Here is a 1,046,007-nt window from a genome sequence, read left to right as displayed (position 1 = left end):
TAACTCCCTAACCCTAACCCTAACCCTAACCCCCTAACCCTAACCCTAACCCTAACCCTAACCCTAACCCTAACCTAACCCTACCCTAACCCTACCTACCCTAACCCTAACCCTAACCCTAACCCTAACCCTACCCTAACCCTAACCCTAACCCTAACCCTAACCCTAACCCTAACCCTACCCTAACCCTAACCCTAACCCTAACCCTAACCCTAACCCTAACCCTAACCCTAACCCTAACCCTAACCCTAACCCTAACCCTAACCCTAACCCTAACCCTAACCCTAACCCTAACCCTAACCCTAACCCTAACCCTACCCTAACCCTAACCCTACCCTAACCCTAACCCTAACCCTAACCCTAACCCTAACCCTAACCCTACCCTACCCTAACCCTAACCCTAACCCTAACCCTAACCCTAACCCTAACCCTAACCCTAACCCTAACCCTAACCCTAACCCTAACCCTAACCCTAACCCTAACCCTAACCCTAACCCTAACCCTAACCCTAACCCTAACCCTAACCTAACCCTAACCCTAACCCTAACCCTAACCCTAACCCTAACCCTAACCCTAACCCTAACCCTAACCCTAACCCTAACCCTAACCCTAACCCTAACCCTAACCCTAACCCTAACCCTAACCCTAACCCTAACCCTAACCCTAACCCTAACCCTAACCCTAACCTAACCCTAACCCTAACCCTAACCCTAACCCTAACCCTAACCCTAACCCTAACCCTAACCCTAACCCTAACCCTAACCCTAACCCTAACCCTAACCCTAACCCTAACCTAACCCTAACCCTAACCCTAACCCTAACCCTAACCCTAACCCTAACCCTAACCCTAACCCTAACCCTAACCCTACCCTAACCCTAACCCTAACCCTAACCCTAACCCTAACCCTAACCCTAACCCTAACCCTAACCCTAACCCTAACCCTAACCCTAACCCTAACCCTAACCCTAACCCTAACCCTAACCCTATAACCCTATAACCCTATAACCCTATAACCCTATAACCCTATAACCCTATAACCCTATAACCCTATAACCCTATAACCCTATAACCCTATAACCCTATAACCCTATAACCCTATAACCCTATAACCCTATAACCCTATAACCCTATAACCCTATAACCCTATAACCCTATAACCCTATAACCCTATAACCCTATAACCCTATAACCCTATAACCCTATAACCCTATAACCCTATAACCCTATAACCCTATAACCCTATAACCCTATAACCCTATAACCCTATAACCCTATAACCCTATAACCCTATAACCCTATAACCCTATAACCCTACTCACTCACAAGAACTTGTCCTTACAACCAAAGTTAAACAGGAACTCAACCAACTGCACTTATAACTCCACATCTCCAGGTACTGGACCAGCTACGCTCACAAACAACATTCAGCACAAAACTGAGCTACTCTGCCAAAGTTCACAGACGACATGGCCAACTACAACAACAAGGCAACCAGCTCCAACAAACTAAGTTCACCAACAACTTGCACGTCTACACTCACAAACTAAGTTCACCAACAACTTGCACGTCTACACTCACAAACTAAGTTCACCAACAACTTGCACATCTACACTCACAAACTAAGTTCACCAACAACTTGCACGTCTACACTCACAAACTAAGTTCACCAACAACTTGCACGTCTACACTCACAAAGTTCATCAACAACTGCACTGACCATGTGACCAACTACACGCACAATCTGACTTACTGCAGCTACAACCAAACTCAGAATCAACCTGAACAACTACAACAACTACATACACTGAACTAACAGCCCTTCTAGTGCTACCATGCCCCACTTACCTGTCACACTTACCTTAGATTCTGCTCCATCGCCTGCAGATGACAATTAACGACACACCACAACTGTTTCTTTATTACAGCTCCATCAACACAATATACAACTCATACAATAGTACAAACACAATACAGCAACAACATCATATTTACAAGCACAAAGTGGATACAGCAGTTCAGTACATGGCACAACATCCAGATATACAGTACAAATAGCACAAGATACAAGTCACAAGATCCCAGTATTGAGTACAAACATCAGCACAGTCGATACAGAGCACAACACAGTTTACAGGCGCAGCATTGATACATTGAGAACATGGCACAGCACAATGTTCAACCATCACATCAACACATAGAGCACATTGCACAATACATTTTACATGTACAACACATTTTACATGTACAACATCCATATACACAGCAAATTGTCCACCCCAGGTTACAGGCGCAGCATCCACATGTTGAGTACAGGGCACGGCGCAGTTGACAGATGCAGCATCCAAATATACAGTACATTGCATGGCACAAGGTACAATTACAGCAGCAGCACATTACATACACAGCAAGGCAAAATTGAAATCAATAATGCAAACATGAATGGACTCAGTATTAAAGCCAATTTGATTAACAATAATTGAATGCAAAGCTAAAGCCAATGTGGCACATTCAAAATAACAGCACAGCGCTGAAACCAGCGTAACTCAAAATGGCTGCAAATGGGCGCAAGTCAAAGAGTGGCCGCAAATGGGCACGAGTCAAAGAGTGGCCGGGAAGCAACTCAGCTCCCTCAGGCCATGAATGTTGGTTACGGGGCTGGGTTAGCCCAGATAGAAAAAAAAATGGGCTAGCCCAGCCCCGTAAGCAAGGATAAATAAAGCCAATTTGGCTAAAATAATTTGATTTCAAAAATAAAGCCAATTAATTTGAGTTAATTTGAGTTAATTTGAGTTAATTTGAGTTAATTTGAGTTAATTTGAGTTAATTTGAGTTAATTTGAGTTAATTTGAGTTAATTTGAGTTAATTTGAAGCCAAACTTAAAACCAATTTAGTTGATATTAATTGAATGCAAAACTTAAGCCAATTTGGATTAGAAATTTAGATTCCAAAGCTAAATCCAATTTGGTTGACAATGATTGAATAGAAAGCTGAAGCCAATCTGGGTTGAAATTAATTGACTCCAGAACAAAAGCCAATTTGGTTGACAAACAATAATTGCACACGCTGAAATCAGCGCAACTCTCATAATGGCCCCAAACGGGCGCAAGTCAAAGAGTGGCCGCAAATGGGCACAAGTCAAAGAGTGGCCGGGAAGCAACTCAGCTCCCTCAGGCCATGAATGTTGGTTACGGGGCTGGGTTAGCCCAGATAGAAAAAAAATGGGCTAGCCCAGCCCCGTAAGCAAGGATAAATAAAGCCAATTAGGCTGATATTAATTGAAATCAAACCTTAAACCAATTTGGTTAAGGTTAAATAATAGCAAAGTTAAAGCCAATTGGGTTAAAATTTAATGATTGCAAAGCTAAAGCCAATTCAATTAAGGTAGATAGACTGCAAAGCTACAGCCAATTAGATTAAACTTAAATGGTTGTAAAGCTACAACCAATTTAAGTAACATTAAATGATTGCAAAACTAAAGTCAATTTGGTTAAGGATAAATAATAGCAAAGTTAAAGCCAATTGGGTTAAGATCAATTGAATGCAAAGCTAAAGCCAATTCAATTAAGGTAGATAGATTGCAAAGCTACAGCCAACTAGATTAAACTTAAACAGCTGTAAAGCTACAACCAATTTAAGTAACATTAAAAAATTAGAAAACTAAAGCCAATTTAATTAAAAATAAAATGGCAAAACTAAAGCCAACTTGATTAACAATGACTGATTGAAAGCTAAAGCCAATTTTGTTAAAAGAATTAATTGAAAAGCTATAACCAATTTGATTAAGATTAATTGACAACAAATCAAAAACCAATTTAGTTGCAGTTAAATGATTACAAAACAAAACCCAATGTGGGTGAAGTTAATAGATTACTAAGCTAAAACCAATTTGTTTAAGTGTGATGTCAAATCTAAAACCAATTTGGGTAAGGTTAACTGAACGCAAACCTTAAACCAAATTGGTTAACAGAACTTAACTCAAAAGCTAATTCCAATTAAATGGAGGTTAATTGACTAATATGTAGCTGATGTGCTGTCGTGATGGATCGTCAGCCCCCCAAAGCTTTATTAAACGCCTGCATGGCAGCATGGAGCGCTGCATCAAAGGGGAACATCCATCAGCCAGGGAATATAAGGGCCCTAAGGAAGAAAAAGAGATAGTTAGATCAATGGGCTGAAGCCAGTGGGACATGAAAATGTAAAATAGTGGGCAAGGCCCAAAAATTTGCTACAATAAACACCAAAATGGAGCTAAAAGTACAAAAGAAGAACACAGAGAATGCCAAAATGAACAGCAAGGCCCAAAAGAGCAGCACAAAAAACATCAAAACAGAACATAATACAACACAAAACACTGCAGAGAACAGGAATAGGGACATAAAGGCACAACAAAATGATGCAGGCAACTGCAAAATGGAAGAAAGCACCCAAGAGAATATCAAAATATTGGGCAAGGCCCTTCAAAAGGATGCAGGGAACACTGAAAAGGAGGGCAAAGCCCAAGAGAACAAGAAAAGGAATGGCAAAATGGACTGAAAAGCCCAAAAGAATGATGCAATGGATGCCTAAATGGACAGCAAAGTCCAAAAGAATGATGCAATGGAAGCCTAAATGGACAGCAAAGTCCAAAAGAATGATGCAATGGATGCCTAAATGGACTGCAAAGCCCAAAAGAATGATGCAATGGATGCCTAAATGGACAGCAAAGTCCAAAAGAATGATGCAAGATACACCAAAATGGAGGGCAAAGCCGAAGAGAACAACGCAAGGAACGCCAAAATGGAGGGCAAGGCCCAAGAGAACGACGCAAGGAACGCCAAAATGGAGGGCAAGGCCTAAGAGAATGCCTCAAATCATGTCAAAATGGAGGGCAAGAAAAACACTGCAAGAAACAACTGAGCAACATCAAAGACCAAACACAAAGACAACACAGTAGGACAAGCACAGACAGCCCATAGGACACCACGGAGTGCAAAAAATGAGCTCAGAAACACTAACCTCGCATCTCAGTATGAAACAAGTAAAAACCAATTGCTATGTGCTGCCCTTACCTGCTGGGCTGAGAGTTACCATCAGCAAAGCTGGGTCCAGGCAATGCAGGTTTCTGTTCCTCGCTGCTCTCATCAGGAGCCGCACATCTCTGTGCTCTGCTGGAACCTGTTGGACAAAAAAAGGCAATGAAGGCACTGCCCACATCTGCAAGGTAGCACACTGCGATCATTACACTAACTGTGATGGAAGGGAGCAGTAGGATATAATTCATGCTACGAAGGATAGAATTAATGCGATGAGGGATATAATCAATGCTATGAGGGATATAATTAATGCTATTGATAAGTTAAAATTTGCAGTAAGTTTAACAATTGTATTCCACACTAGGATTATAATTGAAGTAACTTTCATAGAAAACACAGGGCATCAATTTTTAGAGCTACATTTACCATAGCAAAAATCTTAATGTTAGGTTAAGACTTATATGAACAAATACACTACAGGTTACAGTATTTATAACTACAGACCTCATTAAGTCAGAGGGGAGCAGATCAAGATCAACACAAACAAAACCTCCGAGCAAATCCCAAAGACAAGCAGAACAACCACAGAAAGACACTGCAAGAGAAAAGCAAAGCAAGCAGCCAAGGGTAAGACAAAGATAAAAGCAATAAGGAAAGCCAAGGGAAACCAAAGCAAAAGCAACACCAATAACAAAGGCCAAAGGGAAAACAGCGTTGTGAGCCAAGAGAACAACAAAGGGAACAATGAAACAGAGAGTAAGACCCAAAAGAATGCTGCATGGAACTGCAAGATAGAGCAAGGCCATAAAGAACACTGCAGGGAACATCAAGATGGAGAACAAGGCCCAAAAGGGCACATACAACTTCAAGATGTAGGGCAAGGCATAAAAGAACGCTGCATGGAACTGCAAAACAGAGGGCAAGGCCCAAAACAGCACTGCTGAAACATCAAGATGGAGGGCAAGGGCCAAAAAAAGATCACGTAAAGAATCAAGATGGATGGCAAGGCCAAAGAGAACATCACGCAGAACATCAAGATGAGGACAAGGCCCAAAAGAACACTGCAAGGAACATCAAGATGGAGGGCAAAGCTGAAGAGAAAACTGCAGCAAACACCAAGATGAATGTCTAGGCCCAAAAGGGCACTACAAGAAACATCAGGATGGGGGGCAAGGCCCAAAAAGGCACTACAAGAAACTTCAAGATGGGGGGCAAGGCCCAAAAGGGCGCTACAAGAAACATCAAGATGGAGGGCAAAGGCCCAAAAGGGCACTACAAGAGACATCAAGATGGAGGGCAAGGCAGCAGAGGAAACTGCTTGGAACTCCAACATGGAATGAAAGGCTGAAGGGAATGAAGCACCAAAATGAACAACAAGGCCCATAGAATGAACAGAACAGCAAAATGAGAACAAAGGAAACACTGCAGGAAATGCTGGAGAAACAGCAGAGAACAGAGGAAAAGAGAATGCAGAAGGATGAGAGCAGATATTATCATTATAATAATGGAACGTTACCTTCAATTTCAGTATGGAACAGGTAAAAAGCAATTGTGTGTGCTGCCCTTACCTGCTGGGCTGAGAGTTACCATCAGCAAAGCTGTTTCTGGAGCATTCCAGGCAATGCAGGTTTATGTTCCTCGCTGCTCTCATCAGTAGGATAGAATCCATGCTATTAGGAATAGAATAAATACTATTAGAAATAGAAGAAATGCTATTTCTAAGGTTAAAGGTGCAGTTACTTTAAAATGGTATTTGGCACTATGATTAGAATGAAGGTTACTTAAAAACAAAGAGCTAGGTTTACAGATACTCTACAGAAAACTGCAATTACCACTAAATTTCCCATTAAGGCCATAAAGTTCCTGCAATTATCCCATAAAGTTCCCTTAAGGTCAAGATTACCATGAATGCTGCCTCCCAGCAAACCCTATAGAGCAAAAGGCAGCAGAACAAGCACAGAAAGCCCCAACAAAAGAAAAGCAAAGCAAACACCAACAGTAAGGCAAGGGCAACAGTAAGAGAACAGCCAAGGGAAAGCACAAGGGAAAGCAACAGCAAGGAGAGTGGTATGAAACACCAAGAACAAAGGCCAAAGGAAAGGCAGTGTAGGAGGCCAAATTGAAACAGCAAAAGAACACTGCAGAAACAACAAAAAGGAGGACATGGCCCAAGAGAACATGGCAGGGAACATAAAGATGGAGAACAAGGCCCAAAAGGGCATTAAAAGAACATCAAGATGGAGAACAAGGCCCAAAAGGGCACATACAACATCAAGATGTAGGGCAAGGCATAAAAGAACGCTGCATGGAACTGCAAAACAGAGGGCAAGGCCCAAAACAGCACCGCTGAAACATCAAGATGGAGGGCAAGGGCCAAAAAAAGATCATGTAAAACATCAAGATGGGTGGCAAGGCCAAAGAGAACATCACGCAGAACATCAAGATGAGGACAAGGCCCAAAAGAACACTGCAAGGAACATCAAGATGGAGGGCAAAGCTGAAGAGAAAACTGCAGCAAACACCAAGATGGATGGCTAGGCCCAAAAGGGCACTACAAGAAACATCAAGATGGGGGGCAAGGCCCAAAAGGGCACTACAAGAAACATCAAGATGGGGGGCAAGGCCCAATAGAACATTGCAAAGATGATCAAGATGGAGGGCAAGGCAGCAGAGGAAACTGCTTGGAACTCCAACATGGAATGAAAGGCTGAAGGGAATGAAGCACCAAAATGAACAACAAGGCCCAAAGAATGAACAGAACAGCAAAATGAGAACAAAGGAAACACTGCAGGAAATGCTGGAGAAACAGCAGAGAACAGAGGAAAAGAGAAAGCAGACAGATGAGAGCAGACATTATCATTATAATAATGGAACGTTACCTTCAATTTCAGTATGGAACAGGTAAAAAGCAATTGCTATGTGCTGCCCTTACCTGCTGGGCTGAGAGTTACCATCAGCAAAGCTGGGTCCAGGCAATGCAGGTTTCTGTTCCTCGCTGCTCTCATCAGGAGCCACACATCTCTGTGCTCTGCTGGAACCTGTTGGACACAACACAACAATGAAGGCACTGCCCACATATGCAGGGCAGCTCATAGACACAGCACTCACCTTGGGGTTGGTAGGGAGGGATGTTGGAACCAATAGGGCCCCATGAGACCCCATTGAACCTTATAAGGTCAACAACCCAGTGCAAGACCAACCAAGGTCCTGAAATCAAACAGTCTATGAGTCCAGATGAGATGCATCGCAGACTGAGAAGTGGTGACAATGGGGTGCAGTCCAGTGAGCAGAAACACGGCCAACATGGCACTCCTTTGTAGGAAGGTAGAAGGGATGAGCCCAGGAACGGCTGAGCCGTCGGTCCCACTGCTGTGCTGGGAATGACCACAAAGCAGATCCTCATAGAAGGACCCAGGGCTCATGGAAGGCAGGAGGTGAAGATGGAGATCCTCATAGAAGGACCCAGGGCTCACAGAAGGCAGGAAGTGATGATGGAGATCTCATAGAAGGACCCAGGGCTCACAGAAGGCAGGAGGTGATGATGGAGATCTCATAGAAGAACCCAGGGCTCATGGAAGGCAGGAGGTGATGATGGAGAACCAGTGTGACTTCACCAAGGGCAAATCCTCATTGACTGACCTCATAGACTTCTATGATGGCACTGATACATCAGCAGACGAAGGAAGACCTGCTGTTATCATCTACTTAGACTTCAACAAGGCCTCTAATGCAGGACCCCACAGTGTCCTCATGTCCAAGTGATGAGGACACCAACTGGATGGGAAGATGATGAGATGGATGAAGAACTGGCTGTAGAACCAAGTCCAGAGAGCAGCAGCCAATGGCTCCGAATCCAGATGGAGATAATGATGAACAACGTCCCATAGCAGCCAGCACTGGGGCTGATACTCTGCAATATATGAACATAAAATCAAATGATGATCAGCACTGAGGACAAGAATGACCATTGCCATTCAGCCCTCCTGCTATGGGGACATCACCCAACCACTGCAACAAGGTCCCACAACCTCAAACACCTCTAGGGATGGAGCATCCCAAAGTGACTCATTCCACCCCCAAACCCTGCAATAAAGAAGGGACTGATCACCCCATAGTGAAGGCTGAGCCCTCCATCCAAAGGAAGGAGGCTCTAGATACAGCTCCTTCTCATACCGATCCATAAGTGCTGTTAGGAGCAATCAAAAGGAGAAGACATCAGTCCAGTAATAAAGAAGAAATTCCTTACCCCATTGCAAAGCCAAAGACTCACCACTGACCCCAAAGGAAAGGATCTCCAAGCAGAGTTGCATCCCATATGGTATCCAGAGCTCGAAAGCAGAAGGAAGGAGAATCCTCTCCCTCAATGCTCCTATAGGAGCACCAAGCTGGAACTGATGCTGCCCCCTGCCCTTCCCAGCCCTTAAATACCAGTCAAGGAGGGGAGGAGCCAGGCTCCAACCAATCACAATCCACCCCTCAACGGCCCCCACCTGTGCCCATGGGGTGGGCCCCTCTCCTCAGCAGGTGCCCAATCAGGATGTTACATAACAGCACCAACCAAGAACAAAGACAAAAACAAAGCAATAACAGGTGCTTATTTTTCTATCACAAATTAAGGTGATATAATAGAAATGCTTAGTCATGGTTGGAAGCCATGATGGGGCGGAGTCACAACAGTACAGCCCAAGTGCAGGCAATGCATCCGATTGGCTGAAGGGCTGGCTCCGCCCCCTCCTGGTGCTCATATAAGGGCTGGCACTGTGGGGCAGCAGTTATTTGCTGGAGCTCCTTGCTGAGGTCACATCTACCCACATGAAGAAGCTCTTCTGCTCTGTTGCTGCCTTGGACCAAGAAAACCAAAAAAAGACGGGTTAGAACGGAAGAAAACAAAGAAGAACAGTGTATAGCAGAAGAAAACCAAGAAAAACAATATATAGCAGAATAAAACCTAGAAAAGACAGGTTAGAGCGGATGAAAACCAAGTAAAGCAGGGTTAGAGCAGAAGAAAACCAAGAAAAGATGGTTTAGAACAGAAGAAAAGAAGGAAAACACGGGATAGAGCAAAAGAAAACCAAGAAAAGATGGGATATTGCGGAAGAAAACCAAGAAAAGCAGTTGTAGTGTGGAAGAAAACCAATAAAAACTGCATATAGCGGAATAAAACCAAGAAAAGCAGGGTTACAGCAGAAGAAAACCAAAAAAAAGACAGGTTTGAGAGGCAGGAATCCAAGAAAAGCAGTGTTAGAGTGGATGAAAACCAAGAAAAGCATGCATAGTGCGGAAGAAAACCAAAAAAAGCAGGGTTAGATCAGAAGAAAACCAAGAAAAGACTGGTTAGAGAGGAAGAAAACCAAGTAAAGCTTAGAGCAGAAGAAAACCAAGAAAAGCAGGGTTAGAGTTGGAAAAAAACAAGAAAAGCAGGGTTAGAGTGGAAGAAAATCAAGAAAAAACATGTTAGAGCAGAAGAAAACCAAGAAAAGCAGGGTTAGAGCAAAAGAAAACAAAGAAAAGCAGGGTTAGAGTGGAAGAATACCAAGAAAAGCGGGGTTGGAACGGAAGAAAAATAAGATGTGGTAAGGAGTGATATTGGGATCAGACATTAACAGTAACAGCTGAGAGGATCTGCTCCTTATAGGGTGATGGGGTGATATTGGGGATCAGACATAACAGTAACTGCTGGGAGGATCTGCTCCTTATGGGGTGATATTGGGTGTCGGGCAGTAACAGTAACTGCTGGGAGGATCTGCTCCCTGTTTATGGGATGCTGGGGAGTGAATTGGGGGGTAACATCAAGGGGTGACACTGCTGTGAGCAGTGAAGGTGTTGGTTAATGTTGGGGTAGTGCTGTGAAGGGATGTTGTGGTGATGTTGGGGTATCAGTGGGGGTGACATCAGGGAGTGGTGTTGAAGGAAGGCAGAGGGGTGACGTGGGGGGGAGGTGATGGGTGTGACAGCAGTGGATGGTGGTGGACAACGGTGATGAATGGGGGAGAGGTTCCAGTGGGGGGGGACAGTGGGGGGACAATGGTGGGGTAATGGGGGTGATGGTGATAATGGGGGTGATGGGGGTAATGGGGGTGATGGTGATAATGGTGCTGATGAGGTTGCTGATGGGGTTGATGAGGTTGATGGGGGTAATGGTGGGGGGCAGTGATGTGGGTGGTGTGAAGGGAATGATGGTGGTGACAGTGGAGGCCCCACACAGCCACACACAGCCACATAGAGACACATAGCGCCCCATAGAAGCCCTACAGAGTCCCATAGAAGCCCCATAGAGCCCCACAGTGCCCGATAGAAGCCCCACAGTGCCCCATAGAAGCCCCATAAAGCCCCACAGTGCCCCATAAAGTCCCACAGTGTCCCGGCACGTCGCGGGCGCCATTTTCATACTGAGGAATAGCGTCACTTCCGGCAAGGTGGATTGTGGGATATAACGCGGCATAACGCGGCATAACGAGGCATCTGGAGGTCGCCATTTTGATCATGCGCAGTAGCGTCGCTTCCGGTATGGTGCATTGTGGGATATAACGCGGCATAACGAGGCATCTGGAGATCGCCATTTTGAACATGCGCAGTAGAGTCGGTTCCGGTATGGTGCATTGTGGGATATAACATGGCATAACGAGGCATCTGGAGGTCGCCATTTTGATCATGCGCAGTAGTGTGGCTTCCGGTATGGTGCATTGTGGGATATAACGTGGCATAACGAGGCATCTGGAGGTCGCCATTTTGATCATGCGCAGTAGCGTCGTTCCGGTATGGTGCATTGTGGGATATAACGCGGCATAACGAGGCATCTGGAGGTCGCCATTTTGATCATGCGCAGTAGCGTCGTTCCGGTATGGTGCATTGTGGGATATAACGCGGCATAACGAGGCATCTGGAGGTCGCCATTTTGATCATGCGCAGTAGCGTCGCTTCCGGTATGGTGCATTGTGGGATATAACGCGGCATAAGGAGGCATCTGGAGGTCGCCATTTTGATCATGCGCAGTTGCGTCGCTTCCGGTATGGTGCATTGTGGGATATAACGCGGCATAACGAGGCATCTGGAGGTCGCCATTTTGATCATGCGCAACGCGTCACTTCCGGCATGTTGCATTGTGGGATATAACGGGGCACGTAGCGGTCGCCATTTTGATCATGCGCAGTCGCGTCACTTTTGGCATGGTGCATTGTGGGATATAATGCCTCATTTGGTGGGCGCCATTTTGTTCGCGAGCAATGGCGTCGCTTCCGGCGGAGGGAATTGTGGGATATCTCTGAGACCTCCTTCTTATTTCCAGTTCCGGCTGTGGGGGGGGTGCAGCTCGGTTTCCGGCTCTCCGTTTCCGGTGTTTTTGCCATGGTGCTGCGGGGGGTTCGGGGGTCCCGGTTGGAACCGGAACCGGCTGCTTATTTACAACGGGAGTCACAAGGAGATGGGGAGGAGCCAGAGGGACCCGGCGCTCCATAGAGACTCACTGAGCCCCATAGAGCCCCACAGTGAGGCTATAAGGGTACGCAGCTTCATTTTGGGGTCAAATCCAGGTATTTTGGGGCCAAATCCGGGTTTTTTTGGGGGGGTGACAATAGGGTGCTGTTGGGTGTGATGTTAGGAGATATGCGCCAGTTTTAGGTCGCGAGTGCGCACGCGCCAGTTTTAGGACGCCAGTGCGCACGCGCCAGTTTTAGGTCGCTAGTCCGCATGCGCCAGTTTTAGGACGCCAGTGCGCATGTGCCGTTTTTAGGTCGCCAGTGCGCAGGCGCCAGTTTTCGGACGGCAGTGCGCGTGCGCCTGTTTTAAAACGCCAGTACGCATGCGCCGGTTTTTGGACGCCAGTACGCATGCGCCAGTTCTGGCGCATGCGTCTTGTTCTTGCGTATCTTTCTCATGCGCATTGATGTGCGGAGTATGGCGCATGCGTACTACTGTTCTGGACTTGGTGCGGTTGCGGGCACTCTTTTTTTCTCATCGCTGTCCTGGCACATTCGCACTGATGTGCATTAATTGGCGCATGCGCGGTGCCGTTCCCGACCTGGCGCTTTCATATTTCAGATCGGAACATGCGAATCGCGTAATGTCGTTCCGGAACCTGCGCATGCGCATTGCTGTCCGCGATCTGGCTCACGTACCGTCTTTCCGGTCCCGGCACATCAACGCGCGTGCGCTTTTTCCCGAGCGACGTTACGCATGCGCTCTTTGTTGCGTGGCTTTGCGCATGCGCTTCTCTCTGCATAGCAATGCGCATGCGTCAGTCTCTCTTCTCGGCTGCGTTTCTCCGTTTGGCCGCTTGGTGGCAGCAGCGTCTGCGGAACGAACCGCTCCGGGTGCGGGACCGCCCGTTCTGTGCATAAAGAAATCATCATCGCATCGATGTTGTCACGCCTTTTTTTTTCTTTTTCATCTGAGATGATGAACAAAGCTGGTATCGATTGGACAGATTCATGCAGTGAAGCCAAGGATGGTTTGGAATGATTAGAAGAGCAACACAAAACAGCTGAGCAACTTACACCAAAGAGCAGTAACAGCTTCCACATCTGGCCTCACCGCGCTGGGTTCTGTCCAGTTCACCCAAGACTTGCAAATATCCTCTGGATCCGTTTGGTTATCAAGCGATTTGTCATCAGTTCTTTCATTTGCAACTGTTGCCGGCCCCCAACTTTGTCACTCATGTCCTCAGAATCTCCAGTGCCCCTGTTGTCCCCAGGGTCCCCATTATCCCCATGTCCTCCACTATCCCCAATGCTTCCAGTGTCTCTATCGTCCCCACTGCATACAGTGTCCCTATTGTCCCCCTCCAAAAATGCACTTTGCACCAGCCCCGTTGTCACCCCCCATGCTGTGACCCACATCCTGTATCACCATGGCTAGGAGGTGATGTGTATGTCACTCCCCCTCAGGGTGACTCATAGCTGCTGGGAACCTCACATATAATTTTTTTTAGAGGGGACAGGAAGTATCACCCCCAACTTGTGGAGCGGAGACATGTGAAGGGAGTAGGAGGTGTTGGAACACGCCCCACAGCTGGAGACACAGCGGAGAGGACAGGTGAGTGCCAGCATCCCCATGTTCCTATGTCCCCTTGTCCCCATATACTTATGTTTCTGTGTCCCTATATCCCCCTGTCTACATGTCCCCATATCCCCATGTCCCTATAGCCCTATATCCTCTTGTCCCATGTCCCTGTTTCCCCACATCTCCACGTGCCCATTTGCCTACAACCCTTTGTCACTATGTCCCTACGTCCCCGTGTTCCTGTGTACCCATGTCCACATCTCCATGTCACTGTCCCTATGTTCCCATCTCCATATCTCCATATTCCCAAGTCCCTGTGTTCCCATATCCCTGTATCCTCACCTCCTCCACCTCCCCCACTCTCTCCATGCCCACACCCCCATGACCTCACTGCATTTTCATTCCCCTGCAGCTGATCACCATGAAGACCACCCCCCACTGTCTTGCCTTCTCCACCCTCCTCCTCTTCAACCATCTCCCCACCATCTTCCCCCATTGCCACCGTGCCGTTGGCAAATCCTGCCACGTTCCCCCCGTCCCTGGCACCGACATTCTGGGTTCAGGTCTGGATGTCACCACCATGTCCCTCACTGAGGGCCAAGTGTTGGCCATCACCAAACCCCGCAGCAGGCACTGCACTGTCTGCGTGGACCGTCTCCATAAAGGACGGTCCCTTCTCCTCTACAATGGCATCAGCAAGTGGCGAGCAGGGAGTAAGTGCCAGCAGAGGTCCTTGCTGGCCACTGGCAGCCAGTCCATGAGGGATCTGGTGGCTCAGACAGAGAAGATAGCACAAAATTGGAAAGTGGGGCTGGGGGCAGCCCTCAGCCCGGGGGTGGGGGTCACCCTGGCCATGGCTGGGTCCCACTCACGGGTGGCAGAGTTCGGGATGCAGAAGGAGCAGGAGGACCACTACTCATTCTCCAGCACTGAGATGCGCTGCGTGCATTACTGGTAGGTATCCAGCTCCCTGATCCCTTCTCCTTGCTTCTCTATCTCCTCTCCTCCTCCATCTTCCCTAGCACTCCCATTTCTCATCCAGTTCTCCTCCTTCTCCTCTCTCTTCACCATGTCCTCCCCATGCTCCTTGTCTTCCATTTCTCCTCCATTTCTCTCCCCCTTGTCCTTCTTTCTCCTCCATCTCTCTTCTTTCTCCTTTCCTCCATCTCCTCATCCTCCATGTCTTCCTCCTTCTCCATCACCTCCACCATTGTTCCCTCTCCTCCATCTCCCCCTAGTCTTTCTTGTTCTCTGTCTTTTCCCCTTCTCCATCATCACCCTCATCATTTCCCTCTCTTCCCCCTCCTCCATGTTCTCCATCTCTCCTCCTTCTCTATCTCTGTCCCTCTACCTCCACCTCACAGACCCCCACACACCCCTCCAACACCCCCACAGCACCCCAAATTCCCCTAAAAAATCCCACATTCCACACAATCATCTCAGACCCCTCCAGCACCCCAAGACCCCCTCTTCCAATTCTTCCAATCACCCCATAGACTCTTGTCATCATCACATACGCAGCCCATACCCCCCCACTGATACTTTATAGACACCCCACAGACACACAGCCCCCCTCAAATCACCCTGGTAGCCTCCCCAGAGACTCTCAGACTGCCCCATAGACACTCCAGGGATATCCCAGAGAATCCTATAGAACTCCCCCACAGACCCCTTTAATTACCCCATCTACAGAGTGTCTTACATTTCATCATCACCATCCACTTTGCTTCACTGCACTGACACCCAAGAAGTGGCTGATTTTTGCGGTGCAGGAATGACCTCCATAGACACTCCATAGATCCCAGTCACCCCACACATGGCTCAAACACCCCATAGGCTCTTCGTAGACCCTCCTCCAGCACCCCATAGTCACTCCACAGGCTCCATAAAATCCCCCATAGACCCCTCCAGTCACCCCACGGCTTTCCTCCAACACCCCATAGACCCCTCAATCACCCCCATAGACACTATAGAGGCCACAGACCTTACCAATTACCCCATAGACACTTCAATTACCCCATAACTTCCCTGTAAATCCCCTCTAACCCCAAAGGCTCTGGAGAGCCCCAACGACTTTCTCTCTCTTCCCCCCCCCAACAGGATCTCAGCTTCACACAAACCCAGACCATCACCCCACTTCCTCCGTGCTGTTCGATCCCTCCCACCCCACTTCACCCCCACCACTGCCCCAGATTATGCTGACCTTTTGGCTGCGTATGGCACCCACTACATCCACTCAGCCCAGCTGGGTGGCCTCCTCCGCTCCATCACCGCCATCCGTTTGTGCCGCGCTGCCATGATGGGCGCCGGCACCCAAGAAGTGGCCGATTGTTTGCGTGCAGAAATGACTGCCAACATGAAGTCAGTCAAGCTCAGTGCCATGTCCAGCGCGTGTCGCAAAGCCAGATCCAACAATAGTGCCCACAGTGCCTTCAATCAGCTCTTCAATGAACGGATGGTGGAGGTGGAAGGTGGTGAGCAACACGGCGACCTCCTCTACGGTGCACCGGAGAACTATGCCACGTGGTTGAGCTCCCTGCAACGCCTGCCTGGGTTGGTTGCCTCCAGCGTCAGGCCCCTGCACACCTTGCTGCCCCGCCAGGATCCGCGCCAGGCAGCACTGAAGGCAGCCATTGGTCACTACATCGCATGGCGAGCACTGAGGGCAAACTGCAGCCAGCAGTGTGCTGGTCGTGGTACGATCGGGTTGTGTCAGTGCGGGTGTGCAGCTAACAATGTGGTCAATGCCGACTGCTGCTCCAAACACCGCGGGATGGCACATGTGACAGTGACAGTGTTGGAGGGCAGCGGGTGGCACGGTGACACTTTCACTGCAACTGATGCATATGTGCTGTTGTACTTCAATGGTCACCGTGTACAGACAGCAACAGTGTGGAACAACAATAAGCCCAAGTGGGGCGCACAGTTTGATTTGGGGTGGGTGATACTACACCCGCACCAAAAGATGAAGGTGGAGGTGTGGGATCAGGATAACGGGTGGGATGACGACCGCTTAGGAGTGTGCGAATTACCGGTGCAGGCCACAGGCAGACAGCAACGCAACGTTGTGTGTTTTCCGGGAGGTGGTCACCTGAAGTTCAGCTACAGTGCAATGTGTGGGCCAAGTCTGGGGGGTTCTCAATGTTCAGAGTACATTCCACAGCCCCCAAAAAGTCAGGGGGGGCTCTATAGGTTGTCACAGTGGCCACCGAAGTCTGGAGTTGGTGGCCCTGTGGCATGGCCACAGCATAAGGAGGGAGAGGAGGAGGAGGATGATGAAGAGAGTGAGGGGGAGAATTTTTGGGAGGCATCGGGGGTTTCTGAGGACAATTGGAAAATGGTTGAGGATGAGGACCACCAAAATCCATTACCAGGACTCCAAAATCCATCATTCAACCCTTGGAATCTATCAGTGGGTCTCAAGAAGGATCCAGATCCACAGATTCCATTTCCACACTATGGGGCAGCTCCTCCATCCCCATAACATCCACCCTTCATCTTGATGGTGGAGTCACACATGGAGGCCTTTGGTCCTCCTGCCCCAGCTCCTGCCCCGCAAGTTCTGGTGTCCCCCCCCTCCATTATAGTGTGATCCATTGGACTTATACATTTCCCTCATCTCCACAGCTACAGGCAGGATTAAATGCTTTTTGCTGCAGCATTATCCCCTCTGACTTGGTCTGGTTTCTTGGGGTATGTTATGGGTCTCCACGGGGCACTATAGGGCTCCTCTCCAGCAGGTCATCCCCTAACATATACTGATGTGTGTAGTTCTTCGTGCCAGTTCTGCAGACATTTCTATTTGTGCAACAACACAAACAGTGGGGTCCAGATACTACAGAGATACTGGCATAGCCTAATGTCTTTTATTTCCTTGGCGGGATCCCTGAGATCTTCTAAGGTGTTTCTTGCTCCTAGGAGAGGCCCGGAGGGACCCAGAGACATCCTCTTTACTCAAATACACCTCTGCGGGAACCTGCACTAGCTCAGGTACTGCTGCTTCCTGGAAAGGAGGCTCTAGGAACAGACATACAGCAGCATTAGGTATGAGGACAAAGGGGATGTGGGAAGATGGAGGGGATATGAGTGAGCAGAGATCAGACACTAAAGCTGGGGGTACATGCAAACAAGGCACAGAGGGTGACAGAAGCTACAGCTTGATACGAGTGGCAAGGAAGTGCTTGGGAGCAAAGGGCAGGAGGGCCAGATTAAGAACGTGGCACAGGGCACAGCAGAGACTGGGAACACAAGGGACATGTGTCACCAGGAACACAGCAAGACAAGAAGACAGGGTTCAAGACAAAGCTGCTGATGGACAAAAAAAGCCACAGAAGAACCACCGGAATGAAGCAATGTATAGGCTGCTCTTGGGAGTTCCCAAGGCCACCCATGGTCTAGATCTGCCTTCCAGACTTCACCCAGAACCTCACAACCCTAAGGACTCCCCTTGATCCTTCTGCATGCTGTGGTGCTTCACAAGGCCCTCATTGTAATCACAAGGTGCCCCTTTAATCCCACCAGACCATTGGGGCCACTGTGTGCCCCCAGGAAGCCATTGCCCTGACCATGATCTTCCAGCCCCCTGAGACCCTAGGGTGCTCCAGATATAAGGGTGCTCCTCCACAGTCCCTTTCATTACCCTGTACTTCCCTAAACTTAAAATCCCTCATAAACCCTCAGCCAGGGGGATCCCACCTGTGTTGGGATTCCCAGAAGTCTCTCCTTCTTCCTCGGGGAGAGTGGTAGGCACCTCTCCCTCTGGGCCATGCTCAGGACTATCCACATAAACCAGGGTCAAATCAAGGCAAACCTGGGCACAGGGACAGAAGACAGGCATCAGAATCAGGGCAGACCTCACCTCCATTGCCCATTTACTTTCAACAGCGTTGCGCTCACCTGAGGTGTAAGGACATAGGCATAAAGCTTGGCGTGCCGAAGGACAGTTCCAAAGAGGTGAGCTGCGATGCAGGCAACCTGGGTCAGCCCAAATACAGCCACACTGTCTGGAGGATGCTGCAGCGATGGCACCGTGGCAGCAGCAGGCAAGAGAAAGTCAGTGGCTGGGAAGCATGTAGTGGGTGTGGGAGAGAAGGGGAGGGTGTCAGGAGTCTGAGGGTGTAGAGCACAAGGAACATGCAGGTTCTGGTGAGGCTGCAGAAGTGCGCAAGAGTGTGCTGCGTCAATCAAGTACAAGGCAAAAGTTTGTAGAACATGAAGGCACCAACAGGAATGCCAGGAATGCTGGGGACATAAGTAAGCATGTGGAAAGTATGCAAGGAGCACAGGAAACCCTACAAGTGCATGGGGAGGATGTGAAGACCATGCAGGCTTCGGTAAGCATAGATGGAGTGTGCCAGTATCAATAACTTAATAACTTCATGAGACATATTTAGGTTGCTGTGAGGATGCTGGGGAGTGCATAGGGAGCACATTGGTACCACTGAGCATGCAGGGGTGAAAGGAGCACCTGGGGGCCAGTAAGTGTATGAGGGGTGAAGACTCACGTGCACAGCATGGCGCAGCAGCAGCTCACTGACATAGGCATAACACTCCTCCACATCAGGCAGGGGTGTCTCTGGGGTTGGGGCAGTCAGTGGTGAGACCTTTGCAGTTCTGTGTCCACTGCCACCCCCTCCTGGCCCTGCACTCACGGGCACACATGGAGATAGCACGACGCACAATGGCCAACAGGGCCGAGAGTGGCCCTGGGGACAGCCCTAACTCCTGGCCCAGTTCCACAGCTGCCTCATAGGCATCCAGAAGGACAGGGGGACCCGGCAGGACTTCAGCCAGTACACTGGAAGAACAAGCATACCATTAGAGGGCCCGACAGGGACACCAGGGGGAACATGGACATGAAAGGGACAACCTGGGACAACACAGCAGGGAAACCAAAAGGGATCAGAACATCGTTCAGAGATGCAGTGTGGACACTTTCAGGGAGAGGAACAGAGATACACTGAAACACTAAGAGGTAGGGTACAGTGGTAACAGCCTATGGGGAAAACATGGACACTCAGAGGGCTGCAAGGGAGAACAACACCGGTGAGAGATACAGGAGCATCTTAGGAAGCGACATATTCACTGCATTCTAAGTTGTCGTGAATGAGACACTGGGACTGACAGAGAACCAGCATACCACATGGATGACAGGAAGACTACAGGAATGTAACAGTGAATGGAGTTAACCAAGTGACATCCCTGGCTATCCTGAGGTGAGGTACCAGGGTTGTCTTAGTGGTCTCAGGCCTATTTATTTATTTTTTTTTAGGGATTCCCAAAGGCATTCTTCAGGTGTCTCCAGGGTGCCCTGTTCTTGTTTTGGTGGCTGAGCCCCCAGGTGTTTTTTCTCCTGGTTATCTCAAGTGACTCAGGGTAGCCCAGGGTGCTCTAGAGCGTCCTAAGTGTCCAAGATCCCTACAGACAACCCTGTCCCCTCACTTACTCACGTCGATCCTGCAGGGTTGGGGCTGCCTGAAGTCGCTCCATGGCCACTACATCCAGGTCTGTCCTGCAGAGACAGAGCTAAACTAGGGAACTGCAGTAGGGAGAGGACACGGGACATGGGGACAGATAAAGACAGTGGAATCTGAGGGAGAAGGAAGACAGCTGGGAATGTGGGCACCCAGATATGCAGATCCTGAGAAGAATAAGGGACAGAAAGGAGGAAGGGACAACTGTGGACAGCTGAGGAGACCTGAGCATGGCTGGGGACAAGAGGGTAAAGCAGAACCACGGTGGTTATTTCAGAATAGGGCCATACTCACCACTGACAGATCCCGGTTTCACAGCTGTCAGGCTTGGACAAAAGGAGCAGAGCTGTGAGCACAGCCACTGCCAAAGCCAGTGCCCAGCCCCAAGTCGAGGAATGAGGGAGCCCCCAGCACTACCCCCTGCACGGCCAGCACCATCCGCAGTGGGGATGGGTACATGACATCTGTGATCCAGCTGGCAGGGCTATACCAGCTGGCAGGGCTATATAAAGCTGGCAGGGCTATACCATTGGCAGGGCTATATAAAGCTGGCAGGGCTATATCAATGGCAGGGCTATATCAATGGCAGGGCTATACCATTGGCAGGGCTGTATCAGCCGGCAGCGCCATCTGTCACAGCGCTGGTAAGGGCACAGTCCCGCCGCTGGTCAGGGCCGCTCCCAGGCCCACATCAGGCTCAGGGCGCTTCAAACCTCAGCAAACCCGCCTCAGCCCCCGACCCCGGGGACACGGGAAACCAAACCGCTGGCGGGACCTTCTTGTCCGTCACCGCGAGCCCTTCCCCGCGGCCTGCGGGCCGCCACCGTAACACGGCACAGGCCGAAGCTGCAGACGGGGCGCGGCCACCGCCACCACCAGCCGCCCCCCGCGCTCCCACCTCCCCGCTGCCGGCCGTCGCCATGGCTGCCGCCGCACCACAGGAGGCAGCCAATCGGCAGGAGGGTTGCTGAAAGGCGCAGAAAGCGACGACCAATCAGAGAAGCTCTCACTGCTCCCCTACGGCCGGTGGAGAAAGAACGCCAGCCAATCCGCATCGCCGTCCTTGCGAGGCGGCAGGGCCGGAATCCCGTTAGAAAGGAACTGACGAATCAGCGCGTAGCGGTTATTTCATGGCTGTATTAAACAATAGAGCTTGTTTAGCAAATATACTTTACAATGTTATAGATAACATACGATGTACATATGTATATATACACATTTTAATGTATATTTATTTTTTAGATTATTATACGGTTTGATTGATAATTATTGTCATAGCTTGTAACACTTCAAATTATCATCATAAATATCTACTCTATGTTATTATTAGCTATAGAGAACACCGCGCTCTATGTAACAACCACACACAGCACGTTATAACACCTGGTTCCATTCCTTACAGGAACAGCTGTGACGTCACGTCCCAGTTCATCGTTACGTTTCCCTTTGCCCGGTGCCATAAATCAGCTGAAACTGCAGGAGACACCGAGACCTGAAATAGCGAATAGCTGAGGAGCAACAGAAGGTGCCTCCCAAGTAATGAAAGGAAAAAGCCTATTTCCAATGAGCATTTTTGGAGGCTGCCCCAGACAAATTGTAAGGACAAAGCAGCCCACAGATCTGAATGGATACAAAGAAAGAACACTGCATTTCCCAAGACAAATGTAAGTCATACCTGATAATATTTATAATAGACAAAGCACCACTTTCTCACAGCTGACGGTGCCCTGTCTTCACCAAGGTTTCATCCTGCTGGCTGTACTGACAGAGCATGAAGATGGTGCTGTGCTTCAGCACTCTGCACAGGATGAAATGGCCATGGAGCCAGGCAACAAAAGCACAACAGGTCCTTCTAGCAAAGATCTCCTTTGTCACCTGAGACTCAGCACGCGGCCAGATATCTTTTCCAAGAGAGTAGATGGGGCAGTCAGAAAGCCCAGCAGAAATGCAGCTCTGCATCCACCTATGGCTGCCCTCAGGATGCCAAGCAGATGCAGTCTCACAGCCATATGGATGCCAGCCAACAGAAAGTGTTATTCCCTGCTGTGAGCTGCATAACCCAGACCAGCTGCATCCAACTGCTGCCCTCTGCCTCCAGGGCAGCCTGCAGACCCTGGTGGCCCATGAGAGATGGTTCCCAGCTCGCAATGATCCTCACACCATGTCCAAGTGCTGGGGACAGTGCTGGTGGTCTGGGGCAAGCCCACAGCAGTGAGGGATCAACTGCTGCAGTGCTGGTGGTGGCTGGCTGCCCCTGAAGACACAAGGGTATATCAGCGCTGTTTCCACTGCCTTTGCGGTCCATTTCACTCCAAATCAAAAAGCAGGCACTCTGCCTTCCATCAAGTTAAAAAGCTTCCATCCTTTTTGGTCTCCTGCTTCCCAAGGCTTCACTCCTCCTACTGGCAGCATTTCCCAGCAGGAAGCTGTTTGCTGGTGTGTGTCTCTGCTGAGCAGGTTTCCTGTGCGCAACTGTCATAGCCGAGAGAAGCACAATGGTAGCTCTAGGGATAGAGGGTTCTCTGGACAAGTGGCTGAGCCAATGATCCTGGTGCCATTCAGTGTGTTTCATGTTCCTTATCATGAGGAATGTCTGCTGAAAACACTGCACTCCACCGCAACATCTGTCTTGGCACACTACCACTGCTCCTGTGTGTGGGTGCCAGGGCGCAGAGGCACTGGGTCACACACGACACCAAATTCTGCCCAAGAGCTCGAGATGAGGTCCACACATAGGTCTACAGTGCTATTTGCACACCTCATTATATAATCTACAAGTGCTTTTTAGTGCACAAAGGGCCCCTACTCCAAGAGGTTACAGTCAATAAGAAGAGATACAGCTCTCCACCACCATACAGCTGTCACACCTATTGACAACCATAGATATTTTGGTCCTAAGTAGAACATATCCCTCCCAGTGAGGCTGGGCAACCAAATGAACTGGAGACCAGTATCTGTGGGAGGATGAGAGGTGCATCCCTCTCATCTCCAGACCCTGACAGAGGGCTGTGGGAAGAAATCCAGATAGCTGCAGCACTAGGACAGAGCACAGCACCAGTTCTGAGTGGAGATATTGGTTGGTTGACTCACACCTTGGTGAGGCACACCACCCACACTGCTTCCCAAAACCTCGCCAGATGCTGGTGTGCCCCATGCACGTGTCAGGGGATCCCATCAGCATCGCTACAAAATGCAGGCATCCCTGCAAGGCCACCCAAGGAGGGTCTTAAGGCGTTGAAGTGTAAGGCAACTCTGAGGCTCTCTGTGTGCCCCAAAGCCCCCAGCTTTGTTCTAAAGGGATCCCAGTCCCCACAGATGTTCCCCAAGGACAGAAGGGACATGGAAGGGGAAGGCCTGAAGCCCAGAGAGCATGGGGAAGCAAGAGAGGGCTGCATTTCTGTAGGGGATTTGGAAAGCAACCTCAAAGGGAATCCAGGTCCCTGACCTGCCCTCCAGGATCATTTACTTTTATCAAGCTAACAAAAAAAGGCTGTTTGCTGTCTGAATTACATCCGTTAAAAGCCTCAGATAAGACCTTGATTAAGTCTCCTCTCCATTGGGTCACTTAGTTCTGTTCTCTACCTTCTTTCTTCACTTCTGACCTTCCATTTACAGTCCATCCACTGGGCTTCGCAGGGGGCCCACAGCTCAACTCAAAAGTGGATTGTCCCTCCTGGGCTCTAGGCTCTCTGCAATGTCTTCCAACTCATCCAGGATATCAGAGAAATATGGCCTCTTAATAGCTTCCACCTGGAATGAGAAGGGAGAACTGAAGAGGACATCCCAGACAGGTGGGTACAGTGCAGCAGCTCTCCCAGGTCCCCCATGGCCAAACAGCACTCACCCAGTGCCAGAACTGCCCAGACTTTGTGCACGTGCACAAAGAGCTTCCTGGCATCACACACTGAAAGCTGGCCTGACATCTCCTGACACCAGTGGGGTGTGAGAACTGCTCAGCCCAAAGGCAGCCTGAGCAGGACAGGATCAGGGGAAAAGCTAGAGGGGGCAGGGGGAGTTGTCCCCTCCCCTGTCCTCCCAGTGCCAGCGGGTGTCCCCAAAGCTGGGATTGATTCTTTTTCCTTTTGAAGGTCAAGATGCATTCCTTACAGGAGAAAACCCAGCAACATGGTGGGGGCACCCCTTAGTCCAGGTCACCCCACTATGCCACCCTGAGGCTGCCCATACCTGGCAGAGCCGCACCAGCCCGCACTCCAGCCTGGGCACAGAGCAGTCCCAGCAACACTATCAGAAGCTGTCACTGAACACCTCACTTCAGCAGATGTCTGTCAGAGGTACAACACCCACGCAGATCACAGCCAGTTGCTGTGTCACTCCATGAGTTATTCATGAGGAACAGGGAGGACTCACCCGACAGCAACAGGCAGCAAGGTCCAGCACCCGCCGGGGGCATCCACTGACCATCCTGCAGAAGGCAGTGACATCCAGGCCGTAGTCCTGAGGGAAGGGGAGAGTGTGGGGCAGTAGCCAGCTGGGCAGGGGGGGATGGAGCTTCCCCAGGAAAACTGGGAAAACAGGCTCTTCTCCTGTTCAAGCATGTCCCACCTAAACCCTCACTTATGGAGATGGGCCTTGCCTGGGTTTTATGCTCCTCTCAGCTGGAATGCCATCCTTTTACCTCCCAGCCACCAGGATAAAAGGCAGGGGGAAGTATCTAGATGACTTACTATGTTCACTGTATCTGTTTAAATTCCATGGAAACAAATAGGAGGTATTACTTTCAGATCAATCTACATACTCCTTCGATGACACTTGTGTTTCATTTTCTGCTTCAGTGTAGATGCTGAAATGCCAGTACCAAGTGGAGCATTTGGAATTAACACCTCTAAACAAAAGAGTCGCTTCTCGTTTTGTTGGTGCAACCAAAATTTTGATAAACAGATGATTCCATTTGTGTACTGAACATTTTGTCATCAGATTTTCTCATTATTAAAATTCTGGAGTGACACCTCAGTGTGCACACATATATGCATGCAACTCTGCATGGCCCAGAGAGAAGCTTCCATCCAGAATCATGGAGAAAATACTGTTAAATTTGGCTGTGGGAATTATTACCTGAGTTCTGGGAAGTACTTCAGGATCTGCTGGGATCCTCCCTAGGATTTCACAGAGCACAATGCCAAAGGAAAACACATCCACCTGCAAGAAGGGTGGGAGAGGTGGGCTCAGGCATGCACAGAAGGCAAACTACAGGAAAGAGGAGCACTAACATCAGCAGGTTCCTCCATTAGGGGATGCCCGCCATCTCGTGCGGGAGCTGCGCTGATGAGCCAGGAGCTGGAAGCAGTGCCATACCTTCCGGTCATAGGGCTCTCCCCGCAGCATCTCAGGAGCCATCCAGTAGGCAGAGCCCACCAGGGACAACTTCCTCTCTGCATACTGCACAGGCAGCTCCACCACTTCTCTGGCCAGCCCAAAGTCTGCAACTAGCGCCTCACGGCCACGTGATGTCACTCGAATGAGGCAGTTCTGAAAGGAGAACCACAGGGACATGGCATGGGATGTGGCAAGGAAGGGGACAGATGCTACAGAGCCCTACTGCCATGATAGGTTGCAACCTGGGCATGCAGCACAGGCCAGGGCTGGGTTGATCACACCTGAAGTCAGAAGTAGTGGGAAGGAGTTGTTCCTCAGCCCACCTCCATCAGCTCACTGCCCACAACACACACTCACAGTGCAATGAATACAGTGTCATGGCAGGTTTTACCAAGAAATTTTCCTTGCCCACAGGGCTATAAGCATGGAGCAGAGGACACATAAAACGAGGTCTCCAGGTCACTGCCCCATATAGCCTCTGTGGCGTCCCCAATACAGCTCCCTTCCAGCTGTGTACCTTAGAGTTGAGATCTCGGTGGTAGATGTTCTTGGAGTGCAGGTAGATCATGCCCCTGGTGATGTCAGAAGCTAAGTCCAGTTTCTCTTTCCATGACAAATCAATGTCTTTGCTGGCCAGGAGCTCCTCCAGGCAGCCCCCATTCACATACTGTGAACAGACAAAAGACGGCACCTGTGTAGCTGGACGTAGGGTCTCCTGGAGCCCCCCAGGTGTAGGAACAAAATCAGGTATCCCAGTGCCACCCCAGGCTTTCTTGTTCATCCACAACACTGTGTCAGAGTCACTTCAAAGGCACTGCCAGGCTGCATCCCTATACACTTGCTCCTCAAATCCTGTTCCTCTGCTCCCCCACACTGGCCTGTCCTGGTCCTGTGGTGGTACTGGGCCACCACAAAACCCTTTATGGCCACTCTGCCTGAACCTCACAGCCTTACAGTGCCTGTGCCCAGCTCCAGCCATGAGAGGCTGTGGAGCAGAGCGGAACAGAAGCCTCCCCAAGGCAGCCTGCTCATCCAGAGTCACTCACAGCTCCTTGCTTGCCCAAAGCACACTAAAGGCAATAACATTTTACCTCCAGAATGGGGTACAGCTTGTCATCCTTTACGCATATCCCAAGGTACCTAAGCAGGATGCACCAAAACAAAGAAAACAAGCCATCAAGGTTCCATTCAATCCCTCCCCACAGAACTGCCACAGAGACACTGAGACAGCTCCAGCCCCATATGTGCCCCCTCCCATGGCCAGAGGTCATGCCTACCTGACGATGTTGGGGTGGGAGAGCTTCTGCAGCAGGCTGATCTCACGCACTATCACCTCCTGGTCCACATCGTTCTTGTAGATCTTCACCACCATCACTTTACAAGCAGCAGCTTGGGTCACCTGGAGCAAAATATGTGTCAGCCTCCAGGTGCCTGCCATCCCCTCCAGACAGCTGCACCCCTTCCCAGCCAAAGCCTTGGCACCTGTTTCCCTGATGCCCAGAGCTTTGGACAGCCACCAGCACAAGTGCAAGGTGCTGTCCTTCCCACACCAGCTCCACTTTGCAATGCCTGACATGGTGACTGGGGGCAGCTAGCCCCCTCCTGTGCCAGCACACCAGGACACTCAGCCAAAATTTGAGTCACTTTGGCTGGAGCAGTTTCTCAGTCCAAACTGAGTTACCGAAGAGCTGACCTTCTCCCCTCCCCTTACTTCAGTGCCCCCATCTGTCCATATCCCCCTCTCCTTCCTGCCTGGATCTCATCACTGCTGCTCACACCACAAGTCCCTTCTGCCTCCCCCTCACTCCTCTGTGGTGCTTCCCAGTGGGAGCGCTGCTGCTCAGGGCTGAGAATGCCCAGCCCCAGAGGAACACCAGAAACCAGAGTGTCCAGCAGTGGTGACGCTCAAGTCCCAGAAAATGTCAAGTCCCAACAAAGGCCTTGCCTTGTTGCAAGTCTCCCTCCACTGTCTTCTACATGAGCCACAGCATTTCACTACAGCTTTACTTTCTGACATTTTCTTTTCACCTTCCACTGTAGAAAGTCATTGCATTTTCACTCAAAACCCGTACCCCCAGCTGCAGCTAGCCAAGGTAAAGGCACCAGTGCAGCCAGACCCAGCTTGTGTTCACAGGGTCTGCACCACAGCCCAGCAAACAAGCTCAGTGCCAGCAGCCACACTGGGGAGGAGGATGATGTGGGCAGACCTGGTGGCACTGCACTCTCTGAGATGCTGCCTCAGTTGCCAGGTCTTCTCTTCCTTCTGCTGCTCAAAGAGAAGACTGAGGGTTGCAGGGAAGGAGCTCAAAGCCCCATCATCCCCCCCAGAACAAGCAGTGGTGCAAATGCTACAGCACACCTGGGCTGAAGATCAGCAGTGGAGAGGGAGAGGAGAAAAGTAATTGGTACACTGGTTCTGTGCTTCCTGAGAGGGCTAAAAATGCTATCTGAATAAAGGATTTCCAGCTCAATCAAAAGCTTTTCACCTCAATCAGACCCGACTAGCTTAAAGCCATCCCCCCACTGTCCTGTCACTCCCAGACCACATGCAGTTGTTTTCCCCCCTTTCTGAGTTCCCCCAGAGCAGCCGCCTCACCGCTCAGGTTGGCCCCGGTGCTCTCACCTTGTACACCTTGGAGAAGAAGCCGCTGCCAACCAGCTCAGCACTGAAGCTCTCCCAGAACTCCAGCCTCCGGACGGCGGTGCGCAGCCTCTGCCAGCGGTCCATGCGGCAGCAGGTGTCCGAGGACTCGCCATAGTGCCGCGCTGCCTCAGAGGGCTCCGGTGCCAGCAGCCCGGCCTCGCACATCACGGAGCAGCAGCTGAAAGGTGCACTCGGCAGGGAGCAGACAGCAGCACGTGTGCTCCGACCCAACTCCCGCACTGGGGAGCAGAGGGAGAGCAGACACGCACCCCAGCGCACACGCTGTCTCTGTGCAGAGGTGCTCTGGGCTCAGGCCTGCCTCAGGTAGGTTGCATTCAGACTCCTTCAGAAGAGAATTTAAAGATGCTACATTAATATACATTCACCTACACTTCCTGCAGATCTAGGACAGGCAGAACGCATCACCTTCACTGCCTGACAGCGGAGCCCAAGGAAAACCCAGGGAACACGGCCTGATCTGACCACTCATACCGGGCTACAAGCCACCACATCAGAACTGTGCTCCTAACACAGGTCATGCAGCACTAACACCACGTTCATTACCGCAGACCTCCAGACAGGCCTTCTCCTGAGTGTGCCATGCAAAATGTGCCATCTTAAAAGGGTCTTGGCTCGGTGGGTGCCCTCTGTCCAATAGAAGACCTGAAGGGAAGACATAAGGGGAAAATGCCCCAGCAACTCCCTGCCTCTCTGTGTATCTCAAATCTGTCTCTAACTCCCCAAATCCTTCTATTAAATTGTCCCACTTCTCCACTGATAATATCTTGACAGCCCTCTCCCCCCAGACCCTTTCTGCCTTTGTTAGGACCATGTTCAAAATTCTCCAAAGAAGTGCTCCCCGCTACTTTCCCCCAGACACAGGGAAGGCAAATACAGGGGAAGTGGAAAATGGGATTCTGAGGCCGATGCCTGAGCAAACACTACTTCTAGGTACCTTGCAAGCCATCTGAGCATTTTCCCCTCTCAGACCATAACCAAAGAAGACAACAACTGGCAGAAGGGTGACTCTCCAAAGCTTCCAGCTGAAGCCAAAGAAGCTCTGCCCTCTCCAAGCTCCTGTCCCAGGTTTGCACACCACAACATTTGCACCAACCTCCCCACCCTCTGCAGCCAAGATGCAGGGGGAGAGCTGCCAAGAGAGCATGGGGGCAGGAACTCGCCCTGCCTGCCTGCAGGGTGCCCACACAGGCACGCACAGCTCCTCTCCAGCCAAGCAGGCTGCAGGGAGCTGCCCCTGCACAGGAATGGTGTCCTTTCCACAGCCCCCTCTGTTCCCTGCTTTTCCCACATACCATCTCCTCCTGCCATGACCCAATTCATCAATTGTCCCTTTGTCCACAGAAGAATCCCCACTATGCCCTCGGCACGCCAGGATGCCCTGAGCATTATACCAGCCTTTATTTTCTTCCCAGAAACGCATTTGTCCCCGGATGAGGGCTGACACACAGTAGGCAGGGGAAGAAAACGGCCTTCCAAAATGCCAAGACTTATGTCATGGCTTCTTTGGAGCCAGGGGAGAGGGGGACATGGAACACGGGTACTTCTCAGGGACTCCCCGGCTACAGGCAGCAGGGCTGAGCACATCCCCACAAGGCTTGGAGCACCTGAAGCTGCGTGCTGGTCTGAGTGGGCACTACACAGGCACAGCTGCTTGTATTTTGAAAAGCAAACCTGAGGCACAGCCCTCCTCTGGGACTTCTCCCACCAAGCATCCCAACAGATCCAGGCTGTCCTGCAACCTCCCAGCCTGTGGAGGTTTGAAGAATGAGAAATGTGACAAAAATCAAAGGAAAACATTCCCCAGGAAAGTCAGCTGCAAAGGCTTTGATTGGAGCTTGCTTTGCGAAATGGTGACTGATGAGGCACACAGATCCCTTTGAAACAGAAATAGCACAGAAGGAAGAAAAAATTCCGTAACACCTTAGCAGTCACAAGGCCAATCCCACATGACTCCCACTAAAAACACTGAACAGGACCACCACCAAACACTCTGCGCGTGCCCTGCCCAGGGTATGTTTAGGGGCTACAAACAGGGCTCTGCACTCTGGAAGCCGGGCGGGGAGTGACTCCATTTTACAGGTGGAAAGCCATCTGAAAAGGGCTTGGTGACAGAAGTAACCAAGGCACTGCTTTGGAAAGGTCCTGAGCCCTGTGCTCTACCTACATCTGTCCCTCCGAAGTGGAAGAACAAGGTGAGTGAAAAGACAGCCAACACAGACCCACATCTCACCAATTGCTGATCTCCTCTACCAGCAGGTGATGGAAGTGAAGGACCCTGTGAAGCCAACACAGCTGGAAACAGTGGACCATGGAAACTCAAGAAGAGAACAAACTTGTACCTGAGATGACCATTTTTGTAGCAACACAGTGAAGTAGCCTGAGTCCTGAGACAATGCCAGCTCCGCACAGATGGGAGCCCCAACCTTTCTTGCCCTGGTTTGCAAAGACCTTAATATTGCTATGAGATAGGAAAACTGAAGGTAAATCGTCCCAGGCAGACTCACAGCACACGGACTCTTCCCAGACTCACCCACTCATCACACCACACTGACACAGGTCAGAGCTGCCAGCGCACTTGGCATCGCGAGGCAGTGCAGGCAGTGACACCTCACTCCTTGCCCAGAGGTGTCCATCCATCACCTGTGGCCCTCTCAGCCACTATCAGACAGAGCAGGAGCCACAGAGCTGCTGCCCCAGAAAACCCAAACCCCACAGCCTTCCCCTGTACCAGCTTTCTTCCCCCAGCCTGCTTGTAAATGCACGGGGGGGCTGCAGCTGGGAATTGCAGCCCAGCTCAGCCCTGCCAGGGCCACGCACAAAGCGGGCTCTGGAACCCAGCACCAGCTCTGTCCCCTCCCGAGGCCGCCAGCCGACAAGGCTTCACAGACCAGCAGCCGCCCGCAGCAGGTGACGGCCGGCACTCACGCACTCTCGCACTCACCCGCTCGCCCCGCAGCTCCTCCGCACCCGTTTCCTCGGACCGAGCAGCCCGTGACACCGCCCCGCGCTGCCCGCGGCTCCTCCCTCCGTGGCCCCCGGAGGTGGAGAAGTTCCCCCCGCGCCGGGGCTGCGGGTCACCCCGAGACGAGGAGCGCGCAGCGGCAGCACAACCCCAGACAGTCTGTCTCACGAGGACGCTGTTGTCGGACCCCACCGGTACATGGAGACTGACCCTGTCACCGGGACGACCCGGCACTCACACGAAGCCAGAAACCACGGAACCCCAACCTGAGGAACGTGCTTTCTCTTCCCGTCTCTGGCAGCAGCTCATGTCCCCTCACCGGCTCTACCTCCTGTTCCAGCCTCGCAAGGATCCTGCTCTCCATGAACCCCCACAGAGAATTAGCAGAGCAACCCCCCTACTTGTGCAATGGGCGCTGCAAACCCAGCAGCCAGTGGGGTTATGCACTGAGGGCAAGCCAACCAAATCTGGGTCACATGCTAGATGGAGGCAGCTGGGACAGGGACGCAGCTGGTTGTAATGGGGGCAAGTACTGGCTCTGCATATGGACACGTGCAAAGGAACGTCTCGTGGCTACAGACATCAAGAGAGCACTGCCCAGCTCTCCCCAAACCCCAGCCACATCTTGCAGCCTCTTCTACCCCTATAAAACAATCCTTAACAAGGGGAGCAACAGAACTACTTTCCTGCAGGATGCCTCCAAGGGTCACACAGCCACGTGATTCTGCAGAACACACCACCGAAAGCTGCTGCCGAGCAAAGGGCAGCATTTAGATGTAACCGGTAATTGAGACTCTTGAAGGCTGCTGGATACCTGATCTGAAGAGGGTTTAAAGCCCGTTTCCTGCTGTCTTGCACACACGGTTGCTAAGCAACAGCTGTAAGTAACATCTCCAGCAGCGCCTCTGCTGCAGCAGCAGGGAGCGATCAGCCCTGCTGTCACAGAGAGTCAGGGCAGCAACAAAACCAGAACTGCCCAGTGTGACCATGCTCAGCCAAACCAGGCTACAGCTTCAGGATACACTGTTCCTACCAAGCAGGGACTGTTTGGTGTATACCTCCTTTCAGCCAGCAGCAGAAATGCAAGGGATGCGAAGAGTAACAAGAAGGGTTTCTGCAGGTGCATTAGCAAAAACAGGAAAGACAAAGAGTGCACCCCCTCTGATAAAGGAGAAAGGGGAAATGGTCCAGGCTGAGGCCAGTGATGGGTGGTGTTCCCAAGGGGGTCCGTCTTGGGACCAGTACTCTTGAACATCTTGGAGAAGAGAAGGCTCTGGGGAGACCTCATTGTGGCCTTTCAGTACTTGAATGGAGAGTATAAACAGGAGGGGAACAGCTGTTTACGAGGGACGGCAGTGATAGGACAAGGCAGAATGGTTTGAAACTGAGACAGGGCAGGTTCAGGTTGGATCTTAGGAGGAAGTTTTTCCCCCAGAGGGTGGTGACGCACTGTTCACAGGTTGCCCAAGGAGGCTGTGGATGCCCCATCCCTGCAGGCATTCAAGGCCAGGCTGGATGTGGCTCTGGGCAGCCTGGGCTGCTGGTTGGTGACCCTGCACACAGCAGGGGGTTGGAGCTTTATGAGCATTGGGGTCCTTTTCAACCCAGCCCATTCCGTGATTATTGGCTCCTTTCTGTCTCTCCGTGTCTCATTCAGTCTTTGGCCTTTTGCTCCACCCACGAGTAGAACCTTCGTTCTGCAGATGCGTTTTCACTGGGACTGAGCTGCACAAAAGGCCTCAATGAAGAAACCTCCCATTCACCGCAGGCAACTTCGTCCCTCAGCATCCCTGGGTGTCCCCACGCTCTTACAGCTCAGTAGGAACAAGTCAGCTCCTCTTCCTTTATGGCCCCGGACCTCCACGGTCCGTCCCGGCTGTGGCTCCTCCGCTCGCTGCGCACAGCGGGTCCCACTCGCCGGAGGAAACGCGCCGGAAGATGCCCCGGTACAAAGCATGGCGCCCGCGCGGTCACGTGAGGAAAGAGGTACTGTCACGTGCTGCTACTGGGGTCACGTGCGCAGCCACCGGTGGTCGTGTCCGCGTGCGGAGCGGGACGGTGCGATGGGGACGGGGCCGCCGCTGCTGCTGTTGCTGCTGCTCCTCTGCCTCCTCTCGTTTCTGCCGCCGGTCCGCGCTGTGCCCGGTGGGTGCTCGAGCCGGGACCCTTCGTTTCTCACAACCCCGGGCCCAGAGCTGCCCCCTCTAGGAGGGAGCCTTCAGTCGGACCGGGAGACACCGGGCGCTCCGGGCCGGGCCGTGCCGTGGGGCGGTGTCTGCGGGCGCTGCCGGTGTCCCGGTGTCCCGGTGCTGACTGCTCCTTCTGCAGCCGCCCGCCCGGCGGGGCCCGGCCTGGAGGAGCGGCGCTTCTTGCAGGTGCGGGACCACTTCCGCTTCGAGGCCGGCGGCAACGAGACGTTCCCGCAGCGGTTCCTGCTCTCAGGTGGGTCCCGAGCGCCGGGGCCGGGCGGGGCCGCGCGTTTTCCTCTGCTTGTCCCCGGCCCCACCGCAGCCCCCGGCCCCCTTCCCTTCCCTTCTCTTCTCTTCTCTTCCCTTCCGCTCCGGGTCCGTGCTTCCCATCGCCCGTAGCCCTGCAGCTGCAGCGCCGCCCGCTGTGCCGAGCAGCGGGGCTGAGGGACGGGCGGGTGGGCTTCCTGCCCGAGCAGTGATCTGCGGACAGAAGCCCTTGGGGATCAACCTATTTGCAGTGTTTCCTCATGAAGCTTCTGCCCAGACACACAAAACCGAGTCCTTTCGTGCTCTGACACATTTCTCACGTCTTCTGTCAATTGTCTCATTCAGCAAAGTTCTGGAAGAAAGGGTTTGGACCGATTTTTTTCTACACTGGCAATGAAGGTGACATCTGGACTTTTGCTGAGAACTCGGACTTCATATTTGAATTAGCAGAGCAGCAGCAAGCTCTTGTGATTTTTGCCGAGCATGTGAGTATGGCAGTCACTGTGCACACTGGAGTTGTGCTAACATTACCAACTTCAGCTTTCTACATGTCCAGAAGAATAGTAGCATCTCGCCATGAAGCTGGGGCATACCTGCCATAGGCTTTCTCATTATGGTAGCAGCTCTAGTTTTTTGTCTGATCTCTCTAGATTCCAGAGAATACATTCTCGAGGACTCTGTTTATCTCATATAAGGCAGCTTCAGGAGACAAGGCATTTGCTCAGTTATGAATGAATTAGTGGACGCTGTGTGCAGTTTCCACTTCCTGTCTGAGCACACTTATCCCAGTCCGGTAGTAAGGACACAGAGACACCATCATTTCTGCAGAATCTCTCTTTCCTTTCAGAGGTACTATGGAAAATCTCTTCCGTTTGGACTTGAGTCAATGCAGCTAAAGAATATTCATCTACTCACCGTGGAACAAGCCCTCGCTGACTACGCAGTGCTAATTACTGAGCTTAAGCAGCAGTATGGAGCTGTGGGCTGCCCTGTCATTGCTTTTGGAGGCAGGTAAAGGTTGTGTATAGTTGTACCCTTTTCTGTATCCTTTTCCAGCCACAGTTGTGTTATTCTCATAGGTCTACTTGCCTCCAGGTGGGTTTTGAATATCTCCAGAGAAGGAGACTCCACAGCCCCCCTGGGCAGCCTGTCCCAGTGCTCCATCACCCTCACCGTAAAGTCCTTGTGCACATTTGTGCAGAACTTCCTATGCTCCAGCTTCTGGAAGTTTCTGGGAAGAAAATCTCCCTTCAGTTGCTTATAGCTTTGCCAGACTTTAATCAGTGGAACTGAAATTTCTTGTCAGGTTTCAGCTAAAACCTGTTTCCAAGGGTTGGCTTAGAGAAGAATCCATTGCTTTGCACTCCTCAGCAGTTTGCATCTGAGTAATGTTTGTGCCCTTGGGTTTATCAAACAGTCTTGATACGTCTGCAGACCTGTGGCTGAAGCCCTTGAGGTGGCTTTAAGATTTCATGTGACCTCTGTTAATGTCTCTCATTCTCTGCTGTGCTGCTGCTACGTGGGCTGCCCAGGATGACCACCACCCTCCCCTCAGCACTGCAGTGTTGCCTGTTCTGTAGTGTTCATGGATGCCCTCTGCTCGATAGCCCTTGCTTATACAATCTTTATAGTCCTGTGTGGGAAATGTCTCTTTCCCCCATTAGGCAATGACACTTGACTTGAGCCCCAGCTGGCTCTGTGTTGAAACTGTCAGGTCTTGGAGTGCAGTGGTGTTGGATATTGGGGCAGCGTTTACCTTTATCTGCAGAAGCAAATTGGGCTGCTGTATTCCTGGAAGAACTGACCTGAGGGTCTAGGGGGCAGAGGGTAAGAACACAGTGTGCTGCTTATCAGCCATATCTGCTGCTTTTTTTGTTCTCCAAGTGAGGATGGGTTTCCCTAAGCTTCTTGTTGCTCTGGGTGTGGTGAGCTTGTGACTACTGGCCTGAACATCCAGCTTTACAACATCAACTGTCTGTTAAAGGAAATAACACTTTTCTCTCTCCTGTGCCAGCTATGGAGGAATGTTGAGTGCTTACATGAGGATGAAATACCCAAACGTTGTGGATGGGGCATTAGCTGCCAGTGCTCCTGTGCTGTCTGTGGCTGGGATTGGAGATCCTGCTCAGTTCTTCAGAGATGTAACAGCTGTAAGTGGTGGCTCTTTTCAGGAACATTATCCTTCTTCCTATAAGAAGCCAGGGTTTTTTCTTTTCAGTGCCTTCCACCAGACATGTACCTTCACAATGTGACTGCTTGGGCAGACCTGTAAGGAAGAACTGCAGCTGATGGCTGCTGTGTCTGTGGCAGCTCAGGACCCAAAAGCACTGCTCTCATGGGCAGCACAAATTTTCCCAGTACCTTTAGTATCAGTGACATGAATTTCTAGGTGTGGGTGGCACATCTAGAAAACAGGTGCCTACCTGTTATGAAACGTGGTCCTTGTGACCTTGTTGCATACACAAACTTAATTTTAATGCAAACATTTACAGCACAGACAGCATTACTGCTAAGTGTAAAGAAAGAAGAGTTTTGTTGAAATAAACTCAAGTACTTGAAACTTTTAAGTATTTAAAGAACAAAATACATCTTGCCTTAAAATTGCACATTTTAAAACAAAATATACAGTACTGCTCCATTATGTAATGGGCTCTGCAGTGGGAATTCTTCCCTAGAGGAAGGTAATTACTTTTCAGAAGCCCCATTCATCTGACAACTCTTGCTTCAGTTGTGAATGTGCTGTGAGTCACTACACCCCTGAAACTGGAGCCTTGACCTTTTTGTGTGGGGAAAACAATGTTTCTCGTTCATTTTAAAACATATTCTATGCAGTGGTAAGTCAGCCCCTGGGCTGGGATCATAAACAAGCTCTTCGTGCTGTTCTCAAAGTAATTCCTTCCACCTTCCATATGTTTCAATTGTAGCGATCTGTGCATCTGAAGGCTGAATTCTGCTCTTCTTGGTGAAAGAAGCAAACATGCGCCAGAGATGTTAATGCTAATCGAGGCACAGGGCTTTCATGAATCATTGCAGGAGCTCTCTTCTGCTCTCTGCTTCTGAGTCAGAGCACCTTGTTTCAAAACAACTTTCTCTGTGACTTTTATTGAGCACCTCCCGCACGTTTCATGATCCTACAGCTTGCTGGGGAGGGGGACTGAGCAAAGGGCATACGTGTTATTTTTTTTATGGCATTTACACAAGACCAGATTCTATGTGCCCACTGCCTTCCCTGCTGCCACAGCAAAGACGTGTGCAGCAGGGTGCTGCTAAGGGGCTGCAAAGGGCATGCCCACAAAAATTCCAAAGTGATTTTTGCAAGAGAAACTTTCAGACAAAGAAAGAGGAATCAAAGAGAGGGTCCCACATCTGTTTTCATTTGAGGCAATGTAATTTTGAGGAAAGTGCCTGGGTTACCTGCCATTGCTCTGGAGTGTGAGGGCACTGTGGGGGAGCCCTGCTAGTTCCTGTTGTTAAACTACAAAGTACACATTGCCAGCAGATGGCAAACCGCCTTACATGCTGATATAAGAGAAATAGTTTGGGTTGCTGGAGACTTCAGTGACAGGAACAGCTTGTTGCAGCAGCCACAGCCCTTCAGACATACCTTGACATGCTTTGTCAAGAGGACTAGCAATGGTTTTCCTAAGAAAAAGCAACATAGCTTTCTTGGCCATCTGGCTAGTTCTCAGCCCCATGTGGCTCCTGCTCATAGACATGGAACAGTGTGATGACAGTTGTGTTTTAAAGCAGCATCTCTGGGGCTGAGCAGCCTGGCAGCTGTTCTATGTCCCAGCTGAGGAATGTGTGATCTGATGGCTTCATGTTCAGTCTGATGGCTCCTCTGGGCGCACGAGGTTCTGTCTGACAGCACAGACCTGGTGCAGCAGCTGCTGCTTGCTCTGAGCTGTCCAGGTGTAGTTTGTGCTGGGATGTGCTGGCTGCCTGGAGCTGGAGGCAGAAGCACCGGTATCACTGCATCTGAAGGTGCAGGTGAGACTCTGTCCTCTCCAGGCTGGTAAGCTGCCACCTCCCAGTACAGCTGGTGTATCCTCTGTGCAGCTGTAACACCACGACTTTCCTGTCCCTTCAGGATTTTCAGAAGTCCATCCCAGGCTGTGTCACTGCTGTCCGAAGAGCCTTCCAGCAGATCAGGGATCTGTTCCTGAGTGGAGGTAAGGACAAACCACCACACGTGGCAGTCAGCAGGCAGGCCAGGGGTGGGAAATGAAGTTGGTTCTGTTTTATTTCTATTAGGTCTTAAACTGGTTTTGCTAAATCAGTGCAGATGCCCACCCGATCTTTCTGCTCATATAATTGATTTTTTGATTGAAACCAGCTTTTCTGCAGTTAAAAAAACAACAATCTTGCCAAGCAGGGTGCTGGGCAGGAAAGCCTTGTAGTGAGCTGCTTTGACTGCATCCATTTGGAACATTCTGCCTAGGAGCGTGCTGCTGCCACTGTATTCCCCACGGAGGTTTCTGTGGCTCAGCAAGGCGAGATGCAAGCAGTGGATCAGCACAGGGTCAGGAAGTCACAGGGGAAGACTGCTCCTGAACATTTGTGTTTGTAAACTTAGGTGTAACATATCCTCCCCGCTGGAAACCTCACCTATGTGTTCCAATATCACATGACTCCAAAGTGAAACAAGATGCTGAAGCCTGATCACAATTTACTCAGTTGAAGTTTGTACTTTTTATTTGCCTTCCTTCTGCAGCTTATGATGATATCAGCAGCAAAATGGCCACATGCAACAAGATTTCTAGCAAGGAGGATGTTTACCAGCTTTTTGGTTTTGCTAGAAATGCCTTCACCATGATTGCCATGATGAACTACCCCTACAAAACTGATTTTATGGGGCACCTCCCTGCTAATCCAGTGAAGGTGAGTACCAGGACACAGGTGAGAAATGCGGTGTGTGCAGAGAGGGTCATGAACCTCAGTGACCAGAGCTGGGGGCTGCAAGTGCCTCTGGCCTTGTGCCTAAGAGAACAGCTGGCATGTATGGTTCAAATCTCACCTGGAGCAAAATACATGCTTTCCAAGGGATCACACAGGCTGTGATGTGTGGGGGCACAGAAGAAGCTGTCCCTGGCCATGCAGTTCCTTTTTAGGGTCTGTTTAACAAATAGTAAAATAGAAGTAGTTCTAAGTTTGCTTGAGAAGGGCCTTAAAATACTTTGATTGGAGGAGGAAGGATTTGTTGGTTATCACTGGCCTCCAGACAGCTGCTTTCTCCCTTTGACTATGTATTTTTTTACTGGAGAGAGAGAAAATAAAAAGATAAATGTTGCTTTTGTCCATTGGAAAGATGTGCAAGCAATGCTTTTAACTTCCAGCTTAGCCCCTCTGCAGTGTAGACTGTTGTCTGTCCTGTGTGCAGTTTGCCTTTAACATGTCTCATGCAGGTTGGCTGTGAACAAATCCTTGCCCACACAGACCCAGTTCAAGGCCTGGCAGCTCTTGTTGGTGAGTTAATCGTATCAGATGGATCTTTTATTTACTATCTTATTCTCCAGATGCACCTGTATGTAGGGTTGTCTTACTGTTATGTGGGTTCCCATGCACGGTGCTGGGGCATTGTGCTGGAGGTGCAGGGGCTGACAGGTGGGTCACAGCGGTGAGCAGAGCCCCTGGGAGCTCGTTGCAGAGTGGGGTGTAATCCGCAGGCAGCAGCAAGATATGAAGCTGTGACTGTAACCTACAGCAGGTGCCTTGCTCTGCGCCTGCCACAACCCCAGCCACCCCCCAGCTGATCCTGGCCTGCACAGAGCCTGTGGATGAATCAGCAGAGAATACCACACCGATGAGTCTGTTTGTGCCCTTCCCACTTGGCAGGGGTGTTCTACAACTCCTCTGGCTCAGTGCAGTGCTATGATGTGTACCAGCTGTACCAGTTTTGTGCTGACCCCACGGGCTGCGGCACCGGTGCTGATGCTGAGGCCTGGGACTACCAGGTGAGGCACTGGGGATGCCAGCAGGCAGCAGCCATTGCACCACCAACTGCTCCTCCGTGCCAGCTCGGGTTCTGTTTCAGGTGTGTACGGAGATCAACTTAACTTTCAACAGCAACAACGTGACAGACATGTTCCCTGAGATGCCCTTCACAGAGGCCATGAGAGAGCAGTACTGTTGGAGCCGATGGCGCGTGAGGCCACGAGCACAGTGGCTGCAGATCAACTTCTGGGGAGGAGGTATGTCTGCTGAGAGGTGCTGCTTGCTCAGCCCTCTGTGCTGCTGTGCAGTTCTCTCCCTGTGTTCCACCGGGCTGAGACATACGTGAAAGTCACAGCTTGAGGTGGAAGTACTTATCTGTGTTTGCTGTTACTGTTTGCTGCGGCTGCTGGGCAGGGAGGAGGCTCTCACGTGTCATCTTTGAATTTCAGACCTGCAAAGTGCAAGCAACATCATCTTTTCAAATGGAGACTTGGACCCGTGGGCTGGAGGTGGGGTAAGTGCACACACTGCCGCCTCCAAGCACAGAGAGCTGCCTTTTGGGGCAAGCACTGCCCACAGCTCTTTCAGAGCAGCCCTGCTAGTCAGCGTTAGCCCTTGTGAATTTCTGCATGTGGCTGTTTTATGCTGCAGTCCCTGGGGACATTAATGACAGGCACTTGGAGTGGTGAGATGCCACAGTCAGGAACATTGCTCTGGCAACGGTAGCTTCATGAGCGGCAGGTTCAGCAGGATAGTCTGCCCCAACCCTGGGGGTACTCCGAGACAGGTCAGATGGGGCTCTGGGCAACTTGCTCTATGGAAGGTGCCCGTGGCTGCAGCAGGGCTTGGAACTGAGTGGGCTTTAAAGTCTCATCCAACCCAAACCTCTCCGTGATCCTATAATTCTGAAAACCTGTTGTAGTTCTGTTTTGAGACAGTCTCGGCATAGACAGCTCAGTGCTCTTTGATCTCTCCCTTCTCCACATACGTTGTGAGATCAGGCAGTTGCTGTAACCAGCAGCCAAAGCAAGAAGCACTTCAGTTTAGATTCAACAAAACTGAATTCTGGTTATAAAGGACCCAAAGCAGGATGCGGAGTTAGTTGAGCTCTTAGCACACTTTTCCCGTGTCCTTCCCAGCTCTTCATCCAGTTTTCAGAACTGATGTCCAGTTTTGCCTGTTCACTTGGTGAGTTTCTCTCTGCTGCTGTCATTCCAGATAAATAGCAGCCTGAGTCCTTCACTGACTGCCGTGACCATTCAGGGAGGTGCTCATCACCTGGATCTGCGGTGAGTATGTGTGCACTGACAGCTTCCAGGCAGTGATGTTTCCTTTGCCAAACTCCTCTCCTGGGCCAAGGACCTAGGAGATAATTATATTTAAGCAGAACTGGATACCATGTTGCTTAGCATCATTCAAAAAGAATCCTTTTTTAAACCTAATACAAAAGCTCTTAATGTTTCAAAGTCATTGAATCATAGAATAGCATGGGTTGAATAAGACCACAATACTTATCCAGTTCCAACTCCCTGCTATGTGCAGGGTCTCCAACCATCAGCCCAGGCTGCCCAGAGCCACATCCAGCCTGGCCTTGAACGCCTCCAGCAATGGAGCATCCACAGCCTCCTTGGGCAACCTGTTCCAGTGCATCACCACTTTCTGGGTGAAAAACTTCCTTCTAAGATCCAACCTAAACTTTCCCTGTGTCAGTCTGAAACCATTCCCCCTTGTCCTGTCACTATTAAGCCTCATAAACAGCCATTCCCCCTCCTGTTTATATGCTCCTTTCAAGTATTCTCTTCTCCAAGCTAAACAAGCCCAGTACCCTCAATCTTTCCTCATAGGAGAGGTACTCCAGTCCTCTGATCATCTTAGTGGTCCTCCTCTGGACCCACTCCAAGAGCTCTGTATCTTTCTTTTACTGGGGGACCCAGGCCTGGACACAGTACTGCACATGGGACCTCACAAGAGCTGAGCAGAGGCAGACAATCACCTCCCTCTCCCTGCTGGCCACCCATTTTTTAATGCAGCCCAGCATACAGTTGGCCTTCTGGGCTGCAGGCACACAGTGCTGGCTCGTGCCCAGTTTCTCATCCAGCAGGACCCCCACTGCCTTCTCCACAGGGCTGCTCTCAAGGAGATCTTCCCCCAGTCTGTATAAAAACCTGGGATTGCCCCAGCCAAGTGCAGCACCTTGCACTTGGCTTTGTTGAACCTCATTAGGTTCACATGGGTTCAATTCTCCAGCCTGTCTAGATCCCTCTGGATGGCTTCCTTTCCCTACAGCCTATTGACTGCACTGCTCAATTTGGTGTAATTTGTGAACTTTCTGAGGGTGCACTCAATTTTTCTGATGCTTCTCTGCTGTCCCCAGGGGACACAACCAGGCTGACCCCCCATCTGTCATAGAGGCACGCAAGTTAGAAGCAAGTATCATCAGCAACTGGGTGAAATCTGCAAGGGTGGAAAGAGCATGAGAGCAACACTCCGGAGCACCAGCAGGGGGCTGGCAGTGAGTGCACCCACGGGAGCCATGCTCAGGTGCTGCCAGACTGCCTGAGGCTGCAGAGCTGTGCTGCTGGAGGTGTTGAGTCCTCTGCAGTACTAATTCAAGCAGCAGAAGAAAACAAAAAGGCTAAATTACTGACTGAAGTAAAAACTGTTGTATGGGTTTCATGCTCACCTGCTCATCACAAGAAGGTACTTGGAATGGTGGAAAGAATAAAATTTTCCTGAAGGTCCAGGAGTCATTGATGTCCTGAACAATGTGTTGAGTAGGATGAAGGTCAGTTATTAGTCATCTCCTTTTTATTTTCTGTCTAGAGGGAAAGCAGAGGTATAGTCATTATACACATGGATTCACAGGTGACTAACTGCACAAATCACAGAATTACAGAATTGCAGGGGTTGGAAAGAACCTCTGAAGATTCCTGTTAGATCCTAAAGCAGGTTCATTTGAGCAGGCTGCAGTGGAAGACATCGAGGCAGGTTAGTTTGTGCCCATCACCTCTTGTCCTGTTGTTGGGCACCACTCAGCAGAGCCTGGCCCCATCCACTCGACTCCTGCCCATAAGACACTTAGAAGCATTGATCAGATTCCTCTCCCCTTCCCTCTTGCAGCTCAACAGCCCCAGGGCTCTCAGCCTTACCCCATCAAGCGGTGCTCCAGGCCCCCACCATCTCTGCACCCTGCGCTGGGCTCTGTGCAGCAGTTCTGTCTGCACAGTGCTCCAGTCCTCACATATTCAGCTCCAGCCAGGGCTGCGGGTTTCAGTGTTATCTTTTTCTGTTGTTTCTTAAGAGACACAAGAAAATAAGACATAAGAACTGATTTGCAGAAATCCTGTTTTGTCTCGCTGTCCCTCAGAAGCCACACATTAGCGAGGAAGAAAGCACATTTACACTTGAGGCAACATCAGCTCTTTAAAATAAATAACAAGTTTATTTAAGTGTATGACAATTTCATGGCTTGGTAAGTATAACCGAACACAACAAAAAAGGATTGCTTTGATTTTTCAAAGTGGAGCAAACTATCTCTGTACATTAACAGGTAAATTCTCACCTACTCGATGTACTCTGTATCAGTAAATACCAGCAGAACCATAAAAATACATGTTTTGGTCATCAGATGCCTCGTTTCATCAGCATACAATGCTTCTATGAGTTAGTGGAGAAGCCTCACGGCTCACCCCAGGCTTGCACTGCTTACAGTCACAGCATTGTTCCAACTTACATCACATGGCTTAAACACAAGTATTTGCACTACCAGGTCCTCCCTGCTGTCACAGTACACTGGTTCCCAGAGTTAGACTGTCAGTCACTGATGTTACTTCACAATACTCAGGTGCTGATAAAAAGTCTATGCTTTGTATCTGTTGCTTTTTTGCATATAGACCAACTTACCTCTTCCCTGTTCTTATGATCAAAAGGACAAAGCTTCTGCCTTGTGCTCCTCTTCGAGGGGTGCAGAGAGGAAGAACAGGACCAGATGGACTATTTATCAAATTATTCAAATATTTACAAATGAAGAGCAACATACGGAAGACCTGATTAGGCAAACTCTAGCCCCAAAGAGAGAGGCTTTAAGACTGTTAACTACAACCTCAGTGAAATCTTTTTTTTCCCTTTGCTGTAGGAATTCCTGCTACCTCTGCTAGGATCTGTCAGCATGCCTTTGGCTCACACTGAAGCCAGGCCTCAGGTTGTCTTGCTGAAACTATGGCTCAAACTGCTCTGCCACCTCCAGCCACACTGAGCTGGAGTCTGGCATTCTCCCTCCACGTGCACAGACCCCAGCTTCTGCACTGAGATCTGCTGTACCCTAGCAATTGTTCAGGATGAGCACCACATAAAATACACCTATAGCAGCGGGTGTCTATGCAGACACAGAGAATCACATCTTGCCTTTATTGCCTTTGTCCCTGTTTTGCTGCAGCTCCCAGCAAGCAGACACTCTAAACCAAGCCAGCAATGCATTACAGCAGCCAAGTTCAATATCAGTCATTTGGGTAGCAGTCTGCAATTTACCACCTTTGGACAGTTGCTTGCTTTGTGCCTCTCTATTAACAGGTCCCCAAGGTGTCTTCTGACCTTCCAGAGGGATACAAGTTCTTGAATTCTTACAATGGACTATACGAATCCTTTTAGTTTACTTCTGCAGACAGTACTTGCCCCAAAGGAATCCACAGTGTGAGGGATATACGTGAAGTGTAATATCAATAATTTTAAAAGTCTTCAAGAGCAGAACTGCCACAAGCTGTTTGAACATGGCAATTGCAAGAAATCCTTTATGCATCCTTTATCTCTGCAACATCACACTATAGAATAGGAAAGAAAGCTGACTGCTCATATTTGGAGATGCAAACACTGCTGAGTTTGAGCTTGGTACACAATGCTGAGAATCTCACAATCAGAAAGCAGTGTGAAACATGGAGGCTCCCTGTAAGCCAACACCACGGACTTTGCCAAACTGCCAGTTTCCATGCCTGGTATGGAAAGTTCTGTGCTCAAAAAAGTTGAACAGATTAGATGCTAAATGTGCCTGCATCCAGACACTGAATTTTCTTTGAACAAACAGGTTAAATCCCAAGCAGGATGCTGCCAGCCCTACACCTGAGGATCTTGATGGCTGTCTTACCCCATCCACTTCTCAGTGAATGGTATAGCTAGGAAGGGTTGGACTTTTTTGCTCTATTTTAATTAGACAAGGCACTCAAGCTCTTGGAGAGAAACCAAGGCAGCTCTCTGTGCAAAAGGAGAAAATCTTGGCTTGAAGTAATAACTTTTCCCTGACGTTCAACCTGATCACCAGAAGCACATCATGATGTCAAAACACCACAGTGGATTACATACCCCAGAGTTAAGGCTTTGGTTCAAAGAAGCGCAAAAATATAACCCCACACCACGGAGAAGAACAAAAAGGAATTTAAAGGTGTGCAAAGTTTCTGTTGGGCTTCAGGGAGAGTAGCAGGGAGATGTGTATAGGAGAAGGTAGAAGGACAAAGTTCATAGGCTGATCTGAAACACATTATGCTAAGGAAGCAAAAGTAAATAAGCAATTTAAATGACCTTTGCAAAAGAACAGGAAGAAGCAGATCAGCTCTTATCAGATTATTTAGGTTTCTGCCATTTCATACATGACAGAGATGTCAAACATTTGCTTTCTAAACTAAACAGAGCTAAGCAATCTTAACTTCACATTTAAGGGATGTGCACAGTAGAGACTCTTTGCAAAGACAACTAAGTTTCCCAGGAAGAATTAGGTAGAGCAGAAATGGAGTTGGACCGACAAGCTCAGTTATGAGACAAGAAGTGTGTTGGGAAAGTGCCTGTTTATTCTGCTTCCTTTCACTCACTCTGCAATGGATTAGCATCACCCTCATACAAGACAAAAGAAAATTACTTGTAGAGTTAACTACACTAAGATTAATACAAGACTCCACCAACTTATTTCTGGCAAGCTCTTCAACGTATTCCATATCGTAATAATTATCTTTATTTCCTCTGTGGGGTTTGCCCCATAGGTGAAATACCTGTTCTGGAATTTGTATCTTTCACTGCAAAATCCACAGTTCAGGGATTGCTATGAGCTGCAGCGGGAGGCACAAGGCCAAGCAACACCTTCCAAAGTTACTGCTGCCCTCGCAGCAGGAGGAACATGAATCTTCTGCACAGGTCTGTCCTGTATAGGAAAACTTGGGGTCCCTCTGCTGACAAAAAAAGGTGCATTTGTGTAATTTGCACCATTTCTGCACTCCCAAAAGCCATCGTTACTACATGGAATGATAAATGTTTTTTAAAGGACTTTAAGAGCGGTCCAAGGGGCAAGTTCTGAATCCAGTAAACAGAACTGATCAGCACAGAACAAAGCAGTATTTTACTTTACCAATCAAAGGTTACAGAGGCTGTAAAACACATATACCCAAACTGCTGGAAATTAACCATTGGAGTCAGATTAGATCTGTTTTAAAGCCCTCGATTATGAGGGGACTGTATCTCACCTCCACCCTCACATACCTGCATGCTTCCCACTGCTTCCATTAATTCATTAGAGAGAAAAAAGGACATTTTGGCAAGAACAATCTCTTTAAAAAAAATACAAACAAGCACATTTCTGAGATCGGTGAATATAAGACAGTCCATACAGTTACAAAATCAAAAGGTAGAAAGCTACAGAATGCTGAAACCGAAGAACGCTGATTTCCAAATTCATGGTTTAAAACCTATCTTGCACATGTAAAAACAAAAGGTCCGAAGGCTCCCATAGGATTCTTTAAGAAGCAAGCCTAGCTCTACTTCCTTTTCAAACTGAAAAGACTTCAGTAATTCTACTGGGTCCAGAAGCTGTCATAACACATGGAGACTGCCTGCTTGTAATGCTCCTCATGGAAATACTTCTATTAAAAATAAACAAAAACTGACAACTTCCCTACAGTCCAAAAACTGATGAATAACGTGAAGTTTGCTAAGCCTGCTGAGTCAACAAACACAATGCAAGATGTGAATAGGAAGGGATGGGAGGAGGCTGACATGGAAATACACCTAATGTGCTCACAAGCTTTCCCAGTGCCCAACCTCACAAAGCAGCTTTCAGTCAGAATACCTGAGTCTAACTGATGCAATTAATACACAAAATGCATGTGTATTCACTTTTTTTTCAACATTGTCTCCTGCATTCCTGCAGATAAGTTAAAAAAAAACCTGCAATGTCTATAAAATTATATACCATTTTGAGCCAAACCAGTACCAAATTCTCTTCCACCATTCATTTCAGCCACTGCTTGAACAGATTGTTCGAAGTGCTCTATAAAACTAAGACACTGTACAACAGACACTTTGCTGCCACTTCCTCCTTCTAACACAATGCAGCATAGCTTGGTTGTTTGGAATGAGATCTGACTATCAGTATCAACACTGACAGCTTTACTTCTACCTGGGACAACATTCGATGTTTATTCCGCTTACCATCTGAACCACCACAGGCACTTATGAAGAAGTGGTGCCATAACCAGGTGTTTCATATGTTGGGAATAAACCAGAAACCTGAAGTCTTATTCCTTCTCTCCAGTCACTCCTGTGCTTTAAGACAACTTTCTGCATTCCTGGTATTTAATTAGTGTTTAGTAAGACTGACAAAGGGAGTTCTGATTCACCAGAGCCCTGTGTCATGGTCCACACTATGATTATTCTCTGAACCTCACCATCAATACCAGGAAAAACAGCTTAATATTGCACAGTTTTTTCATCCCAGGTCCAAAGCACAGGGATTAGGTTTAAGACTGACATGACATCTCCAAATGAGAGATGCTTTCTCAAAGGTTTTGTTTAAGCCAGAAAAGGTGTCCTATAGCATCTCTCCATACACCCTGAAAAATAAAGTGACTCAAAGATAAAAACACCACCACTGGAAACCCCGCTGAGATCCAGTCTATGCTGGCACCCAGATGGGGAGTGGATGAGCTTCTGTGTTAAATACATATTTGTCAAGATTAATCAAGTCTATGTCATCTGAAAACAGTAGAAACATGTATTTGAGCGTTTCCCCAAGAAAGAAGCTCTCCATCTTATCTCGTGGCTCTGGGTTAATGGGGTTCTGAACGTTGTTAATAGAAGTATAACCACCTGTAGGAACCTGCAAAAAGACAAAAAAAGCACTTCATATATTTCTATTATCTAAAATATTGTTTTAACCTCTCAGCATGCAGATGCTTTTAGAGAAAAACAAGTACTAGTCAGCAAAATTAGTTCTTGTTTTTCATTTGTACATGAAAATCAATTACAAAAATTCTGTGCAATTCACTGAATTCTGTGCAAACCACTGAACACAGCACCAGAACAAAAAGAAGCAAAATGTCCATTTATGCTCATTTTGTAGAGTTAGAGCAAAGACCACACCACTGATGTTTGTGGACAAAGCTACAGGAAATCATGTGCACTTAGAGCTGGTCAGAGCACCACACTTATCTTTTAAGAAGAGGCCACAGATATTTAATCACCATTGCGTGTTTTTTCAGCGTATCAAAGTGGACTCTTCAAAGCACTCTCATTAGAATGAATACGCAAAAGACCTCTATTAAAGCATTAATGCACTTCCCATGGCAGTTTGTATCTGGCAACCAAAGTGTTGTTTCAGTCCAGTGAGATCCTTCTCAGCTTCTGAATATTAAAGATCACAGCACAGATTCTAACAGCTTCCAAGAAGACACAGATGTTTTGGTAGTCTGCACGGAGCTTCTTTCATTCACTTTCTAATCAGTGCAATAGTACATTCACTGAAATAACATGTACCAATTTTGTGCATCTCTGACTGTAATACACTGCACAAATTGACTTTGTTTTGCTCTTACGAGATTCCCTGCAGATCTTTGATGGCTTTGAGAGACAGAAGACAGCCTTCAGAAGCTCTTCTTAGAGAGCAAGTGAGCATAGTTCTCTAAGAATGAGAGCATTATGAGCCAACCTTACCCGTGTATATTTATTGAAGTTCTGCAAGATTTCCCAGCCCCAGTCTTGGTATTTCTTATCCCCGGTGAATCTGTACATATAAAAAAGGCTTTCCACAGTTTCTGGTCGCAATAGGTTGTGCCTGTCTGCAGGCTGCAAGAGAAAAATAATAAAGCCAAGAGGAATTCAGATAAGTAGTTCCTCCAAAAGCACATACACAGAGAGAGAAACAGCAACTCCCATCCCCATCTACTCCAAAAGAGTTTTCTACACATAATTTAGAAGCTAAATACTCTGCAGGTATAATTTTTAAAAAAGGACTAGTATACACTTGCAAAGCAATGAAGTAACAGAACAACCTGCTTTATGAAGTACTTCACCAATGTGTGGCCAAGATATTCAGCAGCAGAATAAGACATAAGAAGGGTCATCAAACTACAGTTGATGCCGGTTGGCTGCTCACCTTGATTTCTACGTCTTTGTGGCCATTTTGTGCATGGAGATTGAAGTGTACGATCTCTGGACTCAGGCCTGTCTCTACTTGTGCATACATCTGGTAACAGGTCTCTATCAGGGCTTCGGCCAGCTTCATATGATCAGCAGTCAATCCATTGTGAGCTCCCAGAGCTAAAGTCCCAGGCAGGAAACAAACCAAGTGATCCTGTAAGACAAAACAACTCTTACTAGGAAAAAAAGTCATAAATCAAGTGAAGTAGATTTCATATCACACTACTTCACAATACTGTGATATGAAAAAATTCTCATTTTTTAGTACTAACAGAGCAAGATGAGGTCAACAGCTTGTTTTCAAGGTTAATCTGAAAAGCCAGGTGTATTTTAAAATTTTTATATTTCTAAATTATGGAGAAGTAGTAATATACAAAACAGACATTGTCACAGAAGCTTCAGACACTGGGATTCTATGACAAAGGAGAGTGGGTTGTGGTGGTAGTTTTGCTCTTGTTTTCTTTTGTAATTATGTGCAGGTGTATTCTTACCATCTTAGCACTGAAATGACCATGAGCAAGCTCTCCTACAAAGGTAAGCTTCTTGGGTTGCGATCTCTGAAGAAGATGCTTTTTCACGCCTTCTATAGCTCTCATATAATCCTCCAACAGTCTGTAAATTAAAACCATTCCCAGTTGGCTCACATACACACAGAATCCATTTCATCACAGCTGATGATGTACATTTATTCTCCTGTCTGTAACATTCATCACATCTGATGTGATGATGAAAAAAAGTATTCTGAGGAGAAGACATTTTGAGATAAAGTCCAATTCTCAAGCTGTTTGAACTTCAATTTACCAGAAGTCATCACACACCTGCTTCTGAACGTGAGCTACTTTAAGCTGACTGTTATACATACACATTATATTTTTTTCAGCATTAAGCTACAACAGAAATGTTTACAACTTGTATCATTTTCATATCAGGTATGAGAAGCAGAAAAAACTTACTCGTTTTCTGTTTTCCCACCCTGAATCCACTGCTTGAGCAAATACTCATAGTAGCTGTCAGCCCTGGCTCCCAGAGTATAAACACCTAAGTGAGTGAACTGCCCGCTGTTGGTGTTTATGAACATAGGCACCAGTCCATCATTCTTCCCTGAAAGGGTGTGAACATGCTTCATCACCTCATCAACAGCTTTCTAGAAGAAAGAACAATATAAACATAAATTACAAACATACAAATGACAGACAGAAACTGTGGCCAGTAGCTTCTGGCCAGTAACAAATCTTTAGTTATCCTTCTGAAAACAAGCTCTGCTCATAGGGTGTAATAAACACAGCATTTCAAACTTTCTGACTATCAAAGCCTGATGTTCTCGGTATGATTAAGTACTCTGAAATAATTAAAATTCTTTCCTCCTCAAATACAAAACTCAAGTGTATTCCTGAGTGCAGAAAGTCCACTCAAAAATCAGTACTTTAGTGTGAGACTATGATCTGATTCACTCATACTTGCAAAATCCAGCTAAAACAACTGCATGAACCATGTTATCCCTAAAGAAATAACAGCACTATTCAAAACACAAGCTCCAGATATGGCTTCAAAACAACAGAATAACATTACCAAGAAACAACAGTGGAAATTATTATTTTCTATGGAATTATTTTTTGTTTTAAATAAATTCTTCTTATACTACGACACAGAATCTAATTTACTGTTATTTTAATCCCATGAAGGGCAACACAGTATTTTTTTCTTAGAATTTACATAATGACATGAAGAAGTCACATGCAGAACTCTAAGAACATTAAGCTACACACAGCTTCACAGCCCACACTTAATTTTTTTTCAAATCAGATAATGTAGCATCAAGCAGAAATAACGGTCCTAAGAGTGAAGGGACAGTTGTGAGGAGATGGTTGTCCTGTTTTTTAAAAATAAAAAGCTGTTCCTTAGGAAGAAAAATAATCATCTCCACCATTACCTTTTGGTATTTAAGAAAATAATTGGAATGACTGGAATTTTCCTTTCTTCACCTACAGTTTCATAACATTTAACATCAGGGAGACTAAAGTGCTGGTTGTGCTGTAGATAAGTACAAAGAAAAAAAAAAAGGAAAAAACAAACAAACAAACAAAAAAGAGTAGCATCATCTGGGCCTTCTATACCTGGTATTTTTCATCCCCAGTGAGTCGAGAAAGCTCTCTGAACTCCAGCTGAATACTGGTCACCTCTGCCACAGTGCTGTCAGACGTCCAGCGGGGCGGATGCGCAGTGCCCCGGCCAATGTTGACATCAGAGTATGGAATTTTGGAAGGAGTCTTGAATGCTGGCATGAGCCTGTTCCCAATGTCTTTCTAAAGAAAACAAGAGCACAGAATAAAAAATAAAAGTAAACACAAACACATGCAAACTTTAAGGTTTTCTTTCAACAACCAGATGAGGATGACAGCGATCTAGCTTTAGACTGTGAGAGAAAGACAAGAATTTATAATGGTCACAAGTTAAATGCCTCTCCCACCATTTTGATTATGAAACAGCAGCAAAATGCAACATTTAACTTCCTGATGAACCCTCCCCCAACTTTTTCAACTGTGAGATACTAATCCAGTTTAATTTCTGGAACTAATAACTTACAGCTTTTTCCAGGAAGAGGCTGTCTCCAGAGAGATGGTAGGTGCTCAGCAAGCCACCCAGGATACGAATAGTGCTCTCAAACAGGTTCACATCAACATTTTTATCAAAGGCTAAATCATTTGCTACCCATTTTCTTGCTTCTTCAAACTCTGCAAAGTATAAAATATAGCACAGTTATTAACCTCTGGTGTGCTCCAGCAACTGTCCCAGAGGCATTAGCATAGTACCTATCCTTAACCTTCCCTGGCACTGCTTGAGGCCATCACCTCTTGTCCTGTCACTGTCACCTGGGAGCAGAGGCCAACCCCACAAAGTGGCTACCACCCATTCCTCAGTTTCTAGCACACATATATCTTATTATACATAATAGTTGAATATTCTTATCCAGCATAAAATACTAAGCCAAGAGCAATGGCGTCTGTTCATAAAGGGCTGTGGGGTTTTATATGTATATACAAACATATTTACACACGTTGGTTTTTTGTGTGTACAATTTTATTTATACAAAATTAACATGAAAACTACTCCTTTCAGCCATACATAATAAACCTTCCCCACAAAGACCTCTAACCATACAGTGACTAAACAGAAAACAAAGAATTTCAGGGGTGAGAACAGAGAAGCAAAAAGAAATTACCTTCTCTCAGGCCTAAAATCCACATAGTATCCAAGGCATCAATTAATGTGAGCCCAAGGCCAAACCACTCACTGTAAGACTTGGACAGTGGCTTCAGTTCATCGTGGCCCCAGGCAAAATCTTTATATCCTTTCCAGGCGTGGCGGAATGCTTCTACCACAGCCATCTGACGTTCATTTATGGGCACTGCAAAAGGAAAAAAGCATCTTGCTCAAGAGTTCAGCAGCAATATCAAACGCTGTTTTACTAAATCATACCCACATAAACTTTATTCTAAAACTCTGTGAAATGTAAATGTGAGAAATACATTCAATAATAATAATTTCAAGAGTAAAAGTGAACAGGAATAAGGGTGCTCTATTTACCTGGTTCTTTCTGGCTCTCACTTTCCACAGACAAAGGCTTTTCTGGTTCCTTTATTCTACTAGATGGAGGTTCACTGCTTTGGTCAGGTTCAATCACTGCTCCTCTCCAGCTGCAAAAGCAAGAGGCTGACATCAATATTTCATATATTTCATATTTAATAACAATAATTTAAAAAAGAAAAAAGAAAAAAAAAAGAAAATTAAAAAAGAAAGCTTTAACTTGCTGGAAACCCTTCTACCTGATAACAGATTTCTCTGTTTTCCCCTGTTTATCAGCCTGGGCTGGCTCTTCTACTGCCTTGCTGGTGTCATGTCGGGTTTGCTGCCTCACATCCCCCCATGGGGGCTTGATCTGAAAATTGGAAGGATTCCGCCGACCATGTAGTAATTTTGGCTTCTTCTGAGAAAAAGAAAAAAAGTGTGCTCAATACTTCACACAAACAATAAAATTCAAACAATAAGTCAAAAGCATTAATTCTGATATAATACCAGCATGCAAAATCTGCCTTGAACGGAAGACATGTGGCAATGTGTTTGTGTTGGTGGTTGTGCTAGCTCTGGTTTGTTTCTTCATTTAACAATTCATGAGAAAAATACACGTAGAAAAACACAAGCGTATGTTCAGCAATAACAGTCCTCTGCTCTGCTAATCCAAACAGCCAATTCTTTTTTCTTTCTTGTCATGCTGCCTACAAATGTAACCCTTCAAAACCTACTGAACACCCGCTCTGTTCAATGCTATTTTTCAAGTTACCACAAAAGCTGTGCTAATTCAGTGTGACACTGACTGCACCCTATGTGTCATAGTCAGCCACCACACCATTCAGACACATCACAGCTGTGACAGTGACATCCAGAGCACTCCAGGTGCAAACAGATTTATTACAGCAGGTAGGTGAATCCTCAAGTAAGAGGTCAACGTGACAAAGTCCTATCACTCTGACATGTATCACTGATTACAAAAAAGTAAACTGAACACTTAAAAAGTTAAAGCCAGGACACAGATCATGCCAAGAGTGGTTCCTAAGATGACAGCACTGTGTCCACAGCAGGTCTGTATTGCAAGTTATAAAACTTCTTTCCATAACAACAGTTGGAAAATATCACTACTTGCATCCTCCACAAACTCTTCAGCAGGTCTGGAAATCCAATTTCTTCTCTTCATACCTGAGGTGAAAGCTCTGGGTAGTCTCCAGCGTTGGCATCTGCCTTCTGGGGTGCAGGTAGGACAGCTGGATTTGCCAGCTTTAATCCAGGTGCATCTGGTTCTGTTCCACGCTCATCCGCTGATTTGTTTGTTAAACCTGGACACACAAAGCTGCTCAGTAAAGGCAATCAACAACTTCGGTTCCAGCTAGGAAATCCTAACAGCCTGCATTCCCACAGGAGACCTCCTCCAAACAATGTTTCTGTTCATCAAACAGGGATGAACATGTTATAATTCTTAGATACAAAGTACCAAGTGGTATTAACAAATTCCTGAAGTCAAAGGAGGCTGCCGAAAGGCACATGCTTTCTAATTTCCATTATCCTTGCTTCAAAATACAGTCAAGAATATTAAATCAGAGGTAAATGTGCCTTTGTACAGTAGAAAACCTTAGAACTTCAAATCTTATAGACAATCAAAACTAAAAGAGGATCATCTTATCCTACTGCTTTGGTTTGAGTTACTAATACCTACATACAAGCATTATGAAAAGAACTTTCACAGCCTCCAAGCCTTCATCAACTAAAACAAAATGCTCTCCAGTCAAGATAACACAGAGGCATGAAAAATACTTCTGATTAAGCATACCCATTGAAACATGTCATAATGCTACTGTAATGGATGCAATCAGCCACTGTCAACAAAATAAACACTATTCAGAAGCATTACCAAAACCTCTTAAGTGTAACACTATGTTCAAGGAATTTAGAGCCATACAGAACACGTACTTTTCCAAGGTTCCCCCACGCTTGTATATGAAATTACTCCGCAGACTGTCAAGGCAGCAAACAGGAAGAGAATTATGCTCCGCTGTAGTCGAGACAGCTGCTTCCATTTCTTCCGGAGAGAAAATGAGAGGAAGAAAATTTAGCACTCCATCAAGAGCCCACTCCACCAAAATTAAATTCCTATCTGTTCATTCATAGCAAGGAACGCAAAACTAAGTTTAATTTCACCCTCTGTTTCCAACAGAGAAGTTCACTGCTTATTCCCTCCGATGACAGAGAAAACAGAAATACAACATGCTGCCCTAGGGCACAGCAGGCACGGTGACACATGAGAGCTGCTTGCTGCAAGAGCCCTGGAGAACATCACACGTTGAGACTGCCAGACAGCATCATGTGCAGCACGCTGCCTTCCAGAGCAGCCCTGCTTGGCTGACCTGCGCATCTGCCCAGATGTCAGATTGCAAACATGCCACAAATCTCTTCCCTTCCTGTCCAGAGCTTCTAAAGAACAGACGTGCAAAATGAAAGCAAGGAAAAAGCGGCAGGAAAACTAAACATATTACTGCAGCAAAGAAGAAAGGCTTTAAATGAGCTTCACATCAGCCACTGCCCAGGAAAAGTATGGCAAACTGCATCTGAAAAACACATCTGTAGGACTGCCATAGATAATGGTTTGTCACCGGAAAAAAAGCCACCAACCCATACAAAACAAAGCGAGCCAACAGTATAATGTACACAACAAAAACAGGACAAACAGCACTTACACCAAATCACTAAAAGCCAGACACCAAATGCCACATCAATCTAACAGAGAAGTCAGATCCAAGAACTCCAACCCATAGAGAAACAGGTCAAAGTTAAACATTAACAGTTCAGTTACCGATTTGTTGATTTTCTAAGAATAGAAGCAAAATGTATCAGAGCCGAAATTTGCTTCCAATGGTCGCCTTTGGCAAACGGGGCGTTCTGGCGTTAACGCCAGGCTCGGTAACACTGCAGCTTCCCACGAATCTCCCCGCACCTCCCAGCTCTTCCTACAGCTCAATAAGGGCCAGAGGCTGCGAACACCCCGACACGGACTATCCCGCCACGCGGTCCCGCCGCCGTCAGCTCCGCCACCCGCACAGCACAGAATGCAGCCGTGCCGCCCGCAGCTCCCGGTTCGACATCGCGGCTGCCACAGGCCGCCGGTACCGCGCGCCTCCAGCCCGGCACAGCGGCCCCGTTCCGACAGCCCGCAGCGCCCCGGGCCCTCCGCCCTCACCCGCCAGCAGGAGCGCCGCCTCCGGGCCTTGCTGTTGTTGTAGCCGCCGGCGCCCACCGCCTCCTCCGGGCTGAGGGTAACGGAGATGAAGTCCCGCCTGGGCGGCGAGGCGGCGACGGCGGCGGCGACGTACATGGCGGCAGCCTCAGAGGCCGCGGCCCGTCCGCCCCGCGCCCAGCCGCCCGCCCGGCCCCGCGCCCGCCGCCATTTCCCCGCGGCCTCCCCGCCCCGAGCAACGGCTGAGCGGACGCTTCGAGCGCCGCTCTCACCCCGCGGCGCTTCCGGGTGCCGCTCTCCAACCCCGCAGCACTTCCGGGTTGTACGGCACTTCCGGCTGCAGGCGCACTCGCCGTATGGCGGCGGGTCGGACTTCAATGGGAGCTGCGGGGCGGGGCGGGGATGTGCAAGGATCCTGCAATGGTCCCACAGCGCATCCTTGTTTCTAAACTGGAGAGATGTGGATCGAAGGCATTTCCCAAGGTCGCTGCAGCCCCAGCTGTGCTGTCAGTGCTGCCATGTCAGCGTCCTGCAGCCGTGTGACAGCACAGCGGTGGGTACGGACAAAACCACCGGCATTTCCTCACAAACAAGGGAGACAGGCAGACACATAGAGATCACAGCAACATCTTTATTATCAAAATGCTTAATTGTCCAAAAATCTCTGGAAAACAAAACAAAATACATAAGGCATTCAGCACCCTAATTCTTCTCAAAAACAATGTCTAAAGCATACCTGCAGTTCAGTGTTCACATGACTAAAACATGCACAAAATGAACTATAATTCAATTTTAAAAAGCATTTTAGAAATAACAGAAGAATATTTTTTCTTTATAGCACAGCACAATTTAAAACAACCTGAGCCTGAACTGATGAGAAATGCTCTCAAAGATACAATGAATCAGTTCTCAGATGCAAAACTCAACTGACAGGAATGGAAATGACCCATAAAAAATGCACAATAAAAAATACAGAACTGAGCGTCAAAGACAAATGCTCAATTTATACTAAAGATTCTACTCAAAATACTAGTTGCACACACAGCAAGAGGATTCAGAACTGTAGTGAGAGGGTCTGCACATAGAAAAGGCTAATTACATTGAGGATGTGAATGCTGAACTGCATCTCCTGAGCAGCAGAGGATTACAGAAAAAATTGCTTTTGGACAGAAAGGGTCCAGTACAAAAAGTCATCCCATACTGTACAGATTGGGGCATCATAATGATTCTTCTTCAGCTCTTCACAGTTTAATACAAACAAGCAAATATATATATAAACATATATATAATAACAACAGCACAAATAGGATTTAAAAAAAAAAAAAGGCACTGCAGAGATCTAATCTTCATGAATGCAAAGCTGATTGATCAGATTCCAGCTGGCTCTGTTATATGTTTGTATGCACTCGAGAAAGGAAATATAAAATCTGTCTGGTACCTGGAAAGTACTAATCATCATTCACATCACTGTCTACAAAACAGACCAGGGTAAAAGGCTCAGACTTCAGAGTCACCAGACAGATCTGGTGAGTAGGCACAGATGTGTATATACAACTTCTGCAAGGATTTGGCATCAACACGACACTGCAAAGCAAGTTTTCATAAGGCACTTCATATGACCTTTTAGGAGGGTCAGTTCTTAAAATGGCTCTGACAGACATGCATCTTATTTGAAGGGGAGGTCCTCCTTCCTCTTCAAGAACTTCCTAACATTGCTGCTTTGTCTTCATCGAGTATAAAGGGAGAACAGAAGTCTTTGTTCTTCATGTACCTCTCCAGACCCTGAGAACGCATGAAAATCATAAGGTTAGGTTGTAAACACATCAGATTGGTCACGTGTCCTTTTTTAAAGTCTCTGTAATGTTTACAAAGAATGACTGACTCCCCAAGTTAAAGGGCCACACAAAGGACAGACAATAGCAGCTGTTCCCCAGTGAGGGTAGAAAGCACTTCAGCCATATGACTAGAGTTTGTGAAAGAGAGGCACAGACAAACTGTAAAACAGTGGACTGTAGGAACAAGCCCTGCTGAGGAGGGTGAGGCATGGGGCAGGTGTGTTCTGAACTCATACTAGAACAGTCCTAGCAAAGAAAGTCACATTGTCTCACCTTTGTTTTATTCTTATAAGAAACCAATTGTGGTGAGCCAGCTACCTGCAGACAGAAACTTAGCAAAGATGTAAAGGTATTCATTCAGTTAATCTCAAAGTACCAATGACTCCTAATGAAACTTCACCATCTCATTACATATCTCATTTTAGAAATTCCTAAAACTGAGATATATGAAACATTCCTGAGCAAACTGCTCAAGAATAAGCCACGGTGAAACTACAAATATAACACAAACCCTAGCTCCCTTTACCTTACCATTTCTGAGCAAGCACAGGTTAAAGAAATCTCATTTCTGTAAAGAAATCAGATGTATTCCTGCATACTCTTAAAAATGTTACCTCCATAGATAATTATTCTCACCTCTCCAAAGTAAGATACTAATGGAGAAATCTCACACACAGCTGGAGGATCTTCAGTTCCTGAAAGACTGAACAACAGAACACTGGGTTAACTTCTTGCTATGCTTGCAAAACAGTGCGTTGTCTTTGAATGTTTTTCAAGAGTAAGACATCCAGAAGGAGACAACATTTGTTACATTCACATGCATCAAATACCACTTGAATATAAACTACGAAAGCAAAAGGGAATTAGCAGGTTCTCATCAAAACAATTACATGACTTTTTAAAAGGTGCTTCAAATAAAGCAAACAGCTTCTGGGTTTATTAAACTGGCAGTTGATGAAATAATTATTCCACATAGTAAAAGCGGCTTTACATTCAGTGTGATGCAGCAAGCATCTGAATTGGTAACTGCTGTAATATCCATCTGAGTCTCTTACTGGGTTTTAAAAATTGGGACCACAATCAGAAGAGGTAGGGATGACTACAAATTACAGTTCCTTGAGCTGGTTAGTGATAGAAAAATCTGCTTCTATCTAAGGCAGTTGTCTTACAGTGTTCAAGTTGCTATAGGAGGAGTCAACTTGTGACCTCCAAGGCAGGAATCGGCCAGAGTTAAACAAAGGGTACTGTGCACAAAGTACTCACAGTACTAATGGAGCAGTAGGTGTAAGATTTTCTTTTGGAAAAGGCCATCTGAACAGAACTCATACCAAGCGATCAGATAAATGCTCTGTTTTGTAGAGCACGCTGTGCATGCCATCACCCAGCCATCAGGCTTGGGAAGCCACGGGTAAAGAACCTGCAGAGAACATCACTGAGGTTCACACCTGAGCTTCTCTGGTATCGTGCAGCCATCTGCATCCAGAAATCTGGCCCCAGCCCTGAGAGCCCAGCGGTAATGCTGGGCCAGGAGGGACTGCCGAGCAGTGGTAGGATTGTCTTTCTCAGATGTGTCTGCATTTTTTAATGGTGAGAACTCCTCTTCTCTCAAAACTTCAAACGCCACAAAATTCCTATCAGCAAAGGGGAGAAAACAAGAATAATTAAAAACAAAGCTAGCCATCAACTTTGTTCTCAAGATGCAAAACCAACTTTCATGAGGAAGTGCTCATATATATTTTAGCAAGCAGTGATGTATACAGCCTGGGGCAGAGTCAAGCTAAGGAAAGTCCACCTCCCATCTGAGAAGCAAATAAGAACCAGGGCTGTATGACAGAAAACCAGAATGAGTTGCAACGCCTGAAGCTCAGATACATGGCAGTGCTGTGATTTTCACATCAGAGCTCAGCACCCCTGGCTCAAAGAAGCAGTTGCTCAGCATGGGAGCCTGAGGGCAAGGAGTGACTCAGGACTGCGGTTTCCAGGTATGAGTAGGCAGTACAGAAGGACATACAGTCAAATGTATGCACAGAAGTTTACCAGAAAAGGGAATGCAAATAAAACCACAGCAGCACCTTCATGTTTCTGTACTTCACACACAAAAAACATCTGCCAAGCAATTTGTTCCATATTATCAAAAAAGTACATGAAGTAATATTAAAAAAAAAAAACTTGAAGTAACTGCTTGCAGTTGTTTCAAAACCCATTGCTCTGCATTATTTCCACCACACTGACTTTGCTTTTAAGTATGTTTCCTTACAGACTGCATGTCAGGGACTAAAGACCAGGGTTCAAACCTTATCTCCTTCACCTACAGTAAATCTTCTTAAAACCACTACCTTCAAACAAGATATTTCAGTTTGCCTAAGGTCTCTTTGTTGTTGTTGTTGTTGTTGTTAATTTCAGCTTAGAGCAGAATCTTTGTTGCTGAATTCTAGGCTTTGGAAAAGAGGATTTATAAACTTATGATAAATTCCTAAATAATCAGAAGTCCACATTCGCTGAACACAAAGTGCTGTGATAGCACCACAGAGATAACACAGCTATCTCTGCTATGTGTTAGTGCTTGGCAAAGCCACGTTTACAGTTCTGACGGCAACCTATCCCCAGGGGGCTCTAGCAACTTGTTCTCTGAACACAAAGGGTGTGAACCGGCCTCAGCTTCTCATGCACCTAAAACCCAACAAAAGCTGCAGTTGCCATGGAAGCCACAATTGTGAAAGGCCAGATTTCTGAGAATCTGAACATTCCAACATGCCCGTATTGTACCAAATGCTGGCTATGCTCTATGTTTCCTGCCTTCTTTCTTTCCTAGGGCCAGCAGAGGGAGGGCCAACCAAACCATCCTCAGCAGAATGAACAATTCCCAGTGAATGATTCCCAAAGAACAGTCAGAGCAAGCCAGCTCTGCACACAAGGGCTCTGAACACACTGTCAGTGCCTGCAGAGTTACTGCCATACTGTACCTTGATATATACAACAGTCTCTCTAACACAAACTACACACGAGTTGTCAAGATCTTCTACAACTTACAATCATTCAAACAAATATTGAAAAGGGGGAAAAAAAGATCACTTCTGCCACTAACTTAGAGAACTGGAACACATCAAACACAAACTTCTCCAGCTTTATTCCATTCGGTTTTAGTGGCTTTACCAGATTTCCCTCCTCGTCAATGTAAGGCACCTTCTTTATGGCCACATGGTGCTTCAGCTGGGACTCGTGTTTTCTGCAAAAAGAAGGAAAAACAAGTTCATTTACTTCATGCCTACTCTGAAAAAAGAAGTACATTTCTGGGAAGCTGAAATGGCTTATTACTACTCCAGGTCATATCTCAACTGTTGTGGATGTTGACCTGAAGTCACACACAGGAAACACTTAACTGAGCAAAGCAGCCCAGACACCTGCATGGCAAGCAGCCAGGGCACTCCACTTCTAATGCACAGCGTGACATTATAGGGTAAAGCAGAAGGTAATGGAGTGCACAGCTGCAATCACAGACAGAGGGGAAAAAGGTAACCTGCATTGTTATTTGACCAGGACTAAAGTGGAACAGAACAGATCCTTTGCACAAAGGGATGAAGCTCTTCTGGAATACTGTCTGCCTCAGAATTAGACAGAAATGAAATTAGGTCTTCTTTAACTGCCCCCACACCTTTGAACTACATCATTTTCATATCCTCCCACAGGAACAAACCCCACAAGAAAACAGTACCTACAGTCCAGGGTGAGAACCATAACTAAGGGAAGAAAGCTGCTCACTGAATGCCCAGTATCACATTTCTGTTTCCCAACTCCAAGGTGAAGTCCTCTGCCAGCCTCACCCACTCCCCCACCCAATTGTCCAAAGGGGGATACAGCATGGCTGACATTTCTACTGAAAATCCTCAAAGTGTGTGGTATGGTCAGTGATGCAGCCCATGTGCCTGCTCATCCCTGCAGGCCCAGGAAGGTCAAAGAACTGGTTTGTCCCAGATGATTTAGCTATAGCAAAGTGTGCAGTACCTCCATTGGATAAGGCATAAAGACCATGCTGGGGTGACCAACAGCAGACACAGCTGTTTGAGACTTTCTGGAGGAGAGACAAAGTGAAGACCAGAGTAGGAAGTATCCATAACTACAACATGGGAAATAGGAACATTCACTGCGCACAGCTGCCTGGCAGGAACTTACTGGGCCACTGTCTGCAGAAACTCAACAGTGAAAAAATGGTTGCAGATATTGCCAACGCTGTACATCAGCCCTCCATCAGGTCTTCGCTGCTGCGCAGTCTCTGGGCTGATCTCACTGTACTCCACCACCACATGAGAGACCCCATCCATGCGGCACACCACCCCAATAGGCTCTGTGGGGTAGGCCTTCTCCACCACCTGCAGCCACAGGACAGAGGGCTTATCACAAAGGGGAAGAAAACACCAACAGTATTCAAACTCCTGTGCACTATTTGGCCTACAAGACATTGCTGTACACTGATCCTCCAGAGCCTCACAAACACAAGTAAGACAATACTGAGTACTCCAGTAGCATGGAGACATATTCTTCCCTGCAGCCTGGTACAAAAAGCAGTACATGACCAATTCATGGCACAGCTGCTCAGAAGACAGTCCACAGTTAAAAGAAAGCTGCCTCCAGTCAGCTGGCTGTAGCAGCACTCTGTGAGGCACTTATCCTATCAAAGTCTTTTAACTGGACTTGGCATTAAATGAAGAATGTTGAATCTATCAGCCTTTAGCTCCCTGCTTACATGAACAGTGTTGATTAAAGCAACAGAAACCTGTCCTCATGAACATCAGGGAACCTGTTGCTTTTGAGTCACAAAACCAAGCTCTCCTGGCTTTTGCCATCTTTCACAGTGGGATATAAGGAGTGCCTTGATTGGAATTAAAGGTGTGTTTACAAAATCAGCCCAGCATTAGCACCACCTCACCTTGGCACCGCAATCTGCTCCTTTGGAAACACAGAAACCTATGAAGACTGGATCTGCTATTTTGACAAGAATGTTGTCTACACAGTACACATGGACATAGTGGATACCACGCTGCTTCATGTCATCCAAGATCTTATTATCCACCAAAGCACGATATAAACCACCATTGCCATCTATAACACGGGAGAAAAGAGGAGGCCCTGGTTAATTAGTGATTTTGCAAGGTTTATCTGTGACTAACAGAGCAAAGGCTAAAAGTACTAAACAGATTTTCCTGAATAGCAAAGTAGAAAACATTTTCTCGCAGAGTCAGTGCCAGTGGGTTTCACTTCCAGCTCTGACGCAGGCTCAGTTCAGACAAGGCTGTCTCCCTCCACAGCCCAGTTCTCTCATCAGCCATATAAGTCACAATACTGCAGCACAGCCCCACAAGGACTGCCCTCACCAAGTCTCTTGCCATGTCCAGGTCCAGCGAAGAGGAGAGCTTTTCAACATGAAACATTTCCATCATTTTGGAAAGAGTTTGCCTTCTTACTCTGTGCTGTTTTTTCCCTCACTTCTCACTATCAGCCCTGAAAAGGAGCCTTCAGCCAGGTGGATTTTCTCCACAGCCTGACAGCACCACTTGTGAGCAGCAAGCAACTCCAGGTGGGTGCAGTGATGGGAAAGGAGCTGCTCAACTGACAGCTTCATCCTGGGAAGCAGCACCCCAGGAACAGCATCCTGGGGCCTCTTCATGTATACACACAGCCCTGCCCACGCAGGCTGGTCCAAAACTGCAGCAGACACACTCTTCCTAATCCTGCCAATTTTGCCAAACTTTCATTGAAAAGAAAAGAAAAAGAAAAAGAAAAAGAAAAAGAAAAAGAAAAAGAAAAAGAAAAAGAAAAAGAAAAAGAAAAAGAAAAAGAAAAAAAAAAAGAAAAAGAAAAAGAAAAAGAAAAAGAAAAAGAAAAAGAAAAAGAAAAAGAAAAAGAAAAAGAAAAAGAAAAAGAAAAAGGAAAAAGAAAAAGAAAAAGAAAAAGAAAAAGAAAAAGAAAAAGAAAAAGAAAAATAAGAAAGAAAGAAAGAAAACACACAACATGGACAAAAGTCCAGCAAGAACTAAACAGAGCTGTTCCTGATTACCATCCCAAAGCATCTAGTGGAACTCTCCATGCTAACTAGAGGCACTGACACTGATCTCCCAAGGCTGCTCCTGTGTGCCAACAATGGCTAACAGTATTTTCAACACAGGATACTGCATCAAATAAGGGCAAACAGCAAGGTACCTGGAGCCATAGCAATTTTCCCCTTCTCCTCCAAGATGGCCTTCCCATCAAAGGTGACAGCTGGCAGCATCCTCTGTTCAAACATGATTACATTGGATTTATCCAGGTTGAAGTAGCTGTGTTTTACAAAGAACTTCTCTGTTGGCCCCAGCGTGAACTCACTTGTCATGATGTACCTGGGTAGGAGCAGGTGCAGAGCAAAGAACAAGAAAAATAAAAAACTACCAGGTGGGACATGGAAGGGAGGAAACCTCAGGATGTTAAATGAGAGACAGTGGGGTATCTTGAGTTCTGCTGCTCAGCTACATGCCACTTCTCTGGAGCCCATCCTCCAGGAAGACTGTGCAAAAGGACTCAAAAGCAATCCAACCCACAGCCTTAGCTCCACCCAGAACAGAAAAGCACTTCCCTACATGTGCATAACATCTGCAAATACAAGTCAGCTCCAAAAGAGTGCAAAGAATGGCACAAAAGATTCATTCACTTCAGTCTGAAATGGAAGCCAAGGGACCTCAGCTGCTCCTCATACATCTTCCTTTCTAGACCCTCTCCCATCTCTGTTGCCCTCCAGTAGTTTTATGCCTTTATGCTGTGGCACCCAACACCTGCTCCAGGGGAGGCTGCGCCATTGCAAAGCAGAGAGCATCTGTCAAGCACTTCAACAGTTTGGTATAGGAGTATGGGATCCTCTGGTAGCACAATAGAGTATCCATAGTCTGCACAGGAGAGCCTAGACCTCACACACACACTGATTTACATATTTGCAGCACAGTAGACACTGTCCTCCCGGGTACTGCAGCAGCCAGCTGCCTCTTCAGCCCAAGGGAGATAAACTGTAACCACTATCAGCAGATGTTGCTGATGGCTTCCAGCAGCACCAGGGATGGATACATTTGCAATTCAGGTCATGTATATATAGCTTTAGAAAGAAACATACAATCTGGAGCTGAATCACCTTCAGTCTCCTTCTTGTAAAACAATGTGCCATTCTGAAGACCTAAGACATACAGGCTCCTTCGTACTTCCCACACCCTGCCCCAGACTAGACAGGGATTTTGGAATAGTATCTCTTTATAGGCTAAGGGTGAACACCCAGCAGAAAACATTCCCAGAGCCACACAGCAGTGCCTTTCTCTCACCCACCCCATCCCAGAGGGAATTGTCGTTCTGCACCTTGCCAAGCTCTGTGCAAACCTGGAGGCTTCTGAAAGCAATGGGCAGCCAGGAGAGAAAGCAGACAGCTGCAAACAACAGCAGGAGGTGGACTAAAAATGGAGCACAGCAAGCATTTACTATTGAGGAAGGGAAGAGCTTTATGTTGTGCCTGGAGAAAAACATAGAGCATCTTGGTATAGTGTTGTTTCTCTCTCCAGAGAGAAACCTTAGAAAGTACAGCACAAACGTACAAATCTCCCACAAAGGATCTGAAACAGGCATTGAAAAGTGCTGTTAAGTGTGTTGTAAGGTCTGCACTTGAAACACAGACACAGCACAGTGGTCAGTGATTCAAGGGCTGTGCTCACTGCAGGCACCAACGCTGTGTCACTGCCCACCCCTGCACACCTCTTCCAGCTGCTGGGATCGCACACACTGTCAAAGCTTTCCCCTGGTATGTCTCTGCATGGCACCTGTCAAGGCATTTCTAGAAGACAAGACAGGCAAGACTGCAAAGCAAAGACCCCCATATGGCAGCCCACCTACCAGGGGATGGTACACTTGCAGTGGTGCCTCTGGCCAGCGAGCTGCTCCACTTTGCGGATTCTTTCTGCTTGGATCTGATACAAGGTTTTGCCACTGGGTAATCCCACATTGTACATGCCCTTGGGGTAGCTCACTCCCAGGCGGGTTCCTTGTCCTCCAGCCAGCAGCAGCACTGCCACTTTGTTCTGTGAGATCTGGTGCAAACCTTGAACAGTAGAAAGAAACCAAAGAGAACATGAGAATTACATAGACAGTCCACATCCCATGCCCTTTCTACAGAGTTCAGGCAATAGCCAGAAGCTGTTCCATGCCAACTGCTGGTAGTTCAGAGAGCAAAATGGTGCTGTATGCCATATTAAAACAAATCACCTCTCTCTACGTTTCCTTATCTGAAGCAGCAGATTGCATAACAACAGGAAACATCTGTGAGTGCAGCTTAGCATGTTCACACTGGACATTAGAACAGAAATGATTTACTGGGAAAGTTGTGCATCCCTGGAAAAGACATGCAGAGAAGTGGGGGCAACTGTCCTAGCGGAAATCAAAAGAGGCCTGCAGGACAGATAGGGATCAGGGTGATCTGGATTTTAGGGTCAAGTGGCTTTTGTAGGGTGCTGGCAGACAGTCCCAGTCACATGGGGCGTTCCAAATTCCCACCAGTGAGAACTACTTACAGCAAGGAAGGCCAGCCCCATGGTTTGCCTTGCTCACTGCTGACACTGGCACAAGTCGGCTGGGCCAGCCCCTCTCTGGCCTGGAGCTGAAGATGAAGGACCTAGCTGTCTAGTTTAGTAAAGTAGTTAAATTAACTGTGAAGCTCTGACCTAGATCAATCCACCCCTAAAATTCATTGCTCCTCAATTTGACATCCTGAAGCCTGAGGCAGCAAGCACAATCCTCACAGGTCTGCTCCCAAGCCCTCCTTGGTACTCCTGTATGGCTGCTATGGGCCCAGACAGCAGCTGCCACTCTATTTGGATCAGGAAGGCTCTGTACAGGAAGGCCCAGTGGGATGTGTCAGCACCACCACTGGCTGGGAACAAATGTGACTGCTAACCAGGAGCCAGCCCAGAGAAGAGGCAGAACTGACGCTGGACTCCAAATAACTCTGCCCCAGCAGTGGGGCCGCTGCTTCATCACCACTTGGCCCCATCTGGGGAGTCTGACACATCAGAAAAGATCTGCCCTGGAACCTCATGACTTCTATTTCTGCATTTTTGTTTCCGTTTGGAAATTGTTAGTCCTGTGCTCCAGGCTCAGCAGCCACCAGAGATGATGCAGAAACTGCAACACACACAAAGTCAGAAGACACTGAGAGCAGAACTGTCCTCCAGTGTGTGCTCATCCGCCCTCCTCTCATCAACACTTTCCTGTCTCCTACACTACCTGCCACGTCAGCACTTCTCTGCTTTCAAACTCTCGTCTTCTCGTGCGTGCTCTGCTGCAGCTCTGGGCCCAGCAGCAATGCTCACTGTCTGTATTTTTGTAAACAGTGCCGTTCCACATCCCAACAACCTCATGCCTCTCCAGTCTGTGCAGCTGTGTTTAATTGTTTGAAGTGCCTCGGCAGTCCTTGTCCTGAGCTGGGGACCTGACCGCCCACCTTCAGAGCTGATCCTAGCAACTCCTCACGCCAATACAGCGGTCACCACGCCGCCAGCATCTTCCCGTCACTGCAGGTCAACACCACACGCTGTGTCAGTCACCACGGGTACAGAGGCAGCAGCGCTGAGCCGGGACCCGCCGGGTACCGCCGTCACGAGCAGCGCCGGGGATGGCAGCGCCCGGCTCGCGGGGGCAGCACGGGGCGGCTCACGGGCAGACGACGCTATTTGTGGCGTTCCGTCGTGCAAGAGCTGTGACCATGAGCACCCCCTGACAACACCTTCCTGCCAACCTCAGCAACAGCTGCGGCCTCGCAGCCTCACCAGAACCCGGCGTTTTTACAGACAGCGCTTCTTCGCCGGGCCGACCAGCACCGACGGGCACCGCGTGCAGTCGCTCCGAGCCCCGTGTCCGTTCCCCCCGGCGGCGATCACCCCCCCCCCCGCCCCGCGCTCACCTTCGTCCTCCCAGAGCTGCAGCGCGCCGGGGCCGCAGTGCCGGGCGCTGCCCAGGAGCGCGGCGGGGAGCGGCTCCACGCGGCCGTCCAGGCGCTCCAGCTGCTCCCACTGCCGGGCGCAGGCGGCCGCCAGCCGGCAGTGCTCCCCCAGCCAGGGCGGCAGCGCGGCCAGCAGCTCCGCGCGCTGAGCCGGGTCCAGCTCGGCCCAGAAGCGCAGGACGTGTCCCTGCCCGGCCCGCTCCAGCCGCGCCCGCACCTCCTCGGGCGGCTCCATCCTCGCAGCGCTGCCGCGCGGCGGCGACGATCCCGGGAGGCGGCTGGGCGGGGCCGGGAGGCGGCTGCCCGTCCCTGCTCGGCCCCGAGCCGCCTCTCCGTCTCCTTTTTCCTCTCCCTCTTCCTCTACTTCCTCCCCGCGCCTCCCTCCCGGCCCCGCAGGACACGTCGCTGGCGGCGTCTGCGCCTGCTGCAGAGAAAGGCGTTGTGCTGTTCGCGTGCATCCGCCGAGGATGCAAAAGGAGCCGGGAATTTCGTGCTCGGGAAACTGACCAGGATGACACCCCTTCTTGCATTTGCAGACGGAGCAGCAAGCTCCCAGCATTATTTCAGCACAGCACACGGCCTCATTTTTCGCTTTCTTATAAATGGGAGCAATGTTGCCCTCTTTTCCAGTCCCCGGCTTCACGAGATAGCCATGACTTCTCTAATGTGATGGAGAGTGGCTGAGCAACCACATCAGCCCGTTCTTTCAGACCCTGGAATGCGTAACATCCAGCCCCATAGACTTGTATACGGTCAGCCTCATCAGTCACTCTCGGACTAATCCTCCTGCAGGGTGCCCCTGTTTCCACACTCCATCGAACATATATGGGTTAAAATCTTCCTCTGTAAAGTGATAAAAATAGAAGCTCAGGTTGGATTGGTCACATCAGACAGGATAACTTGAGAAAGCAGGATGCAAGTGATTATGGGACAAACAAAATGTAAACATGCATGTGAAATGGAAAAATCATCATCAAAAAGCTCCAGGACCCCTAAAGAAGAGGGAAGGCAAATACTGCTCTGTGTGGTGCCAGGAGTGGGCTGGGGCAGAACATTTCAGGATATCTTACCCGGGGAATGACAGAGCTCCTTTGTTTTAGGACTCTGCTTCAGTAGGTAGGAATCCACCGATACGTGCTGCAGAGAAAAGCAAATTTACTTTTGCTACACAAGGCCTTCAGCTGCCTCTGTGCCTGCTAAACGGAATGGCTGCCATTTGCTGAAGTGTAGTAGCACCGGGTAACGGAGCCTGGTTAGCCCGGGGCCTGTCTGCGTGTCCACACTGCAACATGACACAGCACCTGGGGACGTGTTGTGCTCCCGGCTGGACATTCAACGTGTTCGGATCTCCCTGCTTCTAAAGAGACACATTTCACTTTCCACAAGGTTACAGTGTCTTTGATGTGGAAGAGGCAGACGTCCCAGGGAGTGAGCTGAGAAAGCTGCCCAGGAGAAGAACATGGGCTCACCAACCTCACTAAGGCTGTGCATCCCTAATCCTGTTCAGACAGGTGGGCATCCCAGCTTCAGAAACACACAGAGCCCAGTGGGCACACAGCCCTGTCCCTGCCAGAGGCTGACTGTCACCGTAAGGAGCAGGGAAAAGATGGAGTTTGAGCACAGGTAGCAGAGTCCTAGTTCTGCTGGGCAATAAGCAGATTTACAGCAACAGGAGCAGCAGGTGAAGGCCTGCGCTGTGAGAAAAGAGGATTTGTGCCTGTTAAAATAATAGCACTGCTCAAACCAGTGTTGCTTTTTATGGGTCTGTCTCCTGCAGGGAATGGCTGCAGGCTGAGGTCAACAAACCATCCCATAGGGCCCTTACACCACACGGCGGGGGACCAGCAGCTGCCAACACAGCACACGGCCAACCCAGCAGCCACGGGCAGACAGAGGGATGGGAGCAGGCAGCGTGAGACCCACGGGGATGTAAGAGCAGGGAAGGATTTCCAGAGCACCCGAAGAGGCCACGAAGATGGAGTCTGAGGGTGACGTGTGAGCAACGGCTGGGATCCCTTGGGCTGCCCGGCCCAGGGGAGGCTGAGGGACCTGCAGCTTCCCACGGGGCAGCGCCGATCTCTGCTCTATGGGGCTGGGGAACGACTGCGCCCCATAGAGCAGGGCACGGCACGGCACGGCACGGCACGGCTCAGCTCCCAGCGCAGCGGGACGGCCCCGAGCTGCCAGGGCTCAGGGCAGCGCTGTGACCCGCCGGGCTGGGGTCGGGGTCGGGGCTGGGGCTGGGGCTGGGGTTGAGGTTGGGTTAGAGTTGTTGTGCCGGTGCTGCGGGGCCGGGCTGTGCCGGTCGCTCGGTCCCTCCCGGCTGCGGGGAGGAGCGAACCCGGCGCGGAGCCGCCTCGTGCCGCGCGGAAACTCAAACCCGCGGCCGCCCCCGCAGCCAATGGGCCCGAGGCGCCGCCCGCCGCCAGCCAATGGGAGCGCGCCGTGGGGCGGGGCGGGGCGGCGCTGCGGGGCGGCGGTAACTCTCGGGGCCGCGGTCGCGATGGCTCCGGAGCGCGGGGCCCGTCCGTCCCCACCGGGACCGTCCGCCGGCGGCACCGAGGGGCTGCCCCGCGCCTTCCTGCAGAGCCTGCGCACCCTCTTCGACATCCTGGACGACCGGCGGCGGGGCTACGTGCACCTGCAGGAGATCGAGTCCCGCTGGCAGGGCGCCGAGGCCCGCGAGCTGCCCGCCGGCGTGTTGGACGGGCTGCGGCGGGCGGCGCCGCCCAGCGGGTATCTGACCTTCGAGCGCTTCGTGCTGGGGCTGCGCGCCGCGCTGCCGGGAACCGACGGCGGAGCCCCGGGAAAGGGCAGAGCCCCGGGGCGCGGGGAGCCGCGGGACAAGGAGCGGGGCCGCAGTAACGGCAGTAACGCCGTGAGCTCCGCGCGGAGCCTCGAGAAGCTGCCGAGCCCGCACGGCAACGAGGAGCGGCGCGGGCAGAGCGGCGGACACCGCGAGCAGGAGCCGGGGCAGGGGCTGCCCCGCGGCCGAGGTGAGCGGGACGGACCCACGGTCGGGCGGGGTTGGGCTCCCGGAGCGGCGGGGGTGGACGGGCCGGTTCCAGGCGGCACCGACCTGTTCTTCCTCTGGCATTTAAAACAACGGCAAATTCTTCCCCCGGGGCTGGAGTGGAACTCTAAGGAGTCGCCGCTGCTTTTTATTTCGGCTTCCGTGGGCTTTGTTTGAAGCTCCAGATAAACCGGAATGGAGAGCGTGCTGTTTGCAAATCCTGCTCTTTTCCCAGGCTCGTTCTTCCCTTTGCAGTTCTCCTCGTGTGGGTGCTTGTCTGTTTATAGTGGTGACAAGAAGAATTAAGGGCTTTGCAGTAACATGTCCGGAGTTGTCCTCTGGCACCGAGTCTGTAGGTGACCTCCATGTGGGGTGGATCTGATCGTCAGTAGGAGCTGCTGGGCACTGCGATGGAGAAGCAAACTGCTGCCAGCCCGGTGCTGCGGTCAGAGCAGAGCCCAGCAGCGCTCAGTGCTGCCCCCGGGCCCTTTCCCAGGATCCGAGGCCACTGTGCCGATCTGCTCCTGCTGTGTCTCCGTCAGCTGTCAGCAGGTCATGCTGTCTGTCCTGCGTGGCTGCAGGCTATTATGGAACCCACCGCGGGGTATCTGCCTCCTTCCTTGTCTTAGCACTGTGTCAGGGAGACTTGTGCTGAGAGCCGTTCAGCCATTTGGGTGGTTGGAGGGGAGAAGCATCTAAGGAGGTATGGGTTTTTTTGATAGCTTGACAATGGTTCAGTTTGACAGACCAGTGGGATTTGGGGGCTGACAAAGGCAGGAGAGGGAGAGCACTGCTCCCAGCACCTCTCCCCTCCATTGGGAAGACTCCTTCACTGACCTCTTGACTTGCTGCCAGTGTGAAGGAAATGCCATAAGGAATACAGGACCTCCAGGCTGCTACTGTGCACTTCTTTGAAATCTCCTGACACAGAGTTCTGTGTGAAAATTGGTGTTTTGCTGTTTCAACACTTGAGCACAGTACCTTCCTTTACCTCAAAAAGGTGCCCAAGCTGGTTTACCTTCACTTCCCCACCCTTTCCTTGCCAGTCCTTTCTGCAGGGTGGAGAAGAAATGTTAAATGTCCCAGAGATTCTCTGCTTCTCATTTTGCCCTCAGGTAAACCACAGGAGCTTCTCCCAGGGGAATGTTATTAAGCAGACTGGTTTTTGTTTGTTTTAGCATCAAGCATCTAAATCTGGAAAAACCTGGGGGGAAAGGTGGAATCCTCCATGATAAGTAATCATCAGTTTGAGAGCTCTTCACTAGCTGAGACTGAGCAGATGAGTGCTGCAGAGCACAAGTTTTGGGCTCCTGAGGATTGTTGCATTGTAGGCTGGTGCTGTGCTGATATCCTGAGGCTGCAGGTGGGTTTAATGCCTCAGCCTTTGCTGCCAGCTTTCCAAAAAGCAGGGCCTTGTTCTGGCAACAGTCTCAAGTTCCAGGTTGGTTCAGCAGCTCAGTGTCCCATTTTCCACTTCCCATTCCGGTTGTGCTGCAGGTTCAGGAGATCATGTATTCAGTTGTGCTGCTTATGCTGTCTTAGCTGTTCCTCCCAGGTAGATACTGGTGTCTGAAGCCAAAGGCATCTGGCAAAACAGATAAGTGAGTGATGTCAGACTTTGTGTTAAGTGATATACCAGAGACCTGTCTGTGCTGGAGCTCTTGATGGCAAGAGAAGCAGGATGCTATGATGAACCAGCAGCAGGACTTCTTGTGTGCCACCCCGGTACCTTTCTGAAGTAGCACAGTAATGGTTTAAGTGAGGTGAGTGTGCAGCTGTACTGCTGCTGATTTGTTGCTGGCTGCTGCTGTGAGTGCAGCACACTCCTGCTTCTGAACTGATAGATTCTGGCAGCACAGACACCCTTGCAGTTGTGCAGTTCTCCTATCGCTCTGCCTCTCAGCTCCCTCTTCCAGATGAGTGGTGACTCCTGCAGCATCAGCTCACTTCTCCTGCCCCATATTATGCAGCTTTGCATCTGTGTGCCCTGCTGACAACTGTACAGACCTCACACCCTGCTCAGTCCTTCTGTCTGTCCTGCCTGCACTACAGAGCATGCTGCGTGTCCCTGGCCGGCTGGAGGAGAGAACTGCAATGGGTGGGGGTGCCTGGGAGGTATGTGGGCAGCAGTCTCAGGGAGATGTGTTCTGCAGCTGTCTTACTGCCTGCTTTCCCTTGTCTACCTCCCTGCTACTATTTTCTGCTTCTTGTTTAGAATTCAGGGTAGGAAAGAAACTCTTCAGGAAAGCGAAAAGCTGTGGCCAGAGAGCAGAGGGAGCAGCAGGAGAGAGGGGATGAGCACAAGGCAGGCTCAGCAGGGGCCTGGAGTGAGAAGGGAGTGCAGCACGCCTGCTGCCCAGACACGTTAACAGAGGGTGCCACGGTGCTCAGCAGCAGGGTGGTGCTCCTACAGCATGTCCAGAAACACAGAGCTGAGCTGGCTTGGATGTGGCTGCAGGGCTGCCTTTCTGTCAGGGTGTGCAGCACAGGGGACGTGCAGACTTGGGCAGGTGCTCAGCCCATACCTGCTTCAGCACACAGTCACCCAGAGCTGGCAGGAGGCGTGTGATCCTGCTCAAAACCTGCCAGCATGAACTTAATCTGCAGAAGTAGGTTACGTGTGGATTTGAACTGGTGTTGTGTGTTTGTAGTAGATCTGCCTTTTGAGAAATAGGATGTTGGGATTTTAATAAAATCTTGGAAACCCTGGAGACAAATTTTCTGTGTTAAGACCACATGCATGGGGGCTTCTGGTGTGCATCACCTCCTTGGACAACAAACACAAATCTGAGTGGGGAAGGAAAGTGTTTGCTCTGAAATGAGCTGGTCTGCTCTTCATAGTCACCTCTAGAGCAAGCTCCTTGTGAGAGCTGCCGTGTGTCCAGAGATGGAGCCGACTCCTGATGTTCTCTGGTGCTGCCAGGCTGCTGCTGCTGATGCAAATGGGCCAAGGGAGCACTTGTGTGGCTGAGTCCATCACCATGCAGACTGCCTTCAGGAGGAGATGAGTGCCCTGCAGAGCCTGTGCTGCCTGAGTGGGAGCCAGGGGTCCTGTGAGGACAGAGCCAGGGCAGGCAGTGTTACTGGTGGTTTGGTTGTGCTGAGACTGAAGCAGCACTGCCTGGAGGCTGCCTGCTTTATTCAGAAGGTGACCACAGAAGGCACTTGCACGCCTGGCACAACCAAGTGAAATTACTGTGGTCTGTCTTGCCTGTACAAATATTTTTTAGCGGATGCCAGGGCTGGTGCTTGCTCAGCTGCTCCCTGCCTGGCCGGCTTGCAGGAGTGCCTTACAGACAGCCCCGCGGAGGGGCAGTGGCGAGGTTTCTGTTGCAAGCAGGTGCTGCCCTTATGCTTTCTTCTGTTACAGGTATTGATGTTAAGTCTGCTGGGCAGTCCCAGGGAGATGGTGGCCATGTTGGCCCTGGGGACATTCGGAGACATCAGAGGGGACGTGCAGAACACCGGAGACACACTATTGCCAATGGTGTGGACTTCGGCATGGTAAGAGAACAGCCCTGTCGTGTGCTCTTGCCCCAAGCGAGGATATTGCAGAGATCCCTCACTGCTGATATGAGTGCTATGGGCTGTTGCTCTCTCCTGCCCACCTTGCACATGGAAGCTGTAGGATCTTTGGATGTCAGGAAGATCCTGGTGTTTCTTTCTGTTACAAAGCTTCGTTAATGTATGTGATGGCCATGCAGTTATTTCCAAAGTATTTTGCTTCTTGAAACATTCAGGGGAAGGAGGAGGTACGTATTTCCAAGAGCCAGGTCTGTCAATGGAGTTGGCATGTGTGCTGTCAAACGCTTTCTCCATGGGCAAAAGTTTGGGGCAGGAAAGGGAAAAGTTTACCTTACAGTGTGAGGATGAGGCCCCAGTGCTGCAGTGGTCTCTGTAGATCAGTCTCTGGGCCTTTCAAGCACTCCAGCAGAAGTCACACATGCCTTGTGCTGGTGACTGTGGTGCTGAGGCATGCCGTGCTGCAGCCTGAGGACCCCAAGCAGCCAAAGCCAGCCCTGCAGGCTTCCCTTCTACCAGAAAGTGGACAGAGCACAAGGAAAGGGCCTTGTGTTGTGACTACTGCTAGATGACGTAGGTCTGGGCTCTAGCGTGCTGATCCTCATGGCTCCCGAGAGATTTTTTTGCAGAGAAATCTAAACTGAACTTGGCTGGGAAACCTGGAACCAAGTGATCTGCTTCTCTCTCTGTTGCTTAGTGGAGAGTCTTAGATCATGTTACCCAGACCAAGGGATCTGTTCCGCTCCCAAGCAGAATGCAGAAGCTGACTGGGTGTATTGCTCACAAGCTCAAGCAAAATTTAATTGGGATGAGAACCAGGACCTCGTCTGTAGGATGAGTGATCGTCCAACCTTCCTTGCTTTGTCTCATGGCTCTGGAGCTGCTGGCAAGGCTGCAACTCTCACGTCTGCACTTCCCCTTTTCACACCCTGGTGTCACTCGCTGCCTGTTCTGGGCCAGCCAGCAGGCTGCATGGCCTGTCCTTGTGCAGCATCGATTGCAGCACTGTGCTGGCTTTGGGAAATATAACATGCTCTGTTTCTTGGCCTGGTCTGACCTGCCTGGGAAGGGTTGGATTATGCACATGTGGGAAGAGGTCTGCTAGGCTTGATGCAATGCAGAGTGCTGGTTCTTTCGTTTCCTCTCAAACTGAGAGGGTCTCAGCTGAGTGGTGCTGGCAAAAGGCAGTAACTGTGGATGTGCCTGCCTGGGGTTGGGCTCCCTCTGCTCCTGGGGAAGGGGATGCCCTGTTAAGCTTGATCAGCAAGGTACAGGTTTGGAGGCTGTGCTGCAGCCCAGGGATGCTTTAAGATGGACAGCTGGTGTCTGCTCAGATGGTGTTTTGTTTGTTTTTTTGTTTTTTCACTGTCTATTGATTGGCCCCATTTCCCCATGGCCTTAGGGTAGTTGGGATGAGGCCTGTGAGAGGCTGGACACTTTAATTTGTGGGCAGCCCAGGGCATGGCACTCTCCCCTCCCATTCTACTGTCTCTATGCTGACCAGCAAGTCAGGTGGGATCAGGATGGAACAGGCAGTAGCAGGCTGCAGACAGAACTGGATGGGGGTCCTTGCCACATACAGCACCTTCTTCATGCCCCTCAGCAACAGCTTGTGCAGTACCAAGGCTCTGCAGTTCTTCCTGTGGGTATGTTCCTCTGTCTATCTGAGCCTGTGTGTGTGTTGTTGCATTCTGAGTTGCTGCTGCTTATAGGAGGTTGTAACATGCTGTCCTTAGCATGTGCTCAGATAAATGACAAAGCAGAGAAACCTGCTTCTGTAGTGAGAGCTGATGGGGAGCAGGCCTCGCTCTGTACATGGGAGAATAGAGATGACCTGATGGCCCTTTGACTGCTGCTGTTGCTCTCCCAAATTGGAGAACCTACCCTGAACAAGGATTAGCCAGTAGCCATCACCCAGCTCCTTGGGCTGGGCTGCAGAAAGGAGCCTGTGTTACATTGCTCCTGGGGGCCTTCAGATGGGAGCTGACCGGGCAGCGCTTCTCTGCCTATTTGGCTTGGACCTGGATAAGGAGAGAGTAACATGTCTGCACTCTGTCCTGCAGCTGAAGCATATGAAGGAGTTGGAACAGGAGAAGGATTTCCTGCTTCAGGGTCTGGAGATGGTTGAACGTGCCCGTGAGTGGTACCACCAGCACATCCACTTCATGCAAGAACGCCAGAGGCTCTTGGGGAAAAACAAAACCAACAGTGTGAGTCTGGGGCTTGTTCTGGGAATGCTCATCAGCTTGGGAGAATCTGTGGGCTTGAAGAACTAACTGGGCTGGGACATCTTGTTGCATGTGGCGTTGGCCTTGCTATGCTGTCTGTGTGTGCTTGCACTTTTGGCCTGGGGAACACAGATGGGTGGGGGGAATTGGAGCAGCCTCCCCCACACACAGCAGAAGAGGGGGAGAGGCAGCAAGCAGGGTTCCTCTGTTCTATGGGAGACATAGCTGCAAGGATGGGATCAGGCCTGGCCTCGTGACAATGGCTTTTCCAGGCAAAAATGACCTATGCAGAAAGGCTGACCCTTTCCACTGATTGGGATGTTCTGCTGCTAACGTGCCAGCCACGGGGCTCTCCCTTGGGCCTGCTGAGAGGGATCTGAGCCAGCATGCATCCTCAGCACAGCTGGCCAGCCCCACTCACAGGATCCTGCACACAGGATCAGGATCACAGCCCAACAGACAGACACAGCCTTGGCCCTCATGCTGGCTGTGCTGTGAGGCAGTATGCATCCCATGTCATCTAAACGCATGTGCATCTCATGGCTTGTGTGGGCTTTGTGCTGCTGAGGCTGAGGGGCTGGGATGTGGGAATGGAGGAGTGCCCTGGTGCTGGGAGGTGTGGGGAGAGCTACAGGATGGGCAGCCACTGAGCCTTCTCATTGGGCAGCATGGTTCCCTGGAAGCTGGCACTGAAGTAACATCTGGCCTCTTTCATCTTATTTTCCAGGACTTCCTCCCTGATGGCAGCCAGAGCCACCTGGGACGCCTGATCCCAAAGCTGCAGGAGGTGAACCGCTGCCTGGGTGACCTCCTGACAGCTGTGGGCAAGGTGAGAACAATGCCTTAGTGGCTTGCAGTCACTTGTGTGAGCTAGGTGCGTGCCCTTGTGCAGGCAGCTGAGCTGGCATATGGGCTATGAGAGCTTCCCCAGGCTATAGAGAGGTGACTTGGCTCTGTTGCCGAGATGGGTGAAGAAGGATGTTTAGCTCGGCTGGGCTGGAGAATGCTCAAGGCATCTGGAAACCTAAAGGAAATCCCCCTGAAGGTGTAGATCTTCGCATGTGAACAGTGAAAGTATCCTGCTGAGGTGCTGAGTTGGTCCCCTTAGAGCTGAGTGTCCTGGCTGCTGCATGGGCTCCTTGCAGGAGCAGGACACACTGCAAGGAGTGCTTCCATGTCTGTCTGGAATAGCCTTTCTAGAGACACTGCATTGGCCTGCACTGACTGTACTGGTGGATCTTAATCCTGTGCTGGGTTACTCTCAGCTCCCAACCCATTAGTTCCCCTTGTGCCACTGAAACAGCTTCTGGCTGCAGCAGCAGGTGGAGGAGAGCCACCAGAAGGTTCTTGTCTCATTCTTTCCCTTCATCCTCTCCACAGCCAGGGGACCCCAGCCCAGCACTGACCAGGCTGGCCCCCGCTGCCCCTGCAGCATCCCCTGCCTCAGCAGGCACTCAGCAGGCCATCAACATGCTGAAGGAGCAAAACCGGCTTCTCACCAAGGTGAGCAGGGATGGTGGGGAGGAGAACACTGAGAGGGAACCATCAGAGAAAGAATATGTGACCATGGAAAGTGATCCTTCAGCTTGGCCAACCGTGGTCATGCTCCATGGGCTGTGCTTCAAGCCTCTCCCTCTCAAAGCTGAATACCCCTCATGCGATGGGCTTGGGCTGTTTGCTGGGTATGGGACTGTGGATGTGGACCTCATTGGCCCTGCTGTAGAGAAAAGACTGTGACAAATGAAGACTACAAGAGGATGCAGATGCTAAGGATGCCTCTGCCTGGGTAGGCTCACTGCAGGGGTTTTAAGTTCTGACATCTGCAGATGGTGCATTTCGGTTGCAAGGAGTTCAGAGAATCTGAGCCTGGCCCAGATCACGGGGACCTTGGACACAGCACAGAGCTCTGAGCAGCATTTATCTCCTCTTTCCAATGCAGGAGGTCACTGACAAGAGTGAACGTATCACCCAGCTGGAACAGGAGAAATCTGCTTTGATCAAGCAGCTCTTTGAGGCACGTGCCCGCAGCAATCATGAAATGAGCCAGCTGGACTCCACCTTCATCTAGCACCTGTCTCCCAGCACTCCTGGCCCTGTACTGAGCTTCTCCAGGGGGTTGATGGGCTGGGGCTCTTGCTCTAAAACCATTCTGTTCAGGTGTTCATCTCAAGGCCCATGGAGGCCTGGAACTGCCCATAGTGTCTCTGTGGGAGGAAGCTGGGGACAGTGCTTCCCTGACCTTGCTTGGTCAGGCCTTGGCAGTCCCCTCCCTGCCATGCTGCTTCGTGTGGCTGGCAGTGTCTGTTCACAAGCTGCTCCTATTCTAAACTGACTGCAGTAGAATGCTCTCCCACCCCCTGACCCCCCAGTGTAATGTAAGGTAAGGCTGCTGCCCTTACTGTGTGAATGGGGAGAGGTGGGGGAGACCTGCTGTACCCTGAGCCTGACCTAGGCTGAATTTTGGCTGCTCTTAAAAAAAGATGCTGCATCTTTAACATTCCAGCTGGCATTCCCAGGCAAGCTTGGCCATTGAAGGGCATCCTTTCTGCTGCTTGTCCCTCTGTCAGAGGATGGGATTGAAAATGTGTAATGGGGTGTGCTTAGTTCCTCCCTGCTGCCTGTGTTCTGCCTGCCAGTGGAACCAGACTGGGCTAGGGCAGTGCCTGAACTGATGCTCCTCCTGGAATAATTCTTTCCAGTTTGCCATAGTGATGCCATAGTCGCTGTTTACACGTTTGTAGGCTCCTGTAGTTGATGAGCCGTAGACCTGGATTGGGTAACCTGTACCTCTGAGCTGCTCTTTCAGGCTGCTTGCAGATTGAGACAGGTACCTCTACCTCTCTTTATCTTCCTGACCTGGCAAACATTTCCTAATGACTGCCAGACTTATATTTTTTTTCATGATAACTTTAAAAGGAGAGGTTATGTCTTGCAGCATGAGCCTGATTTCTCAGTGGGGCTTTAGGACTTGTTTTCTTGTTTAAGTGAATTTGGGTGATGGAGAAGAGGCTGATGGTCTCTTTCTTTTGCACATCTCCTAGTGGAGAAATGGCAGCTTTGCTTGACCTGGTGGTATGTGCAGACCACCCATTCTGGGTGTGAGCTGCACCCTTCTCCAGCTCTTCTGGGGTGGTGGTATAAGCATGGGTCATGGCAGTGATGTGTCTTGGGATACCTCTTCCTTTCCATGCAGTCCAATGATGGGTCTTGACCTGAGTGATATTTTCCAGTGTGACTTTTTACTTTGTATCAATGGTACTTTTGTAGGTGATCAGTGGGGATCCCCACACAGCTCTGGCCCTTCAGCACTGTTTTGTGTTCAGACTTTTTCTGGCTCAGTGCAGTGGCACAGTGCACTGAGCTGGGCAAAAAGTGCTGGACCTGCCCTGCTGTGCCAGCTTCAGCTGCGTTAGGTTGGGAGCCGTGCAGACCAACTCCTTGCTCACTCCTGGGAAGATCCTTTTACCCGTCCAGTGTGGTTTGTACCACTCTGAGGCTGACCTTGACCTGATGCTCACTGCATGGTGCTCAGTCCCTGCTCATTTCTTGCACTTGCTGCCAGAGTGGGGATCAGCAGAGCACAAGGGAGAGGGGGGAAGATCAAGGCCAAGGCGAGTCACATCCCCTATCTGCCAAAGTAGGGTGTTAGTTATCCCCTGGGCATCAGTGCCTGCCATCCCTATCATGATGCCACCTCTGGTGTCTGGTACCTGTTTTATCTGAGGCTTAATGAAAAGTGACTCTCCTCGTAACCTGTCTTTAGGGATAATAAAGTGGAGTGGTCTATTTAATTTATCCTTCTGTCTCTGACTGAATCAATCATCAATTGCTGCAAGCCTTGTATTTCCTTCCTATCTTATCTGCAGGTGAGCAGAAGTTGCACAGCCATGAGAAGCCTGCTGGATCATGTTCCCACGCCCTTTTCCCTCTGGGCAACCTTGTGCTGTTGGGCTGGGGACACTCCTGGCCTTTCCTCACTGCTGTGCAGTGGGATTACAAATCACTCATACCCTGCAACCCTTGGAGCCTATGGCTGTGCATGAGGATCTGAGCCAGAGCCCTCCTGTGCTTGGGAGAGTGATCTTTGCAGCGGCTCTTTTCAAGTGGTGAGTGGGGCAGCCACAGGTCTCAGACAGGGCAAGGAGGGAGTGATAATTGCCATAAATGCCCTGGTTTTTGCTAAGATGTGAAGCCCAAAAGGTCTTTCAAAGCAAAGAGAGGATCATTGTCTCTGCTCAATGCCCCTCTGTGTGCAGAGCCAGGGCAGCTCTGCCCCTGTCCTGGTGCTGGGCCTGCCTGGGTGCATGGGAACATCCTGTACGCTGTCCAGGCAGTGCTGGCCCTGGGCCTGCTCAGTGCAGGGAAGCCCTGGGAAATAGGAAGCCCCTGTTGGGATCAAGGTCTCCCTGGGAGTGGGAGCCCCTGGCACTGGGCTGGCTGTGCTGCTGTGGGCTCCCTGGTGGGGCTGCTGTGTGCCTGTCCCTCATCTCCATGTCTGGCTATCCTGTTACCATGAGTATAGTGGTCCAGTGCGATGAGAGCTGGGTTTGTACCCAGGGTTGTGAGCCGTGCTGTGCGCATTTTCCCTTCTTGATGGGCTCTGATCAAACTGGGTTTGCACAGATCTGTGAATGCACAGCCAGGGGTGCTGCTCACAGCTGGAGGCTGCTATGCACAGTTGTAGCATAGCAGGTCTTGGCTATGTCCAGCCCAATAAGCTGCACTCAGCCCTGACCCTGAGATGGTCAGAAAGGTGCCGTTCCACCTGAGCACTCAGACTTCAAGTATCTATCACAGGTCCCAGAACTGCTGGTTCAAGAGCGAGGCAGCATAGGGGGTCCCCCATTGTAGGATCCTGACGTTGGGGCTGTTACTGGGCAACGGGAAGCCACAGGGAGGCCTGGGCTCAACCAGGAGTTGATCTGGCTCTGCCCTGACTGTGGCAGTCCAGCTTATTCCCAGGGGAAGGCAGTGCCCCTGAGGTGTTCATCAGCACAGCACTCCTGGCTGGTCCAGTGACTGCAGCATAACCCTGACCTGCCACATGTGCTCACTGCTGTCTGTACATCTGAGCCTCTTCCAAGGTACAGATTATTGAAGACAGATGCTCCCTCTGCAGGGAGACCTGGCAGGATGGGGATGGGGTGGAGGTGGGGCTCCCAAAATTCCTACTTCCTTCTGCAGCTGCGTTCCATGGGGACCAGACTTTACCCATTACATCAAACACAGCTGCTGTGGTGGATATCTGCCCTGCTTCCTCCCTGGGGGAGTGTCAGCCATTGGGGAGCACTGTGGTGCTGATGGGGCCTAGAGGTGCACAGGAGCAGTGCCACATGTCCCTGGGAGTGCTGCAGCTGTGGGGAGGGCTGAGAACGAGGTGTGCTGTGAGCAGCTGCACCCCTTAGGGCTGCTAACAGGCAGTTCCTGCACAGTGCTGGGCTAACTGGAAGAGGAATGTGCTTTCTCCTCCTATGGACTAAACAAAGCAACCCCAAAGGCATTGCCTCAGAACCAAAGTTTTGTTGAGCCCAAAATGCTTTGTATTTGTTTGAGTTCACTTTGGGCAGAAGTAGCTTCCTCCCCATGGCTTCCCCTGCTTTGCACCATCCCGCACACCTGGCAGTGCCTCTTCCTTCCTTCTCTGCCCAAACCTGGAGGCCTGTTTCCGACTCTGCTGCTTTTCGTGTTTCCCTGTGCTGAGCAGAGTCAGCTGCTGCACCATTGCCAACTCTCAGAAACCCATAAATCTCCTCAAACCTTCTGAAATGGTGAAATTAGCCAAAAAAAAAAAAAAAAAAAAATGGAGAGAGGGAAGGAAGGAGAAAGAAACCTTTGTCAATAATACATTCAGGAAAGAATATTTTTCCTCTCTGGGGGGTTCTATTCATCACTTTGTCTTCAAGATTCCCCCTGCAGCCAGTGGGGCTGGAAGTGTTGAGCCCAGACCCATGTAATCAGGAGAGCTGCGAAAACACAGAGTATTGCAAAACTACATGTGATTCAGAAGATGTGTGAAGCTGGTGGGCTGCTGCAGCCACCTGCGTTTTCCCAGATGCTGCGGCCTGGTGCTCATCATGGACACTTCTCCTCCCTGCAGGTCTCAGCCCTCCTGCCCCACACCCTTCTGGGCTGTCCCCCTGGCAGTCCCCAGCTCCATGTTTGGGGGGTGGGTTGCCATGTCCCCACATGGCAGTGTCTCTGTGTTCCAGCTGTGTGCACAGTGTATGCTGCCCTGGCCACACAAATGTGTGCTGGGGTGAAGCAATGCGAAGAGGCTGGACGGATGGACGCACACCATCCTGCAGGAGTCTGGGAATGACAAATCGGGCATAAAATTAGCTGCAACTTTTATTGCTGGATTTTATTTTTAAATGCAGTGGAAAATATGCTGCTGGAGGGAAGGTCAAAGGGGTCTGGGTTTGCACATACAGCCTGAGGGATCATGGTACCTTGTTCCCAGTGCGCATGCCCTGCTCATCCCCAGGCAGCATATGGAGCAGGAGCTGGAGGGGCTGCAGACCCATGTCCCTTATGGCATGTCCACAGGATGCACAGCCGGGCAGTCTGGAGACATGGGGCTGTCATGGAAAGCCCTGGGAGGGACAGAGCAATTGCTCTCCTGGTGCAAGAAGGAGATAAGTACATAGGAGCAATGCAACAAGAGCTATTGGGAGCTCGGTCTGAAGGGGGATGCTGATACTGGGGGTTTGTATGAGCCAAAGGGAGATTGAGGGCATGTCCAGAGAAGAGGAATCTGGAGGCTGTGAACCCAACCTGCACAGAATGGTTAGCTTTTAAATCAGTGCAACCCGTACCTGTAACGATCTATTTGGAAGCTGACACCCGCTTCCAAGGGCAGAAAACACCAGAATGCTGGATTTCCAGGTGAGCTCCTCAGCACCAGCTTCCCAGTCCCTCCCAGCAACTCCAGTTACCCAGATACACTATGCATGGCCACTCACACGGACGGCACCGCCATGCCCCATGGATTAGCAGGAGGGAACACCAGTGTGCTGCAGCTTGGACTGGGCTCGTGGTCACAGCCTCAGCCCCTACGGCTGTGGTAGCCCAGGCCAGCACCCAGCAGCCACTCAGCCGCAGCATTCGGGCTTTGTTTGTGGAAGTCCCTTTGTGGTCAGCCACCCACTCAACCGCAGCAGAGCTGAAATCAGGGATCTTAGGGTTTGCTTCCCAATAACAGCACTCGGTGGGACTTTGGGAAGGGAAGCTGAGTCATTTAGCCAGAACTCACATGGCTCCAGCCAGCACAGGGTGGGGGCAGAGTGGTGCAGCTCCCAACTGCTCCTGGGGACCTGGAGTGGGCACAGGGCTGGGAAAGCATCTCAGAACACAGCTGTTCCCCACCACCTTTCCCTCGCCCACCCCTCTGCTCCTGCTGAGGAACCAAGTTTTAGCGAGCATCACCCCGGCATCAGGCCCTGCTTGCTCTTCTGCTCCACAGTACAGAATTACAGGATCACAGACTGCCAATATTTCCTCCAACTGCAGCTGCCGGCATCGCGTGTTTCAGCTCAAAACTCCAGTTCCCACCAAAAAGCAAAAAAACCTCCAGTTCCACCATCGTGTTCAAAACCTGAAAACTGCAGCATTGTTCTGCAGCTCGTTAGCTGCCTCTCTCTTTCTTTTTCTGAATCTATTATTTAATTGTCATGATTTTGGAATATCCAACTCTCATTTTTGAGTTCTGAGTCATTTGAGAAACAAAGCCCAAGAAAGATTGGGCAGAACGGGGAGGCAGGAGCTGTGCAGGAGGACTCCTACCAAAGGTCCTGGCTTGGGCAGCCAGGAGGGGCAAATATGGAAACAAATGGCCTTAATCAGCCAATTGGAGTTGATTTGTCCCTGGCCTTGGTATGGGTCAGGTCGATAACCTGGCTTTGGTTAGGCGGTTTTGCAGCAGCTGCACAAAGCTTGCAGGTATTGCCCTGCACATCCCTGGGTTTGCTGGAGGAGCCGAGCCCAGATGCTGCCCATGAGGCTGCATGGAGGTAGATGTCAAGGCAGCGGCTTAAGGAGAGCATATTTCCAGAATCCTTTGCCCAGAGCAACAGCTGGGGAGTTTTCCTACCCAGTACCCAGATGTCCGCAAGCGTGGAGCCGCAATCCTGCATGTTTGGAAACAAAGATGGCTGTGACACAGCACAGAGCAGCCACCAAGCTCTGGAAGCTGAGATGGGGAAAGAAGGACACATGGCCAATCCTCATCCCGCCAGGCTTTGCTCCCCCATCCCTGTGCCCTGGGAAGCTCACTGTGCTCTCCCTGCAGTCTGTCCTGGGGGTGCCTTCATCTGCACTGCCCACTGCTCTGCTGAGCACCTGGGTTCTGCTGCCAGGAGTGACACCTCAAGGCAGGATGACTGCACGAAGGGTTCTGGATGGCCACAGACAGGCTTGGTGGGGAGAGGGTGGGAAAATGCCATTTGCACAAAGTGCTCCTTTCCTCATCACTGGGACAGGCCCCAGGGCGACAGCTCCAGAAAGGAAATGGCTCTCAGGGGGTTTTCTCCTTGTGTTCTGGGGTGTGGGAAGGACTGGAAACACGCCTGCTGGCTGAGGGAGCTCCTGTGGGGCCGTGTGCCTCTACGGAGGGACAAAAACCATCTATCAAAAGGAAACTCTGTTGCTAGGGTGAGAGACAACAATGCCAGCACACTTACACTGAGCCACAACCCCAGCGCTTCCCCTGTGGGACTGGCAGGATGTGGCAAGGAGAGGGCATGGGGTGGGGGGCTGCTCTGGGGGAGCTGGGGCATTCACTGCTTCATTTTGCTTCACTTGTAATTCTGTCTTACATAGTTTTCTTCCACTTTATCCTTATTCTGTACGAAGATGCCTTCATTCCTGAAAGGCTGATCGGGACTTAAAAAGTAAAACCATACAAACAAATAAACTGAAATAAAAAGCACCCAAATCATGAGGCTTACAAGCTGTGGGTGCCCATCCCTGGAGGGGATCCCCCAAGGCTGTGGGTGGGTCCTGGGCAGCCTAAGCTGGGGGGCAGCCGGCCCACGGCAGGGGTGGGGCTGTGGGGTCCCTCCAACCCAACTGTGCTGCAGTTCTGTGATGTTGACATCCCAGCAGGGCAGCTCCATCCAGGTGGCGCAGGGGCAGCTGGCAGTGCCCCCTGCAGAAACGACCCTATTTCCTGGCTCTTTGGGACTGGGAATGCTGCTCCCACAGCCAGGGACCCCTCTGTGAGCCTCTGGGCCAGTGTTGCCCTGGGAGATGAGAGCAGGAAAAGGTTTTAGAAAAGAAGGCGAGAATGGAGACTTGTGCTTGGGTTTGATCTTCGCTTCCAGGCAAGCAAACCTTGCCAGGAGCAGATTATAGTCTTGGAAAAGCGGCTGCATTGCTGGTGAGAGGAAAAGCTTTGGGCTCAGAGCTGAGGCTCGAGGCCATCGGGGTGAGCTCCCACCCTCAGGTGCTGCGGACATTGGCTCAGCAAGAGGTGTCCTCATTTGGTTTTGTTGCACCCCTTCATTTCTTCCTATCCCAATGGAAACTGAATCTGCAGCCTTGTTGTCCACAGACGGAACTCTGGACACTGCAGCTTCACATTTGTGTGCTGGTGTCTCAGTGCTGGAGGCTGGTGCATGCACTGAGGAGACATTCAGCACCAGCAGTTTGGGCAGCCCAGGTGCCCAAGTTGTCGGGCTCACGCAGAATTCAGAGCACTCACAGGTTCCTGGGGAGGATCCCCAGGTTCTCAGCAGGCCTGAGCTCAGTGTTGTGCTGCAGCAGCTCTTGAGCATGTTGTGAGGCAGTGTGAGCACTGCTGAGCTGTGCTGGTGGCTCATCTTATCCCAGCTCGTCCATATCTCTGGAAGCCGCTTTCACTCCTCTCCTTGGTGATATCTCCTTGTTTATTATTTTCTCACTGTTTGATCCCTCTGTGTAAGCAAGCTCAAAATGTCCTTCTCAGGCAGGGGCCCAGCCTTGCTTGGCTTGATGCTCCATTTGGAAATGCATTACATTATTCACTTGTGACCGTATTCAAAACAATCCCAGTATATGTGTGAGCTCCTCAGGGCTGTCATAAACTTGCAATGATTAAAAGCAGTAACGGGTTGGTAATGCTTAATCTTGGAAGGCGAGACTCCTCAGAGCTTTCCATAGCGTTCCTGGTGTTGCATACACTGAAACTCTCGGGGTGTGGGGACGAGAGGGTCCCCCTCTTTCCCAGAGCCCGGCTGGGGGTGGGGGCGCGGGGGCCTGAGCCCCACGGGAGGGTGATGCCCAGGGGCCGGGCAGGGTTTGCGCCCTGGGACAGGGACAATGACTGGAGCGGGGGGGGGGAGATGGAGAGTGGGGCGGTGGCCGAGATCCTGGGGCGGGGGTCGGCGTAGGGCCGAGCAGCACGGCGGGGCCCGGTGTCCCGCCCGGGTGGGCCGGGGCGGCGGTGACTCAGCCGGGAGAGGCGGGCGAGGAGGAGGAGGAGGAGGAGCAGCGGCCGCCGCAGAGCCGCTCACCTGCCCCCACCGAGCAGCAGCAGCGCCCGCCCGGCCCCGCCATGGTCCGCCGGGCCGCCGCCGTGCTGCTGCTGCTCGCCCTCGGCTGCCTCCTGGGCATCCTCCTGCTCTGCCTCGGCTCCGGGGACACGCGCGGTCCGCCGAGCTTCAAGGTGAGCGGGGAGGGACCGCGCTGCGGGGTGGGGGTCCCGGGAGCGTCCCGAGAGCCGGGCAGCCCCTGCGAGGCGGGGCGGCTCCGCGATGCGGGGCTTCCACTGCGGTACCCGAGCCGCTGCCGCTGCCGCGGGGTCGGGTCGGGCGACGGCGAGCCGGGCGCCTCCCGCTGCACTGCGGAGCGAGGAGGGATCTTGTCCATGAGAACGAGCTGCTCTTTTTTTTTTTTTTTTTTGCATTGTACTTTCAGGCACTGGAGGAAGTTTCCAACCTACTCCTGGCTGGGGAAGCGCTCCAGTTTACTCTTTTGTTTTAAAAAATCCCATGTCCTCCGGGGACAGACAGACAGTGCAGGCAGAGCAAGCTCCTGTCCTGCCAAGTGCTTCACCCCAAACCTCTTTCTCACCCCGAGCTTTCTGAGCGAGCACGGATGCCAGCTGTGTCTTCTCTCTGGGTTTGACCAATGCCATAAAGATTAGGTTGAGAAAATGAGCTGGCTTAGCTGGGGTGATAGTCCCCAGTTGTCAGTAGACTGTAATAATTAACTCTTTCCCTGTGACACATTGCTCTGCCGCGTACTGGGGCATTTAGGACTAGGTTTATAGCTGTTTTCCAGATGGATTTCTTCCCTTTGGACAGCGGGGAAACAGATGGACCCCTGCTGAGTCCCACCTGTGTTTGCAGTGCTTTTGTCACTGTTCAAAACCTGTTCTCCTGCAGTGGAAACCTGAAGCCAGCTGTGCTTTCCTCTTCTCCTTTTCTTTCCCTGCAGGGTAGGGCTGCGCCCAGGTTCCTAAGGCTGAGCCCAGGGACCCGAGCTTTGCCCCATCTCTGGATGGAGCAAGCATAGATACAATCCAGCACAGTGACCACAGTGGGGCCATTGCCACTGAGGTACCACCCCATAGCCACTCTTGAAAACAGGAACTGTGTCCACAGCCCTGCTTGGGGCAAGAGGAGGCTGAGGCAGTGAAGCAGGGGGTGCCAGCCCCACAACCACCCAGCAGCTTCCCAGCCTGTGTCACGCTGCTCTGGGTTGAAGGTGCCCTTGGGGGGCTGGGGTGTGAGCTCCTGCTGGCCTCAGGATCAGCCCTGGGGTCAGGTTGTGGGCAGTGGCAGGAGTTGTGCCATGGCCCTGCTCCATTGTGACTGTGACGGGGGGCTGCAGGCCCATCCCGCCCCCCTGCACATCAACATACTTGGTGGCTTGGTTCCTCATTAGCAGCAACTGCTGGATGGCAGCTTGGCTCACTGGCGAGATAAGGTTAACCCACAGCTCCACTTCTCCTTCCAGCTCCTCTGCTTGGAATATAGCCCTAAAAATACCCCAGATTATTTATTCTGCTGCCAGAGGGACTGATGTTGGGAGTGTGCTCTTCTTCCCTTCTGGGTACACAGCTGAACTTACAGCATCGCAGCCTTGCAGCTCTGAGCCATTTTCTGTCCTTCTGTGGGATCAGCGGATCCCGTGGATACACAGTTCAGCTGTCACAGTGCCACCACTGCAGTGCAAAGCTGTGCCATCTGGGGTGCTTGTGGCCAAGGCAGGGCACAGGGGCTGGCACCACGGCAGGACCTGTCCCCAAATGCCATACAGGAGCTGTTGGAGAATGAACCCTGGGTCTAGAGGGCTCTGCCCTGTGTGTGAGAAGAGGGTCTGCCCTCAGAGGCTCTTAGAGCAAAAGGTACAGGGACATGCCCACTGGGGGTGGGTTCTGCAAACCGCTCCGTGCTGTGACCCAGGTCTGATGCATCCCCCACACAGCAGCTCCAGGCTGCAGTTGGGCTGAGGCTGCACAGAAATGGGAGTTCAGTGTGTGTCCAGGTAGCACTGCTTCCCAGCTTCTGCTCAGGGAGTGCACAGAGGAAGTCAGCAGATGAAATGTGGTTGGGGGGGTGTAGGTAGGTTTTAGCCTCTGCCTCCTTCACCCCTGCAGAACTCAGGTCCTGCCCTTGGTATGGGGTCAGGGCTGCTGGCTCTGGGTTGTCCTGTGTGGCCGCAGGATCCTGCAGAGTGTGCCCAGATCTGTGCAGGCACCAGCAGGCAGCACAGCTGTCCCAGGCACACACATGTCCACTCTAGGACACACAAACACATATACATGCAAGCACCTAAATGCACATGCACACATCCACACAGGCACCCATGTGCACAGACACAAGCCTGCATGCTTGCATGCATTCTCATCCCTACATCTACATTTACAATAAACGTGCCTGCACATGCATCTACATGTACACATGCCCATGCCCATGTGCCCCCACCCGCATGCACCCCCCTGGGAGCAGGCAGACAGCTCAGCACCATCCTGCACTTTGTCCCTGCACATTTTCTCCTCCTAAAGGTGCACAGGGCTCCTACTGCCTGTCTGACCCAGTCATCCAGGGCAATACTGGGGATGGTGTGCAGGGCACTGGGCCCCTGGGCCACCTTCCTGCTGGCCGCAGGTCTGGTGGGCACACACATGGCACTGAGCAGCTGGGTGGTGGGGGGACCCCCCTGGGGACCCCCGCCTTCAGAGCCCTGTCCCCACCAGCAGCCCACGGGCAGGGCTGGGAGAGAAGCAGCCTGTCTGGGGGCCATGTGGGTGATAGAGGGCTTCATGCCATGCAGGTAAAGCCCTTCTCCAGGCCACGTTTAGGATGGAGGTGGTCTCACCCCAAGGAGATGCTCAGCTGGGGCGGGGTGCTTTCTGTCTCCTGCCAGAAGCAGCACAGCCGGGCACGGATGGATGCAGGATGCCCAGCAGTGCCATGTCCTTAGTGGGGTCTGGGGGCTGTGGGTGAGGTGGGAAGGGGTGGCTCCTCCTGGAGCCGAGTAACCGTGCTTGGCAGGAGGAGAGGGGTTATTTATAGCCGGAGAATGGCCGAGCCTTACAAGGGCAGGCAGGGATGAGGTGGCGGGCTGCCCTTCTTTGGAGCGCCGGGTCCCGGGGCAGCTCCCAGGTGCCCTCCCGCCCGGCGGGGCAGCACTGGGCGAGGGGAGCGCCTCCCCGTGTCCCCCCGCCCTGAGCAGCGCCTGTTCCGCTGCCCGCGGTGCCCCGGGCCGGGCCGGAGCGCGGTGCGCGTGGTGCGGACACGCTGGGCACAGCGCTGCCCGGCTGACCCTCACCTCTCCGCCTGCAGTATGGCATCGTGCTGGACGCCGGCTCCTCCCACACGGCCGTGTTCATTTACAAGTGGCCCGCGGACAAGGAGAACGACACTGGAGTGGTCAGCGAGCACAGCATGTGCGACGTGGAGGGTAAGGGCTGTCCCGGGCGCGGCGGTGGCACGTCCCCAGCTGGCACTGCCGCCTCCCCGTGCTCCGAGCGGGAGCGAGGAGGTGCGAGGAGGGGTCCTGCTCTGCTCCCTAAACCCTCCCCGCTCCCAGAGAAGATGTGCTTGGAACACACCAGCAGTTTCGCTGGCGGTTCACTGCCCAGCCCAGCGGGGAACGAGCTGTGGGCAGGGAGCTGCTGCTCAGCCCCATTCCACTGTCGCTGTGTCCGTCCACAACAACCCTCAGCCTTTCTGAGCACTCGGGGTGGGGGTGGGAGCAAAGCCTCTCCCCAGGCATCCTCCCCCCACCCCCATGGCTGCAGGGTGATGCAGTTTCCCTCTCTGCAGGTCCCGGCATCTCCAGCTACAGTTCCAAACCTCCGGATGCTGGGAAAAGCTTAGAGCATTGCCTGAGCCAGGCTATGAGAGATGTGCCCAAGGAGAAGCACGCAGGCACTCCACTCTACCTGGGTGCCACAGCTGGCATGCGCCTGCTCAGGTGAGAGTTAACCCTGCTGTGCTGCAGGGGTTTGGGGATGTCCCTGCAGGTATGCAACCCTTCCCCACCTGCCTGCAGCTCTTGCTCTGCTCCTTGCACTACCGTGTCTCCATCTCTCCTGCAGAATTGCAGACCCACAGTCCTCAGATGCTGTCCTCAGTGCAGTGATGGCCACACTCAAGTCATACCCCTTTGATTTTCGGGGAGCAAAGATCCTGTCGGGGGAAGAGGAGGGGGTGTTTGGCTGGGTCACAGCAAATTACCTCCTGGAGAACTTCATCAAGGTGAGCAGGGGCATGCAGCTGGGCCAGCAGGACAGCCAGGCTGCCCTGCAGCTCACCATGTCCTACACCCACCACTGTCTCCCTGCCTAGCGTGGTTGGCTTGGGGAATGGATCCAATCCAAGAAGAGGACGCTGGGGGCCATGGACTTCGGAGGTGCTTCCACGCAGATCACTTTTGAAACTAGTGATGCCATTGAAGATCCCAAAAATGAAGTGATGCTGAAGCTGTATGGCCAGCCATATAAGGTGTACACCCACAGCTTCCTCTGCTATGGAAGGGACCAAGTCCTCAAGAGGCTGCTCTCAAAGATCCTCCAGGTATTGGCACGTGCTCACCTGCCACCACCCCAGCATTCATACAGAGTGGGAGGTACCAGACTCCTTACAAGCACCATGCGTTGGACTTTTGACTGCCCCCCTGGGTTCAGCAGGGGGGGCTGGGGAGGGATGATTTGCAGAGACCCAAGGGTTGGCAGACCTCTTGCTTCCCCTGCAGGCATCTCGTAGCCCTGTTCACTAGGATGGGACAGCTGCACACATTTCCCAGCCAACTCAACTCAGTGCAACTCAGCTCAAAAGCCACCACTGGGTTTTGCCCCTTAAGCCTCTCCCACAGTCCCAGGGCTTCCTCCCCTCTCCCTAAGCCTGTGTCAATTATCTCCAGACACTGGTGGCAACTGCTGGCTTCTGTGCTCCTCTGCGTCCTGCTGCCCAGGCTCATCAGCACCTCCCAACCAGGAACTGGAGGCATCGCAGCACGGGCTGTGGCACAGGGGAGCTGGGATGATGTGTGTTGCTCCTCCGGCAGGCTGAGAACTACCAAGGAACTGTTGCCAATCCTTGCTGGCCCACGGGCTACCGCAAGAGTCTGTCACTGAGCAGCATCTATGACAGCCCCTGCACGGAGAAGGAGAAGCCTGGTCTTCCCCTCAACACCACCGTCATCATGTCTGGCACTGGGAATGGGAACCTCTGTGCTGTGCACGTCAGCAAGCTCTTCGACTTCACCAACTGCTCTTTCTCCCGCTGCTCCTTTGATGATGTTTTCCAGCCTGAGGTTTCAGGAAACTTCATTGTAAGTTCCAGCACAGAGCAGGGTGGTGGGCTGGCAGTGTGGAGGGCACAGGTGTCACGTGGCAGCAAAGCCAGACCACAGCTCTGCAAGGGTTTGCCACCAGCTTGTCATACAGCTGCTTCCATTCCTCCATTAGGCCTTCTCTGCCTTCTTCTACACGGTGGACTTCATTCAGACAGTGATGGAGAGACCTGTACACTTGCCCAGTGACCTGAAGGATGCTGCCGAGGCCATCTGTGCAACCAGCTGGAATGAGGTGGGCTCCCCAGGGAAGAGAGGGCAGCTTTGCATGGCTCACAACTCAGAGAGCATCCCTCAGAGGGGCCTGGGTGTCCTGGCACCCTCCCATCCCATGCAGCAGGGAGAGGGTTGATGATGGTTCCCACATGGGGCTAAGAGGGGCTCAGGGGGGTATGAGCAGCACCTGGTGAGCCAGGTGCAATCACCCAGAGCCTCAGGCTACAGAAACATCCTGGACCCTACTGGCTTGATCTCTTCTCTCTGTCCCTCCATGGTCCCATTCAGCTGTACCAGAAAGCTCCCAGGCTGGAGAAGAGGCTGCCCGATTACTGTGCTACCAGCGTGTTTGTTTATCTGCTCATCACAAAGGGCTACAACTTCAACAATCGTTCCTTCCCCAATATTGCCTTCCAGAAAAAGGTAGGTAACAGTGGGGCACACAGCCATCCCATGGTATTCATTCAGCACTGGGACAAAAAGTAAGGGAGATGAGCCCACACCAAGAGCTGGAAAATGTGCAAGGGAGGGTCCTTGGGAACAGGAGCAGGATGGGACTCCCAGTTTTGGGGTATATATTTTGGGAACAAATGAACTGAGTTAACTGTAGGGTGGTCACTGAGTCAGGAAATTCGAAGTCCACCAGTTTCTCCTTGTTCCTCCAAACAGTGGAGATCTCAAACAACACAGGCTTGTTGGGAAGTGAGTTCAGGGTGGGACCCCAGCTTTGCAGAGTCCCACCACGTACCTGGGGCATGGGAGGGGCAGGAAGGTCAGGACTGACCCAGGCACATAAAATCCTCTTCCCATCAAATGAGGCCAATTAAGAATATGGACACTGACCCACCAGGGTACTGTTTGTGCCTGGGCTGACCGGACCCACAGGTGAGCAGGGACTTGGTGCTGTGAGCTGCCCTCCATTGGGCTGACAGTGGAAGGTCCCCTGGAAGGCCTGCAGAGCTGGGCTGACCGGAACGGTGACCATGCTGTGCTGTTTCCAAAGGCAGGAGAAACATCCATCGGTTGGGCCCTCGGCTACATGCTGAACCTCACCAATATGATCCCAGCAGAGGAGCCTGCTTCCCACAGAAGCATGCTGTACAACTACTGGGTCATCCTCATCCTGCTCTTTGTGATCACCACCCTGACAACTCTGCTGACTGCTGTCTACCTGCTCCGGCACAGCAAGTCCAGCACAATCTAACCATGGGACAGGACAGGCCTTCTCTGCAGCACTCAGCACCGTCCTTCCTGCTGGAGTCTTCATGGCCTGAGTACTTGGGATGCAGCAAGTGCTCAGAGACACCCTCCCCGACACCTGATGCTGTCTGCCCCAGAAGGAAAGCTGCCCCTTTTTGCCCTCCCCTTGCTTTCAAGCTGCAGAAAGAGGGGGATAAAAGAGGAAGAGAATGTCTTAAGGGATTCCAAGTGCTACTCAGGGACAGATGCTGGAGCAGGCTTGAGGTCTGGACATTTGAACCTGGGGTATTTGTCTGCCTCTTGACCTTGGCTGGTCCGGGCCAGTAAGCCCAGACAACTGTATTCTCATATACATGGGGGAGGTGGGAAACATTACTCTAGTCCTTATAGATGATTCACTACCTGTCCCTGGAGAACCAGCCCAGCCATTCAGGGGAGCTCTGAGCATCACCCTGAACTTAACTGTCTTTCTGATTGATGCACAAACCCCACTGAACTCCCTGGGGCCAAATCCTCACCTGGACTTCCACCTGTCTCAGCTCAGGGCCACCGGGACGGGGCTTAGCAACAAGCAGAGCAGGCGGCTTCCCATGACCCCCAGCAATCAGATGCAGTGCCTTCCTCATTCCTGCGGTTCCTACACCAGTCAGCTCTGCCACAAGTGCTGCCTTGTGTTCCCAGGTGTGTGACTGCTTCAGCAGGGGCTTGGACTTGCTGCAGGAGCAGTGCTTTGTGTTGCTTGAGGGTTCGAGCCCTGTGTCACCCCAAGGCAGACAGCTGGGAGGATGTGCCTTTATTTCTGAATGAGTGAAGAAAAAAAACAGGGACATGGGAATGTGCAGGAAGGCTTGTGGGCTTTGTTTCCTTTTGTTTTGTTGGTTCTTTTTTTATAATCAGAAATAAATCTTTGTAACCACTCCTGCAGCTTTGTTGGTGTCACGGCAATGGGCTGACAAAGCCTGGCTGTGCTGCAGTAACGGGGGCACCAGTGGGCTTCTCTGGGACACAACTGCATGCCCAGCTTTACCCGAAGGACTCACTCCCTTTAAGTCTGCCTGGTGCTCAGACACAGCCATGGCTTTGTATGCACTCCCAGCCTGCAGAATCCCCAAAGAGAGGCCAGGCTGGACTTAAAGCCTGGGATCAGGCCCACCTGGAAATGGAAGTTTCAGCCAGCCTAGCTGAGAAGTTCAGGCTTTCCAAACACGGTCATCCCAAAGGTGCACGCTGGCAGCTCTGCTCTGTGCAGTCCCTGCACTCCGGGACACACAGGAAGGGCTCTGGTGGCCATGCAGGGCAGACACATAGTCTGCAGCACTCCAGTTTGTCAGGGCAGGCTGCTCTGAGCTGCCAGGCTTCCAGAACCACCCGGACAAATGCACGGAGTCCATCCCAGCTCCTCAGCCCCATCCGCTCACAGACTGCTGCCCAACCAAGTGCCTCAGGAGGGAAGCAGCTTCTCACTGCCCTCCTTGTTCTCACAGCACCATTTCTGCTCCACGGGTTTCCACACCGACTGACATCCTGCCCTGTTCTCATCGCGTTCCTGCAGCACCGTGCTCTGCTTAGTGCGTCCTTTTCTCATTTCATGTTCTGACATCTTCCCATCTCCGTATAGGAGCAAAGAGGATTCTGGCTCAGACGACGTTCCAACGTTTCCTCCCTCCTTTCCCTTTCCCAGCACAGCAGCTCCCTCCCGCGGCTCCGCTCGGGTTCTGTGCTCGGCTCTCAGGCGGAAGGAAGCGCTTCTGCTCCCCCCGAGAAGCCGAACTGCTGCCGCCCCGCTGTAAGGAGGAGCTTTGCTGCAGCTCCCAGGCTGGGCTCCTGTGGACTCAGAGACCCGATTTTTCTGCTTCTACATACAGCAGAGGGGACGCGTCCAGGTGATGTTTGTGACCTGCACTCCAGCTCCTTCCATTCCACTGCCAGACATTACTTCCACCACAGTGTGTGTTCAGCTCAGAACTTTTATTGGGTGCCCACACACAATTGCTGGGGACTCCTCTGAGCTCCCAGCACCACTGCAGAAGTCTTCCATGCTGCAGGGGCACACCAGGCAGACAGAAGGGCTGAGGGCAGGAGCAGCAGGATGTGGGCACAGCATGCTGTGCTCCTGGCTACTCCACGACGTCCCCATATTTGTTCCTCCTCACAGGGGGTGACTCTCTCTCTGCATCCTCTTGGCCAAGCAGATTGTCTGCAACAGACAAGAGCAAGCTCCTTGGACCCCAGATAATCCCAGCATATTTGGCAGGGGCAAGCAGAGAAGCACAGAGCCCTGTTGAAGTGCTTAAGACCTCTTCAGCTTTACTGAGCCTCTGTAGCACAATAATAACGGGGATAGCAAGAGGCAGACACAGGAACCCCCAGCGTGTCCACTCCATTGTGTTCTTTCCCAATGAGTGGTGGCTCTTGAGCACAGTTTGCCCTGGCCCTATTCCTCCTCCAGCAAACAAAAAGCCCCAGCTCTTGTGAATGTACAGAATAGTCAGACCAGCAGGCAGCAGCTGTGCTGGGAGCTGCTGAGCAGGACGTGGGCACAGAGTGCTGCAGGGCACTGGGGTGAGGGCGGGCAGGGTGCTCAGGCAGCCCTGAGCTGCTGCCACCCCAGGGAACTGCTGCAGTCCCGTGAGAGGGGGGTCCTCAACTGGAGGGTGCCACCATGGGACATGAGGGATTGTGACGAGGATGCAGACAGCAACCAGTTTAGTTATGAGAAGGAACAGCAAAGAGCCACAGCAGGGAAGAACTAAGTCAGTCCCAGGGAGAGCTGCGGGAGAGACACAAAACCCACCTGCGGGCTGAGGCACTCTGTCAGCCGTGCTGTGCTCCTGCGGGGACGTGCCCGTCTCCAAATAAATCCAGAAGTCCGAGCACTTCTGTGTCTCTGCTCTGGTCACCGTGTAGCTGGCCAAGGACCCCGCCGCTGGACAGACCAGCGTGCGAGTGTCCTCCCTCTATCGCGGGCTGTGCAGCCCCTGCGAGCAGCGCCCGATCCCTCCGGGCACTGGGGAGCGGGAGGGCGATCGGCCAACAACCACCAACGCGTCTCTGCTCCCTCCGGCCGGGCTGTGCTCCCCGCGGGGCCGGAGCCGTCACTGGGCAGTGGGGGGGGGTCGGCGCGGGGACTCACCCACAGACAGCAGCAGGTTCCACTGCAGCGCGTACGGCAGCCTCCTGTTCACCAGCTTCTGCACGGCAAACGCAGCGCCGCTGCCTGTCCCAACAGAAGCCGGGCGTCCTGACCAGGGCCATGGGGGGGCATGGGGGGGAGGGTGGCAGTTAGCACCGGGGGCAGCCCCTCCCGCCGCGTTCCTCCGCCCCGTACCTGCCACGAAGGTGCCGATGCCCTTCATGAAGGCGTGGGCCTGGCAAGCCGCGTACTGCTGCAGCGCCTGCGGAGACACCGTCAGCTCGGTGATACCGGCCCGGCCCGGCCCGCTCCCCCCGCTCCCATCCGCACCGGGTGTTTGGCGGCCACGCTGTCCTCCACCCGCCGCAGCCCGAGGTTCACCATCACGGGGCCGCCCGTTCCCGCAGCGCCGCCCGCACCGCCCCTTCCGGCGCTGCCATGGCGGAGCCGTCGGGGCCGCTCGGGGTGCTGCGGGACGGCGCGGACCGATACATCTGTTACTGCCGTCCCGCGCCCGACCCCGGTTCTGCCGCCACCGTCTAGTGAGTGCCGGGCGGGGCGGGGCGGGGCGGGGCGGGGGGCGACGGGGCCCGGCCTGAACCTCTGCCCCGCAGTGTGACCGACGCGCTGGAGGTGTGGGCCGGGCGGCTCGGCGGGGATCCCCAGGAGGACGGCGTCGCGGAGCTCAGGTGGGCGCCCGGCGGGGGAGGGAGCGGGACCCGGAACCTCCGTTAGTCCGTCCGTCCCCCGCCGGGCTGCGGGTCCCGGCTCACTGCGCTCCGTCCCGGCAGGGCAGCGCTGTGCCGCGGGGCCGCCTCGCTGGGGCTGCGGGACGGTGCGGCCGCGCTGCGGCTGCGGGAGGGGAACGAGGCGCTGCTGCTTCCCCGGCTGCCCGCTGCCGAGGCGCGGGCGCAGCTCCGGGCGCTGCTGTTCGCCATGGCCGCCCGCGTCATGGACCTGGAGGAGCGTCTGGAAGGTGCGGCCGCGGGACCGGGGGGAGAGGGGCGGGGGGGTCGCGAACGTCGGAGGGACCCGGCGGGAGGGGGGGGGTCTTTACTGCATCCGTCCTCTCCCGCTGCGGTTGCCGTGTGCCTCCGGGTGGGGCCGGCCGGGAGCGCCTCGCGCAGGATCCCCCGCGTGGAAGCCGCTCTCCGCGTGCGGCAGCACAGCCGTGTTCTCACGGCGTCTCCGTGTGCAGAGAACTGGGAACTGTTGGGCACAGAACTGCTGGGCAGGTGCTGGTGTGAGCTGTGACTCTTGCTCCTGTCACACAGTGCTGGGCGCGCTGAGCTACAGCCCTGAGAAGAGAATCCCCCAAAGCCAGAAGCCCGTCCTGCCAGGTGAGTGGTTCTGGGGGCTGCACTGCTCATTCGCTTCCTTACCCCAGGAGCCCCCCGGGGTGCTGAACCCCCTTCACCACGGCTGCTGCCCCAGCTGCTGTCAGTGCCCTCTGGTGCAAGGAGGGCCTGGCTCAGTGCTCCTGAGGCGTGCGGTGTGTCACGGGCAGGCAGTGAGCCCGTCTGCAGGGGAGGGCTGCTGTTGATGCTCCCCCAGACTGAAGGCCCTGGCAGCTCCCCTGGGCCTTCCTGCCTCACTATGGCCGCCCGAGGTGCTCCTAGGGCTCAGAAGGGCCTGCAGGGCTGCCAGAGCCCCCCGCTGACCTCTTGCTTTCCCTGTCCCTCCCCTCACACCTGAGGCAGATCCCAGCCCCAGAAAGAACAGGGCTGCTGGCTCCGCTTTGCCAGCAAAGAGGAAGATCCCGGGAGAGTCCCTCATTAACCCTGGCTTCAAAAGGTATGTGCTGCTCCACAGCCCAGTGCTGGGCCTGAGATCTGCTGGGCCATGCTTTGCAGGGTGCACAGCTCGGTCTGGCATGTGACTCCTTGTATCCTCTTCTAGCAAGTCTACTCCATCTGGAGTGGACTTTGAAGACTCGTGACTTGTGTTGTTCCACCTTTTCAACAGTAGCCGTGAGGTCTGCCTGCACCGTGCTGCTCTGCAGGTGTGATGCATGCAGGGCTGGGAGCTGTGTGGGGCAGGCAGGACCTGCAGGCAGCGCCAGGCAGACTCGATGGGCAGCAGCTCCTTGGCTGTGCTGGGCACAGCTCTGGGGCAGGTGAGCCAGCGGTGACAAGGTGGTGGCTTTTTGTCTTGCAGCTTTTCCCTGCTGACAGGTGCCACTCCTGTACCCCACTTGCTATGAGTTGCTGGGGTTTTTTAAAGAGCGTTGAGAGAGAATTTATAAAGGTTGTCTGTGCTTGTCTTATTGCCAGTAAAGATGGTACCCAGCCAGCATGACGGTGTGTGCATCGTTTCATTCTACACTTCCATTGCTCTGCAGCCAGTTTCAGCTCAATCTGGGAGCTCAAGGGCTCCAAGGAATGTACTGTCCCACCAGTTTTGTACCCGTGGGTGGGTGGGTGACTGGTGAGAGCCTCTCCAAGTCATATGCAGGGGGCAGCTACAGTGGCTGGTCACTCCAGACACTCTTGTCTTGCTTGCAAAGCCTTTATTGATTTCCAAATGCTCTGATACATACATGGCTTGGATTTTTCCCACTTCATCCCCATCCCTGTCCCAAATCTGCTCTAGAGAGCTTCCTAGCAGCAAGTCCTGGTGGGACGTTGCCCTCTGCTCCCCTGGGTGGGGCAGTGGTGACAGGGCAGGGTGCTGCAGTGTCCCCCCCAGCTCCATTCCCAGGGCTTTACTGTGACTGTGCCAGTTCCCCTCGCCCTGTGATGCTGTTTATGGACACCCTGCAGTGCCTGCTGTCCTGGCCACAGACACACTTAGGGCAGCTTGTGTGGTGGGAGGCTGCAGGGATTCCCACTGCAGTGTGCTGCCCTCCAAGCAGCTTTTCTTCCCTAGCCCCTGCTGTTCCCCTCAGCATTGCCCAGTTCTGTTACAAGCAGTGCCCATGCCTGTACCCATCCTTAATGCTTGAGGGACTGCAGAGCGGGTCAGGGGTATCCCGGCCAGGCAGGGAGGGTGACATGAGAAGCAAGAAAGTGTTGGCAGGCTTGACGCAAGGTACCTTGGGTGCCAGCTGGGAAAATCTGGGTGCTGATGCTCTGCCCTCCCAAGCACGTGTGGGCAGGATGGCGATGGGAGCAGCAGGACCAGGTGGTGCTGAGCTGCTGCCTGGCCCTGTGCCCGCCTGGGCATCTGCCCGGCTCACTGTGGGGACCGGACAACGGAGCGGTAGGCCTGCACAATCTCCTCACTGCTGGGACAGGTGTATTTGAACTCCTTGGTTTCAGCAGCATTATTAAGGTAGCGCCACACTGCATGCAGGTCCTTGGGGATGCCGAAGTGGCGGTAATGCTGGCAGACGATCTGTGGGCAGAAATAGCCCATTGCTGTGTGCCCATGGCATGCTCAGGGGGCCCTGCAGCTGGGAGCTGGTGGTGCTCACTGGTAGGAGCCAGGGAGGATGGCATGGGGCAAGAGGACATCGCTGGCATAGCACAGGATAGAGGGGGGTGTGGGCTGGAGCTGTGGGGTGCCAGGCAGCCACCTGAGGGGTACAGCGAGCCAGGGGATGGAACAGGGGAAAGGGAAGTTGCTGCAGGCAGGTGGCAGGTGAGCACCCAGGAGGAGGTGAGAGCGTGGGGCAGGCAGCACCAAGGAGGCAAGGCAAGGAAAGGCAGCGTGTGGTGGGGACAGCCATGCACCTGCACGATGTTGAGCTTGGGCAGCAGGTTGCAGTCAGCCGACGTGAGCTCGTTGCCATCGAGGAAGCGGCGCTGGGAGGTGCGGAGGTGGGGCTCACGGGCCAGCTCATGCTCCAGGGGTGTGCTCAGGTACTCATCCAGCTTCAGCAGGGCCTTCAGCAGGTTCCGCTGCAGCGCTGTGTAGGGCGGCAGCAGCGTGCAGTCAGGGCAGCAGGCAGCCCCCTGCCCCTGCTCTGCCTGCACTGTGCCTGCACCGTGCCTGCCTGGTCCAGGCTGGCGCTGCCTCTGCCCCCGCCCCCCACGGGGCGCGGCACGGCACAGCCTGCCCCTCAGCTCCTCACCCTCATCCTGAGCAGGTACCGGGTTCTTTATGTAGGTGGAGAACTTGTGGAAGATGTCGTTTCCAGCCAGCCTCGACTCCTTGTACCGCGGGACCAGGCTGGGGAACCTGCGGCGACATAAGCACAGCTGGGGAAGGAGACAGCAGGGCTGGGAGCTGCCCCTCCCTCCCCTTCCTCAGCTCCTCCACCCCTCCTTAGCCCCTCTCAGGGCAGCGCCGGCCACTGACGTGGGGGGGGCCAGCCTGGCCTCCAGGAAGTCCTCGATGGTGACTGTGTCGGTCTTGGAGTCTCCGTTGTAGAGCAGAACGGGCAGCTGAGCGCCGGGCGCAAAGTCCTTCAGCACATCCAGTGCCCTGCAGGAGAGAAGAAGCTGCTGATGCCCGCGTTGCTCGGGAATCTACAGCGCACCGGGACCCGGCGTGTCCTGGGCAAAAGGATGAGGTTCTCCGGGGGCTGTTCCTGCCCTGGGTTTGCCTATGGCGGCTCCTCCCAAGAAGTGACCGCCGCCCTTCCTTAGAGTAATGGTGGGCAGCCAGGGGGTACAGCAGGTGTCCTCGGCCCCTTTCCCACGTGGCGAGACCTCCCCGCACCCTCCGGGTGCCCACGGCAGGGCTGTCCCACCCCACGCCCCCAGACCGGCAGAGCGTCGCGGGGCACCGCTCACCTCTTGGTGTCCACGGTTGTGAGGGTGAAGGGAGCTCCTTTGAGCAGCAGCACCATGAAGAGCCGCTGGCAGAACGGGCAGTGCCCCACGCTCTCCCCGTCCTCGCTCGCCTGCGGGCAAAGTCAGAGCTCAACCGCCACGCTCCGGTGCAGCCCCCGCGGCGGCCGAGGCAGCGGTCGGACGCTGATGGCGATGCTGGCGGCCCCGGCATTCGCAGGCAGCGGCAGCCGCGACCCCTGGACCGGCCACCCCCGGCCCCGGCCGGGTCCTCACCTTGACGAAGAGCTGGATCTGGGGCTTCTCGTCCATGCTGGGCGGTGGCTGAGCGGTGACTGTGCAGTGAGTGCCCGTGCCGGAGCTGCGGCCCCTCCCAACCCACATTCCTCCCCGGGGTGCTCCCGCTCCCACCCACGCGTGGCCCCACGGCACAGAGGGGCCGCCCCGTCGCGGGGCCCCGCGACCGCAGCGGAGCGGCAAAGGGCGGCTCTGCCCGAGGTGTGTGTGTGTGTCAGGGGGTGCTGTGCCCCTCGGTGCTCCGTGCCCCCCCAACCCGCTGTTCCCGCACCGGCTCCAGGCGATGTCCGCGCCGTGCCCCTGCACCCCCCGCCCTGCCCTGGGCACTGTGAGCCGCTCCTTACCCCCTGCCCAGCCACCCCCCCCCGGCCCGTTCCGCAGAATTGGAATTCCCACTACCCAGCCTCGCTGGCTCCAGTTATTTTTTATTTAAAACAATCATTATTTTCACATTTCATTTTCTTTTTTTCTTTATGCTAGCAATGTACAGGCTCCTCCGGAGCACCCTCACCCACCGGGGTGCCTCACGCTCGGTGCCGTGCATAGCACAGGAGCTGCTCCTGCGGCGGTGCGGGGGGAGGCGAGCTGGGAAGCGGGGCCAAACTCAGGAAAGCAAACAGTGTTAAGGCAGCGGGCACCCCGCCCTGGGCAATGAATGTGCCGCTCCAGCCCGGCTGCCGTGGGGCACCTTTCTGCACGGCCCTCCCGCACCTGGAGCAGGGAGGGCACGCGGCCCCCAGGCTCTGCTGGGTTCTCTGCGAGGGGCACAACGGCTTTGCCGAGCACCCAAGGGCGGCGGGACGGCACCGGGTGGGAGCGCAGGTGTCTCCTTGCACGAGTAGCCCCACAGGTGCAGCAACAGGGCGGCTGTGGGACGAGCACACAGCCCTGAATGAAGCAGGGCAGGGGGCCGTGCCCACCTTTTGGTGCCCGGAGGGGGCTGAGCTGTCCCCACTCCCAGGCCACACCTGGATACCTACAGGCGACACGGTCCCTCCTTTCCCTGGTGGCAAAGGGCAAACCCAAAGCGCTCGCTCTTGCCCCCTGCACCACCCAGGGACTGGCTAGTTTCCAGCATGCCATAAAAAATATATGGTCTGAAAAATCTGAAAATAGAGCTTATCTCCCCCCCCCAGTTTTTCCCCTATTGAAAATACTGTATATTGTATCACAGTCTCTAGTAGGTGGCACACTGGACTGGCGGTCTGTGGGCGCAGCAGAGGGCAAGGTGGCATTGCTTCCACCCCAGGTCCATCCTCGAGCAGGGGCAGCAGCAGCCCCATCCCACACCCCCGCAGCACTGCCCCCACCACAGTGAGCCCGGGGTGCTGGAGCTGCCCCGTTGCACGCTGGGCGGGAGGTGGGCACAGGCAGCACAGTATGGGCAGCAGGGCATGGCCACCTCGGAGGGGGTGGGAGCCCTGTGGTGCAGGGGGTTGGCCAGGTTAGCAGTCCAGGCTCAGCAGTCACCCCTGTGATGTGGCTGTGAGCCGCTGAAAAGCTGCAGTCTGGAGGTGTCGGGCACAGCCCCCCATGGGTGAGCAGGTGGCAGGACCATTTGCAGAAAGGAGGGCTGCCGCCGTCCTGAGAGTGCCTGCCCTAGCCCAAGGTGATGCTGTACATGGACGGGCACAGCACCACTGCCAGCTGCTGTCCTTCCCTGCTTAACAGCTTGGGTACTGCTGCCAGGATAACCAGTGCCCTGGTGCGCTGCCCTGCCCTTACCCCTCGAGGTTGTTTCCAGGCTCAGAAACCATCCTGGGTGCAGCAGCTCCTTCTCAGTATCTCCAGTGAACCAACACTCCTGCACTGGGCCGTGGCCATGGAGAACAGGATGGGTGGCAGCAGAATGGTGGCACAGCTGCAGCACTGACCTGTGCCTGCTGTGGGGCACAGGAAGCAGGGGCTCGCGGCAGGCAGGGGGGCAGGGCAGGGACCTGGAGGACGTGGTTGGGGGCAGAGGGGAGAAACAGCTGGTGCCAGCGTGTGAAATACCCTGTGAAATACTCCCCTGCCCCACCATGTGCCTCTTGGTGCAGGTGGTGGTGCCCTGCCCCAGGGATGGCACCGAGTGCCCAGAGCAAGCCAGGGGAGTCAGGACAGAGCAGGCCCTGGGGCATGGCAGTGAGCAGGGGGCTCAGGGGGGTGAGGGCACAGCAAGGTCCTGGCAGCAGCACCAGCAGCAGCGATCAAACGAGGGTGAAGCACCAAAGCTCCAGCCCCTGCCGTGCTGGGCCACTGAGCCCCTGCGATACCATGGCCAGCATCAAGCCCAGCAAGAGATGGAAACCAGGAGAAAGCAGCAGTCCTTCCTCAGACCACACCAGGGCCAGGCCTGGGCTGGGACAGAACAGGGGCATTTCCATAGCCAGGAGTCCCTGGGGTGAGTGCAACGTGGCTGTCTGAAGGCACCACTCTCACTGGCCTCCCTCTCCACCCTGGGATGTGTGAGGCTGGTGGCACTGGCATTATATCCTTCTCTTCACAGTCTGTTCGTGGCATGAGTCAGCCCGATGAGCTGGTGAGGACGGCAACCCCGGGTATGGCACAGGGACACAGCCCCGGAGCTGAACGGGACAAGGCAGGCTGGGGTGGCAGCTTGCAGGGTCCATCAGGGCTGATGCTGCACCCACTGCATCCTCCTCAGCAGCAGGGCAGGAGGAGGAAACCATTCACATCCCCATGCCTGCTGCATCCACTTGATGGGGGCGAAAGGAGGGGAAAGGCAAAAGTGTTCAATGGCATCACAACCCGGGGATGTGGCTCCTCCTCAGCTCCTCAGCACAGCGTGTCCGTGTTAAATGACAGCTGAGCCTGGGGACACACAGATGACAGGGCTCAGGCCCCTCCTCCCCTGATGAGCACCCTCACGTCTAGCCCCATCTGGCCTTGATTTCCCAGGCATGATGCTAGGGCCCCATGACAAGGACAGAACTGAGAGTGGGGACACTGAGATGCTGGGACACCAGGATGCTGGGGTTGCCTCTCACCCTCTCCTCCTCAAAGCTGATGAGGCCTTCGTCATCCGTCTCCAGGTCCTCCTGCTCCTCCACCACCAGGGCCCGCAGCTCCGTGGGTGTAGCCCGCGGGCGCAGCAGGCTCAGCACGCGCTCCCAGGGGGACTGCAGGGCACAGCTGGGGCTCGTCTCTTGCTGCTCCAGGTTGTCGCTTTGCTTCTTGGCAAAATTCACAAACACCTGGAAGGAAAAAGGGATGAGAGCCCTGTCCTGGGGCTGCCCCTCACCTGGCATCTCTGTCGCTGTGATCCAGCTTCCATGTACCCCCACATTCTCAGCCCAGCACTTGCTCCTGTCCTGAAGGCTTCTGGCAGGCACATGGACACTGCCAGCCCCCTCAGCACGAACACCTGGCTGCTTGCATCATCCCCAGCCTCACATTGTCCAGAGTGGTCTGGCTGACAGAGTAGTCCTCAATGCCCAGCACATCCACCACCTGCTCCATCTTGCTGAAGACCTGTGCCAGTGAAATCTGGTCCGACTTGAGCTGATACTGCGCCTTAGTGTGGTGCCTCTCCTGCAAAGTCATCGAGGTCATGTTGGAGCACTCACTCCCCACACCACAACAGATCACCCACATCCCCCTAACTGAGGGGAAGATGAGGTCCCTTGGGGGATGAAGGCTGCTTCCACCACAGCATGGGTTGGCAGAGGCATCACTGCCCCTGTTGGGATGTTACCTTGAGGATGGCCTCAGGAAAGTTGCGGTTGAAGAACCTCACCACCTCCTTGACGTTGAGGCTGGACTTTGTGCGCACTGTGATCATGTAGCCATCACCAAACCTGCAAAGGGATGGTGTCCCCATGAGGCCCTACCTCCTCACCTGCATCTCTGTGGGGAAAGACCAACTGCACGGACACCTGCCTGCTAGGGATGTGCCCATCAGGACTGCCCCGGACCCCCTGCCCACCCTCTAAAGCACCTGCACAAAGAGCTGTAAGCTTGGGGTGGATGCCATGCCATCACTCTGCCACGTGGCACCTGGCAGCTCCTGGCAGGCTGCTGGATCCCCCCCAGGCTCTTACCTGTTCTTTAGGTGCTGGATGCTGCCGAGACATTTCAGCCGCCCATTCACCATGATGGCCAAGCGGGTACAGAGCGCCTCGCATTCCTCCATGCTGGGGACAGAGGGGAGGCCTGAGCCTGGGGACATGTGGCATAGGCAGCCAGAGAGGAGATGCAGGCTATGGCACATGGGGAGCTGAGCTTCCCAGGCCTTCACCTGGTACACCAGGGCCACCACCACTGCCACCAGTGATGGGAGACAGCAGCAGGCTGACCCAGGCTCCCTCCACTTCTGTTGCCTTTGCCATATGTTGTCCCCAGAGGCCACATAACCTCTCTCCCCCCTGCCCCATTCATCCTCAATGCATGAGGTGCCTGGAGGCACTGCAGGTGTAGCCTAAAGCCCCTCAGACCTGTGGGATGTGAGCACTACGGAGCGGCCCGTCTTGATGACATCCAGGATGAGGTTCCAGAGGAAGCGCCGTGCCTTGGGGTCCATCCCTGTAGTAGGCTCATCCTGTGGGACACAAGGCACCCTCAGACAAGCCAGCTCTTGGGGGGAACCCCACAACTCCATTCCCATTGCATGGGCACAGCTCTGCCTCCCTGCCCCCCCAGCTTGGAATGCTCATGGCAAAGCCCAGGGCGCACCAGGAAGATGAAGGCTGGGTATCCAATAAGAGCGATGGCTGTGGACAGCTTCCTCTTGTTGCCCCCGCTGTAGGTGCTGGCAGGCTTGTCAGCGTACTTGGTCAGTTCAAGCTTCTTCAGTGCCCACTTCACCACCTGCAAGGTGGAGAGGGCTGTGATCTCCCCCTGGGGACCCAAACACTGCTGGGCCAAGGATGTGAAGAGCTGGCAGAGAGCAATGGACAAATAGCCCCGTGGCAGCCCCTCACACAGCTCTGAGCACCACTGGGGCCTGTCTGCACCTATGCCCAGCCCTGGACGTGCAGCAGGAGCACTGCTGGGGCAGCACTACCCTGGGGCAGAAGAAGGCAGAGCCATGAGTGGGGCTGCACCCACTTTGGTGCCCGCCAGTGATACCCGAGATGCTGTTCCCAGAGCAGACTGTGGCACAGCACCAGCCCTCAGGCACTGCCAAACGCCCGTCCGAAACCCTACCCTCTCCTCGTCCTTCCAAGGGATGCCGCGCAGGCGCGTGTAGAGCTCCAGGTGCTCCTGGGCTGTCAGCTCATCAAAGAGCGCATCAAACTGGGGGCAGTAGCCCAAGCTCTGCTGGACCTGCAGGAGCTCTTTCAGGATGCTGTGAGAACGACAGAGAGGCCAAAGGGAGAAGGAATGCCAAGGTCACAGGCAGCACACAGGCAAAGGTGGTCCAGTAGGATGCAGAGCTGCACCACCAAGCCCCAGCGACAGGACAGGCTCATGCTGCTTTTTCACAGGAAGCTCCAAAGCAGTCCTCATCCCATCCACAAACAGGAGGGCAGCCCCCGCCAGCCCGTGCTCCCGTACCTGTGTCCATTAACGAAGGCCTCTCCTCCTGTCGTGCTCTCATCCCCTGTCAGCATCTTGAAGGTGGTCGTCTTCCCCGCACCATTGACACCCAGCAGCCCGAAGCACTCTCCTGGCCGCACACCCACACACAGCCGGTCCACAGCCAGGATGCGCCCAATTTTGCGGGACTTGTAAACCTGGCAGGGCAGGGTGCTTAGCCCAGCACCCCAGCCCAGCCTGCATCCCTTGAACGCCCCACAGCATGTGACTGTGTCACTCCCCGGGGCAGCTGTACCTTGGTGAGGTTTTCAATCTTCAGCATGTCGTTGTCAGCATCGCCGCGCAGGACGCGGTGCCGCTCATTGGCCACATCGATGTCATCTTCAATGGGTTTGGTGGAGACTGGGAGCCGCCTGCAGAGAAGGAAGCAAGGGGTGGGGTGGGGGGGAAGCTGTCTTCCCGCACGGCTCCAGGGGGCAGAGGCTGGGGACAGGTAGCAGGGGCAGCATCGAGCTGAGGGTCCTGCAGCAAAGCTTTGCCCCATTGCAAAGGGCTGGGGAGGCAGCAGCCAGAGGGAGCACAGCCCTGCAAGCCCTGCAGAGCCCTGCCACACTCACTGAGGCTTCCGGAAGAAGTTGTATTGGCACATGATGGTGATGAAGAAGCCCACAAAGCCTTCGATTGTCATGGCAACCAGCCCTCGCGTCACGATGTCCCATTCAAAGGGTGATTTCATTTTATCAAATTGCCCTGAGTGGGATGAAGAGCACAGAGCAGCTGGGGGCACCTTCCCAGGAGGACAGCCAGCCCATGTGCTGAACCAATAGCCCCTGTTCACAGCACAGTGACCTCCCCTGACCCACTGTGGAACAAGGGAGGGTGGGAGGAAGAGGCCATACCAATCTTGGCATAGTATTCATTGATGTATTCATTGTAGGCCATCTCCATCAAGCCATGGCCCAGGTTGTAGTTAGGGAATACAAGGAAGCAGCTCTTCAGGTAGCTGTTCACCAGCTTCAAATCCTGTGGAGAATTCAGCCATTAGAAACATCCGTGGGAACTGACAGCACCTGGTGGGATCAGGATGATCAGGATGTGAACAGGAGTTTGCAGCAGAGACCTCCTGAGGTCCCATCCTGCCTGGCACCACCCTGGCAGCAGCACCACCAGCTGCTGTGTGGGAGCCACAGGCTTTGTCACAGCGTTCTGGCTCCTTGTACCACGCCAGGGGCATCTCCCCTCTCAGCAAGTTGAGGGAGGCATCTCCTCCCTTCCTGGTGGCCGCCGCCTGAGCTGTGAAGCTCATACCTTGTCATGCTCAAATAGCTGCAGCAGGAACGTGGCAACAGTGGCTGTGATGCCAATGAAGAGGTTGATGACGATGAGGAAGACATAGGCGGAGCTGGGCACCTCAAACCAGAAGGAGGCAGGGTACATGATGGGAGTGATGGACCAGCTGGGGAGGCAAGCAGCAGGACTGCATGTGAGTGGGGCAGGAAAGGGACCATGGCAACAACCAGCGAGCTGTGGGATCTCCCAGAGCCCATCTCCAAGCCCCATCTCCCATGGGGTCTCCCAGCCCATGAGCTACAGAAACTGCAGAACAGACACACGAGGTGGCCCCAGACCTGGATCCTGGTGCAGCCACAGTGCGCATGGACACACCATGGCTCAGCCCCTGCCCTGCTCACCCCATCTCAGCAACATACCCATACAGCAGGAAGAGTGAGAGGACAGCAGGGAAGTTGGTGGGAGAGGTGTATGCTGGGAGGTCAAACACGAACAGGATTATGATACAGCACGTGGCCGGCACCAGGTAGTTCAGCTGGAGAAGACAGAAACCTCGGTGACTGCCTGCTCAGCCCAGAGTGATCAACAGCAAAGACATGTGCCCTGCTCACCATATCCCACACGTAGTTGGCCAGCCAGTAGATGACAGGGTCACAGCCACTCACAAACTGCAGGTGTTTGGCCTTGGTGGCCTTCTCAGCCACCAGGAACACCACAAAGCTGGCTGGCACAAAGGACATGGCCACGATGATGAAGATGGCAATCACCACATCTGTGCCTTGCAGGCTGCATCAGGAGCAAAGAGAAGAGCAGAGACACCATCATTCTCAGCTGCCCGCCCCACTGTGAGACAGCCCCTGTGCACAGAACAGGGACTCCCCATGTCACAGCCTCCAAGTCCCTCCCCATGGTGCATGCACAGCAGAACCCTCAGCTTTCCCCTGCAAACCACAGCAGGGAGCTCCTTCCCATTCTACATGATGGCCACCCTCCCATGAACCAGCTCCCCACACGTACAGATAATCCAGGGACAGGCTGGCGCTGGTCTTGTTCATAGGATGGTTGGTGACTGTGATGCCTGCAGGAAAAATAAATGTCAAAGTGTGAAAGGTGCCTTAGGGGAGAAAATGTTACTGCAGCCCCAGCCTGTGTGGTCCTGGCTTTCAGCAGGATGAGCTTCCCTCTTTGCAGCTCAGAAGCAAGGCAGCACTCTGAGGCCAAGCCCTCCCTCTCACCAGCTGGCAGATAACATCTTTCAGACAAGTCTGCAAACCCAGGAGGTATTGCCCCAGCCAGACCCTGCCTAGCCCAGACCCCAAGCCACATATAACCAAGGAGAGTGAGCCCTCTGCCCCAGCTGGGCATTAGCTCGCTTGGTCCAAGGGGGAACACTGCACTTTAGGGCCTGGTTGGGTCATGTCCTCAAGCTGTTCCTGCTGTGCTTCTGTTCTTAAAACTCCTTCAGGTTCTCACCATAGGCAGCAGGGTTGCCTTTGCTCTTGGGCAAGTTGGCTCTCAGGATGGCATTGTTGAGAGCGTTGAGGTAGGTGGGCATGCTGTGATAGCCCTTGTTGTTGTAGAAGACCTATAGGAGCAGAGAAGAGTGGTGGGAGGCAGGTGGTGCTGTGCTCCTCCTTCCCATCATGCTGGGGCTGCTGCCACTCGCTGACATCCTGTAGCTGCCTCAGGGCTCAGCATGTTCCTACCTGGGCTGTTCTCCGGACTGCAATCTTGCGCACTGTGGCAGGAGCTCTGGCCCCAAAGGAAGCTGGGATGGATTTCTGGACATTACCAAAGGTGAGTGCTCCATACCTGTGGAACAAAGCATGTCCAAAGAGTGACTACTGCCCCCTGTGCTCAGGAACGGGGCCACACTCGACTGCACCCCTGGCTCCTGTCAGTGCCCCTGAGGGCCCTGCTCCCATGCCATGGTGCTGGCTGGGACCCCCAGCCTCCCTCTTGCCTGTGCAGCCGGAAGCGGTCCGAGGTGTAGAGCAGGTACTCGGAGACGTTGCGCCCTGTGATGTCTGCCAGGATGTCCCCTGTCACCACCTTCATCTGTGGGGGGTGGCCCCCCACGCCACTGGGGCATGAGAAGCCAGTCCCCTGCATGGAGCACGTGCACTTGATGGGCTCATGGATGATGCGGGGCAGGGAGGGGGCAGAGGTGACAGTCTCTGTGGGGTAGAGGAGGCAGCTTGTAGCCAGGCTCCTGACAGCAGTGGCTGTGGGGTGGCATAGGGCAGCCAGGACAAGAGGAGCACATGGAGTAATGCCCTGCAGGCTCAGCCAAAGGAGCAAGCTGATCCTGACCAGCACTTGGATCTGCTCCTGCAGGAAGACACATTGCCCCACCTGCAGATAAATTCCCAGCCCAGACAGACCCGCACACCAGGTGATACCTTTGATGGTAGAGAAGGTTGTGGAGTTCCAGGCACGCAGCAGGTCCTCATCCATTGAGACAGGGTAGTCAGAAGGTGCTGGGGATGGAGGTGGTGGCACGAAGTTGGAGAGCGGCAGGCCCTGGGTGAAGGAGTCAATACACATAGCATCAAAGTACTTAGCTGCCAGCATCTTGGACTCGTTGCTGTTGAGGTTCAGGGTCTGCATGGGCTGGTCCAGTGTGTTGTTGAAGGCTGTCTTGAGCACGCAGGTGGCCCCTATGCCAGAGGGCAGGTGGAAGGTGTTCACCAGCTGCTGAGGGCTTGCATCAGGAGACAGTCTAAGGCTGCAGGGAATGGAGCATGTTAGGAGGAACGAGAAACAGAAGATGGGGGAGTTCCCACCTTGTCCATCTTTTTCTGGGCAAGCCCCTGCAGCGTCAGTACATGCAGCGGCTGAAGGGGCACAGGCACTGTGACTGTACAGCCCTGGGTACCCACACAGCCCAGGACTGGCAAGAGCCAAGCTGCTGCTCACTGTCAGCATCAGGGCTGGCACCTCTCCATAGGGGAGGATGGAGGACACTGTGCACGGGGACACTGTGTTGGCCAGGCTCTGCTCCGAGCCCAAGCCAGCTCCAGCACCAGACCTGCTGTGAGCTGCCCTCCCCTCACCCCATGGAGGTCCTGGGGACAGGGTTGGAGAAGAGGATGCAACTCTCACCGGTACTCACGCCGTTCCTCATTGGCATAAGGAATGAAATTGCCCTTGGGCTGGGTGTAGTTGTGGTACTGTGATGGGGAGAGGATGAGGGGCGGCAGGTCACCTGTGGAGATAAGGACAGAAATCTGCTTGTGGCCTCAGCACCCTGCCACGTGCCCCACACTCACAGGCCTGCTGGCCAAACACCTTCAGGCCTTGGCCTCGTCCCTTCTCTTCCCCCTCAGCATCACTGCTGGCCACACTAGGCAGGCAGGAAAGGGCAGGTCAGTGAGACCCAGCTGCTGCGGGGGCAGAGGAATGGGGCACGTACTCTCCCCCCAAGCTGCTGCCAATGCAGAGGAGGGTGAACACCCAGTCTGGGGCTGAGGCATGAGCCTGGGCCCTGGAAAGGGAATGGGACAAATACCCATGTCCTCCCAAACCCAATGGGACAAGGGCTCGCAGGTACCTATTTCAGGCACAGAGAGTGCCACAGTCATGGCCACGCAGACAAAGAAGGCAGGCAGGAGGATCTGAGAGAAGAGGGCCTTGGTGTTGCGCTTGGCACAGTGGAAGCGTTTGACAATTAGTCCATGGAACTGGCGCAGCTTCAGCCATGAGCCCTCCAGCTTGAAGCTCCCCTGCCCAGCCAGGTCGTGGTCCTCTGCCTCCACATCAGCCTCTTGGTCTGCAGTGAGGGGACAGCAAAGAGCAGAGTGTAAGCCCAGGGGTCTCACACCTGTGAGTTCAGTGCCCTGGCACAGCCAACCTGATGGGCCACTGAGCCATGGCACGACCATGGCACGAAGCAAGGTGGCTGGCTGGCGGGTTTTCTCTTGGCCCAAAATGGGAAACTGCAACAACAGTTTTTAAAGAACAAAAGTGGTGCTTTTTGGCAGAACACCCCCATCTTCCCACTGGCTGCAGTCAGCCCAAAATGGTTAGCATTGATCAGGTCACACATGGAGGGACCCAGCAAGCACGGAGCTGGGAAATGAGGAGCCCAGCTGCAGTGCCACACTGCTGCTGCTCTGCCTCCCGCTGACCCAAATTCAGCAATGCTCAGAGCAATCTGCAGCCCTGGCAGGCGAGGGAGAGTGTCACAGCAATTAATTAATCATGACAAGAACTGGTGGGATAACCCAGAAAAGGATTTGTAAATAAAACAGTTGCCTTCAGGCTTCTGTCTGCATGCTCTGTGCTTGTGCAATTTGAGCATCCGGGCAGGGATGGCCTTGAACCTGTGCCAGGGGCTGGAGGGCAAAGTCGCTCTCTGGAAGACAACTCCACACTGGAGGGCCAAGAGGAGAAACTCAGCAGCTCAGCCATGGGGTCAGCGTGCCCGGTGCCGGACAGTGCCGCCCCCCCAGCGGCCACCAGCGCAAGCAGCATGTTAGTGAGTGAGTGTGCAGGTCAGCACCCCGGGATTCGAGAGAGACAAAGGGAAGGGCTGATGTAGGTGTGCCTCCACCCGCCCGTCAGCCTGATGACTCTGTGTCTCAGCACGGGGTCCGCCAGCTCAGGGGCACAAACTCTGGCTAGAAGCATCAGTCTCCAGCCATCCCCCCCCAGCCATGTCCTCAGGCTGCAGACTCTGCACTTCCCCTTCTCTTTCTCTGCACAGGCTCCCTGGACACATCATCTGCTGGAACAGAGGCTCAGCCCCATGGGGCTCAGCTGAGCCAGCGTGGTCTCAATCCCCAGTGCACCAGGCACCACGTTCCTTGGGAGAGCCAGCTCTGCTCCTGCCCTGGAGCAGCCATGTTCCCCATCCCAGAGCACCTCCATTGTGGAGCACAAGCAGCACACCACTGCCTGGTACTACGAACCTTGCAGACTGATGTTATCAGGGTCCTGACGACTGTCAAACAATGGAGAGTAATCCCCAAAGAACTCGGAATAAGCCCCACCTTCATCACCCCGTATGGAGCCCACCGAGGAGGCCGAATGCAGGGATGCCTGTGACTGTGCTAGCTTGGAGCAGGTCACCAGGTTGCTGAGCTCCACTTCGGGCTTCTCAGGCTCATCCACCTCAGCCAGTGGCTCCCTGTTGGCCTCTGGCTTCGGGTCCAGCTCAGGGAGGGGCGGCTGCAGGGCATCCTTCTTGGACTCCTTCATGTCTGGAAGAAGGGGAGCTGCTGCTGGTTGTGGCAGCCTTTGCTATGCCTCACCCAGCAGATCTGCTTCACAGACAGCAGGCTGCCCCTAGCTGGGTCAGCCCGTGTGAAGGTGCACGATGCCTCCACCTCACTGCCGTGTCCCCCTGCCAGAAGCACCACCAGCTCCCCACAAGCCGTACCCACATCGCTGTTCTCCAGGGACTGGTCTTCCTCAGATACTTTCAGGAAGACCTCCTCAAGTGTGGTGTCCATCAGCCCAAAACTGGTGAGGTCCAGCTCCTCCAGGCTCTGCTCCAAGTGCTGTGGGAGGGAAAATGAGGAGGGCAGGAGGCTCCAGCACCACTGCAACTCCTCATGAGTGCTGGTGCCAGATGGGATCCCTGCCCCACACCAGCTGCTGTTGGCATGTACAGGTGATGCTCTTTGACAGAGCTGGCACAGGCCCAGTGCCATGTCCTGCCCCCCAAAGGTCCCCCCCCACACACACATGCTCACATGCACATTTTCCCCATATCTCACAGGGTGCTGCGCCCACTGGGCTCATGCCACCCCTCAGCACTGACTCTATCCTTGCACTGCCAGCAAGGCGGGCAGTGAGGCTGTGTGTGATGTGGGTACCTGGAAGAGCCTCTCGAAGCAGCCCTTCTTGACGGCCTCACTGGGCAAGATGTAGGAGAGCTCGGTGTTGGTATCTGAGATCAGGAGGCAGGAGGCCACGTACTTCTTGATGAACTGAGAGACGCGGGGCTCGGAGCAGGGGCTGATGGACGAGTGGCCTGGAGGACTGTGGGGCTGGCCGGGCTCTGTGGCAGAGAGGCAGCACTGGTCACTCCTCATCCGGCCTCCTACCAGGACCACCTCTCCCTTCCCATGCTATCTCCAGAGCCTTGGGGGATCCTTCTGCACTGATCACAGGGTGCTGTTGGCTTTCTGACTGCCCCAGCTGTGCCATCTTGTCCTGAGCCCCATGGGGCACCACTGCCCATGTTGGGCATCAGTAGGCAGCCCCTAGTCTGGACCAGGACCAGAACCTGGGGGCAGTGCCTCCATGCAGGGTCAAACTGGGGACCCAGTGGGAGAAACCAGGGCTGGGCACTGCCACCTTCTGCATCACTGTGCGGTCCCGCTGTGCCCTCCACATGGCCTATGGAGACTTGGGGTGGGAGCATTCAGGTTTTGAAGGACCTCTTGCTCCTTTCCTGGGCACAAAAAGGGCTGGTCCCATCTACTGATGCTCCAAACCATAGGTCCCGCTGGGCCCACAGACCTGCACTGTTCCTGGTGTCCGACTGCCTCTTTACCACAGTCAGCTTGTAGCCATCACCATAGGTGCTCTTGAGGAAGAGTGGGGAGCCGCAGCACTTGAGCTTGCCATGGGAGATGATGGCAATGCGGTCGCCCAGCAGGTCAGCCTCATCCATGTGATGGGTGGACAGCAGGATGGTCCTCCCTGTGACACAGAGTATAAAGAGAAGGTGTGAGGTTGTGTCAGGGCTGCTGTATACTCTGCCTGCCCTACCAGGCACTGCTTTGGCACAGCATGCTGTCAGGATATGTGGGTAACGAGGGCATGGAGCTGGCTGATCCTACAGGGATCTCACAGGGACCCCAGGCTCAGGTGCAGAGGAGTCTGACCACCATACACAGACAGATGTAGGGAGAGGTCATGCCACAGCTTGGGCTGGGAACCAGGAGAGGCACACCTGGTCCTTCTTAGGAGGACAGCGAGAGGTTCTCCCTCCACTCTTAAGCCCAGGCTCAGTTTTCTGCCCCATGCATGGCTCTACCCTTCCCTGCTCACCTGGCTTGTACTTGAGGATGAGGTCCCAGATGGCTCTGCGCGCATACGGGTCAACTCCGGCTGTGGGCTCATCCAGGATCACAGCCCGCGACCCACCCACAAAGGCAATGGCCACTGACAGTTTTCTCTTCATGCCCCCTGAGAGGGTCTGCACTAAGGAATGGCGTTTGTTGGAGAGCTCCAGATCCTCAATCATCCTGGGAACAGGGACAGAAGCAGCAGAATGCTGGGGCCAGCCTGTGCCTGCAGGGAGCAGGTCACCACTATTTCCCATGGCTCTTGGCAGTCAGGGCCGCCCAGCTACAACCAAGCTATGAAAGGAACTTATGCCAGCCCAATACCCCAGGTTTCCAAACACACTTGTTGGAGCTGCAGTAGGGGTGATCCCTGCTCCCAGACATCTCCCTGCAAACACAGCCAAGAGAGCAGGACCTGCTTCTGCAAAAGGTGCATATGTGGGCAAAAGGAGCTGGGGGTGCCTACTTGTCCATCTCCTTGCGGATCTCCTCCTCTGCCATGCTCTTGAGTTGTGAGTAGAACCAGAGGTGCTCCTCCACTGTCAGTCTGTCAAAGAGCACGTTGTGCTGCGGACACATGCCCAAGTTTTTCCGGATCTCATCCATCTCTGTCCGGATATCATGACCATAGATGGTAGCGGAGCCCGAGGTTGGTGGAAATAAGCCAGTCAGGATGGACCTGGATGGACGAAGAAAGGAACACAGTGAGGGACCTTGTGTACCTTCCTCTGTCTCCAGCCCCAATCATCAGAGTATCTGCTGGGCCCTGGCAGAGCAGTATCAGTGCAGAGCTTTGCGTTGGCCACTTCTTGCCCTTCTGCACCACTCTTATACCCACACCACCTCCCTCTGGGCACAGCATCAGACATGGAGCCCAGTGATTATGCCCATGTGACACCTTCCCAACTCATCACTGACCAGGACAAAGCCCATGGCTGGAACTCACATGGTGGTGGTCTTGCCTGCACCATTGTGCCCCAGGAAGGACACCACCTGGTTCTCATAGAGGTTGAGGCTCAGCTTGTTCAATGCCAGCTTCTTGTCGGTTTTGTAGACCTTGGTGAGCTTGTCAATGCAGACAACCAAGGGGAGGTGGGTCGGCTCCTCCTCGATGCCCCGTGTCTCCTCTGTCATAGAAGTGGGCCAGTGAGGGGTCAGAGATGCACAGTGCACAGGGTTCCTGGGCTGCCTGGCTGCCACCCCTGCCTGCCAGCTCACCCAGCCTCCTGCTCTCCATGGCACAGGCCTGATCCTCCTCCATGATGCTGAGGCGCGTGGTGCGGGACCAGGGCCATGTCCACTCCCAGGTCTCCACTCGCCCGTTGCCCAGCCAGTAGGACTTCTGGAAGGGGAAGTACCAGGGCCGCGGGAGGCCGAACATGCCTGCAAGCACAACCCTGTGTAGTCAGGGACACCTCTGCAGCATGTGCAAGCAGAAGCTGGCTGAGGGATGGAGCAGAGCTGGGTGCAGGCACAGGGATGAGCAGGGACATCTCTCTGGCTTAGGAACAGCCTTGCAGGATAGTCTGCTGGTGCTCAGGAAAATGCTGCTGGACTGTGCAGTGGAACAAAGCAAAACTGGGCCTTGTCTAATGTTTCAGCTTTACTAGAAAACCAGAGCAGCTAGGATTCCTTGTCAAATTGGCAATGAGAGGGAGTAATGCTCCAATTGTGTATGCCATATTTTGCTCCGGTTGGACAGTAAACTGAAACACATAGAACCACAGACTATCCTGAGTTGTAAGGGACCCACAAGGACCATTGAGTTCAACTCCTGGTTGCACTCAGGACCACACAAAACATAACTGAAGAGCTCCTAGCAAACTGTCAGGGACAAGGAAGTTCCCAGTGGGTGAGAGCAGGTGCCCCCAAGAAGACACAGACAGGGACCACAGAGGCACAATGTGCTGAATCTGGTTGTATCAGGGCTGAGCACAGGCAGGAAACAACAGCACTCCTAGTGCTCCAGTGATGCCCCTGCCCACACATACCTGGGTGCACAGCCTCAATGTACCACGTGAGCACCCCGTACACCACGGCATCAATGATCAGCATCATCATGGACAGCAGGAGGTTGAAGTCATCTCCTTCCACAGGTGACTGGCTGAAGGTGTGCCACTGGATGCCCACACCAGCCACCTCGTACAGCGCAAAGTACTTGGAGCCCAGCCCAAATGCTGTGGTGGACATGAGAGACTGCGGGGAGGAGGAAAGGGCACATCAGCAGGAGCCACATGCCAACTCTGGAGTGAATTCCCATCTGGCTTTGCCCCACCCAAGCCCATGGAGATGCTTCCCACCCTGGGAGTCACCAGACCTGGAGGTGCCTCCAAAGTCCCATGGAGAGACAGTTCACATGGGCACAGATCTGCCTAGGGGTTGGTGGCCCATCGGTGAGATGTGAGATGCCCAGGACCAGTAGCTATGCAGGGGACATAAGGTACCTATGGCAAAGCCTGGGCCAGGCACCTCCTGACAGCTGCACCCAACTCACCGCGATGCACTTCTCAAATGCTGTGATCTTATCATGAGCCACCTCCTCCCGGATGGCCACATACATGTAGGGCACGTAGCTGAGGAAATAGATGATGCCACCACAGGCAGAAGCCAGCTTGGCCTTGGAGTAGAGCACCGACACTAGGAAGCTACAGAGAGGACAGTGTCACATTGCCAGCCTCACTGCAAGGCAGAGGTGACCCTGCAACCCCAAGGAGTGGATTGGACCCAGCACCTCCCTATGATTAGTAATGAGAGGGCCAAGGGTGGAGGAACCCTCCGGCACCCAAACCAGGATCCTGCCCCACCAGGGTACTCCCCACACTGATTCTGTTGGTGTTGAGGTAATAAAGGCAACCCTCAAATTGCCTGGTTGGGGTGTCCCTCCACCAGCCCGTACCACAGGGCTCCCAGCACCCACACCCCAAGGCACAAGGACATTCCGCCAGGGACCTGGCACTGCTGGTGGACCCTGAGCCCAGTGAGGGAGCCTGGCAACTCACCAAAACATGATGGTTGCTACAGCATAGATGGCAAGAAAGAGCCAGATGATGAGGACGTCGCTGTGCATCAGGACCTTGCCATACTTCAGGATGGCGGTGAGTGCTGTGACTGAGATGGAGAGCTGGACAAAGCCGGTGATGAACCAAGCTACCCAATGCACCGCATTGTTCAAGCCCATCATCTTCATCACCTGCAAAGCCGACACTGCTTAGTGACGCTGTCCCCTATCCCACACATCCCCCAGCCCTTCACTCGCAGGGGCTAGGAGAGCTAATGGCAGCACTGAGGAGCCAGGGTCTGGAGGTTCCATTCCCTGCAGGGCTTCTTCCACGGACGCCCAGTAGAACCAGCTCTGCCCAGAGATGAACTGCAGCAGAGCAGGGAGGTGAGATGTGTGCCTGGGGCACCAGGAGTGCAGAGGGAGCTGGGGTCCTGCAAAGGGTAACCCTATCCCAACAGCACCAGGCTGAGTGCCTCAGCACATGGCAGGATGTGCCACAATGGGGCTGCAGGCTGAGCTGGGGTTGGCGCTCTCCTGCAGGCTGCCTTGGCTGCTGAGGGTGGTTCTCTGAGACACTGGCCAGCTCAGCCTGGCACTATGCCTAGCAGCACAATCTTGATGGCTGTAGAGCTCTCCCCTTATCAGGCAGAGCTCTAGGCTGCTGCTGTCTAGGAACTGCTGTTGGATAACATAGGGGGTAACTTGGCAGCAGAGCACAAGTTCCTGTGCCTGGGCTGCCCTGGGCAAACAGGCATGGAAGATAACTGCTCATCCCCAGGGCTCTCCCCCACCATCCCCACCTCTTTCAGGCGATGTTCCTTCTCTGTCACAATATGTTGGATCATCATGGCCACTGAGTAAACCCAGGAGATCACCATGCACAGAGGCATCATATGCTCGATGACGAAGAGAAAGCTGGTGGAGTGTAAGAAGAGAAGAGAGAACTGGAGCCTGGGAAGACCCTGAGGACAAGCTACCAGACAGTGGAGGGGCTCTCCTGCCACCCAGGGACTATTACAGCCCTCAGCAGCTCCTCAGTGACCTGCAAGAGCTACTGCTCCCATCACCATTCAATACGTGAGGAAACTGAGACACAGGAGGGGAAACGTTTCTCAGAGCTCCTCTAATGAGGAACACCTGTGCAGGCCCTCAGGTTCCAGCGGCTGAGCCTGCAGCACGGTGCAGACTGCCCCAGTGCCCTGCCTACCCTGGTGTGGACAGGGCCCCTAGCACCTTCCTGCCCTGCAGGTTTGGGACTTCTCAGTGCTTCATTTAGATCACTGTGCTCAATAACCACTGATAGACCTATGTGCCACCCATTTACCACACTTCTCTTTGTTCTTCCTGAGCATTGCAGCCTCTGAGATGCCCTGCAGCCATGAGTTCCTCATTTGAACTATGAACTGGGGAAAAAATATTTCCCCATTTGTTCGGCTTGGGAGTTCAAGTTACAGCGTAACTGGTTGCTCGCCATCCCCAAGGCATTCACCAGCCTTCCTCAGGCCCCCAGCCTTGTCTCTGTTTCCCAGATGTGTCCTGGCTGATTCAGACTGACTGATGGGAAGAGGGAAGGTCCTGCCCCTGCCCTTCCTTGCCCAGAGAAATGCTACTCACTCATCACGTGTGTAACATGGATATGGGAACATCTGCACATAGTTGCCTGGTTCCACCACATCATGGCCAACAAACGTGTTGATGAGGGCACGCTCCATCATATCTGGGGAGGAGGGGAGGCCAGGCTGAGTGGGCTGCACAGGCAGGGGCTGAGGAGCACGGGTAACCAGTCAGGCAGCTGGGACTCACCCTGGATCCAGACAAAGCCATAGAGGAAATAGAAGCGGCCCCCAGTGTTGGGACCAGGCCGCCAATATGCCCGTCGGATCTCATTGGTCTTCTCGGTGAAGCTGGAATTCTGCCGGATCTTATACATGACATGCGGGGGCAGTGAGCCATCCTTGTTGGTCTGGAAGATCACACCTGTGGGCAGCAGAGAGGCAGAGAGCCTGCTGGCACCAGCCAGCCTGCAGAGATGGGCAGGGACACAGTGGGAGTCAGGATTCAGGGCTCAGCATCTCTCTGCCCAGAGCAAGACAAGGGCTGTGATGGCTGAGGATGGCCCTGGCACAGGATGTGGGGCCACTCTGACTGCAAGCAACCACGGTGAGCCAGGACAGCGGCCAGGATCAAAGGACAGCACAGAGGGACAAAGAGCTGCCATGCTTGACACATTCATTCATCCAGCACACAAATTGAGGCAGCCAACATCCCAGAGCCAGGTCTGGGGCACAGCTTTGGATGTGGTTTCAGGGACCCCTGTATAGGAGCTGGTTCCCAGGGACGCACTGGCAAAGACCGTGACGTTGTCCTGGTAGGCCTGGTTCAGTGTGTAGTTGACGATGCTCTCCTCATCTGGGAAGCCCTTGAAGATATCCACGCTGACCTGGAGGGATGGGACAGCCAGTGAGATCCCGCTGCCTCTCATAGGTCTGGTGGTAGACCCCACACATATGCTATGTTATGCACCATAACAAACGCCTGCACAAGCTCCTTAACCCAAACAGATGGGCACCTGCCATTGAAATCTCCACCCCAAGTTCCTGACCACCATCCCCTCCAGTTCTCCCAGCCTGTAGCCTGAAGGAGGTCTGAGCTCTTGGGCTCCGTAGAGCACAGCGAGGGGTGACAGGTGCTGCTCCAAGTGCCCGTGTGTCCACGGATGGGTGCAGCCTCACCTTGGCCATGAAGTGGACCCAGCCACAGGCAGCATTATCAATGGTGTCCAGCTGCTGGAGCAGGACACTGGCATTGGGCAGGGAGAAGTTGCCATTGAGAAAGCTGTGCAGAAGGTCGTTGTCGGAGACGTTCAGGATTTCTGGGTGCTTGCGGAGGTCAGTGGTGAACTGGAACAGGGCAGAAGAGATGAGAGAGGGAGGTTGGAGCATCCCCCGCCATTCAGTGCTGCCCCCATTGTGGACACAGATGGAACCAACACTTTGCAGTGCTCCTGGAGACAGCAAGACAGCACCCAGTCTGAGCAGGGAGACAGCCTGGTCCTCACCAAGGCAGGCTGGGCACCCAGGAGCACCTCATAGACAGAAGTAGAGGGTACCTGAGGACACAACATCCCCTTTCTGCCCCTGGGACAAGTCAAGGCAGATTCAATCCCAGCAGCATCTACCTGCTGCAGCCAGCGGATGCGTCTCTGCAGCCTGCCCTCCTCCAGGTAGGTCCGGATCTCAGGGGAGATGTTCAGCCACACCTTGGCATAGTGGGTGACGTTACCAACAAAGGCAAAGGTCTCATTGGCCTGCGGGAGAGAGGTAATGCAGCTGGAGGAGGCAGGGCTGCTCACTGCCCTCACTGCTGCAGAGCACCCAGCAGCCATGAGGTCCCTGTCCACCCCACAGGCACTGCCTGACAGCTGCCAGCCTCCTCCTGCTCAGCCCTACCATCACACAGTGCCCGTCTCACTAAGCACATCGGGCAGGGCTGGCACATGGAGATGGACAGGCACCCACTCTGTGCCCTCACCTTCAGGATGACCTTGTCCACTTCAGTACCCACAGGCGCATACAGGATTTTGGGGTTGCTGGTCATAAGATGCACAAGGAGGCCCAGGTTTCGCTGCTCCTTGCTGGTGAAGCCCAGAGAGCTCATGTTGCCCTGCTTCAGTGCCTCAGGTTCAATGGTCCTGTGAACACAGCCCAGGCTGCAAACCCCACACCAGCCCCACACCCCTCACTGAGGGCAGTCCCTGTCCAGGGCTCCCCCAGAATTTCCCCCAGCCATGGCACAAGGACATGGTACAGCACCAACTCCTGCACGCTGTGAGGAGCACCTGGCCTAGGCTGTCCCCTGCTCCCATTCCAATCCCAGGCCTCCTACCGGTTGTTGCCACAGAGGATGGGCTGCAGCCCAGCCCAGAGCTGCACAAAGGCTGAGAACTGCCCCTGGGGGTTGTCACTGCCTGTCGGGTTCCCCCCGGCACCCTCCTCCTCCGTTGTGGTGTTGCTGGAAGTGGCATTTGCACTGGCCCAGCCAGTGCTGTTGGCTGTGGGCAGCGGAGCCTTGGTGGCACAGGCCCCCCTGGGCAGGAGCCTGGCCAGAGCTGAGAGGATGTCCATGTCACGGAGAACCTTCTCTATCTCTACGATGTCTTCCAGGAGCGTGCGGAGCCGGTGCTGGGCTGCTGTGCTGTTCACCTCATCCAGCTGCAGCTATGAGGACAAGCAGACAAGGGGTTACATGTGGCCGGGGCACTGAAGTGGCCCTGCTCACCTGCTGCCAGGGGAAGGGGGCCAAGCGGACCCCAAGTGATGCCATGTCCCCTTTCTTAATTACAGGTTTGAAGCTGCATCCAGGTCTCATCACAGCACATCTGCAGCAATCAGGCAGCAGGAACACAGCCAAATGCTGACAGGGTCTTGCACGGGGACATGTGAGATGTCCATCAAACAAGGATGGATGAGGAGGGGGACCCAGAGACAGCCTTGAGGAGTGCACAGCTCACTGATGGCACTGCCACTCCCAGGGAACCCTGGGTAGACTCTGCACGGACAAGCTGGGAGGATGCTGGGGACACCACGTCCAACAGACGGTGCCAAATTAGGTGCCAGTAAGGGGACATCAGCTGCAGTGCCCCTGGAGCTAGGAGGGCACTCCCAGCAGACCACGGGTCTGGGCAGGGGGTCCAACCCTGCAGGCTAAGGGGTGGCCAAGGCACATATTGAAGTACGTCTCAGAAACCTGGGTTGGCCACAGGTCCCCACACAGCCCCTGGTTAAGGATAAGCAGCTTGGAACAGCCCCGCCCCACCGCCCACCCCATGCCGTGGGGCCACGGATGCTGGGCCCGGCTGGCGCTCACCCTGCTGACAATCTTGGGGGTGTCCACCTGGTCCCGCAGCTCAGCAGCCAGCTGAGCAAAGCGCTCCTCGCGCGCTGCCCGGCTGCCGTTGCACACCAGCACTCGGTACGTCTGCAGCAGCGGCTGCTGGCCGGGAGCCACGCGCAGGAGGCGGCGCAGCATCCCTGATCTCTGCCCACAGGTCAGCTGCTCCAGGACCGGCGCCGTGAAGAGGATGCGCTGCAGAGGGAAGCGTGGCTGAGCTGCTCAGGGCGGTGGGAGCACCACGGCTGTGCCAGCACCACGGAGCGTGGCTGGCTGCGGCTGGCTGCTCACCTCCATCTCAGCAACAAAGGCCTGGGGACTGTAGGAGCCAGTGGGGGCTGCAGCGGCACTGGCGAGGCCCAGGGCCTGGGACAGCAGACGGAGCAATGCCGGCCGCTGCAAGGCTGCAGAGGGGTCACGCAGGGCCCTGTGGACCAGCCCCTCCCGCAGGCTCTTCCAGCCGCTGGGGAGGTTCTTCTGCAATAGGACCAATGGGGTAGAAGGGCACTCCCCAGTGCCCCCTCCATCCCGAGCACATGAAAGCCCCCGCAGCACATATGTCCACAGTGGGGACCATGGGAACATGCAGAACTGGGGGAGAGCCATCCTTGGTATGTCACAGGGCTTTCTCCCCACAGCCAAAGGCACTTGGGGTAATGATTTCCTCCTCCCTTCCTGACAGTGCCATCACCTTTTGCCACAGGACACTGAGGCACAGGTATGAGCCTGCCTTGAGGAATCAGTGGCAGCACCAGGATGGAACCCTGATGGCCCTACTGCCACTCTGGCCACCTGACGGTGCCCCTGCTCGGACAAATAACTTCACACAACCCTGCATGCAAAGCAGAAGGGATGGAGAAGATGAGCTTGTCTCTGCCACATCCCCACATGCTCCTCACCTCCAGCTGTGCCATCTTCTCACTGCGTCCAAACCGATCCCACAGGTCTCGCTCATAAGTGTCATCAGGTGCCAAAGGAGAGGTCCCAAACAGCAGGCGGTACACCTGAGCCAAGGACAGGAACAGGGCTGCTGAGTGTGCTGATAACAGAGAAACCCCACTGCCAGCAGTGCCCCAGCATTGGGTAAATGGGACCACAGGGCAGGACAGCAGGAGTCCCACAGGTCTGGCAGCCAGGGCTCAGTCTGGGCCAGGATGTGCCCACAGGCACTGCAGCACTGAGCTCAGCAAACCCCACACTGTCACTCACCTCCCGCAGGTCAACGCTGGAGCCCAGGAGCAGCTCAGCTGTGCCATTGGGGAGGGACAAGTTCTGTGTGAGAAAGCGGTGCAGCTCCCCCCGATCCTTAGCAGCCCACCCCAGTGTGAAACCAGATCCTGTCAAGGAGCAAAGCAGGGGCTGAGAGCAGTCCATGAGCAGCCAATACGTGGCCCAGCCCCACAAAGGGACATCTCAGAGCCAGCCCTGCCACAAGGGCCTGTGGCCAGGCACTGCCATATCGCTGGGTGCCCACTGCAGGGACTCCCTACTGACCTGCCTGGTTGCTGAAGTGGGTCTCCATGGAGCTGGGCTCACTGCTGCTGAGGGCCTCCAGGCGCCGGCGCAGGGATTCCAGCTCCTCCTCTAGACCTGGGTGCTCTGGGTCAAACAAGTTGCTCTGCTCCACCACCTCAGTGAGGTGCTCCAGGAGCTGTGTCACCCTGCAGGGAGCAGAGTACCATGAGCATCAGGTGTGGGATACGTGCAGCCTCAGGTGCACTGTGCAGCTGCACATCAAATCTGTGCACGTGCCAGGAATGCAGGGGACAGAGCCAGTAATCCCAGGTGTCCCCAGGGTCACCTCCTTCCTCCTCCCCAAATGCTGCCATTGGAAGTGCAGGGAAATGAATGGGCTTAGGTGTCCTCCAACCCCTGAGGACAAGGGACTCTGTACCCAAACACTTCTAAGGTTGTGCACTGCTGCAGCTTCTCGTGCAGAATGCAGTTCAATGTCACCAATGGGAGAACGGGTAAGCCATGCACAGGTGTGCACTCGAGTGTGTGTGTGCATGTGTGCATGTGCATGTACAGGACCAAGAAGAGCATGGCAATGCACGACTCACGTGGAGTTGGAGTACTGCAGGAAGCCAAACTCATCGCGCTGGCCGTCGGGACACAGGGACTGCATGACAGGCAGGATCCCGGCTGAGGTGAGCGGGGCCGCCGTGTAGAAAGCTGGAGCCAGTAAAAGTGTAGAAGAGGCAAGGGAAGGCAGGGGCAGGAAGGAGGAGAGGCAAGGGCAGGCAGGGGCCACCAGGGAGACAGACACTCAGTTCAGAAAGAAGCATACACTGCATCTGGTGAGGCCCAGGGGAAGATTGAGCAGCCAAGCTCAGAAGTCTGCAGCCCATGGATGCTGTCCCACCGGCAGCTCCCTGGGCTGGGGGCAGCTCCTTCCTGCCACCAGGGCCACCCAGCTCCCACCCAACAGCCCGTGCTCCCCTCTGAGTGGCAGTGGCCACCCGACCCCAAGACAACGCTGACTTCTGATGCTTGCTTAGCAGGGTGCTGCCAACCTCCCCCGGCCTCTCAGCTGCTCTTGTTAGTAACCTCAGAAGCACCGCTGGATTTCCAGAGGAAGAGAAGGAGGAAGAATACAACAGGAAAGAATTGACCCCCAGAGCTTCCCAGGTCCCACAGGCCCTCTTGAGACCGATCGTCCTCCCCACCCGGCTGCCCCGATGTGTGACTGCTGGAGATGAGAAATGGAGACACGGTAAAGGGGGAGATGGAGAAAACAAGGAGCAGCAAGGAGACAGCAAACAAGAACCCTGGCCAGGGCTGAGTTCTCACCAGCCACAGCCTTCCCCAGCCCCTCCTGAGGGGAACCCAGGGTGATCACTGGGCAGCACCTGGCAGGGACAGGGGTCATGCAAGAGGGGTGAGTCCCAGCCCCAGTGCCCCAGATAGAGGCAGATCAGTGTGGTTAGCACAGCCATGACAGGAGGGCTGGTGAAGATGGGCTTGTGTGCACGGACAGGGCCAGTTCAGGGCAAATGGGGCCGGGCAGAGCATGGAGCCACAGGCTGGATATGCCCCATGGTAGCAGCCATGCCACGGAGAGGTGACAACAGCATCACTCACGTGGCATCCCACTGTCCTTATGGCTCCTTCCAACAGTGCCATGTCCCAGCTCTATCTCAGAGCTTAGAGGCTGAAACAGGGACCTGGTGGCAGGGGACTACAGCTGCCTGCAGCCTGGATGCTTTGGGGGTGAGCACAGACACAGCTGAGCAACCAAAAGTTGCATTGGAGTCTGCAGGCAGCAGGGTTTGCCCAAAAAGAGATGGGGGAAGGATGTGCCTGGTCTGGGAAGCCCTGTGCAGCCCAGCCTACCAGGGTCACGGCTGCCAGTGGCCGCAAGTGCCCTCTGAACACAGCCTCAGTCTGGGCCAGTAACAAAAACCCACTGCAGGCAGCAGCAGAAGGGTTCTGGGCACAGCAGCTCAAGCTCATCTTTACCAGCCAGGGAAAGAAGGCAACAGGTTTATAGAGGTGCTATTAGACCAGAGTGAGCTGATCCTAATCGGGCCCTGTCTCCCCAAAACTCCTGGCTGGCAAAGGCAGGGGAGGGGTAGAGGCACCCACCCATCCAACCAACTTACAGACTGGAGCATGCAGCAGAGGCATGGAGGGCAGGCAGGCAGGGATGATGGTGGGAAAGAAAAAGAAAACATGAGAGAAAAAGAAAGAAAAAACGAACCAAAAAACACAACACAGAGTGCACATCAGCACTGGGGCAGGAACCAAGGCAGCACCCATCACTGCCCTCCACTGGGATTTCCCTTGCTGGCAGGTGCTGAAACAAAGGCTCACACTTGGTCATGCAGGAACACAGACACCAGCTCCTGGCACCTCCGCCTGGCCCCGCTGTGCCCCCCGGCAGCCAACTCCAAGCATCTTGCTGCCACACAGTCCTCCTCCTGGTGGCATGGCCCCATGACCTCCAGCTGCACACCTCCAGGGCACCTTGAGTTCCTGCCCCATCCATTGCTGGCTTTGCCTCAGCCTGGCAAGCCTCTGAACCTCCACAGCTGTGTGCAGGGCTACATGCAGAGCACAGCCCCTGCCCCCCCCCAGAATTCCCCCAGCTGCTCCCTCAGAACTCAGGGCACTGCAGCTGTCCTGGCACCACCCAGCTCCAGCACCCCTCTACCTGCAGAAGTGCCTCCAGGCAGAGACAAAAAAAGCCCTGCTCATGGCATCTGGAGGCTGCTTCACCCCCTGGTTGGGAATGCCTCTAATCCCACCATTCTGGTATGCAGCTCCTCCTCTACACTGCCCCCCCAAAAGTTTCAAGGGGTCCCTGCCAGCTGTCAGCATCCTCCTCAGAACAGCTCCCCAGTGTCCCCATCCTTCCCCCAGGTGTGGATGCTCTGGGCACCACCTGTTCACACGCACCTTCCTTCACAGGGATGGTCGGCTTCTTCTGCCTCAGCCCCAGAAGGATGAAGAAGAGCACCAGCGGGATGAAGATCTCGAAGGCCAGCACCCACTGCAGATGACACAAAGCAGGTGGACCGTGATGCTCATGGCCAGGACCCCATTGCCAGGGAGGAATATGGGCATCACCAGGTTGACAGTCCTGGGGACACCCCCTGCTTGTGCCCCAGTGCAGTACAGCACTATGCCCATGTCCTGCACCACAGCTCTGCCAGAGATGAACAGGGCTACACGCACCTGTACTTCTCCAACTGCCCACCCCATCCTGCCAGGGGCACCACAGGGTAGTAGCACATTGGGCTGGTGGGCCCCTGGTAGATGGAGCACAGACCCTGATGGGCGATCACAACTGGGAAGACAGCTCAGTACCTGTAAAGAGCCACAAACACCTTCCTGGCAATACCCTGCCAGCCAGCAGCTGGCATGACATGGCATCCTCACGTTCCTGCTGGGTCCCCTTGGATGACCTGGTGTGTCCAAAGTGCCCCTACCCCATACAATAGCTCTACCCATGGCCAGCTGGGTTCAATGGGGCCCCCAACCCCATCCCGGTGGCAGGACCAAGGCAGGGAACAGGCCTTGATGCTGTTGGGGTGAGGAGGCACCCAGTCAGGAGCTGCAACCATCTCCAGGTGTGACTGGGGCAGTGCAGGGGGTCCCCTCTGTGCCCTCGCAGAAGGCAACAGCTGGGCAGGATTTCCACCAGCAGCATATGGTGAATCACAGCAAATCCTCAGGAATCCCTGACCCCAATAGCACAAGCATCCCAGGCTGGGCTCTGTGCCCAGAGGCCCTGGGGAAAGGCACCAACACCTTCAGCTGTCCGCAGATGCAGGCACAGCTACTGCTGGTTTGCACCAGGAGTACTGAGACCACACCGCAGCACTACTGCTGCTCTGCACTGCAAGCACAACAGGAAACACCACATCTAAGGGAACTGAGACACAGCATGAGGTAAGCCAACCTCCACCTACTCCAGGACTGGACCAGACCCCAGGTGACCTATGCAGAAAGAGCAACCTCACATCATGACTTAGGGCTGGGGTCAGATTTGCTGGAGAGCAGCAAAGCCCTGCCATGCTCAGCCCTGGCCATGCCAGCTGGGTCACAGCCAGGGTCAGGGGATCCCTGTTTGTGCAGTAACCCTGGTCCCATGCACCATTCCTACTGTCACCGTCCCTGTGCTGGAGGCTGGCAGGGGCATCCTGACCTGCCCTGCCCATGGTCCAGCTGCCACAGGCTGCCTGCAGCCCTCCCTGCCTGTTGCCTGTTTACCAGGCACACAATGGCATCTCTGTGTGCAGATGGGTGCGGGTCCGTTCCTGCGCCGCCCCCCCAGCACCCTGCACTGGGCCCGTACCAGGCGGGGCTCCTTTGGAGACTGGTCCTTGTTGGCAAAAGGAGGGGCCTGTTTGTTGTGTGTTTTAAAGCAGGTCGTTGACCTCCTGCTCAGCTCCTTCCCTGGATCAAACCAGAAATGGGTCTGGGCAGCAAAGCCCACCCTCATCCCTGTCCCAGCAGCAGGCATTCACTCAGGGGGCAGGGGCCTGCTTACAGGAAGGGCACTGCTCCAGCACAGCCTCAGTCTGTGCTAAGGGGAGGCAGCCAGCAGGGCCACCTGCCACTGGTCACCACCTATGGGCATGGGACACTGCGGGGCAGAGGGAGAGCACATCATATGGGGACTGCCCAGGTGCTGGGCACCAGGGGAAAGGGTTTGCTTGACCTCTGCCCCGGGGAGCAGGAAGGCAGCAATGTCCTGCTGTCCAGCTTTTATGGCTGAAGAAAACATTTTGATGGCACCAAACTTTAATCACCATGTTGCCAAATGCTGACTGACTGCAAACACAATTATAGTTGACATCAAGATGTAATCCTTGTGAGATGGGTATCGCAGAGCTCAGCACCCCCAGGGCAAAACCACAGCCCCCAGGAGGGGGTGGTGACCCACAGGGATGCTGCCTGGCACTGCCGCGCCTACCCAGCACCAGCTGCAAACAAAAAGGGGGCAAAGAGCACCCTGCGTCAATGCAGGGCCCAGCCCAGTGATCCCTGGCCAGGGCTGATGTCAGCTCCCACCCAGTGCTGGGACGGCTTCTGGGAGCTGGTGGCAGAAGCAGGGTGCCATAGTCTGATAGAGCATTGTATCCTTTTTCTGAGGGCATCGAGGTCATCCTACTTGTTCACACACAGAAGGACTTTTCAGGACAATTCCCCTGTGCAGTGGGATGCTTCCCAGCCCTTCAGCAAGGAACAGAGAAGCACACACTCCCCAGGTCAGCTCTGCCCTGCACCCTGGGGACCCTGCTGACACTGGAGACAAGCTGCAGTGTCCAGAACCTCATCTTCTGTTCACCACTCCCCCAGGAGTCCTATGCAACCTGCGCTTTCAAATAAGATGTCAAATAATATCCAACAGAGCCCTCCATCACTGGCACTTCAAAGCCACTAACTCTTCTGGCAGCTGCATTCCTGTCCCAACCACATTTGCAGAAAGCAGCCAGGAAAGGCTGCCAATCACCCTCAGCTTTACCCTGGGTGTCCAGGGTAACTTGAGTTCACCTGTTCATTTTACACCCCATGTAGGTTTAATTAACCATTGAGAGTTATCTGAGAGCCCATCCCTCAACAAGATGCATGCAGCTCTGCTCCCCATTCCAGCAGAATGGAGGCACCTCTCCAGCCCGCACCGCCTGGGGCTGCTGAACCACCCCCTGCACTGCAGAATGGTGCCCACGCTGCGGGTCCAGATGTTACCAGAAAGGAGCAGGCACTGTACTTCAAGGCACACACAGCAGCAGGGCAGTGCCACGTACCAGCTGCCAGCAGGGCAAAGCCACTGGCATCATGCTGCCTTCATGAGAGCCGTGGGAGCCCAGCCACTCCCCCCTTTGTAGCCAGGGAGGGGTCCCGTTCTCAGCCCCATCCTGCTCCAACACCCTGCAGGGGCCACTCACCTCCACGTGACATCACAGGCTCAGTGCAGGGCACTCAGGAGGCTGGTAGCTCTGTGAGATGTCTGCTTCCAGACGGGGCCCAGACCCCAGCAGGGCATCTCAGCCAGGTGCCAGCTGCAGGCACCCGCAGACCTGCTGAGGTTATTGGCACAGGATGTAATGTTACCCCGGCCAACCAGCACCAGGCAGCCCTGCTCAATGCTGCACTCTTGCATTGCCAGCCTAGTTGGGGGGCTGCAGGGGCACAGGGATGCCCAAAGGGTGCACTTATCCTCAGACCATAAAACCTGGCAGCATGCAGGGCAGCCAGTGGGAGCTGAGTGCCCTGCAGCCCAGGCTATTACACACGGTGACCAGGTAGCCCCCAGCTGTGCGGGGCAAGGAGAGGGATGACTCAGCCATAGGACATCACCCTCAGCCACGCACAGGGCTGCCCAGGCAGACACCTGCAGGCAGCGCGGCCTCACCCGGCCCTGCCCACACGCACTGCCCTGCGGGTACCGGGATGGTTAAGGAGGCCAGCAGGATCGGCCTGCACGGCACTCGGCGTTCGGGAGGGAGGAAAAGTGAGCATTATCAGTCGAGAGCAGCAGTTCGCTACCCTCCCCCAGCCTCTAAAAATAACCGGCTCCCCGCACCCATCCCCGGCCAGCCCTGCATGCGCGCCGGGCCGCGGGGACCTCTGCACCGTGAGGAGCGAGCAGGGCTGGGGGAGGGAAGGGCTGTCCGCTGGCATCGCGCCTCCCCGCACACACGGAGCCCGACACCCCCTCCTCCCATCACGCCGTCCCCTGCACGCGCAGGCCGACGAGGCTACGGAAGGGTTAATCCGGTTCCCAGAGCCCGGCGCACTGCGCGCACCGCAATGGGTGGCTGGACGGACGGACGCCCGGCAGCGCGGTGCCGGTGACCCCCGGGGCAGGTAGCGAGGAATCCGCACCGCCCTGGGATACTGAGGAGGGCCCGAGGGGCCCGCAGAGCCCCGCGCCGCTCCGCCCGGTGCGGGCAGGGAAACCGCAGCCCCGACCCACGTACGGTTTGGGATCCTATTTATAGCGCTCGGAAAGGCGCTCAGCCCCGAGACGCGGCCCGGAGGCGCAGCCCGCGGGCGCCCAGCGCAGCCGGCACGGGCCGAGGTGGGGGCGGACGCTGCGCACGGTGGGACCCGGGGAGGGCCGAGCAGCCAACTGTTGCTGCTGAGCCGCGCCCCCGGGCTGCGGGTGCGAGGGACGAGCCTCGGCCGCACCGTTCGTACGCGGATGGCGTCCGCGCTCCTTTTTCTCCGGCCCCCGAGGCGAGCAGACGTCGCTAGATCTCCGCATCCAGCGCCCCATGAATTATTCATCTCCTGAGCCCGACCAAGAAGAAGAGAAGGTACCCCGAGGAGTCAAAGGGAGCGGCGAGCCCAGGACGGCCCTGCCCGCCGCACGGCCGGCACAGATGCGCAGCGACCCGCGGCACCGGGAGGGAATCCTCCGCCGGCGACGGGCTGCGCTCACCGCGCGGATCGACCCGCACGGCCCCGCTGCCCCGAGCCGGCCCGGGCGCATCCGCGGGGAGACCCTCCGGGCCGGGGGCCGCGGTTCTCCCCCGCCCGCTCCCGCAGCGGGCCCCGCCGCGCCGCACGGCCCCCGGCTCACCGGGCTGCGCCGCTTCAGCGTCACGTTCTTCCAGAGCAGGAGATGGAGCTGGTGCAGGAACCCCATGGCCGCGCTGGCCCCGCCGCGGAGGCAGCCCCGCTCCGCTCCGATCGGCGCCGCGGCTCAGCCACCCCCCACCGCCATGCCCGCCGCCTTTGTCCGCAGCAACCCAAGCTCGGTTCGGTTCGGCTGGCGGGGCTGGCAGCAGGCGCCCGTCCCCGCCGTCCCAGGCCCGGCCCCGCACGGCACCGCCTCCGACCTGCGCTGCCGCCCCTTAAAGGCACCGCCGGGACTCCGCTGCGGCGGCCGCGGGGCAGAGCTGCGCAGTGACGCACCTCGCGGCCGCGCTGCGGGATGCGCCGCCCCGGTACCGGCGTCCGCCCCGGAGGCGATGAGAGGCGTGCGGGCGCCAGCGGCCTCTGCTCCTCTCTCCGTCGGGGAGCACAGTTACAGCCCGGTTGTGTTGGAGGGACCTTAAAGCCCCCAACCCCACCCCTGCGGGGGCTGCCTGCCTCCCAGCTCAGGCTGCCCAGGGCTCATCCGCGGCCTTGGGCGCCTCCATCGGTGGGCACGCGCAGCTCTGGGCAGCGGTGGCGGTGGATCGTGGCACCGCAGACCCTGCTGAGCCCGTAGCAGTCACGGCACGCATCCTCACCCCGAGCAGTGCCCGGGACAGCGCTCTTCCTCGGTATAGCCCGGGAACCCGGTTATTGGCAGATTCACGTGGACCCGTCTCCTCCCGGTGGTTGCTTTTGTCTCACGGCAGCGACCCTCTTCCTTCCTCAGCCTCACTGCTCCCCCTCCATTCCCCTGCTCCCCTTCCCCTCTTGCCTTATGTCCCCCCATCCCGATCCCACGCTGCTGCCAGGGCCAAGGGCAGCGCAGTGAGTGCATCGCCTGCCCGCCTCCGAGTTGTGTTGCTAAGGGCAACGGTGTTGCAGGCTTTGCTCCGGAGCAGCTGCACCACAAAAGCTTCCCTTGTCCTGCCACAAAGTGCCATTATTCCAAAAACTTCTGGGCAAAACCTTTCTGGCATCTTTGCCAGGCAAGTGCCACCTCCCGTCGGGGCTCAGGTCGGGGCAGCCTCGGGCAGGCAGTGCCAAGTATCTGGGCTGGCAGTTAGGGAGGAGAAGAAACACAGAAAGGAGGGTTGACAAAGGTAGCAGGAAACAGGGTACGTGTCTGAGAGAGAAAAACACCCAACCCCAGTGCTGCAGTTGGCAACAGAGGTCTCTGAGGGCAGCACTGAAACCACAGAGCCCCGAAACGCCCCAGCACAGCCCTGTGCCCAGCCTGGTGCCAGCTGCTGCCTGCAGTGCCCTCTGGTGCTCCACCAACACTGTGGGTCTGGAAGGCAGCGCCACCAGCCCAGGGCTGGAAAGGAACAAAGGTACGATGGGGGCATCCCATTTTGGCCACAGGTGCCATGCCTGGCAGCAGAGAGGAGCTGCTGGTGCCACTTTAGCTGACAGTTTCAAAATGAGTCACTGTGAGCCAAAATCAGGCTGGCATCCTGTTTTCAACACAACTGCAGGGTGGCACACTGGGTTGGCTGAGGGCAGGGCCGCACCCAATCTCAGCACAGGCACAGACCCAGCGTTCACACCTGGGCTGCTTCTCAGCACTCACCAGGGGGGCATCAGCCCCGGCCTAACCAGGGTCTGGGTGGTCCTGCTTGCAGTGCCAGGCTGAGATGCTGCGGTCATTTGTGCCCCGCTCAGCTCTGCAGTGGGCTGAAGCAAACACAGAGGCAGCAGCAGGTTTCAGTCCAAGCTGAAGGAGCATCTCACTGTTTTGTCAGACCAGGCTGTGTGTGTCTCCCTGCTGTTGCCTCCTCAGTGTCACCTTATGCCCCCTCCCTGTCCCCTGGTGCCCCGCTGCTGTGGGGTGGGGGTAGAGGGCGTGCAAGGGGTGGGAGAGCTAGAGACCACAGGCTGTAGGCATGGAGCTCAACCCTGTCTGCTTGAAGGCACCCCTGGTGCAGGGACATGGGGACACTGTACAAACCCCAGATCAGGGACAGGTACAAGGGAAAGCTGAAGCTAATCCGGGGCTGACTAGCAGCAGGGATAGGAAAGGTGCTCAACAGAAGTATTCTTTGTTCTTAGCTTCAAGGCTGACTCATCAGAAACCACTTCGGAGAATTGAAACCCTATGAAGGGTCAAATGCCTCTTCTGCAAAGATCCCCTGGAGCCACAGCCGTGCCAAGGAGCCCAGGGGAAGCGGGAGGGCATGAGGCAGGACACCTGGGCACAGGGAGCTGTGAGCATCCACCAGGCTGCCAGCACAGCGCCTGGGGCAGAAGGATCCCGTCTGGCACAGGCACACATCTGGCCACGGGCATTCACTCATCCAAGGTTGATATTGCCACCCGTTCTGCATAGGGGAAGTGATCAGAGTTCTGACACCAGGAAGGATCTGCTGAGAGGCAGTTGCACAGCAAAACCACAGAAAAGAGGAAGCCCTCGAGTACTTCAGGCCAGAGCCAGCAGCTGCCCGCAGCACCCACACTGCTGTCACCCTCTACGCTGTGCCACGGTCCCTTCCATGGTAAGTCTGCAGACTTTTGATTTTTTGCATGAGGGACTTTTCCCTGGGGCAGGTGCTGTGGGCACACAGGGGTCAGGCTCACCGGGCTCCCAATACTCTGCTATGCTCAAACCCTACAGGGTTTGGGTGGAGGGAGCAAAGTCCTCCTCCAACCCTACCAGCCCCATGTCTCCCCTCTGCCTTGTGCCCCCCAGCTGGGTGGCTGAGCTGACAGCTCTCACAGGCCTCTTCTCTGTCCAGGGAGAGCATGTCCTGGGAGCTGCTGCTGCTGCTGCGGTGGATGTGGGGCCGGCCCAGTGTGAAAGCAGCAGTTACTGCAGGGCTGTTGGTCACTGCACTATGGCACCTGAAGTGCTTCATCCACTCATCCAGCAGCTCTGATGAAGCCTTCAAGCACATGAAGGCACTGACAGTCCTGGTGTGGGAGTGGCCCTCAAAGCAGGTCCCAGACTTCAGCAGGGATGTCTGTCTTGAGCAGTACGGCATTGCAGGCTGCAGGCTCAGCACAGAGCGGCGGCTCCTGAGCCAGGCTGACGTGGTGGTTTTCCTTCACACCACCCTCCCGCGGGGCCGGGACAAGCTGCCCCGAGACAGACCGCATGGGCAGAGCTGGGTCTGGGTGTCCCTGGAGTCCCCCACCAACACAAGAGCATTAGCAGGATGGAACCATACCTTCAACTGGGTGATGACCTACAGACGGGACTCGGACATCTTCATGCCCTATGGCAAGCTGGTGCCCAACCAGTCAGCCACTGTGAGCATCCCCACAAAGACTGACTTGGTGTCCTGGGTCATTAGCAACTATCACAGGACTCAGAAAAGAGCTGAGGTGTATAAGAACCTGTCCAGGTATCTCCACGTGAACATCTATGGGAAAGCAGCCAAGAAGCCGCTTTGCAAGGACTGCCTTTTGCCCACAACATCCAAGTCCAAGTTCTACCTGGCCTTTGAAAACTCCATCCACCAGGACTACATCACTGAGAAGCTCTGGAGGAACTCTCTGCTGGCCGGCACTGTGCCGGTGGTGCTGGGCCCCCCCCGGGCCAACTATGAGCAGTTCATCCCTGCAGACTCATTCATCCATGTCGATGACTTCAGTTCCCTGGCAGACTTGGCCACCTTCCTAAAGACCATGAACTCCAGCCGCTACCGGCAGTTCTTTGCGTGGCAGAAGGGGTACAGCGTGAAGCTCTACACAGACTGGAGGGAGCGCATCTGCACCATCTGTGCCACATACCCCCGCCTGCCCCAGGGCCGCCTCTATCCCAACCTGCAGGGCTGGTTCAACACCTAGCACAGGGCTGGTTCAACACCTAGCACAGGGCTGGTTCAACACCTAGCACAGGGCTGGTTCAACATCTAGCACAGTGCTGGCGCTGGGTGCATCTGGATGGCAGAGAGCAGTCCTAGAGTACAGGATGCCAGGCAGGGAGGATGTGGGACCTCTCATCCTGGCCCTGCCATTGCCACACTGTGACCTTGAGCAACACCGCGTGACTGAACTTCCTGCACACCACAACCACCCCCATACTGACCCACCTCGCCGCGGTGCTGCTGCAACCACAGGCTGCTTTGGAAATAAACAGCACAGATTTCCTGAGGCTCTGCCCATCTTTCAGGGCCTGGGCAGGGCTGAGGGCAGGCAGGGGCTCTAGGAGCCCCCAGACAGGGCTCCCCAGCCTCCCTTTCCCCCTATGCCCTGCAGTTGCTCTGTGCTCCCATTATCTGAGCATTGAGTCAACAGTGGCAGAAGCTCCGCGGTGTCACTTCTAGCTTGGTGGGGGAGCCTACCACTCCTGTCCATCGAGGCAAGAAGCCACAGCCTACTGGGGGCCCAGCACTCTGCAAACAGGGAGGGGACCTTGTTACTGTGCCCCACATTCTGCACTAGCACAGCCCCTCAAGTTCTTTTCCCACAAGGGTGAGCCAACAAGGGTGCTGCCTTGTGGGGCTGGCATGCAGCCTGGGATCCACACATATTCCTTAACACGCCTGCTTTAGCAGAGGAAAAGAACTAGGCTGAGTGCTCCCTCTGACCTGCAACCCAGCCCTGGAGCCACGCATGGTTTATTGGTTCCTCAGCACAGAGCTGGTCGCAGGGCAGGGCAGCCCCAGGGCCAGCACCCACCCACCCAAGCAGCCTGGGGCAGCATGAAGTGGCAGCTCTGCTGCAATTCAGGACGCTGCTGTTCAGCAGAGCTCCTGCCAGGACACGGGCATCAGCCCACCCACACCCCACACAGCTGGACCGGCCTGGCACGAGGTGCAAGGCAGGCAAAGAAAGAAGGGGCTGACTAGCTCTCGTGCCCCAAAAAACTGAGATTTATTTAATTGCCAGAGGGAATATGATTAAGGAAAAAAAATAAATCATCAACTACAGCAGGATCAAAGGCACGGGGTGCTAGCAGCATGGACAGGATGGTGTCAGCCCCCACAGGCCCCATGGTGACACAGTGGGGGGCTCACGGCCCTCCCTGCCCCCCACTCTGCCCACAGCGGATGCAGTGCAACCCCTTTCCTGTGCTGTGGGCAGGGGGGTTGGGGGCTACCGGGCTCCCCCAGCACTATCGCAGCCCTCAGCTCCCCCTGGCTGCCCAGACAGGCACAGAGCCTGCAGGAGACTCCCGCCCTGCAGCACCCCAGCCCTGCTCTACATGGTGGGGAGGGGGCAGCTGGGAAACTAGCCATCACTACAAAGATTTTTCACTTTTTAAAAACTAGAAATACAATCAAGACCATTAAAAAAACCCACCAAAACAAAAAACAACAAATCCCCTCCCCCCAGTCCCTCAAACAATTTAAGAAATGCTTTTTTCTGGTTCTCGCAGGAGAGCAGCTTGGCTGGGGCCTGGCACAGGCGGCTCCCCCTGGCCCGGGGCAGGTAACAGGGAGGGGGGGGTCAGAAGGGGCTGACCCCACACAGGTCTGCTGCTGGGACAGAGCTCACATGGCCGGGAAAGGTGGGGGGGGGACACTGCCCTCTGGACGGGTGCCCCGCTGCCTGCCCCCCTGGCTGCTGTTCAGTGGCTGCTGTTGTTCATGGAGATCCCGGGCTGCAGAGGTGGGGGAAACATCTCAGCCTTGTGGAAAGGTGGCATGTAGACAGGGGGGGACGGCGCCAGGCTGTAGCCCTGCGATGTCACTGGGATGGGCAGGCCAGGGGGCACCAGGGACTGGTTCATGTCGTACATCACCCCCTCTGACTCGTTGCCAAAGGGCAGCAGCAGCCGCTTGCCTTTCTGACGCCGGTTGCAGAACCAGACCCGGACAACCTGTGAGGGAGGGGAGAAGGGAGAGGGGCAAGGATGAGTGGGGCTCAGTGGCACTGTGCAGTGTGAGTGCCTGGGGGTGTCACCTAGCGCAGCTGCCCTCCCACCTCCTGGCACCAAAGCAGCTGTATGGGGTGCTCAGGAGCTGAAGCTTTTTGGAATCTCCCCCTCCCAGCCCTGCCAAACCTACGTCTTTGTCCAGGTTGAGGTCCTCAGCGATCTGGGAGATCTCCTGGGGACTGGGCTTCACACATTTGCGGAAGAAGCTCTCCAGCGTCCCTTTTACGTTGGTCTCAATGCTGGTCCTGCGTTTCCTCTTCCGGGCTTGAGCCAGCACTTGCTCTGCATTGCACATCTGGAAGTAAGAGACACCACACATGGTCACAGGATGGCCCATGGCCGTCCATGTCCCCCCCCAGACACACACAGCTGGCTGAAGGGCTTGGCAAGGGTCAGGCTTTCTCTCCATTACTGTGTCGGCACATCCTCAGAGACGCAGTAAAAGCTCAGAGTGCTGCTTCACCCCCTGCAGCCAACCCCACTCACAGCATCCCATCACTGACCCCCCACCCGCAGACGCAGGGGAGACAGATGCATTTCCTGCCATGTACCTCCTGCATGTTGTCCGTGTTCTCCGCCTCATTGAGCCAACGCTGCAGCAGCGGCTTCAGCTTGCACATGTTCTTAAAGCTGAGCTGGAGAGCTTCGAAGCGGCAGATGGTGGTCTGGCTGAACATCTTCCCTGCGTGAGGAGGTGGCACATCACGCACAGCTCCCCCCAAACCACAGGCCCAAGCTGTGCCCCCCCCCAGGAGTCCCATCCTCGAAGCATTGTTTCCAGCATGGTGCTCTTACAGCTGAGTCACCGGGTTCCCCTCTTACCATAGAGTGTGCCCAGAGCCAGCCCCACGTCAGCCTGCGTGAAGCCCAACATGATGCGCTTGTGCTTGAGGTCCTTAGCGAACTGCTCCAGCTCCTCTGAGGTCGGTGCATCCTGGCAGGGGCAGACACGCGGTGAGTGGTTCAAGGTACCGCGGGTGGTGACAACCGCGTGGTTCGCGCTGTTCCCCCAGCCAAGATCCGCACTTTGGGTCGGCCGCTCACCCGAGCGCATTGACCCGAGCCACCGCCACAGCCCCCAGAGCTGCCGTGGGCATTAACCCAGTTACGCACTCGCGGCAGGTTTTTGGCTTTTACATACGTGCCTCCTGCCGACGAGCGTCAGCCTCAGCCGCTCGTGTTCGCCGACCCCGGGGAGCCCCGGCGCATCCCTGACCATGTTCACCGGGCTCGGGACCCCCGCGGTACCGTGGCGGCTCACACAAAACCGGCCGGTCCACGCGGACAAAACACGCAGCAATTTTGAAGCGACCTCCATCCCCGGCGCTGCTGACCCCGGCGCGCACATCCCTGGGATGGACGCTACTAAGCGGTGCCGAGAAAAGACCTCAAACCAAAACCCCCAAAACACAACTGCCGGTCAGTCACCCGTGGTGTCCGTCCCCAGGGCGATGATAGGAGGCGGAGCTCAGAGCGCGGTCCGACGGGACCCACCGTCCGCAGGGGCAGAGCGCTCCAAAGATGTCCGAACATCTCCCTCCCTCCCCGGCAGAGAAATGCCCTGCTACGCTGCGGGCACGGCGGACGAAGGGCCCCTCGGGGTCTCCTCATACTACGGGCACGGGGCCGGGTTAAGGACTCCCACCGCAGCCCCGCAGGGTGCGGCCGGGGCTGTCCCCGCACGGTTATCCGGAGCCTTTACGGTTCTCCTTTCCTATGAACACTGAAAACTACAAAAGTGCTGCCAACCGCAGAGACGCGCGTGCTCACGCTTCGGAAGCGGCCGCGCTGCGCGAAGGAACGCCGCTGGGGCGAGGAAGCGTTGCCCGAGCAGCAGACGCGGGGCCCCGACGGCCAGGAAAGCCGTGAGCAGCCCGACCCCATTGCGGGCAGCGCTCACCGCGGCCTCACACGGAGTCGAACGGCTGCGGCGGGACCGACACGCGACGTCGCCGTGGTCGGGCACCGTCGGCGGGACCGGATCAGCCGTCGGGGGGGGCGGCGGCCGCGTCCCGGCGGTATCGGCCGCGAAGGGCGGGGGACAAACTCACCTCGTCTCCGCTGTCGCTGGAGTGGCCGCCCTCGCTGGCCGCGCCGCTGGAGCTGCCGCTGCTGCCCAGGTTGGCGAGGCCGCCGGAGCCCGGCTGCAGGGCGGCGGGGCACAGCGCGTGGCCGGGCGCGGCGGGGAAGGCGGCGGCCGCGGGGCCGGGAAAGGGCGGACCGGGCACGGCGGTGGCGGCGGGGGGCGCGGGCCCGGGCCAGGGCGGTGCGGCCCACGCGGGACCGCAGCAGGGCGTGGCGGGCGGCGCGGCGCGGGGCTCGGGGGAGCCTTGGCGGCACGGCCGAGCCGGGCGCGCCTCCGCCTTAGCGGGCGGCCCCGCGGGAGGGGGCAGCCAGGCGCGGGCCGTCGAGGCATCGCGGGCGCCGTCGGGCTCGGAAGCGAAGGGGAAGAAGAGCTGCTGCGCGGCCGCGCCGTCGTAACCTCCGCGAGGGAAGGGCGGGCCGCCGTCGGGCAGAAGGCCGAAGGGGGCGGCCGGCAGCCCCCCGTCCGGGCTGAACATGGTGGCCGAGGCTTAGGGCTCCATGCGGCGCCGACGGGGCTGCGGCTCGTTCCGGCCGCCGCGCTCAAGCCGGGCGCGGGGCGCCGAGAGGTGCCTCCATGCTGCCGCACCGCCGGGGCCACTGAGAGCCGCGGGGCCGAGCCGGGCCGGGCCGGACCGTATGGAAATGGGCCCCCGCCCCATTGGTCCCGGAGACGCGGCCCCGCCGGTGGGTCGGGCGTGAACTTGATCCCCTTTCTCTGGGGTGGGGGGTGGGGGGGGCAGGTTTCGCGTCGCGCTGCCCCCAGGGCCGTTGGGCGAAGGAGGTGGGGGGGGGGGGGGCACCGTCCTGCCCGTCAGCGGAGCTCTGCGCGCAGCATCTCCCACCCGGGGCGGTGATGGGGCATTGCACGGGAATGGCACGGGAGCAGCGGGAGCGGCCCCGACGCCTGGGAACGGTGGTGCCGTCTGTGTCCTCGCGGCCTTTGCGCGCTCCTCCGTCCGCGCACCGACGCGGCCCCGGGACGGCGCCCAGCGTCCCGCACTCTCCCGCAGAGGAGTGTTGCGGCGCGGGCTGTGCCGCTGTGCTGACCTCACCCCGCACCGATCGGCTCCCACGAGCCGTCCTGTCGCACAGTGCAGCTGTCAGGCCGCGGGTCGCGGCGTTTCCCCCGTCATTCCCTCCCCAGCGCTGCTCGGGGCCGGCCTCTGATCCGCGGCGTCGGACCGCGCCTTCTCGTGTTTATTAACCCGGATTACCGGGAGCCGCTGTTTGGCCTCTGCCGTCTCACACCTGAGATACGCCAAGGAGATACAGCCTCGTCAGGACGGCGCTGCTGCTGCTCCAGCAGCCGCCGTTGTGCGCCGCGATGGAACGGGAGAGGAGCGCGGGGGAGTGAAACTGCCCCCTGTACTGGACGTCAGACAGGGGAAGAGTGGTGGGGCGAGGGGGGTTGAGGCCTCCTCCGTCGTCCTGCTGCCCTCGGTGGGCCTTCACTCCGACCCCGTGGCTCTGAGGAGGGAGGGCAGCCCCAGTAGGATGGCCTGGGAAGGATGTGAAAAGCCGGTGGGGACGTGGGCAGTCCCAGCAGAACCCCACGTCTGTGCAAACTGCCTGGGACGGGACGGGAACTGCTTGGTGGGGGCCCTTCGCTCCACATCCCCAGGTACAGACACAGGTGCTGGTGTCAGCCAGGTCTGGGGCAGCATCAGGCAGAGGCGCAGCACCGCACCCCACAGCACAGCGCCCCAAAAGCTGCCCCGCCGCCTGCATAGTGCAATTGCATCCCAGCGGCGGAAGTGTCGCCGTGGGATTCCAATCGCAGCCATCAGCCCCGGCTCCTCCCGGGCTCCAGCTGCGGCCACGGGGTTTCAGAAGATGCCTCGGCTGGGCAGTAACCCCTCTCCCCTTTGATTTATTGTTCTTGGGCCGGGCCCCCTCCTCCTGCCAACCTGCTCTTTCTCTCCATCCCCCCAGGAAGCGGGACGGGCCGCCCGCCCGCCAGGGCCTCAAACGCATTCCTGCTCCCTTTCATATACAGGCAGAGGGGAAGGGAGACGTTGACTTTGAACTGTCCCTTTGTAGGAGCAGGGCCCATTGTGGCGGTGATGGTTTTAGCTGGGGGATGTGGAGTGAGTCAGTGGGGTTCCTCAACGTCCCCTGTACATTTCAATGGGGAGATCTCGGGCTGTACGAGGTGCCCGGCTATTCTGGGGGTCACTGTGCAGTGGTGACTGGGACTCACATCTCTCCCTTTGGGGTGGACATCCCAGGAGTTGCATGCCCGGGGCAGGAGGGATGCTGCAGGCAGGATGCCCTGGGCATCCCTCTGTACTTGGCCTCCAGCTGCAGTCCCTGCTGGCAGCCTGAGCCCTGTAACCCACCAAAGATCAGTGGGATCCTGTTGGAAAAAGTTGAGTGTAGTGAACTGTGCATACTCCCCAGGTCAGTAGGAAGGCAGCAAGCTGGGATGGCAGAAATGTGCAAACATTTGTCTCTTCTCTTTGCCAAGCGTTTTGGCTTGAGCTCCCTTGGAGAAGAAGGATACTAAGAGTGCGTGCTCAAAGGTGATGTTTTAGTAACTGCCAGTCAGTGCCACAGCCATCACTGCTGGATGCCACAGTTTCAGTTGGAGCAGCCCAGGCAGAGCCGTGCAGTGGGCTGCAGACCTGCACATGATGAGAACGGGGCCTGACTGGATCTCGTGTCCCCATCTGCACCTCAGGCCCATCTGAGGGGCTGAGCACTGGGTTCAGCCCCAGAGTCCCATCCCCAAAAGGAAAACTGCCGCTCCTCCATGGCACCATGGACTGCTTGGCTCTACCAGCAGAGCAGCCGGGGCTGAGTGTGCCAGGGCCTTTCTGAGCCATGGCTCTGTGCTCCCATGCCCCTCTGCTCAGCCCGTGTCCCCCTGCTCAGCCTGTGTCCTCCTGCTCCCTGGGCTCTGAGACCTGCTGTGGTGCTGAGGACAATGCAGGCGCTGAAGAGGGCTGGCAGGAGCTGAGCTGAGCATCCTGGAGGGTGCCCAGAGCCTTGTTCTTCTTGGAAAGGCCTCCCCAGTACAGATCCTGGGGTGTGATTTGGGAGTCACCCACACCACCACTGCACCTGAACCTAACAGCTCTTCCTTCTCTGCTGTCTTATAGATGGGGAAAGCTAAAAGCATGGGTGTGCTTTGAGAGGCTGTTGGGCTCCAGGAGCAAAGGAAAGACAGAACTTGGGACTTTGGGGACAGTGATTTTGTGAGAGCTGCATTTCCCCTGGGCAGTGCATAGCACAGCCCTGGTGATGCGAGGTGCGATGCTGCCTGCCCAGGACTGCAGCTGGAGATGGCAGAGTACCCCATAGAGAAGGTGGTGTCGTGGGGAGCCCAACACGGTGTTAGGGTGTGGGCAATGCCATACATGCTGGGGCCCCCAGCCCACCCCAGCCCCCCCCCCCCCCCCCCCCTCGATGGTACCCGGGTGCTTTGGAGATGAGTCAGCCAAGGACCCTTGGGGCTGCACAATAGCACCCGACCCTGCAGCGCCGAAACCCGGAGGAGACAAGATGGTATCAGCGTGAGGGGGGTGCCGTGATCAAAGGGCCGGGAGAGGAGCTTCAACGTCTACACAATGGTTGGCGGGAGGGGGCACCGATAGCTCTTATCTGCCAGCTCCGCCGAGGTGCGAAGGGCCCGGCCCCGGGGGGCTAGAGATTATCAGGGTGGGAGGGACCGCCCCGGGTGATTTAGGGCGGGGTGGGTGCGGACAGAGGCAGCCGGGGGCTCCCATCCAGTGCCTCTGCAGGGAAACCTGCCCCAGCCCAGGGGTTGTTTTGGCAAGCACCCTCATCTGAGAAGCAAGAAATGAAACCGTCTCTCATTACGTCTGGGAGAAGCACACTTTGAGAGCTCTGCAGCTGGAGCAGGAGGTCACCCTCACTCTCTCTTGGGTAAGGTTTTGGAATAGGGGAGCAGCAGCAGCTGTCCTGGCCCCTCACACCCCCAGCTTTCCCCAGCCCGAGGGCCCAGCAAAGCTTTTGCCACAGAGCAAAGCTGCGGCAGGGCACAGCACACACTCACATGGGTCTCAAACATGGTTGTTTAATAAAATCTCCTTTTAAAATAACTACAATCCATACAATAACAATGGTCTCAGGGAGAGAGGCAGTGACCCACGTGTAACAGCACGGCGAAGAGAAAGGATCTGTGCAGTGCTAACCGCTGCCATCCCCGCTGTGCTGCGCCTGCAATGGGCCTCCTGCATGCAGCAGGAACACCTGCAGCTGCAATGCCCGTGCCAGGTCTGGACATGAAACCACATCTGTGAAAAGTAACCCCAAACTCATCTCAGTCCCTGTGCCAGGGGCGTTGTGGCCGATGCAGTGCAGGCTTTGGGCTCAGGGATCTGTCAGCAGCAGATGGCAAGGGCACAAACCCTGGCTCCTGCATGATCCACCTGGACACAGACATGGGCAGAGTGCGGGTGGGGGCAGGAGCCCAGGATGGATGGGAGGAGGCTGACCCATGCCACAGAGAGATGCTTGGGGCAGGTCCACAGGGAGGCTGTGGAAGGTATGGGTCTGCCAGGCAGGGCCATGGGCACAGAGAAGGGCAGGGGATAGGGGAGATGGTGTGCGGGGGGTGCAGTCTGGCTGCCCCTGCTCAGCACTGGGCTCAGCCATGCTCACCCCGCGGGCACCGTGGAGCTCAGGGTGCAGAGCAGCACTGCAGAACAGCGAGTGCCCCTGGCCTGCAGCTCCTGTGCTCCTCTCTCCTTTCTCTCCCGTTGGTTTAAAACTGAAAAGCTTAAACCCTTCTGACTGCACGAGGCCTGGGGTGAGATCCCGGTGAGCTGCCAGGGCCTTGAGGATGACCTCCGCCTGCAGCGGGCCTACAGCATCCCCCTTCCCGGGAGCTCAGAGGCACCGGGACTGCACTCAGCTCTGGCCTGGGATGGGGCAGCTCAGGGCGCTGAGGATGCAGCACCAGGACACGAACATCCGCCCTCTGCAAAGCTCAGCACAGCGGGGATCCCAGGCCCCCTCAGACCTCGGGGTGCCCCTGAGCAGTGGGCGGGTGGCAGGGACGCGATCACAGCGGCAAAGAGGACAAGGACGCTTGAAGCAGAGCAGCCCCCGTCCCACGGCTGTTAGTGGGTGTTTATTGGGCAGGCGTCGAGCAGTCCGGCGGGGTGGGGGGCCGTGCCCTGCCCGGGTCGTGCGGTCCGCAGAGCTCGAGTGCGGAGTGTTAAGGGTGCACTTTGGGGTTCGGGGGGTGCAGGGAGGAGTCGTCGAACAGCGGGTTCCTCACTTCCATTTCTCCAGTCTGCAGAGCGAGATGGAGGGGAGAAGCGGCCGGTCAGGGCTTGCGGAGGAGCAGGTCACCCCCCCGTGCACAGCTCTGGGCCCGGAGCCCCTAAGGGGACACAGAGGCCGCGTCGGCAGCAGTGGGGTTCATCGCCCAGACTGCGCCAACTGCCCCTTAATGGGCCTGTAAAGACGTAATGATGACCCTTAATCTGAGCCCTGATGGTCGGGCTCCGCACCATTACCATGTGAAAGGCGCCTCTGAGACCGCTTTGTGCTCTTTGTAACCCAGGGCTGTCAGGAGCTGCCCTGCCCGGGGGTCCCTTCGAGCTGCAGGGCCAGAAGTGGCCTCTCCGGCCCCGGGAAGCGAGGAGCCGCGACCCTCCGTACACGCGGCCACCGGGACGGGACAAGACACCTGCCCCGCGCTCACGACCCGGACCCATCGAGGGGCACAGCTCGGGGCACAGCGGGAAGGCAGAGGGGCTCGGCCGCCTCGAGGTTTGGTGAAGGCTTCTCGCCAGTTGTGGGCACGGGGACCCGCCCCCACCCCCGAAGCCGCCTTACCGGAGCCAGCCCGGGGCACTCGTACACTGTGAAGTCTCCGTCCTCGTTCTCCTCATCGGATGAGGCAGAGTCTGGCACCTTGGGTTCTTCTTTATGTCTGTGGGGAGAGGATGGAGGGAATGGAGGAGGTCAACTCCAGGAGGTCCCAGTTCACGGGACAGCCACCCAGATGATGATGCCCGGGGGGAGGGGGGGGGAGGGGTGGTTCTGGAAGGACGGCGATCTGTCCTCGTGAGCTTTCGGGATATTCAGCCCTGGCACCTCTGTCAAAGGCGAGGCTACTTACTTCTCCATGGAAAGCATCTGCTGCTTTTGGTGCTGGTAGTGGTACATCTGGGCGCTCTGAGCCAGCGTCTTGTCCCCAGGCTGCAGAGAGAGCAGCGGCAGCGTGAGGGCAGCGCTGCATAGAGCAGAGTGCCCAGCCAGCAGGGCCCCGTGGAGGGGAGGGGGACGGGACTGGTTTCCCAGCCCACCGCAACAGCTCCTTACCGAGATCTTGTCATAGGGCAGAGGGCTGACCACTCTCTGTGCTGAGTAGTCCACTTTCTGTGCCAGCCTGACCTCCTTCTGCAGCCTGACAGGAAGAGAAGACAGCGCTGGCAGGAGCCCTTTCCACCTTGATCCCTGTTCTGTGCCATGGCCCAGGAAAAGTCACAGCCACCTCCATCCCACAGGCCGTGGCACACAGGGAGCTGGAGACGAGCCGCCAATGTGTGATGTTGGCACCCAGAGCTGCAGTGATGCCAGGAGCCTGGCACTGGGGTGACCCACAACTGTCCTGAAGCCCCAACTGCAGGGGACATGGACACTATTGTGTCTGCACTGGGATCATCAGTGACAGCTCTTGCCTTTCCTCCAAGCCCTCCCCAGGCCCTGGAGGTGAGTATGAGGAGAGCTCCCTGGGCACAGGGACACCGAGGGACACCAAGGGATTTGCTGTTACCAGTAGGCCCAGCTCACCTGCACCAGCAGACTGCGGCCACAATCAGAGCAGAGATCCCAGCCAGTGTGCACACCACGATCAGCCCTGCAGAGGGAATTGGGGGTGAGCCCCAGGGTGCAGTGACACCCCAGCACTGCAGAGCCAGCCCAGTCACCACCTGTGTCATCAGCCTTACCGAGCACCACATCATCATTAGAAGGGACGGGGGCTGCCTCCACAGGGTACTTGGGTGCAGTGGCAGTGGTAGAGGTGGGGAGGGTGGCTGCTGCCTTGCTGCCAGCTGGGACCCTCTGCAGAAGCTCCTGCCTCAGCCTGCTGGACACTCGCTGTTTCCCGGTGGGGGCTGGGGTGGCTGCAGGACAAAATCAGGTGTGAGCAGAGCAGTGTGCCCGATGTGTGACCATACAGTAGGGGCTGGTGTGGCACAAACCACCGCGGGTCAGGAACTGGGGAAGCAGGGGACACCTCAGCACTAGGGCAGGGCTGCATGGCCCTGAGCAGCCCCCAACTGCCACCACTGCCCCATCCCATTCAGGAGCTGACAGAAGCTGTGATGCAGTTCCCTGCCCCATTAGATCCCCACGAGAGGCCTGAGTGGGACTTCACCGAGCACAAGCAGCACTTACTTCTGGGCTTGCCATCTCGCAGGGCATGGGAACGGGTAGCATCTTGCCTGGCCAGCACTTCAGCCAGAAAATCAATTTCTTCCTCTACGTTGGGAACAGATGTCCTCCCTGCACCAAGAGAGACACGGCGTGAGGTGGGCACATGGGCCGGCTGCCAGGGGAGAACCCAGCCCGGGGCCAGAGCCAGCATCCCCCAGGGAAGGGACTCGCGCGGTGCTCTAGAGCTCAGCCTGCAGCCCCACAGCGTGGACACAGCCCAGGGGTGCCCTCCCGTGGGGCCGCAGAGCAGAGCGGCGCTGAGCCTCACTCATAGCGCCCACTGCTCACATATGCGGCTTTTAACAGGATTAAGCTCAACTTCAAAGTCAGAAGACCTCCGTGCTCCCTCTCAATTGCTGCATTAGGGCTGTCCCCAGTGGGAAGCCCTGGAGGGTAAATCAAGACATACAAAGGCAATGTGGTGCAGGCAGCTCAGTTCCAGGAAAATTCAAGGTTATAACAATTACAGCTCCTTCGGAATTTGTCATCACCTGGAGTGTTTGGAAATACACACCAATCCCTCCCAGCTGGGCACAGAGCCCCTCGGCCGCCTCCGCCTGTCCTTGTGACTCACAGCCACTGCCTGTCTGCCTAAGCCGAGCATCAGCCTGAATCGGGGACATGTGGGCTGGACCAGGAACCCAGGGCCGGGCTGGAGTGCAGCAGGACAGCAAGGTCACAGCTCAGCACCTATGCGACCCATCCCACCTTAGTTCAGCAGAGGGAGGCACAGCCCTTGTGGTTCCTGGAGTTGCTCCTGGTGCATCCCTGACTGCTGTCTTTTGGGATCACAGGCTTGGCTGAGAATCTCAGCCCCTGGCTTGAAATGTGTGCACACAAGGCTCCAGAATGAGCATGAAGAGCCATTGCTGCAACCCTAACCCTAAGTCTAACACCAAAATTAACCCCAACACTACCCTGAATCCCTGGGAGAACTGGGCTGTGTCTGTGCCTGTGGTGTTGGGGTGCAGGGCCCATGTCACAGCCGTGCCTTAGGCAGATGTTGCTGTAATTGCTGATGTTTCTGGAGCATTAATGCGATGTGCCCAAAAAAATCTAAAAAATGCAAAAAACCCACCCCAGCAGTGAGCAGACAGAAAGGGCGGATAACAGGGCGTGAGGGACGCAGCGCTCAGAGCTCTCCCAGCCTTTAAAGCAGCATTAGAACATTACAGCCATGTGCTCGCTTTCAGCAGAACCCAGACAAGTGACTCACCTGCATTAACCAGTTCATAATTCCATGTTCCCTTTCAGCTGCTAAAAATCTCTGCAGAATCAGATAAATAACTTCCCCCAGCGACCACCACGTTCCCGCCTGCAGTGCAGGGCAGGGGCACTGAGGAAGGAGCAGTGAAACACTGGCACACGGAGTGCAGCCCTGCACCAGGATGTGTGAGGGTGAAGGGCAGCGCAGGGGCACAGGGGGTGGCTGGCATGCGGGGGGCAGTGGGACAGCAGGGTGGGTGCCCTCTGAAGGCAGGTACCAGATCCCAGCCTCAGCACTCCCTGTCCACAGTCTCCTGGACTCAACCCCGCAGCACATGGGGTCCCACCAGGGGGCCCTGAGGAAGGCAGGAGCAGGGACACGTGCAGGCTGCTGTCCCAGGTTGCACTGACAGCTGGAATGACCAAATGCTGTGGGAAGGTGCGTCCCTGCTACAAATCCCCTCGCTCACACCATCCCGCCTCCGTGCCACCACTTCTGCCCTGCTCATCCCACAGCACGGGGGGCTCAGACCCCACCAGAAGCCTGAGGTGAGCTCACAGCAGGCGGGTGGGTCCCGCACAGCCCATCTCACCTCTGTGCTGGTGCTGCGCCAGGACCCCCATGCACGCTGTCACCAACGGGAGGAACACGCGGCTCACACGCATCATCTGCTCCAGACCCAAAGCAGCACTTCTCACCCTGCAGAGCTGAGCCAGCAGCACACGGCTCTGCTGCCCACACCGGTTAGAGGAACCCTTGGCTCCTGCCCACGCTGCTGCCGGGAGCCAATTGCAGGAGCAGCACCGCAGTGAGCAGCTGGGATCCCGGGATCGGCGTCACCAGCAATCACAAGCGTCTGAAGAATTCCTGACCCTTTAAAGGGGCTGTGTGGGCAGCACGGCTGTGTGGGCAGTCCCTTTAAAGAGTTAGGCATCCTTGAGGACATGGCAACCACTGTTTCCAAGCTGGCACTGCATCTTTCCCATCTCCACCCCCCCCGCCACCATGCAGCTATCGCAGCTCCCCTGCACCCCTGCAGAACCCTGCAGATGCATTGAGGCAGCCACGAGCCAGGCACTGCCTGAGCAAAACACAGGATCAGCACATAGGATGCAAAAGTACCCAGAGGGAAGTCAGTGCCTCCCTGCAAAGGGCACTGGGCAGCCTCAGAACGCCACTGGACTCCAGCATGTTAAAATATAGAATTCAGGAATCTCTGTTTTCTCCTACATAGACAGGGGCTGAAGGGGAGCCAGCCAGCAGCACGCTGCCTGAAGCCACAGCTGGGATGATGGTGGCTGTGGGGATGGGAGGGACAGCAGAGGGGGCACCCCCAGCAGAGGATGCTGCTTGCAGCCCCACATCTCCCTGCCACACTGACACAGAGCTGGGTTGCTATGGAGATGCAGGCACATGTGAAGCACTTCCAAGAGGAAAATTTGCTCCCAAGACTTCACAGAATAAACTCAACCCCTCCAGCAGAGCCCACAAGCAGGACGCCCACCCCTGCTTGCTGATGAATACCATGCACAGACCCTTCCCCAGCACCCATCCATCATCCCCCTCTGACTGACAGCACTGGGCTGCTTTGCTTCATGCTTCCCTCCTCCCATTTAGAGGTGCCCATCCAGCGGGAAGGACCGGCCCCAAGTCACACCCAGCACAGGCTCCTTGTTCCCTGGGATGGGTATGAGGGAGGGAGAAGGGTTGTGTCAGAGCTGATGCCACTGTGTTCCCAGCTTGGGGCCGCAGGCAGGGACAGGGGACTGTCCTCCCATGGGGTGCAGGGCTGAAGTACAGGTGGTGCACATACCGCTGGGGGAGCGCTTCTCCTGCAGGCAGTGCCCATGGCTGTCCTCCAGGAAGTTGGGCAGGCAGGGCCCGCAGCTGCTGGATCCCACTGGACAGAACTTCCGTCGCTGTAGGGCACAGTCCAGGCGCCGCGGACACGGCTCTGCTGCAGACAGGAGGAGAGGTGTCAGGCAAAGCAGAGGGGATGGGCGCTGCCTGGGAACCCAAACCCCAGGCCCCACCTCCCCTCGGTGCCTCCTGCACATCACCATCCCATGCAGAGGGCTCAGCCCCTGCCCACAGCATCTGCACAACACCGAGTGGCTGCAGCCAAAACCAAACCAACACGCAGCCGATGCTCACGCAGGAGCTGTCATCTAAAATAGTAAAAAAGCAAAAGCCTGTTCCTGAGCCTCAGCACTGCTCCTCATCACCACCAGCAACAACTTCAGTTCTTGCCCCTCTGAGAACAGGGAAGGGAAACTTGTGGGACCAAGACTCAGGTGTCAGGGTGTTGGGGAGTCAAGGTGTTGGGATGTCAGAGTGTCAGAGCAACAAGGTGTCGGGGTGTCAGGGTGCTGGGATGTCAGAACCCAGCCCAAGGCTGTCTGTTTGGAGTCAGTGTGGGGCTCAGCTGTTCAGAGCACTTGAAAGGTGAATTAATGCACAATGGGAAAATTACTGGGGGGTTAAGCACAGGACCTGGACTTCCTCTGCTTGCTGCTCACACACCCTGGTCTCTCACTCAAGGCCATGCTGATTTTGTTTAAAACTGCACCAAAACCTCAAACATGAGCTTCAGAGCAGAGAAGGTTCCATGGCAGCCGCAGGGCTGGGGACAACCAAGGACCCATGGGAGGAAGCGATGGACACACAGCCCTGGCGTGCTCAGCCAGTGCCCAGCAACCAGTTATATAAAGCAGCCTGCAATATATAATAGGTCGTTATCTCTGTTTGAGGAACGAGCTGTGCTTGTGCAGCTGTCACGGGTTGGGATTAGGAGCGAGACAGACGGGCACTGATCTAATTAAGCTCCCGATGTTTAATCAATCGGTGTTTAGCGAGCAGATATCACCACGGGGTGCGTTGCTGGGGCTCCCCGCTTCACCATGATGGCTCTGGGTCCTTCAGAGTCCTCCAAAGCCCCGCCTTGTGTCCCAGCAGCCAGGCCACGGGACCCAGCACCCAGCTGGGAATGGGATGATCCACCAGACCTCCTGCAGGTAGGCAGTGAGTGGCAAAGTGAGCCAAGGCAGTCTGGCACCAGGTTCTGGTGGGGACCTCCCAGCTCAGTGCCCCAAGGCCAGGCCCCAGCAGGAGGGCTGAGAGAGCTGAACACGTTGCAGTCAGCATGGAAAAACAAACAGTAGGGTGAGCCCAAGCCAAGGGCATGCAGGAGTGGATCCAGCTCTGAGCACAGGAGCTGCTCAGTGAGCTGCAAGGTGCACACACACACCCCAAAATGGGTGACCTGGGTCCCACGTGGGGATAGCAGGCACCAGGGCCACACGCCCGCTGGGAACACAGGAAACTCCCCTAGAGCATAAATGCAGTAGGTGAAAAGGTAAAAGTTAATGTAAGATGGAAATTAATCAGTGCAGGAGGTTGATACGAGCACTGCAGACAGGTAACACCCAGCTTCCGGGCTAACAGGGCCCCAAACCTGTTGCCAGTGCCAGTGGCACAAGCACACAGGCACCCAGTGGGGCACTCGGGAGCGTAGCAGTGCTCCTAGCAGTGCAGCAATGCACCCAGCAGGGCACTCAGCAGGGCAGCAGTGCACCCAGTGGGGCACCCAGCAATACAGCAGTGCTGTGATCCTGCCACTGAAATGCAGCATGGAGACCCCTCCTGCCTCCAGTGCTCCACAAGTGCTTTCCCCAGTGACTGGATATTGGGACAGGCACAAAGAACTGACATTTTGGCCCCTGCCCCTCGCTCTTGCACTTAGAAGCAGGCAGCAAAACCTGCTCCAGCCACATTGCACTGCTGCTCCTGGGAGCTGAGCACATGGCCACGGCTACGCAGACTGCACCCCGCACTGCTGCCATCCCCCCACCAGCTTCCCACGCAGCCTGCATCAGCGTTCCTGGGCAGCCGTGCCACGCTGAAGGCTACAAATAAATCACCCTGCAGCTTCGCCCACCTCCCGGTTTGGCAGGTTTGGTTAAACAACACCAGAACCTTCTCCAGCCCGTGCCTTGCAGTGTTCACCTTGTTTGGGTGCTGTGCTCGCCAGCCAGGTGGGCACAGGATTGTGGCACAGGCTGTCCCCAACACACCCTGTGCCACAGCCATGGCAGGATCTGAGCCAGGTTCAGAGACAAAGACCAAAGCTCGGACTGCCCCCCCAGGGTGGCACCAGACCGGGGACACACACAGGGGATGAGGTCACCACCACCTGCCTCACTGTTACGAAGAACACACAGGGGCCTCATGGCAGAAGAAATCTCTCCTGGAAAGTCCCTGCCCCATGCAAGCTGTAGGAGCAGGATTTCATTTAATTGCTCCTAGAACCCCTAGAAAAATTACCACACACCGCTTTGGCAATTTGCTGGGCACATTAAGGAAACAGGAGCAGGATTAATGGGCGCTGCAGGAATGGGAGATGGCAGTGGGACAGATGGAAATGGCTCCCGAGTGCTGCAAGTGCAGGCAACGCTGCTGGCAGGCTCAGAACCATAAGGGAGCTGGGGGGCAGCAGGGAACAGGGACAGGGCCCTGCAGGTGGGTTGGTGGCCACCATGATCACACTGTGCTTCTCTTGGGACCAGCTCTTGGTCAGCTTCAGAGGGAGGTTTTGGTGTCAGCTTTGCAGCAGCAGGACCAGCCTCCAGCCACGAGTCATTAGCTTCACATAATCAGGAAGAAATATAAAAAAGAATGAATGAAAAGAAAGAAAAGAGATAAGAGAGAAAAGAGAAAAGGAAGAAAAGAAAGAGGAGGAGAAACAGATGCTGCATGCAGTTTCCTTGGTGCAAACCAAGCAGTGCGTAGGCCTCTCCCTGGGCAGGCTGACAGGGCACTATGGGATGTGGATTGAGCTGGGGGAGAGATGAAGTGCCCCCACAGGGACCACAAAGCACCTTGCTGTCCTTGCAGCCTAACACACACCGTCCTTCTGGCTGCAGCAGGCAGGAACAGCTCATAGCAGAGACCCATGTCCCTGGAGCAGCAGAAATGTGCCTGCCAGGGCCAGATGCTCCCACAGCCACAGCCTTCCCACTCCTCGCTGGCAGCCCACACCTCCAGGAGACATGTGGAAGCCTTTAGTGAAAATGGATCGGGCACGATTTCGCTGACAAAACGCCCTTCGGCAGCTCAGAGGCAGCACAGCAGCGTGGGCTGTGGTGGTTCTGCTCATCCTGCCCACACTGCCCGACTATGCAGTGCCCCCAGGCACTGCGTGCCCAGGGACATGGGGAGCCCGCAGCTCCGGGCACAGAGGGCTCATACCCCTTGCAGCTCTCAGTGGGTGCACGGTGCAGCACGGCCACGTCTGGGGCCCCCAGGGAAGGGCTGCAGGTGGAGCAGCCGAGCAACTGCCCAGAAACGTCTTCTGTTTTTTTATCCCCCTCGAGAAGCAGCTGGTTCGAGCAAAGCTTCTCGTTTCCAGCCAGGAAGCCAAGAATTAGCGCTGCCGGCAGCGCGCCGCAGCCCAGCGCCGGGTCACATTACCGGCAGATTATCGGGGTCTCTCTCTGCCAGCTTAGCGGGCGGCTCGGAGATAATCCCCGGCAGCCTCACAGCATCCTCAGCAGCGGCACCGTCACCCCGCACGGAGCCGGACTCTGCCCCCACGCTGTGCCACCTCTGCCTCCTCCCCCAGGGAACCGAGGGCAGGAGCCGCGCCTGGCTCTGTCCGCAGGGGGAGAGCCCAGAAAGGAGCTGCCCGGGGCAGCACGGAGCCGGGCACAAAACCGAACAGCCGTGATTGCGGCGCTCTGCCGGCGGGAGGATGGATTGGAGGCTGCCTGCTCTGCCTGCGTTTTCTTCCTTGAATTCAAAACACACAATGAGAGGAAATGGAAATTGCCCGTATGGAAACAGGACTTGGTACAGTGTGCTCCAGCAGCCCATGTGAAGCGCTCAGAGTAGGGGGAACAAAATGCTTCGATCTGGGGCTGCCCGAGCCCCAACCTGCTGCAGCACAGGCAATGCCACCTCACCCTCCCAGGGGCTTCTGCCCAGCTCCAGGCACTTAACGGCCACTTTCTTCCCCTTGCAATTATCCTTAGTTCATGAAACGGCTAATCATAGGCCTGCTGCCTTCATTCAGTGCTCTTATTACCCTCACAACAGCTGCTGTAGATAAAACAAGCAGAGCACAGGCTGGAAGAGGAGATGAGGCCCCGGAGCTGGGCAGGTGGGAAGCAGAGCCCCACTAAAACACCCGGTGGGTGCACCATTGGGTGGGAGCCCGGGGCAGCCCTGTGCTGCAGGAGCAGAACCCAGGCCCAGAGTGGGGAACATAGCACCACATGCATGGTCCAGGCTGGGGTTAATGTACAGGACAGGAGCAATGGCTACCCCTGTGCCCACGGGAAGGGCCACCCCTCCCATCACCATCAGCCCCAACCCTGTGAACCATCTGTCCTGGTCAGCCCCCACCCCGTGACACCCCCATCCCCAGCCACGGAGCTGGTATTAAGCCGATTACATCCCTTAATACTGCGATGGCCCAGAAGGACTGTTTCAGGCAAATGCCTCAAACTCATCTGGGTGTGCTGGGGGGGGCAGCTCTACAGGGGCTGCAGCAGCACCAGAACCTCCTGTGGCAGAGCAGCTGTGGGGGGACCCTGTGGGGAAGGGACAGCTGTAGCCCTGGGAGGCATCACTCAGCACAGTAGCCCTGGCCAGCAGGGACAGTCAGTAGCCCCCTCTGCAGCGTAGGTTTGGGTGACATCCATCTGTCACACAGGCATGGAGAGGGATATTGACCATCGTGACCACGATGACTCAGATGATGCTCTGCGTCTCGAGAAAAAGCAGAGAAGCTCAGAAGCCTCTGTTCACTGCAGACTGACACAGCAACGCCACGACCTGCGTGGCATGGGGCTCTGAGACCACGATCTGCTGCCATCCCAGGTGGGAAATATTTTGATTATAAGAACAGATCAAATTTGGTGACCAAATTTCTCAAGAAGTGGTGAGAGTCTTGACTCTCACTGATGCTCTGGGAAATCCAGCCAGGAAACCAGAAGAGGCAAACACAAGTGCTGCTGGGATCCGTGCACATTGGGCAGACACGTGGGGAGCACCAAACCTCCAGCACTGGCTGCATCGCCGCCAGCTGTCACCCTCCTCTGTCCCAGAACAAGGCAAAGACATCCCCGTGCCATGTGCTGTCTGCGTCCCAGTGGACTGCTGAGACTCCTGGAAAGGAGAACCAGTGCTTCCCTTCCTGGCTGTGCAGCAGTGCCCCACTGGACAGCAGCTGTGCAGAGGGACAGGGCAGGGCAGCCCCAGAAGGCTCCTGGAGATACAGCCCATGGGTCGCTGTGTGCTCCGCAAAGCCAAGCTCCCGGCCTCAAGATGCTGCTGCAGTCTGCACCTCCAGGCTGCAGCATGTTGCCAGCCTCTGCCTGGGGGAAAGCCAACAGCAAGCAGAGCCTCTGCCTGAGCTGTGCTGCAAAGCTGCCGTGCAGCCATGGAGAAACCCAGGTCCCGCAGCCCAGGGCAGCCTGAGGACCCCTCAGCACAGCACAGGAATGGTTCCTCGGGTTGAAGAGCTGCCCTGAGCCCACAGTCCCAGGTGAACAACCCCAGCTCTGAGGTGGCCTTAAATTCAGAGCTAGCGGAGGCGAGGCTGAAGGGCTGGTGGCTGCCCAGCACATCTGCAGTGTGCGTCACAGTCCCTGGGTGGCTCTGCTGGCTGCTGTGCCCCTGCGGGGTGACATGGGGCTGCGCCCCTACTGCATGTGACCACACGGAAACCTGCCCACAGCCCCCTGGGGAGACGGCCAAACCTGTGTGCAGCCAGCACAGCGCCGGGCAGGCCGGGTGAACAATGCCCGCCTGCAAACAATGCTGGGAGCAGAGGGCAGCCCCGGCTCTGAGCAGCCAGTGAGGCAGAAAGCGCTGCCAAGAACCACGCAGGGACACCACCTCTGCAGCAGCACCCAGCAGATGGACACGGGATCACGGCCCTGCACACAGCCCTGGGCACGCACCAAGCCCTGTGGAGCTGCGCACTTGCAACCGGGCCTTCAAAACAAAGCGAAATCCCCTGAAGAAAAGAGAAAGCAGGCCATGCACAGAGCTGCTGGGAAGAGAAGAAGAAAGGAAAAGGAAATCAGGAGCAGCTCCTGCTAACACATCACCCAACGGGTGCCCCGCCAGCACAGCGCACAGCAGCGGGGGGGTGGCAGCGCCCTGCCCGGGCTGACGCATCCCCCGGGCAGCAGAGCAGCTCCATTTGTTTGTTCTCGCAGCGCAGCCACCGGAGCGTAGCGCACAGCCCCGCCGCGATCGCTCCCGGGCAGCCCGGCACCCCCCTCCCGGGACGCGGTGCGGGGCGCCCCGGACCCCGAAGGACGCGCGCTGCGGGGCAGGGGGCGGCGGCGCGGGGGGCACCGCACCGAGGGACGCGTCCCATCCCGGTCTCGGCCCATCGCGACGTGCCGCACTCAGGACCCCCCCAGCCGGGGAACCCCTCACCGAAGCGGAGCCGCTCCCTCGGCTCCACCCCCCGGGAGCCCCACGTCCCCGGCCCGGGGCAGCCCCTCCCCGCCGCACGGCCCGGCCCTGAGCCCGGCACGGCCCGACGGTGCCGCGGAGCCGCCGCCTTCCGGCCTCGAGGGGCGCCGGGTCCCGGGGCTGAGCCGCGGGTCCCCGGGGCGGGGCGGAGGCCGAGAGCGCGGCGCGCACTCACCGGTGCGGGCGGCGCGCGGGCGGCAGGTCCCGAGGGCGGCGAGCAGCAGCAGCAGCGCTCCGCGACGGGCGGCCAACACCATCCTCCAGCGGCGCGGACGGGCGCGGGGCCGCGGGGCTGCGGGCGGCGGCACCGGGCTCGGCGGGGCGGGGCGCAGTGGCCGCCCCCTGTCGGGGCGGTGCTCGCGGCGGGGCCGGACCCGCGGGGCCGCTGCTGCACCTGAGCGCAGTTCGCCTTTGCGCCGCCGCCGCTCTGCGTGCGGGCGTCTCTGCGTGCGCCGGCGGGCAGATAACGTCACTTCTCGGAACCAGAAATGCGGTGTTCGCCTCTGAGAGCGGCGCGGAGCGGAGATGATGCTGCGGAGCTGAGGGAAGAACCATGGAAAAGCGGAGCGAGGCTGCGGCTGGGAGGAACCTCTGGGTCCGTCTGTCCAACCCCTGACCCGGCAGGACGGTCAGTGCGGGGTACCTTCTCCTCGGAGACCCTGCAGCTCCTCTGGGCAGCTGCTCTGCCACCGTGCCTGCTGGGAGCTGTGCTACATGGCTGCGAGCTCTGCCTGTCTTCAGCTTCAGCTGCATGCAGGTCCCGTCAAGCACCACCTCATGCTTGTGCTTAGGCCTTTGGGCCATGCCCTGTCCCTGCTACACAAGGATTTCCCCATGCTGGTAGAGGATGCCAAGGCACACAGGTTTGCAGAACCCAGGCACACAATCTGCCTCCCCGGGTGCTGGGCACAGACCCAAGGCCTTGGCACCAGTGAGAAGAGCGGCACTTGACAGCCACACTGCTGAGATCCTGCTGGCTGGCATTTGCTGTGTTTTCAGCCCTTACCCTTGGAGGAGGGCTGCGTGCTCCTGCCGTGTGGCTGGGCTCAGCCCCAGCTGATGGACTCACTGTGGGAGCCCTGTTAGAGTGTCCACAGGTCCTGGCAGGTCCCGCTCCATTGCTTTCCAAGCTGCGCTGGGAGCGAGCAGGCAGGGATGCAACCAGACCACAAGATATGGCACCTGTGGCAGCAGCCCCAGACTATTGTTTTTTGTTCTTGACAACAGTTTACAGGCTGGTTCGGCCCGTATCCTGCACTGATATAGATCAAATCCAAAGGTGTTTCTGTCTCTTTTCCGACATTTACCAACACTTCTGCAGTCCCTGGCACAGCCTGGTAGTGGTGCAGAAACAATAATCCTAAATGGTTGCTCATGCTGCGCTCTTGAAGGTGCTTTACAAACACCCAATGGATGCGTCAAATCTCTGGCTCCACCTACAGCTGGAAGTAGAAAACCTTCCCTACCACACCAGAAGGTTTTCTTGCTCAGTTCCTTGCTGTAGCTCCCCCAGGCTGTACTTCAAGGCTGTACCCGCAGCAGAAGCAGCTGTGGGACAAGTCTTGCCTGTGCGGAGAGCACAGCAGCTCCCGCTCTCATCTCCTGAAGTCTCCAGCCACACAGCTGCTGTTCCCATCTCCACTGTATTTTCCTACTCCTGGTTGATCACTGTTCCAAGTTGGAGGCAGGTTCTTGGCTGCTCTGCTCCATGCACACCATCAGCACATTACCAGATCAAGAAGCAATGGCCTCCCCCAGGTCACCTATGTTTTATGAGGAACGGAAGATCTAATGGAACTGAAACAGGTCCTCACATAGTGACCAGCAATTATCGAACTGCCACAGCACCCTGTGCTAACACACTCTGGTCAGATCTGCTGTTATCTCAACCCTTCATGCCCCGTGTTGGGCACCAAATGGACCATTGTGGTGTCAGAGGATAAATCCTGGCAGGATAAATCACGTCATACCAAACACTGAAGAAAGCAATTCCATCCTACCTGAAACCAGGGCAATAAATTACACACATGTCCTGCTACTGCATACTATAAAACACATTAAAAGCAGCAATTTGAAAAGGATTAGATGAAGATGATGCTTTAAAACAGGATTAAAATATTTTATTTACTGGTGGTACAAAAAATATCTTCTTTCCACCCCCAGTGTAAAGTCTTGCACACTCACTGGGTGCACACACCCAACATTTGGGACCGTGGTTATAGAGAAAGCAGGTAAATCTTGCAAAAGGGAAACCTTTCTTTTATCTCTGGTGTCTGCTTTCTTTATGTTAAGCTCATTTTGTCCATTCCTGTCATATTGCCAAAGGAGCAGCCAATTCTGTAGCTGTCTTACAAACTGGGTTCCCGAATTGGCTCTGTCTTTCTGACATGCAATGGGAGTGTGTGCCACAGCTTCACTTCAACTGGATAAATCGTGCTGAGTTCCTACTGGGAAGCACTTCTTTCCAGCAGAGGAGGGGCTGCCTCCAATCACAGAGAACCAGTTCCTACAGTTTCTGCAGAATTGGAGCCTCTCGGAGCCTTGGTTACAAAGACAGCACAGCTCAGCATTCAGCTGAGGTCCAAGAAGGATCACTGCGCATATAGGCCTATCTTCTCATACACACTGAGATACAGTTGCAGGGTCTTTTCACTTCCCTTTATCTGCAACCACCAAACAATGTCTTTCCAGCTCTGTATGATGCCAAAAGCCCCATGTGCTCTTTCTGAAAACATCGCATGAGCCAGAATAATCTGCTCTCCCTGGGCATGCTCAGGTGCCACCTACACTCCTGCCTCGTCACCACCATTCTGCATGCAGAAGCAGATGTCTGCTCCCAGGGTTGGCTTTGATTCCTGAAACTGCAAAGATCAATCCCATGACAATGGTTTTCCTACTTATCCATATTTTATTGCATTAAGTGAAAGACATCCGGCTCTGCAAGTCCAGCCCAGACAAGATTATCCAGCACTTAGCAGGAGATGCTCACAGCACAGCATTACTACTGCACTTTGCATTATTTCACCTCAGAAAGAGCTTTGCTTAGGAATAAAAGCTCTTTCCAGAAAGCCTGAAAAAGCCCCAGTGCAGATAAATGATTAAAAAAACAGGTCTCACCAAGGGCACTGTCACAACACAGGCATCTCGTGGGCACTCAGTACAACTTCTTTACCTGAACAATACCTATTTCTAAGGAAAACAGGTCCCAGAATTATTTATTGGGAAACCTGTGGCCAAGGCATAGCAGTTTTATGGATCTACTCCTGCTCTACTCACATCCCCAGAGTTCACCCTTCTGCCTGTCACTGGTCTGAGGGTCCCAGCTCCCCCATCACATCACCTGCCGCATGGTGAGGGCAGAGGTTGCTCTGCCTTTGGGGGACCTTAGGAAAGCCCCTGCATAGGGCTTTCCTGATGGCCCCCTGGAACTCATTGTTTCTTAAGCTGTAAATGATGGGGTTCAGCATGGGGGTTACAATGGCGTACAGCAGGGCGAGGATCTTGTTCATCTTGGTGCTGCTGGATCGAGGCATCAGGTATGTAACAGCCCCAGTGCCAAAGAACAGAGTCACCACAATCAGGTGGGAAGTGCAGGTGGCAAAGGCCTTCTGCCTCCCTGCTCCCTTCCGCAGCACAACCTGGAGGATGTGAACATAGGATGCAAGAGTAAGGAGGAAAGAGCCCATGGCAATAGTCGCAGCCAAAGCATATGAGACAGCCTTGTTGAGAAGAATGTTATGGCTGCAGGACACTTCCAGCAAGAAGGGGATCTCGCAGAACAAGTGGTTGATCACAATGGGCCCACAGAAATGTAAGTGGGCTGCGAGGAGGGCCTGGATCAGAGACGAGAAGGAGCCACTCAGCCATGAGACAGCCACCAGGTAGCAGCAGATCTTCTTGCTCATGAGTGCTGTGTAGTGGAGGGGGCAGCAGATGGCCAGGTACCGATCATAGGCCATGGCAGCCAGGAGCACACATTCAGAGCCCCCAAAGCAAAGGAAGAAGTAGATCTGTGTGATGCAGCCTGCCAAGGAAATGGTCTTCTGTGCTGAGAAGGAATCTCTGAGGATCTTAGGGAGCGTGACAGAGGAGTAGCAGATGTCCAGGAAGGAGAGGTGGCCCAGGAAGTAGTACATGGGGGACTGCAGGTGAGTATTCAGCCAGACCAGGGTCACTACGAGTAGGTTCCCCAACACAGTCACCAGGTAAATGAGAGAGAAGCCCATGCAGAGGGATACCTGTGTTTTGTAGGCAGTAGAAAACCCCGAGAGAAGAAATGAGGTGGGGCTGCTGAGATTTCTCCTCTGCAGGGACTCGAAGTTCATCTGTGGGGAGAGCAAGAAGAGATACAGGGCAAGCAAAAGGAGGTGAAAACTTAGTCCTGCCATGGGACATCTCCAGCCCTCTGTTCTTCTGTGTCGTGGACTGAAGCTGTGCCACGGTCTCTGGTAGTTCTTACATCTCACAACTGGCTCAAAGGGCTCTGAGATGTAGAGATAATGGTAGCTGGGAAAGCAGCACAGCTAAACAAAAGGCTCATCTCTGGCTTAGGAAGAGCAGATGGCCTGTAGGAAATAACACTAATGGTTGTGGCTTCAGGCAAAGCCAGCATGGAGGAACTAAAACTACATGAAGTGTCTGAGAACAGCAGATATTCCTGGAGGTCAGAGAAATAGCTGCTGTAACCAGAGCAGACTGTGGAGAATCAGAGAATCGTAGAATGGCTGGAGTTGGAAGGAATCTCAAAGATCATCTAATTCTAGGAGAGTGCAAGAAAGGGAGATGGGGAAGGGGAACACAGCACAACACACTGAAAGACACGGTCCAAAAGACTTCCTGGATCCAAAATCATCTTGGGAAGGAGGGGAAGAAAGATCTGCCCAGAGCTCTCAGCCAGAACGCAGCAAGGACAAAGCCTTGGGAGCGAAACTCTGCCAGAAGAGTAACTCTTTGGAGGGGGGAGGCTATAAATCACTGCCTGGTGTATAAGAGGCATCTCAAATACCATTGGATGTGTCATCTCACACGTTTTTACCAGGTCACAGCACGAAGGGAGCTGATGGGGTTTTTGTTCTTGTTCCTGAAAAACAGGCTGCTTATAGAAAAGCTATTTGTAGAAAATAACTTCAGCTGGAGTAAGCATGAGTCAGTGTCATTCTGTGTAAATGGGAAGATCAATAAGAGCAGAAGCTGGACAGATTTGGGAATCCAAGCACGCAAACATAGAAAATGGACGCTCTGTGAAGCCAAAGGTAAAACCTGCCTAAAACTCCCTCCTGAGCTGGGGGAGAGGCTGGCAGAGCAGAACTGTTGGTCAAGATGATCTTCAGAAGTTCCTTCCAATTTCAACCATTCTGTGATTCAAGCAAGCAAGCAGCATACATGCACCAAGGACAATGTTTGGAACAAGTGGAACGCCTGCAAGGAAATAAAAGAAAAAGCCCTAAGAAAAATCTCCACTGATAGATGAAGGAATACAGGGAGATAATGAAAACTGTGTGAAGTCTTAAGAGATGGATGCTAATGGGAACTGGCAGTGCACAGGAGCAGGGAGACCAGAAGTGTGCCCACAGGGACCTCAGCCAGATACCCAGCAGTTCAGCCAGTCTTGGGTAATGACAAATCATGAGTGTGGAAGAGAAGCCAAACTGCCCTTGGCAACAGCAGGAATGGTTTGTAATCTATGTGAGAAAATACCGATACCAAAGTACATTAGTGAGACCTGCTGGGTGGTGCACAGGGAGTGAGGAGCCCGCTGGAGCAGGAGGGAGCTGCTTTGCTGTGGCACTGAGCCTGGCAAAGGGAGAGTCAATGGAGGGGGCATGGCATTACATAGTCATTCTAGAGAAGCAGAGCCCATGGGGCTCCTGCATGGGGAGCAGAGCCCTACGCCAGAGCATGGTGCTGTGAGCAAATGGCATACAAGTGGCACCTTCATTTCATTTTCCAATAACTATACAGGTTTGCAATTAAATCTGCAGTCATTGGAAATGTCTGTTTGCCTTTCTGCTAATTAAATTGCTTTTGATTTGCTACCCAACCTAACACGAGACAGGTGAGCTCAAGATAGAGTGTGGAGCAGCAGATCAGCACTCTGCTTCACAGAGCACATGCCCACACTGTGGTCTCACTAGGTTTGCAGAGCCACATCACGGCAAGGCTGGGAGCAGATGGCAAATGCTGCAGCCCACAAGCAAGCAACGTTTGTGCCTGCACACAGCAGTGTTTGCAGAAAGGGCAGGGCTCCTCTGGTGCTACAAACAGGCGAGCTGCAGATGGGTGAACTTTGAGATGTGCCCCAGGGCTGTGAGTATTCAACAGGCTTCCAAGTAGCACTGCAAATATACATATCTGACAGTTCTGGCCTTGCAGGACCATGTGTGGTGTGAATTCCTTCCCTCCTTGACCCTATAGATGTCCCATCCTCAAGCACTTGCATTGCTTGTTGGCTGGGGACACCTGATCATAGGATCATAGAATCATAGAATTGCTCAGGTTGGAAAAGACCTTAAAGATCAAGTCCAACTGCAACCTAACCATACTATCCTAACTCTAACAGCCCTAAATCATGTCCCTGAGCACCACATCTAGATGGTACTCAAACACATCCAGGGATGACCCAGTGCCCACAAGGCTTACCTGGAGCTGATGCTTCCTCTCTTCACACCAGGTGTATCTGGCAGCACCAGCAGTCTGGGTGAATTTGATATAACCCTCAAAGGCATGTGGGAAAAGATCCCCTGTTACAGCAGAGCGTGTAATTGCTCAGGCACAGCCACTTAGGTGGAGTGGATTGGGATGCTGTGGGAGCACACAGAGAGCAAAGGCAACAGAGTCCTGAGGATGCTGTGTCAGCACCCCTGCGAAGGGGCCTCAGCCCTCCAGAGGCTGGGACTTGGGCTGGTCTGAAGCTTCCTGAGCATCTTGTCAGCTGAACACACACAGCACTGATCCCACTGTAGAACTTGGGTAGTGCTGCACGCTCTGCAGCCCTATTGACTGAGAAACCCATGAGAAACAGCCTGAGTCTGGAAATATGTTGGAGTTAGGCTTTTCTGCCTGCACTCTCCTTTCCCAGCTTGTTTTCCTCATTTTTGTGATCAAGAATAGCTTTCTTTGATAACCCTGGTTTCTTCTAGGCAACTGGTCTGGATAGAAGAGTGACTTATGGAGTTCCAGCAAGTCAAGGTGCACTGCTTCTCTGCTTCTCTTGCATCTTCAAGTATAGGGATATATATATATCCTAATGCACTTTTGAAGACCTGATCCAGTGTGGGACCATCTTCATTACGAAAAACCATTTACTTTTGTCCAACAGAGATTTTCCATGTTACAGCTTGTGTCTGTTGCCCTTTGCCTTGCCATGCTGTACCCCAGGCAAAGCACCTTCTCCATGTTCTCCCTTTGAAGGACATGTTGGAGATAGCAGTCAGACATCTCTTCTGAAGGCCAACCCAGCCCAGCTCTCAGCCTCCCATCAGACACGCTGTGCTGCAGGCCCTGATCAGTTTAATACCCCTTTCTCCCTCCCTCCTCGCTATACTTGCTGCATTAGCAGTGGCCTTTCCTGCACTGTGGAGCCCCAGAGTGGGCCCTTCTTTCCAGGGGCACTTCCACAAGTGCTCCTTGAGCTGTAGCCACTCTTCATTGACTCAGACCAGGTTGCACTGGTTGCCTTGTTGCCCTCTGTGGCATGGGGTTAACCTTCCCAGGGGCAAGATTTTGCAACAGCTTTGGCTGAACATCAGGGGTTTGTACTTCCCTGTTTCTGTGGGCCACCAAAGCCTCTCTGAATGGCAGCAGTCTGCCAGCACATCCCAGAGCTTTGCTGTCCCCATGGGGCACATTGTCACCAATAGTGGGCACTGTAGGACTGGCACATCTTCATGTGTGTTGGGAGATGCTGGCGCTGACAGCCTGGGAAGTCCCCAGCCATGTTGTTTCACACCTTCAGGTCACTAGACATGTCCCATTGGCTGTGTTGGGTCAGCCGGTCATAGAGCCAAAGCATTAAACCACACCCTGTTGTGATCCAGGTTGAAAATAACCACATGACTTCAACAGAACCTCTGGAGGAAGCAGGAATGCCCAAAGCCTGTTGTGTCCCCAGTGCCAGTGTCTCATGAAGTAACGGCCCAAAGGGCACCTTGCTGCCCCAGCAACAGTCAGTTCTCAGTTGGCATCATTAAAAGTTTCTTAACTTCTGCAGCCTCAACTTCTGAAAAGGGCTTGTTGTGCCACTGCAGTGCCTGGAGACAGGAGCTATATTTGCCCCTGAACAAACTTGGGAAGAAAACTGTTTATTCCTATGTGGGGCTCAGGCCCAGCGCAGAGGTGTCAATAGACAGTAATTGGCAATTTAAGAGTAACTCACTCCTGACCCAGGAAAGTTCAGGTGGATTGTGCCTCTGCTGCAGTCATTGCCCACTGGCACAGGTCCCCACAGGGAGCAGATCCCAAGACAGATGGGCTGAGGGATGGCTCAGCTGGGCTGGCATAAGCCAGGTCCCATGTTCAGCAGCGCCTGGGGAAGCCCATGGTCTCATCCCATGTGATCCGAGATGGATGGATGAGATCTGACTCCTGCTGCAACGACCATCCCACCAGCCACAGACAGTGATGCCCAGCACACAAAATAGGGCATCCATGAGGTTCTAACATGTGGATGCTCCGTGTGGTTGGATATGCACCCATGAGACAAGCTGCAGAGGTTTTAGGGTGTGGAATGGCTAAGAGCCTCTGGGTTATGAGCCTCTGTCAGGGCTTGGTTCATAGGGCTGGAAGCAAAAGGTTGTTCTCATTACAGCCAGCACTGTGCTTAGTGCCAGAGATGCTCCAATACATCGTATTGTGAGAGGCAGATTGTGTTTTTGCAGTGGAAGTTTCCAGTATTTTTTTGTGTATAGCAAAGGATAAGGAACCTTCTACAAAGAAAACTCCTGAACAGAGTGAAGCTGATACTGGGGCGTTCTGACCTAGGTAAAACTGGCAGAGGAACTTGGGTAAAGGAGAGACAGAATGAGTGGAAATATTGTCTTCCTATCGCCACAGGAAGTCCAGAACTCACCCAAAAACAATGTTACAATGGTAAAAGACATGTAGCTATGGAAGCGTAATGTAGCCATGGAAGTGTAATGTAGCCATGGAACTGAAAAGTAGCAGTGTAAGTGTACCATAGCAATAGCATCTGAAGATTGTAAGCCAGAGATGTTCAAGCAATGAGAGCTGGGAAAGGCTTTCCCTGTACCAAACCCAGGGTGTGTAACGGGCTGGATTTCACTGACCAGTTGTGCAATTTCTCCCTTGTCAGTAGAGGGTGTGCAGCCCTTATTGCAACAGTGAATGAGCTGCTCTTCACAGAGATCTTGGCCTGGTTGGAAACTTCTGATCTTTTTATTTTTGAATGGGAAATAAAATAAAATAAAATAAAATAAAATAAAATAAAATAAAATAAAATAAAATAAAATAAAATAAAATAAAATAAAAAAGTCGGGAGGATTAAACACCACGTATGGCACAGAGACAGAGGCAACGAGCCTCGAGGCAAAGCCACGTGCGGGCCCAGCATTCTCGGGAGCACAGCAGGTTCTGAGCTGTTCCTGTCCAGATTGAGCAGGAGGGCAAATTCCTGCAGGAAGCACTGGGCTTCTTTCCAAAGCAGGCAGAGGTGATGCTGCCTCTGGAAGTCCCGGTGGGATCCCCTGCCCAGCCACTACTCGGATGTTTCCAGCTCCCACTTCTGCTCAGCACCAAGGCCGGGAGGGGAAATTTCTCACCCATATTTTCCCAGTCCCTGTGCTGGGGAAGGAGCAGCTGGGAAAATCCCGACGAGCTCCGTGCTGGGACAGACCCTGCCCACGTCCTCGCCAGCAGAGAGCAGCAGGGAGGCAGATCCGCTCACTGCCGGACCGCCCTGGGATGTTTTCTTTCCACCCGCAAACCCCAGGACAGCAGGCGGCAGCACCTACCCAGACTCCCCAGATTCTCCCCAGACGGTTACACCAGACCATTGGGAAAGTTTCTGTTTATTTAGGCAAAAGGGACGGACCGTGCTGGTGAAGCAGATGCCTCAGAGCCATGATATGGGTGGCAGAGCAGCAGCATGGAGCTTTGGCACATTAGTCTTGCTTTGTTTGGGAAGCAGCATCCATCAGCACCATCCATCCTGTGGAGAACAGCCAGGAGATGTGTGCTGAGTATTTGAGGTGGGAGGCCAACGGAGCTGGTATGGCCTTCCTCTGCTCTCTGGGCTTCAGCCATCTCCAGGGATGAGTTTCTAGCCTACCCGTATGACTAAATATGCACAGCCGTGATGGGAAATGAATGCTAGGGCTGCCCAGTGGGCTGAAAGCCAGCACTTATTTTTTGCATGGTGAGACACAAACCCCGATTTGCCAGCTTTACTGGTTCATTTCACTGCAGTCCCTTTGGTACAATTCAGTGCCCTGGCTCTTGCCACTGGATGGACTCAGCAGCCATTTCTCCACTTGGCAGGTTTTGGTTTGTGTGTCGCTGCCAACCAGCAGGCATCTGCATCTCCATTGCACCCCTGTGCTTCCCAATGCAGAGTAGCTCCATCCCACCTGTACGTGTGCTCCAGCACATCTTCAAACAACTTGGCCTCCAGAGAAATTCGAGGAACTCATGATGGCCCCGTGTTAGGGTACTAAAGGGGGAATTTCCAGATGAGGATATATTGCAAATACTGTATTGCACTGCAGCAACTCACCTACACTTCATCAACGGTGCATTCCTCTGTGGAAATAAAGAGCAAGGCTGAGTGCAGGGCTGTGGTCTTGCCAGTCCCATTTAGCACCCACAGCAGGAGGCAGACAGCCCAGGAACGTGAGCAAGACAGAAGTCACAGTGTGCCAAGCCCCTCATCGCCTCCTGGCTGGCCATCCTACCAACCAGTCCCTGCCAGCCCACTCAGCCTCGTGGCTCCAAACAGTGCTTGGCCACACTCACCCTGTCTGGGCAGCATGGCGACCATCTCATCCGTGTAGTTCCGCTCCCCAGCAAGCTTCCTGAAGATCGCTGTGGCTGCAGGGCTCACCTCAGGGCTTCTGCCTGAAGGCAAGGAAGGAATCAGCTGCTGGCTGGGTGGGACACGTGATGCCCTGGCACCAGGACCACCGAGCAGCCCAGTATCTCTTGGATCCCATCCCCACCCTTTCTGACCTCTCCTTGCAGCAGGACCCCAGCTCTTTGCTCTGTTTCACCAGATGACTTACCAAGGCCATGGATACTTGGCACAGTGCAGAAACCTGAGACCCAACCCTAAATTGCTGTTTCTTCCACTACCCCCTGCCTTGATCCACCCCCTAAACCAGAACTGGCACATGGGCACTTTCAGCACAAGATGTCTCCATGTCCCATCACCCCCTTGCCCCTCACGCCCACATCCCCAGCTTGGCCACGCACTGTAGAGCCTCATCATGTGCAGGGTCCTTCCGTCCTTCACCCTAGTTGCATAGATTACTGCATAGCTCTTGTAGTCAGTGTCCAGCACCTCCACCTTTTTCTTGGCTTCCTCTGAAAAAGGACATGGAGCAAAGTGAAAAATTTTCTATATTCTCCTGAGAGCTCCCATGCTGCAGAAGGACTAAAATGTCCATTCATTGATCCACCCAGCCCATATTTTTGCTGCATCCCCCCTCCTGGCTTTCCCTCTTGGTAAGGCTCCTCTAAAAGCCTGGGGAGCCCACAGATCATGGCACAGATCAGCAGAGCAACCGGGACCTCGAGTGCAGGAGGGGCTGGGGGTGGCCACTATGAGCAGTAGAACAGCCTGGGCCAGTTTGGGACTTGCACTTGGGTAGGGGATGGAGGAAAGCACTGCTGTTTTGTTCCCGCTGCAGAACAACTCTGCTTTGCCCACATTTAGGCTCAATTGGTATGAGGCTGTCCTCCTGCAAGAAGCTTCCCAGCAGGAGCCACTGCTGGTGGGGCATGGCCTTGGTGTGGACTGGTGTTGAGCGGGTGGTTGGGACCAGTGGTGGGGGATCTCCCAGGTCCCAGGGACAGTCAGTGTGTCCCTGATTCTGCCCACAACTCTGTCCCCACTCACCTGAGTAGTAGACTTCACCATCATCGCTGGTCTTCTTGAAGGTTGTCTCCCATTTTCTGCACCCATTTGGTCTGCAAGGCAAGGAAGAATCCCCTGTTATACATCCTCACGGTGTGCTCAGAGCCACCTGGTTTTGTCCCTGCTGCACTGCGGTTCCCCAGCCCAGGACACAAGCACTGCAGTTGGGGTCACACCTCCAAAACAGGAGATGCTGATAGAGGATGGTGTGTCCTGGGGAGAGCTGCCACTCATACAGCAATGGGTGCCAGAGCAGGACAGAGAGAGCAGAACCTGGCACTTATATGGGGCAGCCGAGGAGACCTTCAGCTGCTGACAGCTGGTGCCCCAATTCAGTCTCCCTCCAGGTTTGTGGGCATAATGGGTAGGGGCACCTGGGTGGGCACCCACTAACCAAAGCCCAGGGAGAGAAGCACTCAGCACTTACTTGGGGACTGCATAGGAGACCTTCAGCTCGTCCTCTCCTAGGAAAGAGATTCTGGCCATTGCCATCTTCATCTTGTCCTTCTCACGCAGGAAGAACTCGGTGTTGGAGGCCAGAGCAACAACATACCATTTCCCTGCAATCTGGCAGTGGGAATGGGCTGTGAGCCTGGAGGACCTGGCAGGATGTGTTCCTTTCTGGGCACCTGCATCCCATACAGGCATCTAAACCCCTTCTGCATCACTGTGCTGGGTGTGCAGTGCTTCCAGCGCTGGCTGCGGTGTCCCCAACTATCCCCAGCAACCACAAGGTCCTCCCATCCCCACCCTGGTGAGCAGAGCCCACAGTCCCTTCCCCATTACTCCGCAGGTCACCTCGCTCCTGTCCGGCACTGTGGCAGCAGCCTTTGCATGCAGCAAGCAGAGCAGGGCCAGCCCCAGGCTCAGTGCCAGCGTCCTCATCTCGTGCAGCCTCCGGCGTCACCGCGGGATGTGGACCGGTCCCGGTGCTGTTGGCTTTATAGGGCTGTGCTCCCCCCCTTCACCTCCCCCCCCCCCCATGCCCCCACACCGCGTGCTGTGCTGCACGGAGAGTGCTGCTATTGTTGGCATGGGGTGAGGTTGGCTGTGAGAGCTGAAACCATCCCATGGTAAACAGAGTCTTACGGAAAGAGGAAAGTGTTGCAAGGCCTGAGGAGGGGTCTGAGCAGTGGGGTTGCAGGGCTGCTATTGCACCACAGCTGGAAATGAAGATTTTCTTGTGTCAGAACAAAGGTACTTCTTGTTTCCCAGCTGAGAACTGCCGGGAAAATCAGGAAGGTAATTCCTGGCACAGCGTCCACGGGGCTGCCCCAGCACAACAGTGACCGACATCTGCCCCGAGGCCACTCCAGCTGTCAGCCCCACGCCTGGGTGGCAGTACAGGATTCCAGTGTGCTGCTGTCATGTGTGCCCACCTGGCCAGGATATGCTGCCCCTCTACCCTGGCTTCTATGGGCTCCAAAGTTCCAAAGGGCTCATGTTGCATCCTCACAATCCCCACACCCAGGAGTGTGCTGAGGGACCCAACTTCCTCAGCCACCATATGCTGAGTTATGCAGAGGGGATGGGAGCACACAGTCCTACTGCCCCCACAGCTCTTTGCCAGCGGGTAGATGGGGCGATGGGTGGCAGTAGATGTGGGGGTCATGATTAGACTTAGGGCAGCCCTTTGCCCACCCGTGCAGGGAGCTGGGTCTCATGGGGGCTGCCTGCTGCCCACTCTGCCCAGCTGGGCTCCCCACACTTGGGAGAGCTCTGCAAACCACACAGCAAAGGATCCCCCAGACTGCCCTGTGGTGTTGGAGGGATGGGTTTGGTGCAGGGCTGCTGGGAGCCCCCAGCCCTGACAACAAAAGCACTGAGCTCAGGGGCAGCTTCTGCACTTGTTTATTTTGATCAGAGAGGTGTGCTCCCAGCACGGAGCAGCAGGACTGGGAGGGTGGGGAGGGTCAGCATGGAGTGGGCACTGAGCACTGAGCCAGCTCCCAGGGACACAGCCTTGTGTCAGCCCCTCAGCTGCAGGGAAGCAGGACGGATGGACAGACAGACGGGGGTCAGGAGGCACTTGGAGGGGCTGCACGTCCTTGCTCATCCTGTGCTCACTTGCGAGTCTTGGTGCACCGATCTGCTCAGTGGGAGGAGAGGGGTGAGCATGGATCCACACTGTGTCCCCATGGAGTACCCCCACATAGAGTGGACATGAAGCCACCTCTCTCCTGGCACTCACCTGAGTGCGGCATCACGACCAGCATGTCCTCAGTCAGGCCCATGGAGTGGAAGAGCTCCTTGAACTTCTGCAGGAGATGCGAGCTCACGTCCTGATTCCTTGCTGCAGGTGGAGACCAAAGCAGGGGCTGTAAGCAAGGGGCCCTACAGCCAGCAGCGCACCTGGGGGTGGTCTCCCAGTGGGACCCCTAGGATGGGCAAAGCACTAGGGGATGAAGTGCAGGATGGGCACCAGTCACCTCTGTAGCCAGCAGAAAAGGATGGAGACCCACCCTGGTGTCTGTGCACCCCCCATACAGCCCCAGCAGCCCTGGGGGTCTGCAGCTCATGGCATGCTGCAGGTGGGGGTTTAGTTCAAAATGGTGCTAACTGGAGATATTGGTAACTGGGGATATTGCCAATGTCATGTTTTGTTCACTCCAAAATGGACTCTTTGGCATGGGTAGGTGCTGGCGCACCAGGTGCTGAAGCAGTGGCCCTGGGTGGCAATGGGGGTCCCAGCCCTGCAGCCCCCCATGGGATGGGTACTCACTGTAGAGCTGCAGCGCGGTGCTGGGCTTCTGGCTGTCTATCAGCTGGGAGTACACGATGGCGTAGTGCTCGTAGTCTGTGTCCATCACACGCAGATCCCTCTTCTCTCCCTTTTCTAAAAGATCCCAGAGTGCACCCAGTCAGGCCGTGGCTGCACCAGGATCTGGGATCCGCACAGAGCCAGCAGCCGTGTGCAGTCACCGGTGGAGGCAGAGGAGCCAACCCAGCCCCTGCTGCCCCTGGGCACAGCGGGCAGGTGCTGCCCACACATACCTGTGCTGATGTAGTGCCCCGCCTGCCCACTGCGCTGGAACAGCATTGAGATCTTTTTGCACTCTTCTGGCCTGGAAGGGGAAAATTGAAACAGCAAATGAGGCTGGGAGCCAGCGGATGGCATGACAGGCAGTGGGACATGCTGGGTTGTGCAGCCCACAGCCTGGGCAGTGCCTGGACTCACAGCGGGAGGACTGTCTCCATGGCCATGTGTCCCTCCGGAGTGAAGCTGATGGTGGATACAGATGATGTCATCTTGTCCTTCATGCTCAGGAACACGGGGCAGTTGGAAACAGCAGCCATGATGTGCCACATCCCTGCAAACTGCAACAAGCCATCACTGCCAGGTTTGGGGGAGATCTGGGGAGCTACTACCTGCCAGGGGGACCTGTACCCACCTGGGGTCCTGTCAGCCTGTGGTGGAAGACCTGCCACCCCAACATAGCGACCTGCTACCCACCACTGGGACCTGCCACCTGCCTGGGGGACCTGTACCCACCATAGGGCCCCATCAGCTGGTGGTAAGGGAATTGTCAGCTGCCACAGGGACTTTCCACCCCATTACTGGGACCTGTCATGTAACACAGGGACTTGCCACCTGCCCTGGGGGACCTGTCACACTGTCACATGCCATGGGGACCTGCTGTCCCACTGCGGTAACCTGCCACCTCTAATGGGGACCCACTGTTCTCTGCAGGGACCTGCCTCCTGCTGTAGGGACCAGCCAAACCTAGCATGGGGACCTGCCACCTCCCTGCATGCAGGATGCTCCTGCCCGGTACCATGGAGGTGAGCATGGGATTCAGCCCATGTTCCTTGGGGAAGCCCTGCAATCCCAGGGCCAGCATAGCCCCAGGGTGTGGTATTCCCACAGCAGGGCCAGCACAGTAGTCCAGCACTGGTCTGGTTGTGCATAGGTACCCACAGCCTCACAGCAAAGGCTCTGGAGAAGACTCAGAGCTGAGATCAGGGGGTGCCTGGGGATGCAGCTCTGCCACCCTGCCCCAGCCCAGGCACTCTGGCACCCCACGCCATTACCTTCTTGGGGTCAAAGTCCAGCTGCACAGGGACCTCGGCCCCTGCCCACATCAGGCAGAGCAGGGTCAGCACCAGGCTCGGCAGCACCGCTGTCATCCTCACTTCAGGGTCTGGATGCTGCAGGAGAGGCTGCATGGTGCTGCCTTTTCCCGCACCTACCTTTATAGCCCCCACTGCTGGCAGCACCCCCCACACCCCCCACTTTATGCAATAGGTTACACAAGAGCAGTGATAAGTTGTCCCCATATTAGGTGACAGCTTTGGCCCTTTCCCAGTCTAATTGCTCTGTCCCAAATGAATGCGGCGTTGTGTCAGACCCAGCACAGAGCATGCTGGGGACTGGCACCACCTGTGCCAAAGTGGGTCCAGGGAGGGGGCCGGGGGTGTAGAGGTGTCCCCTGGCTTCCCTCCAGCATCCGGCTGTGTCAGGATGGGGAGAGCAGTGCAGTGGGGCTTCAGTCTGGGGTCACTCTGCAACCTGCTGCCACTGGGTGCAGATCCCGCTCCAGGGCAGGGCTCAGGGTCACAGCACAGGGAGCACTGGGGCAGCTGGGACATCTGCTGCTCAGGGCCATCGCTCTTGTTTGTGTCCATCTTCCTGCCGTGGTTTTGGAGATCCCCCTGTGATCACTCACTGCCACATGCCCACACAACCAGCCTATTCTCCAGAGAGGAAGCAGAGGCAGGGAGGCTGGCGTGGCCAATGTGGCAGATGGGATCTGATCCCCTCGGCTGGTGTCAATCCTTTTCAGCCCTGGGACCACTTTGTCCCAGAATGGGCAGGTTTTATGGCCAGGCAGCACCATTGAGTGCATACAGGGTACAAACCCACCTCCTCCCCTGCGCTGCTGTGCCTCCCAAACTAAACTAGGCAGGACCCCAGGAAGGGCCACTGGGCCCCCACTCTACAATAACCAGACACAAGCAGGGAAACAGTGGTTTATATGGGCTTGAATAAGGATGGGGTAGATATGCAGGGTGCAAAGCCAGGAAGTAAAGGTGGATGTGGCACTGGGTCGGGATGGGATGGGATGGCTGTCGGCTCGTGGTGCCCCTGGAGCTCCATCCAGCAGCAGCCTGCATGGGAGAGAGGAGAGATGCTGCTGAGATGTTGGGGGTTGGGGGGTGCGTGAGGTGTCAGTACCTCTGCCAGCCCCACACCCCCCATGCAGGGCCACCCCAAAGGGAGATGGGTGATGCCCCAGAGAGAGCTGAGCATCTCCATAGGCTGAAGGCACCAGGGCTCTGCAGGGCGGAGACATCACTGGGAACCTCCGAGCACCCAGCAAGGGCAGGACTCACCTAGGCAGCATCTGCCATGCACTTGTCTGCAGAAAGAAGAAAAGCAGAGATCACTTCACCATGGGTACAGGCACTACTGGCCCGGGATCTGGTACAACTCCCCAAGGGTCTCCACCTCCTCCCTCCATTCCTATGGGCTGAGCGTGGCCAGGAGCCACTGTGAGCTGCCCACCCTTACCGGTCTGGGGCAGGATGAGGATCTCCTCATCTTTCAGGCCTTGCTCCTGGGAGAACTGCATGAACCTCTCCAGGCGCTGGGGTGCAAGCTCCTTGGTGCGGCCTGCGGTGAGAGCAGGGTGAGGGCAGCCCCGGGAGACAGGGGAGAGGGAGCCTGGAGGTGCTGTCCCACCACCCCCTGCCTGGGGATCTCAGCATAGGGAGGGCAGCGTGAGGACGTACTGTAGAGCAGCACCATGTTGGAGGAGCCGGTGCTCTTGGAGATCTGGGTGGCCACCAGGGCGTACTCATCATAGTTGGTCTCCACCACACGGATGTCATGTTTGCTGCCCCAGCCTGTGGGGATGGGGAAGGCACCACTCAGCCCAATGCTGAGCCTGGGCCCCCAGCCCTGAGGGCCACATCGCTGCCCCACTGCAGGGTTGGGACAAGGGCCCAGAGGCTCACGTGGGCTGGTGTAGCTGAACCGCCCGGGCTGCTCCGTCCGGATATAGAGACTGTTCCTCTTCTCACACTGATCACCCCTGCAGAGCAGCACGGGGCCATCAGCAGGACAATGGGGGGTTGGAGCTCAGCACCCCCAGCACCCACCCAGCAGCCCCCAGCCCCGCGCTGTGCTCCCGCAGCTCCGCGCCATACTTGGGGTAGGTGGAGGTGACCTCCATGTTGCCATCTGCAGTGACAGCGATGTCTGTGGTACACATCTTCATCAGGTGCTTCTTGTCCTTGAACCAGTTGGAGTTGGAGGCCAGGCCGATGCTGTACCATCTCCCTGCGAGCTGCACACAAACTGCTCAGCACTGGGCAGGAGGGCAGTGCCATGCGAACAGAGCACCTTGCTGCCCTCCCCATCACCCCCAGCCCTGCTGTGAGAACAGAGCTGCATTGCCATCTGCATCCATTCACGGCACTCAGAAGGGGCCAGAACAGCAGTTTAGCCCCGGCTGGGGCCGGCACAGACATGCTCCCTTCCCCACTTCCTCTCTGGGGCATCTGTGCCATCCAGACCATCCCAGAGGCTCCTTGTAGGACCCAGCAGTACAGCCCGTGCCCCAGCTTGGTGGGACTCCAGCTCTGGGCTGGACCCTGCTCCCTGCTCCCAGGGCAGTAGGACCTCCAGCCCACCAGTACCCCCAGTAGGATCCCCAGCCCACCAGTACCCCCCTGCTGTATATTTTTGGAGAGATGAGCACCCCACACGCCCCGGCCCCATGCAGGAAGGCTGGCCAGGCCCGATCACCTTGTCCTGCTGGAAGTCAGCTTGCACAGGAATGCTGTTCTGCGCGTGCAGAGCCCCAAGCAGGGCCAGCCCCAGGATGCTGATCAGTGTGGCTTGCATGTCCCCAGCTGAGCGGAGCTGAGCGGAGCGGGAGCTGCAGGCAGTGCTGGACGCAGAGCTGAGCCCCTATTTATGGACAGGCAGCGCAGCGGCCCCAGGGGGCCAGTGAGGCAGGCAGGCCAGCCCCGTCTCCCCCTGTGCCGTTATGCAAGCAGGAGCAGGGGCAACAGCTGAATCCAAAGGGCAGGCTGGGAACCTGCGAATTTTTCCTTCCTGTTGATATTACATGTTTGCCTTGGGGTGCCAAACTGCTCAGCAGCACAAACACAGCTGGCGGCCAGTTCACTGACTATCCCTGCCCCAGGGCTGCACAGCACGGGGACTGGGGGTAGAGAGGCTGCCATGGGCAGAGCATGGGGATACCAGGGGTGCACAGCACCAGGGATCAGGTCTTGCTGCCCTCCCCCATCTTGCAGAAAAACCGCATTCAGACCCAGAGAAGGGCCTAAGCACAGCACCAAGTACCTGCCAGGTCCTGATCTAATCCATGGGATCTGTGGGCACCTTTGGGTGCAGCCATGGGAACCCCCTGCCTTGTGCTGACCCCTTCCCTACGTAGCTCCCAGCCAACACCATGCAGTCAGACAGACTCCCTATGTTACCCCACACCCTGATCCAGGAGCAGCTGTCCCTTGGCTTGGGGCTGCAGCAGGGCGAGGGCTGGGGTGATCACTGCTGTTACCAGTGGCCCTGTGGGGCTGGGCAGGACTGCACGGAACAAAGCACCAGGCAGGTCGTGCTGCCCCGGGGCCGTGGCTCTGGCCGGTGCCCACTGCCAGCCCGCGGCTCTCCCTGCAGCACAGCCCTGCCAAGGCTCTTTACATAAGGAGCGTGTTTTCATAGCAGCTGTTTTTTTCCTCTCGGCAGCCCACCCTGCCCGGCTGCCTGAGTACATTCCCTTCTACGCATCCAGCTGCGAGCCAAGCCTGCGCTGCACAGCATGTGCTGGGGGCTGGGCTGGCTCTGCTGCTGCAGCTTTATTAAAACAAAACAAAAGCTGAGCTGGGCAGGACTGAGCAGCACGAAAGCACCCTGGGCCCCCGCGTGCCACTCAGCCCAGGGCTGAGCCCACCCTTGGTTGGTGTGGGTGCACACCATGGGCCCCTCACGGTGCGGGGTGATGGGGAGAGCTCTCTCCATTGGGAAATGGCAGAGATGCTGAGGATGCCACAGGGTCCCAAGGCGCTGATGCCAGATGGCTGCAGGCCAGGCTGGAAGAGCCCAATGCTCCCATTGCCAAGCCATGCTTCCACCATGGTGCTGCCACTTCTGTGCTGGGTGAAGTGAGCTGTACTGGGCGGCACAGGCCCATCGTGCCCTGACTCCAAGGCTTGGCGGGCGGCCTGGCGGCTTTGTGAGCGCGGCCAGACATGGCTGCCCCACACGTGGGCAGCGGGACAGCAGCTGGCTTTGGACGGGTCACGTGGCGGTTCCTTACATAAGGCCCTGATAAACAACATGTGTTACCAGTTTCCGCTAAGATTGCAAAACGTCGGTGCTGGGGCAGAGGGCTGCTCCCACCCCAGGGCTGCAGAGCAGCTTGTTGTGGGGGGACTGCGGGGAAGGAGCTTTACAGCCTCCTGCTGCCTCAGCAGAAACAGGTGGGGGCTCCTCTCGGGCTGTGCCCCTTCCCCTCCAACTCCAGCCTGCACTGGGTGTTTGGAACCAAAGCAGCCCTGCCAGGTGGAACATGTGTCAGGCTGTTGGGGGCCCTGAGCCCCCAGGGTTAACCCTACAGCCTCAGACTGTGTGGAGGACTCCAGGCATGTCCCCTGCCTGGCTGTGAGCTGGGCGCTGTCAGGGGTATGACCCAAGTGGCAACAGCCCCTTGGAGACCATGGAAGCAGGACAGCTACAAGGCTGCATTTTCCTCCCCTGAGGTCCCTGGTGGGAAGAGCTGACCCACTGTAGGTTCCCAGTGCACCCCAAGCCCACCAGCCCCAGGGCACCAAGTGCAGTGAGCTGCCCATGCCACACTGCCACAAGCCATCAGGCATTCTGCCTTGCCTGGACACAGAGTTTTTCCTCATGTTTATTGGGATGTTGCTGGTTTCTGCAGGGCATGGGACAAAGGGCACGAAGCTGTGGGGTGACACAGCCAGGAACAGGGGAGTCCAGGGTGTGCTCCAGCACTGCAGAGCAGCAGCAGGGTCTGGCCAAGCCCCAGCTCATCCCTGTGTGGTCCTGTCCACAGGCGTCTGCACGAGGTGAGAGATCAGTGCTGGGCACGTCCTGGAAGTACTGCCTCCATCTACAGCTCTGTTTCTGGAAGGGAAGGAGGGATGCTGAGGGGTTGGGGCAGAGCCCAGTGCCGGGGTTGGGACTCACCTCTGCCTCCCCAGGCACCACCAACAAATGGTGGAGCCATTCCAGGAACACCCATGTTGTCTCCATCCCAGGATGCCCCACCCCAGACCCTCGTCCCAGTGCAGACACCACTAAGCCCAGCTGGACCCACACAGGGGCCATCGGGGCTCTCCTTTGCCAGTGTGAGGGTGACAGCCATGCTGGGTGATGCTCTGCCACCTCCCAGCCCCACACTGGGTCACAGAGGGACCCCTGCCTTGTGCTGGGCAGCACTGCAGGGCAGGGCTGTGGCACTGTGGGGCCGTGCTCACCATCGAGGATGTGGAAATCATCAGCAGAGTCACAGAACCCTGTGAAAGAGAAAGAGCCCGGGGTGGTCACCTGCCCTTTGTAGGTCACGTGCCAACACCCTTGTGCCCTCCCCTTCCTGCCCTGCTGGTACCAGACCACAACCAGTACCAGACCGACACCGGTACCAGGCACCTCCGGCTGCCCCCACTCCTGGCAGCTGCGTGGACCCACCATATGTGGGGAAGTAGTGGGTCACATCCTCACTCAGGCCCACGGCTCTGGCACGCTGCTCAAACTTGTCCACTATGGTGTCACTGAGCTGAACGCTGCGACCTGCAGGGAAAAGCCACCATCCCAGCCCTGCTGCCAGCCCTGATCCTTGCAGCAGGCACGGTGTGGGGCACAGGCATCCACTGCCCCATGCCAACCCACCGTAGAGCTTGACAGAGAGGCCTTGGCTGTCCTGGTAGTAGATGATGGCGTAGCTGCGGGGGTCCACCTCTCCCACCACCACCTCCATCTTGCTGTTGTAGCCACGGCCTACGGGGGACATTGGGGCAGGTGTGGTTCAGTTGGGCACCATCCTGGTGCCTCGTGTCACCACCAGAGGGCACGAGGGGTGCGACTGGGCACCGAGGACCCACACGTCCCCATGGCATTGCTGATGGCAGCACAGCACAGAGATACAAGTGGACAGAGGTGGCACAGTGGGAAGACACTGGTGCCAAAGTCCCACGGGAACAGGAGGGTCCCACTCCACGTTGCCCACCCAGCCCCGTGCTCACTTCTCACACTGAAGTGCCCGTGGGCTCCTGCAGGGACGTAGCGCTGCTTGATCTCCCAGCACTGCCCATCCCTGTGCAGGGAGAGAAGCGCAGTGCAGGGCAGGCTGCAGCCGGCCCCCAGTTCTGCCCTTCCAGCTTGTACATGGAATGTGTTTCCTCAGGTTTACTCCACTCTCCCCCCTTGGAGCCCGCAGCAGGTGCTGGCCCTGCCCCAGCCCATCTGCAGTGTCCCGTCCCATCAGCAGCCAGCATCACTCACAGCTTCCTGAAGGTGCTGATGCTCAGGCTCTGCCCATCAGGGACGGTCACCGTCATCGCCGTGGGCTCCAGCCGGTGGCTGTTCTGTGCCAGGTATGTGCAGCGGGACGCCGTGCCGACCAGGAACCACCTGCCAGCCAACTGCACGGCACCGGGTGGGCACCGTCATCCCGGCCCTGGGATACCCCTGCCCAGGCTGCTGCCACCCTGCTGTGCTGAGCACCCACCCCGACACTGGGGGTACGCTATAGGGGTACGCTATGGGGGTACGCTATAGGGGTACGCTATGGGGGTACGCTATGGGGTACACTATAGGGGTTCGCTATGGGGAGCACAGCGCAGCCCCGCGCCGCTCGCCGTGCCCCGCCCGCGGAGTGACACCCGTCCTCACCTCGCTAAGGACGAGGTTCCCCCGGGTCCGCACTGTGCTCAGGGCGCTGCGCGCTGGGGGCGCCCGCTGCCCCCGTCCGTGCGGAGCGGCCAGGAGCAGCGAGAGCAGCAGGAGCGAGCGGGCGGACATCGGGACCGGGAACAGCCGGGAGGACACGGGGACATGGGACACACACGGGGTTATGGGACACGGGGTCATCGCACGTGGGGTCATGGGACGCGGGGCAGGGGAGCGGGATGTGGCTGCGTGGGGCCTCCATGAGAGCACGGGGTGTCACAGCGGGGCTCAGAGCTGTGGGGTCACAGCGGGGGCTGCTCAGGGAGGCGCCGTTGATCCCCGCCGGCCCCGCACCCGTACGACCCGCACGGCCACGGCACGGTCAGACCGCGCGGGGCGGGGCGACACGGAGCGATCGCTCTGCGCTCGACTCGTCGTGCCTGGAGGGCGGGGCGGCACCACCGAGACGGCGGATAGAGCGGCCAAAGCGGAAGTGCGGGAAGGCGAAGCCGGAAGTGCGGGGCGGGCCGGACGGTGCGTCCGGGCCGGGCCCGAGCCGAGCGCTGAGCGGAGCCGGGCTGAGCCGAGCTGAGCTGGGCGGCGGTCGCTCCCGGTAACGGCAGGATGCCACCATGGCCGCGGGCGGCCCCGCGCTCCCGGACAGCGCCCTGCTCCCGGACAGCGCCCTGCTCCCGGACAGCGCCCTGCTCCCGGACAGCGCCCTGCTCCCGGACAGCGTGCTGCTCGAGATCTTCCTGTACCTGGAGCACACGGACGTGTTGGCCGTGGGCCTCGTGTGCCGCCAGTGGCGAGACGTGGCCCGGGACGAGCTGCTGTGGAAGGAGCTGTTCTACCGGTACTACCGCGTGCAGCGCGACGTGCCGCGGCACCCGGGTGTGTAACGGGACCGGGGTGTGTGTGTGTGTCCGTGTGTGTATATGTGTGTGTATGTATGTGTATATGTATGTATGTGTGTGTGTGTGTGTGTATGTGTGTGTATGTGTATGTATGTGTATGTATGTATGTGTATGTATGTATGTGTGTGTCCGTGTGTGTGTGTGTATGTGTGTATATGTATGTGTATGTATGTGTGTGTGTATGTGTGTGTCCGTGTGTGTGTGTGTGTATGTGTATGTGTGTATGTGTATGTGTGTATGTGTATGTATGTGTGTGTATGTGTGTGTGTGTGTGTCCGGTCCGTGTCCGCAGGGGTCGGTTCCTCCCCGCTCCATCCGTCGTTTAATTCCCGCTCGCTCGGTCCCGTCCGGTCCCTCGTTCCGGTTCCATTTTGCTGCGGCCCGTCGGGCTCGGTCTCAGTCTCTGCAATAGGGAAATGATCCACGCACAGTGTTGGCTGCTCACCCCGCACGGCCCTTATCGAGCAGAGCTGTCCGCAGCCTCCGAGAGCGGCCTGAGCTGCTGCCGAGGAGCCGCCGTGCGGAGCCGTGTCCATAGCGGTAACGCGGTGCTGCCCCCTGAGCTGTAACTGGGCGCGCGGCCCCTTGTCACCGCTGCGTGTCTCTGAGCGGCAGCGATGAATTGGGGCCGGGGAAGCGCCGGGACTGTTTGACCACGTGGGATCCTGGGATCGTTCCTGGCTGTTTTCTGGCAGCTGGGCTGTGACCGAGGGCTTTGAGGGGGGGATGTCACAGCGCTCTGCTCACCGAGCGATGCTGGGGTTCCCTGGCAGCGAGCTGTGCCCTGCCGCAGGGGACGGGCCTCGTAGGCTACAGCGAGTTCCAAAAAGCCTCTGTCCTGCTCAGTGTAACTCGGAAAGTTGGCCGTTATCCATATAAACGTCTGATCCTCTTCCTTGGGATTTGCTGCCACAACAACTCTATGGGCACATCAAAAATTTTACTGTCAGTCAGTGTAACTCACAGTGTACTCCAGGCTTTCCTATTTGCAGGGCTCCTTGTTTGCCTTGACATCTTGTGTCCAGCTCCAGTTCTTCTGTTTCCTCTGTTTCTTGACTCGTGCAGATGCTTTTTCCTGATCTCAGACCCCTTCTGGAACCTTCTTAATTCTGTCAGACAAGACAATCAGAGTGGAGTGCAGTACCCTGAGGAACAGCTTCTGTTTCATTACGTGACAGATGTGATGTGCTGGAGCACGTCTGCAGTTCTGGCTTCTGTTTTGTCCCAAGCAAAGTTTTTGTTAGCTAGTGTCACGGGTCAGCTAGTAGCTGTTCTCTGGGTGTATCTTATAGTGGCTGCAATGTCTTAGAACGTAGTGATGTGGTGAGAAGTTGTGTGTTCCTGGGAAGAAAAGATTCCGTGTGTGTGTGGGAGTGGGAAAACGACTGAGAAAAATGTAAAGCCCTGCTAACACAGCTGAAGCTGCAGGGACTGTGGCCACAGCAGAGCTCCTGGCAGCACTGTGCTTTACTACAGGCTGATTTTGTGGCTCCAATGTTCACCTCAGGTCTGTCACTTCTCCCATGTACGTTCTTGTCATATGTCCCTGCTTGTGTTCCAGCTGCCGTATCCTGGTATGATGAGTTCCAGAGGCTCTATGACACTATCCCTTGCATTGAAGTGCAGGCCCTGAAGGAGCACAATGACCAGGTTTTGCACCTCAGCTTCTCTCACTCTGGCTGTTTGTTTGCATCGTGCTCCAAAGACTGTACTGTTAAGGTAATGAGAATTTGGGTCTTGAAGGCATTTAAGTAGGGTTTTCAGTATTTTTTTTTCCTTTGACTGGTGAGTGCTGACAGGGCAGGTGAAGTGGGACAGCCTTCAGGCTTCTTGCAGCTTCCTCACTGCTTGTCCATCTGCCTGTAGATCTGGAGCAACGAGCTGGACATCTCCCTGCAGCACAGCTCCAACATGAGGCCGTACAACTGGAGCTACACACAGTTCTCCCAGTTCAACTCCGATGACTCCCTCCTTCTGGTGTCAGGTGTCTTTGTGGGGCCTCACAACTCCTCATCAGGAGAGATTGCCGTAATCAGCATGGGTAAGTTTTGCCTTTGCCTTCACTGAGCCTTCCTGAGAGGGTTCTCTGTGCTACAACCAAGGAGTGTTGCTAAATGCACAGCTCTCCTGTTCAGAAGGGCTCCCATGGGGTGGGGGGCTGGGATCATGTGAAGATCTGTATGTGTTTGAGTTGTTCTTGTCTTTGGGGCATCTGCTTTGGGCCGTGCTTGGAGGAAGGCTGTGTAGCTCGGTTATATTCTGGACTGGTTCTGTCTGGCTGCCCTTATGTTTTGTTATCCATCTGCACGTACTTCCCACAGATCTCTGTAGAGGAGAGAAATGGTCTGTGTCTGCAGCCATGCCTTGGGGCTGGTCACTTGGTGGGCAGTGTCTGCTCAGCTTGCAGTGAAGGTGCTGTGTCAGTGCCTCCCCTGCTGTGGGCTGAGACCTAACTCCATTTCCCATTCCTTCTGCAATGGTTTCTCCAGATCCCCTGTCTGTCTCACGCTCCTGTTTCCCCTCTCTTCCAGAGAACTTCACATTGCTCTCCAGGGTGAGGAATAAACCTTATGATGTGTTTGGCTGTTGGCTGAATGAAACAAACTTGATATCTGGCAATCTGCATCGGATTGGGCGTATAACCTCCTGCTCTGTGCTGTGGCTGAACAACGCTTTCCAGGTGAGGTGTCTCTGTTCCAGCTCCTCGGGCAGTGCAGCTTCCTGCTGGTTCTCATGGGAAGAAAAGCTGTGGAGGAGATGTGAGAGGGAAACAGTGGCTCAGACCCTTGTCTGCCCTGTTTATCTCCTCTGACTCACCCTCTGGATATTGAGCTTGAGGCAACCCTGGCATGGAGTTTCTCCACCCTTGGTGTTATAGTACTCATTGCAATATCCTTATTCTACCCTTTGCTTCCATTATTATTATTATTATATTTGCTTTATTAATTGGGATGAGGAGTTGGTGCAGAGTTGTAGAGCAGGAGTTGCTGAATAGGAGGGCAGATGAACTGTGGTGGTGTTACTGATGTGAGGCTGGGCCTGGGATGGCTGCAGCCTGGCACGTGTTGAGCAGTGACTATTCTCCCACTTGGCAGCTCATTGCATTGTTCCTGGAGGTGGCTGGGTGGCTGGTTCTGTCCTGCCTGCCACTGCTGAGATGTGTGGGCCGGGTTCTGTCTTACACTGTGATGAGACCTACAGATGGAGTGTGTGATGGCCTTAGCCTCTGTGCTGCTTGTTTGCTCTCTGATACTTGTGCTTCTCAGACACGTTGCTCTTCCATGTCTTGCCTCTGTCCTGTTGTCACAGCTGCACATCCTGGTGTTTTGTGTCTTTGATTCAAACCTTTGATGCTGGCTCTATCTGGAGTTCCCTGTGGGGGCCGGGACCCTTCCAATAACCACATCTCTGTGTTGCACCTGACACTGCAGCATTAACTCGTGCATCTCCAGGAGGCACGGAATGACCTTGCCTGGTTTGTCAGAAATGTTGAAGTGTGGCTGCAGGCAGCCAAAGCAGGGGAGAGATTTGCAGCTTGTTTCGGGGAGCTGACAATGCAGCTGATTCTGCTGAGGGGCACGTGCAAGCTCCAGGAGCACTGAGTTCCTCTCCCTTTGCTTCACATAGGCTGGAGGGATTGTGCTTTGCACTTCACCTGTTTATGATGGGGGGCTGTTCCTGAAGTTCTCAGCAGTGCCAACTGGTGACCTCAGGCAGGAAGGTGGGAGCAAGGCTGCCCGGCCTCTGTGTTTCCAGCTCAGATGTTTTCCTTTAAAAGCCTGGCCCTGGCTTTTTGTCTCCTCACACCCACCTCCAGGATGGGAAGGAGTGTAACAAAGCTGGCTGGCATCCCTGGCAGGTCCTGATGGAAATGCCTAGAGATGCCTATAGAGCAATGCTGGGAGGTCGGTGTGTGACCAGAGCCAGCAGCATGGGCTCAGGCTGTGGGAGCAGCACTGTAGTGAGGGGATTCCTGCTCACTTTTCTTTTCTGCTCCCAGGGCATAGAGTCTGAGAATGTGAATGTAGTGAAGAGACTGTTCAAAATCCAGAATCTGAATGCCAGCACTATCCGGACCGTGATGGTGGCTGACTGCAGCCGGTACGATTCCCCAGACCTGCTCCTGGACTACGAGGAGCAGCTGGCTGCCTCTTCCACCTCCACCTGCCCAGTCTTTGATCTCGGCAGTGACAGCGAAGAAGAGGAGTCCAAGCCCAAGCAGACTCCAGAGCCAGCAGTACAGGAATTGCCGGATGACGGGGGTGTGCCAGCAGAGGATGAGCTGCAGCAGTTCTTTGATGATATCATGGGGGGCTGTGTGAGGCCTGCCATGACTGAGGCTGAGCTGGAGAACAAAGTGGCTGAGCTGTTCATACGCAACAGAACTAAACCGCCTGAGGTGAACCTGCTTTCCACGGACAGCAACAGCAAGACAAAATACTTAATTTTCACCACAGGGTGCCTCACCTACTCTCCGCACCAGATAGGTAAGGCTGTGGTTGAGCTCCAGGGCACGTCAGCCTTCTTAGGGGTGTGGGCTGCAGCTACGCTCTGGATGTTAATCTGGAGAAGACCTGTGTTGTTTGCTGATGTTTGTGGTGAGTTGCAGTTTTGCTCAAGCTGGGTTCTCTGTACAGGGCCAGAGGCTTTTGAGACTCCTCCACTAGCTGGAGGTGGTTTGCCTGCTGGCACTTGCCTCATGGTTTTGTTGCTACCAGGGCAGGATCTTCACAATTGGACACATAGAGGATGCTGAGTACAAGGCACTGCTAGCGAGAGCCTGGAAGCAGCTGGCAGGGACAGGAGCCCTGTGCCAGCCCTTATCTCAGCCCCTGACTGGAAACAAACCAGTCCTCCTTTCTTAGCAGTGCTGAGGGAAGTCCCTCCTTGAAGCCAATGGGCTTTAATCAGCCCTGCTGGTTTGTGGCAGAAGCCCATGGATGGCACGATCCTCCTTTCTGTTCCCAAGGGATTAAAAGGATCCTGCCCCACCAGATGACAACTGCTGGGCCAGTGCTTGGGGAGGAGAGACGTTCGGATGAGTTCTTTGACTCGCTGGATCACGTCATTGACATCCATGGGCACATAATTGGCATGGGTCTCTCCCCTGACCACCGGTGAGTATGACTGGAGGGGGGAGGAAGCTGCCTGCTGACCTCGGGCAGCAGAGAGTTTGGGTTACAGCTGTGCGGGGGTTTTGGAGTGAATGGGAGGAGAAATGACTTTCTGCCTCAAGGGAAAACCTCTCTGCATCAGGCTGGGGTGAGGCGCTCTGCATTAGGGCATGTGGCTGCCACTTTCTGCCTGTGTTTCAGAGCTGCAGATCTGCTAAGGACCAGCTGTGTGGTCCCTGCCCTGCCTGCCTGTGCAAGAGGGTTTTATACTGTGGCTCCATGAGTGCAGGGTAACCCCTCTGCTTTCCTCCCCAAGATACCTGTATGTGAACAGCCGTGCCTGGCCTCGGGACTGCGTCATCTCCGACCCCATGCAGCCACCCCCCATTGCTGAGGAGATCGATCTGCACGTGTTTGACTTGAAGACAATGAAGGAAGTGAAACGAGCCCTCCGTGCACATCGGGCCTACACACCCAACGAGGAGTGTTTCTTCATCTTCCTGGACGTCAGCAGGGACTTTGTGGCAAGGTGTGTGGCACTGGGCTGGGCAGGATGCTGCCCAGGTACGGGATGGCTTTGGGTGTTGAGCTGTGGGCTGTCGTGCTGCAGGTAGGGCTGGTCCGAGAGCGGGAGGCTGCTGTAAGCAGAGCAGGAAATGGGAGGCTTGTGTGGAGCAGTGATGGAGTCAGAGGGTGCTGCTGCAGGATGTCTGTTCTGGTCCTGTTGTGAAATCAGCAAGGAAAAAGGAAATGTGGGGCTGTGGCTTGTTTGTCAGCGGGTGGCAGTTGCCCTTCTTGAGGGCTGCAGGCTGCAGGTGTTACAGGGCAAGTTGGGGTAGCTGGAGCAGGCTCACTGCAGCCCAGAACAGGGCTGGTTTGCTGCAGGTGCCACAGCGTGAGTCTGGCTGCATTTCCAGAGCTTTAATTGATGCTGCTGTGAGGCCTCATTTCAGACTCCAGTTCTGGAAACCCACCTGTGTTTGTGGCAGGGCCTGGGTCACAAAGGGGGTTTGCCCCCTTAGGGTGGGTGTCTGTGGGTGATGGCACTGCAGATGGAGGCTGGGGCTCCTGGCTGGGTCAGGGCGCTGGGTGCAGAGGGCAGAGCCTGCCTGGCCGGTGTCCTCACTGCTGTCTTGTCTGCTGCAGCGGGGCAGAAGATCGCCATGGCTACATCTGGGACCGACACTATAACATCTGCCTGGCCAAGCTGCAGCACGACAACGTGGTCAACTCGGTGGCCTTCAGCCCAGTGGAGCAGGAGCTGCTGCTGACAGCCAGCGATGACACCACCATCAAGGTGTGGCGCTCCCCTCGCACCGTGCGAATCCAGCAGGCCAGGAAGCCCAGGCCCAGGAAACTGCTCTTCTCCTGGCTCATGAACCAGAAAAGCTGAACCCAGGTATAACAACTGCTCCTGCAGCTTCCTCACTGCGGCCACCTCTGGAGCTTGCGGTGCTTTGAGCCCTGCACAGCAGAGACGAGCTCTGAGCACACCAATCCTGTCAGCTGAGTTCGGAGGGACCCCGGCAGTGGTAATGGCTTCCTCCTTGGAGCGTCTGCTTCAAAGACAGAATGTAAGGGCTGAGGACCAGTTCCTGGGTCCGGTGGTCACTGCAGGGTAACCTCCCCACAGCTTATCACAAACGCTGCTACTTGGTCACAGCTCTCTGGGTGAGCTTTGGTCTCTGAGAACAGACTGAGGCGCGTCTCCAGGGTTTGTACTGTGTGGGCCTGGAACGTGGCTGACTTCACTGAGAGCTACTGGCTACAGAGCACCTGCACAAGCAGTGGTACAGTGCTGTGCTGCCTTACTGCGGGTCTCTTTTAATATAGTAGTTTTATTATTGTTTTGTTTGTCCCAAATCTCCATGGGCAACTTGTCTGGATGCTGGGTGCGCCCAGTGCCGCCCCACACAGTGTTTGGGCCACAAAGGGAGGGCAGGAAGGATCAGAGGCTGAAAAGGCAGCGGGGGAGGCAGTGCTGGGGCAGAGCTGGAGGGGCAGGGCTGCCCTGCCATTGCCTTCTCTTACAACTAAATCCTGATACCATCAGTTTACAAATCGGAGAGTGGGGAGAGCTGCTGGTAACGCCGATCTGGCTTTGCCCTTGTCTTCCCCTGTTCTGTAGCACCTGAATAAGCTATGGCATCGGTAACATATTTATTCCAGGGGCTCTGCTGTCCCTTCCAGGGGGTAAGCTGTGATGATGGGTCTCATGGTCACCTCCCTCCCTACTTGAGTTGTGGCACTTTAGGTTTTCTTGGTATGTTCTCTGTGAGCAGGTGAACAGGCAGAGGTGCAGCCATAAGTGTGAATAAACCTCCTTCCACCAGGGCTGACTCACCTGGGGGCTGGTGATCAGCTCCCTCTGAGGGCTCCTCTGATGGGGGAAGCCGGCTCACTTTATGAACTCAGTGTTGTTTACTCTGTATTTGTCCCTGAAGCTTTTCTCTTTCCAGCCTTCAGCCAACTGTTAGAGTCTAAAATTAAGCTCCTAATCTCCACTTGGCCCAGACAGCAGGAGCTGAAGCTCCCAGGCCAGCAGTGACCCCAGGGGCTGCACCTGCTGCTACGCTCTGGGCCCCCCAGCTCAGGAGCAGCAGGGCAGGTGTCTGTGCCACTCACAGCCTCAGGTTGCAAACAGGCTTCATGGAGACAGCGGCTGCTGTCTTAATATGCACTGATGGCTTTAACAGCTCCTCCAGCCCTCAGCAAGAGGGTTTCACACCCTTCTCTTGCTCTGCCCCAGCAGGTGCCCATGGCTTTATCCAGAACCCCTGTACTCAGGTTTTCTGTCATCACAGGACTTCTAGAAACAAGGGAGTCCTTTGTGTGTGTGTGTGTGTGTGTGTGTGTGTGTATATGGGTGTGCACTCAAGATCCTAGACCCAGCTCTTGGTCCCCTCACACAGCAACAGAACAGTCTCCACCTTCCTACATCTTCCCTCTTGCCCCAAGATAGCAAGTCCTGTTTGCCTCCCTTGGCGCGGTGCAGTAGTGAGCAAGGCACTGAGGGTTTATGTTTGTACCAAGTTTTGCTCTTCACCATGGCATTGAATAAATACTCTGCTAAAGCATCTTGGCAATGTAAGTTTGTTTTTCTTAGTACTATTTTTTCTACAGAAGCAAAACTGAAGCCAGAAGTTCAGTATTGCTCTACGTGCTGCAGCCCTTGCAGAAGAAGCTGCAGGACGGGATCTGGGCAGTGCTGCCTTGGTGTCCTTCCTTGCCCTGCCTGCAGGAAAGCAGCTGAGCTGGGGGGCAGCTCACCCCACAGGGGCACGGCCCCAGCCCTGGGCATGGGGCAGAGTGTGAGGACTGCAGTGTGGCAGCAGGAGACCAAGCACAGCCCTGCTGCTGTCCTGGCCCAGCACTGCCTCTTCAGCCCCACGCAGTGACGGAGCCTGTGAGTTACACAGCACAGCAGCTCCTCACGCTGCTTTTATTAGAGTTTTTCACCACACACCATCCTCAAGGAAAAGCTCCCTCACAGTGACAGGCTGAGGTGGGTGTTCCCTCGTAGCTGTGGTCAGATGGGGGAAATCAAGGAACAAAGGGGGAAAAAAAGAAACACTTTGCTGTGCTTTGTGCCAAATGTCCATCTTACAGCACAGCTTCAGCGCTGCGTCCAGGGGAGCAACTCACCCACCCTGCAGTGTGCAGCCACAAGGAACAAGGAGCACACACTGCCATTAACCCTCAGCCACGGGATGCTCAAAAGACAGAAGAGGACTCATCCCCCCCAGGACACCATTCCCAATTCTAAACTAGCGGAGCTGACACCCACTCAGGGCAGACATCAGCCAGGGTCCCTCCTTGGCAACTGCTTCCACAGAATGGGCTGCAGAACAGAACCCACCTTTTGCCAGGCTGTGTTCCCTCCTAAGGCACTGAGGTGAAGTGGAACTGCTGGGCCCAGCAGAGCCCTGGAGACAGGCTGGCACAGAGGGTCTGCGCAAAGCAGCAAGGCTGCAGGCAGGTGCAAGCAGCAAGGAGCATCCCAGCCCCACTCCACAGCCATCCCAGACAGGGAAGAATGCACAGCCCCCAGCCGAGCTGCAGCCTTCGCCTTTGCACAAAGTTGGACTGCAGCAAGGAACTGGGCACAGGACCCACACAGCACCCAGTGCCGCTCCGAGGGAGAGGGGACGCTGTGGGCACAGCTCCAGCCCCTCACCAGGCTTCAATACGTGCCTGCAGCAGATGCAGAGCAGCCTGGGGTCATCTTTCACTTGTAAGTCCCAGCTGCTCTCGCTGTGTTTCAGGCAGGGGCTGTGGAGCTCAGGGGCTCCTCCACGGAGCACACAGCAGCACAGCAGCACAGCAGCACAGCACCCACAGCAGCACAGCACCCACAGCAGCACAGCACCCACAGGGCTGGTGGCAGCAATTGCTGCCCCGAACCGAGGGAGATGCGCTCCCCTCACAGAGGCAGAAATTGCAGCCCTGAGCACTGAGGGGGGTGTGTGTGAGGGGGGGTCACCGCTCTCCAACCAGCAGCAGCAGCCTCTCTGCCTGTCCTCCAGGGCAAAGGAGCAGTGCTGGGGCTGGAGAGGACCCGGGCAGGGGTACGGGCTCAGCCCTCCCAGCTCACCAGTCCCACAGCTCTTGGGGCAGTGGGATGGGGGAGGAAAAGCACAAGGAGGAAAGTAAGCAAGATGTGAGGGGCCAGCGCGGCCAGTGGCCAGTCTGGTGTTACACGTGGCCACCACAAAACAACTCCAGAGGGACACACGGGCCGCGATGGAGGGATGTGACAGCAGGCTTTTCTCCACGAAATAGAGACCTTCTCGGGTACAGGTGCAGGGCACTTGCCCAAGAGGGCGCAGTGCAAGCAATCCAGAAACAGCAAGGGCGAAAGCAAGCTTCCCTCGGGGACTGCTCCAGCCCTGGTACCAAAGGCTCTCCAGGATGATGAGGGCTGGGCTTGAGGAGCTCAGGGACCAGGGAGGGCCCACCAAGTGATGCTGGAGAGCAGGGCACGGTGGGTCTGGGGCATGTTGGGGTGCCCACAGTGCTGCAACCATCCCTTGACCAGGGTTAATTCACATCTCAGGCCTCCTTCCAGCCACTGTTCTCCCAGCACTGCTGGAGCCAGCTGCTCTGGCTACGCAGACCCCTACGTGAGACCAGGTTTCAGGTGACAGACATTTCTGTCTTCCCCCACAGGCAGCCCTGCTGTGGCCCCATACGTCCCAGGCTGCCAGTGCTGCAGCCCAACCTGCCCTGAGCAAACCTGACCAAAAATGCAGCCACAGGGACACAGGGCTCCCCTGTGCCACCTTGTGCAGACAGCAGAGGCAGCAGGCCTGCAGCACAGCAGGCAGCTCCTGCACACAGCACAGCAAAGCACTGCACTGCACTGCACTGCACTGCACAGCACAGCACAGCACAGCAAAGCACTGCACTGCACAGCACAGCACTGCACAGCACTGCACAGCACTGCACAGCACAGCACTGCACAGCACTGCACAGCACTGCACAGCACAGCACTGCACAGCACTGCACAGCACTGCACTGCACAGCACAGCACTGCAGCTTCCCAGCTCCAAAGCTCCACATGGCCCAGGCTGGCAGTGCTCCTCGGGACAGCCCTGCTCCCAGCACACAGAGCAGCCCGCAGTGCTGGGGCAGGACAAAGCCCTGCTCACTACAAGGCTCCAAGGCCACACGCTGAAGCAGCTGGGCGAGCTGTGCTCACCGCCCCCAGGAAACTGGAGCAGGGCGGTTCAGACATCCAAGTCCTTGCAGGAATCCCTGCTCCATCAGCCTGCAATGTCCACCCCAACGTCTTCTCCAGAAAGGTCCCTCTGACGCTGGGGAAGAGGGCTCCCATCAGACACCGCGTTTCCATTCAGCACTGAGAAGGCCCCTTTTGGGAAGGGCCAGGTCCACGCTTCCACCCCTCCTTGCTCCGAGACCTTCCTGCAGGGCAGTGCCCGGGGGCCGGCTCTGCGTTCCCTGCTCTGTGCTGAGGGTTAAAGGCCTGAGAGGTCGACGATGGCTTTAATGAAGATGGCGTCATCACGGACGTAGGAGTTCTTGGCTTCCATCACGGAGACGGGGCAGAACAGTGGGCAGCCGCTGGCAATGTTCATCTCCGTGACCGGGCGCTGGAAGGAGGAGGAGGTCACGTCAGGTCGGAACGCATCAATGATGTGCTCCCGGTTGTTCTGATCCAAGAGCATCAGGGTCACCTGTGGGAGGTGTGAGAACACAAGAGCAGCTGAAGGAAGAGCACAGAGGAACCCATCGCGCTCACTGTGGCTGTGAAGCACATTCATCCAAATGTAACAATGAGCTTCTATGGATCAGAGCCACCCGCAGCCAGGGGAGCACAGAACATCAGCCCTCATCACTGGGCACCACGAGGTGGCAGAACAATCACAAACTGAGAATCCTACAGCAGACACAGAGCTCCTGCCTCCCACACAAATACCTCCGTACGTCCCAGGGAGCTCCCATCACACCAAAACTGCGGCAGTTCCCATCCCCACACCCCGCCTGCAGGACGGGATGCTTCCAGCCCTGGAGCAGCTGATGGCTGGGGGCTCCCACCCAAACTCACCTTCTGGTTGAAGGGCCAGCGCAGGAGCGCGTCGTTGGGTCCTTTCATCACCACGAAGAACAGGGACAGGTGGGTCCCACGCCCGGTGCCGTCCCCGTTCAGGTAAACCCGCAGACACATCTTGTAGCCGTACTTGCTTGTGTAGAAAGCTGTTAACAAACAAACACAGCGCGGGTCAGCAAGTGCAAAGCCTGGCACCAAGTGTCCTGTGAAGACAATACAGCTGGGACCTCAGAAGAAACCAGGCTGAGGTTTTACAGGGCTGTTGGGGGGGGGGGGTCACCAACACAGCTCTAACCAAACACTGCAGCCTCAGGAGGTGCTGAGGTCAAGAAACTGTGAGTGCTGGGCAGGGCGCAGGGGTTAAGGTCTCAGCTCTGAGCCAAACAAAACAGATCTGAACCCGACTCAGCTGCTCTGAGAAGGAAGGAAGTGACGCCCTTGTAGAACAGGACAGAGACCAGGGGTTTTCCACAGCTGTCACTGACTTTTAGAAGGAAATGCCAATTGCATGCACAGCTTCAGTGGCAGTTTAGTTCCCCTCAAGATGGAGTAATCCTTTTTGCCTTCAGGTTTCATAAGCAAAAGGACTCCAGACAGCCCTCACCCCCAGGGAACGGTTAAAAATAGTTTTAAACATGCCCCTTTTATCTCCTGGCCCAGCAACAATCTGGTTTTTCATTACACCAGGAAGCAGCGCAGCATTTACGCCCCCAGCTCACATGCAGCTCTGGCCAGTTTCAGAAAATGCCCCGAAGGGCAATTCCCGAACTAAGAGAGCTGCATTTTCCACTGAGAAATTACAATGTCTTCTACAAGGCAGAAAGCGCCTCCACCAGCACAGCTCCTTCATTCAGCCCAATGCTTCTTATGAATACAAAACAAACTAGAAGATTTCCCCGGGAAAGACGGAAGACCAGAAGCACAGCAGAGCAGCCACACATTCCACATGCCAAGGTCATCGTTACAAACCCCACAGCCAGATGAGGCACAAAAAGGCTTTATCCATTTTGGGGCAATAACCTGGAGAGAAGATGGCAGGAGAGCGGCCTGTGATCGCCTCCTGGCGCTTCCTGGCAAACTCTGTTATCTTCCAGATGAAAACACCGTCGTAGGTGGAAGCTTCCATGTTGCGGATCTTCTCCTCCATCTCAGCCATGGCCAAGTCCTTGAGCCCAATGCTCCTTTCCAGCTGCCGAACCTGCTCAGTGGGACAGAGGGCACAGCCTGGTCAGACGCTGCAGTGAGCAAAGGGCCAGGGGAAGAAACGCAGGAATGTACAGCAACCCACAACAACCTCCTTTGGAACCACATCCTTCTGCAGAACACACACTAATACAACTCAGTGCCTGAGCTGGAAACCTTCCTGCCATGAATGGAAAGCCTCTCTCCAGGAGCACTTTCATTGTGTTACAGAACAGGGATGAGGTTGGGGGAAAAATAAGTCACTTTTCTGACAAAAGTAGATTGAGAAACAGAAGGCCCCATACACAGCCAACCCAGTTCATTGCTGTGAGGCTGCAGGGTTACATCTGTATTGGCAGATCCCACACTGAGAGAGCACAGCAACTACAAAGTGCACAATTCCCAGGCCCCAAGACATAAGGGCACTGTGCCGGAACACAGAGCTGGGAGAGCTCCTTCCCTCCAGGCTGAGCCCCCACCATCACACTTCTCCAATGAGTGGCTGGGAATGCAAAGAGATTCAGTGCAACGCCGGCTCCTCCATCTCCAGTTGGAGGACTCCACCTAACAACATCTCAGTGCATCACTTCATTACTAACAGAAACCCTAAAGCATTTGCTTTAGGTCAATTCATTTTCCATCTGTTCCAGGAAGCTCTCAAGGTTGGGCACAGTCACAAATGGCATCTGAGTGCTACCTTCAGATTTACGGAGACAGGAGTGGATGCAGGTGGAGCTTTGCTAACAGCAGGGGAAGGAAGCTGACAGAAGGCTCAGAGCACGGGGAACCCAGGGCAGGCACTACACACCTTGTTACTCAGCGTCTCGATCTGCTCCTGGTCTAAGCGATGCTGCCGGCTGTACGCTTCAGCTGTCAGAGATACCCTTTCTACCTCCCTATTGAGCACGCAGACAATGTTCTCAAAGGTCACAGTTTTCTTCTCCAGAGCATCACACCTTCCCAAGAGCTCCAGGGACTTGAAGAGCTCTGACTCTGGGCAAAGGGAGTTTGCTGCCAGCAGTGGGGAGCTGCTCTGTGACGAGGGAAGGGCAGGAAGGTGCTTCAGGTCTCCGGATCCACTCTTGAGGCTGAGCACAAAACTCAGCAGCATGTACAGATGCTCTGCCAGGCACTTGCTTTCGTGTTCTGGTAGCTTTTCATTTTCCACCTACATGAAGAGAAATAAATCCCATTCAGGAAGCTCAAGCTGCCACCATCCACAGAAACATGGCCTCCTCTTGAGGCTACAATGTTAGCTTCAAATTATGAAGGGGGAAAAAAATCAAAGAAAAGCAGTTTAAAAAATGTGAATTTTGTTGGTGTTTTTGTTTTATCACAGAAAAGCTGTGATCATACCCTGTGATGGAGGCTTAACATTCCCTCAGCTGCACACACTGTTCTACTCTGCCCTCCTCCAGTCTGTTGCAAAGGGCTCTGTCAGACTGACTTAGCAGCACCAATGGGCAAAGCCTCACGTAATCCTCCTGAGAAGGGATTTACACCAACATCACCAGTCAGAGCTGAGAAACCCACGTCACATGGAGACGTACTGCCCTGCCCCAGCTCTAGCAGTGGAACAAGCTGTGGGATGCTCAGGTCCATGCTGACACTGTCGGCACCACAACCACCTGGAGCCCCAAAGCATTTGGTGCAGTTCTCACAATGTCCTTCTGCATCACTCATTCTCTGGTACCCAAAATCTGTGCAGGAGATAATGCAAAGTGGCATTTATAAAACACCACTCTGACGAAATAGCAGAGCACCAGGTTGGGCTACAGCCAGCTGCAGGTCACAGCTTACACTGGAACCGAAAACAAGACAGACGAGCAGATAACCCTTACCATCTCAGCACAGCCGACAACCTCGAATCTGCAAGGCACTTTACATTTGCCACAATTCTTCACGTGGTCCTGAAACTAGAACAGAAGAGAATGTTACATGGGTCTTATGTCACGCAGGTCGCTCCCTCTCCAGCTCACTGAGGTCTGGGAACCCAAAGACAAAGTGAAGAACAGCCTCAAACCAACACTAATGGCTGGCAGCTGCGCCGCACCTCAGCCTGCTCACAGCTGGCAGCTGCCCTGAACCATGGGGGCCATGGGGGCCAAGGCTGGAGCTCTGCAGGGCAGTGCTAATAACCCACCAGCCTCTGAGATGACTGGCTTGGATTCCCACACAGCATTCGATCAGTGCCAAGCAGCACTGGCACGCTGCCATCCTGTTTCTGCCATGCCTCCCACCATCAGGTATCAGTGGTCTGTTGTGATCAGCACAGTGCACACCCACATCTGCTGCAACAGATGTCAAAGTGGTTTTTAAACCGCCTTTAGAAAAGCTTCTGGGTGCAGTCCTGGTTTGCTCAGTCCCACTCTGCTCCGGGACGGTCTCAGCTCAGCCCAGCCCTGTGCTCCCTGGCAGCCTCATACCTTCTCTCTGGGGATCTTCTTCTTCCCGCAGCCATCACAAGTCAATGGGAATTTTGGGCAGACTTCATCGTGAGCCTGGAAAAGAACAGACAGAAGCTTTGGTGTGCTCAGAACAATTCGCACCGGCTCAGTTCTGTGACCTCCGGGCTGCCAGCACTTCGGGTGTGTATGCAGCCATCCAAGCCTCAGCCTTGATTTAAAGAGCTGCTATTAAAACATATTTTAAAATAAGAAAATAACAATAGTCAGATTACAGCATTGATGAATAACCAAGGGAAGCTCCATGCATGGCTTTGCCAGGAAAAGGCGCGTTGGGGCAGCACTGCAGCAAGGTCAGGGCTGTCGTTCTTTGTGATCAGTTCAGCAGAAAAGCATTTTTCAGCTTTCTGGCTGAAAATCATTTCAAAGCGCCCCAGATCTGCCACGTTGTGACAGGGATCACAGCAGCTCCACGCTCTGCCTGCAGCACACACTGCTCAGCGGGCACTGCTGGGCCCTGAGCCGCTTCCACACAGCTCAGACACATCTCCTTGTGCACCAACCACTGAAACAAACAATACTCGGCTTCTGTAATGAGGGATCCAGAAATCACCTCTTGCTTTTCTGTCCGAGGTTACCATGAGCTTAAATACACCACTGCAAATTCCATTAATAGGCAGATCAAAATTGAGACTAGAATAGAAGCGTGTTTAACAACACCCTTCTGCTGGTACAGAAGAAAATAATAATGACATATTTACAGAGCAGCTTTCTGAAACCAGATGCCTTGAAACCTGCTCACATTTATCTGTATTAAAACAAGTCACCGCCTCCGGAGGGGGGACACGTGTGAGCTGTTCTCTCCCCACATCACAAACTGGAGAGTGAAACCCACCAGTGGCTCAGGTTTGGCGTGCTGGGAACTCGCTCCTTTTCATACTTGAGATGAGCAGGCAGAGCAAAAGGCCCCTGAGCAGCTCCCGGTCCCCTCGGGCAGGGGCAGCCTGCACAAGGGCTGAGCCCTTCCCTCCAGCTGCTCCTGCTCTCTGGTTCTACAGCACCAGACAACACCTTCCCCACCACACACAGAACAGCGGCACAGCAGCAGACGCCGTGCTCTGGTTGAAGCAGGAGCCATTGCAGGTAGAGCCTCTTGAAAGAGGGGACTTTGCACTTCTCCTGCACCAGCTGTGATGAGTGAAATCACACCTGGTTGTTGGCAGCCTCCCAGCTCACAGCGCTCCTCTCTGTGCTGGCAGCTCCCCACAACACACAGCCCTGAGATGGGTGCCCAGCTCACAGCCAGAGCGCTGCAGAACAGCCCTGCACGGCTCCAAGTGCCGCTCAGCAACACGAGTCCAACCAGCACAGACCCAAAACGTTCACGGGACATTTTAACATTAACAACGTGGAGCTCCTCCATAACCCCGACTGCTGCCCCTGCCCACTCTGTGTGGGTGCCATTCGTGCAGGAATGCTGTCTGCCAAAACCCACCCTGCCCAGCAGCTGGGGCAGGCACTGCCTGATCTGCAGCACTCCACCACGCAGGGATGAGGCAATGCTCCTGCCAGAGCCCTCCCAAACCCACAGCTGCACAGACGGGCAGCTCTGATGCCCAGCACCAGCCACCAGCAGCATTGGAAAGCTATTGATGCCACTGTGCCAGGTAAGAGCAGGTCACCCTCCTGCTGTGAACCTGGTCAAAGTTAGATGGGGGGAGGAGACAGCAATAAAGGAACTGGAGCAGAGCTGGAAGAGCACAGCTCAACTCAGACCGTCCCCTGCTACCTCAGCACCTGCCTGCAGCAGGAGAAGAACAAACATGGGCAGAGCTCAGCCTCCACAGCAACATCTCCTGCCCACTCAGCAGCACCAAAGCCACCGGCTGATCTCACACACCGACAGCCCTAAAAACAAAGTGTTCCCATAAGCAGCCTTCCAGCAGATTCTGGGGTCAGAACAGCCCCACACTCATGGGCAACCACTGCAGCACAGCACAACGGGCCGCAGCGCAGGCACCCGGCACTCCTCCCTTCACCTCCAGGTCCCGCAATGCGCAGGATGGAACTCTCGTACCTTAATGTCAGGGAAGTAGAAAAGTGATTTGCAGTATTTGCAGTTGAGGGTTCTCTCGGGGCACTCCCGCTCAGAGTGGCGCTGCTTCTCATTCAGAGGGATCACACCCCTGCACGCCTTGCACTCAATCAGCAGGAATGGGCAGTTCCCCTCATGGCAGCTCTGTGACAGGGAGAGCAGCACAGTTCAGTACAGCCAGACAGAAAAGCAGACACACACACAGGCAGAGAAGCCGGGTTTAGCAACAGCAGCTGATCCCTGGAGCTGGAATGATCATCTGCTAAGGAATGCCAGGAGCTGCTCTGCCGGGCCTGCGTAAATGAGACAAAAGGGAAAACTGCAGTTTAATCCGATTGCTGCTCCAGGTCTCAAAAGCTCTGCTGAACTTGGCTTGAACTGCTGCACCCCACGTCACAGCGGTGGAACAGGATGTGTCCTTGCCCCCAGCTGCCCTGCTCCAAACATGGCACAAATGCACATCTGTTCTATGGGTGCTTCTCAACTGCACTGGAAAATCCATCAGCAAGACACAATAATGGGGATGTGGCAGCTGAGAACAGCCAGCAGCACTCTGCTGTGAGCCCTGGTTCTCTGCACACAGTGCAGGCTGGGCTGCACCCCGCAGTGCTCCACGCAGCATCACACAGGCACAGTTTGCTCCAGGAAAGCGCTCTGAGCATGGAAACAACAGGCAAAGACATGCACAGAGCCAAAGGGGGCGGCAGCAGGGAGAGAGCAGGTAAGAGGAAGGAAAACTTGCAGAGGAGAAACAGCTGGAAGGGGACTGGCTGGCACTGGGGCTCTTGCGACTCGTGGTGAAATGCTGCTCGATAAGCAGGGAGGTTCAAAGGAACTGCAAACACAGATAACACCATGGGTCCAGCTCCCAGGCAGCTACTGGGCAAAGCCCCAAGAGATGCTGCCCGTATTGACCAAGGTCACGGCCTCAGAACAGCCCTGTCACACTGCCCTGCCATTCCACAGCATGCAACTGAATTCAGCACTGAATGCAGCACTGCTGCACAGCCCTGACACCACCCGGCGCTACCAGCAGAACAACCTGCTCTGCTCCACACACAGCACTGACCACGCCAAGCAGCCTGCAGGGCCCGCGGCTCTGCACAGCTCTCCCTTCCTCTGAGCACATCCAGCACACAGCAGGGTTTTGTTGCTCTCCTCTTAACAACAAATATATTACAAATAAAAATGTTTTGTTACTTATGTTACCCATATTATGTACCTTACAGGGGCTGCTCTGCAAGTGCTGCCTCCTGTTGGCCCACAGCACCAGAAACAGACGTTGGTGGGATGGCAGCAGAGGCTGAACCTTCACACCAGTATCCCATTACGTCCCATTATGTCCCATTACGTCCCATTACGTGTTGCTGCTGCGTGACAGATGGCAGCAGAGGGGCAGTGTGACAGAATGGTGCATGACATGGGAGTGCATATGGAGCAAATATATGGCACTGAATTCCTCCATGCAGAAAAAATACCAACGAGTGCCCTACATTGATGCTTGTGAACGCTGATGGGGACCAAATAGTGGATGTGAGCACAGGGAGGGGAGGGTGGTGCATTTCAGCAGTGGTGACAGTGCCAGTCGTTATCTCAGCAGCTGTGGGTTTGTTCATCACTGATGGAAATGCAGAGCTAATGGCAGTGACTGTGTTGAAGAACAGCATTCTGTAGCTGAGAATTCGCTCCACCAAACAGCGTCACTGTGTTCACTGTCTTCACTGGGGTTTCCATGGGAACACAAAGGAGGCATTACTTCCAGAGCAACCTATAAATGTGCTGCCCAAGACAAGCTCCCTGCTCAGCACAGCCCAGCCACGCCAACAGGTCGGACAGCATTGCTCCAAGCAGCATCTCCAGCAGCACACACAGCTGGATCCACACACCATGAGCAGCCCTGGCTGAAACCTCAGTGACACCAACCAGACAACAAAGGCGCTGCTGGGGCAGGGGACGGGCAGGGGAGGGCAGGCTGTGCTGTGGCTGCAGCACAAGGCCAGGAACTGCACAGGAACGTGGAGAAGGGCAGATCACACAGAATGGAAAAGGCAAACCTGTGGTGAGCAGCTGGATCTCAAACCCAACCGCTTTGTTTTGTCCAAAGAGCTGATGGAATCCCTTTATCTTTTAAAGAAGGGTGTGTGTGATTGGGGCTCTGGCACTCGCCTGATCTCTGGAATCTGAGGAATTCCTGGCTGGCAGCGAAGTGCTGCCCCAAAAAGACAACAGCTGTGCACAGAGGCTTCCCGGGGCTTTTACACAGGCTTTAATGGGATGCATCTCTTGCATTGCTCCCCCAAGCTCCTGGACACCACAGGACTTTCTTAGTCCTTCCTTTTGCTTTCAGGTGACAGCTTTAGTTTCTCTGCCCCTGCTCAGATTTTCCGCCTGCACCCAAAGGCTCCTGCCCACAGCTCGCCTTCCTGTGTGTACGTTCAGACTGATTATCACCAAACCTAGATCTGAAAAGGGGGTGCAGATAAAAAGGAAAACCCCCGCCAGCCCCACCACAAAACACTTCATCTGAACACCACTAAATATTTACAACTGCATCCAACAGTCACAAAAATGCACTTATAAACCCAGGCATGTTGTGAGTGCCTGCACATTCCGTGCACTTTGCACAACTTTAAGCAGAACTGCAAGTCATGTCTGAGCAGATTTCACTCTTTCAGTTCTGTCTGTCCCTGTGAGACGTGAACTCCCGGGCCCTGAACAGAAAGCAAAACTGAGATTAACTCTGTCCTTGCTTTTCGTAGAGCTCTGCAGCTGCAAAACATTTTTTACTTGCTCGTACCCTGATAACATTAGTAAACCAAAAGTGACGGTATCTCGTGATTTCTAAGTGGACAGCAGCCAAATCAGTCTCTCGGTACCGACACTGAACAAGTCTTAAATGAGCAAACAATGAATTAGCTCGGAGGGACTTTCCATGTCCTGTCGGAAATAGCACAGCGAGGGACTTTCCATTGCAGGAGCACCGCTGCCACAGGACGTTACACACAGTTACTCACGCTGCTGCCTGCAATAAACCGTACAGCAGAGGGCAAACTGCAGAGCTGAGCTGTGCCACCACCGCCACGCTCAGCTGTGAGCCCGTGGGGCACTGCTGACAGCCAAACACGTGCACAGAGCACCAAGTTAACACTCAGACCATCTCTCCTTCCCCCAGGTGAGCCCTCAGCCCCATGCATTGCCTCCCAGCACATCATCACTCCAGGAGCTCTGGAAGCTGCGCACGAGAACCCAAAGTAGCGCAACGTGCACCCAAGGGAAGGGAGACCCACTGCAGGGCGGCCTGCTGCCCCACGCAGCTTCTCAGCCACACTGAGAGGACTTGGGCACGAGGCAGCTTGTGCTGAGCCCTGCAGGAGCCGCTCGTCAGGACTTCTTTAATCCCGGAGAAGGAGTTCAGAGTAGTGCCTGAGCCACAGCACCCTGACACGAGCACGGTAAGCTGCTGACAAACCTCATTTGGTTCAGACTGATGGAGATAAGCTTGCATTGGCATTCAGAGCACTGCAGAAGGCACGAAACCTCTGTGCCATAAGGAACAGGTCACCAGCACTAATCACAGTATGGGACAAGGCCTGTACACACAGCAGCACAACAGCCTGGATCACAGATCTCAGTAAAACACTGCATTCTCCAATGAGGCTCCCTGGCGGTCTGTGCTGTACTGGCATCAAGCTTTTAACTGCAGATTTTTCTAGGCACGTGCATCCACAGCACATGCAATTTAGAGATCTAAGAAGAGTTACGAAGCAAGAGAAGCATTCAGCATCCTACACCAACTTATCTTGCAGACTGTGCCGGTGCAAAGGAGCTGAAAGCTCCAGGCAGGAAGATGGGGCAGCAGCACAGCTGTGGGCAGGAGCTGAGCAGTGACCCATGGCCACGCTGTCTCTTCCTGCAGTGGCATTGCCACGAGAATCCACACCAAGCTGAAACTCCCTCCTGATACACATCTCAGCCTGGGAGCAATCAGGCAACAGCCTTTATCTAGGGATAGTGTTGGGGGAAGAAAGGTTTGTTCCCTTTGTTTTGGGCCCTCCATGTAATGGTTCATCCACTCTGGTATGGATGACAAAACGATCCTTCAGGAGCAGCAGAACTTCATGGGTGGGTAAACAGCTCCCAGCTGCCAACACAATTTAATGATGCTTTCTGTACAGCAGAGCTGACCTGTAGGAAGGCACAGGGAAGCAAGTTGCTCACTGCAGTCCCCAGAACACTTCACATGAAGCACGTTAGCTGTACACATGCTAAAGTCCAAAGGCCTGGATTAACGAGCAGGAAGGACAAATGAAAACCTTTCCAGAGACAAGCAGAAAACATCCTGGTGGCACAGAGGTGCTCAGAGCGGTGTGTGCTGAGCCTGCAGATGAGAGCCAGCCCCCCTGCCCTCCTTCTGCAGGTGCTACTTGGCCCTGCAGCCAGCTGGAAGCAGGACTCACAGCTCAGAAACAGACTGCAGGTTCACACAGCACAGTACACAACAGTCTGACTGTAAGGCACAGTTCCTTGACAGTTTCCTCATCTCTTCGGGCAGAAAGCACTTACAGGCAGAACAAGCGGCTCCTGTTGTGGAACTGAAGGGTTCAGACCCTGAGATGATAAGCAAACCTGAAATTCTTTCAGCACAGCGCATGCTGTCAGCAGGACGCACAAACCCAGCCCCATAAGATCTCTGCAGCTCCCTGATGGCTTTGCTTACAGCAAAACAGAGGTGAAAGCTCCCATCATCACCACCAGCTGCAGTAGAAAGCAACAAACCCCCAGACCTCCCCTGTCAGCGCAGAGGAAAGAAAGAGCGCGCAGACACCAAAAGTCCTGCTTTGAGATTTACCTCATACTCTTTAATAGTCCCTTTCCACGTGCAGCCCTCGTTGATACAGACAGCGGGCAGACTTTCCACCTCCCGACGAGCTGCGTTGTCTGGGAAAGCCTACAGCAGAAAAGGTGAATGAACACAGAGAGCACTGGGGGGGCACACACTGGGGGGGCACACACGGTCCGGCCTCATCGTTCCTTATTAACCATTCTCAACACAAACGTAACACATGAAGAAAGGACTCCTCCCCGTGACAGTTGCCACATCCTCAGAGATGTGCTAATGGCAAACAGGTCTTTATTACAGAACTTAAGTAGGTCACTGCTATATTCCCATGACCTGGATCTGACAAGCTGGGGAGTTCACCTTGTTAATTGTAACTCTCGCTGCTCAACAGAACATTTCCAAAGAGCAGACGGACCCCCAAAGTCCTGTGTTTTACAGGAAAACTCTGAGTTTAACAACAGGGATTTGTTTTTCTTTTTACTTACAGAGCTGGTTTCCAAAATAGAAACTCCCTCTTCATATATTCCCTCCTGGATGCAGCTCGCACACTTTTGGGGTCCAGAACTAGCAGACACAAAAGCAATAGTCAAACACCCAGTTGATGGTATGATTGGTTTCTAATACCACACGAGAGGATTTTGTTATCCTTTAAGCAATCTGCGGAGCCTTTGCTCAGGTGTACTTTGGGTTCCCATTTCTGCAATGAGGGGCTTTTGATTCACCCCGTGAGTCACTGTTCTCCTAATTGCTCCTTTGAGGGAACCCAAGTGAACTCCTCTGAACCATGTGCCCCACCATCAGGCACCCAGCAATCCAGAAACAAACTGAGGGAAGCCGCAGAGGAATAAAGGCACATCACACATCACACATCACACATCACCCATCACCCATCACACATCACCCATCACCCATCACACATCACACATCACACATCACACATCACACATCCCTGACGCTGACCCTCGGGGGTTGCACGCTGCTCCTTCCCTCAGACAGCATGACAGTCCTCCAGCCCTTCATCGCTTCTACTTACTTCTAAGTCTTGGTTTTAGGGGAAGGCACGAGAGTTACCTTATAATTTTCTTCAGGCAATATGAGCAGTAGCGATGCCCGCACTGCGCCTGGAAGGGCCGCCTCAATATGTTCCTGCAGTCGGAGCACAGGTACTTCACCTCCAGCTTCGTTCCCAGGATCTCCTTCGCAAACCCGGGCTGGTTCAGGTCCAGAGAGCCGGGAGGAGTCGAATTTGCTGCTGCCATGGGAACAAACAGTCCCGGCCGCGCACCCGGAGCCTGCGAACAAACGCACGTTACCGGCAGCACCGAGCGGACCCGGCAGCTCCAGGGACCGACCCGCACACGCCGCCCCGGCCCCGCGGCCCGGACCGGCCGCTCCAGGGCGGCAGCGACTCTCCGGGCCGGGCGGGGGGGGCGGAGCGCGTCCAACGGGGCACAGCCCGGCACAGCCCGTCCCGCCCCGCCCCGCCGCAGCCCCGCGTCCCGCCCCGAGCCCCCGCCGCTCCGCGCTCCGTCCGCCGGCAGCGCCGCACTCACCGGCCCGTCCGTCCGCGCCCCGCACCGGAAACGCGCGCAGGCCCCGCCCGACGGACACGTGGAGCGCGGCCCGCCCCGCACTGCGCCACCGCCCGGCAACGGGACGGAACGGGACGGAACCGAAAGGAACGAACGGGACGGAGCGACGGGCTGAGGGCGGGGCGGACACACCCGGCACGGACACACCCACGGACACACCGCCCCCCCCCCGCTGAAATCACCCCCCGCCCCCAGCCCAGCCCCATCCATCCGCACCTGCGTCCCACGGCACCGGGCAGCCCCGCTCCAGGGCCGGGCTCTGCGCTCCCGGTACCGCGGCACCAGGCACCGCCCCGGAGCCCAACGGGACCCTCCCGGCTCAGCCCCCTCACCCCGCTCCGTCCCCAGGTTAAAGCCCGGCCCGAACCTGCGCACACAGCGCCATGGCCGCGGGTACCGGCACCGAGAGCTGTGCACGGAGCGATGGGAACCACGAGCGGCGCCACGTGTCGGTGAGGTCACGGGACGGGATTTGTGACGGGACTCGGCGCTGCTGGAGATCACGGAGCCCCGGAACGAGCGCGGAGCTGACAACGGGACGTGGAACCGACACACGGCAACGAGCCGGGACACGGGGCGGGGCTGAACCGGGGGCGGCGGGACAGCGGGGATGGGCCGAACCACGGGGACAGATCCGGGCTGGGAACACGCGGAACGTGAGGAACCGTGTGAACGGCGGGGACACGGCGGGACGGGAGCGACACGTGGGCACCGAACGGAACCGGCGGCACCGACAGCAACGGGGGGAGCGGGGGGAGAGGAGGAGGATCGGGACACAGAGCGGCACGAACCGCCGGGACAAACTGACACACACGGCTGGGAACGGGACAACGGGCGGAACCGAGAGCGGGACCCGCCCCGGACCGCACCGACCGGCGGCGGAACCGAGACTGTAACGAGACTGTACTGAGGCTGCATTGGGGCTGTGTATCGGGGCTGTATTAGGGCTGTATACTGGGGCTGTATCGCGGCTGTGGGGCTTCCGCACCGAGATCCCGGTGGGCGGACAGAGCGAACGGGACCAGACGCCGCCGGGAACGTCCCGCTGCAGCGCCTCATTGGCCAGCGATCCTGACAGCCCCGCTCTTTAGACCAATCACTTCTCGGCGCGGAGTCATTGGCAGTTACAGCAGCCTATCAAAACGCAAAGATGTGTGCGCGCCCGCCTCCAGCGTGCCTCGCACACTGGCCAATGAGAGCCGGAGGCGGGTTGATTGTCAGCGCGCTGAGCCAATGGGGACGCAGCGCGTCACACCTGCCAAGGAATTCCTCGTTCTGCCAAAGTCCAGCGGGCAGCCCGTAGTCCCGCCTCCCGTCACGGATTGGCCGCCTTTCCTGACGGGCGTGAGCGCGAACCTATCGGACAGCGAGGCGGCCGGTGGGAGGGCGGCGAGTCCCGCCCGGCGTCCAATCAGCGGGCGGCGCTACCGGAACGGAGGGCGCGGCACCGAGGCGGGGGCGGGGCGAGCAGCGGCGGCATCATGGCGGAGAGCGACTGGGACACGGTGACGGTGCTGCGCAAGAAGGGGCCCAGCGCGGCACAGGCCAAGTCCAAGCAGGTCGGCGGGGCGGGAACGGGCGGCCGGGAGCGGGGCGAGGAGACGAGGGAGCGGGGCTGGAACGGGCGGGGCCGGGCGGCTGATGCAACGGGCGGGGCCGGGACTCGGGGCCCGCGAGCGGCTCCGTCCCGTGGCGGTGACGCGGCCGTTGGTCCCTTAGGCCGTGCTGGCGGCACAGCGACGGGGAGACGACGTGGAGACCTCCAAGAAGTGTGAGTACGGCGGGGGAACCGGGAACGGTACCGGTACCGGCGGGTGGTGGGTGGGCGCGGGGCTCACGGGCCGCCCCTCCGTCCCTCTGCTCCTCCAACGGGTCCCGTACGCCGCATCAGTTCCATATGGCCGTACCTGCTCCTCTTCCTGCGGGGCGGCCCCTCACAGCCCCTTATACAGCCCCTTATACAGCCCCTTACACAGCCCCTTATACAGCCCCTTATACAGCCCCTTATACAGCCCCTTTACCGCCCCTCACCGCCCCGTGTCCCGGCTGATCAGTCCCGGCTCCTGTCGCTCTGACCGTGAGGGCGGGGCGGCCCCGCAGCTCGTCAGGCACCGAGTGTCAGTGACGGTAGAGAAGGATCCGAACGGGAACAAACGAGAAACAAACAAATAGTGCGTGTGTGAGCTGCTGCCCTCAGTCCAGCTGCACCGTGTGGCTGCGTGATCCTCAGTGGTGCTGGAAACTCGGGGGGAAGCAGCCTTGTAAGTAAGCAAACAAGGCTCAGCCCAAGTGTTAAATCCCCTTGTGCTGTAGCAAAAACATGCACATGGAATGAAATTGGAATAGGAAATCCCCAAGTAACAGCAAAAACTTGCACGTATCCAGTGACACTTGGATGTGCAGCAAAGAGAAGGGGGGGCCTGGAATGGCTGTTAGATGTCAGCACTGAACAGGACTGAGGTGACACATCGCTGCCATTCAGCAGGCAGGATGCTGCTGAGCTCACTGCTGGTGTTGGCATGAATCCTTGAGAGCCCCGTGGGATTCTGGGCAGCTGAGGGTCAGGAAAACTGCTTTGATGCCTCTTGGTGCTGCTCTGAGCCTCGTTTTGTTTGTTCTTGTGTTGTTTTGTTCTTGCTTTGAATGACAGGGGCAGCAGGACAAAACAAACAACACTTCATCACAAAGAACACAGCCAAGCTCGACCGAGAGACAGAAGAGCTGCACCATGACAGAGTTCCCCTGGAGGTGGGCAAAGTCATCCAGCAGGGTCGGCAGAGCAAGGGCATGACACAGAAGGACTTGGCCACAGTAAGTATTGCCCTGTGCCCTCCGGCCTCTGCTCTCACTGTCTGGAGATGGATACGGGCACCTCATGGCAGCTGAAGTTGGACTTTTCTCCTGTTTCCATGTGGGTGTTATGAACAAGAAGTTTGGTGAATGCAGCATCGCTGATGTCTAATCTCCAGGGGAATTAGTTGTGTAGACTTAGGGGATTATTCCTGAAGCCTTTGGGCATCTGCTTAGAACCCAGGCAGTGTCACTGCTGATGAGCTGGAGGCTTCTCCCTGCTCCTCTTCCTATTGATAAGTTTTTTTGTACTGTCTGTGCCTGACACTGTGCTCAGGAGCCCATTGCTTGGTGCTTTTCCTCCTGGGATGCTAAGAAAAGTCTGTCCATGATGTGTCACTGTCACTGTGACACCTGGTTTGTGGAGGGAGGTATCGACTGACCACACTGCAAGCCTAGAAGTAGGCGCTGTGTCCTCTGATCCTAATCTAATTATCCTCTGGCGTAATTAGAGATTGTTACTTATCTGTATGAGTACCGGGAGTTCGGTTCTGAGTGTTCGCTTTGTATGGAGCCAATGTTTGAGGCATATCATCTCTTTTTAGAAAATCAATGAAAAACCACAAGTCATTGCTGACTACGAATCAGGAAGAGCAATCCCCAACAACCAGGTTATGGGCAAGATCGAAAGAGCCATTGGTAAGTGGAGGAAGTCGACTTCACAAACAACACTCCAGTGTCTAAGTGGTACTTTTAAATTATTCATACTTCCGTGTCAGCACCTGTTCCTGGCTGTGGGTTATTGAGGCCGTGGTGTCATTAAGCTGTGTGCTGATAAAGGCTTGTATCTGCTGACTGAAACAAGAATGCAAAGCTCTTATTCTCCTTTGCTCTCCAATATTATGTGTACACGTGCCCTCGGCACACACTGTATACGGCCCCTCTAAAAGTCCATGATATGCTGCGTTGCCTGAAGGTCTGATGCTTCTTTTCTGGACGCTCTCTCCTTTATAGCAAAGATTTTAAAGCTGTGAATGGTAGATTGCACAGCAGCTGATGGTCGTTTCCTTTGTCTTACTCCAGGCCTTAAACTGCGTGGAAAGGATATTGGAAAACCGCTGGAAACTGGCCCCAAAGGGAAATGACAACAAAGCCTCGAAATCAGTTTGCTCAGACTGATCTCGTCTGGCTGGTTCTCCTTAACCACCGGAATGTCTCTTCTCATTGCCAAGCTGAACAAGAGGGTTTCAGACTTGATTTGCGGGGGAAATCTGCGGAATCTGTACCTGCTGTAAAAAGACAACCTTAAAGAAGCGATTGTCCTGATTTTGTTTTTTCCTTCCTCCTTTCCAGAGATTGATGAACTAAACTTTCCCCCCCCCCCAAAAAAAAAAAATACTGCATCTAATTTGCCAGAAAACATGTGAGTCTTGGTGTTTAGAAGCAGTTGATGTTAACATGATGGTTGGGGTTGTCTGAAATGTGATCACTTGATTGGAGAGATTTTGGGGAAGGGTGAGATATATTATAAATAACTTGGGAGAGTCGGGGTTTGATCAGTGTCTGCATTTGAAATGATGACTCAGTCACTGCGTTGCAATGACATTTTTGTTCCTTCCAGCCTGTTTTAAAGAGATCTATAATAAAGTTTGATACCCTTCAGTTGCATAGGGTGGTTACTTCCCGTTTACCAGCTGGCTGTGAAGTTTTGTGGTTGGATGTCACTGGGGCTGTTAGCACCCTCACCCTTATGGGAGTGTTATGGATTTACCTGAAGCATGTAGGGTAACAGCTGGTGTTGTCACAGCATCTTCACTGCTCTGCTGCTTCCTCTGCCTATTAGCACTGCAGCTTTGGCTTACAGCCCAGAGATGAAAGCAATACTCTGTTTTTATCCTGTGCGGAGGTGTGTAGAGTCTTTGGCATTGTACAAATCAAGGCTGATGCAGAGGCACTGGGGCGTTTATGTGAAGCCAAAACCCTCCTTATGTCCTTAACCTTCCTTTTGTGCACAGCCAGAGTGGGAGCAGTGGTGGAGCTTTAATACCTGTGATTGATGTGACTGTGTGGCATATCCTAAGTGGAATAGAGCTGAAGGGAGAGTTGGCTGTAGCAGGACTAGGGAATAAGCAGGCTTATGTTGCAAAGCACAACAGTGGCGTGATGTGTTCCCTTCAGCCAAGCTGTGGAAGTTTCAGGAGAGCAGCCTTGTTAATGAGCCATTTGCCTCCACGGAGGCTGAACTGGTTTGTCTGCTGTTGCAGTTATACTGCAGGCTGGCCAAGGGCAAGGGGATGAAAGTGTTTTGAATGCTGTGGGGGAAAAACGTGTGGTCCTGGGCTTAAGAGTGTGCCAGGGCCTGGCTGCAGCAGTGGGTGATGTGGCCCTGAGCCCAGCCCGTGCCTGGGAGAGTTTTTCATTTCCCAGTGAAACTGAGATGTGAAGTCTGAAGAGTCCTTGGAACAAGTGCAGGCTGTCCTGTGCAGCTGGGTTGGGGCTGTTGGCTGCCAGCACTGTGCTGCACGGTGCTTCTGGTCCCACCACTTCCACCCCCCCAGCCCCACTCAGTCCTGCCGGGCTGCTCAGGCTGCCCTGTGCTCTGGGAGCTGCTGGGGATTAATCCTGGGAAACCTTTCCACCTGAGCAGTGGCAGCCAGCAGGACCCTGCTCATCGGGGAGGGCAGCTCTGCAAGAAGGCCCTGCTCCCCGAGTGTCAGTGCATGGACACATCACACCATCTCCATGTGGTGCAGAAAGTTCATATTACAAAAAACAGCAGTGCTATTTCCAGGGCTGTGGAGGTAGTGGTGGAAACGGCCACACTGTGCCCCCAGGGCCGGCACCTGCTGCAGCTCTGCAGTGAGATGTGGGGCAGTGAGCGCGCTGTGGGGCTGCAGCCGTGGGCTGGATGGAGTGCGAGGTGCTGCTGGAGGGATGCTCTACCCTGGGCACACCTCGTGGCCATCAGGAGGGTGGTGCTGGCTTAGCTCAGTCTTCATCCCGCTCTTTTGGCACTTGTTCTATAATGACCTTGTCCTGTAAAGAAGGGTCAGAATGAGTTGGTTGCAGTAAGCATAGACGGATAGGAAATATAAGGTCCTGGGGGGATGACCCATGTGCCGGCACAGGGGGCCCTGGCAGCCACGCTGCACTGTGAGGGCTCCATCCTTTGGGATCAACAGCAGGAGTTGATGGCTCTGCTGGGGGCTGTGTGGCACAATCCCCTCAAAGGAAACTGAATGTGGTTTCAGCTGCCTCTGCAGGTTTGAAGATGCTGGCTCGAGGAGAAGGAGCAATGTTTGCACAGCCCGCTGCCCAGCAGGGCTCTGGGGAGGAGGAGCGCAGCCTCAGCTGTTTCTGGAGCAAATGCCTGATCACAGCAGCTAAGTGTCCAGGTCAGACCCGCAGCCCTGGAGTCACTCATTTGCCAGCGCTCAGATAAGGGGCAGAGCCCTTTGCCCCTCTCTGACATGCTGGCAATCTGTGAGCCCACTGGGTGCCTTCTGGGATTTGCTGAGCTTTTAGAAAGCATTGTTTTGGTGCTGCTGGGGGCAGCTGAGCCAACAGGAGAGTCCTGCACATCCCCCAGCACCGGGGCTGCTGCTTACGTCTCGAAAAGTGATGTTGTCGAAGCCCTGGGGGGTGCTGCTCTCCATGGCCATCCCGCTGCCCTGCGCTCTCCTCTTCAGCCAGTACCGGCCACCAGCTGCTGCCAGCGCCAGCACAATGACGGCCAGCAGCAGCCCGAGCACCACTTCTGCCACAAAGGTACTGGAAGACTTCACTACAGAGGAAGAAAGATGCTGTCAGGCTTGCAGGGACCACGGTCACGAAGAATGTGTGATACCATTGTTGGGGATGACCCACACCTTTCCCTGGTTCCTCTGGGTTGGAGTCACAGCCTCCAGTGGCACTGTACTCAATATCATCCAGTGCCACGGTCCCCTCCATCGGCCACATCCACGAGGTGATCTCAAAGACGATCTGTGTTGGAAGGTGCAGTGCTGGACTCGGTGTGCAGGGAGGGCACCCAGCATCCCAGGAGGGCACCCGCTCACCTGGAACTCGCTGGGACTCTCCAGAGACACCCTGCTGCCCTCCCAGCCTTGGCTCCGCTGCCCTGCCATGCTCCATACTGTGCGCTGCCCCGCCGTGCTCTGCAGCTTCACCTGCAGCTCCCCACCCGCTGCAGCACAGGAGGGCAGCCATCAGTCCCTGCATCAGCAGCAGCTCAGAGCCCACGGGAGCAGCCGGGCCTTCCCTGGAACTGCAGTGCCTGGTAGAAGCCCAGCTGCCTGGCTAAGGCTGCACCAGGCGGCCCCCACAGCCCCCGCTGTACCAGCTGTACCCTGGCTCCTGCTGTTGAAGTTCCCTCCCATGGCAGCACTCCCTGTGCCCACCCCAGGGACGGCTCTCACCGAGGTGCTCCGGGATGTCCATGTGGTACCAGAAGCGCAGGCAGCCGGTGCTGGTGGCGGGGAGGTGCTGGCTCTGCAGCCGGACAGCGGTGCCCCCCGCGCCCAGCACACGGGTATCAAAGAACACGTAGTGACCTGGAGGGGCAGGGTGACATGTGGGGTGTCCTCTGTCCCACAGCCCTCCCTGCTCCTCACTGCCTTTGGGCACAGCCTGTGGGCCACCACACAGCCCAGTTGGCACAGTGTGTGCTGGGCTGGGGCTCAAAGCGGGGCCGTGATGGTGCCTGGGGGGCAACAGCCCTCATGGGGTCTGTCCTGTTTTACCACCCATACCTGGGGTTGGGACGGAGCCGACAAAGGCACCGATCTGTGTCCTAACCCTTTTAGGCCTGGGACACAGTGGAGGGGACATCCCTGGGTAACCCCATCTCTCCACAGCTCCTTCTCCCTCCAAACCACGCCAGGGCTCCCTGAGCTTCTCCTACCATCCTCTGTGCCCAGGGTGTGGTCCTGCTCAGGGCCGGGGTACTTGGCCAGGGGGATGCCGCTCTTCCAGCCCCAGGCGAAGCCGTGCAGGCGCTCATCTGAGGGGCTGCTCCATCCACACGTGTCCCACTCGAAGTCACAGGATGCTGGGTGGAAACAAAGCTTAAGACGCATGTTCTGCTGGGTGCTGGTGGTAGATGGAAGGGCTGTCTCCATCCCTGTGGCCACGTGTCCCCATGGGGTGCCCAGCACACAAGCTCCCACCTGGCTCAGGGCAGGCTCCATCTGACACGTGCAGGTCATCCAGTGCCATGTAGCTGTGCTCACTCCCAGCTCCCTCTGCCTCAAACACCACCTGTGGGGGGACACACTGAGGCTGGCAGCCATGTGGAGCAGGGGGGACGTCCATTGCCAGCACGGCCCCTCCTGGAGCCTCCATCCCACCAGGAGCTGCCCGGGGACCTCCCTCACCTTCCAGTCTGTGTCTGCCCGAACAGTGACGTGCCCACGGTGCCAGGTATCACCCTCCATCGTGCTGATGCTGAACAGCTTCCTCCGCTCACCATTCTCCTCCACAAGGACACAGAGAGTCCCTGCCCAGGGCAGGGTGATGCTGAACGGTGCTGTGCTGCACGTCCATGGCACAGGGCAGCCCTTGTCCCATGGCACCCAACCTGGGCTGAGGGGGCTCATGGCTCAGAGCATGCGATGCTCACCTGGGGCTGCAGCACTCAGCTGGTACCAGAAAGCCAGGCACTGGGCAGGAGCATAGCGCTGGTACAGCGCAGAGCTGAGCGCGGCCACGCGCCCCATGGGCAGCGAGTGCTGGCTGGTGTCCACCACCATGTAATGTCCTGGAAAGAAAAAGCCCCGATGCTGCGCCTGCCCCACGCCTGGCGCTCCCGGGGGGCACCGGTCTGACTGGGCAGCCCCCACGTGGCTGGGGGCCGTGGGCTGAGCGCTGCATGAGGGCAGGGCGGGCAGCAGAGCCCCGGTACCTGCGGTGGTGCCCGTGGTGTGATCGGCCGCGGGGCCGGTGGTGATGCCGGTGCCGCCGCTCTGCCGCCGCCACTGCCCGCTGCCCGACAGCCCGCAGGCGCCGGCCTCGAAGGAGCAGGAGGGTTCGGCTCCACAAACACCCGCCGTCAGCGCCACGTCGTCCAGCGCCATGTCACCCACGAAGCCGTCCCGCAGCGCCTCGAAGGACAGCTGCCACCGGGACACACGGACAGACGGACGGACGGACAGACGTACGGACAGCAGCTTCAGAGCAGCCCGGACTGTGCCCCCCCCCCCAGCACAGAGACCCGGCCCGGCGCAGCCCCATGTCACCGCACGCCCGTTCCTCACCCGGTAGCGCTGCTGCCCCGTGGCCGGGATCGTGGCCATCCCGCGGTGCCACACGCTGCCCCGGCCGCCCCGCTGGGTCCACAGCACCGCCTCCTCCGCTCCTTGCAGCTGCAGCTTGAGGCTCAGGGTGCCTGGGAGGAGGGAAGCGTCACATCCAGCCTCAATACGGAACCGCACAGTCCGGGGCTGCTGAGGGTGGAGAACCACGCACCGATCTGCGGCCCGGCCAGGCGGTACCAGAAGGAAAAGCAGCGCGGGGCAGCAGCGGGGTCCTGGCTGTAGGTGACGAGCTGTGCGCGCTGCCCACGGCTCCACGGTGCAGAGGGATCCACGGCCAGGAAGTATCCTGAGCATCGGGAACAACCGAGCTGTGCCCACGCATCCTCCTCTCATTGCCACGTCCCCAGCACTGCGACTGTTTGCCCCTGTGCTGCCCAGCTGAGCTCACCCCCCGCACCCCCAGAGCTGCCGAGGACACACGGGGCACATCCCACCCTGTGAACCGGGGCAGTGGGACACCCCACGAGAGGAGCCAGGCCCTTACCCGAGCCGGTGGTGTGGTCGGAGCCCTGCCCCTGCCCCGTGCTGCGGACCCACTGGAAGTCACTGCCCTGGTCCTGGTACCAGCCGCACAGATCCGCCTCGAAGTTGCATGACAGCTCTGCACAGAGAGAGGCCACAGTGAGGGTGGTGCACAATAGGGCACCCAGCACATCTCCCCGCCACCCGCTCGAGGCAGCAGTGAGTGTCAGGGTGTGCTCAGCCTGCCCCAGAGCCCGGCTGCAGGGCTGGGGGCACTGGGGGCACTGTGGGCACAGCGCAGCCCCTGCAGCTCAACACACCCACGTGCCCCCACACACCTGCAGCCCCCGGGGGCTCCACGTTGGGGTTGCACTGCACGAACGTCACGTTGTCGATGGCGATGTCCGCTGGGTCCTGCAGCTCTGCCATCCCCAGCAGCTCCACCTGGGGGGATGGTGGTGAGTCCTGGGGGTCACAGCCCTGCACCCAGCCGGGCCACCCCTCGGCCATACCTGGAAGGGCCGGCTCCTCTCCCCCAGCGGGACGTGGACGTGCTCCCAGGCCGTGCTGCCGTGTCCCCGCGTGTGCCAGACCAGCTGCGTCGTGTCCGTGGAATGCTCCGTGACAGCAACAGCCAGGAAACCTGGAATGAGAGATGGTGCTGGGACACGGGCAGCACTGCCCAGCACTGCCCAGCACTGCCCAGCACCGCCCAGCACCTCCCAGCATCTCCCAGCCTGCAGCCACGGGGCTGGCAGGGCGCAGCCAGGCTGGGATACCTCGGGGGCTGCTGTGCAGCCGGTAGCTCATCTCCATGGCGCAGGCCAGGCCGGAGGGACCCAGCAGAGGTGTGCTGGCTTTGGCGGGAGCCACCATTTGTCCTTCTCCTCTCTGAAGGGCCAAGAAAGCCCCTGGGCAAGGAAACAGCCTGAGAGGTGTGGGCAGAGCCACACACAGCATCCCTGCGAGAAGCACCCTGCTCCCATCACCCATAGCCCTCCCACGGGGATGTCCCTCTGCCCAAGCAGGAGCAGTCTCTGTGCCTGTAGTCCCGGGGACCAAGGAGCACAGTCTGGGTGGTGTGAACATACTCACCTGCTCCCATGAGGACAGTGTCCCCCTGCACAGCCCAGCGCAGTTGGCCCACGCTGGTGTCGTGCCAACCCCCAGCCCCTTCCTCAAATGTCGTGGCTCCTGCAACACCCACAGCTCAGTACAGCCATGGCATGGTGCTCCCGGGACCCCCTGCACTGCGGGGGCTGCAGGCAGGGTGAGCCGGCTGCCCCACATCCAGCGCTGGCTCTCACCACAGTGGTTCTCATCGGAGCCATCAGCACACGTCTTGTTGAAGTCACAGGCCAGCTCAGCGCTGATGCAGCCCCCGTCGTCGCAGGAGAACTGCTCGGCCATGCAGGGGCTGGCACGGGCCTGGCCCGGCAGTGCCATGGGAGCTGGCTCTGATGGCAAAAGCCCCACATTGGGGTGTGATACTGGCAGGTTATGAGGCCAAGCCCACTCCAGGCATCGCCCTGGCACGGCCTTTCCAGCCGTGGCCCCACCATGTGCCCCCGGCCCCAGCTCACCCTTCTGTTGCACACAGCCTGGAGACAGGATCAGGTCATCCACAGCCACGGAGCCCCCACTGCCCACCTCCCCCGTGATCAGCACCTGCAGGGAAGCACCGTGGTGGTGGTCAGCACACCCTGGGGAAGGGTCTGTGTGGGGATTAGGGCGATGCTGGGGCTGCAAGCAGTTTGGGTTTGGGGCAGTGGTGCTGCCTTTGTGCATATCCTTTGGGGCCAGGGCAGTGCCACCACCAGGTCCCGGGTTGGGGAGGGGCAGTGGGTACCCCACTCACCCAGCACAGCCCCAGCCCACCTTGAAGCTCTCTGTCAGGTTGAAGTCCACTCGCTCACGGACCCAGCAGCCGCCTGTGTCCCCTGTCCTCTCTCTCACCACGTGCTCAGTGGAGTTGGTCACATAGGAGATTCTGAGGCTGCTGGTGGCCAAGCCATGGAGATGGCAGTACAGCACGAGCTGGGGCCAGGCAATGACAGTGAGGGTTGAGCAGGGGCACAAAGCCCCCATGCCCCTTGAAGTGCTCACCCATGGGGCTGGAGAAGACACCAACCACCCCTAGACCCACCGTCCTCCCCAGGTAAAGAGCCACGGCAGCCCTGACCCCATGCAGGGATCCCTGCAAATGGGGATCCTGTCCCTCACCACCACCGTGCCCGTGGGGCTGCTCCCCCCTGTGCTGCACACAAGTGCCCATAGTGACTCACAGAGCAGGAGTTGGTGGCCTGGAAAGTGGGGCTGCTCAGCCTGGCCACATTGCCAGCCCCCCCAGCGATGGTGTGGAGGAAATAGCCTGAGGAGACACCAAGATGGCTCTAAGCAGGGCTGGGCATGCGGGCACAAAAGCAGGAGGAATAAGGATGGTGGGAAGCATGGGGGACCCACTGCAAGCACACACCTGTAGCGCTGTTGGTGCTGTGATCCCGAGTGGGAACACCAGAGGTGGTCCCCAGGCCCATGCTTGTGTTCCATCCCCATGTCAGCTGCCCAGCCTCCACTTCCCAGCTGCAAAGACCTTCCTCGAAGGAGCAGAAGGTGAAGGACCCTGTGGGGCAGTGAGAGCAGTGACACACGGATGAAGGTCAGCCCTCCCCAGGCAAGGTGCTGCACAACAGGCTGTGCAAAACCTGCTGGGTGTTTTTCTCCCTGCAGCTGCAAAGCTCTGGGACAGAGCTGGGATCACTCATGTCAACCACGTGCCACCCCATGGTCCCATGGGCTCAGACCCTCTGCCCATCTGTTTCCCCTGGCCCCAGGGCTGGAGATGCTCACGGCACTGCTCTGCATCTTCATCGGAGCCGTCCCCACAGTCATCGGTGCCATCACAGAAGCGGCCCAGGGCCAGGCAGGATCCTCTGCTGCAGCTGCTCTCCTCCGCCCCACAGCTCTGCTGCTCAGCCACTGGGTTGCGGGACACAGAGTCAGCACCACTCTGTGCCAGGCTCCCCACTCTGCCCCCCCAGGCTGCTCCCCCCAACCAAGGGATGGAATCTCTGCCCACTGTGCGCCCTGGCTGGGACAGGTGGCCCCAGGGCACCACGGGTGGTGGGAGAGCTTGCACAGAACACCAAGGTTCACTTCCCTGGGGTCCCAGCAGCCACAGCACTCACCTGGCAAGCCACAGTTCCCGAAGACAATGTCATCGAGTGCCAGCACTGCGCTGCATGTGGGCGGCTGTGTCAGGGCGAAGGTGAGCTGCAGTGAGAGGTGAAGGATGGGTGAGCCTCCCTGACAGCCCCTGCTCCCAGTGCAGCCCAGCATCCCCATCTCACCTGGAACTGCCCCTTGATCCGGCCGGGATACGCCATCAGCTGGTGCCAGCCCTCAGCACTGTGCTCAGGGCTCCGCCACAGCTCCACCACTGTGCTCCCAAATGCCACAGTCAGGCGCAACACGGGGCACTCGGTTTGGTTGAGCCCTGCAGAGAACCCACAGTGGGCACTGACACGAGTCTGTGCATTGGGGTGACTTGGCCCAGGGTGGGGGCACTTAGGTCCTGCCACCTCCATGTATGGAAGAGGTGAGCGAGACGAGAGGCCTATCTTGAGGTGTTCTGCCCCTTCCCATTGCCCCCATGTTGCCTCCTTGCCCCGGTACCCACTGCAGGATCCTGGGTGCACTCACTGCTTCCCGACAGGTGGTACGAAGCCCAGATCTCACACGCAGCGCTCGCCCCCTGCATGACGGGTGACTGGAGCCAGGCGGTGGCTGTGGCCTTTGTTGGTGGGGACACTGTCACCATGAACCACCCTGGGAAGGGCAGAGCAGAGCAGGAGCTGCACCCTGCAGCGGCACTGGCACTGCAGCCAGCACTGCTCCTGCACGCTGTGCCCCAGCACCCTGCCAGGACAGGACATTCAGTGCTCTCAAAGCACCCTGGACCAGAGGAGCGAGCCGACACTGCAGCCCCTGCTTACCCCGGTCTGTGCCCACGGTGTGGTCTGAGTGTGGCCCCGTGCCCCACGAGTCCAGGCTGGCCCAGCCCCGCACCCATCGGTAGGTGGAAGTGCTCACATCCCGCCAGCCACAGTCACCATCCTCGAAATCGCAGGTAAAGGGGGAGCCGAGCACGGACGAGATCCCCAGGTACCCTGGGGTGGGGGGGAACAGGTCAGGGCACAGCTGGGTCAGCCTGGGGAGCTGCGCTGCCCCCACTCCATCACCTGCTCACAGGCACCCACCGCACTGGTTCTCATCGGAGCAGTCACCGCAATGGCACACGAAGTCACAGCGGTGCTCAGCCTCACTGACACAGCTGTTGACAGCAGCAGCCCTGCTGCAGGGGATGGCCCTGGCTGCCAGAGAGAGGAAGGAGCTGAAAACCCCATGGAGGTGCTGGGCAAGGGGCCACCGTGGGTGACAGAGGGTACATGCATTCATGGATCTGTGTAACCCTACTTGGGACCCTGCACGGGGGAGCACTGTGATCTCAGCAGCATCATCCCTTAGACAGGACCTCCACCTCTACCCAATGGGCTGGTGCCAGGGTAGGGCCTGGAGTAAGGCCAAATCCTGCTGGCCTGGGGTCCTGCCCCATTCCTGCCCTCATGGATTTGCATCTCCCACCACAGGCAGCACCAGAGACCACCAGGGCAGTGGCACCAGCCCTGCCACTCTCACCCCATTAAATCACACCCCTGCTCCAAGCCCCAGCCACCATCTAGGGAAGAACTGGTATTTTGTGTATTTCCCCCCGTGCTGAGCAAAGCCATCGGTGCTGCCCAGCCTGACAGGGACTGTCCCTGGCATTTCCAGCACACACTCACCCCAGGGAATCCCCTTTGTGTCTGCACAAGAAGAGACCTGGTTGGGGGTGCAGTTTTCTGCCCCCCAAGCTGGGAAAGCTTCCACAGTGCTGTGAGGTACAGGAAGCCCCCAGTGGGGCAGGCCCTGTAGTATACACATATATAGCCCCTCTCACCCCCCAGCAAAACCCAAGACATAGCCCCAGCATGAGAAACAACTCACCCAGCAGCAGCAGGGCCAGGAGGAGTGTGAGATCCGACATCACAGGCAGAAGAGATGAGCAGAAGGGAGTCGAGAGAGGCAGCAGCCGGGGGAAGCTGTGCCACAAGCCCCAGGCTGGAATCTGCTCCCCAGGACCTGCTCTGGACTTCAGCCCCTGTGTTATCTGTGCTGCTGCGCAGTGATTGCAACAGGTGTAGTAAAAGACGGGGCCTGACTCCTGAGTGTGAGGGGACACGTGGAGGTGAAGAACCCTGTGCCCTCTCACAGAGGAATCTGGCTGGGGCACCCCATATGGCACCCCAGGGGGCACCACGCCCCAGGGCAGAGCTTCCCCTGTGGGGCCAATCCCACTGATCCACAACACTTCTCTCACCCCCCTGGGTTTGAGGTCTGATATCTGTTTGGATTCAGGGAATGGGACTCCTGACATCAGGAGGGAGTCAAGGCCTGAGCTGCTCTTCCAGGGCACCGTGCTGCAATGCTCTGGATCTCTATAGCAGACTTTCTTGCTCGCAGACGTGAGCTCTGTGCCTTGTCTCTCCAGGGTGGTTTGATCCCTCCCCAGTGAAGGTGACAAGATGCTGCCTCAGGGTGACACTCTATCAGGGAGTGTAGTGACAGGACACGAGGTAAGTGCTTGAAATTGAAAGAGATTTAGGCTAAATGTGGGGAATTCTTCACTCTGTGAGCAGCGAGGCCCTGGCACTGAGGCCCAGAGAAGCTGTGGGTGCTCCATCCCTGGAAGTGCCCAAGGCCAGGCAGGATGGGCCCATGGGCAGCCTGAGCTGCACCCAGCCCAAGGCAGGGAGTCAGAACAGTGATCTTATACAGCCCTTCCAGCCCAAACCATTCAGCAATCCTTATTCTTGCCCCTGTCAAACAGCTTCTCTGCCATCATGTGGCAGCAGCAGAGCAAACCCACACAGCCAGCCTGACGTGCAGCACCCTGGACTCTCCCTGCCACCCAAAGCTCCACAGCTTTCTCTGCTGCTTCACCCAGCCCCTCCTTCCCCCTGTCTCTCTTACCATGGAAGTGTAAGCAGAGAGCTCCCCTGGAAGAGCAAGGTAGGAAATACCAAAGCATGGAAGCCAGTGCTGGCTGTCCAGAGAGTCAGATTCAAGGAGGACTGAGCACACGCTTTGCCCTTCCCTTTGTCAGGCCATGGGACCCATCCCTTTCTTGCAGTTGTCTCCCAGCTCTGCCTGGTGCTCTCGGGGCTGCAGGACAGGCATTATGTTCACAGCCCACTCCACTCACTGCAGCTGCTCCCAAGGCTAATCCTGACTCACACTGTGCTGTCAGTTCCAAAGCACTGCCTATAACAGACGCCTGCAGAGCTGGAAGCCGGGGACCTGCTCCCACTGTAAGGAAACACCAAACCCAGCAGACAAGCAGGAAGGAGCTGAGCCATTAACACACAACCAAGCAGAGGCAGCGGCACTCCCCAACGTGTTTAATTCTCACATATACATGGACAAATCCTTGCCACAGGGGAAGCCGAGCACCCACCTGCTTCACCCAGGTAAGGACTTTGCCTGCAGGCTTTGCGGCTCCGTGGCAGGGAGACGGGAGGAGTCCATGGCACATGGGAAGTGTGGGGACAGCGGAGACGGGCGGGTTCCCCCAGGAGATGGAAGCTCATCAGTGCAGTGAGTTCAAGAGAGAAGTCCAGCGGAGCTCAGGGCGTCACTGAGCATGGAGACCCCGCGGCCATTTTGTGAGTGCTGGAAGCGATCCCACCAGCTCCGGGCTGGTGCTGCTGCCCTGCCAGGTCACATCAGTATCCCTCATCTGCCCAGGTGATCTCATAGTCTGGGTACTTGGCTTTCAGCTTCTCTGTAGTCACAGAGTGATTCGCTCGCCCGAAGCCCTGCAAGATGAAGGGGAATTCAGGAGTGAAGCAGATGCAGCTCCCACCTGCAGAAGAGCTCAGTGAGCTGCTGAGTCGGTCAAAGCATCAGACACCCTGAGAAAGAACAGGCCCGATGTCTGTGCAAACCGAATGGCTGCGACTGCAGCACAGCCCCATGTGAGCACAGACACCCAACAGAGAGAAACCCCAGGAGATGGGAACCGGGAGCAGAGCTGGTGTCACTGCCCTCAGAGCTCACCATGGGGGTGGGCAGCGGCTTCAGCACGGCACAGGGGCAGCAATGGGCTTCCAAAGGGTGTGGGGGGAAGCAGCTCCTGCCGGCACCCCCAGCACAGCACAGCACGGCACGGCACAGCACGGCACGGCACAGCACGGCACAGCACAGCTGGCTGCCAGCCACCCAACGAGGGGCGGCCCGGCCCCACCACGGGCAGGGACCCCCCCGCACCGCCGGTCGCCACTCACCACCGAGTACCCGTACACGTGGATCTTCTTCTCCTGGCTCCGGTGTGAGATCCGCCCGCCGCCCAGACACTCGCAGTCCAACCCCTGCGGCTCCAGCTCGGCCGCCGCCCGGTCGTAGATGTCGGCTGCGGGACGGCGGGTCAGGCGGCACCGGGACCCGACCCCGCGTCAGCCCCGACCCGCAGAGACCCGGAGCTCCGGGGGTTCGGGAAGGAGCCGCCGCCCGCAGCCCCGCCCGCCGCTCACCGTGATACTCGGCCCAGCCGTGCCCGCGCACCACGTCCTTCCCGGTGCCCGTGTCCCCGCGGGGCCGCACTCTCAGCAGCACGTACTTGAACACGCCGCCAGCGTCGATCTCCACGTCCGGTACCCGCTGCAGCGCCGCCGCCATCGCCCCAACCCGACAACGGCCCCGCCCCTTCCGGCACGTGCGGCGCAGCGGGACCAATCAGCGCCCGGACACGCCCCGCCGGTGCCGGTCCCGGTGCTGCCGGTGCCGGTTGCGGCGCAGCGCGATGGACGCGGAGCTGCCCCGGTTCGGTGCGTTGCGGTGCTGCACGTGGGACCGACCCTGCAGGCGCCGCGCTCCGGCCCCGCTCTGTTCCCCCTCCCCGCCCCGCACCCGCCCCGCCCCGGGCTCCTCCCGGCAGCAGACGGTGCCGTCCCATCCCATCCCATCCCATCCCATCCCATCCCATCCCGTCCCATCCCATCCCGTCCCGTCCCGTCCCGTCCGGTCCCGTCCCGCCGCGCAGTCCCGTTTCTCTAGCCGGGCCGCGCGGTCCGAGCGCCGCGTTCACATGATGTCGTCCAGGAGGTTGGGACTGGCCACCCAGTCCAGCGTGCGGGGCTCGGAGGCGGCCATGATCATGCACATGAACTGCTTGCCCGTCCTTTTGTCGATGGGGTAAATGGTGGTGGGGGTGAAGCGCTTGTTGCTCTCCACGAAGTCGCAGAGCTGCTCGTACACGGCCGGGAACTCGTGCCGCAGGAACACGCCGCGGATGCGCAGCTCCCGCTGGATGTTGATGAAACAAACCTCCCTCGCCTTGCGCCCCTCCTCGCCCTCCTTGTCGATGTCGGCCGTGCCCGGCGGCGGCGTCAGGATCAGCGTCTCCATATCCCGCTCCTTCTTCGGGATCTTCTTCTCGGGGCTGGAGGACGCTAAGGCCACCTTGGCGTATTTCCTGACCGTCGGCACCTGCACCTTTGGAGACGGCCTCTCCGGCACTTTTTGGGCCACGGCCACGGTTACATTCAAGAGGAAACATTCGTCGGGGTCGTACTGGTTGCCGGTCTCCCGCAGCTCCCGGGCGTACTCCCCCAGGTTGTCGGAGTAGCTCTCCAGCTCGCGCAGGGACAGGTACGTGGGGGACATCAAGAGACTCTCCAGCCCGAACTGCAGGAAGTTCTCGGCCGAGCCCGAGTTGGGGAAGCCCAGGAAAAGCACCCCACGGCCACGGGACAGGTACCCGACCTTGGCGATGCGCGAGAAGGCCTTGTGCACCTCGGCGTTCTCCCGGCAGAACTGCAGCACGTGGCGGCACACGCTGCCCACGCGGCCGTAGACGCAGCTCTCCTTGTGCGTGTCCCAGTCCTCGCGGCGGCAGTGCCGGGAGCAGTAATACGTGTAGCAGCTGTGGCACGACTTGAAGTACAGGCAGGCGTTGAACATGGTCTCCGTGCGCCGGCACTTGGCGTTGGAGCACATCATCATGTCGTCCTCCTCCGCGCTCAGGTCGGGGGAGCAGTTCTCCAGAGGCTTCTCGAAGCTGCCGCCGGCCGGCGGGGATGGATGCGGGCGGGGGGCGCTGCCGAAGGAACTGGGACCCGGCTGCTCCTTCGTGGGCCGGAAACTCTCCGGCACGTTGGGGGGCACCTTCCTTCCCTCCCCCCGCCGGGGCGGCCCGGGAGCGCTGCTGCTCAGGAGCTTCTTGAGCTGCTCAGCCAGGCTGCCCCTGTCCCCTGCACGGTGTCCCGGTGCCGGCTTGTAGTCGATGACGAGGTCGGTGATGAGCTCGTCCAGCTGCTCCAGGCTGCGCTGCCGTGCCGAGCCGCTCTCCTTGGGGACGGGCTGCGGGGCGTAGGGCGCAGCATACGGGGTCTGCTCCCGGCCTCCGTCCAGCACGTCCCAGCTGGCCGAGCGCCGCTCGCTGCGGCCCATCCCGTTGGCGCGGATGTCGTTGTCGGTGATGGTGATCTCCGGTGTGACGTACCACGAGCGGCCCAGGGCGCCACGGCCGCTGTCGCTGTGCACCCGCTCGAGGATGGAGCTCTCCGACAGGGACAGGGCTGCGTAGCGCTTGGGCGAGCTCGACAGGTTGATGACCACCGGCTGCCGGCGCTCGTCGGGGGATAAGGCACGATGCTGCTCCTGGACCAGCAGGTTCTCGTAGCTGCGCCCGCGCTGCAGGGCGTCCTCCCTGCGAGCCGCAGGGGCCAGGATGTTGTCCCAGGACTTGGAGTAGTGCTGGCTGTCCCGGCCCAGCCGCGGCGGGTTCGTGCTGTAGCTGGCGTGCCAGGAGGACAGCATGGCATCGCGCCCCGACGGCTGCGGGGCGAAGCGCGACACCTGCAGGCTCTGGTAGGGCAGCGTGCTCCGCTCGGGGCAGTACCAGTCACCGAAGTGCAGGGGCTGCGTGCTGCGGGGAGGGGGGCACGTTCGTGAGAGCAGCTCCCGCTCCCGGTACTTGCCGTAGTCCTCGGCGTAGAAGACCCTGGCGGAGGAGCCGAGTGCCGGGTACGTCCGGGCGTCCTCCGCGTACAGCGCCTTGACCGGGGTGCTGCGCGGGGTGTAGAACCGGGGCTCCTCCCGGTAGAACGCGTGGCCGGGCGGGTCCTGCACGGGGAAGCCCCGCGTCTCCTCCACGTACAACGTCCGCGGCGGCACCGTGTGCACGGCTGCCTTGGCCGGGTCCTCCACGTAGAAGCGCTGCGGGCCGTGGCGCACGGGGTACGGGTAACTGGCGTAGCCCACGCTCCGCAGCGGCACGGCGGGGCTGGGGCACCGCACCGGCTCCTCCGCGTAGAAATACTTGGCGGGGGCGCCGGCGGCCGAGAAGGTCATACAGCCCCTGTCGGGGAACTCCCTGAACTCCCTCGAGGCCGGAACCGGCACCGTCTGGTAGGACAGCGCGCGTGGATCCGCCTCGAAGTACTCGCCGGGGTAGGGCAGGAGCGGGGGGTCCCCGCTGTACGAGTCGCTGGGGGTGGGCGTGCGGGACACGGACACCTGCCGGCTGCCCGGTACCGCCAGGCTGCGGCCGGCCCCGGGGGCGCGGGGCCATTGCGGCGGCTCCGGCCGGTTGTGCGCGGCCCGCAGGCTGCGCGCTGCGTGCACCAGCACCGCCTCGTCCGGCTTGATGTCCACGCGGCACTTGACGTGGGGGCTGTTGCCCACCTTGGAGCCCGGCCCCTCCTCGAAGCAGTTGCTGCCCACGCAGAGCGGGGAGATGCGGCTGACGCTGCTGCGCTGCGGCTGCAGTTTGATGGGATGCACCTCGTTGGCCATCGCTCGCAGCGGCACGTGGCTCTCGCGGCGCGGCGACGGCTCGGCACGGAGCGGCCCCCGCTCCACCCGCAGCGCTTCGCGGCCGCGTCGGGCCGGGGGCGGCGACGCCGAGACGGGGATGGGCACCGGCGTGAAGCTGGGCTTCATCCGCGGCGCGCTCTTGGAGCGGGCCCGGCGCTTCGGCTCGTTCCGCGGAGCCTCCCTGGCCGCCGGCGGGGCCCGGCCGACGTACGGGTCCGGTCTGGGGGGCGCGCGCCGGCCCGGCGGCCCCGGGGTGGGCTCGGGGGAACCGGGCCGCGGGCACGGCCGCTCCATGGGCGGGGGAGCGACCGGCGGCTCGTCCAGAGACTCGAGGAAGTCGAAGCTCCGGCAGTGGCGTTTGTTGAAGGGCTGCGGGTCGCGGGGCAGGGAGGAGGACATGGGGGCGTCACATCGCGCCAGGGGCTGGCACACAATGGAATCCCCGGGGGCTGCGGCGGCCACCTTTATGTCTTGGTACACTGTAGACACCAGGATGTCAGGTGGGTCCGTTCGTGTCATCTTAAAAGTGACGCTTCTGTCGCCAGCTTCCTTCAGACGGCATCACGGGAAGGCGGCTGGCCCTGCAAGAGAACAGAAACGTCCCTAAATCCCGGCGAGGAGCTCGGGGTCACGGCGGCGTGGGATCAAACCCCGCACCCTCAGCTCAGGGGATCTTGGCCACCTCTTCAGAGCAGGGAGATCGGGGTGTCCCAGCCCTGATGCTGCTGTTCACACACTGCTCCCACCGGAGGAAAGTTCACCATCCAGAGGGCACATAAATGTCACAGCACCTGCGGGCACAGCTGGGAGCAGGGCAGCACGGCACCAAGGGCAGGAGGACACCAACTGCCGTGCCCAGCTGTGGGGAACAGGGCCAGGGACATGGAGACCATCCTGAAGTATCAGCATCTGAGAACAGGGCACGAGGGACTCAGCAAGGGAGGTTCTGTAGCTGGGGATGTTTCTGGCAGTGCACTGTGACCATCAGAGCAGCTGGGTGGGCTCCCAGGACCATGCATGCCATCGTGCCAATGTGTGCACCACTGGGAGCATCACTGGAGGATGGGCACTACGGGCACCCCCCGCAGTGGGCAGGGAAGCTCCCCACACCCACAGCCCATGAGCTCAGTGCAGTGCCAGCAGTCCTGGCTGCTCACAGCCACGGTGCTCCCTGAGCTCATGAAGACTGGCACAGGTGGCAGCAGGGCTGTCATGGGGGGGCCGTGGCTGTGCCCCCACCCAGAAGCCAGCAGCAGCTCATCAGGCACTTCCTCACCACCCGTGGCTGGGTGCCCCAGCACCAGAGGGGCTGTGCTTGCTCAGCACCTTCCAGCTTTGTCCTCTCCCACATCCTGTGCTGCCCTGCACCAGCACTGGTCTCCCTGGTGGGGCCACTGGCTGAAGTAGTGGGATGGGGGTCAGCAAGGGGATGGGCACACGGCAGGCACAGAGCTACCACTGCAGGACGACACTCCCAGTGCAGGGAGCAGAGCTCCTGGCTGCAGGTGGGACAGCTGGGTGGCAAGGAGACACTGCTTGCTGCTGGCCAAGGTGAGCGGGAGAGAAGGCAGGGAGGCTCAGCCGGGCACCTGGTGGGTTCTGCAGTCATCTCCAGTGGAAGTACATGGGGGAGCAGCTGCAGGCTGCAGTCAGTGCTGGGCACACACAGCCCGGTCTGTTGGTGGGTACGGCTGCCCAGCCCTAATGCAATATGTGGACACCTGACTGGGAGCATGGGGCTGCAGGGGACAAAAAGGTGCAATGCAAAGGGAGTCGGAATGCGTTTTGATTTAAACAGAAGCAGAGGACCACAGAGAATGCGTTTCAGGGAGAAAAGGAACAGACTTTATTTGGCAAGGTGTAGTGTTGACTGTGCAGGTGTGTGGCAGGGGGCCTTGCAGCCCTCGTTTCCCATCTGGATAAAGCCCTGTCTTGTCCTGAGACTGGGGGTCGGGGTGGACATAAGTGCTGGGGGGGGGGTGAAGGTGGGAGGGCAGTGGGAGGCAACAGGGAGTGTTTGGTGCCTGTCAGGAGGTGCCCACGGGAGCACCTGTGAGCACAGGAAGGAGGGCAGCAGCCCTGCACAGCGATGCCAGCAGTGGCACCAGGCAGCCCATCCCCACAGCATCGGGGCTGTTCACAGGCTGGGAACCGTGGCCCGTGGGCCAGGGTCCTACCTGGTCCAGCAGCAGCAGGGATGGGGCAGGTGGGCTGAGCTGTTCGAGGACCCTGTGGCGGCTCCATCCCAGCTCTGCAAAATAAAAGAGGTGTGTGAGGGTCCTGGCCGTGGGAGCAGGTGTCTGCCCGGGCCACGGGGCACAGCGAGCTCCAGGGCTGCAGGCTCTGCATCACACAGACACCCCCAGTGCCTGATGAGCTGCGCGAGGTCGCAGTGCCGGGGGAACCCGGGGACAGTGTGTGCATCCCCGTGTTGCCATGGTTTCCCCAAATTATTCCTCCTCTGCAAGGATGGCGTGGGTGCGTGGGGAGGCTGCGCGGCAGGGGCTGGGGGGGCTCTGCAGCAGCACAGGGAGCACCCACATGGGCACAGCAGGGACGGTCCCGCCGTGTTCATGGTAGGACAGACACCGTGTGACACAGCAGCCCCGTCTGGGCGCTCAGGCAGAACTCAGCAGGGCCCCAGGAGGAGGCTGAGTCCTGAGGGCTGCGAGGTGTGTGTGGGGGCTGTGTCTGTGCCTCAGGGTGCACTGTCACACTGCCACATGCCCCTGCACCACGTCCCCTCTGCAGGGAGAGGATTTTGCCCCCACCCACTCTCCTGCCTCCTGCCGGTAGGTGCCAGCAGCCCTGTTCTGTCCCCAGCCCTGCTGCATCCCCCAAGGATGCCACCATTAGCTGGCAGCATTTTGGAGCTGCAGATACTCTCTGCATGGGGCCTGTATGGGGCCCACAGCACCCTCTGGGGCACAGCAAACCTGCCACCTGCATCCCACTGCATCCTCTCCAAGGGAGAGCCCTGGTGGTTTGTCACAGACCCCAATATCGCTGCTGCTGGGAGGCAGCTCTGCCCTGTGTGTGCCACCAGCACTGTGCCCACAGCTGTGGCCCCACACGGCACCAAGGGGCCCAGCAGCGCCTTCCCAGCAGTGTGCAGGGAGCAGCACGAGGGCATTTGGGGCCAGCTGAGACCCCGGGCTGCAGGAGGGGCCCTGGGGAGGCTCCAGAAATTGGGTCACTCCTTGCACGTGGCACGGGCTGTTGGTTCAAGGGCTGCATGGTGCCACTGCCCCCAACCTGCTCTGCCCCCAACCTGTCCTGTGCCCACGCTGGGCTCGGCACTGAGCGCTGCCCTTCAGCCCACCCAGCTCAGCTGCGCGCTGCCCCCAGCACGCTGCCAGCCCATGGGCATTGCTGCACCCCGCGTCCATCACACCACGGGCGGCCCAGGCGTTCTGCCTGTAGTGCGCTGCCAGCACAGCCCCCGCCTGAGCCGCCCGCACGCTGCCTACATGCACCGCACCGAGCACGCTGCTGCTGCAGCACTGCACTCACAGCACAGTCACGCTGCCGCTGCATCCTGCACTGCACTGAGCCGGCTGCCACTGCACTGCCCTGCGGCCTTGGGCACGCTGCATGTGTGTGTGCCCTCTGCACTGCAAGCACCGTGCTTGTGCAAGGCGTGCTGCATGCTGCACTTGCAGCACAGGCCTGGGTGCTCTGTGCAGGGACCTGCCGGGTCATGATGGTGTCCCCTCCCCGTGTGCCCCGGCCCGTTCTCCCCTTTAAGGCCGGTGCTCGGGGTTCCCTGCCCCGAGGGGCACCTGCAGATGGACACAGACGGGCAGCCCGGTGCGGCAGGGCACCGTGCCGGGTGGCATCGCCAGGACTGCTGTCAGACCCCGTTACCTGCATGCATACCGGAATGCAGCGGGGCGAGGGGACACGGCCGGGAAAGCAGAGCTGCCGGTCCCGGGGCGGTGGCCCAGCGCTGCGCACCGGCACCGGGTGACACTGGGCCCGCTGGGCCGCGCCGGGTGCTGAGCCGGGCCCGGGGATAGATGGCACTGAGGAGCGGTGATGGAGGCACGGGAGTGGGATGGGATGGGGATGAGGATGAGATGAGGATGCAAATAGGGATAGGATGGGGATGGGATGGGGATGGGATGGGGTTGGGGATGGCCTGAGAGGGCGCCGGAGATACGATGGGATGAGGAGGGCAGGGCGCTGGGCTGGGGGGGGAAGGGATGGAGATGTGCGGTATGGAGGAAGCGTAGAGAGGATGCGATGGGAAGAGATGCGATGGGATTGGAAGGAATGGCCCGGCGCAGCTGCAGGGGGATGCAGGGGGATGCCCTGCCGGGGTCCCGGGGGTGCAGAAGGCCCCGACCACCCGCCCCGTTCCCCCCTTACCTGCTCCGCGCTCGCCGCCCAGGCGCCCCCCCCGCTGCATCCCCGCCGCCGCCGTTCTAGGCTCGGCCCGATGCCGCCCCGGTGCCCATGGCCCGGCCCGGCTCCGCCCGATACGGTGCGGCACGGCACGGCACGGCACGGCACGGCACGGCACGGCACGACGCTCCACCGCGGCCACCCGGCTCTGCCGCCGCTTGTTTTCTCATAAATACGGCAGGCGGAGTTACCAGCCGGGGCCGGGCCGGGCCGGACCGGGCCACCACCCCCGGCACCGCCTCCCGCTCCCCGCCCGGCCCCGGTTCGGCTCCGTTCGCCCCAGCCCGGCCCCCGCCGCTTCTCCCCCGCTCCCCCCCGGGACGCGCCGTGACGACGCGCGGACGCAGCGTCTCCGTGTCTCCGTGTCTCCGCGCACAGGGACGCGCTGGCGCTGAGCCCCGGAGCGCGGTGCGGGCGGGGACCGTCCGGCCCCATCTCGGGCAGCCCCCGGGGAGTCGGTGCTCGGCTCCAACCCCGGCGCTTCCATGTTCCTCCCTGCGGGACGCCGCGCTCATTCCGGCAGCCCCCGACCCCGCCGCGCTGCTCCATCTGCTCCCCGTCTGCTGCCGGCCCCGCGCCAGCACCGAGCCCCGACGCGGCTCATCGCACCGTGTCGATGGTGGCCGCGCTCCGGGCAGCGCTGGTCGCTCTGGGGGCAGAGCTCCGGGCAGAGCGGCCGGAGCCGGGCACGAAGCGAAGCCAAATCCGCGGATGTGGCCCAAACGATGCGGGATCCGCCCCGGCTCCGGGACGCGGCCAAACGGGGGGACGAGACCCGGAACGTGTCACGGGGCTGAGCCGCCCCCAGGAGCTGCCCCGCGGCCCCGGGACGAGGCGGAGGGAACCGACCCGCGGGATCGGGACCGGCCGTGGCAGCGAAGCAGCTGCCGGGTGGGACCAAGGAGACAAACATCGGCCCGGGGCTGCGCTCTGCTCCTGCCCCGCTGCACGTTTCGGGTCCGTGTTTCTCCGAGCCGCCCGCTCCGCCCCGGGCACCAGCACATCTACAGCCCGCGGTGCGGGAGGAGGCAGAACCGCGAGTTAAACGGGCTCGTCCACGTGTCCCGGTGTCTTTAAGCAGCGGATGGAGCCGGCTCTGGGTGAATGACACGACACCGGATGGCGGCTGTCGCTGGGTTACAGCCCGTCCTACCAAAAGGGGCGGTTGAAGGCTGGGTGAGCAGCAGGGCACAGTGCAACCCCACAGGAAGAACCTGTTCCAACAACCATTTCACACTCAGTGCCGGGGGAAGGAAGCAAATCCCCACCCCGGGCCTCGACGAGCCAAGGGAAAGTCTGACAGTCTGAGAGGAACAAGAGAAACGGGGCAGCTGAGCGCCCCGAAGTGCAGCATCACCAGCCCGTGCACTTGGGGCTCTTCATAACTCCGGGGAATGACCGAGAGCCGCCTGCAGCAACACACGGTAACACACGGCTGTGAGCAAGGCCAGCGACAGCCCGGGATGTGCAAGAGGTGCGTCACATGGGCAGCGTTAAACCAGCCCTGGCACCACCTCAAAAGGATGAACTCAAAGGGGAAGCGATGCCAAGGCCGCACAGCAAGGACAGCTCACACAGCACTGCACACGGGGCTGGGGCAGCAGCGCTGGCAAAGGGACGAGTGAGCATGAGCTGGCAAGAATAAGAGTGGGCAGCAATGATCAGACAGCTCTGCAGCCTGGAGGCAGTACAGTATCCTGCAAGGATGCCATAGCAGAGCTGGTCTGTAGGGACGGCAATGCCAGGAGCAGCCTGTCTGTCCTCGTGCTATTTTCCTACCTGGAGTTTTGGCAGTGAGGTGGAGGCACAGGTCAGGTACTGAGAGCCAGTCCGTCTGCTCAGCAGCACGGCTAAGCAGCCTGGTTCTCTTGTAGGGGTGAGTTCTGTGACAGCCACCAACAGATTAACAGCAGCGAGAGCTTTAGCAGCAGGGCCGGCCACCTGTGCTGAGCCTCAGGCCATCAGGACAATGCGGGCGTGCTGCCTTGGCCCAGGACTCTGCAGGGTTCAGTGCACGCACAGGGAGCAGTTACAGCAGGGGTCACAGGGCTGTAGGTGAGCTGTGCAGGTGAGCTGTGCAGGTGAGCTGTGCAGGTGAGCTGTGCAGAGCTGTGGGCTGCACACAGGGCAGGCTGTGAAGCCCACGGACACACACCCCTCAGATCAGCAGCTGTACCAGCCGCCCTTGGGAAGCTGGCCTGCAGCAGCAGCAGATGCAGCGCTGGATTTGCACTTCTCCCTCCTCTCAGCACCAAGACATTATACGACATGCAGCTCCCAGCAGCATCAAGCTGCAAGTGCAGCTCTACAGCCTCAAGGTCTCATTTTGTTGCTTTTTTTTTAAATAAACCCCAAAGTGAATGCACTGCTACCTCCAGAGATGCTCAGAGGATCTATATTTATCAGTGTGATCCTGCAGAAGCTTCCCCGCAGTGACAGGCACGTACACACACTTCTTATATTTAGCTTATTCCAAAGGCAGGGGATGGGTGAGACCAACTCAGACAAGGTCTGTTTCTTTCTCCCTTCACTCCCTGGATCTCACTGCTGTATCACAACCAGTTCAGCACCTCCTGAAAATGGGGGAAGCACAAGTCTGCAAAGTTCCTTTTTGCTCCTGTTCCCTTCCACTCCCACTTCACCCACTCCTGGGGCAGGGATGGCTCTGGCCTTGCTCCCACAGCCAAGGCTGCCACGTCCCCTCCCCGGTCTCTGCTGTAAGTAAAGAGAGCTCCCGCCTCTGCTTCTCTTTTAGGAGAGGGATTTAGAACACAGAGTGACTCATCTCTGCTTGGTGTTGTCTCAGCTCCCTGTGCTGACAATGAGCCTGAGCTGCAGGGAGCAGAGGCTCCTGCTGGGCAGCAAATCTGGCCCAGGTGAGAGAGAAACCCGTGCCAAGAGGAACACGGTGCCTGCACTGCTGCTGCTGAGCCCTGAGCTGCACTGGCAGGAGCTGGAGCTGAGCAGCACCGCCTTCCCCATAACACAGTGTGCAACAACAGCTCCCCCAGGACAGCCCTCCATTTTGGGGAAAACCTCGTGGTTTTTCAGTTCAACTTTTTCTCAATGATTTTTAATTCGGCACCAATTTCACCCACGTGTGAGACTGAAACAGAACCGTCCTGTGAAACAGACCCAGAGGACACACAGCTCACGAGCCCAGGCAGACACACGTGCAGTGGAGATGATGCACAGAGGCAGCTGTACAACAGAGCTTTATAGTCAGAATGGATTGTACCAGATTCTTCGATGCAGAATGGAACATGACCCGAAATCTTTACAGAACAGAAGCGCTTTCAGGATTGCAGGCAGCTGAAGCTCCGGCGCCCGCCTGCCGTATCCCAGGTGAGGCCACAGAACGGTTCCATCCCCGCCAACATTCCTCCCCACGTGCCAAAGGTTGAACTGTCCCATGTCACAAGAAATGCAGTGATGCTCAGAGAATCAGCAAGTGCTAACGGGAAACCGACCTGAACAACAGACTGCCCGTGCAGAAAAGCCCAGTGATTTGTGTAAGGAAATAGTTACAAGTGCAGTTTGAGGGGAGGGGAAAAAAACAGAGCCACAAATTGCCTGCTACTCTGAACAGCTCTGAAGAGGACAAGGAATCAGAAGAACACCTTGCCTTATGGGATGCAGCAGGAAATCCCCACTTGGATACCATGGTTGACAGTTTACAACAGAAACGGGAGAGGGAGAACAAAACCAAACCACAAATCAACCCGGGTGCAACAAGGTGATGTAACACACAGCACGTGCAGGGAGCTGCAGAAAGGACAGCAGAACCAAAAGAGAAGGGGATGTGGAGAACCGACAAGCTCCATCACACACAGTGGCAGCTTGTTGAGATGCAGAAGCACAAAGGGCTGCTCTGCAGCGCACACCCAGCTGCAACTGATGTTACTGAGGAGGCACTAATCCATGGGTCTATGTTCAAAGCAAAAAATCAAATGGTTTCCCCAACTCGTGGGGTAGGAGGAGGCTCTGCCTGGGGCAGGGAAGGGCAGCACACTGGGGGCTCTGCAGTACCGACTGGCTGGGCTGGGAAAGGCTGTCAGAGCTACAGCTGCTGTCCCTCTCAGTGCAGAGAGGCAGCCGGTGCTTTAAAGCGTGACTGTAAAATGCCTGAGAAGCAAATGCCTTGCCATGCTAACGCTGGTCTGAAGACAGTCCTGAAGCTCTGGGTATCTTCATTTCCATGAGAGTCATGTCCCTGAGAGGTACTGAAAGGAGGGGATTCTACTGTATGCAAATTCGAGGGTGGGAAATGCAGAAAAGCACTGATTTTTTCCTCTCTCTTTCTCAGGTTTGCTTTGCGCTTTGCATTGTTTTCCCAAACTGCATAGCAGCTTACATGTAGTGTCTGAGACACTGGGGCCACGGAAATCAATGGGGTTTCATGAATTCCACCAGCAGCACCAGTGAGTGCTAATTAAGCTGCTGTGCAGAAAGGTCCCTTTCGAAGGACTCCAAAATCACACGCACTCTCTTTCACTCTGGTCCTGCAGCTTCTGTACCATAACATGATTTAAAGCATCAACTGCTGACTGGAGCAATGGCCAATACCACCTTTCTCATTAAAAAATAGGAAGGATAAAAAGTTAAAGACTTGAGACAGGCGAGCACGATGCATTCATGCAGCACGGTTTGTTGTACTCCTCTTACTAAGACAGGAGCTTCAGGTGTGCAGGAGTGGCATACAGCAGGGGTGGAGCTGGAAGAGATCCCCTTCACCTCCTACACCCTGCCAGCAACCCGAAGGGGCATCTCTGGAAGGAGAAATCACAGCCTGGAAGTGGGCCTGAGAACCACGCTCTGAACCTTCCCCTTACTCACACACATCTCAGCTGGATTTTCTCTGTGTAACGAACCCACCAGCACAGCAATGCAGATGTAAAGCTTTTGTTCTGCCAGCTTTGTTTTGAGTGAATATACAGCAAAAAGCTTTACACATCTGCACCCGTCCTGGTGTGACTCGTACAAGAAGATGAAGACAGCCACGATAGAAGAGTCCGCTGCGTGTAAATGTGGGCAGCCTACAGCTCCTCGTAGTCCCCACCTCCTCGTGGCTTGCTCACACTGGCTCCTCCTCCTCCAAGGAAAGCCTCCAGTTCATCTATCTCACTGTTCTTCTCCTTGCTCCTCTTCTTCTTTTTCTTTTTGTCTTTCTCCTCTTTGCTCTCCTCTTTCTCTTTGACCTTCTTGTGTTTGCTCTTCTTTTTCACAGACTTCTCCTCTTCCTGCAGAACGAGAAAATGTTCATTAAGAAATGCTCTGAGCTTGCCAGTAACCCAGCACAGACCGCCCCGAAACCTGGCTCTGACAGGGACCTTACAGAGGGAGAAGCGTGCACCACTGAGGCTGGCTGGGCACCAATTCCAGAAGACCCCTCTGCGAGTTTGGACAGAAGAGAGGAAAGACCATCTGGTTTCCACATTGCAATGGTCTGTCAGGCAGTTTGTGCCCAACAATACCACTGCACCGGACAAGAAGAAATGTCAAAGAAGATGCCTCCTATAGACTTCCTTGCTGTCTCTGAGATTAGCTCCGTCTGGGACCTCCCTCTGCCTGGAAAAAGCCACGCTGCTATCATCAGATTCCATTCAGAAGACATGCACAGCTCTGTTTAATCCCACACTTCACAAACTCAGACATTCTTGAAACTCAGTTGTTCTGAAAGTTTACTTTTAAGCTGAAAAAGTGGTTAACAGTCCACAGACCCTGCGAAGCACAGCTCTGGCTGTAGGAAGCCAGAATGGAAGGCAGTGCACCAGGAGCACAGAACACTGTGGGCAGCCACCCTGCTCCCTGTCTGCCAGACAATACAGCACATCAGCTCCGATTAATTATATAGTACCTCTTTGCTTTTCTTCTTTTTCTTCTTTTTCTCCTTAGAAGCATGTTTATCTGTTCAAACAAACAGAAAAAAATGCCATTTAAAACAGCAAGCCATGCAATTCTGCCCTGCCTCTATTCCTCAGAACAAAATGCTGTCTGGGATGACTGGGTTGAAGGGCCCTTGCAGCCCCCAGTCCCATCCCTGCCCTAGGCAGGCTGCCCCCATCTCAGGCTGCCCAGGGCCCATCTATGGCCTGGGGCTCCCACAGCTCTGGGCAGCAGCGCTGGGGCCTCACCGCCCTCTGAGCCACAGGCTCATTTAACTATATAGATCCAGTTTAATTTTAACTATTATGCTGTCTGACATATTTGCAGGGGTGACTTTTACCTTCTTCGCTGCTCTCCTTGGGACCGGCTTCTTCCAAACCCAAACCAAAGAGGTCCGAGTCATTTTTCAGTTTAAAGGAGTGGACTGTGGATTTCACAGGCTGTGGTGGCTTTGCCAATGAGGTATCATCATCAGATATTTCAGAGAGATCTTCCCGGACAGGGAATTCATCCTAGAGATGAGAAAGGCAAAGTGTTCAGCCAAAATCTATAAACAACCACTGTATGGAGATATTAACTGGCAGCAGGTAAGGAAGGAGGAAGGAAATGGCAGCTGAACTGAGCTGCTGTTAGCTGGAAATCAGTGACCACGATACTATAAGCGCTCTGTATTTTTCACTATGGTAAAACAGCTAAGCAGCATTGGTCCTGGAAATCACACTTGGATGACTCAACATCCATGGTACCAAAATCAAATTCCTGATGTAAAGCAATTAAATGAGACCTTCAACTGTTTTAGCTCAACAGCAACAGGCTTTAATTGCCCTGGAGAGGCACTTCTTTTCTGGGGAAAATCAAATCTAACAAGCTGAAAATGCTTCCAGATCTGACAGACAAAACCTCTCCTGCACAGCTCTGTAGGTCCAGCACAGTGGAGGCAACATGCAGCAGGGCCAAGAAAGCAGCCTGCGTTTGCAGAATAAATCCCTTCATCAACTCAAAAGGGAATGTGCTCCCAGTGCAAATTTTCCCCTTTAATGTGGGCTAAAAACAGGATGCTGCAGAGACTGGCTATCCCCCAAAAATCCCCTGTCTCTCTGCACAATGGGAATGGAAATGAAGTTTAATAATCTTCTCTATGTGCCAACTGATCCTCTTCAGAATTTGTTAACCTCTTTTTCTTTATACCCTCCATTCTGACCATGCAGATCTCACTCTGCTGCTGATTTAGGCAATATCCCTCTCCTCCTTCCAAACGATGGTGTTCTACTGCTTAACCTGACCAGTAAACCTCGTACTTGAAAAGCACTCATAAGTGATGGGGCATTTCCCTGACATTGCTGCATCAGCTGGTTCCCTCACAAACCTCATTTCTCATCATCATTTACCATCACAGTTACAAAAAGTAAAGTCTTTCCAAATACCACTGCTTTTATATTCAGGTGCCAGGAAAAGCAGGTACTGAAACGCTAAATGAATGGAAAACTACTTAATAAACAACAGCATGACACACAGCCAAGGTCAGAGAAACTGGGACAACCATCCTCCTGCAGGTTTCTGGAATGGGGCAAACATATAAAACACTCTTGAACAATAGCTGACCTAGACACTGGGAGTACATCTGAACAGCAACTGCTCATCACAAATAATGATCTGCAGTTTCTACAGAGATTATTCTGCTGGTTACGAGTGTGGATCACTGAAATCAGGGTTACCTACATGCACAGCAGCAAGTTCCTACGAATGAACACTCTGAATTCACTAAGAACAAACAGCACGTTAAAGTCTGCAAGCACAAACCTTGCTGCCACACGGCTTCAGCAATCACAGCATTAGTGGGCTTGTGCTTAAATCAGCCTCTTCAGGTTGCTTAGCACCTGACTTGCTGTGACTGCTGCTGAGATACCAGAAGAGCAGATGAAAGCCCTGCTCACTGAGATGCCTCAACACTTCAAGCTCTGCTCTGCAGCAGTGCACAGCGATTCACTCATGCAATTTACCATTTTCTTCCTCTGGCTGTCAGATTCCTCACTTTCAAAGTCTGGGTCATCCATAACAAATGAGAGCATTTGAGTAGCTATTGGTCCCTCTTGATCACTGTCAGACTCCTCAGGCTTTTCCTCTTTGACCACTTTCTGTTTATGAGCATGTCCTTTGCTTTGGGAAGTGGTCTTTGGGGCCTGGACTGCCGCCGTGGCAGCAGCACCTGACAGACTAGCACCGAGCTTGCTGCTGCTGTTCCTTTCAGACCCAGAATGTGGAGGTAAACTGTCATGAGGCTTCAGGTCGGTTGTTTTGGTCAGAACTGCTTCACTTTGTGGTTTCACAGAATTTCTGGAAGACCTGGAGAGGAAAAAAAACAAAAGTGTCAGAGCCTGCGCACATCCACACTCTGCAATTGTGTGAAACAGAGCACAGTGACCAATTAACAGCTGAACTTGCCTCAAGGGCTTCAATGTGCATCTCAGCAGGAGATGTAAGAGACACAGCTCATCCCGGGGAAGTGTGTTCAAATGGAAACCACTCGGTATTTCTAGCAGTAAGTCAAAGGCTGAAAGTTTTTGCATTCCTGAGGATGCTGGTGCATAGGTGCCCACATCAGTTGGCCAAACCCAACCACATTACCCACAGGATACGGGATGTAGAGAACATGATTCCATTCACTGTTCTCCAGCACAAGGTGTGAAGAATGACTCCCACTGCAAGATCTGACTCCTCTGTCCTCACACTGCTATGAACAGACCTTCAGCAGCTTTTAAGCTGTGCCTCATACCTTTTTTTTTCACGTTCTGTGTCAATGCTTTCATCGGGTATGAGTGTGACTCTAGAGTCCTTAGCCTCTTCCTCCTCTTCCTCCTCACTGGACAGGGTAATGTTTTTGCTGGGCACTCGCTCTGTTGCCAGCACAGATCTGCTGGGGATTTTGTCATCCAGGTCAAGGTCATCTTGGAAACCTGCCACCATGGGGTTCCCCCCAGGTGTCTCTCCATCACTGCAAAGTAGACAATGATTAGACAACACCCTCAGACACACTAGGACAGACATGCCTCCCCTTGAAAGCAGAGTCCCGCTCACCAGGCATTTAGGGCCAACTTCAGGCTCACCTTCCCACCACATAGGGCAGCCACACCACTGGTCTCCCTGCTGCAGAGCAGCCTGTGTTTTCAGCAGGGCCTCTACCACAACATCTCTGGTCCAACATGAAAGGATGAGACAATTAAAGAGTGGGAACTGTCTGCCTTGATCTCCTTATCCTGTAATTAAGCTTGATCATATACTGCCACTTCTGCGGGGATTCATTTGCAGCCATTAGTATCTTAGAATTATTTTTGTTTCTCCAGTGCTCCCTGCAGCAGGAAGCTACTCAGGCACCATAACTATGCTTTAACATTCCCCAAATTGAATTAACCTAAGGACACACTTTTCGAGCTAAGAGTCTGCCAGGCTCCCTGTATGTAATACAGTTGTGCCTTCAGAGTGATCTTTAGATAGAGAGCTTCACGGCTGAAATTACCAGCTGAAGGATCCTTGTCTGCATTTCTGCAGGACTCAACAACCTTAATGCTTTCTGATGGATTTGCTCATGTCAGGGATACACATTTTTCATGGCCTCATGAACCTTTGAGTTACTTTCCCCAGTTCTATTTCCTTTCTCTGCAACAGACACTGGGCTGTTTCCTGGTAACCTGCCATGTATCATCCCCACAGTCCTTTAACGACTCAATGCAGACATTGCAGACTGCACAAACACAGCACTCGTTCTTAGGCAGAGACAAAAAAAAATAAGACTATAGCTTGGGACAGATTAGGTCTGAGAGGCACAAAAGGAACCACCAAAATCTGCAATCCTTAACCTGGAAGGAAGCAGTGCTCCTAGCAGGCAGCGTGGTGCAGCTGACTGCACAACTCACTGTGGCTCATCCTATGGCTAGTTGCTGCTTTACAAGTCAAGGAATTAACACATTTGCCAACAGACAGTGGAGCATTTGTGTTGTAAGGGAGACTACACTTATTAGGATTGGCATAGTACATTAAGAGCCACTACAATTAATACTTGTCTGGGTTATAGCAGGAGTAACATCTATTCCCTGCTGCCTTCCATGTGGAATCCTGAAAGACTCCTCCGATCTCAGGACTCAGAGTTCAGCTTCCAGCTTGGCAGGCGCAGGCTGCTCAAGAGCCCCTTCATAATGAACACTGCTGCTCTCATACTGAGCCAAAGTGCCTGACCCACACAAAGGAGAGGAAAACTGTGGCCCCAAGCAGCCTCCAAGTGCCGCACTGGCTGGAGGAATTAAAAGTGAGGGATTTCTGAGCGATGTGAAGTGCTTCCTCTTGAATTGTGCTGAAAAGAAAATGGAGTTGCATCCTAGAAAAAAAATGGCAGCATATCATCCTGACACTGCATTTCTTCACCATCTTACTGCTCTGCTAAGCATGGGAACTCTTCAGAGTGCTGCTACTGCCACTGTCCTGCCACCACACACCACATTAGACTTAGAGCCTCTAAGGCATTCCCAGCTTAAAGAGAACATCCACGTGTGTAACACAGACACACACACACAAAGTGGGTCAGCTCTCTTTGCAGTGAATGCACCACTTCCCTCTCTAACTGCCTCTCAGATCGCTGAATGACAGTTTAAAAGCAAAGCGAAGAAGTCAATATACATCAGGAAAAATCACTGCTGCAGTATAAACAAGCTCTGACAATGCAAAATTAGTATCAGCTCCTGGTCCTGAAATTCCAGCTGGAAGGGATTCAGAGCATGCAGCAACAAGCACATTGCAGCACTCTTGCCAACACTTCACACGCTGCCAAGCCTGCGTTAGTGTTGAGCCAACGAGTTTGCAGGCACAGGTACCCACCAGAAACGACTGTGCTCATGAGTTACTGACCAAAGAGCACAGCGGGGTTTCCTCAGAGTAACCCTCTGCCGTGTGCACAGAACAGCTTCTCATGGTGGAACAAATCCTGCTGCAGTCTGAGCATACACTCTCAGACCTGGCTTGACATTATCCCGCCAGCCCTGCCGAACAGCCAGGGGAGCCAGCCCCACCAGGAGCCAGCAGAATCCTCTTGCCACATCAATTTTTGGGGCTAGGGAAAGAGGAAAAACCCAAACTCTAATAAAGCAGCTAAGCTGAAGGAATCACGTGCCACAAGGTGAGCCTGCACGGTTACATTCTCGGAGATGGGAGTCTTCTAGTGTGCATCAAACTATGCCTTCAGGTTCCCTTGCTTCATCTAGCATAGCTGCATACCACTATATAAATAACACAGGTAATAAAGCAAAGAACCAGTTAGAAGCCTTTCAGATAGAAGGATGTGGAAATCTAACCAATGTTTATGATAGATGTCTAGTGTCATGGAGAAAACTCAACAAGAATCTTGTTAGCTTCAGCATAAGCCCACTTCCAATGGGACACCTGCAGCCCATACACAGAGGTGGGCAGCCTGGGCCAGCAGCAGGGGCCAAGGGAGTCTGGAGCCAGGCTGGCTTCTCTGGCATAGACACATGCACACTGCCCCTGGGCACCAGGATAAAGAACAGCACAGCGAGGTCTGAAACAGCAGACTGGAATAAATTGTCTTCCTATTCAGCGAGTAAGGGAATTGATTCAGGGAGTTCTTCCCACAGCCAGAACAGCAACTAAGGAGCTTTAAGAGCTGCACGCCCAGCAAACCCCAGGTAGGTTGGGTCTCCTGACATCTCTGCTAAACACAGAAGATTAACCCAGCCCATAGGCCAGCAAACTTCTAGCAACTACTACCTTTTCCTTCCTTCCTTTCCTTCTTTTTTTTTTTTCTTTTTTTTTTTTTTTTTTTTAATAAAAGCCATCCATGCATTCTGCTGCCACAAGGGATGATGATTCAGGCTGACCTGCATTAGACAGGCATTGAGCCTTGCATACAGCACTGATTTCTAGTTGTTGTGGTTGAACTAGAGAACACTGAATCATGGCAAAACTGTCAAAAGATGCAGAATCCACAACATTCACAGACAAGCCATATCAGTGTTTAATTACTCCCCTGGCTAATGCAGTGGTGATGACAAGAGACAATCAGTGTGGACTACTCCAAGCAGATGGATGAAAAGCCTGTGAGGACACTTAGGTCACCTCTCAAATGACAGCATGCTTTCAGACAGCCTTGCTGCACATCCTCTTGTCTGAGCAGCTCAATATACCACAATCTCTTGGTTTTTTTTGGATAAAAAGGCAAGGCCTGAGCAATTCTTCATACTGTGCTTCATAGTATGCCCCCATCTCACCTTCCTTCCATTCTCCTTCCCTTACCTTTCACTATCAACACGGTGCTTTGTCTGTGGTTTCCCCTTATCCTTCTGCGGGGCTGAGTCTTCCAAAAAGCTGTGATCCAGGCTGTCATCGGGAACAAAGTCCTCCACGCTCTGTACTTTTGCAGGGGCTGCAGGATGGGGAGGAGTAGCAGCAGCAGCATCTGCATTAGCAACAGCAGTTGTAAAACACAGCTCACCACAAATGGAACAGAAATTGGCTTTTTACAGATCTATCCTGCTCAAGGCATCTTCAGCACACAGATAACAGCCACCTCATATACACAGCAAAGGAAGAGGAAAGCCATATAACAGGATACTGAAGCCAGCCCAGAACCTCACAGGATGGCACTCACAGACCACACGTAGCCACTGTGGTTTACAAAGCTCAGGCCCCCAAACGAGTCTGAAAAGCCCTTGACCATGGTGGCTCTTTCTGTCCTGCAGTGAATACTGGCACTGACTGACTAGACCACAAACAGATTTTTATACCTATGCTGTGAGCATCACTTTGATGTGATATCCTTTCAATGTTCTTTCACCCTTTCCAGACTGTTCAGTACACTCATTCACTTCTTCTTGCTTTTTCAACTGTATCTGTGAAAGGCAGAATCATTCACACTGTGCTTTCAGGTTTCCTGTGTAACCAAATGCTCAAGACCTACTGCAAATGGAGACTCACTTTAATATAAGTTATTTGTAGAGACATCCTTGCCCGTCAAGGTATCGGGATGAACACTGGAAGCCTGAAGAGATTAACCTCTGCAGAATTTATGATGTTAAGCCTTTTTCTCCTGCCTGGATTTCAGTTCACATCTAGGCTATTTTCTTTTGGGTGAGCAAGCTTTCACTATGAATATAGGGTAGGGTTACTCTGAGTACTGTGTCACACCTGGTAACAGACCCAGGATGCAGAACATTGTGTATATGCCTAGAAGTGAAAGATTTCAAAGATTTCAACAGCTGAAACCCCAAGGCCCCTTCCCAGCACTCCCTCCTTTCTTTCTGTCGATGTTTCAAGAGAACTGTGAGCTCTGAGGACCGTCAGTTCGAAAGCAAAGGTATTTCCAAAGGGCGATTCAAACCATGTCACGCTTACGATTTTTATGCAGTGCCAGCTCTGCAGCTCCAGCTGGTTTCACAAACAAAGTGAATATGACAGACAAATTAAGGTCCAGATCAGTAAGAATGAATGCAACAAACCCCTCAATGCCTCTGCCCCGCAACTTCATCCAGCTGAGGTTCAGATTGAACACTGCGCTGCTCTGCTCTATTGTTCAGTGGCGTTATGGAAGAAGTGAAGACACGCTGCCCTCCTCCTCAGAACATCTCTGAAGGAGTTTATTTCCCCAGAGGGGAATCCGTTACAGAGCCTGGACTTACGTGATCATTTATGGTTGAATAACCTTTAAAACTAGCACTTTGCTATTCTCTGCTAACAAACAGGAGCCCCTTTGAGCTGTGAGACTTTTGTGAAGACAGCACTTCAAATAGCTTCTCTAATGACTTTTCTTGCTTTTCCAGAGGCACGTGTGCTCCCACTAAACAGATGACAGTTATTTTCTTAGTGTCCACCACGTGCCTCCCTCAGGGAGCACACTACAGCTCCCAGCCAGCTGGAAGGACACAGTCCCTGTCCAAGTCAGCACAGAGACAAACCAAAACGCCAACTGGGACAAAAGAAGAAAGCAAGCATGCAGCTTTACTGGACATGCTGCACACACACAGATCAAAGATTTGTTGGTGACCTGTCTGCCCAGCCTCTCATAAGGATTAAAAAAAAAAACCAACACAAAAAGGAAAACAGAAACACGTGCCCAGACCCACCTGGCTGGGGAGGAGAAGGGTCTGGTGCAGGAGATGTCCCAAAGAGCCGTGAGATGATGCTGCGCTTTGGAGGCAGGGCTGCTGAAGGAGGGGCTGGGGAAGCAGCAGCTGGTGGAGGTGCATGTGGTGACTGGGCCTCAGGTGCAGGCACTGGTGAGAAGGATGAAGGGGGTTCAGGAGAGATGGTGGAGCTTGTGGAAGGTGGCTGTGGGGGCTGCGGGGTGCCAGGGCTGGAGCTGCCCGTTGATGTGGAGCTCGGAGGTACTATGGGTGACTGGGAGCCGGAGGAAGGGCTTTGCCCATTAGTTGTCAGTGGTGATGCGTGTCCTCGACTTCGGGCTTCCATCATTTCAAGGAAGCTGCAGGGAAGAGAAAATGCAAATATAATCAGTAGAGAAAACATGCCCGGCGTATAGCGCTGCACTGCTTTAACTACGTGCTGAGCTGGGAGGGTATGGGCCTGTGACCCCCTGGGCTGTGCTCAGTATGGTTCACTCACATGAGCTAAACTCACACTGCTTACACTGAGGTGTGGAGAACCACAACCTGCCTTGTGCTGCAGGATGAAATCAGCATTTGCAGCATTGCTGGGAGCTCCCTGGACAGACAGATTGTAACAGTGTGCCAGGGCTTGAAACTCAACTTTATGTCAGTTGTTGGACGTACGTCTCTAAGGGAATAAGTGCTTCAGGGCTGGCACATTTCCTTATTCTGCAGAAGAGATCAAAGCATTCAGGAAAATTTGAACACTATAAAAACCTCTAATTTCAGCCAATAATGGATTTGTGAGGAGAATCCTTGAATGTCAAAAGAAAAGAGCTCACAGAGGGCTGACTGCAATTACCCTCACAACGAGCAGACATAAGTGTGGTCTCTCCCTGCACACACACACACTGTGTGTGGGAGCCAAGGGAGCCATGCAGCAGAAACTCAGAAACCTGCTGTGGTCCTGGCTGGATTCCTGACTCAGAGAGCACCAAAGCCTGCACCATCTGAACGGCAAAATGCTCTGTCCTTCTGAACGACACCGAGCCAGATCCTGCTGCAGCCCTTTTGCTTAGCAGTCATTTTACAAGCTTTTTGAAATGAAAAGGCTTTTACTAAGAAGTGGTCTCAAAATAAGATCTGCTACATGTAGCGCATGTGAGAGATACAAAAAGGATAGCAAAGCATATTGTGTATGAAGTCTAGCAAATGCCACAGTCTCAGCCCATTTCATTAAGCCCCATGAACTCATGTGCACAACAGCTCTGGGTTCAACTGCATCTGCTGTGCTCCAGGCAATGCAGTTGTTGGAATGGAAACCATTCTTCATTACTGAGCACCACCTTGGCCAGCACAGAGTTCAGACAACACCTTTTGTCTGAAATTGCACACTGCTCCCCTCCCAACAAATGGTCACAACTCACACAGCTCAGCATCCTGCAGGGCAGGCTACGCACCTCATCCGCGGTGAAGTAAAATAAGCCAAGGTTACCTGCAACGCAGCCCTGCTCAATGAAGTGAATGCTCTGAATCTACCCAACAGCTATGGCCTGAAAAGCCCTCCAAGACACTTGTCTCTGCACATGCAGAGAGGTTATGCAGCTCTGCACATCTACACCAAAAGCACCCAGGGCTGAATTCTGCCAGCCCTCACCTCTGGGCTCTGCACTGGCAAACTGAAGGCAGGGATGCTGGGCAGCTCTGCTTTGTAGGACTGATTCCTCCTCCTTGCTCAGAGTTAAAGACTCCTGCTTCCTAACTGTGAAGGAAAGTTAATCCATGCTGATCTGTATGCATCCCTATTCCTGTTTATAGCAACAGAGATTCTGGCTGGAAGGCCTGCAAGCTTGGTCACAGCTTCATCCAGCATTCCAATGCCAGCTCTGCTCACACTGGCTGAGCTTTCTGGCTGAGGGCAGCTCTGTGGGCACCCAACTTACCAGTGTTACACAAACAGAGAACTGAACAACTCCCAAGTTGCTGATCAGAAGGACAGCTGGGTGACCCAGGTAGGAAAAGATAACTGTATAGTGAAGACTAAGGGACCAGATCCTATATGAATTACATACAAGGAGCATCCAGAATCAGTTGAGGATAAAGCCTAAATCTCAAAGAGTATTCAAAGCTGGTACCAAAGAAGCACAGGACGCTTCATAAAATCAGGATATTTGAAGACTTACTGCCCATTTTGGAAACAACCTGCTTTGTTCTGGGCAAGCAGCCAGCTTCAGGAGGAGCGAGGGCTGTGACTACCACCTGTTTCTCCTGAAGAAATACACAAATTTTAAGAGCTGGAGGGTAAAAATCCTACATGATTGAAGTGTAAAGAGTGCCATTCCCCCGCCAGCTCAGCTAGTCTGGAGAGCAGCACACACACTGGCTCCCTTCTGCACCTGCTCCTATGCTTTGCTCATCTACATTAAACGAAGGGCATAAGAATAAGACACATTATTTTTAGTAGAAAGGTACAAGCGGTTATCTGGGGACAGCATGACACGGGCTCTTACTTCAGCTCAGCACCAAGGAGAGATCTGGCACGTGCACTTCACGTGACCTTCCTCATTTCCAACTACGCACGTGGACCAAGCTCTGTGTTGTGTGCCACGATGCTGAAGAAATAGCAATGCTCTGCTGCTGGTTTAACATGGGCTGGCTGCATAGGCTGTGCTGAGCTTTCATATTCATATCTTCTTCCTTGGAAGAGGTGGGTGGAAAAACAGCATACGTGAAAATGCTGCCAGCGAGCTCTCAGTAATTTCCAGGGCGGAGGTGTCCAAGCATCCTCCACACTTGAAAAATACTACATAATGCATGAATGCTTTCTCTGGCTTTACACACACTCTCCTGAGGCACTAGTGAGGCTGTTTTAGGAACACACCAGGTCACACCTGCCACGTGTCTGTTTTTCTCTCATTCTATGCAGTCTGGCCACTCTGCTCCTTGAACTTGGTTTTTTTGTTTTTTTTTGGGTTTTTTTTTGGCAGGCCTTTGTAAAAGGACTCACTCAGAATCTCACTGCCAAACAAGCAGTTTCACATTCACATTAGGTTTAATAGACAGCTGATGCACAAGACGAACTCATGCTGTGACCTGGGTACATTTGTTTGTTTTAGAGACAGCAAACATGACATGTAACCCCAGATGGGTTTCTGTCCACATCCACATGGGCAACTTGTTTGCATTTTAATCCTTCAATTTCAGGCTCAATAACAAGTTCGTATCCTCAGAACTCCTGGATAACTCACTGTGTGCTGGGCTGGCTCACAAAAGACCTCTATGCAATTTTAAAGATGAACATGCTCTGTGGGATCCAAAATTTATCAGGGCCTGAGGTGGCTATTGCCCTTTGTACAGAACAAACCTAAGAAGAATAAAGGATTCATTATCTTCACAGCCCTGAAATTATCAGTGTTGTGTTCATTTGCTATTGAAGATGGCAGCAGCCTGAAGCTTTTGGCTCCCGGTTCTAATGCACTGTGATCAATTTTTCAAATGTATTTCATGTGGCAAGAAATACTTCAGGTTATTTTATTAATTGTGAAAAGAGGATTAACAGACCTTATGACATCAATTTCATTAGGGTAATTGCACAGAGGGCTTGATTTCCTTGTTTGTTTTGGCCTCCTGAACCTGATACCCCCTTGAGCCCATGCTCCTGGATGTGAAATCAATCCTCTATCAGCAGAAGCTGGGCTGGAACTGGCTGCCTGGCCTCAGAGGGACCATCTCTGCCCAGCTGCTCCTCATGTTTTCCATCCGACACAAAACTGACGCAGCAGGACAATGGTCCCCCTACACCAGCCCATACATACCCCACTTCTTCCACTTCTCTAGCAAGATCAATGATGAGAGAATCAGTCACTGATTTATCACCTTCCCTACCTGGGCAGCAGTACCTGGCTACCCAGCATGACCTGGCAATGCAGATACCAGCTGTACAACAGTACTGAGAAAGTGTCCAGGAGTTCTAACACGTGGCAAACCTGGGAAGGACTCTGCTGCTGAAGCCATTTTCAGCATCATACAGTATCTCAGATAATCTGAAGACCAACTGCTCTGAATATATTTTTGCAAAGCCTGACTAACACTTTGCTTAAGAGCTTTTCAACAGAGTTCATGATGTGACAATTTGTTTCTAATGAACAATTCCTGTAAAAAGGATGGACTTCACGTGCTTACAAATCAAGCAATGACATAGTGGCTGATAGATGACAAGTTCCTGGCTTCCTCAAAAGTGACTGTCAAAGAAAATGAGAGTTCTCATTAAAAAAAAAAGACTTAAGCATTGAGTAACTTGCATTAACATCAAGGTGGGGGGAGGTAATTAAAAGAGAACTGAATTCTTGGAATTAAATTCCGCCTTTTGATAACGAAAGGTGGAAAAACGCACCAAAATAAACAGACACAATACATTAAAAGTTTTCCTTATGACATGTGGTAAGATGGACACAATTGAACATGGGAAAACTGAGCAAATTTCAAATTCAGAACAGTCAGAAAAGCAATTGCTTAATAAGAATTCTGCAACTGAAGAAGGACTGAGACATGACTTAGCAGCACTGAAAATGCAAAACCTGAGACAGGACAGGGCAGGTATCAGAGCAACAGGTGCAGCAGGCAGAGACCAGGCTCAAAGAAAGAGCTGGAAGCCTCCAAACACATCTTACACAGGCAAAGCCTGGCCAGCAGCTGCCAAGGGACTGCTTACATAAGCCAGATGAGGCAGAGTTGTGTGCCACCTCGTGTTTTCTTTGGGATGCACAATTTAGAGCAATGACGTTTTGTCCTCAGGTACCCAGCCACAGCAGGATGAAGAGTTCTTGTGCTCCTTTTGTTTTCACTGATCCAAATTTAGCATCAGTCATTCTGCCAGCAGCCAGACACGGGGTGAACGAAATAACTGAGCTGTCCCAGCATGGCCATCCTGCCTTGTTGCACTGCCTGACTGATGGCACTGTGAGCTGGAGAACACAAGGACAGTGGGAGCCACTAAAGAGCAGGTGATGCAGCACCCACGCCTGCAGACACCTTCTTGCAAGTACCACCTAAACCCAAGCAACCAACCAAGCCTCCAGTTCACCATGCTACAGATGCACTAGCTTTCCAGGGTTAACTGGCAAACGCTCATTTCAAGCAGCAAACAGATGAGGCATTGAAAAATGATAAGGCATCAGGAAACTAGTCCCTGCTTCAAACCAGAAATACTCTGAGGAGATTAAAAGTATTCAAAGGGAACAAAAGACAACCACGTTGTAGCTATCAGTTGCTGCCTTTCAGAAGACACACCATACTCAGGAATGCCACAGCTAGAAGAAAAGTAATCAACTTGCATGCTGAACACTACAGAGATGGAAAATATCCCCTTTCAGCATCAGAGGCTACAACATACTTATCTATAACCCCATTACCATGTACTGCTTCCAGGTGTACTGCTCAGCTCCACCTCCACTGCCCTCCCATAGGTCACATGTTTGTAGCTTGCAGATAACAGACCCTTTGACAGGGATCCCAGAGTACATTCTTCATGCTGTATTCTGGGATACATCACTTAAAGTGACGTTTCACAACTTGCAAAGAAACCCTAAATGTCACTCACTGGCTGCCTCAGCCTGGCCACAAGCCATAGCTGGGGCTGCACAACATTCGTATGATACCGAGTGCAACAAAACAGAAAAGACTGCTCAGTGACATACAGTTCGTAGTTTTGATCTTCTGTCTCTTGCTGCACTGACAGCTCCTCCAAAGTCGCATCAATATCCAGCTGATTTGTCTCCAGCTGCCGTAGTAACGTCTCCCTCTAAAGAAAGGAAAACAAGCCAGGTCTGAGCAGGAAGGGTCATCGTAACAGATCTCTGTGCACTCTCAGGGTGCACCAAGATCTGGTGTCACCACTCTACCCACAGCAATTAATTAAACAGGAGCTTTGGTCCATCTCATGGTGTTCAATTTAAATATTTCTGCACAACAGAATGCAGAAGTGGTAGCAAAAAAGCATATTAATCCAAACAATCAGGTTGTATGAAAGCAATCCGTTCCAATGGCCGTACAGGATCAAATCATCAACCAGTAATATGTGATTTCCAGAAATCAGCAGCACCAGCAGCTGCACCACCCCAAGGAGCTGCCCGTCCTCCTGCTGCAGGGCCAGCACAGGGATCCCTCCAGCAGCAGCAGCTCCAGCATCTCCCTGACAGGTGATTTGTATGGACTGATAACTGCAAAACACGTTAATCTGCTGAAAGACAAGGCCTTCCTCAACATTTCCATGATCATTTAACTCACTGCTTAGTAGATACTGACATTCTTAATTTGTATGCTTTGTTATTGTGTTAATCCATTTTCCTGCACCAGGTTCATTTCATTTTTCATATTCATAAACGCTGTGCAGATGGAAATGTGAACTCAATTAAAATGTATACAAAGAGTTATGAAACCATTAGTTAACCTGAATTCCCTTCAATGTGTTATACAAGGAAGTTTCAGCAAAACATGCTATAGATTTAAACCTGCTGCACTAAACAGAAGCACTGATCTGTACTAAGTGACTTTAAATACCAGCATCCAACATTTCAGAAGTAACAATTTCATCCTTTTTTATTATTCATAGACTGCAAGCACAAAATAAATAAATAAATAAAATAATCCACACAAAGGGAAGATCCCTGCTCCTTGAACTCTTCTTTTCCATAAATGAGTGAAGGAAATGCTGATCAAATTAGCTGAATAGACAGTCAAAGAGGACACTGCTCTCCAATGCTTACCTCAGGCACTTTGATAATGGCTTTTATTAAACAAGAGGTTTGCCAGGTTTCCCTTTCCTTATTCCTCCGCAATAAGACACGCACCTGAGGTTTTATTTATTTCTATTTTCCCAGTAAACTCAGAACTTGGATTTGATCAAGAAAAACTCATTACTAATAGTGGACTTCCAAACACATAAAAATAAATCCTATTTTACCGTGCTGGCATTAAAATATTAAAGCAGCAGCTTATTTTTAGCAATGACCCAAAAGAAGGGAATAAAGCACGTACTGCAGACCAGGGCTTTGGCTGAACGCCACTTTCAAGTGCTTTCTGGGAGAAGGCAATTTCAGCTGCCTGCAGAATTCTGCAGTGCTCTGAAGGCCCGGCTGACCCGATCCCATTAGCACACCATGCAGGCCACCGGCTGCACCCACGGCTAAACCATGTCCTCAGATCTGAGGCTCCTTCCCCTGCAAAGGAACTGATAAATAATTGAAGAGGCCAGGCTGCCAGGGGGAGCTTGCTCTGTACCGCGGGTATGGATTTCAGCCGCCACTTCCTTTATGAAAGATGCATGGGGAAGCTGAACACAGAGATGTGCAGCCCAAAAGCAGAGCGCTGAACCGGCTCCATGAAGGACACGGCAGAGCCACACATGCAGCCCAGCAGATCCTCTGCCCCCAGGGAACTGACTCTGAATTAGCATTTCACTTTGGATTGTGTGTGTAAAAACACACACAGATATTTCACTTACAAGCAAAAGAAAATCAAAACCAACTGTCTGATTTTTTTCATTTAAAAAAAAAAAAAAAAAAAAAAAGCACCTATGCAACATCATTTGCATCCCTAAAGGCATTAAGTACCACAGCTGAGAAATCCACCCTGCCAGGCCCATCCAGCCCTCACATTTTCTCTTAGTCAAGCCAAGATGGCTCAGTTATAACATAAATCAGATACTTGGGTCTTCTTGATGTAGGATCCAAGCAGATCAGGTACCATTCAGATTAGGACAATGACTTTCAGTAATCTGTTAATTCTGTGAACTAGATTCTTATGAAAACAAAAATCTATTTGGGATCCTCAATCAGCCATAACACAAAATCTCACATATAAAGTCAAATGTCCATGAACTCTGTCCTGCACATGTCATGGAAGCAGCATCTCTTACCTGCAGCTGCAAGAAGGGGATGTTGAAGAACTTATGCAGGTACTTGAGGCCAAAGCTGTTCTTCATGGAAGACTCAGCATAGCGAAAATATGAGGAGCCAGGAGGCCTGTCTCAACCAGAAAGGCAAAGAGAAAAAAAAACCATACAAAGGACATGCAATCACTCAGAAGAGACACCTGCTGAATTAAATTCCATGAACAATCCTCCAAAAGGAATGTCTCCCACTTATTTCCATGGAAACTCAACAGATACAAAGAGCATGATAACATTACTTGATAGAGCAAACGCTCAGATCCTCAATGATATTTTTCAAAAGTTACCACCATTAACTGACTTGTGTGGATGAGCTGATTGAGATGCTCTTTGTTTTGTGGTGCAATAACTGTCTGTGGCCAAATGGAACATGGCTTGTCTTTCATGTCGCTGTCGCCACTGCTAAAACACACCCCCACACCTCACTGTGCTGACACCGCTGTCTGGTTCCCATAAACATTCAGCAAGCAGCAAGAATGTCAATGTATACGTTTTTTTCTGCACGGAGGAATTCGACTCCACACTTTTACTCAGACTCTGTCCCTCCTGAAGGGCAGCAGAAAAAGTCGGAATGCTGCTGCTGGGGGGCTGCAGCGCCATGGCAGACTGAGAGATACTGCGTTAGGACATTGGGTCATTGGTTTACTAAACTGGGAGGGGGTTGAGGTTATATTTCACAAACAAGCAGCAGACACAGCTTGAGTCACCTACTCAAGCATCAGCACCATGCATTAAGCTCAGCTGAGTCACATACAGAGATATATTTGTAAAGAAATGATTACTGTACAGAATCGAGCCTCGATTCTGATACCACTGCTGTATGCATAACAGTCATAAAGACTGAGAAAATAAAAAATTGCCTTAAAAACACAAACCTGCACTGAAAGGTACTATCTATTGAATGCTGATCAGTAAGTAATATGTAACAGAGAGCCTCAGAGACCTCTAAGATGAAAAATCTTGCCTGTCTGGCAAAGGAGGAATATGATTTGGCTGTACCCAGAAAACACACTTTGGAGATGCCGAGGGCTGCAGGATAAACGTGATGCAGATTTGAAACACAGTGGCAACAGTTTTCTATGGATGATGACAGAGAACAGTGACAGTCTGCTCCCATGTCCACTGAGCTCGGTGCCACCCCCAGTTACCTGTTCAGATTGTCAATGAAGTCCCGCACGTCACCAGGCAGAATGACCCGGTGCTCCCCCATGTCTCGGTAGTTCCCAAGCACACACACTGGAACGTGGGTCGGCACTTTAGGAAGCTCCCTCAGAATATAGTTAAACGTCCTTCACCAAAGGAGAGACAGACACAGGCAAATGAGAGCGAACCATCATTCTGTAAGCAGTTGCACGTACAAACCACAGAAAAAAGACACAAAGTAAGAATTCTATCCAAAATCCCTTCTATGCTGTGGCCTCCCCCTCCCCCCTAATACATTCACTGTAAATACGTGTGTGTTGCTCTTTATTCAAAAATGCCAAGTTCAATAAAGCACTTCCAGCAGAGACCTCGCACCTCTTGCTGCAATCTCTCCCTCAGTCCTACAAAATTCTGTGAGGGAAGCAAAAGAATTCCCCCACGCATGGAGGCTCACTGAACCACATCAACCTGCATAACACAAGCTTAAATGCAAAGCAGAAACTCATACCATCTCCTCTTCCAATTCTTGCTCCCACACGACTCTTCCCCTCCTCCTCATACATGCAAAATGAACAGCTCGTTATTTCTGTGTATTAATGCAGCCTAAGCCATCTAAATAATCCTTACTGACACCTGTCTTCCTGGAAATTCCTCTCTAGCTTTCCCTTTCCCCTTGTGGTTCTGCACAGCAAGGCGTAACATGCCCACCATACTCTCTGCACCTGTGTCAGTGCTCATTACCAAGCCTCAGATAGCAGTATATCAGAAACTGCAGTCCACAAGTCCACAGGGAGATTGCTTGTACAAACCCAGGAGAGGACTATATTAAAAGACATGGCAGAAGATAAAGCTATTATTTCGAGGGATACAAGCTAGCTTTGACTCATTAGGCTGCTTATCAGCACCAGAGGCCACATGGGAATCAAGAGGTCCAGAAATCACTCGCTTTAACCAAGTGAGAATCATGTGATGTAATGCATGCTGCTGAAGATGTCTTACCACTGTTTGGTGATGTCAAACATCATCACTACACCATTGCAATTTTTATACACGTCCAGAAACTCTGCATCCAGAGCCATTTCTGACTCTGCCTGAGGAAAAAGAAGAAGAAAGAAAAGCAAAAGAGCAGTAAATAATTCAACTTCAGACAGAATACAACTGATATGGTGCTGAATAGGCAAACTGCCAAAAGCAACAGCCACTGTAAGAAGGACCTGTGGGGTTCACATTATCATCACTGAGAAAAGGTGCCTGGTGGGTCACAGCTCGCAGTGCCCACAGGACCAGCACCTGTATCACCTGGCAGCCTCTGAAAAAAAGGAAGCCATGGCTGGCAGGAAGTCCTAAAATGCACTCCTTCCTCTCTCCCTGTGCCCCCAGTTCCTGCATTAACAAGATAAATCTGTATAATCTACAAAGCAGAGTGCAGAGATCTTACCTCCTACATCTTTGCCAACACAAATATTGACTATATTTCTAATGCTTCAATGTGTACTGCTAGGATGTAGTTTCTACTGATTTTCTTCCACGCAGAGTTCAAAGTATGTATTAGCAGTCAGTTTGGTTTTCACTGCTTGGACTCTGCATAAAGATCAGTGCTGGTCACAACTGAAGCTGCAAGGCTCCTGCTGCAATTTGGTACCAACACAACAACTCTGACTCATTTTCCAAGAGTGAAGAATGTACACACAACTGTAAAGGAAGAAGCAGCTGCCACAACTGCTCTCATAGAGGCCTTTTCCCATAAGAAGAGAATATTTTTAAAGAAAATCCTTCAGATCTGATCACATGGATTGAGGAGGACTGCCACCCTCAGTGCCAGAAAACTCTTTACTGCCGTGACTCATCCCCATAACTGAGTACTCAGCAATCTGTGTATCAGTAACACCCCATTTTGCATCAATTTCTAGTGGTTTTCAAGAAGTTACTGAGCAAGTACCCAAACTCTACCTATGCACTGCAATCCAAAATGCAGTGACATGAACAGGAGGGATAAAGCTCTGCAGTAAATGCCATGCAATCAAGTGCCTTTAAAACTAACTTTTCCCGAGAATAAAATAGTGCAGCTTTTCAAAGAGATACTACAGAAATGCACTGGCAGCCCAAATGCAGTTTGAGGAACGTGAGATTAAGCTCTCCCATATGGCACTTCGTTCTACAAAAGTAGATCCAAAGGACACACATTTGTGCATGAGCCTGGAGGAAGCCACTATTTATGTTTACACTCTAGTGGCATTTCTATTGCCCCTGCCTACTCTACATTTCAAAGGGTGCTAAAAGGTAATTGCCAGACCACTTTTAAGGAGCAGCAAGGTGGCATTCAGCAATTTCTTCATTTTTTTCAGGAAGCCCATTACAAAAGGGCTTCCTGACACTCACTGTGTGCAAACAGGTACAAAGCTACAGCTAAACAGCTGGGGTGGGGTCATTCCCAAAAGACAAACAGCAGGAAAGTGGTGGCAGGGGCACAATCTGGGATAAAAAGCACAGGCAAAAGCACAGGGATCACTTATTCACGGTTTGGGTCAGCCTTACAGAAGAAACAAGTACAGCACTTACTCTCCATGGACCAAAGGTGGACAAGAGGCCTCCTGCTGAGAGGCAGCTATTGACATTCAAGGTGACTCACCTCCTGAGGGTCATTCTCCAGTTTCAAACCATCTCCTCGTTTTTTGCATTTTCCTTAAAAAGAATTGTAAAAAACAAATGCATTACACTGGGTAGAGAACTCCAAGATGGATCTGTGAATCCTTGGTCAGGACCACAGAATTTAGAACATGGCCTTAATGCAGATCCAAATTCTACTATAAGCCTTAGGAAAAGGGTGGGGTGGGACAGGCATGCCTTGCAGAAGGAAAGCAACAGCCCTGTTCAAGACTATCAGCTAGTCAGATTCGAAGATGAATACAAAAGAGGTTGACTTTTCTAAGAGTCTGCAACACGGGACAAAACCAGCTGATGAACATCAAGTGATTACTTGTGGAATTTGTGGTTCTGCACATGGCAACAGGGAAAAGAAAGTGTTTCATTCTTCCAGCAGGCAGGTCAAGGTTAGTTATGAAATACAAAGTTACTCCCGAGAGATTTATTTCTGAGGCGCTTCCCTACTTAAATGAAGAAAGGCTGCATTAGAGAAATCATCCACCTAACACTCTATGCATGTCATAGCAAACTACACATTTCTAAACCATTAGTCTCCCCAGAGTCATCTGACTTTTAATGTTTGAAGATAACAGAAGTATTCACCCCGATCTTTCCCCATTCTTACAACAAATCAATCTCTGAGAGGGAGAAGAATGACAGGAAAAGAAATCAATCTCCAATACAGTGGAAAGAGCTTATGCTATTCCAGGGGCCACAGAAAAACAATATATGACATGATCCCTTCAGTTTGTGTATGAAAAAGATGCAGGAACCTAACTAGCAAAAGATACGAGATCATCTGAATTTCAAGCAGCTTCTTTGCATTCAGGATCTGCTACAGCTCCACAACCTGCAGCAGTTACACAACATGCTGCAAAGCCAGAAAGATGAGTCAGGACTGTGACATCTGCTGATAGATATCTCTTCTATGTTCTTTTAGTTCAAGGGCAGCAAAGGAGGCTGTACTTAGTACACTATTAGATAAAATTCAATACAATCCATAGCTGGGGGCAAGCTTTACTTGCTAAGAGTTTAACAAATGGCATCATTACACAAAGGAGCTCTGAGCAGGCTCAGGGAAAACCCAGCAGGCTGCAGATAAACCCACTCCAGTGAGTCTGCAAGACGGAAAAAAAACATTCATGAGTCAAGAAAAAGGTAAGAGGGGCAGCAGTGTAACAGCTGCCATTCCCTCCTGCTCCCATGTACCAACCTGACTCAGGCTCCAAGCTTTCCCAGCAGCCCTTTCCCCCTTCCTTCCGAATTAACATCTTTATGCTAAACAAATGGCACCAATTCACCACTCATCAGTCAGGCAGGGCCAACAATGCTGCTTCCTGTCTAACTAACACAGTCTGGAGAGTAAAATCCAAGAGCACTGTTGAGCCAATAAGGACAGGGAGGCACAATTCTAAGTGCTAGGCAAAACACGACTTAGCCAAACCACATTAAACTCAGTGCAAAAATGTACAAGAAGCTTTCTGGGGTGCAGATTACTCTCCTGTGCATTTTCACACCAAGATACAAAGAATGGCAGTGCTGCATGACAGAGAAGTGGCTGAAGCTGCTTTAGAAGACTAAAGTTGAACACTGCAGTTCAACTCCACATCCTTTAGCAGCAACATACCCACATCTGTGGGTCCATTTTCAAGATGGGTTTTCTAAATTTAAACGGATCTCTTAATTTTCTCTAACAAGGAACAATTGTTCCACAACGGGAAACACTTGCTAAAGAAATTTAGCCTGGAAAACAGTGTACATCAATGTGCACGTTCAGAACACGCAATTCTGGCAGGTCCACATGCAGCCTGCTAAGAGCAGCATTCTGCACAACTCCAAACAGGCACAACAGCCAGGATCTGGTAGGTCGGGGAAAAAAAGGAGGAGGATCAGGTCTCATCAGCACTCTGCTGCAGCAGCACTGAATCCTTCACTACTTGAAGTCTACTGCCTACATTGGTGCCCCTCTCACCAAAAGCATCTCGCAGGAGGATTTTTTGTCCTAAGCAGGCAGAAGGAAGAACAAAATTGTCATGAAATAACGTTAACCTTAAAGATGATCGAGTTCATTTGCACACATTTTCCTAAAGTTGCATTTATCAAGAACGTGCAGTGCTGTGGCAGTGGGGAAGGATTTGTTTTTGTTAAATTGTAGTAAAGTGAATTTTTATACTACACTGATTGAATACATTTAACTACGCAAAAATACACATTAGTGGTCCATAAGTAGGGATCTTAACAGAATGAGTTTCACCTTGAATATAAAGTGGAGATAAAGCATCCCTTCAGATTTCTAATACATGTTCCACTGCCAGAAATGAAGGCAGTATCAGAAGAGCTGTTAATAACATCTGCTCATATCAGATCCAATCCATTTTGCCAAAAAAATGACAAGTCTCTAGTTTAGAAGACGACTGTGCTCAGAGAAGCTATTCACAGAAATAAATGGTGGAGCCACACGATTCCTGAGTTAAATGCCTATCTATTCATACCAAAGTTGGAAGGCAGAGAGAAAACAGATATTTTGCTCAGATTCTATATACATCTATATACATCGTAACGCTTCTGTTGGTAAGCACTTAGGAAAGATGGAAGTAAATGGCTTCTCTTTCAACCTTCCCTCCCGTGTGCGTTACTCCCATCAGGTAACATTTTACCATTTACCAATATCACTTCTTTGAAAAGCAGCTTGACAAATATTTTACAAACAGAATGCAGAGATTATATCTGTCTAAAAGTATAAAGGAGAGAAGATGAAGTTTATAGTAGAGTTCAGAGAAGCTGAATAACTCAGCAGCAGGCTCTCATCAGCTGCACAGGACATGAGACATCAGCTTCCAAACACCGGGACTGATGTCAAGATCAGACTGCACACAGTGGGCTCCAGCACACAAGACTCCCCTCTCCCTTCTACACTGTCCTAGGAAGTAACAGTCATGTAGCCGAATAAAATAAAAACATGCCTCTTTCTAAAGAAAAGTAAACAGGTTCATCTGATTCCAGGTAAGTTCTTAATTAAAGGGAAAAAAACAACAAGCCTGCAATATAAAGAACTTATAGAGCTTACCTTTGTCAACTACGTCCCACACTTCGACTTTAACAATATCGTCAGTGGCTAAAAGCACAAAAAGGAGACAGTGTCAGCAAAAGGGTTTCAGCAAAATGAACACTCCCAGCTCTCCCCACAGAGCCCAGCCTGGAGCCAAAGGTATTTTCAATCTTCAGCAACCAGTTCAGAAATACTTGTGAAATCCACCCCCCTTCCCAAAGACTATCAATTTCCAGCAAACATTTTACCAGAACCTTTTCCTTTCTCCCTCTGGTTACAATTACTTTGAGAAGACTCCAACTGCAAGAAACCTTATTTTAAAATAAGAATCGCTGCTTCATGGGTGGGATCATGTTTACCCTCATGCAAATATGTGACTCACTTCTTACCCTTCGGATCACAGAGCCGAGAACGCCACACACTGATCTATAAAGCACTCAAAGTGTTGGAACAAAAGCATTTGCTTTTTTTTTTTGTTCTGAGATTGCCAAAAGAAGAATAAAATTGATGACAACTAAAAACCAAAACAGTGCACATTAAAGTCAGAAACGGTAATTCCTTACTTGGGTACAAAAATTTCCATAATAAAACAACTGGGACTGAAAAGCAATTTGGTTCATTCTGAGTAGGAAGAAATAACTTCAGTTCTACTCTTACAAATTCCTCCAGTATAAAACTTTTGAAGATCTGACAGGGTGACGTGTTCCCTGCCTAAAAGGTAAACCTAATACAAGGCAACATATTGAATATTTGACTGCAATATTATTAACATCTGTAAATATTTACCGCCAGCTGCCTCATAATATTTATTCAAGGCGGCTTGAGAGCACAATCAGAGGAAAAACAAACTTAATTCTTCCTCTACAGATTAACTCCACGAACAGGGCAGAAATCAGCTCTGAGGCCATTTCTCACATTGCCTGTGGCAGATGGAAAGTTTTCTCAGCAGGAAACACACCTTGCAAGATTTGTAAAAAGGGAGTTATTACTGCAAGCTTTGAGGTCAGTGTAGAATTTCCTGTTGGAGATTATTAGTAAGGAAATAACAGGGTTTGATCAAGTGAAAGAAACACCAATGGAAACACTTCTCCCAGCAGCTTGGTGGTGCAGGGAGATGACGAGCAGATCTTTGTAGAGCAAGCTCATGCTGAGTCAGTAGTGCAGCCTGCAAGGCTGTGGCATTTTTTGTTCAGGAGCCCAAGAGCTGGACTTAATGCACTGCTTATACAATCACTGTGCCTACAGTGTCTTCTCTAGACTAGATCCAGGCTTTCAGAACCACTTGCTTTACACTGCCAGAGCAGATGGGAAAAATCACACCTCATCTCTCAAATTCAAACAAGCACTTAAAAAAAGCTACTTCTGTGCTTCAGTAACTCAGCCTGGAGTTATCAGTGCTACAACCATTTTTAAAGCATCCTCACCACCAGTTAGGGGATGCTCTTTACATCTTAATCAGTGAAAGAACAGTTTGCACCAAGCTTTTCACCTGCATGCAACACTGCAGTGCTGTGCAGAGACAGATTTTCATCACAAACCTGTTGGCATCAGCAAGTCAAGCACATCACACGTATTTTTCAGAATCTTTTGGATCATGAATTAAAACCCTTCCCTGAATTGCCATCACCAAAAGCTTATTTTTTAGCTATTACAGCATACATGTAAGTCACTCGGAAAGTAATACCTTCTATTTATTTCCAAGGAAATACAACAGATACAAAGAGCACAATAACACTGCTCGATAGAGCAAATTCTCAGCTACAAAGCATTATATTTCAGCATAGTCACCACCACTAGACCTGCATTTTTGCCAGCAATAAACAAGAGCCTGCATGTTACTTGTAGAGATCTGCACCAGTAGAGGTGACCACTGTCACCATGGCCACTGCTGAAACAAGCCCTCACTGTGCTCACATTCACTCTTTGGTTTCCATCAGTGTTACGGTGTGGATGAATATCAGTGAATGCCCTTTCTTCCACATGGAGGAATTCACTACCATCCCTTACTCCCATGTCAGGTGCCATTCTGCCACACCACCCCTCTGCTGCCATCTGTCACACAGCAGCAACATGTAATTGGATACTGGTGTGAAGGTTCGGCCTCTGCTGCCATCCCACCAACATCTGTTTCTGGTGCTGTGGGCCAGCATCATGAAACAGGAGGCAGCACTTGTAAAGCAGCCCTCATCATTTCTGAATAAAGTTACTAAAAATGTGACTGAGAAGCTGTGAACAATAAATTAAAACAAGAGTGATGATGGCCCATTTTATCTCCCAAGCAGACATGGAAGAAACAAATACAGATGCAGTGCACTTTCCACCTCAAGACACAGAGATGCGTGTCACTCCCTCCTCCCTCTTTCCCCTTACTTTTATAATTCCAGTGGATGCTGGTGACTTGGATCTCCTGAGTTGGAATGTACTCCTCAATGAATTTCTTTCCCTGTAGTCGGTGCCAGAGTGTGGTTTTCCCAGTGTTCCTGTCCCCTCGGATAACAATTTTCACTGCAGAAAAGAGCAACCAGATCAACAAAACTCATTGAAGACAAAGGAAAGAACGCTGTGAAAAGCACGTTAACTTTATGCAAGCACTATGCAGATGCAGTTTGATCTCCCATATTACATGGGCATGATGGGTTCTGTTGGAAAACATGAGCCTCAGTCATTACAATCAGTGCTCATTCAGCGACTCACACCAGCTCAGCAAAAAGAATCCACGTGAAGGCTGGATATTCAGAATGCTCGAGCATCCAGCTGTGCCTCTGCTCCTCACCCTGCAGCAAGCAGCGTGCAGGAAAAAGAGCATTCAAACCCATCCCAAGGAAAGAAGTGACCAAAACATCCTCATGAGGGGAAAACATCGGCTGTACAGCTGCCATTAACCATACGCAGCTCAGCAAAGTAAATTCTGCAGCAGTTAATAATGTGAGCATCCCAGAGCCTGCCTTAATGCTATCTTCTTTCTGAATACGATACGTGCTGCTTCCAAAATCTTCTGTTGCATTACGGGATTTTTGTTTTTCGTGCTCACCACGAGCTGCTGGCAGCCATCAGCTGACTTGCACCAAACCAGAATGTTTACGCTCGTATTTGATCCCTAAGAGCTGCTATAACGCACTAGAAAAATGGGCCACTCAGAGACATCTAATGGCAGATTCAGGTGATGAGCATTAGGTTGTGTATCATCCAAAGGCTGCCTCCTGTTGTAACACAGCAGTTACTGCAGTCAGTTCAGAGGAGAGCAGCGGTGCCTGGAGGAACCGCCAGCAGATGCCATGTCTGCAAAGGGCCCGTGCTGCAGTTCTGCTGGCAGCCATCGTGGTTGCTCTGCTCTCGCCCACTAAGAGGTATTGCTGTTTACTCCTTTACAAAGTTCCTCATTAAAAGGGTGATAAAGGCACGGATTAACTTAGTATTTATAAGCTGCCTTCATTTACAGGTACCAGAGCATCTCTGCAGAGACAGCAAACCATTTCCTACTGCCCTGCATGAGATCCTGTTTCCTGCTCACAGATGGAGAGAAAAAACAAAGGTGGATTGTCTTCGTTTCTCTTTATGAACGCAGCAGGTCTGTGACAGAAGAACAAGACCCTGTTTGTCCTCTTTAGAACCTGAATCTCTTGAAATGCTCTCACAGATCAGCTTAGAGAGACATGTCCAAATCCAGAGTCCTTCACCAAACGCTGTATGAGATACTGAAGCAGTTTGTGGCAGGGGCCCAGCAGACCCTGCAGTGGTCAGGCTGCTCTTGGGCTGCAGCTTCAGGATCACTCCAGGATGACTCAGCTGGGAGCTCTTCTCCACAAGGGACAGCCTCACCTCCCCCAGGTTTCCTGCTGCCAGCACCATCACTGACAGTCACTGCTGGGCTGCACCAAGGAACAGGAAGCCTGCTTGCAATGGGGGTAGACTCTAGATCTGGATCTCTACAGGTCCCTTCCTACCCCTACAGCTCCATGAAACAGGCTTCAGTTCACAATAATGGACTGTAAAAGCTCGGAAACGTTTCTGTAGAACCACTCATAATAGCACCCTTTGGGTTACAGTTACAGGGAAAAGTTGTAAAGATCTGTGTTAAAGATGGCTACAAAATGCATCCCACCACCCTCTGTTCATTTTCCTGTATTTCCTAATGAAGGAGCACTGACAGCACTGGGATGTGCAGCTCTGCCCTTCCCTTAGCAACTGCTTATCGTGCCAACCTTTGCCAGTCTCCACTCAGCTCAGAACCCACCCCATTTACCCAGTGCCACAGCTAGGAGAATGCTTCAGAACTCTTTCATAACCCTGCCTGCATCTCCTACAACCGTTATATAACAGTGATACTGGGAAGAGTTACTATGGAGATTGGAAAGCTTCCCTTATGGCAGGACAGAAAGATGCAGCTTTATTCCTGATATAACAGCAATAATTAGAACACAGATCCTGACAAGGCAGTGCTCAAAGCAGAAAGCTTCTCCAAAGGCTTTTGCTAATGAGACAAAAACAACAAAGCTCACCCGTTTGCAATTTTGGTCCTGCTGTATTAATGCCAAGCAGGTACACATGCACACAGGTTGGGTGACGACGCAGTTAGTCACCACACAACAAGGGGCTGTCCCCTTCTGCTGCTGTGCCAGCAGGATGCAGCTGATCTGTACAGCACACTCACTGTCTGGAACACCAGCTCCCTTCTCTTACATAATTCACAAGCTGATAGAAGCTACCTGAGCTCACCCATGTAACACTGAAGCACATGGATGCGCTCTGCCCTGTGGGCACTGCTACAACTCTGCAGCGATGGACAGAATTCATGCAGATCTGCAGGTGTGGGTCTGGTGCAGTGCTGTGTGTCAGGGAGCTACAGCTGCAGCCTCGCCACTCATCTGTCACTAGAAACAACGCGCTGCTGCTCATATTTATGACTGCTTGCTAAGTTGCTAATTGTCTAAATTCAACGCTGTCAGCATATCTAATATCCGGTAAACTCACCAAATGCTCTCCCCAGCAAAGCTGCAAGCTCCTAAAATCTCTCAGCTCAGAAACACACTCAAGGGCGACAACGCTAAAAAAAGAAAGCAAAAAAACCCCCTCAACCCAGCCCTGCCCTGCCAACCTCTGCCTTCACATCTCACACTCAAATACACTCATTCTGTTCCCCCTCTGTGTGTGGGGCCCTAACAGCATTTCTGCTCTATTTTCAGCTGGGATGGTGTGATTACTGACCCCATCTCACTATGGTTACTTGGAGCTGGATACACATACACATACTTGCAGTGCCTTCCTGAAATGTATTAAGAATAACCTTTATTGAGCCCCAGGGGGCAAAGCACAGCTCTGAGCCTCAATAGTGTAAGGCAAAAAGTATTCACTGCGAACAGACCAGCTGCATCAGGTCCAGAGCCAGACAACCAGGATAGCACTGCCTGCCAAGGACACAGCAAGGCACACGGCGCTCAGCCCCGGCAGGACACAGCCCTCATCACACACCCACGGGATGTGGAATAAGGACCCGGTGCTGCGGGACCCACCTGCCCCGAGGGTTTATTCCCCCACACGTGAAGCGACAACAATCCCCTACCAAACAACTGCCCGGTGCCGGCCCAGCACCTCCCGCACCGCGGCGATCCCGGGACTCACTGTTGTACTGGACTCCTTTGGCGAACCTCCTCTGCAGAGCTTGGTTCATGGACTGCAGCCCCGCGGGGATGTTCTTGTCCCGCCCCGCCTGCTCCGAGCCCACCAGCTTCTTCAGCGCCGAGAACATGGTGCCGCTCCCGCCCTGCGCCGCCGCCGTCGGGAAAAGGGCCGCGGCCGCCGCGGGCTCAGGAGAAGCGCGGCCCAAAGGGGAACAGCAGCATCGGGCCGGGAGCTCAGGGCCGGGCCATGGGGGGACGAGCGGGCGCGGCGCTGAAGGGGCTCGGCCGGGCCCGCTGTGTGCCGGGCGGGGCGCTAACCGGGCATGGCCCGCGACGGGCAGCTCCTGCGGGTGGCAGTGGTGCGGGCTCGGCTCGGCTCGGCTCGGCTCGGCTCGGCTCGGCTCGGTTCGGCTCGGCTCGGTTCGGCTCGGCTCAGCTCGGCTCGGTTCGGCTCAGCCCCGCCGGGCGCCGCTCAGGGCCGGACGCGCCGCTCCCGCCGCCATCTTGGCTCTTCCGCTTCGTCGCCAGAGACGGAGCGCGCGGCGCCGCTACGGGGAGCGGCAAGGTCCAAAAGACATCGGTGTGCGGAGCGGGGGGGGGCGCTCAGCGGTACGGGCAGTAGAGCGGCGGCACCGTCACGGCTCCTGCAGCCTCCAACACCGCGCCCTCCGTGACACCCCACGTACCTACAAGTTCCCTTCTGTGGCCCCCGAGCTCACGGCCCCGTTCTCGTGCACTTGTTGGTGTAAATCTCAGTGCTCCCCCATCAGCTGCCCCAGCACGTGGGAGCCGCCGTCCATCCATGGGGATGGCAGAGCCCTGAGCTGCCCCATAGGGACAACGTGCGGGTCAGCAGGGCTGAGATGGGGGCAGGGGCCCAGGACAGAAGGGACCCTGCTGGGGAGGCCAACAGGGACTCAACAGCCCCTCCTGCCCCTCCCGGAGCCCCCTGCCCAGCTCCCGACAGCTACGGGATGGACACTGGGATCACTGGTCACCTCAGAAACGTTTATTGTTGGAGATATCTCCTGCATTGGCAGGAGCTCCTGTGCAGCCCCAGCTCCAGTGCTCAGCGTTCGTCCTTCATCCTTGTCAGTTCGACAGATGCAGAAACTCCTCATCCTCTGCAAGCAGAACGCTGTGCAGTGTGACAGGCCCACAGGTGCCATCCTCACCCCTACTCACACCCCACAAACAGCTGATGGCTGATGCTTCCTGCTTTGACACCCCTGACACCTCCACTGCTCCCTGCTGTGCTCTGCCCTGCTCACAGCCTTTTCCCCTGTTATAATGAGCATTGTGGAGTACAGTCCTGGCCTTGGGGCATCTGTGGCTTAAACAGTTCCCACATATGATGCTGTTCATAGATGAATCTTTTTTCTCAACCCACCAGAGTCCCTGGCCCAGGATGGACCAATCCCAGTTGCAGGAAGACTCAGCACAGGGACACAGCCTCAAGCAGGATGGGATGCACAAGCAGTGCCTGACTGGTCCCCAATGCAGCAATAAGCCATACCTGCCTGTGGAGGAGCCCCACAGTACTCCTTGCACTCCTTCTCTGAGTAGAACTTGTTCCCGTTGCCCTTGCAGCCTCCATAGCTGAACTTGATGCACTTGCCCTGCGCCGCATCAAAGGCCCAGCGTACCACTGGTTTCTGGCAGGGTCCCTGGGCGATGGGCAGCCTGCAGGCAGCTGTGGGGAAAGGAGACTGGAGGACTGGCAGAACTGGGATCCTGTGCTGCACACTCAGGGCTTGGGGCCAGCCTCGGTTCCCTCTGTGTCCCCTCACCCGGTGTGGCCCCATTCCCACTCACCCTCGGTGCGGCAGGCCTGCAGGCACTCCTTCTCTGAGTAGAAGTTGTTGCCGTTGCCCAGGCAGCCACCATAGAGGAAAGTCTCGCAGGCCATGGAGGAGGTGTTGTAGAAGAAGCGGGAGAGCATCCCGCTGCAGGGCCCCGGGTCCCGGTTCAGCCGGCACGCATCTGCAGGTGAGTGCAATACAGGTTGGACTGGGTGACGGGGGCAGGGACACCCACTGCAGCCCCTCCACCAGGACCCACCTTCTTTGTTGCCAACGTATGAGGGCAGTGGGCCAGCAGCTGAACCCTCCTCAGGCGGCAGCACTGCTCTCCGTGTCCTCTGCTCCGGGAGGAAGCACAGAGCTGCCATCAGCCATGCCACCCCCCTCCAGACATCTGCCTGGGGTCAGCAGGCCATGCTCACTCCATGCCTCGTGCTGTTCCTAGCCTTGTATTCTTTCCAGGTGGGGGCTGGGATCACACATTTTGGATGAAGACACTCAAAGTGCACCAGCCATGCCCTGTGCTGAGCTGAGCATGCTTCTCTCGTCCCACTGATACATGGTAGTGCATCCTCCAGATATTATATCTGCCCTGAGCTGTGCTGTTTCTCTTATGAAATCCCATCTCCTCTTTAAAATCCTTCTTAAAGAAACTGGAACACGCTGGGTGATAGCAGCCAGAGCATCAGCAGGGCAATTAACTGCCTCCCCCCACCCACAGAGGGGGATCCTCAGCCCAGCTGGAGCACTCATGGACAGGCAAGGGGTAAGGAGACAACAGGCTCCCTGTGCAGGAATCTACCCCGTGAAATCAGAACAGGAAAGAGACATTGCCTTCTACTTGGAAGTGAGCCTTGGTGCTACCTGAAGCACTCAGGACTCTCATCCCCACAGCCTGTGTTCTGTCCTAGCTGGCAAACTCCATCCCCAGCCTTGATCCATCTCAGGAAGTTCTAGCTCAGTCACTTACCTCAGGGGCAGCAGCAGTCTCCTGTGGGATGCATTCACCTGGCCCAGATCACAAGAGAGACAGTCAGAAACTTGAGAGTGGTGGCTTTATAAAGAAGTCCTCTCACCATGGCCCTACACTGTGCTCTCACGGGTCCTTCAGGAAGGGGCTCCCTCCTAACTGTTCTGTACCTCTCAGAAGTACTGCCCTAAAATCCCCATGCCCATCTGCATCAAGCATTTGCTGCCACTCCTTGTTGAACAAGGCACTCATCACATACAGGGAGCAGCTGTGGGTGTTCCTGCAATGTTCTGCTCCAGATACAGCCATGTTGGGGCACCTCAACCTGACAGCACAGAAAGGATCCCACCAACTACCCTAGCTATTGCAGAAAACTGGTTGCTAGTGGAATCCTGGCTGATCTTTAGCCTCATCCCTTTTCTACCCCTTCCCAACAAAGCCTTAATTTCTCCTCCCTCCATTCTGTCAGTCCCTTCTCCTCAGTCCTGTGTACCAAGAAGGAACAGCCTCAGCACACCATCACACTGTGGGCACAGGCAGCAGGAGAGGTGTGTGCCTCCCATAGATTACCTTTGTTGGCCAGGATGAAGATGGAATCTGCAGGGATGCCCATCTCCAGAGCCAGCTGCTGGAAAGCCTCGGTGAGCTCTTCCCGCAGCTCTGGGCTTCTCCCTGGGTAACAGCAAGGAAAGGGCTGTCAGCTGGTGTCTGCTGCTCCCAGATCTGAGTTTCTCCCACACAGATCATGTTCATCTCAAATAACAGTGTTCTCAGTGTTCATTGTGTGTTACGGCTCTAAGCTGAGCCATCAAACTCAACCTCATTTGATGCCAAAGACAAGTTGACTGAAGGCACCATCTCTGGAGCCAAAGAGCAGTGCTACTGAGCCCACCCCAGAGCTTGTTGCCCACAGTGCCACAGCAGACATACCATACAGCTTCAGTGTGGTGGTTGGGCCAAAATTACTTGTCTTCTTCATCAGAATGACTGCGTATTCTTCATAGTTGGTGCGAAGCACGTAGGACTTGATAGACACATCCCACTCTGGGTGAGAAAGAGATACAAGGGAGATCATTCCTACCCTTAGGGAGGAACAGGGGTGGAGAAAGCAGCCTCAGAACAGGGGAGTGAAATCAGATTCAAGAAACTATCAGATCACTGGGAGGCAGCTACTGACCAGGACCCTCTTTCACATCACCAACCAGCCAGGGTTGGGAGGGATCTGCTGGAATACCTCACAGTGCTGTACCTACACAGGCAGTTCTGGAGCAGCCCCCCTGAGACACAGTTTTTTTGGCTGAAAATGACCTGAGCTATGGAGAGTCTTCCTTTTCCTTGAGCCCTGCTGCCCTGAACCGCTCTCCCAGCCACCAGCTGTATCATCTTCTGAGGTTCAGACCTGGTTCATACCCCCTGCAGCACAGTGGCTCTCAGGACACAGCAGGCCAGCAGCGAGCCCGACTTACTGGGGTTATAGTAGGTGTATTTGCCAGGGGTGTCGGTTTTCTGATACTCTCCTGAAACGCGTTTGCAGTCACCTTGCCTGGAGGGAGGAGGAAAACAATTGTCTCATTGAGATGAACTCTTTCATGTTTTTCGCATGAAAATCACATCTGGAGCATCAAAACTGGCCATGCCGTAGGATCCCTGAGATCCCTGAGCACCCACAGCAATGCCCATACCGCAGCCTGGTGCTGATGGTACTGATCTGGTCAGTGCTGGGGCCGGGGCCCAGCACCAGTGTGCCCATGCTGAACTTCTCCTTGTAGTTCTTCATCCATTTGCAGGTGGTGCCAACAGCTACATCATACCACTTCCCATACATCTGTGGGGGAAAAAAAGAGGCGTCTCCACCACGGGATCCCTCCACAGAGGCAGGGCATCCCATAGCTTTCTGCAGAGCTGACATCCTTGTGGCCAGGAGGTCAGTTGGTGAGCAGGGTGCCAGGGCCAGAGCTGCTGGAGGAAAGTGATCAGCACTCAGTAGGATTTCCAACTCCAACTTGACCTTCCAACTTTCTCACATGGCTTCCCATGCTTCTGAGCTTGGATCTAAACAGCCTGAGGAGCAAGCTGGACTCTTGTTCCCATGGATGCTCACACTAGCAGAATATTGTCTCTTTCTCCTGCTCTCAGCCTTGGCTTCTTGCAGGGGGGGTAAGCAGTCCTTTGGGAACCTAGAGGTGTTTCCAAGCTCAGGGCAGTGTCCCTGTGTCCTCTGCCCACCAGGCAGGGTCTCATACCTGCCGTGTGCCCCAGGAGAGCCCAGAGCCATGCTGCTGGGTGTGCAGAGCCAGGCAGGGTGCTGCCGGAGACCCACAGGCCCACTCCCAGGCAGGACACATCCTGCACACATCCTGCATCTCCCCACAGCTCGGGCTGGGCTGATGAACAGACTGGGATTCTTTGCCCTGCCCGCGTGTTTGCTGGGGTGAGGCCATCCCAAAGGCTTGCTCCCCATGACTGGCATCAAGGGAGGCCTGCCCCACACAGCCCATTATGGGAAATATCATCTTCCTTTTTGGAGGGAAGTGAATTAAATCTTCCCCCCGTCCCTTCTGCCCCCAAATGCCAGGAACCGCCAAGCTGCCATTACCCGCTCAGGCTCAAAATTCTCCTGCACTTGGATGTCCTCATCCTGGTCCCCAACAGGCGTCCCACTGACCACAGCGAAGAGGAGGAGGGAAAGAAGACCCCAAAACATCATGTCTGCCAACTTCAGAGTGCTGCTGAGCAGGACTGGGGACTCTGCACTGTCCCCACTGCGCAGCAGCGTGACCTTCAGACCACAGAGAGCAGAGCTGCTGGAACAGCCAACCTGGGGAGGGCCAGGCAGGGAGGTGCGGGGGCAGCTCCTGGTCCCACACGCCCGGCCACATGGCCTGGGTTCACCATGGCCTGTGGAGCTCCTTCTGAGCTCCTCTTTTCACCTGTCTCAGACCTGGGCCAGCACCTGCTGGTCTGCCTTACGCAATGCTGTGATTCACACTCCGTCCCTGGTATCCTACTGAGAGCCTTGTGCTGGAACAGCATTACCCTACAGGCAGCAGAGCGTCAAGAGACCCCCAGCATATAGTGGGGTGGGGGCTGAGCTCAGCAGAGCCCAGCTGCCAGCTCCCTCTTGGCAGCGGGTGAGACCCTCACGGAGGTACCAGGCACCTGGGCAGGCTGGGACACCCACCCTGAGGGGAAGTGTGGGTAGTGTGGGCACACCATCCCTCCTGCTGCTGTTTGCCTTCTCAAGATGATTAACTGAAACCAAACAGCTGGAGGAAACTGCAAACAGAGCAAAGGGCAGGAGCCTCTCTTCCAGCCGGGTTGTAACCCAATATTTGCAGAGCCGGCCCAGGCCGCTGACATGCTACAGGAGCCGGACGGACTTTCACCTCGCAGCGCCGTCGGGGCTATGCTCTGCCTGGTGGGCGGCGGGCAGAGCATCCAGCCCCGGCTGCCGCCCGCATCGTGCCCCGGCCCCCGCCCGGCAACACTAGGTGGCAGCCGGCGGCCAGGAATGTCCCACCGCGGCCTCGGGAAGCGGAGCGGGGCCGGGAGGAGCCGTGCGGGCAGCGACCCCGCCGGGCAGGGGCTGCGGGTCTCCGCTCCGCCCCGTGCGGGGGATACCGGGGCGCGGTGCAGCCCACCAGCCGCACGGGCGCTGCTGAGGACGCCCCCACCGGCCCCATCCCTGTGCCCGAGGCTCCCGGACCGCCGGGCGTCCCGTCACGGCACAGCGGTGGCAGCCCCTGCTCGGCTCGCAGCCCCCCGCAGCCCCGCTCGGTGCCCCACCCTTTCAGTGCCCCTTTGCAAACCTGTTGTCCCTAAACTCACCCGGTCTTTTTCTGGTCCTGACAGCAACAAGCTCAAAACTCTCCACATAATGAAATTATAGCTATTTTTTCCTGTTTTCAGCCTATTTCCTGCCAACACACCTAACTCCAAGGACTATGGGAGTATTACAGCCTCACACTCTGCGTTGCCCACCTCTCCCATGACTTCACAGTCATTACCTGCCCTCGTTCATCCCTGCTCCTAACAGGACGCTCTCAGCCTTTCTTGGCTCCTCTCATCATCAGGCACTTCATCTCATCAGTTACCACAGAGCAACTCTAAAGAAAGTTGATTCCTCATCTGTGTCCTGAGCTCAAGCACACAGAGCAGTGTTCAGGGCCGGGGAGGGAAGTGATTAATCTGACTGGGGTGGCAATGGGAACAAGCTCAGGATGGTGGCAAGACTGGGAGGTGTTTCAGCATCCTTGGGCCAGGGTGGCAACCTCGTGCTGTGCCACCCTGCGTGGGTGCCCAGCTGTTTCCAGCCAGAACCATCAGCCCAGGCACCTCCGTGCCCAGCAACGTGAGGACATCTGTCCGTCCTCCTGCGTGCATCTGTCTGCACGGGTCATTCCCCCGGGGCTGTCCCCTCCACCGCCCGGCCCTGGGGGTCTCCCACAGGCGGTAAATGCAGTAAAGCATCGCCGTCCCCGTCTCTGTCCTCGCCGCAGCGTGGCCCCAGCCGTGCAGATGGCTCCGGCACCGCGCCGGGTCGCAGCCTCCACCCTCACGTGCGGTGCTTTTTGTGTCCCCTTCTCTGCGTGCCGCCCTCACCCCACCCGTCCCTCCCCGCCACCGCCCGCGCCCCCCTCGCAGCCCCCACCAGAGGCAGCCACACACACAAGTGAACTTTTCTGCGTTTTCCAGCAATTAAAAAGAATAAAGCAACAGTTGTCTCCAGGCAGGGCATGGATCCTGGTGACCCTGATTTTCTGTGTGGCTGGGCAGGGTGAATGGGGCTATTGAGACCCCGATGACTGGCATCTCCACTCCAGGATTGTCTGCCCGTCCAAGTCCCCCTCCCCGCACTCTCCTCCTCCCCGCTTTTAATTTCCTTCCTGGAGAGAGCTGCTCATCCCCTTCCCATTGGCCGAGGGCCTGAAAGGGAATGGAGGAGACAAGGGAAGGATTAAAGACACTCTGCTTAGGAGCAAGCAGCCTGAATACGAGATGCACCGGCTGGGAAAGAATGGGGGCTTAGCGGGGCACCAGATCAGACCCGCCCCGCCGCATTCAGCCCGCTGCATTCCTGCATCTCTAAGCAGGGTTCTTTCTCCCTAGCCTGCCCAAGGAGACCGCTGGCCCCCCGTCCTACCTGCCCTGCAGGTAGGCCCTGCCCACCTGACTACCAGGTCCTGTCTCACTGGACCACCTTCAAGTGAAGGTGCACAAGACCAAGCTGGAAGGGGCCCTGGGCCCCCCCTGGTGGGGGGCATCCAGTCCACAGCAGGGAGTGGGGCTGAGGGGGCTTTCAGGACCCTTCCAAACCAGCCACGCTGTGATTCCATCCTTCACCTGCACTGTGCCACCCGTGTGTGTGTGATGAAGGACTCGTGTCAGGCAAGGAGCAGAAAGCAGCAGCTCCGTGCAAGTCACCTGGTCAAAGAGTGCAAGACTAGTGCACGCTGCCTCTGCCCAAGGCTGATGCAGTGATGGCAAAGCTGCAGCAGTACGTCCTGCCATGTGTTGCCACTGGGCTGGATTGCTGCTTGCACACAGATTCCCAGCAGAAGGTGTGGAAACACCCCTCTCCTCTGTTAATTGGGAATTTGAGGCTGACACTTTCTGTTTGGAGCTGTTTCCTTTGCAGGATGGGGGAGGCTGTTCTTGGAATCCTGTTGAGGTCCCTGCTGGCGCTCATCCCAGAGAGCTGTTTCCTGGGGGAACACATCCCCAGTGGAGCCCAGCAAGAGTTTACCAGGCCAAGAATCTGGAGGACTGCAGTGCAGGGCAGAGAGAGGGTGGATCAGCAAAGCCCAACAGCCCTAAAGCATCAGCTCTGAAAGCATGCAGGGATTTCATGCTTTTAGGAGCACCCTGGGAGCCCAGGTTCCCATGCAAGGACATATTTTGCTGTGCTAGACACACAGATTTGTGGCCTTCCGCAGCAAGGACAGAGGTCTGATCTCCCGTGTCCCTTACAGAAGTTAGTGTTGTTCTCTGAGGGCTGTCCCACCTGTCACTACCTCCCACCCTAAATATCTTGTTGTCCTATGCTATCTGATAGCAGAAAGGACCAGGCCCCCCCAGAGCCAAGCAGTGCTGTGATGGGCAGGATGGAGCCCTGGTGACCACAGTTGCAGGACCCAAGGTGGTACGTGGCCCAGCCTGTGAAAAGGCACATCATCATAATCTCAGTTGCCCTCCAGACTCTTGACTGTATTGATTTAGGCACTGAACTATGGACAGCTTGCTCCTCTTGAAGTGTCCTAGCATGCACATGGAAATGGGATGTCCTCTAGAGCCTGGGCAGAGACCAATTAGGATGCGAGAGGATACCGGAGGCAGCAGAAGGTACTCAGGTGTGAGCACCTCTGAGTAATCAATGAGCATACCAATGTTATAAATGGGAAATATATAGAAGAGTTAGGCTAAACAAGTTGTTATGTAAGAGAAGAATGGATGGAGCTTACCTGTATCCCAGACTTGCTGAAAGTCCCCACAAGGAACAATCTCCCAGAGAGACCCTTCCCCTGGGGCAATCAGCTCTTAAATGGGGTCTAGGAGAGGTGCAGCTGGGCTCCACCCCTTCTGGTAGCACAGGAGAATTGAATTATTGCTTGCCTCAGGTGGTCAGTCAAAGGTTCAGGCTGTGCTTCAGCACTTCCCATACAATCTCCATCACTCCCTGTCCCCATGGCCATGAGGAAACCCAGGCACCACCTCAGATGGCCTCCCCAGGGCTGAAGCTGAATCCCACGCTACTGACCATGCAGCATAGGCTGTGCCTGGTTATTGCTGCCAGCCCATAAACACACTTTTCAATATTATTAATATCCCCAGCTGCTGGAGCTTTAGGACCCTATCAGAAACTTGTTACTATGTAAGAACATGACCTGCTTCTAGAGCTGCATCTCTGTTTCCATCCTGGAAGGTATGGGAAGAAAATGTCCATGCTCATCCCTTCTCCTTCCCCAGAGAACAGCCACATGCCCATAGGTGTCCCACTGTGTGCCACATGGAGAGCAGAGGGGTCCCATCCTGGGCTGTGATGGGAGCACGAGGAGTGGCCTTCCCTTCCTCACCCACCCTCCAAGACCGGCTGCCCTGCAGGTGGGATCAGACACAAGGTGTCTCCCACCCCATCCCTGCTGTCACACCGCACACACTGGGGGTCCTCACCTCCTTATGCCTGAACCTCCCAGTTCCACCACCCAGGGTGAGCACAGCCCTGACAGGAGCCCAGCAGACCCAGGGACAAAAGATGTGGCACAGGTGGAAGGACACCGTCTCCTTGTGCGGTTCTGGGACTCTTTTGTCCCACGGCACCTCCTTGGTGCCCGGGCAGCACAACGGGTGTGAGCCCTTCCCTCCATGGCTGTGTGGAGAGGGACCACGGGGCTTTCTTTTTAATGCAATGCTATGAATACTCGGGGTCTTTCTGCTCGCTGTTTAATAGATTTGAATGTGAAAAGGTGGTGGAATTGGGAAGAAGGAAAAGGGGGGGGGGAGGCCAGGCCTCTTTGTTCGGGGATGCTGCTCCAGCCCGGGATTTATTTGGCATTTGGAGGGCTCGGGGTCTTTCTCTCCTCCCCAGCCACTGCAAAGGCTCTCTCCCTTTTCTGCCTCATGCTTATTAGCATAGCAGCTGCTCCCTGAGAGGGGCTAGTCAAGAGAAAAGGATAGAGGCGTCCGGGAAATGAATAGGAGGGAAAAAAATAGCTTAAAAGGACGGGAGCTTTGAATGGAGGGGGGGGAGTCGTGAGTGGCCGGGGGAAGGCTCGGAGTTGTCACCGTCACTGTGAATGTGAGCAGGGTGAAATGCATCGAGCTGTGGGGCCGGCAGCACGGTTGGGTGCTGTGCTGGGGGCGAGGACACATCCCGGTGCCACGTGCTGGGTGCTGGGTGCTGCTCCTCCTGCGGGCTGGTGGGTGCTGGGTTGGGCAGAGGCAAGAATGGAGTTGGTGGATGCTCAGCAAACAGCCAGTGCTCGTGTCTGTGACTCTCTGAGTTACCGTGTGATGCCAGAGCTGCTGCCCAGGTCAGGTGTGGTGCAGAAAGGGAAGTTCCCTCCTGGGAAGCTGCTTCCTTGAAAGCAGCAGCCCCAGAGCAGCATTAATTTGTTTTGGATTCAGGCTGAGCAAAGAGTTTCCAGTGCACCCAGTTGTCCCAGCACCTCCTTCCTGTCACCACCCAGCTGCCCAGCATCCCCTCTCCCTCCGTAGCCACACTCCCATTCCCCTTTCTTCCACCCCCCTCCATCCTCCATCTCTCCTTCCATTCCCATCAGTTTATTCATCCCTTCCCATGTATCCCTCCATCCCCATCTCATCTGCTGTCCCCAGATCCCCTCTGTAACCCCATTCCTCCACCCAGGCAGCTTTCCACACCTCCATACCCAACCCCCTGCCCTCCCCAGAGAAAACCAAACCAGGACAGTGCTGGGATCAGCAAAAGTGACCTCATAACACGAAGCAGCCAAGAACTGCCTTACAGCCCTATCTCTGCCTCCCACTCTTTGTGAGCTCCACTGGGGAGCAGTGATCTTAGGCTCCCAGGGATCATTCTGCAGGAGTGGGATGGCAGCCTCCAACCCAGCACAGGAGGGAGCTGAACCTTCTCAGCCAAAAGTGGCTCAGGCCCATGTCCAACACTGCAGTGTCTGGGACACAGCGAAATGGGATGAGATCAGAGTGTCCTGTGGGATGTGTCTGCAGGGCCTTGTGTAATGTGCTCTGGCCCTGAGATGGGCAGTGTGCCATGACAGCCCCACCACCCCATTACGTTCACATCACGGGTTGTCACCCCAGCAGTGGGCAGAGTGATTGAGAAGTGGCAAAGTGCTGATGCTGGGAAGGAGGAGAGCCGGGCCAGGCAGACTGAGCCGCCTCCTCCCCTGCACCCAACAGTGGGCAATTGTGGTCTTTAAAAAGGTAACTCCCATTCGGATCTCCAGGCTGTGGCATTATCATAGTCATACAAATGCCCGACAAAGCACCTATTTAAAATGTACTGAATTTTGATTACAGGCCGTCCCCTCTCTCTCGCTCGCTGTCTTTCTTTCTCATTCATTACTTACTGTGTTAAGCTCCCCGAAATTCAAATAAAATTCCCCCCCCCCCCCCCCGCATATGCCTTGTTCGATTCAGCTCTGATGTCTGGGTTTGACGAATGAAGGGGAATATAAGAGAAGACAAAGCTGTCAAACTTCTCGGGGCCGTGTTGACTTCCCATCACCCTGCAGACGGAGAAGAGGCCGATCCATCTGTTTTGGAGTCAGTAGCACAAACAAAAGCAAAAGACAATGGCAGGAAGCACTTGGAAGTTCAAATTCTTTCTTTGGTTTCTCTTGGAACAACAGAACCTACGTAATGCGGCCGGCGGACAATAACACGCAGCCTGGGACACACAAAAATGCCAGAAGAATGTGCTTACGACACAAAACGTTCCAGTATTTTTGTTTCATTGGAACAGAAATAGAAAAGGAAAAAAAGAAAAGCACGGAGGGAGCCGTTGGAGTTCCTAGAGTTCTTGGACTGGGTTTCTTTAGAGACGAGTGCTGCAAAGCGGGGTGGCTGTGGGCAGTGCAGTGGGGCTGGGGGCAGCTCGGGGCTGAGCACCACCAACCCCACACCGTCCCCATGCACACCCCCCAGCCTCACTGCTGGGGATGTAAGACTGGCACCCAGCAGCAGACCGAAATGCCTGCAGAGGCTCCTGGGCACCCTGACCTGCTTCTCCTTGGGAAACCTGCCCTTGAGCTCATGTCCTGTGCAGCCCCACCAGGGCAAGGCGTGTGATGGAAAGCCACGGGGTGAACTGAGCTCAGCCCCAGGTTTCTCCCTGCAGCAGTAAGAAGGGCACCTGGGTGTGCAGTGCTTTGTCCTGAACAGAGGTGGATGCTGCTGTGAGATGAGCACCGTGCCTTGTATGGGGCTGCAGCCCAGCACCAGGACAGGGGGAGGTGGGGTCGTCCCTGAACACAGCACGGGGCTGCACCCTCAGCCACACACCGAGGGATGGGGATACCCACAAAGCAGCCCACAAACCCCCCCAGCACCCTCAGGGGGGGCACAGCCCCACAGGAGCTCTGGGTCACAGCTGCCCTGGGGACACCAAGCAGAACACAGTGACCAAAATGAGGAGATGTGGAGCCGCAGCTCTCAGGCATTGGGAAAGAACACACAGCAGCCAGGGAGGAGGAGCTTTTTTTTTTTATAAAAAGATCAATGAAAAATTTATTTATAAATTTCGCACTCTGGGCTACACGTCTATATCATACACTCAGGAATATGCTGTACTGTACAGACTTTATCCAGTTAGAAATGATCATATAGTGACCCACATACAGCTTCAATATAAGCCTAAAAATTCTTAACATTAATTAACATAATTAAAAAAGGTATTTGCATCTAAAGAAAAACCTACAGAAAAACTCCTTTCTGGAGCAATCTGTGCATCAGCTTCAATGTCTGCTTATTCCACTGACATTATCAATATATTCTTCTTACAAAAATAATAATAATAATTAAGAAGACGACCGCCGTCAGGTGAGCAGCCACGCACGGAGGGCCCCCCCCGCCTGCCTGTCGTGTACCCCCCGTCTCGGCACGAGGGTCAGCAGCACTATGAGCCAATGCGGGGGACGGGGGAGCCCTCGTTTCTGTATCTGAATCGATCTGCATCCCTTTCACTTCTCAGGATGGAGAGAGGCGGGGGGCGCGGGGGTTGCATAGAACATTGGAACTGGAGGGACGAGGGAGGGCAGCAGCTTTTCAGTAAAATACACAGGGATGTAAAAATACATCAACTCACAATTTCAGAGCAACCCCCCACCCCCCCGGCGTACAGTTTCCAAAATCTCAGCGCATCCACAGCTCCAGGAACCTGGAAAGGAACGAACTTCCCTTCCTTCCCCTCACTCAGCGATTCACACGGGAGATTCACAGTCTCAATAGGCATTTTATAAAAATATAAATATGGGTTACATCACGTTGTCTTTACAACACTGGACAGAGCTCCCTTTAGACCGGGTTTATAACCAAGATTTCTTTTTAAAAATCCATCTAGAACTTGGCTTTAAAGTACACTTTCCTCCTTTAATACCATGCCATAAATGTTATGACATTTCCACCGTGGCAAATCCATTGAGGAAAAAAAAAAAAAAAGAAAGAAAAAGAAAAAAATATAAAAGAAGATAAAAGAAGATAAAAGAAGATGTGCAACCATCCGGTAACGACAACAACCTCACGGGGAAGGAGCTGTTCCCACCCCGGGGAGCGGAGCCGGCAGAGCCGCAGGATGTCGGTGCTTCTCCGCCTCCCGCCGGGTCTGCAGCGCTGCGCCTCCAACCACACGGACCGCAGGTGGAACCGCGAGGCCAAGCAGAACAGAACGCTCAGTGCAACGGGAAAAACAGCGGCAGAAACGAGCTGGGATCATGGTAAAACTGGGGGGATAAAAAGGGGGAAAAGAAGCGTGTTTCCCCCAGATCTGAACGGCTCACGGCCAGCATCCAACAGGAGCAGGGGCACAAACGTCACCCACAGACACACAGACAACATAAATAGTTTCAACACGGCCCCAAAACCAGCAGGTAACTAGTTGCTTTTTTTTTTTTTTTTTCCTTTTTCCTTTTTTTCCTCGTTAATCGTTACGGTCGGGGCCGGCAGTGGTCGTTTTAGTGCAGACGGACAGCAGAGGGACGGGGGGGCTCTGAAACGTTCCGCATTTTCCAATGGACGCTTTTGTGCCATAGCAATAAAAGCAGCATTTTGCCATTCTACGTGCAGTCACTTCACAACGCGATCGGGGCGGCTCGCTCCTCCCCCTCCCTTTCCTTTATAAATATATATATCTCGGTTCGGGCACATATATATATTTATATATATACACACCGTCTAAAGGCGGGCGGGCTCTACGCACAAAGGGATCGTCCCGCACTGAGAAGCGTGATCCAAGTTTCACCAAAGGGACGAAACCAAAGTTCCCCAACTATTGCTCAGTAGTTTTCAGGCACCTCTCGAGGCAGCAGAGAGCGCTCACGGCCCTCCTCTGTGCAAAGCAAATCCTCTGCCTCCTACAGTTCAGTTCACCTATTTCTTTTTTTTTTCCTTTTTAATATATATTTTTTAATTAAAAAATACGTTCCGGATTTGCTGACCCCCCCCTCCCCTCTCACACACACACGACGCCGGGAGGAAGGATTCAATGTCTTTTCCTGTGGTCTCACTTGTGCTAAATGGATTCAAGGAGCGGCTGAGGATGCAGCTTTCTTCAGACACCCCCAAAGAAACGAACAAAAAACCCAACGGAAAAAGGGCAGGGAAAAAACAAACCAGAAAGGAGGCAGGCAGCGCACGTGCACCATATCCAACGGAGTGACCAAAATCAACCCACAAACCGAGCAGGAGGGAGCAGCCCGGGAGCCGCCGGGCCGGGGCACCTGCACCGGGCACAGCGCAGCCCCGGGGGGACGGGGAGGGGGCGGGAGTGTTGAAATGAACTCGTTCTGCGGCAGAGTGCTTTAAAACCCAGGGACGGGCGAGGGGTCGGGGGGAGGATTAAATACCATCGGGAGCTGGGAGAGTTTTAAAGCATCTGAGCAGACGCCAAACTGAAACCGTGAATACTGTGAGTGCAGCCGAGGTAGATGGAAAAAAAAAAAATTACAGTAGGAAAACAACCCTCGGAAGGAAAAACCAAACCGGACCAAACAACGGACTCGGCAGCGGGGGAGCGGCGGGGGCGTCTCGGCGGAACCACGGAGCGCGCGGTCCGAGCGGCTTCCACGCGTCCGGGGGGGGGGGGTCGCAGGGTGGGGGCGGCCCCGCATCACCGCGCGCCGGCGGAGTATTTGGCCTTGGTGATCAGGTAGAGCACGATGTCCTGGTGGCCCCCGAAGGCGGCGATGTGCAGCGCGCTCCAGCCGTCGCGGTTGGCCAGGCGGATGTCGGCGCCGAACTTGACGAGCAGCTTGACGAGCTCCAGGTTGCCGTCGATGACGGACTGGTGCAGCGCCGTCTGCCCCTCCGGCCCGAAGGAGTTCACGTTGAACTCGCAGTTCGTCATGTTCTGCAGCAGCGACTGCAGCTCCTTGGTGTTGCCGCGCCGAACGGCCTCCTGGAAGACGCGCTGGCTGGGCGGCGCCGCGCACGGCGACACGTCGCTGTGGCTCATGTTGCCGCGGCCCCGCTGCGCTTCTCGCCCCGCATGGACGGCGCTCCCGCCGCCGCTACCCCGCGCGGCCGGGCATGAGCTGCGGGACGCGGGATGCGGGCGCACAGCGGCTCCCCGCCGCTCCCCGCCGCTCCCCGCCGCCCCCTCCGCCGCGCTCCGCCGCCGCGCCGCGCCCGGGCCTCTCTGGAGCGGAGCCGGCCCCGCGGAGCCGCTTTTACCCCGCTTTTATTTGCATAACAATTGCACGGCGTGACGGACGCCGCGGGGCGGGGCGCGACGCCGGGGGCCCATTGGAACGTCCCCCCGGTGGACGGGGCGAACGGAGGATCCGCCCCCGTGTGCGCGCCCCGACTCCGCCCCCGGCTGCGGAAGGTGGGGGCGGCGGGGGCTGCCCGGCCCGGAACGGCCCGAGACGGCTCCGCCGGGGGCAGCCGGGCTTCACCGGCTCGGCTCGGTTCGGTTCGGTTCGGCTCGGCTCGGTTCGGCTCGGCTCGGTTCGGCACGGCGTAGCCCTGTACGACGCCACCGGACTTCGCCCGGCTCGACCCTGCCCAGCGCCTCGGTGTTTCACCCGGCTCGGTTCGGCACGGTCCGATTCGGCCCGGCCCGGCCCGGCGGCCCAGCCCGGGGCTCGGTGTCCGTGCGCTGGGAGCGCTGTCCCGGGGCGGATTTGGGGCGGAGGGAGCGGTAACAGCGCAGCCAAAGTCTCGCGGCCACCGAACGTGCTGGGAAAGCCGAGGTGCCGCGGCCCCCCCGTGCCCGTTTGGCCCGGGGCAAATGGCAGAGGGCGGTGGGAAGCGGGGACCCCCCGGCCCGAGCGGGGTGTTGTGCGGGGAGGGGAAGGAGAGGCCGTAAAACCGGGGGGTGCTGCCAGTACCCCGCAGTTGTCACCTCGGACAGCCGCCCCCGGCCGTGTGCCGTGTCGGTCTGGGGATGGAACGGCGCCGATCAGCCAAACGCTGCGCTCTGCTGACACGGAGCAGCGGGTCCTGGGTGGGATCACTGCGAGCTCGGGGCCTGAGCCGCCCTGCTGGGTGCTCCCGGGGCTTTTCCCCATAGTGGGGGAAGGCTGAGCCCCACCGCAGTCCCCATCCATTCCCTGCCCATCTCATCCCGGTCTCCATCCACATCCACATGCACCCCATCTCTATCCCTATCCCATTCCTATCTCAACCAAATCCTCATTCCCAATCTCATCCCATCTTCGTTCTATGCCATCCACCTCCCGATCCCCATGTCGTCCCCACATCATCCCCAACTCAGTCCCTATCCCACTTCCATTTCCATTCCCGTCTCATTCCCATCTTCATCCCACTGCGCTCCCGTTGGGGCACCGGGTTGGAGCGCTCTGTGCTCACACTGCCAGACCGTCCTCACCCCACGGGGTCCCTCCCCACCACAAGCAGCAGCAGCTCGTTGCGGGGCCCCACTCGGCCCGTCTGCTCCCGAACGACCCGGGGAGCCGCTTTGGGGCAGGGGGCCGAACCCTGCGGGGTGTCAACAGCGAGTGGGAGAGTGGGAGCCGCCCGCATCCTCTGGCTGGGGTCGGACCAGGACAGCAACGAGCCAGCCATGCAAATATCCCTCGCTGGCAGGTGGGGGCGGGACCCCTCGCAGTGAACGGGGCCGGAGGGGCAGGAGAAATACAGAAAGAAAAAACAAAAACAAAACAAAAGAAATGGCAGTTTTGAATGCGCGAGTTTCAGCTCCGATCCGTGTTTCGGTTTTTAAACTGAGCCGCTGCGAGGACGGGACGGGACGGGACGGGTGGGCGAACCGCAGGCGGGCAGGGCCGGCTCCGCTGCGCTGTTAGCGGGGCTCGGGGCCGCTCCGCTCCCCGGGAGCACAACGGGCAGCGCTCGGTCCCGGCAGCGCTCGGGCTGCAGCGCCGGGAGCTCCGAGCGGGGAGCGGCGGGGGACGGAGCGGGGCGGGCGGCGAGGGGGCGTGCCCCCACTTAATTCATTAAAATGTGTCGGAGAGCGTGGGAAAGGCGGCGGCTTTTCTTCCCAGCGCACGGACCCGGACGAGGGCGCGCACGCGCGCTCCCGACGGGAACGGCCGCAGCTCGGAGGGGGCCGGGGGGCGGCGGGGGGACAGTCAGGGCGGAGGGGCCTCGGGGCGGTGGGCGCAGCGCGGGACGTGAAACCCTCGGGCCGGGCGCGTCCCTCCGTCCTGCCGCTGCCCACCCCCACCCCCACCCCGCGCGTTCGCCCCGCTCGGTGCCGGTCCGGTCCCGCAGCGCACGGCCCGTGTGTGACAGCGGGAAGCGCCGTCCATGCGGACAGCCGCGGGGTCTGACGCGCTCGGGGATGGAGAACTGCTGGCTGCTCAGTCCCCGGCCGCGTTCAGGGCTCCACGGCTGCGGAGCTTGGTTTGAGGCCACGCGTGTCGGGCTGGGCTCGGGGGGATGCAGCCGTGACCCTCTGCAGGACGCGCAGTGAGGAGCGACGTGAGAGGATGGAGCCGTGTTGGCCTGGGAGCCGTGCCCAGGTGTCGGCAGGTCGATGGGAAAGGAGCGGTCCCGGCCAGCAAACATCCTCCGGGCACTGATGTCCCCTCATGTGCCGCCCACACCTCCCTGCTGCCCCCGGCCCACAGCTCGAGGCCCGGAGCTCACAGCCAACCTCGGGGCTGGGCCAGTGCCCAGAAACTTGTCAGACTGTTTGGAAACGGCATCCGAGCAACTGGGAGCTCACGTGGAGCATCCAGAGCGTGCGGGGAGACGCGGGCCCCGGGCTGAGCCTGAGCCCGCCGGCCCCGAGTGAGCCACAAAGGCACCGGGAGCGGAGCCGCTTTCCTTGAGCCGGTCAAGTATGCGGCACGGCTTCCGATCCGGATTGCACGAGGAAGGAAGTTCGCTCGGAAGGGGATGGGGATAAGGTGGGGGAGAAGGGAGGGAAGCACATTCCTGCCTGATGAGGAACAATGTTGATAGATTCATTTGTAAACTAAAGCTGGCCTCAGTGCCAAACACCTTGTCCCCATCAAACTGCGAAGGATGTGCAAGAAATACACAAGGCGAGGAGAGGAACTGCCCGATATCCGATGTGGTGTGTGAGTTCTCAGGGCTCTGCAGGGCACCCCGGAGCCGCCCCAGAGCTGCACAGCAAAGCACCCGGTGCGTGGGGAGCCGGAGGTGCTGTGCAGGGTGAGCAGGATGTCCCCGGGCCCTGATGCTCGACACCCAGGAAACAGCTTTTTTTGCACTGTTCTCACCCAACCCAGCCCCTTCTCCCTCACCTTACCCCCATCCCTTCCTGAGCTCTCAGCTCAGGGTCCAAAGGTGAAGCCAAGTCGTGAGACTGGAGTGACCGGCTCCATTCCCTTCCCCTCCCTGCAGTCCCCACTGGCTGCTGCTTTCCTTCTCCTCCATCACTGTCCTATGGCAGCATCCCCAGCAGCAGGCAGAGGCAGAGCACTGCACTAAGTGGCACCCCGGGGATGGGGTGGCTCTGCGGGAGCTGCCCCGGCTGCCCTACAAACACACTATCAAACAGCCCCATAAAAGCACAAAGGGCCCCTTACTGCCCCCATAAACGTTAAACATTACTGCGGCGAAGGCAGTGGGGTCGGTTTGCTGATTTATTTATTTATTTATTTATTTCCAAAGAAGCCAGATAGGGAAACAATATTGCAGGCTGATTAAAAAGCCAGCTTCATTCTCTTTGATCCATCTCCACCATTGAAAACCGGACGATTTATTGCTTCCTGGATGCTGCTCAAGGCCGGCCCTGCTCGGCAGTTTGATGCTGGCCCTGCCTGGGGACGAACTCACTGCACCTCCACGTCCTCTGCCGCAGGGCACAGCGGGCAGCACCCCACACCCACCCAGCACAGCACGCGGGGTCACATCGTGCTGTGCCCTCACACTGCACATGGGCAGACTTGGTGCTGCACAGCTGCCTGTGCTCAGCCCGCGGTGCCCAACCCGACAGAGCGACGTCCTGCCGGCTGCTGTGCCACAACTGCTGCAAAGTGACCTTGGGGTAAAAGAGAAGAGGAAATTTCGATTCCAGCTGAAGAGAGAATTAAGAAAAAACATGTTAGCACCTAGAAAGAGAGTGCAGGGCTGGAAACCAGGAAATGAAACACAATTCCTTGAGGTTGTGCAAAGAAAGGAAATAAAAAATGCAGACAACGGAGTGGGAAGCTGTAAGAATCGATAGAAAAATGATGATGGCTGAGGGCAAGAGCAGAAGGTGTTTTAATCCCATTAGGAGAGAGAATCCCCAGCACATTCCATGGCTGGAGGTGACATGGCCCGTGTGGGGACTGTCCTTTGTGGCAGCGTCCAGCAGCCGTCCTGCCTGGCACAGCCCAGGGGAAGCAGCCAGAGCTCACATGGGGACATGCAGGTACCTGGGAAAACTGCTGCTAAAACAGAGCAGCTTCTGTTGGTGAGCCCCAGGGGAGCAGCCAGCAGCTCCCAGGTGTCCGAGGAGCATGGAGGGGCTGCGGGACCCTGGGGACACCTGGGGACGGGGAATTAAAGGAAACCAATGTGGCTGTGCAGGATGTGACCCTGTGTGGAGCACTGCCCTCCTTCACAGCTGGGAGAGGCAAAATGGTGACAGCAGCCAGGCATGGGCATCTCTGGCTGTGTGTCAGCAATGGGGCTTTGCCTTGTGACCCCCCAGAGACAGACTGGGAGGAGAAGTGAGCTTAGATCTTAGAGCCAATGTGCGTGCAGCCAGCACCAAAACACAACTGCTGCACCAGCTCACATGGCAGTGAATGGTGAGTGGGGCCAGGCGTCCATGGGCACAGTCCTGCAGGTGCTGCACTGACGGTGATGGGGACAGAGGGGTGGCACAGGTTGTGGTGGGGGTGTCCTGATCCTCTCTGCTCTCATTTGCTTGAAAATGATGTGAAACATTTTCACCATGACAAAGCAAAGCAGGGACTGCTGGGGAGGGCTGATGGGCACCTGCACTGACAGCACGGAGGAGAGGAAGGGAGCACAGTGTGTGAGGCTGTGGGAGCCACCTCGGTGCCCTTCTGACACAGGGACCACCGGGGGGGGGGGGGAGAGAAGCATTGGGTGTGATGTCCCTGAGGGGAAGGAGCCCTCAGCATTGCACGGCCATGAGCTTTTGGAGAGGGAGAGAGCATCAGCACTGCAGTGTAAGCTGCCCGTTTTGCTGGCCTATAAATGACACACTTAAGCCAAGAGCCCCTCGGGCCCTGTTAGCAATAACATCAGTGCCTGGCAGTTAACTGGGATTAGGGGAGGAATTTGCAAATGCTCCTCTGTTACAGGGTGGTGCTTTCAACCCATCCGGGATGCAGCAGCCAGCAGTGCCCAGAGCTGTGGGACACAGGGTGGCATCACCCTGATCGTGTCCCATACCCACAGAGCACACTGAGTGCTGGAGGTGCTTTCTTGGTCTTGGGGGCAGCAGCTGGAAGGGGGGACGGAGCAGAAACCTTCAGTGATCCTCCCATGGGGAGCAGAGGGGCTTTGCTGGACAGGGACACACCTCACCAGGGTGAGTGCTGGGCCCCAATGGGTGCCATGGGGTCAGCAGCACCTGGTGGCATTTTGGAGAGCTCTGCCATCCTCTTGCCGTGCCCAGCCTGGGGAAGGGCAGAAATAAAGCAACTGATCCGTTCCCCAGGTGCCTCTGATTTAATGTTCCCATGGAGGCCACGTTGCCAACCGTCACCACATCAGTGCAAATGTGAGAGCCTCCCACCCACAGACCCCAAAACATGAGCCCGCTTTCCACAAACCCACGCCCACTCCCCACAGATCTGCCCCAGCTCACAGGGTTGTGCATCCCTGCAGCCCCCATCCTGCTGCCATCCCATCCCATCCCATCCCCGTGCTGCCCTCAGTTCAGCTCGTAGATACGCTGCTCATCCCCCGTGGTAACAAGAATGTCCTGAAACTGTGAGACCACGCGTCCAAAATGAGACCCTTCCCAGAACACCTTCCCGCAGTGGGTGCAGCAGTAGAAGTCAGTGAGCTCAGCTTTGTCCAGCACCCCGGGGGGGATGGCGGCCACCTGCAGGGCCGTGCCCCCCACCAGCCCCACGTCTGCTCCCCACGGCCCCGTGCTCCCCGGTGCGGTGCTGCTGGGCTGAGCAGCGCTGCAGGTCCGGCCCGGCGGCTCCTGGTCCGATGTGGGGCAGCCTGCAGGGATGAGAAGCAGCAGAGAAACAGTCACCAGCGCGATGAGCCACGTCTGCGCTCAGCCATGGAACAGCCCACCCGACCCGGCCGCACCTTCGGGGGGAGCGTTTGGGAGGCGACCGCGGGGCGCTGCGGGACGCGTCCCATGCGCTGTCCCTGCACGACCCGGCTGTGTCCCCGCCGGGGCAGCGCATCGCTGCCATCGCAACCGAAGCGCCTCAAACCCCACATTGCTGCATTTTTGGCAGCTCGGGGCGGGCTCTCGCTGCTCGCGGCTTGTTGGATCCGGGCAGCGGAAGCTCGGGCCGAGCTGAGTGTCATCCATCAGGATGCCGGACGGCCGGGACACGGGGCGGGCTGCGCTCCACGCTACGGGATGACTCATTTCGGCGGGGGGGGGGGGAACTCATCCTGCCCAGCATCAATTAAGGCGACAAAAGGCACCTTGCGGCTCCCCGGCAGCATCTCTGGGGCTTCCAACCTGCCCCTTGCGAGGATCAGAGCGAGCTTTGTTGGGAGCCAGCAGTGCCGGAGGGGGCACCAACGCTCCGGACGGGCTCGTCCCTGCATCGGCACACCGGGAACTGCAGTGGGGAAAGCAAGGCTGAGGGCTGCTCTGTGTTCTGTGTCTGCCTGGGACGCTTCTGGGAACAAAAACAGCTCTTTTCCCTTTTTCACCAATTTCTGGCATCTGGTGAAGAAATGGGGTTCGCCTCAACCCCCTGAGGTGTCTGGAGTGGGAACAGCAGAGGGGAGGCTCTGATTCTGGGGGTTTCTCCAGGACAGAGTCCACCAGTGGGAGGACTAATCCTAACCCCAACCCCAACCCCAACCCCAACCCCAACCCCAACCCCAACCCCAACCCTAACCTGGCATCAGGCAGCCCCCTGCCTGGTGCACAGGGATGGGCCCCAGGACCCCAGCGTGATGGATTCAACCATCACCACAGTGACAGCAAAGACATTTCCTCACCGTGAACCCCCCTAAAAGCCCCTGCAGCATCCCAGCCCTACAATATCTCAGCCCCTCAGCATCCCAGCCCCACAGCGGGGCACTCACAACCCCATAACCCCACCAATTCGCTCTCCCTTTGTGCACATTCCATCCACCCACCAGGTGCCCACCTGGCTCTTGCCAAACAGGATCCCCCTCCTTCCCTGCCACACCTCCGACTCCCAACCACCCCGACCCCATCCCCCTGGTCAGTGTCTCGTGAGAAAGAGGCAGGGAGGAAAAGTTCATCTCTTAAAAGCCTGGGGAGAGAAAGGCAGTGACAGTCACCCAGTGTTATGCCTTTGGCCCGCACCAGCCCCCTCCCTAATTGTGGCGCTTCAAAGGGTTGAAAATGCTACATCACTTCAAAGTAACCATTTTTGAATGGGAGATTGTAAAAGCCCCCTCCCCCTCCCACCAAATTCTTCGCGGGGCTTTTGAAGATGGGCGCAGGGTGCCGGCTGGGCGCTATCAGCGGGGAACGCCACGCTGGGAAAAGGTCAGAGCCCCGGAACAGGGATGGTTTTCCTGGGGGAAAAAACTTTGGGAAGGAGGGATTTTTTCTCCCCTTGTCAATGTGCTGCAGTGTGGGCACCCAGTGACACCCCCAGGGGCGCTGGGCACAGCAGGATGCAGCACACAGTGCGGGGGGTGGGGGGTGGGGGGGTGAGGCTTTCTGGCACACCGTGGTTTTGAGATCTACAGTTTCAAGAGGTCTGTGATGCTTCGCACCAAAGGCTGCATTCCCACCGCAGCTCTGCAGAGCAGAAATGAAAGCAATTCCTTACCGAATCAATTCGAAACACCTCTTGGGAACTAATAATCCCATTATAAAACATCATGAAAATAAAAAGCCCTTTGGCCTCTCGCTCACCTCTCTCACTCTTGCCTGGGTCACCCAGGGACGATGGAACCAGGCTGGCTGTGCAGGGCTCACAGAGCAATGGGGCTGGGCACAGCACGGCTCCCAGGGCAGCGGGCACGGCCCTGAGCTGCTGGAGCTCAGGGAGCGCTGGGACACCACTCTCAGCTGTAGGGCTGGGGGTTGGGTGGTGCTGTGTGGGGCTGGGTTGGGCTCAGTGATCCCTGAGGGTCCGTTCCAGCTCGGGATGTTCTGTGGTTCTGTGATTCTGATGGTACCGTCACCACAGGGGATGCAGAGCCAGCAGCTGAGGAGGGGACACCATGCAGGGACCACCCTGCTCAGGTGCTGCATTGTGGGGTTGCTGCAGCCTTGTCCTGGGGGTCCCAGGAGAAACGTGGCCAGGAGCTGCAGCCGTGAGATTCTGGGCAGGAAGGGGGCAGGGGATGTGCACCCACAGCAGCAGCCCCCAGCACTGCAGGGCTACTCACAGTGCATCGTGAAGGACAGCAGCACTGGTGAGCTGCAGTCCCCACACCCTATTTATTCTGCAGAGCCCTGGTCAGTAGAATGGTTCAGGAAGGCCTCACTGTGGGATGGGGGCACAGGACAGACCGTGTTCCTATTGCCCTTTCTCAGACCGAACAACCCCTCCCCCACTCTGGGCACCCTGGAGGTTCAGTGCCAGGACATGGGTGAGTAACCCCGACATCCCTTAGTTATGTGCTGCTCTTTGTTCCCACAGCACATCCTGCCCCCAGGCCCCGCTTCCAGCCGGGTCTCCCTGTGCCCCCCAAGCTGATCCCTGCTGTGCTCTCCTGCCTGGCCCCAGAGGCTCCGGGCTTTGGCAGCCCTTGTGCAAGCTGAGCCCTTCCCACAGCCCCGCAGCCGCACCCAGCTGTCATCGCACACGGGAGACTCGTCCATAATTAGGCAATTAAGGATTGGGGTGTTTTGGAGAAAGCGCGCATCGTAAAGACTTTGCACAAGTCTGAAAGCAGACCTGGGAGCATTCTTGGAGTACAAAGGTGCATGGGAAACCTCAGCGTGGTGAAAGATTGAACTTGATAAGAGGAGTTACGAGCCTGAGAAACACTGGATTGCAGGGCGCTGAAGATGCCTGGTTATCTTTTCCTCCTCTCTAAGGCAGATAAGCCAAGGACAAAGGACTTGTGATTGTGCAACCTGGGCTGCAGCGGCCCGGCCACGTTCTTGAGACGTTCCCAGGGCGGTGCTGGGCGGAGGAGCTCAAGGCAAAGGGGCACCTCCAGCAGCTCCAGTCACTGTGCTGCCGTGAGAGCAAAGATCACAGCTTCTGCACACAGAGCTGGCAGCCAAGCAGGAGCAAAGCTTCATGTGGTCTCCATGTTTGCTCCTGCCACAACGCCTGCCCCCAGCCCTGAGCAGGAGCTCCTCAGTCCCATCCCATGCCCCACATGGAAACCCCCAGCAACCCCGCTCCACCCTGTGGGGTAGTTGCTTGGTTTGGGGCTGAAGGGGCTGCACCCCAGCTCTATGAGCGCAGCCTCTTGAGGTCTGATACGGGACCAGTCCCCTTCCCTGCCCGCAGAGCAGCCCAACATGTGCAGGGCTGTTGGCTGCCCCTGCACACTGGGGCTGTGTTCCAGCTGAGGTGGGGAGGAGGCCCAGGATGCTCCAGGGGTGTGAGAGCAGTTGTGGGATGGCACAGGGACCGAGTGCCCTTCCCATGTGCCAGTCAGACTGGTCTGATGCTCAGAGCAAAGCCACACACTGCAGATCATTGAAGGAGGGTAGGAAAAATATGCACCCATCCTCAAGGTTTTGGACACGTCCTGCTGTGGAGCACAGCCCCTGGCTGAGGAAAAGGCTCTGGACCCCATTGCCATGCCTGGGAACTGCTGTGCTCCCTGCCCACTCACTGCTGTCCTGAAACTTTTCCTTTGCCTGCCCACATTGGCAGAGCATCCACAAGAACCAGGGCACAATGCCAGCTGGTTTTACCACACTGACTAAGCAAGAAGCTTCCCTTGGCCAGACAAGAGCCTGTGACACAATCCATCCACCTGGGTCATCCAGGAGCCTGAACGCTGCCGATGGCCTCCAGCCACACTGCACCTTGCCTGGGCCATGTGGGACCCACAGCAGCGTCACCTCTCACCGCTCTGTCCCCAGCCTGAACTGGGCAAACAGCCCACCAGGAAAGCTGCTCTGAGCACCCCGATGGGACAAAGACATCATGAGGCAAAGCTGCCTGGGCTTGAAGTGACTTTCAGCACTTCCATCAGAGCCTCATGCAAGGAAAACGCAGCTGTGCCAGGGAAAACATTCCCTGCAAGGTAGGTGCGAGGCTTCTTGCCAAGGCTGGGTGCTGGGCAAGCATCTGCCCACAGTCCCAGGGATAAATCTGAGCTGATGAATTGCCTGCCTGGGCGAGCAGTGGGGCACTGAACCCCATGCTGTGTGTGGGGCAGAACTGCTCCCCTCTGCCCATCCTGCTTTGGCTCACACAGATGCTCTCGACCCCCTGGCAGCTCCCTGGGATCTGCAGCACAGGCAGAGCCCAGCTGGCACAAGTCAGCTTTTATTTTATGTCTCTGTGGCAGCAGAACACAATCCTGCTGAGGTGTTTGCTGCTGCTGGCTGCCCCGTGGTGAGGGATGCTCCCTGGCATGGCCATGGTCTGTGTGGGGCTCCTGCAGCCTTGAGTCCTTCCCCGCTGACCCCATCCCTCTGCAATAGGGGAAGCGGGGTTGTGGGGGATGTTTCCCAATGCACAAGAGGGTGTGAAGGCTGCAGCGGCTGAGGGTCCCCAGAGGGGCCGTGTAAAGAAGTGGTGGTGCCATGTGAGCCCCCACAGCTCCCTCACCCCTCCTGATGGGGGAAGGGGAAACTGCTCACACGGCTGAATGCAAACCACAGCATTGCTATTTCCCATACTCCAGAACTGGTGGAACAGGCTGGGCTGGTCCCTGGGTACACACAAACAGCAGTGCCCTCACCAGAGAAACCACCAGGAGGATGCCCTGGCCTTTTGGGAAGCTCAGTGCTCCCAGGCTGCTGGCACCATGGGAACAGTCACCACAGTCACTGTCCCCTGAGCCACACACGTGGCTCCCAGCAAAGCCACAGCTGGCCAGGAGCACACAGCACCCTGTGCCTTGCACTGCCCTGCCTGGGCAGATGGGCAAACTGAGGCGTGGGGAAAGGGCTGTGCTGGGACGTGCACGAGTGTAACGGGTGGGGGTGTATTGGAAAGGCTCAGCAGGTCTGCACCCAGCTGCAGCCCGGTGCTGAGGGTCTCCATTCCTCATCAGGGAGCGGTTCAGTGCACACAGCCCCGGGGCAGCAGTAGGACACAAATCGCTGCCCTCCCTCCCTCCGCTGCCCTCTCACCTGAGCTGCCGTCCCCCATTGAGCGCCTGCTTTCCTCCACCAGCTGCCTCATCCTCTCCTTCGGGACCTTCAGGTACTTGTCACAGTTGCACACCTGGGAAAAGAGTGGGGGGAGGTTTGAGACGGTGGCCGGGATGTCTGTAACCTCCAGCACCAGCCCCATCCCCGGCCTTCCCAGCTGCACACATGGGGACACTGAGGCACGTCCCACTGAGCTCAGGGTGCTGCCAGCAGCCAGGCACGCTCAGCCTCCCCTCGCCCTCCCTGAAGCATTGCAAGGTGCTGGAAAGCAGCAGGTTGATTGCCAGGATTTGCTTTGAGGGGCTGTTTTTTGCTTGCGGAGCACTTTGTGCAGACTGAATGGGAGGAAAGCAGTGAGACAGGTGCACGACTTCACCAACCAGAACAAGTTTCCTGCCTGGGGGTTTGCTCCAAAGCCTGTTGAAACCAGAAAGGTTTGCACTGCCCAATGGGCACCAATGAAGGCCCTCAGCGTGTTTGCAGCTGGAACGGCACCAGGTCACGGCAAGGTGCAAAGATGCCCTTTCTTCTCACACAGCTGCTTCAGCAAGGATCATTTGTTTGAGCACCAGCTCTGCCCCACAGCAGGAGGAGCAACTTCCATCCGCAGCCTCACAGTGTCTGCAAAAGCTGCACTGGATCCCCTGGGCAGGGGAGATGGACAGACCTGGTCCTGTGTATAGAAGAGGTGTCACCTGCTGCTCTGGGGCTGCACAGCCCTGCAGCTGCTGTGCAGTGGAACCAGATGCTGCGGCTCAAGGATGTCCCAGCCTGCAGAGCCCAGCCCCACGGCTGCCCTGCAGCCCTCACTTTGGGGCATTCTGGCCATGGTTCCCACCCGCTCCATGCCCTGCTCTGCTCTGCTTCATGCGGGGTAACCTCCAGAATATTCCTCTGCCTTGCTGGAATCCAGCACTGCTGTGACCTAGGGACGACACAGCCCCTGGGGCCACATACACCGTGGCCATGTGTATCCTATTGCCTGGGGCTCCCAAACACTGCGGGGAGGTTCTGAGCCCCCGCCACCTCCAGAGCCCTTGGGCCTTCCCCATCCTCAGCTCCCAAGCACAGGGCACACTCTGGAGCCAGATAAGCCACTTAGCAGCAGCAATTAGCTGTAATAAAAACTGCAATTCATTTTTTACTCGTAACGCTCTGCCAAAACAAGGCAGAAGGAACGAGGCGAGCAGGGCAGCCTGCCACCTCAGGGGGGTAGGGGGGCAGCCCCGGGATGCAGGAGAGCAGCGTCCAGCCCAAGGATGGATGTACTTTGTACGACTGGTTGCACGAGAGGACAGGGGACAGTGTCAGTGCTGTGGAGCGGGATGGGGCAGCTCCGTTGTGCTCCATCAGCGCCGCGCTCTGCGATACAGATGCTGTCTGTCCCCGTAGGTGCCCGGGGCCGCGGTCCCGGCGCAGCCCGCAAGCTGCACACCTCGGAGCGGGAGCAGCTCGTGCTTTCTCACGCTAGGGCAGCCCTCTGCCAGCACACGCTTAGTCACTGGTAAATCCCAGCCGAGATCTGCTCTGCCCGCTGTGAAACGGATCTTGGCTGCACCCCCGCTGAAGCAATCCCGGCGCTCGGGAGCCATGGCGGGTGCGCTTTCCCACGGCAGCCCGGCATCCAGCGCCCCGTGTGAATCAGCGCCGGGAGCGGGGCCGGCACCGAGCGCCCGGCGACGCACATGGGCACATGGACCCCGAGCTGCTGGCTGCCAGCCGGGCACAGCGGGCAGGGGGCTCCATCCCGAGCTGGGTGTGCGGAGCACCCACTGCACACACACAGACTCTGCTCCCAGGTGTCAGCAGTGCCAGCACCGGGACTTAATAGAAGGGGACAGAGCCCCAGACGGTGACAGCGCAGTGAGCCAGCACAGCCGGCACCCTGTGCTGGGACATCCCCAGCTCCAGCAATCGGAGCTGGCCCAGCTCTGCCTGCGCAGCACAAGGAGCTCAAGGCCCCCAGATTCCTTTTGCAGTGCTGGGCCTCTTTGTTTGGGACAGTGCTCCCTGCCTCTCCCAGCCCCCCGGGGGGAGCTGCACCGCAGTGACGCACAAACCTCCCAGGACTCGAGGGACTGGATGCACCAGCCTGGAGCTCCTGGCCATCTCAGCACCCCCACACAGCCCCAGGTTCAGCAGGTGTCAGTCCTGCTCCTTCCTACCCCAGAAAGCTGCTCCATCAAAGTGCTCCGGGGTCACTTTGGTGGTACAAGAGTTGGCTCCATAATAGTGCCCAGGAGTACGGACTTCTCCCATTCACTGCACCAACACACGACACCAGCATCACTCAGCAGTGCTGAAGGCTCTCCTTGGCAATGGCTGTGCTGGTGATACGTAACTCTCTGCCTGGAGAGCTTCTGGCTTAGGAAATCCTCAGTGTACCAACACTGGCTGTAAAGGCCAACATCAGTATTGCCTGCAGTGAACTCTGGGGCAGTTCAGGGCAGCTCATGTCAGGACAATTCCCTGGGCGTCTTCCGCTCGCCGTATCACAGGGCCACACAACTGCCACCTGCAGTGGTATCTCTTTCCTACTCACCGCCTACTGTCTTCCTTTCTTTCCCTCTCTCCGAGATGGGTATCATGTGGTGAAAGGGCCACTCCTCCGGATAGAGGTTGCAGCTCTCATCCTGGTTGTGAAACCACAGCTATCACAGCTCTTGAGCATCACAGAGTTTCTTTCGGGGACAGACTGAGACCGGAACGCTCACATTGCGATGCAGGGTGCTCAGGCCCAGCACAGGTTGCCCACATTTCTGGCCCATTGCACAGACAGGCCTGTCTCTGTGGGACCCCAAAGCAGGGAGGATCTAGGAGGGAAGGGGACTGTGGGGATGTCAATGACAAGAAAATCAGGTAACCACCACTGGCAAATTCCAATCACAAGTCAGGGTTTGATGCCTCATGCTCATCTGCTGCCTCCACGTGTGTGTTTTCTCATATTATTCCCAACTCTCTAGCTCCTTATTGCTGCAGTTACAGCTCTGACCTTCAAATGCTCTTCTCCTTCTCTAGCAAACATAGGTCTGGATTCCCCTCTATCCTACAGCAACTCTGAGCCCCATGCACAAAGTATCGACCCTGTGGGTACAAAGGCCACCTCCAGGCACAGCCCCTGGGACAGCCACACGTCCAAGGGAGTTCAGAAGGCAGTGGGTTGCCTGATCCCCTTCCCTGAAGAGCCAAGAGCTTGTTTCATCCACTGTCATTTCATCAGCACCTGCTGCTGCTCCTGCCTTGCTGCGTGTGGGCTGACACCTTGCCTTGGGTTCCCGCAGAAGCCATGCTGGGAAAGTGGGTGAAGGTGGCCACATGGGATGGCAATCTGAGCACAGTCTGCTGGTCCTGGCTGTGTAAGGGGCTCTGGTGTGTGTATGGCCACAAGGAGCCAATAATGTGGTGCTGGTGGGTTCCTGGGATCACGCAGGGCCATTCTGGTTCACAAAGAGGGAAGGGCTCTGTTTATTGACTCATTAACATCACTTCCCTCATCACCAGCCAGGTACTCTGAGAGGTCTCTTAGGCAAGTGCTGACCTAGCCCAACCCTGCTAAGCTGGTAAGATGACATGGGATCCCATGCCAGCCTGGTATGGCGTTCCCACTGCTTTCTCTGCTCCCGCTTTGCTATTAGTCATCTGTTTCTGGAAGGTTTCTCATGCATAATGAAGTGTTTCAACACTCGCATAAGCCAGCCCTTCTCATCAGGAGTGACCTGCTGCGTTTCCCAACGCTTTCCCTAGGCAGTCCTTCCGATTGCCATGAAATACGGAGTTAAAACATGAAGTTTTCTATCCCCCTCGGAGGCAAAAGGTGTGGGAAATTGAACAGATAAGAATGCCTTTAATTAGTATCATTTGCATAAGCTCTGGGAAAGGCTCACCTGACAGCTAGAAGGGCCTCATTTGTCTGGGAGCACGAAACAAGAACCACGGGCACGAAAACGGGCAGATTAGTGGAGCTGACAAGATTGGGGAGATAGTGGCAGCGAAGGTCAGCCCCGGGGAGCAGAAAAGTGGCCAGGGCTGCTGTAACCCCGGCGGGCAGCGCTCTGGCTCCAGGCCTCTCCTGAGTCTCCATCTTTGGGGCAACCAACTCTCAGCTGCCACGTGCCGGCACGCAGCTGCTCTGGGGAAGGAGAGGGGAAGGGTAGAGCACACAAGTCCCCAGGTGGCTTGGGAAGGCTGCCAGAGTGAGCTCAGCATCCAGCAGGGCTGGGGTTTGCCTTCCAGCTCTGCCCTGAGCTCCCAGGCCATCACGTCCTTCACATCTCCCTGTGCACGCTCACTCATTCCTCCACACACGCACATCATGCTCCTGGGACCCCAGCAGGTGGGTGTCTCCTCCACTGGGACACCACATGTGGGGCTGCCTTCCTGCTGGTGGCAGCTGTGCCATTAGTGCCATGCAGAGCTGTGCCATGCCGTGCTGTGTGTCCCATGCCATCCTGTGCTGTGCCATTAGTGCCATGCAGAGCCGTGCCATGCTGTGCTGCATTACACTGTGCTGTACCATACCATGCCATGCTGCACTGTGCTGTACCATGCCATACCAGGCTGCACCATGCCGTGCCATTCTGTGCCATGCCAGCTGCAGCAGCTGACTGCTGAATGTGCTCGCTCCTCTCCACACACACGTGCTCACAGCAGCAGGTCCCTAACCACAAACCCCGTCCTGCTGCGCTGCCTGGGGTAGTTGGCTGCACTGAGGGCGACTTAATTGTCAGTGACACCAAAAGCCCTTTTCTGTACCTCAAGGCCTTTTCAGTGATGAGAATCTCACCCGACATTGCACCTAAACCCACATGCAAAGCTGAATTTCCCAGGGGAAAAAAAGTAAGATGCTCAACCCCCCACTCCCACTGCTCACATGCACCCCCCACATCCCTCCATCTCCTACAGCCGTGTCTCAGCCTCACTCACTTGGACCAGCAGAGCTGGGCTACGAGCTGCAGATGTGGGGGCTGAGCCCCTCTGAAAGACTCAGTCTGCAGCAGCACCCCTGACCCAACCTTAACTGTAGCAGCAAGCCCTGTTTGTGCAGCACCCAGCACAATGCGGTGCTGCTCTGGGACAGGATCCTAGGGGTTACAACAAGTTTAATAACAAAGCCAGAACAATAATAACCGCTTTATAATCTTATAATGAGGTTGCTCAGCATCCCCAGTGCCTTTATTTCGGGGTGAGCTCCATGCCAGGAGCTCCAGGGCTGGCCCCTTCCCTCTCCTTGCCTGACCGCCTCTGCCTCTGCTCCTCCAGCCCTATGCTGATGCCCTGCTTTTTGCCTGCATAAATCAACCTCCCTGCTTTATATACACCTCTGAGCAAGGGTGAAACCTTCTGGGTGTGCATATGTGCATCCTGCAGCCATCGGCTCCAAGGAACACACCTCCCATGGGGGGCTGGTCCTGAGCCATCCCATCCCATCCCATCCCATCCCATCCCATCCCATCCCATCCCATCCCATCCCATCCCATCCCATCCCTCTGCACAGTGACAGGCACAGGGATAACTTGTCCAGATCTTCTCTGTACAGGGCAATCCTCCCCTCTGACCACTAGCATCCCACACAGCACTGCTGGGCATCACCAACACGTGCACCGGCCCCACTGGAGGTTGTTTTCTGCCTGATTCAGGTGCCATATGTATGTTGCTGTAAGCAGAGCCCTCGCTCTGCCCTCTCTCTGCACTCTCCTCCTGTGGTGGGGTCACACAGTTGCATATGAAACTACCCTTGAGGCTCCGTTCTCTTCTGCAGGTGCTAGGAAAGCATTAGGAAATTACATTTACAGCGTACTAAGCCAAATGCGACCCTTATTCTGGCTTCCCCTGGCTTCCTCTGGCAGCTGTCCCACTGGGCAGTTGGGGTACGGGGCCAGCTGTATAATATATGCCAGAGGGTTTCTCCCCTTGCCCAGCTCTGAGTCCTCCAAGTTTTCCCAGCCACCATCCATGTCCTGGAGCGGCTCTGATTTTCCCCACAGGAGCGTGCAGCCTTGTGCAAAGGGCCCAGGACACTCTATGCCAACTGCTCCATATGCCCTACAGCCAGCCCATGTCCTTGGCACCCCAACCTCCTGTGGAGCCCCAGGCAGGGGCACATGAGCAGAGGCTGAGCTGGGTGGTGACAGCAGTGGCCAGGGAGGCCGGGCTCACGTTTCAGCTTCTATTTTTATCTGGGAACCAAAGCCTGCCTGTGTTGCAATCTGGAGGCCCCCGGGGGACGCGCTGCCTCCCCAGCTGGAGCCAGATAGCATCAGCTCGATACCTGGCTTCCTTGTCAGCGTGCCAGACCTCCTGCGAGAGGGCAGCATCTTCCGAGGCACCCGGGCATCCCTGCCTGTGGTGTGCAGGGCAGGGGATGCTGCATGTCCTGCTCCTCATCACTTCCAACCACCCAACACCCAGCGTGCCACCAGCACTGCCAGCAGTGGGATGCACGTGTCCCCGTTCAACCTTGGCCCCAACCTTATGCCACAAACAAACCCAGGAGGACCAGGATTCACCTCTGGCCCCTGTGGTTGGAAGGCAGCAGGGTGAGCTTGGGCCGGAAAGGGGAGAGGGCACGGAAGTGGTGGCAGCACCACGGAGTGACAGCAGCCACCCTGAGCAGCCCGGCTGGTCACTGGCTCAGAGCCCATGGGTGGCTCCTGCCATCCCACTGCACGGCTCAGAACGTTGGTGTGGAGCCAGGACCTGCGATGGTGTCACCGTGTTGGATCTGCAGGATTTTGGTTAAAAAGCAACAAAATAGATTTAGTTGATAGGGGTGCAGCAAAATGGGAGCATCTAAAGCTCAGGGCGCTTGCTCAGCTTGCAGCAGTGCTGGGCAGGGACCCAAGCTGGGATTTTGCTCTCCCAGATGCAGGAACAGCATTTCAGAGCAACAACATCACAGGCAGCATCAGAGCACAGCCCGGAGCCTCTGAGATGGGCACCAGCACAGCTGAGTCCTCTCGGTCCCCTGGCCGGCAGCAGCGCCTGCTCCTTTAATTGGGGCGAGACCAGAAGCGGCAGCAGAAAACGGGAATTAAAAAAAAAAAAAAAAAAAGAAAGGAAAAAAAAAAAAAAAAAGCGTGAGAAAGGAAATCTGAGCGAGGCCTGGAGCGATCGAACCCATCCAGCGGAAACAATAGCCCAGGAAGAAAAACCAGTTCCTACACATAAGGTAGAATAGGCTGGGAACGGCTGAAGGAGGGGACGGGAAGGCCAACTCTGTGCTCGCAGCCTGCAAAACAGCCCCGCACTGGGCCGGGCTGCCCACCCCCCCATGCTGCCCACCCCCCCATGCTGCCCACCCCCCCCATGCTGCCCACCCCCCATGCTGCCCACCCCCCCATGCTGCCCACCCCCCATGCCCTTCCCGCAGTGCCCGGGCGCCACAGGGCAGCGGGCAGCTCAGCTCCTCGGGTTGGAGCTCTGCACCCACTTGTAACTCGGCTGAGATCAGCGCCCAGGCTGCCCTTAGCCCTGAGCGTGGGATGAGCCCTGAGCAAGGTTTGACCCCAGCCGTGGGTCTCATGGTGCCTCCAGGAGGGGAAAGCTGTTGGTGACAGCACAGCCTCGGCACCGCCACAGCCCCGTGGGTCAGGAGCATGGGCACAGCTCCCTCCCCACATCCCACAGTGGACAGTGGGCAAAGATGAGGGGCTTAAACCCTGCAGGGCTGCATTAGAGCGATGCAGATCAGAGCCGGGGCAGCCTGTCCATCCCGTCCTCCCTGCAGCCTGGCACACGCAGCAGGCAGGTATCGCAGTCCCACACTTTGCACCTCCACGTGCCAAGCTGTCCCAGCACCCCGGCACCCCCCCACGCTCTGGCAATGCTCTCCCTGCCTGCCCCAGGACTTGGCCTCGCCTGGCGTGTGCAGGAGGTGCCAAAGGGAGCGAGGGCAAAGCCGTTCCCAGCACATTTTTCTGCTTTGACACACTCGCCAGCCCGCTCAGGCTGCAGCTGGGTTCCCAGCACGCCTGGCCTTCCCAGCCCGCTCCCCTCAGCGAGCAGCGCGTGGGGCCCCGGATTCCCCAGCTATCTGGGAGCAGCACGGGACAACTGCGGCTGGCAGGGCAATGGTTGGAGCCCCAGGCATCGGGGTCCCTGTGTTAACCAGAGCCCACGGCTGGTTCAGGGCTGCGGGTCAGGATCCTGCAGAGCTCAGCTGCGGTGCTCTCAGTGCCCAGGACATGTGTGGAGACGGGGACACCCGACAGGCAGAGCCAGCCTGCAGTTCCATAAGGAAATAAAGATCCTAAGGCAGAGATACCGCATTTGCAACACTGTGGGGCCCCTTGGGCAGCTGCCAGCAGCACGGTGCAGGCACTTCTCTCATTTGGCGTGTTCCCACTCAAACATCCAGCAAGGCACAAACCTGCCCTGCTCAAACCCTGCCCTGCTCAAACCCTGCCCTGCTCAAACCCTGCCCTGCTCTCTGCTGGGCAGCCCGGAGCTGTGGGGCTGTGACCGCAGGGCAGTGATGCTGGGGCTCCAGTTGTGCCATACAGGTGGCACCACGAGAGAAGCAGCACTTCTCAACGCAGCCTTTGCCTCCTGGTCACAGCACCTCCCAGCTGAGCTCCACAGCCCAGATCCCCCCCAGCACCCCTCAGTGCTGCATGGCTGCATGGAGTGCCTGGACAGAGAGCACAGCAGGTCCCGGCAGCGTGGCAGAAAGCATACCCACATGAGGGTGGGAAATGGGTAGAGGAAAAGCAAACAGATGAAAGCAGGTTTGACGTTCTGCAGAACAGAAAGGGAAGGAGCGATGCTGGGATGGAGGGGAAATGAGCTCACGCTGTTCTCCCACTGAAGGAGGAGGTTTCTATTCCGACTCCCAGCTCTGTGAGCCATCTGACAGCTCAGCATGGGGGGGTCTGCCGCTGTCGTGCACCCCTGGACCCACCGTGACAGTGGCACGGCTCCGTGGGGACGTGGTGGCACTCGGTGCTGGGGGCTGGTGGGTGTGTGCAGCCACCAACAGCCAGGAGTCCCCTCAACTGTCACCCAGGGGTGAGGGTGGTGGCACCTCTGGAAAATTAAACCATGACCCTGTCCTGTGCACAGCCTGCCACAATGGGCGGCTTTCCTGGGTCAGCAGGTGGGAAGAAGGAGCAAATATTTGCCTTTGCAAACGCGATTGTTGCCATTACAGATATTGTGAAGCAGGAAGGTGCTATCTCTCACGTAATCTTTCAGAGCAGAGACATGGGCTGGCCCAGTGGATCCACTTCTCCCAAGGTCGCCATTTGTCACCCTATTGTCCTCCTGGTCTCTCTTTGTGCCTTTCTGTTTCCTGAGCCAGAATCTTCCATCAGCCAGGAGCTCAGGGTAAAGAAATGGGTTCCCCAAGACAGGTCCCCAAACCTGGACTGACATGGCTGCAGGACAGGAATAGACCTGTATGGGATGTGCTGCCTGAGGAGGAGCCTTTGGCAGAAGAAGAGAGGAATAAGAAGGGGATCCGGTGAGAAGCGGGATATTCCAAAAAGAGTTTCAGAAAGAAGCCCATGCAAAGTGAGAACTGGGAGCTGCAAGGGGAAAATGCACAAGAGATATTGGGGATGAGTGCTGCAGCACTGAATCTGCCAGGAGACCCCAGGAGATCACTGCAAGGAGATGCTACACTGATCCCCACCATCTCCAGCCCAACGCCTTCAGATGCAGAACTGTGACCCCAGTGTCAGTGGTGTGTGAGCACACCCTGCACACATGGGCACCAGGGAGCTCACACACCTCACCTTGTGTCACATACACATGGAAGGGTAACAACAGACCAACCTGCGGATTGTTCAGGCTTTCTCTGGTCTCGGGGTTTTGCTGTCTGTGGTTTCGGTAGCAAACTGGGGAGGGGGGCAGATGCAGAGAGGAGCAATGCAGCCCCATTGCATTGCCTGCTGCTGTTCTTTCCCGGAGCAGCACGGCATCAGCCAGCATCAGCAAAACCCGCATTTCACCTCTCAAAAACAAATAACACCTGTGAATGGAAAGTGCTGCCGGGCTCCTGCAGGTTGTGCTGGGGAAGGGAGGTGTGCACCCATCCCCTGCATTCTCCCATGGGATGGTGGCAGGGTCGCTGTGAACAGGACGAGGCTGGGCTGGGGGTGGGAGCGCAGCACTGTGGCCCTGCTGGCTCCATGCAGGGCTGGGCTCTGCTCCTCCCCGTGGGGCTGCCCCACTGTGGGCTGTGCTAACACACAAACCTCCCATCTATCTGAGCTGCTCTCAGCGTCACTCAGATGCACATTTCCCAATAACCAGCACTGCATCCCCAGGTGCCATCGCTCCACCTGCAGAGCCCCACGTCCTGCCACATGCACGGCCACAGCCCGGTGTCCCCACGGCCCCCAGCTTGCACACACACTGGATGCTCCAGAGCAGGAAACCACGGGCTCATGTGTCTGCCCAAGCCCAGCTGGAGGCACAGTGCCTCCTCCAGCACCAAAACACCGACTGGAAGCTGGGGTGCGGGGTGAGGCTGCAGGAGCTGTGGCCGCTCTGTGCTCCCATCCCCGTGCTGGCTCCCTCCCGGGCACATGAGCGAGGGCACAGTGCCAGCAGCTGATGGGAAAGTTCAGGGTCGGGGCGAGCTGTGGGGAGAGGCACATAAAGGACTTATTGTGCCGCGGGTCTCCCTCGGCTGTGCGTGTAGAGGGCGAGCAGTTAAAAAACAAAACGCAGCCCAGAAATATGACAAGACACCTTTTTCCCAGGCTGCTGTTAAACTCTAATTAAACATTTCAGCACACTCGAGCAAGGGAATGTCTGCTTCTCAGGCCCAGGCGATCTCAGCTGGAAAACATCTCCTCTGGTGTGAACAGCCTCGCACAGTGTGACCCAGAAAGACGCCCCTCAGCAATGCAATGCAAACGCACACGCAGGGTGGGAGACCTGCCTGCACCGCCTGAGCTGCGGGTCGGGGCTGCATCCTGAGGACACGGGGCAGTGAAACTGCACAGACCATGTTCTGAGTGTGTGGCTGCCCCGGGTGCAGCGCAGAGCCAGGCTCAGGGCTGCCCTGGGCACGGCCTCTAAGAGCCTCAGACTGCCCACTGTGAAGGGCTGTGAATCTGCCTCGCTGCCACCAGCTGCATCTGAGCTGATCTGAGCTGAGACATGGGAACCCTTCAAGCAGGGCTGCAATAAACCAGGCAAGGCCAGAGCTGGCATCGTGCTATTTCAGAGAGTGAAGAACAAACAAAACAGCACAAAAGAGCAGAGAAACAAAGCCAAGCTCTGCAGGGAGTGCCAGGACTCCTCAACCACAGCGAGTGAGCAGAGGGGCACAGGGTTTGATCTGCCCCTCTGCAGGTCCCTGCAATACCCAGCAATGTGGTGCCCGGTGCCAGGTGAGCAGCACAGGGGCCCTTCTGGCAGCACCCAGCCACCAGCCCTTGGCACTTTATCAGACACAGACTCAGAGAATCAGCTGCAAAAATCCCTCAGCACCTTGTTTGCACTCACAGACCACATATAGTGCATGGGATGGGCTGCCACAGGGGCTGCAAACCTACAGAGAAGCCTTTGGTGGAACAAGAGTGGAATAAAAAGGGGATCCAGTGAGAAGCAGGACGGCACCAGAAACCTTTGGAAGGTTTGAGTGATGTGATGCAATGGCTGCAGATGGACTCTGGCAACACTTGCAACACAGAGGATCTCATGGGGAGCACCACCTTTGAGGGAATGAGCACGTGCATCTCAGCTAAAGGGGCATCACCAGCTCTTGTGGGACTTCTCCAAGAGAATGTCCCAGAAAGAGCTTCAGAAAGAAGCCCGTGCAAAGTGAGTTACCACGAAAACCTGCAATTTCTGGAATTGCCAGATAGTGGGGAATGCTGTGCCCTGCACGGCTGGGATCGCAGCGACAGCCCGGCTGAGGACACTGTGATTTGGCATCCCGTGGAATTTGGCAGAACTGGTCTCTCCTGCTCTGAGGACATTCCAACGCCCTGTGCGGGCAGCCTGAGTTAAACTAACTGGATAAACACAGCAGCTGGGGGTCATCCATCTCAAGCCCCTTCACTTGGAAAGCACCAGTGCTGCTCCCTGCCCTGCAGGGACTGTCAGCCCAGGTTAGCAGTGGCCTTAAATGCTCTCAGCCAGGGAACCAGGCTGCACCGCAGTGGGCTGTGCAGGACACATCCATCCCCAGCTCCACCAAGGACATCCCGAGCTGTTCCAACAGTCCCAGCACACAGCAGGAGGTGATGGCTGCAGGGACCGCAGTGCCACGGGGCACATCCTGCCCTCCTGCCCTCCCGGGGGTGCTGTGACTGGGCAGTGAGGAGCACTGTGACACCAGCAGCTGGTGGTGTGGGTCAGTCCTGACCTGTTGGCCAGTTGTTTCCCAGGCTGCTCCCTCCGGAAGGAAGCGTGTGCGGCTGGGCTGGAGCACAGCGTGGGGATAAAGGCACTGCAGTGTGCTCCTCCTCCCCTCTCTGGGCAAGGAAGGGGGATGCCAGCTGGGGAGGGAAAAGGTTCCCAGGATGAAGGTGTTAAAAGCCCTTCTCCCGTGCTGCTGTCACCTCGCAGTCCCCGGGGTGTGAGAATCAGACTATTATCCCCTCATTAGGAACTAACATACTGTACTAACCTTTTCACATGAAAGCTACAGTCTGTTCACCAACAAAAGCTGACGGTTGGTTCCCAGGAGTGGAAAAAAAACAACCCAGCAAGCACTTAGCAGGGGCTGGGGGCCAGCCATCCTCCTGGTGCTGAGGGGACCATGGTGAGCCCCCGCCATGAGGGGGATGGGGCTTTGCGAGAAAGGGCAGCGGATGCCCCTGGGAACCCCTCGCCTGTTCCCCCCATTGTGGGACTGACGGGGCTGTGGGTATGGGGTCACTGCATTGAGCCCTGCTCCATCTGGGCACGCTGCCTGGACTGTCCCCACGGGAGGGGATGCCCGGCCGGCAGAGCCCTTCTGACCACTGGTGCCACCTTGGCTGCTCCAGGCTCCCCCTGTGCACCCTGCAGGGTCCTGTGCTGCTGAGCAAAGCACAGTGTGACCTGCATGGCCTGGAATCCCCACTCCCCTTCAGGTTCCCTCCTAGGAGCCACCACACTGCTCACCCCACCTGACCCCGGCAGCTGCTCAGCAGGGCTGGGAGAGCATCACAAGCCTGTGAGACCCACGGGAAAACCATCAGCAGGGTGAGAGAGGCTGCAGGCCAGCAAGATGAGCACAGCTACGCCTGCCTTGGATGCCGCAGGCACTGCCTGAGGATATGAACAGTTGGAGCAATGTCCTCCTTTCTCAGGCTGTTAGTTGAAGGAGAGCTGCTGAGGGCAGAAGCTCAGGTCACTGCAGGTCACTGCAGCTTCTTGATGCTGAGATAACAGAGACTAGAGCAGAGATCTGGAATGGAAAGGAGTTTCTCTTGTTTCTTTACGTGATCATCTGCCCCTTTTTGGGCTGGAGACCTTTGTCGGCTGGAGAAATTGGTCTTGGGAAACGCTCACAGCAAGTGCTGAATCCTTGAGCAGGCTTCAGCAGCACCTCATGAGGCTTTCACATCCCTGGACACACATCTGCCTTTCCTGTATCACTGGGAAACCCCCTGAGCTCCTGGTCCATTTGTAGCCCTGCAGCCTCAACCAGCCCAATGTGTCTGATGAGGAGAGCAGCAGGAAGGAGGGACACATGCCTGTTTTTATGCTATAATTTCACCACCTTATTGCTTCCTTCCCTGCCTGCTTCCCCCTGCACCCGCTCTGCAGCTGGCTGTGAAGGCAGCTCCCTCCCAGTTGTACACCATGGTTCCATTGCGGAGAGGCAGGTGGGATTGGCATCACACATTTATTAGATCCTGGCCAAGACCACAAAATCATTCCTCACAGGCTGCAGGCAAAACTCTTCCAGAGGCTTCGCTGCTGCCTCGTGATGCAGTGAGGGAGCTGCCGGGGCATCCTGCTTGGCACAGGCACTGAACTAAACCCAGTGGGATGTCTCTGTGTGTCCTGGCTGCTCTCTCTGCTCTGAGGCACCTGCAGCTGCTCTCCTGCACTGGTGGAGCTGCACTTTTAGGGAAGTCTCTTTTCTTTTCAGTCACTGCAGTCAGACTTGGGTCGTCAGGTTTGGCCTGAAGGTGTCAGAGGGCTGGAATTCAGAGGGAAGCAAAAGCACGATAAACGCAGGCTGTTCCCCGCTGCATCTCTGTGCTGGTTTCAAGCAGCTCTCAGCTCACTCGGTGCAAAGTGTGTGTGTTGTGGGCAGGCAGAGCTGTGATATGGGATGTTGGCTCACATGTGTCCCCAGTGGTTTGCAGCAGCAGGCGGCACCTTGCACAGAGCATGTTGTACAGAGTGTGGCAGCATCATGTCCAGGGAGCAGAGGTCAGCACTCAGACCAGCAGTCACCCATGGATGCAGTTCAGAAGCACTTTTGAGCCACGACTCGAAGCCAGTTCACAGGAGGGAAGTTTTGTGTGAGATGAGCTGCAATCCTCACCCAGCAGCTGGCACGGACAGGGCAGGAACTGGTGCAGAGAGGAGGTGCAGAGCTGAGCCAGGGGCACGGCCAGGAGCCCTGTCCTCCCAGCCATCGTCCCTGGGCTTCCCACTGGTGGCCAAATTGTGACGGCCCTGAAACCGCTGGTGCTCTGAATGGAGGCAGAGCAGAGGTGATCACACTGCTGCCACGAGAGAGGATGGGCCAGGAGGGCTCACACAGCACCTTCACCCCAGCTGGGCTCCCTGCTGCTCGTCCCCAGCACTGTGCTCGGGGCCTGCGTGGGTCCGGCGTGGGAAATGCATGGTGGCATCCACGGGAGCACACTTGTTCCTGGGCAGAGCTGTGGCCCCAAACCTGCTGGGAGACCTGGACTCCAGCCAGGAGACACAAATGGGGAAATCATTTTAGAGGTTGGCCCCAAATCTTCTGCCTGAATGAGGTTTCAAACAGGCTAAAAACAATGAAGCAACGAAAATTAACTACATATGCAACATTTTAAGTTTAAAAAAGTGAATGCCCCCCCACCCCCCACAAGTTTTTCAGTTCAGTCCATGCACCAATGAGCACATTACAGCCCTGGGCTTGCAAATCCCAATTCGGAGACTTCTTTGGCTCTATCATTATCACTGGTTTTCCTGATCTCCTTTGGGGATCTGCTGCCAGGACTTCAGCACAGAGCGTGACCCCGGTGCTCCCAAACTCAGCACATACTGCTGCAAATGGGCAGTCTCACCCCATAACGCTGGCTGTGCATCTCCGGCCAGTTCTGAATGGTGCAGAGGCACGTGTGAAATTTGGGGAGTCTCGGGGGGGTGGGGGAGTGTCAGGGCTGCTGGGCCCCCATGGCTCCAATCCCACGTTTCCTGCTGGCATCCCATCCAAAGCAGCACTCAGCCCCCCTGCCAAGTGTTGCCTGTTCTTTGGGAAAAGCAGCAAGATTTTCTCACCGTCAGCACAGAACCATAAATCACTACAAATTGCCCAGAAAACTCCACCTTGCCAAGGCTGGCTCGGTCCGTGGGGCGGCACACACCGCATGGAGCCTGGGGGCTGTCACCCTCTCCCACTGGTAGAAATCAAAGGAGCCAGGACCAAGCTGGTGCCTTCCCCTTCCCACTTCCAGCCTAATTTCAGCCTTTTGGAAGGGGACTTCCTGGACACACTGGAAGTGCTGTAGATATTCAGGATTCACACATTCCCCATTTCCTGGGCTTCACCATGAAGGCAAACAGAATTAGAGAAAAAAAATACTCCACCAGGAGGCTCGAGCCTCTGTTTGGCAGCTGCCAGTCGCTCTTGGAGCTGCAGAAGCCACAGCTGCATCCCAAAGCCCCGAGTGGAGCTGATGGGAGCAGAGCTTGGCATAGCACAGCACGGCATGGCACGGCACAGCATGGCTATGAGCTGCTTGGGGCTGCTCTTCCCTTTGCTTTGCCACCCACAGGCATGCCCAGCAGAGCAGCAACTCTTCCTGCTCCAAGCACATGAGGGTTAACAGCAAGAGCTGGGTGCAAAGCAGGGGGAACATGAGGGACTAAGTAGAAAACCACCTTTTTTTCTGTTAAGGCAAAACACAGGGCTGCTGCTGTGCGCCCTCCCCAAGGGCAGCAGCCCTGTTCCATCCACTGCTGCAGGGTGTCCCCATCACATCACCGGGGTGGTCACTGGTGTGGGTGAAATGGGGATGGGAGCAGCGTGGGGATGCTGCAACACGGGACTGTGAGCACCAGTGCCCGATGTGCCACCCCACTGCTTCCACACTGACACCAAGCCCTGTCCCACCGCGGCTGAACCCCCATCCACGGCCACGCAGCTCCGCATGGGAAAGCTCAGAGCGGAGATGACATGGGAGCCAACTGCTGGGCTGCCCCCCCCCCCGGCCTCTCCCTGCGGCTCTTTCATCTCCAGCCGTGCGGCTCTTTCATCTCGGTGGAGGTGTGAACAGTGTGGGGTCCCACCAGCACCGTGCCCAAATGGCCGCGGCCTGCCCGCCATCGCCGCCTGCCAGCACTGACAACAGGCCCCAGTCTGGGCTGGGGATGGCTGTTAAACCTATCCATCCCTATCACAGCGTCCATCAGGGTGTCTGGGCATGGGGGCATGGCTGGAGGACTGGAATTGTATTACAGCCCTGCTGAGACCCGAAGTTTGATGTACACCCAAATTTAAATTCACCCTGTAGAACAGTCCCTGGACTTGAAGAAATGCAGTCCATTGGGACACGGGCTGTTTGCCCTTGGCGCATCTGTGCCTTAATCCTGCAGCCCTCCCTGCCCCATCCTGGTGTCAGAGGGGACCCTGCAGAGCTGGGGGGCTGCAGGGCTGTGCCACCCCGTGCTGCTTCTCCCTGGAAATCCGGATCTCACCTATTTAAATAAACCCTCCGGGAGGTGCAGCAACGGGCCTGTTGTTGAGTGCACAGGAAACAGCTGCATTCGATTAGGCAGGGCTAATTTGGTGGCTCCGATAGCCTGGGAATAATAAAAAAAAATCCCCTCCTGTTGCAGCACTATTTATTTTCTATAGGAAAATCAAACAGAAAGTAAACAGCCCATCAGACGGCGGGAGGAGGCCGGCAGGGTCCTGTCAGCAGATCTGCAGGGGTGGGAGAGCTGGTGATAACACACGTGGATGGTTTATTCCAGCTCCCCACAGGTACCACCTGGGCTGGGGGTGTGTGGTGCTGAGCACAGGGCGCAGGTTGGTGTGTGTGGAAGATGCCTTTGCAGTAGATGGGGCACCCAGAGTGTCCTCACCCACAGCATCATCCCCAGGGGCACTGGGGGCTGCCTGAGCTCCAGTGGGGCAGGATGCAGCTCCCTCTGGCCCTTTGTGCCAGGGAATGTGAGGAGGTCGGGTCCACAGCAGCAGCCCAGGGAGAACAGCTGCCTTGGCCTGGGGCGAGAATGAGCTGAGCCCGGGGGACTGCGTGTCTGAAAGCATCCCGCCTGCTCTAAGCAGCTGAGGAGTACCACTGTCCCCATCCCATCCCATCCCATCCCATCCCATCCCATCCCATCCCATCCCATCCCATCCCATCCCATCCCATCCCATCCCATCCCATCCTCATTGTCACCCCGCAGCCACACACGCTCCCCATCTCACCAGGAACACCCTGCACTCGCCAAGTGCTGACTCAGCACCTGGGCACAGACCAGCAGTGCTATGCCATGCGGTGCCCTGGGACTTGGCCTCAGAAATGCAAAGGGCTGCGGCGGCATTTTGGGGAAGGGGACACAGATGCAGACAGGTGTTGACTCACTCCCCCCCCAGCAGAACCAAGGCAGCACATACTGCAGTCCAGCTTCTCAGAAGCTGTTTTCCATTTTTTTTCACGTCTCTTTGAAAAGAATTGGCTGTTGCCCAGCCCTAACTGAGCTCAGCTGCCCCTCCAGCTCCTAGACTCCCAAGCGGCCGCCAGGACTATTTATGCTGCTGCCCACACAGATTTCCCAGGGAGGGCAACGTGCAGCCCTGTTGCGGCGCACTGCAGCCGAGCGGTTCGGGCTTTCGGTAAGAGCCCACTCTCTGCTGTCCCACTCGTGCTGCCTCATTTCTCCAGGGTAATTCCAGTTCACAGAGCAGGCTTTTGTTTTTCATTCCTGAGATCTCCAACGTGGCAGAGCGCGGCCAGAGCACGGGCAAGCAGCAAGCACGGTCATTGCTCCCCCCTTCTGCCTCCCTGCTGGAAGCCTCAGCACAAAGCCTCAGGGTTGCGCTGGGACGTGGCTGTTCAGCCTGTTTGGCTGCAGCACTCGGGAGCTTTGGGGTGGCTTTGGAGCCGCACGTCCCCAGTGGGGACCATGAAGGATGCGGGGACAAAAGCCACAGCCAGCCACGCTGGCTCAGCACAAGCCCCAGGCACCCTGGGGGGACTCTTGGTGCTCAGCTTATTTTTGGACACGAGAGACGTGCAAAGCCCTGGACAGCAAAAGGCAGCTTGAAGGGTTTGAGGTCATCTGCAGCCCCTCACTGCCAGGTCACAGGGGAAAGCTGGAGGAGGGACGGAGGGATTTTCCCAGCAGGCTCCCGCCATGGCATGCTGCGCGGCTCCAGATGCTCCAAGATGCTGTAGCAAGCCTGGGCACCAGATGCAAAGCAGCTGAGCTTCATTAGGCCTCTCAGGGCAGCTTTACTGTACACTACACAGTGCTTCATCAGGGAAATTCCCCACCCGTTCCTTTCCCAAAATGAGGCCGGAGCAGGAGGCTCCATGGTGTGGGCTGGACCCAGCTCTGTGCTGCCCCAGGCCCTTCTCCCATCTCTGCTGAGGTGTCTGCATGCAGACTGCAACTGTGTCCCAGACAGGGGCTGGAGATGGATGGAAATGCTCCGACACCCAGAGAGCAGCACACAGACACTGCTGGATCTACAGGAGAAGGTGGCTGCTGGCAGCACACCCACCTCCAGCAGCAGTTTCCCGATGTGACTTTTGGCACAGCCCTGCCTCATCTTCTCCAGCTGGGAAATACACTGATAACACTGAGGCTGAGATAAAGCAAAACACCCTCCAAGCTCCCACCCCACAACCACTAAGTGTGCTGCCATCCCCTGCTCCAGCTCCAGGGCCACGAACCAGCCCGGGGTGCCCCATGCCCCGGCACCACCATTCCCACGTAACCCCCCATCACGGCAGCGAGCAGGGGGCCCTCGCACGCCTGACAATAGCGCTTTCCTTCCCCATCAATAGCGGCGAGATGCACGCTGGGCTGACACGGAACTGTGCACAACAAAAGCCAGTGTCCGAACAAATCTTCTCAGGCGCTGGGTCCCCCCGGTGACCCGGGGTTAGCCCGGACTTTTGCTCCTGCCCGGCCCTCCGGAGCAGGAATGTCCCTCTGCGCTGCGCCATGGCTGGTTCCCACGCTTCCAACCTGCTTTGCTATTTATCAGCACCGAGCCTCTAATCCCCTTTGTGAAGGTCTGATTCAAGCTCAACACAATGTGGCAAAAAGCAGAGGGGGGAGAGGAGGGGATGGGAGAGTGGGAGAGAGGGAGGGGAAACGGTCCCAAAGAATGAAAATCAAACCCTTTACCTTTCCCCCTCCGGTTCCCCGGGGACTCCCCAGCCCCTGACAGCAGCACAGGCTGCACGCACACACACAGGCCCCGGCAAAGCTGGGCTCCAGGGTTTGCTGCTCTGCTCCCTGCTCCCACTGCAGCTGCATCTGATGTGGGATGGAGGCTGGTGGTACCCATGGGAGCAGTGTGAACCAGCACAGCCCTGCTGGGCACACCTTGTCAGGGCAGAGTGACTCTGTGCCCCCAGTCACAGCAGAAGCCCCACGTTGGACCCTGTTCCATCCCCACACGGGCTGCTCCCCTGCTTGCTCTGGTGGAGGATCCATGAGCCCCTTCCCAAGACAGCTCAGGAACAAAACAGTTTCCAAAGGCTTCGCTACTTACAAATGAGGGTTTTCAAGCTTTTGTCCCAAATCCAATGCTGTTTTCTTAGCGAACGGCGGGGAAAAAAAGTAAAAGAAGAGACGACCTCCAATGCTAATCTTGTTAGGTTAAACTGTTCTCTAAACAGATGGAGGTGCGAGGCAATGGGATTTTTGTCTTTCCAAGGAAGGGGTTAGATCCGTAGGGCACCGGGGGTCACCCCGGGCAAACTGGCAGCTTTGGCCTTTGTGTCCCAGGAGTGAGCAGAGAGTGAAGTGGTAACAAACAGTCAGGGCTGTTTGAGGTGGGAGCAGGGAGCCGGGGGCTCCCCCTTCACAGCGCACAGCCTTGCTCCAGGCGCTGGTGCCAGTGAGGGCTGGAATGAGCCCGGCACCGTGAGCAGGGCATGTGGAGTGGGCAGGGACCTGCAGGCTGCTCCCCGCTGCAGCACACTGCATCCCCCAAGGAAGAACTCAAAGCTGCCCCGTGGCTCTGCTGGGACTCGTCTCGTCTGGGGACAATGCAGACCCCGGGCAGGACACGCAGCATCCATTGGGCCCTGATCCAAGCCTGACTTCATGCAAGCACTGCACGGCCCTGGTCTGCCAGGAGATTCTGTGCATGCAGCTGTGAAGGGGAGCAGTGCCCCACGCCCTCAGGGGATGTGACCCACAGCACGACGTGGGAGGCCCCGCGCTGAAGGATCAGCAGTGGAGAGCAGCACTGCTGCCTGGGGCTGGGGCTGGGAATGAGCTGCACGAGCCTTGCTGAGCTCGGGGGACGTGTTTAGGATTAACCCAAGTTGTGTCCACACTGGCACCATCCCCAGCTGTGGACAAGGGCTGGCAGAGCCCCCAGGGAGCCAAAAAGGGAAACGAAAAGATGCAGCAGCCAACACATACCCTAATCCATACCCACACCTATATCCAATGCATACCTATACCTATACCCACACTACACCCAACCCATACCTGTACCTAATGCCTGCCCATACCCCAGTGCACGCACCTCCTGCTCTCGGCTGCCTTTATTCCCAAGCATATTCTCCCAGTCACAGACATTCTGCAGCCACTCTGAAGCTGGAACACGCTCAGGTGGCAAAGGGGAGAGCTCTGCATGATGAGATGCAGAGCAGCCTTCAAAGCTCCCTGTATTTAAGGGATGATCCAGCTGAGGGACCAGGGTCTGATCCCCACAGCAGGAGCCAGGCAGACACTGAGAGGCCCCTGGGGCACAGGGCTCATGCTGAGCCCATCTCTGCCCTGAAGGAAGCGCTGGGAGTTCCAGATCCTCAGTGTGGGCTGTCAGAGGGTTTGCAGGTGACAGGTTGGTGAGCAAACCAGGTGTGGCTGCATCCATGCATTAAACATCCACCCCATCCATTACCTGCAGCAAACAGCACTGACTGCTCCCCTGACTCAAATAAGAAAAAATAAATAAAGTGTCCTTTAAAATTTATTAGTTTCTGTTTTATGAACGTTTTCCCAGAGGAGAAAGCAGAAGTGACAAACCTCCCATGCCAGCCCACACCATAAACATCTCCTGCACCTTTGTAATGCCAGGGAGGAAAATGCCATCACACGACCCACTGGGAACACCGCACATCTCGGCACCAGCCTGACTTTGCACTGCAGCCCCTGAGTGTCCTCATGGCCTCCTCTGACCCTCCAGCAGCCCCGTGTCTTGCTGGGGCCCCAGGCCTGGACTCATTACTCCAGATGGGGCCTCACGAGGGCAGAGCAGAGGGGACAATCCCCCCTGTGCCCACTGCCAGCCCTCTGTGGGTGCAGCCCAGGGCGCTGGTGGCCTTTGGGGCTGTAAGCTCACACTGCTGCTCATGTCCAGCTCCTTGTCCAGCAGGACCCCGAGTCCTTCACAGGGCTGCACAGAGTCCCCTTAGGAGAGTCCCAGTCCCCACATGGGATGCCCTGTTTGCTCCCACACACACCTACCAGCCCTCAGTTACAGCTGTCAGGCAGGAGGAAGCTGTCTGGGTGGGAAAGTGTTCTGCTGTCAAACGAGGAGCGAAGCAGTGGCAAGAGCTTCCTTAAGCCAGAAATCAATCTGGTGACAACCGCAAACTTCTCAGCTGGGTTAACAAACAGAACAGCCACGTTATGTACTGCGCCCGCACAGAACAAAGCCCAGACTGCACAGTTCCCCTCTGAGGAGGAGGAAGGTCCCTTCTGTGCTCTGTGCTGGTGCCTGCAGTCCTGCTGCTCACCAATACCAACAAAGGTCCCCGGACCCTGCAGGGCTCAGCCTCCGAGGGGAGACCCCATGCAAAGCAGAACAAATAAGAACCCAACCAGGCAATAACGTGTGCTCTGCTTCTGCCGCTTCCATCGGGCACAGCGGAGCTGTTGGGGTGGCAGCCCCGTGCCGGGATCAGGGCACCGCGGAGCCGAAAACAAACAAACAGCTTGAGTTAATGGGGCGGCAGTTATTTTTGGCCTGGAGGGAGTTCACACAGTGCGTGTTGTTGTAGTAAATAACTGCGAACGGAGCCGGCAGTGTGGGGATGGGATGGGATGGGATGGGATGGGATGGGATGGGGTGGGATGGGGTGGGATGGACTGCACCGCACCGCTGTGCCAACAGGAAGGGTGCTGGTAATTCATAGCCCCAAAAAACGGTTAAGGAGGAACAGGACTATGGGAAGAGCCAAATCCTGAGCAGGTGGTGCTGGAAGGAACCAGCCCCAGGTTCTCCCTGCAGGTGCTGCCTGCTGTGCAGGAATGGGGCCACAGCACCCTCCTGTAGACCCGGGAGCTGCTGGCATTGATGGGTCATCCTGCATTGTGGGAATCAGCCGGGCTGGCCCTGTGTTGGTTGTGTGCCGGGCTGCAGATAAGAGGCCCGGGGCGCTGTGGGAAACAGGAAGAGCTTATCTCCCACCCCGAGCTGCTCCTCCCACCGCAGCCTCACTTTCTTCTCGCTGCTTTCCCAATCCTACATGATGTGGGGCTGCAGAATGTGCTTTGTGCTTTGCTGTGTGTGTGAGCCCTGGGCCTGGATCTCATCAGGAGATGAAGTTTAGCACCAGGACAAACCCACGGACGTGGCCATGGGTCAGGGCCATGCCACATGAGGAAGTGCAGACTTGTCCTCCCACTGCCCCACAGCTCTTTGGGATGCTCCACACGGGCTCTGGGAGCTGATGGCAGCACCAAGTGGCGGCTCCGAGACACCAGAAAGCAGCAGGACACTGTGGTGTGCGGGGCTGGACACATCCCTGCTCAGATTCACCATCAACACTGGGATGGGGCTGACGGGGCACACAAGAAAACACCCCGACCCCGGCGAGGAGAGGTGAAGGGGATTAAAGGGAAGGATTAGCAGAGAAAACTGAAGGTCGTCCGCAGTGAGAAAGAAAGGAGGCAGAGGCAGTGGGGCCGGCTCTGCCCCACACTCTGGCTCCCAGCAGCTCCTTTGTGCCTCCACTGACCCAAGGATTATGAGTGTGGGAACGGGGTCTGCCAGGGAACCCCAGTGCTCACAGAGGCGAGACGGGTGGGGGAGAGGTTTGGAGAGATGTGCTGCCACTGCAGCTCTGCACTGGGGCTGGCAGTGGTGCTACGGCTCTGCCAACCAGTGGGAGCTTTGATATCGGCAGGTGGGTGTATTCAGGTTCCCTGGAAACCTCAAAGACACTCAGTGTCCTCCCAAACACCCTCCTTTCCTCCTCTTATCCTCACATCTGACCAAGGTGCACTTCCAGCTACTGCTGTCCATGAGGATGAGCCCAACTGGAATCCCCATCACCACCAGCTCTCCTCTGTAGCCCAGCAAGGCTGCAAAAAACCACCAGAAACCTCCCAGTAAAAAAACAAAACCCCAAATGCAGCCACCTGACGGGACTCGAGCCCTTCAATCAGCACAGTGATTTATTGTGAAACGGGAGTCAGAGGTGAGACCTGCGCTGGAATCAGTGCCCAGGTGGGTATTTGTTGGACACGGTGCTGCAGACAGATGGGATCACAGCTTATCAGTTATGAGCATATCAGACAAACACGGAGCAGATTCTGCGATAAGAAACAAAATCTCAAATGCATCAGAATTTGCCTAGAAAGCAATGCGGGATGCACGGCGCCACTGTGCCAAACAGGCCTTATTCCAATCCGGCTCCAAAGCCATTAGTGTGCACACTCCAGCTTTCAAATAACCCCCATTAACTCCAGGAGATCAGTCCGAAGGATTAGTAAATAGATCAGCTGACGGGGCTGTGCTCTGCAAATGGAAAGTGCTCTGTAACTGCTCTGTGCTGTTACAGGATCATCGCAGGGATCCTCCACTGAGCAGTGGGACTCCACTCACTGCCGAGCACCTCCCGGCTGTGACAGCAGCCACAGCACTTTTTCTCTTCCTATTTTTCAGGCAGTGGGTGAGCACCGACACAGCCATGTAAGCACAAATGGAAGGAACTGGTATTGCCCTTTGTTAGGTGTACTGGGAGACCGAGCAGGCAGAAAGAATGTGCACGGTGCAGCCGGCACAGACACCTGTGACAGCCACAGCCCCCACAGCCCCCACAGCACATGGATCCAGGACCTGGTGCTCAGGGAAAACCCAGTTTGGCATTTGCTGGCACTGAGAGCTGGTGCTCAGCTCCTCCTCCTCCCCTCACCTGCCCACAGGAGCACATCAAGCCCGTACCTGGGTGATGCCCTCAGCACAGGCTCCTTGGGTTCACTAAGTGCATATTAAAACCAAATCAGAACAGAACAACCGAGCAATGAATGCGCAGCACCAGCCTTCCCATGTCCCAGCACCCGCTGGATCATCCTGTATGTCAGTGACCACAAAGAGCCCCACTGTCCCATCAGCCCTTCCCAGTGCCAGGCCCCATTGGTCCCGGTGCCGTCCCTGGCACCAGCCCTGGTGCTGCCAGCCCCCATCACAGCTCCCATCTCTGCTGGGGGTTGCACCGACTCTGGGAAGCCTCGTGTGCCCCTCTTACTTCATCTCATGCAGTGAGTAATTCCACCATACAGAGCCTTGACGATGATGGAAACAAGCGGAACGATCAGGAAGGAAATAAAAATAGCCCTCACGTGGCCCTGTGTCAAACTCATGTTTAGATTTTAATTTTATTTTTTGATTCCCAGTTTCTTTGATAAAATATTTTCCCATGCTGACTCCACGCAGAACATCCCCCCATTCCTGATGGATGAGCTGGGCTGCATCGGTCCCATGTCGGGAGCTCTGCAGTTCTCCCACATCCCCACCTATGGGACCCAGAGGCCTCTCAGCATCGCACACCAGCCTGGAGGTCAGGGCTTCACCTTCTGTCACTGATCCCAAAGCACACAGGATGGGAAGAGCAGCCCTGCCAACAGCAGCACTTGGGCAGGGGCAGCACCCAGGCTGTGAAGCCCCTGGTCACCAGGCAGGAATGCTCCCAACAGACTTCCCCAGTGTTCCAAATTCAGCATTGTTTGCAAATCCTCTCCTCTCCTCTTTGAAACCTCAGATGTAAATCAAAGATTCACGTTGCCTTACCCATCAGGAGCAGCTATTTGCGTTTGGGTTTTATTTCAACCATTATTCTGTACTTTTTCCTTTTCAGACACCTTTACCACAGGAGCAGGCACCAAGCACGAACCGCCAACGTTTCATTATGAAAAATCACTGAGCTGCAGAAATAGGAAGCGACGCTCCTTCCTCGGGCTCCCACCATTCATTCACCACCAGCAAGGAAGCACAAACATGTGCAGCCCCTCTTTTTAGGAGGATGTACTGAAACGCTGTGTCTTAAATACGCAGCGGCAGTGTGCTGGAGGTTGGGTTCTGGTGGGCAAATTGCATGGAGTAGAGATGTTTTGTTCCCAGTGGGATGGGGGCTATGGTGGCCACATACGCCAAAGGCAGCTTAAATGTTCTCATACATAGGATCACAAAATACCTCCAAATGGAAGGGACCCATGAGTCCCTGAATTAGTTTGGATGTTGACTTTGGAGTTCCAGGAGGGGCCTTTTCTCCCTGTGCGTTACAGACAAGCACAAGCAACACATTCTCATGGAGACTTCTCCACCAAGAACGGCTGAAGTGAAGCCAGAAGACCTCCAGCCCAGCTCTTCTGGCCACACCACTGATCCCCCTTCAATACCATCTCCATACTCATAATCAATTCTCACATCCATACTCAGCTCCAGACTGCACAGAGCTGTAGGTGCCCCAGTGCTGGAGGTGCTCAAGACCATGGATGGGCACTGGGTGTGCTGAGTTAGTGGGGGTGAAGCAGCCCATGGCAGGGCTGGGGCTGGGGGGCTGTAAGGTCCCTTCCAACCCAACCACGCTGTGATTTGAGGACATTGCCCATCCACAAGACCTATTTCCTCCCACCAGAGGAGGCCCATCATGTCTTGGCCTGGGCTGCTTCCTCCACAGGTAGAGTCAGCTTTGCCCTTCCTTCCATCAGAGGTATCTCTGAATGATGGCAGCTTGGCCCCAGGCACCAGCCCTGGGGAAGGACTCTCCCTTTAAGGAGAAAGGCAAAGCACTTTGTGCATGGATCTGTGCTTGTTTTGTCATGGGACACATTACCATGAACCCAAAAGAGGAAGGAAAAAGGGGGGGGGGGAGCTTTTGCCTTTCTGGTGGGAACAGCATTTGAGCTAACTTTGTTTCCCTTGGGGAAAGGCACCAAAATAACAGAGGAAGGGGGGTGTGTTGGGGGGGAATGAAGCTAAAACGGCGATGTAATCTGCCTGGGAAAAAAAGCTCTCCCAGCATCTCTGGTGAGCCCGGCCGCCAGCCCATCGCTGCACAGGGAGGCATGGGAAGAGGGCAGGGCATTGCCACTGTGTGCTGCTGGGGGCACCCAGCCTGCAAGTGGGGACAGCCACCTGCCCCAGCAAAGTGCCTCACATCTCTCCGCAGAGCCAGACCCCCAGTGACCGTGCCATTTATTCTCACTGTGCTCTGACTTTCCTTGAGCAACGTGGGCCATGAGCCTGCAGGACGCGTGCCAAGCTGGGCCATGTCTGGCATTCCCATGTAGGATGGAGGTTCCCACCTCCTGATGCTGATCCCAGCATCCTGCAGCCTGCAGGCAGCAGCCGAATGCTGCTGAGCATCCTGCAGCCTGCGGCACAGAGCAAAACCCAGCTGCAAAATGCACAACCTGCCCCCGAGGTGACCATAGCAAAGATGAGCCAACAGCGCAACAAGCCCAGGGAGCAGAGCAGCCGTTGGCTTGGGGCATGCAGCCCTGCAATGCGTGGATAAAGTCTCCTTGTCAGAACGCACTGCATGTTTCTGTGTGCTCCATGGGTTGGGGGGGCAGATCCCATTTCTCTTTGAGCAATGTCCCCATCTCCCTATTCTGTCTCTCCATGGGGGCTGCTTTTTCAAGCTGTTTGCTCAGGTGATTTACTCTGACTGGGAGCTCCTGCCTCCCCAAACCTCACCTTACATTTTGCTTCCCAACTTATCTGCATCTCCTTACTGGCTTTCCTGCCAGTAAGGACAGAACACTGCGTGTTCTGCCTGCAGAGTGCTGTGCTGGATGAGTGCAGAGGGGCAGCAGGAGGCTCTCATTGTCCCCGTGCTGAGCATAACCAGATCAATTTTATTATTAACACAGAATTTAACAACAGTTACATCAATGGAAGTAAACATAAAACCAAACAGCTTCAGGACGCAGCGCTCTCTGCCTCTGCCCTGTAGGGAGCTCAGGAGCCTCTCTATGAATTCAGGTGGGGAGCAGTCCTGGCCAGCAGATCAGCTCCTCTTCAGAACTGAAATGAGACACAAACCAACTGGTCACTGCAGAACTGGAGCATTGGAGCTTCTGCCTTTTCCTCCCCTTACCCAGCAGGGCTCTTATGGCACTGAGAAACAGACCAGACATTTGCTCTTGGCCAGCCCAGAGTGCCTGGCTCCTATCACCACATTGATTTTTGGGTACTTACAAATGGATTTTTTAATGACCCAGCCACCTCATTCTGGGTATGGAATTAGGACTCAGCATTTTGCCAGAGCTTTGCATGAATTGACTGCTGAGATTTGACTTCTGCCCTCGCTGAAGCCCTTAAGCAGCTGTTTCAAAATGATTCCCTAAAAAGCAAATGAAATATCTGCCCAGTTGCCTCCCTGTGCACGTGGCTGTGTGAGCTGCCTGACTTTTGTTCCCGCTCACATCCCTCAGTCCAGCCCATAATTACAGGGCCACGCAGGTGCGTGGTTATGGCTGGATGTCGGCACCTAAATGGGAATAGCAAGAAAGCACCCTCTGGCTTTGGGAGGTGCTGGGAGGCAGCAGGAGAGACAGGGCCTGGCCGTGCAATGGGGAGAGTCCCAGCCCTGCAGGGCTGCAGCAGCACAGCCCAGTGCTGCTCTTTGCATCCAGCAGTGAGCACAGCACAGCCCAGAAGCGACGAGCTGGGAATGGACAGGGAATGGCTGCTCACCTCCCTGCCCCGTGCTCTGCACTGCCCGCTGCCACATGTCAAAGGAGCTCGAGTGGAGCCGGATGCGCCCTGCACACCCCCTGCCCACAGGACCCCCCCAGCGCAGCCCCACGCTGAGATATGGAGTTCAGGCGCTCTTGGAGGCGGTTCTGTGAGAACATTTCTCAGAGGGCAGTGCACTTTTATCCCAAATAATTTTCCATTCCATTTATATCTATATAATAGGAGGTGGCGCTGGGGTCCGAGTTTTCCATGGCCCTGGCCCTCATTTCCCCGGCCGGGCTGACCCCAGCGCTGCTTCCCCAAGAATAACAGATAAAAGTTCAATGGGACGGAAGGAGCCGCGGCTCTGAGCTCCCACTGCTGCTGTGGGCACATGGACAGGGCAGCTCATGGACCAGAATCCACACAGTGAAACACCTGGGGGAAGAGCTGCACCCGGGAGAGGTTTCCAAGTGAACAGAGCTGGGGAGGGCACAGCTGGAGCACGGTGCAGTGTTGGGATCTCCAGCTCCAGGCAGACAGAACTGCACAGAGCACAGAGCATAGAGCACAGCGCTTTCCTGATGGGGAGATGCTGGGAGCCCCAGGGCTGTCGGGGGAGAGAGAATCTGACCATCCCTGCAGGCAATCAAGGCCAGGCTGGTCTGGTGGTTGGTGACCCCGCACATGGCAGGGGCTTGGAACTGGATGATCATTGTGGTCCTTTGCAACCCAGGCCATCCTGTGATTCTACGACCAATGCTTATAAATATCCAAAGGGAGTGAGGAGTGCCCTGACCCCACCTCCACAGCTCTCTATGGCAGAGCAGTGAGCCCTGAGCTGCGCTGTTCTGAGCCCACACTCCCCACGCCACGATCCTCAAGTTGGCAGCAGCATAATGAGCACTCCTCCAAACTTCCTAAATGTCAAGAAAATATTTACAGGGCCCACTTCTGCAAAGCGTGCACGCCAGCCCAAAGGGCACACACGCACACTTTGCTGGGTGCTGCCTGGCATGCTTTGCACAGTGATATTTATTAAACATTTGCGGTTTTCCTACTGAAAAACCCAGTAAGAGATGAATGCCAAGAAGTGGCTCCTCTGGGGCTGAGCTGTCCGGGAGCCAGGACACGGAGCGGCTGCTCTGTCCGCAGCACAGGAGCGTTGCTGGGGGATTCCGTGCTGTGCTGAGTGCTGTCAGTGCCATGCAGAGCCAGAGCAGGCTCTAACCCTAACCCCAGCCCTGACTCTAACCCCAGCATCAACCCTAATAGGGGTATTGATGGAGATTCTAACCCTAACCCCAACCCTAACAGGGGTTTGATGGAGATCCTAACCCCAACCCTAAATCTAACCCAAAACCCAACCCCAACTCCAGCCCTCACCAGCGGGTCAATTCACATCCCTATTTCTCACTCACACCAGCTGCTGTGGTGTGTGTCACTGCAGTGGGCTGAGCACAGCCCTGTCCCAGCTCTGGGTGTGCACGGACGGCAGAGGGGGCTCAGTCCCCCAGGTGAGCCCTGAGGGCAGCACTGCACCACAGTTTGATCCCGAGCTGATCTCCAGCTTCCATGACAGCGCTTAATTGAAAGTTTTCTAATGAGCTGTTTAAATAGTAATTAGAGGCCAGCGCTGAAGAGGGAGATAAGTCGTGTGGGTATCTCGCCCTGCAAGAAAGGACCTGATAAGAAAGAACTGAAAGATTTTCTTCTGGGATCAATTCCAAAGAGCAATTACCCCCCTGATACCACGCTGCTTAAACAGGAATGGATTGAAAAAACACTTTGCCAGAGCTGGTGGTGAATGGGCCGCGTTCCCAGCGCCACACAGGGGGGGCTGGAGGCTTCCTGCCAGCACCTGAGATAGGAGAGGATCCAAGCGGTTTCGAAACCGCCTCGTGTTGACATAAAATAATCATCAATTTCTGTAAAAGCTCCGTGCAGATGGGAGCAGCACCAGCAAGACGAGCTCTGCTTCCTGATGGGCTCCATCTCAGTCGTCAGCTCACAATCCCGGGTGCTGTGAGGGACACTCACCAGTCACCCCCAGCGCTGCCTGAGTATTCAGCAAGCTCAGACTTTGTAACAGGTTTATTTTCTTCCCATTCTACCACCTTCCGTGCCACAATGCAAAATAGCATCCCATGGGGCTATTAAAAAAACAGAGGGCTGCGCTCAGACCTTATCACACTGCCAGCACCAGTACCTGGAATGGACTCCACAGCCAACGGCACAGAAACAACAGGACTATGGAGGTGGTGGAGAGAGCGAAAATCCAGGAGGGATGTTTTAGACCGGAGTATTTCTCTCATCCTGAAGGGCATCCGGCTCTTTATGCGCAATTTCCCCCAGCTCCTTTGTTTTGATGATTCCCAATTATGGGTAATTACCGAATTTCATTAGCGATTTCTACAGCTTGTGCCAAAGCTATTTAGGAAAAATATGAATCGTTTCCACAGGTGATTTTTGAGAACCCCCCCAGCACAGCCCTCACGGCCCAGCACCTTCTTGCTCCTGTGCGGAAGCCCAGACAACCTGTGCAGATCCCGTCTGCTCCATCAAGAAGTTCAGGTTTCTTTTTATCTACCCTGGCATCACTTACTTTCAGAAAACCCATCTCTCATCCATTTTCCATGCTTAATTATTTTCTATTTTAATGTTCATTCTAAAGCTTTGCATACTAAAAGATTCAGACTAATAGACTCCTACGTGCAGAGTGCACATTCTCCTTACCCCAATTAACAGCCCTCTATTTGCTGTTCTCCAGCCAAACCATCAGCCCCTGTGGTTTGACAGATTTATAGCAAACCCTTCTTCCGTGACTCCAGCTTTGTGCCGCTGCTTTCCCACTTCTGCAGAAGCTCCCTGCTCCCACCTGCCTGCATGGAGGGCTCTCAAATGCTGCTTCCATTTGGTTCTGGTGTTTCCCATCCCCAGGCACATGAGTCACCTCCTCCCAGCCAACATCTTCATCGCTACCAAAAACCGGGGCAAAGTGCTCATTTTGTCTCAGGACTATACTTAGATCACCTTTCATCTCCGTCCCATCCTCGGCACATACCAGCCCCACTTCTTCTTTCCGGCTTCCCTTCCCATTTATATGGCTGGACGCTTTCCAAGAGTTGTACAAGGCACCGTTTGCCATTTCCTTTAATAACCTTGACAAGGTTGTGCTCAGCCTGACGTTCAGCCCTGCAGCCCCCAGCCCTGCGGGAAGCTGGTAGGGCTTTCTATCAGCAGGAGGGAGCTGCTGCTGACTCACAGCCTTCCTGGCTGCAAGGCCAGGGGCCATCCTGTTTGCATTCGGCCAGGGGATGGGGCGGTTAACCCTGCCATGGACCTGCTGGGTGAGGATGTCCAGGAGCAGCACCTGAACTGCATTGCTTACCCCAAGCCTCATGCCCTGCTGCCCGGCCAGGCCCATACTAGGCACGAGAGGAGCAATGTGGACAGGTGTCTGCACTCACTGCAGCCTGAGGGGCCACAGGAAATTCTTGGCATCACGCAGAGCTCGCTCATGATGGCTTTTATTTTTAGATCTCTCCTTTCAGAAGCTCCCCAAAACCATTAAAGGCTCTACTGAGCCATGCAGCACAGAGCACCTTCAGTGTAAACCCACAAATATCCACAGAATTAGAGGAGAGAGGTAGGTGGGAGGAGGGAAGCAGCAGGAACTTGTCTTGGGAAACAGCTCTACATGAGCACACCTTGCTGCAGGCAGGAGGACACGCACTGTGGTCCTGCTGCACTCCAGCTCACAGATGCACAAACCCCAGCGCAGGACTCCAGCTCTGCAGCCCTGCATGGAGCCTGCTGCCAGGTGCTCTGCACCAGCCGGGCCTGCCCTGTGGCAGGAGGAGATGCGGGAGCCTGCTGGTCAGCTGCGTGCCCTGCCTGCAGGCTGCTCCTGCAGCAGCCCTGGGGCACTGCCACCTTGCAGGGTCTGTACTGAGAGGAGCAAAGCTCTTCAAAAGAAAATGAGAAACACTGCAGTTCTTGGAAGGGCTCCAGCCTTGGCTGGGACGTTGAGACATGCCTTGGAGGGGATGGGAGTCCCCTTGGAAGATAATCAGAGATTTCAAGTCTCTCCTACTTCCTCCTATTTACAAAGTCAGTGAAGACAGAAAGCTGGTTCTCCATCCCCCACCCCACACACAACAACCTCTGCTCACAGCAGCACGGGGACACCTCCATGCCAGGTGACCACGAGGTCCTGGCAGCCTCAATGCTCATCACCCACAGAAAGGCGGTGTCGTGCTGTGGGATGGGCACCAAGCCCCAGGAGCAGAGCAATGAGATGAATGCTGGAGGGGCTGCGCTTCCTGCCCGCTGGTCCCCAGAGGCAGACACAGGTCCCAGCAGCCCCAGGTCCTGGGGATCTGCCAGCCCTCACAGCATCAGCAAGTACAGCTCTGCACACCTCTGCTCCAACAGGAATGTGAACGGGGCCGGTCCAACACTCTGCTCCCAGACATGGCAGAGCTGAGCACCACAGCAATGTGCGTGGCCTTGCACCATCTGTGCTGACCTGCAGTCACAGCAACATCCTCTGCAACACGCACAGCGAGGCCAGGAAGGGCTCCCAGATGGAGAAACCACAGCAAAACCTCCAAAGCAGCTGAGGGACCCATGGTTTGGATGGAGGCTGCTCCTGGGTCAACATCATGCCTTAACCTGGAGCTCACCCTATTGCTGCAGGAAGCTGAACTCCTCTGTTCAGAAAGTCCCGTGGCCTCTGGGCTCTCCTGGCACTGGGAAGAAAAGCAGAACCAGATTCCTCAGCTGCTCTGCAGCACTGAGATGTCGGACGCGTGTTGAGGGAATTACGGCGCCTGGTGATGCACTGCAATCACGGTGATGTTTACACAAAGCAGGAAAGGTCGCGCACTGACTAAACAGCTCGGCTCTAATGGTGAGGGGCAGCCAAGAGACACTGTGTGTCCCTGGCACCTCAGGAATCCCCTTCCACGTGCTGTGGGCTCCCCAGCTCTACCAGCACAGACTCAGCCTTGGGGCAGAGCTGGGGAACCACAGACCGGCTGCTCCCACACACATGGGTGCCTGCCCCACCATTATGGCAATGAGATGCATCACAGCACCAGCACATCACTGGGCAGGATGGGAATTCCTCAGCAGCCAGGGCACTGTGTGACCTCCTGTCAGCCCTGGAGTTTGTGTGCTTATATATGCCCCAAACCAGGGAGAAGACATGGGATAAACTGCTTCTCATTAGCAAAAAGAAAGAGGAAAACCTGGAAGAGGTGAAGGGACTGCAGGGAAGTGCACAGTGCTGTGACCATCATCTGTCCAAGTAAATGTGAACACCCTGCATGGGCGGCTGAGCTGCTGCTGTCCCAGACTGAGCACTTGAGGGACAGGGTCCTGCTCTCACTGCTGAAGTAGCCATGGGAGAGTCACGTCCTATTATGACTCAGCCTTGCGCTGTTCAGAAAGATGATGCCTTCCTATCCGACCCCAGGGACCTAGAAACACATTTCTTCCATTCAGTCTAGGAAACCTCAGGTCTTGTTCAAAGGAGAAAAGTGAAAGCTCCGAAATTAGGAATTTAGCAGCCCCAAATGGCACTGCCACCGTATGGCCAGGGTGAACAGCCTGAGAGCAAGGAGAGGCCATGGCAGCAGGTCCCTGTGACCCAGCTCTGCACTGAGGGCAGGATGGTGAGAACAACTGACCCAACACAGATCCATCTTATTTTTGAGTTAATACAGACTGGGATCTTCCATGGGGCCACGTGGAGCTGGCACACAAAGCCCACTGACCCCTCCAGCCCAATGCATTCACATAACTGGAAGCCCCACAAGAGGCAGAGTCAGGGATGGGTTGGTGGCCATGGAGCTGAGCACCGTGCCTGCAGGAAGCCATTTGTCTGCAAGGCGAGGAAGCAATGAGGAGGTTCTGGGGACGGCAATCCCATGCAGCTCCTCGCTGGTTTTCCCAGCTACCGATCCAAGAGTGCCTGTGTTTACTTCCAGCCTTCCTCTCTGCTCCGCTGCCAAGCAGCCCTAATGACCGGACGCAAAGCGCTCCACCAGGAAACGAGCTGGACTGTAGCAGACAAAAAAGCCTGCTGCACAGGGACGCTCCCCACGTTAACCCCGCTCTACCTGGGCTGCAGCAAGGTGGGAAAGGTTACTGGGGGGCAAGTGAGCCCCAGCACCCAGCCCTGCAGAGTCCTGTTCCATTGGCTTCTGCTGCCTGAGTTCTGCACCACAGGCTGCTCTGCGATGCCATGGAGTGTCACACCAAGACGATGCTGAGGAGCTGACAAGAGGAAGGACATGCTGAGCAACCGAGACACAGCTCTAGGTTCAAACCGACATGCAGTGAAGGCAATGGCAGCACACTGCTGTGCACCAGGAGTTGTGCCAGACAAGCAGCCACAGATAAATAATTCTGCGCACATTAAGAACTGCTCCATCTCACCTGTGTCCAAAGCTGCATTAAAGCAGTTACCAACCAACCCTACATAAGACATAGCACTGTTGCTACCCTGCCTTGCCAGTGCAGCAGCTGATCTGATTTTGCTCCGACTTCTTACCAAGGATCAAACATTGCTTCAAGCCAGAGCATCCAACAGGCAAATGCCTGGGCTCAAGGACATGAACCATTTGGGCCCTCACCATTTGGCTGCCCACACAATGGGCCGAGCAGAGGCCCCTGCCTCCCTTTTTGTCTCCTTGATAAACCAGCCCATCTCCCCACACCCCATCACAGCCAGACCCCTGGCAGGGCAGAACCCAGCACCTGGTGTGGCAGGGCACAGTGCTGGGCTGCGATGCTGCGTGACACAGAGCTGGGCTGCATCTGGCAGCTCTCACGCATGCTGGCCTGAGGCCAGGCGGCAGAAAGACGCAACCTTGGGCCAGCTGAGCCCTGCCTTTCCCAGCCATTGAAAAGGGACAGGGGCTGAGGCAGGAAGAGCAAGGAGGCAGCTTTTCCCTTTCTTCCTGCAGCAGCTCCCCACCCTGCCAGGCCTGCCCCATACACGCACTCCACACCCAGTACCAGGATGGATGTGATACCTCACCTTACTCGTTACATTATTGAAATAATCATGATAAGGGTGTCTGAACTTGAATGTATACAAAAAAGGTGTATTTCAGCCTTTGCAGTGATGCTTTCCCTACCAAGCAGTCCAGTTGCTGAATCCTGATCTGAACCTATGCTGCTACCTCTCAGCACCTCGCTAGAAACTAGTGCAATTGCAAAACAATGGTCGGGAGATGCTCAGTCCCAAAGGAGTTATCTGAGAATGAAAAAGCAATGCCAAAACATTGAATTAAAGAGCGAAAAGGACCCCATAATAAATGAAAAGGGAGCACAGAACAGAATGAAGAGCCCTGCAGGGTCCTGCTGGGTTCACGATCAGACTCTGCATTAGTAGCACACACGACCTGCTTCTCATTCCGTATCAGAGAGCAGTGGAAAAGCAGCGGGCAGGACTGTGCCGGGCTGGCTTTGTCCCTGGGAAATCCGGTGCTGCCCCCCAGGACGACGCTGCTTCGCTCTCAGGTGCGGAAGCGCCGCGGGTGGGAACGGGAGTCCCGGGAGTGTCAGCTGGGGAAGGAAGCAGCAGCCCGGGATGAGACAGGAAGGGATTACACACATCCCACCGCCCCGAGCCCGCGGCCCCTCCAACAAAACCATTCCTGCCTGTGTGCGCATGGGCTCTGGGAACTCCACCGATCACTTTCCTTTCCCACTGTCAGCACCTGCTTAGAGGTTACTGCCTATGACCTCCATGGTAACCCCGTACCAAGGTTTTACTGCCCTGAGAAAGAGATGGGGATGATAAACCAGGGCGAAGATGCTGAGCCCTCCCCCCCCCGTGATCCTACGGCCCCAGCGGACACACAGCCCTGCTCAGCGATGGGTATTTGCAGCAGAGCCGGGTCCCCTGAGGGCAGCCTGCATGCACTCTCTCCCATCAAGCTGGAGACCAAGGCAGGAATAATATGAACATATATTTTTAGCAGCAGCGAATTATTTCTCTTACAGAAGGAATATTTCCATGCTGGGCTCTTTCCCTTCCCTTATCACAGACTGTATATTTAGAGCGTGAGAACTCTACCTCGCACAAACAAACGCTGCCAGGCCACCACGCTCAGCACGGAGCTGCTCCGGCCTTTCCCGCAGGCCCCTTTTTCGGACAAACCCCAATTTGTGCTCCATAAGTGGGAAATGTCAAAGGCAGCGCCAAAGCTTGGGACAAACTGCACAGGAAAAGGAAAACACACTGCAGAGTTATTGATCAGTGAGTCAGCAAAACGAACTGCACAGAGAGGAGCTGCACGGAGCCCTGAGCAGACCCTGAGCCCTGCTGCAGTGACAAGCAGCTCCTCTGGCACGGCAGAGCAGGCTTCACTGCTTCCCCCTTAGCTGCAGGTGCACGTAGGAATCCCATGGGATGGATGGAACGAGCGGGGACATCCCTGCGGCTGCCTGGCTGCTAAAGCACTTCATACTTGCCAGCAGAGACTCTCATCAAGACAGTGGCTTTATGGCCTGTGCTGCTCGTGACTGAACTGCTGAAACTCCTTTCCACCAAGCATGCAAGTGCTGGGCTAACAGAGAAGTGACACGCTGCTCCATCACCCGGCTCCCACCAACCGCCCCACTCCCTGTCCAGTCCTACCTTCATCACCCTGCCCCATTACCTTGTCCCACCACCCTGTTCCATCACCCACCACCACTGCGCTGCCGCATCCCCCAGCTCCAGGGTGCTGCTCTCCAGCAGGGAACCTGCAGCAGGCAGAGCAGCCCTGGCTCACAACTACAGAGGCCTCTCATTCCTAGAGAGGAGGCTGATTTCACAGGCTGGCCGTGGCAAACATCCCTCCGATTTTAACCGCTTGTCATGGATGAGCTGGGGAGAAAACATCACACATGGTGGTGAGCACAGGGGGAGCAGTGACAGGCTCACTCCCGGCTGATGGGGCCCAGAGCACTCCCTGTGGCATCCCTAACTCAGATTTTACGCATTTCAAACAAAAATGCATCAAATGCTGTATTTCAACATTGAACGTGGGGATTTCACGGCCTGTGTGACTTTCTTGACATTGAGATTGATATGGGCTCTTAATCATAGGTAACAGTTGTGAGATGGAGCTGCAGGGTGAGGCCTCGGTGTGTCAGAGGCCAGCCTGCATTCTCTGCTCTCAGCTTTGCTGTTTATTTTCCCCACACCTCTGCTCAGCTATCAGCCCTCCCAGCGAGAGCAGAACAGCAAGTCACTGCTGAGCACATCACGGCACTGCACCAAGATACCTACAAGAGCAGCATGGGAACGGAAACGAATCTGACCGCCCAAACACTTGCAATTTGTGGTTGGAGGCAGCGCCTCGTAGCAGCGAGCTGCTCACACATCCTCACCTGTCAACTGCTTTCAACTGCTTCCCATACCGAGTGCTCCTTAGCTCAGTGCATACTTTAAGTCCAGGACAGAAATGACGTGCCTTGGCCCTTTACCATTCCCTTTCTTAATCCTCTTGATCCAACTGTAACAGGGATTTTCCCAGCCGTGAGTTACACCATCGCAGTTGGGAGCAGCTGCAGATGCAGCACATCCAAACTCAGACCCTGACCCTGCATGTCCTCCACTCGCGATGGCTGCGGAGCATCCCAGCCTCCTGCAGGCCCAGGGAAGGCAGCACAGGGCTCCGGACTGCCCCCTGCATTGCAGTTCTCAAACCCGGTCTCCTATCAGCCATGTTATTGCTGTCAGTGGCATACAGGTGCAGCAGAGGCTGTTAGAGCAGTTTCCAGGGTTGGCAGATGGGCTGGAGCCATGGAAAGGCTCAGATTCTCACTATAGACCTGGAGCAGGGGAAGAGCAAGCCGCAGGACTAGGGCCAGCTATGTGCTCCTCTCATCGTGCCCAGCACATGGAGGCAAGCACTTCATCAGTTAAAGGGCTGCAGTGGGGACCAGGGATGGGTATGGGGGTGCTCCAGAATCAGCACAGAGTGGGAGTGGGTCCCTATTGCAGCCCCACAGGAGCACACTGCAGGCAGGAACAGAACAGCAGAGCAGAGCACAGTGCTCTGCCAAGCCTCGTTTCTCCCATGCATGGGGCCAAGATTGGTTGCAGAGATATCAGCCCCACATGCAGTTTGCAGTTGGCTGGTTTCTCCAGGACACAACCTCTCTGGCACGGAATGAGGCTGAACCCAGAAGCTGAGCTACACTATGTGAACTGCTACCGATAGAAACGAAATCCCATTGAATACTGGAGAGCATTCAACACAGTGTGAAGAGCACAGACCCCCCCTGAACCAAGATGGCGGCCAGAGAACTAACACTGGTGTCTCCCACCCACTCAGCAGGAAAAGAGGGAAGACCACGAGGAGCCCTGCCATGGGAAATCCCACTGCCAGGGAGCCCACGGCATGTGGGGGGCAGATGGACACTGCTGAGGGACTGAGGTCAACAGGGGAAATAAAAGCCAGGAAAACTGGAAAGGATTCACACACATTTCTCATGATGCAGATTTCTGAGTAGCGGGTTGTGGTGAGGAGCAAGCAGCTGAAATGCTGCACTCCTCCTGGCTGGGAGGTGGAGATGGTTCGGGCCAGATGTGGGACCATGGGCATAGGAGGGGGGGCTGGCAGAGCAGAACATGCACACAGCAACTGAGGGACCCCGGCTGCTCCTTCCTGTCCACCTTAGTCCTGAAAAATACTTCAAACGGGGAAAAAAGCAAGAAGTAAAAGCCAAGAAAAAAGGAAGGGAAAGCAGATGCAAGTTTGGGGCAGCATTTGAATTGAAAACACAGGCAGTGGGAGTGTGAAAATGAGATCTCCAGACAGACGCCTTCTCTTCTGTGTGACCTGATGACTGGCTGCAGGAACAAACCATCTGACACTGAAGATACACGGCCACACACATCTCTCACTGGGTATTTCCAAGACTGCTTTCTGCTCAGTCCCTGCGTGAAGGGACAGTCCATTGCACAGCACTGCTCTTCCTTTATTCCCTGCTTATTATGCTGCTGCCACCCCAAATAGAGGCCTGGGGAAAAGCAACCTCTGGACACATGCTCTAAGACCCAGCAGGAACAAACAGTCCACCACCGGGGTCATGCACAGGTGCTGCAGCAGTCACTGCAAAGAGATGTTCATGAGTATACTCCCACAGAGTATGGGGAGATGGGAAGGGAGCTCCCTCTGTGCTGGGAGCTCAGAAGGGATTGAGACAGAGAAGTGAAGGCAGAAGTAATGGGAGATAAATGCTGCCTGGAAAAGCAGCTCCCAGCCGGTACGTGGTGTCAGCCTCTGCCGCCCAGTCTGCAGGGAGCTGTGGGCAGCTCGGGCTTAATTCAACCCAAAGCAAACAGCTGCATTCAGAAGCACCTCTGGATCTGCATGGAACTGGTGACTGTTCATACGCTGTGCAATAGCTCTGCATGTAGATGATCTTTCCATGCTCAGTGTCTGTTGTTTCACCTGTCCCATGATGGCAGCGGTTTGATGGATGAATTTAAGGGTCATATCCAGTAGTTTCACTGCGGGGTCTCCCTGCTGCACTGCTCGATCCTCCGCCTTCATGCAAGTTAGCAAAATCCCATGCAGTCCTCAGCACGGGGAAGGCCACTGAGGGACTATTCTGTTTCTTAAAGGATGAGAAACTCATTACCACTGCAGATGGCCTGGCTCTTCCAGGCTTCTTGCCTAAAATGTGTGTCCAGCAGAGGCCACAGACTTTACAAGATTACTGCTACGTAGAGTTTATGAGGTTACATAAAACATTTACGGCGGAGGCATTAGTAACACAGGGGACCATATTTATGGCCAGTGCATGCTCGCTGCAAAGCAGGGGCTGCCCCAGGGCTGAGCTCCAGCCCATGTGCTGGTATTTGGATCCCTTCCACCAGCGTTAGCAGCTGGGCTCCAAGGAGGGGCTGGGGGCAGCTCAGATGTCACCTCCCTGCTCCAACACCCACCCACGGGCTGTGGCAATGTGCCAAAGGGCCCCTGCACCCCCAGCACCTGGTCAGCACAGCCACCGTGTCTGTGCCTCCCCATAGGAGCTGAGACCGAGCTGGTCAGGGCGGCCCACAGCAGGGCAAAGAGCTCCCTTCTAACTACAGAGCCCAGCACTGTGCTGCTCTCCTCCATCACCCTGCATTCAAATGGCGCCCATTTACTCAGAAGCAAAATTAAAGATGAAGGAGAGGCAGCCCACAAGGCGAAGACTGGCTGGCACAGCTGGGACAGGGTGCAGAGCCTGCACGGGATGCTGAGCCCCCTGAACACAGAGGGGTCGGGTGTCTGCGGGGCTCCCCCCATCGCTCAGGAAGGAGGAACAACAGGAAGGGAACTTGCTCAGACCAAAGATAAACAAAACAGCCAGATAGTGAAGCCAGGAGCTAATTAACCTCAAATTGCTTTGGAAAGGGCTGAGTGGAGCGTTTCCTTCTGAAGAGTGAGAAGACGGAACTGTCCCAAGACGGCAGCTGCTGCTGCAGCCACATTGCACAGCCCCAGCTGGGCTCCTGCTGTGGCCTGGCTGTCCTAGGTGTGAAAGCAGGAGCAAGCAACCTGGAAAGGAATCACACTGTGCTCTTCACTCAGCCTAAACCTTGCTTTGGTTCAACTGCAATGGGCTCCCACAGTAACTGTGCAGAGCAAGGCGGGTGCATGCAAACAAAGCCCGGAGCTGCAGAGCGCCCAGAGCAAACCTGAGCTGCAGCGTCATGGAACCCAGCAGCAACACGGCTCGTAAATAAAGCCCTTGCCCTTGCTGAGTGCATTTGGCGTGCTGTATGATAAGGAGATTTACAGGAGGGGGCTGAGGCACAGCTCCCTTAGGCACAGAAATAAATGAGAGAGAAAAATTAAACTGATTGCTCAAACCCGAGGGCCAGTCAGGAACAATCTGGGCTCCTCAGAGCAGGAAATGACACTCAGCTGAGCATCTGTGTGCATGTCAGGACGGATTAGGAGCCTGTTAGGAACTCGACATCAGCTTTACAAGATGATTATGTGAGAGGGCTGCGGAGGCTCCGGACACCAGAAGCACTGCAGCCCCACAGCATCTCGGAGCAGCCGCTCTCTTGCAATACACTATTTCTGTCTCCCCTCCCTTTTGAACAGCCTTAAAAAATGACACCTGGCTGAGAAGCAGAGCTGAGAGATGTAGCTGTTAGCAAGGACAGGTTCCAAGGGCAGGATGCAGAGGGATTCAACACCCCCACTCTGCCCATGTGCTGCTGGAGGGGTGCAGGGCAATTCCAGGCCTGCATTTGTCATAGAGAGGTTCCGACATCAGTTTGAAAGGAAGTAAGCCTGTTTCTAGCACCTCCCTAGCTGGGTGGCCTATATGAGCAAACATTAATATTCTGCATTGTCTCAATATTTCTGGATTAGTAAAGGCTGTGAATAAAGCCCACAGATGGGCAGCTCAGCCCTCAGATCTCACCTTGCACACACAGAGGGCTGTAGGAAGGTAACACATCCCAAAACATTGCCATCACCCTGTGCTGTGACCACGTGGGCTCTCTTCTCTGCTGGGATGGGATGCTCTGCTGGGATGGGTGGAGGGCTACAAAGTCTGTCTGTGAGGAGATGTACAACTGGCTGTGCCAGCCCTGGAACAAGACTTGGGCACTTTTGGTGGCCATTGAGCTGTGAGCACAACGTGCACATAAACGCGACTGAACAGCAGAACTATTTGCATTTCTATAATAAAAGACACCAGATTTTAAGCCCATCAGATTCTAAATGCTCTAAAGACATTCTGGAAGCTCACTGCCATAAACATTCACCATGAAACACCCAGATCCTGCGCCAACTTCCCTTTCCCACTGAGGGGATGGCACTCATAAACCCATTCTCCATGACTGAGCCATAGGCACATGATGCTGAGAATTTATGGTGGGAGGTTTCTAGAAGTTCCCCATCCCTTTCCCATGGGATGCACTGCAACACTGGTGAAATACCATCCAACATTTTATAATCTTGCAATTAAAAACAAGTGCTCACTGACTGATAAGGAAGGATCCCAGCATCTGCCACGCAGCAGTAACTGACTGTGCCACCTATGGCTGAAGGTTGGTACGAGCATTTGGGCACCGGCAGCTACGGAAGAGAACAATGTGGATGAGAACAGTCCCACTGGCTGAGAAAATTCTCACGACTAAACAAGGATGGGAAAAAGACCCAGTGCCACACACAGCCTTATTGCTGCTTTTACTGCTCAATTTTACTACGAAAAATAAGCCAGAAATTACAGCAAACAAACAAAGGCAGCAAACAATCTTTGTCTCACAAAAATCCCAACCTCGTGATAAACTGAGATAAGAAATGGTGGAAAAGTTATTGTGCTGTTGTTGATGAGGGCCCCTATGTGCTAAACTGCAAGAAAAACAAGTGCCTCCCCCTCAGATGGAAGAGAATGTTTCTTTTCAGTCGGAGAAAGAAAAACATAAAGTGGCTCAACTGCATCCCTCAGATTGTGCAATTTACTTTGCATATTTGGCAGCAAAAGTAGAAGAAGCAGTTTGTAACTTGGGGTTTTCAGGCAAATGACAGGTTCTCGGTTCTCTGAGGAGCAGTTTGCTTTGGTATGCTTTTCTAATTAACACTCTAATAGCATGTTAGAATTAAAGGGACACCAGCAGCTTAAAAATCATCTGGCTGTTTGAGCACTCTTAATGAGTGGTGTCACTGCTGTCCTTAAAAGGGCTGCAATTGGAGCAGTGAGCCTGTTCCTATTGAGGTTCATACGTACAACCAAAGCATTTCCAGCACTGATTTTCCCTGCATGTTTGCTGTGCAGCTCCCCAAGTCGTGTCCTTCAAGCAGCCAGAAGAGCAAAGACTCAAAGAGAAACTCCAAAGCTGTGGGTATGTAAGGAGTGCTGCAGTAGTAAGGGTTTGTCCCTCTGTAACCATTTCTTTATAAAGAGGCAAACTGATGTTCATTTCACTGCTTTTAAATGTCGATCTACACTGACTGCAGGTGGGTGCCTAACCGAGGTGAGAGCTGTGTGTACAACAACCTGCAGGCTCTTCTTTTTGCCTCCAGCAGTTAATTCTGTATCTGAAGACACCGACCAGCTGATGTGAAACACATCTGGAGAGAAGGAGGGCACAGCGTGACTGCAGGAACTGCAGAGACTCCTCCGATGACAGTCCCGTGTTGGAACTGATCCCCAGGCAGCTATCAGGGCAGCAGAGGGAACCAACAACGCTGCTGCCTCCAAAAAGGAAGGAAAAGAACAGCAGGGAAGTGAAACTGTGACAATTCATTGGGTTCATCAGACTGAGTCCTATGACTGGGCACGGTCCCGTCACATGAAAGGTGTGGGAAAATGCTGAATGCTCGGTTACACTTGCATTTCTAGCTACAAATATAGCCTGAGAACCACACCACAACCACAGCTGGGGCAGCTCGCAGCACGGCTGTCCATCCCGGCACAGCCCAGTGGGCACTGGCCCTCCCAGCACCTGGGAAGGGCAGGAAAACCACAACGTCTCTGTTGGATGGATGTCCTCCCCCTGCTGCGCTGTGCCCGGCATCTCCTGCTTGTGCTATTCAAAAGGTGCTGGGCCTCAAAGGGCTGAGGCACCACCAGCTTTTAGTACCACAGCAAGGTGATGTGGACAAAGGGATGCTGGGGCAGTAGCAGCTGTACCCGGGGCACTCTGCTCCCTGCAGGCACATGTTCACATCAGCCCTTGTCACATCAGCCCTCATCCCCTTTTCTTGTCAGCTCGGGCTGTTCCACCCCGCTCTGCACGCACAGCTCCCAGCACATACTGACACAACTGTTTGCTGGCTGATGCGGTAAACCAAACCCGTCAACTCATTTGTGCTGCACGTAACCTGCAAAAAGCAATCAGTGGTGCTCCATCTCTTTGTTTGCTTTTAATTTTTCCCCTGAATTTTTTGCATGCTTTATGTTGCATTTTGCCCTCGTTTCATTGCTTCTGCTGTCCGGTGGTGGTAACAAACACTAATTAAACACCATATTCCAATCTGGGTTTCTAAAAGAGACTTTGAAAAATGAAAGCCTTAACAGCTCCAAAAAAGGAAACAGCATTTCCCCTTCAGCACAGCAAAGTAATAACAGCAACAACGCCTGCTGCTAGAGCGGGGCTGGGGAGCACGGGCAGCACTGATGCTGCCCAGGAACCCAAAGAACAGCTGAGCTGGCAATGCTCAGCAAGCAGCAGGATCTCACCTGCTCTCACAGCACACGCATGTGGCCAAGTCCAGGTATTTGTAACCCACATTTGGAAGTGGCAGAGCAGAGAGCACTAAGCACCAATAAGCTGTAACTGTAACGGATGGGTTTGACACCTCCACCCCCAAAGCTGTGGGTTCCTGGAGCTCAGGAGCTGGATTGTGCATATTTTCCATCTCTCTGCAGCCTGAATGCAGGGAGCCCTCCTGTTCCACTGCAGCTCTGCAGTTCAGGGGTCCCCTTATCCTTCTCTATCTCTGGATCTTGCTTTCCCTAGACAGCCACGCTCTGATCTAATCACTGCATGATGTTTAACACATACAGAATGAGGAAGGGTGATGAGCAGTGGGTAACTCTTTTTCCAGTGATCTCATCACTGTGGTTAAAAAGGGGAACTCAGATAAGCTTTGTGGTCTAATACATAGAAATACCTATGTTCCTCAGAAACAGTTTCAAAATCTATGTGCAGTGGTGCACATAATTTACACAAACAGCTGCCACGACTTGTTGCTCAAATCAGGTCCCTGCATTCAGAATTCTCTGCTCATCCCGATGTCTGCTCCTTCGTCTATTCAAATTCCTGCTGCATGTTTGCACTTGTTACGATAACGACATGCAGGAATCAGGCACACCTTGTTTGCACATTTTCACCCAGACAGTTGCATACCTGGCACGACAGGGCAGCCCAGACCGCGTTTATGGATGGTAAAGTCACCGGGCAGAATCAGACACATGGGGAGAGCGCAGCGAAGCAGCAGCTCTGCTTTCTGCCACTTGGCATTGACAGTGGGAGGGACTGACACCTGCCCACTCTGCCCAGCACACACTGCTCAGCCTTTGTCCCTACAGAGGCTGAAGGTTCTGCCACCAGCCGGGAGCTGCCAGAACACAGCGCTGCAGTGCAGGAGTTCGGTGGGGAGCCATGTGCGTGCACTGACAGAACTGGCCCCATTTACACTGTCTTTGTGAGTCCTGGAACTCACCATTGCTGTAATCATTTCCGTGTCCCTTCCTCCTTCCAGCAGGCTGCTACTTTCCTTGACCCAATGATGCTGCTCAGAGTCATGCACTGATATTCCAGATCACTCAGTTTCAAAACCACTTATATATTAATTAAAGGAACTTCTACAACCATTCCCTTTGTTGGATGCAGAGGAATGATCTGCAGTTCATCTCTGCTGGTGCCCCAGAAGAGGCTTTGAAGGACTTCCTAATGGGAAGAATGTTTCATCACAGACAACTTTGCCTTTTTCTCCCTCTTTTTATGCAGAGAAGATGCTGTCGTGGTTTTATGAACACACAACTTTCCGCTGTGAGCGTAGGTGAACTCAGAGTTTATTTCCAGCTCCAACATCAGATTGGAGGCTTGCAAAATTTCAGTTAACTGCTGGTGAAACTTCCTGTGGTGATGCAGCAACTGTGGCTTAAGAGCTGCAGGTGAAAGAGGAGGAGTGCAGGCTGCATTACAGCTCAATGGAAACCAGGGACCCATTCATCGTCCCACTAAGGCCAGTAGCAAATCTGACGTGACCTCAGAGAGAGCAAAATATTTCTATCAGCCCAGCATCCATAAGAGCCAGATTTCCAGAAGCACCCAGGAAAGCTTTACGATCCAGGGGGGCTGAGCTAAACCCACCATCCTGCAGCTCGTTGCCCTGCCACATCTCTTCCAAACGAGTGGATTGATTGGGCAAGTGCCACGGGCAGAGCTGGGGTGTGTTGCTGCAGCGGTGGTGGCTTCCAGCTCCTCACCTGCAGAAGGGCAGCACTGTCAGTAGGGGCAAAGCTGCAGGTTTCTGGGCAGCAGCTCCTGCATCCCTGTCCGAAAACTCTGCGTAATGCAGCTGGGTCTCACTTCTAAATCCCCCGGGTGTGCAGGCAATTTTATTACTTGGGGGCAAAAGTCTGGGGATTATTTAACTCAGACGATCAAATGCACCTCACGGAGTATTTCCATTCATTCCCCATGTGAATCCTCCTGCTTTGCAATTTGGCAATCGCCAGCAGACAGCGTCTGGGAAACAGATTTGAAGTCCAAAGCTAAAAAACAAGGTAATTTGGATCAGCACTGAAATCAGAGCTTTGCAATGTAGCAGGCCAGGTATTTGTTTCACCCTGTTTTTATATTAGCACAGCAGCAAGCTCTGCTACAGAGCCATCCCTGAGTTGTGCTAGAAGAGCAAAAGCCCAATACTTGTACATGTAGGCAACAGCATCAGATTTTCTCCATAAAACAGAATGCTGCTGTCACGTGCCTCAGCCTGCACGCTGGTTTTTCTGAATGATTTGCAGTCCTCTTTCCTATTCTGATAAAAGAAAGTTACTTTCAAAAGTAAAGGCTTATCATTTCTGGTGATCTAAACAGATGTGACTTGACAAAGGAGGCCATTGTAGGGCCATGTTAGTGCTTTATTTTTAACGATGAAGGCTTTGGTTGTTTGTTATGGTGAGAAATAGTTTCCCCTCCATGCAGCCCCTTGAGAAATTCATGAGAGAAAATCCAGACTGTGAAAAGTCCGGCTTGTCAGGAATCTGAACCAACATGACGGGAAGCAAATCATCACGAAAATCCTATTACAGCAGAGCTCACCAGCACCTCCAGTCCCGGTGCGTCCCCCCCAGCCCCAGGTGAGCAGCCTGCACACAAATACCTGCTGCAGTCAGGAGCAGCCCTCGGTCCCTGTGCTGGGCTGCTGCCGGAGCATGGGGTGCTGCCATGAGCACACCTGGGGATGGCAGCTTCCAGCCAGGGACAAAGCACACGAGTGAGCGAAGCAACGGGTCAAGGTAAGGAGTTAAGAACTGGCAAGGAGAAAGCTCGCAGTTTCACAATTCAGCTAATCAGGCACAGACACAGATGCAAACCTCCCGTGAACACTTAGGAGAAGTTTACATTACAGCTGGGTTTCACAGCTGCGCTGCGACTGCCTCGCATGCAAGGCTGATTTCTCCAGGGTCCGGCTCCAAAGGGGTGAGCGATCGGTGCCTCTGAGCAGCTCCAGTTTCGGAGACGTTGTCAGTTTTTTTCCCCTTCCTCCCAGGCACGTTTCCACGCACATGTTAAAGTGCTCTGCTACACTGTCATGAAATATAGCTCAATAAGCTTCAGTTCTCATTTAAGACTTCATTCTTTCAGGTAGCAGCATAGTTTGGGTTCATGTCAGAACAGCTTTACGGCCTCCAGCCCTAAGTCTAAAAATACCAGCTTTTCAGAAAGGAGATGAGGGATGCCAAGAGATTTCACACACGCACAAACAGTTGGGAGATTGGGCTTCAAGCTCAGCTTGCATTTTTTCCATGGTTACCTAATGCTGGACACAGCCATTCAATCCGGATCCCCTCTAGGTTCTCCTGCAGTGCTCTCCCCAAAGCGCGGTCTCAGCATCACTCACTCACATCATCACATGTTTCCTTTCCTGCTGAAGGAGGCGATAACAACTGCACACAACCAGCACCCTGCACTGCAGCCTCTGCCTTTTGCACAGCTCCTTCCAAGAGCTGACCCGTGGGCACAGCCGGGCACAGCTTCTGCTCTTCCCCAGTAGAGACGACCTCGACACACAGCAATGGAGATGAGTGTCAGCACAGGGAGTCCACAGAACAGGCAGCATGCAGGAAATGGGTCAGTTACCCAGCCCTGACTTTTAGCAGGAACTGTACAAAGGGATCTTTATAAGGGAGGAGATAACTGGGGAGGAAGGAGAGAGGCGAAGATCAGGGGAATGAACGGCACTGCAAAGTGTGATGGAATATTTATGGCCATCCTTGGAGAGGCTGTTCCTAGTCCAGCTTAGGATGAGTGATTTTTCTAGTAACAATTCCTCAGAAAACCTTGCTGAAATAAGCACGAGGAGCAATGCTAAAGCACAGCAAGCAGCATTGCCAGAAGATTCCCTAAGGGGAAGAACTTCCAGGGACACCTCACTGCATCCTTCCAGTACTTACAGGGAATGGGTAAACAGGAGGGAGAGTGACTTTCTGTGCGGTCTGATAGTGACAGGTCCAAGAGGAATGGCTTTAAACTAAAAGGGGAGATTCAGGTTGGATGTTAGGAAAAAGCTCTTTCCTCAGAGGGCAGTGAGGCCCCAGCACTGCTGCCCAGAGCTGTGGGTGCCCCAGGCTGTGGATGGGCCCTGAACAGCCTGAGCTGGGGGGCAGCCAGCCCAGGGCAGGGGTGGGAGTGGGGGCTGCGAGGGCCCTTCCAGCCTAACCACGCTGTGACTCTGTGGTTCTGTAAGATAAGAACCTGCATCCTTCCCAGCTGTCCCTCTTGCACATCCCTGTAGCCACAGGATGAGAAGCAGCAGCATTGTGCTCATCACCTGAGCACCGACTTGTCCTTTGGGCCAATGGCAACCAGAGAACAGGATGCTCCAAGTCCATCAAACCTCAGCAGAATAACTTAAATTGGAGCAAGATGCATCAAAATAATAAGAAATGCATGGAGAGGAGACCGCCAAACCTCCACAGCCAGCAAAGACGGCCCGGCTGCACGCAGACAGGCCCTAATTACACACTGCTTGGCTAAAGAATTATCAGACAATATCCACTGAAAAATTCCTTTTTCTGTCCGATACTGTAAACACAAGTTCAGCACAGGAGACTCCACAGGATAAGATGGTTTTGATGACTTCCAGCAACTTACACACTACACAGAGCTGCTTTCCAAGAAGGCCATTATCACTGCGCAGGCAGCTCATTTATTTGCTGAGAATTCTAATTTAAAAAACTAATCAGTCAAGATTTATTGCCCTCTGATAAGGCACAGGAGGGCACTGCTGAGGTTCTGGCTTCTGCCACTTGTCAGGCCTCCTGTCTAGTGGTTCACATCAAGCCAACACCACAGCACGGCTCTGATGCATCCCCCCTGCCCGCAGTGTGCCCTGGGCTATCTCTGGGAAGTGGGGCTTTGCCACATCGCTCCCACAGGCCACCTAATCATCTTAATGCCTTGGTTCCTCCAGGAGCAAACATGGGAGCTGTCAGTCACTGTTCATAAGCACCCAAAAGCAGCTGCCTGCAGAAGTGCTGAGAACTGCCTGAGCCTTTATGGAATGCGGCACCAGGTGTGCCCTGAGCACCTGAAGCTGCTGGACAAAGGGGAGGTGAGGACAGACGTCCACCCAGCCCAAAGCTGCTTCTTTCCCATCCAGGTGCTGCTGCGGACGCAGGACCAGCCCCGATCCCTGCTGGGTGCAGCACTGAGCAGACACAGCCCCCCGCGCTGCCCCCCCGATGCTCCCGGCTTCCCAAAGCGCTGAGATTATCATTGGCAGATGTACCTTCCCCAGGGCTCCAAAAGCTCTGTCAGCAAGCAGAAAGCAACTGGAAGGGGGAAAAAAGAAGAAAAGAATGCCTGTATTTGAAATATGCTTTGTTTTCTTTTAAAAAATCCAGGATCCCGTCCAGTTTGAAAGTGGAGGCAAGAACTGAAACGAGCTCTTTGTTTTTCGCATTAGTTCAAGAAGAAAACATCCCCCTCCCCCCATCCAAATATTCCTCTGAGGTTTAAATAATGCCTCTGGCCCCACATTGGGCTTGTGGGGAGCACAGGTACTGCTCCCACATCCCTGGCATCATCAGAGCGGCCTCCAACCCCACAGCCCCCATATCCCACAGGGCACCAGGCACCACAGCTGCCAGGCAGCACCATGACCGGGGCACTTGGCCTCACACGGCTCCACTCCCACCTGCACAACACCCAGAACGATGCTGTCACAGCCCTGCCTGCTCTATGGACCTGCACACAGGGCTGCACCCAGCACCCAACACACTGTGCTGGTGCCGGCTGAGGGCACGGCCCTGCTCCCTGTTTTCTCCTGGCTGCACCGTTGGCCATTGAGTGCCAAGTGATTCGGGTGCAGAGATGTTTGTCACGAAGGGCTCTTGTTTTTTCGTGGCTTAGAAACTAACAGCCGCCTTCCCCAAGTCCTTTGGGCTGAGATTTGTTGTGCCTGTCCTTAACCCAGAGGAGAATTTCTTCTGGAAGTTCAATAGCATAAGTAGAGGCAATCACTCATCTGCCTTTCATCATGGAAGATAACAAACGTCTGCACAACACTGCAGTCTGTGCAGGACAGGGCTCCTGCCCCACAGCACGACCCACGCTCAGGGCTGGAGGCTCAGTTCTGGAGTGAGCAGGGCAGCACCTCCCGCAGCCAGGCACTAACTAACACCCCTATGAGCCAAAGCTCTTCATGCAGCCCCTCACAGCTGCTTTTCAGAGAGCTGAGCATGAAAACGTGATGTTTATCGTTGGTTAATTAGGACATTTTCCAGATGCATCCCATGTGCATCTGTAAGGTCTGAAACCTGCTTATAAAACAATGAGACCTAAACCTTCAGACTTGAGGAGGAGCGTCCTCAGTGCGACACCGAGCTCTGGGACTGCACCAGGAAACACAATGCAGGGCAGGGGCAGGCAGTGATGGGACAAGGAGTGGTTTGAAACTCAAAGAGGGGAGACTGAAGTTAGATGTGAGGAGACCTTTCTACTCAGAGGGCAGTGAGGCGCTGCTGGGCCATTACAGTCCCTTCCAACCAAGCCATGGTTCTGTGACCACAGCACCATCCTGTCTTCACACCGAGAGCTGCCAGGAGCACACACTCACCTGCACTTATTGATGCCCATCCACTGCACAGACCACCTCGAGCTGAGCAGGAAGGGGCTTCATTAGCTGCTATGGCAAACAAAGCTTAAACGCCCTAATTTTGTTTAGCTAATCTTTACCATAATATTTGTATTAGTGCTATTTATTATAGTTTATTTGCACTTAAACTCACACACAAGAAACATAACGCTGTGCCGAGCTGTTTTAAAGACAAAAAACACAGGCCAGATAAGATGGACAGAAAACATCTTTCATGCAGAGAGCTGGCGGTGGGTCAGTGCACCGACACAAGGAACTGCAATTTGCTCCTACACCAAAGGAGCAACATCTGCATTTAAACACTCAGAGCAGGAGCGACCTTCCGCAGCAGCACAAAGAAGAATGCAGCAGTGGCTGCGCACCTTTCCTGCCACAAACACATCCCTGCCTTGAAATAAAATGGTTCTTCTCTCACAAAGCAGGAAAAACCAGAGGAATGCCAAAGCTACGCTCCCTCCTCAATGGAGGTCACCGCATTTTTCACTTTTCCTCACCATTTTTCACTGTTTAGTGTTAACTGCTGGGGCAGCTTTTCAGACATCACCCTCAGGAGCAGAGCAGGACGAAGTGCATCGTGTGTGAGAGGAAACAAAACGGCCAGTTAAAGACTTGCAGCCACTCCAGATAAAAGAGGGATGCTTTAATTGGAGTGGCCTTTCTACACATCACATCCAAACCACATCAAATACGAACAAACGCCGAGTGCAGGAAATTAAAGCTGGAGAGGTAAAGATACGAATAAAACAAGGAATTCTCATGCTTAACTTTGTCCTCTGGCTCCCAAGATCTCCTTTTCTCAGCCGCTTTCCTGACATGAACAGAAAGTTGGTCCATCTGCCACAACCCGCTCTGTTCTCAGAGCTGTACAAAATATCCAGGGGTAAAGAACAGTGTGAAACAAACCACATAATGTGAACAAACCAAACAGAGAATTAAAAGCAGCACTTCAGCTGGAGTAACCTGCACCAGTCACTGATATGGTCAGATGGCATTTCCACAAGGAAGAGGCAAAGGATGAAAATGGGAAGGATGTCAAGTGAAAGCCAGGCAGAATCACATGGCTTGGGGTAATAACTGTGTTTCATAAGGAGATACCAACAGCCGCCCTTCTTATCTTTGCTGCGCACAAAGGAGAGGTTCCAGCCTAGCTGATGATCATAGACTTGCATCCACACAATAGAACAGGCACTGCTTGCTCTTCCAAGGGTGAGATAAACTGTCAAGTGAATTGGAGATTAACTATCCAGATGTAAATGAATTCATTGCTATGCAACTGATAGGGCTCAGGCCCGGTTTAGTGCAGGATGGAGTCAGGTTTGGAGAGCTCTCTCAATGGCCAAAGAATTTATAACCTGTATTCATGGCACTCTCTGTAAAAGGCCGCCTAACAATGCAGAAGCCCACAATCATTGTTCCTTTTGAAGGGCTCGCCACTCCACCCCCACTCCTCTGCCCCCAGTTTACTCCCCTCCTCCCTGGATTCCCCAATAGACCCACTCAGCACCCTTCCACCCTGCCCGTCCTCTGATCACACAGGAAGAAAGCTGGGGGGAGGTGACCTCCGCAGCAGAATTTGCTATTCATGTTCCGTTCCCCCTCACAAATCCTTAACTTCTTGTCTCTTTTTAATCTTTTTTCTCTTGAGAAAGAAAAGATCAAAGGGTCGGGGCTGATGCTTTCTGAACTAGGCACTTCGTGCCATGGGAAAACAGCGACGGGGAAGGGCTATACAAAGATGCTTGTGACTGGGGGTGGGAGGGGAGATGATGGGACAGGACTTTCTTCCATGGAAATGCTTTCTAAAAGCCTTTACCAAGCATCCCTGCGAACAGGACGCATCCACCCGGCACCCACCCCAGCCTGCTGGGACACCACAGCAGTAGCACTGAGAGCACGTTGTGCTCCATGGGCCACACATGAACAGCTTTAACATCTTCCAGCTCCAGAGAGAAAGGCAGAGTCCAGGTGCACCACGGGGCGAATGGCCACCAGCAGCAGGTCTGCCTGCAGCACGGCCCAGAGGCCGCTCATTCCTCCTGGGTGCCTTGGGAATGCATTTCCAAGAGAACAGATGCACTCACATGGCTGCTCCAAGCACATCATCGTTTCTTTTACACGCTCATTGCTGCAGAGAACAGACAACCAAAGCGAGTGCGTGCAGAGCAGTCCCGCATGCCCTGAGCTCCCCATGTGCACACAGCAGAGCTTCTTCCCTTCACATCTGCAGCTGCAGCCTGATCCGGGGCTGCCAATCCTGTGCAGGGCTAAACCCCAGGGCTGCAGTTCAAAGCTTTACTTGAAATACTCCCTAATTGCAAAAGGACAAAGGATTTCTGACGCACGTTATGATGTTACGCGTCTCCAAATGACCCATATTTGATACGAAGGAGAGTTAAGAGCTTCTATATTCAAACAGAAAGAAGGGGAAGAAGCGTAGATTTGCAGCAAAGCATTGATATCCAATAATTCAGGGGGAAAAAACCAGCTCTTGGCCCAAAGGTTTGTGCAAGTTTCCAGCTGGAGATGGAACTTCAAAGCAGAGGCTCAAATCTCTGATGAGGGAGCGGGCCTGCTGGGAAACGTTTCATCACTGTCACTTGGACAAGCAACACACAAATAATCCCCCTGCCAGAGGTGCTGTGCTCCTGGGAAGGGGCTGTTTTGCACTTCCATGTATTGGAAAAAAGTTACCTGGGCTCGAAGGACTTACCTGAGTCACATTTTTCACTTTAAACCTGAAATGAAAGCTTGCTGGCACAGATGGGAGGTCTGTGAAGCTTATTCGAGAAGCTGGTCCACATTCAGCCCCACCATCTCTTTCTCCCCACACTGCCCCCCCTGGAGCCCTGCAGCCCACCAGCATCAAGCAGCCAACACTGGGACACACAGGAGAGGGCAGGAGCTGAGCTTTACTTCACACATTTCATGCTCAAATACTTTAGGAACAATCTCATTTGTATTGCACTGGAAAAAGCCCCAGTCTGCCAGGCACAGCTCTGTGCACCAGCAACCACACGGCACCGCCAGCCCTTCTCATGCAGCAGCTTCTGATTCAGAGCAAAACCTGCCTGCAGTGCTGCAGCGTGGATCCCACGGCGACACACTGTGACCTGCAGCACCCGCTGTGCTGTAACAAATCGCAGGTCGCGCAGGAACACTGCAAATTCACACGGCTTTTCTGCCTTAGGAGCCGGTTTCCTGACACAGACTTTAAGAATGTGTTTCCTCTGCAGGCTCAACAAATGCCTGAGACGTGCTGGAGAGCCAAGGAGAACAGCTGCCTCCCTTCAGAGTTGAACTACTTTCACCACCACCCCCAAACCCGGGCGCAGGAGCTTTCTCATTACTGGACAGGGTGAGCATTTGTGCTGAAAGGAAAATGTAAATTGTTCTAAAGGAGATGCCAAATGAGCACAAGTGACCCACGACCAGCAGCACACAACTTCTCTAGAGGAGATCTCAGCGCAGTTGAATGCCTCAGCAAATTTGCTCCGAGGCTGCCACGATGACAAACCTCCTCCTGCACTCCGCTACGATCACCAGAACACAGTTGGCCTTTCTAAGCGTTTCTGATTCATTTTTGCTCTACCACCGGGGGGAAAAAAATGCAAACTGTCACCATCATAAAACTGCCAGATGGTAAATCACACCGAAATTTCTCCCCCGTCCTCCCAGCTTTGCCAAGTGCATTTCAAACCTTGGCTTTTACTTCTGTCGAGCCTGAAGAATAATCCCACTGAACTCAGGCATGGGGATTTCTTCAAATGGACAGGTGCCCACAGAGGGGAGCAAGCAGGTCACCAGTCCATACGCCATCATAAGGACCATTCAGGCACCAGCTCCTCCCATCTCTGCTCAGTGAGGACTCGCTGTTTGTCTCCCCAGGAAAGAGCCCCAGCAGGCCAGCAGTGCTTCTGATGGGATACCATAGACCTAAAGCACTCAAATAGTAGTTTGTCATGGGATTTAAGCACAAAAAGCACTGTGTCTATTTGATAAGGAAACTGTAGTAACATAGAATCACAGAACCACAGAATGCTTTGGATGGAAAGAACCTTAAAGATCATCCATTTCCAACGCCCTGATGTAAGCAGGGACATCTCCCAGCAGACCAGGTTGCTCACAGCCCCATCCAGCCTGGCCTTGAATGCTTCCAGGAAGGGGCATCCACAGCCTCACTGGGCAGCCCATTCCAATGTCTCATGGTGCTCACAATAAAGAATTTCTTCCCAATATCTAAATCTACCTCTTCTGGTTTGGAGCCATTTCCCTTGCCATATCACTATACACCATACAACAACATGGGCTGCACAAAGAGAAACCCCCTTGGTAGCACCGACTACAACATCTTGGGAGTGTTTTGGGAATGTCTCTTTCAGCTTATGGGGCTGAAAAACTACAGTGTTGCCATTATTAAATTTTCCCTATAAGGAGAAGAGCAGGGCCAGTGCTCCAAGGAGCCTTTCTAAAAATGAATCCTGATGAATATACGACCTTTTCCTGACTCCTTCCCTACTAACAAACCAGCCTAACAGAGAATGGGAATTCACATTTCAAGCACATTTTGGTGCAATCTGAACAGTGAAGATATCTGCACCAGGAAACTGAAAGTATTGGTTGCTCCCATCTGAACAGATGACGCAGATAAAACAAATGATGAATTCAACCTTTCCAACTCCCAAAGCCTCCAGTGAACATCAGGTCCTCAGGTCACTGCCACCAATTGAAGAAGGTTTCTGGCTCTCAGGGACAAACCCTTGAGGCCGCCCCACAGCAGCCTGCACATGGGAAGGGTGCAGTGGCCCCAGGAGGAAAGCCAGTCCCCATTTGGTTTACCTGGCCTGCAGCGAAGCAGCGAACGTCTTTTCCTCCAGCTTTCTCCCCGTCTCATCTGTATTTTCTCATTACCTGTTGAGGGATGCTTTTATGGCAGCATCCATCAGCACCGCATCTGAGCGTGCTGCAGGAAGACATAAAGCCCCCAAAGGCCTAATTTGCTCCCCAGCTTTGTCATTTTGCTTTTGAATTTCAATTATTTGTATAAAAACAAGGCTGCAAAGCCGTCAAGATTGTTGTAGCAGGCAACGAGCAGGGAAGGGAGCTGCTGCTGCAAGCACATGCTTTTCTCTAATGGTAACTTGGAAAAGAATCACATTTCTCGTCCAAATGTGCTCTGCTCTGCAGTCCTCCATTAAGTGGTGAGTAAATCGTTTCCCATAAAGGCCCAAGGGCCCATGAAAGAGTCTAACAGAATCCGATTCCCTCTCTAACTTTCAAAACCCATTAATTTCCCCCTCTTTACAGCTGCCCTGGCTGGTGGTGGTTTCTGGAATTGCCCCTTGGCAGCAGAGCTGCTCATGCTGGTGCTGCTCAGTGCAGGGACCCCCGGCAGGTGGGAGCGGGGCTGATCCACAGAGCTGGATGTGCAGCACTCAGGACTCCCTTGGCTGCAATTCCTCCATCTCACAGCACCTCCAGAAAATCACGTCATGAAAACAATCATTTTCCACCCCCTCCCATCCTTTTCTTGCTTTTTTCCTTTTTTTTTCTTTTTTTTTTTTTTCCCCACTGCTCATTTTATTTTACTGAGCTACTGCACACGGAGCCCAATCTTTATTTTGGCTCATGTCCTCCTGCAATATCATTACCCTCGCGCAAAGGAAAAGCCCTCTGGAGATTTCCAATCCAAACAGGCCCTTGTTTTATCTACAACTATTTGAGTACATGACCTCAGATAACCCCGTGGCCAACTGTGTGCCAAATTCAAACTGCAGCCATGGGAACTTTAAACACAAGGATGGTTTTCCAGCTTCCCTCCAAAGGGAACACGCCGGGCTTCTGGCTGTGCCGGGCTCTGCCATGGCAGCACAGCCCCATGCCGTGCTGGCACTGCTGCCACCAAACCAGCTCTATGGCTGCACCGAGGGCACCGCTGGCCTCATGGCCGTCCCCGCTGCCACCACCCCCTGTGCTTCCCAGGGCACCGCGCTGGCTTCGGATTACTGAAAAGACAAACAGCTGCACTTGGGCCAACAGAGCGATCTGTAAGGCTGTGTTTGGATTACTCCGGACAGGGGAGGTTTTTCATCTTCATTAGCCTGCTGTTCAGAGCCACATCCGCAGTTTCTCACTGGGTCAGAGCCTCCCGCTCTCCACTGCTGTTTATGAATCTAAGTAAATCAATTAATCTGGAATTTCGAATGATGCTCAGGAGACTTCAGCAGCCGGAGCCGCACAGATGTTCGCTGCATCTGGGCACCTCAATGTGCAAATGCTGCAAAATAGCAGCTCGGAGAAGCCAAGAGCTCCGGGATCAGACCCAGTGATAAGCAGCTGTCAGTACACGACGGCGCTATCACAAATCCATTAGTGTGAAAGAGGAGAATGAATCCTAGAGCTGAATGTGAGCGCAGAGGACAAAATCTCAAGCTCTAGAAATAGCACAGGAATTCGGTCTTGACAGTCTCTGCATCAGTTTCTGACACCGTCACACTGAACATATGCCCACACGGCCTCACGTCGGGAACCAGCCCCAGAGAGAAGGGCACAGCTCGGCGACCCCTCCTGCTGCTCTGCTTCTGCTCAGGGGCTGCTGTCCCCGTGCAGCACAGCCGCCTCAAGGAGCCGGGCAAACACATGGCCACGTGCAGGACTGCGTGCTGCCAGCACCCGAGGGCACCCTGAGCAGAAACACACGGGATTCTACAGGCATTAAAGTAGAGGCACCTTTGGCACAGGGATGGAGGCAGAGCACAGCTGATGAGACAAGTGGGCATTGGCACCGCAGCACGAGCAGGAGCAGCACCTGTGAGCTGGGCTGCTCACATGGAGCCGGGGGAGCCTTCAGCCCTGGGTATCTCTACGCTCACATGCATTATCCAGAGGCTTTTGCATTTCTAGGCTGGCCTTATTTGGATCTTCACCCTCCTGACAAGATGAGTGAAGTCTCATCAGTAGGAATTTCCATGAGGTCACTCCGAGGCTTCGTGCATTTCCTCTGGTTCAGGTCTCAGCACTCTCAGTGTTCCCCCGCTTCATTTATACCCTCCTTGCTGCAGGGCATGCCAAGTAAATCATCCACTACCAGTTTCCTCTCTTCAGCAACACACATTACGTTTTTCATTCAGGCTAAATGAAGCTTCAACCATTCTGTGTAACAGCAGCTCACTTAAAGGCACAGCATCACTGAGAGATGAGGCTGCTCCGCCAGTGAAAAAACCCAAAGACTATTTTAATACAAAACAGAAAGCATTAATTTTGATTATTTTAGAAAGGGAAAAGGTTTCACTGTATTTGGTAGCACCAGTGCAAGGAAAGATCCAATTCCAGCAGCCTCAGCAGAGAATTCATTTGTGAATCTCTGAGAAAAGCCTTTTGCACTGAATTAATGGGGCAGCTCAGTGTTGGCTGCTGCTGTGCCAGCCTGCGCCGACCCAACGCTCCTGAGATCGCAGGCAGAAGGGTCTGGGCTGGGATGTGATCCCTGCTGGGCCCTCACTGCTCCTCGGGTGTTCTTCTGTCCCTTCGGAAAACAGCATGCAGGTGCTCAGTGCATTCAGACATCATCCCCATCCCCACATTTCTCCCATTAAAATCACTGTCTCACACTTTCCAAAGCCTTTCAGCCCGTGCTGTGTGCAGTGATGGAGCTGAGGATGCCCCCGTTCACTGCAGGCAGTGGGACTGGATGCCCTTTAAGGTCCCTTCCAACTGAAACGGCTCGTTCTATAATTCTAGATTTTTCTGCTGCTTTCAAACAAAGGCTTTTCCAGTGCTAAAATGCAGTAACACCTCCACCAGCGGGTACTTTTTCCTCTGGAGGTTTGGCCTTTTTATTCCACGTCCTCCACTGACACAGCCATCCCTCCTCTGCTAAGCAACCGGCTCAGTACGCATGGATGAGTCTTTGCAACTGCAAAAACAAGCGGGCTGCTGCAGCTTAGGTAGGAGACTCTGCCGGCGTGCATTCCTCCTGCGCTGGCCCCAGGGAAAGGACACCCTGCCACTGCCAAACCTGGGAGGTCTTTGAGAGCCTGGCAGGGCTCCCCCGGGAGGTCCGTCATTAGCCATTTAGAGCTGCCTGAGCGCGGGGCTGAATCGCAGCGCTCCACAAAGCCCCCACGGAGATATCTGTCAGGAAAGGCTCCCGGTACTGGCAGGGGCTGTTAACAGTAACAATGATGACAGTATAGGGGGGATTTTCAGGGGTGGGGACTTCAAAGAAACCCTAAAGAGGTATTTTTCATTAAGAAATAAGAAAGCAGCCGAGTATTGCTTTTGGCACCAAGGCTGAATATGAATGATACCGCGGTAAGTCTCAGAGCAGCAGCAGCATAAATTGATGCTGATTTCAATATACATGTGCTGCCGGCACAGCTGGGTTACACAGTGTCTGCAGTACCCGGACAAGGCAGCAGCCCTCGGACCATCCCTCGTGCTTACAGTGTGCAAGGGGCCATCAGCCCTGACACCCACCAGCCCAAAGCTGGGCCATGGCATCCCTCTGGGCAGCAGCACCCACAGCTGGGATGCACGGGGAGGGGCTGCCCATGGGGACATTCCTGCTCCTGATCACGCACTGCAACCCCAAATCTGTGGGGCGCTGGGCAGACAAGGAATGTGATGATGCAAAGAGATGAACATCACCACACATTCCTGCTGCAGGAAGGCCTCCTCCTGGCGATGGGAGCTTCCTAAGCACGCTGTTGCTTAATGCATGGGATGCAATGATGGGTCATTGCAGCCCTTGTGGATACAGCCCACTGCATGCAGGCCCTGCTCCTCATCCCCAAACACCTGTGTTCCTTTGAAGGGAACTCGGGGCTTTTCTCTTATGACAGCAGAACCCCAGAGGGATCCTCCAGAGCCAGCGCAGAGAAAGTGCCCTCAGGGTTTGCAGAGCAGATTGACTTTCACACCTCGCTGGCCGCACAGAAGAAACCCAATCTAAACAGCGTAACTTTGCATAACCGATTATTTTCACTGGGGTAATCTGAGCTCTCCAGTAAATGCCACAAAATGCTGCTGATCCCAGGCAGCCCCGCTCCGGAGAAGGCAGCCAGGGTGAGCAGAGCCCGGGGATGGGCTCAGTCCTGAGAGCAGGGGATCAGCTCCGTGTCAGCTCGAAGGGACCCATGATCACCATCAAGTGCCCAACGCACACACCGCAGTGTGCAAGGTAAGCCAAGAGCAGCAAGTTAATTGGAGCTGTGAGCCAGGCTGGTGTGCAAGAAGTGCTTTGGCTTCACTTGATGTCTTTTTAACTTTCTTGTCTACTGTGTCCTACACATTCCGCGAGGCTTCAGCTTTCATGCTGACTCCCTGGTGACCCATTATCCTTGCACATCGATCACTCTGTCCTGTCACCAAGCAGCCATTCACATGACCCTGTTAGTAGGGAACCATGTTCCTCATCTGACTCCTCTGTCACCAGCTTCCTCTTTCCAGCCACCAGCTCATTTCCTCCTGCGTGACCCAGCTCCACCATCTCCCCTTTTTTAAAGTCCATGAATTTAGACAGTTAAATTAAAAACTGAATAGCTGCAGACATTAGTGGTCTGTCCATGCCGCTTCAGTGCTATGCCTTGGGCTATAGCAGGGGCACAGCACAAGGAACTGGCTGCCAGGGATGGAGGGATCCATGCTGGTGGTACACCAGAGCCAGAACCTGCTCCTTGTGCCTAACTGAGCTTCAGATGGACCCTCATCCCATCTCAGCTGGATGGTTCTCAGTGCCTGGCTCCCCACATGCTCCTTCCACAAGCAGGAGCTGCAAACACAAAAGAAAAGTGCACAGGGACCAAGTGATGCTGGGCCACTCTCCTGGCAGTAAGGCAGCCTGGGGCTGGGCTCACCTGCTATCACCACAGCCACTGTAAGAGGAATAAACCCAGCTGTGCTCACCATATGACATTCTCTTGACTGACAAAGTGAAAATAAAGCCCTGGAGGCCTTCTGGATGAGTTCAAATCAATCCACTTCACCCAAACCACTAATGAAGCTGGTTACTCCACTGTGAAAACAAGAACTTTGACATTATCTCACTTTTAAGGTATGAGATATCTCAAACCACAAGACCCATTAATTGTGCTGCTGGTCTACATGTAGGATCGTTATCCTGAGAACCCAGCAGTATAAATATACAGCCGTTCAAACAGCAAGAGCTGGACACCCAATCCTTACCACGACACACAAACAACGAGCATGATAAGGGCACCCATGTCAGAAAGGAGGAGAAACTCCACAGTGTATAAAACATGGGAATTTTGACTTCTTGACACAGTCAATACACTGAACTCTGACCTCAGGAAGCACAGGGGACTGGAAACCAACAGAACTTAAATTGGCTACAAATCTCTTGTTTTCTCATGACATTTGAGAGAAAGCATGGGGACGGTTTCTTTGGGACGCCTGGGAGTTGTAGCTGTGTCAGTGCCTTCTCCAGAGTCCTGAGCTCTCCCTGCAGTCACTCCATCACTGCCACCACTGACCTCCCATTGCTTCCTCCCATTGCTTCCTCCCATTGCTTCCTCCCATTGCTTCCTCCCATTGCTTCCTCCCATTGCTTCCAGTGCCACCAGCAGCACTGCTGACTGATGCACTTCCCGATCCATCCAAATCCACAAGAGGAAGAAAAAGCCTCACACAGAACTGCAGGAAGGGGCGTTTGCTCTGCACTGCATCGTTCCTTCTTTTCTTTGCTAGCCTAAATACAAGTGCTGTTTTCACTGCCAGTCCTTGTTTGCTTGTTCTGCTTCTGCCAGCTACAACCAGCACTATTTCTGCTGGTGTTGCCCTCCAGGAAAAAACAGACATTTGTGTCTTTCTTGCATTTAGCACAGGAGAACGGAGCTGGTTCCCAGAACAAGGCTGATTTCCTCAAAAGAAAACATCCACTGTCAGCTGAGGTTTGACCTCTAATAGCTCTCCTGGCATCATCGTTTTGAGCAGCATAAAACATAACACCATGAAAAATTAACAGCTCGCTTCCCCATGAAGTTTAACATTCACCTGCAGCTTTACAAGCAAAAAGAGGGAAAGGAAATAAATACACAGCCCCAAACCTTGGGTGCAGCCTCACATACATCCACAAAAAGCCTGCAGACAAAGATCCGTAAAGGAAATTTCACTGGAAATCAAACCTTTGCAGACACTGAGAAAGCAAGTCTGCAACACGAGACCGTCTTCCTTGAAGAAACACAGCTGATCTGCTGCATTCCCATATCTGACTTCCACTGGTCTGTGTAAAACATAAACTTTCACGCTAACCCTATGAAAACAGTCAACATGCGAGAGAGACAACAGTCTGCTCCGAGCTGCTGAAAGGGGAAAAAAGTCTCAGGCTGTCATTCTTCCCTCGCTGTGACCTTCATGCTCCGCTGAATTTCTGAAGATACTGAAATCTTGGCAGGGAAGTGTACAGTCTGTGGGAACCAGGCGCTGCTGTCCAGGCTCGCTGCAGAATCAGGCCCAGCCGAGCTTTGCTTTCAGGGAGCTCTGAGCTTTACACATGAGAACACAGAGCTGGGCAAGCCCCAGGCTGGGAGTTGTGCAGGACTCGTGCTGCTGCACTTGTGTGCTATCTCAAGGAGTGCAGGTTCCTCACCCTGCTTTGCACAGTGTTCATCCCCTGCCACTTGCTCTGCACAACCCCCTTCTATCATCAGCACAGCATGGCTACATCCATCCCTTCCCCCCAAAGCTGCATAAATCCTGGCACTGAAGGCTGGGGGGGCTGCTGGTATCTGCAGGTCGGGGGCATGCGGGGTGAGCATCTGGCCCTGCTGAGCCCACCCTGTCCTGCCTGCAGTGCCGTCTGCTTGCTGCAGCTCTCACTATCAGTTATGAAGCAAATAAAAATCTCGAGGCTCGCAAGGAGCACAAGGAGCAACAACAAATTATCGCCAGCCCCGGTGCCACTGAACAGCCGTCACGTAGAGCCTCTCCAAACAGAAAGAGCCACATCCGTCTGAGTGCAGCGCTGCTGTCACTGGGTGCATTCACCGCTGAGTGCTGCAGTCAGACAGGCCCAGGGACAAGAACCTTTTGAGATCAATTCACTCCTTCAACAATGTCTGTAGAGGCAGAATAATACCAGCTGTGCTTCCTGGCCAGAATCTAAGCAGCACAAGTCGCAGATTACATCTAAATTGCCAAGCCCAGGATAAACAAAAAGATTAAGAGGGCCTCACCCTTTGTGTTGAACAATCACACTCTGAACCAAGAAATCACAGCCATGTTGTGGGTAGCACAGGGCTGAGCTTTTGTTTCAGGTTAAGGGCTGGGGAGCAGCTCACACATCTGGGAGCCCACAGGTGCTGTTAATCACGGCTCCTCCTGACCTGTAGGTGCTGACAAATCGCATCCTAGGGATGAACCTTCTATTAAACCACAGTGTGTTTAGGAACTATATTCTCTTCCTCAGCATTCCCAAGCCTACAGAATGCAGTGCATGGAGTTCTTCACTCCAATGGCAACGCACCCCTTTCCAAGGAGATGTCGGGGTGGACAGGAAGCCAGCAGGGACAGCACTTCTGTCAGCAAAGGGCATCTCAGAGCCCAAAGGTGGGATCTGAGCATTCTCAAAATTCCTTGAGGACACCTCGGTCCCATTTCAGCTGCGGATGCTTTTTGTCCTGAGCAACTCCTGACAAATCTCTTACTGTCTTTTAGGGCAGAGAGTTTTTGAAACATGTAGCCTTTAAGTTCTGTTCCCCTGGTGCAGGGGAAGCACAACTGTAACATTTAGAAGAATGAAATGACTGTTGTCCGGGCCAAGAAAGGTGACCACAAAGCAAAACTGCCCCGGACCCACTTCCACAGCATGACAGAGCAGGGAGATGGCTGCTGGCTCACAAGTTAGTGAGAAAGATGATGTCTGGGAGTTCTCATCATCATCTGGACCGACAGAGCAACCCACATAAAAGGAACAAAAAAGCCTGCTGATCAGATTGGTGTGACAGAGGCTCATAAGAGACGTGCACATTTTCAACCTAAACAACAGCTTGAGGGATCTATATTACTAATTATCGGCTAATATTGCCAGCGTTCCCAGGCTGGCTTCAAAGGTTCTCGCAAAGTGCCCCAAGCACCGAGTTCTTCATCTAATCATAAGGACTTTCTCTTTGTCCCTGCTAGACGGATTGCTCCGTATGAGGCTCTCTGCGTAAATCAGTTTGCACATGATGAGCTTTGCAGCACTGAAATTCGTTACCTTAACCACAAAAAACAGCAACCTTTGCTGGAACTGTTATAACACTTTTGCACCTCGTTTGAAAAAAAATAAATGGTGGTTTCCTCTCTCCCCCCCCAACGCCCACTGCTGATCCCATGCAAACACCTCTCCAAAGGGATGGGGTGAGCAGGGAAGGGGGGAGAGAGAAAACATATCAGATCTCCAGACAATGAAATAAAGCAGTTATCTCTCACATCCTGTGGGCTGAGGTCATAAGTTAAACAGGACATCAGGACAGGTGATGTCATTTGCTTATTTAGGATCAGAGCATTCAGTGAAGTGAAAGAGACGAACCTGTTTGAATTTGCAGCTAATCGGATAACAAACGCAGGGCTGCCCAGTTGCTGAAATGGCACTTGGAGCCTGAAGTGTTCTGTTCCCTCACTTGTTTTTGCAGGGGATACAATGGCAATCACTTCTGCTTGCAGGAAAGCCTCAAGACCCCACTGCACTGTAGGTGCAGATCCAATTGCACTGGGCATCATTGCATGGAGGGGCCCCTGCTCTGGAGTAGGAGTAGCCGTAGGGTCAGCCCAAAGGCAACCCTGCTGCTCCCATGTGTAAGGGATGAGCTCAGCAGAATCCCCCCAAACTCAGTTATGTAGCTGCTACACCCCCAGGTTGATGGAAGGCAGACGGGCCCTCCTGGCTCAGAATCTCCCTTTGGTGCCATGAACCAGCAAGGACTGCAGCAGTTATAAACCTTTAACCATGGGCTCTTCTGTACCAGGAAGGATTTATCGGCCTGTCCAACACTGCACGCACTGATTTCTCCTTGAACCTCTGTGACAAACTCTGGTGATATAAAGAATTACAGCCAACAACTCACACTGTTTATCGCTCCTGAGATAAACAGCTCTAACCTGACTTCAGCCTGCACGGAGCAGCACTGCTCACTGCTCCCAGCCCCTCCAGATCCGTGCTGTTCTTGCAGAGCTGTGCCAAACCTCAGCCCAAGGAAACAAACCCTTCGGTGGCTGCGGCTCACTGTGAGGTGGGGCAGCAAACAGGCACTGCCCACATTCAAGCTCAGCAGATGCAGCCTGCCCTGCTCACGGAGACAGCACAGAGAGCAAGATGGAAGAAGGCGAGTCAATGATGCAGGACATGTCTGCAGACAGCAGGTTTGTTTCCAAGAGCCTGAGCACAGACAGACCAGTGAGAGCACCAGACGTCAAACCCCAGGTAAAACAACCCAGCTGTCCCGTCTGCACCCAGAACAGCCGTCCTCACTGACACCTTCGTTAGCAGACACTGATCTTCTCTCAAAGCAGGATGCCCTAGAACCTCCTCTGAGCCGCCAAGGGCTGACCCTCCACTCGAGGCCGTTTGGCAGATGCCCTCTGTGTATCTGCACAATGGACATCGTCCATCCCCACGGAGGGACCTGACACAGGAAATATATTTTACAGCAATCCTAGCTACAGCTTTGAATTGAGACCTATTTTTACCATCCGCGCTGCACTACATGCACTAATAGTAACAGCTATAACATTTGCTGACATATTCATTCCAATCATTTGCAGGAGAAGCTCAAGAGACAAAACAAGCCCTTGCTCCACAAGACAGTGAGAGGCAGGCAGGATGCCACACTGCTTCCTGTGACACATGCAAACCCTGATCTATGTGAGGTGACTGCAGCTGTTAATGGACCTGCAGCACTGCTGAGCAGAGCTGTGCTACCCCTGGGCCATGAGCCTTGGCCCAGGCACCTCGTGCTCAGTGTTCCTGCAGGGCAGCCCTGCTCGCTGCCCTCCCCTGCCCCAGGGACAGCCCCAGGTCCCAGTCAGCCATTAGCAATGCACATCTCTGAGAGGTGGCAGAACTCAAGCCCTGAGGTCTGTAACCTGGTTAGAGACCAGAACAGGGACTGTGGGGGAGGAACAGGAGCCCATACCCTAATTTCAAAAAGCAGAAACCTGCCATTTGTTCAGGCAGCAATTAGGCAGCAGCACCATGATCCCGCTCAGCCCCCTGACCCCAGCTCTCCCCGCACACCGCACAGCGCTGGTGTCTGCATGGAGACAGCTGTGCACCACAGGACTCACCCCCAGGGCAACAGCATCACGGCAATGAAACCTGCACAGTCTGCAGAGGACAGCTGAACAAAATCAGCTCTGAAACGCCAAAGCCTTAAATGCAGGCAAATACATGATTCAGAACACAGCACAGTCTGACAAATAATAGCATCTTCCCATGCCTAGCAGTATAAAACATGCAGCTGTTCTACCACCACCATTTACAAGGAAGGCATTTCTCCTGGAAGTAAGAGAACACTCCGTATATATTCCTAGCCAGATTGATTACCCCTATTTATATTGTAAACTAAGACAGCACGTACTGAAAACGCTGCACAGTTAAGCGGTTCCAGACTCCAGACCATGCACAAGGGGTTGGATTCAGACTGGATGCTGCGCAGCTTTCTGCATTTATTACAGACATCGCAGTTTTCTGCAGCGGATTTTTGTGTGTGCTCCTACACGTGGTGCTTCCACAGCCCCCAGGAAGAGCCCTCACACGTCACGGGAGCCCAGAGTCACAGAATCCATACACTAAACAGCAAAAAAGCCAGCAGGTCTCTACGTAACAACTGAGATTTGTTCCCAGAGCAATAAAACCACACGACTGCATGCACTGACATCTGAGCACACACATTTATCTTGCAGCAGGATCAGCCCATCAGCCCACGTTGTGTTGATCCCATCTACGTGCTGTTCCATCATTCTCTCTTACAGACAACCTGCACAGGTGGCCAACTCTCACTTTTGCTGCAGGGCACAGATGTGGTTTCAGCGACCAGCACCAGGTACGTGCACAGTTCTAGATGTTGCTCTCTGCCCAGCAGTCACTGCTGCTCCTACAGAACACGTGCACTGTGCTGGGTCGGGAGACCCTGACCCTGCTGGTGTGACTGGAAGGCCCAGAGCCAGGATTTACTGACTTATTCACTCCTAGCAGAGAGCTTTGCAGATTCCTCTTTTTCTCTCTCTGGATGCTTATAAGGTGAGAGATGGTGAGGTCGCGATTTGGTTTACATGACAGGTTTTGAAGGGATGGGTTGCAGCGTGTTACTGTAACAAATACAAGAGGGAAACTGGAAGGGATGGAGATCTGAGCTAACTCAATTAAAATTTCTTAAAAACAACCTGCAGATATTCGGTGCCAAACGCAATCTGGAGTCATCAACCAGCATGGACATGAATTAACCTAATCGCTTCTGAAATAAAAGGGCCCTAAAAAAAGTCCTTCTATTAAAGTAATTAAGTGTTATCAGGATCACAGAGCCATAATTAAACACCATTTATAATTAAAACAGCGTGTGTCCAAGACAGAGAACATGGGAACAAAGAGAACGTAACTGTGACAGCCAATGGCAGAACGCATGCCAAGCACCGAGAACTGGAAAGCAGCAGTCTGCAGTGAGGTGCAGTGCCGCTGCCCTTCTGACCTCACAGCACCTCTGCTGGACGGCAGCGGGCTCCAAACTCACAGCTCTACAACGTTCCAAAGTTTATCAGCCTTGGGAACCAGCAGCCACCAGCGCAACCCCCCAGTGCAGAGTGACGCCCGCTGGGTGAGCGCGGCCGTGCTGGGCAGCACACACATACCTGGCAGCGGCTGAAGATGTCCGCCAGCGTCACACGGACGTTGAAGTGTCTCAGCACCTGCAGCGCCTGCTCCTTCGCCTTCCCCGAGCAGTTCACCGAGAAGCACCTTCCTTCCCCAACCTGGGACTGCAGCTGGAGACACAAGGCACAGACCAAAAGCAATGAGGCACTCTGTGCATCCCAGTCTGTTGGGTGTTTTGTTTCCTCATACGCTCAGTTTGGTTTTAATTACAAATGACATTGGAAGCTGAGTTTGATCACATGTGAAACAGGGCTGGATCACACGCTGTAGGTAAAGGCACAGCGGTGCTGTCTGATGACAGCGTTGTCACTGAGCTCACTGATGGCCAAAGAGTTGGCTCATCCCACACCATGCAACAGCACAACACCATAGGAATGCCCAAAGCTCTGAACACTTACAGTCTGATATGGGAGTCCAGAGGTTAAAATGACCCTTCCCTCCTGTCTGGCAATCTGAAAAAAAACACAACAGTACAAATCATAAGGAATGTGGACTGAAGCTGACACTGGACTCAGTCAAAACAGAGAGAACAGCAACTGGTGACGTGGGCTCTTCACTGCACGTGGCCGTGCACCCGGCCAAGAGGATCTGGGTTCAGTTCAGCGAGATGCTTCTGACAACAGCAGCAGCTCCAGGTACGGCTGCTCAGTGCACGTCCCCTCCCTGCCAACCCCGCCTGTCTCACATGTGCTGGAACAGCTCCTTGTCCATCTGCATTGCAGATGGTGCAGGAACGGATCCACCTTGAAATAATCCTATCAAAATGTTTTTCCCTCTTTTTCTTTTTCTTTACTGCCTTCACCATTCCTGTTTCCCAGTGTGGCTCACACAGAAGCAATCAGTTCTGCTCCCATACAAACATACAGGAGAGAAAGAAAGACAGTCTCTGCAGGTGATCCCAGCAAAAACACCCCAATCCCACTGTATGCATCTGAGATCTTCACTGACATCCACAGCACTGCACTGCACCCCTCACAGATCAGATGGTGCTGTTCTCCCAGCAGCCCTCGGGCAGACATACAGCAACTCTGCATCCTATTGAGGTGATCAAGAACATCCCCGTGAGATCTCGTCCCTTCCTGGTTGCAATGCTGTGCTTTTCTCAGAGCCCTGGTCCTTCAGGGGCAAACCCTGCACTGAGTGGCCAGGGGTCTCATTATCCACACTCACAACCTTGGCAATAGAGTAAGAAGAAGGTTCAGATTGTTCAGTGCCAAGAACTGGAACTGCAGTTCTTCACAGAGATGAAAGTGCAGCTGATCCTTGTATGATCAAACGACATTGCCCCCTCCCACCCTTTCGTCCTCTCCTCTAACAGAGGAATCACTTCACCTCCATAGGAGCAGAAGGGTTCCCATGTGAACCAGCGCTTCTGCTCTGCTGGTGCTGACAAGAGATTGGCCCTTGGAGGTAGGCACGAGGTCTTCTCTCCTCTGGCTCCCATTCTGCTGGAAGCCCTCATGTTTTTACTATTTCCAGATGTGTGTCACGGAGGTCTCCCTTCTGGATCTGCCTCAGAAGCTCTCTGGATCACTGTGTAACCCTGGCAGAGGGATGCCGTGGGGATCTGAGCCTTGGTGCTCTTCCCAGGGAGCCTGACAGCACCGAGTACAGCCAGGGAACGCCGACAAATAACAGACTGAGGTTTTACAAACTCTGCCTTGGACAGCTCATCTCTTAAGGGCCACCTGACCCACAGCAACACGAAACCAGGGCGAGATGCTCCCAAGGCACAAACTCTTCTTGCAGTAAAAGCAGCAGCCATTTTGTTCCCATCCTGACCTTTCAGGTAGCCTCTTTCCTCCTTTCTTATATGAAGTCACTGCATTGGCTGCTGATTCTGCACTGAGAAAACAATTGGCAGCAACTTCTAAAGCATCTTCCTACAGGCAAAATTACTGTATTTCTTTCAAAATCAGCCCTCTCTCACAAGTAAAGGAAAAAAAACCTCTAGGAACAGGAACCTTGGAGCAGGGACAGCCCTTGCAGCACACAATGCTGCTACAAGCAGCCCAGCTTACAGAACAGCCCTGCCAACAAATCGCCCTCAAGGCACATCAGCAAGAGAAGTCCAGTGAGGCAAAGGCAAAACTCCAGCACAGTGAGTTGCCAACACGGGAAGGGAGACATGAAATTCCTTCAGAGCCGTGTGAGCTTCAGGACAAGTCTGAGGATTTCACAGCTGAATGCTCCATTCTGACTTCCTGCATCCAGGGTTAATTAGTTCAAGCTTGATAAATCCCCTTATCTTAATGGCTCTGCAGAGATCAGCAAAGAACACCAAATAAAAAGGAGAAAAGCAGCGACTCTTCCAGCACGCTTTTCTGCTTCTGGAACAATCAGTGGGAGAAGCAGACAGAGCCAGAAAGTGCACGTGAGAGCACAGACCTGACTGCGACCCACAGGAGATACAGGATGGAGGAAAGAGCACAACTTCTTCTCTTCCCCTGAAAGAAATAATGACGTTCAGCACTGGGACCGTCTGGGAGATGGATGCCTGCAGCCACAGGCAGAGGAGCAGAAGGATCTGAGCTGTGTGCTGGGGTCTGTGTCAGGGGCTGTGCCAGGAGCTGCAGAAAGGGTGCTGGCCATCCAGGCAGATCACTCCAAAAGTAAGGCTGCCTATGGATTTTCATGGAAGATACAGCAGATACAAAGAGCACAATAACACCACTCAACACAGCAAATTCTCAGCTACAAAACCTATTTTTGACAACCACCATTAGCTCCACATTCTCACCAGAGGTGAACAAGAGCCTGTATGCCACATTCAGAGAACCACGTGCCAGTGGAGGTGACCCACTGCCACTGCCTTGAAATGCAGCACCCAGCCCTCACTGCGCTCACATCCACTGTTTGGTTCCCATCACTGCTCACAAGCTCTGATAATGTCAATGGGTGCCATTTTTTCCACGGGGAGGAACTCAATTCCACACCTTTGCTCCACATGCGCTTCTATGTTAGACAACAGCTTTTCAGACTTACCCCTCTGCTCCGTTATGGGAACAACATGGAGCAGATGTCAGGCTGTTCAGCAGGGCTTGGTGCAAGGAGATGTGTAACGTGGCTGATAAATCTTTCATGAAACGACCTCAATGAAGAACAAAGACCAACCCTACACACACTTGTGTTCCCTGCAGCACTACTTAGAGACAGTGCAGGACAATACCCAAACTGCCCATCCTGTGTCTGGTGACCAGAATCCAAGCTTATATTCCGTCCTCTGCAAAAACATTTGCTGCTTTTTGAGCGTACAGTGGTCAGCACGCACCATTTATTAACCCAAGACTGCTAGATATAAAGCAGGATGGGAGGAGCCTATTTTATCTTTGATTATCCAAGCACAGATCAAAGGCTCTGCAGTACGGTAACACTCCAAGGGCTTTTGATAGTGACAGGATGTTTGTGTGGTCACCATAGAGAAAGCAATGTAAAACATCCTGTCCGTAGCACGATAAGGTATCAGGATGAGAAGCGGAGACGGGGCTCTGGGGGCAGGCAGTGAGAACCAGTTTGTTTAAACTTGTGCAATTTTGGCAGAGACAAGATATTAATTATTTCTGCAGAAGTTAGAGCTTGCCCAGTATTCAGGCCAAAAGACGTCTGAAGAGGAAACATCCTGTGCACCAGGCCGGGTGATCAGCACACATTTGATAGCAGCACACTGTGTGGGCTGGATATCTCCATTTCTGGCACAGTAGAAATATGCCTGAAATGAAGAAGAAGGCGTCTCTGCTCTGGAAGGCAGAGGGTCAAAGTAGTTACGGGAGCCCAGATCAATGTTCCTTGTCCCCACGCACGTTAGAGACTCTTCCTTACCCAAACACGTCACTGCAATTTGTGGCTGATCACCTCTGAGACATTTCACAACTGGCAGCCAGCTGGAAGTCACACTGTGCTCTAGTACAGAAACGTTTCCATTCACAATGAACACTCACCTTTTCATTGTGTTTCTTCTTGATCGACCCAGGCACAAGGCAGGCAAATACCTTCCCTGTAAGACTAATCTGGAGTCTTAGACTCGTAAAAGATCTGAGTTCACAGCACACTCTGCTTGCTTCCTTCCTCCTGGAAATGGAGCACCAAGCCCACATGGAGTGCCAAATCCCAGCTGCCACACAGTGCAGCTTCTAGGGCTGAACCAGAGAGCTGGGGCTCAGCAAATGCACTTGCAGCTCCTGAGACCGACTAAATGGTAATTCAGTGAGCTGCTCCAAGGAGCCAAGATGGGAGCTATAAACACACACGCACCACTGACCTCAGCAGCTTTCCTATGGTCATCCTCATTCTCCAGCATCCGGACGTCCACCCCAAGGCAGCGGAGATAGCGCCCAAGGCCCTGCAGCATGTTGTCACAGACCACGCTGAACTCTTTTGGGGAGATGGGAGCAGGGGGACGTGGGGTCTCTTTGTCAGATCCTTTGCATTGCTACAGAAAAGCAAGAGATCCGTAAGCAGCAGAGAAGGCTGATGGCCACCATGTCTGTTTTGCTTCCCTGCATCCTCCCACCATGACCAACCCAGCTGTCCCCTACCCTGTGTTACAGCTGCACCCACACCCTGCAGCACCCCCCAGCTGTACGTTCTTTCTTCAATGACCACCTACAGCCTGGGCAGGAGGAAGCACAGAGTGGGGCTAATTTGGAATTAGTCATCTACCCACAGACACCTGGCCACCCAAAGCAACCATCTGCAGCCTTTCCCTTGAGAAATGCTACCTTGGTCTCTATGCTTTACACAGACAGAAATATATCTTCCACACTGCTACCCCCCTATCAATATAGACTGCAATCAATATAGATGTGCCAAGGTTTTCTGTGGGAAGGGGATCTGACAGACAGGGGGAGAAACAGGTAGACAAAGCAGCCATGTCGGCCTTGTTATCTTTGGGAGTTTAAAAATAGGCAGTGCCTGAATTCTGTTTATTTGATTTCCAGTTGCCGCTGGGGGAGTTCCTGCACTTGGAGACTTTGTCTCTGGGAGGCTCCCGCTACAATGCACAGAGAAGGGAAGTTAATAAGGAGCCTCCAGGGTTCAGCACTGCCTTCAGGAACTTGAACCTGCTGGATGATGGAAGGGCACAACCACCAGCCACACACGGGGCTACAACTCTGTGCTACCCTTGCAGCATTTCACATTAGTTCTGCAGGAGCTGACTTGGGCCTGGAAATGCAGTGGAGCACCATTCAGACACACCTGGGATGACTCAGAACCAGTTCAGACCCCAGGGCTCAGTTTGTGTGATGCTGCACTCTCAGAAGCTTCACACACACTGAAGGCTCTGCAGCACCGTGTGGAGAGGCTGGGCTGCCCCCAGCTCCTGAAAGGACCCTGATGAACACAGACCAGCCCTGAGGACCAAGTTGTCCCTTCAGTGTGGAGGTAGTTGGAAAATACTTAAGCATGTGGTGCTGCCTCTCTTCCAACAGATGTAGAGGAGCAGCAGCTGGCTCTTAGCTGTGTTTATTCAATGGCTAACTATGCCATATGTAGCTTTTTTCTCATGTTTCATCCCAGCAGAATGCAAAAGGCTTCTGAAGGAGAACAGTGTCATTAGCCCCACTAATAGTGGATAGTGGATAAGGAAACACTGAGAAAGAGAGGTTGGAGTCAGGCAGGAGAAGTCTGCTTTTCTGAGTTCCAGTCCGGGTTTTACCAACTACCTCTTGGTTAATGAATCTGACTGTGCAGAATACAAAGATGATCCAGGAGTTCACAAGGTAATTCAAGCCTGAAGTACTTACTTTTCCCATCCCTGCAGCAGCCAGTCAGGTCTGTTGTAATGCACAATATTCCCATGAACACAGAGCCGAAGGAATTAGGAAACTACTGAGGAGCTTTGCACTTCACTATCTGCCTAATGGGATATTGCAGATTTACACATGTAATAGGGAGGATACTGGAAAGGTAGCTGTGATCAAGAGTATCTGATGCCATCTACCTGGATTCGCAAGGCCTTTGCTATAGTTCCACATCACATCCTTATCTTTAAACTGGAGAGAGATGAATTTGAATGGTGGACTAAGGAACTGGTTGGATGGTCGCAACCAGAGGGTTGTGGTCAACAGCTCTATGTCCAGGTGGAGGCCTGTGACGAGTGGTGACCCCAGGGGTCCATCCTTGGACCAGTGCTCTTCAACATCTTTATAATGACATTGACAGTGGGATTGAATGCACTCTCAGCAAGTTAGCAGGTGACACAAAGCTGAGTGATGCAGATGATATAACAGACAGAAGGGATGTCATCAGAGAGACCTGGACAAACCATCAGCAGAAAGACTTTTTGATGAATTGCTTTCAATTTAACAGACTTTTACTGCAGATGCAATGAAGGGGGCATTCCCACTATGAAACCAAAGTGCAGAAATTCAGTTAAAAGCAAAAGTAAGGAAGCCAGAGTTTTGAAACCTGATTAATGCAACACTTAGGCTACGGAATTCAAGCCCACACCAATGAGGAAACACAGAAGAAGCATTTCTACCATCAAGGTTAGCTGGATTATGCCACACAGATCTGCACCAACATTCTGCAAGGACAAATGAAGCTAAAACTGCAGGGAAAGCCAAACTGGGGCATGCAAAGGAGGAAATACATCTCAGCCGTAAAGGGGAGGAGCAAGGAAGATATTTGCTGCAATAGTCCTGAGAACTGACTACAACCAGGCATGCCAGGCATAGCTAATATTATGACTGAGAGACAAAGCAACATATGATTTACAGGGGTCTTGAGCAACGTGCAGCTCTTTGAAGCTGTTTACAAACCTGTCCAGAAGGTGACGGTACCTCCTGTTTATTCAGGTGCTTCTTTGCCCTGGGTTTTACACTTGGTTTTCCCACCAGACTCTCAGTCAGGTCTGAATTCAGACCAAAGCTTTCTGGGTCCTTACACAGTTTCTCGTAGACCTCCAGCAAGCAGTATGCATCTGAAGCTGAGAAAAGCAGAATATGAGCGTCAGCTGGAGTCACTCAAAGTCAAGCAGATTTCCCAATGCAAGGAAGAGACATCTTTGTAAACTCCACTGACTGCACATACCCTGTGAAGCTCCAGCCTACCAATATTACACCCTGAACTCTTTTACTGCACAATCACAAACTAAATGCAGAGCAACTGAAAAAGTGACAGGCCCTGTTTCCTCTGCTCCAATGTAATGCAAACTGTATTGTGCCTGTTTAGGCCACCAGGTACAACAGCTTCAGCCAAACCATTCTGCTCTCCATTGATCCTGAGCAGTGCTTTGCCCACGGTTTATTACTGCACCTCAGCTATGGGAAGGCAACTTCCCCATTAGATGCAATATCTTAAAAAGTAATAACTGAGTTGTTTGCAATCGCCTGCCCACACGCACTGCCATGCGGCCTCTGCTCCTTGCAATGGGAGCAAAGTCTCCAAGCCAGTTTTACAAGTCTTGGTGATTAACTCTTGTGGGAACTGTGTCAGCTTCAAGGATAGCTGAACTGAACAAAGGGCTGGTTCCTTCAGCAGGGACCTTTGATGCCTCAGGAAAAGACTGAGACTCAGACTTCTGACTCTGGGGTAATCAGCACTAAATGCCACCGTTGCCTCCACAGTAGATTCTGTACTACGGTCCCTGACACCATGTCTACCCACTTTTAACCCTACTCTAACAAGCACTTCACTATGACAAATGAACACAGTATTTGTTTCCCAGAAAGGCTGTGAAATGAGGCAGAAGGAAGTGGACTTTCTTCCTTTCATTTACTCAGAGGAGTTTCCACTGAGATGATGTTTCATCAGACAGAATCTGCAAAGTGCAGGAATTTTTTCATAAGGGAAATAATGAATCACTGGGCAGTTTAAACTTCAACCATCAAAACCGTGTCCACAAAAGGACAAACAGAACATGTGCCGGCTCCTCCACGCAGGAACGAACCTCCATGTGCCACTTAATGGTTTTACTGGTGACAGACAACAGACACACAAGGCCTCTAAGAGACAGACCTGCATAGAGGATCTGTTCCTCCCGCAGCGGCCGTTTCTCCCAGTTCGACATCTGCTCTGTTTTGTCCAGTGGTTTTCCCAGGACGTGTTGCACCAGGAGGCTCAGCCCTTTCTCCGGCTGCCTGAGCTCTCCATCCTCACAGCTCTGCTCTGGAGGCAGCACATCGACCCTCAGGCCGCCCTTCTTCCAGTCAATGGAGCTCTTCTGCAGCTGATGGAAAGAGAAGGAAACAAAACACGTGGTGATAAAACAAATCCTACAACACCTCCTGTGTCGGTGGGTGGGGACACGCAGAAACCCTGTCATTTTTATATCTTGCCTGGCACACCGAATCCTGTTGTTGCAGGCAAGAGCTGGGTTGGCATTAGATATACAAAGCAGCTGAATATTTGCTTAACAAACGCATTTGCTGGAAAGAAATCCTTCCTTTCTGAGAAGCAAAAAATGTGCATTGTCTGACAACACTGCACCCAGCAGCAGGGCTGTGACTGAGGCTCTTTGGAGGTTTGCAGGGTGCTCAGCCACACTAAAGGCTGCTGAACACCAACTCAATAAAAGCACAGCAGTGGTTCAGCACCTTTCCCCTCCTGCATCCAGAGGAAAGGTCTTCCTGCAACACAGCGGGGAACAGCCCTTCTGGAGCTGCCATTTCTCAGACAAAAATGGGCCAATGGTTTTTGCAGGTACTTCAGACACTGCTGCGCTTACCAGGTTAAGCTGCCCGCCCCAAATATCTGCATCCTCCCCAACCCGAATCCTTAAACATCCTCTGCAAATTTTACCCATTAAAGTGGTTGTCCTTAAGAAGTCTGCAGATTGCTAAGGACTGCTGTGTGCTGACCACAGACAAACCATGGACATCTGTATCTCAGCTGCACAGACATTCCTGTGCTGAACCCACCCGCAGCCTCGTGTTCAAAAACTTTCCCCAATTGAATGGAGCTCCGTCTCCATTTGGTTCCACTTTTTCATAGCTCACATGAAGTCCATGAAAGGTTATAAGTATATCAAGCACTAACTTTTCAGCTGATGAAAATGAAATGCTTCTGTGTTTTGCTACAGAATCAGATTTCCCTTGAAGGTCAGAAGCAGAAAAGGCCTATTCACTCACTCAGCCACCTCCCTGCCAATACAGGATACAAAAACACAGATGCCAGTTATCTACCAGCGCAGGCAGAAGACACAGTTTGCCACATTTTCATATGTTAATCCTTACTAGTTTGTCTATTGTGAGTAGGTCCACTACACTTTGTGACTGCTTATCCATGCCTTTCAAAGCAGAGCATGTGGCTGCAAGACTGCTGAGATCTCCAGACATCCCATAACCTGGAGAGACAAAAACCGAATCAGATGATTAGCAAAACTCAAATTATGGCCAAGACAAAATATTGGTGATATATTTATAAACTTTGGTAGGAAGTCTGTTCAGATAGAGAACAATGCAGACTTCCAGGCTCTGCTGTTCCTGAAATAGAACAAGTAGATGAAAAATGCTGAGTTTAAGCTCAATTTTGTTAAAATCTTCTAGGGAAAGGTGAACAGAACAAACTCCACAAGCCTCTAAAAACTTCAGTGGGAGGATCATGAATTAGCCTTGAACTCCTGTGCAAGAGCCTCCAAACAGAAGGTAAAGCCAGGTATGGTGAGCTGCAGGATGCTGGTGTCAAGCAGGGCTGCTTTGGGACAGGGCCAACCAATCCAGAAAGCTCCGGACAGCTTCCCTACACCACTGAAGGTTGGATGCAAGTTGGGGTTTGGTATGGAATGAACCAAGACAATCCCAGCCCTGAGGGGGGAGGCTAACTTGGAAACCTGCTCAAAAAAGGGAGACATCCACTATTACCAGCCATCCTGTTCAACCTGCTTCTTCACATAGGCAGCCTTTGAATACCCGGGGTACAAAACTTATCCCATGCTAACTGGACTGAGAGAATGACAACCCCAGCAGGACCCAGGCACTCCACACAGAGTTGAGCTGCCCTCAAGACCTGAGGCAGGGGAGAAGCACATTACCTAGTTTAGTGATGGTTGCATTTGAGTAGAGCATCTGGATGAAATGGGGAAGCTTCTCCTTCTCGTCCTTGAGTTCAGCTTGCTCAAGGAGCCGTGGCAAATCGAGCAGGAACACCTCATCCCTCACGGCGAGCTGAAGGAGGGAGACGCGGGGCTTCCCAACCATGCCAAACGAAGGCCTCCACTCCATGTCAATGCCAACAACCTGCCCAGGCTGCAACACAGACAAAAGCTTTCTGCACTTTGCCTGAACCAGACTGAAAAACAGTTTCTATCCAGGGTATCAGTATTGCTTTTACAACAACTGCATCTCTTTGCTGCTGTGCAAATGACACCAAGTGACTTTCACAGTGCCCTCAAACTACACCTGTGGGGCTTCCATGCCGCAGCAATTCCCAGCACACAGCCCTTGACTTGAGGAGGGAGATGTTAATGCAGTGACCCACGAGCACTCCCATGTACCAGACTCTTATGCAGTTTCTGCTCCCTGATATTGCAGCATACACACCACAGGAACACTCACCTTCAGCACCTTTTCCCAGCACTGCATCATCTCGTCCCAATTCTGCAATAAGTGAATATTTGCACGTGGAATAGGAAGCTGGTAATAATCCTTCTTCTTAACCTCTTTGTAATTCTCTTCTTTCGTTGTCTCTTCTACCCTGCACAGAAGCAGATACAACAGCTTTGGAGTATTCAGTGAGGGGAAATGCTGGTTTGGAGGAAAACTGGGGCGCCTTAATCCCCTTATTTAATTCTGGCTCTGCATTTCCCCATGACACTCCACTCTGTCTCTTACCTCTTCTTTCCTCACCATCCCTGTCATCTCATTCTCCTTCATCCCGACTCCTCTTTTCATTTCTATAAAACAACACTGAAATGGCGCTGAGACCCCACTGTGCTCATGCACTGCACCCACAGCAGAGAACAGTCAAACCAAAGCACCTGTGACAGGCCCAGTCCCTGTCCTCAGTGCTCTGCTCTCCTTCCCAGAACTGATGAAGTGTGGATGACAGCACTGGGCAGCTGTTTCCACGCTGACAGAGATAACACATTTTAGAGATACAGGCATTGGCCCCTGAGGTTAACACAGAAGTCCGTTAGCTCCTGTGGAGTAATGTATAACAGTCATCTCAGACCAGCACTGAATCCAAACAGGAGCTTCTCACTTCCCCACAGAATAAACTGGCTCAGAACAAGAACCTCAAGCTGCTCAGTGCTAGGATCGCTCCCGGAGGGAACAGGTGAGTCTGTCTCATTGCTTTTCTAGCAAAGGCTTCATGCATCGCCTGCTGCTCTCCAGCGTCTCCTTCTCCATCCCCTTCCCTGTAAAATGTCTACACAAGCAGAACAAGAACACGCTGCCAGCTGTGCCCTTGGTGTTCAGATGTGCCACAGAGAGAGATTCGGTGCCTACATTAACACTGTGGGACTGCTGCAGAAATGAGCCATCTGACTGCCCAGCAGGACCTTACACAGCACTGTGTCCTTACAGAACACAGCAGAGCCTCCTGGAACGGCCTCGTAGCTGAAGGTCAGCGAATTGCTGCGGCGTCTCAGCCAGATGATGCAATCAGAGGAAAGAAGCTAATAAAAATATCCAGCTATTTTGGCCGTGACACAAATCTCTGGATAGTCTCTTTCCCATAGAGACTTGAAATGGTTTATTATTTGAGAAAATATTTACTAACCTTATGTTTAGGGGACTGTGTGCCTAATTTTGCAGCAGAGCAGCTTTCACTGTACAAACACTCCTTTCCATGCATTTGTGTGCATGGGGAGGTCAATATTTGTGTAAAATATTTAATGAAGGTGTGCAGCCTCAGGTCTCCAGGAATATTCTCATCTGCAGAGCTGGGGAGGGACAAGTGCTGCGACCAGTGGAGAGATGATGTCAGTTATGTGCAGGTACCACCTTGTCCTCTATGGTGTGAACACCCTCAGTGGCATCCTGCTGCCTTTTGAGCTCAATACATAATAATGCAGACAGACTGTTTTATTAGGTTCTATGGCTCCACTGATCTTACAGTAGCTACTGCAGCAGGTATCACAACTGGATGAGCAAAACTGGGGCAGCAAAGGATTCTGCCTGTCTGCTACAGCCCCCATGAATGGCAGAGCACATGCTGTCAGCGTGCCTTCACTCCACATGCACAAGACGGAGGCTTCCTGGAGCAGAGGCACGCACTGGGATCCCCAACCTCTTTGGTTTTTATCTCCTGAGATGCAGTTTGTGGCTAGGTCACACTCCTGTTAACCACCCTTTGTGTTCTGAGGGATTACACCTCATGCAAAAACCTCCTGGCTTCCAACAGGCAGATGCTGCAGCTTCAGCACCTACTCAATAAAATAGATGCATTTGTGCTCAGATCCTACACACATCATTTCATTTGTGCTGGTAACCTGGCAGAGAGTCTGAAGATTCCTCCACAGAAAGAAACAACCTCATATAGCTTCTAAATTCTCACGGGTGAGCTCTGAGTGCACCTTAACAGACACTTCCAGGCACATAAAAAGTAAATGTGCCACGTTCATCGCCAAGGTGTGATCTCAGTAAATGGAGGAAGTTTTCGCAAAGCTATCTCACTAAGGAAGCATTATGGCAGAGAGTTTTAAGCAAATACACAGCCCTTGTTTGATAAGTGATCTACACTGAACAGGCACAGAACGGGGTATTTACCTCTCTTGCATCTCAAGCTTTTGAAGCTCATCAGCCACTTCAGAAGGCAGCATCTCCTCGGGCAGATTGCAGCGCTGTGCCCATCTTGCCGCTGTGCTCAAATCGCAGTGTCTGAGCAGCAGCTCCATCAGGTGCCCCTGCAGCCAGCGATTCTCCCCAACTGTGCTCTGGGAGGAATCAGAGGTGAAGAAAGATGTCAGCGCAACGTCCATCGCGGGTGTCTCTCACCCCTCCCAGGAGACAGTGTCCTCCCCAGGGCCAGGAACCAGTGCAGAAAGGGGCAGGAATCCCTGTGCTGCAGGACTTGCACTGCTCAAGCTCAGCACGTCTGCACTTCTTTCTGCCAGGAGACAGAGCACATCTGGCTGCAAAGAGCTCACCGGGCTCTTTGGATTCTTCAATAACAAGGCAGCTCTGAGCTGTATTTGTTCAGGGAATATCTGTCTGAAAGCCGTGGGTGCAGCAGAGAGAAGTGAGGGTAAAGCAACACCATGTAGCCTGCTGGTGGCTAGCACAGTTTGGTTGGTCTCAGACACGAACTATATTCAGCACCATCAGAACCCGTGACTGAGCAGCGAGTGCAGCTCTTTGGGCTCATCAGGCAGGTAACCATAGCAGACAATGGCTTTTGGGTTAATTTACATGCTTTGTGCACATGGCTCTGAAGGCACACTACCATGCTGGCATGATGGAGCAGCTATGAGCAGACAAATATGGCCCATAATAGTCTTCACTTTGACACTCAGATATACCAAGGCTCTGTTCTCTCATTCACCCCCCTGCTGGATGTTCTTTAGGGTGCTGCAACACAGCAGCTGCAATTGGAAATCAGAGTACGGGGATTCCAACAGCCAAGAGAGCTGCAGGGGGTGGCAGCAGCCCCTCCTGCCCAGCCAACCTGTGCCCAGACACTGCCCAGAGCACCGCAGCCAGACCCTCATTCCTCCATCCAGTCCTGGCGACTGGTTCACTCACTGATCCCCCTTAGAAATTAATCTTGTCAAGGAAACTTAATTGCTACAACAAGTCGAAACTACGCGGCAGATCAGGTTCTGCAGATACACAGCTACACTGCTGGGAGCACCACAACCCCTATTTTTTAGGGTAGCAAAAGGCCACAGGAATGAAGTGCCCAGGTGTGCGTGTTCCTGCCACTATTCCTTTGCAGCCCCACCAGGCTCCCGCAGCTCAGAGGCTGTTCCCAGGGTGTGGGCACCTTGCTTTTCCACCCCTGCATGTGCCAGCAGTGCTGGGTGTTACAGCGGGGCCACGGGGCCTCATTCCTCACATTCCTTCAGGAACTGAAAGGTGAGAAGTTTTCTTCACAGCAGACACCCTGAGCAGAGAGCAGGAAACAAACCTGGTGATGGCCTTGAGCTAAAGGGGAAGGAAAACAAACAAACAACAAGCAACAACAACAACAACCCAACTGCTGCTCCTCAGTTTTTGCCCTCCACGTTTTGAGACCCCTCTTTGCCCACACTGCTCACACACTGCACCCCACATCTCTGCTCCGTGCAGCTGAGCTCAGCCCAGCACCTGGGGCTTGAAGGGTGCATGGAGACCTGCCTGCTCTGCCGAGCAGCTTCTCACAGTCCTGCCCCCAAAGAACATATTTTCTGCTGAACATCACAGAGCAGTTCCCTCTCCTGGGTTCCCCTGTGTCCATCCCATTGTCTTTCTGCCTTTTTTTCCACAACACAAAGTCTTTGGGGTTGGATCTCTCTCTGGTTCAATTGTTAATAAATCTCTTCACGTCAGCTTTATTTCTGGAAATAATGAGGTGCAGATCTTGTTCTTTTTTTTTTTTTTTAATGATAACAGATTTATTCCTTCAACCACAAAAACAACTCTGGAAAGAAGGTTAATGTCTCCGGAGATATTCCATCTTGCAGAGAATAGCTTTGTTTGTTATTTGTTGTTGCTTTGAATTGCTACGAAGGGGAAAGGCCTCCACTGCAACAGCTCTGCAGGAATGTGGATGATGGTCCCACATGGCACAGGTCGGATGGAGGGACAAACACTGCACTCAGTGACATTTTGTGCCTTCTGCTTCCAGGACATGGACACGTGGAGAGGAAAGATGAGCAGTGGTTTGATGAGCATCAGCCACACATCTAATGAGAGGAGATGAGTGCACCGGAGCCTTGGTTACCTCCCCGGTTCTAGACGTACCATACGTTCTTTAATCCACAGGCACACATCCACCATCACCAAGCCATGATTAAAGCTTCCCCAAATGCCTGCTGCCCATTATCTACCCGTCAATCCAGTTCTTCCCCAGACAAACACAGCTCCCTGCAGTCAGCACAGAGCAAGCCCAGCAATGCCACAGGATCATGGCATGTCCCGATCTTAACCCACAGCAATTCCAAACGTCCTGTTAGCACAGAGAAAATGGCACGTGGGGTATTTTAGAGCCAGACACTAAAGGGGGAAAATGAAACCTGGGCTCGGAAGGACAAAACTGCTGTGAGGGATGGCGGAGGTGAGGAGCTCTCTTGGAGTCACTGCGGTGCTGCTGGTGCCTCCAGGTTCCCCCAGCATCCAGCCGTGCTCACACTGCTGCTCTATTAGTGATGGAGGTTTCTGGACCCTGACCCGCAGATCCCCCGAACCGACGGCTCTGGTTCAGAGGTGCAGCTCCGTCGCTCTGCATTGCGGCTCCTGGCAGCGCACAAAGGCAGCACCATGAGAAACCAGGACTTTCTCACCACTCGAGCTGCGCTCTCTCTCCCGGCGCTGGCTGCTCAGATGCACTAATTTAGGAACCCAAGAAGCACAAAATAGCCTCCATTCATATCCCCGAAGACTGACTTTCAGATAGCGATCAGTGCGTCATTGACAGAGCCACACTTCAGTGTTCTGGAGGCCATTACCACATCAATGACGGGGAAGTGGTCTTTCTTCTCCCTTTCAACACAGCTTTGGCAATGGGCTCCCTGGGGCATGTTCACACTACCTTTGTGAATCAGGAGCCTCGGCTTCCCAGCCATCAGCTGGTGAGACGGCTCTTGGAGAGGCCGTTCAGAGGAGCCTAACTCATCACTGCGCTCGGATCGAGGCGAAGGCAACGATGGAAGATGGAAGACAACGTGCCGGACTGCCCTGGGGGGCTGTGTGCTACTGTGTATTTATCCTCCCCTCCACTACTTGCTCAGGGAATGTTGCACACTTACGCCTTTATGAGCTGTAGAGTCAAACTAACCCTATTCAGACAAGAAATAATCACACGGCATCTTTAAAAATCCACAATGAATACAATTCCTTAACAAACAGACTAAAAATTGCTTTTCACTATTGCTGCAGAGGCATCTTCTGAATTCCAACATAACCCTGGCCCCAAATTGCTGAATATTGTTCATCACAGGGATCAGAAAAGGACCATGGACTTGCTCCGAACAAATAAGCCCCAGTTTTGATTTGCTTCCAGATTTCTCACACCTCGTGGTCCCACGATGGCAGGATGGAGATATTTTCTGGGAAGATTCCAGCACTTGGCAAGACTGAAGATGAATGAGGATGGGGAAATGGGCCAAGCTCTTTCAGAGCGCAAAGTAATATGTTACTTATCACAGTAGATGCTTTGTCTGAGACCAATAACAGCGCATTGAAGACAAACTGGCATCCCTTATCTTCCCAGTGTGTTCTGAAGTAGCGTTTATCTATCAGCCTTTTGTCATCCTGTCACACACACTCACGGACAAAGTGTCACAGTGGCAAACAGCCAATTGCTCCCAGTTTAAGGAACCCGGGGCTCCCTCCATACACTGCACACGAGGTGACCTGCGCTGCTACTGAAGTTCACCCAGCCTGATCTTCCTACAGTCCAACAACATTCCCCATTCCTTCAAGCCTAAGAAGGTTCGTGTGCTTGCCAAGCACTTCCATAAACTTGCTACAAATGTCACCATAACATAACTCTATTTTATTCTGTGTCTTCAGACATGAACTCGTGCACAAGGAAAATACGACGCTTCCTGTCAAAGTACGGCCTGGCAGAAGTCTGAGGCCGCCTGAAGGATTGCAATCAAAATGCAATTATTCCAAAATCCAACTCAGCAGAAGTGCATGACATCCACTCACACACAGCAGCTGTCTGCAGGAGCTCCACTCCAGCTATGAGAGCACAGCAAGGGACTGCAGTGACAGCCACAGGCTGCCAGACAACAGCGGTGCCGTGGGGGTGAGAACAGAGAGCAAAGCAGCGCTGCACTGCAGGACTGCGAGAGCTGCAGATGTGCAAAGAGGAAGAGCCTGCAGGAACAAAACCACCACCCCTGTGTGTCCTCTCTGTGAGGAGCAGGATTGCACTTCATCAGTTGATCAGGATACACAGGAACTGAAGCCACCATGACGCCTTCCCATTTGTCTTGGAAACCATAACATGAACCCTAACAAGCTAAACCAGTACACCAATTAACTTTACCAATCGCTCAATTAAATGTTCCCATACTCAGCCACATGCATAATGAGAATTCATAAACTCCTTTGTAAGGAGAGGTGGAATTCCAGCGCTGTTGGTCCCCATCAGGGCAGGAGGATTTACTGCTGGTGCCCAGGCTGTGTCAGCTCCACACAGACAGAGCAGAACCCATCAGAACCTGCTGGCAAGGGAAGAGCCTCGGAAACATCCTCACTCCTCCCATCACTGGCCTACGATAAACAGACACCCACAAGAAAAGTGTGGGCTACCACTCATGTTACCCATGGCAGTCCCCACCTGGCTCACAGCCATTGCAATAAAATAAAGGTATCTTTGTGGGAACGTCACCAAAAGGGAAGCTTGGCACAGGGATTTCCTCTCCTTTAATCTCTTTTGGTGCATTTACACTCCCGGTGATTTTTTGTTCTGAAGGAGAAATGCTTGGGAGGGTTGACTGAATGAACTCTGAAATTCACACCCCGGCAAACTGCACTGATTTCCTAAATCCATAATTCCAGCATTCCTCAGAGATACACATTCCTTCAGAGCGAACAAAGGAAGGTTGGTTTCCTGTTTCTTCCCATTTGCACGACTTCTCCATCCAGAGGAACGTTTTTCCTTCTCAAACAATGCTCTGTTTGAGCACAAAGCTCAGTGTCCCATCCTTTTCTTTGCCTGTTTCTGCTGCAGGATCAATCGCAAGCACTCCTCATCAAATCCCCTTTGCATTAGAGCAGAAAGAATATGGATACTTGTTTGCTTTAAGCTCTGGAGGAACAACACTGTACTTACTTTTTTCTATGTGGCACAAGTCCCTGTAGCTGATACTTGGTGTCAGTGACAGGCATCCTGGAAACCACCACAACAGAGTCCCAATGTAGCTTTTAAGGGCCTCGGACGTCCCACATACTCCTATAATGTTCTGAATGACGGTACTTCCTATATTACTCACAAAAGCAATGTTTTTCCAATTTGGTTGAACTAAGCATCCCGCCAGGGCATATCAGTTGAGTCTAACAGCCTGCTGAAGGCCTTACTCTTTAATCTAACGCTGACCTTTCAACCTACAGCCATAAGCCAATTACCCTCTTTTTTATACCATACCAAATCTCTTTCTGATGAAGCTGTGCTTTTCAATGAATGCATGCCAGTGACACAAATGTTATTATGCTGCTTAGCAGCGAGCCAGTGCTGTCTGACTGCAGGAGTTTTAAGGTCAGAAAGCATCTCTAACACAGTGAAACAATTCGAAGAATGATTTTTTTCCCCAGAGCGTTCTCTCCAGTTTCCTTCTCTTCAGTCTCTGGTTCCATGTGCTCATAAGGGCTATTTGGACAGAACTTTTACAGCGGAGCTGCTGAGCTCTCAGAACAATTCCTTCCCAACACCTGACTGAAGCAGGAGAAGGACACCCGGCTGAATCGCCATGATCAAGAATGGAAACGTCCCCACCACCACTGAGCTGGTGATCAGTGTCTGAGCAGGGGACAAATTGCAGGAAGAGGAATGGAGAGAGCAATGGGAGCAGCATGGGGAAAGAAATCCTGCTGGGTTTCAACAGATAAAAAGCTTCACTGCAAGGGACCCCAGTGGGATGGTGCCTGAGCCCAGCATGGGGCAGAGCACAGAGCAGTCAGTGCAGCCAGAGATTCCCCCTGTGGCTGTAAGGCCAGAAGGAACTAAACCAATCACCCCCCAGCTCTGCTCCTGCAGGAAGAGAGGCCGTATGTACTACTGAGAGCCTGGTTAAACTCCTTCTGGTTTCTACCTTCCCGGAAAACAGCCCGTCTAGATTTAACATCTGAGTGATGAAATCCATTACATCCCTGAATAAACAGTCCACTCAAAGAGAGTGAAAGGTAATTTGACAGGCAGACCTATACTGCAAAACACATCGTATATTAATCACCTCCTGAGCATAATTCCCATTTGCATTGCAGAGCTTTCCTAATTCCCTGCAGATATTAAGTTCCTTATGCTACGGGGACACCGCAGTGCTCAGAACAATCTCAAGCCAATTTAAAAGTTTGCCTCAGCTCGGGGCTCCGAGGGAAAGACACCAGATATGGCTATTTGCAAAGAGGCCTTTCTGACCTCTTCTTCTTATTAAAGATTCCCCAGAGGAGGATTATTGGCCAGGTGTTCTGGCCACAAGAACTTAAAAAGAAATAAAACAGTAATTGCATTCTGCCCTTTAAATATGCCTCAAAATCGCTTTCTTGAGGATGTAAGGACAGAGCACAATCCTGACAAGCAAAGACCCGATGGTATTGCTGGTCAGCAGCTGGGTATGAGCCAGCACTGTGCCCTCACAGCCCAGAGAGCCAAACCACACTGGGCTGCATCCAAAGCAACGTGCCAGCAGGGCTGGAAGGGGATGTGTGCCTCTGCTCTGTGCTGTGACCTCACCTGGAGCACTGCGCCCTGATGGGGAGTGCTGAGTGCAGGAGAGACACAGACCTGTGCGAGGAGGGACTGGACATAAGGGAGAAGCTTTTTACCCAATTCTACTAACCTTATGCAGCTGGTTAAGGCTATGAAAAACATTACACATGCAAAAATGGGAGCAGAAGGGCACACAGCAAAGCAGACAGCTGGCTCATGCCCTGCCTGTTTTTCTCCTGCATATCTACCATCAATATCCTACACGCCTTCCCCTCTGCTTGTGAGGACAGGCACTCTCCCTGTGTGTTTCCATGCAGCTCACAGGTTCAGTTATGCAGAGCGGCGCAGCTGGCACTGTGCAAGAAGTGCTCTTCCCCTCCCTGTGCCCCGAGGTATCTGTGCTTGGAGAAGACACACAAAGCGCAGCTCTCCTGGGCTGGCAGGGCTTGCCAACAGGCAGTTGATGAGGGCACTTTCCCTACGGGATGAAGATGTTTTGATCCTTTTGCTTTCCCTCCAGCCCCTGCCTGCCCACGGCTGCCATCCCTGCCTGCTCAGCCGCAGCCTGGCCAGCACAGCAGGCAGGAGAGAGCAAAACCAGTTTGCTACAGGGCTGAGAACAGGTTCTGTGGGCCCCGCAATTAACTACGGGGCTTCTGCCTTTTGTGGGAGCAGTCAGCATCACACCTCAACTCATCCCACAGGGCAGGAACGGGAAAATTCTGCACTTGTGCAGCTCTGGGTGAACCAAAAGTAACACCACACTCCCCATACTGACTGTGGTCAGCCCCTTTGGATAAGGGGCGCTGCACTCTGACCGGGGCTCTTGGTATCTGTATAATTTAAGACTTTTGTTATGGATGTAGCACAGAATTTAACAAAGAAAAACACACAAATGGGACACACACCAACAACCACAGCTATTTCTAGCCCTACTAGGCACTGCTTAATACACTTCTGTTGTTGTTTGGTCAAAACACGCCAAGTCACTGGTGAAATTCTGAGCAAGAAGTCCATTTTTTTCCCTCAGGTAAAGCCCAATCTTGCAAAAACAGTCACAGTCAGCCTTGGGTTTTGCAGTGGTAAACAAAGCAGGCCTGGAGACTTTCCTTTTCTTTTGCTGGGAGCAGCCATGCACTAAGCAGTGTGAAGCAGCAGCTCAGCTGCACATGCAGTTATTTCAGTTTCCTCCAGATGCTCAGGTACAGGTTCTGATTGCTTTAATGTGATGCCAAAGACAGTGATCTCTGATAGCACGAAGGGCTAGGACTGATAACAGGCAAGTTTAAGCACTACCCATGTGATAATTACACAGCTATCAAAACTGGGTAAGATGCAGCAATCAGGAAACGCAACGTTTGCATTAGTTGGAGAAAGCAGAGACGACCTCCTGCCACAGCCCATCATCAAGTGAGCTCCTGCCAGGCACCAAACCTTCCTGAGCATCAATTCCATCTCTACAAATGACTGACATGATCTGTAGTTGTGTGTTAATCAGGAGGCTTTGGGAGGTTTTTCCCACCATCCACACTATGGCACTGGCAGAAACCCCTTCATTGCATACACCAAAGCCATGGCAATGATGTCTGCTACACCCTCATGGTCAATCCACGGTCAGGTCTCAATCCAGCAAGAAGCTGGCACTTGTGTTGACTTTCAAGTCTGTGGAAATCAAAGGAGAACCACAAATATGCTTAAAAGATCACTGAGATCAAGAGACAAAACCAATTCTTCCCTCACAGTGTCTGGCCTCTTGCAGGGGCACAATACACTGCATGTGAAAGCTGAATATTCAGCTCAGAAAGACACAGAGTAGGTTTCACAGTTACCATGAAGGGATGCCGGCCACCTTATCAACCATCTGTCTTAAGAAACACTTCCTCATGAACTGGCACTCTCCCTTTTCCTTCTACCTCAAGGAAGGGAGAAGAAACATGTTGAAAGTGCAACCAAATCTGGTGTGTTCTCATGTTGTATCAGATGTCACTAATGGTTTGTCACCGTGCCATGTCTCAATATTTCACTGTCATATATGTACTTACTGTAGTATCAGGCCAAAACACAGCTGCCGGAGCTCTCCTATTATACACCCAGAAAAAGAAAATCTCTTCCTCCTCATAATTATGCAAAGATGTGAGAAAGTGCAAAACTGTGACAGCTGGGCTCCAATATTTGGTTGTCTGTTCTGAACACCTTAAAATAACCCCCAGCAAATAAAGCCTGAGAAAATGGGAGAGAGAAATCCGTACTCACCTGAACGTGATCTGCCCAGTTCTCCTGAGTCATGGTTTTCTGAAAAGACAAAATCACTCCTGAGCCATGGTACAAAGAGGAGAATGCAGCACACGAGATGAAATTCAACACACCATCTTAAGCACTGGCATCAACTGAGGAATGCATACAGGAATGCATGGGAAACCTGTGCTTCTCATACGTCACCAGCCAGAGAATGGTAAAAAACACAGCCTAGACCGTGTAATTTGGGCAGCTACAGCACACAGGAGAAAAGCCCCCATCTGACCACAGCACACGGGCAACACAGCTCCTCTTCCCACAGCACCTCAAACACTACCCAGAGCTGGGATCACTTATAAAAACAATCACGTTAACTTGAGTGGTGCTCCTGCAATGCCCAAAGCATCGCCGAGCACAGCTGAGATGGGCCTTGCTGTGGTGGGACACGTGGGTCTTTGCTGCTGCCTTCTCCTCAGGAGATCTGCGCTGTGTCCACAGACCGTTCCCCCCCATGGCACAGCCGGACAGAGAGCTGCCCCCATGGGCTCCTGCATAGAAGTGATCTCAGGGACTATCTGCAATGCTGAGCCTCCAGAGTATGAAAAGACAAACTCTTCTCCACAGCCAAGTCATGAAAAATCCTCTGAAATCATGAGGCCTGGGAAAGGAAACTGATAAGCTAAAATTCCCATTCAAATGTAATTCAGAGCCAACTTTGGGAGAGATCTGGGACAGGAGCTGTTCTCCACGCTGCCAAGAAAGCAGGCTGCAAGAGACTGATCTGCCATGGATGCCAGAGCCTCACTCCGGCTTCTGGCAGAGTAACAGTGACTACTAGTGCCACTTGTATGGAAAGGTACAACAGCAAACGGGGAGTAAGAGCCTCAGAGAAAACATCTTGGAGATGTACAAGCATGTAATCTAAATACGGCTGAGATAAAGGAGCCATTTGACCAGGCCTCATACACAGCTGAGAATGGTAAACACAGAACACCAAAGAGCTCTCAGAAGAAGGGATGGTGTCCAGAAACAGCTGCCAAATGTACCTTAATTGAAGTCACTGGCCAGCTTGGATACTTTAAATCAAGCATAAGTTGCAAAACAAAGGAAATGGAAGGCCAGGGAGAGCAGAACACGAGATAAAGAATCCATTCCACTCTGCTAAATAAATACACCTGGACAAATGCTTTCGTCTCTCTCACTGTGAATGCTCCCTAGAATGACATCATCCAACACTACAGCCTTGTGATGAAGGATGCGGGTCTGTGTCAGTGCTTCTGCTGGGCAGGAATGACAGCTCAGAGCCAGCACTGCTGGATCAGGAGGGCCTGAAACTGAACTGCCTGTGCCAGAGCAGTGTCACCAGATCACCATCCCTTAGCACCCATTGCTGCTGTTCACATGTCCCAGGACACTGCTGAGGACACAGGTGAATGAGGACCCAGATCTGTGTAATTACAACTACTGGTCATTGGGATATGAATGGACACTGCAGCCTTTCTCTAACAGAATATACAGGTCTGGCAGCACACCCAGCATGTCTGCATAATAACTACCACAAGAGCTTGTTCACATGCAGTCCATGTAATTCTGCAACGTCAGTTATTCAGAATGCAAAAACAAATAGAAACTCATTCACAGCCACAGCACACAGTATAGAAACACCACACAGCACAGATACCTACCTCCACAAACCTCTTGTAAAAGAGATAATTCAGAGTTCTCAAGTGCCGCTGATTTATGACATTAGGACAGAGAGCTAAAAGGAAAAAAAGACACGTGAGTGCACGACGTAACCAAACTTCCTATCAGCTTTACTGTCTAGACATGACATTTTTCCTTCCCCAGTTTCAAACTAAGTCAGAGGAAGGCAGGATGCCATCAGACTTGGAACAATGAGGGACAGGCACACAGCTTATCTCAACTATAAACTGTTATTTACACTTTCAGCCATGATTACCAATGCTAATCCTTGGCTACTGATACCTCTGCTTGCACCACCCCTGGTTGATAAGATCGCTTGCTGGTTCAATATCCTTCACAGTCAATGACTTCACACCTTTAATTATATTGCATCCTCTCACAAGTACCACCTCCAGTGTCTAAAGGTTGTATTTTGATGTGAATGGAAGTTGTGCTCTTGGCTCAATTAAGCAGTTCTGAACACGTTGCCCAGGATTTACACTTGTGGCCAAAGCTCATCCAATAAAACATATACCCAGGGAAGAGACTCCGTATCCATACAAAAGGGAAGTAACGACCATTTTGCTTGGGGATCAGGGCTGGGCTGTGCAGCACCAGTGGAACACAAACAGTGTAAGAGTAGGGAAGCACCTCCATGGCAGCGTCACAGCGGTGCTGCACAGAGGGACACAGCTGGGACCGACTCAGAAGCAAAAACTGCACTCTGCTCTGAGCCATTAGCAGTGAGTTAATGACTGAGCAACGGGGAGGAAGTAAAAATGAAATCTATTTGTCACATCGGATGTGAAACCACTAATACACACCTATTTCATTCATGTAACACCAACACATGGTGCAATGGATTTTTGGGCGTGTGGCTGTTGCTTCCAGGTCACAAATGACTCCTCCTGAGCTGGGATGGGGATGGGGTCCTCTCATTCCACGCAGTGCCTGACTCCGCTCACAATGGGACTCCTTTACTCTGCCCTGGCAGAACAGGAGGGCCCACACAAAGCAGACTTTGTTTTGGGACAAAGTAAAGCAGCCTTGGTTTAATAAAATCAGAGTACCTGAAATCCTAGAGGCTTTTACCCCGGTATTGCTAAGGACTGCTGGGGAACCTGATGAGGAGTGAGCTGTGCATTAATCACAGTATATTATGATGGGAGTATTCCCCGAGTGCAAATCAGTGGAGGGTAAGGCAAGACTCAAGAAAATCTCTTTCTGTTGTAGCCTCAAAGATGCATTGTGTCCTACAGTGTGCTCTGAGCCACTGCAGGTTGGACTGAGCACTCCTTGGAAGGGAAGGGGAGCAGAAGCCCCAGCCTGGCCCCAAACCCTCCAGCTCCCTGCTGGCTTTGCTGCCGGGAATGCTGGCTGACCCTGCACGCAGAGCGCAGCACATGGCTTTATTCAGTGCCTACAGGAACAAGTGCTGCAGTGTGGTCTGTCCACATGCAAAGACAGGATGAATCCAGGCTCAGAACACCAGGACTGGTGTGACATCTCCAAGGGACAGCATGGAGCTGATGGGCGCCTTGGCTCGCCTACAGCTGGTCATGTACCCTGTGTTTCAGCACAGAAAAACGCATTGGACAGGGTAAGGACCAAGGACGGAGCTGAGCCGCCCGTTCTCCAGCAGCCTGGCTGCATCCCAGCGGCAGGACCCGCCGGTGTGTACACATACAGTGCAATACCGGACCGAGCTGGCACAGCCACTGCAAGGCGAGGGAAAAGAATCACCTGGTCTTAACCAGCAAAGGGGGAAACGTTTGAAATCTCCCCCTGCCCGGAGCTGGCACAGCCCCCCCCCCCCATCCAGCGCATCACCTCCGGGCGGTGCCCGCTGCCGGGCGGCCCTCGCCCGCCCCCTGCTGCCCCGGGCACAGCCGCACTGCTTCACTGTCACACCAGCACACGGGAGGTGATGACGGCTGTACTCTGCAGTGATTCCCTTCCTATCTCACAAATGACGAACTGCTGCATCTAAAGCCACCGCTGAGCTGCTGGGGAAAAATCGGCTGTGTAAAAATACAGGCAGAAATAAAACTATTTATTGCAAACTCAGGGTCTGCTCCCCCATCTCAGAGAACTGCTCTGGACTAACAATTGGTTTGTAAATCTAACTCGACCTCAGAGAGTCTCCAAAGAGCATTAAGCAATTAGGCAGCAATAGCTACAAGGCTCGTTAAACCAGAGCACACTGACCCAGGTGTGAGAAAAGACTCTGTAAAACGCCATTTCCTCAATCACACGCCATTTCTGCAGACTTCTTCCTTCCCCAATAAAGCTAATTATATGGAATCCACACACAGTTTATGAGGACGCCTCTGGGACTCAGCAGAAAATCTTCCACTTGCCCTGCCCTGCTTTGTGTGCTAGCACTGCTGGGATACAGTGCAAGAAAGATGAGGTGGACTAACATGCCAATGATTTATTTGCTCTGTGGCTCCAGACCTGTTATTTTTATTGGGCGACCCCCTATCAGCCTCTGAAAGGTAAAACTGGCAGTTCCAAGGGGTGTTTCAAATCTCAGAGGCTGAACACAAAGTTCTACTTAGGTTCACCAACATCCTCTGAGTGGACCCAGTGAGCCCTTGGGTAGACAAAGAATGGAAGTGGATTTTGAACTACAATAACTGAGTCACGTACAAGCCTGCCTTCTCATACCAAGAAACCCCGTCCTCCAACAGCCTTTCTCACCAAAAGCCACTTCCCTCTGCTGCTGCTGCTGCTGCTCTCAGCCTCTTTCAGCAAGTGGGACTCATGAGAGGAGACAGCAGCAGCCGAAGACTGCGGCATCGAGCCAGCCCACAGCCAGGCTGGGTAACATGAAGTGCGAGTTTCACCTCACTGCTTGTTTCTGGTGGAGCTGATCAGGACAAGAGATCTCAGAACAAGGTTTTTGATCTGTCCATTCTACCAAGTTTGTTTCCTTCTTGCATTTTTTTACCACAGTTAAATTTATGTGCACTAAAGATGGGAAAGAGGAGTGGAGAAGAGGAGAGCAGCGTTATTCCAGCTGCCACCACTTCCAGTTCAGTGCAAGATCTAAACCAAGATTTCCCATGCACGAAGAATTTCTGAAGTACCTCAAAGGAGACCACAAGGCCCCTCGTTTAGCGAAGGGTGAAGTGCTGCTCTGAACTACACGTGATATTAGGTAAAAAAATGAAGATCCACTTTCACATACGAGTCTGCCCTTAGCACAGCAGCTCCAATTCATGGGACACTGTCACCAGGCTGAGACACGCTGCCACCCAATAGAGAGCACCTGACATAACAGCTCCACATCCTTCTTTCTCCTGGGATTTTTATTCTTGGTGTAATTTTACTGTCTCAGGATTTTGCAAGTGAACAATTATGGCATTTCACGCTTATAGTTAAGGGTGTATCTGTACATCTGTGGTGCATCTTTCATAAATAAAGGGGAACAGCTCATTGCCCTTCACAGATCACGAAGGACAATACAGCCCAGTGAATAATTAACCTCACAAAGATGGAAAAATTACTGATGACCAGTAAACTCCAGGGAAGGTTTTAGATGTTAAATAAATCACCCCCTTGTGCCTCAGATTCCACACCAGTGTGCTAAGCTTAATTATATTTACTTATCCTCCAGTGAGGGTCTGCAAGGATTATCTCATTAACTTCTGAGCAGCAGGTTGAAGATGTGAAGATTAATATGCAATATAGTGTTGCTGCCAGGCATAATAAGCCCACAATTTGTGGTTAGAAACCACTTTTCAGTCCAAGAAAAGAGAATTGCGTATCTTGTGGAGGTGATGGAGAGCTCCATAGAGTGAAACCTAACAGTGCACATAAAGGTTTCCAACGTGGTCCCAGAGAGTGGAAAAAAAATCAGCGGTGCTCACTAACAACAAAAAGCAAAAGAAAGCAGATTTTATTCGACAACTGGTGGTGAAGCAGATCTACTCAGTGATGTAAAATGTTTTACTTCACTCAGCAGACTGCAAGAGCCTTCAAGTTCCCTGCTGCCAACCCTGTTTTACAACAAGAATACAAAGGACTGCAAGGCTTCTGCTTCCGAAGGGTTATCTCTTTACAGCTGATGGACTCATAACTCAAGAAAACAGATCCCCAGATGAGTAACGACTTGCTTCTTATGAGAGCGGAATGGAGTCATAACTCAAAGCTGACCATCATGTGTTTACGTAGAGCCATTCTGAGGTCAAGATTTATTTCATATCGTGGAAGAAGCAGCCTATTAGTCACAAGCACTTCATTCTCCGACAGCACAAAGTGATAATTCCCATAACTTACCAGCTTTGTTTTGGAATACCATTAATTAAACTCTGAAACCACCCATGATAAATTACAGCACAGATTCCTTGCTGAACACGGAAGAAGACAAATTGGCTTCATCTGTTCTGTATTAGTGAGATAACTCCAGAACATGTTGCAGTATCACATACCTGGATCTACGTTAAATCGGTCCAGGAGTCTGAAGATCAGCTTGCTTAGCATTTTGCGGTTCAGTTTATCTGGCTTGTACCTGGACAGGCCTTGATATTGTCTGTAAGTAAACGAACAAATAAGTTCCACGCTTGTGGAACTGCTGATGGTTTTGCAGACGGTAGATACAAAGCAGTAGAGATATCAGGGTTTGGTAGGTGTTGGCAAGAACAGACCCCTGCTGATTTATATCCTGATTTATAGCAAAAAGCCAGCAATGCAGCCACAAATTTCCCAGTCGACGTCTGGGAAACAGAAAGACAGCAATTCCCTCCCATCTTCTCTCAAACCTATGACTGCAGCTATTGCATTTACACTGTGACTTTTACTGTACTGTTGGCTTTGTAACTGACAAGAGCTATTCTAGTGAGAGGCAACTTATAAATTAAAACACACACAACTATTTCACAACAACATGAAGGTTAACCACCTGTATCTCTTGTTTTTCTGCCCCTTCATCACAGTATTATCTTCCTGCCAAACCTGTACAACCGATACTGAAACTCAGCCTTGTCTCCAGCAAAGCACGAGACTGCGATTAGCACGACCTCCTGGAGGGAGCTTTCCTACTTGTCTATTGCTAAGATCGACTGCACTCTTTTCATTCTGCACTCCTCTCTCCTGACAGAAGTGAAACATCTGTCAATAGGAAAGATTTCTCTGCCTTACCAGCAAAGGGATTTGAAAAGACTCTGGCAGAGATACCAGAATTTCCCCATTCTCAGCTGAAAAGTAGACACATTGCACTCTGTTATGTGGAGAAAATGATCTTAGGTCGACAAGCAAAGAACATCCTGTCCTCTGACAGGCAGTCAGCCCCAGCTGCTTAGAAGTTCAACAAGCATTTCTACCTTGCTACGTCTCTGATATTAAAGTCAGGTTCACACCAGGTGTCCAGGATCTGTATGAGTCTGCACTGGAGCTCAGGATGTTCTCCCACATAGTCTTCAACCAGGTTAATTTTATCTTGAAACAGCAGCGGTGCACACATCTAGGAAAAGAAATTCGAGGGTATTTGCTCTAGATGTAAAGAATTATGCCCTGCCTTTGATCAGGATGGTCAGCAAACAGAAGGAATGGAAGAGGTCCAAGTCACCAGGCCATTGCTTAACCAACCTGTGCTGTCTAAATGACAGATGTTGCATTTTCAACACAACTATTCGCAAAAGTGGCAAAGCTTCGAAGCAGTAAAACCAATAAACTTGACCAAAACGATCATTTGTCCGGAACCCAGTTAGAATCTCTGATTATAATGGCTCTAAGTAAGAAAACAGTCCAGTAAGGGGTCTAACAAAACACACCCTGTCATTCCTCTAGAGGTAAAGGTGCCTTAGCCATGTAGCAGCGACTTCTTGCAAATGAGATCAAGCCTCAAGTGAAATGCATCACACCTCAGAGGGCTCTGATGGAATTCCTGCTTTACAAAAGGTGGATCTGAAGACAGAGAAATCTGCAGAGGAAATGACTCACCTTCTCCACATCTTGATCTGGCTGCAGTTTTAGCTTAATGCTCAGGATGGCTGCCTAGAAAACAATCATTATAAAGTGTATTTAGGAAAAGAACAACACGGGGGGTAAACAGGCATCATTTCACAGTGAAGCAGGTATGTGACTGCACAAAGCTTTAATGAGATAATTATTTCTGTTACGTTTTCAAGTACAAACATTTGTCCACATACAACCCATTTCAAAATGTACAGGAGCCCCCATGGCAGCACTGCATGTTGTGAGCAGCAGCACGTCCTGGTGTAAAGGTAAAGATCAGGTTGTCTGGCAGAACGAGAGAGAGAAAGTCAAGTGCCTGGCCAAGCCAAGGAGGATATTTTTAAGCAATACAGAGATTCAGATTCAGGCGGGTTTCTGATGCTGTTATTCATTTTGCTTTGAGAGAAAGATAATGAATATTATACATTCTTTCTTTTCATGGATGGCTTCCTTGAACTGCGACTTGTCACAATACGCAAACAAAGATATTACAGTAAAAATGCAAATGCAAACTTCACCTTTACACAAAACGGGTACAGAAAAACGTAACAAGTGGATAGGAGCACGCCTTGATATCTTCTCCTGTGGAGAACAACACCACTAATTGAAAGCACAGACGCTGCTCTAAGGTTGCATTCAGGCTGAGCTTTGCTACGTCTGCTCTGGATGCATGAAGAGCTCTGTGCCTCCTCAGCTCTAACAGTTGATTTCTTTCTTTTTATTCTTTCTGTCCCTCCCAGCCACCTTCACTGATGGAATAATAAAACCTCTAAAAATCTCACGTCACCATCTGTTATTAAACAAGTAATCTGTGAGCCTCAGCATGGAACCGTGCAGTGGTTTCTGTAATAGCTTTTTGATGCTGACACACGTGTTCAGATTAACCTAATTGCAGAACCGTTATCTAAATGGCATGGTGTTATCTCCACCTCCATTAAGAGCACAGGTGACTTAATGAGGTGAGCAGGCACTGTGTTAGCCTGGCTTCACCTCTTGCACTGGATCTGCGTCCAACCTGACGCACAGAGCAGTGACATCCAGCCAACATGGGAGATACCAGACTTCAAACCCTGCTGCAGCAGAGCCAGCTCCTGGCACTCAGAGGACGACGTGCTGCCATCAACACTCACCCACCCGGAGCAGTTCCATGTCACAGCCCTGCACACCGCTGTGCTGGATGGGGACGTGCAGCCCCGGCCTTAGGAACAAGCAGCTGGGCTGCAGGGTGCACTTACATGGGCTGGCTGGAAGGAGGAAAGCTTAGATAAAATCAGCGTGTTTACAATGGGAATAATAAGAGAAGAGATATGAGTAACTGTAATAAAGATGAAAGTGCTTGGCAGCTGTGCCTGTGGTCTCAACTTTAGGCTATTTTAAGATTCTGTTTTGCTATTATCGTGTTTTGAATCGTTTCGCTCCACAAACAAGTTTTGTGTAAAACGACCCTATTTTTAACAGTCTGTTTATAGGTGATAAGATCTCCAGAAAAGCAACACCTCACTTGCAGACTCATTTTGTAGTTAGAAAACAAACACGTTAATGAGGCAGACGGCATGCGGCAACTGAAATGGTGAGAATCCCCCTCCGCACCCCAACCAAGAACCAAGTGTTTCCCCATATGTGGCACTCAGCAAGACATGTGAGCAGACCAGCCAGGGGGCTGGAAGCCAGCAGTCATGTTTGTCTGGCTACAGATCCTCAGACTCGCGTTGGATCTGCAAGGCAATGAAAATCCTAAGCAGCAGATGCCTTCCCCACCTCACCAGCTGAGTGAACACCAGAAAGCTCTGCTGAACTCGAGTATGCTACAACTTACCATAGAATCATGGAATGGCCTGGGTTGCAAAGGCCCACAGTGCTCATCCAGCTCCAACCCCCTGCTGTGTGCAGGGTCACCAACCAGCAGCCCAGGCTGCCCAGAGCCACATCCAGCCTGGCCTTGAATGCCTGCAGGGATGGGGCATCCACAGCCTCCTTGGGCAACCTGTGAACAGTGCGTCACCACCCTCTGGGGGAAAAACTTCCTCCTCAGATCCAACCTGAACCTCCCATGTCTCAGTTTCAAACCATTCCACCCTGTCCTATCACTCTCCACCCTCGTAAACAGTCATAAGGGTTTGACCTACACTAAAACCCCAACTGCCCCAGCACTGCATGCCACTCTTGCCATTTGGGAACAGGAATGTGATGAAGCCACTGCTAAGTTCAGGATAAAAGGGCGATGAACCATCGTCTGACTCAGACCTTGTCAGAGTTTGTGAGGCTTCTGATTGTGTTCAGGGAGCTTTGGGCCACTCTTTAATTAACTATGGGGAAAGCAAAAGTCTTGTTTCAAAAATTAGCTGCCGTTTTGCATACTGAGGGTGAGCAGCTCCCAATAGAGGGGAAGGGCTGGATGAAGATGGGGAAGAATCTGAAGAATTTGAATACTGCTTTAATTTATATCTATGAAGCGTGGAGGTGCGCAGAGCTCAGCACGGGGGGAAGGGACACAGATTTGATGCATTCAGGCCAAGCCACGAGCACGAGGCGCTGCTGCTGCACAACCACCACTCCTTGAGTCATGCGACTGCAAGAAGAAGATCATGAGAAAATGGTGACAGTTTCTAAGTGAACACACACGCATCGATACCTGATCCTCTCCGCTTGTTTTGAATGCATTTGGCTCGGTCTCATCTAAAAATGACTGTTCTTTCCACATACAGTGCGAAGCGCAGGAAGCCACACGAGATCTTATCTGCAAGGCTGTGCGCACTGGGGCGGTGTCTGCGCTGACAATTTAGGCAATTTTCCCACGGTGGGGTTAGCACCAGAGGAATAACCTCTCGCTGGCAGCACTGCTTGGAGTGATGAAGGACAGACACAAACAGTGTGTGATGACTCCTGCGTTACTTAGTCCTGTTGTAAGCAAGTTGAGACAACACAAAGGTAAATACGCCCGTGCTTCACTTACTGCAGTGTTTCTGAACACACAGTGAAGGAATTTCTGAAAGCCCATCAAACAACCAAAGAACAGACTGAGATTTGCAGAGGAGGACACAGCGTCAGCTACGAAAAATCACAGAGATCAAAGGGGAGATAGATAACAATGGTAGAAATAACTGAGTAAAAGGCACACCAATTATTAATCATCAGGAACATCTGGTTTGTGTTTTTCACCATTGCTCATTTCAAACTTGTGGCTAATCAGCTCTGCACAAACTCTCAGAAAGCATCACTGCACAGCGCATGGCATCAAGTTATGTGTTTAATTACTTCCTGCTAACAGACCATACGATGTACACAGCTGTCTATAGGAAGACCTTCAGAAACACGAAAAACATGAGATTGACCAGGTCCACTCTGAAGAGAGACCAGCCATATTTTATAATGGGTGAGAGAGTCAAAAGAAGGTAGTGACGGGTTAGTCATATGCAAAGAATTTGAGGTAAAGAGGCAGAAGTTGAGGTTGGAATATGTGTGTGTACAGGTGAAGGGAAGAGGGAACTGAACATATGTATATATAATATACATATGAGATGTATTCCCCAGAACCACCATGAAGGAGGACTACAAGGAGTACCATCCCTGAAGCAGTGCTCCAAACATCACTACAGTCCAGAATCTAAGGGCAAGTTGCTGATTGAATTATGCTTGTCCAGATTTAGCATGTCTGTATTCCTTTAAGCTTAGACCTTTGGTCAACTTCTCTTCCTGGTGAGCTACCAAACAACCTGTGTATTACAATGTGCTGTTGACAGCAAACTATATTTTGTGTCTATGAAGCTTTTTCAGCAGGTATTCAAACTTCGTTTACAGCAACAACCAAATTTCAGTAAGGTGACCCACACCATTCTAATGGAAATAGCAAATATGAAGGGAACTCAATATACAGAATCAACCACCCCAGTTGTGGCATCAGTAGGAAAATACACTCAGCTTTAGAAAACAGAGAAACCTGAACAGACAACAGCAACTTGCTGGAAAGCAAACAGTGCCCATTGCACCAACAGCTTCGACCTGCGTTCCTGTTTAAGAAACAAACTGATGGAGGGGCAAAGCAACACGGCGCAGGGCAGTGGGACTGAGAGCTCTCTCAGGCCCAGGAATATTTCTGCTTGTCAGAGGCTAAAAAGATTATTTTTTGTTTCCTTCCTAAACCCAGCTCCGCTGCCACCTGTTCAGAATTTACTATAAAGCTGTTAAACAAGATGAGAACTTTGATGCTGACTGTGAAAACAAGTTTCACTGTATCTGACCCGAGCAGCACTTACTACTGATCCAGAAGCAAAGGAATTTGATTTTTTTAAGCACAGCTATCTTTTTACCTTTATAAGCTGTTTAAAAAAATGTAAATAAAATAACTCGGCGGACAATAGAGGGCATTCATCCCACAGAAAGACAGCCGCCACCCTAAGACATGAAATATCGCAGCACATTAAGTCATGAGACCCCGCTAATCAAAGCTGACAGGGCCCTGAATGTGATTTCTGCTGAGACTTAGCGATATCATGGGGCACTGAAGCATGCACAGCCTGCCAGACTGCCCCTGTTCATGTGACAATGGCTTTTATTCCCGAAAGGGGCCTGCGAGTGACAAGAGTCTCCTTTGTCTTTAGCCTCCCGCATTCGCAGTGCAAGAGAGGTTCATTCAACCAGCCCCAGACACTCTTTGAAAGGCTGAAGTGTAACATAAGATGATCATGAAACACTAGCTTGCCTTCTGCCTACCCCTCATTCTTCTCAAGCACAGCCTGGCCTATTCAGGGCCTCTTACAGACTCGCTCGCACTGCATTACCCCCGGTCTGCTGAATCCCCGCATTGTCCCGGCCCCACCAGCAGCCATCGGCCTTCCCACAAAGCCATCCACTGGCACCGGGGCCACGCGCCCGAGGAGCCGGCGATGAAAGGCTGCGGTGCCGCTGGCCGCCCCGGTCCCTCCTGATGTGCAGCGCCTCATGGCCAGCCCAGTCCCATGGACACACGGTGCCTCATGGCCATCCCAATCCCATGGACACACGGTGCTTCATTGCCATCCCAATCCCATAGACACACAGTGCCTCATAACCATGCTCACCCCATGGACACACGGTGCCTCATGGCCATCTTGGTCTCACAGACACATGGTGCCTCATAACCACGCTGGTCCCATAGACACATGATGCCTCATGGCCATCTTGGTCCCAGGAACACAAGGTGCTTCACAGCAGGCCCAGGAGGGGATGAAGCCGGGGACATCTCAGCTGGAGCCACCAGGGAGGGATGTTACAACCCGTCCATCTAGATCTTCCTCTGTAAGAGGAGCTTCCATCTTCTACAGGTCATGAGGAGCGAGCTTGGAAGCCCTCTTCCCTGCTCTTCCCCACAGGTAGCCCAGACTGCCTTCCTCCAGCAGCTGTGAACCTCATTCATAAAAGAATGGATAAAAACCCCAAACATGCCAGACATGCCAAAACACACTTCTATGTCCCTCTTGTTTCACTTCGGTTATCACTTTATCAGCTTGCTCTCTGCGTCATGGGAGCAATAGTGCCATCCACTGGCAGCTAACCTGTTACTCTCAGAGATAATTCTATTCACCCTTCTGGCAGTGAACCAGGACCAGAAGAAAGTTATGGCTGAGAATCATCACCAGTTGAGGCTTCCTGTTCTTCACACTTGGAATAACCACAGAAAAAATAATTCCACCAAAAAACAACCAGAGCTTTCCAAAAACCTGATCTAGAAAGATCTGCAATTCTACAAGAAAACAGCAACTATCTGTGAAGTCACGAGATTGAAAATCACAGTCAAATATACTCAAATAATACACTTTTGTTAAGATTTTCAAACACTCACGTTCAATGAGTGGTCAAACAAAAGAGTGAGTTCACGTAACTACCTGCAGACTTGTGACCAAATGTGGAACAGCCTTTTGTCTGTATTCACAGAACCAGCAAGGGTGGAATTCCATGACCACATGGGAGTTAGGCCTTACTGAAGAACAGGGCATAAAAATGCTCTTTCACTTTCTTCTATTGCTATGCAAGATCAGGATGCCTTCCATAGTCAAAGCAAACACCTTCCCTTTGAAAAAAACACCTATATCCTACATTTTTTTGCTTAAAAGAAAAGAAAAAGAAAGTATGAACAGGACTGTATTTTGCCCCTGAAAACAATCGCAAAGATATCAAGACATCACTGTGATACCAGAGATCTGCAAAAACTCAAAAATACAGGGTAAAGCACAACAAACTCTGCTTCTTTCTGAACTCCCGCCGGTCACTCAAATGAAAATACAGGCGTAATAACACACACACACTGAAGATATGATTCAACACTCAGAACCTCCTCAAGCCGAGAGCCCTTTGGCTGGGGTAGTCAGGGAGCAGAGGCTGTCCACCCCCTTGCAGATGCATGCAGACTGGAGATAGCATAGCAGATCTATGACCAACTACTGAAATCCCTTCTTCTCCTGCCAAGGACAAGAAAAACAAAAAAGAATGCAATCATCCTCTTAAATTCTCCAAATTAGACCCTATTAACCCATTGCTTTCAGAGGTCAGAAAAGCTCCGGGAGAAAGATTCACGGTCATTCTCTACTCAGCTATTATAAAAACTGAGCTTGAGCACAGTCTACTCATACACGAGAAGCCCATGCTAAGCTGTACCATTCACAGGGTGCAGCTGCTGTGGTGAAATGGAATTCACATTGAAATGCATCCAAAAAAAGAAAAAGACACAGACCTTAACAGAGCACCAGAGAACTGGGAAGGTGCATTTATTTGAAAGACATGACCCACCTCTTTGTAATCGCCCCTGTGATAAAGATGACTGACATGTCCAAGCAAATAGTTCCGGTCTGCTGTATGGAGCTGGTAAATGCTAATCAGAGGGTCAAGAAGATTAGCTGGGCACTGCTCTAGTATTCTGAATGCACGGGCCTGCAGCTTCTTCAGCTTCGTGCCAGACTGTTAAAAAAAAAAAATCAGACACAGATTTAGTAAAGATGGCTGCAGTTCAATGGCACTTGAAAATTCAGCTTGTTTAAACAGGGGAAGAAGCCAATTCCTTGGGAAGGGATTCTCCAATTTCCCCATGGAGTCTGCAAACAGAAATCAGAACAAGATGATATGCAGTTTCGTTCACAGCATCCAATTTACAAACATTAAATGTTTGCAGGATAATTCTGTAAGAGGCGCAGGGCCCTGTGCAAAAGTAAAGCAGGAGACTGGAAAAATGCTCTTTTACTAACGCAGCTATTTAGAAATTCTCCCTTCCAGTTCCCAGCAGAAAATCTTTGAGCACAGCAACACCTCTCAAGGGAGATCTCACCTATCAGGCACAGGAATTCAATCCTCATTCCCAGCCTGGCTCCTGGGTGCAAGAAGGGCAGGAAAAGCAGAAGCACTGCAGCAGGATGCACAGACACAAGCACTAACCCTTGTGGTTTTATATGATCACTCTCTTATGGCACAGGATTTTCAGTGTCGGCAGCACTTCTCTGCATTTTGCAATACTGGAAAGGCAACGCTCTCAGAGCATCTAAACAGAGCTGAATGTCTAAAGAGCCACTGGGAAAAATGGAGAATGAAACGATGTAGATATGAAAATATTTTACAGTTCAAAGGTAAAAGCACAGAAAGCAAGGAAAGCCCTGGGAGGTCAGAGTACACCATGGCATAAGGAATGGTAAACGTTGACCCAATGTTACAAAGTTAATCATTCATCCGAAAAGCCATACTGTTACCATTTTCTGCATTCCTAACGATAAAAGCTCCCCACCAGATGGTAGGAGTTAAGCAATCCTACAGTAACTGGCTCCTATTTGCAGATCTGGAAGAATATGCAGAGTAGATTACTGCGATTGGGTTTATCCTGACAGCAGTGATGGGAGCTCCAGCGGGAATGCCCCCAGCCAGCACAGGCTGTAAGATCCGTGCTTGATCAGAACAGCTTGATCTGGAAAGATGGAAATCGCAACTTGGAAGGGGAAACAGAGCTCTCAAATCACAGCTTCTACTGTTACTCCATTTGCAGACCAGCATCGCCAGATCACAACATGTCAGCAGGAGTTTTACACCTTGTCACACCGTGTCTGCATGTGGCCACAGAGGAGACCCAAGACTATGGAATGAAGTGAAACTGTGGCCATTTGAGGGACATCAAAATCAGCTGCCCTCTCCTTTGCCCAAGGTCTCTCGCTCCCTCCTTTTCTAACCTGTTGAACAGCAGGATGCTCTTTCATCCAAAGCTGCAGCTCACTGCTGATGTAATACCCGAGGGAATGCCCTTTCCCTTTCCAATCCCCGCTGCTCTCCAGCATGTCCAGCAGTCCTGCCAATGGGTCCTCCAGTCCTGCGAAGCCCCGCCTGATTTCTTCCTTGAGCTGCTGAGATACAAAAACACATTGTCACGTACAAAAAGATTAGTGAATCCTCCCTTCCCCCAGCCCAACACAAAGCTTTATTTTTTTTATTTAATCTATTCAGAGAGGTAACTGTTGCTATTCAGCCACCATCCGCGCCTCCAGTGACTTTTCATGTCATTACAGATTCCTTCATGGCTCACTGCACCTCAAACCCAATGGGAAAAGCAGCAATTGTCCACACTAATTATCCCATAAAGACAGAGAAGTTGTTCTGTGGGGCAGACAAAGGGGCTTGGGATTTGGGGGAGGGGGAGAAGAGAAGTGAGCAGGAGAAAGGGGCGTTATTAGGAAAATGGCAATAGGGAAGGTAGATAATTGGGCTCACAAACCTACTCATCTTCTGATAGACCGACAAGTAATAAAGCACATAAGCTCCTCCTCCCGTGCCACAGATTCTGTTTGACCTTATACTGACTTGAGCCACGATGGCGTAACGATGGGAGCATTGAAATGGTTTGGATTTTATGTACAGGAATGAAAAGAGAGATCCAAGTTCGCACCCTGTCCTGCTCTGCCATCCAAGAGACTGAAATCTGTCCTGCTGTGCTCCAAGGTCCTGAGCAAGGTTCCTGCTGCGGGCACTCAATGCAGCACAGCTAAAGGCTGTAGGAAGGGGCCTGGAACATGGGAAAATGCTGCACCATAAATCCTAAGGATCCCAGGGTGATGTGCTTAGAAATGTGAAGGAATTGGATGCTCACTTTGTGAATGTTAATAGGCTACTTACTACCCATCTGCTAGAAGTGATAAATTAGCAGCACCGAGCAATATCTTTATAATGTTGACATTAGAAGTAGTTTCCAAGGAGCTCGGAGGGTTGGCAGGGTGAAGAAGTGGCATCTCTCAGTACATCTCTCAGTACATCCCTCAGCACCACACTGCACCTTTCGCCGCGTGGTACATCTACTGGCGTGGAGCGAGGCAGACGCAGAGACAGAAAACAAGGAGTCACTCCGAGCAGCTGCTCTCTTTCTTTGCTGGCTAAAAAGCAGCATCCAAAAGGTGCTCATTGCCGCCTGCAGTCAGCAATTGTAGTTTGCTGTATAAGATGGCCCCAGTCATGGCTTCCAATGGAAACAACATCAAGTTCAAAGAATGGTATGGAAAACAACAGAAAATCTACAGAAATCCTGCCAATGAATTTGTTCTTTTTTATTCATCAACAGTGTTTACTGGAAGACAGTCATTTTCCATAGTGTCTTTCGTGTTGGGAAAAGCCACAAAACCTACCGTTTATGACAGAAACTGTTTCCTTCTCACTGGATTATCAGATGCAGCAAGAAAAAGCCGATGACTAACAGAGATGTGACTTCAGATAACAGTTTTCTCCCTGTGAGTATTTTTCCCTGTGGTAAGAATTTGCAGTGTTAAACACAGGGCTCCAGCTTCACTGTGAGACTCAGCAGAAGGAGCAGGCAAACCTTACCCGACCACAAATATCCAACACAACAGCCAAAGGAAAACAAAGCGACCGGCCAACTCGATTGCGCTGTTTATAGATGGCCTCTCTTTTTTTCTCTCCCCAAAGCCCCACTTCAGCACATTTAGATGGAACTAAAGCTTTCACCACACCACTCAGCTCCTCCTCCAGCTGCATCCTGAGCCTGGCCTTTGGCAGGGCAGTCGCCAGCAGACACCACGTCCTGCGAGAGCTGGAGCCTGCTTTCACACGCAGAGCATCTCCAAACACCTACACAACTGGCAGCTGTGCTGACAGCACGGCCAGGATGAGTCTCACACTGCGACTGGCTCCACTTTTAGAAGGGGGCAAAGCCTGCCCCAGATTTCTTGGCAATCCAAAGACTTCAACCATGGTGTGTGTTGTCTGAGGTGAAAAGATCAAAAAAAAAACCAAGAAAAAGCACGAGACACCTAAATCAGAGAGGAAAGAGTGCAGTGCTGCCTGGCTCTGCTCTGTGCCAGAGGATTCCTCTCAAACATGTAATTGCCATTTCCATTTCAATTGATTCCCATGGCAGGGAATGCTCCTTGGGGGATTTCTACAGCCCGACAGATCATGGGAATTGGAAAACTTTGCCGGTGCTCCAACAGCACAGTCCTCCATTCAGTTCTAGTCCCTTATTTCTCAGCTCAGGGCACTCTGCTGATGGATCTTTGTTACTGCAGAACTGACTTTATGTAGGAAACTATCGTGTTCTTTCACCACGTCCCAGCACTGACGTCACGCCAGGGACAGGTACACTCCTCTTGTTGATCTTCACTGATTGGAGCCTGATGGGCATCACCTAATAGGCAGGACTGATTCACACATCAGTTAGTAGCCAGTATTGACTTACACCCACACAGAGCATAAGGCAAAGTAGCTCCCTGCCATTTAAATGTCAATGCAGCACGCTGTGTTCCACTTTAGCCAAGCTCCCTCATTTATTTTAACTGGAATGTTGGATACTGGTGTGCTTAGGACATGAGCAGCACCAAGTGCTGAGCTGCGCTGCCCAAGGACACATCGATGGAGCCTTCGTCTTTTTCAGAGTATTTTTCTCCACAATCCACATGTATCCCAGGGTACACAGCATAGAGACTGATGATTATTCTTTCCTACTGCTGTTCTGTGGGATTTGCTGCCCTCAAAACCTAACAAACAATATTTTTTTTCCCTGCAACTCTAACAGAACTGGACAGAAAGCTCAAAGCTTCACAGTCGCTGAGCTCAAGTCTACAGTGGTGATGGGCCATTTGGAAAGGCACCTCATGCCGGGTCTCCAGTGCTTCAGTTACCCAGGCTGGAAACCACAGGCTGTCAGGAAGGGACCAGACAAGGACAGTGACCTGACACTCTGGTTCCTGGATGCTGTGTGTACCCTGGCGTGCTGAGCCACGGCTGCCACTTCACACAGCCCACACTGCACAGCTCTGCGGTGAGCTGCTGCCTTCGGAGTCCTTTGGAAAAGAGCATCTCAGCTATGGACCTGTCTGAGCAGCACAGGGTTCGACATGGGAAACTAACCACGGAGCGCATACATGCACTGTTTTTGTTAGCTTTGAGGCTCCCAAATTTAGATGGAGTATATTTTACTCCCTCTGAGAAATCTCCACGTAGAGCCCATAGGGTGCTGTATAAAAATACAGCACTAATTTTAGAGAAGCTGTGTAAATTGCATTCACCACTCTAAAAGGCAAAACCGAATCAAACAAAACAAAAGGGTAAAAATATCTCCAACACAAAGGATTTGATATCGTTCCACTTGGCAAAAAGCGCTTTTCTATTGACTTCAACCCTCATTTTTTCAGCTTCTCGGAGCATTCCTGCACTCCTCCCGAGGCGCTCAACGTAACGGACAAAAAAGTGTTTAAAAGAAAACAAAAGCAACTTGGAGGTTTTCTTCTCTGCTTGCAACTCAGCCCTGTAAACTTCAGCTCTTTCACAGCAGCCCCTTTGCTGCCTCCATCACACAGAGCTACCTTTTCTTTTCACTTTTAGGCGCGGGCTCGTTCCCTGTGTGCTGGGACTGAAAGCAGCCCTGAAGACTCGCAGGCTGACCCGCTCTGTGCCTGGACATGCTCTGCATGCAGCCACCGTCGGCAGCAAGGAGGGGAGGCCGCTACCCAGCCTTACCTTCTTCATCTCTTTCTTTGTCCAGAGAAGCTGGAGGGTTTTCAGCAATAGCAGCGGGTCTTGGCCTGGATTGGGGGGAAGAAAGGGAGAGAGGGAGAGAGAGAGAAGGGGGGGAAAAACAAAACAAAACAGATTTATTGGCTCTGTGAGGCAGCCTGGACACACTGGTGCATTGTTTCACTGAAGCAAAATCAGCTACTCCGTGCCACTGTGTTTGAAACCACCAACCTTCCAACTGCCAGTCAGGATTAACGCGCTAAAACCCCTCGCTCTGAGACCCTAACTAAATAACAGGCATCATCCATGCATGGCTTTAACTCAACACCCATGCGGGCTCGCAGGCTGAAAGGCCGTATCGGTGCATTTACAACTAAATCACACTGCTCTGCACCCAGCTCAACCACTGCGGTGCTCCCCAGCTCCCTCTGTTTAATATTAATTCAGAACTCTCCTAGAAGAGTCAGGCAGCCTGGAAGGGAGTTATCAGCATGCACAGATTTTAAGGGCACGGCTCTGAAGTGCTCATCTCAGCCACCCCATGAGAGCCTGGATGCTGTGGGATGTGGGTGAGAGGTGTGAGAGGAGGGAGAGCTGGACCGGCCCCATGGATGCTGCTGAGCCTATGGAGAAAGGCTGATCCACCATCCCAACAAAGGATATTTACAGTGATTCTTTTAGTTTTCACTGAGTTATTTGCAAACTTGCATCCAGCTGTTATGTAGTACCTAACACTGCTAATCACACCGATATCGTTCACCACACCACTGTGTCTGAACCAAATGTTTAGGAGTGTTTAGTTGTAAAAGCAGTAACGTTGTTAATATCTGCCTCCATTGAATTTATAGACATTCACTTACAAAACGTTGAGTCAAAGTGCTCTGAATGGAAATCTGCTGGGAGCAACCCTTAAAGATCTGCGTTAGTTCTCCCCATCGCTCCTCATCCACTCACTGCGCCTCTCCTGCTTCCACAGACTCCAAAGAAAAAATGCTCAGTTGAAAAGGAAACGTCTTGTTCAATCACCTCCTGCCTTCCACAGCCCCATTTCAGCCGTCTCAGGGCGCTCAGCTCGGTGTCCTGGCTCACTTCATATTTCAGGTTGCAAGAACCTCCAGTCCAGCTGTGTGGAGCTCACCCAGCTCAGCTCCCAGCACTGCACTTACAAAGCCTGTCAAGCCGTGGGCTGATGGCTGCCTGGGCTCTGAGTGAGGGCTTTCCCATTATCCACCATCCTTGGGGGCACAGCAGCCAAACGTAAAACACCATTTACAGTTCATAAGATAACATTTCTCTCATCTCTACTCGAGCTCTCCAAACAGTTCCAAGCTACTGTGTCTGCTCTGGGAAAAGAGAAGTCTCTTTTTACAACAGAACGGGAAAAGATCCAGATCCCCATTGCCCACAGCATTAGCAGCTAACAGTCAAACTCAGCCCATGTGTGTGTGCTGCTCCTCCTGCCCAGCTCCCAAAGAAACGCAGTACGTAACCAAATACACTGCAAAGCTGGACTGCAATGAATGCAGTGAATGAGCGAAATGATACAGAGATGAGAGCAGTTAGGGAAGCGGAGTTTCACTTCAGATGCAGCCAATAATTCAACTGGTTAAAAAGCTTTCTGAGCCTCAATCAACAAAAGAAGCCCAGATCTCATGTGATTTTTTCCTCCCTTACCTCCCCGGCACTGCAATCAGATCTCCCCCTTATTTCGATACATGGATGCATGAAAACCATCCCCCTGGTCAGTTTTAAACAACACAGTATGGTGCCAGCATGCCGCTGTGTGAGCACAGGTAAGGAGGAAATAGCATTCCCCTCGTCCCCTCCCTCTCTGAGCACTGCAGTGCAGGCACCCAGTGGGGTGACTTCCATGCAATGCAGCAGGACACAGCGGGATGTGTCCAGGTCCCACCCGGCTCCAGGGCCGGTGAGGCTGGGATGTGCCCCACAGCCGATCCCATTCAGATCCTAAATCAAGCTCCAAGACAAAGCCCATGGTCTGATCCTTTCTGCTCAGAGAAAGGGGGCTGCGGACCAACCACCTCATGCCCAGCAAAGCTTCCCCCATCAAGCTGACAGCAGCACGCTGCAGGCAGCAGGGGACACATCTGCACCCAAGTACAGGTCACAGGTGACTCAAGCACAGGTCACAGGTGACCCAGGCTCCTTCATTGCAGTTTCTCCAAATACGATCCTATTTTAAAGCCTAGGAACATATTTCAGTATTTTTCTTTTTAAAAAGAAACTTCCCGTGCCCTGAATGTGGTACCAAAACTGCAGGAGCTGGTAAATCAAATCTTCTCCAGTTCTCAATAGCTGCGGTTACATTTCAAAACCAGACAAACCACAAGGCCGATATTTTTGAGTTAGAAAAGTGTCTTTGAGGAAAGCCGTGAACTATTTGCTGCTCACTCTCTTTCTCCTTTGTGCAGAGCTCACTCAGACCCGCTGCGATCACAACAGGAGCGGAGCCTGCGGGCTGCTGAGGTAAAGCAGGGCAAAATCCTGCCGCATTATTCACCGATGCTGCTGAAATGCCCTGGCAGGAGAAACCCCCTTTGTGACAGAGGCTGCTTGTGTGTCTCCAATAGGGAAAGTGAGACATCAAACCCCAGAGGAGGAATTTACCAATGAAAAATCTCTCAACACTTTTTCTTTGTGTCAAAAGCCATTGAACGCCCCACGGCCTGAGATGGGGGAGAATGACAGTCAACTCATTAAGAGACACAGAATGCAATAAGGGGAGAAAAGAGAAACAAAAAGGGAAAGGAAAGAGAAAATGAAAAAGGCAAAGGAAAAGGGGATGATGTGACTGAAATGCAGCAGCACGTCAAGCATCAACTACAGCTGGACAGAAAAGGTCAGATGGTGAGAGGGGAAAGGGGAAGGAGAAAGAGAAGGGGAAAAGGAAACAGGGGAAGGAGAAATGGGAAACAGAAAAGGAGAAGGGGAGAGAAGGGGAAGGGGATCACCAGGGATCACCCCCACTGAGGATGCCCTGCTCTGCCCTGCCTGGAACAGCAGCCTCCAGCACCAAGGCAGCAGAGAAACCCCCAGCACTGAGCACAGCATCTCCCACTCAGATCTGCAAGTCCCTCTGAGTCAGGAGTGCTGACAGTGCCTGGTACCAGGGGAGCTTCCAGCCCTTCCCCTCCCCTGCATTGATTCAAAATGTGACTCTGCATTATCTCGGGCGCAGGGAGGTGTTGCAGAAGATCACCCACTGTTCCAGACTGCAGGTGCACCAAAGGGTTCAAAGGCTTCCCCGGGGCAGAGGCTCTAGCTTAGCAAGAAGCATCTGTTTCCAGGAACGAGAGCAGATCCCTTCCAAGAACACTGTGACTAAGGGATAACCGCGCGGTGATTCACCCCAACCCCACTGGCTGCCATCTCTGGATTCCCACTCAGAATGAAAGCAGCTCACAGCTCTTCGCTCGCAGGGAAAGGCCGGCACCATGTGGGCAGAGCAGCACTGCCAGCATCACGATCAATTTAAATGTTAATTACATCCCACCGCTGAATCCTCCAGTGCAAAATTTACAGGAGGATCAGATGTCACAAAACTATTCCATTTCAGAAGCAATAAATTGCGCTGCTTTAGCACAGCTCACTCAGCACACCCAGCCACCATTCCTTAAATGCTTCTCCCGCAAAAGACAAATATGCTTTTAAAATGTCTGACTGTGTTGGTTTAGCTGAACTCAAACAATAAGGCAAGGAGGTCCTTCCCAACAAGGTACGCTTGGCTCGCTCCAGCCTCAGTCTGTTTCCAGCCCCATCAGTGGCTTTCTGACCAGCAGGGCTTTGAATGCACCGCACAGAAGGCTTCAGATCTCGGAAGGGAAGCAACCACACGCAGCTCCCACAGCCCTAAAAGCTGCGCACCCCACACAGCTCCCCTGTAATTTTAGCATTGAAGATTCAGCCCCCTGGGAGGTCTCTGAGACTCGCTCAGCACAGGAGAATTTTCCCCCGTATCTCTGCCAATGCTCATCACAAACCAGCCGAGCATTCCAAGCAATGTCAGCTCTCCCATTTGGTTCTCCTAGAAGAACGCTGGGATTCCTCAGGTGCCATTAGTGAGTGCCCTCTTGTTGGGGTCACTGGGTAAGCCCCACCTCGGTCTTTGCTGCTGGCTGCAGCAAAAAGTGGAAAAGTCAATGTGGCCAGTGGAGGAGCTGCAAAGGCAGAACACCCCCAGAGAGAGGAGCTTGCATGTTGGAGAGAAGCAAAAGGGAAATGAAGAATAGCGGGTTGAGTAAAAGTTATTAAATGCAAGACAAGTTTTTTTCTAGAAGAAGAATCCGTTCTTTCTCAATGGCAGTAAAAGTCATTCTTTCACTGAAGGCAAAAAAAGATTGCTTCCATTCTGAGAAATGTGAGTTATGAAAACATCATAGGAAACCTCACGATTCTGCTAATACATGCTCTATTTCTCAGTGAGTCAGAAGTTCACATTCTTCTAATGCAACCTCCCAACTGAAAACAATCCCCACACTTCAAGCAGAAGAATAATAAAGCACACATGTGCTTCTTATAAAGCAATTCTTACAAATAACCATGGCTTTTGTTTGCATAATGGCTAAAATTCATCATACCCCCCCCCAAAAAATGCAGATCAAACAAAATGCACTCTCATTAAAATGAAAGGCTTGCTTGCCCAAGCTGAACAGCCAGCTATGTTTTCCTCTATCTACTGGTAACACCTGAGAGACCCAACCTGAGCCTGAGGAACACATCAGTCTTTGCACCAGCATTTCAGAAGCAGACTGAAACAGAACAGCACTTTGTTGATGCCTGTTACCAGCTGAAACCATTCAGATCACCAAAAGAAGTAACTGGTTTTAAGGAAGCTTTGCTCTAAAAGCATCCTAAGGAGACTGAAATTGTTTTTAAAAATAGAAGTAGACAGTTGGGCACACTGAGAGCTGATGTTAGCAGAGTACTTAGGCTGTGTGGTTAACACACAGGTAGAAACACCTGCTACACTTTGGTGCCCCAACACAAAGGCTCAGCTCTTAACTGAAGAAGTCAGTGTATTTTAATCTATCCCAACCAAATGGCATCAACACATTTCAGCTAGAGCTTTAAACCTAAACATCTGCAGGTTTAGAAATGTAAGAACACATCACACTTTGCCAGTTATTGCTTTTATTGGCTCTGAATCTCACAGCTTTCCACTTTCGGTGCAGTGGTTCCTCTTCCCCGCTCCATCCAACACACACTACAACACAAACCTCCCCTATTAGTTGAAAAATGAAACAGGGAAGAACGTGCAGCAGATCCCAGTGTCTTCTCCCCAAGGGCATTTCTACCCTTAACAAATCTGCTGTGAAACAAATGTCTCTCCAGTTGAGCAGCACCTTCCAGGAGCTTCACCTCACCCCGTGCTGCTCTCAGACCTCACGGCTGCCCCCGATCCAGAGCCAGAGCCACCCGGCGGTGCCAGGCACTCTCCCCATCCATCTGGAAGGTTCCCTTGGTGTGGGATCTGCTCCCTACACACAATGATCTGTCCCTGGTGAGGCTGCCATATGCAATTCAGTAACCCAGAGCTAGCCTCGAGTTTGCAGTGTTTCTAACAATAGGTATGAGGCAGAACAAAAGCCATCGTGGCTACTTCAGATAAAGGCAGGGATGGGCATTCATCTGCAGAATTTCCAAGTGTTCCCTCTTCAGTAAAAATAAAGTCATTGAGAGGTCCCAATATACACACAGCTTGCAAAGCTGCAGCTCTTGGGAGGTTAAATAGAACAGAAAGGATACCTGACAGCTCCCACCAGCATGTTTGAAGAGATCTGCTGGTTTCCATGTGAACGGGGAGGGCAGCGTGCCTGCCTGCTTACAATTCTGACTGACGCACATCTCAAACAATCGTTCTCTTCCTGTTCGTATGACATAAGAAAAACAGGATGCTGAGAGGTGTTTATCTGAATGCACGAGATAAGCGCGCTCAGCAACAGCTCTGAAAGTATAAGATTTAACTAACTCGATGCTAAAGATTTTCTATGGGAAAAAGGAACCCAAACGCTGAACTGCTGAATGTGATTCAATTATGCATGGAAAGATCCTTTCCCTGCTAACCCGCAGGAAACAGTGAAGGAGCTGTTATATGAGCCCTGCATACCAATGGAAAGTCTTTATAGCGTGAGGTACTGAGTTACACTGCTGAATCAAAACGGAGAAAAACAGCTCAGTCTGCAGCGTCCTGCAGCTCCCAAGGTCTGCATCCCCTGCAGGCACTGCTGCTGCTGGGACATCCCTCTGGGTTTCAGGAGGCGTTTGGCACATGTAAACCACTCACAATGGTTTATATGGAGTCAAACAGGAATTAAAGAGAAGCATAGCTTGATCCAGCCTGACTTCCTGAGGGTTCATTCCTCTTAAGGAACTGCCATGGACTAGAGTTCAAGTCTGCTCAGTCTTCAGCCCCACAGTAACAATTATACTGCCAAATTTTGGGGCTTGGGGTGTCCAAGAATCAGCTGAAGTTCAACAATCTTTCACATATTCATTTATTCATAGCTTTGCCTATTTAAGATGCACATTTAATGTGAAATATCATATTCATTAAGGCCTCCTGCATATTCCATGCAAGAACCAAACTGTGCGCATGAGTTTGTGAGCTGCAGTCACCTCAAGTATTTTCCAGCTGGTTCAACTCTTCCACCACTGTTTTTTTTAAAGACCTTTGAAATAAAGGTGTTTGAAACCTCCCTATCAGACCTGCAGGCAGCCAAGAGTTTATGTCTCTACTAATATCCTTTACAGTGCTTGCTGTGATCACTTGAACACACTCTTGCAAGGCCCACATCAGGCAGGCTGGAACTAGATGTTCTCCAAGGTCCTCTCCAACTGAAGCTACTCTCTGCTGCTACCAAGACACACCACACAGCAGCAGTGCTCAGTGACAGTGACAGAGCATCGCAATGACTGGCCAGAAATGTGTATTGCTTGGGAGACAGGAGACCTCAATGTTTGTGTTTTTCCTCTTCTACCTTCAGCAGGTGTCGGCCTCCTTAACCAGCCGCCCTGCAGCCCATACGTTACCATCGACAAGGCTGGTAGATGCTGTGTTTCCTGCACACACTCCTGGCTGCCCAACTCCCCTTGGAAGGCTCAGACCAGGGTTAGGGGCCATGGGGCTCCACGTCCCCCAGCCGCCATGCCTGGAGCTGTTACGTCTCTGTGGCCCCTCCGGCCCGCTGGGATTCCAGCTGCAGCAGCCCCGTCTCCTCACAGCTACCAAAGAAACAAAACCGAAAAGCACACGGCAGTCAGGAATTCACTCCATGACAAATCAGTTCTCTGAGAGCAGGGGAAGTCCTGCAGGAAAAAACAGATGAGTTTTACTACCTGTGAGAAGACGCGGTGCAGAACACTTCAGTGTGAGAAAGCGGATTCCTACTGACTTTTATGTAAATGTTGTTTGCCCATTTGGTTCACATATTTAAGTCAGTATCAAAGGAACAGAATGGGAACCCAATCATTGTCTCCGGCTTGGCTGGCGTACAGATCAGCTCCCAGCCTTTAATTCTAGGAAGTGAGCGACCGCGGAGGCTGCTGACAACCAAAGGCCCCCTCCTGCAACCCCATGTGCTGTTTGTCTTGGAAGCAGCCAGGTTAGTGCTGCCCCATTCAGCCTGTGAGGGAATGTGGGGCAGACAGAAAGACGGACAAAGACACACAGAGAGACACGGGAAAGGACGGAGGGACAAAGACGGGCGGCGGGATGAAAGCGTGGAGCGAAGGCAGGACCCAGCCAAGCCAAACAGCGTCTTCCTTGAGTGATTACATCTGCCGGAGAGTCCCCGGCCTGCACTCTCCTTGCTGAGAAATCCTTTAATCGGGTCTGGGACACTTTAAGGATCCCAGGAAAAGCTCTGCTGCAATCATGAAAGCTCTGAGCTGGGTGAACTTTTGCCGTGCTGAATGCTGACAGCGTGCTACATCTTGTTGCAGTAAAAGCTGCAATTTGCTCTGCAGAAGATTGTTCTGAGGTAGAACCGCAGAGATGGAAAGTGAGAACAGATCTTCCTTTTTTTTGCCAAGAAAAAAGCAAACAACCTTTGAAAAATTCTCCCCCCAAGGTTCAGCGTTAAAAGGCAATGGAAATCAGTGGTGTGCAGCTGGATCTGCAACCGTGTGTTCCACCCTGCCACCAGTGTGACACCACAGTGTGAAAGTGTGTCCTGGAGCAGCACCCATCAGCCACACAAAGGTGTGCTTTGCATTCACACACATCCTAAAGTATTTTGAACGTGTGTTTGCTTGCACCTCACTCAGCACACCTCGCACGAGCCGGTCCCACGAGGCTGCTGGCAGAAAGACAGCAGATAGCGGGACACTCTCCATTGACCTGCAGGGCAGGTAGATACCACGCTGAGGTTTGTGTTCTCTGCCATGCAAAAGGTGTGGTGGGAAGTTCAGACAACCCAGACACGGTCACAGCTGGAACCTCTGAACGCACAGCAGCACGTGGCCAGGCTGACACACTGCAGCACCGGCATCTGCCGCAGGAGCTGCAGGAGGGTGCCAGTGCACAGAGCTCAGGATCATCCAGGTTTATTTTCTAAACAGTCCGTGTTAGCAACTTGAAAGCACTTGTAAATAGCACCTGCGTCCTTAAAGCACGCAGCCTTCCCAGGCAGAAACATGTCCAGCCCCAAGCTCTGCTCCTCTCCTCCAGAAGCACAGCCAGGATCGTGCCTTCAGAAACTCCAGCTTGGTATCCACTGGACAACGTTTTAGCAGTGAGGATGAAGGGAGGTTCAACAGGTAGAAGCTCTAGAAGCTGTAAAGGAATGGGCAGCATTCATCATACCATGCTGCTAGACAGAAACCCATGAGGCAGGGAGCCTGACCTGATCCCGTGAGCCCACGGACCCACAGCTCTCTGGCCCCTAACCTCTACCAGAGGGCAAGGGGAGCACACAGTCCGATAGGCAAAGCCATATGAGAACATTAGCTGTAATCATCCCAATCCTCAGAACGGGGAAGAGTTTCCTGAAAACAAGCAGTCTGTCAGGGACAAGGTTGGGTTTTGTTTAATGCTCAGTTACCCACCAAGGCAAAAACAAGAGGCAACGTTCAGTTCCAGTAACTGTCGACCAAAGTGGAAAGGAGTATTTAACAATAAAGTGCAAGAGTCCACCATGAGTAATAGCGAGCCATGTGCTTTTATGAAACAATAACACACCAACATAAAATAAATCAGTGCTTTTTCATTTAACAATGTAAATTACCCTCCCACCTGCTGTGAATCTTGCAAGGAGAAAAGCAGGCTGCATATTTACCAAGCCGTCTATCCCCGTCTCAGTCTGCGCTGGCCTAATGCCCTGGGGTTAGACTGTAGGACTCTGTCATCTCTTGCACTCATATGACCTAAGAAAGGGAATGTGGCCTTTTTCCCACAAGCCCAGAGTGAGAACATCATAAAAGCTGAACTTTAGCCCCCTTTTTGGGCAGGCAGCACAATAGCAAGGAGGATGCTGTTACTCCCTGGAGGCTCTGCTGCTGAAAAACATCACCAAGCTCAAGTAAAAGGTCAGTAGTTAGGATTGCATCGCTTGTTTTCTTCAGTTTTCCTCCTCCGTCAAAGGCAGTTAAACATTCTTTGCACACCCCCCTCCCTCCTTCTGAGAAATGCAGGAAGGAAGTGCTTGCAAAATAGTTTAATTTAAAAGAATGCACAATCACACACACAGCAAACATGGCTTTGGTCTCAGAGCAGAACACTTCCATTGCCCCACAGTTCCCACTAAAACACAAACGAGTCCTGGCAGCACTGTGGCCATCCGTCCCTCCCTCCCCACACGAAGGGAGGCTGCGTTTTACTCCCATCCCCTTTTGTTTAGGGCAGACACCTTGTGTGTGCAGATGTGCAGCTGAGCGCCTGCTCCTGCTCCTGCAGGTTCTTTGGGACTTCTGCCCAGTGACTGAGGGCTGTGGAGATGGACAAAGCAGATGCAGAACGGCCTGGCAGCTCACGGTGCTGCAGTGGCAGCAGGTGGCAGGAGCGGGGACACAGCACACGGCCCTATAACTAATCACCTCTGATTCACCAGCACTCACAAGTGCCTCTTTGATTTCACAGCACATTTTTCTGCCAGGGTTTGTTACTCGCACCTGGCTGTGTGGGCTGCTGGCTTTAACTGCACCCTTTGCCTCTCCTGAATGCATCTGAAAGGGGCAGAGTGAGAAGATGCGGCTCTTACACTTCATCCCCTTCTGCAAATGGGAATGCAGACACCAGCAGGCGACCCGGGGAAAACTTCTTTGTTACCAATCACTCTATGCCCCACGACTCCGTGTCCAACCTAAACACAATTCTCAGTCACAACGGTACCTCTGGGCAAACAGCATTCGCCACCACAAGCCAATTCCTTTGACTTCTCAGAGTTCTGCAGTCAGGGTTGGCCTCCCTTGAGCACCCTAATGGCTTTATGACCCTCCCCCTGCTCTCCTTTTTGAGCAGCACCAGCATCCATGGCCACGGGCTCTGGAAACGAGCACCCCATCCCTCCCAGCCCCTCCGGTCACCACTTTGACTCTGTGGTTTGAGCCCGATCGTGTTACTGCCGCTCCGCGTGCCTTGCATTGCTGAGCTGGCATGCGGGGATTGATTTCAAGTTGGCCCTCCTGTACTTAGAGGGACGCTGTCAGCCCCGTCTCCTTTTCTTTTAACCCAGGACACGGCTGGGTGAGAAAGGTGGGAGACTGGTGAGTGCGGGAACCAGCAGCGCTGCCGCTGGAGGGGTCTCCTCCCTGCACAGCCAGAGGTGGGCTCACAGTAAATCACTTTCTACAAGGAAATGAAGGAATTCTGCATGCTGTCAATGCAAACGCTTTCCCAGGTCTAGTCAAAAAGCTTCCTAAAGGGGAAGAATAATACTGTTATCAAACGGTCTGTGGATGTGGCAGCCTCATTGCCCTGTCTGGGGACTTCATGCCTAAGGCAGGACCAGAAGTTTGGGTGCATGGTTTTGCTTTTAGCCTTTAAATGGTGGTACAGCTTCAAACTGCAGCACCTTCTCCCAGCCTCAACTGGGGGCAGATCTGACTTCTCATATGTCCAGCCCTTTGCCCTGATGGGGAATGGTTCTGTTTGCTTATTTCTACTATTGTTTCTACAAACACACAGCTATTACTGATCCCTACCATCCGCCCCAGGCCCAGCCCATTTTACCTCCTTTTTCAGTTGGTGTTATCCATGCCCATTTTAAATAGACTTAAAAATAAATGTTAGCATTTCAGAGATGCCTTCAGATCTCAAACAAGGACTGCACAGTGCTGCGGTCTGTAAAGACCTTACACAAGAAATAATTCCCATCCCACAGAGCATCTGAAGGCATGTGAGGAGCTCACTCCCCACCCACCCGCTACAAGCCCAGACGAAGGACAACAAAAGACAGAGTCAGAAGAAAGAGAACGGCTCAGCCCCAGCAAACACATCTGGCTGCATGGAAAGGTGCTCCTGCAGGTAGCCAGCACGGAGCTGGGCTGGTTTCTGACTCAAAAGGCTGTTAAGAATTACCCAGAGTTTTTACATAATACAACAAACTGCACTGCAAGGTGTTACCATCCAGCTGTCACGTAGGCCAGAACACAGAGAGGAAATCTCAGGGTGAGTTGTGGATTTACTATTAAGGTGGACTCTGAGCTGGATGTTACCCCTGCTCTCTAATTACACAGTGACACAAACGGGGAAACCTTGGAGGTGTACGAACACTTTGCTGTTGGATACCAACGCTGGGATGGGAGTTCTGGAGCACTTTGCACCAAAGAGCAACTGGATGGGTTGGAAAACATCAGTAGGAAGATGCAGGGTACGTGGTAATACAGCCAGAGCTCTGACCATGTGCCTGCCCACCTTTAGAAAGAATAACCCAGGTGTTCAGCCTTACACGTACATCATTCAGATGTATAGGGAAAACTGAACCTCAAATGTTGGAACTTTGCTTCCCAATCACGAATCACCAAGATTCAGTTCAGAACCCTTTGCTGGAGACAGGCAAGGAGCTGTGTTCAGATGAGGTGATTCATTTAAAGGTGAGGCTTCCGCCTTATTTATTTCCTCCTGCAAAGCATCTCAGACTAACTTTGCCTCATCACTGCCCTACCCTCTAGACTGACAGAAACCTCTGCCCCCATAATGCCAGACAACACTCACTTCCTTCCCCTGCGGCCAGACACATCACCCGGGGTGTTGTGGGACAGGGAGCATCCCTGCTCACCTCCTTGGCTTCAGGCTTCAGTCTGCCAACCCAGCAGCTTCTTTATCAAACATCAGCCCTTTTTTTCTTTTCCTTTGTTAATCTTATTCTAAAGGAGAATTTTGATTATTGTGATGCTTCACCAGGAAAGGAAGGGAAGAAAATCCCCAGCAGCCTGATGACAGACAAAGCTCCACAGATCAACCCGGGCTGCACATGAATTGCAGCGCTTTGCACTCAGGTTGCCTCCAAAATGTTTATGTGAGATGTGTGTTTTTCGCCCTGTACTGCTGTGATTGTTTGGCTGGGCTGGGTGATGGATGGCGGAGAAGGTTGTGTCTGGAAATGTGCTCTGAAGTCGACAGGAAGCTGGGGAGGCCCTTGCCAGCACTTCCTTCCTGCATACAAGGGGAGGACAGAATGGGAAAAGCCTTGGCTGTCTCCTACCCTGAGAAAAGTGCTACCCTTCCAGCTGGATTACAGTAAAAATATTTTAATCTTTCACAAGATTATAATATCCTTCCTCTCTAACTATAGCTACATTGCTAGCAAGGCTTAGATAATGAAATGAATTGACAATGGAAAAAGTAGGTGGCTACAGAAGCCTGGTGCTGGGAGCTGAGCACACAGACCCAAATGTGAAGATCCCCATCTTCAGCCAAGATACAAATCGTCAGTGGATCAGACCTGTGGAACCCAGAACTTGGACTGCAATCTGACAGGTACTGAGCACTACAGAAGGCGTAAAACACACTCAAGTATCAGGCTGGCGGTGTGTGCTCACTGACAGCTTCATCCTAGTGCCTGTTTCTATCAGAATAATGTTGCAATAAACAATCTATGAATATTCTGACCGGATGACCCACACCTCTTCCATGAGCGCCCAGGAAGGTCTGTGTTATGGAGTCACCCACAGAAGGCCTTTTTCCAAAGACCCTGCCTTGAGTCCTTCTGCGGATGAGTCATGGATGTGCGTGGCATCCTGATGTGCAATCCACATCTGTTCACAGCACTAAAAGCACAGGCAGAGTTCAAAAGAAGAGAGATTCTCTTCTGACCCCCATGGCCAAGTGCAGAAAGGAACCATGAAAGATCCCCTTGTCTTCCAAGCTACCAAAAGAATTGTTCAAAATATTTTCACCCTTGAATTCTCAGATTCAGTTCTACAGACAAGATCTTTAGTGTTCAGCATCCCAAACTCAACAGTGTGCTCTGCCTACACACATATGGATAGTGACAGCAAAACAGAATGGCAGAAGGGTGGCAACCAAGAGGACGGCTCTCCTTGCTGTACCTGCAAGGGGATATTCTAACAATCCCTCCAGGTAGATACAGTCTGGGTGGGTTTGCTTGGGCAAGTCTAAAAAAAGGAGGAGGAAGAAACCCTCTTGGCTAAGAAAGAAAGAAAGAAAGAAAGAAAAAGGCCCCCACACTTGTGAGCAGACAGCTCCCATAACAGCCTCTACTCTGAAAAAGGAATCAGACAAAAAGACCTCACCCATTAACAAAGAATGGGGAACAATGGAAACTGTCAAAAAATAGCCCTCACGTCAGAAACATGAATGCCCCTCCACACATCCAAAAAAGCACACAGCTGAGCCTGGAAGGCTGGCAGGAACAGCTTCTGCCTTACCCAGGCGGCTCTCCTTTGCAGAAACTGCCAGAAGAACCAGATGACACTGAATTCCAGTGACCAAAGATGGGGATGGAAGATGAGAGGGAATTTTTGGCAGGACTGAACCAGAGTAATAATGAATTCCTGCCCGTGCAGTCTCTGCACCAAGGGCCCCAACACCAAACCTTTGTGGGACATGACAACAGCATGAGTGTGCATCTTCCCCGGGTCTTACTTTATAAAGCAATTCATGAGAAACCCAAATTATAGATAAAATCTGATCTAGATAAAATCTGAGTGAGCTGTATAAAATGGTACATACTTCTGAACTCATGGGAAGTTACTGAAGCAATTGTTATAAACATTGTCAACCTGGAATACGAGTCCAAGAACACTGATATCCACCTGAGCACAAAACCTCAATGACCTGATCACCTTCGTGGCATGCAGTGTGGCACTATATTGAAAGCTTTTGCTCTACTTGTGACTCAGCATTCTCCTCCAATAGCAGCAAGCAAAATAAATGGGAAATAAATGATGCTGAATGACAAAAGGACAGGTAAATGTCGAGAGAAGCACCGAACTCACCAGCAGGACGATCACTTGAGTTGCCCTCTTGACTCATCCTCCCACAGCTGTCACCGAATTAGGATGCTGAGATGAATGGCCTACAGCTCGGAGTTGGTGGCCCAAGTTCTTGCTTCTGAAAAGAAGAAGGCAGTGTTATGATCAAAGTGTAGGGACTCAGTGCCATGTGGTGGAGGAAATATCACGTGTATGGTGCATAGCCTCTGTATGTAATCAAGGTAGTGGACAAACTATGTGAGTACATGGCTTCTCATAGAAATCATAGCATCCTGCCTGGAGCTGAATGAAGCGAGAAGGAAATTGGTAAAGTCAACTAAAAAACAGTGAACACCGGCATGTGAAACCTCATGGAAGTAATTACATAGAGTTAAAACTACATCTGGTTCCTGGAATAGTGCAAGATTGGATTTCAGTTTTCAGTTGCACCAACAGGAGCCTTTATCACTGTTTACTTGATTGAGACAAGCGAAAAGCAGACCTCAATGACCTCCAAAGGGGACTGTGAACATGAATGCATGTTTTTGCCACAGTCAAACAGCTCCTCCTCTTTGTTTGCTTGCCCTTCCACTCATCACATCTTGACTGTGGTTGAGTTGGGAACAGAACCCATGTCTCCCAAATCCCAATCCAGTGCCTTAACCACAACATCCTTCCTGCTGAATCACACTGCAGAATTGTTTATCAGGAAGGAAATTCCCCCTTGAGAGTCCTCACTCTGAGTGTGCTGGTGGAACACAAGTGCTTAGAAAAATACACATGTACCAGGAATAACAACAAGTGATTTAAGTCACTGTACAACAGGCTAAAGGTACATCAGCACTTTGGTTTTTGTTGTTAGCAGCAGTGTGAGGAAGGCACCATCCAGCAGGACATTGCACAGAGCAAGCAGTGAGTCCAGATGTCCTCAGAGTAACAGCCCCCTGCTCTTCAAAAGGTGACACGTAACTTCACAAACATCCATCCCACTTTGAGCGTTACGTACATGTCACTCTGAGGGGGGAAATCCAAAGGTTACCAGCCGCTGTGAAGGTCTCTTTCTGTAGCATTACACACTAAGCTGCTAAGTGCAAGCAGCTGTACAGTGTGATCTTAGGGTCAGAATTAACTTGTAACAGCAAAGGGCCTTCCCTTTCTGTAAGGTTTTCAGCCAAAAGTAAATGTACGGTGGAAGGAGATAGCAGAAGTGGAGCACATATATTTTAACCTAAGCACAGCTTTCCCCATCAGCCTCTTAGAAAACAGAAGGGTTGTGTTTTGTCTGCAGTCTGTCACAGTGCACAGCGCCCTGATACAGCAAGTTCAAGCTCCAGGATTCTGAAGAATTTGAAGCCTCACCAAAGCAAGCAGGAGGATTCAGTTCCGCCTGGCTATGGAAAACAATGCGAAAGTGTGAAGTGAGAGTAACTGAAAGTGTTAGAAACAAAGAGGACAGCGACCAGGAAGTGATGTTTATTTGTATTCTCCATGCTGGGATTGCTAAGTCTACTTCACATTCTTGCAACCTGGCTTTTATTGCTTTATTGTTATGCAATGTACAAGCGCACACAGCCAAAGGCACCAGCATCTAGAATCTAGAATCAGGAGTATGGGTAAGGGCAGCCCCAGAAGCCCTGCTGAAAGCCTTAGCCTAAGTCCATCGGGGTCTTTAACTGGCTTTTACAGACACTGGATCCTGTACTAAATCCAGCCCAGCAGTCCTGCAGCCAGACTTGGGTTTCCAGCTTCTATTGGTCACAAATTCAATCTGGTGAGGCCCTGGTGCTGCTGCCCAGAGCTGTGGGTGCCCATCCCTGGAGGTGCCCCAGGCTGTGGATGGGCCCTGGGCAGCCTGAGCTGGGGGGCAGCCAGCCCAGGGCAGGGATGGGGCTGGGGGCTGTGAGGGCCCTTCAACCTAAGCCGATCTGTGATTCTGAGATTACAGCCAGGAGATAGCGGGGGTGGGCAGAGATAACCCAACAGCACTTCCTGCAGTGATATGAAGCATCCTTTGCAAAGGAAAGGGAAAAATAATAATAATAAAAAATCACAGCTGAAATTTGAGTTCCTGAAAGCACAGAAGACCTTTAAATGTGATGCTTCAGTGCCTTCTGCCTCCAGACTCTCCCACTTGAGGTACACGGTGACTCCCAAGGCATGTGTGAGTCACAGGAAGGAGCCCAGGCACTCATCACCCACACAGGGTCCTGCTGCCGCCTGCCCCACGCAGATCCGTGCCCAGGCATTTCCCTATCAGAGCATGTGGTGAGAATAACGCCTGTCCTTTATTCCCGTAGATCTGAACACTCAGGACTATTGATGACAAAGTAAATACGTGATTCTTAACAATTCCTGCAGCCTCCAAAATCACCTGCGGGGCAGTTTGTTACGTGTCCTCCTAGAATTGAACTGCACCGAGAGGAAGAAATCTGCTGCCAGCTGCCCTGCAGAGCACGCTGCCTTGGAGTGTTGGACGGGCTCTGGAAATGTCACGCTGTAAACAAGCAGCACAACCCGACGAACCGCTGCATGGCAGGGCAGGGCTGCGGTGCTCAACCTGCAGCCCGAGGCAGCTCATTCCGCAGCGCGGTACCACGATGGATGCCGGCACTGCCCGGCGAGGTGCCGCACTGCGGCTCTGTGTGCTGGACTCGGGCACCCTCTGCTGGCAAAGCACCGCCGAGCTGCTCAGCGCAGCAGCGAGCACACGAGCTCCACGCTGGAACGGCCACATCCTCAGCTCCTCTAGAAGAGCATCTTGAGACGTAAAATTCCTTATCTCCTATTTGTTCATTCAGATATTCCTGCAAGACAATGCTGATCACAGGTTACCTCCTTATCTTGGTTTGCTGATTGCTGAGCTCGCAGCATAACAAAAGCCACCCTACTGTTGTATGTGTTACCTAAAACCATTTGTATTTCTCATCCTCTCCACCCACCAATGCCATCCACCAAAAGGCAGATATCAGGAACATGGCCTAAACTCCAGCACTAGTTTGGAAGACAACAAGGGAAAAACCCAAAGCACGTGGGTTGAACTCTGGCATCAGTGGGATTGGCAGCACCCAGACTGACAGTGGAATGAAGCTTCGCTACGCTGCCAGCTTGATGCACCCTGACCACATCAAGATTCCAGCTGAACAACGAGCACAAAGAACAGAGAATATTCTGTGTAAGGACAGCAGTGAAATAGAAACCCAGCCTGCTGAGAGGTGTTCACTCGAGAGGCTGATTTTCAGCCTCAGTCTTATCTGCATTTTTCTGCTGCTTGATTTTTCTGTATTCACATGAAGAAAAGGCCCAAAGAACAAGCTCTGCTTCCAGTCTGCTCATGCTGGTGAAGCAGAGCGCAGCTTTCCAGGCTAACCAGACATTTATGATGGTATTTTCTAACTGCTCTTCCAAGGACTTGGCGGTGGTACCAGCCCTACCCAGCACAGCACTGCGCTTCTTAACAAACACCTTTAAAACCTACACAAACTGGGGAAAAATGCAATGCAGAATTTCTAACCAGAATGAAGCTGAAATGAAAAGTTTTCAGGAGATAGAAGAACATGAAGGTGGCACAATTTCATCATTCCAAGCTGCTGAACGCAACCGACAATGACTGCATCAGACACAGTGTGGAGAAGAAGCTTTGCAAAGCCACGGGACTCAGTAATGTCAATGGCTGCAGTAGGAACATGTAACTCCTCCTTACTAGAAGGCACAGTGTAAAATACTGTAAATATTTACAATTCAGTAACTCAGTGCTCCCTCCCACCCTTCCCCCCTCTGTAATCTTCCTGTACTGTCTTATTTCCAATCAGAACCACCTCATGCTAACAGCACAACCAGAATAGCTCTGCAGACTCAATACGTGACTTCACCGCTTCCCAAAACAGAGCTGGAGCAGTTTCATTTTGACTTCTTCAGGCTCTTTGTCTGCTTCCCAGCAGTTTGATTTCAAGTTTCGGCACCACGATTAAGCAATGAAGCCAGCACTATCAACATCTGTCCAGCACTCTGTGACAGCACGTGAATGTTTTCTCCTGGACTGCAGAGGAAGCCTCACTATCCTGCACAAACCGATCTGTTATCTCTGATAACACAGGAACCATCCTCCTGAGTCCAACATTCCCAGCAGGCTCTGACCGAGGGGCTGTGGCAGCTGGGAGCCCACCTTCCCTGCCAGCAGAGGCTGCCTGGGAGCACAGCTGGCCCGAGCCTGCGCAGCACATGGCTCTGCTTTGCTTTCCGCTTTGGCACATTGATGTAAGCAGTGGGTGAAAGTATTTGTGCGAAACTGCTGTGCTCTGAGCTAGAGAAACTGAGATACGAGGACACGTTCCTTCTGCTGCACTAATAAACAGTGGGGGACAGTCATGTCCTAAATCGTTGCAGCTGTTTGGCCAGCAGACATGAGTCAGAACGCTAATATGGATCATCAATGCACGCAGGAGCACGATCTGAACTTTTACCTTCTGCTGAATGCTTCATTTTGGGGGTCAGTCCCAAAGGACCACACAAGAGAGAAGTCAGCCATATCTGCACAGCGTAGATTTGGAAGCACACATTGGTTAAGCTCGCGGTAGAAATCATCACTTCCCAACTCACGGATGCTCAAGCAAACTTCCAGACAGAACGGATGCAATTGGAGGAATGGGGTCCTTTAGGGAAGGTTTGTTTTTGAAGCTTTCCTTCTCCTGGGGGCTCTGCCCTGATGGCTGTAGCTACAGACACAACACTACACACATAAGACTTTACTGGATGAATGAGTAATCTCACCAATCCAGTACATTTTCTCCATCTTGATCTGCTTCCTTTGCTAATCTCCCTTTCTGTTCAATTCAGAGGAGCTTAAGCTATGCCATGCTGATTTCTTTTTGATAATATTCACTCCAGACCAGGTCTAAACACCACAATAATCCAAGGATTTCCTCTCAAATTAACATTTCCTCTGTTATCGCTGTCATGAGCAAATCCTTCAGATCCCAACCATCTGCAGCTCTGCATCTTCCCTCCTCGACTGTTCTCACCACTCAGCAAATGGATCTCACAGGTTTAGGAGAAGCAGAGCACTCAGCTTAAAGGCTCAGACCCAACAGTGCTGTGCTCAACGCTGCACGTGGTCACAGCCAAATGTCGTCTTAGCCAGGTCTGGGGTTGTCAGATATCCATACACAGCATCATTAACCTGAAAGGCATGTGCTTTTCTCAGTATGATTTATTAGCTGTACTTACAGTTGCAATAATGACGGTCTAATTTTTCACCAAGTACTACAGTTTATGCATAGTTTTAACCACCTTTTGAAAGACCTTTATGTAATGACGAATCAACTCATAAAACAATAAAAACGTCAGAACCAACATATTATTCTCCTTTAGGCACAGGCAGGAATATCTGATTTATGTCTGCCAAATGATTTGGCGTCTGAACAACTGGCAGCAAACTCAAAGTTAAATACCAAAGCTGTGGGCAACCGCTGGAAAGATCAGGATTCTTTCCCTTTTCATTTCTACATGAGATGTCTGCTCGGGGCTGATAGAATCGAATTCACTTGTTCACAGGGCAGCAAGTTACCTACTTCAAGCAAGTGTGACTACCCTGCTTTGCCATGAAGTGTGTCTTGTGAAGCTTTGTGTAAGCACAAGTCCACACTTGATCAAAATAACCACAGGAGAGATCCCACCCTGCACAGCTCGCCTGCAAAGCTCTCCACTCTGCAAGTGTGCAGATGCTGCTGTGCCACATCTGCTTGCCTTTAAACTGCCCACACTGCATCCCTTTACAACATGCTCTTACAGCTTGCTTGGAAGTTTTAATGGATGGTCCCAAATATCTCCTCTTCCTTCACCAATCCACCCAGTGGCCTCCCACACTGTGAAATTGGTCGTGATGCTATGTAACTATTTCTCCTGACTGCTTCAGAAGTGGACGGGGGGCTGTCAATCATGCATCAGCTCAGAGAAAAACTGCTCTTGGTCTCCTCCTCAGTGGAAAAGTAGCGTGAGGCACCAGCCCTGGGCTGCACAAAGTTCTGTGAGTGCTCTGCTGTGTGTGCTGCTGTGCTCAGCATCAAGCACTGAGGGGTCCCTGGGAGCAAAGCAGTGCCTGCCTCCAGAAAGGCTCCTCTAAGCACCAGGCTGCATCCATGTCCACGCATATTAATTAAGCCTCAGAAACGCCGTGAGAGCTCGTGCACTGAGGGCTGGGGCCCACTTGCAGCCCAGCCATTTTGAGACAGGAGCACTGAGAAAACAAGCACAGTGCGAGCCTGCAGCGTGCCTTACCTACACTTCTATTGGTGTTTGCAGCTTTGTTGTGGCTTTGCCCCTCTGCAACACGGATGCATTGTTTCTCCAGGCCCAGAGGAGGAAGGACGCTGACACTCAGCACAGCCTCCCCAATTGTCACCCTGAGCAGACATTTGTTTCTCAGATAGCACAAACTCCATCTGATATGCTCACAGCTCTGAGATTTGGAACAGAGCTCCTGGAGACCCCCAGGGCTCCCCCAGGAGGAAGGGCACTGGGTGAGCTGGGAGGACGTGCCTGCTGTACTGAACAGGCAGATGCCTTCAGAGCGCTGCATGCTCAGTCATCTCTTTATCAAACCCTTAACCAATTAAACAGTCCTCTCGTCAAGGAGGACAGTCATTGTCCGTGCAGCCGATGCCCCATTAACACAATGGGATGATCTGCCTTTCTCCCTTTTCTCCCCCCGCTGGGGATGCGCTGCCGGGAAGCTCCGCTCATCTGTCACCCTGCACGCAGCATCCCAAGCCACGCTGCGCACAGTGACGCCTCGCACGCAGCCACAACCAATGTGACGAGTCCCTGAGCCTCTGAAGGGCCGAGCGAACAATCAGCGGGGAGGCAGAAGCCATTCCTGGATAGAATTGACAATTACAACCGCATCGATCCGCAATCTGCAAAAGATGCTGAACCGAGAGCATTTCCAGCAGCCCCTTTTGACTTCAGCACCCAGGCAGACAGAGCTTGCAAGCGATGCAGCTGTTATCAGATGGCATCAGGCTCCTCATACATCTGCACACTGATGGCCGCAGAAGCTGCTGGCTGTCCGTTATCGGACACGAGCAAGAGCCCCAATGCTTTGTCATGCAGAACTGTCAGGCACTGCACAGTGCCCAGCACTCCGCTTTCTCTTCCTCTGAGCACTCGGATTTCCACCCGCACACTGAGGAAAGAATGGAGCCCTTCTGGAAAACAAACAAAACTAAACGAGATACTGATTTCCTCCTCTGAGTGTAACGATGTATCCATGGATCCATGCAAATCTTTCTTAACAAAGAGCTTCTGCCAGCTGCACCGCAGCCATCACACCGGCATAGGAACAAGTACCTGTTTTTCCTGACCTACATTTTCGGGCTGGCAGGGAATCAAAGCACACGTCAAATTACAACAGATTTTGAACGGACTTGCATGCTCCCTCCAATCCCAGCTATTCAGTCTGGTCGGGCCCCATCCGTTTGTTTCTGTAGGGATGGTACCTCTGTTTGAAATTGCACTGTGCAAAGCAATGGGCTTGTTGTTCTAATGCTGAAGAGAAGAATTGGTTTTCCATAGAATTCGGTTCAGTTAGAGACATGTTCCTCCCCTTGAACTGCTGTACGCTATCTGCTCTATTTATAATAAAAGCTGCATGTTCAAGCAGCCACAACCACAAACAGAAAACCAACCCAGCTTTGTCCTGAAGGCCTCAGGAATGAAAACCCTGCCCAGCTCATTGCAGCCCGTGTGGGACCTGCATGTGCATAAATGAGCAGCCGCCAACAAAAGGTATTTTCATAGCTGGATCCCCCCACAGCTGACAGGCAGAACACAGCACAGCATCAGTGCAAGGGGAGCATTTCCTGCCAGCCCCGAGACCCCCTGGCTGGAGGAAGGGATCTTCTGATCCCAGGAAACAGAGGATGGGAAGGAGCGGAGCATCACAGTCAGCTCTGGGCAGAAATCAATCAGTGCAGCTCCCCATGCTGCTGGCCGTGCAGCTCAGAGCCAAACACACTCTCCATCTTTGCTCCCCACAGTTTTATTTGAGCCCAAAGCCACGAACCGCTCCGCCCTGCTTTTGCCACTGTCTGGTTTACCATAAGGTTGCATAAGCTGTGTGTGAAGGGAATGCATTTTAAGTTTCCTTTCTTTTTGTGCCCATTTTCAGATCTCTGCAGTTTCACAATGGCCATATTTCACTAAAATTAAAATTGCCGCATTGCAAAACACATCCGAGAGCAGAACTTCTAATTAAGCTTTCTTTTAAAAAATGTTTTTCACAATCACAGCAAAAGTTCTTGAAAAATGCATCTTCCTCAGGCCAAGTGAAACGTGCTGCAATACAGTGAGTGCACATTTCCCACCCCTCCAAATCCGTGCAAACCAGAAAGCACTGACAAACAGCTACACTAACAGGAGGACTCACCTGCTGCTATCATTACTAACCAGACAGGGCTGAAAAGCTCATGGTACCCTGCCCAGTTCCAGCCTCTGACCGACATAAAGCATGGGGAGCCAGACAGCCATTAGCAGGAACCTGCACAGCCCTCTGCTTTGGGAACTGCTGCTTTTGCTTACCTTATACCTCAGAACTGCAAAACTAATAAGAGTCTAATGAAAAGTGGGACATGATTCACTTGTTTTCCCCTCAGGAGGTTCAGTGTGTTTGCAACAGGAGCGTTACTGATTAAAACAAGAGGTGATGGTTTTAAGAAGCCGGAACACAAACTTGTTCCCAAATGTGCATGTTCTAAAATGAGACACTGGTTTCTATAGTTTACAACTTCAAAAGTCTTCACTTCCATCAGGTAACTAATTTTTTTCCTAATATACATTCGTATGTTTTACTTGACACTGCACAACACGCATCCAACCCGTGTGTCTGGTAACTGCAATGAGATCTTGGGCCACCCCTTTGGTGATTTCCCTTCTTCCTGCTCCACACAGTCACTGAGATGCACTGCATGGACGTAAAGCATAAGACTGTAATTGGGTTAAAGACTGATAAGTACTTAGAACTGACAAACTAAATGCAAATTCAGGTGCACAGAACATTAAAAATACCCACCTATATAGCTCTCCTTGTAGAAAGAGCTGCAAATCCAGCCCAGGATGTCAGACAACTTTAAGAACACACACAGTAGGAATTAGCATTAGACTGAGTCAGAGTGAACATGTTCTGATCTCCAGCGTATTCCACATAATTTGTGTGCAACCAACAGTGCTTTACATTGCCTTCCTTCACACTTGGAATAGTTCAGATAGCACAGTACTCTTAGAACCTACTGTGTAACAACATGTAGGAAGGCTCTGATCTGAAACTCAATCCCTCAATACAATACGGTCACCAAGAGAAGAAACATTAAACCAGAGCTCTTAAATTGGCATTTAAATTAGGAAATTAGTTCTATAAACACAAAACATTTGAGCCGTCCATTTGTTATGGATAACGCAGTAGAGCCGCCAATTGCAAAAGCCATGGACTCCAATTTGGCAGCGCTCACTTTCCAATGTTACATCAAAACCTTGACTCCATCACACGGGAATTTAACTCCTCGAGGCACAAAACAGAAAAACACCAGCTACAAATTACACAGGGACAGTTTTCATGCTTTATTCATTGGAGGGCATTCAGTTCCTGCCTCATGGCTGCGTTGCACAACCCAAGTGTTAAAGATGTGGATTGCAGAGGGCAGCTCCTCTGCACAGTGTGGCTTTGCCCTCCCTCCTCTTCCTGTACTAAAGGACAGGGCACTAACAGTGTCCTTCTGCCAGCATTTCCCCCCCGGCAAAACAATCACCTGGTGCCTTTAGGGGAGTGTGGGGTCCAATCTCCCAAATACAAAATACTCTCTGATAAACAATTCAAAATCCACTGACGTGGAACGTCCCACAGAAAGCACAAGAAAGATAAGATGTTCCACCCAGCTGGAAAACGCTTCCTCGCAGTCACACCCTCCTCACATGAAAGCAGGAATCTTTCTAAGCTCGCACTGAACAGCCCTAGTGGAAGGTCACAAACAATAACAGTGGGTAATTAAAACAATAATTGGGCTTAATAAGACAAAAGTTGAAAGTAAATTGCTCCTCATTTTTTCCCCCAGCTGCCCAAGCCTCAGTAAGAACATGTTTGGGATAGAGGAGAAACTGAAATGACACGATTACAACGATCCGCTGTTCACAACAGAGCTCCTCCTGCCTCCCAGCCCTGCAGGATTCACTGCAGAGCACAGGGATTTCTGGGATGAAGGACAACAGAATGCAGCGGACATGCTGGAAAGGTATTGGGGAACCATCCGTGTTCTTACCCTGCTGGGAGATGGACCATCCCAAACCCAACAGGAATGAAAAACCAACACCAATAAGGAAATCAGTTCTTGCAGCAGCTAATGGAGTTTTTGCAACAGTTGTAGCAGCCTTAAATCTAAAAGATAGTCTGAACAATTGTTTTCAGTGTCCTCAGCTCCCGTGTATCTGCTTCTGTGCAAGACCTCTATGGAAGAAACAAAAATAGCAGCTGGTGCTCTGTAGGAATGCAGCTCGTCCTGCATGGCTGCATGGCTGCATGGCTGTCCCTCCAGCTGTGGGCACATGGCAGACAAGCACATGCTTAACTGTGTGCTCTGCAGCACATCCCTGCTCAGTACAGTGAAAAGCAGCAGTTCTCTGGGAAAAAAAAAAGTCAGTATGTGGTCATGTAATTAAAGACTGTCATAATTCACACCCACATTGCGGTAGGTTGGTGTTGCGCAGGCATCCTTAACTCCGGCATTTCCTCATTTCAGGCTACTTGTATTCGAAATGTAAGTGATGTTTTTACCACACCACACCATAAATTAAGTGCGCAGAAAAAGAAATGTCTGGAGAAAATAATTCTTCAGCAGGAAAACCCATCCAGCTCCCCTGCAGCCAACAGCCCCAGCTCCTCAGTGCGCTGCCGGCCCAGGGCGGACCTGCCCTGCAGGGAGCGAAGCACACGAGCACTGTCAGTGCAATGAGAATCACAGCCACGTAAAGCACCGCGTGCTCTGACATTGCAGAGGGGGCTGAGATGAAAGAGCAGAGACTGGAACGTCAGTGAGCTCAGAGGGGACGCGGGTTGACACGGCCAAGGCCACATGCGACATACTCCAGAACAACCTTCTGCTTTTCCGTTCTTAAGCCAAACAAACCAACCAAAGCATCCCAGCGCCGTGAGCAGCAGCAGGAGGAGGGAACAGCAGGAGGATGGAGCCGTGGGGATGGAGCCGACTTCCCGGCCACAGGAGCTCCTCGTGCAGCGACCTTCATACACAGCTCCTTCTTTCTAGGAATGCAGGGTGAGCTGCTCCCATCCTGCTTCCCACGGGCCGCCCGCACCGAGGCGCACTGAGCATCATCTGCTCCTGCGATCCGACAGATACGGGTGGAAGAAACACACCAGGAGCTAAAGCGAGTTTCCGAGAATGAAACCAGCTGGTACAGAAACAAAAGCCAAATACTCTCCTGGCTGCTGAATGCTCTATTATTATTATTATTATCATTATTATTATTTTAATGTAGCTTAAAACAAAATGAAAAAAATCTGCTTGGAACCCAAATAGTCTCTAGCTGAAAATGTGGTGTCTAGCCTGAAAAACAGAGGCTTCTGGACACAGTGCCAACGAGCGCAGGATTCCCATGGACCTGGTGTTTCTCAAGCCCTTAATGTGGTTCAACTTAGGCAAGTGGTTTTAGGATTCCCAGTTTAAAATCCACAGCGCACATCTGCGATTCATTTCAGTTTCTTATTTTATTTCTTACTTCTTCAACCAGCTCCAAATCATTTTACGAGCTCTTGCAATCCGGTACTAATCAGTTACTCATGCTGCAGGAGTTCCCGCTTCCTCAGCAGGGCTCCCTGTGCACACGAAGCCAAGCTGTGCATTTCATCAGCTGCATTTCACCAGGAACAGCAGTAACTACCTGCTGAACCAGGACGGCAGCGCTCAGGGATTGCAGGACATGAAACACTTCTGCCCCAACCTACAGCACAAACAACTTCCTGCTCCTTCCTTCTGCCATCACTGAATTAAATCAAACACGACTTCCCTACTAGCAATATCCTGACCTATTTCTGACTCAGGGGTTTGAGCGAGTGGCTCCAGGTTTAAGAACGAAGAAATTCCTGCATGAGAAACACAACGAGGTTAAAACTTCATGTAGGAGTGTGCCAAGAATTTGACTTTCAGTATCTGCCCTTCAAACAGCTAATCTGCCAGAAGAAATGCTGCGAAGACGTGCCAAGTAGGGCAGTTATTCTCAGAAGCACTTTTGAGTTGGTTAGAAATGCTACCACATGATGGAGCCTGGCTCCTCACTGCTCCTCCTGCTTAAAACACAGCTTGTCTGAAGGAGACTCCATCTTCCTCAGCAGCAAACAGCGAGGCACCCTGTGGGCAGAAGCACGGCTACACATTGTGCTGCAGCAGCAAACCCCACTCAAGATGCAGCTAATTAGATACAGGTGGATGAAGCAGACACGTCCTCTTCAGTACAATGCAAATGAAAGCTGTAGGTACAGGGTAATTATTGCTCTTGGCTTCCTCACTGACGTTCATTACACTAGCAATACAAAGATGCAGTCAGAGGAGAATAACACACTTTGCAGGAGTCCATCACCATGACACAGAAACCCACCCAACTCAGACAAGGAACCATAAGCCGGCCCTTACCCCATGAAGAACACCACTGTTAGACCCTGCTTGGCCACAAGGAAAACAAAGACTATTGCACGTGACAAGTACAGTTTCATTAGGGCATCTATTATTGTGTATTTGTTCGCTTCCCAATCACAGATCTGGCTTTGATGAAGAGATTCATCAGCCCAGCTGGTAGATAAAGCTCCTTTCCTCAGGGTTGAACCACTGGTTGCCTCTTTCAAGCTTCCAGAGCCCACAGGAATGATTCAGCTCAGGTCCTTGTTGGTGAAGGTCCTCCGAGGGAAGGCCCTGTGTGGTTCTCCCCATGGGAATGGCTACACAGCAGCCAGAGGGCAGATCTCTCCTCATTATCCCCCAGCTCCAGCACAGTATAACAATTAGCTGATAGCACTTCTCAGCTTTGAAGGACAGGCACTAGGGAAACATTCCTCTGATTTCCTGTTTGAACAATGCAATCCTCGCTGTCTGGATCTCGCAGTCAGGTCATGCTGTGTCTGGGCCAGCTTTACTACATCTTTCCTGCTCAGTGTTTATGTTTTGCCTTTCACCCTCCACATGTTTTCTGTCCAGCGCTCCTGAAGGTAAGACATGAGCATCAGCTATTGCACAATGCAACACCCCGGGGAGCTCCAGTATTCTGCAGATGGCTGCATGCACAGGACCCCCTCTGCCACCCCTGACCATCTCAAATGCTGATTAATCCATGTCTAACTATGCAGATATTGTTATTTACTCCAACTTCTTTAACTTCGCATGCTGGAAAAGATCAGAAAACTCCTGGCAGTGTGTTCATACTTAGTATACAAAATGTCACTCAATTTGCCTGGCAGCACTGCTGCAATGATCCATCCTCGGTCAGCTGCATTTGTGATGACAGTAATGAACACTATGAAGATGTTTTGCTGTAGAAGGGAATCAGAGTGCAGAGCTGGACCGGCCCCTCAGAGCTCATCCAGTCTCGCCCTTAGGCTTTAAGGCAGAATCAACTGTAGTTCCTCCATTTTCAACAATATTTGTCTGATCCACTCTTAAAACCTTTCCAAATTGGAGACCTGACAACTCACAAGGGATGAATTCCAGTCTTCCATTATTTCTGTTCAAAACATACAGGAAAAACAGCTCACTGCTCTTTAGCCTTTGGATTGCTAACAAGTGTTAGATCCTGCTGGTCCAAAGTGAATAACTCGCCTCCCGCCTTGTCTCAAATCGCATTTTCTGGACCTACCCATCCAGCCCTTCTCTCTAATTAGCAGCCCCCAGTTTTCCTCACATGCAGCAGTTCCTCCCCAGCTCTGCTCATCACCTCCCTCCCTACAGCAGATTCCCAGTTCTAGCGGACTTGTCCCTCTCTTACATGTCACACGTTCGCCTCCGTTTTCTAACCCCAAACAATTACACCCACACTTAATAAATACAGTGTGACAAAGCACAGTGATGCTGCATGCAGGCAGAGCAGGGAGGCACACACTCAATGACCGCATTCAACACAAAACCACACACATTTCCCAGCAGTTTATTCTAATTTTGATGATCTGTGGCCTTTTCTTTTAACCCGGTGAATTCTCGGAGTGTTAAGGAAGGAAGCCCAGGAGTGCACACAGTTTCAGGAACACCTCGGTGGGCATCTGCACTATTTCTGTCACCCTGCATGTTCTGCGAGCAGTGGTGTGTTAAATTAACTTCTAGTGTAATTCAGAGCAAACGTAACTGCAATTATTCTGCCTAATAAGAGGTTCTCATGGTTGGTGCCAAATTTTGCCATGGTATTTTATCACATGATAGCACTTAGCAAGCTGCACATGATTAAATTCGGTTACGTCAGCAAAGCACAGAACAGCTCCATCCAGCTGCCATCACACCAATATCTGGGCAATCCCTCCCATCTGCCAGCAACACAAAATGAAATAACTCCGATTCTTCAAGGTAATGTTTGCACTAAACAGCCATTCTCTCCAACAAAATAGTAGCAGAGTACTATGCTAAATAAAGCATGACTAAGAACCCACTTAATGTCATGTTAATAAGGGGGTAAGGAATAGAAAGAGAAGGATAAGATTAAAGAAAAGTCAGGAGAAGCAGAAACTGCAGCCAGCAGCAAACGAGCTCCCAGGGGACCGCCATGTGTAAAAGCATCACTGCTACAGTGGTTCTCTTTCGTTGCTAACTGGAATTGACTACATCAAATAATCATTCATAAAGGTCTATTCTGCTGCCTGTGCTTCTACTGGACCCTGTGATACCAACAGGGCAGCACAAGCAGCCAGCGAACTAAGGATCCAGCAAGGAATGGGAGCATGTGGTCAGCAGTGCCAGCTGTAAGAACACGACTGCACACAGTGAGTGCACTCAGAGCACAGCTCCACAGTCAAGACAAAACTCGGTCTCTTTCTGGAAGCCCAGCAGCGCTCACCAAGCACTGCAGCAAGCAGAGCAGCTGTTCTCCAAGCAGCCTTGCTCTAAAGAGAACATCATGTTCTATTCTGCATGAGCTCAGGGAAGCCAGGCTTTTTGCCCTTGCTCAAACCACATACATGGAGCCCCTTTCCAGGCTGCGATGCTTCACGTATCCTGAAATGACTTCCCGGAGCATTCCTTGGAAATCCTTCGGTTAACACAACGGCCCCAGCCAGGAGCGGACTGTTCTGGATCTCATTCACAGACTGTTACTAAAAACTGTACCGACTCATTTCTCTGGCCTCTGAGGATGCCGCATGCAATTGGCTTTTTTTCTTTAAGGATTTCACCCCGAGATCACTCCTACAAACTGTTTCCAGGCTTGCGAATAATTGCACATCTAACGCGTTTCCAAAAGCATCATTAGATTATCGCTGTGCCCAGTGAGCAAAAAACGGACACTGTTAGCAAAATACCCACAGAAACAAGCTTATGAGCACTAAGAGACTTTGTAGCTCCTGTTTTAAAGCGGCACTTAATGATGGCGCTATTGAAAGCTGCAGTTACTTGTTCAGGAATGTAGTGGAGACCTTCCAGCCCCTCCAGGTGGGAGCAGCCCCTTCCCCTGCTCGGCGCTCACTGCTGCGCCCCATCTGCCAGCAGCACATGGAGAACAATGGGCCGTGCTGGATGCTGAGGGCTCTGATGGTCTGGCACAGAAACAGTAAGGACTTGCATCACTCTTTTCAAACTGGGAACTTCAAAGTCACTTACATGACATAGGCTTTGTGTTCCCTTCCAAAGAAAAAGCATTTTCACCAAGCAAACATGCATTAGCTCTCCTGTGAGTGCAAACCCAGTGAGAACAAGCCGGGGGCAGCTTTCCTGCGTAGCAGCCCAGGCTTGGAGGTTCCCAGCACGGATCAGGGACAAACCTTGCTCCCCCACCAGCACTCATACCCACACCCCCCTTACAGAGTGTAACTGTTGAGCACAAGCTCTCAGGTGCTGAGCATCCTCACCACACTCTGTCCCAGGGCTCCCACAGACCCAGCTGCCTCGGTCACCCTCTGTCCTTGCAGGATCTTTTACAACAGCTGAATTCTCACCTTGCAGAGTTTGGTTCCTATGTGCCACACATAGGACAGGCAGATAATCTCAACTGTTAGCGCTCATTCAGAAAGGTGCATCTTATGTAGCAGAAATAAAACATACTAGTAAAATGAACAAAAGGGGAAGCGGAGATGACTCGGCTATGTGATCCCAGGTATGACACAGCAGTATTTCAATAGCTCAATGCTCTGGTTTGCTGCTGAGTTAAATACATTCATCATTTGTTTTCTAAAGTGATGGCAGAACCACAGCCAGGCTCAGAACACACCTTGCTGGACTAATGGGAGGATCTCATTTCCTTCTTCATGAGCATACAAAATTCAGGTTACATGACAGAAAAGCTCACAGCCATCATTTATTCATTTATTCAGACGCCTTTGGGAAGATCCTGTAGTTTGGCTCCACTTTTCTTACATAATTCTGAACAACTGGTAAGTGTGTTAAAAAACCGTGTGGATGATCCTTATTCAAATGTTTTGGCAGAAGGCAATAAAAGCAAAGAACCCTGTGTAACCTCGGGCTTACAAAGCAAAATAAAGGGAGCTGGAGGGGAAAAAAAGAAAATGTAATCTAAATGTATGATGGAAAAATGCACAGAAATAAATGGAAAAGAAAAAGCAAGAACGGCTCAGTGCATAAAGGCACGTGTGGCGCTTCGCAGCAGACAGCAATGCAGACATAGAAATGCCTGCTCTGCACAAGGATCTGCTTGAGAAGGTGTTAACTGCCTGCTGGGGAGAGCTGCCCTACGTGGTGACGCATCCTCGGTCATCTTGGTGCCTTCTTATCAGGGAAGCACCGTGCACAGGGTACTTGCAGCAGGGACAGAAAGCCCTTGGGTGCAGGTACGGAGCTGAGGTTGCAGGGTCTGGATCAGCCACAGCACTGGGAGAGCTGATTGAGTGGCACGAGGCTCAGCAGAGGAAGAACTGACTGAAACACCAAGGAGAACTCCAGGAGGCAAGCAAGGCCACAGCGAAATGCAGCAAGAGCAAAAGGTAGGCTCAGTGGCTGGGAAAAAACCTTCAAGAGAGAGAATCAATATAGGGAATTACCCCTAAGGGAATCGGTGGAAGCGCTTTTGCGTGGGTATTTTATGAGAGACTGGGCATACCACCAACAAATGTACTGCAGGAAAGAATCAGACAATGGCAAGGAAATGGATAAAACGTGTTACTAAGACAATTTCCAGATCCGATTTCTGTGAAGAGAAGTCCATGACCTCACCACTGGATCTGTGGTGCTGCCATTAAGCACTGCCCCATACAGGCCCCAAGTCCCTCACTAGCAGGGATATGGTCTGGAGACAGACCACACCAAAGACCAAAAGGGATCTGGGAGTGGCCCTTCATTGTTACTTTATTTTTGCATTAATGATGGGTCAATTTATGTCCACGGATTTTGTAAGGCAGAATTCACTGGGGATACTGAGGAGCAGAAAACTGAGACACAGAATAAAGCTTTTGGGGAAAACAAGAGGTCTGAACTTGATTAAAAGGAAAGAAAGAAAAAAGAAAAAAAGCCCCGAGAGGAACAGAACATTTGAAGACACACATGGAGAGAAGCGACTCTCTTCCAAGGACAGATGGTGGCAATGGAAACACTGAAAATGGCTGGTTGGCCAAAGTGCTTTTCTGTCCTTGCCGCGTCCTTTCCAGTTCACTCCAGTTCCCCGAAGTGCAGCAGAAGTGCCAGCAGCTTTTTCCTAAGGAAGATTCCCAAACTGTGAGCAGCACAGAAACGATGCGAGCACCTCCTGGACACCAGCAAGACCTGCCTTTGCAGTGTCACAAAGACTGGGCTCGCTGCCTACAGCTGCACCTCCAAAGGACTCAGACACGAATGCCAGCAGTTCTGGTGAAGGCTTTAAGAGCCGACAGAATCTCCTCTACATTCATTTCTGCAGTAGTTAAAGAGACAGTTGGGTAAATTCTGCTATCAGTAGGAAAGAAAGCACAGTAGCTGGTTGTTTATTTTAACATCTAACACTGAAAACCTCCAGGTCATCTGCTCAAGCAAATACAGAAGATATATGGAACAAGGCTTCAGTTAAATGAATCTGTGGAGTCCTGTATCCTTTGTACCATTATTATTAACCTACTGCCCAAAACAATGGAAAAGGAGCTCTCAGTCTCCTCCTCACAGAGGAAAATAATGATGCACATTCCTCTTAATTTAATGCTGCTGTTCCTAAAGGAGGTAGTAAATACAGAATGAATAGGAAAGCTGTGACTATGCCACCAGCATGGACTGTCATTTAAATCCTTTCCAATTATAAGAACAATGAAAATATATGCCTGGAAAGGACTTTGGGGAGCGATATACTTTTAGCCTCCCACAGCTGTTTGGTCGAGGGCTCCCCATGGAGCTGGGCAGCAGGGCACGCACCGTGATAAGCTGCTTGCTTCCAACACACCCTGCAGTTCAAGAGCAGACAAAGCTGCGCTAACAGCTGCACGGTGCACCCAGCTCTACTGAGCAAACGTTCGTGTGAATCAGGAATTGCAGACAACCCTTATTTCCAAAAATGTACTGACCTTCAGCACTGCAGAGCTAAGGAACGGAGGTTCTGATCTCCATTTCAGCCAACTGGTAAAACTGGACTGAGAAAATCAGAGCAGCTTTCAAGTTCTGCCTGCAAACCTGCCACTGAGCAAGAAAGGAAAGTGAAAGAGACATTTCATACAACCTTTGTGCTTTTGGTGTAACTGCGAAATTAAGTGACAGAAGAATTCAGGAGATCTGGTGTCTCTGCACTGGTGCAGCTGGATGCATCTCTAGGAGGCACAGTGCAACAACATTTAAATCATCCAGGGCCCAAGGAAGGAGGAACTCTCACAATTTTCATTGTTTTTACTCTTAAAATTCCTTTACAATTTAAAATATTCATGAATTTCCCATAAGACTGCATTGTATGAATCCCTCTGCACAACACAAACATTTCCTGATAACACGAAGAACCAGAACTGGGTCTGAGAGAATAGAATAAATCTATCTGCCACAAGGATGAAACACGGCTTCCTTCTACAGGTGGCTCAGTGGCACTAGGACACCCACCAAGCCATAAGAGGATCAATGAGTACAAATTATGCTCTGTGAGCACCAGTGTACAACTCCATATTCCACTCCCATTGGCAATGACGGGCCCAAAATCCTCTTCCAGATCTCAGCTCCACTAATAGCACTATTTTCAGTTCTTTTGAGCCATACTGATGTGTTCATGGTGTCTGGGAAAGGACGTCTTCTTCAGCTGAAAAAACACACTGAGCCCATTGGGGGATCCTGCATATGTATTTACTGAGCAGTTTTAGCAAAATTTTGGCTAAAAGTTAATGTATATTTAGTTAGCTGAAACAGATTGTAATCACGGCATTTTCAGCCTCCTGTTGTATTCTCCATAGTCTTCCACCCCTTCCTCAGGGCATCAGAGGCAGCAGGGATCTGGCCTCATTCCTGCTGCACAGGATTGTACAACTGTATCCCTGTGGGGTTTGTGTAAGCACAGACAGGAGACAGCAGAAGAAAACTGCTTCGCACACCATGCTGCTGCGGGGGGCTCTGGCAAATGTCGTTATACATATGGCAGACAAAGTTCAGCTTGTCCATAGTGAAATGTAGACAGCTCATTGTAAAGGGCTATAACAATGACACAGGAAATGGAAGCCAAGACAAAAACAAGAAAGAAAAGGGTGAAGCAGACTCAAGAACTTTGTTCCTGAAAGTAGTTTCACAACTGAGTACTCGATAGCAACATCTGAACAGGAACATCTCTGTCTGGTTGTGGACAGGCTCCCATTTGGGCAGGGCAAACACCTTGTTACCTTGTTTCCTCCCTATTTCCCTGGCATTTCTGTGAGGCTGTTCTCGGTCCGTTGGTAAACTCCAGAAAAGCCCTGGACTCTCTTTTGCAGCCTCAGCCATGGCTGTCACCAGAGAGTAACTGCTGCAAAAGAGATTTCCTGCAGCCAAGTTCCACAGCATGTGCCAAAATGCCTAAATTCCTGATTAGATACTGACCGTGGAACAAAGTTTGGAGCTCTTGGAGAACTCAGAGTTCGCTCTTACTGTTTTTTATAAAGACTGAACAGAGGCCAGGGCTGTAAACCTAAATCCGTGCTCCTTCTGCCCCCTCCTGCTCCCTTTGGCAATAGAGTTCTGTTTCCAGCTGTAAGTCGCTGTCAGCCAAGGGATGGAAAAGCATCATCCAGCTTCCTCCCCCCCCTTCTCACAAGCAGCACCTGTACCAGCAGCTCCTCTGTGCTACCTGAGCTTGCCTCCTGCAGCCCTGGAACAACAGCCATCCTTCCCATCCCACTGTACTACACTGTGCTCTTAGCACTATTTCCTTTGGGGAGGCTCTTCCAAGCCACCCAGACCCCCTTCCTTCTAAGCCTACTGAGTTCTAACAAACACTGCGCAGCTTCCCTTAACTGAAGTCACAAAAATAGTAAGTTACAAAATGGACCTGAATTCTCATCCTAATTTTTTATTTTGATGATTGCATTCTCTTTGTTTTCAGCCTAAGCAAAGCTACACATAATCCTGATGCACTATCACAGGGCGACCACACATCAGTAAAGCACATGCACTTCTAGAGCATCCCCAGTGCCTTCAGTGTTACGAGGTCTTGCCTCAATTCTTCTTCCTATACTTATTACAGAGATATTAAGGAGACATTGGCAGTCTTGGCCAGGAATAACCAACAGGCTCCAGCACCACAAATAACCTCACACATCCTGCAGGAGTCAAGGACAGATTTCTTCTTGTACATAAAGGCTACAGACTTTGCCCTGACCCTGAGCTCCTCAAACCTTGCCCCACTGTTCCTATTTCATTCATTTCCAGTGGTGACAGAAAAGCTGGGAGCCAGAAAACAGACCAAATTAGAGCAATTGCCAAAATGTTCATTTATGTGTGAGTATTTCTTCAAGCAGAAGGCAGGGAGATAACGCTCCACGTCAGGGCTCCCATTAACTTCTACCTTCAGTGATAAATGGTTCAATTCCACAAACAGAACCTGAGTTTTATGTGCTGAATGGGAACTGCTGGGAAGATTCAGGGGGTGATTCCAAAGACAGAGGTGAGCATTCGATCCTGCTGCTTACCCCTCTACCAACAAAGTTATGTCAAGTTTCCAAGTGACAAAATCAACATAGAACATCTCCTCTAACCTGGCTTCTTCAGCTTCAAATGTGAAATAAAAAAGCCCTATATATAAAAGCATACCATCTGTGCAACACAGCACATAGGAAACCAAACTTACACAGATGGGAAATATCACACGCTCCCTTATGTCTCTATCAACACACCAGCTTTGCAAATCTGCCCTAAATAAAAACAAAATTGACAACACATTATGTCTGAGGCCAACAGGGCTGCGTACGCCTCGCATGTACTTGGCAGAGCTGGGATTGTTCTCTCCACTTTTAACAAACAACTCACTTATAAATGAAAAAACTTGCTAATGTTCAAGTGTTCTTCTGTGTTCTAATGTCAGGAGGATTGTATTCAACTCATTTGCCATCAAATCCATAGAGACAAAGTAGTTGGTTGTTTAAAGCCCCACGGGACTTGACACAGCCTTCTTTTGAACCACAGCAGGGACAAATACAGATCTGGAACACTCTCTTGTTCTTTTAACTCCCTACCAATATGTGAAAGTATCATTTTAAACACATTTATTTCCACCAGTTACATTAGGTGAAGAATATAGCTGAGCACATATGGAAATGCTTACGAAGCGGCTCCATTTTCTGTCCAAGAAGTCTGTCGGCAAACACAATAACCTCAGTCACACTCATGGCAACTCAACATACTTCACAAAAACAACCAACACAAAAAAAACTTTGTTTCCTTGAAGACCGCACTTCCTTTATTGAGCAGGAGGAGTATCTGAGAGGAGAGGGATGAGCTGGAACAGACAGGTACAAATAGAGCCAAATATGATTAAAAGAAACAAGGAACCAAAGTCAAGCTCTGCCAACTCAGATTGCATCTCCATCCCTTCAGGATGACATCTTGCACAGTGCTTTGCAGCCCACAGTTTAAGTAGAGCGCTGGGCAGTTACATTGCCCAACACATCCCGAGAGTTTGCAACAAATTATGGCTTAAGATTTCCCTGTGCCAGGTCTTGACTTGAACTGAACTTTGTAGATCAGACTCCAAGAACGTGTCCAACACTTTCATGCAGACTCTCAGCACTGAGTCTTGCTTCAAAAGCTACTGCACTTCAGGCATCATGCAAACTATTTCTGTTTGCATCTTTGGAGCTTCCATCTGATGTACAGACTTTTTGTTATGGAATGAGAGGACTAAACAGCACGGGTGTCCTAAAGAATCCTGCAGGACTCTCATTGTAAACTCCCTACACTCTATCAACCACCACTGCTACATGTTTTCTCCTCTTTTTCATCAGTCAACTAAATACTGCTCTTTCTCACTCCATGAAAAACTGGTTTCTTTAGAAGTGGCGGCAAAGAACCCGGTCTGAAACTGACCATCTGAAGATACCATACGTACTGGCACCCCCTAATCCAGGTATTCAATTAGCTTTTCCAATCCTTTGATTTGTCAAACTCCTTTTACAAGAGACGTGTTGATTCCTTCATGCTGATAAAAGCTTTATCATAAGCCCAATAATTCTGATCTATATTATTGTTTGGATGAAACTGCCCACTAATAAGCTGCATTTCTCAGCATGCAGTTCCACAGTCTCCCTGAAGTCTTTTCCAAGCCGGCATCATACCAGCCCTATCTTTTGTTTGCTGAGGATGATTTCAGTGAAAGCGTTAATAACTCAGCAATTTCCCCTTGAATCTCCCCTGTGCTGTAACAACATCTGCTCCCCACAGCTCAGCATTTTTCACCACTTTCTTAAATCTTGCTGCGGTAGCTCAGTTGGAGCCTCGTTCTGCTGCAGAAACCACGAGGAACACAGATGCCACAGAACTGATTTCTCTTTCAATTCCACCTTCTCCAAGTAACTCGTTCACACACCAGTATTTAAAGGTCTAGGCAAACTTTTAGACAACCATCTTATTTCCAACACATTTGGAAAAGAACTGCTACTTTTTATACTAACTGAAAGCTGTTCCTCTAAGTTTTTGGCCTTTCAAAGTGTTTGTTCTTTTCTATCATTCTCACTTGGTCATGACTTCAGCTTTTGGAAGGATGCCTCAAACTAAAGCCTTTCTTCCCTGCTGTTTCACATCATGGTTTTTCTCCCTCTCTCAGCTTTTGGTAGGGCTGGGGCATTTGCTCTGCAGTAGAATGCTTTTAAATAATCTTCACACCACCTACAAACATTTCATCCTTTCCTCCACTCCTTTCAGTCTCTTTTTAACAAGCTTCCTTATTCTTGGCTTGGATTTCTTCCGCAAGGATGTACAAGTATGTCTGTGTTCACGCTTACGGGGGGTCACCAGTAGTAAAACTTTGCACCAAGTTCTGCACAAATCTCAGAAGAAAGTTGAAAGTGGATACAGGGTTTCAGAATATAATGCATTGCAATAAGGAAACAAAAAAAAAAGCAAGATCTCAGGCAAGGGAGGCTCACCATCCTCTGTGGCCTTTGCTATACAAAACTAGTCCTAAGACAGGGATTTTGTCACGTCCATGAGGTGTAGCTGCATGTAAAGGACATGAACTACCACTGAACCTCAGCACAGCCTTCTCTTATTAACAACTTCAGCTTTACGTTTTGTTTACATTTTTCATTTACAAAAGAAAAAAAAAGATCACCAGTCTAATAGCAAAAACAACCACTTAAAATGAAAAAACACTCAGGGAACCGTGAGAACAGGTTTAAGGGGGAGGGGAACGTTTACATCATCTTCTCGAGTTGAAGGAATTTTCAACGCTAGGGACAATACGGCCCAAGGGAAATGGTAATGGGAGAGAAATAAATTCTTTCACCTCTGGGTTGAAATCCAAGTCAGGCTGGTAGTAGCCAAAAACCATTAGCTTAACATCTGCTAGCTGTTTGGTAACCCATCTGAAATGAGTTATATTCCTCAGTGTCCACATCACAGTCCCACTAATTGGCACCATGTTGGCAATCTAAACAGAGAGGTTAAAGACTGAACACGCAGCAAGCATGAGCTACAAGATTAGTCAAATTCAGATTCGAGTACATATGTGAGAAATGACACGTTTGGTGTATGCAGCTCCATCCAATGGTCCCACCATCCTGCTCTGCCCTCTGAACAAAACAGTAAATCCAAGCAAGCCAACAAGCTGTCAGCATTCCTGTGTCAAGCGTTCAGTTTCAGAGCTACTAAGACACGTTATTAAGTTAACTACTACTCCAAGCAACTGCAAAATTTTAAGCAAAATATGGTACAGCAAAAATTTAATTACAACCTGAAGTGTTTGAATAATAGGTACCAATATCTATTTAAAAAATATTTTTCTTAACATCAGTTTTAACTAAAAAATGCAACAACCTTTCTCAAAAAAGCAGCAACAATGTAGTTTCATAAATCTCAAGTAGCAAGACTCATTTCTCTTTGTCTTCCCAACAAAGAAATAGAGCAAAGGCACAAAGCTGACCTTAGGACAAGATCCAGTAGCCTTAAGAAAATCACCCTTTGCTGTGCCCCACAGTAACACATTTGTGTCTGAGGAAAAAAAAATCAGGGGATCATTGTAATAAAAAACAATTAAAAAATGAATTTTTCATATCTGAATATGGCACAGTCTAAAAACAGCCTGAACTACGAAGGAAGGAAGGAAACTCGTGTTACACTTTGGAAACCATCCCCGATGTTTATGCAGCGCTTCAGTTTAAAGAACTGCTTATGATGAGAACATGATGAAAGCTGCTGAGCATGAAAGGAGATATAAGCAAAGCCAAAAGATGCATCTCTGCCAGAACTCTACCAGAGCACAGAATTACTGAGTAAATTCATCAGAGAGGGACCTCTGGAGGTTTCCAGGCCAATCCTCCGCTCAAAGAAGGCCAACTTCAAAGATGGATGAGGTTACCCAAGGATATTCTAGATGAAAGCACAACACAGTACAATGCCATGCAAAATCCACATATAAAGAAATTGTTCCTGCTAGCTGAATACCCCTTTCATTTACTACTGCTCTGGAAAGATTCAAGTTCTAAGTTGTTTAGAGAGCAGTAATAATGGCTTGCTGCTGTTAAGAACAGTGGTCAACTTCTATAACTTTTAGATGTAAAAAAGGACCATGCCACATTTTTCAGATGCCAGAGAAATTGCTTCCCATTGTAGTCATTACTTCTAGCTTCTTTTCATGTCACATCGCAGCAAATAATTATACAGACACTGAGGTGGGATTTGTTGTGCTGACATATGAAAGAGAATTAAGGGAGATGGTGAAGACTGCCAGGAACCTCGCCAAGCTGGAAGGAACGAGGCCAGCACCAAAGAGACAGAAGTTGCAACTGTTCTGCCTTTGGCTGCATTCAACCCACTGAGCTGCCAGGATGGACTCAAGTGAATCTTCAGAAGTAATTCATGATGCTGCATGATGTTAATTGCACAACAAGGTCCAAGCAAATGATATAGTGAAGAGCTTTATCGAACAGCTCCAGCATTCACTTCTGAACTCACATGCAGGTGCTACATGAGCTTTGTACTCAAATGAATGTTTCCTCATGAAACTCACTATATAAATAATAACAAACTCGTGAGTTTCCTGAGAGTAATTCTCCCCCACCTGAAAAACAGGAGGGGTCCAAGAAAGAAATTCTCTGCAGGGAGGGTGTCAGGAAGGAAGGAAGTGTGAATTACATAAACCTCTGGGTAAGTTCCCCTTTATAAAAAGGAAGGAAATTGGAGTTAGCTGAAGAGAGCATGTTTAGCATCGCTGCACAAGCTGGGAAAAAACTAGGAAATCCTGGGTACAGATAATGCTGCCTCCTCCTGTCACTGCTGGGCTTTCCATGGGGAGAGGTGAAAGGTTCGACTCGCACTCTTTCATTTGCAGCAACACTTTGAAGTTACCTACACATCACAGCCACCATTGATGGTCACCTCTCCCGTAAGTCCTCTTATGCTCTGTTGTAATAGATGTAATAGCGCTATCAAAAAACATGTGTTTTCACTTTTTTTTTTTTAATAAAAAAGACCAACTTATAACTGAGCGGAGACAAAGGCTCTGTTGATACAACATGTGGATTAAATCTGAAAGGAGAAAGAAAGCTGTTCTGTTGAGCTGACAATCCTGCACAGAGGGCTTATATCTAAATTGGTGCAATAAATCAATAGGAAAGATTTATTTGGCTGAAACAACCATTTACTTAGGCATGGAGCAAGAGTGTTTTTAAATCACTGCGGACACTGAACACAAAACAGCTTCTTTGGTTTTGTTCTTTTTTTGCCTTTTTTTTTTTTTTTAAAAGTATATCCCCAAAGTTTTGCATTTGCTTTGCTTAAGAATATTGACGTTTTGGCACTCAGAGCTCTGACCAGTCAAACACCACTGGGCTCAGAAAAGAAATAAATCGGTTGCTCCATTTACATGACTACATTAAACAGAGGAGTGGCCTAAACTTATGCTTTCTCCCCATTATGTTCTTCTCCTGTGTTTTATCAAGTGAATGTTCTACTTTTCTTAAATTCTATACAATTCTCACTCATATACAAGCAGGGAATGTGTCAGTTTTTGCTACCTAACAGTGTGTCAGACTGCAATGTCTCCTGCAGCACCTTCTGAGACCTACACAATAACTTGCTGAGAAACCTCACTCCTTAGATGGGCACTAATGAGAAGGAGGTGCTCAAGAAGCTGCAGTCACCATCCTCAGAACGCTGCCAGAAACACACATTTGGTCTCTGGATCCCCAAAGACAAGCTGTTGCTGAGGCACACTTAAAACAACGAGGATTTGGCAGAGTATTTTAAGTATGACACTGGTTGTAAGCGTAGATGGGACCATGAACAGCAGCCACCTCTTTAACTGAAATCAGATGGTACCTGGACCTGACTGCAGAGCATGAGCAGAGATGACGCTATAGCACCCACTAATGATTTTGTGCCTCATGCCACAAAGATGGCATTGACTAACCCATGCAAACATCACAAGCACGCAAGCACCACCTGCAAGTGCTTACACAGAACCCAGCTGGTAGCACTGTTGCTAAAACAGAAGAGGGAATTTACAGGCTAAGTAAAGCAATATATTAAAGCTGCTGAGGTTTCTGTACTGCAGGCATCATTCCTGCATAGGAAACGTGCACTTCAGACAGCCAAGCCTACCCAGAGCAGGTATGATTCAGAGCTAATTGCTCAGAAAAATGTTTCAAGTTACACCAGTTTGTTATGCTTTTATAAAAGCAAAACAAGGTATGTTTTGGGCAAAGCAAAGATTGTGTTTATGTTTACAGACAATCTGACTCCCACATATAAAGAGTGTTTCTCCCTGCACAAAAACAAAAAGCATCAAGAAAAGTCAAAATTAATGCAAATGATCTGCCTCTGTAATCTTGCCTGAACAGAAGAAGCACCAAAGCAGTTTTAGCAACCTTCAGTTCAACTTTCCAGACTCCTGCTTTGTTCAACACCTTAATTATACTTTAAAAATCTACAACACTTGAAATTTCAGGGCACATTTCTGTACACTGACTAATTCTCCCAAGGTAAAAATGATTATCCTCTCCATTACAGAAGGAAAGTGAAAGAAGACAATAAGCAATTTGTCAAAGGCACAGAAAGAACTCATGTAATGGCTGAGATCAAAATCCAAGACAGTCTGGAGAGTTTCTTATTGCTTCTAAGGCATTTTTTCTTAAAGATAACAGCAGAATACAAAAAAGTTCTCATAAGAACATCCATTAAGGATCAAGGAAGTTTATGGGGTATTATTTAAATAAATGAATCCACTGTTGGAAAACTACAGTGAATTATCTACTAGATTGCTGTTATCTCCTAAATACAGCTCTAGCTTTAAGTTAGCCCACAGCAGATCTTGCCTTTATCATAAGATAGGGAAATGTACAGGATAATCCATCTTGGGCTTCACGCTCTGTACTCCGGAGCAGCACGTCACATCTCCAGCAGGACTCCTTTTCCCAGCAGAGGATGTGCTGAGCGCTGCCCAGCAGCAGTATTGCCGTGTGTTATTCAAGAGTGCCCTCTAACGAAGCTCAGCCACGTTCCACAGCACGTACACAGGAGACCAGAAAAACCCCATGTGAGACTTTCCAGAAATTTCTCGTTAAACTCCAACCTTTGTTTTCCACTGAACAAAAGGGAAAACCAGACGATACACATTGACTGGTGACCGCGCCTGCACCGACGCTTTATGTTCCCTTCTATTGTGGAAGTCTTCGCTGGTAAATTTATCAGTGGGCAACAGGACAAAAGACAATAACGGATAAATTCAGAGTTCCCACTTTCTGAGAAAGGAATCTGAATGAGATGTGACACCAGGGCACTTAACTGAGTACAACTTAAAGATAAACTGAGTTCCACACAATCTATTTTATCTGTAAGGAACCGCTGGGTAGATTTTCATCACAGGGTACAGTTAAATTAACCTTTACAAAAACAACAATATCATGAAGTTCACAAATCAGAATTGAGTCCTCATAAATCCACTCCCCAATACACTGCAGCTTCATAGAACATCGCTTTTCTGAAGGGATGCCTTCATTCTGAGAGCAGCCATGGAAACACAGGAAAGAAATGATTTCCTACAAGTTTGTATTGTTTGTGAGTTTAGAAAAACATTCTGCAAACAAATGAATAAAATCAGACTCACCCAGAAGGATGGTGACACTGAGATCTCCAAGTGATGGCTGGGGGTTCCACTGCTCGTAGTCCTGCAAGGAACCAAACAGCCCATGGTTAGCACACACAGCTTTCTGTACACTCGCTAATAGGACACCTAGGTTAGTGTTATCTTGGGAAGAAAGCAATTCAAGCACACATGAAACATTTTCTTAGAATCACAGAATGACCAAGGTTGGAAAAGATCATCGCCCGGCCGTCCACCTACCAGGTGTATTTCCCCACTAAACCATGTCCATCAGTACAACATCTACACGTTTCCTGAACACCTCCAAGGATGGTGACTCCACCACCACCCTGGGCGGCCCATTCCAGTGCCTGCCCACTCTTTTGGAGAATAAATGTATCCTACCATCCAACCTGATCCTCCCATGGCACAACCTGAGGACATTCCCTCTAGTTCTATCACTAGTATGGCTACTAAAGACCAGCCTGACACAGTGCGGTGTGTATTCACAGCTTTACTCTGTAAAACAGGCTGGCACTCCCCATCTCCAAAAAAACAGACCAATTTCTCTTTAGTTTGTACCAGTGGGAGACTTCAGTCCCCCAGAAATACTTCCCAAAAACTTACAGGCAACTGTTTAACCTAAGAAAACCCATGTGAAGCAGCGTAATGCAGCAAGCACTTCCCAAGCAGAGCAAAGGTCCTCCTCCCACATCTTCACGCATTCCTCACAGCGCTGTTATGTTCCAGGCAACTCTTTTTCTGACATAACAGCTTATTCCTCGAGGAGGTTCAGGCAGAGTTTGACATTAAAAAGATCAGCAGTGGGCAGACGGTGTCCTGCATGTTTTGGAAAAGGGATCTTTCTTTCACTAACACAAAACCCAAACAAGGCTCAGGGAGTCTGCATGGAAATCAGGAGTGGCCACAGAATCCCTTTGGAACCACAAAACGGGAAGTTTCAGTGCAGAATGAGAACTGTAAGCACAAGAAATAACACAAACTGAAAGTTACAGTACTTTGCAACCTGAGCTGGAACTGGGTTGTTCTAAAGAACATCAGAGATGGCTTTTTCTTTTCTTTTCTTTTCTTTTCTTTTCTTACATAGAAATTTGTTCGACGGCAGCAATTGCTGTAACTCTCCAACAGGTCAACTGCAGCTTAGAGCCAGCACCAAGGACCGTACCCAAAGTGTCATCTCAAGCGAGTGGCAAAGAGAGGGTTTTAATTACGTTTGATCTTATCTGCAGACCATAAAGCATTCTTTGCCCTAATTCACCTCGCAAGGAATTCACACAGCTGGGAAAGAGCGCAGTGCTCCGGATCCCAAGCAGTTGGACAACACTCTCGACTTGCAGCCCAAGTCAATGCCATTTGGTGATGTTGCAACACTAAACCTGCATGTCTGTTCACAGGGGAAACAAGAGTTTCAACCCCTGGGAAAGGAGCTTCCCAGCCTTCTCTTCTGATACAAATCTAAGTGCAGTTTCTCTGCAGCCTTCCCTTATCCCAGGCATTCACACTCTCCTCTTTCATTGTTTCTCACAAGAATTGTTCAGGCTTTTATCACTGACTTCCACCACAGTTCTTCCCACACTGTATTAATTTACTAGACATTAATTCAATTAAAAGATGAAAATGGGAAATGGAAAGATGTTCAGCATTTAGCGTAACTCATTTCTGGTCATATAATTCCACTCCTCTCAGTTCCTTCATGGCCATCCCTTGCTCCACACACACCATCACAACACGGAGCTGCTTGAGTGGGCCACAGTTATTTGCCTGCACAGCTGACCCAGCTGGCTCTGCATTGTGCTCCCACCTGTAACCTAACAGAGCCAAGAGCTCACAGCACTGAGCGGACACACAGAGAACGCCCACTCCTCCCTTCCCTTCCATCTGCCTTTAGCTTTGCCAGCTCACTCCACTTTGTGTCTGAACCAACTGAGGTGCTGTGGTTTAGTCCTCCCAAACCTCCGTGAGCAGCGACGTCTGATTGCTCTGATGCAGCTTCACAAGAGCAGCTTCTTCAGCCCCAACAAAGCTGAGACACGTTTGCTGTCACTGCTGTCAGTGAGCACCGACAGGGCTCTGTGCACGTGAGCATCGTGATTACTCGTCATAGGCAGCAATCCTGCCTAAAAGATCCCGAATCAAAGTCTGCTGGCAGGTAGCTGCCATTGCAGGGTACGTGTTCTGCTGGTTCTGCTCCCCGTGCTGAAATTTCTGATTATTCCTGTTCAATTGTTTGCAATAAACAGTGAGAAAAAAAAACACGGAATCCAAAGTTACGGGAATTAGTGACATGGTGCCAAAAAGCTGCCACAGCCGTGAGCATATCGCCATAGGAAACCACAGAGCATCAAACACCCAGTGCTGCCTGAGACTGCCAGATCCATGGGAGCACGGGAAGGTTTTCACTTTATTAAACAAAACTTCATAATTTCAGTGAGTCAATAGATCCCGCAGGGCAGCATCGCTCGGGGGGGTTCACCAGCTTGGGAGCTCTGAGCCCATCACTCACTGTATCCCCCTCACTGTACCCTAATGCACCTCACTGTACCTCATTGTATCCCACTGTACCTCAATATACCTCACTGTACCTCACTGTACCTCACTGTACCCCCACTGTGCACTCAATGTACCCTAATGTACCCCAATGTACCTCCCTGTCCCTCTCCTCCCCCCTCACCCATCGCTTCCCGCCGTCCCGTCCCGTCCCGCCCCCCCTGCGGCCTCCCCCCGGTGCGGCCCTGTCAGCCGCTCATTCCGGCCCACTCTCTATCAGTGCCGCACACTCCGTACCCCCGAGCTGTCCGTCCCCCCGCCCCGTCCCGCCCCCCGTTGCTCTCTTCGGTTCCGGTTCCTGCGGCCCATTCCCGTTCCCGGAGCGCCCCGCGTGGCCAACGGCGGCTGCACTCACCTGGCGCCCGCCCGGAAGTGCCGTCGCCATTCGGTCCGTTCTCAAACCCTTCCCCGTGGCGGACGCCGCAGTTCCCGGAACGTCCCGTGCCGGCCCCGCGCGCAGCCGGACCCCCTTACCGACACGTGCCGGCAGGGGGCGCTATAGGCCGCAGTAACGCTGAGTGGGGGGGGCGGTACCGTATTGACCGCCCGCATACCGAAATTACCGTAATTACCGGACTTAATGCGCATGGCGATGCTGCTACATCCAAACCATCCCTTATCGCTGTGTCCACGGCCCCTTATCTCACTCCCTCCCCCGCAGTGTCCCCATGTCCCCGTGTTCCCACCCCCCCGTGCTGTTCTCCCCCTCCTCCCTCATTGCTGGGCCGGGTCCCGCTGCCGCCTCCCGCCCCGGGCAGGTCGGACGGGGCGCAGCCACTTCCTCGTATCCCGCATCCCGCCCCGCAGCGCCGAGCAGCTGCCGGTGCCGCTCCATGTCGTACCGGGAGCTGCTGAGGCGCTGGCACCGCGCGGTGCTGCTGGCGGATGGAGGGGACTGGGACGGGGCGCTGGAGACGTTGTGCGGCATCGAGGAGCCGCCGGGCAGGATCTGCTTCAACGTGGGCTGCGTGCACCTGCGGGCCGGGCGGCTGCGGGACGCGATGCGGGTGAGGGCGGTGCGGGGTGAGGGCTGAGCTCACACCGGAGTGGGACCGAAAAACGGCCCGGTGCTGCTCCGAGGAGCCCGGCTCATAAACCGGCTGATGTCCGTCGGTCCGTGCCCGGCACAGCTCCGGGATGGTGTAAAACATCTTTGTGTAGCACAACGGAGCACTTAAAGCAAGGAGAGCTGCCAGAGCCACGGGGGGAGCCAGACACCTCCAGCAAGGGGGAACAGGCAGCCGGGCACATGATGGGACAGTCCTCCCTCATCTCCAAGGTGTCTGTTTTTCTCCTTAGGCATTTGATCAAACAGTCACAAAGGACAACTCCCTCGCTGTCGGCTACTTCCAGAGAGGGTTTGTTTGCCTGCAGTTGGAAATGTAAGTGATATTCTCGCCTCTTCATTCTTTGTTGGTTTTGTTTGTTTGTTTTCTTACTGAACAGCTTCACCCCTAAAACTCGATCCTCCACCAATTTTAAGCATTTTGTAAGGTCTGGCTTGGCCTTGTAAACCATGTCACAGGTCAGCAAGTCTCATCTCCCTTTTACAGAGCAGAACTGAGAAGCTTCAGAACCCCAGCAGTGGCTGATATGTAGCATTATCATCCTGTGCACACAGGGAAAGAAGCCGCTCCTGTATGCAGGGCTTTGATCTTTGAGGTCTTTTCCAACCTGAGCAATTCTATGAGCAGTGCTGTGTCTGTCTGTAGCTGCTCACCATCAGCAGGTTTCCCAACCTTTCCTTCTTCTCTGAGATGTTGCCAGGGCAGAACTGCCAGCAACAAGCTGGGGAGGGAGCTGACAGCATTTGTAAACCATTGTTCTTTACGTTTCCTTGTTCTCAGAAATAGAGCTGTGCTGTGGGTATCACAGCCAATCTTTTATTCCAGATGGTAAAAGTGCAGATAATCCTGGAGGAGCAACTCACCAGATTCATCTTGCAATAAGTACAAGGATAGGACAGAGGATTTTCTGTGGTCATAAGTTGACACACATCTCTGGTGCAGCTCTGCTCACACAGACTATTAGGCAGAGTACGTGTTTTTGCTAGTTTACTCTGTAATTAGAGCCTTCAGCGTTTTTTAGGCTCAGCTTCACCTGTAATTTCTTCATTGCAGGTATGAAGAAGCTCTCTCTGACTATCAAATGGCCTTCAGTCATCTACGGAAAAACCCCTTCATCGATTACAAGCAGCTGGGGCTGAGGCACATTCTCTATGCATGGGAGGTAAGGGTCAGTCTGTCTCGTTGTCCTTCCCCTCTGCTGGGGCATTCGTCAGGTTTTCAGCAGCCAGCATAAGTAACCCAAGAGCTTTTCGAGACCCTTCATTGGGACAGTGGGAAAATTGCGTTACTGGGAGGGTTCACTTTGTGTTCCCAAATCCATCTACACAGACAGGGAAGCAGATACAGGAAGAAATATTTAATCCCTTACTTCCTCCAGAGCGAGGAGTCATTGTGCAACTCAAACCAAGCAGCCCAGGAACCTGCCATTCAGCCTTCTTCATTTACATCACATTGTACCTGGCAGGAAGAAGTTATTGGTGATACTTCCCAAACTTATTGTTTTTAACAGTTTCGGTGCCACAGTACTGCTTTATTTGAGCTCAAATGCACTTGGAAACAAAGGCTTCCTTTAAAATGCACGGAGCTCCAGGAGTGCCCAGTTCCATCTGGAGGAAGATGCGCTGGTTGTGTGATAAATATCCAGTCCCCCCCTCCATTCCAGTTAGGTTATTCCAAAGTGAAAGAGAATCAGAATAATTCTGCACAGCAAAAAATATTATTTTCACACAGAAAGAAACCCATAGTTTGCCTTACTTGCCTTTTAGACACGGGTAAATAAGATAAAAACCTGTTTGGTAACACAGCCTTCATCTGTTCTTCCCCATGCCTGCCCATGCTTTGAACAGAGCTGGCAGTGCCAGCTGAAAGCACAGCTTTGATCTCCTTCCACTCTGATTATGGAGTTTTCTCAGCAGTGCGATCAGTGGGGAGCAGGCTCTTGCTGCTGCCATGTTCATGGTGGTTCAGTGCCAGATCATCTTGCCTGGCTGAGCCCAGTCGGTAGCACTGGGTCTGTTCAACTGCTGCCTTACGAGCAGCAGGAAGACAGCTCTGCTCCCTCCTTGCTGGCTCAGGTGCTGTACAGCACTGCTGCCGTGCAGTGCCGGCTGCAGCAGTGGCAGGAGGCCAAAGACACCCTAGAGAAAGCCATCGTGTGGAGACCAGAAGGAAGATCAGCAACGCTGGCCCTGGCCCTCGAGCGAGTGCAGGTAAGACTGGATCTGTGGGTTCCTGGGGAATTGCTTTGGGCTCAAGCTGAGGAATCTGAGATAAGAATATGCAGAGTTTTATGTCTTTGGGTTTTCCCGTCTAACCGCCTGTTTGGTCACTGATGGCACTCTAAGCAATTTCTGTGTGATGCTCTACCCAGTTTCAGCTAACCTGGTACCTAATGGCTCTGTCACCTCCAGGAGATTCATAGCATAACACCAGAGCTGGGAATTCTGGGCTAACCTTTCAGGTTGCAGTCAGTGCTTTCCAGACCCTGCTGTTCAGGAGCTCAGCTATATTCATACTTGCACTGTGAAACAAGTTGCCTCATGCAGTGTTTAAATGCAGATTTGGAGAGTCTCACTTCTCACAAAGCTGGCAGACTCCTTTGAATCCCTTTGGCTTTGGTGACAATTGGTAGCAGCTCAGACGTTAATGGCAATCATGTTTAGAGCTTAAGTAAAGTGCAAACCTGTTTATGGAGGTGATTCTACATAATAGTTTCCTGTTAAGACTCTTTTATGATCAGGAACGACTCACAGGTATCTGATTTACTCTCCCTGGAGGGTTCATTATTTGTTGCCTCCATACTTCCTTGTTTCGTTTATCCCTGTTCTAAAGAGTTATCACTTCATTAATCTAATTATCTCCTCTAGCATCACATTTGTGCTTTACTTTCGGATATGATTTATATTCACTATTCACACTGAGCCGTTGCACCAACTGACCAAACAAAATAACTGAAAACAACAAGAGGAATGTAGAGATTGTTGAACAGACTTTACTGCACTGCCCTCCTCCCCAGCCCTGCTGTGCTGACACTCGGCCTTTGGCTCAATACTGGGCAGTGGCTGCTGGACTTTTATTTTTCATGTGCTTGTTGAAACTTAGTGACCTTCATCAAGTTCACAGCTTTATTTTTTGCCCCGATGTCTTCCTGATGATCTCCCTCACACACAGAAGCCATATTTGCTTTTCACTGCTGCCGTGTTTCATTTAATATTAACTGATGGCTTTTCCCTTATCTTCTTCCCACGCCCCAGAATCATCTATTTTTAGAGCCTATGCAGGTTCCCCCGGGGGAATTTTTCAGACCACGAAAGAAGGAAGTTGAACAGCTGGATTCAAAGGATTTCCTGGGTAAACCCAAGGTAACAGGCATGTGATGATTCAAATAAACAGCAAACGGATTAACACCCCACCTTCTGACATTATTGCTGGCTGCTGCACCAATCACTGCACTGCTCTCAGTCAAGGCATCTAGGGACATAAGCTAAAATCTGTTAGAAGTGACACCTCACCTGTCAGAAAATGACATTGCTGCTCAAATCCTTCCCAATCTTAATCACTTTCAACCGAAAAAAAAACAAACCCAACCACAACTGAGCAGGTGTTTACAAATCCCCACAGGTATCCTTTTGCTGACCACAGTGTTTTCAAAGGAGCACATTCCTCCTCATTAGTGCATTCCCAATGGGACAAACACGCATTTGGGAGAAAAATGCTTTGCCATGTACTTTAGTGCAAACCAGCAGAGAATTCTTCCGATCCTTCCCGTGTCCAGTTTAGTCAGCAGAAGCACCAGGTCGCTCCTGCATGAACAAGGGAAAGGGGAAATAATCCACTCATACTTTTGAAGGGCTTTGGGAAGATGGAAAATGCACGGACAAAAACTGCTGAAGCTGCATTTTCTACTAAATGCAGTGCTCTGCTTTAAGCCTGACTGCCCGAGGGGTCAGAAGGAAGTGGGTCTGAGTGACAGTCATTATTTTTCCCTCCCACAGGTGATCTCCTCCATCATTCCTAATGATGAGTACATTGGCTTTGAACCTCTCAGGCCACAGGTGAGCAGGACATTGCTGTGAGAAATGGAATGGAGCAGTCATGGAGCCCCATGTAGAGCGTCAGATCCTCACACCATTAGTGTAGGAGCATATTAATGAACAAACAGTGCTGTTTCTGTCTCTGAAGCCCAGTGCCAGACCAGATCCAAGGGGCCTTCAGAGCCAGCTGAAGTGCTTTGATGTAGACTGGAAAGGACTTGACAGAATGAGTCTCCAACCCTTGGATGATGTGGTTTTGTCTCTTTGCTGTGTCCAAAGAGCAGCGGGGACTTTGCTGCACTCAACACACATTTGTAAATGTACTGTGTAAATTTGTCAGCACAGGCGTAGCTGCTTGCACTGTGATGGTTTGTTATCCTGCTTGTGACGGGGAAAGAGGGAGAAGGAGAGGTGGCAGGTTCATCCTGGCAAGGTGTGGTGGAACAAATAGGGATTACAGAAAATACCATATGTGAAACTCCCTCCTATTCACAGGGACAGTATATAAGGTGATAATGTTTCTATATAACATACTGTTATAAATATATGCTGTTGTGCCCCCACAGAAACAGGGCTTTTATGAACCCAGTGCTGATGCTGTGAGGTACGTGTTCAGTTCTACCCTGGTCTAACTCTTCTCTTGCTATTTCTGTTCAAAAAATCATGTTTTGTTTCCCTATGTCTCTGCCTGAGGATTCCTTGTGATTCACACCCACCTGTCCCCGAGGGCAGAACGAATGCTGAATGCGTAAAGGCTTGTGTGGCTGCATGAAACACTGCACCTGGCAAGAGTGTGGCAGTTCAGTGGCAGCTCTTGTGCAGAGATATCAGGACAGATTGCAGGAATTGATTCCGTGATTTGGGGATATAGGCAAAGATCACATTCAGGCTGGGAATGGGGGCAGAGGGAGCCTGTAGGATCTGCCCAGGTCAGTGGCAGAGGGTGCTCAGCTGCCCAGATCTGGCTCTCAATACAGAGTTCCCAAACATTCACTAAGCAGTTCAAAAAACATGAAAATCAATTGTTCTGATGATAAAGTAGCAACAGAAATTGAAGGCTGAATTCAGTCACTGCTTTGATCTGGAAGATGTTTATCATTATTCTCATTCTTTCTTTCCAGAGACCGTGAATCCGGCTACTATCGAGTTTTGTCCCATTATTACCCTGAGGGTGCGGAGAAGTTGGCAGTGAAAGCCAGCAGCCTGGTCTTTGTGCTGGCAAGAGGAGCAGATGGCTGGGCTACAGCCATCCATGATGGGCAGGTAAAGGAAATTTACATCATCTGAACATCAGATGAATAGCAAAGAAAAGAGGAATTAAATAACAATGCTTTTGGAAGAAAAAGGTGCAAAAGGGCTGCTGGGTGTTTTTCAGCAATTTCTGAGAACAAACCCTTTTGTCCCACAGAAGCTGCACATACCGACCTCTCTCCTGGAGCCTGCCCCAAAGGTGGATAAATGGGTGAGTTAAGGCCCTGAAACCCAGGGGAACAGGAAAGGACTGAGAAATTCACATTCAGAACTTCTGTTTGTAAGATTACAGAGGGATAGAATGGTAGCAAAGGCAAGCACAGTGTTTGAGCTCAGACACCTGGGGCAAAGACTGAGTGCTCTTGAACAATAGAAGGGTTAATGCTGCTGTTTCTTCCAAGTGAATCCCTGGCCATAACACTCACTTGGGAAAATTTATGACGTGCTGCAGCCTCTGACCTGAACACTGGCCTTGCCCACTCTCTGGTGTCTTCTGCTCACTCCTTTCCAACACTGCTCTGTTGCAGAAGATCAGTGATGGGATTCCTCTCCCTCCTGCCCAGTTGCCTCCCAGCCGGCTCCATGTGAAGCAGATCCCAGGTACTCTCGTGGGCCAAGGACACCTGTGGGTGTTTTGTGAAGCTGCTGCTGTGCCCAGAGGGGCTCATTGTGCATGGGGAGGTTGCTGCCCTCTGAAGCAGTGGCTGCCTGTATGCAGGTGGGTTGCAGAATGGCTGTGGGACCTCTGCTGACTGCAGGTGCTGTTTTTGTGCTCTCATTCTGCAGAATCTCCTGGGGAAGAAAATGTTTCTGCGAATGATTCTGGATCCCAGGTGGATTTGGAGGTAAGGTGTTTAACAAACTGAAGCTGCCACAGCCTTAGGAAATGAAGGGTATAAACAGCACAGAGGGTCAGATTATGGCCAGCTGCTCCTAGGAGCCAAAAGCCCCAGGCACAGCAGTGCCCAGTTTGCAGCACATTTTGCCTTTGAACTACCTGCTGTCCCTTGTCCCCTCCTCCCGTGTAACATTTAGTGTCCTTGTCAGTCTGCTTATGATGATAATTCAAACATCCATACTAGGTTTCTTCTGGGATGATACCACCCAATGCAGCTCCATGTCATTGCCAGCCAATGTGTGGTAGAGCTGGAACTGCTTTCATGTCCACTTGGGGTCAGCACCTCTCTAGCAGTGCCAGCTGCAGATCAGCCCTTATCCCCTTGTCTTTGCCGTCCATGTCTGCAGGGATTTGGGGTCTTGTTTTGGAGCTGTACTTCTGACAGCAGGCAGCAGGACCTGGTGCACCTGGCTGCACCTCTCCAGCTGTGTGGAGGACCTGGGGCTCGGCTCATACAGGTTTACCTCTAAATAGAGCTTGTTTTCTTTTCTTATCTGAGCCGGAAACAGGCTTCCTGGGTCATGGCATTTAAGATTTAACCTAGGATTTGAACCCATATTTTCCCGCTCTAAAAGTCAAATCTTCATTTTGATGCTTCACTGTCACTACAGCAGCACTGAAATAGGATCCTGCATCTGCCAGCTTTAGTGACAAGAGCTGCCTTGAATAACCAGCTGTCTGTGTTGCCACATCTCTCTGCAGGTCCCCGTCACCCACAGAGAAGCTCCATCCAGCACGGACAGACCAGCTGTGCTGCGAGTGCGTTGTGAGTGCTCGCTGCTGGTGAGGGCAGGCGAGGTGCCGTCAGTGCCGGCGCTGCGGGCGCTGCTCCGGGAGAGCTTTGGCCAGCAGGCAGAGCGTGGGAGGCTGAGGTATGGTGTCCTGTGGCACTCACTGTGCACGCTGCCCTTGCAGTGTTTGGCAGTGATGATTTCCCTGAGGATGCAGGCATCTATCTGAGCCCGTCTGGTCCCCAGGGCCAAAGCAGTCTCATAGTTGGGGAGCAGTGTGTGATCCACAGGCTTTGGAGACCTGGAGGATCTTTGCAAGGACACTGTGCCATTGTCAAGAAGGAAAGGAACAGAAGGAAAGTGGGAGTTCAATGTGAGCTAGTCCTGGGGTGGGTATCCCTGAGCGTTACATCCCTGGGGACTCATAGTTGGTGCAGACATGAGAGATTCGGACCCTCCCCAACAGTGCCATTTGTGCCCATTGAGCATGCAGGGTGTCCCCTTGTCATTGCACGAGGTGACAAGCTTGGAGCTGGTTTACAAAGAGCTTTGCAGACTGAAGATTTAGAGGGCTAGAACTGCCTAAATGTTTGTCTTTAGATCATATGATTTGAGTCATGTTAATGAACCCTTACAGCTACAGGCATTTGGATGGCAAAGAACTGGGTGCAGTTTCAGGAGAGGAAGATCTAGGGAAGATGTGGCAGCAGCTGACAGATGGCAGGATCACACTCTGCTGCCAGGTACGTGGGCTGTGACAAGTGTCTCTGCTGTGCTGGGCTCTAATCTAGTCTCTGCTTTTCCTTGCAACCTTCATGCTGATTTTTTGCTGTAGGACTCGGACTCCCACTCAGGCAGACCCATCCTCTACCGGATGCTGGCCCAGCACTCATACCCTGCACAGGGACCAGGAGACCTGGAGTTCAGCAAGGGGGATGTGCTGGATATTCTCTCTGAAGGTATTTCTCCAGTCCTGTCTGCAGGCTCTCTGAAAGAGTCTGATGTAGGGAGTGACGGAGGAGTGGATGGCTTCTTCAGTGTTGTTTCAAGTTTATGACAACAGGAGGTGCAGACTTGCACTGGGTTTTGCCCATAGTTAACTCTGAGCCATGAAAACTCTCACTCACCTTGCTCCTATGAGCCAGAGCTTATCTTGATTCTTTTTGTTTTCTCAGTGAACGAAGACTGGCTTGAAGGACACTGCAATGGCAAGACCGGCATCTTCCCTAAATGTTTTGCAACCCAGACCAGCTGTGCTGCCTTCCCGTAGGGAACAGCAGCCTTCTGCCTGACTGCATGAGGAGCCCACTGCCATCAGTCCCATCTGCCTTTGGTTCTTTTCTCGAGCCCTTAGGCAGTCCTGCCTGGACTTTCCTACTTCTTGCTGTGTGGATGGGGGTCTTGCAGCAAACAGAGGCAGCTGTGGAGACACTCCTGCTCACACCAGCCTGGGGCTCTGGCAGGGGCTTGGAGGGTCAGTGCAGAGGACAGGCTGGGCACTGCAGTGCTGCCCTGGTGGCTGGAGCTGGAAGCACTGAAAGGGACTGTCTGGTTCCTGCAGCTGAGCTGTGCTGGGCTCTGCTGATGTAGATAAAACACTCAAGTGCCTGGAGCTGGAGCCTGCTATGGATTTAGTGTCTGTCAAAGCTGGAGTATATAACTTGAATATAAAATAAACACTGAGCCAAGTTGGCAGCTCTTAAATCAAGTTCCAATTGTATTTTTCTGCTGAGATATGCCAGTAAATATCTTAGCAGTCTGTCCTTGGAAAGATTTTCTACCACATACCACAAAAATCCTGCACATCTTGTACAAGACAGGATACAGAAAATGTCAGTCCTCCCCTCAGAGCGTAGGTGGCCACCACTGCTCTCCAGCACCCATTGCCTTCCACAGCTGCAGCTGGAGAGAACCAGCCCAGCAGGAGTGGAAGTGCCAAGGGATGGGAACTCTGCTAGGCTGGTTAATGACCTTTGTATTTGAAAAAGAAAAAGGGTTTTATTTCTGGCTTGGATTTATATGGCCGCCACGTCTCAGTTTGGCCTTTGTCAACCAGATCTAAGAGGTTTCTGGCATCTTTTCCTCATGGAGGTTTGTAGGGAGCTCAAGATGCCTTTGATGTCTTTACAGAGGTGGTTCAAGAAGACTTCATGAGCAGTGGAGGTGGGGCTTAATGCCTTCTTCCCTCTTTTGCTTCCACCTTTTCTTGCACCAGTTTCTCTGCCTGGTTTAGAAGGCAGGGTGCCCATAGGTTGATACCTGGAGCTACTTGGATTTCCAGAAACACTGGAGGAGAATTGCCACCAGGCCTGCAACTATGGCCAGCACAATGAAGGAGATGGCACCTGCCCACAGACTGGGCTGCTGCCCCTTGACGTGTTCCAGAGCCTCCGTGGGGATCATGTTGGTGAGGTTCAGCATGAAGCCCAGCGTCCAGCCGATGTCTGTGTTTCCTGCCTGAGGTGACAGAGCACAGGAGATCATCAGAAAGTGCCTCCCCTGGGCAGTGGTGGCTTTAGTGCAAGGGACTGCGGCAAACCTGGTCCTACCAGTACCAGTTACACAGACAGCTTTGCTGTCCCCTTTCCCAAGGGCTTAAAGAGCAGCTGCTGTTGTGCAAATGGCGCTCTGTGATCTGTGTCTTCCCTCAAAATCCTTCAGCTCTGATCACATTCTGGTTCACGTGGCTGATGGGGCCACCATCACTTCCCTGATGCTTGTGTGAATTCTGCCCAACGTTAGTGATCAAAACAGCTGAATCTTGCTCTACACTTCTTTCACCCCCTTAAAATGAGCTTATGTTTCCACCTGAGTACCTAAGAGCTGGGGTCAGGGGTTTGGGGGCAGGCAGGACTGAAGCTGCACTGGGATCCCCAGGTGACAGACACAAGGCAAGGACACATTTCTGGTGCAGGAGAGTGCAGGGATGGTGCTCCTGGACCACAGAAATGTAGGGATTGTAGAGATCCTTCAGTCCAGCCCCCTGCAAAGCACTGTGTCCTTGCGCCAGGGCAAGGACATGGCCACAGCTGCCTGTTCCCACTGCCCCGCAGGGCTTTATTTTACCTTCTGGCTGAAGTGGATGTTGCTCCACGTGTGTTCATCAAACTTATAGCCATCGACCAGCAGTGTCAAGATGTAAAGTCCCACCATGCAGTATGTGTGGAGGTGCTCCTTATTCTGCGGGAAGGTCTCCACCAGCTTCAGAGCCATCGGGGGACACAGTATAATGAGGAACAAAACCCTCCCTGGCCCAGAGAACAGCAGAGCATGTGCTTTCTGGGCAGGGATCTAGGAGAGGACAAGCAGGGGGCTCATTGGTGCCCTTTACAAGGCTCTCACCTTGGACCAGGTGTTGTTGCAGAAGTCCCAGACCGTGGCATTGACATGGCTTAGAGACTGCTGGCTGGTCAGGTTCAGGAAGGAGAAGGTGTAGTAGAACCCAGAAAAGGCCTGAGGAAGAAGGGGTGATGGTAAAAACTACATCTCCCTCCTCATGCAAAGTCCTCACAGCACCTCTGGGCTGGGAGTCAGCGCTGCTATCCCTGCCTTGGATGAGTGGAGCACCAGATCAGGAGGGCTGGCTGAGCTGTGTCAGAACATCTCACCGCAATCTCTTGGGCCAGATCTTAGAGTAAAGCCTGACCAAGTGGATCCTCTGCCACTCTACAAGACTTGGAGCTCATGGACAAGCCCTGGGGCTTCTGCTTGTACTTGGGAGCCCTGCCAAATCAGACCAGACTTGTTCCTCATGGACAAGATCTTCCTGTTTCCCTCAGGAGGGACTGGACCGCTGCATAAGGCAGAATCCACCTTCCAGCTTAGGGGCAGAGGTTTGCAGAAGGGACCAGCTTTGGAGTTCCCTCTCTTGCCTTCCCCTCTCACAACCAACAGTAGAGAAGACTCCCACTCTCCATCCCCACACCCTCAGCACCACCCCACGGTCGGAGGCTCCTTACAAAGAACTGTCCCCGTACGGGCGGCTGATAGACCCCGTCGAACCCACACGTCCTGTGGGCCCCGCAGGTGAAGTTGAAGAGCTTCAGGATGGCAGCGCGGCACGCTGCAGGGTTCCCTGTCCCTGTCACCGTGAGGACCTGTGCAGGGCTGAGCATGCTTGGAGTGGGGACACAGGGACTGTCATAGATCTCTGCTATGGTGATGTTCTCCTGGTATCCTTTGGGGTAGCAGGGCTGTGATATCTGCTGGGCATACAAGCTGTCCTGTTGAGAGAGAGGGAGCCATTAGCAGTATGTGATGTGGGATGCCAGCGAGACCCTACCCACAGCTCAGCCTCAGCTCTCACCCTCCCAGAAAGCAGGATCCAGACCCCAGGAGGATCTGGGATCCCAAACTCCCCACCCAATCTGCTCTCTTATGTAGGGACACACAATTTGGAGACTCGATAATTCTGGCCAGGAGGTGCCAGATGGTGCCTGTGGCTGACTGGACCTCGTGCCCTCTGCTAACTGGATGCTGCATCTACTGTCCAGAGAGGGACCTGCAAGTCACTTGAGATGCAATGAAGCTGAGACCTGGAAACCACTGGGGAGGAGAGCGCCCCGCAGAAGCCCACCACCACCTCCCACTCAAATGATAACATTTTTTTAGTCCAGTACATAAAGTATAAGCCTTTCTCAGGTTCTGCAATTTGTGAAACTTCCCTTGGACTTTTTCTACATACATTTACAGATTTTCTGGAAGACATTATTTGTGGCAATGGGAAACGGTTGAGCAGATTCTACTGCCCAGCGGCTGCGGTACCTGATGGAGGGCTGCCGTCAGCCTCTTCAAGGCCTGCATCTGCCCATAGCACAGGTAGCTGTGGGTGTAGAGCGAGTAGTTGGTGCCGTACAGCCTGAAGTGGACAGACGTGTTTTTATCTTCAATAGTGACTCCGGGCTGGAAGGTTATTTGTGTTGAGGCTCCTCCAAGGTCCAGAGCTCCCAGCACTTCAGTGTTCTGTGGATGTTCCCATTTTCCTGCGAAGGAAAACTGGCCCCATAAGGCAGACAGTGTTAGTCTGTCCCTTCCCTAAAGGTTCTGCGACCTCAAAAGCCCCTGGGAGACCTTCCACATCCTATGTCCCCATTTAACCCCTTTTTGCCCATATCCTCCTCAACCCACATAGATCTCTATGTAGTGCTGAGGTTTGGATCTTAATCACACCCATAGAGCCAAAGGTGCAGTTCACAACAACGTGCTGCAGTTGTTTGGGTGACTATCACTCTAAAATGACATTTCACTCTTGTGGGAATAAAAAAATCTGGTCTTGACTCAGACAGGAAGATACACACACTATGCATATCCCCAGCCCCCCCGTGCCCTCCCCTCTGGCCCAAACCTTGATAAGTGTCTCCAGCAGGTAGTTGACGGTGATCCAGCCAAAGGAGCCCTCCTCATTCCCAGTGAGGATCTGAGCTCCACGGAAGTCCACAGGGTACTCACGAATGGCCTTGCTGACCTCAGCAAAGACCTGATCAGCTTTTGTGCTGTTCTGCTCCCTGCAGAAGCAGACAAATCCCATGTGGTGGAAGAGGCAATTGCAGGGGAGCTTTCAGAGCAGGCTAATAGTAAAAGGCTGTGACCTGCAAAGCAGTGGGACTACACAGTGACAGCATACACCCCGTCCATCCATTGCTTTTCATCCTATAACATCCTTTCCAGCCCAAACCATTCTATGAATTCAAGTCTAGCAAAGTATGTTGTTCCTCTCCCAGGGTACTGCCAGGCAGGCACCAGTGTAGGCTGCGGAGTTTCCCCATGGAGCAGTGAGCTGGCTATGTTGGTCAGCCCCAGTGGGCTACAGAAATGGATGCTCAGCCCATTGCCATGGTCTGTCTGAGCAGCTGCCCCTCTGCCCCCAATCCCAGCCCCACACCCCTTCTAAGATGCTGAAGTGTGTGGTGGGGGCAGTGCCTGTACCTCAGCAGCCTCATGCCCGCTGTGGCCCCCAGGTAGGTGGGTGTCTGCCGCTGCTGCTCTGCAGGGATAGCTGTCATGGCCTTGTCCAGGCAGGGCTTCAGGCTGGCACCAGCTCCAGTGGGATCATCTGCATAGCTGGAGATGCCAGATCCTGCAACAGAGCACCTTGTGATGCCCAGGAGGAGCGGAACAGGATGACAGGAGACATGTCCACCCTAAAAGCCAGGAAGACCCCACAAGTTTTCCCCATGTGTCAAGATCAATCATACCCATCCAAGGGCATCTCCAGAAGGGCACTGCTCAGAGCTGGCTTGCCTGGAGGTGGGACATGCACACTGCAGGAGCAGACAGTGAGCTCCTGCCTCCAAGGAGTGGGGAGCTGCTGTGATGCTGTGTGTGCTTAATCCCCGTTGTCAGCAGCCAGTTGACAAACAGCAGGTTCCTCACTTCCCTGGCAAAGAGGGATTCTCTCATTTGCCCTTCAGAGGGGATGTGTGGATCCGATGCACACACTGAGGTGCTCCCTGTGCAGCTCAGCACAAACACGCTTTTACTTTCATAGGCTGGTGGTTGATCTGAGCTCCCAGTGTGGTCCTGCACTGGGTGGGGACAGCCAATGTCTTTATCTACCCTTCCCCCAAGCTCTGCGCTCCAGCCCTGCCACTAGCCCAAGTGCCCTCTCACTTACCCTTCGCCCTTCATCAGACCTTTGCTTTGGAGCACAGTTAACCAGTAACTGCCACACTGTGGCTGCAGAGCCTTGATTTGTCATCGGGGCCGGCTCTACAATCTCCCAGGCACTCTGCCCTGGGTCAGTGGCCTTTTGTCAGTCCCACTAAACTGACTCTGCCCAGAACAGCCTTCTAGGTTGAACAGAGGGTAGGGAGATGGATGGCCACGTGCCAGCACTCACCATTCACAGTGCAGGACTCCACCTGGGAGACGATGCCCGTGCCGTTCTCCTTGTCTGCCGGCCACTGGTAGACGTAGAGCGCTGTGTGCGTGGAGCCGGCGTCGAACACCAGCCCGAACTGCGGAGAGATGCCGATGGGATGCGGGGTGCCGGGAGGGACAGAGCAGATTTAGCTGGTGGCAGAGCTGGGAGAGCTCCAGGTGAGCGGGCAGAGCTCCCAGTGGGCAGGGAGTGGTTCACTTGACCCAGCCAACAGTGTCACCAGAGCAGGGAAAGCGTGACATTGCAGTCAGCAGTGCACTGGGGCCATGGCTCTGTGAGCTAATGGGGGAGTTCCCTGGGTGCCCTGCAGTGCAAAGGCTGTATGTGCTGTAAGCAAGAAAACTGTGACAGACCCACTTGATGTGCCAGCCTGCATGGCAGTTTGTCCCATCTTGGTGAATAACAGCACAGCCTAAAGCTGGGGAGATTCTCAGAATAGATGTAAGCCAACGGCCAAGTGAGAGAAGGTAGCAGTGCTTCTGCCAAAGGCCTCACCTTAGTGCCAGGAGGCAGAAACACGTCCTTCACATGTACAGCACTCAGTATGAGGGCAATGATGCTGAAGACACAGGTGGCTGTCAGCAGACCTGTGATGACCTTGGCTTTGTACTCCATTCCTCTTCCAGCCTGCAAAAACACCCCAACCCCAGCTTAGAGCTCACTGGGCTGTGCTGTTCTCCCAGGAATGCATAGAAAATACCCTTACCTTGTAGCCAGGCCAGGTCAGCATTAAATAGGAGAGGAAAGACCTCTGGCAAAGTCACAAAAGATGGTGATTCTTGCTTCTGTCAATATCTCCAGTGACAAATGAGGGTGGCCAGTGCCCTATAGGACATGCTATGCATAATGGATAATGTTCTCTTCTGTTGACTGTTCCACGTCATGGGACACGGGACATGGGACAGGAAACCTTTATCAGACCTTATCCTATGGCCAAGAGCCCTGCCCCATATGGTAATGAAGGGCAGAAGATATCATCTGCAAGGTGATGAACTCCTCTATTGTGCCATCTCCAGCCCTATTAGCCCTGCTGATCTGCACAGATGGAACCACATTGCTTAGAAGTGCTTGCCCTGCTCCTGGTTTAACAGCAAAGGAAAAGGTCCCGATACCAGCACACACCTCGGAAAAATCTGCCCCAGACAGGTGATAAATGGCACCACGAGTGAAACCACCTTCACCTGCCCTCAGTAAGGCCAAATTTCCATCTTATCTCAGCAGCAGGCAGCAAGGACAGGGGAGGAGAGTGGAGTGTGGGGAAGGAGCTCAGCAAGCAGAAAACAAAGAGGGAGGGGTGTGAAGCCAATAGATCTGCCCAGCATTTTGAGGCACTTCAGGTTGGTCAGCACGGTACGAGATACTGTGCCTGGCACAGTGCCCTTGTACAGCAGGTTTGGGGCACAAGCAGAAGGGACAGAAGGGTGGTGATACCCTCAGAGCTGAAGTGGAGCCACGCTGCTGTACGGCTCCACAAGGAGCAATGCCCAGGGGTTTCAGCATGCAGAAAGCTTGCAGCTGTGCACGCTGCGTGAGCTGCTCCTGCACTGGTTGGTCTGTGACCGGACACAGCGAAGTGCTGACAGCTGCTGACAGCCCCTCACAGCGTCCCCTGAGAGGATGGAGAGAAGCCTTAAAGTTCAGGCTCGCAGGCACTGCTGGCCATAAACCATGTGTTGCTTGGGAAGATGTGCTGCTGTGCACAAGAGGGATTTGGGGGTCAAAAAGCCTCTTAATGTTGTAAGAAAGGGGGGAATGTGCGTGCTAGGAGCATCCTTGCCAGGCAGAGCGGTGCCCAACCTCCCACCCTGCCATCAGCACGAGGTCCAGCACTGCCCCCTGCATTCCCTGCGTGCACCGAAGGCACCTGAGCCACAAACCACGGCACCCTCACCTGCCTTCATTCACACCCTCCTCCCTCTTTACCCCGCATCAATCCCCCCACAGCCAAGCCCCGCCGCTGTCACCCGTTGCTGTCCCCTGCCCATACTCACCTGTGCTGCTGCCAGCGGGGCCGGCTGCTGCTCACCGCAGTGTCAGCACGTACCTGGAGTGCGGCGCCTGCCTGGGACAAAGGCTGCCCAGGAGTCCCCTGCACGGCCCTCCCCTTGGCCCCAAACCAGCAACCTCCCCTGCAGGCAGCAGGGCCGGGGCTGGAATAGAGCCTGGTTAACCACCTCACTGCTGGGGGACAGGCTGTGCCCTGGGATCCCCAACTTCGGGGCTGTTTGGGGCTGCGTGGCAGTGCTCGCCTTGATGCTGACGGTATCCACGCCTCGAGGAAGCTGGTGAGTGGGCTGGGCTGGCATCGGGACAGAGCCTGAGATCGGGGAGAGGGGCTGCAGTCCATTGGTATCCCAGTCCCACAGCTGTAAGACAGGTAAAGCACGGCCAAGCCCGTCACCTGCGCCCCCCTGCCGCCCCCTGCTCTGATAGTGCTGCAGGCAGCGCCAGGGACAGAGAGATGCAGAGGTGCCCGGGACAGGAGGGACCCGGCAGGTGGGGACATCACATCTCACGGCCATGGACACATCGCAGCGAGAAACACACCCCAGGGACAGGGACAGGGACCTGCCACCCCGGGCAGGGCCCCATCTGTCCCCATGGTTTGGACCCCCCTGCCCCGCTCCCACCCGCACCGTCCCCACGGCCGAGCTCCTCCCGCAGCTCCATGCCGTCCCGCAGCGCTGACCCCGCTCAGGGCCGCGCTGAGCGCCCGCCCCGGGCCGGGCTGGGCGGGACCCGGACGTGGAGCCGGGCCGTGTTTCTATTTCGCTTTGCCCCGCGGGTTCCGCCGGAGGCGCCGCTCGGTGCCGGCCGAACGGGGCGTCCGACATGCGGCCCGTGCTGGCGGGGCTGGCCGTGCTGGCCGTGCTGGTGACCGCCGCGCTCCTCCTGGTGCTGACCGCGAAACGGGACCGTCCCGTCCGGAAGAAAGTAGGTGTCCGGGCCGGGGATGCCGCCCGCCCTTCCCGGTGCTGCTCGGCCGGCGGCGCTGCATGGACAGCCCGCACCCCGCGGTCCCGGGGCTCGGAGGGCGCTGCGGGACGGCCGTGATCCGCGCCCCGGCACCCCGCATCCCATCGGCATCTCTCCGCAGTTCGGGCTGGTGTTCGACGCCGGCTCCACGCACACGGCGCTCTACGTCTACCAGTGGCCGGCAGACAAGGAGAACGGCACGGGCATCGTCTCCCAGGTGGAGTCCTGCACTGTGAATGGTGAGTGCCGGCACGTGGCTGCTCCGGCTCCTGCAGCACAGAGGGGAACCTGAGCTCCTCAGCCTGTGCTGGGCAAAGCGGAGTCGGCCCCAAAGAGGTCGGGGGAGCCTGGCAGAGGAGCAGCTGTGGTTTAAGGGTCCCCATAATGCTGGGGGCTGTGCTGCCCGAAGGTGGGTCAGAAGCTCAGCCTGTAGTTAGCATGGCTCATGGACCCGGTGCCACTGTGCAGCCCACTGCTGTGCATCACTTTGTACCTTGGCCATTAGATGTGAAACTCTTGCAGCTTTGGCCATTAGATGTGAAACTCTTGCAGCCACTTCCTGGAACATCTCTTTACACTTCTTCTCACAGGGTCTGCAGGAAGCTCTGCAGAACTCACGAGATCTCACTGTGTCTCTGCTGGCTATTTTTGCCTGTGGCTCCTATCCGCACTGACTTAAAAACTGTCTTTTTCCATTTGTTCACACAGAGTTTTGGGCTTTTTCTGTGGCTTCTGGGCATTGCCTAAGAGGATGAGAGAGAGCGCTTGGCATGGGGTGGGAGGAGGTGCCCTCACTCTGCTGTTCTCCTGGGCTGGCTCCATTACAGGCTGTTCTGTTGCAGGATCTGGCATTTCCAGCTATGCAGATAACCCCGCTGAGGCTGGAGCCAGCCTGAAGCCCTGCCTGGCCAAGGCCATGACAATCATCCCTGCAGAGCAGCAGCGGGAGACACCCACCTACCTGGGGGCCACAGCGGGCATGAGACTGCTCAGGTACGGGCACTGCCTGCATCCCTGCACCCCACAGCCCTGAGCCCTCAGAGACTGCGCCCCAGTCACAGCTGCTGTGGGTCTGGGATGCTGGTGAGATTATATTGCGAGGTGAAGTGGCACTTTGCCGTCCTGGCTGGTATTTCTGATGCCTTTTGGGATGGGCAAACAGTGACTTTGTGGTTCTACACCACGTCTGCTGCCAGCACCACAATCCCTCCACCAGCATCTCCCTCCTTCCCTTGGCAGGGAGCAGAACAGCACAAAAGCTGATCAGGTCTTTGCTGAGGTCAGCAAGGCCATTCGTGAGTACCCTGTGGACTTCCGTGGAGCTCAGATCCTCACTGGGAATGAGGAGGGTGCCTTTGGTTGGATCACCGTCAACTACCTGATGGAGACACTTATCAAGGTGCGGGATGGTGGGAGGGCAGGTAGCAGGAGGGTCTCCCTGTACTGGGAGATCTTGCTGCATTAGAACCTCCCCAGTGCTACTGGGCATTGAGGCTGGGACCCCTTGGGAATCAGTCACTGCTTCATGGTGAAACAGGGGAACACGGAGGCCTTTCAGCCCCTGCAGTGTCTGGAGGAGCCCCAGAGGCTGTGGGGCCTGTGGATTGTGGTTCCCTCCTCCCTGTTGCACCACAGTTCATTCAGGGAAGCCAGTATCCCTGGGCTCACCCTGAATCAGGTCCATGCACTGTGAGTAACTCTCTGTGTGGGGCAGTACTCCTTTGCAGGTGAGTGGACCCACCCTCCAGTGGAGAATGTTGTCGGAGCTCTGGACCTTGGTGGGGCTTCAACCCAGATCACTTTTCTACCTGGGACCACAACTGATGACGAGAACACGAGAGCCCTCCTCAGGCTGTATGGGACCAACCATTCAGTTTACACCCACAGCTACCTCTGCTATGGACTAAAGGAAGTCCTGAAGAGGCTCTTGGCATCTTTACACCAGGTAATTGCCCTCAGTCTTGTGCTGCTCTGCTGCAGCCAAAGCCATGGTTTCACTGAGCCAGGCAGGCAGCACACGCTGGGTATCACAACCATGGGGCTGAGTGCTGCTGTGCAAGCACCAGTGAGGGCTGATATGGTGGGGCCACCCCAGGTATGGCCCAGCACTAGGGAAGGAATGAGCCAGGGTGAAATCAGGCTGCTGGCTGTCCTACAACTCTGTGCCTGCACCCCATAGCATGGTGTTGCTCTGGTGCAGATGTAACCCCGTGGGCAGTGGAGCCAGGGTGATGGCAGGGTGTCTGCATCCTGCGTCCAGTTGTTTGAATAGGCAGTGTCTGTGGGCTGCTTCTCTCCTTTCCATCCTCAGCCCTAGTGCCAGGGTGATGCTAACAGCTCCCTCTCTCTCAACAGGACAGCTTGTATGCCCAGCAGATATCACAGCCCTGCTACCCCAAAGGATACCAGGAGAACATCACCATAGCAGCGATCTATGACAGTCCCTGTGTCCCCATTCCAAGCCTGCTCAGCCCTGCACAGGTCCTCACGGTGACAGGGACAGGGAACCCTGCAGTGTGCCGCGCTGCCATCCTGAAGCTCTTCAACTTCACCTGCGGGGCCAACAGGACGTGTGGGTTCGACGGGGTCTATCAGCCGCCCGTACGGGGACAGTTCTTTGTAAGGAGCCTCCGACCGTGGGGTGGTGCTGGGGGTGTAAGGAAGCAGAGCACCCCAAGTGAGGGGTAGGAGGGTGCCAGGAGCCTGGGTGTGTCATTAACCTCCTCCTTTGGTTGTAAATACCCACAGGCTTTTTCAGCGTTTTATTACAACCTCCACTTCCTGAACCTGACTGAAGAGCCGTCCCTGAGTTCCGTTAATGACACTCTCTGGAAATTCTGCTCCAGAAATTGGATGACGGTGAGATCCTGCCCGGGAGCTGCTGATCCCTGCCCTTGTCTTGCTCAGCCTGGGCACCACGTGGCCTGTGGTTCTGTCTGCAGCCCGTCCTCTGCTGTGTGGAAGGGCTGCTGGGGGAGCTGGATGGAGCACAGCGGTCTCTGGGCTGGGTGGGAGAGCAGCCAGCATCCCCCCACCTGCTCCTTGCTCCGCAGGTCTTTGCTCTTGGCTGCACTTTCCCTATAATGTGGGTGCACCAAGCGTTGCTCTGTACATGCAGCCCCACCTTGCTCTTCCTCATCTACAGTTGCAGAAGGAGTTTCCCACCAGGAACAAGACCCACCTCCGTGACTCCTGTGCAGCCAGCTCCTACATCCTCACCCTCCTGCTGCAAGGCTACAAGTTCGACAACAGGACGTGGCACAACATCCACTTCCGAAAGCAGGTGAGAAGGCACCCGCAGCTTCACAGCTGCTTCACAAAGCCTGCGTGCTTGTGCCTGCCCTGCCCCTGTCCCTGGGGTGCGGGATGATGGCTTGGCAAGGTCCACCACCCATGTCTGTGCTTGTCTGTTACTTTGCAGCCCTTCACATCTCTCTTCCTTCTCTGTCTCCTCTTCTTCTCTGCACAGGTCTCAAATGTGGATGTTGGCTGGACTCTGGGCTATATGCTCAATCTCACCAACATGATTCCCTCAGAGACCCCCCAGAAAGTTGTATGGCTCCCCAAAAGCAGATGGATAGCAGCCACAGTCATACTTGCCATCACAGTCATTCTTATCTTCTGCCTGATCGCAGCCATATGCTACTGGAAGGACTCCTCTGGCTATGAGAGCCTCTAGCACTGCTGGCTTCAGAGGCTGCTGCAGCCGCCTGGTGCTGCTGGTGCCAAACTTGTGCAAGGAGCTGCTGTTGGGGGAAGCATCTCTGTGTCCTGGAGCTGCAAACTTGTAATGCAGGAACCTGCCTGGTGAGCTGGGAGCAGCACAGGCCTTAGAAAAACCTCCCTGTAACTGTGTGCTCTATGGTTTTCCTTTGCCCTCAGTGCTGGTTGGAGAAGCTAAAGACGGTGGGACCCAAGGGGCAGGAAAGAGATGTGTTTGGCAGCAACAGTATTGAACACTTCCCCATCGTTCTGTCCCCATCCCCCTGTGTCCCCATCATTACCAGCCCTTACCTCTGAGGTGGAAGCAATAAAATCTTATCAGCACAGAAACAAAATAACAAGCATTTCCATCTTCACTGCCTTTTCCAGTGTTTACTTCTGAATAACGAGAGCGGCTGGGTGCCTGCCTTTCTGCAACAACTGCAAAGGTCAGCTCCGTGCTGCCGGGAGGCAGACGTGCTCCCAGCAAATAACAAAGTGAATCATGCACAGGGCAGATAAGGAGTGAGCAGAACCAAAGGCAAAGGTAAGGGCACAGCCATGGGGAAGATCCAGCTCAGCAAGATCTGCAGCCAGCTGCACTTGCAGCCTGGCATCCATAGGGCACTGCGGAATAATGATCCCTCTGTCCTGCAAGAAAAGGAAGAGATAAGATGAAATGAGACGATGAGATGGACCTTTCTGGCTGTGGATGCTCAATTTGCATTTCAGTGCCTAGGCCAGCACCTGAGCCCAGGCAATGGGTTTGTAAGGAAAGCCAGGTGGGGCATCACAGAGCCTTCTGTGCCCTCAGACTGGCACAGCTGGCAGGGACCTTCCTGGCTTTCCAAGCTCCGTTCTCCAGCCAGTGGGGTGGAGGACAAATCTCTGACAGAATTAATGGAGGCGGATTGGCCTGGCTGTGGTGTGGAGGCTGATCCCTCCAGGGGATCCTCAGGAAACCTCCTGTGGTGCCTGCCTGGATATCTGGGGTTCTATGACAGTTCTATGAGCCAACCCTTGGTTCTTCAGTGCAGTAGAAGTTACCATTCCTACGTCCACAAAAGCACAACCAGAGCAACAAGCCCCAAAGCCAAGGTGAGGGTGATGAAGGCAACGGCTGCAGCCCACAGGGAGGGTGTGTGTCCCTTCACCCGCACTGGAGCCTCCGCTGGGATCATGTTGGTGAGGTTCAGCATGTAGCCAAGAGTCCAGCCCACGCTGGTGCTCCCCACCTGCCCAAGGAGAGGAGATGCTGAGTTAGCCCCGTGCTGCACGTTCCCACCTTCTGGCCAAGTTCCCTGCTGACCTTCATCTGGAAGAAGATGTTGTTCCAGCTGGTCTCATTGAACTTGTAGGCATCAAGGAGGAGTGTGAGGATGTAGTTGGCATTGGCGCAGTATTTAGGCAGTCGCTCAGGATTCTCCTCAGGGTAACTGGAAGACAGCTGGGAGGAGCGTGTTAGAGGAAGAAACAAAGGTATTTGTGGGCAATTTCCAGGTTAGTGAGCAGACACCAGTAGGGGTCTGCAGAGCTCCATTTTAGGACCATTGTCTTTAATGTTATGATTAATGACTTGGACACAAGGCATGGCACAGCTCCCAGGGCAGAGGGCACAACCCCAAGTGCTCAAGGGCACAGCTGTAGGGTTGGAGTCTCTTGGGATCTCAGCTCTTCCCCCACCCATTTGCTTTTCCCCACAGCTTCCCATAACAAGAAACATACATCCTCCCAGGTTCTTGCACAGAATCGCTCAATGGTGTCCCTGACGGTGGCCAGCGACTGTCCCTCGGTCAGGTTGAGAAACTTGAAGTTGTAGTAAAAAGCAGAAAAGGCCTGAAAAGCAAGAGGTAGAAATATCAGTGAGTTACAGTGAGGGCTGCCCTTCTCCCTCCAAGCAGGAAGGCCTGCTTGCATGGGTGGCTTTCACTGGGTCTTCCCCAGCTTTACCCAACCCCTGTTACACTATCTCTGTCACAGAAGAGATGATGGCTGGGGGTCTCACTAAGCATCTGTTTTATTAGAAGGGTCCCATTTTGAGAGCAGCCTGGAACCTCTGGTGCACCCTGGGGCACTGGCAGTATGGGTGCTGCTTGCCCCCGCTCTGCTGCAGGGAGGTGACAGTGGCACGGGGCTTAGCAGGACACCACAGCACCAGGGGGACACACAGAGCTGGGGGAAGGAGGACGGGGTTTGCCTTACAAAGAACTGCCCGCTGACGGGGGGCTGGTAGATGCCATCGAAGGAGCAGTCCTGGCTCTGTCCACATGCCGAGAAGTTGAAGAGCTTCTTGATGGCAACCAAACACCCGCTGCTGTTGCTCCTGCCCTCCAGGGTCACATTTCTGTCATCAAGAGGCAGGCGTGGGTCACTCTGGTTGGTGCAGGGGCTGGTGCGGAAGGAAGACAGCGAGATGGTTTCCTTGTAGTCTTTGGGGTAGCAAGGGTGTTCAACTAGTGTGCTGGAGGACGACTCCTGAGAACAGCAAAATCCAATGATTTGCAGGCTGCAGCCTCCAACAGACCTCAAGGAGACTCCAGTGGTGGAGACTGCACAGCATCTGTCCACCATTATTGGGAAGGAAGCTTCTCCCTGCACCTGGTCAAATGTTCTCATGTTCCTGCTTGTGGAAATGTCACTTTGCATCTCCATAAAGAGTCTGACCCTGACATTTCTGCACCCTCCCGTGAGACAGATGCACAAATCTGGACAAACCCTCACAAACCTTCACTTCTGATGCTTGCTGTGCTCCTCCCCACACCTGCCTGCCCACATCCAGGGAGCCTTTGCCAGCTCTCAGTCTCTATTGATGCCTCTCTGAATGAGCATTATCTGTTTATATTTTTACTACATTAACAAGAGAGTGTTTGGTATCACAAGAGTAGAATCCAATTCCCCCCTCCTGTTCTCCTCTCACCACAATTAACTCCTTTGCCAGGCGCTTCCACATCTCGTTCTGCCCATAGCAGATGTAGCTGTGAGTGTAGATGTTGTAGTTGTATCCATACAGCGTGAACGTGGAGGTTTCGTTCCATTTTATGACTGAACCTTTGGGGGCAAAGCTGATCTGAGTTGATGCTCCTCCAAGGTCCAGAGCCCCAAAACTGTTGGCTGCCTCTGGATGGACCCACGTGTGTGCTTTTGGGGAGTACTGCCAAGGCAAAGCAGGAGAGGAAGAGGACTGTGAGACAGCTGGGATTACTTGCTCTCAGCAAAATTTTCAGCCCATGTAAGTCAATGGGGGATTGTTATTTAGTTTGGTGGATTTAGGATCTTAGCTGGCTCTTCCTGTACATGAGGTCCCACTGTCCCACTGGGAGCAAGAGAGCAGGGTGTTTGGCTCCAGCTTCCTTGAGTGACATGTAGAACCCAAACTAAGGCCTCCCAGCACCACGTGGACGTGGACACAGACTTTCCCTGGACAGTGAGTCAAAGCAGGAGCAAACTGTCCTCATTGGGCTGCATGGTCCCTAAGAGGCTCCATGTCCACGTGGTGCAAAGAGGTGCCCCCATTTTTTAGCAGGAACACCCCCATTCCTGACTTCTCTCCTGTCTTTCACTATAAATAAGTCAGAGGATAACTGGCTGCTTCCCCCAGATCGTTGCTGAGAGACCCTTCCTTCTGTGCTGGCAAAGATTTGGGCATTTCACCCCTCCCACCTTGGTGAAGGACTCCAGCAGGTAGTTGATGGTGATCCAACCATAAGCTCCCTCCTCTTCTCCTGTAATGATCTGAGCCCCACAGAAAGCCACAGGATACTCTTGTATGGTTTTAGCGATTTCAGCCAGGACTTGGTCTGCAGCTGAGCTGTTCTGCTCCCTAAGAAGGATTCAAAGGTTTGGACCCATGATGAGACATTCACAGCTTCTCTGTCAGCCTCCAGTGCCTCACAGCTCTCATAGGGAAGAATTTGTGCCTTGTATCTAACTTAAACCTACCCCATTTAAAGCATCACTACATTCTATGGCAGAGTCCCTCCCCATTTTTCTGCATCCTGACCAGCTCCCTCTCAGTGGCAGCCCTCCTCTCCAGCACATGACTGCACCACTCAACTTCGTGCCATCCTCAAGTGTCCTGAGGGTCACAGGTGATCACACACCTATTGCTGGCTGCTGAGCTATGGGGTTCTGCCAGGACGGGGCCAGAGCAGCTTCAGACCTGAGTGGGGCAGAGCGTGTGGGGCTGTGGGCTGTGCTCACTCTCTGAAACAAGTAACCCTCAGGGTATGACCCAAAGGAGGGATTAGATTGCCAAGGCACTGAAATAATGTTAGAAATATGTAACCATAAAACCAAGAGCCATGAAATGAAGGCTGACATTTGAAGAGAGTTAATACCGGATGGGGAAAGGCCAGGTCCCACATCACCTCTTTGCCTCTTGCCTCTGCCCTGCCCTCCCACCATCACATCTGGGCAGACACAGGACCTTCCTGGGCTGTGGGGTCCCAGGATGCCCCTGGCAATCTCTGGGCAGCCTCTGTGACCCCAGAGCAGCTCAGCCACCCACGGGCCGGCTTTGTCCCCTGCCCAGAGTTGGCTCAGGGCAGCAAGAGAGCTGGGAGCACTTGACAGCTCAGCCCCACGCAGGATGTGGTGCCACTGCCCCACCGGCCCTGAGCCCCACAGCAGTACCTCAATAGCCTCATGCCAGCTGTCGCTCCAAAGTAAACTGAGACATCCCTCTGTTTTGCAGCAGGAATGACCTTCAGGGCTTCATCCAGGCACTCTCTTAGGGAAGCACCAGCTTTCGGGGGATCTTCGGCATAGCTTGATATGCCTGGCCCTGGAAGAGAGTCAAGCTGGGACAGGCTGATGAGGAACAGATGAAGGAGTGGGAGAACACAGGGCAGTGAGATCTGTCCCCTCCTGGCAAGAAAGGGTTCTTTATCAGGGTCCCCCGGTCCTGCAGGACCTGGCTCACAGATCTGTTGTGATCTCCACCTCTTAGGCTGGCCCACAGTACCTGCACTCCTAACTGAGCCCTGAGCAGGTGTGTAACACTTGTCCATGTTTCATCACTGGGATTAAAGGCTTTGCCCAGGCTTGCATCCTCTTTGGATGCCAGAACAGGAGCACAGAGAGCACAGAGGCAAAGCAGAGCCCAATAAGTGGAAAACAGAAGCAGTGGGACCTGCCATCTGCAAGCACTGCATGAGCCAATGCACCAACCAGAAAGGGCAAGAGCTACCTGAGGGTCCCCACCACAGCCCCCCAGATACACTGTGTCAGGATGAGACCTTCCCCCCTCAGGACAACTTGTGCAGTACAAAGTGGAGGGTGAAATCCAGAGGAAGACCAAGAACACTTCAGTCCCACCAAGTGGTTGGTTTTGTGTATCATGGGCAGGACAAGGAGGGGGAGGCCAGGTCAACCCACCCACCACGCAAGCCCTTGCCCAGGGAATACTGACCCTGGACATCACAGGACAAGGTCTGGCTGACCACACCGGTGTTGTTCTGCTTGTCCGAGTCCCACTCGTAGACAAACAGAGAGGTGTGGGATGAGCCTGCATCAAACACCATCCCGTACTGGAAGGAACAACCAAGACATCATGCCAGGTTCATCAGCCCAGGGCATGCCTCAAAAGCAGCTCTGTGAGGTCGGGCTGTGTGCACCAGGCAGAGCGCAGTGGCAATAGGACATATCCCATCCATGCACTTAGCACAGGCACTTATCACAGCAGCAGACACTTTTAGTTCCCCCTGCTGAGGTCCATTCAGTCATGCCAGCTCACACAAGCATTTGTTGGTTTCCTCATGCTTTCTTATTTTCTTTATTGGTTGAATACCTCTCGTGTCTACTTCAGCCCCACCCCTGGGCCAGCAGCTCCCCAGCTCAGCACTCCCTGCTCCCCAGCCCTATACAGCCTGAGAGCAGCCAGCTGCACCACCAGCCCCCCAAAGCCCAACACCTCCACCCAATGAGGGAACCCAGCCCTGGCTGCTCCCAGAAGTGAGGTGGGGAATCAGGAGGAGCTGCAGTGCAGTGCTGCTGTGTGAGCAGCTGGGATGGAGCCTGGGGAGCTGTGGGGACAAAGGCCACGTGGAGGTGCATCGCGCTGCATTGCTGCGCTGCGGGGCAGAGGGAGCGGGCAGAACTCTGCCCTACCCACGTGTGAGTGTGCAGGGGGTTTCAGAGGTGGCTTTTCTCTGCTGCCCAGGCTGTGTTAACTGGGAGTGAAACACCCACCCACCTGAGATACGGCAGGTCCCAGCAACATTGTCGGCCCTGACCCTCAGAGCCATTGGTTCTCACCTCCCCAGTGCTGCTCAGGGACCCTCTTTTGGCTCACCTGGATTGTGGGTGGCAGGGTGACATCTTCAACCCTCACCAGGCTGAGGATGAGGGCGATGATGGACAGTGTGACCAGCAGCCCGAGCAAGGCAGTGCTGAAGAGCTTCTTGTTAATGAACATCATGGGAAGGCACCTGCAAACCCAGAGAGGTACAAGGTGGGTGGCATGGCTAGATGGGAGCAGGAGCTGCAAAGAGAGCATCCCCAAAAGCTCTCCCCAGGCTGACACTGTCACAGGCACAAAGGTCCTCAGTGGATAATGAGATCTCCCAGGAGAGCAGCAGTATTAGGATAAAAGTGTGGGGCTGTGGATGGAGGGACAGGTCCCCAGCAGCCTGGCACAACTGCGGTGGGGTCACAGTGGTCCTCCATTCCCCACAGCCACTCCCACTCAGCTCATGGCTATGGGAAAGGATCAGGTCTGGGAGAAGCACAAAAACCCTGCACCAAACAGAGGGGGACATGGGAAATCACAACAAACCTCACTGGGGGACATTGCAGAAAGGGACAGTGATGCTATTTCACAATACATGTGCTCAGCTCACCTGCGGCTCCGGAGCTGCTGTGTGTCCTCACCACGGCTCAGGGCTCCTCTGCTGCCTGCAGTGAGCCCAGCTGGGGCTCCACTTTATGTCCTTTGGAAGTGGACAATGCTTGAAGGTCATCTCCCCATTATTTTACCTCAGACTTCATCAGAAAGTTAGAGAAAACTCTTGATTGATTAATGTGTGTATTTACAGCCCGGCTCCTTCTGCATTTTTCTGACACCTTACCCTTGCCCAGTAAGTTCCTCCTCCTCATTTGAATGGAATCATGTAGAAGAGTCCTTCAGCAGCTGGGTCACACCTTGTCTTTGACCATGGTTAACCCTTATTCCTCTGCTCTCCTCTCACACATACACTTCCGTTCTTTCTCCCCTCTCACCAATCCTAACACTTTCATTTTGAGCCTCAGCAGGGATAAGAGGTGAGAGTGATGTTTCCAGTCTGCAGTGCCCTGGGTCACACACTCTTGAAGGAACAGGAGGGTGGTCCTGCTGGGGGTCCCAGGATTGTTCCCTGGGGGCAGGGCAGGACATCAGCATGGCCCAGCTGGGGCACTCAGCCCTTCCCTGTGGGTGACTGGGCTGTCACGGGGCTCGTTAGGGTAAAAAGACGCACTTTCTGGGTGCCTTATCTCAGCTGAGTCAAACACAGAGGTGCTGGCTCTTGTTGCACTGTCCGACCTTCCCGGAGCACTCTGCCCTATGGCTATGTGCCCCAATGTAACACCCTGTGAAACTGGGGGCTCAGCCACCTCTGAGCTCTCTGTCTGCAGCACAGACAGCCCAGCCTGTCACCACGGTGTCCCTCACTGCCATGTGCTGCTGTGGGACACCCAGAGCTCAGACTGTGGCACCGCTCTGCTCTCATCCCCACCCATCACACAACCTTCGGACCCAGGTTGGTTGCTTCACTGGAAGAGAATGGATGAGTGTCCTCTCCCTTCCTGGGTCTGAAGATCTGCTGCTGTCCATGCAGCAGACAGGATGGGGCTTTCTGAGCAGCGGAGCCCCATCCCCAGGCAGGACAGGGGACAGTGACCAGCCCTGATCCCATTCACATCCACCTTTCCCCTAGGAGGAAATATGGATGAGTCTTGGGAGGAAACCTGGAGAAGCAAAGGCAGGAGAACCAGTTCCCCTGCACAGTCCCTGAGCAAACAGCCCGCCTGGTGCCGGGGGCTGGCAGGGCTGGGGCAGGGCTGCAGCGGGCACACAGCTCTGGGCAGGGACAGGGCAGGGCAGAGGCTTTGCTGGGAGTAGGAACGCTGTCATTAAATAGCTCAGTTAGAAAATCCTGAGGCAAGTCACAGGAAAGGGCTTAGTGATCTTGTTGACACAACTCTCCTTGCAGACACATCGGGAACAGGAGACTGTGGGGTGCGGGGCTGAACTGGGGGCCAAGTATAGAACCCTTCCCAAACTTGCATCATGTCCTTAGCGTGCAGCATGGCACATCCGTGCCTCCTTTCTTAGTGGGCTCACTTTCACCCTGGGTAATCAAATCACATCATTACTTCTAGGCTGAGCACCAGCCCCTTCTCTTTTCAGGAGGCACAAGGCTGGTTCCCCCAGCACCTGCCCATGGGCACCTTCTAATTGGTGTCACTGTCCCAGCCAGGGTCTGGGTGGTGACAACAGCCCTGACTCCATGCCAGAAAGTGATGCCACTTTGAGGGAGTGGTCTATAAAAGCATGGGCAGGGGCTGCCCGCTTAGCTCTATTTCCCTTACATGTGTGGAAGTGAATTGCTGAAAGAAAGAAATCACCCAGGCTTGCTGCCAGGGTTACTAACCCTCTGCACTGAGCATTGCAAAAAGCTGGTGAGGCAAGTACAGAGAGCAGCTGATGGAGATGAGTTAGTAAAGGCTTTGTCCCACCCACAAACCCCAGCCTCAGGGGTTCAAAGGGATGAGGCAGCCCAGACACCAGCCCTGGGTGGCAGCGCACACCGCAGCTGTGCCGCATGGCTTGGCACCATGGCTGCAGCCTGGCTGGGGGGCAGAAGATGCCAGAAGGGTGTGCTCAGCAGAGATGGAGTGCTGATATTTGAGATGGTTGTGCTCAGCCTCAAAACCCAACCAAAATTTGGCCCTTTGTTTCCCTTCCCTCAGCAAACACAGCAGACAGTGGCTGCCCCCAGTTAGTTCTTGCAAGACTTGGATTTATGTGGGGGCAGCTCCAGACATCCATGCATGACAGGATGGCTCTGGAAAACACAGCCCATACCCAGAGCCTGGGGCTCCCACCATGGCCATAGCACCAAAGGTGCCACCTGGTCCAGGAGCTCCACATCTCCCACACCATTCTCCTCATAGAGCCCATGTGTGGCTGCTCACATGGCACACCAGCTCCCACCAACCCTGGGCAAAGCAGGACGCTGTCCAAACCACAGCCCAAGCATCCCTCCAGAGGTGCAGCTCCAGCTCCTGATTCACACCACACTGCAATGTCAAAGCCACAGCCATGTTGAGAAGATTCCCAGGTGCTGCCCATATTGAGATGCAAATGGAGGCTGCTGGGGCAAACTCATCACAGCTGTCTCCTTTGGAATCCCTCATGTCCCTGTGGTATCTCAGGTCACACTGGACACTTGTTCCTCCCATATATGAAGTCTGGACAGGGTGTCCTTGCCTGGGCTATGCTCTGAAGGCACCATACAGACATGGCAGCATCAGCCTCATCTCCCTTTAGTGTGGTCATCCCCACACAAGGCTGTCTCTCCAGGAGCTGCTCCTGTTGCAGCTGGGACACAGAGAGGGGTGACAGCCAGGGCTGGGTTTGTCCCTGCCACAGGTTCAGCCCCAGCACAGGGGGATGCTCCCAGGAGCATTAATGGCTTGCTTCACCCCAACCACGTTGGCTCAAGGTCCTGAGAAGTTCTGCTGCAGGATTTGTATCCCTGAACATGAAGGGTGTTTCCTCTGACAAGGAGTGATTCCCAGGAAGCAGCCTGGCTGCTCCAGATGCCAGGCAAACCCCACGACCCCCGCACTGTGTATGCAGCCCTCTCGCCCTCACTGAGGGCAGCACCCACATCCCCATGCCATCCTCATGTCCCCAAACACACCTGAGAGCTTGCCTGGCTTTGGAGAGCAGAGCTGGGGGCGCATGAAGTGCAGGATGAGCCGCATGCAGGTAGATGTGGCATTGTCCCCTGTGTCACACCCCACAGCTTGGTGACACAGTCAGGTTGGGCCTGATGGGCCTGGGTGAGCCCCACCACAGCTCAGTGCCAGGAGCTGCCCCACGTCATGGCAGGGCTGTGGGATACCGTCATCCCTCTGATCTTTTTGTGGTGTGCCCCTTCCCTGCCTTAATTAGCTGGGTGGGTGGTGAGCTCTGGCATCCCAAAGGCATCCATCCATCCCCAAAGGACTCAGTGAGTGTCCTCATCTGACTCAGAGGTTCTTCCTGCTCCCCACTCCTCTCCATCCCCATGTCCCACCATCCCCATGTCCCACCATCCCCATGTCCCACCATCCCCATGTCCCACCATCCCCATGTCCCACCAGGCCCTTTCACACCCTTCAGCAGACCCTGGCAGTGCCACCACCTGCACCAGCCCCGTCCCACTCCCACCACACCACCCCCAGCCCTCACAGCAGCCCCGTATGAAGAAGTCAGTGAGGTGACACAGCACTTGTGGCTTTGTGGGCACAACCACAGCACGGGGACTCCAAGAGTGGGGATGAACTTGCTGTGCAAGCAGGGAGAGGACAAGAAATAGCTCCTGCTTTCTCCCAGGTGCCGTGACCTCGGTGCACCGTAGCGTGACGCAAGTGAGCAATAGCTGGCTCCAAGTGGACCAACTCCAGGCAAGCATGGGAACATTGTGGCCTCACCTGGTTGGCACCAAGCCCTGGAAAACCACTTCAAAGGAGATGCAGGAGCAGAGGAGCCAGCTCCCCACACCCGAGTCCTGGCGCCACCTAAGGGTTCAAAAGGACCAAGCTAAATGGGTGCTCCTGTCCTGTTTGCTGTGCTGGAGCCTGATCCCAGGCTAGTACAAGCCACTTAGAGTCACCAGGGACATCCAGTCCATAAGCAGGTCACACCACATGGCCCAGCCTGGGGTGCCAGAGGGATCCTGCTCAACTGACACTGGTTCTGCCACTGCCTCTGTGTAACAGCCTGGATGAACGAGCACCTGCACGCAGGGCCAACCTTCCTCACCAGTGGAAATTCCCTCCCTGTGCACAATTGCTCACTGGGAGAAAAGCAGCAGCAACTTGTCTCATTGCACTCATAGCACTTCCCAGGGCCAGGGATGTGCCTTGTACTCACAGGGGCACTGTCAATGTCCTGACAGGCAGCGGTTGCCTTTGACCATGCTCCAAACGCCAACCCCTGCCTGGAACCCTCAGCCTCACCTGGTCTAGGATTATTAAGATTATTAAGATTAATTAATTAGATTTATGCTCTTGGCCAGTACTTGCTTTCCTGGGCTATTCTTCCTAGTCCTGTGTCCCTACATCTGCCCTCATGGACCGCTCACAGCTCCACATATCTCAGCTTCCAGGCACGAGCAGCCCTCGGGAAGGGTGATTTATCACTGTCTGTTCCTCCAAGTTCTCCTGTGTGCAAATTCTCTCCTTGAAGGCCACAGCTTCTGCCATTAATCAAAGCAGTGATGTCTTGTGTGCTCCTTGTGCAGGCCTCAGAGGCAATCTGTAACAAAGCTCTTATAGCCTGAATGGAGCACCAGGCAATTTGCTGCGGAGAGCTTTTTCAGAAGGGAAGGTGATAAGGAACATCCCATGAGATCTAAATTCACACCATGAGTTTATGTAACCAGCAAACCAAACAAAGAAATTAACTCAGGAAATTGGTCCTTTCCTTCCTGCATGCTCCCAAATTGCTAAAAGCAAACACAGGTTGTGCAAGAGGCCAAACAATTACAGGGTTTCTAGAACTTGACGTCTCACAGACAGCTCAGGGGCAGATTCAGGTTCTTAACATGCTCCTGGTGGCTGGGACACTGGGACACAGAGGTGTCTGCTGCTGGCAGTTCCCTGTGGCACTGGCATTTAACATGTTGTTCCCTTGAAAGGCTGAGCTACCCCTGCCAGCACCCCAACCTGTAAGGAATGGATCTGCAACAGAAACCAAAAATACACATTTCTGTCCCAAATACACACATCAGCTCTCTGTCATTCAGAGTCCAGCCCCATAAAACCTGCCAGCGCACTAAAAATGTGAAGCACTGATCAGGGGAAAAACAGAGAGAAATGAGTATTGCTGCTTAAGACAATGGCTGGTTATGACTGTGGTCTCAGTGCACATGAGCTGGTGGCTGCAGAGCTCTTGGCCCTGAAGAAGCTGTTAATCTCCAGCTCCACGTGCTCTTCAGGCGGTGGTTATAGGAACAGAAACTTTCTGGGGAAGAAAGGAACAGAGGAATGAACCAGCTCATCCCATGCGCTTTTATTTTCAAATAACACACCCGGCATTTACAAAGTGCTGCACTGGAGACAGTTTGAGACTCACACCGTGGGCTGAGCGAGCCTGGAATGCAAAAGCATCTTGTGAGGAAGCACAAAGCACGGGCTGCTCCTCCCACCCCAACCCTGCGTCCGGCCCCATCGCACACACTGGGTCGGGATGGGCCCCACAGGCTCAGTTGACACGGCAGGCCCGGATCATGAGCAGCTGCAGGAGGATGAAGACGGGCGACATGATGAGCCCGTACCACAGCTCCCGGGAGCGCTCCACCAGCTTCTGGCACAGCAGCATCTCGAAGACGAACTTGAGGCTGAGGATGGTGAGGATCCAGAAGAGCCGCAGCACCGCCAGCCGCTTCTCGCCGTCCTGGAACAGCCGCACCGACACGATGGCGGTGAAATACGTGCTGAGCCCGTCGGCCACGAAGAACGGGACGAAAACGACCCACCAGGAGAGCGGGGAGGCCTCGCTGTCCAGCTTCAGCACCAGCAGCACCGAGAACACGAGCAGCGCCAGGCCGTGCAGGAAGATCTCGAACGTGGCGAATCCCAACCACTGCACCAGCTCCCGCAGCGAGAACAGCATCGTCCCGCCGCCCCACCGCCCCGCTCCGTCCCGCTCCTGTCGCTCCGTCCCGCCGCTCTCGGGGCCCGCGGCCACCGGGCCGAGCCCGGCCGCCCCGCCCCGCCCTGCGGCGCCTCGTGATGACGTTACGGAAGTGCTGCCGGGTCGGTGCATGGACTGAGCGTGATCCGGGCGCGCTGTTATCGCCGTCCCCGTCCCCGTCCGTGTCCTCCCGCATTGACTCGTTCCCCGTTGCCGTGAGCTGGGACCATCGCAGCCCATGGTACGTGCTGCGTTACGGGGCTCTGGGCTTGTCCCCATTATTGCTGCCTCCAGCTGCCGGCGCTGCTGTGTAGCTGGGTTTGGTTGTTGTTTGTAGCTGGGTTTGGTTGTTGTGATGCACAGCACGGAGCTGGTCTCACACCCCATGTGCTGCTGTTCTTTGGGTTGTTTTGCAGATGACAGAACGAAGGATCCTGGTGCTTTTTGGCAGCCAGACCGGCACTGCTCAGGACACGGCGGAGAGAATCGGCAGAGAAGCCAAACGGCGCCACTTGCAGTGCAGGGTGGAGGCTCTGGACAGCTACGATGTGGTGAGTGACTGGCCGGGCAGTGCTGGGATCGTCCCATCCGCACCAACACCATTGTGGGGCTTGGGCGTCTCCCACCCTCACTGTGAGATGTATTTCACCTGATCCCGGCTCTGTGCACTTCATGAGGGCAGTCTGTGCTTAATTCAGCTGAATGCATGAAAACTAAGCAGTGACTTGGGAGTCCATGTTAGGTAGCAGTTGCTCAGCCGTCCTTTATGTTCCTGCAATGTAGAGCACCAAGGAGCTGATGCACAGGCAGCAAATTGCCTGTAGAGGAGGCTGTGCTGGGTGGGACTGTGAGTTTTATACTGACTGGTCTGTGAGCCCAGTGCTGTGAGTGCAGCTGGGTCTGCACAGTGAGGCACAAATGTGAGCTGCTGTCCTTGAATGCACTTTTCCAAGCTTGTTTCTGCTTGCAGGCAAACCTCATCAATGAGCTGTTGGTGGTATTTGTGTGTGCAACCACTGGCCAGGGTGACCCACCTGACAACATGAAGGTAGGATACGTTCTGTCCTTGTTGCTTTTGTGTATCTGATCCACTGATCTCATTCATTCCTCCAAGTAATTTTAAGTGCTATTTTTTGGGGGCAGAGGACACTTTTGGGGCAGCGTGAAGCAGGTGTTGGCTTAGTCAGAATGGCCCATCAGAGACTGTCTTCAGCCATAGTCCCCTGCTGCCAACCTTTGTAGGGCTAAGGAGCATCTCATGTTACTGCTGGAATGCAGGCTGGTGAGATTTCAGCAGCTTTGGCAGCTGAGAGGGACCCTGATACTGTAATATTCTCAGGTCTGCAGAGAGCTCACAGAGCACCGTCTCCTTCCTGTTACCAGTATAGCTGCTTTCAGGAGTCACTTTTGCAGAAGGCTGCGCTCCCACCTCCGTCAGGACTCAGCAGAGGGGCTGAAGGAGCCCTGTGTGTCGGCAGGCAGGGAAGGTGTTTGTGCACAGCAGTGTGACTCCTGGCCCTGTTCTTTGCAGATGTTCTGGCGGTTTCTGTTCCGGAAGAACTTGCCTCCTACTTCCCTTTGCCAGATGGACTACGCTGTGCTGGGCCTTGGTGATTCCTCCTATCCCAAGTAGGCAGCTCCTGCACTCCTTGCCTGCTGTGACAGCTGCTCCTTGCAGCTTGGGTGAGAGGGTGGGGGACGGAGTGGGCAAGAAGAGTCAGGGAATGACACTAGAGCAGCAGTTCAGGCAAAACCTGAACCCAGAGTTGGGCACAGCCTGTGTGGCCTTTCAAGCAAACAGCTGCTGCATCTCCGAGCTGTCCCACAGTAAAGGGCTGAGCAAGGCTGTGTGCGCTGCTCTGATTGAACTTGCCTGTGTGCTGCTCTGGCATAGCCCTGGCAGCACATGTTAGCCTGTGTAGCCAATGTTTGCTGTCCTGCTGGACGAGCCCTGCTCTCCACAGCTATGATTATTCTCTGCCTAGGTTTAATTTTATTGCCAAGAAGCTGCACAAACGGGTTCTACAGCTTGGGGGCAACCCACTGCTGCCGGTTGCGTTGGGAGATGACCAGCATGACTTGGGGTAAGAGCCTCATGAAGGGGTGATGGGGTGGGGGGCTGTGTTGCACTACTGCTCCCACACTCCAGACATGGCCAGTGGCCTCCTGCTCTGTGTGAGCACGCTGGTCTCTGCTCAGGGCTCTCCTTTGCCAAGGCTGAGGTCATTTGTTTCACCGGGGTATCCCATGACCCCCAGCGTATGCCTAGGTCTTGTAGAACTGCAAGGGGTGAGTGCCTGTGCTGCAAAAAGGCATCAGAGATTGTGCCCCAGGACAGGTCCATCATCGGCCAAGAAATGTCAGACCCACCAAGGGGGGCAAAGCCACAGTTGTCCATGGCACTGCAGCCTCCCTGAGCTCTGACAGTAGTGTGTATGGTGGGGGTAACATTGCTGGGGCTTGGAAGGGTGATGAGGGAGGCAGAACTCTGTTGCAGCCTCAGTGTCTCACTTGCAGGCCAGATGCAGTGGTTGATCCATGGCTCCTAGCTTTATGGGACAAGATCCTTGCCCTGTATCCTCTCCCTCCTGGCCTTGAGGTCATCAGTCCTGATGTATGGTGAGTGTAGAGGCTTGCTGGAAATGGCTGGTGTGAAATGTCTTCTGTGGCTGTTCTCTGCTTCTAGGGTGGAGGCCAGGACACCTCCCCACAAAGCTACTGATGTCCCAAGCATCCCTAAGACCTAACTGCTTCCACTAGACGGGCTTTGCTCTGCTTGCTCCAACCTCTTTAACATCTCCTCCTGACAGTATTGCTGCATTATGATCTCTTACTGTGAGCCAGCTCCAAGGGACAGGGATGATGGGTGATGGATGTTGTAGGAGACTTCAGAGTGTCCCTGCCTCCCTGTAAAGCTAAGGCAGTGGATGAGCTGTGGAATGGAGATGCACTGACTGCACTGCTATTATTCCCACAGTCTGCCCCCTAGATACACCATGCACTACCTGGCTGAGGATTCCCTGCACTCTGACAGCAGCCTATTGCAGCCAACACCACACAGGGCTCTTCCTTCTGAGCTACATCCCTTTGCTGCCCGGATGGTGTCCAACCAGCGCGTCACAGCTGAATCCCATTTCCAGGATGTCCGGCTCATCGAGTTTGATGTCACAGGATCAGGGATCACGTGAGTGTTTTTCTGGCTCCCTCGAACTTTTTTTTGTGTGAGATCAGATGGCCATGCTCAGCAGGTCCTGCTGTATTTGCAGGTTCAGCGCAGGAGATGTGGTGATGATCCAGCCCCAGAACTGCCCTGAAGATGTGCAACAGTTCTGCCAGCTCCTTCGCCTGGATCCAGACAAATACTTTTTGCTGAAGCCCACAGAGCCTGGTAGGTGCTGCTGGCTACTCCTTTATCTCTCTGTCAGGCCCGGAGATCTGTTTTTCCTTTGCTTTAGATCCAGTAAATAAGGAAATACAGATTTGAGAGTGTCTGGCTGATACAGAACATCTGCCTGCCTTGCAGTGCTGGGGCTCTCCTTCTCTCCCAACTCTCTATGCATATAGGTCCATCATTAGGGCTGTCATGGCTCATGGGAGGGACACAGGGATACCAGTGCTGCCTTATGTCTTCAGCAGCTCAGAGCACAAAAGATCCTGCACACTCACCAGCCCAAGGCCCAAGTCAAGTTGCTCTCACTTCTGCCCCCATCCATGCCTATGATTCTTTGCTGGGGCATGCAGGTTTCCTGGCTCTACCTGTACCCCAGAGTCTTGATGGAGGTGCTTGTCCACACAGTGGTACCAACAACCAGGAAGTTCTCCTGGAGGCACCCACTCACCAGGCATTGCTGTGGCTCTGTGGTCTGCATAGTGCCAGGAGAAGTTTCTTTTCTTTCCTCTCCCATCACTTCCCTGGTCTGAGGGACTGAAGATGGCAGGAAGTCAATATAAGATCTATTGGAAAACATCACCGCAAGACCTTCCTTTGTGCTTTAAATTGTGTTTTGGTTTGCTCCTTTCTTTCCCAACTGCCTCCAAAGGTGAAAAAACCCAGTAGACATCTTCAGCATCACAGTCTTTTTACCCATACAGGGAGAGCACAGCCTGCCTGGTGTGGTCAGCAGCAGGAAGGGAGAAGTCCTGGACCTTAAAAAGGATGCAGAGCAATTGCCAGCCCCTCTGCTTGATGCCACCTGAAGCTAGACAGTGCTGTGAGGACCCTCTAATGGGCTTCTGTGGCCTAGGAAGTGTCCAAGCTACCATGGCAGGGAACAAGTGTTCTGTCTCCAAGGTGCCAGAACTCCATCCCTGCCATTTCTGAGCACTCTTGATCCTGATATGTCCTAGTGTTGGTCCCTGGCATTTCAGCCCACCTGCAGGGGTCTGCCTCTCGTGAAGAATCACAGATCCTGGTTGGTGTACTTGCAGGTCAGCATGTGAGCATCGCTGTCCTCTCAGTAGTCTGTTGTGCTGGGAAACACTTCAGTACCAGTTTGGCTTGATAGGTCAGATGCCAGATTTTGCAGAGCAGTTCTGGGGTCCTTTATTTAGGTAGGGATGGCTGGAACTCTTTCCATCTTTCCTTTTACCCCACCTGCTATTGCAGAGATGTTCTGAGTACCCACGGAGGTTGCAGTAGACCCCTACTTTTTAGCCAGTAATTGCTACTTCAAGACCACGTGTCTTGCCTTTCCCCCATTATCTCTTGACTCTCTGTCAGTGCTGGGATTTGGGCCTGGGAGGCAAACCCCAGAGAAATTGAAGCTGCTTCTTGCACCCCTGTAAGAGAAGGAGGAGACAAGGACAGGCCTAGCACGTGAGACACTGCTGGTTATTTCCATTGCAGTGTGTGGGCATGGTGGGAACCATATGGGTAAGGCATTGTCTGGGAGTACTTAGAAAAAGTAAGGGAGTGCTCAGAACCACTGATGTTCTCTGTTGCAAGCATGTGAGCTGGCAAAGCAAGCTGGGAAGAGCAGGATGGAGTGGGGGCAATGATGGTGGCTAAAGTCAGCTCTATTAGACCTTCCTGTAGCATGTGGGTGCCCTCATGCAGCAGGGCTGGGAAGTGCCGGAGCTGGCTCTGAGCTCTCTCTGGTGCCTCTCTTACAGGCACAGCCCTCCCTGCCCATTTGCTGCAGCCCTGCACCATCCGACACCTGGTCACCCACTACCTGGACATCTCCTGCGTGCCACGGCGCTCCTTCTTTGAGCTCTTGTCCCACTTCTCTACGAATGAGCTGGAGCGGGAGAAGCTGCAGGAGTTCAGCTCTGCACAGGGCCAGGAAGAGCTGTACAACTACTGCAACCGGCCTCGCAGGACCACCCTTGAGGTTGGCCTGGGGGAGCACAGCAGATCCATCCTTGAGGACTTTGCCATGGAAATAAAGCAGCCAGGGCAGAGGAGACAGATGATGAGCAGTAATTCATCGACTGAGGAATTTAATTCACTTTTTTCTCAAGTGTCCTTGGAATAAGCAGGCTAAGACCTGCCCCAAATTCTTGGGCTCTGTTGTGGATTCTGTGTTGCAACCTGGGGACAAGGGTAGGGCAGTGAGACAGGGAGATTGGTGCTCACAGAATCCCTGCTGTGGGGCTTTGGGTGAGGGTGGCAGTGTTACAGAACAACTTTTGCTGCCTCAGAAAAGCAGGCAGGCTGCCTTCTGAGCTGCACCAGCTTGGCTCTCCGTGGCTTTGCAGGCGCTCTGGGATTTCCCTCACACCACATCTGCCATTCCACCTGAATACCTGCTGGACCTCATCCCTCGCATCAGACCCCGCGCCTTCTCCATCGCTTCCTCCATGCTGGTAAGAGCTCAGCCTTTCTCAGCCTCATGTCAGGCACTGAGTTGAGTGCCAGGGCACTGCTGGTGCTGTGCACAGCACGGGTATTCAGGCTGCACTGCCTGACCCTGTGAATGTCCACAGCCCACCCGAACCCCTGCTGCAGGTTAAGGTGTTTGCAGGTGTTGGGGCTTGCTTAGTACAGGCTCTGCTGTCACAGGGAACACTGGGATGTGGTACTATGGAGGTTGGCAGGTGGGAAGGGTGTACTTCTGCTTCCTGCTGCTGCCAGGAGGTGGCGGTGGGATCCAGCCATGTGTCTTGGCAGATGTCAGCCCAAGCGCTGGTGGCATTTGCTTTCCATGGAGGGCTCTTGGCTTGAACTGTCTCTGTCACCATTGCCAGCTGCACAGAGCATTCCTATGGCTGTGCTGCAATAGGAAAACCCTGCTCTCTACTGTGTCTGAGCAGCTGTTTCAAGCTGGGATGAGTGTTGCCCTGGTATGAGCTGTTCCTGGTGGAGGCAGTGAACTGTGCTAGGTGTCTTGGTTCTCATGGCTCCTATCTGCACACAGGCTCACCCTGGCCGGATCCAGATCCTCGTGGCAGTAGTGCAGTACAAGACACGGCTCAGCAAGCCCCGCCGTGGTCTCTGCTCTACGTGGTTGGCATCTCTCAACCCAGAGCAAGGTAACTTTACTTGGACTATGTGAGGACCACACTATAAAACCTCATAAGCTGCGTCCTTCTGCAAATGTGACAGGCTCATGGGATTTCCCTGCTGCAGAGTGGTAGGTGATTGCTCTGACTCCAGGGCAGGTTTGGCTCTTCTTACAGTACCCAGATGGTGATTTAACACCAGAGGAGTCAAACTTAGCTCTCCTTACAGGACAGCCAGGTAGCTTTCTCTACTTGCCCCCACTGTTGCCTTCCCTTGCATATGCTGTATGAGGAAGAGGCTGTCCTGCAGCCTCTTTGCTGGGGGACTCTTTCTTTGCCCTGGGATTCACTCAGGTCCTTACAGAGACAGTCTTGAGATAGCTGAAGGTCTTTTCATGCATTCAATCTGCATGTGACACTGTGATACTGGGTGGTGGTCAGCCAGGCACAGTCCATATCTCTGGAGCATTGTGGAAGGAAGGGTTTGATGCTGTACCCCGTGTTGTGGGTGCAGTGATGTTGAACTGATGCTAACCAGTCTGTTCGCTTTGCAGGTGATGTCCGGGTACCTCTTTGGGTGAAGAAAGGAGGAATGAAGTTCCCAGCTGAACCTGGCACTCCTGTGATCATGATTGGCCCTGGCACAGGGGTGGCACCTTTCCGAGCAGCTGTACAGGAGCGAGTGGCACAAGGACAGAAGGGTGAGGGGTGGATGTGGGGTGCACCTTGGTGCTGGCAAGTCTATGTTCAGCAGATGGGAATGAGGAACTGGGTGCTCCTGTGGGCTTGGACAAGCTTGAGCTTTACTGTAGTTGGAAGGAAGCTGGGCTCTGAGGGAGGTCAGCACCAGAGAGAGCCTGATGTGTGCAAACTATGTGGTTATTCACAGGCTGGGCTGTCATGCTGCTTCTTGGGGCAGGGCAGGGCTCTGAAATTCCTCTTTCTTGGTTCTCTGTAAGTGGAGTTGGTTTGCTGAGATTTTCTGCTAGTGCACAAGCAGTTTTCCCTCTGCCCTTGTCATTGCCCTGGCCCACTTGTGCATCTCTGCAGAAGGCTGCTAATAAGCTCATGTCAGGGAGCTGGCAGCCCTGCAAGGGCTCATCCTGCCCTACTTGCCCACCACGCCCCAGATTTCCAGCCTCTGGGTGTCACAGGTCATGTGCATTCACACACAGTTCTTGAGTTGCATGGGTACTGATGGCCCTCGCAGGGCATTTGGTCTACCCAGCACAGCCCTTCTGATCTGCTCTCCACAGGGAACTGCTTGTTCTTTGGCTGCCGCCAGAAATCCAAGGACTTCTACTGCCAGGCAGAGTGGGAAGAGCTGGTGACAAAGGGCTTTCTGATGCTTTTCACAGCCTTCTCCAGGGACCAGGTTAGTTCTTGGAGGAGCAGGTTGTACAAGAAGCATCTTGGCAGTGCTGATGGGAGCCTGCTGGGGCTTTTGTCCCTGTGCCTATGAAGGACCTGGTGGGGTGGCATGGCAATCACCTTGCTCCCCTGCACCACCTGGTTGCTGGCCAAGATTACCACCAGCAGCACAGGAGCCAATCTGTGACACAACTGACTGTGCTGAGCTGGGAAGGTCACTGAGACGGAGCTGGCAAGTGTCACAGCAGATAAGGTGTTAGCCAGCTTTGTTTGTCTGGGCCACGTGAGTGGCTCCCAGGCGTCCTGGGTGGGGGGGGAGTCACCAAGCAATAACCTTCTTGGTTGAATGCCGCCATCCCCACTGTGTCCCTCTGATCACCAACTGAAGCTGAAGAGCTTGGCTTCCTGCCCTATTTTATGGTGCCCTTGTGCCAGCTCCCCAAAGCCTCAGCAGTGTAGGCAAAAGCTCCCAGGAGGGAAGGGCACCCCACACCTCCCTTATTTCCCAGCCAGTGCCTTTGGTGGGTGTCTCTCCCTCTGCCTCTCTCTGGGCTGCAAGGTTTTTAACTTGCAGAAGTGAGTCAGTGAGCTGGGACTGTGACTGCCTTGCCCGATGGTTTGATAGTATGAAAAGCTCAGCCTGGCTTTGAAACAGAGATATCTGATGAAAAGGGTCAGTGAGAATGGTATTCCTAGGTAGCTCAGCTGTGCAGGTCCTTTTCTCCTGGCTGTGTGTATGCACTGACATTAAGCCAGCATCTTTTATCTGGTCACTTGTAAAGCGTGAGTTGGATGCCCCTGTGAAAGCTTTCCAAATCTTTGATTAACAGGAGTGGCACAGCAGAGGCTTTTTGGATGAGAACCCTGCTTTTTTTTCTGTTGGCTTCCACAGTGGATGGGAGACGTACAGCTCCCCAAATCTGAAGGGCAGCCCCAGAGACTCTTCCTGCCCTCACAGACTCTGTAGGGCCAGGACTTACAGCAGTGTGTTCTTCTGGTTAACCCATTAAAAATGTCTTCATAAAGTGCCTGTCAGGAGCTGGGATGCTCCATAGCTGAGCAGGATCTCCCTCTTCTTCTGTGAGGTTCCCTCTGTAGTGACCTTCTGTCACATCGCTTCTGCCCTGCAGAGCAGATTGATCCCTTCCTAATGCGACTGTTGCTAATTCTCAGCAGGATGCCCTGGGCTTTAGTTGAGACGTTGTGACCTGAGTTTGTCACTTAGGTGCTCTGGTTTCTAGGTAGATGTAGGTCCATAAATGGCCTGCTCAGTGCCCTGGCCTCACTGATAGAGCCTCTATCAGCACTTAGCTGATTAACATTAATTATGCTGAAGTCGGGCTGCTGGCTGGCTGTGCTGGAGCTTGCAATGGGCTTACTTACCTCCTGCACCTCCTGTAGTGGGGTCAGAGCTGTGGAGCTGTGCCCAGAGATGAACTGACTCCTGTGCACTGCTGCTGCTGGCATCGTGCGGGACCTGAGTGCACTGTGACACCTCTTGGGATAAATGGGGCCAAAGCTGCTGGGGGTGCTCCCACGCACGTGTCTGGAGCCTGAAATGGGTCAGGATCCTCACTGCCTTGGGGCTGAATGGGAGGTGTGACAGTGCAGGGAGGAGGCTGTGTCTGTGCCTCACCTCGCCCCTTTGCAGGGCCCAGCATGGTGGGACATGCAGCACAGGCCTGGTCTGCATCACAGCGTCACCTTTGTCACGGAGGAGCTGCCTGGGCCAGCAGTGAGTTGAAGCACGTTGGCAATGGAGTTCCTTTTGGGCAGGTGCCAGAGCTGTAGGCAGGATGCATGAAGTGGTGAGGATTAACCCTTTAGGAACTCTGCTCTGCTGGTCTGTGCTGTGCCGTGAGCCTGTTAGATGTAGTCTGTGAGCACAGTGAAGGGGCAGGGGATGGGACTGACATGCACTGTCCTGCACTGACATGCACATGGAGTTCTGCCCTGCGCAAGAGTTGATCTGCTGTGATGAGCACCTCGTGCTCTCCATTCTCCAAAGGGAGAACTGCTCTGAGCTCTTAATGTGGACCCTGGGAGCAGTTTCTTAGTGTGGTGAGGGCCAGGTGGGTGTTGGTGCTGCTGTTGGCTGAGCACTGTTTCCTGCAGGAGGAGAAGGTGTATGTCCAGCACCGCATCCGGGAGAATGGACGGCTGCTGTGGGAGCTGCTGAACGGCCAGAGAGCTCACATCTACCTGGCTGGGTGAGTGAGGTTTCCCCATAGGGGTGAAGGGGAGCGGGGCCTTGCACTGCTGCTTCTCCAGCTCCATGGAGGCTTTCCCGTGGCTCAGCCACCAAAGCAGGTGCACCCTGCACCCAGCTCTTTGTGCTCCATGAGCAGACAAGAGAGAAGCCGTGGTGTTTGCCCTGCACCTGCATGACCTGGAAGGCAGGACACAAGCCCCACGACTGTGCCTTGCCGTTGACACGAGCAGTGATTGCAGGAGGCTCTTTCCTGCATGTCTCACACTTCCTGGTGCCTTGCAGGGTGAGACTGGCCTCACTGCATTCCTGGGGGAATGAGATTCGTGTTTACTATCCAGGAAGGGCCACTGGCTGCCTCATTGCTCCTGTGCTGGCAGTGCTGCCTGCTCTGCTGTGCCTCCCTGCCTTGCAGGGCTGTTTGGGACCTGTGACCCACAGGTGTGGGGCTCGGATCCGGTTTCTTTCCCAAAGTTGTACAACTTGGATAGAACGGAGCTTATGTAGCTCCCTGGTGTGGGATTTTGGAGAGGCCATGAGGGTGGATGTCAGGTTACTCTGGGACCTACTGACATAGATGGGCTTTGACTTATGGCTCAGCCCTGCGCGAGCAGCTGGGGACGCAGGGCTGTCCCTCCTTGCTGGCTGTGCCCAGCTTATCCAACGTGCTGAGGGTGCCTCTGCTCCTGCAGAAAACACACATTTGGCACATTCTCCATCAGAGCCACAGCTCCAGTATCTTGCAGTCACATATCAGCGCCTGACTCAGAAGCAGTACGACTTCTAAAAACAGAAGACCTCCTTTCTGTGTATTTTGAGACATTAATCGGCTTCAATGCGAGTCAGAATTCTCCCTGGTTCTTGGGAAACAGCAAGGACGTGTTTGTGCCCATTGGAGCTGCCTGGGGGTTTTGTTTTACTGAATGTTTTTGTCACACAGTTCATCAAATGAAACTCCCGGAAGAAGTCTGAATTCCTTCTTTCCCCTTAGAAATAATCACACTTGGGAGCGTTGGATCCTATTTGGGTATTTTTACACAGGAGCTTGTGTTTACATCACCGTTTCTCTTACTTTGAGGTTTGAACCGATTTCCATTGTCACTGCCACCCTCAAAACAAACGTTTTGGCTTCATTGGGAGGAGGCTGAGGTGGTGGTGCCTTTATCCTGCTCCCTGCAGCCATTGTCCTGCCCAGCTCAGGATCAGACACCTCTTCCACTGAATGCCTCTCTGAGATGAAAGGGTCATTTCCTGCCCTCCTGCAGTTAAATTATGACTTGAGACTGTTCCCTGTGCCTCTCTAACGATGCTGATGGGAAATACAGGAGGCAAAACTGGGAACACTGAGCTGTTCCCAGCTCCACAATGGGTGCTGAGGGCACATCTTTGCCTGCAGATGCCAGTGCTTAGATGCACTGTGTGGGTAATGGCACTGCTTTCTAGGGAGTGGTGCTGCTGTGTCCTGGAGCTGTCATTTATGGTGGCTGGGAGCCCGCACTGTGGGTGAGGCAGGTTCCCACTGCAGGCAGGTGATGTGCTGGGGCGCTGGGTCTGGCTGCTTCACTGGAGCAGGGGGAGCTGGATGTGCCTGTTTTCCTGCTCCCGCTCTGTCACACCACGTGCTCTCTCTTCCAGGAATGCCAAGCAGATGCCAGCAGCGGTGGCTGAAGCCCTGCAGTCAGTGCTGCAGACGGAAGGTGGCCTGTCTCCCTCCGAGGCAGAGGAGTATTTATCAGCCCTGGAACGGTCCCAGCGCTTCCAGTCTGAAACCTGGTCGTAAGCCTGGCTCCCTGCTCTGCCTGAGCTGTGCCTGAATAAAGGAGTCAGCAGAAAAATTTGCCTCTGGCAATGTCCTTGGGCTGGGGTTATCCAAGCTGGGGCAGAGGGCGTACGGTAACCCAGCCCCATTCCCAGGGAATGGCAGGGGAACCTCCTGGGGCTGTGGGTGAGGCCTGGCTCCCTTTACCCACTCTGCCCCAGGTTTGGGGCCGGGGGTCTCTGCAGTGGGAGGCTGCTGGCTGTCTCCTGCACAGCACTGAGTCACCCTCTTGGGTCCTCAGCTTACAGTGTCCCCACGCTGGGTCAGCAGCACCCATAGGCATTGCTGTAGCTATGGCTTTGGCTGTGGCCGTTGTTTGTGGTAGGACCTAAAGGAAGTGAGCTGTTGCATGGCAGCCTCCCCACCCGGCATTAGTCAGCAGCAGCAGAGCCTGCAGTGGGAGGCTGCCCTGGCAGACCTGTTTCCCCTGTCTCTGGTGGCCGAGGCCAGTGGGGACGGGCACCGAAGGTTCAGCCCTGAGCTCCTGGAGTGCCACCGATGGTTTCCCATTCCATGAACTGCTGGACCCATCCTCTGTCCCAGCCTGTGAGCTGCATCCAGCCAGGCCCCAGCAAGTCAGTGATCCCAGCCCTTCCCCTGGCATCCCTTGTGTCGCCAGCCCTGCTCGTGCCCCACTGGGACCAGAGCCACCATCTTCCTAACCCAGTTCCTTGAACTCCATGCCACAATGTAAATAGCAATTAGGGACCAGGCTGTGGTGACTCAGAGCCGGGGACAATCCCTGTGAGCAGACTGGGACAGGAAGGGACAGGGCTGCCACACCACACTGTGACCCGGCCACACTCCCACACATGGGACCATGGGGTCCAGCGCTGGTGTGTGGTGCTGGAGGGCATTGCTGGAGCTGTGCTGAGAGGAAGCAGGGTGGTTTTGGGGCTCCCCATTTCCTCTGTGCCCTGGGGATGGCTGGAGAGCTGCACTGAGCTGCTGCATGGCAGCCGTTGTGCTGGTGACAATGTTCTACACAGGCACTGTCCAGGCTGTGCTCTCCCCTCCAATACCTGCCCTGTTCTATCACAACAACCTGAAGGGCCTCGGCAGGGAGAGGCTCCCAACAAGGACCAGCCCAGGGGACAGGGCTGAACTAATCTCTCCTAATGGCAAAATCCTCCCGACCCTTATGCGGGCAGCGAGGGGTGATGGGGACGTGGATCCAGGTGTGGGCTGTGCAGCAGCGCTGTGCTGCGGGCTGTACTGGGGCAGTGCTGAGCCCATCCCATGTCAATGAAGCGTTGGCCACGGGGCTCCGTGGGTCCGTGGGGTGTGAATGGTGGGTGAGGGGAAGAGGCGGCCACGGGCCCAGCTCCTCCCTGGCTCCCCCCGAGCTGATTGGTGCAGCCACGGCTCCTGCCCCAGGCCGCCCGCATTTGAGCGGCTTCCAGAAGCCGACAAACCAGACGGGTGAGAGCCGGGCCGGTCCCAGCCCTGCGCCTTGGATTGCCCTGCACGGCGGTGGGTCGGCACCGCAGCAGCGCTGGGGAGGAGGAGGTGGATGGACGCTCCCGGTGATGCCCCTGTTGGGGTGCTCCGTCCCGGGGGGCGATGGGGACACAACGGGCTGCGGCTGCTCCTGAGCGTTTGACCTGGCACGTGGTCCCAGGCCGTGCTGGAGGGATGAGGGGATCCTGTGCTGCTGCCCCGACGCCCTCCTGGCAGCGGGGCTGAAGCTGTCCATGGAGCTGTTGGCAAGCGAGGAGCTGGGGCCTGGCCCTCCGTGTGCACAGACAGCTGCTGAAAGAAGCCCGGCTGGACAGCAGGATGAACCTGGGGGGCTGGGGGGACCCGAGGAGCCACCCCCACTCTGCAGTGAGGCACGCAGCACAGCCTGGGGCTGCTGGAGCCCGACGGGGGCTGAGGATGTGACAGAATCGCTCCTGCACTGCCACGATCCGCCTGGCTGCAGCGCTGCCCTGGCAGACGGACAGGGTCCCCCCACCGCCTCCAACCCTGTGCTGCCCTCGGAGGGGTCACCCAGCCCGGGGAGCTCCTCCAGCTCCACCCTGAGCCTCTCAGCTGAGGGCGGTGAGATGGTGAGCAGTGAGAGCACGGAGCCGGAGCTGTGCTGCGCGCCGCTGGGCAGCGAGGACGAGTGTCCCATCTGCACGGAGCCCTACGACAACGAGCGGCACAAAGCAGCCCTGCTCAACTGCAACCACGGGCTGTGCCACAGCTGCCTGCGGGCCATCATGGACACGGCCGACAGCGCCGAGTTTGGCCGTGTGCGCTGCCCCATCTGCCGCCAGAAGACCCCGATGCTGGAGTGGGAGATCTGCAAACTGCAGGAGGAGCTGCTGCTGCTGCACGCCGAGCCGGGCCCCCCCACTGCCCTGACAGCCGCCCGGCCCCCTGCGCTGCCGCCCCGCCGCCCAGGGCTGGCCGGTGCCCTGGAGCATCACTTCCAGGTGCGCTTCCACACCAGCCGCATGTTCGGGTGCCTGCCCTGCGTGCGGTACCCGCCCGGCCTCATCCGTGCGCTGGGGCGGCTGCAGGGCCGGTGCCGCTGCTGTTACCTCCTGCTGCTGGCACTGCTGCTGGCGGCCGAGCTGCTCAGCTTGCTGCTCATCTTCCTCCCCATCGTCCTGATGGTGCTGCTCTTCCTCATCCTCGATAAGTAGCGCTGGGGTTGTGCCCCTGGGGGCTGCGGGGCTGCCGGTGAGCCCTGAGCAGGTGAGGCGGCCCCAGAGCCAGGCATCGTGTCCTGCAGGGCACGGCGTGGTGTGATGCCGCAGCCACACGGGGATGGGTGCATGGGGGCAGGGGCTGCGCTCTGCCCACCCACAGTGAGGGCACGTCCCCAAAGGGGCTCTGCTGGCAGAGCAGGACTGAGCTGTGTGTGGGTGGGACAGATGGATTGGGGTTCCTCCAGCATGGACTGAAAATACAAACAGTGTTTGCACCACTATGAGGTCCAGCTGAGTTTGGTGCCTGGCAGGGTGGCATGGTGCTGGGTGCTGGATGGGGACGGCCATGGTGGGGGGTGCTGGGTGCTGAGTGCTGGCCCTGTGATATGGCATCCTGAGAGGGAATGTCAGGGCAGGGTCTGCATCCACCACATCACTCCTGGGGGCTGACCGGAGCCTCGAGGAGAGCACGGGGACACAGGGTGGTCTCCATTCCCCTGGCAGAGGGCACCTGCACCCCCAGCACCCCACAGCCTCCAGCCCCACTGCATGGTGCCAGCCAGCGCCAGTGCCTCTCTCACACCTCTCACCTCCCCCTGCATGGAGATAAGAGAGCAAACACCACTGTGCTCCCAGCAGCTGCATGTGGGCAATGCTGGGCAGGACACAGGGGACGGGGAGGGCAGCCCATAGTGCTGCTCTTGGGATGCACTGGCATCCCTCCTTGCTTCCCCACACTGTCCCCTCCTCTGCCCCCACCCTGCCACCCCCACAAAGGCTGACTGGCACCGCTGTGCCCTGTGGAGTTCTGAAAGCAGCCAAATGCCTCCACTTTGCTCTCCTTCCCTAGAAATGCACTGCAGGTCCCTGCAAAGGGCTGCAACCACGGGGACCACAGGGCACTGTCACTGCATCACTGCTTCCTCAGCACATGACAGCGCAGGAGGGAGAGGGGCATCCTGAAATGGCTCAGACAGAAGAGCAGAACCCCTGTCCCACAGCCCCATCACACTGAGGGACAATTATTTATACAATGTGGAGCAGCTCCATTAGGAGAAGTGCGAGCTTGGCCTGGCTGAGGGCATTTTTTGGGCCTGCAGGGAGGGGAGGACTTGCCGGGGGGGCCCTGTCACCATGTGGGACACCTGACACATGTCCCTGCTCTACATTACATTGTGGAGGGGACAGGTTTTTTGGGGCAAACCAGAACACAGCAGCTCCATGGGGGCAGCATGGGAGCACCACACTCAGTGCCATCCTCCAGCAATCTGCTCCCCCCTCTCCAGGCCATTTAGGGGCAGGAAGAGAGTGAATGCCCTCCAGGCCCCCAGAGATGAGGTTCTGGCTGTGGGGTGGTGGCTCTGGGGAGTGCAGGAAGGGCTGTCCCTCAGGAATGTGGTGTCCGTGTCTGCTCACAAGGACTGTGTTATATTTAGCACCAACAGCAGTGAGCTGAGGGCTGGGGGATGCTGCAGAGGGATGCAGGGCTGCTCCCATGTGCACAGTGCCCTGCTATGTCCCACAGCCTCATCTCCCCATGCACAACCCCTTTGGCCCCCAGAATCATGATGTGGGGCCAGTGCTGCCCCGGGATCTGTCCCAGCTGCTCAGGCTCTGTGCCACATCCCGTTATCTTCACATCTTGGGGTTGCACTCTGTTGTGCAAGGCTCCTGGAAGGAGCTGTTGCAAGCAGCTTCCTCCCTGCTCCCATGGCTGCCGCGTGCCCAGGTTCCCCATGCAGGCGGCACAGCAGCATTGTGCAACTCGGGCAGGATGGGGCAGAGCTCTCTGTTGTGTTTTCACAGCCAATGGAACTCAGTGTGCTTGGAATATACAACCTGGAGGCACATAGCTCTGCCCGGTCACAGCTGTGGGCGCCTGGTGGGGCTTGGGGTGCTGGGGAGCCTCCAGCAGGCTCCGAGTTCCCCCTGCAGCTGGCACTCAGGTCCTGTCCCCTAGCAGCATTCCTGGGCCCCAGCCCCAGCAAGTGCTTGTTTGAGGTTAATAGGTCTGGAGAAATGCTGGCACCCAGCACTCAGCCCTGAAAGGCCCCATTTCTTCCTTAATTGCAACTCAAAATCAAATTAGTGGCGTTAAATTTACTCTGTGCCCAAGAGGTACCACGGAGAGGGGAGGACGCGCTGTACCCTTCATCCTTATGTAAGAAACAGGGCAAATCCCTGCTTGGAGGGCAGAGCTGCCCCAGGGCTACGCATGTGGGGCTTCGCTCCCTTTGGGGCACTGAGGACAGCTGGAGGGCAATGCGGCATTCCCACCGGAGGGGGGTTGGGGCCATCCCACTACTGGGGCTGCTCATGTGTGTGCCAGGCTGCATGGCCCAGCTGCACATCTCCCCAGCAGCAGCCCCAGTGCTCACTTGGGATAGGTGCTGGGTGCTCCCTGCAGGTGCTGTTTGCTCAGGGTGCCGAACATCCTCCCTTGTGCCAACCCCACAGCCTGGCCCTGCTCTTGCAGCAGTGCTGCTCTGGGTGCCCCCGTGTCCCTCTGTGAGTGCCCACAAGGTTAGCAGTGCAGGGGCAGGGGATGAACCAGAGGGGGATGTGAGAGATCCTGCTTCTTTGGGAAGCCTTGGGGTCCATCCGCATCACCAGTGCCCCATGGAGCACATGGGAACAAGCTGTGGTGTCCCACTGGTACACAGCCCCACTGCCCCACAGCATCATGCCTTGATACACCCTCTTGCCCTTCGTTCCAATATAATCTTTATTGGGGAGACTGGTTGGGGTTGAACAAGGCCGGGTATAAAACATGGTCATCGTCACAACCAGCGGCGGGAGGCGTTGGCAGAGCAGAACAGAATCAGGATCGGCCCCCATTCCCTGTGCCCTCAGCTCCGGGCAGCGGGGCAGTGCCAGGGCATCACCTGCCCCACCGCTCCACGGGCCCCATCTGCAGTGTGTGTTGTGCTCTGGGGGCTGCTCCTGGCTCCAGACATGGAGGGTGGGAGGGGGCAGCTCAATGAGGGCCCTGGCTCCCCCAGCCCCAGTGTCCTGGGGGCCGTGCTGGGGCTCAGCCTCCTGCCCCGGTGCTGCAGTGCTCGGCCCTGAGGGAGCACCTGCAAATTATGGCTTTTTCTTTTTTCTTCTTCTTTTTTTTTTTAATTTTTTTTTTTTAGGTTTTTTTTTTTTTTTTTGCTCTTTTGGTAGCAAACTTCTCCATCCAGATGCTGTGGGGAAAGCAAGACAGTGCACAGGAGGCGCCGGGCGCAGGGTCCCTCGCAGCCCCGGGGGGTGGCCCACAGAGAACGGGTGCAGCTCAATGCCTTTGTGAACGCGTAGCGGCCTGGGACGGATGGGGAAAAATCCTCCAAAATGAGGATGAACAGGAGCTTTCCTCAAGGGCCGGCGGGGGGCACGGCCGCGTGTCTGCTCGGTGTGGCTGCGACTCGGGCGCACGGTGCGTGGCCGCTGAGACGAAAGCTTTGGCAAATAAATTACAGAGAGGGGGCGGTGGGGGCTGTCCTGGTGCCCAGCGCCGGGCACCGCATCTCCGGGGACCCAACAGCCACGGGGCGGTGAGATCAGTGCCACCGTCAGGACAGCATCCGCTCCGGAGAGAAGGAGCCCGAGGGGGATGCTCAGTGCCGGGGATGCGCAGGGATGTGCCGTGCTGCCTCGTCCCCCTGCCCAGCACCACAGGTTGCCGCTGGCTCTGTGCCTTGTCCCAGGGTGCAGCATCCCCATCGCCAGTCCGTGGCCGTGCTGAGGGTCGGCGCATCCCCACGTGCACGGAGCATCCCCCGCCGGGCGCTGCTGGCACAACGCGGTGCCGTCCTGTCCCTCGCGGGGCCGGGGCGCGGGGCTCACATGATGGTGCAGGAAGACAGCGGATTTCGGATGTGGCAGGTGCAGGCGGCCCCGCAGTACTGGCGGAAGGTCTGGTAGCAGCTGCGGTCGGTGTCGCTGCTCCACTGCACCGGGTTGGCAGCCAGGGCGTCAGCCGGCAGCCTGTTCAGGATACTGGTGTTGACGGCCAGCGCCGCCAGCCCGTAGTCGGTGAAGAGCACGGTCTCCCGCTTGCAGGTGGGGCAGGAGATGAACTTGTACTTGGGGCACGACTCGTAGAGGATCTGCAGGCACTCCTCGCACACCGAGTGCAGGCAGGACAGGATGCGCGGCCGCTTGTTGGTGAAGTTGTACATGTGGCCGCAGGTCGGGCACTCGAGCGGCTCGCAGGGCGTCGAGGGGTGCAGCACGTACTGGTTGACGATCACCTCGTCCGACGGCGGCTGCCGGTGGAAGCAAACCTCCGAGCTGCCCTTGCGCTGGGGCTGGTACCCGCGCTCACGCCGCGGCAGAGGGGGAGTCCGGGGCAGTGGCAGCGGCGCAGGGGCGGCATCGAGCGCCGGGATGTCCCTGCACGCCTGGTTGACGATGATCTCGGACTCGGAGGGCCACGCTCGTTTGGCCACCAGGGGCGGCTCCCGGCGCGGTGCGGGTGTGTAGCGCGGAGGTGCCGCCTGCAGCTCCGAGAACTTCTCCGGGTGGATGATCTTCATCGCCTCCATTTTAATGATGACCTGTTGCCCTTTCAGACACGACATGAGGATCGTTTTCACATTACCGTCCACCGCTCTGGGGTCTCCGAGGGACGCCTGCATGAGGCTACAACATGCCGGCAGCATGCAGCGCTTTCAGTCTTGTTCTGGAGCAGGAGCACGGTGGGCAGCCGGCGGTGTGCGAGCGCATCGTGGGGACGTGCGGGCGTCGTGTCCCTTCTCTGACCGCCCCAGGGTGCGGGCGGGTCGGCGCTGCTCACGGCCGCATCCTGCCCACGCCGCCTTTGAGGATCGCTCGGGCAGGCGATCAAAGCATCTGCTCCCCGCGGGATGTCAGAACGACATCGCTGCCAGCGGCGGTGTCACCCGCAGCTCCCCCTCGCCTCCGTGGCAGCCCCGCACGGGGAGGGTGAGAGGATGCCCGCGGTGCGGGGCAGTGCGGGAGGATGCAGGGCAGGGGGGCCCGGCCGGAGCGTGGGCAGCGCCCGCCTCCTCGCGGCTCGATTCCTGCGTTCGCTGTAGGGACCCTCGTGGCGTTGGTGCGGATTCCTCAGGGCTGATTCCCGTCTCTCCCACTCGCTGTTACCGTGGGCTCCCACAAGCTGCGGGGCTCATCCCGCCTGGAGCCGGGGCAGCCACGCGCCTTTTCGCTGCAGTCGGTGCCTCTGTTTCCAGCTCAGCTCTGCGCTCACTGCAAACGAAAAGCAAGAGGATGTTGGCTGCTGCGCTCCCCGGGGCTCTGCCCGCACGGTGCCGGCGATGGCTGCACGCCTCCATCCCGTAGTTTGCTCTCTCAGCACCGGCCCTACCGGTCCTTCCGTCTGCCCCACACATTTCCCCTGAGGCTCCTCTTGGGAACGGCCCCGCAGAGTCCTCTGTCCCGGGGGATGCGCCCCGCACCGCGGGGTCTGCGTACCCCCACCGGCACACGCAGCACCTTCCCGGGGGGGCTCCCGCCGGCCCTGCTCTGCTCAGGGCTCTCGCTCACGTTTAGCCCCTCCTCTGCTCTGTGGATCTATTTTTACCTCTATCGCGCGCTCCTGATCTGTCCCTGCTTCCATCGCTCCCTCCTCCTCTCCCCCCTTTGCCGCTCCCTGCTCTCGACTCTGGGTTCGGGGACAGAGGGGGAGACGGGCAGCACCCCGGGAACATTTTCTGCCTGGGACAACGCGGTGACAGCCCCCCTTCAACCCGGGAAGTGCGAAGGCGCTCTGCTGTGCTCTCCTCCATCATGCCGCAAATCCTGTTAGCAGGACGCCTGCTCCCTGCCAGGCCTGACGGAGGGGGCCGGGGGGGCCATCTGCTAGGGGAGGGGGCAGCGACGGGTTCAGCCTTGGATACCCGAGAGCTGCGGAGGATGGAGCCCGGCTGACCTCGAGGGATAACCCGGGGGGGGAGTTGCAGTGGGGCCCTGTGAGCATCCCGTCCCGCACCCCGCGGGCAGTTCCCCCCCCTCCCCCGTGCAGACTCCCGCGCCCGCAGCCCTCGCACTCACCCGCAGCAGCGCACGGACCCGGCCATGCGGGAGCGTCCGCCGTCACACCCCTCCGCGCACGAACCGCAGCGACACCGAACCCTCGGGGCGACGCAGCCCCCCGCCCCCCCCCAACCTCCCCGGCTCTCCGCACACCCGGCCCCTGCGCTCCGCTTCCAGCAAAGCCCCGCAAAGCCGCAGCCACGGCCGCAGTCCAGCTGTGCACGCACACATGTGCACATACACACGCACACACGTGCATATACATACATGTACACGTACATACATGCACACATATGTGCCTCGATATACACGCGCGCCTGCGCGCCCGCAGGGTGATGCTCCCGGCCCGAGCCGTCCTTACCTGCGGAGCTGCGGCTCTACGGTCGGTGCTCCGGTCGCGGGGTCCCGGTTCGGCCATGAGCCGCGTCCCGGCCCCGCTCGGTGCGAATAAAGGTTATCTGAAAGGCGCGGGGATGCGGCTCCGGCTCCGCGGGGATGCTGTCGGCTCCGCGTCGCCTCCCCCCGCTTCCCACGGCCCCGCCGCAGCCTCCGGCCGCTTCCCGGCTCCCGGGGTCGGTGGGGGAGAAACGATCCTTCGGACAAAGGCCCGGGGGGCACCGCAGAGCCCCGCAGCCCCGCAGCCCCCGTCCTCGGCCCCGCCGCCCCCCCGGCCGCCGCGCCGTGCCCCGCCGAGGGCTGATGCAAGCGGCCGCCGGGCTGAGGGGGGGGCTCGGCTGTGGGTTCGGCAGGTGCAGCCGGGCGGCTCCGCGCGGTGCCGGTTCCGTCCCCTCCGTCCCGCGGGGCTCAGAGCTGCCGGCGGCGCGGCCGCGCTCCCTGCGCGCTCCCGGCGCCCGCAGTGCCGCTGCAGTGGTGCAGCCGGCTCACATTTCTCTCGCTCAGCAGCGGCAGCTCGGGGCCCGTGGCCGCATCGCCCTCCGCCCCGCGCCCGCCCCCTCCGCACGCCGCCGCCCCCCCGGGGCTCAGCCCCGCTTCCTTCCTGCCCTCCCTCTCCCCAACGCGCTGCCCCCCGGGGGGTCCGCCTGCTCCGTGCCCTCCCCCGGCGCGGCTACAGCGTGTGTGTGGGGGGGCGCGGTGACTCAGCATTGCGCTGCTGGGGGGGGGAGTTCTGCAAGGGGGGGGTGAGGGAGGCAGCCCACGGGGATGTCGCTGTGTCCCACGCGGGATTCGGGGCTGGGGAATGGCCTGAGCCGCCCCCCCGGCCTTGCTTCTGTGCCTGCCCCGTGTAGCACACCTGCAACCCACGGCCCCACTGTCAGACCTGCGGCCCAGCTCTGCAGATGAACCCACACACACCCCTGAGGTTCAAATCCCACTGAGCATCATCCCGCACTCTGGGAACCCCTGGGCACAGAACCTGACTGCTGTGCCACGGCTTGGTGGGCTCAGCACAGTGTGTGGCTCTGGGCACCCAACTCAGCAGCAGGGCTGCTCCCTCGGGTTGGGTCAGGGTGCTCACTGTGCTCCTTTGGGTACTGCTGGGTTTCTGCAGACCTTTGGCATCTTCCTGCTCTCTGCCCTTTCCCCCTGGCCAGCTGGCCTCAGAATTTTGCCTGGTTCTGAGCTCCTTCTCCTCCCTGGCTGCAGTGCCCATTTCCAGCCATGGATCTCTGTACCAGGCCCCTGCTGAGCCCTCACCACTATGAAATCCCTGAGCTGTGGGGTCTGGGGCTGCCCTGGGACCAGAAATGGGCACTGTGACTTCGCACACCTGCTTTCACACTTGCAGAGCCCACACATCTTCAGCTTTGTGCCCCTGCTGCTGCTGTCCCTCACCTTCATGGTAAGAAACAGGGGATTCCCTTAATCTTCCCTGTCTTCCATGCCATTTTTGCCTGTTTTCCCGCTGGCACTTTTGGATGCAGATAGCAAGAACTGATGTGTTCTGCCTGAACTCACAGAGCAAAGGAAATTGCAGGAAGTGAGTGAGCGTGAGCCATTTTCTGTTATTAATTCCTGTGGCATCCCCGTGCTGACCCAGCCACGCAGCATTATTACACTGCTATTTGGCGAGTTAAGCAACAGCTCTATTTAAAAACAATCACAAATGCTATCAGGGATCCTTCCTGCTGAATAAGAGTGTGTTGGTGCCAAGGTGCCCATTGCTTCCCAGTCATACATCCATCATTTCCAAACCTTGATGTTACAAGATGTAGTGCAAGTTGTAGCACCAATGATGCAACCACAAAGATGTAAATTGTTATTCCAAACAATAACCTGACCTTACATTTCTTCCCCATTGGCCCCATCACCCCAGAACTGCTCAATCCGGTCACACACACAGCACTTTGTTGCACATCTGGACTAGCAGTGTGTGCAGTGATCTGCTCCAGCAGGATGGCTGCTCATCCAACAGGACAAGCACCAACAGCCCCAGCACTGCACGCTGCCCCAGCTCTGGGCTCCTGGTACACACTGCACTCTGCTGTGTCCCCGTGGCCACCTGCAGCACCTGCACTGCCAGTGATTCATGTCCTGTCTATTTGCTGCCTGCCACTCTTGTTATGGAGTTTGTTTGTCCTGGTCTTGTGCACATCAACAGCTCATTCCAAAATCCAGCCTGCAACTTGCAATGACCAGGTTGTGTACGGGTGAATCACTCGGTGTGCTGACAGTGCACCCAAAAATGAGCTCACCTCCAGCTTGGCAGAGAGCAGCTGTGCTCAGCAGGGCCGTACCAGGTACCTGGTTGTCCCTTCTGTGCAGTGTTGAGCAGCAGTGGGATCAGGATGGGACCACAGCTGCTCCCATATATTGCTGCAATGGCGCAGTGTGAGCCCCAGGCAGAGCAGGGTCAGGGCTGGGCTCCCACAGATGGGTGCTTGCCCAGGGTGAGCCAACACAGCTCTGAAGGAGGAATGCTGTTGGATCATTGGCCAAGGAGGAGGTGGAATTCTTGCTGTGAGTCGCTATTTCTGCCCTGGTTATGGCTGCAGCAGCAGCAGCGCGTGGGCTGGGGGCCATCGGGTCCTGACCATTTGTGCACTGTTTGCAGGGGGTTGGAAGTGGTGCTTTGTGGGCTTCCAGCCCTGCACACAGCCCTCAACATGAGAAATGGGATGCTCAGAACATCTGCAAAGTGCCCTGATGTCCATGGCTCAATGCTGTGCTGCCATGCACAGACCTGGGGGCTGCAGGGATGCGGAACTTGGCGCACACTCAGCCTCTGTGGGTTCCAAAAGCCCCACAGAGATCCCAGGAGTGATGAGCATTATTTTTACAATTAAATTACATCCACCACACAGCAGGGTCCCAAGGCTTTGCTTGGGTGCCCACCAGGGTGTGGGCACAGCCCCAGGCCTCCTGCTATAGCACCTGCCCAGCTTGGGCAGCCGGTGCCCACACGCACAGCTCTGCATCACATTTCCAGCTCACCTGGGGTGAAAGGGTTTTGCTTTACTCCCGTGGGAGCAGTGTGGGTGTGTAGCAGCCTGCCTGGCTCTGTGGCTGTAGGGGTGCGTGGGGCCCCGTGTGCCTGAGCCTTTGCTGTGGTTTGAGCAGGGCTGAGAGCAGCATGCAGCACACAGAGCTGCAGCACAGGGCTCAGCACAGGAAAAGTGCAGAGATGTGCAGAGCTGGGACTTGGCTGCTGGGGGAACCACCAAGGGCAGCACTATGCACAGACCTGCACCACCATGAGCTGACACTGTGTGTCAGGGGCATGCATGGATCTGTGGGGTGCAGGAAGCTGTGCAGAGCCCCAGGCACCACACAGCCTGCAGGATGCTGTGCCGTGTTCCTGTGTGAGGATGAGGAGTCCTGTGAGGATGAGTCCTGTGGATAAGGATGAAAATGCTGCTCTGGGTGCACACCTGAGGGCAAGTGCAGAGGAGGGCTCTGCTGATGTGTGATGGGGTCATGGGAGGACCCTGAGTGGTGCAGGAGGCTGCAGCAGCACGGGGCTGCCAGGCTGCATGAGCCCAGTGCTCACAAACACAGCAGACACAAATGGGAGCAGACAGGTCGACTCGAGTCGCCAAGCTCCAACCCTGGGAGCCCAGGGCTGCTGTCAGCACGAGACGGGGTGCTTGCAGCCATCCCAGCAGCACCGCACTGCCTGCTGATCCCTGCACTCAGTGCTGCGTCCTGGCATGACCGCAGTGAGGTCCTGCACAGGGGTCTCAGCCCCACGCTGCCACCGTGCAGTGGGGCTCTGCTCACCCTACAGCTCATGAGAAGAGGATGTGATGTTTGCCTGCCCATACATTTAGGTGATGCACGTTGCCAGGGTGCAGGAATAAATGCTCTGCCATGCCCTGCTCTGCCTGGGGGTGCTCCTGCTCAGGGACCCCCAGCACCACCCCAGGGCTCTGGAGGGGAAGATGGCCTTATTGCATGGAATGTCTGGGGGAAGCCACAGCACCAGCCTGTGTTTGTGAGTGGAAATTTAATGCACCCGCCCTGGGTGCTGTGAGGCCGGCAGCTGTGGGAGGAAGGTGACGGCTGTGGCATGTGGTGTAGAGAAAGGCACTGGGCTGCGCTCATACTGCCTGCCCCTGAGCTTGGGACAGGATGGAAACCAGTGTAATGTGGGGCTTCAGGGCTGGCAGCTGCAGGACCAGGCACTGCCGTGCTCATCCTCAGACTAAGGCATACAGGGAGTCACGGCCTCCAGACACTGGAATTTGGCACAGCTCCCCACGTCCCACCCCAAGCGAGCAGCTCCATCCCAGGTGCCCACGTCCCCATGGTGGTGACACAGGGGATGTCCCTGTGCGTGGAGCAGTGCTGATACCACCACGGAGAGGGAAGGACGGGGTCTGCGGCACAGCCCGCAGCGGGGAGGGGCACGGCTAATTGGGATAATTGCTACAGCAGGCGAGGGGTGAGCGAGAAGGGGGAATGCCGGTGAGCAGCAGCAAACAAGGGGCCCTTGTGCATAGGCAGCCCCGGCACGCGGCCCCGGCTCCAGCCGGCAGCGAGAGCCAAACAAACGGGGACTGTTCGAGCAGAGCGAGGACATGCGGGCGGCAGGACGGAAAGCAGAGCTCTGCTGAGAGCAACCCGGAGCCAAGGGCCTGGCTGGGAGCTGGGTGCTGAGTGGGCCCAGTGCTTCCCATGGGTACCGTGGCCCTGCTCCAGCCCAGCGCTTTGCTGGTGTCCCCATGCTGTCCCCAGGGCAGGGACTGGCGGAGCAAAGGCAAAGTTCTGAGAGGCACCGGGTTAGCACAGAGGTGGCAGCCATTCCCTTCCCACCGAGGCTGTCCCCAGCACGTGGAATTCCCCATCATGGAAAAAATAACAGGAAACAGCCTAAAAACGTCCCCGGTTGTAGCCGATGTGACATCTCCATGTGGTGTGGCACAGCTGAAGCACGAGGTCACAGCGTTGCTGTGCACAGCTGCTCACAGTGAAACCAAAAGTGGTTGAGCATGGCTGTGTGTCAGCGCTGCTGCCAGCATCTCGCCTGGCCCCTCTGTCTGCAGGAAGCGATTTCTCAGCTCAGAAGACCACTGACATTTGAGGCAGGAGTTCTGTGGCCGTGCACGTGAGCTGCTGGGCCAGGTGTCCCCAGCTGGGCTTCTCAGGGCCATTTCCCAGTGCACAAATGCTTCTTGGCAGCACTCCGGGCTGCTCCCAGCTTGGACTGAGGGATGGCAGCCACAGCCCAGGGACCCAAATCCCATCCTGTGTTGCTTCCCCAGGTGGGCTTTTGCCAAGAGTGCAGTTCTGTGGGGCCGCCCTGCAGCAGCCCCATCCCCACGTCCCCGTTAGGAATTCTGTGCACGGACAGAGCTGCTGGGACACCGTGTGGGTGCTGGAGTGTGATGCTGATCAAAGCACCTCAGCTCCATTTGCTGCCTCTGCGCAGCTTCTCAGCCCCAGCACTGGGCTGCAGGGAGGAGACGGGAAGGACTTGCTCCAGGCCAGGAAATCCTTGCTTTCTCCCACAGCCCGGCCACAGTGGGCAGCCACAATGCAAGTTTCCCTGTGCTGCTGCCAAGCCCCCATGTGAGCTGGGCCGGGAGCCACGGGGGAAAGGGACAGCACACGGGTGCAGGCAGTGATAAGGAAAACGGCTGCTGGCCTGGTTCCTGTGTGGGGACAGCCGGCAGATGGCCAGGTGGGGCTGACCCATGTGGTGCCGGTCCAAAGTGCTGAGCAGGTCTGATGGCTGTGAGAGCCCTGGGACGGGAGTGCTGTCTCCAGGGGAAGGATACCCAGTGGTGGGACTGCCTGTGGTGTTCTGGGGTTGACAGAGGGTTTGTGATGGTTCTCAGGGCTCAGGTGGGGTGAGGTGACCTGTGAGATCATTGTAGGTTTTGGTGTTTGTGAAAATAAGCTCCGAGTTGGTCACGCAGGGCCGTGCTGCAGTGTGAGAGCTGGCACACAACAAGCAGCATCCTGCAACCGATGGGGCTGCCTCGGGGTGGGTTGCTGTCCCCACAGCCATGTACTGCATGTCCCACCGCTGTGGTCAGCTCTGTCCCTGCAGCACTCACTGTGCCACAGACCTGCTGGGCGCTGCCTGCACTGGGGACACCAGGACCTGCAGGGAGCACAGTGCCTGGAGCCCTCCAGAGCTCTGCTCCTTAGGGCTTTTGTGCAGCCCCATATTCCTGCGTGCTGCCTCTGCCAGTGGGGCTTCTTCTCCCTCATGTCCATCAGAGAATGGATGCATGGAAACAGTGCACTCATGCTGTGGCCACAGAAGCCTCCTCTCCAGCACCTTGCCCAGGACCTGGGCTGGTTCCTGCCTTTCAGTTGCATTTTTTTTTTCTGCCAACAGCTGCAGAAAATGAGGCAGTTCTGCAGTGATCACACGCCTTATTTCTCCTCGGCCGTTTGCTTGCAGTGATTGTGCAGTTCCTAAGCAACCATCGGCTGCAGCAAGTCTGGTCCCAAATCACAGCAGTCCCAAACCACAGCCGGGTCCGGTGCTTGGAGCTCCTGCCCATAATTTCCATATGTGCAAAGTAAGTGCCAGGTGTGCGGCTGCAGCTCCCAGCTGGCAGTGTCTGTCCCTTGCACAGTGCTGGACAGACAGACACTGAAGGATTTTGCCTCGTGGCTGCCACAGGATGGATGATTTCTGGGTACAGGAGGAGGAGCGATGCTTTTGGATGCTGCCAAGGGCAGATCCAGGCTTTCTGCTCTGAATTGCCCTCCTAGGAAATGACGTGGTGGCCAAAGGAGTGATGTGCTTCCCACGGGGTCAAGGCTGGTGCCCACCTGCAGAGCCCCCCTCGTGCTCATGGCATTTATAGGGTCCCTCTGCCATGGAGATGCTTTGGGATGAGGGCTCTCCCCATTGTTCCCAGGATGGAGAGGGGTCATCACTGCCACCCCGTCTGTCCCCAGCAGCATGACCCTGTGGTTCTCAGCGTGTGAAAACCTCCACCTCCTCGTCCACCGGGTTCTCAGCATCTGCCAGAAGAAAGCAAGATCAGCTCTACTTCCTCCCATTTACACCCCAGCCTGCCCAGACAGAGTAAAGCCCTCATCTTGTCGGGCATCCTTGCAGGGATTAAAGACAGCGCTGGCACAAGACCAGATCACCCATTGGTAAATGGAGGCTGGGAAGCAGCAGGCCGCCAGGTCTGGAGCAGGAGAGCAGCAGACAGGGCTGAGATGGCTTCCGGAGGCTGCAAAGAGCCGAGCCGGCGCCGGAGGCTGCGTGCAACGAGATTATCCAGGAGAGCGTGGGCTGGGCCAGAGCATCCCCCGGAGCTGCCAGATGCCACGGAGGGACAAGGGGCGGGGGGGGCGGACTTCGGGTGAAGGCTGTGCTGACCGCAGAGGCTGCAGCGCTCTCCGAAGCGCCAGCAACGGGATCTTCGCTCTTGAGACCCCTGGGGAGAGAACGGGCAAAGGGGGACCCCCGCAGGTGGCGGTGAGCGGGGCGATGGATGGGGCAGAGCGCAGGGCAGCAGCTGCCGGGTCCCGCAGCGACACCGCCCGTGCGAGCAGCGACACAGCGGGCAGCGGGACGGCAGGCAGGACGGTGCGATGTGGGCTTTTAAGTCTATATCTCAAAAAGCGCAGGAGCCTTTCCATGAGGAGTCAGCTCCGCGTTGCCATCAGGAGCTGCGGGTTCTTCCCACCCAGCGCTGGGTGTCGCAGTGCCGGCAGCCTCCCGGTCCCCGCGCTGGGGGGAAACTGAGGCACGGAGCCGGGCGGGCTCTGCTGGAGCCCTGGAGAGTCCCGACCTCGCAGCTTTCCCAAAGCCCACCCCGGGCTCCGTATCCGGTCCCGCCGCTCCCGGATCCCCCCAGCCCCACTCACCCGGCGCTGTGGATCCCGGCGCTCTGCGCGCTGCTCCCCTCGGCGGGGCCAGCCGGGAAGCGTAGTTCTGTCCCGCAGAACCCGGAGGAGGGGGCAGTTCGCTTTGCAAAGTGCTGTGGGAAACGTAGTTCTGGTCTCGGAGGGGTCAGCACGCGGCTGGAGCTGGGGGACCTGCAGCGGCCCCGTGCTACCCCACAGCGTGTTTGGCCACTGACACAGAAGAAACCACGGAGCTGTGCCCATACCTGGGGATGGGACATCCGTCCCCAAGCACCTAACATGAGGATGTAGTCCATAGGAACACAGCCCAGAGTCCTGCAGCCTGCAGCAAAACGCCCACTCAGGACCCACGGGTGACGCACGGGGCATTGGAAATCAGCATCTCCTCTTGCAGCACTTTGGTCCAGAAGTCCCCAGCTTCACGCCAGCTGTGCCTCTCATCCACCCTCCCTGTGTGCTTCACTCTCTAAAGATGCCCTGAGGGCAGGCACAGGCTAAAGCCCCCCAAACTCATTGTGGAAAATGTTCAGTGGGTACCAGCTCATATGAAGCCAAGGTCTCACCACAGAACTGCCTGTATCCTGCCCAGTGTCCGTCTCTCTACAGCAGACAGTTCTGATCCAGCCTTTTTGGTTTGTGCCACTCTCACCGCGCTACCCACAGGGACAGGGACCTCAGTGGGGACCTGGCACTGGGGAGGGACACAGGCAGGCAGAGCGCAAGAGACCTCCGGGAGACGTTGCTCAGGGGGTTGGGAGCAGGAGGAGCGTGGAAGGGAGCTGCGGGGTGCGGAGGGTGCGGTGCGCGGTGCCCCTGCCCGCTGCCCGTGCCAGTGCCCAGCGCCCAGGGGCCGGGCGGGGCGGTCCGGGGCGGTCCGTGCTGTGCTGTGCTGTGCTGTGCTGTGCTGTGCCGCCGCAGGAGGAAGCGCAGCCCGGGGCAGAAGCGCCGCGCAGCCGGACGGAGCCGCTGGGCTCGGTGAGTTACCGGCAGCCCCCTGCCCCGCCTTCTCCGCCTGCCCCCCTCCCCGGCCCCCTGCCCCGTTTCCTTTCTTCCCACCCGTCCTGTGCCCTCCCTCCCCCGTCTGTCCTCCCTCTTTTCTAACTCCCCCCGTTCTCCCAGACTTGCTCTCCCGAAGCAGCCGCCCCACCTGCCCCCTCCTGGCCCCAGCACCCTGCCTGCCCCCATGGCTCTGCCCAGGTGTCCCCCTCGCCGCCCCCCAGCTCTGAGGGCCATACGGACGGGTTTTGGGTTCCTGTGGGGCTGTCGGGGAGATGGGAGCACTCTGCTCCCCACTGTCCCCGCAGGTACCTACCCCACGGTCCCCCCGTGCCCTGGCTTAATGGGTTCCCTGCCTTGCAGGTGGTGGGGACTGAGCGCTGCCATCAGGCAGAGACGGGGACATGGATCGTGGTGTTACCCTGGAGAACCCCTACGCCAGCGTGAACATCCCCCGGTCCCAGTTCCAGCAGAGCTTCATCACTCGCTACCTGGAGGATGAACCTGCATCACCCACCGTCATTGCCAACCCCGCCGTCGTGCCCGTGTACAGCACAGAGGAGCAGGCAGGCAGCTGGGATAAGCAGCCCATTTCCACAGAGAAGACCTGGTCCCGGCCTTACAATCCCTATGCCAGCATGAAGATGCCCAATGGGGAATCACCCAACTCCTTCTACACTGTCACCCTGGACAAGCCACCCAAGGGCCATGGGCACGAAGATGGTGGGAGAAGCGGCTGCCGCAGGTGCTGCCCCTGCTGCAGAAAGTGCTGCTGTGTTGTCTCCTAAGGGGACAGGTGGGACGTGCAGGGATGTGGCCACCTGGCCTGGGCACCCCAGTTTGCTGCCCCATCGCCTGCTCTGGCTGCTGGGAGGTGACACTGTCTGGTTTTCACCCATGAACTGTGCAGTCAAATGCATCGGTGATGGAAACCTGCAGCATCCTGAGAGCACAGAGTGGAGTGTGGGGGAGAAGGATGGATCTGCTGACCCAACAGAGACCAAGGGACCCTGGGGACAATGTGTGCCAACGTGGATGCCACTGAGAACTGCTCACACTGGGGATGGTGCTGAGCTGAGCTTCCCACTCTGCCCTGTCTGGGGACCAGTGCAGAGGGGTCAGGGATGAGTTCCTGGCTGGTTCTGGGACACCCTGCCCTCTCCCAGCAGCATCCCCATGCAGTGTCACAGAGTGCTGCACTGATGAGCTCAGGGGGTATCACCTCTCCTTACCGTGCTGCCTGCCTGACAGAGGGAAGGAGGCAGGAGAGACAGACAGACAAAGCACAGCTGAGTGCTGGCAGCACTCCGGAGCAGTGTTGGCACAGTGCAGTACTGGGGTGCCAGGATTCTTTGCTGTGCCATACAAAGCTGCCAGTGCACCATCCTCAGCCCTCTGCCACTGCTGAGCACTGAGAGCAGTGAGAGCGGGGCCCTCTGCCCTCCTTACAGCACACCAAGGCAGCTCAGCACTCAGGTCTGGGCTGGGGAACAAACCAGCCCTTGTCCTGGGGCAGCTGCGTAAGCGCTCATGGTGGCTGTGGGGATGGGGCAGGGGCCTGGAAAAAGCGCGGGTGTGAGCGGATGACTTCAGCGCAGCACAAATAAATGACAGCCACCTCCTGCCCTGCCAAGGTACGCCTCTTCCCTCTGCCCTTGCTTTTCCGGGATCCTCAAGTTACTTCTTGCTTCTCCAGCTGGGCCCTGCAGTGCAGTGCGGGGGGCACACAGTCCTCGCCTTTCCTCAAGCCTTAACTCCCTCACTGCTGGCTGAGCTCCCCATCTCACTGGTGCCAGCCCCCCTTCAGTGTCCCCCTACCTGGCAGCTTCCAGCACAGCCAGCTGCTGCCAGGATGGGGATGCTGCCCAGTGCTTGGCCTGGCTCTGTGTGTCATTTGGGCCCTTGGAAAGAGAGAATTCAGCTTTGTGGGGAATGGGAAAGGGCTGGGGTCCTGGCTGGGGCAGCTGGGGCCTGGGGACCTTCATGGCACTGCCTGGGCTGGCTGCTACTCCTGGGATGCAGCACTGGCAGCTCACCACCCCTCAGGTTCCCACTACCCCTTGTTTCCCACTACTCCTCTGTTCCCATCACCCCAAGACCTCTGGAGCTAGAGAGGCAGAGGACTTGGATGGTTTCTGCCAGCCTGGCTCTTCCACCTGGCCCACATCCCACGCTGATGGGTGCCAGAGGGTGTTGCCTCTCGCAGGACCATGCTGGCAGGGATGCGGTTCCACACACATCCTGCACAAGGAGCTCTTGTCTGTCCACTGGCAGTGCTGACAGGGAGACAAGCAGCGCTGACACAGAAACAAGCTGACCCTCCCACCCGTGTTTGCTTTGTGGGCTCCCTGTCCTGGCTGTCAGCCCTTCCCTACCCAGAGCCCACCCGCAGTGTGGAGGCGGTGGCGTGCTGGTGACACACAGTGCCGACATGTGGGGATGCGCCGTGGGGCAGAGCCCGGCTCCCACAGCAGCTCTGTGTAACTGCTGCCCTTCGCTCCGGGTAACCTTGGGCTGATGACAAACACGGCTGCAGGGCGCTGCCTGCCAGCCCCTGGGCAATGATTAAGCTGAAGGCAGAGGGAGGGCTGCGAGGAGTGGGATGGGCAGAGCAGGGCTTGGGGATGGGCGCTGGGATGGCCATGTGGGGCTTTGGGTGATGCTGGTAGTGGGGCCAATGGGTGCTGCCTGAGTTCATGGGATCATAAATTCCATAGAATCATAGAAACATACAACATAGAATCATAGAATCATAGGCTTCTTCCCAGGAGATCTCATCCAACAGCTCCTTACACAGCCTGAAGTTGGCCCTCCTGAATTTCAGGGTCCTGACCCCATTTTTTGCCAGGCCCACATTCCTTAAGATCATGAAGTCAATCAGGTCATGGCCGCTGCAGCCCAGGCTGCCTCCCATCTTTGTGTCTTCAGTGATCTCCGTGTTGGTGAGCACCAGGTCCAGCAATGCTTCACCTCTGGTCTTTCTGTCCAAGTTATCATCAAAGGATTCCAGGAGTCCCCTGGATCGCTTACAGCTTGCTGTGTTGTTTTCTCAGCAGAGATCCTTGTGGTTGAAATCCCCCATCAGGATGAGAGCCTGTGAGTATGGCACTTCTTGTTACTGAAACAAGAAAGTTTAGGCAATAAGTTCCCTATGATCACAGGGCCTGCAGCAGCCCCTGACCACCAGCTGTCCTTTACTCATCCCATCCCTAATCTTAACCCACACACTCTCCACCTGTTCCTGTCTGTTTCTCAGAGGCAGCTCCTTGCGGTCTATCCACTTTTTAACACAGAGGGCAACTCCCTCACTCCTCCCACCTCTCCTATCCCTTTACAAAGGCTTATAGCCCTCAACGGTGGCATTCCAGTGATGCGAACCATCCCACCATGTTTCCATGACAGCAATAAGGTCACAGTTTTCCAACTGCACCACGGTTCCCAACTCCTCTTACTTATTTCTTGTGCTCTGTGCTTTGGAATAGGGGCACTTCTCTATAGAGGTGGGTGTTGGCAGGGTGCTGGGTGCAGGGAGGGTGCTGCTGTCCCATTTGGGTGCGGTGTGGGTGGTGATGTGCAGCTCTGGCTCATCTGCACCAGACCTTTGCACTCTGCAGATGGGGCCTCTCCCTGTTCTGCAGTGCCAAAGGTCCCCACGGCTCCCGGGGACAGTTTGTGGCTGAGTGCTGGGAACAGATTGCTTTTCCCACCCACTGGTTGCTGCTCATTGCCCTGTGCCCGGGTTTGGGTGTCTCTGCAGGGCACACAGAGCTGAGCTGGTTTCAGGCAGCATGCCCAGCACCATGACCGGGTGGCTTCAGAGACTCCACAGCCCCTCTGTGCAGGCACTTACTGAAGGGATCCCCCTGAGCCAGCTCTCCTTGCCAGCTTTGGGACATGCAGGACATCCCCACGCTGCCGGGTGCCCAGCCGTCCCCAGGCAGATGGGTGTTGAATGACCCATCGCCCATCTGTACACCCAGCGCTGCCCTGGCTGCCAGCATGGGGGTGCCACCCCCCAGCCGGTCCCGGCAGTGGGAGCCCATCCAGTGGGTGCTGCTGGTGACACGTCAGGATACGGCCGCTCCGACCCCAAAGCTGCGGTGCTGTCCTGCTCCCGAGCACGGGGGTCAGAGTCGGGCTCTCCTTCAGAGCCCCATGAAGTTCTCGGTCTCCAGCTCTCTTAACCACCCTCCTCTATTCGCCCCACCCCGGCACTTGCAGCTATGGCAGCGTGGGTACGGGTTAGGAACCCATTCCTGCCTGCATTGCTGCCTGCTGCCCTCTCCTGCCCGCAGGCAGAAGTGCTGCGGGTTCCTGGCTGTGCTCTTCGGGATCCCGGATTCGCCTCTTCAATTCCTCCGCTCTCCTGCCCGACTGTGACACCGCTGTTGGCCCCGGTGCGGTGCAGGGGCTGTGGGACAGTGGCTGCCGCTACCCCTGGGCCAGGCACCGGCACGGACCTGGCAGGTGTCCCCGAGGGACCAGGGTCTCCCCACCAGGTCTGATGATGAGCATAATTCCCAGAAGAGCAGAGGACTCTGACACCGAAGCTGGCAGCCCCAGATGCAAGAGCAGGGACAGGGCAGCAGGGCATGGATGGGGCTTCAGTGGCTTTTCCAGGGAGCCGGCCTGCCAGCGTCCCCCTGCTCCTGGCCAACGCTGAGCATCTCTGAGCTGCTGCCACCAGCAGAGCTGTGCTGGGCCACCTGCCCCTCCACGGTCAGCAAGGACACTGGACACCCAGCACAGCTCAGGTGCCACACTCCTTCCCCACTCCTCTGCCAGTTCCTGCCCAATTCAGTCCTCCTCACCCCCCTGCTGACCTTCCTCTCGCAGCCATCACCTCCAGGCGCTGCACAGGCACTGTCTCCCTGTACTGCCCTGCACATGGAACCCACACGCCAAGCAGAAGCCGTGGTGCTCCCTGTAGCAGACCCAGCCCCCCAAGCCCAGCCCTTGTTGTCCTCACCCTTTGGTGACAGCTGTCCCATGCATGTCCCAGAGCATCCGCAGGGCAATGGGACTTCTGCTGGCTGACATCTGCCCAGATGTGCATGAGGATGGGGAAGACTCTGCTGCTGCTCAGGCACAGCCTATGTCCCTCAGTGTTTCCGCCTGTTCTCACAGGGGCAGTTACTCCTGCTAATGAGGTAGAGCAGGTGGCTAATAAATGCTCCCAGGAATAGAGGCAGGGCTTAGATTTCAGAGGGTTTTGTTATCTGGGTGCTTGTAACCCAATCTCCCAGGCTTGGCTTCCAGGAGCAGATCTGATACTCGTCTGCCCCTGAAAGGTGAGCTCCTTCACACCACACAGCCGCCCGTGGCTGCCAGACCCAATGCTGCTCCCAGGACGGCCACAGCCCCCCGGGGTGGTGCAGCCCCTCTACCACCTCCCCTGAGGACCTGGGGAGGAGAGCATCCAGGTAGGGATGGGGGACAGGAATGGGGGAAGAAGGGGTGCCCACGTGGATCAAAATGCCTCTTTAGAGAGGAAGTGGGATCCTGGTGGTCTCTGGGAGAGGGTTGCAAATGTGTTGAGATGATGTTGGACCCCCAGGTTCCTCCCCGTCAACCTGCATGTTCCCTGGTGCTGGTATCCATGGCACAGTGCTCCAGGGCTGGCATGGAGCAGGGCTGTGGCATGGCTTGGCCATCAGTACACAGCTCCCACCTCCTCCCCACTCCATGGTGCCCACTGACCCATAGCCCCATGCAGGCAACTGGGATCTGTCCACCCTCAGACCCTTTGGGAGGGAAGGGGCATTCAGCACAGCTCACAGCGGGGACACAGGGTGGCACAGGGATAGCACAGCCCCACACATGTGGGCACCCCAGAGCCCACCATAGGGCAGGGCCCCAGTAGCCCCAGGGACCTACAGTCACTCCAACTGCATGGAGCTGCTTCCTGCAGTTCACCTACATGCTGATGCCTTTTCCCCAGCTTTAGGACTGACACATTTTCATCCCCTCTCCCAGCATGTCCCAGGCTGGTGGCAGCCCCTGTGCAGAGGACAGGGGGCCAAGCGCCGAGGCTCACACGCGCACCCTGAGCCGGGGCAGCCAGAAGCTTGAGTGCATCATCTGCTACTCCTCGTATGACCCGTGTGTCCGGCTGCCACGCCGGCTCTACTGCGGCCATACGTTCTGCCAGACCTGCCTCAAGCGCCTGGACACCGTCGCCAACGAGCAGCGCTGGATCCCCTGCCCACAGTGCCGCCAAAATACGCCCACACCACGAGGCGGTGTCACCATGCTCGACCTTGACCTGGCCACTTTCCTCCTGGTCAAGGCTGACAAGGAGCATCCCCGGGCGGCCACACGCTCCCTGCAGGACGTGGCCACCAAGGGTTTGTGCAAGGAGCCTCCGGTCACACAGCAGCCGCTGGGGCTGTGCCAAGACACAGTGCCCCGGGCACCGTTCCCGCACCGTGGCTGCTGCCGGCCGTGTGTCTGCTGTGGGGTGACGGCAGCATTTGAGAGCTGAGCGTGGGGACATGAGGACAGCAGGGTTTGGTGGAGTGAAGCACAGCATCCTGTGCCCCCACACTGAGCTCCTGGGGTGCTGTCTGGGTCACACTGTGGGAATCCCCATGCCGTGCCCCAGGCTCACTGAGGATGGCAGTGGTGGGGTTGTTCTGGTGGCTTAGGAAAGGCTCCAGCTTGTCCATGGTCTGTTTCCCATCCTGCTGGGATTTGGGCTGCAGCAGGAGGGGATGAGCGTGATCCCATCCTTCATCCTGCCAACTGACCCCTCTGACAGCTCCAAACCTGCTACAGCCATCACAGATGCCCCTGGGCCTGGCGTCACAGCTTCTCTGTGCATGCAGCTCTATAATGGGGACACCTTCACCAGGACAGGGGGCGTGGGAGCCTGGCACAGCACAGTGACTCAGGGATGCTCCAGGGAGTGTCCCACACATGTCCCTATGTCCATTAAACGCCTCCTGAGCTGCACATCTTGGTCGTATTTGATGTTTATCTTCATGCTAACCCAGGGCAAGTGCACCAGGGTGATGCTGATGTAGCTCCTGGGGAGGGTTGGCCGGACCAGTTCCTGCTTCCATTTCCATGTGGCTGATGAGCTCTTGCAACATCTGAATGCCGGGCACTACGATGCCACATAGGCAGTCTCGGTGCTCAGCTTTGCTCTGCACCAGGTGCCAGGACTGCAGCTGCAAGACTCCAATGCCCTCACTATGCACAGCACCCACAGTGAGCACAGCACATTCACAATTCTGCCACTTGGTGTCACCTGTCATAGGAGAGTTGGAGCCCAGAGCTGTGCCCAGCGGAGTCCAGGCATCTGCATCTTCATCACTTCATTTTGGGAATGGTTTTGGCTGGGCACCCCATTTCAATCCCTTTGTACAGTGCCTTCAAGACCACTGCCAGCCAGCACGGCCCCAGCACTGCTGTAGCACAGGGATGCTCAGAGCCACACCTGGTGCTGGCCCTGGGGCTGGGCTGTGGAGCTCAAAATCTCTGAAGGAGGCACTGCCATGAGGTGCAGCCCTGGCTGGGAATGGGGACTTGCAGATGCCGTGTTCCCTGTCCAGAGAAGGAGTCAGTGAGAGGGACACAAAGGGCCACGCTGCTGTTGGTGCTGGGAACCTGGTGTCCTGCAGGGGGCTTACAGGGATAGTGAAGGGATGGTGGTGGTGCTGCTGGGGTGCAAGACCCGCTGCTGGAGATGTGTTTTGCCACTTGTCAGTGAGGTGTGCTGCTGAGTGGCAGTGGGAGGAGAGCTCTGAAATGCTTTGTATCTTCAATGGGGTCTTTGAGCACAAAAGCTGGAAACAACCTCTTAATCTTTTTCTTGATGATTTTCACTCCTTAGTGCATTGGGCAATGCACCCCTGAGTGCACTGCATCCCTGAAAACTCACATCTGCATCCATCCCAGGGTGCTGCACATGAGTGGGTGCTGCAGGGACCTGTGGAGCGTGGCTGTGCCCTAACCGGGCTGGGCTGGGCTGGAAGATTCCTCTGAATTATTTCCAGATGGGGATTAATGCAGCACACTGAGTTTGCTGCAGGGTAGATAAACAAACCAAAGCTCCTCTTGAGGCTATTAATAAACCGGTCTGCCTGCTGCTCCTGCCCCGGATCTGGGAACATCCTGAATCTGGCTGGGGATGCAGGTTCTGCAGGGTTGGCAGGAGGTCCCCTGGCTCTCCAATGCCAAAGAAGCCATGAGGATACCTCCAATCCATTGCTGAGATGGATGGCAGAAGATCCCGTAGTTCCCTGGGGTTCCCTGGGTCCTTGACAGGAACTGAGGCATGGGGAACTAGAACCTCCCTCCTCTGGCACCTGCTGTGGGGCTTTGAAACCAGAGTAGGTATAAACAGGGTGGGGGCAGACTTTGAGCCCTCCGGTGCCAGCACTGCCATGCCGAGGCCAGGATGAACATGTTCCAAGTGGCAGCAGCTTGGCACAGCTACCTCCTTTGTGCCAACACAGGTGGAAGTCACATCCCAGCTCTCCTCACCCTACCCCAACTGCCAGTCCCCTGCCAGGGGAAGCAGAGCCCAGCCAAAGGCTGCCCAGTGGGGACATCTGGCAGGTCCTCTGCTGATATGATTGATGCTTTGTCCCACCCTTGCCAGGTAAATTGCCCTGGGTCCTCTGTGCATCCTGTGTGCAGGACGGAGTCAGGAAGATCAATTTTCCCCCTCCCCAGCCTGCAGTGCACACAAGCTGTTAACCATGGACAGCACAGATCTGGCTGCTTACCTGGCTGGAGCAGTGCCTGGCAAGGGGAGGGGTGAGGGCACGGCCGCACCTTGCCAGGGCAAGCATCACTGCAAAAATATTTGCTAAGAAAAGTGCAGCTCCACCCCGAGGAGAGCACAGCGTGCAGTGGGGGATGCATGCAGCTATCGGGAGCCGGGCACATCCAGCTGCTCACTGCACCCAAAGGTGCCAGGCAGGGACGCGTGGCTGAGCAAGGTGAGGGGTGCCAGGCATCCTGCCCCGGGGCAACCCCGATGCCAGGGACCAGGGAGCCCTCACCGCGCGGGTGGGCAGCCATGGGCAGATGGAGGGGTCCCAGCATCCTGCTGGCTGTGCTCCTCCTCCTGTGCCCGCTGCCTGCTCCGGCGTGTCCCCACACCTGCTATTGCTGGGTAGGGGAGGTGGACTGCCGCCAGCGTGCCCTGCACGAGGTGCCGCCGTTCCTGCCCACCAATACAAGCACCCTCTGGCTCGGCTACAACCTCATCGTCGAGCTCGGGGCCCGTGCTTTCTCCTCCCTGCCGCTGCTGCTGCGGCTCAGCCTGACCCATAACCGCTTGGAGAAGATCCACCGGCAGGCGCTGCTGGGGCTCGAGGCGCTGCAGGAGCTGGACCTCAGTGATAACTACCTGTCTGTGCTGAGCCCTGAGACCTTCCTGCCCCTCACCAGCCTGTCTATACTCAACTTAGGCTACAACAGGCTGGAGGTGCTGGAGGCAGGGGTGCCGCGTGCCTTGCCCCAGCTCCAAGAGATCTTCCTGAATGGGAACCCCTGGATGTGCTCCTGCAGCATCCTGCCCCTCTGGCGCTGGCTGGGACACAACAGGGAGAAAGTGCCAGGTGAGTGCCCAGGGGAATGTGTCCCCACACCCCCACCTGCTCTATCCTTGCTGGGCTCCCCCATCAGCTGCCAAGCTGTAGGTGCAGGGTTTGGGGCTCATGGGGGAGCTGCAAGATTCCCAAGAGCCAGCCCCATTTGGGTGGATTTGTCCTCAGATCTGGATCCTGGTGGCTGCTCCTTGTTCACCAGCAGGGACTGCCCAGAGTGCTGGAGTGGGCATTGGCACCCAGCACTTACCCCTGTAGTCCTGCCAGAGGGAGGGCAAGGGTGGACAATGGGGTGGGCATCACACTTGGCTTGATCAAGGCTTTTAGCCTCTTCCCTATCACTTTCACAAGTCTGGGTCTGACCTGCTGGTGAGGTCTCTCCTCCCACTCCTTCCCATCCACCTCCACTGGTGCAGCTTTCTGTGCCATCCCCAGACTGCCTGCTCACTGCTGCCTCCAGGAAACCATTCCCCAACCTGCCTGACCCATCCTGCCCAGTTCTGTGCCCACCTCCCCATCCCATCCCACTCCCCAGGGTTTAGGATGAGTATGGGACCCTTCCCACTTCCCTTCTTTGAGCCCTGTTCTGTGCCACTTTGACCAGCCTGGCCCTGCAGTCCATCCTCCTGCCCTGTTCCCCTGTGTCCCACACAGTCCTGCTGTCCCACCTGCCTTGTCCCAGCAGCCTCATGTGCCCAATACCACCACTTCTCTCTTCCAGAGAGGAGTTCTCTCCTGTGCATGTTCCCAGAGTCGCTGAGCACGTACCCGATCATGGCCTTTGGGAACGATTCCTTCAAGCAGTGTCAGAAGGTCCCGCTGTCGGCCGAGCACTACACTGCCTTCCTGCTCATCGGGCCCTTCTCCTTCCTGGCCAGCATCTTCTGTTGCACCTTCATAGGCTCCATCGTGGTTGTTTACCAGCATCTACGCAAGGAACCCCAAACCTGGAAGAGACCCATCAGCAGGGGGGGTCACTGAGTCAGGGCCACTGGGGGCTGAGGGGGCCTTTTGCTGATCCTTTTCCTCCAGCTCACCCTCTCTTGCCCCTGTGCCTGCATTTCAGTGCACCCCATTTACCTCCTTGTGTCTTTTGGTGCCTTCAGCTCCACCTCTCCCAGTGGCCTCAACCCAGATTCCATCTGGATGGAGGTGGGTGCAAGCCAGCTTGCGTGGTGCTGGTGTTGGCTTCAGCCTGGATTTGTCCCTACAATCTCCATCCATACTGGCATCCCAGAGTAGGGACGCCTCACTCCTCCCAGTCCTTCCTGCAGCTCCTGGCCCTCTCCCTGCTCCATCCCTCCCTGTCCCCCCACCCTTTTGCCATGAGCCCTGAAGCAGTGCTGGGTGAGGCCCTGATTCAGCACAGGGCTTCTTGCCAGCTCTGCCGGGAGGCAGAAACAGACAGAGGCACACGGCGCAGCAATAAACCACTCCACAATCCAGTCTAGACTTTACTGAGCTCTTGCAAAAACTTGGTATCAATGTTACACTGACGTATAAAGTCAAATGGGCCTGATTTCTCAGCTGGAGTGAGATGAACTTGATGGAGCCACTGCAGTCAGTGGGATGATGCTCACAGACCCCAGCTGCCATCTGAAAATCTTGCCAGCCCCGTCTGCCACAACTGCTTGGCTGGGGCAAGGAGGAGGTGGTTCTCGCCATGGGGGCTGGTACCATCTTGCAGGTGGGTTTTCTGCCCTCGCTGCTCATGCACACTCTGCAGGCACTCATCCCCAACCTGGATAGTGTTTCCTGGGTGCTGGAGAGCCCATGGCCGCTTGATGCACCCACCTGTAGGAGCCTGGGGCATGGGGTGGGGTAGCTCTGAGCAGTCTCGTTTAGTCGCCCTCTGCTGAGCTGGCACTCAGTTTGCCTTGTTTGTCTCCTGGTCAGGTCAGCTACAGTGTGAGAGTTACGTGCTGGCCACAGCCAGGCCCTGGGGATGCCTTGTGTGCAGATATGGGAAGCCAGGATCTTGGCTGGGAGCTCCAGAGCATCACATGTGGTTGTACCATGGGCACTGAGCAGGGGCTGATGGAGAGAAATGCACCCATCCCCTGGCCACGAGAAGCATGCACATCTCCCAGCCCTGCTGTGTGGGTGGCAGATCACCGCATGGCAGCAGTCCCCAGCTGCTCCATGAGAACATCTCTGGGATCTGAGAGAACCCAGAGCCTGCAAAGCCAAGCACGTGGCTGCAGCCCAACACCAGCTCTTCCCTGTCACCGTGGGACAGCAGGCACCACGTGCCTTCCAAGTCCTTTCCCCTCGCACGCAGCCAGTCAGCGGCAATACTGATCAACAACAGCACTGGTTGGGAGCGGTTATCTCTGTACAGTGAAGTCCAAACCCTGTCCTGGTTCTGCTGTGCATTTTGGGGTGTGAGTATGGCAGCAGGCCGAGGGAGGGAGGGAGATATACAATGAAGTCACCGTGTATGGATGAAGGATGCTTTACTCCCATCTCACCCTGAAGAACCCATCAGTGTCCCTTGAGAGGCAGTCCTGGCTGTGCCTTCCTGCTGTACCGGGCAAGGACTGATGGTCCTCGGGGAGAAGGTCACACCACAGTGCTGACGGAGGGGTCAGAGAGGTTGAGCTGGCCGGTGATGTCAGTGGGATGGTATTGCTGCAACACACAAATACACAGACAGAGAGAGAGGAGTGTTAGGCAGTTCTGGCACTCGCCCCTGCATCTCCTCGCACCTCCTGTGTCCCTACGGGATATCTCTGGGGGTGATGCAATGGCCCCGCATCTGCTCGTGGCTGAGGTCCCCTGCCCACCACATTCCAGCCTTGTGCAGAGGTCCTTGCAGACGTTCTCCATGCACTCTATGGCCAGATGGGGAGGACACTGGGGCATGGCGTGGTGCCTGGCACCTGTGGAGCCAGCTCACCTCCACTTAGGGACTGCCACAAGAAAAAGCTGTGACCTGCCAGTCCAGCCCACAGCTGAGCGTGTGGCTGCAGGGCATGGCTGGTGGCAGCTCAAGCTGTGCTTTGAGGCCAGGGCAGTGCACCTCCTTGCCTAAGTGCCTCTGCTGTGCCTACCCTTCTATGCAGGTGAGGAGCTGTGCTGTGTGGTTGATTGGCGACAAGCTGTAGCGCCGCTTGCTAAGGTGAAAGTGCAGCCTGTGCAGGAGATGTGGCCTGGATTTGGGGTTCTGCACTCCTTGCAGTGGGGTGCTCAGCCAGCTCCCCTGGGAGAGACCTCCCCATCTGCATCCCCACCAGCAGGGAGAGCAAAAACACCCCTCCAACAGCAATAAAAAGAAAAAAAGGAAAAAAAAGCCTTCCTCCCCAGACAGAGGCTTTCAAACTGGCAGCTGATTCCTCCCTGCCTCCTTCATAGTCCTTCCTCTCCTTCTCCTAGCTGCTCCAAGCCCTGAGTGAGTGGGTGGCACCAATGCAGAGCGGTGACACTGACTTCTCCTTTATGCTGCTCTGGGGACCTAACATGATTCCAGGACAGGAGGAAGTGGTGGGTCTCATGTGCTGCTGTGTGAGCCCTCTCCATGGACGTTCACCACTAGGAGGGCTGCTGGTGTGCTGGGTTCCCAAGGGTTCCTTGGTCTTTATAAGGATTTCACAGGACATAATGCATCCTGTGTTTGTTGGCAGCAACCACGGCCCCTCTGCCTCTGCTGGTGGCTCTGGCACTGTGGCTACCCTGTGTGGGGAGGTCTGGTGGCCCCTTGAGCACAGCGTGGGCTGTTTGGGGTACCCCTGTTTTGTTTAGTGCTTCACAAGGACCCGAGTGGGGAGCTGCTGGGGTGGGGACCGAAGCCAACACGGTGCCATCCTCGAGGTGCACGTGGTGAGGAACATCTCTTGGGATGGCTCATCCACACAGGGCACCAACAGCTATCAAAATGGAGACTAAGAAATCCCTTGTTGCTCTGCCAAGTGACAACACCTTGGCTACCCCCTGGAGGTGCTGCTCTGCCATTCTGCTCTGTCACCCTGAGGAGTTTTCTGTGGCATTCTGCCTGTCTGCCAAAACCACACCTCTTCTAAAGGAGTACAGCCAAAACCTCAGCTGCCATAGCAAAGCTGATGGGATGGGGCTGGAGCCCCACCAGGAGGAAAAGGCTTGGAGAGGGGAGAGGCAGGGCGGGCACCCATAAGAGACGATGCCAGCTTCTGCCGGAGGAAGAGCTCCGGATAAAAAACCGTACAGGCAGAAGAAAAGGTCCTTTGTTCAACACCCTGACGCAACCAGGAAAAAAGCAGTGTGGGTGCAGATGTGTGTGCCTCAGTGCACGTGGACATGGGGCAGCAAGGGGGGGCCCAGCAGGGTGAGATGGGACGGGGTGCTCTGCCCTCTCTGCACAGCTCTGGGGGACCCTGACGTCACCAAGCAACCTGGGGAGCCTGGCAGGAGAACTGCGATACAGAGCGGGGCTTTGGGTTGAAAGCACATCTCCTCCAAGCACAGCGTTGTCACACGGTAACATTCGCGTTTACTTTTTGTTTTTTGTTTTTTTTTTTTGTAAAGTTAATGCATGCAGCTTTTAATATTAAAAAAGGAAAAAAAAAAAAAAAGGAAAAAAAAAGAAAAAGGCAAAAAAAAAAAAAGAAAAGCAAGAAAATCGTCATATCAAAACTATGTTAAAGTAGAAGTAATGCTAGAAGCACATATCAGTAATTTAGGGTAAATGATGTTACAGGGATGGTGCAATTATCCCCAAACCAAACATTATAAAGCCAAGAAATTAATTAATATTAACTGCAGAAGAGACTCAAACATGTTAAGGTATGGAAGTGAAGTGAAGGCACCAAAAACTTTAAATGACACCAGGAAGAAAATATAGACAAGAAATCAGCATGTCTGTAAAAATGACTTCCACCTAATCTGGGCTGTCATGGCAGACCCTGGCTGGTGGGAGATGTTCTGGAAGAATTCGGGGTTTCTCTCTTATTTTTTTTTCTTTTTTTTTTTTTTTTTGTTTTTCAATTAAAAATGAGGATTCCAGCTAAACGTAATCTTGCTGTAGAAAATGTCAACTTTCCTTTAGAAAAAAATAGTTGTCTTTGGCCTACGGATGGTTGTTCGGGGCCAAAAACTAGGTCCTGTGTCAGCCAAAAAGCACTTGGTTTTGGGATGGCTGATCTCTCATTGAAAAGGTGACCTTTTCCATGCACCCCCTCCATCCTCGACCAGTTCTGGCATCGTCCCCACGCTCGCGGGGCCCTCGCTTGGCGGTGGCGTGGGACGTGTGCTGTGCTGTGCCTGGGGGCCCGCGGGCTGGCAGTGGGGCTGTGGGGGCTGATGACGTCTGCAGTGTGGGCTAAGGGATCTGTGCGTCTCGGTACGTGTCTGTACGGAATGTGCCGGCTCGGAAGGTGTCTGTGTGGTTTATGCGTCTCACATGGCTTCTGTGGGGTTGCGGTAGCGTGGGTGGCTGCGATGGATGGCAGTACATCAGCTCTGCGAGTGCTATTCGAGTTGCAGGAGCTGCCTATGGGGAACACATGCATCTCCTCCTGGGGCGGTGGGGATGATGTGCCGCGGAGAGGCTGTGCAGCTCGGGTGATGGTGGGCGCTAGGACGTTCAGAGTGGGGTGGCAGCTTCCCGGGGCTGTCTTGGCTCCATGGTGCCAGCCTGTCTCTCTGGCACTCCTGAGGGACCATTCTGCAGGGCTGCAGAGCAGAATCCATTTTTAAAACTCCCGACAACGAAAAGGGAAGAAACAAGGCCGCCAGGTTTGCTCGCCAGGAGAGTCCATGGGGCCGGGGTCAGCCTGGCCTTCCAGCCCCATGGGCTCTCTGGCTTTGCCCAGCTGAGACCTGGTGTTGGGCCCGCGGCTCTGCCAAGCATCATCGTAGAGCACCTCACTGCTTTCTCATCTTTACAAGGACCCCAGGCAACGTGACCCCGCATGCTACGACCTCATGGGGCCTTCCACAGCAGGAGGGCTTTGGGGTCTCTGAGCCAGGGCTGCTGAGTGGAAGCTGGGGGCACCAGATGGCAGGCTGTGACACGAGCTGGTGACAGCACCCTCCTGCTGGTCGCTCACCAAATGGAGCACACCAGCGAGCCTGCCCAACATCACCACAAAGCTTGCTCTGCTGCTTCCTCCCTTGGGTCTGCTGGCCTCAGCCTTGGAACTTCTTGGTTCAGATCTTGGTCCTATTGACCCCTTGGTGGCCCAGCTACCCTGATGCCCTTGGGAACATGTCTTGGGGCCCCTGCCATGGCATGCCGTGGTGTGCAGATGGCTTTAATAGTCTTGCAGACAGCAGGGCCTCATTGCCTATAGCTGCCCCATAACTGCAGCTGTCATCAGAGTGGCAGCCATCATCTGGTGCTTCTGGTGTAGAGGCCCCAGGCCCTGGGCAGCTCAGGGTGCTCCCACCACAGATGTGCTAGGGTGGCATGGGGCTGTGAAAGCTGCACCATGAGCACTATCAGGCCCAGGATCATTGGGGAGGAAGTTGGGCAGTGGAGGAGATACTGGGGTGCCCCACTGATCGTGGGGGAATGGGCAGGCACCAGCCACTGGCACTTGGGGAATGGCATAACTGTTGCCAGGGCAAGGGATCACCCCTCCTGGCACTGGCCACATGCCTGCAGTGGACACAGGTCTCTCCAGGGTCCCATTTTGCTGTGATGTTTGTTGTTCTGGCTGCCCCAGGCCAGGACCCCTTGGCTTTCTACATCTTGGAGTCAACAAAACATGGCATTTGCTCCAGATACTCCAAGGGCTTCCCTGCATGTTTCTTTCCCCAACTGTCCCTTCTCTTGGCTCTTCTCACTGCCCTACTTCTCCTCACTGCATCACCCTCCCCATCTCTGCCTCCTGCCCGTGGTCAGGGTCCAGCTATCCACAGCCTAATCCAACTGTCCTCAGCCTGAGGATACACACAAGTATGTTTTTGGGGCACTAAGATGCTGGGGCAGCACCAGGACAAGGATCCACTCCAGGAGTGTGGTGAGTGAAGGAGGCGGCAGGGATGCTCCTCTTCCCCCTTGGGTATGGGGTATGGGGACAAGCAAGGAGAGCAAGGAGAGCACGAGTTCCCCAAGGAGTGCTTTGTGTGAGACGGTGGCAGCTGAGCCTGGCAGGGGGCTCAGCTGTCCCTGAGGCCATTTCCCAGGGTGCTGGGGACAGAACCTGCCCTGGTGCCAAATGCAGCCACTTCCATGCAGCGCCTTGGCCGGAGACCCCTGCGACATCGCACACCTCTCCCCCCGCCAGCCTGCTGCCATCCCCCCATCCCCACCGTGCACCGCGGGGACCCCACTAGCAGCAGCTGAGCGGCTCAGGGAGCAGATTTCGGGCAGCGCCCGCGTCCACACAAGACAACAGAGTAGCCACAGTGCAGAGTGTTGTACGACAGACGGCAACATGCAGAGGGACACTGGCTCAGTCCGACAGACCAACAGCCCAACCTGACGCTGGCGTGCCTGAAGCTCCAGCACGAGCAGACACGTTTGCACAGTGGGGAACGGCTGGCTTTAGAGGCAGCTATTTGGAAACGTTCTCTGGTTACGTGCGAGCAGCGGCACTGTGAGTTGGAAAGCCTGAGTTTGAAGCAGGCTGGGTCTGTAATGACCTCCCGTGCCTCCTCTTTGCTAGAGCGGCTTGGATGCTGCTGCTGATAACCAGAGAGAGCTGTCACTGCGCCGAGTGCTACGTCCCGAATGCTAATAGTCACAAACAAAAATCACATGTAGAGAATGTGACACGCATGGCTCTTGGTGAGGTGACATAGTGCCCAAATCAAATTGGGGTGATTGTTTTTAGGCATACAATGACAAACAGGTACAGGAACACTCAGGAACAGAAAAAAATAAAAAATAAAAATGTCACTGGTTTCAAGAGGTCAGCACCGGTATGGTGAGCAAAGCACAGAGAGGAACATCAGAAATCATCCAGGCAAAAAGGAAACGGAAACGAAACGAAAACTCGGTTGCATCTCCCAACTCATCACAGGACTCCAAAGCACCTCCTGCCTGCCCTCCAGGATCCCAGCATCCTCAAGGAACACGGGATGACTGACTGACTCACTGACTGACTGACTGGTGACGAACATGAGCTATGCATGTACACTGGCAGCTTCAGGATGAGTGTGTGGCAGTCGATGGGATGGCAGAAGAGAGAAAGAGAGAGAAAGAGAGAGGGCAGAATTGTTCTTCTTCCTCTTACCGTATCCTTGGAGGACCTACGTCTCTTGAAGCTGGAGGCCAGGGTGGAGGTGATGGACCTAAAAGTGGCTTTCTTTTTAGGGTCAGGTTCTGCTCTACCACTTTTTCTATCCTAAAATGAATATGTATAAGTGATTAGATCTCTAGTGTGCTGCTGGAAACACTAAATCTACTCGAATACTGCCCCGTGTCATGTCCTTCATTTGGGTGAGCACGCTACCAGAGATGGCACTCCCAGTCCTCCAAGGGCCTCTGTGACCCTCAGGCACAGCGTAGCCGCCTCGCTGCTACAGCTACGGGGCTGGCCTCGCATTCGCAGCGCTGGAAACCCCTCTGGGAGCAGCCCTGCATCTCCTGGGCGTCTGCCGGCAGCCTGCGGCGCTGACCTCGCTTCCTTGGGAGAGAACCTGGGGATGAGCTGCCTGGCCCTGCCCCTGGCCGCCACCGCCAGCCTGCCTACAGCGGGAGGTGGGATGCTGCTCCTGCACTACCAGCACCTGCTCTGAGGCTGAATCCTAGCGCCACAAGAGAGAGAGAGGACTGCATCGAAAGAGAAGTCATTGTATGGGTGTTCTGCAAAAAAAAGGGATTCCAAAATTTAAATGACGCGCTTGTGCAAAGCCAAACGTGGTTGTTGGTGGTGTTTGTGGTGGTGGTGTTTGGTTGGTTGGTTGTTTTCCAAAGTAAAACCAGCTAAAAAAAAAAAAAAAAGAAATACATAAAAGGAAACTGGAAGAAAAAGAAAAGAAAAAAACAAAAACCCAAAAGCAAAAAGAAGAAAAGGAAAAGAAAGGGAGGAAGCAAAGCATATTAGCGCTATGATGTCATCAGGGTCAGGATGAACTCAAAGAGAAACAGAACTGAAAAATGTAGCCATTGGAGTTAGCGAGTCGGACCTGGTTGGCGCAGGCTGGGAGCACCAGCCGCCACGGTGCGGGGGCAGCCAGCCGTGGGGACCGGCCGCGCTCGGCGGCGGGCGCTGACAACGATTCCTCCCCAATTGCTTTCGTGCCAATGAGTGTGACCTTGCCGACGGGGGACGGAGTGACCAGGTCTGGCTCTGCTACCGCACGGGGGTAACCAAAATGTATCCCGCTGGTGCGTAGAGCATGCTCGGGGATACATTTGCTCCTCCTTCTCAGTTCTCTCTTTTGCGGACATGCACAAACGGAAAGGAAAGCAAGATGAATGGAATGAAATGTCTTTTTCTTCCATGGCATCTTAGGAAATAGCCATGGCAAAACTGTGATCCCCAAAACCATTATTTTTGTTTGTTTGTTTTAACAAATAAATCTTTCCACTTGCCTACCTTCTAGCAATGTACCAGATACTAGTGCTCTGACGTTTCCTCCTGTGGAAAAGTCTTACAATGTCAAACGGCTCTTTACCATGAGGCTGTTTATCCCCACAGGGCAGCATGCTTTGCTCACAGTCCCACAGACTCTGCCCAAGGACCCAGTGCAGTATTTTCTAGAAGGTTGGCAAGTGAAAAATGGCAGTTCAACTAGTGTGCTCTGTCCCAGCAGCCTTAACCCCGTCGCTGCTGCTGCTTTTTGGAAGCAAAGGAAAAAAAAAATAAGAAGAAGAATAAATAATAATAAAAAAAGAAACGGCTCTTCCGAAACTCGTATCAGTGAACTGAACCCGGTGAGTTCTCAGGATGTAGCAGCCCAGCCTTGTGCTCCCCTTGCTGCCTTTGGGAAGATGACGTTCCTGAGCATCCCCTGCTGCTCTGTGGGGCACCCATTATTGGGGGCTGTGTGCCTTTTACCACCCAAAGGATGCCTGGTGCTCTAAATGCAGACTTGCTCCCCCAAAGCGGGGCACAGCCCAGAGGGTTCACAGAGAGAGAGCAGCCAGGTGGTCCTGGTGGTGAGAGCAGTGGAGGCTCGGGGACGTGCCCGGGGCTCAGTGCCAGCAGCAGGCACATGGCTGCCCCTGGGCTCCTCTCACCTGGGGTGCTACAGGGATGGGAGATTCTGGGGGCAGATATCCTTGTCCCCAGTGATAAGAGCATGCACTGCCTCTCTTTTGGAATCACTTTGGATGCGGCAGGGGTACCACAGCCCCAGTGCAGGGGAGGGAGGAGGGGATGATGGAAATCTCCATTCCTGGAGCATTTCTGCACATGGGCAGCATGAGACTGCAGGGATGGGCAGCATGGGACCACGGGGATGAGATGCTCAGGGACCCAGGGCAGGGATGCTAGAGGGCTTTGGGGCAGGGATGCTCGGGACCATGGGGAAGGGATGCTCAGGACTGCAGGGAAGGGATGCTTGGCAGCTGCAGGTGAACCCTTCCTTTCTCTGCTGGTGAGCGTGGCTGGAACATATCAGAGATTCTTCATGAGGAGCTGCCACAGATGCAGCTCTGACATATGGTCCCCAGCAGAGCAAGGTCTCTGTCCCCAGCACTGCCAAGGGCAAACCATGGCATCTGGACCAGGTCTCTGTCCTGGACAGAGCTGGGTACAACACCTCCCAGGGAGGTGGCATTGGCCATACGTGGCCCTGGGGACAAGCAGCCCAGTAACACCCAGGAGAGTTACTGGGGGTGGGATAGGGGACCCCATGCTAATCCACAGCTCTGCATTCACGGATTTGGTGAAGGAATGGAAGACGCACCTGTTGGAGATTTGCTCTAAAAACGGTTTGTCCTACCTGCAGGTTTTTCCTCCACACATTAACGGCCGCAAACGCCAGCTGCATCTGCTTCCTCCGCGCGTCCTTATGCCTTTTGTAAGCTATTTCTATGAATATTAAAAATATCCCGGCAACAATACCTCCAGCCACCAGCATAAACACACCTGAAATAAGCAGGAAAGTTACAGGAGGCAGTGGGAATCACACCATGACACTTCATTTTCTCTGCATCTCACTCAGCACAAGTGGCATTTACCAGCCCCAGCCTTCCCACCCCCCCCAAGTCCCAGAGGGGCACCCATGGATATGGGCATGGGGTGGCGGGTGTGGGGTGTCTGCAGGGGCTCCTTGCAGTCAAACACCAGCGCTGCTGTGGCAATGCTCAGGGTGGGTGTGTGTTGCTGGGGATGTGGACTGGGGCAGATCCTGTTCCCAAGGCTGTTTGCAGCAGAAAATCCCAGCTCTGGTGCTGCTGCTTGGTGTGTTGTGAAGCAAAGCATGCACTGAGTGGCCCTCAGCTTGCTGAGACAGGACAGGGATAATTGGAAATGACAAGGGGGGATAATACACTGAGACCCAAGGAGTAGAATAAAGTGTTCCATCCCACCCTTAGTGGTACCCAATGGGACACTCCTAATCTTCACCCCTCGCAGGGGGAAGAGAGCCCACCTGGGGGGTACCAAGCAGGCACAAGGAGAGGAAAACGTGGCATCAACCATCACACCAGCCCTCTGCCCCAGCATCTCCTTGGGGAGGTCCCACTGCAGACAACTCCCTTCTCACCCCATCCCAAGTGCTTCTCCCCTCCCTCTGCACCCACTGCACCCCAGCAGCTGCAGCTCAGCCAGACTGCAAGGAGGGGAGGGAAGGGAAAGGACAGTCACAGCGGCCACTGGGTTGAGGAGGCTGCCCAGGGCAGGTGGAGGAAGCTTTGCAGAGCTGTTTTGGATGAGGTGGGATGGGAGCCCACCACAGCAGCCTCCCAGCGCTAGGAAAGCACAAACCCAGAAGAAGCAGAGCTTTGGCCCAGGAGGAGAGCTCAGGAGAGGAGAATGTCTTGACTGAAAGCAGGCTACCCAGCGAAGAGGAAGAAAGAGGTTTGCAGAACAAACCTGCCATATTTTCAAAGGTGAGTGTTGCTGGGGCATTGCTACGGGAATCACACTCCTGATACCTCACCCAAGTCTTGTCCAAATCCTCCATGAAGCCGTTCTCGTGGGACCTGGAAGCACAAGGAGATGGGACAGTCACAGGAGACCTGGTGCAAGTGGCTGGGATACAAACCGGGACGCATACCCTCTGCACTAGGACCTTGTGCATAATTGCAGCCTGCTGGCAAGCTTATGGATATGTGTGCACAGAGTGTGTGCTTGTGTGTGCACATATGGATCTTGTGCAAGGGGATGGGTCCCTTCTGTGAGGCTGGATCCCAGCAAGATCCCCCCTGCGAGGGCTGGAGCAGCCCCACGGCACAGCACTGGGATGGAGACAGGATGGAGCCCACATCCCACCATGATGCTCCTGCCTCCTGTGCCTTTCCAGGCTTCACAGCCCTGTTCCACTTGTCTTGTTGCCATCCTTCAGCATGGCTCCCCTACAGGTGGGCTCTCAGGGCTTCTTATGTTACCCCAGTCCTGTAGGTAGTTTCACCTACACATCCTGAACAGCACCTTACATCTTCCCCTCCTTCCACTCTCTGGTTCCCATCTCCATCACCACACTCCCCTCTATTCATTGAATGTGACATTTCTAAACTAACACATAGAAATCCCTTTTTATCCACGAGACCAGGTGCCTTGTGGTACACTGTGCTGCAGGCTAATGCTGACAGTAGAGCTTTAGCTGAATTCCAGAGGGGACCTGCAGCATCTCTGCCTAGCAGGACCAGAGCAGAAAGAGCAGCCCTGGGAAGATGAAGCTGGGGGATGTGGGGAGAAATATCCCCCATGGGTGGGCAGCAGTGCCTGGCACAGGGCTACTTGCATGCTAGCACATGCAGCGTGAGGGCTGAGAGCTGTGTACGGACTTGAGGATGGCCAGCGAGACATTCTGCTTCCATGGGCTGTCCTTGCGCATCCCGATCCCGAAGCCAGAGCGGAAGAAAAGTTCCCCTGTCGTCACCAGGTCACACTTCTGTGAGGCTTCAAACTCCAGCACTGCCGAGTCCCAGATGAAGGCGTGGAGCTTACTGAACACCAAAGAGGACAGGCATTAGGGTGGGCAGCCCAGCTTGTCTGCAGTCACTGCAGGAGCAGCAAGGGGGCTACCAGCTCTAAGTGAAGCCCTACACATGGGGGTCAGCATCCTGCTTGCTCCCCCCAGACCCAGCCCAGCAAAGTGCAGGTGTCACTCACTTGTCTCTCACAGCCTGGATGGCTTCGGCTGCGCTCTCATAGTTGTGTTTCTCCATGTGCCGGTACATGGTGCTCAGCTCCACCTGCCGTCGGAAGTAGATGTCCACCGAGCTCTGCTTCACCGTGGCATAAATGAACTTATCGGAGGGGTTGCGCAGCTGAAAGACAATAACAGGTCTCCTATTTCTTTTGTCCTTCATCAACCAAACAGGCTCACCCCAAAGGTGTGTTTTACGCAGCCCATTCAGCAATCTGTTTCCCTGGGAAGATCTCAATCTCCTCAGTGGAGCTGCAGATGCCATAGGGCAGTGGATGCTGCAGAGCTTGGGATGGGACAGGGGGTGCTCTGGGGCCACAGTGATAGACAGATAACCCTGTGACAGGGACTCGTGGCACTGAGGATGCAGGAACCCCCCCTCTGAAATTGGACTGATGATGCTGAGGGCAGAGGATGCTGTGGGGTGTGGGATGCAGTGGGTTGGCACTGCTGTGGGGTGCAATCCTGGCTGCTCGAATTGATAGGCTGTGGCTGTGTCCTTGCCAGAGCAGGAAATGGGTTTGAGTCATGCCTGTATCTGCTGAGAGTATTGACTGCACCGCAGGGACAATTTCATTAGCTATAACTCATCCATAATGAATCGTTTCCTCGTTGGTTAGTGCAGGCTCTCCAGGAACTGGCAGCAGTTTGGCTGGCCTTGTACTGTTTCTGGACAAGCTTTTTCTCTGATGATTCCTGCCTGTGTATTCCTATCCCCACTCAGCACAGGGGCTCAGCCCCAAGCACAGACCCACATTAAATAGGGCTCTAACTGCTATCAGCCACCAAGCCAGGAGGTACCCACAGGAGGCATCTGCATCTCTGCCTGGAGATGGGCAGGGAAAGGGAAATGAAGCAAGGGATCATTACCCGGGGGTCATTGATGCCCGTAATTCTCTCCTCAGGACGGTCCAACACCAGGAAGGCAGCCAGGTTGGCAGTGTAAGAAGCCACAATGATCATAGCGAAGCCAGCCCACACCATGCCCAGAATACGAGCAGAGAAACTCCGGGGAGCACCTGGAAGGAGAGAGGAGAGCTCAGACTGGAACAACAAGGGCTTGACTTGGTCACCAAAGCTGTGACCACCTCCCACAAGATGAATAGCATCTTCAGATGTGCCCTATCTGTGTGAAGCTGTGTGAAGAGCTTTTGTGTTACAAAGAAAAGCACAGCTGCTGTGCATGATGCTCTGAACCCTGATGAATGAATAACACCAGGAAAGAGAGCCCATGACTGACAGTGAAGGCGGGCAGGATGGTCTGCAGCAGCTGTGCCATGAATGTGCTACCCCCAATACCCCTCCAAGGAAGTCTGAAGGGACAAGATCTGTACCATTCTCCACTGGTGACCCACGGCAAAGATAAGAGCATGTGGAAAGGGGCACAGGCCCCTCTTGGGACCCTGTGGGTCCATGACAGTGTTCTGGGCACAGCAGCACTGCTGCCTGCTGCAACACACCTTCTCCAATGCCGGAGTTCAGCAGGACTCCCCAGGAGAACCACATGGCTGAGGAGAGTGTCAGGGCATCTTCCTCCTCCTCCTCGCTGTTCACTTTGAACCGTCCAAATGGGCTGGAAAACAAGAGCAAGAGCTCTTCTGATGCCCCTTATCCTGCTTCTCTAGGCTTTCTGCCATGCCCTAAGCACTCTGATGCAGCCTTACAGCACTGAACCCTGGAGATCACACTTGTATTCCACACTGCTCTTCACCCCTGCCTGGCTGCACAGCCCATATGTCCCTCACACAGCCTTTCATGTCCCCTCTGCTGGCCTGCAATCATATCTACCTCATGCTGGTGCTGTTCCCATCACATTTGTCTGCAAAGAACATCTGTGTGACACCTCCCCTTCATCTGCAGCCCCTGGGTGACCCACAGAGCACTCACCTGAATCGATCTAGAAGGTATAGCATCACTGCCACCACATGCACAGACAGCCCCACCAGAAGCCACAGCGTACTCTGGAAGGGCTGCATGAACGAGTCCAGGGTGCTGCGGGGAATTTCCTAGCACAAAGGAGAGAGGTGAGACGAGCTGGCACCCACCAAAGCTGCACCCGGCCCACCCCACCCCTCCTACAAGCAGCTCAGCCCATAATACCTTCTTCACAAGGATGGTGAGACCCTGGTACTTGAAGGGCTTGGAGAACTCGATGTACTGTGCCCGCTCATTGTTGATGGTGAGGGGAGCCACAATCATATCAGCCTGGCCACTCAGCAGCTCCCCCATCATCCCATTCCACTCCTTCTTGTTGCTGTTGTTTACCTGCCAGACAGCCAGTGCAGGATCAGCTCCTGCCCCATTGCCCGTTACCACTGGCCAGCTCTGCTCTGGAGAATGGCTTGGCCAAGCTTTGACTCACAGTGTGAAAAAAGTGATACCCCAACTGCCGACACTCACCCGCTCTTGGGTACCAAATTTACCATCAGCCACCAGGTGAACCTCGTAGGTGAAGTTCATCACACCAGCCAGGCGGATGAGCAGGTCGATGCAGAAGCCATAGCAACACAGTGCCACGGTGGGCCGGCCTGTAGGCAAGAGAAAATGGGGGGGGACAAATGGAGGCAGCCCTCTGCCAGGGACCTCCTGCAGGACCCATGGTTCTCCCCAGGGAAAGCAGCCACCTGTGTGGCTTTAGTTTCAAACCACACTGAGGCAAAGGGAATGGGAGCGTGTCGGGAGGCAGCAACATGGGTGCAATCCCTCAAAGCAGCCCACACAGAAATGAGGCAGAAGGAAAGTCATTTGCTGGGGTCACAAATGTGCTGTGTGGGCGGGGGATGCTGCAGTGCTCACAGCCAGATGGAGTTACCTGGGATGGTCTCGTTGGGCCCTGTGCAAAAGACCTTTTTGACAGGGTCACCATTGATGGTGAATTCCTCCCTGCACGTCCCATCTGCTTGCGTGGGCTTCACATACACAAAGGGCTCTTGGTGAATTGTTACGATCTGTGGGGAAAGCACAAGCACCTTCCAGAGCTGTCCCCACCTGGATGGGGAGTGGTGGGGCTGTCCTCTCCATGCAGACATGGGCACAATGCCACAGTGCCATCTCCATGGACCATGCAGTCCTGCAGCAGGATCTGACTTTGGCATGGGGAGACATTCATTTGTCTTCAATCCAAGATGAGGATCAGACAAGCCAGCCCACCTACTCTGCTCTGAGCACTCCCTAGCACTTTGCTAAGTGTCTCTGCTATGGGCTCTCTGGAATGGAAGGTTCTGGCAGCTGCAGGGGCAGCAGCAGGATGTGGATGAAGTCACAGCACCTGCTGCCATTTGTTGTTACCTTCAGTTTGGTTGACATCTGATAGCCTTGAGGTTTCTCAGTTTCTCCCCCTGGCCAGATTATCTTCCGGTCGTTGGTCAAGACCTGCGATCAGTGCCAGAGGAAGGAGATAGACGTGAGGCCATGGGTAGACACACCAGCACACCTCAACCCACCTTCCTGTCCAGGCCTGTACGTACATTGCTACCATTGTAAATCCCAACCTGGACCAGTTTGCGGTTCTGCAGGTTCATGATGCTGTAATTGGCAAACTTCCTGTCCCCGTCCTCATTGAATTCTACCCGTCCGGTGACACCCTCCGAGTACTTGGAGGACATTAACACCCTACAACGAGAAACACAGTGGGCCAACCTAAAACACCTGCTGTGGCTATTGGGATAACTAAGAAGGGATCAGAAGTCTTTCTCTCAATTGCCTGAGATTTTCATATGCCCATTACCTTATATTATCTTTGATACCTATGACCCATTCATAGCTCCATGCCAGGCTGCATGCTGCAGAGAGCAACATGTATGCTCCAATCCTGCTCTATGTGCCCTGATCTGCTGCCAAAAACATGGATCCAGGATTTGTTACAGCAGAGAACAACCTGCTCAGTGGCCTTGTGCCCCCCCACTCTTCTGTGGCCCCATGTCTCTTTTCCTGTGCATCACCCCTAGCTGATCCCAGTTGTCCAAGCATTGCCAAGGAGATGACCCTGGGATGGCATGGACTGAACTTGTGCCAGACATTAATGGGCAAACCAATGGCCTGTGTATGAGCCGGTGCTCCCATCTTTTCAAGCCCCTTCCCCTTGGGAAAATGGCATCCACGCTTCCTCAGTTACCTCTTGAAAAGGGGCCCCGTCTTCCAGATGTTGGTGTTGCCCACACAGCCCCGTGGTGGGTCGGTGATGTTCTCCTTCTCAAACAAGTCGTGCACAGCCTGGGCCACCACCGCCACTGCATCGCTTATGTGGGCTGACTCATTTTTCCCATTGATGAGCTGTAAGCCGATGACTCCTGTAATGAGCAGAGGAACAGATCAGCCCCACTGGCCTCTGGTGTGGTTCCCACATGTAGGGTTTGGGGCAAGTGAGTGCACAGTCATGGGACTGGGGACCTTTAAGAGGCAGTGGGGGAGTTGCACGAGCGCTTCAGTGCAGGGCTGGCATCTTTCTGCCTGACAAAGGGTGATGGGATAGCAGTGTGAGCCACTGACATCAGTGCTCCATCCCCATCTCATTGCCCAAGCATTTCCTCATGTGACAATCAGCCTCAAAGCCCTGGACAGCTGGGTTTGGAGCATGGCAGCATGGCCAGAGCTCTTAGGCTGCTGCCACCCCATGCAGATCCAGGAGAGCACAGTGGGATTCAACACATGCTTGGGACCACCATGGCATGGTGTGCTCCTGGACCACTTGCCCCAGCCCCAGACAAGCTTCCATCCAGCAGCAGGGTGGGTGCCTCTGGTGGGTGCCTACCATCAGGGGCATAGCGCAGGGCATTGCCCGAAATCTCCCGTTCCCCCACCAGCCACACGTAGCCGGAGCCCGTCATATTGAGCATGGCTGCTGATCTGTACACCGTTGCCGCATCATCCTCACTGCAATGAGAAGAAGGGAATGGCAATGTGGCTCCAGGTGCCAGATGGACCCCTTCATCCTGCCTTGCATCCCTGGGAACCCTGGACATCTCTATGAGCCCCTCTGACAGTTGGTTCTCCTGTTCAATGGGTGACTCCAGGATGCACTGTGAAGACTTCTCCCAGCTTCCCCTAATCCCTCAGCATCCATCAAATCCAGCCCATTCCCTGTCACTCACCACCTATAAGAATGAGGCAATGAGACACCATTCCTTTGCACGGGGCTCAGGATACATCACTGATAACACCTCACTGACATTCAGCCACCTCTACCATAACCACGACTGCGATACGCAGCATCTCCCTGGGATGTGGGACTTTATGTGGATTTTCTCCCACGCTCCCTAAAAATGACAATGTGTCCCAAATCTGCGTGGACTCCAGTGCTGGGCAGAGCAGAAGGAAACTGGAGGTGTGAGGCCCCGCGGTCCTTACCTGGCGGAGAGGATGATGACACGGGCCTCCAGCTCTTTCGCCTCCAGCAGCAGCGATGTCACATTTTTGGTCCCGGGGTCAAACTGCAGCACTTTCTCAGCCTGTGATTAGTGTGAGCAAAGCTGGTTAGTGCGGGACACTGCAGACTGCTTGTGAGAGCCATGCTATCTAGAAAAGGGTCAAGAAAATTCATTAAACTGCACAAAAGTCTGCTAAATAAGGTTGGTTACAGCTAGGTTTTTTTCTTATTTTCTTTGCTTTTCTTTTCTTTCTTTTCTTTCTTTCCTTCCTTCCTTTCTCTTTTAAGGTTTTGGTTTCGGTTTTTTTTTTTTTGCTTTTTTTTTTGCTTTTTTTTTTTTTTTTTGCACTGTGCATGCAAACTGAAGTCAATCAAGACCCAAAAAGAGGCGTGCATTGTACAGGAAAGAGAAAAAGGCTTTGAAATGCAATTGAAAACTCAAACGAGTGTTGTTTTTCAAAAACATGGGAAATGAAAAAAAAAAAACATTGCACAGGGTTAACCTTTGGGAGTAAAAGTGGACGACTTACACCAAGGAACCGTTTCCTTTGGGGAGGAAAAGGGGGTTGGTTCAACTTTCCAAAGAAAAAAAAACAAAAATACTTGCAAGTTAATTACTGGTTCACATGCATGTCTCAAAAAGAAATCCTTCCAGGGTCAGCTGGCTGGGTTTCCATTCTCAAGTCCAAACCAAACTATCTCAACATAAAAACGTGCTACCAAGAAACATGGACATAGTCATGGACCTTTTTTCTTTCTTTCTCTTTTCTTTTTTCTCTTTCTTTTTTTTCTTTTTATTTTATTTTTTTTAATTTTTATTTTTTCTGGTGGCTGTGGCTATTTTTCATTTGCTAGTTAGGTTGGTGGGCGGCGTGCATTTCCATGCATATATACCTTGGGTCCTCGCTTGTTGTCATAGGAAAGTTGGTCGAGGTTTTCATAGTTCCTTTTTTTACTCTGATGAATAATGTGCACAGAGAAAATATGCAGACACAGAAGAATATTATAAACAGTTGAAAATGACGTGTAGTAAAGCAATCCAACATCCACCTCCTCCTCCACTGTTTGCTAAAGGGTCTCTATAACGCTGGAGCTCGCAAAAACCACTATCAGGAGAGATTGCCTCAGCTCTCGCGGGAGCGTCACGGTGCAAAGCAAGCCTGAGTGTCACAGCTGTCGCGATGCGGTCGCATTTCCCTTGTGGGACTGGGGGATTCTTCAGCAAGAAATTTTTATCTTAAGCTCAGAAACAATCTACGCATCTCTAAGGGCCTAAGTGGTGGGAATTCCATGGGGTTACTGTGGAAGTAAAGGACAAAATGTTGTGTACGGAAAGTGCTGGATAAATACAAGCTGTTACAATCAATTGCATTAGCATTGCTACCGTTACTATTACCATTACAATCCTGTTTGCCCTAAGACAGTTCACAGCAAGTGAGGAGCTCAGCTTCACCTCCTGCAAGGAGGGAGCAGCATTTTGGAGCTCAGTTGCCATCCAAAAGAGAGAGGAAAAAAAGCTCGCTAGGTCCTGTGCTGGCTCAAAGCATGGCAATATGAAGCAATGGTGACCATGGGATGACACTGTGGCTGTTACTTGGTGCTCAGGGGGCACCGGGTGGCTTTGCAGCACATGGGTGGCCTCAGGAGGTGCTGGGGATTGGGGACCTGTTCCCATGCAACACTTTGTGGTCCTGTCGGTGACAACCTGAGAGCAAACTGCAGGACAGCTCTTGGCAGCTTTTGATGGGACAGTCTGACCCCTTCTTCTTGGCCCCTTCCCACCCATCTGGGCACCCCTGACCTGCACGTATGGGACACAGCTCTACTCCAATCTCCATTATTTTGCAGCATCTTATGGCAACTGATTTCTGCCAGGAACCCAACCCTTTGCACCCCTGTAATGCCAGGGTTCCATTTCCCAGGTCTATCCTGAGGCAGCCATCGTCTGCTTCTGCATCTTGCTTTCCACACTAAACAGCTCTCTTCTTCCTGAGATCTGTGGCCAGTCTTCAGCTTTGCCAGCTCTCCTTGTCTGTGCAGCCGTGTGATTTTTCCATTCCTCTCCTTGGATACTTTTCACTGTTCTAAGAAGTCGGAATCTTGCAAGGAAAGTAATCTGAGGAGGAAAAATGTGTTCCAAGCCCAGCTCCACCTTCATTCTATGTGACATTCATGGTAGGAATTTCTGCAAGTGCTTCTTTGAGTGTGCTCAGAGTGCAGTGAGACTTGGAGGAGTAATGCCTCTGAGGAGAGCAGGGCTGCAGCAGGACAGCATGAACAATATCCATGGGAGAGACACTGGCTGTTTTCCTTCAGGCACCATCAGTTTGTCTGGAAACCTGGTCATCCATTCTGCAGCCTCCAGGTGTGACTGAGTTCCTGTGCCTGGGGTGTGCTGGCACCTCAACTGGAGCTGGTCAGCAAAGCGAAGCAGAGTCTTGGGCCCAACACAATTGGAACTAATGGCATCTGGTCACTTCTGTCCCCCCTGTCCCCATCTCTAATGTAGCGACATGCAATGGCAGAGTCTCTTTCCAGTGTCTGGTGTGGTTTCACAGCTGCTCCTCAGCCCATGATTTATTTAGGGACCCACAGTATCAAAATTAATTTATATGAAAATATCTCCACATTATCCAACATCATCTTAAAATTACTGCTTGTATGAACACCACAGTCTCATAGGAAGGGAGCTGCCACACCAGGGATCTGCCAACTCCGACCTGGACAGACAGATGTTCACAGCATCTTGTACCCAAGCTGAACCCAAGCAGTGGTGGAGGTCAGTAGGTATCTGAGCTGTACCACTAAGGATGAAGCAGCAGACCCGGGGAAGTTTCTGCAGACATCTCAGGCAAGTTTAGCACATGCAGAGTACCAGAGCTGGCCAGTGCTGGGCTCCAAGGTCCTGCTTGAGGTGTTAATCCATGTCTGAGGAACACCATGTCCTGACACTGACTCCACAAGACAAGTCATAGTAGGATCCAGGTAAAGCTCTGACCCACAGATCTCTCAGGTCCTTTGGATCCGTGACACACCTTGAAGAAGTCAGAGCTGCTCTCCTGCCTACTCCTCCCAGGGTACAAGGAGGTTAAAGAGGGACCTATGACATCACCTCACAGCATGAAGTGAGCACAACAGTGATAAGAATAGCAGTGAGGCAGCAGAAGAGACTGAGAAAGAAGGAAACGCCCTGATGGGAATAGCTACCACCTTTCAGAGCAGCCAGGCCAGCCAGATGATCACAGCAAGTTCTTTAAGGAAAAGAGAAATGAGAGTTTGTGGCAGACCACAAACAGAGCACAAGTCCCAGACTGGTGGATGGCCAGGACATCTGGAGTAGCTCCATGGCTGCTGAACAAGACATGTCATAGATTCAGATGCAGGGTAGGTCTGCCCTGCCTTTCAAACCAAGATCTCAAATGCTTTCCTGTTTGATGGTCAGGCAAAAGAGAAATTCACCTCATGACTGGAAGCACGGAACTGGGTGAGAAGAGTGCAGGCATCAGAGGGAGCAGAAAACGATGCATGGAAGCCACAGGAAAACAGCAGGTGGAAAGCAGAAGATGCAAGGTAAGGGTGAGCAGACTTACAACAGGAACGCTTCAACAGGTATCTCTTGGTCACTGCTGGGGAAAGAGGTGTTGGGGAGGAGCGTGGTCCTGCTGTGACCCAACAGAAAGATGCCTTTGGAGGCAGGAGGACGCCATGCCCAGTGGCACACCAGTACCCTGTGATTCCTCAGCCTGCAGGAAGGGTGAAACTTCTTGGAGTCAAGCGCCAAAAAGAAAAGCCTGTTGTTCAGCGTGGACCTCTGCACTGGTGGTTCCTTTAGTGGCTTGACAAGAGGTGGCTGCTCTCAACTCGGACACCAGCTCCAAGCACAAGATGCATCTACAACCACATCTCCTTGGCATCTGACTGCCCAATGCCCAGCAGTCACTGGCAGGAATGAAAAAGAGTGGACTGGGTCCCTGCCTGAGAGCCAGGAGGGAGATGGAAGGAATGGTGCCAGCCCTGCAGCTCCGGAAGGTGGGCTCCACCCAATAAGGACCTAGCACAGCTTTGAGCCAGATGATGTGCTGGGACTTCACCCCTCAGGGCAGGCTGCTCCTTGCTGTCCAGGTGAGTGGCCACCTTTGAACCACTGCAGCCAACCAGATCTCTGTGTTTTCCTTTCTTGCTCGACTTGAACGCTTGCTTGGTCCCATCACTCAGTTCTGTGGCCATAACTGCCAGATTTCTGGCAGGCTTGGGGTCCTCCCCTGCCTTCCTCCCTGCTCCCCGCATGCCCTGGGTGCAGGTGCCACACACCTCCTCCATAAAGCTGCTCCCGTGAGCCTCATCCACACCCTGGTGACAATATGGGGTGTCAGGAAAGCAGCGTTTAGCATGTGCTTCAATGGAGATGGGAACGGGCCCCATCCTAACACCTCAGAGCCAACAGCTTTATAGAGAGGGTGCGTGACACCTCTGCACATCAACGTGCTGGCCGCCCTCACCCCTCCTACAGCTAAGGTGAGCTCCAGATTGCCAATTCAGAAGCTGCTTTCTGGGTTGGTTTGGCACTGCTGGATGGGCTGTAAGTGGGGCAGGTGCTTCCCTAAGCTGAGCGAATGGTCCTCTCCTTAGGTGGGACTCTTGGGCGAGGCATTTGCAGAGCTCCAGGTTATCCTTCCCTTCATTTTGTAGTCGATTTACATGTAGGAGATTTTGACCATGGCAAAGCAAGTGAAATGAATAAAGTACAAAGTTCTGTCAGGTACTAGTCAGACACTGTTGATGCTTTAAGCATGTTAGCCATGTTACAATGGAAAGAAAGGGTGTTTTACATACAGAAATCTACATACATACAACAGCCCGAGACTTCTAGTTTTGTTGTTGTTGCTTAAACAAAGTTACAAGACAATGTTCAGGAACTGACCTTGGACTCTCTCTCCTCCAAGAGGGTCTCCAGCTTCTTTTGTGCAGCACGACCTTCGTGGTCGTCGCTGACTATCAGAATGACGTGATTCCAGTTGAAGACTCTCATCATCTCAAACCAGACGTTGGCCTGGTGAGAGTATGGTGGGACCGTGCGCAAAAAGGACAGGTGGATGCTCTGCAAGGAAGAACAAGAGCTAAACATAGACTGGTGTGGGTCAGCTGCTCGTGTGCATCTCGAGGTCCGGGTTTGCATGAACAGGGCTGGGAACACGAGGCCAAAGAGACAAAGCTCTGTGTAATCCTCTGGTTCCTGCACTCATTTCTTTCAGCTGAGAATCAAACCTTGGCTACGATTTTGTGCTTTTCTGTGGTCAGATCATTGCATGGGAGGGTGGGTTTTTTGCTTTTTTGCCCACAGACACATGGTGAAGAACAGCCTACCCAGGAACAAACTGTCAGAAACATTCAGTGCAAATATAGCCCTCCTTTTGCTTATCCAAAAATATTACAGAGCTGTGGGCACTAAAGGGAAAACTTTGCCTTCACAGCATGGTAAGGAGCAGCTGCAGGTACATGCAGGTATATGGCAGCCGTTTGTCAGAGGAAAGCTCAGAGAAGCAGTTTTATAACGTGCTGTTGGGCTGTTTCTAGGTCAGCTTGTTCTGCAGCAGCATGCAGGAGGAGGCAGCGCTGGACTGCAGCCCCAGCGAACCGATCTGATTTGGTTAAAGACATCCATTATGGTTGGCTGATTGAGCAATAGCGATTCCAGCTTAATTAAGTTCAGAGCTCTTTGGGGAGCAATTGGACCCAAAGCTGTAGCTAGAAGAGAGCTTTCAAAAAATGCAGCTTCTCCAAAAGGCCCTGGAGTCAGAAAATGGCAGTGCTTACACTCAGCATGGTCGCTGCTCAGCAAAGCAGCCCAGCGCAGGAGGGAGGCAGAGGACAGAAAGGATAGCACAGTAATGCTTGCTTTTAAGGGCTGAAAAGATCCCCAGGGCCAACCGGATCTTGTCCAGAGCTGCTCACTCAGCATGGGTCACAGATACCCAGATCAGTCTGGAAGGGAAAAGGTGTTGTACAACCATAGATCTCCATAGAAGGAGCAGCCAGAGCAGCCACTGCCTCTTCCCCATGCACAGCACAGGGACAAAGCCCAGTCAAACCAAGCAGCACACAGATAACAGGCACAGCTCCTGTTCTGGTCGTGTCTCCATGAGCAGGGACACATGAAGGACACTGGAGCTGCTCCACCAGCTGACCCAAAGAAAAGAAATGCACTGGTAAGCAGCAAAACACCAAAGCACTGCAAACATTCCCTAATTATGGGAAGCAGGGAAGAGCTGTGGCTGTTTTCTAGTGCCTCAACCAGCCACCCAAGTGCACTGGGAGTGATGCTGGTCACAAGGCTGGGGATGTGCTGGGAGCTGCACTGTGCTGGTGCTGGTGGCTTTGTTGGCATGAGACCGTGTGAAGAGAGCTGGGATTGCAGAGATGTGGGTTTGTCTGTACATGAGGCTGTGGGACCACTAAGTACTACAGGTGTGATCACACAGGGACCATGCACAGGTCCATGAGTAGGAGTCCTGTCTTTCATATCTTTCTGCCTGAGGTCTCACCACAGCTCCCTGCCCACGGCTGGTGCTGTAATTCTTCATACAGGATCAGTGCATCAATATTATGCTCTAGTGGGAATCATCACCTGCGCCCCTCAGCAACATGCCACAAAGCGTGGGAAATCTCAAGGAGACCTGACAGAAATCCCAACATAGGAAGTTTCTAATAATTACTCAAAACCCATCAGCCGATACCGAAAAGACTCAGTGTAAGGGCCCTGTGCTGCTGTGCTGCCCGCTCTGCTCAGCCTGCCCACCCCTCGGAGGCACTGCCGGTATGGGAGGAAGCTGAAAGAACTGCAGTAGCTCAGTTGTGTGCAGGGAGGTGGTTCAGTGGGGGCTGATGCACGAGTTCATTTGGTCTCCATTCACAGCGCTCAGCCCATATGGAGCATTGGGGAAGGAATGGGGAATGGTTTCATAAGATGTACCGAGGAGACCAAACAAAGGCTGCTGAGCTGGCTGCAAGCCCATTTCTGGAACAAACACTTCTTTGAATATTGGGAGCAAGAATATTGGCTCCCCTCAGGTATCTCCACAGAAAGACCGAGTGCCATGCTTGACTGGAGATGCTCAGGGCATCAAAAGGCTCCGGGAAACCTGTTTTGTGAGGCACACGCCTCCTCTCTCCAACAGTTTAACCTTGGGAGGACCATAATTAACTCTGAGTCTTCAAACCCCTGTGAAATTTAGCTAAAATTGGCTGATGCCTTCAAAACCAATCAGGGGCATGCACACAAAGTGATGGTACAAGTGTGTTTCCATAGAAACGAAGCCGAAAGCTATAATTTCCTGAATTAAAAAAATAAAATATCAGCATGCTGATGACTGCAAAGCCAAGAGGGAAGCAGCTGAGTGTCCCAGCGCTGCATGAGCCCATCCTGCAGAGCTGCGTACCACTTCATCCCATGCCCTCCCCTTTTGCTCTCCTGTTCTCTCCTCCCTCACACTTTTATGTTGCCTCCGGTCCATTATTCAACCTCCTTGTTCCTGTCTCCACCCAGCCCTTCCCTGTGCCCACATTACCACTGGCACCACAGCTCTGCAGGGAGTTCACACAGGCTCAAGAGGTGAGATGTGCTCACTGCAGCCCTGCATGAGCCCCACCATCCAGTGGGGAGCATTTCCATATCACTGCTGTGGGCTCCCCTCCAGCTTTGAGGCAGAAAGGAAAACATGGATGAGGCATGGGAAGCTCTCACCATCTCAGGGTGTGAGGTAAATTCAGCTCAAGGTCATCATCTGGAAATGGTAATCAGGGCTCTGCTGAGACCGAACAGGACCAGCAGCATGTGGGTCCCCACTCCCTGCACTGCATCTCTCTTGCTGGCACTGATGATCAAACCCAGCCCCATCCTGCAGCAGCACCAGCCCCATCTCTTCTCCCTGTCCTTGCCCTTTGCTCTCCTGGTCTGCCACTGAGCCCATCCCTGTCCCCCTCCTGCAGCACCACAACCCAACAGGGTGTGCACATCTCCAGCCCTTGTCTTTATCGTTGTCAGGGATTGCTGGCTGTCCTTCCATGGTTTCATCAAGCCCCACAGCTGCTCCTGCACATCAGCCCTGCTGGTTTCTCTCTCTGTAAGCCCCTGCTCCTCCTCTCCTGAAATTTAGCTTCATTTAGCATGTGGGCGGAGTGACTATTTTTGCACTGAACATTTGCATTTGTGAATATTCACATTTCCTAAGTAAAGGCTGTTGACTCGTGCTCCGACTCGTGCTCTGTAGCAGGCCTGCTGTCATGCACTGAGCTCATGCACCTGAACAAAACCCCACACTGGGGCTGTGACAGTATCTGGGCTGCCCAGCCCTGCTGCTTTTGCTCTCGCTGATCTCTCTGTGATGTGGGGCTGGGAGCTGAGGGCATGAAGCCAGAGATCTCTCAGCTGAGGGGGATGGTTTGAGACACTGGAATCTGAATCCATCTCGAATGTTCATGGAATGGATGGGTTGGAAGGGACCGTAAAGCTCATCCAGTCCCAACCCCTGCCACAGGTAGGGACACCAGCAGTAGCACAGGGTGTCCAAAGCCCCACCCAACACAGCTTTGAACACCCCCAGGAATGGGGCATCAGCTTCAGGATAACACGTTAGCCAATTCTGTTTGCTCCCCTATTAATGTCACATGAACCTCTTCCCCTCCACAGGTGCCCTGCACCCAGGGAGCACCCCCAGCCATGGGGGCAGGAGTGAGTGCGAGCACTTGGCTTGGCTGGAGAGCAGCGAGCCTGACAGCCCGGCAGGGAAATGCTGCAGAAATCATCCTGCACTATGTAGGTCAACACTGGCAGCTGTGAAAAAGGATGTTCCAGGGATGTGAGAGAGGGAGGGAGCTGCAGTTTGAACTGGAGAGGGTGGATGGACAGACAGACACATAGATAGCATTTAATGTCATCAACCCTCCTGATGGGCATTCTTGATTTACAGCACACGTACGAAGTACCAGACTAGAAACATGCATCAGTTACCTTATCAGAATATATAGACATGCGTGTTGTCAGACCAATGACAGGGATCCTGTAGAAGCCAGCTGTGTATGATACGGGTGTTGGTGTTAGGTGATCGTTGGGAGCAGGAGGGTGACTAACTAATATTGCATAGACCTGCAGGACAGGATACACGACACAAACATTATTTCACAGGAGCACATCGGCCATCAAGTGTGATTTTCCTTTTCTGCAATGTCAAAGAGCCCCAGTTAGCACAATAATAGCATTCAAACCACCATCAACAAAGCATCGACTGCACTGGGGGAGGGCGGTGTGAGCCCAGTGCTTAGAGAAGACGGGGCTGCCCAGGGTTGGACCTTCATGGAAGTGCCACGTCGAGCTGCTCGGCTAAACGAATAACTTCCATGGATTACCGATTAAAGGGAAGCATCTCCCTTACAGTCGCACTGTGTAATGCGATTTCTTTAACCACACATTTAATACTGGGTTGTAATTCCCCTCTGAGGGCTATTACATACAAAGTGGTCAGCTGGGAATCAGAGCTGGAGGAAGAACACTGAGCCATAGTGCACATAGGCCATCTGGCTCCGGGCACATGGGAATGCCGGGGGGGGGGAGCAGTGATCAGGCAAGGAACAGAAGCGTGCTGGGTGCTGGGTGCTGGGTGCTGGGTGCTGGGTGCTGGGTGCTGGGCTGTACCAAAGTGGGGAAGGAGGACGCCAGTGAGATCCTGCTGTGATGAGAGGGCTGGGATCCAGTAGGATCCTGGTTTCTGTCCAATGAAGTGGAAAGGAGCTGGGTAAACCCCGGGGAACCCTTTGTTTGAGGAGTGTCCTCTGCTGGCAGCAGGTCTCCTGATAGGGGTGAATCTGCACAAGGATTTCAATGCTCTGGAGATAACAGCACTTCTTCCCTCCTTTCAGCATCTGCCCCAGCACTGAGACCTGCTGCTCACCCTGCTGCTGGGCTGGATGGATGATGAGGAGCAGGAATAGCTGGGGACAGGGACTGGGGACAAGATGGCACGAGGTTTGGAGCCCCTACTATGGGAGAAGGGGGACATTACTGAGGGCAGCAGGTGTGGGTACAGGGAGGCAGGAAGGGGTGCCTGGTGCTCAGCTGACACAAGGGTTGTGAGGGGTTGTGCCAGCAGGGCTGGGAAGTGACTTGGGGATGGTTATTGGGTAGCAGTGGGAAGATGGAGAGGCGGGAGGCAAAGGCTGCACAAGCAGCACAGCAGCTGACCGAGAGGAGCCATTTTGTGGGGCCGGCACAGTGCCAGTGGCTGGGGTGGGAACAGCTGAGCCCCACAGCTCTGTGGAGGCAGGATTATGGCCATCAGGATGGCACAGCAACCCCAGCACCCTGACCCCCAGCGCTGCAGCCCTCTCTGCATTGCAACGGAGCAACAGCCCCCACATCCACTCAGCCCATGGGGTTTGCTCTGGGAACAAGGCTTGGAGGTGGCCTGAACATGGGCATCCATCAGCTGGGTTACAAAATGAATCTCATCCCTGCAAGGTACCCAACCAAGCTGCAAGAACCCCAGCAGCCTATGGTGTCCCTGGGGACGACTCCAGCCATCCCCACCCCCGGCTAAGGAAACTGCATCCCAGTCAGCTGCCACCTCCAGCTCCCTGCTCCCTCACTGCTGCCTGCATGCTGGGCATGCATGCACCCAGCATGACTGCGTGTGTGTGTGTCCATGGCTCAGGTGTTGCACGCTTTGTTGTGTACCCATGCACAGCTCTGCAAATGCCTTCTGCGTGTGCACAAGGTGGGCCAGGAGTCCACGTGGGGTCAAAGCACATGCATGGTGGTGTGTGCACGTGTGTATGTATGTGTGTGTGTGTGTGCTCCAGATATGTGCCCGTGTGTCCTATGTATGTGTGGCACTAGGGGAGCAGTGATGCTGCGTGGGTGATGGGGGTGTGTGAGCTGCTGTGCAGCCATTCAGATGTGTGCCCTGCAATGGGTGTGTGCATGCAGTATTGTGTGTGCGTGTGCTTGCAGGGCACAGTGGGGCATGCTTGGAGCAGTGTGCGTGTGCACTGGTGCAGTGTGCACACGGATGTGGCATACGAAGCATGTGCAAAGCAGTGCTGCATGCTGTCTTCATATGCAGTATTGTGACTGTGTGCCCATGTCTGCATGATGCACGCATGCACATGACGTGTGTGCACACAGCACATCCCGCGGGCGCTCCTGCAGCGCTCCAGGAGAGCACAGTGGGTGTGCATGCGTGGTGCTCCCGTGTCCGCACGCAGCGTGTCCATGCCCACGCGTGCACCCACCTCTTCGCACACCCACGGTGTGTGTGCGTGTAGCCGCGCGTGTGCCCGCGTGCAGTGGGTGCGTGCCCGCAGCGCCGCTCGCTTACATAAAGGCTGCAATGCGGGCAGCGGCGCCCCGAGGCGGCGGGGCAGGACCCCGATGGGCGGCTTTGCCTTCCCCGAGCCCCGGAGCGGGCAGCGCGGGGCGGGGGCGGCTCGGAGCCCCTCCGGGGACGGGGCGCGGGGCGCCGACGGTGGGGGCGCCGTCCCGGGGTACCTGGCTGGAGATGAGGTCCTCGCAGACGGAGAGAGCCATCTGAATGGCGTTGGGTTTGTGCGTGACCGAGGTGGCGTTGAGCTGCAGCTTCCAGGTGCCGTGCCGCTTGTTGGCCTGGTTCACCGCCTCGCGGAAGATCTGCTCGTGCTTCTTGGTGCTCAGCACCGCGCCGATATTGACGATCTTGGGGTCGCAGCCGGCGCGGGCGAAGGAGGATGAGAAGAGCAGAGCGAGCAGCAGCAGCCGCATGGCGCTCATCCACGGAGCCCAACGGGCCCCCCCGCCCCCCGCCCGCCGCCCCCCGGCTCAGCCGGACCCGCAGCTCGGCTCCATGCGGCCCGGCTCGGAGCGGGAGCTCTCCTTGGTGCTGAACCTCCCGCTCCGCTCCGCTCCGTTCCGCTCCGCCCGCCGCCGGCTCCTCCCGCTCCGCGGCCCCGCGCTGCCGCAGCGCCCTCCCCCGACCCGCCCCCGACCCCCACGGCAGCGGGAGGGACCCCGGGGCGGCCCCGGGCGCTGCGGCAGCGCCGCTTCGGGTGGGGTCGGTGTGGGACCCCCAGCTGCTGCGCTCTGACCCGCCTCGTCCTGCTCCCGCCGTGTGGGGTCGATAGGAACAGAGCAGAGCGCTGCTCCCTCCCGTGCCGGCCGCCTGGGAGCCCGAGGAAGAACGGAGGAGAAAAGGGATCCATCCCTGAGGAGGTCTCCGGGGAGCACGATCACACCCCGTGTGGGGTAAAACAAGGCCTCCTGGATTTGCTCTCCCCTGCAAATATTCCCAGTTACTCTGCACCTCTGACACACTTCCCCATCCCCATCCAGGGTGCACTGCCCATGATGTGAACGTCACCGTGAATTTTCACTCCAGAGCCAGATAATCTTGTCCAGCACATCTCTGGGGCACAATGCAGCACCCACCTGGTTCCTGTCTCTACTCTATCCAGGGAAAGCCACCATTCTTCCAGGAGGACCTCATGGAGAAACGAGGGCAGGCTTTCACCATTCAGTCCTGTCCATTACTCCTGGGCTACAACACAGAGATTCTTCCTGTGGTTCTCTCGACCCTCAGCTACCACTTGCCTCCCCCAGAGAACATGGGGCCATAGCAGCTGCTGGCCAACGTCTGGAGCTCCATGGTGAAAGACATTGGGTTTCATCTCTCCCCAGCTGCAGGAACATTGCACCCCAGAGCATTTGCTTTGGCCCTTTTGGAAACAAAAATCAAAGGGGCTGTGGTTAGCCACAGTGTGTTGCTTTGTAGCTGCATGGGACAAATGCCATCGGCTGTATGCCAGCCAAGGGAGCAGGCTGAGCACTGCAGAAGAAAAATCACCAGAGATATTTTTACATCAGCCATTTTGAGGGTATTGCCGCAGCCCACCTCTGCGCCTGCTTTGCAACGTGAGTGGAAGCAGAATTTTCTCCCCCAACGCAAATTTTCTCACTGGCATCTCTGAAGTGCAAGTTGCCATGGAAACCATTTTGCCTGGGTCCCACGTTGCCCACACGCGCTCGCATGAAGCTGCAGAAGCAAAATGGCCGTTGTGCAATCTGCAGGGTTGCAGTGTCGAGGGGCCGTTGTGCTTCACAGCTCCGTGCCAGCAAGGAGCCCCAGCAGAGAGCCCACAACTGCTGGGAGAGCAATGGAACCCATCGCAGCTACGATGCACTGGGTGAGAGAAGGAGCATGGCCCCACCTCACCTTAACTCTTGCAGTGCTCTGCATGCAGCTCCACGGCGATCCTGCTGTGCTCTCAGTGCAGACATCCAAGCAGGTCACCTTGTTCAGTGCTGCTGCATTGCTCCCTCTCCTCCACGCATGGAGCTGAGTGTCTTTCAGTGCTCATATGTGGCTTTGCCCACCCTGCAGGCTCTCTTGGAGGGATGGAGTGTGTGGTTAAGTAGAGGTGCATCCATGGACCTCATACATTTGATTTCATTTCCTCCTCTTGTCACCAGCTGGAATCACAGAACCACGGAACATCCCAAGCTGGAATGGACTCACGGGAATCATGGAGCCCAACCTGGCCTCACAAAGCACCACCCAAACCCAAACCCGACTGCTGACAGCCTTGTCCTAGCGCTCCCTGAGCTCCATCAACTCGGGGCTGTCCCCACTGCCCTCAGGGGCAGATCTTTGTCCTCATACCCAGCCTGGCCCTTCCCTGACAGCTCCATGCCCTTAGGAACCCAGTTCTAAGCACTGTGTCATCTCCATTCATTTTTCCCTCCAGAGGCTGTTGTTCCTGGCACAGGGAACAGCCCAGATCACAAGCTCCCACAGCTCAGCTCAGCCTGCACAGATGATCTCACTGCATGGCTTCCACTCGTGCTGTGTCCTCAGGCTCTTTGATCATCTGAAGGCAATGGGTGCATGCAGGGCTTTCGCAGGGTGAGAGCTGTGTAAATGGTGGGGACAAATGCATTCACCAGCTGATCTGTATGAGGCTCTGCAGCAAGCAACAGTCTTTGCTTTTCCTGTAGCTTCCTCCTGGCATGTCATGGAAACCTTCTTAATCATGGTTTGCTGCAAGCAATTAACAGTTGCCTGTTAGCAATTAGCACGTGCATAGTATGATGCTGCTTTTTACGTCTGGCACCTTCTGGATGCAGGAAAGTCAAGCTGCAAGATGGAGCCAATGCTTGTGTGCTGTCCCATTGCTTGGGAATGGTGTGAGCCATTTCCTGGGCACAGAAAAACACAGAACTGAGAGGCTTCAGGGGAGCAGCACTGAACTCAGATATGAGTTTCATCTGCCCCAGGGCAAAGCATCAGCCCAGTGGGGATAAAGACAATATGGGATCTCATAAATGAGGAAATCAAGCATTAGGAATATATGAGCCTTGCTAGTCATCATGGAGCTACTAAACAAGCTAAATTCCTCTTCTGAGAAAGTTAAAGTTGAATTGAAATCAGAAAATGCGTGGCTCTAACACAGGATCCAGTAATGCCTTTTCTGTACATCTCTAAGATGGAGCAGTGATAAAGTTGATACATGAAACCAAGCAAAGCACCTACTGAGTGCTGCCCATGGCAGAGCTCTGTGAGCTGTTGTCAGAGAAGAGCTGTAAGAGGAAAAACTGTTGTCAATGTGCAGAGATTAGACCAGGTCACCTTCAAAAGTCCCTTTGGATCACCCAAACCCTTCTATGATTCTATGTTCCTGTGACACGAATCTGCCTTTCACATCTCAGCACTCCTGGCTTCATAACACTGCTGGGATATTTTCGCATCTCTGTGAACTAGTTCCAGGGACTTTACAGCTCATGCAACTCCCATGTGCTCCTTACCTAAGGAGAAGAGAAAAATTAGGGGTTTTCTTTCCAACCTACTATATATGACATTTAAAGGCACCAGACGTCATAAATGTGAGGCACCCAGCCTCAGGAGTAGCTTTGGAGGATGCTGAGCAAGTCAGATGAAGCCAGAGTTGGCCCAGTTGTGCCAGTATGGCATGTGGAGGCAGAAGCTGATGGCACCAAACTTGGTGCTGCACTGGATGTACCTCACCCAGAGCCAGCTGGCAGGCTGGAGCACGGAGCCTGGGTGTACTCCTCTGCAGACCAGAACAGATAATTAGTGTATTAGGGCTCAGATGCAAAGCCCGGAGCACAGGAATGTGACAGCAGACATGCCCCTCTTGGGAGCTGTGCCCTCCTGTCATCTGTGATTGATATAAGCGAGGAGATCAAAACCTTGTTGCTGAGAACAAGAAGATTGATTGTGCATCTTGTTTGGTTATGAAACCAGCCTAAAAATAAAGAAAAACGTGATGAGACAAGGTTGAAGAACAGCGGTTTGGAAGAAGACTCTTTTCTTCCTCCAATTTTCCCACTAAGGTGCACTCACATAGTGCAGGCACACAGGGTCAGGGTGGGCTTCCTGGGAAGATGAACACACAGATAGGGTTACTGGTGGAAAGTGCCATTGAGAGGCTTTGTGGCCGATGGCTCAGCTCTCCAAGGCTTCATTCTCCTCCTGCAGTTCTGATTTCCAAGACTTCAGGTCTATAGGTTCTGCCCACGCCTCCCTTGGCTGCCATCCTCTGCTTCTGGTCACTTCCCTCCTTTCTCTGTGTCCCCTCTGGGTTCACCCCACACAGGATGAGGTGCCCACCATTACACACACCTCGCAGTTCACCAGATGTGCAGGAATTTTTTGCTCTGCTCCCAGTTCCATTCCTAACAGTTCTGTTCTGCTTGGAAGCTTGTCAACAATTTTTTCATCTCTATCAGCTCATCTAAAAGAAAATATTATTGTCCTCTACGGACCTTCCTTCTCTGATATGCTTAGATCATCCTGCCTACAAAAGCATTACCACTTATTATTCCTAACATCACTTCTGTCTTTTTGAGCAGTGTGGAACAGTGAATAGATACAGAGACCACGTCAAGCAACACTCGGCTCTCTTACTAAGTGCCAATTAACAGCTAACCCTCTCTGTGGGCCTTGGCCATGTGCGTTGCATTTCACTGCAGGCATTGCTGTTTGCCTGTCAGTCACTGAGAGATCTGCAAGGCTTCTTCAGTTGTTCTTCACAGTCAACTTTACTGTAGTGAATAATTTAGAACCATTTTCATCAGAAGATTTAATGTCTGTTTATTCCCTTTCCCACGTTCCTCATGGACAGGCAGATACAAAAGCCAGTCCTCATTCTCCAGCTGAGCACCTATTCCTTTTCCTGGCTCCCTATCTTCTCACCAATTGCATAAGCAAAGAGGATTCCCCTGCTTTTATTTCAGGCTTATTTAGGGCCTTTTTATATTCAACCTTAAAGGAAATGTCTTGAAAACCCAAGTGAACAAAGCATCAAGTGCTGCCCTCAGCCCAGCCCACCCAGCACCACCCCGCCCGGGGCCGCCCGCTTTATAAGGGACGGCGGCGCTGGGGCCGTGCGCGCTATGGGGTGGTGCGGCGCGGAGCTGCTGCCCGCGGGGCTGGGGGACGGGGCGCCGCTCTTCCTCCTTCTCCTCTTCCTCCTCCTCGTGCTGCTGCCCGGCTGCTGGCGGCCGCTGGAGCTGCGGCGCGGCCCGGGCCAGGTGGGCTACCTGCCGGGTGTCGGCCCGAATCGCCGACTCTCTGCCCGCCGCTCCCGTCGGCCCGGAGCTCTGCCGCCGCCCTTCCCCAACGGCTGGTACCGCGTCCTCGACTCCGCGCAGTTGCCCCGCGGCGCCGTCCGCAGCCTCGCTCTGCTCGGTGAGTGCGGGATCCCCGCCGGGCCCCGACGGAGGAGAGGGCGGCAGTGCGGGGCGGGGTGCGGGGCGGCCCCGACGGATCCCCGGGGTGTCTTTGCCTGGGCATCCTCGCCCGGGAATGGGGGCATCCCTGCCGAGGGCTCTGCCAGTGTGCGGGCACACCACAACCCGCAGCCCTGCCGGCCGTCCAGGACGACCCTTCCCCTGCGGGACGCTGGAGCCGGGTGCGGGCTGCCACCTGGCGGTGAGGTCTGGACAGGCTGATCCGTGGGCTGAGGCCGACGGGGTGAGCTTCGACGGGACTGAGCGCCGGGTGCTGGGCTCCGGTCACAACAGCCCCGTGCAGCGCTGCAGGACTGGGGCAGAGCGGCTGGCAAGATGCACGGAGGAAAAGGCTCCGTGAGTGTGAGCTGACAGCCAGCAGGACGAGCCAGCAGTGTGCTCAGGTGGCCAAGAAAGGCCCACAGCATCCTGGCTTGTGTCAGCAGCGGTGCAGCCAGCAGGAGCAGGAGGGGATTGTCCCTCTGTAGGGCGCTGCTGGGGCCGCACCTCAGTGCTGTGCTCAGTGCTGGGCCCCTGACTGCAGTGCAGACATGGAGACCCTGGAGTGTGTCCAGAGATGGGCGTGGAGCTGTGAGGGGTCTGGAGCACAAGTGTGATGGGGAGCTGGGGGAGCTGGGATTTGGGAGCTGGGATTTGGGAGCTGGGATGGGCATTGGCACAGGCTGCCCATGGTGAAGTCTCCACCTCTGGAGGTGTTAGAGAAGCACGGAGATGTGGCACTTGTGGACACGGTCAGTGGGCATGGAGGGGGTGGGCTGGCCGTTGGACTTCCTCATCTTAGCATTCTTTTCCAGCCTTAACGATTCTGAGGTTCATTCTGCTGCCCGCTTGGATGGCTCTGATCCATCCCTCCAGCCCCATCCCTTGCTCCCCGTTAGCAGCCGCTCTCATGGCCGTGTGTTCCCACAGGAGAACGTCTGGCCGCGTTCCGCACGCAGGACGGGCAGGCCCACGTGGTGGACGCCTACTGCCCACACCTCGGGGCTGACCTGGCTGCTGGTGGGCGCGTCGTGGGCAGCTGCATCGAGTGCCCCTTCCACGGCTGGCGCTTCCGAGGAGAAGATGGGAAATGCGCCCACATCCCGTATGCTGGAAAAGGTGAACCTCCCCCAGCTCTGCAGGGAGAACCCGCAGCGATGGCAGTGCCTGAAAGTGTAACTGGGAAAGGAAAGGCTGCCTCTGTCAGAGCTCAGCCCCGTGCTGCTCGCTCATTTACTGCAGCACACCGACTTCCTTGGGAAGGCCCAGCCAGGGCGCAGCGCTCTGATGGTCTGTCATACGCTGAATCACAGCTGGGACTTTCGCCCACTGGGTGTTATAAATTACTCTGCACTCTACACTGACAGCTTATAGCAATTCAGTGCTTAAATAACAGAGAAAATAATCTCTCTGTCACCTTTTTTCCCCCTCTTTTTAAGGCTTTAATGCTCAACTTTTGATACGATTTGCAGCAACCATGAGGTGACACTGAGAATGCTGGAAACACCACTTTTATCCAATCCTTTTCTTTTCCTCAGTGCCAGACTTTGCCAAGGTGAGGAGCTGGCCATGCTGTGAGGTCAATGGGATGCTGCTGCTCTGGTACCACTGCGACGGGACCGGCCCTGCATGGGCTGTGCCTGAGCAGCCAGAGATCATCACCGGGGATTGGGTGTTCCGGGGGCAGACGGAGCACTTTGTGGATGCACACATCCAGGTGGGAGCACAGCTGAGGTCCCCTCCTTCCGTGCTGACCCAACATTAAACCCAGCACCACTGCACAGAGCCTGGTCCTGGAAATGCATCACTGTGCCATGTGCAGAGGATGTGGCAGATGCTCCCTGAGCATGAACCACAGGCTGCTTGAGAGGGAGCAGATGTGCTGGGTGCTCACAGGGTGCTCAAAGTTCATTTGCTTTGACTTATAACTGATGCAGTCTAACAAAAGATCCTCCAGGAACTGCAGTGCTCAGTGTCAGCGGGAGATTCAACTCATTGATCACAGGATGGGAAAACACACCATTATTTTGCTATTAATCTTTATAACCACACTTGTTTGCTGGCAAATGTGGAACAAAACGCTGCTTCTGTCATCTCTTGGTGGAGCGGAGCTGGAGGAGGAGTGTTGTGTGGCACGAGCAGAGCTGTGCTGGGGTCAGTGCATGCAGTGTGCAGTGAGCTCTGATGCTACAATCCTGAGAATTCAGCTCTTGCCATCAATTGTTCCCCACGCAGGAGATCCCTGAGAACGCAGCTGACACAGCTCACCTGGCCTTCCTGCACGGCCCAGCCATTCTGAGCGGATCCGACCTGAGATACACCAAGTCCCGGCTCTGGGACTTCATGAAGCACATCTGGAAGGTAGCACCCTGGCTCCCCTCATGGCCACACATTGTTCAGAGCCCTCCTCACCAGGTCCCTTTTCTGCCTCTTTTCCTGATCCCTGCCATGTCCCCTCTTTTCTGCTCAGGTCTCTTCTGTATCTCTGAGCCTTCCAGCCACATCCCTCCCCCTGCTCTGCCCTTCTCAGCCCCTTCAGTCACCGTCTCACTGTTACCTCTCCTCCAGGCTGAGTGGCAGCCAGAGCCGGAGCCCCACGGGCACTGCTCCCGCATGCAGCTCCAGCACACAGCCACCATCTTTGGGAAGCACTTCCCCTTGCTGGACCTGTCGGTGTCAGCCCGGCAGGTACAGCCTTCACCCCCTGAGCTGATGAATGTCTTTGTTGGCCCAGAGGATGGGATTCCAGATGGCACCACGGGTCCCCATCCCTCAGGGTGCTCTGATCTCTGCAGGTGGGGCCAGGGCTGGTCTTCCTCATCTTCAAACACGAGTTCCTGGGCCATGGGATCATCCTGCAGACGGTGACGCCCCTGGAGCCTCTCCTGCAGAACGTGGTGCACAAGATCTATTACCAGAAGAACGTTCCGGCCATCATCCCCAAGTTCATCCTGAGGGCAGAGTGCATCCAGGTGAGGCTGCGAGGAGCTGGTGTCCCACGGCTGGGGATGCTGTGTGTGCAGCACACACGGGGCTGCAGGTGCGGTTTTCTCCCTGCAGTTTGAGAGAGATGTGACCATCTGGAACAACAAGCAGTACCTGCACAAGCCACTGCTGGTCTGTGAGGACGCCGGCATCCAGAAGCACCGGCGCTGGTTTGCACAGTTCTATAGTGAGAGGAGCACACGGCCATCAGTGCCCAAAGGGGACCTGGACTGGTGAGGGCTGTGGTGCTCTGCAGAGCTGAGCAAGGCAAGGAGTGTTGTGTGGGTACATGGAGCTCCATCACTCCTCTGTGCACCCGCTGTGCTCAAGGCACCGAAGCCCTAATGGTGTCTCATGCTTTCTGCTGTACCTCTGCTGTCATCTGTGAGCAGAGCACAAACTTAAGACCGACAGAACTCCCTCTTTGTCCCTCTCTGTGGGTGGGTAAATGAAATGCTTTCTGTGTGACCCTTTATTGCACCACGTTTCCCCTCCCAGCCGTGCTTGCTGCTGCTTCTGCACCATCCCCTCACCTTGGGCAGGCTCTGGCTCCCTGGGGAAGTCTTGGCCAACGTCTGTGTGGCACCAGAGGTTTGGCTGCAAAGCCCAAAGGCATCTGCCATCCTCCCGCACATGCTTAGAATAGAAAATTCCAGACACCTCCTTTTTTTTTTTCCTAAAGGTTGTTTTATTGTAAAACCATAAATACAACACTGACATGAAAATCCTCAAGCAACGGATGCTTTCTTACAGTTACAGTTTGTCTTCTGCCTTGGCATCAACTCTGAAAAGAATGTTGCAGAAACACGTCTCTAAGAGGTCTCCCACTCACCCAGCCCTGCCCGGAGCGCGCGGCTCCTTTGGCAGCACACTGGACCCATTCCTCTTGTGGGGAACGTTTCCATTCAGACAGTAACAGACTTGTAAAAACAGCAACATTTCAACACCCCCATTGTTTTTGTTTTTGTTTTTTTTTTCTTTAATAATCCTTTTCGTTTGACGTCAGTCCAAGTTTCAAACAGCACTGATTGATTCAGCTGTAAAAAACAGAAAGGAAAAAAAGGAAAAAAAACCCAAAATGAAACAAAATCCTTAAAAAAAAAAAAAAGGAAAAAAAAAAATAAAGAAATCAGGAGAACTTGAGTCAGCCTCAAGCGTTCATAAATCACAATGAAAATCAGCAACTCAACCCCGTGCAATATTGCTCTCTATTGAGTCATTTGATCCACACCAACAATACATGAGACTTCAAACAGGTTTCGTTTTGTTTATTAACACAGCAAGTGTGACATCAGATAACCTTTAAATACAGTACATGGTACGGCGCAGGGCCGGCTGCCCGCGCTTCCCGTTATGAAGACAAAGCCAGCGGTGGCGGTTTATAAAAATATTGTGTTGCTACAAAAGTATAAATTAATGCTACCGGTATTAAGAAATATTAAACACATAAAACTTATAAGGATTAAGAAAAATATTCATTAATACCTGTAGAAAACTCTGGCCTAAAAAAGATATTTTTTTGTATATTTTTTTTTGTATATTTTATTTTTTTTGTCTTTTTTTTGTTTTTTTTTTTTTTTCTTTAAGATGACATGAGATCCTTGCACTCGCAGGTAGAGACACACGCAGGTGTATCTGTGGTATTGCCTCGAACATCTGCATCGACAGAAAGGAAATGCGGCGGGGAGGGGGAGGAGGAGACACCCATCAGCTGCCAGCAGTCTGCAGAGCCCGAGGCAGGCAGGACCCTCCGGGCTCACAGCCTGCTTCGTCCGCATCCGTTTTCCTTTTAAATAACTTAATTAGAAAAAAAAAAAAAATTAACAATAAAAATAAAGGTCCCTGTGAGAGTGAAGGGACCGTGGCAAGCAGCTCTGCAGCTGGGACACGCGGAAAGGAAGAACATCCCCCCTCCCAACCCAGCCTGGCCGAACCCCCTCCCATGCACCAGAGTGCCACGAGAGCCCCAGAAGGTGGAGCACGAGCATTCGGGGCTGGTGAGAACGGAAGGGTCTTATTAAGGAACTTTGGTTGTAAAAAGCAAGGGTTGCACACGCCTGCACTCGTCTGCACTGCCAAACGCTCAGTCCTTAAGGCTGTGGTGCTCGCGGCATCGGGACACGCTTACACTGTTGGTGACACTGAGATGATGGGATGGAAGGGAGTCCTTCGGCCAGCAGTCGGTGCTGGGCAGGATGTTGGTGTGCCTCGCCTCCCAGGCTACCTTCAGACGCTCCAGCTCGTTAAAGGGGCTTCTGGACACACTGCTGTCTAACGTGAGCAAAACTCTTCTGCCAAGTCATAAAACAAAAGGTTCTACCAGGAGCAGCGAAACAACCCAACCAACAGCCAGACAACCCAAACAGAAAGCTAAATTCCAGGGCAATACACTCTCATTGGTTAACCATTTCTGGCCTAGTACATGCAAACTGTCCTGCAGCACCAGCAAAGTCTGCAGCCTGGGGCTGTGCCTGGCTTCACCTCCCCATGCTGTGGCTTTGCACCTCCCGAGGCCCAGGAAGGGACACAGGGTCACATGCACCATGTGTTGGGCCATACAGCTGTGGGGACACTTCTCCAGAAGGATTTGACAGCACCCCATGTCCCAGCCCAGTTGTTCTGGGTGTAACCAACGGATCCCATGGACACAAGATCACAGAAAATGCACAGCAGAAGAACATCACCTAACAGCCCCCAGCCCCAGTTCTATCCACGTGGCACTGTACATGGAGGGTTCTGCTTCCAAACCCTCCTATCCAGGCTGTGTTCTGGTTGAGTCCAAAGAATCACAGAACCACAGAAACTTCTGAGTTCGAAGGGACCTTCAGAAGTCACCTGTCCCACTCCCTGCAGAGCTCAGGGACACCCACAGCTCCATCAGTGCTCAGAGCTCCATGCCCTGCCCTTGGCTGTCTGCGGGGATGGGGCACTGCCACCCCTCTGTGCACACTGTGCAGTGCCTCACTGCTTATTGTCAAGAATTTCCACCTTATAACCAATCTACATTTCCCATCCTTTAGTTGGAAACCATTTTCCCTTGTCCTGTCATAACAGCCCCTTGCTGAAGGGTCTGTCCCCTCCCTTCTCACAGCCCTGTAGATACTGACAGGCTGCCCTCAGCTCTCCCCACAGCCTTCTCTTCTCCAGGCTGCACAGCCCCAGCTCTCAGCCTGCCCTCGCAGGGAGGTGTTCCATCCCTGGCATCATTTTTGTGGCCCTCCTCGCACAGGTCTGTGTCTCTCCTGCACTCAGCACTCCTCATCAGGACGCAGTGCTCCAGGTGAGGTCTCACAGCACAGAGCAGAGGCACACATCCCCTTCCAGCCCTGCTGGCACGTTGCTTTGGATGCAGCCCAGGGTACGGTTGGCTCTCTGGGCTGTGAGGACACAGTGCTGGCTGGTGACCAGCTGCCATTCACCAATAGCTTGCAGGTCCTTCTCAGCAGGGCTGTCATCCATAAAAACCCATCCCTGTGCCAATTTCCTCCTAGGCAGCTGATTTATCCTCCATTAAAAAAACAACCAAACAAATGAATGATTCCCAGAACCTGTTTTTAGTGTCTCTGTTGGCTGTTCACTCTCTCCTCACTACTCCTAATGACTGCAAGGAACAACCTGCCCCTCTAACAGCTCACAGAGCCTCTCCCTCAACCTCAATGCTGAGCTCAGCAGTCTCCAGAAGTGACTCCCAGCTCTTATGAGTGTGTCTGCCCCAACTCTCTGCAGGGTGAGCTGCCTCTGAGTGCATCCTGAATGCAGGGCAGAGCAGCACCACGCACAGCCAAACCAGTGGGTCACAGCTGTGCTTAAACCCATGTATCTCAGTGAGACTGCTTCAGCCAGCAACCAACAGACATCTGTACTGGGCAAAACCTGAGCCTGGGGTTGGCTGCCACAACATTTCTTGCAGATTTCACCAGTTCAAACCCAACCAAATCTGTTTTCTCACAACAGACAAAGCTTTGGTAAAAGAAGCGTTTCCTTCCAGCTGAAGGGACCCAGGAGCAACACAACACAGCAGCCCATCCTGCAAGCCAGAACAACCGCTGCCTACTGCCCGAGACAGCAGGCCCTGCAGCACAAATGCTTGATAATTAGCACACCTCCCACCTCTACCTGCTGGTTTTTTGTTCGTTTCAGTCTGAGGTTCAGGTTTTGTTTGCTACAGGTTTCTCCTGCAAAGTGCAGCTGGGCGAGCAGGAACTGTATGGGAGGAAACAAGTACAACCAGCAGGGAACAAAGCTGGCCTGCAACCTGCACTGCCATCTGCAAAAACCACTGCCAGAGATCGGGACCCCAGTAGCTCTGCTTTGGCTGCTCACCTTCATGCACGGCTCTCCCTGCAGTTACCAACAGGGTTGTGGACTTCATCACTGAAGTTACCCATATGCAAAACTCAGTTTAAGAGACAACTGTTTTTGCCCTGAGGCCACTAACAACGCCAAGAGGTGCTGCCAGCCCGAGGTCTGCGCTCAGGCTACAGTAAGTACTGCACGATGTGAGCTGAAAGGAACAAGTTGTTCTGAGGCAAGACACTCGGTACAAACACCATCCTTGATCTAGGGAAGGTCTCAATCATGCTCTTCAAAGGGCCCCACCACCTTTGATGGGTCCTACCACCACACTCAGACACCAGAGACAGCCCTGTGCTGTCCGAGGGCCCCAGCTTCCCACTGAGAACCCCAGCTGTGCTCCCACACCTCTGACATCAGCTGGAGGGCCTGCTTCAAAAACCAGAACTGGTTCCAACTGAGCTCTGAGGACACAAGTCCCAGCGATGGGAAATTTACTATTTGGCACCAGAAGTTGGGAATTGTCCAAGAGGCACCAAATGTGACGGCCTGCAGAGATCCCATCCACACCCATCTGCACTGACACAGCAGAGCACTGGCCTTAGGGAACGCAGCGATGGAGACGCTTCTGTGTCACGATGACCTCTAATTGCATTTGGGGTGAGCCAGTGAGTGCGAACATTTAAGGGCCTGAAGCCTTCCTAGCCAGAACGATTAAACAACATAACAAGTAGTGTAATGCACTGTAGGTATTAAAAAAGACATTCGTGCTACTAGAGGAAACCATTCCAAATAAAAGGGAAAGATATTCTTTGCACTCAATCAGGAGCACTTACATTCAGAAGGATCTTGGAGCTCATGCGCTTCTCTAAGCTTCCTTCAAACCCTACTTTGACAAAACTGATGATCTTTGTTCCCCTGAAAAATCATACACCTTGGTTTGTCCTTGGCCTTGAGAAGGCTATTTCGAGTGTGAGGACTGGAAGGTTTGCAAGAATTTTAGGTCTGAGGGTTCTCAATGGCAGATGGCAGACCCCAGCTTGCTGCTGGCCCACAGGCACTGCGTGGGCACCACTCGCCCGTCCTGGTCTCTAGCTCTTCAACTGCTGTGGCTCCCATAAGTACGTTATTTAATCACAAATGGGCTACTCTACAACAAGCCTGAGAACCCCTGATGCACAGAATTCACAGAGAAGCTAATTTACACTGGGAATTCAGAAAAGATGGTGTGGAAAAAAGCAAATCCAAGAAACGTAACAATTAGAGACATTTTCTGCCTTGAATCACTTCTCTTAGCTTTAACTCAAACTTATAAGCGCCAGTTAACACGTTAAACTCAAAACTGGGAGACAGAAGAGTAACTTTTGGTTTTGTTGGGTGCTTTTTTTTTTTTTTTTTTGGAGAAACCCTATATGAAGAAGTGAATAATAACAGTAAAAAATCAAAGTCTCCCTTCCTGATTTCTAAAGATATTGGTGTTTGTAAAACACAGCTGCCCTGATAACGTGCACCGTATGTCAAGAAGGCTGTAGACAAATGCCCTCAAGGTGTACAGTTATTCAAAGGAGCAAAGTCCAGTGCAGAACTGCTCTGTTCAATGTAGTCTGATTATCCATGGCAAGATGGCCCAGGGGACAAGAGGAAAGGTGGGGTGGAGGAGAAACAAAAGAAACTTCAAGTCACTTTAGATCTCAGCTGCCTGAAGACTTTAGAACATCAGCCTCCCATTGGTCTGCCCACTTGAAAACATTAGAAAGTCTGTCAAGTCCACACACTATCTATGGAAAGGAGCACGTTCCTGGCAGAGGGCTGTTCTCTCTCCCGTGCTCAGCTTTCCTCTCAAACTTAATTTTATATATATTTATATTTTTATATATATATAAAAAAGCACTTGGTTTCCAGGGGCATTCATAATGAGGTCCACAGTGTTTAGAACTTAAATTCTTTTTTTCTTTGTTTGGAACAGTGTTTTAAAGTTTTAATTAAAAGACAGTCTTAAAGCATGTTGGACTTCAAAAACATGAGTTTGTTCATGTCTTCTGGACTGAGTAGCCGCCTCCTTTTGATTAAGAGCGCCTGCTCACACATATTTACACATTCACTTCTGGCACCAACAGCAGGCACTGCTAAGAGCCAAAAGGCCAGCTTGGCTAGTTTTGTATGCTTTTGGGTAACACACGACCAGTACTGAAAGAGGTCAGGAGTGGCCTGGAAGAGAGGTTCCTGCAAGTAATCGTAGACTTCATTTTTCCCGAACCAATCTTCTTCCTGAGCTGCTGCGGTTTCCCCCGCTGCCCGCGGCTTCTTGGTTGAAGGTTCAAACTCTGTCTCTTCGGCCCAGGACTCTTTCACCTCGTTAATCAACTCACAGACCTTGCCAATGATCTCTTCGTGCTGGTACGGCGGGACAGGCCGCAGCTTCTGCTGTGGGTCTAAGATCATGGCTACCTTGTGTGCCGAGTGAACCTTGAAGTTCTCCTTCAGTGCCTCCAAGAAGAGGTGGCACAGTTTGCTGACCACGCCAGCATCGTTAGCTTTGGAAGTGAACAGTTTCTCCAGTTTAACGTAGGTGGGCAGTACCAGCTGCAAGGTGGGCCGGCTCTCGTTGCTCAACTCAATCACAGCCTGCTTCACCGGCGCCAAAATAGCCGCCAGGTTGCTGAGCAGGTGCTTGTTCAGGTTTTGGATGAGGTTCATCTTCTTGGCCCTGCTGTAAAACTCGCAGATCTGCTCGTAGCGCTCGTGCACCAGTAGGAGGGAGTCGGTGACCGAGTTCCAGCAGGGCGGGGGAGAAGTCTCCTCCAGGGAGCCAAAGGTCTCCTTTGAGAGGCCCGTGGATCCTGCCAGATCTTCACAGACATTCAGGAGCTCGATCACCTCGTGCATATTGCGAGCCTGTAGAGTTCGCTTATTCAGCACGCTCTGCACTACTGAGTTCAAGGCACAGGCAGAACAACGCAAGCACATGCCTGCCTTGGAGAACGCAGAGGAATTGACTTTGCAGTCTGTGACGTACACCGTCCTGATCTCTGACATCACAAACTCTGAGAGCACGTTCTGTACCCAGTGGTGGATAAAATCACCATTATCTCGAATATCTATGCCCTTAATTCCCAGGACGTAACTCTTGATGTGGTTGCCTTCCACCTGATAAGCTGTTAGGATGTAGCAAGAATCGGGGCCAATGCTCTGCGAGTGACAAGTGACCCCGATGCCCAGGCAGGCGTTGCTGCCCAGAGCACAGGTGACTTTCACCTTCACTTGGTTGTACATCCGAGGCAAATGCTTCAGAGCCAGTGTGTTGAAATTACCAAGGATCTCGGTGACTGAGAAGGCACCATAGCGAGCTCCGCTATCCACCAGGGTCTGTGCCAGCTTGATGAACTCCTTCCCGCTCACCACGCTGAGAGCCCCGAGGTCAGTGCACATCACCCTCAGGAGCCTCTCGGCGATGTTCTGCCGCTCCTTCTCCGGGATCGCGCTGTTCCCTAAGGAGCCGCTCGCAGAAGCTGCAGTGAAATACAAGGAAGGAGAGAAAGCACCAAATGAGATCTGCTCCTCTGCAACAGCAGGAAATGTCAATAAACAATCCTGAGATTGACTTAGGCCCATGATCAGACACGTTTTTCTCCCAAACGTTCCCAAATGCACCACCCCTACAACCAACCTCCCCAGAGTTCCCAATACTTTTTGCACACTATTGCTCTGCTCTGAAGGGTGGTACATGGACTACATATGAAATCAAGTGCAGGCAGGAGACAAGAGCCTTGTGTGCGTCCAAGTCACTGCTGCACACCTGACAGCCACTCTTAAAGCGAACAGGTAAGCCCAGGATGGAAGAGCAAACAGTGCTACGTACTGTTGTTAGCGTTATTTCTTTGGAGCTGTGGTTTCCACTTCTCTTCAACAACAGGTAGAGGTGATCTGGGCTGGCTAGAGGCAATATTGTTCTCGTTGTCAGCTGTGAGTGAGAGACACGGAGGTATTAGAAGCACAAGGTACTAATGCTTAAAACACAAAGGGGAAACAATACCCATCTGCTAAGCATTTACTTATGGGTCCATCACTAAGGTGACACCAATCTAGTGAGTTTTCTGTATCCAGTAAGTATTTTTCAGAGATGGCGCAGTACTGTCAATAACCTTAATAACTTTGGACTGGAACTCCATCACGTCCCAGCTGTGGCTGTAATGATGGCAGTTCTTCCTGTGCATCAGCACAACTTCAGAACTGTCTCAGTCAACTGGAGCTGCAGACTAGGAAGAATAGATGTTCCTTTTGCAGCCTGACCTGTGAATATGCTTGCTTTCAAAATGAAAGCAGGATTAGCAGACATTTACCTTTCTGTCTTATTGTCTGTCTTTCTGCAGAGCTAGAGGCTTCCCCTTTCTCTACTTTGTTACTTAAGCTATCTTTTGTATCTAAGGATATTACTATAAAACTCTCAGATGTTTGTCTTCCCACTGTAGAGAGATGCCAAACTCTCTTGGGCTGCTCACTGCTGCATTATACTGGAAACAAGAAGGAATAAAAAGTTTGTGGAGTGTGACTGTTCCTCCCCATGGCTGCCGAGATGATCTCCTGGGGGTCTGTATGTTACATTCCCATTTTCTCATATAGCTGGCTAAACATTTTGGCTGCCAGTTTGAAGGGATTTTTCCAGGAAATGCAGACAAGATCAGTAGGTTTCATATCATATCCATCATGTCCTTTCCTGTGCACCAAGAACTGCCCTCCCCAAGGAGTCTTCTAGTTGTTAGTATGCTTCACTATGAAGTTGTGCTCTGAAACAGTCTCTGGCGCTACGTTAAAGTGCATAATGAAGAGAGGTGGAAAAGGAAGGAGGAAGATGGGGAGACTGATGACCAAGCTGAACAGAAGGATGGAATTAAAAGAACAAAGAAGACAGAACCGATTCTTTCCTTATTGCAGCTAGACACATCTTGTCTGATTTTGCACGTCTCTGTTACATGTACCTCTCTTCAAGGCAACCCTCTCTGGGACTTCTTTTAGACTCAATAGTGTGACACAGGCTTATAGCTTGATCCATTCACGCAGAACAAGGTGCCTCCTGCAGGAGGATCCAACAGGCTCTGAACTCAACTGGAGTCAGTGAATTCTCCACTGATTTTAAAGCAAATTCAAGAAGACCAGCTCAGATGGCAACACCTGTCATCTACATAAACCAGCACGCAGCAAACTGAAGCCTGCCCCAGTGCTCCAGATGGCAGCATATGATTTAGAAGGATGCCTTATAACAGCATGCACAGGGATGTGGGCTTTGCTTTGCCACCAGTTTCACCTGGTGCTGCCACAGCAGCAGGATGCGCACCAGAATAAACAGGAGTGAGCCAAGGAGCTCTCCTTATGTGTGGCAATGGCCCAGCAGAGAAGGGAGTCTGGCAAGAACAGACAACGAAACTTCACTGTCCTCTTCTTTGCAAGCAAGTTCTGTCAAATCTGAGCAGCTCTGCAAGACAATTGCTGGGGCATTCACAAACCTTGCTGATGGTCAGTTATTATGAGCCCTGAACAGACCTAACAGCAATCCAGACTATGGCAGAACCAGAGCCTGACCAGGGCAGAATGTGGGGCTGCCCCAAGGAATGCACGTGCCCAGGGTGCTCACAGAATGCTGCGGCAGCTGCTGACTGGGGAGCATCACTGAGCTCAGCACTTGCAGCTACGGGTGGTCTTTGCATGTGTGGTAGAGACACAGTGAGCAGGAGGCAAATGCCAGCAATCAGGTACAACACACTGCTCTTCCTGCAGTGTTTGCTGACCCTGATGGCTCCTGACACCACATCACAAGTGGCTGCAACTCCACACATCAAGGAGATCAAGCAAAATGAAGAATGCTGGCTATTAACTTTGTTCACTGTTCGGGTCTACCAACATGAAGGCTTCCTCCCTCATCTTGGAGAGGAGGGGGGAGAAAACCTCTGAATTTACTCTCCCCAACTCTTCATCTATTTTACAATAATAAGGGGTTTATGATGTGTAAATATCCACTGGCATTCAGCGTGGTGTTAATGAGATTTGTACATTTTGGTCTCGCCTTCTTTATCGGGCAGTCAGTGAACTATGCAGACCATGGGTCTCCAATGTTTCTTCCCGCCTCCAATCCTTTAATCCAGATTCTGCCCAGTTGTCTTTTTATTCTTTTAGCTCTAGATGGAAGGAGGGGCATTATACAGTAGCACTCGACCTGAACAAAGTACCCTAAAGGGAGTCAAAGCTGTATATTGTACAGTGTAATTACAGAACAAATTCCTTCTCCTGATGTTCCACTGTTCTATTTCTGCCTTTCAGCCTCCAATTTACATTCTAATTACTTCTTCTCATTGTGTAGCTGCTTTATGGATCTATAATCTCTCCTTATTACCTTTTAGCCTCCAGGCTCAGCCCTCTCAATGACTCCAGAGCCAACATGTCCCAGCACTGGCTCCTTGAAGCCAGCAGCACATTCCCTGCTCTTTGACCACTTGCAACAGGGGCTCAGTGGACATGCTGCATTCAGCTGGAAGAGATGAGCCCTTTGCATTAGACACAGGAAGCCAAGCAGGACTCAAACACACCAGGTAAGGGAACATTTGACACCTCGATCTCTAAACCCATCATGAAATACATCATGAACACAGGCATATAAATGGTTACTATGCCAGTGTTCCCAGTATGGGGATCCTATGCCACCAGTTCTGCTAACCAGTAAGGTCTCTGCCTCCCCAGGTTGCAGATGTTGTGCTGATGCTGCTTCTTAGATTTGCCAATCCCCAAGTTCTCACAGACCACAACAAAACTCTGACCAGTAACTCCACACCGTGTCACCTTCACTGCTGCTCTGCTTGAATTCAGTTTCCAGAACCAGAGACACCAAAGCTGGCTGTACCTCTCATGCCCCTTCACTTTGTTTTTCATCTCTCACAGTAGCAAACACCCTGTGGTACAGACACACAGAGCTGGAGGAAAGGCTGCTGCCTCCCCAGGAGGACAAGGCATCCACCAGACAGCCCTTCTCACCCTCACATCTGGGCCTCAGTCCCTGCTTTGCAGCTCCTCGCTGTCACTTAGCACCGTAACTCAGCAGGAACCAGAAGGAGGATGACAGCCAGGGCACAGGAGGAAAGCAGGAACTGCCACCGATGAAGGGCAAGAACAGACCCAGCACCACAGAGCAGCACCAGCCCTGAGCACAGCTCTGCTGCTCAGCAGCACAACGCCAAGGTACTGCACACTGATCAGTTCATCCTCTAATAGAAAGTACCACCCAAAAAGCTCAGCTTCTGCTGTCTGACAACAAACCACCTTGAAAGTCTACACACAGCACTGCACAGATAATAAATAAAGTAGCTGCTGAACAACACACAGAGCCTGCACTGATACTTGCCAAGGGAACAGAACCTGAGGAAGCGCACACAGGGAGAACTCCAGGAACACTGCCATTAAAATCAGGACTAAAACTAAAATACAACAAAGTAGGAGCTTTGATTAAGATTGCTGGTGCAGAAAGGAATACATGCTTTTCCTTGAGCAACCTGTCCTACCCTGCCATTGCTCAGGGCTTACCTGCAATCTGAGCACAAATGAAGCACAGAATGTGCACTGCAGCACAGAGCACAGGTCTGCCAGAGGTGAACTGCTTTGTGAACCTGCATTAATTCACTTCAATTTTCAATCAAGGTAGAGAGAAAAAGAAATCTGCATATATCAAAAATATCCTCTTTTCTCTTTTTTTGAATATTCTGAATGCTGTCTTTGATACAACTTTGGCTTTGAAATGCTAAAATCTCCTTTTATGTACTGAGATAGAAAACAAAAAAGGTGGCTTAGAAATAAAGGAGCAGAATTACAACTCCTCAGCATTTTCTTTTGTAGAGAAGGAAACGAACACAACTGCTGAAATGGGGAACACTTCTGAGAGCACATCTCAGCCCTTTGCAGAACTCCAGGACACATAAGCAGAGAAAGGGACTCGTGTGGGCCAGGGCTCTGCTGCCCTGACAGCATTCTGCTTTGCCTGAACAGAACTGCCCTGTTTGAGGAGAGGCTTCTCTGCTGTAGGAGCAGTGCTTAGAACATCAGCACTCCCTGGGTATCTCTGGGTAAAGGGAAGAGCTGTGGGATGTGCTGGAATGGCAGAATTCCCCTCTTCCTAGGGAAGGGAGCAGACACATCCAGAGCCTCACACCGCTGCAACTGCTGTTTCAGCTTCCCAGGGTCTTTTTGCTGAAGGTGGCACTCCTGGGGCTTTGGAAGCTGTGAGCACGGGAAGCTCACGTGTTGTGATTCTATGAAGCTGCACTGACACACAGCAGGGCCAACACCAGGCATCAGAGCAGAACGTCATTCTCCGCTTTAAGCGAGTCAAGGTGCCCAGCTTACCTGCATGGGACTGCATGTGCTCCAGGAGATTGTTATAAAACTGGAACTGGATTCCACAAGCTCCACAGGTGTAAGGCTCTGTTTGGGAAAAATCAGTTCAGAAGAATTACACAGAGTATGTGGGGAAGCAGCACCCATGTGTACGTCAGTCTGTGCAGCAGTGGGGCAGCCCAAGGGCAGGGTGAGTATCACCACAGCCCTGTGTTTGTCACAGCAGCTCCATAGGGCTGGGACACGGCCACATGGCTCTCCAGGGCTGGGCATGTGTGTGTTGGGTTGCACAAAGCCCTGAGCTGTGCTCCAACTGGGCCTCGCTAGCTCACACATGGAGGAGCTCATCTTTGCTCGTTTTAAGCCTCAGAGCACAGTGAATTCATTTTACACCTGTTCATGTGAGATACCAGGCTCTGCTAAGGTATCAGGAGCACATAAGGACATAAGGAGCACTGGGATGTAAGAAACTTGTAACTCAGGAAGCTGGGATATGGAGAACTGCCACCTGGGGATGGGGATGCTTTATTTTCTGGTGGCTGCTGAGAAGTGCAGTGAGGTTGGGGCAGCTGGAAGGCTGCACAAAGACGGGGTGAGCGGAGCCGGGGGCAGGAAGAACAGAACCCAGAGCTGTGCAGGCAGTGCAGAGCAGAGCCACGTTCCAGAGCTGGAGCCAGAGGAGAGCTGGGGGCAGAGCTCCATCATGTGCCGAGAGATACGGTTAGTTCTGCTCTTACAAGTGTGGGGAAAATGCATTTCTTCCACTGAATTAACCTAGCAGCACATGTTTGCAGTTGCTTGGCTTAAACAGTTATTAGCTGAGTGCATTAGTTGACAGCTGTAACACCAACCTATGGGGCTGAGATACGTTAGCACTGAAGGCTGTTAGAAACCTCTGGATAAATCAGCACACTGCCACCATTCTATTGTGGAACAGGTGAGCGGACAGATGCAGCATTCAGCACATGAGCATCCTCACATACAAAGCCTGGCACACACAGAGTCTATCACTACAATATACCATAAACCTGTACCAACTTCTAAAAGGAAAAACGTATTTTTCTATCAATGAAACAAAGTAAATCTATTGCACGTAAGTATAAGCACTGGTATCCTGACTGGAAGAGCCAGAATATTGGAAAGCACGAGCCTGATTGGGCTCCATCTGTAAGATGTCTGTCTCAGGGAGCAGAACACTGAATTTATCAGATGGCAACAGGGAGCCGAGGGGGAAACCACAAAAGGAACCACAATACAACACTTATATGCTGTAAATTACACACTGCCAGGCCTTTCCCCCAAAACGCACAAATGCACAGCCCACTGAAATGAAGGCATCTCTTCTTGATGCCTTGTAGCTTCATTCACCCTTCTTAGCTCAAGGGTGGTGTTACCACAAACTCTTTGTTTTACCATAGAATCATCTACAAAGTCCAAGTCAGTGGATTAAAGCTGGATTGTGCTGTAACCTGAAATCAATGCCCTTGGAGGTTTTCTGAAGTCAGACAAGAAGTGAGACAGCAAGGACCCAGAAGTCTGGGCCATAACACACCCACGGTTACTCCGTGCCACTGCTGGAGCTGCACAGCCACAGCCAAACACTCAGCTGCTCCGCTGGGAGAGGGGAAGGCAGCAGCCTTCCCTGTTGAGCAGCAGATGGAAGGAGAGGGGAGGGTCTGTCCTGTCATTCTCTGCACACTGTTGCCAGCTGCTTCCCTGGCTGGAGCATAAGAGAAGACAAGCCAACGTTGCCAGAGCTATTCCAACAGTTCCCATCACACACATGAACACTGTGCCACATGGGGTTTGTTCCAGCCACCGAAACACAGCCATGGAAAGGAGCAAATGGGGATATAATGATATGGCAGCTCTTCAAAACTAAGTTACAGAGAGCTCTACAGAGAGCACATATATGCCCACAGAGCTTTCCACAGCCTCCATACAACAGTGCATAATGCCAGTGAGAACATTCAGATTCCTGAGAACACAAAGAAATAAGAGAGAGGAGATGGTTCGGTAGAAGAGCTGGAAAAGGGAACTAAATGAGACACAAAGGAAACAGCACAAAGATGGGATCACATGGAAGAGGATGTGGGAAAGGCAGAGGAAGGAGGGAAGGGGAAGAAGCTTATACATTGCCATGTACCAGTCTGCTTGTATGGAGCACATCAGCTACCTAAATCAGAAAGGAATGCTTCCAACCAGAGCTCAAATCCCCTCAAACCTGAGTAGCTGAGCCACTAAAGTAAACTGACCATACCCGTGGTGCAGGCAGAAACAATTCTTACAATGACAGAAGATGAGCAAATTGTAGTAAATCAAACGCACAACTTTTAAGAACTTCAAGTCTTTGTTGCTTTTGTTTTCATTATGAGCTTTAAGAGTTGCAGTAAACAGATAAAGAAGGATGAGAATGGTGTGAGCTGGTACAAGGAGATGATGAGGAGAGTGTGTGAGATGTGTCATAGCAACAGTGGGTCAGTATTTGACAGCAGTTCAGGCAGAACTAAATTCTTGTCTATTCTATGACTATTTGGTGCAGCCATTCAGTAGTTTTGTATGTACTTCTTGTCAGCAGTTCCTGGACCTCTTCCCATGCTGTAAGCTCTTTTCTCCTCCTGAAAAGCTTATCACGAGCACATCTGCAGACAGAAGGTTTTACAATACACCCTTCTTGAGTTTAAGTACAAGTTTGATATTATTTGATAGGAAAGAAGATAATTCTTTCCTTCTCCATAATGACACAGACTCTAATTGACAGGGAAAAAAAACACAAAGGCTGCTGTTTTCAGAGGGCCTCAGAGAAGTGAGAAACCCAAAAAGCACATTGGCTTTTAAAGATGTGCACGTAAAGGCTTTGAAACCCTCCAGACAAAGCACTCATAACTACCTACAGAAGACAAGGCATAGGGAGCAGGCTTGCCAAGAGGCAAATGGCCACTTCCAGAGCAGCAAGTCAGGCTGACAACTCCTGGCAGTCACTGAACTACATCTGCCTCCTGTCACATCTAACAGCCTGCCCTGTCTGACTGCACGCAGACCTGGCCAGCCAAGCTCTCCTCACTGCTGCTTCCCAAGTGGGACAGAACTGGAAAGTACAAGCACCTGAAACACAGAGACAAGCTCACCTGATGGGTTCTGCTTACATCTCTTTTCTTTAGGTTTTTCTGTTCCCGAATGAACAGCTGTAATTGTGGTGAAGGCTTGGGTTAGTACAGGACGGTTCCCAAAATACAACACTCAATACTTTAGAAACAATTTTTTTGCCCATTCAATATCCCTCACTCTGCTACTGTAAGCAGGTTATCCAACCCCCTCCGTTCCCCTTTTATGCAGTTGCAGAGCCCCCTCATTTGGTTCTGAGCAGACATAAACCCCCACTGCAGACATGGTACAACCCACTCTATGGAGAAATCCCTTCCCTTACCTGTCTATTGCAGGTAGCAGCACTGTGAACAACACATGTTTTGGTGCCCTTGCATGGGGAATGGAGGGAGGCCAAGCCTCTTCTACTGGCATTTTATTTATCTCTGCATCGAGATGCTGAAATTACACTACTTCTGGTCTGCCTGTTAAGCTCCATTTAGGGAGTGCACGAGAAAGGCAGTGTTCCACTTGAGAACAAAGGGATACACAGACAGTATGAAAATCTTGTAAGGAAGACTATGGAAGGTGTTGTCTTAGAGACTGTCCAGGCCAGTGGTTACGTTTAGTTACCAGAACTTGGCCTTAAAATCCAAAGGAAGTTGTAGAAATGGGGTAAATTCTGCTCCCACATCTACACAGCTCTTATACTGTGATCTCCATATAGCAAACTCACAAACAGCTGGACACAAGTTACAGTGATCTGTAAATACAGTGTCACAATTAGCATCACTGTAATATACAAACTGCTCTACTGATGGTCCTCAGAGCTCTCTTGTTTGTTGCAAATGGATTTGCTTCACAAATACTTTACTGATGCACAAAGAATGAATACTGCTTTATCTCCATCCACATTTCTACCTCTTTGCTCCCCACTGTAAAAAGCTGCCCAGGTACTTTAGTACTCAACTTGGGAGCACAATCCCCACATCATCATAAACCTGGAGAGGAACAAAAGGAGGACAATACCCCATGAAGTGCAGCTTCTTGCAAGCTTAAAGTAGTTTCCCCACATATATGATCACCAATCACAGCTGATTCCTGCTCCGGAGCAGGGAGCCATGGCAGGATGCAGTGAGTGGCACTTACCGCTGGAGTTCTGGGAGTTGCTGTTTGTTTCTTCAAAGTTGTTCTGCGTTTTGCCTTCCACTCTCCTGCTGAAAGCACTTTCTGCTGGGTGGAGAACAAAGCAGGGATGGTGACTGGTCAACACTGGACACAGGACTACACAGAAAGGAGGTACACAACATTCTGTGCCACATAACTGCATTCCCTGAATACAGCCAAAAAGTCCAATATCATCTCATTTTGGAGGAAAATGGGTTAGATTTGCTGAAGAGATAACAAAGGACAGTTTCTTTTATTGCCTTCTGGCTGAGGGGGCTGCAGTGGCTCTCAAGGAGCCTGTGACACCAGTCCTGACTGAACCAGAAAGGTCATGGTGTTCCCTCCTGCAGAAAAACCCCTCTGCTATCTCACCCTTCCTGAAATGCAACATGCAGCCCTCAAAGCTTCTGGCACAAGTGTCCAGGCCTGCAGGTGGCACTCTGGTATTCAGTATTTCTGCAGACAGCTGGAGCACTCAGCCCCATGGTGCTGCCCCTCACACTGAGACCCCTGGGCCTCTGGGCTTCAGCTGGGCTCCCACACAGTGTCCTTCTGTCTGATGTGGCTACAAAAGATCTGAAGATGAAGCTTCCAGCCCACGGATCTTTAACGGACCCTTCCAACTTGGTATTCACCAATAACTTGGTAATCAGATCCATTAAACAAAGTCACATTAAACAGGGCTGAGAAGGAACCAGAGACATTATTGAGTCTGTCCCCTTTGACAGACAAATAACAGAAAGGAGAGGCCATAAGTAACCAGCAAACCAGGTGGCACAGTGGGAGCATAAAACCATGGCAAAATGGGACTTGGCCAACCTACCCCTGAAGAGACCCAGGTTCAAATCCTGGCTTAAGTCACAAGTGAAACTGAGGCGGAGGTTTCCAAAATTGTTTGTAAAAGATTTGCATGATGATTTTGTCCTCATCCCCAGCCCTTTTTATTCTGCCATGTCTGGCTGTAAGAAAAAAACTGGTTTAATGCATCTCCCTGGACTCAGTGTATCCCTCCTGCACAGGAAGGGGCAGTGGACACAAGTTCTCTTTCTCCTCTCTGTACCTGAACTGTCTGCACGTGAAGCAAAACTCTCTGTAAAGGCAGAGTGCCAATCCACCATGGGTGAGAGGAGTGGCAGCCCACCATCCCTGGTACTACCCAGGCCCACATGGAGTGATTCTAACTGCCGCACTTGGAAGGCATCCCTTCTGGAGACTGTCTTCCTGGTAGGTGTAATGGTCAATGCATTTTAACAGAAATTCAGTTTGCTGCTCAGACTGCATGTGTACAAGAAGCTGCCTTGAAAGACACCGTGGAAACCACCACCAGACAGATACAGTCAGAACCCCAGGCAGGTATTTGTTCCCCGAAGATCAACCTACCAGACTCAAGCATCGTGAGATTCCTTCCCACATACAGGAAGGAAGAGAACAGCTCAAAGTCTTTACCCAATGTACTGATACACTTTTTGGTTAGAGAAGTGGGGGGATAAGATGTTTGCTTATATACATCATCTCCTAGTTATTACTTAAAAACCGGGACTCAAATCAAATACATTCTTAATTGTAAGACAGGTCAGTAGCTACAGCACCTGGCAGCTGTGGATGTGTACACTGTCAGACCAAAACTACCTTGGTCAGCATCTTGTGGCCTCTCCCATCTCTGCCTCCCTGCATCTGTTCACACCAAACACTTCAGGGGTGTTTAAGGAGATAATTAACCAGCCCTTCTTCTGCACTAGGACAGAATGTGCACCAGCCCTTCCCACAGATGTACCCGAGCTCTTCCCTGCTGAATGGACACATGAATGTTATGTCTTGTATCCTGTTTCTTTTCTTTTTACATTTGATCTCTATTGGAAGGATGGAGCAGGGACTACAGGAGGATCTACCTTGAGCTTCCTGACACTCCTGCAATGGTTCCATCCAATTATTTCTTCTGCTGGTGCCCAGCTTATCTCCCAGTGGTTCCTGTGGGGAGCGGAGCACTGAGAAAACACCTGTACTCCATCTCACCTGCTAAGGCCTAACCCTGCAAACATCAGCTTGAAGGAAATGAAAACTAAAAGCCAAATAAAGCTGAAATAAAACCCAAAGAACCCAACCCAAATCCCCACACCTGACAAGCTAATAAAGCCAATCCTTGTCAGAAAGCTCTCCTCTGTTTGTGACACCAGGATTTGAAGCAGGGCTCTTTGCACCTCGTGGTTAGTGTGATGCTTTAAACAACAAGAACTTGTCACTGGGTTATAAAGACCTATAGCTGATCTAAAGTTTTACTTATGTTGTGCTGAAGGATTGAAACCCCTCAGCTGCTTCTTGGAGTAACTTTTCAGGGACAATCATGGATGGAGCAGATTGAGCCCAAGAAGGGTCAAAAACCAACCCAGGGCAGTGCTGCACACCAAGCAGTTATGGTAGAAAGGCAATTGGTACCTGTGATGGCCTTGCTTCCTGGGGATCCGGAATTTGGAGCGCGGAACATCTGGGATTGGGATGTCGGTGGGACACCGGAAGGGGTGCGATGCAGGAGGGTGGAACATCGGTTTATTGAGGTCGGTGTTTTTTTGCTGGATTGGCTCCCCTGTGTCTTCACTGCCACGAAGAGTGGAGATCGAGAGAACTCTGGATATGAACACTCAGAACTAGTGCGTGGACAGTCAGTCAGCTCCCAGCTCGTGTGCCTTCTGGGAGGGTTCGTTCTAACAGCCATGCTCACGAATCCCTTGCATGGGGACCTGCAGCATCTGTGGATCCACTGATCCCATGTAACAAAATTGTTTTCCCCACTCACCCAAGGGGACAAGTCCTGAGTTGTTAGTTAGTTCCCTTCCACACCTTTAACTGCTACGTGACCAACCCATTCTTCCTCCAGTAGGAACCACCCTGTCCACCTCAGAGTCCTATTTGACTCCCATGGCCAGGCTGGGTGTACCTGCATCTTTGTGCTCCATTTCTTTGTCAGGAAAAGACTGAACCACAAGTGCAGGTTTCTCATGCATCATTCAGAGCCTTGCATGGGGAGACGCTTACACCCTTGTTCCCTGAGCCTTACGTGGGTCCTAGAGATTCAATGCTACACTCCTTGTCTGCCTAACATAATATAAAGGAATGAATTACAAGGCAGAGTTCTCATCCTGCAAGTCAGATGGGGCCTTCTGGTCCCCATCTCCAAACAAATGCTGGTGGCATATGGAGAAATCCCAGGTATTACTGGGAGATGCTCTTTGAATTTGAACTGTTAATCCATTATCACAGAAAACAGAAAGACAGGCTCCGGAAGGGAAGTTTGCGCTCTAGCAGAGATTCAAAAAGCTGGATTGGTGACACTGAAATGCATTCTTTATTCTATAAGGCTAATTCTCCAGCATTTGCTGGAGTCTCAGCTTTACTTCCTGTGACTGCTGGGGGCTGAGAAAAGCCAGTTGTGCACTGCATCAGAAACCAGGTGTTGACAGCTACCTCACAGGACCTTGGTTTATAGGAAGAGCAGTAGCAAGGCAGGAGAATATACGGGTCAGCCTGCCTGGGAGCTAACCATAGCCTCTCCTGTGTGCTCATCAGGGTTAGTGGCCTGTCACTGTAAATGATAAATGTTACTGGTCAGGGCAACTAAGAGAGGGAAAAAATATAAAAGAAAAAAAAACAAAAGGGAAAAAGTTTATAAGGAGGATTTAAACCTTACAGTAGAATTATCCTGATCTGTTCTTAAGTGTCCTCTCTGTGACTGTTGGTCTAATCTGAAGCAGGGACAGGCAGGTGCAGGGCTGTTTAGGAATAACTGTTACATGTATAAACATAAGCACTGGGTTAATTCCCATAGAGATAAGATGATCAGCTGTGTGAGGGCAGTGGCAGAGGTTTTCTATGCCCCATATCTTCTACCATCGTCTTGGTCTATCTCTGTATTACAGAGAACCTACATGGGAGCTGTCAAGAGCCACCAAGCCTTGACTGACCTTCAAAGTAATGGTCTGGTGGATTATGTTTCCAATTTATTTCTATGTAAATCTAAAATGAAAGCTCCCTTATTTAAGTAACTTTAGAACTCATCTGGAACTCATTTTGGTGAGGAAGGAGCGTGTGCTCCCTCTGCTGGCTGCAGATGAGTAGCTAATAAAATCATCTAATGAGCTCAGTTCATCCATCCCCATCATCAGCCAAAAAGCTGGCAAACATGGGCAAAAGAGCAGCTATGGTGGCTCACAGCACATGAACTGCAACACAGCACAGGGAAACGCTATGAAAAAACACAAAGTTCAGGGGCAAAGAACTTCTCTGCATACTTTTAAAGCATCCAAAACCATCATGTAGCAAGAGCTTCTCAACTATTCTTATAAGACTTATGCACTGAATTACACTTAATTGCCCGTTACAACCTCCCCTTTGTCTGGGGAGTGCAGACCGTGGTGTCCTGCCATAAGCTGTGAACTGCCTTATCCTGAGCTCCCTGAAATAAATATTTTATTGCCTGTGATTTCATAGCAAGCTGACAAGGTAATTCACATGACTTTGAAAACCAGTTTGAACTTGCTGTCTGCAATAGTTTCTCAGAATCTCCTAAGAAAGATGCATCCCCACTAGGGTGTACGTTCATTATTAGGGGGAGGCTAGAAAAGTTCGTGCATCTCTTAGTAATGTACACTTTGGGTAATAGAGCTTTTAGTTAAGCAATAAATAAAGTATCAAACCCTGGGGAACACATGAAGAACAGCATGGGCTTTGGTAAAAGCTCAGTGACATCAGACACCTGACAGCAATGGGGATCCTGGGGGAGATTCCAGCTCAGCTTTGCAGTGCCCTGGTCAGCACATGATCCTGTGAGCTGCAGCCCCACAGGGTCCAGTGGGAGGATCCACAAAAATGAGTCTCTCTCTTGCAGCCCTCATCTTTATCACCAACCACTGTATATATCACAGTCAGTAATGAAAGATTTCCAGCAGGATACTCACTAATAGGTGCATGCAGTGCCACGTGCTCTTGGTATGGAGTGTAGTATTTGTACTGCTTGCCACAGAACTCACAGGTATAATTGCCAGTTTCTGTGGAGATAAAATACATTAAAAAAAATCAGAAAGAGAGCAGCAACCTCACACAAAATAGTGACTTCTTGACTCTTTACATAGAAACAAGGCTGGGTGACAAAAAGAACACCAGAGCATTTTCCTCTTGCATGGGGAACTTAACTGCCCTATAAATGCCCTACAATTGCTTTCCCCAGAGAAGGCAGCAGTTAAAGCAAGTGTGCAGAGATGGACAGACTCCAACAGAACTGAACAAGGCACAAGAGACTGTTGGAAATTTCAGCAGGTAAAGTGCGTAAAGCAAAGGAGAGAATCCATTTTTAAAGTCTACATTACAGACCATTCTGTCTTCCTCCCTCCTCTCTGAGCAGAGCTCTTGAACACAAAACATCACAAAGCTGCAGTTCTCAGGGCCAGGGCTGGTGATGGCTGGTGTTCACTTCAACCTAAAGGTACCTTTCACCACCCCGAGGTCCCAACTTTGCTAATGCCAGATTTGAAACCCTCGTGCTTCCTCTTTCAGGTGTGAAGCTCTGAAATAACTCATACTTGGACCAATCTTCTGGAACGGTTCCGGCTCCTCCTCCTTCACTTCTTCTGCTGCTATGACGGCCTGGTCATAGGGGTCTGCAAGAGAACAGAACCAGAAAGAGAGCTGACAACACTTCAGGTTTTCCTTTCACAGCTGCACAGGCACTGAATGCTCCTGCATCTGTAATGATGTTTTGATCTGTAACAAGACTTCAAAACATGAATTACAAACCCAATGATCCCTCTGTCTGACTTGTCCCTCCTCCACCTCAGGTGCCCCAGGCAGATAATAAACCCCTTCCAGCCCAGTAACCTGCCGTTCAGATAAATAATGTGTTGGATTTTGCTTGAAGAAACACTGAACAAACAGAGGCTGATTTACCTTTCCTGATTTTCTTCCAGTGCATCTCCCACCTATTGATATTTTAATGTCTGAAAGTGGGCACATTAATGCAGAATGCCAGCAAGTCAGCTACCAGATACTGACCAGTGACTTCCTAACATCTCACAGCACAGCTCAAAGCAAATCAGAACCCAACCCACTTTTTAAGATAACTTAATTTAAGCCTTGAATGAGTCACTAAATCACCTGAGACAAGGAATACCTGTTTCTTTGATTTTTCAGAAGCCTGATCAATTGTATTTATAGCAAAAGCCTGGGATCTACTAGGGCTGGGCATTATCCTATGGGGTTTACACGCCAGGGAGGCACAGAGGATGCTTTTCTCCCATTGCAATCGGTGACAAAACTCCCTGGTCTCTTACATCAGACCTGCTGTGCCTGAACTACTGAATGCTTCAAAAGGTTTGTGAAATAAAGCACACGAAGGATCTCAGCTTACCTGCCCGGTTTTCTGGGGCCCCTTCCACACTAAAAACTAACACAGAATAGAAAAAGGAGGAGAAGAAACAAAAGAGAAATTAAATCCTCTTCAATGGCCGTGTTTTCCTCCTGTACTTCACGCACCGCTTCAGCATGTTTCAGCCCCACAGAATACACCAGGCTCTGTGCCCCAGACCCTCCTCTTCCCATCAGCATCCACACAGGAACTACTTGAGCATGCCCAGCCCTAAGATACAAAGATTCTCATGGCCTTTGTTCTGACATGGACACAGCCTGATGGGAAGTTCAGATGCACTCCAGCTTCACACTTGTGTTTGCTGACACACACATGGTCGTGGTGGAGCTGTGATGGACCCTGGCTTTGCAAGAAACAAGTGGAAGCTAGGACCAAAGCTCTCTCGTAAGCCCAGCAAGAGCTCCCTGAGCCACAGCTATGCAGCTATTCCTGACAGGAGCAGACACGTCTGTCTCAAAGCAACTTTTAGCCCATACATTTAATTCTGGTAAGTATGTGGCAGTGGTACTGCAAGAATGCTGCCCTTTGAGCACATTTAGGCAGGAAACCTTTTTGGTTAACACTCACTGTGCAAAAAAACACTTGTTTTTTTGAGATGCTCCAGCCAATTGAGACCTCCTGCCAAGCCTCCCTCCCACCTCTGCCAGGTAAGAGGCAGAACCAACATGCTGCCAGCATGTGCAATGAGGGTTTGCTTTAGCTGTGGGCTCTAGGCTGAGGGGCTTTAAATGCCCTGCAAGCACAGGCAGGCAAATAAAAGACAGTATGTTGCTGTTTCTATTCTGTCCAGTATAGAAAAATGAAGCAAAGTGCTTCTGGAGGAGGAAATCTGCTTCTGTCGGAGTGTCACTGCCTCAACCACATCTAAATCTGCATAGGAAGAACTGGGCTGAACAGCATCAGGTCACTAACACAGCGATTAACAGGAATGAAACAGTATTTCTCAACTCTGAACCACCGCTTGTCACAGAGGAGCGTGTTAGGAACAAACCTGTGAAGTAAGAAACCAAAAAGCAACCTACTCTTGCCAAGCCAGAAGCCACACTGACCATTCACCTTGGGGCACTCAGCAGTAAGATACCCATCTTAACTATAAACTGGAATACAGATAGAGGACTGCAAGGACCACAGGTCCCAGCAGAGGGTGTTGTTTTGATGCATGCAGAGAATGAAGCCCAGCAGCCTTCTCCCTGCAGAGCCTGGGCCTCCCCTGACAAAGGCCATGGAGGGATGCTGCAGCACATCCACAGCTCAGGGCTGCAAGGTCCTGCAGGACCACCATCAGAATCACGTGGCACTGACTTCTTCTAGCTTAGGTATTGAAGCATTACAACAGTACTCACCATCCACAGCGTGCAGGTCTCTGTGCTCTTGGAAGCAGCTATAATATTTATATTTTTTCCCGCAAATGTCACACGTGTACCTGAAGTTGTCTGCAGGAAGAAGAAAAACAGGCCACTTTAGAAACCTTCAAGTAGAAAGCTCCAGGCAGCGCTGCTCAGTCACACTCCCCACACAGTTACACCCACCCCACATGCCCTGTGGAATTTCTTATGCACGCAGACAGCCGCTGCTTCGCACTGACCCCAGCGAGCACCACACTGACATTCTGCATTTCTATCCAGTCAGGCAGTTCTGCTCCCCAGTGAAGCCCCACAGGACCACTCAGCAGACCCTGCTGAAATCTCCTTTAGAAGCACTGGGTCACAGTATGGACAGGCTGGAATGAACTGGCAGAACTGAACTCAAAGCCCAGGTGTGTGCTGTTAGAAGCCAAAGCCAAAGTCAAAACACACCACCTAAAGAAAGGGACTGGCTGTGTGTACTCCCATCACACCTGGTTCTCACTGCTGCTGCCAACCATTCCCTATCTGCACCCAGGGTCCCGTGTGGGCACACTGGAACAAACACGAGAGCTGCAATTCAAAGCACCACGGGCAGCAATCTACTCAACAGCGGGACCAAATGAGCCTGATTCTACGTCTGTACCTACATCTTCTTTGTCCACCCCAGCAACAACAGCTCCCTTCCCCTTCATCACAGTTATCCCCACCACTATTTGCTGTCTGCTCCCTCACATCAGCCCCATCCCACATCCCCATCCTGCTGCAGCCCCACGTCCCTTTCATTCACATCCATTCATTGCTGCAGCTTGTAGCTGCACTGTCTGCACTCATCACAGAACCAAAGTGCTGTTTGCTCTTATGTGCTCCACACTGCATTCAAATGCACTAGAGTACGCACATTAAGCCATCTTTTATTTTACTTGTCCATCATTTTATCTACATCAGAGATACATTTACAGCACACATGTATTGATACAGTCTCCACAGTCCAACTCGGGGTTGCAGCACTACGTGAGGTTTCACTTCCCACTCTTTACTCCACTTGGCAGGATGGAAGTAGAGCTACAGCGATGTATGGGAGAACAACACCAAATATGCCGGGTGTTCAACAGCCGGGCAATGAACTTTGCTTCTGCTACCAGAAGATACTTTTATCTTACTTGGAGCAGAGCAATGCAAGTCAGACAGAAAGGATTTTACAAAGTCCAGGATGGAAAAGTGAGACAGAGCACAGATAACCAGAGCAAGATGCGAAGGATCCACTGCTTCAGGAGGATGGAGAGAAGCAAAACAACAGTATCCAAGTGATAGAAGCACAGGGAGTCACTGCAAAGATGCACCTAATTACAGCTCATCAGGAATCTCACACAGCCTCCCTCTGTGGTCATACAATGGTGCTGAGGGTCTTAATCTACCCAGGGCCCTACGTGACAACACAGAGAAGCTAACAATCCCCAGTGAGCACCTGTGTACCCGCTGTGACAAAATACAGTCAATTATTAGCAGAGAAAATTCATAACGAGTCGTCAGCAATCAGTCCCACATCACTGGGCTTCCCAAAGACAAGAAGCCAACCTCCTTCTTGAAGAGTAATGAGCCATGCAGCAGATAACTGAACTCTAATTCTGCAGAGGAGGACCCAATGTCGAGCACTTCCAATATCTCTGTTTGGAAGAAGAAAACTGCTACAGCCTGCACATGCTGTTGGACAGCTTCTAGCTGCTGTTATGTACCCTGCAACAGATAGAGTATGATGCAGCCTGCGAGCCATACCTGCTATACACAGCAGCACAGCTGTCAGTGGGAAGAGCTATAAGGGACCATCGCAGGATCACTGCTTTTGCTTATGGCTGATTTTGTTAATTACTGTTTAGGTGACAGTGCAGCATCCCTGCTGCAAGCTGAGCCAGCAGCACATCACTGCTACAAACCCAGCACTGCTACAGACCCAGTTGCAAAACATTTAAAGGACAGACAGTTAAAAACAAACAAACAAACCAAAACACCACAACAAACTCCAGCAAACCCAATTCCTCCTTCATGAGTCCTTCAGAAGGGAGCAGGATTCAGGAGGAGCTGCAGCAGGATGGCCCAACACCCGCAGTCAGCCCATAGCTGGTGCCATGCAATGCACGCACTGAAGGACAGCATCACCTCTACAAAGCAGCTCCTCAAATGTACCAACACCAGCTCGACAAACGGGCTTTGCAAGCAGCCCATCTCTGGGATCAGAAGGCATTTTCAAGCACTTTGCTTGCAGTACAAGCCGGGGAACGCGCTGTTCTCCTCCTGCCTGCAGGGCTGCTGCTGGCTGCGCTGTCACACTGAGCTCAGCACTGACTTGTGGCTCCTGAAACACCACCCCAGGGAGCAGCAGCCAGGCCATCTTTCTTCCCAGACGCAGCGTTGAACAGTCTGCGATCTTTTAGCTGTTTTGCTTCAGATATCCAGCAGAGAGGAAAACACAGACTTCATTTTGGCAGGGCAGGGGGTGGGCAGGGAGCACGTGCCCAGCGGTGGCAGGGAAGAGACTTCGTTCCTCAGGGCACTTGGCCCAGGACCTCTGGATTCTGCTGCTGCAGAAACCCAGAAGGGAACAATAGCAACCAGACTTGTTGAAAGGTCAGGACTTCTGTATCGCAAGCTAAAAATACCGATCAATTAAACGACCCTCGTCAGTGCAGGAATCCAAGCCCACACAAAGCGCACAACCTCAGATTTCCGCTGGGCTGAGCTCTGCACAGCATCAAACCCAAACTCAAAACAGTTGCAGAGAGCATCCAGATGACAGCCCTGCAAGGACGAGATCACGATGCCCGCTGAGTGCCCAGAACGGGGTCTGGGCACAACAGGCTGCGGGGCTGCCAAAGGGATTCCCCAATAAGCTTTGCCTGCCCCAGAATCACGTTCAGCTTCTGCATGGAAGAAGCCACGGAAGCCATCTGCCACGGGAGCTCTCACAGCAACCAGGCACTTTGCAGACACTCCTCAGACTGAAGTGATTCCACCCTGAGAGAGCGGAGCACAGACAGCTGTGTGTTTGGGACAGCCTCCAAATGGAGAAATGCAAAACTGGAGAACAGAAGTTGCAGCAGCCTGTTGAACTGCTGCTAAATCCAGCAGTGCTCCGAGCTCCCACTACATAGCAAAGTACATAAGGACAAGAGGGCAGCCTGCACAGCATTACCTGCCTGATCCATGACCACACAGCACCTTTCCACCAGGAGAGATCTGGCCCTGCCCTTCGGCATCTTTAGAAGTTCCCTTCTAGATCCCAGACTGGCACTGGGGAGGCAGCACGCCTGCTCACTGCCTGAGTCCTCCCTCCAGCCCTCGTCCCAGCACTGCAGTCAGGAGCTTTACACCTGCCATTTTACAGCCAAGGAGAGAATTGCCAGTAAAACCAGTGGCGAGCTGTTGCCGAGCTCAATTCAAAGATGTTTAATGGCAAAAATTCATTGGAAAGAGAGGAGCAGTAAGCCCAAAGTCAGCAACAACCCCACAAGGGGATTAAAGTATCCCGAGTTATATTAGTAAGGATTAAAGAATCATAAAATCCAGAAACTTGGAAAGGAGAGAATTCCTCACACACAACAGCCCCACAGCTCCAGCTCTTAAGTTGGGGGTTAGGAAAAACCTTTCCCTGTGTGCTATTCCAAGACCACTCATCTCATGATCACTTCCTTCCCATGAACATTTGGCCTTCATCACAGCAGACATGTAGGCACACAGTGGCCTGGCCTAGCATGGCCCTTGAATGGGCAGTGAACTCCCTGAATTCCACGATGCTTTATCCAAACCACAAATCACCTGAATGGATCAGCACGATGGATACTCCAATATTGCACATCCAGGGCTGGATGTGATCCTCCCAGGTGTGGGAACCCAATGCCAGGACAGCAGGAAACTCCATACAGTGCAATACATCCCAAATCTGCTGCTGACAGTCAGCCAACCCCTTCTTCATCACAGCAACACCTTCACCTTCCATGGAGCACAGAGCTCCAGGCTGCACTGGCTGGATGGAGAGACAGAAAACCCTTCCCAGGAGCTGCCCGGCCACTCACATCACTATGTTTCCTTCTACCCTTTGCAGTACATTGAAGTTGAATCAAAACAGACGGCAAGTATCAGCAATTTAAAGTGAAAATATTATGGCACTTTGCAATTATCCCCCAAATCAGCATTCCGAACAGGATGTTCAGATTCCGTGCCACAAATCAGACATGCCAGACAATATAATTAACGCCAGCAGATCGAGTTTTGTGCTCGTTTCATTCTGGTGTCAATTTGGGGCAGCGCTGGATCCTTTTCCATTTTCATTTTAACTCAGCATAAGCAAAATGCTGGAAGGAGAGCGCTGATGTTCTCCTACCAGGAACTCGACAAGGAACGGCACCCATTCTGCACACCAACAGCGGGCACACTGGTACACATCTCACTTGTTGATGCAATTATATTCCTTTGCTGTACACTCAGTCTGCGAGCTCAGAATTGGAGGAAGAGGGAGAAATTCTTTCTTTCTTTTTAATAAGATGACACGAAATCCACAGACCTACAGACAACCTGAAGCCTTCTGTCTGAAACCTCAGACTAAAACTACACACAAAGCAACCGGCCCTTCCCAGAGCTGCAGATCACAGCCTCAGCTCCTTCTTGTTTCCATAACCTCCTCCTCCCGCACAGGAATTCATCATTCTTGGTCTCACACCGTTTGAAGATGAACGCGTTCATCCACTCGTTAGGCAAATGGGAATCTAGAGAGGCTTTACCTACTTAAAATGCAAACGCATTAAAAAATAAAACCCATTTTTAAAGCTGTCCCCAAGGAGAGGAAGTATTATTAAATAACACTGCAAAAATTAATCAGAGTTGTAAACGAGTAACTGCCGCCTGTGGCACACGTAGGTGGGTGTGCAACCACACACTGCGTTCACGGCAGGCTGTGCTTGTGCAAGGCATGAGGGGCCTCTACCACAGCAGTGACACTGCACATTTTTTTGTGTTAATCTCTAAAGAATTAAAGGAAATCAAAGGGCTAAAATACACTTTAAGAAAGCGCCAAGGTTGCAAATTTAAATACTTAAAACTACCGAAGGCATGTGGATGGTCAGGGCACTTCCTTTACCTGGAATTAACAGCAGCAAACTACCTACAGGTCCTTCCATGGCCAGTCAGAACACTGAAATCATCGCATCCTGCTGTGGGCAAGGAAACCCTTATTCTGAGCACATTAATTTAATGGGCTGAATTCACAACTTCTAAGATGTTTTTGCACGTGTGAGGACTTAACACCACGCCTGCCCAGCCAACGACTGCACGGCGCATTCCAGCCCACATCCTCACTCCCAACCTTTCACTGCTTTTCTGAACAAATTCCCTTTCAGCTGAACTTTCTCATGCTTAGTCAGAGCCCAAAGGGAAATCTGTTTTTAAAAGATCAGGCCAATCTTTTTTTTTCTCCTTTTCCCCCCCCCCCCCCATTTACAGGGTTGTGAAACATTATTTTAAGAAGGAATAAATTACTTTTCTTCCTCCAACTAAACGTCACACAGCACAGACACGCTCACAGCCACTGCCTTGCACACAAGCAATGAGTCCAAACGCATTTAGCTAAGACACTGGAAAGAAAGCCACAGGTGAGCCTGCAGGCTGCAGCACACACAGGCGGGGGGAGCAAGCAGCTCAATCCCCAGCACCACCGACCTGATGAGAATCACAGCCAGCTCCCCAGGAGTCCAAGAGCACCACAAACTGAAGGCAATCCTGCTACACCTTGAGCATCTGATGCATGGAAATGCGGCAATCAGAAACGGCTCACACTTGTACAGCACGTGCCAAGATGTGCAGCAATGCAGGTGCTGCAGCACGAGGTTTGGGGGCAGGCAGTTCTGCTGTGCGTCCCCAGTGTGATCCCTCAGGGCCCAGCTCTGAGCCGGGGGTGGTGACAGCATTCAGTCAGCATCCCCAAACCCATGGGACACAGCGCTGTAACCATCACCGCATCCATCTGCAGCTGGGGCACCACTTCTGACATGGGTCCCTCTGCACCGCACAGGCACCTGACCTTAACAGCAGCTGTTAACCCTGCGACACCACAGCAGATGCTGTACATCACCTCCTTCCTTGCTGTGTCCTCTTGTGTGTCACTGAATGCACGTGCAAGGCATGTTGACCAGCGTTCCACCCCCAGGCTGGCAGCACTGGCAGCCCTGGAGCTGAAACACTCCTCAGCATTTCATCATAGCAGGATGATTTCCATCAGCTTCTGGCTCTATAGGAGAGAAGAGTGAAGCCCATCCACTTCCCAGACTCTCATCATTAAGGGCCAGTTCTGAGCTGCAGAGATGCTGAAGCCTGGACTGTATCAAAAGAACTTAACAACTCTCCTCATTTCCAGCTGTGCTGCCTTTCCTGGAGGAGAGATCTCTGTTTTTCTCTCTGTAGGATATCAACACCTGAGTAAGCCTTCCATTATAAAAGCTTTATACCCCCAGTGCAGTAAAGCAGCACTCTTTAACAAGAAAAGCAATTCATAATACATCAAAAAGTTGCTCTAAGCTGGGAACTTCAGTCTGAAATGTTGGGTAAATAGCATCACCTGCAAGACTGTACAGAAATTCTTTGCAAACAGGAGAAACCTAAGCTGTGAAACCTGCACTGGAGGCATCCTGCAAAGCACCTGCTCACACAAGGTGCTGCTGCTTCCTGGAGCCACGCTGCTGGCACCATCCCTGCTGGGAAGAGTTTGGGGACCCCTGCTTGCCAGTGGTTTTATTTAGCTTCCTCTCAGGTTGCCAAGAATGTCCCATGGAATGTGAGCAGCAGGAGGGAGACTGTTTTTACAAAGTTTCAAACTCCCTTAACCATGAATGGAATTTCCACGCAGAGTGATGGTGCAGATCTTGTACAAACACCTTCCCGAGGACTCTGAAAAGTCTGGAGCAAATAACACAGACATGAAAACATCCCAGAAATGGCTGCCAGGCCCTTCCATGGGAACAGTCAGTCAAACTGCTCATCCTTGCCTAGGAAGAAATACCAACGAAGGCTTTCTTTACAAATTCTCTCTTCTCCCTTCTTGCCTGTCAGTCAAATTTAGTGGCAGCTCGACAAGTCTCTTTATTAACACATTAGCACTGTGGGTTGTATTGTTTTCTTCTCTCCACATGTGGGAATTCTGGTCTTGGACCTTGAGCCAAGGCTAAAAAGAAGCTCCCAAAGTCACGCAACTCCATCCCAAGGAGCGCTCCCTCCCTCAGTGCCACGGATCCCTGTCAAGAATGGGTCCAAATAAGAATATCGAGTCCCAGGGAAAATCTACAGACTTAAAACCCCAACGGCTGCACACAACCAACAGCTTTGCCTTGAGGGAATCTTCCAAGTGCCTTCCCAGCTAGAAAGTCTAAACACCAGCATCTTCTCTTTCAGCAGCAAACAACAACTGGCCCCAGCCGTGGCCCTGCTCACCCCATGGCTCCCTTCTTCCCAGAGCAGCCAGGCCTGCCCAGCCTGCTCCTCCTGCAGCCCTCCAGCCCCCTGTGTAACCCACCACCATCCAACAGACCAAGCACAGCTCACACTTATACAGGGTGGGGATGGTGCTTCCCAACAGCAAAGAGCTCTCAGTGCCCCTGGGGTGTATCCACAGAGCACAGCACAGCTGAGTGCCACAGCTGGTGGGACCCAATTGCAGCTGGAACATCTGCCTTCAAAAAATCACCATGGGGAAAACAGGGACATCTCTCCAAAAGCTGCAGCTGGAGCCACCTGAACCACTGCCAAGGATCTGCTGCTGGGCAAGGGGATCCTCCTCAGTATCAGCTTAGGATGGATGCAGTCTATATCCCAAAGACCCGTGGAGGAGCACATGAGGGAGAACAACATCCTGCCTTATCTGTTAAATTCTAAGAAACTTCGGGAAAAGCCAGCAAACCTCACTGGCACAGCCTAAGAATCCAGAAGTTCCCAGCAAGATCAAAATAGCAAAGGAAGGTTTGAACAATACAGATGTCTGTAATAGAAAGGGTGTAAACAGCCAAAGCGGGCTGCAGAGGAATGGCACTGGAGCAGCAGGAAAAACAAAAATAGCAGGAAAGGAAAGATAAATAAAAAATTCCTAAAATACATGAGGAGCAAACGGAACAAGGAAACAAGAGGGCCATTGAGTCAAAGCAGCCACAACAAGAAGCAGTTATTGGCCACATGCGCCCTCCTATGGCTCAGATGCTGTGGGCTTTATTCACGTAGCAGGGGCACAAACCCTCACTTCTTTCCCCTCTGTTTCTTAGCAAAATCCACTCCCTTGCCAGGCAAGAAGGAAAAACGGTGAAAACCAAACCATGCAGAGCCCAGATAGAAAGATGCTGTATTGCCCAAACAAACACACCCAGGGTGTACACAGCTCTGTGCCAAAACCCAAAGCAAATGAGCAGGAGATGAGCCTGGAAAGCTCAGGTAAGAGAAACAGCAGCGGGCAGCAAAGCAGCTGCTGAGTGTCAAACAACAGAGCAGACAGCAAAGCCTGCGGGGCAGCCTCCATCTCTGCGTGGAGCTGCACACCCAGCTCACAGCCATCTCAGCAGGTGACCCGACAGGCACAGCCCATCCCGTGGGCACCATGCACAGCTGCTGGATGTCCTCCAGGCAGCCCCATCATCCCACCTTCACCTCCCACGGGACAGGCCTGAGAAACAGGCAGCAGTTCATTAAAGGCAGCAGTTTATTAAAGGCAGCATGACCGCACTCCTTGCTTTTGCTCTGTAGCATTAACTAACTTGGTTTTCCACCCAGCCGGGTCAGTTTGGTGCCTTCAATCCTCCTCTGTTCCCACTAACGTCGGTCACTTACCTTCCACCGATACCCGCAGCTCCCCCCACCCTGCCCACAAACACTCGGACGATCACCCTACAATAACGCCTGGCTCGGGGACCGACCCCATGGCCGCGGTGCGGGGCGCCCCCTGCCGGCCGAGCTGCGGGAAGGGCCCGCGGGGCCCTCGGTGTCCGCCCCGGCTCCTGCCGGCCCCGCACACGGCAGGTCCCGCTCCCCCCTTCCACGCACACGGCGCCGTGGGTACTTACTGCCTTGTGAGGCTCCTTCACCTGAGGCAGCTTCAGTGTCTGCAAAGAGAAAGAGCTGCACTTAGATCTGACAGCGGACTCTGCCCCGCGTCCGACGGCGCGCGGTCCGGCCGCCTGCACGGCTGTGTCCTCCTGCGTGGGATCCCCGCACCCGGCGCTGCACTGCGGGATCAGACCGGCCGCCTCCACACCCGGCCGGGCAGCAGCTCCATCGCAGCCCTCGTGGGGCGCCCAGCATCACCCTGCCCAGCACAGCGCAGCTCGGGGCACCGCGGGGCCGTACATGGTGGGGTTCATGGACGTGGGGTGCTCGGACCGACTGACGCGTCTCACGGAGCTCAAGCGCTTTTGTAATTAACGCTGAAGGAAATCGCTCATCTACTTCGTTCCCGGGCGAACGCTGTCAGCCCAGCAAAGCAAACTCAGCGCTGTGCCCAGCTCAGCTCCCACGGGAGACACACGGCCCGGGCTGCTGCCACCTCCCCACGGACTGTGCCCCTCCTGCACAGCAGCAGCTTCTGCCAGGGATGGGCTGCAAGCACAGGAACCCCCCGGGCTTTTCCATCCCGGCTCGCTGGAAACACGTGAAAACATGGGAGGATGCTCCCTGCACTCAAACACACTGCTGGCAGCACACAGCAAGGATTACATGCCCCGAATGAACGCCACGGGCAAGGCTGCAAGCTGGAAAACAAAACCCAGAGTTACAAGGCAATGGCTGTATGCGATGAGGACCTTCCAAGCCATTCTAAGTGTTCCACATTCACCCTAAGCTGTACCTACCACTCGTAACCCAACAGCTGTGATTCACTGCCCTGTGTCCCCACAGTCCAGCTCACATGGCTCCCACAGCTGCACAACGTCACCACACTTTTAGATTTACTATTTGCATCCTTAAGTAACAAACAGTTGGTGTTTCATTCCCTCCTTGTTTCTCCAAGAGAATAAAAACAAAAGCCTGCACGTCTGTGAATCTGTGCACTTCTTCCTGGTTAACCTGCTCGATCTGATCTGATCCCTCTTCTGGGCACTGAGATTAATTATGCGATTAATTTGGCACAGTTTCATTAATGGAGGGGCCGGGTTGAAAAGCCTCGGTACCGAATGTGAAACCTCCCAAGTCCAGCCCCTGCATCTTCCCACAGCTGCTGCTTGTTTGAATCCCCCCCCATCACTTCACAGCCAGCTGTGGAACGATGCAGTTCTGCAAAATGCAGGCAGCAACATCAACATGAAAGACACGAGCTGTGCATGCACCGGCCACTTCTGTCCTTTAGGCAGCTTTCAGCAGTTGAACATAACAAGAACCAAGCAACACGCAAAGGCTGAAGGAGCAGCCCCCGTCTGAGCTGTGTTAGGAAATGCTGGTACTCTGAGTCATAGGATAAAATCCTCAGGAATAAAATGAAAGAAAGAAAAAAAACCTTAAAAATCCCCCACCAGCCCATTCTAAACCACCTTTGGGCTCAGACCAAGTCATGACAGCTTTAAACGAGAGAGCAAATTCTGAGAAAGCTGAAACATTGTGAGATCAGCAGGAAAGCTGGAAAGCAAGAATGTTAACTCCTGTGTCACAAGAAACGTTCTGGATCTCCTATTAGAACAGAGGGCAAATATCTCCCCGAATATGGCATGGCTGTCCAGCTGCAGGTAACCATGCAGGTGGAACCCGGCTTTCTTCACAACAAAACCACCATCTCTACTCAACATCACTCATTTCTTCCTTAATTTTCAACTTCTCGTCTCGAATTTGTTTCAGTCACAGAACTGCTCCATCCCAGACCCCACAGACAGACCCAGACCCTTCCACACTCACAGCTGGAATGAGACGTCTTGTCATACTCCATTCCCATAAAGTATCAATGTGAGACTCTGGAAGCTCTGAGAAGTTCTTAGACCATCAGAATGAGTCACCAACCGTACTGCAGAGCACACAGCATCTCCTGCAGCCACACCGAGCCAGGCCACAGAGAGCCGGCCCTTCCTCAGGGCAACACAGCAACCAAATAACCCCACTAAATAACGAGGAGAAACAACCCCAGCAAAGCCACCATTCGGCCCAGAAATGCTCATCTGGCAATGGAGATCTCCCCCAGGGATCCGAGCGGAGGCGATGCCCCCTGCGAGGGTTAACCTCCAGCCTGGCTATTTGCTTTCATTTGCTTTCGGAAGAATTCTCTGCTGGGTAAAAATTTCACTTGTTTGGCCTCAGCCCAGAGGTTCTTACATTTGCTTTTCTTCTTTTTTTATTTAAAGCCTAATAAAGTAATTTCAGCCATTTCTGAGTTACCCAGAAGTGAAATAACTTTCCTGACTCAAAACGTGCCAATGTTCTGCTGCTCGTATTGCTCCAACCCGACCAAACTGCACAAAAAGAAACTTTGGAGCTGATTAATTCCTGAAGAGACTCCAAACCTCCCCATGACTCGAACAGCCCCACGCAGCTCAGCAGAAAGCACTGTGCACGTCTAAGGCCCAGCCTTCCCGTAGGCGAAGCCGCAGTGTTTGCCCAGGATGGTGCCTACCAGCACAGGCTGATCTGCAGCTCCAGCTCTGCAGCAGGAGAGGAGCAGAGCAGCTCATAAAGGAGCCTTTCAGCTCAGCAATGTAACTTCTTGGGTCTGATTTTCAGTTGTGCTTTCGAGGAGGCGCAGGGTAAGGAACACAGCCTGTCCACTTCTCCTTCCACAGCCCAATTGTGAGGATGTTTCTTACCTACACTCCTACCTTGGCAGAAAGCTTTACGTGGGGTTCCAATGCCCGCATCTGGGCTTTGAGAGCAAAGCAGAGCGGGAGCTCACCCCAACCAGGCAGAACTTCCCCAACATGAGATGTCCCCACCCTGAGCACTGCAAAGTGTCAGGAGACCAACCACTGCCTGGGCTCCTCCAGCCACGCTGAGCACCACGGGGAACACTCACCAAACCAAGATAACGTCTCTTACCCAATAAGAGACCACCCATTCCTGAAGGCAGACAACAAAACCCAAATCAGCCTGAAGAAACGCAGTCCCCTCCAGCACAGCTTTTCTGCCATGCAGACTCAGAGGTGCACGTATAAAAAAAATCTAGGCAATTTCTCTTGAAAATGGTTGCTATAACAAGGAGCGTAACTTCTGCTCTTTAGTCATCACCAGAGTGAGAGTCTGAATGTGGAACTGAGAGGTTCAAAGGAGGCATGAAATGTGGGTCCTGCAAAGTGAGGAGCTAATGAGAAAGGACAAGAAGGGAAAGGTGGAAAGACCTCATGTCTACAGCAGCCACAAACCCCCAGCTCCCCTGCTACAGCTCCTACCTGTTTATATACAGCATCAAAATAACCCGGTGCAAAGCAGAGACAATGCGGGACCTTCACAGTTCCCCTCCTAGGGACAGAACTTGTGCCACTGACTGAGGACAGCAGGGCTGTCTATAGGAATGCTTTCTCACTTGCTCTGCTCCGAAGTAATTGCACTGATCAGCTCTGGACCTCTTTCCTCTCCCATGACAAGAAGTAGGTGTTGATCACCATCTCTGCCCATCTGCAGGAGCAACTTCCCAAGTCCTGTCAGTGACACAGGGACAGCACAAGAAAGCAAAAAGCAGCAAAGCTGTTCAAGGGGGGGGTGGGTATCCTTCAGTAAATAACCCAAAGGAGGCACTTCTGCTAGAGGAACCAAAAAGCCCTGGAAGAAAGCAGCTGAGAAGAGACAAATTAACTCCAGCTACTCTGACACAGGGCAACTGAGCTGACCTGAGTCAGCCAAACCCTCAGGTACCGGGTTCCTCTATATCAGCCCCTTCTTCCCAGCACACATGCCACGCACACCCAGTGTCGCGTTGTTTCCCTGCATTCAGGTGCACTTCTGAAGTGCTGTAGCATCCAGCTCGGGTTCTGCTGCTGGGAGAATCACATTTGCAGAGTTGCATCAAGCTTTCAATTTGATTTCTTGTTGACTGGTGTACAAGAATAAATATCTCATTTTGATTTTCATTGTTTTAAGGCAATTTAAATGCACTTTAAATGGTACTACTGCATGCATCAATTTACAGCAGCATAAAACGACACTTTATAAGTTTCAGATATACAACTTGTGCTTCTCCATTGCTGACATGAAAATTACAAATAAATTTCCACATAGAAAAATTTGAAAATTTCCATCTTCTACGGCTACACATTAAAAAGACTTTGAAAACAAAAGGCAAAATGATGTCTTCACTGAGTTCATGAGAAATCTATGGATATCAATTTGATGAGTGCATCCTGATGCACCCAGACCGTATGATGCAGAGCCTAATTTCACAATCGATAGAAATAAACATAGAAATCCAAATGAATTGAACCACACAACAGGAGGTGACCTCATAGCAATACAGCTCCTACAGATCCCTGCTGAAGTAAGGACCCAATGGAACCTGGTGGAAAGGAGTGAAATAAAAGCAGTTCTTGCCTCACGTCTAAATACTGCAATTGTTATTGCAAAATGATTGCAGTGCTGTGAAACAACAGCAAAGTCCTCTGTATGACGGTATCACAGAATAACAACCTCACAGCATGTTTGGGTTGGAGGGTCCTCACAGCCCCCTGCCCTGGGCTGGCTGCCCCCCCAGCTCAGTTTGCCCAGGGCCTGTCCATGGCCTCACTGCCCTCTGAGGAAAGGATTTCCTCCCAGCATCTAATACAAATGCCCTCCAGGAGTATCTGCTCCATGATCTCACATGGCACGGAGGTGAGGCTGAGCACCGTGCAGTCCCCTTTGTCCTTCTCCTTACCCTTTTAAAATGGGGGTTCTGGTTCTCCTTTTCAATTCACTGGGGGCTTCACCTGACTGCCATGACTTTTCAAAGGTGAAGGAGAGTGGCACAGCAACGTCACCCAGCAGTTCCTCAGGACCCTGGGATGCAGCCCATCGGGTCACACAGATTTCTGCACATTCGGGTTGATGGTTTCAAACCTGATCTTTTCCCACGGTACGTGGGACAGCTGCTGCTCACTATTATCCTATGGATTTTCTTCTTTGACTGCCGAGCTCCTTTGCAGCAGCACTTAAAGGACTTCTAGGAATTTTGTTGGTATTTAGAAAGAAAAGCCAGCGTTAAAAAACAATTCCGCATGTATCTAAGGATACAGAAGCAGCTCTATGATGTTAAACAGCACACAAGGACTACGCAACCAAGCAATTAAAGGATGTATTATGTGATGGAACACTGACAAGTCATGGGCGCACATTCACTTTTCAGCTGCACAGTTGCTGACTTGTGAGAGTTTAAAGATACCAACTGTCACTGTCACACTGTTGGCATTCATCGTTCCTGGGCTTTCAGCTTTCTCTGGGGGATCCCCCTGCTCTCCTTCAGACATCCCAGTCAATCGTTCAATGGAAGCCCCAGTGCAATGATATTGCCAGTGACAACTGAGGGGTGAACACAGCTGACACACACGCTGCCCGACTCAGATGAGAGAAAACACAAACACTGAAGAGCTCCTGATGGAGCTGCAAGTGATTCTGGTTCTGCTATCTCAGATACACACTAATTGTACAAAACAGCCAAGCAAGACTTTCCCACCTCTGCAATTAAGGAACTTGAGACTGGCCAGGCTTACAGAGAATTGAGATAAAATAAAACCTGCTTCTGACTGAGCAAACAGCACAACTGGAACGTGATCCCAGCAGGGGCACGGGGGGGATCTCAAGCATCATTCTGACATGTGCATGAAAACACAGGAGCATCACCATTGCCCATACAAAGGGAGATAACCAACGTAGCAACCTGCGCTATGGGCATCCAGAAGCAGTAACCGACATCAGCACCTCATATGTTTCACCACACGTAATCCTCTTTTATAAATAAAAGCAACCCTCCGAGCCTACACGAACATCCTGAAGTCCTGAAGTTTGCCTCAGACTGCCACTGTCCTCCACTCACACACTGCAGGGATGGACCAGAACACCTCAAGGCAGATGCCCACCCCTGGGGCCGGCATGAGACTTTGCATGGAGAGCCTTGTGATCTGCAGCACACAGCACTGCCCCAAAGAGCCCCTTGCAGTGAATACTGTGGCTACCCCAGTGCTCCCAGCACAGCAGCTCAGCACAATTTCACTGCTGGAGCATAGAGCTGCAGAGTTCAGCCAGTCACCAAGCTGTGCACAGGCCACCCAACAGAGAAGCAAAGAGCAACCTTCAAGGCCTGCTCAAAAACACTCCCTGAGCCTAAACGTTACCCCAGGATTCCCAAATATTTGAGCAGGAGAGAGATACCTCTATGCGCTCGCACATGGGTCTGGAAACAGTTGTAATACTTGTATTTCTTCCCACATATTCCACACTCATAAGACCCTGAAAAACAAGACAGAAAGGTATACATCACCACATGAGATCAGGAAAAACAGCCTCACAATTTACTTATCCATAAACCAGGGACAAAAGAACGCAGTTTGCAGCACAGTCATTTTTGGAAGGCTCATGGATTTAAGTGCAGGAAATCACTATCCCAGACTCGATTCCTTTTTCAGCCTCATTTAAGATTCCGTGGCATATTACCCTGAGTTTACATCTTCAGTATAACTTTATAAATTGGCTAACATGAAAGGGCCTCTCTCAAAATAGCACGACTTATGATTTTATAATAATGACTAATATTTCCTACTGACAGAAATAACCTTCAGTTGCTTTTCAGTAAGTTCCTCGTGTATGGGAAAAAGAGCTCCCCGACTGCAAACAGCAGCCAGTGTGATGGCAGGGTGGTGTTACCTCTGGGCAGGCAGCTCCAAAACCCCTCAAGAAATGTCCAGTGCACCCATTTCCCAGGTCTGAGATTTGGTAAATATCCACCCAGAGGAAACCAAAGGGCACAAATGGGACTTTGGGCCTTTTTAAGGAAAACCACGTGACCTCGGCAGTCTCTCTTCTCAATCTGAGCATCTAATTCCAGAGAACACACATCTACAAACAGTCGTTTGAAATGAGAGCAGAGGAACAGAGACAGAGAATTGTCTGTAATGGTGAAATCCTGCAGTGAATTCCAGCTCTCCTGTTTATTGGACGGGCAGACACAAACTTCCACAGATTTGTCATTGAAGACAATTCAACCTTTCTTGCAAACAGGCCATAAATCAGCCCTTCAAGCTCTCATGTGGCATTTGTCAGCTGTCCATCAGTGGGTGAGAAACTGACCCTCTACGTCCCCACCCACAGAGAAGGGCAGCACCTACTGCAGGAGGAGGTGGGACAAAGCAGGGCTGAGGTACAGCTCAGTGTGAGCACAGCTCCCTTCCATGGACACACATGCAGCCTCAGAACAACCTGTTCCTGATTATGGGAAACAGCCAAACTCAGAGACAAGCCACAGGTGAGAACACAACATTCATACACACGTCCAGACAAACCCTCCCAAGCATCATCATACAGCAATACTTACCAGCGCCACTCAAGAGGAAGGAACAAAATCAAGAGTGCTTTTTGAACCCACTGCGCTCACATCCTTTTCTTCCCATGTCCTGTTGCTTTCAGATTGGGAAGAAAACAACCCTCCTTCCATCTCAGAACAGCACAGCATTCCCTGTCCAGCATGAAAGCATCACTGCAGACTGTCCTTTGAGCTCGAGAGGATACTGAGTGATGCTGAAACAGGCAACTCACTACAGCCCGATACACAGGAGTACATCTGACAAAATACAACCCCCACACTGACGCCAGCTCACTGTGTCTCAAACTGCTCCATGGCCTCTTAATTATCACAGCTGATAAATCACCAACCTTCACAGTTTTCTTCTGCAAACTCCTCCAGCTGGAGCCCCATAGCAAGCACAGCCAGAAGATGAGTACACTTGGGCCCTACCGATCTGTAGCTTCGCACAGCAGCTGAGGTTCAGCTGTACCAACAGCAAATAGAGACCAGCACCCACCCACACCCTTAGAGCAGCACGGTGCACATACAGAGCACTGGGAGAAAAAAAAGGTCAGAAGCAGTGAGGGGTTCTAGGCTGACTTTTTTTCCCTGCGTTTCTTGTATTCCTCCCTTCCTCTGCAGAGGCTCCACAGCACGTAAGTGCATTTTCCTGCACAGAAGTTCTTCAAGAAGAGCATAACCCCACACAAGTGACTGCAGTGCTCTCCCCACGCCACAAAACAAAATGTATGGGAGGCTCTGCCTGGAAGTAAGGACAGGAGGTAGCCCAGGACATCCCACGGCCACATATTACCCCCCTATAAGTACCCAGGTCTCATGTGCAACCCGGGGGAAGCTGCAGTCAGCTCCTCCAGAGGACATCTCCTCACCTCCTGCATGTGGATGGCAGAGCAGGATGACCCACGTGGGGACAGGGAGACAACCCAGCAGCACAGCCAGGTGGGGGCAGAGGTCCAACATGACAGAAAGAGGGACGATTTGCCACACATGGAGTTGAGAATCTCCATTATAAACTGCTGGAAGGAGCAGACAAAACCAGGAGGACAGCAGGGCCCTGCAGGCAATGTGTGGTTCAGAACAAAGCATAAGCCCTGCAATGCACGACGCAGCACAGCCCACAGCCCCAGCACTGAGACCCCAGGGAAGCTGCTGTCACCCTGAGGCACTATTTTTTCTATCAAAAATAACCATTTTCGACACCTCAACTCTCAGTTTCCCCAGTGAAAGAGTGGACAACCCTACCAAAGTGCTGACCTTCTGTATGGCTGAAGTGATCTCCATCCAGGACTACCAGATCACATCACAACAGCAGCTGCAGGAGAACCCAGCCAGAATCCAGCCCATCCCCATCACCATCACTGGGGTGATGGGGTGACATATCGGTGTGCATCCAGGAAAGCCAACAGCAAAAATCCCCTCCTTCTCAGCTGGAAACCACATCCTCCAAGGACACCACCTGTAGAGCCCAGCCAGCAGCATGGGGATGAGGTGTGACAGACACCCAGCTCCTGACAGCTGGGAGAGAAGTTCCTATTGCCCCTACTCAGTGGCCTGGGGCACTGGGAACACTCCTGTGCTTCAGGGCTGCCCATCAGGCTCCAACTTCTCAAGAGCTGTGAGGGCATAAAAAGATCTGGAAGTACACAAAGTATTGCCTCCACATCAGAAGATTTTTAGATCAACAAAAGCCAGGAGGAAATCAATCATCAATGCCTCTTTTCCCTCCCCGTGCAAGACAAACCAACCACAACAGCAACACCAGGCAGCTCAAATCAGCTTCCTCCCTCCAAGTAAACCTGGTTCAACCCCTCTCTTCTTTCTATCAGCAACTGCCTCTGCTCTCAGTGGCTGAGACCTGCTCTGTGTCACAGCAAGAGGAGGAAACCTCTCAGCAGGAGCAGAGCCTCTTCCAGGACTCCAGACTTCCCTGCTGTGGTAGCAGAGGACAGTGTGATGTTCACAGGGAGAAGAAAAGGATTCAGCAAACTGTAAAAACTGCTTTAAATCTAATCATTTACAGGAAGCATTTGTTGCCTCAAAGCAACTCTCATGAAAACATTCCAACTTCCCCTCCTGCTCTTCTCTTTACCTACGACCAACACACCTGGCAGCAGCCACGGCTTCACCATCAATTTAGTTCAACTGATGGACAAGTGATTTAACACATCAGAAGACACGATAATCCTTCTTTTATAGCAACCCTTATCTTGTCTGAGTCCTTGGTGGTGATCATATATAAAAAGAAAGCAGCAGTTAAATAAAGTCAACCATCCTGAGCCAGGAACTGCAATGCCCCCCGGCTCCAGCCCATCCAGCAGAGCGGAGCCTTCAGAGCATCGTTCCTGTCCCCACACCACGGGCTCAGGGCACTGAGCGATGGGATGCACCCACCCACAGCTTACCGAGCGTCTGCTGGTTGCGGACCCCTCCGATCACCACGCAGATCTCTGCTGGCACATCTCCCGGCCCGTCCTTTACGTTCTTCTTGGAATCTTTGGTGTCATCCTGCCAGATCACCTCCTCGATGTAGTCATCCGGTACCTCTGTTTTCACCTTCACCTCAGTCATCATTCCAGCCTCTTCACTGGGTGAGGACTGAGATGTCACCGAATCGGAGCCCTCTGCTTTTGGGCTCCGCGGGCTCCTCTTCAAACACTCCCTGAATGGGGGGAAACAGGAGAAAAAATGAGTTCTAATTTTCAAGCACTCATTTCTAACGACTAGAACTTAATCAAAGGTTCTTTTGCTTAATGCCACTTCTTTAAAGTGAGTGTCTGTCATATAGGGTAAATAATAAAAATTTAACCAGCCGAAAGTAATAAAACCATCTGCCAATACTGAAAATAACCTTAAACATCACAAACAACAGCAGCAGCTGAAAACAGCCTAAATCACTCAATAGGAGCCAGACCAGGACCCCAACGTGGGCAGTCCTGATTTCCAATGCCATGCCAAGAGCAGCCCAGTCATGCAGAGGAAATGCTGAATGTCCCCATCATTTTTAATTCGGAGCTCTCTCCACCTTTGTGCATTCCTCCATGGGTTAACCCAGTCTTGCAGACTCTCTTTTAGCCCTTCAAAGCAACCTGACCCTCATCCTATGGCTCTCATATGGCTGTACTTAACATAGAGTGATGACTGAAGAGGATATGTATGTATTATGATAACAGTCTTGTCATGATTTTAAGGAGACTGTGACATTACTCGGAGTCATAAACAACCAGAACAGCTGACAGGAAAAGTTGTGAGCAGAAGCAATAGACAAAAGTAAGTGAAAAATAGGCTGAACTTAGGGATGAGAGTTACTAGACCATGCAGCAGTGAAAAAGAAGGAAAATCCCACTGCCTGGAACATCACAGGAAGTCAGAAGAAAGCACAAATTAACATGACAGAAAACCAACTCCTGCAATGCTTTCAGATTCTGGTTACAGAGCTGGAAGACAAATCCAAACACTGCAGGTGGAGGGGAAGGAGCTCAGCGGGTAAAGCTGGAAGGCTGAGATGAGAGGAGAGGATGAAGGAAGAGAACAATCTTCTGCAATAATTACTGCACAACCTCCTACATGGACATGTAGCTGCTATCTCAAAACGGGTCAATCACATCGTATCGCCAGATATTTTATTATTCATCCTTTCATTCTCATTATGGAATGAAATGTGCAATTAATAGCCCCTAAACAGAGCGAATTAGCCTTGACCTGCCATCGCAGTCATTCCCATCCTCCTCACACACGCTTCCCTCCATACTCCCAAAACCATCCAGGGCTTTCACGAGCGAGAAAGATGAATTAAGACAGAGAAAATGTGGTTGAAAATTGGAAGTTCTTTATGGTAATATTATTGGATGTCCAGAAAGGTCCATCAATCTCAGCAGACAGCAACGCAGCCGAGCGCCTGCTCCAAAGATGAGGCAAAGGCAGCAGCCAGGAGTGTGTACAGAGGGTAGGATCCATTGTGAAACAACCACACAGCAAAGGTGTGAAGTGCAGAACACTGATAAAGGCAGTGAAAGCTGTCGGTCCTGGGGAGACCCATGCAGTTCTACAGTGTTAAGTGTGGCCTTCCAGGGATCAGCTGCTATTACCTCCACAAGTCCAACCTGCATTTAACATGGCACGATGTCTTAGAGATCCAAGAGGCTTTTTCTTGTTGAGGAGAGGAAGCAGAAGCTGCTCACACCATCACTCAACAGCAAGCTTGGTTGCTCCTACCTGTGAGCTACTATTTCACTTTCCTCAACAGGCCTTATAGATTTTAAACACTGAAGAAACAAACAAACACTGTATGTGTATGTGTCACTCCTCTGCCTAAGTAGGTCACATAGCCAATTACTGTATCACCAGCTCCACCATCTCACAATGCTCATTTCAACACCGCTGCCTGCTTTGATCATCAGACTTTCATCTTCTGATGACGATACGGCCACTTTCATGTCAAACACAAGCATGAGAAGGCAGAAGAGATTTAAGGAGGCTTGATAAGGAGTCAGCATGGGGAGCTGGACAGGTACAGGTAGGTACATCTTCCTGGAACTATTTAGACTGAGCCTAAAACGGAGGCTAAAGCCTTATCAGCCAAACGATGCAACAAGGAAATAGGCACCAATGCCTCATGAGCAATGCTCTTCCAGAAGGGAGAACCAAGGAAGAAGGTGGCTGCTTGCAAGTCTCTGCCCTGGCACTCCATCAATGAAACCAGCAATCCCCCTTCCAGCCAGTTTTCTGCCAATGAAGGAATGGAAGGGAAAGAGGTGCACACCACAGAGCTGCAATACGATGCTGTTTTCATCTCTGAAGAGTCTTTCTGGCTGTGATAAGCGGAACCTGCAATGACTGAAAGCAAATGGGACCCGTCAGCTGCTGCAGCCAGAAGAGACTCGCATTTGCAGTTTGCTTTTCTGATCTGGAGTAGCATTCTCATAAATAATGAAAGTGACTAAAAGCTACTTAAAAAACACACACTCCTCCCTTATGAAAGAATGAGGGAAAAAAAACCCAATTACAAAAGGACATTTCTTCCAGCTAGGAATAATTTGTCATGTAATTCTCTGAAGACAGCAACATGCATGCTCAGTGCTCCCTTCTGAGTGATCTGTGATTGCGTATGTACTCAGATGGCTTCTAATGAGGCTATTTTTATAGCACACATCCTGCTGAGCTTTTGGGGAGGAGCAAAGTGAGATCAACGGAGAATCGGTCTTCAACGTCAGCTCCTGTGTGTTTTCTCTCCAAAGGAGAGGAAAAGGAAGCAAACGTGGAGGAGGACATACTCTGAATCAACACCTACAAAGAAAGCTCTTCCTCCCCAGCAGATAACATGCAGCACCCACAATTTCTTCTGGACTCCATTCAAGCTGGAAGAAGCACAGACACACCGCCAATGCCCCACCAGCAATGATGGCAACACCCAACTCCCCCATGGCCAAGAATGCTGTGTCCCCTTCTACACTACTAAAACACTATTGCTCACTCCTAGGTTTGCTCTTCTGGTCTGCAGGAGCAAAGAGATTCAGAAGAGCACAGTAATTAGGATCATGCAGTGGATGCTTGTAGGAACGTGCTTTGCAGGACAGTGTCACCAGTGGGACACCACAACTCGCCTTCTCAAAACCAACAGGCAGCTGGCTGATGTCATGCCAGATGGAAAGGCCTTGGCTGCCCAAAAGGAAAGGAAGCAAAACCAGAGGCAACGCCACAAATGAAACAACTGCGAACATTTGGGGAAAACAAACAAAAAGCAGAAGCCTTAATACCGGCTACCACAGTCCTCTCCAACACAGCCTTTCTGACAACAGACTGCTGCTGACAGCGTAAGAGGGATTTAACTGTGTGTTCATCCCTCAAGGGATGCTCAACTGTTCCAAATCCTTCAGAACAGGTAAATGATGGGACCAAACCGGGCTGCCTCTCTGCAAGAAAATAAACATTAAAACGCAAACCAAGACAGCAGCGAAGAGTCACAAAGAATTCCTCAGTTATTAGCAAAACAAATTCCCTGAAGTCCTTATTAGGAGCATCGTGAGGGCGGTCTGAAGAGGAAAGTCGAACCAAATTAGAAAAAAGATGGCTTATCCAACAAAAAACAAACGCTCAGCACTCGCCAAAAGCAAAAGAACTCAGTCTGATAAGAAGTGTGACATACAAACGACGCAGGTTAAAAACTGAAGTTAAGATGATAATAGAATAGCTGCCAGCGTCTTTAAATTTTCAAGCAGGGTAATGTCAACAGAGACAAAGAAACTCAGGAAAAACAAAGAGATGAAGGATTTATTCCTATCAGTGGAAGAGCTCCATGCTGCCTCGGAACTGATGGAGGGGGTGAGAACTGCCTGCAAACCCCCAGAGCTCCCAGCATGGCCAAAGCCCACCCCAGAGCAGCAGCAACGACAGTGTTAGAGGAGTGGGATACAAGGGGTAAAAGGGAGAGAACAGCAGACAGGACCTCAGGACTGGGAAAACTCCTCAGCTGGGGAGCAGCACAGACGAGGCAGCAACGTCCTGCTGCTGGAGATGGGGATAAACAGCAGACTGTGGGCTGTATCAGGACAGCCCCGAGCTGCCCAGGAGAGCGGATGGCCAAAGGAAAAGCAAGTCCTGGTAACCCTGCTTTGCTGCACTGTGAGTGCAGCTCAGTGCTCCACAGCTCCAGAAGGAAGCATGGCTCCACCTCACATCACCAGAAGCTCTCCTGGGCTCTGACGTTTCACACTGTGGCTTGTGCAGAAAATAAGTTGGTCCCACGGGAGCTGAGATGCATCTGTGTGCTGCCGCCCCTCCTTCCACATCCATGGCGCTCCGACCTCCTTCTGGGCTTCAAGGAAACATCCACAGGTTTCTCAATTTCTGTCCACATCTCGGTGTGAAACTGAACTGTTCGCTCCTCTTCTATCAGCTGCTTGTTTTGTTTGTTGCTCTGTTTGTTCCCTCCTGAAGATGGCTGGTGAGAATCCTTCCGAGAGCACCAAGGCTATTAAATACTCTGCCTAATTACTAATACTTCCCTCTTTTCCTAACGCAGAGTGTCTTAAGCTCCTCATGCTCAGACTGAGCATCTCCCAGGTGGTCTTTTAAACAAAAGGGAAACAGTTGAAACAGCTTTCCTTCTCAGAAACACTCACACACATCCCCTTCCTAGAGGCTGAGGGTAACAGAGCTGCTAAGGATGACGTGTCTGCAGAGTACAGAACAAGCAAAGGAAGGAGGAAAGATGCCACCAATAGGGCAAAGGAGCAGCTGAGGAGGAGCAAAGTATATACAACCATTTCTTGGGATGTTCCCCTCCAGCTGAAAACGTGTTACTGAAATAGCTGGGTTTTTTCACTCATCTTACTAAAATTAGAACTTTCTTTGAAGAGGTATCATGAGTGAAAGAGCTACTGAAATGTGGGTATGGCAGACAAAGCAGCAGGCACCATTTTCCCAGCTATCTTGGTCTACCAAAACACAGCCTCTCCTGACAGCACCATCCTGCTAAAGACCAAAGCTGCCAGATGGCCTGAGCACCACAGCCTGGGCTGCCGTACAGGGGAAAACTGTGCTGTATGAGAGCTGGGAGATGCCCGTGCCCCAGCCTAGAGGGGCTGCTGGGGAACTCCACCTCCAAGAAAGCTCCCACTCTCTGCAACCCCTGCAACAGCGCAGTAAAACCAAGACCCATCCATGTCCTCACAGCCAGCTCACAACTGTAACAGGTCTGGGATTTACCTCCGCTTTGGGCACAGAGCACAGCTACATCTGCACTGCAAGCGGGCTCCCTGGCTGGTGACAGCCCTTATGCAGACGGGGACTGAGCTTCCAGTTGGCTCCATTCCCTCCACAAACAGATGCAATTCCAGTATCAGGGTCTGATTTATTCAGCAGGAGTCTCGCACATTAAGTGTATTTAAGTCTGAAAACAAATCTAATGACTTTAAAATAAATAGCCAACAGAGGACGTGAAACTAAAATTCTTCCTTCCTCTGACACCCACCATATAAACAGTAATAATTATATAAAACGTGTCTAACACATGACTACACAAGGCTCTGGTGACCAAGAAAAGCACGCACTGCTTGTCAGACATAATTGCACATTTGGTTTTTCAATTATTTCTTGTCAAGATCCAGAGCCCACCATCTGAAGGCTGACATTAATTACTGGTAAGTAGTTTGTTTCACACTGGTGTTAAGGAGATTCCCAGCAATTACCCCAAGGTCTGCATCCCCAAAGCTGTGTCACGCTGCCTGCCCTGCCTTCCTGCCAGCCCTAATGACAGCACGTGGGGCTCCCAACTGCTCCACCTTGTACAGATGGGGCTTCGAAGGCTTGGGGAACTTTGCACAGACAGCAGTGGGACATCCAACCCCCAGGAACCGTCCCTGCTCCAGCAGAGCCCACATCACATATAGACAGCATCTTCCAGTTGGGTTCCTTCTGAGCCCCTCTGCTCAGCTCTTGGCACTGTGCACTCACAGCTCCCATCAAACAAACAAACAACATCAACAAACTAACAAAGCTTCCTTGTTACTGGCTTTTAATTTCCTACCTTTTAATTTTGTTGACTGATTCCCTTTTCTTGCAAAAGGAGAAAGAAGTCTGTGATCTGCCTTCTACGGAGCGTTCAATAACACGCACAGCTTTGTCACGTTGTCTTTTAGTTGTCATCTTCTCCAAGGCAAACAGCCATCTCTCCTTTCACTCCCTTAAAAGAAGAGTTTTTTTTCCTACCCTCCTAATAATTCTTCTTGGTTTTCACGATATCCCATTAATAAGCACACAGTGAGGTATGGAATCCACACACCACTTAATAAGGTAGGAAACAGAGAGTCCTATCTGCCACCACCAATTCTCAGCTGAAAATAGCTGCATGCTGAACCAATGTTATTTCAAAGGCAGCAGCCAGGCCCGATCAGAGCTGCAGAGGTGATAAGATCAGAAAATTCCTGTGCCTTCGGAGCTTTTAACATTTACTTGAAACAGAATAAAATCAATGCGCTGTGATAAATAAATAAGAATAGGAGCAACCCAACGCTGTGGTCACCACATTTAGATGGAGCAAGTAAACAGCTGGTACAAAAATACCAACAGAAGTAAAGGGTAAAGTTGCCCTGGCAACCTTATTTTGCTTACACTTCTTACTGATATCAATTAATAGTTAAAAGCTTACATGATAGCTTGCAATTAATGAGACACATTCAAGCAGCAACAACTTTGCAAAACAACCACCTTGCACTGACAGTCACTAATGGTCTGACTTCATCAAAACCAAATTTCAACCTTCAGCCACAGGCAGAGCTTCCCTTGAAATGTGAGCAGGTTTTGCTACGTAGCTTTCTGTGACCATCCCTTGTTCAGGCAGGCAATGCTGAAGTGCATTTTGTTTCCGAGCTCCTTAGCCAATTCCTGGTTTTCCTTCTGGCGCTTCGTTCAGGTCATCCTGACAGCAAACACCACTGGTGCTCTCTGACGAGCCTCCCAAAACTGGGAAAGCCTCAGTTTTCTTCTGCATAAGAAGGATGATGGCACTGCCAAAATTCACCCACAGAGCCCCATCCACTGGGTGCCCCAGAGGTGCCCAAAGCCAGGCAAGTGACAGCAGGTGGAGGTGATACCAGGTCAGGGTGAAGCCTGATGAGAACTGACGGCCTCATTTCACCACTGGAGGTTCAGACTGGATATTTTCTTCTCATAAGGAGTGGCTGGGCATTGGCACAGGCTGCCCACGGAGTGGTGGAGTCACCATCACTTGAAGGTGTTCAAGAACCATGGAGATGTGGCACTTGGGGACATGGTCAGTGGGCATGGAGGGGGTGGGTGGGTCACTGGACTAAACCATCTTAGAGGTCTTTTCCAACCTTAACCATTCTATGCTTCTCCAACTCTTGTTTTCCAACTCCCATTTCTCACTTGCTATGCCACGTGTTCTCATCCAGTACATCTTCAATGTTGTCACCACTTAAATCCTTGCATCACTCAGCTCCTACATCTCAACCAATTTTTACCACAAAACCTTGGGAACACAGGCCTGGAATTTGCTGTGCTGCATGTGAATCATGGGAGAGCCACAACTGGAGATGGACTTTACACCACAGCATGGTCATGCACAGGGAGACACAGACGGATGCATGCACTGCACATGCATTACTTCTCACAGTCCCTGCAGCTAGAATTATCTCCCCTGCATCCACCTCCAGCAAAATCTAAATGTGGGTGTACAGTCACTGCTCTCCAGCAGCTCCCAACTCATCCTCCTCGTGCAATTGCTCTCTGCCATCCATCACCAAGACAGGGAATGCAGCTGAGCAAAGCTGAACCTGCCCACCACATCCCCACAAAGAAAGGAAATCTGTTACAGACCTGCTGGAAGAGCTCCTCCTCCCACTGCTGTTGCTTTCGTCAGCCTGAAAGACAGAAGACATGAAAAAAAAAAAGGCGATTTAGATTAAGAATACAAGGATGTCCTCTTAATTCTCCTGGTGGACCTTGTGCCAGAACTACACCGAGATGCACAAACCCTCAGTGCTCAGTTTTGGCAGGATGTACCACTCATTCACATCCGAGCCCACAGTTTTCAGCAGACCAAGGTAGGACTTCAGACACAGCTCCACTAAGGAGATGATTTTATTATTCTCCTCCAAACACACTCAACCAGCAGCAAACGCTGGAGATCACTCATGCAATTATTTTACTGCGTTCTACCATAGCCACCCAGAGTTTGTAGCAAAAAATCTTCCTATTCAAGAGGAAAATAAGACCTAAACATCCAAATTACAGAAAGGAAATCTCCAAATTCAATGCGTCCACGCTCAGAAGGCCTAAATTCACACCAACAAAGAAGAAAGCACAGTGCCATGCAATGGCTGCGCCAGAATGGATCAGGTGATGGGGACACCAGGTGTCATCCCAACACGCATCACCCCAACCTCCTCAATTCCACCCTTCCTCATCCCAAACCACAGCTCCATGTCCTCTCTCTTCTTGGATGAGGGGCTCCAGGGAGCAGAGCCCTGGCAGCCCCTGCCCCACACGTACCTGGCCCAGCCCACACTGCTCCCCATGGACACCCCAACCCCATCCCCGCACACAGGAAGGGGACGGGCACGGAGCCGCCTCCTCCCCGCCTTCATTCCCTGTCTCTCTGATTAGAGCCTTCCTTGGAAAGACAATATTATTCCAAACCCAGAAATTTTATTTCTGAATTTGTGCAAATAGAAGTTAAAAGATATTAGCTGCATTTCACATTTTGTGCAAATGGCAGAAACAGGCAATTCGTGTGCAGCAGGATGGGGGCCAGCCAACGATTTCGATAAAATAAACCCTTTTTTAATTTAAATGCTAATGCACTGAATTAAAATTTAATAACTGAGGAAATTGAAAAGCCGAGCAGGAATATTGGAAATAAATCCAAGCAGAAACAGCCGAAATTAAAAATTCTAGAGAGTGGGAGGATAGCAGCTAAGCTGTCTGATATGATTACATTTTTTTTTTTCAGAACGAAGGGGGGAAGGAAAAAAAGCCTCCTCTCTTTGGCTGGCTGTAGGGCAGTAAATCGAGAGCGCCGTGATTTATTGCTCAATTTTCCTGAGGGAAAAAGGCTTTCTTTCATGCTGAAATATTTCATAAATTTCAAGCCAGCATAAATTCTTAATTTAAAAGTTCTGGAGGTCACATTTGGTGCAGTGCCGCAATCCGGGATCTTAAAGGAGCAGCAGCTGAAAATTACAATTTCTATTTTTTTTTTCCTCTTTTTTTTTTTTTTTTTTTTTTTTAAATTCTTCCTGTGAAATTTTCTCCAAAGGGATTCCTGGCCTCACAACCAGCAGAAATGTAGCCCGGCTTCTGAACGCCTCCAAAACCCAACTGGAAATGAAGAGATAAAAACCAACCAGAATTACATCAAGTTCTGTTGTTTTTTTTTTTTTAACCATTATTATTGTCGGCCACTTGAGGAATTTCTGCTACAAAATTTCCTCCCTCCATTGCCTGGGAAGAGCCAGAAGGGAGGAGCTGACAATGTAATTGCTTCTGTTAGATCTCCGATCTTTTGTGAGCACTGATATGTTCATTTGTTATACAGCTGTTCGGCTACAGAAAGGATGTCAGAGCGCCCATAATTCAAAGCAATCAATCAAAAATTAATGATTTGTCATGCTTACACAATGGGGGAAATAAAAAAAAATAAAAATGGGAAAACAAAAAAGAAAGCTTTCTGGGTTCCTGCAACTGGTAGATTGCTGCAGCCTCAGGGCGCTGCGGGGAGATTCGATCTGGGTGTACAAAAAAATGAAAAGATAAAAAGGGAAAAAAAGAAAAGATGAAAAGAAGACTTCGTACAAAGGCAGGGAGAAGCCCCGTGGGGCGCTGAGCTGTTGGTTTCATCCAAACTCCCACCGAGGTTGGGACATTGCAGGGTCCGGCCCTTCTGATATCTGCAAACCCAACCATCACATCACCTGCAGGGCCCCACACTATGGGCCCACCAGGACCCCCACCCACCCCATGGGGACCCACACCCAGCTCACCGCCTGCTGGCACCCAGCACTGCCAACCCATGGGCAAGGTTCTGGCTTACAAAGAGCTATTTTGGGAAGTTCTATTGGGAAATAGCATTTCTAGCAACAGGCTTTTTTTGCTTTCTGACCTCCTTTTCCTCAGCAATTCTTGGGACTCCCTTCTCATGATGCCACATGCATGAGTGCAAAGGGTAGAGGTACAAGAGGAGCACACAGAGAGGTTTGATGGTGTGACTCCCACCAACATGAGGGGCTTCTCTGCTTCAAAAGAGAAGAGAAACCACAGGACATGAGAGCTCTCAACACAGAATTCATGGGTGTACCTGTTGGCTTGCCCATGACACGAGTGAAGAGAAATTGTCTTGGGCCTCATGAAATATATAATATAGCTAATGAATGTAACAAGCCCAACGTCCAGATTCATCCACATGAAACAAGCAAAATGTTACATTTAACTTCTCAAAAGTCCCATCTAAAGACCTGAAATATCCAAAGAAAGTCACTGTGTCCAATCACTGCACACCACCATTCAAACACCTCCAACCTGAACACACTGAAGTGGCTCCAAGCAACGTTCAACAGAGCAACGTCTTCAGGAAGGGCAAAACCTTCCCACACCAGCTCACCCAGTTCGTTAAGTGAATGATTTCCTCAATGTTAACTGAGGAAGCAGAGCAGCAGGGCTCGTCCCAGCCCGCTGGTGTGTGAGGATGGGGTGCATGGAGAGCTGCAGTGGAGACAGCGCTCCCACTCACAGCAGTAACAGAGCATCAAATAATTTACAGTTCAAAATAGGACTCCCTAAAGCTGCTTTGGTGTCTGGTACATCGAGGGTAGTTACACAAAACTAACACAGATAAATAGCTATTAAATTAAAATGTGCAATACCAGGGTGTGCTTTCTGACCATATGTTCCCCAACAGAAGCAGAAGCGAATCATGAGATACATAAGAAACGTATCAGTCAGCATCTCCTAACAGGAGAAAGTGTCACAAATTAGGAGTCCAAGCAGATGCACGGCTGACCCCAGAAATGTGTGCTTAGAGAAAGGGCTGCACTCCGCAGGGAAAACTGAAACTAAAATTAACAGTTACTGAGAAGCACCAACACAACTAAAAAGCACAAAGATGCCAAATGAGATTTCGGAAGACTGAAGCACGAGGCTCAGTTATGGTTACTGAGCCCAGACCCAAAACATTGGCTGATGTAAGCAGGGGGCTGTGACACTGAGCCCTGCGCTGAGCTGGATGCCACCTCTGCTAATTAATGTGTTTGTGAATTAATGGCTCCCACCCACGGTACCGATCCTGTGTTTCTACTGAAACTTATGAGGTCCTTCCGCAGCCTCTCCCAGAGTGGAGGTAAGGAGAGTTTAAACCCACAGATTGTTTGTAAAAGGGTGGAATTGTTTGTTTTACCTGGAGGGGGGAAGAAGGGGGGGAAAAAAAGACAAAAGCAACTTGAGCGCGTTGCAAAAGAGAGCTCAGCCCTTCGTGGTGGAACACAAAGCGCACGTACAGGGCAGGAGGGAGCCAGGAGCACGCTCAGCATGGAAAATTGCACTCCAAATAATTAAAATTTGGCACCAGGATAACCAACTGAAAACAGGTCTTGCACAGGAATGTGCCATAAAAATAACTGCCGGCCTGCCTACCTGCGCTGCCTGTTATTATTAACTTCAGAGCAACAAAACGTGCAGGAAGTGGTTGGGTTTTTTTCTTTTTTTTCCAATAAACAAAGGTTAAGATGCTGGCAGTCTGCTGCTAAAAACAGAAGAGAAAAAGGGAGAAGGAATAACCCACACTGCACCAAAGCATCCGCACAGCACCGGGACCAACCAATACACCTGTGCCCATGGTTCCTGCTGATGCTATGGGGATGCTATGGCAAAGCTGAAGTCCTGAACTTTGAGTGGCAACACAGACTCTGCATCAACCACCTTGTTCTTCTCAGCCCTCCCCATCCCAGCGATCTCCCCCAAATTTAATTAAAATCAAAGGGCATCGCATGTACATGTATGGGTCACATCTGCTGGAAGCCAGGGTTCACAAAACCATAGAATCACAGAATGGCCTGGGTTGTAAAGGCCCACAGAGCTCATCCAGTTCCAACCCCCTGCTATGTGCAGGGTCGCCAACCAGCGGACCACAGTGTTCAAACTTTTCAACCAAGTTCCTGCTTTGGGAACTGAAAGTTGGAGCTTGGGAGGGAAAACTGAAAACTGCAGGCAGGCAAACCAAAAAAAGTAAAGAAAAAAGAAAAAGTGATCAAAATACTTCCATTAAACTCCACTGTATTTACTTCTTGCTTATCACAGATCGAGAACCACCCTCCAGATCTCATGGCAGCCTGTGGGCATTGAGGGGAAAAAAGAAAACCAAACAGCGCCAACAGCTCGGCCAGGAGCTGAGCAAATCCACAGCTTTCTGCTCTCAAACCTGAACCATAAGGAAAGCCTTTGAAGCACCCGGGACTTCCGCATCACCTACCATTCGCTTGAGCTCCCAATAACTTCAGGTAGTCCCAGACAGGTTTAAGGACTGCAAGCAGTTGCCTTTGAGCCGAGGGAATATTCATGTGAGTAATTTTATGAACTTGCTGGCAGCACTGGCAGAAACTGTGCTTTGAATTTCAATTCTTCTCTCGTGGCAGCGCAGGGAAATTCAAGCAGCACAATTCTGGCAGGGGAGGACGGGAGGAAGGGAACAAATTTTAACCAAAAACTGCAACTGTTCCAACAAGCATTAAAAAGCTCTGACCCGCCGCAGCCCATGAGTTGGTTTTGTCTTCTGCGGTTTGGGTGGTTTTATTCTTTTACTCTTTTTTTATTATTATTATTCTTTACTTTCTTTCAAGAAAGTCATGAAATTAAAATCATGAATTAAAGCAGTGCGGTAAATTGACCTGGATTAGAAGAGTTACCCCTTGATTATAAGCAACCAAAAAGTAATCAAAACATTCTCCCTGTCTCCCGTTGCTCGGCGCTCTCTTCACTCCGCTCTTTATGAGAAAAATAATCAAATTGAGGGTGAAGAGGAGAAAAAGCGTCACTGATTGCTGCTGAACCCCGCACCATTCAAAGCTGGAAAATAAGAGTGACCGCGAGCAATAACAGAATTATCTGCATCGGGCACTTGTTTACAGATGGCGCGAGTTTCCCCCAAAAAAAGAAACAGCTGGAAGTATTTCTAAGGAAGAAACGTGTGCGGAATGAAAGCTGGGTGGGGGGAGAATTGTTATTTTTTCACGTGGGGAAAAAAAAAAGGGGGGAGAAAACCCACACAATAGAATTTCAGAAATCCACCCATTTCTCCAGGTTTCCAATTTCACAGGAAACTCGCAGGAAATCAATTCGTACAAAATCCCCTTACAGGCACTTTTCCAAGTTGATAAAACGAACCTATCCAGCACGAGACACGCTCACGTGAAGGGAAAGTCAAAACAGGACTTATTTCTACACGGAATCCCACACGCTTTACTACAGAAGCACGGCTAAGCACGTTTCCAGGTCCTGTTCCTAACACCATAAAATACACAGACCTATTCTTACAAGAAAAATCCCTATCAGCATTTAGAAACGGTCTAAGGAGCTGAAACCTTCACCACTGGATGGTTAACTACAGACCATCATCTTCTCGCCCAATTTGGTGTGACTGCCTTTTATAATAGCATGGAATGGTGGTAATTTTACTTTGGAAAGGAAAAAATAAATAAATAAAGCAACGACAAACCACATTGATCTAAAAGTAAGAAGGGGGCGGCACCCAGAGCTGGGAGAATGTTTCCAAACTTAAAAAAGAGCAGTAATTATAGGGGGAATTCTGGAGCTGAGGCTGCGAGGAGCAGGCGCCCTCCCTCTGTACCACCAACTGCTGCTTCTCTGACTCCCAGAATGACATTTGTAAGCCACCAGTTGGGCTACAGACATTTTCTCTCAAGGCAAAGTGCACGAGACAAACAGTGCCCGGACCCAGACTGCATGACCTCCTATTCTCTGTAGTTGATGGAGCTGAAATAAAGGAGTGAGGAGAGCTGCAGGGAAAGGATATTCAGCCAAAAGCGCAGCAATAGCAAAACCCACCATGGCATAGATTTGTGTCACTTCTGCTGCACTATTGACACAACGTTGTATGACACTCATTTTGGAAAAGAGGAAGTGATGCCGTCTGACACGGAGGGATGTACACAGGCAAACACCTCCCCTGTTGATTTCTTCAAGTAAGAACTCTAAGGTACGTTCAGAATCTAAAGGAAACACCTGAATGACATCTCCACTTCCTCAGCAGAATAAAAGTGGGTAAAGGAGAGTGAAAACGAAGGCGTATTTCTGTAAAGGAGAGCAGCATCTGCAGTTCCGTGTGTTCACACTGCACTACTGGTGCTCCAGAGCCATCAGCCCACCCCAGAAAGGCAGACCCCAACCAAGCCTCTGCTTCCTCAACAAAACCTGAGATGCCAAAGCAGTTTTCTGGTGCTGGGCTTGGAGGGTCCTCACACAGCTCTGTGCCTCACAGACAGATGCTGTGGATGCTGTGTACTCTGCAGAAGACCACAGAGCTGAATTTATTCTGCCTGCTACCACGAGGGCACCACGCAGCCGTTCCCCTCCAGATCTGCCTCTGCACAGGGAGCAAAGCAGCTCCACTACATTGGCACGGATTCACTACAATAATTCTCCATCAATGTTATTTTGCAGTGCTCTGTTTTCTACTCACACATATGGCACGGCGGCAGCTTGCAGACTCACTGTATTGGTCTCCTGTGACTAATTGCCTAGGTAATAAAGAACGAGCAAGCTCTCGTCCCGCAGCCACTGTACTTCAGCACCAAGTGGACACACTCCGAAGCCTCGTGGGATGCTCCTAAATCTGCAGTCGGACGAGGGTTCAGAAAAAGGACACTCAGAAAGTGCAGTCCTGCACTGCCTGAAAGGCTCCTCACCATGACCTCCTGCCTTCCCTGCAGCCACTCGTGGGCAAACTCTGCACCGCACACAAATCCTCACCAGTATCAAAAATATCCTTAAATCGGAGCTCTCATTTCCATATATTTGATGCTGCTTCCCCCTTTTGTTTCTTCTCTAAACCGGTTAAAATGAGCATTAAGGGATATAATTATGTTGTTAGCTTAATTGCCTACTTAAAGCAGAACCTACAGGGGTTTAATGCAAGATTTGAAAAGGGGGGAAGAGGGGAAGGAAATTGGGATATTAGATGCAATTTTAAAAATGAGCCTCTTCTGGGTTCTGGGGAGCAGTGGGTTTGGGGCACAGGACAGAGCACCTGGTAGGGGAGCTGGGCTCAGCCCACTGCAAGGTTCTGTGACAGATGCAAAGTCAGCCCACTCCTCCAGCAGTCTAATTTTGGAGAATTTGACCCAATTAATCATTAACCACCACCACAAGAAAAAAAAGCATCCCTCCAGTTTGAAAACTTAATGCTATTATTGGCATGACACACTTAGGCTCAGGACAGGGGCTGCTATCTGGTACATGCACCATGTGCAAGAAGCAGTTCCAACTGAGATGCCTCTCGCTACCAAATCATACAGCAGAAAAGCAACAGTCTGAAGAGCCCAAACAGGGCGAGGAGAGCACGGAGCAGGCACTCAGCCCTTGTTCTGATAGCTGCTGTTTAAAAGGCAGCAGTGTCAACATGCAAACATAGAATGAAGCCTGCCCTACAAGCCAGCCCCTCCTCTCCCCCACACGCTCACAGGCAAACAGTCTTTTGTATTTATTTAGAAACCCTTAAGTAAATCTGCAAAGCTTTCCGTGTTTACACCGCCTCATTTAACTAATTTTATGCCAGACCAAAAAAAGGCACAGCGTGAAGCCTGCTGACGAGCAGAATGCAGCGCAATGCTTCTGGAGGCCTGGAGACCCAGCCATACATTTCAGTGGTCCCCCCATGGCCCTGGAGCATCTCAGTGCATCGCACCGCTCTGTACTGCAGAGACCTCTCAGGATTCGGTTTTTCTCAGGATTTTCCATTCATGGTCCTAAATGCCTTCTGCACCCATCGCAGAACTCACATCCTTCAATGCCTCCTCAGGAGCAGCAGGAGAATGCACTGCTACAAAGTCTGCCATTGCCAAGAAGCACAAATCAAGGACTTCATGGGAGAAGCCACCTTGGATCATTTGATTAATAGAGTAAGTGCTTCCTATCCAGATGTAAGTGGATTTCAAACAACTTGAACTCAACAAAATTGAACGGATTAATGAAGCACCAGAATTCAGACATTAGGCTGAAAACTGTGAAAGAATTTAGAAATGAGCAGAAAGAGACAGAGCATGAGAGAGAGGGAACAAAGGGCTGCATCAACAGCATCAAACCCCACCATGACACAGCTGCAAAATCCAATGTCAGAAGACACCAAAATTCTGGCTGAATGCACCCTGTGCTATGGGCCTTGCTTCTTTTATCCCTATTTCTCCTTCTCTCCCATGCTTCTCAGTGATTTGTTTCAGTTCATTGTGGGCAAACCCATTTCCCCCAAACCCCATTAATCACTGTGGGCAGAAGCGGCTCATCTGCAATTTATCCAGATGTGTTCCCTCCTCAGGCAGACACCTGGCTTGGAACATCTCAGCCCCAACACTTAAAGTTTGGCAGTTATAAACCAGCTGAAAACGGGGGCTCGTAAGAGTGAGGCAATCTGCACCGCTGGCACCGCTGCCACTGCAGGAGGCAAAGGCCAAAATATCAAAATAATAGTAATTACAAAGAAAACAGTAAAGGAAAAAAAAACAAACAAAATGCTGAACGAGTCCTTGTTCAACAGAGAAGGAATAGGGATTTTTTTTGTTTACTCGGAGGGGTGGTGCTGCAGAGATACTGAAGGAAGAGAGGTTGTTTTGTTTCGCATTGTTTCACAGATACACCACAGGAAAAGTCTTGTTTTGCCATTAAGTGGAGCTATTAATGACGAGCAAAATGGCTGTCAGTCACAGCCCACGCTCCCCCCATGATGAACGAAGCATTACTGTGATCATTTACCACAACACACTGGGCCTGCACCAACAACAACCAGCCCTGCTGCTGCTTGGGGCCTCATCACAGCCAGCCCATCAGTGCCACTTTGTCCATCAACCACTGAATTACAGAATCACAGAATCTTTATGGTTAGAAAAGAGCTTTAAGATCATGATCTAAGATCACATCTGTCAGGTCACATCCACCCTCTGCTTGAGCATCCCTGCACAGCCCTCGCCAGCAGCACACAAATGCCCGCACCATGGGTCACATCACTGTCCATTTCAACTAGAGGATGATCAACTCAAACCTTAACAGGTCATTTCTTGGCCTACACAAGGAGAATTCCCCGCAGCCACTAATTCTATAAAAGGACTGAGGAGATGAAAGCACAAGAGTTTTTAAATTATTATCTTAAATTTCTTCTTGGATTGACACTGAATTTCAGGTTTTTTTGAAGCAAAGGTGCAGCAACAAGCCCACAAAATAGGTTTCACTTCCAGCAGTCAGCGCCTCAGAGCCATTCTTATAATCCCTGCTTTTCCTAGATTATCCCTGTGTGGTTTTCTCCTGCTTCATTGTTGAGCACTATTTAACCAGCACAAAGCATGCAGCCATTAAACCGTGCGATGCAGAGCCAAATGGTCATCCAGAAATGACCAACAGCGGCAGCCACTCATTGCTGAAATAACTGGTTTGTTGGTAAGTCCATACAAACAAAATCGCCTTTGATGAATGTCATTTGAAGCCAGTGATGACGCTGTGTGGGTTCAGCTCCAGCCCTGCAACATGCCAGGTCCGCATTGCACACCTCAGCAGCACCCAGAGGGATCCCACCATGGGCATGGATTTATGAGGATGAAACAAGAGGTGCCTGCAGCGATACCATTAAAAGAAGCAGAAAAGATCTAGCCAAAGTTTCCCTCTCCTGTGAGAAGCGGACTTGCAACCAGTGAACTCCTCTTTAAATTGGATATTGCACGTTGAGGCACGCTGGCATTTTTCCTCCAGCTGAGTGCCCACGCATTGGTGCCCTGGGGAGCTGCCACCTCCCAGTGCTGAGGGCCAGCCTGCAGCATTTCCCCAATCCTTTCCTCATTCAAACTCAACATTAGCAAAGCCCTGCAGCCCTCTGCCCCTGTTCCAGCAGGGACATGGCAGACCCCAAATGCTGCGGTCCCGCAACTTGGCCAGTCTCAGAGCTGGCCCCAGGCACTGCCCAACCAGCTGTGACATGACGCCTGGCTTCCTGCTGGTACCAGCAATCATTAACCAGAGAGGCCAGTGGGCACTGAGCACACATTGTGGCATTGAGGGATGTGGTTAATGGGCACGGAGGGTCTTTTCCACCATTCCACGCCAACATGGAAATAAGTTCTGAATCACAGTACAGAGCACCATCACTATGAAATCACAATTGTTGCCTTGTTTTCAGTGGAAGGAAGCCCAAAATGAAGGCTTTGCAATTTTTCAAATACAGAATTTGGGCTCTCCAGAGATCATTAATTTTTGGGTTTTTTTTTTTAAAAAAAACAAAAACAAAACAATATTATTTTGTAACAAAAACATTGAATGTCCAAACTAAGGCAAAAGTTGAACGCTCCGCTGCCAAATGTCTGCAAGGCCCAGTCGCTATATTAAGAAAAGGGATCATAAAGCAAACAGGGCTCCAAACAATGTAAGATCCACGGCAGCCCACATCCAACAGCGGCACTTCTTGCGCTATGTGCAAATTTCTAATTATAACTCTGGCAAAAAAAAAATCTGCCCGAAATCCACCCCGAACAGCTCCGCCTCGTCCCGGGAGACCAGATTTCCCCAATCACAATGTTTAAAATTCCTTCCATATGTTCAGTATTTCTTGTAAGCGATTCACTCACTTCTCATTTTTGTTACAGCAAAACCCATTTGAACGGCCCGAACCCAACCTCGGCTGAGCACCAAATTATGGGACTTTTCCCTGTTTCGAGTCCAAAACAGACGCTTGCAAAGCAAAATGTGAACCCAAGCAAACTTTTACCCAGTCAGGGCTGTCCCCATCAGCTCACACTTATTGGTCAATGTCTGTTTGAATGCCCAACAGGGACGAGAATGAACATGGAACTACTGGTTGATGTCCACCCAACGGCAAAGAGCATGAGAGATCCTTGCCAGGGAAAGCTGCTTTAATTAAGGTCCAATTGCTGCTCTGGCTGTTTAAGATCAAGATGTCGGTGATTCAGGCAGTTTCTGTCAGTCCTTCTCATGCTCCAGCTCCTTCAGTCTATAAACTCTGTTATCACAAACCCAAGCTGGGGTCAGCCTCAAAGCTGGGGACAGCAAAACCACGTGGGTACCCAAGGGGACACACAGCAACCCAACATGGATTTTATGCATTACTTTACATCGGGATTTTTTCCTATCTCAGCCCTAAAGGACCAAAATGACACAAAACCAGGCAGCCACACTCAGGTCTGAAGGGGACGCCCGCTTCCAACAGCATGGAAGCAATCAGTTGCCTCCGGTCCCATAAACCTACACCAATCCATCAGACTGTTTGCTTTGTCAATACGAAGGTACATCATAAAGCCTTCAGGCACCAGTTAAATCTCAACATCATTGTATTTATAGTTATGAATAATAAGAGCTTTTCCACAGCACTATAGCAGTAAGTCATAATTCAACAAAAATTCAATTTTTACAGGATGATGAATTGTGATACACTGAGATTTTTATGCTCCTATGACTATTAAGAAGCCTGTGATGTTCATTTTAGTAAAGTAAAAATTGAATATGGCAAAGCATTGCTCACAACTCTGGGATGAGCAACACTGCCAGCATCTGTTCAGCTCTCCACTGCACACACAGGAGGTGCAATGGCCACCAGCCTGGAAACCACTGAGCACCCTCTGACTCATCAAAAACTGCTCTAAGACCAATTCCAAAGCCTTGTCCTCCAGACTTTCTCCCACCTACTCTTCAGCAACATCCCAAAGAGCACAACAGTAATTCCAGCGCAGGCAGCTCTCTGCTTGATACAGACCTACTCTCATCCATTGGTCTTTCTTGAGAATCACAAGTTTTTGCCCTGTTAGGATTTTGTGTTAGCTTATTCCGGGTTCCTGCAGTCCTTCTTAAGTCAAGCATTCCCTTCGCTCCTGCAGACCAAAACTCCCATCCTTTTGTTCAGTCTCTCCAGCCTGAGTCAATTATCTTGAAAGCATCACCAGAATCCACCTCCCAAGACTCTGTCCCCTCAGCACAAACCGACTGTTGGGATGAATCACAGCAACAGAACTGATGCCCTGACTGGCAGTGCCACAATCAGCTGAAAGGGAAAGAAAGGAAGAGAAATTGTGAAGTGAGCAATTACAGACCAGCCCGTGCATGAGGATGCTTCTGCTTAATTTGATCAGCTGGTGGATGGCTTTTACCCTAAACTACAGGGGTTTCTCCCTTTAATAAGAACCTTTATACCCAATCTATATTAACCACGAAGGCTTTCAGCTTCCAAATAAAGATGTTTTAAAATTCTGACGCTCTTAACTTATCACCAGCTTCCAGCAATAGGCTCTGTATCTACAGCTCTGTGCGCTGTTTTAAAGGGACTGATTCACCACCAAGCTTCATCTGACCTCTAAATAAAGGCAATAACACATCCCAGCTCTTTGCCTGAAAAAGAAGTGCTTGTTCACAGACCTCCACACAAACTGGCTTGTTCTTAGGCAAAGCAGGGTCCAGCACACAAGCTCTCCCATAGCATGTGGCAAACACCCAGCACAGCCACACTGTCCAACTCTTCTACCACTGAGTGACTGTCAAGGTGTTTTAGTGATTGCCCAGTGATGTCTTAAGGACGTGCCACATATCACACACCTCAAACACCACTGGAAAAATACCCAAAATGTGCCTGTTAAGTAAGGAGCATCAAAAAGAGGCCACCAAACCACAGCACCAAGCTCCTCAGATGCTACAGGGAGGAGACACATCCTGCGTCCTACGAGGAGGATGTCCTGCTAAGCCAAAAGGTAACAGGTCTGATCCCATGAAGTGGTAACATGGACTTTCAACACAGATGAAGCTTCTGAACAGCTCACAGCTCAGTCTGGCTCTACAAGGCTCACATAGCACACTCCTTTCTAAGAAAAAAAGAAGGGAAAAAGCAGATATGAGGAGCTGGCAGTTAATGTGTGATGCTGCCAGAGCAAAGAGAGGCCTGGATGCACCACAGCAGTTCCCCCTTCAAATCTCCTGCCTGCGGCACATACAAGGGACACATCACACAGAACAGTGTTGATAAAGGATTCAGGATGATTTTCCTGCAGGTGTGATACCCTGCGCCAACCTGGCTGAAAACACCTTAATGAGACGTTCATCCTGAGTGTCTTCTTACGGGAGAGAAGAAAGAAAACCAGCCTTGTCAGACAGACTTGGTGTGACATCCCAGTAAGACTTACAGCTTTGGATGACAAAGATAACTATTTTAGCAAAAGGGACGGCCTTCTGCAGTGCTCGCTATTGCACAAGATGTTGATTCCAAACAATCAGCCCTAGAACAGAAATCAAAGCAAACACACACACTAAGTGGATTAAAAATGGGTGATTTTATAAATATTGAAAATGAACTGAAACGGAGAATCTTTATTTCTTGTACAAGAAAGCAGACCCTGAAAGGGTTTGGTATCTATCAGCAATTTACAAGCAGCCAGAAAATCATTCCCAGTCATGTTTGCAGAGAACATAAAATTAAAAATTAGTTGCACATAATGAAAGAGGACAGGTCTCTAATATAATGCCATCTGGATCAATGGGCGTGCTGGACTCATTTAAACAAGATGCATTTTCATGCAGCCAAACGCAGAGTTGTACAACCAGCAGCAGATGGGCAGCGTCCTGGAACAGCGGCTGGAAACTGCTCGTGCAGGAAACCAGGGGGACCACATTGCCTGCATGGGCCAGGGAGGAGGAGCACAGGGCTGGAGGATGTACTGATACCACTTGTGACATCTCTGCTTTGTGCTATTCCTATTTCTTCTGCCCTTTTAAAGACACTAAATGGAAACTGGAAGAGAAAGAGGGACAGCCAGCACCTGACTTCTCACATCCTTCAGGTATAAGAAACACCTCACTGACTGTGGACACCGCCACTTGATCTCAAGAGAAGTTCACACCATTGCCAGAGTCTTAAAACCAGACTTATGTACTTCTTCTACAATAAGCTTAAGGCCAAACAAAAAACAAGGGTCTGACTCTGGAGCCGCAGCCCTGGACTGTGCAGGGGGCTGCGGATGAAGGATCCAGAGGAGCTCCAGACGATGCTCTGAGAGCTGGAACATCTCACACCCCTCCATCTTTCCTGGTGTGGCTGCAGTCCAACAGCCTGTTAATTTCTGCTGAATTGCTCAGATGGTTCCTGTCCAAAAACAAAGCTAATTCTCCAGAAAATCTGATCACATCTAACCAAGACCCGCATGGTGTTGTCTCAAGGATCCAAACTTACACTTGTAGAACCCAGGGAAAGGAAGAAGGAACAAGGCAGCAATTATTTTCTTCCCACTTTCTGTCTAATAAACCCCTTTTTCCTCCTTGGTCGCCCAATTTATTTTTTATTACTGCCCTAGATGGCAGCTCCAGAAATGAAACACTTAACCTCTGCAAGTTGCTTTTCTTAATGAATACGCAGCAGTTTGCTATTCATTACATCCAAAAGGAAAAGCCAAATCTGTTTCTGCTGCATTAGCCAGCACGGCTGTTACACGCTGCACGGAGAGTAGTCATGGCGACCTTCTCGGAAAGGAAACCGGACTTTTCCAAAGGCTATTGTCAGTGCTCAGAAAAACAACATAGAAGCAACTTGTGTTTTTTTTTTCTTGTATTGTTAGTTTGGAAGCAAATTCAATGCCACTGAGAGATGGCAGACTGACAGCAAAAGGAATGAGTTTGTCCACAGACCAATACACTCCAGGTGCTGAGAGGGTTTCCATACAACGCTTGTTGTTTGGGTACCTCAGCTCCGACCTGGAAACAACCACCTTTAAAATGATGCACCAAAATCCTTGATCTCTCTGCTAAATCTACTTGGTTCATGCCCGACTGGTTGTTGATGTACAGCCCAGGACTCATTTGGCTACAACGGGAGTGGAAGCGGCCTCAAGTTATGTTCAGGTTGGATATAAGGAAGCATTTCTTCTTAGAAATAGGACCGATGCACCGGCACAGGCTGCCCAGGGAGTGGTGGGACACGGAAATGAAGGTAACTTCCATAGCAAGAAGGATCCAGAGGCTCAAGAGACCTCACAGAATTGCTCTCATCATTCAAAGCTATGAGAAACACCAGGATGTCTACAACATTCCAACATCTCACAAACGCTACTTAATGCTGACAAGTTTGATGTGAGGTGATGAAGTCATTTTTCTCAAGATCTTGTGCTGGGAAAATTAAGACATTATACAATTTGCCCAGAGCGACAGAAAATGATTTTGTGAGAACCAGACACTTGTCTTTTGAATTTCAGTCTCTGCTTATTCATAAAATCATTCCTTCATTTTCAGGAGGTGAAGTGCCCACAGTCAGCCCCTCCTGGGCAGTCAAAATACCAAAAAGCCAACAGGCACAACCTGGCCAGTAAGAGGAAAAATATCAAGAGCATCCCAAACCCACCCTGTGCTACTTCAATGATCACTGAATGAAAACAGGGTCATTTGGTTGCCTTCCAAAGCTAAGGAGGATGTTCCAGGATGATCCAGGTGACAAACCTGGTGATGGAAAACACTATCCAACGAACATTAAGGCAGACATGCAAGCAATTATGATACACAACCAGATACTGGTCCTTGGGGTCTGTTGTTGGCTTTCTCTCAGAAAAAACAAAAAAATGGAAGGATTTCCTGAAGATGTGGCAGTATCACAGTCAGACTGAGGTCAGGCACGGACCAGAAACACAAATGCAACAAGCAAAAGCATCAAAGAGCTGCCACAACTTCCTAATTCTACCGAATCTGTCAAAAATACACTAACGTCCCAGACCCCGAGGCCTGTCCTGGCATCCCTTTGTTACACAAGGGTCCAGTGCTTGCTCTGTGCCCAACCATCCACCCAGCTCCCTCCTGCTCTACACCAAAGGCCAGAGCCAGGGCTCCCAGCCACCCCAGTACAGTAACTGCTTGAGGCAGAAGCGATGCTTCCCTATCCATTATGGTAATTAGCCAGGTTAATTGGGGATTGCCTCAATTCAGCTACACTATGCAGCTGTAGGGCTTTTATAGCCAGCTGTGACGGCACCCTTCCAGGAACAACAGGCTATGGCACTTGCAGAAGTGGCCTGGCAGCCAAACACACTGACCAGGCACCAAATCGTGTTGGCCAGCACGCTCTACTTGGCATGTAAAGTGCCAGATCAACTGCTTCTGGTTTTAAGGCTCTAATCTATGGCTTTGCAAAGGCAGCACAATGACTATTTCCTCCAGCAATACACAGGAAAACACAGAATCTGGATGAAAAGCCTGAATTCCAACCCAATAACCCCCTCGGGGGTGAGCATTACAATTGCCTTCCTCCGAATACCTCTCACATCTTTGAAGTAAGTGGCAGACACTGCTGAAGATCACAGACTGGTCCCACTACCTGGCACCCGCAGCTCTGAGGACCTCCAGCTCCAGGAGCTGCCTGTATGAGTGATTCTGAGGAACTTTACAACAAATCCAACCAAAATCAGCTGATAGAAAGGGAAGCTGCACCCGCCACACAAACCGCACACACTCCAACACCTTCCAACACATCACATGCATGGAAGACATGGAGAAAGAGCTGCTGAAAAGCCACCTGGATGGCACAGAGCCACCAAAGATGCCTCCTGGAACACAGCTTGGCAAAGCCTCCACTCCAAACCACCCTGCAGGAGCAGAGCATCACCAGAAGCGTGCAGCATTTAAGCAGCAGCACAGCAAAGTTGCTCCCTGGGAGTGGGGTGATATAGGTAAGTACAGCTGGGTACCAGCACTGCCACTGCACCTACAGCCAATGGGATGGGACGAGAAAGGATGATATGGGTTGAGCTGGGATGAGGTGCTGTGGGATGGAGTGGAATGAGCTGGGATGGGATGAGGCGGGACGGGATAGGGTGGGATGGGATAAGACAGCTGCTGAAATTCACACTCAGCATCACAGACAGCCTGAAGCCACATCAGTGCCATTGGTTTGTTTTTCCCCTAACCCACGCCCTGCACTGTCAGATCACTGCACAACAGAGGGGGGGATCTTTTCAGTTTGCTTTTTTTTTTTTGCTTGTTTTTCCTTCAGTGCATAAGAAAAGCACCAATTTCTAAAAGTGAAACAGAAACTGCATGGCACGACTGACTGTTACCAAACACTGCCCTGCCAACACGTGGGAGATGGGCTGAGAAACATCCCTGAGCACAATATCCAGATTCCAGAGACTACAAAGAACTGGCTGGCAGCTCCTGGTGGGAGCCAGCAACCCCAGCACACACCTCACCTGCAACTGGAGGTACTCTCCAAAGAAAAGTACAAGGATTTGTTGTTTCGCTGTTGCTTTTGTACAAACTTGATGACATTGAACCCCCCGCTCTGCTTTTTTAATTATTGTGTTTTAAAGCCCAACGTCAGCAATTTACCCAGCAAAACTCTGTGTTGAACTGCTTGCTCGTGTCTCAGATTTCCAAGGAAACAGCTGAAAAGGAGTTGGGTCTCACACCGTTATCCAGCACTGGGCAGTCCTGCAGCAGTGCCAGAATGATCCAACATTTGGTATCTATTATTTTTAAAGCCTCACAATTTGCAAAATCTACCAGAAATATTTTCACGATGTTACAAAATCCAAATGAAATCTGGGCTTCAGTTTAATCTCCCTTTCACATCACTGCCTCCCAAATTTCACCATGCTGGAGAGGAACCAGAAAATGAAAAGAAACAGCGAGGAGAGAATATTATCACCAAAAATAAATGGTCCCTCCTGCAATCACCACTCCATGCACACTTGCCGGCGCACATTTCCGTAAGCACGCAATCTTAGCATCAGCTAAACCTATTTTCCAAACCCAAAACTCTCCCCGGGGGTTTCTGAGGGTAAACAGATCTACTGTCACTAGTAACAACTTCTGGGGAAGAGATTTGTTGCTCCCTGTGCACCTCAGCTCCCATTTCCTGCCAGAGTCCCCAGCAGCACCCAGCACTGCTGCCCTGAGAACGCCCCAGCCCAAGGCTGTGGTTGGGGCCCCAGGCACCCAACACAGGGCAGAGGCTGGAGCTCAGTGGTTTTTAAGGTCCCTTCCAACCTAAGCCATCCCATGATCACAGCAACCTGCGTGTGAGGCAGCAGGTGACAGGTAACCCATCCTTCATGTGATAGGAAGATACAAGAGCAGAAGTGTTGGCACCTCACCTCATCTGCACCTCCAATGCCCCTACGAGGCCATGAAGGCTCCCTATGTATGGAATGAAACGGGGAGCTGCTCTGTGCTCAGTTTGGGGAAAACCCTGAATTTTCATCATCAGCAGCCAAAAGGTCAGCCTTCCTTATGGGGTTTCAGCCATCCGAGTGCCCTTTTGAGCTACAATCTTGAAATTAGGAATAATTCATTCATTACAGGGTCCTGATTAGGGGGTGGGGAGGGGAACCGAAATCTGACATTTCTTTCCAGTTCACCAAAAGGTCAGTCTAATGATTCACAAAATTTATCTGAATTTTAACTCTGACGCTGTCACATTGGGCATGAGGCACCCAGGCTGGGAAATGAAGGTCACTTAAGGTCTCCAGTTACATTCATCATTTCAGATGCAAAACTTCTCATAAGCAAAGGTGGCACCACGGGAGCCAAGTGCCCAAGTCACCCAAATGGAGGCAGCTGCCAATTTTCACATGCTACAACACATTCCGTTGGACACAACATAGGCTTTTTGTCTCCTCTACCCACACGCTGCCCAGCATTGAACACACCTGGTTAAAAATTAATTAAAAATTAAGTCATTTACAGCATTACAAACCCAGCTCACGAACCAACAGATACCCACAACATCTCAAAGCTCCATCAGTCCCTCTCAGCTCTTCATCAGAGGGCACCTATGTTGGTTTCCAATGGTTCCCATCCTTGGGATCCTGACTTTCAATTTAGGAACACAGCCATGGCCAACCTCCTGCTGGTCCAACACGGACCAATTCACACCAGTTACCCCCGCTCCCTCCTGGCACTCCAACCCATTCTGTGACTCCATGACACTGTGCTGCTCTACATCCCCACTATGAGCTCTGCCCACAAATCCCTTTTCCAGCCTACTCAATTTTGCGCTGCAAGTAGACTTCAGTTGTCTAATTAATGAACACAGAAAGCTGGATTTCGCTGCATTCCTTTTAGAAAAACAACTCAACCTCTGACGCTGCTTTAAAAATTGGCCTTTGTAACAGCCAGAGTTTAAAATAAATTGCTGCATTTTAAACTGCTAAAAATATCAGTCCCTCTTTGTATTTCTTCTGCTGGCAAAAAAAAATAGCAGAAATCAAATCACAATCAGACATCTGTATTTTTCTGCTTTTTAATTCAGTAACTCGTGAATTCGTGCACTGACCCAGCCGAACAAAGGGCAGGGACTGCTGAATTCCAGAGCCCAGGAGATATCTGGTTACTCATTCAAGGCCGTCTGCAAGGCTTTCATATAAAAAGTACAGAAAAAAGCACAGATGTACGGACAAAAGGGGCAGATTTGGAAATGATATTTTGAAATTCACAACTGAAAATGGGAAGGAGCAGGCTGGGCAGAGATGTGCACAATGTGCTGCCATGGGGCAGCGGGGAGCGGGTCGGAACTCATCAGTCCTGTTATAAAACATCCTGTTTTGGACAACTCTGAAGGTAGAGAAAGAAGCGAGAGAAATGAACCCTCAGGTAAAGGAAAATAAGGGAGAGGTGGGGGACAAGGAAACAAAAGGCGTAATGCTTGCAACCATACCAGCTCCCTGATCACAGCTCCTTCCCACAACAGCCCCATGTGTGATGTGAGCCCCATGCAGGGCTGGGGGAGCCCAGATCCACAGGAGGGAAAAGAAATCAGACAGCTTGAAATTTCCCTTCCTCCTTTCCCTGGAAATCACATTTCATTGAATTCAAAAGCCTTCTGAAATTTTACTAGTTTAGGAAAGATTGAATAAGCATGTAATTAAATTAATTACAGAATCACTGCTCTGCATCCTACTGCAGGAATAGCAGTGAATCAACCAAATGGATTCAAAATCACTTCCTAAATGCTTTCAAGTTAAATAAAACTTCAAGGACTATTTTAAACCACTCACAGCGCAGCCCAGAAAAATCCAAATTGCAATGGCTTCCTGCAGGCTGCTGCTGCTGCGCGCTGCTCCTGCATCCACTGCTCACGCTGGGCCTTCCCTGCAGCCCTCATCCATGGGGCAGCTCTAATTAAGCATCCATCCTGCTCAGAAACAAGTTTGGTTTTGGACAGGTTTTACATAGAGAACAGCATCTCAAGATCTGGCTGCATCTGGAAAACTGTTGGATTTCCCTGATTTCAGGATTTTACCTTTTTCCCCAAGGAATGGTGCCAAGTGGATGCACTGGAGGCTGCAGCACAACAGCCTCTTCTGAAGCTGGGAGCAGAAGGTTCCTTTCATCACATTGCTTGTTAGCAGCCTTCTGTGCACCACAGTGAGCAACAGCTTGGGATCTCACAGCAAATTACAGCGAAAATAGAAAAATACTCTAAAATCAGCAGTCGAGCTGAGCTGCCCAACGCACACCTCGTTTTCCAGTCCCTCAAAAGAGGAGTGAACACAGCCCAGGTCTGGGAAGGGACCCAAACCAACAGGCAACAGCCTACAGCTGGCAGGTGATGCTGGGACACTCTTGTCACCTGATGATGCTGCCACAGGACTGCAGTGCAATAGGAACCTGCACAGGGTCCATCTCAAGTCCAGAATGGAGACTGGGCATGGCAGGGTGGTGCTGTGACCCCGGGGATGTGGCTCTGCTCCAGGGCTCAGCCACCCCCTGGGAATGGTTTATTCTTCAGCCATGTGTCACCACACGATAAAACACGGGACCTTGTGGTGCTCAGCTCCACAACACCTGACCTCAGCTGGCAGGCTGAGCAGCTGACCTTACACAGCCAAAAAAGGCGTCAGCCACCTGCTGCTGTAACCACAGAGGGATCACAGCTCCAGATCCTGAAAACGTGCCATGACTGAAAGCACATGGTGGGAAGGGAGCCAAGTCCTCGGCTCTGCACCAGCAGCAGCCGGGCTGGGGGCAGGCAGGCAGCTCTCGAACCACAGCAGGCACCAGCAGCAACACCCCCGGACAGCCAACAAGGGCAGGGACAACAGAACTGGTGAGAAGCAGGAGTTAAGATGCAAGAATTGGGTCTAACAGTACAGCGTGGGGAGCCTTCCTCCTCCCATCCTTCCTCCTCCTCTCCACTCACTGCTCCCATCCAGCTTTCACACCAACCTGGCATAAAGTCCTGCCTCTTCTACCCCCTCGTGGCTTTTTATGCGCTTTTCCTGGGTTACAGCAATAGCTCAAAGCACAGACAGCTCCAGCAAACCACAGCACACAGGATGAGCAGGAGAAGAGTGTGGACAGAAGGTGCAGGAGCAGCACCTCCACCTTTTGCAGCAGCGTGCTGTTGGCTGGGCTCCCTGCCCCTATTGCTGCCACCCACTCCTCCCCTCCACAGATGACCAGAGGTGTCATTAACAGCCAACAAATGAGGGCTAAGGGACTTCACACCTCCTTGAGTTCTGCAGTAATACTGTCAGCAAACTTACACACACTGTAACACGCTGCTCCGCCTTCAGCTTGCACTTGGAAAATATTCCTCACAAAAAGCACATTTCCATCTCTCAGCTATTTTTAAAGGAAATCCTGGATGCTTCTGAATGCGAATGCAGCAGGCAGCCACAAAGCCAGCGAGTCAATGGGCTGGATCGGGCTCGACACCACACCGCTACACCACGCGAGCAGCAGCAGCCAGGGATGAAGCGAGGCTGGAGAGCACTCCAAAGCCACGATCCTGCTGCTGGGTGCCAAAAGACACAAGCAGGCAGCCAGCAGCGTGGCAGGAGGCTCACACGGGCTCTTTGCCGGGGGTCAGAAATTGCTAACACGCCGGCACGGCACTGATGGCTGCAGCAGCGCAATGCACGTCATACCCGGCAACACCGAGAGCTCATGCATTGTTAGTCCTGTGCTGGCTGTTGTAGCAGGTGATGCAAACAAGTCAATTAGCAAAAGCTCACTAGAGAGAGTTTTAACTGAAAATCACATTATCTGGCCTTTATAGGCTCCCAACAATCCTTCCATGAAAGAACAGCTGAAGAAAAATGAAACAGATTAATCTGCAGAAACAGAAGGAACAAAATATCTTATTTTTAGAAATAACATTTCACTCCAAATCCAGTAAGAAGGAAGGATCAAAACCAGCAAGACCTGAACTGAAATGTCTCTGAAGGAAAGGACTGCTGGAAAATCCTGTCTAGAACAGGACAGAGGAGAAGGGTCAGAACAGGTCACACAGACACTGTATGTGGCACCAGCCATGGTGACACCAACCCTACAGGCAGAAGGTTTCACCATTCCCTGCCCTCTGCCAGGAACTGAGCTCAACAATGTCCATGGATGTCCCACAGCAAGGAAGCCCAGTGTGGCCTCCCACATCCCAAAGAGATGCAGACACTCACACCTACGCCATGGTCCCAGAGGCTCCATAGTTCAGAGATTTCCACTCATCCACCTCTTTCTTTCCCCTCTCGTTTCCATTAGGGCTGATTGGAGGGATGTTCCTCAACAGCATGCAAGTGGGCAGAGAGAAAAGGTGCAGAGAGATTTTATTCTTGCATTCTTTTTGAAAGTCAGTCAGATCAGTGACTCCCATTGACAAGGCTGAACCCCAACATGTTACATTTGTCAGGTTTTAGCAACATTACACACCCATCCCATCCTTGGTTTTCCTGCAGCGCTCAGCCATGCAGCTGGGCTTGGGCTCCTCCTGCCATCTGTCTATGAACGGGAATAAAACCTCATGACCTCGTCTCACCCTGCCAAACACAGCCTCAAAGTCCTCTGCTGCTCTTGCTGTCAGCAGAAGCATCATAATACACCGGATGAGATCCTTTGCCATCCATCCTCAGCAGACCTAACCCCAAGGATGCACTGCCCAGGAGACTCAAGAAACAAGGGAAGATGCTTTCACTCCGTCTAGACAACAAATATAATCTTATTTTCAAGCTTCCTCTCTCAATTATCTTCCATGAGAAGCAGAAAAGACAGGTCACAGCATCTGAAACTTTCTCTAGGATTTTTTTCCACTTCCATGCAATGAATTAGGGGAGTAGATAATAAAGAAACAAAGTCCTGCACTGCCGCACATGGAAGCCAAGCCACACAACCAGCCCTGCTGCTTCATCCCCACTGCTCAACTGCTGATCCTCCACACCCGAGCCATATCTTGTTCCAGGCACAGCCTCTGCTTAGGCTCCTTCTGAGCCCAAAGGAAAGCAGCCAGCACACCCCTGGGGCAGCAATCTGCTGGTTCACCCTGCCACCTCTGCGGGGAAGGCAAAGAACTCAAGGCCAAGTCTCCCAAAACATCAAGTTTTCATTACATGAACCTCATGTATTCCCAGTTCTCCTACAAGGCAGCCCTGGTCTATCAAGCTATGGGGGACACAGGGACTGGAGGTCCAGTGCTTCTATAAGATCTGCAGGCTAGCCCCAAGGTCTGCTCATCCTCCATCCAAGTGAGTTACCGATATTGAGTTTGCACCTCATAAACACACTCTGAGAAGCTGGAACAAGCACAGGTCCTCTGCAGCAGCCACACTCATAGGCAATATGTTCACTTTCCACTCCAAAGCAAGCTGTGATTTGAAAACGGCAGCAGTGCCAGCTCCAGCACAGCCTCAGCACGGCACCCACAGCTCAGCAGCAAACCATCCCTCCACCACCGCAGTCTGTGTCTCTCTCCTTCATCTCTTCCTTGCCTGGGCTGATGGCTTTGTGACTCTGGACCCTCTTCTCCCCCTGCAGTACAGCACACAACCTCCTTTGCTGCCAATGACATCTGCTGAATTATAAAAGCTTTTCCTCAAGATCTACGTTACTTTTGCACAACTATCTCCCAGATATTGTTGTTTGTTTGGGAATTTTTACTTCAACTTTTCTCCCCTTAGATTCCATTACCATTTTACTCTGATCATAATTTGGTTGAATGAAACACAGTTGAAAGATACCAGATTTGAGGCAAGAACGGAAACAGAGCAAGACGACAGATGCGGCATGCCCTTGTCTTGCTTTATTTCCCATTCTGTCCAAATGACACCCTGGTCTCATTAGCACTTAATGCAGGTGAAAATAAAGGGATTTAAGATTAAAACAGTGTGGGCACATGAAAAACAACCACTCCAGACCTGCTGGAACTTGCCGCGTATCAGCACTAAGCCCTTTCTCTGCATGGAGAACTCTTACACTCACTAGACAATAACTTCGTATCTGGGCTAATAACATCGGATGTGAAACCTCTCAAATCCCATTTGAAAACTTAAGCACTGGGCACTTAGAACATTTCCATACTACATTAAAAAGTGTAACAGCTAAAAGAACAGCATCCCACTAAAGAAACTGCCACCACGAAATGAGTCAACTATTTATCTACAGGTTACAGTAGCAGCCTCGAGGGTAGAGGAAGGTCTTTGGCATCCCACCACCTGCAAAGCAAGGAGGGGTTGTGCAAGGAAATGGTGACCAGCTTCTGCAGGCCAGAAGCACGAGCACAGCTGGTGCAGCAGCAGAGCCACACACAGCTGGATGCCTCATCCAAGCAGATGGAGATGGCAGCCCCCAGCCAAACCAGGCTGCGAGGCTCCGTGTCAGTGCTGTAATGTTCCAGGGGATGAGCTGTAATGCAGCAACAATGGGTCTGGTTGCGTTCCCAATGAGACAAATTCCACCCTGCAGTCAAGATGTGCCAGCAGCCACCCAGCACGCGCTGACACGGAAACTCAACCCAATGGTGAGGAATCGCCCGTGCAACCACAGCACCCCAGGAACGCAGCCCGAGAGCCGAGCACTGCAGCCACTTGACATATTGCTCATTTCCTCCCAAATCTGTTGCAATTCAAGCCAACCCATCTTCCTAAGTGAAACGCTAACCAGCAGCACTGCATCGGGATAGATGATGGCTTTTAATTACGTACACCGAGGAGCACGTGGCACTTTGGCTCTGCTACAAGGGCTGCTCTCTGAGAAAAGCAACTTTGATCAAAGCTCCAGGACTCCTCCATGGACCGTGAAAAGCCAACACAGTGACCTTATGGAGGCACTGCTTCATTTGTCTCCAGATTCTCACCTGCAAGGCTCTATCCACAATGCATTTCATTTGCAGCATCACCTTTGTTATTTACACGTCACTTCAGCTCACACAGGCAGAGTTTGGGAGGTGGAGCACACAGCAAACACACATACACGAAATGGCCCTTTTTCTCCAAATGTCCACTTCCAAACAACATTTGTGCTCCAGTAAAAATACTATATATATATATACATATATATACACACACACACAAAACATAAACATATGCACGCACACACAGATCTACATCTGACAGCTGGAAAGTCTTACAAACAGCTTCAGCCTTTCAGACCGGCTCATGCACAAGGTCACCCACACCAGGACAGGCAGCAAGCAGGCCCTGGTGCTGTGCAATGACAGCTGGAGCTCCTTGGTCACTGGCACACACCTCCCTAGCTCAGAAACAGCCCAGGATGCACGTGCCCAGGTGCTGTGCTGCTCTCTTCACTGATGATGGAGCTCCCAGCACACATCACTGGCCAGATCTGCACTGTCAGCCCACCAGCTCCCAGAGGCACTAAGCTGCTCAATTACGGATCTCCTGCCCCCAGCTGCCATCCCCATCTTTAGTGGACAAGTTCCCTCTGCTAGTTTCTGTCTGCTCTGAATACATCGACAGAACCCTTTGAAGTCAAAATACTCTCAGCAATTAGATCTTCTCTATTTCTTTTTGCCTTCCTAATTATCCTTTTAACTGCCTTCTGCTTATTTTAATAGATCTTCCAATCCTCCTCCTTTGCAGACTGTTTATACTCTTTAAAAGCCTACTGCTTACTGCCTCTAATACTGTTTACATCTCCGTTTAGCCACCTCAGCTCACTCGTTGCTTTTTGCCTGAATTCAGATTTAGCCGGAGGAAATTTCCTCTCTGATCTCTACAACAGTTTGCTGATACCTCCCATTTCCTCCTCCAATACGTCTCCCTCTCATCTGCACGAGGGAGCAAAGCCTCTTCCAGACCACGAGGAAAAATCCATACTTGATACAGCACTGCCCGTGCACTTCCCTCCGTGCTACACCCATCATTCCCGCATCAAGGATATGAAGCAGATTATTAATGACTGTGTCCCATGTGCTCCCTAACTCACTTATTATCATTTCCTGCTTGAAAAAGTAAACAAACAGAATCATAGAACCACAGCCTTTTGTGCAGTGTTACAGGAGGTTACCTATTAGTTATATCTCTACCAAGGGGAAGAAAATAGTTGCCTGTATTTTGGTTGCATGCATCAGCTTATGCTTCCAGCATCTGAAGTGAGCTCACAAGCAGGAGGGGATCTGAATTTTTACAAGATCTGAGAGTGACAGGACAAGGGGGAACAGCTTTAAACTAACAGAGGGGAGATTTAAGCTAGATGTTAGGGGGAAATCCTTTCTGCAGAGGGCAGTGAGACCCCAGCACTGCTGGGTGCACTCGAGGCCCTGGGCAAACGGAGCTGGTGGGGACAACCCTTCCCACAGGTTGACTGGGTTGGTTGGCACTGGATGACCTTCAAGGTCCCCTCCAACCAAAGCCACTCTGAGTCGATGGCTCCATGCTGTGTGAGGATGAACATCCATCTTTGGTTCAGCAGATTCAGGAGCACGGTGTGGTTTGGAGAACAGGAGCTCTTCCAAGCACCACGGCTGATGTGAGCAGGGAACAGTAATTGAGTTTCTCTTGCTAATGACAGAGGTTCAGACAGACTGTGGCTCAGGAAGTCCCCACACCATTATCTGACAGGAGCGAGTATATTAAAGGCTCACTCAATATTTTCTCTGTTCGTTATAATCCTTCCCCAGCCATCTGCTGCTGGACACTGGGAAACAGGATACCAAAAGAGAGGGACAGAGAGCGAGACCTTTTGTTTAAACCACAGAATAGCCATTCTTTATAACATAACAGCAGTTCTCCCTTCTAACCGCTCAGCTCTGCCAGAAAACACTGAAGCACATACTCCATGGATGCAGAGAATAAGTGAAGGCATCGAGATCTGCAGAGCCCACACTTTCCCTTGGTAGTTTGCTCAAATGGCCAACCTCCCCCGCTGCTCCACATTTCCACCTCCTGCTCTTAAAAATATTTTTGTTTTTTTCATTTTCTCATCTGAACGTTTGGATTCAGCTTCCAGGTATCATCCCTTGCTTTGTGGGCTGGTAAAATGAAGGGTTATTTGGTACCTGCTTTTTCCCCCCTCCACAAAGAGAACCAGCTCTATGGAGGCAGAATCAACAAGTGAGACTTTTCTTCACTCTTATTGTCAGGGAGTTCCCCCAAATATGGTACGCGTCCCAAAATGCCTCAGAACAAACACCAAGGACTGTTTCCCCAGCTTGCCGAGTTGCTTCACTCCAACCACAGTCTGTGCCTCCTCCAACTTTTCAACATCCCTTAAAAATTGAAAATAGGGATATTGTATTGATGCATAAGCAATAAAAAAAGAGAATCGTGGTTTTCACAAAGCTCTGCACGCCCACAGTTTGCACTGCCCCATTCCCAGGGGCTCAGTGCTGCTGCTTCTGTTGCAGCCATGTCCCTTTCCTACCCCAAGGCTGCTCTGGTTTCTCTGGTCTGTCCCGTCTCCCCATCCATAAAGGATCCTACAGGATCTCACAGAATGGTTTGGATGGAAGGGACTTGTAAGATCACCTAGTTCAAACCCCCTGCAATAGACAGGGACACCTCCCTCTAGACCAGGTTGTTCACAGCCCTACCCAGCCTGGCCTTGAATTCCTCCATGACGGGGGCATTCACAGCCTCACTTGGCAATCACCTCCAAAGGCACAAATCCCAAGATTCTCCAAACTCAACAAAACTCACCTGATGGAACCCCACAAGTCTGTGGGCCCCCTGGGCCAGCTGGTGACCAACACGTCCCCACTGAGTCTCCAGGGTACCCCCGAGCCTCCACCTCTTGTTCCACACAAGTGTGATGCTACAAGGGGCTGCTGGAGCCAAATGCTGTGTGACATCACAGTGCTTCCCCATGCACTCAGCTCAGCCTCCATCACTGCTGTTACAAACAAGCTCAGTTTGTTCCACATTCCCACCACCTCCCTGCCTGCACTCTGTGCACCCCACGCTCTGCTGCCCCCAGCCTGATGTCATGCTAAGAATGGTGTGGCAACAGCAACTGCCAACCTGTGTGGAATGGTCTCAAGACACCCAAAAGGTGATACAAAAACTAATGAAATAGAAAAGGGAGCACAACGGCCACCCCCCCCCAGGAGCACCCATGTACAACATCCATCCACACTGGCTGGAAACGCTCCTCCAGCCCCCAGCTCAGCAGCAGCCCCTTCTGCACACGCACTACGAATACATCCCGCCTCTTCTTTACAAATAGGGAACAGCAATATTTATTAAACCTGTCTAGTTTTTCTGCTTTATTATGCGTTTTAGCTCTCCTCAGTCGTGATAAGTCTACACAAACCATTATTAGAATTTCTTTTGTTCCTGATATATTTTCTTTCTGTTCTTTGCAGTGACAGTCGCGGATTTTTTTTCCCTTGTGTTTTTTAACTTCCTTTATCAATTTGCTGCACCTGATAACTTCTAACTCACAGATAACTGTCATCCCTTTTATTCTTCTTTTTTCCTCCTTATTTTAATTCTCGCTGGGCTCTGGCATGGGGGGTAGCAGGATATGGCAGTGTGGGATTCAATTTCGGAGCAATTTCAAAACCAGAACTGACAACAGATACTGGAAATGAAACAAACCCTTTGGGGGGAAGTAACCCCCCAAACAAACGTTCCACGAAGCCTCAAAATACAGGCAGTACAAGGCAGCGGGGCAGAAAGATAAAGGAAAATGCTGGAGGATGAATTCACAGATGTGTCCAAGAGGGAAAAAAATGGTTATGATCCAACATCTCACCTTCTCTGTGCACAATTCTTAACAGTCCTCACACAGCAGTTTGTACCAGAGCCACGTGCTTGCTGGGTTGGGACACTCTTTGAGTCAGTCCTGCTCCATTTTGGGTCACGTTTAAAGGCCCGACTCTTTCCCCAGAAAGAAATAACAGCCCCAAAGTTGCTGAGTTTACAGCTCACCGTTATGACTACATGAAAAACCCAACAAAAAGAACTGGGCAAAAAGCTGAGAAGTTACAGTGGCCTAAAAAAAAAAAAATAAATAAAAATCCAACACAACAACAAAAGAAGTTTCTGCAATTTGCCTTAAAAAAAAACCCTCCTATGGCTTTTTTTGGTTTGTGGGATCATTAAAATAGCTGAGCTGGGAACGTCATTCCCTTGGTGGGTTCTGCGAGGAAGGAGTGCCTGTGGGTAACAGTGGGGATGTTTATAGGGGAAGAAAGGCTTTTTGTTAATAAATTCATTCAACTATTGAGATGCAAAATACACCAAATGGTTATTTATATAACAAACCATTATAACGCCATCAAACCTAAATTAATAAAAGAGAGAAAAAAAAAACACTTTGGCAGAAAAGAAACTAAAATGTATTATTTCTGATGCCAGAACAGCTCTGTACGAAAGCATGAATTAATGGAATCTATTCCTCCAATTTATTGCGCAAGGGCCCTCTTGCCATAGAGGGAGTTAAGGTGGAAGGACTGTGTGTTTTGGAAACAACACTGGCCTAATACTTGAAAATGACATAAATCCAGAGGAGACAGATAATTTTTTTGTCTATTTTTGGGTGGGAGGAAGGAAGACGCTGGAAAAATGTAAATATTCCAGTGCCATTTTTCCTCCAGAATGGTATTTTCCCCATAATAATATTCTCTTAACAGAATTAAATGCTCTGTCCTGCGGAGTCAAAGGGAAAAGCTGAAGCAGAGGACTGAGGAACCATTTTAATGACTGCAGTCAAAATACTTGTGGGGAAACTGAACCACGAGCACAAACCCCTGCAGGACCAGCCCTGTGAGGATTCCTGAGCTGAACCAAATTTGAAGCATTGAAAGAAAAAGGGGGAAAAAAATAAATAAATAAAAAGCACATCCTATGAGGAAAAGTCAGGACACAAATGGAAAATTCCTTCCTGGCTCCATGGCCGCTAATTGCACATCTTCTGCTCGGAGCCGAGGATCATAGATTTCTACATATATATTTAATTAGGTTAATTTGTAAAACGCAGACATCTGTCTGCTTAAGGTAGACAGCAACTTTTCATTTTCTACATTTTAAATATCACCTCATGAACTGCAACACAAGCACTGTTTGTGCTGGAATAGGAAGGCCAGAGAGTTCTTTGTAAGAGAGGAAAGCACAAACACACACGGGTTGGACATTCACAGTGTGTAACTGCTACACACACAACATCACCACAAGCCAAAAGCAATGGGCCATTCTCAGTCAATTTACTTTTTGGCAAACGAACCAATTAAGATGATTTAAAAAAAATAAATAAAAATAAAAAAAAAAAAAAAGAAGAAGACTTTAAATACATGCAAGGTTTCAGGAAGCGGGATTCCTATGTTTGTCAATTTGGGCATGTTTTTTCTCATCTACAAATGGCAATAAGTCCACTGAGCGGAGGATGCTCCAATGGGCTCAGTCCTACATCCCTCTGACATCCACACCCCATTTCTAGAAGCAGGAACTGCATCACCACCCTCAGACCACACGATACGATCCCAACCCCACCACCTTGCCCCAGACACATCTCACAGACCAAAGACCTCGAGACCTTTCCACCCCAATGCCTGCAATGTTTGGGCTGCCCCGCTCTGATGCTCCCGCACTGCAGCACTGCCGGCTCTGGCTGCAGAGTTTTGAGCACTGAGGTTTAATACTTCCATAAATAGGCCTAGAGCAATGAAACGCTTATACTAAAATCGTTCTCCCCACGCTGTAAGCAGAACCTAAATGACGGGCCTTCAATGCAAGCACAGCCAAGTTCTGCTGAAAACTTTGCTTCTGCTGTTATTTCCAGGCAGGGAAGGAGGGAAGGACACCTACACCCACACAGAGTGAAACATTAACTCTCAAAAAATTACTCGCAGCCTGAACATACCTGGCAAAACAAAACTGCAGCATTATGGACAGAGCTGACCTGGGTTCCACACAATCACAGCATGGCTACATGTAAGCTCCCCTCAAGCTGAAGAAGGCAGCAATGAGGTCTCCCCACAGCCTTCCCCTCTCCAGGCTGAACACCCCCAGATCCTCAGCTTTACATCACAGAGGTGCTCCGTTCCTCTGAGCATCCTACCAGCCCTTTCTGATTTACTTCTGCCTCTTGTCGAGATGCTGAAGCTCATGCAATACCATCCCCAGAGTCTATGTGTGATACCAATGCTCACCGAGCCCCCACATTTACAACCCGAGGCCTGGCCAGTACAGTGCCAAAGGCCCAGGCCGTGCCCAGCCTCCCCAGAGCCCGCCCTCCATCCTCCATCAATAGACCCAGCCTCCCAGACACGTCTGTATGCATAACCATACACACAGGTATTGATTCCTCCTACACACAATGGCTCCTCAATGCAGCCCCCACCTCTGCTCTGCGAGCTGATATTGGCTTCTCCCCTTTGTCAGCCAGCGTCAGGATACACATCATCTCCAGTCACTGCTTTTCCACTTCCAATGCCATTTTTCAAGTGATGCCAGCCAAATATAGATGTGAAACAAACAGCAATACTGTAAATTACAAGCAAGGAACCTTGCTTATGTAATTAAATCTTTACAGGTACAGTGCACCAGCTAAGCCTTTCTAACATGCATATTAAGGAGTGCCCTGGCAATACAGGTTAGAGAAACAACAACCGAGAAGGATTCCTTAGAAGAGCTGCCCCAGCAGAACACCAGGTGTGGTGACACTGGTCCCATCACAACACACTGCATTTCACCCCAGGCCTTCAGCATGTCTGCCCCAGAGCAACCCTGCAGCTCTGCCACAAAGCAGCCTTCAGCACTGCCCTGACTTCATCCAGGAGCCACGTGGACCCACCTACAGCCATAGAGACCGACGGGTTCAGCTGCTCTGACTTCCACATCTTGCTTCCCTGTGTCTCTTTCCCCCTCCTGGTGCTAAAGCTTAAAAATCCAGCTCTCACGCGACTGCTGACGAGGCAGAGCTGCTATGACAAGTTGCACCAGCGCTGCCTGCCACTGCTGAAGGATACGATGCAAATGGTTATTTTTCATATACTATCCATGGTAAACAGCATCATTCATTTCTATTCCCTTGCTCCAGACAAATCAATGATTGTTAATGCAAAGTCAACATGTCCAGATGTAGTTTGCATACCAGTTAACCACTAAATTGGCATCACATAGTACAGAATAATCAAGAGACATTCAAGGAACCAAACACAAGCGAAAAGGAGGCAGATGACTGCTGATTAATCCATAAAAGACCATTAAAAATTAGAAACTCCTTCCCTAGAAAACACAGCAGGCCCAAACTGAGCACACAACTTCAAAAGCCTTAACACTGCAGTTACAACAGCTCAGAAGTCTAGAGACCACAACAAGTAACATCACCCAGCGCCATTTATTTCTGCTCCTTACCAAAAATGGACCACAGCCTCTGGCCACACTCGCAGGCCTTGCAAAGGTGCTTTCTGCCACCAGTTGTGCCCCTGTCTACAAAGCAGAGCCTATTTCTGCACTCAAGATGCCAAATACATGTTGCTGGGCACCACCGTATGATCAACCCCATCCACTTTAGGGCCTTCCACTCCTGAAGCAGCACAACCAGCACACTACAATTGTCTGCGTGGGCCAAGCAGAACTGGAGCAGCTCGCAGAGCAGAGCATGAAGTGCAGAGCCCTGTGCAGACCAGCCAGGACACCCAGCAGGACTCACACCCACAGCAGGGCCATAGAAGTCCCCTGGCTGAGTTACCCTTCTGCCCTGCACCGCATTGCTTCCAAATCTAAAGGACCTTCAGGGCACAAACCCCAGATCCTGCCCAGCACAGGTTGCCAAAATGAAATAATAAAAAGAAATTAATTAAATCTAATTTACAGAGCCCTGATTTCAGTGCTGTGCAACTGCAAACTGACTGCGCATCACCAGCCCACATGACTGCAACGAGACCAGCACTACTTACAGCATCACGGCAGCAAAATGCATTTAAATCATCCCGGAGTTCTGCGAGTAGGATCGTAACATTGTATACAGCGCCTGTGTAAATAGTATCTACCATGTAATAATGTTGCGTCTATTTTCATCCCTGGCTGAGGACTGGGTGCTTGAAATTCTTCTTTTTGCAGCAACACACCATCCCTGCACTGAGCTGTGCTGGTATTGCTGGGCTGGGCTGGTTCCTTCACTTCACATCACTTAGAATGATAAATATTGGTCAGCATTCCACAGAGGAAAAAATAAGAGTAAAAAAAACCCCTTTGGAAGCAAACTGCAATGTGAAACTGTAGAAAAAGCACCACCAAGCAGAAGGGCCTTCCTGGAAGGACAGCAGCATGCAGCAAGTTGAGACTGAGAAACCTGCTGTAACTTCAGTTCTGCCTTTCTCTTGCCAGTGGAACACATGGTGGGAGCTGCTGTTCCAATGAAACCGATTGAAGCTGAAAGTAAAGGAGCTAAAGTGCATCCCTGTGAGCTGCAGCACAGCCCTGTGACACCGCATCCCAAAGCCCAGAGAAGAACCTGCAGGCTGCCCTCATCCTCAGCACAGCACAGAAACCAGCCCCAACACTGCTATTTTCAGAGCTAAAACTCTAAAATGTGTCGTTTGCAACCCCAAAATGGAATATATGTCATTATCTCTTACTCATTTCAACTCACCCCCAACTCCTGCACCCTCCAAGAGCACAACCCCGACCCTCCAGGTGAGGGTGCTGGGGGGCAGAGGGGGAGAAAAGGCATCAGCAGAAGGCTCTGCTTGGAGAAAATGAGAGAAATCTGAAATAAAGTTAACATTTACCAAAATAAATAAATAAGTAAAGAAATAAGTACTGAAGCCAAGTGGCTTCTTGTGGTACAACTAAAGAATAGGTGAAATCTGGGGGGGTGAGGGAGGGATTCTTGGTGTCAAACAGCACAGGGCAGGCACTGCACTGAGGCTCACGGCCTGGAAGCAGCAATGAAACCCAGCGGGTAATTTGTGCCCCCTCCCTGCCCGCACACCGTGGTCCTTAATCCGGCATGTGCTAAAAAAGGTTTGGGAAGAGGGACGGGAGGGGGAGGGGGAAATAAATGCAACAATAAGAAATATGGAGTTGACATTCGGGAGTGCTCGCTGCTCCCCCAGGAGGAATCCCAGTCCTTTCCATCACCCCCCCCATGAGAAACACAAAATAAACAGGAGCAGAGGGGAGGAAGCAGCGCCGGCTCCTCCAATTTTTCAGCTTAATTTCGAGGAAAGATGGAATTAAGGCGGAATCCAATTAAAAAATTAAAACGGGAACTTTGCTGAGCTCTGAGATTCAGATTTGAAAATTCTGCCCAGACTGAAATTTCATTTCCCTGAAGCAGGAGTGCACAGAGCCACAGAAACAGCAAAAAAAGGGGAAAAAGAGGAAAAAAGCAAAAAAAAAAAAAAAAGCAAAAAAAAAAAAAAGCTTTTTTTTCAGGAAAAAAGAAAAAAAAAAAAAGGCAAACTGCACAAACTGCAGCAGCTGTGGAGCCCAGAGCAGCGCCAGCCATCTTGCTATTTTGTCCCCATTTTAGAGAGGAGACCGTGTCAAGGTTGGTAAAACTCAACGTTGACCTCATCGTCCCCTTCCTCTCCCTCCCCCACTTTTGGGTGGAAAGGCCATGGGTTCCCCCTTCTCCCATATTGCTTTTGATTGAAACAATGCACGACGCGGAGCTCTTTTGTTATTTATTTGTGAAAGATCAACCCCAAGACCCCACGATTCAAGGGCAACCCTACAAAAACCAGCACTCCCCTCGCAACCCCAACTGCTCCAACAGCACCGCACCCCACGTCCAGCAACAGGGAAACCGAGGAAGAAAACGACTTCCACCCCAAACTCAAGCAGGGCTCTGCAGGGCAGGGGAAAAAGCAATGAGAAATTGGGAGAAACATCCTCCCAGCACCGGCCGCAAGCAGTTCAGATTTGCAATTTGGGGGGGATGGGAAAGGGAAGGAAAAACTGAACCTGCAATGAGATGTTGGGTTTGTTTTTGTTTTGCCCTCGGATCGTTCATTATGCACGTTCACAATGTCATGGCGGAGCTCCCACTAACGTGTGCAGAGACAGAGCAGAAACACCGGATCTGGAGTTGTTGCAGTGTTGAGAAAAGCGAGGAAAAAAAAACAAAAAAGGAAAAAAAAAAAGAAAAAAAAAAGGAAAAAAAAAAAGGAAAAAAATGGGAAAAAAAGAAAAAAATTAAAAAAGAAAAAAAGAAAAGAGATAAAAATGAGAAAAAAAGGAAAAAAAGGAAAAAAATGAAAAAGCAGAAAAAATGAAAAAAAAAGAAAAAAGAAAAAAATGAAAAAAAAAGGGAAAAAACTGTGGAAATTTTGCTTTTTTTTTTTCTTTTCTTTTTTTTTTTTTTTTTTTTTTTTTTTTTTTTTTTTTTTTTTCCTTTTCAGAAACGAAATAGGAAATTAAATACTGGAAAGTGTTTTAATGATGGCAGCAGAATCCAGCCGGAAAGCCAAGAAATTCAAAATCCAATCTGCCATCTGAGCCCCGGCTCTGCCCGCCCCCGGGCTGCGCTCAGCACCTTTATTGTTTAAGGGCAGTTCTGCATCAAAGCCAAAATCCCCCCCCCAGAAAAAATAAACACATAAATAAACAAATAAACGGACACACAACAGCAATGAAACACTCCGGGGTGTGTCCGCAGCAAATTCTGCACGCTCCAATTTTCCTGCACAACTCGGTGTGACACCGGCCGCCCCCAGCACTGCAGCAAAGCCCGATTGTGGCGCAGCGAGCAAGTTCAAAATTACAATGAGGCGCAATTCCTAATTGCTCCGCGGCAGCAATTCGCCCACTTTGGGAAAGTGAATCTTCCGAGGGGCCGCCCCCAGGAAACTCCATGAGCTCCCCCCGGCACAACGCCCAGAGACACAGCGAGCAACACCCCCAATAAAAAACGGGATCCAAAGGAGAGCAGTGGGGAAAAAAGAAAAAAAAAAAAAAAAAAAAACACAAAAAAAAGGGGAAAAAAAAAAGGAAAAAAAAAAAAAGGAAAAAAAAACACCCAAAATTCATTCAAATTCAGCTCAATTTTCATCTCCACATTCCAGCTTTGGCTTAGAAATAGCACTAAGAGCTGTGCCCCCCCCGCCCCAACTTTCTGCTCATTCACAAATAGCCCAATATTGCTTTTTTTTTTTTTCCCTTTTTTTTTTCCTTTTTTTTTTTTTTTTTTTTTTCAATTTTAATTTTCCCCCATTTTCGGGATGCTCTCCTGTAGGTGGCGTCGTTTTAATGGAAAAATATTTTTAAAAAATTAAAAAAAAAAAAATTAAAAAATTTAGAAAAAAAACAAAAAAACAAAATAACCAGAAAAGCAGCTTAGAGCTCGGGGGGAAAATGAGGAGGGTCGGAAGGGGGGGGATTAAAACCGGGACTCGGAGCGGGGATGGAGGGGGGAGAAGCTCCGGGAGGGACGCGGGGCCGGGCAGGGCGGTGGGGGAGCGGGCCGGGCCGCGGAGGCATCGCTCGGCCGGGCTGTCCCCGCCATGGCCGCTCCGGGCGCCGCTTTGTTTTCCGCGCACCGCGGACGGGCCGTTTTGGGCCGCGGCCGAACCGGGCTCGTCGCCCCGGCGGCGCCCCCCGCGCACTGCACCAAAGCGCCGCCGGCGGGGGCTCCGCGACGGGGCGGCTGCGGCTGCCGCCCTCCTTCCCTCCTTCCCTCCCCGCTCCCTCCGCCTTCCACCCCCCACCCCCACACCCCCCCCCCGGGGGACACGCCGCCCCGGCCCGGCCGCCTCGTACCTGCGCTCCCGTCGCCGCCGCCGCAGCGGAGCCGTCCGGCCGGTTCATGGGGCTGGGGCGGGAGGCAGCCGAGCCCCGCGCCGCCGGGGCCTGCGATCCGCCGCGCACAATGCCTCCGCCGCCGCTGCCTCCTTTCCGCCCTCCCAGGAGCGGCGAGTGGGGGCGATGCCCCCGCTGTGCGGGTGGGCGGCTCGCCGGGCTGCTGCAGCCCCCCTTCCCCCCGGGGGCATGGGCCGGGGCGGCCGCCGCGGGCACACGGGCGCTGCCGCTAGCGGCGCGGCGCGCAGGGCTGGGCGGGCGCCTCCCGCTGCCGAACCCGCGCCGCCGCCGCCATCACGGAGCCGCTCTGGGGGCAGCTCCAGCCGCAGCGCTCGCAGCCGGCGGCGCCGGGAGAAAGGGGCTGAGTCTGGCCCAGCGCGGAGCCGCGCCGCGCTCCGGACGGCCCCGCGATGCCCCTCCGCCCCCGCGCGGCCCCGGCCCGGCCCCGCTCCGGTGCAGCGCCGCTCTGCCCCGCTACGGCCCGACCGCGGCACAACGGAGCTCGGGGCTCCGCTCCGCGGGGAGGAAAAGCGGCTCCGGGTTTGGATGGCGGGGAGAAGCCGGGATCCGCCGCGGGACGGGACGGGCGCGGCCCCGCGAGGAGAAGCGGGCGGCAGAACCTGCAGAGCGCCCGGCAGCGCCGAGCCCCGGAGCTCCAACGCGCAGTGCCCCCTCCTCCCCGTGTGCGAGGAGTCTCACACTGTTAAAGCCTTTCTCCATCCTCACGGGAAACTCGTCCCGTCTCCCCCTGCCAAAGCGCTTTTACCCCGCACATCCCCGCTGCGCTCAGCGCTGCCCGGCAGCATTTGCACGGCATAAAAAAAAAAAGAAAAAGAAAAAAAGAAAAAAGAAGGAGATAAAGAAGAAAAAATAAGAAAAGATCCCTTGAAGAAGTGGCACTTCTCCCATGGCAAACACTCAGCACTCACTGGGTGCATCATTAGATCTCACACCCACCTGGCATTTATCACCTTTGCGAAGCATTGCCAACAAATTGCCATTAATGGCATTAATCAAACTATCTGTGCTGCTGGGTTTCCCCGGCCCGCAGAGCCCCCACAGCTGTGGGCCGGGCGCTGCCTTCATTCCCCTTGCCCACACTGAAAGCAGCTTCCCAGACATTGTGAAATACTATTAGGGTTTTTTTTTTTGCCTCTTTCATGGGGATTTTGTTCTGAAATGCTCCAAAATGCTCAACCATCAGAGCTGAATAAAAGCAAAGGGGATGGGAGGTGGTGGGGAGGGTGGGAATGGGAGACAGCTCTGGAATGAGAGCAGGTGGGATGGAAGCCCGGGTTGTCAGCTCCTTCAACCCATTGTGGGTGTCAACAGGAGCCCCCCGAGGATGTGCACAACTCCAAATGGTGTTTAAACATCTCAGAGCTCACTCATCCACACTCACGGCCATCCTGATGGGCAGCAAGGGATCTGTTTGTGTCGGTGCCCTCTCCAAAGTTCAAACTGCATCTGAAGTGCTGCAGTCCAGCCCTGTGCCCAAGCAAAGTGCTGAGCGCTCCTCGTGCTCTGCCATAAATAAGGCAAACCACAATCAGGAAATGGCAAAATGGATATTTATAAACCGCCCCTATCTGCAGAGATATTTGTGAGACCAGCAAAAAAATCCCCACGTCGCTCTTCCTGACCCCAGTGCCCTCTATTTTCTTCACTCTGAGGCGTTTCAGCTCATCAGAAATGTTTGCCAATGGTTATGTAAGAGGAAGAGTAGGACTCTGTTCGTCCTTGGCGGCACTGAGCTGCTCCTGGTCCTTCATTTTCAGGCTGCCATCCTCTTTGTGCCCTCCCCTGCTGGGATGCTGGGTGCTCTGAGCAGCTCTCCAGGACGTGTGCAGGGGTTGGAGTTTTGCCCTTGCATCCAACAGGGGCAGCTGCTCTCTGCAGTGCCTTGACACCAATAGTGCTCAACAACGGTGGGGAGCAGGAGGTAAAAGTCACACAATCACAGAATGGACCTCAGGGATCACGAAGCTCAGTTCTGCTGCAGACAGAGCCACCAACCTCCACATTTCATACCAGCCCAGGCTGCCCAGGGCCCCATCCAACATTAAAAGCCTCCAGGGATGGACGGGGCACCCACAGCCTCTCTGGGCAGCTGTTCCAGCACCTCCCCACTCTCACAGTAAAGAACTTCCCCCTGACATCCAACCTAAACCTGCCCTCCTTCAGTTTCAAACCACTTCTCCTTGTATCTCTCCATGTAAGGAGTTGAGGATTGCATTCAGCAGGAAAAGGTGTCCAGGAAAATTCATGCACGGAAGCAAAGAACCTTAATAAATGGGATTTAAATAATAGATTTAGCTGAAAATCCCCAGAAGACGGGCTCTTTATCCACACATCAGGTGCTGTAAGCTTAGAAAAAGATAACAAAAATGTTCTTCAGACAGAAAAGGTTGAGTTTCTGCTTTAATTGAAAAGTCGTATGCGGTATTGATATTCCTGGAGAGATGTTATGTTAAGAAGGAGTTTATACCAGAGATGTATCACCGCTATTTGGGGGTAAATGAGATTAAAGCGATCCGCCGTTATCCTGGTGCTAAGTCACATAAACGGAAGAAATGGGAAGTTAAAGTTGTGCTTTAGAGCAGCGCGTGGAGTTGGAGCAGGAAATCCCGGCTCTGCTGTGCTGTAACACGCAGCCATCAGCTGAGTGTGATGGGGGAACCGCAGCTTTCTGGGCCCATCATCGGGCTCATCTCTCTCCTCTTCACAGCGTCGTGGCAGAGCAGAATTAAGGATATCTGCATGCCTCAAACGGAGCCTTTCTGTTCTAATTGTGTAATTATGGAAATCGCTATTCAGGGACCTGCAGTTACAGCGCAGTTGAATTGTGCACTTCAGGCAGGCGTGCGATCTGCTTGTGGCACAGTGTTCTCTCCAAAAGCCCAGCACCTACTTTCTGGATGTCGAATGCGTGTCCTGGGTGTGTATCTGCAAATTCATTAATTCATGTATCAGTTAAAACTAATTAAACATCGACCCTTTAACAAATCTTACGTGTTGTGTCAGAACTGTCTATTTCTCTCTCCCGAAGATCCTATTAACGGAATAATACAGACCCTGCAACCTTCCTGTGTAATTAATACCCTCTGAAATCTTACATATAAATTTCACTTATTTTACAATGAATGGTCTCTTAAGAGATTCTGCCCGGCAGCTGGAGGTTCATTCAGCAGCTCTGCTCTGCGGGCTTTTACATCAAAGATTCCCAGAGTTCCCATAAAGGTGGACATGATTCCCATGAGGGACGTGGATTAATGGGCACTATAGGTGGTAGGTGGGCCTGGTGGGCATGGCGGTGATGGGCTGATAAATGGACCTCAGAGCTCTTTTCCAACCTTAATGCTTCTGTGATTCTATGAGTTTGAGAGCTTGTGTTATTTGGTCAGTGCTCAGCTGTGCTGCTCCCAATGGCCCACGCATGGATTCACCATGTGTGGCAACACGACTGTCCCGATGGATGGCAGCGAAGCCCTTGGAGCCACCACAGGCAGCATCACCTCAGGGAACCACCCAGAGCTTCCGTGGGGTGTTTGAGGCCATGAGCCCGACTGGCGTGATGCAGATGTGACACAGATGTGACACAGATGTCACTTGTGCTTGGCCACAGCTGCTGCCCACCTGGCAGGAGCCTGGCACAGCATGCAGTAAATCCCCATTCTTCCCCAAATTTAGCATTTCTTTAATGATGATAATAGCTCCCATTGCTCTGCTCTCACTGAAGTTTGCTACCCTGCAGAGATGAACCAAGTACCCTGGAATCCCAGGCATATATACAGACTGGGAGGAGCAATAGTAGCCCTGCAGAGAAGGACCTGGGGGTCCTGGTGGATGAAAAGCTTCATTTGAGCAGACAGTGTGCTCCTGTAGCTTGGAAAGCAAATGGGATCCTGGGCTCCATCAGAAGAGGGGTGGCCAGCAGGAACTGGGAGGTGATTGTCCCTCTCTGCTCTGCCCTTGTGAGGCCCCATCTGCAGTGCTGCATCCAGGTCTGGGGCCTCCAATACAAGAAAGACAGGGAGGTGCCTAGTAAGTTAAACAGCAGCATAAAGGATTCCTCTGGAAGGATAAAGAAGTATATGTTTAGGTGGAAGAGACTTCGGAACAGATTATGGGTTGTTTTATATTCTAAATATGACACATTAATATCTACTTATTTAATACTGTAATTTTATTTCTTTAAAGTTCCTTTCTCTAAAAGATGATCTTTATTTCTCTGAAAATTGCCTGCTGGAATCCCCGCTTGTGCAAATGATAAGTGAGTGCTGCACACCAAGAGCTGAGCGCTCGGAGGCTCAGCAGAGCTGCCCTTAAACGAGCAAAGTGAATGGGGGAAAAAAATTAAGTAGAATTAATATTATTAAAGATAATAATATAAATTATTAGTAGTATTCTATTAAGGTCAGATTAACCCCACTACGATTCAATTGGAATAATACATTGCCATTTATGCGATCACAAATGTTTTAACATTTAAATTACCTTCTTGGCATTCCAGAAACCTGCATTTTACGTCCTGCAGCAAGGCAGACTGCGCTGTGCTGGGAGCGGAGGAGTTCCAAAGGGGGGAAGTTCATCTCCTCTCTTACGCTGCTCAGGGTGCTGGCTGAGCATCAGTCAGGGGGTGGTGAGCAACTGCTTGTGCATCACTTGTTGTATGCAGTCATAAATATATATTCACAACTACTGTCCTTTCCCTTTTATCTTAGTGGTTTTATCTCAGCTCCCGAGTTCTACTTGTTGTTTCCCCACTGGGTGATGGAGGATGAGTGGTGCTGAGCCTCCTGCTGGATTAAACCTCAACAGGCCATTTGGTGCCCAACGTGGGGCTCCAAGGGTTGAGATAACAGCAGCTCTGACCAGAGCGTGTTAATGCAGGCTGTAGTGGTAGTCTGATAATTGCTGGTCACAATTTTTTCCCTATTTATGGAGCTCTTTGAGAGTCTTCTCTTTATTCAGCTGAACAGATCCCGGGAGAAGCACCAGGTATGTATATTACTGCTTGGGACTGTCTTTTATTATCCCATAATTAATGTAATCAGGTCATGATCACCAGTCTCTAGGCAACCACCGATTTCTAGTTCAGTGATCAATTCATCTTTATCCATCATCACAAGGTCTAAAATAGCGTTACCTCGCGTTAGGTGCCATCCTTTCTGCATTAGAAAATGATCATCTATAATTTTGAGAGATGCCACCAATGTTTTATTGCTGCCTGCAGGAGGTCTCTGCTGTTCATCTCCTGCAATAATGTCCTGCAGAAAAGAGCAAGTTTCCTTTGGGTGCCCTGCACACCCAGCATGGGGTGCGATGCTGTGTGCCAGCATGCAGCCAGCCTTTACCCACAAAGCTAGACACCACGCTGCACCGTGCTCACATTGCTGCTTATCAATACAGCATGAATTGCCACATCGTCTTGTTTATGGACAGTTACCACAACCATTTCTTCTCCTATAACTTCTTGCCTTGCTTCTCTATGCTCACAACCCCATCGGTTTCTTATGAAGATCTTCCAGCCCTTCCAGAGACCTTCCAGCACACCCAGCTCCATTGCTGTGCATGCACAAATGGGTACGAATGGAAGAGCTGGCAAACTGTGTTACCATCAGAATAATGGAGGGATTCCCATGGAGCCCATCTGTACAGTGCTAAGTCATAAAGATGTTTTGAAATATTTTTGATCAATTAGGATAATTCAGAATTTTGAGGAGCGTAATGAAAACTGGAGATTTAAAAAATCAATCTTATTGAAGACAACTGACTTTTTAATCAACATTGCCATTGTATTTCTACCGTTATTATTTCCTATTGGCTGATTTTAGACTGAAAAAAGTGACTGCTTTTAGTCTTTGGAGCTGAGATCACATCTTATGCCTGTGCAAATCCTGGGAAAGGAGCCCTGTTCTTGTTTGGCATCTTTGAACAGCACTGTGAGTGATAGGGTAAATAAATCAATAGAAGCAAGGCTCAGTTTTACAGGGAATCCATTGCAGGTATTGGCAGGAGCAGGGCTGGGGCAGAGTTGGTATCTCCTGCAGCCTTGAAGGCTGGGATAGGTGTGTTGAAGCTTTCTGTGCTCATGTCTGCAGGTGACTTAGGGACACAGCAGCCCTGGAGATGAGGAGAAGCTGGGCTCATCCAGGCTCTGCAGCCTTCACGAGGTGCGTCCCCCCACGGCTGGTGGACATCTACATGCAGAGCATCTGTCCAAGGCTGTCCATAATTCCAAGGCTGCATCAGGCTGCCTGGTAAGAGAGATAGAAAGATAGCTACATGAAAAATAATTAGAATAATTATTCAAAAATCAATAGCTGTCTGAAAATAAAATTAAAAAAAAAAAAAAAGAAAAAAAAGCAAGCAATCAATTATCCTGGTTACATTTCAAAATGAAATCTATACTGATTGGGTAAATGAGGTCCAAATGATCACATAAAATTTGCTCTGGATGGCCTTAAATATCCTGTCACCCTACGTGATAGAACGACCCCTTCCTCACGTCTGCCCTCACTGAATGCACTCCCATGGTCATGCTTGGTGCCCTCCTTTGAGCTCAGCCGGGCAGGTGAACTGATCCACATCCATCCTTTGTGCTAAGTTTGTGAAACACTTTAGGATCCAGTGATAAGTGTTGAATATTTAAAGCAGGGAAGAGGGAAAACTGAGCAGGTAGCTGCCAGCTGCTCTGCCCTCGGCTCTGGAGCTGCCCTCCAGGAGCCCGAACAGCCCTCTCTGCTCTCCCATTCCACATTAAGCCAAGTTACTGGTTTTTTAATTTCACTTCTCTGCAAAGAAAACACAGGGATGGACAGGAGGGAATGTTACAAGAGTATAATTTTTCTTTTTAATTCAGCAACCTAAATAAAATTAATAGATTTAACCCAATTCTTTCTTCATATTGATAGTCTCTGGCTAGTCCCTTATTGTTTCCTCAGGGCTTGAATTATGGTGCAATAATTCACGCTGAGTTGCATGGATGGTACTCAGCTTTCAGCCTTGTGCCTGACAATGCTCCAGGCATGAATTATTGTACTATAATTCACACCTTGTCATATCTTATTGCCGGAACATCCCCTATATGACAAAGCTGGATTCATTAAGTAGAAATTCAGTTAAAACTTGGGAAAGGCATTTGATGGCAGGAAGGACCACGTACTTAAGATCTTCATCTGTGTCATTTCAGCTTAGAAAGGAAGAGCCCGAAGCAATTAACACAGGGGCAGAGACTTATGCATCCACATCTCTGTGCCTGTGTGTGAAAATCTTGGGTGGAATTTCTCCATATAAAGGAAGACGTCTCTTCTGAACTTGATGCCTACATGCAGCTAAGGTATATGGATCATCTGGTCTACAAAAGGCTTCCAGCTGTCAGGGTTCCCAAGCAGACCAAGTAGCCTTCAAGCTTCCAGGGAACTTCAGCAGGTATTCACATCCAAAAGATATTCCCAAGGTGCTCAAAGGTCACTACAGCCCTTCACAGAAACAAACTCACAGCCTCCTGCACATAGTGAGCACCTCTCCCTCCCATAACCCATCTCAATCCACAGCCAGAACTGCATGGGGACAGTTCCTGCTGTCACCCACCCATCCCTTGGGGCCACAATAGAGTGGGGAAAGGAGTCCTGGATGGCATTCTGAGCTCATGGGAAGGCACCCTTTAGGGGGGGGGGGAAAGAGATAGGGAGAAATCAACATTTCAACAATCAGCTGCAGCTGGAAAAGCAGCAGGGACTGGAGACATCTCCAGGGGGTGAGCGTCAGGCCAGGCCTGGCACCATGAGCAGATGGCAGAGACATCTTCCTGTGCAGAGGGTGCTAAATGCAGGCAGTCCCAGAATCAGCAGCATGCTGGTGTTTGGGGTAGTCGAGAGTAAGCACTGCCAAACATCTAGGTGCTTAAAACAGCACCAGGCATCTGCTGTGAGTCAGAAAATTCACACCCTTCATTGCCCACTGCTGTTAAAAACATTGCAGCTGAAATATTGGTTTCTACCCAGCCAGCACATGCTGGCAGCATCTCTCGCTCATGTGGGCTGTGTGGTGACCATCACTGCTCCCCTGGCACTCCTTGTCCTCCCTGCCCTGCTGGGAATGGGCTCGTGTTCAAACAGATGAAGTGGCAAAGATGTGCTCACCCCCAGCTGCTGCTTCCTCCCATTGACCTGCGTGATGTGGGAGCACTGGGAATTACAGAATCATAGGACTTTTTGAGTTGGAAGGGACACTTAAAAGCCATCTGGTCCCATCCCCTGCAGTGCACAGGGATACCCACAGCTCCATCTGTGCTCAGATCCCCAACAGCCTGACCTTGGCTGTCTGCAGGGATGAGGCATCCACAATTGCCCCACAGACAAAGCCAGTTAGCACTGTGTTTTGTGATCCTGCTTGAGCATCCAAGTGGGGAGACCACTTGTGACTTGCACATGGGCATCAGAGCAGGTGTGAGCAATATGCCTCATGCAGCAGTGTGTGGCTCAACTCACAGTGCCGGCCTGGAGGTGTCTCCTTACACCCCACCAACCTTTCTTGTCTGACCATAAGAAGCACTTTAGCCAGTTAAAATCTCCTCTGGGATACTCAACGGGACTGTCACCACCAAAAAATAGGCTTGTTCCTCCAGGATTGTTGACGTAGCTTATTGCCGAATACTCGACTGTTTGCAGATGTTCTATATTTTCCTGACATGAAGTTTCTTAACATCCCTTTTAAATTGTCTTTATGCTCACAATGTTGATGCATAATCTCTTTTTTTCCTTGAGAAGTTACTGTAAGTGCCTCGTGCAATGATGAGATGAAAGCCTTCTTTGTGTTCCTGCCAATCCAGTTTGTATGCCTCTGTTTGTCACCTGCAGATAAAAGCTCGGAGATGTTGTTTAGAGCTCGTCTATGAAGTAGAGACTCAACTGGAGGCAAGGACAGGAGGGAAACATGAGCAAAGCAGCCACCTAATTCTCCAGCATCCCAGCACCAGCCATTGTGAAGCCTTGCCCAAACAAGAATCCCCACCTAAAGCCTCTTAGGGTGGCTTACATGAGTGCATTGCACTTCAAAGGGGTACACGCAAGGCCAGCGCCTGCAGCTCAGCTGATGAGCAGCATCTCATTGAGCTGCAGTAATTTGGCAGTCTGTGTTTACTTCTATCTCAGTTGGAGCACCACATTTTGTGTACCATTTATTTCCAATCAGAATGAATACCAAAACATTCTGAATTGTGTCACGCTGATGAAACCCAGTAACAGGGATCTTAGTGTGGCTTAAAAGCGATACCTTGAAATGATGAAAAGGGAATAGACTGTTCAAGAAAGAGGCAGAGTTCTCTCTTTCTTGGTACTCTTAGGATTAGCCTGTTTCTGGAGATGTTAACATTTTGCATTGCATGAAAAACATAATTTTCTTTCTCTCTTTTTTTTTTTCCAAGGTAGGAAAATAGTTTGCTTTTCCCCTTCTCTCCTCGTGCAAATGTGGCCAGATTGATTTCCCTCCAACTTTCCGCAAAACACATTTATTCCAAGAGGAGAGTTTTGGGAAAAGGTACAAGTCTGTGAAGACAGAGTGTTCTTATGGAGGCTGGAACTGCTGCTCTGACCAGAACATTTGTGGCACATGGCCTGCAAAAAGCAGGGATTAAAATTAACATAGGGAATATCTGCAGGGAACACCTTAGAATGGGACCACAGAAGTAAGAGGGTGGTTGTGTGCATTGTACGGCAGCATGGAGCATCACCCTGCATGGTGCTCCTGGTTGGGTCCTTGCTTTGGAAGCGGTGGATCCACACCCTCAAAGCAGAGCAATAATGAACACAACACAGCAGATAATGGAACAGTCAGACGGAAGCTCAGGCTGCAGTTTGCTCCAGGTGGCGGGGTGGATAAAGCTCACGGTTTGGCTGACGCTTGTTCTGAATCTTCTAATGAGCTCTAATTTTGATTTCTTTCAGCTGTTTTATGGAGGGAGGTCAATAAAGCACCACTGCAAATCAATTTAAACAAAGGTGCAGGAGTAGATAACTGTGAACTCCCAACTACTTAAAATAGCTGCTGCATCTTTAGCAAAGAAAAGAGACTGAGTTATTTGGCTCATCTTTGTCAGCTAATGAAACATCCTCCATATGGAAATGTGCTTTCTGCATATTTTTGCTGAGAACAAGTTGAGAATAATATAGGACAACTCTCTCTTTTCAGGTTTCTTTCACGTTACCTGGAAGACTTGTTTGTTTACAGCTTTGTGAGCTTTCAGATACAGTCACTCAGTTGGTATCACTGCAGTGTGGCTGCAGTTGGGCTCCCACTGGCAGACCCATGGGAGGAGCGAGGGGCGCAGCAGGCTGGGTGCCGACAAGGGAGCTCCTCTATGGGTGGGGTTGCATGGGCAAGTCCACAAGGATTTTTTGCAGATATCTGTTATATGGGACCTCCCAATGAGAGCTGGGGCTTTCCGTTGGGGTGAGGTTTGCTTCTGCTGTGAGATTGTTCCCCCGAGGCAGACGGTGCATGTGAAATGCTCAAGATTTAAAGTTGCTGAATGTTACGATTCTCTCTTGGATGGAAGAGTGTGCTCAGACCATCTTGGTGGAAAGCAGTGCTGGATCAGTGCACAGAGCCCTGATGCACCTATCCCTGCCCTCTGCATCCCTTCCCTTGCATGGACCACACATCTCAGCATGTATCCTGGTGTTCCCCTTGTTAAATGCACAGGGAAGGCTGCCTGCAGAATTGATACACGGTATTACAGCTACTGCACAAAATGTGAAGTAAATAAATAGAGCATTCATACAGCAGGATTACCCTGAAATTTGTTTCTATCCTATCGTCCTGATTTGGTTGTCTGCGGACATCAGCTCTGCAATATAATAAGCAAAGCTTCTGAAATACCTTCATGAGAATTAGGGTTCTATAAATTAACTGATTACTGATAAAGCCTAATTATAAATTAGGTCTTATTATCAGAAGCTTCTGAGCTTCATTGAATGAATTAAAGCTGTAGGAGCAGAAATATTTCATTAATCATGTGAACTCTGACAAAGAGGGACTGCTCTGCAGTGCTCCCTGCCCTGGCCCAGGGCATTGGTGTCAGCTGCACACAGATACATGGGGCCATCCCCTGAGACAGCCCTCCCGTACCCTGTGTTCCATTGGGAGCTCTGCACTCCTTTCTGTGCAGAGATGAGGCGATCTGTCCCTGGAGGTGGGATACCTGTTTGTTGCACCAGACCCTTGGCTGGCAGCAGGGACACTCCTGTCCTGAGAGAGGAAGAGCTCTATCTTGAAAAGAACTTCAAAAACTCTTCTTGGTAGAACTAGTAAAACTGGCTGCTTGTAAGGCACTGGAATGCATGACCTACCATAACCTCCTTCATGGCATTTCTCTTGTAGGTGCAGATGAGAAACAGAGTGAGCTCAGACAGTGACATCAAACAGGAGAACCACCCTCTCCAGGTGCCTGGTCAGGTGCAAGAGGAGCACTGCTGGAGGGGACATTGGGACAACCCACCAGCAGCACTCACCTCAACCTGACTGCTGGCCAAGGAGGTGCTGCATGATCCCAATGGGAATCCTGCAAAACGTGACAGTGTCCTTTACAAACACTGCAGGAACGACCTCAGGAAGTGCACGATTCTCATGCAGGTGATTGCCATACACTGGCTGGGGGGGCCACCAACTGCCTGCGAGTGCACTGAGAAAATAATACCCATCTGCTCCTCCAGCATGGAAAAATCATCATTTGGCTTTTTAAGAAGTTCCCTATAAAGCTGTTTTCATTCCTCCCCAGCAGAGCACACAGATGGGATGGGATTGTTTTCACGATGACAAGGATTTGCTCCCTCTATTTGCCAGTGCAACCAAACATTTAATTATAAAAACTCCTGAAATTAAGTAGATGCAAAAATTAAGATGAATACGCTCATTTTTGCCAATAGTGTGAAATGCTTTTACTCTGAAAGACTCATTTCATTACAATATAATGTAACGGAACGTTAACACTCACATAATGACCTTAAAACCTGCTTAGAATGCAGAAACAGGTCATTGCTGTTCACTCTCTAAAGGAAAGTTATAAACCCCTAAAAATTGAGTTTACAGTGGAAACACTGACAGACCTTTAATTATAGGAGAACAGCACGTGACATCATAACGCTGTGGCTCAGTATACAGTATCTCCTGGAATACAGACTCTATAGGGTATACTCCTGTCTGAAGGTCACCACTATATATTGGTTTCCTTAATTTTCTCAGCTCTGAAACATTTGCAGGAATAAAGATTCTCATTTAGGTGGGGCTGGACTGAATGGCAGACAGCCAGAATGCCCAGGGCTGCCCATAGCACATCCTCCTTGCAGTGCCCTGTCTCCTGCACTGTGCGCTTTGTGTGTGCATACCTGGACCCTCTGTGGGGCCACACACTGCTGCAGCAGATGGGCATTCACCTGATGTCACCTGGAGAGGAGAAAAGCTGCCAAGAACTGAAGTGCTGAAGCCCGGGTCAGTGGTGGAAGGAAATGAGATGTTTATACTTTATCATGAGAATTTGGGTAAGGAAGAACCATTCCCTACAGGTGGTGTCACCATCTCCACTCATCACCTGGTTTCCAGCTCTTGGTTCAGTTCTGCTGGAAGCAAATACTTTACAATGTTTTCTGGGCTCTGCCTCTACTTCCAAGTGGGTTTCTTCAGTGAATGTTACAGAAATAGTGCAGCTGGCATCAAGCATCAGGAGAAAATCCCGGCTCCTCCATCAAATTAGTCCTGCTGACCTTGCCTGCAGCTGAAAGCACAGAAATAGGCTGAGAGCTGAGTGCTGGGCTGGATGCTGGGGGTCTGCATGCAGTGGGAAATTCGTGTCAGATGCAGCTGAACTCCCATCAAGTCTCTACAGAATGGTGTCAAAGTGTGTGGTTGATGTTTCTCGGCTGTTTGCAGAGCAGGTGGGAGTATAGGTGCAAATATTACCCCCAGCTCGCGCAGCCCCTGAGGTCTGAAGAAGGATCACCCAGGAATAGTGGGTTTTCCCCTTGCCCTCAGCCCATCTGGTGTGGTTTGCTTGGCATCCCCATGTGTTGTCCTCTAATCAAACTGTGTATATAGTACATGCATGAATCTGTTGTATTTACCCTAATATTTGTAGTAAAATAACAGTGTATCAGTGCATGCAGGCTGCCAGGCATTAGTGTTGCTTTATGGCTGTCATTATAGGAGAAATGCAACACCCAACAATACACCATTATCACTACAAAGTGACAAGACTGTAGCTGTATCTGTACTAATGTGCTGCGCTATATGATAATTACAAATGCTTTTCATACACACACATTTATTTTTAAAGAGAGAGAGAAGTCTGAAAAGAATCTGAGCCAACAGCACCACATGAAATCCTTATTCCAAGGGAATGATGGGCTGAGAAACAGCAAGTTGGTTCATAGCATCAGCTCCACCACCAGCACCTTCACATGATCCAACACCCTCTGTTACACACTCAGCCCTGCTTTGCAAATAGAGTAAAAAATACTACATAGGAAAGCTCCAATTAACTGCCTTCTTTTACAGATGAATATACCTTTAATAACCCCTGGTTACAAGTCACCAGTCTGATATTTGCACTTATAGAAGGGTACAGGAACTGGAGGAGCTGCAGGAAAGAGCCATGAGAATCATCTGAGGACTGGGAAAAAAGAAAGTCCCTACGTGGAATGATTTAAGAAGCACAGTCTGTTTAGACTGTAGAAAGGGCGAGTGAGAGGTGACTTGATTAGCGTGTAAGTACCTTCGTGGGGAGGAAATACCAGGTACTAAAGGGCTCTTGAATTTAATGGAGAAAGGCATAATAAGAGCTAATAGCTGGGAGCTGAAGCTGGGAAAACTCAGACTGAAAAAGCCACGAGGTTTGAACAGTGGAGGTGATTAAATGCTGGAAGAAAGTCCTGAGGAAAGGTGAGTATTCTCTGAGTTCTCCCCAAGGCTCCTTTTCAGAACCCAGGTTTATTTCCTGCAAGATGTGCTCATGGATTTGCTGTTTTGCAGGAGAAGAGCCTTCTCTGATGGGCAGAAACCCATCTCAGCAGCACAGAGGGATCTTCTGGCTTTTCTGCCTGGATGTGCCAAGGATTGAGGGGCCTAATTACAGTGGATTTCTTTTCCTCCCATGTATAAACATTTCAGTCACTTGGTCATGGAACCAAAGTGATGTCAGGTGACTTATGTGACACTCTTCTTATGTGAAGAGTGGTGAAAGAAAAGTGCCACTGTGAAAGGTTCACAGTGGTTTAACACTTAAGAGCATCATTTTCTACTTCTCCACCCTTATAGGAAACTAATGCCCCCAGTCTCCACAGCACCTGGTTCTCCTCTGACTCTCAGTAACAGCAGTAAGCCACCTGGATGCAGACTGGTTTAGGCCACCTGGTCTAAAGATTTAATCTAATGTCGTTAACTCCTTGGTGTCCCCAGTCAGTTCATTTCCTCATACTGAAAATCAGAGACACGAGAAAAGAGCATTTCTTCCCTGGTCAAATTGTTCAGGTCCTGATCCTCACAGAACTCACTGAGTTTTGTTGACTGGTTTGGCTCAATTTCTAAATTATCTTTTGCTGGAGAAATTATTGGCAGGACACCAAAATTCTCCAGCAATCATTTCAAGTGCTTTTGCTATACCTTCATCTGGTGGTTCTGAGGAATTAATTCTGGGTTTTTTTTTTGCATTCATCCTTAATGAAATTTAACAAACACAATCCAATCACAGCACACATCACTATTTTTCCCCCAGTAACCTAAGATTTGGACTTCTGTCTGATTGTGGTCATTCAAGAGAGATGTGTGGACATCCAGAAGAGGACACTTGCCAACAGACACCACAAAATGGTAATCACAACATGTGATGTCCCCATATGGATGACATAACAGGGAGGATCTGTCAGACTTATGGACTCAGTGATCTCATAAGGGGTCTAGCTCATCTTCTTGTGCTAAGAAAAGATAATGGTGGTGGTCTTTGTGAGGTCAGCAAGCACTGAGTCATATTAGAAGTAGACTTCAATTACCCCTATGGTGATCAGTGACTGTTAGAAAGGGGTGAGGTGTGAGCCTACGTTTTCAGGCAGAGAAAGTGACTTCCTTCAGAGAGTATGAAAGAGGAGAAGCAACTTTTGATGTAGTGTGGAGCAGTGTGGGAGAGCCGGTTCAAGGTCCAGCCATCAAAACGCAGCTCCGCAAGAGTGACCATAACAGACTGAAGTTCAGAACTCTGCAGGAGTGTGTGGGGAAAAAACAGAAATAACTCTGATATGGTTTGAAAGGAATCTACCAAAAAAGAAAAAAAAACCCAACAAAAAAGAGGAGACCAGTTAAAAGGGAATTTAGAGGAATGGCTAAAAGGGTAAAATGATTGGAAGTAGTGGGGATACTTTTAAAAGACGTTATATTGGAAGCTCTGGAACAGGACTAAAAACTTTTAATGAACAGAAATAATTCTGGTCATGGTTATGGAGCAGCCGTAAAAGAAGTGACTTGAACTGACTTGAACTAACAAGATACCTTTCAGATGGGGAAAATAAATTCTTGCAAGTTAATGTAAAACCATTAATGTGGGCCAAAAGTTCTGTGCTTAAGGAAGCACTCGCTAAAGGCATTTACATTTTTTCGAGCACGAGGAGGTGAGCAAATGCTGCGGGGCCTGTGAACCCATGGAAGTTGAAAAGTCAGAGGGACAACAATGGAAGGAATAGTTCAACAGGAAAGTTAAATAAACAGAGGAATCCAGTAATGTTCCCACATGGGAAACTTTCATTACAAGGGATGGGTGTAAAGAATTGCTTTATATTTTAGGGTTGAAATTAAAAATTGAGTAATAAAAATTCATAGAGACCAGATGTTATTTTCCAAAGAGCCGTGAAGAAATGAAAAAATGAAATTCCAGCCTATTAACAGTGCTGGGTAACCCATCTCTTCTATCCACACAGGCACCAGAAAATGGAAGATGGTAAAAGAGGAATCATAGAATCACAATCAGAGACATTTATATGTCAAGAGAGTAATGCTGGAGCTGGGGGGAATCTGTCTACAGTGGTAAATTAAACAGAGCCAGGGCCACAAAATCATGAATGACACTGACACAGTGAGCAGAGAACTGTCAGCACGGAGCAGAGAACTCTAAAACCTTCAGTCAGCATCTCTAGGGATAAAGCAAGGGGTACAAAACCACTAAGGATCACACAGTTACAGCCAGTAACACAATGGCTGAGCACATTGGTGAACCCAAAGGTGCAAACAGGACCAGAAAGCAGTGGAACAGACTCATGGATGAGAAGGGTGGGATCTGACATCAAACAGTGCAGAACAACACTAAACAATGACACCTGCTGGGAGATGGGGCTCACCAGACACCAGCCCTGCTTCTCTGTTTCTCCTGAGCATCCTCTGGTGACCATTGACAGCACTTTGTAATGGGTAGATGGACCTGACCCAGGATGTCTGTTCCTTCAGTGTTATCCCATCCTGATATCCTGTTTAATAAAAGCACTGATTACAGTAGTGGGCAGCAGCGAATTAGAATTCCTGACAACAAAGGGAAGAGCTGATCTTTATTCTGCTTAGAGAACAGAAATACGATCAGTCTTAAAAAACTGGGACATGTATTTGTCAACAGTGTTTTTAGAATTAAAAAATGCACGGTTTAAAATGTATGCTGGCGTCAGATCCAATTCAACAGTGACAGGAGCACATTACTTGGTGTGGAGGAGTTTTTTTCCCAGTAACTCCATGTTCTAATGAGCTTATCATGAATCACTGAACAAGCATCACTGACACAAGCTCTGAGCAGAGGACCAGCCCTTGAGAGTATCTGCACTTGGCTTTCCTCCCCATTCTCACACTGTTTTTTTTGCACTGAAATCTCCTTTTGCCAGGCTGTTTGCTCCTGGTAAGCACAGGGTCGGTTGTGGACAGGAAAGCAGTATGTCCTGCAGAAGCATATTGCATTATTATTATTAATATTATTATTTTAAGACCTTGTCAGAACGAATTGCAAAAACTTTCATGTGGTGGGACATCAGAACTGCACAGAAGTGAAGCCCATTTGAACTAATAAATAGTGGGTCAGCCTCCTGCACAGTGAGTTTGGTCATCTGTGGATCTTGAAGGCATCAAAATCTTACCCAATGAATTCCCTCTGATGTCCCCAGCAGTCTATTAAATGTAGATGGATGGAGATCCTTTGTTGCACAGCTGGCCCAGATTCCACGTGAAGAGATGTGCCCTTCACCACCTGTAACTGTGAACACATTGTCTTGCACTTCGCTTTCTTCCTGCTAAATCTAAGTTGTGTCTCCTCCAGCTGCAAACACTTCAGAGTCACTGTGCAGGGGGGTGAGAAATCAGATCTGGTGTGAGAGAATATCTGAGCTCAAAAAGTGGTGGGATAGAACCAGAAGGATGGAGAGAAAACAGAGCCCAGTGAACCAGAGAAGAATTGGATAGGAAAGGCTTATTGGTATTTTTGTCTTGACAAATATCAGCTACCAGGACCAAGGGGCAATTGAAATAGAGTAACTGACTGACCTCCTTGTGGGCCAGATGCTGGTACAAAGGGTATCCATTTTCCCAAAAGGCGATGTTAATTTATTAAACTTGGTATCTTTGGAATGAGAAATTCCATTTGAAATTAACACTCTGAAGCAAGACAAAAACATCTTGGTCTTGATTTGAAACACAAATCAGCATATTAAACTTGAAATTGAGAAGTGAAGGTCCTGAGTAGTGAAACAAAAACTTCCTTGGGCTCCTGAGGAAGGGAAGATCTTGAATTCTGGCAGAAAAAGAGATGAAGAAGATGACTGGGAATCTCCTCTCCCTCACAGCATTGTCTGCCTTCCACCTACAGCTTTCATCAGCCCTTTGATTCCCCTGCCATCCCTGGTGGTTCCAGGTGAGCCACCTCTGGCTTTGGAAGATCTCAGGTCCTCACCGAGACGGGGACGGTGCTGGTGCCCAGATCCCCGCTGCTCCCTTCCCTCTCAACCAGTGCTAAATTAAACTGGATTGCACTTTTCCCACTTTAGTAATTTAGATAAAAGTAACATTTTGTTTTGAGAGCAGCAGCAATTATACCCCGGGGTTTGGGATTAACGTGATTAATACTTTCTCCATCTCCAAGTGGCCCTCCCACCCCCGCTCCTGCTGCAGTCAGAGCCTTTCAATGGTGCTACAGTGGAGAGCGTTGCCCAAAAAAAGAGGCTTTATGCATAAATCCTTATTAGGGAGCATTGCATGTGTTTAGCAATGAGCATCTTGGAGAAAAAAAATAAAAGGGAAGCGTATCGCAGTGCATTAGTGTCTGTATCACATGAAAAGCCTGTCACTTCGCCACCCAGGGAACTAATGAAGATCCCAATTATACAGCAATAAAATATACATATGCAGTACAGAGGGGCTTATGCATTTTTAATTTTTTTTTTTTTTCCAAAGCCAAATGCAGAAAGAAAATTCTAATTAGTCATTTTTTTTAATAGAAAGGTAGGCAGCCATGGGAAACGCCTAGGAACACACTGAAGTCACCCCATGTGCACAGCACAGAACCCTTCCTCCCTGCTGGCAGCTCCTGGGAGCAGAACACAGATGTGGGTCCCTCCACTATGTGTCTACACGCATCATCCCCATCTTCCTGCTCTACAGGGGACAACATAGTTGGGCAGGGATGTGCTCAGCTCAAAGCCCTCTGCTCTCCAAGCAGCTCTTCACCACAGGTGAAGATTCCACCTTTGTCATGGAGACAGGAAGATCCAGCAGATTTTCTCTGCAGGTTTCCATGCTCTGAAGATTATGTTGTCCTGTAGAACACAATATATACACACCTGGCTCTTGTCCATAGCAGCAATAAAACACACATCTAGCCAGACTGTCACACTTCCCAACCGTGAAGCCATCAGAGTCATTCAACACACACACAGAAAAACTTCAAGAGCTTTAAGACATCAGCATAGCAATATATTTCCCATAATTGTGTCCGAAGAGACAATCAACCTATTTGAGTTTCAGTTTCCAAAGAATATTTGTATTGAAAGCATCAATCTGAGGCAGGAACTCAACTTGGAAAGTTCCTGACAAAATGCTCAGGATTGGGCAAGGCTTTAAGAGATGCAGAGTGATGTTTTGAAGCAGAGTTGTCAGGCAACCTGAAGCAGCTCTGCCAGCTCTCCTTATAATAAAAATAAATGATCATTTGTTGCTTTCTAAATTCTAATACGCAGATGAGTGAATGCATTATACAGTGTCCTGTGTCCCAAACTACATTTTCATTTCAATTTTAAAGTCACAATAATATGTTGCGTAAATATAAGGGGAAAAATAATTCCTGATGATGGCACCGTTCTGAAAAGTTTTCAAGCATGCAAAAAGCACAGAAATGGTTCTTCTGACATTGATCAGCTCAAGGATGGGCTCCGAGTCCATCAGAGCTGTGACAGATGTAGGATCGTTATCAGCAGTGGGAACTTTCACCTACCTGGGAATTATTTCCTAATAATTTGAGGGAAGAAGAAAGAAGCTTTGGAGATTTTTTTCATTTTGAGACATTAAAATTCTTTACGATGCATTTGAAACACATCTCTGGGCATCACCTTCAGTGGGAACCTGTCCAATGCGCTCTGCTCAGTCTGCAGAAAGGCGGATCCCCTTTCCCTTATCCTCCTGTAGAATCACAGGTGCTATAATGCTGCCCCAGGCCTGGGAAGAAGAAGGAAATGACTCCGATAAGGTAGACAAGGACCTCTGGTTCAATTTTATATTCTGGGTTGCAAATTTCATCTTAAAATCCCAGTGTATACCTGACTGCCTTCCTAATTACTGTTATCTTAGCTGTCGTGCTAGTTTTAATTTACAAGTTTAACTGGAATAAAAAGCAAAGTAAGTTTAATTAATTGGTTAATTAATTATTTCTCCCTTGGTGGATTTATGGCTGTGTCTGGATTTGATGTTCTGGCTATTTTCAGTGGTCCAAGACAGACTGCATGGCCCTCAGCTCCCTCCCATGCTCTGAGTTGTCCAGAAGTCACTCCTCCATTGAGACACCTAGCTCCATTTTCAAGCCCTCTCTCACAGCAGAATCCTGCTGTTTCTTCTGCATTCAGCATTTTCTTCATTACTGAAATCTGACACAAAATATATCTGTAATTTTGGGACCGTATCCAAAAAATCCTTAATCCTCACCATCACTGATCAGCAAATACGCTCCTTCCTTTCCTTTCTTCTCATCTTATTCATAACACGAGCAAGTCTTTTACAATTCACTTCAATTCAGCTTTAACTCAGCTTGACTTTTACCAATTCTCACTTTTTTTCTGCACTTTCTGAGATTCAAGATATAGGTTTATTTGCTGCTCAGTTGTCTCTTCTTGTCCTTGCAGCCCATCTGCTCCATCCTCACAGACTTTTGGATGAGGTTATTCACTGCGTTAAACCCAGAGCCCAAACTCCCAGGATTTTTCCACTTACCTTGGGAGCCCACTGCAGACTCTATTGCATATTGGATTTCAGTGTCTTCCCACTGCTTTCTCACTTATGTCTCTGAGCTGCTCAGGGCAGTCATCTTAGCCCACTTGGCTTATTTGCCCTCTGAAACCAGGAACCTCACCTGCAGACTAATAAATAGATCCCTCCTTTTGTCAGAACTAAAATAATCCAGCATAAAGCTATCTGTCAGTAATTGCCTCTGACAGTCAAATATAATGCAGGTGGGAGAATGCTGGGGAAGCTGAATCACCTGTCACAGCTGGTGTAGGACATCCTGCAGAATGCAGTGTGTTGTGGTGCTAACCCCATTGGAAGGGGACCGGCCTCTGCTCTGACCAGAACAGCCCCAGCAGGAGGAGGAAATGACATTTCCTTTTGGTGCTTTCCAAGCAGAACCCAGTTCTAAGGGCAGAGAGAGGACAGGCACTTGGGAGGACCTCAGGGGCTCACTTTTTCTTGGACCATGATCTAAACTAGGCAATGCCCATCATTAGGAGCAAGTGTTACCAGCTTCTGCCTGATTAGGGCAGGGTGGACATCTGTGGATATCTTAGCAATGCTGGGAGAGTGGAAAAGCTCCTTTATTTCTCAACTTGATAATAAACGACAGTGAAGTTCTATCTATCTCACTCCTGAGTGCTACCACCACATCTCCACAGCCCATACCCATGGACACCACTGCACTATTTGCCCTGGAACCAGCATCAACTGCTTCAGCTGGATCAATTCACATCTGCTTAAACCAGCAGCTCAGAAATATGAAATACCATCAGCCTTTTATCTTAAAACACTCGTATCAGGAATTTACCTGTGCTTTTTCTGTGTTTCTTCAGCGAGAAATTAATCTGTCTGTCAACAAGTGCCCTTCCATTAAACCCGAGCTTGTTTATTTTAAAATAAAAGTAAGCTGCCGCGCCGAGCATAAAAACATGCAGTGTTTCATGTGAAAATCTGAAAGAATATTATATTAAAATGCACATTCTTTGCTTCTTTCTGAATCTCGTGGGACTCTCTCTCAGGAAATTTCAGCTGGGAACTGTGTTCCTCTGCATTAAGGTAAATGAAGCCTTTTCAGCTCTAAAAGTTTCTTCATGTAATAGACACGTCTTTTGTGAAGTTTGCTTTGAAGTAAATAATAAACAGCACTTTGGTCCAGCCGCTCCTCCCTGCAGAGAAAAATATGTGCTTCATCAGTGTGCTTCACACTAATACATCCCTTGCCAGTCCCCATATCCAGGTCACCATCTCCAAATCCTTCTCCAGTGCAAATCAGACTCAAGAGGAATAAGGGGATGGCAGGAGCTCAGGTCCTCCTCGGAGCATGAAACGTGGGTGCAGAAAATAGCTGTGATACCAGTGTGTGTGTTCAGCTGTAATTAAAAGTCCTCGCTGGGATTCTGGCTGACCCTTCGCTTTATACACACACGGATGTCAAATGTCAAACTGTCTCCCCAGCTCCAGCAAAGCTGGCCTGATGAGACAGCCGCGAGTGAAAGTAGAGCAGTCTATTGGGACATCTGGCATTCAGCGTAATTGTTTATGAGACAAAACTTGCCAGAAGCAGCAGCAGGCCAAATTGGAAAGAACTAATGGCTAAATATTGGGGAATTATCTGGCTGGAGCAGTACGGCCCAGCCTGGTTAATTAGGAGCCTGCAATGAATATAGAATCGCTGTTAATTTTAACACACCATGCCTTTCCTGAGGCGAAATAGTGAGAGTATCAGTATTATGTGATTTGGTAAATGGTGGAAGGGAATGTTTAATAATGGTGGATTTTCTTCTTTATCTCCAGTGCTTCACCCTTCATCTTGCAGATACACACCCACATCAGCGAGTCAGCTAAGCTGATGGCAGTGAGCACACCCGAATTTGGCCCTGAGTGCCTTGTCAGTGTCTTCTGCAAAACTTGTTCAGATGTAGCAGTGCCCCAGTGTGTACTCAGCACTCTGAATGTTCTCGGAGTGGCTTTGCCTGTTCTGAGGGCCCCACATGCCCTTAGTGCAGCAAATCACTGCCTTCGCCTCTGAGCAAGAGCCTGAGCTTTGCTGCTGTGGGGTGGGAGTCAAGGGGCAGGAGAGGGATGATGCTTATCCCAGGTGATACCGTGAGGGTTGTCTGATGGGCAGGAAAGGCAGGGAAGATTTACCTGGGGCCTGGAGTGAGAGGGCTGTGCTGAAGACAAAAGCTACAAATGCTATTAAGCTACAAAAGGTTCCAGTTCCTAAAGCACAGAAATGATGGTGGTAAATGTCTGAGATAAGACACAAACCACCTCCAACTACTGTAAGTAAGAAACCACCATCATCTGGAACATCATTCTCCTCAACAAGCCAAATGAAATCAGTTTTGATTCTGGATCATTGCCTCTGGATTCTTTCCTTGGACACATTCAAGCTTTCAGCATGGCCTGGGGCATAACTTGGCAGGAGAAACCTACACTTAGAATTCTCTCTGTATATTAGGCTGATTTGGGTAAGCAGGATTACATCTTGGCTAATGCTCTCACATAAGTGTTTGATATCCCAAATTTCAATGCTCTCAAATTGCTCCCAGTGTTCTTGAACTTTAATTTCTCCAGAACTGCCTGTATGTCTGTTACTCCAGTATTAGAGAATGATGTGCAGCAATGAAGTATCTCAGGAAGGGGACACTGATTGCTTTCTCTCTCAGGTCAGGTATGTGACTTTTCAAATGAAAAGTCCTTACGTTGCTCAACAAATTCACCCTCCACTCAACTCATGATCAAGATGTTGTGCAGTACGGCATGATGTATGGAATTAAGGAAAGCAGAGCAACTATGAAGGGTTGAAAACTCTCCCAAATGATGGAAGCTTCAATTCCAAATTTGAATAGTACCCTGAGACTCACAATAGTGCAACAGTCTCCAGCTGATTCTCCAGCAGCCCACCTCAGCCATTCCTCACTGGTGATACGGACTATTTAAACACCAATTCCCATCTCTCACAGAAGAAGCTTTTTCTCTCACTTATTGAACAATTCCTCTGAGTCACAGAAGGCATCGAACAGGCAGCTGCTGCTGGTGGGAACATCAGACCAGCCTGGCTTCAGAGATCATGCTGCGAAATGGTGAGTGGGTTTCAAAGTGTAAAGAACTGGCTGAAGGTGTCCTCACAGCAGGCTATCAGTGCTAGGCCAGATCATATTCTGCCTAGAGATTCTGGTCACTTTTAATTAGTAGAAAGATTTATGAAGCAGCATGGAAGCCTGAGATAGGGGGAGATTTATGTGTGCAACCACATCTTACAATTCATTATGTTGCATCTTTCATGTGCTATCATGCATCCTCTGTCCGTGAACATCCCATTGGTGTGCCTGGTCCCAGCCAGTCTCAAAAGCAAGTGTTTCCTTTAAGCTACTCAAGAAATTCTTAGTTTTCATCCAAAAAAAAAAAATAGAAAATAATGATGTCTGTTCCTGCCTCAGCACTCAGCACTAGAAAATAAGCCCTACCTCTGTGCAGCTCCCACCTGATCCCTGTCCTTTCATACTTACTTCATCTCTCATAGGATCTTCATGTCATGATCTTCCTCTCAGGAAGGAAGATTCATTATGGGATTGGTTCCGAGTGACCATTCTTCCTTTATTTAAATCCAAATTTATTTGGTATTTCAAAAGGCTGTGGAACAGAGAACAGAACACGTGGGCTGAGCGCTGTAATGAACTGCACTTTCCATATTATTTGTGACAATGTATTTTTACTGGAAATTTCAAAACATGTCTGGTGGGACGGCAGTTGGCTCCCGGATCTGCTGAAGTGAAATAAAATCCTCTGTTTTTACTAATAGCTGTGAAAATTCTTAGCAGGCGTTAATAAGTAGAAGAAAAATCCTTTTCTCTTTCTCTCTCTCTCTCTTTTTCTTCAAAGAAATAGATTGCGAGATCAGACTTTGGAAAGAATTTATGAGCAAAAAATGTAGGAAGATACAGGGTGAAAATACAGAAATGCACCTCCTCTCCCATTGAAATCCATTCCTGGCTGGTTCAGTGGTTCTGCTGCCTATTTTCTATACAATTTGTACAATGTTATCTTTCTTCTCAAATGTTTAACAACCTGTTACACTGTTTGGAAAGCTCACTCAGGGGTATGTCACTTTAGCTTTTCATCAAGCTCCAGTGCATATATTTGTTGGTATATGTTCTAAAACAATCAAGCATTCCTCACTCACCTGGTACCAATTAGAGATGCAGAATTTTTAGCTTTCCATCCTGAGCAAAACAACCTCAGAAAATCCCAGAACGGCTTTGGTTGGAGGGGATCTTAGAGATTATCCATCTACAAACCTGCCAGCCATGGGAAGGGCTGCCAGCCACCAGGTCAGGCTGCCCAGGGTCCCATCCTCTAGGATGCTCCTGATGGCTGTGTATCCAAACAGCCACCTGAGCAGCTTCCTCTAAGAAACCAGGCCTTCAACAAACCCCACTGTCAGCCAGAAACTGCTCTGCAGAGCAAACATGGTCTCCACCAGAGGCTCTGGGTCTCTTTTGTGCTTTGAGCCCGGCGTGGTTCGAATAACTGTGATTACAGCCTTACATGTTCTGTGATTCAATTAACAGCCTGATTAGTAGGATACCATTCCATTTTATAATTAGATTAATGAGAGTATTCATTCAGAAGTTGTTATCTCGCTTAATAATGACCTCACTGATTATTCTATCTCCTTTAACTGACTGATTTTGATTAAAATAAATATAGCTCACAGCACCTGGAAATTCATTCTTTTATTCAGAAGGAATTTGATAGAAAGAGATTCCCTTTTAAGAACTTTGTGAGAGTGATTAAATATTTTGGTCTTCCTGAGGCTGAATTTTCATGTTTTTAAAGATGACATTTCTGAAATATTTGATGATAAAATATTTATCAAGCCCTGTATTTATATTTTCAATACATCTGTTTCTACTTTGACTGTTTGAACATAATTTCAGCAGAAATACATATTTGCATGCTGTGCTGATTGTAAAAAAACACCCGCAAGTGTTTATACACACACACATCTTCACACACACTTTGGCAATGTGGCACTGAACATCACCACTCAGACAGTCCTGGGCCTCACACCATGAGTTCTTCTTTAAGGACAAACACTGCCGTCAGTCATTTGGCCCACTGAGTTCTCCTCCAACTCTCTGCTGCCTGTAACGATATTTCATTTAGTAATCTATTATTTTCTGAAAGTTTTAAGAATTAGAAAGAACAATCGCATACAAAGATGGTGAGGCACTGCATGGGTTGCATGGGGTGGTGGTGCCCCATCCCTGCAGGCATTTGAGGTCGGGGATGGAGCTCTGAGCACTGATGGAGCTGTGGGTGTCCCTGAGCGCTGCAGGGAGTGGGACCTGATGGCCTTTAAGGTCCCTTCCAACTCAAACAATTCCACAATTCTAACATTACTATGTGAAGAAAAGACAAAAAGTCGGGCAGGCCGTGTTAGTGGGTTCGTTGGAAAGGCAAAACGTACCTGATCATCCTGACAAAACAATTTAGTGGCAGTCACCAAATCTGTGCTTAGAAACACCATTTCCAAATCCTGCGTCCCACCCACACAGCTACAAGTTCTCAGGTCTAAAGGTTTGTCAGGAAAAATAAACCCAAAGAACACCAACGGGTTACATCTCACCCCAGACTGTGCCTTTGGAGTCCTTAGCCTCCTTTAAAGGCAGAGATTTCTCACATTACTGAATGGCACACCACTGCAGTTAGCCACGTCTCGGTGCCCCATCTGCGTGCACAGACCAGTGTCTTTTAGCATTTAATTTTGAAAGACCACTTAAAGTAAGAAAAAAAGAAAATATCCCTGAGATCTTTTCCGCAGAGCCTCCACATGGTTTTCATTTGCAATCAAACAAAACCCGCATTAAATTCTGAAAGTCCACTTAAAGATTTTATTTCCTTGGAGGCTTTTTTTCCTTCACTTACTGTGCTGGAATTCACACACATGATTTCTACACTCTCTTCACAATGCAGAATATTGTCTGATATCCGCAGAGATAAGAAATCAAATGTATTTTCAAAGCCAGAAACACTGCTGGACGCTCGACCCACACAGCACTGATTCACTCGCAGGTCTCCTTTGGATAGCCAAGGAGTTGCTGTGTGGATGCTCATCTTCCATAGCAATCCCATTTCCAGTGGGATTTTTAGGAGCACAGCCATAGGAGTTCCCTCGGAGCTGGATTGAGCCAAGCTATAAAGCTCCGAAACAGAAATATATATCTTCTAATTTTTTTTTCCTGACTGGAAAACAGCCGTTCTGAGCACTGAATTGAAGCGACGCGGTGACTTGGCAGAATCTGTCAGATTCCCAAAAAGAACATACGTATTTCTAAAGGAGCACGAGTACCTCTGAAGGAGGTTGCAGAATGTTAATTGCCTATGGATACTGTAAGACGAGAACTAAAATACCAAAGGTTGCTAGGTCCCCATCAGTCATTTTTTTTCCCAGAACTCGGGCTGCAGCTCAGACTTGTTATAAAGGTAAAAGGCTTTTTCTTACGTACCTGCAGATGCAGGATGAGACTTGTCCCTGTCGTTCCATCCCAGACTCGGGTCATAAAACACTATCTCCATCCACAGAATGCATCCAAGATTGACATTCTTCTATGCACATTTCTGACATGCAACCTTTAAAGACTTTATCATAGCAAGAAATTAAAATGAATGCATTAGAACTCATGAAATAAGAAACATGAGCTAAAACAATTGCCTCTACATGGAAGCGTCTATGTCTCTACTGTCACCATAGGAAAAAACTTGTGAGATTATCAAATTCAGACCCTCTGTTGGTTGGCTCCTTGCTGTGCAGACATACACAGCATGGAGGTCTCCCCAGAGCCTTCTCTTCTCCAGCCTGATCTCAACTCTCTCAGCTTCGATTTGTAGCAGAGGTGCTCCAGCCCTCTGACCATCCTCATGTCCTCCTATGGAACCAATTCCGGCTCCATCAGTGACAGAAAAGGGCTTAGAGTCTCTGTTCTTCACACAGAATGAAACAGATAACAGCTCTGGATCTGTTTTAGTGTATATCAGTGTTCATGTAAGCAGGAGAGACAGAGGTCAGTTCAAGGTAAATACCAGATGAAAAACTTCCAATTCAGCAATGGTATCTGTCTCTAAGAATAAAGAGAAATATTCAGGTTTCTGACACAGTCAGACCTAAATAATGAATGTGAGTAAAGAACAGGTCATTAAAAATGCTGTAAATTCTGCATCTGAAATGCTTCAGTGTCCTTGTTCTATGAAGGACACTCAGCTTGGCCTATTTGCACACTGCAAGAAATGCAGCTCTTTCTGGAAATGTGCTGGGCTCTTCAAAAAGTCTCTGTGCTGCTGAACCTTCAATCAGTACCTAAAACATGAGGATGCAATTTCATGGTGGTTTTGCCCCCTGAAACATTCCCAGCTTTCCCCATAGTCCCAGATACCACCTCTGACCTCCCAGGTGCTTCTGCCAGCAGTGACTGTACAGAGCCAAATGGTTAAGCCATGTATGCAATGGTGTCTATGATCACAGACATGCACAGAGATGGGAGTATAAAACTGGTGTTAGAGCCCATCTCAGTGCTCAGTTCTCACTGTCCTTTTAAAGATGCCCTTGGACTGAGCATCATTCTGTTCTCACCTCCTCACCCTTCCTACCAGAGCTTAAGCATCCCACAGCTTTCTAGATTTCTCATCACCTTCATCCCTTTTCTCTGGACCTATGCAACCTGCCCCACACTGGCCAAATTCAGATCCCTGTGTCCCTTTTTGCCTACAAATTAATGCTGCTCCTGAGCAAAGCCAGGTCCCTGCAGCAGGGGAACGAAGCTGTGGGTCAAACTGCTGCTAAAACAGGACACGCTGCACCTCTCATACTGCTCCTTGCATTCTTTCTTCTCTCCATGCTTTTCTGGAACAAAGTAGAGAATTGAAATCAGATCCTTTGTAGGAGTAGGGCCGGTCCTCTAACGCTCAAACCACTAAATACCGGGAAGGTTTTTGAGCAAATCACTTTCATTCAAATCAGCCATAAACACTTCAGGTTTTAGAAAGAGACTCACCCCCTGAGGGCAGCATTAGCCAACACAGTTGTGAGCAAAGGACTTGACATCAATTCGCTTTCTGCTGCTGAACAATCAAGTACCAGAATCTTTTATATATTTAAATGGCATTCACCTAGCAAATGGCAAATGTACCACTGCTACTATTATATCCTACTGCTAATGAGGAGGCAGTGCTGGTTCCTGGCTTCTGGGGGGCTCAATCCTACAGCTTTTATGTAGTTTTGTGGGAAGAAATTTGTTTGGATGAAAACTGGGGTCTCTGAGACTGGCCATTAGGGTAGAGCAGAGAATGGCACCTCGCTATGCAGAGCTCACGCTGTAGAAAAGTGCCATTTTTTCTCAGCACAAGTGCTTACGGTTGTGCCGAGGCTGCTATTTAATTCAATCATTGGTTACACTGTCCAAATTAACTTCTAGGATCAAGATGTAAATATTGAAAATAACCATAATTCTGCTTCCTAGAGCAGACCGTGGTGTACAAAAGAACCCAACTTCAGCCGGTCTGTGTAAGAGGATCTCAGTTGAAGTCAGTGGAGATGTGCTGATTTATACCAAGGGACCTTAGCAGCTCGTTAATTTTGCAAATCAAGCATTTGGACATTGGGAAATGCCTTCAGGAAATGTAGCCAGGTTCCTGGTGCACCTTAATTGCCTATGTTCATTATGTTGATTGGTGAACAGAGACGCCACAAGAGTAAAGGCTGAGGCTTACATACTGTTTAACAAATGAGTTCTTCTGAAGTCTGTTTTATATGGAAAATTGATCAGGATAATTATACCGCCGTTATAATTTTACCAGTACAACTCCCACTCAAGTTCCTTCCTACAGATGCTTTTTCCAGTTTAGTGTCTTTGCTTTAAACGCAGTGCAAGATAAAACAAAAAAACTCAGCTGCCTGCAAGTGCTCATGTGAAGAGTTGTACCTGTAGGTGTATAATTACACTGGCAGAGCTAAGTTGCTGAAATTTTCCTTTGCAGACAGCCTAAATCCAAGTGCCTACATCAATTTGCTTCCTTGGATTCCTTGGAAACTTGCAGCAGCAGCACTGAGACTTCTCTGGTTTTGTTTGCGCTTGGAACAGGCATTTCTAGGATTTAGCACCTTCTAACAACTATTTAATTGATGGTGCTTTGGGGGAAGCGGTTTTGATGAACTCCTGGAAGCTGGGTACCAGTTTGTGCTCTTCTAAGGGACGAGATCTGGCAAGAGGCAGAAAATAGAAAGGTAGATCCAGGGCTTGGGTAGAAACGTGAAGAATATGGATCTGCAAGAGAATATGATGGCTATGAAGGACATCAGTGATTGTCAGAGGAGTCTGTAAGTTGGATTTAAACAGAAGAGATATTTAGGCACCAAAAGCCATTTGTGGATTTAAGTGATGATCCTCACTGAAATAGTCATAACAAAGCTGTAATGGGAGATTCTCTCCACTGCCGAAGCTATGCACAAACAGCAATAAATATTTCAAGCGAAATTGTAATGTGAAAGTCATATTTTTACAGATCTTTTTTTTTTCTCCCAGGCTAAAATGGAAAATCTAGTATTATACGGCATTATAATCTCTTGACTTCTTGCAATGATATTAGACAACCACTCTGCCAGGCAGACAAGCTGGGGCTCATGGGCCATATGGCCAACAGATCAGGGCAAGTGACTCCATAACATTTTCAAATTCCTTGGTGCTCCCCTTTAGAGCCTCACTTTCCTTTTAATGTAACACTTGGATGAGCTTCCAGGTTTTTAAAACATTTTGGAGGAAAAAAACTTGGAATATTTTGGCCCCTTGCATGGGCTGTTGTTAGAATCAGGGCTAATAAATTCAGAGACCTCCACCCCTAACCATGATCCGCAGCAGAAAGTTTCCAAACCCAAACTGAAGAAAAACTGTGGGGGGAGAATGGAACCAAAGTGAACAAAAGTAGCAAAGTTATCAAAAAGTGAGAATTGAGTCTCATAATAGAAAGTGTCAGCACATTTATGCATTGCTGCCCGTAGTTATTGTTGGTTTCCACCCCAAACCTGTTCACATGGATTATGTTTATTGAGAGGCCACTCTGTTCTTTGTTTAGTGAATTTCTTTAGCTGTCTGCCAAGAGGGAAACACTTCTCTGAACTATATATATTTATTATTATTGCTATTACTATTATTATTTTGCAATGAACTATATTTCTAAAACACTCTGCTGCAACTTACTGTCTGATACATCAAGCATTTAAAGAGTATATTCAATTATTTTAAGACAATTTTCCCATTGTCATCAAATCCCATTTTTCACCGTACCTTTACTGTTTCTTTCTTGCTACTTCATTCTAAACCTGAACTCTGCCCAGGTGGGCAGAAAATTCCCCAGCTGCCTCCAGCATTTCCCTCCCACCTTGTGCATACATTTAATATACATCTATCCACGTGCACTGTCCCCTGCTTCACAGAGTTATACATTCTTAGTGAGCTAAAGATACATCATCCGTGCAAAAAGATGGATAGCATTTGACTCAGCCAAGTCTACTGCTCTTTTTACTTTGAACAACTGTTAATGACACACATTAAGCAACCAAACTCCTAGCACACATTTGCCCAGGCGTTCTTACAGTAACTTCTGAAAGCTCTTAGTTCAGCCAAGAGGGGCACAAAGGAAGTATAGGGACAGAAACTATAGCACAGCTCTGTACTGCAGAAATCTCATTCTCCTAGTATAATGATCATGGACTGGAAAGGAGCCCTGCCATCATTTCATTGAAGAAATCTGATCAAGCTGTATATTTGAAGACATCCTGAACTACTCACATAGAGAGATAAAAAGAAAAAAGATACCAAAACCATGGAATAAATCACTTGCCCAACACTGCTGGCAATATGACACCAGATCGCTTGGAAGTCCTGAGATGTTTCCAGGCAGGAAAAACAGGTTCATTTTATTTGAGATTCCAGCCTCAGTCTGAGCTGACAGCATTTCACATGGAAAGCAAAGCGTTCTGCCATCCTCCCAGCCACTATTGCTGTGGCTGGCTTTGCAAATTGCTTTGTATTTTGTACCCTTCAGATCTCCTCAGGACACCAGCAAATTTTCCTGCGTGCTAAAAGGTGTGGTTTGACAAGGTGAGCCTTTATCTGGTTTACAGAGATCAGGGCAATGGATCAGCCCAGGTGTTTTCCTAACAGCTAATAGGGACGCATGGCAGGTGCCCCATGGAGTGATTAGACTTTCTGCTGACAGGGTTCATGTGGGACCTTGTCCTAAGATGGTGAAAACTGGAAGATAATAGGTTATGGCTGCAGGATGTTTGTTGCTTATTCTCCTTCGGTGAAGCAATAGTTCTGCTCTAATTGATTTTCAAAGAGTAACATTTCTGAGGCTGCGTCTAACTGTGCATCCGTACAACCTCATCTCACCATTCAGTACAAGTTTGGTCTAGATCAAACCAGGGCACTGATCACATTCCTGTTGGATTAAGCAGGCCATGTGACATTGAATAAATGTCAGCCTTTTGCAGTCTGTAGGACAGCAGCATTAGACCTGGCCAAAAGCCTGCCAAGGCAAATTCCCCTGTAAACAATCTTGTAGAAATTTGAACTAGCCAATTGTTATGTGCCAACTGAGTGCTTTGCACGAGCTGTTTCTACATGTTCTGATGTAGAAAAAGGTGATATCTTGGACACCAGTGTAGCAAACTAACCTTCTCCTGCCATGCAGACAGTAATTGTGATCATTTTACAAGGTATGGAAGGGCCTTAGAAGGGTTTTGTTGCGCATTGAGTCGACCACACCAATGAAAGTCAAAGTTTTGTACAGTTTTGGGAAAATGGATGGAATTATTCCAGACTTTAATTCTCTTTATAGTCAGGTCCAGATTCAGTTCAATAGGCCAAGAATAGAAAATCTGCAGGTTCACTGAAAGTTGAAAGCTGATGCTTTTATTCATCTGCAGATCGGGTATCTTCAGTCAGCACAGCTCAGCGTGGATCTTAAACTCACCTTTGCTACAGCTGCTGCAGCAAAGCCACCTTTAGCAGCAAGTGCAGCATTCTGACTGTGCAACAAGAAGAAAGGAGTCAGAAATTAAACATCTACAGAATCTCCTATCAGTATCGTCTGGTGGTTCTCGTTCATCGTTGCTCTTGTGTTGAGGAGACAAAAGGCTGCCTCCTCCATTTGGCTTTCCAGGCTGGGGGTTACCCATTGTGTCGTGCTGTCATTGATGTCAAATACAAGTTCTGGTCTGCTGCCAAAATATGAAGATAATGCTGAAGCAGATCACGTAGGCAGTGCTTTAGAACAGTACTGAAACCACTCCTCACAGATCTGGGGAAGGCTGATGAGGCAGAGTTACAAGACCTAATAGGAGTCTAATTCTTTAACTTATTTCACTCCTTGTGTTGGAGTTGACATAGTGAGCACTGAATTTACACTGTAGTACTGCTATTCATCTAAATTCTTTAATACAGTTAGTACTTCCACTTTTTCTTGAAGAACAAATCCCTCTGCAGTGTTTTCCCTCCTCTATTTTTTGTTTCTTTTTCCTGAGTTTGTCAGTTCATTCTCCTACAGAGCATTTTCCATTACGACCTTCACTACAAACAGATTGAAAAAGATTAATTCTCCAGGAGAAAGAAGTCACAGAGCTATAACAGCTGAACAGTCTGAACCATACAGCAAAATAAAAGCCACAGCCATCAGGTTTGGCTGGTATGATTTGCTGTTCAGCATCTCTGCTGTTAATTCCTTGTGTCTGTCCCATGGAGAACAGCCTTGGTGAAGCTGTTGTGATACCACTCCGGAGATTATTCTTGCCATTGCATGAGGCTGTGGAATAGATGTAGGTTACTGGTTTGTGTGCTATAGAAGAAGTGTCTCAGCAACGCGCCTATCACAAAAAGAAGGACTCGTTGCATTCACATTGCCTAGAGACAACCACACACTTGCTTATTTTCCAGCAGATTGCCCAGCAGTAATACTTTCTAAAATACCTATTACTTTGCTAGTTATTTGCTGTCAAGAGGATATTTAAAATGGGAATAGCTATATGCAATAAATATTTGTTATATAATTGGAAAGAAGGAAGTTGATGTGCTTTTCCCATGTGAAGTCAATGAAGTATTTACAAAGTCATCAGTAACCAAAGATAAAACACTAAGCTACATCAGCTGTACAAGAACATTTTAAGATCCCCAGCCTTGGATGGCTTGCACCTACAGTACAAAGACAGCTGATCAAAGTCTCTGCTTTGTGGGTGTTCATTTCTTACTCATTTGGGAGTTCAAGGCAAAAATCTAGAGAATGGGAGAGGTAACTGGATACTGAGAGGGCAGGGATGGCACCTTAAGGATGGAAAAGGCAGAAACAGCTCCACCTGTATGAAAGCAAAGGTAGTAACATGGTGAACATCACACGGTGAGATATGATGGGAAAATGTCCTGCTCCAGGCAAACTTGATTCCCTCTTTTCTGTGTACTGCAGATGTGATTGCAGCTGACAGAATGGATGGAGTGTGGTGTGCCAGCATCTAACTGCAACCTGAGAGAGCAAGGGAGTGAGTGCAGTCAAAGCAAAGCTAATTTGAATGAAGAAGGTGAAGAACTGATACTGAAGCTTATCTTAGAAGACCTATGGATGAGTTTCCAAGCAGATTTTGCAACTTAGTTTCTATTTTGGAAGATAACAGTGATATGGTGGTCACAGTAACCTGGGGATGGCAGGGGTAAGGTTCTTGGTGAGTGGTTACCAGCAGTAACAGCACACTGTCCAAAGAACAGCTTTACGAACAATTGCAACAGACTTACTGAAATGTATGTGATGATTAGTCCCATAAACCACTGGAGCAAATCATAGGGAAATCTGGGCTGCCTCCCTGGAAAGTCACCTTTGGTGGATGGCAGTCTATGAGCATCTGTGCACAAGCACTTGGTCCCAATTTCCTGGAGCAGGGTGCAGGGCAGCATCCTCTCCTTCCATTCCTGGGAGCTGGGAATCTGCCATTGTGACATCAGGGAAGAAGTTCCAACCAATCAGGTACTGCACTCTGCAAGGAGTACTGAGTACCACTGCCTTGAATTCCAATTTAAGTGGCTGTACAACCTTCCTAGATAATCTAGGTCAACACAAAATCATCCCAATATCATATCCTAAGGACAGAGCAACTTTTTTTTTTTTTCCCCACAAATCATTTGAAACCAGCCTTGAGAAATGATTGACTGTTCCACTTTTCAAGACTAGAAAAAAATGCAGTACTTTTAACCTGTCTTCAGAGGTCAAGATTTTCAATCTCTCATCATTTTTACTGTTCTTCTCTGGATTCTCTCCAATACTTGTTATGTGGTGCCCTGGACTGGACAGACTCCGGCTGAGGCCACACGAATGCCAAGTAGAGCAAAATAATTATTTCCCATATTTCATTTCCATGTGAAACAGCTGCTGTATCAAACCAGAACTGACAGTGGCTTTGGCTACTGTTGGGACTGGTTGGGCAATTACTCTATCTGCATGTAAGCATTTTATTTTAGTTTCCTGTGCACAACCTTCTCCTTTTGAATTACTCTACCATTTATAAGCAGACTCTTGTGCTACATACCAATTCCTGCTACACAGCTCAGGATCTCACTCACTTTGCTTTCCACCTGGACACCAGGCCTGAGGTCCTAGAACAAGAAAGATGCAGAGCTCTTGGAATAGGTCCAGAGGAAGCCACTGAGATGGTCAGAAGGCTGGAGCACCTTCCTATGAGGAAAAGTTGAGGGAACTGGGCTTGTTCAGAACGGCTTTTTGTAAGGGTGGGCAATGATAGGACAGCAATGATAGGACAAAGGGGAATGGTTTGAAACTGAGACAGGGGAGGTTTAGGTTGGATCTTAGGAGGAAGTTCTTCACCCAGGGGGTGGTGATGCCCTTTCTGCTCATTGCAGCTTTGAGATTCTCTGCCCCTCAAGAAACTCTTCCATGAATCTGAATGCAATTGTATCAGTCTAAATGACTATGAAATTTCTGAAGGGGTTAAATTAAATCATTACCAATCTAAAACAAATGGATAGATTAAGTCTCAAGGACTTTGATTGTTTGGTGGGTCTGGAATCCAGTATTCCTTCTTGCAGAATTGCAAATAAGAACAATTTGGCTCCTTGAATACATGGAAATATGCCAACAAGCGGCATAAGAATATCAGAGTACATTAAAATCAAAATAAGTAAACATCAGAATGAGTTAAAATCCAAGTGAGTTATTGCTAATGGCTTTCAACCTTCAGTTTAGTTTTTCTTTAAAAATAACTATAAATTCAGAAGCTTTACAGGAAACTAAGTGAATATGAAACTAATCCCCTGAGATTGGCTTCAAATTTCAGCTCTATCAATCTCTTTTCTCTTTCTGTGCAAAATAAAGGAAAAGGAATAAGAAACAGTAGATAAAGCATATATGCCATTTTTTCCACGAACACAGAAATATTAAAAGTAGACTCAACTTGATAGAATTTTGTTTGATATCAAAGCATCCAGCAAACAGATGGAGACATTTCAGAATTTGGGAGTTTTTGATTGCGTTTTATTCCTTTTTAGCAGTAACGTACTTTGAATTCTAATACCGTTTTTCATGTGAGTGACTCATAATTTGTTGTGTAGAATCCCCACGGCCATCTCTCTCAGTGATTTCAGCTGCACTGAGTGCAGGCATTTGCTGCCAAACACACAGTGCAGGGAACGCAGCCCTCAGAACAAAGGAATTGGGCTGGGGCTGAATTTTCAAAGGACCTGCTGCTCCCACAGGATTTTGACATAAAACAGCACTTACCAACATAACTGGCTGGTTGCAGGAGTTTTGCTCTGCTCAGAATGATGGCAGTTCTATGATAGCTGGTGGCTCTGTACAGCCTAGGACAGCCGATGACATTTAGACTCTGAGACAGCAGTTTTCAGTAGGGATCTATGAGCAAACACCTACATCTTGAATACACAAGTATCCTTCAAATTCCGGGTCAAAGTAGGTTGTAAAAGTAGTTGGTTTTGAAATGCTCCTCTTGATGCCTATATGGGATTAACCCTCATCATACTGTGGTACGTTACTTTTGGTTTGCCCATGAGATGATGATAAAGTATGAAACTAAACCAGACCAGAAATCAAGAAGAAATTGGGCAAAAACATGCTGAAATATTTTGTGTTCTGAAAATGACTCTGCGGAACTGCACACAGACCTGAATCCATCCTTCATTCTCCTACTAACACACCCTGTGCACAGCCAGCAGGCTCAGTGGACGCAGGAAGTCACAATACTAATTGTGAATTAGGGTTTGGCAAATGACTGAGCTGCTCCTTCAGTTCCAATGTCAAAGATTTTATGCCTATACTGCACTCTAAGACTAAAATTTACCTTCTGTACCCTTCTGGCTACAGCAACAAAGCTCTCCAAACGCAGAACTGTCAAAATATTTCACCCAAAGGGATTTTGATTCCATTTCTGAGATTTTCCTTTTTGTTACAAATTCCCTCACAATGAGATTTTTAACTGAATCAGACGACAATGAGAAGTCAGAAAAGCTCAGCTTTTCCTCCACATCTTCACCCATCCTTCTTTTGACAAGAAGTCACCACTCGCCTGGAGCACTGGAACTGGGTTTTCGGATTAATTAAAGTCAAACACAACAGTCGCCATAAATTTCAGGAGGGAGTGCAAGATCCTCCTTTTCAGGTTCTTCCTCCACCATTTGCTGTAGGTGAGAATCTGTTGTTTCTGTAGAAACGGTACCTGAAATTTGATTTTAAAGTAATTAAAAGCCAGATATCCTCAAAACATTCTAGAAAAAAATACGCCCGCTCACAGCCAGTCCAAATTCTCCAAGGGTTTTTAACTTCAGAATAAATCTAAGAATCACCATCAAAAGCAGCTCAGATTTTTTTAAGATCCTGGCTTATCAAAACTGCATTTTTCTTTGAATTCTCCAGCTCGAGCTTTATATTTGGCTTGTCACGTTGGGTAACATCACTTGCAGTGGTTTATTATTGGATGTAACACAATTTGACTGATGCAATGTGATGTGATAGGTCACAGTCTGATGTTTCATCTCGGTTATTAAAAATGGTTTGTCAAGCTGCAGCAAAGGCAAGCTCGGTTTAAAAACAAGGAATGATGTCTGGGATTAGCCTGCTTTCTTTTTGTTGTTTTTAAAAGCCGTAACATAATACAAATTCAAGTCATGTTTTACCTTACATCAAACACAAAGCCCCCAGCAGTAGGACATGATGTGTTTCAACCCTCTCAATGTTGAAGACTCTAGATCAGGGCAGCAACATGTCCAAAAAGCAGGATGTTTCCAGCTCCTTTCCAAATGTGATTGCTTTAATACGATGTCTCTGTGGAAGGTCATTATCTTCTGCAGAGGTTTCCCAGGTCCAAGTCACAAAAAGGGATCAGGATTCATTCCTAGTCAGTAGCTGTGCCTTCCTGCTCAGATTAAACAACTCTTGGCTTCTTCTCATGTGTAGGTTGCTCTGAAAGTAATGCCTCCTATTTATTTCCATGGAAACTACAACAGACACAAGAAGCACAACACCACTATTTGATAGAGCAAATTCTCAGCTACAAATGCTGTTTTTTCAGCGCTGTGTACAATTTCTCTGATTTTGGTCAACTTTTTGATTTTTCAGTGTGAGAATATTTAAACATTTCTCATGTCATTATTGGAATGAAGTTACAGATTCACTTTGAGAACATGTTCAAATAGGCTCAGAAATTTTCCATGAACGTATTTTGAGTGATTTTCTGTATGAGTGAAAAGGTACCCAAGCAACATCCTAAAGCCATTGCCTGGATTGTCTGCATGTCATCCCCGAGGCTGCATTTGGTTCTGCTCAGAGCTGGGCTTTCAAATGCATCTAATGCAGAAGTACAAGCCCTGGCTTTCCAGAAGCATTTACAAACCTCCTTCCCTCCAATTTCTGTGGAATTTAGATGTTTAAACATCTTTGAGGATCACCCTTAGGCATTTCTGTATAGCAGAACTCCATCTCAAGCTAGGTGTTAGAGAAAGACAAGAGCTCTTTTGTGAAAACAGGCTTCAAAAATGGGCAGCATTAAGTTTTGAAGGAGGCAGAAAGTGGTGACTAGGCAAGGTAATGGGAAACACTGAATGATCCAGAGGGAAGAAACCGTTTCATGATTCATTATTTTCATATTTTGAACACCTGAACTGCACCCTTTGAAGCTGAATGACACAAAACTTAAAAATACCAAAGGAAAATTCACTAAGTGATCTCTCTGAGGATCTCAGTGTCACAGCTGAGCCCACAGGCCATCATTTTAGTAGGCTACACTGAGAGAAGTAGAATATTTTTTTTTCTTTTACTCTTTTTCCCCAAAGAGAGAGAAAGGCCCCAAGAGATTATCTCAAATGGGGGAATGGGGAAAACATTATTTTTACCTGGAAGATATGTAAAATCTTCTTTCAAGAGCATCGCCAGCACTGACAAAATCTCCAGATTGCTACTGATATTTCTTAGCACTTTGCCCTCTGATGGTACCCAGCTCGAGACCATGTGCTACCCAGCCCAAAACTTCATTTTTTCCTCTGCAACCATCCACACACCTTTTAAGGAAAGAAAATTCAATATGTCCCTTTGAGGTCTTTGTAAGTTCAGGAAACAACAGCACTTTTCCCTGCAGCTGTCATTCTTCCATATAAGAGTGATGAGCTCTCAATAGCACAACAGCTACCCAAAGTACTCAGCTGTATCACAAGGAGTTACTCCCGGAGGTTTCTACAAGGCAAATACCAGCAAAAAACAAACTTATCCTGCAGCTCAGGTGAAATACTTGAGCTCACCAAACTTTTGCAAGGTGCCTCCAGCTCCTTTGAGGAACACAGTGCAGCAAAACAGCAAAAATGTTTTCAGAGGCAGTTTCGTGAGAGCAGAACGGAGCTTCATGTGGCATGTCCCAATCTGCTGGACTTTGGAAATAATTGGTTTTTACATCGCAATCAGGAAATCGTGTCATTTAGACACATCCTAAAAAAGTGTAAAAGAAATGCAAGCGTCCCAAATTCAGCTGCTGCAGTATGTTAGTACGTTTGCTACACACATTTTTCACAAGTAATAATGAGTGACAAAAATAACTGACCTACTTATAACTCTGCAAATACCTGTACCTCACATTTGGAGGCAGTGAAATCAGCATGGAGACATTTAGAACAAGTCTATTCTTGAATACCCTTTTTTAACTCTCTTTAAATTATTCCAATTTGGACAGTTTTTAATGTAATTTTTTTTTTTGTACCCCTTGCAACTCCCTGGAGCTGTTTTTGTAGTTCCAGGCACGTCTGCACTGAGTACAAAACCCTGACGACCATTAATATTAAAATAGTTGGGCTTCCTCAGTGGAGTCCACTCCCGCCGTGACATCCGTCCCGATGGAGCCCATGGAGCTCTGCCATGCATCAAATGAAGCTTACCCATTCTGTTACAAGGAGATTTTATTCCCCAGGCTGGAATTGGCCAATTCTCTCTCCACTGGGAAAGTGACCTTTGCAGCCTTGCAGTGCCAAGCTACAGCTCCATATTGAGGACTTTCAGGGTCTGAAGATTCTTTAGGCCTTATAGCAGAGTTATCCCAAACCTGCAGATTGCTATGGGCAGAACTGAAATGCTTCAGGTTGGTTTTTGTTTCCCATGTATCTCATCTTGAGTTTTCCTTTATGGCAGGATTTGACCTGAGAAAAGTCTCTGTGGATGTTTCCATACTCACTGCATTAGGACTGACTTGCTGCATCTCTCAGTACTTATCTGTAGAGATTGCTTCTTCCTAGGGGCCATTTTGGAGACACTGCAGAATCCTCCAGTCTTGCAGTAACCAAAATCATAGTAAGAAAGGACAAATCCACTCCTCCAGTGTGACAAAACACAAATACCACTAGAATGCTAATTGGCAGATCAGTGCTTCCAGTGCTGTTCAAGAGTGGCTGGAAGAGGAACAAAATTCCACCAAGGTTCTTCTGAAATGAATGAATTGCTCTTTTCCCATTCTAAGAGAATTTAACATTGTATACAAGGATTATTCGTAGCAATTTGGTTTGATTTCTCTGGAAAGGCAGACAAAAGTTCCCAATGCAACCCAACTAAAATCTTCTGGGATTTGGATTTTCATCCTTCCAGCAAAAATGAGAATTGCCCCCACGTTTATGTTCCTACTTCACAATTTTCTGACAAAATCTTCTATTTCCTGACAAACGGATCAAAATGGGCTTCAGGAGCTTGGGCTGAAACCAGATTGTAAAGGAATAAATATTGAATATGTCTAACACTGAAAGCGAACCCTTCAAAACACACATAGCACATTCCAAAGATTTAAGAGCAAGAGCTTTTCATGTATTTGTGGACAGCACTGCTCTCAGTTCCTTATTTTCACAAGAGCTCAGCACCCGCAACTCCAGCTGAAATAAATGCCAGGTCCCGCATTCAAAGGATGTAATTGATGTGTGAACTGAATTTGAAATCATTGTTTAAATGCTGAAAGGCAGACATCTTTCCAGGTGCTGCATTTTTAAGTCACTGCTTGGCAGTTCTCAAATAAAAGTTATATTGGAGCCTGTGCTGTTAATATTCCTCTTGATATCAGCTTAGCTTTGGCATTTGGGCCTGGAATTGTGCTTCTCAGCCTGTGCCATGCTGCCTGTTCACATGCTGCCTATTACCTAAAAGCACTTAAGCTTCTTCAGCACCCCTCATCTTTTAGACAAACCCATCCTGGGATGGAAAGGGGCCTCACGCAGCAGTCAGGACACTTTCAGCAGATGGCAGCCATGCAGCTCTGTTCACAGATCTCACTCCTCTCCTTCTGGCTCATCAGCTCCATTTTCATACACAAAATTGTTCAAGCAAACACTAACATAAAAAATCCAAGATGTCACCACCATCAAGCATTTCAAGCCCAATGCTCTCTTCAGATCTCAAAGGAGGAAGACTTACAAACATCTAATACAAGTAGGAAAGATGAATAATATATGAAAGAAAAAGCAAAAACCAGGAAACAGTCAGAAGTCTGAGCAGCTAATTGCTGTACATTCCCTACAACAAAGTGACAGGCAAGGAAAGGCATCCTGATGCCGGGCTACAGGAATGGATGTGACAGCAAAGGCAGCACGTGAGAGCAGCAGTAGAGCTGTGGTGCTCCCATCCCTACATCTCTACACACAAAGTGACAATGGCACTATCAGTACAGTGGGTGAAGTGCCCAGCACCTGCTCCAAAAGCAAGGTGGAGAGCAGGCATGGTGCAGAAGGACCAAGCATGAGTGGATGCACAACAGTGCAATAAAACTGGGGGCAGAACCCACAACTGCAAACAGGCAGCCAGCTTGCTCCCCTTGGCAATTTAGAAGTGTGAGACATGAAGACACTCCAAAGGGCCTCTCTGGGGCCCATCTCACCCTCAGCCCTCCTCTCCCCCCTTCCCTTGTCTCTCTCAGCTTTGCTGCACTGATGGCCATGACAAATGCAATTGCTCAAAGATTTGTGTGTATGCTGCAAATTGAATTTCACTTTTCCCAAACTACAACCAACCCAGTCCCAGGTAAACCACCCACCCACTCCCCATAGCTGCCCCACTTCCCCAGGAATGGAACCTGCAGCCTTGGAGCTGCCACATTTGTGGACATGGGCAGCACAAAGTGGGGTGTTCAGCAGAGCCACAGTGTTCCAGACCAGTCACCTAATAAGAGTAGAATGTGCAGAGAGTTTGTTTCTGGGGATTTGACCCCTTTTAGCTTAAAAGTCATCTCCTTCCCATCCATTTTTGTGGCTCATTCATTCCAGCCCTTTCCCCACCTTCACGTAACAGCAGCACTGCTCCCGCAGCCTTCCTTTTCCATATCTCTCCATACCCTCAGCAGCACATTTGTTAGTTGACAGCTTTTACTTTATATTTCATTTGCCATTTGTCAGCCCGGTAACACAGATTCAAATTCCTTTTTGATGTTTTCATGTTATTTACAAACGCTTTAAAGTCACAGCGCTGCCTCCGCTCCCCATCAGCACAGGCACCTCCCTCTAGCGGTCCAAAAGCAACCCAGAGTTTTACAAAAAGAGAACTGTTCTCCTGGAATTTTGCACGTGAGCAGCTCAGCCACAGCAACACCGCATCCCCATCCTTCCCAGGGCGCAGCAGGGAGGTGTGGTCCAGCTCCCTTTGTGGGGAGGTTGTCATACCACCCACCACAAATATTGTTTTCTTCCTTGGAGAACAGGGAAACAGGCAGAGAAGACCCCACGAAGATGCTGCACTGAGTTCCCGTTTTGTGTTTCTTATGGTTGTAAGGCTCAGTGAGCACGGAGCAATAATCTAATTCTGCTTTGTACTGGTGTGGTAACAGAAATCACTAGGCTGTAAACTTAAGGGGTGATTTAAAACACAGTTAAGCTGGAAAAACTGAAATTAAGAGTCTATTAAAATTACACAGTCACAGCTACTGTGCCTAAACTCTGCCTTTCCCTGCTATTGCTGCTAATAAATGCTGTATTTAAGACATTATATGAGCAGAGGCCAAGAGCTAATTCCTGCCTGGCTGCATGCACTGCCCTTCATGTCCTAACATGCTGCATTCTCCTGGACACCGTGTCCAACACAAGATGATACGAACAAGTGATTTCATCACCAGCATGTTTAGTTTAGGCACTGTACTGGAAAATGACAATGCAATTCAGAGTCTAAGATGATCATTTATAATTTTTCAGAGCTATTGATGGATGAATTTTCTTTCCAGATAAGCTCATTTGTAACCATCAATCTCTTCACAAAGCTATAATACAGAGGCAGATTATTTGAGTGTGTCTGAACACAGTTTTTAGAAGTTTCCCAGTATGAATTTCGAATGGCAGTAGATCCATTTGTATTTCCTAAATGATATTTTCAAAGCCCCAAACAGTACTTCTAAAGTAAAATAAAGGATGCTGTTTATCTATCAAGGAGCACCTTTGCTTCTTACATCTCTTTTTCCTGGGTAAGTTACAAGATAAGGAGACATCCCCATTTCTGGAATCATATCTGATATCAAGGTACAGTAGTTCATTGCATCAGCTGCTTAAACCTGCCTTCCTGCATAGACTGAGTCAACTTAAAATCCATTCAAGAGAATTACAGCTCTCACCCTAAGAGCCAGTAGGTCTGGTAGCAAGAATATGGCATCAAGCATCATCTTATAAGCTATACATTGGAAAACAAATGATCCCATTAATCCTGAAAAATGCTCCTTGCTCTAATTAAGCAAGAACCAATGGCCTCAGAGTGGATTCTAAAATTCTCAGTAAGTATCCAGTCTGTTTTCTCTTCTCAGTTTCAATTTTTAAAGCTAATATTCCCATTTGATGTCCTATGGCCACAGTACTCATCCACTACTATCACAGCAGTCTTGATCAACCAGCAAACAGAAAACACTTTTCCCTCTCCCTCATTTACTTTCTCAGTTTTCTCCCTAGTTGCCATCACCACACCCTGACTCAGGTAAGAGAACTCTTATTGGAGGTACTGCAACTACAGGTGACATCCCCCTCTGCAGCCCACTGCAAACATATTACAGTGTTGTTGCTCAGAGCATGGGTCTCAATCCATTCAACAAGGTCAGAATTAAGGTAGATTCTATGCTGCATAGAAGATATCATATTTAATCTACCTTTTTTTTTCCCCAAGGACTTATAAAAGTACAAGGTTTCCCACTGAGGGAACTCAGCTCAATGTGTGTGGGTACCTTCTCCATCCAGCCCAGGATCTCCAGCATTATAAACACCAACAAAGCAACACCAGCTGCCAGCAGGGAAGGCAGCTCCCCTCAGGACAAACACTTCAGAAGGATTTTCTCCTGGGCAGCACCAGATCTGCTGAAAAAGACCCACTGGGACTAAAGCAGAGGCAGCAGCTCAGTCAGATAACCCAGGGCATAAACCAGAGTTCCCTGGAGAGATACAGGCTCCAGGCTGGTTTGTGATGGCCTCTCCAAATAGCCATCGCAAACCACAAACCACCAAGGGACAACGTGGCTGGAGACATTCCTGACAGGCCAACACTGGAGCTGTGACTGCCCTAATGCTCTGCAGGACTTGGCACGGGGATTCTCAGCTGGTGCCACAGCTCTGTGGGTTGCCAGAGCGCTTGGGTTTCACTGCAGCACCGTTGTTCTTTGTGTCCTGGCCATGCCTACATCCAGGCCATTGGAGGCAGGTATATTTCTGGATGCTTTTGCCCAAGCAGGGCTGGTGGGAGACCTGCACTGCATTGATACAGCCTGTATGTTTCTGCTGAGCTGGTAAGCGCTGATCTGTTGTTTTAGAAAATAGTAGTTATTAGCTTTTACCATGGAAAACTTACATCTGTGGGACTCTATTTTTACCACTCCATGCTACCACTGTTTCTACCACAAATTTATTGACTGGGCTAAGAAAAACGTTGCTCCCTGAACTGTAACTGTTACGATGCCAGCACTGAGTTCAGTGTGGCTCCAACAGTCTCTTAATACGGAGAACTGTGCCCTATTTTGGAGGGATATTGTCTATAAAACAGCGCAGGCAGCTGAGCTGAGTAAACACGAGGTGGCTGTTTGGCCAATGGTTTTTAATGAAAACAAAAGGGCTCAGTTCACTTGTGGTTTTTAAGTGGGACATTCTGAGAAATCACCATATTTTCTAAAAAGATCCCAGCAAAGGTTGAGCTTTCATAGAAGCAAAAGTGAACTCCAAAAGTTCCCCAACATTTTCGCTTGAATGATTATCCAGACCAAAAAGTTTGTTATTGACTGTTTTCTAATCTGCCATTTGAAAGCATTTCATTCATTCTTCTCAGCAGAAGCAGCCCTTGTTCAGCAGGTCCCAGCCCTCCTCAGCTACTTGAGAGCAGGTTTCAAAATTACCAAAATATCTTTTTTTTGTGCATGTTTTCATGACTCCATTTTCAGTTGATATGAACACGTTACTTTTGAATTTTCAGATGGGATGTGGAGAGTTACAGACACTCAACTTCAAATCTGATCATGCCTCTTTACCAGACTTGGTGAGCCCTGTCTTACCAGGAACAATACGCCTTGCTTCACAGTCACACCTTCTTCGTGCCATCACTTTTTGACAGCACACACATTTGTGAACAGCTGCTCTGATGGGAGACCAGGACAAGTTAAAATGGATCAGAAATCTCCAGCCTGCCTCCTTCCATTCCCAGGGCTTCCAGTAGAGGTCAACACAAGTCTGATGCACAGAGTGGGAAGTTTGCTGTTGTATTCTCATACCAATGTCCTCTCATAAAAGCTCTTTGCACAGGATCAGAGAGGGCAATTTGGAAGAAGTCACCACTCTCCCACTCCACATTTTTCAATGCTTGGTAATCCATTTCCAAATGCAGTGACATTGCACACATGCACCACAACCTGCAGCTGGCTCCCATGCTACATACAGCCCCATCGCATCCTACTGCAAGCTATGGCAAGAGCACAAACAAGGAGTAATCACAAACAGTTGTGCTCTGCACAGCACTAAGTTGGGTCTTTTTTCTTCAGTTTGTTCTTTTGTAGAACATTAGATCAAATTCTCATGGACAATTAGAACCAGGAGAATATTAACAAAGGAGAAAATTATGCACTGAACATTTTGCTTGCAAAATTCACTGAATAAATTATTCAGATTTAATGTGGAAGAATAATGGAGGAAATAATTGAATAATGAAATATCATAAAATTAATGATCTCTTCTATTAATAATTTTGCATCTCAGCCCAGTAGAATACAGTGGAGAAAAAGAAAGGAGAAAAAAAAAGAAACAAAAAATAATCTGGTTGTGCTTTCATGAAAACAGAGAAATGAATCCATTTGTGAAACTACTCAGCATTGTAAGCCATTGTGACATTCATCACCATTCCTCTGATGCACAGCACTCCTCTTACAGCCACTGCATCCAACCAGCTGAGCTGCTGGGCTCTGATGGAAGGTGTCCATTAGCTACTGAGACAATGTAGATTACAGTTTGAAGATGCTTCACTTCAGGTGTCCATAAATCTGCCTAAAACCAGAAGCCTCCTACCTGGAGGCCCAAAGACTCCAGGAAGACTCCATCCATCCAAATATCCAGCAAGACTTGGTGTCACAGCAAAGTCCTCTAGGATAACTGTGACAAATGCAGTCACCAAACTACTCATCCTCATCGGGTCCTGAGCATCCACAGCTTTTTATTTTGCCCGATAGAGGGGTGCAGAGGTTTCATTTCACCTCATCTACCCCCAAACACACAAGCTGGACTGGCACTCCCTCCACACAGCAGAAGGATAGCATTGCTGCAGACCCTCATAGTCAGGCTTTCGTTTCATTTCATTAGTTACCATAACTGATGAACCCACAGAGGGTCAGTATGTTCTTTAGCAATTAACTGAGCTCCAGAGACTGTAATTTGTCTTGTTCATGTTACAGCACCAAATGAATTTTGCTGTGTTTAATAATCATTCTAAAAGCAGATCACAGAGCCGGGAGGGAGGAGAGATCGTATCAACCATTTGTTTTCTGACTCTTTCAAGGAATTTCCTACTGTGTTTAATTTCTTGCTGGTAAGTCCTACATGAGCCTCGGGAAGGCAGGCACTGCTATTATTATTCATTTTTTAATCATCAGAGAAAACTATTTAGCTGCTCTAGAAAATTAACATGCTCCCAAATTCAGGAGGAGCCAACAATTGGGAAAATGTAATTTTCATAGACGCTGTCACATTAAGTCTAAATGGCATAATTTAGGGCAGCTTCATTTAGGGATTTTTGAAGGAAATTTAGCTAATGCCCTTGGATCCTCATTGCAGAGAATCACTGTGGCATTGCTGGTAGAAGCACAGAGCCACATCCAGCCTGGCCTTGAATGCCTGCAGGGATGGGGCATCCACAGCCTCCTTGGGCAACCTGTTCCAGTGCGTCACCACCCTCTGCATGTAAATCTTCCTCCTAAGATCCAAAATAAACCTTCCCTGTCTCAGTTTAAAACCATTCCCCCTTGTCTTATCACTGTCCATACTCATCAACAGCCATTCCTCTTCCTGTTTATATGCTCCTCCTTTTTATGCTTCCCCAGGTAATGCCAGTTTACAACATCTCAGCAATGATTTTTCTAAGGATAGCTCTTCAGGATGCTCAAGATTTTGCTCAAGGAGGAAACAGTGCCCGGGATCTACAAAACCAGAGGGTTCACCTCCAAAGCACCTTGCAATTAGCATGGCCGAAAAAAACCCTAAAACAGCATAGAAAATCTTCAAAACGCTTTGGTGATGCCCATGGGTACTTGTCCTTATGTGCCACATTCCCGTGGCAAAGGCATCAGCAGTTTGGCCATGTGGGGTACCCATGGGATACGTTCACTGTAAGGAGTAGGGGCCGGGATCCTTTTCTGGGGCACGCACAGAGATTGGAAGGATGGAGAGTGAGCTTCTCCTGCACTAGAGGGCACTCTTGCCATACAAACGTTATGTTGACGCTTTAGAATAGGATCTAGGATATTTCCAAGGCTACAGTCGGAATGGGGCACTGAGGGGAGTCACACAGCTCCTGCAGGAGGGGCTGCAATGGAGGAACCCTCATACAGCTTTATGCAATCCATCCCCTTCTTCTGCCATCGCCAGAAACAAAGAGCTGGTCTCATTGTACCTGGAAAGGCAGCCCTGCCTTCAGGAGAGGTTTCAAGCAGAGCTGGGTGCTTGCAGTCCCTTGTGTTGTTCCAGGACCCAGATGTGCTGAAGGAGCCCCAGGGGCCAGGCAGGGGTGGGCAATACCCATGGTGGTCAATACCCATGGTGGGCCTGTCCATGCCAAACAGTCCAGGCAATGGCTGTAAGGTGGCCCAGCCTAAACCCAGCCCCATAAATACAGTTAATATATGCCTCCAACCCAACAGAACAGCTTTTCCATGGTACCTGGTATGTTGTACAGTGGAAATAATACAAATATAGTGCTTGTACAGTTGAATAATACAAATACAGTTAGAACAGATAGCCAGAAGGTATCTAAGGAAAAGGACTCACCCACTCTGAAGCCTTCAGTCATGAAAGGGCACCCACCAAAATGCTCCACAAAGAAACAATCTCCAGACAGAGATACTACCTTAGTGGTGGTCAGCCCTTAAATGGAATCTAGGAGAGCTAAAGTTGATCTCCACCCGTTCCAGGAGCAGAGCTGAATTACCTTCACCTGCGCTCCCACAGCTGACTCATCAATGCATCAGATGGTTAATCAGAGGTTCAGGCTGTGATCAACCATTTCCCTTACATATGGGAACCCAGTGATGTGGTCCCAAAAGTTCCCTCACCTTCCAGCTAAACAGGTTTTAGATGCATCCCAGCATCCTTTCCAAAGCAAAAGAAGGAAAAAGAAAAGTATGTGAGCCTTCCTTCCATGTAACCATCTGGGAGACCTTCTGGAAGGGCTCAACCTATGTGTAGTCCATTGCTGACCTAAGCTCATCTTGCACAAAGCAACATATTGAATCTCGGCTGTTAGCATGGACAGCATTACAGAGGTCAACTAAGTAGAGATATTAAGACCCCTGCAATCCCATCACGTTGTGCTCTGAATGATAGGCAAACACCCCTAAGTACACTGTAATTGATTTAGACACCATCTGCTTCTCTGCTTGTGTGAAGAGTTATTGATTCCATGTTAGTCCCTGGAGTGTTTATTTTGTCGCTGGCTCACTGTGAGCTTTATCATTCCTACTACATTCAGCCTATTTGCTGGTGATGGCACCCACAAAAAGAGACACCCCAGATCACAGGGCTGCTTCTGCTTTGGTGGGCAGCCCTCGGGCTGTTTGTCCTGGGTAACCCTCACAGTGCCAGAAGGACCATGGGGTCTTTGCCTTTTCAAATAAAGAATTCTTTGTCTCTTCACCATAATTTAAGCTTGATGATTTTGACCAAGACACATTTCCTTTGGTGCCATGCTTTGTTCATTAAATCCCTGAAATCACTTTATTTACTGACATACTTCTTCTAAATTACTTTATTACTTAACTAAATTTATTTATCTGCGAGGGACTGCAGAAGAGAAAGGCAGCTGTGGTGCTTCCTGGCCAACAGTCACCCAAACCACAACGTGATGGTAACAAAGACAAAGCTCCGGATTTGGGGCACTTCTGGCACGTTGCACAACTCCGGACAAAGCAGGGAATGTGTCTCTCTGTGAGACATTGCCCCAAACTGGAGGGCAGATTGTCAGATGTCTTAATTGTCCCCAGATGTTGCTTGTCCACAGGAATACAATCCAGACCCCCTCAAGCATGGATTTAATGGTGTGAACAGCACACAGCAAGCCATGGAAAGTCTGGGGTGCTTCTTGCAACATGCTATCTTCTAATTGACAGGATTAACAATGGATTCAGTGCAAACCACTGAACTCTGGGCAACCAATTACACAAATGGAGGCAAACCAAATGCTCCTTTGGCTCCTTCATCCCAGACAGTCGTTTTGGTGTGCTGAAGGTTTTTGTTTATCTTGCTTTTAATGGGGTCATTAGAATGGTGCAAGCCAAGAAGGAAAGAAAACACGCTGGTTGTTCTTTTTAATACCATAAGAGATAATGAACAACAGCCTTTCCAGGAGACTTGGAGGGAGTTTTGCCCAGTATGAGACCAGAAACGAGGCTGTATGCTGCTAAGGGACCTCTGGTCATTCTGCATGGGCAGAAGATGGTCAGGAGAGACTTTATTGCTCTGTACAACTCCCTGACAGGAGGTTGTGGTGAGGTGTAGTGCTGTGCTTCCCCCAACCAGATGTGGAAGTAATCAGATGTGGAGTAGCTGGTGAAGAGCTGCACGGGGATGGAAGATGCGCACTGGCATGGAAGGAACGGGCACTTATGGGCCTGATTTGTGACACACCAAAATGACAGCAGCAACATTTGCTTGTTTTCTCACTGAACAGCTGTGCTTTACAGCAATGAAGCAGCACAGCTCCTACATCTGCATCTGCTGAAGCGGTTGCTCATGTAGAACAGAAGAGTAAATCCCTACTTTTATGCACTTACTTACAATTGCAATTACTGTGTGAGAGGCCGTGACATGCTGCATCTCTCATCCCGAGGACAGGAAACTACCATGATTTCCTCTGCTGTGATTAACGTACAGAGCAGCATCGAGGCTTACTCAATAAACTGAAGTCATTTTTCTTCTGCATGGCTCAGAAATAGTTAAGTGCCCGTAGCTTAGCAACTTATCTGTAATTAAGGGCATCTGCCTATAAAACATCTTCCTCTATTATGGGCCGTTGTGCTGACAGGTGCTAATGGTTGTCATTAGCGGTGGTTTTGTTCCCGGACAATGACAGAGCTCGTTAGAGGCTCTGGCTCTGCCCGCACACCGGGGGCATCGGGATGTGATGGGCACCATCTGCCTGGGGTTGGTGGCCCTGGGCTCACTGCAGCTCCTTGGAGTGGGTGACTGCCCGACAGGTCTGGGAGTGCCCATGGAGCTGATGGACCTGCTTAATGCAGATGGGGTGTAGAAGGTGCCAGCTGGAGCACAAAACCCCATCATTCTGGGGCACTGGAAGTGCTTGATACGATACTTAGAAATACAATTTTTAATAGGTTGTGAAAGTGTTCTTGTAAATTCTTGGAAAGGCAGCTTTCTACTCGTGCTGCTAATCTCACCCAGCAGAGCCAGCACTGACAGCTCTGCTCCCTTCTCAGAAGAAGTCAGATTTTGCTCTTTGCTAATCTGAAGTGGGTCAAGGGCAAAATTTAGGCCAGCTTTGTGTTCCAAGGGGGACTCCAGGGAGCAGTCAGCACAGCCCGAAGAGGGGCAGCCGCATTCCAGAAATGACTTGTGTTCTCTCATCACAGGAACAAAGCGGGCACCCTTGGAGCAAAATGTTTCTTCCAAATATAAGACAAGTTTTCCAGAGCTCGAGCCCTTTCTGACTCCCAAGAAAACTTTACAATGTAATTTAGATAATCTTTCAAATACGGCTGCAAGTGCAAGAACAGAATATGGCTGTTGTTTTCTTCTCCATGCATTGGATCAAATGCACTGCTGAAAATGGACAGGTTTGTTATAATTGGTTGTATATACAGCTTATTGTCTGCTGATAGAACAATTACTGGGGCCTATGCGTACGGTTTGCAGAGTCACGTTTCCCAGCCTTTGTTTGTATATGAGATGGTCTCCTGTCTGCAGCATCACAAAATCAGAGTTGAAAGCCGGGCTCCAATGGGCTGTTATTGTTGGTTTGCCAGAAAATCAATGTGATGTAACACTTTATTTTGCTGTAGATAAATAGCCCTGTAAATAATGTTACCAAAGCTTGGTGTTACTTCAGGACAGATCTTTCCAGCCCCGGAAAACAAACATCTGAGCTTGGCTTTGTTGCTTTATTGCAAGAGACGGTGCCCATTGCTGAGCTTTGGCCCATAGATAGCAGCAGGAGGTCACCGTTCTGTGACTCCCTTTATGTGACTTTTATTCAGAATATATTTTTAAAGATTGCTAAAATTATCCCTGATTTGTGCCAATAAGGTCTAATTTGTGGTACACAAACATGTCCACTTTGTAGCAATTTCCCTCAGCTCTGTGTAAAAGCAGAAAACACAGTGGTAGCTTTTATTTCCTATAAAAAGCAGAAGCATTTCAGCTCTCAAGTTTTGTTTTTCATGCTCCACACCTCATAGGTAAAACTGGGACAGCTCAATGGCACCATCAGGAAGTCTGGACCAGGAAAAAAACCCAAGAATGCAGATGGGAACCATCAGGTGGGAGAAACAACATAAAAGATGTGGGTGTTGTGGTGCTGGAAATCTGCAATAGGCGTTGGGGTCTGTCCCTGTGCTGCTATTGCCAGAATGGTCAGGCGATACGCAAATCATGAGGCAGCTTCTCATTAGTGTAACTCACGCAGAACAAGAAAATCCAGCACTGATACTGCCATTAACAGAACGACCCTGGGCAGCCCTTCCTGAAGGTCTTGGCCAAGGACTTTTGCCCGGAGTGGTTGTGGATGTTCCACCTCTGAAGGCATTCAAGGCTGGGCTGGAGGTGTCTCTGAGCACTGATAGAGCTGTGGGTATCCCTGTTTATCACTGAGGTTTGGACCAGATGGCCTTTTAGGGTCCCTTTCAATTCAAACAATTCCATGAAAGAGGCAGATCCACCCCTGGGCCGTGGAAATTAAGATACTTGTAGGAGTGCTGAGGGTAAAAAAGAAACAACTGCAAGACTTGCATCCTTCATCTGAGGATGTTCTGCTTGGAGCAGTGGTCACAAGGCAAGATGCAAACCTCCTACATGCTGGGATAGGACTTGACAACCTTTCCAATGCAGTTCTGCACCAGCAAGCCTTTCCCATTCACCCCACCCCATCACTTTTTAGTACCAGAAGAATTAACTTCTCATCAAAAGGCTTCCAACATCTGTACACATTTAAACCGTATTATTGTTCAAAGCAGTGTCTGAAAACAGCCTGTACCAAACAGTGTCCCCTATTTCCTTCTGCCAGCCAGTGCCTCTCATGGCTCAGCCATGTGCTCCCACACTATGAGCCCAGCTGCTTCTGCAAGCCGTGCTCCAAGCACGTGTCCTTGCATGGGATGTTCAGAATTATTTTATTGTTGGATGTCCTCACCGTATCCCTGAAGGGCTGCTCTAGGCAGGGTCTGGACAGAGTTAGATGATTGGCTTCCAGCTTCTTTGTGTGTTTGCCCATTGCCAGGCTGAGGCGCTGAACCCATGCCAGGTAATTCATCATTTCTCCCTGAATGCTATAGACAGAGCCATGCTCTTAGTGTGTCAGATAAAGGCCTGAGAATTGCTTTTCAGCCCACCTAATGAGGGTTTGTGTTTTTCTATGCTTGGGAGGATGGACAGCCTTAATTTCCGATTTCTTTCAAAGAGAGCAATTTTCTTCCACAAAAAGACCGGGAATAATAGATACAATGTGGCTTATTCTGAGCACCCTTTGACTATTCCTACTGATGTTTTCCTTTGTGCATCTTCTAACTAAGACTGGATCTCAGCATCCTCTTTAGTTATGGCCCTATGCTTTCCCTACCACAAGATGTTTCATTGCCTTGGGACTCCATGCACCACCACCACCCTCTCTATGACCTTCTCCAGGCTGTCTTCATAAACATCACCCTTAAATTTGGGGTCCACCAGAGTGGGTTTCAAAACCACACTGAGACTGGACATGGCTCACCCAACCAGCCTGGGACAACTCATCTTAACCACTTTTATGCTACTATTGAGGATAACAAGGTTTCTTGTTGCCCAGTGCTTGGTCAAATGCTAAGTACTAAGCCCTGTCCCACCCCATCTGCTTCTGGCTCCCTTCATATTTGTTCCATCCTTGCCAGTATTTCAGCCCCACATCTGGAAAAATATAAAAACATTTTTTGAAGTTTGGTTGCTGTGGAACTTGGCTTCAGACTCACAGAAACAAGGGAAATTGGAGGCCAGATTTGTGCTTGATGCTCATTGATGCTCACTTGGCCTCGTGCGCCCAGTGTGACTGCAGCAAAATTCAAGCAGAGAATTATTATATGAAATGGTTAGCAGTGAAAAAAACCCAAAAAAGCAAAGGCTCCATAGCTCAGGGGTTAGAGCACTGGTCTAGTAAACCAGGGGTCGTGAGTTCAAATCTCACTGGAGCCTGGGGTTCCCATTCATCTTGCAAAGACCTCCAGCTGTATTCTTTCCTTTTTCCCCAAAGGAATGCTTGCATCATTTTTGCAAGCATCCCAGCTTAAGTGAAATGCATCTCAGAGCACCTACACCAAAGGACAGCAGCGAGAAGCAGCAAGAAACAGCAATGGTCAGAGTTAAGTCATTGAATGAGAGAACTGAAATGTTCTTAAAGTGCAGAAATGAGAGATAGGAAAAAAACTAATAACAAATCCCGCACACTTTGTAAAGCTCATTGATGAGAGAAGCTGAAATAGCTGCTGGAAACCCAGACAGATCTGGTTCATTGCTTCATACTTCAGCACACCAATCAAATTATGTCTCCAGAGCTCAGCAATTACAGAGTTGGCTGTGAAATAATAAATATGACGTGTGGAGGAGAAGTGATGTTGGTCTTCTGTGGGGTTTATTGGGGAGGGTGAAAGTTCCTGTTTTTAAGAGAAAGAGAAGGCAAGGAATGAAAGCTGAGTTGTATCCTGAGCTCAGGGTGTTGCACTTCAGATTTGTGGGGTATCACATCCTTCCTTGACACATTTCCCAGATTTTTTGCTCATTTTCAAATAGATTTCCCATTTTCTTCCTTCAAAATGATCCAAACCAGTGAAGTGAAAGGACATCTCAGGATCTGAGAAGGGACTTTTCCATCCAGAGGACAGAAAAAGAAGGCTCGCAGGTCTGAACTCATCTCCCCTGTGGAAGTGGACGTCAGGTGCCACTGAGGACACAGAGCCCAGTGGTTCCCTTCATCCCTTGCAGCTCAGCTTTCCCGAAGCAAAGAGCACATTCTGCTCTTGTGCTGATGCATTCTCTCCACAATTGAAGTGACCTGCAGGAATTTCCTAGCTTTCCTCTGAGTATGTCACAGCAAGGCTAAAGAAACAAAACTCAGCAGGGTTCCCACTAATCCGTAGCCTAATAGACTAGCACAAGTTATTGTTATTTTAACCCAAGATACTGGAAAATGGAAAGTCCTGATAGTGTTTTACTAAAAGAGAATTTGTCTCCAGACTGTTGTGGCTATGTGCCTGCTTACCCTGCCCCTCATTCTGGCTTATCTCTTTATTTCACTTTTATATGATACTACTGTGCAAAAGCCAAAAGCATCCTCGTTGCTCACAGCCACTTCTGCACTCTGGCTTCCAACTACAGCTCAGCTGAGCCTGACAGTGATGGAAATGATCCTCTGAAAAATTAATGCCTCTCATCTCTGCACAGATGATAAATGGCCAGGATATGTTTTGCTGAATTCTTAGTCTATACAATACTTAATGTAAAAACTCCTTCTCTTCCAGCAGTCCTGCTGCAATACATAACACCAAATGTAAGCCTGATGCAAAAATGGCTTTCACAGAGATTGTGCCATCAGCAAGGAGCTTCAGGAGTATCTTGTGGCGAGCCTCACAACAAAAAGACTGAAGGCAAATAGACAATCTCATATAAATTCTGCAGGTGTAAACAACCAGGAGCAAAAAGAACTGCTGAAAAGAAATGATGACATCAACATGAATGAATATACCTGGCTGGAATTCAGCAGGACGTCTCTAACAAGCAGAGGAGTCGTGCTTTCAAACATCCTCAGCAATGGGAGGAGCAAACCCATGAAGGAGCTGGATAACCACTGGGCTGTGTGAGCCATGAGCTCCCCTCCTGTCCTCTGCTCACCGCAGGGAATACATGTGCCCATCCATGTGCATTTCTACCAATAACTTGTTTCTCCAAATGCTTCCTCTGTTTGCAGAAGCAGGAGGTAATGACTGTGGGCTTGTTTTCTCCTCCACCCTGGGTAGCGTGCAATAGACCTGTTGATTGCTTGGCCTCCCCCCTGCCTTCTGGGATGCAGCTCATTCCCCATGCAGTGAGCCTAGTTAGGCAGCTCAGTTGCTCTAATAATGGTCATCTATTTATAGCCTTTCTTAATTTGTTTCATGACAAAGGGTTTTGGCAGGATGCTCCTTGATTCTTGCAGGTTGGTAAGGATTCCTGTGTCATTCAAAGTGGCTTTTGTGCTCAGAAAAATGGCTGTAACAAAGGCTATTTGGTGTGCTCACAGCAAATGATCCCGACTTTAATCGATTTCTGATGAAACCTTTGAATTTATCTTTGTTTTCCTTCAGTTCTTTTCATTCTCCTGGGTCTTTGGAACCTGGCTTACCTTAAACTTGTTATGACAGAACGGGGATGGAGTACAGTGATCTCAGTGCAGTGCAGCCTTCCCATCACTGGCACACAGCTCAAATCTCTGCCCAAAGTCCTCAGCAATGGCACATTGCAAACAGCAGCAGGGCAAATTCTGCGGGCAGCACTTAATGTGTTCATTCCATTGCTGCCTTTCACCAGAACTGACAATCTAATTATGCTGGTTAGGACAGCTATTAAGTTCTGTTGGAACTCCTGCCACTGGGCTGATGAAATACTCACCCTCCAGTCTCTTCTCCCACAGAGCCGTACCAGCACCACTCCATTTCTACCGCCCCTGAATCCTGTTGTACAGAACTGCATCGTGTTTCCTCCAGAAGGTCTTCAGGTTTTCTTCATGTTTACAGTATTTTTCATCGTCATCCCACTTGGTGCCTAGAGCATTTCCACATGAGCTGCAGATAGGGATGGGATGCTTCTGGTACCTTCCCTATGCATCCCAGCAGCCAGACGACCTTGTTAGCACTGGAAGGGTACCGGCCCATTGCTGTGCCATTAGCGAGACGTGTTTGGGACCACCAGGAGGCATTAGTCCTCCACTGAGGCAAGCTGGAGCAGGAGAGCCTCGCAGGGCTGCTCTGTCCCTGCTTGCCTGTAGTGCCCATCAATGGCTTTCAGCATAATCCTGGTGCCAAGAGAGATGGAGCACTGTCACCAGCATCAAACCAAGGCCCACCACCATTTGCTCTGACGTTGTCAGTGCCGGGGCTGTGCTCCTCACCATGAGAGGGCAGCACCTGGGAGCAGAGCTTCCAGCAAAGTGGCATCAGGCTCCTCCAAAAACATTCAGCAAACCCACAAAGAGCACTTTTAGCCCGGCTACAACACTCTGTTATGTGATGATGGCTCTGCACTAACCCTCTCGCACAACGTTCCTGCACAGCTGGCCTGTTTGCTTCTTGTTATTGTCAGTTCTACCTCTCCAAACACCAAGAAATTCTCCTACTTCCTCTCAGGATGGAGGTGAATTGTGTTTTGTTTTGTTTTCTCAGCTGCTGTAACCAAAGCATTTCAAGAATTTGTGAGGACCGGACAGGGATGGAGAGTCCGAGGCTGCTGGGTTTCCTATCCACCCACAGCTGTAATTCCTGAGCTCTCAGCAGTCCCAAAGCTGAGTGCTGATGTCCGTAGCACATAAGGGTGCCTGCTGTTTGCTTTCTTCTTGTGTTTCCTTTCCTGGGGAGGTAAAGCTGATTGAGATGTGCATTTGCTTTTATTTGTCTTTGTTTGCTCCTTCCCTCCCCAGAGCAGTGGTAGAAGCAGGATCCAATTTGCACAGTACTGAGTGGCTCAGCGTACGCCGGAGTGCAGAGAATGCTTTCATGGGGCTGAACACAAACAAGCTCCTCTCTATATTTGGGTCTTTCTGGCTGGGAACCAAATGAGCAATTTCAGCAGACACTATATATCACGTGGACATCCATCTGAATGCTTCCAGGGGGTGGCACATTCACTTTTGAAGGAAACCATGTTGTAGGAGTTCCTCTGGTTTTGTTTGCGGAGGTAATTTTCCTGGGAACTGGGCAAGAACTTCCTGATTCAAACACAATTGGCTGTTTACAGCTGTGTCAGTGCTGGTAGAAAGCATGTTAATTGCACTGGCATCGATGCTCCACTAATAACATCAATTAAGGATCTACCTTTCCAAGGATCAGATCAGGAGAAGTTCAGGTCAAAGCTGAGACCAGGAGAAACTCATCAAACCACATCACGTATCAAGAACGTGTCAGTGTGAGGGACTGAGGATGTAAAAAGTAGTTCCAAGAGTTCATTTTCTGCTATGAAATTCACAGATCAAGTGTAGACCAAAAAAAAGAAAAAAGATGAAAATCCCCAAAGAGCAAAGAATGAAAGAATGAACCTTTTCAGATGGTTTCATTGGCAAAGGACTTTTTTCACAATAACTGGTTGTCTCGGTTGATTTTGGAATGAGCATTCAGAGCTGAAACAAAGCCGTTGGGTTTTCCTGAGTGGGAACTGAAATGTTAGATCCTCTGCTGACTCGTGCTGGCCCCATAGTCAGATGTGATATTCCCCCCGGCTTTTCCATGTGTTAATGAAGACCAGAGACGACCTCAACTCTTGTTTTATGTTTCACAAAACACTAATGGCAAATGCAGCCCCCCGGCCCCAGCCGAGCAGATGGCCAAAACCCGGCCTTGGCTCCATTTCAACACCTTTCAGAGCCTCAGGGCAGAGCCTCAACTGGAGCACACCACCACAACTTGAGACACTGCAGCAATTTCCCTCAGCTGGGGATCTGCTTTTCCAAGCGTAAATATTACATATTCTGAGTCTTTACCCCAAGGTAAATTTTATCCTCATTGCAGCTCTGAGCCCAGCCCTGGACCTGATCCAGAGCCTGGATATTATCCAGAGCCTCCTCTGTGCTGGAATCATCCCTGACTCAAGTAACACCTTTTTCCGTGCTGGATGCAGCCGTGCCCCACAGGTCCACCACTGCCATACACCATTACGTGTGATGTTAGTGATGTAACTCCAAACTTGATACAGAGTGGGATGATATTCCCATGGAAGCATTGCTGGTGGGATTCAGGCAGAACTCTGCAGGCACTGAGTCAAGGGGATGCCCTTTCTGCAGGGGGAGAGGAGTGAGCTCTGAAATCATATATTCTGATAGCAACAAATGGTTGATGTGCTTTCCCTCTGGCCCCACTAATTTAAGCAACGCTGCTCTACTGCTTCTATTTTCTTCTGTACCATAGCTTTCCTCTAGGGCTTCAGGCCACTTAGCTTCTTTAGAGTTTCTGAAGTAGGGAATTAATCAAACACTGAGGTAGTGACTCATATTGAGGGAAGGAAAGTGCTAATTTTACACCTCTGCCCACCTGGAATACAAACAAGATCTCCTTGGGATCTCCCGGGGGAAGATATTGATGTGAAATGCACCGCAGTCAAAGGCAGAAGGATGTTTTTTAGGTTCAGGACACTCTGCACAAAGCAAACCAGGAGCAAACGGTGCAGGTACAAATGGCACTTCACCAGCGTACCCCATTGGTTCCACACTGGAGACTTAGGTGAAGAAAACACCAAACTCAGGAAATGCCAAGCAGTAAGCGACCCAGGAGAAGGACCCAGGATGTCTGCAGGGCGTCCAATCTCCCTGCAAAGAACAGGGACAGTGAGGCTGTATGTATGTCTGAGGCTGTACAGTCACATAGGAATGACTGGGAACAGGTTGTCTCCTGCAGCTCTTGCAGCAGGGGCAGCAAAACTGTGCCCATAGTACATGGAGGTGAACCTGCAGCGGGGCTGATTCAGGCTGAGCATTAAGTGGAGAAGATCTGTGAGCTGCAGGTAGTTGCCCAGTAAGGCTGCAGTGATGATAAGGTTTCCTCTTCATTTTCCTGGTATGAGCACAATGTCCTTGCAGAACCCGTTCAGCTGGAATGGTCTCACATTTCTCTGCAGAGCACGGATTGCTCACAGGCATTGGGGGTTTCACTTGTTCACCTTTAGTTCACCTCTTGCACTGCACTCCCAGACCAACAGCGTCTTCACCAGCTCCTGCCCACTCTCCCTCTCAGAGCTCGGCCATAACCACTCCTGTCTCCTCCTTCCTGCAGACTGACCAGCTTCAGGCCAGCAGCTTTCCCCCAGCATTGTGCTGACAGATGGGTCCATTGGGTGCCCTTCTCTGGTTGCACCCACACGTCCTTCCTGTCAGCAGCACCAACACACTGAAGGACAGGTGCTGGGAGCAGCCCAGCTCTCAACATTGAGGCAGGACGAAATGCACCCAACTGCAGCAGACGGGTCAGGGAGAAGTTACCCTACAGCTCATAGAGATCCCAATTGTAAATCAGTGCCAAGCAGGATTAGTGCCAGCTGATATTTTAGCTCATTTCTGGGTTCCCACAGCAGCTGTTTTCCTCGCTGCACTTGGGGCCCAGCCCAACCCCACAATGACCCTGTTCTAAACCTGCAATAAAGCGTCAGACGGGATTTGGTGCCTTTTGGAGTATCAATGCCAAGAAATCCTTGAGTGGTTTTGTCAGCACTTCAACAAGTGTGGATTTAGCAGAAGGGCTCCGTGTGAGAGAAGGGAATGCAGAAAGAGCAAATGGATGTGGACCGGTTTTCCTGCTTAGATTCAATAGTTACAGAAGCACCAGAAGTGCTGGAAGAGGAGAAACTTCAAAAAGTAAAGGCTGCTGCCAAGGCTTGTGTTTTCCTGCAATGTTTGAACTTTTGCTTATGTTCTGTCCTTCAGGAGTCACAGGATTGCGTAAGATGCCTCATTTTTGTCAAGCTAAAAATATTCTCATAATAGAGAAAGAACATTTTGTGGAAACTGTGACATAAGCATGAACCTGAAAACACAGAAATGGAAGGTGAAATAATAATTGGGTTTCTTTTCTCAAGAGGGGACACCACAAGAAAGTCAAGTCTATGATCTGGGGGAATGTGTCATGATTTTCATTCACGTCACAGTTGGCACAGTGGGTCCCCCTGAGCCTTCTTCCTCCTCTTGACTTGCAGACAACAAGTATAAGAGTATCTTCTGTTATGAACCTACACAATGAACATAAGAGCAGCCTGTGCATGGCAACCTTCTGCTCCCAGCCCTCCCTCGGTGTCGGTGCTCACTTCAGCTCTTCTGAGCTCTCCTTCAGACTCTAATCCACCTGAGTTACCATGACCCCAAGTCAGAGATGAGCCATGGTTGGACATGGCACCATCGGGGACCCAGTGTCACAAATGGGGTCTGGTGTTGGTAATCCACTGAGCCTAGCACTAGCCCTGTGAGAGCCCTGCACACATCCCACTCTGGCTCTGCAGAGCTCATCCTGCTTCATCTGCAGCCCTGTGATGCTCCAGGTCTTAAAGTGATGGACCACGCAGGCCCCATTTGCAATGGAAGGACGAGCAGCAGCACTCAGAGCCCTGCAAACCCCCACTGTGCTCTTTCGTGGCTTCAGAAAAACTCCCTGCAGGCACTTCACAAGAAAGCTGGAAAACAAACAGTGGGCAGCTGCTCCAGGACAAGGCATCCTGTGCTGCAAACAGGAGGCTTGAAAGGAGCTGAGGGTTATCAGCCACGCTATCTCTATCTGAGATTCCTGCACTCAAATGAAGCAAGGAGGGAAATAAGTGGCATTCCACAGCCAGGAGCCGCGTTTCATCTCACTGGACACAGCTGTTTGCTCCTGTGTGCAGCCCAGATGCCATCCCTGCTCTGCTCCATGGGGACCCTCTGGAGCAGGGCTGGGCAGCAGGGAGCTGCAGAGCTGCACAGGCAGGGACCCTTAGCCCCACTGCCCTGCCCAGGCTGCCACAAGCTCCATCTCTGCTTGGGAGACACAAGGGACCACATATGAGACGCTCCTCGTGCTCCCACGCCTAAGAGTGGAAAACGAGAATGAGGAGCCAAAGAGCAGAATTTGGCAAAGCAGGAAAAAGAAGCCTGTGTTAGAAACCACAATGCACTAGAAAGCAATCCCCCACTGTGTCTGTGAGCATCAGCAGGGCTGCATTAAGTATTACCCTCTGGTGTCTGTGGGTGGCATTCTGCACACTCCATTCTGATGGGAAACAAGAGTGAGCCAAGAAAAGCATACCTGCAGGAAATAACATTAGTTCAACAAATTGCTGAATATCATCCCTTTTTCCTCCCTCCAAAAAAACCCATAAAATAACAAAAAAATCAGGTCACTGACAAATGACAATTCCATTTCCTCTTTTGTTCAGTAAAATTTCCTGCCAGTCCCTTCCCAGCCATTTATGGACACGGAGCTAAAATCTACATGGTGGGTTCTGAGTCTCCTGTTTATCACATCCCACCCTGGAAGCTGCCATATGGTTGAGGACAGCAGCACCCGAAAGCAGCCATTAACCCATCACAGCTGTCGCTGCAGATGTGCACCCATCCAGGCTGTGTGCTGGTGACAGTGAGAGAAAGGAGAGCTTTTTTCTTCCAAACCATGGTGTGATATAAATGAGCACAGTGGAAAGGCTGCGGATACAACCCCAACAGGGACAACTGCAGCACTGATGTCTATTGGTTGGACCATAATTCAGTAAAGTGGGGACCACGAGGGCTTTGAAGGAGGGTGGTGGTTTTAATATCAGCAAAACTGGCAGAAAATCAGCGTAAAGAATGATGTATCTCACATATACTGTGAGGACAGGGTGCTTGGGTGAGCAGGGCAAGGATGGAGGTGAGAGGTGATATTCTGCAGTGAACACAACAGCTTTGGGGGCCTTATTGTGTGCTGCTGCCAGTGGGACAGAGCTGGGGTTTGGTCCCTGAAGATGATGAGAGTGGAGAGTCCGCCCTGTTGACCAGCTCTGCTCCTTTGGGTCATTCTGGCTTCCAAGCTCCCATCCTGACAATGACATCTGGGACAAGAGGAAGAGCTGTCCTGAAAAGCCACCAGAATTGGGATGTGAACTTCCATTCCAAGCCTGAGCTGTGTGAAAAAAATTCACAGAAGTGATTCAGAAATAACTCTCTGCCATATATAACTCTGCCATGCAAAAAAAAAAAAAAAATAAAATAAAGAAAACAACCAAAAAAAAAGAATAAAATCCCTCTTGATGTTTAGACAGTGCTGTTTTATTCAGTTGCAGTAACAGCACAGCAGAGAAGGCTCAGGAGGCTGCTTATTACAGTGGATGTTGTTTTTTGTACATTACAGGATGCATTTTCTGTCAGAATTTGTAAAATATTAATCAAACAAACAGAAAACAGTACAGGAACTACAACTTGAAATGAAGGGGATTTCACAGCAACACTAAATCCGTAATGGCACATTCCCCATCTTTTTTCTGTCAACAGTGCCACCTAAATGCTTCATTTACAGGAGGTTTGCTTTTGTTTTGGTATTTCTTGACATTTTCTTGTCTCAGTTTCAGTGAAATAAGAACAAAGGAGAGAATCTCTCTGTGAATATCAGTGTTAAGAAGCAATTAGCCAGTAGAAATCACAATACATGATCATGCGATTAAAGTATGTGACAACTCACATGCACGGGAGGGAAGAGCTGTGCTTAGCAGACAATGTGTGTGTGTGCATTCACACACCACTGTCACGCTCATGGCTCAGGCTGTGGTTCTGGCAGCTGGGGAGCTGCCTGTATGATGCTGTGCCGCTGTCTCCCCTATATCTCACCACTGTTACTGCATGTCCATAACCATCCCCAGCTGTCCAAAGGGACCCACACATGGGAGCACGGCTCCCACCAGAGATGAGTGCTATATGAGCACGCTGTGCTTTGTGCTTGCCTCCCTAAATACCTGCTTTGAACACACTGGCAATTTTCAACTAGATAAGGATCAGTATATTAGCCTAAGGACCCATAAATTAGTTTAGCAAAGGGAATCAGTAAGTGCTAGCTCTAAAACAGCCCTGTTTTTCTCAATGATCCTGCTTCACACGAGCACTGGAGTCACAACTGATTACTTTTCTCTTTGCATCCACCAGGTGCAAGGACTTGTTCCTCAGATTTCACATATATTGCTGTGCACTGAGATAGAAAGTTGCTCATTATGGCACAGCAAGCAATGGAAATTTGCCAAACTGGGGAAAAAACAGCTAATGATCAGCCAAAAGTCACTGCGGTGGAGCTGATGATGGAAAAATGAGGAGAAAGTTTGTGGTCTAAGGCCACCATAGGCTCCCACCACATGTGCCCAGAAGGACATTAACATACATTAAGGAATTTTTGGAAAAGAATATGCATAACACAGTATTGCATCTGAATGCTTTAGCTGTTTAAATGTAGAACTTGATTCTGAGAGAGCACACCTGATTTGTCAAGTCACCTGGTGTGTATCACAAGGAATAAAGGAATGCTGCTTTCTTACACCACATTGCAGTTAGAGAGTTTTCTTCCCAGCTTTTAGATGTCAGGGCCATGCCCTCAGATGTGCCTTCTCATACCCTAATGGCCGACTGAAGCAGTTGAGAGCTGTCAGGATGCTGGGAAGCTGATTAGAAATCTCCCCAAATATTCATTCTTTCTCTTGTTGAATGGTTGGGGCATGTGCCAAATTGCTTGTTGTTTAGACCAGTGGCAGTGGAGAGCTGTCCTGAATGGCAATATGCAGCTCTGAATGCAATGTAAGGTAATCGTGGGCTCAGATACACTGCACAACAGCAGCAGCCTGTGCAAGCAATTGCCACTGCCATCACAATTGCTCTGTTTGTGATCTTATGTTTAGTCACATTCTTCCAAATACAGAACTATAAGGGAAGGTGATAAATACGTGCACATAAATCCTAGGTCAGCAGCTGAATGCAGCACAGGCTGGGAGCCAGCAGGGCAGGGCAGGATGCACTGCCATACAGATGACCTGATGGGATGTGTCAGAAGCTCCACATAAGAGGGAACAAAGAGAAAGCCAACAGTGAGTAAGGGAAGAAGTGGGCTGGTTGGTGGAGCAAAGAGAAGTATAAAGCAAAGGTGAACAGGAGACTGTCCTAAAATCATCTGGATTCTGTGGTTATGGGCAGGAGTTTAGCTCTGGCCTGAGTGATCCAATGGGTCTTTTCCAGCAGAGCCTTTGAGTCTCCACAAAGCTGCTGGAGTCGCTTTACATAACCCACTGGAGCAAGAGACATTCCAGAAATAGTTTTCTGAAAGAAAAAGTACTGAGTTGGTGCAACTTCTTCTTAAATCAGTCATGAAGGAGGGGAGAGCTGTCACAGGGGCCCTGGAGGGAGCTCAGTCAGTATCAGACTGTTTGTGTTGCCACATGAAGTCTTTCCTGGCTCTATTTATACTCTTAATTTGAAACGGGGTACATTCCTGAGGCTAAAAAGGCAAGAACATGTTTATTCAATGCAAAAAGCAATCTCCTTTTACACTGCAAACACTGTGCACTGGAACAGGATGGGATCATTTCTCCCCAACTTCTTGGTAGTCTTTAACATTTGATCCAGTTCCTTTCGCTGGTAGAGATGCTCAGAACAGCATCCCCTGGAGGGACTGAGAGAAAGAGAATGCTGGCTCCTACCACAGACCCAAGGCTACCAGTCCTGGCCAGGCTCTGGAAACCCAGAGCTCCAAGCATCTTATTGCCCATCCAAGAAATAACTACTAATAAAAGTATCATGGAGAAAGATTATTTGATCCTACTGGGACAACTCCTAACCAACACATATTCTGCCAACCTTTCTTTTCATTTTAACACTCCCAACTGTTGGACCTTAAACATGAGGCCATATCAAGTCCTTGTCCATGTAATAAATTGTAAACAGTATGACTTGTGTTAAACTGCATTAAACCATTTGTTTCTCTGCAAGTTTGGTTGTGCCTTTCATGCCTGGATGTGGGAGTGATAACGTGGTTCTATTTCTGTCCCATCAGCACAGCTGGATCCCCATTCCTTTCAACTGTACATATCCATTAAAAAGAACATCTGCGACATGGAAATCAAAACAGTGTGGCCGTAAATAGCAGAAGGAGGGGAGGCTTATTAGACCAACGTGACTGTGTGGAAAACACTGGGAGCCAAAGGGAAATGAAGGGTTTAATGGGAAGGTGAAGTTTCAGGAAGGGTTAAGGTTGGGGACTCTCAAAGGTTGGAGGCATCACTTCTGAAGGGGCAGGTAGAAAAAGAGCACTTACGGTTAAGATGGGGTCTAATAGGAATCTGGCCTCAATCGGATCCAGTTGTTCATATCCCAGATGGAGCACTGTGTGGTGCTTGCCTTCCTGCCACTCACATCGCTGCTACCCCCTTGGGAAACATGGGTCCTGTGCAAAACAAGGTATTAAATAACAGAGATTTCCAGACCACACAGGATCCCACCAGGACAGAAAAGTGAAGTGGAAACAGTTTATCACTCTTCCCAAGCCTTCCACCAGCATCTCTGTTGGCCACAGAGCCCAGTGAGGGAGACCATCTGCTCCTGGAGGGCAACATCTTGCAGGGAAATCTTCCGGAGTTTGGGAACGTATCATCTATAACCAACAGGAATGTGTAGCTGTATGGCATGTTTCTCCATAAATGACTGAAATCCGTTCATGGAATGACTCTCACTGGTAATGCGACAAATACTGATGATGAGTAGAGAGACCAAAGACCAAACCTGCAGATCCACAGCCTGGCTGTGCTTTTCCTGTCTATTATTTGATAATATTGTACTGCCCCCCACAACCAGGCTGGCAAAGCAAGGATGCACAGCCCTGTACAGATCCAAACTGCAATTCCCATAGCTGCACTCATGGCCTGTACTGCCTCCCCAATGAACTGCCACTATAAAAGGCCAGAATTTGGGATCAAGTATGCATCCCTAAGACATCACCACAGGCAATAAGATTGCTTACATAAACAAAGGGTCGTTGGCTTTCCAATAGATGGGTTTTTCATAAGAGCCAGGAAGGATCTGACTCACAGCCTCATTTATAAAGCCAGCACTCTGCACTGAAGCCTTGTAAAACAAACCAGTCCTCTCCGTGTCTACTAATAATAATTTTTCTTGAAGAGGCTCGTTACAGACCAAAGCGGGGCTGCAGGCTCCAGCTGCGATATTGTGTTATTTAATCGGTTCCCATAAAGAGCAGAGCACGGGGAGCAGCAAGGAGCAGGCAGGAGCTTGGGCTGGTGCCAGTGGCAAAGTGCTGGGGAGCTCCAGCAGCACTTTGTTTGCCAGTCAGCTGCTCCCAGGTTTAGGCCTCAACAGGATGATTTTACAGTTTTCTCTCTCCCATTTATCCTCACACCTCTTTGCAAACGCAGCACTTCCAAGAACCACTGTGGCACAACACAGGTGCCTCATTAGGTTAGAATTGTACTGGTGTGTTTTGGGCCCCACCTGCAGTCCCTGCCTTGGGGCACCTGGGGGGCTCCTGACCCCTCCCTGGGGCTCCTCTGCAGCCAGGCAGCACGAGGCTCTGCCAGAAGTCCTGCTGTGCTGTGCCTTGATGATGTGCTATGGAGGCAATGCTGAGGATGGACAGCTGTGAAAGCCATTCTGCAGACACAAAGCTTGCTGAGGAGGAATTGCAGGGTTTCTCATGTCCTCTAGGTTTTATTTCCAGCAAGGGCAGCCCAGAGAGCAAGAATCACCCATCTGTGCCCAGCACTGTGCCCTCACAGCCCAGAGAACCAACCATACCCCGGGCTGCATCCAAAGCAGGGTGCCAGCAGAGCAGGGAGGGGATCTGCCCCTCTGCTCTGTGCTGTGAGACCTCACCTGGAGCCACATTAATCCTGCTCTGGGGAAGCACTTACCTTATCCAGCTGACCATTCCTGCTCCCTGCAGCCATCCCCAGGAGCTGCTCGCTTCCCATCACCACCACAGTGCATCCTCACTCCGCACGCAGCTGACATGCTGGCCATCATGCTGCTGTTTGAAAACAAGAGGCAAAACCACTCTCATGATGGATAAATGCAGCTGGGAGCAGAATAAAAGCACTCACACAGAGAAGGGTGGGGGGGAGTCACAAAGAAAGTTGAAGGCTTACAGCTGTGAAACACATGGGTGGCAGAGAAAATTAAGACAAAGAGAGATCAAAGCAGAACCCAGAACACAGGGACAGTGCTGGGAGATGGCAGCTGCAGAAATGCAGGTGCTGAAAATGAAGGAGCCAGGTCCCAGCTTGGAGAAATCAGAGGGTGGGATGAGAAGGGTGAGAGCTGACATCCCATTCACCCCTTGAGTTTTTCAGCTGCCCAATGCACAGCGCTGTCACCATGCTGGCGTTATGGGTGGATGTACATCCCTGCATGCTCAGTGCCCAGCTCTGCAGAAAGCAGCCTGTATGACAGAGGCTGGACAGTCGAGCATTCATTTGCATCTATTTGAAATTTAAATGCTGGCTGAGGAAAGTTTAGTGGATTTCTTTCTTCTGCTCTGAAGAACACGAGCAGCTCAAGATTGAGAGGGAGGGTCAGAAGCGGCTTTCTTTCTTATTTTGGAGATGAGTTTCTTTGATCTCAAGCTGCACACGCCAAACCCATGAGCCATACTAACTCCTGGTGTTAGCAACAAAGAACCTGAGCATCCTGTTCTCCCTCTCTTTTATTTAGTACCCACTACACAGGATAAAAGCAGAGCCCACCCTCCCGCAGTGCGTCAGTGGCAGCTCTGCTTTACAGATTCTCCTGCTGTAAGTGAACGAGCTGACATCTAGAGTTGTTTTCCTTTCAAAACTGCTGCTCCACTTAGCTAACACAATAAGAAAGCCTACACCAGGTGTGGCTGATCAAAAGTGTGATGTTCTGCCAACTGCAGCTGGGAGAGCCTAGGAACATTGTCCCATATTGTGACCATTGGTCATGTGTGGATCAGCCAGGCTGAGCTGCCAACAGCAGCCAACACTGCAGCCTCCACCACAGCAGCTCCAGCGTGACAGCCCTGCACCCCTGAGCTCGCTGCCTCCTGTAAAGCAAAGCACATGGATCTTTGTCACCCCATGAGCACTTACACAGCATAGGGAAACAGTGCAGCGGGCATAACCCCAAACCAGAGCACACAGAGACTTCATCTCTTGAAGGGCCACCACTTCTGTGAGCTGTTTGGGCAGGATTCCAAAGGCTAAGGCTGCTAATTGTGCCTGGGTTTTAGTGAGCTCTGGGCTTTTTGGGGGTTTTGGACAGCTGTCTGATGGCGATGACTTACAGAATGGTTCCCAGTGCAGGGAGAGCTTTGAAGCTGTGGGACTGCAGGAAGCCGCAGGAAGCAGATGGATTCAACTGACAAATTGGAGCTCGCTGAGTTTTTGTTTAATTAACTTTTAATTGGCAAATTTGGACCTCATGCATATTTAGTATAATGAGCTGCTTAAATTAGCTTTTAACAGAGTTTAAATTTAGAAGCATGCTTTTTATATCCTATGTCTGGTTTTATACTTAATGCATGCTGTGATTCTTTTTTAGAGGGCTGCTTTAACACTATGGCACCAAAATACAGGGACATTTGGCAGCTGCTGCAGGGACCTCAGGCAGGAAGAGTCAGACGGATGATCCCACAGGATTTATCCCTTCTCTTCCTTGCTGTGTGAAGTTTCCAGCCATTTTGCTCTATATAAAACCAAAGGAAGACCAGAAAATAAGATGCTGGAAACTCACGTGCACATTCCCTTTCACAGTGAACTTTGGGCAGTGTAAAGGTGGCTAATATAAAGATACTGACCAAGATAGTGATAAATAGTCAAAGGTTATTAGTAAAGAAAACTCACCAGTGTCAATGCCTGGACCAGAGAGCTGAGGCAGTCTCCACTGAGGTGCAGTCTCCAAGAGATGCTGCCTTAGTGGTGGTCAGCCCTTAAATGAGGTCTCAGAAGAGGTGGAGTCGAAGTCCACCCCTTCCAGGAGCACAGCTCCATTACTCTCACCTGTGCTCCCACAGCTGACCCAACACTTGCCTCAGCTGATTAATCAGAGGTTCAAGCTGTGATTTCCCATACAGGGCAGACTGTCCAAATCTGCACAAGGGACTCAGGCTGTCATCACTTCCTGGCTTTTTTTGTGAATACAGCTCCTCCTGATGGCCCTACAAACCTACCTGAGTGTAGGTATATATATATATGTGTATATATATATATATATATATATATATAAAGTAAAACCAAAACCATGCTGGGCAGATCCATTCTGGTCTCAGCCCACCAGAAATAAGGGCAGCAACAAGGGTAGAGTCTATGCTGAGCAGTTACCAGTCTTGCTACCAGGTAGTTAAACAAAACTCATGTTGGGGAGGGCTGAATACATTGAGTACAGCCCAATACACAAGTACGAACATGGCAGGGGTAAGGCCAATCTGAACAAGGGCTGTAATATGTAAATCTTCTCTTTCCTCGGGAAAATGTCTGAACTCTACATTTTTCTTCTCTTTGCTAAGTTCTACATAAATAGAACAGGAAATATGTTGGGAAGGAATGAACTTTACCCAAAGCGGACAAGAAAGTCATTGTCAGGTCTCCTTTCTTTCCTGGTAAAAAGGTCAAAAAGTATTTTAAGAACTGCTGCAAGAATGGAAATGTGGGTAAGTGGAAATTCAAGTGGAGTAGGAAACAATAGCGAGGATTAGGTCATATTCAGCAAGAACACAAGGGCAGAAAACAACAGGGATTCAAACTCTGCCGTCCACTTTTCTCTCCTGTTTTGGGCAAAGAGAGGACTGAGTTCATCACCCAATCCTGGAGTGAATGAATTGGTGGGAAACCATAACCCTCAGCTTTGGGGAGCTTCTCCCCGTTGGGCTGGGAGCCTTGAAGCCTTCACCCCCTCTCTGTTCATAATTATATGTTCAATGACAGTGCACTAAATGGCTGCACATTGTCAGTAGGCTCTGGTATTCATCTGGCCCCGGCTCTCACTCAGAGATTTGGGTTCGTGTACATCCGATAGAGAGAGCACAGCTGTCCAGAAGCCTCCCACACAAAGCTTTTTTCCAGGGGAAATGCTGGTTTTACACAAAATAATTAAATAATAATTCCTGGAAGAGGCCAGATTGCTGCAGAAATGATGGGGAATTGTGGGTGGGGAGGAGAAAGAAGGGACATTTTTCCACCAACGCTGTGACTAAAGCAAAAGAAGAAATAAGGCATTTTCACCACAATTTTCCCTAGAAGTTCCTGCCAGCATTTCCGACACCTTTCAAATGGCATTTTGCTGAGCGTTGGGGGCATAGTCCCCGTGACCACACAATGGCCTTGGTTTCTCCAGCTGTACAGCCCAACCTGCAGCTGGAACCTGGAACAAAAATGGTAGAGTTGGGCAATGAACCAGGTCCCCATTCATTCAGGGCATCCCCACCTTCCCAGTGCACAGCCGTCAGGGTGTACTTCCCCATTGGCTGCAAGTGGATTTTGGTCACAGACCCCACCATCCTGGGGAGGCTCTGCTCCCCACCCTGTGCTGGAGCAGCCCTGGCTCTTGTGCTCTTGCTTTGTCCTCTCCATTGACTTGCCCAGGGGCTTTGTGCCCTCGCAGCTGTCCATCCGTCTCACATCCCAACATTCAAGAGCCCAGCTGTCTTTTTAGTCTGCAGGAAGGCAAATTTAGGACTCAGTGAGCAGATGGGCAGTCTCTGGGATGAATGGGAAGCATTGCCTGAGCGGAGATGAGAAACACCACATCGATCCTGCTGCAGGGCTGCAGAGAGGGCAGCCATTTACCCCGTGGTGGGGAAGCAAGCAGGGAGCCGCAGCAAGCCTGAAACATGTGAGAAAACCTCCATGTCAAGAAGGCGTGAGGAGAGCTCCAGCTGTTTGCAGGGAACCTCTGCACCTGGCCAACCTAATAAATCTGTCATGAATTCAGCAGCCGTCACAGCAGGATGGCTCCTATCGGGCTCTTTTGCACATCCTGCCCAGAGGAAATGTGCCTGAGAGTACTGAAGCAAGGCCATGTTTTATAAATTGGTCACATCCTGAGCCTTCCAGCCCTGCAGCAAGTCAGCATCAAACACCCAAAGGGATATTTCCTAAGAACTCTAAAAGGGAATAAACTGACAGGTTAAAACGCTGGGTTTATCAAATTAGGGAAGAGACTCTCCTGCTTCCTAGGTGATCTCAAATAAATTAGAAGCCCATCTGTTGTGCTCGGTTCCAAGAAATTAATTACTTCCAAGGGTGATGACTTTTTACAATGAAATAATTATCTGGCAAATCATAAAAACAAAGATTTGAAGCTCCAACAAGAGCAAATTGCTGTAACTCCAGGGCTTGTAACTGGGTGCTCCTGAGACTGCCCCGGGGCTATTGGCTTCCAGGAAACTGATACGGTTTAATAAATAATGGTGGCAGCACACATTGGGCTGTGCTAAGAAGCACACACAAATGGGCTCTCTGAAATACAAGTTATGTTATGGAACAGAGAGGTGGTGGTGCCCCATCCCTGGAGACACCCAAGGTCAGGCTGGATGTGGCTCTGAGCAGGAATATGGGCTCCCCAGGGACAGGGAGAAATGTTTCCCTGCCTGCTTTCCAGAAAATCGTGGAGGAAAGTATAATTTTTCTTAATGGGAAAAGGTGTTTCCAGGAAATTATGCAAACACGCAACGTTCCCTTTCCCTCTTCGTGTCCCTTTGATCTGTGGCTTCACCCAGTTGCCTTTGAGTCAGGCAGTGGAGGAACAAGGAGAAGGTTTTGCATTATTTGTAGTATCGCTGCCACTTCTAAAAATACCCAGCGCTGTGGAGACAAGTTTGGCTTCACACAATTGAATGTTTCAGTGTTGGCTCAAACTTTTCTCTTACGATACGTCATCATTAAAGACACGGCTGTATTCATGCAAAGCCAAAGACTTTTTTTCCCACATAGCTAATGGCCAAAGAAGTGATGAATCAGGGCTTCGGCATGATTTATCTCATGTAGCCTCTTCTTAACTGTATTTTCTATTTCTAGTATCTCCTGTCAGTCAGGAAAATCTTGTAGGTATCAACAGCAACTGTGACTCACCGACTGGCTCTCCCAGCTGTTAGGAAAGATTTTCACTGTGATTCCAGCATACTGTCTCACAATGAGTAGCAACCTGGGCCTGGTACCACAGCTGAGAAGAAGGAAGATGCTTAACTTCACGTGAGTCAGCCCAGCGCTGTTGCCTTGTTTGTTTTGTCATTATCAACACATCATACCCACAAAGTCACAATGGGAAGAGATTCTATTGCAGAGAACAGATTCTGTCTCACACCATCAAAACAGCTTTCTCGCTGTCTTTTGGAAGATTCCGACTCAATGGGAAATGAACATAAATATCTCTTTGTGCAGCTGAACTCCAGTGGAGCACAGACTGTGCGTACCAGGAAACTTTCATCTCAGACAGATCCTGGAAAAAAAATCTAATTCACTCTGGCTCCAAGTCCCTATTTCAGAGATGGAAAGTTGCAACATGGCAGAGATCGTCCCTTTCCATGCTGGACACCTTCAGACTCAGGCAGCTTTGTCCAGCTCAGATTCATGTCGCTGAGGCCATAAAAGGGGCTGTGGGCTCCAAATTGCATTGCAGAAGCTGCCTAATGGAGCACGATGCCCATCTCTTGGTGCAGACGGGATAGGAACAAGGACCTTGTCAGGTAGAGTGCCTTGTGCCCCTTGTCTTTCCTCCCTGCAGTCCCATGCACACCCTACAGGAGCACTTGGGCAGATACCATGATGCTTGCTGTTGTGACACAAGGGAGGTACATTGCAATATCCATTCACACTGTAAAGACTGAGCAAATAACTGCTTTCTGCAGCCATCCTGCTTGCATTCACAGTGGGGTGGCAGTGGAGGGATGGATGGAGAAGGATGTGAAGAAGAGTATGTCCCAGCTGAGGAACTTGCAAGAAACTAGGTCACACCTTAATACACTTCTCAAGGAGTTTTGGGAAGGAGTTTGACTTTGAGCTTCCTTTATAAAAATAAGAAGTGTCCTAAATAGGACCGAGCAGAAAATGATATGAGCATCCCCTGGTAACGTATACAGCAGCAGTAAACTCCAGAATAGCATCAGTGTGGGATTTATACCCTCAGCAGAGGGACAGCAGAGACCAGCTGAGACGAGAAACCAAAACTTTGGAAACCAGTGTGTTGGGTCAGTGCAAGAGGAGAGACTTTGCTGTGATAGTACAAAGAAGTGGGGCATGTGCTGGAGTGAGAGATCCACGCTGAGATAGGACAAGCAGCATTGCCAAGCTGCAGGCTCTCAGCACTGAGACAGAGATTGCCAAAGCTGTGGGAGAAGCAGCCAAAGCGCAGTGGTGACAGTGGTTCTGTGTAGACAAATGGTGTTCCTGATTTGGGATGTTTAGGAAAAAAAATAAAGCAACTCTCAAACACACCTGTTCGTCCTCAAAACAATTTATTTCTGTTATTTCTGTCCCCAAAACAAACCTTCAGGCACATGGAGAACCAAGCTCAGCTCTCTGTGGAGAGGCTTTCCATTTGGGAAGGAATCTACGTAGAACAGGCAAGCTGGTTATTGCAGAGCCTGTCAACCCTATGCACAGCTCTGCTATAGTTATTCAGTATTCACCAGGAACTCAGGCTCATCCAAGCCAGTACATGCCAACTGGGATAAAAGCAGCTATGTGGATGTTCTACAAGCTGCAGTGCATGTGACAGTGCTGACTATTGTCTGATGCCAGTGCTTTACTGAAGGTCAAAATCTTCTACCCCCTGTATTCTCCATTTCCATGACTTTTCTCACTGTATACAAAGATGCCATCTATATTTGCCTCGTAGGGTTTATCACTGCCACGTTCATCTCAGAGAGTGATCATCATTGGATTACCCCCCACGTTTCCTTTTGGAGAAGTGTTAAACTCCTGCAGAACTGACCTGGTTTGCATGAAGGTGGTCCATCAGCCCAGGGGCACGGACAGGACAGGATACCACGCAGTCAGACTGCAGCCATGTTCCTGTCTGTCTGGCACAGCTCCACCTCGGTCAGCAGCTCTGGGTCTCAGCCAGCCCCGCTAAGAGCCAAGCTGGCTCCACATCCCTTGCAGGTGGCTGAACGTGGGCTTCAAGAGCCTGACACAGCTGTCAAACCCCCAAGGAAGAATTCTGACTCCCTGCGAGGAAGGAAGCGAGGATGAGGCTGAAGAGGAAGCCCACAGAGGAACACAGAAACAAGTCTCCAGCATTCCAGCCATTCTCTCAAACTCAGCTTTGGATTAAAGCTCAGATCTGGATGAACATTGGTCAGATTCACAGTGCAGAGCCGGGGGTTTGGTGCCACGAATTGAAGCACTTATCCATGGAAGAGGGAGGAAATCCCACTCTACAGTGATGAACTTTCCCCAGTGGCAAAAGACAGAGTGGCCCAGCCATAGGATTGTACTGGTATGCAGAGATGCCCTGATGGATCCCAAAGGGGACCTGTGGGTCTTTCAGCCCCATGTAGATACCTGGGGCTCTTTGGATCATAGTTACCTCAATTTCAGCATCTAAACGCCCCAATACTGCTCTGTACCAGCTACCAGTATGTTCAGGAGCCAGCAGCTCCCAGCTTGGGTGTACAGCAAGTTGCCAGGACAGGCTTGTGGCTCTCAGCCACATCACACAGACAGAGGCTGAGATTTTGGCTCTGATGCAAGCAGTGGCAACAATCCCACCGCTTTACATGCAGCCATGATTTCCCCCAGCTCACTGGTGTTGCTCCCAGTGCTTTGGCAACAGCCACGTTGGCCCTACTACATGAGATGTCCCAGGGCATCAGGCACTCAGCCTCTGCCTTCATGTCCAAAAGCTGTGGGCAATTGGGCTGCTTGGTGTCATCACCAGCCTACCAAGAACCATCCACTGGGACCAAGTTCTGTTCTGTTGCATAAGGGAGCAGATCCAATGTCCTTCAGCTCTCACACAAAACTGCACACCATGTGTCTGACTCTGTTGCGCCGTACCTCCTCCTGCCTTGTGCTTCTTATAAAATCCACCTGGAAAAATAATCCTGGACAAATGACTAACTCTTCCTGGTGCAGCAGTTCGCTCCTTCACTTTCCACGTGTGTGCTTTGGAAACCAAACAGAGAGAAACTCTTGGGGTGGCCAAAGAAAACACGGCCCTTTCTGGGCAAGTGCTCTGCTTATAAATAAACTGATGTATGGACAAATTACCAAGAAGCATAAATACAAACCCTGCCATCGGCCAGGCATTTCCAGACAGCAGAGCCAACGAGGGGCTCTTTTGGCACTGTCAGATGTTACTGCTGCTGCCAGGTTGATTTACAGCAGCTCTTTGTGCATTGCTGGCTCCTGCAGGAGAGAGGCTCTCGCAAGGGACGGTCCTTTGCCATTCTTCATCTACTGGATGCAAACCCAGCAGAGAAAAGCCCAAACCTCCTCTTGTAGCTATTCTACAAAATAGAATAAAATACAAGTCGACCATCTTGGTGTGATTTCTTCACTTAACAGCTGTTTATAAAGAATTTCTGAGGGGGCGGCAACAAGCAGCCACTGTCTGCAAAACACATCAGGGTCAGCGCTACCTTCTGCCTCCCTGAATGAGGGACGGGATATTTTGGGAACTTGTGGCCTGGAAAGGCAGGAAGGGAGGAGTCAGGATGGAAACATTGGGCCAGGTTCTCAGGCACAGAGCAGCATTGGAGGTAACAGAGCTGAGCTGCATCCCCCCATTGCCTCCCCCCAACCTGGGATAACTCTTGGACCCAAGCTGTGCCCTGGGGAGGGGGCATGCCCCATGGGATAGGGCTGCTCGTTGGAAGCATGTCTCTGGAAATGAGAATGGCTGTGACTTTCTCCAGCTGGAATGTGGGAGTTTTATGGAGTTTTATGGAGTAAATGGTTTTCCAGCCATGCATGAAAGCAGCAGAGCAGAGCCTATAGGCTGCTGGGCAGAACAACAAGGAGGCACGCTGGTCAGATCACAGCAGGAGTCCCAGGGCTCCTCAGAGTCAGTAGGGCAGGGAAAATTCTCAGAAGGAATCAGGAATCAGGAATCATTTCTGACTCTGACATTATCACACAAGTGATCGGCTTTAAAGAAGCACAGGAACATCCCCCAGATTGAAAATATTCCTGATTGATGAGGAGGTTTTTGCAGGAGTAAAGCCCACTGCAGCAGCATGGAGCACTGGGCTGCTCCCCATACCACCCCTCTCCTTGGTGCAGCTGCTCAGTGTGTGTCCCAACAGCAGCTGAGCTGTGCAATGGGAACAGCCCTCCTAAGTCAGAGCCTGAGTGCTTGGGAGATGGAAAAAGCCAATTGCTAAATGTTTCACCCCATCTCCTTCTAAATGTTTCATCTCTGTCTCTTACACTGAGCCAAAGGCCCATCTGATGACATAGGCTGTGACTTGACTGCAATGGGAATTTTCAATCTAGAAATTTAAGTCTCAGAAGTGATGCTGCATTTTCCATGAGAAGGGAGAAAGGATTTCATGAGGGTGAGAGCAGACGGTGCTGATCATCCAGAGGCATTTTGCAGTTTGAGCAAAGGAAATTTCTCAGATGCTCACAGCGCACCATCAAGTGTAAAAGAGGGTCATGAAAACAAACCTGGTGTAATTGTTAAGAAGGAAAGCTCTTCAGGCTTCCTTTTGTTGCCTAGATATAGCAAAACAGAAGAATAAGCAAACGATCACCGCAAAAGACACAGATGTGCACCAGAGTGTTGTTCATGCTCACAGTCCTTCATGGAGAAATGCAGTTGTGATGGCAAATTAAATACAGTTGTTTTCCATGGCTACAGTGCTGCTTTGTGGTCGGGCAAAAACTTTGTGTATTACCAATGACACATCAGCCGCTCTTAGGAGAAAATAATTCAAGACCTGTCTAAAATGCTCATACTTTTCTTGGTGGTTTCTGAAGTCTTGAAGCTGGGGGATTCCAAAGGCTTTCAGCTGGTCATCACCCAATTAAAAGGGTAATCACAGAATCGTAGGGGTTGGAAAGCACTGCTGAAGATCATCCAATCCAAGCTCTGCTATGGCAGGTTCCCTGCAGAAGGTTGTAATGATCTGTTGTGTGATTATTCTCAAGGATGAAACAGCATTAGGAATACTGGAAAACGTGAAAAGCGTTTCAGCCATATGGCTTGAATTCTGATGATGATTCATCATTTGCCATCACATTTTTGAATTCCAAAGTTGTCACTCTATCCAGAAATGGCTGCATCATTGCATCTCATTGCTCAACTCACATATGCAAAACGTAGCAAAACACAGAGTGAGTTCACTGTGCGAACTTGAGAGCTGAGTAACAGGTTTATAGGCTCCTTACAACAGGAGAGGGTGTAAGAACTGCAGAGGGGTTGGGGTTTTTCATGTTCAGCACAAGGGAAAGTTGGGGCAGCCCCTCACAAAGTGGCCCTCTCCATTGGAAAGTTATCCTGGCACGTTCAGCTGGATCAGCCCAGTTGAGATCTTCATAGCCCTTAACACAATATAGACAGCCTGAGAGAGGGAAAGTGCTTTGTGCCCAAGTGTTAAGGGCTAAGAGCTTTCAACAATCATTTCAAAACACATAATAATACCCTTAAAATGAGACTACTTAGCCCTTTTTGTGCCAAAATTTAAGACGTATTGACTGAAGTGTCAGCACAGCCAAGGACTGGCACCCAATCCCTCTGCTGTAAGGGCAGCCTCTATGGAAGAAAGGCAACAGCACTGCGCTGTTGGGTAGGTAGCAAAGGTTTCAGATTGGCTGAGTGCATTAAGCTTCAAATACCTGCATGATGATATCAGCAAATGAAATTCACTCAGCCTGATTCAGTCATTCTCCTCGAAATGAATACTGACTTCTCTGGTAATCACAGACATCACTGAGCGTGGAAATCTGAGAGCAGGTTTCCTGGGAGCTCTGTTTATCAGGAATGAGGAAGCATGTGGTTTGACTTTCTTGAATTAGAGAAGGGTCTGACTGTGCACCTGAAAGTCCCAGTTCTCTCTGTTCCCCAAAACTATAGGGATCTCATGTAGCAGTTATGGATGTCTCGCTGTGCATCCTGTATGAGTGGATCTGCAAAGACATCAACCCACTTTGTCTCAGTTCTGCTACAGGATGAGCCTCAGGTTAACTTCATTTGTCCATATAAAGTGCTTCACAGATCTACTGAAAAACCAAAAAAGTGAAGAAAATATGAACAGGAACCTCACTGCCCTCCTGTCTGTGAGTAATAATGAAAATCTCCTGAATGAGGAACTCCTTGGCAGGAAGGCTCCCAGAGATGCCTGTGCTCTGCAGCAAGTCCTTTGAGAAACCTCTCTCCTCTAATGGCTTTTTGACTTCAAGAGTGTTTTGCAAAGAAAGAAATAATCTCAGAGTGTTGAGGAACATCCCAGTGCCCCCTTCTTGGCTGAGCAGCTGCTTGAGCTCAAGACCTCATGAGATGTATGAGCTGGAGACCCACCAGTTTGATAGCACAAGGGGAAATGGTTTCCAACTCAAAGAAAGGAGATTTAGACTGGGTATAAGGAGAAACTCAGGGTAGTTGCACAGACAGGTGGTGGTGCCCCATCCCTGCAGACAGCCAAGGTCAGGCTGCTGGGGCTCTGAGCACTGATGGAGCTGTGGGTGTCCCTGTGCACTGCAGGGAGTGGGAGCAGATGGTCTGTAAGGTCCCTTCCAACTCAAACAATTCTGTGATTCCACTGATTCTAAAATAAACATCCTGCATTTGAGCTGACCGACGTGCTCCACTCTGATTTGGACAGAATTTGTTCTCCTGGAGTTGCTGGTTTGGAGGCAAAGCTGTGGCAATGCCATTGTACACAGCCAAATTTGCAGTGCTTCCTGGTTTTGCAGCACCCACGGGAAGCTGTGCAGTGAGTTTCCCACACAGGACATTGCAGCTGAGTGTGCTGCTGCCCAGCTCATGTTTTGGGCTGATAGAGGCACAAATCTGAAACAAAGGCTGCTCGGAAAGCTGGTGTGCAGGGCTCTTTGTTCCTGCTTTCTGGAGCCACAGTGGGTAATTTCATACCAGCCCAGGCTGGAAGGGAGCCAGGCAGCACAGCGAAGTGAGGCAGTCACCACTTGGCTTATTAACTTCTTTCTTGATCTCAGTAAGTGTTTCCCGAGGAAAAAAAGAAAGAAAAATGCTCTCTCCTGTGGGCCAGCATGGGGTAAACAGATTGGAGTGCAGGCCAAGACCCACATGTCACGTTTCCTTTTGCTCCGAGAAACCCAAGCTCCAGTGCTGGGGTTCCTTGGCTGTATGCCCACGAGCACCAGCTGTCCCCAAGCTCTCCATAGGGACGTGTAGCTCCAGCTTCTCTGTTTCCTGTCTCTGGGGAAGGGAAACCAAGAACTACCTAAATAAAGCAAATGTTAATTGCTTAAAATGGTTTAAGTGAGTTGTTTTGCTTTGCTTTCTATTTTGGTGCCTTTTTCTTGGAGGGTGCAGTAGCCCAGAGGTCTCCAGCTGGGCAGCCTGCCCCGTGTACTCAGCCCTCGTTATGTTACAAGGGATGTGGGGTAATGAAATAGTAATTCCAGCAACATAGATGGCAGATGCATGGAATCAGCTAAATGGCAATGAAATCAGCATCACTTCAGCCACTTGCCCCAGATCTCCGTCAGCTGAACAGACACCAGGTATCCTCTGCTCAAAAGAAATATTCCTGCACTGCCAAGCAAAGCACTGTTGTTTGTGACATCAGCCCACAGGCATCGGCTGTCTGAGGAGCTCTGGTATGCCCTGTCCAGCACATATAACCTTTGTACAAGAGATGATGTTCAGCCGTTGTATTTTCTGGCTATTTCTGGAAAGAGAATGCAATAATCCCCAACTCGGATATGACGGTTTCCAGCATAAACAAATGCAGGCTGGTTTGTACCGCAGGTCTGAAGTCTGGAAACATCATCACTGAGGACGTTTGTTTGACTGTTTCCACCTTTTTCAGTTCTTTGATTTGTTTTCAGTATCTGCATTCATCTGAAACAACACAATGCAGTTTAACTCACCCATCTTTTTATACTTACCACAACCTGAATGCCTTTCCCATTGGCCTTGGCATTTTTTGATTCAGAAGTTGAGAAACAATCAACCTACTCTGCAGTTTCCATTCAGGACACGGCACTCTTCCAAGTTGTCATAAAGCCTAAGTATGTATTCTATATACAGCAACCAACGCTGAGAGCATCTGTTATCCTTGGCATAGGTGGTCATTCATTATACTGCTGCAACAGCATTCCACATCCATCCTCAGGCTGAAAACATATTCCTAAACATGTTTACACATCGAGCATCAGAGCTCAGCATTTGGTTGGCCTTTCATCACTTAGGTGACGTTTCTCAGAGCATGCAGGACAGTCGGGTTCTGTGAACTTGATTTCATGCTGTACTGCCAGTTTCCCAGTGCTGTCGTAGGACATTGTGACGGCATATCGCCTCCTGACAGCATAGATTCCCCCGAGGATGTGTGGGGACAGACTCATGGCTCTGACTGTAAACATACCCTGCACAGATGTCTCCATCTGAGCCACACATCCAGGCTCCCTTTCAAGACAGAGGAGAGGAAACCATCACTGTGCCGTGAATCTGAAGTTTAAGATGGAACAGCAGTGATTACATGAGAAATCTGGAATCTGTCTGTGGACACTGGATGAGATCAGTCTCCTTTCCCCAAGTGTGACAGCTCTTAAAGCTAACATGTACTTAAAGCCATCGATTCTCAAGGTGCTTCCACTGCTCCAAGACTGGACGTTGCTCAGTGTGGCTGGGGCAGGGAACTGAGTATTGTGGGAAAATAGGAGTGTGTTTTCCAGACAGACTGGTTTCCTTCTGGCTAACTTGGCCCTGCTGAGTTGTATGGGACACTGAAATCCTTTCCTGGCCATGCTGCATTGGGCAGCCCAGGGAATCACTGCAGCTGCTTCTCAGTGTGAGGACTGCATGTCCATCCTCAGCCCCCGCATCAAGTTCCCAAAGGCACTCGTGGCGTGGCACACACGCCAGCAAGCAGGTAAAGCATCTGGTGTGACTCATCACACACAACAGCTCTGCCTTTCCCTTCTGTCCACTTGTTGCCAGTGGACTAAAAGTTGTCGGAATAAAATTTTCCCCGTGGAAACAGTTGAGATAAACACACACAGTCCTGGAAGGCGGTTACGGTGGAGGTGAATCACTGCTGACGCTTTGTAACATCAAGGCAAACTTTCAGCCAACAGGAGGAGGTCTCAGAAGCAGCATTTCATCACTTCATCTCCCCCCCACTCAGCTCCAATCCCCCTTGGGAGGAAACCCCTGTTCTACAGACCCCTGAGCCAGAAATCACTGCAGATCAGAGGTGTGGACCACCTCCAAAACATCCGAGTGTTTTTTTCCACCCCCTCCTCCCCCAAAAAACACCTTTCTCAAAATACCCACTATAAACTATCTTTACTCTGCTCTGCTTTTGCTAACAAACAAACCTTTAGGGAGCAAAGCACCAGAACAGGGAAGAAGTTAATTTGGTGCGTGCCCTCCTCAGCCCAGCATTACAGCAGCAGAGAACCGTATTTTTGTCCTCTTCCTCTGTGATATTTTTAGCCCCTCAAGTGACTTGTGGCAGCTCCCTGAGGCCAGAGTGATTCATACGGTTTGGAAGAAGGGCCGCAGACAGCGCTGGAGCTCTTTTTGGGAAGCGAGAGTCAGCCCAATAAAATCAAGAGCGAGTTTCAAAGGCATCGAAAAACGGAACGGTATTTCCAGAATGAGGTTTTAAGTTCTGGCTAAACTGGAGCTGTTGAATTTTCTGATTATTATATCATGGAGGGGGAGGGATCTATCTTTTCTGATGTTGATGAAAGCGAGTGATTAATATCCCAGGCTGGACACAAGAGTGCAGCATGGAAAATCCCTCTCTCCCCAGTCATCAGCATCTTCTAACCCTGTCCTGGGCACTGGCTCTCATTTTTGTCCTGCCCTCCTCCCCTGTAGCCCCATCACATCTGCAGCACACATCAGTTCTCTCCCCTCCAGACCTGCACTCAGTATCTCTGACACATAGCAGCCCACAGGGCCATGGTGAAGAACAGAAAAGATCAGAGAGGGAAGAAGTAGCACAAGTAACAACTGCAGCAATTTGCCTTCAGCACCTCACAGGGCAGAGTCAGGATGCTGCTGACCACAGCTCTAAGATATGAGGGACACAAGAGTCCTCCTGGCAATGCACAAGACCTTGAAGCTGAAAGGGGGATGGGAAAGCAAGGGAAGAAGAGACATGGCCAATGCTTACTGCCTGGTATAAGTGCCTGAAAGCCTTGTCTTGGGATGCTGCTTGGGGCTGAAGCAGGAGCCAGGCTTCCAGCCTCAGTTCTTGATGTTCCTGGTCATGTGGACTCTGCTGGACTCCAAACATCCCTCAGCAACAGTGTTTTGTGGTCAGATAACTCATGGCTGCTCTTGCATGTACACTGTTGGAGATGGTAAGTGACCCAACAATACAGGGCAGTTCTTGATCAGCGAATCCTTCACGAGGTATTTTTGCAATGGACAGGAGCCAGTGAGATCATGTGCTCAGAAGTCAATTATCTTTTGCCGTCACAGGCTTGGACACGACAGTCAGGCTCCAGAAGTTATTTACAGCAAACCAGCCAAGCCCTTTGGCAAAGTGGCTGGTAAACTCCACCACTAAAGGCAAGTGCTGAGCCCAGGATCTTTCTCCCCGTGACCAGAACTGCTATAAAACAGCCTTTTCAAGTCCTGTCTTGTATGGGATCAGCTTCAATCAACCACAGCAGAAGCAGCTCTACAGTGTCTGCATTTTCTTGGTGTGCTCCAGGTGAGCACAGCAGTGATGGCTGCTCCTGGAAGCTGGATGCGTGTCTCAGTCACAGAGCAGTGGGCTGGATTCTGCTGACATGGGGACACAGTCTTGAAAAGCCGACTTTGGTTGTTGGCAGTGAGGAGCTTTGCACCTTTACTTCCAAGGTTGCTCCTCCACAAACCATGGCCACATGGAAAATTTGTTTATCAGGTTGTACCCCAGAATAGCATGGGCAGTGAAAGGTGACCATGTACTTAGTGCTGATTAAGCCCTGAGGACATGCCAAGCCCTGCAGAGGAGGTATGTGGTTATCAGCCGCATGTTAAGTAGACACAAAGTCTTCCAAGGGCGTCTAAGCCAGCCTGGGCTGAGGGGTCTGCCCAGCAGGACTAGAGAGGAAACTAAATCCATCTTGAGACCATGAGAGCAAAGAGAAGCCAAAAGGACAACACAGAGTACATGGGAACAAAGGCTCCAGGGTAAAACCTCACCTCACAGGGCAGATAAGTTGTTCTGAGAACACGTTTCCCACTGGAGAGTGTGATCGCTCTGCAATGCTCACACTCCTTGGAAATGGCTGGAGCTGAGTGTGATACCCACAGCACCCAAAAGTGTTGGACACGTCTGTCCAGATGTTTGAATTGCTCCTTAAGGAACAATACTTCTTCACTTTTAGAAGAAATATAAAAGATGCCCACATCAAAAGCAGCAATAAGTCAGAGTCATGGTAGGAAATATGCTGTGGATCGTTAGCTGGCATCATGAAAAGCAATGAAATTATATAAAAATTACAAGTAGTTTCGCTGAGAGAGATTGATCACTTACTTGCACCAAGAGGAAATTATTTCATAATTCCTCTTCTGGATGTTTCCCAGATTTTAAGGCACCGTGGTTTTCATTTAGTTCTAATTGGCAGAGCAGCAGTAAGTGAACAGAGATGCAGGGAAGGGGCTTTCTCTATGCATTAGCAGTGGTGTGGTTGGAAACTCAGCTCTGAGCAAGGCTGAAAGAGCTCTGCACACAGCACTGAGCACACCTGGACACAAAATACCCCAACAAGGAGGGAAGGTTGGTACAGCAGCCCTAAAGCTGGACATTGCTCACAATTCACCTTCGATGCCTTACAATACACAGTGCTCTAGCTCTTTTGTGGGAACAACTACTTGTTTTTAATGTATAATAGACTATCTGTGTCTGCCCTTGGTTTACATGACCCACAGGAATAGCAATGGCAGCACCAGCCCCACATGCCACCTCCTGCTTGTTACTGACACCCACCAGCTCTCCCCAGAAACGAAGCACTTCCAAAAGGCTTCTAAGAGGAAGCCCAACATCCTCAACTACACCAGGCCACCCAGCTGTCCTGTTCAGCTGCTGGTTCTCACCTAGGAGACACCAAGGAGGCACCAGAGCTCCCAAAGCAGGGTTTAGATGTGGTTTGTGCCTATCATCTCTGGCCTGTTGGGGCTGCACGATAGATTCAGTCTCTGATTTTTGGGACTGTTGCACCCAGAGGGATGTAATGACTCACAGTCTGGCAGCCAGCTGGGAAATTACCATCAACACAAGCCAGGTTTATGGCGTAAGTAAGCAAACATCTATTCCTGAGTGTCAAACAGTAGAAACACATTCATGAATGCTATTTAGGAGGCAGCAGAAATTAAAAGAAACCAGTCTTGGCTCTATGAAGATAACCCAGAAGCTTCTCTCATTCTCTTCCTCTAAACCCAACCTGACAGTGCCCAGTCTGAGAACTGGAGAAGGCTCTTTGGAGATACCCAAGGTCAGGCTGTTGGGGCTCTGAGCACCTGGTGGAGCTGTAGGTGTCCCTGCTCACTGCAGGGAGTTGGACCTGATGGCCTTTAGGGTCCCTTCCAACTCAAACGATTCTAGGATTCAAATTTTTGTGGATTTCAGTGGGAAAGTTAGATCTGGGTTCAGCTGGAACCTGGACAACAGCGTGATGGTGCTGGGACCTGCTGAGCCAGTAGAGCACAATGACAGCATCTCTTTGTCTGCTGGAACACTGCACAAACCAAAGGATGTTTACCCAGCTTGTGAGGGATCACTTGATTGGAAAGTACATCTCCAGAGCTGCTGTCATGCTTGTCTGCCTGCCAGCCCTCCCACCTCCTCCAGAGCCAGAGCCCCGACCACATCTAAGAAACAGTGCAGGGCTAAGCAGATTCACACAGATAACAGTCTGGGCTCCACTTCTTTTTTTCTTCTTCCCCTCTCTTTTAGTCTGAGATCTGCTGTTCCTCCAGCAAAGGTGCCAAGCCTGTGCTAAATCAACCTGACCATAAGCCCATGCAGCCCAAACACCTCACTGCCCCATTTTGGACACATAAAAACAAGTAAAACCTGTTTTTATCACCCTGCATCCGCCATCCATGCTCCAAGGTGCACACTTTCCCAGGAAACACAGCCAACTCTCTGGCCACAGCTACAGAACTGAGATGGCAAGGAAGGTGCTGGGTGCTGCAGCTTGTTGGTGGCACTGCAAGAGATGTTGTGTGCATCCTTCTGATGGCAATGGTGAGCTGTCAGAGCAATGGAAATGAATGGGAAAGTTCCACATGGCAGAGTGAGCTGGGCTGTGCGTCAGACAAAAGGTTAATGCATATATGAGAAGACCACGCTTTGCATTTTAATAGCACCTTTCATCTGCAGAGCACTTGAAAGTGTTTATAAATAAGCCTGGCACATCTCTCCAGAGGAGACTTAATTCCTTTTTAAAGTTGGCCAACTGCACAGGAGAGAGTTGGGGAACTCAGCAGAGAGCTGAGCCTGATGCTGCAAGCTGTCACTCCATCTCCTCCTGCTGGGGCACAGAGCCAGCACCCCGTATCACCTCAATTTCCAGCTCAGGACAGACAAAAAGCCCATCTTTGAAGGGCATTAACGTGGACCACACAGCCTGACATCCCCAGATCACAGTCCAATGGTTGCAGAAGAGGCAGGTCCCTGCTGCCCTACAGAGCATCAAGAGCAGCCTACATGGGACAATGTACCCCCACTCCTTCCCATAGAGGGGCTCAGGGAATCACTGGCTCTGCCTGCGAAGGCTTTTGGGGTGCAGGAAGAAAGGGAGAGGGTGAAACTCCTGAAGTCATAGATCAAATCCCAGGCAAGCTGCAGAGCCAGCCCGCCACCAGCTGCATGGATGTCCCGTGTCATCAGCACTCTGCTGTCACCAGAGAGCAGCCCCAGCTCCTTGTGCCAGCATCCATGTCACTGATCAGCAAGAAAGTGTGAGCCCAAGGGGCTGTACCAGGGGATGGGAACAGAGCCCGGGACAGCAGCTCATGGGAGGAAGCAGCCAGCCATCCCAGCAGCCTTCCCTGCCCTCCCCAGAATAGCTCTGTTGTTCTGCAGCCCCTTTCTGCTTAGTCAACTGAGCTCTCATTAGCTCCTTTTTACATCCTCGTTAGTGCATGGCATAAATGGGCTGATTGTTTCCCCTCTGCCCTGAGTGAAGGGGTATTTTGTTTGTTAAGAAGTTACGCTGTTAATAAGGATCTTCTCATAGCCAAAAATAACCAAGGCTGCAATTGTTTCCTCCCGGCCTCCTTATCTGTGCTGGAGGACTCACAAGGAGAACTGTGGCCAGAACATATGCAGCGACTTGCTAAAAATATGCCTTGAAGCAAGAAAAAATAGAGAAGACACTGCAGGAGTGGCAAAGGGCATCAGCAAAGTTCTTTGGCCTATGCCATCAAAAGATCGCATTTCAAGGGCATCTCCAGATGTTCGCTGAGGACATCAGGTCCAGGTGGTGTGTCTGGGGATGAAGACCCCCCTCTGCCCCACGGCTCTGAAGGACGGGATTACTCCACCCAGCACATTTCTGATCTGCAAAGGTTTCTCCTGCAAATGCTGCAGATGGTGCAGGGCAGGGCTGAGGGCAAGCGAGCAGTGAGAGGCAGCACAGGGATCTCTGCCAATGGGTAGGAGCTATCCTCAGCAGCAGCCTTCAACCCTCCCAGCACACGAGGAGCCAGCCCCGCTCCACATCTGACACTAAGGACCAGCTACCAGACCAGCATTAGCCATGTTCAAGCTCTCTGACATTTCCTTCACTGCCTCTCCAAGTTGAGGGATGCTTCATCCCTACAGACACCCAAGGTCAGGCTGGACAGAGTTCTGAGCACCTGATGGAGCTGTGGGGGTCTCTGTTCCCTACAGGGAGATGGACAGGACGGCCTTTAAGGATCCCTTCCACCTCAAAGGATTCTGTGCTCCTACACACAGCAACTACAACCAAAGCTCAGACCTCAGGGAAGAGCCATCTCCCACGGTGCTGCAGCTGGAGCTTCACTGCAGGAGCACTGCATGGGCCAGAGTGGGGGAAACTGAAGTATGCAGCAGCTTTGGAACAGCTTTGTGTTGCTTTTCCAAGAGTCTAATTTTTGCTTTCTGGCCTAAACCGTGCTGGTTTTTTCTGCAGCAATGAAGATAAATGGCAATAAATCTTCCGCAGTCATTTTGCAGAGCCAACAGTGATCTCAGCCCTGAGGCATTTCAGCATCCCACAGCCCATGCTACACCCTAAGGCCCCAATCCAGCAAACAGCTTCCAGGGGTCTGTAGCTTCAAACACACAAGCACCTCCTTCAAGAAGGTGAGCAGTCCCTCTGAACTCAATGGTACCTCTATGTAGGCGGGTTTTGCTGGATCGGCTCCTAAATAAGCAGCCTGAATGCAGCAGAACACAGCGCTGGTACCACAGCCCCATCCAGCACCCTGCAGGACCACTAGAGTGCTGACAGGCACGGGGTGATGGTTGGACTAGGTGACCTTATTGGTCTGTTCCAACCATAATGATCCGATGTTTCTCTGCTGGCTGTGGTTTATCTAAAGTCCTTCTGCAGATCAAGGGACACTTTCAACACATCCCCTCATCGAGCTGTGTAGGAAGAGATGGTGCAATAGGTGCTTCTGAGCTGCATCACCAAACCTGGTGAACCCATACATGCTGTGCCACTTGTGAGTCAGTGTCACCACTGGGACATACCAGGACTGCCACTCCCTTCCTCTCCCAGCCCTGGGCGATAGCAGAGATGCCTCACAGCAATATCGACCTCTGCTTTTTTCCACCTTCTGAGGAATCCTGCTGCAGGCCAAGCACCCCAAGGGCAGGGTCAGAGGATGGACAGTCAGAGTGAGGTCACTCTCTGTCATGTCCTGGAGGTGCTTTGTCACCCTGAGATCAAGAGGATCTCTTGATGCACAGGAGGAGAGCAAGGTAAAGCCATTTACTCTCACATTCCTGGCTCATACCCAGCCCTGTTGTCTTTCCCCACCCAAGCACCAGCCCGTTGTAAAGCTATTGCAAGAGAAGAGGAGCTCACAGCCTGCAAAAATGAGAGTGTGTGAAATGAAAAAGCCCCATGACAGGAACTGAGCTGGAAGGCAGGAGCAGAAATGACTGAAACAGAAGCTCAGGCAACTTCTAAGAAACAGAACTGCAACAGACTGGATCCAGTCCCAGATGGAAACTGCTCCCAGGATGACCACGAGGAGACACTTAGACTGGATATAAGGGAGAAGTTTTTTACCCTCAGGGCAATGAGGCACCGCACAGGGTGGTGCCCCATCCCTGCAGACAGCCAAGGTCAGGGGATGGAGCTCTGAGCACTGATGGAGCTGTGGGTGTCCCTGAGCACTGCAGGGAGTGGGAGCAGATGGCCCTTAAGAGTCCCTTCCTATTCAAACATTTCAATGATTCTATGGCTGCTGGTTTTCCTAACCTAGAACACTCAGAACCTCAGCACTCCCATAGCATTGCTTAACCCCAGCTTCAGTGCGGGTGTACATAACTGCATCGGCCATCCCTGTGCTGTGTCTGATTTACACCAGCTCTGGAGAGCCAAACAGGAACTGCCCCACAGAGGTCTGCAGCCCTGAGCAGGGTCTGCAACACATCAGCCTGATGAGACACAAATGAGTGAATCTCCCAGGGCTTTATTTCCATTAACCACCGCAGTTATTTTAGGAGCACAGCACAACGGGGCGTGCATTGGCAGGGCCTGATCTGAGCCAGGAAGAAAATAGACATGTATTTTTTCTACCAAAAAATAAAATAAAATAAAATAAAAAGGAAAAGAAAAGAAAAAAACAAACACCAAACTGCCCCAACACGGCGGCTTGATTGGGAAAAGGCCGGGTTGTGTTTGTGTTCTGTTTTCCTTTAGCTGGGCACCCATCCGACACTCTGGAGCATTTTAAGGTTTTCCAGAAAATGAAGAGCAGCCGCCAGAGCTAAAAGTGGCAAAAGCACCAAACGTTTCCAAAAGCCACAGCTGGAAATAGCTGAGCACACGTTCCAGCCTCAAGAAACACGTTCCTCACCTGGCCCAGCACCACCAGAGCTGTGTCATGGGAGGAACGGGGGAGGATCTGCATGCTCTGGGCAAGGAGGGTATGTCCAAATGAGGTTACTGCATTTCCAGCAGACAATAATCCCTCTAAAATGCTCCTCTGCAGAGCAGCCAGTGCCACTGAAGCCTTAGTGACTGCGATGATGGACCAGCAGGTCTAAGGTGAGATCCCTCTGGATCTTCAAGCTTTGGTCCCCCTGTGCTGGTGGGAAGCACACGCAGAGCAGTGATGAGTGTTCCTGGGAAATAACATCCCCAACATGCTGGCACCTGGCAGCAGATGAGTGCTGGTACAGCAGAACTCACTACACTCACTGCTGGAGTCAATTCCTGGGCCGTAATGAGGCAGCAGTAATTAGAGTGTCCATAATTCTCATCTAATTAATACTGTGCTAGTTCTTCAGGAACTGCTACTTTATGGCTCAGCCATAAAAGCTGACATTCTGTTGAAAAGTGATTTGTGAGGTCTCCCATTCTACTTCCTTCCATTCTATTTGTTTTGGGAAAGATTAGCTGCATTAACTTATCAGACTTCCTACCTGTAACAACCTGGAAGATTAATCTAGTCAATTAAAATCAATTATTTGTGTTCAAAAACAGATTAAATGAAACATGTTGGGCAATATCCGCAAGAGCCACCCAGGATCCCCATCCCATGTCTGGTCCCTGCACAGGTATCAGGGTGCTGCTCAGGCTTTAGAATTGTAGAATCATGAAGGTTGGAAAGAGCACTAAGATCATTTGGTCCAACTTGGTGCTACCAAGAAGGATTTGACTCCACCACTTTTGTAATTATCCTTCCCAAATCAATGTTGCCTCCTTGCTCCCAGCCTCCACCAGCTCTTCTCTGTCCACACAGCTCCTGTGCCCCAGATCTATGCCCGTCCCAGTAGGAACCTCTCCAGCTCTCCACATCCTTCTTGGAGCTGGACACAAAATCAGACACGCCAACCCAAACACCTGGGGACAAGCACTGGAGCTGCATCAAAGAGCTGACAAGGGTTTGTTCTGCTTCACCGCGTGCGTCCATTTGCTGCAGAGCTGGGCCAGGTTTGTCTGACCGGTCATTGCTGTCCCCAGTGCCACATGCAGGAGGTTTCACCCACTTTTCTTTGTCTAGAAATGCTGCAAGGCATTAAGGAGAACTGAGTTGCTGCACCAATAGACTGACGCACAGCCTACGTGGGACTTTCCATTAGAAACACGTGTGTGCTTCTAAAATAATTACCCTATTAGTTCAGGAAGGGACAAGAAATGACTTACACATGGTTCCCATGTAAACACTCCATCCCTGGTCCCCACCTGCTCCTGCCTGGCTCTTCCCCCTCTCCCACCTTCCTCTTTCTCTGCCAGAGATGAAAGCTTGGGACTGGGGGACGAGGGCTGGATGTTTGCATGCTGAGGATCCCACTTGTCACCTCCAGCTTTCTCTATGCATAGATCAATGCTCTCTGGTGAGGGGCTGTGATGCTGGTGGTGGGTCACCCAGTGAAGAAGATCCTCCCCGTGCCACAGAGCTGCTCAGCTACAAAGGGAAATGCACTTCACGCTTCCTCCAGCCCTCCCCAGCGCCTCCAGGAGAGCTGAGAGTCGGCGTTGTTGGCCTTCCTCCCCCGGCAGCGGGGAATGTGTGAGCTGGACAGGCTGAGTAAAAATGACCTAATGCAGAAAAGAATCAGAAAATGAGCAATGAGAGAGAGGGTTATAACAATGCTTCCCGTATGAGTTAGCAGCACCCAAGGGACTCCCACAGCCGCTGGATTTCCTGTCCTGGCAGCAGCCCAGCCTGGCTTATTTTGCTTCCTTGACAGACAGCATCTGAGCCTGTTGTTATTTTTACCTCAGAATTGTGTTGTTTTCTCTTTTTTTTTTTCTTGCTCCCCCGGATTCCTGCAGTGACACCACAACTGCCAGCCCTGGAGCTCAGCAGCACTTGTTCTCCCAGCTGCAAGGCAAGGACAGACACCTGGGGGGTATCGCTGCTTGCTGCTCACCTGGGCAGGATGAAATCCCACAAAGGACGGCTCTGAGCCTCCAGGGTCACAGCTGGTAAAGGGACAACCACTTCAATGCATCCGTATATGACCCCATCCCAGCAGAAGCAAAAGTCCCAGGACAAGCCCAGACTGACCCCATTGCCACACACGGGCAATCAAAGACCAGGTGCCCCCACAACAGATCCCCCATCACCTTCCAGGGAGCTCAGCTACCCAAGAGAGAGGAATTTGATGCTGTCTCCACCCACCTCCATCACTCGCTGAGCACGGCTCAGTGGCTCACACAGAAGGTCAGCTGCTCTGCCCGAGCAGGGGAATTCTTGTGTCTGCAGATTCGATATCTAGCTGCTGAGTTATGTTTAGTCTACGGCTGCAAAGTAGCCTTGTTTCTATTCTGAGAATATTTGTCTAATCAGGGGTCCAAGGAATCATTCTGCTCAGTAGAAAGCTATGTTTATTTGGTTAAGTTCGTGCTGCAGGATGGACTCCGGAGAAGCCCAAGAAAAGCTGAGCGCTGCTGGAGTGCCCTGGGACACGGCACACCTGTAAGGAAGGCAAACACTTCACTGACTGCAGAACAAAGAGGAGGGCTCCATTCTCCAGCTGCAGGCAGCTCTGAAGTGGGGCTCACGTGCAGCCTGGCTCAGCTCACAGCATTCCTCATTCCCAGGTGCTGGGCTGCTCCTTCGGTGCTGCTGGGTGGACACGTGGCTCGGTGCCTCTTCCCAGTCAGCCTCCATCCACCACACACTCACCAGCTGAAAACATTTTCATTTTCTATTTTCAGAACTTCATTCATAGATCACAGCTGACCACAGCACCCTGCTCTGGAGGCCTCAGCTGAGGAAGCACTGAGCTGCAGGGTGTTTGGAGGGCAAGGACCCATCACCTATGGTAGGTAAACCTGGTTTCAGTTCACCCCAACCTCCTCATCTCTAAGTATGGGGAAGCCATAGTGATAAACCCATGACTTTGGGATGTTTTCATCAGCCATCATTATCTCTTTCAACCATGCATTCAGCATGTTGGTTTTTTTAGCCCAACAAGATGATTGCTCCCATTTTCCCACTGAAATCATTTCCCTATGGCCCTTTGCCTTATTGCTGCCTTTATCCCAATGAGCTCCACCCCACCAAGGTACCAAGGGTGCTCGTGCTGGGCAGATTTCCCCCTCTTTGTACACCACAGACACAGCTGAGTTGTGACTACCACAAACTGAACAACCGTGGGTTTTATCTCCAAGATAAATCCCTGCTATCTGCTGAGATAAGCGCTGCAGCATCCCCTCATCTGGGGAGGGAGCAGCTTCCCCACTGAGAATTTACCTCCAGCAGCCATGTCCACAGAACCCACAGCTGGGCACTGGCAATAGGATCTTTCTCCCTATTATCCCCAACCAGCAGATCTCCGTAACAGCACCATCCATGAGCTGAAGTTCCCCATCCCATCCCCACTAGCTGCTCCAGGTTTCCCACACCATTCATTACAAGGGCATGAAGCCTTGGGGCAATAGCACAGCAGGGACAAAGCTGGAGCTGTAGTGTCACCACAGGGTCTTCTAAGAGGCATCCTTCCACCATGGGCAAGCAAAGGGCAGTGCCAGCTCCAGGAGAACAGGGTACACACACCTGATATCTCTACTCCCACCCCAGCCCAGCTTCTCCTGGAGATCAGCACATCTCTGAAGCACGTGGGGACAGTGTTTGCAGAGTGACTCACACCAACCTGACATGCTGGTAATAAATTCTGTTACAGCAATAACCAAACTGCTATTGCTATTGCAGGGCTATTTCTGTCTTCACCAGGGAGTGATCCCAGGTGCTCACGTCTCCATCTTTTGCACGTTGCTGCCTCTGTCCTCGCTGTGACTGTCTGAGGCAGCTGGGAGGTGATGTGAACCTTCAGCCCCAGGTCCTGCCCCACATGTCCCAGTGCTGCCCCAGCCCTCCCTGCCTGCCCTGAGGGATGGGCTCACATCCTGCACTCAACCAACGGGGCTGTGACACTGGGTGCTCCTGGGCATCACCCGCCACAGGGAGGGACGTGCATGGCTCATGCAGGAAGGCATGGTAAGGCTCCACAAAATGCTGCATGGAGATCCCTGAAGCTCAGGAGGAAGAAGATACAAAGGCTCTCGGGATGGGGAGGAAGAGGAGAGTCCAGCTTGGAGGTACCTTTGCCCTACAGGAGATATGAGCACAGGGTGGTTCTTGGGACTGTGGAGACATCCTGAGCCATGTGCTGGGGCTTAAAACATCCAGGACTTGACACAGCATTACTGGGCTTTTTGCTGCTCCTTTTGATGTGTCCCATGGGGACCCACTGGTACATGAGGTCACTCACATCTCTGGGCACTCCCTCATTCACAGGCCCGTGCCCCACTGGGTATACACAGCAAACACTGTCCTTGGGAACAGTCTCATTTTGGGCAAAACTCGCTGCATTTCTGGCCTCAGCCTTTAACCTGGGAGCATCTGGCAGCTGCTGCAGCACGCAAGACAGCTCAGCATTTCATGGGACCAGGTTTTCCCATCTTTAGTCATGTTTATGCTCCTCCAGCTCCACCAGCGCAGAGAAACATGCCACAAAGAAAAGGCTACAAGAAATTACATTCTCCTTTTATTTACCTATGACCATGACAATGTATTTTTGCTAGCTGCAGAGATGCTTCGCACTGTAAACTGGGCGCCCGGACGCATGCAGTCCATCCGGCTCCGCCGCGTTCAGCAACAGCCCCGCGTCTCCAAACGCAGTGTTGTGATCCAGAGGAGGGAGAGCACCGATTCCCAGAGCTGCTTATCTCCACCAGCAAGCCCTCCGTCGTCAGGGCAGGATATGTACACCCAGGCTCCCCCAGCGCTGCTAGGGAACGCGTTATTGGTTTGGTTTTTTTTTTTTTCTTCCTTTTCTTTGTCAGATAAAACCTGCAAACTTAGAAAATGTTGCACGCACTCGTAAAAGAGAAGGCATCCGCTCCACGGGAGAACTCCGCCGCGACACGCACAACTATTGCACTTGTAAATCGGGAACGAGGGTTTCCTATAATACAGCGATGCGTCCAGCGAGAGGAGGTCAATAAATAAACCAGGAAGGAGGGGAGCCAGAAGCTCCTGAGGGACGGCCACTTCTGGGCACGGATGCACAACAGCACCGCGGGGCTGGGTCAGGTCAGGAGTCCTTTGTCCAGGGATGATGCCCACACGGGTGCTGCCAGGGGAAAAGCAGAGCCCTGCGTAAAAGCCTTCCTCCTCCACGCTGGGTCGGGATCAAGCGCCGCCATCCAGCGATGCTCACAGCTCAGGTTCACAGTAGTCATGCGGGAGCTCCCCTCCTGGCTGACACCCGCCCCAATGGCGTCGTACCAGCGATGGCGGGACGGGGTGATGGAGCAGTACCAGCCTGCTTGGCGCCGCTGCCCCCGCTGCCCCACACCTGGGGGGCACAGCCTGCCACAGCGAGGTCCCCACCGCCGGCTCCATGTAAACACGCAGCTCCCAGTCCGCCCCATCGCCCTACAGCGGGGAGCTGGCTTTCTTCTGGTGGATGATGTCCAAGTACAAGTCGGAGCGGAGGAAGCGGGGGTACGAGTCCTTCTCCATCAGCCCATAAATCCTCTTCTGCGCGAGGTCGAAGCAGCCGCGGGTGATGTTCTGCAGGTTCTCCTTGGTGTGCTCCCGCGTGTAGGAGTCCAGGTTCACCTGTGGGCAGAAAGAGCGGTGAGCGGCCCCATGGGCCCCACGACACAGAGTTGGCTCTGAGCGGGAGCCGGCCTCACCTCCTTGCAGGACTGGATGGCGATGTACTCCGCAAAGATCTTCTTGGCCTTGGAGACCATCTTGGACTGGGATTTGATCTTCTTGTACTCCTCACATGCCAACCAGAACTCCAGGTTCTCCTCACTGAACTCAGTGCGCAGAAAGGCCCTGAAGGCTGCGAGCCCATCTGTGGGGAAAGACACAGCTCCAGCCTCAGACAGACACAGGGCTCTATCAAACCCCAATTCCCTGCATTCTCACTCCCTAAATATCCCCTATGAACAGCAGCGGTGCAGGTGGCGATGCCCAGCCTGGCAGCACCAATATGAACCACACATGTGCTTAGTGCCCAGTCCTCAGCCATTTGAGATCACAAGGGGAATCTCAGCATGGATTGGGTGCAGTGATGGAGATGGGATCCCCACGGGGACATGCAGACAATGTGTTGTGCAGTTGTGGTGCACAACAGGGCAAGGAAGGGAGCATTGCAAAGCAGCTCCTGCCCCACAGACATGAGGCAAGAAGGGGATCCTGCCTTTCCCTCCCCATTTGGAGTTGGGACCACAGTCCCGAGCTCTCCTCAGCTCCTGCAGCAAAGCACCCCCCTTCCCCCAGCTTGGCAGAGGAAAAATGAATGCAGGGAAAGGATCATAGAATCACAGAATGGTCTGGGTTGAAAAGGATCTCACAGATCATGCAGTTCCAACCCCCCTGCCACGGGCAGGGTCACCAACCACCAGACCAGGCTGCCCAGAGCCACATCCAGCCTTAGATGCTCCATTCCATCTCCATTCTCCCCAAGACACCACAGCTTAGGAAATCACAGTGCTCCCCATGCACACACCTGGACATTCCCCATTGGCAAAGGCAAAACAAGAGGGGCAGACACTCACATTTGTGCAGCAGCAGCTTCTCCAGGGACTCCCCCCACTTGAGAGCTTCCTCAGGTGCAGGCCTGTAGGATAAGGGCATTTATTAACAGAGTGAAGCTGCAAAAGCCACAGCCACTGCCTGACACTACACAGCTGCCCCGGGGAAGAACACTGCCAGCAGCAGCGGCATCACTGTGCACCCCGCAGCACTGAGCTGGCTGTGCTGGAATGAATGCTCTGCTCATAGGGTGGCAGGAAGAAAACCCGAGGTAAGAGAGGGCTGTGCATGCTGCTGCCTCCGAGCCAGCACTGGAAAACTCCCAGGCAGTGCCCGGGGCTGTGGGATTTCAGGTGCCCCAATAAAGCCGCAGGGCGTGCGGCCGGGCAGCGCTCGTCCCAGCTGCTGGAGCACCTCCAGAGCTGAGCGGTTTCCCAAAGCATCCTCTGTGCAGCTGAAGGTGCCGTGTTGAAGCACTGGGGGAAAGCGGGGAAATTTCCAGTCCCGAGTGCTGCTGTGCTGCCGGCACAGGGCAGGGAGATCCCTGCAGCACAGGGCAGCATTCAGCCGAAAACCCTATTTAACACAGCTCAGGCTCCGTGAGCTCTCTGCCCACAGCCTCCCCAGCTGGGTGACCCAGCACTGGAGGTGGCACCGAGTCTGGACAGAGCTGGTCCCCAAACCCCGTGCCCCCAGAACCGCTCAGAACCCGCAGCACCTACTTGAGCGACTTGAGCACTTTGTCCAGCTTCCCGGAGGGGTTGGCTCCCGGAGACTCGTTCCTCCGCCGGAAAATCCCCAGCCGGTTCTTCATATCCTTGGCTCTGGAAGAGAAGAGCAAGGTTTATGGGCGGGCAGGGACGGGAGCAGCACCCGGAGCTCCGCGGTGCCACGGGGAGCCCCGTCCCGCTGGTCGCCCATCACCTACTCCTTCATGGTGTGCCGGCGCTGCAGGCTGCCGTTGTGCGGCCGCTGAACGCCCAGCAGCATCTCGGCGTGAAACTCCAAGGGCTGCGGTTTGGAGAGGTCACGGAAAAAGGGCATCGTTTGTCGGGACGGGTCCCGCACCGCCGGCACACCCGGCTCTGCGCTCCGCGGCTCCGCACCGCGCTCCGGGACAGCGCGGAAGTGGGAGGGTCGAACGGAGCTGCGTGGCGTGGATGAGGTGTGGGAGAGGAGGGATGTGTGTCAGCCCCAACGCAGCTCGGGACGGCTCCGCCGTTGCTGGGGAAACTCGAGGAAAGGTGGAAAAAAGCACGAGAGAGGGCGGGGAGATGGGGCCAACCAAGGGACGGAGGGGAAAGTCATCGCGGCGGGGATTTACGAGCGCTATTTGTAGGGCGCTGGGGAATGCGGCGGTGCGGGGCTGCGTCCCCTCTGCGGCTGGGGGCTGTAGGGATGGAAGAGTCCGGGTGTGAGTTTGGAGCGGGCACGGCCATGGGGGCAGCGGGATGGTTGGGGCGCACCGCGTAACGCACCGCGACGGCACCGCACGGTGCCAACCCGCACGTGTCCCCGCACCGCCTCCCCCACACTCCCATTGCCCAGGAAGCTGCGATCCGCACACAGCTGAGCAGCGCCCACGGGAAGCGCCGCGATGGGCACCAGCATCGGCCCGGTCCTGCCCGGCTGTGACAGTGAGTGAGCTCGGGACGGGCGGTGCTGACCCCTCGTGGCACAGCTCCTGAACGCACCGCGGGTGGGTGGGGACATGGGGGGCACGGCCGCCTCCCGCAGGTCCCGCATCGCAGGGTGCTCAGAGGAGCCACCACTGCGAGTGGGGCTGGTTGGGAACGCAGGGGACACGGAGGGGCTCACGGTGCCCCCAGCCGCCCCCAGCTGACACCGGAGCAACAGATCCAAGCAAGGAGCTGTAAACCCCACCTGCATCCCATCAGCGAGGCACAAGGCACCCACACAGCTCCCAGCAACAATTTCTGCACTGTTCCCTCTTTAGCAACGTAACCGCAGCTGGGAGCACGGCGAGGTGTGAAAAGCACTGAGAAGTCCCTGTGTGTGTGTGTGTGTGTGTGTGTGTGTGTGTGTGTGTGTGTGTGTGTGTGTGTGTGTGCCCATGTGCCCACCCATCCACGTAAGGAAGCAGCATCTGTGGGCTGCACTTTGTGCACCCCGTGCACCCACAGCTCTGCAGCACCAGGTTTCCTGGCTGTCCCACAGCAGGAAGCAAAGCACCAAAGGAGTTTTCCAAACTTAAAGCCTGCGGGATGCTGCCCTCACTGCTCCTCTTGCAGATCACAGAATCACAGAATCACAGAATTACCCGGGTTGGAAGGGACCTCAAGGATCATGTAGTTCCAACCCCCCAGCCTAGCAGGGCCACCAAACAAATGCTCACGAATAAACAACAAGAATCCACAATCCACTGCTGGGTTCTACCTGGAGTCACCCCCATCAGCCACCTTCAAGGCCTCATCCAGCCCCATCTCCCCACGCCAGCTCCAAGCCATGCCCTGCAGCACATCGCCGTCCCCACATGAGCCCCGTCCTACCTTTCCAGGCACTTCTCTGAGAAATCCACCATGGTGAGGAGCATCGGGAGCAGCTGGCAGTGCCGAACCGCAGCCACTCTCCCCATAAATACCCCACAGGCCGCCTGGCAGCCATCCCTGCAGCCAATCGCCGCCTGCTGCGACGCACCGCGCTCCCACAGCCATCCCAAGGTGAGCGGCACAAACCCTCCCCGCGCCCCACAGATCCCCCCCCCCCCATCGCCCCAATTCCCCCGGCTCACGTGGGGGATGTCCCCGCTGCAGATGGCGAGGGATTGATTTTCATTTCAAGTGTTTGGAGAATGAAAAGAGCTATAAATAGGAGGCTGCAGCAGAGCGAGCGGGACAACAGTGCCGCTGTGTGGCAGGCAGCACGCGGGGAGCTGCCATCCAGATGCACACACAGCCACGCATGGCACCGCAGCCACGTGCAGCGCTGCACCTGCCCCCACTCACGTGCGTGGGGCAATGCCAGGGCACAGCAATCCTGCATTGCAAAACTCGCCCCCATGGCCCCACTGAGCTGCAGCTGTGCTCAGTGAAGGCCACGGCTCTCCTGTCCTTGCCCGGACCAGCTGCGGGGCATCCCAAACCCTTCATGCAGTGTCAGGGCTGCAGCGTCCCACAGTGAATGTCAGTGCTCATCCCACCCACCTCCCGACCACCAGGAGCTCTGGGTGAATGGGGTATGGTACCGGTATGGTACCGGTATGGTACCCCATGGGCTCAGCCCTGGTGCTTTGCCCATGGCACTATTGAAGCACAGTGTGCCACTTACAGGCTTCTGCTCCTCTTCTTGCGGGAGGTCTCATCCCCTTCATCACAGCTGCATTCAGGGTGGCCTCCACTCAGCTGGGGGGGAGAAAAAAGCAGTGTTTGCATCACTGTGCCATGCATGCCCTCACACCACCAAGGAGCTCCACCAGCAGCTCCTTCCCCCAAAGGCTGCGGCAAAGCAGGGGCTGAAACCCTGCCTGTGTCCTGGGGACATCCCACAGCTGGTGGCCTGGGAACCCCTTGGCTTCAAGGTGCTGACAGCGGACCCTCCTACAGGGACACTCACATGCTCCTTCCCAGTGTTCCCATCTCTGCTGTTCTGAGTGGGCACGGGGCTGGAGCACCCAAAATACCCTGGTGTCTCCCAGCAGTCCCCAGGCAGGAAAAATCAGGGCAGAACTGAATTATAACATGGCAGCTGCTGGGAGCACCCGGGGCTTCCTATCTCCAACCTCCACCCAGAGGTGATTTGGGCAGCCCCGAGGACCTTGGAGGTGCTGCAAGGTCAGGGTGTCACCAGCACAGCTTCTGAGCCACAAAGCCCAGTGCCCAGGGGTGGAGACCTCACAGGCCACCTTCATTCAGGGGCTTTACCACCTCACTGAGCACAGCTGGAAGGGGCTCACAGCCAGCCCCACAACCAGCCCAGCCCCACACTGCTCCCTCGGGGTGCTTTCCAGGATCACCGATCCATGGCAATGCCGTGGGAACCCGCTGCACGGCCCAGCAGCCCCGGGCTCAAGGCTTCGGACACTTCCTTCCATTCTGCGCCCGGGTTTCCGGAGTTTATCGGCCCCAAACAATGCAGCCCCTGCAAAGCACCTTCCCCCCACAGATAGGGCCGGCCGGGGCGACGCGCAGCCGGGCCACGCTTCCTGCCATTGTCCAGAGAGGCTCCGCTGAGCTCGGGGACAAAAAGCAACCACTGCTGAGTCCCAGCACTACTGGCTGTAAAACAACAACCTGCCCAGACTGAGAGCAGTGGGAGGCACAGGGAACCGTGGGCACAATGGGATGATCCCATAAATGATCCCACTTGGTGGACAAGGCGAGGCCACTGGGTGCCGTAGTGCTGCAGGCAGTGCTGGGCCTGGGGGGATGCAGAGGGGAATCGTACATCAGAACTGAAAGCTTGGAGGGTTCTGCTGGGCTCCTCCAAATGCAAAGAGCTCCAAAAGTCCCTCCCAAGTGTAGGCAGGGAATGGTTGTGGCACAAAGCCTCCTGTGTATTGGGGTTGGGGCAGGGAGAGGTGGCACAGGAGGAGCAGGAAGGGAACCAGGGGGTCCAAGGGCAAATTGTGCTCCAAGAAATGGCAACCAAGGTGGCTTTTGGTGTATCAGGAGAATGGCACGGGGAGGGTTAATCCCATCACGGGTTTAACCCACTGTGCTGTCATGCTTGGTAGCACACAGAGCTCTGCACCAGCATCCCCTGCCAAGAGGTGGAGCAGCATGCAATGCAGTCCCATGCACTGCAAGGTGCTCTCAAGCAGTGTGACGTGGTCCTGGACCAAGCAGCATGGTTACAAACCATGCAACAAGGCCCCACATTCTGCAACCAACCCACATACCTTCCTGTGCCCTGAGAAGAGCAGGCTGAGCTGGTGGATGGAGCCTCCATTCTTGGTGAGCTCCTTCTTGAGGGTCCTGGGGGAGGGCAGGGCCCAGTGCCCCGTGCTGCCCTGGCTGTCGAAGCAGTTGAGCGTGGTGTCGGAGGTGAAGCAGTGCCCCTTGGCCTCCTGCAGCAGGCTGCCCTCGCTGTGTGTGCGGCGCCGCAGGGAGCTCTGCACGCTCAGTGTGTACGCAGGCTGGCAGCCCGACGTCTCAATCATGCTGCTGCGCTTCGCCTCGCTCCGCTCCAGGTAGTTCTCGTCGCTGTCATCCTCTTCATCCTCATCGTCCTCTTCTTCGTCATCCTCATCTTCATCCTCCTCATCCTCACCATCTGTGGTGCTGCTGGCTGTGCCCACCACGCTGAAGGAGCTGTCGAGGCGCAGCTCGGGGATGACGAAGGCTGGCACAGAGCTGGGCTGCTCCTCACCCTTCTCAGCAGACGCCGGCTGCTTTTTGGCCAGGAGAGGCCCCTGGGCGGCTGCTGGAGCCTCAGATGGAGCTGGTGCTTCCGTGGCCAGTGCAGCATCGCCTGCAGCCGCCCTCCTTTCCTCCAAGTGCATCTGCCCTGGCTTCTCGGCGTCTGTCTCCAGCATCTGCCCAGGGAGAAGATAAAGGAGGATGAAGGCAGGAGCACCCAAATCTGGCAGCCCTCCCATACAGCCTCTCTGCTCCTAACACACAACACAAGGCAGGAATGCTCCTACAGCACTAACAGGGCTCCAGCAGTTGGGACAGCGCTGTCCCCATGTTCTCCTGTGACCCACAGCCCCCAGTCCTGGTCCTGGTCCCCAGAACACCATGTCCCCCACTATGGTTATAGGGCGGCAGCAGGATGGGGGTAATGAGGCCAATGGATCCAGCACACAGGCAGAGCTGGGAACATCCTTACCACGATGGATCCCTCGTCCTGCTGGGGGTCAGCTCCTGGATGGCTGCAGAAGAGGATGGAAAACCCAAAATGCAGCTCCAGCACCTCCTGCCCTGCGTTCTTAAGGGCAGGATGGAAGTGCCGGGCTCTGCACATCATCCAATTGCCCAAGGCTCAGCAGATCAGCCCCCCTGGCCCACAGCCACTGCTGCGGGGCTCCCCGCAGCCACACACCATCCTCTTGCTAAACCACAGCCACTCCTACCCGCCCTGCTTGGATTTTTATGCTTTTAAGGCTGCCTTCTGCCATTGAGTGCTGCCCTTTCCAAGGGAAAAAACCTGCCTGGATTTTTCGAGAGCTCGGGGAACTTGGGATGAGTCCTCCAGCCAGAGCAGCTGTATCTCCTCTTAAAAGCCAAGCATCTTCAAGAGCCCAGAGAAAAGCAGAAAGTCAGAGTTAACCAAGCTTCCACTCCTGTATAATGGAGGCTTGATTCAAAAATGAATCTTTGCGGCTGTTCCACTCCCCACAGTAATTTCTTGCAAAAGGGAATGTTTCCAGACATGCAGTGCGAGGATGCTATTCGCACTGAGTGCTCGACTGATGCTGTTTATGTCTTATTTGTATTGCAATTACTGTCATCATTATTTCATGAAATAATTAGAGGAAAAACCCATGCAGCCCTCAGTCCAACCCTGCAAAGCCCTCCCCATCCCTGACAGCTCCCTTCTGCTGAACGTTGCTGGGTGCCCACATCAGATAAGGCTCTAGAAGGAAATGAACAGGCTCCTTTAAAATGAGAGAGGTTTGGGGATGAAATTAAATTCCTGTGCTAATTCAATCAGAGAATCTGCTGCTTTTCAGCAGTACAGGGATGTGGGCAGGAGGTTCACTGTTGAGCAAGGCTGCAATCTTGGGTTGGAAGCACCAATGGAGCTGTGAAATCCTGGGGAGGACAAAGCGTGTTCCCTGTGCAGCAGAACATCCCTCCCTGGGGCAGGCGGAATGTGAAGCATCTTCATGGAACAGAACAATGGCTTGGATAGGAAGGGTCCTTAAAGGTCATCCAGTTCCAACCCCCCACCTTACAGCCCCCCTGCTGTCAGCCATCACACAGGGAAACACCAAAGTTTCCAAAGTATGTTCTTCTCAAAGTGGTAGAAAAAAAAAAACAACCCACAATTTCAGGGGTTTTCAGCATGGGATGAACTGTGCTGAGATCCACCCCATTAGAAAATGTTATCTGCAGTGCCCCTGTAATGCTTCCAGAACCACTGACGATGAACATCCCAAAACACAGTGAGTGACCATAACAGACAGACTGCACACAGCTGTGGGAAGCAGCACCAAACAGACAGAACAGCACTGAGAGGAACAAAAGGAAGGCAGAAACTCAAAGCAGAACTACTGAAACTTGAGAACATTTTCATGGGTCATTTTGAAAGAGCTCCCGAGCCTCCCCCCATTGCAGCACCACTCCTGGCCCCAACACCAGGCCCTGCACACAGCAGGGTGTTCTACCCAACCCCTGCTTCGTTACTGTGCTGATGAATAATTGATACAGAGCAATTGCTGTAACTGCAAAAGCAAGCAGGGATGTACAGTTCCAAGCAGCAGGACCCGCACTGTGGCAAAGCAGTGAGGGCGGATGGATGGCTCCAGTGAGACCCACGGGGGTGTGAGTGCTGACACTGCCCAAATCCGGTGCTGGGAACACCTGGGAGCCCTGCGAGGAGCTGTGCTCCATGGCAGGAAATGATCCCATAGCAGCAGCAGCCGGCACTAATCCCATTACTGCCATCACCAATTGATGGCTCTGGAAATGGGACCTGACCAGGCATCGCCCAGCGCTGTCACTGCGTGTGGGATGGAGCCCAGCTGGGAAGCTCTTACACTCCACATTTTGGTATCAGACAGCTGAAGGTGTCAGCAAACAGCATGGGACAAAACCTCCCCATGCCACGTGCTTTGGTTCACATAGGTTTGTCACCGACGCAGCACTGAGCCCAGCAGCCCTGGCCATCCTGGCTGCCAACCCATCCCTCCCTCCCCACAAGTACAGACCCAGATTTGCATTCAGTAGCAAGGGCTGAATTTGTTCTCTTCTCTCCAGCACCAGAACACGGAGGGTCTCCAAACTCCCCAGAGCAGAAAGTGTGCACAGTGGGCACGCTGCACTGACACCAGCTGACATGGAGCTGCTGGTCCAGCCCTGACTTAGAAGAGAACCTCAGAAAGTCCCTAATGCTGCACATGTTCCCTGGTCTCGCATGCTGCTCATTGCCAACCCTCCCAGTGCAGCCCAAAGCCAGATGGAGCCATGAGACCCCCAGGTGACAGCGAGGATCAGCCCAGCCCATGGGAGCAGAGCAGACGCGTTTGATTTAAAGGACGTTGGTGCTGCTGTCGGCACAGCACAGACCTGCCTAGAAGAGGGCACAGCCTGTGGGCTGCAGATGTTGCAAGCAAAACATACCAGATGTGGGCTCAGTTGCATCCCAGCCTGAGCAGCATCTCCCTCCAGCTCCGGCCCCGACGTGTGCACGCAGCTCAGCACGGCGGATGCTGGTGCAGCTCTTGGCTCTGCCTCCACCGTTATTAATGTCTGTGTCAGGCAGTAGCTGCAGCTGCCCAGCCTCTCCCAGACACCGCTCCCTTGTGCCCCGTGTGCTATTTGCAGCTCTGTGAGCCGTCCCTGGAGGTTTGGTTACCTGCTGATCCCAGCAGACGTCCACTCCGCCTGGAGGGAGAGCTGTGCATCACCCTGAAACCTGCTTTGCAGCTCCCTTCTCTGCTCTCATCTGCCCCTGGGCAATGCTGAGCCTCAGACCAATTTTGGTGCTGCTTAACGAAACTCCACTTCAGGTGGGTGGTTGTTTTTTTTCCAAACCACTTTCTATGGGAAAAAGGGGCAGCTCTGTAGCAGGAGCTGCTTTGCAGCACAGTGTGCCATAGGTTATCTGCACTGCAGCAACATTCACCGATGGATCCCCACCAGTGTGGGCTCAGGGGGGTCCCCACCCCAGGGGTCACCATACCTGGGTGCCCAGCTGCTCCCCAGCTCAGGATTTGGAGATATGGCTCTGGTGTGCACAAGTAAAGCACCAGCCTCCCTGACTGGGAACCAGGGCTGGAAGGCAGTGAGATGACGTCTGGGTCATAAATATCCCTGGCAGTAAGAAAGCAGAGGGATGGGAAAGGGGAAGAAAGACATAGATCTATCATTGGCACCAATGCAGCGGGTATTAGAAAGGGACACAATCAGGACATGGACTCGAGCAAGTCCTGTCACATCCAACTTTCAGTCCTGTCCTGACCCGGAGCAAAACCCCAACTCTTTCCCTGGGTCCCTGCACCATAACATCCCTTTATATGCATCTGGGCAGTGAGAGCCACATGGGTGCAGGAGAGCAGCACCACAGCCCTGCCCACGGTGCCAGCCCAAGTGCTTCCAGCGCCTGCATTAAATCACAGCAGTGCTGGCTTCAACCACTTAGTCTGTGCCTTTGACAACCCTGTGCAAATGATCTCAGTGATGCTCACCCCCCGGGCTGCTGGCGCTGCTCCCTGCAGCATGCTGGCTCTCTGCAGCCCCTTGGGGATTCACAAGAAACAAGCAGCCAGGGTTTAAAAGTGCCCCCAGCTGCGATGGAGGTTCTGGCAGCCTCTCAAGTCCCCACTATGCTGCCAGATCCTCCTGCCTGGGGAATGTGGCACTGCACGCAGGAGGTGCCAGAGAAACAGGAGCTGGTGTTTGCCAGAGGGGAGAGGTCTGCTCTCCTAACGGCTTGGAGTCCAGCTAAGCAAATGAACAAATAAAGCCGGAGCTGTGACTCTCTGCTGGCCCATCTGCTCCACCAGCACACACGTGCCTCAGGAGCCCATGAGCAGCTGCCTTGTGCTGGTGGCACAGACTGTGCCTCTGTGGAACCATTGAGCAGTGCATGCAGAGTAAAGGAGGCAGTGCCTGAGGACGGGGGAGAAGCCAGGAAGCTTGGGAAGCTTGGGAAGCTTGGCACCCAGCCCATAAATTCATACAGTGATGTCTGGGATGTGCTTTGAAGCTCCACAGGGAGCTGTAGCATCCCTCCCACAGAGCACCCGGGGCTGCATTTGGGGCTTGTACATATGAAGGAGTGCCATCAACCCAGCAGGAAAGCTCTTCCAGTGCAGCCCAGGAGAGCAGACTGCAGACAGGACTGCAATAAACCCTTGGATGGATCAATTTGGATCTAACTCTTCTACAGTTACAGCGTCATTCACACACATTATCATCAAATCCCTGTTCTGGCTGAATTAAAGTCAATGTGTTGTCCTCCTGGTGCCAAGGGTGAGCTCTGCATCTCAGTGTGCCTTCAAGTCACCACTGTGGGATCCCACTGGCTTCTGATGGCACAGGGATTTCCACTGAGGACAGTTTCCTCCAGATATTAAGTGGTTGGAGGTGGGCTGGACCCTGACTCACACCATAGGGTTGTTCCCACAGCCCCTCAGATCCACGGTGTTACCAACACAGCCTTTGGCTGCCGCCAGTAATGAGTTTTTCCGGCCCAGGGTGAGAGCCAGGTTGTGCTTGCTGGTGTGGAACAACGCATTTATTTGCTTTCCTTTCATAACCTGGCTCACAAGCTCTGCCAGATGAGGTTTTAACCCTTATCGGGAAAGAGTGGACCTCAAGTTTCTCCTCCTGAGCAGCCTAACAGCAGGAGCAAGGTGCAAAGAGGGTACAGGGCAGGAGCCAGGCTGGCCCCGTGGGCGCTGTCATGATATGGATCTTTGGTGCAAAAGCCAAGTGACAAGGTGCAGAATCCTCCCTCCCCTCGAGCCACTGATGGTATTGAGCTCAGCCCAGCGGTCACCAACCCAAGTGCTTGTCATGCCCACCACCAGCCCACGGGCACACGTGGAAGCCTCCTCCAAAGAAAGGTTTTGGAAATAAAGAGAAACGTGCTACTGAAGGGAGCAAGGTGCCGGGGACAGGGATGGCCAGGGGATGTGGGCACATGGAAAGGCAGGTTACTGGGCACAGGGGGTCCTGGGGTGAGGAAGGTAGAGAGAAAGCACGGGGCTGCTCCCTGCCTGCACATCATTGGGGCAGTCCTGGTGCAGAACCCTCCCCGCGCCGCTCCAGCCCTGGTTTCAATCATCTCTCCATTACACGCAGTTTGCTTTTGTTGACAGCACATTTACTTGCACTTGTCAAGTACGCTGTAAATAGTGAGAGAACCAGCCCTGCCCTTCCTGATCGGAGCAGCGGCCAGGAAGGGGCCGGGCGCCTCGTTCCCAGGGCCGGCTCGGGATCGGTCCACGCCTGCTCACAGCATCAGCAGCCACGGGGAGAGAACGGCCGCGATCCGAAAAGTGCCGAGGATCCACCACCTCCCTCAGGGAGCGCCCGGAGCTCCCAGCTGGGCTCCCACGGCCCAAAGTCCGCGCCACCAAGTGTCCGTAATTATTTAGCTTAAGGACAATCTACATCTTTCAGACACAGCCAGCCATCATCTCCGAGGTAATCTCAGGTCACGGAGTCAGAAGGAAGAGCAATCAGCCGTTCTGAGTGTGGAAGACACAAAGAAACAAGCAGTGAGAATCAGGTGGTCGTAGTGGTTTGTTATCTGCACGGTGCTGCGCTCTTCGTTTCTGACCCCACAAGCCAAAACTGCTGGGGCAGCTCCAGCCCCGCTGCCTCCACCTCGCCTTGCACTGCAGATTGAACCGTGCTAATGTGGAAACTGGAGCAGCGCAGTAATGTAGGGTTAAAAAAAGCACCGTGCTCTGTGCAGATGGTCATTATTCGGCCCGAGGAGGCAGCGTCGCTAACTCGATTAATGCATAAAGCTGCTTTTGCTATAATCACATTGTGGTGGCTGTGGCTCCTCGCCAGCCCCAGCCCACCTCCAGGCTCTGCACCAGCACATTTGGGGATGTTTGTAAGCAAATGGGGTCAACACCATCAGCGTGTGTTATGGAGGAGGTCCACAGATCCCTGCCCAGCAGCCGCCTGAGTCAGGCTCAGACCCCAGGACGGGCTTTGTGGATGGAGAAAATATCCACAGCACAACCCTGTGAGCTGCTGCAGCCACAGGACGGGCTCACTGCTTGGGGCAGATCCACCAAGCCCTGCAGTGGTGGCAGAGAAGCCACCAGAGCCCTGATTCCCCCACACCCCATCACCAGGGGACCAGCCAGCAGGACCACACCAGCAGTTCTGGTTATCCCCAGGGCTAATGCTGCACTCATGGGCAGCAAAAGCTCATCAGGACAATGGTGGGATCACCACTGATTTGTCCCAGCTGGTTTCTCCTCCTATAGCCCCAGAATCAGATGCATCGCATGTGGTGGCTCCAGCACCCAGCACCTCACCTCCTGGAGGAGGTGACAGTGGCTGTCCCTGAGCCAGGAGAACCTTCATGCAAGTCCCTGCTTGGGCACAGTTCTGGGGCCCTGGAAAGACAAGAAGTGTCATCCCAAAGCCCTAAACTTGTCTTTGTTCCCAAAGCTCCAGACAGGCCCATCCCACTGCAGAGCCTCTGCTCCATCACAAAGCATGTATTCTGGAAAGGACTCAGGGCTACTGGCAGCACAGCTGTGCAGAAGGGAGAGCTGTGCCCAGCTGGGGGACTGCAGGAGCTGCTCAATGCTCCAGCAGCAATGCTTCCTCAGCTCTAGTGCACAGCTGGCACGCCACACATCTCTGCCTGGTACCAAGGCCGCTTCAGCCTGGGGCTCCTGATGCCCAACAAAGCCACGTCCCTAGATAAGCTGCCTCCTGCCAAGCTGGTGCAAATCTGAAGGCCATACAAACCAGATTCCCATTTGGAGCAGAAATCAGCCATGCAGAAGCTGGTATTTCCAGCTTAATTTGTCTGCTCACAGAAGGTAGACACTGTCAGCTTTCCTTAAATAGCCCCAAATATCAAATGCCTCGCAAGCAACGAGAGGAAGCTCTCGGATCACTCCTCCCTTTCAGGCAGGGGCTGATCTCCCTGCACACACCCCACTGCACTGCCATCCCAGGGATGGTGCCCATCATGCAGTGTCATCCTAAGCAGCACACACCACTCCAACATGTCTGTGTCTAGCTATTCGGGAGCTGCTCTCAGACCCTGCGAAGTTCCCTCTTGCACTTCAGGATCAGGTTTGTAGTGAAATTGCAGCCAGGAAGGTTTATACCTTGCTGGGATAGGAAACAGGGCTCTGAGCAAAGCAAAGCAAAGGAAGATTCTTCCTTTCTGCCACAGGGGCACAGGAAGGTCTTAGATGGCACTTTTTCACCTGTCCAGTGACTCCAAAATAGCATGAGGAGTGGGCACCCCCAGAGCTTTGCTCTGAGCTATGGGGTCTGTAGATTGAGCACAGAGCCCAGATTGGGGACAGCCCCACACATTGCCCAGACACAGAATCTGGGGTGGGGGGGGGAGAGCGGAGCTCATATCATGATGGAGAGCTGCTGAGCTCCCCTGCTGGCAATGCTCACATTTAAGGTGCCCATGCAGAGCTTTGTCCCAGAGGATCCCCAGCCCAGGTGGGATGTCAGCCAGCTCAGGGCAAAGCTCAGCCACGGCATCATGACAGCAAGAGATGTCACAGAACCTGGTCACTGCACTGCCCCTCTGTTATTAACGTTTCTGGAGCTCAGCTGTTAACCAGGTTCTCAGGCTTTTTGCGCTGTTTCTATTTTGGTAGGGCTGAACAGGCAGGAAGAGGAATCCAAAGGCTCTGCCTCCTGCAGAGACACTGTGAGCGCTGACCTGGCGTGGGATGCTGCAGGGCAAAAGCCGCATCGCTCTGCTTCTGCATCTGGCAGCCATGCAGCAAGAGCAAAAGCCAGACCACCCCATGGGCTGCAACAAACAGCCCCACAGCACAGGCACTGCTCCATCACCGGGCACAGGGAGGCGTTTGGGAGCTTTGCCCCCAGGATGCCCAATTTCATTGCTTAAAGTGCTTTGTATGCTCAGCACAGCATGTTCCTCTCATCCCAGCACAGCAGCCCCCCACCACTAGTCCAGCCCCAGCCCTGAGGGACCAGACGGCTCCAGCACCAATGGTTCCACACAGCCCCTCCAGGCAGTGCTGCCATGCACCAAGCAGGCGGAGGTGCTGACTGCATTCTCACCAGGCAGACGCACCCTACATGCTTCAAACCCGCTTCATGCACACATTTCCCCTGCCAGCCCTTCTAAAATCACACTCCTGAGCCAGGCTGAAGCTCTTCACTGTGTGAAAGCATCGGTGTGGCCGTGCTGGTTATGGACAGCAGCATTCAAAGGACCTTCCCATGCTATGGGAGCATCACAGTGCATCCGAGTGCACAGAAGGACGCATCTCCACACCGCTGCTCCCATGACCCCAGTGCCTTTCAACTGGGACCCAGAGATCACAGCCCCAACCACCCCCTCAGCACCAGGCCCTGCCCTGCAGCCAAGTTCTGCAGAAAGGCCACACAATGGGTTGCACAGCCTCAGCTGTCCAAATACAGATGCTAGGAGGCATCAGAATCAGGCAGTGCTACTCAATTCAGCTCAGCGGATGCAAAAAGCAATCACTGCTTCCCCAAGCTGGGCAGGAAGCTGCAGACACAGCAATGCTCAAATGCAAACTCCCTCCTCACCTGGCACAAAAACCATCCCCAAAGCATCACTGGAGCACAGCCCCGTGGCACTCAGAGCCTTGCAGTGCTCTGAGCAGGGGTTCCATCAGGGCTGCACTGCACAGGCTGCTTACCTTGCTCTCTGTGGGAGCCGATGCCGGATGTTGCTGCTTGGTGATGTTCTCAGCCAGACACCAGCAGATCCTCTTCTTCTGCTCCTGGGAGTAAGCCTCCAAACTTAATAAGCACTCCGACTTCTGACGTAAAGGAAACACAGGCAGAGAGCAGGTCATTAGCTGCACGGCGCAGGCCCTGGCTTTGTTTGCAAACTCTTCACTTCCAGCACACTGTCAGATGAACAAGGGTGTAAGGGGAGGGCTCACACTGTGCCCAGAGCTCCTGGCATGAGGAAGTAAAACAGGTGAGAAATCAGCTGCATCGGGGCTTCTCCTGCAGGCAGACAGGAAAGGTGGTGGGTGCAGGTTTGGATGTAGGAGGTGGGAGCAGAGCAGTAAGGTGCAGGCAGAGCACTGGCAGCTCTGCACCCTGTGCCACCACCATGTGAACACACTTATTTAGCTGCACTGGGAGGAGGGGGAAATAGCTCTCTGCTGTATGCAAACATTAGCGAGAGGTCGAGTCAAAGGAAACAACACCTTGGGCAGGGCAGGGCTGGGAGGGACACAGGTCTCCTCTGTTGGGACACCAGGGAAAGTCTGGAGGAGGATGCTCAGCTCTGCTGACATGCTGCCTGTGAACAGCGTGTGGCAAGGAGGGAATGAATGGACAGAAAGGAGGGGAGCCTGGGAACCCACTCCTGTGAGCCCAATGTGAGCTCCTGGGCTCACTGCTGCCCCTTATGCCTCAGCCTTACACAGCCCCATCCTGACAGGGACCTATTCCTCATGTCTTCTTTGGGCCAAATCCCAATCAGTTACAAAACCACCTGCTCAAATTCCCTCACAAATGCTCTTCCATTGCTCATCAATTTTGCAAAAAATGAAGAGTTAGCAGTAACTGATGCCTGTTGCAGTATTTGCTTTACAAAGGGCCAGGAATGCCCGACAGGTTACCTCCATCTGTAGCCGGATGTGAAAGAAAGTGGAACTTTGGAACAGAACTACAAAGAAAGAAAAATGCCCTGTACTAAAATGGGATGAAAAAAGCCTTTCATTTCCCTGTAGGATTTCCTTGCAGAGGGGCAGCTCTCTGGCTTGCCTGCTTTTCCCAGAAAGGTCAGACAGAACTAAGGAACTTGCACTCCGTGACTCCAGAGACACACAACTGAAAGGGGAAATGCTGTTTAGTCACACCATTTAAAACTGTTTGCATTGGATGCAAACTCATTCATGTGTAATCCACAATTCCTGCTGTAGAGGGAAACAAACCAACCTCCCGTGTCAGCTCCAGAGAAACAGATCTGTAGCCCAGCTCTCTTCCCCCTCCAAGGAGGATTCTAAAGAAAGAAGTTTTGACTTTTCCTATGTCTGTGCTTCACCACATCTGTTCCTAGAGCAGAAATGGGCTTAAATATGGAAAATACATACACAGGATGATCTATATACAAAACCAAATAGAGGACACAAGGTAGTGTGACTCCATGCCCTCAGATCCCAATTACTCCGATGCTCTGTTGGAACAGCAGTGCTCACATGCACAGCTGCTCTCTGGGTTTCCCCCCATCCCACCACCAGGCTGTAGCACTGTGACACCCACATGACCCCAGAAAAGCATTTAATCTTCCTTGCTTTCAGGGGAAAGGACAGATGCCCATCTACACACTGGAAATCCAGGCTAGCACTTACCCACCCTGCACCTGGGGCAGAAGCAAATGCTAAGAAGGACTCCGAAGAACTTAAAAACCACCAGCACAGCTGCAGAGCACAATGACACAATGATGCTTTAGCTAATGCATGCTCCAGCCCCACAAAGCTCCTGCAATCCCCGGTGCACAAGGCTTTAAGTGATTCCAAGGGCATCTCAGCTCCCCTTGCTCATGATGGATGTGTGGCTCACCTTACCCTGCCGTGCAGCCCCTCATTGATTTGATTACCATCCCCATTTCTCTGATTGAATTTGGCAGAAAGTGATGCTCAACCACTACTGGCAGCCAACAGCAAAGTGCCCCATTGCCCACACCCTGCTCAGCAGCACAGCAGCATTACAGCCTGCAGAAGAGGTGGCCTCTGAGTGCAGCCCAAGGAGGGCTGTAGGGTCCATACTGCCCAACCCAGGCAACCACAGGGCTGCAGCACAAGCAGCCGCTCTCGAGAGCGCTGGGAACCAACCTCCCCACCACTGTTTTCATTCAGGGAGGCTGCTGCTTTGCCTGCCAATATTTACAAAGAGAAAATAGGGTTTAATCTCACGATGCTGGGAAAGGAGGATGCAGATGGTGTGAATGGGGTGTTTGTGACCAGATAAAGTGAGCAACTGAAGTGGCTGCCAGTGGCTTTCTGCCTGCATTCATTCCAGCACTTTGAAAAACATGTTATTGCAGGTGCTGCCTGGTGAGGTTAGAGGACCCTGCACCAGTGCTGGACCCTGCAGGAGAGCACCAGGAAAACATCAAGAGAAGAGGACCAACAGTAGCCAACACAAGCCCTAATTGTGCCCTGTTTCAGCCAGTGGAGCCCAAAGGACAATCCCTGCTAGTCACAGTATGAAAAGCTCTCTGCCATAGGACACTCCCTGGGCTGTGCACACAGGGAGCCAGCAGGCATGGATTCAGCAGGCAGAGCTCCTGGGTGCCTGGCAGATACCAGCCAAAGGGGAGACACTGGCTCCGTGGCCCATAAATCAGCTCAGGACCTTCTGGAGAGCAGCTCCCAGACCCCACAGACCAACTGCCCCGCTGCAAGCACATCCCTTGGTGCAGGACCAATTGCAGAACCAAGTGTGCAAGTGCAGCTCTATACATGGCTGCAAAGCAAAGGTACAAAAAGGAGCCAGCCCCAGCCTGACACCTTCCAACCCTGAGCACAGGGGCTGGTCTCATCTCAGACACACTGCTGGCATGGCCAGGTCCCTGGATGGACATTTCATTGAATCACAGACCTAAGGAATATCCCAGAGCTGGAAGGGAGGCACGAGAATCATCAAGTTCAACCCTGCAGAGCTTCTCTGCGCAGATGAGTGGATGGGCTCTGCTCCCTTCCCCAGCTCTGCTCCCCTGTGTGGTTTATGGTAAGGTGCTGTGGGGCCGCAGCTCACAGCCTGGCCCCTGGCTCCGTCATTCAGAGCTTGGTCCATGGCCAAACCCAGCAGAGATCCCAGAGGGGAAGTACCTCGGAAACAGGCTCCAGACTACAATAGCTTTCAAATTGCAGAGAAAACCTTCTACTGGTAAAACAGCAAGCCCTGGGAATATCCTGTGAACAACACTGCCTTCATGCCCTGCAGAGCTTGGTCTGATGAGAAAGTTCAGTTTGCTCCCTTGCTGGGGGGGCCGTGGGGACCACATCTCTTCCTGTGTTTTTTGGACTGCTGGGCACACTAGTGGTGCCCAAAACACACATGCTGGCACTAACAGCATGAGTCCTATTGATAGCTGAGATGGTCAAAAAGTGATGGGGGCTCATTTTCAGGCCATGGAGACTCTATAACTGGAGATAAAGGATGGATGCATCCCATCCTTTGTGCCACGTCAAAGGCTGGCTCTTACAAAATGGGTTTTCTCACTGTCCTACAGCCACCAAAGGGCAGGGAGCAGTGGAGCTGCCACGTCAGCTGCACACACCTGTGACACCTGGCTGAAGGGGTTCATAAGAAAACAGCCTTCACAGGAATCCCCAGCCCTGACACAAGACACAGAGCTCCCTGGGCAAACAGTGCTTGGGCAAACAGAGAACAGGGCTACTGATTCCCATGCTGCAAAGAGAGCAGTGCTTACAGAAGATGACGTTGAGGTATAAAACCAGAGTTTTTAACCATTGGTTATGCACTACCACCATTTCCCGTCTTTCTAGGTTTTCAGGCCAAGTGTTGCATCATAGCAAGGGAAGCACCTCTGTGAGCATCTGCTCCAGTTGTTCTCTCTTTTCACTTCTCTCTCTCTCATTAATAGCACCTCTCTATGTTCCTTACCAAACAAATCCACCATAGCTGCTCTGTTGTGCTGTGCAGGTTTGATGTCAGCTCCTGGCAGCCCCTCCACCTTTGTCCCCATCACCAAATCATCTGCCTAAATGCCCCCTATGTCTGCCAAAAAGAGCCCCAAAAAAGTTCTTTGCTAACTGCTCCAATGACACATCCAGAACTTCAGCTTTACACAGATACAGACTGCCTGCCACATCCCTGAGCCCTTAAGTCCTCTGTAAACTGCTTGTTCAGGTGCAGATTCCCTGCACAGAATGGGAACCTGAAGGGAATTAAAGTTCACAGTGTTCTATCCTGGAAGGAACAGAGGAGACTTTGGGGAACTAATTCTCCCATGGAGCAATCCAGGACATGTTCAGTGAAGAGCTGTGCAAACTTACACAGCACTGCCCCTTACTGCAGGGGTTCAGCTCAAAGAGGGAGCTGTGCTAAATGTGCCCCTGGCAGCAGCTGGGACACAGCCTCATCTCCTGAGGATGCAGATGGGAGCAGTGCCCGTGGGAGCACACAGCGCAGGGATGTCCCCACACACACCCAGGGTGGGAGACAAACCGGGGCAAGCATTGATTTGCTCAGGTCTGTAATCGCACTCACTGCAGCAGGCCAAGGATCTGCTGGAAAGATTTTCTGTCAGAGCAATTTCCCCAGAGAAACACCAGTGTCTGCAGATGAAACCTGCCAGAGAAAACGATCGATTTTGCTAGCGCTTTCACAATGAAAAAACTTAATGAGCTCTTTTATTTTAAGTCAGTTTGGTCTGAACATGTTGAGCTCGAATCAAAAATCTCAAACAATGCAATAAAACCCTGTTTTGCAGTTTCCTATCAGTGGGATATTTCCGGAGCAGGGAAGGGTGTGAATGCAGCCCTGGAGCACACACACACCCCAGGACAGGTTCCCTGGGGGCTGCTGCTTCTCACCACGCAGGTGACGTCCCCCATCCCATGCTCAGCATTTCCCATGCATGAAGCTGCGTGCCCCACAGTTTGCAAGACCTCAAAACACTGCAAGTTCACAGCCTGCAGTGCCTGTAAAAGAAACACCGCTGTAAGCTACAGCAGGCAGCAGAGATCAGTTTGCCATCTGGCTGTCAGTGCCCATCGTGCTCAGGATTTAGGCTCTGTGAGTGATTTACTTACACGTGATTAGACACGATGACTAGCAGCAGCTCCTCTCATGACGCAGCAGTTTCCCTGATGGTTGGAATATGCTTTAAAATAAAACGGCACTCTGACATGAGAAAGAAGCTGGAGCTCAAGGCCTGGCATCTCAGCTTCCCATATTTTACCAAATGTGCCCATTGCCAGAGCCCCTGACAAGCCTGGGAATTAACTGGCATAGCACCGGGTATGAGCAAACTGCTGGGTATGGCACAAGGCTGCCTGCCCTGAAAGGCCCTGAGTGGACAGGAGGAATAAGAATGGTTTTACAGAGACCATAAACACGGCCTGCAGGAAAGAAAAACTTACACATTTCATATTTCAGTCAGCAGAACCACAAGAGCCAAGGCCACTGCAGCCCATCAGGAAAAAGCTACACCACTACATCTCGCCAAAGAGGAGCCTTCCCCTCCCACAACCCCACGAAACACGAAACACAGCCATTTCTCATCATTTGGTTACTTTAACTCAAGGCTCCAAAGACCCTAAATTAAATGTCAGGCTCCAAATGCATTTTTCCAGGCAGATGAGAAGATGCAGGAATGGGATCAGCAGGCGGACACCGGTCTCTGTGCTGAGCAGGCAGCTCCTGCCCAAACACCCCAAGAAGAAATAAAGACAAGGAAGGAGCAAGGGTGGACCTTCAGGAGAGCTGTCGGCACACGGTTACGCAGCCAGCTTCGCTCTGGCCCCACTCTCACCCGCCCAAGGTGAACAACTTCCACCCCGAGCGTTTTTATCCAACTTTCACAATAGCTTATTATATTGCGTGGCCGCTGAGCAATGTGTGCCTTTCTCCTCAGAGCCCTGGGGATCTTTCCCAGACCCAGATTTCCACCCTGCAAACACAAGGCCTTGAAGCCAGGAACAAACTAAAGTCAGCTGAAAAGAAAAATAAAGAGAATGAGCTGCAGCACCCAGAGATCAGGGAGGACCAGCACTGAGAACCAATTCTGCAGCCTCTTTGGCTGCTTCCCAACACAAAAGTAACCGGCAACGTTTGAATGATTCCAGATCTGTTCCGAGCATTCAGCCACGATTGTGTGTCCCTTATACTGGGCTTCCTTATTTTATGTGAGGGTTTCAAAGCTGGGTGCTTGAAGACAAGGAGAGGAAGATGCCTAACAAATAAAGTCAAAACAGCTGTCATGGAGCTCTTGGGTGAAAGAACTCCAGAGAAACTGGAGGCGAGAAGCAGTGAGTAAGGTCCACAGGGGAAGGGAAAAGCAAGCCTGTCTTGGGGCTACCAATCCTCTCCCAGCTCAGATTCCTCTTAGCAGCTTCTTAGTAATATATTCTGGCCAGGCCTGTCATGTTTCCTTTCCAGACCTCTGACAAACTAATAATAAAGGAAGTTAAAATCAACCAGCTCCAGCAAAAAGAAGCAGAGTTGTTAGTATGTGTCCCGCTCCCACTGGAAAGTTAATTTGGAAACCAGCAACACTCACCTCTGCAAGGTAAAGGATGCAGAATTTCCGATCTTCTGAACCTGCAAAGAAGAGAAATCAGGATTAAAATTAAGCTACAACTGCATTTCTGTGAGCAGAGGCACTGGCAGAGGAATTGGCTAAGAGACAACTTTTAATGAATATTTATTGTTGTCATCCCACAGTACCAGGCTGCGCTCCGGGAGTGATGTATGCTGCATCTGCAGGGCTATGAGCCACGCAGGCTGCACTTACATGGCTTATTGCAAGGACTCACTGCATTATCACAGATTCTCCTGTGAGTCCTTTTGGGAAGAGGTTTGAGTTGGTCAGAGGCCATACATGGACCCTCCTGCCTCATCTCCCACAGCACATGCAGCTCAATTCTTTTGCAGGTAGCTGGGCACCATGGTCAGATCTCTCTACAAATGCTTTGTACCCAGGAGGACTCACTAGAGCAGCTCCCATTCCTATATCCTTGCTCATTTCCAGCTTCCCCCCTTGAGCCATTGCAAAGGGCAGCCGTAGCTCTGCCTGATGCTGTTTGTCCCAGTCTCCATCACTGCCAAGAGTAGAGTCGGTGCTTCTCCAAGTAGATGGAGCCAAACCACAGGGCTAGGGGCTGCTCCCCCAGCTCCCTCCCAGGGCTTTGGAAAGGGGGATAGTGCTGGATGCTCCTCATCAGGAAGGCTGTGCCAAGGCTTGTCCTGGCCTTTGCTTCCCACCAATAGGACACAAGGCACCCCAGCCCCAAGGAAAGCTCCAAGCACACATCACTTTGCAGGAGGACACAAAGCCAGCACAGGACAGGGCGCCCCAGCTCCAAAGCAAGGCATCCCACACCCAGAGCTGGCTGTGCCGCTGCACTGCCCCCACTGTGCCCTGCCAAGGCTTTGTCCTTGCTAGCGTGCAGTACTGCTGGGCAGCAGCTTTCATAACCTCTTTAACGATGTTATCTCTGCCGTGAGATCAGCCCTGCAGTCTGGGCATGGCTGCAGAACCTATTTGAAGCATGAGCTCTGCTTCATTTCAACATCCCATGCTGTGCAAGCAATGGGAGCAGGCTCTGCATGGTGGTGGAAGTACCCCACTGCTGAGAAGAGCAGCCGCAGCACAGCAATCAACAAAGGGCCGTGACCCACCAAAGGGCCACCTGAGTCCCTGCACAGGCAAAAGAAAAATATGCTAAAAGAAAATAAGCGGGGAGGAGGGGAAACTCACTTTGAGATGTTTTCGTTTCATGTTGATGTATCATGACAGGGACTGGATTATCTCTCACAGTAACCTGATCCATTGCTGGGCTGGGAAGACTCAGCACAAGAGGAGTGCATGGCTTTTTTAGGAGTATGTCCCCCTCCCCAGCTAAGCCCTGCACACTCACGCTGGCACAAGGGGTGGGTGATACACAGCTCCCAGCACAGCAGTGGCTGTCAGCACTGTTCTGCCCATCTGCCCCGTGCAGCCCATGTAAAGTACCCTCTGGTTGCAGTGCACATCAGGTGTTGGGTCAAAAAGATACGAGAAGTAGGAAAATCGGTCCTGCTCCTTTCTACTGTGTCCTTGCACAGCCTAGAGGACACTGACAATAGCCACAGCAAGGGCACCCTGCTCCCCAGCCTGCTCAGTGAGGACAGCACTACATCCAAAGCCCAAAGAGAAGCTTGCAGACAAAAGCCCTGAAAATCAGAGTCTGGGCCTCTGTATATCTTAAAGCTGTTTGCTGCAGGACAGAGTGCACTGGGACGTAGGAGACAGCAAAGCAGCAGCATCCAGCCTAAGGATGAGGCTCATAGGCGGGGTCCTCACTCAGGCTGCTGCATGGGATCTCTCCTCCCTGTCCTCAAGCCAAGCACACCCACCCAGGGGCTGAGACCACAGCAAGGCAGCAGTGTTAGCATGGAAATTCCCACCGCATCTAGTGAGGAAGCCGGCCCCATCACACTGGAAACATTGGCCGGTGTGGTGCTCATCAGCCATGCTCAGCTTCTAAAGCAGGAAGACAGAGCATTGTAAAGCAGATTATACTGATTTGCTTTCGCACAGTGAAGCAAGAGGCAGAAACAGGAAACATCACAATGGTCTTCAGTGTACCGGAGATGTCTCAATTGTTATACTCAGCAATACGCCTGTTCCTATTAATGTGCCATTCAGTTACGAGGAGACCAACAGAAAACTCCTGCCAAAAGGGACAGACATCTCTTTGCTCGTTCCACCCGCCTTGAAGCAGCCCTACCCAAACCTGCCTCAGAACTGACTGTGCTGGATTCCTGGTGCAAGGGGGATGGTCTGGTGTGGCACAGGCAAACATCCCCTGAGAGGCTCACTGAGCTACTCCAGATGTGATCTAGCCAATTCATTATGGTAACAAGGAAATAAGCAGCAGAGAACCCAACCGATCAGCTGGAGGTTAGAAGGCACGCTCTTTAGCCAACCTGCAAACACACCTCAGTGTGCAGAGCTGCAAACACTGGGGAAGAAAGTTTCCCTTTCTTCAAAGCAGTGCAGCAGCTTTGAGAACAGCCAGGAACCACACGTGCACTGGAGCAGATGCTGACCAACAAGCACTTCTGCGAGGAACAATTTCTTTTGTTCTTTCCTTGTTCATAAGCAGTGCTGAGAACAAACTCAACAAATCTCAATGAAGCTCAAGGGCTTTTCTAAACAGCCTGAACTCTCCGTGTCCCTTTTTCCCCTCATTTCCCCCGCCAAATACGTTAGCAAATGAATCTGGGGATAGAAAAGTTGTTGGAAATGGGTAATAGGAGATGGGCTGTCCACTGTGTCACTGCAGATCCCCAGCACAGAGGCTTATATGTTGTGGGGCATGCAGACAGTCACAGCTCCTAGCCAGAACTATTTGCTTCACTGAGGAAAATCATGGAGAGTCACAAAATGATCCTGAAAACTATTCCTTAGGGAACAGCAGCCAAGCTGTGGGTTAATATCTCTTGATCAGAGCCACAGGACTGCAGTGAGATGCCAGCTCACACAGTAACAGGGTAAGGGTAGAAGGAGCCTCTGGACATCTCTATTCCATGTCCCTGCCCAAAGAACCCAGGTCATGGTGCTCAGTACTGTGTCCATTTGAATCCTGAACATCTCCAAGGCTGGAGGTTCTGCAGCATTTTTGTAAAACTCAGGATTTGACCACTCTGGTTACAGAAAAGTTCTTCCTCTCATCCAATCATGGTTTTCCTTGCAGAGACCCCAGCCATACTGCCTGGGCTTGAGGGGCAGTCGAGCCCAGCACTGTGCTGATGGAGTCAGGCAGCTGTACGAAGAGCGAGCCCATGGCCAAACAGCCACTGCACCAAAGAAGGAATGTGGTGGGACTGGAATGGGGCCAAGAAGTGGCTCCACTGTAGGAAATAGGATGTGGCAGAGCAATTTGTTCATTCCTCTTTTGACCCTAGGTAGCTGAGGTCATCCTTTGTACAGCCTCAGAACTCAAAATAACTTAATTCAAGCCATTCCTTTGCCCTAAGAACCCTCAGCTGGGTGTGAAAGCTCAACCAAGGCAAAACCAGCTACATGCAGCCCACAGCCTCCCACCAAAGGTCAGGGTTTACTGTTTCTTCACCAACGTGTGCTCATGGGGGAGGGATGCTCATGAGAGAAGCCGTGGGCGGCTGAAGGAAGAAGCGGTGAAGTAAAGGTCAGTAGGGCTCAGCTCCTCTGAGTTCTCTCAAGGCACTGTAGGGGTGAACCTCAAAACTTCACTTCCCTTTGCAGGCTGGGTGACAGCAGCAAGAGGAACAGCCCAGCAGAGCAGAACCCTGGGCAGCACAGCCCCAAATCCCTGAGACAGGCCTGCAAGGTGCTACCAGGCCACACTAGGGGACAGAGCTGCTCCTGGGTTAATGCTGGGCTGGGAAGGGTGGTGCTGGACCTACAATCCAGCACAGGGATGTTGGCAGCATGTGTGAGCCAGCACTGTTGCAAACTGGAAGCAATGGGACAGTGGCGTGCTATCCTGCTGTCCAGAGATCTTTAACCATGAGCCCAGAAAACACCCCAAACACCCCCAACCACTGCAGCAGACACTCACCCTCCTGGAGCTTGACACTCTGCAGGTAGAGAGGGTTCCTCAGTACATTGCAGCGTCCAGGCTCATCCTCCTTGGTGAAGAGCAGCAGGTCAGAGTAGATGAAGAGAGTCACCTGGATAACAGAAAAGCAGCAAAGGAGAGGTTATGAGGAAACCATCTCCTGGCACTCGATGCCTTGGAAAAGATCCTGCATGCCAGAGAGATGCACTAGCCACGAGCAGCAACCCAGGCACCTGCCCTAAGGGTGCTGCATGCCACAGGGTGCCCCCAGCAAGCCCCAGGCAGGTCCCAGCACTTGGTAGCCAGCTCCCAAGGCTTGTACAGTCCCATGACAGGAGGGGTAAACCTGCCCGACAGTGCAGCATCACACAAACACACCCTCTCTGCTCCCTCGTGTCACTTCCCATTTACATAAGTTACAAATCAGGGGAGTAAGAGGAGGGAACGAGTTGCCAACTAATCTCAGCAGAAAACACTGCAGAAACTGCAGCCTAAAAGCAAACGTGATCCTCCTCAACATGCTCCGGAAGGAGCTTCTCACTGTTTTCACTCTTCATGTGCTCTGTTTACCTTCCCCCTCTACATTTGACGGGGGCTCACAAATAACATAGCTCCCCACAAGCAGAGTGTGAACACCCACATGGTTGTATTTGCTGCTGCCCTGATCACATGCTCCAAAGTCACAACTTTCTGGGCTGCAGCTTCACAATGGCAGTCATTCACTTGGTTTTTGCACAGACCATGGGATTAGGAGCCCAGGAACAAAAATAATCAAGCTGCCACAAGCTCAGAATGCTGGCATTTGTCAGAGCCATCACCTTACTGAAGAAGTGGTCTTCAGCTGTCAACCTGGAACCTCACCCTGGTTAACTGGAATCAAAGGACCCAAAGGGTCGCACACCCACACTCAAGCATCAGCATAAACAGTGGCTCTGCAGATGAGGAAATGACACCACCTGATTCAAAAATGACTGAGATGAGAATATAAAGAGGCAGTAAAAAAGAAAGGACAGAGTGAGAGGAACTAGTGTGGTAGAGGTAGGAGGTAAGTGCAAGTTTCTGGTTTCTCACCCAAATGAAACTGTCTAAAAACAGATCATGAAACATCTGTGCCAGAAAGTACGGGTTTAGTTAACCCACTGTTAGGCCAAACACAGCCACCCACTGAAACTGGGAGCTGGCAGATCCAGACAAGACCCAGAGTGCCAAGAATTAGTATGCAGCACTTGGGACAGAAGACCATAGGCAGACCAGTCCCTGTTCCCCACGGTTCAAGGGAGGGCTGCCCTGACCAACAGACCTGCCAGGATGGCAAAGCAGAGAGCTGAGAAGGGCTCGAAAGTGATGTACTTCGTGAAGGTTCCTCAGGGAAAATTGCCTCCATGTGCAATACAGAAACACCAAGAAGGAGAAAGCCAGCATCCAACACCTTGCACATCATTGTCTGTGTGGTGCTGGCTCCTCTGGCACTCTGCAGGTTGGAGGGATTTCAGAAGATCATAAAAATGAGAATCGCAACAAAGTCTAGACAGGATGTGATTAAGGCCTGAATAAGGATTGCCCCAGAGGTAAGGTCAGAGAAAGGACAGATGCTGGAACGCCTCCAGAGAGATAGGTTGTGTCCTTCAGGAGATGGGAGAGGGTTTGCTCAGTGACAAGGATGCATTACAAGGGGTAAAGATTCTGGTTTAAACAGTAAGAATGACACAGCATCTCAATTTCTAGTCCCTGCACCTGGGCTGTCCTCTCTTCAGCCACTGGGGCAAAGCAGAATGAGATGCAGAAAGCAGTCCTGCAAAGTGTAGGACTTCCATTTGAGAGGCTGCAAGGGAAAAGCAGTGAGCAAGGAAGAAAGGACTCATCAGAAACAAGACAGCAGAGAAGGGAGGAGTGGGAGTAAGCTCAAGTCCAGTGAAAAGAGAAGTAAGAGCCCTTCTGCACCAGGGAAATTCCACTGTGGCCAGGCCACCTGGGGTCCTGCTGGCCTCAGTTCATCCACAGCCTGTCAGGACTAAAGCAGACATCCTTGCTCCACAGGAGAAAGCAGGCCTCTGGCTCTCCAGAGAAGCACACACCAATTCCCCAAAGCTCTGCAAAGCCTGCAGTGAAGCTGTGACACACTGCAGACAGGAGGCAGCTATTCCCCAGGAATGTGGCTGATGTCCTGGTGTTGCTGTTGGCTCCTGGCAATACCAGGCTCAGCACCACACCTGGGTTCACACTAAGAGAAAGGCTCCTGCCTCCCAAAGCAGTCTGCCACATGCTTGTTCCCATTCAGTGCTTCTGTTTATTTCACTGTGCTTAGTCACAGCCTCTCTCCTTGTCCCTCTGCCAGGCATGCAGAACTATAACAGCCTCAAGGCACCATCATTCTCAGAGGCTGTCTAGTGCTGACCACTGTACAGCATACTGTCCTTCCCTGGCAGCAGCTCCAACTGGGAAATCCTCTTCCCAGCTGCACACTCACCCTCAGGGCATCATTAGCAAACAGAGAGCCCTTTCCCTGAGGCATCCTCCTAACCCCCTCCACAGCTCAGTCTCCAAAAGAGTTAATGAGGCCATTTGGCAACAGAGCAGCACACCTCCTCCAAACATGATCATCCTGAGACTCTGCTTCATCTGCCTTCAAACATCCTTGTACATACAAACATGCTTCACCCAGACTAAAAATGGCATCAGTTACTCAGACATAGTTTACATCTGGCCGCTTTTACAAACCTCTGCAGCTGACCTGAAAGTAAGGAACACAAACCCATAGAGGAGGAGAATCCTGGACACAAGCAGGCCACCACATTTCCAACTATCACAGCACCACTGTGCTACACAGCCATGTGTTTTATTTATGTTTTCATTCATGCATGCACCCTGAAGACCCTGATGAGCAGCAGGACGGGCAGGGGAGGAGTTTTATCGACAAATTTCCTGATGAGTGACGCAATTTCTCATGTACTCAAGCAGAAAAAAAGAAATAAGACAAAATAAGGGATTAATTACATGCTGAAAGCCAGAGAGAGAGCAAGGAAAGTCCTTTAGCACAGTCCTGAACAGCTTTCTACAAGCCAGCAACACGATACGTCTCTGGGATTCTGCTGTCAGCCACCCAGAAAGCATTACACAGAAACTAAATTACCCAAATGAAAGTTCCTCCGTGGCTCTGTGAGGATGACACGTTGTTCAGTCCAACTAAATTCAAAACCTGTGTTCTGTACAGCTGTGAGATTCACTGACACTGCCCCAACAGGCACTGTCACCATTCAGCAAGAGACTTGCTAAGGTCCCCTAATCAACCCCCTGCACTGCAGAAAAGAAGCTGAAATAACACAGTAGAGAGGATTTTGGACAGGACTCTCAGGAGCTAAAGCCCATAATGCATTCTATGGCTAGATCTCTATACCAGCACAAAATATTCCTAACTTCCCTCATTCAGACGAATTGTCGTGTGCATTTTCTCCTTCATAAGCATGAAGAAAAAAGTTGATTTCCAACAAAAAAAACCAAATAAAAATAAAATAAAGCACTGACACTTAGTTTATCCCAACATAAACTGACTGCAAATTCTTTCCAACTATCATACTAACAAAAGTTCAGCATAGTAGCGCATCCCCCTTCTCAGTCTACCATATGAGTCTGCAGAAAAGCAAATTCAGAAAGCTCAGGCAACACAGAAATAGCCTTACCTGGATAGTCCTGCTTCTGCTCTCGTGAAGAAGCAGCTCCTCTGACAGAAGCAGAGTCCGGGCTGGGTTACAAAGATCTAAGGGCTACATTTGAAATGGAAAGAAAGAAAAAAAAAGAAACAGTCAAACCTTCCACTGGAAGTGTGGTTTGCCAGAAAAACTTTCCGCCCACCAAACCTACTTTGTCTTCACTTTAGGCTGTAACTCATCCAGGGAGAAATCACCCTACGCTGCACTCAGAAATACAGAAGTCTGCAGTCCAGCTACGCAGCAGAAAAGAAAACCTTCCATTTAACACCTACCTCAGGCTCATCTATAAAAAGACAATAACCAGCTGTTTGCTTCTAGGTATGTCAACTGCTCTGCACCATGCAGGCTATGGGTGCTGTGCAGCAGGAAGCACAACCACAACTGCAGCCCGTTCTCACATCCCTCGGACAGAAAATTTGCTGTATGGTTCTGTGGATTATTTTCACAGCAAGTTTAGGCAAATTTAAGGCTTCTGTCCTTCCTCATGTCACATTCTGCTCTCCAGTCAGCAACTAATGTGCAGCTCCCTGGCCTTGGCCAGAGTTACAGACAACAGACATCACAGGTTTGAGCCTACATGAAACAGCCTGAGCTGCTAACAGGAGGGCTGACAGCTTCCCACAGCTTCAGAGATGCTGTATCCATCAGTAACACACTCAGATTTACAGAGTCAGATCAGACCTGCTGGGGTTCTGGTCCTATGAAGGAAGAAAATGGAAGACACCAAAATAGGGTGTAATTTTAAGAAAATCGTTTGTGTAAGTGGGAAGTGAGAATATCCTCTGTCAAGACGCTCCTCTCTGCATCCTTGTCAATAAATCTAGTGCAGGCCACCAAGCAGATTACAAAATCTTTGTCCACACACTGATTAACAGCATGAAGAACCCACACTGATCTGCAGTTATAAAAAGCTGATTGCCAAAGCCTGGAAACTGGGATATCTTCTCCTGATTCAAGCAAGCACCCAAGAGCCAGACTGGAAAGCTGGAAGGGGAAAATCCAACAAAGCACAGCTTGGACAGAACACAACTCCCTTAAAGAAAGCACCTGGAATTGAGTCCAGCCAGACCCAGGGAAGAAAACTCAGGCTGAGCTCCCACTCTGGGAAAGGCAACCAGCTGGAATGGCAGCACGGACCCAAGAGATGGCAGCAAGCTCTGTGATGTGCATCAGATCCATACTACATCACCTGCAACCACTTACCTGCACGAAGACGGGGAACACCAGCACTTTGGGAGCCAGTGTCACATATGTGCCATAGCTGGAATGCGGGATGTGTGGCCTCACTATAGTGCAGTTCTGGTAGTTCCCATAGTTCTTCATCGTCTGCACAGTCTTCATCAGCCTGGATTTTCTCCCAGACCCCGTGTGTGATTTCCCTTTGCATCCATTTCCTGGACCAAGAGAGGAAGCAGCAATACAGAGAGAATTAGGAGCACTCCCGCAGAGCTTCTGCACACTGCCACCTCAGCTCCTGCCCTCACAGGCTGGAGGAGGGCACAAAGAGCCCAAGAGGAATAGCTGGAGCCTGGAGCTGCAGCAACATTTATCACTCTGATCTCAAGGTCTCTTGGGGATTCATGAAATAACGGCACTGACTTCATCTCTCCTAATGCAAAATGAGATGCCCCTTGATGCTTCTGCACAATTAAGAGCTACTTTCTTGCTGGGCCCAGGACATCAGCAAGACAGACAGACAAAGCCCCAAGGACACAGCCGGCCCCACTGCAGGCCAGCACGCCTTCCTGTGTTTGGGTGTGCACAGTGTTCTGCACAATTTATGAGTACAGTGCAGTACTTCAGAGAAAGAGATGTGGTGTGATCACATGCACCTCTCTTTTTTCGGCACTGAGCGTACAAAATAAGAAACACAGAACCCTAAGCACCTTAATAGCTTTTCCTCAAATCAAACAAGCATCAAGGAGGATCTCCCCTCCAACAGGAAACTGCTGCCCACACCACCAAACCATGGCCAATTCCTTCCCAGGTGGGGAAAACCATCCATGACTAATTCACGGTGGAAGTGAAACACTGGAAATTTAAACCCTGGGACATTTTTACCCACAGAGCTCCTGCCTGTACTCAACTGAGGGCACAGGAGTTTGTGAAGTGCAGGAATGTAATATCATGGGGAGCAGCTGGTGCTTTTAATCACAGCTTTCAGAAGGCATTTAGATTGGAGAAAAGAACAAAAGAGATAAACAACACTCATGAGCATGGGATCTACCCATGTCCTTCCAAATTGCCTCCAGGGAGTGACGGTTACTCAGCCATGGAGGGGGATTTACAAAGGATGACCTCACTAGGCATGAGGCTGGCATATCATCCTCCACAGTTCTCAGCATCACATTTCAGTGCTGGAGGAAGTCTGAGCAGCCTGACTGGCTTTTCACTCTGTCCCACTCCACTGCAAAGAGCTGTTATCTCCATTCAAAGGAGGGATTATACAGAAGTGGTGTGACACAGCCTCAGCTGGGCAAACACAGCTTCCACTTCTCCCAGCAAGCCAATGGCAGCCACCTCGTGCCCGCCAGACTGCACTGCTCAAAGCCAGCTGGCACTGGGTGGTATGTCACACTGGTCCCAGACAGTTCTCTGATCAAAAGCATTATGGATTATCCTTGATTCCTGCTAGTATTGGTTGCTGTTAGAGCTTCTAAGCCCTCTGCTCACTACCTCTGAATACATCCAGAAAGCGTCCACCAGTGTTTTGTCACTTAGCACGCTCAAGTCACCTGTGCTGTCTTAAAGCTCACAGGAAAAAACTCCAGTGGAAACTGGATGTCTCCCTGACCAAACATCCACACTCCAATGAAATACTGCAGTATCTTCTCCCTCCTGTCCAGGACCCTCACCCACAGCAATGTCTCAGGGCCATGCTAGAGGGATACCCCAGCTCAGCTGCCATAAGCATCCCTCCTCCAGCCTCATGTCCTTCTGTTCCTACCATAGCAGCTTTCAGTGAGGTGCTTTCTGCCTTTGCACCACAACAAATACCCATAACTTCCTGAGCAGAATGGGCCAAAACACTTCTGAACACAGAGCAGAGCAGATAGGGTCTGATCCAAAGCAAACACATGAACCTACCCAACATTACATGTTCCATTAAGTATTAGGAAGCAGCATGTTTACTTTCAGATAAATGCCAGCAGAGTCAGACCATACTCTGCTGGCAACTTGGCCCCGCTGTTTGCTCTCATTGCCTGCATTTGGGATGGGGGGGTGGAGGTTCTCGTGACCTAGAGTGTTGTTTCTACCTCTAAGAGCAATAATTCTGGTATGTTCTCTTTCCCCTTTCTCGTGGTTGTGCTGCCAGATAAAAATCAAAGCATGAGAGACAGTCCAACACAGGACAGATACAATCTGTCTGGACCATGCAGAGTTTGCTTTTCCTTTTATTCCTCTATCACCTTCTTTCATGTGAGGTGTTCATCACCTGCATAAGCCCCATCATCTCTCAGTAAGACCTCATGTTAACCTCTGCTTTTATGTTTGATCCAGAAAGGGGGAAGGTGACACTGCCAAGGGCCACTGTCCTCAGAACATGAGGGACTTGGTTGTAGGGCTAGGAGCAAAGATTGCTGGCACTGAATGGACTGGGTCTGGCTCTGCCAGGTGCTCAGAGTAATGTTTTCACCACATCAGCAACTTACCCTCAGTAGCATCATTCTCCTGGTACACAGGCCTCAGCAGCTGCAAGACACAACCCAGAAAGGAACAACCACCTGAGGGAGGCTCAAGGCAGACTTCACAAAAACAAACAGTAAATTTCAGCATGCCAAACTCAGCAAATCTAGAGGTGAAAATCATCTCTGCCCTATCACTATCCGAATGTGAGAGAAATAGTTTGTGCTGCAACCTGCATGGTGGAAACACTTTCCATTCTCCCACCCTCTGCATGAGCCCTGGGAGGAGGCAGCAGCTCATTCACCATGGCTTTGCAGCCATGTTGCAAATGGTTCAGAAATAAAGGCCATCCCGGGACACAGCTCCAGCTCAGAAACCCAACATGTGCTCTGGCAAACATTTGGAGATGATGCCTGAGAAGTCTGAAGCCTGCGTCAAGTCAGAAAGCAGCAAGCACAGCCATCACCTCATGCAGTGACATGAGTGTGGGGATGGAGGCAGCCCTACCTGACTCCCTGGGTTCACAGGCGCAAGGATGATATAGTTCTGGTCAGCAGCAGAGGGCACATGGGACAGAGGAGGCATGGTGTTCTGGCCCCTCTTGCCAATCTCCGTGTACCTCTCCCAGCCATTCAGCATTAGCCCATCACTGCCATCATACAGGATGTGGCAGCTTCGACGCTGCTCAGGCCGCAGGGGTGCAGTGCTGTTTTTCTCCCTCTTGTTGGGAGGGGACTGCAGGTCGTAGGCAGACTTGCAGGACGAGCGGCGAATCATGCCCTCAGGTCCAGACTTGACCTGTGGGACAAGCCTCCAGACCAGGAGGATGATCTCTGTGGGACAGTTCCTGGAAGAGATGGGGCAATTCAGAGCCAGAGCGGTGGACACTGAGCCATTCAGACAGCCACCAGCCCTTCCTTCCCAGTCCCTGCATCCTTTCTTCTTCCCCCTCCAAAGACTTCTTTGCCAGCTTCCCTCATTCCCCAAACCCTTCCCTTTCTGCAGTCACCCAAAGTTCCTATTGTCCTGCCCCGGGCTCCATCAGGTTGCTCCCCCCATACCCTTGCACTGATGCTTTGGGTGAATGCTCACCGGATTTCATGTGCCAGCTCCACACACTTCCAGTGCTCCACGGGCCGCTCGTTCAGCTGCAGCACTGTGTCAAGCTGCTGCAGACCAGCCTTTTCTGCAGGGCCACCTATGGAGAGAAGGGATGGGTGAGTGTCAGTCATCTGCTGGACACAGAGCTGAGAATACCAGGGCTGACGGGACACCCATATAGCAGAGCTTCACAGCTTATACCACTTCCTCACCCAAAACTCAACTGTTTCCCCTAACAGAGCTAAGGTTCTTTTTCACTTTAAGGATAATATATTTTTGAGTCTTGAATACAACACTAAAATAATAACGCAGCAGCCTCTGTCCACTTAAGATGCAAAAGAGAGTTCATCCAGAGGGATAAAATCAAGCTGATCTCTTACCAGAGTCCACTGCCTGCACACGGACTGGGGAGTCACAGCAGATCGTGAAGCCAAACCCATCACTTCCTCGAGGGATCGTAATCTGAAAAGAGACAGCAGGGTCACCCTTTACAATAGGAAAGCACCCACTGCATGCGGTCAGTGAGCATCCCTTGTTTCACCCACATGCTACCCCACATCCTTTAGAAATGCAGGTACACAGCATTTCCAAAAGCAGCTGCAGAGCCCAGAGGAATTGTCCCAACGAACACTGTCACTCCGTGAGCCCCACTGACAACAGGTCTCTCCTGTTCTGCAGCCAAGAGAATGAAAAGTGCACTGAAAAACTATGTGACATCAAGCCCAAGATCAGCAGAGATGAATGACGCAGGGTGAGCACTTACTTAGCACATGTAAGTCCTTGTTCATGACTCCTGCAAGCATACGGAAAAGTCTATCAAGACACTAGAAAGGAAAACCTGGCAACTTGGCTCTGATGCTTACTTCTAGCACAGCTTCTCCATGCAAGTCACTTCAACATTTCCTCCCCAGTGGGGCAATACAGAAATAGCAGCACTCCTCTGCTCCAGGGGGAGCTGTGAGAACCAGCACACTCAGCCTGCCAGGCACCAGCTGGGGTGGGCTCTGTGCATCACCCCGTTAGATGGGGGATGTTTCTCTTGATGAGCTTGAATAGGATGGATGCTGTGTTGATCTAGGATCATTTCTCCTCCTGATTCTAGAAACAATTAGATTATGAATAATTCTCTTTTTTAGATGTTGGCTTCCAGCAGCAGCTCAGCACGACGGTTCCTGCAAATCCCTGATTATCCTCAAGACATTTGTCAGAATTCCTGTTTTACTGACAGAGAAAACAAAAAAATCTGACATGTGTGACCTGAGCTATTTTGAGACTAAATAGAGAGGAGAATCCAGCTGAAGCAGCCAAGAACTTCCACACTCCTTTACAGCAGGAGGGCAAACCCAAAGAGCTTTCCTGGATATATTTTTGTCTCTGGAGGTTATTGTATTCTCACACAGGGAACAAGACTCTGTGTTTCCCACTGCCAATGCTTTGCTTTCCTCAGCTCCCACCACTGTGGGATTAGCAGTGAGCTCACCATCCATTTTTGCCACTCAGCACAGAACTAACAAATATGAGCATCTGATGGAAGCTGGAAGATGAGTGATGATGGTACAAGGCTCCAGCCCACAGCGGGCACAGGCTCACTGTGCTCATAACTTTGTTGGAAGGTGCAGCAGAAATTGCCGAAATAGAGAATTGAGGAGATGTAGGACAAGTCACCATCGCCTCTGCTTTGCACAGCAGAGGAGCACGCCTGCATGAGACAGTCACTACAGCCCTAACAAGCAGCAGGCATTTTTAATTAAGCTAATTCTCCCTGCAACCCTCACTGCAGCCATACAAGATAAACACAGCAGCACAGAAAAATGCTGACCAAGAGCTGAGAGTCCCAACACAGACCACAGGGGAAAAACTATTCCAAAGCGCAGGACACCAAAACCAGCACCAGCAAAACTCCCACCAGAGCTGCACACAGACAGCACCTGAATTAGAGCTGCACACAGAGAGCACCTGAGAGCCCGTGGTGGCTCACGCACAACACAGCCTTGCTCAACTTTGGTTGTGGCCAGCATCAAGTAACACTTCATTCCCATACACATTTCTGTTCAAACAACTTCAAAAGAGATCGCAGCCACCTGGCAGAGCGCTGACCCTGCAGCTATGTGCAGTAAACAGAAATATCCTTCAGCTGAGCACTTTCACAGCCAGCTGCTGAGCTGCACCCTAAGTTACGCAGCAAGAAGCCTCCTTCCTCCATCCTCACTGCAGCATCGTGCAGCAAGAGGTCAGAAACCCACGTGAAGGCACTTTCCTTCTATTCCTAACATCACCATTGACAAACAGATCAGCAGAGCACTCACAGCCCGACAAGAGGGAGAAAGTCCATGGACAAGCAGCCACACAGAGACCCACGGGATGGGGGGCACAGACCTGCCGGTATCTCCGCTCCGAGCACACCTTGCAGAGTCCATTGAAGCGGTTCATGGCTGCAGCCCCAAACCTCGCCGTCAGCCCATGAAAACGCAGCGTCCCGAAGCAGCCGTGCTCCCGATCTCCTCGTCTTGCACCAGCGAGGAACAAACCCCAGTCAAACTGGCATGACCGCCCATGGGAACCCAGCTCCAGAGAAGAATGGCAGGAAGCCACCTTTCACCTTCCCGGCCCCTGTCTGCACTGTATGCCGCTTTACGATAAGCCAGAGGGCTTCCTGAAAAGCCCAAGTGACAAGGAAGAGAGAGAGTTTTATATTAAAATTCCTGTCAACTCTTTAGTATTCCCTGCTCCCTGCTCTGTTGATGTGGCTTTTGTTCCCGTGGCATTCTCCAGCCGCACGGAGCGCTTTGTTATTGCCACGTTCTCACAAACACTCGGAGGATGTCTGAGCGGCGTTTCACAGGCACTGACTGCACGAGCCCGACTTCATTGAAGGGATGGTTTGCACTGCTTACACTTGGAGAGGACAACAGAGAGTGGCTTTTTTTTCATTATAATTAAAAAAAAAAGTAGTTTCTGTAAGCACAGAGCCAAAGGAAGAGCACGTCCCCATGCTTTGTGCTCACAGGGTGGGATCAGAGGTCAGCTGAACTGTACCCATGGTATCATCTCAGAATTAAAGACAAACTCCCAGCGCAAGGAGCAGCACTGGGCAGCTCTGCACTCTGCAGCAAGGCTTCTTGGAGAAAGCTCCTGACATGGAGATGGAAAGGAGAAGCTCGAAGAAAGCCAAACACGGGGCACCCCTTGCAGGGCAAGGGAAGAGGAAGAGGAGCTTCAGTGCTCCCCATGAGCCGGCACCTTGCAAGGCCGGTGGAGCTGCTCCTGGCACGTCGGCACTGCCAGGTCTGCATGGGGAGATCCACCTCCCCCCAGGCACCATGGTTCCAGTCAGCAGCACTGCTGGAGAGGAAGGGAGGAGAGGGGCGCTGGCTTTGTTTGTCTTGCTCAGTCCTACGCTTTAAAACAAATAACTGAAAACGCAGCTGAGGGAAGCAGCAAAGCGGAATCCAGCACAGATAAATCACAGGGAAAGCCGAGCCCTATTTCCGATGCAGGCCATGTGTTTGCATTCTCATTTCCCATCTTTGCCTCTCCTATAAATCACTGAGGCTCCACCAAGAGCCTTTCCCTTCCCAGAGCAAATGGCCCCAGCAGGAGGAGGGGAGCAGACGCACCCGTGCACGGCGACGTGAAGCCGGCCAGGGACAGATGCTGCACTGCAGGCAGGCAGCCAACTCCAGCCCATTGCTCCTTGTTCCCACCACTCCCACTCAATGGCAGGTACTTGGTCTCTGTCCTGGACAAACAGGAGATCCCTATTCAGCAACAGGTATCGAGCGTGGGATTACTACACCCATTGCCTCCTTGGGTTGGGAACATTAATTGACTGTAAAGCCATGGAGTCAATAGGAAAACTGACACAGCTCCCATCTCAGCATCATCCTCACTAACACTCTGTCCCTCCTGCTCATCTAAACCCCTGCACACAGGCTGTGCTGCTTCCAGCCCCCAGCTCATACACTGCTGGCAGGACAGATCCCAGTTGTACCCACCTTCAGCTGCCTCATGTTTGCGATGTCCTGGCCCTCACACGCTGCACTCTGACCTCCCAGTACTGGTTCTTAAGGAAAAAGAAAGAAGGCACATCAATCCAACAGCACACAGCTCCTGACAGCAGCTCTCCCCCACCACCACATCCACACACCATAAATAACATCATTATGTGTTAGGGAACATCATCTCTGGGCTGGGGCTGCCCCACATGATGACAGCTGTGAGGAGGGCTGCACATCTGGGGGGACATTACTCCCTCACCCTGCTGTCCCCCAACACATCCTCCCAGGACGCCCACTGACCATAGCATCTAATGTGAAGACACAGACTCCTTAGGGCTGGTGGCTGCACCACACCACAGCAGGAATAGACATGAGTTTAGCACCCCTCCCACACCATGCCAACCTTCGCAGGCTGTTCTGGAGGGTGACGCACCTCTGATCTTCTTCAGCCGCCGTGCAGCCACCTTCAAGTGCTTGGTCCTGCCCAGATCCTCCCCAAGGAGGTAATACCAGCCACTGATCTCCTGCATGGGGGGAAAGAAGCTCTCAGTGTAGGGGCAGGTACTCCATCCCATTTAACTCTGTCTGATGTGTCAGCACCTGCTCTGGGCTGTCCAGGGATAAAATCTCCATAACTGCCAATGGCTAAGATGGAAGCTTTCAATGTGTCAGTGGATCAGCAGACGTCATTCACAGCGGCAGCTTTGCAGCCTCCTTTAGAAAGGCAAAGCCAGCGATGTGAGAGCTGTATTACCCAGCAGCAGCCAGGCCGGGGCAGCAGCAGGGACAGACCTGCAGCAGCTGGGACACAGCGTGGCACAGAGGCACCTTGCAGCACCGCTGCTACCGGGAACATTCTCAGATGTGAACACCCCTATATTTTCTATATTTCTCCCTATATATACAACTTCAAAGTCCTTTTACCCCTTGATGCAAATAGCCAGCTGCTCCTTGCTCCTGCCCTGAAGGTGCACTGCATCCACCTGCTCAACCCACTCCCACACACAGCACTCCAGATGGAGGTACCTTGTCCAGGGTCAGGAGGGACTTCACACCAAAGCTCATGCACCCAATCAGTTTGCTCTGCCTGCAAGAGAGTCAGAGACCATCAGTGAGCAATACCTGGAACCTCCCCCAAGGACCATTGCCACCATTGCCACCAAGCAGCAGCATAGTAGACAGAGGATGTCAAGGGCCGTGTCTCCTCTCCAGCAGTCTGCATGTAGAGCAGCCTGAATTCCCCATGCGCAGCAGACTTGTTGTCAGGTCCTGCTCTCAAGGAGCTCACATGGCGTGGCCAGAGCAGAGGGCAGATGTACTGCAGTGACAGCTCTGTCCTAAAAAGATCAAAATGCAATGTAGAAGCCCCATACCTGCAATCTCTCTCTTGATTCCAGACAGTGACCAGGAGACGTTTCTGCTCATCCTCCTCTTGTACTAGGCTGCAAGAAGCAGAAGGGGAGCCCATGAGCATTCTGCCCAGCAGAGCCCAGCACAGGGACCCACACCTCCTTGATACCAGGTATTCTCCACTCCCTGCACAGGCCCTGCAGCATCACCCCAGCTGGTGTTCCTCCATCAAGGCACTGCTGCACTGATGTACTCATTCCTGACAAACTGCAGCACAGGGATGTGAATTCCCCTAGTGCTCCAGGTGCTGACAACACTGCCCCAATGCTTTAAGGAGGTATCATGCAAAAGGACAACATCCAAAATCAATAGACAAATACAAGGAATAAGGAATTGTGCAAGCTATGAAGCAAACATTCTGACCCAGATTAAATATTACATGAAGATGGAGGCCTGACAGACATGTTTGCTAGCAGTGAGGAGCTGTACTGAAATATTCCATGCCATAGAGCTCCTTTCCCATGCAGAGACATGCTGGATCAACCGGAAATCCTTTTACCTTTCTCCTCCATACCGGTGCCAACACTACTGCAAGCGCAAGGAAATTGAGTGTGATTTCTCAACTCCTGCCCAGCAAGAGTGTCCAACTATGCGGGAACACCACTGCCACATCGTGTGCTGACAGCTTTATGAGCTCTGCCCAAAAGTTCAAGACATTTCAGCTATAAAAAACAGCAGAATAATGCCTGTCACTCTTCATCTCAGCAGCAGAGCAGTTCATGCGTGATGCATGTTTATTACGGATCATAATGTAAAAGCAAACACATCATCTCAGCTTCCAGAGGGTGCCCCAGGACAACAACAACTGTTTCCCCACTGCTCTGTGGGAGCTGGGGGATGAGCCGTAGCCATCCCTGCTCCATTGTACTCACAAGACAAAGTGCTCGTGGAAGACTGGGTTTTTGCTGTCTGGCACAGTCTTTGTTTTCTGTCTGCACTTCCAGTCGGCATCTGGCACAATTGACATCTGCATGGGGAAGCAAGCAGCTCATCAGCCATCTCAAAGTAACACTCAGCACCAGTACAGGAGAGCAGCACAGCCACTGTTACAGGTGGCTGAGCCTCAAAGGTCTGGCTGAGCCCATGCTCACAGGTAGCTTAGATCACTTTACATTATGTATGTCAAACAGCCACGTTACAAAACTCCTTAGAGGGTGGTGGAAGGAAAAAAGCACAATATCAGGGACTGGTGCATGAAAATGGTGCTGGTCAGTCTCTGACTTGCAGCCTGTTCGCTGAGGAGATGCTCGTTGCACTGCACACACCACAGGACAGCCAGGGCACTGCTCCTTTGGTTGCCCAGTGGGCTGCTCTCACCCCTGAATGCCTCTCATAGCCCATCTCAGCAGTTCTCCTTTGCTCTTCTGGCTCTGTGCAGGCATCATATCAACAAAGCCATCATCCCAGCCATGAGACCAGCAACCTCCCCACATGCTGCTCAGCCAGGGTAGGGTAGAGGAGCCCAAGAAGGAAACAGAAGGGATCATGCTTAGAAGAGTCAACACCAAAGCCCCAACAGAGCAGGAAGAACCCACCTTCACATAGGAGTTGCACGGCCGGTGCTCTGTCCCCATCAGACCTTTTGCTTCCATGACTAGAAAGGAAACAAAGCAGTCAGGCCCCAGAGCGTCAGCAAAGCAACTCTGCACCTCCCTCCCTGCAGGACCCCGCACACCTCCCTAGAAGCTCAGCCTTAAACAGGGGAGGGGTTCTGCCATATTTTGTCTTTACAACAACCCTGTTACAAATTCTGGAATTTGTGGGTGAGGTTGGCAGCAGATGCAATGCAGCGCTCAGATGGCAAACAGCATTTCATCTGCTTGACTTGCCTCTGCACTGTGCTCTCAGCCCTGGAGCCAAATGTATCATCAAGTAAAATATCCACGGCCACATCCTGATAGCAGCCCCGCTAACAGGGTCCCAGCTTCGTCCCAGTGCTAACAACAGGGGACACTGTGCTTCCTAAGTGGGAGCTGGAGGCAATATCTGTTTTGCAGAGCCCAGATAATGCAGGACGGGCTGCCAGAGTGAGACCGAGTTCACTCCTAACATGTAGAGAAAGGCAGCAGTGCCTCTGCCTTTGTCAGAGCAGGATGCATGGCCATAACAAGGGAGGTCACCCTGACAGAAACTGTGGTGCACGAGATAGGGCCTCTACAGCACTAAACCAAAGCACTGCTCTACTGATGGAGCTGCTCCCAACAGCCACCACAATGCTGTCCCCTGGATCTGGAGGAGGGAATGGCAGTGCTGTACATATGGAATGTGCCCATGGCTCTGGGGCCACCTCTCCACACACCGTAGGGCAATCAATGCTCACCATGCAGCATCAGGGAGCGGTCCCGCATCTCGATAGACAGCTTCAGCTGACCTGGGAGAAAAGAGAGGAGAGAGAATGAGGAGGTAGGACCCTCATGCTGTCACCAGTGTTCACAGCACCAGACCAGAGCTCTGCGGGGTTCAGACCAGGGTGATGTGGCTCAACCTGAGCATCCTGCTGGGAACCGCTCCCAGGATGAGCCCCACAGGCAGATCCAGACTCACACTTGTGTGCCTAGGACAGCATCAGCTGAAACCCTGGGGGACCCACACTGGCCTCTGAATCCAGACAGCTTCCTGCAGAGACAAGATGGGCGCATTCTTTCCAAAATACACACAGAGGAGCATCCCAAAGACACAGGTACAGCACCCACAGCTGAACACCACATCACCCACTGCCCACCGTGCACACAGATGATGGCAGAGCCAAGAATAAAACCCAGTTCTTACATGTCTATAAACCCAACCTGAAGCTTCTGCTGCCTTTCAAAACTCCCATGTCAGAACCCCAGGCTCCCACTGCTTATCTGGAGCTGCAATTTGTGATTGTTGGCACTGCCCAGACCTGTCTGCAGGCAGCTGATTCCCAGCATTGAACTCCAAGCAGTCACAGAGTATGGGGTTGAGGCTTTGCCATGCCAGCAAAGTGATTCTCCCATTCCCATGCATGAGCAACTCCACATTAACCCTGAAATCCAGCTCCAGTGCTCGGACTGGCACAAAATCTCACACAATGAGGTGTGGAATGTGAGATTCCCAATGAACAACACCCCAGGGAGCTGCTGCCAGCCTGGATGTGATGTGCAGAGTTTAGGGGGTCTCACATTCACATAATTGTTCCGAATCAACTCAAAACCAAAAGTCAAACAGATGGAAAATATCACTGGCAAAACATCTTCTTCAGTCCAAAGCAAAACAGCCCATTTACACTCTTTTCCTGGCATTCAAAGAAACAACAAACTAACTGGTAAACATCACTCATGCACATATAAACATCATTTCAATTACAAAACAGCATTTCATTCGGTCATAGACGCACCCAAGATCTTGCTTTTGCAGGGGTGGGGATATCTCAAGGGTTTAACCTGAAACAATTCACTGAACTCACACCTCACCTTCTACTCAACAAAAACCACCATTGACAGAACACTGTCAGATCTCTCTCCAACTCATGTGCTTGAGTGCTCAGCCATGTGCACTTGTGTACATACACATGTGAATCTAAGGCAAGAAAGACAATTCAGGCCTTCCTCCAGGTGGGTAAATGGATGCATCTTTTTAATCTCACACCAATTTATGACACTGAGAATCTCGAGCCACCAAAGCCTTCAGAGCCAAGACTGAACCCTCTGCAATCTGCAGGTCTCTGGCCCCGTGGGAACCAACTTGCTGCTCCTCTATTAGCATTTAACAGTCACTACAGCACAAAATGCCCATCTAACCAAGCATGACCAGGAGTCAGCCCGGTAATGAATGGATGCTGGGGAGGAGAAAGGAAGCCTTTGTGCCTTGTAGTGCGTGGGGAGGGGGGGCAGCTCGTATGCCCAGCGACATCTCCCCACGGATGGTGGGCCCGTGAAAACAAGTGGGCTGCCAAGACTATAGGATATCCCAAATTGAAAGGGATCCATATAAGGATCACCCAAGCTCATGGCTTACCGAAGGTGGTGAGGCAGAAGGAAGCTCCCAGGGGCTCAGCCCGGCGGGTGCAGAGCGAGACCCTGTGCACATTGCCGGGCTCCATGGCAGGACAGCTCTAATTAGCAGCAATTGCAGCCCTCCCCGTCAGGACAAGGGAAGCTGAATGAATTGCAGCCCGGACGGACGGGCTGCTCAGCAGTGGCGTTTCCAAGGGACACGCTTCAACCGCTGCGTTTGCACAGCGCGGCTCCCATTGGATCCCAGGATTTGAATGGAGGCCGCACCTGTCTGAGCAAACAGGGCCCAGCCCGCAGCGCACCCAGCAGTGCAGCAGTGCACCCAGCAGAGCACCCAGCAGTGCAGCAGTGCAGCCAGCAGTGCAGCCAGAAGTGCACCCAGCAGAACAGCCAGCAGAGCACCCAGCAGTGCATCCAGCAGTGCACCCAGCAGAACAGCCAGCAGAGCACCCAGCAGTGCATCCAGCAGTGCACCCAGCAGTGCAGCAGTGCATCCAGCAGTGCACCCAGCAGAGCACCCAGCAGTGCACCCAGCAGTGCAGCCAGCAGTGCACCCAGCAGAGCACCCAGCAGTGCACCCAGCAGAGCACCCAGCAGTGCACCCAGCAGTGCAGCCAGCAGTGCAGCCAGCAGAGCACCCAGCAGCTCCAGGCGCTGTGCTGCAGCTCACCAGTCACAGAAAGTGAGAAAAAAATACAAAGCAACTGCAAGAATCATCTTTCTATCAACACACACTGACTGCAAAGTGCCCCAGAGACATTTCCAGCAGCACAGAACAGCACACATGTACACGTGTCCCTGTCTTGTGCTCCCTTTCAATGTTTGGCCACTTTTATCAGCTCAGAAGTGACCAAAAAAGACAAGCTGGTCAGGGCCAAGCCCACCTGCTGTTCCCTTTGTCCCATCCCTTACCTTTCCCCTTCACTCGTGCAGGACTGATCTTCCTCCTCCTGCCCAGCATTGCTCCCTGGCTCTGGCAGCAGGCTCGCACTGCCCTGCATTGCACCTCTGGCAGCCCCCACATCCGAGGGCTGTGATTCAGCTGCTTGGTACTACTGTAAAATAAGGGGAGAAAAAGGAGTGGAAATGTCCGAAGAAAGCAGGGCTTCAGCACTTGGAAGTCAAGAATGTGCACGGGGAAAAGGTGGGAGCTGTGATGAATGCTGTGGCTCCGCTCCCTACAGGCTCCCAAAGGCACTTTAGCAGCTCCTTCCCTCCTAACATTCAAACCCCTGGAGTCTGACCTTCACCTGCTTTTCTACCAGAGTTTCCAGCAAACTGCACACTCAGCTGCTTGGCTTGGGGAGTTAATGGCTTTCTTTTAAAGTTTAACACTGTTCTCCGTCACAGATTTCAGTTTGCCAGCACCGGGCTCTGCCTTTGGCTGGGTATTCAAATCCAAACACGTGCTTAGACAGCTTTGAGAGGCTAAAGGGTACCACAGGCACACAGAAAACCTCCAAGGTTACAGCTGGCTTTGAAAATCAAGCAGCTAAATCACATTGGGGAGAACTACCCGCCTCCCCAGGCAACAGATTTTTAGGAACAGAAAGGCTGTTTCTGGGATTAGCAGAGTCTGCCATTAAGGGCAGACACAAAACCTCAGCACTTCTCAGCAATGGGATTGTTTAGGGCCTATGTCTGAAACCCTTCTGCAGGGGCGTCACATGGAGCAAAGCATTAAGTTGAACAGGCTTAAAAAGTTATCACCCGTCACATGAGCTGAGCTGTGTGCGGACTGAAACCATGCTCACACCGAATGGCTGAGCTGACCCCATGCAACTGGGCATCACTTTCTGCTGCCACACCAGTTTGGCCCTGGAAAAATAGGTCTATCTGAGCTGCAACGCAAACAGAAGCGAGATTCATAGCGAAACAAATGCAGGCAAACAGTCTGAAAGGCAAATCAGAGGTTACCCTACAGGTTTCCTTTTCAAAAGTAAAGTGAATTAACGTTCCAAAGTGAATTAACAAAGTTAGCATTAACGTAATAATTGGTGCACACAGCTGAAAATAGCTCCTTAACCTGAACACGTAATTTGTCCAAGTGTCTTTCTTTGGGCAGACAGGGACATGTACTCAATCAGTAGAATTTTTGGATGGCAGTTTTTTGTAGTCAAACCTACTGAATTAGTTTATGGTGAAAGAGGATCCGAGAGAGATCTTAAAGACAGAACAACTGAATTGTTAGACCTTCATCAGAGATAATTTAACCTCACCAGACTTGAGGTCAGGAGACAATTGGGCAAGAGACATCTGCATGCTGTGTGCTGAGCTGGGAACCAGGCTCCTTGCAGTGGCTATTTGTTCTCTAGGGGGATGTATCTTTGGGGGGAAAGGGACTATTCCAGACATTAGAATTAAGTTTCAGGATAAAAACTTAATAATACTTAACAATTTAGAAGATACCATTTGAGGGGGAGGGAAATAAAAGCAATGCTATCTTATTTTCTTCCAAAAATACAAAACAAAGAAATAAAGCACACAGAGCAGCCAGGAACAGTCTCTAAAACAAACCTAAGCCAGTGAAAACACGCTCCTGTGACAACATCCCGCATCACTGAAGTGACTCTGATTCGAGCTGTGTCCTGCTTTCAGCTCTGTGAACATTCACACTCTTCCTGTTTTTCAAGCCAGCACTAATAAAGCCAACAGGACCTGCCCTCGACTCTGGCACTGAGCACCTTGCAGACCTCCCTGACTTGTGCTCACTCATAACTTGCTCTGAGAAGTGGTTTACGGTGGACCCTGGTAGAACTGATGTGGAAGAAGAGGTGTGAATGGGCTCACAAGCCTGCAAGGGCTGAGAATACAGCTTGGCATTACTCCCTGGCCTTTATTTGGGAGCAGAGGAGCTTTGTCTGTCCCTGGCTCTGGACCAACATCATCTCTGCTTCTATTCCAGCCCACCCCCACTGCACAATAACACAAGTTTGCCTTGCTTTGTTCTTAGGTTATGCATATAGGAAATAACCTCGCCTTCTGGCAAAACAGAGATCAACTTCTGATGGCTTTGCTAACAGCGAGCCGCCAGCTGGTCCAGAAGCGGGCATTAGCAGCGTGTGTTACAGTTACAAATGGACCAGCTACAATCGGTCATTATTTCATTAAAAAGTAATGCAACACCTGCTACAGCACTTCACCCCTGAGAGCCGCCGAATGACCCTGCAGAAGAATTGTTAACAGAAGAATACATTGAAGAGTTAGAAACGAGATTTGAGAGCGGTTTGTGTGCGCAACGATAGGCTTTGATTAACACAATTACTGTAAGTGGGAAAGCAATCAGCGCTGTCACGCACACAGTCCTTCCTCCAGCTCTGACCTTTGTGTGTCCGTAATGCTGTGCAGCACCACAACACGTTACTGTGTCCAATACGAGCTGTAAGTCCAGCTATTAATACATCTCACAACTGCTGTGCATCATCCCCAATGCTGCTCCTGCTGCTGGAAAATGCATGTAGGAAAGCCTGCACTGCCAGATCCTGCTCCCAACCTGAAGTTAGCTTAAAAAGTTAAAAGTTAGCTTAAAAACCTGAAGTTGGGAGCAGGATCTGGCAGTGCAGGCTTTCCTACATGCATTTTCCAGCAGCGGGAGCAACCAACCCAGCACAGCACTGGGTCAACCTTCTTCTTTAGCAATAGGGATTAGTGACCAATCTATTGGTTCAGCAAAAGGAATCCATGGGCTGGAAACGTTCAGCTTTAGTGAGGCTGAGCTTATCAAGGCTTTATGAGCAATGGGGGTCTCCTGAGCTGGGGGCAGTGGATGGCAGCGGGTCAGAGCCCTCAATGGTGGGCACTGGGAGCACTGAGCACACAAAGGGCCATCAATCAGCTCATGTTTATGGGAGAAAGATGGATGTGGATGCTGATGTACTGCGTGGTGTGTCCTGTCAAGTCACATTCTATGTGTGGTGAGGAATAACGGAGTGCTGCTTTGTTCCACCACATCACAGTTCGTTTTCTTTCCAGAGGCCGAATGACACACACTGCCCTCCCCCCCCCCCCCAACCCCCCGCCGCCATATTGGCCCCCCGCCGCCATATTGGCCCCCCGCCGCCATATTGTTCCCCCCCCCAACGGCGGCCGCGGGGCAGGGCGGGAAGGAGCGGTGCATTGTGGGCCGTGGCGGCGCGGGAGGCCCAATATGGCGGAGAGACCGGAGGACCTGAACCTGCCCAACGCCGTCATCACCCGCATCATCAAGGAGGCGGTGGGTGCGGGACGGGCTGCGGGGCTGGGCCATACGGAGACCTCGCTGTCCCTCATAGATCCTCGTTGTGGGGTTGTGCTGCTCGTAATGCCTTACCTGAGGGCCGTGCTGAGCTCAGTGCCACAGCAGAACCGATATGTGCTCGGAGCAGCAGCTGACAGGCCTGGGTTTGGTTTCCAGCATCAGTTCACGGGTCTTTATTTGCTTTAAAGCATCAGTTCACAGCTCTTTATTTGCTTCCCAGCAGCGATTAACGGGTCTTTATTTGCTTCCCAGCTGCCCGACGGGGTGAACATCTCCAAAGAAGCCCGCAGTGCGATATCCCGAGCAGCGAGTGTGTTCGTGCTCTATGCGACCTCATGGTAAGAGCTTGTTGTGTGTATAAGCTGCTGTTAGTAACTCAGATCTCTGCTGGTTGGGCTGGGGCTCGTTGCTGGGTGTGCATCCATCGTGTATTTTTGTGGCCCCCCTCTGGACACGTTTAGAACTGTAATAAAGAAGAGTGAATGATGGCAGTTATCCATTAACTCTTCTTGTTTTTGAGCAGTGCGAATAACTTTGCCATGAAGGGGAAGAGGAAGACGCTGAATGCTGGCGATGTGCTCTCTGCCATGGAGGAAATGGAGTTCCAGCGGTTTATTGCTCCTCTGAAGGAATCCCTGGAAGGTATCGGCCTGTGACCCTATGGACGGAGCTGCCATAGCACCAAGTTCTGTTTGCTTACATCAGACAAGCAGCACTTAATTGTCTGTCCTGTAAAAACAAGACTTTGCAAAAAAGCAAGAGTTTGCAAATACTTCTTTGCTTGGCATCTTACACTGCAGCTTGTGTGGATGTTAATAATGTGCACCTTAACAGCTGGGATAACATTTCACCACTGATGAGAACTGAGAAAGTCTTATCTGCTATCAGTCCCCTCTTAGGTCTGTGTAAGGGAAGTCGTAGGTGTTGCCTGCACATGTGAAATCCTGTGTCCTATTCAGCATTTATCTGCTGAAACTTCACCTGATTTCTCACGGGCTGGACAGCACAGCTCTAATAATAGGGGGAGCTGCTGCTGTGAGTTCATTAAGTGGACACTGGGCCCCAGCTGCTGTAGTGCTCACGTGGTGGAAACACCGGCTTGCAGGTTTTCACTCTTCTTTTTCTTTGTAGTTTACAGACGTGAACAGAAGGGAAAGAAAGAAGCGAGAAAAGATAAAGACAAGAAGGCAGACTCAGAGGAACAAGATAAGAGCCGAGAAGATGATAATGATGATGATGATGAAAGGATGGAGGAAGAAGAGCAAAATGATGAGGAAGAGGTGGACAACTGAGCTTGCCAATGGGACATTCAGGGTTGGGTTTTGTTACTAGGGATATAAATGTTGTAAAGAAATCTGGCCATGTCCCGTCTGGTTTCCAGTAGAGCTCTGTACTGTTCTTCTGGAATCTCTCTTTGGCTTTAGCCTGTACACAAAGGACTTGGCTAAAGCATTTCTCATGGGTGCCTCACCTCCCTGCACGCAGGGGACTTGGCAGCTTCCCCAGGTGCTGAACAGACAGTAATGGGTCTGGTATTTTTATGCTGGATTGACTCTGAAACAAAGGGAAAAAAGAGCAATGTCGGATGGCTCAGCACTGAAGTGACCTGGAGAACCTGAAAGAGCTTATGAATAAGCTCACTCAACCAAGCGGAGAGCTGAATCCTGGCTCATTAACCCCTCAGGGTTTAGAGTCTACGTGATGATGTTGAGAGCCTTAGAAGCTGACTGTTCAAGCTCTAAGTGATGTTTTTCCCTTCGTTGTCTTGCATTCTGGCTGTGCCTTCTCTCCCCTGCTCTTTCACAGTGATGCTCTTTCAGCCTCACCAGCTGGATGCAGCACACAGTACGAGGGTCAGTGAGCTGAATTCCTCCCCTCCATGAACCAGAATAATAACAAAAAAAGACTTGAAGGTGCTTCCAAAGTGAATCTATACCAGAAATGCTGTTTTGTGTCTTTCAAGCCCTTGGAGACAAAGAGGGAACTTTGATGAACGACCTTAAGCAAAGCTACCTGCAAAATTATGTCCGAGGAACAGCAAAAGGCTGCAGCAAGTGTGTGTTGTGCTGCAGCTGATGGTCTCAGCTCCTTCCCCTCCTCTGTGGAGCTGCAGCTCCTGCAGACAGGCTGCTGGGTGCTGCTGGGTGCTGCATTACTGGTTTCCTTCTATGTCTGGGGGCTTTATTCCATGTTATTGAGCTTTCTGGTACCTGTTGGGGTGTATCCCGTCCCGGACCAGGATTTAAATAAAAGTTCAGATTCTTTACGGGTCTTGACTGGTTGATTTCCATGGTTAATCCATGAGCTGTTCGTGGTGTGAGTGCGTTGCGGTTCAGGTCACACAGCGCCCACGAGCCAAATTCCCGCCACCGGGAGCGCGCCAAGACAAGCGCGCGCCAGCCCTTTCCCGCGCTCCGCCGCGCGAGACTTGTGATATGCAAATCAGGGGGGCGGGGCTATGCAAATCTGGCTGTGTGCTGCGGCGGGAAGCGGCGGCAGGTGAGCGCGGGGTCGCGGGTCTGAGCGCGGTTCGGCCGGTGCTGCGGGGTTATTGCGGGGAGTCGGGCGACACCGCACCGAGAGCGGCCCGCAGTGCCCGGATCGGCACGGAGCGTTACGGGGCCGGGAGGTGTCCATAGGGCCCGGCCCGTTGTGGCGGTGCTGCTCGGCCCCGGGGGCTCCGTCACCCACGGGCTCGGCGCAACCGCAGCGCCGCCGGGCGGGGGAGACGGTCGGGCGGGTGTCGGGGTGTGCGGGGCCCAGGGCGGCATCAAGGACGGACAGACCTTGGATAGAGCCGGGTTGTGCCCTTGGGACCGGGCGGGCACCGGGGGTTCGGTAACGGCGTGTGGCTGTGACGGGCCGGGGGGAGCTGAGGGAAAGATGTGTCTGGTTTGAGGTCCAGAGGGAAGAACACGTGGGGAAGGCACCGAGCAGAGAGTGCTGCCAACTGCTGTCACTGCATGTGTGAGCACAGCGCTTCCACATCCTATCTGCAAGATAAAACCCTTCTGAACACGTTGCCCTTTGTTGCTGACTGCTAATTAACCCGCCCTCATTAGTGTAGCTCCGTTGTGTCTCCTGGGAGCTCAGCTTTGTGCTTCAGCTGTGGGCGATGCCCCCCATTCCCTCCTTGCTGCCCTTAGAGCAGTGGCAGCATGGAGCAGCTTCCCCTATGGGGGCCCAGGGGCGGGGGTCCCCCAGCAGCGCTGTTATCTCCTCTGGACAAGCCGTCCCCGCTCCTGCAGTGCAGGCTGGGGCTGGTATCTGCCCCTGACAGCGCAGTGGGAGCTGCTGCCTCTGCTCCCAGCCATCCCCCTCCGTGGGATCAGAGCCTGGAGCATGTTCTGGACTCTCGAGGTGTCTGTGCTCACTGAGCCCTTTGTTCTGCTGCCTGGAGCTGCGCCCGGGCACTGCCGGCCTCCCAAGGGCTCTGCTGTGTGGGCATGGAGCGGGTCTGGGCCAGGACACAGCCTGTGTGTTCCACACTGTGAGCATCATCATGGTGCTTTATGGTCCTTTTATGTCATTGTGTAAGTAAGGGAGAGGTTGCTCCATCCCCAAGCCAGGGATGCACACAGCTTGGTTCAAGTGGGAGAGTCTGGTGCAGCTGAACAACTTGGCTCCGTGTTGGGATATTTGAAGGGTCTTTGAGCTTCTCCCAGTGTAACACATAGGAACGCCTCCAATTAACGTTTCCCGGAGGAATGGAGCCATGTCCTGCCCAGCTCTGCTGCTGAGCGTTGTGGTGAGGGCAAAGGGAGCGTGGTTTGGGTGAGCCAGGGCTTTGCTGTTGTGAAATGTACATGTAAATTGCCCAGTCACAAGACTATTAGTGAGGTGTGGAAGAAGAAAATACTGTTACGGGCACGTCCTGTGGCTGCGCAGGGCGGTGTGCAGCCTGCAGCTGATGTTAGCAGAGCAGGAATGGCATTTACTGGGTTATGGGGCGGAAGCTCCTGCTTCATCCCTGCAGCCTGGGAAGCAAATGCTCTGGGGAATGCAGTGCAGCTCCCAGCCGTCCAAGCAGAGCAGCATGTGGGGCCATCACGTTCTTTTTTCCCCATCTCACAGTCACCAGTTGAGCAGCAGCTGCGATTCCCAGTGAGCAGGGCTCGTTTCCTGTTCATCTCAGGCTGGTAACCTCCAGGGCAAGGATTTGATCTAGACATAAAGCAATAAAAGTCCTTCAGTGGCAGCCAGCCCCTGACCTCCTGCTTTTGTTCCTTCTGTTTCAGGGTCTCTCTTCACCACCTCCCTGTGCATTCCCAGGATGCAGGCAGATTCACTCCTTCACAGTGGCTATTTCCACCCCGTGCTGCGCTCGTGGCAGTGCACAGCCACCACCTTCAATGCCTCCAACCTTATCTACCCCATCTTTGTCACGTGAGTGAGCCCTGGTGCTCTGGACTGGGGACAGACCAAGCTGGGGTTGGCTGGGCATAACACTACAGGACAAGTGTGGGGCAGGGGCTGTGCTCTGGGCCCTGCCCATCTCCCTTCTGACACCAAGTGCTCACATCTCTGTCCCATCTGCCCTCTGCAGTGACAGCCCTGATGCGGTGGAGCCCATTGCCAGCCTCCCTGGACAAGCCAGGTAAGGGCCAGAGCCACCAGGAGCTGCTTTGCAGCCAGAGATGTGCACAAGACAGGGACAACACTCCTGTATTGTTGTACATAATCCCTGCCCTGGGGATCCCCCCAGCATCAAGCAGGGTGGAAACATCCCTCTGCTCAAAGCAGGAAGGAGGACAAAATGGGGGAGCTGGGTGGTGCCAGGGTTCCATTGGGCACACAGAGAAGCTGGAAGAGAACAGGGAGGCCAACAGCAACTGCATGTGGACTCCTGTCCTGCATTCAGCCTTGCATGCTACGTTTGCAAGGTTTGGACAGAGGCCAGAGTGGGATGTTCCCAGGGGCAGGGTGTGCTGGGCAGGTTTTCCACGTCAGCCATTGCTGTTGGGCAGTGGGAGGTGGGTCAGTGTGAGAAGGGCTCCTGGAGCTTGGTGAAGGCACACAGGACTTTGTTGCTCCCAGCTCCTGATCTGCTGGTCCTGGGCACTCAGCCATGGTTGTGCAAGCAGAGTGAATAAAGCAGAGCCTGCACTCTGTGCTGTGCCAGGCATGGTGTCCAGCACCCTGCGTGCTCTACTGAGCCCAGGCCTGGCATGCTGAGGGCTGTAATGGGAAAGCTGAGATAAAGGATCCAAGGGCAGGGCACGCTCATCCTTTCAGAGCAGAGACAGCGTAAGGCTCCCTGCTCTGTCCCTGCCTGTAGATAACTGTGCTGTTGCCCCAGATAAGGGTCTGGATTGTTCCTTCCAGCAGCACCTCCCCTGTATCTCCCACTGCTGCTTGGTGTGCGCCAGCATCCAACTTAATCATTAACTCGGGTCCATCCCTGAGTGTCCCAGCAGGCAGGGCCTGGCCAGCACTGGTGCACTGCTCAGGTCAGAGGGCTGCGTGCTGGCACTGCGTGTACTCATGGTATATTTGCTGGATCACAAAGTTGCTGGTCTCAAAGCAGAACAGACTGAGGGTACTCAAGTTGTTGCTTTATGCTGCTGAGCATCCCTGCCCCTGTACAGCCCCCTCTGCCTTGTGGCAGTGATGCAGGGTGTCCAGGTCAGCCTTAATCATGGCTCCTGTCCAGTTCATCCCCCAGGGCAGGTCTGGGTGCCTGGCAGCACACCTTCACTTTGGTTTTCTCAGGTATGGAGTCAACAAGCTGGAGGGGATGCTGCAGCCCCTTGTTGAGGATGGTCTGAAGTGTGTGCTCATCTTCGGGGTGCCCAGCAAGGTCCCCAAGGTCAGTGTGCATGAGCAGGTGGTGGCAGGGGTCTGCAGAGCTGTGGGGGATCACTGTGGGGCTGGAGGGTCTCCCAGTGAAACAGGGGCAGTTTGGGGTTGTGGCAGCCCATTCCGCAGAGCAGGATGTAGATGGGAAACCACAGCAACACCCAGAATGATCCCAATAGGTTTGGGTGCCTCTGCTATATTTCTCTGTGTGAGTGGTGAGATGAGAGCAGAGAGCTCTGCGTTTCATAGAGCAGCATGGAAGCTTGAGAAGTGCTGCTCCTCCTGACCCAGTCTTGCGCTGGGAGCCATTGCAGAGAGGCCCCAAGATCTGCACTCATTTCAGTGTCACTGCTCTGTCACCCTTTTCCACCACTGGTGATCACACCTCACTGCAGTGTGACAGTGTGTTCAGGAACACTCCCTGTGTTGACCTGTGGCCATGGAGGAGCTGGTGGGAGGCCCTCAGCTCTGTGTGCTCAGACATGTTTCTTCTTGCAGGACGAAAGAGGCTCTGCTGCAGATGCAGAAGACACACCTGCCATCCAGGCCATCAGGAAGATCTCTGCCACGTTCCCACAGCTGCTCATTGCCTGTGATGTCTGCTTGTGTCCTTACACCTCCCACGGGCACTGCGGTGAGCACGTATGGGGGGCTGGGGTGCTGTTCAGGCACCTTCCTCTTACCTGGAGCACCTGAGGGTTTCTGCTTTCTCATGTGGATTTCTGGGTGCTGGTGGGGCCTGGCCAGCACCTGCCTCAAGACTTCCCAGCACTGTGTTGAGCTTGGATCCCCCGTCACTGTCATCCTTTTCCTGGAGCACTCACATGTCAAGTCCCATCTGTGGGCACTGCATTGTTAGTCTCCTGCTCAGCCCCTCTTTATCCAGCTCTAACACCTTCCCCACTGTTGCTCTGAGCATCTCTATAGCTTGTTAAAGAACTCCAAGGATCAGGGCCATCATCTCACTGTTCTGCTTCTTGCCTGACGCACTTTTTCTTCCAGGCATCCTGCGGGAAGATGGCACCATCCAGAATGAGGCCAGTTGCCAGCGGCTAGCAGAAGTGGCACTGGCTTATGCCCAAGCAGGTGAGCAATGCCTCGCAGCAGCAGCCACACAAGGCTCTTGTCACTTATAGCCAGCCCAAAAGCAAATACCTGGCTTCAATGGGAGGGCTTCCACTGATCTGGGGAAGCATCCACCTGCCAACCCTGGAGGAGCTACGGAGACTCTGGACACCTTCAACAGTACGAGGGAGATGCCCAGGGTCAGCTCCTCCTGCAGGCAGTTACAGCCTTGAGCTTGTTATCTCCGCAGGCTGCCACATCGTTGCCCCCTCGGATATGATGGATGGGCGCATTGCAGCCATAAAGAAGGCTTTGATCTCCAACGACATGGGAAACAAGGTGAGAATGTAATGACAGAATATAAACCAACTGTAGGAGGGGATTCCTACCACCCTCGAGCTATGATGCAGCAGAGAGCTCCAGCCCTCACAGCCCCGCTCTCATCTGCAGGTCTCAGTGATGAGCTACAGTGCCAAGTTTGCATCGTGCTTCTATGGACCCTTCAGGTGAGGTTCTACAGGGATGGGAACAGCCCACGTTTGCAGGAGCAGCAAGGAGGGAGGGAGCCAGCGCTGCAGCAGAGTGTATTTGGGGATGAACCTTGGCTCCTGAGTCAGATGTGGAGGAAGGGGGAGCAGCTGTGGCCGCTGTCCTGGCCTGGTTTCACACTGACGGCCCTGATTCCTGTGCCCTGCTTGTTCCCAGGGATGCTGCACAATCCAAACCTGCCTTTGGAGATCGTCGCTGTTACCAGCTGCCCCCGGGTGCCCGCGGGCTGGCACTGCGAGCTGTGGTGAGTCCAGCCAGGCCCTGTGGTTTGTGGGGACCAGACAAGTCATCCAGCCAAGATGGCCAAGGGTCCTTGCCCTGTGCAAGGCAGAACATCAACGACCATCAGCTCACCAGAGCCTGAAAAACGTGTACAAGGAGGGCACTCCTCACTGTGACTTGGAGTGTGGGGAGAAGGGGTGAGGTGCCAGGCTGGGCTGTGGGCTTCTGTAGCTGGTGGGGGCCTTTCTGTGTTCTGTTCTGGGTTGGGAATTGTGAGGAATCATCCATGAGCCTTTGGGATCATTGAGCGCATCCTCCCTGCAGGACCGGGATGTGCGTGAGGGCGCAGACGTGCTGATGGTGAAGCCCGGGATGCCGTACCTGGACCTGGTGCGGGATGTCAAGGAGCGGGTGAGGCCCCGAGGGGAGCGTGGGCAGGGGGCGGCCGGGCAGCGCTGCGACCGGTGTGTGTGAGCAGGGGGGGCGCACAGCCGCAGTCCCGCTGTGTCCCGCTGTGTCCCGGTGCTGACCCGCCGTTCCCCGCAGCACCCCACGCACCCTGTGGCCGTGTACCACGTCTCGGGGGAGTTCGCCATGCTGTGGCACGGGGCGCAGGCGGGAGCCTTCAGCCTGAGGGCTGCCGTCATGGAGGCCATGGCCGCGTTCCGCCGGGCAGGTGAGAAGGGGACGGAACGGGGCCGGGCCGCCTCGAGCCGCCCCCGGACTCACCCCGCTGTGTCCCCGCAGGGGCGGACACCGTCATCACGTACTTCACGCCGCAGCTGCTGCGTTGGCTGCGGGAGGAGGCGGCGGCGGGGCGGGACTGAGCGGGGGAGGAGCCGGAAGCACCGGGGGGAGCGGATCTGCTCGGCCCGTCCCGTCCCGGAGCTCGGCCCGGCCGGACCGTTCCCGTCCGCCCCCCGTTCCCCGCTCAGCTCCGGCCCCACATCGGGCTGATGCCCCCCAGGTGCCGGTGTCCGGTGCTGGCTCGTTCCCGTGTTCGCTGTCGGTCCCTTTCACCCCGCCCGCCCTTAGCGATGCTCGGGCTGCGGCTCCTGACGTGGGACGTGAAGGACACGCTGCTGCGGCTCCGGCGGCCGGTGGCGCTGAGTTACGCGGCCGAGGCGCGGTGTCACGGCGTGGAGCTGCGGCCCGACGCGCTGAGCTGCTCGTTCCGCGCCGCCTACACGGCGCACAGCCGGCAATACCCCAACTACGGGCTGGGCCAGGGGCTGAGCTCCAGGCAGTGGTGGCTGCACGTCGTTAAAGAAACGTTCCGGCTCGTCGGGGTGCGCGAGGAAACGCTGCTGGCACAGATGGCGGAGAACCTGTACCGGGATTATTGCAGCCCGAACAACTGGGAGCTGCTGCCGGGAGCCGCCCACACCCTGAGCCGGTGCCGGCAGCTCGGGCTGCGCATGGGGGTGGTGTCCAACTTCGACAACCGGCTGCACGAAATCCTGCAGCGCTGCCACCTGCGGCATCTCTTCCACTTCGTGCTCACATCCGAGGCCGCGGGCGTCGCTAAACCGGACCCGGAGATGTTCAGGATGGCGCTGCGGCTCGGGGCGGCGCTGCCCGAACAGGCGGCTCATATCGGGGATGATTACAGCAGGGATTATATGGCGGCACGGCAGGTCGGCATGCACAGCTTCCTGCTGCACAGCAACGGGCACAGCACGGAGCGCGATGTGCCGCCGGGACACGTGCTGCCCACACTGAGCCACATCCTGACCGTCATCGATAAGGGATAACGGCGAGAGCTGCCCTTGGGAGGGAGCAGCGCTGCTGAGTGCTGACCCACTGCTGGGCTGGGGCTGCGTGCTGCTGTGTGGGGTAAGGAAAAGAAACAGAGCACAGAGAGGTGCTGCCCGCAGAGCAGGAGCGACATTCAGGCAATAAAGGGCACCTGGCACACACAGAATTGTGCTGTTTTCTTTCCATGTGCTTCATATGGGGCGGGACCTGATGCTGCTGGAGCTGGGGAATGTACCTGGGTGCAGCACTGAAAGCATTTCACTTAATGCTGCAGTGTCACAGGTTACTTAGATTTACCTATTACCAAGTTGATTCCAGCAGGAGGGATGGTGGGCTGATAGTTATCCCTTCTTAGACACGATGCCTGGAGAGTTATCAGGGACAGGCTGCCAGCAGAGCAGTCATTGCACTGTCTCTGTACACCTGGGGGAGCTCAGGTTTGTCACCTCACCAAGCAGCTCCCTGTGCCCTGGGGCTGGAAGCTGTCACAGCTTTGCCTCCCATGGGCAAAGTCTGGAGATGCAGAATTTCCCTTAGTGTAATTTACTGCCAGCAGATTTAATCACTGATTTGGATACTGAGAAATAAAGAGAACAATTCTTAAACACCAAGGAAATGCGTTTCTTTCCTCTACCCAAGCTCAGTGTCAGTCCGACAGTTTTACTATCCATCAGCTGCCTGTTTTCACTGTAATATGCTCAGCCTCACCCAGCCCTAGGAACAAGCAGCTCCATTCACATCAATGCTAATGGCTCCTGTCTCGCTGCTCCTCTGCTCTGGGAGATGCTGATGTCCATGCGGGTGCTCCTGCCCTGTGTGGGTCACCCATGGGTGACAGCCCCAATTCATGGTGTCCCTCCTCCTGCTGGGTCTCCTCTTTCCAAGTGTCTCCTACAACCTTCCACACCTTCTGCCACTTCTCTTTCATTTCTCCAAACAGCTCTTAACCTTCACTCAAGGTTGAAATCATTTTCATTCCTGCAGCGTGGAGTGTTCTGTTGCCCACACTCCTCCCCATTGGAGCTGGAAAGAAGCCCTTGTTCTGAAGAGGAATCAAATGATTCGCTGGCAGAGCCAGGCGTTAAACACTGATCCCATGCCCCAGCTTTCACAGTGTTGCTCTCCCCACCTTGCACTTCCAGCTCTGTGCTGAGCAAACTGGGTTGGAGGGCCGAGGTCCTCCCTTGCTGACCTGGGCTCAGTGGGGGCTCTGCTCCCAGCCCTGACAACAGCATGGGAGCTGAGGGAGGGCTCCCAGGAGTCTTCATAAGGCACCGTGCTCCTGTAGGAGGTGTTTGGGGACTGACTTGGGTCTTTCCCAAAGGTCTGGGTCCTGGAGGGCAAACATCATGTGCTCGGTCACCCAAAGGAGATGAAAGCCATTGTAAAACAAGAGAACAGATGTACAGGCTGAAGGCAGGTCTTTTCTGATCACTGTACATGCTGGTAGCCCAGTCTGGGCACGTGTCACCCCACGAAGGCACAGTGTGGTGTATACGGTCACTGTCCATACAGGTGTGTTTGCAGCCCACCTCTCACTGGCTGAGCGAGATGCTCTGATGTGCCACTGCAAAGACAGGGTAAAGCGGTGCCACAAAGGCCTCCCTGTGTGAGAAGAGGATGGTGCAGGAGTCGGGGTCGTAGAAAAGCACCTCCCCTCCATCGAGGTCAACCAACACGCCGACCTCAGCCGGAGCCCTGAGCAGATCCACAGGCTGGGGCTGACCGGCGTGCAAGAACCTGAACTCCTTGTCATAGCGTGAGAAGACCCAGGAGGCAGCGTTGAAACCCAGACGGGCTTCATTGCCGGGCCCCTTCCGTGGCAGTGAGCCGTAGCACACCCCCAGCTTGTAGGCACAGCTCTTCTCCACGCTGACCTTCCATGCGTGCAGCCCTGTGCGGAAAGACGCAGCAGCCAAAGCGTTGGGCCAGTGGTCGAACCGCTCGGGACCATCCGAGTCCAGCTTTGCTTTCCTGGCGCTGAAGGTCAGAGTTTTCTTGTCTTCGGACAGGCTCAGGTGGGGGCTGACAGTTTTCTCATCTATGCTGATTTCCTCAGAGCCTGGGAGAGATGTGAGCACACAGTGAGCCTTCACCACCCCAAGAACCACAGCCAGAAGCACCCCTACAGTGATAAGGGCTGCACTTATGTGCCACTTCCTAGAGTGGTGTGAGAAGGGACAGGAGAGAGCTCTGAGCCAGGGGCCCAATCCAGGCAGGAATCTGCACTCACTGCACTGAACAAACACACCAGAGGCAACAACCTGGGGTTCCTGTCCCATACAGACAGGCTGCCAAATGGTACGAAGGAGAGCAGTGATCCAAGCAGGGACTGGAATTACACCAATTCCAACTCATGGCAGGGAGAAACCCAAACCCCAGCCCCGTCCCTGCAGCCTCCCTGACCTGCTCCTCCTCCCCAGGGTAAGGCAGGAGCCCGCCAGGATGGCACCTGTGTGGGGAAACCAGCAAAGCTGGTACTGCAGGAACAAGGAGGGACGGGCAGAGGAAATCCCTGCCCTGCTACAAAGCACACGCAGCCCAACGTCATTCATCAGAACAGTCCGTCAGCCCTGAGCAGTTTGGAACAGCCTCAGGAGGTGGCACCAGGAATTGGATGAACCACAGCTGGTCTGTTTTGCTGTGATGCAAGGACAGGTCCTTCATTCACAGCACAGAGGCAGCTCCCAGCCCTGTGGGGCCCACATGCTTTGCCCTGTGCCATCCTTCCCACACACACACACTCAGCAGCCCATGAGCGGGGTGTGAGCACTGAGTAACTGCACAAACATTTCCCCTGCCCTGTAAATCCCTAAGCCAAGGGAAAGGTGCCTGCGTGACTCACCCCTGCCCACTCCCAGGACAAGCAGTTTCCCTGCCCAGTGCCTTTCCTTGCCCTGCTTCCCCCACCCTCTCTCATTTATTTTATGCCCACAGCTGATGCAGAAATGGGGCTGGAGCAGGTGAACATTTTGCTGTGTGGGGCTGGGCTGCAGGAGGAGCTTGGCCACACGAAGCCCGTTCCTGCTTTATCAACCTCTGCCCAGCATTCAGCACCTGGCAGGATGAGGCCCCCAGATAACAAACCACTGGGCTGCCACTCCAGAGACACGATGGAATGGGCTGAGATAAGGTAATATGGCTGCTCAGTAGGTACGTGCACTCAGGGCCATCATACTGCACCCCAGGGCTTTAAAGGGGTTCAAAATGAGCTTGCAGAAATCCAAATGAGAAGGACACTGACCTGCCACGCAGCACAGAACCGCAGAGGCCCACAGCCGGTGCAGCAGCGGACTCTGAACACGCTGCTGATTAAAGTTTAACTTGGCAGACTCCTGAGGCTCTAAGATTCCCTCCGCCACCTCTGTCCTAGCAAAGAGACACAGCAGTTACTTAGAAATCGGGTGATTAACTGACAGGTGCTGAGAGGTGATGGCAGAGCCCTCAGGAAGGAGGGAGGGAAGAGCAGAGCTGTGTTGTGCTGCCTGCTGGGGGAAGGCAGGAGGTGCTGGGCAGGCTCGGAGAAGGGGTGAGGGAAAGCAGGAGCAGCAGGTACTAACCTCTCGAAGATGTCTTGTTCTGCATTCTGGGGACAAGGAGAGAAAGAGTCAGAACAGCTGAAATTCCCACATAGAGAACCCCAAACCCAGACCCACAGCAAAACAGGGACTCAGGGAGCACCGGCCGCCTTCCTGACCCACAGAAACAGCCCTGACCTCAGCCACCATCCAACATCCATTTCTTTGGCTGCGGTGCTTTTCACTCCTTGGCTCAGAAAATGAATGGGAACAGCTGAGGACGCTGCACCACCTGCACCTACAGCTCAGCTCTGGTGGCTGACATCTCAGACAGAGATCTATGCTGCACAACAGGACGGACCCCCAGGAAGGGCTGTGTGTGCTCCTAAGAACCTCATTTTTATTACCAGGGCAGCAGAGAGCTGACAGCCCAGTGTGACCTGCACCAAGTGGGCAGCACGACGCCCACCTAGAAACCTGGGGGGACTGTTGGGATCACCTGGAGCCCAATTCCAGCTGCCTGCTGTCACCGCACACACCAATCAGTGCCATGATTCAGTCTGAGCATCCACAATGAAAAACAGAGGCTGTTTCTGGGCAGTCAGACCATGCCTTATATCTGGGATGGGTACTCACCACCAAGCCCTGGTCGTCCAGGTTGGTGATCACGTCCACCAGGTACGTGCGGAGGGCTGACAGCTTCTGCAGCGCCTCCGTCCAATGCTCCCGCTGTGTCAGGATGCTCTGCTGCGCCCGCTCCTCCTCGGCGTGCACCTCCTCCAGCAGCCGCTGCTCCTCGTTCTCACACACCTTCCCCACCAACATCAGCCTCTGGATGACCAGCTCTCGTGCGCTGTTGGCAGCGCCCTGCAGGGAAAGGAGGGAGGAGAAACAGCTGCAACCCGAATGAACAACAGCCCCCATCGGCTTCCTGAGGGCTCAGCTTCTCACACTGCCCTGTTAACTGAGCCCGAGGCACAGCACACAGAGCTGGATGCGATAACCAGCCCCAAACCTGCTGCGTGCCCAACCAGCACAAACTAATTGCACACTGACCACTAACCACTGCAGCACGGGAGCACCAACCACCACGGGACGTGGTGGATAACAGCAGGACAAGGAGAAATGGCTTGATTATTATTAATAATAACTCAGTGATTCTAGAATGATGTTGGACGGCAGCACACCAACACCTGCGTGCCAAGGGACCGGCTTTGCTCGGTGACAGGGCACGGACTTACCAGCACGGCCTGGCTCCTGGAGGGCAGCACCTCGGCCACGTGCCTGGCGATAGCAGCGCTCTGCAGCTGCAGCCGCTCGCATCGGTCCACGAGTTTGTTCTGGAACGCAGAGAACAGAGCAGCGCTCAGGGCCGGGACATCCCTACCGCGACCCCTCAGCCCCCCACAGCCCCACTCACTCCCACCGGACCCCCCACAGCCACCGCCGGGTACCGCCAAGCAGGAGGGAGGGATGGAAGGAGCGGAGATCTCCCCACCCCGTCCATGCTCAGGCCCGTCCCGCAGCGCCCCGCTCGCTCTCTGCCATGGGCAGGACACCCCGGGATCCCCGTCCCGCTCACCCGCAGCTCCGTCGCTCTCTCGGGCAGCGCCCTCGGCTCCGCTCCCCGCCGGGCCATGCTGAGCCGCGGCACCTGCCGCAGGTGCGGGGGGCGGCGGTGAGAGCGGGGCCGAACCGGGACGGATCAGCACCGCCCGCCCCGACCCGCCCCGTCCCGCCCCACCCGTCGCCATGGAACCGCAGGGAGCGGGGACACGGAACGGGGACACGGAGCGACCGCGGTGAGTGCGGGGCGAGGCGGGGACAGCGGGGACAGCGGGGACTGCGGGGAGCGTGCGGGAACCGGAGCCGTCGTTCCCTCGTTGTACCGTGCGGGCATCAATGCGGAGTCACTGCAGCAACCTGGACAATGGGAGGGTCGGCTTTAAAACGTGAGAATCTGGGTTAAAAAAGGATGATTTGGGTTTCTGTGAAGCGGTGGCCGGAATTTCAGTCAGAGCTGAAGCCTCGGCATCCTCCTGCCGCTTTATTCTGCGGGAGAAACAACTCCCAGCCTTCTCTCGCTGTCACAGAAAAAACACCTTTGTTCCCAGTGTCCCAAAGGGCCTCGATGGAAGGAAGTGAATGGGTGACAGGACGCTGCCCGGAGATGTGGATGGTTTATGCCCCTTTGGAACACACAGGCTTGTGGATGGAGCAGGCTGAGATTAGCCGGTATTACTGAGTGCTGATCACGGAGGCTGCCAGGGTAAAATTAGAAAGGGAAGGTGCTGTGAATGGCACCGAGCCCAGCCGAGCTGCTGGTCCGGAGCTGCCCCGGCTCTGTGCAGACTGAACGCGTTTCCTTCCAGCAGGAAGCCCTTCGAGCAGTGGGAGCCGGGTTTTCTCCTGCCCTTCTGTTGGCAGAACACCTGTCCAGAAGATGGGAGCTAACACAGACTGAGTCCAGCTGGTAAATCTTCATCTGCAGAGAATCCAATTACTGGGCTTGGGAATTCGCAGCCATTGAAACGGGTTTGTCGGTGGCTGCTCCTTTTGTGACTGCAGGCGGTGTCCGTTCAGTGTCACATCAACCAGGATGTAGCCCCGAGGAGGTCCTGGCTTTATCCTGGCTGTGTGAGCAGCAGAAATCTCTCTGGATGTTCCACGCTGCATCTCCTCGCTCCCAGCCCCATCCCTGAGCCCGGCGCTGTGCTGCTCCGTGCTGCTGCCTGCAGCCGATGCTGAGATGGGGAAACTGCAGAGTAAGATCAGTTTGCACACAGCCACGTACAGGTAAAGCATCCTCAGATGGTCACATCTTGGCTTATTAAAGGGGCTGGGTATCAAGTGTGGGGGTTTAGTTTCATTACTGAATTTATGGATTGGTTCATTTTTGAGCCTTGCTGCTGCCTGGCTCCTCTGGGGGGCTGGGATCCAAAATGGAGCTCACAGGAGCAGCTGAGCGTGTCAGAGCGACCTCTTGCACTCCCTGGCTGCTAAAGCAGAGCTCTGGAGGCTGAACATAGAATCATCCAGGTTGGAAAAGGCCTCAAGGATCCCCAGCCCTGCCCCATTCCCACCACTGACCACATCCCTCAGTGCCACATCTCCATGTTCCCTGAACACCTCCAGGGATCCCCCACCCCGGGGCAGCCTGTGCCACCACCTCTCCGCTCTTCCTGATAAGGAATCTGTCCTAATATCTGACCTTAACTCACACTGCTGCTGTCCCTCTGCTGCTTGCAGGGCTGACGGCTCCATGGGGAGGCCAGGATGCAGTGGGGCAGTGGAGCTGCACAGCCCTGTGCACAGCGATGCCGTCACCTGCGTGGCTGCTGTCCGACCAGAGCTGTGTGTGTCGGGAGGAAAGGACAAGGTACAGCAGGGGATGCAGTGGTGGGGATGGTGGGATGGTTGTGCTCAGTGAATGAGCTCAAAAACACAAGGCTGTGTTCCCTCTTTGGGCTCAGTGTAACACAAAGCGGGGCTGTGTGTGAGCCCTCTATGTCCCATTCTGCTGACCCTGCTGACTTCCTTCCTCTGCAGAGTGTGGCTGTCTGTAACTGGAGGTCTGGAGCTGTGCTGGGGCGCTTCGTCAGCCACGAGCACGAGGTCACCAAGGTGAGTGAGCAGCAGGGAGTGCAGGGGGGTCTCCTGCCTCTACCACAGATGGGAACAGGAGCAGCAGAACGGCAGTTTGGTGTCTGCAGAGCCCCAGCAGCCCCCTGTGCTCCTCCTTCTCACCTTCCATACATGCCGATGCTCACAGTGACTGCAATGCGCTCGTTTGAGTTGATAAGAAAGTCTTCTGTTTCCCATAAATGTATTTTCTGAGGCTGGGATGGAAATAAGGTTCAACATGATGCTGATTCTGGTGGATCCCAACCCATTTCTCCATCCATCCTCTGCAGGTCACCTGCACCCACGATTCCAGCAGAGTCTTCAGCGCCTCCCGGGACAGAACAGTGATGATGTGGGAGCTCCGTGGGACCTCGGGGCCAAGGCAGCGCTTCCCAGGGCATGACCTGGTTGTTACTGGTCTGGCTGTGAGCCCAGGTGAGGAGCAGCTCACTCCTCATGGTGGTCCTTTGGTCCTTCCCGCTGCAGCGTGACTTGCTGACTTGCTCTTGCAGATGCATCTCAGCTGTGCACAGGTTCACGAGACAACACCATTCGCAAATGGGACGTGGAGACTGGACAGTGTCTGTGCAGAGCTGCTCTCTCCAGGAACCTGGTAGGAGCCCCTGGTTCTTCACATCCCATAATGGCAGCTCGCTTCCTGCTTTGGTCCCTTGCGTGCAAAGCCCTAGAGAGTGAATTTGCCCCGAGTTCGGCACTACACAAAAGCCCTGAGACAGCACCAAGATTGACTGGTGCTGCTGGAGATCACAGCTGAAGGCTGGTTTTCATCTCCAGAACTGCACCTCATGGAGAACAAAGGCACCCACACATACAGCAATGTATTAACTCCCTACTGCTAAGCAATGGACAAAGCGGTGCCTCTGCTGCCATAGCACTGTGTCCTGCTGAGCTGCGGGTTCCTTCCACCTGCTAAAGAAGCCCAAATCCTGACATCACTGCCTGCTATCCCCTCCCCTCTGCAGGTAACACATCTGTGCTGGGTCCCTGGGGAGCCCTATGTCATCCAGACGTCAGAGGATAAAACCATCAGGTAAATCCTTCTGGGCAGCTGCACAGGGGAGCTGCAGCCCAGGCCATGTGTCAGTGGGTACGGCAGGGTTGGTGCACAGGGGGTTGTTGGGGCAGATGTTCTTCCTGCCTTCCTGCTCTCCCCCATCTGCTCTCCCATGTGGCTGGAAGGCATTCCTGACTCACGTGGGTCTCCTGCTCGGGGAGGACAGCATGGGGGCACCACAGCTGTAAGCAGCACTGGGCAGCACCTGTGGGTACAAAGGAGAACAAAGCAGAGCTCCACACAGCTGCCATGGGTAAAGGCTTGTAGAAAGGAGGGAGGCTGCTCCATGGTGGCAAAGCACAGCGGGGCTGCAGGTAGAGCACCAAGGGCTGCTGTAGCACAGCAGTGTCTGTGTCCCCATCTCTTCTCTTGCTGCTTCCAGGATGTGGGACAGCCGGGAGCTGCAGGTGGCTCACACGTTCCCAGGCAAGAGGCACATCCAGACGAGCTGCGATGTGAGCCAGGACGGGCGGTACTGCGTCAGCAGCAGCAGCGGCTTCGCTGGGGAGGGCTGCGAAGCAACAGTGAGTCTGTAGGGCACCCAGCACATCTCCTGCTGCTTCTCTCCATCTCCACAGCACACAGATGGCAGCAGCTCGATGCTCCAGGGCTCTGCCTGCAGCACAGCACAGCACAGCACAGCACAGCTCCCGCTGCTTCAGCTTCACCTGGTGTCACCGGTTGGGTTGGAGCTCAGTGTCCCCCCATCTATCCCTTTGGTCAGTCTTCTGCAGCAGCAGATACCCTTCCTTAGTCAAGTGCTGGGGTTTTGTTTGCACATTTGGATAAATGGTGAAAACCTTTTTGGGGTCTGAAGTGCTGTTTTGGGGTCTTGAAGTGCTGTGGGAGGTGCACATTGATGGGGATGAAGGCAGAGATGTGCTCTGAGGACCAGCGAGGAGCTCCTTAACCAAAGCCACCTTCCTCTCTCTGTAAAACCCCTCCGTGCTGGCAGGTGGCAGTGACAGCCCGAGCTCTGAGTGCTGCTTGTTGCCTTGCAGCTGTGGGACCTACGGCAGACCAGGAGCAGAGTGTGTGAGTACAGAGGGCATCTGCAAACCATGGCCTCATGTGTCTTCCTCCCACGAGATCCTGCTCTCACCCCCTGCATTGCCACGTCCTCACACGACAGCAAAGTGAAGGTCTGGGACCGGGACACTGGAGGTAGGCAGGGCATTAATTCAGGATAGGATAAAAAATAGAAATCTGATCATCTCACCTGGTGTTGGAGTGACTTTTCTCTTCCCTCCTCAGCCTGCCTGGCCACCACATGTCTTGAGGGAGCCGGACCGCTGTCCTCGCTGGCTGCCTGTGATGGCTCCACGCTGCTCTGTGCCAGCTTCCACTCAGGGATCCACGTGCTGCAGCTGAGACACCTCGAGGAGCTGGAGCTGGAGGAGGTGGCAACACTTTGACCGTAGGATCCTTCCCAGCAGACTGCCCATGGGGATCTGATCCCCAAAGTCCACTGACAGCAGGCAATGGGTGACCTCGTGCCTGCAGGGCAGTGATGCAGATGATGGTGCACAGGGGGCGCTCACTATTTGCTTGTGGGTGGTGGGAAGCAGTTAGAGCTGGCTAGAAGAGAAGCTGAACCAGTGATGCACTCAGGCCAAATTCTCACTCCGGAAAGAGTACTGTGGGCTTGAGTCATAAAACCCCCACAAAACCTGGCTACAAAGGGGTTTAATTGCTGTGTTCTCTTGTGTAAGCCTAAATATCCAGCTATGTGTGCTCAAGTTCAATGAATGCTTTCTCTTTTCTCCTGAAGATATTTTAAGATAGACAGAAATCAAACCATGTATCACAACACCCATGTAATCCTTCCACTTCTTAGTCAGACCCAGAAGCAAGTGCACACGTTCAAGCCACATTTTGACTTTCTAGAACACATCTGATATCTTCAGTTTAAAGAATAAACAACAAATAAGTGGATGTTATAACAAGATGACCCTACAATGAAGCAGCTTTCTTTGCATCAACCTCAGGTGAGACGCATCAAAACCTTCAACAGGAGAAACACCCAATTTGTGAGACAGCTGAAGGAGCCGGGACATGAGATGTGCACTGAAACATCCTCTGCAAGTGGAAACAAAGGAGATACAGGCCTCTATGAGACCAACCTGCAGAGGAACTGTGGTACGCTCTCCTCTCACAGCTAACTCTGCTTTATTTTCAGAAGACAAAGACTGCTGTTAAAGCATCCTGGAAAACAAGGTAAGAAAACAGAGGACGTACAACACAGTACATGAAGTGCTGTGTGAGCCCTGCACTAGTGCGAAACAGACCAGAGCAAACACATGAGCCTGTCTTGGAAGGGAGGTGGAAGAAGGTGGTTCATCTCCAAATTACTGCAGAAAACCACTATCTGCAATACAAAACAAGTCCTAAAAAGTGGAAGAACATCATCCCAGCTTTGACTCCAACCAAGCCCTGGTCAGCACAGATGCTTCAAAACCACCTCAGCCAGGAAACCAAGAGCTACTGAGCACAGCCACTGCGATACATGTTGCAACAGCCAATTCCTTTCCTTTTAAAAAAATTTAATATACAAAAACCCAGCTCTTAGTTCTAAGCCATTATTATCGTCTCTGTCCCAGTTCATCATCAGTGCCTCTGAGCTACTCTGCTGTCCACAACTTGAAGGTTCTGTCATAGGAGCACGTTGCTATCAGCTGGCCATCGAGGGAGATGTCCAGTCCCATCACCTTTCCCTCATGACCAGCCAGTGTTTTCAGAGGGGACCAGCCAGGGTGAGTCCAGATCTTGGCAGTGTTATCATAGGCGCCTGTCAGCAGGAAGTTACCGTGATTGGCTGCAGTTGAGGGAAAAAAAGGGAGAAATTAGTTTTGCAAATAAATACATGACAAATCTTCTACCACTACTCACTACTGATCCTCCGGATCCAAGGATGTGATTTTGAGTTGCCCCATTCCCTGCCACCTCAGTAGAGAAAAAGCAGGAACATGGAACATCAGACAGGAGATACTTACGTTCAAATTTCACCCCAGTCACCAGGTTCTGATGGGCAGGAATGGTGTAGATGCACTTTCTCTGCCGGAGGTCCCAGACCTTGCAAGTATTGTCACCACTGCCAGTTGCAACGTGGTATCTGCCAAGGAAGAATGTGTTGGAAGCTGAGCTTTGTACTCAGAGCTCCCACACAACACATGCAAGCTCCTGTCTTACCCATTTGGGGAGAAGTTAAGTCCATAGATCTCCTTCAGGTGGCCTTCCAGAAACATGATACAGCGCCCGGTGCGCAAATCCCACACGCGGCCAAAAGCATCCAGTCCACTGAGAAGAGAAAACCCAAACAGCATCACCCTCCAGACTTCAGCAGCTGACAGAACACCAGTACTGTGGCTTTTGGAATCAGTGAGCAACAAAATCTTGGTAATGTTTCTCATACAGTCCTGATGCAAACAAACTCACCCCGTCCCAGCAAGAGACCCGTCCGTGTGAAAGGCGATGTCATAGACCCCTTTGCTGTGCCCCTCCTGATGGAGAATCTCTTCCTGGGCTTCCAAGTCCCACAGGCGCCACGAGTGATCGTAACTTTATAACAAAGAAAAAAAAGCATTAAAATCTGATCACATAATCCTATTTGAACTGGGCACACACACACCAGCTGTCAGGACATTCACTCTGCCTGGTCCATTGAGCATTAGGAAATCACAGCCAGAAATGAAGCTATAAATTCAGAAACGCAAAGATCCTCAGCACGCTCCTGGGAGAGCAGGGAGCTTCCCCACTTCCACATCAGTGTAGCATCCTTAAAGTTTAAGTGTTGCTCCCTTAGCACTTGAAATCCCCTGAGCAGCAGCAACCATTTCTGCTTCTGGAACTGGACTTTCAGATCACCTTTGTACTGTTTAGCTCCGGTTCAGTCCCCCTCTCCCTCAGCACCACTGTCCTCCTCAGACCACCTCCTGTCCACTGTGTCCAACTGGGTCTCACGTGAGGTGCAGGGAAAGGAAGGCTTTCATGAATCCCAGTGACTGTAAGTAATAGCATCTTAAACAAGCAAAAAAAACCCATCAGAATCCCCTTACCAGGTAGTGCCCAGGAACCTGCCGGAAGGGTGCCACATCACACGTGCCACTCGCATGTTGTGGCCTTCAATATCTGCCACTGGTTCGTCACTGAAAGACACAAGATCAGACACTGGTCAGGGTGGCTGACTCAAGCCAAACCTTTGCAGCTGTGACCACAGTGAGACAGACTTTAATGCAGGCCAGACAAGAAAGTCAGTGTTCTGACTATTGACTCTAAACACTGCTTTCTGCTCACACAGCTGAAGCTCTAAGTGAAAGCCCTTTATCCACATTCATAACCTCAGCAGTAAGTTCTCCTGGAACAATTAGTTTCAAAAACTGACAAGGCCCTTCATTAATCTGAAAGCGTCAACAGCAAAAACTGTCTTTGCTGTCACTACACAGAACATCCCATACTGCAGCAAACTCTGCTATGCTGAAGAAAGCCAGGGCAGGCAGGATAGAGCAAATATTTATTCTCCCAGAGCTATGTGCAGCAGCCTGCAGTGGAAGAGCAGAACAGTACAGAGAATATCTTTGCAGCAGACTAAAGAAATGTGGTCACGTGAGACTAATAAACAACTGTCTTTCTCTGCTCAAGGAGGCTGGGAATTGCACTGGTGTTACAATAACAGGCTGTGTTTGCCAGGAGGAAAGTAAACGTCCATTATTTCATAAGATAAACCCCAAACAACAACACTGCATCTATACATGCCACTCTGACCTTTCAAGGCTCCAGAGTTTGACAGAACCATCAGCTGCACACGAGGCCAAGTTAACATCCTTCTTGTCGAGGGAGACAGTGGCTTTGGGATGGAAGACTATTGCTCCTACGTTGGTGCTGTGTCCTTAAGAGAAAGGAAAATCAAAATCCAAATTACAATTCCACTGGCACCCATTTAAGAATATCAAACACTGAGATTTGCAGCCTTCTAAACACAGTGAAAATTCACCAGATGTGAGTGAAGAGATTTGTATTTAGTTGTGCCCACGTTCAGAGAACCTCATTGGTACTACGTGGTCTGACCAAGAATGTTAATACTTGGCTCAAAATAACTCAAACCAGGTTTTGAAGTGAAGCAAAATATAAATCATCATCCAGAAATGGAAACAACAAACTCTGTTTTTTTCTTTAAGAGAAAGGTCAGGACTTTCTCTGGACTATCTGACACATTTTCAGTCACAAAACAGTTCAGGCACAGGAATTCAGCATAGAGAGGAACAAAAGAATTACACAGGATATCAGTGAAAGTCATTCTTTACCTCGTAAGGTGTGAACAAGGTTACAGTCAGGCACAGACCACAGCTTGCACAGTCCACTCCTGTTGAACACAAGAAACAGAAGTCAGTGTAGACAGGAACATCAAACAGCTTATCAAACAAACTACACCAAGGGCTTCTGCAGTGGGAAAGTGGCAGTCTGACAAAACAGCATCTGACATGGAAACACACATGGAGCAAAAGGTGTGTCACTGAATTCCTCCTTGAGGACAAAATGGCACCTGCTGACATTCATCGACATTCCTGAATGTTTATAGAGACGAAACACTCAGTGCGGACCAGGCAAGCCAAAAGACTGGACACCATGCCCTAAAGTAAATGCTTTGAAGAGAACTTACCAACAGGCAGTAGCCAAGAGTTTGGAATTGGGACTGAAGTGGCAGTAGGACAGCGGGCGATCGTCCCCAATCTGACTACAGAAGTTATTCAAGGACTGCAACAAAATACAGAGAAAACAATGAATAAATACAAATGACTTAGGGACAGTCCTGGCCAGTGACTGAAGCAGAAGTCAGAGACCACAGGGAAATCACTTCCAAAGAGAGATGTTACCTCAGAGCTACTCTAGCCCCAAGCAGGAGGATTATGGAGTTTATCTGACTAAGAGAAACTAGCACAGCTCCATGGCTCAGCTTAGCACTCAGTATGCCACCCACCATACTTGCCACCAATCATACTGATGCCCTGCTTTGCAACTCAAGCTTTGACTGAAAAGAAGCAATCTGTTTAGCTTCAAAGGTAAGAGGCAAATCAACACAGGGATGTGTCTCTGCATCCCTCTGCAGTGCTAGAATACAACAAAAGCAGATTTCTCTGTACAACTGCAGAAACAGAGCTAGAACACGAGTACCACTAGAAGAGAGAGAAAATGCAAAGCTCTTCAAGGCGCAGCACAGCAAATTACACACATCTGGACAGCCCCTCCAGGCAGCTCGATCCTTCTGATCTCTTTGAAATTCAAGAAAAAACGTTCACAAGCAGCAGTTGAACAGATGGCAAACCTACTCGTAGGGATTTGTGCAGTTCTTGTCTCTGCGATGTCCTGGTTGCCTCTGGAATCTCTTTGAGCAGCCGGGCTTCTTCCAGACGCTTCGCTGCCCTGTGAAGAACAAAGATCAAGTACCAGATGTTCACATTTCCCATGCCTTGCTGCTAGAAACCCTCACTTCCCCATTACTGGGCTAACAGATTTGTCTACCGGAACATGTTCTTCATTCTTTTGATCTCAAATTTACTACACTACCCACAATGTGGTTAGTAGTTAAGAGTTTACAAAATGTTGCACTTCTCCCCTTCATTGATGTTAGTTTTCCTTACCTGGGAAGCGAGTAGTTAGCAAGCCACAGCCTTGCTGTTTTCAGACTCCGTGGTCCTTCATGGTACCAAGTCTGTTGATACTGTAAGGAAAAGAACAAAGCCAAAAAAAAGCTTAATGCTGCCGATTTAAACAGTGCATTGACAGTTCTGCTAAAATGGGCAACAAAGAAAAAGAAAGGGATGATTTTAGAATTTGCACCCTGACCACAACCAGGTCTTGAATGTCTCAGAGACCACCAAAATAAGGTATTCAAAGATGACTGTATAAATCTCCTCCGGCACTGAGAAATCATTACCTCTTCTTTAGACTTTTTCGACCTGTCGTCATCTTTCCTTGTCTTTTTTAATGCATCTGTGCCGACCACTGAGAGGATATTTCTTAACCTGAAAGGAAACACGTTAGGTTACGTTCACTTGGTGGACAAACACTCATTGTGTTCCATTCTTTCTTGTTATGTTGTAACCAAACACAGACCGGCAGCACTCGCTGCACGCCAACTACAAGGAAAACAGTGGGAATATGATAAAGTGGGGGAAGCTGAGCGTTCCCTCTTTGCAACACACAAGGGCAGACACAGCACCTCTCCCTCCTCTCTGCGGGACCTTCTCCAAAGAGCGTGATGGGCTCCCCGAGGGCTCGCAGACAGGCCTTCACTTCAGAGTCATCCGTGGAGACGTTGATTTGCCGGGCTCGCTTCCTGCGCTCAAACTCAGCCAAGACTTCGGCCTGTCGCTCACTCATGTGATCCTCCAGATCAAAGACCTCACCTGCACCAAAGCAAAACCATCAGCCTGGACACAGGAGCTGGACAGGAGATCCTCCTCCAACAGGAAGATCCCAACAGAGAGCTGGCAACCCAGGGAAAAGCCTCCCCTTATCAAACCTAATGTATGCTCAGATATTATTGGAGTGACTTTCGATTACACTAAATAAAGGCCACCCCATGCTGCTGTGCTCTCACCGCTGCTGATGTTGATGTTCCCGGCCTCCAGGGCCGCCTTCATTCCCTCCTTCCCCAGCAGCCCGGGCTCCCCCTTGGCCAGCCGCTCCCGCTCCTTCTCCTCCAGGCTGCCATAGAAGATGGGCGCCCTCTTGGCGGGGGGAGCATCGCCATCCTCGGACGGTTTGTTCTTCGTGGGCTGCAAAGGAAAGACAGAACCGATAGGAATCCGTGTGTGCTGAGTGCAGAGCTGACCTCATAACGGACACGGCACGGAAACCACAGGATCTTGTGATAACACCCCAAAGCCGCAGCGCTACCGGTCACAGCCCGACCCGTCACAGCCCTCCCAGCTCCGTTCCTTCCCATCTCCTCCCGTACCTCAGGCGGTGCGGGGCCCCTCACAGCCGCAGGCCGCGCCCCGCCTCGAGCCACCGGTGCCCGCACGGCCGCCATCACTGCGCTGCCCGACGGCCTAACGGAGCACTTCCGGTGACGGACAGGAAGCGGCGGGTCACACCGGGTAAACCGGAAGGGGCGGGCGGTGCGTGACAGAGCGGAAGGGGCCGGGAGGCGGCGGAAGCGATGCTGCGACGGAAACCAACGAGGTTGGAGCTGAAACTGGACGATATCGAGGAGTTCGAGGGAGTCCGGAAGGACCTGGAGGTGCGCGGGGACGGAAGGGGAAGGACCGGCAGGGGTCGGGGGTTGTCCCGGGCACCGGGGCCCTGACTCGGCCCCCCCGCCCCGCAGAGCCGCAAGAAGCAGCGGGACGAGGCGGACGTGGCGGGCGGCGAGGAGGCGGCGGGCATCGCGCTGGGAGCCGAGCACAAGAGCCGGGAGCAGCTCATCAACGACCGCATCGGGTACAAACCGCAGCACAAGGCCGGGGTCCGAGCCGCGCACTTCGGCACGTTCGAGTTCTGACGGTGCCGCTGCTCCCGGTACCGAACGGAGCCACACGAGGCTGTTTTAATAAATGGGCTTTTTTACAAACCGACACCAGCTCCTGGGTCTCCTTTGGTTGCACGGGGAAGTAAAAGCCTTCACTCAGCACAGCTGCAGCATTGACGGTTGTTTTTAAAGCACACAGCCACAGTAAAATGCATCTGCTTTATTAGTTAATTATATACAGGAGATCTTTGATACGTTACTAGATAAGTTACCTTCACAAAGAGCAAGAGGAAAATCAAAAGTGACAGTCTGCTGTAAACAAAACTATCCGTCCTTTTGGGTCTGCTGGGGCTGCAGACCAACTGAGAAGGCACTGGGGGAAATAACAGAAGCTCAGGGATGAACACAGCCTGGATACACTGTGCTTCCTACAGACATGTAAAGACAAAGTATCAGGGTGCACTCACAGACACAGCGATCACATTCTAAGCATGCTACATATGCTGACACGTGAACTTCATTTACTCAAGTCTAATAATCTAATATTAGAGTCCTCACCTCCCTCTAAGCACCACTCAACACAAGTTTAGTGTTAACACTGGGACAGCTTGAAATACAGCCAGCATAAAGGCCAGGATGGCATCCAACATCCAACGCACTAAGTGCAAGTCGGTATCACAGTGGGCAGGTTTTGCTCAGACTGGGGAAGCAAACAGCATCAGGTGGGCAGGAGGGAGGCTGGGGCACAGGGAGGCTCCTCAGGACTGTCAACAGTTACTAACCCTCAAAAGAGATGATTTCAAGGGAGGATGCACATACAGTGATGCAGAAAAGCAAGCAGGACTGAACTTATGTTATAAAAGCCGCAGCTACTGCATAGTTCCAACTTATCCTTCTCTGATTGGAACAGTCAGAATTCAAGTCTGGGCACTTGAATGCAAAAGGAAAGGTGGCTAAAAAGCTTCACTGATAGCAAGAAGATCAAGTCAAGCAGAAGTTTTATTTTAGAGATAGTCAGAGGTATATGAATGAACTACTGTCAACACAGCGCAGTCACACATCCCTGCAACAGCTGCAGCTTGTTCAAGGGAAACCACACAGGTTGGTGCTGAACTCAGCTCAGGGCTGAGGTCTGTACTGAGAGCTCTCTCCCTGTTTCAGAACGCAGCCAGCTCCAACACGTCGCTGCTGGATTTCACTGACAAGCACTAAGGTCCTCACAGCTCACACACAGATTGGAAGAGTCTGTTTTCCACTCTCACAGAGAAATATGATTGCTTACAGGGCTCAGAAGGTTTTTACCTTGAGACAGATGCAGAAAAAAAGAGCATCCTATGGTCTATCTCCATCCCTTTGCAGTCTGCTACATACAGAACTCTCTCCAGAGACCTGACTGGGGAAGAGCTGCTCCTATTTCTCATCAGGTGTCCACAACTTTCCTGTGACAACTGCTTTGTTTCTCTCACTTGGATACAAATTTGCTACAGAAAGAAACTATAAAAGTGAGCTCGCTTTGAATTCTTCTCCTTTTTTGTTCAGTCCAAGCTAATAGTCACAGCATGATTACTTTTACTTCTTTTATATATATATATATATATATTAATCAGCCCAAGCAACTCCAAATTAACTGAATTAACAGAGGGCTGCTGTAGCCCTACTGCTCTTCTCCTTCCCACATTTCACTCTGCAGGAACACAGGTTTTAATTTCCTTCATTTCACTCAAGGAACGCCCTATTGTGACATTTTAGCCTTCAGTGTAATGAAATTGTTTGTCTCTTGCCTCATTTAAAGAATGAGTGTTAGTAAGCCAGAAGTCCAGCTCTAGACCCATTCAGGTACAACCCAACCTGAAGTCAATACAGGTTCACTGGCCAGTTTAAAATCTTTTTGCTCTGCAAATGTCATTTTTGTTCTGTATCTGCTCCGTACATTGCAATGATTGGGAAGTGAAAGCAGCCAAATTGAAATGTTACCACTTGAAGCTGAGTAAAACTGCTGGATGCATCTGAAGTCTAGCAACATTCATCATACTCAGGTGGGCTTGGAGGACAGACTCATCGTGACCCCCCAAAGCACAGGGCTCACATACTTCTGTCCAAGTTCTCACTTGCTGGGACAGACCTGAGTGTGTCTGAGAAGCAGCACCGTGTCTTCCTCTGCAAAACTCCGTGTTAGAAGGTGTCGTTGGCCCCAGAAGACACAATGCCAGAGAGACTTGCCCAGGCACTGTGTACATATTAAAACAAAACAGCCATTTGCACACACTGGCTCCATTGGTGACTCCCATCTTTACCTACTGTTCGTAAAATCCTCACAGACAAACGTTTACAATTTAGGAATAAAATGTTTCATTTAAAAAAAAAAAAAAAAGAATAAACTCTACATTTCCATCATGGCACAATCTGAGACTAAAGCAAATCCTAGCCGAGAACAGCTATCATGGGATTCATGAGCTGCCAACGTGCAGCATGGGAGTCTTGCATATCCCAGCATCTCACATCCCTGCACCCCACCTAGGAAATTGTGGTGAACTCCAGTATATGTTTGTTATGTCTTTTCTTTCAACTTAGGATGATCCAGTCTTCATGATGGCTGCATTTTAAGAGAGTAATGGGATGGAGGGGCTTCTGGGCAGTGTCCGTTGTTAATGGCAGTGCTCGGTGATATCCACAACAACTGCCTTTTTCCAACTGAAGAAGAAATAACCCATCCCTGCCCCTGCTGCCACAGCTATGCAGAGGTATCCGTTGTATGTCATGAAGATCAGCATAAGGAAGTAACTGACCACGACTTGAATGATGTGCAGTATAGTCTGCAGGAGGTGAGGGAAGCTCAGCATCTGCTGTCTGAGAACACAAAACCCAAAGAAGAGTCAGCATCCATCCATGAGGCACAGATGAGAAAATGCACATTCCTTACGAGAAAGCTTAGCTCTTAGGCTAATGAGATGGGTGTGAAATGGCAGAGAAGATAAAGCAGTCTGGACAAATTTCTACATGTGTTTGTGACCTGTAACTGTGTTTTTCTCCACAAAGCTAATCAACAGTAAGGGAAATTCGGCATTCACTGTGGGGACAAAACTTTTAGCTGAGAAACTTCTGAAAGTTTATTATTCCCTCCATTAATAAGCAGAATAGGTTTGGTTTTTGTTTTGTTTTTTTCCTGTGTAGATGCTGTCAGTAGGAGGATTCTAAATATTTTCTGTCAGTGACTGGTGATAACACCCACATTCTGTTCCTGGGAACTCCCCAGATGTGGTTTTTAAAAAGCTGTTCTGTCCCAGTTTTTGCCTTTCTCAGGTGCTGAAGAGATTTGTCTTTGAAGGAAGTGAGATTCTTACCCAACAGTTTTGTGCGTCTCCATCAGGATGGTGCCATTGGGACCTGGCACTGGCATGGAGTTGTAGCGAATGCTGACTTGGGATTTGCGGAGCAGACACTCCCGGGCAATCTTAAGGCCTTCATAAAACATGGCTAGGAAGAAGACAGCCACAAAAGCACCAGCCATTTCTGACAAAAGAGGAAACATTATTCTATCTGTGCAATAGAAAACATTCGCTTCAAAACATGTCAGAAGAGACACTGTATGATCCATCAACCATGTCACACTGCACAGTTTACAGCTGGGCACTGGGCACACACACATACAGATGGTAGAAGTGAATTTAACCCACACACTAATTGGAATTTCACCCGTTAACTGAAACTAGCAACCACTTCAGCTAGGAAGACAAGTCAAACTCCGGAACTACACGAACATCTTGCTTATTTTCACCCCACAGATGCTGTTTTGAACAGATTTGCTGCAGTGTGTCTGGATACTTTTGGTGTAACAAGGTAATTCCAGCAACATTCATTAATTGCAACCATTTTATTTGGAACGGGCAAGGCAGTGTTACCAACCTCCAGGTGTATTGATTGTAAGGCCAGAAAACAGCAACGGCACATTCTCATAGCTGAAGTGGAAAGTCATTGCCTGCCCAAGACATAAAGAACACCAAGATGAGCATGAATAGCTCAGCATCAGCAGTATTCAAAGGGAGACAGCTGAAAAAGTACTTAGAAACTTTTCAGGGGCACAGATCCTACAGTCACCTCCACGGAAACTCCAGCATCTCTGCAAAGCTTTAGTAATTCCAGTACACACAAGTCTGAACTTGCTTAAATCAAAGTCAGCTAGAGCAGCAGGACGCAGGACCAACACACCCTTAATGCCCATGTGGCAGAAAGCCCTGTAGCACTTTGCTCCACAAGCCCAGCAGGTGCTTAGAGTTCAGGAGAAAAAGGGCAGGGAGTTTTTTTTTTTGCCTGCAGGTCAACACAATCCATTACAACAGCTTGCATTCCTCTCAGTGCGGGTTAAGGCTTTTACTAATAGCCCAGACAAACTCTGTCCATCTCCTTTTCTTGTAGGAAAATGCCCACTTTAAATTTCTGTCCTTAGCTTGCTAGAGAACATTTCATGTTGCGTAGCACCTCCTACCACTCCTTCACCATCAAAGAACCACAACAGGGCTTGTTATTAACTGGATTGATTCATGCCTTTCACAGCTAAGTTAAATTTCCACTTCTGAATAGCAAAACAAGTTACCCTGAACCACAAACAAGTAAAAGCTCGCAGTTAATGCTGACTAACCACTTACCATCATCATCATCCCAGATCCATGACCACCTCCTGGAGATGCTGTAGAGTGGTGATGCTCAGGGTGTGTGGTTGGCAATGTAGAGCTGTTCATCATGTGGTGAGACATCTTTATGGCAGAGGCATTCAAAAAGGCACGTAGAAAAGTGGGACCCTGAAAAACAAAGGGGAAAAATCTAATAGGAAGCAACACTTGTCTGAGCAGAGTATGGTATGAAAATGCTCTAAGCCATCAAGGTATTGCCTGAGAACTACTGTCTACAAATTAATTTCTGGATCATCCCCTTGATCCTGCACTCCAACTAGAGAACACATAGCAAAGCAAGCAGGAAAATATAAAGGAGGCGTGTCCCTCACAGCTTTACAGCACTGCCTTCCTGCACCATTCTAAACATTCTTGCCAGAAAAGCAGCCTAATGTGATTGAGGTAGGACACAGGACAAGTGTTCAGCACAAAGGGACATTTCTTATCTGTCAGAGGAAAAAAAAATCCCTGTCTCTTCTCAATTGTAGTCATGCAAGTGGCAAAAAATATCTCAAGCTCCATTTTAAATTGCATATACGAAAGGATCAGGATACAGTATTTCTCTTAATTGACAGTTATGCCTTTTATTTGGAACATGTTTAACAAAGAAATTATGTTAGGTGGTACAAAACCTATTGCCAGGCAAAGGTCTGCAACAGCCACAGGCAATCCAATTGCATTTCCATGAGCTTTACTTTGTCACATCTCCCCACTAATCACATTACACTCAATGAGAGAAACACTCAGAAGGCTGACAGTCTGAATCCCTTATCGGGTTACTTCAAATCAGGTACGTCTGGACATAGCACATAGAAAATAAAAGCACACTGAGCAGTGCCCATGGCTTCTCAGTCTGCACCCCAGCACAACCTGGGATGGATAACCAGTAAGGATTCTTGGTGTGAAGTGAAAGTTCTTCAGGTGGAAACAGCAACAAGAAAAACAATCAGGGAATACCAGTCAGTCCTGAAACAGCAGCATTCATCAGAGTGACAGAAAGTGCAGGTCAGACACCACTGAAGATAAGCACTGACACTGCTGTACTGCAGTCCAGAACTCTGTGTGCCCTCCCAGCACAGACCACAGGAAACATCAAGTGAAGTCATGAAGTACAGATACAGAACAGATAGGTGTGAATATATTCAGACTGAAAATACAAAGTGAAAATCTAGAAAATATTTCCAAACCGAAAGCAGTGTTAGCAACTGAAAAAACCAAAGAGCAAACAGCTGCCAGTGGAACTGGTTCAGTCTGTGACCTTACAACAGAGCTGTGTGGGAACTGCTGGGGGCTCAGGACAGTCAATGTGTCCCTGCAGAGGAGCAGGGACAGGACGTGGTCTCCAAAGGCTTTGGAGTTAAAGAGCCATGAGAGAAGCTGAAGATTTGGGGGGAACAAGGAAACTACATTAGCAGTGCTGGGCAGGAAAGCAAGAGAAAGAATTAATGCTCTTTGTGAACATTAGCATTAATGAATGGAGTTAAGCACCTATTTGCATTCAAGTCAGCTAGTATTAGCTGTATCAACAATAGCTCAGCTATTTTCTGCAACTCTGTGCAGATAAAGTTTGCAGCACAGCTCTTACTGCATCGGGCTCCTTCACAATAACTTGCTTGGAAAGTTACCTCATAGTCTACTAGTCCTGCCTAAGAGCAGAATGTATTCCCTGTCCATATTTCTGTTAATATCTTGTACCCGTTATCATCTCTAATCTGTACTTACACATTGAGACCAGAAAAACAGCTCAGAAAAACGTTCAGAAGGGGGAAAAAAAAGGAAAAAAAAATAGACTAATGCAATAAACAGCTCACCTGACACAGATTAGCATTACCAAAGGACACCTGCAGAGCAAACAGCACAAATTTCACACAGCAAAGCTTGTAAGATCACATTTTTTTCTGAGACCAAATACTCAAGAGCTAAAACTGACGTTCCAAAATACAAACAGCTGGAAAAAGAATCATCTGCCAAGACACACATGCTTCAAAACAACTTCTGCAGCACAGAAGGAAGAGCAGCCAACATGGTTTAAACTGCAAGATCAAAGATAAGGGTCCCATAAGAGGAATGAAACAAACTGAGAACTTCCCCTCTCCTCTGGCCCAAATCTTCTCTCTTCTCCCTTCTTTCAGTTGACTGACCCATAGCTTCTGCTTTGGCTGTTACACGCTCTCACTAACAACTACAGTCCAATTTTATTATTTGTTCATTTCAGAATGCTACGTTTCCTTCAAACACCGCAGGTTCTACAGAAGCTACTTCTATACCAGGCTAAAAACTCCCTCCGTGGTTGGTTTGTGTCCAGTTTTTCCTAATTTACTGTCACTAGTCTTGAGAGAAACACCATGCTTCTTCTCTAGATATTTACAGAGTACTAACCTTACCAACAAGGACAGCATTCACATGTGGCTGGGCAGAGTCCTGTACAGCTCAGAAAGGCCATGCTTGATGCTCACCAGCACAGCAACTGTCCACATTGGTGCTCTCACACCAAATCCATCTCCCTGCTGCAGTTACCTACCACTGAAAGACACACTATCAGATACTGAAAAGCATGGGAATTAAGTAATGTAAGATAAAATAACCTACACCGAGACACTACAGCCATTTTTTTCTGTTACATGTTCTGATAACACGTGGACAAAAACTCTGTTGAAAAATGAATCACTTCCAGTGGAATAACCCAGTGGAATAAGTCTGAGTTACAGCCTGGCAGGTCTCAAACTGCGCCTTGGGGTAAAAAACAGTATCTGGGGCAGCAGGAAGAACAGATTGAAGGCAAATATTTCAAGTTACAAAGCTCTGGTTTGCTTTAGCAGAGAGGCATGGACTGACACAGAGCTGAGCTGGCCATGAAACAAAGTCACCATTTTTTAACAAATCTGACTCCATAACCGGGAAGAAAAAAAACCAACCACAAACACGCAAGTTTCTATTGCAGCAAATTCTCTAAATAGGTTTAAGCCTTGTGCAAACTCAACATTTCAGCACCAGGTATTTTAGTCTGAATAGATGACTTGATCTCTCGACTGCTGCCTGCTTCATGTTTGCACAGAGGGAAGGAGGCACTGGGGTGGGCTTCTGAGCACCCCTGGCCAGGGGACCCGAACCAGGTGGAGGCTGCACCAGGCTCCAGCATTTCTCAGTGTTTGCACACCTGAAGGGCGCAGACTGCATGGTACACCTGCATCACTGCTGCACTGTTACCAGGGTCACACACACAAAGATTTCTTTTCACTCTGCAGTAATCTACTGCATAAAAAAACAAACAGGGTGGGACAGGGCAAAAGAATGAGGAAATTCTTCCCAGGACTTATTTCCCTCGGGGTGCTGTTGTCCCAGGCCAGAGAAGCCACAGCCTCCATTTTGTGACCCCTCCGGTTTTCAGGGAAAGCAGCCAAACTCAGAACTCTGTGCAGGACTGGTGCTGCTCTGAGCTGGCAGAGCTCAGCACACAGGCAGGCTCTGTTCACACAAAATATTTGTATCCCTCCACTGCAACGTCACCTTCACAGCTCAGCAAAATAGGACGATTCAGGAGAATCCTGCAGACAGGAACAGGATCTGGCAACAACTATTAGCTCAGGTTCAGCATCAGACCTAACTTTAGCCCTCTGCAAACATTCTTCCAGTTTCATGCACTCAGGGAAGCCATAGTAGCAGCTTAAGGGAACACAGAAATGAAAGGAAGATAGGGATCTTGTGCCAGTGCACAACAGAAACAGGGTAAATGAACTGGACCTGATGAGATGCCAAATATAAAGCCGCCTTCTGAAGCAGGTCTCAGCCATAAGACAACTGCCATTATATACAATCTCTATGATAAGATCCCAATCTGCTGTGGCTTTGCTCTGCAAACTAGAATCTAGAATTCTGCCAAATTTTAGTAAATTATAAAATTTTTCCATTGTAAATAGCCTTCCAGCTACCCAAAGGTGCTGCAGCTTTTAATAAGAAACACAAGACGTGCAGAAACAGGACAGACCATGGGAAGGGTCTGCCAAGCTCCCAGAAAGCTTCAGAAGCCAGCTCAGCCCGAAACTCAGCACACAAACAGAGCTTCCTTAGAGTCAGATTCAAAAGGAATGATGCCACTTTCCAAACCAGAAGTCTAATAGGATTAACGATGGAGCCCTAGATGAATGCTCACTACAGCAGCAAACCCTTCCCTTCAAAACAGTGCCCCATCCTTCCCACGCCAGTTCTGAAAAAGCAAGAAATAAAACTAATTCCACTGGCTTTGCCCAAGAGGACTTGAATCACCAAATAACACCTCTCCAGCTTCCCTCACACCAGTGATTTGTTCAGCAGCGCTGGCTGCAGGGGCCCCGTGCAGCAGCAGCACACAGGACAGCCCTGCAGATCAGCATAGCAGCCTCCAGATTCCTGCTGCTCCTCTGCTGGAGCGATTCTTACCTAACGTATCTCCAACAGTGTTTCGGACAGTGAGAACTGGGCCAGGGGGTCCTTCTCTCCTTCTGAAGAAGTGAAAAATATCTGGTAAGCTTTACTGACAATCAAAATGAAAACACTCTATAGAGAAATCCAAGGGAGAAACACTAAATGCAGCAAGTTGGAAAGGCAAAAATCTCTTGCTTGCACATCACATACAGCCCAGTTGTGCATGACACAAAGGAATGCTACATATGAAAGACGTAAGTAATGGAAAAGGCAGCCCAAAGTTATCGGTGTTCTACTCACAGCAGTCCTGCTGGCAGACTAGTTGAGTTACCCTGGCTCTGAGCTCACAACCTCGAGCCCAATTTTTTTCCCCCCTTCAATGCAGTAAGTGGAGGTGGGAGGGGAAGCAGAGCGTCTGCACACGTTACTGCACCGCTCCCTGGCTCTGACCGTGGCCTCCACTGAACAGCCCAAGCTTGTTGTAAGACCTAAGCACTGCTTGCAGTCAATTCAATTTCCTGGCAAACTGGACAACTTTAACCACTTCCTTTCCTACTTGTGGACCTACTGCTCCTCCTTCAGGATCTCAGGCTTCACTTCACAGCTGCTCAGAGGCAGCCCATGCTAAGAGATGTCCTTTTCTTAAGGCCATGCCAACAAACACTGACTTGAGGCAGGACAGGCAGTGAGAGTGAACAAAGCCTACACCGCCCACGCCAGGAGCTCTGAGGGTGAGAGATTAGCCAGAATTCAGCTGATGCTCTCTGCAGAAGGCCAGGTGCCAGGGCTGGGGGCAATACTCTGCGAGTATGGGCACCTTCCTCAGTGCTTGGGGAGCTTTAGGTGTGCCCATGGGTCTTGACAAAGGTCCCAAAAGAGCCATGCCAAGTGGAGTTATTTTGCTGTTCTTGCTTTCTCACACTTCATCTGAGCTGCAAAGCTCTACCCGTCAGGGCTCCTGGCTGCCACAGTTCCTTTGAGTTCTACTTCCCAACTCCTTATGTTTTTTTTCCCACAAGCTGCACTTGTACCAATACATATTTGTCCCTCTCATTTTAAGGATGGCTTTTCCCAAGAAACAGACTGCACCCTCCTCAAGAAATTATCACTTTACACTCCTGCATGTAGCAAAAACTGGCAGTCCAACTTCAGAGCACAGATCCCATCTGAGATGCTGCCTCTCACAGGAGTTGCACAACATTTGGTAACTCACAGCAGTTACATCCATTAGTCAACATTTAATTAAGGCTAAGACAAGCTGACAAAAATATCAGTGTCAGTCCTTCGTACTGAACCAAAGCAAAACCCAGATACGCAACTGAGGTTAAGGCATTCACCCAGCATGATCCCTGACACTGGAAGAGGGGACAGAGCTCTTCCTCCTAACACAGCTACAGCCACGTCCCTTGCAGGGAGTTTATTTTCATAGCCAACCTGTCTGAGCACCTTCTGTTAGAGGCTGTGCTTGATCTGCTTAGGAGGTCATTCCTAATCTTCCAGCTTATGCAGCCTCCCCAGGGAATCTCTAAATCTTTGAACGTGAAAAAAAAATAATCTCAGGACAGACTGTTCTTTACAGGACAATGCACTGAACTTCATGAAGCAGAGTATCGTGCCAGCCCATGTCATTACTAAAGGGCCCAATGAAGTGGAAGGCTGCAGAAACAACTCTGCATAGCAAATGTACAGCTATAAAACCAACAATAGTGGAGGAAAAGCTAAGAAGTGCTGGCAAGAGATCTTACAGATGGAGGAAATAATGTTGATCTGGGGAGGCTGAATAACTGAGGGACGCCACTCCAGACAAACCTTTTGCTCAGCCACACTGAAACTACAAGTGGAAAAGCTATAAATGATGGATGCTTGTAAGGAGTGTGGCAAAACTGAAAAGTCTCGTGTTCTCCTGGCTGCAACCTCACTTCCACAAGAAAAGCCTGACATTTACAGCCCAGGCTCAAGCACCTGTAATGCACAGAAACTTCACATCAGGACCCAAGTGTGAACCTCACAAAGGGCCCCAAACTACACCAAGCTGAAACAGTTCCTTTGCTTTCTTTATTTTTTATTTTTGGGTAATGGACAGATACTGAAAGCTGTCAGGGGCAGATGATGACACATACATGCATGGTTCTTATTCACACAAAGGACAGCCATGAAGGATATACTGAACAAATTTTGGAGAAATAGACATTACAAACACGCACTGAACTGAGCATTCTAATATACCAGCAATAATAAAACACGCCCTAGTAAAACACAAATACTTTTAACCTGAGGGATGTTAAATTAACCTAGAGTCCCAGTGGGACAGTTGTAAGGATCTGAGCACATTCCAGCCATGGCCTGCTTTGATAATCACAAGCTGAGCAAATCAAACATGCAGCTCAGGAAACAAGCACAGCTCTCCTGGCCCACAGCCACCCACCCGCTGACCAGAAGCAGAGGCCAGAACAGACATGTCAGCAGCACAGTGCTGCTTCACTGCTAACGTACACCAACAAATGCCTCAGTATTCAGAAAAGGTGAGATGCTACATCAGTGGAGAGTGGATCTGAACAGTGACAAAGGCCAGCAGGATCTCTTCAACACTCCAACATCCACCTGCTCATCTCTGAGCACAACAAACCTTTCCCCTTTGCTCACATTCCTGTTGCAGTTTAGACAGAGAAGCACTCAACTCCAGTGAGCTCTCCTCACAAATCAAATCAGCACACTGAGGATTTCTGCACTCCACAGCTTTTTCCCTTCTGTACATACACATACATGTATGTATGTACAGAATGTACATACATTCCCCCCTGCTTGTTTTCATTTCTCTCTTTCTTCCATCACTGACCTTTCCCATCACATACTTGCTGCTCTGCACTGCTGGTTCCTTTCCTTCCCATCCAGCTGGATGAGGCAGGTGTCTCCTGCTTCCTGCCACCCAAAGAGAACAGATGTTTTAGAAGAGCAGAATTGAGGCATCTCAGAAGACACCAGACCTGAGGAGCAGTGCCAGTCCCACAGCTCCCAGAGCAAAGGAGATGCCATACAATAGCTGTGTTGCTCATCTGGGTGCACTACAGCATTAGAAATGCTAAAAACTGACAGGATGCTGTGATAACACAACTTTATAAAAGGGCTCCCACGAAAGCATGTCAGACATCAAACCTTCTTACAGCCAACAGCAGTGCGAATGCAGAGCTAGTGCTAACAAGTTTCCATCAAAGGCAGTTCCCAGGAGGCATCTAGAGAAGAATGTCTTCTGCAAACCTTGTGCATGTCAAAGGCTTCCGAAGCAATTACCCCGAGTCTGCAGTCTGGCTGGGCTTTATCACAGCTCCATCTCTTCCTGCGATCATCAAGGGCATGGAGCAGGAGCGCAGTAATTGGTCCTCAGCTCTCAGCACACCCTGTACTCAGCACCCTGGAACAGAAACCTGAGGGCCTCCCAGGACTGCGCTGTATTTAAGCAGAGATAAGGCAGGATGGTTAAAATCCCAATGGTCCAACAGGACTTGCTGGGATGCCAGAACAGCCCAGTACAATCTTACTGTGCACAACGTTCAGTCAGGGCTGCTTTGCTAATCATTTTGTAGCGCTTCTTTGTCAGCTGAAGTGAGCAGCGTAACTCTCCTTGCTACCAGCAGAAAGAAACGAGACAGCAGCTGGGAAGAGGTGAAGAGGACAGAAAAGAAGTTCTTTGTGATCTGCATTCTCCAAGATTACGTAACTTCTTGAATAAATAGATACTTCCTTATGCTCGGAAGTAACGTTACACAACTGAGTGCTGGAGTGGTGACCACTGAGCCAGAATACATCCTGCTGCTTCTCCCATGACACAGAACTGAAGCACCGCAGAGCCCCGAGCCTTGAAATACACTTCAAAAACTTTTTAATCTAAAAAATATATATAACTTCTGTATTGGAAAATCAAGTCATCAACACAATTCAGAAGACCAAAACACTTTCTTCTGCTTGGCCTTACTGTTCCTGGTGCTGTATGTGGAGAATCAGTGGTTAGCAATTTTGGTGCCAGAACTGCTGAGGTCTAGGAGACCTCCTGAGATCACCCAGTCTAACTTCTGTGATCAAGCAGGCTCAGCAAGAGCAGGCTGCCTGGTCAGCACCTTACTGCCACCTAAGCACAACAGCTACACATGTAGCTGGATGTTCTGTATGCGTGAAGGACCTGCCTGTTCTTGTAGAGAGGATGTGGAGCTGCTGCGTACCCCGGAGAGCAAAAGCCATCATTGATGGACCTGGATCCAGATCTGTAGTCTAACTAAAAAGCTCCCTTTGTTGAACATTTCACTCTGGGAATCCTTTGGCAGAGAAATCTTCCCTCCAGTGAGCTCAGGCAATGTCTAATGAGCTGTGGTAACAAAGATAGTTTTAATTGAATGGATCAGCTAATAACAACTTCGCTATAGACACAAACCTGCACATGCAGAAAAGCTTTTTTCTCCTTTGGCTGTTTTTCACCATCGTATACTGACTAAGCACAAGAACAGAACAGTCATACAAGTTCTAATCTGGCCTTCAGGTGCATTTTAGACTCTAGAAAAGAAAAACACCCTCCAGACGTCTTTGTTAATCCCATTTTGGAATCCATTCCACATGTATGATATGAAACATATTGATCTAAGCAATTCATACGTGCTCTTCCATCTCCTGTACTGTCAGGCACTCATCACAGAGCAGCACCTTCATCACACTTTCACCACACGTGAGAGCTTCCTTGAACTAAAATCCCAGGAGCACATTTCATTCTAATTTCTCCTCTCTTTCTTCTCACAGTTAAGTGGCTGTTTGTCCACAAACAGGTATGGGCCCATATGCAGACGCAGCACTTTAAGGCAGCCACTCAACCACTCACCTTCCCTGGAGCTGTCGGTTCCAGCCCATGCCAGGCATTGCTGCAATAGCCATGCACTGTTGATGTCAGCTTACACGGGAACACGCTTGGATTTTCAAGTTCCAGTCTGGCATGTCAGGGTCACTTTTAAATGTGGGCTTTTCATTAATGTCCTAATAGTTTGCAAAAGAGACTCTTAGAAAAATCCCGTTTTCCCTGCCTACAGGAGTACAGCGCATGCTTGTTCACTAACTTTGCATCACCACCTACGCCATAAAACAAAAGCTTGCTCTACCAGAGCCAAGAAACAAATTCTTTTGCACACTGATTGTTCGTAACACCAGTTTGTTTTGAGAAGCCTAAAGCTGTTTCTGAGCAAAGTATAACATAAGTTTTCATCAGCAAAATCCATTCTATAGAGTTGTGAGTTAACTTGTCAATCTGTGTTTCAGCAGATGGTTAAAGGCTAAAATACGTATCTCCAGAGGCACCTTCCTACTTTTGCTCTCTGATCTCAGATAACAGTATGGTATATGTGGCAGACAGTCATGCCAATACCTGTAAGAGTTCAGAGGACAAATTCATAGCCCTAGTCCATACAACAGCCTACCACTACATTTTCACTGTTGGACAGGCAAAAATACAATCCCATGTTCACTTGTTTTCACCCCAGTAATAGAGAAGATCTGCAATATCAGGAAATGGGAAAGGGCGATGGAATGAAACCTTACTCTAGGAGGGAACTTGCCTCTGAAGAGTGAAGTCGTCTTGGTCTCATGATGCTCTTCTGACAGGACTAGCTCCAGGGCATGGAAAGCTACAACTGAGAGCGATCAACAGATTTTTGAACCCAGCTCTGTGTGACAATGAACCATACTGGAAAAAAAGCCTTCAACACTGCCTTTTTCATTTAGCTTTCAAGGCCCTGGACTGCCACAGAGATGCTAATCCAGAGCAGAAATGATTCAGTGCTTAAAAAAAAATAAAAAGTCTAAGTACTTACTAATCCAGAGAGAGATTTTCCACCTACTGCCTCCAAGAGAGCAGACTTCTCCAAACAGGCTACAATGCTGAGACAGACCAAAGCTTCTAAACTTTGAGATAATGCTGACAAGCAGAATGAGTATCATTATCTATATCAAAGGCTAATCATTAACTACTGCTCAGATTCAACTGTAATCACTTTTACTCTGCTTTAAGCCTGTTTATTACCCAACTTGTAAGCTATTTCAAACCACATCTATCACCTGTAATCCACTCCGTGGAAAATATTTATATTAAGCCTTTCATAGGTATTCAGAACAGAGACAAGGGCTGAAGCAGCAGGGACTTCGGCTGCATTCTACCCTGGCTGAAACCATCCTCACAAAATATCGACAGCTCCTATTGTTACAGCCAAAGATTTCATATGACTCAAAATAAATATTTACTGCTTGGCCTCTGGAGCCTGCAGAAGACAGAAGCCAACCACGGCAGGAGCAGAGGAAGGGCTGGGATGCTCACACTGGCTTCAAGTAAGATCAAATTCAAGCAGTGCACAAAAAGGAATCGGCTGGCACGCAGCACACACGATCCTACTCTCGTGATGTACAGTTGCTGTAACATTTCTCTAGTATCCTTCAATCTCACCTGACATCACCTCAAACATTAAGAGAATTCAGTACTTCCTTGTGAGATAATGTCTTATGCCAGGCTCATGATGGTAACTTGATTTGTATCAAACTCTGCCAATAGCATGATTCAGTCTCTTGTCAAGCTCATTCGACCAGGAGTGCAGACAAAGGGACCATAAAAGATGCAATAGAGAAAAAACAGAACAACACTGTGAGGTGGATTTTACTTCCATAATATTCTATGGCTGGGCGTGTTCCTCAGGAGCCTGCACTGCTACTTCCCTTATCACTTTGATGTCCAAGGGTTGACTTACCACATCGGAAACACACAGGCTAATCTCGCTGCCCTCCCATGGAGCACTGCACTGACAGAGCTGCTGCTGTCGCTTCCTGAGAGCCGGAGGAGAATGAGCCGGGATCGCCTGCCTGCTGGGAGCACCAGCCTTCAGTCTGCTCTCCATTTGTTAGTGTTTTTCTTTCCCAAGTAAAGGATGCAAGTTTGAAAACGCAAGCAAGCTGTGACAATACGTTGTCCAATCTCTAGAGTACAAAGCCTTTCAGAGCAGGAAAAGTTAGGTGAGGTATGAGCTGCTTAATCAGATCCCCAGCTCTCAGCACTGCCTCTGACCAGACACAATATGCAGGAACCCAGCCAGGAGCTGCATGGCCATGCTGTGCTGTGCACTGCCACAGATACTTCATCACAGTATGATTGCTTTCCAGAGCAAACAAGGCAACTTCCAGAATAAAAAGAAACGAAAGGCTTTAGAAAGTTAATCTGCAGTGCAACAAATTAGGAGTTTAATTAGTTTACAGTAACTATTTCCATTATTCTTCGCATTACAGGATTCTGGCTTTTAGCCGAAGAAAAGGTTAATGAAAAAATCACTGCTCTCAACTACCCTGGGATAAGAACATGAGACTGAAACAAAATGTAGTGCAGTAGATTACTAACACTGGATCTTCGAGGAGGAACAAACAAAACAAAACAAACCCCAGATTGAGGCTTTTTCATCCTTCTCTAAGGAAAAACTGCCCAGATCCCCAGTGATTTCCTGACAGATCTCTCGAGGAGCTCACACTGGCTGTCAGCTCCAACTCGACTTCATAACACTGAGGCAGTTTATGGGCTACCTGAGGGTGACCTTCAGACAAGCATGAAGCAGGCAGGCCATGGAATCATGGAATGGCTTAGGCTGGAAGCCTGCAGGGACATGGCACCTTCCTGCTGGGCAGTGCAGTCTTGGTAGCAAATGCAGAAGCCAAAAAGGAGAGGAGAATGCATTATATCTCTTTCAAAACATTATCAGTTTTGCCTTCTCTCTGATCTAACGTTGACTGGAAAGCAAGAGAGCTGAAAGGAAGCTCCTTAGGGCACTGACTGAAGGTCCTTAGGGCACTGACTGAAGGAAGGCTCTGTGTGAACATGGCCGTTATTTCATTCACACCACAGCACTATTAAAGATTAGTATTCTCAGCACCTTCCCTTCCCTGGCACGAGGCGTTTGTTCAGGGAAGGAGTCTCAATAATCCCAAACATGAAGAGAAAGTGAGAAGAAAACTCCTGCCAACCCTCCAGTCCTCACCACTGTGTGTCAGTCAGAGCTGCTGGCCCAAAATTCACCTTTAAAGCAGAAGTGACTCAAAAAATCGGAATTCTTCTTTATTGCAGCCTGGAGAGATTATTCTAATTCTCCATCTGGATAAAAAACTGCTTGAGATGGGACATTTAAGGGGAAATCTCAGAGGAAAACAGCTGGATGATGTGTAGCGGTCCTTAAGACAAAGCTCTGTGTGAGCTCACAGTTCCTATGGCAGTATTACTTTATTCCTTTGATTAGTTGTTTGTTATCTTGGTGGGGAGCAGCAGAAGAGGTTTAACGCAGATTTTAGAGCAGGTAACACAAAGCATCGCTGTGATTGAGTGTCACGTACCGGGGCCGGATTAATCGCATCCTGCCAAGCGGGCAGTAATGAGGGGCAGAGGCACAAAGCCCGTCCCCACAGCACAGCACAGCACGGAGCTCCCGCCGCCAGCGCTGCTTCTTTTACACAGAAACACGGGTTTGTGGCTCGGCCATTCTCACTCTTAACACATCCACGCTCAGCTCTGACACCGCTACTCCTCACCCAACGAGCTGTCACCCCATCAATCCCTGCTCAATCCCTGCCCCCTCATCGAGCCCCTCCGTTCCGATGCCCCGCCAGGCGCCCGCCCGCAGCGCGACCCCGCCATCACCTCAGGGAGCGGAGCTGTGAGGGGGGAGAAAGGGCGCGAAACGAGCCCGCGCTGTCACTCACCTCGAGACCGCCACGAGGCTGCCCGCTAAGCCCCGCCCCCCGACATGGCGGTTAAGCCCCGCCCCTTCAAAATGGCGGCTAAGCCCCGCCCACCTGACCTTGTCCCCTCATCCCCGCCCCGGAAGTGCCATCTAAGCCCCGCCTCCTTGCCTCTCTTCCTCCCGCCGTGTTCGCACTGCCGCAAAGCGCGCCGCTGTGGGCTGAAGCGTTTACGACAGCGCGGGGCTGTGGGGCGGCCGGTATGTTCGGAGCGGCGGAGGAGGATGACGCCGATTTTCTGGCCCCCGCCACCGGGTGAGTGGCCAGCGGGTGTCCCCGGTCTGAGAGCACGGCAGCTGGACAGGCCGGAGCCGGCTGCCGTCCCGTGGGCTGGGTTGTGAGGGTCGGTGCTCTGTGTGGGCTCCCATTTGGGGCCGGCAGCAGACAGGCCTTAGAGCGGGGCCGCTGAGCTCAGCGCTTTAATGGTGTTTGTTGTTCCTTCGTTGTGTAACCGCTGTCAGTGCTGTTCCTGCCTCGCCGTGTTTATGTTCCGATGGAAGCCCTTGTTTCCTTGAGTTATTTAAAGAAGCATAGTGCTAAATGATGGCTTCTCTGCTGTCACAAGTGCAGTGGTTAATTGGAGGGTGGTTTATTCATTGCTTTAAAGTAACTTCCCCTTTGGTTTTGCTCCAGGCCTTTTTTTTTGTTCCATACAGTCACTTTTGAGGAAATGAAACTCTGTGTTGCTCATCTCTTTGTCTGCAAGTTCTGCTTTTCCAAAGCTGGGTGTCTAATTAGTACAGAGCTGCTTAACACGCATCGCTTTATGTCTGAAATGATAGCAAACTCTGTGTGGGGTGACTCTCAATCATTCATCAATGAAGTCTGTTAAATAAAGCAAGTTTCTTCACTTTTCTTTCCAGTGCCAGGTTGGCGTCTCTCTTTGGATTGGATCAGACAGTCTCAAGCCAGGGAAATGAATTCTTTCAATACACTGCCCCAAAGCAGCCCAAGAAGGGTCAGGCAGCAGCTGGTAAGTGACTGAAGTTGATCACGTGGCAGGAGGAGCCTTGGAGCAGCTCTCCTGGCTCCGTGAGGGCTTTTGTGAGGAGCAACAGTGCAAATATTCACTTAGCTTTTCTTTGCTGATGTTATCTTCCTCTAGTGCTCTCTGGGTTATTCTGCCTGTCTGTAGGGACTTTGGAATATTACTCTCTTCTTTAATCCTTTTCTGGAGTTAGAATCGTAGAATTGCTCAGGTTGGAAAAGACCTTAAAGATCATCAAGACCAACCACAACCCAACCATACTACCCGAACTCTAACAACCCTATGCTAAATCATGTCCCTGAGCACCACATCCAAATGGCTTTTAAACATATTTAGTGGCAGTGACTTGACCATCTCTCTGAGGAGCCTATTCCACTGCTTAACAATTCTTTCTGTAAAGATGTTTTTCCTGATATCCAACCTAAACTTACCCTGGCACAACGTACACTGGCCATTTCCCCTCATTGTGTCACCTGTCAGCAGTGAGAAGAGCCCAACCCCACTCTATCTGTAAGCGCCTTTCAGATATTGGAAGAGAGCAAATAGGTCTCCCTTCAGCCTCTTTTTCGCCAGACCAAACAGTTCCAGTTTCTTCAGTCACTGAAGTTATTTTGTTCTGGGGGAGGGATGTATCATGACCTTGTCACTGGCCAGCAGATGTGGCAGTTCTGTGTCACCGAATGCTGCTTTCTGCCCTCCAGCAGGTCAGGCAGCCCAGAAGGCACCCGCAGCCCCAGCACCTTCAGGAACACCATCAGTCTTCGTGGCCACTGCAGTTCATGCTTATCGATAGTAAGTACAACAGTAGTTTTCTTCATTGTATTTTAGAGTCCATGACTCTGGGGCCCGTGACAGGTATTAGGGCAGATATTTTTGGATAAGCAGGAAGAGGAATCTTATAAGGCGTGTCTGCATGGTGCGAGTCAATGCAAGGTTCTGCTCAGAAAAAAGGGCTCAGTTCAGGGCTGCACAGTTGCCAAGTAAACAGCAAGTTCTCAGTTTGTGCGTTGCAGGGAACTGCGTGCTATTGTGCTGACCTGACATCTGCACAGTTTCTGACCAGCTCTGTCAGAAGCTTATGTCTCATCTTCATTTGTGGAAAACTGAGGCATGAGTGTAGAATGACTGCAGTGTAACTGTATGTTTACTGCAGCTGTCCTGTGAAGACTTGCTTGCCTTGCATCTCTGCAATTTCCATCTCAAACTTCACAATGTATGCTCCTGTTATATGTGGGTAAGCAACAAAGTTGTAATTTCTTTAAGCTCGGAAGTGCTCCCAGGCTTTTGGTCATGAAGAAAAGGACCTGAACTCTAAAGAGGAAAAGCAACAGCAGAGGGAAATATCTGAGGCAGGGACAGTTCCACAGCTGAGTGTTTCACTTCTCTTGCAGTACAAATGGGCAGTATTTGAAGCAAGGCAAGTATGGAGCAGCTGTAGTGGGGAGCCATGCTACTAAAGAGGTGAGAAACACTTCACTGTGATATTTTTCATGCCGAAGATATGCTGGTATGAAGCAGTGTTTCTCTGAGCTCACTGGGGATGCCTTTGCTCTGCATGTTGAAGGTCTTCTTAGTTAGTCCAGTAAAGTGATATATTTGAAGGATACCTTACATGCTCTGATCTGTTCGTGTGGTTGGTTGTGGTGCATTTCCTATCCCATGATTGATATTGTCTCACTAAGTTACCTACGCTTTGATAAGAAGAACTTATTGCTTACTGTGCAATATTTATCACTGAACCACTTTGTCTGCTTGTATGTTTTCAAGTGTCCGTTGTAGCTGTTAGAAAATTATGTTAAGTATTTTTCCTGTGAAAAATGATGCTGCCAGGTGTGTTCAGTAATACTGCAGTGTTAGGCTCAGAATGAAGCACACTCTAATTGAAAACGTTTTCAGTTTCTGTTGGTTTGTTGTTGTCTTTTTTTCTTTTCCCCTGCACAATTCTTTACGGAATCCAGTACAGGATTCTCCTTTACATCAGTCAACAGCAACAGATCACATCTGCAAGGATCCACCCAGGCTTTGTACTCACGGTAAGACTGGATTAGAAAAGCATCCGGTACACTGCAATGTTTGGAATGAACCCCTGTTTGTTGTGAAGTTTTATTAGACTATAGCCTTTGATGTAGCAAGAGATGGCGCACTGACAAGGAGTGCTGTTCTCCTAGTTGTTGCACAAGAAACTGTTAAATCTACCTATTGCAGAGCCCTATGAAATCAGTAGGTTTAATAATGAATTACACCTGTAGGAGGTGTATTTTTACCTCTGCATTACAGATGTTCTTGAGATTTGCAATCCTAAAATGTAGTAACAGAATTCCCCCTGCTAATCATCTGTGGTTAAGTGTCTCAGAAAATACAAATGAGCCAGCAGATGGAAGTGATGGCAAGGAAGTATTTCCGCTCTAAGTCTTGAGTCTTGATACTCAGCATTTTTGTGATAAGAGCCACTTAAAACATTGTAAGCCCTAAAATGGGATCTCTCAGGAAGCTGTTTTCTGCTGATTTTACAGAAGATGGGTGTTGTGATTTGCTGTTAGCTTGTTATTATGGAGATGTGGAATTTCTTGGTTGATGACTCTGAAATAATAGAATTCCAATCCTAATGTCTGATTAGGATCCTAGCTTGCTGTCTAGTTCTATGTTTTGTAAGATTAAAGGGTTATGTAGCTATGTAGTTAACGTTTTATTTAGTATTAAGTACTGAGTGACTCTGGTTGCATGTGGAAGTCCTACTGTAATCAGACTTACAACTGGAAAATCTCATTATAACAGAATGTAGCTTCAAAGAACCATCTTAATAAAGCTGCAGCATCTATGAAGTACTGAGTCTTTGAAACATTTCTCCCATGATGATGAGCTCAGTAATAAGGGCCAGTTTCTTCATTCTGAAATTGGGTGGTAATGTGGCAGGATTCTTTCTCTACCTCTATTTAGTTTCAGTAGCTCATATTTAAAGTTTCTGTCAGATATAGTGTTTTTTAATTATTTCCATGTTAATTGAATGCATCTTTTTAGCATATAACATTGAGCTGATTTCCTTTCCCACAGGTTCAGTCCAACAATTACAGCACGTTCTATGATGATCAAAGACAAAACTGGTCAATCATGTTTGAATCAGAAAAGGCAGCGATGGATTTCAGTAAGCAGGTAGCTACTTACTCTGTGCAGGATATCACTTGCTACTTGTTTAAACAGCAGGCAGATTATGATGCATCTCTTTGTTTTTGGAAGGTGAAAAAATCTTTTCAGTTGAAGTTCTGGTAGTGCAAAGTTCAGCTCAGGGACACATGGGATGCCTCCTGAGCACATCCATAAGCGGTGCTTAATCAGTGCAGTAAGAAATGCATCAGATGTGTAAAGCAGTCGTGATGCCACGACTTAATGGTCAAGATGCTGATGTGTCTTTCTTTTTGCAGGTGTGTATCGCCAAATACAACAGCTCCCCAGTGCTTGATTCAGTCCTCTACCAGGATCTCTTTCTTGGAGAAGGGCAGGGAGTTGAAGGAGGGGACTCTCTGGAGGTTGCCTACACAGGCTGGCTGTTCCAGAACAATGGGCTTGGGCAGGTAAAGACATTTCTACCACCTACTAATGTATGGATTTGAGAGTCCCTGGGAGAAACCTGCCACTTCTAGCATAGTGCATAGCATAGGGAAACAGGAAGTGAAATAGTATGTAAGAGGCTGTGGGAGTTTATGAAATTTGTAAAGCAGTGTTGAGAATCTTGAAACAGTTGAGAAGTCAATGTGATTTTGTATTCTTGCTCTTTGACTGACCAGGTGTTTGACTCGAACATCAACAAGGACAAGTTGTTGCGCCTAAAGCTGGGGTCTGGAAAGGTCATCAAGGTAGAACTTCTAGTGTTTCACTGTAATAGAACTATTGTCTTGAATCTTTCTGTTACTGAAGACTTTGTTCAGGACTCGTACACACTCTTTCTTATATGTTTCATTTAATCGGAAATGCTGGTGGCTCATTCAACGAATGTCTGTTTCCTTAATTTATGTAGTATGTCGAAGTCTCCTTCAAAATAAGAGTGGAAAGTTGTCCTATTTTGAAAGTAGGAAGCTCCCTATTCTGGAAGTGACATAATCCATTACTTAGAAACAGGGCTTCTTGACACCAAACAAGGAAATTCAGATTTGCATCTTTATTCTTCAGTTAATGCTGTCATTTTATAAAGGCCATTGAATTGATGTAAGATACGTCTTTAATATTGCACATTAAAATTGAGCAAGAAGCTCTCTGTGCTTTGGAACTTTCTGTAAATGGTGCCTGGAGCAGTCTTGATCGGTGTGTAGTTAAAAGAAACTGTAATGTCAGTAATCGGGCTGTTTGCTTTCTCTTCTGGCACCTGAATGCCAAAGGGCTGGGAAGAAGGAATGATGGGGATGAAGAAAGGAGGACGACGCTATCTCATTATTCCTCCAGCCTTGGCCTATGGGACTCAGGGAGTGGCTGGCCGTGTCCCTCCAGACTCTACTTTAGTTTTTGAGGTGGAGGTTAGGCGGGTGAGTGTCTTCTCCCAAGTATTTATCTTGCATCTGCATTGTTGTTGGATGGTGCAGTCTGTCTGCAGAAATTTGCTGTTTGCTTGAGAAATGCAGCTCAGAAACAGTAATGAACAAAATGCCTCAGGAAGGTGCGTTTCCTTTAAAATAAAGCAATCCATAGGCTGTTTACTGAGCCGTGTCTGTTCCAGCTGCTTTGGGATCTCCTTACTGTCTTACCTGTGAGCTATTACAACTCCAAATAGTGAGGACTAACAGGCTGTAAAGACTCTGCTTCTGCAGTTCCAAATGATGGAATGTTCTCTTGTATGTTCCAAGTCATACATGTTCTTACTCGAATTGAATAAACTTGGCAAAGGAGTAGTCATCAGAAGTGAGTAAGTTGATAAAAAATCCTTTCTGGGAGCTCGGAATAATATTTTATTTATATGTTTCTTAAGGTGAAGCTAGTGAAGGAAGGCTCTGGCTCAGATGGACAGAGTGTTAGTTCAAGGGATTCTCTTGCACCTTCACCAATACCTAATTCAGATGGCTTCTCTGCAGACCCTGTTTTATTGCCTCCATCCACAATACCTCCAAAGCCCGGGTAAGCAGAAGCATTGTTAAAACAACTTGATGCATTGCAATGTGTTAATGCTGATAAACATCTAGGACAGTGTTGTGCTAACACATCACTTGGCAAATGTGCATCCTCTGTGTGCCAGTGTTGTGCCATCAGTGTGTGGGAATGTAGGTGAATGTTGCAGAAAGGTTTCTTCTTGAATGCTGAGATGAGCACCCATGAAAGATATCTTTGCTCTACAGTGTTTCTGAGATCTAGTGTTGTTAAGCTGTATGGGTTCTGCTACAACAGCTTTCTCAGAAAAGCACAATTTTAGATCCTGAATTTCATTTTGATTTACTGCTGTTATTGACACATCTGTTTGGCTTTTCAGGGAGCCAGCTGTTCGGGCCAAGTCAAACTCGATCAGTGAACAGTTAGCGGTAAGTGCTGTTGCTTCATTTCCTAACTAATTTGAAGCCTTATGTAGGGAAACTTGGTGGTTTTCACCTTTATATTAAGTATTGCTGAAGATCAAGCGAACATCATGCAGGATACTTGCAAATACTCACCTTATTAACAACAGATCAGGACCTTGTTTGTGAACAAGATAGCAAGACATGAGGAACTGCAGTCCCAGTTCTGAGTTCTGGTTCCTGCTTTTGAATGCCAAGTTACTTTGCTCATGTGCGTTCTCGTAAAGCTAATTGTCTTCTCATATAAATGGACAAATTTGAAATGGATAGCAAAGAGTAACTGGGACATTCTACATGAGATCAAGATGTGTTCCACATCACTTTTTTTACTGCTGTGCTTTGTGCCAGTTTTCCGTGTAATGATAGCAGTGTGAGCCCAGCGGGAGAGTACAGAAAATAAGACAGGTGAATACATTCATCATTTTGTCTTGAAAGTTAGTTATTCAGTCACTGAAAAGTTAAAAGAAGCGAGCTTATGTAGGTGAGCTTTAAGTGGTGAGGCAGTGAGTTGGGCCTTTGTCAGGGTTAGACTTCTGTGTGACAGAGGAAGAATAACTTCAAGTGTTTTCTTTCAGAATCCAGACGTTGCAAAGGCAAAGCTAATTTCTCGAATGGCTAAAATGGGTCAACCCATGCTGCCTTTCCTTGCTGGGACAGCAGGTAGTCAGCTTGACTCCAGTGACTCAGAAATAGAGGTATGTTAATGACTTATGTGAGATTTTGTTTCAATGCTTTCTGTGTGATTTGCTTAGAGTTCATAGTAATAGCTCTCCAGGGAATGCACGTTGTTTCTGTGGCAAAAAAATTTCAATAATTTCAGTATTCCTGAGTAGTTTAAATGCATTAATAGGGTAACAGCTAGTGTCAAATAGACTTAGTTCAAAATGTTAAGCTGCTCTTGGATGTTCATTTTAATATGTAGAAATGTTTTTAGGATCCAAATTCACTGAGAGGGGCAGCACAACCAGTGGTTTCATCTTCCATGAGATCATCACAGCCAGCTCATGCAGTACTGCCTACAGTGGCACCACAAGGTAATATGCTGGTGAGGCAGTGTTGGGAACAGAGAAATTTCACTTTGCTGTGGCCTTCAAGTACCAGTGTGAGTAGAAGATTGCTCTCAGAAACTGAAGTAGGATCTAATGAACTCTGATAAGATGTACTGATCCAAAGCTCTGTAGATAGAATTCATTCATTGTTTGTTTTTTTTAAATGATCTTGTGTACACATTGCTACTTGAGGAAAAGCAGCTTTATCACAAAATAATTAGTGAGTTGGCCTTTCACCCTGTCATTTAACGTGCTGAGATGTCTGAGATTTCTGTGGCTTGCAAAATCTGTTGGTTGGAAATGGTAGTAAAGGGTATCAGAAGGTTGGCAGTTCAAGAGCAGACCTGACCTGTTTTTCCATCATAGACCAGTGAGTGTCAGCCGAGCAGCCTTCAGAATCCATCTGGGTAACACTGTGTGTTTGTTAATTCAAAGCACCTTTGTTTGAATGGCAGAGTTTGTCTAAATTGAATTTGTGGTTAGAAGTGAAATTTCCATGAAGGGTAATGCTTTGATCCTACTCTCAATTCTTTGACTGCATTTGATTTTTCACAAGACTACAGACAGGGTTGTGTTAAATTTTTGGTCTTCAATGAGGCGGGTTTATTGTTGTCGGGGTTTTTTTTGCCTTTAAAAGCTCAAATATCTTTAGCAGCTTTCTGATGTGCTGGGTTTCTTTGTTCCCTTTCAGTAGCTCAGGCGTCTGGTTCTGCACCCCCAGTATCTTCTGCTGCTTTAATACCTGCGACGATCCAGCCCCATTCAGTTCTGCCTGGAGGAGCACAGGGCTTTCAGGTACCAAACTCAAATCAAGGAGATTATTAGAACTTCTGTTTTTAATCAGAAGTCTTCGTTCACTCTGTTGCTGAGAGCAAGGACTCCAGTAGCATATAAAGCTGACAGGCTGCTTTCCAGGACTTCGACATTCTGAGGTTTAAATAACATGCTTCTTAGTTTTTGATTAGTAAGAACTTATTGAACTAAGAGTTAACCATCCTTTTTCAGTATCAGCTTTTGTGGTGGATAAAACAAATTACCGCGTACTTGCAGGGCAGGTGAAAACTAAGTCATTTTAGGTTAGGTTTTTTTGGTCATGGTCTGTTTTCCTGGGTGAGTTCACTGACCCACATGTTTGTGAGTCACTTTTCGTCCAGCAAAAGAAAAATCCTTTTAGAAGGCTTGCAGTGCCTTTCTTTTTGCTGATCTTTACCTCCATGAATGTAAGGTAACACATGTCCTTCAGCTTCAGTGAAGAAGGTCATTTACTACACTGTAGTAACTCAAACACTTAAATATTTTAGCCTTTAAAGAAATGTCTGTGCTGTTTTTCCTAAAGCTAAAGCTGTTGTTTGTGTTTCTTTGACTTTCTACTCTCTGTTTTTTGTTTCCATTCTTTTCAAATATAATCTTTGTTTTGGGGTCTAAAACCATTTTAGTATAAGAGGAGAAAATATCTAACATGTCGATTTTGTTCTGCAAGCCATATCCAGGCATGCCATTTGCTTATCCCCAAACTGCTACATCTGCTTCTCAGCTCCAGCCTGTAGGACAGATGTATCCTGCACCTTACCAAGGTATGTTTCAGAAGTACATGCTTTATGGAAGCTTTTAATACCTGCAGTGAGCTGACACCTTGGGTGGTGGTGGTAACATACACATATTTACCCTGACTGTAATGTTGTGCTGTTTCAAATGTTCTTCTTTGTTCTCTCCTTTCCATTCAAGCACCTGGGGACGTTACTTCCTTTTTGATGACAGAAGTTCGGCAAAATAACACTGAAATCCGACTGGCTGTTAGCAAAGTAGTAGATAAAATGGATCATCTTGCTGCCAAGGTAATGTGTGACATAGACAGGACTGATAACAGAGCTACTACTGTTTGCTCTCCAAGTATAGTCTGTAGAGATGGCTCTTTGTAAATACCTGCGTTAAGTTTGTAAATAATATCCTAACTTCAATAATCCAATCTTGTCAGACCTTCAAATGGTAGCAGTTCAGCTACTATGGAAAAAGTTAGTACAAGCTTTGGGGAAGGTGTTTTTACTTACTTCCCTAAATACAATCTGAAGTGCTGTGTTGTTTCATTGCACTTTAGGTGATGCACCCTAGAGACAGAAAAGTGAAATGGTTCTGTGAAATGGCAGGTGGTTGACACCTACCTACATCCATGAACTCATTTCATCTGGCTTGTTTCTACAGGTGGAGGAGCTGAAGAAACAAAATGCTGGGAACAGCTCACTACTGCCTGGTATCTCGTCTGTTACTATGGAAGCCTCTATGATCATGAGCAACATCCAGCGCATAATCCAGGTGATCATAGCCAGCCTTACTGGACAGTGAGCTGCAACTAACTGTGAAACACCTCACTGCTATAAGTCATCTCTGCAGAACAAATACTTAAACTTCCTTGCAGCAGTACCTGAGTATGGTGAATATTCATGCTGAACTTATTCTTTAGGAGAATGAGAGGCTGAAACAAGAGGTATTTGAGAAGAGCAGTCGAATTGAAGAGCAGAATGAAAAGATCAGTGAGCTGATAGAGCGGAATCAGAGGTAAGAAGTGGAAGGTATACCATGCCTGCACCTGCAAGGAGTTTTTGTCTTACATTTGCTTAGATGTAGTTAGGAGGTGTCCTATCTCTATAATGGAGAGAAGTTCTGATTAATTTATTATTTTTTTTAACTAAAATATTGGTGTTTTTTAATCCCCTTCTGTCTTTGCAGGGTATATCTCCAAATGAGATCTTACAGTAAACATGAATATGTAAAAGAAAAGTTCTCATGCTACTTTCTTTGAGCATGCGTCCTCTGCTTCTGGGGGTTATTTTGCTTTTGCTGGCCTTTTTGTGAGGTGGAAGAAGTTATACAGGATGTGGTGTTCCCAGATCCAGTGTTGTGTTCCATAGTTGAGGAAATAGCCTGGCAATCACTGGTTTCTGCTAGCAAAAGTCTTGACTGTGTGATAGGAATCGTAAACTGGTGGCAGTGAGGTAAAGCACGTGTCTGAACTGATGTAATCTGTGCTGAAGGCCAGGAGTGCCCATTCCACCCTTTGGTGGTAAGGTACTTTTTAGTGCAGGATGTGATACAGAACTGTCTGGGACTTCTTATCAATGAAAGCTGATTTGAAATGCCTTGTCTGTCTCATGTTTCCTTCTCCTTTTGCATATGTATATAAATGCTTGTGCCATCTTCCCCTGTTTACAGATACGTTGAACAAAGTAACCTGTTAATGGAGCAGAGGAACCACTCACTGCAAGCAACAAATGAAAACACACAGGCAAGAGTGTTGCATGCAGAACAGGAGAAGGTAAAACCATGCTGACAGCACTGCAGAATCCTAGGCTTATGACTCCAGCCAGGACAGGTTAAGTCAGATCTCATACAAGATAACTGTAGTTTTCAATATTTTGAAAGAAGATTTGAAAAAAGAAAAGTGAATGTTTTCATGGCTTTCAAGATAAAAGCAGCACAGAGTTCATAAATTGATTGCTATGCTGTCACAGCTTGAATACTCATAATTTAACAGGGAAGTACTTCATTAACTTCATAAGTACATGCCCAGCACATTAAGGTATTATGTGCCTCATGGGGCCTGGTCTGGCTGAAAATGCACATAGTTGTGCTGACAGTTTCAGAAGAGTTTTTCTCTTTTTTAATTGTCATAAAGATTTAGCATAGCTGATAGGAAACTTTTTCTTATAGAGCTTCTGCATTGTTTATGCTTGGTTTGCTTTTTTTTTTTTTTTTAAACACCTTTTTTAATAGCAGTCAAGGGAGCTATTTCTAGGATAATGGGTTGTGCTTTTATGAGAAGGACTACTGGAAGGCAGCTTTCAGTTCAGTTAAATGCAGTCATGCTTGGCTTTTATACTGTGAAGTGCACTCATGTCAGTCTAACCCTGGTAGGGCAGCTCTGAGCTCTCTAATTGCATGGTGTCTTCTATGCTTTCTTAAGCACTGTCAGCTTAAATTGCAGCGCTCTCTCTTGCACCATTCTCCCCAGCTAAATGTGTATTTCTGCAATCCAAATGTGATAAGATAAATATTTGCTCTGCATGAGAATCATGAACTGGTGCACCAAAATTTGATGGAAGTAGCTGCTCTCTAAAGCATGCTAACAAGTGTTTCTGTAGAGTAAAGAATGAAGTAATATGGCTGATATGTGTGCTGGTATCAGCAGATGGAGGAGTGTATTTTTCCACTGAGAGTTCAGACTACATATCTATAAGTAGAGTTGTAAAACTATCTAACCAGGAATAGGGTGAGAAGATAAATTCCTTTCTGTTGCTGAGTGTGAGATCCTGTTTGCGTGGGGGAGGGAGCATCTTCTGGAAGTACAAGGAAAATATAAGGGAGTTTTCAGGCATCATCTGCAGCAGGACTCCACTTGATTGAGCAGTCATGCTGTTACATAAACAGGCTTCAGGCTAGATCAGAGAAGCTTTCCCCTAGTTTCAATAGAGGATTGTCTGCAATCTGAAGCCTGGCATTCCTTCCTCTTCCTTTTATCTAATCTGCTGTTTCCCTTTATAGCTCTGGTAAGAGAACCAGGGAAGAGAATTTTAAAACAGTTTTATCTGTTCTTAAAAACTGAGTTTTGTCCTTTATTTTATGATAGAGACCAGGAATCTGTAGACAAGGATCCCTGAGAAGAGACGCTAGTAACTTGGTGCTTTGGGATTATGGATCTTTGGCCCTGGCAGAGCACATCACAGCTTTCAATCAAGTTTTCCATTTCATAATGGCAATGAAACAATAGTTATGTGTAGGACCTGGTGATGACCAGCCTGATAACTCACTTCTCTCCTTCTTCCATCTAAACTTTTACAGTTCTTGAATAATTTAAATGTTTCTCTGGCATATCTCATGCTCCAATAATAAAGCAGTAGCTGTTCTGATGATGAATGATTCTGCCTTTCAAGTTGTGTTCTTAACTCTCCCTGTTTCCTGTCACTGCTTTTTCTTCCTAGCACAAGCTGCCAGTGGATCGGGGCTGGGACCAGGTGAGGCAGTGTGTCTGCTGACTGTAGATGATAGATAATTGTGCCCTACGTGGTGCTAGTCCAGCTTCCTCTTGAAGGTAGTTAGGAGTTGGTTGTCATGAAAAGAGCTGCCTCAGATCTTCCACTTGGAAAGGGGCTTTATAACTGATAGCAGTGTAGCTGCTGGCTGCCTCCTTCTTGGGGAGACCTTTCAACAACCTTCACCACGTTGCTGCTCATTTCATTTCCCTCACAGGAGAAATAGCTGTGATCACATAATTGTAAGATCACGCATGAATCATGTGAGATTCTTGGTACCTGGAGGCTGGCGCTGAGCTGGTGCAGTCATGAAATGCTCACTGTGGAGTCTTCAGTCTAATAGCATTTCCTGGCTTAGGATTTCCTTTTTACTTTACTTAAGGGCACACATAGATAACAGGAAGCGTTAAAATATACCCTTTAGATATACCATGGGGTTCTTTTTAGCCTGCTTGGAGTCTGTATCCTGAACAGTAATGAGATGCTTATGGAAAGCATAAGAAGAAAACAGATCTGGTTTTAGTCAGTCTCAGTCAACGTGGTTCTTAAAAACTCATGGTGTAGAATCCAAGCCCTAAAGGTCAGCATGCATCATCCTTGCCATGACTAGAAAGATTTTGCACACTGCTTTTCTCTGCCAGAAGGTGCTGATCACAGTCTTTATTTCCTTCATGGAGATAACACTGAGAGGAGCTTCAGAAGGACTTACCACTTACAGCAACGTGAAAGCCTGTTAGGAATCCAAATGCAAGCAGAGATGTACAAGCTGTTTAGGTGTTCCTTGCAGCAAGTGAGATTTTCTGATGGATGTAGTTCTGCCTCTCCAGAGGATCCTCTGAATCTTGTGACTTATGCAACAAGATTGGAAACACTCTGTGTCTTTGTCTTGGTGTCTTGAGCCTTTCCAAATGCGTTGCTTGCAAGTTGTCTAATGAGCTGTCTCAGAACCAGGTTTTATGCAAGTTGCTGGCTTTGAGCAATGCTAAATCTAAACAGGTTAACAAATTACATTGAGAACTGTGCTCAAAAATGGCAGCCCTAGCTGTGCAACTGCCTCAAGGTGGCTGCACCACATGCTTGTGAGAGAATGTGCTTTCTTTGTTATAATAAGCCTATTTTCTGTGTGGTTTTTCAGGGATTTGTAAGCTTATTGAAAACAATTAGGTCTCAGAGTCCAGGCTTTAACTTGAGTAGATAGTGGCATAGCATGGAAACTCAGTACCAGTACTGATAGCTCTGTTCAAGTCTTATAAATGTGTTTAAACTATATAGGGGAAAGAAAAACAAAACTGGCTGAGTTAAGCAATATAATGAGGTTGCTGGTGGCCTTGTGCACCTTTCCAGTTGGTGTGGAGACAGTAACATGGCAAAAGGTGATTAGTAACTCTTCAATTAGGGGGTGCCCGCTAGGTGCTGGATCCCTGACAAGGTCTCCACAGCCTTATCATTCTTCCTGTGAGCACAGTTCTGGCACTTCTCATGTTTGCATACCCTGCAATTTCTTTTCTTCCCCCTTTTCCCTGTTGTTTTGTGCCACAGGCCAAAGTTGCAGAGGAGTTGGCATCTGCCACAGCACAGGTTTCCCAGCTGCAGCTGGAGCTGACTGCACACCAGAAGAAGGAAATGGATCTGCGGAAACAGCTCTCTGCTGCCCTGCAGGAGGCAGAGCGACATGAGACACAGCTCAACAAAATGCAAGCACAGTTAGCAGGTAAAACTTCAGCTTGTTCCTTGAGAGCTCCTCTGTGTCATTCTTTTTCCTCTTCTGTAAGTCATATTTTTTTCCTTTGTTCTGGGGTATCTGTTCCTGCTTTCCCTAGTATCACTCACAGGGGTATCAGAGGGTAGAGACACGCCATTATGTCTGAAGGACACATGCATCCTTGGCACTGCTAATAGGACAGTGGGCTGAACTGATGAGCAAAGTCACTCTGTCACAAGGGTGCCTTCTGTAGAAGCCAACCCTTGGTCTTACTGTCCAGCATACTGTTGAGGATCTAGATTTCCTATTGGTTAAGAAGTTTAGATCAAGACTGATGTTGTAAACTCTCCCACTTCACAGAAGCAGCCTTTGATATATTTGTGTTCCTATTGCAGATGCAAACCATGTTGATGTGGTTGTGCAAAAAGCATTGCTTCTTTCTGTCAGCCTTTAGTTTGAATCATGTTGTGCTGACACCCACAATAAAATGTATTTCTGCAGAGCTCCAGGAAGCCTCTGAGGACACCCAAACTAGATTCAAAGCTGAGAAGCAGAGCCGTAAACACTTGGACATGAAGATTTCAGCACTGGAAGAAGAACTAACAGACCTAAGGGTAGAGAAGGAGACTCTTGAAAAGGTACGTTTGGTGCTAGCATTGCAGAGAGATGCAGGATTTCAGCTGTTTGCTGGAAATTTACCTCAGTGACATTGCTTATAAGCATGCAGATTAAGTGAACCCTGTCTCTGTCTGCAGGAAAGGATTCCCAAGCTGGTGCATCTCTTGTGCTTATGTCATTTGATTTTTATTTTTTTTTTTTTCCTAGTCTTACTCAGTGCTATGCTAACCTTCCTAACTACTAGATAAATCAACTTTGTTTTGAAATAGGATCATCAAGTAAGCTCTTCTAGCAAGAAGAAGCTACTTTAGTGCAGTCTGGCCTGTGCTTAAGTTCTGTTCTGTATTGCAGAATCTTGCTGAGCGGAAGAAGAAATCCCTCGCAGAGAGAGCTCAAGCAGAGGAAGAGATGGAAGAAATACGCAGATCATATCAGCAGGAATTGGACAAACTTCGGCAGTTGCTGAAAAAGGCAAGGACTTCAACTGACCAGGCAGCAGCAGAGCAGGTAAGGAGTTGTGGGAGCTTCTCCTGCTGGTGTCTAGAAAACTTGTAGTGACCCACAGGTAGAAATAGCTGTTAAAAACTGCTTGGGTCATGAAAGAATGAAGACATTGGCCACTTGCTCAGGGGGTAATTTTAACAGAGTTCACTTCTTTGTCTTCCTAAAATATCTGCTGGTGTTTGTAACTGCTTTTTGACTCCAAGATTTGTACTGTAGAGTTTTGATGCAGACTGGCATGCAGTATCACACTTAGCCTGTTATAAAGGTACAAGAGAGGCATTAGCTTGAACTTATTTTCCAGTTGAAAGATAGATATGTGGCTGCTGATGAGCGAACACCTTTATGGAAAAATACCAGGAGATTTGAAATCTGGGCTGATTTGTGGGGTTGTGGTTGGAACTGAACTCTGAGGTGAGAGCAGGAGCTGATGATGGCTGCCATCTGCATGTAGGTAGTTCAGCTTAGGGCAGGTTGTGTTGCTTTTCCACTATTTGTCTGGGCCCCAGGTTTTCTGCAAGTTGTTGCACAGGTTCAGATTGAGTGCATGTTTATTTCTAACCATCTATCTTACTTGGTGGGCAGCTATCACTCATCCAGGCAGAGCTGGAATCCCAGTGGGAAGCCAAATGTGAACGGACGCTGGCCTCTGCCAAGGAGCAGCATGTTAGGCAGTACCAGGAGGTGTGTGAGCAGAGAGACTCCCTGCAGCAGCAGGTGTTGCAGCTGGAAGAGAAGGTAAGGGACTGTTCCTCATTGCTGAAATATAATTCCAAATAATTGTTGACTGTAACCAAGTCCTCTGCTCCCTGATGGTGGTTTGGCTTTTAACCTCTTGGCTGTCTGAGGAATTTGACCTATTCTGCAAGATGCTGAGTATATCTCTTACACTGGCTTTGTGGGCTAGTGAACTTGCTGTTGCAGCTCCTGGGTGAGCTAGAGCCAAACTGATGTATAGGCTAAAGCAACAGCCACAATCTCTATACGACTCTATCTCAGTGGCTGTTTTTGAGCAGAAATAGTTCTGAGCTGGATGACATTGAACAGGGCTGTAAACTGATGGGCTCTAGTCCTTGTCTTTCAGCTTGTAGCTCTGAAACAATTGAAAAAAGCAGAGGAACAAAAATTGTCCGAGCTTCAGCAACATTTGGAACAACTGGAGCCTATCAAAGAGAAGGTAAAGAGGATAACGTAGCAGCTGAATACAAACTGGAGTGCAGTAATGGTTAGCCTGAGGCCACCTGTGTACAGAACAAGAACATGAGTTCAGGAATGTGAGAGGGAAGGAAGACTCATGTTGCTTCCAGCAAACCAGAACAGGCTGAGTGATAAGGCCTGGTCCCTGCCTTGCTTGTCAACTGACAATTTGCCCTTCACTTAAAAACATAAAACAGCACTGTAAACATAGTTCCACAAATAGTACTACAACTGTTGTAACTTTTAGTTTCTCTTTGGCAGTATTCAGCTTTGCAGTCTGAAATAGTGATACTGAAGGCTCGCTATGAAGAACGTATCCAAAAGCTGGAGAAGAGTCAGGACAGATCTTCACCTGTGAACTTCACAGAAGAAGTGAGTTTGAACAGCCAGTATTTGTCCTCACCATTTTTCTTTGGATTTGTTTTCTCTATGAAAGCAATATGGTTTTGGTAACAGGACCTGTCGAGGTGCAAAAGAAGCTTAGACTTAAAACCTGTGCAGCCTTCCTCAGTTTTGGAGGGGTGGGTTTGGTGTGTATAATAGTTCTGAATTAAAACGATGTGATGTGTCATACTTTGTTATCAGAATTCCTGATTTGACAAGCAGTAAGTTCTTTGAGTCAGCATGTGTTTGTTTGAGTTTATTGCTCCTTTGCCCAGGGAAGTACCTTATCTTTTGTCATGTGCTTCAGATGTTAATGAGTTGCCTGCTTCCCGTCTTGCTGTTTTCCAGGTAAAGAAGATAATGAATGGGGTATTTCAGTGTCTTCGGGGTGAATTTGAGCTGGAAGAGACATACAGTGGCAGGATGGTTCTAGGTGTTGTCATGAACACTATCAAGGTACAGTAGTAATAAGAGATAGAAAGTAATAAATGTGAGAGATAAAGGCTTGTGCTGAAACAATGTAGGGAGTACAAAATAACTGTGAAGCAGAAATGTTACTGTGGGTAGCAAAGCAACCTCGTGGTGGGACAACATAGAGATCTGAGATGGTTTGTCTAGGATGTAACCTACATTCTCTCTATTTCTTAGACTGTAACATTGCAGCTGCTCAGCAAGCAGCAGGAGAGACCAGAGCATGACAGTGAAAAGGAGGAGGAACCCGGAGAGGGGAGGCCAGAGGGATCGCCTGGAGCAAAGACAGACCAGGAAGAGCTCGCGCAGCACAGCCCTGCCCGGGGTGCTGTGTGCTCTGTTGATCCCAGTGAAGTGAGCACAGGCTCCACATCGTCTGGCCACAAAGGTGAATCTGCACCTCCTGCTGCTGAGAGCAGAATGCCTGAGGAGGAGCAGGCACCACAGAGCGGTGGAGTACTGGAAGAGGAGGAGGTCCAACAGGAATCTCTCTCTTCTGGAACTGAGCGCTGCTTGAATGCTGATAAGGGGCCTGAGCTTGCAGAACAGGCCGCTCCCAAGGTAAATGAGGATTTTGTTCTGACTGAGCAGCAGCAGGAGAGTGGCCCTGTTAGGGAAGCAGAGACTGAATGCAGTCCCTTTGGAGTGTCTTTGCAGACAGAAGTTGCAGATCCTTCAATTCTAAAAACGAAGCCAGAAGAAGTGGATGTGGCTGTGCTTGCAGACAAACCAGCGGCAGAGCAGGAGGCAGAGGAGCTTGTGGGAGGCTTAGAGCCCCCTCCCTTAAATAGTGAGGGGGAAAACTGCACAGACCCATCAGATGGAGCTGGTTCTGACCAGGAGCCTGCTTCAGAATCCAAAACAGAAGAGAAGAGCTCACCTACCATCAGAGAAGTCCCACAGCAGCAGGAACTGGGCTCCAGCCCTAGCCAAAAGGATTCAAGGTAAAGTGTAAGTGGTGGTGAGACTTTATCATTCTTAATAAAACACATAAAAGGAAACCAAGAGCCCGTATCCTGCAAGTGAACTGCTTGTTCTTTTATCTTCCAGCCTCTTTGAGGATGACGATTTCTTCAAAACAGCATCTCTTAAATCACCAAAGCCTCGAGTTCCCTCCGAAGAGGAGGATGAGGAGGAAGTGGTACGTCTTGCTTTCCACTCTCACTGAATTTACTCAGGTGCTGACCTGCAGTTGATCTGTGGGGGCTGACTGGCCCCTGCTGGCTGAACTTGGAGCTTCCCAAACATTTTCTGTGTAAACTCAGCTTCTGGGTTTGTTTCTCACTGCACTTGGAGGTGTTGCACAGGCTGAAATGGTGACAACAAACTCCTTCTTGCACAGCATTAAGAAAAGGTCGTGAGTGAAGTAAAGGGGGGTTTGTTTTCCTACTCCCCCCCTGTCTCTTCAACTGTAAGCATCTCTCCTAGAAGATTAAGCCACCCTATGATAAACGTAAAAACATCAATAATGATGCTTCTTGTTTATCATCTCCTAAAATCAGATGGAGATTTGAGCCAGAGCTGTATGCAGTTACTGAACACTGGGAAGCTGGTAAGGCTGACAGGTTTCCCTCTGCTTTGATTTCCAGAGCATGAAGGGTCGCCCCCCTCCAGCTCCACTCTTCGGTGATGATGAGGATGATGATCTGGACTGGCTGGGATGAAGAGCTGCCAGCTGAGCCTGTGAGGCCCCTGCTGTGGGCATGGCCACTCCCTGCGCACTTAGCACTTAATGAGCTGCATCTGTGGGACAGCTGTGAACAGCCAAGGACTCCTCAGGCTTTTCTACTGCAGACTGACAGGGCCTGAGAGTGGGAGTCTCTCTTTGCACTCTTGGGTGCTCAGACCCATTGTTCTGACCTGACAGACATGCACAGAGGTTGGGGTGAGCTGAAGGAACCAACTGCTCTCACTGCATGTTTGTATCACTGTCCTTCTGTGAACCATTGGTTGATTAATCTGAAACTTTATGCAAATTTGAACTACGTAAATTGCTTCAGAAGAACAAATCCGGCAGGACCCTGCAGTAGGTAACAACTTTTGTAGAAGTCAGACTAAAAGTGAAGATCTTTTGGGAATAATTCTGTCTGCTGCAGCCAGCCCAGCCTCTCTCCTGTGCCTTTTTCTCTGTTGCTGTGATGAACACAGCAGGAGTTGATGGAGTGGTGGCCAGGTGTGCTGTAATGCAGCCTCAGCTGGGCTCTGCTGGGAGCCAGGGGGTGCAGCTCAGCTGCTCGGCTTGAGTGCAGAGAGGGAGGAGGGTGATGAGGAGAGGCAGCTGTGCAGACTGGTTGGATTTCTCTTGGCACTTCTGTTTCTCACTGCACTTAAAGCAACTTAGGAAAAGTATGTAGTGTTGTTAAAACAAGTAACGCTCATACCCCTGCTCCATTAGTAAGATGGAAGCCACGAGTATAACTCCACCAACAGTTAGCTTCCACTGAATTTGGCCTGTGCCATCTTTTTTGGGGGGGGAATAGAAGTGTCTGTGTGCAGCCATCTGTCAGCTCCCTGCCCCATCCAAAGCACTGTGTGGCAAATGGCCAAATGCAGCTCGAAACTGGGGAGGAGACCAAAGTCTGTGGAGCAGCCAAGTGGCTGCTGGGGCCGTGCTGCTGTCACAGGGGCAGCATGGCTGGGGTTTCCTACCAGCTGCTCTAGAAATGAAAGAACTGAGTGATATCTCAGTGCTGAAGATTGGTGGTGTGTGGAAATCCTGTCCTCATGTGGGTCTGAGTGCACAAACCCTGCTGTGGCTCCGGCCTCCCCCCTGCAGCAGTGCCCTGTGCAGGTTCCTACTAACACATTCCACTTCTTGTTTCCCGATACAGGTAGCCTGAAGGACTTGCATTTCATTTCTTGATAAATAAAGTGCAATTAAACCTGTATTTTCTGCTTCTGGTGGCTTTACCAGAATCCAGTTGTGTGCACTTAAAAACTGAGCTACCTCTTACTCAAGAAATGAAACAAAGGATCTAGAAATGCTTCTAGGAGGACATGATGGGCTGTGCCAGGGGAAGGTAAGCGCCCCCACCCTGTGCCACTGCTTACAGTGCCCAGCCCCTGAGCTGGCTGCTGGGAGACAGATGGCACCTTGTGCTCCTGAACCCCTTTGCTGCAGAGCTCTGTCTCAGGTGCATGGAAAAATGACTGGAGACAATGCTGGACCAATGTACATTTTTAATGTCCTTCCCAGCTGCCCCTTCCCTGTGCCTGCAGCCAGAGCTGTAGCCATGACTCTGCTCTGAGCACCACAGGGAGAAAGCACAGAAAGTTGCTTTTTAACAACATTTCACCACCAGAAAAACAGCCCCAACCTTTCCCATCCCCCCTCCTCTGGTCCTCACAGCTGTGTGGGATGGATGGTGCCCATCTCTGACCCCTGCAGTGCACCAAAGTACTGCAGTTCCCCATCCATCACCCTCAGCACACTGCAGCCCCTGCTGCCCATGGCCCTTCTGGATCCCAGATGGATGCAGCCCAAGGAATCTTCCAGGGTGCTGTGACTCCTGCTGCTGGGATGGCTGGAGGCTCAGGGAAGGTCATAAATGCAGCGTGAGCACAGCCAGGTCCCAGGGGGTCAAAGAAAGCACTGGAATCTGTTAATTTTTAGTAAGTCTGATGCCCATGTTGGTGCCGCATAGCCATGGCTGAGTGCACCACGACTCCCATCACTGTGGGGCTGATCCTCTGTGAAGCAGAGCCCCCGTCCTCTCCCCACCTCACCACGATCCGATGTGTGCACTGGGGCTGAGCCCAAGTTCCTGACCCAGCTGTGGGTCTGGGCTGCCTGGAGGTGAGCCGGGCCCAGCAGGGGATGGTTGTGGCCGCAGTGCCGGCCCTGAGCCCTGTCGTTACTTGAGGAAGACGAGCAGGAAGAAGGTGGCGACGATGAGGATGAGGATGCCGGCGGCGAAGCCCAGGCGCAGGTTCTCCACGGAGGTGAGTGGTGGCTGTGAGTCCAGCAGCAGCCCCCGCCCCGGCAGCCCCAGCACGAAGGCTCCCGGTGCCTCGGGGCTGCGGCGGATGCTGCAGGGGGCCACCATGCTGCTCACCGTAAAGATGGGAGCGTGGGCCGCACATGCCACATCCATGGCCATGGAGTGCCCCGAGGCCCGACGGGCAGCGCTGCCTTCATTCTCTTCCTCCTCCTCCCCAGCTGTGAGCTGGGCTCGGTGCAGGGTCCCTGGGACTGCTGTCATCCCTCGGCCACCCGCAGCCATCTCGGGCACCAGCGTCACCATCCTGCAGAAGGGGCAGCTGATGAAGGCCACGGTGGCGGCACGGCACACCAGTTTGTGCAGGCAGTTCTGGCAGAGGGAATGGCTGCAGGGCAGCTGCTGTGGTGCCCGGCTGCCCCTGACGCCCCGATACGCCTCATAGCAGATCCCGCACTCCCCGGTGCTCTCCAGCCCTGCTGCCATGCTGCTCCCAGCGCTGCCACGCGGCTGCTGGTGCTTTTGAAGGCTACAGGCAGATGGAGGCCGTGCCCTGGAAGGCGGAGGCTGAACTTCAGCCTGTGGTGCCGGTCCGGCTCCTCCTTCCACTGCCCAGGGCTGCCATGACGCTCCAGGTGCCCCAGTGGCCCCGAAAGCAGGAGACAGAGCCAGCACTGCCACCAGTGGTGTGTAATGGATGGATGACCAACCCCAGTGCATGACCACGTGATGCCTTATCTGCCCTAGTCCACAAAACAAAATGATTTTTTCCTTCTTTCCCTTTACGGAGCCACGATATTCAAAGTATTTCCTCAGCACAACGTGTTGGTCTTGTCACTTTGCTGCCCAGCCCAGAGGCTGGCAGTGCTCAGCATCACTCCTGACCTGGGGCTCGTTGCTCACAGCACCGGGTGCTGCCCTGGCAATCACTGCATCCCCCCATGCAGCTGAGTGGGGGCAGCCCCTGGGGATGAGGGGCAGCTCAGCCCTGTCTGTGCCTCCTGCCCTCGGCTTTCCTGGCACAGTGTGTTACAGACAGGCTGTGGACCTTGCCCGAGGGCCTGTCACTCATTACCACCATGCTGGGAACACCGGAGTCAGCCGGCAGCCACTGGCACCTCGATGAGATCAGCTGTGATACACTCCTCCCTGCAGGGCCCTGGCAACAGGAGAGCAGTGCTGGGAGCTGCCAGCCCTCCTGCAGCCCGACCAGCTGGATCCCCACCAGATGCTGAGACCTGCACGCCCTGCCAGGTGAGGGGGATGCAAGTCTGAGCCCCTCTGCACCGTGCCCTAAAGGCTAAATGCCAGCCCCAGCAAACAACATGATGGCAGCACAGGTCCCTGAGGTCTCCATCTGCCTGCAAGTCATCAATGCTGCATTAAAAGCCTCACGTTCTTCCATGTCTTTATCTGGGCCAAGAGGAGGAGCTGCTGGGACAGCCAGGCAGGGGGCAATAAAAAGGGACCAACCAGCAGGAACCAGCTGTCTTTAATAGCTTCTCCTGGGGGAAAGGGCTGCAGTAGGACAAGACTTATCTCTGTGATAAGGTCAAGAGATTAAAAGCCCCACTGGGATCGTTACTTATTAATGACAATGGGGAACAACCCAGACGCCAGCACACGTACGAGAGGCAGAGCTGGCACTCTGGGACAGGAACACTTCCCCCACACAACACGTCCCAGTGAGGAACGGCTTCTGGCCAGAGCACCTATGGCCAACAGCACATAAGCAAGGCACTCTCAGCCTCCCAGAGCATAACAAGTCCCAGCCGTGTCCTCCTGGAGGAGAAGAATGGCAGTGCCATGGCCACAACAGAGCAGCTGCAGGGTCCCAGTGGCTTCAGAAGCAAGGGCACTAACTGCGGCCCTGCTGAGCAACAGGCAATTCCTATGGCAAATACACAGCCAAAGAACAGCAAGCACCAGTACACACAGTGCCATCAGCCAGTGCTCCCAGGCTGGGCAAACAGGCTGGATAGTGGATGCAGTTGAAAAAGGAACCCAAGGCAAAGGCTGGAAATCCACCAGGAAGGTGGAGGGCTGCTGAGAGCCCTGAGTGCAGCCAGCAGCCAGCCAGGGCTGCGTGCAGGGAGAGGGCAGCGCTGGTCATGCTGTGTGAGTGTATTTAATACTGATAGAAGAGCCTTGCCCTGGATGGAGCAATGAGGGTGGTGCTGTACAGCCATGCCTTCCTCCAGCCTGCTTAGCTGCTGTAGAAGATGCGGACGTGCTGTGCGATGTCCCTGCGGCACAGGGGACAGGTCTGCAGCCTCTTGCAGCAGGTCTGACAGCAGCACACGTGGCCACAGGGCAGGAAAATCATCTGGGCCTGTAAGAGAGAGAGCAGAAGATGTGAACAGTGCTGCTGTACCATAACCTCAGCACCACCACCCTTAGACAAAGCACAGGAGGAAGCTGGAGATGATGGGCAACACCTACAGCTTTCAGAGTGGAAGACAGTGCCAGCAGAGCCCCTGTGCTGTGCAAGGAATGCACAGTGAAACAGGCCTGAGGAGGAGCACTGCACACTGCCACGTCCAGCTGGCCCTCAATCAGCCCTGCTCTGTGTAAGGGAAACTGTTGATCACAGCCCGAACCTCTGATTAACCATCTGAGGCAAGTGACGAGTCAGCTGTGGGAGCACAGGTGGAGGTAATTCAGCTCTGCTCCCCAGAGGGGTGAAGCTCAACTCCAGCTCTCCTAGATCCCATTTAAGGGCTGACCACCACTAAGGCAGCATCTCTGTCTGGACGTTGCTCCTGTCTGGAGTTTGGTGGTGAGCCTCAACACTGGTGAGCACCCATCTCGACTGAGGAGACTCAGCACTGGTGAGTCTTTTCTTAGATACCCTCTGGCTATTTGCTCTGTAAATACAACTATACACTTGTACTATTCTGACAATACACTTGGCAGCACACACGCTGGTTCTCACCTCCTGCTCCATGCAGACAACGCACTCTGACTTCTTCTCATCCCATTGCAGCGGGGGAGCAGTGGGGACCACAGAACTCGGGGTCTCCTCCTCAGGGGCACTGGGCTGTGTGGCTGCAGGGACCTCGGTGTCCACCGTCCTCAGCAGCTCTGCAACCACAAGCAGAGGTCTGAGCTCAAGGAGAGCTTTGATCTCCCACCCACCCAAGAGCAGCTGCTCGTCCATGGGAGCTCAGTGCTGAGAGTGCTGACAGTGCAGCACTCCTTGCCTCTCCCATGGGCACACAAACAGCCGTACTCCCCCTAGGCAGGCATCTGGCCCTACAGATCTCCCCATTCAAGGCTCGGTTACCCACTGCTGGCACACAGTGTGTCAAGGAGCAGGTAGGAAAGAACTGCTGGTACCTGGGATTGTCTTTGCCACAGCCAGGATCTCCTGTGCCCGTCTGAGGATGGCACGCTGCAGGCCAGTCTCTGCAATGCCCATCTGCAGTGCAAAAGGAGATCTGTCAGCACTCAGGTGATAAAGCACAGAGGGGACTGAGAAAGGAAACACCTCCAAGAGAACAGTGCCAACTCTTTGGCCATGCTGGTGAGACCTGTTCATGTCAAGGGAAGAATCTCCATCAGAGCTGGAATGAAGGAATTCCTATGTGACCCCTGCTGAGCTACAAAGCTCATCTGAGGGACATTGAAAGGCAGGGCTAAGTTACAGCTCACTGCAGGTGCTGTGGGAAAGCTGTCACCTGCTTGGACAGGGCACAGAGCAGCATCAGCACTTCCCCCTGCACAGACATGGCACACCAGGACCACCAGTGCTCTGTCCTGCAAGACCTGCTGTGGGCACAGCCACAGCTTGGCAGGGTCAGCAGCAGCGCTGCCCTGTACTGCTTATCTGCTGCCTTGTACCTTTTCCAGGTCACTGGCGGTCATGGTGCTGAGCACTCCCAAGGAAATCCGATGGTGTGCAAAGACAGGCACATAGTGTTCAGCTGACAGCTCGGTTAAAAGGTTCACCAGCTGCTTCTCCAAACCCTCCTCCTGCAAAACACAAGGCGAGCTCTCAGACTTCAGGCTGGAGAAAAGGTGTGTGACACACTGCTGTGCATAGTCCTGATCTCAGGAGCAAAGCCATTCTAGATGCATTTCCATGAAGACACTAAAACTCAGAAGCCAAACAGCCAGAGGAGCCCAGCTACAAATACTTTAGGAGTGAAATTCAAAACATCTTGGTTTTAAAGAATGAAACACAGCAGTTTTGGCAGCTGATGGCTGCAGCAGCACCTGCTCTGCCAACCTGAGCTGATATAACACAGCACAGCTGGAGCTCACAGCAATCTCTCTGGGGCTGCCCTGCAGCTGCTTTCATAGCACAAAGTCCTGGCCCAGAACTGCAGAGCACAAGGCAGCCAAGCAAACAGAACGTTACCCTTCCTGTGCGCCTGTCAAGCAGAGCATTTTGTTGTGTGCACAACAGTGGAAGCATAAAACACAGCAGCAACCTGGAGCTTCAGGGAGAGCGGCTTCTGGTTCAGCAGGCGCTGGTACTGGATCAGCCAATAGTTCTCCTGTTTGGTTTCGCTCTTTGCTTCCATTTCCAACTGAAAAACAAACTCATTCACTCAACAGCCCAAGATAACGTAGCAGGTGTTATTTAGAGCAGCCTGAACTGTATGTGTAAGGGGAAATCAGCAGCCTGGCTGTGTAGGGCTGGTCCCACTTTGATCCCCACATCCCAGAACTCTGCTCACTCTGCCCCATGTACTGAAGCCCAGCCTTCTGAAGCTCAGGAGAGTCTAGAGGTGTCCAGAATTACAAGGCACATGCAGACCCAGTAGGATTGTGCTCATTCTCTCCTGTGATCTCCCCAGAAATCAGAATGATCACCCCCAGGAGGGGGAAGCAGGGCACATTCCAGATGACCCTGTCCCAAGAGCTTACATCAGCACCTTGTGATGTCTGAGTCTGGACACAACCACTCTAAGTCCCTCCCTTCTCTTCTTTATCCTTATGGATTCTCTCCCTGCAGACATCCTTCGTGCTTCCTCATCTACAGCCCAGAATTGGGGCCCTTCATTACCAGTATTTGTTGCAGTTCTTCTTCCCTTTGCTTCTTCTCTTTGAGCAGCTGCTGCAGCAGGTAACCAAGTGCTTGGCGTTGCTCCATGATCATCCCCTGCAACAAAAGGACCCTGGCATCCATTTTTCCAGACCACAGGTCTGCAGGAAACCCCTGCCCTGATTTCCAGCAAAGCACTTACCACATACCCAGACAGTCACAGCAAATGTTCAAGTCCTGTGCTGTGTGGGCCCTACAGCACAGCTGAGCAGAGGGCCTCAATCCTCTCTTTGGCATAGCAAGCCTATTCCTTTTGGTCCTGCACTGACCATTCACCAGTGGTGCCAATCCTCAGCACACTTGGGGCAGCCCCAGACCGTGGTGCCCTGCAGCAGCTCCTCATCACTGCACTAAAGGTTCACTCAGTGGCATCAGAAGTGTTTGCTGTCCTCCCTAATGAAGAACCACCTCAAACTACTTCTAGGACCTGCAGACATGCAAAGGAGCAACCAGCAGCAGCTGTGGGCACCCTGTCAGCACTGGTCTCTCTCAAATCAACCTTGCAAAAAGTAACTGGTGCAAACACCTCCCTTTCTCAGGCTTTGTTGTTGTTCCTGCTTTCCTGTGATTCACCAAGCCCAATACTAAAGCACCTGTATCTTATGGGAGGAACAACCATCTGCTGCACAGTGGGCATCAAAGGTGACTGCAGGATCACTTCTGCCAAAGCACTTTGTGGGCACTGCCTGAGCAATAAGGCCTTAATGGCAGCAGGAATTTTGGGCTGCAGAGGGGATGCAGACAGACAAAGCTGTCTCAGTTCTGCTCTCCTGGTGTGCAGTGGTGCAGCTGCAAACACACTGTGCCCCAACAGACACAGATGGGGACTGGAAGACATCCTCATTTTCTTGGGCTGACCAAAGAGGTGACCTAAACTGGAAAACAGTGCACACAAGGCAAAAAGTGATGCAAAAAGTGATGCAAAGGTGCACCCACAACATTTAAAGCCACAGTGCTTAAGCCAAATGTGAGCTTTCTCAAAGTGAGACTGCTGATGAAATCAACCCATTGAACAGTGGGATGGTGGGGTGGAAGAGTCTATGAGTCAGGGCCTAAAATGAAGGAGAAGAGCCGGCAGCCACTATTGTTGGGTATTTAAAACCAAACACAACTATGTGAGAAGACACGGGATGCTCAGCAGGGATTTTCTGGGACAGCCAACAACTGGATCCAAAATCCTTCCCCACCCAGCAAACCTACAACTGCCCACCGGTATGGAGACCAGGTTAATCTCTCTTTCCTGCAGTTCATCAAGAAGTTTAAAAGCAGCAGCAGTGTTCCCACATTCCCATGACAAAGAGGTATTTTTAGTGGGTTAAGTACCCTCTGACTAAGCACAAAACCACGTGGAAACTGCAAGAAGCCAGAGAAGCAAGTGAAGCTTTTGCAATCCCAGAGCAGAGAGAGGGTGGTGGGGCAGTCCCAGAGCCCTACATACCTGCAGCGTCTCTGTGTCCAGTTCTTGCCTCTTTAACTCCAGCTGTGTCAGCTGCAATAACTCTGTTTCTATTAATTTAATCTAAACAGAAGATGAAACATTTTTTTTACTGACATTGGAAATGATTTTGATTTACACTCTTTCAAAATGAGGTCTAACTACTGGCCTTGGAGGGACAACGCTGCAGAGCTGCCCATAAGTTTGGGACCATGTTCGTGCCCTTCCATGACACATCTCTAGGGCTGCTCTTTGTCTCATGCCTGAAGAACTGCCTCCCAATCTATGCACTAAACACCTCCTGTTCAAGTCTAGAAGCACAGTGCAATCACTTTGTTCAACCAAACCCTGCAGCCACTCTGGAAAGCGTTATCAAAATCCTCTTAGCACCAGTGTTCAAACTGCAGATGGGCTGGGAGCTCAGTCATGGATCCCAAATGCTTCAGCAGTTCCCACCGTGATACGTGCTCTTTCAGTCAGGGTAACTGAGACACAGAGAGGTGAAGTGAGCTGCCCAAGATCCCACAGCAAAGCCAAGAAGAGCCCAGCTCCCCTACCAGCCTGGTTATCTGTTCACCCCAGGCCACGCTGCTTCCTGTGTGCCACCTACCACCAAATTGCTGCTGACACCGAGGCTTTGTGCAGGCAGAACCTACAGCCCCTGCCCTGCAGGATGCTGTTGGGATGGGTTTCAATAGCAAAAGGCCCAGCCTAGGTATCAAGAAACAAACTCCCTTTGTTTACAAAGCAAGAGCAAACAAACTGCTGGGCTCCCACTGATCTCAGGCAATGGAAGGCTGTTAGGTTCATCTTCTGGATTGTCCATGCAAAATCCATAGGCTTTAAGTACAGTGCAAAGATTGGTCATGAAGTGACTGAATATATCAAAGCTCTTGAGCTCATCTGCCAGCTCCAGACTTGAGACTTTTCTCCTAGTGTCAGATCAGGAGAGGGAAGCAACTGGAAGTGTCATAAACCAGCTACCCACCTCCTCACCTCAATCACTGCGACCTCCCCAGCAGCTCTTGCTCTTCCCCTGACTATTTTGCCTCACCTTTTGCAGAACACTGCTCAGAAAGGCAGGCTGAGAATGGGAAAGGTGAACTTATGGTGCAGTTACAGTGTGCTAGATGGAGATACAGCGGACTCATGGAGACAACAGTCCTACCGAGGAAGTCTGAAGGAAACTGTAACTGCAGTTGCAGACCACCCCCACAGAGCCAATGCAGGTCTGTCCTCTACTGACTGCTCTCCAGTGTTTCACCCACAGCAGTTTTGAGATGACCAAAGCAATGGCAGTCCTACTAACTCCACAAACCTAAAATCTGCCTTTATAGTCTCTCCTCTGGTACTGGTAGACCATAGTTTATCCCACACTGTTTTGTTACAGAGCTCTCAGCAATACAAGAGCTCGCCATTTCCTTCCTGCTCTGTGCTCACAGCACTTTGATCTTCCTCAGAAGGGTCTCAGCAGACGATGAGGGGCTGGTTGCTCTTTCCTGTGTTGCTGACTCACCTGGTTCCTGATCTGTCTGTGCATAAGATCCTTCTTCACTTGGAGAGCTTCAAAGGCAGCTTTCTGCATCTCACTCTAAGGGACAGACAACATCCTGCTCAGTGCAGATTGTTCATGTGGATGTGAACGGCCTAAAGAAACCCTGCTGCCTTGCAGTAGCTCAAGTGCAAATGAGCAGTGCTAACTCTGCATGAACAGTGTCCACATTACAACATGACTCAGACCTCACTAAAAGGTGAAGATCTCTGACCAGAAGGTAAAACCCTCCTTACAGAACAACAGAAGTTACAGTCATGTTCTTCAAACGTGTTGGGTGCTGTATGTGAACCCCACCTCCATCCTCCACATTAATCATCACACCATTTTTGCTTCCCACGGTCTGTGCTGCTGTCCTTTATGAGAAGTTGCTGTTTAGTTAAAGTATAAACACGTTTCTCCCTCAGATACCACAGCAGGTTTATTAGAACACCAGTTTATTAGAACACTTGTCCCCAAGTTAAACAACAGTGTTCTATAAAACAATTCTTGCAGACAGCCCAGCCCTGCAAACACTGCTCCCATCCCTGTCACTCTCAACTCTGCTTCTGAATCCTGCTGCCTATCTTTGGTCTCTCCCTCCATGCAATCTGCTCTCTTGCCTACCTGCTGCAAGATCTGACTAACAGCTTTGTTCTGATCCATCTGTTGCCAAGCCAGGATTTGCTGGAACTTCTCATCCATCTCAGCCAGGCTGCAAGAAAACATATTAGTCAGGGAGCTACTGCAAATCCAAACAGGGGCTGTGGCTGCCCCAGCAAACTGCTCAGGTGATGAATTTGCACATCAGTGCTGTGCACTGGAAAAGCTGTGCCAATGAAAGTCCAGACAGGGGGGTCATGTATTCCCTGTGCTTGCAGACAGGACTGTGTCTACCCACTGCCCTCTGTTGGGCAGAGCAGGGGTGCACAACGTTAATTCTGTTAATTCCAGATTAAACTTCTCATATCCTGGTAAATAAAAAGAGCTGCATCGTAACTATTATCTTCTCCATTAGAAGCTTTTCAATGCAATGGATAAAGAGACACAACTAGACAGTCCTAAGAGGCTCTGTGCTACACTTTGACAATGGCTGACCAAATAGCAAAGAGATCAGTTTAATTTCATCCTCTGTACTTAGCAGGATGTAATAAGGTCAAATAAACGGTGTAAAAATGTGACAGTTAGTTCTAAGTATGATTAACATTTCATATTCTTAAAAGGTGGTTCATTTAACCATGTTTTTTCAATGTTTCACACTGAGCTGTCCTGCTGCATCCCAGCAGCTGCAGAAATCCCTGGCTGTTGATATGGGAATTACACCAGAGACTGCTGGCAAGGAAGGAACTTTACAACAACAGCATCTCCAGCCCCAGAGATCTCCCAGCGTACCTGGAGCAGGCCTGGCTGACAAGGTCTTGTCGACGAGATTCATTGTTCATTTGGATGAGCTTGTTCTTGTAGCTCTCAGCCAGCATTTGTTGCATGGCAGCTAGGAGACAGAAGTGCTGTCAGTCTCTAACAGGAACTTGTCTCTGGAACAGACACTAATCTGCCACTGCTGCTACAGTAACTTGCAAATAACAGCGTCTTTCCTCTCATTTCAACCTGTTCTCATTTTTCCCATTTCATTCCTTTAAGAGGGGATCCATTCAGCTACAAAAACTGTGGTTATTTATTGGAAAACCATGTAAATAAATCCCACCCTGCTTGCATCCCTTCAGTGTTTGGAGAAGCAAAATCAGGGCTACAGCCCTGTCTGTACTGCTGTACCTCCAAAGGAACCAGGTCTTACCTACCATCCCAAACAGTTATTTGCACTTACAGGCCACTTCCCTTCTGCGCAGATTCTCTGTCTCCTCCTGTGTGATTGCCATCAGCTGCTCCATCCTTATTCTAGCAAGCAAACAAGAATAAAGTCAGCCACTCCTTCAAAGAAGCACTATCTCAGCTGCTCACTCAGCTCAGAGGGGCAGATTCATCAAGCAGCCTGTGCAGGAAAGCCACGTGCTCAGCAGAGACTCAAAAAGTTGCAGCAATTTCTTGGAAAGTCTATTGACAAATCAAATTTTCCTCAAACCCATGGGAACAATTGCTTCTTACAATGGGATGTTCAACCCAGAAGACTTAACAAGGGTCTGGGAAGGCAGCTTCCTTCTCTTGAAGTGTGAGGAGCACTTTAAAGCTGACTGCAGTGAGCACTGCCTCTAAAAGCAGATGAAAAGGAGGTACAATCACCAACCCACAGGGTCTGCCAGATTGGGTAAAACCAAGTACATCTGTCTTGCTTCCAAGTGACCAGAATCAGCTGCTGCAGTAAAAGCAGCAGGAAATCCTTTGGTCAGTAAATAAGAGAATGATCCCCCTGACTTAACATAGATTCAAATTGGGGGCTCAGAACTGAGGATCCCAAAGCTGTTCTCTTAAAGAACTCATTTCAATGTTACTCACCTCTCATTCTCCAAGGATTTCAGAATGTCTGACCTTTGCTTCTGCCTACATAAATATAAAACAGAAGGTTTTCTCAGAGAGGCCAAAACGAACAGTTCAGAGCATTGACATGAGCCCCCAGCAGACAGAGCTCAGTGCAGGATGCCCTGGGACTGCCTCACCTCTGATTGTCCTCTATCAGCTTCTGGATACGGCTGGCAATGCCTTGCTCCGCTTGTTTCAGCTGCTGCAGCAGTTTCAGGCGCTCCTCCTCCAAATGGCGCTGGTGCTTTGTCAGGCCTTCCTCCAGCCTCATCTGATCCTGGGCGAAGATTAAAGAACCAAAGGAAAAAACAGTCAGTTTAGGAAAGGTAGTGCCTTGTACAGGGCCAGGTCATGGAGGGTTTGGTTGCAGTGACCCAGGCAGCTCCTGGGATATGTTACAAAAAGGAGAATTCTCATGAGATGGGGCAGCCTAAACATAAAGAGGAATCACTCCGAAGTGCTTCCAAGGAGAAGGTGAGAATCTGCAAAGTCAAGCAATTACAGATGGGAAAGATGAAAAAGTGCTCCAATCTGTACAATCAAAACAGCACTGCTCCCACCTGCCAATATACTGTATGTGTTACAGTGTCCCTAATGACCCCAAGAGAGAAAGCAGAAGCAAAACACAGTGTAGTGAGTGAGGTGCTGTCTCTAGAAGGGAAGCAGCAGGCACAGCCCTGCTCTGCAAGTGAGGAGGGATTGGAGCTCTTGCCCAGTGAGACCTACCTCTCTTACTGTCTGCAGGATCTCATCCTTCTGATTGCTGACCTGCTGAACAAGCAATGCGTGCTCTCTTTGCCCCATGTTCAAGCGCCGCTCAAATTCAAGCTTCTCCTGCATTTTTTTTTCCTGAGAAGAAAAAGATGAATGCCAGGAATCAGCAGTGCTGGCTCTGCTCCTTCTCAAACCAGAACAAATTCTGGCAATGCAAAACAAGGCACATTAATCCCCACAGCTACAGGGGAGCAAGCCAAAAGGCTTTGACTAGCCAGGAGGCTTTACTAGGGGATGGAAATGTTCTGTCCTTAGGAAACCAAAAACTGAGAGGCAGAAGACACAGAGGTGGTCCTACTTTCCAGCCAAAGCATTGGCAGGGTTCGCCCTCACCTTCCTCTTCTCATAGTCCGAGAATTTGTTCTGAAAAATAAAAGTATGAGGAGATATTTACTTCTAGGAGCAATTTTCTGTAGTTATCATTAGCACACATTATACCTCCCCTTAACTGGGTAAACCTGTCAACCAAAGGCACATTAAGATTAATATATCCCCAAAGTCCAGTCATTCATGTTTATCCAAGGCCAGAAAAATGTTGCCAGACAGCACAAGAATTAACATCACTTGTAATAATTACAGGCCTGGCCCCACCTTTCCCAGGTAGGGCTGGAAACATCCAGCACTTGGCTGCAAATTACTGTGTGTTTTCTGCACTGCTGTATTCAGGATAATGATCAAAACTAATTTATCTCAGAAATATGCACAATCATAGAAAAACTGGAGATCTCTGGAGGTCTGCGCTCCAACCTCCTGCTCACAACAGCTCTAAAGTCAAACTCAGATCAGATTGCTCCTTGTCCTGCCAAGTTATGAAACTCTCCAAGGATGGAGGCATTTCTCTACAACTTATTTTCTAGGAGTCAGACATGACAACGCTATTCCCAGTGATGAGGAATGATGTGCAAAGAGCTGTCAGATCTGCTGGATCAGCTGCAAGACAAATCCAAAACTGCACACAGCTTCACATGCAGCAGAGCCTCACCTGCCACTTGCTCTCCTCCTCCAAGTATTTGTGCACTGTCCTGTCCACCCCATCCACTGTTGTTTCTCCTCCATCCCTCTCCAGCGCAGGGAGCACATACTGTGTGGGAGGGTAGTATGCAATTCCACACTCTGGAAGAGATCAGATGCAAAACAAGACATTTGGTGCCTTAAGACCTCCTGGCAGCGTGGCTGAAGGCTGGCCTATGTGTGAGACAGCTCCCAACTGTGCTCGCTCCCTCCAAGCATAGATGGTATAAGACCTAATACAGGTCTTGCAATGAGAAGCTGTGAGAAGAGAGAGTGCCATCCTATTCCCACCAGGAAGATGAGTAAAGCTCAGGAGGAAGCAGAGGAGCCGAGAGTGCTGCTCCCATTTCTGAAATCATAGGAGAGGATGCCCTCCAAAAACAGGCTGATCCAGCTGTTCCAATGTCTTAACAAAAAGATTCTAGATTTCAGTTTGACAGTGAGAAGCAACCTTCAAGGAAGGACTCCTATGTTGCTGTGTGACACGTAACTTCCTGACCTGCCTGCCCTGTGTGCAGAGCATCAGAAACCACCTGAAGCAGAACTTCCCTCATGTTTGCCCTTTGTAAATACAGCCTTTGAACAAGCTTGTAGCACCTTGATAGAGCACAACACAGCCCCACAAGTTCTCACCAGCATCCACAGACTCTTCTCACTTACCTTTGCAGAGGAACTGCTGAATGGACTCTGTACCTGCACTGCAAATATCAGCTGATGGGTAGGTCATGGAAGATGCATCCAGAGTCAGCGTCTCCAAAACAGAACACACAGAGCTCCAAGTTAAATATCATTAAAAGGGAAATACATTAAAGGTAAATTACTTTTGCTGGGTGTCTGACAACTTTCAGAGATGTGGTGACTCTGCTGTGCCTTATTTAGGAACTTCTAAGCTGGTCCCTCAGCAGAATAACCCCCTCACATAGACAGGTGCATTTTGTCTTTAAGGACAAAGCACTTCTCAATTACAGACATTGCTGTATGTTGGAGCCCTTAAACATGACGCATGGAAGGAACAGCAAATACAAAGGTGAAATGATACAAAAATGGTAACAAATATTCAAAAGGTTATTTATAAGGAAAAACTCACCAATATGGACACCTTCACTGGGAAGTGCTGAGGCAATCTCCACCAAGGAGCAATCTCCAAGAGAGATGCTGCCTTAGTGGAGGTCAGCCCTTAAATGAGGTCTAGAAGAGGTAGAGTCAAGCTCCACCTGTTCTGGGAGCACAGCTGAATTACCCTCACCTGTGCTCCCATAGCTGACCTGACACTTGCCTCAGCTGATTAATCAGAGGTTCAGGCTGTGATTACCAATTTCCCATACAAAAGGGTACGTTGCCTCCCACTGAGGATGACTTAGCAGGAAGGCCCAGAAAGGAACCACTTCACCAAACACAAGGGAGCAAACTGCACAAGTTTCCCCTCTCAGAGATCTGCCTATAACAGAAGAGAAGCCTAAAGCTGAGTCCTTAGGACAGGACAGCATTTATTTCTGTCCTCAATGCTGGTGTCTGAGTCAGCTCCGTTGTCTGACGCTCACACAGTTTGGTACTGCCAAATTTGGCAGCCAGAAAGGAACATCCTCATCAAAATGCTGGTGCTTGTATCATTTTGAACGTGCTCTCCAGGGAGCCAGAAACCTACAGAGGCTGACAATGAGTCAGAGAGCTATTAAGGCAACAGAAGCAAAAACCTCATCAGAAACATCCAATCTGCTCAGTTAGAACCAGCCTGAGTGGAAAGAATCTGAGTTAAATTGAGCCCATAGGCTCAGTTTGGACTCTCAGAAGCAGCCACAGCTGAAAATACCCAGAGGCTTATTCCCTACAGATCACTTTTGCCATGATTACGCCTTGGCAAAAAGTGATCAGAAAAGACCAAAGCAGGTGAATACACAAAACTGTGAACGACATATACCCTACCGACAGTCCCCTGCAGTGAGTGCCATCCAACCCCAGAGATTCACTTTTTAAGATGAACTTATTATCACTGAGCAAGCAGGGAGGACAGGGCAGGCAGGGCAGGCTGGGTGCATACCTCCAGTGTACGGACGTGAGCCAGCACTCTTGGCAGCTCCTGCAGCAGGTTCTCACTGATGTTCAGAGTGCGCAGACTCCTCAGACCACTCACTGTAGCAGGGAGCTCCCTCAGCTTGTTGCCTAAGGAGTGAAAAGTCATTTAGAAGCACATAGCACTGCTGAAGCAGAAGCTCATCTCCTGGAACACCGATCTGTACTTGTAAGAGCCTCCTGTGAGTTATTTTCTATACTGTGCTGGAGGGATGGGGTTGTCATGGGGTGCACTAAGATTCCAAACGTAACTATTCCTGATAACTTGGGGAAATTTGGGGAATTATTTTCTACTTAGACTTTCCTTGCCTTACCAACTATTTGAATTCAAGTCTGTCCTATGTTCTTCAGAATGGAAACCATTTGGTGCCTGCCTTGGTTAAGAGGTATAATTACTAATGCAGCTCAACACAACCCAGAAAACAAGTGATGCTTTGCCCACGGCACCAACAAGAAACAAAGTCATACCTTTCACGTTGAGGATCTGGAGCTGGGCAAGATCCCCTATGGATTGTGGAAGACATTTTAAGAGATTCCTTTCAAGGTTTAGGACCTAAGATGTTAACAGAAAAGATAATCAAAATATCCTTTACACAAGTCTCAGGTTTTCTCCATATCTATGCTGTTGGGACTATTCTGCAGCCCCAGAAAGGGTGATTTAAAATTAGTTTTCTAGGCTATAAAAGCAAAAATGCTTTTAGAATGAGTTCTTAATAATCTGCCAGTGATATGCATCCAGAGCTGCACCCCAAAGCAGAGCAGACCCTCTGAAATGCAATAAGACATTTAGTGTCTTAAGCCAGTATGAGCTGTTCCCTAATACACCATTTACAGACGCTTGGCATCCAGGAGATCCTTTACCTGAAGAGATGTCAGCTGACCAATATCAGCAGGAAGCGATGCCAGCTGGTTGTCGTGCAGATCTAGAACCTGCAAGAGCAGCGAATGTCATCAAACAGTGTTGGGGAAAGACATCATCGTGCAAAAACAAAAGGCTGTGAATTATGGAATTACTGAGCAATGGAAAACTCCAGAGTCCACTGCTAAACAGGTGACCAGGGAAAGGAGAGGCACCACAGGAACTGTCCCACCAAACTGGACGTGCCAAGTGAACAAATGATCTCCATGAAAATCAGCCTGGCAGAAAAACATATTTTCTGCAGGGTCTAAGGCCTGAACTGCTCCATAGAAAGACCAACATCAGGTGCCCCCATCACCAGCCTCACCCACATTCAAGTGATCCACCAGGTTTTGTAAACCTACAAAGGGGAGCCGTCACGTTTTGTTACCACTTTTTGGTAACAACAGTCAGACAGGAGGAATTTTTCGGGGTAGTGTGTTTGAATGCAGTTAGAATGGCTGTTAAAAGTCACAATTACCTTCACAGTTATGAGACTCAGGAGGCTACAGGACTTTGGAACTAAAGATGTGAGATTATTTGTATGAATGATCAGCACCTGAGGAGGGAAAAACCCATTGAAACGTGAGCATAAGGGGCACCAGGATCCAGAATAAGACTTTTGCTAAGACTTAATTGCAGAGGTTGTGAAAGAGTTTTGTATCTTATTCACAGTCACCTAAAATAGTAAATGAATTGTAGAGGTCAAATATTTAATATTAAACAGACTTTTAGTTATTTTGTATGAGAAATATCGTTCATTAGGTTAGGATAGAAATCATCAGCTCGTATTTCATGACAGCAGCAGTACAGCACACACAACAGGTTAGTCCTGCCAAATGGCCACATGCATCACAGACAGCCAGAAACAACCATCTCAAACACAACAGCCACATTCATGCACAATAACAGAATTATCCACTTCAGGATCGTATCGTTACCTTTTTCTGCAAGACTTTACAAGTTGCAAAGGCCCCGTATGGAACCTAAAAACAATTTACAAACGGTCACATCAGACTTCACCAGATCCCATATTTTCTAAGCACTTCTACAATACCCACCTCTAAAGTCTCAGTAATTAACTTTAATGCAAATGCACATGATACTTAAGATACTTTAGCCCTGAAAGCCAGAGAACATGCATACAGAGAAAGAAGTGGACCAGGCACAAGGCCATTTCTGTCCCAGAGCTCACAGACATGATATTAAATCTGATGCTTGGTAACAAATAGACTGAGAAATAAGACCTGTCAGCTAATATCGAAAGTTCCAGAGAACATACCTCTAACAGCTCACACTTGGATATGTCAAGAACATCATCAGCACCAGCCTCTTTTGCCTGGTAGGAGAAGATACACAGAGTTAGAACATGAATGAATGGGCCCTTGCTGCATATTGGGTATTGCTGGAAGTAGCAAGAAGGAGAAAGGACGGGAGGTCCTGAATGTGGGGTGGGCTGGAAGATGTGATGTGGAACCACAGGAGAGGAAAGGGAAGGAAGTAGCACAGAGGGGATGTGTGGAGGGAAGGGCAAGAACAGACCAGGAAGGCAGGAGTAATATATTAGAAAGGCAACCTGCTAACCTGGATGAGATCAGTAACGAGGCATCTGGGACTATGTACAGACAACAGAGGATACAGCAGTGTTGCTTACCAGGCACATTTGGTATTCAAGGCGCTTCTGAGCATCCTCACTGGGTTTCTTCTTACGGAAGAAGAGCGGCATCTTGAGTTGTGTTACAGCTCTTAATGGCACAGGCTATCAGCATAAAGGAAGGCAGGTGGATCTTGGAGTGAGAGGAACCTGGACTACAGAACTGTGCTCTAAGAAGGGAGACAGAAAAAGAAGAGAAGGATCACAGCCTTGTTTAGACCTTTGGCTGGGACACACAGGCTGAGACCAACACACCGGCACAGCGGAAATGTCAGTGTGAGTCATGGGAGCACTGATGAACAACTGGGACAGGAGGAACGTCCTGTCAGTGCTGTGTGAGATAAATGAAGACACACACTGACACACACAGGAAAACACGGGATCCACTGCAGGATGGGAACTAAGAAAGCTGGGTCCAGAAAGCAGGAACCAGGGGCAAAACCGAGATACTCAGACTCAAAACCGATAAACTCCGTCACAATAACGAGCAGCTGTGAAATACCAGGGAGTAAATTGGGGCTGGAAATGAGACAATCCTTCATTTTGAGATGGCAGGGGAAGAGAAACAGGCAGGATTGATGCAGGGCAGAACAGGGGGGACGTGGATAAGGAACAGCGAGACCCCCCGCCCCGCTCCTATCAGTGACCCGCAGTGTCAGCACGGCCACAGAAGCGGCAGCATCGTCCCCCCATCCCCGCAATGCGTCCCGCAGCCCCCCAGCCCCCAGCCCCATCCCGGCCGCTCTCACCGACGCCCGCTGTCATGACGCCCCGCATCCCCTCGGGGCCTCCAAACCATAGAGACGAGCGGTCAGAGCGCCCCCTGCTCGCACCATAGAGTTCTCTGCGTGCGAGCGGAGGGCGGATCCCGCAAGCTGCCAAGATCTCGCGAGATCTCGGCGCCTATATATATCTCCCCCGCGCTTCCCGCAGCCTTTCCGCCGTGGCGCAGGCCGCAGTCGGTGCGATCCGCCGCCATCCGCCGCCATGCCGCCCAAATTCGATCCCACCGAAGTGAAAGTCGGTACGTGTGGGGTTGGGGGGGGCTGTGGGGGCGGGGATGGCGGTAAGGAGCTGACGGAGCGTTGCTGTGCCCACAGTGTATCTGCGCTGCACCGGAGGGGAGGTCGGAGCCACTTCCGCGTTGGCCCCGAAGATCGGCCCGCTCGGCCTGGTACGTGTAGGCCGCAATGGGGGGGGGCGTTCATTAATGGTTTATGATCGTATTGATTGATTGATGATCGTATTGATCGATTTATGACCTTAACGTGTGTGTTGTGCTCAGTCTCCCAAGAAGGTCGGGGATGACATCGCCAAAGCCACCGGGGACTGGAAGGGGCTGAGGATCACGGTGAAACTCACCATCCAGAACAGGCAAGCGCAGGTACACGACGCCAACAGGGATCGCTGTGTGAGCGGGCGCTGCTCGCTGCCAACACAAGCACGATCCCGGCAGGGTCGACTCAGCCCTTCATCCTTCCGAGGTGGATAAAATGAGAACCACACCGTGTGTGGGGGCTTCTGGGAAGGCCTGGGTGGGAACGGAACGTCTGAGCCTTCTGAGTGCATTGGTTGTGTGTGTTGTATGGGATGTGAAACGAGGGCTGTGGAGATCTGAATGAAGCCTTTCTGAGCCCGTCCTGCAGCCACCCGCCACTGTACCTGCCTTGAACTCAGTAGCTGGTATATTCCAGTGGTGAGCTGAGAGCAGCCCCAGCCCAGGAAGCAGCGCTCCAATGGCTGTGGGAAGGGCTGTGCCGAAAGGCTGGGAACAAAGTCCTGTGCTGGAGGGAGAGGCGTGTGCTGGGGAGCAGGGAATGAAGGCCTGGCCTTGTGTTATCTGTGTGCTTGGATTGTGGGGAAAAGAACCTTATCTCTTTTTGTTTAGATTGAAGTGGTTCCTTCTGCCTCTGCTCTGATTATCAAAGCTCTGAAGGAGCCCCCCCGTGACAGAAAGAAGCAGAAAAACAGTAAGTTTTGTTCCGCATTTGGTTCTTGGTGTCATTTAGTACTGAAAAAGAACGTGCACCTTGTGGCTGCTTGGTGTGAACTGGCAGACAAGTGCCAGGGGGGTTTTGGGGCGGTGGGATTTCCTTAAACAAGTGCATCAAAGTGAGCAGAACAGCCACCCGCCACTGTACCTGTCTAATAATACAGTGACTTGTATAGTCCAGAGGTGAGCTGAGAGAAAATGCCAACCTAGGAAACAGAGTTATTCTTCTTGTGGGTAGCTCTGTGCCGAAGGCTGGGAACAGCAGCACTGATCACAGCCCCAGTGTAGCTGTAACCTTACGGCTCTCTGTGTGAACTGAGGAATGCTGCTCCTCAGTTGGAGAATGGGGGGCTGGAATTGCACTGTGCTTCACTGAGCTCACTGGTGCCATTGCTTTGTTTCACAGTAAAGCACAATGGCAGTATCACCTTTGATGAGGTAGTGAACATCGCCCGGCAGATGAGGCACAGATCTCTGGCTCGAGAGCTGTCTGGTAAGTACTGACCTTAAGGGATGGGACTGAGTCTTGCTGTGGGATCCGAGTGGCTCAGGCTCTTGGCTGATTCTTGGTACAACCTAATTACTGGTGGGGTGAAGCTCCTACAGCTTGTCTGTGCTGACACAACAGCTGTAACATCATATGGCAGCAGCCATCCTCTTACTGCCTGGTGAAAGCAGTGCCAGCTGCAAGGCATGAGTGCATGGCAGGACTTAACTGAGGGAGCCTGAGCTGTCTGCAGTACTACTCCTGTCATTGTATGGGGCTGAGTAGTAGGTAGCACCTTAGGCACTCGGTTTGCTTGTAGCATATAGTGCTTTCTGGAGCTTTCTATCAACAGTGCCCTCTAGCTGGCGTAGGCTGTGTGCTGTCACCTTCTGAACTGGGTGATGGTAGATGGCATGGGAGTGCTGAGGCAGTTAGGAACTGAGCTATCTAATGGTTCTTCAGGGTTTTCCCTGTGCTAAAGCTGTGTTTTCCAACTGCAGGGACAATTAAGGAGATCCTTGGAACTGCTCAGTCTGTGGGATGCAGCATTGATGGCAGACACCCACACGATATCATTGATGACATCAATAGTGGTGCAATTGAGTGCCCAGCTGTAAGTATCAACCTCTAGCTGAAACTGCTGTAATTAAGCTATTTACTAAAAGGGATCTCTACTAATGAGCTGTATTTTCTTCTCTCCACAGAGCTAAATGGAAAAGTTGCCATATGAAGGTTCTTACATCTTCTGTAGCACCTTAAATACTTAATAAAACACCAGGCTGTTAACAGTACCACTGCTTTTGTCCTTGTCCAGTTCTGTGTATGTGGGATTTTGCTAGTGGACTTGGTTCAAGCAAGCATTCCCATGTGCAAATGGCGAACACCTCTGACTGGAGAGCTTTGTGAGCTGCTTTTTAGTGCCAAGTGTAGCTGGCAGCTACAGCATTTGTGCCTGATGGGATGGAGCTTGGCCTCGTTCAGCCAGCAGGGGGAACATCTGGCTTAGGTGGCAGTGTGGGCATCCCTGGTGCAGGTTCTTTGCTCAGACTTCTCGTGTCTTTTATCAGGAAATTTATACCAGGGTTTTCTGATGACCAGAAAAAAATACAGACCATTCAGACTGAGGTTGAGCTCCTGTGTATTTTTAACTACTGAAGAGGTTGTGGCTGGGGTGGAATTCTGCAGTTTATTTCAGAATGTTGTAAAGGGGCCGATGTCGTGTCTCTTGGGTCTCCTGACTCCTTGGATGGTGATGCTGCGGGAGCTGGGTAAGCAAGCTCGATAGCCTGGGTCTACATCATATGCTCCAGGTCCTGGCGTCTCTGAAATTAAAAAGAGGCAATTTGTGTTGGTATTTCCCTTTGGGAGTTGTGAAAAACAAGTGCCACCTGGCCAGGCTGCTCCAAACCATCTGATGGAGTGTAAAGAAACTTCCAAGCTCTGCTATAACAACATAACCAACCTGTGATGGAGAGGTGCTTTGGGCTTGATGTGCATTGTATGTGACAGGGTTTGATGCTTGGTGCTCACACCTGAGTGATGTGGAGCTGTTAGTGAGGTACTGCTGCAGCGTGCAGGTGAAACCAATGTTCTCTGAAGTTCCTGGGTTAGAACTAGCATTGCTCTATTTCCATGTGCTCTCCTTTGGGGTGGCACAGCACCAGGGATGGTGTGTGATGTCAGGCTGTACAAAGCTGAAGTGGAATAATCCTGGTGATCTGAATGCTTTAACTGACTTGGGTGCTGCTGAGCCCTGCTAACAGTGGTGTTATGAGCACAGTTCACTTCGGCCCCACCAGCATCCTGGGGTGGGGAGGAGCCTTCTCAGTGCACAGCTATTTTTCTGAAGGGAGTGGGAATGAAATTCCTCCCAAGATTCTGCTTAAGCCTGAAGTGTGGCTTTGGGCTACGCTGCCTGAGTGCACAGCAGTCATGCACTAGGAATGCATCTCGTACAGCTTGTGAAGCATAAAATGTACATAATGTTAGCATGGAGATCAGGAGAAATCACCTGTTTGCACATGACTGGACAACAGGCTGCTGAGATAAGGCCTTGTGCCTGCTCTGCTCTGTGCTGCTCTGCCCAGTGGGGAGAAGGACAGAGCTTCCCAAAGGTGGACATCTTCCACCTGAGATGCTCATTGAGCAGCAGTGCGATAACTTCACATTGGGCTCATGGGCAGGAGTGGGATGTGCAGCTGCAACAAGGGGTTGCCAGGGTCCCTGGATGAAGGCTGGGCTGGGTGGGGGGGGTTGTGCTGACCGATAGGTTTACGGTTCCTGAGAACATCCAGGTTTGTCCGCTGCTCTCTGATGTAGGGTGGGTACATGGCTCCGTCAGGCTGAGGGCAGCACAGGCTGCACAAGGGCTGCAGTGAAATGGAGAAAGGCATAACACAAAATTACCTTCTATTCCTTCAAACAGCCTATACATCAGCCTATAGCTGTACCACACATCCCAGCCCCGACTATCAGTCTGTAAGATCTCATGCAGCCTCATCAGCAGCTGCAGGAGCTCTCCTGCTTTCTGCTGCCCTTTGTTCCTCCAGCTGTTTGTAGGGCCTTTCTCTGGGGGGGACCAGGGAATAAAGCAAAAGAGCAACATCCCAGACACTTATTTTTAACTCTTTGACTTGGAGGCTCCAAGCAAGGAGGCTTTGGTGCTCTCCAAGTGAGCTCTGCTTTGGATTCAGCACATTCCTCACCTCTCCAAGAACACAACTTGCAACAGATTCTGGCTTTGTGTAAGAAAGAACATCTCCAAGTGGCCCCAGGCTGCGATGGGGACACTGCTGTGTTGGGGGGACCTGGGGAAACACCATTGTCCAGGCTGGCTCCATTCCAGCTGAGGTTTGCAATGATCATCACTGATGGGGAGGGCAGTTCGGCAGAGCGGTGCCTCTTTCAGAAGCACCTTTAGTTTAAAGAGCTTTAAGGTGCTCGCTAACCTCAGCCTTAGCAGAGCCCCTGCTCTGCCAATGGTTCATTTCATCCCACCCAAACTCCCGAGGCAGGAGGCGCAGGGACGGACACAGTAAGAACCTACATTAAATCCATGTTCCACCTTCACTCTCCTGCTGGCCGGCCCCGAGCTCGGACAGTTCTTCCCACTGCGGCGCGATGCATCTGTACGAGGACAGACGGGAGGAGCCGTATTGAGCCCTGTGAGCGCTGCCCACGGCCCCATTTATTTCCCCACATCCCCCATATTTTACCCATGTTTCCTCTTCTGCCCGGATCCGGTCACTAGTTTGGATGCAGCAGCCCCGGCCTTTCGGTGCTGCCCGTTCGCTCCGGTTCCCGCGCACAGCCCCCGCTTTGTGTCCAGGCCGCTGTCAGGCCTTCGGGGCTTCGCTGTGCCCCCCAGCCTCCAAGTTTCGCTCTATTTATCGCTATACCCATAACGCATCGCCCCGCTCCCGGCCCATTTACCCCCGTTACCCCCCCGGCCCCGCCCCTCCCTCCGTTCAGGCGGCACAAAGCTTCCCGCGAAAGTGACGTCACCGCGCGCGCCGCCTCCTCCCGCTCCCGAACCCGCGCCCGCGCGCGCCCCCATCCAGCTCCTCCCGCCCTCCTTTCCCACGTGACCCCGCTTCGCGCCGCTCTCCCATTGGCCGCTCCGGCGTCGTCGTGAGATCGACGCGCGCATTTCCCGCCCCGCCATTGGTCGCTGTGTGTGTGTGGCGCTGGGAGGTGGCGCGCCGCCCCGCCCCCCCCCGGTGTGCGCCTGGCGGCGGCGCGTGGCAGCGGCTCCCGCGCGCGGCTCCGAGTTGGCGCGGCCCGGCCATGACGGACTTCAAGCTGGGCATCGTGCGGCTCGGCCGCGTGGCCGGGAAGGTGCGGGGGGATGGGATGGGGATGGGAGACGGGGGGACGCGGCGGGAGGACGGACGGACCGAGGGGGGGGCGCGGCCGGGAGCGTCGGGCCGGGCTCGGCCGCACGGAGCTGGGCCGGGCGGAGCGCGGGGCGGCGGCTGAGCGCGGTGCTGTGTTACAGACCAAGTACACGCTGATCGACGAGCAGGACATCCCGCTGGTGGAGAGCTTCTCCTTCGAGGTGAGCCCCGCGCCGCCCCGGGAACCGACCCCGAGGGATCCGCTCCCCGCCCCAGCATCCGCCCCGGCCCCGCAGCCCCCGACCCGCCGGGCAGCCCCGCAGCCCCGACCCGCCGCTCCGTCCCCGCCGCCCGTTCCCGTCCCAGCGCTGCCGGCCCGTTTCCCGGCGCTCCCCCTGTCGGAGTGGGAAAGTTGCGAGGTTCCCTCCGCACGTGGGAGCGGATCCGTCCCGCCCCGAGCTCTGCTGGTGCCGCCCGCGCCCCCGGGGCTGGGAAGGCCGAGCGCTGCCGGGCTGTGCTGAGCGCTGAGCTCCGGGCTGTGCTGAGCTCCGGGCTGTGCTGAGCTCCGGGCTGTGCTGAGCTCCGAGCTGTGCTGAGCGCCGCCGCGTTTCCTCCGCGCGGCCATAGTGACAATAGTGAGGCCCCACGTGCGGCGCTGCGTCCGGCCAGGAGAGGGGGGGAGCTGTGGGGGGGTCCAGCACCTCCATCGTGGGGCGGGGGGAGAGGAGATCCGGGTCTGATCTGGGGGGAAATCCTTTCCTCAGAGGGCGGTGAGGCCCCGCAGCGCTGCCCAGAGCGGTGGGTGCCCGTCCTGAGGTGCTCAAAGCTGTGGATGGGCCCTGGGCAGCCTGAGCTGGGGGGGTTTGGGGTCCATGTCAGCACAACCATCCCATGGAGCCGTAGCAGTAGAGGTTCGTTCTTGCTGGAGATCTGAAACAAGCACAATTCCACGGCAATTCAGTGTCCTGTGGACACGTGGGAGGTGCTGCCTGTCCCTACCGCTGTCCCACTGCAGCTCACTCTCTGCTGCTCAGCACCAGTTGATCTCACGCTCTTCCCCTTCTCTCCAGGCTCGCATGGAGGTGGATGCTGATGGAAATGGTGCTAAAATATTTGCTTACGCTTTTGACAAAAACCGTGGAAGGGGATCCGGCCGCCTGCTGCACGAGCTGCTCTGGTGGGTATCACAATAGGGCCCGGGGCTGTTACTGCACACAGCATTTGGGGCCTCATTCAGAGCCCAGAGCAGTGCTGCAATGCCCTGGCCTGGCTCTGTTTTGCACCGTGCCCTGAGATAGCTGATGCTCCAATAATGTTATTTCTAGGGAGGGTGGTTACAGGTGAGTATTGTGTTGCTTCAATCTGGGAAATGCGACTGAATCTTCACTTGGGGCTTCTTCTGTCCTGAGATGAGCAGGTAGGTGAGAAGTGACAGACTGTGGATAGAGCAGCTGATAGCCCACAACTTAGGGGACTTTGCTCGTCTTTCTGGATCCTGAAGGGTGCTGCTGCTTCCTACACTGCTGTGTCTGCTCCCCTTGTGGCAGGGAGCTTTGCCTGAAGTTCTTTGTAGCTGCCATTAGGACTCAGAGCCCAGCAACTGGTTGTCAGAGGCACTTTGTAAATGTGTTCTTCATGGGTTTATAGGAAAGCTGGGCTATGTTGAAGAGAACCATTATTTATTTTTAAAAGCCTTTTCTGAAGAATTAAACATGCTTTCTGTTCAGTCCCATAAACTGTAATGAAAGAGCACCCAAGATCTCCCTGTACTTTCTTCATTGCTTGAGGTTACTTGTTCTCCCCCAGCTCAGTCCCTGGATGAGAGAGGCAGGAAAAACGCCAGGCACAATTACTCTTATTTTAAATCTGCTCATTAAATATGGATTTTAACCTGCTCTGTTATTGTTTAATCTGACAGTACACAACTTTGGAAATGAGTCAGAATTTGGCTGCACTGTGTGGTGTGAGTGGGGCTGTCAGCCCCTGCTCACTGTGCAGCTCACAGCAGAGCCTGCAGTGCTTGCCTTGCTCCAGCGTGTGCAGGGCTTTGCGTACAGCTCAGTCATTGCCTCTCTCATTAGCTGGACTTCTGTTAGGAAACAGCTGTAACATGCTCAGTTGGGTAACTCAAATCGTGTGACTTCACCATAGTGAAGCTGGTGTCAAACCCCCGAGGTTCTGAGTGATGGGGATTTTTGGAGGCGAGCTGTGAGCTGCCCTGCAAGCCAACCTGCAGGTCTGGAGATACAGTCAGGTTCTTTGGGAAGCACTGAGCATTTCAGCTGTTCTCTAAAGTTGGTTTGGTCCCTCTGAAGGCGTCTGTTTTGCTGTGGTCTTTAATTACACGCTACCACGAGGCAGCTCGGTGCGCTTTGCTGCCTGAGCCTCCTTGTATCTCTGAGAAGCCTCTTGGCTGCAGGTGCTGCGTAGTGCTGACCCTCCTATCAGCACGCTGTGCTGCTCTCCTTGTGCTGCAGCTGTTCTGAAAACAAACCTGCAGTGTGTTGAGCTGAAGGACCATCCCCCGCATGAGCTCTGGGACAGCAGACAGGGCTGCAGGGGCCCCGTGAGGGAGATGGGTGGCAGCACCCATCACAGCTGCATTTCCTGCATGAAGGAGAAGCAGAGAGCTTGAGTTACTGCATGTAGCGGAGTGCAGGTGTTCCACCTGTCCTGTGCATCCCCTTCCTCAGAATCTCACTCTAAAGGGACAAACCTGATGCTCCATCAGCCCCTTTCAGCAGACTCTTTTCCATGCTTCTTCTTGGTTTCTTCCCTAAATCCAGGCTGGCGTGAGTTAATATGCAGCTGTTCCTACTTTGGGTTCAAGCAAGTTGCAGTAGTTTCTCTTAGTCAATATGCAGGCATTGCAGGCTGTCTGTTATTCACAATTAGTCAAAAATATTCGCCTGTTTGGTGGTGAAAGCCCTGTCCTGTTGCTTAAGAGACGTACTCAGTAAATGAAAAACTGACTCACGCCAGTGCCAAACTTGAACATATAATAGAAACTATTAATATTAAAACAGTAAAACAATATTAGCTCCATTCAAGCTGTAACATTAATAATTACATGGGTGCTGGTGCTGAAACTGGAATGATGGTTTCTGGAGGTTTCTGTGCAATATTCTTAGAATTCAAATGTACCAGGATTGTCTTCTGAGTCAACTAATTTATAATGGAAATGAGCTCCTGAAACAGATCTCTGTCTTCTGGGAGCTGATACAGCTGAAATACCCACTGCAGCCCGAGCTGTATCGTCACCGTTTCAATGGCAGCAGACTAGGAGGCCTCCTGGAATCAGGGCAGTGCTTGGGGCTGCGGAGCATCGCTCGTTGCTGAGCTTCAGGATGGTTTTGTTTCCTGCAGGGAGAGGCACCGCGGGGGGATCGCTCCGGGATTTCAGGTGGTGCATCTGAATTCAGTCACTGTGGACAACCGGCTCGACAATCTGCGCCTCGTCCCGTGGGGGTGGAAACCCAAAGCTGAGGATCTCTCCAGTAAACAAAGGTGTGTTGATGTTTGGTGGGGAGATGCCATCAAATGATGCTTGCCAACATCTTCAGTTGTTTCACCTCTTCTGTTTAGTGCTGTCCATCTTGGCTGAGCCCGTTTATTTGACCTCGGGCTGCTTATAGCATCGCAGTTTCACATTGCTCATCTGAGAAAGACCAGAGTTAGTGCTGACCATGCTACGAAGGGTCGATCTCACCCCATGGCAGTATGTAGAGGTTCTGCTCTGCCAGATGTCACCACAGTCAAGCAGGAAACCTGCATTCCCTTCTGCTTGGATGGTGGCATTTGGGGACAGTTCAGCCTGCGGTTCATGCAGGCTCATGGCTCATTCTCAGGCACTGAAGCTCAATCACAGCCTGCAAAAGTCAGTGTCTGCAAAATGCTTCTGTCTGAAATAGTGTAATTAGGTTAAAAATAAGTTCCTGGGAACAGCTTCTGTTGGTGTTCACTGCAGGTTCCTACACACCATGTTGTGCTGATGTTACTCCAAGTGCATCAGATCCTTATATTGGGTTGGACTTGTTTCACCTGTGATGGGGAGGCCCAGGAATGTTCATTTTTGGTGAGGGACCCATAGGCTGAATTCTTTGGCATTTACACCAGTGTAAGGCTGAAAGGATGCTGTGTATGTGAGAAAACTGTATAGTCTGAGCTGTAGCAGATTCAGTGTGATGGTAACCTTACCTTATTCTTTAACAAATGTGTACTTGCTTTTTTTAAAGGGAACAAAGTCTGTATTGGCTGGCAATCCAACAGCTCCCTACAGACCCTATAGAAGAGCAGTTTCCTGTCCTGAATGTAACACGATACTACAACGCTAACGGGGATGTTGTGGAGGAGGAGGAGAACTCATGCACATACTATGAATGTCACTACCCCCCATGCACAATGATTGAAAAGCAGGTGTGTCTGAAAGAGCTGGATGTAAAGATGACGACTTGGGCTGCATCTGTAGGGGAGGGGAGAGGTTGTTTCTAAAACCAGCGAGTTTTGCTGGCTGCATTCAGTTGCTAAGGGCAGAAATTCTCTTTAACTCAGGTGTTCTTCAGCATGGGCTTTTTCTACTGTGATTCAGGCTCTTGAGACTTCTGTACAAGTGTTTATTGGGGCTTCTGAGAGGAAGGATGTGGATTTTAATTGTCAGTTTGAGTGAACGTTGTGTTGAATTGGGATAAGAAATGACCCGATGGTTTGCTGGGAGGAGCATAAAGGCTGTGATGTGCACAGACAGGCAGGTGGGAGCATTCCAGGTCTCTGATGACCCAGAATTTGAGAGAGCTGTGTGAGGCTTCTTTATCAGATATGGAGGAGGCATTTTAAGGCTTTGAACTGTAGCAGAGTAAAAAAATTACGTGCTTGACCTTTCATGTGATGAGAGCGAACTTGCACGGCGCTTATTCAGCGCTGAACTGCCAGGAAAGCAAGTTGTAGCTCTTTGCTGTGGGCAGATGAAGTGGAGCATCATAGTCCAGATGAAGGCAGGTATAGAGTGGGGCATCTGAGGCTGCGTCTCCATCAGCCCCATGTCTTTGTCTAGGAATAAGAGCTTTTCTTTTGCATTAACAAACGCTGAACAGGCTAAAATCATTTGATGCTCCATTTTAAGTCTTTTTGAGGAGGAAACGAATTTTAAACGTGTTTTAATTTGAAAAATTAATTTGAGCTTTACCTTCTGTTTGGGTCTGCACCTGAGAGCTGCCTGGATAACCGTGCCCAGCAGTGACAGTGTGTGCAGCCCTGCTGACTGTGTTTGTATCAAAGATGTTTGCACAACAGCAGCAGTGTGAGAACACGTGTGAAGCTGTTGGAGTTTAGTCTGCTGAGCCCTGCAGGAACCATTGCAAAATCAAACAGACGCCTTCACTTCGAGCGGTTGTGATGCTCTGACGCTGGTGCTGGGATGTGCCTATAGGCAGGAGTGAGAGGTGGCTTGTAAAGCTCCTTGGGAAAGACAGAGGTCTGGTGGTGCTGCTCAGGTTTGCTAACGCTGCCTTCTTTCTCCCAGCTACGTGAATTCAACATCTGCGGCCGCTGCCAGGTGGCCAGGTACTGCGGGTCGCAGTGCCAGCAGAAGGACTGGCCTGCCCACAAGAAGCACTGTCGGGAGAAGAAGCGAACCTTCCAGCAGGAGCTCGGACCCGAGCGATGACCGGGCGGCCCAGGCCTCTCAGCAGCAGGATTCCTTCTCAAAGGCATTGGACACTTGCTTTTGCACAGTAATGACAGACTGCTTAATGAAGCCAGAGGCACTGAAGAAGAAAAACCCTGTGATGCTTGAGCAGAACAGCTGACTGGATGAAGCCGGCTCTGACTGGTGCTGTGGAAAGGGATCGGGTCTACCCTTCCAGTATTATATTCTCAAGCAAAAAGACTACTGTGGAGGCTCCAGGCAGGAAGCTTCTCATTATTTATATGTTAATACGTTTGTAAACTCATGTACAGTTTTTGTTAGAAATTCTTGATAGGACTCATTACCTGTAATGTGCAGATGAGAACACATTGTTGGCCTCAAAGTTTAAAAAGAAAAGTCATGTAGCAAAAGCTTTTCCTCCCATGTGGCTATAGAAGTGTCTGGCTGTGCCAAGGCCAGGAGGCTCTGACATCAGCACTTGCTCTGGAGAACTCTGCATGGAAGTTATATTTAAAAAGCATAAAAAAAAAAGGCAAACACAGTAAAGGTTGGAATGAATCCTTGTGTGCTCTCTGCTTTTCTGCTCTTCCCTGCCAGGTGCTTTCAGAGCGTGGGACCACATGGGATCGCTGTGAGCAGGCTGTGCTGCTTCCTTCAGGGCGCTGCTGGAGTCCATGCGTGAAGCAAGCTGTGCTTATGGAGCTGAGCTGCCTTTCTTTCACAGAGCCCTTGTACAGAAGCAGCTGTAGGGATGCAGAAGCAGCTGCCTGGGCTGTGGTTGCCCTCATGGCTTCCCTGGCAGCTCAGCAAACACTGTGATGTGCAGATATGTCTAAATGGCCTAATATTTGGTGATGGAGTTATTTATTTAAAGACAAAGCGTCAAACCAAGGATCAGTTTATTTACTACCGAGGATCTGTTGTGTGGAGCGTGTGCCTGGTTTTGTCTTTTCAGGTGTTTTCTCTTGTATAACTTGGATGTTTCCGTGTCTAACTTCTGCCTTACAGGTATATTGCAGTGCCCGAGGAGCTGGGCAGCTCAGTGCCAGCTGTTAGCATTGCTTTGCAGCTCCAAGAGTGTGAGTTCTGAATTAAGCAGAGTTTAGCTCTGAATGCATCTTGAAATAGATCTCTTTTTTTTTCACATGAAATCTGTCACATTCATTTTTCAATGGAGTTCACTTTCCACTTGGTGTTGCAATGCTGGTCTTGTTGCATTCACTGTGTCAGACAGCAGCCTGCTGTGGGTGCCAATGTTATGTTATGTTTGTAATAGCTGCTCAGGAAGTTCTTTGTTATTAATTATCACTCCTTGGGTGGGTTTTAGTTCTTCAGGCAGCACTGAACAACAACTTGTGAAGCTTCTTGGTGGGCACGTTTTGTAACTATTCTTATATCTCAGCCTTTCCCTTCCTGCTGCCTGCAGTGCTGCTGGGTATGAAGATGTTGAGCAGGATCTGTTCCAAACTTTCCTTATCATCTTGTTAAGGAAGCAGTTAATTGCTTTAAAGGGATGGTGAGGTTTCTCATGTGGAGTGCAAGGAGTGTCGTTACCCACGGTACCAATCTGAGCAGGGCAGGTTGATGGTCTCCTTGCCTTTCTGAAGGGCTGCTGTCACTGCTGTCAGTTCCCCATTGCTAACCATGGCGAGCAGAAGCTCAGTGCAGTGTTGGAGCATTTCAGTGTCTGCAGCACTGAGCAGGGATAGATGTGACCACATTCCTGTCTGCAGGAGAAACAGGACTGCAGTGAAGTGCTGATGAGGATGCACAGGGTCTTGAGCAGCAGGTAAAGGAGAGGTCAGTGCTAAAGGGGACGGGGATAGGACGGCAGGGGGCTGCGGGCAGGGTCGGCCTCGGACCCCACGCGGCCCCACGCACCGCTCCCACCCGTTGGCTCCATAGGCCCGGCCCCCGCCCCGCCCACCCCCCGGAAGCACTCGGCTCCGTCCCCGTTTGTCCCCGCCCGGTCCCGCCCCGTGGCGGAGCTTCGTGCACCCCGGGCCGCCCCACGCGTGATGCTCGCGGCCCGTCATGGCGGCCCCGTGCCGGACGCGGACGCTGCAGGTTGTGGACACGGAGTTCAGCGCCGACTCGGTGGAGTGGTGCCCGGTGGAAGGCTGGCACAGCATCCTGGCCTGCGGCACTTACCACCTCCGCCCGCCCGCCGCGGTGAGGCCGCCTCGGCCCCGCCCGGGGCTCTGCCCTCCCCTCGGGTCCCCTCGGTTCCCCCGGCCCGAGGAGGAGCCCCCCGTGCGGGGCGGTGTCGGCAGCGCAGCTGAACGGGGCCTTTTGTTCCTAATCCCCGGTGCAGACCGACTGCAGAGGGAGCCACGAGGCCTGCGACAGGACGGGGCGGCTCTACCTGTACCACTACAACGAGGAGCAGCCCTGCATCCCGCTGACTGAGATACAGAGAATAGACACCGCTGCCATCCTGGATATCAAATGGTACCAATGGGCTGGGGGGGCTGGAGTGCTTTAATCAAGTACCCTTTCCTTCTGCAGCCTGTAATAACAGCTATTGCTTTTCTCCTTGAACTCATTCGATTATTCATTCAAGACCTTTTGAACTGCTGGATCTTTCAGGTGCCACGTTCCGGTTGCAGAACATCCCATGGTTGGCATTGCAAACTCGCTGGGTGCTGTGGAGTTCTGCCACCTGACAGGCAGTGAGGTGGGTGGCTGTAACTCCTGCTGCTGCTCAAGTTGGTCTCGCCCACATTTACACTCTAGTTTATTTGTAGCATTCAGTCCTTCTGCAGGGAAGTTGTATGGTTTCCATGGCTTTCTCAGTGTATTTAACTATATTTTTAACACCTGTTTTGTGTTCTGATAATGTTTCTCATAAATTCCACAAACGTGTTTATGGCACCAGAAAGACTGGCTGGGCCCCGTGTACCTGCAGGGTGTGGGAGGTGGAAGATATGGGGGAGCAGCACTGAGCTTTGTGAACTGTCACTTGAGAATGAGCGTGGAGTTACTGGTGAACGCAGCAGGAGGTGCAGAAGTTGGTAATAGTGGGGAAGAGTTTTGGAGAGGGGTTTCTTTCAGTTGGTGAGAAGAGTCTGATTGAGAGACCCGTTCCTTCAGTGCAGAAATGGAAATCCAACCCAGAACAGAAGGGAATTCCACAGTCAGATCTTCAGTTCTGCACTTTATGTTAAATAAATGTTAAGGGGGATTCAGTGGGAGATGGGAAGCAAAGTGCTGGGGATGCTGTGGGTGCATAGTTTATCCTCTGCTAGTACTGAACAACTGCACGTTGCTATAGGATTTTTCATCTCTTCTCGGCGTGGGTCTCTTATCTGTCCATCTCTGAAATACACCTGGCATAGATGTAAGCAGTTCACGTTGTCTATCTGGTGCCTTCTCCTTCTTAACCCATTTCTTTTCTTTCCAGTAGAAGAACAGCTGCATGTTGGAGCCGTGCTTCAGGGTCGATCTCGGTGTGCAGCGCCTGGCCTTGTCCTTAGACTGGTCCACGGGACGTGAGCAGTGGTGAGGATGGGAGATAAAGGCTGCTGAGGTCACTGTGTGTGATCGTTTGCAGGCTGAGGCTTTTGGTGAAGGGAACTGGTGGCTTTATTAGCAGATTTCCTTGTTCCCAGTTCTGGCTATCTAGAATTTGGCAGCTAATTTATACTCAGGGATTACTTAGGACATCAGTTTCAGAAATTGCTGATGTTTTCTCTGTGTCCTGCTCTAGTGGATGCCCTTTGAGAGTGATCAGCAGCGATTCAGAGGGGAAGTTGAATCTGTTCTCCATCGATGAATCTGCACCTTCTGTGCATGTCCTGAACCAGTGGGAGGCTCACAAGTTTGAGGCCTGGATTGCTGCTTTTAATTACTGGAACACTGATATTGTCTATTCAGGTCTGTAAGTACTGGGGATTTATTTGGGGGTACTGGGGATGGCTTGCTTTGTTTAGGATAATGTGTTTTTGCTTTGCAGAGCTGGGTGTGCTGCTTCCCATCATGCTTCTTGTAAGAACTGTGGCTCTGTGCTGGGGGAAGTGATGGGGGTTAATTAGGAGAAATCGTATCTTTTAAACCATACTTCATCTGGCTCTTGGCAAAAAGCCGGTGATCCATTGGGGTGTGCAAGAGATACAGATAGAAGCAAAAAGATCTGAACTCTTGAAGCTAATTTTTTTCAGTGAGCAAACTGGGGCACTGCTATTGTATGTGTCTTGTATGGTGAGGAGTAACATGAGCCTCAGATAAGGTTTGATATGTCTGTTAAATGCCCTGATATCCCAGGGCTGAAAAGCAGTAGCTCTGCTTCAGTGCCTCACAGTGATCTTTTGAGGGGTGTTCAGGATAGTTGTGTTTTGTCGTTGTGCAGGAGGAGATGACAGCCTGCTGAAAGGCTGGGACACCAGATGCAATCCAGAGGCTCCAGTGTTCACCAACAGGAGGTAAGCAGGCCATGCCAGCAGCTGGCGCCCACAGCTATTGTGTCCCTTCCCAAGCTGCTGCGTTCAGAAATGAGCAATGAGTGGAGTTTTGTTTCTGCCTCATTTGGGGAAATGGAGAGAGAAAATATCTCTCTTTTCATCAGGATGGTTTCAGGTTGAAACTTTCTCCTTCGTGTCCTTCAAGACAAACAACTGCTCGCTTTTCTGAGGGGATTTTCCCATGTGTTGCATGTGTGTATATTGTGGTGGAAGCTTCTTTAGAAGATGTTTCGTTCTCCACTCATTTCAAGTAATTTTTGCCCCATGTTTTTTCCTGATGGTCCGAGGTATCTTGTAGAATATGATTAGAGCAACATGAACAGCTTTTCAGTGAGATTTCACACGTAGCCTTAAAACACTCATGATCGATTTTGCTATGGAAATATTAATGTTGAGAATAAAGTCTTCTGGGAATGGAGTTGTTTGGCTGAAATTCCTATGGGCTCTGAACAGCAGTTTATGGTCCAGGTATTACTAGAAACTGTTCAAGACAAGATAATGTACAATTAGAAGTTCTTTTCTAGAAAGGCAGTTGGTTTGTGTGACTGCAACCCAGTGTGGGCTGACATTTGTGTTCACCTTCCTCTGCTTTCTTGGTGCAGCAATATGCATCCCAAAGCCTTGAAATTCAAGGAAGAGCCCCATTTCAAATAGTGTGTCATATTTTCTGTTGTAATTTGCTCTTTTGCAGACATTCGATGGGTGTGTGCAGCATTCAGTGCAGTCCCCACCGGGAGAACCTTCTGGCTACTGGCAGGTAAATCCCTTCTAGCTGCCCTTCACTGCTGTGCTCATCCTCCTCTGTTGTCCTAAATGCTGTACTGCTTCTCAAGGTGTGATCTCTTTAGCAGTTCATGGTAGGGAAGGTTATGTGGTATTTCCTCATTGTCTTCTGAACTTGCTGCACTTGAATCAGCTTTGCTGCTCGTCAGCATATTGATTTGTGATACATGTCCAGCTATGATGAGCACGTGCTGCTGTGGGACACCAGGAACATGAAGCAGCCACTGGCAGACACCCATGTTGAAGGTGGAGTCTGGAGGTTGAAGTGGCACCCAACCTGTGACTTTGTGCTGTTAGCGGCCTGCATGCAGAGTGGATTCAAGATCCTTGACTGCCGTGGAAGCATGGGTGAGTGTTCAGTGGAACAGAGATGTTCTCGCACTGCTCTGCAGTTCTCATTTCTCATTACAGTGAGATCACTGTATGATCTGTCTTGAGCCTATTTATGTCTTTTGAGTAATGAAGCTCTTAGACCTCGTGCACATTAATCCCTTTTCTGTCTGCTCGCTGAGCTGGGGAAAATCAAAGCTAGTGGGAGGTGGCTGAAGAAGTGTCAGAAGAACCAGGGTGCTTTGTTCCTCCTGAATGTTTAGCTGTTGTAAAGAAGGCGTTAACCAGTATGGTGGGATAGCACAGCTCTTCCTGTATGGCTTGGTCAGTGCTGAAATTGTTTCTAAGCCGTCTGCAACAAACTGTGTCAGACCTTGCTTTATGCTCATGTCATCATTTATTTATTTTTTAAAGCGGAAAACACGGAGGAATGTGTCATCCTGTCATCCTATGTCTTGCACAATTCTCTGGCCTACGGGGCTGACTGGTCGAGGCTGTGTCCGAGGGATTCCTTGGCTGCACTACAGGACTCTGCTGCTCTGTGCCAGCCTTTGGAGCAGCCTGTGGCACGGTCAGAGGAAGGAGATGAGAAACTGAATTTGCAGGTCCGAAACCTGAAGATAATTTATGAGTCTCCTACAGCTACTTTTGATGTGATATTGGATGAGGACAGTGAAGGCCCTGCCTTGCAGCTCAAAGCAGAGGAGGGTCCTAAGTTGTCTGGGGATCCTGACATGGGTAGGAAACCTGATTTAAAGGAGGGGTCAGGCTTGGGTGGGGGTGCTGATCGAGAGGACAGTCCTGAGTCAGCCAGCAGTTCTGTCTTGGGAGTAAAGAGATCCAATGGGATTGGCCAAAGTGGAATTGGTGATTCAGTCAGGTCTGCTGACAGTCCAAAAGCAACAAGCATTGTAGCAACGTGTTCTTTCTATGATAATATCCTACATGTCTGGAAGTGGGAAATGAACCTGGATGCTGCAGCAGAGAGGGCCAGTACTAGATCTCCACCAGAAAGGACAGCTGAAAGTTGGCACTGACAAGTCCCAAGGTAAAGGGGGTAGGAAAGCTGCTGTGCTGACATAAGCATCTAAGCTAACACCCTCCTTTTTTTTCTTTTTTCCTTTTTTCCTTTTTTTTTACGATTCATATTGTTGAGTTTGTGAGTCTTTAAGAGCCAAGAATGATGGAATAATTTCCTGATGGTTTGAGAAGTGTAGCCAAGTACAGACTTGTTTATTTAGTTTTCCCTTAGTGTCCTAATTCAGAGTAGGACAGCCTTCCTTTCTGAGGCTTCTTGTTCGTGCAGTATATTTGAATCCCTTCAGAACTGGTTTGCATTCGTATGACTGATCTGTTAAGCCTATTTTCCTCCTTCACCAAACAAACCAGTCTTGTCTGTGCTACTACATGCAGATGCAGTATGTGCTCAGAGGTTTTCCTGAACTCCTCAGAAAAAAGCCCTTGAGTTGAGGCTTAAACGTGTGTATGTAGCTCGTGTGATCTGTAGACTGGTATGTACTTTGAGGAGAGACTCAAAGACAGCTCAGATGCTGACAGTGCGGTGCTTACCGTGACCTGTAACAAAGAGAAATTCTTTCTGAGAAAGAACTCCAGACTGACTGAGAGGATTGAGAGTAGTTCAGTGATAGGAGGCTTCATTCTGAGCAGGGCTTTTCTTGTGAGCCTGCACACTGATTTTACTTCAGACTCCTCACCTGGATGCAATCTCGTTTTATCGCTGTCCAGGCTAAGCAAAAACTGGTTTGGTAGAAACTGTGTAGTGAGCCCTGCTTATATCGTAGTGCCACACTGAACCCACCCTGCCCCTCCCCACACACTCTAGGTATCCAACTCATCTTTTCTGTTCTCCATAGTGAGATTTGCATATAGGTCTGAAGTCTAGATCTTACAGGGTTTTCTTGTTTGTTTAAGGTGAACAGCTTTAAGAACAAAACCTCCAAAAAGTACAGGCAATGTTTCCTACCATCTTTTAAGTTCAAAATAAGTTACAGAAACCAAACTTTGAGCAACATTGCCCTACCTACCTCCAGGAATGGCTGCTTCATTCGCTTTCTGTCTTTCACTGTGAAATACTGGCAAAACACCGTTTCTGGAACATTGTCTCTGTTCTTAATTAACTTTCTTGAAAACAAACCAAAACAGTTTAAACTAGGTAAGGGACTTGTAGCCTGCATGGTTTCCTTTTGAGAGTCCTGGAGGGAAAGAAACACCAGCAACAAGCATCTATAACAGTGCTGCATCTAAAGCAGCTACAGCAGATAAGAGTCTTATTGCTTTGAAATTCCTTTTTCAAAGTTGAACATGTATTTAAAAAAAACCAACTTCTGAGTGCTGTTACATTCATAGCAGTAACGTGAACAAGAGTTTTGTTAAAAAAAAGCCACCATATTTTTGGATGTTTCTAAAATAAAAGTCAATACAAGTGATTTCTCTTTCCTGGCTGTTTTGATTTTAGAACAGGTCCTTCACACGTTGCTTTGTTTATAATCACTAAACTTTAAACTTAATGCCTGTGTTGTGTACAACCAATGCTGATCCAAGTGGGAGCAATGCAGTGTTAAACCCACAATCAGCAGGGGCACACATGCTTTGTTGCTCTGCTGTTTTCTCCCTTCTCTAGAGGTTTTGGTTACATGTTTTGTTCTAGGATAAGTCCTGAAAAACACTACAGCTGCTTCTGCCATGAAATCAACTGCTTACTTTCCCTGCTTCCCATCTTGGCCAGTGAAGAGCTTCAGCCTTGTCATGCACCAGCCCAGTTTCTTTCATGTTTTCAGCCTCCACGCAGAGAAGCCCTGTGGGTACCTGTCTATCAGAGGCAAACACATCATCTCCAACACCTTTTTTTTGACTGTATCTGTTTCTACCTTCAGCGGTTGCACACAACTGTAAGCATAGCATGTATTTCATTGGATGAATAGTACAACATCACAAGAAAAATGTAAGAAAAACAAACATTTTTCAGGATGTATTTTATCTCGAGATTTGAAGCAGCCACACCGCTAAGGACAGGCACCGATTCTAACTATTAACTGCATCTTGATTGAATTCAATACAGTGGTTGTAAAACCTTGGTAATAACCACAGTTGTGATATTTGATCTAAGCTACAAATCCACGATCAGTTTGTGGTGAGACCTTGCTGGAGGCCTCTCTGTGTTACACTTCATATTATCTAGGGATGAATTCAAGTATTCTGCTTCTGGCTGACCTTCTGCTCACAGCGTGGTGCTGGCACGAGACATCAGCTCCAAGCGGCTCCTTCCACTCACAGGGAGCTCCTGGAGGCAGCTCTGCTGTTCCTGGAAGTCGGGAGCAGCCTGGAGCCAGATCCTGCAGCTCAGTGTGAGCAGCTACTCCTTGTGCCAGCAGGACATTGCACACCCACACAGCAACGAGCAGACACAACCAACATCATCCTCAGGCCGACAAGAAACCGCTTCCCCCGCAGCGATTAAAATCAGACAGCGCAGAAACACACAGTGAAGGACTCGCTTTTAATAACTCAGTGAAAGGAACAGTCCCAAGTTACAGCTGCAGGACGAGTCCATCCCAGCCTTATACAGCCCGGCACAGCGGAGCAATGCTGGCTCTATCGCACGTAGTTGTTGGCTCTATCATCGCACGTAGTTCTTTGGGAACAGCTGGAAGAGCTTCCCCTCCTGCGTGGGCTCGTAGCCGTATTTATGCAGCGCATTGTGGTCGTACGTCCCGTCCTTCACGTCCCTCTCGATCCTCGGTGCCACCAGCTCATCAAAGATCCTCCTGGCGGTCAGTGCCGGTTCGGTGCCGGCCGGAGCTCGGTACGACACGTACGGCTTCAGCTTGAACCCCGCCAGGTCCGGTACGACGAACTGCGGCACCATCTGTTTGATGAGGATGAACTTCCCGTTGCGGGTCAGCACTCCCATCTTCTTGGCTCCTCGGCCTTTGTTGTAGGAGCGAGGGCCCCGTTTGCTGGTGAACGGCGCCATGCGGTCGGCGCCCCGCACTAGGCCGCGGCCCAGCTCGGTGAGCAGCCCCATAGGAACGGATGAATGGACGGAGCGGCGGCACTAGGCCCGAGCCACCCAACACCGCCTGCTCCCATTGGCATAAAGCACATTAACCAATCGGCAGCGCCTATCTTACGAAGCAGCGTGCGCCAATCAGCAACGAGGAAGCGGGGCAGTGGGCGGGGCTTGTGGCGGGGGGCGGCGGAGCGACCTTCGTCCCGGCTGCGAGGCTGACCTTTGACCTCCCGTGGGTGAGGGCAGCGGGTCGGGCCGGGTTCGGTGTCGGTTCGGGGCTGTCCGGGCCCAGCCGGGCCCACAGGGCTCAGCACAGCCCGGCTGGACCGGCGGGTCCGTGCAGGGACTGACCCGGTACCGGTGGGCCGCGGGGCGGGGCGGGAGCGGCTGTCAGAGCGGCTGTGGAACGGGAGGAGGAGATGGGAGCACGGCACTGATAGAGCACAGCACTGAGGGACCGACCGACAGACCGACAGACTGACAGACAGACAGACTGACCGACTGCCAGCTCCACACAGCGCGGTACCAGCCCGTGTCCCTCTTGTCTCTAAACTCCCTCATTTCTCCCCTTTTTATTTCCTTTTTCCCCCTTTTTTCCCTCCTGCTGCAGCTCCAGCCATGGAAGAGGAAGGAAACAGCACCGGCTTGGAGGTAGGAAGTGATTTGGTGCTACTTTATATGTGTGTTCGTTTCTGTTCTAGCATTTCCAGAACCTAAAAGCTCACATACCTGCTGTGGTGCTGTGCAGCCCCCAGCCCATCTCCCTCAGTCTTATAGTTCTCTCTCAGTGTTGTGTGATCTGGGACATCCAGCTCAGCTCAGCTGTCCTGCTCCTGTCCCCTCCCAGCCCCAGCAGGGCACTATAAGGGGCGCTATGAGAAGCTGGAGCATCCTTGGCTCCATGCAGCACTGCCCAGCAACAGCTGGAACATCGGTGTTCTGTCAGCAGCTTTTCTTTCTCTTAAAGCCAAAACGCAGCATCAGGTCAGATGCTACAAAGACAATCCACTCTGTCCCAGCTGAAAGCAGGACAGAGCCTAATTTGATAACTCTTGGGTAACATCTTCAGACACTGCTTTTATTTTCCAGAGCATTCCCTGATAAGGGTTTAGTCCTTCCAAAAATGCCAAGATTATTCCCACTTTTTGCATGTATTTACTTATTTTTACTGCAAACCATTCACGTGGTGCTTCATGTTTTGATGTGTCAGCAGAATGGCACATTTTGCTTCAGTGGTACAATGTTAACCTGAGGATGGAAGGCTCATGGAGCTCTTCAGTCATTGCATTTAACCTTTAAGCCACATATTGCTTTTCTTAGTAATGTCAGACAAGGCCCACAGCAGGAAGTGCTTTTCTTAGAACTCGAGGCTGCATCCAGCGTAGTGAGAAGCGAATAAAAGATGTTCTGTGAAAATTCAGCTTTTGGGGTCAAAGCCGCAGCGTGTGGTCAGCTGTATTTGTGAACCACAAGGAAGTCTGGATTCTGAGGAACACTCATGTCAGCTCTGTGCCAATCCCCACCTGGCACCCCTCCCTGTGTGGGGCATGGCTCACTGTTTACCTTTGATTGCAGTGGGGAGTTTTGGAGTATGTGCCTGGGTTTCTTGTTCTGTGCTTGGTAATCCGGATGGGTGTAAATGTTATTTCAGTAGCTGCGTGTTTTTGTTACCAGCCACAGTTTTGTTAAGAAAACGGGAGTCAAATATTAGAAAACACAGACAGTATTCCTGCCAATACATGCTCTTAGCCTGTCGTTTTGTCTTTCTCCAATGAACTGTTGGCCTTTGCAGGGTTGCTCAGCATGTGTTTTGTTTCTATGAGTTGGATCAGGGTTTGACCAGAGCACCTGAACCCCTGGAATACAGGTGCTGGGTGTGACCCTCCCTTTGTGCTGCAGCCCTGCTGCTCTGCTGTGTTCATAACCCCACCATTGGCCCCTGTGCTGCCTGATGGTGGACAGCTGCTGACACGTGCAGGTGTCCCTATGGCTGCCAGCCCTTTGCTGACTTTCCCTGCCTTTCTTTGGGTGCTGCCAGTGCTTGAAGAGATTCCCTGCAGAACTCTGACCCATGTTGGGATGGGGATGTTCAGGCTGGTCTTGGTACCAAACCTTCCAAAAGCGTCTCTGTTCTGCTTGGAGTTCTGGATTTTGTCTTTCTCTTACAGCCTTCCTGCTGAGAAGATAGATTAATAGGTTGTGTTAAAGCAACCTAAGCAAATACACTCAGCTTTGCATATGCTGACTGGTCAGGCTGGACTCTGCTTGCCCCGTGAACCTGGAATGAACTTCTATGAGAGAGACTGGTTTGGTGACTCTGTGGGCGCTTCCATTTTTCTTTAGGATACAAAGCTAAATTAAGAGGTCATCTGGATTTGGAACTGAGAGCAAAAACTGGTTCTAGAACTTAAGGTTCAAGTAAGGCTTGAGGCTTACGTGGTGACGTGTCTGTTCTTGTACTCATTTGGTTTCCTACTTCTTTCTTATATTTGGGTTGCATATATTTTTTCCCCACACTCCAAATTTTGAGCTGGCATTTCTACAACTTGCAGATTTTTGCCCCAAACAGCAGCAGTCAGAACAGGTTCCAGGGCTGCACACCTGAGTTGGAGCTTTTCCCCATGTGCATAACTTTGTGTTGAATTTCATCTGCAATTTTCTGGTTTATTTTCTTAGTCTCATTTACATTCAGCTCTTGTCCTTATTGCTCTGAGTAACGTAAAGCAATAACAGAAGTCAACACCTCCCTGTCTGACCTTGTGTTATGGTTGTTTAGGAATCTATAGTGCTGTCACCAGATGGAACTCCAGCAGAAAGGGGTCAGGAGTGAAGATGTTGTGTTTTTAAAGTGGATGATAATTGGAAGAAAGACATTGGAAAACAAATGGTGTTGTGTATGCCAGGCCAGGCATGGGTGTCTGTATGGAGGCTTCTTGCCAGCTGTGGGAAACTAATTTCACCTTTCTTTTTGTGCCAGGCCATGCCAGCAAGTGGAATTCTTCAGTTTGTAGAAGACAGGATACAGAGTACTATGGTAATGTACAGCTTTAATCACATGGATGAAACTGTGTGTGTTGAGTGGTGTGTACCTGTGTTACCTGTTGGTAAGCTTCAGGTACTCTATTAAGTCACAAAGTCTGAGTAAACTGAGAGGAGTTCCTGCTTCTTTGCTGTTGCTGCAGATGAGGCAAGAACTAATTTCTGTTGTTTAATTCCATTCATATTTAGTTTTCAATTCATAGATATTGAGGGGGGGGGAGGAAGAAGTGCTGAATATTTTGCACCTGAGCTGATAAACTTGACCCTGATGTAATTAAATTTAAGCTTCTCACATTTGTGATGCTTTAGTTAAAACCGAAGTATTCACGAATATGTTTGGTGTTCAGATAGCTGAGTTAAGTGTTGTTCAGCCCTCCAGAAATTAAGAATAGCTTTTAACTATGGAAGTTACAGCTTTCTTTTCCTATGAATTCCTCTCACAGCTGACTGGAATCGCCATTGGAGCTGCAGTTGCGCTGTTCCTGATAGGAATTGTTGTGTTTTTTGTTTACAGAAGAGTGAAACGATCCAGTAAGTACTCAACTACTTCTCCATAGAGCTGCTCTTATGGAGTTCTTTTCCCAGTCTGTGGTGCAGTACCTCGCACTTGGCCTTGTTGAACCTCATTAGGTTCATGTGGGCCCACTTCTCCAGCCTGTCCAGATCAATTGGATGGCATTCCTTTCTTCTATCATATAAACTGCAGCACACAATTTGGTGTCATTTGTAAATGTGCTGAGGCACTGAGGTGGTTTCTCACATCAAGCTCCTTGTTTTAGGACAACCTCAACCACAGGCTCCTCAATACAGATTTCGCAAGCGAGACAAAGTGATGTTCTATGGGAGGAAGATCATGAGAAAGGTGAGAATGTTTGGAACAGTGGGAGGGAAGGAGCACTGCCTCAAGTGGGGCAGCCTGCCTGAGCACAGCTGTGTGCTCACACCAAGACTTTGTGGAGATGAATTCAAATATTTGGGCTCAGTAATTGATCACAGTGCTGTTATTTTTTGGTTGTTCTTGGGTTGTATTTCATAAATTCTTAATTTAATAATCTAGTGTATGGGAAATTGGTAATCACAGCCTGAACCTCTGATTAATCAGCTGAGGCAAGTGTTGGGTCAGCTGTGGGAGCACAGATGAGAGTAATTCAGCTGTGCTCTTGGAAGGAGTGGAGCTTGACTCCACCTCTTCTAGACCTCATTTAAGGGCTGATCACCACTAAGGCAGCATCTCTTAGAGATTGCTCCCAGGTGGAGTTTGCTTCAGCAATTCCCAGTGAAGGTATTCATATTGGTGAGTTTTTCCTCCTAAATAATATTTAGAATATCTGTTGCCATCTTTGTTACCACCTTTGTATCATTCCACCTTACATCTTTATATTCTGTAACACAGGTATTTACATGCAGCATAAAAGCTCCCTAGAATTGCATGTGTTAAAATCTTTTTTTGTTTGGTTGGGTTTTTAAACTTTTTCTTTCTGTCTCCTAAAAGAGATGTAGTGTATCAGTGTTGTAAACTGATACTTTCAGCTGAACACTAAGTTTTTGGTAAAAATCTGGGCTTTTGTGTCAATAATAACAACTAAAAAAAGGATGAGGGGAATGTCTCTAAACTATCTGAGTATAGATTTTTTTGTTGCTGTTGTTCTTTTGGTGGGAGAAATAGTAATACTTGACCTTGCAGTTGTTGCAATTCTCCATAAGGTGGCACTTAGTTACAGTGAAAAGTGAGTTGAAAGGCTGGCTGCATAGGAGTTCTGCATAGCCTACCATAGTAGTACTGGAGCTTTCAATGTTATTTCTCTGCCTCATATTAAGTGTTTCTGAGTGAGAGATGTTATTATTATATATATTATATGCATATATGTATATATATATATAATAATATATATTATTATATATTATATGTTGTTATTTCTTCCTAGGTTTCGACTATTCCAAACTCTCTGGTTGGGAACACTGTGCCTCGCCAGAGGATGAGGAAAAGGGCCAAAGTTTTGAATTTGGCTAAAAGGTATGTGGGCTTCGGGGAAGGGGAGAGTTCACATTGAGCACTATCTCTAGTTTTGCTAAGAAAGAGCAGTTGGGGATTGTAATACTATGGTTTTATCTCTTTGATAATGTGCAACAGTGCAGTGTGTGTACTGGTGTCAGTATACAGCTGGCTGCTAATACAGATAGGATGCCATCCTGAACTTTCATTGTTTTCCTTTGTAGGATTCTGCGTATTAAGAAAGAGTGTCCAACTCTGCAGCCAAAAGAGCCACCTCCCTCTCTGCTAGAGGCAGACCTGACAGAATTTGATGTGAAGAATTCTCATTTGCCATCGGAAGTCCTATACATGCTTAAAAACGTTAGGTAATGTTAATTGGAAATGTAGGTTTGGATTTTGCTTTCTATGGCTATTCAAGCGATATGAGTGTTTTCAACCACATGTAAAGCTTTAAATTTTATCACTGTATGGTCAGAGTGAATAAGCACAAAAAGATGGCTTGGAAAGGAGGCAGTGAGTCAGTTTAGTGCTTAAATTTGGAGATATGATAAAGCTTTGTTAACTTGAGCCAATTTGCTGGTGCATTCTTACAAATTCCTTTAGACAAGTCCCAGACAAGTACTTTGTGCAGGCCTGGGCCCACCAGCACAAGAAAGATGCAGAACTCTTAGAGCTGGTCCAGAGAAGGGCTGGAGCACCTCTCCTATGAGGAAAGGTTGAGGGGACTGGGCTTGCTATGTAGAAAAGGGAGGAAAAAGCTGATATTTACTTGTCTTTCCTGCAGGGTTCTTGGTCACTTTGAGAAGCCTCTGTTTCTGGAATTGTGCAAGCACATGTTTTTTGTGCAGCTGCATGAAGGAGAATACATCTTCCGTCCTGGGCAGCAGGATGACAGCATCTATGTTGTGCAAGATGGAAAGTTGGAAGTTTGCATTCAAGAAAGTGTAAGAATGAACTGAGCCATTGTTCTATGTGTTAGCATAGCATATGTTGGCATGAATCATTAAGCATTGGTAAAGTGACATTTGAAGCATAGTGATTTAGAAGAGGGCTGTGATATGTATAAATGTCAGTGTTTTGAGCTGTGGTCCTGCACAGCTTCCATAGAGCATGTTTAGCTCACTCTCCTGAGTTATCCTCACATGCTCTAGTTGCATAGTTACTGCAGCAGACTGAGGTGCAAGACTGAATTGGAATATTGTTGAAAAAAAATGGCTTTAAATTTCCTTTATCACCTCTATCTGTTATAATGGTGGTTTAAAACTAGGGGGCTGTGGTTTAGCACCAGAGCAGAGAGAAGGCTCACATTCAGGTTCTAATGGGGGACAGTGTCTGTTAGAGCTGTTTAAGCTATCTAGGAGAATGACTGCAAGTTAAGCTTTTTGTAAAGCTCCATACAAGTCATGTACACGCCTGTGAGCCTATAGTAATCTATTCTACTCTTACAGGATGGCACAGAAGTGATTGTTAAGGAAGTGCTGGCAGGCGACAGTGTCCACAGCCTTCTCAGCATCCTAGATGTCATCACGGTAAGTCCTTGCATGTGCCAGTTTTCTGCACTGCTGATTTGTGTTGCTGAACCTGCTGTAGGGGGGAAGTCAGCTTTGAAAGGGTCAGAATGATGAATGTGTCTTCAGTCCTTTTTCTCCTTTCGGGATATCACTGACTGTTTCTCAGCAGCTTTTCATGTAAACAATTACTTGTTTGCTGCTGGAAAAACTGAGAAGGAGTTTGATTTGTTCAAGGTTGAAAGGGAGTCAGGGGAGGGAGCAGGGCAGAGCCCAGAATTCCTAGCTTTTATGCAGTTTGATTTATCACTGACTGAATTTATCTGCTCTAATGAAAACAAATCTGACAGCTGTTATTATTGTAATTAGACTGTGAAGCTGGTTGATGGATTTAATTTTTTCCTAATATGTTAATGTTGCTGGTGACCATCTGAAGGTTGTGCTCTTTGGCACGCAGCGAGATGAGCTAAGTGCTGGCTGCTCCTATTTATTGCACAAATTACTCGTGTGGGTTTTGTTTCAGGTGCAGTTACAGCTATGGGTTTTCTGAATTGTCACCGTATCTTATTTCAGAATGCCTGAACTGAAGGTGTTGGATTCATCATGTTCAATAACACAGAAGCACTCGAGTGCTTATTTGGAAGGTGTTGATAGCTAAGATGGAGAGAATGTAATAAACAAATTGTTCATATTATTAGTGATAGGATGAGGGGAAGTGGTTATAAACTGAAAGAGGGTAGATCTAGAGCAGATATCAGGAAGAAATTCTTTACTGTGAGAGTGGTGAGACACTGGAGCAGGTTGCCCTGTGAGGCTGTGGATGCCCCCTCTATGGAAGCACTCAAGGCCGGGCTGTGAGCAGCCTGGTCTGGTGGGAGACATCCCTGCCTGTAGCAGGGGGTTGGAAATGGATGATCTTTAAGGTCCCTTCCATCCAAACCATTCTACGATTTGACCTTTTATCCTGTTTCTTTTTATTTTTATTTGACCCTTGGTTGTCATCTGGATTCAGCGACTACTTTAGCTTGGATTTTGTCACCTGCAATGTTGAATTACTCTACAGCTCTTAGAACCAGGCAGATGTAAATAGCTATCTGCTTTGAGAACAAAAAGTTCTCTGTTTTAAAAAAAAAAAAAAAGCCCAAACAACCCAAACCCTAACTTACTGTGGATTATACCTTACAGTCACACAGGGAGGCTGCAAGGAATGTGAAGCTGTGCAATTTAAATGCAGTATTCTCCATGGGGCTGGTTACATTTTATTGTAGAGAACTGACAATTGCAGGAACCATTTCCTCTTTCCACTCCTCTGACAGCTTTTAGCACATCCCAGCCCTATTAGATGTGGTGCTTGGCTCTCTCAAAAGCAGGCTGCTCTCACACAGGGTTCTGGAAAAGGAACAATTATATGCTGAAAATCGGTTGGGGTGGGCTGTTCTTTGGAGGAAAGGGCTGCTGCATCATTATCTGTTATTATCCTTAGGCTGCTTTTCTCAACTGCTGTCAGCACTGCTCCAGGAGGGAAACAAAAGCCTTCTCTGGGTGGAGTGTGGACCATATCATTGTGGTACACTGTGCTTACTTTGCCCTTTTAGTAACTGTTATGGAACATTATTATACTTCACAAACAAGGGGGAATGGTTTTAAACAGAGACGGGGAGCTTTAGATTGGATCTTAGGGAGAAGTTTTTCCCCCAGTGGGTGGTGACGCACTGGAACAGGTTGCCCAAGGAGGCTGTGGATGCCCCATCCCTGCAGGCATTCAAGGCCAGGCTGGATGTGGCTCTGGGCAGCCTGGGCTGCTGGTTGGTGACCCTGCACACAGCAGGGGGTTGGATCTGGATGAGCACTGTGGGGCCTTTTCAACCCAGGCCACTCTATGATTCATGCTCACCCTTTGTCCAACAACTGAAGATTGAAGAGGTGCCTTTAGTTTTTCCCTGTGTGTTTGGCAGAGCACAGTAGAAAATGCAGTTGGCGAAGAATCTCTATTTAAAATCAAAATTTATATGGATGGATGGATGTTGTATGTGTATTTCTTTTACATTTAGTGTAAGAGAAATTCCAAAGGATGGCGTTGTTTAGGAGCTGAGCTCTGTAGAAGAGGGGTGTTACGTTTATTTTGGGTGTAGAAAAAGCCAGAAATGTCACTTGCTAATGTCTTTATTTTAAGCAGAAGGAACTGAGAGGAGCTGGGAGAAACCTTGTAGCTCTACACTGTAGATCAAAGAGATATTTAAAACTGCAAATCCCTCCAGAACTTAAAAATCAAATCTATTAATACCATCCCAAGACTTTATAAAAAGGTCAGCTGAAGTTGGTGTAATTAAGAAATTGGTTCCAATTAATTTAATTTAATTTTAGAATCTGCTTCTTGGTTGCTTCCAGACCAGCAAGGCAGAGCTGTGGTGTTATTTGCTGCAGTGGTTGCTGTCCTACAGAATGTGCATAGAAGCTGCTTGGCTTTGTAGTGTGGAATATTTCATACATACGTATATATTTACTTTAGAACACAAGTCCACCTGTTTTGTTTTGGGCTTTTTTGGCCATATTCTGTTCTGTACTTCACAAAGTTTGAAGCCTGGCTTTGCCTGCAATAAAACTGTAACAGACTTGACAGGTAGACAAGCCAGATCTCCTTAACCTGATACACCTCCTTGTAGCTCTTATTTCCTCTCCCTTGATGTAGTGCTGGTGAAAATGCCTGTGTGAATTCACCCGACCATGTTGCCCTCATTACACCAAGTGGAGGGCACAGGGTACCAGGTCAGGGCTTTTTGTGCTCAGGTGATGTCTCTCAGGACGTGCAACATCAAAAGAGAAATTTGGCAAACAATTGGGAAGAAATGGGGCAAGGAATGAGTGGAATTTAACTTATGGCTCTGCAACTTTCTATTAGGGTCACCCTGCTCCGTACAAAACAGTCTCAGCGCGGGCAGCCACTCCATCCAATATACTGCGACTGCCAGCAAGTGCCTTTCAAGATGTCTTCCAGAAATATCCTGAAACTCTTGTTAGAGTGGTGCAGGTAAGCTGTGCTGCTAAGCAGAATTAAATCCCAGCCAAACAAAATTGAAACGAAACTCCTCACTCTAATTTTTGTTGCTGGTGTTTACAGGAAAAAATGAGAAGTGTTATTTGGTGTTTAAGACTTTTCTGTTTTGTTACTTCACTGTTTCTGTCAAGTGACTGTTAAGCCTTTGGTAAATTGCTTTAATCTTAATTTGCCTTAATTTGTCATCTTCTAACAAGGAATTTCAGCTCTTATTGTTTAGGGGACAGTCTGGTTTGTTTGAAAGTGCCTTCAAATGCTCTGATGCTCTTGACTGTATCTAAATGCAAGAATGGGTGTGGGAGAATACTGAAACCATTCCTACTGCCTTTGACTTTCCATTTCTAGATCATCATGGTGAGGCTGCAGAGGGTGACATTCCTTGCCTTGCACAACTACCTTGGGCTGACTACTGAGCTCTTCAATTGTGTAAGTTTGGGGTACGTTGCTGTTATTACGCAGCCTGTCAGTGATCTGGCATAGAGAGGTTTTGCTTGTTTCAGAAGATGATAAAGTGAATATTGCATGTTACTTTAATCATGCCAGTACTTGAGAGGGAAGGTAACCAGCCTGTAATATGTATCCTGTGCTGGTGCTTAGGGATGGATGTGTAGGGAGGTAAAACTTTGTGAAGGGGTATTTTTTGGAGGCTGAAACAAGGTTGATCATGTATCTGATGTTTTGGCTTTTAACAATGGAATACCAAACTGATATCCATTATCCTAACCCACAGGGGACACTTTATCTACCTGAGATTGTCCAGGCTGTGTTCCTTGTATTTCATTAACTATGTTACATTGTACTGTTAACTACATGAACAGATCGCAGTGACTGGAAATTGAATAGGTTCTTCTGCTCCTCTGATGGGTTCTTCCCAATGCTTCTTCCATCCAGAAGCTCTATCTAGTTAATTGGAGTATTGCTTTTGCTGTAATAAGCTTTTGTGATATATGGGATAGTGACTTTAGTAAAAGAGAGCTGTGAATGTAGCTTAAAAGCTACTTTAAAAGAGATGTCTGAGGTAGGAAAGGCTAAAGTGTATCCTTAATGTACTTGTGCAGTCCATTTAGTAAGATAGTATTTTCTGCAGGTCTGTCTTGCAAGTGGAAGCAGTGGGCTGGGTGTTAATGTTTGCATTTTCACCTTGCTTTTTGCAGCAGAACCAAGCCATCCCACTGGTCTCTGTGGCAAGTGTCACATCTGGAGGAAGTTCAAGTAAAACAATAAAAAGACAAGTGTCCAGTGTATCAGAGGATGATAGAGAGAAGGTTGAGAAAGCTGGGGAAGCATCGGAAATGGGTAATGTTTCTGGAAATGGGCAATTAGTCTTTGTGCTGCTCTCTGCTGTTGTGCTGTTTGTCAGAGGTTTTATATTTGATCAAAGTAGTTAGGCATTGTCTGAACTGATTAACTTCAGGTTTAAAGTCTTTGGATCAACCTTAGCTTTAATAAGAGATTATTAATGTGCTGTCAAGGATACTGGGGGTGGAAGGAAGAAATAAAAAGTGGCATCTAATGTTGGCCCCATAGGAGAAGTTGCAAAAATTCTGTACTGGAGGTAATAGCGGAGCAGGCTTTTGTGTTGCAGTGTTGATGTGGAAGCTTAACTTAGGAAAGCAGCATGTGCTGAATTTGTCTGCCCAGATTCAGAGGAAAAATAATTAAAAACAAAAAAGCTGATTTAAACAATGTCCAAAAATGGTGTTTTAGAATGTATTGAATCTGTATGTTAGATTTTGGTAGTGGTTTTTGAGAGGTTCTTGCTCTCAGTGAGACTTATTTCATTAGGGACTCCCTTGTATTCGTGTAACTTTTGTTTCTAAACTGCAGATATGTTGAAGATTTCTGGTACAGAAAATACTGAGCATGTTTTCAGGAGAAGCCTTTCTTCACCCCCCTCCACAGAGACTTCTGGTAAGTGCTGCTTGGCTACATTCTGGGAAATAAGATTAGGCTCATTATATGAAATACGTGCTCTTTAGATCACAGACTTAGATAATCTTGTTTATGTTAAATAATCATCTCACAGTAGCTCTGCTTCCTCACTTTCTCAAAGCTAAGGTCAGACATTAATTCTCTGAACTGACAAATGGACTTGTATCTAGGAGAGCATTCCCTTGCCATCTCTATTAGCAGCCATTTGGCTACTGAGGGCCCTGCAAATGAAGAGTTTTTATTCATTGATTTTTCCCAAAACCAAGTAATCTGCTGTATCTGCTATCATCTTTCAAGCAAAAGATGACATACGGCTCTTGCTTGGCTCATTGTCCCAAGGAGCACATAACGTGACTTTATTGCTTTTAGGGGAATGTTTGCAGAGTGGGTAATAAAGGTGATTTATCATTGAATGCACTGTTGAGGCATTTATGATGCTCTGCTGTTTTGATTCCAGTGTTTGTTTCAGTGAACCTCAGCTGTCTGTCCTATAGATGCCTTCCTCTGAGCCAGCTGCTTAGCTTGGCTGATGTGTTGTTCTTCAGAACTAAAACCCTGACATGCAGCTGTGTCACATAGTACAGATACTCCTGAATAGTTGCATGTGGAAAGGTGATTAACCCATGAGAAAGAGCTCTGTTAGCTTGGGAGTAGAATCACGCTGCCTCTAGCTGCTGAATGCTAGTGGGAAGAAAGTTGTTTACAGCTACAGAACAGTTTCTCCCAAACCAGTGTCCTTGTCTTCTGTAGCATTGTTTATTCTGAAATGTGATGCTTTATTGCCCCCGGGTTAGGAAAGGCAGGTAGCTGTGAGTACTCAGAAGGAAAGAGACAGCTGAAGTGCTGCCAAGGAAGATGTCAGTTACCATTGTTTTTGCAGTGACTTCCATACCAGCAGTGTGTAGGATACCAGTGAGCATGTGTTCATCAAACAGGATTGCTTTCCGCTCTCGAGTTTCCCACTGCCTTCTGTTCTTTTGAGTCAACAGTTCTAGTTAAAGCTTGTTCTGCTATATCCTAACTCCCATTTGAGCAACAAGACAGTTTAATTAATTGCTGTGTGGGAAGCTTGTATCTGTGACTGGGATTAAAGGCTCCTACTTTGAATAGAAATCTCGTAGACATTCTTTCACTCTTAGAATCCCTCTTTTTTTTTTTTTCTTTTCTTTGATTTTGAATATGCAGAGCAAGTAGTGGTTGATGGTCTTCATCCTACATACCCCTCATCAGATCATTTAGGTTTAAGCTGGTTGGTGTGTATTTAGATTTAAAACACACTTGATATATGGGGTCTTACTAATTATGCTGACACTGATTTGCTGGGCAGTCAGATTAGTCTATATGGAGTTCCATGCTGCTTCTGTCCCAGCACTTCTTGCTTACAATAACTGGGGGACTTCAGTGTTGCTATGTAGATCTCTACTGTGTATGACATTCAGTTCCTAGTGGAATGAGCACTTTTCCTGGTTATGTGGTATGTAAGTTTTGCTGATGGTAATTTTTGGGTCAGTTTGGTGGGGTTTTTTGTTCTTCTGTTTTGTTGGGAGGGTATCCTGCTTAAGGTAATTAATCAGAAGTGCTTTCCAGTTATGTTTGTGTTATTGAACATCCCAGGCTAGTACTTAGAAAGTGCTTGGAGCTGCCAAGGAGCTAATGCAATTAAATGTGTTAAACATTAGCAGGTAAAGATCAGAAGTTTTGAGTGACTGCCAATGTACTCATGAAGTGAGACCTGCAAGACAAGTCCTTATGTGTCTCTGAGAATGCGAGGTGCATTGAGAATCTGGACCAGCTGTAGAAAAGATCTCAAATAACTTTCAGGCATCCAGAATGATTGTCTTTTGGCATGGGAATTTTGGGATGTGTTGTTTGTGAATTCAAATGGGAAAATCAGGAATTCATATTGGACCTTCCAGGTCAAACAGAAGCAGGAAATACACTGGAATGTGAAGGTGCCACTTTATTTAGTCCTTGGCTTCTGAAATATGGAGGCTTGCATACAAAGTTACTTGAATCTTTACGCTGTATGGTATTTCTAAGGTACTTTAAACATGGGAGTACTGAAAATTCTGTGTTGCTCATAGGTACAAAGTCAGACATGAACATGGCATATGAGAGAGCCAGGGTGCACTTCAGCCCAGAGGATGCTCCTAGCAGCCCTGTTGTGGGCAAGGTGGGTTGTTTCATTTGGAGATTCCAGCATATTTTTCACACTGTATCTCCTTACTCTGCCTCTGGACAATTTCAGCGTATCAGCCTGTGTATGAGTTATGGCATTTGTTTATCTTGTATTGGTTTGTTCTAAACTTGCAGCGCGTTTTTGGTAATAGTTCAGGTTTTTTAGTGAAGATCTTGAAACTCTCTGGAATTCTCCTTGTCTGTTCAATGCAGTCGATATTGAAGAAGACCGTGACGTTGACAAAAATTCCTTCAGCAGTTTTTCGTTACACTGGTGAGCTTGCTGCACAGGAATCCTGTAATAGCAAACCCATGGATGCCATCTTCGAAGCAGCAAAGAAAGACCTTTCAACCCTGGTGAAACTTGAGGTAAGTTATTGCTGGAAAAAAAAAAAAGGCCTTGTTTTTGCTTTTCATCTCATTCTGCCAGTCATAAGAACGTAAATTGTCTCCCAGATACACTATAGACCAGCTGAGTGTTTTGTTCTCTGCTCTGTTGTTGTTATTACCGGGACTGAAATAAATCTGAATTATTTGGCTGTTTGAAGAGCCCATACTGAAGTGCACTGCGTGAGCCTTTTCTCACTGTGCACACATCTGTGCAAATGAGACGTGTGCAATTTCTGCCACACTGTAATTTCATGCTCTTGTATACTGAGTGAGTAAGCTACATAAAGGCATTCAGGCGATGCCTAGCTCTATTAATCCTCTTGGCACTGCACCTAAGTGTCTCATTTGATTTCAGAACTGAATGTCTGTGTTTGGCCATTGGCTATGAATGCGTTTCATAGCAGTGACTGTGTTCCATGCCTGTTCCAGGTTTTAAGTGCTCGATGCCCTCCCAGCTGCCATTATTGAGTTCACCTTTCCTTCTCACCTTCATGCTCAGAACGAACAAGACAGTGTTCATTGTTCCTGTGATTCTGGTTGCATCATTGCATTGCTTCAGAGCTGTATCTGCTGATGGAGCTAATCACACCATTTGAAAATCATACAGCTGTCTCAATTGATCACAGATATCCCAGATTTATTGCAATTTGTGTTTTAGTAACTGAAGTGCATTGATGCTGCCAGAGGCTTTGGCACAGCTGCTGCAGCCTCCTCTTCTGGTTTAAGAGCTCTCACCAAATGACATCTGCTTTACTGCCAGCAGAACTTTAGGCACCTCAATTCTGGATTCTCACATTTCTTGTGGACGCCTGTATGTCAGCATGAAAAATGACAACCTTTTTTATAGGAAATTCTGGTAACAACTTGAGTAAAATAGAGCTGTATGCTTTCAGCTGCTCTGTTCTGCCTTGCATTCCTGTTAAGGCTGGTCTCAGGCTTTGCTTATGTAAATGCTGTGTGTCCAATATACAGCTGGTCGTTTCCTAATTTGCCATTTCAGATCACAAGCGATAATTCCAAAATCACTGAAACTACCAAGTGCAAAACGTTCGTTTTTGAACCTAGGCAAAATTCCCCAGTAATTAACAACTCAGTGATCAGAGTTGGAGTTAATTTGGAGTAGTCTAACAGGCAATATTTTAATGTGACGATCTAAATGATAATGTAATAGGGTAGGCTTTTTCAACTCTTGGTATTATAGCAGCTCTGGTTTCACAAGATAAGAATCTGCTGCTACATAGCTAAATGCTAGGAACAGTGCTTAAAGGTCATGGTTAATTTCTCCTGTGTGGTGTAGCACAAGTTGATTCTTCTACAGGCAATGGAATTAAAATCTAACTCTGTAATACAAATTTATATTCAATTTATTCACACCAATGAGAACTATGAATTGTTGGAGCCCTTCTCTTAAATCAGCTCAGGTATTTTATTTCTTAGCTGACTGGAGGCTTTTTAAGGTGTTGTTTTTCAGAGCAGCCAATTGCAGTGGATGAAACATCTCGATTTTAATGGCAGATGGTGTTGCTTTTTTTCATATCGTGATACAGAGAGAGGAGAGGAGAAAATGTAATATAGCAGAGTGGCATTATAATTTCCAATGACCCTTAGTTACATGACTACATAATTCAGACATTTTTCCTTTGTATTCAATGACATGAATTCCTTGGGACACTGTCATGGGCTCTCTTCAATCTGCTTTAACTCTTGTATATGCTTGGCTTTATCTGCAGTTATAATAGGAGTTAAATAATGCTGGAGGGCATATCTTCTGCATGGATTAGATGGGAATTGAGTCATTTCCTTTGGCCAAAAAAAATTGTCTGTCCCGGTTAATTACTGCTTTTCTTCCTAAGTGGTTTCTGCTTTCACTTCTGTATCATGAACCTCTACTAATTTATTATCTATTATAGTAACTGAAGGTAGAACCTTGCTGTGAAATTCACTCTGTTGTGTTTGCAGCTTTCTTTACAAGCTTCTGGTTGGGGGCTGGTGAGGAGGAGGTCCATGTAAGGAACTTTGGTTAGCTCAAACTCTGGAACTGTGCAGTGCTGAACTTGAGTCTCCTCTGTTGGAAGGGGAGATGGATCTTGTCTGTGATTCTTGTTTGTCAGCTCCTTTATTGCCTCATCAGAGAGGTTATTTCAAAAGGAGGATTTCAAGGACTGCTTGGAGGTTGTTAAGTCTCCTTCCTGCCCTCAGGCAGGATCAAATACTGAGTCAGTCCTGGTTTTGTCTGAGCTGTTCTTAATGATCTCTGGTGACACCAGCTTCACAGCTTCGGGTGCAACCTATTTCAATACTTCAGTAGGCTTAGATACGAAGGACATCTTTGTAACGACTTTTGGAACTAATGCAGCCAAAAAAATCGATGACAGTTTACAAGTAGATCTGGTTAGGGAGCTTCTGTGTCTTTTACTGTGGGATACTTTCATAATTAAGAATTTTCCATAAGGATAGGTAATCCTATGCAACCATAAATGTGTAAATGTAGGCAAAAAAAATCAGAAATTAGTTGAGTTGATGTTGCGGAACTGAAATATTTTGACAAGTTCTTGTCAGGTTATTTTTATTGGATTTATTCCATGAAACAGTTTGGTCTCAAAACTTTTTTTTTCTGATGGAAATCTGTTCTTATCAGCTGTAGGTGTAAAGAAATAATCTGATTATTTTTCTTGCTCTGTTTTTCTCAACTGACTTTCTCAAGTTATAAAAGCCTGCCATGGCAGTTATGGTGTCTGTGTTCACATCTCAGCTGCAATAAGGTAATGATTGTAAGCAAGCTGTTATGCCTGCGTGCCCTGAATTGTATCTCGGTGTGCTTCCAGCTCTTGGCTAAAGCACTGCTGAATGTGGCTCCAGAGCCAGGATTTGCTCTGCTTGTTCTGATGAAGGTAACAGAATGCTCACGTTGGACCTTTACCAGGGAACCAACAATTAAATTGTACCTCTCCATCCCTTTCTCCAGGACCCTTCCTTGCTGAATGACAGAGTGACACTGCGTCAGGTTACTGCTGGGACCGTGCTGTCGAGGCAGGGAGATCAGGTGTGTGAGTGCCTCTGGGAGTGGGGGGAGATACAAGAGGAGGGTCTGGCTTGGTCTTTTCTTCCTACCATAAGTGAGGAAACACTCTGAACAAAAATGCTCCCTCACTTTGGCTGATCCCAAACCTTCTTCATTGCCAAGCAATCCCAGCTCTCAGCTTCTCCTCATGTGCAGAGTAACAGCGTGGCTGGAACTTCAGTGGAGATCTTGTACCTCCCCTCTTTACCTTTTTATGCCCCCTCATAAAAAGTGTGATGGCCAAGCAGCTTTTTGTTCTTTCCTTTTCCCCCTCATATTTTTTTATGCTGGCGCTACACTGCAGGCCTTGGTGCCATTGCTCCACGTTATGTGTTTATAATAATACAATGGTAATAGACAAGCTTATGCAAAGCAAACAAGGGGTGGCTACAACTAGAATGCTGCTGTATTCTGTTTTGCTGAACTGCAATATCCCTCATCGTGCTGCAGTGATGACCCCACTCCCTCCATTCCCAATCCTGTTTTTATTTCTTGAGATTTTACAGATGCAGATTCAATTTTTCATAACCATGCACAGAGAAACACATTTTCCAATATTGTGGCCGTTTAGTTTTAAATATTCATAACCTTTTAATAATTCACTGTCGTATTTTACTCTATCACCAAATGGTTTAAAAGCTGCAGAGGGCTTTCTGGAGAACAGATTGGCCATGATAGTACTGTTGTTGTGGTAATTGCTTTTAAAATCTTTGGGGATTTCATTGAGCTTTGTCTCTGTTTTCTCCAGGATGTTAATGTTTGCTTTGTGGTCTCGGGGATGCTTCATGTCTACCAACAGAAGGTTGACTCTGAGGAGGACACCTGCCTGTTCATCACTCACCCAGGAGAACTCGTGGGTCAGCTTGCTGTTCTCACTGGGGAACCGCTGATTTTCACCATCAAGGCCAATCGAGACTGCATCTTTCTGTCTATTTCCAAGTCCCACTTCTATGAGTAAGTTCTGCCATGAAAACCTACGTTTAATTCTTTGAAGTGTATTTTATGACCCTTTTGAACCAGTAATGAGTGATTAATGTATATGCAGTGCAGTTCTACTACAATACAACTTGTAGTCAGTCAAGATAACTTATGGGAGTATTTTAAATGCTCAGATGAGCTCTGACCCATCTATCAGAAGGGTTTTTATCTTCAGCAAGAGGTAATGCAGGGAACATGGCAATATTAAATGGTGATTATCTCCTTTGTTCTAGGCTAACAGAGCATTTTGCCCAGTGGGGTGTGATTTATGACCTGAGATTCACAGACTTAACAATCCAAATAAGTGAATCTGGCCGGAGACCATCCTTTGCTGGCTTAAGCGCTTTTTGGTCAGGCCGTTTCTCTGAACACATTATTCCTTTTTTGCTGGAGAACTGTATCAGTTCTATTTCTGACTGCAGCAGAGTTGATCGGTCCAGATAGGTGTTGTAAATAGGTCTTGGTGTAACTATAGGTGACAGTGCTTACCAGCAGCATTTCCTGGAGTTGTGTGCAGGGCTTCTTTGAGTTGTGTTTTCCAGGCTGCTACTATATTATACAGTTCTGCATACTTTTTACTTTCTAAGTAATTTTGTTTGTTTGTGTCCCTAATGATTTCTACCAGAGTCTTATTCTGTAGCCTTGTTTTTCTACCTCGGGCAAAAAACTGTATTCTGCAAAGCTGAACATGCTGTTCTCACCAATGTGCTCGGTTGACCAGCTGTATATTTGTGAGTCCGTGTGTGGGATATCAAGTATTTGATTTAATTTCTGATAGATACTCCCCTTTTGTCCCATTCCATGAAGTATTAGATGCATTTTCACTGAACTTTTAATTCTTCCCTTTATTGTTTACCTACTTGTTCTTAACTTGAAATTTCATTTTGTGCTCTCAACCAACCATCAAATTTCTGCCTTTTTCCTCTTCTGCAGTTCTGATATCTAATTTAAGTTTGAGCTTATTTTTGTGATGTTTTCCTTCTTATCTACTAAGAATTGAGTTGTCTTTTCTTTGTGTCAACTTCCATTTTTGCTTCCACTACCTCTTTATATGAAGTGATCTCAGACACAACGGGGTATTACCTTATCATCATTTTGTGGACCTTTCCATATCTTTCTCTTTAAAATGCCTACTGCCCATTCACTGCATTTTACTGTCTCTATGAATCTTTCAGCATTCAGTCATTATGGTTTCTCATGAAGTCAAAGCTTCATTTCTAACTCTTGTTCCCATATTTAAAAATGTCATTGCAGAGAGTCTTTCAAAAGCATCTGCCTTCTTCATCTGTAAGAAAAGACCTACTGCTAAAGCTTTGTTTCTCACTTATTATGCAAGTGTTTGGTATGTAGCCCTGCCATCATAGACCTTTTCTTTCTCTCAGAATCCTGCAGGATTGAATTACATGTTTTTGTGATCTGATCTTACTGACCAGAAGTAATTTGACCAGAACCTTCATTATTCTCATTGTTCTCCAAAAACTCTTTCTTCCTTTCCTGTCAAATACATTACTTGTTCTCTGAGCTGCCCCAGAACACTGTGTATTTTTCCTCAGTAGTTAATAGGAAGGTGAAGCAGAAAGAACATGGTCAATAGTTGCTGTCAGGCAAAGAGCACAGTAATGGAAGTAGCCCATGGTGCAGAATTGCAGGTTGGATGTTGCGCAACAGATGAAGTCCTTTTCACTGAAACCTTGCAGCAGGAGCCTTTCATGTGATGTTAATGTGCCTAAATAACGGTCTGTACACGTGAAGTTTAAGTGCAGGGGTGACACAAGCTAATTATACAGTTTATACCTTAAATGTTTTGCTATTTTTCTAAAGTGAAATACTGAATTTACTGTGCCTACACTGCAACTGTTGGTGTCTCCTGGTGAATAATGTAGCAGAGTTGTCACCAGGCTCTTGAGGAATATGCTCAGGTTCTCAGTACTGGGAGTAGGACTCTGTCACACTTTTCCTTCAGTGAATTTCACAGTTTGGAGTCTAATCGTGTGTGTTTGCCAGAGAAGTAGAAGTGCTTTGATTTTTATATTGTATTGCTGGCCAAGCTGAGTATCAAATCATATCCACAGCCACAAGCATATCTGTGTGAGTCATAGGCTGTCATGGGCACCAGGGCAGCCCTTTCATTTTGGTATTTGGTGAGCTTGCTAAGAAACAATCATCTGAGGAACCCTTCAGCAACACACTTTTGTAATAAAGAGCTTTGGCTTTTTGTTTTCCCTATGCCTGGCATGTGCCAAGCAGAAGAGAGACATGAAAATGCTCCCCTCAATGGAAGTAAACCAAGCTGATAATGTAGAGAAAAATCCACTTTTCTTGAGCATGAGGATGGACTGTTACCTTCCATGCTAATATACTCTTGAAGCTGTATAGCACTCGGTGAAATAATAAACAGCTTGGGTCTGAAATAAAAGTAGCCTCTCTCCAGTTTACATTTAGAGTGCATTAAGTATTAAGATACATATCTTGAGGGAGGGAAACGTATAAATGGCTTTTATTGATCACAGCAGTCAGCCTGTGTGGGAGGAGACTTAGGGAGTGGAATAAGCCAGTAGAGTAAAAATAATGAGCTAAAGCATTCAGGAGATTTCAGGGGGTTTATTTAACCTTTAGAGCAACTGAGGAGGCGTTGTTGTAGACCAGGGTTTTTGTGATGGAATGTCTTATGGCAGTCGGATGTACTTATTGTCAAGGGAGCACTGATGTAGGAAAAAATAATGTGTATTTCAGACTTAATTTTTTGTCCCCATGTGTGGCTTTAATATAACTGCCATTTTCCTCTGTGCATGCTTTCTGTACTGGCTCTGCATATGTTTACCCACTTGTTTCTTTCTGAATTGTGCTGCTGCTTTATGAAATGCCTGTTTTATGGTAGTGTACCACGACCCTCCAAGAGCTCAATAGCTCTCAATGCTGCACAGGAACAGAAAGGAGGTTGCAATGGGTGTGCATCTAGAGACGCGTGCAATCAGCTCACTGCTGTGGAGTAGCTCTTCAGAAAGAACTGGAGAGCTTACTTGGAAGGTGCCAGGTTACAGTGATCCTCATTCTGAAAGGAAAGAAAGAAAAACATTGTCTGGTGTCTGTGAGAGCTATTTACCTCAGGCGCAGCAGTCAGCGTAGTTTGCAGTTATCACTAACGGAACATTCCCAATGTTTTTCAGCTTAGAGAAGCGCTAAATTATGTGGTTTATTTAATGCTAGGGACCTTTAAACGTCACTCAGAAGATTCAGAATGAGATCACAAGCTTTGTTGGTTCTGGTCCTTGCAAAGGGAAAAGGGAACTGAAGGAATTCTGAACCTGGCTCTTACTTTTTAAGAGCATCAGGCTTTACGTGCAGCAAGGTTCTGACTTGAAATAACATTGGGGAGGGAAAACTGGGAGCACATCTGAGAGTTGTAGAGGTGTAGAATGGTGGAGAGGGACAATCTTCAGGGCAAAATGGATGTTATCCTGAGTCAGGTCTGTTGTTTCTGAGTGGGAATATAGGAGACTGGTCCATAAATGAGCTGGCAAGGCTGTCACCCATCTCTGCCTGGATTGTTATGTGTGTGTACCTATTCCTTCTTTTGGGAAGTACTTAAATAACGCTTTTTGTCTTTTAGGATAATGCGAGAGCAGCCAAGCGTTGTGCTCGGTGTGGCCCACACTGTTGTAAAGAGAATGTCCTCATTTGTAAGGCAAATTGACTTTGCCCTGGATTGGATGGAAGTTGAGGCTGGGCGAGCTGTATACAGGTAAGATGTGGACAAAATTGTATGTTCTTTGTTGAATCCAACCTTAACAATTCTGTGGATATCTAATATTCAGGAGCTATGCTTCCTTGGTGACATACAGGATAAAAACTGTTGGATTAAATTTATCTGCTATTCTATCAGGTTTTGTCTGTTTTTGTATGCTGAGCTTCTTCTTTTTCTGCAGCACACTTCAGCATTGCTTTTGTCGCTTGTCTCCAGGTGTTATTAAGATCCTTTTCTTCTATTCCTCATACTTCGTGTCACCTTGACATGCTTTTAAAGTGCCATAAGAGATTAAGATGTAGCCAGCTGTATGTTGTTCTGGTATAACTTCTGCATTTCCAGGGGTATGAAACTCATCTGAATGCTGAGTCACTCAAGGTTTTATTTTCCCTTTGGACCTGCAGAATTTCTCTGTGAATCCACATCAACCTGGCAGTGGCAGAAAGTGCCTGCTGTACCCAGCAATGGGTCTGTTGTCTCCTCCAAAGTGCACTTGCTTTCTGGTTTTCTGTATACAGACCCACCATCATCCAGTTGTTCAAACCCTGTTCATTTCAATCTATTTCCAAATTGCTTTTTAACAGATGTCTTTCACTTTTCAGTTTGCTTGTTCTGTTTAAGCGTTGATTAAACTTTTCTTCATCGTTACTAAGCTTGGTAAGGAAAGATGAAGACAACCTCAGATGCGTTTGCTGAGCAATGATAATTCACTTGATTGTTCTTTTTCCAGGCAGGGTGACAAGTCAGATTGCACATACATCGTCTTGAATGGACGACTGCGCTCAGTCATACGGATGGATGATGGAAAGAAGCACCTGACTGGTGAATATGGCCGAGGAGACTTAATTGGAGTGGTAAGAGTTTTGGAGAATGAATGGCTCAGCTGAGAAATTGGTATTGCCCCACACAAAACAAACACTCTTGCTCTCATCAAATGGTAGACTTTGCATAAGCTGAGAAGATGAGAAGTTGCTTTTATCTGGAAATTCATATGATGAGACGTGGATGGGATTATTAGACTTGTTTTAGAGAGCAGTGCTGCCTTCAGCACAAGGTTTCATAGTGGCTCAGCTATCTGCTAAGAGAGGTTGATTCCATGCACATATCTGCCCTAACTGCTGTGTTTGTGGGTGCCTTCCCAGGCACAGATGCATAAATATCATACAACTTATGTCTGAGCTACTCTGGACCTGTGTTATGACATGAGTCATTTGAAGACTTCTATGACAACTTCTGTGACTCCATGGACGTCACCTACTCCTTCCTACCCGTGGTTCCTAGGCCCACTGACTCATGCTGCCATTTGTTGAACGAATCTCAATGCTCTGTCTGTCTTTTGAAAACATGGGGGTGGATTTGTAAAGATTGCCAAGATTAATGTAGTCATTTTTTGCAGAGGGCATTAGTAAAATGACATTTTTCCTTTTTAAAAGATTTGTTTATCCCGTTCTGCAAGATCTGTTACAAGCCTTTAAAAACGTGCTGAAGGATTTCTGTAGTCGTCTTCTGTTTGTTTTCCACAAAATGAAGTTACTGGGAGGGCCTGGGTCCTTCCAGGAATCAAATCAGTCCTTGGTATTGGTTGTATGGGCAGCCTGTGGTGTGTGCATCTCCTAAACCTCTCCAACACCACCATGTCACACTGAGCCTTGAGCTCTAACTAAAGATACAAGACTTGTAATCGATGTATTTTTGTTTACCTTTATCTCTGATCTTTTAAGTGCTGTGTGTCACATGCATGGGAAGTGAGTATCTGTCATTTCTGCTTTCAGAAGTGAGGTCCTGAAGCACGAAGGGTTTCAGACAAGATGTTAATTTTCAAACGTGTGAGCACTCCCAAGGATTAACTTGTGGCTCGAACTGTTTTGTTCCCTCTACTGACTCAGTGGCATCTGTTCCTGAGGTCTGTCAGTTTGGGGTGCAGGGCAGCACAGGAAGATGCACTGCTAGTGCTGCAGCATAGCACACCAGTTCTGCTGTGCAGGAAATCGTGTGCTGCGCTCTAGAAATAATGGCTTGTTCCAAGTGTTTTTAGAAGCTGTTCATCTCATTGATGTTAACAGAGCTCAGTGTGCACGGCCTTTTTTCTCTCTGAAAAGTTAAAACCCAAGATAATCTGTAAATGGCTTCTGATTTCCTCAGGGATTTGCAGCACTGTCCTTTTGAAATGTACCACTGTTAGAAATGTTTAATTGCTGAGTAATCCTCAAAGGGAACGCTGGTATCAGGATTACACTTGTCAGGCTTTTATTCCTTATCAGTATTAATGCTGTCATTCACTGCCTGCTCACTAAATAGCATTTTACCCTCAGCCACAGCTCTAAAACTGGGCACGTTCCTCTCTGTTAGGGCTGGTTCCATTGGCAATTTTTGAGTATGAGATTTTTTTCCTTATTACTTGCATGTGGTCATATTCAAAGCATGAATTTTACAGTTCCTAAGCTTTAAGGCACTGAAAAATGAGAGGTTAATTCAGGATTAATGGCACCTCAGGCGCTCTGTGCACAGCTTGTATCTGTGGAAACTGGAGGCGGATGAGGTCCAGAAGTCACTTGGTATTGAGCTGGAGCACGTGGTTCTGGAAGGAGGTGTTCTCTTGCCATCTCTTGCACCGCCTGTCTTGGTAATATATTACTAAAATTATTTTTTGCCTAGTATCTTCGGTGTGAAGTTGTAAAGACAAACAAAGATAGCAGCATTTACCGGTGGAGAAATGAGACATGGAAGCTCTGAGAAATGAGCTCACACTCACACAGCTGAAGTAGTGTCAGACTGAAATTAGAAGCTCAGCGTCCTGATTTCCAGACCTGCTTTAGGGATGTTCTTCGCTGAAGGGAAGTCATTGCTCTGAGCCGGCTGGACCTTGCTTTTCCAGGGGCTTCCTCATGATGTTGACCCACCATCAGTTCTCACACCTGCCACAATTTATTCTTTCACTGCAACTTGTATTTTATCTTGATTTGATTCAAGTTCTGACAGCTGATGCAAGTGGGAGACCATAGCTGGAAATGGTTGTGATGCAGTTCAGCAGACTATTAACTGGCTGCAAGAAACACAGACAGCATACATTTAATAGCTGCTGATTTTTTGCAGGGGAGGATGGATGGGGAGAGAAGTGCTCCGGGCAGCATTTAGTGTATTTGTGGACTTTTTGTTGGTTTAGGGGAGTGGAACACGTGTGTATGAGCTCCCATCTTTTCTACAGCCAGATGTAGATGGAAGTGAAGCTCAGATACACAGAGAGGTTTGCTACCAGTTCCCTTCCCCAGCTATACCCCTTCTTTTTTCTCTCCCTTAATTACATTCAGCAGTATAACTGGACTGTCACTGCACTGCTGCTATATGCAGGCTCGGTTCTCTCTGGAGAAGCAGTAACGTGACTTCCACTGCCTTAATTACAAAAGGTAGGAAGCTTAGTCTTTGTTTTTACATACATGGATACACATATGCTAAGGTGTATATGTCTTCTTTGTATATCTCTGTGTGTGTCTAAGTCCTATATGTGAACATACATGTAAATGGAAGAGAGGTTTGGATTCCTCTTTCTGCATAGTGTAAGTGCTGGATGTCCTCGGTCACAGGGTTAATTTGGCACACAAAGGATTGCGGAAAGTGGTTGTTAGAACAACTTTTGAGAGTACATGGTGTACCACGTTCATCTGCTGGCACTGCTCCCACAAATAGCATCGATTTGCAGCTCGTCTGGTTGCACTTCCCACTCATTCGTTGCTTCCAGCAGTATCTCCTCTGTCCTTTTCTGATACAAGCAAGTTAATGTTTCAAATCCATCCAAATTGGCTGGAGGAAATGTATTTGAGATAAGATGCATATTTGCTTCAGGTGCAGAAAAGCTGAGGAAAGGCCTGAGAGCAGCTTGTTTAAACCAGAAGAGAACTGTTCCATGTAGTGCTTGGTTGCCCTTCATGTAACATTCATTAGGTTACACATCCGTGTTCAGTTGCAGCAGCATCATCTCCTGTCCTAACCTGGCAAGAGCATTGCTGTGACAATCCATGTGTGCATGGCTTTTGTCTTCCTGCACGGCTGTGCTGGCTCCTGGGCTGTGTGCTGCCCTTAGCTGCATGGCTGCCTTGTTTTCCTTTTTCCACAAGCCTCCTAAACCATCAGCAGATGTCAGTGTTGACATTTCATCTTATGCTTCCTCTGGTGTATCTACACTTCCTCAGGTGGTGTATTTCATCTCTATGTCCCCTGGTGTCCTGTGGCCTCCCCTGTTCCTCTAGGTGCTTGTTTCTGGTCTGCTAATTTTTGCCAAAGTGTCTTGAGAGAGCATGAAAACATTAAAGCGTGCAAACACCAAGCTGTGCAGCAGCTGGGGTTGTCATGAAGAGAGATTTGGAAGATGAAGTTAATTTAAATCATGGGGTTCGGACCTTCTCAGGGCTTTGTGCTGTCAAAGATGATTGCTTTTTGTGATCTCACAGCAAAGAAAAGATGGGTATGAGAAAAGAAACATGATTATTTAGGTGAATAAAAGATTATTGGGGTGAAATAACAGCTATAAAGGAGGAGAGGCTGAAAGCACTGTATTGTACACATAGATAGGAAGGGAATGCATGAAAGAACTTAAAGAGCATATGAATTTAGTGCTGGTTTAAGACAGGCTAACCTGAAGGAGCCCTGGTTTTGATCAAGTTCTCCTCGATGTATCTGAGGTGCCTCCAGCTTAACATGTGGAGAGCTGTGTGTCCAACAATGGGACTATTCACCCAGAGTCTCAGAACCATAGGGCTTAGAAAGGACCTGTGGAGAGCAGAGTCCACCCCCCTGCTGAAGCAGGTTCCTCGCAGTAGGAGGCTGTGCATGCTGAAGTTTAGCAAACGTTGAAAGTGTTTTGTTGGATGTGGCTCAAAAAGGAATTTGCAGTAATTAGAGCAGCTCACAGCAGACGGGCACTCGCTGGATGTTACTTTCCAACTGTGCAATTTGGAGGGAGCTGGAGGAACTGCCAGGGATGATTGTTGAAAGTGGAGTCAGAAGAGGTCGTGAGAATATGAATTGCTTTCTTCCCTTGTTTTGAAGGATTTATAGCATTTTTTCTTTGTAAAAGCTTGTAAGCCAAGGTTGTGAATCATTGGCATCGTACGTGATGCATCATATGTGTTTTTATCACTATTTAATGCTGAATTAGGAGAAGATGGAAAAAAAGCCTGTCAGAATTAACTGGAAGAAACAGTAAAAAGAGCATAGGTCTGTCTGTGGATTTTTTCCTCTTTTTGTTGGCATTAGCAGCAACAGAACTGCAGCAGTGAAGGAGGGACCACCTTCTGTGTGAAATGTGCCTTCGATTACGAGGACCACAGAATAACACTCGTGATTTCCATGTGCTCCTCAATGCAAATTGTTAATAGCACTCGCAGCATCACTTTGTGCATCTCTTAGAGGAGGTGGAATAAAGGTGATGTTGTGCAGAGTTCTGAGGATGCGATGGGGGTAGAAGAGAGGGAACATTAGTTGTATTTATATGTAGTGCTTGGTTGAATTTGAAAAGAAATGGGGAAGAGGGCATGGGTACTTTCTTACACCTGAACAAATATTGCGGCTGTGTTGTGTGTTGGGCCAGTTGATGGCTGTTTGATGTTAGTTTGTTTTATTTTAGTGATTGAAATCCTTAATCTGCTTTCAGAACGAGGAAGCTTAATGGCAGATTGGAAAAACTGAGGTCAAAAGCTGGTAGTAGGGATCAGAGATGAACAGAAGATATTACACAACCATTGGGGTAACCCTAAAGGGGACAGGGATGGCATAACCTCATCCCACAGCCTGTGTTATTGGTTTCAAACGTCATCATGTAACAGATGTCACTGAACAAAAACCAAAGGCCATGTCTTGCAAAATGGAGTTAATTTACATTTATGTGTGAGGTTGTTCACGCACAGCACAATTGTGGTTGAATTAAGTTCCTCTGACCCAGCTATTTTAAAGAATTAGTGATACAAGCAGGCTGGTCTCAGCCTGCTGGACCTATTGTGAGTGCTGTTGCCATGTGCATTGCCCATTTAGTGCATGTGCAGTCTTCCAAGAATTCACTCTTGTTGTAAGTGGGGTCACGGAGCTGCGTGTTTTAAATGAATCTTCTCATACTGTAGGTAGAAGTACATGTCTGGCACAGCTCTACCAGCACTCCATGTGCAATCCCCCACCTCAACTCTGAGCACCAGTTGTGTAGGGGAGACTTTACGTCTGCTGGAATTCGCTGTAAACAGAAACTACGCAACAAAATCTGTAAAAAGCATTTACAAGCTGATATGTTATTTTCTTCTGTTTCTGCTGGGCAACTTACAATGGGAGTTAGTGCTTGTTTTTCTTCAGAGTGCCCACGAATTGCAGCCGGGGAGGGGATTTTGTTTTTGTGTTCATCTCAGTGATTACAGCTGGTACAGACGCCGCTGGTTTTTTTCCTGTATGCATGATGTATGGATTTTAAACCCCATAAACACTACCTGGTGCTGGAACTTGCAAAAGTGCACTGGGCTGTTACTAAGCAATTAAGTGCTGCAGCTCACGCCTGAGCTCCGAGTGACGCCATCTCTCCTAGCAGGCGATCTCATTAGTGAGTGTGGAAATGTTTCACCAGGGGATTCGATTTCTGCATTTCAGAGCACCACGGGAGCTGGTGCCGGGTCCAGGGCTGTGCAGATGGTACAGGAGGGGATGGGGCACACAGCTGCACTTTGCATCCTCGTCTATGTTGTGTCAGTTCTTTTCCTGCGAAGGAGAATGTCTCAATATCAGTTTTCATAGCACCATTGTTTTCTTCAAACTTCTGTTCTCCATAAATTAACTTTCTAAATGAAGTGATCAGATGCTGTATTCAGGTTGCTGTGTAATGTGATGTGTTTTTGTGTTTATGGGGAAGAGCAAAGCCCTTTTCTGCCAAAACATGTGGGTTTGCTCCTCTTCCCTTTTTCAGGAGCTCTCACTTGTTTTAAGGTTGCTGCTATTCAGCTTCTGGGACTGAAACAAACATACTTCAGGGCGATGGTTGGTGAGGGGAGGGTGAACAAAGAAAGAAAAAGCAGTAGGGAACTGGATTTTCCTCCTTCTTTCAGATGACTTTATTGCAATTAGAAATGAAGGATTAAAAGATACAGCAAAAAGATTTAACTTCTGTTGCTATGAGAGTGCAAGACAGTGGAACACCTGTCTGTGAGATTTGGATTGCATAGATATTGCTCCCTGCTGCAAATGGATGTGCCTTTAGGAAGCTGCCTCTGTAAGGGCTCCTAGGGGAGCAGGGGGGAGGTAATATTCTGTTTGCACTGTAGGTGACCAAAAACTATGATAGTCCCATTTTTGGGATGTTTGGTTTCTTCATTCTGATATGGTGTTTTTATAATGCATTAAACGTTATCTTTAATGTTTTGGCTCTGTTCTCTTTCAGGTAGAGGCACTAACCCATCAGCCTAGAGCCACAACAGTTCATGCTGTCAGAGATTCAGAACTTGCCAAACTCCCAGAGGGAGCCCTGACGTCTATCAAACGCAAATTCCCCCAGGTAGGAAAATTACCACTATTTTCTGTCTGCATCAAACGATATCTTGGGAACTAAATCTCTCCATTAGCACAGAGCCCTCTGGATTGTTTGGTTTTTTTTTGTTTTTTTTCATGATTAATGCTTTCTCAGAAAATGTTTTTTCTGTATCAATCTGATCTATTCCAGACTTTCACTGGCTTCTCTCCCTTTATTCTCTATATATCTGGAGTAAGTTCACACTACTACCTATGCACATCCTGCATTTATAGTGGAAATCACTTAGTGGTATTAGCAATAAATGACAGTTTGATCTTTCACATCACTTTGAAATGTTGTTATTCACGTGTCCTACTCACTAGGACTCAAAGTCAAGCCATGATTACACATACTTTTATTTCCAGAGTATTCATACTGGGGAGCTGGTGTTCTTCCCCCTTTCTGCCATCCATCCTCATTCCACAAACTGCCGCCATCTCTTTATGTCCTGAAGACTGTGATTGCTCCCTTGAATCCATCAAGTCATTCATCTTCTTTAATTCACTTGACATTATACCTCTCTCCTGCAAATTTAAGAGAGACAGACTTAAAATTTAATTGTTTTTGTCCCTAAGTGCATCACGGGCATTAAGCACTAAGTCTTTTAACTAGCCTTAAAGGCAATGCTTTAATGCTGTTACCTCAAATAATTTCTTTTCCTCCCTTTAAGACACGCAGTTATTTTACCAGATTTCTTAAAAAGCTGCCGAAGCGACAAGCCTGGTTAAAACACTGATGTTAGTTTGTCTTTCTAAGACCAAAACACCATTTAGGAGGTAGTTTGTTGCTTGTTTTTTTTTTTTTCAGTTGTGAGTTAGAAGGTCTGTATTTGTGCATTCTCACATTACGAAAGCTTAGAGGTTTTTGTCTGTGTTAATTCTGGAGAGTTTCATCACTGTGAGTGTTCGGGATCTTCCTGATTTCCATGTAAGCGTAATATTTGCTGCAACCTTTTTGGACTTCTCTCATTAGTTAGTAAGTTGCTCCTGGATCACTGAATCTTTCCTGAATAGTTTGCTGATTCTTTTCTTGTCTGTTCAGCTTAACAGATTTATTGCCCACGTTTATGAATTGGTAGCAATAGACGGTTTCTTGTACATAATTAGCTACAAACCGGGCAGGGATAGCAAGGCATGCTGCTTGAGCTGCCCTTTCGATATTGCTCTCCTTGCTGACTGAACAGGAGATGAGGAAATGAGCCAGTTGGAGTTTCAAACCACCTTTCTCCTTACTCATCTTTTCTTGATAATTTTAAATGTTACCCATAGACATTTAAACCATGAATTACTAGCAAGCCCTAAACGTTTATGTTCAGTAATATCTTGAATGCTGAGCTGCACAAAGACTGGGTTCTGATTCTGCGGTTTTATCACGGGCAATAATTAATTTCTGTGTCTCCACTCTTTCCATTTCTTGTTCTATCAAAGGGCAGAATCTCTTTCCCCCAGATGGTACTCTATAGAGCTGTGAATCTCTCCAGTTTGCAGTTGAAGCTGAACTAGCGTGCTGTATTTATAGTACAGTTCAAACACTCACTTGTAATAGAAAGCAAATAATTCTCCTGTATCTGCAGAAAACATTCCATCAGCCTCAAATTCCTAACCTTTTGAGGACTGAATTTTGGAGGACCATAGACTTGCCTATAGTTTAGCTAATTATTTGTAATGGAACAAAAGGAAAAGTTGCCTCTCAAAAGAGGCTGTTAGAAAACCACGTTATTTGCTGCTGCTGTTTGAGATCCCCGCGTTCTGAGATTAATACTAAACCAGTGTTGAAATTCAGAGGGCTTCTGTTTTCATTATAGGCTGATTTTTGAACAAGCATTAGAATTAGAGCAGCATGAGAGACCTTAAGCAGGGGATTTGTTGGCTTTGGGCTGTCTTAAGAAAACAAATGTTTGTATGATCTCAGAGTCCTTGTGTCTTTTTGTCTGTAAGATCCATTAGATAAAAGAGAGGAAGGATAGAATTGAGAGAGAACTCAGTGATGGACCAAAACAATTGGCTAGAAAGTTTGAAGTCTACCAGGAAGTATGGAGTCAGTGGTGAAGTTCAGGGGCTGTAATGGAGAGAAGTCTTTGAGCTGAAAACTACTAAATTGCATTCAGGGAAGGCTCCTGGCAGCAGTTTCCTAGAAGAAGAATCCAGGGATCACAGAGTTGTTCAGGCTGGAAAAGACCTTCAAGATCATCAAGTCCAACCACAGGGGTGATAGAGATCAAAAGCTGAATGTGCCTCTACAGTGCTTGTGCCATGGTGGGAAATATAACTCTGTTATTAAAATGGAGGGGAGAAATCCTTGCATTCTTCCTGACATTGGAAAAGCTTTGGTATCAGCCTGTGGCAGCGTGCTTCCAGGAAGAGACAGACCAAATGATGAGAGGAAGAGGCAGATCAAATGATGAGAGGCTAAAGGATCAAAGGATGGTAGGCTGGTATTTGGAAATATTAACCTCCAAAGGCAAAAAGATTGAAAGGTTAATGGAAGAAATGATAGCTATTTTCAAGCATATATGGTTATCTTCTGATAGAAAGGGCGCAAATTACTCACTGTATTGAGACAGGGCAAATGGTAGTGTACTGAAATTGCAGCAGCTGGATATTGAGAAAAGGCTGCATCTGCTTCCTGGAAAGGTTACAAGGTTGTTACTTGTTTGTATGACCCCTTAAAAAATCATGATGTTTGTGGTGGTGTTCAGTGCTGAGCGGAGGGACGAGCCGGGTGAGCTCTGTGCTGTGTTCCCTCTGGTTGCTGTGGTAGAAGGATTTACATGCAGGGTGTGTGGTGTTCTCCCTGTGCAACCAGAAGGAATGCAGTAATGAAGGGACAGCAGGTGCAGTTGTTTTGGGATGACCAACTAGGATGCAATAACCAGCGTGTGGTTCTGTGGAATGATGGAGGGATTTCCCTCTTAGTTTTCTTGTATAGGGGAGAAAAAACAAAACTGAATCAGAACAAACTGTGCTTCTGTCAAACGTGTGTGTCCCTGTCTGAGTGAGGAGGTTCTGCACACTTCAGTCTAGTGTGAGCAATGATCAACCACTGGTGCTTGTTCCCTGGGTGAAATGCTCAGAGGAATCACACAGCAGAATTGCTCTTGTTTTAGGCTCTATGGAGGAGCACCAAATGGCCAAAACAGCCAAGAGTTGTGCAGTCTCTGAGATAGAATTAGCCCTTCAATCAGTTTCTTTTGAGCATGTGAGTGGTGAAGATCCCTTTAATTCCAACAAGGGAGAGGCTTCATCCTGCATGTTTTTTGCCAGTCCTGTTATTTGTCGCTGATCCACCAAGCAATTGAACTCTTGAATACGTTAGCAGAAAAATCTACCTGATATGTGAGAGAATTGCAAACATGAGTTATGCTTGTTCACATCAGCAATGAGAAATGATTGAAATCACGCTCTGTTTGTCCTCACATTAATTCACATTCCTTGAGCTGTGCTGCGCAGCTGATGCTCAGAGATGCACCATCTGTTTGCCTTCTTTTTTTCCCTCTTCTTTCCTGTACATCTGCTTTGGTCCTGTTATGGACAGGACAGTGGATTGCAGGGGTCTTTGTGACCTGCTCTGGCTGCTGTTATTCTGGGGGATGAAACAGATGGGTGAGCATGGGGAATCTCACCCAACCTGTCAGTAACAGCCACGTTTTCAGAGTACGTGCCCACAATGCCAGCTGTTGATTTCTAGATCCTGCTCAGTATGCACGGAGTCAAATCTGGCTCCTCAGGAAAGCGTCCCAACCTTGAGTTGCTCTGGAAAAGGCACCCTGAGCACTCCCAGCTGAAGGTCCACAGTGCAGAACATCTTCTTGGGCATCTCAGGAGGCTAACCTGGGCCACAGGTTAACTGCCTGTCTGCAGCCATGGGGGCACTCAGCCCTCCAGAGCATTTGCTCCTCTGACAGCCTCAGAGCTTGCTTCTGGTGCTTCTCAGAGCTTTACAGAATTGCAGGAGCGAAATTGAATTGATTCTTTCTATTTTCATCACTGCTTTCAGTTCTGAAAAGTAGGACGGAGAGTTAAGCTCACGATTTTTGGCACCGTGGAGCAGTTCTGAATCAGTAGCAAGAGTGCAGAATTTGTTAACAGATTAGAGATATTCTAACATCAGTGTGGAACTTGGATCGCATTTCATAGTTTATCTTTGCCTCTCCTGAGCTGAGATTGTTATTGTAGCTTTCTGTAACTCTAACTCAAGATGTAGACCTGCCATCGCTGATGGAAGTTGTGTTGAGAAATTGCTTTGGCGCAGAGGAGAAGTGAACTGTAAGACAACCTTCTGCATGCTATGAATGCGCTCGAGAAATTGCAGAGCTTTTCTGCATCTTCCTTTTTAACTCTCTAAGTCTGCCCTCGGGATTTAAATATATTCAGATCTCATCATCCATCTTTAGCAGTGAGGTTTGCTGTGTCTGTCTGCCTGTTTTAACCGGAGCTTTTTGGATCTTTCCCTAGAGTTATCTGCCTTACAAAGTGAGCTCAGTAACGTGCGCTCCTTTCAAAGCTCTTCCCCCCAGCACTGTGGGTATTGCACATCGTGTTATTCAAGCTTGATGTAGCACTATGCAATAGGTCAGGAGAGGCCACGCTTCTGGATTCTTCCTGGTTAGTTTTTCCCCTGGCCCATTAAAATAAGTTTTCCTTGACAGTGGGAGAAGCGGATGTGAAAAGGAGCAAAGAGATGCATTCAGCAGAAGTGTAGTCACTGACTGCAGCTCCCCGAGGTGAGGCAGGCAGCGGTGCATGCTTACTCATTGCACTGATGTGAGACTGACATTCTTCTTCAAGTCATGATTGATCACAGGCATTAGAAGTTCGAACAACCCCAGGATCAAGCTTCGGTTCCTCCGTGTGCCTTGTAAAGGTGCCAGGAATGGTTGCATTTTGGATTTGCTTTGTCACTGCGGTTCTTGAGCCCTTTGAGTTTTAATCTGAGACCCCCCTGCTGAGCTCCCTGGTTCTGTGAGGAGTGGATGTTTTGTAGGCTAACTGCTGTGGGAGGGAGCAAGCTTTGATTGTGGTTTTATGAAGCTGATGAGCTGATGCGCCTCTCTTCCTCCCTTGTGCTCCCACCCCTAAAAGCCTTCAGAGAGCTGGTAGAAAATAATCTCCAGTCCTGGAATGAGCTTTACAGAAATGGAACCGCTATTGTGTGAGTTTGTATAGATAAAATGGCTATTATTACTATTTTACCCCAATTGCGCTTACTTTGTAGAACAGAAAACCCTTGGTAGCCCTGTTTTCCACACTAGCTTATTCAGGTTGGGTCTCTGTGTGGTAGAGAACCCATTTACTTGTCCTTTAACTAAATCAGATGTATGTGCAGGTCTATAATACCATGCTCTGGAGGTGCCAATAAATTGTTATTTAATGTTTAAACTAAAAGTGGTCTGTCGGTTGCCTGTTTTGAAGGCTTAACTTTTAAATATGCTTCATATATATTTCTCAACTTCAAAGTCAGATGAAAATACATCGCTCTGCTGCAAGGAATTTTATTCACTGTGAGAATGCTGTTCTTTTGGGTGTGCATGATGTTAGAGGATCCGCTGGAGAGGATCAGAATAGACTTGGAAAGGAAACCACCCTCAGATTTGTAGGGCTCTGTGGCGGTTGGTTGTTGTATGAGATCCAAGCTGTGCATCAGGCTGGCTCCCTGGCTGCCTCAGCCAAGGCTGGCTTCCCAAAGCAGCAGCCTGCAGGCAGGCAAGAAGACACCACTGACAAGGAATAGGACTGTCTCTTGGCTTTCTTGCAAAGGTTTTTTTGTGCCTTAAGTGTACAAAACAACATACGGTTAAACCTGATCCTTAGGTTAGATTTTTTATTTTTTTTTTTCAAGCCTTTCAGCAATCACAAAATATTAATAAGTGATGGAAGAGTTGGACTCAATCTATGGTGCTGTGATTGGTTTGCCTTTTGTACCCTGAGGAGCAGCATGCTTTATGATGCTCCAACCCACCTCACCTCCTTCCCCACCTTGGGGTGAGGATGTATCCATGCTGCCATAAGAGAGACAGGAGGTTACAGGGAAGGGAGGGGGCAGAAACAGGGCAGCTGACCCAGACGGCCCAAAGGGATGCTTGTTTACAATGGAATTTGCATTAAAATCACATTCATAAGGGCAGATCTAGTGTTGCACCATTTTATAGGAAGAAAAGCATTAGCTAGACTCTAGCTTTGGAAGGAGAGAGACAGCAGGCTGAAATATTTCAGAGTATTACAGGAAATAGGGCACTGCAGGGTAATGGCAGCTATTCAAGTGTGGGAATTACCTGAGTGTGAAGCAGGTAGCTCAGGAGAATACCCGACACCTCAGGTGGATGGGGTGCCAGCTGGGTGCCTGCACCACTGCTGTGCTGGAATCCTGCCTGGCCCCATGGCTGAATGAGGTTTGTATGGAAGCTGATGTGACTCATCTGAAGGTCAGAGAACACGGTCCCCTTGGGAATGGGAGGTTCAATCCCTGCCCTGCAATGCAGAGGCTGCAGGTCTTTTCTGTAATTCAATATTAGTTAAGCAGATGGGAAAATTAATGACTTGCCACAACCTCTGCACCAAGTGCTGACATTCAGTGCGAGGCAGTGGGGGCTGCTGGGCTCACCTGGGTGGGTCTTCCTCAGCATGGAGCTGTGTCAGGAACAGCAAGCACAGCTCTGGGGAACTGAGGTGGTAAATGGCAAGGTGAAAGTTAGGAGGTGGTGAAAAGGCAGTTGTGAACTTTGAGTCATTTTACAGCTTGGAATGGTAGCGCTGTGACTAGGAGGGCATTATCCCATGCAAGGATGAGTTCAATCTGCAGCATGGTGATTTCATCTGTGTAGCCCTATCTGTGCCTAGGCTTACAACAGAAGTGCCTAATTGAAGTCTCTGCTCATTATTGGTTCAAGTGATTAACTGCAATTACCTGAACAGGATTTATTCGCTCCAAGCCTGGTTTGTAATCATGAGGAATGGTAGATTTAACTGCTCACAAACTAAACCATACTTGCCTCTCTCCATAATGTGAGGGATCGAAAAGTTGCATTTACTTTGCAGGCAATTAATTACTGTGGCCTCATTTAGAAACGTCCTGTTGTTCTTAGATAAATCTGAGTTCTATCTTGCTGCCTTTTTTGCAGTGCAGATTTTTCTTCAAACCAAAGTCAAACCTTAAATCCTAACAGTGTTTCTGTGCCAGCAGATTGGGCTGCAGCTGTGTCTGTGGGAGCAAGGCATGTCTTAGAGGTGCTAGGAGAGACTGAAATCCAGGGCTGAACGCACCATGCATCTCTGTCTGTGCTGGAAGGGATTCCAGGAACGGGGCTGCAGTGGGAATGAGACCATTTTGCATAGCAGGTTCCCAGCAGCACTGTGAGATTTCCTGCTTTCTCACCTCTGCTTCCCCTTGCAACCAGTTCCAAGTGTTTCTCCTTCAAGGTGCACCAAAGCAGGTAACACAGGGATGTCTGCTCCCAGGTGCCTGCCAGTGCCCAGTTAGCAGAGCCGTGGGTTTAGGTTGGTCATTGAAGCTTGGATCTATTGTCGATGAAGAAGTCTGATTTCTAATGCCTTTTTCCCCAAGCGGATGGACGAACCTTTGTTAGGGAAAAAATCATTGCCTTTTTTTCTCTTTCTTGTGAAAGAAAATGTATAATGTAGGTAATAGAGAACTCCAAGGAAATTTGAGGCCAGTTCTTAGCTACCATCTCAAATTGATGTTCCTTCAACGTTGCCATGACTGCGACAGAGTGACTCATCCTGTTATGGTGAGCAATTTGCTTGTCTTACAAAGTCACCGGGGAAATAATTTTCCCATATCTATATGTACCAAGGCTGCAAGGCTTGCTTTTGCAAACAAGACAAATAATATTTCCTGGTACTACAAGCAGCCAGCTGGAAAATGAGACCAATAGGTTCTATTCTTAGTTCTGTCATTAACCTTGGACATTTTCTTTAACTTCTCCTTAGCTGCCCGTTATAAATACAGGAGTTGGTTTTAGAACGTAATTAAAATGCTGATGTATAAAGTCATCCAGAAGAGTAAAATGTAGTTAAGTAATACTTCCAACACTGCTGAAGTCCCAGAGTTTACCGGTGGGTTGGCAGGTGGGGGTGGTGATGCTCCCAAGAAATCTCTGTTTAATATATTAAAGCTATGAGGTCTCTCATTCTGTGTCAGCATCTTTTGAGGTAGAACACATGGTAATTCAGGTGGGAAGCTGAGCTGTCACAGTGCTTAGACCGCCTTGTATTTGGGGAATGAATCCTGCAGTGCTTGCTCCTTGTGGAGCAGTGTGTCCCTTTGGCTGAGAGCTGGGGCTGCCATTTGCTGCTGCCCATTAGTTTGGAGATGCTTTGTGATTTCTGTGGGCTTTTGGTCTTGTTTTCTGTTTTGCTTTTTGATGCCCTGCTGGGGAACAGACTGTGAATTGTTTGCCTGGGGGAGAATGTCTAATGATTACTCTGATTCTGAACACATTTAAGTATCTCATTTCTTACTTGGTAAAGCATTTGTGTGGAGATCTTTCAGAATAAACAGTGCATGTTTCAACTCTGCCATTGATTGATATTGCAATTATTAGTCTTCTGCTGCCAAATTATTGGGAAATATTGATTATTGGTGCTAGAGACAAGCTCGGGAGTTTTGCTTGGCTGTGAGAATAGTGGTTTCTATCAGCAAAAGTCCTCAGGGTAACTAAGGGAGGAGAGAAAAGTCTGTCAGCTCCAAGGGACCTCACAGATGCGATTTGACGGGGTGGGGTGGAAATGTCCCAATAAGAATTTAGCTCTGATTCTGTGTGGTTCGAGTGCGTGCTTGTCCCCTTAATGCAAGACATCTGAAACTGTTTACTGTGAGTTGAGTAATTCCCAGGGGGCAGATGGAAGCAGGACTGCAGGAGGAACTGCACTGCAGGCTGGAGCCTGAGCTGCTTGTAGCAGGTGGAGGTGTACAGCAGGCACCTAGCAGAGCTACTTCGTTAGGGATACAGGCACACAGCAGAGAAGACAGAGCTGGAAGCAGCTTTGACATGTTCCCCCTAATGAATTGGATATTTTTTTTCCTTCTGTTCCCAGTGTAAGTTACATAATCTGCTTCGTTTTGGATTTGTTTATTTATTTTTTCCTAGGTAAAACAAGATCAGACGCCATATGCTACAACCAGGAAAGAAGTAGTGGCTACAGAACTGTATCTCCTTATTGTTCCATCTAGAGATAATGTTTAACAAAACTTAGAAGCATCCATTTAATTGCATTGTTTTGAGTATATTCTGCCTGAACGTTTGTTTCTTTTCTTCCTCTTGTCTCCCATTGCAGGTTGTGACTAGACTTATTCACCTGCTGGGAGAGAAGATCCTTGGCAGCCTTCAGCAGGGAGGTAAGAGTCATTGCTGGACTGTTCCCATCCATTCTGGTGCTTCATTGGAGCTGGATCTACATCATTAAATTCAGGGAAAGAAAGTAACCACTTGACAAGAGAACTTGCCCCTAAATATTTTTGCTGTTGGTTGTCACAAGTGAATGTTTAATTTGTTATATGCGAGTGCACCATTTTCTTTTGGAGGGGAGACATGGCTGTATAAGGATGGGAGTGGAACAATTTGCAAATGAGATGGAAAACTACTGTTATATACGTACAGTGATACCTCCATGAAATCACTTGCAAGAGAACAGCTCCAAGGGATCATTAGAAATAGCTGCCATGATAGACCTGAATCCAACAGTCATGCTGAGTGGCATCTATGTACTGACTGACTTAGTATGTCTGTGTTTGCATCCTCTCAATGAATTCTCTGAGAGCAAATGGCTTATTATGTATTGGTTGGTGAGTTTTATGTATGCGGCAGAGGCAAACCAAAGTGTATTTACTAATTGAAGTGAGTAGGAGGAAGTTTCCTGTAGTTGGTTGTTCCTGAGCAGCTTTTAACAGAAAACAAATGTGTGTTAAGCACTGATTGTGTTGTGGGATTCTTTGCTGTGGGCTTTTGATTGTTTTAATAGAAGAATTCTATCCATTTCGTGTATTGCTGTTTTTATGATATTCCAAGGTGACTGGAATTGAAGCTGTCACCTTGCATGTTTTGAAGCCACTTTGGGGAATGGATTTCCAAGTCTGTCCTTTAATTGCTTTGTATACAGCATCAGTTTTGTGTACATCTCCAGCAGTGATTGTTGTTAATCTCTTGTGCGTGCTGAAATGCCTTTGTGACCTGGGGCAGAGTTTGCACTGCTTGGGAAATGGGATGATACGTGCTCTGGAGAAGATGGAAGGAAAATTAGTGTTAGGCAATAATAGGAGCTGGATCAGAGACCAGCCATTGAAGTTCTGAGGAGAGAAGGACTGATGGAGATGAAAGAGTGGAGCAGTGATATGTAACTTGTTTGAACCTACAAATACCTTCTTGAAGATCACCTAAAAGCGAGAAAAACTATTTAATGTTCTGTGGAGAGCTATTTTAGAAGACTTGAATATCTCCAGTGCTGAATATTTGAAATGGATTTATCTGGCATTTCTTTGTGTCCTGCAGTGGACTATTGATCTTGCATATGCACTTTAAATGAGTTTTCATATCAATTACAGCGTATCACGTGCTTCCATATGTCCATCTCAAAAATGGCATGTGTTGGAGCTTTGCAGGGTAGAATAAGATGAACCGGTTGCTAAATCTCAGCTTAGATGACATTGATTTTATTCTATGCTTACAGTTGAGTTGGCAGGTGCTAGAAGCAAAGTCAGCTTGTCTGAGAGGGGTTATAGAGGAAATAAATGGTATAAAACTGAAAAGAGCTGTTTGTAGAACACACCTATCATTCTTTTCCTGTGCTAAACTGTCTGGGAGGGGCTTTGTTACGTGCATCAAATACTGCTGTCAAAAAGATGCCTTTCTCTGCCCACAGCCTCTCTGTTTTGCTCAGCCTATTGCAATATATTGCAGTATATTCCACGGTTGCTTTGCATCTGTTTTAGAGGCTCCATATTTTATTTTAATATTCATGCACACCTATCTGTAAAGATCCACATTTTCCTATATTGGAGAGGAGTGAAAATAGATGTAGACACACGTTTCCTAGAGGAACTTTATTGAAAGCATGTATTAATTTCCTTGATCAGGAATACTATAAGAAGTGATTATTTCTTTAGGATCTACTTGGATACTGAGAACAAAACTGGATAACAAATGATGTAGCTTTCTTATTTCTGTTTGTTGGGGTTGTTTTTCTTTAGGCCATCCTTTTGGTTTGCACAGCTCCAGCAGCAAGTGGGATGCCGGAAATCCTGCCAGCAATCTCTCCACAATAGCAATTATGCCGGTGTCTGAAGAGGTGCCACTTACTGCTTTCACTCTGGAGCTCAAGCACGCTCTCACTGCTGTGGGTAAGAAGTGTTTATGTGTTACTGCATCGTGGGAAATAAATGCCTCTTATCTTTTCAGAGAAGTATAGTCAGGTACCTGTCAATCAGCGGTGGATTCATGCTGCTACATGGGGTAGCCACGTAGAAATGATCCAGATGAGACCAGCTTAATCTCCTTCTTCTTCTGACTCGCTCTCTTTCTGTCCTTATTGTGCTTTCCTAACATGTCATGGAGAATACTGTGGCCTCGATTACTCAGAAAGATTATCTGATCTGTATGACCTGTTGCACTCCCAAGACTTGCAGGTACTTCAGTAGATGAGTGCCTGCAGCCCATCCTGCTCCCACAGTGCCTGTTTGAGAGCTCAGTTTTTTTCTCTCTTAGGTGTGAGCCTCTTCCAGGCTTTCTTAGTTGTACAGCCTGATCCCACAAAGGATTGACTTCTCATACAATTTGCTGTTGTTAGTTAGGTAGTAAGTGGCAAACATAAGACCGGATAGAGAAGGATTGCACAGGAGACCCATCCAGGTTGGCATTGGAATTCTGAACAGTCCCAAATAGTGCCTTCCTACACTGGCTGACTTTATCCTGTTTGTTGCCAGCTTGTCTGTTTCGTGCTCATGAAACCATGTATTTGGCTCACAAGTGATTCATTAATTGCTGTATCCACTGGTGAAGTTGGCTGCGCAAGTTCCAGTTGCTCACGAAGCTGTGTACTGAATTCACAATTCAGTTCATGCTCCACTACAGTCTGATGTTTCCTGAACATCCTTTTCTCATCCTTATATGCTATCATAGATCTCGAGTAAATCCCCTGTAGTTCTTTGAATTGAAACCCTGCTGTGTCAGCTTAGTATTCTGAGAAGCACAGGTTACCTGGTGCGTGATCTGTAACCACTTAGGTTTACTTAATGGCTATTTCCCTTCTAGGCCTTAAGGGTATCTGGCACTTAGGGCAGTTGGCACTTACTATTCTGTTTTAAAAACCTTCTGGGGGAGCAGGCAAAGGGAAATGTGGTTGGAGTTTGAGCCCCTTCACCTTTAAAGACATAAATTTGCATGCATTTGTTGTGTTACAGCCAGTACAGGTTTGTGGGTGTTTGAAGATTCCTTTTATTTTGGGGAGGCAAAAAAAAGTTCATAACAAAACACAGATTTCAGCCACAGCTATATTGCTAATGGGTACTTAGAATGGATTGTTGCCAGCTTGTTTTGATGGGCGACAGCACTAAGAGCCTGTAAATAAAACAAACCAAGATTAAGTATTTAAAGGACTATTCGGAATAAAAATAACCCTTCTGGTTGAAAGCAACTTGAATGTAACAGGGGGGTTTTGTTTTGATCACTCGGCCTTTTCTTGTGCACCCTTCATTTTTATTTTCTGCATCTAAACTGATGTCTGTGTAGTACTTGGCAGCTATAGATAGTATACAACCTTGGCATCTGAAGTTCTTGCCAAGATGGAGCAGACGGCTGCAGTGGGAAGAGGAAAGTGTTGTGTGAAAACACAGCTAGCCATATGGTCCAAAACACAGCTGGTAGACCAAGCTCTCTAGCCTTGATAGCCCCTGTTTGTTGGGTCAGCCTGGTGTTTATTCAGCCCACAACCCTTTGAATCAGTGGTTAACCTTCTGCCAATGGTTTGTTGTGTGCTTTTGTACTGTGTAGCTCTGAGGGTCTTTTTTTTTTTAATGCAGGCTGTATTCTATTCTTTTTATTTTTATTTTTCAGCAGCATTTTCTTTTTTTTCCCCCTAATGCTTTTGTTTTCTCCTTTCTGCTGAGGCTGTGAGCTGTTTGAGTGTTCTGTACTGAAGTGTGACAAATGGTCTGAGCAACTTAAGTCAGTGCTGTGAAGCAAAATCTCACCTTGCTTTTATGTTTTCTTCATTGAGTTAGAGCTCTGTCCATTTTCCACGTGAGGATCCCAAACATGCTGTGCGGAGAGGTTTGGATTAGTGCTTAGTGAGCAGCTATTGTATAGGATCTCAGAGTCTTTGTGAGTGCTTACCTGCTTCTGGCTTCCAAAGTGGTGAATTAGTGCTTGGGTCTGTGATTAGATGTTAAACTTCATTATGAAATGAGAGGTGTTATTTGATGTGTTTAAGAAGGCTTAACTGAAGATCTTTGGTATGTCAACTTGAGTGAATACTGTAAATTAGAGTAGCTCTCTGTGTGTATTTGCTGCTTTTCATCAGCACTTGTTGCTTATTCTGGTTTTCTGTTGGAAGGAACTTGTTGGTAAGCTGTAAATTGAGATGTTTAAAGTTTGATTCTTGTTATTCCATTGGTCTGGTCTTCAAATATGTTCCAGAGCAAGACTGAGTAGCTGTGGTATGTAAGAACTTGTATGGAGTTAAAGCAGCTGGTTTTCAGTTTTCTACTGCAACTTAATATATTTTTATAATGTTCCTCATTCTCCCCATAATATTAATTTAGATGGATGCTGTAGTGATGTCCTTGCTGCAGGTTGGAGGAAAGAGAACAGGAATTAGAATAAATGCAGTGATTCTGAAATGACTGCCAGAGCCGTAATGAGCCGTCATTGCAGGAGATGGTGACTTCTGTGGGGTGTCTGCAGGCTGACCTTCATCCTGGGCTGAGTGGTCTGTCTGTAACCTGCAAAGTGAGATGAGGGGATGCTTTTCTTTCCCTGGGTCTGATATTAGAAGGCTGTTTCCAGTGCTGTGAACTGGAGCTCATTGCAGCTAAATCTGCTTAATGGCTTTGAGTTTTTATGTTGGTTTGTGGCTACTTTCATCTTATTAGAGGAGCCTAATAGTAATAACAAAGAGAGTATCTCAGCCTGGGAGAATCAGCGTGAGTAACAGCATGAGTTAATCTGTATTGCCCACAAGAATGGAAAAATAAAGTAGAAATTAATTCACCTATAATAATGCTTGTTACTAATAATAGGGATTATAGGCTTGTTACTTGAATCTGTTATATGGATTTTATATTTAAATCTGTAGTGGAACCAAGTGATGTCCTGTCCAGGCTGAGCTCGGTTGGTCTTTCTACTATAGGCACTGCTTTATTTTTGTATTATTTTGAAGCGGATGGTAAAATAAGCTCATCCCTTTAGCTGATGCTTGTGTTCTTCCCGCTGACCCCATCAACTGGCAAAGCAGTTAGTTGGTACCTGATGGTGATAAGTCAGTGTGAACCCATCTTCATCTTGAGAAAGTTATGATTGTAAAACATGATCATAGTATCATAGAATGACTTAGATTGGGAGGGACCTTAAAGATCTTTGAGCTCCAACCCCCGCTGAGGGCAGGGAATGATCTGAGCATTCAGGAGAGGATGGAGGAGTCCTGCAGAGCGTGGCAAACCAGGGGCTGCTCCTCACTGCTTGCTTTCATGCTGCAGTATCAGAGCCCTTTCTATGAACCTCGGTCTCTGGGTCTCCAGAGAAGGAAAATGCAGAATATAAAACCTGCAGAGAGCTGGGATAGAATTTTCCACTTCAGAACAAGAGTGAAATAAAAGTGAGCAAATTCTTTGTTCTGTCTTCTTGCTGTGCAGTTGCAAGTTTGATCAACCATACCAATGAATTCTGGTCAATATCCCTTAGTTTCCTTTCGGTGTGGTTTTTTTTTTCCCCTCCTAAGTTCTTGTAGAGCAGCTCTTGTCAAAAAAGCTCTTCTAGAAGACTGAGGTTTGAAAAGATGGATTTGCCTTGCTATTTTCCTTTCTAACTGAGAGCTGTTATGTGGTGCCACACAACTGCTGTGCAAAGGGCTGTGCGAGTTCTGCTTTTTGTGGGAGCCCTCTGGTGTGACAATTTCAGTCTGAAGTAGAGAGGAAGGTTTCAAATCCAGCATACACTTCTCTCCTTTTGCTTCTAACCCTTAACTAAGCTTGCTTCCAGTTCCTAATTATGTATAATGCATTGGAAATCTCACTGAAATGCCTTTACTGATAATTTATTGGACATTTTAATGCATTCTTCTACCAGAACGTCCCTTCTTTATGCACAAATTAGATTTAAAGGTTAAGTATGGAATGTGTTGAGATGAATGTGGTGCCTGGAACCAGCACAAGCTGGTACTCTTTGCTGGGCACTGAGACATCAACCTCCTTTCTCAGGTCTCTGTCTTTGGCACGCAGCTTTGTAGGCTTTTCTTAGGTACAACAGAAGGTCTGATTTGATGAAGTCCAGGCAAGTAAATTTGCTGTGATTGAACTTTTTCCTCAGTGCGTGTGATTCTTGGCTGTGTCTTTTTGTACCAGTGTTTTTATCCAGTTTGAGGTGGATTTGCAACCATGCCTAAGCATCACTGCCTTCATATTTTCCTTACTTTAGTACTTCATGTTTGATTTAACTGAGGTGTGTGATTTTGGGATTATATTAGCTATAGAACTAGGGCATCTTCAGTTGCCACTCCTTCAGATCTTGGGAAGTGCTGCTATTATGGAAAACATTATGAAAGTGAATACCGTGTTTATCTTTGGAAAGAAGGGAAGAGGTTTGCATCTCTTACATAATGCTTTTCTTCTTACTGGACCACAATATGAGACTGGAAGCCTTCCTGAGGTGCTATCTTGGACCTGCCTTATTCTCTAAAAGATGCAGTGATCCAGACCCTGATATTTGCCAGCACTTTGTTCTTCTCGCTTCTCTTTCACAGACTTGTAGTTCTGTCCTGAAAACAGATGACTTTGGAGAACCAATTTAGATGCTCTGTGAGGTTTCTCGGTGAATCATGATCATCTGTGCCTGGGGGTGAGGCTGCTGCCATGCTGTTTTTTCTCACCTGAAGCACAGAAGAGCCAGGATTCAGACTCCCATTGAGTATGCTGAGAGATAAGTCTCAGAAACTTTGAGAAGTTACCATTTCTAGCTTGGAAATTCATGAGCTGCAAATTGCTGGAGGCTTGGAGAGTGGCACTAAGCTTTCCCTGCTCTGTTGTTGGTCACAGTCAGACAGTACTGGGCTAGATAAATATTGAACATTACCTTGTATCACCTTTCCTGTGCTCTTACCTTTGAGCTGTTTAACCCTGTGTCTAATCCTGAAAGAGAAGGATGGAGGGATGTTGCTGTTACACCAGGAGCAGCTATAAGTTGCTGGGGGGCTGCTGTAGGTGTGGAGAGAGCATCACGTTATCACCTGGTGACGTGCATTGGCAATGCTGTAACACATTGACGGGGACATTCCTTCCTACCAACATGGCTGTGTGAAGGTTGTATACTGGAGAAACATTTTCATTACTTGGTTATTCTCAGCACTTTAGTCTGAATAACACTCGGTCATACTGTTTTACGTGCTTGAGAACACATATGTTGGTGTTCTTGATCGCATTGATGGAGGATTATTTAGTGGTTGACTAATTGGGAGCTTGCTTGAAATTGGAATTGTAGAGCAGATGGTTGCTGCTTCTGAAGCGAAACGGAGCTGTTTGAGTTGGAAGCATCGCTGAGTCCGGTGCTGGTTGTGAGTGATGTTCTGCGTGCCCTTGTCCTGCAGGGGCAGGCACTGGGAGGCTCCTGCAGTGTGTCCGTACTCTTGTGCTGGGTAATGAGCTGAGAGCAGGCAGCCCCTGTCCCAAATGCAACACGAAGGTGCCTGGATGCGATTTCTGAAGAAATGTTCCTCCTCGAGGCTCTGTAGATGTGTCATCCCCACTTGAACAGTGTCTGTGGGTGAGGTAACCATCACCTTAATAATGTAAAGCTGCATCCCAGCTCTACATGAATTTCTCAGGATGAGAAATATGAGGTTGATACACTAATAAATACTGTGCTTGTGGTGTCAAAATCCAGCTGAAGTAGAGGCACTGGTAATATGTGGCATTGAAGAATGCAATAAAAGAGCTTGGAGGTCGAGGCCAGTGCATGAATCCAGCTCTGGGAATGTGGGAAATGGGAAGATGTTATTGTAGATAAGTGTGAAAATCTTCAAGCCAGCTCTTCTGTGGCAACTCTCAGTACACTTATCCATCACAGTCTTTAAAGAAAAAAGCTGCATTTGTTATAGTGATATGGCTGCATTTTCCCAATACCATTTGTCAGGAGCTGAATGGTAGACATTCATATATGAGCCACTCTGTTCTTTCAGGTCCTGCCTTGCTGCTCACAAGTGATAACATCAAACAGCGGCTGGGCTCTGCTGCGCTGGATAGGTATGTGCCACCTGTATGATATGTGGAAAAGTGCAGAAAAGTACTTTGCAAATATACAGTGTTTGGGAATGAAACCTTGTATTTATTGTGACCCTGCACACAGCAGGGGGTTGGAACTGGATGAGCATTGGGGTCCTTTTCAACCCAGGCCATTCTATGATTCTGTGTCTTGGAGGCACCACATCCTCTTTTCTCTGTGTATGTATGTATATACATACATATGCATATATATATATATAGATAGATAGATTGATTGGTATAAATAACGGAGAAATCAACATGCATGAGCCTGGAAATGAAGACGGGGAGGGAATGTTGTGAAACAGACTGAGCAAGCAAGAGATGTGAGGTTCTGATGCTCTTCAGATGCTGTGCTTGACATGCAGGACTTCACTCTGACAAGAGCAGTGGTATAAAAGAAGTTTGTTTCCTCTGTCCCCAGTATCCATGAGTACCGACTGACCAGCTGGCTGGGCCAGCAGGAGGACATCCACCGCATCGTCCTGTACCAGGCAGACAGCACCCTCACTCCCTGGACTCAACGCTGCATCAGGCAGGCTGACTGCATCTTGATAGTAGGGCTGGGAGACCAGGAGCCCACTGTTGGAGAGGTGCGGAACAGCTCCTTCCCGTGTTTGCTGTGTTAGCAGTAGAGCAAAAAAAAAGATGCTGTTTCACACAAGTGAATTTCTGGGGATTTAATACCCCATGAAGCACAAGTAATGGGTTTCTTGGGAATATTTCATTATAAGTAGAAGAATTAAATGAGAATTTTCTGAAATGACAAGCTTTCTGTAAAAGTACTTCTGTCAGGGTTCCAGAGAATCATTTTGGTCAATAGTAAATCCAAGCCAAATCACATTGAAGCAATATGGCATTCCAGTTTCTGTCCAGAATTTCTCTGCAGGATCTCCAGATAAGGAGATAAAATCTTCTTTGGTGCATTTAGTGGTGTACGTGTAGGGAAAGCTGTATGTAAGTGTGTTGTACAAATTGGTTGTATTTCATTACAGACTATAAGCCTTTTTTTTTTTTTTTTCCTCCCCTTACAACCTATTTTTATCCTTAATATTTTATTGCTACAGTTTGTTGATCAGGCACAAATTCTACAGAAACTGGGGGGAAAATAAATAGGGCTATTAAGATTGTGAAGTGCTGAGTCTGACCTCCAGAGAGCCTGGGACTGTTCCCATCTGCAGCGTTCTTTTGTGTCTGGTTCTTCGTCAGCATTGGGGAGGCAGGAAGCGCAGTAATGGGAGCTCACCATCAGGTGCCTGAAACAAAAAGTAAGAAGGACAAGGAGCATAAAGTGGTCCGACTGGATGTAAAAAACCAAAGCATACTGAAAGCTTTCAGGCTCAGGTGTGACTTGGAAAGCAATCTCATGCTGTGTGAACAGCACACACCTGTGCTGTGCTTTTAATGGTTTGTGTTCTAATAAAAAATCACTGTGTTTTACATTCGGATTTAAATCCTTGTCCAATTGTGGGGTTCTCTTTGTCACATAAGCCCACAGCTATCAGCGTGGCTGACTAAATCCATCTTCTTTGAGGTTCTCATTGTACATAGCAATCTACACATTCAGATTAGGTGTCAGGCATGTATTTGCACGTGCATGTATCTATTCCAAAATGGAACATTAAGTTAGTAATGGAGCAGCATGTACCTGATACCTCCATTCCTTTGGTGTATTTAATTTCCTGTAGCTGGAGAGGATGCTGGAGAACACAGCGGTCCGAGCCCAGAAGCAACTGATTCTGCTCCATAAGGAGGATGGTCCTCTCCCTTCCCGAACTGTGGAATGGCTCAATATGAGGAGCTGGTGTTCTGCTCATCTTCATCTCCACTGTCCACGAAGAGTGTTTTCCAAAAGAAGTTTGCCAAAGCTGGTGAGATACCTGATTTGGTGCTTGGCCTCGTAGCTGCAGTACTTTCCTTGTAATCCATGTTTCAAATGTAATCTGACATATTGTTGTTACAGGATGTTCTTATTTACAGCAGGGGTTCGTAACCCCTTTTCTTTTTGGTATGTTGTTAACATGGGCTATAAGACATTCATTTTAGAATGACCATTGTATCCCTCCTTTCTGCAGATAGAGATGTATGAACGTGTGTTCCAGAAGACACCAGACCGACACTCAGACTTCTCTCGCCTGGCTCGTGTTCTGACTGGAAATGCCATTGCCCTGGTCCTTGGCGGTGGGGGAGCCAGGTAGGTCCCAGGATGTTCTCTGGTGTCTGCTGCCAGAGGTCCCAGCCTGATACTGTACATCCTGTGGTGTGTCCATGTATTGCATATGTGATTCAAATCCTCTGAGATACCACATTTTTGTCTTGGGGCCACCATGTGCTTTGGTGAGGGAATATTCCCTATAAGTAAAGGTTAGAACTCCTTTGTGACAGCTGTTCTGATTAGTCATTGATGCTGATACAACCAGTGCTTTGCTTTGGCTGTTTCTTCGAGTGTCTGTAAAGATGCCTTTATCCTGGTTGCTTTCACAGTTTCCTCACCTGAGATGATTTCAGTATTTCATTTCTGAGATAAACACTGTCCTGTGAAGGCACAAAATAAAGCAGAGGAAGGGAGCTTGTACTTAATGTGTGTATCTCAGGAGATTTCTTATCAATGATAGAAAGCACTTGGTTTCTCTTGGGCTTTTTTTTTTTGGTTGTGTTGTTTTGTTAGTAGCTGAGATCTCTCTTTACTGAAGCCTGTGCTATGCTCAAATCCATGCGCTTGTATATTTCTGGCAGCACATTTTGCTTATTCCCTTCCTTTCTTCCTTCTGTAAACACTGCTGTAGTTTTTGCCAAACTGTTTTTTTTTGTTCTACTGCTTAATTTGCAAGCTACCACCTGCTGGTGTTCAGGAGCAGAGGTAAGAGAGCAGGCTTGTTAGAGCCTGTTTGTTGGTCCTGTGTTTTCTTCCTCAAATCTGAAGCACTGCACAGCTGCTGTGTTTAGCTTTTCTGGATGCAGCCACCCATTCATCAATGCACTCGTGTCTCATCAGCCATTAATTTGCCCATCTCTGCATCTGTGCAGTATGGAAGGGATAGAGTTATTCAGAGCTCTGGCTGATCCTTTCTGTGAGAGGTGCTGTGCTCTGTGGCTCCAGTAATATCCATTATTTAGTTGTTACTTGTGGAATGTTTGTCTGGCTTCCCAATGATAGTCAGTTCGGGAGGTTTCACCAAGGCAGCTTCCTAGTCATTATCTTAGGTTTGTCATGACAAAAGGCGCGTAGGAACTGAGGGTTTTCTTTCTCTTGTGAAGTTAAAAATATAACAAATCAAAGTGATACAGTTCTGAAATTACAGTGTTTTGCTACAGTCAACTGCTAACTTAATTTCAGTTAGAGCTGCTGAGGAGTTTGGGGGAAGGAAAAGAGGTTTGAGTTTAGAAAAATAGCACCTTTGAAAGGTAGCTGTGAGAATAATGACACAGCAAACCCTGCAATAAAGGCACGAACCTCCCATACGTCACTGCCGTGAACTTCAGCCATCCCACACACAGCCCACCCTTCCCTTGCTTTGCGGTAGTTGTCTTAGCAGAGCTGTTGGAAAACTGAAATTTATGGGCAGTAAATACTTAATAGAGAAGTATCAGTGAGTCCCTGGGGCCATGGAGAAAAACAATTGGTCGTGATGTTGCAGGAGGCTGACTGACACTGCGCTGATATGACAAGCCTTGTTGTTGATGATAATGTCATTCTTGTAGGAGTTAATTTGCTCCAGTGCGCCAACTCTGCGTAGACACATTAAGAAGATACAAAGCATTAGATGCATTTGTTTGGGTACTTTGGTGTGCAGTGCAGACACATGAAGTGCATCAGAGATGCTGCAAGTGCTTTCCTGTCTTTTCTGGGTGCTGTGCCTGAAGTGATGAGCTGCATGCTCGTGCTGGGAGGCTGAGGGGAGACTATTGCTCTCTTCCATTATCTGAAAGTTGCTTGCAGTGAGAGTGGGGCAAGTCTCCTCTCACTGGTGACAGAACGAGAGGAAATGGCCTCAGGTTGCACCAAGATAAGTTTAAGTTGGACATTAGGAAACACTTCTTTACAGAAAGGGTAGTTAAACACTGGAATAGGCTGCCTAGGGGAGTGGTCGAGTCACTGTCCCTGGATGTGTTTAAGAGCCGTTTGGATGTGGTGCTCAGAGATATGATTTAGCAGAGGGTTGTTAGATTTATGGTAGTTCTTTTCCAACCTGAGCAATTCTATGATCCTGTGATTTACTGCCTGAATTCAGAAGCTGTCTCCAGAGATGTGTGCTGAAAACACAGTTACAGAGAGCACAGAGGGGTGCTTTCTGTGGGCTCCTAGGCATATTCAATATAGCGGTTACAGGGGGACGAAGGAAAATCCCCCCCCAGGCATTTCCTTGACTCCCAGCTTTCTTCATATACATCAGAATGCAGGAAATACTTTTCAGAGCCTTTGTGGGGTTCAAAACTTCGCATAAATGGAGACTAGTGGGAGCACCCCTGGAAATGAGGCACACAGGGATTGAGGGAACCCAAATGTGCTGGTATTACCACATTCCTTATGCTACAGAGTAGAAGTTCATCTTAACTTGATTAATGTCTCCTCCAAGCTTCCATTCCTATCTAGATCCCTTCATCCTTTCTCTTTTCTTTGTTAGTCTCTAAGCGTGTTTCCTGTTCAGACATACCCAAGCCCTGAGCTTATGCTGTTCTTTGCATCCTTTCATCCCGCTATCATTCCTGCTTTTCTGCCTTCTATCTGCCCTTCTTTTCCTCTCCCAGGATTTAATTTCAAATCCTCTCTCAAAGGAGCTATTAAGAAAAAAAAAAAAGAAAGAAAGCAATAGTTTGCCAAGTGCTGCTCCCATACAGGGACATGTCCTTATTTGTCATCAACAGACCCTGCTCGGCTTTGGAGTAATTCCCCCTGGATCACACAGTGTGCTTTGGGACTGCGCTGCCTTCTGTAAGGAGATTATTGATGGCGGTGCTTGGGGTTGTACGCAGTGCTTTGTAACAGGGTGCTGGTGTGCCCTGCATTTGTCATCCATCTCACAGTACTTAGAATTCACAGTAAATGGAGGGTGGGCAGCTTGAGAAATGTATAAAAATGGCATTCCTGCTCTTGGAAATATTAAAAGAATATATCCTGATGGACAGAATTGTTCTGAAGGAGCTTATGAAACAAAATCGCTGCTGGTAAAATCATTTGTTCTTTATTCTGACCTTGGTTAGGATGAGACCAAAAAGCACCAACAGCTTCTGGTGCTCACAGTGCCTTGATTTTACTGCAGCCATGGAGGGCAGTCGCTGCAGCATGGAATGGGGATTCACTCTGCTTTGCTCAGCTGCTGACCCAGGTTAGGCCTGGGCAAATGCCTGCAGTGCTTGTGGTGTGCTGTAAACGAGGCTGCTGCATCTCAGCTTCAGCGTCAGCACAGGTCAACCTCTATGAAATGCTCTGGAGCACTTATAGAAGTTCAAGCCGTTATCACTCTGAAATTTGGGGGGCTTTGGGAGGGTGTTGTGCTCCCTGAGTGTGCATTCAGCAGTGAGCTCAGTGGAATTTGCTTGAAACCTGACATCTGACACAATTATTATGATGAAGTTAACTCTTTATTGCAGCGGTTTAGGAGCAGCCAGGCTGCTGGTAATCCTGTGTGTGATTCTGCTTACAGAGCCAAAGTCCACGTGTTCCCCAGGGCTGCTGAGGTTTAAGGGCACCCTCACCTGGTTTGGCTGCAAAGAACCAAATAGTCCCTGGGAAATCCATTGTGCTGCTGCTAAATGGAACTGAAATATGAAAGAGGCCTGAAAAATGCTTCTGTCCTTCTTTTAAACCAAAGAATGAAACTGAGGCATTTGCAGCATTTACAGTCTGTTAGTGACCAGTAATGATTATGAAGCAAGATTTCCATGGTATAGAAGTGTCGAAATGATCTGGAAGAGGCTGACTCTGCTTCATGCCAGGAAAAGAGCCGAATGCTTGAGATATCCTTCCCTTCGTTCCCTTTCTTCAGAGTAATCCCTTTGTATACTGAGCCCAACCTCAGCCTTCTGGTATTTGCAAGGGCAGGAAGTTGGGGACTCTGGGTTAATCCCCCATGGCCTTTGCATTTGTCAGCCCACAGCTCCTGCTCTCCTTCAAGCACAGCCAGCTCCTGCCATGGGGTGCGTTTGGTGGAAGGGAAGCTCTCTGCTATAACCATATGAGGCAGGGAGGTGATGGTTTGCCAATAGAAGCAGCAATAATCTTTTGTGATTCATTCAAGGGCATCATACAGTGAAACAAAACCAAACCCAGTGTGATCGCATCAAACTCCTCATTTTCTGGATGCATGAATGTGTAGATGAGGAGATCCTATTTTGGGAAAGGTTCAAGGGAGGCAATCCAGGGTGAAGCTAGTCCTGGCCAGCTTAACATCACGCTCTGAACAGGAAATGCTTTATAGTAATGAATGTGTGGAAATGAATCCATGCAATGCAGGCGCTCTGCAGAAGGCAGGTCTGGTGGCATAAGGGCTGCTCCTCAGCATAGTGTCAGTATCAGAGCATCCTCCATCCCTGGAGGCATTTGAGGCCAGGTTGGGTGGGATCTTGGGCAGCCTGAGCTGGTTGCAGGCAACCAGCCCACAGCATAGGTTGAAGCTGAGGTACCTTCCAACCTATGAGAAGAAACAATAGGACATCAGCAGGAGAATTCAGGGAGGAAAACAAGATGAGTTACTCAGCTCCTGGTTTACACCAGTGCAGATCTGACACTGAAGTCATTTACACAGCTACAACTGAGAACTTGCCTCAAAGCTTTTCAGCAGCTGATAGGGATTTATTTTAGATGGAAAGAATGTGTTCGGCATAGCTTGGCCAAATGACACCTACAGCGGACTTGGCAGCTGTTAGCAAGTATTTACGGGATGTAAACAGCAAAGGGAAAAAGGACGGAAATAGAGCGAACTGCGGGGGAGCGGAAAAATGGGATGGAGGTGGGGAAAGGAAGTTTGTACAGCTGTGTGGCTGGGGCTGCAAAGAGTCCGTGCAGGTGAGCTGAGCGAGCTGATGTGTTGGCATTACCTGCACACAGCACCATGACTTACTGTGCTTCATTGCTGACAGCCCGATCACTCTGATTCAAGCAGTCTATACTTAAATCCATTTGTGGTTTGACTCCTTTGGCATGTGGGCACAGCGGGTTCCCCGCTTTGTGTTATGTGTCTGTGTGTAAATCCCTCCCTTCATACCAGCCTTTCCATGCGGTGACCTCACCAGGTAGCCCCGTGTCTCCCCGCTCAGAGATGCTTTGCTATTTTTTACTTCTTATCCCATCAGAATTCATCTGTTTTGTCACCAGCTTCCATCACTGCTTTAAGATCCTTCTGCCTCTGCTGACATCAAGAGGGATTTTAGATTTACCATCCCAAAGGAATTGGTGGCATCCTCAAATGCTGCCTCCTTATCTGCCCCTTATATGTGTGCTGTGTCGCTGTCCTTCACACTGAAATCGAGGAGGCTTTTTGAAGCCTTCTGCTGTCATTCTGCTTTTTCTGTATTTGGCACTTGTTTAGCAGTGGGGCGGCAGTTCAGCTGGTGTATGTTCAAGCTCCCTTAGAAGGCAGCATTCATGTGTTTGTGGTTTCTCAGTGGCTGTTTGTCTGATAATGTCTCTTTTTCTTCTTGGCACAGGGGCTGCTCCCAGGTCGGGGTTATCAGGGCGCTGATCGAAGCCGGCATCCCCGTGGATATGATTGGAGGAACGTCCATTGGTTCTTTCATGAGCGCTCTATACGCAGAAGAACGCAGCTTCAATCAGATGAGGATCAAAGCCAGGCAGTGGGCCATGGTGAGAACTCCAAGTGTTGTGCATCCCTTCTCAGATGAGAGCTTAAACACAACCATTGGTAGGCAGCAGCCACCCAAGGCGGTGTGGCCATCTGTGTCTGTGTGCCCAAAGATCAGCTGGGGAGGGAGCAGAGTCCCAAGTTGCTCCCTGTTGTGCTGCAGCCCCAAGAGCTCCATGAGGAGAGCAGCATCCACATACTTGGTTTTGCTCCATGCACCCTCCCAGCTATGATAGGAATGCAGAATGATGTTGTTCAAGTGTGTTAGCATGCGCTGATTTCTGTTTTGTCCTTATTTGCTGTGCTGGAATCTGTTTTCAGCTTTCAACAAGTGTTTTTCTTTTGTATAATTTTCTCTCTTTCGTTCTCACATGCTGTCATTTTTCAGTGGAACTGATTGACGGAGGTAATCCTTCTCTTCACTAAATGCAAAGCGTGTGACTCATGTTGTAGCCTCAGAGTTCTGGAGTGGTGGTGCTCTGCAGGAGAACTGTTTGTCGTTAATACTTACTACAGACAAAGCCATACATTCATTGTTAAAGGAAGGTTTGGGAGGTTGCTTGAAACAGTGACATCTGTGAGTGAATTTATTGTGGGATGCTGGGAGGGAACCAGCAGCAGGTTACACTGGTTGAGATGGATGGATGGTGAACATCTGGCATTGTTTCTGAAGTTTGCTACTTATCATACTGTTCAGATTTTGCATTAATTATATGAAAATCACATTTTAGTTTTAGTTTTGTTATTGAAAGGCAGTTCTTCAATCACACTGAGCTCTGGGTCTGCTTGAGTCTTGAGTTTTAGGGTGAAAAAGGAGGCATTTCTTGTGCATCAGTACTGTTTGCCTCTTCAAGGTGCCTTCTTAGGGTGAAGCAGAATTGCTGTGTAGCTCTAAGACAACTACAGACCTTGTAAGCTCGCTGCTCTGTGGCACTGAAACGCACACTGGGACCTGTGCATTTTTTGCAGTGCCATTGGGAGGGTGGCTGTGGGAGCTGGGCAGTTCACCTCTATCACTGGGGGAGCACAGCTCTCATGCTGGATTGCAGAACTGTCTGTGCTGGGAAGCGCCTGAAACATCAACTGTGACACAGAACAGTTTGCTGCAATCAGAAGACTGCATGATGTGGAGGAGGCTTGAGGTTAAGGGTGTTAAAACCAATGATACTGAATCGTTCCAGAGCATTTAACCTTGTGGTCTTTATTTCCTGAGCATCAGAGCGGTGGTGAGACCGCCCTGCAATGACTCTGCCTGCCTCCTGCAGTCTGTGGCTCGCTGCCTTCTCTCAGCTGCTCTTATGTTTAATGGGCAGGTTGGAGCGGTGGAATTTTCCTCCATGCATTTGTCTGAGGGATTATCTCCTTGCCTGACATGCCAGGTCTGTTCTGTGCATGGGGAGGCAGAGCTGGCAGTGCTGCTGTGTGGGCACCTCAGCAATGGGCTCCTGTGGCACTTCCACGATTGCAGCTCCTGCACTCACCCACCATCACATTTGCTTTTACCAGAAATGGTTAAAGGTGAAATGAAGAAATTTCAGCTATCGATGGACTTTTGAACACAAATTGCAAAGCTGAAAGGTTCCCAAAGGGAAGGACAGGCTTTGGCCCAGCGATCCAGAAATGAGCGGGCATAGAAGGGGCTGCTTTTCTGAGTGATAGCTGAGCAGATCTGTGCTCTGCTCCCAGCACTGCAGTCCCAGCTCTGTTCCTTCATAGCAGCATCCCAGGCAGCAGTGCTGCTGTGCAGGGGGGCTTTGAGGAGGGACCCCAGCACTGCGTGCTGCACCAGTGCTGCTTCTGTGCTGGGAACCCCTGAGCTTTTGCTGGCAAGTGGTTATTGCTGAGCTCCTCTGTGTCTAACCTCGCAGCAGAGCGGCCGCAGCCCGGGGGGGTTGAGATGTCTCTGTTGTGATGGATTAGATAACTCTCATTGGCTTTTTTGCTTTTTTTTACACCATCAAAACAAATGCTGGTATTTGTCCTGCAGTCATTTCTCCTCTTGATATTTTTAGCAATGGGCAGATCTGTAGTGCTGCACTTTGGGGCTGGGAGAAGGGAATGTTTTATGTGTTTTCTGCTCCTGATGAAACAGCGAAGAAATGGCGTTATTTTAGGTGCCTCAGAGAGGTCTGAGGAGCAGCAGTCAGGTCGGTTCCTGCCTCTGTTTTCCTTCCATCCCCATGTTTAAACAGCAGGACTAAAACTAAACAAACCTGCAAACAAAGCTTTCATCTTAACAGAGTGTTGAGGATATTTTTGCCCAGGAGGGTTTTCCAAAGGACACATTGCACAAAGAATGGAATCTTCTGTTGTGGAAAGGAGCAGGATTATAGGGATCAGCAGTTAAAAGCTTCCAGCAATGAGAACAGTGTTAGGAATTGCTGGGTAGGATCCTGCAGCCATTTTTCTGTCTGTGGGCTGAGTCTGTGCTTGCACGGCAGCTCACATTGATGTAAGCTGGGCTTCCTGAGGTTGCAGCTGTACAATAAGCTGATCTGGCCAAATTTAATCCCTTTTGTTGTTTTTTGTTTGTACCTTTTGCCATGCTGCTCTGTGGCTGGCACAGGAAGGGGGGATGCAGGTCAGGTTAAGGGCAATATACGTGGCTGGGAGGGGATGGATGCAGTGCCCACGTGGAGGGGATTTGGTGTGGGACTGCTGCTGGGAGTTGGGGTAAAGCATGAGGAGGGGGTGCAGCAGTGTCCCCCAGGGGTCCACCTTGGGACTGGGGCTCTGCAGTGGCACAGACAGTGGGATTGAGTGCATCCTTGCAGTGTGTAGGTGATGTGGTGGAAGGGAGACCATTCAGAGGCACCAGAGTGGGGCTGGGGGCTGCGAGGGCTCCTCCAACCCGAACATTTTGTGGCTTTTATTTTTCTTTGTGAATTCCTCTGCATGCTCCTGATTTACTTTGTGTGCCAGATCTTCCTGTGCACAACAACAGCTACGAGGATGGGTCCGTGCAAACAAACTCAGAGTGTGGGATGAGCAGGCAAACACTGCCAAGCTCAATTGGCATGGAGAACAGGTGGAATATTATGGGAAAGATACCTCCTGGCCAGGGTGGATCAGAAAAAGGTGGGGTGTTGGTTACTGAGGCTTAGCCCTGATTCATCACAACAAAATGTGCTACAGGCAAAATGTACCACTCACGTGCACAGAGAACCCTGAAGAAAACCGAACTTAGTTACATATTTTGTGTAAATAAATGAGTACATTTTGTCTTTTAAATGGGGCTGAGAAGTTAGAGAGCGTGCGCTGGCTGTGCCTGGGCCCTGCGGGGGTTCATTGCTTTTTAATAGTATCTTAAATGTTATCGACTGGTGCTGAAGGTTTTACTTGCTGGGTTTGTCTGCTTGCAAAATCTTAATCAGGACAGATTGCTTTTCCCTTTCTCAGCTGACCATCATTCCCTCTGTGTTGCCTTTCAGGTGGAATTCTATGTTCCAGACTACTGACAAAAGGCAGAAATATAAGGGTGGTGGTGTTGTTAAATCTTAGATTTGTTGAGGTACAGGAAAAATCTGTTTTCCACGTATCTATAGTCCTGACAGCTCATTTTAACCATTTGGATTGTATTACCTGCGGAGCTGAAATTAACCCCAAATGAAACATCATCATCTGGGAAATTCAGATCAGAGGTTGTATGGGATGTAGGTGGGACGTGCAGTTTGGTGGCACACTGTTCCCCCCACCCGCCATATGAGCAATGGTCACACATTGCTCCTTGGCCCTGTGCTGAGGCTCTCAGCTTCTCCCACATTTTCTCTTTGTGTACTTGCTTTTCCAGACTCTTTTTTTATCCCTTTATTGCACATGGCTGTGTTTTCTATGGGTAGATAGATAATATATGCTTAAAAGCAGCTGGGCACGACAATGTAGGCTAATCCTTCACATCACTGCTAGAGTAAAGCAAATGCCAGATGTTGATTGCAGAGCCTTAAATAGATGCAGGTTTTTAGAGGCTCCTTCATGCTGTGGGGCTCCAGCTGTGTGCTGCCCTATTGTCTGCCAATCTGTTTGTTAAACTGCAGAGCAACGTGGAGGGATTAAATATTTCATCTAATATAAATGTTTATTTTTTTTCTACCAAAGCCTTACTTGGTTATAAAAGAGTAAATTCATAGAATCATAGAATGGCCTGGGCTAAAATGGGCCACAACGATCATCCAGTTTCAACCCCCTGCTGTGTGCAGGGTTGCCAACCATCAGACCAGGCTGCCCAGGGCCGAATCCAGCCTGATGGGTTCCTTGTGGTTTGTTTTTGTCTTCAGTTGTGAGTTAACTGAATATGATGTTGTATATTCAGCACTTCATTGGGGTTTATCAGACGCTGAGGCCCATAGCGTGCTTACAGGACTGATATGGCCATAATGCTGGTTGTGTTATCAGTTATATGTAGGTCCTTCTCATCATTTTATTTGTAGGTTAGTGCAAGGTTGTGCCACATCCAGAATGGAGAAGAAGGGGAGGAAAGGAAGAAGGAGCCACGAGAGCTGAATTACAGCCTTACTGCAAAGCAGTGCAGAGCTCGGTGTTTCTTGGTGTGCATTTATGACGCCCTGCATGGATTTACTGGCCGTGGATTTGTAGTTGTTTTTCTGTCCCCTTGATGACTTTTGCACAGCAGTAGCATTGCTTCCCACATGTCTGCTGTAAAGTCTGGAATATAACCTCTCTAAACTTGCATGTGAATAGCATTAACATGAATTACTTGAAATGTTTTTTCTTTTTAGGTTATGAATTCAGTGCTTAAGACTGTTCTAGACTTGACGTATCCAATAACCTCAATGTTTTCTGGAGCAGCTTTTAACAACAGCATCAGCAGCATCTTCAAGGATAAACAGATTGAGGTAGGTTGCTTGCTGTACCCACTCCATGCACGTGTATGTGGCTGCACTGCATTCTGCTGTAAGAAATGCCTTTCTTCCATTCTACTGTTAGGTACAGGGTCGTGGGATGCTGGAAAGCATTACAAGCAGGGATGGATCACACCATTATGGTGGGCCTAGGAAAGCACAAGAGGAATAGTTTCACTACTCCTGTTTGACAGAGGAGTGCATTTGGCTGAGAGCAAATGTTTAGTTGTCCCTGGAGTCATATTGCTGAAATGGTTTTATCATCATATTAGGGAAGCTGACTCTAAGAGACCCTTATGTTGTTAACAGGACAGCAATGGCTTCATGGTCCTTTGGCTTCTGAGGGCTGTGTGCTTATGGACAGCCTAGTGAAAGCTGAGATACCATCCAGGCTTTCCCTGTTCTGCACGTGGTGCTGTGACCCCTGGGTGTGCTCTCTCTGAGCTGACATTCCTGTGCAGTCGTCCCTCCTCTCCCCCCCAACCAGCTGCAGCTTGTGAAGTCAATTATCAGTGCTTGTCTTCATCACTGGGCTCACAGGAGGTTTGGGTACCTTGCAGTCTTACCTCATTACAGCCTTAATCACGTTATTCCTGTGTTTGGAATCCTTGTGATAAAAGATTCATAAATATATTTAAAATACGCTGACAATTTGCTGCATAATCTGAACCATTCCCTACTTAAATGCAAGGATGAAAGTAAGTGATTAATCATCACATGTGGCTTAAAATAGTGTTGTGCTGTGCCGAGTGGCTGGTGCTGGCACTGAGCAGCTTTTAGTGATAAGAGCTGAGACTGGAATTCTTTTTGTTTTGTTCTTTGGATGGCAGCAGCCATCCTGTTGGTCCTTCAGTTGTGCTTGTCCCTTCCTGGAGCATTCCAGCTTTTATATTTGGTTTCAGCAGTGCCTGATAGGAAAACCAGAGTGTCGGGTGACTACAGCAGCTCTTACTGCTCAGTTTGATGTAGTGGAGGAGCTGTAAAGCATTGAGACCTTCATGGTGGTGCTGAGCTCTGGCTTCTCCCAGTTAACCTGGTGTGAACTGTGGCATGGTGTGCTGCAGTGTGAGCCATGGGGTGAGGAGTGCTCTGTGAAGTGAATGGCAAACAGAGCAATGTCTTCTGATCTTGACTGGCTCCTGCTCCTCCTGGTTTACTACCATCATTGCAGTCAATTTATTGTACTTGCCTTTGAGGTGCAGTAATTTCTTCCTTACCTTCTGATTTTTATGTATTACAGCTGTAATTCCCCGATCTGTCCTAACCTTGTGGTTGCAGGAAGGGAAATTTGTCCAATTTCCAAGAGAAATCCAGCTCTGAGGCGTACAGAGCATCACTGTGAGTGCAGTGCCGCAGGGCAAACTCTTCAGGCTGCAACTGTGGATATCCTCCAGCTGATAGATAAGAGGAAATGTTGTGTGCCTCTGCAAGGAAGGAGGCATTCACCTCTAACTGCAGTTCGTACTGTCAGTACTGGTTAGCCAGGCATGTCAGCAGAAAGGCAGTAGCTGAAAGCTAAGTGTAAAGGGTAACTTATAAAATGATAAAAGCTAAATTAAAAAGCATTAAGCATTGAAGAAATGTGTTTTTAAGCATGATTTTAAGGTGTGCCAGACTCCAAATTTCTGTACTTTGATGGAGTGTTTTTGGTGACTTCCAACCAGAGATGAATGTTAGCGAGAGCTGGTTGCAGCCCTAACAACGTAGGTTCTGTTTGGTGCCTGGTTCCATCCCAGCTGTGTTCTCAGCACCAAAACTTGCACCACAAATAGCAAAGAGGGAGCACTTCTCAGCTTGTGCTGATAGCTGCAGTCCAAACCCTTGCTTGGCTTTGGTTCCATCAAAGCTGTGCCAGAGGAGGCTCAATGCTGTGGTCTGAAAGCAGGAAGCTGTCCCATCATCCTGGTTTCCCAGCAATGAGATATGAGTACAAGCATAAAAACCAATGAGAGCTTCCTCCCCAGCCCCCAAGGAATGAAGCTCATTGATTTTTGCCTTGCCCGTGTTGAATAAACATGTGAAGGACTTGGCTAGGCCATTCTTCTCATGTGTTATCCTGTTTATTAGGTAGGTTACGTACCATGCTTTGCTGCTGTTTTACCCTGCACTATCTCAAGAAACTTCTGGGGTTGTATTGAAGATCAGCCTTGCAGGATGTTCCTATAGGTAACACTGCAAAGCTTTGTGTAAGAAACAAACTGATGAACTCAAGAACAGCACTGATGGGGCTTCACCAGGCATTTGTGTCTGCAGCTCTGTCAGAATACAAGTGCTGTTGCTTTAGTTTCTGTGTTAGGCTCTGGTTTTACATGCGAGGTTACAGATTTAGTGACAATGTGCTCTCCTGTGGTGCAGGATCTGTGGATTCCTTACTTCACGATCACAACTGACATCACTGCCTCAGCAATGAGGGTCCACACTGATGGTAAGTGTGCAGGCAGCTGCTCCTGTTGCGGTGTGTGGGAGTGACGTGGCACTTCAGCATCACACCTTGCCCTGCAGCTCTCTGCCCCTTTGCATTTTTCATTTGCCTTTTGTTTCTCCCTCCTCTGTTACTCGCTGAGCACCAAACTGGTCGTACACATAACAAGGAACAGAGCTGTGGGGAAGAAATTAACTGAGATGCTGAACTCGCTGTTTAGAGAGCAAATGGGTCCACTGGCACCATTCTGTGTCCTTAAAACATTCTGCAAAGTGCGGGTGTATTAACAATAAATCAGAATGAATGCAACCAAAGCAACTTAAGATTCAAATTCTCCATAAAAGAAGATGTATTCCTAATGAAGAGGCTCAGGCACCTGGAGCAGAAGCTGGGTTAGGCTGTCATTTGTGTCCAGTCCTATTTATTTCTCTGGTGGAGAATTAATTCAGTTTGCAGTGACTAAACCGTGGAGAAGGATCTGAGCTGTCTGCCCTGTTGTCGGGTTGTGGTGGCAGCCCTGTGGGATATTTGCTTTAGCTTTTGTCTGGCTATTTAGGGTAATGGTGCAGTGAATTAGGCATCAGTGAAGATGCTCCAAGCCTTCCAGGTGCCCCAGATATTTCTGTGGGTAGAGGAGAGGCCACTGCTGCCACATCTCTGGTGTTCTGTCTTTTGTGCTGGCTGTCCCTTCCTGCAGCCCAGGTGTGGGCTACAGAGCCATAAGACCACACTGACCACAGGGCCTTGGCAGCCAAGGGGGGTCAATGGGGACTGACCCAGGGGGACTGAGGCACACAGGAGGGAATTTACCTTTTGTAGAGGTTGTTTTCCAGTTCCACAGCCTAAAGCTGCTGCTAATAAAACACAAAGCTGCCAATATTGACCTGTGCCAAGCAGTAGGAGTGCTTAGGTTGTAATTAGAGCAAGAACCATTGTATGTTAAAAAGAAAGAAGAAAAAAGTCAGTTTCTGGTTTGCTGGGAAGAGTTGTTTGTTTGAAGCACAGGGTGGTTAATTACTGAGAAATGAGCCAACACTGCAGCTCCTGTTTATTTTTGGTGTTTTAAAGATTCAGTTCTCAGACACGACTCGAGCATCTTTGGGAGTGCAGTATCCAAATTCAGCTGATGCAAATGTTACAAAGAGAAATCGGTAAATAAGAGCCTTAAAGCGGGATGTCTGACAGGAAACAGAGCCAATCGATTTCTACTTGATTAAGCTTTGTTTATAACAGCTTAAAAGATGACAACTTTCTTCTTTGCAGCGCTGTTAACAGAAATGTGCTCAGCAAAGCTAAGATCTGAACCTGGTGCCAATACGAGGTGGTGAAGTGGAGATGTTTGCTCCCTGCAGAGCAGGGGAAGCAGAATTCCTGGGCTTCTGCAATCTGTATTTTTCATGCTCAGCTCCTGCTGAAGGCCTGTTCTCTGTGTATCTCTGTGGAACTTAATGGCTTTAGCTGCACTTCAATCTACTTATTCTTCCTATTCCTTTCTCCCCAGGAGAAGCCTTTTCCTTTCCTTATCAGTGTAAGCTCAACAAAGCACTAAAGATGATCCCCGCAGTCAGGCATATGCTGACATCTCCTTACAGGCCACGAATACAAGACGTGTCCTTAAAACCCTGTTTCCTAAGGCTTTTACCTGACTGTGGGGCTGAATGGCCTTTTGGATTTATTTTTTTTCCTAGCCAGTATTATGGTATAGAAGATAATGAACTGCTTTAATCACTCCCTAACAGTATTCTCAGGAGCACCTCCACCTCCTGATCCTTTTAGTGTGTGTGAACGCCTGCCCCAGCTCTGGCAGCACATTAATGCTGCTGCTGCTCCGTTTCTCTCCTGCAGGCTCTTTGTGGAGGTACATCCGTGCCAGCATGTCTCTCTCTGGGTACATGCCCCCGCTCTGCGACCCGAAGGATGGGCACCTCCTGATGGATGGAGGCTACGTCAACAACCTTCCTGGTAGGTGTCTGCATCTGGGGGGGGTAGAAGCTGCTGAGAACACATCACAGTCTGCAGCAAGAAAAAAGGAGTGGGGATCAACATTGCAGCCACCTTTAATCTCATGCTGGTTCCTAGCAGTCACTGTTCTGTTTCCTTGGTGTTTGTGTTACTGTGGCTTTATTAAGGCTGTTCCTTATTATGGACTATTTCCTGATACTCACGTTCCAAAAACGTAGTTCCAAGCTCATTTTGAATTTGTTATAATATTTGCCTCAAGGAGAGAGCAGGAATGCACTGCAGGCATGTAGTCCTTGGTTCTTTTCAGAAAGCATTGCTTCAATAGCAAATGGTTCTGAGAAAGCAGGAGCTTTAATTGTTCATTACTCAGCCTGGTGACTGCGTTAGTAGAACGTACAGCATCAGAGCACTCGCTGGAGGGCAGTTGGAACTAAATGGTAGTTGGGATTGAAAGCAGCCAAGTAACGTTATTTTTACTTTATTGTCCAGCTGTGAGTTTTAGCTGTGATGTAGCTGCAGAATTGAAACAGTATTTTAGTGGTTTTGTTAAGTCAGGTGCCAATGAGTGTCTTGGAGGAGCTGGTGGGATGTATGAGCTGCAGAGAGGGGCAGCCTCGTGCCAGCCTGGGGCTCCTGTGCCAGGTGTCAGCTTTGTCCTCAGACAGACATAGAAATAACACAGAGTAGAGCCCCACAGGTTCCCCTTGGCTTTGCTGTGTGTGACTGTGTAAGCAAAAGCATGAATTGCAAATTGAGGTGCTGTTTCCACCTGTACTTATTGGAGAGTGCACAACGTGTATATGCAAGTGACACAAAGTGGAAAAGGTACAGTAGGCTGAACCAGCCCAGTAATATAAATCCAAGTTACAGAGCAGCTCTGATTTAAATATGTATCTAAATTAAGCATATAAATTGGCTCTTCAAAGCTGTGGTTTTCCTACGCATAACTATTCTAGAAATTGCAACTATCTTGGACTCTGGGGGTGTGGAGGAGACATAAATGCATTCTGTAAGGTGTGTGTCCTTCTCTGCCCTCCTTTGGCACTTTCCTAAGTTCTCACCCATATCCAAAGGCTGCAGCTCGTTCTCTTTCTACCGACCTTGAAGTGGGAGGTGTTGCCTCATTTCTCTCCCACTTCAAATATGAATCTTCCTCTTGAATCCAAAGCTTTTTGCAGACTGAAATCCTCCCAGCCTCTCCTTGCTGTCTGCTTCCTTTTCTGCTCCTTTTCTTCTCTGTCTTCTCTCTGCAGGGTTGCTCCTGTGCACTGCTGACTCCTCTTTATGGCCATCACTACTTGTTCTCTCTCCAGGTCCCCCAGGTCTTTGTTCTCATGGGATCTACATATGCTGTGTCTGTGCAGCACCGGGGTTGACATTGTTGTTAGAGGTGTACTGATGTGACCTTTATTTTCCCCCACTAGCTGATGTGGCGAGGTCCTTGGGTGCTAAGGTGGTGATAGCAATCGATGTGGGGAGCCGAGATGAGACCAACCTCACCAACTACGGCGACTGCTTGTCTGGCTGGTGGCTGCTCTGGAAGAGGTGGAATCCACTGGCTGAGAAAGTGAAGGTACCACAGATTGCATTGCCATATCACCTAGTTTTATGTGCACAGCAGGAAGCTTTCTCTTGGTTATTCAGGATCCAGCCTGTGACAGATCAAATTGTTTATTGGATTTGAGCACGCAATTGTGGATGAAGCAAGGCAGGCAGTGCTGTGACACTGAGGGAAATGGACCATCACAGAAGAGGAGGGTAGAGCCCTGCCTGGGGAGGGGGTTTGGGCTGCGGAGGCGGTGGATTTGGCACAGAAACCTTTCCTTGTAGGTGGTTGGTATTGATAGAGTCTGAAATAGTCTGTCCTGGTTGGCAGGTGCCGAACATGGCGGAGATCCAGACACGGCTCGCATACGTGTGCTGCGTGCGGCAGCTGGAGATGGTGAAGAACAGCGACTACTGCGAGTACATCCGGCCCCCCATCGACCGCTACGGCACGCTGGATTTTGGCAAGTTCGATGAGATCTGTGTAAGTGCTCCTCGGTGGAGGCAGCTCCCCATCCTGACACTCTGCAGGCCAATTAGTACCTGAGAAGTGTGAGAGTGAAGGAATTCAGTTGGCACCGAGTGAATAATTGACAGTAAATAATGCTGTGGAATGATACCGTGATTGGGATTGGATTGCCAGCAGAAATTGAGTTAGTGATTGTGATTATATATAATAACCTGTAAGTGGATTGGTTCCCTCGCTGTCCTGTGACGGCTCTTTCTCAGCTGCTTGGTTAGACCTCCTTGGTGTCTGAGCTGCGTTGGGCAGTTGTGGTTTGTCAGATGGTGTCAATTTCTCTTCCTTGATTAAGGAGCTCGTTGTCACGTGAGAGATTTGAAGAAGTCTGTGGGGAAGCTGTGAATCATTGAAATGGAGGGCAACACACTAAGATATCCGGCTTGGCTCACATGTCAACGCTTCTATTAATAAAATGCCATCCATCTTTCCTCTACACCTGATAGCAGATCAGGAGAATGGCACCAATGTCAGTGGAAGGACACAGCGAAGGGGTGGCACCAGGTTACACGTCTTCAGGGTTTAGTTCTGTTTGTTTACAAACTGGAGATCAGCCCTGACTCCAGATGTGCAATTGAAGCGTCTTGGTGACAGCATCCAGCATAGCGAACCAAAACATTTCTGCCTGATTTGAGGGAATGGTAGCAATTTCAGCTCATTATCTCTTGACAAGGAAGTTATTTTACTGTCTTTTTCCCTTCTTTGCTTCAGCTGTGCAAGTGTTTGCCATGTTGAGGTGTTTCTGCAAAGCTTTGCTCTTCTTCTAGTCTGGGAAAGCAAAAAAGACAAGACACCCATTTTTGTTTAAGTAGCTCTATTTCATGGATGTGCTGAGAAGCCACAATACGCATTAAGCTGCAGGTTGCTTTGCCAGCATTGTTCCCTAATACTGTCTTGTAAACACTAAGTAAAATCAGTAATACAATTAAGCCCTGCAGATTTGCATTTAAGAGACTCCTGAGGACAGAAGAGCAGCTATTCAAAGCCACGGGCTGATTCTCCAGCATCACCCATTTTCCTGAGGATGTTTGGTGTCTCAGCTCTGGGATAAGAGCTTGGTCTGCAGCGGGGGCCTAAGTCTGCCCCAGTTCCATAGTGCTCTGCTCTCAATGGATGCTCCTGGCCCCTCAAAAACACTGACAGACAGGCAGGTCTGATGGATCACCGCAGTAACAGTAAGCTGCCAGATCCTTGTTCGCTCTCTGTCTAATTTGACGGTGTTACAGAGAGTTGAAGACACCAGGCAATTCTTTCTCAGTGGAATAAAAGATTGAGGGAAGTGCAGTTTGTCAGAGGTGTCAGTTTCTGTGAGCGAGTTCTTGGCACGCAATGCTGTAGGTGTGGGGGGGACAGCACCCTCCTGGGTTTTGCTTTGAACACTGCAAGGAAAGCTTTGTCATTAGGGGAGATTAAAAAGCTGTGCTGACCTTACAGAGCATCATTCCCTTCTGACTGCAGGCTCTGAAGCAGGGGGTTGGTGGTTTTGTCGATTTTAATTTCAGCTGTGTTACCTGGGTTTTACAGAAAATAGGAACGAGCAACACGTGGCTGCAATTCAGCTTGTTCCAAAGAACTAAAATCCCTTCTTCTTCAGGAGCAAAATCCCTGTTCTGTATCTGCCTGTAGCAGTCAGGCTGAACGTCATTTCCCAAAGCTCAGGATCTTTCTGACGCTTGGGCTGCTGTAGATCTGTCAGGCCCCTCCTGCTGAGCACTCACATCCAGCCTTGGCTGAGTAGCCATGATCGATCAGAGGTGAATTCCACCCCAAGTTCTTGCCCTGCTTTGAATCCTGTCCAAAAAACAGATGGGAAACAATAGCAGCTGGGCCGAGGCTGCTTCCAGCACTGCAGGGTGCAGGACATGCTGCTGCTGCCAGAGCTGGAAATAGAATCCAGGGCTCCCAACACCTGTTGCTTTCAAGTTCGTTCTTAAACACGGTTTCTATTGTCTGATTAGAAAAGAAAGAAGAGTGAAACTTGGAGTAATTGGCTTCCTTTTCCAATTGTTTCCTTGCTATTGACAATGCGTTGCTACTGTCCCAAGTGCCAACTACTTTAGACTTCTTTAGAAGTGGAACACGGAGTGTGTGGCTTTGCTGTGCACCTGGCATTGTATCTGCTCCAGCAAACCAGCTCTTGTGTGCTTGGTGCTGTCTGCTGTAGCTCACTGAGGAGTGCCCCAGGAACTACGGGGTCTTTTCTTTGTTAGACTTGATCCAAGAGGTGAAAAAGCACAAAATAAAGAGCACTGGAGGAGCGCTGTGCTTGCAGGGTGTATGTATGTATGGACTGAGATGCTTAATGCTGCTGCTATAAAAAATTGCTGCCAGGTGGCATTTCATTATGTACTGTGTGGGGGAATCAAGAGTCCAGTGGCTTTTAGAATTAAAATAGCACTTGGGTTGCTTAATTGATCCCGCTGGTTGTTGTTGGGCTGAGTAGCCTTCGTAGCTAAAGGCTGGAAAGCACCAAAAACTGGATCCAGCCTTTAGGGTAGACCTGTGGATTTCCAGCAGTTATGTGGGGGCAACACCACATTTGTGGGGTTTTTTGTTGCCAACAACTATTTTTCCACCTTTTTTTAACCTCTTGACTCTTTATTTTTCCAGGAGGTGGGATATCAGCATGGCAAAACTGTGTTTGGTGTCTGGTCCCGGAGTGGCGTCCTTGACAAGATGCTGCGAGACAAACATGAGACTTACAAAACCAAAACTTCTGATGTGAGTGTTCAGTTTAATTGCACTTCTCTGCAGGAGCTGCTTGGTGCCAACAGGAACCAGCCAGGGGGAGGAGGGAGAACGATTGCCTCAAGTAGCCCCCTGTCGGGCGGCTCTCTGGTTTGTTCTGGCAGATTATTGATGCTTTCTTTGTAACCCAGAAGTATTCCCAACACAAAAATACTGGAAGGAAGGTGGGATGCTCAGCCCATCACTGCACCTTCTGCCACACACAGCTGGTGGGTGTGGGTATGTCCAGCTCCCCTTCTCCCTTCTGGTGTGGGTCAGCACCAAATGCTGCTGGAGGAGCTGCTTCCTGCCCTGGGTGTTGCAGTGGAAGGGGGTGACTGCAACCCAGCAGGGGCTGGGGCAGAAGGGTGGTCTGTGGGCTGCCTGAATTTCCAGTTTTCAAGCAACTGTTACCAGTTTTTTGAGGACTTGGTAGCTATATTATAATATATTGGCATGTTATCCTCACTTCCTCTTATTTAAAACCCAAGTTCTACAAAGACTTCATGTTTTATCCAGTAATTCTTCTTTACTGTCTTTTAGAGATAGGGAAATTAGCAGTAGTATCTTAAGTTATTGCCAGAATGCGTTGTAGCTGTACTAAGCTTCAGCAGGGAGAGTCAGTAGAGGTGAAAAATGACATTAAGAGTTTGCAGCTCTTCCAGAGTTCAGTGGCTGAGCACTTCAGCTGGGAGAGAAGTGGTGTAAGCAAGGGGAGAGGAAGGGTAAGTGTGTATGAACAGGCAAAAGGAGAAGTCAAGGGAAAGAAAACCATGGATGTCCATCAGGTTTCATCCTCTGACTTTTATCGCCAGCTGCTAACAAGCTTGAACATCTTCACTGCCATTAACAAATGTACCTTTCCAAGATGACTTCTTTAAGAATTGCCCATGAAATTGGATGCAATCATTCAGGCTAATGTTTCAGTCAAGTTACAGTATTACAGCTGTGCATCATGCTGGATTTTGAACATTTATCATCATCTCCCCTGTTGTTTTTTATGGCAGTTCCGCTGCCAAGTAGGTCATGCAGTGCTTGTAGGTAGAGCTTGTCACTGTTTCAGTGTGAGCATTTTGTGACGAGGCAGGAAGTGCTGATTGCTGGGGCACCAAAATGGTGCAAACATGGATGTGAGGATGGCTGTTGGCTCCGTGTGCTCCCCAGGCCTGTGCTGAGCTCTGGGCTGTGTTTTGAGCACCTCGAAAGCCATCTGCCTCTCCTGGAGTCCAAGAGACATTTTAATCTGACTTTTGTTTTAATAGATTAGTATCTACAAAGTAACAGGTATTGCAGGCTCCCATTGGGGTGCTTTGCTTTTTTCCTTAGTACTTCAGAGTCACTTAAGTCCTTTATCTCTGCTGTCTTCCAGGGATAACAACTGATATTTTTAACTTGCTTTCATTAGCAAAGGTTTTGATCTATGTTTTAGTTCTCCAGCTATTTTGGGAGCATTCAGCATCTTGGAGCGTCGAGCTCGGTTGCTTTTCATCTTGATTCCATGTTGCAAGCACTGAATTTTTACTTAATCTCTGGATATTTAAGCACTCAGATACTTCTGGCTTTCATCATTCAGTTGCTATTTATCTCTCCTTAAAATGCAAATACCGAAGTCGTGAACAACAGCAGCCTTACATAAAGTTCATGTGAACAAACCCAATTCTTCCCAGGCAGAGCAGTGCAGTACCACTAATTGGATCTCCTCGGGGAAGTTTTGTCTGTTGAAATGTTATTCATAGCCAAAGTTAAATATACTCCAGCAGACTACAATAGTAACTGTCTCTCTGCTCTCATTTGTTTCATAAAGATAATGCTGAAGAGAATACTTTCTCCCTTCTTGGAGAAAATGCTGTCGGGGAAGTTTGAGAGTCAGATTCAAATGAATCTGAGGTGCTTCTTTTCATTGCATTAACTGATGGGAGAGTGATTTTGTCCTTAAGAGTGTTGGGGGAAGTGGTCAAACATTGCATTCCATTTTGCAAAGCACCAGATGAGCGTGGACAGTCACCTGGTTCCCCACCAGTGCAGTTCCACCCTTTGGGCCTTTGGGCTCATTTTGTTGGTGTGGCGAGTCCTCCTCTCAGTGCAGGTGATTGCTGTCAGCATTGCTGTGTGTGCTCTGCGGGCACTGAATGAGGATGTGGATGCTTCTTTCCTCCCATCCTGCCCATCTGCAGACACTTTGCTGGGACCATTCAGGTCGCGTATTCACAGTGGAGCGGGACTGACTCACTCTTCTGCTGGTTCCTTACTGGTCAGACCTTATTCTGAGCATTTGTACTTCTTTATATTTTAAAAGGCACGTCCTGAACTGCCGCTGTTTCATTTCATGCTGCTATTTTTTAATTCTGTTTGGGCCTTTCTGTCCACCGCACCCAGCAGCTGTTTGTCCCGGATCCGCACCATGCTTTGGCTGCACTAAATCACATCAGAAGTTGCTTATGGATTAGAGGTCAACTGAGAGCAATCTGCTGCAGCTGTAATGGGCTTCTGCTGTGACCCTGCGGGGGCTGTGTGATTCACAGTGCCGATGCTCTTGCTGGAAGAGCAAAGAATTGCTCACAGAAACACTGTGTGAGGGAGCTGCTCTGGCTGGAAGCACGTGGGCTGTCCCCCACAGTGACTCCTACCCATCATGAGCCCCCTGCCAGCTCTTCACCTCTACTCTCTTCTGGAGGTGGGCTGCTGTTGTGCTAATAAAAAAGAGGTTGGTTTTGAAGATAGGCAAAGGCTGTTTGGGTTTCCACCTGATCACCCTGTGCCCCCCCCAAGGGTGTGGGAAGGCCAAAATGGTCCTGAAATGCCTAACCTGGGTCTTATGAGAAGGGAAACTAGAGCAGGCAGCTCTTTGAAATAGAGAATGCTCAACCAATGGCTTGGGTGAGACAGTGAAGGGCTGGCTGAGCCTTGTCTCAATGCCTGCTCGCCCTTGGGAAGCCCATCTGCAGTGCATCCCTGCTGCAGGGTCACTGTTTGGTGAATTACTCACCAATGAGTGATGAGGGGGAAATCATGGCAAATGTGTGTCTGGAACTTTGTCTGTTCGGTCTCACTTGTACATTGTCTTGAATTGGGTGTTTTATGGACAGTGGGTAACATACTCCAACCTTAATGATGTGTTTCAGAGCGTGAACTACCCCAGCACCTCCTTCACAGACCTGGCAGAGATCGTGTCCAGGATTGAGCCAGTGAAAGCTGCTGTGGCTGATGGTGAGTCTGGAGATGTGGGGGCTCCTGGTGGTTGTTATTCCAGTTACCCGCATTTTGAGCAAAGACAGACCTGTATTCCTCATTGTACTGCCCGTGTCCCCGTGCTGGCTTTGCTCTTTGGTCAGTGTCCTTTAGAAAAAGGAAGGTGGCTTAAAGCAAGACTGCTTGGTGCTGCCTTGAATCAGACACGAAGTGACTCACGGGCTCAGCTGCCATATGGACACCCCTATTATGGGAGCACTAATGGGCTAATGAGGAACAGATAACAGCCCTGTATTTTTACATGGAGAGTCCTGAGTGTTTTGAGCCTCAGATGTGTGCTACAGAGCGCACAGTGCCACAACCCAGGGCTGGTTTAACAGCATCAGGCTCTAGAGCCCCAAATCTTTGAGTGTTTCACCAGGGCTGGAGCTTTTTGTAATCAGTCTCTCCCTTTCTTCCTGATTTTGGTTCTTGCAGAGAAAAATCTAAAGTTAGCAGCCCTTCCATCTGTGACTGTTAGTAGAGATGTCCCTTGGTAATTTGAAATGCTAATTGCAATCATATGCCTTATGAGGAAAATATTAATCAAATGTCTGAAGCAGGTGCCGTGAGGATGAAGAGTTCATGCCGTGTGCTTATGGAAGGCATCGGCACTGAGCGCTGCAGGGATGGGCTACCTGTTACAGTTGGGTGGTTGGCCCTGCTAGGAAGGTTTGCTGTTTGCTGGCGAGAAAGAATTGTTGCTCATGGTTTGAAATGCCTGGTTCTGCAATACAGCTGAAGCAGGAGACAGCCCAAAATCTCTCAGGGGAGGCAGTTATCAGCCCCTGGGCTGCCCTCTGCATCTTTGCTCCTTGAAAAAGTACTTCCATCAAAAAGCAGCAGTGCACCCTGCGTTGGGGTGTGTGTGTGCTGCCCCAGTGATGGTAGGTTTGGGGCCTTTACAGAGTGCAAGCTGTTTGTTGGCTCTTTGGGGTCAATATCGTCACCTTTTGGTGATGGCAGCAGCTGGCTTGCTACTGGGTCCTTTAAATAGAACAAATGTCAGCAACTGCTTGCTATTACAACAGCCTTGCCCGTGTCTGTGTGTTCTCTGCCTGATAAGTTCAGGTCGTTTGGAACTGAAGTGTTTGGTGCATTGAGGGGTGGTGAAACCATGGTCCTGCTGGGTGCTCCTGGCTGATGTGAACAGGCAGAGCCAGTCAGGGTGGGAGCAGTCACTGCCTGAGCCCTGGGTTCAGTCTCAGAAGGGACAATGGATGATGTCTGGGGAGGGGGACCACCTCCTGTCCTCAAGTGCTGGAGTCACAGTGTGAGGAGGTAGGAGGGGACAGAGCCTGTCTTATTCCTCAGCCTCCACATCAAGCCCTGCTGAATGCTGACGGTGTTTGGAAGATACAGACTGGGGCTTGATTCCATCAGTTTTGGTGGAGCAGTAACCCACAAGTATTGTTAGTGCTGTCTGTTGTAATTCAGCTGAATGCTGGTTTCTCCAGTGGGTTTTTATCAGAGGTTATCAGTGGTGTTTTCAGCACGAGCTCACGATGATTCTCTGATCCACAGGAAAAAAAAATGACCAAATGTCTTTCATTCTAATGATCTGGCAGTTGGTTGTCGTGTTAGAAGGAAATGCTGCGGAACAGACTGTGCTGTTGTGTTCAGCATGGAGCAGATGCTATTGACTGTTCCCCAAAGAAATACTTAATCAAGAATCCAGTTTAAATACGAGCCGCTTGTCTCACTGCTGAGCTGAAAAGGGGAAAAAGCAGCTCAAAGTACACCTGAATTCATGACGGTGGCATGAAGCTTAGTGTAAAAACTGCTGTTTTAATGCATTAAATGGCCACCTGAAAAACTGAGTGCCAGAACCTGTGCAAATGGAAGGCAGTCCTTTGTGACATGCTTTGTTTGGCTTTGGTATGGAAGCAGCTCCACAACCACAGTGTGATGTAGGAGGGGAACGAGTTGGAAAGCAGAAAGCAGCAGCAAAGGCCAATGAGGACATGTGAAAAGTGACAGATTTTGGAGGGAAAGGGTCACATCATCTTGTTTTGAACTCAGACACAAAAGCTGCTGCTCAGAGCTGAAGTAGCAGCAATGATGGTTAAGGTCAGGTGAAGGCACCAGTCAGGTTCTTGAGCTTCCCTCAATGATGTTCATCTGCTGGAGCACCAGAGAGAGGAGGTTGTGCCCTGTGGGAAGGAGGGAGTGTAAATGTCACTGTTCCCTGTGGAGCTGAGGCTGTGAGATCTGTAATTATCATCTCTGTGGTGGTAAGGGGTTGGCACCACGAAGAGCTTGTCTTGTGCTTGCAAATCTGTGTTCCCAGTGAGTCAGTGACAGCATGTCCAGAAGAGGCAGGGCCTGCAGCATTGAGGTGTGTTTTTGGAGGCTTTCTACAGGTGTGAAGTGAGCAGAGAGAGGTAGCAAGTACCCCATGGGAAGCACTCAGCAGGAAGCTGGAGCATCTCCCTTTGGCTGTGCTTGGTCCCATTGGTCAGTGCCCACAGGACTGGCAGAGGCAGTTTGGATCTCACTGCTCCTGCTCCAGGCTCTTTAGATTCTGGAGGGCTTTAGGCCACCAGTTCATGTACAGGATGTGTTGAGACATATGCTGTGGTCTGGCTGGAGAGCTGATGGATGTCTGAGCAGTCCCGGCTCACTGAGCTGCTCAGAGCTGGCCGGCAGTCACCGCATGCTGCTCCGCTGCTCAGAGGCAGCTATCCTTCATTCCTCATCCAGTTTCTCTGCCTCTCTGAATGCTACTTAAACCCATGGTTTTTTTCTCTCCTCTCTCTTTAGATGAGTCAGACTACCAGACTGAGTATGAGGAAGAAGTTCTGGACAACCAGAAGGATGATTATATTCATTTCATACGGAAGCAGGCTGAGGACGACACTGACTCGGTACGAAGTGCCCTGGAAATAGGCTGTCGCTGTGTCTTCGCTGGCATGAGTTAGGGGTGACAGGATGACTGGGGATGCTGCTTTCTCCAGCTTGGAGGAGAGGATGCAGAGAGGGCATCTGCTGTCTGTAGCTGAGTGGTACAGTGAAGGCGTCCAGGATGATCAGGAAAAAGTCCAGAGGTGGCAGGCAGGGCTTGCAGTCAGGGAAGTCCTGACTCAACACGAGGACACTGCACAGTGAGCACACCTGTGTATTGTCAGGGGTGTGCAGATGATTGTGAGCTGCTGGAAACTCCATCCTTGCAGATACCCTCCCGAAAAGTAAATGATGACCTGATCTGCATTCAGGTTAGCCCTGTACAGAGCTGGAAATCATGTTGTATCTTCCAAAGGTGCCTCTGTACTTAAGTTATCTGTGCTGTGGGAGCTCAGGTCCACCCTGGGGAAAACCTGTCCTGCAGCCTCACTTTGTGTTGTGAGGGCTCCCTCACAGAGGGCTGTCTCCTTACTCCAGCTCGAGCAGCTGGCAGGTTTGAAAGCTGAAGCTGCCTGTTGTGTTGGAGGCAGAGCTTTCCAGTGGGAGCGTGTGAATGGTTTGGGCAGCTGCCAGTCTGAGGATGTGACAGGGCTGCGGTGTTGGGAGGAGGGAGCTGGAGTAATGGTGTGAAGGGTTTTGTTTGCTGGGCTGATCTCCAGTGGGTGATGGTTGGTGGACAAAAAAAGAGACAGAGAAATGGAGGGCAGGTTTTATCCAGCTCAGGGATGGTGCTGACAAATGAAGCTGTGCTTTTTTCCTCCTGCAGGATGAAGATGTACGGATAAGGAAGCGCAAGAAACTTCAAAACGTGGACTGCCAGACAAGCAGCACAGGAGAGCCGGCCTAGAACTGAGTGCAGCAGCTGCGTCTCATTTGTATTTACATACACTAAAAAAAGGAAAACATCTAGATGAGATTAAGCAAGCTTTCGCCCTCCTCTAGGCAGGGTATGTGGCATCCAGCTGCCAGCAGTAAGCACCAGCTCCTGCCCTGTGCCATGCAGACCTCTGGGCAGTGCCAGCCAGCCCTTGGTCACTCTGGGACTGGCAGAGTGGAAGCACCTTGGGGACGTGCAGTCTTTGGCTGCTGCATGTTCTAGTTACTGGTTCTACTGCAAGGCCCAAAGAATAATTGGACGTCGTCCTGCTGTGTCCGTTGATGAAAGGCTCCATGCAGCTGCACTGGAGAGAGGAGATCTGTGGAGCACAGCGTCACTGCTTGCTTTTCATCCGAATCAGGTAACTGTGATTAACTCCTCAGTGACTTGCAATCAGGTGCTTGTGAGCAGTGCTCTGACTGGAGCCACTCTGAATGTATTTAACTTCCAATCTCAAGCCAAGAAATCAATTAACGTGAACACTAGCTATGAAGCGTGTATCCTTAAGCCATCAGCAGACATTTACAGACGAATAATAGTGCTGACTTTCGCCAGGCAACTCTGGAGTCCCTGCTTGGCTGAGAAATAAAGTTATTTTGCTGGATTTAAATGCCTGTGTGGTTGTTGGCAGGTTTTTCTCTGTGGGACCTGGTGCTGGTGAGGTGATGTTCAGAGCTGCTTTTCTGATGTCTGGTTTTGAGCACAGGAAGCTGCCAGACTGAGAGGGAGCTCCACATCCCCACTTGTGCTGATGATATACGGGATGGCAGTTCCTCTGACACAGAAAATGACAATAGAGGTTGTTTCCTGCTATTGGAAGGGATGCGTTCTTGGAGTGGAGGTGGAGCTGTGTGTGGAGCTGGAGATAACTCTGGCTGAGATTCGTGGTGCTCATACCTGTTTGAGGAAAGACTCCTCAGCTGGGGCAGCCTGGGAGGGATGGGAGGAAGCTTTGCTCTTCTGAAGGGGGGGATACAAAACAGATGCGAGTCCCTCCAACGTGTGCACTGATAGGTGGCTGCAAACAGGAACTTCTCTGGGAAACAATGGATAGGGCTGGAGTGCAGATTCATCCTCAAGGTGACCGAGGTCCTGAACCTCTCCTGGTCTTCAGTGTTCCTTGAAAAGCAAAGTGCCTTTAGCAGAGGTTGGATCTCTGTGGAGCCTTCCATCCCCTCAGCAGTGGGCGGATGCAGTTTGTCAGACACCTGCGTTGCACTTCCCATTGCAGTGATGGTTCTGCTCGTTCCTCTTGCCTCAGCTGCCAGGCAATCTGGAACAGAATGTTGTTTTGCAGACAGGCAGCTGCTCTGTCAGCCCGAGCGCTTCTTGCATGGCTCTGCTGTCCCTTTGTGTTTGGCCGTTCCCATGCTTTGAGTCCCACCTCCGTGTCTCCTGGCAGCTGGTTCTGCTCCTGGAGCCTGAGTGTGCACCGATGGGATCATCTGCATGGGGTGAAGGAGCTGCAAGAACCAGAAAGCTGGCTTCCTGGGTGTGCTAATTAGAGCCGCTGTATTTACTTTGTGCCCCATTCCATGGGGAGACAGCACTTAGTTCAGGTGTGTGAAGACAGTGTATAAACCTTTGATGTGAGGCTAAATGTCTGTTGTCAATAATTCATCGCGGCTTTCTTTCCTAGCTGTGTTCTCTATAGCTGAGCCCTGGACGCTGAAGCTCCTTCTGTGCAGAGGATTGTAAAACAATTACTGTACAATTTTAAGAGCAGGATTGTTTTCCTGCCTTGCTTTCCTTCTGGCTGCGTTCTGCTCCTTGCTTGGGCAATGGAGGCTGCCCCAGTGGTTCAGCCTCATGATTCTCCTTGGCCCCCCCACCTGTATTAACCCCCAGATCTTCCTGCAGGAATGAACACAGGCCTCACATTCCCTTTGCTATTTGGGATCTTTGTGCTGTGTCCCTGGGTATGAGCTGTGACCCCACAACGAGCTGCTCATGCTTTGCAGTGAGGAGCAGGGCTGGATGTGGCTGCGGTGGGCCCTGCAGAGCAGAGCTCCTTCCTTGGCAGACATCATTTTCTCCACAGATTATTCCAAAATTAATCTCATCTTATTTACTTATTTACCTCCTCCACTGTGTTGCTCTCCTCGTGTGCTGCCTGAGTGCTGTGTTTAAGCTGTCACAGCGCGGGCTCTGCTGCGCTTTGGGCTTTGATTTACTGTTGCTCTGAGTAAAAGCCAGTAATAAAATCAGCAAATAAAAGATACAACAAATGTTTTCCTCCTCTGCAGATGCTCCATGAGGCCGGAGCAGCACCCACTGTGCTGAGAGCCTGGGCAAAGCACAGCCTGCAGTGCCAGACCTCTCAGTGGGGAAGCACAGAGCTGACAGTGTGGGGTTGTGGTTTTTGAGGTGCCTGGTAACTGTGATGTTCTGTTGAGGTTTCTGATGGTAGCAGAGCACAGATTCCCATCAGTGTTTTCTGCCAGAGATTGCAGTCCTCCTTTCCCACAAGAGCACAGTGATGCTGATACTGGCTGCTCACCCACCCCAGTGTGGGGCATGGAGCACTGCCAAGCTGCGGGCAGGGCTTTGAGGGGAAAAGGTGATACCAGCAATTGCAATAAAATCATTTGCATGTATATAAAAGAAGAAAATGAAAGCTAAACCAAAGCATTGCTAATAGCATCTTGTTTTTACAAGTGATGATACCATAAATCCTGCAGTTTCTGTCTCAGGTTTGTTCCTGTGGATGCCCTGCAGGAGCAGCCCTGGGCACACACCTGGGGCATCATGAGTGGCACTGAGCTCACACGTGCTGCTGTCACAGGTAATTGGCTCAGCCTCCATCACTGTCCTCTGCTGCAGCTGGAGCCAGCAGGGGCGGCTCTTAATTAAATCTCACACCGTTAGGGGGTGAAGGACGGAGCACAGCGCGTCACGAAGCAGACAGGCCTCCAGCTCTGGAAATGCCATCGGGGTTGTCAGTGAGGAGTGATGGTTCTTTCTGACACAGCCTCAATAGAGAAGCGTGCTGTGCTGAGCCTGGGCTCTCCAGGACAGCGCTGAGCTGAAGGCAGCACCCACCAAGTGTGAGTGCTGAGGAAGCTCCTGGTAATAGCTGCCTTTGGAAACCTCGTCCTTAGCTGTGCCACCTGCCCAGGGGCTTCTCCTCAAAGAAGGTACAAAGATGAGCTGCACGGCCCCAAAGGACTGTGTCCAGTGAGGCTGCTGCCTGTCTGGAGCAAGGCTGCATCGTATGTTGGCTCTCCTGTGCTCAGATGTGATACTGAGGGGGACACGTGCCGGCTTCCTTTCCCTCAGCTCCATCGTGGTGCTTCCATCTGTCACCTGGTTTGGATCTGTGCCTCTGGTGTATGACACAACAGGCCTGGATTGGGAGCTGGAATGGTTGGAAGAGGCTGAAGGGTGACTGCTCTCCTTGCTGGGGGACACCAGGGGGTCCCCGGACCACTGCCCCATAGATTGGCCATAGTACTGAGTCCTGTGAAACTGCTCCACTCTGCTCGTTTCTCTGCTGGAAATAGAAAGCTTTTAGCAAAAAAGCTGAAGAGCTTTTAGGGCTGGGCTGGCAATGTGATGCACCCCTGGGATGTGGAGGGTAATGAGGGGGGAGGGAGCTGCTGCAGAGGTTGTGTGAGCATCACAGAGCAGTGCCAGGCTGTGGGGCTGCAGCATGTGCTGGGTGGTGAACATTTCAGTTCCCAAAAGCAGAGGGGACAGCTGAGCCTTGCAGCAGCATCAGAGTTTGCACTTCTGGAGCCCTTCTCTGGTGAGAGCAGTGCACCTTTCAGTGTTCTTTATGTGTCAGGAAAGCTTTTCTAAGTGCCCAAAGCTGCCATTTTATATCTATTTTTTGCCCTGCAGCCATTCCTCAGCACAAAATGTGTGGCAGGAAACAACTTCTGCTCCTGACCAAGGATGTGGTCAGCCGTGGAGCTGAGCTGAGGGTTTGAAGGCGATCCACCTGGGGAGCTGCTGATTGTGCACAGCAGGCAAGGTAAAGTGCAGAACCTCAGCACAAAGGCTGTCACGTCCCTGCAGAGCAGCTCCCACCCGGGGCCCTGCACGTGTCCTTGCTGCTGGCAGCCCAGGCCCCATGGGACCCTCTTCCTCCTCTCCTCAATCTGCCCCACGCTGTACGTGCTGATGCACAGAGAGGAGAGCTCCCAAGGGAGCCATTCTCAGGGCCACTGATGTTCTCCCTGGTGTGTTGCTGAGTGCGGGGGGACCTGGCAGGGTGGGAGCTGTACAAGTGCTTTGTGTTGCCAAACTAGGTCATGCCGTGAACTCGAGTGATGTGGCAGACAGAGCTAAAAATACAGGCAGAGCCGAGCGATTCCCCAGCAGCTGTGAAGGGCTGCGGCCCCATTGGGTCAGACTTTGACCTCAATCCTGGCCCCATCCGGGATGGTCACCAGGGTCACTGGGCTGCTGTGATGGGGTGATGCAGAAGCAGGTGATGGAAATTCTCATCCTCTGCCTCTACTTTCTGCACCTGGAGCCAGATCCGTGTTGCTGGAGCTCTGCAGACGAGATTCCTTCTGACTTACCTTCCCCTGACAATGGCTCTATTTCTTTGTATTGTGTCTTTCTTGGTTGAAACGTTTCCCCATCGCTGCTGGGAAGGTGGCCTACTTTATTTCTGCCAACTGAGAGGGGGTTTGTGCACAGAGAAGATCCCAGTTGCTCTGTACAACTTCTCTGTCGCAATTATTCAGCGCCAGCCCTTCTGCTTCCAGCAGCTGTATGGAGCATCAGCTGTGTTTTGTGCTCGTTTCTCAATCAATGAAAACATTGATTAGTGTCAGGCTGGGACCAAATCCCTCAGAATCCCTCTAAATCATCTCTGTGCGCTGATGACTCCTTGTTTGGAGATGGGTTTGCAGCTCTCCATCCATTTAATGGGGGCTTTATTGAGATTGTATGGAGCTAAATTCGTAATTAGGGTGTCATATGATATCAAGTCAAGCGCACTGCCAAAAGCTGAGCAAATAATGGCAACATGGGAACCTTTATCTACAAACTTGCAATTTTCTCTCAGGATGAAGGAGGCTCCTTTGCCGTTTCCCATCAGAGCACATGGGTTGGTCTATTTTTAATCCTCAAATTCAATGTTAATTGAATCCCGTGTCTCCATTCTTTGGTCTGAGCGTTGTTCTGAGCACTGAGCTGAGCTGCCATCTCCAACATGGCCATGATGGAGGGAAACACCAAAATGCTGCTTTCCTGGCTCTGCTCAGCTCTTTATGTCTGGAAGAGTTATTTCTTCTTTCAGCCTCTGCTCATAGGCTGCACTTCTGCACCGTGTTCCTGGTGTCCCTTCGTGCCCAGCTGGCCCTGAACACATGTACAGCTCCCATGGGATCATCCCTGTGGTGCCCAGAGCTGCTTCTGCTTCTTGTCATTAGTGTGGGCTCAGGTTTGCACTTCAGGCCACAAAGGAGCTGTGGAAGGCCCTGTAAATACAAACACTCAATATGGCAAACCTCAGATCTCTTTTCCTCACCTCCCTTTCAGCTTCTCACTCCTTCTGCCATAACCATCACAAATAGTTTCCTTCCGCCCACCAGGAGGGAAAGGCTAAATGCATCCCTTCCCATCCTCCAGCTGAGCTCTCTGAGTCATCTTCCCTGTGCATTTCTGCCTTCTCTCCTTGTTCCTTGGCCTCGCTCTCTGCAGGATCAGCTCATGGCTGCCTCTCCCTTGCAGAGCCCCACACCAGGCAGAAGTGTAGAGCAAGACGGGCTGTGCAGAACACGAGTGCTGCATTCCCAGCCCTGCCTGAATCCTAACAGTAATAGAAAACTTGGTGTGGTTTGCATATGAGCTTTTGGTACTGGGTTGTAATGCCTGTGAGATCTGGATGGAGACATCAAGATTTCAGCCAGCAGAGTAATAGCTAATTGAGTGTATTTCAATCATAAGATCCACAGAAGGAAAGCAAACCCCACAGAGTAGAAGGAAATTGCATCTTAGAGTAATTTGAATGTGGGTAGATAATTAGGCCTATTTTTCATGGGAACATTTGTTGGGCATGATAATGAAAAGGCCGGCAACATAATTTTCTTTAAGTAGTGTGATGCCTCTCACTAGGGATGGGCAGAGCTGGGGCTGCTGCTGCAGTGCAGTGGGAGCCTGGGGAGGCATCGCTGCCCAGAGGGGCTGTTTCATGGCAGTGTGAGCTGAAACCATCCTCTTCACATCTAATATCAGCTCAGAGAAAGCTGGTAAGGGTCCGGCAATGGCTCTTGGATAAGAGGGCAAAATAGATCCCACAGCTTCATCATCTCCCTCTCACTCAGAATGTCAGCCTCAGCAAAGTCTGCTCTTGTGAAGCCAGACAGACCTGGGCCAATTTAGCACTAATATGGGAATATCCCATTGGGAAACCAGGTTTAAAAGAGTTCCTGCTCTGAGTCATCATCTGACCCCATCTGGAAGGGCTGACAAAGCAGCTCCATAGTGACTCTGTGGCTGGGGTTCAAGCGAGATGCAGCCTGGCTGTCCATGCCCATGAAATCCCTTGTGCCAGAAGATGATGCTGGTGCTGGGATTTTCCCTGAGCATTGGCTGCACCCACTCCAGAAGTGTGCACCAGCCCTTGTATCCCCCCTTCCTCCCTCCCCAGGTTATAGCTATAAGTGGATAGCAAATCTCCTTTTTCAGTTGTGGGATAGAAAGGTTCTGCTTGTCCACATCTTCATTTGTTAATTTGTTAAGTAGAAATTCCCCCTTCCAAATCTCCACTGTGAAATAGAGCTGCTTCTTTCTTGGCCTTGCTGCAGACTTTGCTGCCTTGTGCAGGAGCAGGCAGGTAATACAAAATAATGCTTGGCTGCTTTATAATGCTGGCAGAATGAGAAGGTTTGGGCAAGTGCAAAGACTGGGAGGATGGAGGATGGAGGAGAAGGTTCCCTCTCTGTAACCCTGGGTGAGTAATCAAGGTCTAACACGGTCTGACTTCCCCTCCTGCCAACACTGTACTCATTAGTGTGTCTGGGCTGGTATCTGTCACATAACAGAAAGAAAGGCTGAGAGGTGTATCCAGCCCTGATAATTACTGATTAGATCTTTAACTAAAAATAGCTGGGTAAGAGTTGGCCTTAAGACGGGTCTGAGTGTTCTGTATCCCAGCTGGTTCAGAATGATCAGAACTATCTTTGGGACCGTGTTTGAACAAGCTCTTATTTTCCGATGCCAAGTGCACGGCTGTTGAGGAACAGCTCTGTCCAAGCAAATCTGCTCCAAGCAAAACCACAATTCTTGGCTGGCTCCAACTCGTGAACTATCGATATTGCTCCTGTGATGTATTGCTTCATTTCACTTTGGGGAGAGTTATTTACTTACAGTGCCTCATTAGAGCCAGGCTCCTAATCGATGAATTCAACAGGAACATCTCGAAGTGACCACATTAACCAAGTGGGGAGGTAACTGGGTGATAGTTTAGTGACCTGGTTTGTTTGAGCTCATGCGTTGTCCTGGTTTTATGCTTTACACGCTGCAATGTTGCTGCCCACGAGACTCCTGGGTTTGCACTAAACCCAAAGGCAGCCACCAGCCTGTGGAGCAGCTCGGGAGGGGATGAGATCCAGGTGAATGTGGGAGAAAAGGATGTTTATGAGGACAAGGATCAGAGCAGAGCCCAGCGCTGAGCTCTGCACCTACGACTGTTGTTCTCCCGTCTGCCTATCTCTGTAACTATCTAGACTGGATGTTCTGAGCCATTTTATTACTTAGTTCCTCACTATCATGTGGTCCTTGTATAAATCTTCACAGTGTCTCATGTATTATGACTCTGAATGCCTCAGCATCAGCAGCAAGTTCTTTTTTTCAATCCATTTTCAAGATTCTTGTTCCCATTTGGTTTTTATACTTTAGACGGCCAGGACACACATTCTTTTGCTCATTTAGACAGAAATTACTTTTCTAAGCACTAAAAGGCTGCATCCTTCATATCTGAAAGCCATCAGCCCTTCTCATCTCAGCTTATTTTAGCCCTATCAAGGCAGAGGACTCGGGATCTCACACCAGACTAACACACGTCTTTTGCTTTGCAAGGATTCTGTGATACCAGATTTTCCAAGCATGACACATTGATGTAGATAAAAATCATCAGTGGCTGGGATGGATTTTGCCTGTCTCAGGTTTGGAGTATTTCACCTTCACCGGTGGAAGGAGCAGAGCATTTCTCTGATGGCTGTGGTTGGTTTTGAAGCAGTTTTGGGGTGTGCTCCCCTTACATGGAGTGAGCTCAGCAGGGAGCCCCACCAGAGGAGGTTTGGGGTGTGGGCAGAGGGACTGCGATGCTCCCTGCCTCCTCGGCCTGTTTGCCTACATGCATCTGGAAGGCCTGTTGCCATGGAGAAGTGATGGGGAACCGTCTGCCTGGCTCGCCTGACTCTTTTCCTAGCACGAAGTAAAGGCATTTCGCCAGCTTTAATGAGCTGTAGGCGCTTGGCACAATGGCTGCACCCCCATCTTTGTCACACTGGGCTGCCTGAACCCCCAGATACCAGGAGAAACCTGAAAGCAAAGAGGAAACCCAAAGTGCAGGTGGGGAAGGGAGCAGAGAGCAAGATGGAAACTGCAGGGAGATGGGCCATTGCCTGCAGGGACCAAGGAGGGATGGAGCAGGGCCCCCCACAGGGGTGAACGGGCACTGGATGTGAATTGCAACAAGGGGAATTCTGTTCAGTCATGGCAAAAATCCTTCCTTGTAGGACTGCCACAGCCCTGAGATGGACACAGAGAGCTCTGAAGTCCAGCCAAGCTCTGGGCAGTGCCTTGAAGTGGGCCCTGCCTTGAGCATCACTGAGTGGTGGATGAGGGCAAGTTTGGAAGAGCTCCAGAGGGGCAAAATGTGGGACATTGTGGCTTGAAAGTGGGGTGAAGGTGGAGGCATCCCTCTCATGTTTTGGGACTGTCAGTACTGAGCACTGTGAAGTGCTGGGTGTTCATGTAGATCTGGGGGGGTTACATCAGGGTTAGAGTAGAAAGGTCTGTTGGTTTTCTTCTTTTTTAGAGCAGCGTTTTCTACCGCAGGCAAAATATTTAAATATCATGAAATGAAGAGTATTTTTTTCCTCCAAATATCTGGTAAAAAGAAAAGTGGGGGTAAGGACAGTGAAAGGTTTGGGCTGTGGCAGCGTGCACACCTCTAAAGGGGCATTTCTGAGCTGGCAGCAGCATTAATAAGGCACACAGGACTGAGGCACACCTGCCCTACCTGCTCTCTGATATCAGCACATGGTGTGACCAGCATTTATCACCTCATCACTTAGTTCATCCCTGGGTCACAGCTGAGCCCCGCTCATCCTGCTTGGGCTGCAAACCCCATGGGAACAGTGATGTCAGTACAGGCAGCCCTTACAAGTGAGCAGGGCACGGTGACCAGCTCTCATGGTGGCACTGATGGAGAGGCTGACGTCATTTAGCACCTCTCCTTCAGTCTAAGCTAAAAAGATTCATTCAACACGTGGGAACTTTGTCTCTCACGGCTGGTTTCTAAGCAGAGATTCATTTCTGCACATCTGCTGTTCATGGTGCCTTGCTCCTCTGCCCATGTGACAGAACCCAGGCACTGAGATCCTTGTGTCCATACGCAGCAGAGCAGTGGGGTTTTCTGCTCCCTAACTGATTTTGCTTCCCAAGTTGTAGATTAACAGAACCAGATAATTGCAAGAACAAGAAATTACATTTATTTTCTTGCAGATTTGAATTAATGGGTGACAAGGCTGAAGTGTTTCCTGGATTTTCCATCTCTTCCATAGAAGGTCCCTGAAGGACAGTGAGCACGAGCCTGTGCCTGGGTACAGAGAAGACAACACAGACTGTCCTGAGTTGGAACAGACCCATAAGGATCATTGAGCCCAACTCCTGGCTCTGCACCCCAAAATCAGGCCGTGTGTTGGAGGCGTCCAGCTGCTTCTTGAGCTCTGACCATCACAACTTCGGGCCCTCGGGTTCTATCGCTGTCACCATTGCGGCCACCAGCACCTTCCCATCCTCGGAGCAGCGTTAAAGCTGACGATGTGCGCCGTGCAGGTCGCGTGTTGAGCAGCAGCACCGAGTGTGCAACTCGGGATCCCGTCACCGCCCGCTCCGGCTTTGCTTTGTTACGGAGCATCCACCCGGGGTCGGGACATCATCGATCCCATCAGCGGAGGGCGACGCTTTGATGCCAAACGGCCCGACACGGAGCCGCGCATCCCGGGGGGCAGCACCGCCTCACACCTTAGCGGAGCCCGCAGCCCCTCGGGCCGCCCGCCATGATGTCAGGAGGAGGAGGAGGAGGGACGGCCAAATATAGCGGCGCTTCCTGGGCGTCCGGCCGCGCCCCGTCCCTCCCTCCTGCCGCAGTCAATGAGCAGACGGCGGCCGAGGCGGAGCGCCGCACTCGCCGGGGGCAGCGGGGCGGCATGGCGGGGCGCTGACACAACGAGCGGCCCCGGCCCCGCCGCGGCATGGGCGGCCTCGGGCTCGTGCGATGAGCGCTCCCCCGGCCGTCATCCCCCGTGCGAATATGGGCACAGCCGTGTCCAAAAGGAAAACGCTGAGGAACGAGGCCATGTCGTCGGTGGCGGCCAAAGTGAGGTGGGTGGTGGGATGGAGCGGGGGCTGCGGGTCTCACGGTGCCCCCGGGGCTGAGCCGTGTGTGCGGGTCCCCGCTGCGCGACCTGCACCGTACGAGGATCCGGCAGAACCGGAGCGTTGCGGGGCTCTGCGGAGCGGATCTGGCCGCGCCGGGGCTTTGTGATCCGTCGGTCCGCTCGGTGGCTTTTAATCGGTTGAAATGCCATCCGTGTGCCCGGTGACAGCGGTCCTCAAGGGCTCCCGTTCCGCTGCGTGGGAAACCTGCTGCGGGAACATCACACGGCCCTGGCAGACACACTGCAGACCCATCGCATCTGCCCTGCTCTGCAGTGCACGGAGCCGCCGTGCTGAGCAGCGGGAGCTTTGGGCTCCGTGCTTGTGCCTGTCGTGCTTTCAGGGCTTTGCTGGCTGTGGGTGCCCGTGGTGCTTATGAGTGTCAGACGTAGAACATCATAGTAAACCTGTTTGTCCGTGTCTGTGCTTCAGTTCGTAAAGCCGTAACGGCGGAGCTGTGCCCGCTGCTGGGAAGGACGGAGCCGACCCTCCTGCCTCACTGCAGCGTGTGTCAGTGCATGGAACGGCTCTTAGGGACCTTCCAGCACAGCCTTGTACCGGGCAGGTCTGTCCGGGGCTCTGCTGTGTCCACACGAGCTGTGTGCTCTGCTGAGGAAAAAAGGGAAGAAATAAACTTTTCAGCTGTGTTACGTAACCTCCTTTGTGTCAGAACTGCTCTGGAACAGCCTGGAGTCATGTGTAGGGCTTGATCTGCGCTGCTGACATCCATCACCTCTGCGAGGCTGGGGCTCAGTGTTACGGCATCTCACTGTGGATGGAAGGTCTCGGGGCTTGAAGGGAGCACCACCACCAAAGCTGTCTGTGCTGTCTGTGCGGTGCTGACCTTTTGTGTGGCACCTTCTGGAGTCCATCTGGAGAAAGCTGTCCAGGCAGAACCTGGGACTTCTCCCTGTGTTGCAGTGCTCTGTGTTCATAGCTGGGAACGTGAGCGCCTTCGGTGCTGTTCAGAGGTTCAGCTGTGAGATTCTTTTTGGCAGATGTCAGCCAGGTGGTTAGAAACGAATGACATAAAACGCACCTTGAGTGCTGTAATGGGGCTCTGGGAGGAGGATTAGACAGCCAGTCACACAAACAACATATTCTGTAATAGGCGAGAAGATTTCAAATGGTAGCGTGGGTGTCTGAGAGCAGCGAGCGCATTTGGAATGCAACTGCCCACATCAGGATGGGCACATAGTACTCGTGTAGTGTGAAATCTGCAGAGTCCAGCTCCTGGTTTGCTGTGTGTGTGCTGCAGCTACTGACAGGCGGCTGCTGCTGCTGCGTGGGAGCTCCAAGGTGTCTGGTGGGGGTGAGTCGTGGTGCTTAGACCTGAGGGGTTGGGTGGGTGGGCTGCACAACATGAGGTCTCAGTGGGGTGGTCATGTCGGCCATTGCGCAGCGCTGCTGGGTGTCTCCCTGTTTGTTCCCCACCTAGAAATGCCCAATTGAAAAAGCCTTTGGGGAGGGCAGGGAATGCAGAGTGCCTGGTATTGCTCCTTTGTGTGAAGGTGATGCTGGTGTGGAGCGAGCACTGCTGGTTTGCCTCTGTCCCGTGTGTGTCAGCCTCTGCCTCGTGCAGTCACAGCCATCCTCAGCATTTCTACAGCATCCACCTGCTGGAAGGTTTCTCCAAGCTTCCCAGCGCACACTGTCTCTTCTCTGCCCTGAGTTCTCCTTCTGCATCCCACATCCTCATCTCATTTCTTTACTGAGAGGGCTTTACAGGATGGTAGGTAATACATACAGATAGGCTGCTCTTCCCTTCCCCGGAGGGCTTGGATCACCTGCATGGGTAAAGCTGCTGCAACAACCTGGCCCTCACAGTTTCATGTGGGCAGTTCTGGGGCCTTGCATTTGTGCTGCAGGAAGAAATGCTCTGGGGTTGTATCTCAGCTCCTTCTGAGCTCCGCTCTGTTTGTATTTCACCTGGGGTGGGTGACTTTTTGAAAGGAAAAAAATCACATCCTGAGATGCACTGCAAAGTCCAAACAGCTGCTGCTGTATTTTTATTGCATGCAGCTGGAGTGTGTGTGCACATTTACCCCTCTTGCTGAGCAGGGAGCATCGTTTGTTTGCTGCTGTGAGGGATGCGATCCAAGCAGGAGCTGCAAACTCCCCAGCTTCTTCAATTAAAATCTCTGCAGAGCTGCTCAGGGGATCTCCTGTCCCAGGGGAATTCATTAAGCTCCACACAGCGTGCTGTATGTTAGGACTTTGCCCTTATTTTTGAGGAGCTATGTAATAGTTGCTCTGTATTAGCATCACTGAGGGCACCCATGGTGCTGTGCCTTTGGTTTCTGCAGTCCCGTCCTCACCTGAGGAAGCTGCAGCACACAGCTCCAGTCCCACAGCCTGGACATGGTGCTGGCTCAGCAGCATTGCTTTGCTCAGGTTTGAGCTGTGGGATCTTGCAGTCGTGCTGTTCCTTTCATGTGTGTGCTGTTTTTCTTTGCCTTGCAGCTTTTGGGGCATGCCCGTGGATGGCAGGGATGTGTCCTTGTCCTTGTGTTGTGACCTTGGTGCTGCCCCTGTGCCAGCAGCTCTGGCTGCTGTGATCTGGGCATCTGCATGTTCCCATCAGACCTGAGAAGCATCAGACACACTCTCCTTGGCTTCCTCAGCGTGCCTTCAAGGGCAGAGATGAACCAAAGCCTTTAGAAGCAGCTCTCTTTATCCTCACTGCCTTTGTCCCTACCGAACGATGCTGATGTCCCAGACGTGGCAATAAACTGCTGCAGCTCTGCTTGGTGTTGCCCTGGTCTGTAGCTTTCTTGTCAGGGGTTCAGCAGTGCTTGCAGAGGACATGAGGCTTCTGCTGGGTGTTCCAGAACTTCTCCTTGGTATAGTTAGCACAGCACATCCGTGAGTTGGGTATGAGTGTCAGGACTTTGGTGTTTGCCCCTCAGAGAGAGGAGAATTCTGCCTCACTCCCCCTTTGCTGACTGCTGAGGCCAGAGGGTGCTTTAAAACAAGTCCACAGAGGCTCAGGAGGTGTCTGTCCTGTGCTGATGAGACACCGATGTACCTGAGTGCACTCCTTACCTCGGGTTTCTTACTGCAGAGTCATTTCTGGTTAGATCGGGTTTCTTAGTGGAGTCTGGATTCCTTTTTTCTGCTTTGAGTTTTCCCACGGATGGTCTGAACTCTCATGTTTTGGTTACCTGCTCTGTTCTGTCTCCTCCTGTCAGAGCACTGTAAATAGAAATTCCTCCGAGATGGTCCAGACTTTGACTTCAGCATCTCAGCATTGCTTTTCCTTTTCCCAAGGGTGGCAGTTTTTCTGTTACTTCACTATTGCAGAAGGCCAACTTTTGTCAGCGTGATGCTGCCATTGGGTTTAACCGCTGTGAGCATCAGTGTTTTCTGTGTGATAGAGCTGTTAACGATGGGCATGTTGTGGTGTTCCCAGGGCTGCTGTTGGTTCTCAGTGTGCATGAGGAGCTGTTTGCTCTTTTCTCTTTCCATTTAATACTTCTCAATACTCTGAGTTCTGCTTATCCTGCTGCAGTGCTCGGAGTGTAGTTACCGCAGCACTTCCATGTATTTCTGAGTGTTTTGATACAATCTGCTCACTCATGTCAGTGTCAGGTTAACGGAATGCATAAATTTCTGTGCATCAATTTCCCGTATCTGCCAGCACGTATCAAGGCTCCTTTTATCCCGTTGATGTGATTATTTCAGAGACGTAAAGGCTATTCTGTACTCATCACACTGTAATTGATATCTCCATTAATTGGCGGCTTTCCTCCTTCTAGCAAATGTTTGTCTAAACCTTCTCTGCTTCTCTGCCAGATCTCAGTCTGTTTGTCTTCCAGACACGGCTCCAGCCCTGACACCAGCACTGAGTGCTGAGATGCCTGCAGAAGGGGGGCTGCCTTTGCCTGTGTTGTCCCATCCCACCCTCCACACTCTGGAAGTAGCTCTGTTGGAGGAGAAGCCAAAGAAGATGGTGCTGTTTCCTTTGGGGCACAGGCAGCATTCCTTGCTGGTTGTGCTCAGTAGCTCTGTACACCCAGGCAGTGGGACCTGGTTGATGTCCGGGTAAATCAAGCTGTTATGTGCAGGTCTGATCTGCCATTAAAATGAAAACCTCCCTCTAGATGAGTCAGGGCTGAACTTGTGTCATCAGCTGACTGCCCCTCAATAGCTACCTGCACATTTGTATGCTGCTTTCACAGTGTCACACATGCAGGGCTCCTCTCCTTGTGCCCATGGAAGGCACCTTGCACTTCACGCAAGTGAAACAAGTTTCTTTTTTCCATCTCTTGCAGGTTAAATCATGTGTCTCTCCAGCCCAGCAGCAGGGTTACTGTCCAGTGCCATCAGTGGGCTTGATGGACTTTGGCTATGGTGGCTGAGATACAGAATAAAGCAGTTACCAGCCGCTTGAGTTTTGCTCTGGCTTTATTTTGATCATGTCAGCACACAGGCAGGGAAAGGGGGTGGATGGCACGTTAATGATGCTGGCAGGTGCTGGCAAACTGGGGTCAGTGGGCACAGCAAGGGCAGGGAAGGAGGGCAGGAGGCTTGGCAAGGTGAGGCCAGGCATAAGGAGTGAGCGTGGCCATCCGAGTCCTCTTGGCAAGAGGCACGTGTGGGCATCTGTGGGAGACCTGCTGAGGAACAGCCTTAGTGGCACTTGAGAGGCAGAAATGTAGAAGGGAACCACTGAGATAATAGGCAAACAATTAGTCTGGAGTTTGCGGTGTAATTGGCTGGAAAACCCCCATTGCACATTGTGCTGTGCAGGCTTCGCTGGCTTATTAACTGTCACTGGAGAGCTGTGATCAGGCATCCAGGGCTGTTTGCTCTTAGGCTGACCAGCAGCACAAGGAGCAGTGCAGTGTGATGGCAGGGACGGAGCTGTGGGCTCAGCTGGTGCTGGCAGCACGTTTCTGAGTAGCCCTGTGCTCCTCACCTGTGCTTCTGCTCTGTGATGAGGGGGCTGAGCTGCTGGGCTGCAGCCACTCACAGTCCTTGGCTTGACTTCCCAGGGAGGTGGGCACCTGGTTGTGAGTCTCCACCCAGTATTTATATGAGGGAATGCATACCTTGACCTTTCCTTTCCTGTGTGGGCTGAATGCAGAGAGCTCCCAGGTTGGAATATTTGTGGGTTTGCTCTTTTGATGTGTCATGGGGGTTGAACTCACCCTGCCTGGTTGAGCTGCAATATATTCCAGTAAAATCTCAGTAATTCACGGAACCTAAATCTATTGAAGAACCAGCCACTGAAGCTGGTTTCAATTGGTGTCATCTGAAGCTGGGGGGAAAGACAGCAGTGTGTGTTGAACTGCTCCTTCTTTCCTTGGATTTCACCCACTGTCCATCTCTTCTTTCTCTCACTGCTGCTGTTGGTGATGCTTGGATGCACAGAGCAGCAAGGGCTTTTGGAGAATACCTTTCACAGAATCATCCCGAAGGCAGAAATGGCTCAGGTAAGTGATGGTGTACGTTGCTTTTATCTGCATGTGCATGCACCTATTTATGAGTGTGCCTTAGAACTGTCATAAAGTCACCCCTCAGGCTGATGTCCTTGGATGACGCTTCAGCTGGAGAATGAAAAGCTGCACCACACAGGAGGGTTCTGCACTCGTTTGTTACTCCCAGGTCTTGCTTTTGCTGAGGAATAAAGAACACTATGAGTTGAGGTTCGTGAGTAGACGTGCACAGTGTATGTGCAGCAATCTGTCTTTGCTGGCAGAGGGAACCTTTGGATTTCTTCCTGGGGTTTTCTTCAGCAGGGGTTAAAATGCGATTTGACTCGTCAGGTTGAGGACACCGACCTGTGCTGATGTATTAATTTATTACACACAGATTGTCCCTGTCAGCCTGCAGTGGGTTCTGCTGGGGGCACCTAATGGGGCTGTGCCTTCTCTGGGAGGAAAGAAAACAGTTTGAGGGTGTTAAATTTGCTACAAAAGGCTCTACAGGAAATCTGGGGTGGATACACAGCAGGGTGTCCTGTAGTGCTGGGCTCTTCCATGGGGGTAAATGTATCAAATAGAATGCAACATAGAGTGATGTTTACCTCCTATGTAAACCATATGTTTATTTAGGCCTGTACAAGTAGAAACAGTTTCTTATTCGAAGATCAAGCCCAGCTATGCTGGTGTACATCAACCAGATGGAGTCCCTGCCTTTTTCCTTGGACCTGCTCTCATGACCTTCAAGTTGTCCTTGCCTAAATTGTACTAATATTGAGAGTAGAAGAGCTTAAAGACAAAATCCTGCTGTTTTCTTTGGGATACGTATCCTTTTCCTTGAGAAACTCCAGTGACACGTTACTTACTGACAGTGTTTGGTGTAAGAATGACCCGTGGTGGTGGGGGGGAGAGGAGAGGAGAGCAGGAGGAGGCTGGGGATCAATGCAGCTGAGTCTGTGGTGAGGCAGAGGGGAGGTGAAAGCTGGACAGACTTCATAGATGTTCCTGAATGGTGAAAGCAGCCTTTATCAAGGCTATTTTTGCAGCTGGTTCTGTGCTTTCCTGCGGGGAAAGCAGGAATTCCTATTTGGATCCAAGTAAATTTAATTACCCTAGATAAGAACTGAGCAGGGAGAGGTTCACATGAACATACCCAAATCCTTTGTGGGATCCTTCAGCACTGAATGGGAAATAAATTAATAAAGCTCTCTGGAAATGAATCCAAATGTTTATAGAAAAGGGGGGAAAAATACTTTTACAGCCCTCTACTGAAATTCTGCAGCATTTCTATGTAACTAACTATGGGAGGATGGCTGCTCTCCTATAAACAAGTTGGACGTGGAAAATCTGTCTCCCTTTTCTTCATCCCTATTGTGCAGTATGGGGAGAAATCAGCTCTTCCTGCAGAAACCCTGTGCCCCTCAGCACTGCTTTATGAGTTCCTGAATGCTCCGTCTTTGTCTCAGCAGGGTGTGTGAGCTCTGTATGGTTAGCTTAGGTCTGATGAGTCCCATGGAACAAGTGGAGGGTCTCCCACATCAGTTGAGGATGGAGCATTCATCACACAAGGTGCAGAGGGTGGCAGAGTGCTGTAGGGTGTACGTGTAGCAGGAGGAGGGTGAGGAGGAGTGTTTGTTGGTTACAGTTCCTGATTATTCCTGACAGGGGGCCTGAGAGCATCAGGTTTTAGAAGAACTGCAATTAGCCCTGGGAAGTGCTTTATGCTGGAGGAGGTTTCTCTGGGTGGCTCAGGAGGAACATGGCTTTAGTGTAGGAATGGATATCCCTTGTGACAGACTGGGAGGAAAGACTCACTTTCCCTGTGGTTATTAGCAAAAACAACATGGCTGCTGGGAGCACTTTGCATCGGCACAGACCAAAATTAATCATTACCTGAAAATGGAATTGACTTCATTTTTAAGTTCAAACAAGTCATCTGCACTTCTTCTCTTTATTTATACGCGACATTTCAGCCATCTGTGGAAACACCGAAGATGGAATGAGAAAGGAGCAGTAGGTCTGTTCCAGCTGTCCCAGTGCATTCCCTTGCGGCCTGGATTCAAGTCCAGCAAAGGGATGTAGAATCTCACCTTCCAGCCTCAGACAGCGCAGGGATGGTGTGGAGGTGTCCTCAAACCCACTGCACAATGTGCTGGTTGTGAAGTGAGCAGGAGCGTAGGTTGGGGTGTTACCATGGGGATGCTGTGCTGGTGGGAGCTGCCTTTTGCTCTGTTGGGTCGTGCCTGGCAGGAGCAGTTTTGTCTGCTCACATTAATGTTGCCGGCCAATCTGAAAGGTTACAGGGGGAGTCGTGGTGAGGTTCAGTGCCAACAGCTTCTTCAGCAGTTTGTAGCTCTGAAGTCTAATTGGAACAATTCTGTCATATTTAAGTGACCTCCTGTTTTCTCAGAGCTGTTCCCTTGCTGAAGCAGCCCTTGCCTTTTCACTGCCTTCAGGAGCTGTAGGGTCAGAGTTCTGCTGACCTGACAGTGGGGCTGACTTGGCCAGGCCTTGGAGACCCCAAAGTGAACACTGTGCTCATCACAGCGGTGCTGCTCCTGTCACCTCTAACGAGCTGCTCACCAGCTGCTGAACTGTGAAAACACCTCTGTGCCTTCTTACAAAAGATCTGTCTCTGTTTGTATCTTTGTCCTTGCCTCTTGCTTCAATATTTGGAACAAATTTCCTGTGTTTGTAGTGGGGGGAAGCTTTGCATTGCAGATAGGATGCTCTGTCTGTGCCCCATAGGGAACAGAAGATGATGACCTGACAGTGCCATAGCAGACCTGGGCTTGCTGCAGAGCCATCTTGCTGGTGTGGAGCAGGGAAGAGGCAGCAGGCTCTGAAATGCACTGCTCTGAGATGACAGATGTATTTTTTTAATGGGATTTATCTGGGTTCCCCTTTGCCGCTTTGTTTCTGGTGCTGGAGCAGAGGTTTTAAATCTAAGGCGCTTTAATCATTAGTTTGGCTGCTAAATGCAGTAATAAATTCAGGTCTTTTTTAAAAGCCGTATGGCTGTAATTCTGCCTTGATTTATAAACTTCTCATCCTATGGGGCTACAAGGCAGTCTGCATCAGACATGAGTTTGGTGATCCCTACTGTCATAAATGGGCATCACTCAGCTGAGCCTTATCCCACTGTGTTACCTCTTCACTAGAAATGCTGCAAGAGGTGCAGAACCCATTAGCAATTAGTTACCTGTGTTAGAGAATGCACTGGAGATAGTTGCTGAATGCACAGGAATGTATTGTAATTAAGTGCCTAATGATCAGGAACTAAATGCACCATGGATATGGATTCTTCCAGGTGCACCCAGTCAAGAACTGTAAAGCTGCTGTGATGTCTGTAAGAAGTTGACTCTTACTCAGAACCTGCCATATCCCTTTGATGTGTCAGTAGATTTTATGGAGCCCAGGCAGGTCTCAGTGCTTACGAAACTGAGATTGGAATCGATCTGTCTGCGCTGGCAATCGTCAGCATTTTCAGAGCTGCTGCACTCTGGGCACTTTGTTCCCTCTGTGACGGGGGTGCAGGAACCTGAATAGAAGACTTCAGGGCTCAGACTTTTTACAATACTATTTGCCTTTGGATCCAGAGCTCAGAACTCAAACACTTCATTATTTCTTTATTTTTTTTGAAGCATACAGTTATGGTTACATGTGAAGTGCATAAGCCCATGTCTTTGCTCCCATGTTGCTGTACATCCTCCATAGAAGTATTTGTTTCAGGAGGAATGGAGGCAGCTGTCAGCCACTGTTATGTGATGCAGTAAGAAATCTGTAGCGTCACGATGCCTGCACAGATCAGTAGGTTTGATGAGATGAGGTGAACACCTCGAGCTGCCCATTACAAATTAATTAACAATTTTTAATTAAAAATTGCTGTCCCTGGCTCTGTTATCCAGCAGAGATCTTGGCGTATCCCAAAGAGATGCTGGTGTTTTCCCAAGCTGTGCCTTCTTTAGTGCATCTTCTCCTCCTTCTTGTGCCCAGAGAAATGGGTGAGGAGACCACCGCCAGACTGCCTGCCTTTCATGTAGTTGTGTGGTATCAATGAGGTGCACTGCCCCTCACTAACTTAGGCACACTGTTGGGACTCCGTGTGAGATCTGGGAAGATAGCAGCGGGGTTATGGGATCAAGGGGCACAGATCTTCCTTTAGGGCTCCCCAAGGCTTCTTCTAGTCAGCTGAAGCAGCAACCCACACAGCTGCCAGTTGCTGTATCTGGAGACTGTAAGACTTTGCTGGGAAACAAGTGAGACAGAGCTGAGTTGTGTCAGCCCGAAGTGTCCTGACAGTCACTTCTGAGCAGAGTGGCTGGAGATGTGCATATCTCCCTGTGGCAGTGGAGGAAGCTGTATCTCAAGCAGAAAAATGAGATAAGTGTGACACACTGCTGGTACCAGCTAAATTCAGCTCAGTCTCAGCTGCAGATGGAGCAGCGGGAGAGGACCTTGGTGATGTGGGCACAACCCAGCCTGGGCTTCACATTTGAAAGCTACATCCTCACCTTGGGAGAGCTCCTGTCTGAGCAGCACAAGAGCGCTTTATAGGGAGCAGAATGTGGCAGCAGTGACAGGTCTGGAGGTTGTCTCCTCCTCCTTCATCTTCCCATGGCCAGGTACAAGGCAGCCAAAGCTCAGGTTGCTGCCCATTCCTTCCAGGTCAGTAGCTAGAGGAAGGATGGTCATTAAATGTCTCATGAAGTAAAAGGGTTGTTTTCCATCTGTTTGTAACATTGCTGTCTGTGCTGGACACTGATGATTTTGTTTTTTTCTGGGGCAGTAGTCACATGCATAATGCATTCCCTGCTGAGCCTTTTTAGCAGCCCCTGAGCTGCTTCCCATCTGAAGGGAAGTGTAAGAGGTAATTAGCAGCCACTTGAAAATAGGATTAGCAGGTGAGTGGGAGCTGCTGTTGGGTTCATGCATGGAATTGCCATGGAAATGCTGAGATTTCCTGGCACTCGATCTGGTGTGTGGGCTCCAAATATAGTTGCACTCATGGGCCTCTCTCCTTTGGATCTCGCTATCCTACAAAAGGAGCATTTTCCTTCTGGACAGCCCCTGCGTGCAGTGCCATTGATGTCTGTGTACGGTGAGGCTGCTGAGAGGAGTTAATGGGAGTGAGGCCACAGCTGTTGGCTGAAGTCTTTTGGCATTGCTTTCATTTCAAAGCAATTAGCAGAAAATTAGGGGAAAAAAAATAATGACCCGTTGGTTTGCTGGTTTTAGTTAATATAAAAACCAACAATAAATTGGTGCATGGAGAGCATTCAGCATTTGTGACTTCGTGCAGAAGTTGGTGCTGTTCCTTGTCCTGCAAGTCCTTCCCAGCTCAGTAGCCCTTGAGTGGGAACCCCCCTGAAGCAGTCAGTGCGGAGCTGCACAGGGTCCTGTCACACTATGAGTTAAAGTATTGGATAAGTGTGAGGAGTATCTCTCATTTTAGCACCAGTTCTGGAGGTCTGGGCACACATTTGGGCACTGGAGGTACCAGTTTGGGGCACCTGCTGTAGAAGGCTCTTTTGGGGGCAAGTCTCCTGTATCTGTGTAGCAGTAACAAAGAGCCTCCCGAATGTTTTGGCTCTTTGGTTTTAAGCAGTAAAGTGTGCGATTTGTTTCAGATCACCTGTTAGCAGACTCCTACATCGGGCAGGAGGACTCCCCCGAGATGCAGCAGGCAGCACAGAACAAGCGCAGGCTCTCCGTCATCTCCGATGGCAAGTTTGAGAGGAGCTTTTCTGAGGAGCAGACTGAGAAGATGCCAAGTGAGGGACCGAAGCCACGAGTCTACACCATCTCTGGTGAGAGGCCGATGCTGTCAGACCACGAGAATGAGAGTATGGAACTGGTGGTGATGAAAGGGGCTGCCCAAGAGGAATGCCACCACGGCCACCCTGTGCACGGTGCTGGTGGCTCTCATGGTGTCAGCAGGCATTGCAAGGGCTGGCCTGGCAGCCGGCAGGGCTCCAAGGAGTGCCCGAACTGCACCCGGCTGGCTGCTCCTTCCCATCACTCCTTTGACCTCGAGCCACATCAATCCGGAGAGACTGGATGGCACAGAAAAAAGCTGGAGAGGATGTATAGTGTCGATCGAGTGTCTGGTAAGTAAGTCATGCCATAAATATTAGCAAATAACAGATTTGGCTTAATTTAATATGGAACTTGATGCTGAGTTTATGATGCCTAACACCGTTCTTCAGAAGCTCTGCTTTGAATCAAAGCTTGTGGCTTAAGAACTCCAGCATCTAATAAGAGATCATCAGTGCTTTGGGCTGAGCGCTTCCTGAGAACTCCGTGCAGAACTGTTGGCTAAGTCAGAATTTACACCACTTCACCTCCTCCACCACTTCAGTGGGTTCGAGACCTTGAGCAAATAAATCATTCATGTTCGGAGCCGTTTTACATTGCTTAGCTGTGTTTCTTAGGAGGAAAGCAGGGAGGGGAATTTCATCACAAGTATTTAGCATTCCTGAATGCTTAAAAGATTTATTTCCTTAGGGTGCCTTTATACAAACCTCGATATGAACTGAACTGTCTGCTGAGGAGGGGTGTGTGTTACAGCATTCTGTGTAATTTCTATGGAGTCCCATTTCAAAGAAAGGCCCCCACTTGCATCCAGCTTTTTTTTAGCCAGAATGCCAATGACTTAAGGTGCTGTGCTTCATAATGGTCTTAAAGCTGGAGGGTGTGCATCCAGACACCTGATTAGCAAGGTGTTAAGCAAGGGAGCCTCAATTCAGAGTAAAGCAAGATGAAGAGTCAAGTAGCCCCAAAGCCTGGGGATCCCACCCTGCAGGATCTCACACATCTGGTGGTGGTGGATTTTAATATACCTCCAATTTCTGCCTGAGCTGCATGAATGGGACATTTCAGGTTAATGCTACTGAGGAAAAGGCAGAGGCTGGAAAATGCTTTGAGTGGAAAATGTTGTTTTCCTCCTGATTTTTATTTTTTTTTTTTCCCCTCTTGTTCAAATGTCTCTTATGTAATTCCTGGATTATTGTAGCCTTTGTGCTTAGGAGAGAGCTTTCATTCTTCTTTAGCAGCGTGACAGACAGGCTTAGTACCATTTACAAAACACTTGGTGGTAGCATGCATATGAAGTGAGAGGATGAGACTGTCTTATTTAATATAGGGCAGGGTGCTGAAGAGAAGTGCTAAGTGAAGTCTTGCTGTCTGCATTGTGGCTCTGCCTGCTGGATTCTCAGCTTTTGCTCTCTCTCTTCCAGACGATGTCCCCATACGAACCTGGTTCCCGAAAGAGAACCTCTTCAGTTTTCAAACTGCTACTACAACTATGCAAGCGTAAGTGAAACCGCTGCCTTAAGTTTGGTTGTGTTATCTCCAAGTTTGTGGCCCACTCCAAACTATACCTGAGAGCACAGAGCAAATTAAATCATGTATTTGACACTGCAGCTCGGGGGAGAGGGTTCTTTGTGTCTCATTCATTCTTTTTTGCGCTCATTATTTCTCTTTCCTACTATTCCCCCTTGTCTAAGTTCTATGTGATTCTTCTCTGCTTCCCTTATTTTCTCTGTGTCGCCGTCCCTGACTGTCTCTGCAGAGCAGGGGTGCTGTGAAGCTGAGACCTTCCACCACCACATCTGCTGCAGCCACTGCTCTGAGGGAATATTAATCCAGTCCTGCCCCATGTCCATCACCCCAGAGGATGTATCTCTATTAGGAGATGTAGCCCTACAGCTTAAGGTTTTTTTCTGGTCATTTGAAGAGGAAAAAATGAAATGAAATCTTCCAGGCTTCAGGTATTTCCTACCTGGCTGAGAAGGAGAGGCAGGCAGTGAGGGAGATGAGTTGCTGTTCTGCTTTCTGAAGCTTTTCTCTGGCCTTGTCACCTTCTTGTCCTTCTTAAAGAAGGAGCTTAACTTCATGCTCTTTCACTCCTTACATACCCCAGCACAGCTGGAAGTGCAGCCCATCCTGGGGAACAGATCTGGGAGGGCACCACACCTGCACGGTCTTTTGGTCTGTGATGATACTGCCTTGGAGGTTTTAGCTCGGTCAAGCTGGAGTTTGACCACTGAGAATTAACTTAAAAAGCGATTTCCTTCCATCTAACAAGAAATATCCGTCCTTCTGGAGTGAGGAGCCCCTCGGGATGCTGCACAGGGCTGAGCATTAACAAATTCTCCTTCTTTCTCTTTTTCTTTGCATCTCCTGGAATCTCTAGCATCTCGTAAGTATGATCTCCTATTTTTCATTTCTTTGTCTGTTGTTGTATGGGATAAACTGTCCTCTCCTCTCCTGTCCGGCATATTCATTCATGCTTTCCCTGTGTTAGGACTGTTGGTCAGCTGAGAAGAGGTTACATGGCTGCACCTGCTGTGCCTGTATGGATCACATCACAGCCATCCTCACCTTCAGGATGGAGGCTGGCAAGCTTTTGTCCCTCTTGAATCTGGTGCACAGAGGCTTTGTGTCTGCAGTCTCCTAGGTCCATTCCTCCACAGCAGGGATCACAGCTGTCAGCCCCTATTCTCTGTGGCCAATCCTATGCTTTCTTTAGGAGCCATCTACTCTAAAGAGTGAGGACCTTTGGTTTGGTGACTGTTAGCCAGCCCTTGACTCACACACAGTCCTGCAGGGCCCAGCTGTCTCCCTCGGGCAGCCTAGTGTCTTTCTGTTGTCTGGTGAGAGCTTTCCTGTCTGCGTCTCATGTCCTCTCCAGTTCAAAGCTGTGGAGTTGGTTAATGGCTTAAAATGGTTTCCCAGGGCATTCAGGGGCTACGCAGAAAGGAAGAGACGGAAACGAGAGAATGATTCTGCAGCTGTTATACAGAGGTAGGGCCCTTTTCTCCTGCAGCTGTGACCGTGCCTGGTGTTGCATGGGCCCTCACAGTGTCATTAGTGACGCTTGATGACGTTGAACGTGGTCGTCCCTGTCTGTGTTGCTGTTGGTAGGGACACTGGCAGTGCCTGTGATGGAGATATGGAGGTGAATGATGCTACAGGACTCGAGGCAGCTCATCTCTGTCTTCTTAAAGGAACACTGTCAAGTTTGGTTTTAAGCTTCACGATAGAACATGGGGGTCCTGTGTCTCAGGCTGAGAAGTGAGAATGCAGCTCCCCCAGCCCTTTCCTAAGTATCTGGAAGTTCTTTGAGGTCAGCTGAATACCTGAACAGTGGCTTTATGTGCTATTGTTACCTACGTGCCTCCAAAATGTGAGTCACAGGGAAAACAAGGATATCTGTTGTCCAGAAACCTGTTTTCACTTTTGTTTGTTGGTTTCTTTATGTTAATGTTTTGAAGGGCAGAAAGGAGAGCAAAGAAGATTGGTTCCTTGCCCTGTTATTAACAAAGAGCCCTGGTTTCCCTCTGCTGGTTCGCAGGGCGCATCACTTGGTCATTGTGGTAATCAGAACAGCTCTGTTATTTGAAGCATGGCCAGGAGCTGTGTGTTTTGGCAGCCTGCGAGGAAGGATAACACAGCATTTGTGTCACTGGCTAAAAACTGCCTTGATTACTTCAGCACTGTTCAAAACAAAGTGGGAGAAAAACATCAGATTTTCACAATGGGGAAATTGCCAGGAAAATATATGTATATATATTTTCCCCATCAATTATGAGGGCAAATGCAAATCCAAACTGAAGATGTGCTAAATAAACAGACGGTGTATCTTTAAAAGGAAAGAGATTTCTCAGAATTCATTAGACAGAGATTTGCCTCTGTCAGATAATGACTTGCTCACACAGCTGGAGGGTGCAGGAGTGGGAGCTGTGCACCTTGGTGGTACAGAGCCATCAGCACTGTGGGTGTCACACCAACCTGCAGTGATAGGCAGCTCCTGAGGCACCCAGGAAGGATCGTACAGCAGCACTGTCTGCAGTGCTCTTATGGTAGGGAGGAAGAGGGACTGCAGTGCTGATGAAGCTGATGTGTGTTTTTGGCTGGGCTGTGCCAGCAGACTCTGGTGTGTAAGGATTGCCTGGCAGGTAGCACTGAGGAGAGAGTAGGATCCCAGCACCATCCTGGTTTCAGGTGCTTGCTGTGCAGCCCTTTGCAGACTCAGGTGTTTTGGAAGGTCAGTGGTTATTGCATAATAATCTCTTTTCCAAAGTGTTTTGACTAGAAGAGCGGAGAGAGAAAAAGGTCCTTTGTCCCATTCTCTAAACAATTGATGTAGAGGTTAGCTCTGAATTCTCCTTGCATTTGCTCACAGCTGTTTTTAGAGGAGGTATCCAGAGAGCCGTCTTCAGCCCCCACTAATGGGAAAGGACAAGCTGTCTGGGTAGCTGAGAGCAGCACTATTTGATGGCAGACTGATCCCCAGTCCAGAAGCAGCTTCTCTCTGGAGGGGAGAATGGAGCATTTAACCAGAAAATGGATTTCAAAATGGCAAAAGCCCTGAAGGCTGTAAAGGTGGCTTTGGCTTTTAACTTCAGTGCTTGGTGTCTGGTGTAAGCTTAGTTTTGCAGTGGCCCACGATGACTTCATTCTGATGATTTACCACCTGTTGGTTTAAAGAACATCCCTGGTTCCCTTAAAAGGTTGTATTTGATTTGAATCTAACGTGCTGTAAAACAGCCCTGGCGATCAGTTACTGTGCACTGCTGAAGGCTTTGCATACAGAGCTGTTAAGGTCTTCCTTCTTGAGTTTCCAAGTTTGGATTCTGATGGGTTCTGGATGGGATTTGGAGCCAAGGAAGGGGCAGTGCAGACCATGGCGTGGGCTCTTCCTCTCACAAAACATGCACTTGCATTGAACTTTCTGAACCAGAGTAGATGTGTCTGCCTTGCTCTGAATGCCGCAGTGTCGGTGTTGAATGTGTCTTCTGGTCCAGCCGGTTTGTTGAAGTGTCTGCATGGTGTTGTACCATGTCCTTACTCATTCTACTAACTGGTGTGTGCTCCAGACAACTTGTCATTTCACCTCTTTCACCAACAATAGTCTCTGTTGTGTGATGTCTGTGGTGTACATTGGAGGGGCAGAAGGAATCTAGCAACCCCTGCTCCACGCAGGCTGCAGGTACGTGGGTCACGGCCATCTCCTGGGGCTGTGGGGGCTGCAATGCAGGCTGACATCACCTCACCTAAACAGAGTTCGTGGAGGAATGAGCCTTTCCTTGCTAGTCCACCTGCTGCTCATCCCCTTTGTCTTTTCTGCTGTCCTGTTTGGTTCCTGTCCTGTTCAGTTGCTGTCTAGGTGAGTGATGAGAAACCAAGGGAAGCAGGTCCCTTGCTCTAAGGAGGCTGAAGGAGCCCCTTTGCCTCATGCTCTCAGGAGTTGCCAGGATGTTCTGCTTTATGCAGACTGTAGGGCTCAGCTGTGTGTCCCTGAGCCCTTGGGTGGGCTTTCCTCTGGAGCTGAGAACTCTGCAGCCCTGCTGACATGTGCCTGTGGTGCTGGGAAGGAAAGCATAGAGAGCTCTCTGTGCTGCCAGTGAGGGTAGTCAGCCATGCTGAACAGTGCTTCCAAGAAGGAAGAAGCTGAAAAAGTATTTCCCAGCATTTTGCTCTGGAGGGCAGTATGGGCTGAGTGGTGGCTCAAGGTGCTGCTGGAATTTTAGCAGCCGCTCTGAATGTGTTTGAGAATGAGGACAGCCACGAGCTGAGTGTGCATGTGCATAGCAGGGTGAAGCCCAGGGCACCTCACCTTCCTTCTGGAGCACATGTGAAAGAAAAGAGAGTTGGGAGCAGCTCCTGCTGCTAACCAGGAGTGTTGGTAGCATGGGCTGCGGCTGGTGCTGCACAACAGGTGCCTTATGCACAGGAGAGTGGGCACAAAGCCCACGAGGATGGGACAGCCAGATATAACCTCATATCGCTGGTCCAGGAGGTTCAGAAACACCAACCATGTGCTTGACAAACATAACCCTGAGCAGATGCAGGCTGGGTTCCTGCTCTCCAATGTTGGAATGCCCTGAAGAAAATGCACTGTCTGTCTTCCATTTTTTTCCTTCCCAGCTGTTTCAGTCCCCCTGGGCCCACTTTGTCCCACCTTTTCTCAGAGGTTTTATTTGACTTTTCTTACAGGAATTTTCGGAAGCACCTCCGCATGGTGGGGAGCCGAAGGGTTAAAGCACAAAGTAAGTGTGTAAGACGTGGCTGTGAGGAGTTGGGGTTTGTGCTGGTGGTTTACAGGGAGCCCAAGTTGTGCACTGATGCCTGTAGAAAGAAGCTAATGTTGGGCTGGAGGAAGGATTTGACCTGCTGATGCCATTTTAACTTGTGAAGAGAAGGCCAGGTTGTTGCAAGTCTCCAAGACACACGGATATCTACAAGCAGCCTTTAAGCTGTTTCCAGAGACCTTCTGCATTGGCCGTGGGAGATTTGCATCCCTTGTATGAGGTGTGGAAGAGCTGCAGCATCCTTGCCCCACGTCTGCATGGTATTTGGTGATCTCCGATGTAGCAGTGAGGACACCCAGAACTGAAAGTCAAGCAGAATGAGCTGCCTGGCTTCTGACTGAAGGTGTGGACCTGCTGCAGTTCCCTGGAGGGAGCTGGTGCTGTGTGTGCCATGTGGACCAGAGGCTTTCTCTTTTCTCCTCCCCTGTCCCACCATATCTTCCCCACAGCAGGGCCAGGGGAGAGGTGCCCAGTGGGATCTGAAAGGAAGGTTGCAGAGAGAAAGAACAGGAAAGAGATTGGAGCAAGGGGTAAATAAAGGGAGCGTTGTGCCTTACTTGGGAAGAAATCACCTCTTGGGCCTGGGAAACAGCAGCTCCCTTTCCACAAGGAAGGCAGTGCTTCTCCGTAACTTGGCTGGGACAGCTCTCTCATAGCTGTGGAATGGGCTGAGGGTGGTGCAGCCAGACCCTGAGAGCTGAGAGTTGTTCTGGAAGAGAAAACAGCTTATTCTTGCCACCTCCTAGCCAGGTGTCATGTACAGATTGCCCACAGCAAGTGTTGCTGGGCTGTATTTGTGTTGAATATCCTCTCCATTCTGATATGCTGTGGGAAGTAGACAGCAAACAGCATCGCCTTTTAAAGTGTCTTTATTGGCATCTGAGTTAGCACTGCCTGAAATGCAGAGGGCTCACCTCCACCCAGAGCTGTCTGTAAGTTCAGGCATGCCTCTCTGCCTTGGTAACTCTCGGGTCATGTTTTCAAAGCTTTCTCCACGTGCTCAATAGCTACATGTGTTGTTTTAAATGAAAGCTGAGGATGGAAATCACCTGAAGAACTTCCCATGTGGTTTGTTTCCCTGGACCCTCACTCTTGGACACGCTGCAGCAGGGGATGGGTTCCTTCTCAGCTCTTCTCTTGCCCTGATTTCCTGTGTTGCTGATGTGAAATGCTGTTGCTAGATATATGCTTCATCGAGATTGATCTGTCTGCTACCAGAAATAGGCATTAGTGGCCCTAAGTGGCTGTTAATGCGGATGTAATGGGGAATTTCCAAAGTTAGACTTTATGGTTGGTGATTCTCAGAAATCTGCCTGCAGGGCGCTCAGCTGGGCCAGGCTCCCTGCGTTCTGCTTGGGAAATGCCACGACAAATGGCCCTTGGAGAAGGAAAAAATGAAATGTATATACATTATATATATATATATATGTTTAAAAAAAAAGAGGGGTGAAAAATGCTCAGACCACAGCAGGGGAACGAAAACTGAACTATTTCTTCTTGTGTTAGAAAATTTGGAAAGCACGAGCTTTCTAAAGGCCCCTTCTCTGATGGAACAGAACAAGAAGAGAACATCCTAAAACTTGAGCAGGGAGAAATGACTGGACAGCTGCCTCCTTCTGGTTACAAGCATCATTAGCTGTTGTGTGCGCACCTTTTTGTGAAGGCTTTTGAGTCAGAGCATTTGCACTGGGATATTGGAATTGCCCTGATGAAATTGAGGTTGGAGCTGTTCATGTTTAGGGAGCAACTGTCAAGTGTCCCCCTTTTCCTGTGTTATGTGTCCTGCAATGGCTCGGCTCAGAAAGTGGGCACTTGTGCTGCCTGCCATCTGGAAGACAGACCCTTGTTTGCTGTGTGGAGAGGACTCGTGTTTGGCAAGTGGAGGAACAAGCACAGGGGAGATCATGATGTGTAGCATTGATGGAAATCTACTGGATGTTTTGTTTTGCTGGCAGCAACCGAGGTGGCTGTGGAGTCTGTTAATGTCGTGCTTTGGTTTTATCCTAGCATTTGCCGAACGGCGTGAGAGGAGCTTCAGCAGGTCCTGGAGTGACCCGACTCCCATCAAAGCTGATTCCTTCCATGACTCTCGAGAAAGTGAGTTCTGAGTCCTTTGAGCTTCCTCCTGTGGCCAAACCCTCCAGCTGAGGTGTTGACTGGAGTCCCACTGGAGTAACTTCTCTGTTCCCTTTTGTCCCGTTTGTTATCCTTATAGTGTCGTGAGATCTGAGCAGACAATACTCTGGGTATATGCACCTGGTCATCTGTGTGTACCTATATTTACAGGTAGAGCACAAGCACACCTAACCTCACGTTTTTGTGCAGCAGCCAAAGGACACGCAGTGGTACAGCTCTCTTATGGCTCTCTGTTCCCACCATCCCTTGTTTGCTTGGGGGCAACACCCTACCTGGAAGCACACCGGTCCAAGGTTGCATTCACCATAGAGGGGCAAACCTTCCCGGTTCCCTGTGCAAGAGCCTCTTCTGAGCTCTCCTGTAGCCTAGAACAATTTGGAGCACAGCTGCAGCGCTCCATGAACCGTAACTTTGCTTTCCTATTTGTGCAGGCTGCACAGATACAGCTTGGGGCGATCTGGTCTTTGGGCTGCCAGGGATTCCTCTGGAAATCCTCAGTAATGCTACAGTGTTCTGCTTGTGGGGACCCAGGTGCTGTGGTGATAACTCACAGAAGGAGATGCCAGCATCTTCCCATTGCCGTTTTGTTTTGAAAAGAGAATGGCTGTTTCACCCAATTTTCATTTGAAACCCTGCAGGCGAGGGACTTAATGGTTGTGAGTTTGCCCATGCTGACATGGGTTGTATTTATTACATAAACCTCATTACTGAAATCGACTGACCTCTCAGGTAAGCGTGAGGTCCAGCCCTGCTGGTTGGAGATCACACCGTGCCAGGTTGCAGGGGGAGATGTACAAAAGGCCAGGTTCAAAACATGACCCGATGGTTCCTTTGCAGTCTGATTCTTCCCTGCTCCCTCAGCTAACTCAGAAGCGAATGGAGAAGACGTGGTTCACACAGCTGTGTTTGGTGCTCCAGCACTGTCTAATGACATCCCAAAAGATACAAGCGGAGGCACCTCTGTTCTCTTTCCTCACTCCCTGGCTTAAGGGAACCGTCTTTATTTTAACATTTAATGGTCAATTATATTCCTTCCAGATGTTTTTTTTCCCCAAGAGGCATTGAAGGCCAACAGGTAAGGTGAATTTGGAGAGCAAATTCAAGTATACTGTGGAAACACCATTGTGTTTGTTACAGCTGTCCTCGCGCTCTGGGATTCTCTGCCAGGATCAATTTGACTAACAAGGCAGAGTTTCTGTATAAGCACTGAGAAAACATAGTCAGACCAGTCATTATTACAAGGAGACCAGCTGTGGAGTCTTTGGACTTTTGCTCATCAGCTTGGCAATGTTCAAGTGTAGAGAGTCTGTCTGCATTGCATCTCCTTCCCCGTTTCTGAAGTGACAGAGTGACTGTTGTGAATTAGCATTTGAAAGCTTAAGCTCGGTGACTGTGAGAGTGATGAAATGTTATGTGATGTGTGGTATCCGACTCTGTGCACACTTGTTGTTTGTCAAGAGACTTTGTCTGTTTGGAGATGCCAGCCCCGATGTGCAGCGTCTGCCACTGTGTTGGAAGGAAGGAGGGCACAAGTCTCATGGCTTGTGCTTCTTGCGAGGTAGCTGCCAGACAGGGCTGAGAGAAGGCAAGCTGTTCTGCCCTTGTGATGCACGCTGTGTTCTGACAGGCCATGACCTTCAGGATTCCTGTGGCACTTTGGATGGTGACTTTGACTTGAACTGGGAAGCTGAAAAGGAGCTTGAAGCCATGGCGTGTGATGGAGAAGACTTTATTCCACCAAAAATAATGGTGAGTGTTTCTAAGCCAGCCTCCTTTATCTGTTCAGGCCCCGTCTGTCTTCTGACAGCTGCTAAGTTTAGGATCTTCAGGGTGAATGAGATGCTTGTTTTCTTTACAGCTCATTTCTTCCAAGGTGCCCAAAGCTGAGTATGTCCCAACGATTATCCGCAGGGACGATCCCTCCATCATCCCCATTCTCTATGTGAGTACATCGCTTCTGCTCTGCCCAGGAAGGTGGAAGCTGATTCCACACATTGATTTTCTTTGTTCCTGTTACAGTGATTCTGAAACACGATTGTGACTTAGAAAAGCTGATAAGAAAGGGCTGGGTGTGTGCTGGGCCCAGGTCTGGGGTTTAGCACAGCTTTTGGGGGGCTCAGGTCTAAGTGAAAGAGCAAGATGGGGTGAAAGCTGCATATGTGGGATACCAGACAATGAAGGCACAGCCAGGCAGTGGGGGAAGGTGAGCAACTGAAGCTGAGGCAGACCTGAACAGAACTTCATGTTGCCACGCTCTAGACTTCTGTTTCTACTGGCCATTTGTTTGCCAGCTTTGATGTGTGTAATACCATCAGTTGGATGCACAACATGGGCCAAGAGGCAAATATTCATTGATAACAGTGTCTGGTGTATGCTTTGGGCTGGTCTGTGGGTTTCAGCTCCAAGTCTTTAGATGAAGTTGGCCTCCAATGGAAGCTGGTGCAGTGCAGCAAACCTTGATACATCTGCTTCTTTTTGCTTTCCAGGACCATGAACACGCCACCTTTGATGACATCCTAGGTATGCTGTGTTATTTCTTAACTCCTGCCTGCTGCAAACGTATCTGATCAGTATGTTAAGTCACTTTGCCCTGCACCTCAGCTATCACGTACAAAGGTGTTTTTATCACCTTAATGACACCTGGCACTCAGTGTGGTGCTATTGCATTTGCTGCCATAGTAAAGCTTCACTTCTGTAGGCAGTCTTGTGTGCTAAGGTCACTGATTATGAAGGAGAAGCTTGAAGCACGGGGCAGCAAAGATGCTGCAGTGAGGTACCCTTTTAGGTGAGCTCAGGACAGCTGGGTCTGGTACAGCACTGTAGTCAGTAGGGAGCAGTAGCTGGTGCTGTTCTGTACCTTGCCTGCCTTTTGATGGGCTGTGGTTTCTCATTTGCCACAGCATTAAAGGTCAGGATTTGCTCTGCCATTATTGAAAATGCACGCTGAGCATCTTTTAGAGCCTGGCCTTCAAGGCTGAACTCTACTGAGAAGAAAAAGAATGATTCTGCAAGGTTCATTTTTCACTTCCTCCATGGCTCATCTTCCCTTAATGTTTTGTTTTCCAGAGGAAATAGAGAAGAAGCTGAACGTTTATCGGAAGGGCTGCAGGATCTGGAAGATGCTGATATTTTGCCAGGTAATGAAAGTTGGTAAGAGAGGGAGTGGTTTGTGGCAGATTCCTCTTTTTCTATAGGGTAAAGTGCATGGAGGAACCAGTATTCTAGTGCTAGGTTCTATTCGAGTAAATGCATACAGCTTTCAGTTCTCCTTTGCCCAGACTGTGAGTTGTCACAAGTTGCTGTGACAGCAGTGGATAACATTTGACTTAGTGCAGCCAGCTCCAGAGCTGGGTTCCTTCCCAGCTGCTTTCAAGGCAACCTAAGCAAACCGGCATCGGCGATACCCCCAGAAGGAGTTTTTTGGAGAAAGGAAGGTGTGTGTCTGATAGGATCGATGGAAGCTTAGCTTCAGTGGGACGCTGACAAGTGGAGGATGGTTCGGATCCGACCAGCAGATGGCACAGCCTGCAGTGCCCGCAGAGGGCTGGAGCTGCAGGCAGAGGGAGCAGCGCTGGGGTAGATTCAGGCGCTGCTGTGTCTGGGGCTCGGGGTGAGGGGGGGTTTCCTTCCCGAGTCTCTTTTCCTGGGCTCCCCCAGCAGCTGAGCAGGGAACCTTAGAAGGAGAAGTGAGGAGGCGAGCCTAACATAAACTTCCTATTACAGGGGAGTTGCACTAGATGACCTTTAAAAGTCCCTTCCAGCTCTAAGGGTTGTATGATTCGATGGCAGGTGCCTTGTGCTGCAAGGTAGCAGCATTTGCAGCCCACTGACCCAGAGACTGCGACTCTTAATGTTCCTGATGTTGTATTCAATCTTTTTATGCTTGCTATTGCCAAATACCGGCTCTTGTGCACTGACATCTTGCCTGCTTCTCCTGCTGTGCCAACCTGCTGTGTCCATCCTGCTCCCTTGTGGCACTGCTGGGTATGGCTGTGCTGAACAAGGAAGGTCTCCAGGGTCTGCTCCTGCAGGTGTTTTACATCTGCCCGTCTCTCTCTTTTGCAGGGGGGTCCAGGTCACTTATATTTGTTAAAGAACAAAGTTGCCACTTTTGCCAAAGTGGAGAAGGAGGAAGATATGATCCTGTAAGTGTCTGTGTTATGTTCTGGAATTATGTAGTGTTTTTCTGCCCTGTTTGCTCTGTGTTTGTAGCACGTGGTCTGGAAGGAGAGGCAGAGGTTGCTGGGATGGTTTAGCCTGGGGAAGGAATTAAATAGCAGCTTACAACTCCTTGAGGAGGAGTTGGAAAGATGACAGAACCAAGCTCAGCCCAGGGCTGGTGCAGCTTCGGGTCAGGTCAGCAGAAGATTTATGCTCTTATCTGCTGTTTGGTTCATCTCTGGACTAGAGATTATCAGAAAAGAAAAAGGCATTTCCTCCCTTAACAAAGGCTGTGCTGACTAGAAACCAGAACATGCACCTCGTGCCTCTGGGGCTTGGAAGGAGCTGAGGTAGCTTTTCATAGCAGGTGACTAGTGGCAGAAATCCAAGCTATTCCCCCACAGCTGTCTCTGATAACTGCCCTTCTAAATGCAGGGGGAAATGGAATTTGTCTCTGCAAAGCCTGCTCAAAGTCCAGCACATTGCTGAGGCAATTTTGCTTCTCCTTGCAGAGAGTTAAGCTTTGCCTGGTTTACTGCCTGCTTCCTTGTGCTGGCTCAAGTGTAATTTGTCTAACAGTGCTTCGTTGTGGGGGAGAGCTTATATACCAACCTGTTCCTACGCAAAATATTGTTGGCATGAGAGCTGAGTATTAAAATCAACATCTGTTCAGTGTTCTCATGCTCTGGCACAAACGCCATCAATAAAAGGCACGTGCACGCATGCTTCTGAATGCATTGGAGGCACAGCAGATCTGACTTTGGTAATTCAGGGACCTCCAGAAAAGCTGTGGGCATGCAGCTGAAAGATGCTTGGAAGTGAATGTCTCCATCCCACCTGTGTGTGCCTGGGAGGCAGTCCTTAGCATAGCTTATATTGCAAACAAACATCACAGCTGTCACAGAGGAGCTGATGGGCTTTAGAGTCCACCTGTGCTCTAATCCCTGTGCAAGGAGGGTCTCTGTCGCTCACATCCCTCAAGCACAGCTTGTGAGTAGTGAGAAAAGTGGGTTCAAAAACATTCCTGGTGGGTTTGGCTCCCATTTCTTTACCTTGGAGCTCCCTTGTCTCATTGTGCAGCTCCTCCTTCCCTACCACATGGCTTGGGGTTGAGAAGCAGGCTTTGCCCATGCTTCCTTCTTTGTCTAAGACCCTCCATCTCTTCCCAGGCAGTTTGCTGCTCAGGCTGAGCCTCAGGCCTCTCCTGAGCTGTGTGCTCACATATCTACCCGAGGAAACCAATTTCTAAACTGTCTCTTTCATTTCTTCCAGCTTCTGGAAGAGGTTGAGCCGTCTGATGAGTAAAATCAACCCTGAACCAAATATCATTCACATCATGGGCTGCTATGTTCTTGGAAACCCCAATGGGGAGAAGGTAAGAGCTTCGTGGGTTGCCTCTCTGGGAATGAATGCTGAGTAGCACCAAGCCCAGGGAGGCAGCAGACCCACTGTGCTGCCAGATCCTCTCCTGCTGTGTAGAAGGAGAAGGGAAGGGACGGGTGCTGAAGCCTCTAGGAGAGCAGTCAGTCAAAGCATTTGAGCTACTTACTGCTGAACTGGATGTTTTATTTAATGGACGCGTAGTTGATTGCTTTCTAGAGGTGGGGGTGAAGGATGAGCAATTCTGGCTGTCCTACAGTTCATCTTTGTTTTCAGCTCCTAACTCCTCTATGTTTTTCTTTCAGCTATTTCAGAATCTGAAAAACTTAATGAATCCTTATAGGGTTGCCTTTGAGTCTCCACTTGAACTTTCAGCTCAAGGTAATTTCTACTCTGTGCAAAGAACCATATCTTCCCCCACCCCATATCTCAAGACATTTCAAGGCAGTATGGATTTGTTTCCTGTTCTTTTGTGCATGCTTTTTTGGGTTGCAGTTTCACAGCTGCCATTCTGAAGTTGCCCTCATTAATTTATCTCTGCCTACCCCCCAGTACTTCCTTCTTTTGGCAGATGAAGGCGCACAGCACTGGGCTGTAAGCTGTTGAGTCCTTCCTGTGCTGCTTACAGCTGGCATTGACACTGCTGGATTATTCTTAACTCCCTCTTACCCCAGTAGGAATGTGCAGGAGCTGAGCACATCAGTGCTGTGCAGCATTCCCTGTGTGTCCTGCCATGGTTTGGTTGCATGGAACCCAAGCAAACATGCCTGTACTTGTGTATCAAGAAGCAACTTGTAGGGAAATTCCTATGTTTCTATATAGCCCAGCAGGCAAAGCAGCAAACTGTGTGCGTGCATTTGAGCAGCTGATGATCCAGGGGGCTGGGCTGAGGGCTGTGTCTGAATTTATCCTGTTGATCAGTCTGGGACGCACTAAGAACGTAACCCCTCTAATCCTTCTCAGAGTCATCTGAAACTAATCTGCATCAGGCCTCAAAAGCGAAAATCTCTTCCTTGAGCCCCGAGCCGGGGTTGTTTGTGCCTCATGTTTTCCAGTGGTGGTTCTGAGTGCAGGATCTGCTCAGCCTGCATCACCAGAGCCCACCTCCAGTCCAAGGTGCAGAACTGACATCAGTGCATCCTGCTGAGCCTATTGTTGAGCTCTGCAGGACAGGGACAGCCTGTAACATTCATTTTCCCCCCTAAACCCAACATTTTTGTTTCAAGCTTTTCATGTTAATTATTTCATTGATTGACCCCAGTTTCTATAGTGAGTTGACATGTCAGTGTCCTCCAATTGGGGCACACAGGCAGGTTCTCCCATGTCCCCATCTATATGGGTGTGCTAGTTTGTTTAGCTTTTGGTCTGTCTCATTTCTCTGTCGTGCTGCAGTGTAACCCAGCCCCTCTGCTTCATCTCCAGGTAAGCAAATGATTGAGACTTACTTTGACTTCCGCCTTTACCGCCTCTGGAAGACCCGCCAGCACTCAAAACTATTGGATTACGATGACATTTTATGATCTGGAGAACGCTTTGCAAGAAGTTGTTGATCACCAGTGTCCAAGAAGTCATGCCTATTGCAGAGAGACTCTTTTATTGGCACAGGGAGCCCTACAGGAGGCTGCAGTGCTAAAGGGAGGGAAGAAGGAGCCCTCGGAAGTGGATCGGGAAGAAAGTCTCCTGGGTCAAGAGAGACTGGAGGGGAAGGGGTTTGGCACCTCGCCTGCCTCGGGTCAGAGCCGTGGTGTCTCAGGAGGAGTCGTGTGAAGTGAGGACAGGATGGAGTTCCTTGCAGAACTGAGCTGTTTTGGGTCAGAATGGGCCAGATTTGATTCCAGGTCCTTTTAAAGACTTACAAAAGCTCAGGTTTTCTTACTAAATAAATAAATAAATCAATTACCCATGCACTACAATGAAGAAGTGACCGGAGCACAGAGGAAAAGGAAAGGAGGGTTTTGTACTCACGGGACCTTCTGTGCCTGGGGATCTTGGAGAGCAAGGACTGCTACACCCACTCCTGCAGGCTTACATCAAGACGATCCAGTTTCAATGTGAATATACTGGAACATAGAATTGAAGTCTAACTTTCTGTTTGGTTTAATAGAGAATAAGTGCAATTTTTATAGAGAGGAGGGTGAAACCCCCTCCTGGTATTTAATTAGTTAAAAATAACACACCAGTAACCAATAGATGAGGTATTTTTGGTCTGCTTGAAAATATATTCAGAATGGTAATATATCTTCTGTAGACGTATTTAATCACCAGCAAACTTGGTTTTAACGTAACCTGGCAGACCCTGCATGTCTGCCGCATTGACTAACCTGGTTTGGTTCATTACTTTCAGAGTAGCTGTGTTGCACAAGTTGTATGTGCTCTCACGAATGTATATTTCTCCTCCAATTAGACACAACTTTGTTACTATTTTGCTGCTTGCAAAACTATGTGACTTTAGTTTTGCTGAAATATTTTAGGTTAGAAATGCAGCACCTGGCTGGGAGGCCTCGGCCAGGTTCACTATGATATGAAAATGAATGAGACATTAATAGCCATGGCAATTGTTCATGCCAGTGTTTTGCGATGTGTTGAGAGGTGAGTTCTCTTTCTGGGCTGGGTTCAGAGCATCAGAATCCCTCCTCAAGAGTCCAGCACAGGTTTGGAGCATGAGGTTGAATCTTCCCTCCGTTCACTTGATTGCGAGTTATTTGTATGTAGATCCCTTCTTTTCCAGTGCTAGAAAGACCTGTTTGTTGGGCAGAGCTGCTCACATCCCGTCCTGTGCAGGACAAAGCAAACATGGGGCTCTGTTGCAGCAGCTGTGGTTTGAGAGCCTGGATTTGTATTTGGTCTTTGAGGCTGTGTTTTGGAATAGATCTACTTTTTGTTCCTTCAGCACAGGGACCGATTTTGGGAGGGCTTTGGTTTGGTTTTGTCCATCTGCAGCTCTACAAAGGACAAATTGATGCCACTTGCAGTCCGTGCAGGTCACCGGCTCTTCTGGGAGGCGATGCACTCCATTTCTTACATGAGTAAAATGTACCAGAGGTGAACGGGGATTGTTTTCCTGATTTCCCGGGACCTAAATTGTCCGATTGTGATGTGATGGCAACTATGTGTACAAACCGTGTTTTAAATACTTGCAAAAAGCAGTAGTTGTGCTGATCTGTAGAGTCCTCCTTCCCTCTGTGACGTGTGTGCTGTGATCCTGGGGGCTGGCTGCTGCCTGGAACTGCTGACCCCTGTACATTTACAGCAGTTTCATAGCAAAGCTTCTGAAGAAAGACTGTACATATAGTAAGTAAAGAGAGGAATAGGTGGAGAGAGGGGGAGGTTGGAGCCATGAAGGCAATGCATTGAACCCAACAGCTTGGAGCTGCTTCTCTGCCTGCTGGGCTCCAGCCCCTGACCTGGCTGTGTTTCCAGACCTGCAGTGAAGGGGACAGGCTGCAATATTTGGCAGATGATGCCAGATCTAAAAGCAAAACCCACATGGATGCCAACCATCCGTTACTTAGCGTGGTGCTTGTGAGAGGTGGGAGCCACAGGTTCAGAAAGCAAAGCCATGTGTTATTTAGAGTGTGGTCATGGCAGGATTAAAATGCTGACACAAAACTCTCCCTTTGTGACCCTTTTACCTCCTATGGTTACGCTCCTAACAGCAGACAGACAACTTGTTCTTCCTCTTTCTTTTCTAAAGTCCCAATTTGGTGAACTTGGTAGCATGGATGTAGCATTGTGGAACTATTGAAAACCTTCTGTATCTGGGAAAGGGCCCATTTATGTATCCACTTAGTGATTTGTCTGTACAACTATTGTGTATCTATTAGCATTGACCACTTGTGGAACTCGGGTTGCGAAGTAGAAAGGTGTTTCATGCATAACCTCTGTAGGAAGATGTGTGTTGGAGCAGAGCGTGCTGCTCTGCTGGTGCAACTGACTGTAGTGCGGTGCAATGACAGACAGCAAAACACGTTCCTCTCTTTTCCAAAGATCAATAATCAACCAACACAGTTTGTGATGTTTGTGACGTGAGTGTTTTATTTCTGTTGTAGCATTCCTTGGGCTCGAGAGATGAAGTGCTCTCAAAGCTGTGACTGGGGAGACGACGGGGCGCTGATGTTTTCTGTGCAAATAGTGTCAGTGAAGTGTTTTTAGGTAGGAAAAAAGGAATTCTTCCCCTTTTAACCTCTTGAATTTTGTAGTCGGCTGCTGGGGAAAGGAGAACTCAGCAGAGAATAGGGTGAGAAACATCATTGTCCGTGCTGTGTTTGCATCTCCAGCTCTTGGCACACATCCGCTCTGCAAATAGCTGCTGCTGCTTTGGGACACTGCTGTGTGTGAGCTGTGGCTGTGAGTTCCTGTTCCCAGGGTGGCTGCAAAGGCTGCTCAGTCACCTCCAGGCAGCACAAGTGGGGTGGTCAGAAGGGCAGAAGGCACTGATGTCCAGCAGCCCTGGCACAGGGAGAGCTGCAGGTGCCATCCTGAACCCAGGCCCTGCTGGGAGTTGCACAGCAGACTCGGTCTGCTCTGTCTGCATAAACATTCGACTCACCACAACCCAGTTTAGGAGTGGCACATACATACCTTACCTACAGTGCTTCGGTTCAGGATGCCATATGTGACTGTAATTGGAAAATAATCCTTCCTGTGCCTGTGGCAACTGGTGCGGGTTGCCATGCAGCAGAGGATGTGCCGGGTTGTGCCATGCAGCCCCACTGCCAGCAGCAGGAAGCAGATCTGCAGCCACACGCTGAGCTGAGTCACTCTGTGTTGGCTTTCCTGGTGTTCCCTGGAACTGGTGATGCAGGCAGACCTTCCCGGCAGGTGACACACAGATACCCTCCCTGGGGACATGGAGCGCCAATCCTATCTTCCAAGCCATCTATAAATATAAGGTTGTTTGTGATCCCACCAGTTGGAACATCTGCGGCCTTCTGTGTCTTTCACAGGACAGTATTTTATTTCTCAGGCATGGAAATGCAAGCCAAAGTCAACTGGAAACTGTTATGGTTTGATGAGAAATCAGCCTCCTGCTAACTATGTTTATTGGAGTTGAGTGAGCACACGGGTGGTTTAATGGCTGTGAACCTGACAGTGATTGCTGTTATCCGGGGTAATTGTGCAGTGCAGTCAGCAGGGCAGTAGGACAGCAGGGCAACAGGAGCTGGCAGCTGCTTTCATTCAGAGGTAAATTCTGTCCTATGCGCTCCCCATCAAGATGGAAAGCCTGCAAGTTATAAAATATGGATATTTAACATGAAGAATCCCCCCTGAAGAGAAGCTAAGCTGCATTTTTTTCCATTTTAGTGCATCCTTAATACATAAGGACATATAGGAAGCATCCAGGGCTGTGTGAGGTAGTGATGGCCAGGCAGCAGTGCTCACTTAATGGGCACTGTGCTCTGTGCATCCAGACCAGCTGATGGTTATGGCAGCAGTAGTGGCCCCAGCTGTGTTCCCAGCCAGCAGAGCTGTGTGTGTACCCCTTCTAACAGCATAGCCCATGGTGTGGGTCACTGAATGCATACAGCAATAAGCTGCCAGCACAGCACCTCCCCTGCCCCTGCTGTCATTGCTTTTAGTGTGTCTGACACTCATCTGCTTCCCATGGCTGTGTGGATGTGATGAGCTGTATGCAGGGATGGCCCTTACTGGGGAATGGCACTGCAGCGGTGCTGAGAGGGCTGTGGCTGTTGGATGGGGATGTGTTGCTGGCTCCGTGCTGGCCCCTGGCTCAGGACAGCACATGAGCACACAGGTGGTATTCAAAAGGCTTCAAGTGAGGGGCTGTTGGATTTTGGGGTCTCCACTCAAAAGTCCTGCTGGTGCAGAGCTGGGAATTTGAGCACAGCGCAGGAATCCTTGTCCTGGCTTTTAAAACCATCTCAGACACACAGCAGGGTGAGGTGCTCTGCATGGCGATGCTGCTCCCTGGGCTCCCCCTGACACTGCTCACCAAATGAGACCTTTTATTGGGTGCTGAGCTGCAGAGGACTGAAGGAACCAAGTGAGCTGTGTGCAACATTGCAGGGAAATGCACTGGAATTGGACCTGAGTGAGCACGAAGGGGCCGCAGATTTTCCACTGTGTGCTTCCTGTTGTTCTTTAACAACACTATTCCTGGAACTGGGCGACTTCAGTTGCAATGCCAAGCAACAGCCACAGCAAAAACCGTGCTTGCAGGCCTTGGGAGGTCAGCATGCTTTTAATATCTCAACTATTTCTGCAGAGCTCAGACGGCAGGTCCCATTTCCAGCTCCTTTGCTCAGCTGGTTGGAGTTGGAGGCATCAGCCCCAGGAGAAGCATCTGGGATGGAGGGCTGTGCTGGCTGCAGACAAAAGCTGTTTGAAAGGAGTCTGGAATACGGAGCTTGTCTCCTCTGAGCTCAGCGGGCCCCACACCAGCAGGCTGCTCCTTGGGGAGGAAGGAAGCTGTAAGCACAGCCGGGCTGTGGGCTGGCTCTGTGTTAGGGGCAGCCCTGTGCCATGCAGAACCCGCTGCTGCCCGGAGCGTTCCTCTAAGCCTATCTGCTGCTTTGTGTATGATAAGCAGGTTTCAATGACGTGGATGTTTCTAGGTTTTAAGATGTGATTTAATAAAAAGAGACATTTCTGGGAAAGCAGGTTTTCTCTCTCTCTTTTTTTTCTTATCTTTTGTTGCTCTCCGGCTGAGTTCACAAGCCCAGGAAATGCCACTTGGCAAAAGTGAGTGCTGTGCCAGCAGGGAGGGAGGAACCGGCGCCAGGCACTTCTCAATGGCAGCAGAAAAGTAAAGAGCAGAGAGCTGTGCTGAGCACTGTGCCCTGGGGAGCAGCAGGGGGAGAAAAGAAAAAGCTGTTGGTGATTTAAAGGAAGGACACTGGGGGGAGGGGGGTAGATCCTGCAGTGGGGGCAGAGTGAAGACCTGGGTGGACTGAAGACATCAAGTTCCCATCAGCCACTGAATGACTCGAAGGGAGCAGCTGTGGGCTGAGCATCCAGCTATGAGCTCTCCCTAACCTCCATACTGCTCTGTTTTCAACTCAGTGCTGTGGGGTGCAAAGTGCATTGCAGGAGCCCAGATACAAAGGGTTATTTTTATCTCTCACCTTCTTCCCGGTCTCCTCACGCAGGTGACGTGGGGACAAGCCCAGGGCAGAGCAGGTGGATGTTCACACTGCCCCATAACAAAGAGCAAGGAGGGGAAAGTCATGCACGGCTGAGTCCTGCTGGCCCAGCTCCCTCCCTGCTCCCTCCACACCTGGCTGCACCTGGGCTTGTCCCCATTCATCCTATCAGTGCCAGCTGCTGGGTGTGGGCTGGCACTGACGTGTTGTACACGCATTGCATCCCTACACAGCCAGGCTGTTGTGCTGCTGTGCTGCCATAAGCTCGTGCCCTGCTGCACGGTGGCACTTTGCCATCACACAGTCCCGCTCCCATCCCCTGCCATTGGCACACCTGGGTTTTGTCACTGAGTGTTTGTTTTGGTGCCAGGATACAAGAGCTGAATGGGATCCCCGGGAGCCTCTTAGTAAGAGCGCTCAGCTGCTGCTCTGGTGGAACCCATGGGTGTAAATGCAGCGATGGGGATCAGCTCCAGGGCGTTCAATAGTTGGCCAAGTTTCACTTTCCAGTCCCTCACGCTGTTTCAGGCTCGGCTGGAACAAAGGCAGTTGATGGGAACTACGATAGAAGGCCCCACAGTCCGGGCTGGCAGGGGAGGAACTGAATAATGGCTGCATTTTTTCCATCAAGGCAGGAAGGGACGCAGCAAAACCACCAGATGTCAGCTTCGGTCCAAAGGGAGACGCTTCCTTTGTACCAGGTGCAGACCAACCGTGGGATTCATTATTACAGGATTTGTGGGCTTTACACGGGCTGAAAACCCAACGAGACAAGACCACGAAAGAGAAATCCACTGCGATCCAGCAGCACAAAGGCACATTGTTGGCTCTGTGAGTGCCTGAGCCATGAGTCACCCCAGGCGGGGAAACGTCACCGCCCGCTGCCCTGTCCTGGTGCCCAGCCCTGGGCTCTGCCGTGGGACTCAGTGAGGGCTGCGGTGCAGGACGGCACCGAGTGTGCAAACTTTAAACAGGCCTTGTGTTATTAAAGCTTAACTGCAAAGAGCTGCTCCCTTCCATCGAGTCGGGCTTGCACACGCAGCGGAGGTGGACGTTGTACCCTTTAAAGCACAATAGCAATGTCGGCAATAAAGTTCCAGCAGCCGCTCGCTTCCAGGTACGGCTGGAGGTGTGTAAATGGCTCCGTTTTGGCTCAGTAGTGCAAAGGTAAGGAGCCTTATCAGCAGGATGCAGCTCCTTCCAGTAAGCAGGGCTGTATCTGCAGGGTGAAGCTCCGTGCCGTGCCGGGGTGCGGCTCCATAACACCCGAGCGGGCCGGGACCGAGCGGTGCTGGGCAAAGGTTGTTCACGTCACCGCGTGCCGATCCCCTCCGTGCCCCGCAGGCTGGGGATTGCAGCACACAAACACTGTTATCTGAGGCATGGAAAGCCCTGAGCTCCTGATTGCTTCCTGCCTGCACGGACTTCCCAATGAAACGTGGAGGCAGCTGATAACAGGCGCTGTCTGGAAGCACAGCGCCGGCGATGCTCTGCTCAATGCCTTTGAGAGGAGCAGGGATGGCAGAGCAGTGAAACAGCACGAGAATTGTTTTCCTGCACTCCTGCACCTGCCCAACAGCCACATCCCGCAGTGCCACATCTCCGTGCTCCTGGAACAACCCCTCAGTCTGTTCTGCTGCACCTCCACTTTTCTTACAAGGACTTTTCCTACCATCCAACCTGCCCCAGACCCGCACGATGCGATGAAGGCGGATCCGGGCGGTGCCGCCCCGCTGCCTTCCGCCCTCGGGGCCGTCCGTTCCGCCCCTCCCGCAGGACGGCCCGGGGGCGGCGCTGCGCAGGGCCCGGCTCAGGTGCGGCGGGAGGAGGAGGAGGAGGAGGAGGAGGAGGACGCGGCGGCCGCTGCTCGGCAGTGCCCTGAGAGCCGCCGCCATGAGCAGCGCGGAGCCGCCGCTCGGGGCCGGACCGCGGGCACAGCCCGCATGGAAGAGGGAGATCCTGGAGCGGAAGCGGGCCAAGCTGGCCGGGGCGGCCGCCGGAGAAACGGAGCCCGCGGCTGCGGTGACTCGGGGCCCGGCGGGGACGGGAGAGCGGCTGGTGGTGGCCGAGAGCTTGGGCCCGCTCCGCGAGAACCCGTTCATGCGGCTGGAGAACGAACGGCGGCGGCTGCGGCAGGGGCTGCCCGGACACGGCCCCGAGACGGCGCGGCCGCTGCAGCAGCTGCTGGAGCTGTACAGCGCCGTGCCGGGCATCCGCACCATCCGAGCCGACAACATCCTCATCATCGAGTCGCAGCCCGACGCCGCCGCCTGCTTCGCCGACGGGGAAGCGCTGTCCGGGCGCCGCCGGGAGCCCCCGGCCTCGTCCCCCCCGCGCCGAGCCGACCCGCTGCGGGAGCTGCTGGCCCGTCGAGGAGCCGCCGTCGCCGAGATCCGCGCCGACCAGGTGCTCGTCTACGAGGCGGCCGAAGCGCCGGAGCCTCCCGAGGCCGCGGAGCCGGGCACCGTCAGCCGGCTGCTGGAGAAGTTCGGGCAGCGACCGCGGGGCCGCCGCCGCCGGGGCGGGGAAGTGCCGGCCGGGACCGCCGCCACCCCCCGGGCCGGGGCCGCTCCCCCTCCGGCGGCTCCGGGCTCCCCCCGTTCCTCGGCTCCCCCCAAGGCGGCGCCGACCTCCCCCCGCCCCTCGGTCCCGAAAGCTGCCCCGGCCTCCCCCCGTGCTGCGACCCCCCAGCCGGTCCCGGTCCGCCCCCAGCCGGCTGCCCCCCGTGCGGCCGCCCCCCAGCCCGCGGGTCCCCAGACGGTCCCGGCATCTCCCAGGGCTGCAACCCCACCGGCGGTCCCCATCTCTCCCCCTGTCCCGATGGGTGCACCCAAAGCGGCAGCTCCCCAGGCCAACTGCTTCCTCCACAAGGTCGGCTCCAACTCCTTCACCGTGACCCCCCGGGGCCTCCCCCCTCCCAGCCGTGTCCCCGAGCCCCCCCCTCCCAGCCGTGTCCCCGAGCCCCCCCCTCCCAGCCGTGTCCCCGAGCCCACCACCCGGAGCGTGCCGCCCAAAGTGCTGCCAGTGCCATCCACCAGCGCTGCCAACGCCAGGAGGCCAAAGCCGGAGGAGGTGGAAGTGGCTGCATCACCCCCACCCAGTGCCAGTCTGGCCCCCAGTGCCACCCAGCCGCTCTCCGCATCCGCCCCCCGGGCTGGGGGCTCCTTTGAGATCCACCCGGCCCCCAAGCCTGACCTGGCTGCCATCCCCGCTCATGACCTGCAGGCTCAGGCCTTGGCCAAGCTGCGCCTGAATTCACGCAACTCCTTCCTCTTCGTGCCCCGCCGGGATGGTGGCACAGCTCTGCCTGCAGCCCAGAGCAACAGGACGGGGCCGCCGCCATCCCCGCAGCAGAAGGTGCAGAAGGAGCCCCCGCGGGTTTCCGCTGCGGAGCAGGAAGAGCCGATCGCTTCCCCGCCGGCGCCTCTGGATCCGTTGGTACCTGTGACTTACATCGATGACATTGTGGAGCCGGATGGGGAGCTCTCCACGAGGGCTGCGAGGACGGAGAACTTGGATCAGCCCGGAGGAGCTGGATCTGAGCTGGACATGGACATTTCCTCTGTGCCCCTCTACAGACCACACTCCCCTGGGCTCCACCAGAGGGGAGGGAACACCTTCACCGTGGTGCCCAAAAGGAAGCCCGGCACCTCGGGGCCACAGGGTCTCAGTGATGCTGGTGGGAGGCCACAGCGGGAGGAAGAGGAGGAGGATGAGGAAAGCAAAGGAAGAAGCAAAGCTGTAGAGAACGCCGATGGGCCCCAGGTGGGAGCGACCCACAAGAAGCGCTACCCCACGGTGAACGAGATCGAGGTGATCGGTGGGTACCTGGCCCTCGAGAGGTCCTGCATGAGCAAGACAGGATCCCGCCGCAAGAAGGTAATGGCCTGGGGCACTGCTCTGAGTGGGGGGCACAAAGGAGCTCCTCACTGCTCTTGGTGTGAACTGCTGGGCAGGGAGGTGGGATGCACTCCGTGGTAACCACAAAACTTCCCTGTGATCTCTACTTGGAGATACGGAGATGGAAAGTGAGCTGGTTGGGGGAGGCAGGAGATGGAGAGGAGCTGTGTGGGTGAATGGCTGTGGCTGCCCCTCATCCCTCACTGTGCTGTGTGCTCGCTGGCATTGTGCAGTGCCACGCTGCTGCCTTCCCCGGATTAGGGCCCTATTGATAGAGGCTCAGGGATTAGGTCTCTATTAGGCAGAAAGAGATGAGTGCCGACTTAACCCCCCCTGATGGGATTGTGCCACCTGTCTGTTCCATGGGGCAGCAGCTGCCGCTCAGCTCTCAGAGCTGCAGGGTTCACACATTGCTCCCAGTTTCCTAAACTGAGAGTTGATGGAACTCTTTGGGATGTGATGGAGGCACATTGGCAGAGCTGCTGTGCTGAGATGTAGGCGTGAATTGTTCAGCTTGCCATAGCGACAGGCAACAAAGGGACCGTGTCACTGCCTGAGTCCTGGGTCTGTGTTGTGCCATGTGCTCCCTGGGGCAGTTTGAATGCTCTGAGTGCTCTGATCCGCTTGGACCCGCTCCAGGCAGGACTTTGGGAGAGAAACATCCCGAGCTGTTTCCCAGCCCGAGGTACCACGTGTGGCTCTTTGGCAGCTGCTGTGTCTGCTGGGTGTTGGGTTTGGGTGACGTTGGAGCCATGGCTGGGTTTTGTGCCCGCTCCTTTCCCTGCACAGGGCATGGTGTGGCTCTATCCGGTATCTGTGGGATGCTGTAGCAGATGGAAAGAGTTCTGTTTGCTCTTAACCTAGAGGATGTTTGTGGCTTTTACTCTGGATAACGAGGCTGAGTGGTGATGCCTGAAAAGGAAGGAGCTTGCATGAGAGCGCATTCCTTGGTCTCTTCCCAAGAGATTGCTGCGTGTTGTCAAGGCAACTGGCCAAAAACATAAGTTGTGTTTTGTAGCTGTGCTGGGCTTTTTGGTTTTGGTCTGAGCTGGGCAGGAGCAAACATTTGTGTGCTGTCCCCATTGGGCCACTGAGCCACCCATCCCCACAGCTCTGAGTGCAGTGACTGTTTGTGGGGCTGTCTGCTCCATCTGGGGGGGGGAAGCACAAGAGGGATGGAAAAGCTGTCCCAGCTCTTTAATAGAGGCAGATTGAGCTGCTGAGCTGGGACAGGCAATCGCAGAGCTGTGATGGTGAACATCCAATTCTTGGATGGCCATTCCAAGAGACCTCTCGGTGTGATACCACCATCAGTGCAGGTGCAGCAGTGCAATGGCTGCGGAAGAGGCTGGCTGAGCTGTCAGCTCGGGCAGTGAGGACAGGATACGTGCACAGGGATGGGAGGAGACCTACTGACCCTTGTTCTAAATGGGGCACTGGGGAGAGGATGCAGAGCGCGGCTGTGACCTCTGCTCAGTGCTCATCTCCATCCTCTCTTATGGCAGCGGAAGTGAGGAGACGTCAGCCTGTCAATAGCCCCAGGTGGAAGGAAAGGTTTTGCTGCAGGGTGTGGATCTTTTGGATCTCTGAGGATAAAATTTGGCTTTGGTGAGTCGACAGGAAGCAATCCCTGGTTACCTGCCAAAGGAACTCACCTGGGGCTGTGGTAGGGATCTGAGGTTCTGTGTGATGTGGCTGGAGTGTTGCAGTGAGCACTGGAGGACGGCCGGCTGCTGGGCCCAGTGGGATGCCCAGGTGAGCTGCTGTTTGCAAGGTATGGCACAATTGGGTTTGCCTGTTAGTGCAAAAACCTGATGAAGATTCCCTCCCATCTCTGTTTTGGAGCACTCTGGTCAAAGACTGGATTTATTTACCTTTTTTAGAGCCTTGTGCCTTACCATTCTCCATTTCCCGTGCCTGTGCTGTGCTGGTGGCACTGAGTGTGCTGCCTTTAAGGAGGGGCTGTAGGATGTGTCTGAAGGAATGTGTTGGATTTTTGGTAGGTGAGGTCAGCAGTGATTTCTGCTCGGAGTTTCTGCATGTCTGTGCTCAGTGTGGGGCCCTCCCCAGCAGAGATCAGTGCGAGCAGAACCACCCCATTCTAACTGCTGCTTTTGGCCCGTGCTTTAGATGGCTGAAGGCTGCAGACAGCAGTGCTTAGAGCTTAAAGCACCCAGCAGGATGGACTGAGCGTGTTGGTGCGTGGATATGTTGTTTGCTGTTTACTTGCTGCCTATCAGCACCTCCAAACTCTGCTTCTGTCATAGCAGCCCAGTACCAATGGAGCACATGAGTCATGCTCATCTCAGCAGTGGGAGGGCTGTTGCAATCCGGGGTTCTCCACAGCCTCACCCTGTGCTGAGCTGCTCCTGCACTTCACTTCTGCCCATCTCATGTGTGACAAATGGGGCACAAGAGCTACAGTAAAAGCTCTTAAGCAAATCAGAAGCTGGTGGGATGTGCCCAGGGCTCAGTCTGGCCCCAGAAAATGAGAGATTTGGAGTGCTTTGTGCAGGAAGTCACACTGGAGGGTCTGTCATGTCGAGAGACTTTGTGAGCATCCTGGGAAGATCCAGTGCTGTTAGTGAAGGCGCCAGGCCCTGGCACTGATTGCACCCTGGCTTTGCCTACTCTCTTTGTGCATTCAGATGCATCCCATGCAGGGAGAGTTGGCTGACCTCTATGGGCTGAGCAATGCATGGATTCCTTGTTGAGCCATGGAAGGCTGTGGCTCTACGTGCAGATGTGCAAAGGGATGAAGGGCTCCTTTGGTGAATTGCTGCTTTGTGCTGCACCACTTGTGGCCAGTTGGGCACTGGGAGCTCTCCTTGGCTGCCATGGTGAAAGGAAGAGTTAAAACAGAGCTGTGTGCCCTGTGATGCTCTGGGAATGTCCCTGCCCTGTTCTTTCTCAGCAGGAATTTGAAACTTCCCCATGTCTTGTGTGAGGAGTTTAATATTTCGAATCTCCATGCATTGCTCCTGTCTACCATGTGCTTCAGCATATTGATTACACAGGGCTGCCTTTGTGGGTTGCCTTGTAAATGGAGACTTTCTTGTTTTGCCCAGTGGTTGGGAGCTGGGATGCAGTCCTGGAGGCAGTCCCCCCCTTTGCCAGCAGCACAGTGCTGCCCTGATGTGCTTTGCTCTAAACCCGTGGTGTTTCTGGCTCTGTTCAGTGACTCAGTTCTGCAGCTGGTCATTGAGTAAAACCGAGTGTTGCTGTTGGAAAACACATCTCAGAAAAGCACGATCAAGTGAATGGAAGGTGGAGCAGCCAACAGAGCTGTACAGTGACAGAAAAATGCCATCTGTCATTTCTGAGCACACCAGGGCAGCCAGAGCAGCATGGGGTTAATGTGATAGAGGAGCCGTGTCTTGTCTACTCCATCCCTAGGGAATTCCAAGGAAAAACCCCTCCTTCTTGTTCCAAGGAAAGGCTTTAGATGTACAGATGCTCCTTGTCTTCTCTAGAAAGCCAGTGCCTTGTTAATGTGTTGAGGCTACTGCAGAGCTTGCTACATGGCAGCACAGAGCTTGGAGGCTGTTCTGCATTATGACCACCCAATGTGCCCAGGGTTTGGTGCCTGCTCAGCCGCCCATGCTATCCCCATGGATCTCCAAGGGATGCTATGCAGCAGCAGGCTTCCCAGGGCCCCCAGCTGACTGTGCTGCAGTTCTCAGGTCTCTAACATGATGTCTTGGGCTGTTGGTTCTTGCTTTGTCTCACTGACCAAATCTCTTGACTTCCACTGCAGTGAAAGAGATGTAGCAAAGCTCAGTGTAAGACTGTGTGGAAGCACGGGTTGATTTTCCTTCAGAATACTGATTTATTCATGCTTGATTGAGGTTTCAGTCCAATCCTGCTCACTGTCTGTGCTCCCTGCAGGTATCAGCCCAAACCCTCCCGCTGCTGCTGAGAAAGGAGGAGGCATTTGGCTGACCAGGCGTGAAAAGCTGCTGAACCAGCTGCTCTCAATCACACCCAGCAGTGTGCTGGCAGCCCACACGTGCCCTGGGGATGCAGGAGGCAGCACAGTCCCTCATTTTGTCATTGCAGGATTACATTGCTCGGGGAGGAGAATGGTTAGAGGGAATGAGTATTCAGAGGAGCAGCTCTGCTGTTGCTTTGGCTCTGCCATGCCAGCCAAGCGTGGTGCTGATGGGTGGAGAAAAGCCACAATGCAGAGATTGATCTGCATCCTGAGCTCTGGGAGCTCTGTGGTTTGCTCTGATATCCTTGTGCTGGGAGCTGCCATCAGTGCTGTGCTCTGCCCTTCACTGCAGAGACTTTCAGGCTTCTCACCCTGACTACGGGAGCTGAGGCCTTCCTTGTTTCTTGTCTGTGCAGGTTGGTCCTGACAGCATCTCTCGAAACAAAACAGACTTCTCTTTTCCCTATTTGTGTTCCTAAGCCGTGTACAACTACCAGCATTGGGCTTGCTGGGCGATGTTTACCCTGGCTTCTCTTTCCTGAGTACTCTATTACTCATTACTGCTCAATTCCTAGCAAATAAATAAATGATTTTTGCTATGGCAACGAGAACCCAGTGGTTCAACAGCACAGTGTTCCCCCAAAAACAGCTTTATTCTTCCCGTTGTGGCTCCAATTGCTGTGAGTGTTCCTGTGTAGGTGCATGGCTGGGGTTGGACTCTGGTTATGTGACACAGCTCTGCATGAAGCATTCCACTGAGCAAATACTGCTAAATCCCTGCAAACACCCCCAGCTGAAGGCTGCAGTTTTCCTCCTCTGAACAGGACTGGCTCTTGGGACGTGTTTTGCTCCTAAAGAAACAAACCCAGCGCTTTTATGTTCCTGCAAAGCCAGGGCTGCTGTGACTGAGTTTCCAGTTTGTTATTCCCAGCTGCTTCCCAGTCTCACAATAAGCTGTTCTCTGCTGTTTGCTTTGCTGGGGTGCGTCCTTGAGAGCTCTATGGCAGCAGGGCCCTTCCGTGGTGTGTAGGAGTGGGGTATCCACGCAGACTGGTTGGCGTGGTGTGGGGCTGGCACTGCTGCAGCTGAATTGGTTCAGCATTGTGTCCTAGAGCATGGCAGGGACCTGGTGTTGGCTATGGGCAGATGGGAGCTGCTTGGATTCAGTCCCACTGTCTCTGGGTGCTGCTCCTGCTGGGGCCTTGCTGTGGGGTTGGGCTGCAACAGTGAAAACACTGAGCTCCATCTCCCAAGCTTGGATGGCTCAGCAGCTCCATCCCACAGCCCCCAGCCTGGCAGCACCACTTGGCCCCACACAGAGACACATTGTGAGCCATCGCTGCTGCCTCGGGCCAGGGAGCATGTAGGTCAGCAGTGGGGTGAAGCCTGGGGAGCAGCCCTTGAGTGCTCCAGCACAGGGACATCTCACTGCAGCCCCCTTCTCTGAAATGGGATCAGCCTGTGCTGCTGCAAGGCTGCTTAGGACCACCTGCTCTTCACCTTAGGAGCACCTTAGGGCTGCTCCTCAGCCTGGGGTGTACTTTGTGTGCAAAGGAAAGTGTGGCACACAGAGCAGCTGTACAGCATCTCCTTCCTACTGATTGCATGGGATGAGAAGAGAACATACAGAATTAAGCAAGGCCGATCCTGCCCCTTAATTCTGTTTGTAACCCTATTAGCTCAGTTTTAAATGCAGTTAGAAGTAAGGGGATCAAAACACCCTTTTAGGCAGCTGGTCCTGAGCCCTGATCCGCATTGGCTCGATACTCCCCTATTTTTGGCTTTCACGTATTCCTGGCAGGCTTATCCTCCTTGTTTGTCTGTGTTGTGTGCTGGCATCAGCAGTTCTTCTCTGCTCCTCGGTGTTTATTTTCTTGGTGTACTTACAAAGAGCTTAAACGCTTTTCCTTGACCTCTGTTTTTGTTAGTGTCAGCAGGCTGAATTTCAGCTCCACCTGCCCAGGAAAGGTGAATTGATTGTAACCAGATCTTCAGAGCTGTAGGTAATGATTAGGACAGCTTTGAACCTGGAGAGACTACATCTGGAGTTACTGTGTCTGGGTTTGGCCTTTCTGCTCTGGGCAAGTTGTGTCTTCTGCTTTTATTCAGGTGTGATGAAGTTTTCACCATTGCTGAGGTCATGAGGAGGCTCTTAGAGCAAGGGTTGGTCTTGTACTTCACACCTCTGGGGCTCCTGACTGTCCCGTTGTTTGGCTGTCAGCCTCTGTGGTTCCTCTTGGCACAGTGAGAGATTCAGCAGGGCATGTGGGGAAAGGTGTGGGAGGACACAGTGCCTTCCTTATGGGATGGTGGAGGTGCTCTGCTGGTTCAAACATTGGGAGTGATGGTTTCTCATGCTGCTTTCTAACGATTCTCCTTTGCTGTTGTCTAGATGAAGATCTCTTTCAATGAGACAAGTTTGCAGACCATGTTTGAGTATCCATCCGAGAGCTCGCTGGCGGAAGAGGAGGAAGAGGAGGAGGAAGAGGAAGGACGCGCTTCTGAAACAGAGGACAAATCTCGTCCCTTTCACATTCCACGCCCAAACAGCGTTTTGCATCCCAATGCAGCTAGCCCAGGTGGGTGAGGGCAGGGACTGCAGGGTTATTGGTGGTGTCTAACCCCATCTGTGTTGCCTACAGCTGTTATGAGTCCCAGGCAGCTGGAAATGTTAGCAGAGGTGATACGACAGCAGAACTGGTTTTAGTGGGGACAGAGTTTGAAACCAGTTTAGGGAACTCCCAGGCCTCTCTTGCATGAGATGCAGTGAAACTGAAAAATGTAGAATTTAAAAGTACCCTTTATGCTGAGAGGGTTGGTGATGCTGCAGTGTCTGCTAGCAGCTCTGGGCAGGGAAACTGACAGCCACTGGAGAGCATGGCATAGGTTTGTACCTGCAGCAGGCACAGGTTCCTTGCCCGTCCTGCAGGTGGGCAGCTCCCATCTTGTTCCTGCCAGAATTATGACCCCTCTTCCCATTGGGGTGTTGAGAGACATTCACGCCAGCTTTGTCCTTGCAGCAGATCTATCCAGCTACACCCCAAAGCACTCTGTGAAGTTCAGCGAGTGGCAGGAGCAGAAGTATGAGGAGATGCCTGCCAAGGGACCCCTCCTGAAGGAAGCTGATGGGAACCAAGTCATGGTGAGGATTCAGAGCAGTTTTTGTCCTGGGGTTCTCTCCTTCTGGACAGCGGGGGGAACAGGGTCTGCCTTCTCCAGAACATGTTTGCTGGGCGGTGAGAGAAGGTTAATGCAAACTCCCACTGCCACCAGCTGCCCTGCCTTCTGTGTATGTAAGGCAGTCGTAAGGCAGCTGGCCCTCTGTGCTGCACGGCACTTCTGGAGGGGAATTAATGTACTCATTAGCCCCAGGCAAGGTGCCACCACAGCCCTCACTGCCCAGAGCCATGGGTCCTCGTTTGCTTTTGATCTGGTGACGATTCCATTTCAATTCTGCTTCCTCCACAGCTCACCCCAGCTGAGAAGGGCGGACTCTCCGACTTCAGCAGTGAGCCAGCTCTGTACTTCTGATTGCTCCATCTCTGAGCCTGCAGCAGCAGCTGCTGGGCAGAGCCTGGCAGTGCATCACAGGAACCACCGCCTGGGTCCCTCCCTCATCACAGTCTTCACAGCATCCTGATGCCAAGGGTGGACTAGATGCCATTGGGCATCTTTGGAGAATATTTGCACTGGGTTCCGGGACCTAAACAACTGTTTTTTTAATGCATATGGTTTATTCTCCCTGTGGCCTTGCATATTCCTTGTTCAAGATCAGCTGTTGATTAGACAGGTATCTTAAAGCAATGTGTAACCCCAGGATAGGTGTAGATGCTCTCAGTGCTTATGACTCTTCTCATCCAAGTGCTGAGTGGGGCCTGGACAGCATTTGTAACACTTCTCTCACCAGAGGCCCCAGTGATGGAAGCTGTGGGCAGGTGGCTGGGCTCACTGCATGGTTCTGACAGCCAGGCTGCAGTGGTTGGAAGAACTGAGGATTCGTGGGTTGTTCTCGTTGTGTTTTTGGGTCTCATTTCACCAACTGTCATGGAATTTACGTGCCAGTTAAGCTCTTGTGAAGGAACCTGAATGCACTGTGTGGGTGATGGGGAGGGGAATAAATGCCTTCAGTTTTAGGTGTCACTTTTGCACTGACAGCAGGAAGCACCCAGTCCAACTGGAGCCTTGTGAGGGTTCCCAAACGTTGGCCATAGCTTTGATCTCTCTGTAACTACTTGTGCTCTGCAGGCTCCACTAACTCTAATTGTGCTTGTTCTCTTTGTTCTGTTTTGGCATCTAATGGGGCCAGGCCTGAGACTGATGTGTCTTGGGTGGTGGGGAGACTTGCTTCTTGCCTTGCTCACTCTATTTCCCTATGCAAAGCACAGGAGGATCGTTTCACTCCTTCCTTCTGCAGAACTTGAACAAGGAATATGATTTATTTTTTCTAGTATTTTTATAGTTCTGTTGTAATTGTTTGATGCAGCCAATATACAAAGGAATCTCCTCGACTCTTCCATTTAAATTTTCTACGACTGTACACACTCAGGGTCAAAATTGCACTCTGGAAAAGACTGAACACTGCTGCTAATGTGATTTGTACTTCTGGGATTAAAAGAGATGCAGTTGGAACAGACACGGCCTCTCTGGGCTTTGTGAAAGGGGCGGTCCCCCACGCGTGGCTCTGTCTGAAGGACCAGGCTGCCATCTTTTGGTGATGTTTGGGTTTTATTGGCTTGTGTATGATAGATAGACAATGTCTGTCTGAGCTGACACTGATCTATGATCTGAAAATGTTCTTTGTACCTTTTTACATCTTGGACAGTGGAAAGCTCAAGCTGTGAGCTTATGGCAGCCCCGGCTCCTGAGCTGCAGCATAACAGATGTGTAAGTGGTGAACACAGAGCTGCCTGTCCTGGCTTTGTTCTGCTGTGAGTCAATGAGGGATGCTGACCGATATCCCACAGGCTGCTCTGCTGCCTTCAGCCAACTGCAGTGCTGCTGTGGGTGCTGATCCCACTGAAGGAGCTTTGTGCCCTCACTTTCCCTGGCTGGGACAGGCCCCTGGTGCTCTGCTGCACCCAGCAGCTCTCTAATACCAAAATGCTTCTGAAAGGAAAAGATAATTCTGCAACACGCTTTTATTAATGGTGACATCCTCGCACCAGAACAACAGCTGCCCCCCACCAAGGGGCCTGGCCAGGCTGAAGAGCAGCTTTAGGAATGCTTTTGTCCAGGTGTTTGCTTTGAGGTGCTCGCAGGCTCCCTGGTTTTGCTAGCATTCCTGATGTCTCCCTTCAGGGCATCTAGCAATGTCTGAGAACTCTCCAGAATCTGGGAAAGAAGGAAATAAAAACAGCTTATGTATTTTGTATCAACTAAACAGTTCTCTCTGAGCTCAGCTGATGTACCCTGCAGCAGGAGGGATCCTCCACCCCCTGAGCAATACAGCACTGGGAGTTGAGGTGTCCTGTCTCACTGCAGGGATGGCTGGGCAGGAATTTCTCTGGTTATGCCCATATTCTGAATCAGAAAAACCTTGAGCCATTTCTCTGCCCTGGAACATAAAGCAGAGACTTTCCTGCCGCAGAATGTACATTTGAGTTTACTTCCTACTTGGGCTTCTTGGAGCAGTATTAAAATTGCAGGCAGCAGACTCAGTGTTTTCCACTACTAAACCTGAATGCTTCAGGTCTCTTGCTTTGATAAGTAACCCCACAATGACCTTAAATCAGACTAAATCTCACTCCTTTCATTCATTTTCTTCTGTTTTTAGCACACATTTTATACCATCTAACACTCCCATCTGTTGTGCCCAGGAGATCAAGGCAACACCAGGCTTAGATCTCGCTGCCTGTGCAGCTCACCTGTTTACAGTGGGCACCTGTAACAGAATGTGGCTGTTTCAGTCCCAGTGATAGTTTATACTCATTCCTATGGCCTTACAGGGGTATGAAATGGTCAGAGGAGAGGTGAAAAGCCCTGCAGAGGGATCCTGCTGTCTTTCCCCCATATCAGAGCATGGTGTGTGCGTTAGGGTGAGTCCTGGGTTTCCCATGGGCTGGGGAAGGGCAAGGAGCACCATCACACAGAGACCTGAATGCACAGGAGGGGACTCTGCTCCTCATTTCAGTCTGCAGGATGACCATGTTTCCTCTCCTCACCCCTTGGCTTCTCACCTGCTGTGACTCTTGTCCCCTAATTTCAATAAACACGGCTTTGTTTGTAGGACAGGGGGTCGTGGTTTGTATCTCAGGGAAGGTTTCTTTTCCAACCTGTGCTGTTTGTGGTGTAACTTTACAACACCACATTCTCACACAAGTTCTCCCCAACCTTTGGGTCCTGGAGTGCTTCCTCATATCACCTTCCCTTCCAAACAGTGTCCTGGTGGGTCTTACATCCCTGTGTGTCATCACAGCCCTATGAGGTGTGCTGGCTGAGTGAGGCAGCTGGGCTGTGCCCCTCATGTGCTGCATTGGGGTGTGTGCTGATGGAAGTCTTGACTCTTTACAGTCATTAGCAGCTAATGTGGGAGATGCAGAGGGTCCATCAGGGTTTACACAGGGTATGGCAGCTGAACCAACTTCTCTTTTAGTGCTGGATGATAAATATTCCACTAATATTTATTTATATACTTATATTTATTACTAATGAGTGAATTGTGGCAGCTGGTTGCCTCCCAACCCCCAGCACTTCCCATGTTTAGTGCTGGTCCGGCTGGGTGAGGAGGATGCCGTGCTTACAGCACTTCAAAAGACACATGGGAAAAAGGAAAATGTAGGCGACTACCTGGAAAAACTTTTATTTCTTCAAGTGCTGAGTGGGGCTTGAATGAAGAGCTGAGCTCAGCTGAATGGAGCAGGCACAGAACCGTGGGATCGTTTGAACTGGAAGGGGCCTTAAAGGCCATCAGGTCCCACTCCCTGCTGTGCTCAGGGACACTCCATCAGTGCTCAGAGCTCCATCCCCTGACCTCAAATGTCTGCAGGGATGGGGCAGCGCCTCACCGGCCGTACAGCACCAACTCCTCCCCGCTCTGTCTCCCCCTGGTGTATGGGGTTCCCTATGGCCGTACCTTGCCATAAGCCGCCTCGCTCTCAGCGATGCTGTTTTCCAGCTGCCGTTTTGCAGCCAGGTGCCGTGCCGTTCGCTCGGAGCTTCGGGCCAAGCGCTCGGTGAGCGCCGCGATGCGGCTCTGCAGCCGTTCTCTCTCCGCCTCCTCCTCCCGGATCCGCTCGCTCAGCTCATCCCGCCGTGTTCGGAGCTCGGCCAGCCCTGCTCGGACCCACCACCACCACCATCACCGTGTGAGCACCGGCTGCTCGCTGTCCCCCCCTCCCGTCCCCGCTCACCCACCCTCCAGCAGCGCAGCGTTGTAGCCCTGCAGCGTTTCCCCGGTTCCGCTCATCGTGCGGCACCAACGGCGGCTCCGCGCTCCGCCCCTTCCTGCGGGACATGGAGGCGGCGGGTGCGGGGCTGTCGGCGGCGTGGAGCGCAGTCAGTGCCGCCCTGGTACCGCCCGCAGCGCTGGGGCTGGTGAGCGGGGAGAGGGGGCAAAGGGATGGGGGGATAGACGGGACGGGACGGGACGGGGGGGTGTGGGTCACGGTGCGGCCCCAGCAGTGGGTAATGGGGGTAATGGTGGCCGTTGTGCGGGTGGTTGGGCTGAGCCCCCCCCGGCACATCGCTGCCGTGTGCGGGATGCGGCTTGTCCGAGGGCATAGAGGTGGTGCTGGTCCGCTCCGAAAGTGATGCCTCCTGTTGTGTTCTGTAGGAGCTGCGATAGATACAAAGAGATGGGAGCGTAAATAGAGCAAATTGGCCGGCACTGTGATGAACGAGAGACGTGTGCTCCGTTCGCTTCCATGTCAGACTGCCCCTTGCTGCCGTACGTCACATAGCAGTAGTGTATTGGTGGGAGGTTCAGCCTCAGCTGCCGTCCTACCCACATCCCCCTCTGACACTGTGGGCCAGTACAATAAAATAGGAGGCATCACTTTCAGAGCAGCCCTCGTTAAATATGTAATGTAGTTAACATATACAAGCAACAGAACTGATTTTAATCCAGTAGCGTTGGGTCTGTGGGATGGGCACAGCCCACACGTCGAGGGTCCCCCCTGGCACGTGTCTGCCTAGAGTCAGAATGGTCGGGTTGGGGGAGCCCTTACAGCCCACCCCCCCCTGCCATGGGCTGCCAGCCCCGCACCGTGCCCAGGGATGGGGGATAAAGGTCTGGCTGTGTGCTCCGTGCTCAACCTTTCATCCCCTCTGTTCCCCAGGCAGCGGGGCGCTGTGACCCGGTTCGCCCACTGCAGGATGCGGAGCTGCGGGCCGCCCTGGAGGTGCTGCGCTGTTACGGGCTGCACGCTGCGGTGGAAGAGTGGTTCCTCGAGGTGCTGCAGACCGACCTGCAGGCACACATCGCCCCCGAGTTCTGGAACTGTGTCGGGCAATATGAGAACACGGCGGAGGAGCAGCAGTGCTCAGCGCTCCTCCTGGATGCGTTTTGTCTCCTCAAGTGCCGCCTGGAGCCCTACCTGAGCAGCATGGAGCTCCTGGAGGGATGCACCAAGGCCGGGCTGCTCCTGGGGACGGGAGCTCAGACGCTGCGGGAGAAGGTGTACACCATGTTCAAAGCCATCCTGTTCTTCTCCACCACCAAACCCTTCCAGGAGATGATCCAGCAGTTCTACAGCCGCACCTTCCGGATATACATGCGGCAGTGGAAGAAGGGAGAAGAGGGAATGAATGAGTGTGAGAGCAGCATGAGTGAGGCCGAGCAGGAGAGCGACACGGAGGAGAGCGGAGGGGAGAGTGCGGTGTGTGCAGGGTGCGGCAGCAGGAGGGAGCAGTGCTGGTGCCCCACGGCCATGGAGCGGTTCCGGCAGCTCAATGACATCCTGTACGTATGGCACAGCCAAGGGCAGGTGTTGGGGCTCTGAGCACTGATGGAGCTGTGGGTGTCCCTGTGCACTGCAGGGAGTGGGACTTGATGGCCTTTAAGGTCCCTTCCAACTCAAATGATTCTGTGATTCTATAACCCTATGACAGTGTTTCTGAAGATAGGATGGCAGCTGTGTGATGTGTTATTGCTGCCTGCAATCAGAGTGCTTAAATTAAGAGCACCTGCACAGCACATGGCAGCAGGTGTGCTCTGTTAGCTCAGTTTTCTCTTCATGCTTTTGCTTCTGCTCACTCACTCGGGGTTCTGTGTCTGCAGCCGTCAGTTGAATTTGCTGGAGAGGGTGAGTGCTGATGCTGTGACCACCATCCTGCACAGGATGATCAAGGAGAGGATGGAGCGACGCTGCCGGGGTGATTATGAGCACTCCTTCCTGAACGAGTTCCAGGAGGTAAGGGAGGCACTGGCTATGGAGATGTGAAGCTGCTCCTGTTCCTGCTGCTAAATTCCCAACTCTGCCTCAATTCCCCAGTCCTGGACTGTGACTTCCACCAGCCCTGGTAGAAGAGGAGTGGTTAAAACTTTACATTTGAGATTAATGTTAGAGGGTCTGCTCTCTCAGTTGAGGGAACTGGGCTTGTTCAGCTTGGAGTAGAGAAGACTCCAGGGAGAGTCTTGCCCAGTGTCCTTCCTCACGCCTCCTCAGTTCTCTCGCTGCTGCCTTGCACTGAGTTTGTGTCGAGCTCTTTGCTGTGTATGACCTTAAAGCTCTTCTCAAGGTTACGGCTGCTCTGGGGCACGGGCTGTGCTCTGGGACACGGGCTGTGCTCTGCACACTCACTCTGTGCTCTTTGTTCCTTGATGCATGGCCTTACGTTGGTCTGCACTGACGAACAAAGTGTGAGGTCAGGTTGCCATGCGAACCAGGCAGCTCCGTGCTGTTGTCCTGGTTTCCTCACTGTGTGCCATGCTGGGCATTTGTGTTGTCTGCAAACACAGGCGGTGATTTGGTGTTGGCTTCCCTACAGTTGCTGTGCAACACTTTCTCCTCTGGCCCTGCTGTAAAGGGGCTCTCAGAGACAAACTCCTGGGGAGAATGGCTGGGTAAAGCTGCTCCTCACCATCCAGGTGCTTTGCATCAACGATCACACTTTCCTTTTGTTTTTCAGCTTTCCCAGTACAGGTCTGGTGCTTGGGTGCTCTGTGCTGCAGCACGTTCTTTTGCCTTGTGGTTCTATGGGCAGAACTCATGCACTCCTCCAGTCCATGGTCAAGCAGACAGCTGAGCATTAACAGCAGCACACCACACCTAAAGCTGGTTATCAAAACATAACGCCACCTCATAACTCTTAATACTCAGGTGCCGCCTCAGGTGGTGTTACACATTTGCCACCTTAAGCAGGAAGTAAACCCAATTATTCTGAATATCTGGATGTAGCAGTTGGCACTTTGCTCCCATTCCCTAGATTGAAAACCAGTAGAATTCTGCAGGATGGAATATCCCACCCTGCAGAGCTGCCCTCCATCCCTGTGCTCTCCCTCTGCTGTTGCAGTGGATCGAGAAGGTGCTGGGCTGGCTCAGCAGAGTGTTCCTGCAGGACGGCCCCTTGGCTCGCCCCTCTGCAGAAGCCAGCAGCACCCTGAAGCGCTGGCGCTGCCATGTCCAGAGGTTCTTCTACCGTATCTACGCCGGCATGTTGATCGAAGAGCTGTTCAGCATCATTCGAGGTCGGTGTCTCCCACTCATTCTTTGTGTGTTCACTCACTGCTGGGCTTGGATTGAATGGTGGATCTTTGGTGCCGCGCTGTCTCCCTGTGGAGCCTGGCACTGTTTCTAATCTCTGCTTGGTCTGCAGATTTCCCAGAATCAAAGCCTGCTGTGGAGGACCTCAAGTTCTGCCTGGAAAGGACAAACCTGAGGCAGCAGCTGCTCAGCTCCCTGAAAAGTGCTCTGGAAATACGACTTCTGCATCCCGGTGGGTTTTACATCCCTGTGTGTCACCATAGAGATCTGTTCTCTCCACATGGATGAGCCAATAGGGCTTCAAGCCCTTTGCCTCCAGCTCCATAGATCTAGCAGAACCTTTCTTGTATCCATATCTGTGCTCTGGGACTCTCAACTGCTCCCCTTCCCCTCTCGTAGGTGTCAACACATCTGACATCATCACTTTATATATCTCGGCCATTAAAGCCCTGCGGGAGCTGGACCCCTCCATGGTTATCCTGGAGGTCGCCTGTGAGCCCATCAGGAAGTACCTGAGGTAAGAGGCTCTCGGGGCAGCCCTGTGCATCCCCTTCCCTCCATTGGCTCCATCTCTCTCATCTTTTGGCAGGACACGGGAGGACACCGTGCGGCAGATCGTGGCCGGTCTCACGGGGGATGCTGAGGGCTCTGGGGATCTGGCCAATGAGCTCTCGAAAGCTGACCCAGTGACACTGGAGAATGGCCAGGAGAGCGACGATGACATCTCAGAACCAGGGGACTGGGTCCCTGACCCGGTTGATGCAGATCCAGGTTAATCTAGAGCAGGTTCAAGGCAGCCCGCTGTCTCCCCCCAGCTGGCTGTAGTCTTGAGTCATTGGTTTGGTTGTGCTGATCTGGGCTGGAGCTTTGCTCATCTCACATTGCTCTCTGCTGCATTTCAATAGGGAAATCAAGTTCCAAGCGCCGGTCCTCAGACATCATCAGCCTACTGGTGAGCATCTACGGCAGCAAGGACCTGTTTATCAATGAGTACCGCACGCTCCTGGCTGACCGGCTGCTCCATCAGTTCAACTACAGTGCTGAGAGGTGAGACCCAGCTGAAATCACCTCACAGGGATCTGCTTCAGCCCTGGGCCTACTAAATATTAACCCCATTTCTGCAGCCATCTCCTCTGCAGCTGTGGGTGGCATCTAGAAGTTGAGGGCTCACCTGCTGCTCAGCCTTGCCTTTGGCTTGGCACTAATAGAGCAGCACATAGGGAAGTGGAAGCACAGACACCCTGAGCCCCATCCCCTATTTTCTAGCAACCTGCAGGGGCTGCTGAGGGTCAGCAGAAGGTGACAGAGTACAAAAAAAGTCATGAACCATCAGGAAACCTCAGCTGCAACCCGGCTGTGTCTCTTGGAACCCACATTTGATCCTTTCTCTCACCAGGGAAATCCGCAACGTGGAGCTGCTCAAGCTGCGGTTTGGCGAAGCTCAGATGCACTATTGTGAAGTCATGTTAAAGGTAATTGACTTTTGTTATTGTTTGGTTTTTGCCTTTTTAAATTCAAGTTCTGGGTGTTTTTGCTCATTGGTGATGAAGAGCGACCACAGAGGGTCTGTTAGGGGAATGGGGCTATGAGAATCCTGCTGAGGGGGCTGACTGGTGACAGCAGAAGTGCATTGGGGATGGCTGTTCTTTAAGCCCAGCAGGTTGGGTTGTTGGCTGGGGGTGGGTGCTGCAGAGTTGGTGCCTTTCCTGCCTACACCCTTCTGGGTGTTGAAGGGCTCTTATTGTCCTCTGCCTTCTCCAGGACATGGCTGACTCACGACGCATCAACGCCAACATTCGTGATGAGGAGGAGAAGCTCCCTGAGGAGGAGAGGCCGCCGTTCAGCCTCGTGGCTGTTATCCTGTCCAGTGAGTTCTGGCCACCGCTGAAGGAGGAGAAGCTGGAGCTCCCAGAGCAGGTCAAGGAAGCCATGGAAGCCTATTCCAAGAAGTACGAGAAATTGAAGGTGAGGATTCCTTAACCCTCTGTAGGAGTTCTGTGTTGCTAACTCTGCTACGTAGCATGAGTTTGCATGGTCTATCCAGAGTCCCTGTAACATCCCTTACAGCGTAGCTGCTGCTACACCTGCAGAGTTAAAGAGCTAAGTGTTCTCTTGAGGAGAGGTTTTCAGGCAGGAGAGGGACCCTGGTACTGGGCAACAACTTGTGTCAAAGGTGTTTCCTTTTGAGGGAATAGATAATGGTGGGATGGAGATTCGTGAGGTGGGAGCAGCCTTTGTCTTTGTTGGAGGTGAATAGAGTTCAACCAGCTGTAGGGCTGGAAAATCTGCTGCTTCTCTCTTCCAGGCCATGAGGACCCTGAACTGGAAGTACCACCTGGGGCTGGTGAGCCTGGATGTGGAGCTGGCCGACCGCACGCTCTCCCTGTCCGTGTCCCCTGTGCACGCTGCCATCATCCTGCACTTCCAGAACAAGAGTGAGTGACGTGGTGTGGCACACGGAGCTGGGTGGGAAGGCCACATTGCCATAGGGACCAAGAGCTCCATCGGGTGGGCAGGACCTGCTTGGAGCTGGGATCTACTGCAGCTGGAGGCAGCACTCAGAAAAGCACTGTTAAGCCCTGGTACTGGGGGTGGGCAAGGCGTCCTGCAGCCCTCCCTGATAGCTGTGCTCTGTGCAGGTACATGGACACTGACAGAGCTGAGCGAGGTGCTCAAGGTGCCCGTGACGTCCCTGAAGCGTAAGATGACGCTGTGGCTGCAGCAGGGAGTGCTGCGTGAGGAACCACCCGGCACCTTCACCGTCATCGAGGAGGAGCAGAAGGACCAGGGGGAGAAGGTTGTCCTGATAGACAGCGATGAGGAGGGGGACTCAGCCATGGCCTCGCAGGCTGACCAGAAAGAGGAAGAGCTGCAGGTGTGTCTGGGTGCCACTTAAAGGCCGGGCTCTCAGCAGCCCTTTTTCTGCGTGGTACTGATGCTGGTTTGCTGTGTGTCCTTGCAGCTGTTCTGGACCTACATCCAGGCGATGCTGACCAACCTGGAGAGCCTGTCCTTGGAGAGGATCCACAGCATGCTGAAGATGTTTGTGATGACGGGCCCTGTGGTCACAGAGATCGACATACAGGAGCTGCAGGGCTTCCTGCAGAAGAAGGTGCGGGACCAGCAGCTCATCTACTCCGGAGGTGTCTATCGCCTGCCCAAGAACTGCAACTAGGCTGTGAGTGCCTCGGTGTCACCCAGCTCTGCATCCTGCTGGGTACGTTCTGTGCTGGGGCTGGTGCTGTGCCCCCTCCCAACAGCTCAGCAGCAGCGTGGGCTGCAGAGCCCTCAGAACAGCTGGGCTGGAGCTGCTGCCCACGTTACCTTCCTTTTGTAAATGAGTGTCTGATCCCCATCAATAAAACCCAGCAGTGGTCTCTGGGTTGGTTCTCTCAGCAGTGTGTTCTCCAACAGTTCTCCATGCTGAAGCTCTGAAGTCAGCCAGGCACCACTGCAGCCATGGGAGGTTTGGGGGGGGCTGCTGGCTGTGTCTCCTTGTGTTGAAACAGGAGTGGTGTCTGTGCTGCCTCTTGTGGTTCCAAGGGGACCCCAGGGCCCCCTAATCCTTGCTCAGGACTTTAAGATGGGTGGAATAATTTTACTGTGGGATGAAGAATGCTGTAGAAGATGAGATGCAGCAGTTTGCCAAGGTGGGCTGGTTAATCCTGGGGGGGTGTGAGGGCTGTCCAGGCACTGACAGCACTGCTTTACTACAGCATGAGTATTCCTCTCCCTTTAAAACCCACTGCTGTGGCAACTGTGCGTCCTTGGTGTGTTTCAGGGTCACAGCCTTGTCTGTTGGTGTGTAAGGGATCCTCAGCCCATCACCGTGGGCATCCTTAGTGCTGCTGGGGGCTTATCTCCCTCGTGCAAGTTTGCAGCTCTTCCTCTGTGGGAGCTTCACTTTCTCCTCTGCAGAAATTGCTGTCGTTCCCCAGTCACCCCGTGTGTGCTGTGGGTTTGTTGGGTCAGAGTGGAGCTGCTCTGTCCCCATCCCAGAGCCATGGGGCCCCACCGTGTCCCCATTTTAGGGCCACAGGTCTCCATGGTGTCCCCATCCCAGAGCCACGGGGCGGCCGTCGCTGCCCAACTTTCAAAGCATTACAGTAGGAAGAACTCGGGTTTAATGAAGGGTTCAGGATGTTTTGGATGAAACATAAAAGGCTCGAAGCTGATTGAAACAAGCTGGGGAAGGAATTTCTCAGGCTGAACTGAGGAAGCTGGAGGAAAAAAAGGAACGAGCCAGAAGTACAAATAATAACAGTCGGTGCTTCTGGCTCATCCTGCGCTGTGCAATGGGAGCGCTGCAGCCAGAGGAACCCCCCTCGTCCCAGCAGATCCCAGCACCCCAGGTACTGCTCTATTTATAAACTGTTTATAGACAGCCCTCCAGAACCCCAGCAGGGAGCCTCTTCCCTACAAGGGATGCTCCCGGCCCACATGTAAACTGTTTGGGTTACAGGGGACACGTGCAGCCACGTCTGCTGATGGAGGTCGGAAATTTTTGCTAACAGTGAACCAGGGCTGAGCGCTGCTGGGTGCCCCACAGCCCCCCCTGCCCCATGGGTCCTCCAACCCCCCCACCCCTGTGTTCCTGCTGTGGGCTGCACTCTGCTGTTGGCTTTGGAATGCTCCTACCGGCAACAGGGAAGGGTTTCACATTCTTTCATTGTTTGGGTTTTTTTGTTGTGAAGGTATTTTGTTTTTTTCCTGTTGTAGTTCCGTGCTGGGGGGAGGGAAGCACGAAGCACAGCACCTCCCTGCTCTGACCCCTCTGGGCACCTCCAGCCCTGGTGTTTTGTGTCCTGGTTGCCACCACGGGATTTGCATTCACTCGGCTTTACCCGGTGCCACGATGCGGAGAGAAAAGCTAAATTCGATGTTAAAACAAGAGGAAAGAAAAGAAGAGCTCATTAGAAAAGAGCTGATTTGATGTGCTGCAAAAGCAGCACTGGGGATGCGTGGGTGCCCCCACCCCCTGTTGGCTGCCAACACGCTGGGTACCCCCTGGTCCCGGTGCCTGCAGGGATGGGTGCCCCAAAGCCTCCCCTGGGTTTTCTCATCCCTTTTCTTCCTGGGGGGGCCCAGTGGGGCTGAGCCACAGGAGAGGAGGCGTTGAGCAGGATTTGCATTCCTGGCCCTGCAGGAAGGGCTGTGCGGCGCCCACAGCTGCTGCTCCTGGCTGCGTCCTCCCAGGGGGCCCCGATGGGGGCTGCAGGGCTCCAGGAGGCCTGAGGTGAGTGGGGGGCTTCAGGATGGGGGGAAGAGGGTGGCCCAGGGCACTGCTCCCCTGCAGCATCCCTTGTATGCATGTGATCTCTCCCCAATATGTGTGTGCGCCCCATCATTGTGCTGCCTGAAAGCATATGCATGCTTCCCCCCACCCCGCACAGCCTTTCCTGCATGTGTGTGCCCCCCACCATTGCACACTCCCATGCCATGCACCCCCATTGCACAGCCTGCCCCCCATCCATACACCCCCACCTTGTTGCACCTGCGTGCTCCCTGCAGTACCACCCTGCTGCACGCACAGCCCCGTTGCACAGAACCCCATCCCATTGCACACCCCCACGTTGCATTACCTTCAGCTGGACATGGCAGCTTCTTGCTCTTTTAGCTGCTTTTAACAAGGGATCATTGCTTCTGCATTATTTTTATGGCATGCATCCGCACAAAGTGCTGCTGGGGAGGAGCTCTCCTATTGCAAAACCCCAGTTTATCTCCCAAAATGCCTTGTTTGTGTCCATGAGGGCTGCAGCCCACAAAGTGCATTCAGGGCTGCTCTGGAGGGGGACCTTGATGTGATGCTGATGTCCCTGCACTGCAGGGAATGGCTGGGCCCATCCCTGTGGCCACAGCCCATGCAGGGAAGGGAAGTTGTTGGGAGGTGGGTTGTTTTTCACATCTACTTTTGGTCCTGGGCTGCTGCTACAGCAGGTGAGGGGCTTCGCTTCACACCCTGAGTTTACCCCGGGGGTTCACCAGAAATGAGAGCGTGGAGCAACACCAAACAGAGCTCAGTGGAGTGGGCACAGGTGGGTGCATGGGGGGCACTGGGATGTGGGTACAGCCCCTGCCCCATCAGCACTGCTGCTGCAGGGCACCACTTTTGGGATGTTTGGCTCAGGGCTGTCAGCAAGGAGCTGCACCGGGCACAAAGCTTTATACCAGATTCACCTTATTTTCCCCCAGACCACCCCAGTAATCCCCAAGGTCCTCTGTGACCCTCTGGCACCCATCACCCCCCCCATCATCACCCAAACTCGGCATCCCAAGGCCAACACGCTCCCCCAGCCCCATCAGAATCATCACACCAGGCAGCTGCGCTCGGGGACGAGGAAGTGGTGCAGGGCCACTCCTCCTCGCCATTTCCTCCCGGCACCGTGAGGGCAGCGCAGCTCTGGGTTGGGGTGGCAGCACCCAGGGGACGCACCGAGAGACCCCACGGTCAGTGAGCGGATGGGGCCGGGTGGGAAATGGCCGCGTTTGGGGCTTTGTGTCACTGTTGCTTCCATGAGGTGCATAGGGAGGTGGGGAGCAGCTGCATGCCATGGGATATGCTGAGGTTCTGGGGTGTGCTCAGCTGCACGGGATGGGGATGGCACAGCAGTGAGGATGGCGCGGTGATGTTGGTAGCACGGGGATGGTGGCACAGGATTGGGGTGGCACGGGGATTCAGGTGATCCGTGTCTCCCCAGAGCTGTAACCTCTGCTCCCATCCCTTCTGCCTGTCCCCCTCCTCCTCTTTTTGCTCTGCACTTCCCCCACACGCTCTCAGCTTCAGCTGCAGGTGGTTGTTTCCAGCCCAGGGGAACCTTTGGGGTTTCCCAGTGGTTCCCCTTCCCATCACCACTTCTCCCACCCTGCTGTCCTGTTGTGCCCCTGCCCAGTGGCTCTCCGTGTCCTGGGGTTCTGCAGGTGGGCTTTGGTCCCAGCACGCCCCCGTCATCCAGAGGGTGAGCCATGCCCTGCTATAGGATGGTGGATGTGCTGTTGGGGTCTCAGCTGTCAGAGCAGGGTCTGGGGTTGCTTCCAGACACTTAGGGCTGGCGGTGCCTGGGTGATAGAAGTGAATGGCACCGGAGAGCACCGCCCCGGTGCCGGGGTGACACGGGGACAGCGTGGGGACCCGGCGTGGCCGCCATCCCTCCAGCCGCGCTGCGTGCAGGAATCTCGCCCGGCTGGTTCGGTGCGGGGCACGGCCGCGCAAGGTGAGCAATTAACGCTCGGGGCTAATGGAGGTCACCGGGCGCCGGGTTCGGGCACAGCAGCCCCGACGTGAGCCCCGCCGACGTGCCGGCAGCGCTCCGCGCACATCGCACCGCCCGGTGCCGGGGCTGCGTGCTGTGTTCGCCCCGTCCGGCCCCGCTTCCTGCCCCGCCGCTGTCACCGCAGCCTCCATCCCCGTGCGTCAGCGCTGGGGAAGTGCCCTCCCACCGTGACACGGGCTGCGGGCAGCGCCGGGTGGGGACGGAGCCGGCACCGCGCGGCTGGAGGTCGGCTCGGCCGGACGTCGCTCTGAGCTCCCCGCCGTGCTCCCATCCCTCCCTGCTCGCCGGGTGAGCTCCGGACACGCGTTTCCCCCTCCTCACTTTGGGGGCTGCCCGCGCTGCTCTGCGTGGCTCCGGGTGGGGAAGGGCGGGGGGTGGCGGAGCCGCTGTGCTCCCGTGGAGCCCCCCTCCACGGGGCGGCTGGCAGAGCTTTCTGTGACCTGTCGATGCACTGTGACTGTTTCCTTATGGAGGGGTGTGGTGTTGTTGTGTTGCTTGTGTTTGGCAGGTGCTAAGGAAACAGTGTGGGGTCACATCCTGCTGCCCGCCCCATCCAACAGTGCCCTTACTCCAGGGCTGCCTTCCCCTTCCCTTGGTGTACGGCTGATACTGTATGCAGAGATCCCTGTTTGGACACCCCGATGGCTGTGTGGGGTCGTTCCTATCAGCCTCGTTTGGCTGCTGTCAATCACATCCTGCTCTTACGAAGGTTGATTTTGCATTGTCCTTTTTTGCTTTAGAAAGAAGAGGATGTGAGTGGGCTGTAAGAACTGAGCGAGATGGATGGAGAGCTGCTCAGTGCAGAGGTGGATGGAGAAGCACCCACAACCATGGAGGATGTGGGAGGAGAGGCATCCCGTGCTGAGGGCGATGCAAAAGGAGAGGTGTCCTGTGCTGAGGTGGATGGAGAACCTCCCGCTGCCACGGGGAATGCAGCAGAAGAGGTTTCCTATGCTGAAAGCAGTGCAAAAGGAGAAGGCCCTTATGCTGATGGCCACGTGGAAGGACAGATGTGCTGCTCAGACAGCGATGGGGAAGGAGAGCTGCTCTGTGCCAAGGCTGATGTGAAGGGAGAGGCGTCTTGCTCTGAGAGTGAAGGGGACGAAGTGCCTGACACTGAGATCCCTGTAGCTTCCAAGAAGATCTCCTTTATTTCTTCTCCCTTGAGGGCAATCATCCGCCTCAAGCAGCGCTACCGGGTGCAGAAGAAAAGCCGTCTGCACTTTGAGCTCCCCCAGGAAAAGTCATCCGAGCCCGTCCACACGCGGCTGCTCCAGAGGCAGTTTTCCCTGAACAGGTCTGGTCTGTACGGCTCCTCCAAGTCCTTCTTCAGCCAGTCTGGCTTCAAGACCTCCCAGTACTTCACCTTTGATACATCGGTGGAGGAGTGGGCCATGAGCAAACCCAGGAGGAAAAAGAAGAGAAGGAAATCTCGTGTAGTTCTGTACCCCGACAAAACAAAGCGGTACCTCCCAGCGGAGGAGAAGAGCAACGCCAAACGCTGCCTCCTGCTGCTCATCGTCATCATCTTCTTCCAGATCCTCAACGCCATAGAGAACCTGGATGATAACCTCCAGAAATACGACCTGGATGGCTTAGAGAAAACAATGCACCGGGAGGTGTTTGGGCAGAAGTTGGCTGTGGAAAGTATTATGCAGCTGCTGAAGGACTATCTCGCTACCCACATCCATAACAAGCCGCTGGTCCTCTCATTAAATGGCCCCACAGGAGTGGGGAAGAGTCACGTTGGCTGGTTGCTGGCCAAGCATTTTCGCTCCGTCATGGACAATGACTTTGTGCTGCAGTACTTTGTCATGCACCACTGCCCCAGCGGCGTGGCTCCTCTCACCTGCGAGACAGACTTGTCTAAAAAGATTTCTGACATGGTCACGAGAGCTGAAATAGAGGAGAAGATACCGCTGTTCATTCTGGATGAGGTTGAACTCATGTCTCCGGTCCTGCTGGATGCTCTCAGCCGGTTCTTTGAACCCAACCAAACCAATGAGTTCCTCAATGCCATCTATATTTTGATAAGCAACATTGGGGGTGGTGAAATCACCAAGTTTGTCATCCAGAACGCATCTGCTGAGCTCCTGCAGCAGCAGAGCGGAGCTGAGGAGCTGCTGAATGTCATCCAGCCTGTGCTGGCCCATACCCACCCACTGTGGAAGGCAGCAGACATCGTCCCCTTCGTTCTCCTGGAGAGGAGTCACGTCATAGACTGCTTCCTGGAGGAGATGAGGAGGGAAGGGCTGTACCCCGAGCAGAGCCACGTCGAGAGGTTGGCCAGCCAGCTCAGCTACTACACTACAGGCGGCAAGGAGTTCTCCAGGCTGGGCTGCAAGCAGGTTGTGGCCAAAGTCAACCTGCTGTAGGGATTCTATGCAGAGACACGTCCCGTTCTCAGGATTTACAGCCTCGTGAGGAGTGTGTGAGGGCAGAGCAGCTCAGTGGCTGCCTTGGGGCTGCTGGTCAGGGCAGGGGGTGGCAGCCCAGCTCTGCAGCACAACCACTCCTCTCCTCTGGGTGTTCCCTGTGTTTGCAGAGTGCAGCATGGCCAGCGACGGCTCCACAGCAATTAGAGACACTTTGTTTGTTACTCATGCAGCCATTAGAATGAGGACAGACGCTGTGCAGTACCAAGTGAAGGAAGAAACCATCACCCATTTGGGTTCTCTGTCTCAGCAGCACATGGAGCCGCATATCACTGTATCAAGGGCCGCAGCCTCCACTGGGAGCTCTTCTGCTTTTTGCTGCTGGGTGCAGCTCACCACGCTCCTTATCTAGAAAGCCCAAAATAGCAGCTGGTGTCTGTTGGGCAGCACGCACTGGAAAAGACTGTTTGGGCTGTGTGGGTACGGGGCAGCAGGAATGCTGGGCCCTGTAGATGTTCTTTGCCACTGAGACCCAGTGGGGGCACATTGCCTGGAGGTACCTCGGGAGCAGCAGGTCTTTGTTGTGAGCAGGTGGAGCATTCATGGCATTGCTTCTCCAGGTTTTTGGTTTTGTGCCCGGGTCCTCTTCTACAGTTTGCTGTGAACGATCACGTCCGTAATCCTGTGGATGTCTGCACTGGTTGTTTGATTTGCCTCTTTCTAATTGTTGGTCTCCAAAGACTTCCATCACAAACTTCTGCTTCTGGAGTTACTGTCAGGAATAAATCCAAACTATCTTGAATAAATTAATTTGAAAGTACTTCTCCCATATGTGACCAAAATGTGGCTTCAGGTACACACGCTCCCTTTATCTTCCAAAGCAGCTTAGCTCCAGGATGCCCAGGGATGGGAGCAGCACAGACTGTGGGCAGCTCAATGGGTTGGGCATCACTCATGGTGCCCCCCAACATGCAGCTGCAGAGCCTTCCATTTCTTCCTGGCTTCTGCCCCATCCAGAAGTGATCCATTCCAGGTGTGTGTGGCTGGGGTTTTCAGGTTCACCTATCCCACTGATGTCCACATCCTCTTCCCTGTTCTCCAGGCCCTGGGAGGTGGTTGGGGTTTCCCCTGCATTTCTCCAGTAACACGGCCTGGCTCCAGCCCAAGGAAGTGGGTGCACGTACCCGTTCTGCGTGGGCTCAGCTGCCTTCAGGAAAAGGAGTTTGTGATGAAGGGTTCCTAAAAAGGAGCTCACTCGAGCTGGCTCCATCCACCACAGCCTGCCCTGAGCTGCCTCTGTGGGCAGGTGCTGGCTGATGAGGCTGAATCCTCCCTGTTTGTGTTCGTTTTGCTGTGGGATGATGACACAGAGGTGATGCAGTGCCAAACCAACACATTGCAGCATCGTGCTGGCTATGCTGGGCCACCTGCTCCTCCTGCATTGTGCACACCCCAGTGTCACCCTGAGGGACCTCGCCTTCACTGCCCAGTGTCTCTGGCTGTGATGGTTCATCCAGGAGCTGCAGCAGATCCGTGACATCAGCCTGGAGCACAGGTCTGTACACTGAGTGGTGCACAGCAGGAGTGAAGGAATGCAGGACCTCATCAGGGCACCCTGTCAGGACAGAGCCTGGGCTGCACTGTGTGTGCTAACACACCTCCAGGTCTGAGGAGTGTTGGGAGAAATGAGATAAGAGCTTTCATGTATGCAAAAGAAAGGCAGGGAGCAGGGCTGAGCTCTGCACATTCTCCTTGTGCAGGGTGTGGGGTCAACTCCAAAGAGGATGGATGAGGTTACACTGCAGGGAAGTGCTGCAGAGAAGTTCCCAGATGGGCTGAGCAGAACAGCTGCATCAGGGGGGGATGGAGGACAATGGGTTAGAAATGCTCGGAGTCTGTGGGTTCACAAGCTGCTGTTTGCTTGGCTTCTGCCTCCCCTTGGTGCCTGCTGATGGCCCCTCAGCTCTGACCCACCCAGCACGCAGCTGGTCTGACTTGCAATGCTTGCTCTACACTGAGATCACTCCAGTCTAACAGTGCTCCTCTGCAGTGTGTACATGTGGGATGCTAAAATAGCTGGGTTTAGGCCCAAAGTTTCAGGCACCTGCATCTGTGATTAGCCAGGCTGGGGCAATGCGAAAGCAGCAAAGGGCTCCCAGGACAATCTGCTCTTCCTCCTCATGCTGAGATTGCAGTGATGAGCTGCTGGCAGCTCCGTGCCGGGTTCTCAGGGATGCCACGCTGAGCTTATTGAGCTTCCTGTGATATCCCTCAGGCTGGGATTCTGTCATTACACATCCAGGGAAAGTCTGAGTAAGTCAGAGCTGGGATTTCCCCAGCCCAGCACTCTGACCTCAGGTTTCACCTCTGCCTGTGCCCTCCTCTGGTTCCTGTAATGGCTTTCCTCTTAAGCTCCTTGTCCAAATCAGCAGTGAGGGCTGTGCGCAGGTACCTGAGGAGCAGGAGATATTGATGCCATGTTCCACATTTTCCCAACACAGCTCTCAATCCACAGCAGATTTTCTGAGGCTGAAACCAAAAAGACACCACGTGTTCCTCCCAGAGCCCCCTGACCTGGCCCAGTTTGGCATTACCACCATGGGTTGTTTCTGACTCGTCAGAGCAAAGTGCTTCGTTCTTCCTGAGATGACTTCATGCATTTCCAACCTGTGGGATGAAGGTTTCTGAATTATGGGCTTTCTTCACCCTGCCTCCTGTCTGGGTGCCTCTGGGGGCTTGGAAAGTGTTCTGAGCTTTTGTTTTGTGGGTGAGCTGCTCCTTGGCTTCCAGATTGTTGCTTATCTTTCCAATACAAAAAAGGGCGCGTGCCTCAGACCCTGGGTCCTTCCCAACTATTTCAGATGATGTAAGGAGAGTTTCTGCCCCTCCCTGCAAATCGCTGTGCACAAACAGCACTGCAGTTTTTGGATGTTTTGAGGTCAAAACGTACTGAGTACTGCAGAGTGCCTTGGCCTGACGTAACCCAGAGTCCTCAGCTCCACCGGTGCCCTGGGCTCCATATCCAAAAGCTGCTCCACACCAGCTCTGTTAGTCCCAGGATCCACTCCAAACCTTTTTGTGTTCCATGCTCATGCCAATGATCCATCACCCCTACTTCTGAATGCTGCTCCTGATGCATCCAATACTCATTATTTGGAGGCCCATTGGTGAAATGCATTGGTTCTCTGGCCTGGAGAGGATGGATGAAGTTTAACTCTGGATGCAGTTCAACAGAAATTGCTTTTCCATCTCCTTGCACCTGGTGGGCTTCTTGCAGTGCTGATTCATCTTAGTTCTCATCTGAGAAGTATTCAGTGACCTGCTTGGACAAGCCAACCTGAGAGTTATAAATAAATCCTTGGGTAATCTCGCTCAAATGATAATAAGCTAATGGGTTATTATGGTTGCCAATAGGAAGAAGACCTGTCCCAACAGGCAGAGCCTTCTATTCCTGGGTCTCAATGTTTTGAGTCTATGTTATTACTCACGTCCTCACACTGGGGGCTGGGCTGTGCTGGTGGGGTGGGTTGGATGTGAAATGGGGAACCTCACTGACACATGTGGGTGGTCAGCACCTGTACTGACACAAACACTCTGATGGACAAGGGGATACGCACTGGCTTGGATGTGGCACTGGCTGGGATGAAGGGAATTAAAACGTGACACCAAATGTTTGATTTTGGCATTTAACATCACTGC

At 51.4% G+C, this 1,046,007-nt stretch overlaps 68 protein-coding genes, 2 long non-coding RNA genes and 3 other non-coding genes across 281 annotated transcripts; 33 read left to right on the top strand and 40 right to left on the bottom strand.

The window, feature by feature from the left end:
• Positions 1–3,210: 3,210 nt before the first annotated feature.
• On the bottom strand, positions 3,211–11,431 carry LOC146757475 (uncharacterized). 4 transcript variants are annotated; one of them, XM_085521019.1, is made up of 7 exons: positions 11,370–11,431; positions 9,292–9,855; positions 8,123–8,924; positions 7,947–8,052; positions 6,583–6,684; positions 5,051–5,156; positions 3,211–4,139 (listed from the first exon to the last, which is right to left on the bottom strand). In XM_085521019.1, the coding sequence occupies exons 3-6, from the start codon at positions 8,415–8,417 to the stop codon at positions 5,123–5,125; spliced, it is 537 nt and encodes a 178-aa protein (XP_085377145.1). In that variant the 5' UTR covers positions 8,418–8,924; positions 9,292–9,855; positions 11,370–11,431; the 3' UTR covers positions 3,211–4,139; positions 5,051–5,122. The 4 variants fall into 4 exon arrangements, 3 of the variants coding, with proteins under 3 accessions (XP_085377145.1, XP_085377144.1, XP_085377146.1); XM_085521018.1 differs by lacking the exon at positions 11,370–11,431 and having other exon boundaries at positions 9,285–10,218; XR_014936199.1 differs by lacking the exons at positions 8,123–8,924; positions 9,292–9,855; positions 11,370–11,431 and having other exon boundaries at positions 7,947–8,087.
• Positions 10,410–17,675, top strand: PRF1 (perforin 1). 5 transcript variants are annotated; one of them, XM_085520995.1, is made up of 4 exons: positions 10,410–10,587; positions 13,941–14,044; positions 14,424–14,965; positions 16,112–17,675. In XM_085520995.1, exons 3-4 carry the CDS (start codon positions 14,433–14,435, stop codon positions 17,493–17,495), a joined length of 1,917 nt encoding a protein of 638 aa, XP_085377121.1. In that variant the 5' UTR covers positions 10,410–10,587; positions 13,941–14,044; positions 14,424–14,432; the 3' UTR covers positions 17,496–17,675. The 5 variants fall into 5 exon arrangements, with proteins under 5 accessions (XP_085377121.1, XP_085377122.1, XP_015734194.2 ...); XM_015878708.3 differs by lacking the exon at positions 10,410–10,587 and adding an exon at positions 12,315–12,543; XM_015878709.3 differs by lacking the exon at positions 10,410–10,587 and adding an exon at positions 12,319–12,512.
• A 180-nt stretch (positions 17,676–17,855) lies between these two features.
• CFAP119 (cilia and flagella associated protein 119) lies at positions 17,856–21,423 on the bottom strand. 23 transcript variants are annotated; one of them, XM_085521003.1, is made up of 8 exons: positions 21,260–21,423; positions 20,779–20,810; positions 20,457–20,522; positions 19,663–19,808; positions 19,516–19,586; positions 18,908–19,120; positions 18,707–18,821; positions 17,856–18,028 (listed from the first exon to the last, which is right to left on the bottom strand). In XM_085521003.1, the coding sequence occupies exons 1-8, from the start codon at positions 21,404–21,406 to the stop codon at positions 17,868–17,870; spliced, it is 951 nt and encodes a 316-aa protein (XP_085377129.1). In that variant the 5' UTR covers positions 21,407–21,423; the 3' UTR covers positions 17,856–17,867. The 23 variants fall into 23 exon arrangements, 21 of the variants coding, with proteins under 21 accessions (XP_085377129.1, XP_085377127.1, XP_085377136.1 ...); XM_085521001.1 differs by having other exon boundaries at positions 18,908–19,024; XM_085521010.1 differs by having other exon boundaries at positions 18,908–18,985.
• A 178-nt stretch (positions 21,424–21,601) lies between these two features.
• Positions 21,602–33,413, bottom strand: LOC107321631 (dual specificity testis-specific protein kinase 1-like). Of its 4 annotated transcripts, XM_085521000.1 has the most exons (10): positions 31,425–31,482; positions 29,027–29,125; positions 28,442–28,805; positions 27,096–27,217; positions 26,910–26,958; positions 26,336–26,485; positions 25,798–25,971; positions 25,558–25,641; positions 24,853–24,939; positions 21,602–24,234 (listed from the first exon to the last, which is right to left on the bottom strand). In XM_085521000.1, exons 3-10 carry the CDS (start codon positions 28,625–28,627, stop codon positions 24,133–24,135), a joined length of 954 nt encoding a protein of 317 aa, XP_085377126.1. In that variant the 5' UTR covers positions 28,628–28,805; positions 29,027–29,125; positions 31,425–31,482; the 3' UTR covers positions 21,602–24,132. The 4 variants fall into 4 exon arrangements, with proteins under 4 accessions (XP_085377126.1, XP_015734198.2, XP_015734199.2 ...); XM_015878712.3 differs by lacking the exons at positions 29,027–29,125; positions 31,425–31,482 and adding an exon at positions 33,258–33,413; XM_015878713.3 differs by lacking the exons at positions 29,027–29,125; positions 31,425–31,482 and adding an exon at positions 31,712–31,859.
• DPP7 (dipeptidyl peptidase 7) lies at positions 32,552–42,581 on the top strand. Of its 3 annotated transcripts, XM_015878710.3 has the most exons (13): positions 33,463–33,590; positions 33,774–33,887; positions 34,247–34,386; positions 34,749–34,912; positions 35,916–36,051; positions 37,992–38,073; positions 38,616–38,782; positions 39,307–39,367; positions 39,737–39,855; positions 39,936–40,092; positions 40,285–40,349; positions 41,054–41,124; positions 42,210–42,581. In XM_015878710.3, the coding sequence occupies exons 1-13, from the start codon at positions 33,509–33,511 to the stop codon at positions 42,310–42,312; spliced, it is 1,461 nt and encodes a 486-aa protein (XP_015734196.2). In that variant the 5' UTR covers positions 33,463–33,508; the 3' UTR covers positions 42,313–42,581. The 3 variants fall into 3 exon arrangements, with proteins under 3 accessions (XP_085377124.1, XP_085377125.1, XP_015734196.2); XM_085520998.1 differs by lacking the exons at positions 35,916–36,051; positions 37,992–38,073; positions 38,616–38,782; ... (4 more) ...; positions 41,054–41,124; positions 42,210–42,581 and adding an exon at positions 35,670–35,851 and having other exon boundaries at positions 32,552–33,590; XM_085520999.1 differs by lacking the exons at positions 35,916–36,051; positions 37,992–38,073; positions 38,616–38,782; ... (4 more) ...; positions 41,054–41,124; positions 42,210–42,581 and adding an exon at positions 35,566–35,680 and having other exon boundaries at positions 32,552–33,590.
• A 674-nt stretch (positions 42,582–43,255) lies between these two features.
• On the bottom strand, positions 43,256–56,364 carry MAN1B1 (mannosidase alpha class 1B member 1). Of its 3 annotated transcripts, none has more exons than XM_015878706.3 (13): positions 56,070–56,364; positions 54,806–54,914; positions 54,038–54,174; positions 53,110–53,267; positions 52,871–52,980; positions 52,506–52,691; positions 51,869–52,017; positions 51,400–51,588; positions 50,239–50,429; positions 49,777–49,897; positions 49,242–49,439; positions 48,800–48,931; positions 43,256–47,966 (listed from the first exon to the last, which is right to left on the bottom strand). In XM_015878706.3, the coding sequence occupies exons 1-13, from the start codon at positions 56,202–56,204 to the stop codon at positions 47,763–47,765; spliced, it is 2,019 nt and encodes a 672-aa protein (XP_015734192.1). In that variant the 5' UTR covers positions 56,205–56,364; the 3' UTR covers positions 43,256–47,762. The 3 variants fall into 3 exon arrangements, with proteins under 3 accessions (XP_015734192.1, XP_015734191.1, XP_085377120.1); XM_015878705.3 differs by having other exon boundaries at positions 53,110–53,270; positions 56,070–56,357; XM_085520994.1 differs by lacking the exon at positions 56,070–56,364 and adding an exon at positions 55,686–56,064 and having other exon boundaries at positions 53,110–53,270.
• A 313-nt stretch (positions 56,365–56,677) lies between these two features.
• UAP1L1 (UDP-N-acetylglucosamine pyrophosphorylase 1 like 1) lies at positions 56,678–68,171 on the bottom strand. Of its 2 annotated transcripts, none has more exons than XR_014936196.1 (9): positions 67,860–68,171; positions 65,798–66,002; positions 64,097–64,272; positions 62,826–62,998; positions 62,072–62,268; positions 61,055–61,127; positions 59,347–59,532; positions 58,538–58,604; positions 56,678–57,848 (listed from the first exon to the last, which is right to left on the bottom strand). XR_014936196.1 is itself a non-coding variant. In XM_015878832.3 (9 exons), exons 1-9 carry the CDS (start codon positions 68,131–68,133, stop codon positions 57,762–57,764), a joined length of 1,506 nt encoding a protein of 501 aa, XP_015734318.2. In that variant the 5' UTR covers positions 68,134–68,171; the 3' UTR covers positions 56,678–57,761. The 2 variants fall into 2 exon arrangements, 1 of the variants encoding a protein (XP_015734318.2); XM_015878832.3 differs by having other exon boundaries at positions 60,987–61,127.
• A 2,186-nt stretch (positions 68,172–70,357) lies between these two features.
• SAPCD2 (suppressor APC domain containing 2) lies at positions 70,358–80,456 on the top strand. Its single transcript, XM_015878601.3, has 6 exons — positions 70,358–70,894; positions 74,282–74,415; positions 76,497–76,643; positions 77,389–77,490; positions 78,042–78,164; positions 78,601–80,456. The coding sequence occupies exons 1-6, from the start codon at positions 70,402–70,404 to the stop codon at positions 78,727–78,729; spliced, it is 1,128 nt and encodes a 375-aa protein (XP_015734087.3). The 5' UTR covers positions 70,358–70,401; the 3' UTR covers positions 78,730–80,456.
• Positions 80,457–87,096: 6,640 nt separating this feature from the next.
• ENTPD2 (ectonucleoside triphosphate diphosphohydrolase 2) lies at positions 87,097–94,778 on the top strand. Its single transcript, XM_015878723.3, has 9 exons — positions 87,097–87,303; positions 90,431–90,548; positions 90,914–91,064; positions 91,189–91,348; positions 91,439–91,666; positions 92,157–92,423; positions 92,560–92,679; positions 92,949–93,083; positions 93,664–94,778. Exons 1-9 carry the CDS (start codon positions 87,193–87,195, stop codon positions 93,862–93,864), a joined length of 1,491 nt encoding a protein of 496 aa, XP_015734209.1. The 5' UTR covers positions 87,097–87,192; the 3' UTR covers positions 93,865–94,778.
• A 1,031-nt stretch (positions 94,779–95,809) lies between these two features.
• Positions 95,810–97,401, bottom strand: TMEM141 (transmembrane protein 141). 6 transcript variants are annotated; one of them, XR_014936346.1, is made up of 5 exons: positions 97,324–97,401; positions 97,189–97,255; positions 96,994–97,101; positions 96,655–96,867; positions 95,810–96,057 (listed from the first exon to the last, which is right to left on the bottom strand). XR_014936346.1 is itself a non-coding variant. In XM_015878728.3 (5 exons), exons 1-5 carry the CDS (start codon positions 97,375–97,377, stop codon positions 95,978–95,980), a joined length of 441 nt encoding a protein of 146 aa, XP_015734214.1. In that variant the 5' UTR covers positions 97,378–97,401; the 3' UTR covers positions 95,810–95,977. The 6 variants fall into 6 exon arrangements, 4 of the variants coding, with proteins under 4 accessions (XP_015734214.1, XP_015734216.1, XP_085377761.1 ...); XR_014936347.1 differs by having other exon boundaries at positions 96,994–97,077; XM_015878728.3 differs by having other exon boundaries at positions 96,655–96,786.
• Positions 97,402–97,422: 21 nt separating this feature from the next.
• On the top strand, positions 97,423–99,288 carry PAXX (PAXX non-homologous end joining factor). 5 transcript variants are annotated; one of them, XR_014936343.1, is made up of 7 exons: positions 97,423–97,535; positions 97,608–97,682; positions 97,785–97,969; positions 98,268–98,333; positions 98,694–98,787; positions 98,893–98,995; positions 99,151–99,288. XR_014936343.1 is itself a non-coding variant. In XM_015878727.2 (6 exons), the coding sequence occupies exons 1-6, from the start codon at positions 97,432–97,434 to the stop codon at positions 98,930–98,932; spliced, it is 564 nt and encodes a 187-aa protein (XP_015734213.2). In that variant the 5' UTR covers positions 97,423–97,431; the 3' UTR covers positions 98,933–99,288. The 5 variants fall into 5 exon arrangements, 2 of the variants coding, with proteins under 2 accessions (XP_015734213.2, XP_032304062.2); XR_014936345.1 differs by having other exon boundaries at positions 98,192–98,333; XR_014936344.1 differs by having other exon boundaries at positions 98,192–98,333; positions 98,893–99,288.
• A 194-nt stretch (positions 99,289–99,482) lies between these two features.
• On the bottom strand, positions 99,483–102,075 carry CLIC3 (CLIC family member 3). Its single transcript, XM_015878726.3, has 6 exons — positions 101,946–102,075; positions 101,673–101,782; positions 101,236–101,361; positions 101,009–101,115; positions 100,668–100,843; positions 99,483–100,329 (listed from the first exon to the last, which is right to left on the bottom strand). The coding sequence occupies exons 1-6, from the start codon at positions 102,051–102,053 to the stop codon at positions 100,168–100,170; spliced, it is 789 nt and encodes a 262-aa protein (XP_015734212.2). The 5' UTR covers positions 102,054–102,075; the 3' UTR covers positions 99,483–100,167.
• Positions 102,076–102,371: 296 nt separating this feature from the next.
• Positions 102,372–133,023, bottom strand: ABCA2 (ATP binding cassette subfamily A member 2). 7 transcript variants are annotated; one of them, XM_015878718.3, is made up of 49 exons: positions 132,691–133,023; positions 128,052–128,145; positions 125,714–125,825; positions 125,145–125,311; positions 124,860–124,987; positions 124,550–124,654; positions 123,942–124,127; positions 123,627–123,845; positions 122,646–122,977; positions 122,292–122,451; positions 121,939–122,067; positions 121,493–121,660; positions 121,104–121,200; positions 120,564–120,737; positions 120,375–120,477; positions 119,561–119,675; positions 118,759–118,949; positions 118,254–118,404; positions 117,751–117,955; positions 116,978–117,142; positions 116,706–116,886; positions 116,226–116,438; positions 115,743–115,939; positions 115,209–115,391; positions 114,560–114,744; positions 114,121–114,241; positions 113,651–113,956; positions 112,291–112,509; positions 111,843–111,945; positions 111,140–111,465; positions 110,701–110,914; positions 110,444–110,549; positions 110,211–110,322; positions 109,755–109,815; positions 109,349–109,523; positions 109,157–109,272; positions 108,756–108,903; positions 108,347–108,470; positions 108,065–108,197; positions 107,743–107,860; positions 107,466–107,644; positions 107,115–107,256; positions 106,641–106,775; positions 106,403–106,506; positions 106,010–106,102; positions 105,664–105,766; positions 105,363–105,500; positions 104,957–105,163; positions 102,372–104,780 (listed from the first exon to the last, which is right to left on the bottom strand). In XM_015878718.3, the coding sequence occupies exons 1-49, from the start codon at positions 132,754–132,756 to the stop codon at positions 104,745–104,747; spliced, it is 7,545 nt and encodes a 2,514-aa protein (XP_015734204.2). In that variant the 5' UTR covers positions 132,757–133,023; the 3' UTR covers positions 102,372–104,744. The 7 variants fall into 7 exon arrangements, with proteins under 7 accessions (XP_015734204.2, XP_085377756.1, XP_015734208.2 ...); XM_085521630.1 differs by having other exon boundaries at positions 113,732–113,956; XM_015878722.3 differs by having other exon boundaries at positions 113,651–113,941.
• Positions 133,024–134,798: 1,775 nt separating this feature from the next.
• On the top strand, positions 134,799–136,841 carry FUT7 (fucosyltransferase 7). The gene is made up of 2 exons (XM_015878724.3): positions 134,799–135,241; positions 135,482–136,841. Exon 2 carries the CDS (start codon positions 135,489–135,491, stop codon positions 136,533–136,535), a length of 1,047 nt encoding a protein of 348 aa, XP_015734210.2. The 5' UTR covers positions 134,799–135,241; positions 135,482–135,488; the 3' UTR covers positions 136,536–136,841.
• Positions 136,842–137,543: 702 nt separating this feature from the next.
• Positions 137,544–141,251, bottom strand: LOC107321581 (POU domain, class 5, transcription factor 3). The gene is made up of 5 exons (XM_015878605.3): positions 140,622–141,251; positions 139,393–139,504; positions 139,122–139,252; positions 138,701–138,865; positions 137,544–138,513 (listed from the first exon to the last, which is right to left on the bottom strand). Exons 1-5 carry the CDS (start codon positions 141,129–141,131, stop codon positions 138,262–138,264), a joined length of 1,170 nt encoding a protein of 389 aa, XP_015734091.2. The 5' UTR covers positions 141,132–141,251; the 3' UTR covers positions 137,544–138,261.
• Positions 141,252–144,674: 3,423 nt separating this feature from the next.
• On the bottom strand, positions 144,675–158,080 carry NPDC1 (neural proliferation, differentiation and control 1). 3 transcript variants are annotated; one of them, XM_032448110.2, is made up of 9 exons: positions 157,947–158,080; positions 151,095–151,238; positions 148,036–148,143; positions 147,585–147,761; positions 147,427–147,493; positions 146,956–147,040; positions 146,753–146,832; positions 146,467–146,563; positions 144,675–145,918 (listed from the first exon to the last, which is right to left on the bottom strand). In XM_032448110.2, exons 1-9 carry the CDS (start codon positions 158,026–158,028, stop codon positions 145,841–145,843), a joined length of 918 nt encoding a protein of 305 aa, XP_032304001.1. In that variant the 5' UTR covers positions 158,029–158,080; the 3' UTR covers positions 144,675–145,840. The 3 variants fall into 3 exon arrangements, with proteins under 3 accessions (XP_032304001.1, XP_085377754.1, XP_085377755.1); XM_085521628.1 differs by having other exon boundaries at positions 146,753–147,040; XM_085521629.1 differs by lacking the exons at positions 151,095–151,238; positions 157,947–158,080 and adding an exon at positions 149,874–150,131.
• A 2,929-nt stretch (positions 158,081–161,009) lies between these two features.
• LOC107321579 (olfactory receptor 10A7-like) lies at positions 161,010–162,159 on the bottom strand. Its single transcript, XM_032448109.2, has one exon. It carries the CDS (start codon positions 162,157–162,159, stop codon positions 161,074–161,076), a length of 1,086 nt encoding a protein of 361 aa, XP_032304000.2. The 3' UTR covers positions 161,010–161,073.
• Positions 162,160–167,780: 5,621 nt separating this feature from the next.
• On the bottom strand, positions 167,781–170,774 carry LOC107321681 (extracellular fatty acid-binding protein). 2 transcript variants are annotated; one of them, XM_085520992.1, is made up of 7 exons: positions 170,658–170,774; positions 170,287–170,426; positions 169,842–169,912; positions 169,196–169,306; positions 168,740–168,841; positions 168,501–168,526; positions 167,781–168,392 (listed from the first exon to the last, which is right to left on the bottom strand). In XM_085520992.1, the coding sequence occupies exons 1-6, from the start codon at positions 170,742–170,744 to the stop codon at positions 168,501–168,503; spliced, it is 537 nt and encodes a 178-aa protein (XP_085377118.1). In that variant the 5' UTR covers positions 170,745–170,774; the 3' UTR covers positions 167,781–168,392. The 2 variants fall into 2 exon arrangements, with proteins under 2 accessions (XP_085377118.1, XP_015734326.2); XM_015878840.3 differs by having other exon boundaries at positions 167,781–167,936.
• Positions 170,775–171,694: 920 nt separating this feature from the next.
• LOC107321658 (lipocalin-15-like) lies at positions 171,695–174,673 on the bottom strand. The gene is made up of 6 exons (XM_015878801.3): positions 173,892–174,673; positions 173,038–173,177; positions 172,854–172,924; positions 172,582–172,695; positions 172,051–172,152; positions 171,695–171,948 (listed from the first exon to the last, which is right to left on the bottom strand). The coding sequence occupies exons 1-6, from the start codon at positions 174,135–174,137 to the stop codon at positions 171,923–171,925; spliced, it is 699 nt and encodes a 232-aa protein (XP_015734287.3). The 5' UTR covers positions 174,138–174,673; the 3' UTR covers positions 171,695–171,922.
• Positions 174,674–174,816: 143 nt separating this feature from the next.
• Positions 174,817–176,754, bottom strand: LOC107321660 (lipocalin-like). Its single transcript, XM_015878803.2, has 7 exons — positions 176,611–176,754; positions 176,010–176,149; positions 175,818–175,894; positions 175,593–175,706; positions 175,372–175,473; positions 175,194–175,219; positions 174,817–174,968 (listed from the first exon to the last, which is right to left on the bottom strand). Exons 1-6 carry the CDS (start codon positions 176,707–176,709, stop codon positions 175,194–175,196), a joined length of 558 nt encoding a protein of 185 aa, XP_015734289.1. The 5' UTR covers positions 176,710–176,754; the 3' UTR covers positions 174,817–174,968.
• A 3,578-nt stretch (positions 176,755–180,332) lies between these two features.
• Positions 180,333–189,841, top strand: FBXW5 (F-box and WD repeat domain containing 5). Its single transcript, XM_085521022.1, has 10 exons — positions 180,333–180,625; positions 180,784–181,272; positions 181,354–181,632; positions 183,217–183,374; positions 183,522–183,696; positions 184,187–184,335; positions 185,656–186,142; positions 186,625–186,772; positions 187,086–187,298; positions 187,916–189,841. Exons 1-10 carry the CDS (start codon positions 180,370–180,372, stop codon positions 188,160–188,162), a joined length of 2,601 nt encoding a protein of 866 aa, XP_085377148.1. The 5' UTR covers positions 180,333–180,369; the 3' UTR covers positions 188,163–189,841.
• Positions 189,842–189,848: 7 nt separating this feature from the next.
• TRAF2 (TNF receptor associated factor 2) lies at positions 189,849–206,027 on the bottom strand. Of its 5 annotated transcripts, none has more exons than XM_015878696.3 (11): positions 205,822–206,027; positions 204,934–205,154; positions 204,348–204,426; positions 203,872–203,970; positions 199,005–199,166; positions 196,949–197,023; positions 196,364–196,438; positions 195,331–195,690; positions 194,361–194,538; positions 193,338–193,486; positions 189,849–192,966 (listed from the first exon to the last, which is right to left on the bottom strand). In XM_015878696.3, exons 1-11 carry the CDS (start codon positions 205,837–205,839, stop codon positions 192,748–192,750), a joined length of 1,635 nt encoding a protein of 544 aa, XP_015734182.3. In that variant the 5' UTR covers positions 205,840–206,027; the 3' UTR covers positions 189,849–192,747. The 5 variants fall into 5 exon arrangements, with proteins under 5 accessions (XP_015734182.3, XP_015734184.2, XP_015734183.3 ...); XM_015878698.3 differs by lacking the exon at positions 205,822–206,027 and adding an exon at positions 205,416–205,451; XM_015878697.3 differs by lacking the exon at positions 199,005–199,166.
• An 887-nt stretch (positions 206,028–206,914) lies between these two features.
• Positions 206,915–209,906, top strand: EDF1 (endothelial differentiation related factor 1). Its single transcript, XM_015878703.2, has 5 exons — positions 206,915–207,013; positions 207,174–207,225; positions 208,105–208,265; positions 208,850–208,943; positions 209,328–209,906. Exons 1-5 carry the CDS (start codon positions 206,936–206,938, stop codon positions 209,387–209,389), a joined length of 447 nt encoding a protein of 148 aa, XP_015734189.1. The 5' UTR covers positions 206,915–206,935; the 3' UTR covers positions 209,390–209,906.
• Positions 209,907–210,983: 1,077 nt separating this feature from the next.
• On the bottom strand, positions 210,984–220,606 carry MAMDC4 (MAM domain containing 4). Of its 2 annotated transcripts, XM_015878604.3 has the most exons (29): positions 220,067–220,606; positions 219,280–219,393; positions 219,016–219,189; positions 218,723–218,848; positions 218,371–218,516; positions 218,209–218,293; positions 217,871–217,999; positions 217,497–217,643; positions 217,306–217,391; positions 216,899–217,057; positions 216,604–216,688; positions 216,328–216,477; positions 216,116–216,214; positions 215,800–215,931; positions 215,533–215,663; positions 215,359–215,464; positions 215,043–215,159; positions 214,710–214,844; positions 214,499–214,629; positions 214,147–214,357; positions 213,865–214,002; positions 213,620–213,741; positions 213,413–213,503; positions 213,148–213,294; positions 212,663–212,797; positions 212,303–212,430; positions 212,114–212,228; positions 211,853–212,028; positions 210,984–211,280 (listed from the first exon to the last, which is right to left on the bottom strand). In XM_015878604.3, exons 1-29 carry the CDS (start codon positions 220,494–220,496, stop codon positions 211,233–211,235), a joined length of 3,993 nt encoding a protein of 1,330 aa, XP_015734090.3. In that variant the 5' UTR covers positions 220,497–220,606; the 3' UTR covers positions 210,984–211,232. The 2 variants fall into 2 exon arrangements, with proteins under 2 accessions (XP_015734090.3, XP_085377744.1); XM_085521618.1 differs by lacking the exons at positions 219,016–219,189; positions 219,280–219,393; positions 220,067–220,606 and having other exon boundaries at positions 218,700–218,836.
• Positions 220,607–221,503: 897 nt separating this feature from the next.
• PHPT1 (phosphohistidine phosphatase 1) lies at positions 221,504–222,828 on the bottom strand. Of its 3 annotated transcripts, none has more exons than XM_015878704.3 (3): positions 222,652–222,828; positions 222,406–222,530; positions 221,504–221,937 (listed from the first exon to the last, which is right to left on the bottom strand). In XM_015878704.3, the coding sequence occupies exons 1-3, from the start codon at positions 222,794–222,796 to the stop codon at positions 221,845–221,847; spliced, it is 363 nt and encodes a 120-aa protein (XP_015734190.2). In that variant the 5' UTR covers positions 222,797–222,828; the 3' UTR covers positions 221,504–221,844. The 3 variants fall into 3 exon arrangements, with proteins under 3 accessions (XP_015734190.2, XP_085377752.1, XP_085377753.1); XM_085521626.1 differs by having other exon boundaries at positions 222,416–222,530; XM_085521627.1 differs by having other exon boundaries at positions 222,422–222,530.
• Positions 222,829–222,882: 54 nt separating this feature from the next.
• Positions 222,883–230,447, bottom strand: AJM1 (apical junction component 1 homolog). Of its 2 annotated transcripts, none has more exons than XM_032448161.2 (2): positions 230,309–230,447; positions 222,883–226,518 (listed from the first exon to the last, which is right to left on the bottom strand). In XM_032448161.2, the coding sequence occupies exon 2, from the start codon at positions 226,454–226,456 to the stop codon at positions 223,202–223,204; it is 3,255 nt and encodes a 1,084-aa protein (XP_032304052.1). In that variant the 5' UTR covers positions 226,457–226,518; positions 230,309–230,447; the 3' UTR covers positions 222,883–223,201. The 2 variants fall into 2 exon arrangements, with proteins under 2 accessions (XP_032304052.1, XP_085377746.1); XM_085521620.1 differs by lacking the exon at positions 230,309–230,447 and adding an exon at positions 228,115–228,245.
• Positions 230,448–233,540: 3,093 nt separating this feature from the next.
• RABL6 (RAB, member RAS oncogene family like 6) lies at positions 233,541–265,262 on the bottom strand. Of its 5 annotated transcripts, none has more exons than XM_015878700.3 (15): positions 264,738–265,262; positions 261,489–261,623; positions 259,137–259,184; positions 256,056–256,108; positions 254,426–254,517; positions 253,432–253,572; positions 252,251–252,356; positions 250,032–250,135; positions 244,354–244,712; positions 242,528–242,690; positions 239,004–239,222; positions 238,231–238,573; positions 236,571–236,742; positions 236,202–236,251; positions 233,541–235,584 (listed from the first exon to the last, which is right to left on the bottom strand). In XM_015878700.3, the coding sequence occupies exons 1-15, from the start codon at positions 264,862–264,864 to the stop codon at positions 235,381–235,383; spliced, it is 2,316 nt and encodes a 771-aa protein (XP_015734186.3). In that variant the 5' UTR covers positions 264,865–265,262; the 3' UTR covers positions 233,541–235,380. The 5 variants fall into 5 exon arrangements, 4 of the variants coding, with proteins under 4 accessions (XP_015734186.3, XP_085377747.1, XP_085377748.1 ...); XM_085521621.1 differs by having other exon boundaries at positions 254,426–254,513; XR_014936341.1 differs by lacking the exon at positions 242,528–242,690.
• Positions 265,263–265,723: 461 nt separating this feature from the next.
• Positions 265,724–270,270, bottom strand: LOC107321625 (protein AMBP). Its single transcript, XM_015878702.2, has 10 exons — positions 270,105–270,270; positions 269,191–269,333; positions 268,975–269,051; positions 268,439–268,552; positions 268,079–268,180; positions 267,509–267,546; positions 266,798–266,876; positions 266,552–266,719; positions 266,253–266,429; positions 265,724–265,860 (listed from the first exon to the last, which is right to left on the bottom strand). Exons 1-10 carry the CDS (start codon positions 270,213–270,215, stop codon positions 265,829–265,831), a joined length of 1,041 nt encoding a protein of 346 aa, XP_015734188.2. The 5' UTR covers positions 270,216–270,270; the 3' UTR covers positions 265,724–265,828.
• An 8,169-nt stretch (positions 270,271–278,439) lies between these two features.
• On the bottom strand, positions 278,440–280,897 carry NRARP (NOTCH regulated ankyrin repeat protein). The gene has a single exon (XM_015878838.3). It carries the CDS (start codon positions 280,674–280,676, stop codon positions 280,332–280,334), a length of 345 nt encoding a protein of 114 aa, XP_015734324.1. The 5' UTR covers positions 280,677–280,897; the 3' UTR covers positions 278,440–280,331.
• LOC146757474 (uncharacterized) lies at positions 278,440–282,340 on the bottom strand. Its single transcript, XM_085520991.1, has one exon. It carries the CDS (start codon positions 281,770–281,772, stop codon positions 280,891–280,893), a length of 882 nt encoding a protein of 293 aa, XP_085377117.1. The 5' UTR covers positions 281,773–282,340; the 3' UTR covers positions 278,440–280,890.
• A 1,905-nt stretch (positions 282,341–284,245) lies between these two features.
• On the bottom strand, positions 284,246–447,656 carry EXD3 (exonuclease 3'-5' domain containing 3). Of its 20 annotated transcripts, none has more exons than XM_085521605.1 (22): positions 447,536–447,656; positions 444,637–444,697; positions 415,744–415,858; positions 401,329–401,393; positions 397,542–397,712; positions 396,124–396,291; positions 389,347–389,400; positions 388,728–388,867; positions 387,837–387,937; positions 383,403–383,476; positions 381,736–381,774; positions 372,672–372,838; positions 370,515–370,653; positions 369,992–370,205; positions 369,195–369,304; positions 367,978–368,188; positions 366,780–366,946; positions 364,277–364,447; positions 360,417–360,470; positions 359,997–360,128; positions 292,044–292,137; positions 284,246–286,813 (listed from the first exon to the last, which is right to left on the bottom strand). In XM_085521605.1, the coding sequence occupies exons 3-22, from the start codon at positions 415,778–415,780 to the stop codon at positions 286,512–286,514; spliced, it is 2,610 nt and encodes an 869-aa protein (XP_085377731.1). In that variant the 5' UTR covers positions 415,781–415,858; positions 444,637–444,697; positions 447,536–447,656; the 3' UTR covers positions 284,246–286,511. The 20 variants fall into 20 exon arrangements, with proteins under 20 accessions (XP_085377731.1, XP_085377732.1, XP_015734284.2 ...); XM_085521606.1 differs by having other exon boundaries at positions 397,542–397,709; XM_015878790.3 differs by lacking the exons at positions 284,246–286,813; positions 292,044–292,137 and adding an exon at positions 305,837–306,876.
• A 245-nt stretch (positions 447,657–447,901) lies between these two features.
• NOXA1 (NADPH oxidase activator 1) lies at positions 447,902–456,865 on the top strand. Of its 2 annotated transcripts, none has more exons than XM_015878812.3 (15): positions 447,902–448,187; positions 448,480–448,562; positions 449,301–449,409; positions 450,323–450,457; positions 451,502–451,609; positions 452,243–452,302; positions 452,848–452,885; positions 453,403–453,544; positions 453,690–453,743; positions 454,063–454,132; positions 454,319–454,377; positions 455,133–455,302; positions 455,799–455,904; positions 455,997–456,120; positions 456,337–456,865. In XM_015878812.3, the coding sequence occupies exons 1-15, from the start codon at positions 448,014–448,016 to the stop codon at positions 456,429–456,431; spliced, it is 1,527 nt and encodes a 508-aa protein (XP_015734298.2). In that variant the 5' UTR covers positions 447,902–448,013; the 3' UTR covers positions 456,432–456,865. The 2 variants fall into 2 exon arrangements, with proteins under 2 accessions (XP_015734298.2, XP_015734300.2); XM_015878814.3 differs by having other exon boundaries at positions 454,060–454,132.
• On the bottom strand, positions 456,851–464,169 carry LOC107321671 (ectonucleoside triphosphate diphosphohydrolase 8). Of its 6 annotated transcripts, none has more exons than XM_085521612.1 (11): positions 464,033–464,169; positions 462,748–462,866; positions 462,537–462,668; positions 462,000–462,117; positions 461,087–461,237; positions 460,506–460,665; positions 459,926–460,156; positions 459,121–459,384; positions 458,504–458,614; positions 458,228–458,362; positions 456,851–457,618 (listed from the first exon to the last, which is right to left on the bottom strand). In XM_085521612.1, exons 2-11 carry the CDS (start codon positions 462,769–462,771, stop codon positions 457,427–457,429), a joined length of 1,518 nt encoding a protein of 505 aa, XP_085377738.1. In that variant the 5' UTR covers positions 462,772–462,866; positions 464,033–464,169; the 3' UTR covers positions 456,851–457,426. The 6 variants fall into 6 exon arrangements, with proteins under 6 accessions (XP_085377738.1, XP_015734302.2, XP_085377739.1 ...); XM_015878816.3 differs by having other exon boundaries at positions 462,748–462,878; positions 464,033–464,134; XM_085521613.1 differs by having other exon boundaries at positions 462,748–462,792; positions 464,033–464,131.
• A 582-nt stretch (positions 464,170–464,751) lies between these two features.
• LOC107321667 (ectonucleoside triphosphate diphosphohydrolase 8-like) lies at positions 464,752–469,075 on the top strand. The gene is made up of 9 exons (XM_015878811.3): positions 464,752–464,975; positions 465,139–465,256; positions 465,860–466,010; positions 466,257–466,416; positions 466,732–466,962; positions 467,373–467,636; positions 467,766–467,876; positions 468,163–468,300; positions 468,487–469,075. Exons 1-9 carry the CDS (start codon positions 464,874–464,876, stop codon positions 468,694–468,696), a joined length of 1,485 nt encoding a protein of 494 aa, XP_015734297.2. The 5' UTR covers positions 464,752–464,873; the 3' UTR covers positions 468,697–469,075.
• A 155-nt stretch (positions 469,076–469,230) lies between these two features.
• Positions 469,231–475,695, bottom strand: LOC107321669 (ectonucleoside triphosphate diphosphohydrolase 8-like). 2 transcript variants are annotated; one of them, XM_015878815.3, is made up of 11 exons: positions 475,559–475,695; positions 475,012–475,147; positions 474,130–474,247; positions 473,352–473,502; positions 472,380–472,539; positions 471,637–471,870; positions 470,922–471,194; positions 470,445–470,555; positions 470,029–470,166; positions 469,767–469,954; positions 469,231–469,370 (listed from the first exon to the last, which is right to left on the bottom strand). In XM_015878815.3, exons 2-10 carry the CDS (start codon positions 475,135–475,137, stop codon positions 469,772–469,774), a joined length of 1,494 nt encoding a protein of 497 aa, XP_015734301.2. In that variant the 5' UTR covers positions 475,138–475,147; positions 475,559–475,695; the 3' UTR covers positions 469,231–469,370; positions 469,767–469,771. The 2 variants fall into 2 exon arrangements, with proteins under 2 accessions (XP_015734301.2, XP_085377743.1); XM_085521617.1 differs by lacking the exons at positions 469,231–469,370; positions 469,767–469,954; positions 470,029–470,166; positions 470,445–470,555 and having other exon boundaries at positions 470,959–471,108.
• A 5,271-nt stretch (positions 475,696–480,966) lies between these two features.
• Positions 480,967–481,685, bottom strand: TMEM203 (transmembrane protein 203). The gene has a single exon (XM_015878808.3). The coding sequence runs from the start codon at positions 481,582–481,584 to the stop codon at positions 481,174–481,176; it is 411 nt and encodes a 136-aa protein (XP_015734294.1). The 5' UTR covers positions 481,585–481,685; the 3' UTR covers positions 480,967–481,173.
• Positions 481,686–481,725: 40 nt separating this feature from the next.
• NDOR1 (NADPH dependent diflavin oxidoreductase 1) lies at positions 481,726–493,464 on the top strand. 6 transcript variants are annotated; one of them, XM_015878804.3, is made up of 15 exons: positions 481,726–481,846; positions 482,022–482,156; positions 482,576–482,653; positions 483,137–483,234; positions 483,591–483,689; positions 484,123–484,224; positions 484,583–484,789; positions 484,872–484,993; positions 486,718–486,938; positions 487,306–487,413; positions 487,965–488,079; positions 488,604–488,750; positions 489,306–489,424; positions 491,536–491,630; positions 493,265–493,464. In XM_015878804.3, exons 1-15 carry the CDS (start codon positions 481,844–481,846, stop codon positions 493,407–493,409), a joined length of 1,794 nt encoding a protein of 597 aa, XP_015734290.2. In that variant the 5' UTR covers positions 481,726–481,843; the 3' UTR covers positions 493,410–493,464. The 6 variants fall into 6 exon arrangements, 4 of the variants coding, with proteins under 4 accessions (XP_015734290.2, XP_015734291.2, XP_085377114.1 ...); XM_015878805.3 differs by lacking the exon at positions 489,306–489,424; XR_014936194.1 differs by lacking the exons at positions 486,718–486,938; positions 487,306–487,413.
• A 1,384-nt stretch (positions 493,465–494,848) lies between these two features.
• Positions 494,849–496,369, top strand: LOC146757473 (ring finger protein-like). The gene has a single exon (XM_085520990.1). It carries the CDS (start codon positions 495,143–495,145, stop codon positions 496,082–496,084), a length of 942 nt encoding a protein of 313 aa, XP_085377116.1. The 5' UTR covers positions 494,849–495,142; the 3' UTR covers positions 496,085–496,369.
• A 2,428-nt stretch (positions 496,370–498,797) lies between these two features.
• RNF208 (ring finger protein 208) lies at positions 498,798–503,201 on the bottom strand. 2 transcript variants are annotated; one of them, XM_015878806.3, is made up of 2 exons: positions 502,449–503,201; positions 498,798–501,301 (listed from the first exon to the last, which is right to left on the bottom strand). In XM_015878806.3, the coding sequence occupies exon 2, from the start codon at positions 500,734–500,736 to the stop codon at positions 499,915–499,917; it is 822 nt and encodes a 273-aa protein (XP_015734292.2). In that variant the 5' UTR covers positions 500,737–501,301; positions 502,449–503,201; the 3' UTR covers positions 498,798–499,914. The 2 variants fall into 2 exon arrangements, with proteins under 2 accessions (XP_015734292.2, XP_015734293.2); XM_015878807.3 differs by lacking the exon at positions 502,449–503,201 and adding an exon at positions 502,106–502,216.
• A 7,973-nt stretch (positions 503,202–511,174) lies between these two features.
• Positions 511,175–512,960, top strand: LOC107321665 (uncharacterized). The gene is made up of 2 exons (XM_015878809.2): positions 511,175–511,306; positions 511,691–512,960. The coding sequence occupies exon 2, from the start codon at positions 511,732–511,734 to the stop codon at positions 512,113–512,115; it is 384 nt and encodes a 127-aa protein (XP_015734295.2). The 5' UTR covers positions 511,175–511,306; positions 511,691–511,731; the 3' UTR covers positions 512,116–512,960.
• Positions 512,961–516,666: 3,706 nt separating this feature from the next.
• Positions 516,667–517,902, top strand: RNF224 (ring finger protein 224). Its single transcript, XM_032448172.2, has 2 exons — positions 516,667–516,750; positions 517,304–517,902. The coding sequence occupies exon 2, from the start codon at positions 517,305–517,307 to the stop codon at positions 517,809–517,811; it is 507 nt and encodes a 168-aa protein (XP_032304063.1). The 5' UTR covers positions 516,667–516,750; position 517,304; the 3' UTR covers positions 517,812–517,902.
• Positions 517,903–520,159: 2,257 nt separating this feature from the next.
• On the top strand, positions 520,160–522,335 carry LRRC26 (leucine rich repeat containing 26). Of its 2 annotated transcripts, XM_085521599.1 has the most exons (3): positions 520,162–520,278; positions 520,459–520,902; positions 521,612–522,335. In XM_085521599.1, exons 1-3 carry the CDS (start codon positions 520,200–520,202, stop codon positions 521,869–521,871), a joined length of 783 nt encoding a protein of 260 aa, XP_085377725.1. In that variant the 5' UTR covers positions 520,162–520,199; the 3' UTR covers positions 521,872–522,335. The 2 variants fall into 2 exon arrangements, with proteins under 2 accessions (XP_015734317.2, XP_085377725.1); XM_015878831.3 differs by having other exon boundaries at positions 520,160–520,902.
• Positions 522,332–551,434, bottom strand: GRIN1 (glutamate ionotropic receptor NMDA type subunit 1). 17 transcript variants are annotated; one of them, XM_015878819.2, is made up of 22 exons: positions 550,983–551,298; positions 548,451–548,585; positions 544,365–544,541; positions 540,338–540,400; positions 539,425–539,525; positions 538,829–538,950; positions 538,193–538,367; positions 537,546–537,690; positions 537,367–537,450; positions 536,891–537,026; positions 536,479–536,606; positions 536,179–536,343; positions 535,966–536,084; positions 535,539–535,651; positions 534,949–535,097; positions 534,042–534,199; positions 533,714–533,875; positions 532,800–532,909; positions 531,706–531,851; positions 529,942–530,193; positions 529,047–529,157; positions 522,332–523,521 (listed from the first exon to the last, which is right to left on the bottom strand). In XM_015878819.2, the coding sequence occupies exons 1-22, from the start codon at positions 551,238–551,240 to the stop codon at positions 523,453–523,455; spliced, it is 3,078 nt and encodes a 1,025-aa protein (XP_015734305.1). In that variant the 5' UTR covers positions 551,241–551,298; the 3' UTR covers positions 522,332–523,452. The 17 variants fall into 17 exon arrangements, 15 of the variants coding, with proteins under 15 accessions (XP_015734305.1, XP_015734313.1, XP_015734307.1 ...); XM_015878817.3 differs by lacking the exon at positions 522,332–523,521 and adding an exon at positions 525,336–526,536; XR_014936337.1 differs by lacking the exons at positions 529,047–529,157; positions 529,942–530,193 and adding an exon at positions 530,355–530,591.
• Positions 551,435–555,844: 4,410 nt separating this feature from the next.
• LOC107321655 (cholesterol 7-desaturase nvd-like) lies at positions 555,845–561,037 on the top strand. Its single transcript, XM_015878786.3, has 7 exons — positions 555,845–556,173; positions 557,145–557,333; positions 557,753–557,931; positions 558,450–558,575; positions 558,783–558,902; positions 559,010–559,186; positions 559,275–561,037. The coding sequence occupies exons 1-7, from the start codon at positions 555,879–555,881 to the stop codon at positions 559,434–559,436; spliced, it is 1,248 nt and encodes a 415-aa protein (XP_015734272.2). The 5' UTR covers positions 555,845–555,878; the 3' UTR covers positions 559,437–561,037.
• On the bottom strand, positions 560,453–648,116 carry ZNF618 (zinc finger protein 618). Of its 25 annotated transcripts, none has more exons than XM_015878783.3 (15): positions 647,982–648,116; positions 610,684–610,727; positions 602,751–603,007; positions 599,199–599,276; positions 592,958–592,996; positions 583,872–583,961; positions 582,511–582,546; positions 581,687–581,764; positions 581,066–581,155; positions 578,550–578,738; positions 576,099–576,182; positions 574,994–575,050; positions 571,875–571,952; positions 567,352–567,453; positions 560,714–567,001 (listed from the first exon to the last, which is right to left on the bottom strand). In XM_015878783.3, exons 1-15 carry the CDS (start codon positions 648,027–648,029, stop codon positions 565,488–565,490), a joined length of 2,784 nt encoding a protein of 927 aa, XP_015734269.2. In that variant the 5' UTR covers positions 648,030–648,116; the 3' UTR covers positions 560,714–565,487. The 25 variants fall into 25 exon arrangements, with proteins under 25 accessions (XP_085377724.1, XP_085377713.1, XP_085377709.1 ...); XM_085521578.1 differs by having other exon boundaries at positions 576,099–576,179; positions 578,550–578,708; XM_085521590.1 differs by lacking the exon at positions 647,982–648,116 and adding an exon at positions 615,329–615,452.
• Positions 648,117–652,429: 4,313 nt separating this feature from the next.
• Positions 652,430–697,001, bottom strand: LOC107321573 (uncharacterized). Of its 3 annotated transcripts, XR_014936335.1 has the most exons (5): positions 696,593–697,001; positions 676,304–686,098; positions 675,047–675,179; positions 672,044–673,682; positions 669,394–669,694 (listed from the first exon to the last, which is right to left on the bottom strand). It is a non-coding gene; the product is annotated as an uncharacterized LOC107321573 (long non-coding RNA). The 3 variants fall into 3 exon arrangements; XR_014936334.1 differs by having other exon boundaries at positions 675,047–686,098; XR_014936336.1 differs by lacking the exons at positions 669,394–669,694; positions 672,044–673,682 and adding an exon at positions 652,430–654,280 and having other exon boundaries at positions 675,047–686,098.
• A 5,137-nt stretch (positions 697,002–702,138) lies between these two features.
• Positions 702,139–702,211, top strand: TRNAT-AGU (transfer RNA threonine (anticodon AGU)). The gene has a single exon. It is a non-coding gene; the product is annotated as a tRNA-Thr (tRNA).
• Positions 702,212–710,139: 7,928 nt separating this feature from the next.
• LOC107321686 (uncharacterized) lies at positions 710,140–717,670 on the bottom strand. Of its 2 annotated transcripts, none has more exons than XR_014936193.1 (4): positions 717,593–717,670; positions 715,643–715,758; positions 714,034–714,162; positions 710,140–710,871 (listed from the first exon to the last, which is right to left on the bottom strand). It is a non-coding gene; the product is annotated as an uncharacterized LOC107321686 (long non-coding RNA). The 2 variants fall into 2 exon arrangements; XR_014936192.1 differs by lacking the exon at positions 710,140–710,871 and adding an exon at positions 711,002–713,039.
• Positions 717,671–742,529: 24,859 nt separating this feature from the next.
• Positions 742,530–791,891, bottom strand: RGS3 (regulator of G protein signaling 3). 13 transcript variants are annotated; one of them, XM_015878622.3, is made up of 24 exons: positions 791,783–791,798; positions 788,386–788,528; positions 785,817–785,867; positions 785,032–785,090; positions 784,369–784,463; positions 783,460–783,528; positions 783,113–783,173; positions 782,490–782,610; positions 782,084–782,151; positions 778,469–778,550; positions 778,080–778,185; positions 777,495–777,834; positions 777,014–777,053; positions 774,564–774,754; positions 773,331–773,414; positions 769,654–769,765; positions 765,627–765,667; positions 759,055–759,177; positions 749,416–750,051; positions 747,846–747,919; positions 745,280–745,381; positions 744,581–744,642; positions 743,708–743,874; positions 742,530–743,630 (listed from the first exon to the last, which is right to left on the bottom strand). In XM_015878622.3, exons 2-24 carry the CDS (start codon positions 788,495–788,497, stop codon positions 743,445–743,447), a joined length of 2,982 nt encoding a protein of 993 aa, XP_015734108.2. In that variant the 5' UTR covers positions 788,498–788,528; positions 791,783–791,798; the 3' UTR covers positions 742,530–743,444. The 13 variants fall into 13 exon arrangements, with proteins under 13 accessions (XP_015734108.2, XP_015734110.2, XP_015734111.2 ...); XM_015878624.3 differs by having other exon boundaries at positions 782,520–782,610; positions 791,783–791,797; XM_015878625.3 differs by lacking the exon at positions 788,386–788,528 and having other exon boundaries at positions 791,783–791,842.
• POLE3 (DNA polymerase epsilon 3, accessory subunit) lies at positions 791,589–793,979 on the top strand. The gene is made up of 4 exons (XM_015878653.3): positions 791,589–791,686; positions 791,963–792,048; positions 792,234–792,352; positions 792,842–793,979. Exons 1-4 carry the CDS (start codon positions 791,621–791,623, stop codon positions 793,000–793,002), a joined length of 432 nt encoding a protein of 143 aa, XP_015734139.1. The 5' UTR covers positions 791,589–791,620; the 3' UTR covers positions 793,003–793,979.
• Positions 793,980–794,168: 189 nt separating this feature from the next.
• On the top strand, positions 794,169–801,264 carry ALAD (aminolevulinate dehydratase). Its single transcript, XM_015878637.3, has 12 exons — positions 794,169–794,209; positions 795,949–796,096; positions 796,257–796,307; positions 797,423–797,519; positions 798,008–798,143; positions 798,512–798,595; positions 798,825–798,913; positions 799,025–799,080; positions 799,280–799,367; positions 799,670–799,756; positions 799,892–800,021; positions 800,093–801,264. Exons 2-12 carry the CDS (start codon positions 795,984–795,986, stop codon positions 800,170–800,172), a joined length of 1,011 nt encoding a protein of 336 aa, XP_015734123.2. The 5' UTR covers positions 794,169–794,209; positions 795,949–795,983; the 3' UTR covers positions 800,173–801,264.
• Positions 800,302–801,264, top strand: HDHD3 (haloacid dehalogenase like hydrolase domain containing 3). Its single transcript, XM_015878641.3, has one exon. The coding sequence runs from the start codon at positions 800,302–800,304 to the stop codon at positions 801,097–801,099; it is 798 nt and encodes a 265-aa protein (XP_015734127.1). The 3' UTR covers positions 801,100–801,264.
• Positions 801,265–801,395: 131 nt separating this feature from the next.
• Positions 801,396–806,369, bottom strand: BSPRY (B-box and SPRY domain containing). Its single transcript, XM_015878640.3, has 6 exons — positions 806,204–806,369; positions 805,863–805,961; positions 805,258–805,488; positions 804,664–804,689; positions 804,348–804,472; positions 801,396–803,165 (listed from the first exon to the last, which is right to left on the bottom strand). Exons 1-6 carry the CDS (start codon positions 806,258–806,260, stop codon positions 802,639–802,641), a joined length of 1,065 nt encoding a protein of 354 aa, XP_015734126.1. The 5' UTR covers positions 806,261–806,369; the 3' UTR covers positions 801,396–802,638.
• Positions 806,294–812,201, top strand: WDR31 (WD repeat domain 31). 6 transcript variants are annotated; one of them, XM_085521562.1, is made up of 12 exons: positions 806,294–806,423; positions 806,736–806,890; positions 806,997–807,094; positions 807,190–807,417; positions 807,871–808,000; positions 808,171–808,245; positions 808,536–808,680; positions 808,758–808,858; positions 809,229–809,296; positions 809,703–809,844; positions 810,322–810,484; positions 810,575–811,276. In XM_085521562.1, the coding sequence occupies exons 4-12, from the start codon at positions 807,371–807,373 to the stop codon at positions 810,733–810,735; spliced, it is 1,032 nt and encodes a 343-aa protein (XP_085377688.1). In that variant the 5' UTR covers positions 806,294–806,423; positions 806,736–806,890; positions 806,997–807,094; positions 807,190–807,370; the 3' UTR covers positions 810,736–811,276. The 6 variants fall into 6 exon arrangements, with proteins under 6 accessions (XP_085377688.1, XP_085377687.1, XP_085377686.1 ...); XM_085521561.1 differs by having other exon boundaries at positions 806,994–807,094; XM_085521563.1 differs by having other exon boundaries at positions 806,359–806,573; positions 806,994–807,094; positions 810,575–812,201.
• PRPF4 (pre-mRNA splicing tri-snRNP complex factor PRPF4) lies at positions 811,473–817,376 on the bottom strand. Its single transcript, XM_015878635.3, has 14 exons — positions 817,278–817,376; positions 816,918–817,095; positions 816,537–816,723; positions 816,252–816,339; positions 815,956–816,035; positions 815,644–815,737; positions 814,977–815,071; positions 814,621–814,679; positions 814,082–814,205; positions 813,376–813,465; positions 812,756–812,878; positions 812,510–812,617; positions 812,314–812,432; positions 811,473–812,135 (listed from the first exon to the last, which is right to left on the bottom strand). The coding sequence occupies exons 1-14, from the start codon at positions 817,350–817,352 to the stop codon at positions 811,942–811,944; spliced, it is 1,614 nt and encodes a 537-aa protein (XP_015734121.1). The 5' UTR covers positions 817,353–817,376; the 3' UTR covers positions 811,473–811,941.
• Positions 817,377–817,449: 73 nt separating this feature from the next.
• CDC26 (cell division cycle 26) lies at positions 817,450–817,896 on the top strand. The gene is made up of 2 exons (XM_015878658.3): positions 817,450–817,562; positions 817,650–817,896. The coding sequence occupies exons 1-2, from the start codon at positions 817,482–817,484 to the stop codon at positions 817,821–817,823; spliced, it is 255 nt and encodes an 84-aa protein (XP_015734144.1). The 5' UTR covers positions 817,450–817,481; the 3' UTR covers positions 817,824–817,896.
• Positions 817,897–817,995: 99 nt separating this feature from the next.
• Positions 817,996–835,658, bottom strand: SLC31A1 (solute carrier family 31 member 1). 13 transcript variants are annotated; one of them, XM_085521567.1, is made up of 8 exons: positions 835,613–835,658; positions 830,147–830,302; positions 829,695–829,777; positions 826,874–826,935; positions 822,434–822,586; positions 821,694–821,766; positions 821,132–821,300; positions 817,996–820,637 (listed from the first exon to the last, which is right to left on the bottom strand). In XM_085521567.1, the coding sequence occupies exons 5-8, from the start codon at positions 822,539–822,541 to the stop codon at positions 820,436–820,438; spliced, it is 552 nt and encodes a 183-aa protein (XP_085377693.1). In that variant the 5' UTR covers positions 822,542–822,586; positions 826,874–826,935; positions 829,695–829,777; positions 830,147–830,302; positions 835,613–835,658; the 3' UTR covers positions 817,996–820,435. The 13 variants fall into 13 exon arrangements, with proteins under 13 accessions (XP_085377693.1, XP_085377695.1, XP_085377697.1 ...); XM_085521569.1 differs by lacking the exon at positions 829,695–829,777; XM_085521571.1 differs by lacking the exons at positions 829,695–829,777; positions 830,147–830,302 and adding an exon at positions 824,837–824,980.
• Positions 835,659–835,799: 141 nt separating this feature from the next.
• Positions 835,800–856,004, top strand: FKBP15 (FKBP prolyl isomerase family member 15). Of its 15 annotated transcripts, none has more exons than XM_015878614.2 (30): positions 835,800–835,906; positions 836,515–836,624; positions 837,344–837,431; positions 838,031–838,100; positions 838,598–838,672; positions 839,691–839,789; positions 840,059–840,208; positions 840,422–840,490; positions 841,010–841,153; positions 841,594–841,739; positions 842,089–842,137; positions 842,746–842,865; positions 843,105–843,204; positions 843,911–844,014; positions 844,700–844,793; positions 844,945–845,054; positions 845,419–845,529; positions 845,678–845,772; positions 846,427–846,529; positions 848,193–848,225; positions 849,783–849,954; positions 850,447–850,583; positions 850,915–851,070; positions 851,650–851,802; positions 852,149–852,241; positions 852,523–852,633; positions 852,994–853,101; positions 853,294–854,060; positions 854,167–854,257; positions 854,706–856,004. In XM_015878614.2, the coding sequence occupies exons 1-30, from the start codon at positions 835,854–835,856 to the stop codon at positions 854,778–854,780; spliced, it is 3,786 nt and encodes a 1,261-aa protein (XP_015734100.1). In that variant the 5' UTR covers positions 835,800–835,853; the 3' UTR covers positions 854,781–856,004. The 15 variants fall into 15 exon arrangements, with proteins under 15 accessions (XP_015734100.1, XP_085377669.1, XP_085377668.1 ...); XM_085521543.1 differs by lacking the exon at positions 848,193–848,225 and having other exon boundaries at positions 837,341–837,431; positions 843,914–844,014; positions 853,294–853,677; positions 853,774–854,060; XM_085521542.1 differs by lacking the exon at positions 848,193–848,225 and having other exon boundaries at positions 837,341–837,431; positions 853,294–853,677; positions 853,774–854,060.
• A 275-nt stretch (positions 856,005–856,279) lies between these two features.
• On the bottom strand, positions 856,280–857,774 carry LOC146757472 (uncharacterized). The gene has a single exon (XM_085521553.1). It carries the CDS (start codon positions 857,772–857,774, stop codon positions 856,971–856,973), a length of 804 nt encoding a protein of 267 aa, XP_085377679.1. The 3' UTR covers positions 856,280–856,970.
• LRSAM1 (leucine rich repeat and sterile alpha motif containing 1) lies at positions 856,280–874,760 on the bottom strand. 4 transcript variants are annotated; one of them, XM_015878633.3, is made up of 25 exons: positions 874,705–874,760; positions 873,956–874,125; positions 873,584–873,640; positions 873,243–873,287; positions 872,783–872,860; positions 872,265–872,333; positions 871,872–871,956; positions 871,372–871,493; positions 869,994–870,084; positions 869,305–869,435; positions 868,656–868,685; positions 868,275–868,397; positions 867,686–867,825; positions 867,525–867,569; positions 866,899–866,969; positions 866,466–866,565; positions 865,701–865,788; positions 865,059–865,133; positions 863,546–863,626; positions 862,069–862,164; positions 861,491–861,589; positions 860,898–861,029; positions 860,394–860,475; positions 859,990–860,138; positions 856,280–859,386 (listed from the first exon to the last, which is right to left on the bottom strand). In XM_015878633.3, exons 2-25 carry the CDS (start codon positions 874,025–874,027, stop codon positions 859,261–859,263), a joined length of 2,187 nt encoding a protein of 728 aa, XP_015734119.1. In that variant the 5' UTR covers positions 874,028–874,125; positions 874,705–874,760; the 3' UTR covers positions 856,280–859,260. The 4 variants fall into 4 exon arrangements, with proteins under 4 accessions (XP_015734119.1, XP_085377676.1, XP_015734120.1 ...); XM_085521550.1 differs by having other exon boundaries at positions 873,956–874,126; positions 874,709–874,760; XM_015878634.3 differs by lacking the exon at positions 863,546–863,626.
• Positions 874,761–874,889: 129 nt separating this feature from the next.
• RPL12 (ribosomal protein L12) lies at positions 874,890–877,226 on the top strand. 2 transcript variants are annotated; one of them, XM_015878652.2, is made up of 7 exons: positions 874,890–874,979; positions 875,056–875,129; positions 875,241–875,339; positions 875,844–875,925; positions 876,355–876,441; positions 876,936–877,048; positions 877,140–877,226. In XM_015878652.2, exons 1-7 carry the CDS (start codon positions 874,943–874,945, stop codon positions 877,143–877,145), a joined length of 498 nt encoding a protein of 165 aa, XP_015734138.1. In that variant the 5' UTR covers positions 874,890–874,942; the 3' UTR covers positions 877,146–877,226. The 2 variants fall into 2 exon arrangements, with proteins under 2 accessions (XP_015734138.1, XP_085377680.1); XM_085521554.1 differs by lacking the exon at positions 875,241–875,339.
• LOC116654198 (small nucleolar RNA SNORA65) lies at positions 875,605–875,732 on the top strand. The gene has a single exon (XR_004309182.1). It is a non-coding gene; the product is annotated as a small nucleolar RNA SNORA65 (small nucleolar RNA).
• On the top strand, positions 876,084–876,212 carry LOC116654197 (small nucleolar RNA SNORA65). Its single transcript, XR_004309181.1, has one exon. It is a non-coding gene; the product is annotated as a small nucleolar RNA SNORA65 (small nucleolar RNA).
• A 330-nt stretch (positions 877,227–877,556) lies between the features above and the next one.
• STPG3 (sperm-tail PG-rich repeat containing 3) lies at positions 877,557–880,007 on the bottom strand. Its single transcript, XM_015878657.3, has 4 exons — positions 879,651–880,007; positions 879,482–879,561; positions 878,699–878,804; positions 877,557–877,757 (listed from the first exon to the last, which is right to left on the bottom strand). Exons 1-4 carry the CDS (start codon positions 879,652–879,654, stop codon positions 877,627–877,629), a joined length of 321 nt encoding a protein of 106 aa, XP_015734143.1. The 5' UTR covers positions 879,655–880,007; the 3' UTR covers positions 877,557–877,626.
• A 146-nt stretch (positions 880,008–880,153) lies between these two features.
• On the top strand, positions 880,154–886,473 carry ZMYND19 (zinc finger MYND-type containing 19). 2 transcript variants are annotated; one of them, XM_015878642.3, is made up of 6 exons: positions 880,154–880,272; positions 880,433–880,492; positions 881,342–881,448; positions 883,638–883,778; positions 884,507–884,687; positions 885,790–886,473. In XM_015878642.3, exons 1-6 carry the CDS (start codon positions 880,222–880,224, stop codon positions 885,931–885,933), a joined length of 684 nt encoding a protein of 227 aa, XP_015734128.1. In that variant the 5' UTR covers positions 880,154–880,221; the 3' UTR covers positions 885,934–886,473. The 2 variants fall into 2 exon arrangements, with proteins under 2 accessions (XP_015734128.1, XP_015734129.1); XM_015878643.3 differs by lacking the exon at positions 880,433–880,492.
• A 1,423-nt stretch (positions 886,474–887,896) lies between these two features.
• On the top strand, positions 887,897–893,935 carry DPH7 (diphthamide biosynthesis 7). Of its 2 annotated transcripts, XM_015878636.3 has the most exons (9): positions 887,897–888,087; positions 888,230–888,366; positions 888,505–888,592; positions 889,322–889,416; positions 889,625–889,791; positions 890,264–890,336; positions 891,067–891,132; positions 891,334–891,506; positions 891,903–893,935. In XM_015878636.3, exons 1-9 carry the CDS (start codon positions 887,950–887,952, stop codon positions 892,523–892,525), a joined length of 1,560 nt encoding a protein of 519 aa, XP_015734122.2. In that variant the 5' UTR covers positions 887,897–887,949; the 3' UTR covers positions 892,526–893,935. The 2 variants fall into 2 exon arrangements, with proteins under 2 accessions (XP_015734122.2, XP_085377678.1); XM_085521552.1 differs by lacking the exon at positions 887,897–888,087 and having other exon boundaries at positions 888,315–888,366; positions 889,319–889,416.
• Positions 893,936–894,986: 1,051 nt separating this feature from the next.
• Positions 894,987–895,556, bottom strand: MRPL41 (mitochondrial ribosomal protein L41). The gene has a single exon (XM_015878655.3). The coding sequence runs from the start codon at positions 895,531–895,533 to the stop codon at positions 895,126–895,128; it is 408 nt and encodes a 135-aa protein (XP_015734141.1). The 5' UTR covers positions 895,534–895,556; the 3' UTR covers positions 894,987–895,125.
• Positions 895,557–895,672: 116 nt separating this feature from the next.
• Positions 895,673–971,865, top strand: PNPLA7 (patatin like domain 7, lysophospholipase). 4 transcript variants are annotated; one of them, XM_085521537.1, is made up of 36 exons: positions 895,673–895,750; positions 896,129–896,169; positions 898,496–898,552; positions 899,001–899,088; positions 899,337–899,419; positions 900,483–900,571; positions 900,775–900,915; positions 901,335–901,494; positions 901,999–902,079; positions 904,958–905,086; positions 905,459–905,539; positions 906,268–906,409; positions 906,941–907,024; positions 909,130–909,218; positions 909,437–909,592; positions 912,579–912,656; positions 913,423–913,628; positions 917,263–917,394; positions 918,128–918,251; positions 924,803–924,916; positions 934,225–934,285; positions 936,134–936,283; positions 942,328–942,391; positions 942,834–943,002; positions 944,098–944,280; positions 944,485–944,603; positions 950,057–950,213; positions 954,948–955,064; positions 957,426–957,495; positions 959,338–959,454; positions 960,879–961,027; positions 961,331–961,483; positions 964,130–964,240; positions 967,369–967,453; positions 970,238–970,341; positions 971,145–971,865. In XM_085521537.1, exons 2-36 carry the CDS (start codon positions 896,137–896,139, stop codon positions 971,223–971,225), a joined length of 3,957 nt encoding a protein of 1,318 aa, XP_085377663.1. In that variant the 5' UTR covers positions 895,673–895,750; positions 896,129–896,136; the 3' UTR covers positions 971,226–971,865. The 4 variants fall into 4 exon arrangements, with proteins under 4 accessions (XP_085377663.1, XP_085377662.1, XP_015734097.2 ...); XM_085521536.1 differs by having other exon boundaries at positions 895,673–895,754; XM_015878611.3 differs by having other exon boundaries at positions 895,673–896,040.
• A 9,761-nt stretch (positions 971,866–981,626) lies between these two features.
• NSMF (NMDA receptor synaptonuclear signaling and neuronal migration factor) lies at positions 981,627–1,013,699 on the top strand. 6 transcript variants are annotated; one of them, XM_015878670.3, is made up of 15 exons: positions 981,627–981,827; positions 987,258–987,319; positions 992,938–993,417; positions 994,546–994,621; positions 996,047–996,115; positions 999,311–999,363; positions 1,001,413–1,001,502; positions 1,003,169–1,003,290; positions 1,003,400–1,003,483; positions 1,004,028–1,004,061; positions 1,004,608–1,004,678; positions 1,005,607–1,005,686; positions 1,006,975–1,007,077; positions 1,007,388–1,007,463; positions 1,008,505–1,013,699. In XM_015878670.3, exons 1-15 carry the CDS (start codon positions 981,721–981,723, stop codon positions 1,008,600–1,008,602), a joined length of 1,605 nt encoding a protein of 534 aa, XP_015734156.1. In that variant the 5' UTR covers positions 981,627–981,720; the 3' UTR covers positions 1,008,603–1,013,699. The 6 variants fall into 6 exon arrangements, with proteins under 6 accessions (XP_015734156.1, XP_085377652.1, XP_015734158.1 ...); XM_085521526.1 differs by lacking the exon at positions 987,258–987,319; XM_015878672.3 differs by lacking the exon at positions 996,047–996,115.
• Positions 1,013,700–1,015,950: 2,251 nt separating this feature from the next.
• On the top strand, positions 1,015,951–1,026,652 carry TPRN (taperin). Of its 2 annotated transcripts, none has more exons than XM_015878666.3 (4): positions 1,015,951–1,018,064; positions 1,024,412–1,024,598; positions 1,025,040–1,025,161; positions 1,025,488–1,026,652. In XM_015878666.3, the coding sequence occupies exons 1-4, from the start codon at positions 1,016,079–1,016,081 to the stop codon at positions 1,025,548–1,025,550; spliced, it is 2,358 nt and encodes a 785-aa protein (XP_015734152.2). In that variant the 5' UTR covers positions 1,015,951–1,016,078; the 3' UTR covers positions 1,025,551–1,026,652. The 2 variants fall into 2 exon arrangements, with proteins under 2 accessions (XP_015734152.2, XP_015734153.2); XM_015878667.3 differs by having other exon boundaries at positions 1,015,956–1,018,064; positions 1,025,043–1,025,161.
• A 487-nt stretch (positions 1,026,653–1,027,139) lies between these two features.
• On the bottom strand, positions 1,027,140–1,029,447 carry LOC107321616 (uncharacterized). 2 transcript variants are annotated; one of them, XM_032448030.2, is made up of 4 exons: positions 1,029,373–1,029,447; positions 1,029,092–1,029,291; positions 1,027,428–1,027,573; positions 1,027,140–1,027,350 (listed from the first exon to the last, which is right to left on the bottom strand). In XM_032448030.2, the coding sequence occupies exons 1-4, from the start codon at positions 1,029,422–1,029,424 to the stop codon at positions 1,027,323–1,027,325; spliced, it is 426 nt and encodes a 141-aa protein (XP_032303921.2). In that variant the 5' UTR covers positions 1,029,425–1,029,447; the 3' UTR covers positions 1,027,140–1,027,322. The 2 variants fall into 2 exon arrangements, with proteins under 2 accessions (XP_032303921.2, XP_015734171.2); XM_015878685.2 differs by lacking the exon at positions 1,027,428–1,027,573.
• A 14-nt stretch (positions 1,029,448–1,029,461) lies between these two features.
• ANAPC2 (anaphase promoting complex subunit 2) lies at positions 1,029,462–1,036,057 on the top strand. Its single transcript, XM_015878665.3, has 13 exons — positions 1,029,462–1,029,552; positions 1,030,296–1,030,918; positions 1,031,237–1,031,369; positions 1,032,472–1,032,646; positions 1,032,775–1,032,894; positions 1,033,062–1,033,179; positions 1,033,252–1,033,433; positions 1,033,568–1,033,709; positions 1,034,059–1,034,134; positions 1,034,424–1,034,627; positions 1,034,968–1,035,097; positions 1,035,302–1,035,537; positions 1,035,625–1,036,057. Exons 1-13 carry the CDS (start codon positions 1,029,472–1,029,474, stop codon positions 1,035,835–1,035,837), a joined length of 2,433 nt encoding a protein of 810 aa, XP_015734151.2. The 5' UTR covers positions 1,029,462–1,029,471; the 3' UTR covers positions 1,035,838–1,036,057.
• An 839-nt stretch (positions 1,036,058–1,036,896) lies between these two features.
• TOR4A (torsin family 4 member A) lies at positions 1,036,897–1,043,128 on the top strand. Of its 7 annotated transcripts, none has more exons than XM_085521528.1 (3): positions 1,036,959–1,037,014; positions 1,037,809–1,037,898; positions 1,040,674–1,043,128. In XM_085521528.1, the coding sequence occupies exon 3, from the start codon at positions 1,040,713–1,040,715 to the stop codon at positions 1,042,306–1,042,308; it is 1,596 nt and encodes a 531-aa protein (XP_085377654.1). In that variant the 5' UTR covers positions 1,036,959–1,037,014; positions 1,037,809–1,037,898; positions 1,040,674–1,040,712; the 3' UTR covers positions 1,042,309–1,043,128. The 7 variants fall into 7 exon arrangements, with proteins under 7 accessions (XP_085377656.1, XP_085377654.1, XP_015734164.2 ...); XM_015878678.3 differs by lacking the exon at positions 1,036,959–1,037,014 and adding an exon at positions 1,038,957–1,039,109 and having other exon boundaries at positions 1,037,818–1,037,898; XM_085521530.1 differs by lacking the exon at positions 1,037,809–1,037,898 and having other exon boundaries at positions 1,036,897–1,037,014.
• The last annotated feature ends 2,879 nt before the right edge of the window (positions 1,043,129–1,046,007 follow it).

Source organism: Coturnix japonica, chromosome 21 (assembly GCF_054131305.1).
Source record: "Coturnix japonica strain WE chromosome 21, WE-NBRP24, whole genome shotgun sequence".
Taxonomy (NCBI): Eukaryota; Metazoa; Chordata; class Aves; order Galliformes; family Phasianidae; genus Coturnix; species Coturnix japonica.
This window is presented reverse-complemented; position numbering and strand designations above follow the sequence as displayed.

What these genes read in the sequence shown, in the direction of transcription:
- LOC146757475 (XM_085521019.1), bottom strand. Translation starts at nt 8,417, where the DNA reads ATGAGGATCTGCTTTGTGGTCATTCCCAGCACAGCAGTGGGACCGACG. An exon ending in CCCTCCCTACCAACCCCAAG is followed by an intron (nt 8,053 to 8,122) that starts GTGAGTGCTGTG and finishes TGTGTCCAACAG; the next exon opens with GTTCCAGCAGAGCACAGAGA. An exon ending in GGTAACTCTCAGCCCAGCAG is followed by an intron (nt 5,157 to 6,582) that starts GTAAGGGCAGCA and finishes TTTGTCCAACAG; the next exon opens with GTTCCAGCAGAGCACAGAGA.
- PRF1 (XM_085520995.1), top strand. Translation starts at nt 14,433, where the DNA reads ATGAAGACCACCCCCCACTGTCTTGCCTTCTCCACCCTCCTCCTCTTC. An exon ending in ATGCGCTGCGTGCATTACTG is followed by an intron (nt 14,966 to 16,111) that starts GTAGGTATCCAG and finishes CCCCCCCAACAG; the next exon opens with GATCTCAGCTTCACACAAAC.
- CFAP119 (XM_085521003.1), bottom strand. Translation starts at nt 21,406, where the DNA reads ATGGCGACGGCCGGCAGCGGGGAGGTGGGAGCGCGGGGGGCGGCTGGT. An exon ending in TCGCGGTGACGGACAAGAAG is followed by an intron (nt 20,811 to 21,259) that starts GTCCCGCCAGCG and finishes CTTTTGTCCAAG; the next exon opens with CCTGACAGCTGTGAAACCGG. An exon ending in TGCTATCTCCATGTGTGCCC is followed by an intron (nt 19,587 to 19,662) that starts GTGAGTGCAGGG and finishes CCCCAACCCCAG; the next exon opens with AGACACCCCTGCCTGATGTG.
- LOC107321631 (XM_015878712.3), bottom strand. Translation starts at nt 28,627, where the DNA reads ATGTGCGAGGCCGGGCTGCTGGCACCGGAGCCCTCTGAGGCAGCGCGG. An exon ending in TCTTCTCCAAGGTGTACAAG is followed by an intron (nt 27,218 to 28,441) that starts GTGAGAGCACCG and finishes ATTTTGCTCCAG; the next exon opens with GTGACCCAAGCTGCTGCTTG. An exon ending in TTGCTGCCTGTTGCTGTCGG is followed by an intron (nt 24,235 to 24,852) that starts GTGAGTCCTCCC and finishes TTCTCATTCCAG; the next exon opens with GTGGAAGCTATTAAGAGGCC.
- DPP7 (XM_015878710.3), top strand. Translation starts at nt 33,509, where the DNA reads ATGGGGACGGGGCCGCCGCTGCTGCTGTTGCTGCTGCTCCTCTGCCTC. An exon ending in GCAGCGGTTCCTGCTCTCAG is followed by an intron (nt 33,888 to 34,246) that starts GTGGGTCCCGAG and finishes TGTCTCATTCAG; the next exon opens with CAAAGTTCTGGAAGAAAGGG. An exon ending in ACCCGTGGGCTGGAGGTGGG is followed by an intron (nt 40,350 to 41,053) that starts GTAAGTGCACAC and finishes CTGTCATTCCAG; the next exon opens with ATAAATAGCAGCCTGAGTCC.
- MAN1B1 (XM_015878705.3), bottom strand. Translation starts at nt 56,204, where the DNA reads ATGTACGTCGCCGCCGCCGTCGCCGCCTCGCCGCCCAGGCGGGACTTC. An exon ending in ACAGAGAAATCTGTTATCAG is followed by an intron (nt 52,981 to 53,109) that starts GTAGAAGGGTTT and finishes TTGCTTTTGCAG; the next exon opens with CTGGAGAGGAGCAGTGATTG. An exon ending in TGAGAGCCAGAAAGAACCAG is followed by an intron (nt 52,692 to 52,870) that starts GTAAATAGAGCA and finishes TTCCTTTTGCAG; the next exon opens with TGCCCATAAATGAACGTCAG.
- UAP1L1 (XM_015878832.3), bottom strand. Translation starts at nt 68,133, where the DNA reads ATGGAGCCGCCCGAGGAGGTGCGGGCGCGGCTGGAGCGGGCCGGGCAG. An exon ending in GCAGCTCTGGGAGGACGAAG is followed by an intron (nt 66,003 to 67,859) that starts GTGAGCGCGGGG and finishes CTACTGTTCAAG; the next exon opens with GTTTGCACCAGATCTCACAG. An exon ending in GATGTGTTCCAGTTCTCTAA is followed by an intron (nt 59,533 to 60,986) that starts GTTAGTGGCAGA and finishes CTTTGCTGATAG; the next exon opens with GAATTTTGTGGCGTTTGAAG.
- SAPCD2 (XM_015878601.3), top strand. Translation starts at nt 70,402, where the DNA reads ATGGCTCCGGAGCGCGGGGCCCGTCCGTCCCCACCGGGACCGTCCGCC. An exon ending in GGGGCTGCCCCGCGGCCGAG is followed by an intron (nt 70,895 to 74,281) that starts GTGAGCGGGACG and finishes CTTCTGTTACAG; the next exon opens with GTATTGATGTTAAGTCTGCT. An exon ending in TCCTGACAGCTGTGGGCAAG is followed by an intron (nt 77,491 to 78,041) that starts GTGAGAACAATG and finishes TCCTCTCCACAG; the next exon opens with CCAGGGGACCCCAGCCCAGC.
- ENTPD2 (XM_015878723.3), top strand. Translation starts at nt 87,193, where the DNA reads ATGGTCCGCCGGGCCGCCGCCGTGCTGCTGCTGCTCGCCCTCGGCTGC. An exon ending in CAGCATGTGCGACGTGGAGG is followed by an intron (nt 90,549 to 90,913) that starts GTAAGGGCTGTC and finishes CCCTCTCTGCAG; the next exon opens with GTCCCGGCATCTCCAGCTAC. An exon ending in ATATTGCCTTCCAGAAAAAG is followed by an intron (nt 93,084 to 93,663) that starts GTAGGTAACAGT and finishes CTGTTTCCAAAG; the next exon opens with GCAGGAGAAACATCCATCGG.
- TMEM141 (XM_015878728.3), bottom strand. Translation starts at nt 97,377, where the DNA reads ATGGTGAACCTCGGGCTGCGGCGGGTGGAGGACAGCGTGGCCGCCAAA. An exon ending in GAACCTGCTGCTGTCTGTGG is followed by an intron (nt 96,787 to 96,993) that starts GTGAGTCCCCGC and finishes TGGTCTGTCCAG; the next exon opens with CGGCGGGGTCCTTGGCCAGC. An exon ending in CAGAGTGCCTCAGCCCGCAG is followed by an intron (nt 96,058 to 96,654) that starts GTGGGTTTTGTG and finishes TGTCTGTTGCAG; the next exon opens with ACAATCTGCTTGGCCAAGAG.
- PAXX (XM_032448171.2), top strand. Translation starts at nt 97,432, where the DNA reads ATGGCGGAGCCGTCGGGGCCGCTCGGGGTGCTGCGGGACGGCGCGGAC. An exon ending in GGTTCTGCCGCCACCGTCTA is followed by an intron (nt 97,536 to 97,607) that starts GTGAGTGCCGGG and finishes TCTGCCCCGCAG; the next exon opens with TGTGACCGACGCGCTGGAGG. An exon ending in GACGGCGTCGCGGAGCTCAG is followed by an intron (nt 97,683 to 97,784) that starts GTGGGCGCCCGG and finishes CCGTCCCGGCAG; the next exon opens with GGCAGCGCTGTGCCGCGGGG.
- CLIC3 (XM_015878726.3), bottom strand. Translation starts at nt 102,053, where the DNA reads ATGTGGGTTGGGAGGGGCCGCAGCTCCGGCACGGGCACTCACTGCACA. An exon ending in GCCAGGCTGGCCCCCCCCAC is followed by an intron (nt 101,116 to 101,235) that starts GTCAGTGGCCGG and finishes ATGTCGCCGCAG; the next exon opens with GTTCCCCAGCCTGGTCCCGC. An exon ending in CCAAGCTCAACATCGTGCAG is followed by an intron (nt 100,330 to 100,667) that starts GTGCATGGCTGT and finishes TTCTGCCCACAG; the next exon opens with ATCGTCTGCCAGCATTACCG.
- ABCA2 (XM_015878718.3), bottom strand. Translation starts at nt 132,756, where the DNA reads ATGGGGTTCCTGCACCAGCTCCATCTCCTGCTCTGGAAGAACGTGACG. An exon ending in CTGCAGTACTCCAACTCCAC is followed by an intron (nt 125,312 to 125,713) that starts GTGAGTCGTGCA and finishes TGCTCCCTGCAG; the next exon opens with GGTGACACAGCTCCTGGAGC. An exon ending in ATCCAGCACCTAAAGAACAG is followed by an intron (nt 105,767 to 106,009) that starts GTAAGAGCCTGG and finishes ATCCCTTTGCAG; the next exon opens with GTTTGGTGATGGCTACATGA.
- FUT7 (XM_015878724.3), top strand. Translation starts at nt 135,489, where the DNA reads ATGTCCTGGGAGCTGCTGCTGCTGCTGCGGTGGATGTGGGGCCGGCCC.
- LOC107321581 (XM_015878605.3), bottom strand. Translation starts at nt 141,131, where the DNA reads ATGTTCAGCCCGGACGGGGGGCTGCCGGCCGCCCCCTTCGGCCTTCTG. An exon ending in GGCTCTGGGCACACTCTATG is followed by an intron (nt 139,253 to 139,392) that starts GTAAGAGGGGAA and finishes CTCCTCACGCAG; the next exon opens with GGAAGATGTTCAGCCAGACC. An exon ending in ACCTCAACCTGGACAAAGAC is followed by an intron (nt 138,514 to 138,700) that starts GTAGGTTTGGCA and finishes CCTCCCTCACAG; the next exon opens with GTTGTCCGGGTCTGGTTCTG.
- NPDC1 (XM_085521628.1), bottom strand. Translation starts at nt 158,028, where the DNA reads ATGGTGTTGGCCGCCCGTCGCGGAGCGCTGCTGCTGCTGCTCGCCGCC. An exon ending in GCGAGATGGCAAGCCCAGAA is followed by an intron (nt 147,762 to 148,035) that starts GTAAGTGCTGCT and finishes TTTGTCCTGCAG; the next exon opens with CCACCCCAGCCCCCACCGGG. An exon ending in TAATGATGATGTGGTGCTCG is followed by an intron (nt 147,494 to 147,584) that starts GTAAGGCTGATG and finishes TTCCCTCTGCAG; the next exon opens with GGCTGATCGTGGTGTGCACA.
- LOC107321579 (XM_032448109.2), bottom strand. Translation starts at nt 162,159, where the DNA reads ATGGCAGGACTAAGTTTTCACCTCCTTTTGCTTGCCCTGTATCTCTTC.
- LOC107321681 (XM_085520992.1), bottom strand. Translation starts at nt 170,744, where the DNA reads ATGAGGACGCTGGCACTGAGCCTGGGGCTGGCCCTGCTCTGCTTGCTG. An exon ending in CAGTGCCGGACAGGAGCGAG is followed by an intron (nt 170,427 to 170,657) that starts GTGACCTGCGGA and finishes TCCCACTGCCAG; the next exon opens with ATTGCAGGGAAATGGTATGT. An exon ending in GCACATGATGAGGCTCTACA is followed by an intron (nt 168,842 to 169,195) that starts GTGCGTGGCCAA and finishes CCTTGCCTTCAG; the next exon opens with GCAGAAGCCCTGAGGTGAGC.
- LOC107321658 (XM_015878801.3), bottom strand. Translation starts at nt 174,137, where the DNA reads ATGGGGACAACTTATCACTGCTCTTGTGTAACCTATTGCATAAAGTGG. An exon ending in ATGGAGACAGTCCTCCCGCT is followed by an intron (nt 172,925 to 173,037) that starts GTGAGTCCAGGC and finishes TTCCCCTTCCAG; the next exon opens with GCCAGAAGAGTGCAAAAAGA. An exon ending in GGGGCACTACATCAGCACAG is followed by an intron (nt 172,696 to 172,853) that starts GTATGTGTGGGC and finishes GGGATCTTTTAG; the next exon opens with AAAAGGGAGAGAAGAGGGAT.
- LOC107321660 (XM_015878803.2), bottom strand. Translation starts at nt 176,709, where the DNA reads ATGCAAGCCACACTGATCAGCATCCTGGGGCTGGCCCTGCTTGGGGCT. An exon ending in CAACATGGTGCTGCTCTACA is followed by an intron (nt 175,474 to 175,592) that starts GTACGTCCTCAC and finishes CTCTCACCGCAG; the next exon opens with GCCGCACCAAGGAGCTTGCA. An exon ending in CCTCATCCTGCCCCAGACCG is followed by an intron (nt 175,220 to 175,371) that starts GTAAGGGTGGGC and finishes TTCTTTCTGCAG; the next exon opens with ACAAGTGCATGGCAGATGCT.
- FBXW5 (XM_085521022.1), top strand. Translation starts at nt 180,370, where the DNA reads ATGCTCAGGCTCTGCCCATCAGGGACGGTCACCGTCATCGCCGTGGGC. An exon ending in ACGCTATGGGGGTACGCTAT is followed by an intron (nt 180,626 to 180,783) that starts AGGGGTACGCTA and finishes CACTGTGCTCAG; the next exon opens with GGCGCTGCGCGCTGGGGGCG. An exon ending in CGACGTGCCGCGGCACCCGG is followed by an intron (nt 181,633 to 183,216) that starts GTGTGTAACGGG and finishes CTTGTGTTCCAG; the next exon opens with CTGCCGTATCCTGGTATGAT.
- TRAF2 (XM_015878696.3), bottom strand. An exon ending in TGCCTGAAGAAAATTATAAG is followed by an intron (nt 204,427 to 204,933) that starts GTAACTCTCGTG and finishes TGTGTCTGCTAG; the next exon opens with TTCTGGACCCCAAAAGTGTG. An exon ending in GGACTATTAAAGAGTATGAG is followed by an intron (nt 199,167 to 203,871) that starts GTAAATCTCAAA and finishes TCCCTGTCACAG; the next exon opens with AGCTGCCATGAGGGGAACTG.
- EDF1 (XM_015878703.2), top strand. Translation starts at nt 206,936, where the DNA reads ATGGCGGAGAGCGACTGGGACACGGTGACGGTGCTGCGCAAGAAGGGG. An exon ending in CACAGGCCAAGTCCAAGCAG is followed by an intron (nt 207,014 to 207,173) that starts GTCGGCGGGGCG and finishes TTGGTCCCTTAG; the next exon opens with GCCGTGCTGGCGGCACAGCG. An exon ending in CAAGATCGAAAGAGCCATTG is followed by an intron (nt 208,944 to 209,327) that starts GTAAGTGGAGGA and finishes GTCTTACTCCAG; the next exon opens with GCCTTAAACTGCGTGGAAAG.
- MAMDC4 (XM_015878604.3), bottom strand. Translation starts at nt 220,496, where the DNA reads ATGTCAGGAGTCCCATTCCCTGAATCCAAACAGATATCAGACCTCAAA. An exon ending in GCTGCACAGCAGCCCCCGAG is followed by an intron (nt 215,664 to 215,799) that starts GTATCCCAGCCT and finishes CTCTCATTCCAG; the next exon opens with GTTTCCTGGCTGTTGCTGTC. An exon ending in TGGAGCCTGCCCTGAGCCAG is followed by an intron (nt 213,295 to 213,412) that starts GTGGGAGCTTGT and finishes GTTTCCACCCAG; the next exon opens with CATCCTGTGACTTCGAGTGG.
- PHPT1 (XM_015878704.3), bottom strand. Translation starts at nt 222,796, where the DNA reads ATGGCGGCGGCGCTGCAGCGGGTACCGGACGTGGAGATCGACGCTGGC. An exon ending in CGGCTGGGCCGAGTATCACG is followed by an intron (nt 222,531 to 222,651) that starts GTGAGCGGCGGG and finishes GCCGTCCCGCAG; the next exon opens with CCGACATCTACGACCGGGCG. An exon ending in ACGTGTACGGGTACTCGGTG is followed by an intron (nt 221,938 to 222,405) that starts GTGAGTGGCGAC and finishes TTCATCTTGCAG; the next exon opens with GGCTTCGGGCGAGCGAATCA.
- AJM1 (XM_032448161.2), bottom strand. Translation starts at nt 226,456, where the DNA reads ATGACACGAACGGACCCACCTGACATCCTGGTGTCTACAGTGTACCAA.
- RABL6 (XM_015878700.3), bottom strand. Translation starts at nt 264,864, where the DNA reads ATGTTCTCGGCGCTGAAGAAGCTGGTGGGCTCGGAGCAGGCGGGGCGG. An exon ending in TTTGACATCACCAAACAGTG is followed by an intron (nt 253,573 to 254,425) that starts GTAAGACATCTT and finishes CCTTTGGTGAAG; the next exon opens with GACGTTTAACTATATTCTGA. An exon ending in TCCCCTTCTTGCAGCTGCAG is followed by an intron (nt 250,136 to 252,250) that starts GTAAGAGATGCT and finishes TCCTTTCTTTAG; the next exon opens with AGGGAGACGTTACTACGGCA.
- LOC107321625 (XM_015878702.2), bottom strand. Translation starts at nt 270,215, where the DNA reads ATGATGTTTTGGGGTCTTCTTTCCCTCCTCCTCTTCGCTGTGGTCAGT. An exon ending in AGACTGCTGCTGCCCCTGAG is followed by an intron (nt 266,877 to 267,508) that starts GTAAGTGACTGA and finishes CTCCCGGAGCAG; the next exon opens with AGGACACGGAGAGCAGTGCT. An exon ending in ATACGTTGGCAACAAAGAAG is followed by an intron (nt 266,720 to 266,797) that starts GTGGGTCCTGGT and finishes ACTCACCTGCAG; the next exon opens with ATGCGTGCCGGCTGAACCGG.
- NRARP (XM_015878838.3), bottom strand. Translation starts at nt 280,676, where the DNA reads ATGAGCCACAGCGACGTGTCGCCGTGCGCGGCGCCGCCCAGCCAGCGC.
- LOC146757474 (XM_085520991.1), bottom strand. Translation starts at nt 281,772, where the DNA reads ATGGATGGGGACTGCGGTGGGGCTCAGCCTTCCCCCACTATGGGGAAA.
- EXD3 (XM_015878788.2), bottom strand. Translation starts at nt 407,137, where the DNA reads ATGGAAACCAGCAGATCTCTTCAAACATGCTGGTGGGAGCTGTCAG. An exon ending in GCTGGGAAAAGGTGCTGAAG is followed by an intron (nt 370,206 to 370,514) that starts GTGAGTGTTCCT and finishes TCTGTGTTGCAG; the next exon opens with CCTGGGCAGGTTGTTGGCAT. An exon ending in TACTCACAATAGACAAACTA is followed by an intron (nt 368,189 to 369,194) that starts GTAAGGATTAAC and finishes TCTTTCCATCAG; the next exon opens with CTGCAGAAGAGCTCCATTGA.
- NOXA1 (XM_015878814.3), top strand. Translation starts at nt 448,014, where the DNA reads ATGTCGTACCGGGAGCTGCTGAGGCGCTGGCACCGCGCGGTGCTGCTG. An exon ending in GTTTGCCTGCAGTTGGAAAT is followed by an intron (nt 448,563 to 449,300) that starts GTAAGTGATATT and finishes TCTTCATTGCAG; the next exon opens with GTATGAAGAAGCTCTCTCTG. An exon ending in ACATTCTCTATGCATGGGAG is followed by an intron (nt 449,410 to 450,322) that starts GTAAGGGTCAGT and finishes TTGCTGGCTCAG; the next exon opens with GTGCTGTACAGCACTGCTGC.
- LOC107321671 (XM_085521612.1), bottom strand. Translation starts at nt 462,771, where the DNA reads ATGCTGACCTGGCCTGGCTACAAG. An exon ending in GGAGTCCTGCACTGTGAATG is followed by an intron (nt 461,238 to 461,999) that starts GTGAGTGCTGGC and finishes GCTCTGTTGCAG; the next exon opens with GATCTGGCATCTCCAGCTAT. An exon ending in TGACGGCAGCCCTCCATCAG is followed by an intron (nt 459,385 to 459,925) that starts GTACCGCAGCCG and finishes CTCTCTCAACAG; the next exon opens with GACAGCTTGTATGCCCAGCA.
- LOC107321667 (XM_015878811.3), top strand. Translation starts at nt 464,874, where the DNA reads ATGCGGCCCGTGCTGGCGGGGCTGGCCGTGCTGGCCGTGCTGGTGACC. An exon ending in ACCGTCCCGTCCGGAAGAAA is followed by an intron (nt 464,976 to 465,138) that starts GTAGGTGTCCGG and finishes ATCTCTCCGCAG; the next exon opens with TTCGGGCTGGTGTTCGACGC. An exon ending in TGATGGAGACACTTATCAAG is followed by an intron (nt 466,417 to 466,731) that starts GTGCGGGATGGT and finishes TGTGTGGGGCAG; the next exon opens with TACTCCTTTGCAGGTGAGTG.
- LOC107321669 (XM_015878815.3), bottom strand. Translation starts at nt 475,137, where the DNA reads ATGATGTTCATTAACAAGAAGCTCTTCAGCACTGCCTTGCTCGGGCTG. An exon ending in TGCTGGAGTCCTTCACCAAG is followed by an intron (nt 471,871 to 472,379) that starts GTGGGAGGGGTG and finishes TTGCCTTGGCAG; the next exon opens with TACTCCCCAAAAGCACACAC. An exon ending in ACATCTTCTTCCAGATGAAG is followed by an intron (nt 469,955 to 470,028) that starts GTCAGCAGGGAA and finishes CTCCTTGGGCAG; the next exon opens with GTGGGGAGCACCAGCGTGGG.
- TMEM203 (XM_015878808.3), bottom strand. Translation starts at nt 481,584, where the DNA reads ATGCTGTTCTCGCTGCGGGAGCTGGTGCAGTGGTTGGGATTCGCCACG.
- NDOR1 (XM_015878804.3), top strand. An exon ending in GCTGAAGCCCACAGAGCCTG is followed by an intron (nt 484,994 to 486,717) that starts GTAGGTGCTGCT and finishes CCTCTCTTACAG; the next exon opens with GCACAGCCCTCCCTGCCCAT. An exon ending in CCATCGCTTCCTCCATGCTG is followed by an intron (nt 487,414 to 487,964) that starts GTAAGAGCTCAG and finishes ATCTGCACACAG; the next exon opens with GCTCACCCTGGCCGGATCCA.
- LOC146757473 (XM_085520990.1), top strand. Translation starts at nt 495,143, where the DNA reads ATGGAGCTGTTGGCAAGCGAGGAGCTGGGGCCTGGCCCTCCGTGTGCA.
- RNF208 (XM_015878806.3), bottom strand. Translation starts at nt 500,736, where the DNA reads ATGCTGCCGGCATGTTGTAGCCTCATGCAGGCGTCCCTCGGAGACCCC.
- LOC107321665 (XM_015878809.2), top strand. Translation starts at nt 511,732, where the DNA reads ATGGATCGTGGTGTTACCCTGGAGAACCCCTACGCCAGCGTGAACATC.
- RNF224 (XM_032448172.2), top strand. Translation starts at nt 517,305, where the DNA reads ATGTCCCAGGCTGGTGGCAGCCCCTGTGCAGAGGACAGGGGGCCAAGC.
- LRRC26 (XM_015878831.3), top strand. Translation starts at nt 520,200, where the DNA reads ATGCAGCTATCGGGAGCCGGGCACATCCAGCTGCTCACTGCACCCAAA. An exon ending in CAACAGGGAGAAAGTGCCAG is followed by an intron (nt 520,903 to 521,611) that starts GTGAGTGCCCAG and finishes TCTCTCTTCCAG; the next exon opens with AGAGGAGTTCTCTCCTGTGC.
- GRIN1 (XM_015878817.3), bottom strand. Translation starts at nt 551,240, where the DNA reads ATGAGCGCCATGCGGCTGCTGCTGCTCGCTCTGCTCTTCTCATCCTCC. An exon ending in ACGGGGCCCCTTTTCAAGAG is followed by an intron (nt 537,691 to 538,192) that starts GTAACTGAGGAA and finishes TTCTCGTTGTAG; the next exon opens with GGTGTTAATGTCCTCCAAGT. An exon ending in GTCTCGCTGGCCATCCTCAA is followed by an intron (nt 532,910 to 533,713) that starts GTCCGTACACAG and finishes TTGTGCTTCCAG; the next exon opens with GTCCCACGAGAACGGCTTCA.
- LOC107321655 (XM_015878786.3), top strand. Translation starts at nt 555,879, where the DNA reads ATGGGGTGGTGCGGCGCGGAGCTGCTGCCCGCGGGGCTGGGGGACGGG. An exon ending in TTGTGGATGCACACATCCAG is followed by an intron (nt 557,932 to 558,449) that starts GTGGGAGCACAG and finishes TTCCCCACGCAG; the next exon opens with GAGATCCCTGAGAACGCAGC. An exon ending in TGTCGGTGTCAGCCCGGCAG is followed by an intron (nt 558,903 to 559,009) that starts GTACAGCCTTCA and finishes TGATCTCTGCAG; the next exon opens with GTGGGGCCAGGGCTGGTCTT.
- ZNF618 (XM_085521577.1), bottom strand. Translation starts at nt 639,137, where the DNA reads ATGGGGAAGCACTGTGATGTCACACAGCATTTGGCTCCAGCAGCCCCT. An exon ending in TGAAGGAGCCTCACAAGGCA is followed by an intron (nt 583,962 to 592,957) that starts GTAAGTACCCAC and finishes TTCTTCCTGCAG; the next exon opens with ACAACTTCAGGTACACGTGT. An exon ending in AGGAAGCAAGGCCATCACAG is followed by an intron (nt 576,180 to 578,549) that starts GTACCAATTGCC and finishes TCCACCCAGCAG; the next exon opens with AAAGTGCTTTCAGCAGGAGA.
- RGS3 (XM_015878622.3), bottom strand. Translation starts at nt 788,497, where the DNA reads ATGTGGGGGCTGCCAGAGGTGCAATGCAGGGCAGTGCGAGCCTGCTGC. An exon ending in TGCACGAGTGAAGGGGAAAG is followed by an intron (nt 785,868 to 788,385) that starts GTAAGGGATGGG and finishes CTTTTCTCCCAG; the next exon opens with GTCAGCTGAAGCTGTCTATC. An exon ending in CCGCTCCCTGATGCTGCATG is followed by an intron (nt 785,091 to 785,816) that starts GTGAGCATTGAT and finishes TTTCCTTTCTAG; the next exon opens with TCATGGAAGCAAAAGGTCTG.
- POLE3 (XM_015878653.3), top strand. Translation starts at nt 791,621, where the DNA reads ATGGCGGAGAGACCGGAGGACCTGAACCTGCCCAACGCCGTCATCACC. An exon ending in CCCGCATCATCAAGGAGGCG is followed by an intron (nt 791,687 to 791,962) that starts GTGGGTGCGGGA and finishes TTTGCTTCCCAG; the next exon opens with CTGCCCGACGGGGTGAACAT. An exon ending in TCTGAAGGAATCCCTGGAAG is followed by an intron (nt 792,353 to 792,841) that starts GTATCGGCCTGT and finishes TTTTCTTTGTAG; the next exon opens with TTTACAGACGTGAACAGAAG.
- ALAD (XM_015878637.3), top strand. Translation starts at nt 795,984, where the DNA reads ATGCAGGCAGATTCACTCCTTCACAGTGGCTATTTCCACCCCGTGCTG. An exon ending in CCAACGACATGGGAAACAAG is followed by an intron (nt 798,914 to 799,024) that starts GTGAGAATGTAA and finishes TCTCATCTGCAG; the next exon opens with GTCTCAGTGATGAGCTACAG. An exon ending in TGCTTCTATGGACCCTTCAG is followed by an intron (nt 799,081 to 799,279) that starts GTGAGGTTCTAC and finishes GCTTGTTCCCAG; the next exon opens with GGATGCTGCACAATCCAAAC.
- HDHD3 (XM_015878641.3), top strand. Translation starts at nt 800,302, where the DNA reads ATGCCCCCCAGGTGCCGGTGTCCGGTGCTGGCTCGTTCCCGTGTTCGC.
- BSPRY (XM_015878640.3), bottom strand. Translation starts at nt 806,260, where the DNA reads ATGGCCCGGCGGGGAGCGGAGCCGAGGGCGCTGCCCGAGAGAGCGACG. An exon ending in AGAGAGCGACGGAGCTGCGG is followed by an intron (nt 805,962 to 806,203) that starts GTGAGCGGGACG and finishes TCTGCGTTCCAG; the next exon opens with AACAAACTCGTGGACCGATG. An exon ending in CCAGGAGCCAGGCCGTGCTG is followed by an intron (nt 805,489 to 805,862) that starts GTAAGTCCGTGC and finishes CTTTCCCTGCAG; the next exon opens with GGCGCTGCCAACAGCGCACG.
- WDR31 (XM_085521563.1), top strand. Translation starts at nt 807,371, where the DNA reads ATGGGGAAACTGCAGAGTAAGATCAGTTTGCACACAGCCACGTACAG. An exon ending in TGTCGGGAGGAAAGGACAAG is followed by an intron (nt 808,001 to 808,170) that starts GTACAGCAGGGG and finishes CTTCCTCTGCAG; the next exon opens with AGTGTGGCTGTCTGTAACTG. An exon ending in GGGAGGGCTGCGAAGCAACA is followed by an intron (nt 809,845 to 810,321) that starts GTGAGTCTGTAG and finishes GTTGCCTTGCAG; the next exon opens with CTGTGGGACCTACGGCAGAC.
- PRPF4 (XM_015878635.3), bottom strand. Translation starts at nt 817,352, where the DNA reads ATGGCGGCCGTGCGGGCACCGGTGGCTCGAGGCGGGGCGCGGCCTGCG. An exon ending in CCCGCAGAGAGGAGGGAGAG is followed by an intron (nt 816,340 to 816,536) that starts GTGCTGTGTCTG and finishes GTTTCCTTTCAG; the next exon opens with GTTAAGAAATATCCTCTCAG. An exon ending in AACTGCACAAATCCCTACGA is followed by an intron (nt 815,072 to 815,643) that starts GTAGGTTTGCCA and finishes ATTTTGTTGCAG; the next exon opens with TCCTTGAATAACTTCTGTAG.
- CDC26 (XM_015878658.3), top strand. Translation starts at nt 817,482, where the DNA reads ATGCTGCGACGGAAACCAACGAGGTTGGAGCTGAAACTGGACGATATC. An exon ending in GAGTCCGGAAGGACCTGGAG is followed by an intron (nt 817,563 to 817,649) that starts GTGCGCGGGGAC and finishes CCCGCCCCGCAG; the next exon opens with AGCCGCAAGAAGCAGCGGGA.
- SLC31A1 (XM_085521565.1), bottom strand. Translation starts at nt 833,772, where the DNA reads ATGGAGAGCAGACTGAAGGCTGGTGCTCCCAGCAGGCAGGCGATCCCG. An exon ending in GCCTGTGTGTTTCCGATGTG is followed by an intron (nt 822,587 to 833,625) that starts GTAAGTCAACCC and finishes TTTGTTTTTCAG; the next exon opens with GGTCCCACTTTTCTACGTGC. An exon ending in TACAATCAATACACCTGGAG is followed by an intron (nt 821,301 to 821,693) that starts GTTGGTAACACT and finishes CTCTTTTGTCAG; the next exon opens with AAATGGCTGGTGCTTTTGTG.
- FKBP15 (XM_015878612.2), top strand. Translation starts at nt 835,854, where the DNA reads ATGTTCGGAGCGGCGGAGGAGGATGACGCCGATTTTCTGGCCCCCGCC. An exon ending in CGATCAGTGAACAGTTAGCG is followed by an intron (nt 842,138 to 842,745) that starts GTAAGTGCTGTT and finishes GTTTTCTTTCAG; the next exon opens with AATCCAGACGTTGCAAAGGC. An exon ending in CTGTGAACTTCACAGAAGAA is followed by an intron (nt 852,634 to 852,993) that starts GTGAGTTTGAAC and finishes GCTGTTTTCCAG; the next exon opens with GTAAAGAAGATAATGAATGG.
- LOC146757472 (XM_085521553.1), bottom strand. Translation starts at nt 857,774, where the DNA reads ATGCACTGGGGTTGGTCATCCATCCATTACACACCACTGGTGGCAGTG.
- LRSAM1 (XM_015878633.3), bottom strand. Translation starts at nt 874,027, where the DNA reads ATGCCGCTCTTCTTCCGTAAGAAGAAACCCAGTGAGGATGCTCAGAAG. An exon ending in TTGAATACCAAATGTGCCTG is followed by an intron (nt 873,641 to 873,955) that starts GTAAGCAACACT and finishes TTCTCCTACCAG; the next exon opens with GCAAAAGAGGCTGGTGCTGA. An exon ending in CCGCCAGTGACCTGGAAAAG is followed by an intron (nt 860,476 to 860,897) that starts GTACAAGGCAGC and finishes TTTGCACTGCAG; the next exon opens with ATGGGCATTGCAGAGACTGG.
- RPL12 (XM_015878652.2), top strand. Translation starts at nt 874,943, where the DNA reads ATGCCGCCCAAATTCGATCCCACCGAAGTGAAAGTCG. An exon ending in TCCCACCGAAGTGAAAGTCG is followed by an intron (nt 874,980 to 875,055) that starts GTACGTGTGGGG and finishes CTGTGCCCACAG; the next exon opens with TGTATCTGCGCTGCACCGGA. An exon ending in AGATCGGCCCGCTCGGCCTG is followed by an intron (nt 875,130 to 875,240) that starts GTACGTGTAGGC and finishes TGTTGTGCTCAG; the next exon opens with TCTCCCAAGAAGGTCGGGGA.
- STPG3 (XM_015878657.3), bottom strand. An exon ending in AGGTGGAACATGGATTTAAT is followed by an intron (nt 878,805 to 879,481) that starts GTAGGTTCTTAC and finishes ATTTCACTGCAG; the next exon opens with CCCTTGTGCAGCCTGTGCTG. An exon ending in CAGGAACCGTAAACCTATCG is followed by an intron (nt 877,758 to 878,698) that starts GTCAGCACAACC and finishes TTTTAATTTCAG; the next exon opens with AGACGCCAGGACCTGGAGCA.
- ZMYND19 (XM_015878642.3), top strand. Translation starts at nt 880,222, where the DNA reads ATGACGGACTTCAAGCTGGGCATCGTGCGGCTCGGCCGCGTGGCCGGG. An exon ending in TGGAGAGCTTCTCCTTCGAG is followed by an intron (nt 880,493 to 881,341) that starts GTGAGCCCCGCG and finishes CCTTCTCTCCAG; the next exon opens with GCTCGCATGGAGGTGGATGC. An exon ending in GCACAATGATTGAAAAGCAG is followed by an intron (nt 884,688 to 885,789) that starts GTGTGTCTGAAA and finishes TCTTTCTCCCAG; the next exon opens with CTACGTGAATTCAACATCTG.
- DPH7 (XM_015878636.3), top strand. Translation starts at nt 887,950, where the DNA reads ATGGCGGCCCCGTGCCGGACGCGGACGCTGCAGGTTGTGGACACGGAG. An exon ending in ACCTCCGCCCGCCCGCCGCG is followed by an intron (nt 888,088 to 888,229) that starts GTGAGGCCGCCT and finishes TCCCCGGTGCAG; the next exon opens with ACCGACTGCAGAGGGAGCCA. An exon ending in GCCATCCTGGATATCAAATG is followed by an intron (nt 888,367 to 888,504) that starts GTACCAATGGGC and finishes TGGATCTTTCAG; the next exon opens with GTGCCACGTTCCGGTTGCAG.
- MRPL41 (XM_015878655.3), bottom strand. Translation starts at nt 895,533, where the DNA reads ATGGGGCTGCTCACCGAGCTGGGCCGCGGCCTAGTGCGGGGCGCCGAC.
- PNPLA7 (XM_085521537.1), top strand. Translation starts at nt 896,137, where the DNA reads ATGGAAGAGGAAGGAAACAGCACCGGCTTGGAG. An exon ending in AAGCCAGGCAGTGGGCCATG is followed by an intron (nt 950,214 to 954,947) that starts GTGAGAACTCCA and finishes TTTTCTTTTTAG; the next exon opens with GTTATGAATTCAGTGCTTAA. An exon ending in GCAAGTTCGATGAGATCTGT is followed by an intron (nt 961,484 to 964,129) that starts GTAAGTGCTCCT and finishes TTATTTTTCCAG; the next exon opens with GAGGTGGGATATCAGCATGG.
- NSMF (XM_015878670.3), top strand. Translation starts at nt 981,721, where the DNA reads ATGAGCGCTCCCCCGGCCGTCATCCCCCGTGCGAATATGGGCACAGCC. An exon ending in TCTGCAGCTGTTATACAGAG is followed by an intron (nt 996,116 to 999,310) that starts GTAGGGCCCTTT and finishes CTTTTCTTACAG; the next exon opens with GAATTTTCGGAAGCACCTCC. An exon ending in AGATGCTGATATTTTGCCAG is followed by an intron (nt 1,004,679 to 1,005,606) that starts GTAATGAAAGTT and finishes TCTCTTTTGCAG; the next exon opens with GGGGGTCCAGGTCACTTATA.
- TPRN (XM_015878666.3), top strand. Translation starts at nt 1,016,079, where the DNA reads ATGAGCAGCGCGGAGCCGCCGCTCGGGGCCGGACCGCGGGCACAGCCC. An exon ending in CAGGATCCCGCCGCAAGAAG is followed by an intron (nt 1,018,065 to 1,024,411) that starts GTAATGGCCTGG and finishes GCTGTTGTCTAG; the next exon opens with ATGAAGATCTCTTTCAATGA. An exon ending in TCCCAATGCAGCTAGCCCAG is followed by an intron (nt 1,024,599 to 1,025,039) that starts GTGGGTGAGGGC and finishes TTGTCCTTGCAG; the next exon opens with CAGATCTATCCAGCTACACC.
- LOC107321616 (XM_032448030.2), bottom strand. Translation starts at nt 1,029,424, where the DNA reads ATGAGCGGAACCGGGGAAACGCTGCAGGGCTACAACGCTGCGCTGCTG. An exon ending in CAACGCTGCGCTGCTGGAGG is followed by an intron (nt 1,029,292 to 1,029,372) that starts GTGGGTGAGCGG and finishes GGGTCCGAGCAG; the next exon opens with GGCTGGCCGAGCTCCGAACA. An exon ending in AGGATCCCTCCTGCTGCAGG is followed by an intron (nt 1,027,351 to 1,027,427) that starts GTACATCAGCTG and finishes CTTCTTTCCCAG; the next exon opens with ATTCTGGAGAGTTCTCAGAC.
- ANAPC2 (XM_015878665.3), top strand. Translation starts at nt 1,029,472, where the DNA reads ATGGAGGCGGCGGGTGCGGGGCTGTCGGCGGCGTGGAGCGCAGTCAGT. An exon ending in CGGCAGCTCAATGACATCCT is followed by an intron (nt 1,030,919 to 1,031,236) that starts GTACGTATGGCA and finishes CTGTGTCTGCAG; the next exon opens with CCGTCAGTTGAATTTGCTGG. An exon ending in CCTGCACTTCCAGAACAAGA is followed by an intron (nt 1,035,098 to 1,035,301) that starts GTGAGTGACGTG and finishes TGCTCTGTGCAG; the next exon opens with GTACATGGACACTGACAGAG.
- TOR4A (XM_085521530.1), top strand. Translation starts at nt 1,040,713, where the DNA reads ATGGATGGAGAGCTGCTCAGTGCAGAGGTGGATGGAGAAGCACCCACA.